The following is a 1,112,840-nucleotide window of genomic DNA, read 5'->3' as shown; positions in this document are numbered from 1 at the left end:
TTTTAAAAAAAATTATTTTATTTTTTAAGAGACAGAGTGTGGCTCTGTCGTTTAGGCTGGAGTGCAGTGGCATGATCTCAGTTCACTGCAACCTCTGCCTCCTGGGTTTGAGCAATTCTACTGCCTCAGCCTCCCAAGTAGCTGGAACTACCAGGTGTGTGCCACCATGCCCAGCTAATTTTTGTATTTTTAGTACAGATGGGTTTTTGCCGTATTGGCCAGGCTGGTCTCGAACTGCTGACCTCATGCGATCTGCCTGTCTTGGTCTCCCAAAGTGCTGGGATTACAGGCATGAGCCACTGTGCCCGGCCTGAATCCTAGATATTCTAACACTCAAACCTCTCCATGCTTCCATTTCCTCATTTTTAAAAAGGAACTGATACTAACCTATGGGATTATGGTGAGAATGGAATAACGTAATATATGAGTAGTGTCTAGTGTTGTATAACGAGCTTTCCCAAAACTGAGTAGATAAGACAACAGTCATTGATTGTCTCATGCTGTAGTGAGGCAGGAGTGTGCAGGCAGCACAGGCTGGAGGCCCCTCTTGAGGCTGCAGTCATCTAAAGGCCAGGTGAAGATGCAGCAGCTGGGGCGGAGCAGCCGACACTCCTTGGGCATCTCTCTCTCTGCGCTGCTCTGTATGGCAGCCTCAAGGTAGCAGGACTTCTTACATGGTGGCTGGAAACATCCAGAGCAACTGACTCGAGATAAACCTGCAAAAGTCCTGGGCCCTTTTCTAACTTAGCTCGAAGGTCACTCCCTATCCATGTAGAACAGCAATCACAAAATCCTGCTTGGGTTAAGGGGAGGAGATGAAAGTTCTATCTGTGAATGAGAAGCCCATCTGAAAACCTGTGGACCTTTCTACAAACAATCACAGAGAGTGACTACAAAGATGTTTTGTACTATTTGGATGGTCCACTATTTATCTCATGACAGAGAAATTAAAAGACTTATTAAACTGAAAAATGGGCTATACATTTTTTTTTCCACAGAGACCTGATTCAAATTGTTGACCACTTCTGTAAAGGCAAGTGTTGGAAATGTATTTCATGCTAAGGAGTATGCTACATTAATAGTTATTTTTAGATAAACAATATTTCTCTTTCTAGTGGATGTTTGAAAATGTTTCCATCTGATGTGGGTGTGTTTTTTCTAAAGTCTGTGTCACCTATAAAAATTCTCCTACTCAAGCATTTTAAGAGTTAGAATTTTCCATCCTGTTTAAAATTCTTTTAAACTAAGACTAGGCTTTGGATCTTTTTGTTAAAAAGATAACTATAATGCTTAATTGATTTGCAAGAACAATTTGGGGAGATGGCAGTCTAGCAAGTGAATTCCAATAGAAACCGCTGCATAGCTGGCAGGTGGAATTGAAAACTCTGGATAAGGATTCAACAAGCCTGGCTGATGATGCTTTTCTTCTATTTGGATCTGAGGATCTCTTTAAGGTCATTTGTTCTCATCATTGATTATTATTAAATGCAAGCATCAACATAACACATTTAGAAACAAACCTTCCCCTTGCTTCATTATGAAGTAGTAAATAAAAAATTTCAAAATAATGAAGCATATTTAATTTCAAAAATTGACTTTGAAAAATATTATCCACCAGGTGCAGAGGTGCAGAGGCTCACACCTGTCATCTTAGCACTCTGGGAGGCCAAGAAGGGTGGATCACCTGAGGTCAGGAGTTCAAGGTTGGTGGTGCACACCAGTAATCACAGCTCCAGAGGTTGAGGCAGAAGAATTGCTTGAACCTGGAAAGCAGAGGTTGCAGTGAGCTGAGATAATGCACTGCACTCCAGCCTGGGTAACAGAGTGAGACTCTGTCCCCTGCCAAAAAAAAAAGAAAAATATTATCAACAAAATAGGCTGGTGTATCTGTGAATAAACAGGTTTTTTTTTAGACTGGTAAGTGAAAAGAAATACAAATTATTTTAAAAAGTATTCATTTCATCTTTTCATCCTTTTAAATTTCTATTTTGTAAATGTTTTTTAATCTACTAGGTAGAACGGTTTGTTTGTGATTATAATTTTAGGTGAACTAAGGAACATGAATTGGAAGTTCTTGCTCAAACACTTTCTGACAAGAGTATGATCTAAAGAGTGTCAGTGGTCTGTACGACAACCCTTTGCTGAGGGGCAGTTGTGTCCTCTTCAGCTTTGTGGCTCCATGGCTTCATGGCCTCTTTGCTGCGTGTGAAGAGGCAGAACCAGGAGCCACTGCTTGAGGATTTTTATTATGCTAAGTATCTTCCCTTTGCCTCAGTTCCCTTTGAGTATTCTGGTGGGGAAAAGGAGCACCTAGCTTCGTTACTTCTGCTTATAGTAGCCTTCATTAGGTTGAATAGTCTCCACATCTTTGTGGTCAATATCTTGTGACTGAATGTCACTTGTTTCCTACACAATCATTCTCTTCCCCAAAGTGTTTGCCATTTGAAAATCATTTGGAGGTAGCTGGGTGCTGTGGCTCATGCCTGTAATAGCAGCATTTTGGGAGGCCGATGTGGGAAGATCATGAGGTCAAGAGCTCCAGATCATCCTGGCCAACATGGTGAAACCTTGTCTGAACTAAAAATACAAAAATTAGCTGGGCATGGTAGTACATGCCTGTAGTTTCTGCTACTGGGGAGGCTGAGGCAGGGGAATCACTTGAACCAAGGAGGCGGAGGTTGCAGTGTGCCCAGATTGGGCCACTGCACTCCAGACTGGGCGACAGAGCAAGACTCCTCTCAAAAAAAAAAAAAAAAAAAAAAAAATTGGAATGTTTAGGGGTCTGTGTGAATGCACCAATGGTTCAAATAAATAACAACTACTACGAGGATTTGACACCTACGGATATCAAAGAAATTATTGATGAGCTCAAGGCTGGCAAAATCCCAAAATCTAGGATGCTTCTCTTGTGAGCCAGCTGGAGGTCTTACCTCTTTGACTGAACCACCCAAGGGACCTGGGTTTGGTGTACAAGCAGGACTTTAATCTATATTGAACTGTAAATATGTCACTAGAGAAATAAAATACGAACTTCCAATCCAAAAAGAAAGAAAGAAAAATCACTCATATCTTGAAGGGATTCCTCTTGATCCTTTAACCATTTGGCTCCAAGAGCTTTACAGGAGGAAAATGTTCCTGACATGATGGGTGAGTCTTGGTTTGTGAAAATGAGCAATTTATACCTAGCATGATATATGTCCAAATTGCAGTAAGACTTTGCCTAGAATATGTGTATTCTGAGAGTTTTGTTACATGATATTAAAAAAATTAAAAGTTACCTTGCTTGTAACGTCTCTACTAAGCTTAAGAAAACAAAGCTGCATTTCTGAATTTAAAAAATACAATGAACTTAAAATACTGAATTCTGGCCAAGCTCGGTGACTCACGCCTGTAATGCCAGCACTTTGTGAGGCCAAGGCAGGTGGATCACGAGGTCAAGAGATCGAGACCATCCTGGTCAACATGGTGAAACCCCATCTCTACTAAAAATACAAAAAATTAGCTGGGCATGGTGGCGCGTGCCTGTAATCCCAGCTACTCAGGAGGCTGAGGCAGGAGAATTGCCTGAACCCAGGAGGCGGAGGTTGCGGTGAGCCGAGATCGCGCCATTGCCTGGGTAACAAGAGCGAAACTCCGTCTTAAAAAAAAAATAAAAAATAAAAAAGACCAGCCTGGCCAAGATGGTGAAACCTCATCTCCACTAAACATACAAAAATTAGCTGGGTGTGGTGGCGAGCGCCTGTAATCCCAGCTACTCGGAAGGCTGACACAGAGAATTGCTTGAACCCAGGAGGCAGAGGTTTCAGTAAGCCAAGATAACGCCACTGCTCTCTGTCCTGGGCGACAGAGAGACTCCGTCTCAAAAAACAAACAAAAACCCAAAAACCTTAATTCCACATCTCTTCTCTTGTATCAGGATAGCAAACAAGATCCAGTTCCGCCAGCTGCATCTCAGCCAAGACTCCTACAAACAGCTGCAACTCTCTCTCAGCCTGTTTTCCCACCTGCAAAATGGGGATGATAACAATATCTGCCCCCTTTTAAGCTTTAAGACATTTATTATCAGATTGACTTACACTAATTAAATCCTCTCAGAAACATAAGTAGGACTTCGTTTTTCTGCAACTGACAAACTAGTTTCTAATACAAACTTCTGTACTTTCTATTGTATTTTGTATTATCTCTCATTATTCTCAATTTACTGCAGCAAGAACCTTATATGGCCTTGAATGAGTTCTAATTAAATACTCAGTTTCAGATTTCCTCCTTAGCAGAAACAAAACAAAAAAAGGCAGTAGATGCTCCAAACTATGTGCCTCAATCAGGAGTTTCGGACCAGTTTTGCTCAGAAGACATTCTGTTACCTTCTCAAAGATAATTTCCACTATGGGTGCCACGTTAAAGCTACATAGGCAGAGAAGCGATGACTCCAGAAGCCGCTTTTACCTTTCTTTCTTCCCCTCTGAGCCTCAGGACTTCTCACTGCCATCCAGTTTTTAGAACTTGGACCACTGCAGCTGCCTTAGTGGGGAGAAAGTTTTGAGCTGAAGTCAGTTTCTATTTCAAACGCCATGCACTGAAAGCTATCTCCTGCCCTTGGCAAGGTCTCTTTATCTAACAGGCAGCTTCTGTACCATGCCTAGGATCAAGGAGCTTTCAGATGGCCTATAAAAATTTTTGATACCTGAAAAAAAAAGAATTGATCCCAAATATGAAAATAAAAATGAATAAAACAGAATTAAAGAGCATTTAATTAAATGTCTGCAAACTAAAAATTATTGCTGACATTAGTAGTTGATAAAATGTTCGTATTCCTAAAAATATAATAGTAGTTACATTTGAAAACAATTAGTGGATTCGATTATTTTCCTTCAAAAGAGTTTTCAATAATGTATTATGCTTGCTGAAAAACTATAACAGATTATAAATTAAAGGATTTTCTTATAGCTAAATCATTTCAGAAGCAATTTTTTTTAATTTTAGGAAAAGCTTAGGGTACTGTGGTTGCATTTCAATATGGTTGCTATGATTACGACCTCTAAAACAAGGAGTACTTGGAAATTTGAATACAGGCTATGGGTTAGATGGTATTAGGGAATGATTGTCAATTGTCCTACTTGTGATAACAGTATTGAGGGTAAGTGGGAGAATCTTAGGAGATACATGTGGAAGTATCTAGAGGTGAAGTGTCCTGATGTCAACAATCTGCTTTCAGAAGGTTCTGCAAAATAACAGCAACTATATGGTGAGGGGAAACTAGTGTCCTGAATTCTGCTTATAGTAGCCTTGAATATTTATAATAATCTCTACCTCTTCAGAGTCAGCATATTCTATTTGAGTGTTATTCATTTTCTACACAATCTCCTTTTCCCCAAAGTGTTTGCCCTCTGAAAATCACTTAGTATGTCAGCTACCTACTTTCAAGAGATTCTGCAAAATAATAACAAACTTGTGTGTGAATCCTGTATGTGTGCATATACTATACTACACACACACACACACAGAATAAATGTAGCAAAATATTAACAAGTGCTTTGAAAACAATAATGAAGCAGGTAACAGGCTACAGAATGTTGGAGACTGAAGGGGGATTATTTGGATAGCATGGTCAGGTAAAGCTTCTTAGAGGGGCAACAACTGAACCAGATCTGAATGAAGTGAAGGAACAAGCCCCATGAAGATTTGAAGGAAGAGTAGTCCAGGTTCAGAAAGAAAGCATGTGCAAACGTCCTGAGGCAGGACATAACACTTGATATTATTCAACTAAATGATGTTTTGTTAATCTGGTGAGAGTAGACCGGATTCTAATAATTTTAGTTTGTACTTTTCTGTTTACTAATGAGCAACTTTTCATTTATTTGTTAAATTCTTGTCATGTCTTTGCTTTCTTGAATCCCATCAGGTCTTTTATTTTTCTGTTGGGTTCTTTGTCTTTTTCTTACTGATTTGTACACATTCTGTATGTTCTGATATGATTCCTTTGCTGATCATATGTGAGGCAAATATCTTCTCTCTGTTTATAGGTTGTCTCTTCACTCTTTTTACAGTGTCTTTCAAAGAACAGATTTTTTTTTTTTTGAGATAGGATTCTCACTCTGTCACCCAGGGTGGAGTGCAGTGGGGCAATTGTGGCTCACTGCAACCTCTGCCTCCTGGGTTCAAGTGATTGTCCTGCCTCAGCCTCCCAAGTAGCTGGGATTACAGGTGCCACCTAATTTTTGTATTTTTAGTAGAAGAGATGGGGTTTCTCCGTGTTGGCCAGGCTGGTCTCAAACTCCTGACATCAGGTGATCCACCCACCTCGGCCTTCCAAACTGCTGGGAATACAGGTGTGAGACACCGTGCCTGGCCAGAACAGATGTTCTTAATTTTAATACAACTGAATTTATTGATAATTTTATTTCTGGTGTGTATTTTTGTGTCTTGTTTAATAACATTTTTCTTACTCTGAAGCAAAAAACTGCTCCATTTGTGAGCTACCGTGGCTCAGGCCAGCTGCTCTGGTGCCTGAGGAGGCGAGGCTACGCGTTCGAGGCCAGACTGGGCAACATAAGAACCTCTCATTCACTTAAAATAAACTGCTCTATTTATATGTTATTCTCAATGTCTTATGGCTGTATTTTTCACATTAAAGTCTTTAATCCACCTATAATTGAATTTTTATAGTATGAATTAAGGATCTAATTTTGTATTTTTTCATATGAATATCTAATTGTCCTAGTACCATTTATTAAGTCACCTGCTCTTTTCCTATTGAACAATGGTGACCATTCTATCATCACTGAAGGCTCCATATATGCCTGCGTCTGTTTCTGGGCTATTCCATTTCATTGGCCTATTTGTCTGTTTCTGGCCAATACCACACAGCCTTAATTCCTACAGCTTTCTGTCTTGATATTTGATAGGTCAAGTCCCACATCTTGCTCTTTATCCACAGTTTCGGTAATTCTTGGGTTTCGTTTTTTAACCTAAATTTTATATTCAACTTGTCAAATTTTATAAAAATCAATGTTGGGATTTTGATTGGAACATTTTAAATTTATCAGTCCACCCAGCAGAATCAGAATCTTAACAATGTTGAGTTTTTCCTGGCCAAGAATATGGTAAATCTTTCCATTTATGCATGCTTACTTTAAGTCTTTCTTTCTTTCTTTCTTTCTTTCTTTCTTTCTTTCTTTCTTTCTTTCTTTCTTTCTTTCTTTCTTTCTTTTTCTTTCTTTCTTTCTTCTTTCTTTCTTTTCTCTCTTTCTTCTTTCTTTCTTTCTTTCTTTCTTTCTTTCTCTCTCTCTCTCTCTCTCTCTCTCTCTCTCTCTCTCTCTCTCTCTCTCTCTCTCTTTTAGAGAGGGTCTCACTCTGTTGAGTGCAGTGGTCTAATCATAGCTTATTGCAGACCTGAACTCCTGGGCTCAAGTCATCTTCCTGGTTTAGCATTCCAAGTAGCTAGGACTATCGGTGCACCCCACCATGACTGGCTAATTTTTTTACATTTTGTAGAGACAGGCTCTTGTTATATTGCCCAGGCTGGTTGCAGACTCCTGGGCTCAAGCAAACCTCCCACCTCTACCTCCCAAAGTGTTGAGGTTAGAGGTATGAGCCACTATCCCCTGACTCTTTAATATCTTTCACTACTGTTTTATAATTTTCTTTTTAAAGGGTGATTGAATTCTTTTTTTTTTTTTTTTGAGACAGTCTCGCTCAGGCTAGACTCAGGCTAGACAGTCTCGCCCAGGCTAGAGTGCAGTGGTGTGATCTCACCTCATCTCACTGCAACCTTTGCCTCCTGGATTCAAGTGATTGTCATGCCTCAGCCTCCCGGGTAGCTGAGATTACAAGTGTGTGCCACCATGTCCAGCTAATTTTAGTGTTTTTAGTAGAGACAAGGTTTCACCATGTTGGCCAGGCTGATCTGGAACTCCTGGCCTCAAGTAATCCTTCTGCCTTGGCCTCCCAAAATGTTGGGATTATAGGTCTGAGCTGTCATGCCTGGCCAATTTTTATATATTAATTTTGTATTGAAGAAGCAAGTGAAACATTTAATAATTCTAATTATTTACTTGGAGATTTTTTTGGTGTTCTATAAAAATTATATCATATTCAAACAAAATTTTTTTTTGTTTTTTCCAACGCCTATCAATTTTTTAACATTTCTCTTGTTTTATTGCACTGGGCTAGATGTCCAGCATATTATTAAATAAGAGAGGTGACAGCTGACATCCATGTCTTGTTCTTTATCTGAAGTAGAATGCTTTTGACATTTTACTATTAAATATGAGGTCTGCTGTAGGTTTTTAACAAATACTGTTTTTTTTCTTTTTCTTATTAACCACCCCTCTTCTCCCTAGCCTCACTCTGCTTGTTTTGAAGTTATATAACTTTATTACTCTGCTTATAGTGGGGCAGGTGCCTTATATAGCATCTCATTTAATCTTCACAATAACTCTTATGAGACAGGTATTCTTGCTTCTGTTAGAGAAGTTAAGTAACTTTACTAAAATAATATTGCTAGAAGGAATAGAGCAATAGAATACAGCAAGGATTTAGAGCTAGGCTTGTCTGACTCTGCAGCCTTTGCTCTTCCCAGAAACCTTTGCTGCCTAATCCTTGGGTTAAAATTTATCCAGTACAGGCAACCTTAAAGGAGATGAAGGACAGCAGCTGGAGATAGGACAGAGAAGGTGGGTAAAGCAAAGAAGTGAAAAGAAATGGAAATTCAAATGGACGGTGAGAGTCACCTCACCCCTGGCATGTGATTTTGAATTTGCAGGAAGCAGGCATGTCACCTTGACTAGACTGCCTTCTCCTCCAAATGTCTTTTTCCAAAACCTGCTGAGGTGTCTGTAGCTGTGACAATCCAAATAGCTATTGGTTGGTAATCAGCATTTTCCACTACTTTCTGCTCTCATCCAATCACAGTTGCTCCCCTGCCATCCTCCCTCCCTCCCTCCCTCCCTCCCTCCCTCCCTCCCTTCCTTCCTTTTCTGCCACCAATTTGGTTCCTCTGATTGCTTTTTCCTTGAAGTTGTCTACCCATCATGCAAGTCCTGTGTTAACACTTGTTATTCCCATTACGCACTCTTGTTTAGCCTCGCATTTCCTTTGATGAAGAGGAATCAACAGGAGATGGAGATTCATAGGGAAGATTCATTCTTTTATTTTACAGATATTAAACAAGCATCCCCTATGTTTCAGGCACTGTGCAAGGGTCTAAGGATGTAGCAATAAACAAGGAAGACAAAGCCTGTTCCCCAGTGATGCTTATATTCTAGTGTTAGAAGACAGACAAATAACAAATAGGCAAAATATTTAGGGATAGCAATGGATTAGGGATAACAATGAAACAAACTGAGTGGTAAGACAGTGGGTAAGTCAAGGAGGACTTCTAAGACATGAGGGTCAGGGAAGCCGTCTCTGATGAGGGCCGTGTAAGTCAAGGGCTGAAGATCAAGAGAGAGAAGCCATGCAAAGAGCTAGAGGCAAACACTTGGCAGAGGAATCAGCAGGTATAAAGGCCTGGAGCCAGGAAAACACTTGGCAAGTTTGAGGAACAGAAGGTCTGGCTGGAGTACAGTGGGTGGGGGAGAACTGATTGAATGATACTGGAGAGGGGGCAGGAGCCAGTCCATAGTAAATGGTTTGGATTTTATTCTAGCTGCAATGGAAAGTCATTGAAGAGTTTCAGCAGGGTGATGGCATAATGCGCTTTACTTTTTTTTTTTTTGAGATAGGGTCTCACTTTGTTGTCCAAGGCTGGGGTGCAGTAGCACAATCACAGCTCACTGCAGCCTTGGCTTCCTGCACTTAAGTGATCCTCCCACCTCAGCCTCCCAAGTAGCTGGGACTGTGGTGTGTGGCACCATGCTTGGCTAATTTTTGTATTTCTTGTAGAGATGGTGTTTTGCTCTGTTTCCCAGGCTGGTCTCAAAATCCTGGGCTCAAGTGATCTACCTAGCCTCAGCCTCCCAGAGTGCTGAAATTACAGATGTAAGCCACCGTGGTTGGCTGCTTTACTGTTTTACATTACTTTGGTTGCTTTGTGAAAAGTGGGTTGGAGGGAAGCAATGAGGGCGGAATGCCAATGAAGTCTATTTCTTGTACATAGCTTTTCTGGAGGCTCATTTGGTGACTTTCTGCCTCCCTTGCCTGACCTCTCGTTGGCCAAAACTGAATCTAGTGGCCAATCTTAGCTGTGAGAGATCCTTGGAATGTAACTATTTTAGGCACAGGAAGACAAAGGGAAAATGGCTCGTGAATGTCTTTTGGGTAGGCCATCCACAGTATCTGCCACTAGGGTCATCTGCACTGTATCTAAAACAAACCTGTGAAATAGATGAGGCAATTCTTATTTGAATAATTTATAGAGGGAAGATGGTTAAAGAGCACAAAGCTCATAGGTAATAGAGCGAGGGCTTGAGTCCAGATCTTTTCATCTCAAATTGAATGTACTCTCTCACTACCTTTCATTAACTCCAGGCCCTGCAATGAGCTGATCCTGGTCACACATGTCCTGCTTTGTCTACTGGTGAACCATTCTTTCAACTCTGTCTTCAGTATCTAGCATACCTGAGCAATTGCTATGACCGAATGGGCACTGGGAGGATGCTGGGTTATTGATCCTAACTTTAGAATGGACAGGAGCCTTCTACAATATGGGAGAAAAAAAATAAATCAATAAACCCTGTCTTCTGTTACACTAGGAAATATTGTTCCACCAAGCGGAATGATAAAATGTGGAGCATGTACCCCAGGGGATATGAAAGACATTCCACTGGAGTATGGGAAAAGTGTTAGAATTCAGTGTAAGGATAGAGATGATATTAACATAGATACATTCAGTATTACTAATGTCTCATACATAAATTGACACTGGATGTTGGACAAGCACATGCCTTACACCTATGAAATTCAGGAATTCTGATTCTACAGCATGGAGAGGTTAACAGCAGCATCCTCACTCTTCACTCACTTTCATGGATTATGACAATATGAGTTTACGGAAAGCTTGGTTAAGTGGATTTACTATAATATCATCTTAAATGGCAAACTATAATTCTTTGTAATGAGCTAGAGAATGCATAGGAAATTCTACTTAGAAAAACAATATTTAATTGTGTAAGATATATATGTAAATATTATATATAACGGCACTATAGCCAGAATATGACATTATAGATTATAAGCAGTAAGTATCTAAAATGGATATATTTTTCCAGATTAATGCACAATCTCTTTCATTCTTTTGTACATTTTTTCTTTTAAACCATTTGGATGAGAATCTTTCCAAGTAATACCATTTCTACTATGAAAATAAAATGAATTAATTAATGAAAAGTACCCAGTTCAGTGCTTGCTACAGAGTAAACATTCAATAAATTATAGCTGCTGTTTCTCCAGAAATTCAAGGAAGGCAACCACAGCTGACGGGGTATTTATTCAACTGTCTGTCTTCTTTCGAGGTTACATCAGGACACATTCATTACCTTGGAAAATTTTCCTCAGCAATCAGAGAATTCCTTGGTGAGTAGGAAATCAGAACCAGGGGCAGTGTATTAGTCCATTTCCACACTGCTATAAAGATACTACCAGAGACTGGGTAATTTATAAACAAAAGAGACTTAATTTACTCACAGTTCTACATGGCTGGGGAGGTCTCAGGAAACTTACAATCATGGTGGAAGGCAAAGGGGAAGCAGACACCTTCTTCACAAGGCAGTGGGGGAGAGAGACAGCAGGGGAAACTGCTACTTTTAAACCATCAGATCACATGAGAACTATCATGAGGACAGCATGGGAGAAACCACCCCCACGATCCAGTTATCTTCCCTCAGATCCCTCCCACCACGTGGGGATTACAGTACAAGATGAGATTTGGGTGGGGACACTGATCCAAACCATATCAGGGAGTTTTCACTTATATAAATGTAGTGTTTAATGATCTCGATATATTCACATTATGACAAAGATTAGTTGACAGTGGGGCCAGAAAATTCAAGAGGGGTGATTGATTGGGCAGAGTTAGGTAATGCTTGCCTCTGTGGCACTGTTTTTTGGTATGTTTATACCTAATAACCTGGGTTTAAATTTTTTTTTGTAATTTTTTGTTGTGGAGATTTCAAAAACATAAAAACACACATATAAGATCATAAACTCCCTTGAACTCGTTACCCAGCTGAAACCCTTATCCACATACAGTCAGTCTGGTTTTATCTATGCCCATGTTTCACTTCCCTCACCTTCCATGTTAGTCTGAAGAAAATTCCAAATATCCTGATTGTTTTTAAAGATATTTTTTTCTAATCAAGTCCTGCTGGTTTGAGAGTCAGTTTCCGTCCTCTGATGACTTTATTTATTGATTTCTCTCTTGCAATTTATTAGGTATCTCTTTTCAGATCTTAAAATGGCTCCCAGAGTGTGATTTTGAGTTCTTGGGGGAAGCCCATGTCGGACGATTACCGTTACCATTAGGCAGAGTACATTCCATTCACTCTTATCTTTTCTTAATTACTCAGCAACATCTTTATGAGCATCAGCCCTTGGGCTGCACTGTAAAGAAGGATGCCAGCTTTTCTGTGTTCTGCCCAGAGCTCTTGATCCAAATGTGGGATCTTTGGGAGTGGAGCATCCCAAAATCTTCATTAAAAAAAAAAATATTTTTATTTATTTTTTTCTCATCTGATTCAGACCTGAAAATCTGCATCTTTTACACATTCCCAGGTGATTCTTCTGGGCACTGAAGTTGGAGAAGCAATTGGCTGAGAACATTTTCAGAGATTATTGAGGTACATAGATCTCAAGCCATGGTGTTGAAAAGCCATAAAAGAGACTTTTAGAAACCCAACTGCATTTTTCTAAATCTTCTCCACCCTCTCTCTTTTGCTGGCTCTGACTTTTCACTGGGTCAGAGGCTCTAAGGTTGGAACCTGATGTTCCACGTGGACTGTGTTATGGTTGTTCTTCTACAGAGTAAAGTGCATGAACTGCAATAGCTATTGACGGCTCAGAAGTCACTCCATTTCAGGTTTCTGGCTATGTTCCACATAGCTGTGGGTTCTGTAAATCTTACCTAGATAAGTTGTGTTCCTTTACACACACGCACACACACACACGGGTGGGGGGGCGAGAGAGAGAGGAGAGAGAGACTGAGTGCTATAATAATTCTAATAATTCTAATGTGTAAAGAAATGTCAGAGACCAAGCACAGTGGCTTATGCCTATAATCCCAGCACTTTGGGAGCTGAGGTGAGAGGATCACTTGAGTCCAGGAGTTCAAGACAAGCCTGGGCACCATAGCAAGACCCTATCTCTAAAAAAAAAAAAAAAAGCCATGGTAGCATGTACCTGTAGTCCTAGCTACTCAGCAGGCTGAGACAGGAGGATCCCTTGAGCCTAAGAGTTGGAGGTTGCCATGAGTTATGATTGTGCCACTGCACTCCAGCCTGGACGACAGAGCAAGACCTTGTCTCTTAAGAAAAGAGAAGAAAAAAATAAATTTCAAGAAATGTTTCTAGTATTTGCATTCTATTGGGATAAGAGTTAGTATCCTGTTAGGGATCAACATCAGTCAGTATGGGGTCCCACTTCCCCAGTATATGTCCCACTTCTTCCCCAGTATATGTCCCATTACATGGTAAGCTGGAATATGAACACATTTATTATTTCAAGTTCCATTTTAAGGTACTTAAGACTTCTTTGTTTTGGAGAAAATTTATTTATCTGTTCCAGATAGGAGTTCGACTCTAGAGTCTAAAAAGAAATTCAGCTAGCTGGTGGGTAAAGGTATCCACATACTTGATTTAATTCTGTACACTTTGTGCAAATGATTAACTAGACGGTAACTTCCCCTGAGGAGCCTTATCGCTTTCACTACACCATGGTTGACATTTTTAAAAATGGAACAGCCAGGTGCAGTGCTGCATGCCTGTAATCCCATCTACTCAGGACAATGAGGCATGAGAATCACTTGAGGCCAGGTGTTTGAGACCAACTTGGATAACACAGCAAGACACCATCTCAAAATAAATAAACAAACGAGGAAAAATGTGATAGGTCAGAATATACAATTAGATTAATTTAGTAGTAATAATTTTTTTTTTTTTTTGAGAAGGAGTCTTTCTCTTGTTGCCCAGGCTGGAGTGCAGTGGCGCCATCTCGGCTCACTGCAACCTCCACCTCCTGGGTTCAAGCAATTCTCCTGCCCCAGTCTCCTGGGTAGCTGGGATTAGAGGTGCCTACCACCATGCCTGGAAAATTTTTAGTAAAGGCAGGGTTTCACCATGCTGGCCAGGCTGGTCTCGAACTCCTCACCTCAGGTGATCCATCTGGTCTCAGCCTCCCAAAGTGCTGGGATTACAGGTGTGAGCCACCGCACCTGACCAGTACTAATGATTTTGTAACCCATGTCTTACAGACAACTGTGCTCTAGGCAAAGAGATTTTAAAGAGCTATACAACACAAAAATGCTTCTGTTTGTTTTAAAAGATAAACCAGTTTTGTTCAACTTCGTTTACAGCAGGCTCTAGAAGTGCTATTAGACCTCTTGAAATTTGGGCTTATTTAAAAATAAAGACCAGGTGCAGTGGCTCACGCCTGTAATCCCAGCACTTTGGGAGGCAGAGGCAGATGGATCATATGAGGTCGGGAGTTTGAGACAAGCCTGACCAACATGGAGGAACCCTGTCTCTACTAAAAATACAAACTTAGCTGGCGTGGTGGCGCATGCCTGTAATTCCAGCTACTCAGGAGGCTGAGGCAGGAGAATTGCTTGAACTGGGAGGTGGAGGGTGTGGTGAGCCCAGAGCATGCCAGTGCACTCCAGCCTGGGCAACAAGAGAGAAACTCCATAAATAAATAAATAAATAAATAGAAAAAAATTAGAAATCCCTAGAAATGGTGTATCAGTTTAGCTAATCAAAGTTTAACTCATGATAGGAAAGAACATCAGCTGAGTTTTCATGTTCGTTTTTTCAAAGTGTTAAGTCATCCTTTCCCTGGAGTTCCTTGTCTTACTTTATGTCAGAAACAGTACGAGAATAAATCCTCACCACAAGAGGGAGCTGGAACATGAAGAAATTAATGGATTGTTTTGGAAACAGAAATAAAAACTGGGAAAGCAGGAGAGTTACGGTAAGGTCACCAGTACCATCAGTGCTGACAGTTATTTGCACTGCGTGATGACTTCATTCTTTCAGTTACTCAGACCAAAACTGCAGAGTTCATCCTTGATTCCTTACTTCCTATTATATTAAGCATGTCTTTTGATGTTGACGAATTGACATCTATGGCCTTGCGGACTCTGGAGGGACTGCCCCTCCCAGGGCTAGCTGATTCCTAGAGAAAGCAAAGGCCTAGTGCCTTTCACATGCAACCTAACCAAATCAGCCTCTGCGCCTGCAACCTCTTCCTTCCTAAGCCTCTTCCACTCCATGCCACCATCACCCCAGGCCTAAGTACCGGGCACCTAAAGATAGCCTGTACACCCCAGAGTCTACTGAAGTTATTCAAGCTAGCCAATCCCAGGTCTGCGCGCTCTGCCTCTCCATTCCTTCCAGCAGACACCACAATACAGGCTCTTGCCGATGTTTTCTCTTCACATCATCTTCCTCCTACCTGATCCTGGTGCCTCTCCATGTGGCCCGTGTAACGTGGTGTGCCCCCTCCTCTTGGGAACTGTGAGTAACGAACTATTGTTGGGGTTCAGAAAACAATACCCAAAAATGAAGGCTTCAGAGGCAGCTTCAGGAGCAAAGGTTTTTCTCGGACTTTTTCCTACTCTCCTGTCTCTGAGTCCCATTATTCCCAGAGGCTGCCTATAGACCCCATGGCAGGTCATGGTAACCAAAACGATTTCTCCCCAAAGCCAGCCATAAAACCTAAAAACAGTACTTGAACTTTCCTTCTGCCTTTCTGTGTAGAAACTGACCGTAAAGGAATTCTCTCATGCCTGTAATCCCAGCACTTTTGGAGGTCAAGGTGGGTGGATCGCTTGAGCCAGGAGTTCCAGACCAGCCTGGCCAACATGGCGAAATGCCATTTCTACTACAAATACAAAAATTAGGCACGAGAGTTGTTTGAACCCAGGAGTTGAAGGTTACTGTGAGCCAAGATTGTGCCACTGCACTCCAACCTGAGCAACAAAGCAAGACTCCATCTCAAAAAAAGAAAAGAAAAGAAGAAGAAGGAAAGAAATTATGTGACCTACCTTGTTTGACTATAGTCAGAAGATTCCTCAGAAGTTGCCTTTGCAAAAATTATAATCAGGGAAATCTGACATAACTATCTTGCTTCTACCAGAGTAACCTGCTTTTGCTCATTCTTGTGTGGAGGCCATAAAAGTCTTTTCCTTGAACTTGTCCCCTCCTTGTTTAAAAAAGGAAATCTAATTTGTACACGCTAACAAAAGGACACGAGGTTAGAATTATGGTACAGGCTTGAACTTTCCTAAAGAATAGGCTGAGTTAAACAATGACCTGCCATTGCCAAGCTTGTTTTTCTATAAGTTGGGTTATAAAAATGACCCCTTCTATTAGTTGCTCACTGCCCCAGAGTCACAAGATTTATAACTTCCCCAACTACTTCTGTAAATAACATTACTACTGTGAAACCAGAAGAACTGGTGTTCGAGATATTTTTCAGATTTAGCAATTCAGATCAAGAGATGCCACTTGGTTCAAAGACCACCTTGCTCCAGGAACTGATTCAGCTGCATGAAGACAGTTTAGACACCCATGTGTATTTATCCACAGCCAGTCAAGCCTTTCAGTTCGCCAGCCCCCTTCCCGCCAAAGTACCCTGAAAAACCCTAGCCTCTGAATTCTCGGGGAGGCAGATTTGAGAAATGTCTCCTGTCCTCCTGCTTGGCTGGCCCTGTGATAATTAAATTATTTCTTTGCTACAACATCTGCTGTTCTCAGTGTATTGTTTTTTTCAGGGTAGTGGGCAAGAAGAACCCATTGGGTTGTGGTAACCCTGCCCCATACCCAGCAGAAAGGAATGCATGCTTAGAGAGGCCGAGAAGAATCTAGACAGAGATGCTTTGCTAGGTTTCCCTACTCAATCTGTTAGCATTAGATCATGTCCTTTTTGTCCAATCGTATGTCATACTTCATTGAACCTAAGCATAAAAATGGCCAATTTCCCCTGTATTTTTGAATCTTCATTCTAAAGGCTCTTGTGTATACACATTAAATAAATGTGTGATTTTTTTTTTCTCTAATTAGCCTGCCTTTTGATTTTGAGTCCATTCTTCAGCAAGTTTCAGAGGGCCAAAGGGAATTTTGCCTTATTTTTCTCTTTTTTTTTCCGAGATGGAGTCTCACTCTGTCACCCAAACTGGAGTGCAGTGACGAAATCTTGGCTCACTGCAACCTCCACCTCCCAGTTCAAGTAACTCTACCTCAGTCTCCCGAGTAGCTGGGGTTACAGGTGCCCCCCCACCATGCCCGGCTAATTTTTGTATTTTTAGTAGAGATGGGGTTTCATCCATCTTGGTCAGGCTGGTCTTGAACTCCTGACCTCGTGATCCACCTACCTCAGCCTCCCAAAGTGCTGGGATTACAGGCGTGAGCCACTGCATCCGGTCTACACTATTTTTCAGTGGCATTTGTCTCCTGATCTGTTGGCCTTACCACACCTGAATAATAATTAAAATGCCTAATGCCATACCTCAGCACATTCTATTGTTCCTTCCTATGATGGACCCCAATTCAACCCCTTCTCCTCACCTTGGCCCCTCTGTCCTGCCCACCATCATCATGAACCTCCAGCTTTCACCTGGGTCCCTACTCCCACTCCAGCCTATTCTCAGCACAACAGCCTGAGTGATCCTCTTATACATGGGAGGAAGATTTTGTTATTCTACTCTTTAGATCCCTCCAATGAAAGAACTACTAGCAATTAAACTTTCAAAAGTATTTTCAGAACCTGCAGTAAACTAAGTTGAACAAAGCTGGTGCTTTTTGTTTTGCTTTGTTTTGTTTTTTTGAGATGGAGTTGTGTTCTGTCACCCAGGCTGGAGTGCTGTGGTGCGATCTCAGCTCACTGCAACCTCTGCCTCCCAGTTTTAAGAGATTCTGCCTCAGCCTCCTGAGTAGCTGGAATTACAGGTGTGTGCCAACACACCTGGCTAATTTTTGTATTTTTAGTAGAGACAAGGTTTGGCCACGTTGGCAAGCCTGGTCTTGAACTCCTGACTTCAGGCAATCTGCCTGCCTCAGTCACCCAAAGTGCTGGGATTATAGGCGTGAGCCACTGCACCTGGTCAGTGTTCTTAAAAACAAAGAAAAGTATTTTTACTTCACTAGTTGGCTTCTGAGTTTAAAACAAAGTCCTTAAAATGATGTTCAGGGCCCACTGAATTTGATTCTCTGCTCTCCCCATTGGCCAGTCCCGTGGCCTCCTGAGCTTCCTTGGGCATTCCCACCCACCTCAGGTGGTGGATCTCTGCGGCCTAATTCAGCCTGAAATGTTTTTCCCAGAATCCCCATAATCTGTTCACTTTCTCAGGAAGTGAGATCTTCCCTGACCTTCCCCAACAAAAAAATAGCACCCCTCTTGGCCCTGTACACCTTCCCACCCTCCCTATTCCCCTCTATTTGTCGCATACCAATTACGCGAGCACATACAGTCATTTACTTGCTTCTTCTCAGTTTCCACCACCGAAATGCAAGCTCCACAAAGGCAGGGATTTTGTTTTTATTTACTGCTAATTTGCTAATGGCCCAGAAGAGGGACTGCTATCTGGTAAAGCTTAAGAAATATGTGCTGAATTTGGATAAAGCTGAAGGTCATTATTCTAAGTGAAGTAACTTAGCAGTGAAAAACTAAAACCCGTTATGTTTTCACTTTCAAGTGGGAGTTAAGCTATGAGTACACAGAGGCAGTCTGAGTGATAGAATGGACTTCAGAGACTCAGAAGCGGGAGGGTGGAGGGAGCGAGGGATAAAAATCTACATATTAGGTACAACCTATCCACAGGTTATGGATAGGTGCACTAAAATTTCAGAATTCACCACCATATAATTCATCCATGTAACAAAAAACCACTTGTACCCCAAAAGCTATTGAAATAATTTTTTTTTTTTTTTGAGATGGAGTTTCGCTCTTGTTACCCAGGCTGGAGTGCAATGGCGCGATCTCGGCTCACCACAGCCTCTACCTCCTGGGTTCAGGCAATTCTCCTGACTCAGCCTCCCGAGTAGCTGGGATTACAGGCAGGCGCCACCACGCCCAGCTAATTTTTTTGTATTTTTAGTAGAGACGGGGTTTCACCATGTTGACCGGGTTGGTCTCGATCTGTTGACCTCGTGATCCGCCCGCCTCGGCCTCCCAAAGTGCTGGGATTACAGGCTTGAGCCACCGCGCCTGGCCCTGAAATAATTTTTTTTAAATAAAAAAGTACTCCAGGCCAGGCCTGGTGGCTCACACCTGTAATCCCAGCACTTTGGGAGGCCGAGGTGGGCAGATCACGAAGTCAGGAGTTCAAGACCAGCCTGACCAACATGGTGAAACCCCCTCTCTACTAAAAATACAAAAATTAGCCAGGTGTCGTGGCATGTGTCTGCAATCCCAGCTACTCAGGAGACTGAGGCAGGAGAATTGCTTTAACCTGGGAGGCAGAAGTTTTAGTGAGGTTAGATCACGCCACTGCACTCCAGCCTGGGCGACTGGAGGAAAAAGGGGAGGGTGGGGAGGAGAGGGGAGGGCTCTAGCGCAGTCATTCCCACATTCCATGCTTGGAGAGTGCTTGTGTGCATCCAGGAAGATATGCTTAGTAATACCCACAAAGCATGTCATCTAAGAGAGAGGCAAGGTAGGTGCTTCACTCATTAAACAATCAAGAACACATAATAATGGCCTGGCAGCGTCCATCCACGTGTGGCAGAGCAAGGGGGACAGAGCAGGTCCCAAAGAGTCAGGCCAGGCTTCCTGGGACAGAGGCTTTTCATGGGGAACTTCTTGGAAGGAGGCTATGCCTGGAAAGGTGGCATCCCAGAGCAGGTGGGACAAGGTTAGTGAGCTCACTCCATGGGTCAAAACTCAATCTTTCTTCCCCCTAGTTATCATTATAGTTGAATTTTACAAATAGAAAACCTGAGGCACCAGGAAGTTATGTCACACAGCTAAAAATTGCAAGGCTGGGATTTCAACCTAAGATGGTTGCCAGAATTCTCCTAATCATTACAATCTACTGACTCCCATTCATGCATTCATTCTACAAGTATTTATTGAGTGCTTACTGTGTACCACATGTTAAGGATATTTAGTGCGTGAAACAAACTAAAATCCCTGTCTATTCTAGAGGGAGGAGAAAGACAGTAAGCAATAAACATAATATAACCAAGTTCTACAGTATGTTAGAAGGTAATGAGAAGCATGGTGAAAAACAAAGGACGGTGAAGTGGACTCAGAATGCTCGGGGAGGAGAATGTTGCACTTTTTAAGTGGGGTGGTCAGTGAAGTCCTCATGCAGCAAAGACTCGAAGGACACAAAGGCAGAGCCTGTGGCTCTCTGGGAGAAAGACGCGACCAGGAGGGGAGCAAGCCTGGCTCTCCTGGACTGCAAGAGGGTGGGTGTGGCTGAAGCACAGGAAGGAAGAGGGAGAGAGGGCTTGCAAACACTCAGTCTTCTGAACCCCACAGCAGCCTCTGCAGCAGGTGTAATCCTTGTTTGCCAGAGAGGAGTTGAAAGCCCAATGTCACAGAGACAGTGGCAAAGCCAAGTGAAACCAGTTTGACTCCAGATCCCAAGTCTTTTCCACCACACAACCTTCCCTCTGCCACTGCAGAGAGGCAGGAAGAGAGAAGCAGAGGTGGGAAGAGTGAAACTTCATCACAGGGGATGCTTCATGTGGTGGAAGGAAAGAGTGAGAAATAAGATGGGATGCAGAGGCTATGCTGGAAACCCAGGCAGAAGAGGTGGAAGTTTGGGGCCAAGATAGAAACCGGCTGAGAATAAAATGATAAGAAGCTGGTCTGTGTGTTGCATGGATTGGATCAAAGAGAGACCCAATTACAGAGATCAGCTGATTGGCAGGCTAAGTGGATGATGATCAAGGGAAAGGAAGACACAGGATATTAAAGGCTGGCCTTAACCCACGGAGAGCAAGGGGAGGGAAGGGCAGGAGGAGACAGTGCTCCCAGAAGTATGGTTAGGAGAGCAGCCGAGAGCCCAGCTGCCCTTCCTTCCTTCCTTCCTTCCCTCCCTCCCTCCCTCCCTCCCTCCCTCCCTCCCTCCCTCCCTCCCTCCCTCCCTCCCTCCCTCCCTTCCTTCCTTCCTTCCTTCCTTCCTTCCTTCCTTCCTTCCCGCCCGCCTTCCTGCCTTCCTGCCTTCCTTCCCTCCCTCCCTCCCTCCCTCCTTCCTTCCTTGACAGTCTTGCTCTGTCACCAAGCTGGAGTGCAGTGGTGCAATCTTGGCTCACTGTAATCTCCACCTCCCAGGTTCAAGCGATTCTCCTGCTTCAGCCTCCCAAGTAGCTGGGACTACAGGCATGCACCACCATGCCTGGCTAATTTTTGTATTTGTAGTAGAAACAGGGTTTCACCATGTTGGTCAGTTTGGTCTCAATCTCTTGATCTCGTGATCCGCCCACTTGGCCTCCCAAAGTGCTGGGATTACAGGCGTGAGCCACTGTGCCTGGCCAGTTTTTCTTTCTGTAAAATGGTATGATAACAGTACCTGTATCATATGGTTGTTGAAAAGATTAAATGAATAAACACTTAAAACTTCCTGATAAATTCTAGAAAAATTTTTGTAGATACTCCTCCACAGTCCCCGCTGATAAATTCTCCAAATTGATGTGAATTATTTTTAAAAATCCATTTATTTAATTTCTTTGAAGAGACTAAACTTCCTTCTTCTCTGAGGAAAATAAGAAAATAAAACCCATGGCGCAGCTGAGGCAGTTGCTGTGGGTGGTCAGCCCAACTATCACTTCCCTCTCCTACTTGCTGGGAGAGCCCCAAACTGGTTCAGGCCACACAGCCATATGCTTCACTCATATAATCATAGTGCCCCTATAGCCATTGCCAGGGATTGGCTTAGGTTTCCTCAATGATAGAGGAAGAGACTTTCCTTTTCATCCATTGGATGCTGCCAAATCTGGCTGTGATGTCTGAAACCCAGGCAGCCATGTTGTGGCTGTGAGGTGAGCCAGCCGTGGAAGGCAGAGCAGACAAGCTGAGAATGGCAGAGCAGAAAGGCAGGAAGAACTTAGTGGAGCCGCTGAATGAACTGTAGGGCCGCCCAGCACTTCTTGTTACGTGAGACAGTAAACCTTCTTTATTCCTTAGTTCGTACTTAGTTGGGCTTTGATGTTTCTTGAAGCTGGAAGCATTCTCATACTTACAGAAGTAAAAATTTGGTAGCAATCTAGATGGATCCATTACTGTTTTTCTACATATATTATAAGAAGTGAAACTAAATTCAAAACCCTGGCTTTGGTTTTTGCAAATAAACAAAACTGAAGGAAAAACACATTTACCGAGCATACCACTATGTTGTAGGGGAATTATATTTATCATTATATATATATATCTATGCAGTGTAACAGTCATTTTCTGAAATACTTTTGGAGCAGAACCATCTTTTCTGCTTTTTCTTTTTTCTTAGTTTCAAAAAGAGGAACAGAATTTCTTCTTCTCTCATTTTTCAACGAGAGCCTTTTTGTTGAGCGACCCCAAATCACTGATGCTGAGTTGAAACAATGAACCACAGCATATCATCCGTCTGATAGCTGTTACCTAGTTCTAGACATGGCTGCTGAAATAATCTCACGTTTAATATAAACTAGCAGGCTGAATGATTCCTAACATTTAAACCCAAAGGCAGACATTAGTAACCATCCCATTTATACTAATGGGATGGTTACTAATTTTATCTAACATGATTTGATCTTGATTTTCACATTACTTCATTCTACAACCCTTGGGCCCAAATCAATCATCTTAACCCATGAAGTTGCCCAATCTTTCACTTTCAAGGCTAGCTTCTTAAGTTTACCTCAATTTGTATTAAAACGTTAATCCTTTATTCCCCTTTCCCACAAGGAGGAAGAATATTCATGCTGTGATATGACCCATGTGTGTTAGAGGGTGAAGCCATGCCTGAAAGATCTTGCATGTGGATGTGTCTGTGCAGGTGCAAAAGGTAATCCGACATCAGTTTGGACTCAGTCAACTCACTTGTTTCTGTTTCCTTCCATCCATTGAGGGAGCGTGATAAAATCAAGGACTGGGCAACTGAGAGAGGTAAAATAAAGCAGGAGATCTCATGGCCTGCTTCAGTTTGAGGCCTAACTGAGCCTTGTGTAGCCCTGCCAAACTTCCTAGAGTTAACTGCTTTGGGGTCCTGGGCAGAAGGCCCAGCTAATAATGAGGTACTATGTTGACTCCCTTTGTCATTGGCTTTTGTGCTTTAGAAATGTTTACTGGCTGGGTGTGGTGGCTCATGTCTATTACAGTATTCGGGAGACCAAGATGGGTGGTTCATTTGAGGTCAGGAGTTTGAGACCACCCTTGCCAACATGGTGAAATCTCCATCTTTACTAACACAAAAATTAGCTGGGTGTATGTGCCTGTAATCCTAGCTACTTGGTAGGCTGAGGCAGGAGAATTGTTTGAATTCCAGAGGTGGAGGCTTCAGTGAACCAAGATTGCACCACTGCACTCCAGCCTAGGCAACAGAATGAGGCTTCATCTCAGATTTAAAAAAAAAAAAAAAAAAAAAGGCTGGGCATGGTGACTCACGCCTGTAATCCCAGAACTTTGGGTGGCCAAGGCGGACGGATAACTTCAGGTCAGGAGTTTGAGACCAACATGGAGAAACCCCATCTCTACTAGAAATACAAAATTAGCTGGGTGTGGTAGCACATACCAGTAATCCCAGCTACTCGGGAGGCTGAGGCAGGAGAATTGCTTGAACCTGGGAGGCAGAGGTTGCAGTGAGCTGAGTTTGCATCATTGCACTCCAACCTGGGCAACAAGAGCAAAACTCTATCTCAAAAAAAAAAAAAAAAAAAAAATTGTTGACTGTGATTAGGGCAGGAATAAGGATTGCCGGAGTCCTCAGCTCAGACTCATGCTCAGACTGCCAAAATCTACCACAATGTCTAACAAAATCTCCATATTTTCTTTAAATCATGAATTGAAATTTCCTGTCTTTGAGCTATTTGCCCTGATCGTCTCATTTGCAATCCATACCCCTACCTTGTATGTATTCAGTCAAACACTTTCTGTTGGTGTGGCTAATCCTTCTGGATTTATGGGTATATGTGGAGTCATATCAAATGCATAGCAAGCTCCAAGCTTTTCAGACTCATCCTCAGCTCTTAATAGAATGCTCTGAAAATGATAAATTGCTAATAATATTTTAAAACAACTTAAAATGTGAAGTTCACTTAGTAACTTAAATATACAGGTAGACACATTATACGAAAACCATTACTGCTTTTCTAACCTAGATGACCAAAGGAAGACAATGACCGATGATTGTATATTTTGTTTAATACTTGCATTGTTTCTATAGCGCAATTATAGCAGTCTTTAAATTTACTTTCATTACAAATATTTGTCAAGTTTTGTTTCAGAAACATTTTTCCTACTCTCTTGCATCATGCACCCAGACACACTACAAAAAACTCATTCATAACACAGTAAGGGCAAACATTATTCATGTAAACATCTTTCATTAATTTCCCATAATTTAAAAAATCATAGAATTATAGATATTGAATAAGGCTCATAGATTTAGTTCAAATTCCGCAAGAGACGGAAGATGCTCATTAACTGTGATGGGGTTAACTTTTGGTTGCAATAAATGCTGAAAGCATACCCCTGGCTTCTACCCTTAAACATACCTCACATGTAATAATAAATGTATTTCAGAACAACCTAATAAATGTATTTCAGAATAAAAAGAGAACATAGAAAACCCAGGAGGAAACTTTTGAAGAAGGGAGCTCAGAATCATGGACATAATTTTCCAATGTGATAAGCAGGCATTACATAGTCCCTATAGCTTCCCAATACATGAATCAAGGTTAATTATTGTAACCCAAAATGTAACCAAATAGATATGTTAAGATACATTGGCATGTGTGTTCATATTGCTACTATACACAGTGAAAATTTGTAGTAATATGTATCATTTCATTATATCCAGGACCAAAGTGGGGGGAAAAAAAAAACCCAGTCAAGTTGAATATCATCATAAAGGAGTTTTTTTCAGTAACATAAAAGTCAGGAGAGTTGGGAGGTATGTCCTAGGGATGTGATTGGTCTTGATATTAAACAACTTTGAACAACTGTGTGTAAAGTCACAGACAGAGGAAGCAAGGATTTTCGTTATCGGAGGATGTCTCTCTCTCTGGTTGGAAGTTTGGTGCTTGGGTGCATAGTCTTCCAGAGCTGAGACAGGAAATGTACTGTGCTGAGAAATGGGCCCCTTGCCAGCTGCTCCCTTCTCCTTCCTCTCTGCGAGGCAGAAGTCAGAAGGTAGAGATTGCTGGCAAAACCGTGAAGTCCCACCCTGGGGTCTGAACCCCAACTCCACTGAGGGCAGCCTCCCTGACGTGTGTGACTAGGCAGTAAGGGTGGCGGTTGATGGTGGCCGGGAAACCCAGTTCCGAGGTTCACATGGCCAAGTCTGGCTTCTGATTCTGCTGCCCTGCAAAGAAATTGTGCTCCAGATAACTGCACCGGTGTCTCTAATGCCTCTGATTCACTCTCAGGCCCCTCGAAGGCCAGCAGTGATATCACTATAAAGGTGAACACACCTCCATTAGCACCTAACTTCCACCAGGAAGCGGCTGAGGCACTGGGGAAGCCTACGAGCTCTCTCCACATCAGGTGCAACAACGCCGAGGAAGTTGCTGTGAGTCAGAGTTATTGTAGGCTTTTGATTTTTAAAAATCAAAATTAATCTGCATTACATCTCAATAGACTCAGATAAATCTCACCAAAATTTGTGTAATGTGTTTAAGTAGCACTGGAATAATTCAACTTCATTTAAATATATTCATTCTATCATGAAAATATTTCATACAAACATCTATTTACATACAAACACATTAAAATTTCTGAAAAGGGTTCCCACCCCTGTGGTTGTATGGCTTGAAATAGTTTCATTGCTTTGAATATGTATGCACACATTTGGCAAAAGAAAACTATTAAAATTTAGTATTTTTAAAATTAAAAAAAGTGACATCAAGATTCCAAATTCCTGAAGGGAAAGATAAAAGAAAAACAATAATAATCTATCAAGGTACCCCATGTAGATGTAAATTTGATATATTTTGTGAACCTTTGATCTGTGGCAAATAAACATTACAACTGTCAGTCTTGCAACATAGTTTTGCTTGTTTTTCTAAAACAAAAGATATCTGAATTCTAAGTAACTACTCTTAAGACAGAAGCTTGAGGCAACTGTTTTAAAACAAGGCAAAACAGAACAGGATACCTCTACCTTCTTGGAAGATTTTACATGCATGTTGCAGTGAGTGATTTAAATTTCCATATATTAAATGAAATTTACTAAAAGTGCCACATACTGTCTCCCAGAGAAGACAAACCTTTAATTCACTGTTTACAATTAATGCAATTTTAATAGTTATATTTAAAATGTTAAAAATGGTTACATTGGCCTCATTGGCCTTTCTGGGTTGTTGGTGATAAGGAAATAGTTTTTCAAGTGTGAAGAACCCCCACAGGGCAAATAGATTTAACTACAGTCCCAGACAGGTTCAAAGATGTCTTGGAAAACTAATTTCCTTCTTAGTGTCTCGGGTAGATCAGGGGTGAAGCAAGTTAAAATAAGAATAGGTACTACAAGACTCAAGTCCTCCTCACTGCTTTCTTTTTGATCTCATCATTCCTTTGTGTCGGAAATTCAATCTTTCCAGTCGTTTTTGTTAGTCCATTCAAATGTCCATTTGGGGACATGCTCCTACAGGTTAGTTCCTATTCCTAACTCTAACACAAGATAATATTTCATCACAGAAAAGATGCTAAGGGAAGATCTGATCATGCAGGAGTTGGACTGAGACAGCTCTGAGTGAATCCCCTTGAGATTACAGTGTCTGTCACACACACACATGCACAGGCTCCCGCTGTTTTTCAGGAACACAAGAAGTTATTTCTTTATTCCCCACCACATGGAATCTTCCACGTCTGCTGTGATTCTGATGCTGATGAAATGACCAGATGTGTGGCTTCCTGACATAGTTCCTTCCCCAGCGGATGTAACATAGAAAAATACATTCTGAGTATTCTTTTCCACTTGCGCTTAGGTTTAAACAAGGAACAAACCCTCCTGTTCTCAGCTGTTAATTCCTTATAGAACCTCCACTCCCTTGACTTCTTTCCCTACCTACAGAACTCAGTGAATCTCAAGCAACACTCTGATTCCAACCTGCGACGGAGCCTTATATTTGGGAGTATGTGTGTATGAGGGGAAGGATGGGGGAGACAGAGCCAGAGACACAAGCAAACGGAGAGGGACACACAGAGGGAAAGCCAGATGGGGAGGGTCCCAAGGACACACACACAGCCAGAGAGACCCAAGAGAGGACAGCGCAGAGGACGCAGAACAGGGAACAGGAGAGGGCGGCTGGGGCTGCTGTTACATAGGATGCCCAGGTGTTCTCACGTATCGGAGAGAAAAGAGAGTCCAAAGGAGAAAGAAGAACTGGAAGACACAGAAAGTATGAAGACAGTTGGGAGGAAGACACAGTAAGGCTCAGCATCGGTGCGTTGCTTCCTCTGATTTGCGTGGAGGTCACAGACACACTGCTGAGTTTTAAACTCAGAGCGTTACCATTCAATATCTCATCTGAAAAACTGATTAGCTGACGAATCACAACTCTTTAGTTTCTTTTATCCAATTTTGAAAAAAATTCCATTTGAATGGGATAATTAGAGTAGTCCCTTAGGACAGAAATTGTACCCCACCACAACCAGGACCAGAATGCTATCATCCTCAGGAATGAAATCATTCAGGGCATAGCTTTATGGGGTCAGGCACTATCCTCTCCCTGACCGCATCCCCTGACCTGGCTGCACAACCCACCCGAGTGAGGTGAATGCAAACCATCTTTCTCCTGAAGGCAGTCACTCCCTTTGGGACGTATTTAAATTAAAGCACCTATCAGAATACAAGTCCAGAGGCCCTGGCCCATCTGTCACAGTGTACAACACGGTCTCTTTCTACAGAACAACAGGGACCCTATCCTGGCGCCTTTAAATCTAAAACCTCTATTTGGTTTCCTTTGGTGGGCAATTTTTCTGAAAGCACTGACAACTTCCTCTCATGGGTGAACCATCGGCTTAAGTTTTCAAGCAGGGATCCAACTTGATCTCCCTGAAGCCATTGCCACCTAGCTGCAAAGCATGCAACCGGGTGCTCTATGAAGCTTGGCCTAGCAAAGAAGGGAAGGGCAACTCCATCAATGTGCCCAGGGGTCACCTGAACTGAAAGTCATGAGCAGCCTGGGATCAAGTACTTTTGTTGTAGTCTTCATAAAGCAATGTGCAACTGACAAGAAATAGCAAACTTCCTTCTGCCTATGTCTTTACTCTTCTCCTGCTGCAAACCTTCTCTCATCAGCCAGAGCTCACTATCTGCTACAGCTTGGAAGGCCTTAGCTTTCCAGACCACACTGACTCAGGTGACAGGAACCACAGCTGACAGCTGCAGATCAGAGCAACAGCTGCTCTCCAGTCCTTCCAGCCACCGCATGGAGGTGCCTAAAGGAGACACGGCTGTGGCATGTGGTGAGGGTGCTTACGAAAAACAAAGCTCTCAGAATTCATTCAGAGCAATCCCAGTGATGTTACAGATCTAATTAGCTAAACTAAAAAACAGGGGCTTTCTCCTTATTTCTGCAGTTGTGATTACACATGGCTGGCAAAATGGCTGAAATGCTATTGACAGTGTTGCTTTTAAACTATACAGATGTTCAGTCTTAGTTTACAATGTTTTGAAGCAGGTAAGTGCTTTGAAATTACAATGATGAAGAGTTTTAGCATCAAGGTTTGATTTGTACTTAGTAATCAGTATGTCTGCCTTAGTAGTACTGTCTAAAAATAATTTTTTTGAATTCTGTTAGAATTCAAGTTTCTTATTTGACTTTTGAATTCAATGCACTGTGCCACGAGCCTGACTGCGCTATGTTATGTACATTTAATGTGTACTCAAGGAGAAAAAAATTACTAGCACTATTGAAAATATTGCAAAATTGCCACAGTTACCGCTTAGAAATACTAATTTTCTTCTCTTCTTTCTTAAAGTATATATTACAACTCTTCCATAACTTAATGCAAACAAAGTAAATTCATTTCTTCTCACATCTTAAAGCAAAGATATCTTTGTTTACATGCGAGAATAATAGTCTATAATAATACCCTGGCCCTATGAGCCAGTACTTTATATTAGGACATAATGATGAAATGATGATATAGAAAGAACCACAGAGACCTACACACTGCTACTGATGCAAAAATCCATTTGGAGGGTTTTCTCTTGTAAAAGCTATCTAAGATAGAGAATAGGACTGAGGGGTGAAATGACTTTAGAAGTGGGCTTCTATTCACTAAGAAAAAAACAAAGCCATTCTATTGCAAGATACAGATCAAAGGTTAAAAGGCAAATTATACTACATTTAGAGAATAAAGATGTAGTAATTCTCAACCCTCAATACGGCACATATGCAAGTGTGATAACACAGTTTGCACTGGCCACAGGAAAAAAACACTATGGAAAAACCACTGACTAAAAATGACTGAAAAACCCCATTTCCCTGTTTCAGCCTAATCATTTGGCATCTCTGAATGTGGTACAGATTTAGACTTGAACCACCAAAGAACATCACGCTGTCTTATGTCAAATGCTCGACAATACCTCTCAGTAGGACGTTGTTGCAAGGCTAGCTAATTTTAAATCTGGTATGAGTAATACAGTCAAACCTAGTTAGTATGCAAGAAAGTTGTTGCGAACGCATGGTGAGAGGATGTGACGTCACAGCATGAGCAGTCCCTGGTTGTCCGTTGTCGGATAAACGTAGTGCATAGATCCAAGGTTCTATTCCAGGTCTCTGAACCCCAAAGCCAGGCCTTTCACTTTTGCTGGGTGGCCTGGAAGGCCTTCAGCTCCACCTGGTACCACTCAGGGGCTTCAGGCCCACTCTTCCCGGGGGGGCTGTGGTCATAACCATAGGCAACGGTGAGCTCTTCATCGGCCTCCACTGCTTTCAGGGTGCGGATGCATTTGATGGGCCCAAAACGGGGGTGGACAAACCTAAACATCAAGATGCATATAGTCATTCCTGGGCCAGACGAGGAGGTTGGAAGCAAAGGCTAGGGAGGGGCTGATACAGGAATCACCCTCAGGCTCTCTTCCCCGCTTGCCTGGTAAGTGCCCAAAGTGTGGTCACCCAGCATCGGTTTCACCCGAGAGCTTATTAGACACGGAGCATCTCGGCCCCATCCCAGACCAGCTGGATTGGAATATGCATTTTAGCGACAACCCCAGGTGATCCATTGGTATATCAAAGTTTGAAAAGCACTGCTCTTTTTTTTTTTAAAGCATATTTACCACCTTGCATTTATAAACCAACAATCATGATTACAACAAAAATCTGTCCTTAATGAGAAATCAGATCCAGTGTAGCCTGTCAGCATTTGAGCTTGTCTGGCCAGCAGCATCAGATTACCTGGCTGTACCTCAGGGAGAAGGCTTCACCAGAGTGCTTTTGGAGTTGTAAGAAAACCCCCATGAATTTTTTTTTTTTTTTTTTTTAAGACAGAGTCTCACTGTGGCCCAGGTTGGAGTGCAGTGGCATGATCTTGGCTCACTGCAACCTTCAAGCGATTCTCTTGCCTCAGCCTTCCAATTAGCTGGGACTACAGGTGCCCGACATCACGCTGAGCTAATTTTTTTTTTTTTAGTAGAGACAGGGTTTCACTGTGTTAGCCCGATGGTGTTGATCTCCTGATCTCGTGATCCACCCGCCTTGGCCTCCTGAAATGCTGGGATTACAGGGGTGAGCCACTGCACCCGGCAGCCCTGTGGATTTTCAAAGACAAAAACTCTGTATTCCACCCTATTCATACAGAGGAATATGATTTTCTAGCATGAAAGTAGATGAAGACTTCTTCCCAAGGGGGAAGTCTAGACCTCTCTGCCAACCTGCTTATTCAGTATTTCCCTGTGAAGTATCCTGTGAAGGGAGCAGTATCTCCTCCCTATAACAAGTCCTCTTGAGACCAGAAATGAGGCTAACACTATGGCTATTTTCATTTGCCAAAGGCTCCCAGCCCTGTTCACCTGCACAGCTCCCTGCAGAACAGGCAGATAAGTACGCAGTAAATAGACTTAGCTCACCTAACAGATGCTGAAAGGGATATAAGTAAGGCCTGGCCAGGAAGATTTTTATATGTGTCTGGTCAAATCAATCCTATTCATTTATAGTCTTTTTTTTTTGAGACAGAGTCTTGCTCTGTTGCTCAGGCTGGAGTGCAGTGGCACGATCTCGGCTCACTGCAACCTCCACCTTCCAGGTTCCAGCGATTCTCATTTCTCAGACTCCCGAGCAGCTGGGATTACAGGTGTGCACTACCACACCTGGCTGATTTTTTGTATTTTTAGTAGAGACAGGGTTATGCTATGTTGGCCAGGCTGGTCTTAAACTCCTGGCCTCAAGTGACTGGCCCACCTTGGCCTCCCAAAGTGCTAGGATTACAGGTATAAGCCACTGCATGCAGTCTATAGTCATATTTTGAACAGAGGGTTGGTGAGACAGCAAAGGAGAAGGTTCCAGGCCCTGAATTAGATTGGTGCTTGGCGGCCGGGCATGTTGGCTCACGCCTGTAATCCCCGCACTTTGGGAGGCCATGGAAAGGACACTTAACTTGGTGTAAGAAGACTGGTGTGAGTCCTGATGCCACACAGTTTTACTGCATCCTCGTGAAAAGTCCATCTCATATCTCTGAATCTCACTTTCCTCATTTGTAAAATCATGATAATGCTCGTAATAGTTATCCCACAGGGTCTTTGTCATGACAAAATGAGATCACATACAGAAAGCACCTTATACAGTGCCTGGCAGAAAGTAGGATTCCACTAATACTGACTACTACCTGCCTGTGAGCATGCATGTTTTGCCTATGTGAACACACAAGTGAGCAGAATTCTCAGCCTGCACTCCACCACAAACGAGATGCCTGGACTGTGGATTCAGGAATTCCTTATGAAAATCACAATTCTGCTTAAGTTGAAATATTTCACTTGGCTGGGTGCAGCGGCTCATGCCTGTAATCCCACCACTTTGGGAGACCAAGGCGGGTAGACACCTGAGTTTAGGAGTTCGAGACTAGCCTAGGCAACATGGCAAAACTCTGTCTACCAAAAATACAAAACATTAGCCCAGGGGTGATGGTGTGCACCTGTTGGTATCAGCTACTCAGGAGGCTGAGGTGGGAGGATCGTTTGAGCCTCAGAGGCAGAGGTTGCAGTGAGCTGATATCGGTCCACTGTACTCCAACCTGGATGACAGAGACCCTGGCTCAAAAAAAAATTAAATTAACATATTTCACTAAAAAAAAATGTTCCTAAAATACAGCTCTGGTACACTGAGAAACGAAAAGAAAAAATAGACTCTGTGTTTAATTTTCAGACCTAAAGCTTCTCTTATAATCCTCTTATTTTCATTTTCCTGCTCATTATCATCATCATTTTCAGAGTGTAGGTAACAGGCAGACTGAAAAGAAAGAATTATTTCAGGTGTTGATTGTTAAAGATGGCCTGAAGACACACTGGTTAAGAGCACTTAACCTCTCTGCTTCAGAGACCTGCTTTTCCTGTCTGATTCCAGATGGTGATAGTAGTGGCCTCACTGAGTTTCTAGGAGGACTGAATGAGAGAATGGATGAAGAGCATCCAGCACAGTACCAGCTTGGAGTAAGTGGTCTATAAACCATAGCTATACAATTAGCAGTTAAACTGAACCACTGTGCCCAAACTGGTTTAGCCCCTTGTTTACAGGTTGCCTAGGAAAGCAGTTCTTATCTATTTGTCCATTTGGCATTTTGTACTAGAAGGCAGGTAAAACAGTTCATGGAAGTGTTTTGTTTATGTTAAACTGTGCATATCAGGTTCAGGCATGGAGGCTTACACCTGTAATCCCAGCACTTTGGGAGACCAAGGCAGGTGGATCACCTGAGGTCAGGAGTTCAAGACCAGCCTGACCAATATGGTGAAAACCTGTCTGTACTAAAAATACAAAAATTGGTCAGATGTGGTGGTGTATGCCTGTAATCCCAGCTACTTGGGAGGCTGAGACAGGATAACTGCTTGAACCTGGAAGGCGGAGGTTGCAGTGAGCCAAGATCACACCGTTGCACTCCAGCCGGGGCAACAAGAGCAAAACTCCACCTCAAGAAAAAAAAAAAGTGTACATATCAATACCAATGATTTTTGAAACAAATGAAGGCCCCATGAATTGTCTGAATTTTATATTTGGTTATTATTCGAGTAGTCTTCTCATCACAACAAATAACTAAGATTTGGTCACCCTGGGCTTGCAAACAAACTAAAAATGACAATAAACAAAATGAAAACCTGCAGAGTACAGGGACTTGATTTTGTACAAATGAAACCTTGTCTTGTCTCCTTCCTTTTGGTGAGAAAAATGGTTTCATGTCCTTGCAATAAAACCAACAACCTGGTTTGTTTTAAAGGAGTAGTTTTAAGTAGCATTTATGATTGTTACTACTGCTTGAAAGGGTTGTTGTTAAGCTGTGTGCAGCTTGGAATGATGCTTTGGCCTAATTCACCCTGGCCATGAAAGCCTTGGAGTTAATCACAGTGTCAGTTTCATTTCACATGACACATGTCCTTTGCCATTTCTACCCATCCTTTAAACAGAAGTTGCAGCTACAGGCTGCCAAGGAGACCAAATCGCTGCTGGGAAAATTTTTAAGCCATTTCACGGATGCAGGAAGGGACATTCTTGAGGAACCTCCAAATCCTGGCAATTTTCCTACAGATTAAATACACATGATCTGATTCTGCTTATGCTAACAAGCAAGATGACTGAGGGACTGCAAGCTATAACTGAGCAGAAAAGGTTGCACGCAGCTTACTGCTCCCAAGAAGAGCTGGCATTCTGACTAATCTAAGGAGAGCAATGATGATGGCACAAAAAATCCCAATTACATCATCTAGAGAACAGTCAGAGACGTCTGGTTTTGGGAAGAACAAGTTCAGGGGTCATGTAAAAACTACTAAAGTGTCTGTAGGGCTACCATGTAAAAGAGAGGCTGACATGGGACACAGGAAAGAAAGGCAGACAATTAGGGCCAAGGGCTGAATACAGGGAAACCCATTTGGGCTCAATATAAAGAAGTTTTTGGGCTGGGCACGGTGGCTCACGCCTGTAATCCTAACATTTTGGGAGGCCAAGGTGGGTGGATCACCTGAGGTCAGGAGTTCAAGACCAGCTTGGCCAACATGGTAAAACCCCGGCTCTATAAAAATACAAAAATTAGCTAGGCATGACGGCAGGTGCCTGTAATATCAACTACTCAGGAGGCTGAGGCAGGAGAATTGCCTGAACCCAGGAGTTGCAGTGAGCCAAGATCACACCATTGTACTCCAGCCTGGGCGACTGAGCAAGACTCCGTCTCCAAAAAAAAAAAAAAAGAACTTTCTAGTTATCAGAGCTCAGAAGCTAATTTTGTAACGTCTATTTCATTTGTCTGGACAGCTACCTTTGCGGATAATGTAAGCTCAACACCAATGGAGGTTTCCAAGAAGAGGTTCAATGAGCAGATGGAAGAGGAGGCTCAAACTCTAAGAGGATTATTTGATTTAAAAAAAAAATAACAGCTTTGTTAATATATCATTTATATACAGGGTATTAACATATGTACTCCTTTATATATATTTACCCTTTTGAAGTAGATAATTCAGTGGCCTTTCAACCACTGAATATCAAAAATATACAAAAAATTCTGGAACCATCACCATCATCTAATTTTAGGACACCCACCTTAGAGCATTTTCATCATACCACAGTGAGATCCCATACCCATCAGCAGACACTGGTCATCACCCTCCCCAGTCCTAGGGAACCACTTATCTACTTTCTATCTCTATGGATTTCCTACATTTTGGACATTTCATATAAATGGAATCATATATTCTTTTGCTTAGAATAGTGTCTACAATTCTCATCCATGTTATAGCATATGTCAGTACTTCTTCATTCCTTTTCATTATCAAATAATAGGGACTCTGATTTTATAGGTCTCTTCCAACACTGAGATGTCATGCCCTAGGCTTAGGACTTCATTCTCCTTCTTCCTTTCACATCATAAAAGGGCTCCTGGGCAGGTGTGGTGGCTCACACCTGTAATCCCAGCCCTTTGGGAGGCCAAGGTGGGTGAATCACCTGAGGTCAGGAGTTTGAGACCAGCCTAACATGGTGAAACCCCATCTCTACTAAAAATACAAAAAAAAATTGCTGGGTGCAATGGTGCATGCCTGTAATCCCAGCTACTTGGGAGGCTGAGGCAGGATAACCACTTGAACCTGGGAGGTGGAGGTTGCAGTGAGCTGAGATTGTGCTACTGCACTCCAGCCTGGGCATCAAGAGGGAAAATCCATCTAAAAAAAAGGGGCTCCTTCATCTTCTCCATTGTTCAGAACAATTTCAATTTTTACTATCATTTCAAATAACACTATCTTTAATTGTCCATAATGAGAAAACTGAAGGACAAAAAAAGCAGCTATAAAACAGCAACCCCTCGGTATACTATTTCCATAGCATTCCTCCTTTTCAAAGCACTTTCCATTTCTTAGATTGCCAAAGCCATGGAGTGAGGCTGTTTAGATTTTGAGTTTCAAGTCATAAACCTGAAGCCAATGGCAAGCACCAGTGGTTATTTGGATGAAGCAGCCCTTATCTGAGACAAAATAACACCTTCAAGAAGGGCCCTGAGGCATAGATTCCTCCCAGCCGCTTAGGATAATACTCACATATCATAGATGCAGTTTGGAGTGAAGGAGTGATTTGCCTTGTGTCCCAAGGAGGCACAGTACTTGGATACGTGGTTATAGGGCTCAGGCACATCAATGACCGTTTCTTCATCCAGGGAGAGGGTGTTCCCATTAAGGGCCCAGTCTCTGCTGTCAACCTGCAGAAAACAAGAAAGGTAGCTTTAGAGAGGAACTTTCTTCCCAAAGTTCAAAGGATGTCTGAGATATTAACTCATTTATCTGTTTAAAAAATTTTTTTTTCTTTTTGAGACAGAGTCTCACTCTGTCTCCCAGGCTGGAGTGCAGTAGCATGATCTTGGCTCACCGCAACTTCTGCCTCCTGGGTTTAAGTGATTCTTGTGCCTCACCCTCCTAAGTAGCTGGAACTACAAGTGTGTACCACCATGCCTGGCTAGTTTTTGTATTTTTAGTAGAGACGGGGTTTCACCATGTTGGCCAGGCTGGTCTCGAATTCCTGACCTCAGGTGATCTGCTCACCTCGGCCTCCCAAAGTGTTGGAATACAGGTGTGAGCCACCACACTCAGTGAAAACTTCAAGGTTTGAGCAGTACAAAATGAAAAAAACAAAACAAAACAAGGCATCTCTCCACACACACAGAGTGCAAAGGACATGTGTGTTTAGTGCCAGGCAGCTCTACTATTTATTAATTTTTCTATGTTCTATATTAAAAAAAAGGGATTTAAAATCCCTGATAGATACACACATAACTAGATAATTTTAATTAAAAGTAGATAAAGATGAGGAGGCAATGCAGGGTGCAATGGCTCATTCCTGTGATCCCAGCACTTTGGGAGGCCAAGGCGGGTGGATCAAGGGGTCAGAAGTTTGAGACCAGCCTGGCCAATATGGTGAAACCCCATCTCTACTAAAAATACGAAATTTAAACCAGTTGAGAGAAGAATATACGTAAAAAAAATAAAAGAAGAAACAAAATACAAAATTTAGCCAGGCACAGTGGTGGGTGCCTGTAATCCCAGCTACTTGAGAGGCTGAGTCAGGAGAATTGTTTGAACCCGGGAGGTGAGAGTTGCAGTGAGCCGACTGCACTCTAGAGCGCCACTGCAGTCTAGCCTGGGCAACAGAGCCAGACTCTCTGTCTCAAAAAAAAAAAAAAAAAAAAAAAAGAAGAGGAGGCAAAAGAAGAAACGGAGAACACAAATGGAACCAGAAATGTAAGGGGTGCAACATTGTACTGCAGGGAGGTCCTCTGCCTTTGTTACAGGTGGGAAGTCACTGTGATCAGCAGGCAGCCATAGATTACCTACGACAGGGCTCACTAACAGCGTAACCGTCATTCTTCTCTTCTCCAAACCACTCCTGACTGACTCACCCCAGGAGCTACTGATGACAGCAGTCCAGCCTTTTGGAGCCAACAGGATGACATTTTCATACAAAACTGTTGACTTTCAAGGTATACCATTTCCTCCACTGCTAAATTGTAATTGTGCTTTTATTCATATGTGATATTCCCTCAAAAGATGTTTACTAAGCAGTATCATGTGCCAGGCACTATTCTAGGTGCAGGGGATACAGCAGTGATAGAAAGTGGAAGAAAAAGCCTCATGGATCTTAATATTCCGAAACCAGTCATTTGATACTGATATGTGGCACTTGGTACCATCTACCTTATGCTGCCATTAGTTGTGTATTTTTCTTATCTCTCCAACAGAATATAAATTTCATCAGGGCAAGAAGGTGTCACATACATTTATGCAATAGAGCATAGTGAGGTTCAGCACAAAGCCAGATTCAGCTCTTTGAAATCCTACTTAAACTCTGCTATTTGCTGTATTTTTTTTATCTTAAGCAAGTTGTATAATCTCTCTAGGCTTCTGTTTCTCTACATGAAGTAAAATGAGTAAGTAAATAATACATCCATATCTCATAGTTACCTTTCATGTGCTGAATTTCTCTGGATTGATGACAGAGGTCTGGCCTTTGCATGGGACATAGTCTGCCAGACCACAGTGCAGTTTGAATACATCATCATCTGCTGGGTGTGCCTGTGCAACTGCTTTGAAAGTATAATAACCTGGCTGGGCACAGTGGCTCATGCCTGTAATCCCAGCACTTTGGGAGGCTGAGGTGGGCAGATCACCTGAGGTTGGGAGTTCAAGACCAGCCTGACCAGCATGGAGAAACCCTATCTCTACTAAAAATACAAAATTAGCTGGGCATGGTGGCATGTGCCTGTATTCCCAGCTACTCGGGAGGCTAAGACAGGAGAATTGCTTGAACTTGGGAGGTGGAAGTTGCAGTGACCGAAGATCGTGCCATTGCACTCCATCCTGGCAACAAGAGCGAAACTGTGTCTCAAAAAAAAAGAAAGAAAGAAAGAAAGTGTAATAACTTTATTATATCACAGCATTTTCCCTCTTACTGTTCCATAGGAATAAATGCAAAAGTGAAGACATAATTGTGGAATATTAGCCATAGGCTTAAGTCCCATACATGTAATACAAGTCAAGAAGGCGCATAAGCCGAGCAGAAAACATCAAACTTTTGCCCTTAGGCAGACACTTAGGGAAGTTAATTGTAAAGTGAAGAAACAAAAACAAAAAACATATATGAAGCATTTGAAACATATCAAAGATTATCTTAAAGGCAGGAGGTGATTCAACTCTTTAACGTTTTATTTTTAATTTTTTTTTGGCAAAAGAACTCTTCCTGACAAAATGCAGTCTATAGTATGGCTTTTGCACAGAAAGATGTAGGGGGCCTTCCTATAAAGCACCCCAGCCAAGGCCGTAAGTTAATTATTTGCAGAGTCTGACTGGATATCATTTTTTTAGACATTGCTATAGTCCAATATACCAATTACTGTCTTATTGATGATATCACCCCACTCTCTATAAAACAGCTGTGGAACTTTAAAAAAAATCGTATTAAGGCTTAAAATAAAGAGAAGGAAAATGTCCAATCAATTTTATAAATAAGCCAATCTGTTTCTTTAACTTCCTAGTGAATATTATAAAGTAAAGGGATTTGGTTGGAAGCAAAGCCCTTTAACCAACACTTTCCACTGTCACCCCCACTCACCTCTTGGTGTGTAATCCGAACTCCATTATAAAAAGACATAACAGTATTAGGTCCCACTGCTACCTTTGAAAAAAGTCCTTCTCCAGCACTGGAAATCAGAGATTCAGCAACATATACCCTAAATTGAAAACAGAGTTGAATAGTGACCTTTTCAGTTTGATATGCCATTCCTTACATCAACTGCCAAACTCTCATTATAGCTGCTGCATCCAAAATGTCAATTTATAACTCAACTAAGAAGGGAAGGAGGAAGAAAAAGTTAAACCATAATATTTTGGCATTGGGAATTAAACAAATGGTAGTTATGTCTCTTTTAAGAGTGGTGTTTAAAATTTGCTTGCTAATATATAAATTATTATTATATATTCATAAAGATAGTGCTTGATATAAAGTCTTTTTTGGTGGATTTTTTTTTTTTTTTTTTTTTTGGCAGAGTTTTGCTTTCGTTGCCCAGGCGGGAGTACAATGGCTCGATCTTGGCTCACAGCAACCTCAGCCTCCTGGGTTCAAGCGATTCTCTTGCCTCAGCCTACCCAAGTAGTTGGGATTACAGGCATGTAACATCACAGCCAGCTAATTTTGTATTTTTAGTATAGGCAGGGTCTCTCCCTGTTGGTCAGACTGGCCTCAAACTCCTGACCTCAGGATATCTGCCCACCTGGGCCTCCCAGAGTGCTGGGATTACAGGCGTGAGCCACTATGCCCAGGCTTTTTGGTAGAATTTTATGTTTTTAGTTGATGACAATTTTTCTTACTGGACAAGTAAACATTTTTTCCAAGGTTAATTAAAGCTATATGTAAGTTTGTCAGTGTCAGATAGGAGGGAAAGGGGGCTGCTTCAGTTAAGCCTTAAGATGAATCTTTTATATGAAAGAGTGACAGTTAATAAGATATACCCAATAAAGCATTTCCCAGCAAAAGGGTGCACAACAGGAGTCAGTTAACTATGGCCTGAGGGTCCAATCTGGCTGCTCTTCAGTTTTGTAAGTCAAGTTTTATTGGGACACAGCTATACAGTTTAGCATTGCCTATGACTGCTTTAGCTCTGCAAAGGCAGAATTGAGCAGCTGCAACAGATAGCATCTGGCTGGCACAGCCTAAAATATTTACTTTGTGGCCCTATACGGAAAAAGTTTGTCAACCACTAGTTTATAAGAAAACGGCACTCATAATTATGGAACTGGATTTAATCAGACACTAGGATGGAATGACCCTGCAGAAACTGATCATCTGTAGCTTTAGTTCCATGACTCTTATGCTTATTCAAGAATTGGAAGACTGATTTATTGTTCTCAACTCTTCCCTGTGATAGAATTATAGACATCCTGCCATTTTTCCACGTGACCTTGTGGTGCCTCGCTCAGGGTGGGTGGAGGATGTATCCTGCCCTACTGACTTCTCACTTGGCCATGTGATCTGCTTGGCTGGTAGAACACGGGCAGAAGAGGCTGCAGGCAGGTCTCAGGTGTGAAGAGCCGGGGTAAATTTCTGCTGGCTTCCTCCAGACTTTCCACTGTCTCCACTAGAAGAATATGCCCTAGGGGGCTGTTGCTCCCTGTTTCTCTCATAAAGAAAACATGTGAAACAGACCTGAACCCACTTGAAACCTGGAGTCCAGCCTAGGCCAGCTGAGCTTAGCTGATTCCAGTCAAAAGCAGCTGAACCTCAGCCAACCTACAGAACTATGAGTGTAAAGCCAAATGTGTGATTCTGTAAACCACTGAGAGTTCTGTGGGCATCAGTATGCAGCACCATCACAACAATGACAACGGAAAAGGCTAACACATATGGCTGCGGTCTTGTGTTTCGGAGCTAACAAAGAGGCTAAACCCTTCCCTTTGTAAGTAGGCCAGAGCCTCATGTCAAAAAAGAGTCCATTCATCATTGTGACATTGTGGGGTCAGCCCTGTCAGTTGAATCGGGGAAGAGGCCTATTTCTCAGATGGGAACAGGAACTGAATGGGAGGTAAGTCATGCTTACAAAAAGGGAGGCAAAGAGAAAACCAACTTCAGATAGTACGCTCACTCATAAACAGATCTGTTGCTAAGGGATAAGAAGAATCCCACAGGGGGTACCAGAGAAAGCCACACCAAGACTCAAGAGCTAGAGTTTAGCCATCCTCATAAATAAGTCATGAAGTGGAACAGAACGTGACCCTCTGGGAGTGGGCTTACAAACCAGAAACTTGTCATTTGTAAGCTGGAACGTTTTTATGCCTCTTTTACTTTCTTTGTTTCACTCTTGTCTTCTCGTAGTGAAAAAATCAATTGTGTTGTGTGCCAGAACACCTCAGCTGGACTGAGAAGAAATGGAGGTGTCCTGTGTGCATAGGCTACAGCTTTAAAGAGCATGAAATACTCCCTTAGAGGGCCAGCATGTGACTACAGCACAGACCCTAAGAAAGGCGATGCTTGGCCAGGACATACTGTCTGCCTGGTCCAACTGCTGCTCTCTCTCTCTCTTTTTTTCTTTTTTAGATGGAGTCTCACTCTGTCACCCAGGCTGGAGTGCAGTGGTGAGATCTTGGCTGGCCACACCTCTGCCTCTCAGGTTGAAGCAATTCTTGTGCCTCAGCCTCCTGAGTAGCTGGGATTACAGGCACGTGCCATGATGCTTGGCTAATTTTGTACTTTTAGTAGAAACAGGGTTTCACCATGTTAGCCAGGCTGGTCTTGAACTCCTGACCTCAAATAATCTGGCTGCCTTGGCCTCCCAAAGTGCTGGGATTACAAGCATGAGCCACCGTGCTGGTCCTCAACTGCTCTTTCTACCTGGAGGTTTTACTCTAGGACTGACACACAAGCTGTTCTGTGATATATGGGTGGGGAAACTCACTTACAGGGTCAGATTCTACAGAATAATAAAAACACTCTTCCTCAGAATACAGAAACATTTGTTTGAGAATTTGCAAAGGAAAAGGACACTTTAATGAGGAGCTTGGTCTGAGCTGGAACCCAGCCTGGGCAGAGAGCCACAGAGGGGCATGAGTTCCCACCACTAGGCTTATTTAACTTCACATAAACAGTGCGATTAAAACCACAAGGAAGAAATTACCTTTCTGATTCATAAGGATCTGGAAGCAGAGCATTGGCAGAAATGCAAGATGAAGTTGACTTATCAAAGTGATACACTGAATCTGAAAAGCAAACAAATACATCAGTACAGGTGCAGAGCTAGGGAAGAGCATTTATAATACTTCTCTCTATCCATGGGACAACGAAGAGTCAAAAAACCAAAAATCTTATTCAAGTTATACCAACTAGAATGCAATTCTTCAATTTAAATGGATACATTTTAGATTACTCTTCAGTTTTATTTTCAGGCCTTCATGAATAGCCATCAGAGCATCTCTTAACATCCCAATTTGCTCTTAACTTTTCCTTATTAAAATGATTTAAAGGATGCTTGGCAATCAATAAAACGCTGTCATGAAATTTTGGGATCTCTCAGGTCAGATCAAATTGGATGATGGTTTAAAAATTTCTGGTGGTTTTCTTCATTACAGATACAGTCTACAGATTCCAACAACTGAACCCTGGCAGCAGTCACCTTCACGAAGAATAAAATTCTCTCTCACCGGAATTAAGGAGAACAGTACTGCTTTTGATAAAGCATTAACAAAGTAATCTCATTTCTATTACAGTGGTTCAGAAGCCAATTAGTAATTTAGTCTAGAAACTAAGGCACACAACTGCCCTAGAACGAACACTGGCTCTCTGTGAAGGATTAGCCTTAGAGAATCCTCACAGAGCACACTGAAGACAGATGTTCTGAAGGCTGATAGGTAAGGAAACAAGATTTAGAACCACAGGGCTTACTCCTGCAAAGCAAATGATTGTATACACTAAGGGACGACTCATAATCCCAGTAAGCAATTCTTCAGTAGTTACCAATGGTTACTAGGTCCTCTTTCTGTTTGTTTGTGAGTGGCTTTTTTTTTTTACACCCAAAACCCAATGAACACCTCAAACTAAAAGTCAGAAACAAATCCAAATCAGTGAGTGTCTACAACAGAAACACACCATTTGAGTGTTTCAAAGAGAATTCAGTTCTGGGAATTGGTCATACAGGGGGATGGAATGCTGACAAGCCAGATGGAGCCATGAGGAGCCCAGACATTGGCAAGAGCAGGAGGCTGCCTCTGGAGGCTGGAGGGACAGAGGGCATGGTGGTGTTCCTGGAGCTCTGGTGCTGGGGTAGCTGGAACGAGCCTGGGCCTTCGTCATGGGAGATGGAATCAGGAGGTGATGGGACCACTGCTGGAGATGCTGGTTGACATAGAGAGGGCTTTTTCCTACTGCCTTCTCCTGCTTTGTCCCCAGCCAGCCAGTGGCCTCCCTTTGGGCAAACTCAGACAGAAGTCAGAGGTGCAGGAGCCTGGGAAATGCAGGCCACAAGAGGCAGCAGACTCTTGCAATAATAGCGGGCAGTGAAAGAATGAGGAATGGATTGGATCTGAGAGCCAAGCGTTAACAGACCACCACGTAATCCATGAAGAGAATTTAAAGAATCCCCTGACACTTTTTTTTCGTTTGAGATAGTCTTGCTCTGTCACCCAGGCTGGAGTGCAATGGCATGATCTCAGCTCACTGCAACCTCCGCCTCCCGGGTTCAAGCGATTCTCCTGCCTCAGCCTCCTGAGCAGCTGGGATTACAGGTGCCCACCACCATGCCAGACTAATTTTTGTATTTTCAGTAGAAACGGGGTTTTGCCATGTTGGCTAGGATGGTCTCGAACTCCTGACCTCAAGTGATCCACCCGCCTTGGCCTCCCAAAGTGCTGGGATTACAGGCGTTGAGCTGCTGCACCCGGCCACCACTTTTTTTAAAGAACCAAATTTGCGCATGGAATATATGGTCTATTGAGTGGAAATTGTCATATGAACTTCTATAGACTAAAACTTTCATCACAAATGTACTGAGTGCCAACTACATGTACAACACTAGAGACCTCGTAGATTAAAAAAAAAAGGATGAACCTTTGTTACTGCTTTCAGGGAGTGCACACTATCTTCTCCAATGCCTGCTGTCCCTTCTTCTGCTCCCTTAGGCATGCCCAGGCTCCAGGCACATCCTTTACTTTCACAGATTTTACACATCCTTTACTTTTCCTCCTTTCCTCTATAGCATGCTATGCCCTTTGACGGAATTCATTCATTCACTTGACAAGCATTAATTATGAAAGGTGAGTCAAGCCTTAAAGATTGAGTAGGAATTAGCCAAGGAAAGCAGTTCCTACTGGAAAAGGGCTGACCAAGTGAGAAGAAATTCCAGCCAGTGGCATAGGTGAGAAACTCCACAGGAAGCAGGTGGAGAACTAGAAGTAGTTTGTGGTTACAAAAGCACACAGAGAAAGGGAGAAGCTGGTGAGGCGACAGGCCAAGGAGTGTTTTATGTGAGACATTTGCATCAATTTCTCTCCTTCCCCAACCATACCCTGTACCCCCTAACTAACCCACTGGCTAGTCAACAGGTCAATAATTATAACTTATAGGGGTGGAAGAGAGGCACAAGCATGGCAGAACATTAGACTAAAGATCTGTGCATGGGATCTTCAGAGTGCCGGAGCAGTCATGGTTCCTGGCCTTTGTGAGGCTCAAACTATTCAACATTTCAAAATACTTGAGGCCTGCAGGAATCTTGCCAATAAATCCCCCCTTTCTTTTTTGCCTTAAGTTAATTTGAAGTAAGTGTTTATTATTTGCAAGCAGAAGTTTTGTTGTTGTTGTTTGGGTTTTTTTGAGACAGAGTCTCAATCTGTTGCCCAGATTGGAGTGCAGTGGTGCTATCTTGGCTCACTGCAACCTCCACTTCCCAGGTTCAAGTGGTTTTGTGCTTCAACCTCCCAAGTAGCTGGGACTATAGGCACACACCACCACAGCCAGCTAAAGCGACCAGAAATTCTAAAAAATAAAAAATAATTCCCTTGAGAATTCTCACTCTCAAAATCTTTTTTTTAAAGACAGGGTCTCACTCCTGTTGCCCAGGCTGGAGTGCAGTGGTATGATCTTAGCTCACTGCAGCCTTGACTTCCTGAGCTCAAGTGATCCTCCCACCTCAGCCTCCCAAGTAGCTGAGGTTATAGGCACATGTCACCATGCCCAGCTAATTTTTTTTAAATTTTAGTAGAGACAGGATTTTATCATGCTGATCTTGAACTTCTGGGCTCAGGTGATCCACCTGCCTTTGCCTCCCAAAGTGCTATGATTACAGTCATGAGGCACCGGGCCTGGCCTACTGTTTCTTATTTATCGCAAGAAGAATGTAGTAACAGTAACTTTCATTATGGTATTTTATGGTAGGTGCTAAAATCCATATGTGGTAATGAAGAAACAGGTTCTGAAAGAATAAATAACTTCCCCAAGGATAATGCAGTAAACGTTAGAGCTAGTTCTGAAATTAGATGGTTCTTAAATTCAGGCACCTGCCACTAAAAATGCTGACTCTTCTCAAGTTTTAAAATTGGCATCACCAGTTGGGATCCTCCCCTGTTTCTAATCTCATTTCTAAAAATTATAACAGTGTCTCCTTTCAGAATATAGATTAAGGGCATAGATATCAGAGTTTGTAGTTCAAAGATTATTGCTTCCTTTTTTTTTTTTAAATAAACGTTTCATTTTGGAGTAATTTCAAATACAAGACATGCATCACTTCCTGATGGGGACGTATTCTGAGAAATGTGTCATGAGGCGAGTTGGTCATTATGCGAACATCATGGAGTCTACTCACACAAACCTAGATGGTATAGCCTACTACACACCTCAGCTATTAATAAATGCTAGAGCCTATTGCTCCTAGACTCCAAACCTGTACAGCATGTTACTATAGGGAACACTGGAGGCAACAGTAACCTAATGGTAAGGATTTGAGTATCTAAACATATCTATCCACAGAAAAGATACAGTAAAAATATGGTATAATCTTAGCTGGGTGCAGTAGTTTATGGCTGTAATCCCAGCGCTATGAGGCTCTGAGAGAGGAGGATTGCTTGAGGCCAGGAGTTTGAAACCAGCCTGAGCAACACAGCAAGACCCTGTTTCTACAGAAAAAAAAAAAAATTAAAAATATTTAGCTGGGCATTGTTGCTGATGCCTGCAGTCTTAGCTACTGGGGAGGTTGAGGCAGGAGGATTGCTTGAGCCCAGGAGCTGAAGGCTGCAGTGAGCTATGACAACAGCAGTGCACTCCAGTCCAGGCAACAGAGTGAGATCCTGTCTCTTAAAAATAAAATAAAATAAAACAAAAAATATGGTTTAGTCTTATGATACCACAGTTGTTATGGGCCCATGACTGTATAGAGAAAAGTCACAAAGATAGCAAAGGAGCATTTGCACTGTTTATCCTAATGTTAACTTCTTACAGTGCATGGTACATTTCTCAAAATTAAGAAGCCAACACAGATACATTACTATGTACTAAACTCTAGACTTTATTTAGATTTTACCAGTTTTTCCACTAATGTCCTTTTTCTCTTCCAGGATCCAATCCAGAATCCCACATTGCATTTAGACTGTCTCCATTTTTAACTTAAAAAAAAACAAAAAAGACATTTAAAGCAACCCAAATTGGACCTAAATATAAATGCTAAATTTTCCACTTTTGGACAACCTTCCTTTGGAGATTCTTCTTCAGATCCCAGATAACTAAATACTATTTAAGCCTATTAATATCTAGATTTATTATCTTTTCTTTTTTTCCTCCCTATAACCAAACCTGGAGCAGAAATACATGCATATATTGTTTTCAAGGAATCAGACCAATTCAAATAGCTTTCTTAAGCTGCGCCACTCAAAATGCAAATTCTTGATTTTTCTTTGCATATTTTCCTGTTTTTTCCAGATTTTCTATACTTACTAATTTTATATACAGAAAAAATGTTTAGTGTGGCATGTTGTACTTCTAAAAAGAAAAAAAGTACTTTTTTCAAATATGGATTCTGTTGGGTTCACTCATAACACAGAGTATGTGCTCCATGGAAGATGCTGGGCTCTGCAGACATGCCAGTATTTATATTTATATGCATTTATATTTTCCAGTCACAGCTCAGGCTCGTCAAGTTTACAGTTTAGAGATCTACTTGATTTGGTTCTTTATTGTCACAGTGCAGTTTTTTGGAGAGATAATCATTTGAAATCAATTGAATTACTGCCATCATTTCTTTATTCCCTCCCTATATGAGAATTATATACCTATGCCCTTTGTGACGTGCCTTTTCAATATTTCCCATTAATGCGTATCGTGTAATTTCTCTGTCTCACTGACGTCTGGCTTGAACATGTGACTTGTTTTGACCAGTGAAAAGCAGGTGAAAGTGGCACCATGTCAGTTCCAAGGTGAGGTTTCAAAAGGCATCACAGTTATCAGCTTATGCTCTGACACTTCTGTGATCCACTGTGGGAAAATCTTGCCCCACATTGTCATTGCCCCTCAGACTAGGCTCCAGAATTAAGACAGAGAGAGCTGACTCCAACCTGACCAGAAGCCTCAAGTCCAGCCTAGTCCCCAAAGCCCAGCCTCAGCCAGCTGGAGCACAGCTGCTCGGCAGAGCTGTGGTTGTTGTTGTAAACCACTGGGGAGTTGCAGTGTCTGTTATGCAATAAAACCTGACTAATACATGATTAAAGAGAACTATACAGAGAGGAAAAGAAAAGAAGCTTCTCTCAAATCAGCCCTAACAATCTGCTTTGGAATTGGAGCAACCCATCTGAAGCAGATTCAACTTACTTCCAGGCATCAGTTCAAAGTGAGGTCTCCCTTCTTCAGTGGACATAAGGGTGGCCAATTTGCCTTCTATCATCTCTCCATCAATAAATTTCCCATAAAGTGCAGTCCTCTCGTCAGGGTACACATAGGCTATCTTCTCTCCAGTCATCTCCCCATCTTCATTTACTTCTCCTACAAGGCTTCCTCCATCCTGATGGGAGAAACCAAAAACCAGAAAATATTATATATAGTATGTCGAGGACATGAGTTTCAAGAAATTTCTCTTCTGCACTCCCATTATTAATACAGCAGTAGGGATAGTAACAGTTTAGGAACCAAGAGCTTTTCACATGGGTAAGAAAAACATGATGCACAGCTCCTCATCCAGCTTCATACAAATATACTGCTAGAAAGTCATATGCATTTGGGGCATGTAGGCCCAATTTACAGAGTGGGAGCTTCAGTTGCAGCCTGTAATCCAGGACAAGTTATTGATACTCTATGTTGGTTTGCTCTCTAAGAAACAATGTTTCTTTGCTATTTGTAACATCAGTTACCAACATTTACAGGAAATGTAACTAAGTGTTATTTTTGGCTAAAATCAAATATGACGAAGATCTGTTGCAAGACACTCTTACCCATTATTCATATGATCTCCCTTCTCAATGTTAAATTTTGGATTTCTAGTGTGTTAAAATCTTCAGTTCAAATGTGCTTAAGAATAAATTTAGTTTACACGAGTAAAGAGAGCTGACTGTACTTTATCAGAGACAAACAAAAGGACCTCTGGACACTGACTTCCTGAGACTCTTATACTATCACCTTTTTTGGAATTAGAAGGAAAAGTGAAAAAAGATCAACTAGATTCCACTCCCATCTCAGTTCTTTCTTCCCACTCTATTTCCTGTTCCCTTTTGCCTCCTTTTAGCAGATAAGCCCACTTAGCTTCACGCTTAACACTTTCATTTACTTCATTCCTAAGGGTCAGTGAGTACTTTAGGGAAGAGGCTATTATAGAATTCTGTATCTTGGTAAGTGATAGGGACACAGTAGGTGATTCATAAATGCTTTTTAGATTACCAAGAAGTAATGAATAATTTAATCTAGGATGGCAGAAATGTTTCTTTATTTTTCCATCCAAAAGGTCCTTATGGTATAACTCAGAAAATTTAAGAACTTTGTGGGTTTGATACAACAACGGTAATGCTGTGACATCTTTTAAAGGCTTGGTTAATTTCCCCAACTCAAGGATCTAGGAACAGTTAGCCACTGGAAGTCAGTGATGTAGGATGACTTTTGAGTGATCCCAAATGCTGCCTTTTTTTTTTTTTTTTTTTTTTTTTTTGCCTTTTGAGGAAAAGGGCTGTAAATGAAAGTGCACTTGCACAGAAAGAAAAATACTTAGAAGCATTTTTCATGGATAGAAAGTGCACTAGGGAACCGGGCCCGGTGGCTCACGCCTGTAGTCCCAGCACTTTGGGAGGCCGAGGAGGGCGGATCACGAGGTCAAGAGATTGAGACCATCCTGGCCAACATAGTGTAACCCCATCTCTACTGAAATGTAAAAATTAGCTGGGCATAGTGGCGCGCGACTGTAGTCCCAGCTACTTGGGAGGCTGAGGCAGGAGAATTGCTTGAATCCGAGAGGCGGAGGTTGCAGTGAGCCGAGATCGCGCCACTGCACTCCAGCCTGGCGCCTCGCTAAAGAGCGAGACTCTGTCTCAAAAAACAAACAAACAAACAAACAAAAACGCACTAAGGATATATTCATTGCTCTTTCTTCTCTTCAAGTTAATTCTTAATAATTGAGTATAAATGGAGTCGATACTTCCTGCAAGATCTGCCTTCGGGCTTTTAGTGATGATTATTCAGTGGAAGGGTGAAAGAACATTTGTGCTTCTTATACTCCATGACTAACATAAGCCAACATTACTATTTATTTAAAACAGAAGTCTGTCTTAAATGTTTAACCTTTCCCCTTAAATGTTTAAATTTCTGGTTTCAGAAGGAGTGGATTTATTTGTCCAGAATAATAAAGTAGAAATTCTTCATTTATTTCCAAAAGGAGTTATATATTTTTAATTAAAAACTTTATATAAAAAACTTTTTCAAGGTAAATTTTTGAAAGAAATAATCTGTCCTTAGAGTGAGTTTACAAATACAGAATACAGGGAAAATCATCACTATTTTTCTCCCCTTGTTTCTGCTTTAGCCTGTTACAGAAATTTCCTTATCTGCTCTATCAGGGAGTGTGGGGGAAGAAACTGCTTTCTCTCCTCTGCTGACTGGCTCCTCCTCGTGGGGAGAGAAATCACTCATTTGACTGGTGAGCAGCCAGGGTCTGACACTGACACCTGGGTCTCTACTGGGTGGGGGTTAAGAGGACAAAGACTGCTTTTTTTGCTCACCAATTCTCCCTCCTACGGCAGAGTCTTCTTTGGGATTTAATAAGATAATCAAGGCTAAAGATGAAAATGTAGGTATATTTTTGGTTTTTCAAAATGCAACCACATTGAGCGAGGTCAATCCATTCACCAATCTTGATGCATCTTTGATCCCATCTAGGGATTATCATTGACTATAGCCACAAATAAAATTACAGGTAGTAGGAGAATCTGGTAATCCACCACTTTGCCTCTTTCCTATACCCATCTCTATGTAGGGAGTTCCACTTCCCCGACTTCAAGATACACTGTCCTGTGAGCAGCACCCCAGCACTGGGCAGCAAGATGCTCACGCTGGCTACTCACAAGACCAGGTTTCAGTCCTCCCACACTGGGCAGCATCTCCACCACTTCCCATCCTTCTGCTTGTCTTCTCCTAAGCAGTACATGTTACAACTTTTGATTTATCACAGATCCCACTAAGAGGACATTTAAATGCTTTAGGAATTCTCAGAAAATGTTTTATAATATTCTTTTCTTATGCCCTATTCCTAGATTATAACTTATTTTTTAAGAACAATAATGTGTAAGTGAATTTAGTTGGGGTTACTTTTCCTGTTATATATGTAATTGATCATTTATTTTTATTAGCACTTTTTAATCATAAGGTTTTGGAGTAAAAAAGTGTATTTTGGCCAGGCGTGGTGGCTCAGGCATGTAATCCCAGCACTTTGGGAAGCTGAGGCAGGGAAATCACCTGAGGTCAGGAGTTTGAGATTAGCCTGGCCAAAATGTTGAAACTCTATCTCAACTAAAATGCAAAAAATTGGCTGGGCATGGTGGTGTGTTCCTGTAATCTCAGCTACTTGGGAGGCTGAGGCAGGAGAATCACTTGAAACCAGGAGGCAGAGGTTTCAGTGAGCTGAGATGGCACCACTGCACTCCATCCTGGGCAACAAAGTGAGACTCCGTCTCAAAACAAAACAAAACAAAAAATATTTTGACTTAAGTTATGAACAAAATAAAATATTAAGTAAAATACTTTTTGGCCAGGCACGGTAGCTCATGCCTGTAATTTCAGCATTTCGGGAGGCCAAGGCAGGTGGATTGCTTGAGCCCAGGAGTTTAAGACCAGCCTGGGCAATATGGAGGAATTGTGTCTCTAAACACACACACACACACACACACACACACACACACACACACACACATACAAAAACATCAGCCAGGTGTGGTGGCACATGCCTGGAATCCCAGTTACTCAGGAGGCCAAAGTGGGAAGATGCTTGAGTCTGGGAGGCGGAGCTTGTAGTGAGCCAAGATCAAGTCATTGCACTCCAGCCTGAGCAACAGAGCAAGACCCTGTCTCCATAAATAAGCAAACAAACAAAATAAAAATAAAAATGTTTTCTAATGTCTCTTTTCTGAAACATTTTCTGGAAATTCACTAACAACAGATGAGACATTTGAAACGCAAACAAATATTAGAGCATTAGTTTCTAACCATGGGTTCTGCCATATCTTTTTACTTTAATAGACTCCAGAAATATCATAAAATGCTATTAAATACTCAACAGTAAGTTTTTTAACCACCTCAATTTAAGCAATGAAAACCATAAACCACCTTAAAAAGTAGTTAGTGGAATTGTAAAATCAAGTAACACAATTCAGTAAGCTCCCCCACATTAAACATTGCTGGACTGGTTTCTACATATGAGAAAAGGGATAAAACTACTAGCAACAATGAAATTTTCCTCCATCTCCCATGTGCCAAAAGAATTAAAAGCAATACATTTTGCCTTTATTAGTGATACAATAAAACCAATTTGTCCCAATTTGTTTTAATCATGATTAATTACTCCTTTCCAAAACAACAGTGAAAAATAGTTAATAATGAATTCAAGAGCCAACAATCTAAGCCAATTAGATTGTTACAATCTAAGTAACAGTGAGAGGGCATGCCTTATAAACTCTTGGTGTCAGCTATGGTGACTCTCAGGTTTCACAGCTCACAAGTTCTAACACAGAATACATTTTACTCTTCATTGTGAAGAGTCACAATATGTTATTTTCCAGCAGAGTGAACAGTCACAAGGCTTACTGGGTAATATATCCAGCACACTCCATGCCGAATGTTATCTTTATACTGTCCCTTGAAGATCAGTCTCCCATCCGTGTCGTATTCCTGGGCTGGACCGTTCAGCTCTCCATCTACATACGTGCCCTGGAGAACGCCCCCATCTTCATAAGTGTAAACTCCCTGGCCCTGCAGGGCATCATCCACATAATACCCCTCCAGGGTGCTGTGAGGAAAGGAAGACCAAAAAGGAATAGTTAGATCATGACTGAGTCTCTTAAAAGAAAGGATCATATCCAAGGAACTGACTGATGCCAGCTGTGTTAACCCTGACATGAATTCAGTGCACCCTCCTGAAATATCATCAACTGCTAGGATAAGATGCTTCAGGGACGCAGTAAGACTGGGAAGAAAGATGGAGATTTAATACCTAATCTCATGGTTCTCAGGAATCCTTTCACTCTGTTGGGGAAAATAGAGAAGAAAAAAGCTACTGACGGAAATGGAGAACAAGTTCACTTGAATATGTTTCCAGTCAACAGGAATTCTGATGTTATTGTTACACACACAAACCACTCATGTCTAATTTCCCTCAAGAGAGGTCCAGAATTCACCTGTAGTTCTCAAGGGTCTTTCAGATGGCTTGTATATATTAATCTCTAATGGTACAAATGTGGCTTAAAGTGTGTGAATGTCTACATATTTGTTTCAAATCACAAATGTATTATTTATCAGTGACAGTCATAATTGGTATCCAGTCATATGAAATCTCTTCCATCTCCTTGGAAGACATATGAGGATTTATTTAAGTAGATCTATGTATGTATGTATATACATGTATGTATATGTGTATATATGTGTGTGTGTGTATATATACATACTTACAAGATCATGGCCAGTAGGGGCAAGTAAGGAAGACTGCAGGCTCAATCCTGCTAGTATCATTAGCACCCTGATAGATTGAGATCCATGGTCCCACCCCAGAAGAAAGCTGCTCACAGGGGTGCTCGTGGTGATTTTACCAGTGCCTCTCCCTCTCTCTCCTCATAGTACACATTTGGAAGTTCAGAAACGTGTTTTCATTGTTAGCCTCTGAAAGGCCCTATGCAATGAAACTAACTTTATCCCAAATTCCCTTTAAGTACTAAAATTTGGAATAGGGAAAGACCAACTCGATTTTTAAAAAAATTTAAAATGCAAGAAAATTTAGAAACAAAGACAGCTTGATTATTTTAACATATGCAGATAGCATTGATTCATTAATTCAACTAGTAAACTTTTTTTTTTTTTCTCTGAGCCAGGATTTTACTCTGTCACCCAGGCTGGAGTGCAGTTGCATGATCAAGGCTCACTGCAGCCTCGACCTCCTGGGGCTCAAGCCATCCTCCCACCTCAGTCTCCAGAGTAGCTGGGACCACAGTTATGCACCACCACACCTGGTTAATTTTTGAATTTTTTGTAGAGATGAGGTTTTGTCATGTTATTTAGGGTGGTCTTGAACTCCTGGGCTCAAGGCCTCCCAAAGTGCTGGGATTTCAGGTGTGAGCCACCACACCCAGTCACAACTAGTCAACATTTTAGTGTGCCTTCTCAGTAGCAAGCACTGTGTGAGGCTTTAGAGGGGATGATGCACAAAACAAACACAGTTAGAGGAGACACTGGCAAGACACACTGTGAACTGGAGCAGACGGAGGCAAAGTGGGCCATGGGGACTTAGGTGGCTCCACCTGAATCTGCCTGGTCAAGTCTTGACTTATGTTAATGAATAATTGTGAATAATTATTAAATAATTATTTAATGAGAAGCACATTCTAAATTATTTAATAATAATTAATAATAATAATTAATAATTATGTAGTGCAAAAAAACTATTCATTTATCTTCATTTTTAGGATTGCCAAGTAAAATACAGGATGCCAGCTAAGTCTGAATTTCAGATAAACAATAAATAATTTTTTAGTTTGTGTGTGTCCCAAATATTGAATGGGACATAATTATACTTACTTTTTGTTGAGCAAATTCCAATTTAACTGGGTGTCCTGGATTTAACTAGATTTTTATTTGCTTATCCTGGCAACCCTATTGACTTTGGCTTCACAGCAGCATTCAAAATGTTCCTGTGTGTGTTTGGGTAGCATTAGTCCCTGACAGACTAGTCTGCCAATATTTCTTGGGGTTATGATCAAATCTACAATGCACAGGTCTTGCAAATCAGACAAAAACAATATGGACTTGCACACACTTCCCCCACCTGCATTCTGTGGCTTGTCCTATCCTTCCTTACCCATGGAGCCCATCTTCACATATCTATCAGAGTACTACAGACAAACTGCTATTTCCCTCTTAGCCCAACTGACTCAAGGTACACCAATGCAAATTCTTAAGGCATTGGAAAGCAAATCTTACTGTGTTTTTTCAGCCATCTACCTGAGGCCACAGCTTAGCTGTCTTGGCAACTTTTAATAGTAACTTGGATGAAATCTGATGACAAAAGTGGGCGTATTATACACATAAACTGGGTTCTCCAGGGTGATAACAGTGATGTCTTTAAAATCCTCGCTCATTGGGGAAATAAAATATAAGTTTATTAGAATGGCATTCAAGGCACTACCTTTCTCTATAACTGCTTCTTCCAGAGGAGGCTGGCAAACCATGGCCTGCTGAGTGTTTTAGTAAATAAAGTTTTACTGGAACAAAGCCATGCATGTTCCTTTCTATATCATCTATGGCTGCTTTCATACTACAACAGCAGTGTTGAATTGCTACAGCAGAGACCGTATGTGGCCCACAGAGCCCTGATTTTACTCTCACCACATAAAGAAAAAGTTTGCTGATCCCTGCTCTAAAAAACTCTGCTCATATTGAAAATGTACTCACTGACCTTTAAATAGCTTAGCTTCCACACTGTACTTTTCCTTGGTTTCTGTAAAACATAAGTGAGCAAGCTTTTTAAATCCTTAAGATCAGCCAGGGGAAAAAAAGTTATTACTTTTTTTCTTTTATTTTTTCTTCGTTGAAAAAAAAACTGTGGGATAATAATGAATATTCTGAAATCTCTGGCATTTTTCTATTCAAAAAAGAAAGAAGCCACCTGGCATGGTGGCTTATGCCTGTAATCCCAGCACTTTGGGAGGCTAAGTGAGGTGAATCACTTGAGGCCAGGAGTTTAAGACTAGCCTGGACAATATGGTGAAACCCCAGCTCTACTAAATATACAAAAATTAGCCAGGGGGTGATAGTGCATGCTTGTAATCCCGGCTACTCAGGAGGGTGAGGCACAAGAATCACTTGAACCCAGGAGGCAGAGGTTGTGGTGAGCTGAAATCGTGCCACTGCACTCCAGCCTGGGTGACAGAGCCAGACTCTGACTCAAAAACAAAACAAAACAAAAACAACAACAACAACAAAACCCAATACCAGGCATGGTGGTTCACACCTGTAATTCCAGTCCTTTGGAGGCCAAGGCAGGAGGATGACCTGAGGTCAGGAGTTTGAAACTATCCTGGCCAACATGGTGAAACCTTGTCTCTACTAAAAATACAAAAATTAGCCAGGCATGGTGGCAGGTGCCTGTAATCCCAGTTACTTGAAAGGCCGAGGCACAAGAATCGCTTGAGTCCAGGAACAGATGTTGCAGTGAGACGATATCACACCACTGCACTCTAGCCTGGGTAATAGAGTGAGACTTCATCTCAAAAAAGAAAAGAAAAAGAAAAAAGAAAAGAAAGCAGCCATAGGAAAATGACATTATTTTGTATCCATTAAAATATTAATATCTGGTTATATTTGAAAAGTGCGTACATAGAAATAGCCTTGTAATCTTTCTTGCTGAAACTAGATTGAGAGCTGGGTTTCGGAGCAAGTCTGCTGGTCACTGTCTTGAACAGAGCCTACTCATCGTCCACAGGGAGTCTCATTTTCCTGCAAAGTAAATCTGTCCTGATCTTGGCAGCCCTGCCGTGCACATGACTCATCGGAGCCTAGGCATGTACTATTACAGAACACTCCATGTCTTTATTGATGTTAAATTTACATGTCCTGTTTCTCTAACTAGACTGTAAGCCCTTTATGGGAACAAATTAGGAAATATGCATCCAAGTATCCCTCCCCTAACATAGTAACTTCATGTTGATAATTCCTAAGCAAAAGAATAGAAATGGAACTGAGATCATTTTGCACTGAGAAGAGAAGATTGAGATGGACCATAACAGTGTTTGTTATTCAAGTGCAGGGAGTATTCTTTATATGAAATAGATATGCATATAGGCTGTTAGGAAAGTTTCTTAAACTTTCTACGCTTCATTTCATCATTTGTAAAATGGGGCTACTCAGAGGGTTGTCTTAAGAGTTAAGTGGGCTAATATATATCAAGTGCTTAGAATATGGTCTGGCACAAAGTGATTGCTTAAATGAAGAACAGCTATTATTATTAAACATGCATATTCATATGTATGGTGGCAAGCTTTCTACTAAAAAACTGGATTTAAAAAGCATCATCAAAGAAACAGTTATGAAACACTGAAATAGAGAAAGAAATTTGTAAAACTGCATTAAATCTATTTTTAAAGAACAAGCAAGCCTGTAATCCCAGCTACTCAGGAGACTGAGGCAGGAGAATCACTTGAATTCAGGAGGCAGAGGTTGCGGTGAGCTGAGATCAAGCCATCGCACTCCAGCTGGGCAACAAGAGAGAAAACAATTAAAAAAAAAAAAAAAAGAACAAGCAAGAAAAATTCCTACCTGCAATAATTTATGAGTGATTCAATTCACTGGAAGAAGAATGAAATAAATGCCTCTTTAAGTTAAAAAAAAGTAAAATGTTTTCATTGTAAAACAAACACAGAAAAAGCAACTCAAGCCAGTACTAAGACGCAGAAAGTAGGAATTCTCAGTCCTCTTCCCCAATTTGACATATAGTATTTAAGACTTTTTTCATTTCTTTTTTTTAAGATGGAACCTTACTCTGTTGCCTAGGCTGGAGAGTGCAGTGAGGTAATCTCGGCTCACTGCAACCTCTGCCTCCTGGGTTCACGTGATTCTCCTGCCTCAGCCTCCTGAGCAGCTGGAATTGCAGATGTAATTAACCATGCTTGGTTAATTACAGAGATCATTTTGCATTGAGAAGAGAAGATTGAGATGGACCATAACAGTGTTTGTTATTCAAGTGCAGGGAGTATTCTTTATATGAAATAGATATGCATATAGGCTGTTAGGAAAGTTTCTTAAACTTTCTATGCTTCATTTCTTCATTTGTAAAATGGGGCTACTCAGAGGGTTGTCTTAAGAGTTAAGTGGGCTAATATATATCAAATGCTTAGAATATGGTCTGGCACAAAGTGATTGCTTAAATGAAAACAGCTATTATTATTAAACATGCATATTCATGTGTATGTAATTAACCATGCTTGGTTAATTTTTGTATTTTTAGTAGAGATGGGCTTTCACCATGTTGGCCGAGCTGGTCTTGAACTCCTGACCTCAAGTAATATACCCGCCTCAGCCTCCCAAAGTGCTGGGATTGCAGGTGTGAGCCACCGGCGGCTGGCCACTTTTTCCTCTATACCATGCATTTTCCTACCTTTTGTTTTTGTTATTTTATTAAAAATGGAATCATACTATACATAATGTTCTTAACCTACTTAACTTGTATTTTCTTAAAGTTCCTCTCAACATCTTGGCAGATTCTTTAGTATGTGAAGAAATTATAAAAATGGTCTTTCAGTTGTTTGATTTTTCTGGTACCATCATCTGAATCAAACAACTGGAAAATGTTGAGGAAATTAAAACATAAATTTTAAGTAAATTTCTTTCCTGCAGATAGACCAATTTTGGCTGTTTTTATCAAAGCTCTTGTACTTGAGTTAAATTCTGAGAAATCAATTAAATTAAGGAATCTAACTTACAAAGAAATTGAGAAATTTTATAATTGTTTTCCTAGACATATCTGCATTTTATTCAAACATTTCTGTATTTTCATTACAACTTCCTGCTAATATCTGAATATAGAAAAGTGTTCTTAGAAACTTAACAGTGTTGGCTGTTCTTCACGGTTCTGGGGTCTAGAAGGTTTTGAACTTTCCACCTCCAGGGCCTAAATTATGTTCCCTTCCTTTCACTGTGTTTCCTTCCTTTTGTCAGCCATTGCAATACAATAACCAAGAAGGAATTTAAAAAATGAATCATCACTCCTTAAATTCCCATCTCTAACCAAGTTGAATTGGGACCCTTAGTATTAAAACATTATTTTAGGAATTCTTTTATATGATAACATATATTATCTTTTGAAATACTAAAACACAACAAAGAGATCCAACCCATCTTCAAGAGCTATTTCTGGCCAGAAACTTCAACTTCTTTCAAGGTGCTGAAGCACGTTTGATGGAGAACTCTTAATGCTTCCATATAATATAATGCATTGTCTATCTTTTAAGGTTTTCTTCTTTTTTAACCCTTTAAGAGAAGATCTATGAGTCTACTATAGATCCAATGATTACAAAGCCTCTATATAACAGCAAAATATTTGAAAAGCAAATAATGAAATTTACTTTTGCTTTCTAAAAATAAACCTCAAGAAAACTTTCCACTATGGACTAAATGTTTGTGTCCCTCCCAAATTCCTATGTTGAAATCCTAACACCCAATGTGATGACATTCAGAGATGGGGCGTTTGGGAGGTGATTTGGTCCCAAGGGCAGAGCCCTCTTCAATGGGATTAATGCCCTTATAAAAAGACATCAGAAAGCTTGTTTTCTCTCCCTTTACTCTCTACCATGTGATGATATCATGAGAAGATGGACATCTGCAAACCAGGAAGGGGGCCCTCGACAGACACAAAATGTACCGGTGCCCTGATCTTGGACTTCCCAGCCTCCATCGAGAAATAAATTTCTGTTATGTAAGCCACCCAAGTCTATGAAATTTTTTATAGAAGCCCAAACTGACTCAGACACTCTCCTAATAATTATTAATTAATAATAGTAGCAATAATGATAAAAGTGAATAATAATCCATTCTTTCCCCTGAGCACCTACTAAGTGTCCTACACTTTAAGGGTCTTTACAGAATTTCTCCTTCAATCACAACAATCCTGAAAAGCAGGTATAATGTTCTCCATTTTTCAAATAAGAATACAGAAGTTCAGGGAGGCCAAATAGCTAGAACAGAATTCTTCTGGATTGATTCCCCAGGAAACCCTTCTGTCAATCTTCCAAGCTCCTCTCAAGTTGTTAAGGGCCCTACAAGCGCATAACTGAATTCACCCCAGGACTCCTTTTAACATTTCACAACTATAGCTGATGAGTAACTTCAAGGAAAATTAAAGCGTGGAAGAAAGTCAGTCAGGCCCACAGCTATTTCCCTGCTTCCAGTTGGAAGGTGGTAGCAGATACAGTGAAAAAGAAGGTTGGCTCTAGAATTGAATTCTCCTTGGTGTGAGTCTCAACTCCAATCATTTTTAACTAGGTCACCTGAGGCAAGTTATTCAGTCACTCTGTGCCTTAGTTTCTTTGTATGTCAAATGGGATTATAAAACCAACCTCCCAGATTGTTAGGAAGACCATGTGTCCAGTGTTGAACAAATGGTAGATACTCAGCATTATACATTTCGTTTCTACTCTCTTTCTTCTTGCATGTCACATTTTTTTTTCCCCCTCAATCAGAACTGTTTGTTGGAGTACAGATGAATATATATTTGTCAAGTCTGGTTCCAACAAAAGCTAGAGGACTGTGAGGAACGTGAAAGGAACTTTTGCCTTGTGTGGGAGGTTGGAATACATGACTTTAGAAGTCCAGTGCAACTCCAATTTCTGTGAATTGTGATCAAGCACTTTCTGAAAACTGAAACCAAGAAATCCTGCATAGACTTGACACCTGGAGAATGCCATTCTTTTTCAGTGGCTCATCAGATGGATGACCTTGCTTAGGTTATTCGGCCAGTGAAAAACTACAAGGAGCCCTCTTGGTAAATATAGCCAAGCAGAAAAGACTTGGGCACAGGAGAATGAAGCCATAGAGTAGTAAATCCTTTAAAATCTAATTGGCATGTGAAGGAGAGCTATCAACAATATAAACAAATACATCTCAATGAATTACCTCATCTCCACCCCATAATTAGGTAAAAAGCCACACGATCCTAATATTCCACAGCCCCTGCAAAGCCAATCTGAAGAAATATCTCTTTCTTGTTACCATTCTAGGATTGTGAAAAGTCTTGCCTTTAGGTCCATAAATCATGGTCAAAATAAGAACAATTAAGGAAAGATACCTGAAAATAAACACCCAGAATTGAATATTAGTGTGTATATCAAAGTATTTTGAACACTGCACATTTTCAACACACCCATGGTACTCCAGCAAATCCATGGGTGCCAGACAGATTTCAGATCCACACCAACAAAGCCTCAAGATTCCTGTCACTATGCTGCATAAATTCCTTTATCTTGGGCCCAGAGTGGATGTTCAGGAGTCCCAGTTACCGAAGCTCAGGATAATTTTCTTCTTCCCTTTTAATAGAGGAGGCGGGGAATGGACACAATAGCTGCTTAAAGAAAAATATTTTAAAACAAGATTATGTTCTCATTCATTCCTCATTTGTAGGGTAAACCATCTGGTAAAGCATGAGAATTCTGACTTTAGGTTTTTGATTTAATAAGCTGGTTGTAGTAACCTAGATTTTCTGTTCCACATTTTGTCATATAATGAAGAAAAGACTTAAGTCTCTATTATGATCTCAAAATTAGCCAACATTCTGAATCTGAAACAGTTGTGAACAGGTAAACAATGTATATTTTGGCTATTTACACTGATTTAGAAATAGGTATTTCTTTTGTATGTTGAAGAGGTATCCGCACTCCCATGTTTACTGCAGCACTATTCACAACAGCCAGGATATGAAATCCACCCAAGTTTCCATTAACGGATGAATGGATAAAGAAAACGTGCTGTATACACACACAATGGTATACAATTCAGCATAAAAACAAAATCAAATCCTGTCGTTTGTGACAATATGAATGATCCTAGAGGACATCCTGTAAAGTCAAATAAGCCAAGCACAAAAGGACAAACACTGCATGATCTCACTTGTATGTGGGGAACCCAAAAAAGTCGATCTTACAGAAGTAGAGAATAGAACAGTGGTTAACAGAGGCTGGGGGAAAAGAAGGCAGGAGGGAGGGTTGGGGAGAAGTTGGTCAACAGGTACAAAGTTACAGTTAGATAGCAGGAGTAAGTTCTGGTGTTCTATTACATAATAGGGTGACTATACTCAACAATAATGTATACTTCAATATAGCTAGAAGAGGGGATTTTGAATGTTCTCATCACAAAGAAATGAATCTGAGGTGATGGATATGCTAATTACCCTGATTTATCATTACATAATGAATGTATTTATGTATCAAAATATCACACTTTACCCCAGAAAAATGTACAATTATTATGTGTCAATTAAATTAAAACTTAAAATAAATACCTATTTCTGTATTTTATCTTGAATATATTTAGTTAAGATGCACACATTCTCTGCCAACAGTAATTACTTCTATGGCATGGGTTGGGGTTTAAAAAAAAGTGGGGGAGCACTTCCACTTTTTACATTTCTGTATTTCTTAAATTTTTAAAATTCCATTAAGCATTTGTTATGCTTGCAATTTAGAAAACAAAATAAAATATTTTGCCTCTATTTACAAATTTGGTTTTAAAATTTCACAGGACCATTTTTCCTGGTTATCTGGATATTTGAAATTTTTATTCAGATTTATCTCATTCGCTGTTGGGGAAAAACTGATTCTAGAGTTTTCTTAATAGGTTTATACTTGTTTGGATACTTCTCATAAATCATATACTGGGGCTCAGTTTTCATGTAAGATTAGAAAACATTGGGCCAAGTCTTCTGTTACTACACTGTGATTTTCCTTGTCTCTTTCCAAACATGAGTTTCCGCAATTGCAGATGAACTCTTTGATGGGGACATAAACCAGCATAACAGGTTTCAACAACTTTCTTCAATACCAAGTTTGTGTCTCTCCTCGCTTGTTATTTCAAAATCTAATGTCAGCTGTTTTTAAGGAATTTTTCCAGACCAAAGGTTGGTGACTGTGAAGTCAAAGGGTTCCCACTTAATTTTACCTAATACATCACACTCTAAAAACCTGGGGTGGGAACAGGGAGAAAAACCAGTAAACAAATATAAATAAAAACTGCTTCACATAGAAACAACTGACTTCTCCACAATCAAATCCCACATCTCCCTTAGAAAGCCCTGGTAGATTCTTGGCCTTTTTTTTTCAGTTGTAAGTTATTCTTGGCCTTTTTTTCAGTTACAAGACTATTTCCCTAATTTTTACAGCAAATCCTTTTAGCAGATGTCTCGTAACATGATCAGTATTTGGGTTTAAGAAAGATGATGATGACCTTTTGAGATCCTATCACCACACTGCTCTATGATGTATAATAAAACCAATGATACTGCCATTTTCCCCTCCAAGTATTAACTCCCATCTATATGAAGATAACCACGATAGTCTCTTGAGGTCCTTGCTAACACTATCATTCCTTGATTCTACTATTTAATCAACATCTCCACAGGTGTTTGAGTGGTAGATGTAAAAATCAATGAATTGATTAGACTGGGCACAATAGCTTACACCTTTAACTCCAGCACTTGGGAGGCGGAGGAGGATGGATCACTTGAGTTCAGGAGTTTGAGACCAGCCTGGGCAACATGGCAAAACCCGATCTTTACAAAAAATACAAAACAAATTAGCCTGGCATGGTGGCATGCGCCTGTAGTCACAGCTACTCAGGAAGCTGAGGTAGGAGGACCACCGGAGCCCAGGGAGGTTGAGGCTGCAGTGAGCCATGATCATGGCACTACACTCCAGCCTGGGCAATGGAGTGAGACCCCATCTTTAAAAAAAGAAATAGTGAATTAGTGCCTCAAAAGGAAAAACAAATGAATGAATGTATTTCTAGCCTGCAGACAGTTACCGGGCTAGTGCTTCAACTTGGCCTGGTGGTTCAGTTTGTTCATGTCATGACACACCTGCAAATTAATGCCTTTGTATGACACACTGGGGTAAGCAGATGAAGCTCTTTGGGGCTAGAAGTGACTAGCTGGACATGAGAAGACAGGTGCTCAGGAAGTCTCAGGTTCCACTTGGCTCTAGGGCTGAGGGGATCAGCATCTTGGAGCTAACGTGTAGCTCATTCTCGGCACTCTAGTTCAGAAGCTTAGTCTAGCTCATCAGTACTCTGTGTATCAGCCCCATGAAACAAGCAGGTAACCAACACCAAATTCAAACAAATCTGCTGGACTCTTTTCCCAAAGAGTCCATCAGTTACTGGCTATCGTCATCAAAATACCAGATTTAAAGTGTGTGTGTGTGTGTGTGTGTGTGTGTGTGTGTGTGTGGCTGGTGGAGGGTGTTCCGGGTGAATTCTACCCTCTCTTTCAGCTCCCACTCTCCCTTAGCAAGGACTGCTTTTTAGCATCAAATTAAGAGAAAGTGCTGTGAAGCATAAAAGATGTAATAGACACAGAATTTGCCCTCAAGGAAACCTCTGCCCTTGAAGATGAAGGAGGCATTAACATAAATATGTACTTGTTGAATGAGTTTTAAAAAATTTGCAGATTCAGGTTAAAAGTGACACTTTTCAGAAAAAAAACTATAAAAATTGCAGCGGAAATGGGGCAGGAAGAGTTTCCCTCTGGATAGGTTAAAGGAGTCATAGGAGAGAAAAGCACTGATATCAACACTTTTTTTTTTTTGAAACAATGTCTTGCTCTGTAATCCAGGCTGGAGTCCTCAAGTGATCATCCCACCTCAGCCTCCCCAGCAGCTGGGACCACAGGTCCCAGTGTCTCTACACCTGGTGGTAGAGACAAGGTCTCACTATGTTGCCTTGGCCAGTTCTCAAACTCCTGGCTCAAGCAATCCTCCTACCTCAGCCTGCCAAAGTGCTGGGATTACAGACGTGAGCCAACATGCCCAGGCCAATACCAACATATTGAAAGGGGCCTCTATGGCTTTCAAGTATCCACCCAGGCAAAAGAAAGGAAGTAAAATATCTGACAATTTAAAATTTACAGTTTGTAAGCAAAACTCTGCTTTACAAAAAGGTGGAGTTAGGGGTAATGTGAAAAAGAAGGCTGGAATTCAAATGCAGTTTTACAAAAGTTATTTAGTGGGCTTTTATTGCTTTTCTCACCCCTCGTTGTATCAGATAATTGAGAGCCTGAGAAATGTTACACCCTTTAAAACAACCCACTTCACCTACAGAAAAGAGATTCTAGGTCACAAACCCATCCCTGTGATCACCCTTTAGTTGTCAGCTTAGACAGTTTATCTCCCAAAGGAGGCTTTGGCCTATTACCAATGTCCGGAGTTTAGTGAGCGGTGTGGTATCCCACAGAATCTATAACCTGCTTTGGTAAAGTCCGATTTTGTTTTACCCAATCAACGGGTCTGAAAATAGCTGGCCCTTTTGTGGCTCTGAATTCCACTAAACGCTTGAGAAATTCACATGGTCACTCTTTGTTCCTGATGCTGACAGGGCTTAAAAGTCACTGTTGGTTGGCAAGCTGGGCTAGGGCAACCTGATCTTTCCTTGAAAGAAAAATGTCCTACAGTCATTCCTATCTATCACAAGCAGGTAAGGAGCCTCTGCCTTTCAGTGTCCTCAGATCGGAATGAGAGTAAAATAAAAGAAATCCTGGCCAGGCATGGTGGCTCACGCCTGTAATCCCAGCACTTTGGGAGGCTGAGGCGGGCCGATCACCTGAGATCAGGAGTTCAAGACTAACCTGACCAACATGGAGAAATCCCATTTCTACTAAAAATACAAAATTAGCCAGGTGTGGTTGCTCATGCCTATAATCCCAGCTGAGGCAGGAGAATTGCTTGAACCCTGAAGTTGGAGGTTGTGGTGAGCCGAGATAGCGCCACTACACTCCAGCCTGGGCAACAGGAGTGAAATTCTGTCTTAAAAAAAAAAAAAAAGAAATCCTGATGTGAAAAATACTTTAAATAGAGGTAGACTGTGGAAAATCGTAGTTCTGACATTAGTGTTAAATTATCGCACAAAAAGACCAATTATCTCAAAGACAGCCATGTAAAAAACTGAAGTCTGGAGAGCTGCCTCCTGTGTGTACCTGTTGATGTCTTATTACTGAGACTGCAATAATGTGGCTTTGAAGAACTTTACCAAGTATTTTTTCATCAGTCTCATGAGGAGAGGCAATATGCTGAGAAACTGATGAAGCAGAAGAACCAATGAGGTGGCAGAATCTTCCTTGAGGGTACTAAGAAGCCAGACTGTGACAACTTGGAAAGGATGCTAAATGCAATGGAGTGTGTGTGACCCTTGGAAAAAGGCATGGATCTGACTCTACTGGACCTGTGCAAACTGGCCATTGACAAAAACTATCCCCACTTGTGTGACTTTAGTGAGAAGCACTACTGGAATCAAGTGAAATCCCTCAAAGAATTGGGTGACCATGTAACCAACTTACGCAAGATGGGGGCCCCCAAATCTAGCATCTTTTGGCCAAGCACACTCTGGGAGACAGTGATGATAAGATCTAAGCCTTAGGCTGGCTTCCCCATAACCACAGGGTGACTTCCCCAATCACCAAAGCAGTGACTACAGGTAGGGGTTAATTATACCCATTGTATAAACTGTAGAAAAACTTCCACTTGAATTCTGTCATTTGTATTATCCTTTACATAAAATAATTCAATACCCGCCAGAACAAAATAAAACTGTGAGTGCTACCTGCCATCAAAGAAGAAGAACTTTCCCCGTCCATTCTTTTCTCCATGAACAAAGTTCCCCTCAAATCTGTCTGTGGAGGAGTAGGTGACTGTGCAGAACCCGTGCGGTAATCCGTCATCATCCAGGTGCCCTGGAGAAAGGAAACCACAAGGCAAACCTTAACATCGTCAGTGCTCCTCCCATCTGATGCCTAAGCACTCAGATGCTGCCAGACAAGTCCCCCCACAACTCCCCTCCAGCTGCCAAAGAGTCCCTTCCCTGGCATGAAGCGACAGTCAGCATGCAAAGGTTTCTCACCTCATCGGTGCCAGCAGTACCAAATTGATTGTTACACACACTTTGTGAACTGACAGGTCCAGAACAGACTCAGACACATTCCAGAATGTGAACTTTAAATAAGCTTGCTTTTTACCTGGAACTGAGACTCACTATCAGTAATACCCTCAGCAGGGCATGTCACAGTTTCCCAAGTACTCCTTCTATAGTCATTCTCATATTTGGAATTGATGCCTCCAATCTCCCATACTTAACTGAAGTGTAGTTGAGATTCCACTGTTCCACAGTCAATTGCCACATACATGGTCTTTGTAACAAATTATCTAATTCTAGAATACTAAGCATGCAATATAATTTTATATATCATTCTGTAATATGATGTGGAGGACTGCTAGCCAGTCTGAAAATCTCGCAGTGATTGTTATATTTGCACGAGGGATATAGCCATGTCTTTAAAACAGCCCTAAGATTTATACATCTCACTGTACAAACACAGAAACCCAGAGTCCTTCTCCCCTTAAACTTAAGTTTAACCTTAAACCTATTGCTTTACTTTACAAAATCTTTCAGCTGTGAATGTTTGGTAATAAGCTTATCATCTACCCTCTGGCATTGTGTGTCAAGGGCTTGTATTTTATATGGAGCCAGAGATATACACATGGTCATTTAAACAATGATTGTGAACATCAGCAGAAGTTATTACATGGACCTTTAAGTCACTAGTTCTTCCTAGGTCAAATACTGGTATAGTCTAATATTGATATTTAAAGCCAATGTTTAGGCTTTTTATTACTATCTACATGTTTTACAAAACCCAGGAATCACCTTATTGGTGTCTTCCCAATCATCTGGTGAGCTGATTTTGCAAATGTGGGTCAAAATGAAGGCAGTAGTTATTCTACTGGCTTTTTCCTGGGGTAACAACCTGGGTCATGGATAAAAAAGGTATGAAAATATTAAACACTGTGTCTAATGCAGGGTCATTAAACATTGAAATGTAGCTTCCAGATGGCTCACAGACATAAAAGGAAACACAAACCATACTACCACAATGAAAGCTTCAGTCTCCTAAAATAATTTATTCTAACATGATAAAATAATATTAGTCCTTGGAAGACATGGTAAATACACACTCTTATAAAGAATAGATATGCAGCCGGGTGCAGTGGTTCACACCTGTAATCCCACTGCTTTGGGAGGCTAAGGCAGGCTGATCACCTGAGGTCAGGAGTTTGAGACCAGCCTGGCCAACACAGTGAAACCCCATCTTTACTAAAAATACAAAAAAAAAAAAAAAAAAATAGCCGGGCATGGTGGTGGGTACCTTTAAACCCAGCTACTCAGGAGGCTGAGGCAGGAGAATCTCTTGAACCTGGGAGACAGGTTGTGGTGAGCCGAGATTGCACCACTGCACTCCAGTGTGGGCAAAAAGAGTAAAACTCCATCTCAAAAAAAAAAAAAAAAAGAATAAATATGTTGTTTATTTGCATTCATATTTACATAAACATAAAATAACTATAAACAAATACAGTGTTTTATTGCTACATCTGGCTCTGTATTCAGTGGGTTACCTAGAACATCTTACAATAAAACACATCTGCTTAAATAAATCATGATCAATATAGATTCCTTCCTCTTAACACAAAAGAGGAAAAGACCAGGAAATTAATGGTCAGAAGGGAACGAGGCCATAATTGCTTTCCTCTTGCCCAAAAACTAACTGAACATGACATAATGCAATGACATCTGAGTCATATGAAATCACATATTTTCTAAATATCTGATACCATTTCTCTCATTGAAATAAATTTGCTTTTTTTCTTTTCATTAAAAAAAGCCACTCAGTGTATTGCTAAGAGTTTTTTTTTTTTTTTTTTTTTTTTTTTTTTTTTTTAGTGAAATGTTGTTGTGATCAAGTTAAATTTAGGCATATAAATTCAGTGTCCTACTTTTGATTTGGGTATTAATAACCAAATAATCAGTTTAGCCTCAAACTAGAGAATTTACTAACTTGCTGAAAATGCTTTCATCATAGAAAACAGTTCACATATTTCAGAGTTTTAAAAGCTTGTGTTTGATAAAATTTGTTATTCCACTTAAGATTGAGAGAAATTACCGTAAATCTGAACACTAGGGAAAACAATTTTCCAATATAAATTAACTTCCGCCTTCCTTCAACCCTGTCCTATTTCTGAATAAAACACTGACAGTGCACCCTCAGCAATGGAATTTAGATATTAGGGAAAATTGAAAGTGTCATATAACATACTATAAGCCCTTGGAGGATAGTACTGATCCCAGTTGTCAACTGCACTCCATGAAGGATTGATCGATCCTTCCTTCCTTCCTTCCTTCCTTCCTTCCTTCCTTCCTTCCTTCCTTCCTCTCCCCTCCCCTCCCCCTCCCTCTCTTGCTCCCTTCCTCCCTTCCTTCCTTCCTCCCTCCCTCCCTTTCCCCCTCCTTCCTTTTTTCCCTTCCTTACTTCCTTACCTCACTCCCTCCTTCCCTCCTTCTCTTCCTCCTTCCTTTCTTTTGCAGAGACAGGGTCTCACTCTTACTCGGGCTGGAGTGCGGTGATAAGACCAAAGCTCATTGTAACCTCAAATTCGTGGGCTCAAGTGATCCTTCTGCCTCACCCTCCCAAGTAGCTGGGACTAGAGGTCACACCACCACAACCAGCTAAAAAAAAAAAAAAAAATTGTAGAGAAGACAGGGTCTCACTGTGTTGCCCAGTCTGGTCTCAAACTCCAGGGCTTAAGCCATCCACCCATTCTGGGTGCTGGAATTGTAGGCATGAGCCACCACACCTGGCCTCAATGCCTTTCAACAGGCAGATGATGAAGAGCCCTATTACCCTCTTAATCTCTTGGGAGAAACAGGGACAGGGGGAGAGCTACCAAATGATGGCCATTACTCAGGTGACCTTGCACATTAAGGAGGTGCTTCGACATGTGACCCCTTCCTGTCATTCTAAAGGCTTTTAGGTTGCTGGTTTTGTGAGAGTTCTGAAATCTATCAGACCATAGCAGGAGCCCCTTCCTGGCTTGTTTTGTTTTCTTTACATCCTTCGAGTGTTATCAATTAAAAGAACTAACGATTAAGGGTTGTGATCATTCGAGACTTCCACTCTGAATATTCAATATCCCGGAGTAGTTTCCCTCCTAGTAGAACTTTATACCTAAAACAGCAGCTACAACCAAAACAATAACCGAGATTTTCCAGGAGAAAGAAAGATACTGGGTTGCAGAGCACTGACATCCTCTTTCAACGTTAGTGTTAGAGTCTGCCATAACTCTTTCTCAAATGCCAATAAGATCATGTACTCTTTGGACAATAATATCATGTAATATTTTGCCATGTCAGTAAGTCAATTTAATGCACAGGCGTACTGAAAAACAGCAGCGAAAAAAAGGTGTATGAACCTACTATGATCTGGCATTAGGTTATACGCTTTCCTGTTATCAAATTTAAGGCTCAAAACAGTCTCCCATATTTTCATCTTACAGATGAGGACACCAGTGCTTTATAAGACTTGCCCAAAAGACATTACCACTCTGAGTGTGCTGATGAATAAATACTGAAAGCTCCTTCTCCAAATCCTTTAATTCCCACTCTAGACACTGATAAACTAGCTGAACACATTCGTCCTTGCTGATGGTAAGAAGGTACCTCTAAAAAGGCAGGAACCCCAGGTCCCTGGCAGGGAAGTGGAAGGCTTTCTGGTTAAGGTCATTCACATAGAACCACCAGATTTCCAACAGCATATCCTGGTTGCAAAGTCCTATCTCTTCCAAGTGTTACCTAACTTGAAGGGAAACACTAGACCTCCTTGCTCTACTTGAGGTCAATTTGTAAAATGCCCCAAGTCAGCCAACAGCCTTCCAGGCAAGTTCCCACAAAACAGGGGGTGAATACCAGGCCCAAGCAACAGGGAAAATTAACTTGAATGACTGCTCTGTGTTTATAAGCTTCCCCGAGCTAATGTTCTGTTTATCTGTCTGTAGCATAATTTTAAATATTTACAGAAATTACAGGGAAAAAAGTATCAGTTCACAAGACTACTTTGTCACTTTGTTCTAAGATTATTATCTATTGAACAGATACAAAGTTAAAATTTTCCCCTCCAGTTACTTCTGAAGGAGCTTCTTCCTGAATCTGACAAGAGCCAGGCCTATATTCTAAGCAGCAATGTACATCTCAGTCTCAGCAAAGTAAATTACCTCTGGATTAGACACCCAGCTGCTTAATGCCTCAGGCTTATTTACAAAAGATCTGAGAGTGGCCTGCGAGTATTTCCCTTACAACCAGAGACCCTTACACACATACTGTTGGTCTTGTAGACTAGAACATTGCTTTAACAAACAATAATAGGCTGGGTGTGGTGGCTCATGCCTGTAATCCCAGAACTTTGGGAGGCCAAGGTAGGTGGATCTCTTGAGCCCAGGAAATCAGCCTGGGCAACACAGTGAGACCCCATCTCATAAAAAAAAAAGAAAATAAATAAACAAATGGAAAAACAAAAATCCAGTAATAATAAAAGGCAAGCTTATTCCGTTTAATGCAAAGAATGTGCCCTCCTGGTGATGCATTTAATCACTGACTGTTAAAAACATAGCTTGATGTTTTGGTCTTTTTAAATTAAAAAAAAATTTTTTTAGGTTTTCAAAAAATTATTTCAACTTTTATTTTAGATTCAGGGGTACACATGCAAGTTTGTTACCTGGATAATTTTATTTTTAAGGGTAATTGTTTGCAAGGACTCAACTATTAGTTGTGAGGGTCATAATTTTAATGTGTGGCCCACACAGAAAGTGTGCTACCAATACACTTTGTATGCATTTTCCTAGATACAGGGCATGAGCAATCTTATCAGAGACAGGCAGAATCTGATATTCGGGAGAGTGTTAAAAAAACATTCTTGGCCGGGCGCAGTGGCTCAAGCCTGTAATCCCAGCACTTTGGGAGGCAGAGGCAGGTGGATCACGAGGTCAAGAGATCGAGACCATCTGGTCAACATGGTGAAACCCCGTCTCTACTAAAAATACAAAAAATTAGCTGGGCATGGTGGTGCGTGCCTATAATCCCAGCTACTCAGGAGGCTGAGGCAGGAGAATTGCCTGAACCCTTCAGGTGGAGGTTGCGATGAGCCGAGATCACGCCATTGCACTCTAGCCTGGGTAACAAGAGCAAAACTCAGTCTAAAAAAAAAATTAATATTTTGAGGGCGTTGTGGCAGTGGCACACTGAGTTGCTTATTTTCATTCTGGCCCCCGTTCCAATATTTCTCCTGTTTGAGCATTCTTCCTCCATGTCTCCTACACATTTCCAGGCCCTTCTGTTTTTCCTGCCCTCACAACTGCACATCTGAACTACTGCAAAGAGATCTTAAGGTACCTCACCTGCTGTGTCAGCCCCTCTGACTGTCCTGCTGGCCACTGCCTGTTCCAGAGCAGAGCTCTGATCCTGTCATTCCCTCTCTAAAGAGCTCCCACAGCTCCCATGGCTCCCACGGCTTCCATGGCTTCCAGCACACGATTCATGCTCTCAGCCTGTGACCCAGCCTCCCTTCCCTGTCTTGCCCTCCACTTTTCTACTTGTAAGCTCTGTGTTGCAGCAAAAGCAAAATGCTGTTTTCTGCACCTGCAGAATTCCATGTCTCTGTGTCTTCACTCAAAATTCCCCTCTCAACCTGACTCAGCTCTATAGTACCCCTTCTGGAAAAATCTTTCCCCTTTGACTTCCCTAAGCTGGAAGTAATTTTTATTTCCTTTCAACAATCACCATTCATCTGTATAAATCTATTTCTTTGAAATTATATTAGAGACCACATCATATTCATCTTTGTATCCATGGGTAGACAAATAAATAGAAGCTGTAATAAACTTATTTTTCCAGAAGCCCAGAGGAATAACATTGGAAAACTAAACATCACTCTCCACTGAACCAGTGTGTCTTAGAGTATTTTCCAAAAGCCACCCCAGGACTCAGGTGGAGCTCTGAGGCCCTCTGAGGCCCAGGGCTTGCTGCATTCCCACAGGAGCGGAGCCAACACAGTACACAGAACACTTTCTCCTGAGTCAGCCACTCCCCTCACCTCAGGGATTTGTCCACCCTGAGTTCAGAACTCCCCTGGAGTTACAATCATACCCTGACAGAGAACCAAATGTACATGATATATCAGGCATTTCAACTCAAGTCCTGAAGAGACTCATTTCTTCCCCAGAATAAATCTCTAATGAAGAAGAAAAAAGATTATCTGTTGCAGAAGACACAGGTTAAATTCTTTTTCCCCAAATACATTTTTCTCAAAGTCACTGAACTCTATCAGACCAACCTCTACAGAGTTACACTGATTAAAAATGGCACTGACACAACATTTAACTGTTGCTTTCAAACTCAGTTATCAAGTGTTTCGTAAATTTGACTAACTCATTAAAAATAAAAAATGTGGGAAGACAGTCTGGTCTGGTGGAGCGGACGTTCTGGAAGCCCAAGCTAATCTCTCCACCTCACTGAGTGTTCTTGGATTAGTTCTTAACTTCTGTTGGCCTCAGTTCCCGCCTCTGTAAAATTAGGATAATATTAGTACCCACCTCATAAGGCTGCATAAGACTGAATGGATAATGTCTGTGAAACACTCAGCACAGAGCCTGCACTTAATAAGAACTAAACAATTATAGCACTGATAATAATAGCAATGACAATGAAACTACTGAGAACAGAGGCTCTGTTTATGGAAAGAGGTAGATTAGTTGGTACTTAAACACCAAGATATTCAGAGTAGCTTCTCTTTGGGAAAGAGCAGAAGCAGTGTATACAGTCTCCCATGCCAGTGTTAGATGTTATGTAAAGACCATTGCAAACAGCACTGAAAAGGCCAAGAATGGCTGGAGAAAAGCACACACACAGGCACAGCTGACTGCATGTGCACACACACACTCCCAGAACTGTGCAAGCGAGAGCCTGAGATGCTTCTAGGGGCTTTTAAAGATTCTGTGCTGCTCTAATTGTTTGGTTAGATAAAACTGAGTGACCATGTGTCCCACACTGTCCCAGACATTCAAGGCTTAAGCTACTTATCCCAGCATCATTATTAATAGCGTGCCCTCTCATTCTCAAGGGGGTACTGATTTTGGACAATAATATAGATGATCACCCTATAAAACAAAACCATCCCTCTTTATATAAACTTCCTGTTTCAAATCCAGTGGACTGTCTCAAAAAACAATACTGATACATTTCTAAAGCTCTTAGTCACAGTCTGCAAAGGAGCCTGAGGACCACGGACAACTGGACTTATGTTTGTAAACAGCATCAAAGGGGAATGAATGTGGTTTAACACGGAGAACACTACCAGCTATCAAGGATTTGTATTTAACTTTTACAAGTAAAAGCCAGTGTTGAAGAAAGAGAGCAAGCCCTGACAATCCGAGGTCATTTTCCCTTTATCTTTCACAACACGGAGGCAGAAGTCACTAACTTTTAACTTCTTAGAAGGCTTCCTGTGGATCAACTCAATCAATGTATCTGGGCCCCCGTAAGTCCCAACATTGGCTTTATAGAGAGATAAATAGCTCTATGAGTTCACAACATGGTGAAAATTTTCTTAACAAAAACTACACACTCTTTAATTGGCTTCAAAGTTAGACGAAGAAATAAATTTTAATATTGACATTACATTGGATATCTTTCAAGAGTTCAGAAATATTAGTCTGCTTAATATCCCCTTAAGACCTCAGAGCACTGTAAAGGGAGTTATGTTTATGAAAACATTAAAACCAATTTTTCCCAATGTTACAAGAACCATGTATCCTTATGCATTTGCAGTGTCCCCACTTTTTTTCTTTATCCTTCGTCAGAACTTGTGTTAATACAAATCAGACAGAAACCAGATTCAACCAACAGCTAAAAATTATTTACTTTTACCTGCTTGGTTTAAAACATTCTGGTATCATACCACACCACACTGAAAAACATCACGACGTACTGTATGTAATGGAACCAAATAAATACGCTAAAGAGTATTAGTATTCGCTGTTACAAAATCATAATATCCCATGATACAAACAACGAGATTGTATAACCTCCCCACATCGTTTTTTTAGAACTGGGGAGAAGAAAAAAAAAAAAAGAGGTGGAGGAACTCAGCAAAACAAAGTGGCAAGAAAAGTCGGGGGAGGGGCGCTAGAAGAGGAGGGGCGCTAGAAGAGAAGGGGCGGAGAAACACGACACTGAGGCGGTGATATCACCCACAGCCACGGCATGGAATTCAGAAAGTTAAGTGTCACCAAGCAATTTCGGTGCGGGCTCGCCGAGCGCCTGCACAGCGTGGCGGCGGCACCCCGGCTTGGATGCAGGAAGGGGGAGGGGAACGGCCTGACTGAGTTCGCTCGGGGGCAGCGGAGGGGAGGGCCGCCCGCTTCTCGGATGACGCGCGTTCGAGTCCCGGGTTGGGAGCCTAGTCCGTCGCCCGGCAATGATTTCATCTTTTCCGAAGAGCTGCCGTCTTGGGCCGCAGCTGCCACGTGCCTAGTCCAGCCCCGTGCGCTGCGCCCGGGGACCTTACCCGGACGCGGTAGCGGCCGCCGCGGAGCGCAGAGGCAGCGGAAGGGAAGGGCTGGCGGCCGGAGAGAGGATCTGGGTGGCCGAACTGGGCTAGGGGATTGCTCCGCGGAGTCCCCCGGCCTCAAGGGGCTGCCCGGCTGACTGCACCCACCCTCCGCACCCGAAAGGGGAAAGGCCAGAGCGCAGGGCAGGTTTCGCAACTCCGAGGGCGGATGCAGGCTGTGGCCCGGCGGGATGGCGCGGCCGTGCCTTTCCAGCGCCCCCGGCCTGGCGGAGCCCCATTCTCGGCCTGCGCCCCGCCGCGCAGTGCGCGCTCCCGGCGGCGTGACCGTGGCTGTCGGGCCCCCGCTCTAGCCCGGCAGCCGGCCACCCGTGTAAGGGACAGTGGCGGCAGCGGGGCCCGGCGCCTTGCCGCTAGCTGCCCGCCACTCCTTCCGCGCTCAGGGCCCTCTGCGCCCCCTCCCCGGGCCCCGGAGAAATGCTTGTACCTTCCACAGCCTCCTCCACCATCTCGTCGTCGCTATCCATGGCGGCTGGGGACCCTGCCCAGCTCGGGGCTGCGCGGCTGCCTCCCGTCCCTCCGGGTGCTCCCGGCAGCTGAGCGAGCTCTGGGGCTCGCGAGTTTGGAGGAGGAGGAAGAGGAGGAGCAGTCGGGGCTGGCTCGCGCTGCCTCCCCCTACAACCCTTTCAATTCCTTGGCCTTCAGCTTCTGCGGTAGCAGCCGTCCCCCCTCCCTTCGCCCACTTGCCCCTCGCCTCGGAAGCACTGGGGTGCCGCCTTGGCCGCCGCCGCCGCTGCAACTTTCTCCTGTAATACCCCCTCTTTGTTATCGAGCAGCTGATCCGCTGACATCACCCAGCGCCGGTGCGCTCCCTCCCTCGCTGATTGACAGTTCCCTGTCCCTTTCCTGAAGTAAGGCTCCTTAAAACGAAAGGCGCTCCGAGGCCGCGCGTATTCCGCGTCCTGGCCAACCCCCCTCCGGCCCGTCAGCGTTTCTCTTTTGCTTAGGTGCGAGTTGGCTCTCCCGGAGCGCGCCACGCGGTCCTGGGCGCCGAGGGCTTCTCGCGGACACTTGGACCGCCCGTGGGGGCTCCCAGCTCCCGACCTCCGGTTGTGCCGGGGGCAACTTGAAAGTCCGCGGTGCACTGTCCGTGCTCCACAACCTCCAAAGTGGCAGGAAAACTAAGGAAGCGTTTCTGCCGCTCTGGCGCCTGGACTTCCTCTCACCCTCGCCCTCGATTCACCCCGTTAGCCACCGGGAGCTGCACGAGTGCGGCACGCACGGGAGCGCAGGTGTCCTCGCGGTCCCGCATCACATCCGCAAGACGATTTCCCAGGCTCGGGAGCTGTTCTCTGGCCCGGATCCCGCAGGGTGACCGGTCCACCACAGCGCCCCCCAGTCCCCGCCCTCCTTCGGGTCGCCAGGCCCTCGGTTGATTCAAAAATTCATCAAATCCAAACGGCAGCGGGCTCTTTGTCAGGCAGGAAACAAACCGCACCGAAGGCTCGGCAGGTCCCTCCACCGCGGCTGTGGTCGTGGAAAAGGAGCCGCCGCGTGGAGCTAACGAGGAAGGAAGGACCCTCCGTCTGGCGCGCCTCCTTCCAGAGCCTCCCGCCCTCTACGTGTGATGTCCCCAGCTGTCTCCCTGTTTCTCCAAGTGCCAACCACTTCACAGATTCAGGCGTCGTCAAGTGGAGAAAACCACTGGGCACCCGGCTTCCGGCCCAGCCACTTAGTGTCATGATGGCGCTGCCTCTTACAGGTGGCGGTAAAGGGCGCCTGTAAATAGCCGATTAAACAGATGCAAATGTACACAATGTACCGTGGAATTACTGGGTGCCGCTCTGGGCACCTGCCAAGAACAGCTACCGCATGGAGGGGAGGAGGGAGCAAAACAAAAAAAGTAGTTCCATTTTGTTTTCTGAACAATGAATGAGACTTTGGGGATTTCAAAATACTTCCAGAGCCCGGAAGACTACTCCTTGCTTTTAGCTCTGTGCTTAAACAGCAGATATTTTTATAAAGTATTGCCGGCTTCTTTTTTTAAAGTGAGCTTTTCCTCTATGAAAAAGAGAACGATGCTAGGGACATTCGCGCCACACATTTCCAGGAATGTCAGCCCCTTTGATTGTTTTAGATGGGAGAGCCCTGGACCAGAAGTTAGGAGACTTGAGTCCTGGCGCTACTTACCTGCAGAGGTGTCTTGGGAGCTTAGCCAGGCAGCCTGAATTCCTCCAGATTAGAGGTTTAGGCTATTGACAAAAGGACCTTGGGGCTTAGGCTAGACCACTCTGAGGTTTTTCTGGTTCAAGCAAGACACCCTCTAGCTTAGTCTAGACCTCTCTGAAGTCTCCTGGCTTAGATCTAACTTCCTTAAAGTCTTCCAGCGCAGATACTGGGAGTCCAAAGCTAAACGGAGGTGTTCCTGTAGTGGATGGTGATAGAGCCACTTTAGGTTACATCATTTTCAAACATGAACCAACCACAGAAACAGGATTTTATATCTGATTTTTAAAAAGCCATCATTTACTGAGCTCAGTCACTCACTGGTTTTGAATTATATGATTTTTTTTTCTTACTTTCCCTTTATACATATCACCTCCTTTGCATGTTATACTGGTGCACTAGAACATACCAGGCACTCATCTTCCCCAGTTTCCAGTTGATTTTCAGTGGCAAAAACGATGCTGAAAGCTCAAGGAAGCGGCAACAAGACTTTATTCTCTTACTCAAAGGGAATGAGGTAGGGCTGGGAGGCCGGAAGAAATCTCCTCTCAAGACAGGCGGAAGACACAGGTTTATAGTGGGTGGGTATGAGGGGGGTGAGGGAGAGGGGAGGAATCAAGTTGCAGGTGTACATCTGCCCCATTAGTGCTGTGAGGCTTTCCAGCCTGTACTAAGCACCCAAACTGTCAAGCACTCCCTTTCTACCTACTACCTTGAGAACACCTGAAACCCTGCCCATGGCCCCCATTGGTGAAGCAGGGGTCCTCTGGACCTGCAGGAGGCAGGGACGGGAAATGAGCAGGGTCTTTCTAGCAGACTCAGTAGTGATGAGGGGTGAAAACTACCAGAGAACCTTCACCAGATCTGCACAAGAGGCAGGCAGCAGCAGGGACACAGTCCCATCCCTTTCCCCCACCATTCATTCCTGCTGGCTCTGGGCCCAAAGCTGGGGCAAAATGTTTTTATGACTCTCTTAAGATCCACTTGTATCTTTACAAATCATGTTGTGTATGTTTCGAGTCTCCTTCTCTAGACCGACTGATTCTTATTTATGGTCCTAGAACACAACACAGTGCCTGTACAGAATGTGGGTTAAGCATTGTCAGCAATGATTTTGCAGATAGGAATATTCTCGTTTATATACACAGTGCTAAGTCTTTCTCACAGACTGGATTCTTCTCCTGTGTTTTGGCAAAATGCTTTGTTTCGGTTCAAATCTGAAGAGCACTTTTGAGTTGTTCCACTTTCCCACATCGACTGGCCCCAAATCTGCTTCCACCACATTCTTTCCCACAGTTTGCTTCATTGAGAGCTGATTTCATAAACCCTCTTTCTAACTGGCTTTCTACCAGTTTCCCCTGTCGTACTCTGTCCCCACCAATGTGGTCTTGTGCTAGAAAATCAATAAAACTCTTAATCACAAACAATGTGCAGCAGCAGCAGCAGCAGCAGCAGCAGCACTGTGGCTCAGCTTCTAACTTGGCAGATCCCAGTGAGGTGGAACAAGCTCTACCAGGGAGGAATGCTGCACAGGACATCCAGCATCTAGGCCGGGTGAGACTTGCTTCCATGTTCACACGAGGAGTGACATTTTTTTTTTCCTCTCTCTGCTTCTCTGGTCTTGAATCAGGAGGAGGGGTGACCTTTTTTTTTTTTTTTTTTTTTTGAGACTGAGTCTTGGTCTGTTGCCCAGGCTGGAGTACAATGGCTCGAGCTCGGCTTAGTGCAACCTCCGCCTCCCAGGTTCAAGTGATTCTCCTGCCTCAGCCTCCTAAATAGCTGCGACTACAGGCACTTGCCACCATGTCTAGCTAATTTTTGTATTTTTGGTAGAGACGGGGTTTCACCGTGTTTGCCAGGATGGTCTTGATCTGACCTTGTGATCCACCTGTCTCAGCCTCCCAAAGTGCTGGATTACAGGCTTGAGCCACTGCGCCCGGCCCGGGGTGACTTTTCTAAGCTGCTCTGGCTTAGTTTCCATTGTCTCCATGGCTATATTCCTTCTCTTCATACCCAGCTTGGGAAACATAAGTCCCTCTTCTACTGCAGCAAGCAGTCAAAATACTGAGTTAATTTTATTCATTCTACCACCCCTGTCTTTCCCTGGAGAAGGCTGGTGCTTACATACAAGACTGATATAACTTTTGCAATAAATATATTTTTACAAGCTTCTTGTATTTTATGCACCTTCCTACATTTAGGGGAAACAATTCTGTCAATTCGCTGCTTTGCATGCTAAGCAAATTGTGAAGCAAGTAGTGAATGTGAAGCTTGTGTGGGATTCACTACTGTTGGCTGTTACTGATTCCTCATCCTGCCCGCTGGCAGGGAGTGGAGGGGCCCAATAGTCTTCTGGGTCTTCATGTGTTTGGGAGGGAGGAGCCTCTAAGACCTCAGTGGTACGAAGTCGCATCAGAGCCTCCCCAGGTGCCCTGGTGGCTTTATGGTTGGTGGCCTGGCTCTGGTTTCCACCACTTGCTTACATCGCTGGCAGGAAGACAAGGATAGAATGAAGGAACTCTTAAATAATCATCAAGTCTCATTTTGGCACTGCTCACTCCTTAACAAGATTTTTTTTCCCCACCAAATTAGCCAGTTTGATTGAGTTTTCACTTTGTTTTGGTTCCACCAAGAGCTAGCCAAGCAACTGGGCAATTCAGTTCTCAGGGGCCTTTGTTTTCCCATCTGTAAATAAGGAGTTGGGCTACATAAATTCAAACCTCAAACCTTCTCTGTCCACCTTTTCTGGGGAAAAGGTAAATAGAGCCTGAGGAGTCCCAGGGAAAGGCACAGAAAAAGGAAATGGGAAGAAGAAGCCAGGGCAACTCTAGCAAACTGAGTATTCAAGTCCTCTCACCTTAATGGCTCTATCTGGGCAGGGGGGTGAGGGGAGAACCTTTATCTTGACACCAGGGAGGGAAGCACGGAAGTTTTAGTATAACCAAAGTTCCTGGATTCTGAATCACTGAGTCACTAATCAAGTGGTTAACTGTGTTAGTGACAACTGCAGAAGCTGGTGGGAGGGGCTGGGAGAGGAATAGAGGAGGAGACGGGTGGGGGAGGAGATGGGGATGAAAGGGAAGCGTTTGCAGCTTGTGGAGCATTGGGAAGAGCAGGGACATCAAGGGCACCACATAAAGGTCCAGGGAGCAAAGAAAGAAATGGAGAAAATTCATTCTGCTGGAAATAGACATGACTGCAGTCAGGAAGAAGACTTACAGATTCAGGGTGACCTGATTTGATTACAGCAACGGGAAGTGCAGGAGAGAGAGGGCAGAATAACCTGACCTAAGGAAGTAAATTAAATAATAGAGAAGACACCACAGTTGCCATGGCATTAAAATACCTCATGGCACATTAAGCTTCCTCTTTCGCTTGATTCTTGTTCTTGCAACATGTTAATATCATTGCAGTATATCCAGATAAACTAAATTTAGACTTTCTGGGGCGGGGGGAAGGGAAGATGCACCCAGATCTCCCTGTTTGGGTTGACTCTGTCCCAATACTATTCCTTCGCAGAGTGCTTGGGTTTTTTTGCTTTATGAAATATGAAAACTCTTATGTCAGGCTTGGGCCTGGTGAAGCTGCTGAGTGAAATGATTTAAAAAAAAAAAATGAGGCCAGGCACAGTGGCACATGCCTGTCTGTAATCCTAGCATTTTGGGAGACCAAGGCGGGTGGATCACCTGAGGTCAGGAGTTCGAGACCAGCCTGGCCAACATGATGAAATGCCATCTCTACTAAAAATACAAAAATTAAAAAATACAAAAATTGGTGTTGCACACCTGTAGTTCTAGTTACTCGGGAGGCTGAGGGAGGAGAATCACTTAAACCCAGAAGGCGAAGGTTGCAATGAGCCGAGATCGCATCACTGCACTCCAGCCTGAGCCACAGAGTAACAATCCATCTCAAAGAACAAAGAAAAAAAAAAAGAAAGAAAAATTGGAAATAGTTTTCAAAGGGGCATCTGTTTTAGAAATTACTTCAGAAAAACAATAGCATTGCAGAAATTTGAAAAATAAAGACAACCACCAACAAAACCAAATGTGTTTTCTTAGATATTATTTTCTTTAATTGCTTTTGAAAAATTATTTTACTGGGCTATAATTAAGATTATTGGGTACTGTAATTGGTCCTCTGCAAAAGAAGACATTGCAGAGGACAGGTACATGATATACTCTTTTGACACTACCATACCCAAGATGAACAGAGGAGTGTTTCCAGCTGACCAGTTTACTACGAATATCACAACATTCATCAAGGGTCAGCTCTTGACCTTCCTCAAGTGGACTCACATTAACCAGACCCCCAGAGACTGAGGTGTATGCCTGAATTATGATGGACAGATTAGAATATTCACAATGTCAGGGCAAAAGTTCTCTCTCTGTAAATAAATGCACTTGAGAAGACAAATTCCATCCAAAAGTTTGTTTAGTTAACTGGAGTAGAATGAATGACAGTTGTGTGGTCCACAAGACAAATATTCCTGACACAGTGTTCTGAAAGAATGAGGCTGCCCACCCATCCACTTAACCCTGCACAGATGACCCTGTGGCTTCTGAGGCTTCAAGCTTCTTTCTCCGTGCTCTCGTTTCTTCAAACCCGTTTCTCCACACAGTGTCCTATATAGCCCCCTAGGCGGATTTACACTTTCTAAGTCATAATCATATTGTCTCTCTTCCTGGCATTACAGCCAAGTCACTTTAATGGGAATTTGAGGTAATCCTCAAACTTTTCAGTCACAAATTGGGTCACTCTGTTGGTTTATGCCCACTGAACTTTAGCCAAATCCATTGGGTATGCAGATTTCAGTAATCTAACTTTCTGAGCACAACCTTGTTCTCAGGTTCTTGGGGAAGCACCTCATTTCTGCTTCATGAGCCATCAACAGTAGCCTAACCTTCTTAGGCTACCATGGATTTCTGACAAATAGACCAGACATATTAAGACCCATGTGGCCTGTCCTGTGATAGAGTCATCCACATTTTCCTGGGCACTCAGCTCAGATATTTTTCTTCTGTGCAGGAGTGGAGAGGTTGGCTCTTTGCTGTGATGACTTAGGCAATGGAATGGCACCTTGAGGATACGGATGCCGTCTACTATAACATAGATGGAGGGTGCAAAGTGTCCTCTTCACTATCCAAATGAGACTCTCTGAATTTGAATCCAATATCCAGAAATGAAAATATCCATGTGGTCCTCCTGACTCAGTCACAAACAAAGACAGGTTGATTAAAGTGTTTCTGGAAGCTGGCATTGAAATGACCACCCTCGATCTACAGGCAGCCCTCACCTGGAGGGGCATGATGCTAAACCATCTCTCTCTGTATGTATTTGCTGGAGCCCTGTCTTGCAGTCAGCCTCTTTGGATCTGAAGTGTCCTATTAGGTCATTTAAAGTCTTATTGAACCTCCTTGCTGAGTCCATAGATTAATTCCTAGGAAAAGATGCTGTGGCCAAGTTTTGGAATGTCTTTCAGACAAATTTAAAGAGCCCTGCTCAAATGCTCCAGTGCTCAAGATAGAGGAACTAAAAGCAGCCCTGTGATAAGCCTTATATTGTCTCCTTGGAGAAAAATGCCAGCTGAGCAGCCCTGCAGTGAGAGTAGGTCTTCTGCAAGTTTTAAGCATCGCTTCCCAACCTGGCACATGGGGAATGCCTCAAGTCTGAGATAGTATGAGTTCTTCAGCAGAGCAGGGAGCCTGATTATTACTCGGCTGTAAAGTCTTGGCACCTCCACCTGGCCTGTGTGCAGTCCTCTGTGCTCTCCCCCAGGAGGGTGTGGCAAAGGTTGTGATTTGAACCAGGTCAGGCTCACTCTCAGTTGTAGATGAGGTAAGAGAGAGGGGCAAGTCAATTCTCTCTCCCTTCCCGCCAATCCTATATAATTGGAAATATCTGCAACTAACTTTCCTTAATATTTCCTAATAGTCCTTCTGAAAATGTGCATTGAGAATTGTGGGATTGGTTATATTCAAGTAGAGTCATCTAGTTTATAGGCTCATTTGCATCTAAGGGGCTATTTTTATTGCTGCCATATACTTTTCAAGTATTTGTAAAGGTTTATTCTGAATGGAAAGTAGTTTGGCATCTCTGATCTTATTTGCATCTCACAATAATTTATTCCCAAGACCAGAGACATTTAAGGACTCACCCAGGATCCCACATGGCCAAATGAGGCTCAAATCAAGGCCCACTGGGTCTTCGGCCATACCTCACACTTCATGCAGAGCAGCAAGACTCTTCAGAGGGTGGACTGCAGAGGCCAGGGGTGAAATGACAAGAGGTGGCAGTTAGAGACAGTCTGCTGTTTCCCAGGAGACTGAGTCACATCATTTTATTTCATCCTGAAAATGACCTTACGGAATATGATCTCCATTTATAGATGAGGGAACCCGAGACTGTGAGTTCAGATAACTTGTCTGGAGTCACATAACTAGTGAGAGTGGGATTGGAATCACAGCTGCACAAACCATAAAAAGGCACAGATAGAGGAAATGGAAGTAACAGGACAGCTGCAGAGAAATAATTCTAGATGATTATTGAGTAAAGGAACACTTCTTAAAGAAGTTCTACATCAATTTTATGGTGCCATACAAGGTGGACTTATGGGGTGTATTAACCCATTCTCACATTGCTATAAAGAAATACCCAAGACCAGGTAATTTAGAAAGAAAAGAGATTTAATTGGCTCACGGTTCTGCGGGTTGTACAGTAAGAATGATGACATCTGTTCAGCTTCTGGGGAGGCCTCAGAAAACTTACAATCATGGCAGAAGGTGAAGGAGGAGCAGGCAGTCACATGGACAGAGCAGGAGCAAGAGGGAGAGGCAGAAGGTGCCAGACACTTTTAAACAACCCATCTTTTTTTTTTTTTCGAGACAGAGTCTTGCTCTGTCACCAGGCTAGAGTGCAGTGGTGCGATCACTCACTGTAACCTGTACAGTTCACTGTAACCTCTGCCTGCCGGGTTCTCAGCCTCCCGAGTAGCTGGGACTACAGGTATGTTCCACCACACCCAACTAATTTTTTGTATTTTTAGTAGAGACGGTGTTTCGCCATGTTGGCCAGGATGATCTCGATCTCTTGACCTTGTGATCTGCCCGCCTTGGCCTCCCAAAGTGCTGAGATTACAGGCATTAGCCACTGCACCCAGCCACGACCACATCTCTTGAAAACTCACTATCGTGAGGACAGCAGCACAATTAGCACCAAGGGGATGGTGCTAAACCATTCATAAGAAATCCACCCCCATGAGCCACCCACTTCCCACCAGACCCCGCCTCCAATATTGGGGGTTATATTTCAACCTAAGATTTGGGAGGGGACTACATCATAGGGGAAATTACAAAATCACAAAAGCATATACATGGCTGGCCTCTAATGGCAGAAGAGAGCTTTGGCCTTGTCTCTAGGGGTATGCTCTTGTGGAAGTGTCCCAAGTTACCCATCCCTCCCCCATATAAGAGATGATACACTTCATTCGTTCAAGTTGCCCAGTTGTTTGTTTTTCTGGTTCTGGTGGCCGAGTGAGGGTAGAGATTCCTTCTGCAGCAGATGTGCTATCCTTCACAGTGCCTAGCATGCTGCTGGACGTACAGGTGTCCAGGAGATTTGGCAAGCATATTGCCAGGAAGAACTGTTTTACCATTGGGGGCGCACTGCAGACAAGCCACCGTGAGCAGGCTGGCTGGCCAAGGCTAAGGGTGACCATCTTAGGAGCTAGTTACAGCTGACAGATGACTTTTGAGCTATGGACATAGAAAGATGCTTTTTGAAGAACTTCATTAATTTTTATTTATTTTTGAGACAGAGTTTGCTCTTGTTGCCAAGGATGGAGTGCAATGGTGAGGTCCCAGCTCACTGCAATGTCTGCCTCCCAGGTTCAAGTGATTTTCCTGCCTCAGCCTCCCAAGTAGCTGGGATTACAGACGTCTGCCACCATGCCTGGCTGATTTTTTTTTTTTTTTTTGTATTTTTAATAGAGATGAGGTTTCATCATGTTGGCCAGGCTAGTCTCAAACTCCTGACCTCAGGTGACCCGCCTGCCTGGGCCTTGAATCTCAAAGTGCTGGGATTTCAAGTCAGATCACATTAAGGCTTTGCCCTGCTTAAAGCCTTCCAGTGTAGCCAGGCGAGGTGGCTCACACCTGTAATCCTGGCACTTTGGAAGGCTGCTTTGTTTTATCCTACTTCAGGGCCTTTGCACTTGCCATTCCACCTTACCTGGGACTCCCTCCCCTTATCTTCTGTTAGCTGTTTTTTTGGTCTTAACATAAAAGTCACCTCCTCAAAGACACCTTCCCTGGCCACCCAACCAAGGGTAGCTACCCAGCCGCACTTATATTAAATACTTATCTGGTTTAATACTTCCCTTGCTTAATTTTCATTGTGCATTTGTCACCACCTTACAGGTTCTTGTTTACCTGCTTTATTCTGTTACCTAGTCTCCATTTCTCCACAGACCTTGTTTGTCATGTCAGAGCTGTCTGGGCATATCCAGAAGCGTGTCTAGCACATTGCAGATGCTCCAGACATGGGTGTTAAATCCTTTAGTTAATTAATTAGATTATCTTTGTCAAGTGACTGAATGGTTTAATCACCTCCCACCACCTTCTTAGAGGGCTGGTGTTTTTCTAAGGAGGCAGAAGGCAATTATGTCACTTTATTTCTATAGACCCCACCCTCCACCACTATCCCCAATTAGAAAGAGGATGATTTAAAAAGAAAAAAAAAAAAAAAAAGGCTGGGCATGGTGGCTCACACCTGTAATCCCAGCACTTTGGGAGGCTGAGGCAGGCAGATCACCTGAGGTCAGGAGTTAGAGAACAGCCTGGCAAACATGGTGAAACCCCATCTCTACTAAAAATACAGAAATTAGCCGGGTCTGGTAGCAGGTGCCTGTAACATCAGCTACTCAGGAGGCTGAGGCAGGAGAGTCGCTTGAAATGGGGAGGTGGAGGTTGCAGTGAGCTGAGATCATGCCATTGCACTCCAGCCTGGGCAACAGAGCAAGACTTCCTCTCAAAAAAAAAAAAAAAAAAAAAAAAAAATCATCTGTTTCTCATGATCCTTAGGATGTGGCTGGATTCTTACCTTTCCATCCCAGATTGCATTTGTTGTTTTTAAGGCTGCCCAGATTTGAAAAGAGAACTTTTGCAGGCTTGAATTCTGAGACAGGAGGCAGGACAGGCAGGCCCCACTCTACAAAGAGGTTGTGTTCAGAAAGTTTCTTTGTGTATGTTGTTTGTTTCCAACACAGAATGCATTTTTCACTGGAAACAATGTTCCCAGACTAGCCCACAAAAGCCTATTTAACCCACTATGCTAAGTAGAAAACAAAATGAGCTGAAATTCTAGGAAATACAACAGGGAAACTGAGGAAGAAATACAATTTAAGTGTTTAAGTGTTTATGCTGAGTATTGGTGCTTGGTGAAAAGCAGCTTCCAACAAAGAAGAATGAAGCAGCAGAGGTCAGGGGCGTGGAAGATTCAGGGAGCGGAGTGGAAGCCCAGGCGTCATGGCCAAGCTGCAGCTCTACATCTGACAGGGCTGTGGACCAAAGCCCAGCGTGTCCTGGAGCAGCTAGGCCTGGGCCGGTCTGAGCATTCCTGCAGATTCCTGCAGATCCACACCACACAGAGGGCAGGCGGGGCTGACACAGACACTTCTCCCCAGTGAATTCTGGAGGCTGGAGTCAACCTATAAGAATTCTTCCATGAAGCCAAAATTGGAGTATACGACAGGGGTGGCTCCCGGGCCTCATGGAGTTCCGCAGAGAGCTTCTGCCTCCTGGGTTATGTGAGTATGTGATACTACATCTTAAAAAATACTGATTTTAAAATCAAAGTACTGATTTAATCAATCCATTGAAAGAAATGCAGTCCCAGTGATTGGTCAGCTCCATATAAAGTAGCTTTCTTTTGACTTCCATTGTTTTCTTTATTAATGAAAAGGTTCATTTCTGAAACTTGCTTTTACTCTTAAAATTACAAATCCTTTTATGTGTGCTTGCCGGGGAAGAGGGAGGGTTGAAAAATTACCTTTTGAGTACAGTGTTCACTCTTTGGGTGATGGATGCAGTAAAAGCCCAGACTTCACCACTATGCAGTATATGCATGTAAGAAACCTGTACTTGTACCTCCTAAATATATTTCTCATTTTTTTAAATTAAAATTCAAAAAATAAAATCCTTTTATGTGTGTAATGTGAAATTGTATACATTACTGTATCTGTTATTTTTGATACTGATGTATTTTATAAGTATCTATTTTAATTAAGAACCAAGATCATTTCTAACATTTATTGTTAAAATAGAAAAAAAGTAATGGGCTCAGTTTTGATTTCATCGGTGTTTACTACAAGGTAATTTCAGGCATTTCCCCCCCATATTTGATCTTTGTGCGGCTACTTTAAGGCTCCCCGAAAGTAGGGGCCATTTCCTCATAGGGGAGGTCTTCTCATATGCTTCCAGAATTTGAAATTTCTCCTATTTTGAATAAGAAAGTATTCTATTTGGGAAAGACCCGTTTTCCCGAAATTGAGCCTAATTTTGGATGCTTGTAGAAAGAGTACCCCAGCAGAACTGGTAAAGAAGGAAGCAAAGAAACTGAAGACACAGTTAGGAATTATTCCTGCAAAGAGTACTTCACAATTGTTAAATGTTCTATGTCAAGTAAATGAACTCCTGAAGATCACTTAAAAGCAATAGCAGTAAATAGTTATATTTTAGATGTCAAATCTAAATTTAGAGGACAAATTACAAAATGGGATAACATTTCCAACAAGAGTTCTTGGGAAATTTTAAGTGCTTAGGCAGGAAAAAGAGTATGCTCTTGAAAATTATACGGGATGATTCCAGAAGGGGCTCTAGTGATGAGGAAGACATTAATATCAAAGATGTATGTGAAGAGTTGGAATAAAATTGTTTCATGAAATGTGAATTGAAGATAGCAATATTTCTATGCATGTAGCAAAATTACACTTGTACCTCATAAATTTATACAAATGTTTAAAAAGCTATATTTCTTTTCTTTTTTTTTGAGGTGGTGCCTTACTGTGGCACCCAGGCTGGAGTGCAATGGCAAGATCTCCGTTCACCGCAACCTCCACCTCCTGGGTTCAAGTGATTCTCCTGCCTCGGCCTCTTGAGTAGCTGAGATTACAGGGACACGTCACCACATTCAGCTAATTTTTGTATTTTTAGTAGAGATGGGGTTTTGCCATGTTGGCCAGGCTGTTCTGGAACTCCTGACCTTGGGTGATCTGCCCGCCTTGATTTCCCAAAGTGCTGGGATTACAGGCATGAGTCACCGTGCCTGGCCTAAAAAGCTGTATTTCTTAAGGTATTGTTTTATTTAATGTGCCATTTAAATATGTGTGCAACCACAGAAGGATAAAGATTACCTGCTCTCACTCCTATAAGCTCACAGAAGCAAAGAGTAGAATAGTGGTAACTAGAGGCTGGGAGGGGTACAGGGAGTGGGAGGATAGGGAGAGATTGATTAACATACAAAATTACAGCTAGAGGTCAGGTGAGGTGGCTCATGCCTGTAATCCCAGCACTTTGGAAGGCCAAGGTGGGTAGATCACTTAAGGTCAGGAGTTCAAGACCAGCCTGGCAAACATGGCCATCTCTACAGAAAATCCAAAAATTAGCCAAGTGTGATGACACACTTGTAATCCCAACTGCCTGGGAGGCTGAGGCAGGAGAATCACTTGAACCCAGCAGGCAGAGGTTGCTGTGAGCTGAGATCGTGCCACTGCACTCCAGCCTGAGTGACAGAATGAAACCTTATCTCAAAAAAAAAGAAAAAAAGAAAAAAAATTACAGCTAGAGAGGAAGAATAAGCTCTACAATTTTATAGCACTTTATTTATTTTTTTAATTTTGAAAGGTATTTATTCAGGACTCAGATATGTGTAAATTTTATTTATAGCTGTATAAAATTTTTACTATTACAAAAATAATTCTGTAGTCAATAACATTTTAATTGTACAATTTAAAATAACTAAAACTGTAGAAATAAATTGGTTGTAATACAAAAAATAAGTTCTAGAGGTGACAGATATCTCACTTAACCAAATGTGATTATTATATATTGTATATCTCTATCAGAATATGTATATATAACATAAATATTATGTACCCACAAAAATTAACAGAAATAAGTTTAAAGGTAAAAAAAAAAAAGAGAAAGAAAACTATTACCTGTGGAAACAATATTCTTAACTTATTTGAAGTTTTAAGCCATTGGCAAAAAAGATTGGAGATGTTAGTCCATTATCTTACTATCTTATACAAAAATATGGAACGCTTCACGAATTTGCATGTCATCCTTGCGCAGGGGCCATGCTAATCTTCTCTGTATCATTCCAATTTTAGTATATGTGCTGCCAAAGCAAGCACAGCACTTTAGGATTATAGTTTACAGTAATTTACTACATATTTTCAAATGACTATAGAGAGATTTTGAATATTCCCAACACAAATAAATGATAAATGTTTGAGGTGATGGTATGCTAATTACCCTAAATTGGTTACTGCACATGGTATATGTGTATCAGAATATCATTCTGTCCCTCATAAATACATACAATTATGTGTCAATTAAAAATAAAGTAATATAATATTTCAATTAATCTTTGAAATATTACAGATATTTGAATCTTTTCTACATCCTAATAGTTTATATATCCAATTAGGCTAATTTGGGGGAAGGGGAGAAGCTCACTGGAAAAAGAAGCATCGTATTACATATGTCCCCTATTTGTCTTCAGGCATATGTGGACTACATCAGTAAAAGTTTGCTTCTAAAAGAGGCAGTGCATACTGGACTAAATATCATAAAGCCCGGGTTTACACCTGTAATCCCGGCAGTTTGGGATACCGAGGCAGGCAGATCACTTGAGGTCAGGATTTCAAGACTGGCCTGGCCAACATGATGAAACCCTGACTCTACAAAAAATACGGAAATTAGCCAGGTGATGTGGTGTGTGCCTGTAATCCCACCAACTCAGGAGGCTGAGACAGGAGAATTGCTTGAACCTGGGAGGCAGAGGTTGTGGTGAGCCGAAATGGCACCTCTGCACTCCAGCCCAGGTGACAGAACGGGACTCCATCTCAAAAAAAAAAAAAAAAAAAAAAAAAAAAAGAGTAGTACGATAAGAAGATCCAGGCTCTAGTTCTGGATTTATTGTTGGAGCCATGTCCTCTGGACAAGTCAGTTGTCTCTCCAGTTTCAGTTTCATCAAAAGGAAAAAAAAAAAGGGAACAGTCACACTTCTTACATAGTTTCTTTTATTATCTCTATTATAAATACAGAGACTCCATTATTTTCTAATTTATACTTATAGTGGGAAGCAGGGTGTGGATAATCCCAAATGACGACTAATTTAAAACCACTTTATTTTACTTAGTAATGTGTTTGGAGCACTTACATCTTGTGGCTACTTACAGTTTTACTTTAGTTGTAATAATAAGACAAGGCCATAAATATCGGCCTCCCTGGTTGGGGGGTTGTGTGGGTTTCCTTTGCAGGCAGTTGGGGTTTTCCAAAGAACCTACTCTGCAGTGTCAGCAGGAGTACAACATAGAAGGCTTCCAGGTCAGGTGGCCCAGTGTCAAATCAAAGCTCCAGCCCTTTTTAGCACATTTCTCAATCTTCCTTAGCTGTGCCTGCCTGCCTCTTTCTAAAATGGGGAAAATAATAATACCCACTTTCTTGGTTTACTTAAAGAGAGGATTAAATTAGGACACGTGTCATTGCACACCATTATTGCTTCTGTTGTTGTTGTTATTATTTTAAAATCTAGGTTGGTGATTGCATCTAGGGGAAATACCACAAACTGAGTCGCTTAAATAGCAGAGAAGTATTATCTTGCAGGTCAAGAGGTAGGTCAAGAAAGGATTCCCACTGAAACCCGTAGTGGGGAATCCTTTCTTGCTTCTTCTCAGTTTCCAGTGTTTCCTCAGCTTGTAGATGCCACACTCCAGTCACATGGCCATCTTCTTTTTTTTTCTTTTTTTTGAAGCAGAGTCATGCTCTGTCGCCCAAGCTGGAGTACAGTGGTGCTATCTCGGCCCACTGCAACCTCTGCCTCCCAGGTTCAAGCGACTCCTGTGCCTCATCCTCCCAAGTAGTTGGGATTACAGGCATGCACCATTATGCCTAGCTAATTTTTTTGTATTTTTAGTAGAGACAGGTTTCACCATGTTGGCCAGGCTGGCCTTGAACTCCCGATCTCAAGTGATTCACCCACCTTCACCTCCCAAAGTGATAGGATTACAGGTGTGAGCCAGCAAGCCCGGTGGCACATGGTCATCTTCTTCCTGTGTTGTTACATCATCTTCCCTGTGTACACATCTGTCTCTGTGTCTAACTTTCCTCAATATGACACTAATCATATTGGATTAGGGTCCACCCTAATCACCTGATTTCAGTTTGATTACCTCTGGAAAGCTTGTCTTCCTTTCTTTCTTTCTTCCTTTCTCTCCTTCCTTCCCTCCCTTCCTTCCTTCCTTCCTGCCTTCCTTCCTTTCTTTGTTCAAGGTGCAATGGCACGATATTGGCTTACTGCAGACTCAATCTCCTGGGCTCAAGCAATCCTCCCATCTCAGCCTCTCAAGTAGCTGGGACTAGATGCATGTGCCACTGAGATAGGGGCTAAAACAGAAGCCTAAGCACCACCATCTTGTAGAGAAGCCACCTGGGCCCTGGGCAGAGGTGTAGTTCTTGGAACTGTTATTGTACTGCAGTTCTCAGAAGTGTTAAGGGTAAAAATTTCCACTGCTACCCCCTCCCCTTGCAACAAACTGCTGACTTTAGCTTCTGTACAGACAGCTTGCCTTGCACACCCCTGTGCCCCCCTGAACAAGGATGTGGTTTTGCAGCTTAAATGCCTTGCTCATCCTGAGCTCAGGACCACGGGTTGAAGAGACATGAGTCCTCTGTGGCCGCTGGCAATAAAGACCCTGCAATTTATTTGGCATACTTTTGTCTTGGCATTGATTTTCTGTGCTCGCTCCAATGCAACACCACCATGCCTGGCTAATTTTTATTTCTTATTTTTTCTAGAGATTGGGTTTCACCATGTTGCCCAGGCTCGTCTCGAACTCCTGGCCTCAAGCAGTCATCCAACCTGAGATTACAAGCATGAGCCACTGTGCTTGGCCAAAGCCTGTATTTCTAAATGAGATCACATTCCGAGGTTCTGGGGTCAGGGTTTGGACACCATTGAACCCATAACAGTAACAGTTCTTTCTCTCAAACATTCTCCAAAGTAAGAAAAGTGTTTTACATTTTGCTATCTAAAGTCTCTTCCCTGCAAGATGTTATGATCAAAGAGTTGGTTGCTTATCAAGAATGTGTGGATACAAAAACTTCAACTCAAGTTGGTTCTGTTTGTGAGTAAAGTTGAAAACAAATTCTTTGCTTTGTTTAAAGAGGGAAGCATGTTACAAACTGTCTCATTTCCAGTGAACTGTTCACTGCCTTCCACCCACACAAGCACAAGACAACACTCCTGGTGGCTCTTGCTGACAGCAGAACCTCTTACTGGGTCTTGATTTCAAAGGATCATCAGAATTTATCCTCATGGTTTCTGGTCTTCACTAGACAGCAAAGTTTCTTTTTACTTATTGAAGTCAAGCATACCTGGGTTCAGATTCAAGCTCTATCACCAACAGCCAGTTAGTATGCTGATGTCTCAGCCTCAGTTGTCATCTGTATGAGGGTGATAACACCTCGTGGGCTGGTGGTGAGATCTGGAGTGCCTAATGCCTGGTAGTCAGTCCGCAATTCATGGTGCTCTTATCATGGGAGAATAATATTTGGGGAAATTTGAAGGACCTTTTCTATCACTTGTTTGAGGCCTTCTGCACATACCCTTCCAAGGTCAGAACAGTGGGCCTGTACCTCATATCAGCAGAGAAAAAGGTGTAATTTGAATGTGGCCTTTGGTTCTTAAACACACAGAAATGTCAAAGGAGGAGGTATTGTTTCTGGCCATCTATCCGCCTTTCTGATCTGAAATAGCAACAGTTTACTGTGCACAAATGAGATCAATGCAGAAGAGAAGCAACTATCCTTGGGGAGAGAATGCTAAGTTTCGGGCTTGGGGTGCAAAGGCAGGAGTGGGTCTGGAGACAACCCTGGTGTCAGGCCAGAGGTGGTGGGGCCAGGGGCACACTGAGATGTTAGGCAGGCATGATGGAGGAGACAGCCTCCGTGAGGAAAGCAGGGCAAGTATGAGCAGAGGATGGCAGAGATGCTGAAGACAGGGCAGCCTCCTGCCTTTTAGAATTTTGCCCAGGCCTGCCCTGCTGGGTAGACTTCATTTTAAACTTTATTTTTAAATTCTTTTTTTGAGATGGAGTCTCTCTGTCGCCCAGGCTGGAGTGCAGTGGCGTAATCTTGGCTCATTGCAACCTCTGTCTTCCAGGTTCAAGCGATTCTCCCTCCTCCTGAATACCAGGGATTACAGGTGCCAGCTACCCCGCCTGGCTAATTTTTGTATTTTTAGTAGAGATGGGGCTGGCCAGGCTGGTCTTGAACTCCCAACCTTGTGATCTGCCTTCCTCAGCTTCCCAAAGTGCTGGGATTACAGACGTGAGCCACTGCGCCCAGCCCTTCATTTTAAACTTTGAATTCCTTCCCTAATTATGATTCCTCTACTCTGGCAGGAAGCTCCTCTCCAAGTGCCAGCTTCTTCAACACAAAGATGCTTAAAACCCAAGGCCCCCCTCATAAACTGATTGGAACACGTAAGCAATAGATCAAGAGCAACTATAAAAGTCTTGAATGTGTTCCTTGAGGGACATATTAAAAAACCTTTGAGGGCACATTCCCTCTTGCCTGGAGCTTTGGAAGGGGCAGTCTATAATTCGGGAAAGGACTCAGGCAGGTCTGTGGGAGCCAAATTGCATCAGCCCTACTTTCAAAAGTGTTATCTTTTGCTCTTTGTGATTGTAGCTGAATTAGTTGAGTTGTGGTAATAAAGGGATAAGTGTCTAATTACGTGTGAGTATGCTCCTCATCCCTCAAAGACAATATCCAGATGTCCTTTATATCCCAAATGCATTATTACCTTCGAAGTTTTCTACGTTTTTGATACAATGATTGTCACCCAATAACTTAATGCATTAACAATGAGTTTTCTAGACAAAGTATAAATCCAGGTCATTTCTTTTCTCCAAGCCTGGTTTATCATGTGAAAGAAGGTTGAAGGAGCAACAGCTAAGGCTTCTGATTGTGATCAAATACTACATCTTGAAAAGCAATGGCCCCAGGCGTCTGTGGTGGGGATTAACACAGAGCAGTGTGCAGCCAGCGGTAATAAGCAGGTGAAAGTGGCTAAAATGTGCATCAAGTACTCCCTCAAAGGGGAAGAATCCATCCAGACACTCTTTTCATTAAGCAAACACGTATTGAGCACCCAGAATGCATGAAGGAACAATGAAGAAAAGACTCACTTCTGAAAGTGCTCCCAAGGCGAGGCAGGTGGAGGCAGACCACAAGACCTCTTGGAAGGATGAGTGCTGGGAGATTTTTCCAGGTGAGAAGATTGCAATCTATGCCCTCTGATTTAAAAGATACTCCCTAGTTTCTCCATAGGTAGCCTCTGTTTGTTAGGCTGTGTGCCCCTATTTTGGACTCAAAAATTTTGATCAGGGTGAACATGGGGTTGGATAATCATGAAAATGTACCCTATACCTCCCTCATAGCCCTGACGTCAGAGGGACATGCCAAGTGCTTCGGTGGCCCACTTTGTCTTGATGGCGACTTTGGTGCTGGGTTAACAGCGCATGTCATGCGTGCATGTGTATGAGTGAGGGAGTCTTTAAAATACCAGCCCTTTCCAGTCTTTCCCTGAGTTTGGGAGCAGGTGGGTAGAGACTACACCAAGGTACTTTAGGGCCAGCACTGCCCATGGCTCTTTTTAAAACCTGTTTTTCTAGATCATGTAATGAATCTAAATACCGGTCCGTGATAAAGGAAAAAAGGGTTATTATCTCTCCTATTTCACATACAGGAATATTAAACAATTAAAAGCTTAACTAATGTTCCCAAGGTCATATGGTGAATTAGAAACAGAGACAGAGAAAGGATTCTGGTTTCTGGTCCTTCTAGTTTTCTTGCCTCAGCTACGGATCTTGCTGCCTCTTTAAATCCCACATTTAGCTAGAATTGGGAGCCATAGCTGTGAATTGGCTCCATCACTTGAAAAAAAAAAGGTGGGGGAATACTTGCTTTCCTATAAGGCAAAACTATAACTCTACTGAGCAAGGCCTAAGAGATTGTCAAATTTTCAGCACATGTGAATATCCTTGTTCTTTCAGCGATTGGTATTCTGCAGCAGCTGCCTCACAGAGCCTGGAGAGCTCCAGCAAGGATGGGCCGGAACTCCAGCTGCTGGTGAGCAAGTGTTCACTATTTATAGCGGGTGGGGGGCTGCGAAGGAATGGAATTTTTTCCTTCTGAGTAGGGTTGATGCAACCAAAAGGAAGTGGGCTCTGATGGATAGTAAAGGAGATTACATGGATATGTATAGCCTATTACAGTACCTCTGATACTCCAGCGTGCTTCAGAATCACCTGGGGGCGCTTGGTGAAAGACAGATCGTGGGGCCCCACCCCCAGAGTTCCTGATTCACTGTGTATCTTAGTCGGTTTGGGCTACTAAAACAAAGTACCACAGACCAGGTGGCTTAAACAACAAACATTTATTTCGCACAGGTCAGGAGGTTGAGATGTCCAAGATCAAGATGCTGGCAGATTTGGTGTTTGATGAGGGCCTGTTTTTGGTTTATAGACAATGCCTTGCTCACTATGTTCTCACATGGCAGAAGGGGTGTGGGAGCTCCCTAGGGCTTCTTTTACAAGGGCACTCATCCTCTTCCTGAGAAATCTGTCCTCATGACCCAATCACCTTGAAAAGGCCCCACCTCCTAGTACCATCATCAGCTTAAGGAGATGAACAGGGTGAAAATGGGGTAAGGTAATCATGAAAATTATCTTTGTGGGAGACACAGACATTCAGTCCAATACAGTAGTGAATGGCCCCAAAATGTGCTGATGTTGCTTGTTCAGAGACCATACTTTAAGAACTGCTGCTCTTTTTTTTTCTTTTTAGACAGGATCTCACTCAGTCACCAAGGCTGGAGTGCAGTGGGGCAATCTTGGCTCATTGCAACCTCTGCCTCCTGAATTCAAGCGATTCTCCTATCTCAGTCTTTCGAGTAGCTGGGATTACAGGCACATGCCACCATGCCCGGCTAATTTTTTTTGTATTTTTAGTAGAGATGAGGTTTCTCTATGTTGATCAGGCTGGTCTTAAACTCCTGACCTCAGGTGATCTGCCTGCCTCAGCCTCCCAAAGTGCTGGAATTACAGGAATGAGCCACCTCGCCTGGCCCACTGCTGTATTTTAACAAGCGGGTTGTACGGGGAAAGAGTCATTGTATATAGCAGCAGATTGAACCAAAAGAAAGCATTGACATGCACCAAAAGACTCTGGTGATCTTACTGACTGTCAAATTAAAATCAGTTGTTTCTGGGCCAGCATTTCCAGGGCAAAGGCCTCATTTTATAAATAAAGAAAACTTCACAAAATGTAAAGGTTAGGACTCATAAGGAATATATATCCACATAATTTAATAAAAATTATTTTTATTTCTCTTTCTTCTTGCTCCAGTGAAAAATGCAGTTAATTTGGTCATCTGATGACATTATACTGTTTGGAGTGAAGGCTGGCAAACTTGACCTCCTCTTTTAACTCCGAGCAGAGTCTAGCATGGGTCTGGGGTTAATGAGGCTGCCTCAGTCTTTGATTAAGAGCCAGGGGAAAGCGAGTGGGTGTGCTCTGGAAGAATGTGGCTTATCTGCTGAGTAGACCAAGACCTTAGCTTTGACTTCCCGGTTTCTTGCATGAGATTGGCTTGTTCAGAAAAACCTTTGGTTCAGGTTTTTCTTTTAGATTGAATTTTGATATTTTACATTTTCCTCAAAAATTGTCCATTTCACTCTGATTTTTAAACTATAGTTGTGCAAATAATTCTTTTATAAGAATTATAGTTTCCTATATATAGGTTAATCTGTTAGTATTTCCCCCTATTTTTTAAAATTAGACTATAACCAGCTGACAGGTTCACTTTGCCCGCTGCCTAGACAGAGTTGATTTATCAAGACAGGGGAATTGCAATAGAGAAAGAGTAATTAACACAGAACCGGCTGTGTGGGAGAGCAGAGTTGTTTTATTTTACTTTATTTTTTATGTTTTGAGATGTAGTCTTGCCCTATTGCCAGGCTGGAGTGCAGTGGCCTGATCTCGGCTCACTGCAACCTCTGCCTCTTGGTTCAAGCAAATCCCGTCTCAGCCTCCTGAGTAGCTGGGACTATAGGTGCCTGCCACCATGCCTGGCTAATTTTTTGTATTTTAGTAGAGATGGGATTTCACCATGTTGGCCAGGATGGTCTCGATCTTCTGACCTTGTGATCTGCCTGCCTCGGCCTCCCAAAGTGCTGGGATTGTAGGCATGAGCCACCATGTCTGGCTAGAGCTGTTTTATTATTACAAATCAGTCTCCCTGAGCATTCGAAGATCAGAGTTTTTAAGGAAAATTTGGTGGCTGGGGAGTGGAGAGTCAGGTCAGAGATGAAATCATAGGGAGTTGAAGCTGTTTTCTTGCGCTGTTCAAGACCAGCTAATGGATTATTTATTATTGTTGCTGGTTGTTTTTTTTCACCTCAGTGAACCAGCTCTTGGATTTCTTTATCCATGTGAAGAACTGCAAAGGACCCCAGATTTTTTTTTCTCCTACTTGCAAGCTAACAAGTTAGTCTGCCTGTGGTCTCCTAGGTGAGAGGTTTGTGCCAGTTCCCTAACCCCAGTTCCACCTACCACCATGAAAGTCTCATGATATCTGCACACATAGTGGGGTACAGGAGAAAAATTTAAGTCCTAAATTTAGGGAACTGGAATCTTTTATACTAGACAGTAAGCTGGGTGCTTGGTTTTTGGTAAAGATACTCTCTTTGTCTTGCAAAGCTGTTTGTTTGCTATACAAACCTCCCTGAAAAAAATAGTCCACAAGAAAGGCAGCCAGTGCCTCTGCCTCTGCCCCTGTCCTGAGGTATGCAGGAACCAAGAGATGCTGGAGAACTGTCTCCCAACAATCAATCCCACTGATTTTGTCTCTCTTTCTTCCTTTCTTTCTTTCCTTCCTTCCTTTTCTCCTTTCTTTCTTTCTTTCTTTCTTTCCTTTCTCCTTCCTTCCTTCCTTCCCTCCGTTTTCTTTCTGGATCTCATTCTGTTGCTCAGCCTGAGTGTGGTACAATCCTAACTCACTGCAGCCTTGAACTCCTGGGCTTCAGTGATCCTCCCACCTCAGCCTCTTGAGTAGCTAGGGCTATGAGCACATGCCACCATGCCTGGCTAATTTTTTTAACTTTTCTGTAGAGATAGGGGTCTTACCATGTTGCCTAAGGCTCGTCTTGAACACTGTTTTCAAACCAATTATATTCTTTCATTTTTAGTTTCTTCCTTCTACTTTCCTTATATTTTAAAAAATATTTTTCTGTTTTCTTGAGTTGAATAATTACTTCCTTCACCTTCACTGTACTTAAGCTAAAATGATTTTAAGGTTGTGACTTTTTCTTCGACCAAATATTTGACTACATTTCATAAGGTTTAATAAGTAGTGTTTTCCTTATCATCATTTGCTAAATTATCTAGCTTTTCCCTGTTATTTATGGAAGTCAAAGGTTTTATTTATTTATTTATTGAGACAGAGCCACTCTCTGTCACCCAGGCTAGAGTGCAATGGCATGATCTCAGCTCATTGCAACCTCTGTTTCTGAGTTCAAGCGATTCTTGTGTTTCAGCCTCCTGAGTAGCTGGGATCATGGGTGTGTGTACTGTGCCCAGCTAATTTTTGTATTTTTAGCAGAGATGGGGTTTCACCATGTTGGCTAGGCTGGTCTTGAACTCCTGACCTCAGTTGATCTGCTCGCCTCAGCCTCCCAAAGTGCTGGGATTACAAGTGTGAACCACTGAGCCTGGGCAGCAGTCAAAGGTTTTAAACAAAATTAATCAACCATCTTTAGATTCCCTTGCTCTCTTGGTTTGCTCTGGAAGCTACTTTCGTTTCCTAAGAGGTTTGTAGATTAAAGCTATAAAGCCCTTTAACAGGATCTCTGTGACTTTTGTGTTTACTTGTACTTCATTGCAATTTAGGAGGAAATGGAATGTGGAAGATAAAAGTCCAAGTCCTGACTCTACTACTTTGTGCTGGTAGCCAAATATATAACGCACTTTGAGTCTCACTTTTGTTTACAAATGTAGGCTTGAACTTCATTATCTCTGAAGTCCTTTTCAATTTATGACTCTAAGAGATTTTTGAATTAATTTCAATTAAACTGGTTTAATGATTTCTAGGCTGACTTGTTAGTTGAGGCAGCATGGCCATAGAAACCGGTGAAGCTGGGTTCAACCCATGCTGTGGGTGAGCAAATGCTTCCATTTCCTCACGTTTTCTTCTGTGACTCTCACGGAGGAGAGAAAAAATCCACATGGCATTAGGGGCTCATTTCCTCCCCTTTGGTGGCATCTTGCCTGGGTTAGCTAAAGGGACAAAGAAGCTGATGGCAGAGACTGAGCTCTGCAGCCTGTCCTTTCTACCAAGGCCATTTCCTGGCTTGAGAAGCTCTAGCACTACAGTGTTAGCTAGATGTTCATCTGAGTATTAGTCAGTTCTCACGCTGCTAGTAAAGGCGTACCCTAGACCAGGTAATTTGTAAAGGAAAGAGGTGTAATTGACTCACAGTTCCACATGGCTGGGGAGACCTCACAATCATGGCAGAAGGTGAATGAGAAGCAAAGTCATATTTTACATGGTGGCAGGCAAGAGAGCTTGTGCAGGGGAACTCCCCTCGATACAACCATCAGATCTTGTGAGACTTATTCACTACCACGAGAACAATATGGGGGAAACCACCCCCATGATTCAGTAATCTCCACCTGGCCTCACCCATGACACGTGGAGTTATTACAATTCAGGGTGACTTGGGTGGGGACACAGCTAAACCATATCACCCTGCTTTTTTCTCTTTCTGTGTGTGCAGCACAACAGGGTCCTGACCATCTTGTAACAGCCCAGGGGGTTCCCTTTCCCTGCTGCCCAGACAGAGCCAATTTATCAAGGCGCGAATCACAATGGAGAAAGAGTAATTCATGAAGAGCCAGCTGTGCAGGAGGCTGGAGTTTTATTATTATTCAAAGCAGTCTCCCTGAGCATTTCAGGATCAGAGTTTTTAAAGACAATTTGGCGGGTAGGGCCTTGGGAATGGGGAGTGCTGACTGGTCAAGTTGGTGATGGAATCATAGCGGGGTTGAAGTCAAGTTTTCTTGTGTCTTCTGTTCCTGGGTGGGATCACAGAGCTGGTTGAGACAGATTACCAGTCTGGGTGGTGTCAGCTGATCCATCCAGTGCAGGGTCTGCAGAATATCTCAAGCACTGATCTAAGGTTTTACAGTGGTAATGTTATACCCCAGGAACAATTTGGGAGAGGTTCAGACTCTTGCAGCCAGAAGCTGCCTGACCCCTAAACCACAATTTTTTAATCTTGTAGCTAATTTGTTAGTCCTACAACAGCAGACCAGTTCCCAGGCAAGAAGGGAATCTTACAAGGAAAGGGCTATTAGCAATTTTGTTTCAGAGGCAAACCATAAACTGAATTCCTTCCCAAGGTTAGTTCGGCCTACTGCCCAAGGATGAACAAGGACCGTTTAAAGGTTAGAAGCAAGATGGAGTTGGTAAGGTTACAGTTTTTATAAAGGTGGTTTCCCTCTCTTGGGATCTTTCCATGGTGTGTCTGTCCCCTGTGCTGGGGGCTCTCTCTAGGGATAAGGGGACCTCAGTAGCCCTGCTACTTCTCTGCTCATTTTCCCTATTTTTAACGTACGGCATAAGCACTGCTAATGTGTGTGTTTCTGTCCTTTCTGCACAGTCCGTAGTATTTGATGAGCATCATGCTAAATGCTTTACCTCATCTCATTTAATTCTGATTACAAGAATGATAGTTACATATATTATTCCCATTTTACCAATAGGGAAACCTGGTGCTCAGAAAACTTAAGCCATTTGCCCAAGGTCAGCTGCTGGAAGATGCAGAGCTAGAGGCTGAATTCAAATTGTTTGGTTACTAAGCCACATGATTTTAACTCTAAGAGAGTCCGATAAACATCTTAGACATCACAGATGATTTTCCTGCAGATGGTGCTAAAGGGTCTTATTCAAACAGAATTAGTATATTATGACAATTTTTTCAACAGATGAAGATAAAGCATAAGGGCCACTTCTTCTAATTTGTCCAAAAGTCCCATGTGGACTGGCAGCAGCCCTGTTATAATATGACTCTCTCTGAGGAGGTAACTAATACTGCTAAAAGAAAAACTTTGGCTGGGGGTGGTAGCTCACACCTGTAATCCCAGAACTTTGGGAGGCAGAGGCGATAGGATCACCTGAGGTCAGGAGTTCGTGACCAGCCTGGCCAACATGTCGAAACTCTGTCTCTACTAAAAATACAAAAAATTAGCTAGGTGTGGTGGCAGGTGCCTATAATCCCAGCTACTCAGGAGGCTGAAGCAGGAGAATTTCTTGAACCCGGGAGGCAGAGGCTGCAGTGAGCTAAGATTACCCCATTGTACTCCAGCCTGGGCAACAGAGTAAGACTTCGTCTCAAAAAAAAAAAAAAAAAAAAAGAAAGAAAGAAAGAAAAGAAAAAAGAAAAAGAAAAACCTCAGCTGACTTAAATTTAAAGCAGTTTAATTAAGCAATGAACAATTTGCTAATCAGGCTGCTAATCAGGCAGCCCCCAGAATCACAGCAGACTCAAGAGACTACAGCACAGCCACATTGTGGAAGAAGAAAAGGAAATGGGAAATGGAAGTGAGGGACAGAAAGAGCTGGATTGGTTATAGCTCCATGTCTGCCTTATTTGAATAAGTTGGAACAGTTGGTTACATTTGATTGGCCAAAACTCAGTGAGTGGCACATGTGTGGGCTATAGTTGGTTTACACCTCCACTTGTTATAGTTCACAATGTACGGAAAAACTTTTAGGCCGAACTTGAATATGTAAGGAGGAAGCTTTAGGCTAAACTTAACAGTACATCATGAGGAAAGTGCCTTTTTAAGAAATGAAATGTTAAATTTAAGATAATTCAGCACTCATGAGAGTGCTACAGGTGGCAGTTCAGAGAAGCCAACACATTGACCTTGGAGGTCTTCTGGTGAACGTTTTCTGTTTCTTTCTTTTTTTTTTTGAGATGGAGTCTGGCTCTGTTGCCCAGGCTGGAGTGCAGTGATGTGATCTCAGCTTACTGCAACCTCCCAGGTTCAAGTGATTCTCTTGCCTCTGCCTCTGGAGTAGCTGAGATTACAAGTGGGTGCCACCACAACTGGCTACTTTGTATAGTTTTAGTAGAGATGAGGCTTCACCATGTTGGCCAAGGTGGTCTTGAACTCCTGACCTCAAGTGATCTGCCTTGCCTTGGACTCTCAAAGTGCTGGGATTACAGGTGTGAGCCATTGCGCCGGGCCTCAGGGTGGACCATTTGAGACAATCACAACTTCTTACTCTTTCCTTACTGCTCTGTTGATACTTGCTTCCCAGATCTAGTGGGGGAAATTATAGGCAACTAGGTGTCCATAAGAGTTCCACAGCATTGCTGCTTGAAGGAAATAATTTGTTCTATTGTTGATATGGAAGTTGATGATTAACAACTTTTTTTTAAGGCAGATGGGAGCAATCTTCATTTTTAAGAAGTTAGCTCTATTATGTTTCATGAGCTAAAAATGACCCTTTGGATCCAGAATGCATAGATCCAGATGGGGCTGTAGAGATCCCCTACCTTCCTGACAGCATTTTGTTACAAAATATCCTTTAATTCTTTTCCATACAGCTCAAATGTCCTACTTCCACATGCTATTTTCAGTTTTTTGTGAGCAAAATACTCTTCTGAGATCTGCCAGCACTCACATTAACTCATTCTCTTCTTTTCTCCATGCTCAGCAAATGATGGATTTTTCTGGAGTCCAACGGGACCCCAGCCTTCTAGACTCTCTCTTGACTTGACTTTCGTTTGGTTTAAACAGAGTATCACTTCAGGAGAGCCAGCAGCCTTCAGAGTGCCTGGAGGACCTGTGAGAGTGAATCCATGTATGCACACTTTCCACACCCTGGCGTGTACTGCATGTATCCACCTCTGGGCAATGTGCCTCCCAAGTGAGAGTGATGCTCACATGGGCTTGTAAAGGCAGGGGCAAGACATTGTGGTCAGACTCTACAACCATATGTTTAAACGCCCATTCATGCAGATGCTGAGAAAGCCACACAGAAACACACACACAGTCATAGAGAAACAGACATATTACCTAGAGAAAGCAGATGGATGCATGGGGGTCTTCCTGTAATAGGCACATGAAAGCCCTCATGGCTCTTGAGTTAAAAGAATGCCAGGCTGGGCATGGTGGGTTACTCCTATAATCCCAGCACTTTGGGAGGCTGAGGCAAGTGGATCATGAGGTCTGGAGTTCGAGAGCAGCCTGGCCAACATGGTAAAACCCTGTCTCTGCTAAAAATACAAAAAATTAGCCTGGCATATGTCTATAATCCCAGCTACTTGGAAGGCTGAGGCAGGGGAACTGCTTGAACCCAGGAGGCAGAGGTTGCAGTGAGCCAAGGTCATGCCATGCACTCCAGCTTGGGCGACAGAGCAAGACTCCGTCTCGAGGAAAGAAAAAAAAAAGAATGCCAGGAACTAGGAGAAAGGTAAAATACGCACAAGCTCAAGAATGAGAAAACTGCCTTGTCCTGATGAGAATAAGTCATGGACAGCCAAAAGCAAAATAATAAGGCCCTGGAATTTGGTATAAACGCAGTGCCTCACTTGTAATCTAGGACAAGAAATGTGATTCCCCATCACAACCCAGACTGAGCGCTGTGATGACTCAGGAATGCCCCGAGTGGGAAAGTGGCTTCATGTCAGTTATATATATGACTTGTATGAATATCTCTTTAATCTGTTTATTTACCATTTTGCTAATTCCAAGTTCTTCTAAATTAGTGTTCTGATAATTAACTGGGCTTCCTGAGAGGTCTCTAAGTACTGCTCAACTCTGTAGAATTTCAATAATACCAAAGATAGTTCCCCTTGGCACTTTGGTGGGGATATTCTCTAGGGAAATATTAAATCAGCTATATCTTCCACTACAAAATAATAAATATTTCCTGGTGTATAAATTAGTCCTCTGAGGGTTTGCTTAATATAAATTTATCTAGTAGAATTTGAATTAAGAAAACTGTTTTCTTTTCTCTTTAACATCAGCCAAAATGGCACTTCCTCAGGAATTCATTCCCAGCCTCTCAGAAGTAATCCCATAGCTTTCATGCATTCATTTATTCATTCATTCTTTTGACAAATACTTATTTAGCACTGAATATGTGTGAGACCCCATTCTAGGTACATCAATGAACAAAATTTTAAAAACCACTGTGTGGTGCTTATAATCCCATGGAGATGGCACCTCGTCCCTCCTCTTGTGGAGTGTTGCATGCTGTGTAGTTACTCATTTGCATGATGATTTGGTTGTCAGTTTTTTCCTCTTATGTAAGATCCACAAGGACTGTGTCAGATTTGCTAACCATCGTTGACCCCAGTGTAGCACTCACACAGTGCCAACTTGCAAAAGATGCTAAATATTCAACAAATGCACCAATTAATAAACTCTCCAGCTTCATGATTGAATTCTGGACCTCAAACAACTGTTCCTAAGCCCTCAGAACCTATAATGTGTGTGCGTGCTTGGGAAATTCTAATGGGTGTTTCTCTTCATCCCATTCAGTCTCTTGCACAGCCACAGCAGAGTAAAACAGTATGGTAAGGAAAAAGGTGGCCCTGAGTTAGATTTCCTGAGCTGTCCTTAGCTCCCAGTTGTGCAGAAGCTGCATCAAGAGCTGGTGACCTTACCATGGGGCCTTCTGTGAGCCCTGGATGAGTGGCCCCACAGTAGTGCTTGGAGTAGACCAGCTAGCCAGCTGGAGAAAGTGGTGAGAAGTCCAAGCTGCTGCAGCAAGAACTGAAATGAGGCAGGGTTGGTAAGAGAGGAATTCCCCATCCCACCCCTGCCATGTTTCTTCATTGCCTGCCTTGAAGTTGCTGAACTGGTAGTTGCCAGTTTCAGCATCGGAAGCCAGTAGCACCAAGGTGAAGGGGAGCATTGTCTGTAGACCAGCAGATTGCATCCAGAGACAAGAACCAAGCCAAGGTCACACCCTCCACCCAGCACCATGAGAATAGTCAAACACATGCTCGTGCATCAATCAACACATCAGAAGGATGCCAAATAAGTTTCTAAACTGGCTGGTTACCCTGCCATGGTACAGGTGAAAATGGTCATCGATAAGGGAATGGATGACCACAGAGAAAGAACTCTAACCACAGCTACATCAGGACAGCCCAGGGGAAAAGTGCCCGATTGTGCTACTTGGATCACACAAAGCTGGAAAATCCCATGTCATTCCTCCTGGGAAGGCAAACGCGGATCTCACCCATTTCCTTGTCTTGCTGGATTCTTCATTCCTCTTCTGTTGGAGAACTGGCTAGACTCCCCATTCCAGATGAGCCAGGGACACAGGGGCCCCTTTTCCCATACATTTTGGGAGAGATGCAGGGATGGGAAGGGCTACCTGAAAGAGTTTGTTTTTTCTTTTTTATAGTCATATTACTGAGATATTTACATACAATAAAATCTTAGATTTTAAGTGTATAGTTTGAATTTTGGCAAACATACTTGTGTAACCACCACCTCAATCAAGATGTAGAACATTTCCACCACTACAGCAGTTGTCAGTCCTGAAGGAGTGCACATTTTTATCCAAGAAAGATTGAGCCCCAAAGTAACCCACAAAATGATTAGATTGAAACAGACTTAAACATGGTAGGACTCAGGTAGATTTTCTTCTGACATATTCAGCGTCAGAGCCTAGGAAGAAGACCAGACTAATTATAGACGAAATAAAGTGGCTACGTTTTGTCTGTACGTCCCGTCCTAATTCAGGCGTGGGCTTCTCACCACTTTCTCTATCTGGCTAGCTGGTCTACTCCAAGTCCTACTATCCAGGGCTCACAGAGGGCCACCAGCCCTTGATGGCTGTGAGCTAACTTTGTGTCCTTGTTGTATTTGAGAAGTTGAAGGCTTTGGTAAGGGAAATTAAGAGAATTGGGACACAGAGACTGGAACTGGGCAGAAGAGAACATTTAGGTATAGAGGTAGGTAAGGGAAAAGTCGGTGATCAGAGAAGTATTGTGTGACTCCAAAGCCAGTGCTCCCACAGGCTAACGGGCGCAGACACACTCTACCTTTTCCTAGTCATAGGCAACAACAGAGGGCCACACAGCCTTTCTACTGGGTGCTTGTGCAGCATTCAACCACGTGCTTATGCACTCATGGGGAGCATGAAGCTCTGACATTCTCCTCAGTGCAATTCGAGGTGATGACTTGGGTGGACTTGCAGCAATGAGCCAGACAATAAGCACCGATTGTGCAGTCTTTGTGATCCACGTTAAACTGAGCTCAGTAGAAAATGTTCATACATTTGCACTCATAGATTTGCCAAATGATTGTGGTGCCTAAGATGTTGGGCTAGGAGTTGTGTATGTGTGTGTTTGCGGGGAGGGGCCAGGTGGTAGGACCAAAAGTGGAAGAGCCAGCTGATGCCCTTGAGGAGTAATGCTCCAGTAGGAAAGGTTAGACTTGTATATAAATAACTACAGGGCCAAGTTAAAGGTTGTAAGTGCTACAGCAGAGACAAAGATAGAATGCTGGGGGTGGGGAAACTGGAAAGAGAAACTGATTTGTGCTCATCCTTGCCCGGTGGACAGGTTCACAAAAATAACTTCATGCAATTCTCCAAACAACCTTAAGATGGATATTTATAATAAAGGACACTGAAGTTTAGGGATAGCAAGTGACATCCCATTCCAGATCACATAGGCAGGAAATGACAGAGCCAGGATTCCAATCCAGTATTTCTAACTCAAAAGCCCATGTTTTAGGTTGGGCATGGTGGCTCATGCCTGTATCGAGGTTGAGGTGGGTGAATCACCTGAGGCCAGGAGTTTGAGACCAGCCTGGCCAACATGGCAAAACTTCATCTCTACTAAAAACAAAAAAATGAAATAAAATAAAAATTAGCCGGGCGTGGTGGCACATGCCTGTAATTCCAGCTATTTGGGAGGCTGAGGCAGGATACTTGCTTAAACCTGGGAGGTGGAGATTGTAGTGAGCTGAGATTGGACGACTGCACTCTAGCCTGGGCGACAGAGTGAGACTCCATCTCAAAAACAAAATAAAAAAGCCAATGTTTTATTCCCTGTACCCGTGGTCTCAAACTGGGGAACCTAATCCAGATGTATTCAAAGATATTTCAAAGGGTATGTGGGCACAGATAGTTTTAAGGATATGGTCAATTTTGTCTTCCAAACCTGGCTTAAACGTCATTTCCCACCCACTTGCTTTTGCTTTTCTGGTATCTTGCCTCGCCCCTTGGAAGGAGGAGTCTGTGTCTCTTCCCCTCAATGCTGGGTGAGCCTCTGAAACATGTTAACTGGGAGTTGGCAGAGTGAAGCTGCGTGGCTTCTGAGGTGAGGTCACACAGGCAATACACCTTGCTCCTGGCTTGCTCTCAGGATGCTTGCTTTTGGAGCCCACTTACACCGTAGTTAGGAAGCCCAGGCACCATGGGAGGCCCGCATGAAGGCCCTGTGTCGGGGGCCCGCAACACCACTCCAGGTTAGACGATTCAATGCTGGGACTCACAGGACTCAGTGTGTGGTTGTGGTTTATTTATTACAGTGAAATGATATAAGGGAAAATCAGCAAAGGGAAAAGGCACACAGCAAAGTCAGGAGGAAACAAGACAAAAGCTTCTAATAGTTCTTTCCCAGGGCAGTCCCAGAGGACACATTTAATCTCTCCAGCAACCAGTTGTAACCACGTATTAGTCTGTTTTCATGCTGCTGATACAGACATACCCAAGTCTGGGTAATTTATAAAGAAAAAGGGGTTTAATCGACTCACAGTTTCACGTAGCTGGGGACGCCTCACAATCACAGTAGAAGGCGAAAGACATGTCTTACATGGTCATAGACAAGAGAGATTGAGAGCCAAGTGAAAGGGGTTTCCCCTTATAAAACCATCAGATTGGCCGGGCATGGTGGCTCACGTCTGTAATCCCAGCACTTTGGGAGGCCAAGGTGGGTGGATCATGAGGTCAGGAGTTCAAGACCAGTCTGGCCAAGATGGCGAAACCCTGTCTCTACTGAAAATACAAAAGTTAGCCAGGCGCAGTGGCAGGCGCCTGTAATCCCAGATACTCAGGAGGCTGAGGCAGGAGAATTGCTTGAACCGAGGTTGCAGTGAGCCAAGATTAGTCACTGCACTCCAGCCTGGGTGATAGTGGGTGATAGGGTGAAACTCCATAGTCTCAAAAAAAAAAAAAAAAAACAAAACCCATCAGATCTCATGAGACTCATTTACCACCCCAAGAATAGTATGGGGGAAACTGCCCCCGTGATTTCCACCGGCTCTCTCCCACAACATGTGGGAATTATGGGAGCTGCAATTCAAGATGAGATTTGGGTGAGGACACAGTGAAACCATATAAAACCACATGTGTGAAATGTTGTCTATCAGGAAAGGGCTTATCGGCACAGTGCCTGAGGTTCTTATCGTGGTCTAGTCATGTAGGTACTCCTTGCCTAGCACATTTTTGGTAGAAGTAGTTTAAGCACGGTGAACCACTAGTAGGCTGGTGGGAATCCTCTCCAGATTCCCTTTCCTAAATACCAGCCAAAGACCAAACAGGTCTTTCTAAGGATAGCAACCAGACTTGCTATTTAATTCTTCTCTTCACAGGGCCCAGTCTCTGGCCTCCATCCTGACTGAGATCCTAGTTGACAGCAGGCAAAAATGTACCGTCTGTAAGTTGGAGCCACCTTAGAGTCAGACTCCCCCATCTGTGGTTGAGCCACACCTGCTGACACCACGTGGAGCAGGGACAAGCTTTGCTCACTGAACCCTGCCCAAATTATAGAACTGTGAGCAGAGTAAATGACTCTGATTATTTTAGGCTACTAGGTTTGGGGTTGTTTGCTATGCAGCAAGAGATAGGGGGTTGTTTTCCAGATTCTAATCCTCTATAGATACTCTTCTAAAATTGATCATGATAGGAAGCTGGGATCAAGACAGTGCTTTCATAAAGCCTATTTTTTCATTTTTCAAAGTAAAGGTGTGTCCCCACCCTAGCTGGCTTCTGCCAGGCTTCCTTGTCCTAGATCAGGGGTCAGAAAACTTTACCTGGAAAGGGCTACATAGAACATATTTTAGAATTGTGGGCTACATGCTGTCTCCTGTGTGTGTTGGGGATGTTTTACAACCTTTTCAAAAATATGGAAACCATTCTTAACCTGAGAGCTGCGTGAAAGCAGGCCAGGCAGGATTTGATCAGCACAAACTGGTTTGCTAACCCCTGTCTTACGTAATTAAAAAGGCAAATGTCAACAACAAAAACCCCAAACCAGCAAACAAACGAAGCAAAACCTCCAGTGCAGCAACCAAAGGACAATTTGAAATGATGTTAATAGTGAAATAGAGCATGACTCACACGTTTGGGTAACAGAATCTTTTGCAAGCCAGGTGGTTTCTAATTATCTGCTTCCAACTGTATTAAAGGAGAATCTCATCAAGTTTTTCGCTGGTAGATCTTTAACAATAATTTTGGATATCAGATCTCTGTGGTTGTTGATCTAGAACTTGGAAGGGATTCAGAAAATTAAGTAAAATTGCAATTACAAAATTCATTTCTACTTACTTATGTCATCAATATTGTTTGCTTATGTCTATAAAAAAATGAAAATAGGAACAGCATTCACTTAGAAGCCTGTCTCATTCTAGTAATTAGTAATATTAACCAAAAACAAATGAACGAACAAACAAAGCACACCAGAAGTATTTGGAATAAAAACGAGTTCTATCTTATTAAGATATATGTTAAATAAAATTTTACTTTTTAAAATAATGATTTCACAAAATTTATATATATTTATGTTAGCTTTCCAATAGTCTACTACCACTAATTGTCATGATAACTCAACTCAGAGTAAAATTTTTAAACACTCAGAGCCTAGTAGTCACAGGAGATTTAAATAAATTTCTATTTCAATTTCTAGGCATATTTGCAGCAGAGATATGTGAGAAAGTAATCAATAAAATTGGAATAAAATATATTAGCATAACATTTTGCTGGAGTAGTAGAATAGAAATAAAAGTTCAAAAAGAAAAAAGAATACAGAATTTTCTGTTGTCAAGAAGAGCTTATTTTAATTAATTAATTAGTTAATTAATTGAGTCTCACTGTTATCACCGAGGCTGGAGTGCAGTGGCGCAATCACGGCTCACTGCAACCTCCCCCTCCCAGGTTCAAGCAATTCTCCTGCCTCAGCTTCCTGAGTAGATGGGCTTTCTGAGTAGACAGGCATGCCCCACCACGCTCAGCTAGTTTTTAGTAGAGATGGGGTTTTACCATGTTGGCCAGGCTGGTCTCAAACTCCTGACCTCACTGCCCACTTTGGCCTCCCGAAGTGCTGGGATTACAGGCATGACCTCGCCAATTTTTGTATTTTTAAAAATAAATCATGGTGGCTCTCATATTCCTATGGTTTTTAGATTCCACTGGATATATTTAAAGAAGTGATGTGACATTTTAAAAATGTCAATATTTACAATATACCAGGCAAGCAGTTCTCAAAGTGTGGTCCCTGAGCCAGCAGCATTGACACCACTTGGGAACTTTATAGAAATGCAAATTCTCAGGCCCTACCCAGACCCACTGAATCAGAAACTCTGAGAACTGGTGGGCTTTAACAAGCCCTCAGGTGATTCTGATATATGTTGAAGTTTGAAAACTACTGCATCAAAAATTACATATTTTGCAGCTACTTAAACTGATAAAGAAAATATTTTTATGTTAATTTAAAATGTGTAAGGAGACACATTTTGGTCTCCTTACACATTTCTGGCCTCACAAGAAAATTATTTGAGGAATATACAAGCAAAAATGTCTGAGTACCACTACACCATACTGCACCTCTTTACATCTTTAGACTCAAGAGAGTTTTTTTCCCTCTGAGGAAAACATGGATGGGGACACACATGAAAGATGGTGTCACATGGAACTGGATAGGACTTGGATACACAGGAGAGAGAAGAACACTGCAGGCAGAGAGAAGAGTGTGAAAAAGGCTCAGAGGTGGGAAAGCGCAGGTGTGAGTGAGGGAAGAGTTGGGCTGGGCTGGAGCAGGAGTGTGGGTAGAGAGTAGTTGGTACTAAATTTGCAAAGACAAGATTGCAGTGATGATGCCAAAACTTTATTTGGAGCAGGAGAGAGATGTGGTCAGTGTTGTGAATTGGAGCTAGCCTGGATTGGCTTAGGTGGGAGAGACTGGAGGCAGTGCAAGTAGATGCTAGAGCCATACCCTGGAGCCTGTCTTCACTCTCAGAGGGTTGCCATGAGCTGGAGCGGTTCTTGCCCGCCATCACTGAAAAATGCAGGTAGTGCCACCCACCCCAGAGAGACTGGCACACCCTAGGGACAGAGAGCATCGTGTTGCTGTTCTGAGGCAGCTGTGGCCCATCTGTCGTTTTGGGCTTTCGCCTGTTGCCACGTATTAAAGCCTTGCCATTCCCTAAATAGTGATCACGCTCACCTCCTGAGGTCAATGAGATGACTGCAAAGTGCCAGGAGTTGCTCAGGCAGAAGGAATTCACGAACTCTTGGAGCACATTACTGTTATCTTTGTTTCTGTTTAACCAAGGACGCACCAGGGAGCAAGGGCATTACATCACCAAAGCAATCTCCCATTGGCTGTCCATTTCCCAAGGGGCGGGTTTTCTTTCCAGTTGTTTACTTCTCCTAAGTATTACATGCAACACAGAGGCAAGTCCTGTCACTTCAGTTTCCAGATTCAGGGCCTCTGATGTCATTAGGTTACAGCAAGAGAGTGAGATAACACAATGATGGTAAATTTTAGTTGACAGAATTGATGTACCTTAGAGTAGGATGCTCTGAGCTTCATATTTACTCCTTTCAGGCTGATTTCAATGCTGCATTACTACATTAATTCATAATGCAGGATACACGAGGAACAAAGATAATAAAATTATGACACCAGCTTTTCTACTTAGTATCATATAAAACATTACTACATTAATTCATAATGCAGGATACACGAGGAACAAAGATAATAAAATTATGACACCAGCTTTTCTACTTAGTATCATATAAAATGCAATGCAAATGAATTGGTTCTGTCGGTGCATTTTATCACAGAGCTTCAACATACAGTTCCTGCGAGGATTCCCTTCCATGTTTTTGTGAGTCTCAGTTGCCATCCTAGTTTGTTTGTTTGTTTTTTTTAGATGGAATCTCACTCTGTTGCCCAGGCTAAAGTGCAGTGGTGCGATCTCGGCTCACTGCAACCTCTGCCACCCCGAGTAGCTGGGATTACAGGTGCCCGCTACCACACCCAGATAATTTTTGTATTTTTAGTAGAGACGGGGTTTCACCACATTGGCAAGGCTGGTCTTGAACTCCTGACCTCAGGGGATCCACCTGCCTCAGCCTCCGAAAGTGATGGGATTACTGGCGTGAGCAACCGCACCCGGCCACCATACTAGTTTTTATTATTTGCCTCATTTCTTGAAGATTAGTAACTGAACTGATTTATTAAAATGTCTTATACAATTATGTTGAAGAAAAGAAGGAACTTGTCACAATTGCTTTTCTCTAGACTTGAATTTGATGTTCCTTTTGGATGAGAAGCAGAGTTAAAAACGAATACCTCATTTTTTTTGGCAGTTAAAAATCAACATAATTCAAAAGTGGAGTTTTGCTTAATCCATCAATCCCAACCATTTGATGGAAAAAATATAAATAATAAAATTTCAAAGGGATTTTATTTTAAAATAGCCACCGGGCATGTACAGTAATAAAATTTTTAATGGCTATTTTATTTTTCATTTCTGAGTTCATTTTTAGTGAAATTACTTGCTGGTGAACAGAACCAGAGTGATAGCCTGAGAGAGAAAATTCATTCTTTTCTGAAATAACAGAAAGCATCATCCTCTGGTGATATAGAACCTTTCTCTCAGCAGCCTCACCCAGTCTCCTGCACATTCCCTCGGGGCTGGTGGTGGGAGCATTACCTTGCCTGCTACCTGGCTGATCTTGTAGTTATGGAGTGAGAAACCCCTGAGAGGTGCCAACACTTTTCTGAGGACACACAGCCACTGAATCAGGTAAAACCAGAGCCTCCAGACTTTGGGGAAGATCTCTGCCCCACACATGGCTCTCCTTAGAGAATTGTACACCAAGCAGCTTCACATTTTTCAGTCGTTAGAGATACGGAGGCTTCAGGGAAATGAAGGCCTCTTAGCCTCACAACATGCAAGGATCTGCCCCAGGATGGGTGATTTTCTCTCACTCACGCTAGTCTTCATGGAGCATAGACAAAACTGCAACAATGTCCAAAGGAACTCTTCAATAAAATTGTGTTTTATGTATAGGCTCAGTGACGTGTGCTTGCAATCCTTTGGGAGGCCAAGTGGGGAAGGATCACTTGAGCCCAGGAGTTTGAGACCAGCCTGGACAACATAATGAGACCCTACCTTTACAAAAAAAATTTTTTTTAAATAAAATGGTGCTTTATGAAGGGCTTTTTTATTTCCAGCCAGAGTTTGAATTGATATTTACATCTGAATGTCAAGCGCTAATACGGTATTGTGTATCAGGCTTTGGAGTTCTACTGGATTGAGCTTCTCAATTCAGCTTATCAGCTGTGTGGCCTTGATGATGAAAATTCTCTGAATTTCCATTTACTTTCCTGCAAAATTGGGATAATCTACTGCAAATCTTGGTGTGAGGATTAAATGAGAGAGATGTGTGTGGGGGTGTGTATATGTGTGTGTGTGTATGTATATGTGTGTGTGTGCATGCATGTGTGATGTTTAGCACAGTGCCCGGTATATAGTAAATATTCAAAGAAATTAAATTGCTTCTTATTAACACTACTATTGTAAATTTGACCGATTATTGACAAGCTCTGGATTGTTGAATCCTTTCCTCTCTGCAAAATAACCCAAATAGTGTGTATCTGAGGGAGTTGGGGTGAAGAAAGAAATACTTCTGGTCTCTGCTTAAGGAGTCCCTGTCTTTACTTGGGTTCTTGGAGACTAGGCAAAAGCTGGAATAATTCCACTGGTGTCCCCAGTTCTGCTGTAAGCAAGCCATGGATTTTCCCTCAGGTGGAGAGCGTGGAGGCCTGCAGAGGAACAGGAAGAGAGGATCTCTTCCGAAAGGCTCTGACTGCTGCTCCTGTTTCCCTACAATTTCCGTCTTTTGCTGGAATTGGAAATAGTCTACTGAGCTATCATTATAGACAGAACATTTTCAACCCTTAATACAATATTTTCTTTCACAGTAGGTTGACTAGAATGAACAATAGTGTATTGTATATTTCAAAACAGCTACAAAAGAAGTTTTTGAATATTCTCATAACATAGAAATGATACATGTTTAAAGTTATGGATATGCTAATTATCCTGATTTGGCCACTACACAATTTATACATGTATTGAAACATCATGTTGTACCCCATAAATATGTACAATGATTACATGACAATCAAAATTTTTTTTAAAAGACAAAAGACTTTCTAAAAAGGCAGATCACCTGAGGTCGGGAGTTTGAGACCAGCCTGACCAACAGGGAGAAACCTCATGTCTACTAAAAATACAAAATTAGCTGGGTGTGGTGGCACATACCTGTAATCCCAGTTTCTCTGGAGGCTGAGGCAAGAGAATCACTTGAACCTGGCAGGCGGAGGTTGCAGTGAGCCAAGAGCCCCGCTGCCTCTAGTGTAGGGAACAAGAGCAAAACTCTGTCTCAAAAAAAACACAAAAACAAAAACAAAAGTGTCCCAGCTGGAGACAGTGGAGACTCAGAGAGTCAAGCTAAAGGTCCATTTTTTTTTTCTTTACTGGAAAGTAAAGTTAGGTGGTAGCCTCCTCCCATCAATCTATTCACAGCTACCGATATATCTGAGAGGTAAGATGCCTTCGGAGAAAGAGAGGAACCTGCTGTCATGAGGCAGACTCAAGTAGAAGGGCTGCAAGAGGGCTATTTCCAGACCTGCTTCCCACCCAGGCAGCACGACTTCATGCCTGGGGAGATAAAAGGGCTTTGTGCCTGAATTGAAAGAGCTTGTGACTAAGGCTGTGACATTCGAGGCTCAAGAGACCTTTCGTTGTCAACCCTCCAACTGGGAGTAATCAGGGAGTATTCGTACTTTGCAAGAAAGATAAGGCTTGTCTCCTAGGTGGAGTTTCAGAGCGGTCCCAGCTCCGCAGGCATCAGATGTAAGACAGAGCCCTGTGGGCGCCCAGGTGGACACGTGGCTCCAGGTGGGCAGAGAGACCACTAGAGGCCACCAGCTTGGACAGGCTTTGCTGGGGTTGGGCTGAGTCCCTTCTTGGCCAAGCATGCAAGGTTAGGGATGCTATAAATTTAGTATACACCCTGAGGATTCCTGAATACACTTAAGGGAGGGAAATTTTGAAGTTGAGCTGGTGGAAGCTGTGAGTCAGAGATTTGGATATTAATATTGAGGCAGTTGCATTTGTGGTCATGGATTAATGAAGCCTGAGGTATTTTGGCTGCAGAGACACAAAAACAATTTCCACAAGATACGTTTATTCTTCAGGATTTAGCACTCAGTTCTCTAATTAACCATTCATTATCATTCACTAAAAAACTCCCAAACAGCTCAAGATTTAAGTTGTCTTTTCTGGGTATCCATGTGGCAGAAATGCCACCCGGTCATCTCATGCTGCTTCTCCCTCACTCAGTGACAGACCACTTAGTTTGGACGTTTAAACTAGATTGATTGATCCATCAAATGTTTGTTTTTTGTAACAGGCTTTCGGTCAAGCCAGTAGAATTTGGGGAATTTTCCAATTGTCAAATTATTGTCTTGGTTCCTGAAGTAATTATGGTAATTGCTTCATATGGAAATGCCTGGTAATCATTTAAAACCTTTTAAAACAGTTTCACTGATTGACTTTCCTCACACAGCTACCAGTGCTGTTAAGGACAAAAGGAGCTAAAAATCAGGAAAATGGTGTGACTCCAGGCAGCAGTAGCTCAGGACTCAGTCTCCACAGTCTCTTCTGATCCCACGTTGAAGACATGGGTCTTCTTTCCCTTCTCAGTTGTAGATACACAACAGGGAACCAAGGGAAAGGCTTTGCTGATGAAAATGGTAACAACACCCTTTGAAAATATACTTCGTTATAACATAAGGGTACTAGTGATGATTTTAAGCAGATGTCATGGCTTGTCCACATCCTAAGAGGGGAGGGCTGTGAAAAGTGCACAATCTTGTTACAGGAAGCTGCAGAGGAAATTTCAACTTTTACCTGAACACCCAGATCTGAAAATTTGCAACTGTGAGTTGATCACTCCTTCATCCTGAAAGCAGTTTTCTCACTTGCCTTCTAGGACCTCACACTCTCCTCTTTTGCCTCCTCTCTTTCTGGCTGTTCCTTCTCAGTCTCTTGGCAGGGTCCTCTGAACCCTGGCTTGCCCCAGGGCTTGGTTCCTGATACTTTTCTCCTCTGTTCACACTCTTCCCCTGGTTGAGATCATAGGTCTGTGGCTTTAGATGCTGTCCACATCTGGGAACCTTCATATTTCCATCTCCAACCCATGCCTCTGCCCCGAGCTTCAGGCTTATTCACCCAGTTGCCTACTCAGCAGCTCCACTGGATGCCAGACAAGCATCTCAACCCTAACATGTCCAGCACCAAGCTCCTGGACTCCTCTCCCAAACCAGTATTATTCCCCATCTCAGTTAATGGCAAGTTCATCCTTACAGCTGCTCAGATTAAAATAACTTAGAGTCATTGTGGTGAGTTGAATGGTGGCTCACAAAAAGGTATGTCCACATCCTAACCCCAGGCCCTGAGAATGTGAACTTATTTGGAAAAATGGCCATTTTTTTTTTTTTTTTTTAAAGACAGAGTCTCACTGGTTCCCAGTCTGGAGTACAATGGTGTGATCTCAGCTCACTGCAACCTCCACCTCCCAGGTTCAAGCACTTCTCCTGCCTCAGCCTTCCAAGTAGTTGGGATTACAGGTGCACACCACCACATGCGGCTAATTTTTGTATTTTTAGTAGAGACAGGGTTTTGCCATGTTGGCCATGGCTGGTCTTGAACTCCTGACCTCAGGTGATCTGCCCACCTTGGCCTCCCAAAATGCTGGGATTACAGGTGTGAGCCACCATACTGGGCAGAAAAGGGGTCTTCGCAGATGTAATGAAGTTAAGGATTTTATGGTGAAATCATCCTGGATTATCTGGGTGGGTCCTAAATCCAATGACAGTTGTCCTTACAAGAAACAGATGACCCAGAAAAGAGGAGAAGGCAGAGACTAGAGTCATCTAACCCCAAGCCAAGGAACTCCTGGATCCACCAGAAGCTGGAAGAGACAAGGAATAGAGTATCCTCTACAACAAAGATCTCCAGGCCCTGGGCAGTGATGGTATTGGTCCATGGCCTGTTGTGAGCTGGGCTGCACAGCAGGAGGTGAGCGGCCCCATGAACATTACCACCTGAGCTCCACCTCCTGTGAGATCAGTGCCATTCGATTCTCATAGGAACTCAGACCCTATTACGGACCAAAAACGTGGGGGGGGATCTAGGTTGCATGCTCTTATGAGAATCTAACTAATGCCTGATGATCTGAGGTGGAACAGTTTCATCCCAAAACCATCCACACACACACCCACCATCCTGCTGCCTCTCTCCCCCAACACTCCTGCCCCTGTCCATGGAAACATCTTCATGAAACCAGTCCCTCGTACCAGAAAGGATGCTCTAGAGCCCCTGGAAGCAAGAACCCCTTAATCTCAGACTTCCTGGCCCTAGAACTGTGAGAAAATAAATTTTTATTGTTTTAACCCACCGAGTTTGTGGTGATGCATTACAGCAGCCCCAGGAAACTGAGATGGTCATCTTTAATAATGTTTCTATTCTTTCTCTTTCTGTGGAGCCTTACCTTCAGTCTCTTAGTAAATCCTGTTGGCCCTATCTTCAAAATATACCCAGAAGCTGCCCATGTCTTCCCACCTCCGCAGCTACCTGCTTGGGCTGCGCTCTCAGCATCTCTTGCCTGGAGGATTGCAATCTTACTAGTCTTCCTGATTCTGCCCTTGACACCCAGACCCCCAACCCCCAGTAGCTTGGATTACAGCTTTTAACATGGAAGTTGGATCATATCATTCCCCTAATTGTTATCTCAGAATAGGAGTCAAAGTCTTACAAACAATGGGGCCGGGCGCTGTGGCTCACGCTTGTAATCCCAGTACTTTGGAAGGGCGAGGCAGGCAGATTACCTGTGATTAGGAGTTAGAGACCAGCCTGGCCAACATGGTGAAACTCTGTCTCTACTATAAACAAAAAATTAAAAAATAACCTAGCTGGCAATGGTGGCAGGTGACTGTAGTCCCTTCTACTCAGGAGGCACAGCAGGAGAATCCCTGGAACCTGGGAGGCAGAGGTTGCAGCGAGCTGATATTGTGCCCTCCAGCCTGGGTGATGGAGCGAGACTCCATCTCAGCCTTCACGATCTGGGCTGCCTCTATGATGTTTCTAACCTCGTCTTAGACCGTCTCTGTGCTGCTTACATTTCCAGCCACCACGACCTCTTTGCTCTTCCTTGTACACACAACTTATGTTTCTGCCTCAGGGCCTTTGCACTGACTTTTTATTTTATCTGAAACACTCTTCCCACAGAGACTCACATTGCTAACTCCCTAATCTCATTCAAGTCTTACTCAAATGTCATCCTCTCAGTGAGGTCTTCCCTGACCACCTTATTTAAAAATACAACCCTGAAACCCTCTTCTTCCCACTTCTTTGCTTTATTTTTTCCATAGCTCTTATTGCCATGTAAATACCATATATCTTACTTGCTTATTTATTTATTGTTTTTCTCCACCTGCTAGAAGGTAAGACCCCTGTGGCTAGGGAACTGGGGAGATCTTTTTCTGTTTACTGCTGTAACTCCAGCCTCTAGAACAGTGCTTGGTGCATAGTAAGTACTCAATTCAGTAAATATTTGTTTAGTGAATAATCAAAGGTCAGACAGCCTCAATATGTGGTCTACAGGAATAAATGCAATAAGATGACACATCCTGTCTGCTGTCTCATGCTCTTTCTCATTTTCTGGAGACAAAGAAGAGGGAGAGATATGTGTGTCATCAAAAGCTGCACTTTAAAGAAATTAATTAACAATTGTGGAAAAGTACACGTAACATTAAATTTACCATCCTAACTTTTTTTTTTTTGAGATAGAGTCTTGCTCTGCCACCCAGGCTGGAGTGCAGTGGCATGATTTCAGTTCACTGCAACCTCTGTCTCCTAGGTTCAAGTGATTCTCATTCCTCAGCCTCCCGAGTAGCTGGGATTACAGGCATGCACCACACAACTGGCTAATTGTTTTGTATTTTTAGTAGAGATGGGTTCCATCATGTTGGTCAGGCTGGTCTTGAACTCCTGAAGTCAAGTGATCTGTCCACCTTGGTCTCCCAAAGTGTTGGGATTACAGGCATGAGCCACCACGCTTGGCCCATCCTAACCATTTTTCAGTCCGAAACTTAGTAGTAAGTACATTCACAGAGTTGTGCAACTAATTTCCAGAACTTCTTCGTCTAGCAGAACTGAAACATACCCGTTACACAGGAACCCCTCATTCTCTCTATCCTCCAGCCCTTGGCAACCATCCCTCTTCTACTTTCAGTTTCTACAAATGTGACTACTCTAAGTACCTCATATAAATGGAATCTCATACAATATTTGTCTTTTTGTGACTGTCACTTAGCATCATACCCTCAATTTTTATCCATATAGTATGTATCAGACTTTCCTTCCTTTTTAAGTTGAAAGCCATACGTCTGAGTTATGGCTTTACCTGAATTCCACCTGGGCTCCCCTGGAGTGATCCAGTTCCCTCATTATGCCCATGGCTGGTCCAGCACCACACAGGTAACTAAACTTGACATAAGGGGGAAGCCAGGAGGTTGAAAACCTCGTGTCACAGGGTGTCCCACGAGCTGTTTCTGTGGTGTCATTTGGCTTTGCTGGCCTTAATGAACTTGAGCCTGCTGCTGGGGAGTATGGAAGGGACCTTGCAGCTTGTAGACTAGAGCAAGCCGTTTCCCTGCCACATAGCCTTTCCAGACAGTCTTTGGCATGATCTTCTGAAGGAGATTTGCCCTCATTTTAGTGGGTGCAAGTCAACTCGTCATTCCGTGAGATGATTTGATAAGACTCGAAAATTTACTCTGACATCAAGCACTGTCAGACCAGAATTAAGGTCCTTTCATAATGAATCTCTCTCCAGGAGAAGTGATTCTTAGCTTAGGCAGGAGAGAAATTGGGCAAAGAACAAGTCTCATTGCTGATTGCTGATAGTCAGGTCCAGGGAAGGCTGTTTAGTAACTGAGGGAGGATTATATATATATATATATATATGATATAGGATATACATATGTACACACACACACACACAATTTTTTTTTTTTGAGATGGAGTCTTGCTCTGTCACCCAGGCTGGAGTGCAGTGGCACAATCTGAGTTCATTGCAACATCTGTGTCTCAGGGTCCTTAACCCATTTCTCTCTAGAAAAAATTTAAAAGAAACATAATATCTCACCAGCTGAAGATTCACCGTGTACACAGGTGCGTTTTCCAGAAACAGTTGCATCATGAGGCCTGCCTAGCCCTGCTTCTTTGTAAGAAGCAGACTGAACATCAGTGTCTTGTGGGTAGGTACAGATGTATAAATAGGAAAGTGAAACTCGGAATATACAAACAAAATGAGAGGCTGGTTGTTAACATTATAAAAGGATTCTTCAGTTTAGTAAAGAAACCAATGTTGAATTCCTGGAACTAGCAGCTTATTTATTTGACTAAGTGACTGGGGTCAGAAAACCCTCAAACTGAAATATTTGCAAACCAATTTGTCCCTTTGAAGATCAATGAGAAATTATGGTAAATTCTTGCTAAGAGGATTATGTCATCAGTGAGGAAAGAAAATTGTGTTTACTCCCTCCTCTCAAATCATCTTGAAATGACACGTTGAGAAACACGTCTTTGGTGTGAAGCCAAGCACACTTGTGCCGCAGTTGCCATGTGGAACAGTCTGGATCGCAACTCACAGAATTAAAATCAGAAGACAGTGGAGCTGTCAGCATTTGCATGAGCTCCGGAGATAAAGCAAGTCTGTTTACAGATAGGCAGCCAGACCCATAACTTCTCATTGACAAACAACACACACACACAATAAAGGTTGAAAGGCATCGGAAGGCACTGTAAGCCTCCAGTGATTGTAAGCAGCCACTTAACTCCAATGTTGGTTTTCGAAATGATAATTACACTTGACATAAAAACACATAGCTATTGGAGGAGAAAAATATGGTAGCAAACATAACCTGAAACATTGTATTTCACCAGAAAATCTTAATATTCAAAAAGAAACGTTCTAATGGGCATCTGTAAGTTCTTTGGAGGTTATGTGCTTTATGAAACTTTTACAGACTGGTTAATCACACAGTTCTAGCATATTTCTTGTAAATGTACAGACAAAATTCAGTTTCTCCATAATGAGAAAATTCTATACAGCAACAGGTAACTAGATTTGTGTCAATCTTAGATGTAGAACAAGAGACCAAGAGACAAGTAATTTTTGTCACCAGAGGGCACCAAAGCTCAAGTTGCTAGGAAAACTGAAAACCACAGGGTCACAGCATCAGGGACTAGAAAAATCCCTGAATGGTCATTCCTGTGGTCTGCAGATAAGACCTCATCTAATTATTTCAAAGGACTGAGCATGTCTTCTACAGGAAAGAACTTTCCTAGTTTGTTTTCATAGGTTATTTAGTTATTTAATACTTTCCCAGCCAAGAACTTCTCAATACAGCTCAGGAATTCATCTATCTCACATGTATTTACTGAGCACCTACCATGTACCAAGCCTTGGGGAAGCAATGGTGGCAAAAAGGCAAATTCCCTGTCCTCCCTTTAAAGTCTAGAGGTTGGGACTGACTTTTAACATCAAATGTGATGAGGATTATGGAAAGAACGGTATTGGGACCCTGGGAGCAGCTAGCAGGGGACCTAATTTTGTCCATGAGGTCATAGAAGTGTGTTGACTTCCTGTGGCTTCTGTAACAAATCACATGGCCAGGTGCAGTGGATCATGCCTGTAATCCCTGCACTTTGGGAGGCCAAGGTGGGAGGATCATGAGGTCAGGAGATTGAGACCATTCTGGCAACATGGTGAAATCCCGTCTGTGCTAAAGTACAAAAAGTTAGCCAGTATCCTGTACCCCACAGAGTGCATGCCTGTATCCCAGCTACTGGGGAGGCTGAGGCAGGGGAATTGCTTGAACCCAGGAGGTAGAGGTTGCATTGAGCCAAGATTGCACCACTGCACTCCAGCCTGGTGACAGAGCAAGACTGTCTCAAAAAACAAACAAACCCAAATTATCACAAACTGGAGGGCTAAAAACAACAAAAAGTTACTCTTTCACAGTCTGGAGGCCAGAATTCTGAAATAAGGTGTTGGCAGGCTGCACTCCCCTGGAAGGCTCCTGGAATCGGTTCCTTCCTTCTCCCTTCCTGGGTAGCTCCAAGCATTCTCACCTTGAGGCTGCGTCATGCCACTCTCTGCCTCTGCTGTCACATCACTGCCTCCTTTTCTCTGTGTGCCTCCTTCTTCATGTGTCTACACAATAAGGATATGTGGGATTATATCTAGGACTTGTTGTGGACTGAATCATGTCCCCCTCAAATCCATACGTTGAAGCCCTAACCCCCAGTGTGCCTGCAGTTGGAGACAGGGCCTTCAAGGAGGAAAATGTGGTCATAAGAGTGGGGCCTTAATCCAATAGGACTGGTGCCCTTACAAGAAGAGGAAGACACCAGAGACCTCTCCTCCCACTGCGCACGCACTGAGAAAAGACCATGTGAGGAGACAGAGAAAAGGTAAGCCAGTAAGTGGGGCCTCACCCGAAGCCAGTCCCAACAGCTCCCTGATGTTGGACCTCCAGACTCCAGCAACAAGAGGACAAAATTTCTGTTGTTTAAGCCACACTATCTGTGGTATTCTGTAAAGCAGCCTGATCAGACTGAGAGAGAACCCACCCAGACACTCCAGGAAAAGCTTTTCCTCTCAAGATCTTTAGTTTAATTATGTCTTTTGCCATATCAGATGACAGTCACAGGCTCCAGGGATTAGGATGCAGACTAGCTTTTTTTTTTTTTTTAAAGGTGGGGTTTCACCATGTTGGCCAAGCTGGTCTCGAACTCCTGACCTCAGATGATCCGCCCACCTCTGCTTCTCAAAGTGCTGGGATTACAGACATTTATTTACTTATTTTTTTTTTGAGACAGAGTCTCACTCTGAATGCAATGGCTCAATCTTGGTTTACTGCAACCTCTGCCTCCCAGGTTCAAGCAATTCTCTTGCCTCAGCCTCCTGAGTAGCTGGGACTACAGGTGCCCACCATTACATCTGGCAAATGTGTGTATTTTTAGTAGAGATGGGTTTCACCATATTGGCCGGGTTGGTCTTGAACTCCTGACCTCAAGTGATCCGCCTGCCTTGCATTACAGACATGGGCCACCGTGCCCAGCCTGGATATGGAATAGCTTTTGTGGAGGGGAGGAGTAAGAGGGGATCATTCCACTCACTACAGAAGGCTTCACAAGGAAGTGACATTGAAGCTGAGACTTAAAGCCTGAATAAGGGTTAGCCTAGCTGGGGGAAGAGAGGAGTACTGGAGGACCGTCCAGAGGAGAGCAGGGAGCACAGTGAGGCCCCGGAGTGAGGTGTGCAGTGCAGCAGAGAGTGCAGAGGAGCAAGGCCGGTGCTTGGATTGGGGGGCCAGATTATGCAGAGCCCTGGGAGTCTTCTGAGCTCTCTTGGGAGGCTGCATTTTCCCTTTAGTTTTAGAGGGTTTCAGATGATGGGGAGGGAGTGCAGGACACAATCGGATTAACATTTGATAGATTCAAAGCTGTGTGCAAGAGCCAGGCAGGAACCAGGGAGACCAGTTAGGAGGATTTTGCTATACTTAAGCAAGGGCTGGTGGGGATTAGAACTAGCTAGTGGAGAACTGAAGACTAGTTGATTGACTGGATCTGAGGAGTCAAGAGAGGGAGGCTTTAGGAGTAACTCCTAACTTCGTGGCCTGAGCAACAGGGTAAACAGTGGCGTTATTACTAGGAGCAAGGGAGCCTGCAGGGCTGAGTTGGGAGAAAGGAAGGGCTAAGGATGATTTTGTTGGGAATAGGATGAGCTGAGCTGTTTGAAGGAGCTGGCTTCAAAAAGATCTGTTCAGTGGTGAGTTAGCTACATGGAGCTCTGGAGAAAAGTCTACCCTTGGGAAAAAGGACTGAAGGTTGTCAGACGTCAGATAGTAAATGAAGCCTTGAGAGGAAACAAGCACAGCCAGGGAGAGCTGGAAGAGTGAGATGAGAAGAGAACGCAGGACACAGCCCTAAGAAAAATACAAAACACACTATTCGAGGGTAGAGGTGTCTAGGTGGGAGACTGAGTCTGAGCCCTAGAGGGCACTTGGATTACAGAAAGGAAGAAAGCATGGAGTAGTCTGTAGCAACAAATGTTGCCTGGAGGTAAAACAGATACAAACCAGAGAGTGTTCACTGCATTGAACTGTATCTGGGTCAGTCGGTGGCTCTGGGTGCAGTGGAGAGATGAAGACCCAGCTGCGGGACTTGGGAGCCTGCAGAGGGAGAGAAGAGATGCCTCTCCCTGGAGAGGAAAGAGACAGCTTAGGAGTCGGAGGGGGGTTTGACAAGGGGCTTTGATTTTAGTTTTACGATCGGGAAAAAATAAATGTGTTTAAATGCTGATGGGAGGAGTCTACAGAAAGATAGAAACTGATGATAACACGAGGAGCTAGTCTCTCCCTGAGTAGGGAGTTGAGAAGCGGTCCAGCATCCAGGAGTTAGGATAGGGATGCTATTGGAAGGGAAGGGAGAAGGCGGAAGCAGTATAGAGATGTGATGGCACGTGTTCCACGTCTTCTTTTCTGGGAGCATCTGTTTCCTTCTGATGGGGTGGGTGATCTGCTGAGAGGCTGTGGTGGGGGTGACAGAATTGAAGGGTGGAGATTTGAAGTAGAAGATCAGGAGAGTTGACTCAAGAAACAAGATGGGGTTGCAGGGGTCAAAGAGATGCTGCCTGGGAAGTAACTGAGTCACCTGGTTGGAAGGTTAAGAAGTTCCAGTTTTCTGATTTCAGAGGAGGAGTGGATCTGGGACAACAAGGTCAAGGTGTGTTCATTTGATGCCTTTTTTTCATTTTTCTTGCTGACTCCCCTGGCTGGAACCTGTAGTACCACATGGAATAGAAGTGGCAAGAAGGGGGAAGTGCAGGCAGCAGGACGGGGTAGTGCAATGTGGTGAAGGGCAGCAGGGAGTGAGTCAGCACTATTTCTTTTCTTTCTTCCTATTTTTTTTTGAGATGGAGTCTTGCTCTGTAGCCCAGGATGGAGTGCAGTGGCACGATCGCGGCTCACTGAACCTCCACCTCCCGGGTCCCGGTTCAAGCAATTCTTCTTCCTCAGCCTTCCAAGTAGCTGAGATTACAGGCATGAGCCACCATGCCCAGCTAATTATTATTATTATTTGTATTTTTTAGTAGAGACGGGATTTCACCGTGTTGGCCAGTCTGGTCTTGAACTCCTGACCTTGTGAACCACCCTCCTCAGCCCTCCCAATGTGCTGGGATTACAGGTACGAGCCACCACTCCCGGCCAGCACTATTTCTTTTTAAATTATAAAAACAATAGTATTCCCAAAGGCTCAAGTCTGCAGATTTGTGCTTTTAACTCATAGGCGGCTGAAGGGGAAAAGAAAAGCAAAGAAGTGGGGAGCTCAGGTGTGATGGGTCCTTGAGGTAGGGGCTTCAGGTCACCTAAGATGCTGATGGGACTTGAGGAGGTGAGAGCTCAAAGCCAGAGCCCCAATCTTCAATGGAAGACTACATGGAGCAGTTTCGAGGCGAGTGAGGAAGTTCTGGTCCCAGGAGGCTGGGATGAGTACATGAATGTGACCCTTGGCTGACTGTGGTCTGCAAACCAGTCTAAGAATGGGCTGTTTCTTCTTCTTTTTTTTAAATGGTGATTTAAAAAACCTAATTAACCAGATGCCTTAGCATGAAAAATTACCGAGAATGATCTGCTGAGTGATCTAATCAATCGTGCAATAAATGAATGCAATTGCAACAGGAAAAAAATCTTCAAAACAGTCAATATGGTTGTTTTCATAAAGACATTTATTGAATAAATGTCAGTGACTTCACTTTAAGGCCAAACACAGTTTTACATAATAAACTGGTCCTCATTATCCGTTCTGTGACTCCCTTTTCTAAGTGTGTATAATTCAGACTTCACTAAATCTCTACTTTAAATGGCAAGTTAAGCCTCATAATTCATTTCTGTTTTAGTGGAAATGGAACAGAACCAACCACTGTACTTTTCATAATAGGTTGTAATATCCTTATTGAAGACCATTGTTAATTTCCCATATCCTGCCTTCTTTCTTCCAAGCCATATTCTGCTTCCGTTACCTCTTTCACAGAGTATCTATTTCTCTACCCTTTGATAATTTTATATGTAAGCCAAAAAATCTCCTTATTAAGAAACAACAGATTTGGTCCAGGCACGGTGGCTCACGTCTGTAATTCCAGCACTTTGGGAGGCCGAGGCGGGCAGATCATGAGTTCAGGAGATCAAGACCAGCCTGGCCAACATGGTGAAACCCCGTCTCTACTAAAAATACAAAAATTCAAAAATTAGCTGGGTGTGGTGGCAGGTGCCTGTAATCACAGCTACTTAGGAGGCTGAGGCAGGAGAATCGCTTGAATCCAGGAAGCAGAGATTGCAGTGAGCCGAGATCACGCCACTGCACTCTAGCCTGGTGACAGAGCAAGACTCCATCTCAAAAAAAAAGGCAAAAAAGAAAGAAACAACAGATTTGATAGAACCATGTGTTTACTAAGAGCAGCTAAAGACAGGCCAGTACTTTAACAGTGGAGTATTATGTCTAGGAAAATTTCTACTGGAAGAAGGAATTATTATTAATTATTTACAGATACAATTCTTGCCATCTTATGGGTAAGCCAAGGTCTCTTCTCTGATCTTCAGCAGAATGAAACCAGTCCAGGATGAGTGTTTTGTTTTGAGAAACATCTCTGTTGGTTAGAAAGTTGTGGCAGTCACAGCTACCATACACCATTAGGTGAGAACACACAGTGTGCTAGGTTCTGGGCTAAACATCTTACATACAACTAATTTAAACATCACAAAGCCCCCATGAGGTCAGTATTTTTATTATGCCCTTTCTATGGACAAGTAAACAGCTTAGAGAGCTTAGGTATGTGCCTCATTGACACAAGCAGACAAAAAGTGAAACCTGGATTCAAAGTGAGATCAGTCCAAATCCAAATCCATGCTTTCAATAAATTGTTTGCTGCTGTGATAAAAATTCAGGGTGTGTGTGTGTGTGTGTGTGTGTGTAAAGTGGGGAAGGTAGAGGGCTGGGAGGCTGTGGGGTAGGGGTTAGGATAGGCAGAGAGAGAGAGTAAAGGGAGTGGTGAGAATTTTGGAAACAAGCAGAAGCATTCTTTTTGATGCTATTATTAATGGATTTGTTCTCATTTCGGGGTTGTTTATTGCTAGTGTATAGAAATCGAATTGATTTTTATATATTCATATTGTATGCTGCAAACTTGCCAAATTCATTGATTAGCTATAATCAATGTTTTTTTGCAGATTATTCAGACAAGAGTATATCATCTGCAAATAGAGGTAACTATTTCTTTCTTTCTTTTTTCTTTTCTTTTGTTTGTTTGTTTTTTTTTTTTTGAGATGGAGTTTTGCTCTTATTGTCCAGGCTGGAGTGCAATGGTGCTATCTTGGCTCACTGCAGCCTTCATTTACCAGGTTCAAGAGATTCTCTTGCTTCTGCCTCCTGAGTAGCTGGGATTACAGACGTGCGCCACCACACCTGGCTAATTTTGTATTTTTAGTAGAGATGTGATTTAACCATCACATCTGGTAATGGCCAAGCTGGTCTTGAACTCCCAAACTCAGGTGATCCGTCCGTCTTGGCCTCCCAAAGTATTGGGATTACAGGTGTGAGCCACCGTGCCTGGCCAACTATTCCTTCCTTTCTAACTGGATGCCTTTTTTTTTTCTTTTCATTTTTCTTGTTGAACTCCCCTGGCTGGAATCTACAGTACCACATTGAATGGAAGTGGCAAGAAGCGGGTAGTGCAGGCAGCAGGACGGGGTCGTGCAGTGCGGTGAAGGGCGGCAGGGATTAACTGAGTGAGTCAGCACTATTTCTTTTTAAGCTATAAAAACAATAGCATTCCCAGAGTCTCCATTCTGCAGATTTCTGCTTTTAACTCATTGATCAAATGAGTCACATAGCCATCTCTAATTGTAAGCAAGACTGGAGAGATGAATATTAACTGAGCATATTGCTACCTGGTTAAAAATGGATGTTGCATTGGTAAGAAAGAAGGGGAAAATGGATACTGAGTAAGCTACTAGCTATGTCTGCCAATACTACTGAGAAGAAAAAAATAGATGTCTAAGTCAAGAAAGAGGGCGCTGTTCAGCCAAAGGGAAGAAAAAAGATTCGGTTTATGTATCAAAAATTTAGATTTTCTTCTAGTGCTATGTATGTTTTTGAGGTTTTTCATGGTAAATTATGGGTAAGTGTTTCCAGAGAGGATGACTTAGAGGGCAGCTCTCCTGGGTTTACATGGCAGAGCAGTTCTTTCCACAGGCCATGTGTTGCTGCTCTGATGCCTCAGTCCCGAGGTCTAAGGCAGGGGCCAGCTAACATTTTTGTTAAGGAGGCAGATAGTAAATGTTTTAGGCTTTGTGGGTTATAGGGTATGGCAGGCTGAAAATGGGCCCCCCAAAATTGTCTACCTTGTAATCATTGGAACCTGAGAATGTGTAACTTCACTTGGCCAAAGATGTTTTGTAGATGTGAGTAAATTAGGAATTTAATTTACTCACATCTACCAATGCAACATCCATTTTTAACCAGGTAGCAATATGCTCAGTTAATATTCATCTCTCCAGTCTTGCTTACAATTAGAATTTACTCCTTGGCCCAGAGCCAAGGAACGCAGGTGATCTTTATATGTTATAATAGACAAGACAAAATGGATTTTTACCTAGAGCCTCCAGGAGAAATGCAGCCCTGTCAACATCTTGATTTTTTGATATCTGACTTCTAGAACTTTAGGAGAATAAATTGTATTATTTAAGCCACTAAGTTTGTTGTACTTTGTTATGGCAGCAATAGGAAACAAATAGATTTCTATTACAACTACCTAATTCAGCTATTGTACCAAAAGCAGCTATGGACAATATATAAGTGAATGGGCATGCTTGTGTTCCAATAAAAGTTTATTTATAAAACTAGTAGGCAGGCTGGATTTGGTCCATGGGGTATAGTTTTCTGACTCCTGATCAATGTCATCTCCAATTTTGCAACATCCGTTTGTCTCTCGTGTTTTTCTTTGTTTGTTTGTTTGTTTTTTGAGACAGGGTCTCACTCTGTGACCCAGGCTGGAGTGCAGTGGCATGAACTTGGCTTTGAACTCCCAGGCTCCAACGATTCTCCTGCCTTAGCCTTCTGAGTAGCTGGGACCACTGGTGAGTGTCACTGGGCCCAGCTAGTTTTCTATTTTTTGTAGAGATGGGGTTTTGCCATGTTGCTTAGGTTGGTTTCGAACTCTTGGACTCAAGTGATCTGCCCACCTCAGCCTCCCAAGATGCTGGGATTACAGATGTGTACTACTGCACCCAACTGTCTCCATTTTTTGAATTAAAATACATAATGTTCTAGTAAATATTCTTGTGGGTAATTTATTGGACCTATCTTAGATTACATATCCAGAATAAATTCTAGAAATGAAATTCCTGGTCTTTTCTGAAGAGGGAACTGAGTGGGAAAAAAAGAAAATGAAAAATATATTCTTTGTCAAAGTGTGTGTATCTTTTCTCCCCTAGTGAGCTCTGATGAAGCCACAGTAATCCATATTCCCGGGAACACAGGTGGTCTGCCTCTCCATGTGCTCAGTATGCCAATTCTTGGCAAGGAGATATAGGGAATGGAGTGAAACATTGGATTAATGACTCATATTCATATTGCATACACAATTTTAAGATATTGGAACAGATTATTTATCTGGAAACCCTGAAGTTCGTCTGTTTAATGTGTTATTTTAAATATAGGCAACAGAAAACAAAATACAAAGTCTTATTTCTGACACTTTAAAATGTTGGCGAAGTGTCCTCCTCATTAGTACAGTGGTGAGTATCCTCCCCTTTCATAAAATGTTTGCAGATAGGCTGGGCGCGGTGGCTCATGCCTATAATCTCAGCACTTTGGGAGGCCAAGTTGGGAGGATCACTTGAGGCCAGGAGTTTGAGACCAGCCTGGACAACATAGCAAGACTTTGTCTCTCCAAAAAGTTTTTAAAAATTAGCCAGATGTGGTGGCATGTGTCTGTAGTCCCAGCTGCTTGGGAGGCTGAGGTGGAGGATGACTTGAACCCAGAGGTGGAGGCTGCAGTCAGTGAGTCCAAATCCCATTACGGCACTCTGGCCTGGGCAACAGAATGAGACCCCATCTCAAAAAAAAAAAAAGTTGGCAAATGATTACAGTCTTTCCATTTCCCTCAGGGCATACAACAAATGTGTTCATAGTTGGGACAGTGTTAGCATTTGGTTCTCTTAGTATTGGCCCATTGTCGATGGAAAATGGCTGGTTACATGTGATTTTCTCATCAATTGTCTAAACTGAGAGTTGAAAGGATAGTATTTCTGTGATATGCTCTTGACCAACTTATTTTTACTATAAGAGAAATTATCCTTGTATTCACAACTTTATTCTTGCTGATCTCTACAGGAATTTCACTTTGGAGCCCCATTTGGGGAAGTTAGTATGCAGGAGAAATGATTGCTGAATTCATTCTTTGCTATTCGGAGGAAAGAAAAGTCAGTACCTCCTATTTTCCCATAAAATTCCTAGTGATTCTAAGATCACTCTTTAATTATTCTGGTTTTAGGAAGGATCCCCAAATTGGGGGTTCTATTCAGATCGGCCAAAAGTCCTTATAAAATTCTTGGGGGCACTCCACTGCCACAGTGTTGGGATCCTGCATTAAATAAGGCATGTGAAGATGCCAGGCACACACTTAATTACAGCTAACACGTGTTGAGAATTTAGTACGTGCTGGGTCAGGAAAATTATTCTAATTAACGTCTTACAACATCTTTGAGAACTAGGTATCATTATTGTGCCTATTTTATTGTTAAGGAAACTGGGGCATTGGAGCATTATAATAAATAGAATTGCTGGGAGCTGAACACAGGCAGTTTGATTCCAAAGCCCTTACTTTGCACTGTGGATTATACTAGACAGTCAATAGATGCAGTCTTCTTTTATTCAATCAGTCAATCAATCAATCCATAAGGGTGTTAATTTACTGGGCTTGGTATACATCAATAAGGAAAACAGATAAACCTCCTGTTCTATTGGAGATTTACTTTTCAGTGGGGATGAAGTGAGGGGCCAAGACCTTAAACAACCAACAATCCACATACTAATCATATTAATGTAGTAAACATAATAATATATAAACATATTAAGTTAATCATAAAATATGTTAGAAGGTGTTAAGAACAGTGGGGGAAGAAAGGAAGAGAGCAGGGGAATGGGGATTGGGAGTGGGTCTATGTAGACAGGCTTCATCGAGAGCCTGGCATTTGGACAACGATTGAAGGAGGAGAGGGAGTTTTTTGGATTCTTACCCAATTCCTCTTTTTCTACACTTGCAAAAATTTCTCAGTGAAATTTACACCAGTATAATATCTGCTACCTACTATTTATAGGGTGATGTTGTACTTACAGTACCATCTGTAGGCTCCTTGAAATTTTTATTAAGCGGAGGACCCAAACTTAAATTATCAAGTTACTGAAAACTGTAACCAATAATATACCACTTGGTCTCAATTATTTGGACATTAGGTGAAGACAGAGATGTGCCTCCCCACCGCCTCCAGTATGTCTGATTTATGTGTATATGTGGACTCAATCCAAAGGCCATCTATAACACTCAAGGGGAAGATAAACAATCAGGGTCCAGCGCAGTGGCCCACACTTGTAATCCCAGTGCTTTGGGAGACTGAGGTGGGAGGATCATTTGAGGCCAAGAGTTCAAGACCAGCCTGGACAGCATACTGAGACCCCCATCTCTACCAAAAAAGAAGAAAAAAAGATAAGCAATCATAGGTAACTGACCTAGGGAACTAGAAGTTACTGAAAAGTAAAGCCAAGCTCATATTTCTTCTCTGGTCTTGATTGTCATGCAGAACTCTTCCAGTGAAAAAGCATAATAATACATGGGAAATATTGGGTTTTGTATTTGTTTTCACTTTAGATGCCTCATGTCTTGACATAAAATATGCATTGAACTGCTACATATATATATATATATATATACTGCTACATATATATATATATATATATATATATATATTTTTTTTTTTTTTTTTTTTTTTTTCCTGAGATGGGTCTTACTCTGTCACCCAGGCTGGAGTACAGTGGCACCATCTCGGCTCACTGCAACCTCCGTCTCCTGGGTTCAAGCAATTATCCTGCCTCAGCCTCCCGAGTAGCTGGGATCACAGGCGCCCACCACCATGCCCAGCTGATTTTTGTATTTTTAGTAGAGATGGTGTTTCACCAAGTTGGGCAGGCTGGTCTTGAACTCCTGACCTCAGGTGATCTGGCTGCCTCGGCCTCCCAAAGTGTTGGGATTACAGGCGTGAGCCACCAGGCCTAACTTCGAGATGCTTTGATATGTCAATTATTACAAGAGGGAGTTAAACTGGCATCTACATATAAATATCTAAAAAATAAAATAAAATAAAGGCTGGGTGCAGTGGCTCATGCCTGTAATCCCAGCACTTTGGGAGGCCAAAGCAGGTGGATCACTTGAGGTCAGGAGTTCAAGACTAGCCTGGCCAACATGGTGAAAATCCATCTCTGCTAAAAATACAAAAATTATCCAGGTATGGCGGTGCATGCCTATAATCCCAGATACCCAGGAGGCTGAGGCAGGAGAATCACTAGAACTTGGGAGGTAGAGGTTGCAGTGAACCAAGATTACACCACTACACTCCAGCCTGGGCAACAGAGTGAGACTGTGTCTCAAAACAAAAACAAAAACAAAATACATATAAATATCTCAGCTAACTACCTACTTTGTTTTCTTCTTTCACTGGAATTGTAAGCTCCATGTGGGCAGAGAATGTGCTTGTCTTGGTGATGCTCAGCACTTACTTGTTGAATTCAAGGGTGCAAAAAGAAAGAAAATTTATCTGTTATGTTTGCAGTGAAAAAGAAAAAGGAAGGTATGAAAAAGAAAAAAGAAGAAAAGAAATTTTAAAAGCCAAAAATAAATGAAGAAAAAGAAAGGAAAAAGGAGAAGAAAGAATTTCTTTTATTTAGCTGCCTTAAGTTAGTTATATTGAGTGGCATTTGAATAGAGGACAGTAATATGAGATTTTCCTGCAAGGACAGAATGTTTAACTTTGGGTGCTGCATGTATACTAATTGTTTTTTGACTGTGACAGTTGTGAAAGAGGCATTGTGCTTGCAGAGAGTGACATGAATTCAGTTTTGCTAGTATGCTAGTGCCTATCTTTGGGAGGTAAAAATCAGGCAATAGTGATAATTTTTATGAAGGCATTTTTTCTGTACATCGTGTCAATCAAAGTTTGACCCATATATCCATTTGGGCTGGGAAAAAATTCTTTTACTAGGGATTTTCAAATTGTAGAAATTAATTTAATTATTTGTGACCAGGTTGAAAAAAAAAGGTACAGAATAGGAAAGAATAGAAAATGCCTGTGTGCCTTGAACATTGTTGAGTATTGTATTATGTATTTTGTGTACTGGATTATGAGGGAAATGCATTTCTTACTATAAAAATGTTTTAAAGATTGAAATTTAAGCTTTAAATTAACTAAGTGATTGAATTAGGGTATAAGTGTGAGCTCCAGATCATGAGTAAGCCATTGAAATCCTTCTGAAGCTCATATTATATTGAATTTCCTAGAGAAACACTGAATGAATATCCGTCCTGGTTCAAATCTAACCTCCACCGCTTCCTAGCAGTGTGATTCTGAGTCCTTTTTTCCTTACCTACAAGAAGGTAGTGTCCACTTCATGAAGTTGTTTTGAATATCAAAAAAGAGTTAATACAGGCCGGGCGCGGTGGCTCAAGCCTGTAATCCCAGTACTTTGGGAGGCCGAGGTGGGTGGATCACGAGGTCAACAGATCGAGACCATCCTGGTCAACAAGGTAAAACCCCGTCTCTACTAAAAATATAAAAATTAGCTGGGCATGGTGGTGTGCACCTGTAATCCCAGTTACTCGGGAGGCTGAGGCAGGAGAATTGCTTGAACCCAGGAGGCGGAGGTTGCGGTGAGTGGAGATTGTGCCATTGCGCTGCAGTCTGGGTAACAAGAGCGAAACTCCATCTCAAAAAAAAAAACAAAGATTGTATAAATGGAAAAGGATGAGTGTCATCTATTTCATGCTAAGAACACAGAGGAGGTCTAGCTTTTCTAGTTAATCTAATGGATATAAGTAGCCCAGAACTGTACAATTTGGCCATCTCGTGGATAACATTTGCCATTTCACTCATTTCACTTAGGTTGTATAGTCTTTCAATGTCTGCAGTTCCCTTAATGGCCATTAGAGTTACAGATGAGAAAAAAAATCTTCAGAAAACAGTGTGAATAATGGGAGCAAGAGAAGGAGAAGTTCCTAGTTATAGCCCACTCATATATTTTTGAAATATAGGTCAGATCTAGAGGAAATGAAAGAAACTTCCTGCTGAATTTTTATTTATAGTATGTGTCTGGAAATCTCTAAATGCAATTTCTTGGTGTAAAATAAACTGCAGAAATCTGGGATGTGTCAGTCTGCTTTATGTTTATTGAAGCCATTCTATTTGAAGCTGAAATGTTGTAAAATTATATAGTGGAGTGAACAGCTACAATTAGTTTAACAGACACGACCGTATTCCTCAACTGAAAGGCTGTCAAGACCTCAACAATCAGACACAAAAAGGATCCAGGAATCCCATAAATCCTGTCTCCTAGGAAGAATAATATTTCCCTTTGATTGCTACACATCCCTTTGCATATGTTATTATCTTCTACCCTTCTTTTTGTGATTAACGAAAAGCATTGCCCAAAGAGAAAGAGCCAGAAATAATGTTTTAAAGGATTTTAACTGGTTAGGACAACTTGGAAGTTTCAGTGATCCCAACCAAGCATTAAAAATAAAAACTGGTGTGGCCGAAACTATGAAAATCTCACCACTACTGTGGCAAACATCATCATTTATTTTCAGTCTACTTTGATTTTGAATTTTTCTTCTAAACTGAGATGAGGACCCTATTGTTAATATTTCTTGAAGTAATGCTGCTTGAGGCTGGGCACAGTGGTTCTTGCCTGTAATCCCAGCACTTTGGGAGGCCAAGGCGGACAGATCACCTGATGTCAGGAGTTTGAGACCAGCCTGGCCAACATGGTGAAATCCCATCTCTACTTAAAATACAAAAATTAGCTGGGTGTGGTGGTGGGCACCTGTAATCCCAGATACTTGAGAGGCTGAGGCAGGAAAATATCTTGAATCAGGAAGGTGGAGGTTACAGTGAGCCTCGATTGTGCCATTGCACTCCAGCCTGGGTGACGGAGTAAGACTCCATCTCAAAAAAAAAAAAAAATGTAACACTGCTTGATAGATGCTACTTGATATCACTTGTAGCAGACACTGTCGACTGCCTCTGCAGCCAGTGGTGGAAGCCCTGATATTGTGATGCATTTATGCTCCTTTACATATTCATATGCTCTTCGAAGGTGACCCTGATTCCCATCCAGGGGTAAGTCATGATGCTGCTGAGCCAATCGTGGCAATTCCATTTTCCTTTTCAGTGACTGGCTTAAGGAGGGTCTCTGATCTAGTAAGTCATGAGTGATGGTCCCCTGGGAAGCTTCTGGAGAAGCCTTCTCTTCTTTTGGGAGATGTTGTTATAGCTGCATATGATGCGTGGAGGAGTGTAGCCATCTTATGACTGGCACAAAGCTGATGCATTGAGGAATGCAGAGCAGACAGATGGAATGAATCTGGGTCCTTCATGATGTCAGTAAAGCATTAAACCTTGCAGCAACCTACATTGAGACTGTGTAAAAATGTGAGATAATTAATTTTTCTTAATGTGCAAGTCAAGACTTTTCGTTACTTGCTTCCCTAGACACCGTAACTAATACTGCCAGAAGGAAAATATATATATTAAGGCTCTTGGGGTTAGAGACTTCTGCTTCGCAGGCTGAGCTAAGACTGGGCTTCTAGAAGACTAAAAAGGCAGCATACTCTTGAGCAAAGAGCCCTGGACTTAGAGTCAGAAAAACTAGCTCCAAATCACACCTGCCATTCATTATTTGTGTGATCTCAGGCAGGTAATTTAGTCTGTCTGAACCGGCTGGGTGTGGTGGCTCATGCCTGCAATCCCAGCACTTTGAGAGGCTGAGGCGGGTGGATCACCTGAGGGAGGAGCTTGAGACCAGCCTGACCAATCTGCTAAAAATAAAAATAAAATAAAATAAATAATTAGCCGGGCATGGTGGGGCACACCTATAATCCCAGGTACTAGAGAAATTGAGGCAGGAAAATCGCTTGAACCAGGGCGGTGGAGGTTGCAGTGAGCCGAGATTGCGCCATTGCACTGCAACCCGAGCAACAGGAGTGAAACTCCGTCTCAAAAAAAAAAAAAAAAAAAATCTGTCTGAATCACATATTAACAATGTTAACTCACAGTCTGGCTGTGAAGGTGTAATGAAGTACTGCGTGTGACAGGCCACCAGGTGGAGTCTCCTTGAGGGCAAAGTTTGTTGTGCTCCTCTTTGTATCCTTATAACCCCAAAAACTTTTACAGCACCTACTCTGTGCCGGTGTTTGCCATAGTGTAAGCATTTATCATGTAAGAAATCCCACCCTAAGACAGATCATTGCCTCATAGCTCAGTGGATATGCGGTTTCTTCTAGGGCAATTAGTAGCTGGCCTTCCTCAACTTCAGCTCACTGCAGTATCTGCCTCCCAGGTTCAAGTCATTCTTGTGCCTCATCCTCCCGAGTAACTGGGATTACAGGCGTGTACCACCAGACACATCTAGTTTTTGAATTTTTAGTAGAGACGAGGTTTCACCATGTTGGCCAGGCTGGTCTTAAACTCCTGACCTCAAGTGATCCTCCCACCTTAGTCTCCCAAAGTGCTGGGATTATAGGTGCGAGGCACTGTGTTCAGCCTATTACTTATTTTAAATTTTTTCAGGTATTAACTCATTTAAATCTCACAATAACACTGTATGAATGATTTCCCCTTTACAGATGAAGAGACTCAGAGAGATGAAGCCTTTCTTCATCTGTAAGGAGGGGAAATCATTAATACAGTGTCACCCAGACAAGAAGTAGTATGAAAACATTTGGGGCCAAAATTTGAACTCAGGGTCTTTCAGTTTCTAGGGTCTCATTTACACTATATGCTACATACTAGGGGCTCAGTATTTGTTAAATGGATGAATGGTACTCACTAGCGGTTCAATTAAGGTTTACTAGGAAAATGGGATGTAGTAGTTGAATAACAATTTTTTTTTCCTTAAGAAGAAATACTATATCATGATTTTTATTTTTTTCTGTTTGGAAACAAAGGTTTTTCCAAATTCAACAGGCTTCCATTTAGGGGGCATTTTCCAAGGTAAAGAGAGTGGCCACCAAGGTAGCCGCCTGCAGGATTAGGCCTGGATACAGTGACTGTTCTCTATAAGGTCCGGAGAGTCTCTGAGATGAATAATGTGCCTAGTTTTTCTATTTCATCCTCTCCAAAATGGCCGCTAGGAGCACATGCTGGGACACTCCTGGCTACTGGACCGTAAAGCTACACACCTTGACTAGTCCTCAGCTAAGGCTGGTTGGGAAGACGAGTTTGTCTCCCACTCTGCACATCTTGTTCGCTGTTTGCTGTGGTGTTGTGGTCCGCATCAGTACTGCTCTGCTCAGCACACGACCACCCCATCCACCTCGTTAAAAGCCATGGGCAACAAACAGTCCTAAGGAAAGAATTCTAACAGCAACATCAAACATAAAAATAATGAAAGTAAGAAATCCCACCCTAACCCAGGTCATTGCCTCATAGCTCAGTGGATATGCTCTTTCTCCTAGGGCAATTAATAGCAGGGCCTTCCTCAACTGCAAGAGATCAAGCTGACTGCCCAGTGGGAAAGAGTTGGTTTGGGAAGGAAGTCTTCGCCAGAGTGACAAGGGACATCTAAGAAGGAGGCCGTCTCCTCTTCTTGCCAAGCCACACATTTAGTTTTTTTTTTTCAGTGATCCTATCACCTCTGAAGTATGTGGTCTTCTTCCTTTTCGCTCCCTGCCTCGTTTCCCTTCCTCCATACTTCATCCCTCAGCCACCATCTTCCTGGGGAAGCTACAGTTTTCATTATTTGTCTAGAGTTATTATAGTATGAAAAAAGCCAACCCTAGAATTGGTCTGTGCAGAAATATTGCTTTCAAATCACTCCATATTCCACAACTCATCTACCTCATAAATACAAATGAAGCAAGAAGTTTTGTAGTAGATTTGTAGAACAAAGGACCTAGTAAACATGAAACTGTAAACCAGCACTGTTCAATAGAAATACAAGGCAAGCCACAAAGCAAGTCACCATACGTAACTTAGAATTTTCTGGTAGCCACATTAAAAAGTAGAAAATAACAAGTGGAATTAACTCTAGTAATCTGGTATATTTAAAAGATCATTTCAGCAGGTAGTCAACATAAAAATTATTAATAAAATATTATATATATTTAATAATACATCTTTGAAATCCAGTTTTACACTTAAATCTTCATTCAGACTAGCCACATTCAAGTACTCAGTTAACCACATGTGGGTTAGTGGCTACCATATTGGACAGCACAGCTCTATACTATTTATATCTTTTCACATATTATTCTAATTTTTCTGAACAGTCTAATGTATTTTTGCATGAATCTAACCAGTGTGTTTAATCTCTCTTGGATTCTTTTCCCATGAGTTATTATATTATAAATATATGTCAGTTATATTTATATATTGCATGCTTGTGTATATTTAAATATATAATAAAATACTTATCTCTATGATTTGTATGGTCTATTTATATAGGCTGCCATTTAAAAAATTGATCTAATTATCTTCTGTTGTATTTTTTGGGATTTGGGGGACAGAGTCTGGCTATGTTGCCCAGGCTGGAGTGCAATGGTGCAATCTCAGCTCACTGCAACCTCCACCTTCTGGCTTCAAGTGATTCTCATGTCTCAGCCTCCTGAGTAGCAGGGATTACAGGCATGTGCCACCATGCCTGGCTAATTTTTGTATTTTTAGTAGAGACAGGGTTTCACCATGTTGGCCAGTCTGGTCTTGAACTCCTGACCTCATGATCCACCTGCCTCAGCCTCCCAAAGTGCTGGGATTACAGGTGTGAGCCACCGCGCCCGGCCCAGCATCGGGGTAATTTTCTGTTGTTCTCTGTTACTAGTGTTACTGCTATGAATGCTTTTTTCTTTATAGTGGAGTTAATTTGCTTCTCTTTTTGTCTCTTATTTCCTATTCTATGGTTTCTTTTAGGATTACAGAAAGTAAAGTTGAGAAATCTTCCTTCCTCAGTTGGTCCACGAAGGGAGTTTGTGTCCATACCTTTTCCACTGTATAAGCCCTACCTAAAAACATCTACATTTTCTGTGACAAATTAAAGTTGGTTGCCAAGGCTGGGCCCAAGATAGTTAATCCAGGAATGTGTAGAGAAAGAACAAAGGATGTCAATGGGGAAACTTGAAAGTGTTAAGCAAACGCCTTCTTTCATAAAGGCTTTTGCAGGAGAAAAGAAAAGCCCCCTTCATTTTGAAGTCTAAAGGAGAGGATGTAGTAGCAAAATGGAAAACACACGCATGAATATGGATATAGTTTTCCACACGGCCTCAGTGACTCAAAGATGACAAGGAAAAGATGATTATGGCTCTTATTACAAAGGTGATGAGCTGGATGTAATTAGGAATTTAATCTGAAATTCCCAGTACATACCCAGCGACTCAGGAACTTGACAAGCTGCCATCACCCTGAGATCCCTGGAGGAGCAGTGTGGCCAGCTTACCCGGGGTGAGGCATCTGGGGGACCCGCCCGTAGCAAGCCACTCATCGCAGTGCTAATAAGCAGAGGGCCCTCTACGAGTGGGCTGGAGTGGTGGTGTCACTTTCCCTCTGTTGTGTGTGCATCAGCTGGCATCCTGGCAGGGTGGTAACTTGTCAGGAAGGAGACAAGTTGCTAGGTAACCAGGGAGGATGAGGGAAGCGCCCTCCGCCTTCCCCAGAGACAGAGTGCGAAGGGGCTCCAAGAAGGATTCAGATGTTAAAAAACAAAAACAAGTGCTACCCTAAGGAATAACAGGTGAATTTTTTTTAAGGGACCAGCTGGTTGGAAGAGAATTGCTGTGAGTTAGAGGTAGACTGGGAGGAAAGCAAAAGAAGGCGTATGATCAGAGAGCAAAAGGGGAAAAAGTATGAAAAAGAGAGGAAGAAGACTGTGGGAAGGAAAATTTCTTCATCAGCTCTGGAAATGGCCCACTGCAGGATGGTGTGCTAGAGTCTGCATTAACTAAAGGGAACTCAAGGGGTTAAGATCGTCTGTGCAAAAAACATGCTAACGTCGTTCTAAAGGTGTGGTTTCTAGACCAGCCACAATTCATCTGGAAACTTGTTGGAAATGTCATTCTCAAGCCTCATCCCAGGCCTCCTGCTTCAGAAATGTATTTTGTTTTGTTTGTTTGTTTGTTTGTTTGAGATGGAGTCTTGCTCTGTTGCCCAGGGTGGAGTGCAGTGGCGCAATCTTGGCTCACTGCAACCTCTGCCTATTCCAGTGATTCTCTTGTCTCAGCCTCCAGAGTAGCTGGGATTACAGGTGTGTGCCACCATGCTTGGCTAATTTTTGTATTTTTAGTAGAGGTGGGGTCTCACCATGTTGGCCAGACTGGTCTCAAACCCCCGACCTCAAGTGACCTGCCTGCCTCGGCCTCCCAAAGTGCTTGGATTACAGGTGTGAGCCACCATGTCCAGCCTCAGAAATGTGTTTTAACTAGCTCCCCAGGTGATTCAAAGACATAAAGAAACAAGACAGATTTTGGAGCTGTAAGGAGGGGGACATTGAAGCAAAAACTTTCTAATTATTATTAGAAAAAAGTTACTTTCCTGGAAAAGTTAAACAGGCAAGGAAATTTATCTGAAGTTATTGCAACAGGGGAGAGGGACTAGAGCTCAGTGTGAACTCAAGTCTGCTGATGCAGCGGGTGCAACGTTTTTAAAGGCTGGGGTGAGCTAGTGAAACATACTGGAGGATGTTGCGGAGGGGTCGTAAGTTGTGTTTGCTGATAAACTTCTTCTATCTTATGAGGGGATGGTTTTATGACTTGGAACAAGGTATCCTGCTGAAGTTAGCCTCCCACAAAGACCTTCCACAAAGACTAGGTGACAGGGGTGCCCTCTCATTGAGGATTACATTTCAAAGGGAGGGCTCCCAGGTCCTTGAGAAAGACATTCCTGGATTGTAAAACTGGCAGGAGGCTTTTAAAAAGATTTACGTACATCTCAGAGGGGCGGAGGAAAAATGTACAATGACAAGATAAAAGAGAGGTTAGGAAGAATACTTCCTAAAGTTCAGTCAAAGCTGAGGGGACAGGAAGACCCCCTTGGTCAGGGGGACAAGGGGACCGTTGGCAAAGTCAAGGGAATGTTTTCCTCTCTTTGTAAGAATTCTCCTGCTTCTTGTAATCTTAATTCAGCACCTCACTGCATCTGACAGAACCATTTGGAGGTGACGAGGATCACTGACACCTTATTTCAGATGGAGATTTCTGCAGGGTGACAGAGAGGAGGAGGAAGGAGGGAGTGGTGGGAATAGAACCTTCTCCCTCTCAGCTGCTGCTGGTTTCATTTCCCAAGGGGGAAGACAGAACAGGATATGCAGACAAGGAGGGCAGCTTGGGTTTGACTCAGCTTGAGTCTCTTGAAAGTTTTTCTGAAAAGCTGATAACATTTGCTCGGGACACAGGCAGCTACAGTTAAGATAATAAGCCCATCACTGCCCTAGCCACTTCAGCCCAATCTGTTGTGTTGCATGAACAGTTGCAACTCCCTCATGGCCTGTTCCTGAGGGATTTGGCCAAGATGAATTGCCCTCCAAGAGTAGGACCTTGGCCTTACTTGAAGCCTTCATGCTTCCTGTAGAGCTGTTGGGGGCATGGCCACCATTGTATTCGACATAAGAATTCCTGCCTGACATATACACCATGGAATACTATGCAGCCATAAAAAATGATAAGTTTGTGCCCTTTGTAGGGACATGAATGAATCTGGAAACCATCATTCTCAGCAAACTGGCACAAGAACAGAAAATCAAACACCAGATATTCTCACTCATAGGTGGATGTTGAACAATGAGAGCACTTGGACGAAGGGAGGGGAGCATCACACACTGGGGTCTGTTGGGGGTGGCTAGGGAAGGGACAGCGGGAGGTGGGGAAGTTGGGGAGGGATCACTTGAGGAGACATGCCAAATATAGGTGACAGGGGGACGGAGACAGTAAACCACCTTGCCGTGTGTGTACCTATGCAACAATCCTGCATGATCTGCACATGTACCCTAGAACCTATAATACAATAAAAAAAAATTCCTGCCAGAAGGGCTGCTCTTTCCACCCCTGTTGTCTGCCATGGTTGTGCCTCTTCCATATAGTTGGTGACTGAGCATTCAGCACGGATCAGGGTTGAGTATTCCAAAGGACAAACAGACATTTGCCTAGTGATCTTTTGGATTGTCTGCCCTAAACTTTTGGAGGGCAGGAGGAGGCTTCGTCTGTCTTTTTTTTTTTTTTTTTCTTTTTGAGACGGAGTTTCGTTCTTGTTGCCCAGGCTGGAGTGCAATGGCATGGTTCAAGCTGTTCTCCTGCCTCAGCCTCCCAAGTAGCTGGGATTACAGGCATGCACCACCATGCCCAGATAATTTTGTATTTTTAGTAAAGACAGGGTTTCTCCATGTTGGTCAGGCTGGTCTTGAACTCCCAACATCAAGTGATTCAACTGACTCAACTCCGAAAGTGCTGGGATTACAGGCGTGAGCCAATGTGCCTGGCTGTCTGCTTTTTTTTTTTTTTAAAGAGTACCCATAAAAATATTACTAGTTTTGACATAAAAAGCTGTACCTCCTTCACTGCACTTAGGAGTTTGAGAATCACTGCCGGAAGAACTGTCATAAAGTTGGCAATTTTAGTAATATGTAAAGATGTAAAGATAATTTAGTCATAAGTTAAATTATCCAGTGAACATCATCTAGCACATGGTAACCCTTTTGGTTGAACTTCTAATCAATGAATACAGGACAAATTCCCATTTGTGACAAATATTTACAAAATGTCCAAACCAACATTTTAGGGTTTGAATTAAAGATAAAAGATTAATTCAACTGCACCATAAATAATTTACCAAAGGGATTATTTAGTGAGGGCTTGCTGTGGACTTGGCAGGCACCTGGCCAGACACAGAAATGCCACGACCACAGAAATGCTATGACCACAGAAATGCCACGACCACGTTGACCTCCCACAGCCTTCTTTAACCAGGATGGCTTCAGGATGACCAAGAGCCCAAGAAGCCTGAAACTGGCCACACAAAAATAACATTTTCATGACATACAGTTTTAAGAGACCCGTCTAAAAGACACTATTTTTTAAATTAAAACAAAAACAAACAACATTAGATTATTCCCATTTTCAGCTGTTTGCCTTGTAGAATGAAATGACTTTCCTTATGATATAAACTCTGAACACACCAAAATCAAAGAAGAAACTGGTTTTAGCCATAAGAAGGAAAGGCCAGAAACAAACCAAGCTACATGCTCTTAAGTGTCTTTATTTCATGTAATTATGAGGAGCAACAGGGATGCTCTTGAAAGCATTTGCATTGCAAAGTAGGCTGGAAATTGGCCTTGTTTAAACAAGCACTCCCTGTCAGTGCTGCCTGCCCTTATCCCACCCCTGCTTGGCAGCAGCAACCTGCCCATATGAGAAGCAGGCACGTGAGCCATTGCTGCTGAAAAGAAGGCTTTGAGCTGCTCAACTGTTTAACTAATTAATGCCTTGCTCCCCTAAGGTCAGAACGAAAAGGAGGGGAAAGAATTCGTGAGCGATACAGCACTTTGGGTCCATAATATGCTTGCAAAGAAGGACACAAGGTGTACTTGCTGGGTACTGTTCAAATCTCTCATGGAATCTTCCCTAATCCCTGGCGTTCGGCAGATCACAGAGAGGCCTCTGGCTGCAGAGCCGCTCTCAGTGGGTGGATAGCAACAGGAAAGACTCTAAAGCTTCTTTTGATCCTAGCATAAATCAGAAGGGAAAAAAATCCGCAAGTCCCACCGTGGAACATTAGCTATCTAAGCTGGGGTATTTTAGAACTAGGCAACCTTTGAGAGGACTATGAGGTGACCCGAGATTAAGGCAGAGCACTCCTGACTCCAGCAGCTGTCCTTGCTTGAGGCAGAGGACTTGCTTCAGGCTGACTGCCAGCCAAGAAGCCAGGGAGTGAAGGACAGAGAATAAGGATGGGGAGGGAGGGTGTGGCCGGTGAGAGCCAGTGTCCTCTGCTGTGACAGATTGACATGTGTCACATACCCCCCTTCTTTCTTTCCCTCTCAAGTTATGCCATTAGAGCCAGACCTACCCACTTGTGTAGAAAACTACAAAGTACAAGTTCTCACCTTTATTATTACTGTTGACCCTTGAACTGTATAGTTTAACATGGGTTTGAATTTCAAGGGTCCGCTTATACTTGGATTTTTTTCCAACCAAAGCAAATCAATAACACAGTATTCCCAAGATGCTAAACCTGAGGACCGGCTTTTCACATGGGTTCTGCGGGACTTGAGTATGGACTTTAGCATGCTCAGATTTTGATGTATGTGGAGGTCCTCAACCAATACCCTGTGTATAACCAAGGATGACTGTAGGTTTGTTGGTTTTCTTAACCATCCTATGTTAGGCTACTCAGGCTGTCATAACAAAATACCACAGATTGGGTGGCTTACATGACAGAACTTTCTTTCTCACAGTTCTGGAGGCTGGAAATCCAGGGTCAAGGTACCAGCAGGCCTGTCTTCCTGACTTGCAGATGACTGGTGTCCTCACATGGCCTTTCCTTTTGGTGTCTCTTTCTCTCTTTTTTTTTTTTTTGGGACAGAGTTTTGCTCTCATTAACCAGGCTGGAGCGCAATGGTGCGATCTCGGCTCACCGCAACCTCCGCCTCCTGGGTTCAGGCAATTCTCCTGCCTCAGCCTCCTGAGTAGCTGGGATTACAGGCACACGCCACCATGCCCAGCTAATTTTTTGTATTTTTAGTAGAGACGGGGTTTCACCCTGTTGACCAGGATGGTCTCGATCTCTTGACCTCGTGATCCACCTGCCTTGGCCTCCCAAAGTGCTGGGATTACAGGCTTGAGCCACCGCGCCTGGCCTCTCTCTCTCTCTCTTTTTTTTTTGAGACGGCGTTTTGCTCTTATTACCCAGGCTGGAGTGCAATGGCGCGATCTCGGCTCACCGCAACCTCTGCCTCCTGGGTTCAGGCAATTCTCCTGCCTCAGCCTCCCAAGTAGCTGGGATTACAGGCACACGCCACCATGCCCAGCTTATTTTTTGCATTTTTAGTAGAGACGGGGTTTCACCATGTTGACCAGACGGTCTGGATCTCTTGACCTCGTGATCCACCCACCTCAGCCTCCCAAAGTGCTGGGATTACAGGCGTGAGCCACCGCGCCCGGCCCCTCTTTCTCTTTTTATAAGGACACCAGTCCTATTGGAGGAGGGCCCTCCTCTTCTGGGCTTGTTTAATCTCAAGTGATCCTCAAAGTTTCTTTAAGGAAATCACTTCCTTAAAGGTCTTAACTCCAAACACAGTCACCATGGGGATTAGGGCTTCAACATAGGTCTGTTGGGGAGGACACAGTCTAGTCCATAACATACCTCCCCACTTTTCTTTCCACATTTGCTGGCATGTCCCTTTAACTTGTCTCCCCAGCTACACTAAGTTTCACTCAGGAAATGGTCTGACATGGCCCAAGGCACTTGGGGGATGGAGAGCTGGATGATGGAAGGGACCCTTTATTAGAGTCTTCTCTAGGAGACAGGATGAGTGTGAAAAAACCAGACTTTGGAGGAGAGTATGGATCATGCCATGGAGTGGTATGGCTGAGACTAAGTGGTTACTGTGCTGTCTTTCTCCTTTTCACACTCAACTTCCGGGAAAACAAAAGCCATACTGATTGCTCCATTTTCTCACTACTCCCATTCATGCTCCAACCTAGCCTGGCTTCCATGTTTCTGAAACATTTTTCACTGGGAGAGCTAAAACCTGCCTGCTTAAGTATCTCCTTGTGTTACAGCCTATGCACACTTTATTCATTTATTTAACTGTGCATTCAACTGAGCATTGCATTTAGCCACAGCCCAGTTTCCTCAAGTTTGCATGCCCGAGGACTTGCAGACCAATGGATCTTCAGTTTTTGGATCATCTTCTAACTAGACTAGGTTGCGGGATTATATGTGATATTTATCTCCTTTTATACCTAAATTACCGAAGTACATTTCAGATTTCAGACACCATCACCTACATGATGTCATTTTATCTTGGGTAACAGTAACATTAGGAAATTCTTTATTAAAATAATTCTATGGTTGTTGCAATTATGCATTTTTGAGAAGGAGCAGAATTCATCATAGAGACTCATGACTCTTTCCTTTGGGAAAATACCTTGAAAAGACTTAGAAATAAGAGTGAGACCCACAGGGGCAGGGACTGTGAAAAGAGAACTGCATGCTGTATGTACATTTACTGTACATGAATTTAGGAGTATTTCCCTATAGGCTTGCCAGAAGGAGCCAGGGGAACATATATATGTGTTATAGAAACACCAGGTTTGATTTTCCATTGTGTAGTAATAGACCAGTACACCAAAACAGCAGGAATTGCGACAGAGAAAGGGTTTAATAATGATAGGGCAGCCAAATGAGGAGACAGGAGGAAACCTCAAATCCACCTCCTGGAGAGGTTTGGGGATGAGGTTTTTTAAGGGCTCGGTATAGGTGAAGGGCTAAAGTGTGGGGATTGCTGATTGGTCAGGAAGTGAGAAGTGAAGTCATGGGACAGGGAGATGAAGAAGCCATATTCCTGTGCTGAGTGAGTTTCTTGGTGAGGATCTTTAAACCAACTGGTGGCAGCTGTTCTGCAGGAATTCAGGATCTGAAAAACCACCTTAAGCAATTCTTGGGTTAAAAGGTCAAGTGTCACAGATTCCATCCATAGGAAGAATAAAGGAGCTGGTGGTCAGGCTGCTGTGACTCTTGGTTAGTTAGCAGCCGCAGGGAAGTGGGTCAAAGCGCACCTGTGCACGCTGGTCAATGCCTAACTACAATCTGCCTAAAGCCTGGCTTGTCATTCTTGTTAACCCTGTGAGGGTGTTTCCAATGCCCTTGACAGGAGGAAAGTTGAAGAGTCTCTATAGAGGGAGGTGATCTGAACAAAATTGGCAGAGATGGAGGTTTAAGGGGGAAAATGCTACTTGAGACGTTCCTGTCAACGACTCTGGGACATTATGCGTAATGTTTAGTTTTAAATTATTTCCAGCTTTGTGCTTTGCTGTGGTCTCCTCTTTTACCTGCAAACATTTGGTGAATGTCTGTTATATTCAACAGCTTTGTGCTCCTGGACATTGTGGAATACAGGAACAGCCATGGCGACGTATGGAGGGTAAGGGTGAGAGAGAACAGCATATAGAGAACAGAGGAGAACGAGCTGGGCCCCCGTTCTCCAGGGTTTAAGTGAGAGATGAGAGAACCAAGACTTTTAGAAATCTTAGGGTTGCAACGGTCTTTCAACATCTCCATGAAGAATCCATTTAATGCTTTGGCCTCTTAGTTTCTTCATCTCGTTTCAACTGAGCCTAGCCTCCAACCCTTCTAGCCACTCACTTCTATGGTCATACTATGTATCTGTCATTTGTTGCATTCTTCCAAAATTTTGCTTTCAGGCATCCTAAAATCCCTGATTACCCCTACAAATTTTCTCTGCTCACTCCCTGCAGCACCCTTGCTCTAACAATGATCACCACACATGGCTTTTTTAAGTCTCTCATGTTCTTATCTTCGCATTGCCATTCAGCTTTTGAAACCTCGCTTCTCTCTTAACTTGGCCGAAAGCCATCCTTCACCTTCAACTTCCCCCATTCCTTTAAATTTTCCCAGCCAAACTCTAGCCCTAGTTCATCCACTCCGCCTACTCTGTGTCTGCCCCTGATGAAGAACTGAATGCCACTGGGAAAAGTCACATGCCATCTTAACGGGTCTCACTTTATATTTATGAACTCAAATTTCAAGTGGGCTGCGTCAGCCTGGGTTCTGCCAGGCAAAAAGAAACTACTCTAAGTGTTTCAAACAGTGGTAACGTAAAGCAGGGAACTGGCTATGTAAGCAGTGGATGGACTGAGAAGTCAAACAAGGGTTGGTGAGACAACCCAAAGATGCAACGGCATGAAGCTGCTACCGCCCTTAAGTTGGAGAGACAAAGGAGGAGACCACATCACCAGCCCGGGGCCAAAGGCACCAGGTGACAGGTGAAAGCATGCTGGGAAGAGCTGGAGACAGGCAAGAGTCACAGACAGAGGCCGGGTGGAGTGGCTCACACCTGTAATCCCAGCACTTTGGGAGGCCAAGGTGGGCAGATCACCTGAAGTCAGGAGTTTGAGACCAGCCTGACCAACATGGAGAAACCCCGTCTCTACTCAAAAATACAAAAATTATCCAGGCATGGTGGCACATGCCTGTAATCCCAGCTCCTTGGGAGGCTGAGGCAGAAGAATCACTTAAACCTGGGAGGCAGATGTTGTGGGTGATCTGAGATCACCCCATTGCACTGCAACCTGGGCAACAAGAGCAAAACTCCATCTCAAAAAAAAAAAAAAACAAAAAAGAGTCACAGAGCCAGAGATGTTGTCCAAGACAGACCATGAGGGAGAAATTCCTTGTTTTTCTCCCCACTATCCTCCTAACTCCGGTTAGGGTTTCCCACTGTATAAACCAAGCTAGAAGCCAGCTGAACAAGGAGCCTGGGAAACTCAGCCCATGTGGGTTAGGCCCCAGTAATATGGAGCAGAGCAGGGAAAGAATAAGAAATAGATGTAAGAAAAAAGAGGCCAATCACTGGCCCAGTCTTTCTTTTGTTACTTGGCATCAATTCTTACCCATCCACTCTGTGTCAGCCAGAGTTCAGTGTGAGAAATAGAAAGACACACACTCATACACACACACACATGCACACACTCACAAGGACACCTGTGTACACACACACATTTATAGAAAGGGATTTATTACAGGAGCTTGACCTTGTGCCACTGTGGGACTGGTTATCCCGTCTCCATGCAGCTGTTGTTTCAGTTGTCAGGTGAAGGCTATAGGCCAGGCAGTTGGAAAAGGAAGACAGGTGTGAGAAGAGGAATCAAGGGCACATGAACCTCAATGGATGTGCCAGACTCCAGGAGGATGGACTGAAACTCATATCTGTCTCTCATCCCCTCCCACCTCCTACATTGATGCGAGTGATCTCCAGTGGAATCTGCTGCCTTTCATCATGGAATGCAACATGCACCTGACCCAGCGTCAAAGCAGCTGAGGCAGGAGGTCAGCTGCAGTCATAGAGCTACAGCCACCTGCTGCCCACTTCTGACAAGCTGACCAGCACACAGGGATGATGTGTCTGAGCCGCAATAGCATCTTGTGTCTTGCACTGACCTTCCAAGTATCAACAGTTGATCATTGCTGCTGCACTTCTGCCCTCCAAATCTTAACACAAAATTTGTCTTTTGTGACCCAGATTAACCTGGAGCTACTCAGGAAGCGGGTAGAACATGGAGAACCCGGTTTCAGCTTAGCTTAGTTAACACGCTGCAAACCTGCCAGAGTTCATGCCTGCATAGAATCTGTGCACATCTTTAATTGATACTTAGATTTACTTCCAAATAAGGAACCCTTCCATCTATCATAACGGAACTGTCCATTCTATAACCAAACCCATGCTAATTCTTTCTCCAAAAGAGGATCCAAAGTCCCTTTATCCCTCTTGGGCAATGATTATTTGTCTTCTAACAGAGCCACATTGTCTCCATGAGATGTAAAGATGCATTTAGATACAGAGGGATGGAAGAAAGGAAAATAAAAAATACTTTATATGTATATAAGTTTATATCAAAATAAGAAAGAAAATACTTATAACTATTACAATTCTTACTCTGAAAGTGGTCACATGGTTATACCTGGTATTTATTTATTATTATTATTATTTTTGAGACAGGATCTCACCCTGTCGCACAGGCTGGAGTGCAGTGCAGTGGTGCAATCATGGCTCACTGCAACCTCTGCCACCTGGGCTCAAGCCATCCTTTCACCTCAGTCTCCTAAATAGCTGGGATACATGTGCACTAATTTTAGCTTTTTTTTTTTTTTTTTTATTTTGGTAGAGATGAGATTTTACCGTGTTGCACAGGTTGGTCATGAACTCCTGGGCTCAAGTGAGCTGCCTGTGTCAGCCTCCCAAAGTGCCGGGATTACAGGCATAAGCCACTGTACCGGGTTTATAGCTGGTATTTATAACCACATTCTGCTGTTATTTATTCCATAGTTCCTCTGCACTTAGCAAATTTAGCTGGACATGATCTCTTGTCTGGTGAATAACCTAAGCCATGACTGATAAAAGGTCTGGCCATTAGAAGCCCTGATAATGTAGTTTTTCTGTTGACTTTAATCCAGGACGTGAGTACTGAGACACTCCAGGCAAGCTCCTGAGTTGTAGACATACTCCTCATACTCCCATTGTGTGGTTGCAACCCGTTCCCCTGCATAATCAGGGCCAATATCTTAGCCAGTAAAGAACCCCTTCTTTTTTCTACTGATGCATTGGCATGAGGAACACAAAGCGGCTAGTTTAATGGATCCATTGCTGTGTCTCTGATAGAAGAAGTCCTTCCTTGGGAACTAACATACCTTGGCTAACCGAGCCTAAAGTTGCATGGATGCGAAGCGCAATTTTCCCTAGAGGATCTCTAAGTGTAATAGTGAAATGATTCAAGCTTATGAATCCTAATTATAGGAGAAAAAGGATCACACAGCTGGGGAGAATATCATGCAACCTAGAGGACATTTCTCCAGCTCCACAAGGAGTTGCCCTGAGCTGGTAACATAAATGTGGCACCTAAAGGCCATTCCCAGGCCAGGCATTATGGCTCACGCCTGTAATCCCAGCACTTTGGGAGGCTGAGGCTGGTGGATCATGAGGTCAGGAGTTCGAGACCAGTCTGGCCAACATGGTGAAACCCTGTCTCTATTAAAAATACAAAAGTTAGCCGGGCGTGGTGGCACGTGCCTGTAATCCCAGCTACTCAGGAGGCAGAGGCAGGAGAATCACCTGAACCTGGGAGGCAGAGGTTGCAGTGAGCTGAGATTGTGCCACTGTACTCCAGTCTGGGCAGCAAAAGTGAGACTCTGTCTTGGAAAAAAAAAAAGGCCACTCCCCTGCACAACAGTGTGCATATAGTTAATACTGTGCACTTAAAGTTCTGTTGAGTGCATTTCATGTTAGGTGGGTTTTTTTAACCACAGTAATAAAAAATAAAGGCTATCCCAACATTCTATCAGGCCAGTTCTTTCAGGATAATAGGAAACATGGCCAGTCATGTGGTAGAAGGTGACTTGATGACAAAAGATCACTTTCATAATGGAAGTGACAGCACATTGTTCTCATTGCAACTGACACTTATTCTGGATACTGATTTGCCTTCCAGGCCTGCAGTGTGTCTGCCTAAACCATGACCTGTGGACTTAAGGACTGCCTTATTCATCACCACGGTATTCCACATGTCACTGTTTCAGACTTAAGTAGTCATTCATATTTCTGCTAGTGCCCAGCCTATCTGGCAGAACCCTTTGTAAATCAGTCCCAAATTTTGTCTTCCATAGTCAGGTGGTCACAGAGTGCTCCCGATGAGGTCCTAGGCGCAGGGCAAGAGGACAGTAACTAAGGTCAACAGGGATTTGAGGCATGCTGGGAGTACGGGAGGGTGGGAACTTGGTTTTCCCTTACCATCTGAAATACTTAGCTTAGCCGTACATGGCTCAGGGCTTGAATTCTTGCTGATAGTTGTTTTTGGGGAGATACTCCCTTCATCTTTGAGCATATGAATTCATCATCTCTCCTGCAAACTCGTTTCTTCTTTATTTCTCATCTTAGTGAAAGGCACCACACTGTACTACTTCCCCAAGTCAAATCCTACCCTCTCTTTCAGCCCATATAGTTGAAAATCCCCGAGTCCACTTTTACCTCAAATGTACTCCAGTGCCCTTTCTTTCCTCTCTGTTCCTGTTACTGCCACTCTAGCTCACGCCTGCTTTACTTGTTTGCTGGATTATGGCAGCAAACTTCTAACGGGCTTCCCTGCTGTCAGTCCCACCACCTCCCTCAAACTCCTCTAAGCCCAAGGCCCTGCTGATCTTGCCCATACTGCATTCATCACATTTCCTTCCCTGGGCAATGCTGTTCCCTCATTCTCCACACTCACCCTTGGCTCCAGTCCCAGTGAATTAGCTGCTGTTCCTCAAATGCAAGGTGCCATTTTACACCCTTATGCTTTTGCATGTGCAATTATTGCTAGCACCAATGTCCTCTTTGTCTTCTACAGATTCCAAAACTCAGTCTGTGTCACCTGCTCTGCATTGCCCTCCCTGAGCTCTCCTCTCTGGTGTAGCTGCCTCTCCTTCTTCCTCCTTAGCAGCCTGTGCAACCAGCTTGCTTGACACAGAGCGGGGGCACCTCTGCTGACAGATGTTGCTGTCTGTCTTCCTCACCAATGTGTAAGTTGCTCGACTCATTTGTCTCATATTCCCAGTTCCCTGGACAGTGCTTGGCCCATTGTAGGTGCTCAATTAAAGTGGGTTGAATGCCTATTTGAGTAAATTTCTCAGTGATGATCTTCAGTGAATGCTTTGCTTGTTCTCATCTGTGGCACTTGACCCTCCTGACCATTTCCTCCTTGAAACTCTCCTCCTTCGGTTGCTTGGTGACACACTCCCCTGATTTTTCTCCTATTGCTTGGGCCAGCCCCTCTCTGTCTTTTTCACTGAAATCTTCTTCTGGCCAATCTTTACTTATTGAAATGTTTTTGTATAAATGTATGGGGTGCAGGTGTAATTTTTTTACATGCACAGATTGCATAGTGGTAAAGTCAGAGCTTTCAGGGTATCTGTCACCCCAATAACGTACATTGTACCCACTAAGTAATTTCTCATTCTCCACCCCTTCCCATCCCCCACCCATCTAAGTGTCCACTTTCTATCATTTCACTCTCTATGTCTGTGTGTACACATTATTTAGCTCCCCCTTACGAGTGAAAACATGCAGTATTAGTCTTTGTGGGTCTGACTTGTCTCACTTAACATAATGGCCTCCAGTTCCATCCATGTGGCTGCAAAAGACATGATTTCATTCTTTTTACGGCTGAGTGGCATCCCAATGTGTATGTACACCACATTTTCTTTATCCAGTCATCTATTGATAGACACTTCGGTTGATTCTGTATCTTTGCTATCATGAGTAGTGCTGGGATAAACATATGGGTACATATAAAAATATGGTATATTTCTTTTTCTTTGGGTACATACCCAGTAGTGGGATTGCTGGATAGAATCATAGTTCTATTTATAGTTTTTTGAGAAATCTCCATTCAATCTTTTTTGTTTGTTTGCTTGTTTTTGAGACAGGTTCTCACTCTGTTGCCCACGCTGGAGTGCAATGGTGTAATCTTGGTTCACTGGAACCTCTGCCTCCTGGGTTCAAGTGATTCTCATGCCTCAGCCTCCTGAGTAGCTGGGATTATAGGCATGCACCACAATGCCTGGCTAATTTTTGTATTTTTAGGGGTTTCACCATGTTGGCCAGGCTGGTTTCGAACTCTTGACTTCAGGTGAGGTCTCACCTGCCTTGGCCTCCCAAAGTGCTGGGATTACAGGCGAGAGCCACTGTGCCTGGCCTTCCATTCAATCTTTACAGATGATACATAGCATACAATTCACCCATTTAAAGTATACAATTGCATTGTTTTTGGTATACTGCATTATTAAGTTATTACATATTATTATATTACTAATTTTTGAAAATTATGATAAAATGTATACAACGTAAAATTTGCCATTAAGCATTTTTAAATGTGCAATTCAGTAGCATTAAGTACATTCACATGTTGTGCAGTCATCAACACTATTTTCAAAACTTTTTCATCACCCTAAACAGAAACTCTACAACCATTAAGCAATAGCTCACCATTCCCCACTCCCTCCAGCTCCTGGTTACGTTTTTTTTTGTTTGTTTTTTTGTTTTTTTGAGACAGTGTTTCACTCTTGTTACCCAGCCTGGAGTGCAATGGCGCGATCTTGGCTCACCACAACCTCCGCCTCCTGGGTTCAGGCAATTCTCCTGCCTCAGCTTCCTGAGTAGCTGGGATTACAGGCACGTGACACTGTGCCCAGCTAATTTTTTGTATTTTTAGTAGAGATGGGGTTTCACCATGTTAACCAGGATGGTCTCGATCTCTTGACCTCATGATCCACCCGCCTCGGCCTCCCAAGGTGCTGGGATTACAGGTGTGAAGCCACCGTGCCTGGTCCCCTGGTTACCTTTAATCTTCTTACTGTCATTATGAATTTGCCTATTGTAGGGACCCCCATAAGTGGAATCATATAATATTTGTCCTTTTAATGACTGGGTTATTTCACTAAGCATAATGTTTTCTGGTTCATCCATGTTGTAGCATGTGTCAGAATTTCATTCCTCTTTATGGCTGAATAATATTTCACTATATGCACATTTTGTTTTTCCATTCGTCTTTATTTTGGAGATGGAGTCTTGTTGTCACCCAGGCTGGAGCGCAGTGGCACGGTCTCTGCTCACTGTAACCTCAGCCTCTCAGGTTCAAGCAATTCTTGTGCCTCAGCCTCCTGAATAGCTGGGAATACAGGTGAGTGCCACCACACCCAGCTAATTTTTGTTTTTTGTAGAAATGGGGTTTCGGCATGTTGGCCAGGCTAGTCCTGACCTCAGGTGCTCAGCCCACCTCGGCCTCCCAAAGTGCTGAGATTACAGGCATGAGCCACTGTACCCAGCTTTGAGGGACATTCATCTCTTGATGAACACATTGATTGTTCCCACCTTTAGGCTTTTGTGAATAATGAAGTTATGAATGCTGGTATACAGGTATGTGAGCTCCTACTTTCAGTCCCTTTGTGTACCTACTACCTAGGAGTAGAATCACTAAGTCATAGCATAATTCTGTGGTTAGCTTTTTTAGGAACAACCAAACTGTTCTTCACAGCAGCTGGATCATTTTTTATTCCCATCAGCCATGTATGATGGTTCCAATTTCTCCATATCCTCACCAACACTTGTTTTCCATTTTTTAATATTCTAGCTATCCCAGCAAGTATACAATGGCATCTCATTGTGGCTTTGATTTGTATTTCCCTAATGACCAGTGAGGCTGAGCATCTTTTTACATTGCCATGTCTGAATGTTTGTATCCCCCACCCCCCGAAATTTTTATGTTAGAACCTAATTGCCAAAGTGATGGTACTAAGAGGTTGGGCCTTTAGGAAGTAATTAGTCCCCTGTGAAGCAGAAGACAGCTCTCACCACACGGCAAACCTGCCAGCACCTTGATCTTGGACTTCCCAGCCTCCAGAACTTGAGAAACAAAATGTTTTAAGAAACTGCTTGGTCTATGATATTTTGTTGATGGAGCCCAAATGAACTGAGACAGCCATTTGCACGTCTTTAGAGAAATGTTTATTTACATCCTTTGACCATTTTTGAGCTGGGATGTTTGCTTTTGTGTTGTTGAGTTGTAAATGTTCATTATATAATTTGGAATTTTTTTTTTTTGACAGGGTCTCATTCTGTCACCCAAGCTGGAGTGCAGTGCATGTGCCATCATGGCTCACTGCAGCCTCAAGGGATCCTCCTACCCCAGCCTCCTGAGTAGCTGGGACTCCAAGCATGCACTACCATGCTCTGCTAATTTTTGTATTTTTTTGTAGAAATGGGATTTTACCATGTTGCCCAGGCTGGTCTTGAACTTCTGGGCTCAAGTGATCCACCCACCTTGGCCTCCCAAAATGCTTGGGTTACCAGCGTGAGCCACCTCGCCCAGCCAAATTCTGGATATTATTTCCTTATCAGACACACAGTTTGCAAATATTTCTCCCATCCTGTGGGCTGAGCCATTATGTTTTGTTGCCTTTCATAGTTCCAATTTCTGCTCTCTCTTCTCACTCACACTTCCTGGGATACTACATCATCATAAGTGGTTTAAATGCTTATATGCTGATGATGCCTGCATCTCTTCTGCCAATCCTGATGTTTCCCCAAGCTCTAGACCACCCATATATTCAGAAGCCTACTGAAATTTCCACTTGACTGGCAATCACGACATGCTGAAGATCATTCATCTCACTGTCTCATTCCAAATCAACTCCCTTCTTACATTCTCCACCTCTGGCACCACCATCTCAGTCACTCTAGAAAAAAGTATGAAATCGTGTCTAAATCCCTCTCTCTCCCACACACACTAAGCCCCTTCAAGATATTTGGTAAATGGGTCCTCTCCTTTTCCTGCTCATTACCACTGGCCTTATGTGATCTCACTAGGACGATTGCAGTAGTCACCGTCCTTCCTCCCCCAGGCTGTTCTTGTATGTTCACCTGACTGGGCCACAGGCCTGCTTAAGATTGTTTAAAGACTTTCAGAAGAATGTTCAGACTCCTTACATGAGCTTGCTGGAGGCTCTTTTAGATGATCTGTCTCCTAACCCTCTCAGCTCTTCCTGCATTCCTCCTTCACTCATACTACATTCTGCTTCCACCTTACCAAGATGGTTGCAGTTCGGGAGATACTTTTACTATCTCACATCACTCTGCTTTCGTTCCATGCCTTGTGTACTTTGCTGTGTGGTGAACTCTTAACTCATCCTTCAAATACCCTTGTCCATGGGTCTTCTCCACTGTAAAGCCCACTCTGACCTTCCCATGAAGAATTAACTGTCTCCTTTCCTCTTTTGGCTGGTTTTGTACCCTACACGAACTTTTTTTATTGCACATGCCTTATTGTATTAAATTTAATTAGATGGCCGGGTGCAGAGGCTCACGTCTGTAATCCCAGCACTTTGGGAGGTTGAGACCGGCAGATCGCCAGAGGTCAGGAATTCGAGACCAGCCTGGCCAACATGAGGAAACCCCATTTCTACAAAAAATACAAAAGTTAGCCAGGTATGGTGGCATGCGCCTGTAATCCCAGCTACTTAGTAGGCTGGGGTAGGAAAATTGCTTGACTCTAGGAGGCAGAGGTTGCAGTGAGCCAAGAATCTGCCATTGTACTCCAGACTGGGCAACAGAGCAAGACTTCATCTCAAATATAAATAAATAAATACATGTAATTAGAGGCCTGTCTCCTCCAGCAGACTATTACCTTTGTATTTCCAGCACCTAGCATGGGGCCTGAGGTGATGTAGTGCTTTGTTACTGGCATACTCTGGAGATATTGTGGGTTTGGTTCCAGATTATCTCAATAAAGCAAATATCATAAAAAATAAGTGGGTTGAATTGCAAAAATATTTTGGTTTTCCAGTGCATATAAAAATAACTATACTGTAGTCTGCTGTGTGGAATAGCATTGCATTGGAAAAACAATGTACATACCTTAATTAAAACATACTTGATTGGTAAAATATGCTGACACAGAGACCCAAAGTCAGCACGCACTGTTGGATAAATGACACAGAGAGACTTGCTCAACACAGGGTAGCCACAAACCCTCAATTTGTTTAAAAAAAAAAAAAAAAAACCCACAGTATTTGCAAAGTGCAATAAGGTAAAACATAATAAAATGAGGTCTTCCTGTGTATAAATTTTGAACTGTTTAATAAAAACCTCATGGAGTAGGCCAGGCACAGTAGCTCATGCCTGTAATCCCAGCACTTTGGGAGAGGGAGGCAGAAGGATCACCTGTGTTCAGGAGTTCAAGACCAGCCTGGCCAACATAGTGAAACTCTGTCTCTACTAAAAATACAAAAATTATCCAGGTGTGGTGTTGGACGCCTGTAATCCCAGTTACTTGGGAGGCTGAGGCAGAAGAATCGCTTGAACCTGGGAGGTGGAGATTTCAGTGAGTCAAGATCGTGCCACTGCACTCCAGCCTGGGCAACATAGTGAGACTCTGTCTCAAAAAAAAGAGACAAAAACAAACAAACACCTCATGAAGCAGAGCTTCTAAACAGGACAGACAAAGCAATTCCTACCACTTAGGAAAGCATTCAGGGAAGTGGCCCCTGCTACTTCTCTCTCCCTGTCCCCAAAGCAGCACAAGTCATAATTGTAGGAGGCTGGACTCACAGCTATTCCCTGCACTCAGTTATGGCTGCATTTCAGCTTCCTGTAACTTTAACTTAATTCAAGTACAAACATTTTATGTCTTAAAGAAGGCAAGCTGCCCCTGAGAGGGCCAAATGGGGAGTGGGTTGAGAATTACTGAGTTCAGTAGATAGTGCTAGTTTGCCCTCTGAGGGGACAGCAGGTGATTTTGGAAAGAGCAGGTGTTGGAGGTCCACAGGTATCGAAGTGACCTCATGATCACTGCCCAGCTAAGGAACCCTGATCCCAAACCCCAGGCCTTATTGGCCACATAGGCAGAAGCTGCCTTATTTATTTCCCTCGTCTTTCTCTCTATATAATTTTCCCTCTGGGAGGGGTCAAATTCTTTCAGATTTCTTTTCTTTTAGAGACAGGATCTGGCTTTGTTGCCCCTGCAAAGTGCAGTGGTGCAATCACAGCTTACTGTAGCCTCCAGCTTCTGGGTTCTAGTGATCCTCCTGCCTCAGCCTCTTAAGTAGGTGGGGCTACAGGTGCCAGCCCCCACATCCGTCTAGTTAAAAAATTTTTATTTTTATTTTTGTAGAGACGTGGACTGTTTACATTGGCCAGAGTGGTCACAAACTCCTGGCCTCAACTGATCCTCATTCTTTGGGATTTCTCAGTTTTATATGACTTTCTTCTAAACAAGGCACCGTGTAGCCTGGCCTGGGACACTTCTGGGTTGAGCAGACCCTCTGATCTAAACTTTCAGCCTGAGGACAGCTCTGCTACCTCTAAGCCACCCAGGTTATATCAGGCAGATCTAGGAAGCCTTCTCAGCACCATCTTCCAGGTAGAAAAATCCCAGAGAATGAGGGAGTTCTGTGACTTCCAGAAACAGATTGTTTTGGAGGATATTCAAAGGAGAGTGAAGAGAGGCAGTACTGCTTGTCATACAGAGGTGGACGCTGGTGATGTTCTGGTCATCAGCAGAGACCTCCAAACCAGATCTGTCCAGGTAATCATGTGCGGCCCCTGGGAGGATTCATTTTACTATTACTTGGATCATTTCAGCCATATTTCCCTTTAACGTCACACAATCGATGAGCTTCATTTGTTAGTGAGCATATGGTAACCTAGGACTTCTCCTGTAACCTCTAGGGGTCAAATATTTTTATTAAGCACAAAGTTGTACCCACTACTCAGAATTAAAAAAAAAAAGCGACTCGGTCCTGTTACAGACTGAGTGGTGTCTTTCCACTTCCAAAATCAAATGTGGAAGCCCTAGCTCCCAGTACCTCAGAATCTGACTGCATTTGGAGACAGGCTGGGTGACAAGCTGGATGTGGTGACTCATACCTGAAATCTGGCAGTTTGGGAGGCTGAGGTGGGAGGATTGCTCAAGGCCAAGAGTTTAAGACCAGCCTGGGCAACATAGGAAGACTGTCTCTACAAAAAATTAAAAACTTAGGTGGGCATGGTGGCATGTACCTGTGCTTCCAGCAACTCTGGAGGTTAAGGTGAGAAGATCACTTGAGCCTGGGAGGTTAAGGCTACAGTGAGCCATGTTCATGCCACTGCACTCCAGCCTGGGCAACAGAACTATGCCCTGTCTTTAAAAGAAAAATGGGTGGGGGTGACGAAGTTAAAATAAGGCTGTTAGGGTGAGCTCGCATCCAATCTGACTAGTGCCCGAAAAGGGGATTAGGACACACAAAGAGACACCAGGGTGCACAAAGAAAAGACCCTGTGAGGACACAGTGAGAAGGCAGCTACATGCAAGCCCGGGAGAGAAGTATCAGAAGAAGAAAAAACCTGCCCACACCTTGATCTTGGACTTATAGCTTCCAGAACTGTGAGAAAATAGATTTCTGAGAAAATAGAAGGCTTCATGTTCCTAAATAGAGCTCTGTTTTGACATTCTCCCTGCAGCTGGTGTCCCCCACGCCTGTTTAAGCCACAGCATGTGTGGTACTTTATTATGGCAGCCACATCAGGCTAAGGCAGGTCTCTTAGATTAGCACATGTGTGTTGTTTGCATGTTCACATGCATGTGTTATGGTCTATGCGTATGCTATTTGTATGTTATGGTGTTATGAGATGTGTGTATGTCATGATGTGTGTGTGTGTGTGTGTGCGTGCACGTTATGGTGTGTACTGGGTAAGCAGCAGGAGGGGATATGTCTGGGAAATGCCCCTCCAGTTGCTACAGGGAACTGCAGGCCTGGATTCTCCCCATCACCCAGCTTGCCTGCTCCTCTCTCTCTTCAGGACACTCTATTCTCTGATGTGGGTGGGACTAGTGCCCTTGTGTCAGCGACGGAGAGAAAATAGAATCAGAGATGTGGGTTAGCAGTAGGATGGGGAAGGAAGAAAGAAGCGAATTCATTTATAGTCTGCCGAGAACCATCCAAGGATCCCGGTGGGAGACGGGGCAGGCAGAAGGCTTCATTTTCCTAAATAGAACTCTGTTTTGACATTCTCCCTGCAGCTGGTCTCCCCCACGCCTGTCTGTCTCGCCAAGTACGCTGATAAAAAGCAGCAGGATTTCAGCCTTCCACTGCGCCATCTGGTGGCGTTCAGGGAGAGGCACAGTGGTTCTTGTTCACTCACAGCCACGTCTACCCCAAATTTAATGCTTTCCTTTGTGTAAGAGGCGTGGATACAATGACTCCTGGGAAGAAAGCAATAGTGCAAAGAGCACTGGACAGCAGTCAAAAGTGGACTCTATCTCTGCATCTTATTAGCTATACGATCTTGGGCAAGTTAAGTAGTAATTTCTTTGTGACTCAGTTTCTTTATGTAAGAAACATGGATCACTAATACCAACAGGATTTTGTGAGAATTCATTGAGAAAAAAGCACCCAGAACGTTACAGTATTGGGGATGTGGTGCCTTTGTTAATGATTCACCCTTCTTTCCCTTCTTCCTCTCTTCTTGTACTTCTCTTCCCATGATTTTTTGACTGACCAAAAGTTGTTAGTACTATAGCACTGCCTGTTTTGAAATTAGCTGGGGGAGGGCTGTTGGTAGAACCTGAGGGTGGGAGGGCAGGAGGGTGTGTGTCCTGGGAGCCTTGGCTGGGACGAGGAGACCACCAGGCCGTGGCCCTCATTTGGTCATTTGCAGGAATCAGAGCTAGAGTCACAGGCCTGCCCCTGACTTCTTGTTGCAGAAGGGAATCTTACCTACCTATAACCAGAAACGGGAGGTGGTGAGCTCCCCATTACTTTAGGAATCCAGGCCTAGATGATTATTTTATATTATCAATTGTAAGACAGCCTTCAGATCTGGGAATATTATGAGTCTATGAATTAAAGCAACATTTACAAGAACATAAGTCAAAGGCACCAATTATCTAAATAACACAAAATAGACTAACATGATGCACATGTAATTGTGCATTTACAATTTTGGTTAAAGATGAGAGGAGAAGAATGAGGAGAGTTACACATTGAGAAAGGGTTCTAACATATTAGAAAAAAAAAAAAATTGCCCCTCCCAGTTTTTTTTTCTTTTAACAGAGTCTCACTCTATCACCCAGGCTGGAGTGCAGTGGTGCTATCTCAACTTACTGCAACCTCTGCCTCCCAGGTTCAGAGGATTCTCTTGCCTTAGTTTCCTGAGTTGCTGGGACTACAGGCGCCCACCACCATGCCCAGCTAATTTTTGAATTTTTAGCAGAGGTGGGGTTTCACCATATTGGCCAGGCTGGTCTCAAACTCCTGACCTCATGATTTGCCCACCTCAGCCTCCCAAAATGCTGGGATTATAGGTATGAGCCACTACGCCTGGCCTTCCCCTCCCAGTTGTTTTTTAAAAAATAAATCTGATGGGTCATACGCGGTGGCTCATGCCTATAATTCCAGCACTTTGAGAGGCCAAGGCAGGCAGATCACTTGAGGTCAGGAGTTCAAGACCAGGGAGGCCAAATGGTAAAACCCGGTCTTTACTAAAAATACAAAATTAGCCAGGCGTGGTGGCAGGTGCCTGCAATCCCAGCTAGTCATGAGGCTGAGGCAGGAGAATCACCTGAACCTGGGAGGCAGAGGTTATAGTGAGCTGAAATCGTACCACTGCACTCCAGCCTGGGCAACAGAGCGAGACCTTGTCTCAATAAAATAAAATGAATACAGAAATAAATAAACCTAATGATATCTCTCCCGCCAGCGTTGTGGGGCGTGTGTGTTTGTATACGGCAGCTCTTGTGGAAGCCACACTTTTTCCTGGGTCTGCCTCTGTCTCCTTTAACACCCTGTTCCAGAAATATATGATTCAGCTGGTCAAGAGTCCCAGCCTAACACCTCCAAAATATTTCTCACACAGGACACAAGAATCAGGGACAGACCCTTAAGCCTTCCTGGGGCCCTCTGGTCTCAAGATCAATGAACTTGACCATCTTTGGTGACCTGGGCTCCCACTTCTTGTCATTTCCTGTGCACTCACAGGCATTTCAAACCTAGCCCCCTCCTTTGGTCTAAATCCTATGGCAGTAAATTGCCCCATCATTAATGTATCTAGTTGCTCAGAAACCAGAAATGTGGAAATCCTTAACTCCTTTTTCCTTTCCCTCTATCCTTTATCAGATGCATCCAGTGAAATGCCCACTTTTCTTGAGTTCATCCTCTCTCCTGAATCCTCAGCCGCGCATTCTACCTTGGGTCTGCTGTGGCCAACTGACTTCCTGTGGGGCCTCTGCAATCCTGCCACCTGAGGGCCACTAGCCATACTCCCAGTGTTCCTGGCTCCTGTCTGAAGTGCCACACTTGCAGGGCATGGGGTGGAGTCACTGGAGCCAAATGAAGCACTCTGGGAGGTTGACTTGTTACCTTGCAATGAGGTTGTTCTGTGACCCTACTCAGGTGTGACAAAGTACCCTAAAGTTTAAGGATTTATAACAATGATTTAATGAGGCTTTAATGAATTATGTGGGTCAGTAGGGCACAGTAGGACTGGCATGTCTCTGCTCTTCAATGTCAGAGGCCTCAGCTGAGGAGACAATGACTGGGGGTGCCCCCACAGCTGTGGGCTAGAATCATCTGAATATATATCCATGCAGGTGGGGCTGCGTGCTTGGGCCATAGCTGGAGCTGTGTCACCCAGAACCCTTACATGTGGGCCCACATGGTGCCCTTCGGGTAGCGGATTTCTCACATGGCAGCAGAGCTCCAAGCATGAGGGCCCCAGTGAACAGAGCAAAAGTTGCACAGCATCACTCCTGCTGCATGTCCCCACCCATGACAGGAGAAGGCAAAGAATTTGCAGTTATATTTAAAAACTGCCATGGTGGAAACTGCCCCAATTGGAGGTGACGTATAAAAGATACATTCCTGAGAACACATGGACACATGGAGGGAAAACACACTGGGGCCTTTTGGAGGGAGGCAGGTGGGAGGAGGGAGAGGATCAAGAAAAATAACGAATGAGTACTAGGCTTAATACCTGGGTAATGAAATAATCTGTACAACCACCCCCATGACACATGCTTACTTATGTAACAAACCTGCACTTGTACACCTGAACTTCAAATAAAAGTTTAAAATATATATATAATAAAAGAAGATAAGCTCCATCTCCTTTCCTCCCTCTGGTGGATTGTGCTGAGGTGCAGTTTCTCCCTGCAGCCTGTCCAGAGACCCCTCGAAGGCTGTCTGGGGGAGCCTGTGCAGTGACAGGCTGTGTCTCATCACAGCTCATCTGAAATAGCACCCCACGTGGACGTGCTTTGCTTCCGGCCACTCTGCTCTACTTGGCTCTCCCATCACTTTTGCTGCCCTGATACTGCACTAGCCAAATAAAGCCTCGGCAGTCCAGCCTCATCTAGAAAGCTCGGGCTAAGGGACCCTCCACAACCCATCCACCCTGAAATTCAATGGATTTGTTCTTTTAAATCTGTTTCTCCATCCACACTGACATTTCCCTCAGCCAGGCCAACATCTTCTCTTGCCCAGACCATAATATCCATTCATATCTACACTAGGAATACTGCCCCATCAGTCCACACTGGTGTCGGAGTGATCTTTTGGAAACAAATCTCATAATGAAATCTTCCAGCTTAAAACCCATGAAAGGCTTCACATCTCCTTGTAAACAGGGCCTCTCAACCTCAGCACTACTGACATTGTGAGTGAGGCAGTTCTCTGCTGTGGTGGCTACCCTGTGCAATGTAAGATATTTAGTAGTATCCCTGGTCTCTACCCACTAGGTGCCAGTAGCACCTCACTCCCCAGCTGTAATAAGTAAAACTGTCTACAGGCATCACCCAATGTCCCCATGAGGAACAAAATCATCCCAGGTCGAGAACAGCTGGTATGAGGTAAGCATACTTAACATGGCCCTGTGTGGGCTGACCCTGGCACAGCAGACACTACTCTCTTCCAGGTCTCTAGGCAACAGCCACACTAGACTTCATTCAGGATTTGTCGACCATGCCATAGCCTTTCCCTCTGCAAGCCTTTTACTCTTCTTCCTCAGCCTGGAATATTTCCCTTTCTCCTTCCTGTCCACCCTCCGACACACACACCTGTGCACCATTCATCTAGCTAACACTTTAGGATCAGTCCTCAGCCAAAATGTTGCTTTTGTGAAGGCTCTTCTTGTCTCCCAGACTAGGTTAGGCCTAATACACTCCCTTGGCAGCTGGGACCTCTCACAGCACTCCCCACAATGATCATGAATTAATTCGCTTTGGTTGTGGCTTGTTAAAGTGCGTCCCCCTCACTCCGCTATAAACACCGCAAGAGCAGGGTTGTCGTCTGTCTTGCTCATCTGTGGGTCCCAGCACTTAGTATGGAACTTGGCATGTGGCAGGTACTCAGTGCATTTGATGAATGAATGAATGGGCAGAATGGGCAAATACTACAGAGGTACATTCTTTTTTGGGGGGAGGGGCGGAGTCTCTCTTTGTCTCCCAGCTGGAGTGCAATGGCAAAATCTCGGCTCACTGCAACCTCCACCTCCCAGGTTCAAACGATTCTCCTGCCTCAGCTTCCCAAGTAGCTGGGACTACAGGTACTTGCTACCATGCCTGGCAAATTTTTGTATTTTTAGTAGAGATGGGGTTTCACCATGTTGGCCAGGCTGGTCTCAAACTGCTGACATCCCCCTTGGCTAGAATTTCCCCACCACCAGGTGGAAACTTTGTGTCTTTCCTCCCCCTCCTCTAGCCCCTCGCAGTTTCCCACCGGGATGCCAAATGTCAGGTGTCCTTTCCTGACCCTTCTCCACGGAATGGACGTCTCTGGAGCAGCGTCTGTGTTTGGCTTGTGTCTAGCTCTGAGGGGATCAGGACTCAGGGTTAAATCCCAGTATTTTTACATTTGAGCACCTGTGAGTTTTGAGCAATTGTGTTTATAGGTCGCTTGCTGGAAATGGTCAATGTGTTAGTCTCCGAAAAACTGAAAGGAAAGAAAGGAAGAAACCAGAAAATAGTCTTAAGTATGCACAGAAGGCCAGGCATGGTGGCTCCAGCCTGTAATCCCAGCACTCCTTTCTTTTTCTTTTATTTGCTTTTTTGCAATGGGGGCTCAGGCTGGAGTGCAGTGGTGCAATCATATCTCACTGCAGCCTAGAATTCTTGGGCTCAAGTGATCTTCCTGCCTCAGCTTCCTGAGTTGCTGGGATTGCAGGTGTGAGCCACTTTAAAATCCAGAGGTACATCAAGGGATCAAATCAAAGTCTAAGGTGTGGTATCCAATTCCTCAGAATACTGATCAAAAACAGGCATCCCCCTTGGCTAGAATTTCCCCACCACCAGGTGGAAACCTTGCGTCTTTTCTCACCCCTCCTCTAGCCCCTAGCAGTTTCCCACTGGGATGCCAAATGTCAGGTGTCCTTTCCCGACCCTTCTCCACGGAATGGACGTCTCTGGAGCAGCGTCTGTGTTTGGCTTGTGTCTAGCTCTGAGGGGATCAGGACTCAGGGTTAAATCCCAGTATTTTTACATTTGAGCACCTGTGAGGTTTGAGCAATTGCGTTTATAGGTCGCTTGCTGGAAATGGTCAATGTGTTAGTCTCCGAAAAACTGAATTTTTATAGGACATAATTTAGAGATGATTTTGACAGTTTTTGTTAACTGTTTTGTTCCATTTTCACTGATGTGCGTCTGTAGGGACCGCTGGAAACCTGGAGGAGTAAGCTATCACGGGGACCTCAGAGGGTGGCTTGCCCGGAAGCTGAGCAGCCTCCAGGTCTGGCAGGTCTGGCAACCCTGGATTCACTCCCCCTAGTGGTTTCACAAAATATGTTATTTTGATTGAACAGCTTAAACTGCAGCTCCTATCTCTGAATGTGTGGCTGTTAGAATCACTCTACTGCAAATTAGGGATGAAATTACATGACCAGCCAGACCTCTGAGAAGAGAATGAGAAATAGGCTCATGTAGGAGAGGGCATGGAAGGTCGGATAAGCGGTTGTGTCTGGAATTCCTGTCCCAGACAGGGTTGTCTGGAATGGCCAGAGACTGAAATTCTGAGGATATTATCTTGCCCAAGTCTCAGAAGCAAAGGTCAGAAGCAGGCACAGTCTAAGGGCAAGCAGCGGGGAGGAAGAAGAATAAGGAGGAGGAGAAGGAGGAGAAAAAGGAGGAGGAGTAGGGAGGGAAGGAGGAGGAGGAGGAGGAAAGAGAAGAAGAAAGAAGAAAATGGAGGAGGAGGAGGAGGAAGAGGAGGAGGAGGAAGGGAAGGAGGAAGGGGAGGAGAAGAAAGAGGGAGAAGAAGGAGGGGTGGGGGAGAAAGAAGAAGGAATAAGACAGAAAGAAAAGAAAAGAGAACCAGGCTCCCCATTTTTGAAGTTCTTTATCATCTTGCTCAGGTAGCTGAATGAGGCAGTCACAGGCCTGCATGCCTAACGGTGGCACACTAGGGCTTTCTTGTTTGGGGCCAGCAGGTTTCTCGTTTTGTTGTGTTTTATTTCTTTCTGTACAGGACGTGCCTTGGCCTCCGATCTAGTCCCATCAGTGTTTCCGTGAGTCATGTTCTAACAGGCTTGCGCTGCGCTGAAATGAATGTTGTTTGGTGTGTCAGCCCAGGCGCAGGTTTAGCACCACATTTCAAAGTGAGTAAGACCTGCTTTTAACTGTTGGTTCTTAATCCACCAGCCTTTTGTGTTTTCTCATCAAAAGGGGGATAGCTTGCCCTTTTTCTTTTGCCTTAACAAGCCCTGGAGAGACACCAAGTGAAACCACAGTACCCCCTTTTTTCTTTAAGTAGCCCAATCACGTGCTATGCTGGAGGTTTCAAGAGAGTAAACTCTCCTCTGGTGCATAGAAATCTCAGTACGTTCTTTGAGGCAGTAGTTGGTCATCCTGGAGATTTTTCAGTTAAATCTGTGTTTATTTCAAAAACGCCCTTGGTGATTCTAATGTGAGAATCACTGGTCTCCATGCACATTGAAGCCAGTGGGCAGGCACCTACTGGGCCCAATCAGCTGAAACTCTGCTCCAGACTCACATGTCTCTGCTGGTTCTTCCGAGGCTGTTGCTGCATCTCAGCCTTAGATTTCCCTCTCATGTCTGTCTGTTCTTCCCTCATCCACCCAGGCATCCTGTAAACTCCTCCAGTGGAAACAAGCATTTCTCCTGGGCTGCAACCCTGAGACCCACATGTCCCATCTCTCCCAGCCTCACCTCTTCCCTCCTGCCACTGCCAAACCTTCCACACCCCTTCCTCCTTTATCCTGGCACCACTGATGCTCACTTTGGGCATCTACCACCTTATTCACCCCCTCAACAGCCCTGCCCCATCTTCCCTCTTTGGGATGCCGTGAAATGGAGTGATTAGGCAAGCTTCTGAAGCTTTCTAGATCTCAGTTTCAGTTTCCTTATCTATTAAATGGTACTAATTTACAGCCTTATAGAAGTTTTGTGCAAGTTACATGAGACCACGTGTGCTTTGCTGGCGTGTAATATGAATCCTGGATGAGGCCCAGACATCTGCATGTTTCTATCACCTCTGGTGATGGTAGCAAGTGGCATGGTCTATGCTGAGAAACATTGATTAAGACAGTGTTTCTCCACCTGGCTGTGCATTAGGATTATCTGGGAAGCTTTAAAAAGTTCAGGTGCCCAGGCTGAACCTTAGCTAAATAAATCTGAAGTTCAGTATTTTTTTTTTTTTATGATCTGTGGTTATGATCACACATAATTTAAAAAATGTGTGTAGGCTGGGTGCAGTGGCTCACGCCTGTAATCCCAGCACTTTGGGAGGCTGAAGTGGGTGGATCACCTGAGGTCAGGAGTTCGAGACCAGCCTGGCCAACATGGAGAAACCCCATCTCTCAAAAAAAATAAAAATAAGGCCGGGCATGGTGGCTCACGCTTGTAATTCAAGCACTTTGGAGGCCAAGGCAGGAGGATCACCTGAGGTTGGGAGTTCAAGACCAGCCTGACCAACATGGTGAAATCCTGTCTTTAAAAAAAAAAAGTAAATAAAAATAAATAAAAATGTGTGTATATCTCCTCTACTTTAATCCTTTTAAATTTGCAAAAGCACCATTCTCAGTCACAAATACACAGCAGTTCTACACTTTTATGTTTCTGAATGACTGTTTAAGAACAATCCTAAATTATAACGTAGTTTGACGTAGATTGTAAAGAATTCAAGAGTGAAGAGGTTTAACTTGCTAATATTGTAAAAGCATGGGACCTTATAGATCATCTATAAAATGTGAGAAGTGTTAAATAATCTTTGATTTTACACATAAACCACACTAGAGTGCCTTTCAATAAGTAAAAGGAACCGTTTTAAATACAGATCATTCTAATTAGATTGGCATAGTTAAGGCCAAAAATAAAAAAGTCGGCATTGCTACCTTATTTATCTTCAACCCTTGCCTTTAAAAGACAAATGAACACAAAACACAGGTGAATCTTGCTTGGTTCTGAGACAGTGAAGGAATTTCCCCAGTATTTAAATATATTTACATAACCAGTCATATAAATCTAAATATAAAACCAATCTCTAGTAAGTTTTAAGACGACACTCACCATCTTTGTGAAAAGCTGAACATTACTAACAAAGTCTAATCATATCTTTGGAAGGGGTAAACAGTGACTGCATTTACTGAATTGGAATTACTATTAAAATTCAAAAACTGAACATATTCCTTTAACCACAAGCCAGTCTTCGTTTTAAATCAGGACTGCCCAACAAAATATTCTGTCAGTCATTCATGATCTGAATTCTGGTGTACGAGACCTATTAGAGTATGATACACATTGAAAAGTCATGAGACATTTGTTTTGTAATAAATAAGGCAGTGGCCAATTATTATTCATTAGTAGGTTTTTTGAGATAAGCTATCAGGTCTGCCCTTTTTGCCTTCTTCTTAATGCTGGCAAAATCATTTTTGTTCCAGAGATGTACTTCTTGGGATTCTCCAAATACTCCATCCTCTCCCCAAGTGATGCCTTTGTTCTTATTGGCCTCAGTATAAGAGAATACAATGCCCTGACGTGTCTTCTGCCCGAAGAGACCATGGAGATTAGGCCCAGTCTTGTGCTTGCCTCCCTTTTACACAGTGTGGCACTGCCCACACTTCTGAACAAAAATCTTCTTGCCTTTCTCAACATCACCCATATTTAATTCCTTTTCTCATCTCTGGTGCAACGAAGGTTACTGCTCCGAAGCCAGATGTCCCACTCTCAGTTCTGTATTTTTTAATGACCCCTCCCCACATGATTCCAACATGCAGCCAAAGTTGAGAGCAAAGGCTCTGGGGCAGCAGGACTGGGTTGTACTGACTCTGGGCCAGTCACTAACCTCTCAGCCTCAGTTTCTCCATCTGAAAAATGGGAATGATATATGCACTTTACTGTTGGAATATGCAGATTAGTTGAGATAATTCTGTCCCATGGTTGGCACAGGGCCTAGCACAGCATCCTCTGTTGACTGGATTTGGGCCCCCATTGGAGTGAGGCCCTTTCAGCAGCCCTGGGCTCATCCAGAGCACCTCAGCCCTCTGAGCTCCAGCTGTCCTATCTCTTGCTGCTCTGTTGGAGCAAGTTCATCTGCCGGGCTCTGAGCACGGCCTACAGGAGCCAGGGCAGGTTCATGCCAGTGACCCTGTTTTAAGGCATCTAATACAAGTGCGATTCAGTTAAAATATTTGTAATGATTCCATGAAAAAGGCAAACCAACAGTATTAGTTCTTTTTGTTGTTGCTTAATTGCCAATATGCGGTATGTTACCTAATTTATGGGTCCCAATTTTGTTTTAAAACACAAAACCAAAGAAAAAAAATTTGTTTCATGGGTGGTAACCTGGAAACATGGCCACCATTTATAATATTATTTTTTGAGATGGAGTCTGGCTCTGTCATGCCGGCTGCAGTGCAGTGGCATGATTTTGAATCACTGCAAACTCTGCCTCCTGGGTTCAAGCTATTCTCCTGCCTCAGCCTCCCCAGTAGTGTAGTTGGGACCACAGGTTCTCACCACCATGCCCAGCTAACTTTTGTATATTTAGTAGAGACGGGGTTTCACCATGTTGGCCAGGCTAGTCCTGAACTCCTGACCTCAAATGACCCACCCACCTAGGCCTCCCAAAGTCCTGGATTACAGGTGTGAGCCACCGTGCCAGCCATAATGTTATTTTTGTGAAAATACATGTTCTGAGGACTAAGCATTCAGCTTACGAATCCCCTTTTGGAACATGAGTGTAGGATATGTGAGTGTGTGTTTTGAATGTGTGCATGTAAGTGAATGTGAATGTGTGAGTGCATGAGTGTGTGTTAGTGTGTGCATGTGTAGGAATGTGTGTGAATCTGGATATGTGTTTGTGTGTGTGAGTGTGACTGTGTGTGGGGAGGGCTGCATGTGCTGAGAGCTGTTGAGAATGAGGACTTCATTTCTCCTCACCGATCTCTAGATCCTGCTTTATTTTATCCTCTGCTAAACCTTAAGCAAACTTAAGACAACTCAGATTGAGACCCTCTATTACTGTCAAAAGCCATTTTTAAGCATTTCAAATGCTCTGTTTCTATTCTTCTGGGAAATCTGTGCTGTCTCAGAAATTATAATGGCATTCTAAGATCATCTGGTGCTTTGTAACATGGCCTTTTCAACAAATAGGCCTAGTTTCTTCTGCCCTCACTCAGGGTTGGAGGGCATCGGATGAGAGAATGGGCAGGGTGGTGACACATGTGGACAGCCAGAGTCATGCCTGGTTCTGTGCTGTTTGCTCCCTCACATGACTTCATTCATTAATCAGAGGAACCTGCAAAGTCAGTATTATTTCCCTTTGAAAACACATGTCCAGCCAGGCCTGTAATCCCAGCACTTTGGGAGGCTGAGGTGGGCAGATCACCTTAGGCCAGGAGTTGAGATGGAGAAACCCCATCTCTACTAAAAATACAAAATTAGCCGGGCATGGTGGCGCATGCCTGTAATCCCAGCTACTCTGGATGCTGAGGCAGGAGAATCACTTGAACCGGGGAGGTGGAAGTTGTAGTGAGCCAAGATCGCACCGTTGCACTCCAGACTGGGCAACAAGAGTGAAACTCTGTCTCAAACAAAAGAAAAAGAAAAGAAAACATATGTCCAGGAAGTTTAGAAACTTGCCCATCACGACACAGAGATAGGAGCTTAGATCACTAGCTCAAACCTTGTACTCTTTTTTCCTACACTACATTGGTAACTGATCTTTATTTTCCTTACTTTTCTGCCTCTATCTTTGAGCTTTGATATGTCATTACTGGTGTTGGGTCGTGGGCAGTTTCTGCGGGAAGGTAGCTGGCATTCAACTGTAACCCTTTGCCCTATCTGTTCAAGGGCAAAGTCTCCTCAATGGGAATAAAATCCCTTTGCCCTCTTTAGCTTGGTTCTTCACACTCAGGGTTACAGAGCAAAATGCCATGGTTTCTGAAAGGGGAGAAAATATTCTGTAGGATTACTACAATTTCCTAAATTTTTGCAACATGTTGCAAAATGGGGCACAATTTCAAATTGCATTTATCTGAGCTTTGCTTAAAAACTTACTGTGTTAAAGCCACTATTAAACCCAGCTACTCAGGGTACTGAGATGGGAGGGTTGCTTGAGCCCGGAAGTCGAGGCTGCAATAAGCTATGATTACGTCACTGCACTCCAGCCAGCGTGATGGAGTAAGACCCCATCTCAAAGCAAAACCAAACAAAATGCAAAAAAACTGCTGTGTACTTACAAGGTTCATCAACTAGTCAGGACTTCTAGCAAGGTAATGCAATGGACTCTGGGTACATGGAGAGTTACGTGATCACTGATATCGTGATCACTCTGATCATTCCTGGGAAAGAGGTGTATTTTCTATCTCTCTCTGCCACCTGGCCTGTTGGCAGTGAGGACAGCCCTGCTGTAGTGCTCAGCAGAAACCTGGATGATGAGCTGTCAGTTTTGGAAGGGTAGCAAGCAAATGGAGAGGATGGGACTAAGGAATAATTGGTGGGGGGGTGCAATTGGTTTGAGGAAAACCTTTTTTTTTTTTTTTTGAGACAGAGTCTTGCTCTGTCACCCAGGCTAGAGTGCAGTAGTACCATCTAGGCTCACTACAACCTCCACCTCCTGGGTTCAAGCGATTCTCATACCTCAACCTCCTGAGTAGCTGGGATTCCAGATGTGCACCACCACACCTGGCTAATTTTTGTGTTTTTAGTAGGGATGGGGTTTTACAATGCTGGCTAGGTTGGTCTTGAACTCCTGACTTCAGGTGATCCACCCACCTTGGTCTCCCAAAGTGCTGGGATGACAGACATGAGCCACTGTGCCCGGCTGAGGAAAAATATTTCCAGTTTAATATCTCATTTTTTTTCATCTGTTACCAACATTATACTGAAAGACTTACATTTAGAGTTTACATTTCATGAAAGCAGTTCTTTCAGATGGTTCAGGTTTGTTTTTATGTGATCAAATCTTGGCCTCTCTGTTTTACCTTACCTAGAGTATAATTTTGGTAACAATGATTCGGTAATAACTGAAGTCCTCAGAAACTCTTTTAGGTTTGAGTTTACATAGACAATAAAAATATTTTAAAAACATCTTACTATTATTACTATCTTATTCCATGTTACTGCTCTAACAGAATAGCACACACTGGGTAATTTATAAAGAAAAGAAATTTACTTCTCACAGTTCTGGAGGTTGGGAGGTTCAATATCAAGGTGCTGGCATCTGGTGAGGACCTTTGTGTCATCCCAAAGGGTAAGAAAGGGAGGGAGCAAGAGAGGGCCAAGCTCAAGTTTACAACAACCCACTCCTATGATAACAACTGTAACCCATTCACGAGGGCAGAACTCTCTGGCCTAATCATTTCTTATTGTCCTACCTTTCAATGCCATTATAATGGCAGTTACATTTTCACGTGAGTTTTGGAGAGACAAACATTCAGACCATAGCAATGACCAATACGCTGTTAGTCCTCTTATTTTCCTTTTCATAGAAAAATATAATAACTGAAACATACTAGAAGGATCTATGGGAACAACATACAGGGAAAATGTCATTTCTCTTCAACCAATCCAGGGAAACCATACAGAGAAACTCTAATTTTTGTGAGTTTTTGTTAATGCTATGGCAGTATTTCAGCTGTGGGTCACCTGGAAATTTTATCACTGCAGAGGGCGATAAACGTTTTATTATCCAATGCTCCATTCTTTTATACTTTCCTAGTGGCAATAACTACATATACTGACAATGAAGATCTCTTAAAGTAGATGCATGGGGTTTTGAAGTACTTGAGGCTTTATTGATTGATTGACTGATTTTTTTTTTTTACTTTGTGTCAACCATCTCTTAGGATCTGGATTTGGGGGACTGACTAAGAATGGCTAGGAAGAGTCAGTAGGAAACCTCAGGATTTTTCCAGAAACTAGAAAGTCGTTATTTTTAAACCAGTTGACTAGTACAGGTGTACCCAAGAGTTTCTCAGAATAAGAGTCAGAAACACCCAAAAGTTGTCCCCATCAGGCAGGACCACATTTCCCTGCTCAGCTCCTCATGCTGCTGTTCCTCTCGTCCCGAGCAGTTCTCTGACTCTGAGAGCCTCTGCCGGCCCACTGGCCTAGTGTAGACCTCTCCTTTGAGATCTGCTTTTTGGGAGGTTGTTTTAGTAGATGGTGATATGGTTCAGGGCAGCTAGTTTGCAGTTTAGAATCTCTGCCGTGTACTGAAGCCCAAAACAATTAAACCCAGTGCACAAGAATGTTTTGGTGCTGCCCTGGTTTCTGGGCTCTGTCTTCTTATCAGATATTAGATGTCAATGATTTCAAGAGCAAACAGCTGACGAAGCCTGAAGACCAACAAGAAACTTAGAGCAGACTGGGCTTGCAACTATTTATAAATTAATTTTGTCACTCCCTCTTCCCTATATATAGTTCCTTGAATTCTCCTTTGAACTGGTTATAACATCTTACTGGTTCCCTCATGAATGAGTTACCTAAAAATTTTGATATGTTTTCTTTTTATATTTTATGAAAGGCATGATTTTTACCTCTGAAAGTATCTTTTAACATTAGGTATGTTATATACTAAGTACTTGTAGATACTTTATGTGCTTATTTTGCAAACTCACACAACACTCTTTTATATACCAGGTGGTGTTTTAAGTGCTCTGTAAGTATTAACTGATTCAATCCTTAGAATAGGACTATATCGTTTACACTTCTCTTCAGCTCTTGACCCCATCTCATCAAACAGAGGCTCAGAGAGGCCCGAGGTTGTGTCATTAAACTGTAGGGTTTGTGTGAGGCTGAAGCAATTGCCCTACCCAACAGACACTGGGAGCTCCCCACTAGGGACTAAATGTTTGTGTTCCCTCTGCAATTCATATGTTGAGATCCTAGCCCCCAGTGTGATGGTATCAGGCATTTGGCAGATACTTAGCTATAGATGAGGTTATGAGCATAGGTCCCCATAATGGGATGTGCGCTCTTATAAGAAGTGACCAGGAAGCTTGGTCTTCCTCTCTCTCCAGAAAGAAGGTATTCTTCTGCAAGGGCCCCAGGAAGAGGGCCCTCACCAGGAACTTGATCAGCCAGCACTGTCATCTTGGACTTCCCAGCCTTCAGGACTGTGAGGAATAAATTGCTATTGTAAGCCACCCAATCTATGGTGTCTTTGTTACAGCAGCTTGAGTCAAGATATACCCTCTAATCGTGCTGTAGGATGAGGTGAGGAAAGGCCCCCAGCTTTGTAAAGATGCATAAAGCTGTATCTTTGTTATTATTGTTACTATTATTCTTAGATGGAGTTTCACTCTCGTTGCCCAGGCTAGAATGCAATGGCAGGATCTTGGCTCACTGAAACTTTCTCCTCCCAGGTTCAAGCAATTCTCCTGCCTCAGGCTCCCAGGTAGCTGGGATTACAGGCATACACCACCACACCTGGCTAATTTTGTATTTTTAGTAGAAATGGGGTTTCTCCTTGTTGGTCAGGCTGGTCTCGAACTCCTGACCTCAGGTGATCCACCTACGTCTGTCTCTCAAAGTGCTGGGATTATAGGCGTGAACCACCACACCCAGCCAATTTTTATTATTTTTTGTTATTTATTTTCTTACTTTGTCACCCAGGCTGCAGTGCAGTAGAATGATCTTGGCTCACTGCAGTCTCAGTCTCCTGGGTTCAAGCAATCCCCTTGCGTCAGCCCAAGTAGCTGGGACTACAGGCACATGCCACCATGCCCGGCTAATTTTTGTATTTTTTTTAGAGATGGGGATTTGCCATGTTACCCGGACTGGTCACAAACTCCTGAGCTCAAGCCATTTGCCCATCTTGGCCTCCCAAAGTGTTGGGATTACAGATATAAACTGCATCTTTAAAGAGCAAAACAATTGTGTTGACAGAGGGGAGGAGGCTGTGATAAATGGATTCTACAGAAGAAGCCCCCAGCTGTGGAGGCCTGTGCTCTATCTGGGTGGCCTGTGGCTTTGTCTGACAGTGGCAAGGCCCTGAGGAGGTGTGGTGGCCATATGTGCCATTTCCTGCTAGAGGTTCCACTTAAATATTGGTCCATTTCTTTCCTCAAGAACATGTATCCTGGTTAATTATTAAAAAAATGGCTGGGCACTGGGTATGGTGGCTCCTGCCTGTAATCCCAGCACTTTGGGAGGCTAAAGCGGGTGTATCACAAGGTCAGGAGTTCGAGACCAGCCTGGCCAATATGGTGAAACCCCGTTTCTATTTTGTAAAAATACAAAATTAGCAGGGAGTGGTGGCTGGCACCTGTAGTCCCAGCTACTCAGGAGGCTGAGGCAGAGGTTGCAGTGAGTCGAGTTGTGCCACTGCACTCCAGCCTGATGGCAGAGCAAGACTTCGTCTCAAAAAAAAAAAAGGGGGGTTGGGCACAGTGACTTGTGGTTGTAGTCCTAACCACTTGGGAGGCTGAGGCAGGAGGATCACTGAGGCCAAGAGTTGGAGGCTGCCGTGAGCTATGATTGTGCCACTACCCTCCAGCCTGGGTGACAGAGACCCTGCCTAAAATAATAATAATACATAAAAAGTAAGATTATTATCAGAGAGTCTTAGGGTGACAGTGAGAGGCAGCCTGGTGCAGGGGATAAGGCACAATTGGAATCTGCTAGACTGGGTTCAAATCCTAAGTCGGCCATTCATAGCATGAATAAATTAGAATTGGCTTAAATTAACATTCAAAATTTCAACGGGGTTAGGTAAATGCTTCCTTCTCACTTTTTCCACAGGAAGTGAGAAAGGTCTTGGCAAGGCCCGGGGAGGGAAGGGCGTGGGAATGAACGAGATCTAGAGAGTCTGTGCATTGGCAGAGAAGATAGTGTAACTAGCTGTGGCGCTGTGGCTGAAGGGTTGGTCCCCGGTGAGCTGCAGCCCTGCCCGCTGGCCGTGGGAGAGGGTTCAAACAAACGCAGGAAGCAACTCCCAGCCCCATAAAGATCTGTGACCCGCAGCCCCAGAACTGCCTGCCTTCCTGACTTCCGCTCCAGAGCAAAGGTCATTCAGCCGCTTGAATCAGCCTCCCGCCCCCCTTCCCCAACTTTGTTAACCTGATAAGGAAGGTCAGCACTCAAAGTCAAGAAGAGCCTCTTATCTTCCCCTGCGCTCTACAAATAGTTCCGTGAGAAAGATGGCCGGGAACTCGATCCTGCTGGCTGCTGTGTCTGTTCTCTCGGCCTGTCAGCAAAGTAAGAGGCATGGGAAGTTTGTGTGTGTGCGTGCGTGTGAGACGGGGATTGCGGGAGGGAGATTGCGAGGGAGGGAGGGAGATGGGTCCGGTGTTTTGCTTCCTACTCGCTCTTGCAGGTGGCTCTGGGTCCTCAGAGCAGTCTCCTCAGGGTCACCCGTGCTGCCTGCTCCCCTCCTTCCCAGGGACAAGCAGAGACTGAGAACATTCCAGAGGTTAGTTCTCCCAAGTGGAACGCTGTGGGGCCTCAGAGCTCACGACTCTGCATCATCCGTGGTTACTACCCACAACCCGTTCAAATGAGCATTATTAGTAGCCTGCTAACCTGCAGGAAGGGGTGTGAATATTACCAGAGTTCCAAAGGTAACGTTCCTGCGTCTAAACCTGGTTGTGATTTCTTGAACGCTGATGTTTTAGTTAATATGTTTTCTTAAACTGCCTATGGTGGTATGATTATCAGATTGAAAAAAGCCTCCTTCAAAAATATGAGCTTTAGATTAAGTAATTAGCTCTAAGTTTTAAAACAACTTCCCACTAGGATTATTCAATATATCCTGACTGCCTGGTTAAATAGAGGGCTTTTACTCCATGGGACTCACATTTGCTCAATTCATATTATCTTACCTACAGTGTCAGCTGGGGAAAGGGGTTGGAGCACAAGAGAGCAAGACTTCTTACCAAGCGTGCGTATTTCTTTATATTTTCAAGTGTACCTGTACCAGGAAATAGGGCTGTGCTGTAGACTGTTCAGGTCACACAAACAGCCAGAAGCAGGAAGGCCTCACAGCTAAGGATCCAGTCCAGGCCTCCCTGCATGCTAACATCTAGCCTAGCCAGCCTGTTTTGTGATTGTGTGGAGATCTTAAACCTTCAGACACACGTTTTGTGGTTTGATTCACAATCTGTCGTGGAAGAGAGCAGGATATTTGTTTCTAATTAAAGAAGCACTTAGATCTGTTAAAAGAAAAACCCTAGACAAATTACATTTAACTGAGTTTAATTGAGCAAAGAACAATTCACAGTTGGGCATGAGGAACCAGAATAGGTTTGGAGAGACTCTGGGGCTGCCACGTGGTAGATTTATGGATGGAAAAAGGAAAGTGACTTCCAGAAAATGGAAGCGTATAGTACACGATGTATGGAGGAACCTTTAGGCTGAACTTAAAATATGTCAGAAGGCAGCTTTAGGCTAAACCTAATTTAACAGGTCTAAGGCGACCCATCCTGACTCACAGGTGCTACCAAACCTGCATGTGCCTTTATCCTAGGCCTGCAGAGGGTACAGGAGCAGGTCCACAGATGCCCCAAGGCTTGCAGAGGCACTCATCCTCCCTATTTGCTGCTTGTGCAGGGAATTGTGTGAATGGGGGCCAGAATGTCAGGGGGCTGGATGGAGAGGGGTGGGTAGGGAGAGAGAGAAGAGACTGGGTGAATGATGATTCATGGTGAACAGGGAATGTTTAATGATAAGGTGTTAGGGCCAGGTGCGGTGGCTCACACTTGTAATCCCAGCACTTTGGGAGGACAAGGCAGGCAGATCACAAGGTCAGGAGTTCAAGACCAGCCTGGCCAACATGGTTTCATTGATATTTTGTATGGCCGGTGACACAGCCCCAGGAGATCCTAAGAACATGTGCCCAAAGAGGTCGGGCTACAGATTAGTTTTATGCATTTTAGGGAGACATAAGACATCAGTCAATTCATATAAGATGTACATTGGTTTGGTCCCAAAAGGTGGGACAACTGGAAGTGGGGCATGGGCTTCCAGGTCATAGCAGACTTAAAGATTTTCTGATTGACAATTGATTAAGAGTTTACTTACAGACCTCAAATCCACAGAAGGGAGTGTCTAAGTTAAGGGGTTGTGGAGGCCAAGGTTCTTACTATGCACATGAAGCTTTCAGGTACCAGGGTTTGGAGAGAATAGATTGTAAATGTTTCTTATGAGACTTAAAAAGGTGCCAGACTCTGTTAATTCTCTCCTGGATCAGAGAAAAGACCTGGAAAGGGAAAGAGATTTTCTGCTGAATGTAGACTTTTCTTGCAAGAGACAATTTTGCAGGACCATTTCAGAATATGACAAATATATTTTAGGGTAAAATACTTCAATTTCTTTCAAGGCTTACTATCTGCCATGTGATGCTATACTAGATTCAGGCTGGAATTTGGTGTCTTATTTCTACAAAAAGTCTTATGTGTTAGGTTTTTTGTTTTGTTTTGTTTTTTAAGACTGAGTTTCACTCTTGTTACCCAGGCTGGAGTGCAATGGCGTGATCTTGGCTCACCGCACCCTCCGTCTTCTGGGTTCAGGCAATTCTCCTGCCTCAGCCTCCTGAGTAGCTGGGATTACAGGCACGTGCCATCATGCCCAGCTAATTTTTTCTATTTTTAGTAGAGACAGGGTTTCACCATGTTGACCAGGATGGTCTCGTCTCTTGACCTCGTGATCCACCTGCCTTGGCCTCCCAAAGTGCTGGGATTACAGGCGTGAGCTACCGCGCCCAGCCCAAGTGTTAGGTTTTTTAAAGGGAAGGTGAGGGTTAAAGAAAGAGAGAGAGGGCGGCTTTCCAACAACACAGGTGTATTGCAAAAACCTGTGGAGGTAGGGGACCAGCTTAACGCCAGAGCCCCCCACTGCTTACAGGCTGGGATATGTATAGATGTGGGCAGGAGGGGTTTGGGCAGTGTGGCTTGCTGCCCTGGAGGATATTGATAAGATGTTCCTATGGTCAGGTAGTTTGGCCAGGGATGTTCCTTGGGCCCTTTGTCCAGCAGGATATGATAGGGATGTTCCTTCAGTTGGGCTTTTGCTTGGCAGGGTATGATAAGGATGCCCCCGGGCCTTGTGGTCAGGTGGCTGGGCAGGATGTTTCCCAGGGCCTGAACCCCAACGGAATCTTTCATTCTGACCAAGATCTGTGAAATGGCAGGGGGCTTACAAAATGGCGCAGTTTGGACTAACATTAAGGTCTGTTTTAATGTTAATGCTGGTCAGTTGTGTCTGAATTACTAAGGGAGGAGGATATAATGAGGCACATCTGACACCTCCTTCCCATTATGGTCTGAACTAATTTTTTAGTTTAACTTCAGAATGCTCTTGGCCTAGAGACAGACTCCATTGAGATGGTTGGGGGGCTTAGAATTTTAGTTTTGGTTTACAAAGGAGAGAGAGAGAATGCACGAGGGAGTTAGAAAGAGGAAGACACAACTGTTTTGCTGGCATTAGGAACCAGAATTTGCTGCCTTTGCAAGTCTAGTGTTCATGGAGTTGGGATACCATGTGCCATGGTTTTGAAGACAGACAGAGCTGTATCTGTCTGGTCTAGCCACTTCCCAGCTGGGTGTCCCTGTTCAGGATACACTGCCCTTCAATGTCACCATCAAAGAGGGTTTAATGGGACCCCTTGGAGGAAATCCTGCCATAGTGCCTGGCTCCATGTACGTGCTCAGCACTGTTGGTTCACATCCTAACATCCTTCTTCGAAGAGAGAGGCTTCTGCTGCATGGAGAGGTAGCCACAGGGTGAAGGAGCCCAGCTGGGGCTGGGTGGGGATCATAGGGGGTAAGGGGAAAAGAGAAAGCTTTTCCCTTCACCCTCTGAAGGTTCACCAAAAATCAACTGACAAAAGGCAGGTTAACAGGAGAAAGGGTATGGCAATTTATTTTAATATGCACAGTATGAGAGAATGATTGCCCAGTAATCCAAAGGGGTACAGTAGCTTATATACTATTCTTCACAGGGGAGGGAGGGGATGAGGAATGCAAACAATGCTTTTGAGTGGTAGCAAAAGATTATTAGGGAAGATGAATGGACTGGGAGACAAAGTAAACTTGTCAATGACTCTCTTCGGAACTTGATGGGCCAGAGGGGTAGGCTTAATCTGGTGGGAAAGTTCGTCCAGGTGTGTGCATTTGTCGGTCTTCTTTATTTATTTATTTATTTTTGAGATGGAGTCTGGCTCTGTCGACCAGGCTGGAGTGCAATGGCACAATCTTGGCTCACTGCAACCTCTGCCTCTGGAGTTCAAGCGATTCTCCTGCCTCTGCCTTCTAAGTAGCTGGGATTACAGGCACAAGCCACCACGCCCAGCTAAGTTTTGTATTTTTGGTTGCAACAGGGTTTCAACATATTGGTCAGGCTGGTCTCAAACTCCTAACCTCGTGATTGCTCACCTTGGCCTCCCGAAGTGCTGGGATTACAGGCTTGAGCCACCATGCCTGGCCTCCTTGGTCTTCTTTTCCACATGAGATAATGAGCTCTGAGGGAGGAGAGGGCAGGCAATTGTGTTTGTGTTAGGGAGTCTCGTTTTTAGGTAGATAAGGGAGCTTCAGAGGACTGCCCAGCCACATCCTGTGCCTTGGTAGAGACCACGGGTTGAGACAGGAGGCAGTGGAAGGGTCATAAGGGCCTTAAGGCCACTTGTTTAGTTCAGTTATATTCTAAGGTGCAAAATATTCTGCTTTCCTTCATGGGGGTTAACAGAAATGCCAAACTCTGTGAAGTCTTCTAAAGAGGATTATTCTGAGCCAGTATGAGTGACCCTGGCTCAGAGAAAACACAAACCCAAGAAGCCTTCAGTGGGTGATCCCAAGGTAACTGGGTTACAGTTTGGTTTTATACATTTTAGGGAGGCAGAAATTACAGGTGAAGACATAAATCAATACGTGGAAGGTATATACTGGTTCAATCCAAAAATGTGGGATATTTTGAAGCAGGGAGCATACAGGTTACAAGTGGACTCAGAGATTCTCAAATCTGCAGTTGGTTAAAAGAGTAAAACTTTGTTTGAAGACTTGACTTCAGCACAAAGAAATACTTACATTATGAGAAGGATGTGGCCGGTGTGGTGGTTCATGCCTGTAATCAAGCACTTTGGGTGACCAAGGTGGGCAGATTGCTTGAGCCCAGGAGTTCAAGACTAGTCTGGACAACATGACGAAATGCTGTCTCCATTAAAAATACAAAAAATTAGCCAAGTGTGGTGGTGCTCACCTGTAATCCTAGCTACTTGGGAGGCTGAGGTGGGAGAAGTGCTTGAGCCCATGGGCTACAGTGAGCCAAGATCATGCCACTGCACTCTAGACTGGGTAACAGTGAGACCCCACCTCAAAAAAAAAAAAAAAAAAAGATAAAGAGGTCAGTCATGTGATGCTATACCAGAGTCAGATTGGAAAGTAAGCCACATACTGGGTTAATTGAAAAGAACTGGCCTAGTAAGATTTGATGGTTTGTAGGGTGTGACTTAACCCTTTCCTTGCAAGGCCTTAGGTCTTGTGTACAATTTGGTGTCTTCTTGCTGCAGCCCGTTGTGTTTAGTCTTATGATCCCTATTTTAACCTTAATCCTGGACAGTTGTACTTAAGCTCCAAAAGGGAGGGGCACAACCAGGTGTGTCCTACCTCTTTCCCCTCAGACAGGGAATCCCGTTTTTCAGGTCTCTCTGGGGTTGCTTTGGCCAGGAGGGGGTCTGTTCAGTTGTTTGGGAGCTTAGGGTTTTATTTTTAGTTTAAAAGGGTCTCAGTTCACTCTCCTCAGCACATGTGCATCTCTGGAGAAAGCTAGGGAAAGAGGAAAGACAGGCAAAACTGAAGGACATTCTTCTCATGAGGTTTTAATCAACTCATAAGAAGGGAAATAAAGTTGAAACTCTACAGCACCCCACTCTCATCATGTATTCATCATATATATGTACATTTTTATTTTATTTTATTTATTTATTTTTGAGACAGAGTCAGGCTCTGTCCCCCAGGCTGTATGTAGCACAGTGGTGTGATCTCAGCTCACTGCAGCCTCTGCCTCTCAGGGTCAAGCAATTCTCCTGCCTCAGTCTCCTGAGTAACTGGAACTACAGGTGTGCCACCATGTCTGGCTAATTTTTTTTCTTGTTTTTTTGTTTTGTTTTGTTTTGAGATGGAGTCTCATTCTGACCTAGGCTGTAGCACAGTGGTGTAATCTCGGCTCACTGGAACCTCTGGGTTCAAGCGATTCTCCTGTCTCAGCCGCTTGAGTAGCTGGGACTACTGGCATGTGCCACTGCACCTGGCTAATTTTTGTATTTTTAGTAGAGATGGGGTTTCAGTATGTTGGTCAGGCTGGTGTTGAACTTTTGACCTCAGGCGATCCACCCGCCTCAGCCTCCCAAAGTGCCACTGCACCTGGCCCTACTCTCATCACATTATTCCAAAAATAGCCGTGGTCTCCCTGAGGCCCCTGGCCTGAGAGAACAGAAGGGATTCTATCCCTTGGGGCTGGAGCTGAGCCCAGCTGAATCCTCTTTCTTGGGGCTGGGTTGGGAGTAGGTGGGCTGTCTCAGCACCTCTTCCATTTACTGAAGCTCATACCTCACACTTGCTAGTGTCACAAACAATGCCCACCAGATGCCATTCACCTAAAAAGATAGCAATTTTGAAGCTTGCTTACAGCCTCATTTTGAAGCTCTAGGCTCTTGTGCATTCCTAATTCATAAATCTAGGAGCAGATATCTTTCATTATTTCCATTTTATAGGTGGAAGCAAGAAGATTTGTCAAATGTTTTCTGCAAGGCTGTGAAGCAAGTTAGAAGCAATGGTAACAGCAGGTGCAGAGTGGCCAACTCCTCATTTCCCCCTCAGTGGACAAATCCCCCCTTTTTTTTGGCACTAGCCAAGCTCATGAGTTATTGGCCTCTCCAGATTGATGGTGTCCTGGGGGGATGGAGCCCAGGGTTGGAGACGGTCAGGGCCCATCCCGTACATTCCTTCTATTTACTCTGCTCTCTTAGCCTGCAGAATGAATGAGAAAAACTCTAATCCTAAACATTTACACAGTTGTTGTTGTTGTTTTTTTGACTTGGAGTCTCAGACAGGAGTGCGGTGGTGCAATCTCAGCTCACTGCAACCTCTGCCTCCCAGGTTCCAGTGAATTTCCTGCCTCAGTCTCCCAAGTAGCTGGGACTATAGGTGTGCACCACCACACCCAGTTAATTTTTGTATTTTTAGTAGAGATGGGGTTTCACCGTGTTGGCCAGGATGGTCTCGAACTCTTGACCTTAAGTGATCTGCTTGCCTTGGCCTCCCAAAGTGCTGGGGTTACAGGCGTGACCCACCGTATACTTTAGATATTCAGTGACAATGTTTAAATCCTAAACAACAGCTTATTTGTAGCAGAAGGGAGCATAGGGGAAGGTAAGAGTCTGCTTTGAGAACCCTTGCTACACCAGGATCAATATTGACTGACTTCTTGTGAGAGGGGAGATCGTCTCCTGTTCAGTCGGAAACACACTGCCCCTAATTTTCTAACCCAGGGAGAGACCGAAGCTACATACTTGGTATGGAATTTTTAAAGGAACTCATTTTTAAAACATTAGCATGTAGGAAACAGATATTGAGGTGCTAAAACCAGTCAGACAAGGGGATAGTGTGGGAGACAAATGGTGAGGAGCTAAAACTGAAAGAATAATGTGAAGGGAAATAATAGATGCTGTAAACCAACTGAACATAGGTCCATTTGCCCAGCACACAGAAGCAAACACCAGCACCAGGATATGCAGTGACAGAAAGTGAGGCATTGATTGAGGGTGCCAAGCAAGGAGAACTGGGTACTAACGCCTAAGACCTTAAATCCCCAATGGCTTTCAACCAAGGGTTTTACAATTTTATTTATGTTATTACTATTATTTGAAACAGGGTCTCACTCTGTCACCCAGGTTGGAGTGCAACCACTCCAGCTCACTGCAACCTTGTCCTCCCAGGCTTAAGCAATCCTGCCTACTCAGCCTCCTGAGTAGCTGGGACCATTGCCACACCTGGTTAATTTTTTTATTTGTATTCTGTAGACATGGGGTCTCACTATGTTGTCCAGGCTGGTCTCAAACTCCTGGGCTCAAGCAATCCTCCCGCCTCAGCCTCCCAAAATGCTGTGAATTACAGGTGTGAGCCACCATGCCTAGATGGGTTTTTAAAATTTGTTTTATAGAGACAGGGTCACACTATGTTGCCCAGGCTGGTCTTGATCTCCTAGTCTCAAGTAATTCTCCCACCTCAGCCTCCCAGAGTGCTGGATTACAGGTGTGAGCAACCACTCCTGGCCCAAGCAAGAGTTTTTAAAGGCAAGGGTACATTTCAGGAAAGCAGGGGGTATAGGAAAATCATAATAAATCAATATATGGAGGTTATACCTTGGTTTGGCCCCAAAAGGCAGGATACCTTAACAGAGGGACTTACAGGTCACAGGTGGATACAGAGATTCTTTGGTTTGCAATTGGTTAAGAAAGCAAAGCTTTGTCTAAAAACTTGGGGTCAGCAGAAATATTAAGGTTCTAAACCAAAAAGTATGTGAGACAAGTTTCAATCAATTTAGAAAATTTATTTTGCCAAGGTTAAGGATGTGCCCATGACACAGCCTCGGAGGGTCTGTGTCAACAGGTGCCCCAGGTGGTCAGGGCACAGCCTGGTTTTATACATTTTAGGGAGGCATGAGACATCAATCCATATATGTCAGATGTACATTGGTTCAGTCCAGAAAGGAGAGACAACTCAAAGTGGGGAGGGGCATCAGGTCATAGGTAGATAGGAGACATTCTTTTGAGTTTCTGATTAGCCTTTTACTGAATCAAAGGAAGCAATCAAATATGTACTTAAGTGAGCAGAGGAATCACTTTGAGTTCTGTCTGTCCTTTGTCGAAAAGGAATTTCCTTGTGGGTAAATCATGAGGGAGATATGTAGCTTTTTTTTTTCTTTTTAAATCTGGGGCTGGATGCAGTGGCTCACACCTATAATCCCAACACTTTAAGAGGCCAAGGTGGGCAGATCATTTGAGGTCAGGAATTTGAGACCAGCCTAGCCAACATGGTGAAACCCTAGCTCTACTAAAAATACAAAATATTAGCTGGGCATGGTGGCATATGCCTATAATCCCAGCTATTCGGGAAGCTGAGGTAGGAAAATTGCTTGAACCTGGGAGGCAGAGATTGCAGTGAGCTGAGATTACACCACTGCACTCCAGCCTGGGCAATAAAGTGAAACTCTATCTTAAAAAAAAAAAAAAATCTTTGTAGCTATTTTGTCCAGTGCAGTTCCCAACCTGACTTTTCCCTTTGGCTTAGTGATTTGGGGGTCCCAAGATTTATTTTCCTTTCACAAGGTTTAACCTGTGTGTGTAATTCTCTGCAGGCCCCTCAGGGAGAAATTTAGACTGGGGAATAGTGGTCAGAATTCAGTGCTCACAGTGGTCAGCATTTTCTGTCTGGGTAGGGGTCCTGGTTTCTAAGATACAACTCAGGAACCTACATTAAGACGTTTTCTTTAGTGTCTGTAGGGAACTGAACATTGTGTAACTCTATCTTATTTGGGTGACTATTACTTAAACTATTGTTACCTTCTCATTTAGCAGGTCTGAGGCTAGCAAGGTGCCTGGAATTTCCCTTGAAGGAACTTGAGGTTTTCTTTATTTCCATGCTTGAGGGGGCTGGCAGGCCCCTAAGAGTGTTCCTTGCTCTGTCCCAATGCCAGTTTATTATGGGGTGAAAAGAGGGAGTTAAGGACAGGAGGCAGGACCTACTGATGGTTCCAAAGCTGCCACAGGAGGAAGTGTGGATGTGCAGGTGAAAGAAGTCCACAGAACTCATCACAAGGTGAAGGTGCTCTCAGGCATCAGAACTGATTATCTGATGAAGTGAAGAAGAAGAAAGTCATACTGTTTTATAACAGGGAAACTTAGACAGGCAGGGAGCCATCATCCCCAGAAGTTTTCTTGTACTTGCTGGGCAGGGTGTCAGAGCCCTAGCAGTGGAAAGTGATTGGCCTGCAGGGAATAAGAATTTACCGACAACGGTATAGGTTTGAAAAGGAAAGTTTTATTAGATTGAGAGAAAGCTGCAGAAGAGTGCAGCGGGGCGCCTCAGCAAGAGGATGGAGCATGCCGGGGAGGATTTTCCTTAGGGGTGTTTATGGATCTTAAAGCAGGAGCTTAAGGGTAATTGGGACCATATTAGCCACATATGTCATGATAAATGATTATATTTGTAGACATTTTGGTGTCGTAACGTCAGCAAATTGTACAATGAGCTTCATCATGCATGCATCCCAGAGATGTATAGATATAGAGAAATTCCAGTTACATATAAATTTTGGGAAAAGAAGCCTGGACCGGCTTTAGATATAGGGAAGTCTAATTACTCCTAAACTCCTCAGATAAAGAGTTCTGCCTCTGGATGATCTGCTTCATGGCCACAAGGTGGTCTTCGCTCTCTTTAGTGGCCCCTCCCTCCTGGCCTCCTCATCTCCAGGCAATGTTTATGTCACTATAGATTCATTAGCATTCTGAGAATTTTATATAGGTGAGCCGGGCGCTGTGGCTCATGCCTGTAATCCCAGCAATTTAGGAGGCCGAGGCAGGCAGATCACGAGGTTAAGAAATCGAGACCATCCTGGCCAACATGGTGAAACCTCATCTCTACTAAAAAAATACAAAAATTAGCTGGGCATGGTGGCGCACACCTGTAGTCCCAGCTACTTGGGAGGCTGAGGCAGGAGAATTGCTTGAACCAGGAGGTGGAGGTTGCAGTGATTGCACCATTGCACTCCAGCCTGGCACCTGGCGACAGAGCAAGACTGTCTCAAAAAAAAAAAAAAAAAAGAATTTTATATAAGTGAAATATACAGTAGTAGTATTCTTTTTTTTTAATCCTTGCTTTCATTCAGCATAATTATTTTGAGATTCGCTCATTTTTTTGGGATATCAATCATTTATTCCTTTTTCTTACCATTAAGTATTATCCCATTGTAGGGCTATATCATGATTTATTTATCTACTCACTTGTTGATGGACACTCATATGAGTCAGGGTTCTCCAGAGAAACAGAATCAATACATACACTCACATATAGACATACACACGGAGAATTATTTTAAGGAATTGGCTGACACAATTGTGGGGGCTGGCAAGTCTGAAATCTGCAGGAAAGGCTGGTAGGCAAAAGTTGATGTTACAATCTGGAGTTGAAGGCAGTCTGGAGGCAGAAGTCCTTTTTCTTTGGGGGAACTCAGTCTTACCTCCTAGGGCCTTCAACTGATTGGATGAGGCCATCCACATTAAGTAGGGTAATCTGCTTTCCTTGAAGTCAGTTGATTTCAGTATTAATCACATCTAAAAAGTACCTTCACAGCAACATCTCGGCTGGTGTTTGACCAAACAACTAGGCGCCATATGCTAGCCAAGTTGATGCATAAAATTAGCCATCACAGAGTTGTTCCTAGTTTTTGGCTATTATAAATAAAGCTGCTGTGCATATTTGTGTACAATTCTTTGTACTGAAGGAAATAAAAATATTTTACTCCAAGATCTACTTCTTTGACAGAGTTTGAAGTGGTGCTGCAAAGCTGTCTTTTCTGGGGGAACTGTGCATTGTGGAGAATCTCCATTAATACAGCCAGGCCTTCCCTGTCCAGATCTGGGAGAGAGTAATGGAGTCTGACACCCGTAAAGATCTGGAGGAAACACTTACCATCTATTTTCTGAGGGCTGCTATCTGTGAGATTTCATCTACATAACATGATCCCCTTTGCTAGCTGAGCCTCCTCTTCTTCCCCTCCCATATCCTGTCTTGCCACTAAAACCTGACTTACCACCATAAGCTTTGTTTTTGTTTTTATTTTAAGATGGAGTCTTGCTGTGTCACTCAGGCTGGAGTGCAATGGCGCAATCTTGGCTCACTGCCATCTCCTTCAGAGTTCAAGCAATTCTCCTCCCTCAGCCTCTCGAATAGCTAAGACTACTGGTGTGTGCCAACATGCCTGGCTAATTTTTTGTATTTTAGTAGAGATGGGGTTTCACCATGTTGACCAGGCTGGTCTTCAATTCCTAACCTCAAGTGATCCACCCCCCTTGGCGTCCTGAAGTGCTGGGATTACAGGTGTGAGCCACTGCGCTCGGCCCCATAAGCTGCTTTTCTTGGCCATGTTCTGAGCCTGCGTTGTTTCTGTGAACCCAAAATATCTGCTAGGTCTCAACCAATTTAGAAAGTTTACTTTGTCAAGGTTAAGGATGTGCCTGTGACACAGCCTCAGGAGGTCCTGATGACCCGTGCCCAAAGTGGTCAGGGTACGGCTTGCTTTTATACATTTTAGAGGGATTATGAAACATCAATCAATATGTGTAAGATGTACATTGGTTTGGTCCAGGTAAGGCAGGACAACTCAAAGCAGGGGCTTCCAGGTCATAGGTAGAGAAGAGATAACGGTTGCATTCTTTTGAGTCCTTGATAAGCCTTTAACTAAATATACAATTTAGTCTGGCTCAGTTAATCTGCATTTTTACATAAACAATAGGGCAGAGGAAGCAATCAGATGTGTGTTTGTCTCAGGTGAGCGGAGGGATAACTTTCTGTCCAGCACCTGTGAAGATAAGCTTTTCCTTGTGGGCAAATTGTGCTTGGTAATTATCTTATTTAGGAAGTAAAATGGGAGACAGGTTTGCCTGCTGTATTTCTCAGCTTGACTTTTCCCTTGCTTAGTGATTTTGAGGTCCTGAGATTTATTTTCCTTTCATATTTCTGTGACCCTAAAATGGCATATTACGGTGGCTTATGCCTGTAATCCCAGCACTTTGGGAGGCCAAGGTGGGTGGATCACCTGAGGTCAGGAGTTTAAGACCAGCCTGGCCAACATGGTGAAACCCCATCTCTACTAAAAATGAAAAAATTAGCTGGGCATGGTGGCACACCAGTAATCCCAGCTACCTGTGAGGCTGAGGCAGGGGAATCACTGAGAAATGGAGGTTGCAGTGAGCTGAGATCACACCACTGCACTCCAGCCTGAGTGACAGAGCAAGACTCTGTCTTGGGGGGAAAAAAAAAAAAAAAGAAAGATGGCATATGACTGCTGTACCTCACTGTGGGGCTGGGTCTTTGTTCTGAGGGCTCGTATGTATACATATGAAACAAATGTGTGTGATTTAACTTCTGTTAATTAATCTGCCTCATGTCAGTGATTTTCACTGAACCTCCATGGGGCCAAGGGCTTTGGCCCCTACGGTATGGACACAGGGTTTCATTTCTCTTAGGGAAATACCTATGAGTGGAATGACTGGGTTATACATTTGTGGTATGTCTAACTAAAAGACTCCCTTCCAAACTGTTTTTCAAAGTGGTTGGACCATTTTACATTCCCACCAGCAGAGTGTGAGAGTTCTGATTGCTCTCATATCGTCGCCTGTCTTTTTTAATTGGTATCATCTGTCTTTGTAATTTTAGACATTCTAATAGGTATGTAGTACTATCTAATCGTAATTTAAATTTGCATTTCACTGATGATAATGATGTGCCCCATCTTTAACACAACATTTCACTTTACTTGCAGGTTATTTTGCTTTGCAAGTTGGAAAGGCAAGATTAAAATACAAAGTCACGCCCCCAGCCGTCACTGGATCACCAGAGTTTGAGAGAGTATTTCGGGCGCAGTAAGTAATGCTTCTTCCACCCTTCATGGCTCTGTGCCTGCCATAGAGATAGAATTCCTGATTAGGCGGAAAGGGTATGAAGAAGACTAACTTCATGTGCAACATCTAGTTATAACAAGTCACTCTTCACAGCCAGGACCCTTCTCAGAATCCATAAAGTTTAAAGGGTTTGGTGCACAATGTCTCTGCCCTCATCTATGACCAATTCAGCAGGGCATATTTACAGAAAAGGCTGGGATCTCAAGAGGGACTGCCGTGTCTCCCAAGCATGGTCGCTGGGTCAGAGAAGCCCCCTGGAGCCTTGTGAGAATGTAATAGTCTGAAGTTGGATTAGTTATGCTACAATTTTCTATTTTCATTCTTTCTTCCCTATTTCAAAACAGAGGTAGATCACTATTAATCTTCTACTGGATTCTCCATGAACCATTTCTTAAAACCAGAAACCTGGAAGAATGAGAAAGCGTTCCAGCTCACATGGATGAGCCATGTTTTTGATCATCTTGTCCTCCTTGTTTTCTCAGACCCAGACAGAATGTTCCACCATAAACACTGTGAACTTGCCTGCTGCGAGACGCTGGGGCTTCCTTTATATTTCATCTCCCAAAATAGTTGCTTTAAAAAACATTTCATGCTTCACGACTGAGATGTCATTGGGTTCTTTTGTTAATATCTTGGGATTTTTCCTTCATGTTTATGAGTGAGCTTGGTCTGTACTTTGCCTTTCTTATATTGTTCTTGTCTCATTTTGATACAAATGAACCTAGTCTCAAATGAGTTGGAGGAAGCATCCTGTTCTATTTTCTCAGAGAATTTTAATAAGATGGGAAGAGTGTGTTCCTTCAAGGTTGTGTGGAACTTGCCTTAAAATAATCCGGGCCTGATGTTTTTCTTGTGGAAAATTTTTAAATTATAGGATTTGCATTCTTTAATGATTATTGGACTAGTCAGGCTTTTTATTACATCTTGAATCAATTTTGGCAGGCCATGGTCCTTGAGATGATAGTACTGGTCTCTTGATTACCCACTTGCTCCAAGGAGGGTTTTACAGACGACTCCCTAGGCTTGAAAGTGTGGGGTGAATACCACTGAGAGTACACAAGATAATTGTAAGAGGTGTGTAGACTTGCTTTTAAATAACATTGAACATGATGAGAAGTCATTCTCATTTCAATTATCTTTTGAATCCTGATGGTTATGTCAAGTGGAAAGTATTGGTTTGGAGCCAGCATGTCCCACACCTCAAAATTAATGTTTATTTTTATCAGAGTAATACATGTACGTGATCTGAAAATAAAGTGGGATTACAGGTTTTTATGACAATAAATAACTCTTCCTTGTCCCTACTTCCTCTCACCCTCTGGCTATCCCTAGAAATAACCCCTTTTGACTACTACTATGGGTATTTACTTCTGTATTTCTAAACATTATACTTTCACTGTTTATTGATTCACAAATTTTAGACATTGTCAGCTGGCCTCTTTTTATGGAGGAAAAAATTTCATGCTCCTTCCTCCTTTCCTTACCTGATCCTTTCAGTTACATTATACTCTGTTGAAGTAAATCAGTAGCCAATGTTCATATTATTGTGATTAAGTAAATAATGTTGAAAGCAGAGCCAAATAGTATACGGTGGTTACATTTCCTTTCTGTGCCATTTTTTCCCCTAGGGTTAATAATTGTCTCTATTTCTTTGCTTACTTAGTTTTATTCCTAAATCTTCTGCAGAACTGAAATCTCCTTCTGTTAAATTCAAATGCATCAGATAATCTAGTAATATGTTTTTCTGTCTTGGAGTCATTTCTGCCTGAGTTCTCCTGTTTTCGTTCCGAGCTGCGGGATACTCTTGGCGCTGGTTGCACAGCTGCTATCCTGGGGCTTGGTTACACATGTTTCTTTCTTTCTTTTTTTTTTTTTTTGCCAATCAGTTTGAGCTTATAAGGTTGCTCAGGTTAGCCTTGAACTCATGACCTCGCCTTCGCAAGCGCCATGACCTCCGGCCGGAGCCACTTTGGACCCCTCTTTTTTTTTTTTTCTTGAGATGGAGTTTCGCTTTTGTTGCCCAGGCCGGAGTGCAATGGTGCAATCTCGGCTCACTGCAAGCTTCGCCTCCCGGGTTCAAGCGATCCTCCTGCCTCAGCCTCCCAAGTAGCTGGGATTACAGGTGCCCACCACCATGCCCAGCTAATTTTTTGTATTTTCAGTACAGATGGGGTTTCACTGTGTTGGCCAGGCTGGTCTCGAACTCCTGACCTCAGGTGATCCACCTGCCTCAGCCTCCCAAAGTGCTGGGATTATAGGCGTGAGCAACCGTGCCGGGCTCACACATACATTTCTATATTTAAAATTCTTACCCTCAGAGTTTTGAAAAAATTTGTTCCATGACTTCCTAGTTTCTGTTGATGTTGTTGAGATGTTCTGTGCTATTCTGATTCTGGACCTTTTGTTTGGAAGCTACGGAAACTTCAGGATCTTGCCTGAAGATGTTAATGGCATTGTGCTTGCTAAGAGGTTTTCTTCACTGCGCTCAACCCTAGGCGAGGCTTTCACAGCCTGAAAACTCATGTCCTTCTGTTTTAGAATTTTTTTGGTTTTGAGACAGGTTCTCACTCTCTTGCCCTGGGTAGAGTGCAATGGCAGGATCTTGACCTGCCAGGCTCAGGCAATCCTCCTACCTCTGTCTCCCGAGTAGCCAGGACTACAGGGCCATGCTACGATGCTCTGCTAATATTTGTATTTTTTGGTAGAGATGAGGTTTCACCATGTTGCCCAGGCTGGTCTCCAACTCCTGAGCTCAAGCAATCTGCCAACCCTGGCCTCCCAAAGTGCTGGGACTAGAGGTGTGAGCCACTACTCCTGGCCCAGGATATTTTTAAATATTATTTTCCCCCCAAATTTCCTCTCCTTCAGTTCTCGATTCTTTTATTCTTAAAACACATACTAGTTGTGTGTGAACTTCTAGGACGGATCCTCTAGTTTTCTTTCATCTTCAGGTTTTTATATTTTTGGATTTTTGTTCTTTCACAGGAATTTCCTCAACTTCTAACTTTTTACTGAAATTTCAGATGTCATAATTTTAATTTCCAATAACATATTTTATTTTCTATTTTTTTTAGTTGTTGGTGCTGATGTTAAACCATCACTTTTTAAATTTCAATGATGCAGTTTATTCTCTTATATTTGAGGATTTTAATTATAATTTAAAAAATTCTCTGTCACATTTCTCTTCCTTCCAAGTGCCTTCTTGCCTATTTTGGCCTTTGTCTTTCATCTGTATTTATTATTTACCCATTAAGTATTTGCCAAGCACCTCCATGTACTGGGCGTTGTTGTAATAGCTTGGCCTAGATCCATGAACAAATCCAACAAAAATCCTTTCCCTCTTGGAGTTTACCGAGGAAGCCAGAAAATAAATAAACAATAAACAGATGATATTATAAGCAAATAATGTAAGCTGGGGATGGTAGCTCACATCTGTAATCCCAGGGACTCAGAAGGCTCAGGCAGGGAGGACTGCTTAAGGGCAGGAGTTCAAAAGCAGCCTGGGCAACACAGCAAGACCCCCTCTCTGTATTAAAATTTTTTTAAAAATTAGGCACCTGTGGTGGTGCATACCTAGCTACTTGGGAGGCTGAAGTGGGAGGATTGGTTGAGCCTAGGAGTTCAAGGCTTGAGTGAGCCATGATCATGCCACTATACTCCAGCCTGGGCAACAGAAAAAGACCCCAACTCAAAAAAAAAAAAAAAAAGAGAAAATCATATACTGTCTTAGAAGGTAATTAGTGCCAAAAAAAAGAAAAGAAAAGACAAAGGATAGCATTGTAAGAGGGTATGGGTGGGTTCCTGGCAGGGGGTGAGTTGTGTGGTCTGTGGTGTACAATATGGCCATGGGTGTAGGTCCCATTGAGAAGGTGGCATTTCTGAACATGTAGAGAAAGAGCTCTTGGATCAGAAAGAATAGTCAGGGAGAATCTCCTAACTGGAGATATGCCTAGTAGGTTAGTCAGGAGGTCAGGGGACTGCAGAGGAGGAGCCTGGCAGGGAGTAGGAGGACAAGTCAGAGAGGTTATGGATGGCTGGGTCACACTGGGCCTTAAAGACCACTGTCTGCTTTGCTGAGAAGAGTCTGAATGGAGGCATTGGGAGGAGCAGAAAATTCATTTAGAAAGCTATAGCAACAATCCCGGCAAGAAATGATGATGGCTGTATGGCAGAATTTTTGCTCCTTAGCTCAGCTAGAACTGGGTTCTCGTCACGTGGCCAGGAAAGGTTAGGTGCGTGGACACATTGAAGGGTGAGTAGAGTAGAATTTATTGGATGTTAAAAAAAAAAAAAAAAAAACTCTCAGGAAAGCGGGAGGGGATCCTACTCACACATTGATTCCAGGTCACCACCACGAGCTGAAGAGACCAGGCTCTTCCCCGTGCACAAGGTGAGAACTTCCGTGGCTCCATCCCATTCCCCCAGTGCACTTGTGGGGATTATTCAGAAAGAATCAGTGGGGAAAGGGCAGGCAAACAGGGGCCGTTCTCTCTCAGGGTGGTGGGTTTCATCCGGCCTTCCAGCCTTCTGGCTGTTTTAGACTTGAGGGTCTGGTTTCACCAGGGACCCTTGGCTGTCTCCTGTCTCTGTCATCTAGAGCCAGGAAGATAGCTGTGAAATGATGGGAAGTGGTCAGGCTCTGGATATACTCTGAGGGTAGAGCCAGTAGAATTTTTTGACATAATGAATGTGAAGTGTGAGAACAGTCAAGAATGACACTTGGATTATTGGCCTGAGCATCCATCCCAAAGGATGGCGATGCGATGATCTGAGATGGAGAAGGCTGCAGGGGAAGCACTTTTGGGGAAGCATTAGGAGGTTGATTCTTGACTTACTGTGTCTGAGATGTGACGTAAACCACCGTCAAGGAGAGGCCTTAAGCATTGTGATCTACTAAGCCATTTGGATCGTTTATGATTTCATCATAAGCTGATAAATACATTGTTGTTTACACCTCCAAATAGACAGGCAGCTGGATGAACAAATCTGCACTTTAGGAGAGAGATCTGAGCTGGAAATACAAATTCATGCTTCATTGGTACTGGAAGATGACTTACAGCCATGAGACTGGATGAAATCACTTAGGGGAGTGTGTGTAGGTGTGTTAGTCCGTTTTCATGCTGCTGATAGAGACATACCAGAGATTGAGCAATTTACAAAACAAAGAGGTTTAATTGGACTTACAGTTCCATGTGGATCGGGAAGCCTCACAATCATGGAGGAAGGCAAGGAGGAGCAAGTCACATCTTATGTGGATGGCAGCAGGCAAAAAATGAGAGTGCTTGTGCGGGCAAATGCCTCTTTAAAAAATCATCAGATCTTTTCTTTTTTTTTTTTTTTTTGAGATGGCGTCTCACTCTGTCATCCAGGCTGGAATGCAGTGGCTGCAATCTTGGCTCACTGCAACCGCTGCCTCCCAGGTTCAAGCGATTCTTGTGCCTCAGCCTCCAGAGTAGCTGGGACTATAGGTGCCCACCACCACGCCCAGCTAATTTTTTGTATTTTTAGTAGAGACAGAGTTTCATCATGTTGGCTTGACTGGTCTCGAATGTCTGAACTCAGGTGATCTGCCTGCCTTGGCCTCCCAAAGTGCTAGGATTACAGCCGTGAGCCACTGCGCCTGGCCTGAAACCATCAGATCTTGTGAGACATATTCACTATCACAAGAATAACACAGGAAAGACTTGCCCCATGATTCAATTACCTCCCACCAGGTCCTTCCCACAACATGTGGGAATTCAAGATGAGACTGGGGTGGGGACACAGCCAAACCATATCAGTAAGTAAAGAAGAAAAGACGACTGATCCCTAATGGCATCAGGAGGTCAAGACGATGACAAGGGTCCTGCAGAGAAGTCTGAACAAAGGAGATCTTAGAGGTTTTACCCAAACATCAGCATTCATAATTCTCAAGTAGCTGTCTGTGTACATTTAAGAAAGAGGGATTAGAGAGTGATGTGGAAACTGGAAACTCCATGTGCATGGCTGGGGCTTACGATTGATCAGGAGGCAGCTTTCTTCTGTAGAAACCCCAAAGTGTCTGTAGGTCATCTTTCTGGTACCACTTAGTTTCTCTAGAGAAGAGGGGTGGAGATAGGATAATAGACCTGACTTTGGAGAGTGCAGCGGGTAAAGGCCGGAAAGGTTTTCAACTGTGCAGTGTTCAGTATGCAGATTCTGACTGTTTTCAGGACAGAATTTTACCCCCACCTCTATTGTTCCGGAAGTCCCCAAGAGAGTCTCCGGTTGTGTTTCTCCAGGCACTAAGCTTCCCACCTCCTGTGATGGGGAGCAGGGTGGGGCTCAGGATGGGAAGCAGAGGTGGAGGGCTGCTACGCCCTCCTTGTTCAGTCTTTCAACCACTCTCACGTTCCAGCCTCTGGCCTCTAAGGTACCTGTGGTGTGCAATTCCTGAGCCTCTTTTGGTTCTGGGGTAAGGATGGTCTCAGTTTTCGTTGCTTCTTACTGCCGCAGGCACATAGGTTTCGGCTTTCTGCACTCTACCAGTCCAGCTACTGTTCCTCCATGTGCTGTCTTTCCTGCAGAAATTTGCTAATGTCTCTCTTCCACTCTTGAGAGCTTGTTTGGAGGTTCTAGCAGGGGAGCACAGCTACTCATATACCCTTGACTGAAAACTGATTCTCCCCTATCAAGGATGGTCGTCCTCTTTGGCCGAGTGTGCAGCTTCGGAAGCGGTACACGTGGAGTGGGGAGGGAAGAAGGAAACACCCGCCTTGCCAGCTAGATCAGCCAATTCAACCCTGGCAATTGATGGGGTGACAGGTGTTGCAGCCAGATCACCCTCACTTCCTCTCTTCTACTTTTGTGTCTGTTCTCATTCTCTTTGTTCTTGATTACTCATATTGATTTTTTATTCTTTTACTAGCAGTTTAGTGAAGCTTCAGAAGCGAGAAAAAATGGACATGGGTTCAATCTACCATGTTTAGCAGGAAGTCATCGTGATTCGTTTTTGACATCCTGTGCACACCCATTTTCCCTTGTCAATAAAAAGTGCAAACTCTATAAAATATTTAAAGAGATTCATGTATGTATTTATTTATTTTTAGACAGAATCTGACTCTGTCACCCAGGCTAAAGTGCGGTGGTGTGATCTTGGCTCACTGCAACCTCAGCCTCCTGGGTTCAAGTGATTCTCCTGCCTCAGCCTCCTGAGTAGCTGGACTACAGGCATGTGTCACCACGCCCGGCTAATTTTTTTATTTTTAGTAGAGATAGGGTTTTACCATGTTGGCCAAGCTGGTCTCAAACTCCTGACCTCAAATGATCCACCTGCTTTGGCCTCCCAAAATGCTGGGATTACAGGCATGAGCCACAACGCCCAGCCTGAAGAGATTTATTCTGAGCCAAATATGAGTGACCATAGCCCATGACACAGCCCTCAGGAGGTCCTGAGAACATGTGCCCAGTTTGCTTGGGGTGCAACTTAGTTTTATACATTTTAGGGAGATATGAAACTTGAATCAAATGCATTTAAGAAATACATGGTTTTGTCCAGAAAAGTGGAACAATTTGAAATAGGTGAGGTGGGGGTAGGGGGCTTTCAGCTTATAGGTAGATTTAAAATTTTTCTGGTTGATAATTGGTTGAGTTTATCTAAATATCTGGGATCAGTAGAAGGGAATGTCTGGGTTAAGATAAAGGAGTATGAGACCAAAGTTCTTATTTGCAAAGGAAGCCTTCAGATAGCAGCTTCAGAGAGAATAAGTTGTAAAATGTTTCTTGTCAGACTTGAAGTCTGTGTTGCTGTTAATGCTGAAGAGGTGTAACAGTGATATATCCGACCCTCACTTTACAGTCTGTCAGATTAAATTTTAAAAGGGCCCTAGCTGAGGAGGAAGTCCATTCAGATTAGAATTTGATTTTTGGTTTATACCCTATTCAACAGAGAAAGAACATCACGCTCAAAGCCTTCAGCAATCAATAGTATCTCACTAGAATTTAGTAACTTTTTGTTTTCATTGGATTTATTTTTATACCTATCCTTTATTTAGAAAGTTATACTATTTCTGTACTTGTAATGATGTAAAATTTGTTTTTTCATAATTTAAGCAAAAAAGAAGTTGATTTGTAGAAAGATAGTGGTACGTTGAAAGGCTAAAATTTTGACAGTGTTAGATTCACACTTGAAGTTTGGGAGACACTATACTATTTATAAAAATCATCACAGGAGGAAATTCCAGATCTTCCCACTTTGTCTTTCATGATCTGAAAACTTCTTGGGAACTACCGGGTATCCAGCAGGCTAAGTCCCTGGGACACTTCTTGGTTCTATTTTTATTATTTGTTTCCACAAATTTGAGTTTCTTTGAAGTTATTTTGCTCTCCTTCCTCGTCTATATCTGGAATCCTCTTGTCCTAGGAATAAAACTGAACACCATTTCCAAGTGTTTCTCTCAAGTTACTATTTATAAAGTAAGTACAGTATACAAACCCAGTTTCCATGTTAGATGTCTTGTTTTTTTTGGATTAATCATGGTAGAACAGAGAGTGTTTAAAAATGATGACCAATAATCAGTGCAGATTTGAAGCCAGGAAATACCTGGAGCAGCAACACAGTAGCTGTTCCCCTGGCTGCTCACTGAAGAGTGAATGGGGACGGCCCCACTGCATGCTTCAGATTTCCTCTTGAATTTTCCACAGCACTAGACCAATTTTTTCTCAGGTGTGGGATAAATCTGGCCAAACCAGATCACAGTCATTGCTTGCAAAGCCTTTTAGACTTTATCTTAGGGCAGAATTCCGTGGGATAACCAGTTCATTCCAAAGCCTACTTGGTTATCTGTTCTTTTCTCTGGAGGAGGAATGTACTCTCTTTTCTGGCTCTCCTGGACCAGAAGTACTGGTTTCCCTTCACCTCTTTGGAAGTCTTAGAGCTTAGAGACCTAGCCTTTTCCTTACTCTTTTCTCCTGCTGATTTTGCCCTCAGCATGGCCAAGAAGCCCAAAGTTTTGGCTAATTCTATCTTTAGTTGGACCTCGACATCTCATCAGCAGTCACTTCCAGGTCCACTGATACTAAAGGACTGTTTCTTGTTCAAAGGTCATCTCAGGCTGGGTATCTATTTGTGAGCTGAGCTGATATGGAGTCTAGCCTTTCTGAGTTACTAGCCCTGGGCTCTGCTGAACTTAGAAAATTCCATCTCATCTAATATGAGCACCTTGATCCCTTTAGATTAAAGACTTTAAAATCAAAAAAGTAGATCCAAGTAATAAATTGATCTTCTCACAATTTAAATATATTTCCTCTGATTGTACTTTCACTGGAAGAGGAGAATAGCTGTTGACCTCACTCCTTTTCGTGTGCTTAAAGACCATTATTAAGCCTCTTTCACCTTCTGGATTTTGAGGCTAGGGAACACTAATTCTTCAGCTTTTTTTCCCCAACCATTTAGAAATTTTGGTTTTTCTCTTTGGGTAAAAAATTTTAATATTATTTCTACACCTGGAGTCTAGATATATACCTAGTATACTAATAATGGTTTCTTTGGTGCTGGTTAAGACAGAAGAATTGTCTCTTAGTTCTTGTGAATGTACTCCTATTTACTTAATGTTGAATTTTTCAGTTCCTGTTCCAAAATTAACCTGCCACAAGGCACAGGTAAACCTGATCATCATGAATTTTGGTACCCTTTAGACATATTAGCCTCTCCCAGGTGTGGTGGCTCACACCTGTAATGCCAGCACTTTGAAAGGCTAAGGAGGGCAAATCACCTGAGGTCAGGAGTTCAAGACCAGCCTGGCCAACATGGTGAAACCCCATCTCTACCAAAATACAAAATTAGTCAGATGTGGTGGCATGCACCTGTAGTTCCAGGCTGAGGCAAGAGAATTGCTTAAACCCAGGAGGAGGAGGTTGCAGTGAACCGAGATCACGCCACTGCACTCCAGCCTCCTGGGCTGAAAAAGAAAAAGAAAAAGAAATATTCCCCTCTTCTTACTCTACTCTGATTTTGTATTCTTTATATTTCATTAACTTTTTAATGTCATTTTGAATTCTGATCCTGAAATTTGGAAATTAAAACTAGTGACCTTAATGCATGTCTAAAAACTATGGAGAAAAAGAAAATTTACAAGAATAGTGATTTTTCAGATATTCTCCAACTATAAGATTACAGTAGTGTGGGCCACTGACTTTTTTAATAAATTGAAAAAACTGGGGAAAAAAAGAGACAGTAAACATATTCCTATTTTCTTACAAGTATAACCATCATGGACAATAGCAGAAAGCACTAGATGCCCTTATCCACTGTGTTATTATAAAGGACTGGGTGGCCAGGAGCAGTGGCCTACATCTGTAATCCCGGCATTTTGGGAGGCCAAGGTGGGTGGATCACTTGAGGTCAGGAGTTTGAGACTAGCCTGGCCAACATGGTAAAACCTTGTCTCTACTAAAAGATAAGAAAATTAGCTGAGCATGGTGGCGCATGCCTGTAACCCCAGCTACTGGGGAGGCTGAGGCAGGAGAATTGCTCGAACCTGAGAGGCGGAGGTTGCAGTGAGTCAAGATGGCACCACTGCACTCCAGCCTGGGCAACAGAGTAAGACTCCATCTCAAAAAAAAAAAAAAAAGGAAGGGATTCTCCCCGAATGACAGAGTGACTCTCTATGATGAGCTCCTCAAACTCCAGTGTCCTTACAAACATCAAGCAGCATTTGTCACATGAGCCGGGTGATTCTCCAGGTGGTCAGGGGACAAGCAGCAGCTAGGATATGGAGGAAGTGCAAATCTCCCTTCTCTCCATGCTCCTTGTGTTCCCTGCGAGCAGCACCTCTGAAGGGCAGTGGTGGGACTCATGCCCTCCTGCCACCAGCTGCCACCTCCCTATTGTGTCCCCATTCAGAGTTACTTGACAAGGAGCAGTATAGACAGTTACACATCTTTATAAAAAGATTAACTCCAGCCACCTCTCATCCCCAAGCCTCTTCTGAGCATATTAACCTGTTGCTCTCATCCCAGTCAGTATAATCATCCAAAAGACCACCCGGGCTCCTAAGTCAGAAGACCAAGGCCGGGTCATCCATTCAGAGTGCAAGCAGTTCATAGCGGTGTGCAGCCCACTGCTTCAGGATGAGTCACCTAAACAAGAAGAGAAAGAATCAGGAGCAAACAAAAGACCTGCAAGAAGAAAACCTCCTTTGAATTGCTTTGTCTGTTTTTATTTAGAAAAAGATCTACTATGAGCATGGCATTAGAAATGCCTCATGAAGTTTTCCCTTAGAAGAATGTTTCAGATATTCTGAACAGAGTTGTTGTAAGCAAAGGTGCATATTATGCTCATTAGACGTGGTCAAATAGAAGAAATATTCATAAAAGTTTTAGGCCAGTGATGTGCCCACATAGAAGGAATACGCTAAGTAATCCACTGTGAGGGTGAGGAAAATTTTGGAGCATCTATTTATACTTATTCTTAAAATCCTACCGTTTAATTGTCTTTTTTTTTTTTTTTTTTGACAGAGTCTTGCTCTGTTGTTCAGGCTGGAGTGCAGTGGCATGATCTTGGCTCACTGCAACTTCTGCCTCCTGGGTTCAAGCAATTCTTCTGCCTCAGCCTCCTGGGACTACAGACATGCACCACCAAGCTCAGCTAATTTTTCTATTTTTGGTAGATTCAGGGTTTTATCATATTGGCCAGGCTGGTCTTGAACTCCTGACCTCAAATGATCCACCCACCTTGGCCTCCCAAAGTGCTAGGGTTACAGGCATGAACCATCATGTCCAGCCTTAAATTTTTTTTTAATTTAAAATTTTTTATAGATATGAGGTCTCTCTGTGTTACCCAGGCTTGTCTCGAACTCCCGGCTCAAACAATCTTCCTGCCTCTCTGACTCTCAAAGGCCTGGGATTACAGGCATGAGCCAGCATTCCCGGTCCCATAATGAATGTGATATTCTTTTCCAGTTGAATGCATTAGCTGTGCTAATGGATAAATCCCAGATTCTCTATGGTTTAACACAGTGGAAGTTCATGTCTTGCTCAAGTCCCATCCTGTGTGGAAGCTCCTTGATGTGGGCCTCTCTGCTACGGGAGGATGTGTGCATATTTTTCTGGGGTTGTGTAACTTTTGGGGCTATCCAATCAGAAAAGTCTGGAGACTAGTATTGAAGGAACTGTCACATTTGGAGCTGCCAGGCCACAGTTTGATTCTTTTCCCCACCACAAATAACATAGGCTTTGTAGTATACCTATTGACTGAGACAAGGCCCAAAGAGCACTTGGTTTGGGCCATCCTGACTGCTCCTGGCTACCAGATCCAGGTTGGAATCTGCAGTAGTCCTATGTCCTGAGCCCCCAGGAACCAGGCCCCATGGTATTGGGATGGACAACGAGAGGTTTCAGTGGCTTTAACTACTCATCCTCCACAGTGCCCAACAGATTGTCCCTTAGAGTGACCAACTCTTTCTGGTTCTTCTAGGTGTTACTCAGTTTTAGCACTTAAAGCTCCATGTCCCCCTAAACTCCTCAGTCCCAGGCAAACCAAGATAGCTTTCATGGGAAGCTTCAATATCAAAGGAGTGTGGGATTATTGCGCAAAGAGGGTTCTTGCCAGGGAATAAGTAGACACAGCCTGTTTTCCCTCAGTGTGGACATGTAGGAGAGGGGACAGTGGTCATAATCAACTATACCCCTGTTCTCACGGGAAGTGAAGATTGACAGCTGCTGCAGGCTGTTTGCTGTCCCATTTGGGAAATTTTCCTGAGGATCCCCTGTAATAAGAGGATAGGATATTTCTGCTTTCATGACTTAAAAGAGGTTATAAATTATTTTCATGTTGGTTTACATGTCAGTGAAGCTGTAATTAGCCACTGACAGGATTGTCAAGAAGTAATTTTCAGAGTTTGGCCCCCTTGACTTAAACATGCCTGCTGACAGCTTACTGAGGATGTGTTATTGTGGGACACCATTCAGGCCTGGAAGAATGCAGAATCAGGCAGAAGGATGTGGTCACATGGCAGAGGAGCTGGTGGAGGTAACAATGAGCAGGTAGAATGGGATTCCAGGTATTTCAAGACCAAGCAATACTTGGTGCTTTCACCAGGGCAAGAGCTGGGAATACTATCAGCAAAAAACAGGGCACCGACTGGCAGTCAGATAATTATTTTCAATCTCTGAAGGATGATAGCAAGAAATGGGCAAAGTCTCATTTCCGAGGGACTAAGGCTTGAGGCAGGTCAGCAAAAGAGGGACCAGGGTGAAAGTACGGTGAGCACAGCTGGGACGTGAGGACAGGGTGAGCTCAGCAGTGACCAACCACTTGTAGGGGACAAAGGGACCTATTTGTTGAGAAAGAAAGGTGCAGAGAGCTGCTCCCGTACTCCAGCTCTTGCCATTCTGTGAGCACAAATGCAGTTGTAATCACATCCTTGCTTAAATCTCAATGGCTTCCAGCCACCTAGTGCTCACCCAGGATCCCAGCATCTCCCTTCCCCAGCTACCCAATTCCTTCTAGGAATACAGGGGATGTGCCCAGGGACACAATCCCTCCTGGCAAGCAATTGAAGGAAGGGGCTATGCCACTCCCTTGCTCCCAAGTCCTCTGTGAGTACGGTACCCTTCCTGGGTTCTGGAATGCCTTCCACAACTGCCAGGAGCTGCTCTGGGGTCTGCGGCAGAGGGAGACTAAGGGTGCGACTTTCCTCGACTCTGCCTCTTCTGTCACCTGAGGCATGGCACTGCTTGTGTCTGGAATCTCACCAAGCTCTTCATGAGGAAGATCCATCAGTTTCTGTTGTGGTCTCTGGTTTCCCATTAGGTGTGAAACTAGTTCCCTAGCTTGTGGGAGCAGGGGGGGGAACCCCAAAACATTCCCACTACAACTTCTAGAAAGTTGTAGTTATAGTTTTTTAGAGGGAATAAAACATCCCTTTTATTTCCTTTCTCCTTGCTCAAAGGCCTTCTTCCTCTTTCAGATAAGAGACATAAAAGCACACATGCCTATCAGCTTATGTGGACAGACACCCAAAGAGCTTCTGCCCTTTGTGGTTTGGACTTAGTTAGGATATTCTTATACAATATTATCTCTTTGTCCCCAGATGATAAACCAAGGCCACTAGTTCACTGAAAAGAAAAACTTCTAAATAATTAGACTTTTATGAAGGCTAACTTGGGCTATTTTTGAAGGTGCTTTTAAAAAAATCTCAAGACTGGATGCAGGAGCTCATGCCGATAATCTCAGCACTTTGGGGGGCCATGGTGGGTGGATCACCTGAGGTCGGGAGTTTGAGACCAGCCTGACCAACAAGGAGAAACTCTGTCTCTACTAAGAATACAAAAGTAGCCAGGTGTGGTGGTGCATGCTTGTAATTCCAGCTACACAGGAGGCTGAGGCAGGAGAATTGCTTGAACCCAGGAGGTGGAGATTGCACTGAGTCAAGATCAAGCCATTGCACTCCAGCCTGGGCAACAAGAGCAAAACTCCATCTCAATAAATAAATAAATAAATAAATAAATAAATAAAATAATAAATCTCATCACACCTAATTTTGAATTAAAATATGATATGGAAAAACTTGATGCTTACGTTTGGAATAATTTAAGCTGTTTTACAAAACAATAAACGATGGGACATTGTGTTATGTTTCAAAAAAAGTTCGTATAAAATTTTAGTGAGTGTGGAAGGACTATAGCCCTCCTCTGCTACTACTCCATTTTACCTCCTGGGAAACAGGGCTGTGGATTTAGCCAAGGAAAAAGAAACATGGGAATGCTGTTTATTCTTTACATAGCTGTAATATAAAGTACAAATGTTATCAAGTATCTTTTCACTTAACCTATCATTGCCACTTAAAAAGATATTAATGAGAAGACAGCCATCAGAAGCAAAATCATGCCAAGAATGAGAAGCAGCAGGAAGAAAAACTTTGGTTACTTCTCTGAGTCCTAGAAAGTTATAGTTACAGTTTGTTAGAGTATCGGTGTTAGGCTTCAGATAAGCCTTCCTTGGGTCACTAGTGGCCTTTTGGGTGGTAATGACAACAGTCAGAAAAGGAAGGAGAAAGCATTTTTGTGTTAACAGTATCCATTTCCAATGTTTTAGGGGACTGATGGTCACTTGCCTGGCCCTTAGAGATGTGTGTGGGTAACTTCACTGTTGTCTTTGCTGGTGGGGTTAAAATTTTCCCTATGTGCTTCAGGACTCTACCTCAGCCATGTCTTTCTATGAGCATTGAGTTTGTTAATTATGCATGTTTCTTACCCAGCTTTAAAAGATGATTCAGTTATTATTGGGGAGTTTCTTTCCACGTAGTTGAGGGATAAGTTGATAAGGTTGAGCTGACCTAGCCACAATTATCTGTGGGATTATGAAGAATGAGGGAGGAATTATGCTTTGTAATTATACTTTTTTTTAATTCAGAAAAAAAATTACTTATGATGACCCAGGCTAAATGACCTCGGTCTTCAACAACCAGCATCATTTATTTCTAGGTCAATTGACTTGTAATATTAAGTATTCCAGATTTGAGGCTTACTGAAGAAAAGATATGGGGTCATTTATAATCCTGTAGACTATGACCTTCTACCAGGATCTACTCAAGACCTCATCACACATTACATTCAACTTCTTTCTGGTGGTGAAATTATCAGTGAAGAGCTCAGCCAACCTAACCAAGATCACTTGGAAGTGTACCTTAGGAAGTAGAATGAATGTAATTCTTCTTTTTCCCCTTTGTTATATGCAGACGAATTAATTTATAGTTCCCAGAGAAATTTTCACTTTTGCTTAGTGTCAGATTTTCCATCCAAGTCTTCTATAAACAGAGGCAATAGGACTTGACATTAGGACAGGGCTTTGGAATCTGGAGATGGACACTGTCTGTCTTTGATTCTCTGCAAAATGTGTCGGTCTGGCCTCTTAGGCCTTAGTTTCTTCCTCCAAAAATGGGAATGAAATCTGCTCATTCATTTACTTCAGAAGATTTTAAGGGAATTATTTAAAAAGCGTTTTTTAATGTTCTGGGTAACTCAAGTGGAAGGCACTGGATGTGAGAAAATTTTTTAAATGAGAAATCTCTTGAATATGAATTGAGTAATCTCTTAGGTCCTTCAGATAAGATATGAAGTGATCTTTAGGCTCAGGAGGCCGTCTTTTGGGAAAGTGCTATGGCTCACTTCTACCACTGGAAACTTATATGTAGGAAAATGATTCTTGGCCCTGCTCTGAGGTTTAAACAGTGTTCAACCTTGAAGGATTGATTTTAAATGTAAGGGTCATTTCAACTCTTTCGTAAGTTCTTATATTACTTTTGTTAAACTAGGCTGAACATTTACCTCTAGATGAAAAAAATCAATGCTTTAGTGTATAGTTTTCTCATAAAATAACCTATGCCTGGCCGGGCGCGGTGGCTCAAGCCTGTAATCCCAGCACTTTGGGAGGCCGAGGCGGGTGGATCACGAGGTCAAGAGATCGAGACCATCCTGGTCAACATGGTGAAACCCCGTCTCTACTAAAAATTACAAAAAATTAGCTGGGCATGGTGGCGCGTGCCTGTAATCCCAGCTACTCAGGAGGCTGAGGCAGGAGAATTGCCTGAACCCAGGGGGCGGAGGTTGCGGTGAGCCGAGATTGCGCCATTGCACTCCAGCCTGGGTAACAAGAGCGAAACTCCGTCTCAAAAAAAAAAAAAAAAAAAAAAAAAAAAAATAACCTATGCCTTTGTTTGTTTATTTCTTTTTGCAGACAAAACTGTGTGGAGTTTTATCCTATATTCATAATTACATTATGGATGGCTGGATGGTATTTCAACCAAGGTAATGTTAAAATACAGTCAACTGTGTTCTAATGATGACTGTGGTGCTTAAACAATTAAGGAGCAGATATGTAGCTAGGCACGGTGGCCCACACCTGTAATCCCAGAACTTTAGGAGGCCCAGGTGGGCGGATCACCTGAGGTCAGGAGTTTGAGACCAGCCTGGCCAACATGGTGAAACCCTGTCCCTACCAAAAATACAAAAATTAGCTGGGCACGGTGGCATGCACCTGTAGTCCCAGCTACTCAGGAGGCTGAAGCAGGAGAATCCCTTGAACATGAGGGCTGAGGTTGCAGTGAGCTGAGATCATGCCACTGCACTGCAGCCTGGGTGACAAAGACTCTGTCTCAAAAGACCAAACAAACAAACAAAAACAGAAGCAGATATGCAACTATATAGCTACCAAACCTAAAGAAAATAAGCAATGTGTGCATCTGAGTGCTATGTTGCAGATATATGAACTTTGGCTTTATTCTGATTTAATTCAATAATGAAAACATATTGAGACAAACTATATGCTAGGTACTCAAGGATGAAAACAGCATGAGCTTTGTCTTCAAATCTAATAATCTATAGTTGACTCTTGAACAAGGCAGAAGTTGGGGTGTTACCCCTACACACAGTAGAAAATCTGCATGTAACTTTTGACTCCCCAGAAACTGAACTATTAATATCCTATTGGCCAGGAAGCCTTACTGAGCAGTCTGCTAATACATATGTTGCATGTTTTATGTTTTATTTACTGTTTTCTTGCAATAAAGCTAGAGAAAATAAAATGTTATTAAAATCATAAGGAAGAGCAAATATATTTACTATTTATTAAGTGGAACTGGACCATCATAAAGGTCTTCATCCTCATTTTCATGTTGAGTAAGCTGAGGAAGAGGAAGAAGAGGGGTTGGTTTTGCTGTCTCAAGGGTGGCAGGTCAGAAAAGGTGAAACAGGTGGAAGGGAAGACAGGATTGGCAGGTGCAGTAGGTATAAATTTATAGAAATATCATTTCTGATGTTTTTGCTTTTTTTCTTAAAAGTGTTTCTATACAGTACCAGTCCTTCTCCCACTGTTGCCTTTAGTTTCAGTGCTTGTATCATAGACAGGCCCATGTCATACAAGAAGTAAACAAACAGTCTTGAATCATCAAAACCCTTCTGCCAGATTGTCTAATGTCACTTTGTTTTCTGGTACTGCCTCTTCTCTTTTCTTCCTTATCATCTGGCAGTGGTTCAGAACACTTGTCTCCACCAAGTCATCTTCTGTTAATTCATCTGCTGTGGTGTCTATTAGCTCTTTAATTTCTCCAAGATTCATATCTTGAGACCCTTTATCCCCCACCTTTTTTTGCCATAGGCACTATCTCTTTCATGATTTCCTTGATTGGTTCTGTTGTAAATCCTGTGAATGCCATGTACAATGTCTGTACACAGTGTTCTCCAATAAGAATGTATTGTTTCAGGCTTGATGGCTTTCACAACCTTCCTATAACAATGCTGGCATCTTCAATGGTGTAATCTTTGAAGACATTCATAATACTCTATCAGGTTCTCTTCCATAACATTGATGATCCTTCCATAGAATACCTTGTGCAATGAACCTTAAAGGTCCTGATAACCCCTGATTTAGAGGCTGAATTAAATATGTTGTGTTTGGGGTGAGTAGACAATTTTTATGCCTTTAGCATATCAAAAGAATGTTAGAAGGTAATCTCATCCTGAATTCAGGGACAAAGCATTGATGGAACCAATCCAGAAAAAGGGTTCTTGTTGTCCAAGCTTTTTTTTTGTACCATCAAATGACCGGAAGGTGCTCAGGGGTTAACAACTTTACAGATAAGGGCAGTCCTGATTATAAACCTGGCTGCATTTACACAAAACAGTAGAGTTAGCCTAACTTCCTGCCTTAAATCCTGGAGATTGCTTCTCTTCTTTACTAATAAATATCCTGTGTGACTTTTTTTTTTTTTTCCAGGACAGGGTACTTTTGTCTGCATTAAAAACCTGTTCAGGCAGATAGCCTTTCTCTTCAATGATTTTCTTAGTGGTGCCTGGGAACTTGTGTATTGCTTCTTTGTTGGTAGAAGCTGCTTCTCCTGTTATCTTGATATAACAAGCCAAACTTCTTTCTAAAATTATCAAACCATCCTTTGCTGGCATTAAATTCTTCAGCTTTAGAGCCTTCATCTTCCTTTTCCTTTAAGTTGTCACATAAGGATTTTGCTTTTTCTTGAATCCTATTAGAATCTATAAGTATGCATTTCTTATAGCAATCCTGCCCCCACATAAAAGCTGCATTTTCAATATGAGATAAAAAGATATTTTGAAAAAAGTGTAAGGTTTTTGCCTTTTTTAAAAACACTGGTTCTTGCACTGAATTCATTTATCTTGCAATGGTGGTCAACCACAGCTCACACCTGCAGACCTCAATCTATGACACATATTAAGCCATTCAATTTTTTCTTGTAATGTCATGACTTTTCTCTGCTTTTTGGGAGCACTTTCAGCACCACTAGTAGCAATTTGTATGGGTCTCATGGCATTATTCAAGGCTTATGGTATTGCACTAAACATGGTGAAAACAGGCAAAAACACTGAGAGATCACTTTTTACTGCAATACGCAATTTGCTGAAGGGAAGAACTGCTCAGGTGGAGATGTTAGCCTTATCTGTTAAGCAGATACTTGCAACACTTGAGCTCACTGCAATAGCAAAGGAGGTAGCTACAAAAGAATTACAGTAGTATAGTATTACTATAGTTAATTTTATGCAGTTATGATTTAATACTGCATTTTAACATTTATTTACATTTCTCTTAACTACAAATGGCACCATGTATTATGGTCTGTGTGTGCTTTGATAAATTTCAACTTTTTATAAGATATATATATTATATATATACACACACATATATATAGGCTTTCTGCTGAAGCTTTTTAAAAATTTGTATATATTTTATGATAGTAAATGATAAAATAGACCAGTATCTACATCTATTTTATGCATTTGTGACATACCTTTTTTCTAATTTTTCAGAATTTCTGGGCTATGTGGTTCATTTGTGAGTTTTGTGAAATTATCACAAATCTCCAAAATGTTTTCCAATATATTTATGTATTTATTTCTGTAAACCCACCACCTACACAATCCAATATATTTACAAATTGTATAATGAATAAATGTATAAATGGACCTGTGCAGTTAGAACCCATGCCGTTGAAGGGCACCTGTAATTCTAATTAATTGAAGGAACAGGACACAGAGTGAACAATTTACATTAATACTTATAGCTGGTCAGGCCCAGAGGCTTGTACCTGGGCTTCTAATCTCAGCAATTTGGGAGGCTGAGGTGGAGGGATTGCTTGAGGCCAGAAATTCAAGACCAGCCTGGGCAACAAAGGAGACTCTGTGTCTACAAATTTTTTTTTAAAAAAACTTCTGGTCACACATGTGGTTCCAGCTACTTGGGAGGCTGAGGCGGGAGGATCTCTCAAGCCCAAGAGTTTCAGGCTGCAGTGAATCATGCTAGCACTACCACACTCCAGCATGGGTGACAGTGAGACCCTGTCTCAAAAAGAAGCTAATCATGATTATTATTATAGCTATAATTTATTGAGCACTTACTGTGTGCCAGGTACTGTTTTTAAGTTTTATGCACGCATTGTGCCATGTGTAAGATTTACAGGATTTAAAGCCTTCACATGAGCAAGGGTCTATAATTAATTTCTACTTTACAGATGAGGAAACTGAGGTACAGAGATGTTAGATAATTTGCCCAGCTTGACATTCACCAATGTGGGGAAAATTTCCCTTTCAAGTCAGAGCAGGTCTATAGGCATTTGTGTCAACAACCCATGCACCTTTTCTTAAAGGTCTCCGAGCATGTAGTGAGGTTGCTTGCATGTAGTGACTCGACAAACATCCACTTTCTATTTGACTCAGGTATCCTTGAGCTGAGGGCTTTCTCCTAACTTGGCTTATGTGTTTAATAGTGAGTCAGACCAGCCCCTGCTACCTTAGTAGGAGAAATTCAATCCCCTTTTTCTGGTAACTTTCACTGCCTCATTTGGGTCTGTACTTGATTGCCAATATTTAAATAAACCAAAATCCAGCTGCTTTCAAATGCAGCCCCATCACTCTCTTTCTTGTAGTTTTTACTGTGAACTGAGGAATTTCGGGTACAACGTCCTTTAGAGAAAGACTTCTTCACTTTATTCTAACTCATACTCGTGTCACTTAAGAGCATGAATGAAAGCAGCTGTTCCTTGTCATGTAAAAGCACATTAATAATTAATAAGAAAGTGCCTTTTGGTAATGGGACTCTGTCTCTGCCATTTGACCCTTTGGATTTCTCTGTGATGGCTGAATGAGGCAGACTGCCTGTCAAAAGATTTCTTGAGTATCTTGTCAGAAATTTCTTTTCATTCTTTCTCATCCAAAGTAAGTCACCTACTAGCTGTTCCTGAACTGTTCTCATTGGCTTTCTGCGTGGAACTTACTGGACAGGGCGTCTCAAAACTGAGATTGATGTTCAGAACTCTTTGGCTTCCTCAGACTCTGGTGGCTCTATCAGCTCTTCCTTCCCAGCTCTTTGCTCGGGCCCCTCGTTCCTGTCCCTCTGGCAGGATGTCATCCCCTCTGGAGGCCTTCCCTTACCCCATTCAGGCAGCCTCCTCTAGTTCCTCTCTCTCTTATTCCTCTCAATTTCTTTCACAGCACTTTCAAGTTTGTACTTTTCTTCTTATTTTTTCTTTGTTGTCTGTCTTTGCTGAAAGAATATACACTCTATGAAGTCAGGGAGCTTGTATCTTTTTCACTGCCAATCTCAATTCTTAAAGTAATATGGTAGACATGGAGCTGGGTGTGGTGGTTCACATCTGTAATCCTAGCACTTTGGGAGGCCAAGACAGGAGGATGGCTTGAGCCCAGAAGTTCAAGACTAGCCTGGGCAACAGAGAGAGGCCTTGTCTCTACAAAAAAGTTAAAAAAATTGGACAGATGTGGTGGCATATGCCTGTGGTCCCAGCTAATTAGGAGGCTGAGGTGGGAGGATCGCTTGAGCCCGGGAGGTCAAGGCTGTAGTGAGTCAAGATCACGCCACACATTCCTGCCTGGGTGACAGAGCAAGACCCTGTCTCAAGAAAAAAACAATCTTGTGGCCAAGTAAAATAATAAATTGAATTTAATCTAACACATCGCACTACCACACATAGACTCCAAATGTTTAAAATAGGGCTCTGGCATGTACATTTGTGAGGTGCTGAGGAAGAGAGTGGGGCCCTAACATAAGGAAGACATTGATATTTTTCACTGAATGGGATGATAGAACATCGTCATACTGTATTTCACATTTCTTTTTGAGATAAAGTGTATATGTAATAAACTGCATAAATCTTCAATGAATTTTGAGAAGTACACATACTAGTGTCGTCCAAACCTTTCTCAAGATCTAGAACGTGGCCGGGCACAGTGGCTCATGCCTGTAATCCCAGCACTTAGGGAGGCCGAGGCAGGTGGATCACAAGGTCAAGAGATCACAGCCATCCTGGCCAACATGGTGAAACCCCATCTCTACTAAAAAAATACAAAAATTAGGTGGGTGTGGTGGTGCACACCTGTAGTCTCAGCTACTCGGGAGGCTGAGGCAGGAGAATTGCTTGAACCCAGGAGGTAGAGATTGCAGTGAGCCAAAATTGCACCACTGCACTCTAGCCTGGCACCTGGCGACAGAGCAAAACTCTGTCTCAAAAAAAAAAAAAAAAAAAATAGATCTAGAACATGACAACCACCCAGAAAATATCCTCTTGCTTCTCCCAGTCAGGCCCCATTCTGACTCCCTTCCAGATGCAAACACTTCTGATTTTTTTCATCATTTAATATTGTCCATTCTAGAACTTCATGTAATTGGAATCATGCAGTATGTAGCCTTTGCAGTGCTCCATTCACTCAGCAAAATGTTTTTAGTAGATTCACTGTGTTGCATGTATCTGTTTCTTTTCATGGCTGAGTAGCATTCCATTGAATAGACTCTATCACAACTTGGTTATTCATTCTCCTGTTGATAGACTTCTGGGCTGTTTCCAGTTTTTAGCTATTATTTGTAAAGCTGCAATTAACATTCTTAAACAAATCCTTTTATGAACGTGTGTTTTAATTCCTCTTGGGTAAATGCATAGGAATTAGATTGCCAAGTCAAATGGTATGCTCCATCTTATAAGAAACTACCAGAACTTTTCCCAAAGTGGCTGTACTATTTTGCATTCCTGCCAATGATGTATGAGGATTCCAATTGCTCCATATCCTCACCAGCATTTTGTAATGTTTTTGTTTGTTGGTTGGTTGGATTTTTACAATTTTAGTCATTCTGGTGAATGTGTGATGGTGCCATGTCATTATAGTTTTTTTTTTTTTTCAGACAGAGTCTCAATTTGTTGCCCAGGCTGGAGTGCAGTGGCGTGATCTTGACTCACTGCAACCTCTGCCTCCTGTGTTCAAGTGATTCTCCTGCCTCAGCCTCCTGAATAGCTGGGATTACAGGTGCATGCCACTATGCCCAGCTAATTTTTGTATTTTTAGTAGACACAAGGTTTCACCATTGTTGGCCAGGCTGGTCTCGAACTCCTGACCTCAAGCGATCCACCCTCCATGGCCTCCCAAGTGCTGTGATTACAAGCGTGAGCCACTGCATTCAGCCTTATTATAGTTTTAAGTGGGAATTTGTTGATGTTCAATCACGTTGAAACATTTTTCTTGTGATTTTCGGCACATGTGTTTTTCTTCCTAGATGGATTCTCTCTATATTCTGAATACAAGTATTTTGTCAGTTATATGTTTTGTGAATATTTTCTGTCTTCATACGACAGCTTAGGAGACTGCTGTTGTATTTTGTACCTTTCCTTTTTTTTTTCTCCCCCCCTACAGTTTTTGCTACTTGTCTGGGTCTGGGGTACATATATAGCCGTCACTTATACTTCTGGGGATATTCAGAAGCTGCTAAAAAAAGGTAAGGAGAACCCTGTAATTGTGTATTTATGCAAAAAGTAGCAGGATAAGGTCTGGGTCAGTTTCCTTCTCCTGAGATATATTAACAGCTCTGAGAGTTGTGGTGGCAAAAGTAATCCATGCTGCCTGAGGCCAAGTCTTGCCAGGCCATACACAATTAGGCATGAGATGGGAAAATGCAAGTATAAAACTGTGCAATGAATGTGTTCTCTAGATCCTTGCAAAAATTTTGCATAATATCCAGAAAGTTACCAAGGAAGTCATCCTGCCTAACCATGATAATGCTCTGAATGTTCAAAGAAACCAAGTGGGCCGAGGCGGGTGGATCACGAGGTCAAGAGATCGAGACCATCCTGGTCAACAAGGTGAAACCCCGTCTCTACTAAAATTACAAAAAAATTAGCTGGGCATGGTGGCGCGCACCTGTAATCCCAGCTACTCAGGAGGCTGAGGCAGGTGAATTGCCTGAACCCAGGAGGCGGAGGTTGCGGTGAGCCGAGATCGCGCCATTGCACTCCAGCCTGGGTAACAACAGTGAAACTCCGTCTCAAAAAAAAAAAAAAAAAAAAAAAGAAACCAAGTGATCTCCATGGCTAGGCATTTTCTTTAATTTATGTGATGAGCCAAAATTTTCAAATTGCAAAAATATAGAAGTTCTGGGCAGTGTCAATGAGAGGACAGCCTATTTCAGGGCTCTCAGCTTCCTCATTACAGCCCAGTTTGTCACTTTTCTCCCTTATGTCCACCCTGCAGGATCAGTGGTTTCCGATTGAGTTTGGGGATTTTGGCCTTGTTGACCTTCCTAGGTGCCCTGGGAATTGCAAACAGCTTTCTGGATGAATATCTGGACCTCAATATTGCCAAGAAACTGAGGCGGCACTTCTAACTTTTTCTCTTCCCTTTAATGCTTGCAGAAGCTGTTCCCACCCTGAAGGTAATGTGATGTCATTTGTTAAATACAAACAAATAAAGCCTTTATTCTGTTTTTCTTGAATTGGCTTTGTAGAAGCACACCCTTTAGAGAATACATTTCCTGTTTATGAATTGAAATTTGCTTGGGGTAGGTATATTCATATCATCAGTGGAAGTGTGTTATGTCCTAGTTTTAGAAATGCAGCTGAAGTCATGATCTGTTGTGTGGGAACAGAGCAGCCTGGCCCGTGCGCTGTCCTTTCTGAGGACTGCTGACATAGCCTGCTACTCTGACTGCTTCTCTCTTGCTCTCTTTTTTATTTGAGATGGAGTTTTGCTTCTGTTGCCCAAGCTGGAGTGCAATGGTGTGATCTTAGCTCACTGCAACCTTAGCCTCCCAGATTCAAGCGATTCTCCTGCCCCAGCCTCCCAAGTAGCTGGGATTACAGGCATGTGCCACCACACCTGGCTAATTTTAGATTTTTAGTAGAGATGAGGTTTCTCCATGTTGGTCAGGCTGGTCTTGAACCCCCGACCTCAAGTGATCCACCCTCCTCAGCCTCCCAAAGTGCTGGGATTACAGGTATGAGCCACCACGCCCAACCTATGACTGCTTCTCTCTTGATGGAAAGTTTCAGACAGACACTGATGAGGCAGCTGAGCACCTTCATTGATTATAGGAAAGCAACAGATAGGAAGGCACGTGGGGGAAGTCAGGCAAACACATAGAGTAGTCAGCGAAGGGAGTAATCAACTGATAGCACAAATCAAAACAGGTTATAAAAATGTACTTTATAAAGGAAAAAGTGTTTCCAAGCTAAAGAGCTTGCTGCCTGATGCCCATACTGTATCACCAGGTTTTGAGAAAAGAAAAGCTTTATTTTTAAAAAAGAGACAATCTTTCTCTGGTCTCATTTCACCCAGGCTGGAAGCTCCAACACGTGGCTCAAGTGAGCGTCCTGCTTCAGCCTCCCAAAGTGCTGGGATTCAGGTGTGAGCCTCTCTGCCCAGCCAAGAAAAGCTTTATATTGCAAGTCAACTCACAAGGAGATAGGAGTCAAGCTCAAATCCGTCTCCCTCTGCTGGCTTCCAAGCAGTATTTTTATTAGAAAATGTCATGGGTAAATTCTGAGATTAGTAAGTAATCAGTGGAAAGAAAGGGGAGATCTGGACAGTCCTTGGGCATGTAAGTTATCTCTTTATGCTGCCTCAGGGGTAGCATGTGCAAATTCCAGGGAAGCTAGTATGAAATGTGGTAGAAATTCAGGCTATGACACCAGCCAGCTTGTTCTGTGCAGACTCCAGTTAGCCATCTTGGTTCCCACAGATTTCACCCAGTTTTTTAAAATCTCATAAGCAGAGAGAGTTTCAGTGTTTCAGCAAGTTATTTCTATTCTTATCTGCCATCCTCCAAACTCAAGAATTTCCTTTAGTTATTGGTCTCTTTAACTTGTTGGGGTACAATTTCAAGAGGACAAAGAAAAAAAAAAGTATATCATTTCAACGAATTGCCCAGGGATCAGTGCAAAGGGAATATTCCTTCTCTTGGTTGAGGAAGGTGGATCATGCTCACAGCTATAGAACCCGGGTTGGTTTCTGCTACACACCTGTGTCATGTGGGGTTTGGAGGGTGATATGGGAAGTACAGTGGAACCCCCAAAATTATTCTGACCCTGATGTGCAGTCATTGTCTGACACAATGCAGATGACTTTTCTTCATTTTCTTCGTTGTAAAATGAGAATGATTCTACCTCACAGGTTTCAAGGAAAAGGTAAAATGAATTATGAGCATACATAACACATTTTGACATCAGGAAAAGGGCCCTCTGTCAATTTTTCCCCAAAAAATTGAAGAGCCTTGAGAGTCTGGTGTGGGCATCTTCAAAAGTTGTTTATTAATACTTTTCTTTTTTTGTGGGTACAATAGAAGTTGCAACGGCCAGGAATAATATTAATAGAAGAAATAAAGACACTTAAATACTAGTGTTTCCATAATATATAACCACCTGCATTCCAAATAGCAGTGCAGTATTAAATACCCCAAAGCACACTGAGAATATACTAGCCTGGGAGTGGGCACATTTGCATACTAGTTCAGGTTGCCCCAGTAATTGGCCATTTAAATTTGGACAAGGCACTCCATCAGTAAGAGGTCATGAAGCAAAGAAGTAAAGACTCCAGAATCAGACTCACCTGTCCTGTCCTGTCCTGTCCTGTCCTATCCTATCCTATCCTGTCCTATCCTATTACTTGCTGGCTGTGCTTCCTCAGCACTTTGTAATGCTCTGCCTTGGTTTTCTTTTAGGTAAATGGGGCAAATTGCTAAAAAGCTTTGATTCTATGGTCTTTTTACTTAATATTCTGATCAATTATGATCATGACTTGGATTGTGACATTTTAATTGTTTTATACATTGAGATCAATGAAGGACAGGAAGGCAAATTTTTGATACTAAGGCATAATTACTTCATAACCAAGTCCTTTGCAAGTTGAAAAGAAACTTTCCAGATCTTACAATTAAATGTTTTTTTGTTGTTTGTTTTGAGATGGAGTCTTGCTCTGTTGCCAGGCTAGAAAGCAGCCTGGTGATTCAAGTGATTCTCCTGCCTCAGCTTCATAAGTAGCTGGGACTACAGCTATGCACCACCATGGCCAGCTAATTTTTGTATTTTTAGTAGAGACGTGGTTTTACCATGTTGGCCAGGATGGTCTCAATCTCTTGCCCTCGTGATCCACCTGCCTTGACCTCCTAAAGTGCTGGGATTACAGGCTTGCGCCACCACGCCCAGCCCAAAGATTTTTAAACAATTTGTTTTGCACTTAAACTGGTTCTGAGCAGGGTAACACACACACACACACACACACACACAGACACACACACACTTTGGTTAAACACATGAAAATAGGCAATGGGTGTAGCAGACTATCAAAGCCTTGTCAGTTTAAACATTCAAAAGATAGATTTTCCTTTGTTCTAATTGCTGTTTCTGACGTTTCCCCCCTTTCTTTTACAAGAGAACCATTAATCCTAAGGGTTGCAAAGGGACAAAGATCCATATTCTGTATTCCTGCCTAACTATGAGGGTCTCTTGCATTCAGGGTATAGAGGAGCTTAGTCAGAAAGCATCAGTATGGTGAGGGTCATTCATGACTCTTAAGTTTTGACAAGAGGTGATACCTGGAAGATTAATTAGTGTTTAGTTTAAGAAAACATTCAGTAATATTGTTCTGTATTCTTACACAAAGAGTATGACAGCAATATTGTCTGCGAGAGTAAAGCAAAATAAGTTATTCCAAGTAAACTAAATTAGAAGTCTTTCCATGAACTGTGCAACTGTTGAAACCATGCTGATATGGGGACCATAGCTGATTGCAATGTCCTCAGAATTAGAATACTGATCCAGACTTTTACATTACCCATCCCTCTTGTTTCTTCTGAGCAGCAGTTAGAGATCACTGGTTGGTCCACAGGAATAAACAGGATTAGCCTAAATTGCAGAAACAAACTTAAAAACAACTAATGAGCCTAGAATTTAATAGTAAGTATACCATAGTTCTTGAAACATACTATTTCTCTCTCTAGTTTCCCATTTTTACTAAAGACAAATTATGGTAAGACTGATTTGCTTTATTATACTTGGCCTAATTATTTGTATAAAGTGCAGCAAGAATAATTATTTTTCACATAAGCATTTTAATTAGCTTTTTGGGAACTCTGTTTCATAAAGAATCTCAGTTAAGACTTTTCTTAAAGCTGAGCCCTGCCATGAGTTTGTACCCTCAAATACCTATGAGTTGGGAAAATTCCTCTCCTTTTGAGGTCCCAAGATAACTTGGGGCTCCTGGACCTGTGAGAAACTGACATTCTTTACTTACCATAGGTCAGAAACCCTGTTCAGGAACTGTGTAGGCAAGGTATGAGGCCAGTTCCCCACAGGGATTTCATTGGCTTTACAAGTCAAGTTTGATTCTTTAAAGGAAAGCACACCATTCCAGTCAAAGCCTTGGTAAAATAACCAGTTTCTCCAATCGTGTCCTGTTACAAATGAAAACAGATTTGTTTTGCACTTATGCAAATAATTATATTGCCATAAATTAAGAATACTCACAGCTAATTTCCAAATTCTGCAGAAATCAAGTAGAGAGAAATATGTTCCAAATTTTGTTCACAGCAGTATACTTGACTCAATTGCTACAAGCTGTAAATAGCTCAAAAGAAAAGTTTCACTGACTCTGAAAAACAAAGGATCAGCCATGTTTTAAGCAAAGTTAAAAAGATTACTTCATTTTTCTGTTGGTTTAGTTAATTCAGCTAACTCCTGTTCTACTTGATATTCATGAACATTCCATCTCTTCATGAGAGTTCTGAAAGTTGTTTCCTCTATTCTAATGTTACAATTTCCAAAGTTATTAGAAACCTGCATTTAGGAACACCTGCTAGAGTTCTATAGTTGATTATAAACCACCTTCTAGAGAGGATTAAAACAAGACAACAATTGCCTGTGGATGATAAAAAATTTTAGGACAGCTACTATTAAAGCCACATTGATAAGGAAATTTGGTTACTTCTGTGGCACACAAGATTTTACATAACAATTATAATTATTAATAACATACACCAAGTCATATTAGAATTATAGGAGTTTTCCATAACTTTGGAATATATACCAATAACACATTTATGCAAATATAGTCTAAAGAAAGAAAAATGTTTCACATTTGATAATGCTTCCTGTATGGTTTTTATACCAAAAAAGCCAAATTTCACCTTTACATTAATGTACTATTAATGTTAAACCCAATTATTAATAAAACCATATAGATATATTTACCTAATTTTAATGTTTAACAATAAAGTAAGATTCTTATAAACCTTTTATAACCCTTTACAATTTTTTTTTGTGACAGAGCATATCAGTGCTCTAAGAAAAACCTGTTGTGCTTTTATTCTGATGTTTATGGAAAAACTGAACAATACCCTAGCCAATGTCCACACACAGAATCTTTTTTACAATTAATTTTTTCCAAACTTGTCACAAGTGTTCAAGCCTTTAGCTTTATTCTATTAAACTTAAAACAAATCTTTAATCCTTTAGGCAAAAAACAAAAACAAAACAAAACAAAAAACACCACATTCCCATGCCTTATAATCTTTTACCAAAAGTACATTCTACTTTCCTTACACACCTTACACATAAAACTGTTTCTTCAGTTGTCTCAGTTGCAGGTTACAATGTTAACTTTTTGCAACTTTTATTTTTGGTGAAAACCTTGGTGAGTAAGAAATTTCAATTATGTACTAGGTGTGAAGCCTAGCCCAGGACACACTAGGCAGAAGTGCAGGTAAGAGCCGACTGTGCAGCATAGCTAGGGGGCGTGGCTAACTCCACATGTCCCCAGGCCTTATCTAGAATCTAATGGCTTTAAGTTAGGTAAATTGAACAATTTTCTCTTTTTTTTTTTTTTTTTTTTTTGAGAAAGAGTCTCGCTCTGTCACCCAGGCTGGAGTGCAGTGGTGCAATCTTGGCTCACTGGAGCCTCTCCCTCCTGGGTTCAACTGATTCTCCTCTCTCAGCCACCCAAGTAGCTGGGGCTACAGGTGTGTGCCACCACACCGAGTTAATTTTGCATTTTTAGTATAAATGAGGTTTCACCACATTGGCTAGGCTGGTCTTGAACTCCTGACCTCAGGTGATCCACTCGCCTTGGCCTCCCAAAGTGCTGGGATTACAGGCGTGAGCCACCACACCTGACCCAATTGAACAATTTTCAAAAGTTAAACAGTTTGACCTTAAAGCATTTAGAAAATTTGATATTTGACCTTAATTTAGACCAAATGTCTACATTTTCAAGACATTTTATTTTATCATTAATCTTTAAAACTGTCTTTATTTTCAAAGAGTACTAGACTTACCTGAACAAAAAGGCATTAGTTTATATTTTTCTGACAAAATATTTGATTTAAGTGCTTATTTTCCTAAGCTAATTAATTAGCGTTGTATGTTTACAAGTGCTGAATCTTCTGTCTATTCATATGTTTACAAGTGCTGAATCTTCTGTCTATTCATATGTGTTGTATGTTTATATTAGTGGCTTCAGGGTGGAGCCCCTGGAAGAACAGGTCTGGGAAAGCATGCATTTCTATGGTCAAATAAACAGCAAATAAGCAGCTGAACGCAAAGACAGATCCGCAAAATTAAGGGTGCCATTTCATACTGGTTCCTAGATTCCCCAAAGGAGGGAATTACTATGGGAGGAGACAGTGCAGTGCTTCTATTCTGCATTTCATTGCAAGGAAACCCAAAGCCAATCAGCCCATTTTGTAATCCGCCCATCCCTCATGGGAGTCTGATGTCCCAGTGTGGGATGGAGATGTTTCCTTATTTTCCAGGTGGATAAGAGCATGCTTCCCTGTTGCAACTATGCGAAGAATCAAAGTATCCCTCCGTAACTACTATTACCTATCCCTTAAAGTATGTTTCCTACCTAGTTATTACACACCAAAGCTCTCTCATAATGAAAAGTAGTTTTTGATACCCCCAAAACTCAAAACTTTCAGATAACACAATGCAAAACAAAACGGAGCCTTTGATTTTGAGAGGGATCTATCTGCTTTTAATTCCTGTGGTTTCATGAGGAAAACAGAGGGTTCCCACCCCCAAAATCGGGTCTGTGGCGCCTTATCTGTTTTTCCCCAGGAGTCCCAGGCTACCAGAAGTTATCTTAGGGCCTCTCATGTGTGCATTACGAGTGGCAAGACAAATAAAAAAAATTAAAATGGAGAAAAATAATTCAGTTGACTGAGAAGAAAAAGCATTTTTCCAGAGAAACAAGTTCCAAAAAGAGAAAAACATTAATGGCATTTTAAATATATCATCTATTGCTCATTTATCCATTTATAATTAAGCTGACTTCTAACCATAGTGCTCTTTTAAAAAGAAACCCTTTCAGGTCTCTTATTGGACTTTAACAATGCCAAGCAGCCAATATTTCGAGCTTCTGAACTTTACCAAAGGTAACCTCCTAGGTGCTTAGAGAAAGGAAAATTTAAGACAGTCCATGGAGGAGAAGGGAAAAGACAAGTTCATGCAGACAGGAAACCAGAAACAACTTACTTCCTAGGTGGGATCAAACCCTGACCACCAATATGAAAGTGAAAGATCTTAGCTACTGAGCTACAGCAAGGAGTGGTCTCCATTTCTTTTCCCAGAAGGAGTCCAGAGTAGTTAATTTTGAGCTTGCAAAGGCTTTTAATTATTTAATATAAACTTTATTCAAAATAAACTTTTTTAATTTTGAATGTTTATTGTCCTTGTTTTTAACATAATTTACACATTTACATTATTATAATGGGTATGTTTAACAACTGACTTGCAAGAAAATTCTTGAAAATTGAATAACTGGCCCACCTGGGCTGGGATGAGCCAGCTGGAGCACACCACTGCCCCTCAGCCTCTAAGAGGCCTCAGGATTACGGTGTCCATCTTATGATATTGGCCCAAAGGAGATAGTCTTGGAGGTGCTGCTGACTATTGAACTTCCTTTTGGAATGTATGGGAGAAGGCAGAGAAAGGAATCTTGAGGCATACTGCATCCAGGGACTGCTATTCTGTCCACTTATTCAGCTGTGAATGTCGGTGTTCTTTCTTCCTCTTGTCTGCTACATGCAGGCCCAGAATGTAGGGGTTAGTCAAAGGTACAGGAAAGGAAAAGAGAAAAGGGCAAGAGCCCATCCCCCAAGGAAGGAAGGGCTCCGGGTGCAGAGGGAGCAGGAGCTGAGGTGGAGATGGCCACTGCCTCTCTCGCCCTCTGTTCCATCCCTTGGCTTAAGAAAAGCATTACTGGGTATATACCCAAAGGGTTATAAATCATTCTGTTATAAAGACACATGCACACATATGCTCATAGTGGCACTGTTTACAATATCAAAGACCTGGAACCAACCCAAATGCCCATCGACGATAGACTGGACAAAGAAAATGTGGCACATATACACCATGGAATACTATGCAGCCATAAGAAACGATGACTTCGTGTCCTTTGCAGGGACATGGATGAATCTGGAAACCATCATTCTCAGCAAACTGACACAAGAACAGAAAGTCAAACACTGCCTGTTCTCACTCATAGGCGGGTGTTGAACAGTGAGAACACAGGGACACAGGGAGGGGAGCATCACACACTGGGGTCTGTTGGGGGGGCCAAAGGAGGGATAGCTGGGGGGTGGTGGTGGTACGGAGATCAGGGAGGGATAACATGGGGAGAAATGCCAGATGTAGGTGACAGGGATGGAGGCAGCAACCACATTGCCACGTGTGTACCTATGCAACAATCCTGCATGATCTGCACATGTACCCCAGAACCTGAAGTACAATTAAAAAAAAAACCCCAAAAAACCAAACAAACGAAAAAAGCAGTTTAGCAGAGTGGGACTGACACTTTTTATTGGTCTGGCTGGCGTGCCTAGTGGAAAGCTCAGACAGAGCTTCCTATCTGCCCTGGCTCCCATCTTTCCTCTCCTAGAAGCTCATCACACACCCCGAGGGAAGAGTGTCCTGGGCAGAGGTGGCAGGCAAAGCCAGGGTAAAAACTCCAGGGCTGGGAAGCAAAAGGGGCTCAGGGTGACGCAGAAAATGTGACGTTGCGAGGCCATCCAGATAGTGTCCTTCGGGGTAGAGGAGAAGCTGCTTCCCTGCAGAGACTCCTCTGCCCTCACCAGGAATGGGAGGAGCAGGAGGAAAAGCTGCCCCAAGAGGCTCCCTACTGGGCCCTTCGTGCCCATCAGCATCTCCCGGATGTTGTCCTCAGCTTCCTTAACGCTCTGCTCCAGGTAGGACTTTTTCTATTCTAGTTCTTTAATTTTTTTCTTCTGCTATTTTCTGCTCTAACAGTTGGTTGTGAATTGCTTCCTTCGACTGAAGAACGAACATTCTTTCTACACCTTCGTACATGTTAGTCTCGTCTACCAAAGGCATAATCTCCGTAAGATGTGCATGCTTTTTCATTCTGATTAGATGTTCAGTCTGTATGTCTGCGAGCTTCACCTTCTTTTGAATGTCTATAACTTTGGCTTGAAGCTCTATGAAGGCCTTCTTCAACTCAAGATCCACGGGGGCAGCCATCTTGGTGCACTCTATGCCTATTTAATATGATTTTTAGAGCTAACTATAACATGAACCCTAAAATTCCTGTTCCCTGGAAGGCAGAGACCAAGAGAAGGTACCACCATGTGGCTAAAAGGTCAGGCGCCCAACGACATAAAACAAGGTGGAGACTTCATCTGTTTTTTTTTTTTTGTTTCAGGGACCTATGGCCAAGTTTGTTGCTGACCAGCATGCTAGTTCATCTTGAAAAGTGGGCTCACAGGTGTTCTAAGCCCATGTTTTATCCTAAAGTACCCCTCGACACAGAAAAATGAATTCATAGCACAAAATACACCAGCCTGACTAGTCTTAGAATTCTTTTTTGCATTAATCAAAACTTTACAGAGGAAATAAACACTGATTTTTTTCCCCCATTCATTCAACTGTTTGTACAGAGAGAGAGAAGCCAGAAATCTGACTGGTAAGAAAGTCTTACCCTTTTGCCAGCATGCCAGGCTTCTGGGTTCCCTTTCCCTGAGTGGCCCTAGTGATCCTGCTTGTGGCACCATCCCCCTTGGGGGCCAAGCCACATCATAAAGGAAAAGCATTTTTTGTTCTGGCCAGAGCAAAATACACATGATAAAACATAGACATTAGCCACTCTGCTTAGCACCCAATATCAAACTGGCAAGGCTTAATTAAATTTGCCCTCAGATGGGCCTCATCATCTTTAATCCAACCTCTGACTAGGAGTTTCAACACCTGGTTTCTGGGCAAGATAGACGCCCTTAGTAATAGAAAAGTTAAGAAAGAGAAAGGAGAGAGAGAAGAGCATTGTCTGTGGGAGGGCGGGGAAGGTGATCTGATCAGGGAGGCCAGAGAAAGACCCACCCATTGCAGCGACACTGAAAAGTTTAGGTGGCTACTGTCAGTTGAGCAAGAATCTTTTCCAGCAATCCTACCAGCTTTAAGTTTCCCCTTCTAGGGAAGCAAAAGCTTCCCATGTTCCATGATCCTGAACATGCCTAATCCTCTCACCCATAGCAAAGTGCAAGGAAGATTAATCCAAAGAGAATGGCAGTTAACATCCTATAGTGCCCAACCTGTTCTTAGCCTAGAGGGACTTTCCCCAGAGGGGCCTCTAACCCCCTAAATCTTAGAAGGGACTCTAACTCTCCTAAGTTGGGCTTCTAACCCGAGGTCGGTCAAGCATGCTTGCCTTTTATTAAGAGGAGCCTTTAACCCATTCTGTCTTAGGAGAGACTCTAACTCCGCTAAGTTGGGCCTCTAACCCAATCCCATTCTTTACCCACCACTTACCCAAAGTCTTCCAGTCGGTGCAACAGTCTATTTCCTTTGGGTTGGAGTAGGTATCTCCAATATTGTCCCATGGTTCACCAGAAATATGTTAGAAGACTCCAATACTTACCCAAAGGTAGCTGCTGGGTCAGAGTTTCTGCACGATTGTTCCTTCTGTGGTAGCCAGAAATATGTTACAGGACAGAGAAATATGTTACAGGAAAGGGGTCCCGATCCAGACCCCAACAGAGGGTTCTTGGCTCTTGCGCAAGAAAGAATTCAGGGCGAGTCCACAGGGCAAAGTGAAAGCAAGTTTATCAAGAAAGTAAAGGAATAAAAGAATGCCTACTGCATAGAGCAGCCCTGAGGGCTGCTGGTTGCCTATTTTTATGGTTATTTCTTGATGATATGCTAAATGAGGGGTGGATTATTCATGCCTCTTCCTTATTAGATCATACAGGTTAACTTCCTGACATTGCCATGGCATTTGTAAGCTGTAATCGCCCCGGCGGGAGTGTAGCAGTGAGAACAACCAGAGGTCACTCTCATCGCCATTTTGGTTTTGGTGGGCTTTGGCCGGCTCCTTTGCGGCAAACTGTTCTATCAGCAAGGTCTTTATGATCTGTATTTTGTGCTGAACTCCTCTCTCATCCGGTGACTTAAAATGCCTACACCATCTGGGTTTCAGTCTTATTTTACCAGCTTCTATTTAAGATGGAGTTGCTGTGGTTTACCCACCTCTGACAAAACTCCTGGGCTCCAGCGATCCGCTCATCTTGTCCTCCCAAAGTGCTGGGTGAGATTACAGGTGTGAGCCACAGTGCCCGGCCTGGGGAGCACCTTTAAACCAAGTCCCAGTCTTTGCCTGATCTTGCAGTAGAGCTCTGGAGCAAAATGATATCTGAGTTTGTTCAGAAAGTTAACTGGGCTTTCATACTCCTGCACCAGTGAGTCACTGGCTAAAGTCAGTCTGGAGGGGTACAAACTTGTAAGCACTTTCAGTTCTGTGGGCGTGTGCAGGTGAAGCCAGGCCATGGCTTTGAGATGGAAAGTGGCTTGGTAGGAGTGAGGTACACACAAGTGTGTGGGGATTGTTTACTGACTGCTCCCCAAGAACCTTTTATTACTTCCCCTCAATATATTCTGATTTTTCTTTTTTTGACAAAATATTTATTTTTCCAGTGGAGCCTCCCTACCTCCAGATGAACCAGTTGGAAATGGAATTGTTACAGTACTGAATCTACAAATGGATTGCACTAAGTTGCATGCAAAGTTGACTTTCCTCCCTTCCCTTTGCCTCATCCTTCAGAGTAAGGCAGCAAATTTACAAAGTATCAGTTGTGCAGTTGAATGCAAAGGCTGGGGATGATTAATCTCTCCCATTAAATAAATGTTTAAAGAATGGTATCAAAATTTTGAGAAAAGAACTGCAGTTAATCAATTAAAACCCAGGAATAATATGTCTGCTTAATGAAGATTGGCAATCCAGTGAGGATCTTAAAATAAACCATACTTCGGATTGATTCAGATAATCTTTTATTTTCATTTTTGTTTTCTTAAAAGTGGTATGTCAACATCACTTCATTTCTACATTTCAGAGTTCTGTACATTTCTTAAAAGGAAATAAGCAATGCTCAATGTACAAAGTAAAAACAGAAAGCTAGAAAAATCTGAATAAAATGGAGCAAGTTGCCATAGGTCATACAGTACAAATTAGTAATTAGATGTCATCTGAAGTGCAATACCACTGCTGTGATGATGAGTTAAGGAATGAAATAAAAATACTCTATTTTAAACAAACAGTATATATATATTTATATGTATATTTTTTTTACAGATAGTAGACCCAGTGATATCTGCAGTATTGTAAAAACTTATGTACAAATAACTTTTTTTAGACATTACATATACATCAGCACCGTAGTAAAAACAAAACCAAAACAAAAACCACCTTATTAAAATCTACCTCTCTATTAGTTGGTCCCAGTACTGAGCATTTGGAGGAAGCTTTTACAAGATAACGGAGCCCACCCCCTGTCCCAATTCCATTAGCCACCTCCAGTTTCTCATCATTGCTTATATGTTTGTTTCCTGTACCTTTCAGGAAAAGGTAATTCTGTTTTCTGTGTCTTCTCATTTGTTTCCTTTTTTTTTTTTTTTTTGGTTTCATCTGTTTCCATTCAGTTTCTCCGGTGGCATCGCTCCCCATTTGGGGAGTTCAGGGTCACCCTGCTGCCACCTCTTTGGAGAGGGCACCCAGCCCCTGCCTGGGCTTCTCACCCACCAGGCACCTCTGGCTGTATATCCTGCCTTTTGCTGAGCAGATCTACAACCCGGGGTACACGGAGAGCAAGTCAAAGGCAATATTTGCCCACCATCTCCTCTCCAAACCCCTCTGTTCCCAGCTTTCCATGGAAACTTGCCTTCTCAGGACTGGATGTGGCCAGTTCAGCCCCACAGGCTCCGACTCTTTTGTGGTGAGCTGCCTGGGAGTGCACAGAAGGCAGCCAGTGTCCAGGACATGGAGGGAGGAGGGGACAGGAGAAAAGCATACGCCACTCTCACTTAGGACAACACTGAAGCCACAGGGCCTCCCAAAGGGAGATTGGGAGGGGAAGCAAGGAGCCTTGTGATTCCTTCCGACAGATTTCACTTAGGGCAGATGTGCGTCAATGACAAAGAGAACGACTGTACAGGACTTTGGAAGTGGATCACTTTGCCCATATGAAAGAAACTACATCCAAATAAGGTGGAGCAATTGCTCTTTTAGCTCCTCCACCTCTCGGGGATTTTATATTTGTCTTTCTGATGAGTAGGGATGATGGAAAAGGTGGATTTTAGAGCATCACTCCTCGGATTTCTCCCAAAGGGAGCCCGAACCGGTGACCTCCAGGCCATTTCTTCCTGGGGTTTCAAAAATATCAGATGTGGCTCACAAAAACTGAAGCCCAAACATCAGGGCAGCCCTCTCAGTTCCAGGCAGAGATATTAATTCAACTCTACGCACAGGAGAGAAAGAAGACTCCAGTGTTGCCTTTGCATTTTAGGTATTGTCTAAGTTCTTCCCGCATTTATATGGACTCTGCTCAAGACTCCCTAAAGATACACGCTTCACTTCTTGAATAGTCTGTAAGGAGAAGCAAGGGAAGGCTGGTGTGGAGGCAAGGAGGAATAAAGGCAGGGCTGCAGACAAAGGCTCCGGGCTGGTGGACACACAGGGGTCCAGCAGGGGTTTCTCCACCCTGCGGCCACCAGGAGAAGTGACCCACTGGATGTATGGGTCTTGTATCGGGCCCCAGTGGGCTCCAGCCCAACCTGGAGGGACTGCCACCAGGGGCACCAGCAGAGGCAGCCACCCCAGGACTGCCGGATGGACCCTGCTCCAAACTCATCTTGCTCTCCTTGTCACAGCAGAGCCTCTGCAATTCCTGAGGGTCACCACGGGGCATGAGGCAGACAGGCCTGCAGGATCCATTGTTGCCTCCCTGTGACCATCTCACTGTTCTTCATGCCTGCCCTCCAAATTCAGTAGCATGTCTTGAAGCCTGACATCTCCTGGCACCCAGAGCTCAGTGCATTTCCAACCTGAGCACCTGGCCTGTGCAACCACCCAGCCTCCTCTGTGGGACTCTCCCTGGCCGAGGCTCTGTCTCTTTTGTGTCTCCAAAGCTGCTGTCTCCCGACCTGGGGCAAGAGGGGCTGAGGATCCCTCTCTTGGGTAAGTCCCTCTTGGCTGAAGCAGCTTCTGTTGTGCCAGGCGATCACAGGGCGCGCTGAGCAGAGGGGCTCTGCCGGCTTCATCTTCCCACCTGCTCCTCCTGGTGTCTCCCTCTCTGGCAGCAGGGATCTGCATGGCGTCTCATCTGGATTGCCGTGTGAAAATCAGGTGAAAGGAGGCCCGACGGAGCTGTGGATTGGCACCTGGATCTTTCACTGTCAGCCAGCTGCAGTTTTGCTCAGTTTACGTGGGTCAAAAAAACAAAAAACAAGGATGGGTCAACATCCTGTTTCTTTTTCACTTTTTAAGCTTTAACCACTCAAGTTGTGGCTCTTGGGGCCTCTCTTGACTAGGGGTTGCCAAATAATTCATCAAGCTCCTGCATCCACTCATCCCCTGGCCCGCCTTTGATGATGGAGTCCACAAGGTCTGCACCGTCTGGGAGGCCAGGGAAGGAAGCCCCAGTTCCGTCACCGCTATAATTGTATGACACGTCCTGAGGGGCATTCCGCTCATAGGCTTGGCTCTGGCTGCTTGGAGCAAAGCTGCCACTGGGTATCTGCTGCTGTGCTGGGGGCTGGCTGAATGCTGGTATGCCCGGGACTCCCTGGCTCAGGCCAGACATGACCATTGGCCTCACCTGGCTGGTGCCTTGCTGCCCCGGGAGCGATGGCATCATCTGCCGACCCATGGCAGCTGGGTTGAGGGTCCTCACTGTGCCCGTGTTAGTATCCACGACGGACTGGCTCAGTCCCTGTGGGAAGTGCTGCTTGGTCAGTCTCGGCTGCCCAGCTTGAAGAGGGTAGTTGGCGCCGTTGTTGAATGATCCCAATTCTCCACTAGTCCTCCCAGGCATGCCCTGCAAGCTCCTCTGTTGCCAGCTTTGCGCTCCGTGCTGGACTGTTCCCATAAGGCTCTGCAGCCTTGAAGGGGCTTGGGGCCGAGGCAAGGCCTGGCCTACTGGTCCTTTCATCTGTGGATGTTGCTGGGTAATCGCTGAGTTCACCAGCATGCTCTGACCAAAGCCACTCACCATTCCAACCCCCTGCCCAGAGGCAGGCTGCCTGGGTCCCTGGGCTTGGTTATGTGTGATGCTCATGCCACTTTGGTTTGGGTGCTGCAACATTTGGGTCATGCCTGTGCTCATATTGTACATTCCTGGTTGGCTGGTAGGCGTGGTGCTATAAGGGGCCAGTCCCATCTCTGACTGTGCGGCTGCAGTGGCCATTGTCCCTGGGTTCTGGGAGGGTCCTATTCCCATGATGCCTGAATTCTGTGCCATCAGCCGTGATGTTCGCATGCTCTGAAGGGCAGCTTGGCTTCTTACGGCTGCTATATCCTGGGGAGAACCTGCAGTGAAAAAGAGGACAGACACCACTCACTCTTCTCCATAAGCAACATACTGTTGGAATATCTCCTTCCATGAGCAATATACAAGAAGATGCTGGAATTTCCTTTGAGAATGACAAAATTCCTTTATATGAAAGGATCTACTCTGATAATAAATCTCTAATAAAAATGATTATTTTTCTGATTATAACTTAATGCTGACTGTAAAAAATTTGAAAGTATTAAAAAACACAGACAAAAATTAAAGTCACCTGAAATCCCACCATCCAGAGATGATCATTCCTATTATTTTAAATAGACACCCACAAAAATTGGGATCATACTGTACATATGTTTTTGTAGCTGACTTTTCCACTTAACGGATCCTGATGCTATTCTTGTTTATACTCCAGAAGCAAATTATTTCTCACTCTTATAGATACAATATCATCCTCAACCAAGTAAGATATTATTTTCTTTGGAGGTGAGAGATAATTCACCTCTGGGGCTAAATTAGAAAGAAATGGCTGATCACTTTGCATTTTCTAGTCATTAAGTGGAACATGGTTTGGTAGAGAATACTATCAATGAAGACCATTAGACTAATTTTCCTTAAGACTTGAGTAGGATTTGAGAGGTTAAAGGCCACTGCTTCTGCTAAGCAGCTATTTTGACGATAGGACATTTTTTTGGATCCACTCTGTAGATTTCAACATGCTCCAGATTCTCTGAATCATAACATGTCATTGCAAACTGGCCAGCTTCCTGAGCTAGAAAAAGAGATCATCCTGCTACATGTGACTTGGCCAATGAGCTTTATGCATTTTTTTTCCCCCATCTCCTGAGTTCAAGCAATTCTCCTGTCTCAGCCTCCTGAACTTTATGCATTTCTATGGTGAAGTCCATTCCTTCAAATCGGCAACGACTATTTCGGCAAATTGCTAACACAGTTTTAATAACGCCATTTAAAAGGTGGCCAGTGTCCACATGAAGTCATTCAACCTTAATTAGGTATTTGAGCGAGTCCTTTACATGTTCCCAGGAAATTTCCTAACAGTCAAGAGAATGGAAATGTCACTGGTAGAACACCAGTCAATGTTGCAAAGGGCCAGGAGGTACACAAAAATGGATTTTTCTATGTCCCTGCTAATGACTGAGTCTATGAGAAAAAGAAAAATGTTTTTTTCCTGGACATTAAAAGAAGATGCAGCATGGGAGCCAGTCAATATTCCAAACAAATTTGATCCCACCTGGAACTGTGATGAGAAACCAGATGAGAATAGTCTACCCTTGTTAAACCTGGCACCCTGGCAGATAACTGAAGCATGTTTTTGTCTTCCTGATAGAGTTATTGATTTCTGGGCTGCAAATATGTCTCCATATTTTCTTCCTTTCTTTAAGAAAGAAAATTACAGGAATTTTGATTATATCTCAAGTTTTTGTGGCTTGAAATCAATATCATGGGTCATTGAAAAATGAAATGGTTTCTATCAGGAAACCTGAAAGATCTGGGGGAAATCACTAGAAATGTTTTCATATTTTGTTTTAAGCTTCATTATACCTAAGTGATTTTTTGAATAATCGAAAGTTCCTAGTGAAACACTGGAAGGTAGTATATACTGCAACTTGTAATTTGTCATGAAGTTTTGTGACCTTAATGACTAAATTTTTATTGACTGCATGGCCAATAAGATCAACTGTGGTGAAATGGGTTATTGAGTTGTTTACAAAAAAAATTTAAGAGAAAAATATTGCTGACTCAGAGATTTATTGGATAGACCCAAATTATATAAACAATCTGATGGGCTGCTAGAAATAGATGAAAGGACATCCATAATTTGGCAGTTTGGGGGCGTATATTTATAATGGATATGTTAAAGGACTGGATACTGTCTGGATTAATGTTGTGAATGATAAATAGTTTCCTTTCTTTAGAGGGCAGAAATGTTACAATGCCCTTGCCCTTTAATAGGCAGTTACACATTAATTCAAGCCAACCTTTATTTTTATTTAGTGTAAATGACTGCACTATCTTGATGTAATTGTTTCTTTCTTTTTTTTTCTTTTGAGACAGTCTCGCTTTGTTGCCCAGGCTGGAGTGCAGTGGCGAGATCTTGGCTCACTGCAACCTCTGCCTCCTGAGTTCAAGCAATTCTCTGCCTCAGCCTCCCAAGTAGCTGAGATTATAGGCACCCACTACCACGCCAAGCTAATTTTTGTATTTTTTGGAGAGCTGGGGTGTCACCATCTTGGCCAGGCTGGTCTCCTGACCTCAAGATCCGCCAACCTTGGCCTCCCAAAGTGCTGGGATCACAGGCGTGAGCCAATGCACCCGGCTATAATTCTTGTTTTTAAAAAGGCATTTTAAAATCAGCAATTAGCACATTATTTTCACCTAAGAGAAATAAAAAACCTTTTATTAATCTAGTTTTATGCCTTCAGTGATTTTAAATATACAAAGGAAAAAAATTCAGATGTGTCCAAGGAATTAACTTGTCTTTACCTGATTATTACATATGTTAAGCAACTTTCTCTTCTTTTAGTCTAAAACAGACATGATTGTGAGACACTGTAGTCTAATTTTCTTGTCTGCTGGTTAACATCACAATGTCTAAGAAAATCTTGTATATTCAAATAGAGATGATAGTGTCCAACTTTTTCCTAAAAGAGTGTATGTCCTATTTTCACTCACAATAAGCCTGTATTTAGGAAAAAAATAAGCATTTCCCCATAGACATGTAATATTTCCCAGAGATCCAGAACCTAATGAGGGAAAGATAGTCATTAAGGCCTTTGAAATGTATAATGGTGAGAGTATGAGATAGGTTCTCATACAAGTTATACCTAACAAAACTTCTCTTCAAGAACAATGATTCTTAGTTATCAGTTTGCTGTTTCCCAGATCCATAAAATCATGATATCTAGGGTGTTGGCAAATACATGAAAATATTGAAGATAGCAAAAAAAAATTATTACATATCTCGAACCAGTTAGTTCAAGAATCCCAAATATCACACTGGCTATAACTAAATTTCTAGTGTAACTAAATTTCTAGGTTGATTACCTCTGGTTTGGGTTTTAGAAAAGTTCAAGGAATAGAACTTTTTAATTGGACCCAAAACATTCGGAATAGCTCATATAAATATGTGTCTATGTTCTTTTACACAGGGGAATTATTAAATTGCAGTGGGTTCCTTTTCCCTCACAAATAATGCGTGAGTTATGAACCTGGAAAACTCAAGGGACATTATGCTGGATTCATCAGCTTTTATGTTTTTAATTAGTTCATAATATAATGCAGCAGCTCTCAAGTGTGGTTCCCTAGCTAGCAAAATCAGTGACTCTTGGGAACGTGTAAGAAATGCAGATTCTCAGGCCCCGCTCCAGATCTACTGAATTGGAAACACTGTGTGTGTTTTACCACACTCTGTGATGCTTTCAATGCAGGCTAAAGTTTCAGAACTACACATATAAAGGAGGGCTTTGTATCTGAAACAACAACAGCTATATATAATGATGACTAGTCCCCACTCTTCCCTACCCATGACAAAATGAGAAACAGAAGTCTTCAAAAACTACTGGCACTGATTTAGTGCACAGAACACCTGTGGATAACTCAGTCCTTTTGTCCTTCCCTGTGTCAAGGCCAAATGGGATGTAATGTGATATAAGCATCCCAGAGGTGGAAGGGAGTGGTAGCTACTCAAGCCCCAGTATTTTCAAAGGTGATCTTCAGTGTGATCTGTCAGCAAATATCAGTGGCTTTCAGACAGTAAACCACAACTCACAGTTCATGACCCAGAATATATACATGTGGGTTTAAAACAGAAAGAAATTTTCTCATATGCACTGGTAATTTCTGTTGTATTTAATTTTTAAAATGTTGGCTGTGACCCATTAAGTTGTTTTCAATACCCTTGTGTGTTGTGATCTGAAGACTGAAAAAATGCTACCTTAGATCAGAAATTTTTCACCCAGTCTATTAATAAAGTTCAGGGATACTTGTGAAATTATGTGAAAGTTTGTATATATTTACATATTATATATTTCTGTGCAAGAAACTTCATAGACTTTTACAGATTCTTAACGGAATAGGTAACTTTTGAGAAGTTAGGACACATTGATCCCACAAAACGGGCAGAGGATGGGATTAGGATTTCTGGTGCTAGGTGGCCCCTGCAGCCCCCTGAAAACTCCTGTGGATAGGATTAGGAAGGCTCCTCAGGCTATTTCTTAATTCCATATAAGACCCTCAAGGGCTCTCTCTTTCTCTCTCTCTCTCTTTTTTTTTTTTTTTTTTTTTTTGGTGATAGAGTCTTGCTCTGTCACCCAGGCTGGAGTACAGTGGTGCGATCTCGGCTCACTGCAACCTCTGCCTCTCAGGTTCAAGCAGTTCTTGTGCCTCAGCCTCCCTGAGTAGCTGGGATTATAGGTATGCACCACCATTCCTGGCTAATTTTTTGCATTTTTAATAGAGGCGGGGTTTTGCTATGTTGGCCAGGCTGGTCTTGAACTCCTGGCCTCAAGTGATCGGCCCACCTCGGCTTCCCAAAGTGCTGGGATTATAGGCGTGAGCCACTGTGCCTGGCCAAGGGTTCTCTACTGGATATGGAAGGGTTTGATATTTGAGTGGGCCTTCTGCATTTATAAAGGAGTGCCAACACTGACATAGAGTGCACCCACTGCTGGGTCATGATTTGGGATTCCCACAAATGACTGCAGGATCAGTTCAGCCTCAGGCCCTATTTGTCTTCTATATTCAGCAGAGACTAGTGGTTGTTGTAAACCAGATTCTTCCACTTCAGATTTACAGGTAAGGGCTTTGGTCAGGTGACCTACTGGGATAACCAAAAAAGATGTGGCACAAGATTTTTGCCACTGTAGTCACTAAGATGATGATCTAAACGTAAACACAACTGATACTGAGCCGACAGGCACCAGAATATCCTTACTGGTTGTAAAACTATTGAAATACTGTGTACCTTTGGTGAAGACCAGCTGTTCATCCCAACTCCCACAGCTACCCTGACCCTTCTCTGGGCCTCCTAGAACCTCTCTGTGACTCAGTGACCAAAAGGTGAATGCCTGGCACAACAGGAGGCCTCTAGGAATCCAATCTGATTGGTTAGTACTCTTAACCTACCACTAGTTAAATATTTTAAGTATTTCCTGGACACAAATACAGTATGTACGGCAATGCCACTGGCTACACATTCACTTGCTCTTCACAACCAGAAGGTATAAAATGAGAGAGGTTGCACTGGCCTCACCTTGAAACTGATTGACCTGCTGCACTGGGTATGGATTCCGCTGTTGCTGGAGGTGCTGCCGGGGTAGATGTGATTGCTGCAACTGCTAGAACAACAGAACACAGAGGGGTGGGGAGGTGAGGTGAGATGGGGATGAGCACACAATTTGATATCCTAGCAGTTCTGAGGAAGACAGGGTTTTCCCCAAAAGGAAACTTTGTGTTAAAGAATAATATGCATACAGGCAAGTGCACAAAGCCTAAGGATAGAATCAGGTAGGTTTTCACAAAACAAACACATTGAGGGCACCAGCCCCCATATCAAAAAACAGAACACAGCCAGGAGCCCCTCATGGCCCTTCCAGTCATCACCCTCCCTTGAACCATGGGCATCAATGTCCGAACTTTTAACAACATACGGTAGTTACGTCTGCTTTTGTACTTTGCAGAGAAAGAGTCATACAATGCTGCTGTTGTGTCTGGCTTCTTGCATTCACCACTGTATTTGTGAGATTTATCCATGTATGTGAATACTTGTGGCTTGGTCATTCTCACTGTTGGATAGCATTCCCTCATATGAATATACCATACTTGATTTACCCATTCTACTAGTGATGTCACTTTAGGTGTTTCTAGTTGTTGTGTTTCAAAGGTGACTGCTATGAACATTCCTGAACATGCCTTTGGGTGAACATCTGCATATATTTCTGATGTGTGGACTTGCTGGGTCATGAGGAATATGTGCTGAGGGTAAGGGTTTTGTCGTGGACTGCTTAACACCAGCCTGCATCTTTCCTTAGCACTGTAGGGACTGAGCTCAAAGGGACAAGCAACTGCTTTTTAATGACCTAAATGGATGTTTTGGGCATAAGAAGATGAGATCCTCAGGGGTTATACAGAAAAGGCTCATCTTATTCCCATGAAGCCAAACTGCCTATAAAATACATCTCTACAAGTAAACTATTCAGCATTTACTGCTTTGAGGAAACCATGTGGGATTCCACATATACCAGCGAGCCAGGAGGCCTGTGTTTTAGTCTTTCTTCTTTCACTCACGGGGATGCTGCACTGCTAGTGTTGTTTGCAATATACTGGGAAGGCTATTATTATCAGGCTGTATGTGCAAAGGGAAAGAAAATAAGAGTGATGTAGAAGGAGCAGAGAAAGAGGTTTTAGTCCTAGGTCTGCCGTCAAGTAGCTTGAGTGACCTTCAGTATGTTGTTTAACCTGCTCCCTGCAGCCGCTGAATATTCATTAAGTACCTTTCATCTGCAAGAGCTATAAAGAACATATACCAAGGTCCCCATTCTTTAGAGTGTTCATTATAAAAATAACACACACTGACCACCTCTTAAGGCATGTGTTTATTTCCATTTTTCTCTTGTGTTTGTTCCTGGGCTGCTCTATAATTTTCTTTTCTTTTTTGTTCTCTACAAGGCCAGCCAGCGTTCTGGCAACCAAAGAAAACAACAGCCTCTGACTTGTTGACCCCATCTGTGGTGCCTACCATAACGTTCTGCAGAAAACTGTTGAAATTAATTGATTGTGTAAACCATTAAAGTATAGACAAGAAACCATGCAAATCTTTAGGCAGCAATATAAGGGCATTATTGAGAGTTAGCTGAGCATTGAACAGCTTCTCCCAGTCAAACTTCCATATTATATAAGAACTTAACTGTCCCACTTATGACTAGGGATGAGCCCCCTGCAGCCTTTGGGAGACTGAGGGTGCATCCTGGAGTCAGAAATCAGGAGTTCCCAGTTCTGTCCTGGCTCTGTCTCTCTGTAGCTCTGTGATCTCACATAAATCACATAAGCTCAGGTTCCTCACATAACCTCAGTTCCTCATTTGTAAAATGATGGGACTTCATGATCTAGAACGTTTTTAAGTTCTGTCTAACCTTTGTGAATGGATGAGAGGTGATGTGATTTGCACTTTTTGAGAATAGGCATTAAATATGAATTCATACCTACTTTCAACCTGTTCTGCTCTGATTTCCAAGTCTACTGAGAATCATTTTAAAGCTCCCCAAAATAAGCAAGATCCTACATCCTTCTGTTTTCTCTGACATTACCTTTCAGGAAACCCAAAATCTATTTCCAAAATCCAAAGTGTGAGGACACTTTCAATGCTGCAGCAACCAAGACTGGTGTCTATTTGGCAATTTCACTCTCACGCAAAAAGTTGAGAGCTGGCTGGGTGCAGTGGCTTACACCTGCAACCTCACCCCTTTGGAAGGCTGAGGCGGGCAGATTGCTTGAGTCCAGGAGTTCGAGACCAGCCTGCCTAACATGGTGAAACCCCATCTTTACTAAAAATACAAAACTTAGCCAGGTGTGGTGGTGTTTGCCTGTGGTCCCAGCTACTCTGTACACTGAGGTGGGAGGATCGCTTGAACTTGTGAGGCAGAGGTTGCAGTGGGCCGAGATCACACCACTACACTCCAGCCTGGGTGACAGAGTGAGACTCTGTCTTAAAAAAAAAAAAAAGTTGAGCACTTACTCCTTGTAGACCTGCACTCAGACAACCTGCACTAAATCTGCAACCTCCCCGGGTGCAGGGAAGATGCTTCATTGACCTGGCTGGGCCATGTGGCTGCAGCTCCCACCTGACATTCCCTGACACCAGGGCCATATGATAGGCCCCCACATACATGTGTGCAGCACATATAGCTTCCAAAATATTTTACACACATGATCTTATGTCATCCTTAAAGCAGCCACATGAGGAAGGCTGGGAAATTATTAAAATCTAATTTGGCAGATGAAGAGGGAGGTTCAGTGATTTTTCTAAAATCACATCAAAAGCAAAAGAATGGACTAATCCTGACCCTGAGAAAAGTGATTCTCGCCTCATCCCTCACCATGTTTTAGTACACACAGTTGCCGTGGAATTATCTGCAGGTTGCAGCTTCCCATTTCCCTTGTCTTTCCCAAGGCACTCCCACTCTTTCTGTGCCCTGGATCTTGAGGGGGTCTTCCCTGACCTCTCACCTCCTTGTCTGGGAGCATCGTCTTGATGTGTCTCTTCTCACACTCTTCCCATGCACCGTGCTCCCCAGGGTCGAGCTGGCTTCGCCATGTGGGAACACCCCTGGGCTGCACAGCTGAGCTCTGCCGGCTTGCCCTGGACCCTCTTTGTGTCTTTGGCCACAACACACATATCAAAAGCCATCACTCAAAACATCAGGTACACCTGAGATTTCCTGGGATTGGCTGAGGAGAGGATTTACAGAGCCCAGCTGCCCTCGGCAGCTCCATTTATCACTGCCTGAGAGAGATTAGCATAGCTCCTTGTCGCACACCTTATGTAGGTGAGAGGGATAGAGGTTTGTTTGTACAATAGCTGCCAGGAGGCTGACTGACCTTGGTAAAAAGGGAGATAATTACACAGCTGTTCAGGAACAAAAGCAAAAAAATAAAAAGGGAACATAAGTGAACTGTGCTCAGCAGTACAATTTTTTTCTTTGGGGAATGCCTGGTATTATTTTGAACTGCTGTTCTTGGTTAGTAGGAACCTAAATGGGCCTGTGTCCTAAATAGGATCTTGTATATATGCAGTGGTGGATGCTTGGTAAATTTGCAAAATTCTGGTGGGGTGTGGTAGATCATGCCTGTAATCCTAGCATATTGGGAGGCTGAGAGGGGAGGTTTGCTTGAGGCCAGGAGTTTGAGACCAGCCAGGTCAACATAGTGAGACCCTGTCTCTATTTCTTTAAGAAAAAATTTACAAAATTCTGACCCTCTCAGAAACATTTTAGAAGGATGACTGCGAGGCAGACCTATGTTGGGCCTTCAGTTTTATATGACAACCTCACACCTCCTGTAAGAAAGAGCCTGCTGTACGAGATTCCCTGTGCAGACCCCCACAGAAGCCAACTGGGGCTCTCTCGTGGACGGCCTCAGGCCTTTCTCTGGGATAATGCTAAGTCAGGTATGGGCATCTCTAAAAACAAAACAAATTAAAACCTACAGGAGCAGTCTGCAGGGAAGGCTTTCTCTCAAAGCTGAGGAATTATAGGGCAAGGATGGACAAAGATGCCTAAGGTAAAGCTGTATTTGTGTTAGGCTTTCCTTTAACTCACGGATTTCCTGAGGTGTTTCAAAAGCTGTGGGGAATTTTCTTAGGTTTGCACCCTGTCTGTGACCCAGAGTTCAGGCTTCCAGGTAGTTCTGCAGGCCTTATTGTTCTGCTATTGTTCCCAATCCATTGTTCATGACCCATTCTATAGAATTCTCCTCAAGCCCTTCTCCTGTAATTCCTCTAAGAAACAGAGTTCTCTGAATTATTATTTTTTTCTTCATGCTAGAAATATTAGGGCTTATGGAGCATGTGAAACAGCCCCAGCCATGTGCTGATTACACTGACCCTGTACCAGAAATCAGAAGAAAAGGAGTCAGGCTTGAATCTAAGAAATGTCTCTGGCACACAGGCCTTCAAACTGCTGGCGGAAGCCTGTCTTTTAAGAACAAATTAATTAATTACAGGAAAAAGCCTAACTAATTGAAATGTCTAAATTCTTCAGGTTCTCCTGTGACCCCAGGAAATGCTAGACTATGAGCATCTTGACGAAGGATGTGAACTGTGACTTCCTCACAGCCAGCAGGTGCTGAATAAGTGCTTGCTGAATGAATGAATCACGCCGAAGGGCATGTTACCTGTTCCGCCAAAATCTGCTGCTGCTGCTGCTGCTGCCTTTGCTCCCGCAGGAACTGTTGCTTCTGCTGCTCCATCAACTGGGCCCGCTGATCAATGAGCATCTGCTTCATGATCGCTGCTTGGGGCTGGCTGCCCAGGAAGCTGGGGCCTGCGGGACCGGCTCCTGAGACCATGCCACCTGAGCCTGGGGGCACAGAGGACTGCATGGGGCCTGTGGTTCGGGGAAGTCCAACTGGATGCTGCTCCTGGGAGGACAAGAGAGGGACAGATTCAGGGATTCCCCATGGAGACTCACTGCCATTTGAAGGGAGACCCCTGGGAAAAGGGCAGGAATCCCGGCTTATGGACAGGAGGGGTCGTGAGTGACAAACATTGCATTTCCATAAAAGTAGCCTCCAACCGACCTTACCTGAGTAGAATTAGAGAGGCCACATGGATAGTAAGATAGCATGGCTCTGGGAAATCGAAGGCCAAGTTCAGTGTGTTTCAGATGGGACTGACTATTGCATATGGACTGGATTTTCAACTAACATCCTGTGTTCCTCCAAGGAAAGGAAATGAGCCCTCAGGCTGAGCTCACCTAAAGTCTGAGACATCCTGACCTCACCTGTTAATCCTTATTTCTTATGTCTACTTGGCCAAAAATAGACATCTTCTTTGAAAGTAGGAGGGGCATTTACAGAAAACTGCAGGAATTTGTTAATCAACAGGTCTGATATTTGATGGAATTCTAATAAGTTGCAACATTTGAGAGCTTTGATATATGTCAAAAAGAAAAATCCTGCTGGCCAGAGTTGCTGATGGGGAGAACTGGGAATGTTTTACACTGACCAAAGCTATGTAATCTCCTAATATCTTTAAAAATAGAATGGAGTCTCCTCTGTCTGGGATAATTTAAATGTGGGGTGTTGGATTGGGTCTCTTGATTCTATAATTATATGTCAGCCAGTCAAATGATGGCAACTTCTAAGGACTAGTCCTTAGGGAAGAGGAGGCCAAGTAAATTAAGTAAAGACCGAATTCCACACTGCCCAGGTGACTACGTGAAGAATGTGCTCAGAGGCGAAGTGTGTGCTCTGAGCTGGACAGGGTAGACTATTAGGGAAAAACAGCGAATGGGAAGAAACGGCATGTGGCCCAAAGATTCAGTTTCTAGCCACCTCCTTTCCTATTTGTTCTCTGAAGCCTACCTAGCAGTGGCAAGTACTGTCTGAACATTCTGCAGAAATTCCTCCTCATTTAAGTTTCAAGTAATTAATGTGAACATAGAGGAGTTGATACAGATTAAACGGGCACACATATAAGGACATTCACAGTCATTTTGGGAAGCATTACTATGAGACCTTAAATAGTAAGAAGCAAATGCGAATAACTCTATCATTAAACAATTTTTAAATCCAGCCGGGGGTGGTGGCTCATGCCTGTAATCCCAGCACTTTGGGAGGCTGAGAGAATTGCTTGAAACTGGGAGGCGGAGATTGCGGTGAGCTGAGATCACGCCGCTGCACTCCATCCTGGGCAACAGAGCGAGACTCCATCTGGATTTCAATATTTTTCTTCTTTTTACTTTATTGCCTTTCCAACGCAGATACTGCTAAACATGCTGGCAGTTTTTTCTCAAAGCAAATAGGTGAAGTTTCTCTCTGTCTCTCTGAGAGAGACAGTCCTGGATTTGATTCCCTACAGCCTGGGCTGTGTTCCTCCCTTCCTTCTGTGGTGTGTAGAACCATTCCGACTTCCCTCTCTAGTATGACTGACCTCAACTGGATCTTCAGTTGCTCTTCTTCCCTCCAAACAAAACAAAAAAGCAAAACAAACAAAAACCAAACCAAACTGCTACTCCTCTTACCCAACAACCCATCACCCAAGACGCTCTGGTTTGTTTGTGCAGTAGCCCAGGTCGCACAATTTGTGAATGGTAGACTCAGAACTAGCAGAACTGGAATGCAATTAAAAAAAAAAAAACAAAAAACACCAAAAAACAGATTGCTTTTCTTTGCTTTTTAAAAAAAATTTTCCATAAGTTATCAGGGTACAGGTGGTATTTGGTGACATGAGTAAGTAGAATGCTAATTTTAATTCTCAAGTCAGTACTCTTCCTACTAGCTCAGGCCTCTCCCAGGCAGTGTCTTCATGGTGTTAAGTGTGCACCTAAGAACAGCCTGTATACCTATACAGTGTGTCTCTCATAAGTGTACTGCATTCTATTTTTTATACATAAATGCTGTAGCTGAAATTAATAAAACGTTTTGTCTTAGTGTATTTTCTCTATACATACACAAACATAGCTAGGAAATATTTTTGATGTTAATAAAAAGATCTTATACTAAACAATGCCAGGAACCTTCGTGCTACCAAAAAGTTTACTTCAGGACTAACCCTTGCAGGGGTCTAGATATTTCAGGGTCTTCCCTTTCCCCCCAAATATTTGCCACCTATTTTCCAAGCCCTTCCTTCCAGTGAAATAAATCTGTTTCTTGCCACCTTTAGGGACAAATGGCTGATTGACTTTACACTTTAACAAATGAATTCACACTGACATATAAACAGCCAATCAGCAAAAATGCAGATATGCAGTTTGTTTTTTCTATCTCAGTATATTTGATACTTTTCAGTTTTGATAAGGAGGAGAGAGTTGGAAAGAAAATGAAGCCCAAGGGAAGATAAAATTTTCTTCAGCTTGATTTTTTTGAGAGGGCTGGTCTGGGAGGGCCCTGTTTATCTTTGTGCACTTTGAGATATGCTTGTCCTGTGCGACCAGCCGGCACAGCTGGGGAGTGTGCCTAGAAGTGGTAAGGAGTGAAGAAGTGTTGCTTTCCCAGCCTCCCCTCCACTGGGAAAAGAAAGGGAGAGGCAAATGGGGTGACGATAATACATCAAATCACTTTTTGCCCCTGTCATCCTGGGCCAAAAAAAAAAAAAAAAAAAGAACTTCAAAAGCACAGTGTGAAAAAAAAAAACAACCCTCCCAAAAGGATAGTCATGTTATTACTTCCCACGATTATATGTTTCCCCAAATAATTCCCTTCCAGAGGTTTAGCCTTAGGGTTCTCACTGAAGACCTACAGGCAGGAAGGGCTGTATGTATTATTCTATTAATTTTTTTTTAGAGACAGGGTTTCACTCCATTGCTCAGTCTGGAGTTCAGTGGTATGATCACAGCTCACTGCAACCTCCAGCCCCTGGGCTCAACCAATCTTCCTGCCTCAGCCTCCTGAGTAAGTGAGACTACAGATGAATGCCACCATGCCCTGCTAATTTTTAAATTCATTGTAGAGATGGTGGTCTTACTATGTTGCCCAGGCTGGTCTTAAACTCCTGGCTTCAAACAGTCCTCCTGCCTTGGCCTCCCAAAATGTTGGGATGACAGGCAGCAGCCACTGCTCCCAGCACTAGGTGCATTCTTAAAGGACTGCCCTCCCTACGAAACATCTTTAGTACTTTCCCAACAAGCTCTGCCACATTCAACGGTGGGTGAGACACACCTACAGCCCCAGATTCTGATGTATATTCCAAAGTGTGAAGATGTACTCAGTGACTTGCCTTATACATTAAGCTGGCCGAGGCCACTGTTTCCTATTACATGGCTTCCTTTAACCTCCAGTCTAAGAGGGCTTAATGAGAAATCTTCTGTCAGATTTCAGGATTTCAAGCCACTGCTCATTTCTAAGAAAGACACACACTGTGTTGTGCAATTAGAGAAAACCAGGCTGAGCTTTCCTCATGTGGAATGTAATGCCTTGAAGCCAAATGATGCAGTATTTTTAGTTGTAATTACTGGCTTGTTCTCCAATCCACTCCTTGCCCAACGACCTCCCTTGCTTCTCCTAAGAATCTTAATACAGTTTCTCCCCCTCAAAAATCCAACTGGCTACATAGATCTTCATTACTCGCCTAACCCTCTCACTCTTCCGTAAAATAAAGGAAGGAGAAAGAAATAAAAACCAAGGAACCTACTTTACATATCTTCTCTTCCAGGGAAAAGATCTTAGCAATTTTCTAAAGGCTAGAGTGAGGTAGGAGGTGTTAAGAGCACCCTTACCTCCCCCAAACAGGCAGTTTTCGACTTCAAAAAACAGCTATGGTAAAAATATCTCCCAAGAACAGCCAGCTGTTTATTTATAAATCTGTGCGTAGGGAAGCTTTAATTTCTCTGAAGTGTTTTCAAGAACATGCATAGTGTTTGGGTGAGAGGGGCCGGCGTTGTTGGCAGCGAACCAAAGAGCAGGGAATCACAAAAGACGGCCGGTGGCGAGGAGGCTGGGGTGACGGGGACCCCGTGAATCACGGGCTCGAGGACGCCCAGGGCTTTTCAGCCTTTTCCAGGCGTCCCTCGCCGGGGGAACGCGGAGCAGCTGCCGTTCTCCCAGCGCCCCAGCAGATGGTGGTGTCAGCCCGGCCTCGCGCCCGGCCGCCGCCGCGCCCGCGCCCCTCCCCTCGCAGATGGCTTAATCAGGGCTCCCGCCCGCCCCTCCGCGGCCCCCGCCCAGCGCGTCTGGGCGAGCGCTGCGAACGTGGAGCCAGGCAGTCAAGTGTTACTGCGTACAGCAGGTAGCCTGGCAACTGAGAGCATAATACCGAGCAGATGGTGTTCGCACGGCGTGATGGACATCACACACGACAGCCTGAGACAATCCAGGAATTCCCTGGTGACTCGAGGCCCTCTTTACACAAAATGAGTTCTCTCTCCATTGCGGTGTATCTCTGGGATTATCTCCCCCCTCCTCCGACTGACACTGAACTGGTTTCTTATTACCGACTTTTCTTCCAGCCAGAGGGGAGGGAGAACTCAGGCGGGGGAGGACACGGGAAGGGGACGTGGAAGGAAACGGAAGGGCTGGGAGTGGGGTCCGGGGGCAGTGGCGACCACAGAGGGGCGGGAGGGTGGCGGACACCAGACCCCAGGGCTGACAGCCCGGGAGGGACCTGGTTTCCAGGAGCCCAGCTGCACAAAGCCGGCGCGGGGAGGGAAGGAGCGAGCCTCGGGTAGGCCCGGCGCGGCTTCTTCGGCTCAGAGTCCTTGCAACTGCTTGGCCTACGAACGGCCTAAATGAAATTTAGGATTTTATTGAAAAAGTCCCCTGGGGCCTAATTTGGCCTCTCGACTCGAGCCTATGTGCTTACAAGTACTTAGGGGACTCCGGCTAAGAAGTCAGGAATGGGGCCTGTGCGCCGCCGGCAGGCCCGAGACCGCCTCTCGGCGCAGGCGGCCCTAACAAAGAAGCCCACGAGGCGGTCCCAGGCGCGGGCAGGGGCGGCGCGGGGGCGCTCGGGAGACCCGCTAAGGGCTCTGGAGGTCCTTGGCCGGTGCGCGCCGCTCAGGAGCCGGCGAGGCTGTGGTGTGCTCCCGAGGGCGCATTTCCCAGGTCTCGCCATACCGTGCGTGTTAGTGGCTGGGGAGGACACGGGGACAGAGATGAGGATATTTCGTGGCAGGAAAGAGTAAAAATAAAGCAATGCATAAACAAAAGGAATGTCCTAGAAAACCTATGCTACACACACACACACACACACACACACACACACACACTGAACTGAGTCAAGTAAAAAAATTTTTTAAGGAATGAATCTTTAGCCCAAGTGGGATTTCGATTAAATTTTATATATCAAAAGATTTCTACGTCCAACCTCTCACCAGAATCCAGAGGCTTTCCACTGCAAAGATACTGTTGAAAGTTTTATTAGTAAGTTTGAGAAGACGGATGTATGTATCAGAGGTGAAAGCTAACATGACCTTGCTGGGCCAAAGAGCGCAGCAGTTTTACGTCATTGAGCAGCTCAGGATGAATCTAACACCCACGATGGCTAGACGGAGGCGCCTGGCTGTGACTGCCCGAGGTGCAGGCAAGCCATATGACCTCTCTCTCTCAGTCCCCACCCCCTGAAATGAAAACCATACTCATAAGACTCCTTGACAATGGAAATTTTGAAGGTGACATAGTTAATGAAGTGCCATAGAAAAGAAATAGCTAAGAAGACTCTAAAACCTCCCCAGTTGAACGAAGAACTAAATTAGAGGTTCTCAAAGTGTGGTTCCAGGATCAAATGCATTAGTTCCCACCTGGGAGCTTGTTAGAAATGCAAATTCCCAGGCTCCCCCTCTAGGCCTCCTGAATTAGAACTTCTGGGGATGGTTTAACAAGCTCTCCAGGTGATTACGATGTCCCATAGAGAATCATTGGGGCAAATAATCCTGTGCCCTGATTAAATTGCAAAGCTGCACTTTCAAAAGCAAGCCAGGGTGCTGAGTTGCTTAGGTTTCTGTTGCAAAGTTTCCTGCCTTGGGACAAAATTCTCAAAATTTTCGGAGGGTTGCTTAGGCCAGTGATGTTTGCAATACAAACCCAAGAATTCTATAAGAATTGGCTGAAGGAGCCAATTCTTCCAGGAAAGGCTACTTCAGTTGCAACTGTGCTGTGGAGGCTGAGGAGCACCCACGACTGAGGAAGGAGTGAGTCCCCTATAATTCGACTCATTATAATGCAACTCATTATAATGTGCTGCTAAGACAGCATCACACATCGCTAAACTTACAAGTCCCTGGTGTAATAAGGTGAACTATGAAAAGCTATGATTGGAGGAAAGTTTCCTTTGATAGAAAGGGTTCTTCAAATATGAAGAATGTAACATTTATGGGACACCTACTCATTGCAAAATACTCTCCTAGGGTCTTTCACCTCCATATTTAACTCATTTTGTTGATATTTTTTTAAAACCCGAATTTCTGAGACGTTAAGGAACTTGTGTGATGTCCCACAGCTGGTGGTGGCGTCTCTGGGATTCTGACTTTTCCACTGACCATAACATGCATCTGGTCTAAATTGAGCAGACCACCCAGGAGGATGCTGGAGTAAAAAGAAATGGGAAGGGGGTGGTGAGAGGAATGGACATAGAATAAAAAGGTAGAGACCCTTGGGATCAAAGGATGCAACTGAAAGAGCACCAAAATATGCATCTTTTTTTGTTTTGTATATGTTGCCTCATACCCAAAATTGGGATGCCTCTGTGGTATCAACTTCGACATTTAAAGAAAGGGCATAAGATTAGATCATTCAACCATAAGTGGAAGGAAGAAAGAAAATGAAATAACACCTTAGAATTTTCTTTGAAGTTGATCTGCTGTCAGGGCAGAGATTTGGTTTTCTTTTACAAACTTTCTTTTTCCAGAGCAATTTTTAATGTGGGTTTGGAGAGGTGTTTATAATTAACTTATAGCAGAGCTCCAAAAGGGCCCATTCCATCTAAACTCCTCTGTCTCAGCAGATTATTGAAGATTGGATTGAAAGGTTTGTTTTCTGATGTGTGATGGTTGTGTCCCAAGATGATTGAGTTTGAGGGAGAGTTCACCAAGTTAGGAGGCTTATCACTGAAACAACAGAAACTTAGGGCCCAGTGCGAAGGCTGCTAAATGGGTTCAGCAAAGCTCTTTGTTCAGCTTCTAGAAAGGAACAGGGTAGATTGGGGGAACCCCACAGGCCTGGGTAGAAACTCAGCTCCACCATGGGCCCAGTGACTGGTACACCCTGACCACATAACAAACAGCTTGTGGTTCTTACTCTTACTGCCGAAACCTCTTGATCATGCAGAGCATCCTTCAAGGTGAGGGAAATGGCAAGGTTTCAGCTAAATGGCTTTAGCTCCTCAAACAATGGAGACCAAGGCTTGTCATAGTCAGGCCAGGCATGGTGGCTCACGCCTGTAATCCCAGCACTTTGGGAGGCCAAGGTGGGTGGATCACCTGAGGTCAGGAGATTAAAACCAGCCTGGCTAACATGGTGAAACCTAATCTCTACTAAAATACAAAAATTAGCTGGGCTTGGCGGCATGCACCAGTAGTCCCAGCTACTCAGGAGGCTGAGGCAGGAGAATTGCTTGAGCCTGGGAGGTGAAGGTTGCAGTGAGTTGAGATTACGCCACTGCACTCCTCCCTGGGCGTGATACAGTGACACTCTGTCTCAAAAAAAAAAAAAAAAAAAAAAAAAAAGGCCTTGGTCCCCATTATTTTAGGAGCTAACTGCCTAATTGCTAGGGAATTATTTTACAAATATACATTTTGCTGATTCCTTCATCTGCTTCCCAATTGCTTGGGAACATTTGAAAAACAATGCAGAAAAGTATAGATAGAAAAAAAGTATAAAGAAAAAAGCTAGCATTCATTTTTAAGACTCAAAGATAACCACTGTTAATATTTTGATGTGTTTTTATAGTTCCTCCTAATTTTTTCCCATATGCAATAACATATTTTTATGCTTATGATCATGATATATGCACAATTGTACACACCCTACTGATTCTTAACTAAGTAACATGGGAGAGGTAGAAAGTTCTAACTTTACAAACGCTTCCGAGTTATAATTTCCTGGCAGGATGATATCCTTATGGCATCCTTCCTGGCAAGGCTTTTAGTTCCTTCGGGACCAAGACTATGAGTCTTTGGAGTATCTAGCACAGAGCTATGGCCACAGCTGCAACTAAATAAAGATTTCCTGAACTCAACTGACTAATTGGCTATGATGAATTCTAGCCTAAACCAATTATCAGGTATAACTGGAGAGGACAAAATGATGGCCTTTTAATGGACTGCTGCTCCGAGCTCCTGAGCTGACCCTCTGCTGAATGTTAAAGAAAGGGTTAAAGTTGGTAGTCCAGTGCAAATGTGAGAGTGCCACCAGCCACAGGAAAGTCAGCCTTTCAAGGCCATTTTTTGGGGGGATAAAAGCAACAAAAACACCATTTGTCCTTATCAATGCTTTGAACATAGTTACCATAGGTCCCTGCAATGGAAACACAACTTTGAGAGTTATGCTTTTCGTCTGCCTTTGATGTAAATTATAGAGTCCTTTTGATCCCTTTCTTGTGATTAATTCCACCATGAAAGCAATTCTAAATTGGTTAAAAGTTCATTGGTGTACAACAATAGAAGCTTGATTGAATAAATTATGGTACATCCATACCATGAATACTAGGCAGCCAATAAAAATCATGCCTCCTTAGACTATCTAATCACATAGAAAAAAAGCTTACCATATATAGTTAAGAAAGGCAGAGGAGGAAAACAGTTTCCTTTTGCTTTGTTTATGTCCTCTGGTGTTAAAACTCAACAACAGAAACCGTTTTTAAAGCACTAGCTACCGGATAGTCTTGTTAGACAAGAATTATAAGGGTTTTATTTTTATGCTTTTTATATTTTCTGTTATGAATATATATTACTTTTAATATTATTTTTAAAAGCTTGTTAAGAATAAGGAGGCTAAACTGATATGGAATGAAATGTAGAGTTCAAGAGGGGCCCAGGCTGTCTCTGGGACCTGGACTATTTCTCCCTGCGCCCACCTTATGCTCTAGAGGGTGTAATAGACATGCGTAATTGGCAGGTCCCCTTTCAAAACCTGTACGTGGCTTGAACAACTGGCCTTGGATACAGGTTCGGCAACTAGGTCAGCTTTCCACTGCTTCCACAAAGAGCTCCCAAGTCCCAGGGGAAGGGTACATCTTCCAAGAGTTCTTTGGTCCACCTGGACAAGGCTGCTCTCGGCGGCACCACCCATCTGGCTGTGGCTTTTCTCCATCTTAGGTTTGAAGCCACAGTGCATGGCCAGAACCAGCCAGAACTTTGGAGTTCAAGAACTCGAGAGGTGGGTGAAAATTGCCATTGCCTCCACAAACTGTCTTCTCTTCGAAGCTGTAAGAAAACCTCAGCCACCAGGGCTGGGAAGCCTGCCCCACAGAGGCGAGCACAGCCTCTACTGGCATGCAAGTGGCCGCTGTCAGGACACATGGACTGAAAGTGGTTTGTCAGCTGCTCCATTAGGTTTTTTTACTCATATGTTTGCTACCTTTCTTTCCTTGATTTAGAAATAGGGAGGGGAAGCAGTCCCAGCTGTCTTCAGCTGCTGGGAGACTTTTTTTTCCCTCCTGAGCTACTGTTTCCCCCGAGCCTTTCCCTCTTTTTGTACCCACCCTTTCTGATGAAGTCATCAGAGCAAAGATTGCATAACTGATGCATAGACCTATCTTGTGTTATACTGGGAGACAGGCCAATGTTTCCATTAATAGACAAGAGCACCACCACGCTGCCAAATGGAGCTCTCTGCTGCAATCGCTACAAGACAGGAAGAAGGGAAGGGAAGCTGAGTGCTCAGGGCATGCTGTGGAGGGAAGGCAAGGGCACTTCCGCCATCATCTCCAGAACTGCCACAGCCTTGGGAGCGGGGCTGAGGAGAGATCAGTGCTGACTGCCTGAGAAAAGCCAATTCCAGAAGCTGCTGTTCTCTTGTCCTCATGTTCTTCCTTCCTTCCAGAGACTGTGAGAGGCAGGGCCCATGTCAGCCTGCTCTGCTGAACCTCTCTGTGGGAAACCAGGTTTGTCCATGTGATGCTGAGGCTCTGAGAGGAGGGCTTCACTTTCCTCCACCCTTGCCCCTCGTTCCTATGAGTGGAAGCCTACCCAGCTGTGGTGGTGGGGTTTGAGGACTTAGAGCAGGGAGAAACATAAGGAAACAGAAAGAAAAACAGAAATACTTAGAAATTTGGGATCGATGCTGCTCCTTATTTAAAGATTGTGGCTGAGGACCAGCTTCTTAGAGGAAGCAAGTCTGGGAGAGGGGCTCATACCTGGTCTGTGAGGGCCTGTGGGTATCAGGGCATAAGACCATCTGACCATGGGCCTTGCATCCACAAGACCCTTGAGCTTAGATTTTTAGACATGTTCTTCAAACAAGGTTTTACACATACAGTCTCTGAGAAACCCTGAGAGGACTGAAAGATAGCATCTATTTTATAGGTTTAAATTGTGTCCTAAGCTAGGCATGGTGGTTCACACCTGTAATCCCAGCACTTTGGAAGGCTGAGGTGGGAGGACTTGAGTTCAGTTCAGGAACAGCCTGGGCAACAGCAAAACCTCATCTCTACTAAAAATAAAAAAATTAGCTGGCCATGGCAGTGTGCACCTACAGTCCCAGCTATTCAGGAGGCTGAGGTGGGAGGATCACTTGAGCCTGGGAGGTTGAGGCTGCAGGGAGCTGTGACTGTGCCACTGCACTCCAGCCTGGGTGAGAGTAAGACCCTGTCTCAAAGAAAAATTGTGCTCTGTTATTAGATCAGGCTGCTCTAAGTCCATTATCAATTAACATTCTTTATATGTCCTGTGTTTATCTCGTGCACAGTATAATTGCACTATGCTATATTTTATAAAATAAAAACATTGCATTTTTTTAAAAGCCCTATTGTCATTTCTTCATTTTGTAAATACACCTGGGCACTCCAAAAAATAGAAGTGGCCTAGGTATTTTCTTAATCTTGAGAAGACTTGGAGACACACAGGCATAAAAATAAGTTTAGAAAGAATATAGAACTCAAAGAGGTTTAACACAGCCCTTGACTCCACAGCACACATACACACAGTAACCTGGATAAAAGAAGCTGGAAACAGTGAGAAATCATCCTCTCTCTATATCTTAAACTTTTCAGGCATTTAAATCAGAGCTCTTCTTAGGTAGCACGATCCAGCAGTGCTTGGCTGCTTGGCTTATCGTAGGTGCTTGTAAAGGTTTGCTCTCATTGTCATCACTATTAATAATGAGAAAATAAGAAACTTCAGGTGGGACCTATGTTTTCAGCTTGGATTTTGTTTGTTCTTAATGGTTAGATCAGTTCTTCAGCTGTGTGAAGGAAAATATCCCTGTTCACACATAACCATTTTTGCTTAGGATAAAAATTAAGTTGGTAGCTAAATATGAAACGAGACCCTAGAATAAAGGTGAAATTGATGGGAAATTTTTAGTGAGGAATAAATCCACCCTTTTGACTATAACAACAGAGGCCTTCTAAGATGGGGGTTATGCACCAAATTTTTTTTGTCACTTATCCCTTCTAAAAGAATAAATATTTTCGCTTCAACATCTGGGATGTATTGCTAGTTTCCTAATTTCTTTCCACCAGAAACTGAAGCCAAGTCTGACCTCCTTATCATGAGATCCCCTCAAATGCCCACTACCACCCTCTCATCTTTCCCCAAAAGTTTTTTGGGCTAATTTCTCCTCTAGCTAGTTGACTTCATACCTTTGCTCTGCTTCCCAGATCCAGGCGGGCTCCTTGACAGCATAACCATGATTCACATATAAACATCTCCACCTCAAGTCAGCATGTTGCAACCACTACCACTGCTCTCCAAGGTGACTGCTTGTAGGAGGTCAACATCAGAACAGGAGGGGCAGGCTGCTTAATGTTGGAGCAGGACAGGGAGATCTAACCTGCTGTTCAGGAGGCTTGTCAACCTGAGAAAGCTTCCTGGACACTGGACACTAGGGATCCTGTTTCTGGTCTTCCTTCCCTTTGGACCATTTCTCTAATAGACACAGTTTCTTCTACTTTGGCTCAACTAATTACTCTCCCCTTTGTATTTCTGTTTCCCTTTATCCTTACCCCCATTTTAAGAATACACAATTTCTCAATCAGCAATTACTAAGTCCTTTTCCAGTCAACTGAACTGTTTCTGGAAGCTGAGACTAAATATATTCGACTGTAAACTTGCTGAGGAGTAGAGGACGGGTGAGTGGGGATGACAAACCTGGACAGTGAACTTGAAATCTGTCTCAGATCCCAAGGATACAATACACAGGAAAAGCCAGCCAGCGTGAGACTCCCCTCTTTATTTTCCCTGGTTCTTGGGGGATAATTTGTACTGATGGTAACTTTCTATACAAGGCCTGGAGGACACTACCTCCTAATCATATTTAGAGCATATAAAAAAGGTTGACAAGGCCAATCTTGATTCCTTTTTTCTTTGTTGTAGTCATAGAGAATTTTGAAGGAAAGATGGGGTCCCTGAGTTCCCATTAATAAATAAAAGTAAGTCCCCAAGGAGTGAACATTCATGTACAGGATGCTGAGAGCTCACATGTGGAGGGGCCATCCCCATGGCCTCAGGGTCCTGCCACAGTGATTGTCACTGAGGAAACTGTCACTGCTGTAGTAGGGTCCCAGTTACTCACAGTAGCTCTCAGAGGTCTCTTGGAGTCATGGCCCAAATGTATCCTGCAGTCAGATATACAAACACCCTGGGAAGGAACTAGAGAGGTCTGGAATACTCTGATTCACCTCTGCTAAGAGGCTCAGTAAGGAAGGCTGACTAGGTCAGTTAAATTGATTGCCAAGGTGGCTGACCTCATAGAGGTTCAGGGATCTGGTTTGAGAACATAAAGCCCCAGATCCTGCCCTTCAAGCTGTGCGGCATTGCGTATCCTTAGTGGCGTTTTCAGTTTCAGCTTCCAGACCTTAGAGTTGATGTTTCTTAGAGAACACTCAAACAAAAACAAACAAAGCAAATAAGCAAACAACCAACTTGCTTAATATGATATACCACCCTCCAGGAGTGTGGGTTGCGGTTATAGCTTTGCTTTGGATTTTATGTGGAGTAAGTCACTTAAAGGCTAAAATGCAAATATTGCCCAGAAAACAAGTATACCTCCCCTTTGAAGTCTGAGCACTAGAACACTATGTGTGGTGTGTATATTTTGCTGTTAAAGTTTTCTTTTCAGTTTGAACACCCATCCCACTTTTTTTTTTTTGTTTTTGAGATGGAGATTCACTCTGTTGCCCAGGGCTGGAGTGGCACGATCTTGGCTTACTGCAACCTCTGCTCCCTGGGCTCAAGTGATTCTCCTGCCTCAGTCTCCTGAGTAGCGGGGATCACAGGTGCCTGCCACTGTGTCCGTCCAATTTTTGTATTTTTATTAGAGATGGGGTTTCACCATGTTGGCTAGGCTGGCCTTGAACTCCTGACCTCGTGATCTGCCCACCTCAGCCTCCCAAAGTGCCGGGATTACAGATGTGAGCCACTGTGCCTGGTCCTTTTCAATCTGAACACACATCCCACTTTCTGAAAAACTTCTATTGCTCAAGGAGTCTGCACAGGCCCAGCAGCCCAGTGCAATGGCAAGGGCTGTGGTGGGACTCTCAGAGCAGTGCAGGCATGGCCCTGTCCTGGAGAAAGACCCAAATCCAAGTGCAGAGACAAAGTGCACTTCACGGAAAAGCTCGAGGATGACTCCAGCTGGCCAAGAGGGAAACCAGGTGGCGTGTGTTCTGTTTCCATTAGATTTCCATAGAGCTAGGCTGACCAGACCCTATGGGCAGAGTTGTGGCACGGCAAAAAAGAGGCCCAAATGGGGACACAGGGCACAGGAGTTCTAGGCAGTGTCTGACCTGGGGCAAGTCACTGAACATTTCTAAGCTTCAGTATCCTCTATGAAATGAGGAAGCCAGCCAGGTAATCTCCAAGTCTTTTACTCGCCCTGACATTTCTCTGGTTCCACTTGGGAAGAGCTTCACAGCTAAGGGGGACTTGACTGACAGCATTGACAGAAGTGTAGATTTGCATTTGAGTAAGAAGAGAAGGAAGAAAGGAAAGAATGAGAGCGGCCACCTACAAGGAGGGAGGTGGCCACTCATCGCTGGGGTGTTGGCTGGGATGTGTGAGAGGAAAGCTTCACAGGATGGGACGGGCCACGGACAGGTCTGCGTGCAGGCAGAGCCAGCTGACTCGACCCCCAGACATCAGGAGCCACAGCAGGTTCTTAAAGGGAATAAACGCTAAATGCATTACTTTAAGGAGATTAAACTGGTGCCAGGTAAAGCAGAGATTAGAATGGGGCTGGATCAGGAGGAGAAAAGTGGGTAGGAAGGGTTGGGAGGCAGCCATAGGGGTAATCCCATCAGGAGGTGAGGGGAAGCTGGCTGAGAATTGGCACTGGACTGTGGGAACTGAAAAAAGCCAAATGCACCTGCCAGGCAAGAATATCCTGCAAGAATAAGAATTCTCATGTGCAAATATCTGGGGTCACTTTCCAGTCTGGGGTCCCACTTCCTCCCCCGCCTCCATTTCTGGTCTCTTTTATTGTGTTCTGCCCAGCCCACATGGCTACCAGAACTCTGGCAGAGATATAGTGATCCCTGCTTTAAAATCAGGTAAAAATAATGCTAGTTTTTCTTGTCTCCCTTATTTTTAAAAAACTAAATTTATTTAAATGTGAATTTAGTATACAGGATTTTAAACATACCACCTGGTTTTTGACAGGGAGTAGAACAGTAGGTGTAGACTGTGAATATTTTCAAAGCCCTAACAATACATCCTGGGAATGAAGGAAAGATGGCAGGCAGTAACAGGAAATTTGACCAAAACAACTTGGAGAAGAAGAAACCATTTCATTTTTGTCCTTCCTTAACTTGTTTCTCCAACTTTCTCCTGCCTACTAAATGTTTCCTTCACTCAACTTTTTTCAAGAAGGCCTGACAAGTAATAAGAAAAGTTCTGTGGCCCAATTAAAGGCTTTTTATGACAAGTAGACTTCATAACAAATGTGATAACTAAATATTTCCTAAGTGTAAGCTCTCAGTTGGATTTTTTTAATAAAAAGTCAAAATCACTCTTGGTCTTATTGTAAATCTTGTTTGCAACAGGAATGGTATATTTTTATAATTAACATTGCGTGTATTCCACCGAACTTTTAAATCTGAACTAGAGATGGTCATAGAATAATTTCTGACAAAATAATTCATCAGTACACAACCAGTCAGACTGTTGAAAATTTATGATTGAAGTTAAGAATACCTTGGTGGTTTCAGGTAAAAACATGTTTTCTATCATCAACTTGGAGACTGTCTTCTCTGAAAAAATGAAAAATCTTCCCTTTGAAAATTTTCCTATCCCTTATGGAGACAACAGAGGAGAAGCAGATACCCTGGTCCACAGCACTCTGAAATTACCACTGGGCTCTGGAAAATGGATTGCTTCACTTATTTGTTCTGTCTTCTAATCCCAGGGAGGGGCTGCAAATCTCCCCATCTGTCTCTCTCGCTCTGCGGGCCCCTCGTTGCCATGGTCTTTCCCACAGTATCTAAAGGAACAAGATTCCGCAGACGTTTGACACCGGACCTCTGCAGGCAGCCAATTTGTTTTCCTTTCACCTCCCCCCTTCTCCTCCTCTCTCCCTTTCTAATATAGCATATTCTTTCTGTGCACCCACCAAAAGTAATGTGTCAAACTATGATTATGTTTTCTTTTATTAAACAAGTAGAAGAGAGACCGATTGCTTTCCTTCCTTTGATCAAGTAAAGGTAATAAAAAGCTTAGGGAGAGCCGGGGTGGGAGGGGGTTGCTGGCGTCTGCTGTCCTGTACTAGGCCAGCTTTTGTCGGGGGTTCATCTTAAGAAATTGTGGGCCACCGGCCGTGTCTTTTCTTCATGGCCCAAGGCTTGCAGAAGTGGCTTCTCACTGTTTCTGTGTTTTGAACCAATAGAGTCTGTGCAGCCCTTGATGGTTTCGTCCTGTGCTCTGGGGAAAAGCAAAGGGCTTCAGAATGGAGGGAAGCCCTGTCCTCAGAACGTGCAGGGAAGTCAATCCTTAAATGATGGTTTCTGTAGGGTGGAAATAACAATCTATTTGAACCCTTAAAACTTATACCAAATCCACACTTTCTGCACCACTGAGAAAGGAAATGTAACTTGCGAGTTTGTGGCTCAGGTGGGAGGAGGGAGAAGAGTGTAGAGCACCGGGCAACTCTCCCCCCACCTTTTAGACAGAAATTTATCCTTCAAGCATCAGTATCTCATTAGTTAGAGAATGAATTCTGTGGGGAAGAACTTTAAAAAAATCTTCCTTGTAGGTGGGGTGTCGTGGCTCATGCCTATAATCACAGCACTTTGGGAGGCTGAGGGCAGGCAGATCACCTAAGGTCAGGAGTTTGAGACCAGCCTGGCCAACAGGGTGAAACCTTGTCTTTACTAAAAACACAAAAATTAGCCGGGTGTGGTGGCGTGTGCCTGTAATCTCAGCTACTCTGGAGGCTGAGGCAGGAGAATGGCTGGAACCCGGGAGGCGGAGGTTGCAGCGAACTGAGATCATGCCATTTCGTTCCAGCCTGGGTGATAGAGCGAGACTCTGTCTCAAAAAAAAAAAAAAAAAAAAAACTTCCTTGCACATAGCATTTTATTACTGATACTTATTAAAAGTAACAAGAATGTACATATAGGCCTGGCACCATGTCTCACGCCTGTAATCCCACCACTTTGGGAGGCCGAGGTGGGCAGATCTTGAGGTCAGGAGTTCAAGACAAGTCTGACCACTATAGTGAAACCCAGTCTCTACTAAAAATACAAAAATTAGCCGGGTGTAGTGGCAGGCCCAGATCCTTGGGAGGCTGAGGCAGGAGAATCTCTTGAACCTGGGAGGCGGAGGTTGCAGTGAACCGAGATCATGCCAGTGCACTCCAGCCTGGGTGACAGAGCAAGACTTTGTCTCAAAAAAACGGAAAAAAAGAAAGAAAAAAAAAAGAATGCACATATGGAGGTGGTGGGCCTTTGAAGAGGGGATGGGAAAACAAATTCACAGGAACACTGCCCATGGTACATTCAACTTCCAGATACTCACAGGTTCTAGGAGGGCCTCCATCTCTTTACATTGTCCAGGGCTAAGCAGGAAGATGGGAATTGAAGTTTGGGGCACTTGAGCCGTAAAAGAGACAACAACTCCCTAGGTTGGAGTTTCTAGGAGTGGTCACCAAGATGTCTATCACTTTTCTTTCAGGGACTCCAGAGAAACAGGCCCACACCCCAAAACAGAGGCACTAAGGGATCTGAATACCAAGAAGAGATTTTAAAAATGGAAAGAAATGGAGCTCATATTGAGAACCAACTGGAGAAAGGACCTCTGTCCTGAACATCAAACCATACAACAAGCGGGAGAGAAGAGGACAAAATGCATCAAGGGAAATGAGTGAAACTGAAGGAGTAGGAGGCTGCTGGGGAAGAGTCAGGCTGAGAAGACCAAGAACAGACCTTGGCTGGGAGAACACTTCCGGCTCAGTCCCCAAATCAGGATGAGGTCCAGCTTGACCACATCTTATAGATGATTTTATAGAAAACATATAGATTATATGCTTTCTATAGTCTATATGTTTCTGGGGTAAGGAACAAAAGCACAATTGGGGTAAAATTTGTTTTCTTCTTTCAGTCTGAATGCAGGTAGCTTTGGAAAGTTGAGCAATTTCAAGTAACTGCTCCTGAGGTTTTGAACAGTAGAAAGGCAGAGAAAAGTGAAAGAAGTTCTCAGCCTGACCAGGTATTTTGCCAGCAGTCATTTTCGAGGCCTGCAGACTCAACCCAGCTTTGTTTTGCTGGCTTCGGAAGAGAGCCTCTCCTAGGGGCTTCTCTCTGCATACAGACCATTTCGACCCTGCTTTTTCGGTGAACAGTGTGGGCATGACTGTGGCTGTACGCGTCCTCCAAGTTCCAGAGGGCACCTCTTCCCTCCCATCTGGCCCCCGCAAACTGCCAACTAAAAACAATCCAAAAGTTCTAAACAGAGCTCAAATAGAAACAATATTTTCTTTCTCAGGAAAGACTTGAAATTTCTTCAAATTGGGAAAAGGCAAAGAATGGTTTATACATGTACAGTTTCTATGTTCACAAAAATATTATATTCCCCAATTATATAAAATTATAGCCAAGTTCATATTTGACCTAATGCTTTTGCTTTCCAGGTTTCTTTGCATTAACACAGATATAAAAAACATGAAACATACATTAAATGCAAAAAAAGTTTTCTCTAAGAGAAACTGCTACACAAGCACCACGGGGCCAAGTTATAGGTTTGGTGGCATTAACATAGATATTTGCATATATTCCCTTCCTAATCTGCTTCCTTGCAGATTTAAGTGAAAATCTGATTGTTTTCTCAGGCAAAAACCCAGCCCTAGGAGCAGCTCATAAACCTCACCACAGACACAGTACTCATGGCAACAGGAACTATTTCCTTTGGCTTATGAGCTCTGGTAACTGTCAAGGGGGTGGGGGGCGCCGATCAGAGAAATCTGGAAAGACATGAGTCTGTCAGAACACGTGAAAGGACTTGACATGGAGGCCACATTTGTGTTGCACAATTTGCATGAGCACTTCTGGACAAATTCTATTTTCACATGCAATTCACAAACCCGCGGTGGCAGTGCTAATTGGTGAGGTTGCCACTCAAGTGTGGTACCAAACAGGAGCTCTCACTGCACAGATGAATAATATAGAGTTTTGAGCAATGCAGTAATTATTTTACAGTTATTCTACATCACCATCATTCCATTATCTCTTTGTCCCCCTCTCAGCTCCCATAATGGAGATGAATAAGAACCCCCCACCCTATTCTGCCAAAAGTGGAATTCATGTTATTTGAAATCAACTTAAGAATAAGAAAAGAGATGGCAAGGAACAGCTATCATTTCATTAATATGGATGGATTATTCATGTCACTAGAGTGACAGTGAATTTTATTGTACCCTGAAGTGCCAATAGGATGCCAAACACAGCCGTGAAATACACAAGAAACTCTGAATGGCAGAATGCTTTGGAATTCATCTGCAAGAATTCCAATCCCCCAAAATAAGGTAGCTCATTGCCCACATGATATTTCAATGCTAAGTGAAGGGAAGGGAGGGTTCAGATCCCCTGGGTGCCTCCCTTAGTTCCATGTGATAGGGAAAAAGGGGTGAAAATTCCCCAGCCCCTTCCTACGTGGCATTAGAAGCTTTAGAAGCAACACAGCATCGCCTGTGGGTCACTCTCTAGCTTCAATAAAATCAACCCATCAGAAGGAAAGCGAGGCCTCCCAGGTGGTGAGTTGTGAGTCCTTCTGAGGATGGTTCAGCATTTGCTGCCTCTGCACTAAATGCAAACCAGGTGGATTCTAGAAATGGCCTTTGGTGCAGTTTTGGGCTTTCCTCTCTGTTCCTTGGAGATACTAAGCCTTAAATTCTCTTTGAATCTGAGAGTTACTGATTGAGCTGTATCTGAACCATATTACGCCACATGATGAAACTCAACACACTGGAATTCACTCCTCCGTTGTTCACTCTGTCTGACCCCAATGAAGAAGTCTACCCTCCTGCAGCTGATAAAAATATACATTTAAAGAGACAGGTAGGCCCTCTTTAAGCTCAATTATTTTCTTTGGATATTTTACCTAAAAATGGTCTTCCTAAGAGCATTCTATTTTGAATTTCAAAAGTTAGTGATAGATTTTCATCTTAGCATTTCTCATCTTCAGGTCTCATCACCACCTCCTACCACCTCCCCTCTTTTAAAAACTGGACTGTGAGGGCCGGGTGCGGTGGCTCAAGCCTGTAATCCCAACACTTTGGGAGGCCGAGGCGGGTGGATCACGAGGTCAAGAGATGGAGACCATCCTGGTCAACATGGTGAAACCCCGTCTCTACTAAAAAAATACAAAAAATTAGCTGGGCATGGTGGCGCGTGCCTGTAATCCCAGCTACTTGGGAGGCTGAGGCAGGAGAATTGCCTGAACCCAGGAGGCGGAGGTTGCGGTGAGCCGAGATCACGCCATTGCACTCCAGCCTGGGTAACAAGAGCGAAACTCCGTCTCAAACAAAACAAAACAAAACAAAAACTTGACTGGGAGGAGGTTTCAGAAGAAGGGTTTTTGTTTTGCTTTTACATGTCCGACTTTGGCCTCAGGTGAAGATGAACATTCTTTTATGGGTAGTGGCAGTGCAGATGTCTACTATTTGGAACACCTGTCAAGTTAACCCTGTGATTCAATCACTCTTTTCTTTAAGTTAGAGACTGTTAGACCTGAAGGTCAGCCATCCGTCCTCAGTCTCTAACTCTGGATCTGGCCTGCAGTGTAGGCAAAGAAATATGGGGTGGGTAGTTGCCCGTAGGTATTGCCAAATAACAAAACGCCTCTGAAAAATATCTCTCCCATGTCCTTGTCTAAATATAACATTTTCCCATTTGACTTTAGATTTTCTAGGAGATTACTATGATACTTAAAATATTAATTGGGGTAGTCTAACATATTTGGGTTGAGTATCCCTTATCCAAAATGCTTGGGATCAAAAGTATTTCAGATTTTGGGGGATTTTGGAATGTCTGCATATACATATTAAGATATCTTGGGGATGGGACCCAAGTCTAAACACAAAATTCATTTATGTTTCATATACACCTATATGACATATAACATATATAACATAGTGTGAAGGTAACATTTACATTAACATACAACATTTTAAATAATTTGGGCATGAAACAAAGTTTTGACTGCATTTTGACTGTGACCCATCACATGTCAGGTGTAAAATTTTCCACATGTAGTATCATGTCAATGCTCAAAAAATTTTGGATTTTGGAGTATTTTGGATTTCAGATTTTCAGATTAGGGGTGCTCAACCTGTATACATAACCCACAATAGCCCCTAACCCTGAAGACTGCTTAGGTTCTAAGGGGTGGTACACAAATGGGTAGGTTTAATGGACTCCAGGAAGCCAGGGGGTAGGAACTTGTGCCTGGGGGGAGGAGGAAAGAGGATACTGGAATACACTCAGCCCAGGTCACAATTTTGCCCACAGCAAGCCATGGAGTTAAATGACATCTTTGACCTCTAATCCACAAAGCATCCATTCTTATTTCTTGAGCGTCTGCATGTAAGGTTACAATATAGCTCCTTTTGATAAAGAAAGGTATTCAAAGCAGAGACCTCCAAGGAGCCTCCATGTAAAAGGAAGCCTGTACTGCATTTGTTACCACTATGGTCTGAGCCCAGCGGCAGAAATCTGAAGCTGATAATTACGGCCTAACTCTGGAATAACCCTGTCTTCTCTCTTGACTGTGACTTTGGGATTCAAATTCTAACTTTCCTTGCAGGTAGATACTTCAGCAATTTCTACAAAATGTTACAGATGGCTATCTGTAGGTTCTCCCAAAAAATGCTATTTCATCAGCTCTAAGACTCACAAATTTTAAGGCTCATGTTATGTACTACTAGAAAGAAAGAAAAAAACCTAGAGAACTATGGTATTCCATCAACTGTAAGATGCACCCTGATTTCACAGATGTAAAAATGTGCATCTCAGGATCTATGAGATATGGTATTCAGGCCTGTGGTTGTATGGGCACAGGCCTGGGACTAGGGTTCTGTACAACCACCAAGTCTAGAGTGGCAGACCTAACTCCTCTTCCAGTGTGTGGCACCCACCCTGGACCTAGCCTGGCTCTCTCTGTGCTCACAACCCCACCTCTGAAAAGGGGGTGAGTGATAACCACTCCCTACCCTCTTCTTTGGGGTCAAAAACAGGATGGCTGGGAAAGTGGCTGGCAGGTCATGGGAAGCTTTGGAAGCTAGGACTTCTCTCTTATGTCTTCATTCAGGCAAGGCTTGGCACAAATACATTCTGTGTTTTTCTAAATGATAATTAAAAAAAACTTTGCCACATAGCATTTATACATATTTCTCCCGAGAGAGCATGTGTACAGATAAGAAGTAACATGGCCACTCAAAGACCGCAGCACTAACACCTAAATGATTTTAGCTTGATTCTAGAAGGAAAAAAGCTAGAGGCAGGCAATGATTCTAAGGGGAAAAAAATGTCCCACTACATTGATAACCATAGTTCTTCAGGCTGCTAATGCTATGTCATTAGCCACTTCCTTGTGGTGACACTGGGAGGAGCTAACAGGGGAAAGGAAAATAGGATGGAGAGGCTTTTGCAAGCTGGGGTGATTTTTTTGAACCTATCTGTTAGGTCAAGATAATAGGATACAATACAAACCTGAAGAATTTATTCTTCCTGTCTTCAAAAAGACTTACTACCGTCTTGAATCCTGTTTCAGGAGAGAGCTCAACTAGTGAAAAACGGGTCTGTGGAAAGAGTGAGCTCCACAACACTTGATTTCTATTTTCCTTCTGTCCCTTTTTATTGGGAGTAAGATATACATAACATACAATTTATCATTTTAACTCCTTTTGACTGCACAATTCAGTGGCATCAAGTACTTCGCAATGTCATGTGATCAATACCAGATCTATTTGCAGAACTTTTTCATCTTAAACAGAAACTCTGTGCCCATTAAGCAGCCTTTCTTTCTTTCTTTTTCTTTCTTTCTTTCTTTCTTTCTTTCTTTCTTTCTTTCTTTCTTTCTTTCTTTCTTTCTTTTTCTTTCTTCTTTCTTTCATTTATTTATTTAGCTAGGGGCATTGTAACTGCTATTATGGGTACTGACAGAAATTTGTAAAGGAATGTGATTAATATGCATGACGAAGAAGATCCTGACCAAAAAAAGTTAGAGATGAGTTTTGGAGGCTGGTAAGAGAACTATTATAAGCAGGGCTTTATAACCTTGAGTCTAAAACTACAAAATAAAATATAATTTTACAAAATAAGTGAAGAAAAATATCTGTATTAGGGCAATGCAGATCATATATGCTCCTTCCCTATGTACTTCCCTGAGGCTGAGGTGAGATTAGTTAAGTTTGCAAGGCTACTGAAGTCAAATAGATGTTAAACTATCAAAGCCTAGCCCAGCTCATTTCTTCAGTCTGTCCCTTGTTGGTCCATCTCTCCTTTCTCTCATGCATATGCCAGACACAGTACAGTGCTGGACACCATGGCTACCAAGACACACTGGCATGGCTGGCCCTCAAGGAACTCCCACATCAGAAGGGAGACAAATGGAAATGAAGAATTGTATAATGAGCAAAAGACAGATAAGGGAATGATGAACTCTGTCTGGGGTCTGGGGTGGAGGCAGGGGTGACAGTTAATGAAAACCCTCTTTGCCCAAGGCAGAATGAAGAATTAATGTTGCCTACTATGTACATCTATATACATGTACATGAATACATTGTAATGTTATAAAGTTATGAACGTAATAATTATAGAGTAGAGTATTAGTTGAATAGTAACGTGTAAGCTGGCATATGGCCTATGACTGAAACTGCAAAACTTAAACAAGTGCATAATTCATACAATATAACTATGCAAAACAGAGGTGTATTAGGGAGGTCAATTATGGGTGGTTTTCTTTTTTTTGAGATTGAGTCTCACTCTGTCACCAGGCTGGAATGCAGTGGTGTGATCTCGGCTTACTGCAACCTCCGCTTCCTGGGTTCAAGAGATTCTTCTGCCTCAGTCTCCCGAGTAGCTGGGACTACAGACACATGCCACCATACCTGGCTAATTTTCGTATTTTTAGTAGAGACGGGGTTTTACCATATTGGCCAGGCTGGTCTTGAACTCCTGACCTCGTGATCCCCATGCCTTGGCCTTCCAAAGGGCTAGGATTACACCTGGGCCCGGCCTGGGTGACTCTTTAAATGTAAAAAATCACTAATTTTAATCACATGTTTATGTTCTTACAGTTCTTTAAACATTATTTTCTTCCTGATTATAAATTTATCCAGTATAGAAAATGTGAACAATGCAGAAAAATATAAAATGGAAAAGCAAAATCACTGTAATTATTACCACAAAATGATAATCACTCAGTATATTTCCTACCAAAACATTCATTCAGATAAGACAAGGATCATGGCTGCATATTATTCCATTGTATAAAGATGTTATTTATTTAACCAATTGCCCATTATTGGACATTTAAATCATTTTCAATTTTCACTCCTTTATGCTGAAGTGAACATTCTAGTACATAGACTTTTATATATATATATCTGATTATGTACTTCAAATAAATTCCTAAAAGTAGAGGTTTTGTGTCAAAGAGCGTGAATGTGTTTAAGACTCCTGTTTTGGTACCTATTATCAAATATCCTCTGGAAAGATGTGACCCTATTTACACTTCCATCAGGTCTTTACAGTTCCATCAGGAAGTGTAAATAGTGTAAATCCCACACTCAAACATCCTTCACATCTGAAGAGTGAGACAGGTGGAGTAAACAGGGCATTTACCTGTATTGTTATCAACAGAAGCATTATAAAAATGAATCAGCATCCACTTGTACATACAAGGGTCTCTGGGTTATACTTTAGGTTCAATTTTTATAAAATGACCAGCCCAGTGCAATTGTGATTCTTCATAATTCTTTCCTAATAAACAAAACACTGTAAATAAAATTAATTTTTAAAATTATTTAAAGTTATTTTATAACTTGTAGTCATCTAAGCTTTCCCCTTAGTTTCTCTTCTCTTGCCCAAAGCCCCAGGAGCGGGCATGGTTGGCCTCTGTTCTCTTTAATCAGCACGCTGACATCCTGTGTCTGTTGCTTTGCCTCTTCGGGGTGGTGAATGCCTGAAAGCCACAAACACCATTTCCCCGGGGTTGTCACCTGAGGTTCTTCAGCTGTCTGCTCAAAGCAAGGCCCCCATGTATCAGAGTGAAAAGGCACGTCTTTATTCCTGTAGTTGGCTTGGTCAGCTGGCCGGCACCAATTCTTATGAATGACAGCTGGTTTGCCGTTCCATATTTCAACAGCTGTAAGCCGGAATGGCACCTGTAGGTTCTGGAGTGAAATGCATTGGGAACGACGTTGAGAAAGCCTGCTCCTTATTTGGCTTGCACTTCCCTCTGCCTCAGCTATGTAGATTTAAGAAAACTCTGCCAGCAATGGCGACAACCTCGTTAAGATCTACTGCTTTGTTACAATGGCAATTGATTTGATTCTGGACTTCCAATTACTTTTTGGTCCCTATGTATGGTTTACTAGACTAGCAGAAAAAAAAAAAGATAAATTTTGCATGTCAGTTTTTTTTTGTTGTTGTTGCCGTTGTTTGAGATGGAGTCTCACTGTGTTGCCCAGGCTGGAGTGTAGTGGTGCGATCTTGGCTCACTGTAACCTCCGCTTCCCGGGTTCATGCAATTCTCCTGTCTCAGCCTCCTGAATAGCTGGGACTATGGGTGCATGCTGCCACGCCCGGCTAAGTTTTTACATGGCTTCACCATGTTTGCCAGAATGATCTCTATCTCCTGATCTTGTGATCCTCCGGCCTTGGCCTCCCAAAGTCCTGGGATTACAGGTGTGAGCCACCGTGCCCAGCCTGCATATCAGTATTAAGTAAACATTGACACACTTAACACAGGGACCTGGGGCAGTCTGTTGAACAAACTACAACAGGCTAGGAAGAGCCTGAAGAGGGTAGGAAATTCTACCAACATTTCTGGTGGTATGAATTTTAGGCAAAGGATCAAGATATGGCAATAGTTAAAATTAAAAAAAAACTGAATTCTGTAATTTCTAATTCATTTAATGAATACTGTGGGGTCCAAAGTTGGTTGAAAATAGTTTTTGCAAATTTGAAGTCAAATTTCTAGCTCTGCAGGACTTATGTCAAAACACCCGCTATGGTCTGGGAAAGAATAAATCTAAGTGTGAAAGTGAACTCAAAAGTTATCTGTTCATCTACATAATTCATTAGAAAAGCTGCACATAGTAGAAGAAAAAAAAGCAACTTTCTGCAGAGTATTCATGAATATACTGCAGGAGTATAAGAACAGCAGAGCATGTAGGTTGCCCGGGGAAGAATGCTACTTTGAACCTTCTCACCCCAATGTACTGGTTGTTTAGTATCCTTTGAAACAACACTCCCTCCACCCAATGAAAATGTTGATGATTTTGAAAACTATGAAGTGCACTGAGAAAATGTCATTCACTTTTAAAGTCCGTGGTATTGAATAAAATGGATCTTTACTTTTGAGAAGATTTTTATTATGCTCCATCAAGACACAGGAACTAAAACCAGTAGTATATAGGTCTATGTTACAGACTCACACATGGCTGAAGACAGAAAGTTGGCCTTAAAAAGTTGTCTGTCATAGGCAGGGGGCAGTGGCTCATCCTGTAATCCCAGAACTTTGGGAGGCTGAGGTGGGTGAATCACAAGGTCAAGAGATGGAGACCAACCTGAACAACACTGTGCAGCCCGTCTCTACTAAAAATATAAAAATTAGCCAGGCTAATTTGGTGGTGCAAATAATGGTGGTGAGGGCCTGTAGTCCCAGCTGCTCAGGAGGCTGAGGCAGGAGAATCACTTGAACCTGGGAGGCAGAAGTTGCAGTGAGCCAAGATTGTGCCACTGCACTCCAGTCTGGCGACAGAGTGAGACTCCATCTCAAAAAAAAAAAAAAAAAAAAAAAAGTCTGTCTACTTTCTCATAGAATATCCCAAGAATTATATCTGAGAGTAAAGGACTCCAAGCCTAAACCTTAAAGGAATCCTGATGCACTAACTGACTTCTACCTCACAGGGAAGCTGCCTTGGAGAAGTTGGTGGGCAAATTCAAGCTTGTAATGAAACATATTTGGAAATGACTGGGCTGTGGCTGTGCTTTAGGCTCCTACCAGCTTGGACAGCTCTTTGCTCACTGTGCATCCCCCCGACACCCTCTGAAACTTTTTGCTCTGGACTGAGTTAATGTCTGACAGTTTGGCACCCATGAAATGGTTGTTACTGTGAATGGCAGCATACAATATTCTTGAGAACCAAAGTAAGAATACTTATCTGAGGAAACACCCAGGTTTTGCAAAGCCAAAACCTCTGCCCTCTCTAACATTTTTAGGGAGGTTCTCTAGCTTTGCAGGACCTGATATCAATGCATGACTAAGTCTCCCGCTAGTACAGCAGCTTGGAAGCACATTATCACAGCCAACAGATAATTCACTGTGGAACCGGAATGAAATCAGTCACTTTGCCCACTCCGCTCTGGTCTCAATCTCATGCCTCTGTGTTCCTGGCTCTGAAAATGCTGTTGCCATCTTGCTAGTGTGATGTGTGAGCCAAGGGGTCATCCTAGACTCTTTATCTTCTGCCCCCGACTCTTCATATCCAAGATATGAGAGAATCAGGGGATTCTGTCTCCTCCACGGCACCCTACTTGGCATTTCATTGGTCCAGGCTGTCAACTTTCCCTTGGAGCTCTCTGCTACTCTCCTGGCTGGTTGTCCATTTATCACTCTTGTTTCTTCCTAATACAACCTCTAGCCACAAGATCCTGAGCCTGTCAGTTCTCCCCCTCACGCTCACACTCCAGCAGGGTAAGAATCCTGTTCCTTAGCAGGGCACACTTCATGATCCACCTCTCCAGGCTCATCTGCTGGGGGCCACCATGCCGGTCCCCATGCTACCTCTGAGCCTACCAGTCCACTTGTATTTGGCTAAATGTGTCTTGCTCTCCCCTGTCTGTTTTCTCTGCTTCCAATGCCCCTACCTTCTTTACCTGGCTAACTCCTTCTACTCATCCTTGAACTCTCAGCAGCAGCGTCACATCCAGGAAGTCCTCTCTGCCATCAACATGGCTGGTCACTTCCTCTCTGAACATCCAGAGCACCTCCTGCTTTTCCTCCACTAGCCTTTTCATTGCCGTGTCACAACTGCATGTCCATCAGTCTCCTTCCTCTGGCTGGGGGTCCCTTGCCAGCCTTTGTCTTTGGACAAAGACACTCGCCTCTTGTAGTGTCTGTCATGCAGTAAGGACTTGATGACTGAGTGATGAACAAATGATGGAAAATAGGTCTGTGATTAGCTGATTCCTGAAACCTTCCTACATTCATATCTGACCCTCTGTAGGTCAACTCAAGACAAGTTTTAAAATTTGTTTTGAGAGAGAGTCATCTGCATTTCCTTAGGCTCCTGTCTAAATCACAGTTCTGGGTATCCAGGGAAGAGAAGGTGTACCTTCCTACTCAGCAGATGTGGCCTGAGCATACTTGCTGTGTAAAGGAAGAAAACCAAGGAGTCATGGTAGAATCCGAATATATCTTTTAAGGTTTTTTTGTTAATATTTTAAGATATGGCTACTACAGCTGATTGTTACCAATCTGTGTGTGCAGAGGTAGCCAGAAAGACTGATGTATGCCCAGCTGTTCATTTGATACCAGACACACTTTGATCTGGGTCTGAAACCTCGATTTGTATGACCCATTGTGGCCTTTCGGGGCCAAGCTCTTGACATGAGAGTTCTAGCAGGTTTCCTGCCTCTCCCCTCCCCCGCCGCCATGTTCAGCTGCAGGAGTATGCTCGGTATGTTACTCAACACTTCTGGTCCTCTCCTGATGCCCTCGTTTATTTTCCAGCAACAACTGTCTCAGAATTGGCTTTTCCACCTTATCCTTGTCATCTGATGACTAGCTTGTCTCTTCTCCAAATTCCTCTCTACTAGTCACATCTTCCTCAAGGCTATTCCTGGACCAAACTAAAGTTTTCTGAAGATTGCCAGCCACTGACAAATACACCAAGTGATATCCCTGTTTCCAAAATATCAATCACACACTCAGAGAACCACTGAGCTGGAAGGGACCTCTGGGCATCGTAGCACCTGAACCTCTCTTGATGAGAGTCTACAAGACATTTTGTTAGATGTTTGTCCATCCATCCATCTGTGAAAAATCACAGTGGTTGGTTGAGAGACTGGTTCTAAAATGAACATCATGTACTTGGCAGACAGATGTCCAACAAATCACAGTCACCCAGAAAGAACCTTCTCGCCCACGTGATTTCTCCTCTGATCCCTGATGTTCAAACTGACGTTTGAGGGAAAGAGAGAAATGTGTCCAGATAAAAATCTCCAGCTGGATGGTATAGGGAACAGCAGTTATGACAGAAAGAGAAGAGCCACAGCAGAGGAGTGGTCTGGCTACTACTCCCCCAGGGAAACAACATCGAGAGGGATGGGGGACTCCAATATATTGCTTTGAATATCAACACAATGAAGTATGTAGTAGTAACAGAAATGAACCTGCTGGAACAGGCTGGTGTCTGTGGGGCTCATATGGCAGGGAACTCCTGCTTCCCACCTCTCCATATCCATCCAGGGCCCAGCCTTAATTCTTACTTTAAACCACCATCTCTCCCTTACAATCTTTTCTGGCTGCTATTAGGCTGTCGTCCCTGCTGTAGGTGTGGAAGACCAACTCTAAGTCTTGGCCATAAATCGTTTTAGCACCTAGGCAAATTGCTTTCTAGATTTTAAAAAGAACTGCAGATGTTAGAGGCTATCTCTAGGATTGTTAGACAATCTTGTTTTGTGCTTTCTTTACCTATTTTGGTTTTTCTGTAAGAAGGACGCATTATTTTAATATTTTTGGGAAAAGGAAAATGATTTAAGGTATACAAATTTTTGCATCTGTGGTTATGGAAACACTGTTAATGTTGAGAATGAATAAATAGTGGAATCCTGGAATGAGCCATGAAGAGAAGCAAAGCAACAGCCCACTTTCACACAGGGGGTAAAGGTGAACATGATACTAATTTCTAACAAAGTTTTAGGACAAAAGATTAAACAGGATTTCTGAAAATATGTAAAACAGAGGCCATCTTTCCCACAATTCCTTACTGCTATTAATTGGCTATAGTTGGGGAATACATGATACTTATCAAACCAACATCATATTCTGATTCTACTGGTACCCAGATTGGCGTCAATCTAGAAAGAGTTCCCTAATGGGTAGCTATAAGGCACTGTCACTGATATAGATAAAGGCAGTAGATACAACAATACAGACCAGAAAAGATGAGCTAAACTCTGCCTGTGGAGTTTCAAAGATGTGAAAGTTGAGCAAAAACTCAGGTCAAACTTAATCTAGAATTTAGGTGAACAAGAAACCAGCTACACAGTTCAGGATGGGAGGCAGGGAACTGGGATAGAAAGAGCATGGGCTTTGGGATTGGTCTACCAGGCTCTAATCCCAGCACTTCAGGAAAATTACTCAGCCTCACTCAGCCTCAGTGTAGGTGGGAGAATTAAGTAAGGCACTGATGGCACCGTGTTTGGCACAGCGCCTGGCTCATGGACACAGGACTTGCTCAGTAACTGGTAGCTGCTATTATAATTATTAAATGTGGTCAGACAACAGTTCTTTGTATACAGAACACCAGGGAGCTTCATTGCCCAAAGGAAAAGTAAGAACTGACAAAGTGATGAAGCCGTAAAACACGTGAATTTGAACTTAAGCTGTAGATTCGGGAAAGAAATTGTACTACTATATTCTATACCCATCAGAAGCCATCTGGAATATTGTTCAGCTCAGGACACCATGTTTTGAAAGAGATACCAAGAGGCTGGAGTGTATCCAGAGTGGTGTGACATGAGAATGAGAAATAGCTGGAAAACTAGAATCATTTAGGAAAGAAAAATGAGTGTAAGATGGGTCCTGACAACTCTCTTGAAATACTTGAGGAACTGTTATATAGAAAAGAGAGTCAAATTGTTCTGTTGTTCTAGAAGACAGCTTTCTTTTTCTTTTCTTTCTTTTTTTTTTTTTTTGAGACAGAGTTTCTCTCTTGTTGCTCAGGCTGGAATGTGACCTCAGCTCACTGCAACCTCTCTGCCTCCCAGGTTCAAGGGATTCTTCTGCCTCAGCCTCCCGAGTAGCTGGGATTACAGGTGCCTGCCACCAAGCTTTGTTAATTTTTTGTATTTTTAGTAGAGATGGGGGTTTCACTATGTTGGCCAGGCTGGTCCTGAACTCTTGATCTCAGGTGATTTGCCGGCCTCAGCCTCCCAGTGCTGGGATCATAGGCGCAGGTCACTGCACCTGGCCCTAGAAGACAGCTTTCTAAAATTCTTCAGCCAAGTTTAACAAAGGGAAAACTTTTCAACAGACTGGACCATGGAACAGATTGTTTCCCACCACTGCAAGTGATCAAAGAGAGTCCAGGGGAGTGTCAGGGGAATTGGAAAGGTTTTCACAGTTGCTCTCCTTCTTCCTCTTCCCTTCTCCAACAGCCATGGCCTCTATTGCTGGACCTCACCAGGCTCCCTTTCATCCCATTAATGACTATTCGGTAGGTCACAGAGTACCCCAATTCCTAACCTTCTCCACTAGAGCACAGAAGGCACAATCTCATGTGCAGAGGCATATTCATCCAGCAAGTATTCGCTGATGGCACTCTGTGGGTCAGGAAGTGTGCTACCTGACAGGGGCTAAAAAGACGAATAAAGTACGTTCCCAGAGAGCACCTAGCCTAGTGAGAAACAGGCCCCTCAACAGACGCCTATGAAATAGTGAGACAAGTGCAGTGATAAAGAGATTAGCAAGAGGGACTGTGGAATCACAAATGAATTTCAACTAACCCAGCCTGGCTGGGTCAAGGGGAGTCAGGGAGGGTGTTAGAGGAAGAGGGACGACATGAGCAAAGTAATGAAGGTAAAAAAACAGCCCTGAGGACAAGCAATTCTATGTTGCTGAATTGTGATGCGTAGGGCATGAGACAGGAAGAAGTCAGGCTAGAGAGGCTGGAAGGGCCGAGAGCCCAGAGAGGCCAGTGTGGTTTTCTAGGGACTTGTATGCCACATGCACAAACTTGCACGGATGAAGGACTCTTGTTTGAACTGCAGAATCCTAACTAGTCCCTGGCCTCTAGAAATTATTTGTGCAATTGTTTGTTTCATTACCATGCGTGTCCTTTGTTCCATGAGTGCAGGGCCTTGTCCATCTAATTCATCACTATATCCCCAGTGTCTAGCCCAGTACCTGGAACACAATAGGTACCTAAGAAGAAAGAGTGGGAACAGAAAGGATGCAACCTCACAGGGATTTTGTGAGGTTTCCTAAGTTGCTATATGCAGCATGCTTAGAGCCTGTGGCCCCTAGCACGCACGAACAAGCGACGGTGATTGTGATTATCATTCATTTGTATTTCTTTTTCTCCTATCTTGTTGGTTTTGCAAGCCCACTGCTTATAGCACTTTGTTTTGTGGCTGGCCCTGATTAATACATTTTGATGAGTAATGGTGTTTGCCAAAAGATAATAGTCCCCAAAGAGGCCCCCAGCTTACAGAGTGTTACAAAAATATTCAGCATCATAAACCAAAAAAGGACGTGCAAAGGAGAGAATCGAGGAACTGATTTCCTCAATGGGAATCCTAAAACTTAACTTTGCAGGCAGGCCTCCTCAAGACGTATGCAAGTGTCATATGAGGCACCATTGCTACACTCATGGCCAAAACTTATAACCCCAGTGAATTCTGGATAAGAGTCAGGTAGAAAATGGGTGAGAATAAACTGTTCTCTGTAGATCTCGTTGACCTTAACAACCATCTGAGGGGGCTTAACCTGGTGGGGGTGTGGCCAGGCACAGCCTGTGTCTCTCTAAGGAGGGCTGGAGTGTGTGTGTGTGTGTGTGTGTGCGCGCGCGCGCGCATATTTGGTCATCTATGTGCCAAAATTAGGCGTCCTGACATTGCTTCCTCCAGCTTCTCTTGGAGTAGTGTCTTCCTGGTCTTTGAAGGCCTGCGATTGGCTGATCTTGGTTAGAGGGAAACTGACCAGTGTTGTTTAGTGGATACTGCTTGTCCTAAAGATTCAGGAGAAATAGAACTTTTTCTGGGAACCCAGGGACTTATCCAGGGATGACAATCTAAGTTTTTAGGGTCTGATAAAAAGGTCAGGCATTGCATGTGGACAATAACTTAACTCTAGAGAGAAGATTTCTTCTGCTACAGTATTAAACCCAGAAAGATTTTAACATTCTTTTCTTTTGTCAAGTCCCCAAAGGATACATTCCCGATAGGGAATCTTGGAGTTTATCCTCCCTTGAACGACTAAGGCCCTAGGCAAAGCTGAGAAGAGGTCTGGATTCTGTGAGAATGAACAAGGCAGCTGTTCAGAAACATCCATCTGTTTAACCAAAGAGAAGTACAAAGCTAAAGAGGCACCCACTATTCAAACATGTGAGTTTCCTGCACCAGCGCTTCTGGTCAGCTCTTGAATTGGGAGAGAAAATGACACTTAGGTGTTAAAAGCTCAGGGGAAGCTGAAATGACTTCAATTGCCAAAACAAACAGGATTGCTTAATTAATCTCACTTAAAAAATCTCTTCAGCATTGGATTTTTAAAAATCATGTTGGCTGGGTGTGGTGGTTCAGGCTTGTAATCTCAGCACTTTGGGAGGCCAAGGCGGGCAGATTACAATGTCAAGAGATCGATACCATCCTGGCCAACATGGTGAAATGCCATCTCTCTACTAAAAATACAAAAAATTAGCTGGGCATGGTGGCGCGCACCTGTAGTCCCAACTAATCGGGAGGCTGAGGCAGGAGAATGGCTTGAACCCAGGAGGCAGAAGTTGCAGTGAGCTGAGATTGCGCCACTGCACTCCAGCCTGGTGACAGAGCGAGACTCCGTCTAAAGAAAAAAATCATGTTGATGCTGCCCCTGTTTATTTGGCTGAGTCCAGGACTGAGAGGGTATATTTAGCCTCAGTGTGCTTGCAGGATTGCATCTTGCAGCTCAACAGGAAATATCTGGAGTCACAGCTAAAGATATCTCTGCATGTTCAGAAATTTACGAGCAGCTGTAAAAGTGGAGCTATAGTAGGCAGAGTGCTGGAACAGTCTCCCTTTCAAATGAGAGAGGCCGCTGAATTAAACACTTGAATATACCAAGTTCATGGCAGGCAGAGGGCACCTGACACGCTAAAAATAGCCAAAGTGGAAGTGCTTCTGTTGCTAAAATAAAACTCAACTGATATGCTCCTTTTCTAAACCCACAAGAAATGGGTGAAGGGGTAGAAGGTAGGCGCTGAGATTCCACAAAGTGTGTCAGAAGCCAAGCCAAGTGAAGAAAGTCATTTCCTCACTTTGCCACTTTTCAAAAATAAACAACTTCCTTAAGCTGAGCAAACGGAAGTAGCAGTAATCAATATATTAATTTTTAATAACATGAGACAGAAATGGTAGCACCAAAAAGACACTGCATACCTGGATCTGTAGTCCTGCTGACTGCAATCCTGCTGACGAGCAAACCTTTTCATCCTGGGCAGGACTCGTTTATTCTTAAACATCCTTTTGCTAGACTCCCTCATCAGCAGCTCCACGCCCTGCTCTCCAACCCCCAGCTAGAAAGGTCCCTGCTTACTCCTGTGCACATGCCTGGCAAGGCTGCCTGCTAAACAGCATGGACGAGGGGACATGTGTGTGCCATGCATGGTCAGAGGAGGCGTGTGTGTGCCATGCTGGGCAGAGGAGGCGAGGACCCTTTCCCGAATGGCCAGCGGGTCTGCAAGCCACTGGACTTTCCTCAAGTGACTGAGGAAATGGTCTCACCTTTCCAAGTCTCGCTTGCCCTTTTGCATGATGTGGGGCTGATAGAGATCACTCCGGTGGCCTCCTGAAGTTGCTGTGCAGATCTAGTGAGCTAATGCATGCCAGAGCACTTTGTGACTCCGAAAAGCCTGAAGCCTGATGGAGGATGTGGTTGCTGTTGTTATTGGGCATTCTACTGGAAACGTAGGGGAAGAATAGCAGCATCTCCTGGTGAGAAGGGAGTGCTGTGCACAGACAGCGGACTGTGTTCTCTTTTGTGGGGTGGCACCATCTTCCACAGGTTAAAGCACTGTCCACATCCCACCAGAGCAGCAGGGGCCACAGGAAGTCCACTTGCTTTCAAGCTCAGCGTGGCTCACTGCTGGCATCACTGCCACACTCCTGCTTCATCGCCTGCGCCTGCTCTGGGCAGCTCCCAACACAGGGCTGGGCCTGGGTTCATGGGGAAGCAGGGGCTGAGGCAGAGGTGGGCCCAGCCTTGATGTTAATGGTTATGAAGTTATCACCAGTGCCTACTCTGGAACTGGTTGCCCAGGCTGGTCAGTTACTCTTAGCTGGGAGGAGAGAGATGCCTACCTTATCTTAGGCAGCCCCACTAACAGCTGCTATTTGGGCTGTGATTATTGAAGGGATTATTACTTATTTTCTTTGGTTCTTCTCGTCTCCCTCTCATCTGCTTTACATGTTATACCTGGTAAAAAATGGCAAGTTCACCATGATGCTAACTGTGGTGCACATGGACAAAAATATGCATGCACATTGTCTAAAACTGGAAAGGAATATTAAAAATGAAGTTACTTGTTTTAGGGTGGTAGATTATGAATGCTTCCCTTGCAAAGATTCTCCACTGTCTAATGGTAAGTAATGTTTAACATAATTTAAAAAAGGAACTGTAATTAGGGTTTTAACATTTTATAAAATGAAATTGGTTACCCTAATTTTGACTTTACTGGGCCTGAAAGTGCAAGAAAGTTAAAGAAATACCATGTAGACTAAAGGATTTCAATGCAATAATCATATTTTCAGCCTCTAAAATATTTTAAGGGTGGCCTCCTTCAATAGAAGGCATTTTTTGGAGGATGTAGTAAATGGCAAAGGATATACATACAATGTTTAAAGTTGGAAATCAAATCATAGCTTTTTTATATGAAAGACACTTTGCAGTGTACAATCTTTTCCGTCAATGAAGAACGAAGTATTGGCCAGGTGTGCCTCATGTCTGTAATCTCAGCACTTTGGGAGGCTGAGCTCCAGGAATTCAAGACCATCCTAGGCAACAGCCAGCTCTCATCTCCACTAAAAATAAAAAAAAAAATAAGCCGGGTGTGGTGGTACGTGCCAGCCAGTCAGGTGGCTGAGGTGGGAGGATTGCTTGAGCCAGGAGATAGGGCTGCAGTTAGCTACGATCATGCCACTGTATTCCAGCCTGGGCAATAGAGTGAGACCCTGTCTAAAAAAAAAAAATATGACTAATAAAAAATGAAGTATTTACTGAGCACCTATGTGCTGAACATTGGGCAAGGTGTTGTGTATTTCTTCTCAGTGCCCCCTTTTTCCTGTTTCTCCTCCCACAAAAATGATTCTCACTGGTTGTTATGTAAGGCACTACGCAGTTAACTCCCTTCGCAGTGATTTTTTTTTTTGAGACAGAGTCTAGCTCTGTCACCCAGGCTGGAGTGCAGTGGCATGATTTCAACTCACTGCAGCCTCCGCCACCTGGGTTCAAGTGATTCTCCTATCTCAGCCTCCTGAGCAGCTAGGATTACAGGTACCTGCCACCATGCCCAGCTAATTTTTGCATTTTTAGTAGAGATGGGGTTTCACCATGTTGGCCAGGCTGGTCTCCAACACCTGACCTCAGGTGATCCACCTGCCTCAGCCTTCTAAAGTGCTGGGATTACAGCTATTAGCCACTGTGCCTGGCCACAGGTGATTTTTTTTTTTTTTAAAGCTCTAGGTGCCAAGGTAGTGTCAATGAGGGGAACTATCAACAATTTCTGGTTCCTTAAATAAACAACCACAAATCATGACAGAACAGGGCTTGGCACCTATAGTGGCCGGCCACACCCAGTGGCTTTCTCTGCGAATAGCAATAGAATGGCAACTGCTCAGATCCTCTCCTTCTCCAGGCAACTCCAGTTCCGCCATTTCCTCTACCATGATTTAGAAATCATTCCCTCTACTTGATAAAGAGATAAATGAAGACAAGGGGAGGTAAAGGTTCTGGCACCTGGGCACTCAGCTTATGAAGAGCAGAACTGAGAAACAACCAAAGTTTGCCTCTGCACCATCTCCCTGCAGGCCAGCTCTGCAAGCACAGCCATGGGGAGCCAGTGAATGCCATGAGACATTAAGTGTGAGTCCGAGCTAGCTGCCCTCTGTATTTCAGTACCCACACATGAAAAATTGGGTAACAGTATGTGTTTCTTCCCACCTCACAAAAATACCTTGTGCACACATAACGCATATACACATGACTATTATTGTCCACTTTATTACTATGTCAATGTGATTACTCTGTAACCCAATTTATATGCCTTTGCCTCCTAAAGAAACAAACAGAAAATAACACATGGGCACCACAACAACTTTCCAGTGGGTACAGGTGATTAATTCTAACCTAAAAAGTCCACACTGGGTCAGGCCTACCACTCAGCTATTCAGCTCAGCATGGAATCTCTTTTGGTGGCACCAAGGGACATGCTGATGGATGTGTTCGTTAGAAGAGCACAGTTGTCTCTGTTGATGTCAACCTCAAATCATGAGTGCCACGCACTGAACCACTGAGTTCTCTCTAACATCTCATCACAGATCTATCATCCATAAAATTGGTTTAAGCTGTCTTTTTTTTTTTTTTGAGATGGAGTCTTGCTCTGTCACCAGGCTGGAGTGCAGTGGTGCAATCTCTGCTCAGTGCAACCTCCACCTCCTGAGTTCAAGCAATTCTTCCGCCTCAGCCTCTCGAGTAGCTGGGACCACTGGTGTGCGCCACTGGGCCCTGCTAATTTTTGTATTTTTAGTAGAGACGGGGTTTCACCATGGCCAGGATGGTCTTGACCTCTTCACCTCGTGATCTGCCCATCTTGGCCTGGTTTAATCTGTCTTAAAAGCTACTTATAGTTTTGGTCTTACCACATCTTAAGTTAATGAAATTCCTTATGCTTATAAAACGAGCCATGTGAATGAGTGATGCTTCTTTTTTTCTTCTTCTTCTTGAATTTGCCTCTTTCGAACTCCCAATGGTCCTCCCAACGTTTTCTTGCTATACCAGGACTTGGGGAACATGTGTGTGATATATTGCATTAATCACATTCTTGGTGATTTTAGGGTCCAATTATAGCTCCTTTCAGTCTTTATGTATTCAGACAGAAGAATCCAAACTTCTAAATTTATTCTCACATAGTATTTCTTAAATGAAAGGTTATTAACTTTGGTCTGAGGAACCCAAGTTAGCCATAGATTAGCATGAAAGTGCATGCAAAACTGTGTGTGCACACATGCATTTCTTTGGAGTAAAGGGTTAGAGAGAATCTCAAAGGAGTCTATGACTCCAAAAGGGTGAAGAACCACCACCCTTGATCACTTGGTTCCTCCTTGAAACTTTTCTAGTTCTGGTTAGTTATTTCTTGAGATGCAATGGCCAGAATGGCATATTATTATTCTTCTAGATGAGGATGTGTCAAAATTCTGAACAAGATTATTTTGTTTTCTTTGTGATTTTTCACCAGATGATGTCTCCTATTTTGGTGGAGTATCTTTGTTGGCCACTCATAACTCTTCTTTTGAAATGTGTCTGTTCAGCAACTTATAGAATGGGAGAAAATTTTTGCAATCTATCCATCTGACAAAGGTCTTATATCCAGAATCTGCAAAGAACTTAAACAAATTTACAAGAAAAAACAAACAACCCCATCAAAAAGTGGGCAAAGGATATGAACAGACATTTCTCAAAAGAAGACATTTATGCAGCCAACAAACATATGAAAAAAGTTCATCATCAGTGGTCATTAGAGAAATGCAAATCAAAACCACATTGAGATACCATCTCACGCCAGTTAGAATGGTGATCATTAAAAAGTCAGGAAACAACAGATGCTGATGAGGCTGTGGAGAAATAGGAACGCTTTTACACTGTTGGTGGAGCGTAAATTAGTTCAACCATTGTGGAAGACAGTGTGGATTCCTCAAGAATCTAGAACTAAGGCCGGGCGCGGTGGCTCAAGCCTGTAATCCTAGCACTTTGAGAGGCTGAGACAGGTGGATCACAAGGTCAAGACCATCCTGGTCGACATGGTGAAACCCCGTCTCTACTAGAAATACAAAAAAGTAGCTGGGCATGGTGGCGCGTGCCTGTAATCCCAGCTACTCAGGAGGCTGAGGCAGGAGAATTGCCTGAACCCAGGAGACGAAGGTTGCAGTGAGCTGAGATTGCGCCATGGCACTCCAGCCTGGATAACAAGAGCGAAACTCCATCTCAAAAAAAAAAAAAAGAATCTAGAACTAGAAATACCATCTGACCCAGCAATCTCTTTATTGGGTATACACCCAAAGGATTATAAATCATTCTACTATAAAGACACATGTACCAATATATGTTTATTGAGGCACTGTTCACAAAGGCAAACACTTGGAACCAACCCAAATGCCCATCAATGATAGACTGGATAAAGAAAATGTGGCACATATACACCATGGAATACTATGCAGCCATAAAAATGGATGACTTCATGTCCTTTGCAGGGACATGGATGAAGATGGAAATGATTCACAGCAAACTAACACAAGAACAGAAAACCAAACACCACATATTCTCATTCATCAGTGGGAGTTCAACAATGAGAACACATGGACACAGGGAGGGGAACATCACACATGGGAGCCTGTCAGAGGGTGGGTCTAGGGGAAGGATAGCATTAGGAGAAATACCTAATGTAGATGATGGGTTGGTGGGTGCAGCAAACCACCATGGCATGTGTATAGCTATGCAGCAAACCTGCACATTCTGCACATGTATCCCAGAACTTAAAGTATAACAAAAAAAATTATGACACCATAATCCTAGCACATCCACAAAAAAATAAAAAGAAAGAAATGTGTCTGTTTTATGTCCTTTGCCCACTTTTTAATGTTTTTTTTTCTTGATGATTTAAGTTCCTTATAGATTTTGGATATCAGTCCTTTGACAGATGAAAAAGTTTGTAACTATTTTCTTCCATTCAGTAGGTTGTCTGCTCTGTTGATAGCGTGTGTGTGTGTGTGTGTGTGTGTGTGTGTGTTGCTGCTCTTTAATTAGGTCCCAATTTACAATTTTTTTTGGTTGCACTTGCTTTTGAGGACCTAGAACTTTGTCAAATATATTTTTGATAACCTTATGCCACAAGTTTAAGTTATTTGCTTAAATACCAGATTTTTGTAAAAAGAAAATGTCTGATAAGTATTTTGGTTCTCAGGAACAAGTTGCTTTATAATTCCCAAGTGTTAGTATTTACTATTGCTCAGATTAATTTGGCCTTATGGACTTATGGGCTCAATATGTATTATATTTTGCCTTACAGTTGTAAATACCTCCTTATGAATCAATAGCAATGTAACACCAGATGTTTAAACTGTTCTACTAATGTTCAGGAAATAAAGCAACACCAGTGTGGATTCCTGCTGCTACTCTTAGCACTACGATGATGCTGAGAAGGTAGGCTTGTGGGCCAAGGTAGAGACCAGTCCTCCTGAAGCATCACATGATGCTGGCTGATGTACGGGGTCTGGGTAGACAGAAGTCAAGGCCTGAGAGCTATTGTCGCTCTCATGGTCCAACAGGAATGCTGGGCATTCACTTTTCAACATCCTGCTTCCCCTCAGGTCAATTACATATTTCCTCCCCTTTTCTTTCAGGTGATAACATAGGATGTGACTGTTTAAATTCACTTGGCTTCAGTCAAGATTGACACAGGTGTACATGACTCTATAGGAATGGGAAAATGCAGCTCCAGGGCTGACTGAGCCCCAGTCCTGACTGTGACTGCTTTGGTAACAACATGGTGTTTAGGAAGAACAGTCCCAATCTCTTTCCAAAGGTCACTTCCTGGTGAATTTACTAAAGAAACTCCAAGTCTCGGCAGAAGCAGAAGCCCTACCATTGGCAAAGGCTTACAGAACCCTTCAGGTTGGCAAAGAAGACCTAGGCTTCAATGACTCAGCCTGGAGCTGGGAACAGACAGGCAGGAATACAGAGTGAGTGCTCTTTTCATATAGGAGGAGAGATACATCCCTCACACCCAGAGAGGCGCTGGAGTCCCCGAATCCAGATGTAGTAGAAGAAGAAGAGTCAAAACACACTTCTCCTGAGAACACATCTCAGGTGCATGGAACACAAGATATGCTGCTTTGATTAGGGTGCTCTGTTGTCCATTTTGTTCTATACTCCACAAGAGAAGGCCATCTGCACAGTGGTGACACGCTCTAATTTATCATGGTGAGCCTTTCGAGGGAAACTATTTTGAGTAGTATATCTTACGGGAGACGGCAAGGCTCAATAGTACTGTCATCAGGAAAATTGACATGTAAATATGACATTTATCAACCAGCAATAAAATACAGTGAGTCTGAATACTTTTTCTTCATCGTGTTCTTTTTTTTTTTTTTTAAAGACACAGTCTCTCTCTGTTGCCCAGGCTGGAGTGCAGTGGCACAGTTAAGCTTCACTGCAGCCTCAAACTCCTGTGCTCAAGCCATCCTCCCACTTCAGCCTCCTGAGTAGCTGGGAACACAGGTGTATACCACGATGCCTCAGCTAGTTAAAATAAATTTTTTTTTTGTAGTGACAGGGTGTCACTATGTTGCCCAGGTTGGTCTCAACCTCCTGGGCTCAAGCAATCCTCCCACCTTGGCCTTCCGAAGTACAGGCGTTACAGGCACAAGCCACTGTGCCCAGCCAAGCCCTCTTTTCTGTTAGGAGGATTCAGAGACATCTTAAAACTTTTCATTACCTTTGCATATCAATTTGCCAATGAATGGTATTGGCAAAAATCTCTGGACACTTCTGGCTTAAATGGGTGGAAGCTTTAAGAGTTCAACCATTGTTCCCAGGGACAGGACTAGGGTCGGGGAAGGAAAACAGAAGTCTCCACTTTAGTTCTTCCTTTATACTTTTTCTTTTAAAAAGACTATTCTGTTTGTGTCCCTGGCAACAAGCTCCTCCCAGGCTCCTAAGGGGGCTGGTGGATAGGGAGGAGGAGATTGGTGGTGGCTGAGCTGAGGCAGGACAGAACAGGATACTGATGTCAGAGGGCGAGGCAGGCGCTCAGTTGGAAAGTTGCTCTTTGTTCCTAAAAATAAAAGTCTGACCCTGCTTTTTTGGAATCTTCCCTGGAATGAAGCCAGCCAACTGCTGATCTCTTTTTAGAATTAGCTCAGTAGCCCTCAGCCCAAAGGTGAACTCCAAAGACCCTCCAGATCTTCTGGCCCCCAATAAAATGTTACACAATAAAGTCAATGACATCAGAGAAAGTTTCTCTTGAAAGGATAGGATGGCCTGTATAACTGAAAAGCAAAATGTGTCCGGCAAAAAGGGTGAGTGGACAGGACTAGGGAGAGGAGGGAGATACTGAAGACAGAGAACATGAGGTTGGGAAGGCTGCCCCGAGGTTGAGAAAGAATTAACAACTGGATGTGGCTGTGTGCTTTAGAAAATTCTCTAGGGGGACCAGGTGTGGCAAGGAACCTCAAAGGCCCTCCATGAAGGATCCATGCCACACCCTCCTTCCGAAAGCTCTCTATGGTCCTCTGAATCTTAAGTTTTCTCCATTCATGAAGTCCTTACCCAAAGTTACAGCTACAGTTTATAAAATGGCAGTGATGTATTATGCTGCACATCTAACAAAAAGGGAGTCTAAAGCCCTTTTCCTTTGAAGAGACTACATTTTGGAGAGGGTTTTGGCAGCCACTGTGTAGACTCTACACTGTTCTGGGTGAAAGAGCCAAAACCATTTCTTAGAACTCTTCTAAGATCCAGCCTCATGTTATGGGCTGATCGTCCTATATATCCAGGGAGCCTTTTTGCAGTGTTCTTCCTAAGTATCCCAGTGACCAGTCACCTTGAATGACTCAATGCATAAATAAAACAGCAGAGTGAAGAGGTTCTTTCCTTCCCTGGAAGAGGGATAAGATTCTGTGTGCACGGACACAGACTCCTAGACCTTTCTCTTATTAGCGAATGCTGGGAAGAAATTCATTCAAACCTCAATCATTATTTTTTATATAAGTATTTGGGACTATAGAGTGTAAAATAAAGGTCAGAGTTCACTAGTCTATACACGACTCCTCTAGAGCTTAGCTGTTGGAAATAACTTTCTGGTTGAAAAAACAGAAGATGTAAAAGATTCTCAGGAAACCCTTAGTTTATTTAATTGCACATTTCCCGGCCTAGGACAGTCTCTTAATTAGATAATCTGTACCCTCTTAATCTGGCACAGAGGGACCACCTGTACCAGAATCAGCTACAGGTGCTTTGAAGATGTAGCTTTCAGGGGCCCATCCCAGATTTGGGTCTCTGGGGTGGGGCCCGAGTATTTTCAATTGGAACAAGTTCATCCTGTGATCTGGATACACTGAAGTTTGGGAATCATTGCTATGTCTTGAAAGAGCCATCCCACACCAGGCCACCTCTACATAAAGTTAAAAAAAAAAAAAAAAAGGAAAAGGATCTACAGTTCTTCAGGTGTAGTTCTTGCTTTCTTAGTCCACAGATATTTTAAAACTTATCTTATTGTTCCTTTGTTTGTTTTTTGAGAGAGAAATTTGCTCTTGTTGCCCAGGTTGGAGTGCAGGTGCGATCTTGGCTCACTGCAACCTCCACCTCTCAGGTTCAAGTGATTCTCCTGCCTCAGCCTCCCAAGTAGCTGGGATTACAGGCGCCACCACCACACCTGGGTAATTTTTTGTATTTTTTTAGTAGAGTCAAGGTTTCCTCATGTTGGCCAGACTGGTCTTGAACTCCTGACCTCAGGTGACCCACACACCTCGGCCTCCCAAAGTGCAGGGATTACAGGCATGACCTACCACTCCCAGCCAAGGTAATCTTTACCTATTGGCCCTCCATTAACCTTTACATGTATTACAGCAAGCATCAAGAGCATGAACTTCCCAAACGTAAAATGAATGTTTGGGAATGTTCTATTACTGGAGGTCTTCAAGCAGAGGCTGGAAAGCCACTTCTCAGGAATATCATAGAGAAGAATAAAGTATCAGTAGAAGGCCCTAACCCCGAAATAATGTATCGCATTTCCTCTAGCTCTATGATCCTATGATAATATTATAACAAAATCAGCTTTAATATATTAAGTATTACATTTTAAAAAGTCTAAGCGTATGCCCACATTTTGTTGGTAATTTTAAAAAGAACCATGAAAGTCAGTCTGCAAAACTGAAGTCCAGAAGCTAAGGACAGAACTATCAACTGGCTTGGGGATTCTTAGCCTTAATTCCAGCTCTGAAATGTATCGGCTCACCATATGCTCATCATGACAAACAGAAAAAAGGCAGAAGAGTTCGTCATTTTCACGTTGCACTACACAATCCCAAGCATCCTGATATGTGATGGCACTGCGATGGCTGCTAAGCCTTGTCATTTTTCAGAGTGGTGTTCATCAGATCAGAGATCTTAACTCTCTCCCAGGTTCTTCAACTGCAAAAGGATATCACTAAATGCCCAGTGAAATACAATTTTCAAGAGGATAAATGCTTGACTGTGCTGGTTGTTGGCACCTATTTTCCAATGCCCCAGAGTTTTCCTCTTCACTGGTCAAAAGTGTGTATGACCATGGATCTTCGCTACTACAGAAAAATAATTCCAATCCCAGGTGGTGCTGAGATTGGTGTAGCAGTGAGCACATCACCAAAAGGCTCAGTGTAAATGGGAGGAGGATGAGCCCGAGCCCAGGCAAAACAAAATAAAAAAGGAGATTTTGAAGTTCCTCCATCAACTAAACTAACAATTCAGATAAACAGGAGAATGAATCTGTGGAGCCTGAGTTATCTGGCAACCATTTCCACATATCATATTGATAAAAAGGTTGCCAAATCGCCCACTCTTCAATTCACGTTGTGTGGACTGTACTTAAGCATCTCAGTGGCTTTGGACCTCAGATTTGAGACAGGCACTTGAAGATGACTGAGAAGAGAAGTGTTCAATTTGATGAAAAATTACAAACAACTGGACCACTGTGAAGCCATATTTATGGTTGCTTCTAATTGGATGCTTTAGTTCTGAAACAGTTTTCAAGTTTGAGATCTAAAGCACATGATTAGGAGTTGAAGCAAGCCATACCAGGCCATCCTTTGCAGCAGGCCATGTGAGCTTCATCTTTACAAACAAGGACAAGAGACGTGCCTGAGTCACAGAACAGAACAGAAGAGTGCCAGGACTCGGCTCAGCTCCAAGTTGGAATGCTGAGCTCCAGAGCTCAGCTTTGGCTTTTCTTCTCACTGCAGAAGCAGAAATAATGGTCAAAATGTCCCTGACCTTGATGGTTTCATCTGTACCAATCCTTTAACAACTACTACACTTGGTCATTGTTTATTTAACTGGGTGATACTTTGTTACTGTCTCCTCCAAATCTGTAAGAACATGAGGGCAGGGATGAAGTATGTCTGTTTTATTCACTGCTTTATCTGAAGTACCAAGCACTGTGGCTGGCACGTAGTACAAGTTCAATCCATATCTCCCAAAAGAATGAAGAAACAAATGAACGAATGAATGAATGAAGAGACAACAGACTCCAGAAGGAATTACAGCTCAATCCTATAGCCCACTTCTAAGAGTGGTGGCATTTTAGAAAGTCCTAGTATTTCAGCTTCAGAGACAGCTAAGTATAATTTTGTGAAGTCTAAAGAGGATTTAAACTCTGTCGCTCCATTAATGATCAAGACAGAAAGAGTCTTTAAGAAGAGAATAAAAGTAAGGGAGGGGAGAATGGCAAGAGGAAAATCATGTTTAAGAACTAATTGAAGATTTATGATAGTAATTTTTAAATCTTAGACATGAATTATTCTAAACCATGATAAAGGAATTTGCTACAAATGGCAGGTCTAGACTGGCTTGAACTGCTATATGATATTTTATTGAATCTCCACACTGCAAAATTGGTGAAAATTAAGCTGTTTGTAACTTACTTTGGAGGAAAGAGAAATAAATGTGTATGTAAACGCTAATCAGGCTGAAGACCTGTCTTAATTGGTGCAATCTGATAGCTACACCTGGGATATGGGCCAAACTCTCTTTGGGGGAAGACTTCCTTTTAGAATACCAGCAATCCTCAAATCCATAATGGTGAATTACACGGGTCTGAGAATAAGAGGAAAAGTCACCATGACTAGAATGAAAGGATAATGCAAGGGTACGTGGGCTTCTCATGGCTGCATGGTATATGATTCTCTGGATTTTATACTGCTCCTTCCTCAGCCCTCAGAACCCTTAATCCTATTTTCATTGCCCTAGGTAAACTGGGAAATATTTTCTCCTCCTAGACTGCAGTTACTCACACAATAAACAGGTAATAAACATTTTACTGCCCTAAGCAACCTCCTGCTAGGCAGGCAGTCAGAAGAGAAAAGGCTGGACAAAGTAACCCCCTACAGGACAGACTGCGGGGGACAAAGGATGTGAGTAACCCTTTAATAGAGCGCACCCTCTGTGGGTTCTGGGAGAGTGACTAGGAGCTGCTGGGACACATTAGCTGGCCCTCGTGGTCTAGATTCCTCTCTGCTTGAGGCTAGTAGCGAAGATTTGATTTCACCAAAAGGTAATTTAGTTGCCATTTCAAAGCTCTGTCTAGCTAAATTAAGGATGAGGAATGAAACTGGAGTTTACAGTCTTCCAGGTTAAACCCTGAGCTGTGAGTCTGGAAAGGAAAAGAGGGAGCAGCTGGCAGCAGACAGGAGTGGTTCTGGGGGTGGAAGGATTCCGTTTGATTTCAGGTTTGCATTTTATTTTCCAAGACACCCTGGTTTCATTGTTACTGTTTCTATCTTTCTGGTATATCACAAACAGTTGCTATCATCTGCTGACAAGTTGAAAGGCACGGTGGACACCCTTTGCCATCCTATTTTTCTTTCTGTTACACTCAGGGTTCCCTCAAAATCTTGTTACCTTCAGCTTAGTTTAAAGCATTTTATGGTTCCGACTCTTTAGGAAATATTTCTAAGGTACAACTTGCAACTGTTAGGCGACTCTGCCTCTTCCCCCAACTCAGGGAAATAGGGCAGAGCCAAATAATAATACGATAAGCTCCACGTCTACGGCTGCCATTTAACTTATTTATGGGAAATAAAAATCTTACATAAATATTTCCCACCAAATAGCATGCCAAATCTGAATGTATTAACCCAAGGCAAATGATAAATGCATCTGCACAGACAATTTTCCAATGCATGTAGGCTGAAAAAATGATTATTTTGTAAATAAACAGTTCTTTGATGTCAATTGCAGCTAATTTACGGTATTTTGCTCTAATTTTATTTTGGGATATTCATTTTTGTTGTATTTTGTTGCAGAAGCATAGTGACAGTCTAGGAGGAGCTGTCACATGCTTGTATGTCTAAACTAGGGAGATATTTGGTAGCTGACTACTCCTGAAATGGCTCCTGTCATGACACAGGGCCCTGGAAACCCCCTACCTACCCTTTCTGCTTTCTCTGGACCCCTTGGGAGGGCTAAGGAAGTGACTCTGCAGATTAGGTGGTAAGTGATTAGAAAGCACTCCGAAGACCACACTGATAGATTAGTGAAAACGAACAAATCTCCTGGCAGCTTTAGGGAAATCGGAGCTGCAGCCACTGACCATGTTGTCAAAGGCTCTCAGGTAGACTGCAGCTTTCCCTGAACGGTCTTTGGATGGTCCCCACAAAAACAAGATGGAAATACACTCAAAGCAGATACGTGCAAAATAGTACATTTAAACCCAAAACAAAACGCACCAAAACTGGATGGCAAAGTCTGGGCACAGGCAGAAGCCAGGGCCAGAGGTCACAGGGCCAAGGATCAGCCAAGCAGGGCTTTCATGGGAAAAGGACATGATCCTGGGATGGCTTAGAATGACAGTGACATGCAAAGGGCAGGAAGCACTCTTTGTTTTACCGGCATGACCCTGTTATTTGACTTCTGTGTCCTACTTTGGCTCCAGCATCTACAAAATGACATGTCGAAACTTAGAGGGGCACAGAGGGCAGCAACAGCCATGATTAAAGGGATGAAAGAAAGGTTCTCCAAAGCAAGATGAAAGGAATTGCATTGTTTATCCTGGAGGAAAAAAGGTTAAGGGGTGACGGTGTCTGTATTCAAACATAGGAAGGATTTTGGAGGGGCACTCACGCACTCCTCTCCAGGGCTGGGGGGAAGGAGAACGGACAAAAAGCAACAGGTTTAAATGAAAAGCTGGAGAGCTCGAGGTCAGATAGACAGAAGAACTGATGGAAAGGGAGGGTAACCCAAACTCCAGGCTGACTACCGTGGATCTTGGACTTTATATGTCCAAAAGAGAATTCCTGGTTCTTTGCCACTCCTGAAAACAATGCCAATATCTACTCTCTTGGCCAACTAAAAGTTTCAAGGAATCATTCAGATTTCCTTCCCTTCTCTACCTGCTCCCAATCCAGTCCTTCCACAGACCTTGCCAAAAAAAAGATCTGAATTTAAACAGTCTTCAGTCTCCACTGCCAGTTCCCCAGTCCAAGCCATCATCATCACTTGCTTGGACTCCTCAGCCAAAAGGCTCCGTGTATTCTCCTTCAATCTGTTCTTCAGACAGCTGCTTTAAAACTTATTTATTTATTTATTTGAGACATAGTCTCACTCTGCTGCCCTGACTCCCTGGGTTCAAGCAATCCTCCCACCTCAGCCTCCCAAGTAGCTGGGACTCCAGGCATGCACCATGGTGCCCAACCCGGGTGCTTTTTAGAGCATAAATCAGACCATGTTACTTTCCTGCTTAACACTACCCAAAGACTTCCCATCATGCTTAAATGAAACTCACGCTTTTGGCCATGGTCTTCCAGGCTGTGCATCAGCTGGCTCCTGCTCTCTGCTGAGCCCTCATCTTATCCACCCTTCTCTCCCTGCTATCTTGAGCCACACTGACTTTCTTGCTGTTCCTGAAAAGCCAGCTTTGCTCTCTTTGTGCCAGCTGCTCCCTTGGCTGCAACACTCTTGCCCCAGGTCTTCCCTTGGCTGGCTCCTTTTGTTGTTCTGTCTCAGCTCAAATGTCACCTTCATGGGCCTTCTCTGACCAGTAGAAAGTGCATACTCTGAGAGTGAGAACCTTGTCCACCTTATTCATGCCAGTGTCCTCAAGTCTTGGACAGGCACCTGACACCTGACATTGCTAGGGTGATGCAATGAATATTGGTCAAAGGAAAGAATAAAATGATGAATAAAAGAATAATGTGATAAAAGTGGGTTATTACTTGCTATCCCGAGAGCTGGAGATGAGAAAAAGAAACTGTTGTGCATGGTTTATACTGCCACGGGCTACATGATCTTTTGGACTTAGAGATTCATAGGGCTATGCACCTTTGAAGTGAAGTAAGGGTCTTGACTACTCCATTGAGGCCCCAGAGAAGAGTTAAACCCAGTGGGGCATCATCCTTACCAGGGTCAGAGAATTTTAGGGGAGTTTCTCTGAGCAAGAGAAAAAAACACAGAGGGCTGACCTTAAGTCTCAGAGGGCAGCCACAGTGGAAGGAGAAAAAGATGGGGATTTAAGATCTGCGATCTCACTTGAAAACCATTGAGTCGGATCACCTGTCAGGATGAATTGAGGTTTCTATTTTCCTTCTTCTTCCTAAAGAATCATGAGAGGCTGGCCACCTCCCTTACTCTTCCTGAGAGCAAATCTTTAACATTACCTCCAGAACATTTATAAGGCCCTTGTGGTTCCACGTTCCCACAGAAGATGCTGTGAGCTATCCTAAATCTGTCTTTACACAGCCTACTTTGATTCAGAGTTGGACAAAAGAGGGTTGGAAGGACCGCTGGAAGACATGACTGCAAGATTTCTGTAGGCCTTGCATGCAGTGGCTGACCATTGCCCCGGCCAGCTAGCCAAGGCCTTTTGAGCAACGTCGATGTAATCTATTTTATTTTTGCCCTTAATTTCCCTAAAGAGCTGAGGAACAGTCTTTGGGGGGGCTTTATAAATGCTAATGATTGATTCACAGACTTCACAGAAGGCATAACTCTAGTAGGTTTTTAGTTGGCTTTGCTGCTCTTCAGTTCAAAATCCCAAAGTGTTTTCATCAGGTGGTTGGTGGGAGTGGAAGATAATTGAAACAAATTTAGAAACTTAATTTAAAAATAATTTATGAGGCCTGTCACCCCGAAAGTCCTAGTGGTCACAATTTTAATTATGTCTTTCAGGTTTATAGCCCTGATTTTTTACATTTAAGATTGTTTCTAAAATGTTTGAGAAAGGTCAGTAAAAATCTCCTCAAATTTAGAAATACAAGTTACTATTTACTGCTCATATTAAGAAGTATTTCTTAGACTGGATCTGTATCCTGAGATCTGCCAGTGATACACGTGACCACAAGATATGAGACAGACTGGAACACAGACCGGATTCTTCATAAATCAATAATCAGCGGAGGGGTGAGGGGCTGTCACTTTGGTGATTTCATTTTCAGCCACAGCTGGCCAGATTGCTTATTGGAAAATAAAAATCATGGCAAATTGAACCCGACAATAACCAGGCTTGACTAGGGAGGCCCTTTCTCCACGCTGCCATCAGAATGAGTGGAGGAGGGGAGGCCAACAGGGAAAGACATTTCCCGACTCTGTCACAGATCAGTCTTCGTTATGTTGCAGGGTGCAAGCCATATGCTGTTCCTGTAAGTGCTGTTCTCTGTCAGCCTGTGGACTCCACTCTGTTCTCTCCCACCGAGGCCAGCAGATGCACTGCCATTTCTGACTTCCAGTTCCTTACCAAGACCATGCAGCCTAGAGCCATGCTATCCAAGGCAGTACCCACTGTTTACACTTACATTTAATAAAATTAAACATTCATTTCTGAAAGCGTGTCAGCCACTTTTCAAATGTTCATAGCCACATTTGGCTAGCGGCTACTGTATTGGATTATGCAGGTACAGAACATCTTTCCCAGTCCAGTAAGTTCCACTGGACGGCTCTGACCCAGAAAACTCAATTGGTGCTGGGAGGCCCTTCCTTCTTTGTTTACAGATTCTGAGGTCTTTACCTTTGTAGTAAAGAAGAGAATTGGGTCTGTTGAATTTGAGAATTCTCTTGGTGCCATGCATCTACCTTGAAAGCAGATGCCACAAATACTGTCACTCAGGACACAGTTCAAACAACCTCAAGCCAAAGACAGACTCTTAACTAACCTTAAATGTGCATGTGCTTATTCTGCCAAACTCCAGAAGACAGGTGGAATGCTTTACCTTGTATTTGTCCCCTTTTCATTGTTTTTCCTGAGTAATTCTTGAAAAAACTGCTTTTTATTGTCTATATGTGGCTGTGCATGGGTTGGCCATTTCTTTTTTTTCCCTTTTTTGAGACAGAGTCTTGCTCTTGCTCTGTCACCTGGGCTGGAGTACAGTGATGCGATCTCAGCTGTCTGCAACGTCTACCTCCTGGGTTCAAGTGATTCTCATGCCTCAGCTTCCTGAGTAGCTGGCATTACAGGTGTTTGCCACCATACTCAGCTACTTTTTGTATTTTTAGTAGAGACACGGTTTCACCACGTTGGCCAGGCTGGTCTAGAATTCGTGGCCTCAAGTGATTCACCCACCTTGGCCGTCCAAAGGGCTGGGATTACAGGCATGAGCCACTGCACCTGCTATGTGTTGCACATTTCTGATGGCAAAGAATTACAGAGGCTGTAATAATTCCCCTTTGCTCATAGGAAATCATCAAAGTCATCATTTCATTTTTGTTAGAATGCTCGAATGCTCAGCACCCACATCCCTATGTCCAACTACTATAACTGGTTTCACTAGCTCCTTATCCAAAATGCATTACTCTCTGGATGTTGCTTGCATTGTGTATTATAAATTCTTAAATTCTTAATTTATTTACCACCTTCAAAAGTGTTGAACAACATCACTGAAAAACAGAGTTGCAGAGGAAAACCCAGAAACACTCTACAACACGCAGCAATATAACCCACCCACATTTTCCTATCGGGATCATAATTTACGCTGCACAATTCAGTTGCTGCACTTTTGGAGCCTGAACAATGAAAGGGAAAACTTTTATATCTGCAAATAGATATAAAACCAGAGAGTTCTATAGTTTAAAAGGTCGAGGTATGCTGTTTAAATTTGGCTAACTTCACGATATTTAAAAGTTTGGTAAATCTCAAAATCCCAATTCCAGTACTAGACTGTTGTGGTACAAGCTTTCTTCTAATGACCGCAGAGCACTTCTGCATAGAACACCCATTATGGCTATTTTCTCTACTAGCCTCATTTGTTTTCCGGCATTAGGCAGGATTAACTATTAATATTATCCTAATTTCACAGATAGGCAAATGGGGGAGAATGTGGTATAACACTCGGGCCTCACACAGGGCAGTGAAACATGGTTTTACTTTTAGGACACTGAGACTGAGCCAAGCTCGCATGATGGCTGTGGCATGGCACTGGCCTCCACACCAGCTACCTATTTGTGGTGATGCTATTGCTTTTTTAAAACTTGAGAAAATATCTGGCACCCTAAGGTCAAGGTGATTTACTAAAATCAATAGCATAAAATGTTAAAGATGAGGAAATCCCCATGTGCAACCACCCATCTGTGTTCTTTGATAGGATAATAGTATGATTCTCAGTTTGGTTCAACAGAAGTGAGTTTGGACTTGATGGAAGGGTTGCTGGGTGCCATGGGGAACTGTTCCATGGGATGCAGGAATGAGAGAACTAGTTGAGGAGTGGAAGGGAGGGGACAACGAGATTTGAGAAATAAACCTAGATTTATATGCCCATCCCATAAATCATGATGAGTCAAATCAGTTTTTAAAAAATCAGCCAGTCTGGGTGTGGTAGCTCACACCTGTAATCCCAGCACTTTGGGAGGCTGAGGTGGGGGGGGATCACAAGGTCAGGAGTTTGAGACCAGCCTGGCCAACATGGTGAAACCTCATCTCTACCAAAAATAGAAAAATCAGCCAGATGTGGTGGGTGCCTGTAATCCCAGCTACTTGGGAGGCTGAGGCAGGAGAATCACTTGAAACCAGAAGGTGGAGATTGCAGTGAGCCAAGACGGCATCACTGTACCCCAGCCTGGGTGAAAGAGCAAAACTCCATCCCCAAAACAAAAAAACCCAAAAAACCAGCCAGACATTTTTCAATAATTTCGCTGACTTTTTATAGTTATTTTTTTAGGGAGAGGGTCTCACTTTGTTACTCCATCTGGAATGTAGTGGCTCAATGATAGCTCACTGCAGCCTCTAACTTCTGTACACGTGCAGTCTTCCTGCCTCAGCCTCTCCAATAGCTGGGACTATAGGAGCTCATACCATGCACAACTTAAATTTTTTTTTGGTAAAGATGAGGGTCTCACTATGTTGCCCAGGCTGGTCTGAAACTTCTGGTCTCAACCAATCCTCCCACCTCAGCCTCCCAAAGTGCTAAGATTACAGGTGTGAGCCACTGTGCTGGGACTGATTTTTTTTTCTAAACTGGCATAGTGAAACTAATATTAATAGTTCACATGGGGCCGGGCATGGTAGCTCATGCCTGTAATCCTAGTACTTTGGGAGGTCGAGGCAGGCAGATCAGGAGATTAGGAGACTGAGACCATCCTGGCCAACATGGTGAAACCCTGTCTCTACTAAAAATATAAAACTTAGCTGGGTGTGGTGGTTTGTGCCTGTAATTTTAGCTACTTGGGAGGCTGAGGCAGGAGAATCACTTGAACCAGGGAGTTGGAGGTTGCAGTGAGCCGAGATCACACCACTGCATTCCAGCCTGGCAACAGAGCGAGACTCCGTCTCAGAAAAAAAAAAGTTCACATGGACACAGAGATAAAAGTGTTAATGACATATATATGTAGAAAAGACTTCCTTGGGTGGCCCTTCCCACTTTAACAGGCTCTTAGGAGGGCAATAGACATGCTAAATGGAGGTGGGCCCTCCTGGTGCCCCTTTTGGTGGTCCTGTAATGAATGGCAAAGTTTGGCCAAGGAACAACCGCAAACTGAACTCCTTTATTGCAGAAGAGCTGGCCAAAGCTACTGGTGTGCGCACCCAGAACCTGTAGTGTCTACGTGTGAGGCTTCACTTAAGAGGCCTCTGATGTCAACCCCACAGCTCTGAGCTGCCGGAACACGTTTGGGGCTCAATTTGGGAATCACCCGTCACCTAAAAATATTTTTTCTCTCCATCTTTCAAATGGAGAATTTGCAACATTCCAAGCAGAGCCTTCTGATTTTATTTGCTGCCCTTTCCTGTGTTCCAAATTTGCCTTTAGGCTGCCTATTTTCAGTGTTTGGGAGCCTCAAGAAAGGAGCAATGCATAAAACCTCCAGCTGATAGGAATCCTTCCCCAGGACTTGTCATTTCACTGCAGCTCCAGCAGGCATTTTGAATGAAGAAGGAAAAAAAAAAGGACACGCAGCCTGGCAGCCTTGCTAAGTACAGGGACCTCAAAGAAAGCATGGTCCTTCAAGGCCTTTTGTCCTCTGTCTAGCTGTAGCACAGGACAATGAAAATGGATACATGTTGCCTGTTGTTCCTATGTAAATGTTACCTCGAGGCAGACGGCTAATTTCTCTGCTCTAACCTCATTTCTCCAGTGTTCCTGTGATGTCCTGCCACTGGAGTCGGGTCCTAATTGCTGTCAAGCGCTCAGAGACAAAAGTGGCGTCTACGCATCATTCATGTGAAGACTGTTACTGGCTGTGAACTGTAGTTGCGGTGGCGGCAGCAGCAACTGCAGTGGCTGCAACACAGATCTCATGGCAGGTAGAACCTGCTGGCGTGGGGCTGCTCAGAACCTGCTTTTCTGCTTCCAAGTGCCAAGCTGAACATTTTCCTTTGTTACTGCTTCCAGCCCCTGGACTCCAACATGCTGGAAGGCCTGTGTCTTACGGTTGGGATCAATACCCACCTCTTTAACTGTTCCTCTCCACTTCAGACTGTCTCATGGCTGCAGTCTGACCATGCAAATCTGGGCAGGGCCAAGAGAGGGTTCATTTGTCTTGTCACAGATTTGGGGGGTGCTGGTTAACTTGTGGCCCCTTGGACCCCCCGCTGCCACATGGCAGACAGGTAATCCTAATAGCCAGGACCCTGCCAGTCAGCGATTGGCCGTCTGATTGGATGCACATTCATCTTCAAATTATGTTGTGTGACAGCCCGGGCTGCTGAACACCATTTTAACATGCAGATTGACTCCTTGGAGGCTCTTCATTATGCATTTAGCGGTCTGTTTTCCGACTAACCAGCATGTCAGAGAGGCCCACTATCCTTTTTCCACCTGGGTGGAGGAAATAGCTCACTGACTGTGGGGGAGCCACAGATATTAAAATGCATATGTTTACCTTCCTGAGCATCGGCACACAACAGCTTTCTCTGATGCAAGAGAAGAAGAAAAGAAGAAAGGACCCTTGGTTCTGAAATGCAATGAAAATGGTTATGGAAACAAGCAAGGCTTTGTTGATGAGAGCAGTCAATGAGGCCAGGCCTGCCTGATGCCGCCCAGCTGCCTGCAAACCGACCTGGGTGCGTCCACACAAGTGCTCTTCTTATCCACACACAGACCCTCTCTTTCTCATTCACACACAGAGCCTGAAGCATTTTAAGCAGAACACTTCCAATTTCCTGTTTCTAAAACCATCTTGCCTCTCCAATGGCATTCCTAGCGATCTTGTTGCAGGGCTCTGGGCTCACTTGCGAGGCTCCAGGTCCTTTCTTTACCCGCCCCTCTCCTCTCCCTGCTGTGATTGACTTCCACTTGCTAAAAATATTTCCCCATGGCCTTTCGTGGTTCCTGCACAAGCGCTGTTTCTTTCTCTTTCTTTCTTTCCTTTCTTTTTCTTTCTTTCTCTTTTTTTCTCTCTCTCTCCTTCCTTCCTTCCCTCCGTCCTTCATTCTCTCTCTTTCTTTCTGATGGAGTCTCACTCTGTCGCCTAGGCTGGAGTGCAGTGGAATGATCTTGGCTCACTGCAGTCTCCAAGCATCTCAGGTTCAAGTGATTCTCCTGCCTCAGCCTCCCGAGTAGCAGGGATTACAGGCAAGTACCACGACGCCTGGCTAATTTTTGTATTTTTAGTACAGAGAGGGGTTTCACCATATTGGTCAGGCCGGTCTTGAACTCCTAACCTCATAATCTGCCTGCCTTGGCCTCCCAACGTGCTGGGATTACAGGCATGAGCTACCGCGCACAGCCTGATGTTTTCTTGTGTGGTGTGTGGGTCACCTTTCTCAAGGATCTCCTTCCCTTCCTTAAAAAGAAACATACGTATTACTTTTAATACAATTCTTATCTCTTCCCACTTAAGTTACCCAATGTGCTGCTCTCTCCATTCTTGTGAAGGACCAATGAAACTGGAAGGGTACCCAGTCCTTTGAGCCTTTGCTGTGGGCTGTGCCTTGGCCAAGTCTGTAGCCCCTGCCCTCACCTCCGATCACTGGGAGCTTCCAACTTGGAGAGTGGGGGGCTCTCTTGCTTCATTTCTTTGTTGTTATCAGAGAAAGATCCTGGTTTAGAAGACTAGCTTGTTTCTTACAAGTGGGAGCTAATATGTCCACATGGACATGGAGTGTGGAGTGATAGACACTGGAGGCTTGGAAGGGTCAGAGGGTGGAAGGAGGGGAGATGATGAGAAATCTCTGAATGGTACTATGTACATACATTACTTGGGTGATGTATACACTAAAAGCCCAGATTTCATCATCACACAACAGAGCCGTATAATGAAAATTACGCTCGTACCCCTTACATTTATACAAAAGAAGAAGGCTGGCTTGGATACAAACACTCATGAGGCCAGGGCCGATACCTGGATTCTTGGCAGCCACCCGGCCACATGCCTCCTGGGTGCCAACTGTCTGAACCACAGTTTGTCCCTCAGCTCCTGGGTCCTCCCACACGGTGATTCTAAAACCGAAGACACGGATGGGTTTTGCTGTTTACATGTTTAAAATATTAATCATCAGAGTTCACTTTCGTAGGACTCTGGGCAGAAAATAAAATGACAGCAGAGCTGTATTCCTAATTCCCCTGGAAGGGGAAGGGCTGTGAAGGAGGAATATAATGGTTCCCTATGCCTGCTCTGGGATCAGAGTGTTCCTGATGAGTGCATTGGGCAGTAAACACAGCTCTTTATTTTTGTACAGAATGTGGTGATCCCCACTGGCAGGAACAGGTTGCGTGTGGTTGCTGGGCTGTTGCTCGGCTGGTGCTGCACGGCAGAGTATTGTTTGGAAAAATACCACCCAGCATGAACAATATGGCTCCCCAGCGCCTGGGGCACTGCATGGAGAGATCTGTCCCTTCATTCACATATCTCCGCACTCATTTTTTTTTTTCTGTGATAAAACAAATGGATTTCTTTAATTTAAAATGCTACAAAACTGGTTTTGGGTCATGGAGCTACTCTGTGTTTTAAGAAAAGTCCTTGATTGGCAAGTGAGCAGGGGGCAGCTTGTGGTGTGCAAGCTTCTCATACAGAGAGACGGGGGCCTGGGAATTCTAATGACAATTTAATAGCGGCCCGCCACATGGTCTAGGGGGAAGTAATGAAATCTTAAATTTTAAGTTCATGATGGTAAAGCGGGGTTATTATGAACTGAATTGTGTCCCCCACCAGAATTCATATGTTGAAGTGCTAACCCCCAGTATCTCAGAATGTGACTGTATTTAGAGACAGGGCCTTTAAAGAGGTGACTAAGTGAGGTCATTAGGGTGGGCACTGATCCAGTATGGCTGGGTTTCATTTAAGAAGAGGAAATTTGGACACAGATATAAAAGGGTGACCATGTAAGACTGGAAGACTATGGTCATCTGAAAACCAAGCAGAGGCCTTCAGCAGAAACCAAGCCGGCCGACAGCTTTGCCTCAGCCTTCCAGCCTCCAGAACTGTGAGGAAACAAATGTCTGTTAAGCCACTCGGGCTGTGGGACTTTGTTATGGCAGCCCAAGCAGACTAAGACAAGGGGTATGAGTGCTAATGTGCCTCAGGATGTGAGAAACCGCGGACAGGGGAAAAGGGGAGTCTCACAGTATTGGGGGGATCGATTCCAGGCATCATGTTAGCTGACACATGGCTTAAGAAGAGTGGCCAGTAAATCTCAGCCCAGATGCTAATTTCACAGGGACTAAGTGGAAATTGGGTTGTTTTCTGTTGGCTAAATACCTGTAAAAGTGTGGTTGCTCTTTAGCTTCCTGTGCGTAAGGCAGAAGTGACATCTTGAACTGAGAAAATGCTGTGAAGGACCTATCTGGCCCTTCAGATAAATCTCTAGATTTTTGTTTGAGCCAATCAATCAGTTCTCCAAGGTGTCAGCTGGTAACAGACATATCTGTCAATACAACAGTACTGCCGTCACCGGGCAGGTTGTGCTCACAGCAGGAAGCGTGGCTCAGCAGTTACTTATATTTGGAAAATGGATAACCCGGGATTATGTGTTTCAGGAGGTGAGGTTAAAGTGGGGTCAAGGGCCAGGTTAATGCTGGTACAGTTTCTACTGGAGAAAGACAGCACGATATATTGACCAAGGGAAACGTGTTTCCTTCTAGCCTCGCTTACCACCCCTGCTCACTCCACAGGGGACATCCCTTCAGAGCCTACACTGTCCTGTGCCTCACAGATGCACCCCTGCCAATTGCTGCTGTAGGACATGTTGAATCATGAGAGGAAAAATAAATATTCTGTATATAATAGAAAAATTAACATGCCTCAGTTGGGTTTGCCACTGAGCCTTTTTGTTCAGTTTTCCCTTCCCGGCTGTGAGCGGCACTCCACTGAACCTTCCTCGTTCTGCAGCACCGCCATGTCCAGCGTCCCACAGGGGATTTCCTTACACTTCACTTACTCATTCTCAGTTGAACAGACATAAATGTTAATGTAGTTCTGTGCTCCTTAATCAAATACAAGTCCCCTCCTGGAACAGGGAAATCTACAACCAAGGAACACTGGTTAAAGACCATCTTACATCTTTGTTTAATATTCTTTTTTGTTGAATTCACTAAGTGTTGCCTTTTCATACCGTGGGACACTAGAACCAAGGAGGAAGTAGCCCTTTCTAAATTATTATTCCTGTTCTCTGTATCACACCTCCTTTTCCTTCTTCAAAAATGTTATTTTCCAAGTCAGTAAAGCTTATATAAATCCCAAGTCTCACTACTTTTCTGAACCATTTTCAAATCCCTTTTCTGGGATTTAATATCTCCCATGATAACCCAAACTGGACACAGAATAGCACTAATGTTTTATATGTTATCTTAAATTTTCTATATTATTATTTCTTTTAACCCCCAAACATCCTATTGGCTTTTTAAATTGCTGCTGCACAGCAGACAGATATTTTCCCCAAGTTATCAACCATGACTCTTAAATTATTTTACTATGAGTTCAGAGCCTATCAGAGATTATGAGAAGTTTAGATTATTTTTCCCAAAGTGCATTATTTTACACTTAACCAAATTAAATTTCATCTGCTTTCACACTACCCAATCCCCTAGTTTGTTTAGCTTTGCCTGAAGTGTCTCATAGCAATCCTTAATTTTTTATTAACCATGCCAATTCAAAGCTTTGTACTTAACTCTCTACTTTAGGGCTTTTGCCATCTATTCTTGTTACACTTCAGGAAGCCAGTGGGTTTTAAAAGGTGTAGAATGAAGCATTATTTGGTGAGATTCTATGCTAAGTGACATGTAAAAGATCTCAACAAGTTAATGAGGACAGCCTTGAAGCTGAGGCACCAGAGTCCAATTCAACCTCAAGAAGCACCTTTATTTCTGTGCTGAGAATAAATGATCCTAAAACGTTTCCCATTTCTTTTCAATACTACATTGAAAACTCAGTGAGAAATCCTAGCAGACTGCTAATTTTCCTGTACAGCCACCTTCTATCCTGGCTTCCTTCGCAACCTGTGGTGGCAACAGGGAGCTTGTCAAATGGAGCCTTCCGCACTCCCTCCCATTTCTCTCTCTTCAAGGTGGCATTTCTTTTAATTGAATAGCAACTAGAATCAGTTAGTTTGCTAGATGTTTTTTCAGGATTATTTCCTGATTTCTTATCTTAGCTACCAAGAGAAAGATATGTCACATCCCATCTCCAGTTCTTTGCTCCTGTCTCCAATCCCTTTCCCGATATATCCTGAAGAGGACCTCACATCTGATGGAATAGAATCCTCCCATTTTTAAAGTTACCGATAAGAATGTGGCTAAGACTGCTGGGTACCTACCAAGTACCCATTTTCCCTATTTTTAGCTGGGCGCATTGCTAGCAACCTAAAAGACTATAATCTTTAACTTCTCTTGCAGATAGGGATGGTCAAGAAACTAAGTTTTGGCCTATGAGATGTAGTGCAATTTTGAATGGATTTTCTTGGAAACTTCTGTCAAAGAGGACATGCCTCCTTCTTCTGTTCCTCTGCCTGGAATTCCTATGTGATAGCTGGAGCTCTAGAAGCCATTGATAGACCATGAGGGTCACAACCTAGGGATGGCAGAGTAGAGAGTGAGCCTGAGTTCCAACTTTGTGGAGCTGCCAGAGTAGCCCTGGACCACATTTTTTTTGTGAAAGAAAAATAAACTATGCTATTTAAACCACTGTTAGGGGGGAAGAAGAGGAAGAAAGAAAACCTCTGTTATTTGCAGTTGTATTTAATTTTTACTGATGCAGAAAGTCTTGACTTAGGTTTATTTCATATAACCAAGGCCTTTTAATGCTAGAGTAGCCTTAGAGATCATCAAATACAATCTTTTTAAGTACAGGCCAATTCATTTTATTTGCTGGATGCCTACCACATGAAAGGCAGTAGACTAGGTGTCATAGGGTAGAAAAAATACTATGAAATATGGTTTTTCCCTTAAGGGAGATTTAATCACACTGCTGATAATAACACAGGCAGAATGTGTCAAGCATCTGAAGAGAGTAACTCACAGTATACTACAGAAACATTGAGAGGAGTAGAATTGATCAGGGGTTGGGGTGGGATAGTCTAGACCTAAGAAATCTTTACAAAGGGAGTTGGAGGTGAGTCTAGAAGAGGAGTAGTATTTCACAGGAGGGGTGGGTAAAGGGGAAGCAGAGTGTAGAAAGCAGAGTCTAGAAAGAGGGATCCTTATGAGCTAAGAGGAGCACAGAGCGGGTCGAGTCCATGTGTAGGAGCTGCCAGCAGCCCAATGTTTTGGCCAGGCGGATGTGAAGGCATGGCAGGGGGAGGCCTGGCTTGGGGCACTGCAGCATTTTGAATGTCATGTAAGCAGTTTAAAAAATTATTTGTATGTAAGTAGTGGGGAGTCACCAAAGTCTTTTGACCAAAGAAGTGATATATAATTTTTTTTTTAAACCATGTCTTGGAGCAGAGAAAGTATTAAAGATCAGAGAGAACAGTTAGACATTTAATTCGAAGGTTGTTTTTTTTTTCAAACTCAACTAGGGCAGTGTTGGCAAATTCAGAAAGAAGAAGGGTGATGCAGCAGGTGTGGATGGGCCTGGACATGAGGGTCAAAGGTGACTGATCTTTGGTGACTGAGAAGCTTGTGAAGTTACCAACTAGATTTTGAATATGCTGAGCCTGAGGCGCCAGGGTAATAATCCCAGGAGAAGTCTAGCTGACTATTGGAATGTAGGGCATTCAGACCTTGTTTGGAAGCTTAACTGGAAAACTGCAATTATGCAGACACTCTTAATTAACAACTCTCTCTGGACCCAGGACCAACAAATTTCTCTGAGGATGGTGTTCTCATCTCTGGAGCAGACAGCTTGGGAGAAACAGGTAGGGATCATTGAGGAGGGAAAGGATCACTCACCTAGCCTGTAAGATGCGTCAGCCCCACTCTAGTGACCAACAGAGAGTGATTCCATCCACATCTGGAATGGGGTAGAGGAGCTGGGGCGAGAGGCAGACCTAGAAGTCACGGGTCTCCAGGTGAAGACTAGACACATGTTAGCAGATGAGGGAGAAAGTAGAGCCTGGGAAGAAGAGGAAACCACAGGTAGACCTCAGGTGAGCTCTCCATTTCATGTAAGGCTCACTGAAAAAGGTAGATGGGGGAAGAGAGGTCATTGAAGAACACCAAGAACAAGTGGCCTGAGCGGCAGGAAGATAATGAGGAACACCCTGGGTGCTGAGAGATGGAGAGTTTCAAGGAAGAGGAAGCAGCCTCCTTCAGGGTACAGCAGGTGGTGTTAGAGGGAGTCTGGGCCAGGGGCCCTGTGGACCCTAACTCCACCTTCTCATGCCTGGGTGACCTCAGGAAAGTTAAGTGAGCTCTAAATCTCAGTTTCTTCATGTGTAAAACCAGGGCAATCACAATACTAACTTCTCAGGGCTGGGGTGAGAATTAGAAAAAGCTTAGTGGGAGACCGGCCCTAAAATATGTACTCAATGAATGCAACTCAAACAAAGCAATAATGATAAAGAAAACTCTAAGGATATAGTACTGGGAATATATATATGTTCCCATTCCTCGACATTCCTCCTCTGCCTCATTCCAGATGTGGGTGGAGTCTCTGTTGGTCACTAGAGTGGGGTTGACACATCTCACAGGCTAGGTGAGTGACCCTTTCCCTTCTCAATGACCCCTACCTTGGGACAGTTTCTCCCAAGCTGTCTGTCCCAGACATGAGAATGCCATCCTCAGAGAAATTTGCTCATCCTGGGTCCTGAGAGAGTCGTTAGTTAAAAGTGCCTGAATTATTGCAGTTTTCCACTTAAGTTTTAAATATATACACCCCTTGACAATTTAAAATCATTTCCTGAGTAATCTTTCTTCTTTTGCTTTATGTACAGAACAAACCACTTTTTTACATTGTAGAAAACATGCATAACATATGTACTAGTCTAACCATTTTTAAATGTACAATTTGGCGGCCTTAGTACATTCATGATGTACTAAGTGGCGACATTGCCACTATCCATTTAAGGGAATTTTTCATCACTCCAAATAGAAATCGTCCATTAAACAATAACTTTCCATCACCTTTCCCTGACTGCCCCTGATAACCTCTGCTTTACTTTCTGTCTTACGAATTTACCATTTCAGGTATCTTCCATATATGGAATTGTGTAATATTTGTTTTTTTGTGTCTGGCTTATTTTACTTACCATAATGTCTTCAAGGTTTCATCCATGTTGTAGCATGTATCCAGATTTCATTATCTTTTGAAGTCTGAATAAAATTCCATCATATGTGCATACCACATTTTGATTATCCACTCATCTATTGATAGGCATTTGGATTGTTGCTACCTTTTGGCTATTGTGAATAATGCTGTACGGACCTGAGTAACTTTATATTAAAATCTCCTTGGCCAACCAGCTCTTGACTAAATTCCCACAGAAACATACAGAAACCTGAAAATTTTTAGTGTCCTCTTTTTATTCTGGGAGTTTTGCAGAGGAAATGATATCATTTAAAGAGACCAGATTAGCAACAAACAGAATTTCTGAATAGAAAATGAAACCGGGCCGGGCACAGTGGCTCGCACCTGTAATCCTAGCACTTTGGGAGGCTGAGGTGGGCAGATTAGCTGAGCTCAGGAGGTAAGAGACGAGTCTGGGCAACATGGTGAAACCCTGTCTCTACTAAAAATACAAAAAATTAGCCAAGTGTGGCGACGCGAGCCTGTAGTCGCAACTACTTGGGAGGCTGAGGCAGGAGAATCACTTGAACCTGAGAGCTGGAAGTTGCAGTGAGCTGAGATAGCACCACTGAACTCCAGCCTGGGCGACAGAGTGAGACTCTGTCTCCAAAAAATGAAAAGAAAATCAAACCGATATATTATTAAGTTTGGCTTAAAGATAACTTAGATAGATATTTTGTTTAAATATCTTTTAAACTCTGAATATGTACTGAATTTTAAATGTTTTATAATAATGGAAACTTACCCTTATCTAAATCTTCAAAATATATGAGGTATATTCTCATCCATTAACCTTAAAAGAAAATAAGGCAGCCAGGTGCAGTGGCTCATGCCTGTAATCCCAGCACCTTGAGAGGCTGAGGTGGATGGATCACTTGAGGCCAGGAGTTTAAGACCAGTCTGGGCAACATGGTGAAAGCTCATCTCTACTAAAAATACAAAAATCAGCCAGGCATGGTGGCATGCGCCTGTAATCCCAGTTACTCTCCAGAGGCTGAAGCAGGGGAATTGCTTGAACCCGGGAGGCGAAGGTTGCAGTGAGCTGAGATCATGCCACTGCATTCCAGCCTGGGAGACAGAGAAAGACTCCATCTCCCCCCCCCCAAAAAAAAAAAAGGCACCCATTATTTAAATAAACTGTCATGGATGGACTTATAAAGTTATAAATATATTTCCTCTAAAGTATATAAGTTTCATAATATAGTAAGAATTCCCTTCAGTGAATTTATTTACCTTTTCAAGATGGCAGTCAAGGCAGCCTTACTCATAATACAGGGGAATGTCCCTCCTGAAAGTTAACCATTGAGCTATTTGGTTGCAAAGCACATTATTCCAAAACCAATATTATTCCAGAACCCTGAGCATATTTTACAGAATTTCCAGCCCATTGTATTCTAGCCAGTTGTTCTGTATTGCTTCCTTACCAGCATACGCTATTGTTTAGCAGCCAGCTCCTGGCATTGTTACTGTAGATGAATGTGTTCCTTCCCAGAGCAGCCCACTACAGGCAGGTGGACCTGGTAATTACGGAGGCTCCATCTGCTAATGGTGCTGGATATACTGGGATCTCTGTTTGAACTTAGAGCCTTTGAGTATCTGGGCAGATGCATGTTGTAGGCTAGAGAAATATTAATGCAGACAGTGCTACACACATTTTTGTGGCATTGAACAAATCAATTTAACTCAATTAACATTTTCTGAGTACTTGCTAAGATGCAGGCAAGAATTGAATGCTGGATTCCAAGCATTCAATTCTGCTTATGGATATATGGAGAGAGCAGAATGAACACACTTTTTGTCACACAAAAGGTATGAGACTTAGACTCATAGTAGGTGAAAGCTAAGAGACCTAAGTCATCGACTCCACTTCCTCCAGTAACAATGAGCAAACAATATCCTTTGCAAATAGCATATTTAAAATGACGTAGATGGTTTGGGAACAGAGGTTTAAGCTGATGTCTTAATATCAACTTGGTTTAAAAATATTTAGGATAAAAATTTTGTTTGATATTAATTTATGATCCTCATAAGGATATGAGTTACAAACATTCCATAATATATCTCACAATTAAACAAAGTGAATTAACCACAATTACAGAGCTAGTCTGTTCCAGTCTGTATTTTCAGATATACAGCATTAAAAATGTTACATACTTGCTGCTAATAAACTACCCAGATAGCAACAAAACTAATGGAATGTATTGTGTGGAACTAAGCCAAAAGCCCTTCTTTTTCTCTTTGTTACATGACTTTTAGAAGTTATTAATGTTATTAACATTGCATTGGATGGTAGAATTCTAGTTCTGGTAGTACTGGTTTTCCTTAAGAAATGCTAATGAGGGCTGGACACAGTGGCTCACACCTGTGATCCCAACACTTTGGGAGGCCAAGGCAGGAGGATCACCTGAGGTCAGGAGTTTGAGACCAGCCTGACCAACATGGAGAAACCCCATCTGTACTAAAAATACAAAATTAGCCAGGCATGGTAGCATGCACCTGTAATCCCAGCTACTGGAAAGGCTGAGACAGGAGAATCACTTGAACTTGGGAGGTGGAGGTTGCAGTGAGCCGAGATCTTGCCATTGCACTCCAGCCTGGGCAACAAGAGGGATACTCCATCTCAAATAAAAAAAAAAAAAAAAAAAGAATGTTAATGGTTAATGAAGATGGGTGGGCATGACCTCACTGGTAGATCTATTCTTATTTATCCAAAGAAATGAAACACATTTATTCATATTAGAGCTACCTACTGTGCTATGCTCTTGAGCTAGCCCACCCTCCAGCCCTCCTGTAAATTTAGAGTTACGGGTTCATGGGAAAGAGCACCAACCCAACCTGCTTACATCAGAGACCTGAACCCTCAGTGTGGCTAGGGGAACTCGCCGTACAGGATGTTTGTTAATTCTAGCATGCACTTTCCCTCTCTTAGTAACAACATTCTTGAGTCCTCTGGGGAGCTACCTCCACTGACTTTGTGGAACTGACAGGCAAGGTGCCTAGTTCTTCAATCATCAAGATGTGTGCACATGACCTACTGGCCAAGTGGACACTCTCTCCCAAGTCTTTGAATCTCAAGCAGATGAATGCAAAGATGGAAAACAGCTGGAATCGACTTATTTTGATGGTGGCATCTTAAAAGCCTAAATACGACTTCCTGCCAAAAGAGCCCTAGGGTTTTCTTTATTCCCGTGGCTTTTCCAAGCCTGGTTCTGCAGTATTCTGAAATCTGTGGGTTACCTGACAGTTTTCCTTGGTTCACCTGAGTTTATTTCCACTGCTTTCTCCCAAAAAACCCAACTTATACACTGTCTGGGTCCGAAAATACAGATCTTTAGCTTTAGAGGGTATTAAACACATTCTTCTGCAATTCCTGTTAGATCAGCAAACATCTATAGGTAGTTGTTTGAATATTCCAGTGGTGTTCAATGGTGAGGCACAGCCCCAGGAGAATATTATTATGGTTGTACACTGACCATACATTACTTTCTAACTAGAAGGGGAAAGAAAAGAAAAAACCAAACAGCACTGTACACCTTGGCTATTCACCTTTTACCATTAGCCAGAACTCACTGTCAGGAAGTACTCATGTACCTGAGGAACAGTCCTGCATGGATATTCCATATTCAAGGCTGTGATCCCCTGGCCTTGTTATGATCTTGAAGCAACTTATAAATCATTATCCAAAGAAGATTACATTGTACTTACTTCATTTTAATATAATGTATTTTGCTTGAAAATTTATAATATTCATGTTCAGTATTCTAGTTACTCCAATAAGATGAACCAGAGCACCATATTCTTTTAGAATGCCAGATAACAGACAAAGTCATCATACACCTTTGGTCAAAGAACAATGCTTTATCTGGGAAAGCTCTCCTTCTCTAAGACTTGGCATGCTGCCCAGGAAGGACACATGCAGAAAGGTGAGGAGAGGCTGACACCTAGTTAAGTGATTTGATCAGCAGAATCAATCCAGGCCATCAGTGGGGTGCCTGGTGTCCCAGGAGGATCATCCTCACTCCCAATCTGACTGTGCCTGGACACCAAGTGCCTTACTGGCCTCATCCTGGTCCTGATGCTGCCTCTTTCTCAACTCCCAGGCTTTGCTTAAGCACACTGCTATTCCTAACCACTTCCATTTTCACCTTAGCAATTCCTACGCTCTAGAATGTGAACTCCTATGACCTTACTAAGGTGGCCTGCAAATTTGGGCTTTCACTTGGGTCTGTAGGGCTCTTGTCCAGTTTTCAGAATGATTTCCTACTGGGAAAATACCAATCTCTCTGCTCCCTGTGTTGTGGCTAAAATGTAGCTTGAGGTGACAAATCTGTGTTCTATGCTGGAAGAGCACATCTGGTTTTGGTTTTTGCAGCTGACACTGCCAATGGTCTTTGCTCCTCTGTGGAGCTGGCCAAGACAGTTTCTGTCTTCGTACTGCTTAATAGACTAGGGTTAGGTTCCAAGAGGTTGCCTGCCTTGAAGGCTTCTTTTCTGAAAGAAGGTAAGGATTGGTGGCAATGACACCTAGAAACTCCCAAATAGCTAAAGTTCTCGAGGAAAAAAAAAATCACTGTGCCTTATCAATAGAGTCATCTCTTCATAGACAGTGACTGAGACTGAAGCTATATCGCTTCTTCCCCAGAAAGGGCAGCCGCAGAGTTAGGTGAGAAGGCACAGCTGAAGTGATGGAAGATTTGCATCATACCTGTCAGCATGTCAATAACTCATCCTGAAATTCAGGAAAGGCTGAAAAACTGTCTAACTTGAAATTTCATTAATAATTGTAATACAAAAAAGAAGAACTCAACAATAACCTAACATAATGTTGAATTTCACAGACATTTTATGGAAGAGGAAAACAAGCAAGTAACTTTGGAAGTCCCTTAAAGGGTAGACTTTGGGCTGTTGTTTTTTAAAAACGAAAGTGTAAGGAGGTCAACTAAATTTGAATTCAGTCGAGTGGGTCATGTTTTATGTGCCATGCATATTATACACAAAATGTTTTTCAATGCATTTTACTGAGTGTTAAGGGTGAAATTAGAATGGTTTAAAATTCTGAGGCAATTTCCTGTTAAATTGTCAAATCCATTTTGTTATAGGAGCTTCTGGGGAGTGTTTCAGGCACCACAGTTCTTGTGTTCTTTTATGGGAGTGGAAGACATTTTCAAAAATCACAGTTTCTGGTAAGGAACCGACTCCATTCTTTTCTCCCTAACACAGGCAGACATTCTTGGCATCAGCTTGACAAATCTCCCTACCACAGAGATGCAGTGTCTTGAAAGCTGCAAGCAGGAAACAAGCTTCTGTCTTCTTTTTAGCCGACCCCCTGAATGAGGCTTCCAGCTGACCCCACTTGCAACATATGGCAGTACCCTATTGTTGCTGAGATGTGAAACCCTTCTGGAGGATCCTAAATTACTCTAGGAGAGGGTGGTGTATGCACACAAATGTATATGCAAAGACACACATTCTCTCTGTCTCTCACAGACAGATTTTCCCATTTACCCCACTGTAAGTGTGACTGTAACTTCTTTAGCACAGGTATGCAGGAACTGCGGGCATGTGGGTAGCACATGTGAATCTCTTTTTTGAGACTGGAAAACTAGTTTCTCTTGGGGAGACAATTTGAGGGCAGGTTTCATCAGATATGAAAATGTGGGGGCTTCATGTTTTTTCTTCTAGAATGCCTTTTCTGTAATCTTTTTTTATAAACAAAGGATAAGATCTGTCTCTGACACTCAATCAGATTTGTTATGCATTATAATCTCTGGCTTTACAGATACGATGACTATTATGAGGCTTTATGAACTACTGATATCTACTAAGGCTTTAGAGAGAGAAGAAACTTTGAAAAAAGAAGATATTTTACACTTCACATGTCTGACAAGGGTGTGTGGGGCCAATTTACAGCAGGGGCTTAATATATTTTTGATGAAAATTGCTGCAATGTGGCACACAGATTAAAGAGAAAATAGCTATTTTGTAATGACAGCAGTAGATTCTGAAATGAAGCCCAGCTGGTACAAAGATCCTACATGGATTTCAAGATACACTACCCTCTTTCTAGACTTTACAACAGCATTTAAAGGTCCTCCAGGCTAGAGAACTCTATCAGAGATTCCCATGGGTGTGAACACTGTGGCTCCACCCTCAAAAGGAAGGGAATATTTAGGGAGAGGAATGTGTTGAAAAATCAACCAACCAATCAAGATGGATTTGTCAGGCCATGGTTTAGCTCCCCCTACCAGAACCTAGAGCATATACCTAATATGATATAATAAGCCATGAGATAGAGGCTAGTTCTACCCCTCTACACCAGCAATTGCAAAAAGGTTATAATATATATGCTTTAAAATGATCTCAAATCAAAAGAGAAATGATAGTCACCAAAGTCAAACACAGCGGCTGGAATACAGCGAGAATGAATGAATGAATGACGACTACAACAAAGCCCCAGTAGTTAAGTTTTCCAGACCTTATTTTTTATCTGAGCACTGGGCTTGGACACAGAGTGCCATAAGTAGGTTATCTAATTCCCCTTAAACGCAATGTCCTCATCAGTAAAATGGTCCTGATAATTCACCAGATTACTGTGATACCTAAAAGTGATAATGTCAAATGCCTGGCCAGGGCAGGTGCTCTACATGACACTGCGTATTGCGGCTGCAGCCTTCAATTTGTTCTTGCAATTAAAGAAAATATTATGTAGGTCATTGGAAACTTCAATTTTACAGTTCATCTCAATCTAAGTTGACATTATTTTAGTTATAAAACATGATAAAAATATACATATACACATGCTCATATTTAACTAATAAGAGTCCAGTTATGGAGTGATCCTGACCATCTGAGTGAACATGTCAGCAGGTTCATGCTGCAGGATGTGGTATGGGGCACTGGCCGGGGGATCAGAAGAGTAAGGTGAGAAGCCTCAGTTAGGAACACGTACAAGCTAATAACGTCAGACAGCTAAAGAGACACATTCCCATGGACGACCCCAGTTTCTTCAGCAAGTCAAAGGCATGTACTAAAAAGCAAAAAGTGTGTATACTGTTCCAGATTAAAAGGCTTAATCCAAACACCACATCCTTGGTGGGAGGGAGTGTTCTCCCATTCACAGCAAGAACACAGAGCAGTCAGGGCATTGCTGGCTGGGTGTGAGCATAGAGAGGGGAAGACCAGATCGAGGGGTAGTTTGCTTTTTAAAAAATACATACTCAGTACATAGAGGTAAATTGATATGATGTTTGGTTGGAACTTGCTTTAACCATACTTCAGCAAGGGACCGGGCTCAGTGGCTCACGCCTGTAATCCCAGCACTCTGGGAGGCCGAGGTGGGTGGATCATGAGGTCAGGAGATCGAGCCCATCCTGGCCAACATGGCAAAACCTCATCTCTACTAAAACACAAAAAATTAGCCGGGCGTGGTGGCACGTACCTGTAGTTCCAACTACTTGGGAGGCTGAGGCAGGAGGAGCATTACCTGAACCCAGGAGGCGGAGGTTGCAGTGAGCTGAGATCACACCACTGCACTCCAGCCTGGGCAACAAGAGCGAAACTCTATCTCAAAAAAAAAAAAAGTAAACATGTGTCTATCCCCTGTACCTCGCAAAAAGACTTGAAGATGTAACACCCAGTGCAATGGTTTAAATCCTAACCAACCATGAAAACCATTTTTGATGCAATGTATTTATAGATGAAGCAATTACTATGAATTTTGTTAAGAGTGATAATGGCATTGTGATTAGCTAAGAAAATATCCATATTTTAGAATTGCATATGTATAGGTAAAAAAGGAAGGGGGGAAGGGAACTGAGGTATAAGAGTTGCTTTAATGTACTTCAGGAAAAAGAAAGAAAGGAAGGAAAGAAAGAAGAGACAAATAAAGAGAAAGAAAGATAAAAGAGATTGATCAAGAAAGTGTGGCAATATCTTGATAATTGAATTTGGGTGGCAGGTATAAGGGAGTTCACAGAAGCAGTCCCTCAGCACTTCTTTTGTTTAAATGTTTTTCATAATATGGTAAGAAAAAAATCACTTACTCTTTTTAAGCCTTGGTGCCACGTGCTTGGATTGAGTGGTAACTATTAGGTTAAACCATATGAAGCTGCCATTTTTGTAGATGAAAAACAGTTGAATATCACCACCTTTAAGTGGTTGGACTCAACCCAAACCAAAGACCCTCAAAATGCCTTTCATCTGTGACATTCTATCCATAATCCTGGACAGAGCTAAACTCTGCAAAAAGTTCAGTGTCCAAAGCTGTCAGGCAATACTCTTCAGGGGTAGGTACCACAGTAGCCCACCTTCAACAACTGTTTCCAGGGTAACTGTATTGTCAACAGAAAGACACGGTCATCATAAAGGCCATAGCTCTTGCCAGCCCTGATGTGATGGCTGAGCCCACCAGTCACTGGTCATGTTGTGCTCTCCATATGCAATTTACCTGGGAACCTCCCTTATGCATGTTTCACATCATTCATAGTCTATGAAATAAAGCAGGTCAGGGCCAATTCCACAAAAACACCACTTCCTCCTAGTGCAGATGGTAGAAGCCCTGAGAGACTGACATTCTGCCAGTTTCTAAATTTAGTCCTAGCCTTACCTCCCAAATTAAACAAGATAGCAAATACTTTTGGTATCGTACTTCAGAATGGGGAAAGTTGTCCAATTTAACAGGGATGTGTAAACATTTCCTTTCTCATCCTGATGTTCTACCAGGCCCTTTCAAGGTCTTTTCCCATTAATTTTTGTAATTTTAAATATCTTATCTAATAAGTTTATTTACCTGAACTAGGCAGATTAAATGAAGCTGAATTCCTTGGTCTGTAAGTGATTAGTGTAGGCAGTTAAAGCCTGCCAAACTTATGGGCAAGGTTTTGAGTTTCTAGCCTGAGCTTTCTTCTGTTTCATGGTTAATAAGAGCATTCCAACCCTAGCCAACCTTATTGTAACCTCTGGTCCTCTATGTTCAAAGATTGGATGAGAACATTCAGAAGCACGACTTTTATTGTTTGTAGGTGAGTACTGCCATTTTTTTGTGAAGTACTACACATAATTAAGCAACCAACTTCTAAAGCAAATCACTTTTATGAGTCATAACTGTTTCTATTGTTTGGGATCAACCGTCCTTGCAGTGACTCTTGCAAAGAAAAATATCCTGACACTAGACATCAACCTAAGCCTATAAATTGGCTAATGATAAAGGTGGCTATTCTACTTTCAAGGTTGAAACAACCGAAGTCAAAACATAACTAGACAAATGCTCACAGCTTAAGTGTGTACTGTGCATGTGTGTATTAAGGAAAACTAGATGGATACTTTAAACCCCAGGCAGTGGAAAGAAACTCAAAAATCCAAGGAAGACAGTTAACTAAATTCTCTTTTTGTCCTCATAAGACAGTACATGATCAGGTTCACGTAAGGAAAACTGAAATAGATGCTTATAAATTAGAAATAGGACGAGACTAAGTAAAGAGAAGGGAAGGAAGACGGGAAGGAGAGGCATTCTTATCTTTCCCTGCAGGTTAAAGAGATTCACATCTTCTATTCTGTAAAAACTCAAGACTGGACTTGTGAATCAACCAGTTCCCTCCAACATGAAGTGAGGAGGGCAAGGCACAGCTGCAGGTGATTTCAATTCCAGTCCTTCACACTTTGATTTTTCAAAGAGGGGCTCCCAGTAAACCCTGTGACTCTTATTTAAACAGAAGCAAATGCACTTTTTGGTATTTACCCTCTTAAGTTTCAGAACAAGTCAGGGAAAGAGGAGAAAAAAGGGAATATGAGATAAAATATTTATTATATCAGGAAAGAGTTTAAATCTTTGCATGAAACAAAGCTATACTGTAAGGGATTGTATTTATTCTACCATAACATTAAGAATATATAAATATGTTATTAAAACTATGACAAGCCATATTTTCATTCCAGTAAAAAGCAGAATCAGGCTGGTGTTTTTTTTCAGATCTTAACAACTCAACGACTTAAAGAAAACAAAAAAAAGTTTAACTTAACAACTTAAAAAAATGTTATGTGCATCACTCAAAGTGAATATTCTTAAATGTTCCCTGGTAAATGTTGATGAGTGCAGTGGTTTAGGAGTGGCTAGAACAGGAAGAAGGCCATTTCTATGTCTCGATTGTTTAATGATTACCTGTCCCATCTTCCCTAAGGAGGCAGAGAGTATTGCACAGAAGTCTATATGTGTGGTCTCAGCAAAGACAAATTTATAAAGATTTTGCCTTTCCAGGACATAAACTCCTGCATACAGGGGCTGTCTCAAATACCTGTGCATTTAGTAACTGACTTGATCATGAGAATAAATGAAGATGAAAAAAAGAAATTCATCACTTATTCAGAGGTATAAAGTTTCTGTTTTAAAAGTTGGACGGAGCAGAGAGAGATTTTAAAAAGAGAAGAACAGAAAGAGTTGCACCTCTTCAGCTGCTACTCAGACGCTGGCGACGAAGGAGGCCTCCGTCACTGGAAGATTGTACACGCAAGACAAAACAATCAGAAAGGCCTCCAATTTGTTTTCATTTGAAAACTCAAAGTCAGCTTTAATTTCTGAAAGAAATGAGAGATAATGACTCAAAATATGGCAGACTAGCTTTACAAACAGCCATTTGCCCAAAATGAATAATAATTTTAGATGATGAGTTGTAAACAACACTGATTTCATTTATTTTGCAACCAGTAATCCTGTTGAGGAGAGACAAGGCTGGCAAATTGTTTGAGTTATCTGTGATGTTTTTGGCCCTTATTTGCAAAGTTGGAGGAAATCCTGGCAGAGAGAACATAAAATGACATTTTGATGCTGATAATGAGCTGTATGCAGGTAGGGACATTTGCCAGGGATCTGGTCTGGTCGGTGTTGGGCTTCAGATGCCTGCATTGGACTGACAGATCCAGTTGGAATCTGCTTACTTCTTAGAAATAACTAGGTTTCTAAAAGTAGCTAAGAGCTCACTATGGGATGCTCCAGTTTCAATGGCAAAAGTCACTTTTAGCTCAGGGCTGGGACCATCTTAAGACCTCTTCTTGAGAGGACACTGAGTTGCCTGACATGGCCCCCAAGGAGGGCTGCCAGATAAAATGTAGAACACCTGGTTAAATCTGAGTTTCAGATGAACAACTTATACTAACATACACATATACTAAAGAGTTACTTGTTGTTCATCTGAAATTCAATTGTCCTTTTTTGTTTGTTTTCTAAAAGTGGCAACACAATTCCCAAGACAAGGAAACTTCCCATGGGGCAGGATCCAGCTGCACCACCGCTGTGGGGAGGGATGAAGCCTGTAGGGAGGAGGAGAGGGGAAGAGAGGAGCCCATGTTTTATACATGGGCTGAGAAACGGAGGACTTTTTCCACCAAAAGGAAAGCCATAATGTATCTCCTAGTAAAGATGGCAAAATGAACAGATTTCAGACTTGGGCCAGCATCCAAGGGAGACCTAAATTGAAAAGGGCAGGAGTAGGGTGTGTGTGTGTGTGTGTGTTTGTATGTGTGTGAGCATGTGCGTGTGTGGGGGCACACGTGCCTTCATGTTTGCATCTTTGGAACTTCTAGGCAGCAGTGGTGCTTAGGATCAGGAGCAGACAGAATGACTAAGGTGGGAAAGTTGTTAAATGAGAAGAACAGATGAGAAACAGGAGCACAGCCTTGTGAAGAGTTAATTCCTAAGTATAGTGCAGGCTTCTGTATAGGTCTAGGCTCCCCATGGGTACCTGAGCTCCTCAGATGCCCAAGAGACCTGAGCAGAAAGTGGCCAGATGGACAGACAGACTGCCCCCTTCAGAGTGCGGTTGCATATGTGATTCAGAGAGTTGTTATTATTTCTCAATACCAAGACTTTTCTTTGGCTACAGGGTTTGAAAACTAGGGCTCAGATCAGCAACAGACTACTTCCAAATCCCAGGGTCTAGTGAGGGAGAGAGCTTTAACTCTCCAGCTCCACTGGGATCCAGTTGCTTCCTGAATGGGGAAGACAGAGAGCAAGCTGGATAGCCTGGAGATACCCTGTAATGGAGACATCTGGGATGGCGCTGGTTGGTTCTTAAGTTGGCTAGAACTGTCTCCTGGAAGATCATATACATCTTCCAATGTGGACCTCTCCCCGGAGTGTCTCGCTGCAGCAGGGTTAGGGTCTGTCACTGTGTTCCTCTCTCTTCCCTTGGTTTCCTACCCTTCCTATCCAGTTGCATCTGTTCTGTTCACTGTTTTCCCATGAGCATCTCCTTGCTGTCCGCCATGTCTGACTTCCTCTCATCACCTAATCTTTGGCTTACTGCTTTTCCCCTTTTTCACTCCATCTCTGAATGTATTTTCCTCTATCCCAAATATAGAATAATAAAATTACAAAGGTAATGAACAATCCCCTTTTCTTTCAAAAAAATAAAAATGAGTACAATTGCTTGTTGTAGGAGCAGGGTTCCCTGAGTTCCCCTACAGCGGTTGCAGCCTTCCTGGCGAGGCTGCCTTGCAGCCTGTGAGAGATGGATGGATAGCAGAGAAGGGTCAAGTCTGGGTCGGGCTGACAAGTGTAGGCCTCCAGCCAGTTAACCTCAATTCCTTCATTTTATAATGAAGATAATCATTCCTTCTTAACAGGACTGTTGAGAGGATTAAATAAAATGTGTATTTATACATTAAATATATTTAAAGTGCTTTGGAAACTGAGCAGCACTTTCCAAATGTAAGAGGTGTTATTACCTAAAAGACAAAATATCTTTTTTTTTTTTTTTGAGATGGAGTTTCCCTCTTATCACCCAGGCTGGAGTGCAATGGCTCGATCCCCACTTTCCAGGTTCAATCAATTCTCCTGCCTCAGCCTCCCGAGTAGCTGGGATTACAGGCATGTGCCACCATACCTGGCTAATTTTGTATTTTTAGTAAAGATGGGGTTTCTCCATGTTGGTCAGGCTGGTCTCGAACTCCTGACCTCAGGTGATCTGCCCACCTTGGCCTCCCATAGTGCTGGGATCACAGGCGTGAGCCACTGTGCCCGGCTTTGGCAAAAATATCTTACACCTAATTTTACTCTATAGCCAACAGTGGTAAGTGATTATATATTATGGTGCTGAGAAATGGCATATCTATTTCTCTTTATAACTGTTACTCTCTCCAATGTCTGGATATGTGGCTCTTCCAAGATGATGAATAACGGGAACTGGTGAGCCCTCCCTGAAGTTTTTGGACTCACACCTGTAGTCCCATGAGGCGGGAAATTGCGTCAGCCTGAGAGGCAGAGACTGCAGTGAGCCAAGATCATGCCACTGCACTCCAGAGTCTGGGCAACACAGTGAGACCCTGTCTCAAATAAAAAAATATATGTACATATATTTATATATTATATATATATTTTTATTATATATATAAAATAAAATGAAATTCTGTGCTGCTGGATATGATTTAAAAGAACCTTTTTAAAAAAGCATAGTTTATCATAATCCTTCAAATGTGATAGATTATCATTTTTGGGAAAAAACATTTTTATACAGCACAACAAAACAAAAACAAAACCCCTAGTATGAAGTTCTAAGAGTTGCGTGTTCTTTTTCTTGGGCATAGGATCACAAAGAACTTCTGTCAGCAGGTGTTCGGGAGATGTGTAAGTTAATGACCATGTTTGCTAGGAAAACAGGGGAGAGGGCTAATTAGCAAAGGGAGCCTGGCTCTGGTGAAGGATGAGATGTTTGTGTATGCAGGGCGGCAGCTGAAACTAACTAATGCTGCCACACACCCCCACCGTGCTTCTGTTACCCCGATTCTCCCAGCATCATGATGAAAATAATAACACCACATAGCACTTTACAGTTTACAAGATGCCTGGCTATGTATGCACTACACACATCACCTCAGTATATCCTCTTTTAAAGCCTATGAGATCGGTCTTACTCCTGCAGCTCCATTTCACAGAAGAGGAAACTGAGTCAGAGTTGAAGATCTTGTCCAAGGTCACACAACTGTTGAGTCCAGAGCTAAATCTCAACATGGGGTCTTGGTCCCAAATTCTACACTAGTTCAGCACACCCAGCTCACACCATGCAGGCACACTGGGGATGCAGTGATCGATATGATCTTCACATGTAGTATGCAGAGAGGTATTACAGAAAAAGCTGGGGATCAGCAGACCCAACTTCCTGCCTTGGCTCTGCCCCTGAAGAGCTGTGTGCCCAAAGGCGTGTCTCTTCAGCCCCTTGGGCTTCTTTCTTCTCATCTGAAGATTGAGAAGGTTGGTGTAGCTCTATCATTCTCAATTCTTTTTAGGGTCTTAGATAGTTGGCAAATACTTGAAATTCAGCTATAGACTCTCCCTTCAGAAAAATGCACACGTGATACACACACACACGTGATCTCACTAAGAATTCTTTTTTTTTTGAGACAGAGTTTCACTCTTACCGCCCAGGCTGGAGTGCAATGGCATGATCTCAGCTCACTGCAACCTCCGCCTCTTGGGTTCAAGCAATTCTCCTGCCTCAGCCTCCGGGGTAGCTGGGATTACAGAGGTTCACTATCAAGCCCTGCTAATTTTTGTATTTTCAGTAGAGATGAGGTTTCATCATGTTGGCCAGGCTGATCTCAAACTCCTGACCTCAAATGATCCACCCACTTCAGCCTCCTAAAGTGCTGAGATTACAGGTGTGAGCCACTGTGCCCAGCCTCACTAGGAATTTTAATACATCCCTAGATCCCAGTAAGACTAGATGGCTTGGACTAGTTGATTTTTGAGGTCTTTTTATACTCTTAAATTCTATCATACATCCTCTTTCTACAAGCATATTCATTTATATCTGCTTATAGTCTCATATGTATGTGAACACTTAAGTAGTAGGACACTATTCACATTTATAATGGAAAAATGTATGTTTTGGGAAAACAAAAGAAGTTTTACTGGGCTAAGGCCTGAAGTGTGGCTTTAGAAGTAGAGGACAGTGTGTCTTGAACAGTGCTGTTTAGTAGTGACAAATAACAATTTATTTAAGAATGATGCCAGGCACGGTGGCTGATACCTGTACTCCCAGCACTTTGGGAGGCTGAGACAAGCAAGACCAGCCTGGCCAACATGGCAAAACCCCATCTCTACTAAAAATACAAAAATTAGCTAGGTTTGGTGGTGGGAAAGTGCAATCCCAGCTACTTGGGAGGCGGAGGCAGAAAATTGCTTGAACTCAAACCAGGGAGGCAGAGGTTGTGGGGAGCCAGTATCTCATCATTGCACTCCAGCCTGGGCAACAAGAGCAAAACTCCATCTCAAAAAAAAAAAAAAAAAAAAAAGAATGTATTATAGGCATGAATTTCATTTATTTTTTGTTTATGCAATGACTGAAAGTGGTGTATTTTTAGGAATAGTAACTGATGGTGACACAGGAATAAAAGCTGGACATTTCTTGTCTAAGAAATAATACCTTAAAATGGGTTAACTTAATCCAATTAGTTTTTCAGATAGAAATTATTTAATTACTAATGACTTCTAGCCTGTCAGGTTTTTCTGGGTTTTCTCATAGTCTAACCCCAATTTAGCTAATCAAGACCCTCTTTTTAAAAATGCCACTTTGCAATGATTTCAGAAACAGAATAATTAAACACTTGAGTTACCCAAGAATAACCTTAATAAGAAATGAATAGAAACTATATGAAGAAAATTAGAGAATCTTTAAAACAGACTTGAGTGAATGGAGATATATTTCTTATTCCTGAATGAAGAGACTGCATATTGTGAAGAAGTCATCTCTTCCCAGACCATTCTATAGATTTAATATAATTCAAATCAGCATTCTGGAAGGATTCATTTAGTAATTTAATAAAATGTTTTTAGGGGGTGGAGAGATAGGGCAGGGAGAGTATTAGGAGAAATACCTAATGCTGATGACTGGGTGATGGATGTGGCAAAGCACTGTGTCAAGTGTATACCTATGTAACAAACCTGCATGTTTTGCACATGTACCCCAGAACTTAAAGTATAATAAAAAATATTTTATAGTTATTCTGAAAGAATAAACTGGGTGGTGAAGCTAAGGAAGCTAAAAAAGGCAATATGAGATGTTAGAATCTACTCTAAAACCAGAATAATGAAATATTGCATTAGTGGTGAAAAAAACCAATAGGTCAATGCAAGAGAAATAACAGTTCAAAAAGAAACCTTAAGGATTCATTATTTGTTAAAATACAAGGAAAGGAAAGATTATGAAATAGATAAGAATAAGGGGGCTATCTGAAGTTAGAGCTGCACCTTGCAACTATACTAAAATACATTTCTGAAAAGCATATAATTAAATGTAAAAAATAAACTCTAAAAACTTTTTTTTTTTGAGATGGAGTCTTGCTCTGTTACCCAGGCTAGAGTGCAGTGGCCTGACCTAGGCTAACTGCAACCTCCATTTCCTGGGTTCAAGTGATTCTCTTGCCTCAGCCTCTGGAGTAGCTGGGACTACAGGCACCCGCCAACACGCCCGGCTATTTTGTTTTTTTGTACTTTTAGTCAAGACGGGGTTTCACTGGTAACCAGGATGGTATTGATCTCCTGGCCTCATGATCCGCCTGCCTCAGCCTCCCAAAGTGCTGGAATTACAGGTGTGAGCCACCTTGCCCAGCCCCAAAAACATTTTTAAAAGTCAGTATTTCATGATTTGGTATAAAGTCTTTCTAAGTATCAAATAACTAGAAGTTGCAAAGGAAGAGGTTAATAGTTTTCATTACCATAAAACATTTTTAAACTGCACATAAAAACCCTTACAAATTAAAAAGATTAAAAGCTAGGACAAAATATTGGCAAAAATGCAAATTTATAATATGTTAAGTTTTTGTTTGTTTGTTTGTGTTTTTGAGACGGAGTCTCGCTGTGGCCAGGCTGGAGTGCAGTGGCGTGATCTCGGCTCATTGCAACCTCTGCCTTCCAGGTTCAAGAGATTCCCTTGCCTCAGCCTCTCGAGTAGCTGGGACTATAGGCACATGCCACCACATCAAGCTACTTTGGTATTTTATCATGTTGGCCACAATGGTCTCGATCTCCTGACCTCGTGATCCGCCCACCTTGGCGTCCTAAAGTGCTGGGATTACGGGCATGAGCCACTGTGTCTGGCCTATGTAAGTTTTTTTGAAAAAGAAACATACATCCTATTTTTGAAAAATGGGCATCAGGCATGAATAGAAGACAGTTTATGAATGAAAAACATAATTTAGCCAATAATTCTTAACAGATGTTCAGTCTCACTAACGATCATACAAATGCAAATTAAAAGAACAAAATATAATTTTTCACTATTATATTGGGAAAAAATAAAATAATTATTTAAAATAAGAATTCCTAAAGCCAGAAAAGATGTGGTAAGAGAGCTCATTCAGATGGCAAGCATAAATTGATAAGATCTCTCTGGAAACCAATTAAACAACCCACGACAAGATCCTAGTTAGTAACTGCTAACCCAGCAATTGCTCTTGTAAAAATCTACACTATGAAAACAATCAGAAATTCCACTGAAGACATGTTTAAAAGGACGTCCATAAACAACAAAAGGTAAACAACTAAAATGTTCAACAATAGGTGACAGATTACATTTTAAATAATTTATGGTATAGCCATAGCAGGGGAAATTATGCAGGCATTAAAAATCAGCTTTTATAAAGAATGTTTAATGACCAAAAACCTCAATAATATAAATGAAAAAAGTAGGATATTAAACCAAATGCTGATGGAGTCAATGCTGTCTAAATCAAGACATTATATTTGTCTCATATGCATAGAAACTAGTATGCATCACTTCCAAATGATACAGAGATCATCTTGAATAGTAGGATTGTGCATGATTTTAAAAACACATCATGTGTATATTTCTTTAAATTTCTAAAATAAACAGGATTAAACTATAAGAAAAGGATTAAACTATTATGTAAAAAGGAATTTGTTAAAATTCCCCACAATAATTTACAATATATGTTCCGTGGCCAACTAAATTAGCTGTGTCATCACCTGGCTTCTATTCTGGTTTCTGCCACTTGTTGGCTCTATGACCCTAAATAAGCCATTTATCTTTCTCTAAACTTTGGTTTCCTCAGCTTAAAAATAACAACTGACAAGACTTCCCATATGGAAAGCTGCTTTGCAAACTGTGAAGTATCATACGCATATAAGCTATTTTATTATTAGGCTTTTTGTGTATGTCTGAGTTTAGAACTCTAACCTAAATGGACCTTATAGATTAAAGCAAAAATCTACTAACCCATATCTGAAAGCCTTGATTCTGAATGATCTTAAACTCTGTACTTGTTTAGCCATATGCAGGAGCCATCTTTGGTTCAGTACACCTACACGTGCCGGCCTGTAACAACTGGCTTGGTAGTCAAGAGAGGAATGATCAATGACATCCAGGATTAAGGGTGGGGCAGATGGGAGAAAGATCCAACCAAGGATGGCCTGAGCTCAGACTCCATAGAGTACCTCAAGGGAGCATACACGTACCCTAAAACACTCTGTGCCCCAGTGGCAGAAGTGCCTTGTGGTAGAAAACACACTGCTTTATACCTGGGCTATACTGAAAGGAACACAGGTCTTTGCCAACCCTAGTTTGCACTCCTTTTGAAGTTAGATCATTGGTGTCAAACAAACTGGGAAATAAAGAAGGCTGACTTTATTATTAGCTTGACAAAGGTGGAATGGATGCGGGGCATATAGCCCATGATATATTCCAAATCTGATATATTTTCTCACCAAACAAAACAAAATGACAGTGAATTTTAGCTTAGCAAGTTGCAGGTTCAATGGCAGCACTGATTTATAGCCAGGCCTGTTCTGTAATCAGGACTGAAGGATGGAGTGGGGAAAGGTACATTCCTCCATTCATATTTGGCTCGTTGTTTCCTTCACTTTCTCTTTTCTCTCTATGGGCACAATGCTGAGAACAGTTATTTAACTTGCAGTGTGGGAGAGAGACCAGGCATTCATCTGTCAGAGAAGCTATCCAATTTTTCTGACTTTTCGAGCTATGTTCATAACACAACAGTGAGTTCAACTTATCCATCATTCATTCATCCATCTATCCATTCAGGTATTCATTCATCCATCCATTCATTCTTCAAACAGCTGTGTGTGCCTGGGGGAGTCCCCCACCAACATCACTGGTGGCCTCAATGTTTTCAATGAACATACATCAGCCTACAAGTGAAGGGTGTATATCACCAGCCTGTGGCCAACCGCTGCAGGCACCATACCACTTCTAAGCCCTGTTATTTGATTATCACCAGCTTTATTGGCCACAGAGGGGAAGGGATAGTGTAGCTTTGTGGCTTTTCAGAGTTCGGTCCTTAGTGAACTGCCAAGCCTCAGCAGCAACTCCCAGATCACAGGATGGGGGATTTTTATGACCACATCTCAGTTCTCACCAGAAAAGGCAAAAAGGAGGAAGCAGATGACACATTACAGGACACAGAGCAATGGATAAGCCTAACAAAGCCAATCACTCCCATTCCCCCTTGTACTTCTGTGTTCTCTCCCTCCCACGTTTCCTATCAACCCTCCCAATATCCCCTCCCAAACTATACTCAGAACAATTTACATGGCCTCGGCCTCAAAGAGAAGGAAATATAAGCTGTTCATTATATTCTGTATTATGCTTTTAAAAATACACACACTCACTGAGCTTACCCCAGTGTGAGCAACTCCTTTCAGCGATCCCTGAGACAGGGGTGTGTGTGTTGGTGCGTGTACAAAACAGCTACTGGCAGTGGCACAGTGTGTTTTTGTGAGTGTGCATGTGTGTGTGTTTATGAGCGAGAGAAAGAAGGAATGTCGGTGTGTGATTCCCCCGCTCACTCTGCCGAGTCTGAGAGGCTCTTCTTTCTCAGAGCAATTACTACAAATGATTTATGTGACCAGTCAAAAGGGCCTGCCAGGGTTCTTATTTCATCTCCAGAAAAAGGAACTCTGCTGGAATGTTATCAGGGAGCTTGGGATTAAACTGACAGCTGCCTTTTGTTTTCCCTGTGAAAGAGCTTCTCCTTTGGACTGTGGCATTTGGTCTCCACACAGACAGCCAGAACTTAATGTAGGCAAAGACCAGCTAGAAAAGGGCCACAAGAGAAGGGAAACATTTTAATGGAAAAGGAGAGGTTTCTTTCTTTCCCTTCTGTATTTATCTTGAGAGGATGTGCTCTTAGCCGCTGATTTTAGGAGGCAGCCTGGCTCATGTGGGATTGGAATGTTGTTGATTTTTTTTCACTGTACAGAAGCAGCCACAGCACCAAACCTCTACCCTCTGTTTTTGCTAGAGAGGAAAACAAAGGCTCCTTCCAATGTAGCTTGTGGAGATATGACCCCGGTCCCCACCCTCTGCTAAACTGTGCACCGGCACACGTCAGTCATGGGGCAGGGGGTGGCAAACAAGGCAGGATGGGAAACATGCTATCATAGGTACAGGCAGGAAAACTCTGTGGACCAAAACCATGGAACTCATATGTGTTCTCACCCTCTGAGACCCAAACTCTAACAGAGAATTGCCATTTTCATAAATCCTCAGCTGCAGGCTTGGCTGGTCATAACTCGCCCCACATGTGAGCCCCCACCTTCCTGACTCCCACCTGGTTTGCTGTGTGAAGACAGCACAGGGGTGATCAGTCGGGCTGATTAAAGAAATACACATTCACACCTGCATGTGCAGGCACACACACACACACACACACACACACACACACACACACACACAAGAATGCTCCAGTGACTGCATAATAAAGCTTTGTAGATGAATAACAGTAGATACAAATTAAGGAATCTCTCAGGGGATCAAGAAAAGAGTTTAGTGAATAGTGATTGGTGGGTGGATAGCTATAAAGGGAAGGGAAATAAAGGAAGACATGGACTGTAAAATCATCTTTATAGTCTTATATTCAGGCATTCTAGCTAAAAATACATTTTTTGACTTGTGATTTCCAAATTTCATTTTTACTAATGCTTTGCCAAGAGGTGTCATGCAATGCGTAAACCCAAATTGATTTTTTTTTAAGAGACAGGGTCTGGCTCTGTCACCCAGGCTGGAGTGCAGTGGCCCCACCATGGCTCACTGCAGCCTCAAACTCCTGAGCTCAAGTGATCCTATGGCCTCAGCCTCCTGAGTAGCTGGCATTATAGGCACACTACCACACCCAACTAAGTTCTAAATTTTTTTAGAGTCAGGATTTTGCTATGCTGCCCAGGCTGGTCTCAAATTTCTGGCCTCAAGTGATCCTCTCATCTCAGCCTTCCAAAGTGTTGCAATTACAAGCATGAGACATCATGCCTGGCCCCAAATAAATTTTTATCAAGTAAAATATATCTGTACAGATCTTCACAGATATGCTGATACTGTGGTGTGCTCAGAAATCAGGGCACAGAGGGATCTGTGAGATCACAAAAGGATCCCAGAGAAGGAAACTAACATTTATGGAGGGCACATTATGTGTCAGGTATGCATCTTCTAAATATTTTCCCCTTCATTCTTCTCTACAACCCTATGAGATAGGGTTTTTATTCTCGCTTTATAGATAGGGTTATAAAAATCAAGTGAATTTAAATAATTTTTTGCCTAGTGTAGGAGACACCACTGGCTGCTTAGCTAATATTCCTTCTTTTCATTAGAATCCTGATGGTACATGCAGAGGAATTTTCCTGGCTCCCTTGCAGCTAGGGGTGGTGTGTAACACAGTTCTGGCCAATGAGATGTCTGTAGAAGTATGCTGGGAATTTGTGACTGGCCCTGTCCTTTTCTCCTGTTGCTGTCTTCGTTTTCCTCTGGGCTGGAGTACAGATGTAAGGCCAGTAGTGAATATGTCATTCTGTGACCTTGAGATAACAAGCATGAGGATAAAAGCAACACGCTGGGTAGGAGATAGGAGATACGAAATAACCGACATTGCACATCAGTTACATTTCCTCTCCTCTGCCTATATCTGGCTTCTTATTACATGGGGAAAATGAAACTTTTTAAAACTTAAGCCACTATTATGCTGTGCTTCTAACATACAGACAAAGCTATCTGAACTGACGTGACACCCTATTACAGGGCAGAGCTGGAATTTGAACCTAAATTTAATTTATCTAAGGGCCTCCATCATCCCATGTTTTCAGAGGGCACACAGTCTAGAAGAGCCCTGGATACAGGGTTGAGTGTGGGCTGAATCTAGTCAGCCCATGGCTTGGTTAGTATTAGCTACTTAGACTGCTCTGGAGTCAGGGCCTGGATCTCAGTCCAGAATCCAGGGAATTGGTTGGTTCTGATGTTCTGTGAATTTCAGACTACTCACTGGTGAGCCAGGGAAAGCTGACATAGGTTTCCTAGGATAGCTCTAGAATCATATTGTATTTCTTAATTCTGAGGCAGACACACATTACTATAGCAGCTCCGAGTGGAGATATTCCAGAATGAAGGAGTTGCCAAGTAACCTGACTATTTTATTTTGATGCACGTAGACAGTAAAAGTATTTCTCAGAAATAAAGGGTCAGATCATAGATTGCAGTTAAACGTTGCGAACTGAATACATGTTTATTTCTTTTCTACTTTACCTCTCACACTCCACAATAATGACAAAAGACAGAATTTTCTGAAAAGCAAGACTCTATATTAAGTGTCAGAGAGGAGACAAAAACATATGAGGTGTTAACATAATTTTGGGAACTAGAAAGCAGATGAATGTGTGGTAACTAATTCAGCAGAGCAGGAAAAGCTGAGATTAAGACTTTCAGTGGGGGAAAAGCCAAAGAGAAGTTAGCTAATGTATGTTAATAATCTTAAAGAGGAGCTAGGCGCAGCGGCTCACAACTATAATCCTGAAGCTTTGGGAGGCTGAGGATGGAGGATCACCAGGAGTTAGAGACCAGCCTGGGCAACAGAGCTAGACCCTGTCTCTACAAAAAATTACAAAACTAGCTGGGTGTGGGGGCATGCTACTCAGGAGGCTGAGGCAGGAAGATCACTTGAGCCCAGGTCAAGGCTGCAGTGAGCTATGGTTGTGCTCCTGGACTCTACCCAACACAGCAAGATACTGTTTCAAAAAAGAAAATCTTAAAGAGCCTGGGAATTGGAGGCACTAGGTACCTTTGATGATGAGGGTGCACATGGGGCTAAGAGACAGGATGACTGGTTGATATTCTGTACTAGAAGTCATGGACTCTGAGAGCTCCTCCCTCATCCCTCATTCTGTGCATAGTACACGGCCATGCTACTGTTCTCTCTCCACCCTGAAAGGGTTGGTGGTTTACTCTTCAAAAAAGTGAAAACAGAGAGTTCTGGCATAAGGACATGAAGCACAGTTGAAGCTGGGAGTGCTGTAACTGAAATGGGAATTAAGTGGAAATCTACAACTCAGTGGCGGGATAATCTTATCTCACTCCAAACCTGTCTGGCACTTGGCTTCAAGAACACTGGCAGCCTCTGGCAGCCAGTCTTACAACTTGTAGACAGAAGCCCAGTAAACTCCTATCTAGGGAAATTAACCAGCCTATGAGGAATGATTAACAGATCTTGGATTCCCCACAGCTGGGTTTCAGGCCAATCACCACCACATCAGAGTCCTTGTAAAAACACAGGGCTCCAAGTTAGGTTGTTAATATCTTACTCTTCATAATGAATGTACAGGCAAGGATCAAGAGAGATTCCCCTGCCTCAGCCTCCTGAGCAGCTGGGACTAAGGTACGCGCCACCACGCCCGGCTAATATTTTGTATTTTAGTAGAGCCGGGGATGGCCAGGATGGCCTTGATCTCCTGACTTCATGATCCATCTGCTTCGTCCTCCTAAAGTGCTGGGATTATAGGTGTGAGCCACGGCGCCCAACAGAGCTAGACCCTGTCTCTATGGAGACCCAACCAGCAATAGAGCATTTAAAAAAATCTTTAATATAGTCTCAGAAAAGTAAAAAAAAAAAAAAAATCTATGAGTTAAGAATAGGATGGCATAAACATTTAGAAAATTAAAATAAAACTCATAAATTAGAAATATAGTAATAGGAATAATATTAAAGTAAAGGGTGGGAAGGTTAGGTTAAAAACATCTTTCAAGAATAGAACAAAAGTAAAAAATATGAAAAGTAAAAAGAAAAAGATAAGAAAATAGGGATTCAGTCCAAAAGGTACAAGATCTAAATAATGGGAGTTCTAGAAACAGAGAAGAAAAAATAGAGTAGAGAACATCATAAAATTATCAATGAAATCATGAAAGAAACTTTCACAGAACTGAAGGACATGAACTTTCAGATTGAAAAGCCCAGAAAATTCCCTGAACAATGGGTGCAAAAAGGGCCACAGCAGGGAATATCACTGTGAAATTTCAGAAAGCTAAAAATAAAGGAGATCCTAAGCGTTTCCAAAAGCGGGAATTAGAATGGCAGTGTACTTTTTGGTAGCAACCTTGGAAGCAAGAAGAAAACGCATGAAGTGCTTCAAAATTCCTCCTGAAAGTTATTTACAGCCTAGAATCCTCTATCTGGTCAGAAATGTGAGCAGAATAAAGCTATTTTCATACATGCAAGGCCCCAAATTTTGTTTCTCATGTACCCTTTTTCAGGCAGTGATTAGAGAATACATTCCACTGAAATGGGGACTAGACCAAGCCAGAGAAGACTTGGAATCCATGAACCGGGTCCCCATGGGAGCAAGGGGAAGCAAAGGCTCGGGGTCCTGGCTCAGCAGCCAACCAGACAGGGGTCGAAGGATGCAGGACTCCAGGAGGAAAAATACCAGGAAGAAAAAGAAACGGATTGATAACCTGATGGTTGCAAATGTATGGAGAGAAGATTGATCCTTCTGATGAAGATTCTCTGAATGACTTCAGGACAGGACCAAAACAACTGAGCAAGGAAACAAGGAAACAGAGCCAGTCACTGCAGAGAAAGCAAAAGTGGCAACAGAAATGTCATCAAAGCCCAACATGCAGCTTGGCTGTAAGCACTATCTAGCTAGAGTGCGCGCGCACACACACACACACACACACACAAAACGATGCTTTCACCAAAAGTTATGATCTATCAATAATTAGGAAGATGGAAGAAAAGGAAGTTTATCTGAGAGGCAGAAAGAGAACTGTGGGTTTGTCTCCCTTTTCCATGGTAGGGAGTTGATAGGTAGAATCTAAAACGTAATAATCAAGAGCTAGCAAAGACACATTATTTAGAAGTACAGATTCATACTAGAAGCAGCAGCTAAAAATTTGTAAAGCTTTGGAGAGCAGAAATTAGGATGGCGATGATGCTTTCTATCACACCAGGCTTATGCCTTATCTAATTCTGTGATCTCAAGTTATGTAACTGTTACCCGGCTAAAGATACTGATTAGAAAACAAAAGAGCTGGCCAGGCAAGGTGGCTGCAATCCTAGCATTCTGGGAGGCCAAGGTGGGTGGTTCATTAGGTCAGGAGTTCGAGACCAGCCTGACCAACATGGTGAAACCCTGTCTCTACTAAAAATACAAAAGGTAGCTGGGCATGGTGGCGCATGCCTGTAATCCCAGCTACTCAGGAGGCAGAGGCAGGAGAAACACTTGAACCCGGGAGGTAGAGGTTGCAGTGAGCCAAGATCATGCCACTGTACTCCAGCCTGGCAACAGAGCGAGACTCTGTCTCAAAACAACAACAACAACAACAACAAACAAAAGAGCCAACTAGTTACCCCTGAACACCTAACCAGGCTGAAGGTAACTTAAGTGTGTTTAATTCCCTCAGGCATTGGGAGCCATCCTGAGAGGGTTTCCTGTCTTGAGGGCCCATTTCCAAACTCCTAGCACTGCTTCCCACAGACCTGTGCCCAAGCTGCTCTGGGTCATGATTTGTGGCTGCCGTGTAGATATGAAGAAACTGCAATGAACTGTGGGGTTTGAGTAATTTTGGGCACAGCTCTGACAGCTGAAAGGCGGGTAACACCTTCCAAGATTTGGTAGGAAATGCTGATAATGTAGTTTCTGGGGTACACAGTGGCTGGGGAAATGCTGATAATGTAGTTTCTGGGGACCTTCCAAATGCTACCTGCATCTGAGTTCTGCGACCCTCCCTTTGGACTCTTGCTAAACCAGTCCAGCAACTGCTCTTCCTTCCCACAACCAGTAAAGACGGTAGGGCTGGAGGAACCCGGGTGATGGAAGACAAAGGGAAATTTCTACAGAGTTTTATACGCTATTTCCATGGCTGCGCTATAGAAATGAAAGAGTATCATTAGGGTTTAGAGTCTAATGAGGCAGCATTAGATAAGCCAAGGAAAAGTCACTCTATGTAAAATATAATTATCTGAAGAAGAAAAGTAAGTGTACTTAGATTTAGACCACATGAGAGTCAAAACCTAATTTTGATGAGAGACGAAAATTCTGGCTATGCATAAGGCAGACTAGGAAGCTAGAAAGCTCGACTTATGAATGAAAGACAAATAGGTCTGTTCTGGAACTTGGTGTCCACTTAGTATCCATAACATGGATGGTTTGTAAATTCAGGAATAACAGAAGGTAAGATCCTGAAGTGTGCTGTGCTTGCTTAAAGAAACTGTTTTCAGAAATGAATCATTTCTCTTATAACAGCTACGTACGGCCTCCTGAATAATAACAGCCCACACTCACTGAGAGCCTATTATGTGCTAGACACTTTAAACTGTTTATAAATACTAGCTTATTTAATCTTTAAAACGATTTTATGAGATGTGGACTGACGTTTGCATGAGAGATAAAAGTCTCTATTTTATGAAAGAAAAGTAAGACACAAAGAAAGTAAGTAATTTGCTTAAGATTATAGGTAATAAGTGGCGGAAAGGAATTCAAATCTGTGCTCCAAAGGCTTCAGTTCTTAACAGATCTATCTCCATAAATAATAAAATTAATACAATAATCAGCATGCTGAAGCCTAGGCGGAAAAATATATTCTTCATTCATGGTGCATTTTTTAAAGGTACTATTACTATTATTTTGTGTTTGGTATATATGTTAGGTAGACTCCAGTTCAGGCTTCCAGAATTCAACTGGGACAAAGTTAAAAGTTTTAGTTCACAACTGAAGTTTCCTCTGAAAGCGAGTTTCAGAAATCAGATCCCGGCTCCCTGCCTTGCCTACAATTCATCTTAGACCTCAGGAGATAAACACCAGCTTGAGTAGTAACACAGCAACAATACGAATGACGATGAGCATAATAAACAATACTTCTAAAGCTTGAACCCTTGTGCCACCAGGAAAAAAAATAAAACACTCATGGTATTGAATGGTAGAAATATCACATCTGTGCATATATTCACCCTGGCTCCAATATAATTCTTTCAAGACTGCCAAGCTCTGAGATCTAGAAATGGTGAGTCAGTCAGGAGGGGAAGAAGGGGAGGGTGCAAAGATAAAAATAGAGATGTTGATTGCATTGTTACTAATTCAGTTTAGCTCCAACTGCCCCAGCCTGGTGAGTCAACAGCAGTGACAAGACACAAAGAAGGAAGAAGCACGGTGCTCCGAGGGGCTGAGCGGAGGGGATGCACATGGCCACATCAGTAACTTCACGCCAAAATGAGCCCCGCAGCATAGAGGCTGTGGTGTGAGTTCAAAAACAAACAAGTGAAAGTGCTGAGGGATAAAATGGGCTGAAATCGATGAGCTGCAGTGTCGCCGACCCTCTGGTAAAAAGCTGCCTTTTGTAAGAATCCCCTGATTGTGGGGGATGGGGCCTGCAGACCGTGAGCTTAGAGGCCAACTTACACCATTCAAACAGAGTATTGTTTTCTCTGGGGTATAAGGCTTACTGTGATTCCAGACATGTCGCCATGGCAGCAGTGGGGGAGGGAGAGAGGAAAGGAGGAACAGATGGGGGTCACCAAGGTCCTAATTCTCATGCAAGGGCCCCCATGGCTCAGCCCTTTCTCCTTGAGAAGTCCACTGTTGTGCTGCATCTTCTTTCAAGACACCATTGGTGTCAATCCAATTCAATTTAATAGATCTCGAGTGCCTACTAAGTGTAGGTCTTTCACTTCTAATTAACATTAGCATCTGTTAAAATATCTAACCTCTGCTTGGTTCTGGAAAACTAAAAGGGAGGAAAAGTCCTGGTTTCCACACTCTCAAAGTTTATCTTGTCCTATTCCCAACTGTATGGCTATACAGGTTAAAGATACACAGGCACACGGAGGGAATACAATGAATGGCTGTATGTGAATGTGCTAGTCTCCCAAATGCTAACTTTATATTACGATTAGAAAGAATGAGAGTCCTTTTGCATTCTTAGAGTCCACTGTGATGGTCTTCCTCCTTCTAGTTTCTTGCCTGTGTGCAACACTGCTAGGCGACCACCTTCAATGGTGATCCAACACCATTTGCTTGGAAGTCAAGATCTGCCATAGCTGGTTCATAACCTACCTACTAATCTTCCTCTTCTATTGTTCAAATGCTTCCATGCCCTTAGAAGGGTGTAATAGGTAGGATGGATGGATGAATGGATGGATGGATGGATGGATGGATGGATGGATGGATGGATGGATGGATGATAAAACAGGCAAACAAACATTAAAAAACTCACTTCCATCTCCATTCTCTGGCTCAGTGGTCACCATATCTCCCCATCGAGAATAATTTTTTTCCTTGGTTTTCATTCATGCAAATTCTACCAGGGTCTAGATTACACCTCAAAATCCATATGATCCAAACGAAACCTATGACCTCCACCCTCTGTATGTCAGTGACTGGGACCATTGTAGTCAATCTGGTTTCATAAGCCAGAAACCTAGGTTCCATCCCCATTTCCAAATATTGCCAAAGCCCTTTCACTGTCACGTCCTCCATATATATCACCTGCCTCATCTGTTTTCATGTCCTATCCCTCCATTCAATCAATCCCTCAATCAATCAGATCAAAGGACTAAAGTCACCTCCAAATGACTGGCTGAAACCTCTGCCACCTGGGTTCAAGTAATTCTCCTGCCTCAGCCTCCCAAGTAGCTGGGACTACAGATTCCCGCCACCACATCCAGCTAATATTTGTATTTTTAGTAGAGACAGGTTTTGCCATGTTGGCCAGGATGGTCTTGATCTCTTGACCTTGTGATCTGTCTGCCTCGGCCTCCCAAAGTGCTGGGATTACAGGTGTGAGCCACTGCGCCCGACCCCAAATGAATCTCTTTGCATCCACTCCCCTCCAACAGTTTTCTATGCCGGGGTCAGGGAGATGCTTTTAAAATGATCCTATTACTCTCCTGCTTGAAACTCTTCAATGGCTTTCCACAGCTCTCAGGACAGTGGGCAGAATCTTACCACCAGCCCTGAAGCCATCTGACCAGTATGTCTTCCAGCTTTGCCCCAGCTTTGCCCCACCCTGCTTTCCTCTCTGCACTGGCCTCCTGGCAGCTCCACCTGCTCACTGTGTTCCTCCCAGCCTTGGGGACTCACTGTGCTGCTTCTTGTAGTTATGATTTCTTGTAGCGGGAATGCTCTGTCTCAGCTCCATCCCCAGCTCATCTCATCTGCTGACGTAGTGGTTCTGAAACTTGAGGGTCTATCACAATTGCTGGTGGGTTTGTTAAATGCCACAATACTGGTGCCACTCCTGAGAATTCCTGATACTGTAGGTCTGAGGTGGGACCTGATCATTTTGCAATTCTAACAAGTCCCCAGGTGAAGCAGATGCTTCTAGTCCTAGAACCATGCTTGGAGAATCACTGCCCTGGCTACCGTCTTGGTTTTCCAGATCTCTGAGAAGCCTTCCTTGACTGGCGCCTCCCTCACTAGGCTAGCTTAGACATGTTCATGGCTGACTATACATTTCTTTCACAGCACCTGCCCTCATCACGAGCTGCAATTATGTATCTGTGTGATTATTTCATTAATGTCTGTTTTTGCGGTTAAACTCCTGTGCATGCGGTTAGGCAGCATCTCTGTTTTCTGTCCCCAGTGTTTACTAAGTACTTTGCCACATAGTGTGTGCTCATAAATATTTGCTAAAGCAGGACTAATCTCTTCCACAAGATTTTCTCTAACTAATTGAGGTCACATCACCATTCCTTCCCATGCATGACTATTTGACTTAGGAGAAGTCTGTCCTCCTAAGAGTTGATACATTTTAGAGGTTCCCCAGGAATAGGAAAATCATTAAACACTATAGAATAGCAATGACAGTTGAAGAAAATTTGTCAGAACAAAAGAAGTTGTTACAAAAGACACTAGTGCCTGCTATGAGGCCCTCTTCCTTGTGTTGGGATGATCAAATAGGAATCTTACACTGGAAGAGCTTAGTGTAATACCTAGAATGAAGCACATACCACAAAACATTCGCTGTTATTATGGATTGGCATTACAGTAGCCTCCGCAATCTGGGTCTTGTGGTATCAGTTCAATTTCAAATATTCTGTCCCAAGGTCATACTTTTTTTTTTTTGAGACAGAGTCTCGCTCTGTTGCCCAGGCTGGAGTGCAGTGGTGCAATCTTGGCTCACCAAAACCTCCACCTCCCTGTTTCAAGCAATTCCCCTGCCTCAGCCTCCTGAGTAGGTGGGATTACAGGCATGCATCACCACACCTGGCTAATTGTTTTGTATTTTTAGTAGACAGGGTTTCACCATGTTGGCCAGACTAGTCTTAAACTCCTGACCTCAGGCAATCCACCCACTTCGGCCTCTCAAAGTGCTGGGATTACAGCCATGCTCATATTTCTTCATATATTTTGTCTGGAAAATCTGGTTGTACATATGGCCTGTATCAAACATTTTAATATTCATATGGTATATTATATTTGACTAAATGCAGCAAACACTTATTAAGTGACTATTGTATGAACTCATTTGGCTTAGCATCAGAGGTGCATGCAGATGAATAACGATCCCATAGGGGAGAGAAACAAACAGCCAGCAAAAATGTAAGACTGAATAAAATAGGTATGAAATGAAGGCAGGCATAAAACCTACAGGTATGGAAGGGATGGATAATTTCTGGCTGAAGTGGTATTTGATTGGGCCTGGAGCAGGGCGAGTGATTTTGACAAGCAAAGAAAAGAAGCAGAGCATTCAGGCCAGTCCAGGAGGAGGGAACTTAATGGGCTGAGGCTCTGGCTCCCTGAAGTGTGTGGCTCACTCAAGAGAAAGAGAAAGAACAGTGTTCCTGCAGTGATGAGAGACATAGTGAGGCAGAGAGGAAGCTGAAAGGTATTTGGAGTCAGATTATAATGCTAAGAGGCTAGTATTTTGTTCCATAGGTAGCATGGCTCCAATTGTATCCCCTGCATGTAGCTGCTTCAATATCTTATTTTTTCTCAGGTTTGGCTTAGGGAAGAGAGGTGTGATGTCTACAATCATTTGATTGGCTAGATTTGCAAGGCTGGCCTTCAGCTTACCTTTTACTTCTTCTGGGGTATGCTTTTCCAATTGGACTATACTGCCACCAGGTAAGTGGTCACAGGTAGTTACGACTATTTTCTAAACATCCAAGTGTTTTCAGAGATATGATTATGAAAGCAAGATTAGTAAAAATAGCTAAGTATAAATTGGTAGCTTCTCTACAAATATTTGACTCACATTTCTCTCCAATCTAATCCTACTCAGATCTGAAGACTTGCTCTTTTTTTTTGAGATAGAGTCTTGCTCTGTTGCCAGCCAGGCTGGAGTGCAGTGGAGCGATCTCTGCTCACTGCAACCTCCGCCTCCCAGGTTCAAGCGGTTCTCCTGCCTCAGCCTCCCAAGTAGCTGGGGCTACAGGCATGCGCCACCATGCCCAGTTAATTTTTTTGTATTTTTAGTAGGGACAGGGTCTCACCATGTTGGCCAGGATGATCTCGATCTCCTGACCTCATGATCCGCCCACCTCTGCCTCCCAAAGTGCTGGAATTACAGGTGTGAGTCACTGCACCCGGCCCACGAAGACTTTCTTTAACTGACCCTGATTGTTGATATTTTACACTTTATGTCAAAAGTTTTTCCGGGACATGCATGGTTCTCATTTACAGCTGTTTTCCCAAGTGTCGAAGAACACACTAATTTTCTTCCACTCTGATTCCCATAATGCAGTATTTTGAATGACTCAAGCTTTCTCATTCAGGCAATGATGGTATACTCAGAACTCCAATACCCTACCTCTCTCTCCATCTCTCACCCATAGCATGAAAAAAAAAATTGCTTCTTTTATCCATATGACTACCACTAGACAGGATGGTGGATATGAGACATCCTTCATGTTAGCTGCGCAAATCTCTAATGTGCCATTTTTCTGATCAGGTAAAGGTTTGTCAGTTGACCAACCTGTGTCAATATCATGGCAGTGAAGCAACTGTTACCCGAATGTCATAGATACCTCTGCTTTTCCTTGAAAGAGACCACTTTTAAAGAAACAAGAAATTACAAAAATATCACCTTTTATCAGAAAATAACTTCTGGTTGAATATGTTTTAAGGTAAAGAAGAAAATTAAAGAGAAACATGAAGTATTTAATAGTTTCAAGCCTGATATTGAACTATCCTGTCACTCATTTCACTGGGAACTTAGGCCGATGAGAGAATGTATTTCTTCAATTGCCAACACTTTCTCTAAGTGATTTCCTAAAATCTTTAAGAGACATTAGTTATGGAAAGTAGTTTATGGAAACAAAGACTGATTCTTCATTTAGATTCAGACTTAGTTATGGAAACAAATACTTATTCTTCATTTTACTAAACCAAAAATCCAATCTCAAAATATTAAGATCATATATATTTTTTTATGGAGTCTCACTCTGTCACCCAGGCTGGAGTGCAGTGGCGTATTCTCGGCTCACTGCAACCTCCGCCTCCTGGGCTCAAGTGGTTCTCCTGCCTCAGCCTCCCGAGTAGCTGGAACTATAGGCATGCGCCAAAACACCCAGCTAATTTTTGTATTTTTAGTAGAGATGGGATTTTACCATGTTGGCCAGGATGGTCTCATCTCCTGACTTTGTGATCCGTCCGCCTCAGCCTCCCAAAGTGCTGGGATTACAGGCGTGAGCCTCCACGCCCAGCCCATATGTAGTTTTATATTCTAACTTTTTTCACTTATTACAGCATGGACATTTCCCTATGTTATCAAACACTCTTCTAAAATACTTTATTAGCCATCAAATATTCTTTCAGTTGAATATACCATAATTTACTTAACCAATTCTTTACTTCTGGTCATATAGGTCTTTTTTCCAATTTTTTACCACTATAAATAATGCTATAGTGAACATCCTTATACATCTATTTGTAATACATTTCTAATTACATTCTTAGGAAAACATTTCTTTAAGTAGAATCAGTAGGTCAAGGAGTAGGGCCACCTTTGAGGAGCTCTCCACATATGGCTAAACTATTCTATACTCATATTTCATGTGTTCCATACTCATTTCTCAAATATCTGGTGACACAGCTTGACACTTCCTAAGAGAAAACCCATTGTCAAATTGATTAGAAGCAGCAACTTCTGTTATCTAAGTAAATCTATTGTTATCACAATAGGATGGATTATTTTTCTGCCTGTATGGAGCAGATCACTAAGTTTCCATTCAAATTAATTGGATGAACTGTCTGTTACAAAGGCTGTGAAACATATGTATTAGGCCTGGGGTCCCCAATCCCCAGGCCATGGACTGGTACCAGTCTGGGGCCTGTTAGAAACCAGGTGGCACAGTAGGAGGTGAGTGGCAGTGAGCAGGCATTACTATTTGAGCTCTGCCTCCTGTCAGATCAGCAGTGGCATTAGGTTTTCATAGCAGCACAAACCCTACTGTGAACTGTACATGTGAGGAATCTAGGTTGCATGCTCCTTATGAGAATCTAATGCCTAATGATCTGAGGTGGAAGAGTTTCATCCTGAAACCATCCTCCAAGCCAACCCTTGGTCTATGGGAAAACTGTCTTCCAGGAAACTGTTCCTGCTGCCTAAAAGGTTGGGGATCACTGTATTAGGGCAGCATGCTAATCTAAGTAAGCAGGACCCTGGTGCGACGTACACCTTTCTCCCACACACCTCCTGAAGAATAGAAGAGACAGAGAGCAGGAGAACATCAGGGAAGTTGGCCTGGGTATTGGCACTGGCCGCTTCCAAGTTCAAAATCTGACTGCAGCATGGTAGCTGGGTAACTGATAACAAAAAAATTTGCCAGGCTCATTTTTCTCATTTACATAATGTACACAATAGTGCCCATATTCAAAAGATGTGTGAGTGTTAAATCAGATAAAATGCTTATCCCGAGTACTACATGAGGCATCCAGGAAGTACTCACTTTTTTAAATGATTAGTTCCATGCTCACAACTGCCTATGGAGTTCAATATTTGTAGAGCTGATAAAACCAGAAACAAACCATCTATCTGGGACCAGTTCTTAAATTTCACACAGCTTTCTTAGCCCTTTCTGTTGGTAAAGCACCTGGAAGTCAGGATCATCATTATCACCATCACCATCACCATCATGAGCATCAGGATCATCATCATTATCATCACCATCATCATCACAATCACTATCACTATCATCACCATCACCATCATCATCATCATCATCATCACCATCACCATCCTCATTATCACCATCATCACCATCATTATCACAATCACTATCACCATCATCATCACCATCATCATCATCATTATCACCATCACCATCACCATCATCATCACCATCACCATCACCATCATCATTATCATCATCATCATTATCACCATCACCATCACCATCATCATCACTATCACTGTCACCATCATCATCACCATCACCATCACCATCAACATCAGGATCATCATTATCATGATCACTACCACCACCACCACCATGACCAACATCATCACCATCAACATCATCAATATTGCTATCATTGTGGCAAATATGGGAGTAGAGGCCACAGAGGCAATGGCTCAGTGACTGAGCTGCTGCTGGAGCTGTACCTCCTGTTCTGTGATTAGTGCTGAGTTTCTGGGGTGAGTTCTGGGCATCAGGCCTCCTGAAATCCTCACTCTGCCCCTTTGGGCAACAGGTTTGCTAGAGGAAGAATCAGGCCTCATGCTTTTGAGTCTCAGGAGTCCCCTTATTGGCTCTAGACATATGAGCAAGGCTTTTCTGCCAGGGTAAGTGTTCATACTGAAGCACAGCATCTGCTCCATCAGAATTGGATCTTTCTTTGAATCCACTTCTTCCTTTGAGTGACCACGAACAAAAAGAAAGCAGCTGCAGAAGTACACACAAACATCAAGATGTTAGCAGGATGGCTGCCTGCACTGGGAAGCACAAGCTTACTCCAGGAACCAGCTCCACATCGCAAACCCTCATCAGGGCAGAAGCCAGGAATCCCAATTTCAGTTCCAATTAATGAATGGGAGAGCATAATCAGAACTCTGTTTTGCTGTTTTGTTTTTTCATCAAATTGATGACATTGTCTTTACTGTGCTGCATGAAGTACAGCCCTGATTCTGAAGAGCAGAAGAAATAGTTTGCCTAATATCTCTCCCTAAAGTGCTCTGAAACCAGGCAGGGGCCTAGGGGTATTTACCTTGGTCCTTCCTATTCAGCTGAAATTGTAGAACACATGACAGGAAGGGAAAAGCCATAGCTTTAAGATAAATGAAATAGATCAAATATATCGGCTATTGTGTGGCTTTGTCTTTGGGATATTACTGAGTGTTAAAGAACTCATACTGCTGGCTTCTTCCTTCTTAGAAAATCAGTAAATGATTCCTCATCATGCAAGTCAGCCAAATTTTAATACCTACCTTAAGATTCTATGAATATGACCACTGTGAGGAATAGATAAGTTTCACACTGAAGGTTACGTGATGGACCACTGACAAAGGCAGAAAGAAACCCAGAACTGCAGCTGGGAACCCTGAACTGAATTGGGACTGCAGAGGCTAGCCCTGCACCTCAAAGGCAGGACCTACAACCATCCTTGCCCACCTCCAACCCTGTGCTCTTTCATAAAGACACACATACAGAGTACTGCTGGCTGTGGGAGCCAGGGCTGAAGGGGCAAAGATCATGAAATGTGGCTGCTGCCTATGTCACTTCTCTTGTGGGTGTGCAGCTTCTGTGTGTCTGCATGTACGTGCTGGCCTTCCTGGTCCTTGGTGTTTGCATGTGGGCTCTGCTCTGGGCAGGAGGCAGCAGAACAAGGGTGGAATGTAAGACATCAGCAGCTGTTAAGCTCAGTGCCCTGGATCATCGCTTCATCTTCCCTCACCCCGCTCTACTTTTTCTTTGTTCCATAGCGCTTGCAACTATCTAACATTCTATGTAATTCACACTCATTCATGATGCTTAATGTCTGCTAGAACGTAAGCTGCACAAGGGCAGAGTTCCTCTTCTTTTTTTCATCCGCTCACAGATTTAAGTGCCTAGAGCAGTGGCTGGCACACAACAGGCACTCTATAAATATTTGTTTAATAAATGAATGTTTATTAGCTATTCTAATTTAGATTCTAGTTAAGCCATTGATAGGTCTGCAGGCCAAGATCTGTTCATCTGTTGGAAATATTTACCCTCACCCCCACCCTTCAGGCTCAAAGCTGCTCCTGGTGTCCACAAAGCAGCTGGCTGTCCACAAAGCAATCACTGTCACTTGGTAAAATTGAGGAGGAAGTAAAATATTTACTGAAGCAGAATTGCTGGGGGTTCAGCAGCCTGGGTTGTTTTCTTTTAACATCTGATGACCACTGACACCCCACCCCCACCTTGGAATTTATTTCAAAAGGAAATAAGCCAGGGTGTGATTCTGATCTATGAGTCAAGAATATTCAAGGTTTTTCTTATACCTGCAAATCGCTTATATTGCCACTAACTGCAATCAGAAAAGATCCTACCTTAAACGCCTTTCTATCCTCAGAATGCCTCACACATTTGTTTTCAGTAAATGTTTGAGAATGATCTTGAAAGTGTGCAAGAGAACAGAGAATAAAAATAGAATCAAACCCAAGCTGGGGATCTCTCAGCTTCTCCCAGTTGCTTGCTGAGAGGTAATAATTAGGATAACCATATAATTTTTCACCCAAACCAGGACAACTGGCATAAACTGGGACTGTCTTGGGACGATTATACAGATGGCTCTTTTAGGTACAATCAGCTTCCATCATATTAGAAGATGGGAAAGGACTAGCAGAGATTAGTGCCTCTGACATATTAAAAGCTCTGTGGTTTGCATCCTACTCGGTTTGCATTCAAGGGTCACAGATGTTGATCAAAATATTCATATTGCCGATTTGCACTAATTTCACTAGTTTGTATCAGGCAAGATGTTCAATAAATGACCTAGCAAATTAATATATTTCCCCCCATTAGTTTCTGACTTTTTAGCATGACAATATCAGACACCCTGTTAAAGAAAAGGCCCGTTCCAGCTGTGTAACTGACATGCTCGGATTCCTCCTTAGAGACACATCTGCCTACTTACCGCCCCCACCCCAGCCCACACACCCCTCCATCCCAGCCAGGCCTCTGTGTTTCAGTTCCTGCAGTACAGTCAGAATAAGTGAAAAAGGACCCTGATTTTCCGGGAACCGTGCAGTCTGAAAAGGTACATCTTCAACATCATTAGCAGTTCATCTTCTAAAACCTCAGGGCAGCCCCTAGGCAGCCCCTCCTGCCGCACCCCACCCCCTCCACCACCACCCCTCTCTTTTGGTGTCGGCTTATCAAATTAATGAAGCCTATCTAGGCGGGAGAAAGTTGGGATAGGAGACAGTGTCTTAAGCACAATTCAATGCAAGCCCCTCCCTCTTAAAAAAAAAGAATGGGAAAAAATTAGAATTTCTTTCTCTTAGAATAGGAAGAGGAAAGGGAAATGGTGTCGGAGGTGGGGTGAGGGGAGGCTGTGATTGTCTCCTAGTTCCCTGAAGGAGGAGATGTCTATTTACTTTCTCTGGCTGAACATTTGCATGTTAAAAAGGCGCAGCTCCTTTGTGGGCAGGATTTATCAGGGCCACATTTTCTACTTGATAGAGCAGAGTGCTGGGTACAGACTCCAGGTAAAGGATAAAGCAACTTCCTACGACCTTCCCTCTTGCCTTTTTATAAGAGTCCCTTCCATCACGCAGAGAATCTGGGAGGCCAGATTCTGTGGCCACATGTGTTTGTGCAGCATGTTAGTGGGTGGCAGAGGGCAGAGCCCACCCTCAGCCGCAGGCAGCCATGGGCTGGGTGGCAGCCTCCTCCTACGAGGCATGGAGCACAAGGCGGTGCCATTAGAGCCTCCCCATTCCCCTGTATCCGGAGAGGCAATTTGCAGTGCAAGGTACAAAACACATCAACATCTCTCATCACGTCAATGACCTAAATATAGACAATGACTTCAAGGAAGAGGAGAAGGAAAAAAAAGGTGCACATTCTTTTATACCTGCAAATGCTGCTGAGCTCTTCAAACAAGCACTGGCAATGAGGAACAATAGATAACCAGTCAGATGTGAAGGGAGCAGAGAGGAGGGATGGGTGTACTAGGATGATTGCTGTGATAAGGCCATTATAGTTTCTCAGCGGAACATCAATCCTCATTTGTAACCCAGGGTCGGGATATCACTTTGGGAGCCGTTTCGTGTCCCTTGTCGGCTTCTCCATGGGAGCCCTGTGGGAGGAAGGGGGTATCTGCCATAGATCTTCTGGCTAAGCCGGGCTGGCGTCTTCACTGGGTTGGATGGGTCTCTGATTCAAAAAAGCTTTTTCCTTCCCACGTGGGAAGAGTGTGCTGTTGGTGTCTTCGTTACTGAGCAGCCTCCCCTGGCATCCACTTGAGCCATCCTGACCCCGGCATCTATCTCACCATCCCTGGTCAATGCCCCTTCCACCCTGGAAAGTGATTGTGGGCTGGCTCGCTTGTGTATGCCAGGAGAAATAGCAGTAAAGGGTAGTTTTCCCTCACAGTATGAATTCAGAGTTGGGTCTGAGACATTTAAAGCTATGTTCATAAGAGTGCTTACCTTCTTATAACTTGGGGATTATTCACCTGCTGGGTGAACAGAAGGGCCATATTAGAAGCTCTTATGAGCATGAATCCCATAACTAGGGACCTTGGGAAAGACACCTGAACAAAACATTAAGTATGGATAGATCAGTGGCGTCAGCAATTAGAACACAATCATGGACAATCAATTGCTGAGGAAATGTCACATGGCTCTCACATATTTCGAATGCTCTTCCTGTTCCCTCAGACAACTATCTGCATAAGAACAGCCTGTGCAGAGGCTCCCTGAGTGCAACATAATTGCCTGCTGTTAGGGAATCGGCAAGCCACTTCAGATTTAAGCTGTCCAGAACTCCCTCATTCAGGCTGAAACACAAACCCCTGCTCTTTTGTGTTGGCAAAGCTTCCACAAACCCAGCCACCAGTTTGTTGCTCCAGAGAACATGGGCTTGACCCTTGCAGACACATACTACACCATCACACAAAGATCCCTCTCCCTTTGGAAAAAGAATGGAAAATAATCAGAATGCCACTCTCATACAAGATAGGGAAGCGAAAGGCACCACTGCAAATGAAATCCAATAAAAACAATGGAAGAATCCCAACAAGAGTTGAGGACAAAAAGAAAGTGAGCCGGACGTTCTAGGTAAAAATGAGTAATAACAATTCAGAAAAGAATCTGGCTAAAGCAGAGCTGTAAGTGCCCAAGTTTAATATGAGTCTGATGTGTATGATAGAATGTCTTGGTAGCTTCCCTGGCAGAGTGACCTCTGGCACTTACTAGTCTTCTAGAAAGTGAGGCTAAATCAGAACATGGAAAATAGGGAGGTATATGTATTCAGAAATAAAGACACCCAAAGAATGACAGAAAAAAACGGCACTGGATTTCAAATACCAGTTTAAGATGACCACAACCAGAAGAGGAATCTGCTGCTCTATGATGTGTAATAGGAACAGTTCTCAGAATGCCATTCACCCACAAAGACTGACTACTGAGGGTTTCTGAAAAGGCACTGTGGATTGGGTTCAGGCGCAGATGCTAAAGATCCTGACACGGTAACAGGAATGTCTTTTTAGAACCGGTGCTTCTACTGGATTTCAGCCTCTCTTCGAAGATTCCTGGAAACACACTCTCTGGGGTCGGTGAATGCAATTAAAAATCACGAAGGACTAGAGGGGGGAAAAAAACCCAGGAAATAAATTGGTCAAGAAGAAATATGCCCAGAGTCATTTTTTTTCCAATCCAATATCTTTGTTAATTAAGCATTTTTCCAACCTATGATGAGAATACTAATAGTAATCTAATACTATACTACTCATTACTAATAAAACATATTTATGAAGTGGAAATATAATGTGCCTATTTCCAAAACGTGGTTATAAATGACTTACTCCAAGCCACAATTTAAAATGGTTTGAGAAATGAGTCTTTAATAAAGAATTGATGAGGATGATGACTGCTGATAATAATTCTATTTGGTAAGATTATGTGGTTTGCTATGGCAATTTGAGCTGAGGTGATTGCCTCAAAAATTACTGCAAGTAACTACTATAAGGAAATTTAATTGGTGATAAATACAGTGATGGTGTGTCAACTCGTGAAAAAGTGAGCCTGTAACTGAAGAATCCAGCATCCTTTCATCTACTGACTAAATTCATAGTCATTACTGTGCTGTCAAGATGATATTTGTCTGACACATTTGCACATAGTAGGGATTTAAAAGGTGAGTGCATAAGCACCCATAATTAGTCTTCTATGTAGGTTCCTACATACAATTATAGTTAATCATAAACCCATTAACATTTGGAAAGAAACAATTATAACGTGGCTTAGGATGGAGCCATAATAGCACTTGTGATAGTCAGTGAAGTGGATGTTCCACAGGTCAGAAAGCCTTGATGTTAGGACACCAGGATGTAGCCCGAGCTTTTCAAAAAGAATAAAACAAAGCCAAATAACAAAAAATACAACCCAAACAAACCACCGAAGTTCACTTTTCTTTTTAATGGTATTACTACATCAATAGGCCAGGGTGTACTTGAGCAAAGCATTTGATAGAACCTCTGGCGATCCCTTTGAACAAAGAGAGCTAAGTGTCCTAGTGGATCTGAACAGATATCACATACACACTGAAGCCTACTGAAATACTAGGCATTGTTCAGATAGTGGAACTCCAAGACATGAACAAAGCCCTGAGCATCATGGAGTTGAAAGTCTAGAGAGGCCAAGCCAATGAGCGAATAGTTGAATACAACATAATAAATGATAAATGTTGCAATGACAGTGTGGAGTAGGCACTTCATGGAGATGAAGGTTGAAAGCGTGCAAGGGAAGGCTTTGCAGAAGAGGCACTTCCTTTTTTTTTAAACAACAGCATTGTTTTATTATAATGAATTATGGTCTTTACTCACAACACAAAACAAAAATATACATGGAACATTGACTTCAAGGGTTGGTTAGGAAGTAGAAACCCTGTGGCCTCTTCCATTGTCGTGGTCCTGACATAGAGGTAAAAATCTGTGATTCCATGCTTGAGCCCAGGAGGTGGAGGCTGCGGTGAGCCACGATCGCAGCACTGAACTCCAGCCTGGGCAACAGATGGAGACCCTGTCGAAAGAGGAAGGAATGAAGGAAGGAAGGAAGGAATAAGGCAGGGAGGGAGGAATCAAAGAAGGAAAGAAGGAAGGAAGAAAGGAAGGAAGCAAAGAAGGAAGGGGAAAAGGAGAGGAAGGAAGGAAGAAAGGAAGGAAGGAAGAAAGGAAGGAAGGAAGGAAGGAAGGAAGGAAGGAAGGAAGGAAGGAAGGAAGGATTAAAAAAGAAAAGAACAGAAAAGAAAAGATGACTCCTGAGTTAAGCCTTAAAGGACTAAGGACTAGTGGAAGTTTATGAGTCAGATCATATGTGGCCAAAGCATTCCAAATAGAGAAACAACCTGTGTGAAGCCATGAAGAACGTGTGTTTGAGGAACTGGCATGATGAACGGCAGAGGTTGTATGAGGAAGGGGAATGAGATGAAGCCAGGAGGCAGATGATGAAGCTGAACGTACCAAGGGATCTGGATTCCACTGTGCAGTGATGGGCAACTCCACAGTAATTCTGCTCCCATTTGCATTATCAACTTGTATACCGGCAGAGTAAGCAGGAAGAATGACAATGACAAGAAAAATACAAATCTTACCAGGTCAGGAAAGTATTAATACCTAAATAGATTCACAAACGCTAACTGCTCTTGTGCTGTGCTAGGAAAATCTTGTCTGTATGTGATTTATGTTAAAAGGCTAGAGGTTATTGGCTGGGCGCAGTGGCTCACGCCTGTAATCCCAGCACTTTGGGAGGACGAGGTGGGCAGACCACGAGGTCAGGAGTTCAAGACTAGCCTGGCCAACATGGTGAAACCCTGTCTCTACTAAAAATACCAAAAATTAGCCACATGTGGTGGCAGAGGCCTGTAATCCCAGCTACTCGGGAGGCTGAGACAGGTGAATTGCATGAACCTGAGAGGCAGAGGTTGCAGTAAGCCAAGACTGTGCCATTGCACTCCAGCCTGGGTGACAAAGAAGACTCTATCTCCAAAAAACAAACAAAAAAAAAGGAGAAAAAAGATGTGAGATTTATAATGGATTCAAGCACCTTTAGGCTTCAAACAAATTTTGTTAATTATTATTGAAGTCTGCATTGGTCAAATGACATATGGAATTTCATATACAGATCTGGGGATATAACTTTGAAAAAAGATATCAGTTATTATCAGCATGTCAGAAAGACGATAGCCTTTGCGACACGGGGTCAGATAGTCATGTGAATGCAAGGAATAGTGGAAGGAACCGGCCATGTCTGAGTTGGGAAAGAGATGATAGAGAAATGTGAAAGCTTTTGTTAGCTCTCTAGAGGTTGCCTATGAAAAAGGGGTAGATTTACTCCATGTCAGAACATAGGAACAAAGTGGAGGTTTTATAGAGATAGATTTCAGCTGAGTGCAAGGAAGGACTTTCAAATCATTCCATATTCAAAAAATGAAAATGGATGACAGGCAAGGACTCCACAGCCATCTCGTCAAAGAGTTTTGGAGGAGATTCCTGCTCTTGGCAAGAGGTCAAGCTGGAGGACCTTGACAGTTCTTTCTCCCCGATCTCTAAAGTGTCAGTACATCCTGGCTATTTCAGATATCTGTAATTTCAAAACAATCAATGATCCTATACAATTTATATCTCTGGAAATCTAGTTCATGTTCAAGTAATCAACAAATACTTTTGCACACCGTGCTAATTTTTAAGGAGGATTAATAAAAATAAGACATGATCCAATTATTTTTCCTTTCCTCAAGGCGGCATGCCACATGATCCCATGGACAGTCACTGACCTCTTATGAAATTGGGGACTGATCCTGACTTGGCATTAACTAATAAGCAGAAATCATTCAGAAATAGCTATACTAGCAATGGAGGTTTTAATGTACTTTGAGGATAGAAAGGATTCCTTTGAGTTACGAAACCCAAACAACAAAAGCAATATTGACAGAGTGCTCAGGGCATACTGGGTACCCCATATTCTGGCTATGAAGAGATCAATAAAAAATGAGGCATTTTCTCTTCCAAATTTGTACCAATGACACAATCATGGCCACCAAAACCCCTCAGAGAATAGAAGAGGTTTCAACTTTCCCATAATCAAGGGACAATCAATGAGGTCATGGTGAGGAGGTTTCCAATTACTTGTTGCTAAACTAGTATAAGTATCAATTTCATCCACCAGAGATCTATTTCCACCTATTATTTATCATAAAATACTCAGGGTAAAACTTAACATTACACTGCTGTTTTTACACTTTTAATGATTTTTAAAAACCCAAATGAAGATCCTTCGATCTTTTTTTTAGCAAAAATAACACCTAAAATCTTAAAATTAAAAAAATGTAAATTAAGAAAATATTTGAATATTCACTGACACTAGCTTCCAAACTCAAACCCAGGATCCCAATTAGAGACTTTAATATTAGACTCGCTTGTCTTATTGCAGTTAGTTTCCCATATGATAAATACAATGCTCTCTGTTTACTGATAAAAGTATAGCAATATTTTCTATCCCTGACCAAGAGGGTATGGCCTTGCTGACTCCAGTGATAAAGTTGAGAACTAGAAGATTATTTCTCATCTCATAAAGAAACCAAATATATGCATACACTGAAGCTTAACCTTAGACCCAAGTATGGGAACACCTTCTCCTATGATTACCCAAAGCCAAGAAACAGAGCACGTGGCTAGGAGAAAAAAAATAAAATAAATTAAACCCAACATGATATCCTGAGGAACAAAGGCCAGCACTATTGCAGGGAGGAGTTGATCCCTCCCTTTTTTTTTTTGGAGACAGAGTCTTGCTTTGTCACCCAGGCTGGAGTGCAGTGTCTTGCTCTTGGCTCATTGCCACCTCTGCTTCCCAGGTTCAAGCAATTCTCCTGCCTCAGCCTCCTGAGTAGCCGGGATTACAGGCATTCACCACAACGTCCAGCTATTATTTTAATTTTTTTAGTAGGGATAGGGTTTTGCCATGTTGCCTAGGCTAGTCTTAAACTCCAGACCTCAGGTGATTCGCCTGCCACGTCTCCCAAAATTCCGGGATTACCACCCTGAGCCACCATACTCAGCCCCTCTCATATTTTAATAAGGACCGTTTCCCTCAAATATGCAGGAGGCTTGAGGGAGGAGTTGAGTGTATTTACCATCCTTACCTCTCACTCCCCTAGGGTGGGAAGAGAAGCTGAAACAAGTGAAGCAGTGTCCACCTTTATTCACTGTTTCTCCCCAACTTCATTCTTCCCCTGTGGATGTTCCTCGTGTTTCCCACCCTTTCCTCTGGGCTTGACCCACCAACAGGAATTGTGCCTGGTATCAACTTACTAAATCCTCAGCCTCAAAAGCAAGGATGTACAAAAGTCATTGCTTAAAAATTTTTTTTTTAAAGATTCGACCTTCATATTTAAAGTGAAATGCGCAGAAAGGCAGAGGTCGAAAGGATCATGTAATCTGTATAAACAAATGATCTCAATGGTCACTCGGCCATCCATTTAAGTATCTGATATTTGTCCACAACATCCTGCAGTGATCAGCCTGAATTCCTCTTAAATTTTAAATAACAACCTTGGAAGAAGGGAGACGCATCTCCTTTATTTCTAGTTAAGAAAAACAACAGGCCAGAGAGCATAACAGTAATTTATGATTTTGCTGGTGTATTATCATCCAGTAATAAGTGCAACTTGAAACTACCAATTATCTCATAAGAGGGGTATCACCTTTTCTGCTGTGAATGACTACATCGATAAACGTAGGTTCAGCTCCCTTACTCTTCATCACGTCGCCAGCAGCTTCTCAGCAGCAGAAGTGAGTCAGCCAGGGAAGCAGAGGAAAAACAAAAACAGCCAACACACAAATACGCAAGTTACTCCAGCCTCTGGCCAGGGAACCCAGAGAGGGACTGGGCAAAGCCCAGCCGGGAAGACAGAGAAAGACGGGGGAGGGGCCGCGTGGAAGCGCCTGGAGCAGTCGGCAGGTCACACACACGCGGTGCTCGGCGGCAAACTCAGTTTACAAAGAGACATCTGTTCCATTACTCCAATGCATTGTGGCTAATTACATCCTGGCCCGTCTGTGAAATGACAGCCACTTATTCTCCAGTGAACCGTAAAATCTGTACATGTTCGATTTGGGGAGTGGGGGAGCAGAGGCGTGGAGGCTAGAGTGGGAAGAGGGGGGGCAGCCAAGGGGAAAAAGAAAAGATAGGAGAAAACAGAGAAACAACACTTTCTGGCCAGACCATCACAACCCTAGTGAAAGGAGTATGATGAGAAATACAGTGCTTCAATTCTGAGTTCAGAAGCCCTAAGTTTACCAAGCAAGAATTTGTTCTCTCAGCTGTTGCTTTTCCTTGTTATTCAAAGGCTGCAGTGCCAAGGGTGGCCGCTTGAAGGTCTCCATCATCATTACACAGGGGTTGTGGCTTGGGGACAAACGGACTTGCCCATTTGCTTCAGTCCCCAGGGGCTACTGATGAGGTGGGGGTGGGGGCCCTCCACCAGCTCTTTAGAAGAATGAATCACGGTATCCCTTCTCACCCGGGGACCTGAATTAGCAGAAAGCCTCTTTGATAGATTGTGATTGGGCTGGTGGTGGGGGAAGTGGGCTTCCTGAAGAGTGGGAGGAAATCTGGGAGTTTTAAGAGAAAAAACCAGTGCAAGAAGAGGAAAAAATCAGGTTGGGGGCGGGGGAATGCCCCCCCCCCCACTTTCAGTTGACATTAAAACTCTATCCTAACAAAAATCCAAACTCACTTACGTAACTTGGTGACAGGTACAATGGAAATAGAAATGGCAAATACAGAACGCTGCCATTTTGAAAGGAGCTTTCAATCCACCACGGGTTTTAATAGGAAAGTTATCTTTATTCCCACGCAAAAGCTTTCTGCTAGAGGACTCACACACTTCTATTGGAATCTATACTAGACATAACTGATGATATTGTGGAGTGCTACTGTGGTTAAACATTGATTTTTCTTCCCCTTACAATACGATACTATATTCTGTGGATCACAGTTGTGGGGCTGAAAGTTCTGCCAGCTCTCTGGAGGGGACGGTTACCTGGTAGCTTCTACTGACACCAGCCACTAGACAGTTTAGGAGTGGTAGCAAGTAGACTGGGCCACTTCTCTATGTGGCCTGGGGATCCCGGTGGCCGGTCAGTGATTTCTGTAAGGCAGCGCTTCTTGAAGGTGTGTAGCAGTAACCGAGAGCTGGTAAATGCAGCTGATTCAGCAGGTCTGGGCTAGGGTCTGAGCTTTGCATTTCTAACAAGTTCCAAAGTGATGCTGATGCTGAAGGCTCCCTGGAGAATACCCTCCCTCACACACACCTGCCCAACCCTCTTTAGGTTGGGTTAATGTGGGGAATGCTAGAATACAGCACAGTTCCTCCAACATGAAGCAGTGCATTTAATTGCTCTAGGAATTTTGCTAATTTTGAGTCAAAATAATTTTAATGACTCTGTATCAACCACAGAGATGTCATAAAATTGATCAAAGGGTGACCACCCCTTTCTGGGAGAAGGGATAGAGGGGCTAAGCCCAGTTAGTGAGAGGGTGTGAAACGTGAAAAGGACCCTGATTTTATGTGTACCCTAAGAAGTTAATTTTTATCAGTGCAAAGGGAAAAGTAATCTTGAAAGAGTTCTGGACTCTCATTCATGTTCTACTAATATATTTCCCGTTGGCTGAGGAAACAAGCAGCTCTGGCAAAAATCTCACAGGAAGAGGGGAACAAGACAAGGGGGCTATCCCCTCTTCTGATGTGTGTTCTTGCATCGTGTTTTGGATTTAACTAGGATGAACTAAAGTTTAACTAATGTAAATGTTTTTACTAAGAGCAGGGGCTGAAAAGAGGTGACCCCTTCATCTCGGCTCAGGGATGGCCCCCTGTGTCAGCAGTATGCATAAGCACGCTTGGTTGCGTGTGTGTTTATACTTCTGTCCTGGGATGGTAGTGAATGAGTTTTAGTTTATGCCTCAGGGCACCTGATATTATGCTACAAATTCTAAGTGTTCAATGAATGCTGCCGACTGACTAACAGCACGTGAGCTTAGCTTTCACTTATTATTTGAGGCATCCTGAGGCTGATTTTGTTTTAGGCCTTGTCATATTGCTTCCAGATTCTGAACCTATGGCTTTCTGTGAAGCAGAAAACAGACTAGTCCGTGACTGAGGTTAAAAGTCCATTCTGCAGTGGGTCCTAATATATAGATACCCTTGATAATACTATACAGACTGGAAAAATAATTTCAAGGCTGAAAGGAGACTAGAGATGATCTAATTTGACTCCTTCAATTTATCAACAGGAACTTGACCTATTTTTACTCAGGGGCCTGTGGTCATTGAGAAAAAATGAATAACTAGGTAAGGTGAGCTCCTTGATTTGAGAGTTTTTTCTTTTTTTCTTTTTTGGGACTGAGTCTTGCTCTGTCGCCCAGGCTGGAGTGCAGTGGTATGATTTCGGTTCACTGCGACTTCCGTCTCCTGGGTTCAAGTGATTCTCTTGCCTCAGCCTCCCAAGTAGCTTGGATTACAGGCACCTGTCATCATGCCTGGCTAATGTTTGTATTTTTAGTAGAGATGAGGTTTCACCATATTGGCCAGGCTGGTCTTAAACTCCTGACCTTGTGATCTGCCCACCTTGGCCTTCCTAAGTGCTGGGATTACAGGCATGAGCCACCGCGCCTGGCTGAGTTTTTCCTATTGCATCTTGCTTCATCTCCCCCAAAGTTTAATGTAACTTTTCCAAAGAGGCCTTTAATTTTCTTCATACAATGACAGAAGAATCAAATATTATTTTCATGAAGGAACTGATTGTGGCTCAAAGGAAGTAAATTTAAATGGAAAGATGATGGGAAAATTTCTACCTATATAATGGAAAAGAGAATAACATTATAATTCAGGGAGTTGGGATTCAGGAACACGTTTTTGAAGTTTACTCATGAAGGTGCCTGGATGAGGGGTCTGGGGGCTGCACCACAGGGGGCTAATGGGACTGCGCAGGAGACAGAGGATGACACAGAATCTTATCAGGGAAGCCAATAAAGGTGGTAGATCATGTGGCCCTCGGCCCTCTAGGGCCAAAATGCCAGTAAGAAGACATTGAGCCTCACCATTCTGTCCCTTCACTTTCATGGCAGTTTCTATAGATAAACCACATTATACAGTGAACCCCAAAAAACAGACACATAAACAGGTAAATTCACACAGGACCCCAAAGGTGTTATAGAGACCAGACACACATCTACATTTCAGCCCCTCGATCAATTTGTCTGTTTCACCCGCCTATCGTCTGCCAGCTCATCAGTAAATGCAAAAAGCTAGAAAAGGCAGTTGGGAGAAAAGCATCAATGCCATAAAAATCACAGACTTCTCCAGTATAGGATTACAGGGGCAGGAGGTAGGGTGGTGACAGGAAATACCCTCAGAGGGTTGTTATGAGAACTATTTCCAATTCAAAACAACAATGATGATCTTCTTTATTCAATTATCAACTTCTGCTGTCTTAATGCCATGTTTAGGGGAGGTCAAATTACCGATGGCATACCATAGTTCCATCAAGCCAGCCCCAGGAGGTTAGCCAAGTGCTGGAGCCGTCCTTTGACAGAATGGCGAGGGGCCTTTCCGGCTTACTGGATCTTGTGCCCACCTCCAAAGATTCAGGAATGCTGGAGAGCACGAGCCTATGTTGTTCTTTGTGGAATACAGCATTATTCACACTTACTAAGTTGCTATTGCTATTTGGCTGTCTCTCAGACAGTATGAGAAACTTTCAGTTCCTTAACTTGATAAAGAATTGCTAACTCCAATATTAACCCCAACACTATCCACATCAAAATCACTTTTCCCACAAGAGCACAGTTCAGCAATCAGATAAGGCAAAGGAAGGCACTTTCACCTACATCACAGGGGTATTTTATACTACTATTAATTATAAGGATAGGCCGGGCATGGTGGCTCATACCTGTAATCCCAGAACTGTGGGAAGCTGAGGAGGGCGGATCACCTGAGGTCAGGAGTTCAAGACCAGACTGGCCAACATGGCAAAACCCCATCTCTACTAAAAATACAAAAATTAGCTGGGTGTGGTGGTACACACCTGTAATCCCAACTACTCGGGAGACTGAGGCAGGAGAATTGCTTGAACCTGGGAGGTGGAGGTTGCAATGAGCTGAGACCGTACCACTGCACTCCCGCCTGGGCCACAGAGTGAGCCTCCATCTCAAAAAGAAAAAAGAAAATTATAGGGATAATAAAAATCTTTTTGGCTGGATAAACAGAGCCATTCTGTACTGTCTGCTTAGTTGGAAAGGCTGGAGGATAAGCTGGCTGGGAGATCTGACCAGGTTAGATGAGGCTCCCAGTAAGGGCATGGGTGCATCAGCCAAGCCTGGGTTGAAACATGTTTTCCCAGATCACCATTATAGGATGATTCAGGTAGCTGGAGGCCACCTTGTATGTGCTCCTCCTAACAAGGCTCCCTCTGTTAAAAAAGGAGACTTTCCTTTGGTCCCAAGGCTACTCTTAATTGTGACATTAGCATTAAGTGGATCTACAGTTAATTCTCCACCAGGCCCTAGATTTTTAGCTTTCTTTTTGGCGTGATTTCTTTAAAAATACTGCATTTCAGAAGTATTGCCCTATCTTACAGGTGTTCCCTACCCTTGAGATATTCCCTCTGTCCCGTATCATTTGGAGTTGAATTATGGGGAGGAGTATTCATTAGATATTGCTCAATTCATCTTTTTCTTCGCCCTTAAGCCTCCCTGCTTTGTTTAGTTTGAGGAAAGCAAGGAGTTTTCTTAGAAAAAGGAATCCGAGTTTAGTAAAATGCATTTCTGAGAACAAGAGATTCTGAAAGTGTTGTTGTTCAGGTCCCTGAATCAAAATTTTTCACTCCTGGTTCTTCTAATATGCCTCTTGTAAATTGGCTGCATTGTCCATGTTTTCCATAGGAAAAATGGTGTTCTGCTATGTCTGGGACAAGATACTGTTCTGTATATTCTATTTCCTTTCATCCTAAAACAGAAACACTTTTATTATTATTACTACTATTAAACACTAACTGCCACTTCAAAGCCTCCCCATAGAATCAAGACGTGGTGTCCTCCTCCGTTCCCTTGGTTTGTAATGCTGAGGTTAACAATGGTGTCATGGTTTGCTTGGCTCCTTGCAATAGTATCAGTAACACAGTTCTCAACAGATTTCTGAGATCTTCTCTTCTGATCCTTGGCTGAAGTCACTTAAAAACATTCATCCTAAAAAATTCAGGTGGGCTAAGTGCCACGCCTTAGCCAAATCCTCAGTCAAGCTTAAATGTCTTAAGAGAGCTGATTTCTTAAAGCCAGGTGGCTTGCACATCTGCAGGTCTGATTCATGGACACCACTTACCATCAAGAACACGCTGGCATCATTCCTCATCAGAGCAGCCTGTGATCCACACACACGCTCCTCTCCACTCATCACAAGGAACAAGGTCTAGGTGAAAGACTCAGACAGCAGCACCAGATCCTCTGTTGGCCTCAAAAGTCCATGGCTGTCCACTGTGACATAAATCAGATCCTCTGGGAGTAAAGGGGTCAAGGGGCGAAAGTACTCTTGAAACACCACTACCAGAATGGGGGGCTAAGAATCAATTGCTTTTGTCATGTTACGCACACTTTCTCAAATACAAATCATGAACTAGCTCCATCTTCTGCTATACAGCATCCCATCCAAGTCCAACAAATTTCTTTTTTTCTTTTTTTTTGAGATGGAGTCTTGCTCTGTCACCCAGGTGCAGCACAGTGGCTTGATCTCAGCTCACTGCAACCTCTGCCTCCTGGGTTCAAGCAATTCTCCTGCCTTAATCTCCCAAGTAGCTGGGATTACAGGTGTCCACCACCATGCCTGGCTAATTTTTACATTTTTAGTGGAGATGGGGTTTCACCATGTTGGCCAGGATGGTCTCAATCTCTTGACCTCATGATCCACTCGCCTCGGTCTCCCAAAGTGCTGGGATTATAGGCGTGAGCCACTGCGCCCAGCCCAGATCTTTTTTTTTTTTTTTTTTTTTTAATGGAGGGTTCTTTCGTTGGCATTCCTTTTCCTCCTTCCCCAAGAGGAATTGAGTTTGGGAGCAGATATGCAGCGCGTGTGTATACCCAGCATGTGTTTTCTTGTTCCCACCCTACATTGTTTGTTGAAATAAATATGGAAATAAGGCTGAGCAAGACAGCCAAGCCAGCCAAACTGAAATAAATTCATCACTCATGGGCTCTCAAGGGATAGAAACCGTGCATTTTTTTCTAAATGATTATTTCTGAAGCACTGAAGGAATGGCTATATCACTAATGAGGCCTGTACGCCACGACTGCTGATTATAAATGACCTGCAGAGCGATGAGGAGATAGAGGATACGAAGGGGAGATTGTGGCGTCGAGGCGAGGGGAAGCAGCTGCGGTGGAGGCTGCAGCTGCTGGTGGCCAGCAGTGGGGCTAAGTATCCAAAAGCAACTCTTCCTGCTTTTCTGACCCAGCAGTAAACCCTCAGAAGAGCATATGACTTACTGTGTGTGAATTCAAGTGAGTGGGAAGGGGTTAAAAGCCCCCCAAAGATAGAAAAACATCTTCTGTATAAGTCTGTATATCACCATGAACATCTCTTTCTTCCTGTGCACGGAAATTCTTGGCAGCATACCAGGATGTGGAAAGACCTGAGTGGAGGCTGCAATGACATGTAAACCACACTAGGACACTAAATGGTGCCCTGGCTTCTGGCCCCTGGGATCCTCCCTTCATGGCTACGTACTGGGCATACAGAAAAAAGAGGTGCAGATATGAGTACAGTTCTTAAGTGGGACAGAGCAGCTGGTAAATTCCAGGCCAGGAGGACAACACTGGACTTGGAAACTAGGTATCCTAACGCTTGGACTGATCTTGACAAAACCTCTCAGAACTTTGTGATTCGGTGGTACTCTTTGTTCATATGATGGGCTTTAGGGAAATGCCCAGATACCTCCTGGCATGACCCATCAAGAATCATCCAGACAGAACCCCCCCCCCCGCCCCCTGCAGTGTGAGCGGCAGCTGGATGAAAAGGCCTGGCAAGGGGTATTCTCAACAAATGATGGGATCCAGTCACAAGGGCAACGGCAGGATAATGCAGTAGCTGCTTTTCAAAATGGGTGTATCATTTAACTCGAGAAAATGCACTAATTATCGTTACATCTTTATGAACAGGTGGAGAAGCTTATGCAGTCTGTTGAACTAAGAAGCTGTGACAGGGTGTAAGGTATGTCAGCAATGCTGGTGGTGCCAGAGGTTTCTGAAGGTAAGAAGGATTTGCTCTGCCTGCCACAGCGGCCAGCGAGCCCTCACACAACATTCTGAAAGGTCTCCAGAAACTTCTCAGCTATCACGTGCACTGTCCTACATGTGGTTTCATGGACATAAGAGTCACATGTGGCAAGAGTGAAGGCCTCAGCTCTGGATCTTAATGCAACAAGCACTCTGGCTGCTCTAGGTTATCAGCAACTCATCTGGCCACAGTGATTGCCGAATGAACTAAGGATTCTGGGCTATCCTCCTGATATCCTGAATAACTAAAAGGATATAGACCCAAAAGACACGTGGCTTCCAGCATTTTAAAGGAAGTATGGTCACCAAATTTACCGAGGCAACACAAATAAATAGCGAGGCAAAAGGAGAAAGACATAAAGGACTAATTATAAAGGTTTACTCAGCATACTTCCGCGTTTTAGCCCTGCTGCTGTGCAAGAAAAACACATGCATTTAACTCCCTCTCTGTAGACCTTTTGGGCAACAAACAGCCATAGATAAGCAAAAAGAAAAGCAACCAACAGCAGTCCCCAATATTCTTATTCTTCATCACTGGGGTGAATGCTATGCCCAGCTCTTTCTTTCTCTCTCATCTTCTTCATGTAGGGTCAAAGAACAAATAGGGGGTCTCAAATAATCATAACAAAGAAAAGAATTACAAACCACCCATTCCAAGACTCAAGTGCCTTGCTGCTTCCAACAGGGGAGCAGAGAGAATCCCACCAGATGCTGCCTCACTATCGGCTCTGATGCTTTCTAATGAATCTGACCCCTGGCTGCAGCTCTAAAAGGGTGCAGCAGTGTGTCAATGTAAACAGCTAAACCTAGTGTCATGTCAAGTGGTAACAAGGCCACTGCTGGTTTTTTACAAGCGCTGTGCACTTAGTAGATAAAAATGAGCATCCTATCGCTGGCCCCCACAAGTCACACTTATCAACGGTGAGAAGAAACAATGCTTTGTTTGATAGGTGTTGCTTGGTGCCCGTGACAGGAAGTTACATTTCTTACAGGCTGTCCATTAGCATAATGAAAAGGCAAGGAACAGCGGCATTAACAAAATCTTTTTGCATGTGTCCACGGTGAGCAGCACTGAGCTTCCTGATGTTCCCCCTAATAAAGAGAACTAATTACCCTCCACAGTGCCACCTGGGCTAGAGACAACTAATGTCAGGAAAGGGCTTTGACAAACACATTTATTTGTCCAGGACCCAGTCCAGGGCCAGCAACCTCCATTCTTCCTGGTATCAGAGTGGAGCCAGATGCACACAAGATCAATCAAAGGTCCAGAGTTCACAGCAGGCTGGGGGCAGTACCTGCAGACAAGGCGTCCCCTGGGAAGACTAGGGCTTGCAGCCTCTGCAGGGGTGATGCTTTCAGAGCCCACATGGAGTACAGATCAACCAGGGCACCGTGACCTGACACTGGGTTGAAGTTCCCATTTGAAACAAGCTGAGAGGCTTGAGGACGCCAAACAAGGAGTTTAAAAGGAAGGGACGGTTGTTTTATTCATGCGAACGTACCTGCTTTTTAACAGAAGAATTTTAAGCAGGGAACTATTTGTTGACATTATTATCCCCTGATTTTTCATACAAGGAAACTAATTATGGAATGGGTAAGTAACTGTATCGCATATCTAAAAATGGGAAAGAGAAGAGAATTCACATTTACTGCATTCAGTGAGCATCTACTCATTACCTAGTTTAATTCTTTCCACAGTTCTAGAAAGGAGGCATTTTCATTTTTTATTTTTATACGTTTTAGACAGGATCTTGCTTTGTCACCCAGGCTGAAGTGTGGTGGCCATCTTGGCTCACTGTGACCTCCACCTCCTGGTTCAAGTGACTCTCATGCCTCAGTCTCCCAAGTAGCTGAGATTATAGGTGTGTGCCACCACACCCAGCTAATTTTTGTGTTTTTAGTAGAGATGAGGTTTCACCCTGTTGGTCAGGCTTGAACTCCTGGCCTCAAGTTACTCATTTGCCTTGGCTTCCCAAAGTGCTGGGATTACAGGTTTCAGACACTGTGCCTGGCCTGAAAGGAGGCATTTTTAGACATATATACTTGGGCTGAGGTAAGTGAGGTTAAGGAGACTAATGAACTTGCTGAAAGTTACCCCAGTAAGCCTGGATTCACACCTTGCCTCATCTGACTTTAAAGTCCTTGCTTATTCCATTCCAGGCTGCTCAATGCCACATTGAGCATGGATCCTGTGCAAGAAGCCCCATGATAGGATTTCTGGAGTCACTGGAGTACTTTTCTGTCAAGTTGGTGGGGACTGTAGTAAGCTTTCATGCTGGCTGTGATTCTGTTCCATCAGTGAAGCTTTAATATGATAAACAAGACTGGCTTTTTTTTTTTTTTTTTTTTTTTTAGACGAAGTCTCACTCTGTCACCCAGGCTGAAGTGCAGTGGCACCATCTTGACTCACTGCAACCTCTGCGTCCTGGTTCAAGTGATTCTCCTGACTCAGCCTCCCAAGTAGATGGAATTACAGGTGTGCACCACCACACCTGGTTAAGTTTTGTATTTTTTGTAGAGATAGGGTTTCACCATGATGGCCAGGCTGGTCTTGAACCCCTGTCTTCAAGTGATCCACCCACCGTAGCCTCCCAAAGTGCTGGGATCACAGGCATGAGTCCCGACGCCCAGCCAAGACTGGCTCCTTCTGTTAGCTGCAGATGCTTTCTTTAACTTCTTTTCCCCCTAAAGAGAAGGTAAGACTAAACTGATAAGTTGTGAAATCTGTTCCTCTCGAAAGCTCTACATGTACCCACCTGATAATTGGGCTTTGGCAATTACCTTATTTCTTCCAACCCAAATCCTTAATCTACTGTGGAGCTCAGCATGCAAAGAAAGATGATGCTATCTGTCTTTGGCCCAAAGGTGAGTGAGTACATACTAAGACGTGTCTACTGTCGGGTCCATGTGCTCAAATTTTAAAAACACACCAGGCAATAACTTGCTATATCACAATTTTAGATTTACTACCCAGTCCCAATACAGGGAAGTAGAATACTTCCAAAATGATGAACTCAAATCCCAACTTACACGACTGACAAGTCTTAATTACCCATGTTTAAGGACAACGCAAAAGTAAAACTCAAAACCCGATGAGTTAACATTCATAATAAGCTAATCTAGCCCATATTTTCCCCTCTCAGTTCACCAAATCTTTTGCCAGAAAATGTATAGGATTACCTATTCATGGATGTAGGTAATTATATACAGTTAGGGTTTCTCTAGAAATCATTTCTAAAGTATCTTAATTCTGAGTCTCCTAGTGAAATTGCTGCTATCTCCAGTTTAATAACCAAATTATTACTGTCCTGCTTGGTCTGATCCTGTCCTAGTCTGGACTCCAGCTTCCGCTTCAAAAAATGAGCATTTCCTCATTTCCTGAGACCTCGCCCTTTGGGTCTGATGAAGCAACTTCCTCTGGGTGGCATCATGGCCATCGAGAGAAACCCCACCCACCAAACGAGAAAGCTTTGCCCACAGGGCCCCTGGGAGGTGCCATTTTCGTCTTCTATTGCACTGCACTGACATTTTTAAATTATAATGACTCCATATCCCAAATGAGTCCTAAGAACATTCTGAATCAGCTAATTAATAAATCAATTGCTCTTCAGGATGGCATTTATCAAATTCACAACTAATATGTGAGGTGAGGGTAGAGTGAAAGTCTGCAGCTGCTACACCACTGGCTCTTGTAGGACCCAGCTTGTTCCAAAACCTCTGCAGCACTCTGGCTGTAAGCGAAACACCTTCAGGTTTCTATGCATACTATCTGAGTCCATTGGGATACAATTTCACCATCAGAGACAACATCTTATGCAATAATGAGTAGTCGCCTAAAGAATGAAGACTAGGAGTATCCCTACCAATCAGACCCTCGGTGTCCCATATGGCGATGGTAACTGAAACATCCCTCTGGTCACACTGTTGAACTAAGATTAAAATCAATTAGATGCCACTGTTTAGATGTTGGTGGCATTCTGGTGTCTTTTTCTTGTTCACCAGGCACAGAAATGGCGTGGGAGTTGATGGTGCCAAGACAGGCATCTTCCTTCACCAAGAGTGGATCACTGGTGAACTCTCAATCCCTTAAAACCTGATACTTCCTACAGGCTTCAGAATCACTGCCAACATCCTGAAAATCAGTTGTGACAATCAGGCTGTCAGAGCAGCGTGTACTGCTCTTAATCATCTACTTAGTGTCTCCTTCTTTGTCATAGACTGTACCCTGCTTACCACTGTAGCCACATGGCTTCTCTTCACATGCTGCTGTTGACAGTGTGGGTGGGATAGAAACATGGTGGGCAGCAGCCCAAATTTTCTGTTCATCAATAGTGGGATGACATAAAATGAGACCAGAAGACAAGACTGCCGAGAGCCTGGGACTCTCTTGGCAGGGGACAGGTTGAGTGAGAGGCAGAGAGCCCCATCCAGAGGCCCGAGGGCTGAGCAAAAGCCTGCCATTGTGGTTTGGCTCTATTCTGGTTCACGCTATTCACCTTCCTTTCCTTCTGATATCATCAATATGATTCTTCTCCTGGAGGGGACTTTCTCTCTCTGTCTGCCACAACACACCATCCCTTTCGATGAGATAATGGGTGTTGACTTGCAGTCAAATAGTTACTAAAGCCTGATGGCTCCACAAATTACTTAGAATCTAATCCTGAGGGTAGGTATCAGTGGTAGGGTATGTGTGTGGGGAATCAGAAATGGCACACTGTCCTACAGAGAGGTCACACCAAAGAAGATGGGAGAGAAGAAGTGAGGGTGGTGACAGAGAGGGGGAAGAAACTAGACATGTGGCTGCATTGGACAGAGTACACAGAAGGGAGACCCAATGAGGACATGGGAAAGGTATATCCATTAAGAATGAAAACAGGGCCAGGCAAGGGTGGCTCATGCCTATAATCCCAGCACTTTGGGAGGCTGAGGAGGGCAGATGACCTGAGGTTGGGAGTTCAAGACCAGCATGACCGACACAAAGAAACCCCATCTATACTAAAAATACAAAAAACTAGCTGGGCATGGTGGCACATGCCTATAATCCCAGCTACTTGGGAGGCTGAGGCAGGAGAATCACTTGAACTCAGGAGGTGGAGGTTGCTGTGAGCCAAGATCACACCACTGCACTCCAGCCTGGGCAACAAGAGTGAAACTTCATCTCAATAATAATAACAAAAAAAGAATGAAACTAGAAGAAGGCTTCCTTACTCAAGTTCTGGGTGTCTGAATCAGGTCAAACTGGCAGAGACAGAGACACACAGGTAGAAACTGAAGTTAGAAAAATTAAGCAAGAAGGAAATCATATTTTTGCTGTGTAAGTGCGTTTCTTAACATACAGATGTCAGAGAGTTTTGATAAATGCCCATATTCTTTTCATGATTGTACTAAGATCTCACACAGTAAATGACATCAGGAGTTAGACTGGATTGAGACCAACCCAAAGCAGGAAGCTGCTTTGAATAAAATGTTATTCATCTCAGTATTTTTGAATGTTTACCTTATCCGAACTAAAGCACTTCATATGATGTCATTTCTTATTTTCTCTTTTGTAGTCCCCTTTATAAATCTATGGTGAGTGGTATATAATAGTGTCATTGGTACCACCATCCCCTTATACCTGATATTATGATAATTCTGAAATACAAACTGAATAAATACTTAGGTAGGTCATTTTCAAAATGATTTTTATTTGTTCAACAGATTGAATCTGTGCAGTAGTAAAATTACAGTTCGTTAAGTAAATCTTGAGTCAGAGTAAGGTTTAGCAGGGTAATGCTGATCTTTAACCCCTTAGTCTAGAATATATTTTTAGGAGTGGGAGGAAATCCCAACATCTATATAAACAGAGAACTCAGAGTTTGAAATGCTCCAAGCAGACATTCTTATAGTTATTTGTGACAGCTTGACAGTGACAAAAATTCAGGAGCTGAAATGCTTTCTCCTCAGCTTATGAATGGCTCTTTATGCACGTCTTGATAGATCCTTTTGGGCTTAATTTGCCTACCTACAGATTGCCGGAAGCCTTAGTGACTAAACTGGATTATAAGATGCCAGGACTGTACCTTATTTCCATTTTACTAGCCAGACTCTATCACCAAGTTAAGTATTTTTGTCTGTAAGAAGAAGAGTTTAAGAAAGAAACAATCTACTAATAATAGTTTAAATATTATTTTATATTTAAAGATGCATTCTATTTTATTTTTTGAGACAGGGTCTCACTCTGCCACCCAGGCTGGAGTGCAGTGGCATAATCATGGCTTACTGCAGCCTCAACCTCCCCGGACTCAGGTGATCCCCCCACCTCAGCCTCCCACATAGTTGGGACTATAGGTGTGCACCACCACGCCAGGCTAATTTTTGTACTTTTTGTAGAGATGGTTCTGCCATATTGCCCAGGTGGGTCTCAAACTCCTGGGATCAAGCGATTCATTCACCTTGGACTTCCAAAGTGCAGGGATTACAGGCATAAACTATTGTGCCCAGACTACAGATGTATTTTAAAATAGCCAGAGTTTATGTGGCTTTTGGTAGCAGGCAGAGCTTTTCTTTACAGGCACAGTCTTTAAAACATAGCTCCATTTAAACATTTTTGCTTCTGGCCTTCTCCAGTCTACTTTAAAATACTTATTGCATGGTTTTATTAGGATATCCTTTAATTTAGAAAAGCAAGGTGATTCATTTCGATCTTTTAGAGGAAAATTTTGTTTTTCCCTGTGAGGCTGTGTCACAATTCTTTGATAGCACAAAGGTGGGGAAAACCCCCAAAGTGTCATGAGACTGGATGGATCTGCTTCTGCCCACATCATTCAGTAAGATTTTCCCAGTTCACACTCAGGCTTTTCTGAATCTATGAGAAGACAGGCCAGAGACAGGGTAATGGGATTGAGCTCTGACTGACTGACAAATGGTACAAATTTCACTACTTGACAAATCTCCCTCCCTCCCTTCTTTCCTCCTTTCCTTTTCAGCCTTCTTCCCCCTCCCTCTTTCCTCCATTATTCAGATTGTGTATATATACTGTGTAAAAAACAAAACAAACAAATATATATATATGGTTATTTTCTTCTGGGTCAGCCTAGACCCTTGTTTGTCCAGGATGGTGTGGGAAGTTGGGTGCAGAGGGCAGTGTGGCGAGAACAAGATCACTCAGATTCAGTCTGTTGAGCAATCATAAAAATACTGTTCAAGGAGTCCTGCAAGAGGCACATGGAATCCCACGGTGCTTGTTTTACACATGTTTCCATGTATACCTGATACTGTGCCTCTCCCTCAAACACCTGGGACAGCTCAGTTCATGGGGAGGTATCAGATAAACTGGAATACTGTTTTCTGGGCTTCTGTACAAAGCATTTTAAATATGATTTAGGTAATTGGGAACTGATTAAGATACAAAGTGCCACTGCTAGCACTAGGAAGCATAATTGCCCAGGTGAATAGGAACAATTAAATACAGTAGGTAAAATCTTCGAAAATTCTGTGTAGCCATGCCCTGTTGCTGATCACCAAACTCATGGTAATGAAAGAAAACATACTTCACCTGATTATTGTGACAACTGAATACACTGCTGCTTCTATTGTTGTGAACGGCTTGCTTGAAAAGGAAAGTTAATCTAGAAGGATGGATAACTGAGTGGCAAGCCTAGGTCTCAAAGCATAGCTCTCTTCACCAGAAAGCTACATGGGACTCAGGAAGAAGCAGAATTCAGGATATTTTGTTTATTTGTTTACTTGGTAGTATGTTTCATCTGGGCAGGAGACTATTTTAGGGATCCCCCGTCTCATCCATTTGATCTATTTTTCTCTTAAGCATATGTGCTTAGTAAATTATATATTGTAAGTGACCCTGGGGTGTGCAATCTTATCTCTTTTAATATACTTTTCCATTCTGACAAGGAGCTTCAGTGGCTTGGAATAATCCTCTTCAATTGACAAAAGAAGTCCCCAATTTCTAAGTTTTTAAACCATTAGTGGCTGATCAGTTGCAACAAATATGCTGCCACTGCTGCTGCTGCACCTAATGATTGAATTTTAAATATTCATGATGGATGGATGTCTGTGTGTGCGCACAGAAATGACAGCATCCATGGCTGCTTCTCACCAGGGCACCGTTAAAGCTGAGGCAGGAGCTGCATATGTCAGATATTTTCAGGTTAAATATTCCAGTCATTAAAAAAATTATTCTCATACAGATCCAGAAGCATTAACGCGTGAGATAAATGCATCTACAAACACAACAACATTGAAATGGGTAGAGTCCTTCCCTCAAAAATAGCCCTTTAATGATTGAACAAAAAAACAACATTGAACACACCTGCAATTCTGACAGTGGCTATTTTTGGGCATTGTGATTTTTGGTGATTTTAATTTTCTTATTTTTACCTATCTGTACAAATTATTTTTCTAATAAAAGTTCATGAAAATCCCAAGCTAAGCAAAAATAATATCATAATAAAATGTTGACCAATTAAAAAATTCTTGAGAGATATGCACTTACAGCTTATATCGCTAAACACAAAAGAAAAGAATAGAATAAGTTTTGTCTAAGTTTTAGCTATGAAATAGGTGGGAAGTAAGATTGTTTTCCCTCTAAGACTATAGAAAAGGGAAGTCAATTTCTAGAGGAAATTCAATACAGAGGGTATACTGATCAGAAAAGGGACATGCTTTATGCTACGAAATTACACCAAATGTATTCTTTGGCCATCATTTTGGGCTCAGATTATAAACAATTAAGAAAAATTAGCTGAAATGAAAATGCCCCCCATTTCAACCTGCTAGAATGAGCCCCTATGTCTTTCTGTTTCTTTTCCTTCTTGCTCAGCAATCTCTATGACCCCTTTCCACTGCTCTCCTTTTCTGGCAATGTTCTTCCTGACACATACACTATTAAATCGTACTGTTTCTTGCACTGTGCACTAAGATCATCTTTTTTTCAAATGGATTCCTATTTAATAGTCTGTATGACTATCCTAATCACAGAAAAGGAGAACAATAATGAACAAACACAGGTATTACAGACAGCAAGACCAGACATACTTGAATTGCTCTATAGGTGTGAATACACACTTAGGTTCACGATTCTGTAATCAGATTCTAGGAGTTCTCGGGACCAGAGACTAAGTGGTTAAAAGGAAAACTGTATGAACTGCTTGGCTATGATTGGTCCTTAGGAACTTCCTGTAGAAAAGGATTAGAGCAAATAACTGAAAGGAGGGCCCAGATGCTGTGTCTACAAGAAACATGGGGCAGAGACAAATAAGACAAGATCTGACCTCATAGCTGATAAACGTTAAACTGTGCTTCTGGGGTTGGCTCTCCCCAGTTAAGAGGTTATATCATGAGTTTGTTCACAGGAAGGAGGAACAGCAGGAATGGGTGATGATGAAGGTAAAAGGAGCCTTATTAGGAAAGAATAATTTTACATTTTGATTCTGAGGATTACTTGTATTGTAACAATATTGCACGTGATGGCAACAGAACCCTGAAATACACACTAGTTAACCCAAATGGGATCCACTGTAACTTAACCACTCAGATTTTAATTTGTCATGTTTGCTCTACCCTATCAAAATATCCTTTTATGGTTCATTTGTGGATCAGCATGTTTCCTTGCAATGTTACATAAAATTCTGAAAGGCGATTTTTCTGTAACTGTTAACATTTTAAATAATATTTGGTACATTTATAGGAGTTACAGAGAAAATGATCTACTGAGGAAATGAAACATGGCTTGATATGCTAACTATAAACAAATATATGCATGGACCTTTATACTATGTAAAAAAAAAATGTGTTTCATGTCTTACATGAGATTCAGACAAATAGCACTGGTACTGTCAACCAACTTTTCAGTTTGCTTAAAATTCTTACTTGCGTGACACTAAATTTTACTAGATTTAGTAAAATTTCCCTCTCTACACCCTATACATTTGTAGCCAGTTGTCCTGTATCTGATATCACAATTAAGAAGAGAAAAGCATGCAGTATTTTATAAAATCTGAGTTTCTATATCATTTTGTGTAAAATAGATGTAAACATTGCAATAGTGCAAAACAACATCCTCAAAGATAGTTTCATTTCATTACTGTCTCAGCACTCCTTGTTCATCCAGTTAATCTCACCAGTTAATCAAGATGACCGTACATCCTGATCTGCCAGGGCCTTTCTCATTATAGAAGTTGTCCCGGTGACCTCTTTGGTTAGTGCCCCTTTTCACTCTCAAAAGTGCCCTGGTTTGGATAATAAATTAGATGGTCTTGTCCAAGGCTATCAGCCCATAAGATAAGATAGGTGGTATTATCAATATCTAGCTCTGGTATAAACTGCAGCCTTACATATTCTATTTTTTTGTTTTTTAGATGGAGTCTCGCTCTGTCGCCCAGCCTAGAGTGCAGTGGTGTGATCTCGGCTCACTGCAACCTCTGTCTCCCAGGTTTAAACAATTCTCTGCCTCAGTCTCCCAAGTAGCTGGGATTACAGGTGCCTGACACCATGCCTGGCTAATTTCTGTTTTTTTAGTAGAGCCGGGGTTTCACCATCTTGGCCAGGCTGAGTCTTGAACTCCTTTAACTCATGATCCACCCGCCTCGGCCTTCCAAAGTGCTGGGATTATAGGCATGAGCCACCACGCCCGTCTTTTTTTTTTTTTTGAGACACAGTGCTGCCCATGCTGGAGTGTAGTGGCACAATCCTGGCTCACTGCAACCTCTGCCTTCCGGGCTCAAGTGATCCTCCCATCTCAGTCTCCCAATAAGCTGGGACCACAGGCGCGCACCACCACACCTGGCTAATTTTTTTGTATTTGTGGTAAAGATGGGAGTTTCACCATGTTACTGAGGCTGGTCTCGAACTCCTCCACTCAAGTGATTTGCCCACCTCAGCTTCCCAATATATATTTTCTTTGCTTCCAAAAGGATTGTTAAGAGTAAAGCTTTTGATGTACATATATATTCATGTTAAGACAAAAAGAGGATTATTTGTAAGATTAAAAAAAAAGAGAGAAAGTGAGTGCTCTACCAAAATGTAAGATATGGTTGAGATTGAAAAAATTACCCATACTTTAAGAGCCTCTTTCCAGAAAAGTGGGAAGTTATGGTAATTTTACATAAAATATCTTTGGAGGTTTAGCATTCACTACTCTGGAAAATTGAGTTCCAGAAATTTAAGAATGTTCTCCTTTCAAATACTGTCCCTCTGGGCATCTTGTCTCTGAAGGTACCAATGGTTTTATAATCTTACGGCCTTCTTTCTGGGGCTCTTAGAACTGACCAGAACCAGGAACTGAAGGCCAGTTTTTTCTCAGATACACAGCACCACAGTATGACGGCCCATCTCCTTAAAGGTGCTGTTTATCCATGGTCTGGGACAGCTATCGGTTTGCACTGTATGTTTGACATCACAGGTTTAACATGCCACTGGGACTATTTTCTTCTTCAGGGCTTCTTAAGACTCTGCAAAGGAAGGTCAGCTCCTATTGGCTTTGAAAATCCACTTTACAGTGGCAGTGCCCAAGGCTGTAAGCCCTGGAGCTTGGAGACAAATATGGAAGAAAAGTGAGAGAAAGAGCAACCAAATTGTCTTAGAATGTAGAATGTCTTCAGGTTGTTTTCTCTTTTCAAACCACGACAATCAACCTTTTCTAAACAGAGAGCCATGTTCATACTTGGAGATAAGGGGCTAACATAAAGAATGAGTAACATGGACTGGGCGGCACACTGGCTCAGGCCTTTAAGCAGAAAGTGGACTTTGTGTACATGACCCTTGAGATTATAAAGGAAAACATGGCTATGCTTGCAGACTGTGATCCTGTTAGCATATAGGCAGATTGGCTCTCATTAAAATAATGGCCACTTGTGAACGGCTGATTGTTGGGGGCGGGGGGGGGGGTGAAGGAATGTTCCTGCCAGAGACTGACCTTAGAGGTCTCTTGAGTGCATAGCTGAGGGGTCACTGATGGGAAGCAGAGAAGTGAGAGCTGCACTTCTAAGTTTGTACATGGTCTCTCTCCACAACAAACCAAGGGGTTCTAAGACCCTGAGTACCTTGGGACTTGCTGCTAATTGAATGTGAGCAGGACTGGCAATGTAGCAATTTTCACCTGGTTCTAGTCACAGGCTAGAGTAAACATACAGAGTAATACGGATGTACAGATTTACAAATCTGGAAGTACACACTTTGGAATTACTGAACACTTGTTCTCAATTCCTAAAGATCCTTTAATCAAGTATATCCTCGCCATGGTACTGAACAAAGCTGGATGAAAACTTTGCAGGGCAGAACAATTTTGGGGATAAGTTTCTTAGTTCTTTACAACCTTTCTGCAAATCAATTTACAACCATGTCATGGTCACGGAGTAAAATGTAAAAGACACAGAAAGCACCATAGGTCCAAAGAAGTGTAAAACCTTTTGTCAGTAACTTTTTGTATTTTTAGTGCACACCAAAATTCAGAAGACTAATTTCTGTTTGTTTGTTTTGAGTCTCACTCTGTCACCCAGGCTGGAGTGCAGCGGTGCGGCCTCGGCTCACTGCAACCTCTACTTCCCAGGTTCAAGCGATTTTTCTGCTTCAGCCTCCTGAGGAGCTGGGATTACAGGCACCTGCCATCACGTCCAGCTAATTTTTTTGGATTTTTGTAGAGACGGGGTTTCACCATGTTGGCCAGGCTGATCTTGAACTCCTGGCATCAAGTGAACCGCTCACCTCAGCCTCCCAAAGTGCTGGGACTACAGGCATGGGCCGCTGTGCCTGGCCTGGACTGTGTATTTTTAATTGCATGATAGTTTTCATGTTTCTAGACTGTTAGTAATCCATTCCAGGAAGATCACATTTGCCAAAATGGAGCACTGTGGTTTTATCTCTGCCTTCCTCACTGACTCAGCCATTGTGAAATGGCAAGAATGCCTTAGGTTTGTCTCCTTGTTTTGCTTCCCTTTACCGGTTGGGCAATCTTGGGCAAGTCTTGTACTCTCTCTGATGGGCCTCAGTTTTCTTATTTATTTTGTAATTGGAAAGAAGTAATGAATGTGAAAGTGATTTACAAATAGGAACACGTGGTACATACTTTACTACTGTCCTCTTCTGTTACAGACAAGAACTGATATCACAGAATGACTAGGTGACCGGAAACACAAAGTGATTCAGTTAAGACCCACAGTCAGCCCTAGTGCCCACACATTCCAGGGAACTGCACACTTCTCACTTCTGCTTCCTTATACATACAGATGAAGGACAGGCTTCTAATCTGCATTCAAAGTCCGTCCATTTCAAATGGTACCATTTAAAAAGTTGCTCCTTTCCTCAAGAGAATAGTATCTGTTTCCCTTTTGAAAATGGTAAAAATCAAACTAAATTAATCATGCTGAGGATGCTTGTATATACATGTTCCAGGTATGGAATAAATAATCCTTGTATTCTTGAAAAAACAGACAGTTGGGCAGGTGGGGCGCTTGCAGGTGTATTCGCTAGGTTTGGATGGGGAGGGAAGCAGGAAGGATGCTTTGAGGATTATGGAGATGGCCTGGAGGTACCTAGGGGACACTCTTTAGAGGTTGGGTGATAAGAACACAAAAGCCTCTTCAGGAGGAGGCAAATGGTCTCTGATCATCCCCAAGCTTTATCTCCCAGAGAAGCTGAAGAGAACAGCCAAGCTGATAATAACACCTCAGTGTTATTATCACTTGCTGAGGACTTTAGGCACTGCAGTCAGAAAATCAGAGGATGTTAATGCGGAAGGAAACTTCATTACCTTCGGGAGTGGAGAGGGATGTTTAAATATCAGCTCTGTTTTTTACCAGTTATGAGACCTTGGACAAATTCCCCTTCCTTCCTTCCTTCCTTCCTTCCTTCCTTCCTTCCTTCCTTCCTTCCTTCCTTCCTTCCTTCCTTCCTCCCTCCCTCCCTCCCTCCCTCCCTCCCTCCCTCCCTCCCTCCCTCACTTCCTCCCTTCCTTCCTTCCTCTCCCCCTTCCCCCCTTCCCTCCTTTTCCCCTTCCCTCCCTTTGAGATGGAGTCTTGCTCTGCCTTTCATGCTGGAGTGCAATGGCACAGTCTTCACTGCAACCTTTGCCTCCTGGGTTCAAATGATTCTTTCCCTTCAGCATCCTGAGTAGCTGGGATTACGGGCATCTGCCTTCATACCCAGCTAATTTTTTTTGTATTTTTGTAGATACAGGGTTTCACCATGTTGGCCAGGCCGGTCTCGAACTCTTGACCTCAGGTGATCCACCGGCCTTGGCTTCCCAAAGTGCAGGGATTACAGGCATGAACCACAATACGTGGCCAAATTCTTTATCCTTTCTATGCCTCAGTTATTTCACCTGAAAAACTGAGGAATACAGCCTCATAGTTCATTTGAGAATTAAATCTGATGTCTACAAAGCTTTCAGTTCAGTGCCCGGCATGTAGATGTGTTCAAGAAATGTTGGTTGTTTTTGTTACCTATACAGCCTCCTCAGTTCTCATGAGAAAATGGAGGGCCAGAGAGGTGTAGTGACCTGCTCAAGGTTCCACAAGGAACCAGTGGCCAAAAGATTACGTTTATGCTCCATGTTTTGCCATTAATTTAAATCCACAAGGTTCAAATTAATGGCAAAACATGGAGCATAAACGTAATCTTTTGGTCACATTACAGTCAATTTCCCCCCACATTCTATGCTAATTCTGATGTCTAGTGTGTCCAGGGATGGGCATAGGTTGAGGGGACTGGATTGCTGTCATGGCCCTTCTAGGTCTACTGTATCAGTGACCTTAAGTGATAGTGTTGTTCATGAAACCACCTTTCAGTTTTCTTTTTTAATGGTGAGGAACATTTTCTTGGATAGCCTCGAGCTGCAGATGACCCACTCAATGCTGGTTCAGGCCTGGTGGCAGTAACAGAGAACACGACCACAGTCCCCAGTCCAGGAGATCTCTGTCCTCAGGGCAGTCCCACTCTGTGCCCAAGATCACTTACAGAGCTGAGTGCCGGTGTGGGAGAATGGCCTGCTCTTTGTTGCAGAACATGGTGGTGGGGACTCAGGTCATCTGGTGGTCTCTCCAGCAGCGTGGTAGAGCTGTCAGACAAACTGAACTGCAAAGATATCCTTCTGTGCCGACGGCCTGGTTGTAGAATCTTAGCCTCAGATTCCTAAGGTTCATTCTGACCATTCTCAATTCCCCTCCACACCCTTCTTCTATTTCCTAAATCAGCCATGTGCTCCCACCCAGGAGAAAGGGAAAACAAGCTTGTTTAATCACTAACCTAGATCCACTTTCAATTCTAAATCAATGGATTTGAGCCTGGGGGTGGCTCTGCATCTTCAGCTCCATCTCTTACCACTAGAATGCATGTTCAGATGTCTGCAGTTTCTAGAAGATTCGCCAGAGGACGAATGGGGTATAGCTGGAGCAGGTGTTACGTGTTAAGCAATTCTATCCTCACTCTATTTGAATATGAACTTCATTCTATGCTATGTGCTGGTGTATAATAAATCTTAGGGTCTGACACATTTGGAGGTCTGAGGGAATGAAGCCGCAGCAAGATAAAAAGCATTTCATGCAAAGAGATGAAACGACGTCAGAATAAAAAGTTTATCAATGTATGTATTAGAGAAAAGAAATTTGTCCGAGTGAAATGGCTTCGGGGATGTATTACAGTTAAGGTATTTTAGAAAGACCTTTCTCTATTTTTCCTCTGTTTTTCAATACAGGTATTAGATTTATCATCCTAGTGGCCTATCTATATGCATTGCATAGTGTTCTCTGCTTCATATTTCCAAAGCATTTCAGTTTTTCACGTTTAAAAAAAATCACTGGGAAATTTATAAGGAGTGAAAAATATCCCAAAAATGATGTCTGATAGTCCTAAAACCTCACATTTGTATTGCTTCCTTTACCTTATTAAGTGCTATTATATACATTATCTCATCTTTATCATGGACATCAAAGGTTTGTTATCGTTTGGAGAGCATGAGGCTGGTCCAGGCCTGTGGAGACTACATTACAAACCCCTTCTTTCTAAGTCTCAATTTTCACATGGCAGCAAAACATTTTGAGTCCACAGGAAAACAGAATAAAAGGAAACCACTGTATGCTTCCTTATAAAAATTCCTTATAAAAATTGTTCTATTCCAAATGTAGGCTCTGGAAAACTCCCACTCACTCTTTAAGACTGTTTGGATTCCACTCCTACTAGACATGGACTCAGTCCCCTTTGTCTGGACCATCCCTCAGGACTCCAGATGCACATGTGTTTAGCAGGACCCTAGCTCCTTCCACGCTGTAGTGCAACTGTCTGCCTATCTCCATAGGAGACTACAAGCTCCTGGAGAGTCATGTCAATGTCCTGTCTGTATCTCCCCTGTTCCTACCTAGCATGGTGCAAGGCACTTGGTAGCTGTCCAGTATGTATGGAATGAATGGAGAGAAAAGCCCACTGGAAATAAGGATCTTATGCAAAGTGTGTAACATAAATGGGTGCCTGTTCGTGTAGTCAAAAAATACTCTTGAGCAATAAGATAAATTTAACTTGTCATTTATGAAGTCAAATTCAAATGGGGACAGAGGAGAGAAGTCAGGATAGGGATCCTCCTGTTGGAAAAAGGAAAACTACAAGGACCAGCAATGTAGAGACCCAGAAGGACACAAGCAGAGACTGACTTTAACTCTCTCCTCTAGCTTCAAGGCTTTTTCTGGATGGGAAAGATATTGGGAAAACAGAATGAGCAGGTAGCGCTCAGAGTCGATTGCCAGCAATCAGAAAGCAAATGGTTGGCTTCATCCTGATACATTATACTCAGGCAGTTAAAGGTTGAAGTAAAGCCTCTTGTCCAAGTTCTGTGAAGTTGTAAAGTGCTGAAGTCAGAGATGACGCCACACATAAGCCCTGAAAAGCCTGTACCTTTAAGAAAATCGGCAATCTTTCACTCTAAACTTTGTGATTCTGTGAAGAGTAGAGGAGGCTGCTGGCATCCCATTCTACCCATCAAACGAAAGTATATCAACAAGTATAATCCTTGCTATTATTGAATAATTTGTAACTCTTAGGAGACTGCAACTAATAAACCATATCCGTATGCTATTTTGTAACATTAACAGATGCTTAAGGCAACAATAACTCTAAATACACAAAGGGGAAGGCACAACTGTCTATGTGGTTCTGAATTTCAATTGTAGGAGTAAAAAAATGAAGTAAATCCAAGGGAGAAAAAGTCACAAAAATGCAACATAAAAGAAGATAATTAATTAGCATAGGCATAATGAAGTTTTTGTCATTTTAAACAATAAATTCCACCCAAAGCAAATAGGAAATACAAATATCAGTGACATTAAACACTAACAAGAAAGGGGAGTGGGGAGCCAGCTTAACCTCTGCAACTGGTTTACTGCTGGCTGAGGCAGGAAGGGTTTAAAAGAGATTAAGAAAGATAAACAATAAGCTGTCTGTTGAGCCACTCTTCGTTTGGTGGCCTGCACCCAGCCAAGTGGAAGGTCTGTTTTTGAGCTAGAGGGCTCACATACATCCAACAAAGCCAAGAGAGACAATGAGGGGGTTTGTCCCAGCACATGAGAGAGGTACCCCGCCCCACCCCTTCAAACCTGAAAGCAAGGTTGCCATCACCAGATTCCGATCTAGTGGCTTTGGATTTTCTTCATTGGTGTATAATTCATCAATACATTGACAATAAGTTTTCTTTCCTATTTTCTTGACTAAAACAACTCTGTTGATTCTCAGAATCACAGAATTTCAGAGGTTAGACATTTAAGGTCCCCAAGTCTCCCCATCACTTAATCAATTAGCTGTTTGGCCTATGACCACCTCTAGTGACAGGGACCTCATTTCCTTCTGAGAAGGTTGTTACCATCCTTGAGCAGCTCTGAATATTAACAAAGTCTCCCTTAGATTGAGCCAAAATTTGTCTTTCGGAAATAACCGCCTTTGGTCCGTAGGTAGAAAATAAAGCTAGGCCATCTATAATATGAGAACCTTTCAAATACTAGAAAATGCTAGTATGTATTACTGGAGCCTTCTTTACTTCAGGCAAAACAGAGCCCATACTTTTAACCTTCCATCATATGATTTTAAGTTTTCTCACCATTGTAGCTACTTTCCTCCTAAAATCCAGCCTCTTTCTCCCTCTCAAGTGTGGCATTCAATGGACAAATGCCACCTAGCATGCTCTGAGTGCAGTCACAGTGGACCATCCCCACCTTAGTCTGGGTTACCATATAATTCCATCAGGCAACTGCAGGCTGAAAGGAGTCCTCACTTCATTTCCTGAGTATCTACAAATGCGACAGGCATGACAAGCACTTTAATGCACTGATTTGAACACTGGAAACAACCTTATGTGTAAGTGCTACCATTTCCCCTATTTTGCACCTAAGGGCACAAAGATATAGAGAGGTTAAGTAACTCGTCTAAAGTCACACAGTAACTTATGTTTCTTACATTGATTCCTTATGCACTTAATTTTGATAGATTTTTGAAACTGTAAAGACCATTTTAGATCTCCATTCCTTTCTCCAATGTACTGGATTCATTATTTCTCAGCCCTAGGTCATGCCCAACTTGATAAATGTGCCCTTTATAACTTTATCCAAGTCATTCATAATAATTTTGACCACAACAGAACTATGGCTGGATTGCCTGATGCTTCTTGGCTCTTTTTTTTTTTTTTTTTTTTGCAATGCCAGTGGAAATTATTCCATTCAGTCAAATTATGAGACTTCACTTAAAAAATGAATTCATTGTATGTTCCTTGAATGCTAAGACCATGTCACACGCTTCTGTGCATCCCACACAGCTAGTTAATACTCAGTAAAAGTCACTGAAAGGAGTCCTCTATTCTGAAGCACAAAGCCATGGAGGAGATTTGAGAGGGTGGCACAGGCACTGCCTGAGGTCTCTGGGTCCCTCTCAAGCGGCATCTCTGCTGCTGACTGCTGTCATCACCCAAGCCACTCTCTGTTCACTTGTGCAATCCCATGGTTTCTGCATGTCAGTAACACTGTGAACACATCTAGGATACAATGCCTTCAACACCGGGGATCTCAGCGGACACTGAGAAATTTAGAAAATGAACCACAGTTAAGACTGAAATCAATCATTACTGAATCAGAAGTCATCTATAATGAAGGGTTTCAAGACGAGCAGTATCTGTCCACCACGAACAAGACTGGAGTCTAGAAACCAGAGTAAAAAACAGAAGTTTGAGGCGTACCCCTCACCTCTGAGAATACCATCATGATTATGACTGTACCAGCTCTCAGGACATTAGAATACCACAATATCAAAAGGGAGCCCAAGTCCTTAAAACCGCACTCAAAAGCATTTCAGGATACAGGAGCTGCTAATGTGGTCAGTCAAATCATGTCCCAGGCATGCACTTCCAGGAAAAACATGAAAAAATCTTGGATTTTACCCTATGACATCAACATTAGCAGAGGTTCTACTACTTTTTCTTTTTCTTTTTGAGAGGGTCTGGCTCTGTTGCCCAGGCTGGAGTACAGTGGTGTGATCATGGCTCACTGCAACCTCCACCTCCTGGGCTAAAGTAATTCTCCTGCAGGACCAGCATAGGCCACTATGTCCCACTAATTTTTTTTTTTTTTTTCAGAGGTAGGGTTTCACTCTATTGCTCAGGCTGGTCTAGAACTGATCAATCGATCCACCCACCTCGACCTCCCAAAGTGTTGGGATTGCAGGCGTGAGCCATCTTGCCCAGCCAGGTTCTATTATATTTTATGTAGAATATCTTGTGTACCTTATATAGAATACCTATTACCATTGTAATAAAGAACACTGAAAATAGTGTTAACTTAAAAAAAAAATAGCAAGCAGTATTTACTAAGTGCTAGGCACTGTGTTATGTGATTTACAGGCATTCTCTCATTTAATAGGCACAACAATTTTATCAGAAATATATTAAAATCATTCCCAATTTACAGATGAGTAATCTGAGATGTAGGGAGGTTAATTACCTTGCCTGTAATTAGCTGAGAGCTAAAGCTTGAATCCTGCATTGTTAAACGCATCCTCTTAAAGAATGTGTTAGCTCAGGTCTTCCAGAAAATCAACATCGAGAAAGATTTAACCATGTAAAGAATTTTTTTGGGGAAACCATCTGCCAGAGCAAACGAGAGCAGAGAGACCTGAGTGCCATAGGGCGCAAGGCCAGAGTGACCCAGCGAAGGCGCGCGGGGCTGGAGGACCAGCCATGAGCCTTGAGTCCCCAGGGCCTCAGGAAGACGTGCTGCCGTTGCTATCCGAGAGACAAAAATCTAAATGTTATCCGGAGGATTTTCATTCATCAGGAAAGCAACTTGAAAACGTACAGCCTGAGTTCCTGAAGCCCCTACCTCCCTCTCAAGCTGGAGATGCGTGGAAACGCTGTGGGGTTGGAGTCGCTTCCATGCGGACCCTGCAGCCGCCAGTGCCCAGGAGAGGGCATGACTTCCTACCGTGCCCCACAGAACTGAGGTGCAACTGTCTGCCTATCTCCACAGGAGATTACAAGCTGCTGGAGATAGTCTCCTGGGTTGCCAGAAAGCCCTTGAGAGACGGGCGTCTCCTGGCAATCTTCCAGAAAGTTCCCCAAGAGGCATTGCCTGCGCCCTGGAGCCCATGGAAACAAGTAGGCAGTTCCAGGAGGCATCCTCGCCGAGCACAAGGCTAGGCCACCAGCGGCCCTTCATCTTCTCTCTCTCATATTTTCTCTTGCCCCAGTCAAGCCAACCTTTGGTTTCCCACAAAATAAAGACAAATACAATAACCATTTCCTTGATTTAGTCCTATTTTTCAAACCTGAGGAGAGGCGAGCTTTGTCCACCGCCCTGCACCCACTTAGGCAGGGACTGGGCCAGGTGTGATGTCATCAGTCTTGTGCACTCGGGCCCCAGCTTAGGCTGTGTGCACACAATATGCACCCAAGGGCACTCAGTGGGGCCTCTGGAATAAATCTATGTATACATACACCTATGTATACACATACCTACAACATGAGGTATTGTAGGTACTCAGTAAAAACACAGTTTGTTCACTCTTGTTTGTGATGGAAAGATACTGGTCAATTTGAAGCTCTTCATTATAGATAACTTTTGATGGAGTAATGATTAATTTCAGCCTTAATTGTGGTTTATTTTCTAAATTTCTCAGTGTCCACCTAGATCCCCAGTGTTGAGATATTGTAGGTACTCAGTGTTTTTAAACTCAGGCAGTTTTACTTTATATACATATGTGTATACATAATACATGTATATACATTAAGATATGTACATATGTATATACTAAAAGATGAGACCTTCCTTTTCTCTGGCAGACCTGAAGCCACAGTGCAATCCATGCATCATTTTCCAGCCCTTGACTCTTGATCTCCCTGCAGTGGTCGCCCTGAGACCATGGGATCTCAATCCTGCCCAGCTGTCTTCATACCTCCTAGACCACTTCTCTCATATTTCTCTTTCTCTCTGTTTTCTCTTTACTTTCCCTGTCCTTAAGTGGTGGCATTTCCAAGGCTCTATCCCTCCATATCCAGGGAATGTGCTCTATCCCTGGGCACATTCTCACTGTATAATTTTATCCGTCTCAGACATCCTTGGCCCCTTCTTAAATTTTTCTCTCTGCTCCTGCAAGCTTGTCTCACCATCTGAAATTCCAACTTGTCTACCCCCAAAATATCCTATCACTATTCTCTGTGGAAGGGTCCTAGGATGTGTGAGTGTCTGTCTAACCAGGTGATGTGTATATATGTGTAGTCTCATAGGCCTTACACAATCAAGAAATATAGATGCTAGAAATTCCACATTACAGATAAGGAAATCAAACTCACAGAGGTTTAGTTAATGGCCTGAAATGGAAAGGTGGACCTTTATTTTGAACTGAGGTCTGCTGAAATCTAAGGGCAGCTTCCCGACTCCTGTCAGGCTCCTGCACAGCTGCTTCTCCTACCTGATACTGGCTCCAGATATCCCCTGCTTGGTGTACTTTCAGTGGGCCCAGTTATCTTTTCAGAAACCAATTTGACTATGTCTCTCCTTTTCTAGAAGCCCCTACTGATTACACTCCAGGATTAAGACCTTATGAGCTGGTGTGGCCCGTGGTTACCAAACTGATCTGCATACTGAAATCGCCTGGAGAGCTTTTATACCAGGTGCGGTGGCTCACGCCTGTAATCCCAGCAGTTTTGGAGGCTGAGGTAGGTGGATCACCTGAGGTAGGAGTTTGCGACCAGCCTGACTAATATGGTGAAACCCTGTCTCTACTAAAAACACAAAAATTAGATAGGCGTGCTGGTGGGCGCGTGTAATCCCAGCTACTCTGGAGGCTGAGACAGGAGAATTGCTTGAACCCTGGAGGGGGAGGTTGCTGTGAGCTGAGAACATGCCATTGCACTCCAGCTTGGGCAACTAAAGCTAAACTCTGTCAAAAGAAAGAAGAAAGAGAGAGAGAGAGAGAGAGAGAGAGAGAGAGAGAGAGAGAGAGAGAGAGAGAGAGAGAGAGAGAGAGAGAGAGAGAAAAAGGAGAGAGAGAGAGATTGATGCTATGTCCCAGCCCCAGACATTGTGAGTTCACTGGCCAGGGATGTGGCCTGGATTTTGACATTGTTTTAAATCCCAGGTTATTCTAGTGGGCAAACATGTTTGGAAACTATAGAGTTAGACACAGATGCCCCTCACATTCTGACTTTCCCATCTCTCCAGTAAGTGCCTCCCCAACTCCAAACTGGGTCTGACCATCTAACTCGCTGCCTTGGATTTCCCTTTTTCTTGGACAAACTTCCATATCCTTTGATATTCAGCTCAAATGTCACTTCTGACCATCCATGTTGCCCTTTGTTTTTGTCACAGGACACTCATGCTATACTGTAATCTCGCTGTTGACCCATTGGTCTCCCCAGACATATACTGGGTAAGAGTGGATATTCCTCTTCTTCACTATGTCTGTAGCTGCCACAGAGCACAATGTATGGCAAAAAAGAGGCGCTCTGTAATGAACAAATGAATTAATAAGTCAATGACTATCCATATATGAAGTGGAAGGGCCACTGGGCTAGAATAGAACTAGAAAAGCACTCTGGAGACCCAAATCTAGGTAGCGATGTTGAGTGAAAAGTTCAGAATATGGAGCAGTACAGACTGAATTTGAACCTTAGCTCCAGTTATCAGCTATAGGATTCTTCTCAGGCTGTCAAAACAAGTCGAGTTTCACTTGCCTCTTCTACAAAATGGGAATAATAATAGAGATCGGCCTGGCCAACATGGTGAAACCGTGTCTTGTAAAAATAAAAAAATTATCCGGGCGTGGTGGCAGGCACCTGTAATCCCAGCTACCTGGGAGCCTGAGGCAGGAGAATTGCTTGAACCTGGAGGTGGAGGTTGCAGTGAGCTGAGGTCGCGCCATTACACTCAGGTGTTAAAAAATATGGTAAGTCTTATTACATTCACTAATGCTGGCTTGTTCATTTGTTTGTTGTGAGATTTCTGGCACATTACATACTTTTTCCTGTGCCTTTTCTTATTTATAAAATGTGCAGAGTAACATTGTTCCTTCCTTTCTCAAAAGGAAGATGAAAGTGGTGACTGTCCAAACACTCAGAACATAAAATGCTCTACAAATGTAACAAATTATAATTAGTGTGCTATATTTGTGTTTACTTCCTAATTTCTGTACTTTCACCTTCTGTGGTAAAATCAGAGCATGCTTTTTTCTTTTTTTGTACTGTAATCCCTTGACATGGGAAGGGAATCTATCCAGAAACATTCTAGAAGCCAAATTTGAAAACACTGAAAGAGCAGACAAGTTTCTACACAAAATGCAACAAATTGCAACAAAATATTCGATTAGTGGGCACATCTTCAGGTCCATTATGATGTGACAAATATAAGAACCAAAGAAATTTATAGAAGCTTGTAAAATAATATCTGCCATAAAATGTAATTTTTCACCATAGGTGTCAATGACATCACTACTTTAGCAATTTCAGACATGAACTTAATAAAATTTGTAAAATGTAAATAGTGATGAATTAGAATAACAAATGATCATTTCATGAGAGCTACTTCCTTCAGCAGAGGCTGAAGGAAGATACAGACTCTGGGCCATGGTGTGGCTCATTCACAGACTCCCTGATGGGTGTGTTCCTCGTACAAGCCTAAAATTTATACTCTGGTATAATTTTTAATTACTTCATACTATGACTTACTTGTTGGCTTCACTTGTGATGAAGAAAAATCTTGAATGGGCCAGGTGCGGTGGCTCACGCCTGTAATCCCAGCACTTTGGGAGGTGGAGGCGGGCAGATCACAAGATCAATAGATTGAGACCATCCTGGTCAACATGTAGAAAACCCATCTCTACTAAAAATACAAAAATTAGCTGGGCATGGTGGCACATGCCTGCAGTACCAGCTACTTGAAAGGCTGAGGCAGAAGAATCGCTTGAACCCGGGAGGTGGAGGTTGCAGTGAGCCGAGATCGCACCACTGCACTCCAGCCTGGTGACATAGTAGGACTCCATCTCAAAAAAAAAATATATATATATTGAATGATAAATTCCTGACTATGGAAAGTCAACTATGTTCACTTATTCACTTCCTACAATTGCCATTAAGATGTTTGGGAGCAAGACGGACCATGTTATGCAGGATTATAGGACTGTCAAGGAATCTCAAATTCTCTGACTACTAAGTTGATCAAGAAAAAATTTAAATTGGATAAAAAATACATTTAGGACAATAGTGATGCAAACTTGGATCTTGATTTTTTTTTTTTTTTGCCACAAAGCTTTACTTGTTATTCATGTTCTTCCCTCTTAAATCACTCAAATATTTTATTTATAAAACAAAGAATTTGTGAAATGGAGACAAATTATAATGTTGAACTATCATTAGAGTTTTCTTCAATTCTACAAAGTATATTTGGGCAAAATTTAAAATATCTTTTCCTCTTTAATTCTGCAAATAGTGCAATTTCAAATACAGCAACTATCTTCTCTTTGGCTAAAAATTCAATGAAATGATTCAGTTTTACTTATCTAAATAGTCATTTTTTTCTCCTTGGAGATACAATAAGGTGCAATATTTCTTCTTAAATGGGTCAAGGGTCCAGTATCCATCAGGAAAGAGGGGAAGGTGCAGAAACAAGATGGATCCAGGTGACCTTACGGAGAAATCATTCCCAGTCCCTGCTTTTAGCTCCAAAACCATCCTTCTTTGGCCTTTCATATCCCTTGTCACTGAATTATAGAGCCCTTTGGCCTCTGTAAAAGGTTTTTTTTTGTTGTTGTTGTTGTTCTCTAATGAAACACAATAATAAATTAGGAGTCCCTATCTTTGTAGAAGTGGTCCAGGTCCTGGGCTTCTCCCTTCTTTTCATCAGCCTCTTTTTCTTCTTGTTTAACTCCCAACTTTTCTTCTTCCCCACAAAATGAACTAGGTAGTCTTAATGACTCTGCCTTAATCTCCTCCCCACGTCTTCCTTGTTTTTTGTAGTTCTGCCTTATACAGAGGCACTCAGGGGCTCCTAAGCTGGCCCCAGCCTTAGAGGACCTGCTTGGGTCCTCCTCTGACCACATCCCTCTCCACCACCGCAAGTAGTCTGCAGAGGCAAGGCAAGAGCCTGTGTTCCCACCTCTAGGTCATTCTTTGGATACCCGGAGCCCCAAATTCCCTGCTTAGAGTATTTCAAGTCTCTTTCCCAGGTCTGTGCTGTGTCCATGGCCAGTCATTTATCAAGGTTGCAGCTTTGTAAATGTGGCTATTTTTATGTTGTGTATATTTTCTAACATTTATTTTTCCATTGGATTTGAGTAAAGTTTTTTTTTTTGAAAACAAAAACAAAAACAAAAACAAAACCATCTGGAGGGTGACCATACAGCTGTGTGCACCTCTAGGCCCAAAGAATGGCCAAGGCTCAGGCAGATGGACCTTGGAGGTATGGCCAGGAGGATCCCACAAGTGTAGGAAGCTCCTGAGGTACAGCACAGAGCCAGGGATGGAAAGGGAATTGGGTGGTCTGGGGAACCCAACCTGCAGAACCCCCAGGAGGCAAGGATTCTGGGTCAAACCGGGCCTTCCCAGTGCCTACACAGGTATACTTGTCAAGGTCAGCTGATAAGACATCTTTTACTTGTTTGTTAGCTCGATGTATAACAACTAAGGATGAGGCCTGTAGTACATCTTCACTCTTGCCTTGGGCTCCACAAAAGTTAGGGAGGGACAGGCTTGTCTCTCCTTGCCCAGTGATTTTCCTGCAAATCTTCTCCTGTGCTAAATGCACATGGATTTAGACAGTGATTTAGAACAAAGTTTGGACCTTCAGTGTGGCTGAGTGCCTATTCCTGTTAGCCAGGCCTTCTGTGCACCATCCCTCCGCTTCCTCAGACTCAGTCACTGACAGAAGGTCCAGCAGTTAATTTGTAAACAAGGAAGATAAGCTGCTGCATGTCCCCCAGAGAGGTTTTCATGGTGCCTGGGAACTCCTGGGTAGACCCCGCCCAAGATGGAATCCATTCGCAGCAGTAACCACAGACAGGTGACCTCTTTTTCTTTATTATTGATTTTTCTCTCTTCCTCATTGTCTTGTTTCATCCTTCTTTTCTAAAGTATGTTTCAGACATAGAGGGAGAGGCTGTGATGGAAGTTGGCCAAGCAAAGACAAGGGGTGGGGGAGCAGTCGGCAATTCCAGTTTGACGCTAATGATTTGTGTACAATTCAAGGTCAGAGAATGATATGTGAGGCTTGTGCGCCCACCCACACAAGCATACACAATTTAGTACTTGATTATATCAGCATACAGCACTAATACATCTCATGCTGCCTTGTTCACTTGCCTCTCCAATTAGAAAGAAACGCAGAGGGCAGGGACCGCATGTTAAGCTTCTTTTGTTCCCCACAGCACCCACCACCTTATTAGGCACATAATGGGCATTTGACAAATATGTTTTGTTAAAAGAGGCTTGCTTTAATGAAATAAAATGTGTTCTTGAAATGTTCTAAATAAAGTGAGTTTTTGTAAATGGAATCCGATTTTAATGATACTGGGAAAGTTGCAATGGGAATACTACAATAAATCCTTTTACAAGGCCAATAACCATTCTGTCTGGATTGTCATGTATTCTTTTACCCTCTTGGACCTAAATTGGAAAAATCTTAACCTGGGAATCAGTGCACCCCCTGCAATTGTGTCTATGGTTGCTTTGCAAATGTGTATTTTTTTCTGGTGATATTGGCATAGCTTTCATTGCATTCTCAAAGGGGTGAGTTACTTGAAAAAAAAAAAAAAAGTTAAAATCCATAGACCTGGAGGGTGCCACAGAAATGAAGCTAAGGTTCTAGGAAAATAATTTACCAGCTTTGGTAAGTAGAAAGTGATCATCAAAGCTAACATTTGTTGAGCATCTGCTACATACCAAGCTTTCACAGTCACCATATTTAATGTTCCCTGCAAGGTAGGCACTGTCATCTCATTTGGCCAATGAGGAAACTGGAGAGACTTGCTCCAGGCACATAGTTGTTAAACATCAAATGTGAGATCTGAACCAGAATCTGTTGATTCCAAATTTGGAAGTTTTTCATTTTTCAATAAAATGGTTTCTGTCTCTCTGGTGCCCTACCTAAATTAATAATGATGACAATGATAATACTAATTTAACTTTGAGAATATAATTATTGCTATTTCACAGATGAGAAAACTGAAGTTAAGAAGTATGTATAAAGACCAGGCGCAGTGCTTCATGCCTGTAATCCCAGAACTTTGGGAGGCTGAGGCAGGTGGATCATGAGGTCATGAGTTAAAGACCAGCCTGGCCAAGATGGAGAAACCCCGTCTCTATTAAAAATACAAAAATTAGCCAAGCATGGTGGTGGGTGCCTGTAATCCCAGCTACCTGGGAGGCTGAGGCAGGGAATCGATGGAATCCAGGAGGGAGACTCCATCTCAAAAAAAAAAAATAGTGTGAAATTCAATGATAGCTGATAACTTACTCAAGACCTTGCTGCTGGTAAGTGAGGTCCATCCCCTGGCTGAGGCCACAGCCACACACTGCCTTTGCAGACCCTATGGGATGGCCTGGCTGCTCCGGGACTCTTAAAAATCAGTGAACTGGGTCTTTGCTTCATCATACCATAATTATTCTTCTGGAATTGAGTTCTCTTCCTTCACTTTTCTCTAGAAAGAAGTCCAATCTGTTAAGCATTTACAAGGCACTTCTCTTGTACCTAGGGTTGTTTTAGGCACTGTGGGAAATGGGGAAAGTAATCTGTGGGTGTGATCTGTGTGTGTATGTATACATGTAAAACAGACACACTTTTTAACTAAAATCCTGGATATTGTTTCTGACCATCTGATAACACTTAGGAGCTATTTAGGAAAACGGTGACTGCAATCAACTGTGCAAGTTGTATAAGTAACACACCCTGTTCAATCTGCAAGGCATACCACCCACAAATTTAGCAGGAATTTAGAGATGGTACCGCTGATATTGGGTATATATGGAAGTGTGGTCACAGGATCATTCAAAATTCATTCAACATTATGAATTCATTCCATTTAGCTACTCAGCTTGATACTATGAGAATAAATTAAAATGTGAAAGTGCTGTTAGCTCTTTGAAAGATCATAACGTTGACAGTCAGGTTTAATATGTAACCTAAAAGGCAGTTTTGCACGGAAGTTAAGCAGAGCTTGGGCCCTAAACTCAAAGGGCTCTGAGTTCAAATCCCTGCTCTGCCATTTACGAGGTATGTGATTTTGGAAAAATTTCACTTGACGTTTCTAGGTTGCAGCCTTCTCATATATAAATGGAGGTAATAATACCTTGATGATAAGCTTTGTGAAGATTAAATGAGGAAATGTGTGCAGAGTATGTGGAACAATGCTTGAAACATTGTCTTCATTTAAAAAGTGTGGCATTTTGCCTTATAACTTTGTGTCAAAAGAAATAGAACGTGCAAAAAAAAAAAAAAAAAAAAAGAATGGGTAAAATTTCTCTCTAAAAATCAAAACAGGATAAAGGAGACAAATAAATTCTCCTTCTCCACGAGTGATAACAGTGGTCTTGAAACTCAACCCTTATAGTAAAAGCTCACAGGAAAAGAAGTCTAAAATAAGTCTTTTCCTGGGCATAGGTTTATCCAAATTTCCTTCCTGATTTTATTTATTGCTGTTGATGTTTAATTGCTTAAAATAATCTTGTGTGATAAAGAGGGAGCCACAGAAATAGGTGGGGTGTTGAGAACTGTGCTATGGTCTTTCCGCACACACGAGCATTAGAACAAACAATTTCAATCCCATGTTTGTGTGGAAAGCATGGCAAAGAGAAGACAGATTGACAAGCCTGATTGGTATGTTCCTATTCTTTGGCTTCCATAGCAATTTAGTATATGGAAGTCAAAATTCTTCACAAATCCTAGTTTTCAGATAAGAAAGGGTGAGTGCTGGCAGCAGAGGGTACATGATACTGGGCAACTCTACTCTTTCCTCCAGTTGACAAGCAAGCAATTAGATCCATCGAGCTGTGGATCTATTTTTCAAGGACCCAAGGAAGTCAGCTTTCAGAAAGCAATAAAATTTTTGTTTTTAATATGCAGTGTCCTTCAGTGAAAATGACAAGGTTGAAGTAACTTTAGGATGCTGCAGACAAAAATTCTTTATCCAGAGATAAAGGTGAAAAGACCCAAGGAGCTGAATAAGAGCAAAATAAAAATATCTTGCCAAAATGATGCTAGAAAGTACTAATTCTCAGACATTTGCAGAGTGCTTCTCCATGATCAAAAGGCATGCAGACAAGAAATATACCAGTATCTGTGTGCATGACCAACCAAATACCACCCCACCCCTGTGGCCAACAAAAAGCACATAAGATTCATTGAAAATAAACACTTATCTGAAAGATGGGGTGGAGGGAAGGGTGAAGGGGAAGAGACACAGAAAAGGATTCTAATTTGTTTTACCACCTATTACCTTCCAGGAGATTAAACGTTCTGAAGCTAAGAGGTCACTGCCTTGGCAATGGCAGAAAAAAATTAGATCAAAATGTTGGCTATGATCTTGAGATGGCTTTCTTGTGCCCATTTCATTCTGTGAGTATCAACGTGTGGGCAAAATGGCATAAGGTTTACGAGGTCAGGTTTGGATACAAATAGGCTTTGCTTTGGTTTCTAGTTCTAGTGTTTACCATGTGACCTTGAACAGACTACTTTACTTTCCATGCCCAAATTTCAACATCGTTTGAAGATTAAGTGTTTCACGTCAAGGGCTTAGCACAGGTCTTGGCACACAAAGCATTCCATGAGTGGTCACTATGAGTTATGGACCTCATCATGGATCAGAGTTTCTCAGCTTCTGTACTATTGACATTTTGGGTCAGGTAATTCTTTGTTGTGTGGAGACTGTCCTGTACATTGTAGGATATTTAGCAGCCTCTCTGGTCTCTACCCACTAGCTGCCAGTAGCAGCCTTAATTCCCCATTTCCCCCACCCCACCCTAGCCCTGGCCCCCCAGTTGTGACAATCAAAACTCTCTCCAGATGTTGCTAAACGTCCACTTGGTGACTGGGGAATAAAACATTTGAGGTTGAGAACTACTGCTTTGGATCAATCCAAGTTCTAGCAGATGAGGATAAATAACTCCATTCTTCTTTTCATGTATATATTAATATTTTTAAGCCTCAGCATTAGAAAATGCATACTTTTCTTTTAAAAGCCTAGCAATAAGTCCCATCATAGTCAGGGTCTTCGTTTCCTCATCTTGAGCCATACTTAAAGGTTCCCTCTTGTTCTAAATTCTGACCTTGAAAACTATTCTTATCTCTTTCTTTCTTTTTTCTTTTCTTTTCTTTTTTTTTTTTTTTGGACAGGGTCTCACTCTGTCACCCAGGCTGGAGTTCAGTGGCACAGTCACAGCTAACTGCACCCTCAACCTCCTGGGCTCAAGAGATTCTCCCACCTCAGCCTCCTGAGTACCTAGGACCACACCTGGCTAATCTTTGTATCTATATTTCTCATTCCACCAAAGATTTAAAACAATTTCTCCCTATGAAGAAACATATACAAGTAATATATATTCAACAGAAAAAATTAGGACATTCACATAAGCAAAGAAAGAAAGAAAGGAAAAGAAATATCAATTGTTTCCATTAGTTAGACTTACCTAGGGCTAACATGATGATCAGTGGGTTTTCGGATGTTTTTGGAATGCATGTTTGTGTGTAAATGCACTCAGACAATACACACATTTTATTTCTTGTGTGCTTAACCTTTTTTTCACGGTCATTAGCTCTAGCTATCTTCAGACTTGACGCTAGACTCTATTTTTCTCATGTCCAACATTCCTCAAGAAGTGAGTGGTTCCACTCATATGTCTTCACCTACCACCTAGATGTGGATAAACCCAATAACTTTCATTAAATGTACAAATAACAATTAAGCCAATTAGAGTAAACAACTTTTGATCAATTCAGCTCTCTCTTTGCTCCATTTTTTTTTTAAGATGGAGGTCTGGAAGTCAAATTTGACGCCTCTCTTCCTTTCTTGTCCCCACCACTGCTCACAGTCACTTCCACAATCTCTTGCTTTTCCTTTGGATCTATTTCCAGGGTCACATGCAGTCAGGTCCTAATTATTTTGTTCCAGGTGTGCTGTTTCCTAGCATCTCTCCTGCCAATCACTTTGATCGAGATAGTACTCTCCTCTTTTCAGAAAGCTACAATGACTACCCATTGCTTCTTGTATCACAAGTCGGATCTTACTAATGAGCTTTGAGGGGCTTTCACATCCCCCAGTCCTCCTTCCTGAGCCTTGTCTTCCTCAGGTTGCACTTTTTGCTCCTTATTAACCCTTCGCAACCGAGTTTCCTTACTCCCCTTTCTGAACAACAGTCCATTAAACATAAGGTAAAACAATGCATGATGCCAATGTCTCTTTAAAAAGAAGAAAACCCTAGGACACTAATGAAAATTATCCTTCTGCTAATGCTTCAGTTATGGGCTGTAACTACTTACTTGCTATATTAATTGGGTGTATCTTTGTTACAGAGGATTAATAAATGCTTTATTTATTTATTTCAGTTTCCAAAACATGCCTTGAAATTTCACCAGATTGGGTGAATTGTGTTTACAATACTAGGAAGTCAACATCAGGCACTAATTTTTTGTAGCAGTATTTCTCATCAAGGTACATTCATTTATCTAATCCAAAAGATGGCAGGCTTTCTCAGTTAAAAGGTATACAAAGAAATAACCCTTACATTTGATCACTTTAACTTGGACAACATGTCACTCTATTGAATGTAAATGGGAATCTGTATGCTGTTATTACAAAAAAAATTTTTTTTGATCGGCTTTTAGTAGAGGATAAACTTCTTAAGGGCAAGGACCATGGCTTCTACTCCCTTTGTGAGGCTCACGGTAATGGGAACACAGCTTCATGTGCAATTGGTCTTCAATAAATGTTGCTAGGTGATTCATATTTGAAGAGGAAATGGAAAGAAAAGCCTGAAGGACTTAAAGGATTTGCGTGCATGCATCTTGCTGTGAATAATACAAATGTGGGGAGAAATGACTAACTGGACAGCATAGGGCACAGGGAGCTTTGGCCCCTGCAATATTCAGTAACAGGAAGTTACAGTGTGACTAACTGTAACCAGGTTGTGAAATGGAAGAGGAAGGAGGATGTACTGGAAGAACTTGGAGGTGCACACAAAAGTGAACCGCAAGCATCACAGATGCCTTTCTGGGTGAGCATTTCAGAAGGAAGGACAGCACAAGGGACAAAGAAAGGGATACAAATGGTAAGTGCTTTAAAATGAAAAGAATTCTTAAAGCAGAAATAAAAATCCTATCAATAACAAGGTTGGGTTTAGAGTTTAAAAAATAATCATGCAGCTGGGCACAGTGGCTCACATCTCTAAGCTCAGCACTTTGGAAGGCCAAGGTGGGCAGATCACCTAAGGTCAGGAGTTTGAGACCAGGTTGGCCAACATGGCAACACCCCGTCTCTACTAAAAATACAAAAAAAAAAAAAAATTAGCTGGGCATGGTGGCAGGCACCTGTAATCCCACCTACTCAGGAGGCTGAGGCAGGAAGAATTGCTTGAACCCAGAAGGCGGAGGTTGCAGTGAGCTGAGATTGTGCTATTGCACTCCAGCCTGGGAGACAGAGCAAGACTTCATCTCGAAAACAAAAATATTTAAAAAATAATAAAATAATCATGCAGATACTAAGGTCCTCTTAAATTTTGTTTCCCACTTTAAGAAAAAAAAAAGGTTCACATTTGACCACAGAATGTTGGACTGCTTCTTTGCTACGCGGCATAGCTTTGATATCAGGTCCAGGACTGCTAAGTGAAAGAAAAGAAATTTCTGGTATGTTGGGAGCCTATGATTTCATCCCTCCTCTCACTTGAGCAGAACATCTGATCTATGCATCCTCGCAGATGGAGCTGCTCACCTTTGCCAGCTCAGTTCTTCCCATCCTAAGCTTCCCTGAGCCAGTACCACTTAAGCATGTTATAAAATGTCAAAAGCCTTTGGCTGGGCACAGTGGCTCACACCTGTAATTCCAGCATTTTGGGAGGCCAAGTCAGGCAGATCACGAGCTCAGGAGTTCAAGACCAGGCTGACCAACATGGTGAAACCCCGTCTCTACTAAAAATACAAAAATTAGCCAGGCATGGTGGTGTGCGCCTGTAATCCCAGTTACGTAGGAGGCTGAAGCAGAAGGCAAAGGCAGTGAGCAGAGATCATGCCATTGCACTCCAGCTGGGGCAACAGCGCAAAGAAACAGTCTCAAAAGAAAAAAAACAAAAATCAATGTCAAAGGCCATTCATGATCTTTATGGTATCCACAAATACGTTCAAATTCTTGACACTCTCTTCAGAAGAGAGAACCTAATCCCCCTCCCCAAGAGTGTGGCTGGATTTAAGTTATTTTGCTTCTAATGAATGAAATAATGAAGAAATGAAGGTGTGTGACTTTGATAGTGTGCAATGAAAGGCACTGTGGCCTCCTCCTTGGTCTCTCTTGAAGCACTCACTCTGGGGAAGCCAGCTGCCATGTCATGAAAACACTTAAGCAGCCCTGTGGAGAGGTCCATGTGGTGAGGAACTGAGGCCTCCAGTCAGCAGCCATGGGAGGGAGCCACCCAGGAAGCAGAGCCTCCAGCCCCAGTCAAGCCTTCAAATGACTGTAGCCCACTTGACAGCTTTGCTGTGGCCTTATGGGAGAGAGCCTGAGCAACAACAATCCAGTTAAGCTGCTCATGCATTCCCTCAAAAACCATGTGAGATAATAAATGTTGGTTGTTTGAAGTGGCTGTGTTTTGAGTGTAAGTTGTTACACAGCAATAGATAACAAATATGGTAATTTTTTCAATAGAGCTCCTCTTTATTTTGGAGTTAAGTTTTTAAAGTTTTATTCAAAGGTATTTTCATTATTTTGGAATATGGGTTTACCTGCATTTAATACGTAAATGGATTAGATGTTATAAAATGTTCAGTTAAATTAAATCCCACCTTCTTTTTTAGCTTCTGATTTTAACAAAGAAATGATTTTTCTCCTCTATCGAGGTACCAGAAACAATGAGGGCACTGTAAAGCCTCAAAGAGCCTAAAAGAACTCTAGGGTTAGGGGTGGGGAGTAGCTAGATTATGTCTTGAGATGTTTTCCACATTTAAAATCATTTAACACAAACAAAAAAGATGGCATTTTAATATTGTACTTTAAAAATATGACAAGTAAGTAGTTTTTATTTTGAATAGAAGTAAATGCAGAAGGAACAATCTCGTCAGACCCAAGATTGAGTTTTTTAAAAATCACCAGTGAAACTTGCTAACAGTTGGCTTTGAAAAGAGAACAGTAATACACTTTTGCCATTTTGTTTACAGTCCCTGTCCATAAAATTTTCACATATATATGATAAGATGTTTCTTCCAGAATCTTTCTATCATCGTATGCTCAATGCCTAGACACCACAGGCACATAAAATATGTTCAATGAATGAAACTGGCTTAAAGGAAAACTGAAGCAACTTATACTCTCCTAGAGGATTAAAAGTGTGAATTGCATGATATAATTAATATTTTTAATTTTAAAAACACATATAGTACATCCTATGGGTCTGATACTATTCTAAATGCTTAACACAGAATCATCCTAATACCAATATTGATTGTCATCCTCCCCTTTTTTTTTCTTTTATATTTTAATTGTAGAGATGGGCTCTCTCTATTTTGCTCAGGCTGGTCTTGAACTCCTGGATTCAAGCAATCTTCCCACCTTGGCCTCCTAAAGCGTTGGGATTACAGGTGTGAGCCAGCATGCCCAGCTGATCATCCCCATCTTCTAGGTGAAAACCTAAAGTACAGAGAGGTTATATAACCCACCCAAGGATCTGCAAGTATTGAAGTGCTAAAGTCAGAATTTGAAGATCTGTTCTGGCTTCAGAGCTGACTCCTGACCTCTACACTCTGCCAACCCCTTACCAAGGCAGCTCCTTAAATGATCCTACCTAATGTCATACCCAGGCAGTTCTCAAGGCAGGAGAAGGTGGAAGTAGTGGGAGCCCTGCAAAAACGGAGAGAACTGTGACTGCTCTGCAGTGTTTTTTGGAATTGTGTTTATCCACCAGTTTCTCTCACTAGACCGCCAATTTAACACTCTGCCAACTGTCCAATTATTCATGTTCATGTGGAGCTAAGTGGGTTCTTCTCCAGCTGCACACCTTTCTTTCTCAACATAATTAATGAGGCTCATCAAAACCTTAGAAAACAAGCCTGGCACACAAGCCACTCTTATTGACATGTTAATAGGGGGTCAGGTGCTCCTGACCTCACCACAGGATGTTTATATGGCCCCAGGGCTGCTCACAAATGTTATATGTTTGACTATAGGGTGTCATGAACAAGGGCCTTCCTTTCCCAATAAAGCAGATGCGCTACACACAAATGGCCATGGAAATCTCTCAAGGCAGTGAGCCACATAGATCAGGTGAAGTCTAACAGCATGGGCACAAAGCTGTCTGGGTTGGCTTATCCTGGGCAGAGGGCTCCCTGGACAGGTGGAGGGCACTGGGAAGCACTAAGCATTCCATTCAGTGAAGGATTACATCATTTTTAAAAGGTAGCATAAAGAAGAGGCTTACAAACAGAAAAAAAATCATCTCTGGTTTTGCCTATTACTTTTCTGACCACAGAGCTGATTTTTGTTGTTGTTTTAACTTGCGCTGTTGAACACAGTAGCCACTAGCCACATGTGGCTGTTAAGCACTTGAAATATGGCTGGTCCAGACAGGGCTGTGCTGTAAGCATAAAGGGCACACAAGATTTCAAACACTTGGTATGAAAAAACAGTATGTAGGAGAGAGATCCAAGATGGCCGTTTAGCAGCAGCTCAGGATTGTAGCTCCCAGTGAAAGTACAGAGAGTGAGTGGATGCTATACTTCCAGATGAATTTTTGTTGCCCACGGACCAGGAGATTCCCAGAGGAGCCCCACAAGTCGCCAGTGTGACTCTTTTGGCTGGCGCAGCTGTTTTGCTGGTGCCCTGGCGTGGTGGTTCTCAGTGCAGAGTGTATGAGACTGGGTGCCCTCTTGGTTGGCATTTGGAGCTCTGGGAAGGCACAGTCACCCATTCAGCTGATCGAAGTGGGGACTGAAGCAGGGAGCCAGACCGGGAGGTTCCCGGGCAGAAGGGCACCACGAATCTCAACACCACTGTTTCAGCCGGTGCAGTGCCCCCACAAAAAAACAGCTGTTGGAGGTGCTGAAGATTGAGAGTTTCAAAGTGAGCACAGCTGAACCTGGGAAGGTCCAGCTCTGTTGGGGAGGGGAGTCCACCACAGGAAAACTAAGAAACAGAAAAAACTTCATCACCAACAAGCTAGACGTCCACTCAGAGACCCAGTCTGAAAGTCAGCAATTACAAAGATGACAGGTGGGTAAATCCACAAAGATGGGAAGAAACCAGCGCAAAAAAGCTGAAAATACCTGAAATCAGAGTGTCTCTCCTCCTACAGGGGATTGCAGCTCCTCATCAGCAAAGGAACAAGGCCTGATGGAGAATGAGTGTGATGAATTGACAGAATCAGGCTTCAGAAGGTGGATAATAAGAAACTTCTGTGAGCTAAAAGAACATGTTCTAACCCAATGCAAAGAAACTGAGAACCTTGAAAAAAGGTTTGATGAAATGCTAAAGAGAATAGATAATTTAGAGAGGAATATAAGTGAATTAATAGAGCTGAAAAACACAATACAAGAACTTCACGAAGTATGCACAAGTTTTAACAGTCGAATTGATCAAGCAGAAGAAAGGATATCAGAGGTCGAATACCAACTTAATGAAATCAAATGAGAAGACAAAGTTAGAGAAAAAAGGCTAAAAAGGAATGAGCAAAGTCTCTAAGTAATATGGGACTATGTGAAAAGACCTAATCTATGTTTGATAGGTGTACCTGAATGTGACGAAGAGAATGAATCCAAGCTGGAAAATATTCTTCAGGATATTATCCAGGAAAACTTTCCCAACCTATCAAGGCAGGACAATACCACAAAGATATTCCTCAAGAAGAGCAACCCCAAGGCACATAATTGTTAGATTCACCAGGGTTGAAATAAAGGAGAAAGTACTAAGGGCAGCCAGAGAAAAAGGTCAGGTTACCCACAAAGGGAAGCCTATCAGACTCACAGCAGATCTCTCAGCAGAAACCCTACAAGCCAGAAGAGAGTGGGGGCAAATATTCAACATCATAAAGAAAAGAACTTTCAACCCAGAATTTCATATCTAGCCAAACTGAGCTTCATAAGTGAAGGAAAAATAAAATTTTTTGCAAACAAGCAAGTACTTAGAGATTTCATCACCACCAGGCCTGCTTTACAAAAGCTTCTGAAAGAAGCATTACACACAGAAAAGAACAACTAGTATCAGCCATTCCAAAAACATACCAAAAGGTAAAGAGCATCACCATAATGAAGAATTTACATCAACTAATGGGCAAAACAACAAGCCAGCATAAAATGGCAGTATTAAACTCATATATATCAATATCAATCCCAAATTTAAATGGACTAAAATGCCCCAATCAAAAGACACAGACAGACAAATTGGATAAAAAGCCAAAACCCATCGGTATGCTGCATCACATGCAAGGATACACAAAGACTCAAAACAAAGGGATGGAGAAAGATTTACCCATCAAATGGAGAGAGAAAAAAAAGGAGGAGTTGCAATTCTCGTCTCTGATAAAATAGACTTTAAAGCAACAAAGACCAAAAGAGACAAAGAAGGACATTACATAATAGTAAAAGGATCAATGCAACGAGAAGAGCTAACAATCCTAAATATATACGTACCCAATACAGGAGCACCCAGGTACATAAGGCAAGTTCTTAATGACTTACTTAATGACTTAGACTCCCACATAATAATAGTGGGAGACTTTAACACTCCACTGTCAATATTAGACAGATCAACAAGACAGAAAATTAACAAGGGTATCCAGGACTTGAACTCAGACCTGAAATAAGTAAACTTAATAAACATTTACAGAACTCTCCATCCCAAATCCACAAAACATACACTTTTCTCAGCATCACATCACAACTATTCTAATAGTGACCACAAAATTGGAAGTAAATCACTCCTCAGCAATTGCATAGCATTTCACAGGTTTAAATGAAATACTGGTTGGCTGCTTGTTTGTTATTTTCCTTCCTTATTCCTTCCTGTCTCCATTGTTAAGCAAATTTATTGGCATAAAAGAGGTTTTTAATACCCATTTTTGGACTTCATTCTAGCCTGCGCAATAGAGCAAGATTCCTGTTCTCTCTCCCTCTTTCTCTTCCTCTTTCTTTCTCTGTTTTATTCTTTTTTTCTTTCTTTCTCTTTTTCTTTCATCTTTTCTTTCTTTTTCTTCCTTTCTTTCTTAAAAAAATAGTATGTAAAATATGCCATTAGTATTCTTTACATTGATGACATGTTAACATAATCATATTTTAAATATATTGGGTTAAATAAAAATATATTAAGATTAATGTTACCAGCTGTTTTTTACTTTTTGTAACATGGCCAATAGAAATTTAAAAGTCAGCTGGATGCGGTGGCTCACTCCTGTAATCCCAGCACTTTGGGAGGATGAGATGGGTGGATCATGAGGTCAGGAGATCGACACCATCCTGGCCAAGGTGGCGAAACCCCGTCTCTACTAAAAATAAAAAAATTAGCTAGGTGTGGTGGTGCACGTCTGTAATCCCAGCTACTCAGAAGGCTAAGGCAGGAGAATTGCTTGAACTTGAGATTTGAAGGTTGCAGTGAGCCAAGATCATACCACTGCACTCCAGCCTGGGCAACAGAGTAAGACTCTGTCTCAAAAAAAAAAAAAAAAAAGAAAAGAAAGTTAAAAATCACATGGTTTGCACTGGTGGCTTGCATTCTATTTTGATTGGACAGTGCTGCTCTAGGGTTTGAACCTCTAAACCTGTCACTTCTTTGAGAGGCATGCAAGGGGCAAGTGCGTTTCCAAGTCTTGTCTCTGGGCTTTCTCTGCCACACTAATGAAACTTACTAATGGGTGATACTGAAACAAGCACTCTCTACCACGAAGGCGGCAATACACTCAGACACGAATCGTCTCATATTCCAGGGCCTTCAATCATCCTTCTATTCGCAGGCTTGATAGTACAGGCTCTGCCTGGCCCCAGCAAGAGCACACAGTGGCACTCTGTGGCATACGTAACTCATTCTTATTACACTGATCTAAACGCTCGCTCTCGTGTGTAGTGGCTTTTAGGGAATGATCACATGGACTCAGGCTGCCACTGATGGCTGTGCACTTTGTGCATGGCACAACAGTGTCCAGCAGAGGGTACACAGGGGTTGCCATCTCACCAGGGGTGCCTGTGGGCTGGGGCTGCAGTTTACCTACTCAGAGGCGTTGCCTGAAGTGGACTGCACTCCACACCCGAGGCAATCTCTTTTCTTGCACCCCTGACTAACTTCCACATGGCATTGAAAGTGCTCCTGGCCTAGCAAGCCCATTAAAACATCCTTTGTATGAATTGGCTAGAGCCCAGTGCAGAAAAGCAGCCCAAATAAACTCCCAGATGGCTCAGATGTAAGAAGAGCAATTAGAGAATGCAGGTATGTTTATAAAACCTCCTCTAGGAAATCATATTAATAAACAGGAGTTATTAGTTTGGATACAATTTGGGGTCACTATTTACTGCTTACTAAATAAAAATGTATAGGTAAATTGTATAATCTCATGTATCATGTTAACTAATCATGACAATGTATTGGAAATCTAACTAACATGAAAGATATTTTGATTTTCTATGTGCTAGATCAGCTGCAAACCATTTGTTGTCATAAAGAGGATGAATTCTATAGAATCTTGCCCAGGAACCAAAATATAATAGAGTTATCTTTGCATAGGAAAGCAGTGTTTTCTTTCCCCCCAAAGAGTATTATAGCCTCTACAAGAGCCCAGAGTTGTATGAATAGTTAATGAACGATGACATAATATACTTTAAAGCTTGGAACTCTTTAAAGCGTGCTCCAGAAGACTATCTTTAAAAAAGGCTCTCTTAATATAAAAATATTAAGTAAAAGGAACATATGATAGTCTGCTATTACTCTAAATAATAAAAACAACCACTTTCATAGTGATATGAATTAACTGAAAAATAAACACCTGTAAAAACAAAAAGTCCAACTATGAAACACAGAGTAGCTATTTGTGGCTCAATGTAGCACAAACTTTTTATAAAATAGCCATGAGCTTGCTTCACACCTTTTGCAGGGTGTGGGAAAAGCAGTACCTCAGAAAACAGGAAATATAAATGAGCAGAATAAGATAAATAATAGCAAAGTAAATTACAAGTGTTTAAATTGCTTTTAAATATACTGTAAATAAGATTTGATATTTACATGATTACATGATGTGATCACCATCTTTCAGAAACTGTTATACCACCCTAATATTTAACTTCATGGTCATAAATATTTGCTTCATTTCCCTTTTATCTTGTCATATATTCAAGCACCAAGTTCTGTTACTTCTTCCTTCTAAATGCCACTGTGCCTGTTGTTCCTTAAATTTTAACTCCTGTGTCCAGACAGACGTTCTTACTGTCTTACACTTGAAACAGTAGAAAGTCCTCTAAATGTTCTACCATTCAAATTTCACCTTGCTATTCCCCACCCAAACCCTTCCCTCCAGTCTGGCTATAATCCAAGTTGGTCACTGAAGGAATACCACTTTGTCACCAGCAGAATGCCTTTCTACCACCCTCCATCCCTCTAGCTCCTACTCATTCTTGGTCTATCTCAAAGCTCAGTTGCCCTTTGGAGGCTGCTCCTGTCTTCTCCAGGCTGCACTGACCCTTGTTGTTCTCCCTGCCCGGGATCCTGAATGTAGCGTTTAGTAAGGTAGCACTTTCTACTCACTCTGTGTATTGTCCTTCTCTCCCTGACCAGACTGCACATTGCTGGACACTCTAGATTACACTGTTTTGGTATCTTGCTTTGATCCATAATATCAAAACTTTTAGGAGTGCATATACACAGGGAGGATATGATTGGCCATTTTACAATTTTCTATACCTGTGTCAGACCCTTAGGCTAGTAGGCTCGTGTTGGGAAAAAATAAAGCTGGGCCCACTCTCTCACCTGTGGGTGCACTGGGCAGGGGCCTAGGGTGTAGGAGAATGCACCTTGAAAGGAAGGGAATCTAAGGCTCTGGAACGAAGTTGGGCATCTGGCTGAGGCAACAGCTCCCCAGAGCTCAGGAGCACCTGGGAAAGTTGCCTGGATGCCATCCTTGATGCAACCAAGTGTCAGAAAATGGAACACAGGGTTGTGGCCTACCCATATGCCTGACAGCAGTCTTGCTCTGAGAACAGCCACAGGGCCCTATATAAGCCTTGTGTTGCCTTTATTGTGTGTAGCATCCATTCCTTTGCAGTCTGTCTTTCTATAGATCTTAAGGAAAGCAGCCTGGCACTGTAAGGCTGTGTCCGTAAATCATAAGACAGAAAAATGAATAACATACCCTCTCTTGGAGAGATGAAGAAAAATCCCACCCTTCACCACACTGGGAGTGGGGAAGAGGGAGCACTGGAGGATGGACTACTTCATCCTATTAAGAGAATCAACAGGACAATAAATGCCATATTTAAACATATGCAAATATTTTGCAATGAAATAAACACAGGCCGCATGAAGTGCAGTCTCAGTGTTATCTTACATACTATTTCTCTATTAGAAAATGGTGGCCGGGTGCAGTGGCTCACACCTGTAATCCCAGCACTCTGGGAGGCTGGGGCAGATGGACTGCCTAAGCTCAGAAGTTCACAACCAGCCTGGGCAACACAGTGAAACTCTGTCTCTACTAAAATACAAAAAAATTAGCCAGGCGTGGCGGTGTGCACCTGTAGTCCCAGCTACTTGGGAGGCTGAGGCAGGAGAATTGCTTGAACCCAGGAAATGGAGGTTGCAGTGAGCCGAGATCACACCACTGCACTCCAGGCTGGCGACAGAGCGAGACCTCGTCTCAAAAAACAAAAACAAAAACAAAAACTTTCTTCCAGAATACTATTAGAAAGCTCATTCCTTTCCTAAAATATTTCCTTTTCTGCTGCTTTCTCTTAGCCTCGTACTTCTAAAGCTCCGATCGAATGTCAATTTTGAAAATATGCAAGAAGTATGGACATAAGGTATTTTACCCATTTATGATCTGGATTTTGGGGCCCTTCTGCTTGCTGGTTTCCCCTCAGCTGGGAAGGCTTGGATCTAGTCAGTGAGGAGTGTTTTGTTCATATTCCACCTTGCACCATTGGGCATGTTCTAAGCGAATCACCCTGCAACAAAGTACCACATTTGACAAGCCCCATCTAAGCACACAGAGCAACTGATTAGCTGAGTGGCCAGGTACTACTGGCTTAGTCAGAGTCATGGAATCTAAATTGTTTTAATAGTCAGTATTGCAAGTAAGTCAGTATTGCAAGATTCTGAAAACTCCTCAATAGTTACAATCACAAAATCTTCTTCCAAAATAGCATGATGATCATGTTGACACTGTTGTCTTTTTCAATACATTTATTTGACACACGTAAATTTTGTGTTAAGAGAGCACTTTTGGTTTTGTGAAACCCATTCTATTGAAGCCAAAAGTATTAGAAACAATAATGTGAACTCTGCTGTAAAATATAAATGTTAATATTGGACAATATTCGATATTCAACAGAAAGCTGTTGAAAGTCACTGAAGGAGCCTCTGGTAGAAGGAACACCCACATTTGCCTCAGCTTCCTCCAATGCTCTAGTATAATCACAATGAAGGAATGAAAATGACACAAACATTTAAGAACAAAGAAGATGAGAGATGGCAATAGAACTGAGGGATGTCAACAAAATTTTGGAAGATGAAAATCAGCTGGCTGAGCAGTAAACGACTTAGCAGCTTAGAGAAAGCTGAATCTAATCCTGCAGTAGAAGAAGCCAAAAATCAAGCAAGATAATTCAAGCTAGGCAACGCTACAAAAATTAAGGAATCGGAGGCACCTCTGAATGCCAGGGTAGATTGGGGTGCAAAAAGGAAAACTGGCTGCAATCCTGTATAATTAAGAAGTAGACCAAATACCCTCCCCCAGACAAGAAGAAGGAGGGTGGATTACTCTGCAGAGATGAAACCATGAGACTCTGGAATCCTGGATCCCAGGCCTAGCCAGAGTGGGTTGAGGAGCCATAAGCAAACAGGGAGATTAAGTGAAAGTCTACATAGCCCTTAGTAAGATGCCCCTCAGCATCACCACCATTTCTTACCTCCCTACCCTTATTCAGCTCCAGAAAGACAGCATCCAAGTTTACAACCCTCAACCATGAGATGGAAGGCTTTCCTGTCTAGCTTAAGGGGAAACAATCCACGAACATTGACTCAGTGAAATGGGCAGGTTCTAAGGACACCCTGTAACAAAGCACCACATTTGACAAGCCCCATCTAAGCACACAGAGCAATTAATTAGCTTTATTGTGCCTCTCTCTTTTAAACACACATTTAAGAAAAGCTTCTTTTATGAAAGAAAGAAAAACAAGCATATGCAAAAATATGCTTGTATTTTTAGTAGAGACGGGGTTTCATCATGTTGGCCAGGCTGGTCTCAACTCAAGTGTTCTGCCCACCTCTCCCTCACAAAGAGCAAAAGGACAAAAACGTGAAAAATAGAAAAGACATGAAAATCAGAACAATCCAGGAGGTTTAATACATAACAAACAGAAGCTCCAAAAAGCTAAAAAAGGAGAGAAAATACCAAAGAAATAATCTAAGAACATATCCAAGATCTTAAGGGCACACAATCACAGATTTTTTTTAAAAAGTGCATAGTACTAGATACAGTGAATGAAAAAGAGCTACACCAAGGTGTATCATTATGAATTTCAAGGATAAAGAAGATTAGAAATGTTATCAGAGTGAAAAACAGGTTACACACATAGGGTGAGGAATCCAAATGGTTTTGGAATTAATAGTAGGAATGTCAGAGGACCACGAAGAAATGCCTTTAAAATTCTGATTGAATGTGTTTTCTAAAATATAATTCTAGGCTGGGCACAGTGGCTCACACCTGTAATCCCAGCATTTTGGGAGGTGGAGGCGGGTGGATCACCTGAGGTCAGGTGTTTGAGACCAGCCTGGCCAACATGGTACAACCTGTTTTTACTAAAAATACAAAAATTAGGCAGGCATGGTGGCAGGCACCTGTATTCCCAGCTACTCAGGAAGCTGAGGCAGGAGAATTGCTTGAGGCAGGAGGTGGAGGTGGCAGTGAGCCGAGTGTGCTACTGCACTCCAGCCTGGGTAGCAGAGCAAGACTGTCTTAAAAACACAAACAAGCAAAAAAAAAAACCAACCCTATAAATCTACATCAGGTAAACTATTAATCAAATATAAGGATAAAGACTTTCTCAAAAATTGCTTCCATAGAAACAATCTCCCATTTACCCTTTTGTAAGAAACTATGAGGACTTCCGCCAGTTTGAGGGAATAATTCAAGAAAGAGGTGGGATCAAGAAAACAGATGACGCGACACAGGAGGGTGGTGAAACGTTCCAAGAACGATGGTGAAAGACAATTGCAAGACTTCCATGAAGCAACAGACCAAGAAAACTGCTGGACGGAAGCGGACAGAAGCAACAGGGCGGAGAACTTTGGGAGAGAAGGAAAGAAGGTGGGAGGGAGAGAGGGAAAAGGAAATCAAATATAAGAACAACTATATTATTTGATGGGTTTGATCATATTGAATGTTTTACAGGATCAGAAAAATTTAAGGATGCATCGAAGGTAGGTGCAGAGACAATAAGCACCCCTGCTCCGGGTCCAAAAGGGCAATCATAAATTCCAAGGAAAACAAAAAGCTACACAAGTAAGGAACAGAATCATAGTATACTACATGGCTAAACTGTGAAGCACTATGCAAACATTAGTCATGTAAACATGGACTACCTTTTTAAAACCATGACTTGTAATATAGCTAGTAACACTGAGAGGATGGGAGAAAGAAAGAGAGACTGAGTGTGAGTGGGGTTGTGTATGCTTGTGAGGAGGCAGTGTAAGTAGTTGAATCCCCCCATCTTCTATAGAATTGAATTCAAAACTTGAGAAACGCCATTTCTGGTGACAAATGAAAAAACAACCTCCTGCATGGAAGTGGTTGCTTTGGCAAGCAGAAACTAAGAATGGCATGGGTGAAGTAGGGGACCACTGTTTCTCATCAAAAGCCCCAGAGCAGTATTTGACTTTCTGAACTATGCATGCGTATTACTTGGATAAGGTAAACAATATATATATCGAGGAAACTGAACAAAGGGCTTCTAGGTTCTTAAAGTAAAGGAAAAATGTATCTTCCAAGAGATTTCCATGATGGCTATGAATATTGCAGCTCTGTTCTTTCTCTGGAGATTTTATGACTAAGACGCTTATAATAATATGCCACACAGAGCATTCCACAAATTCTGGTAAAATAAAATTGAAAAGGAAAAACGCTCTGTAAAATATGAGCACGTGTACTCATTATGATGCACACCGCCACACGTGGAAAACATATGTGTAAAGAATAAAGTAGTAGAGTCATCTATGATGTATCTAGTCCTAAGATTGCAGGTATGAAAAACTAACATCACAGTTTTGAGATGATTTGCTTTCCGCTCTTCCCCGCAGGAATTATTCTTGGGCTCTAGGCTGGCCTGTGACCGTCCTTGACTAGCAAGCAGTCTCTGCTTTTGGATTACTTCTTTCATAGTTGCTCCATTGTTTTTTGTTTGTCAGATACAGGGATTGCAGTTGCCTTCCCAGCAATATCACTGTTGTTCTGCTGGTTCAAGATAACCACCTCCTATCAAAGGATTCTTTCTAGACTTGCCTTTTCAGCTCTTCTATTTGATCTCAAAAGCGGCTCTGTGTTATTTGTGCTAATGCTTTCTCCATTGGAGCTGATAATCAACTGTAATCATATTTTTGACCCAAACTTTGATAGTTGCCATCAAATGATTTACTAAACTTCCTTATGTTTAAGACACAGTGCTAGGCACTGTGCAAAAATCAGCTAAAGTGTGTGTGTAAGAGAGAGAGAAGAGAGAGAGATCTGGCTCTTAAGAAACAACAGGATTAGGAAGAAAAAACCAACAGGAGTGACCAAAGTAGTTCCATTTCATAACAAAAACACATATTTAAAAATTGGAGAACATATATTATATATTTCAAATAGCTAGAAGTGAGGATTTGAAATGTTCCCATTGAATAGAAATGATAAATACTCAGGCAGGTGTGGGGGCTCACGCCTGGAATCCCAGCACTGTGGGAGACTAAGGCAGGAAGATCGCTTGAGTTCAGGAGTTGGAGACTAGCCAGGCCAACATAGTGAGACCTTGTCTCTACTGAAAATTAAAAAAAAAAAAAAAAAAATTAGCCAGGTATGGAGGCGCATGCCTGTGGTCCCAGCTGTTTGGGGTATGAGATGGGAGGATGGCTTGAGGCCAGGAGTTCAAAGCTGCAGTGAGTTATGATAGTGCCACTATGCTCCAGTCTGGGCAACAAAGCCAGACCCTGTCTCAGAAAAGGAAAAAAATAAAGAAATAATAAATACAATGATGGATACCTTACCCTGACTTGATCATTACATATTCTGAGCCTGTAACATAATATCACATGTACCCCATAAATATGTATAAATGTTATGTATTAGTTTTTTAAAAGTGAAACTGGTAAGAAGAAAATTAGAGACAATCTGGTTTAGTCCATGATAAATAGAAGTTCTAGAAGGTAAAAAAAAAAAAAGTAAAGGGAATAAAGAAATAACATAAAAACATATCAGAGAAGATTCAAAAACATAATAGTTAAAAATATTATTGACACTTTCATTGTCACTAATTTAGCTAAAGTTTTATAGGAATTAGAACATGGTAAAGGGGCAAGGAGAGAGACTGCAAAAGAGACTGAGTGTGGGAGACAGGTTTTAGGACTACTCACTAGAGCAGAAATTCACAACTAATATATGGCAGTGAATAGCCAGTTACCTTAATCCAACTAGCAAATCAATTCAACTCAGAATTAAAAAAAAAAAAATAGAATTAGAGAAGGGTAAATTTCTTTTAAATAGGGAGTTTCCCTTCCTTAAAAAAGTATTTTCCCAGTTGGTAGAATTAATACACATGTATGATAGAAAGTTTAGAAAATTCAGTTAAATATAAAGAGGAAAACAATAATCACTCGTAATTTTTCCACCCAGAAAGAAATATCATTCCTAATATTTTAGTCATTCAGTATTTTTCCATACATATTAAAAGTCACAATTTGAACTGTAACATATAAACTGTTTTGTGATCTATTTTATTCATATTATAAGCATTTTCCTATGATTAGTCATTCATTAATATCATGAATGTGATAAAAAAGAATGTACATTATTTTTCCAAAACGCTTATTTTGGATCATATTTTTCACTATCATAAGTAACACCATGAGCATACTGTTTGTTCAATCACCTGACGAAAAAGAATAATATGTAAATTTTGAGGATGGAATTACCAGATATAACACATTCAAAACTTTGAAATATTTTGTTTCTATTTTTGTTTCCTTCTTTTTTGAAATGTCCAGGAAGTGAGTGCATTTCTATTCATTTCTGATAGAGATAGCATTTTATATGAGTGCTCCAAATAAGTAAACATCTGTAGAAGACAATTTTCTTGAAATAAATGTGCGTAAAAGGCTTTGCTGCTCAAATCATTCATTAAAACGAAGTGTTGATCATGGTCATTGTGATCAACGAAGAATAAAGTGTATTTTCTCCAGCAATAGCAGAAAACAAAACTGAACTAAACCTACATATAATTATATTTTATACCGCACCTGTAATTCGTGTTAGTATTTGTGGAATGGACCCACATATAATGTAATGAATTACTCTGAAAGCTATGTAAATACTGCTTCACAATCAGATAAAAACATGAAATAAATGGTATGTTTGCAGAAAGATATTCACATGTTTATATACGTATCTTAAAGCTTGTTTCAAACAGTGGTGAGTTAATATTTCATTAAAAAGCGTGCTTTTACCTGATGAGTTTTTAAGAGGTTAAGAAGTGATTATTCTAATGAGGCCTCACAAAGGAATATTCTGTCCACCCTGAAAATACCTCATGAGATGAAGAAGAGAGGAGAAGCATACAGATTTAACCCAGAAAACCATCACTTCGCTTCTTCACCTGACTGAGTTCTTTCAAAACATGACCTCTGCAGCTACCAGCGTCAGTGACTCATAGTTAGGCAAGCATAAGGACCTGAAAGAAGTCCCCTTAAAATTCATATTCCTGCAAAGACAGAAACTTTGTCCCAAGTTAGCACATTTTGAAAGACATTTAGTGGGGGTGAGGGCGGGTGCATTATTGCACCCACATGTCTGCAGAGCCTGTGAACTAAAATTAATTATTCATCTCTGGTCCAGCTTGAAGGAAATGCTTTACTGTAGCTAGTGTAAAAATAGCGAATGTAGAAGCACATTTGTGTTAACAACAGACCATTCTGACAGCTTGTTATCTCATAAACCTTCTGACATGCCTGGGCTACCACAAACATCCATGTATATTGCCTATATTTTTGCCTGCTTTGGAACTTAATCTGGAAGTGTATAAAATGCTGTATTTCTCCAATGGCATATATGCTTAATGCAACCAAGATAATGCATCAAAGTTCACATTTCAATGATATTTTTCTACCAGTTACTGATTGCAGTCGATGTAAACGAAGTTGTACTTTTATTTATCCAGACAGAATCTTTAGAGCTGGCTGGCATGTGCAGACAAGAAGCCACTGTGAGGTTTGGGGGTTGTAAGACTGAGAAGGACAAGAATGAAGCCACAGAGCTCAGGCCTGTCTCTGCAGGCCAGCACCACCTCCAGCCCTGCAGCTCCATCAAGCTTGGGGTTTTGGGGGTGGGGTGGGGCACTCCAGGAGCTACAAGATGCAAACAACCAAGTGAGGCAGGATCTGCCTGTGTTATTTCCCAGTGCTTCTAAAGCACCCAATTGTGGACACATATCTGAGCACTAGTTAGAACCCGTTTAGACATGAGGGCCTCTAAAGCAAAGACTTTTCTGCAAATCCTCCAAGTAAAATGCCTATGTCTGCATCCGGGAAGAACTGAGGCCCAGCACAGAAATTGGCAGTAAGAGGATCTCTCTTGAATTCATCCATGTGGGGCAGGTGGAGTTGCTCTAATGGGCATTTCCCCACTCCCTCCTTCAGGGTAGAAAAAGTGTTCCATTTAAGGAGCTTTGGCTGTTTGCCACTGGTGAGGATGAAGACAGTGAAATGCTTGTCAATGACTATTTGCTTCCCAACTGGCTGCTGTTCATTTTTTGCCATGCACACTGAGTGCCTGACTGCCCATGAAGGAGGACAGTGGGAAAGTGGAGACTTTATTTTAATACAGCACTAAGATATATTCACCGTCAAATTTTCCAGAAATAGAGCTGAGTGAATTGAGAGGTTTCATTGCACTCCCAAGTACGAGGATTGAACCAGCTTCTAACTGTTGCTAGTCTAGCAGCAAGTGTTTAAACATTTTAAGGGCCTACAAAAATCTGCCCTCCACTTCACTGTGAAAATACAAAAAGCTCTCCTATGTTTGAACATCCAGAAGCCAAATTTCCCATTATTCATAATCCAGTAAGACAGCTGAAGGGCTGCTCAGGACCTTATAAAACGATTGTAGATAGCCCTGAATGTCCCCTGCTTCCTACCACCCAGAGCCTAGGATTACGCGAGCTGGGAGAGAAGCCACAGAGGTAGTGCCATGTTTGTTGGGGTGACTTCTGTAGCCTCCCTCCCTCAGAGTGAGAATTTTATGTAATTCTTATCTGCAGTTGGGAATAAAAAAAATTTCATGATTCCTAGGCATTGAAATAGAAAAAAGTTCATCGTGTTACCCTTTTCCCTCTCTTAGGAGAAATGGAAAAAGAACCCTTCAAACCTGGCCACTTCTTGTGGATGTGTAAAGAGGTTTTCTGCAGGCAATTAGACCCCACTACAGCGGAAGCTTGCGGACCATCACACATTGACAGTCTGAAATGCACCACCAGAACTGCTGGAAGTGTGTCTCAGTTTCACACTTACCTGACTGTGGGATGGAAGTGCAGCGTAAGCCATGGGCTGATTCATCACTCCTTTGTGCTTCATGAGAAGCATGCGTTTCTGGTCTTCGCTCAGGTGTGCCCTGGGGGCCTGGAGCTGTGGAGGTGGCGGCGGCTGCTGCTGCTGTTGCTGCTGCTGTTGCTGCTGCTGCTGCTGCTGCTGCTGCTGCTGCTGGATGTACGGCATCAAGGGGTTTTTGTTGGGGTTGGCCATTGGTGGCGTCATCCTCTGACTCAAGTCTGCATTGAAATGGGTCAGGGGTTTAGTGTTGCCATAAGTAAGAATATTGTGCTGTTTGTTTAAGGAGTTTGCACCCAAGTTATTTGGCTGCTGATTGATCATAGTCATGTGGTTCTGAGGGAGGTAGTTATTCATTGTTGTCTTCTGCAGGTTGTTTGCCATTGGAGGCACTATAGGGTTTTGGTTGTTAAAGGCTTGGGGGTACATCATTGGGCTATTTGGTTTTTCTGCAGTAAAAGCTGCTCCATATGGACTAGAGGGAGGGCCTAAGGGAGACCAATTTGAAGTCTGATTTGAGTGCTGCTGCTGCTGCTGTTGCTGCTGCTGCTGCTGTTGCTGCTGCTGCTGCTTCTGTTGCATGAGTTTGGCCCTTTGTTGCTGCTGTGCGGCCATCTGTTTGAGCTGCTCTGCTGGAGACATGTCAGAGCTGGCCACAGCCACAGGCCCTGGCGCTGAACTGGCCACTGTCACTGCTGCCGGATTCAGGAGATAACCATTTCCAGGCCGAGGTGGAGCTTGGCCTGGAGTGTGGGCTTGGTTTGGAGTTTGAGGGGACTGGACAGCACAGTTTGCTGGTGAGCTGGCGGGGTTTGGAGCTGCGGGAGTGCTGGCAACAGAAGGTAAACTCGTGGCCGTGGAGACAGTAGAAAAGGGAGGACCAGAAGAAGAAGGCCTCGCCTGGGGAGATCCCATGGAGACATGTGCGAAGGGAGAGTGAGAGGGGTCGCTCTTCACACTCGCACTCTCCTGGGAGAGAGGGGTCTCAGTTGCTGGCTGCGAGAATTCTGGCTCCTTCTTCTCTTCAAAGTCTTCATTGAACAGGTCCTGTATGTCATCCTCAGGAACCGTGTTGGCCAATTCATCTATTAATTCTTGCCACTCCTGATCATTCAGATTAATGTCTGAGAACAACTTATTCTGATTGGAAAGAGATGTTTCTGATGTGTCTATGCAAGTAGGGTCATCGAGAGGTTCTTGTTTGAGGTCTTTGCTTTGCAAGATGGTGAAGCTATCCTCCAGATCACTGCAACCATTGACAGGAAGTTTAATCTCAGGGAGCCTCCCATTCTTACTTAGATCTTCTAGAAGCCCAGGAGTGTGAGTTCCACTGTTCTGCAAGGGCAAAGAAGGCTTCAGGTCAAGTTGGTGAAGAGGAGAAGCTGAAGGCAGTGGTATGTTATTGGGCAAATTGTTGATGGCTTCCATCCCTGCGGAAATGTCCTTTCGAATTCGTTTGCTAGTTGGAGAAAAATTCCCATCACAAGCACCATTCTGCTGGTCTCCATTAAGTGGTGATCGAGCTCCTTCCAGCTTCCTTTTCACAGTCTCTTGTAGCTGGAAAAGAAACAGGAAAGAGGATGACTAAACCTCCAAGTCATATTTTACTCTTTAAGGGTTGTGATGTGCATTGCTATGAACTAACTTTTAAGTGGTTTACGACACACAGGAAAGAAGTCATACTTACAATTTCGAAATCAGGCAACACTAACACTGCAATTCAAATTCTCTGGGAAAAGGTTTTATCTAAAAGCAGAACTCACAGGGCTAAGACATAGAAAACAAAAGATTGAAGGGTGGGAAACAAAATAGATGCTTAAAGGCAACACTCCTGTCAACAGGGAAGAAAAATCTGTTATTATTTTCTTTCTTTTTTTGTTTTTGAGATGGAGTCTTGCTCTGTTGCCCAGGCTAGAGTGCAGTGGTGCTATTTTGGCTCACTGCGATCTCTGTCTCCCAGGTTCAAGCAATTCTCCTGCCTTAGCCTCCAGAGTAGCTAGGATTACAGACACATGCCACCATGCCTGGCTAACTTTTGTATTTTTAGTAGAGACAGGGTGTTACCATGTTGGCTAGGCTGGTCTCGAACTCCTGGCCTCAAGTGATCAATCTGCCTCAACCTTCCTAAGTGCTGGGATTACAGGTGTGAGCCACTATGAATGCTAGACATGAGACTTGGACCAAAATGTAACATACTTGACAAAGACATTAGTAACTATCCTAAATTCTTGTTGCAACTTAAATGAGAACATGAAGGAATGAAATCAACATTAAAAAAATGCTAAAAGAAAAACTTCTAAGAATATGGAACTTAACACATGTACTAAATAGCATAGACTTGAAAATTAATGTTTAATGCAATCACAAACTTCCTTCAAGTTTGTATGTGACCTCATCTTTCAGGACCTTTGATACAGTGGCCCACTCTTTTCTAAAAGCACGTTTCCACCGATTTCCACATTACACCCTTCTCAATTTCCTCCTTTCTCTCCACCAGCTCTTTCTCAATCACTTATGTAGTCTTTCTTTTTCCTAAAGGACAGGATTCTTCAATGTTTTGTCTTAAGCTGTTTTTCTCCTTCTGCTCACTCTACATTCTCGCTTAGGCAATTTCATCGATTACAACCTCAGCTATCTTCTCTAGGCTGACACCCCTAATAGATGCTTATCTTTCCAGGCTCACAAAACTGGGCTACGTACATTGCTTTGGGGCCGTCAGCCTAGAGAAGATAGTTGAAGCAGGCTCATTGGATTTAGTGCTCAGCTCCACTCAATCTAATGTTCTTCTACTGAATATTTCATGGACATCTAAAACTCAACATGTCTCAACACTGAGCTTATTATCTTTGTTACCCAAAGAAAATCCTCATCAGCGTTCCCCACCTCAGTATCTATCCATTTATCCAAGTCAGACACTGAGCATTTTTCTAGAAACCTCCCACATCAGCAATCCAGCAAGTCTTATGGATTCCACCTCCAAAACATAACTCTAATGTGCCCCCTTACCTCCTTCCTCTGTTACTGTTACTATCCTTGGCTAGGATACCACTGTCTCTTGCTAGATTGTTGCAGCCATCTTCTAACTGATCTTTTATGCTTTGCCTCCATTCATTTGCTCTTTTGTCTATGTTGGGTTTTTTTGTTGTTGTTGTTTGTTTTGTTTTGTTTTGTTTTTGAGACAGAGTCTTGCTCTGTTGCCAGGCTGGAGTGCAGTGGTACAATCTCAGCAACTGCAACTTCTGCCTCCCAGGTTCAAGTGATTTTCCTGCCTCAGCCTTGTGAGTAGCTGGGACTACAGGCATGCGCCACCATGGCCAGCTAATGTTTGTATTTTTAGTAGAGATGGAGTTTCAACCATGTTGGTCAGGATGGTCTTGATCTCTTGACCTCATGATCCGCCCATCTCAGCCTCCTAAAGTGCTGGGATTACAGGTGTGAGCCACCATGCTTGGCCCTTGTCTATGTTTATATTCACTGTTTTGTGCTCCTTTAATCTACTCTTTATAATGCCACCTTTTCCAAAAGATAGACTGCCTTTCTTGTCTGTAACTCTGCAATGACTTCCACTGTCTTTAGGTTAAAGTCCAAACTGACTGTTGCCAAAACCACCTGCCTCCTGGTCATCTTTCCAGGCTCACCTTTTTGCCTCTCTATTCAGCATCCCTTCCCCTCTTCTCCCTTACTGTACATTTTCCATCAACTCCCTTGAAACTTTTTCAGTTCCTTAAAGGTGCTGATATTCTGGTTTCTCTTCAGAGCCTAGAATTCTTTCCCCTTTAAGGTGCTGAGCCTCCTCTGCCTCCAGGGCCTTGTCCATGCTGTTTTGGTTTCCTGGAACATCCTCCCCCTACCTCTTTTCTTCCCCTGGTTAATAGCTGCTTTTTTTTCGGGTCAGATCTTAGATTTCACTTACTCCAGGAAGTCTTCTCATACTTTCCCCACCCCAGCGATGTTAGGTGCCTTCCTTGACCGACTATACTAGGTTAGATGTCCTGAAATAGGTCTTTCCAAGCAGTCTGTACTTCACTACCATAGCTTTTATCACACTTTGGGGCAGTTGCTGAAGTGTCTGTGTGGTGAGCTCCAAGAAGGTTGGAACTGTGGCTGACGTGCTTACTGTGCATCCACAGGGCTGTACCCGGTTGTCACGTTCATAGCAGTGTTTAATAAACCATTGCAAACTGAATGAACATCCTCTTGTCTAATTCACAGGAGCTAAGAGAAGAGTTTGAATCTAAGCAGGAGGCAGCCTCATTGACCATAGGAATGCCTGGTTTGAGACTACATTCCTGGTCATGGGAATGACTGATCTCTTAAGATGCACCCAGGTGAATAAACAGCCATGTTTAGGATAAGCCACTCTTATCCTAAAGAGTGTTATCCACTTAACTGGACTCATTTTAAAAGCCCCGTTAAGAAAAGTCTTGCTAACTCTATGAACTTATCAATAACAAACCTAACTCATCTGTCTGCTGCTTCCCTTTCTCCCAGAAAGGGCCAGTGCATGGGGCTGTGGTGGAAGAGCTTGGCCTAGAGTAGCTACTGGGGAGATGCTTGCTGAGTGACAGAGCGGCGACTAGGCTGGGTTAAAAGGGGTTTCAGTAAGTTTACACAGTTGTAGGCAGAAGGCAGGATGACAGGGTAGGAAACAGAAGGCACAGTGGTTTTTCCGCTCGGGCACTGTCTTATTCTTGGCAAGGTGCTGTGTGTTACAGAACCAATGCAAGAGAGGAGCAGGATTCCCTCTGCCCCTGACACCTGAACATTCACAGGTGAAACTGCCAGGCTCCAGAGAGCTCCAAGGATAACAAAACCAAGGTGGAGATGTGCTAAATTTCAAGAAATGTCCTTTTACTGCTAGGTGCTACTTTCTTAAGTAGATGATTATATTTGAAAAGTATACAGAGTAGAAAGGGTCTTTGAGTAAGAAATCCAGTCTAACCCTTGTTCGCAAATCTTGTATTTTTAATCGCAACATCAAACACAGCCCATAGTCATTGCGTAGAGGCCCTCGAACTGCTGAACACAAGGCTCTTCCTAACTGAGATGCACTGGAATTTGACTAAAAAAAAATACTGGCTCAACTAATCATATTACACAGAAACTGCTAGAAAATGATATTATTTATTGGACAAAGCAAGAAACCATGGTTTCTATCAGAAGTATGGAAGATACTTGAACATAACTGCAAACATAGAATGGTCAAATATCACAGCGTCAGGGCCTAAAGTAAACGAGGCTTGGGGCTTTTGGCATCTCCTGCAGTGATGTTAACCTTCAAAACATAAAGATTTGTCTTACCAGTGAACTGACTCGAATTTAGAACGCCCAAGCCCATGACTCTGTTCCAGGTCATGTAATGAATGGAGCAGGACAGAGAAGTAAACGAGCTGCTGTTTGTTTCTCTGTAAAACAGTGACGGTCAAGACCATAGAGCCAGGCAGGTCTGGCTGGGACCCCAAGTTTCACTTCTTACTGGCTGAGTGGGCAGCTGGGTGAGGCAGTACAGTGAGAATTAGAGAGACAAGAGCACTGGCTCTGGAGTTAGAATGCTTGAGTTCAAATCCAAGATCCCTACCTAAGAGCTAATACATATCAGTGTTGTCTGGTACTTAAGAAATGTTGGCTATGATATCTTTCATTAGAATATAAGTTACATGAAGGCAGGGATTCTTCCATTTTGTTTACTAATGGGTTTCCAGTAGCTCAGAGTAGACAATAAATACATGTTGAATAAATGAAACCTGGAAAACTTATGTAGCCTCTCCTAAGCCTTGGTTTCCTTATCTGCGAAGTGGGTCAATAATATCAAGCTCATAGAGTTACCATGAGTCAGAGGTTAAATGAAATCATGTAGAAAGCACTTAGCCTCACACCTGATACCCAGTAAACACCCTCTAAGGCTTAGCTTTACCATTTTCAAAGTTCAGTGATACAAATAGTTACAACTGCTACTGAGAAGGAATGCTTCCTGGATCTTCAAAACACATATAGGTAGAATATTTCTGTTCTCTAGCCAGCAAAACCCTAATGTTTCCCAAGCATCTGGTATAGCTTTTTTAATATGAACAACAAAATCAAATTTGCAATTCAAGCCCAAGTCCAAGTGCTAATGCATTCATGTCCTAGATTGCAGAACAGCAGAGGCTAGATCGCTGAGATTTGAATCAAATGCATTTTCAGCATGCCACCTGATTGGAGCCTCTGAGTGTTTCCTTTCCTCCAGGACCTAAAGTCCTCCACCACAAGCTCCTTTAACCCAAATCTTGATTTATATGTTTCATGTATCTGCATTTTGGAATATAAGAAAGACACTATTGAAGATGCTGTGCTATGATATATGTTTTGTTATGTCCAAAATAGCAGAGCAATCTTAGCATCCCTTCTGTCTGCCTCATCATCCTTTGTTATATGGAAAGGTGGCCTGGGAGTCTAATTCTCTTTATGTTCCTCATGGGAGACAGAGGGAAGTGGGGAGGGAGACACAGAACCAGCTCTGTGGCTGAGAAGGCTGATTCACAAGCTCTCTGCTCAGAGAACATGGGAATAGCTGGCTGCACACAGGAAAATGTCCTCATGACCCTCTCCCTAGGACTCAATGCAGAGTCTCATCCCAAATAGCCTTGTCTTAGGAAGTTCCTTGCCCTTCTGCCTGGCAAAAGTCCGAAGCCTTTTAGTATGACTGCGCCCCTGTGGAAGAATCACAGAAACTCTTTCCTGAGCATCAGCCTCCTTGCTCTTGTATTACTATTATTACATATAAATGTTTTCTCCCATTAAGTGAAGCTGTGGTGCCAGGAGCTGAAATACGCTGTTCATCCAATGCCTATGACAATATGGGCTGCTATCATGTGTCAATTACTCTGAAGGAAACAATTCCTCTTCCATAATGGCTCCAGTGCAAGTCCCTCATTTACAGTGCGGCTTGATGGCTTGTGTTTCTGTGAAACTGGTGTGTGTGTGTGTGTGTGTGTGTGTGTGTGTGTGTGTGTGGTGAGAGAGAGAGAGAAAGAGGGACAGTGAAACTGACAGAGAGACAGAATGGGGAGTAGGATGTTTGTGCATTATGTCCAAACCAGTAGTAATACGAATAACTGTGCCTTTGGAATTACAAAGAACTTGCACACAGAATCGTATTTTATCCTCACCACAAACCTGTACAGTAGCCCATGTGCTGGCCAGATGGTTCTACAGGGAAAGGGGCAGTGTTCTGGAGGAGATGTGGTGGGTGAGGGTGCAAGACACCCACAGCAAGGAGGAGCATGGCTAAGGTTACCAGGCCTCTGCTGACATAGGGGCCCCCATTCCTAGCAGATTCTTGAGGTGTTCCATGGGCCAGAGTGTCCATGACAAAGAGGTCTTTTATTCCGTCAGACATTTAGCAGTGCTAGCCAGTCAAAGAAACTCTTATTGCCCTGTCCCTGATTTTGCATGCAGTTGGGCAGGATCAGAGACCTTGGCAATAAAGCTAATGATGCTACTATTAATAATGAGAACAACTTATCTCTAATGTCCAACCATCGTATTTCTTCTTTCCTGCTCCCAGTGATTCGAAAAGGTCAGTTTTAATACAACCATCTTGCAGAGGCATCGTGGGTTAAGTAGTGTGTCTGAAATTATAGAACTCAGGGCTGGACAGAACCTGAGTTCAGATGGCTGAACCCAAGATTCAAATTCAAACTCAGGTCCGATTCCTCCATAAGCCACACTGCTCCCTCATCCAGGACTGGATGAAGCACAGTCGTGCCCTCATCAATGGCATGGGGTTCTGATGCCAACTGTGATACACTCTCTCAGATCGTGCTTTCAGGGATCTTCCTTGATTCAGCCTTTCCGCACCACTCATACCCAATTAAACCTCAAGAACTATCCATTCTATGAATTTCAGCCTAATTTTCTGCCCTGAATGCCACTATCTCGTTCGGAGCCTCAACATTTCTCTCATGAATTTCTGCAGCAGCTCCTGACCAGCCTCAGTCTTTCCACCTCCAACCCATTCTCTGCATCGTGACTGTGGTTTTCTGTACACATTGTGAATCTGATCATGCCCGTTCTTCACTTTAAGCTTTTCTAAAGCTGTCCACCATCTTCAGCATCATTTAGGTCTGCACACCTGGATCCTGATCCCGCTAAACTCTCCAGGCTTAGCCATTACTTCTAATCTTCCGCCACTTACCCTGCAGCCCCACTCGACTCCAAACTTGCAGCTATACTTAATTATTTGCAGTTCCCAGGACACACCACATTTGTTTTCTCTGTTTCTGAGCCTTTGCATATTTTACACTTACCCAGCTTCTTTACCTGACCAATTCTATGTGTCCTTCACAATTCAGTTTAGACATTACCTACTCGGCAGTTCTCTTGACAGCTATCACCTACAAGTCCTGATGTTGGTTAAGAGACCCTTCATGTGCTCCCAGGACATTCTAATGCATATCACACTATAACTATTTTCCTTCATGGATGAACGAATGAATGCTAAAAAGAGCTCTCAAATAACCACAATGAGTTGATATAATTGATCCCCAAAGCAGGCTCTTGAAAATGTTGGACTGCACAGTGTTCTCAGAATAAACATGTGTTCTCAGAATAACATTTTTCTTTTTTTAAAAAAATTTTTATTGCATTTTAGGTTTTGGGGTACATGTGCAGAACATGCAAGACAGTTGCATAGGTACACATATGGCAGTGTGTCTTGCTTCCTTTCTCCCCTTCACCCACATTTGGCATTTCTCCCCAGGCTATCCTTCTTCAGCTCCCCCCCGCTGGCCCTCCCCTTTTCCCCCCAATAGACTCCAGTGTTTAGTACTCCCCTCCCTGTGTCCATGTGTTCTCATTTTTCATCACCCGCCTATGAGTGAGAATATGCAGTATATCATTTTCTGTTCTTGTGTCAGTTTGCTGAGAATGATGTTCTCCAGATTCATCCATGTCCCTACAAACGACACGAACTCATCATTTCTGATTGCTGCATAATATTCTATGGTGTATTTTTAGTTTAAGATACTGAAAATGGACCATCTCCTTCTTAATATTTTTGAGGACTCTAAGGGTCCAGGGAATCCCTGATGAGAACTGCTAGAGAACACATGAAGTGATTTGTGGAAAAGAAATGGAAACTGAAATCAAGAGACTTCAAGTGACATTACCATGGTCACATGTTTTCACATTATGTGAACCCCAAATGCTGCATATTTTCAGACTTGAATTTTAAATGTCCATACAAAGGCTTCAAGTCGTTCTCACCCACTATAGCACCCTCTTCAACCAAAAGTGTGAGTGAGCTTCCTTTACCAGCTGGTAGAGACACAACTCTTTCCCTAGGCTTGAAGATGAGAGAGAGTCTTAGCTTGCAGATGCTATAACTAATTTAGAGGCCCAAAGAGAACATTTTGGTCATTTTGATCTGTTCTGGTCAAACTAGAAAATGATTTGCTGGAATCAATTTTCACATGCTTATTCTCTTTCCATTCTACCAGCAGATAATAAGCCTGTGAACACATGGATGAATTTGACTTGCTTATTTAATGAAAGACCCAGAATACTCATGTGTTAGATATTTTAATTAGTAGAATATAAATAGTGTACAAAACACTTCCAGAACTGTCTTCTAGATTTAAGAGACCTTAGAAAGGCTCTTGAGACGTATTCAGAGGTTTGATTTTCTTCAGTAATTTTCTAACTTTAATGTGACCTGAGAAGCTGTGAAAAATGCAGATTTCTTGGTCCCACCTCCATAGGTTCGGATTAAGTAGCCCACAATGGGGTCCAGACTGGGGCACAAGATGAGGGCACAGTTATCTAAAAAAACTGAATACAGACCTGATTCTTCTGGGGCAGTTGGTCTAGGATTCCCCAGCTTTTAGAAAGCCTGTTCTGGATTAATAATTCTGTTGTACCCTGACACTATGAGGTTGGTGGTGTGACTTTTTTAAACTCGGTGTCACTACAAAATGTTCCTGAGTTGATTGGTGATGCTCTAGGGTTCTCAGAAACAGAACTGAGACACAGCGCTGTTGATGGGGTTCTTGCAAACCTCAGAGGAGTCTCAATGCTCCAGAAGCTTGCTGCATTTCTAGAATACTTTTCATAAAAATGTGTATTTTTAAAACATTTTGGGTTTCTCTGAGCTCAGTAATATCCTTGACCATTTCCCCCTCCACATTGTATACTTTCCTTTACTTTCATTCAGTGAACTGAGGGGTGCTCTGTGTCTGTGTGGTGGGCTCTCTGCCAGGTGCCAAAGGCTCAACTCACTCCCCAGAGCAAATCCCGTGCCAGAAAGTGACCACATGCCACACATGCATTGACATATGTGCAGGACAGAGTAACAGGAAAAGGAAAAGAAAAAGAAAAATCTTATTACAACTCCCGAAGCCTTCCTTGGCAACCTTATACACTGCTAACATTACTTTAAAGAGAAAATAACTTCACCCTCTATTGAGTAAATGAATTTGAATATGAATTTTAAAATTATATGTAGAATCTGTTTATATTACATATAATATTGCCGTAAGAGCCAAGTGTTCAAAACCTCTGTTTTTGACCATCCCAGAATGTGGCTTCCCTGAACCGGGCCAGCGGGAAATGCTGGATCTCTAGAGGGGATGCCAGCCGTAAGCAGTTAAAAATCTCCTTTCTGAAATCCTCCAGGATGAAAAGGATCCTCTTTAAAGGGGCCTTCCTGCCTTAGCAGGCATCTGATATAACAGCTGAAGAGCCCCAGAGGACTATGGGGGCACTGCAGACCCCCCAGCCCAGCGGGAGAGAACCACTCAAAACATTTTGAGGTACTTGGAGGTTATTTTTAGAAATAACCATGATCTTTCTTTCTGCCATGGGTCACATTTAAAACTCTATTCCCAAGAAGTCTTGGAAGTACACAGGCTGATGGTGCCTCTTTTCAATGTTTGGAACATGAATCCTCATCCATTTCCAGCTGTAAGTGCTAAAACAATATCCTTATTTGGTTACTCTTTAAATCTTTTTTGGGGGCCTGGCTGAATTTTTAGGTATTTTTTATCCTTTAATTATGCTTAAACATGTAATAAGTACCAACTGAATGCACAACAACATATTGGAAATGGATCATAAAACATCAGGAGTAGTAGCAGACAAATCCCTCCATATTTAAGTTCCAAGATCCTCTCAAATCTCCAAATTTGCAAATACATAAATGTTTGTACAGGCTCCTGGCTTTATCCCAACGGAATGAATAAATTATATTTTCCTCATAAGTCACATGAATCCTGTGTATTCTTTGTATCTGAAGTTATAAAGTTTTTCACAAACTCTATACGTGCACTTTAAACTGGTGTTAACAAAATTCTCAACTACTCATTCAAAACAAGACTGCTATCTTTGCAAATGCTAAGATCATATGATTTTCACATCTTCTCACATAGTTTTCAGTAGAAGGCTCTAAACTTCTAAGTTTTTATCAGAGAAGTTGACTTGCTGCCTACTAAATGTTTCCATATATTATTGTCATACAATATTCTAATTGACTAAGAGCTAACTATGTGCCAGGCCTTGAGCTAAGTGCTTTACATATCTTACCTCAATTAATTAGCACAATAACCTAATGGACAGCAGTGGGTTCAGAGAGGACAAGTACTTTGTCCTAGGGCACACAGCATAGCCCTACTCAGCTGTGCCTGCCTCTCAAATCTACGTTCTCACCTACTTTGCTATTTTGCATCTCATGTCTTCTGTCCCAATCAAATTGCAGCAAACCTGCTTAGAAATTCTGAGAAAATGTTTTAGACACCTGTGTCATGACGCTCTAAAGGGGATGTGTTCATGTCTTTGAGTCAGATCTGGCTGATTCACAGAAAGGCCTTGTGCTTCCTCTGCAAATTTAGCATGTGTTTGAGAAGAGGTGATAGCTGCAGCCCTGAAAACTTCAGAAGAGAGCAAATGTGTGTATCCCATCAGAGGCTTCCTTCACTCGGGAGCCTTCTGCAGGAAAAGCTCCACTGAGACTGGTAGTTGCCCTCAGAATTCCACAATCTGAACCCTGTACCGCCCTGTTGTTTCACATACATAAATACACACATATTGCATTACACTTATTTTTAAGGACAAGAAACAATATCCTTAGGAATATCTCCTGATAATCTCCTCCTAGAAGTCATGAATACATTTTCTATTCAAACATGCTTGTATACATGACCTTGCCTCACAATCTGAAATTCCTAATGGGATTTTATTTAGAGCTGTAAAGAAATGCCAGTAAAGGAGGTTGGTGAGGAAGAAGGGAAGCCTTTCCTCCCCATAAGGGAGGAAGATGGCAAATGAAAAGATCAGATCTTATCTGCATCACTCACAGCTGGAGACTTACACCAACAACACAGACCAATGAATAGGCATGTTAGAACTAAACCTGAGGTTTCGATTTGTTTATTTTCTGGGAGGAGGGAGGCGGGAAGGAGCCACATTTCAGGGAGGCTGAGTACTTTTCTCTCCCTTGGGGAGGATTCAACAATCTTTTTATTTCATTGTTTACTTAAAATGTCCTTTCTTTTCAACAAGAAATTCTCATTTTTGTTTTCAGCCCTTCCAAAGGACTGTTTTCCTCAACGCCACTGAAGTTGTGCACCAGCTTAGCAGATGCGAACAGCCAGAGTGCCCAGACCTGACACTGCTTTTGAATGAAATCCCGGCACATGGTTTATCTCCCTTTGGAAAACGAAAGTATTGAAATAAGATCTCTTACTCTGCAAAGAGGCCAGACATTGCTCTTCCTTCCTTGTGAGTTGCAGTTTGTATAAAACAGTACTCCCAGGCAGCTAAGAGCTACCTCCTAGAAGAGAATTTCCAATTTCTCTCTCTCACTCTCTCTCTCTCTCCTTCTTCTGGACTACACACACACACACACACACACACACACACACACACAATTTTTCTCTCTCATTCCCTCTCTCCTTCCCCTGGAAAACATAGACACACACACACACACACACACACTCACTCTCACTCTCACTCTCTCTCTCTTCCAATTTCTCTCTCTCATTTGCTTCCTCTCTCCTTCCCCTGAGCCCCCCACACCCATGCACACACACGTCTCAATGAGCGAGCAAACAGGACATAATTCTTATTTCTAGACAGCATCTGACTCCCAGGCCTCCATTCTCCATTTCACGACAGATTTTTACGCCAAACCTGAAGGGGCTTAAGGACTTGCCATCATTGACCAATTAGGGAACCGTCATTATTTGCATGTCTTTTAACTAACTTTGTTAATAAACAGAAACCAAGGCAGGAGTAGAGAATTTTTCTTTCCAGGATGAATCCCCCGTGGGCAAAGGTACCCACAGACAGACAGGCACGTTCTCACACACAGGCAAACATGGAAGTCATTTGACCCGCTCTGAAAATTTTCAACCAGGCGAGGTACACACCACACATCCCGTCCGTAAACAGCACAGCTCCGAGGCCTGGCGGCAGAGATTTCATCTGAAGGGCGAAGCCGCTCGGCTTCATGCCACCAGCTGAAATTCATTTTTCAAAAGAAATTAGACCAAGGTACTGTTGTTATAGCAACAGTCAGAGTCATTTACACAGTCTCTTCCCCACAACCTCACTGACTTCTGTGGGCAGCGATTTCAATTATGTACAGGCAGTGACCAAGGCTGAGCCCGGGTGGACCCTTTATGACCCCTTTAAGAAGTGGAAGCCTAAAACCTCTGCGTCCAAACTGAAGCTAAAAGACAGGACTTCACTGTGATCCACGGACTTCTTCCAGTCCTGAAAGTCCAGTGAGCAGTGAAGAAAACCCTCGGATCCAATGTTTTCATCTCCTGGGTAGGAAGTGGACACGTGACCACTGAATTTCCTGGGTTAACCAAGTACTGGCCATTCAGAATAGGAATTTCCAGTGAAGACAGTAATGTTCACAATAAATTCTTTTTAAAAATGTTGTTCTTAGGAATGGGGTGTTGTTCTGTTACCCAGGCCTGGGCTCAGGTGATCCTCCCACATGCTGAGATCAGAGGTATAAACCACTGTGTCCAGCCTCAGTCATGAATTCTGCAGGAATTTCATAATGTTAGTCCTCCAGGGCTTTATTCTTGGGGCTGTAGAATTCCCAATATAATAGCCTCCTCCAACCTCTGAAAATGACAAACTCCAAAATGCCCCTTTCTTAACAAAAATGAACCCTTATTACAGAATCTTTATGGCCAATAACTTTCCGGAGAAGTGCAGCAATGTGGCAACCTACGTCCAGTCTAGGGATACACAAAGGTGGCAAATACCTATGAAGCCAGTGCTCATGACTAATGATCAGAGAAATGAATTGTGTGTCCACTTCATACATTTAAGTCCTAACTCCCAGTATCTCAGAATGTGACTATATTTAGAGACAGAGTCTTTACAGAGGTTAATCAAGTTAAAATGAGTTCATTAGAGTAGGTGCCAATCCAATATGAGTGGTGTTCTTATGAGAAGATGACCATCTACCAGCCAAAGGAGATGGTCGAGGAGATGCCCATCTTAGTCTGTTTGTGCTTCCATAACAAAATACCTGAGACTAGATAATTTATATAGAAATTTACTTGTTTACAGTTCTGGAGGCTGGGAAGTCCAAGATCATGGCACTCACAGTGTCAGTGTCGGTGAAGGTCCATTCCTCATTAGATGGCACTGTCTAGGTATTCTCACATGGCCAAAGGGACAGAAAGGCAAAAGGGAATACTGTGTCCTTCCATGGTGAAAACACAGAAGAGCAAAGAGAAAGGCCTAAGTGAGTTCCTTCCAGCCCTTTCGGAAGGCAATAATCCATTCAGGGGGTGATGTCCTCATGATTTCATCACTTCCCACCCTCTTACTATCACAGCAGGGATTAAGTTTCAACACATGAATTCTGGAGGACAAACATTCAGACCTTTGCAAAGCCTCAGAAGAAACCCTCCCATCACCTTAACTTTGGACTTCCAGCCTCCCTGTGAGGGTATAAATTGCTGTTGTTGAAGCCACCCAGTGTGTGGTACTAGCAACCCTAGCAAACTAACAAAACTGATAATTTGGTTTGAACGTGTCTCTGTCCTCTCAGTGTCTTAGGTGAATTTGGCTCTGAATAGATATTTTAAAGGAATATTTTGCACAAATGTGCTCATGCTTAGATTTAACTAACTGAACAACTACCAGGTGCTGGGTTCTGTATCAGTCAATAGGGACACACTAGTGAACAAAAGCCAATCTCTTTCCTTCAGAATGGAGAGGAAAGATATGCAGATGGGCAAAGACAGTGTAGTCCGCAGTAGGCATAGATGACCACGCTGTGCTAACACAAAGAGCCACATGTCACTCAGTCTGGATGAAGTAAGGCGTCTTGCTGGGGCTGATACGCAACCCAAGAACTTAAGCGTTCATGGTGAGGTGAAGACAGCCCAGGCAGAGAGAGCACAGCCTTGGGCCAGAGGAGAAGGAAGTATGCTTTTGCTCATGCCAGGAGTCCCAGCACTTTGGGATGTCGAGGTGCGTGAATCACCTGAGGTTGGGAGTTCAAGATCAGCCTGACCAACATGGAGAAACCCCGTCTCTACTAAAAATACAAAAAAACAAAACAAAAAAAAAAAACAAAACTAGTTAAAGTTAAAATGAGGTCATTAGAGTAGGTGCCAGTTGAGTGATGTTCTTATAAGAAGATGACCATCTACCAGCCAAGGGGAGATGCCATCTTAGTCTGTTTGTGCTGCCATAACAAAAATACCTGAGACTGGGTAATTTATACAGAAATTTTCTTGTTCACAACCTCCTGATTAGCTGGGATTACAGGCATGTGCCATGACGTGGTGGCACATGCCTGTAATCCTAGCTACTCAGGAGGCTGAGGTAGGAGAATCGCTTGAACCTGGGAGGCAGAGGTTGTGGTGAGCTGAGATTGCACCATTGCACTCCAGCCTGGGCAACAAGAGCAAAACTCCTTCTCAAAAAAAAAAAAGCAAAAAAAGCAATATGTTGTTAAGTGATTTTGTCATTGTGTGAACACCATACATAGAATGTACTCACACAAACCTAATAGCCTACTACACATCTGAGGTCTATTGCTACTATGCTACAAACCTGTACAGCATGTTACTGTACTGAATACTGTAGGCAACTATAATACAGTGGTAATTGGTTGTGTATCTAAACATATCTAAACACAGAAAAGGTACAGTAAAAATATGAAAAATGCAGAGTTACAATCTTGTGGGATCACCATCATATATGCGGCCTGTCATTGACTGAAATGTCGTCATGCAGTGCATGACTGTGGTTGCATCTGGCTTGAGCCAGAGTGTAGGGTGGAAGTGTGGAGAAACAAGCCTGTAGCAGAAAGAGCTGTAGAGAGCATGAAGACCTTGTGTGCTATGGAAAGAAGCTTGGACTTTATCCAGAAGGTTTCGGGAGACACTCGAGGAAAAATGGCCACTTCTGATGCTAACTTCTGATTTCGTAATGTTGAAAATCAGTTCTAGCTGGTTACGAAAGGTGAAATATTTGAAGTGATCTGTGATAATTTTCTAGGGCTGCCATAACAAAATACGACAGACTGGGTGGCTCAAACAACATACATTAATTTTCTTACAGTTCTAGAGGCTGGAAGTCCAAGATCAAGGTGTCTACAGGGTTGGTTTCTCCTATGCCTGTCTTCTTGGCTTACAGATAGCCACCTTCTCACTGTGTCCTTGCATGGCCTTCCCTCTGTGCACTCATTCCTGGTGTCTTCCTGTGGACCAAATTTCCTCTTTGTATACAGACAGGTGTCGTCTCCAGGTAGGGCCTACCCTAATGTCCTCATTTTAACTTAAAATGTCCCTATCTCTAAATACTGTCACATTTTGAGAAACTGGGGAGTAGGACTTCAGCAAATGAATCTGAGAGGACACAACTCAGCCCATTACATGATCCAGCATCATTCCTGCATGGCTGGTTAAGCAAATGGACAATGCCATCCTTAACATACATATCAATACAACTCAGCCTTGGTCTTGAGGCAAGTAGTTCAACAATTGCTACTTGGTCCAGAGTTTAACAATATGTATACTTTTATTTTTATTAATATATTTACTTATTTTGAGATGGAGGTCTCACTATGTTGCCCAGGTTGATCTCAAACTCCTGGGCTCAAACGATCCTCCTGCCTCAGCTTCCTGAGTAGCTGAGACTACAGGCGTGTACCACTGTGTCCAGCATGTATATATTGTCAGAAGTGTTCATCTCCCAAATTCAAAATAAACTTCACATTCACTCCTTAACTATTGGAAAAGAAGTATAATCTGAGATGACTCTCAGGAAACCTCAGAGGAGGCAGAAGTTAGTCTTCCATGACTTTAGGAGGCTCTGAATAGTAAGTGTTTGTTCCCCGAGGCTTAGTAAATGTTACTTTACAATGATAATCCATAATCCACCTGACTGCAGAGAGATGCACAGTGGGAAAATCGAGGCATAGATACCAGGGCCATAATATAACTCAGAGGAAGAACAAGGAATGATGGTTAGGATTCCTGCACCAGCTCAGTGCCTCATGCAATAAATCACTTTGCCTAAAACAGGTTCAGAGTTTGTCAACTTTCTATTCAAATTGTGGTGCACTGTAAATGTACTGTAAAACTGTAAGTAAAAAGTATGTATTTCAATGGTTTTATCTTTCTTACCTAGCCATCCAGATATTATTTATGCAGTTTCCATTATAATGCTAAAGTTAAGTTTGCATAATATTTTCTGTAACTACCTACTTCTGCATGATTATAGCTCTCTAAAACTCCCCTGGGACAGAGTTTTTTCACCTTGGTCTCAGTTCAGAAGCAAATTTTTTTTTAAATAACAAATGATGACTTTAGAGATATTTTTGTGTTATGTGAAATGTGAAAGAAAGGCAGACTTCTACTGCATTGAATATTTTGCTACCTTTTGTCTAAACACCACACATCAAAAAGAGCTGAACAAAAAGTATCAAGCAAGGCAATGTAATAGATTTCACTGAAGACTGCCCACACTGCCAGATTTGACTACATGAGGTTTGCATTCACATGCTTATCAGTATTTAAAAATACCCTGAGTGTACACAACAGAAAATGTCAGGAACTTGAAAAGCAAAAATATGCGTGTGGTGTTTTCCAGACCTCAGCAAAGCACAGTAACTAAACAAAGTTAATTATGTGATCAGGCAGCAGTTACTTAACCTCTCCAGACCTCTGTTTCCTCAATTATAAAATGAGAGGGTTGGACTACATGATCTCCAAGGTTTGTTCCAGCTCTAAGAGTCCTTATTTAGACTCTGGATACAAATCAATAACTTACTTTCAAAATCACCCTGGAAGGCACTTTTAACTCAAAATGGGTGGCTGAACTTGGCAGGTTATTGAATAACAACCTTATTTTACTTCGGAGAGCGAGAATTCATTACATTCTTTTGCAACGGTTTCTTGGCTTTGGTAAAGAAATTACACTAATTACAATTATCTTTTACAAAAACACCAGAAAACTAACTGTTGAAACTACGTATTTCATTCAAAAAAATTTGTTACTTTTTGATGGCCCATTGGCTGTCAGGTGCTGAGCTGAGTGCAGAGGATGCAAAAATGCACAAGTCTCCTGATTTCAAAGGAATTTGCAGCCTGATGTATGTTCTTATTTTGCTCCTAAGCATCCATTGCATAACACTTGTATGACACAGATAACAATGTTGTATCCTACTCTGGCAACCACAATGGCTAACTTATACAACTGTGCACTCTTCTACTTCACCGTGAATGACTGAGTAAATGGCCTTAAGTGACATGAAGAATCTGAACATGTCAACTTGGGCAATTAGATACTGGACCAGGTTACACGTAGAAGCCATCCACATTGCATCTATTACCTAGAATAAGCAGTTGGATTGTGGACCTATCATAGGCTTAGCACTGGGGTTCTGGGACCTAGAATCACTCTCTCATGGCCAAGCTGTATCCTCTCTGGAAGTCAGTTGACTATGCTCTGCTGCCATATTTGCCCTGGACAAAAGCTCTAAAGTCCCCTGTAGATCTAACAGCCCAGAATTTCATCATCTGTCTAGGTTTACTTGTGTAGAGCTGGATGATGAACAAACTGACATTTTAGATTTCCTTCTAACTTTATGTAAACCATATGTTTACATATTCTCTTCTAAAATATGAAACTGATTTCTGATTTTGAAAGAATAAAAAAGTTTGTTTATCACTATTTCTATACATGGTGTTGTGAAACCTGATTAATTCAATTCCTGCTAATTTTGCATTTAGCTGTAACTCGGCTAAGGGCCAACGGGATATTTACCCTTACGTACGAAAAGAAAAAAAAAGAGCTTACGTGTAAAAGAACAGGTATAATAAAGGTTATAAGGGGAATGTTTAACCTACTTAATATCGAAATGAGTCTCAAAAACTCAAGAACTCAAGAGGCTCAAATTTAAATAAGCAATGATACATGTATTATGAATTCTTCTCATATATTTCAGTAGTTCCCCAAGGATGTTTATTTACTAACAGTTCAATAGTCTAGTTTGAATTACTGTTGTTACTTTTAAATATATCATATGCAGTATATATTTACTTCCATACTTCAATTCACATTCTTCTCAATTCAGGCAGCTGTTTGCCCAAATCAGTTTAAATTAGAGAGCATCTATTGTATTCATAAACTTCATGTAAACAGCAGAAATGATGACTATAAAATCTGTCTTAGGTTTGTTGGAACTCTGAGCTTAACTTTGATCTGAGATTCACAGAGAATGATCATGGAATGATTAATGGCCATTACTGACTTCTTGCAGCTGTAACGTAACAGAATATGTATACTCTAATACTGTACCCATGGTAATTATCTCATTACTATGAAGTGTCACAGAACTACATTATGGGAAGTATGCCCTGAATCGCATTTAGCAATTTCTTTTTATGTTTTAAATGTGGAAGCTTAGTGTTTTCTAGTAGATGGAGATTTGCATGGGGTCTGGGGCTTAGCATGGGACTCCTGCACTCAAACTGGAGTTCCTTGGCGGAAGTGGAACCAGCTTGGTGACTCTGATCACTCTTTGAAACTTTTCTGTACCTCGATTCCTAATTCGATAATAGGCAATATTTACATCTGACCCCTACTATACCTCATGGAAAGGATTAGTCAGATTAAGTCTATAAAACAGCTGGCCACCATGAGGAAAAGCATTAAGGAAATTACTCAGCCCTCCACAGTGGTGACTTCTCTAACTGCATGAATATTTAATGAACAGGTACAGATAATACTTGACATGTCTATGGAGCTTTTGATAAGCAAGTATCTCAACATCACTGAAAGAAATGCATAGCAACAATTATCAAAGACCTGGGAAGCATCAACACATCAGCTGCAGAGGGTAGACACAGAACAGCTTCGTTTTTAACATCATACCGTTTAAGAACAGTGGTATAGCCAAATGCAGTTATCCCACAAACCCAAAGATAAGGCCTTAAACCAGGCGTGGTGGCTCACACCTGTAATCCCAGCACTTTAGGAGGCCGTGGTGGGTGGATCATTTGAGGTCATGGGTTGAAGACCAGCTGGCCAACATAGTGAAATCCCATCTCTACTAAAAATATAAAAATTAGCTGGGCGTAGTGGCATGCAGCTATAATCCCAGCTACTTGGGAGGCTGAGGCAGGAGACTCGCTTGAATCTGGGAGGAGGAGGTAGTGGTGAGCTGAGATCACCCCATTGCATTCCAGCCTGGGACCACAGAGTGAGACACTGCCTCAAAAAAAAAAAAAAAAAGGCTTTTGAAATGTAAGGCTGCCTGAACAATATAAGCACAAAAGTTCCCTAAGAAAGTAAATGCATAGTTGGAAATGAGTTATGTTAATTAAATGAGAGGAATCAGAAAAGAGATAAAGAAATAGTATCGGTGAGGGATCCACATAAAACATCATCAAGAAAGGGGGACAAAACAAAGAAGAATAATTTGTGGTCAGATTTGTAGTGTCAGATGCAGCTTTGAAATGAGAACTAAGAGAACATTAGGTTAGTACCCGAGTAATTCACTGGTAATCTGAGTGAGGATTCATCTATGACTCTCGGCAGCCTCAACATCACCTGGGAATTTGTTAGAAATGCAAATTATCATGGACACGGGGAGGGGAGCACTACACACTGGGGTCTGTTGGGGGAAATAGGGGAGGGACAGTGGGGGGTGGAGAGTTGGGGAGAGATAGCAAGGGGAGAAATGTCAGATATAGGTGATGGGGAGGAAGGCAGAATCACACTGCCATGTGTGTACCTATGCAACAATCTTGCATGTTCTTCACATGTACCCCCAAATCTAAAATGCAATAAAAAAAAAAAGAAATGCAAATTATCAGCCAGCCCCCAGGCTTTCTGAATTGGAAACTCTGAGGGTGGGGCCCAGAACACTGTGGGTTAGTAAGCACTCCAGGTGACTGTGATGAGCAGAACCCTTGCACAAGAACAGTGCTGTTTGTCCAATAGAGCCAACTGAGAGGACGGACATGTTCTACATCTGCACTGTGCAATATTTTAGTCACCAGCTGCGTGTGGTTACTGAGTACTTGAAATGTGGCTAGTGCCACTGAGGTACTGGCTTTTAAATTAAATTCGAATTTATTTAAATAGCGAGGTATTTAGTTTTAAATTAAATTGAATATAGCTATATGCAACTATGACTATTATATTGGACAGCACAGTTCTAGAACACTACTGTAAATGAATGCCAGTTTTTGGTCAGGGAACTGAGACAAATGGTGAAGAATGGAGATAACAGGTGTGACTCTTCTGTATATGAAATCTTGTCTCAGGAAGGAAAAAAGGCATCATAGGTTGTATGTCATAAGGTGAAGTTAAAGGTGTTTTCAGGAGAAGTTCTGAGTGGGTGTGAAGGAGGAGGGAAGTCAGAACAGGATCCACTGACACTAAGGAAGGATGGACAAGTGAAAATGTGTGTTGGAAAATCCCAGAAGTAAAATACAGGCAAACAGATGTATATGCCTGCATTGTATATGTATTGCAGTTAAAATATTAGGAAGATGGCCAGGTGTGGTGGCTCAGGCCTGTAATCCCAACACATTGGGAGGCCAAGGTGGGGAGATCATGAGGTCAGGAGTTCAAGACCAGCCTGGCCAATATGGTGAAACCCTGTCTCTACTAAAAATACAAAAATTAGCCTGGCATGGTGGCGCACAACTGAGTCAGGAGAATTGCTTGAACCCAGGAGGCAGAGGTTGCAGTGAGCCAACGTTGTGCCACTGCACTCCAGCCTGGATGACAGAGTGAGACTCTGTCTAAAAAAAAAAGTAAGCTAAAATTTACCATCGTAGCCATTTTTAAGTGTGCAGTTCAGTGGCATTAAGTATAGTCACACTGTTGTACAACCATCTCTCCACCATCCTTCTCTAGAAATCTTCATCTTGGAGTACTGAAACTCAGTATTCATGAAACAACTCCTCATCCTCTCCATCCCCTGGACTCTGGCAACGACCACTCTACTTTCCGTCTCTATGAATTTAACTACTCTAGGTACCTCATATAAGTGGAATCATGATATTTATCTCTTAATGACTGGAATATTTCATTTAGCATCATGTCCTCAAGGTTTGCCTGTGTTGCAGCATGTCAGAATTTCCTTTTTAAGGCTGAAAAATATTTCATGGTATATTGCTATGGTCTGTCTAAATGGTTGTCCCCTTGCTGAAATTCATATGTTGAAACCCTAACCCCCAAGGCAAGGGTATTAATATTAGATAGGAAGTGTGACCTTTGGAAGGTGATTAGGTCATGGCAGTGGATCTCTCATGAAAGGAGAGTAGTAGTGCCCTTCTAAAAGAGGCACCAGACAGCTCCTTCACTCTTTCCATCATGTGAAGACATAGTAAGAAGACAGTTGTCTATGATCCAGGAAGCAGGTCCTCTCCAGACAAGAATGCACTGGCACCTTGATCTTGGACTTCTCAGCCCCCAGAACTATTAATAAATAAGTTTCTGTTATTTATAAGCCATGTAGTCTTTGGTGTTCTGTTACAGCAGCCCAGAAAAGCTAAAACATATATACATATCACTTTTTTTTTTTTGAAGGCAGAGTCTTGCTCTGATACCAGGCTGGAGTGTAGTGGCACAATTTCGGCTCAATGCAACCTCCGTCTCCTGGCTCAAGTCATTCTTCCACCTCAGCATCCGGAGTAGCTGGGACTATAGGAGTGCACCACCATTCCTGGCTAATTTTTGTATTTTTTAGTAGAAACGGGGTTTCACCATGTTGATCAGGATGGTCTTGATCTCTTGACCTTGTGATCCACTGCCTTATCCTCCCAAAGTACTGGGATTACAGGTGTGAGCCACTACGCCTGGCCACCACACTTGATTTATCCATTCATCCACTGCCTCCACATTTTGGCTACTGTGAGTAATCCTAGTGATGAATGTGGGTATATAAATATCTTGTGTAGACCCTGTTTCAGTTCTGCTGTGTAAATATCCAGAAGCAAAAATATTGGATCATATGGCAATTCTGTTTTTAATTTTTCGAGGAACTGACATACTGTTTTCCATAGTGGCTGCGTCATTTTACATTCCCATAGAGGTGTTTGCTTTTGAGACAGTGAAGGAGGGCACATCAGTGTCATCAAAAGAGTAATTAAAAAACAAATGTGGGGGAGAGATCTGTTGAGCTGGAATGGGGAGAGGTGGAGACAAAGAAGTTTGGCTCTAATAGGCTTTCTTTTCTCCATGACCTTGATACAAGGTTATCATCTCCAAGGAAGAACACCGTTGAGGAGGAAAAAGTAAAGGCTTGAGGAGAGAAGTAAATGAAGGCTTCATAGAGCTAGTCCGGTTCAGGAAAACAGGTAACATTCTGAGGTTTGAAGCAAAAGTATAGGCATCGTTGAGGGTTAAATTGTGTCCTCCAAGGCAAAATAACATACAGAAGTCCTAAACTTCAGTGCCTTGGAGTGTGACTTCATTTGGAAATAGGGTCTTTGCAGATGACATTCAAGAAGATGATGTCATACTGAAGTAGACTAGGCAAAACCCAACACAGTGGTATCATCTTATAAGACAACAGCTGTATGAAGACATGAAGACATACAGGGAGAGTGCCGTGTGACGGCGGAGGCAGAGACTGGACTTATGCAGCTGCAAGCTAAGGAATGCCAAAGACTGCTGACAAACCTCTGGAAACTAAGAAAAGGTAAGGAAGGATTCTCTGCAGTCTCAGAGGAAGCACAACACGGCCCTGCTCACCCTGCTGACACCTTGATTTTTACCTTTGAGCGTCCAGGACTGTGAGACAATCCATTTCTAGTGTATTAAGCCACTTAGTCTGTGGTATTTGTTATGGCAGCCCTAGGAACTAATATAGCCACAGAGCATGAATCTGCAGTAGGCCAAGGTCATCCTATGCCAAGGCCAAAATGAGGATTTCCAAATTACTGTGCATCCCACCTGTGAGCAATATGCTTCCGGACACACAGTGATAATGTAGGTAATAAGTCAATGCAATACATATTTTGAATCACAGTCCTTATTAAAGGATTTTCTTTCTGTCTTTTCCAGGCATAAATGAGGCATGCACATGAGCACACTAAATTGTATGCTTTTAAGAACCAAGAGGGGAGGAAAAAAATCTCAGTGTCCTGGGGCAGAAGTACGCAGAGTAGATGTGTACAAGTAATGCCTAGCACTGTCACTCTCTGGACGTTCTGGATTTTATTTCACCTACATTTGCCCCCTAAATTTTTTTTTCTGGATTGCAATCCTAAGTATGGTTCTTACTTCACCAGTAAAAGTCAAAACCTTTGCAATTTTTAAAATTTCTACATCTGTCTGCTTTTTCTGCCTTTGGTCTTTGTCCTAAGTACCAATGATTTCTGGTTAACAGTCATCCAATTATTTTTCTACTTTTACACTTGAGTTTCACGGGGGGAAAGTCAGCCTTAATGTCTGGTGATGAGTGTGAACAGACGAAGCCATCTAAGAAAAGCTGTCTGGTTATGTACTCCTGGGTGACTCTCTGAGAAGCAGACATGCAACGGCTGTAAGAGCCAAAGAACCAAGGGGCTGTGGAGGTGTCAGCACTGTCACTAACTTCAGTGCAAGACCAGGGTTGAAGCCCCGCATAACGTCTCAACAGAAGACGGGATATGGCGGGTGTCCCTTGGAAGGGTAGCTCAGCTATTGCTGATATGGAAGCAGTGTGGATTATTTGGCTAGGCAGAATAAGTCAAAACACAAGTCATAAAAATAAATACAAAGCCTTTCCCTTGCTGCCCACTTGCTCTCTTCCTTTAAAATACTACTTGCTTTTGTTAAAATTCACCTTCATCCTAGTAAAAGAGGAGGACAAGAGTTGTGAACTGCAATTGTAAAGAAAAAAAATCCAGTGATAACGACATTAAATTTATTTTTACAAGAAAAGTATCTAGTAACAAATTGTTTCCCTCCTCCCTTCTTTCCACAGCTCCTCATATATATATTTTTAAAGCATTTAGACTTTGGCTTTTTATGAAAGGCATACAGTAAAAGTATCACAGTTCCAAAATTCCAAAGCAATTTCACAATCATAATGAAATGAGGGAGGAAATGGTTTTGCGAAGGACTTAAAAACAATCACCCCATGTTGCTATGTGAAGCATCTTTATAAATTATAAGGAGCTCTGCAAAAATTAGTTCATTCATTCAACAGACACTCACCGAGCATCATTTATACACTAGGCCCTATGTGAGAAGCTGGGCATGAATAAGACACAGTCTGCCTGGTAGAGCTCACAACAGAGGGAGACAGTTATTATTATTATTCATTATAATGTGGCTAGACTTCTGCCCTATTCCTACCTCCAGCCCCCAGGAACCTTGATTTTAATTCACAAAGCACCATATTGTGGGGAGGGGAAAAAAAAAGAAAATGACCATAGTAAATCCGGTAAAGGTGACAGGTCTCTCCAGAAATAGAGCTACACTGTGAGCTTAGACCTCCTTTAAACTAAGAGCAAGGAAAGAAAATAATACAGCAAAATGCCTAACTCAAATGTACGAAACCAGACCACAACAAACATCTGGAACTAAATGGGAGAAATTCAAAGTTAATTGGGAGAGAAAATGATGGAGTGGACAAAAATCGAAAACGAAGCTGAAATCAACTGGAATAAAGTTAAACACATCTTTTTCCCAGGATTGCCCCAGAGCATCACCTGAAGAAAGATGTACCTTCAGCTCCACTGGGGACTTTGAGGTTGGAAGTCTCTTTCCCCTCCTTGTTTTTTTTTCCCCAGAATTGCCCCACAGTGTCACCTGAAGAAAGACGTTACTTTCAGTTCTACTGGAGACTTTGAGGTTTCACAGACAAAGGGATCCAAGTCCGGAGTGGAAATTCAATTTGCACATATTTTGGTTTTAATTCAGATGAGCAAACTTGAATATCAAAAGCCAAGTTTTTTTCTGATGTGCAGTTACACCTGCTTAAAACCAGTGGCTAAGGAGAAAGGGTATATACAATAAATCTAAAAATCATTCAATTACCTTAAGTCAACTGGGAGGCTTATATTTACCAAAAATAGGCATTCAACTCCCATATTACAAAGACATGCAAATGACTCCCATGTTACAAAATATTCTGGATAGTTTATTACTCTCTGTGTTGTTGGAGGAGCAAGGGAAAAGGCTTGAGAGGCTGATCAGGAAAATTCTACATTTGTCAGTTGGCAGCAGCAGCAGGTGAACACAGCCCCTTGAATTAACAGCTTGCAGGAAGGGAAAAAAACCAACTCCTTTTTGGAAGCAGATTCATGCTGCAAAATTATCCAAGGTAATTTCCTTCAGTTAATTATGCCAGTTTCCTTATTAGCAAAGGGAGATGACCAAGTCTAGTCTCCATCTAATGACTCAGAAGGATGAGGTTAGCTGGCCCCATCTCTATGTTTAAACTTAACTTTCAGATAAAGCCTCACAGAACCTGCATGGGCAGAACTTGCCCTAACTAGTATTTAGTTCTGCTGTTTTACTGTTTCACCAAGGATTCTCTCAGAAATGTCTGTGTAGTCCACGACTGAGGTCTACGAGTGGCTAAGTTACCACATTGCTTCATCTCAGAAACCTGTGTGTATGTATCCAAGGTAAGAAAGCATTCAGTATCCCTTGTAAGAATAAGCAGCATTGCAAGGGGAGGGGGGTCCTCTGAACCCACCTTGCATGGGGTTCACAGCGGACATGCTCTGAACTCCTTGTTATCTTAAGCAAAATTTTGGGGTGATGAGAGATAAGGATGGGGACAGGAATTCCTCTGAAATCACTCTGGAATCCAGGTCCAAACCAGTGTAAGGCTGATAACACAGATGAACCAAATTTACTGCTACTCAGACTGACCCCAGCCGTTTATGCACTCCTCAAAGTTATCAGCAAACAGCAAGCTTTTCGTATGTGTGTGCATCCATTAATTGCCAGGCAAATTCAAGATCTTTTCTCTTAATTCCCATATCAACCACGCAAGGTAGGTTAATAAACATCATTTATACAAATGAGGAAACTGGGGCTCAGGGAGATTAAATAAATTGCCCAAGGTCACATAGCTAGGGTGAGATTTGAATTCCAAAACCTGTGTTTTTCCGTTACAAGCCTCACTACTTGTGAATAAAATGTGTTTCTCATTTCCGAACTATTCCACAGCCTGGCTCCTGAGATAGGAAAAAAGGGAAGGCATCCTCAGCACTGCTTTCTCCCCTCCACGGTTGGCTGGCACATAAAAAGTTACCCCCCGAAAGTGGATCTCCTATAAGGGCTGTTGTTCTTTCAGCCATTCTCAGAACATTTCTGCCACTGAGTTGCTGAGTTCTAACAATACATTGCCGCTAACCCAATGCCAGCCTGATTCTGAAGAAAATGGTGTTGGCGATGGCATGGCACCCGTGTGAGGTCATGGTAATGGCTAACGGCTAATTCCAGTGGTGACCACTGTCCAGGGATATTACTCCTGAGGCACCAATATAAGCACATATTTCCCAGGAAAAAAATGCTGCTCCTAAGCATGTATGCTGTGCTCCAGGTGACCATGGCTTCTGCACTTAAAAGTCAAGAGAGCCACCAACCATGGTTCAATTGCTAGAGTTGTAAAAATCTGCACTAGGCAGCCACTGCCTTCACCCAGGTCTTTCTATTTTTATTCATGAACAGCTTCACATTTCCTCCTATTCATATAAGGCTAATATTGCCTAGTTCGGAAGAAGGTTGTAAGGATTGAATAAGGTAACATAAGCAAATGTATCCACCAATGGTACTTGAAGACTTTCTGTAACTTTCCTCTCCCATTAACAGTTTTATAGTGACTTGTAGGGATTTTCAAGTGGGTGTTCTTTAACCTCTCGTACAATACTATAATAAAATATAGAGATAATGCAGACATACATTTCTTAGGGGACGGAACAAGGATTCTGTGACATTGATAATGCTGACTTTTTAAGCTGGAGGTTTACACAGAAATAGATTTTCAGAGTTCTGAGAACCCTAAGAAAACTGTATGAAGAATTTTGTGAGTATGTGTCTTTTTTGGAAGGGAAGGTTCGAAGCTTTTCTCAGATTCTCAGTGTGTCCCATGACTCTCCAGTTCAGGAACCACTCTCCTATAGGTTAGCAGTAGCAAGATTTGCTGGGTCTAGCTGTAAAGTCTTGCATTTAAGGGAGGAAAACCTGTCTCATAGGCAGCTTTGGTCTCCTTGAAGTTTGAAGCCACGTGCTCTTGCAATTCTAGATTGCGTTACATATATGCATATTCTCCAAGAACAGGGAGCCACAGTTATGCTCTGTACTGATGCAATCTAGAAGGTTGGGTTCCGTTCTGAAATTATCACCCTCATCAGGCAGCAGTGCAGCAGTACCAGGGGATAGGTCCCAGAAACCACATCACGTGAAAAGGAGGTGAAGGAGCTGAGGATATTTTGCTAGACAAAGAGGAGAGTTGAGGATTGGGAATGCCACAGCTCCTCTTGAAAAAGTTAATGGTTTTCTATGTAGGAAAAGAATTGGATTTAATCTATGTAGCTCCAGAACATGGAACTAAGACCAATGGATGCAAGTAATGGGGAGAAAGAATTCAGTCTCTATAGAAGGAGAAACTTTTAAAAAACGATTAGAGAGATTGAAAATAGAAAGGGCTGCCTTGTGAGGCTAATGAGCTTCCTGTCCCTTGAAGTTTTCATACCAAGGCTGCATGTTCATCTGTCAGGGATTTGTAAAGGGGATTCTTTATTGGGTGGAAAGTGGGAGAAAATGACCTCTACAGTTCCTTCTAATTCCACGATCCTTCTATTAAGGTTTTATATCTCTTATTAAAATTTATATTCAAAGACCCATACACATCTTCCTTTATTTGCAGGATAGATACTTGAGGTGAGTCCCTTTATAGAGGGAATAATCAGATTTTCTCCTTAAGGTTTCATTTTTATGTATTTTGTTTTCTTAAAATGGGGTGCACCTATGTTTGGACGCTGTGGCTGTGTGGCCAGCACACCCACCTCCCATGTGTCACCTTTTTTGAGTCTCCCCTGCCAGCTCCCTGCCTGGACTCTTGCACTATCGTCCCTGCCTGGACTCTTGCACTATCGTTCCACTAGCCGTGCTTCCCATCTTACCCTCTCCAGTCTAGTCTCCACCAGCATCCAGAGTCATTGTTTAAAAACATTAATCAGAGCATGTCTTTCTGCCTCAAATCCTTCTACAGACTCCCATTTCTCTGAAAGTCAAACTTGCCTAAGAGGCACCGGGGCCTGGTGTCTCCCAGCTCATTCATACCCATCTCCCCTCCATCACCACACTTCAGGCAGCCATGTGGGCCTCTCCACAGGTGCTTCTTACCATTTGTAACTCACTTCTCCCAGCTCCTGGCTGGGCTTATTGTCATCCTTCAGATTTCAGCTCACACCTCTCTGCAGAAAGGCTATCCAGGCCACCCTGGCTCAGTGAGCTGGACCTCCCACGTGTACTCGATCACCTCCTTCTGTTTTGCCTTCTTCATGCCACTAATCATAATTTATGATCGTTTTGTTTCTTTCTTTTTCCTCGGTGTTGTCTTCTCCCATTTGAGTGTAGGCTCCTTGCAGACAAGTGTAGGCTCCTTGCAACACTGGTCTGTGTTGCTCACTAATGTGTCTGTCTCCTGCGTCTAGCAGAGAGACAAATGCAGAACTCGTGATCAGTAAGGATCTCTGGAATTAAAGTATGAATGAAGAAGTGATTGCACAAACATGTCTGTCCAGCCTAGTAGGTGGGCTCTGGAGCTGAATGTGACCTAATTCTTTAGAAGGTAAGCAGGAATCCTTCCTTAATGCCCACCTCTGCTTACCTAGCAGAGTACTGTGCCTACTGCAGGCCTGCAAGAGAATTTTGGACTGACCTCGAGAAGCACACAAACATAATTTAAAGCCAAATATTAGAGAAAAAACATCTTTTTCAACAGAGAGAAAGCCACTATCCATGTCTCTTAGTTTCCTATATGCACAGTGGGGTTAAATCCTAAAGAGAAATACTACAGGTCCCCAAATCTAGGATAGTGTGTCTTTTTTCCTCTGAGGGCTCTCAGAAAAAATATTCTGGCAGTGAGGAACAAGAGATGCTGGAATGAGTTACTGAGGAGGTGGTAGAATCTCCTTTTCTGGAGATCTTTAAAAATAGAACAGCCATCTGGGATGATTTAGATATGGTCTTCATTGAAGAAGGGGGAGGAAGGGGGATGAAGGATCTCTCTAAGTCCCATCTCATCCTTGATTTTTCTGATATTTCACTTTAAAGTTTTATTCATGGCAAATGCCTGAAAGGAGCTAGGAATTCACTTTTTCTTTTTAACTCAAAGTTAAATCCCATTTTATTTTGAACTGTAATTCTGCTGAATCACTATCCTCCTCTCTTCAAATGGGCAATTTGGATGCCATAACTTTTCTATGTGGAAAGTTTGGATGGAAGTTAACTTTCCTTCTCTCTTTCTTAGAAAGGAAAGCAAAGGTATTTCAGAGGGAGGAGTTGACAGGTTGGGAATGACAGCCCAAAGCGCACACCTCTCTGTGGATTCCTCTCGTGCCACCGAGAAGGACTGAGGGAGGCGAACAGCACATGGAAAAACAGGCCAAGACTTCATGGAATGTGGATCATCCCACAACGGGGACCTGTTGCTGCTGCACACAGGAGTTCAGCCCGAGACGTCTAGATCACTAGTTATAACTCAAGTCTTCCTTTTTTGTTTGTTCATCTGTTTTCATGGGATTAAGCTTGGTAAAGTCAGCTAAATGACAAGAGGTAGACTTTTCTTCTATTTGGCTATGAACTTACAGCAGTTGAGCTATTTCCTCCCTTTGTTCTTATGACTCTTGCTTGATTTATCAAAGTTGCAGAGTCAAAAGAATAGTAGATTTTAATACACATAAGGCTGAATTGTACTATTTTTGCTATAGAGGCCACGCTGTAAAAAAGCCTTGTTAAATCTCTTCCTCAGCGCTATCTGTATGCCATAACTGTTTTTCCAACCTAAATAAACATGGTTATGATAATCAAATACATTTATTTTTAAATGTTCATTACAAGTACTGTTGTTTATAACAAACTAATGACTAACGACTCTATTTTTTTCCAAAAGGAACACAGATTTCAATGACATTTACTTTTTTTCCCTTTCTGTAAGTTGATGAATAATCCATATTTTAATGGAATATTGTGTTAAGTCAGAACAAAGTGTGGTCATAGAGGTCTTCACAAAACATACTTGCAAACTGTGGCCTTGTCACTTTATATGATATTAACCGAGGACACGTGCTTCTTCATTTGCCTACTGAGCCCAGGACTGGCTGTATGTCCACACAAGCAACACTTCTGTGGATGTGTGTGGAGTGTCTGTGTGCTTGTGCTAGAATGCCAAATGCCAAAATCCACAGAAAGAACATTCTAAGGTAGAAAGAAGAACTCCCCCAAACAAAAAGGCAGAAAAAGAATATTCTCAAAGAACTTTAATACGAATGATATTAAGGGGACTTTATAATACAACACGCACACACTGTTGTATTTTAGTACATGCTGTTACATAACTGTTTGCTAAAGTGGCCATCACCCACCTTTCATTAATGGAGGAAACACATTTGCCCAGGGCAGACTGAGACATCTGATCCTTAATAGAGCAGAATGAAGTGTCTATAAGGAGGCTGGAATTTCTACAGTGCATGGCTCCAACTCTTCCTCCCAGGAGCCCCCTGTCCCAGCACTGGAGTCCCCAGGTTGACTATCTGGGGTGAGTCAACTGCAGGAGTCCAGCTGGGGCCAGGGCTGCACGTAGGCGGAATTAATCTCTGGGGTAAAGACTGGACTAGTTTGGGCTCAGCTAGGTCAGACCTGAAGAGTGTGGGCCTTGCACACCATCTTCTCTCTGCTTTAGAATCTTCCCTTTGCTCCACTCAAACCAACATGGGCAGGTGGGATCAGCTGAAAACACAGTTTCACCAAATCTCACTGGCTGAATCCTGCTTTCTTCTGTTCTCTGTCCTTGTCATTTGTCCCCCTCCTGTCTACCTTACTTGCTCTGGGAGACCCCAGGGAGCCTCCAGGAGCTCTGGACAAACTCAGTGGGCCAGTGACACATTCTCTGGGAACTCAAGGTCTGAATCTGGAGCTAGTCTATCCACCGCCCCTGACACGACCTCCCAACTGACATCCAGACTCCAGGTGGCTTGTGCTTAACTTCCACGATTTTCCTTTCCAGCTTCTGGTCAGTTTCCTTCCCTCTCCATGACTGGCTGGCACATGTGAAAGGTGGTCACTTTGTTGTTGACAAACTACAGTTTTCAGTCTCATATACTCTCCTGAGCCACTCACTATTGCTCTTGTGGGGTTTTCTTATAGCCTTCTTTCACAAATTCAACACCACCATTCCCTCAGTGCAAAACAAGCATAGGGAGCTTGCTGGGGCTTGCAGAAAAAAAGACGGGGGCTGCTGCTACCCAAAGCCCTTCCTCTGGCACTGCCAATGTTAACGCTGATCTGCGGGGAGACTGCAATTCTAACATAATGAGATATTAATGAGCTCTGCACATGTCCCTAGCCACAACACTTCTCTCCCCCTCCCCCCAGCCCCCCTTCGGCAAATCTAGAGAATCAGCTCCTCCTCTGACACTACAATTTCTCCACTTCCCCCAGAGCCTGCCCTCTCCCACTCCAGCACCCGTGTTGCCCCGCTCACCTTAAGCTGCCAGCACTATAGAGCACCAAATGGGCTGGCACTGCCTTGTTTCCTGGCCTAACGGATGCTTGTTTAAACACTGGAGCTGTTTGCATTGCTGCGGCTCACTGCATGTTAAACACAGTCCTCTGAAACCCTATGCCAATCCAATAAAGGTATCAGCAGTTCAGTGTGGGGAGGCAATTACTATATAGTCCCAAGTGTGCCTTCTAAGCTCTAGGAAGGAAAATTTGATCGAACAACTAAAAGGAAAATCTGATTCGGCTCAGCATCACGTGGAGGACACAAGGCTTAACTGCAGCCAGGTCTGTGGAGGGCAGAGGGAAATCAATCCAGGAAGCTAGGGAGAGCAAGTGCACATTGTTAAGAGGGCTTTAAGCCAGGCTGTTAGTAATACTGTCTCCCGCGTTTGGAAAGACACCCGCCTGTCCTCCCCCTTCGTTCCCTTCAGCTTGCTTGCTTGTTTTTTAATTCCAAGGGGTATACTTATTTATTTTTTAATGACAAACTGCCATCCTTCTTAACACCCTCCACCTTCTCACTCACCTTTAATTCCTTAAGCACTCATATTAAAAAAAATGGCTTTTCTTGTGCAAGATCATTACCATATCAAAGGCAATGGAGAGAGAGAGAGCGTAAAAATGATAGAAGGATAACATACAGGCAGATAGAAGAAGGCAGGACTGCTTCAGAGAGAATAGAGGGTCCCTAACCTCAAGCTAATGATACCAGTCGATAATGCAATGGATTGGTTTTTCTGCCTTAGCTAAGTCTGAAAAATCAGGGGAATTAGACACAAGATTTACATTTATTTCTCACCCAAGAAGCAGAAGTTGGAAAAGTGAATCCTTCCCTCTGTTTTTAAGTTCTGGAAATGAAAAGATATGGAGCTTAGAGTTTCTTTTACTTCTTCTTTTTCATTTCGAAATCAGCTCCAAAATGGCCCATCTTTCCCGAGGAAGAGTGAGAAAGCAGCAATATATGTGTCTGGCAACACAGAGAAATGCTACCCACAATGCTCACGTGGTGCCATCCATTCACTAGGAATTTTGCCAAATCCTTGTCTATTTCCTGAGGTTCCTGGCACAGGGGACACAGCCAAGATGGAGCGGAGGGCTGCTGTCAGCATTGGCCAGCAGTAGTGCCTATCCAACGGGTGTAAGGATAGAGCTGTTTCTTCAAAGGGTTTGAGGCCAGAGTGCTTGCAGGGGGGCCCGGGTAGATCTGAAATCTCATGGGATCCCCTGCACCCCAATGCTGAGAAGGGGAGGGAGCTCTGCCCATGATAGGGCACCAGAGGAATAAGTTACACACTGGAAAGTATTCACTATAAAGGCACATGGACAGGGTCTCTAGACCAGCACATTTTGAGAGTCCCTGGAACAGTGGAGGGTCTGGCCTTGTACCCTAGACTTTGTATTTCTCACTGCACCAGCATTAGGAAAATTCCAGCTCCCACACCCCAGGCTCCAGATGGTAGAAGCACCACCAAGCAAACAGCAAGGCTCTATCAGCCTCACCCTGCATCAGGCACCAGACTCTGCCCCCTTCCCTCTGTTACTAACTGAAAACAGTCATGAGAGTTTGTGGAGGACTGGCATCATCAGTGCCCAACGTTGACATCAGGTGGGAGATTAGGATTTTACATATATTAAACATACACAGTGTATTTGATTCTTGTGTTCTCCTTAGTTTCTTGACTTAACATTCATGCAACAGCCTCATCATCTCAGGCCTGGAAATATGGATAAGTGTATTATCAACCCCTTCTAAAAATTATAATAAATGCCTTGCCTTGCATATTGGGAAGCAAAGTGTTCTACTTAAGTTTTATATATACATATTTTAAGGGGTAGTCTGTGTGTGTTTGTGTGTGTGTGTGTGTACCCCTTTTAATAAAAATGTCAAAACAATTTTTAAAGATTTTAAATCTCTGTGATCAAAAGCTTTCTAAAAATATTTGAATGTTTCCCTGGTTTATTAGAAGGTAGATAATTAACTTTTTTTGACAACTCATAGGGTCATATGACACTGACCTTGTCATTGGTTATAGGTCTGCTGTTTGTCTAGGGGAAAAAAGCTAGTTATTTGATTACTGGCTACCCCTTATTATGAAGGAAAGAAACCTTGCAAAAGATGATAGACCAATACATTTATGAGACTTCCTATGACCCTGTTTTGATACTACTCTCCTATATTTCCAGAATGTAAAGTCTGTTAGAATGTTAGATCTATTCCTCAATAAGACATGAACTCACTCCAATCTCCACTCATCAGAAACAGCACATTTTAATTTCTTTTCTCTTCTTAGTGTTTGACATATCACCATGGAATAAAAAAAGTGATACCGACACCAAACTTCTCCAACCTACTACTCTCTTTTTCTCTCCCCAGACACAGAAACTCACAAAATCCCTGTGCTTCTACAATGTCATTCTAATCCAGAGATAGCAGCTGAATTGTAATAAAATCACAGAAGGAAATTCTATTTCAGTGATGGAGAAATGTGGTAAAAGATAACAGTTTGTTAACAGCAATTCTGAGATGGTCGGAGTAAAGGCAATCACAAATGGACAGGGTATTCTTCTTTTGATTGACTTTTTGTGTGCACATTAAGAAGCTATTTTACCCTAAAATATATAAAGAACTATCTCTGAAATCTTTACGTTTCCTATTATTTACATAACACTTTTCCTCCTTATTTTCTAATTTGTAACACATGAAATGTTTTCTCCATGATATTCTGTTATCTTGAATTATGTTATCCTGGATCAAGAAATAGCATTCTATCCTTCTCACCAACATGAAACAAAAGTCATATTCTATTGTACAACTGTTGTTAAATGATTATTAAAATCATTGGAGTCAGGTATGCTAAAGTGTACTTTCATCATCTGGCAGATAATATTGAACAGCAAGTCAGATGTTCATTGCTTCACTCCCATCTACTACTTCTCTCAGAAAGGGGCTGGATTTGCACTTTGATATCCTACTCGCACACAGATGTAAAAAATCTCTTTCTTCCCCTTAGGAAACCTGCATCTTATTATTCATCTACTACTTACACTGGGAAGAGCTTCCTTGATCTCATTTCAGTATTCATTTAGCTCATTACTTCCTGAGGACCAAAAATTACTAGGATGTTTTCTGAGATTCCCAAATCTGCATTACTGATGATGGAAAAATCCAAATTAACAACGGAAGGAGCTCTGGTTTGGTGACCTTTCACTAAGCTTTTTTTTTTTCTTTCAGTATTTAGTAACACAGAGGCCTAATCAGCAAAACATGATTTCAGCTTCCTTTAGAAGAACAAGACCTTTAGAGCAAAAAGCGATTTTGAGCACAAACAAAATTTTGGACCCCTAAGCAAAACATGTAAAGAGGTTCCTTTTTCATTAAGCACCCCGAGAAATGACCTCAATCTGCAATGTGCAAGGGGTGGGAGAAAGAATTGGTGAGTATCTGTACTCCTTTTTTTTTAGATGGAGTCTCACTCTGTCGCACAGGCTTGAGTGCAGTGGTGCGACCTCAGCTCACTGCAACCTCTGCCTCCTGGGTTCAAGCGTTTCTCTTGCCTTAGCCTCCTGAGTAGCTGGGATTACAGGCGCCCACCACCACGCCCATCTAATTTTTGTATTTTTGGTAGCAAAGAGGTTTCACCATGTTGGCCAGGCTAGTCTTGAACTCCTGACCTCAGACAATCCATCAATCTTGGCCTTCCAAAGTGCTGGAATTACAGGCATGAGCCACTGGATCTGGCCCTAGTCCCTGTACTCTTGCTAAGATAAAGTGGCCAAAAAAACAAACAACGACAACAAAAAAACCCAAGATGTCCAAAAACTGAGAGTATAAAAATAAGGATGAGAGAATGATAGGAACTGGGGCTAGTGTGCCGCCTTCACCCTCACCGTTGATGACATCTAATTTTAGGTACTCGCAATTGCCTTTCTTTGGAAAGGGTACCTGTCCGGTTAAGATCAAGTTGACAAATGCTTTATTATAGTCTCTCTACTCTTCTGTATGTTTGAACCTTTTTAAAATAAAAAGGTTTTGTAAAAAGTATGTTGACTGGTTCATTGGAAAGGAGAACACACAGGAGACAAAGAAAGTGAAGGGTTTCAGTCCAGTCATCTTGGGACTGAAAATCATGAGCAATCTGCCAATTTGCAATGCAAGAAGAAAGAGGAGGATGGAGACGTCCTAAATGCAAGGAGGGCAGCCCCTGGTCCTGCTCAAAGAACTTTATAGGGTGATAGGAAGGTCCAGGGAAAGGAGGATATGCTGCTGGCTACATCTTGCCTTCACCAGAGGATTCAGACAGAGCTGTATCAGCTTCAAAAACCAAACACCCATACACCAAGAAGGCATATGCTCTGTTTATTTGACCTGAAGGAAAAAAGGGTTTTGCTCATGCTGTCAGACCCATATATCTACAAACCAGTGGAAACAAAAGATGTAAGGCATGGAAAGGAGTTGTGTATAGAAAGAATAAAAAGAATATTTGTCTGCTTGGCTTTCTTTAAAGGTAGTTTAAATCCTTTTCAGTTAAAGAAATGCCTACCGTATTAACGACTTAATTTATGTAATTAATTAAAGCCTCTAATTTTTTTAAACTTTGAACGACTTTTTTGACTTGCAGAAAGGTTGCAGAGTACAAAGCTTGTATGTACACCACTTCCCTGAATGTTAACCATATGCTTCTGTAACCACAGCACAATTATCCAGAACAGGAGATTCACATTCATACAATACTATTAATTAAACTACAGACCTCATTAGAACTTCCCCATCTTTTCCACCACTGTCATTTCTGTTTCAGGATCCTATCCAGGATGATTCCATATTGCATTTAGTTGTTATTTCTCCACTGTCACTTCCAGACCATAACAATTCCTTAGTTTTTCCTCACCTTTCTTGGCCTCGATACTTTTGAGAAGAACTGATGAAAATGATTTTGTAGAATGTCCTTCAGTTTGTGTTTGTTTAATGAAGTTTTTTTTTTTCCTTTTTTTGAGGTGCTATCTCACTCTGTGGCCCAGGTTGGAGTGCAGTGGCACGATCTTGGCTCACCACAACCTCTTCCTGCCAGACTCAAGAAATCCTCCTGCCTCAGCCTCCAGAGTAGCTGGGACTACATGTGTGTGCCACCATGCCTGGCTAATTTTTGTATTTTTGGAGTGACAGCGTTTCACTGTATCACCCAAGTTGGGTCTTGAACTCCTGACTTCAAGTGAACCACCCACCTTGCCCTCCCACAACAAAATGATGTTGTGTCCTTCTTTGCACATCATATAAAGGATTTATGATGTCAATATGTCTTATTACTGTGATGTTCCACTTGATCACTTGGTTAGAGTGGTGTATGCTGGTTTTTCCATTGTAAAGCTACCTAATTTTTCCCTTCGTAGCAAATGAGCATTTAAAGTGAGATATGCTGAGACTACACAAATTCCATTTCTCCTCAAATCACTGCCCACTAAGCATCAACCTGTAGATCTTGTCTGTAACAATTATTACCATGGTATTTCCCTAATGGTGATTCTGTCTTCCACTTTCCTTTTATATGTATTCTTTGGAATTCTACTTAAGAAAGAGTTGTCCCGTCTCTCCTATTTATTCTTAAAATTACTTACTTACATAATTATGGCCTTCTGGATATTATGTTATTCTATGGATGAAAATCCAATGCTATCATTTTTTATTTTGCTGCTCAAATTCCTCTGTCTTTGGCCATTGGGAACACATTTATGTGGACTTCTATGTCCTTTTGACAAGCCCATGTCTTTTTTCTGTGCATTTCCTTATTTATTGGCACTTTAAGATGTTTCAGGTTTATTTTGTGTTTGCCCTGCCTGAACCCTGGAATCAACTGCCGGCCAGGGTGGCTTAGTTTCTTTTATTGGACAATGATATTTAGAAACAGGATACACGTGCTGAGTGAGCTTATTGCTACTGGGCTATTACTTTCAGGCCTTATCAACAGACAGAGCTCAGTAATATATGTGTATATGCTAACCCATTTATACTTATGCAGCTATCTTTCTACGTCTATCTGTGTGTGTGTGTGTGTGTGTGGTATATTTTAAAACATGAGTTACTGCTAGCCTGATTTCAATCTAACATCACAGCATTCATGTTGGCCTCCTCCTTTCTGTATCCATAACTTTTTCTCCATCAATGCAATATGTCTACTAGCTCCTTTAACTTAGAAGATAGTTACATTTAATAATAAGCTCTAGAATCATTCATAGATTGATCTGGAAATGGATTTATTCATTTAGAAAATATAAATTTGGTATGTACCATGCTGAAGACCATGTGCTCTGGGGTAGAACCCTTGGGGGAAAATGAATGAATCTTAGGCCCTGCCCTCAGGTAGTTTATGGGCTACCAGAAAACATACCAAAAGAATACAGAGAGTAGGGATTTTTGGGAGAAACAAATACATTGCTCTGGGAGTGTAGAGGAAGGAGGATTGCACACCTACTGAAAAAAACAAGGAAAGGCTTCATGGAGAAGCTGTGGATCTGTAGGAATGGGCAAGATACGTGTCTGCAAAGGCTGGCAGAAAGCACTCAAGGAAATGGGACTAGCTTGAATAGAAGCACAGAAAGGAACAGAAGTAAGGCAAGGCATGCCAAGGAAACAGAAAAGCTGTGTGTCTGGGTGGGAAATGGGGCCTGTGAGGGAAACACGTGGGGGCAGCTGGATCCCAGAGCTCCATGAACGGCTGGCTGCAGTGGCATGTGGCCGTGTCTGGTGGGCCGCGGAGAGCCCCTGCAAGTTTGTGTGTAGAGCAGTGACCTGTCAGGAGTGACATGGTGGGACTAGGAATGGAGGGGGGTTTGAGGGACAGAGATCTTTGCAGGAGAGCAATATTTGGAAGCTACTGAAATGTTTAGAAAATCAGACAGGGTCTGAGTTGGGGCAAGGGCAACAGGTCTGAAGAGGAGCGTATGTATATGAGCATAATCAATTTTGACAACAAATTTGATGAAAAGAGTCAAAGGTAACTTCAGGATTTCAAAAGGGTATATTAAAAACCATCAGAGCTAGAAACTGGAGATAAGCAAGACGGTGGGAAAGTGTCCAGCGGCACCCCCAAATGCAGAGCTGAGACAGATCACTTCCCTGTGACTATTCAGTGCTCTGTTGTGAGTGGACAAAAAAGGAGAGAAAAATCAGACTTTCTATCAACAATGCTATTACTTTTTAGCAGCACTGGCAAGTCTCCAGCAGAGGAGAAAACTATGCTAAAACGCAAAATGAAATTTCTAGATGGCAATAAAATTTAATGTATCTGTGGTTGTGGTTAGCCGTTGGCATTGATAATCACCACAGAGCAGTATTTTCTTTGAAGGTAGATAGTTAGCACCCTCTAAACTAGAAATTGCCCCCATTTTATCCATTATGACTGGGAGGCTTTTAAAACAGAGCCATGTAACTTCAGTCGCCAGGGACTTTTAGAACACTGAAGTTAGAATGGAACCATCACCGCTACTCTATTAATGTTCTATCACTATTCAGATGCAATAGTTTATCTCAGGGAGCAGCTTAAACTCAAATATACTAGCATCTATACAATCATAACAACACTTACTAGTTGGTACATAACGTACGGGCAGAGGCTGTGCTTGCTGGAGACGATTTGTCTTTCAGGCTCAAGAAGCAACGGTGAGTCAACTGCTGTGATGCCACAGTCTCTGTTTATTATGTTCTTATTATCTTTCTTATTAGGAAAGGAAAGAGCTAAATGTGTTCGTTTGTTTGCAGGATGATAGACATCTCAACCATGTCGTAGGGCAACAGGAAGGATAGAAGGAGGGAAAAAGAGCAAGCAAGTTTGCTTCTATTCGATTGGGAAGGAGTTTGGAACTGCAGACCCACTGGCTATAAAAAAGTCTGGTGTGAATGCCCACCCTTGCCTCAAAGGGGAATGGGTCCTCACTGAGTGCTCCTGCATCCACCTGCTCCCCTCATCTGCCCGTTTCTACAGGTGAGTGACCTTCAAACCTTATTTTAGGTAAAGTGTCTCTCCTGCTCCAAAGGTTCTCACAGAACAAAGCAACCTAAATGGTGCCTAAAACAGACACGGTTCTCACAGAATTATAGATAATTTTCATTTCAGAAAAGAAGATAAAGACATTATTTAATTATCCTTTTCGGGATATAAAAGTACAACGTGGAAGATGGAGGCCAACTGTTTCTTCTTCAGGAGAGTCAAAACAATCAGATTGAAGAAGAGGTTCACAACAGATGCTAAAAAATCTAAGGGTGCTCATGGCCAGAATAAATTTCCAGGCAGTTTATGGACCTGAAGTCATACACTTGAGTTTACACAGGTGCAAATGAAGACCGTACATTGGGCTTCACTAGTTCCAAGATCGGCTGACAGTGCAAACAGGAAGAGAAACGGCCCCAGGTATCAGGGAACTCCTGGAAGATACTAAAACAGCCACTCCTCCAGGAATTAAGTTCCCGCACAGCAAAGCTGCCATATTAAGAAACATGTTTATAAGTTAAGGGAAGCAGGGTTGGCAGGATTGAAGAGTCAGTGCAAGCACTGAAACACAGAAGCAAGGAACAGGTAGAGGCAGAAACTGTGAAGTGGTGATCATCTTCTACCTGCGAGCGCTGTCCCCATATCTCCCGCGACACACTCTCCCCTCAGTGGCCACTTTCCCTGGTCTCTATGCTCTTGGGTACCTTCTTCTTAGTTCCCTTTTCTTATGTTTAAATGGGGAGTAACGTGACACTAGACATCTGTACTTATTTATTACACTTTAGTATGTTGCTTCCTTCAGTTCTCATGTTACCAATAGTTTCATGATTTTATTTTGAAGTTTCTCATTATGAAATTGAAGGCTCTGTCATTGCTGTAGGCATTTCAAGCTTGGCCAGTAGGCTCTGTACATTGACAGTGATGAGAAAGGCTCTCATATGCACATTTTTAGTTCTCTAAAAAAGGGGTGAAAGATGTGGAAGAGAAGAATTAGAAGCAATGCAGAGTCCGTGTTTTCTTCTTTCTCCAAAGGTTATGGCTCGTGTCCCAAGTTGTTAGGGAGGAACCTCTGGTTGCAGAAGGACCGACTGTACAGTGTGCGAGTCCAGTGTGAAATGAAAACGCAGGGCCCCTTGATCAAAAATTATGAAGAATCTCAAGACGGCGGCAGCAGAGCATTAAAGCAAGCCCCAAGTACCAGGCGCGCACAGCCTCGTTCTTCCGCAGTTCAGCCCTTCCGCTTACGTTCCTCTCCTGGCTACCTCATTTATCCTTCCATAAACCTTCACTGATGAGAGATGTGGTAGCCCAAGCAAGTCTATCGTTCTTGCAACGAAAATGAACCAGCCCGCTCAAAACACTACAACATGACAGGGTTCCCGCTGTCATTTCTTCCTCTTAGCTTATACCGTCTAAAAACTGCAGGGATGTATTAAAATGCTTTCTACTCCATGTTATTTCAGGTAATATTTAATTAGGTTTTTATGCTTTAATATGATGTCTGATGTTCTGGATCGTAGCCTCTAATTTTTTCTACTAAACCAGACGTGCCTTCCTAATTTTTTCTACTATACTAAAGTTTTGATACTAGTTTAGGAGGATGAACTGCATCCTCGTTATCAGGAGCCTTTGTCTTCTTTCTGCCTAAACCTTTGCCCCAGGTTCAACTAGCCTCCCCAGCAGTCTCCTTCTGCAATCTCTCCTTCTGGAGAATAAAAATAACTTTGTAAAAGTGCTTTACAAATAATTTTCTGATTTGCACACTACTTTGTATTTTTGCCTGCCTTTCTTTGTCCAAATTTTTGTAAGAAAAAACATCATGCAGGCCGGGCACGGTGGTTCATGCCTGTAATCCCAGCACTTTGGGAGGCCGAGGCGGGTGGATCACGAGGTCAAGAGATCGAGACCATCCTGGTCAACATGGTGAAACCCCGGCTCTACTAAAAATACAAAAAATTAGCTGGGCATGGTGGCACGTGCCTGTAATCCCAGCTACTCGGGAGGCTGAGGCAGGAGAATTGCCTGATCCCAGGAGGTGAAGGTTGCTGTGAGCCAAGATTGCGCCATTGCACTCCAGCCTGTAACAAGAGCGAAACTCCGTCTCAAAAAAAAAGAAAAGAAAAGAAAATGAAAAAGAAAAGAAAAAACATCAGGCAAATAAAAGGTACTCAATTCCTATTTTTCACAACAGAGACAGTAACTTTCTCCTATTCTCAGATTTTCATTGCTTACTTTTTACATTGGTTCCTCGACCGTTTATAAGTTTTTGTTATCTTGATTTTTTTTAATACCTTGGCATTTTTTGGTATCACCTAATTTGAACTCACTGGAAATGGAAGGATGTCATGTGGGGAAAAACGTTATAAAATACTTGAAACTAAGTTTCATTTATCTTAAGATTCTGCAGTACCTCAAACTAAGGTTAACAAAGTGTTGCTTCCTTAACAGGGACTTTGGAGTCAGTTAAGTGCTTTAATAAGTAGATAAGGCTTATTTTCAATTAGCATATTGATTGTTTACATATAAATGAGTGCTTCTAAAGTGCTTGAGGGGAGCAGGAAAACAGCTTGTTAAGAGTTTTAAATGCCCCCCTTATGGATCATTTATCTCAACACTAATAGACATTATCTTTGAACGAAGTCTTTGCTAGTTCAAGGAGATATCAACCAAAAAGTAAAATCACCACACATTTCAAATAAGTATAATTAATGATCTTTACTTTCGGAAAAATGTTACCAAAAGTTTCTTTAGAGTGGGTTCACCTGATAGGCAAACAATTGAAAAGACAATCAGATACAGAACTAGTTTCACAGCAGCCACGGTGATCTCTCCTATCTCCATTTTAAGGAAACCGACCAAATTCCACAAGTTTTGTACAAGAGGCCACCCCACTTTTGATCACAGCTGACTGAACCAGGTACAAGGACCCAACCCAAGGAAAGCCCATGGTCTCTGTATGACACGGGGTGGCTTGAAAAATGAGTTTTGTTTATCAGCGTCTGACCCTCCCAAGTTTATTTGGAAACACAGGGAAACATACAGCTAGCTGTGGCAGTAGAACCTAAAGACAGCGAAACAGAAGATAGGCCTACGGAGAGATGAGCCACATTCGAAGGCCAAGAAACAAAGAAATTACTATGAGGAGGCAGAGATGTGGAGAGAAAGAAGAAAGAGAAAAGAAGGAAGCAAGAAAGGAAGGCAGGAACGAGGAGGGAAGGAAGGAAGAAAAGAAAGGGACACACATATAGCCACACAGGTGAGACAATGATAGATGGAAGCTGTGCCCCTTGAAGGGCGTGGTTTGTTCCTGTATTGTCCCTGGTTGGCTCTTTCTACTTAGGCCCCGCCCATGAGCATCCTTAGAGCCATCGTCTCTGTCCTCGGAGGTAAACTGAATGCTCTGCTGTTGCTTACTCTGTAACTTGCTGTCAGAGACTAAAACACCCCAAACCATCTTCCAAATAGGAGCAAGGGCAGAGGGACAGGGCAGGATGGGGAGACATCTAACACTTAATGCATTTTACACCAAAAAGCCTCCTTTTCATGCATGTGAATTTGCTTAAATATTTCCAATTTTTCACAAGACAGCACCACAAAAAGCTCTTTTTCTAGGCTTCTCAAGGCCTACATCCTGGGGGTGAGTAAAGCTGGTGGGGCTGCTACGCTGTTTGGGCTGGATGCCAGTAACATGGTGGAGTCTGTCACACTCCTTCGATGTTCACACAGTCAGGACAGCTTCTGCCTGCTAAATATTTATTTAATCCAATTTGGCCAATCAAACTTCAGGTGTAGTAAATGATTACAGTAACAGGCAGGTCTTTACCCAGAGAACCCTTCCACTTCCTGAGGTCAGCCTGGGGCTTTGTTTGAAAACCAGGAGCTAGCACAGCAGGGAGGAGGCGTCCCACAGGAAGAGGGGTGGGGTGTGAGTGTGTGTGAAGAAGTGTGTGTCTGAGTGCATGGGATTATTAGTGTGATTGTGTTATATGTGACTGTATCTGTGAGTGTATGCAATTCAGTGTGTGACTGAATATATGTGTGTGTGATTATGAGTGTGTGACTGAATGTCTGTCAATGTATGTGAATGTATGACTGTGTAACACTAAGTGTGTGAATGTGTCTGTGAATATATGAATGTGTGAATACAAATGTCTAAGTGTGTGAATGTCATGTGTATGAGTGAATGTTTATGTATATTTGTGAGTTGGTGCATGTCTGAGTGTGTGTGATTGTGTGAATGTGTGACTATGCATGTGTGAATAATGTGTAAAAGTGGGTGTGACTGGGTGTGTGTGAGTGAACATGCATGTGCATGCTTGTGAGCGTGTTGAGGAGGGAGGGAAAAAGAGGGAGGAAAAGGAGAAAAATAAAATGGAAATGAGAGGCTGTGTGAAAATGTGGCAATTCTCTTCTCAACTGGAAATGCAGATTAACATGTGCAAAAAACAACCCTGACCCACGTTTTCAGCTGTGCATGCGGCGGTGATGTCACTCTCCATTAATCAGGAAGCAGATGCTCTTGGCTCCCTTCTCTCCCATCACCCCCTCAGAAAGAGGGTGGGGTGTCCACGGGGCTCTTCAGCTCTCTTATTTCTACCTCCATGGAAAGGCAAATATGAACCATGTGGCTCTCCCCAGCCCTGACTTCAAAAGTGTGTGTAGTTAAGGGACTTCAGCTTTTCCAAAAGAGTATTCCTCAAGGGAGTAAGGAAAAAACCAAACTCAACCACTAAAGCACTCTTCCCTAAATGTCAAAGAAATCTGGTGGGTTGCTTATGTTGTTTTTCTAAACCTCTTTGCCCTAACAACACTTTGTAACATACATGGAGTGCAAGATTCTCTTTTTGCAAAGGGAAAATAAACCCTAAGGCACAGAGTAATTTTCTGCTTGTTGAATCTTGTGCCTGGTTTGTTTCAACAAAGCCAGGTTTCCTTAGCATCACCTGGCCTAATCTACAGAACAGGCACTTCCATGAGAGTATAACCATGTTTAGCAAAAGATCTCTAGTTTGCCAGCTACTTAATGTCCTGGGCAACGTACGGCTGCCAATATCCACTCAATTAGAAGGTATTAATCATCCATTTTACTGCTCTCCCCTACTGCCCATCACCCCCCTTCCTCAGCAAGGCATAGAGCACAGCCGACTTCTCATGTAATTCAGCCTTCCAGGCAGATGCAGTTACATGGCAACCATCAAGACATCTCTTTTTTTTTTTTCCCCCAGACTGATATTCTATTAATCCTTACAAGTTTATTAGTTCTGACTCATAACAATCCATCAGCCATAAGTGCAATAAATGATGCTTGGAAATTAATACCCACGTTTCAGCATAGAAGGTTTTACATATTAAATTATCTTTAAAGTAATAAATAACATACGTGAAATAGATTTAAGCAATAAAGATATATTCAGCAAACAATACCCAGTAAGCTTAATATTCACCAAGTTGAAGCTACTTGGGCAGTATCTTAATAGACCTTCCACTCCCTGCCTTCCTTCTCTTCCCTGGTAAAATCATAAATCCATCACATCAAATATTGGGGTTGTGTCTTTCTTGAAGAAAAAATAGGGCTTCCTTTAACGCTTACTCTGAGTGTTTCAGCTTTTATAGGGTTTTTTGTTGTTGCTGTTTGGTTTGGTTTTTGCTTGTTATTATGGGGTTTTTGTTTTTAAATTTTTTACAATTTATTTTTCTGCTTTCTGCTAATTTTTTCCAGCTTCCTTAAAGCATAATTGGCATATAAAAATTGCACACATTTAAGGTGTGCACATGATGTTCTCATATGTGTATACATTACAAAATGATTATCACAAGCTAATTAATATCCATTACCTCACATAGTTACCATTTATTTTCTATGTGGTGAGAACTATTAAGGTCCACTCTTAGCAATTTTAAGTATACAATACAGTGTTACTGACTGTAGTTACCATGTTGTACATTAGATCCCTGGAACTTATTTTATCCAGCATAACTGAAACTTTGTATCCTTTGACCAACATCTCCTCATTTCCTCCGCCTTCCAGCCTCTGATAACCATCATTCTACTCTGAGATCAACATTGTTTAGATTTCAATATAAATGATATCATGCAGTATCTGTCTTTCTCTGCTTGGCTTGTTACATTTAGCGTAATGTCCTCCAGCTTCCTCCATGTTGTCACAAATTGCTGGATTTCCTTCTCTTTAGAGGTTGAATAATATTCCATTGTTTATACGTGTGTGTATACACACACACCCACCCACACACACACACCACATTTTAAAATTCATTCATCAGTTGATGGCTACTTAAGCTGATTTCATATCTTGGCTATTGTGAATAATGCTGCAGTTAACACAGGAGTGCAAACATCTTTTTGGCATACACATTTCCTATAAACACATACCCAGAAGCAAAGTGGGATTGCTGGGGCATACGGTAGTTCTATTTTTAATTTTTTGAGGGACCTCTACACTATTTTTCATAATAACTGTACCAATTTATATACCCATCAATATTGTTCTAAAAGAATTCAGAAACTTTCTGAGATATATTCTTTTTTGTGTGTGCACATACCTGTAGTCCCCATCTACTTGGAAGGCCAGGGCAGGAGGATCACTTGTGGCCAGGAGTTCAAGACTGCAATGTGCTATGATCACACCTGTGAATAGCCATTGCATTCCAGCCTGAGTAACATGATGATACCCTGTCTCTAAAAAAAAAGTTGAAAAAAATGCCTGAAATATCTTTGTTTGTCCTTACCTCCTCCACTTTAACTTTTCCCCCAATGCCTCAACATGCCACCTAAATAGTTTCTAAAAAGTGACCCCCTGAAAGGAAGTCCTGTTTAAACCGTGGCTTCCACAGAGCTTTTCAAGAACCAAGGCCATTAGAAATTCATCTTGCTCAAGGGAGGCAAGAGGTTGAATTCAGGAGCCAGGAGTTTATTTTGCTATATAATGAAAGCAAGGCAGAGTCAAGTTTCTACCCACTGTCAAACAACTCTATCACATTACCATCAAGGGATGTCAGAAAACATCTGCTAATTTTAATTTTTGTTTTTTAAACAAGGAGAACACAAAGAAAGAGAGGGCTCAGAGTCCTGTTTGCTAACCTGTATTTCTTGTTAGCTAAATTTTCTAAAGATACACCCAAATTAAAAGTTTTATAGTGATATTTTTCTTTCAGTAATGAATTAAATCTCTGTAATTTTATCAAAAGTTGCCCCACATGAAAATGTGATTATTGCATTGTTGTTAACCATAATGAAATACTTTATTCTCAGCCTCATTCATAGAGTCATTGCACAACAACAAAACACCAGAAGATTTCATGTCAGTGACAATGTAAAGTGAATTAAGGTTTAGTGGCAAAAGTCTGTTCTAGACAATGATCTAGAAAAGGGTTGTTTTTTGTTGTTGTTGTTTTTGAGATGGAGTCTCACCCTGTCACCCAGGCTGGTACAATCTCTGCTCACTGCAACCTCTGCCTCCCAGGTTCAAGGGATTTTCTTGCCTCAGCCTCCTGAGTAGCTGGGATATAGGCACCTGTCACCACGCCTGGCTAATTTTTGTAGTTTTTGGTAGAGACAGGGTTTCACCATGCTGGCCAGGCTGGTCCTGACCTCCTGGTCTCAAGTGATCCATACATCTCAGCCTCCCAAAGTGCTGGGATTACAGGCATGAGCCACTGGGCCTGGCCAGCAAAGGGTATTTTTATTACTTACCCTCAGAGGCAACAAAAGCAGAAACTCCACTTTTGGCCACCCCTTCTCTAGTTGTGGTGGCTCCTCTGTCTTGTGTCTCTTCTTCTTAGGCTTGTCTGCCCACAGGCGTGCTTTCTGCTTATGAATTTAGGACAACTACATCCATAAATTACATCACACCTTTCCTGCCTACATGTGATTTCCCCAGACCTCAAAATTTTACAAACCAGACAGATCAAGATGCACAGGCTTCCACTCGATGTCCCCTGCTGGATCCTGAAGCTAAAAAAACGCTGATTTAGTGGCTGTCTGCCAGGTAAAATCATTGCTTTGATCCCATATACCCAGTGCTCCTATTTTCCCTGCCTCCCGTGCCAGTGTATACATATTTACATCCCAACTAAGTCTGGGCACCAAGGGCTATGAGTGGCCCACAAAGGCAGAAAGACTTTTAAATATAAGCAATGACATATTCTGAATTTACAATAGCAAACATTTTGACCTGCTCTTAGCTCTTGGGTAGATGCTCAATACTAAAGATTGGGAGACAGGAAACAGCAATGCTAAGCCCTGGGCCTCAAATGCACAGAGTATCCTCCAAGTCGGCAGACCCTACCAACCCCGACCTGGAGGATACTCTGTGCATTTGAGACTCAGGGCTTAGCCTGGCTACATCAGTTTACAGAAAAGGACACTAAGATCCAGAGTCATGAAGTGATTGGCTCCAGGTCACAAAGCCAGTATGAGGCAGGCTAAGGCCAGAACCCGGGCCTACTATCAGTCAGTAAGGCTTCTTATCCTCATTCAAGCCACCTCTAGATCAGACAATCAGAAAACACAATGACGTTCTAATACCCATACAACGTCAGCACATAATATGTCATAATATGCCTGAATGATGAGATTCAATAGGCTTGTGGGAGTGGCGCGGTGGTGGTTTTAGAAGAGGATGAACTCTTTTAATAGCCTACTGCATTCTGAAATAACAGCACAGTTTCATTTTGCCTCAAGGGTTACATAATGGATCAAGATAAAACTCTAAATTTAAAAAAAATAGATAATTCAAGTCAATGGAGGCATTTTTTCCCGAATAAAGGTGTTTTTAAAATATGGATATTATATATATTGTAATTACAATAACGAGAATAATTTCAACCAACATACTCATAGTGCCTACGCAGTGCACAATCACCTTTGAATATACACACACCCTATTAATGCAACGTGTGGTAATCTCTTGTCTTTCCCAGATGCAATTCTGCAAATAACCTTTATAAATCCTGATGCATATATGTCTAAAGACAGGTCACTGACCAGTCATCCTTCCCCACTCTGCATACTGTGAAGACTGGCTTTTCATTGAAGTTTGCAGCCTATAAACAGCTTTGTTTCTTCCCTTTTGGGAACACATGATACCTCTACTCAAGAAGACCTATGGCTGATCACTGCCTCTGCAGTTCTTCATTCTCCACATCTAGTCTAAGGCTACCTCTTTATTGATTGTATGTGTGCCCCTTCCTTTCACACTGCCACAGACCCTGAGGGTCCCATACCTCTTGAATAAACTATTATTGCAAAATCTTTTAATTATTCTCACTTCTCTTCATTCTTGACAGAGGCATCAGAATTATCATTCTAGAGTCCAACTCTAGATGTCATTAAGTTGCTCAGAAATCTTCCATTGCTCCCCATGGCTAATAGAGTCTAAACTTCTTTTTTTTTTTTTTTGTATTTTTAGTAGAGACGGGGTTTCATCATCTTGGCCAGGCCAGTCTTGAACTCCTGACCTTGTCATCTACCCACCTTCGGCCTCCCAACATGCTGGGATTACAGGCATGAGCCACTGCACTCAGCCTAGAGCCTAAACTTCTTAGCATGACATTCCAAGTTCTCCAAAAGACAGCTCTGCCTGGTTTACTGCCTGAGGCCCAATCCTCTGGACACTCCTTGGATTCCCACCACATCCCTTTATGCCTCCTGATCTCAGTGCCTGGAATGCCCTTTTCACCCATTCTCATCCCCCACCTCAGTCCCCAACATCCCTGGTCAGCTGTCTCTATTCTCCAAGATCCAAGCTCAAAACCTTGTTCTCAACAAGTGGGGTTTGCTGTTAAAATTTAATCTCTTCTCTTCTGTCCTTCCATAGCACCTTGTTAATATCTCCAATGACAGCTCTGAATACATTGTTATTTGTGATTTTTCTCCATTCAACTATACATTCCTTAAGAGCAGGGATACCTCCTCTGTCTCTGAACAAGGCACAGTACAGTGCTTTGTGAATAGTAGGTTCTCAACAGACACTTGTCGAAACCAGTTTTGTACCTCTACATGCCAAATATTTGTCAGTGCCCTAATTTTCCAGCCTGCCATCGCTCTTTTGCATTGTTTCTAACTGTTTTTTAGGTGTATCTTACAACCTTCCTTTCAGTCTTTCTTTCCTCTTCTCTCCACTACCCCCAACACCAACACTGCTTTGTGGTTGTTTCAGTTAACTCTCCAGGAACAGTATTTGTATTTATTATACAATTTTTTGGGAAAGTTTGTTTTCTCTATGTGTATTCTTTCCAATCTATGTCATATCTGCACACTATCTAAAAATTTACTATGCAGCCATAAAAAAGCCATGAATTCATGTCCTTTGTAGGGACATGGATGCATCTGGAAACCATCATTCTCAGCAAACTGACACAAGAACAGAAAATCAAACACCACATGTTCTCACTCACAGGCAGGTGTTGAACAATGAGAACACGTGGACACGGGGAGGGGAGCATCACACACTGGGGTCTTTTAGGGGTGGCTAGGAGAGGGATAGCAGGGGGTGGGGAGGTTGGGGAGGGACAACATAGGGAGAAATGCCAGATATAGGTGACAAGGGATGGAGGCAGCAAAGCACCTTGCCATGTAAGTACCTACGCAACAACCCTGCATGATCTGTACATGTTCCCAGAACCTGAAGTACAATAAAAAAGAAAAAAAATTAATAGGGCACCTAAAGTAAAGATTGATTGGAATCTGCACTCACTTCCTGGTTATGTGACTTTCAACAAGGTTTGAAAAACTTAAACAAGGTTTAAAAAATTGCTTAGAGTCTTGGTTTCTTCACCAGTAGAAAGGCATAATAATTCCTCAATTCTGTGATGACTACTTTGGCAATAACATGAGAAAGTCACCTGGCATAGAGAAAGCATTCAATAATTCAATAAATAATAAGTGGTACATTTTAGACCAGGCCGAAGAAAGCTGAGAAAGGAAGCAAATTGTTCCCATAATCTGCGTTAGCTGCTTCATGAATAAACCCTGATACTCATCTTCAAAACCTGGCTCCTTTCTTGGGACTCCACTTGGCTTCTCCCCAACACACTGACTTTCTGAATAATTTTATGTGGATGCCATTACTTATCCTTCTTCACATATACAACATGATGCAATACCTGGCACATACCACCCTTCACTTTAAGGGCAGAGTGCAACTCAGACTGCATTTTTCCATGTCCCAGCACACGGAGACATAATACCAGGGAGCTGCTGTTCATTAAGATTCACTTGTATAACTTAGGAGTTGGTTCAATTTTCAGACTTGGTTATTAATGATATTGTCCTGTAATCTATGTTAAATATAGATCACAAGTGATGCTGATGAATGAGTTGGATCTCTCATTTGTGTTCGTTCAGTTTACAATCATAAATTCAACTGTTCTCCACCCCTACAATGTAGATTTGGTCTAGGGTTTTATTATAGTGACTTAGTACTCTTAGTTTTCATAAAAGCATGCTGCTTTTTAAAATTTGTTTTCTCTGTACATTATTGGCAACACATACTCCCCAGATTATGGAATTTTGTAATAAATTACGTTTTTATTATCTTTGAAAATTCTTTTCAGGGTGGAAGATTTTCTAGCCTTAGTTGTATGTGTTTAATCTTGGTTTTCCTACAGTATTATGCAAATTCTGCAAAATGATCCATGGACTCATTCATTAACGTGTATCAAGGTAAGTTTCTGAAACAAAGTCATCAACATGCAGAGACAGGTTAATGTTTTAGTTACAAAGCTTTCAACAGTATTTATGTTTATTAGAAGTTTTCTTCCTAGGGGCGGGGTGCAGTGGCTCACGCCTGTAATCCCAGCACTTACGGAGGCTGAGGCGGGCGGACCATGAGGTCAGTAGATTGAGACCATCCTAGCTAATACAGTGAAACCCCATCTCTACTAAAAATACAAAAATTAGTTGGGGGTCGTGGCGTGCGCCTGTATTTCCAGCTACTCAGGAGGCTGAGGGAGGATAATTGCTTGAACCCCGGAGACAGAGGCTGCAGTGGGCCAAGATAGCGCCATTGCACTTCAGCCTGGGTGAGACTCCATCTAAATAAAAATGAAAATTAAGGAAAGAAAAAAGTTTTCTTCCTAAGGGTGATGCTGTAGCCTAATTATGGAGCACTAAACTAGGATACCAAGTTGATAATCCTGATTTGTTGTTGTTGGTAGTGGTGGTGGTGGCAGTGGTATTGGAGTGTTTCTTTTCAGGGTTGGGGGAGAATTCTGGGGACACTAAGAATGATAGTAATGACCAGACATCAGCTAAAATGTACATTTATGTGTGCAAGCATGTGTTGAGTGCACGTGCGTGTTTTTAGGGGGGTTGATATACGCTAAACCTTGCTAGGAGCAAGACATACAGTGACGATCAGCCTTGAGCCCCGTGGTCTATTATGCTCTTTTATTTCAGCAGGACTACATATAACTGAAGGAATTACACAATCCTCTCTTACTTAGCATTATAAATCTTTAATACCAAGCTGAGTGCGGTGGCTCATGCCTATAATGCCAACACGTTGGGAGGCTGAGATGGGTGGATCACCTGAGGTCAGGAGTTCAAGACCATCCTGGCCAACATGGTGAAACCTCGTCTCTACTAAAAATACAAAAAATTAGCCAGGCATGGTGGAGGGTGCCTGTAGTCCCAGCTACTCAGGAGGCTGAGGCAGGAGAATCACTTGAACTCAGGAGGCAGAGGTTGCAGTGAGCTGAGATCACGCCACTACACTCCAGCCTAGGCCACAAGAGCAAAACTCCATCTCATTAAAAAAAAAAAAAAAAGAAAAGTAACCTTTAATACCAGCACAAAGAGCCATAATATCGAGGAGAACACAACCTAGAAGATTTTACTACATTCATAGCCCAGCTAAGAGATTAAGGCGTCCATGCCCATTTACAGTGTCATGTCATTAAGGCTGATGAACACAGGGTAGACAGATGCCTTACTATTTTCTATCTGATGCCCTACTAGAAACATGTGGCCTGGAAACACTTCGTGATTACTGCAGTAAGTTCTCTGTGATTAATGTGGACATAACACTGTCCAGCGGAACTGGTACAGATACATCCTATCTGAGAGCCACCGCCCTATGACATGGCCATGAGGTCACTGGATCCTCTTTGTTTTAGGCTATATATTACTTAAATCAGTCATCAGAAAGACAAATTAAATCAACCTACAAGAAGACATAATTTCATTAATGGCTTTAGTCAAACTATGTTTCTATTGTCTAATATTAATTATAAACAACTCAGATTTATAGTTTTTCTGTGATTAGGTACATTTTGTATGTGTAAACTATATAGAAACCCATGTTGGAGCAGTTATATTAGAAAACTGAATTGTGATTTGGTCCTTTTAGTCCCCAAAGCCAAATAAAGTACATATCTATGAAATCACAAAGAGACAAACCATTTTCAGGTTGACAGGTTAATTTGGGCAACATTTTCTGCTCTGCTCTATTAGAACAGCCATCATAACTTAAAACAATTGATATTACATTTTTGTAGGATAAAATGTTTATAGAGATATGTTTGTATTTTGAATTTTTCTTCAACAAAACCCATATAATTTTAAATAAAAATGTACAATCAAAATGTATTTCATTTATATATGTGAAATGGGGGTGCTGACAAAAATTTAAAAGTGTTTCACCCAAAATAAAAAGATTTCTTCAAAATCAAAACCTTAAAATATAGGATTGGTTTGAATAGTGCCTCCCCCTTCTAATCATATAACTTTAAAGAAGAGAAAGTTGTTTCTCTTACAGAAGAAATAAAGTTCACCATCTTTACAGCATACAGATGTAAAACGAGATATTGGAGAACACAGGCATGACTGACAAGAAAAGAATCAAGAGGACCCGGAGTTGTGGGTGCCTGGAGACAGACCTGAGAGAGGTCACAAGCGGCCAGGGGCTGGAGAAGTAAAATATCTATGATTTGAAAATAGAGAAAAGAAGTAGAGAAGAAACTATTAGAGAAGAATAAGAAGCCCATGTAATTGGGAGGTGGGTTATGGGGGATGGGCACACATGAGGCTGGTTTAGGCTTAAGAAGATAAGCTTACTGCAGCATTCCTGGAATTCTAGGGAACAGTCCGCTCTGGATCCAAGTGATTGTGTACATAATCATTTTGGCTCAAATGCAGTAGAAAGAACCAGGATGAAGAGTTTGCTTCTTGACCTGGATGTATATCAATTTGAATTCAGTGCCTACACTGACTGCATATGGATTTACCTGTTTAGAATATGTACAGTGGAGATCTTCTTGCCATAGCAGATTTTGTATGCTAAACAGCCACCTTTCTGAGGCCACGATCTGTTGACTATCCACTATAAACCATATGGAATACAATATGGTTCCCTAAGGTTGGGTTGTGGGTCCAAAGACATCATTTTAAAAAGGAAGATTCCACCCAATAAGCCCTCCAAGGCAATTTCCAGGAAATTTTGATATAAGGTCTGTCTATTCTCCCGGGCTTCCCTTTCTCCTTATTTACTTGGGCTATTAAGGAAAAATGAGCTTCTCTTCTTTTTTAAGTTATAGGTTCTCAGTCAAGACTTAATTATTCCAAAGGAAACAACTCTTCCTGTTTCTGCAGATTCTTAGCATTTTATTTGCTTCTGCTGAATTCAGATGTTTAAATGACTTCCAGCAACACACTGATGTAACTGTCTAAAACTTTGTTAAGAAACTTTTTTTAAAAAAAGAGTTATCCTTATACCTGGAAGTTTCCTATTTGGTATTAGGGAATAATGACTGCTGGATGCCAATAGCTCTTTTTAACTAGCCAAACATTCATACTTAATATAAAAACCAAACCACAGACAAGCTGCCAGCATATTCCACAGCACCATATTCTTTTGGCTTTTATAACTTGTTTAATTGCATGAAAATATTCAAATATTAATAAATCATGTTAACTTTAAACTAGGTTCACAAACTTTGTTTCACTGATTTTAAGCAGCCTGACATAGGATAGATATTGAATAAATTTGTCCAATGTATATTTTTTCCCATGATTAATAAAACCAAATCAAAATTTTATTTAAATGTTGAAATGTTTAATTCCTTCAGGTCATGATTTTGCCAGTGCAGTTTCATCTACCTATCCCTGTACATCATACCAAGGCATTTATTCAAGCAGTGGTTTTTAATAAACCATTGTATGAGACAAACAAAAAAAGGTGGAAGGTGTTGCCTGGGAACTAATAGCTGTAATAAGGAGCCAGCGGATTGCTCCTTAATAAGTGTATGCACCGCACACCATCTCAGTGCTGATTAACTACATTCTATTTTAGCACCAGACCTCTAATGAGAAAATGTTAAGTTTCCTCAAATGGTATGAAGGTAGAATCAGAATGGAAAATACCAACAAATCTTGTGAACACTAGCCCCCAAAAATGTGAGCTTGTAAAAGAATTCATCTCAGTTCCACCTTGATTTCTTTTGATAATACAAGATACATAACATTGAAAAACTTACTGTGTGCAAGGTGTGATGAAATCTTATATTCAGAAGCTAAAGATACTATATGCATCCGCTTCATAATAGCAGTTTTTGAAGGTGAGATGAAGTTTATCAGTTATTTTGACAAAACACCTAGGGTGATTCTCTCAGATTCAGGGAATGTGGGCTTGAGCAAATTTTCATGGTTGATATGAAGGACTTTCAGCTAGAACCAACTACTTTTCAGTCTGTATAATGACAATGTGAATAATCTCAGTGCAATAATTTTTTTGTGGTTAATCACACAGGTATGTACAATCACAGGTATGTACAAACACACAAAGGTAACCCCTGAATAGTCAATAAATATAATATAATAAGTAATTACGGATTTTTTTCTAAGTACAAGTTTTCATGCAAGAAAAAATTTATCTCCAGAAGAATAATTTGCACATTGCTTAAGCAAAAATCGAAATGAAATCCTTCCAAACAGCCCAGGTGACATCCTTGGTTTTATTCAAGTAAATAATGATTATAAAATATAAAAGCTAAAACAGATGAATAAAACATCCTTCCTGGCCTCAGGGAGGTCATCAGTTCACTGAGGCATTGAGGGGTCAAGAAACACTACACTTCTAAAACTACCTTATATCAACCCCTGATGTTTCAAAAGGAAAACAAAAATAGCACCCAAATGTCTCCAGGCAGAGGAAGATACACACACACACACACACACACACTCTCTCTCTCTCTCTCTCTCTCTCTCTCTCTCTCTCTCTGTCTCTAGAAAAGCAAAATTTGCAACATGCTATAATTAAGCTCACATCCTGACAGTAAAAACACAAAGTTTTATTCTAAATATAGAGGAAGACTCTCCACATTGCACAACCTTTCCAATTATTGTTTTTTAACATTAGTCATTGATGTCAGTATGTCCTTTGCATAAAAAAGCCCCTTTCTGAGAATACACATACAGTAGACATGAAAATTGTACTGCTTTAAATATTTTTTTGGAGTGGAGATTTTCTTAAAATCTCTGGTAGATTTTATCCTTGCCTTGTCCTTCCTGTCGGTCTAAATCACTATTTAAATGGCATTTTCCTTCTAGCTCTTAAAATAGTGAAGTGGTATTTGCTAAATGGACATGGATAGCTATTCACAGCTCAATTCCTAGGCCTTAGTCTTCTACACAGGCTGCTAGAGATGAAACCTATCCATGGAAGAGAAGCTATACACACAGGTCTGCCAACAGGAACTGGGGAAAGTCTTGTTTCATATAATACAATAGTGCCACAAAAATGACAATTTCCTAGCATGGTGGATTGGACCCCATGCTATTTACTAAAAGAACTATAGACCTAAGGGCAGCTCAATCCACACCTTGCTGATTTTAATTTATGGGACTTAATTAACCTCTTAATTTAGGAGTTAGTGGTAAAGTGTTTGGGCTTTTGTATTCCTATATCTGGAATCTAGCTACCTGCTGTGATCCTGGAGCAAGTCAACTTCTCTATGTCTCAGTTTCCTAAATGGAAAACAATAAATAATGATACCTATTTATTTGGATTATTTTGAAGATTACACATGATAATATATGTGAAGCATTTAATACGGTTCCTGGCCTGTGGAAGATCTCAATAAACAATAACTAGGCCAGGCATGGTGGTTCACGCCTATAATGCCAGCACTTTGGGAGGCCGAGCCAGGCAGATCACGTGAGGTCAGGAGTTTGAGACCAGCCTGGCCAACATGGTGAAACTCTGTCTCCAGAAAAAAAAAAAAAACTTCTCTAGGAGTGGTGGCAGCACCTGTAGTCCCAGCTATTCGGAAGGCTGAGGCAGGAGACTTGCTTAAACTCGAGAGGCGGAGGTTGCAGTGAGCCAAGATCACACCATTGCGCTCCAGCCTCAAAATCAAAACAAAAGAATAACTCGTATTATTTTCTATTAGGATATCTAGAACACTAAAAGCTATCACTCTGCACTAAAAAGTTTTAGTGGAAGTATATGAAACAAAAATCTATGTGGAAAAAACCCAACAATGTACAAAGGTAAATTAGATTTACAGGAAGCAAACCCACTCCTGAACACTTTTGCTCTACCCAAATACTTCATTTCACTGTTAAGAACAGTTGATGGGCCTTTAGGGAAAATATTTCAACTTTCAAATAACTGCTTAGAAAAGGACTACAAACTATCTTTAACTGCCTCTTGGGCAATTAGACCACAGCCATTGCCACATCTGCTATCTGCTCATCAGGAAACTGCTTCCAGGACATTTAACATTCATAGGTGTATTAGCTCATTATTAACACCTGGACATTCTCCATGACACTACTAACTACAGTGCAGAATTTGATGTAAGGAGGCTCCGTCTTGGCTTCAATTCATGTAAGAGGATTATGAATGGAATTCCCTAAAGGATGACACTATAAAGTGGTCTTGAACATGGACTGAATTACAGCAAAGTTCCAAAGTATAATCTATTTCTAAAAACTTTTCTTCATCTCAATCGTTTTCTCACACTTTATCTCTTCATATTCTCCATCAGTAATCATTAAAATAGCAAACACTTGCATGACACTACGTATAGACACATATGTTAATAAAATTAAACTTCATAAGATCCCTATGAGGTAGAAACTATCATCCCCATTGTACATGTGAGAAAACCGAGGTACAGGTAGGATAGATAATACACTAGTAGTGCCCGAGCTGGGATGTGAACCCAGGCAGTCTCACTCCAGAGTGAATTCTTCCCTATGGCCATGTAGCCTCTAAGCCTTATTGACATCCTTCTAAAATACAGAAGTGGTAGTAGAAATTAATTACTCTCAGACTCTTATCACAAGATAAAAGCAGTATCAGGAATTGAACTCCCACTCTCTCAGTGCTCTGCGATAGCCCATGTACTATTCTTCTGACACCAAGATGAAGAAGACTATTTCCAGTGAATGCCCATTAGATCAGAGATTATGCCATGTACAATCTGTCACAGAAAAACCAGGAAGCATGTCACTGAAACAGTCTGGCTTGTAACAAAACCTTTACTCTAAAGAAATATCCATTATTTGATACTATGGAAATCTGAATATAATGTTTTACTTTTAATTTATAAATACAAATTTAACTGACATGAATTTTATCAAGATATGAAACCTAAAAATATCGATGTTGTCTTAAATTCCTTTTGCCTAGATTGTCAACTGCTTGACATCTTCATGCCTTTGCTTTCTTGAATTCCTCACATGATGGTTAATTTTAGGTGTTGACTAGGCTATGATGCCCAGTTGTCTGGTCAAATACCAGTCTAGATATTGCTGAGGTGGCTATTTTTAGAGGTGATTGACACCGAAATCAGTAGACTCTGGATAAAGCAGATTACTCTTCATAATGTGGGTGGGACTCATCCAGTGAGTTGAAGGCCTTACGAGCAAAGACAGGTTTCCCAAAGGAGCGGCATTCTGCCTCAAGACTGCAACACAGAACACCTGCCTGTATTTCCAGCCTGCAGATTTTGGACTCAAGACTGCAATATTAACTCTTAACTTGAATTTCTAGCCTGCTAGTCTGGTCTACAGATTTTGGACTTACCAGCCCCCACAGTCAAATGAGCCAATTCCTTAAAATGAAGTCTTTCTTTCTCTCTCATCTATTGGTTCTGTCTTGAGAGGACTCTGATGAATATACACAGCACCTCCCTCCTATCACCTTTTTCACAGTAGACCCTCAGTAGAGTCCTGTAGACCAAGCCTCCATCCTGATTGCCTGTCGTAGTTCTTATAAGAAAAGATAAAGTTGGCCACGTTCCATTACAGCACACAAACTAGCAACCTTTCTGGAACCGGGTAACACATTCTCCCTGGTTTGACTGTGATAGAGTCTAAGCCATATGCCTTCTGTGAATAGTTGTGGTTTGACAAGCTACAAAGACACACAGCCTGGTCTGTGTAAGTCCCCAAGTAGAGGCCCCAGAGACCTGTGGCCACCCTGCTCAGAGTCCTCCAGACAAGCCCTGCCCAAGGGAACAGCAACACCCACACCATCTGGGTTTTGCATGTAGCTCTGGGCCTGCCCGAAGGGCTTGAAGAGACCACTCGTTACTAAACATTTTGGTCCCCTTTTCTTTCCTCCCAAGATGTGAAGAACAACCTCATTGCCTTAATGACTCCCAGCTTCTGTCTGCACATGGGTTTGATTGTTACAGTGACATTTTTCTTACTGCCAATCTCCCATTTTAGCTGTTCAAATTCTAGAAAACCGATATTTATTTCCTTAAGAGAAGATCTCAACAAGCCAAGCCTCCTTTTCTTTTTCCCTCCCTCTTGCTTTCTCCCTATTCCTACCCAAACCTCAAAGCCCTGTTCTTTGTAAAGGGCCTGTGCTGGGAGCTAGGAATGTGTCACCCTAAGAACATCCACCACTGCCCGAAGCTGTTTTCCTTGTGGCTTCTTCAGTAGCAGGCCCGCTGCCTTCAGTGTTGACAGTCAGCAATTTTGAATGTGCTGACATGGAGAACAGCGACCACAGAGTCAATGCAAACCAGCAAGGAAGAGAAAACAAATGTGGAAATGCCAAGGTGATGCTGAGCCTCTGTTTTTTCCTGTTTCTGGGGTCCACCGGTGAGGTCACAGGTTGGCCCGTGGAGACCTGGAGGGCAGGGAGCAGAGGCAGCTTCACCTCCTCCTGCTGTTTCCCTGCCATCACAACTTGGTCCCTGAGTTTCTATTTTGGGGGCTGATGCATGCAGAGCTGTGGAGGAGGGAGCCCTTCCCTCTGCTGCCTTAGGTCTCCCTCCCTGCAGCTGGCTCCTCCCAAGAGGAGAAAGGAAAGGGTCAGCTGCGGCTTCTCAGCAGCTTTGTGAACTTCTCTCTCCAACACTGAACTCAACACATGTTCTTTATATTGCTAATTTGTTTTCGTTCATTTCTTTTTTTGTCTCCAGTAGCAGGAAAGTTTGGTAAGCAAAAAAAGATGCCAGAAAATTTCTGGGTAGCAAGTCTAGTATTAAGGGGGGCCGGGGGTGAAGAAGGATGAAGCCATTAAATTAAAGCTTAAGAAGGGCTATTATAGGCCTGGTGTGGTGGCTCATGCCTATAATCCTAACACTTTGGGAGGCCAAGGCAGGCAGATCACTTGAGGTCAGGAGTTTGAGACCAGCCTGGCTGACATGGTGACACCCCATCTCTACTAAAAATACAAAAAATTAGCTGGGCATGGGGGCGGGCGCCTATGATCCCAGCTACTCTGGAGGCTGAGGCAGGAGAATCGCTTGAACATGGGAGGCGGATGTTGCAGTGAGCTGAGATTGTGCCATTGCACTCCAGCCTGAGGGACAAAAGCAAACTTTCATCTCAGAAAAAAACAAAAGAGGGGGCATTATAATATCACTATAATGCTGTATAGGTGGGAGTTGGGGTTCTGGGATCCCTGTTTTCTTGGCTCTATCTGGGTTAGATAATAGGGAAGTTATTTAGTTCTAGGTGGTTCCACGTACGATGTGATCAGGGAGGCAGGGGGGTCTCTCTGTGCAGACACATGCAGTGGGGCAGTTCTGGGACCTGGGGCTACACGTGAGTAGGAACAAAAGCTGAACTGAATGCTTGGCCTCCTGTGTAAAGTAGTGTTTCTCAAACTCTGCAGTTTACAGAACACACCTGGGGTGAAAAATCCCTACCAACCTTGGACCGGCCGCACATGTGCTAAGAGGAAAACAAACCAAAACCAGTTTGGTTTGCAGTTAAACCAAACCAAACCAAACCAAACCAAACCAAAGAAACCCAACCAAACAAACAAAAAAACCAGGTACATCTGGGAATAAAAACTGCATCAGAAATGACCCATCAAAGACATCCACAACCTCTCAACTGTGTAAATTTGATACTGAGGAGTGGTGGGCCAGCCAAGGACTGGACTTCCCAGCTCTAAAAGGTGATGCATGACTTAGTTCTTGACAAAAGGCTGTGGACGGAAATGATGTGTGCCATTTCTAGGCTTGGCCCATAAAAACCTGGTTTGGCCCATAAAATTCAGGACTCCCCCAAATCCCCTAGGCTATCTCTTTTCTTGCCAACCCACTGGAAGCAAAAGATTCCAAGACCCACAGAGGAGTTACATGGTGCAAGGAGCTCACTGCCTGTCCAAAGAATGCCTGCATTTGGACTGATGCACGAGGAAAAAAATTAAATTCAAAGTCACTGGGGATTTCAGGGTTTCTCTGTCACAGAAGTTACTTTATACAAAGTCACTAAAAGATATCAGAAGGAAATTATCAATTAGACACAATGACATAGATGTTAAACGTGGTATGCCACCATTTGGGTTTTTAAAAAGCATATGCCTGTATATACACTTCTATGGGCTTGAGATGTCTCTGGAAGAAAATGCTAGGAAATGGTAACAGTGGAAGCCTTTGGAGAAGGAAACTGGAGACAGGAAGAAAGGGGTGGAAAAACATTGATCTTTCATTATATTTTGTTTTTAGCCTTTTGAATTTGTATTGCGGGCATGTGTTACCTGCTCAAAAGTTACATTTAAAAAAATGAAAGTTCTGCTGAGTGTGTGGCTCATACCTGTAATCCCAGCGCTTTGGGAGGCTGAGGTAGGTGGATCACCTGAGGTCAGAAGTTTGAGACCAGCCTGGCCAACATGGTGAAACCCCGTCTCTATTAAAAATACAAAAACTAGCCAGACGTGGTGGCACGTGCCTGTAATCCCAGCTACTTGTGAGGCTGATGCACGAGAATCACTTGAACCCAGGAGGCAGAGGCTGCAGTGAACTAAGATCTCACCATTGCACTCCAGCCTGGGCGACAGAGAGACTCTGTCTCATGAAAAACACAACAAAACCCAAGTTCTGAAAGAATCTAGTTTTTAGACCACCAGGAGAATGCTTACACACACTGCTATTAGTCCCCAGGGCCTTTTTGAAACCAGTGGTACAAAGTGTTGACATTTAAAAATACATAAAAGTGTACTTTCCTCAAAAACTCAAGGGATGGGTAGCAGTAGCTGCTATTCTTATAGTGCATCTGAATTCTTGGGGTTCACTTCCTCATGCTTTTAGAGACTTTCCTTTCCTTCCAACGGCGACAGGAGGCTGATGGCAGAGAGGAGTCAGGGGTTGCTTCTTCTGTTAGATCAATTTATTCTAAAATGTAGGTACCATAAGTCACCCATACAGCTTCATAAAAAAGGATTCCTGGGCCTCTTTCTTGAAAATTCTAATTCAGTAGTTCTGAGCTGGAGCTCAGGAAACCAAATTGTTAACAAGTGTCAGTTGACTCCGGCACACTTGAGAAACCCTGTTCTAATTTGTCCATGTGTCCTCCCTGCCACCTTGGATAAGTTGCTTCACTTTCATATTTTATATCCTTGGAATACAGACAATGAGATTTATGACCTAAGAAACTCCAACATGTCTGCTGAGACTAGGTGATGCCTGTGAAAATGGCTGAACCTCCTGCAAAATGACATTATATACAAGTGCCAATTATGATGATAATTACTATTGTTAGCTTGTGCTTTGGGGATTGCTATTTTATGTTTTAAACTTCACTTTATCAAAAATACTTCATTTTAAAAAGAAAAGGTGGGGTGGAAAGCATGTCTGTGTTTCCATGGAACGCCTCTGTCAGAATTTCTGCTGTGTTGCTAGGTGTTTAGCAGGGAGTTCGCGTCACTGGATCTTCCACCCATGACAAGTACAGCTGTTTCCAGAATGCACTGAGCAGGGAATAAGCCATAAAGAAGCCCTGCATTAAGGTGAGTCCAGAGGCTGGAGCCAAGGCAGCTCAAACACAAGGAAGTCCAGGCAGCAACTGGTGTATGGCCGACTGCTTTATGGAATGAAGATGGATGCAAGAGATTCACTTTGCACAAGAAGTGTCTTTTTTGTTGTTGTTTTTTGAGATGGGGTCTCACTATGTTGCTCAGACTGGTCTCAAACTACTAGGCTAAAGGAATCCCTCCTCAGCCTCTAGCGTATCTGGGATTACAGGCACATGCCACTACCCAAGAACCCTGATGACACAGTCTGTGGATGTAACCAAATATTACATGTACACCATAAATATACACACAAATAATGTATTGATGAAAAATTAAAAAAATTGAAGAATAACAATGATAATAATAAAAGAAGTGATAATGATAATAATAATAGTGGGAAAGAACGCTAACATCTATTTCTCTTTTTTTTTTTTTAAGATGGAGTCTTGCTCTGTTGCCCAGGCTGGAGTGCTGTGGGGTGATCTCAGCTCACTGCAACCTCTGCCTCCTGGGCTCAAGCGATTCTTCTGCCTCAGCCTTCCGAGTAGCTGGGATTACAGGTGCACGCCACCACGCAAGGCTAATTTTTGTAATTTTACTAGAGATGGGGTTTCACCATGTTGGCCAGGCTGGTCTCAAACTCGACCTTGTGATCCACTTGCCTATATTTTCAAAAGAAGAAGAACTGTCTTAAGGAGTCTTAGGCTGGCCCTGGACGGTTTTATTTTCTGCTCAGCTTGCATGTCTAGTCTTTATCTCTGAATATTCCAAAATCTTTTGGACCAAAAGGCCATCTAACCCCAACCTTTCAATGCTACTCAGAGTCCCTGATTGAAGTTTTTCTCTACATTGATTATCCAAACATAGAGAGAGGGGAAACCAAATAGGTGCTTATTCCCTGGGAAATAAACTGAGTGGGTAATAAAACTTTAGGTTGATTTGCTCAATTTTTTAAATATCTTAGGAGTAAATCTGATGTTTACTGAGGAAAACTTTTTTTTTAAACCTAAAAGTTTCTCCGTACAACAGATTAGGGAGAGAACAGAGAGAGCTATTCAATTCAAATCCTAAGTTTTCCAGTCATCTTTTGAAAGAAACCCCAATTTTGAAAAGGTCAGATCCAAAAAGGGTAAGGTTAACATGATCTCCTGGGATTACATTTGTTTCTTTTTTCTTTCTGACAACTAACTCACATATCAAGTGCTACTTAAATTTGTTTCCTCTCTTTTCATCATTCTCAGAAAAATGAAAATGCTCTGGCTGCTATTTTATTATAAAATGTGCCTAATTCCAAATGAGTCCTATGTACTGCACAGTCTCTTGAAAGGGACCATCTAAAAGCCTGTGATGGGGATTTCTGGAGCTCATGGTAGCTGGTTCTCGTCCTTTTCTGAGCATATGGGAAGACTTCCTCAGCTTAACTGGGAGCAATGTTACTAGTTTTGGCCAATAGCCCATGGACAGAGAAAGAGCTGCCATGAGTTCTCTGCATTCCCTTACCAGGCTGCACCAAACATGGAGGTCACATAACAGAGGAACTTCTGTCAGCCTGGGCCCCTGAGTGCCTAGGTGGAGCACAGCCTCCCCACTCTTCCCCCACGAACCTGAGTTGGAAATGCAGAGGGAATATTTGCTGTACTTAAGCCAGTGGAATCAAGAAGGGAGACAGAGGACCCGGCACAGTGGCTCACGCCTGTAATCCCAGCACTTTGGCAGACTGAGGCAGGCGGATCATGAGGTCAGGAGATCGAGACCTTACTGGCCATAGTGAAACCCCATCTCTACTAAAATACAAAACGTTAGCCAGGTGTGGTGGCTGGTGCCTATAGTCCCAGCTACTCAGGAGGCTGAGGCAGGAGAACAGCTTGAACTTGGGAGATGGAGGCTGCGGTGAGCCTAGATCCCGCAACTGCACTCCAGCCTGGCGACAGCAAGACTCCCTCTCAAGTAGGAAAAAAGGAAGGCAGCTAGAGGAGGGTGGATTTGTTACTGTGGCATGACCTTACCTTTTCTAATACAAAGCAACTGGTTTAAATCTTTGAATTCTACAGAATACTGGACTTGCTACTTACATTATCGGTAGGCAAGTCACTTAATCTTTCTGAGCCTCAGTGTTTTTGGTTGTAAAATGGGAACAATAACTTCTGGCATGCCTACCATTCAGGGATATGAGAGGATCGAATGAGTTTTTCAAAAGTGTTTTGAAATCTGTAATTCAACTCTAGATGTAAAATGCTAGTATTATTGCTATGGATATAGTTGGAGAAAAGGGGCTACATTTCACTGCTTCTTTGGGGTCAGGTATTAGCATTCATGGCTTCATTGTTCTTAAAAAGTCAAGCAATACATTTCAGTGATAGATAAGGATCATGTAAAATCAAATTCTGATACCACTTGGAGAATAATTTGTAATCTTTAAAATGTCAGGGCTAGCTGAATGATTTCAGAAGCCTCACTTCCAACAAGCAAACTCAACTATTTGCCTTTGGCATGAAAAGAAAGGAAAAATAGAGTCCCCGAAAGAAAGGTTTGGCACAAAGCCCTTTATTCCTCCCACAGCCTGTCAGAGTGGGAGAGGGAGGAAGGAACAGAGAGATTGGGCATTCCAGACTCCACCCCTGCACAAAGCAACGGGGAGTGATATACATTCAGGAGAGGTCGCACCAATCTATTCTTGTGTTTCTCTCACAGAGAAAACAGATTTCTCCATACAGGAAAGGAGAAATGGCAGAAACAGCCTCCACACAGATCTAGAAGTAGGGCAAGGGCCTGTGCTCTCTGCTGTCCCTGACAAAAGGTCGAGGCACTCTGCTTGGAACCCAGGAGAAGGGCTTCCTGACCCACAGAACAGATGACACCAATCCACACACACTGATTTGCTAGCGGTCCATTTTCACCCAGCTGCTTAGCTTGTTAGATATTAATAGTTGGCTTTTTTTGCACACTTACTAAATGTCAAGAAGTGACATTTTATATCTCAAGGAACTGATGCATAGCAAGGCTGAGCCACTTGTCCAAGGTCACACAGCTGGAATGTGGTAGAAACAGGAGTTAGGCCCAGTCTCCTTTCAGATGCTGTGGTCTTCACCACTCCATTTATAAGGAAGGAACAGAAAAGGGAAGGAAAATGGGAGCAGTTCTGTCACTTGCTACATACCTTACAATGAGCTTTAGACACATGAGCTCCCTTAATCCAGATGCCTATTCTAACATGATTGGCATCGTTACTCCATTTGACAGGTGAAGAAGCGAAGGCTCAGAGTTGATTAACTTGTTCAAAGTCACAAAGCCAAATGTAGCGTTAGAAATCAAATCCAAACAGACTCTGCAAGACTAAGGTGGGAAAGTTTGTGGCTGAAAATATAGAATAGTTTGAGGAAGAAAACAAAATATATTAAGAAGGCAGAGGAAACAAAGACCACGGAAAGTAGTTAGAAGCTGGCACCTCTGGGTCCTGAGAAAAACAACCCATCTAAATACAGATAATGCCTGTTGGCAGAGTTCCCTTTATCACAGAGCCTTAGCGTTTACAGTGTTAGAAAGATGGTGAATCCAGGGAGCTGCAGAGGCTCACGCCAGTTTTCCTGGCACTTGAGGAGGCGAGACTATAGGTTTGAGGCCAGCCTGAGCAGTGTAAAAACCTCTCATCTATTTTAAAAAAAGAAAGAAAACGGTGAATCCAGTGTTTGGACCAAAGACAGTCCTGCACGTCAAGCCCATCCTTTTATACCCACAAATGGAGAGTGCCCATCATAGTAAAACCACTTGCTTCTTCTTGGGTTGTCTTTACATCTTCTTACCCTAAATGATTATGATCATATACTTCCGAATTTCCCAAACTTATGAATCACTAAATAATTATTAATCGTTTCGTTGTTATTTTGCATCATTTGCTAGTCCACAGCTAAAATGTTCCCCCAACCTTAAGCTAGATAGGAGCAATGCAATTATGACACGGGAGCAAAAGAAGCTCATTAACATATCCGTGACTGACACAGAAGATCATTAATTAGGCATTCTGAGCATAAGTATATATGTATAAATTAGCATCTATTCACCATTTAAAGTGTAAGAGATTTTTCATATCTGAATATTAACTATGTTGGAAAATTACTAAGTTTTCCTGAGTGAATTCCACAAACAATACCCATCCTTGATAACAAAAATAAAATAAAGAATTCTGTTAGCTGAACTGGACACAGTAGAGTCTAATGATGTTATCACTCTTTATTTATGAATGTCTTCGTTTGTCCATTTCCTCTTTTTTTTGTATTTCTGGCTACCTCCTTGCTGGATGTTTCGTATGGACCATTTTCTATGGAGAATGCTTAGATGAGGTACTCCTGCTGACATTCTCTCATATTCTGTCATCTTCATTCATTTATTCTTTCAAAAAATATTGATTGAGTGTAACCTATGTTCAAAAGACAATGTGGAGAGTACCCCCATGAATATGGCAGAGTTTCTATTCTCAAGAATTCGTAGCCTAGAAGGAAAGATGAAACAGATCGTATACTCATAAAGCTAAAAGGTGTACAATTACAACTGCCAGAGCACAAACCCTACTAAGAGGAGGAATAGACTTCTGGCAGGGGGAAGACTGGGAAATGGTCCATGAGAGAGGTGGCATTGAAGCAGGACATTAGTGATTGCTAGAAGAGGCAGATCCGGCAATTTGGGGTATGTCAAGAGAGTCACTTATGCAAGAAACCAGAGCCAGATTGATGCACATCTTCACATCCAGGTCTTGAATTGTGCTACAGCTGTAGCTCATAGAACCCCATTTTGTTTTAATGAGTCTGAAGTACTTATCCTTTTTCAGGCCTCTGGAAAACTACTAGTATCAGGACCATAATGCTAATAATACTCTATTGTCCTTCACACATATGACAATAATACTAATTACTTCGTAGAGCTTGTGCTTGCATTGTTATTCTTGCAATAGTCTTGGACTCATGCCAGCACATCCATTGTTCTTTGTTGATTTTTCTTGACACCAGTGGCATACTCTTGTAAAATGGCTATCCTGGGTGAGGGCTGGGATTTGCAGTTCTGAGACCATTTTTGTCTAGGTGGAGCTCACTAGTCTGTATTGAGACTGAATCAAGGAGCTTGGTCTTTTGGGCACCAGACTATAACCATCTGCTCTCACCACCCATATTAGTTTAACTGATATGTCTTTTCTGCAGAAAGAACTAAAGCATTTTAATGAAATCTCCTAGATGAAGAAAGGCATTTAACTGAATAGCTTGTATATAGGGTAAAATCTCAGAGCTCTCACCGTTCTTGACATCTACCTGCAAAAACCAGGTCGCCCATAGATCAGTGCGTTCAAGGAACAGGCATGGAGCATGGACCTTCCTAACTGTCTTGATTCTGCATCCATGGGATTCAGACTGTGGGGGCTTTCAGGCAGAAATCCTTATTCTGAGGCTTCCATAGCACACTAATTGTTAAAACGCCTGGGATAGGCTTGAAGACCGATCTGCTTCATACTGGGTACTGCTCTATGGCGGAAATGAGGCTGCTATCAAGGCGAGAGTTCAGGTGTACTCATGGAAATTTAAGAAAAACCAGGCTGGGTACGGTGGCTCATGCCTGTAATCCCAGCACTTTGGGAGGCTGAGGCGGGCAGATCACGAGGTCAAAAGATAGAGACCATCCTGGCAAGATGGTGAAACCCCATCTCTACTAAAAATACAAAAATTAGCTGGGCTTGGTGGTGCACGCTTGTAGTCCCAGCTACCCGGGAGGCTGAGGCAGAAGAATCATTTGAACCCGGGAGATGTGGAGGTTGTAGTGAGCCGAGATCGCACCACTGCACTTCAGCCTGGACGACAGAGCAAGAGAAAGAAAGAAAAGAAAGAAGAAAGGAAGAAAGAAAGAAAGAGAAAGAAAGTAAGAGAGAGGAGGGAGGGAGGTAAGGAGGGAGGGACATACCACTGGCCAGCAGCAGTTTTAATGAGCATGTGAGCCTTTTCGGCCTCAGCTATTGGCAGGTATTGAAGTTTCCGGGGCACACTGGGTCCTGAAGGAAGTGAACAGCTTACCTATAATGGACGAATCTGGGAAAACACTGACTGTATTGAGGAAAGAACTATCTGGGATCATGACTGCTGATTTCTTCCATGCTGCTAGCGAAATATAAATCTATCTTTCGTTTGAGGGGCAGATTTATGCATAATAAGTATAAATATTCCATTGTTCTAATGCAAGTAGAACTTTTTAAGGCCATTAGTACCCATGATTAAAAGGAAAAGGAAATTCTTGACTTTTTTTTTTTTTTTTTGAGACGGAGTCTCCCTCTTGTCCCCCAGGCTGGAGTGCAATGGTGCGATCCTGGCTCATGCAACCTCCGCCTCCCGAGTTCAAGCCATTCTCCTGCCTCAGCCTCCCGAGGAGCTGGGATTATAGGCGCCTGCCACCATGCATGGCTAATTTTTTGCATTTTTGGTAGAGATAGGGTTTCACCATGTTGGCCAGGCTGGTCTCAAACTCCTGACCTCAGGTGATCTGCCTGCCTTAGCCACCGAAAGTGCTGGGATTACAGGAGTGAGCCACAGTGCTCGGCCAATTCTTGATTTTTAGATCATTATAGAAGATAACAATGAACTCATTAATTAAAAAACTATTCACTAGGATCAGGATTATGTTCCATACCCTACCCTAAGCCTCGCATGTCATAGACACTGACAAACTGAAAAGCAGCTGGTCTTGTTTAGTTGGAGAGAACCACAGAGGTCCAAGTACCTCCTTGTCCTAGAAATTCAGAGCAAAGGAAAGCTCCTGATGGTATGAGGTCACTTCGAAAAGCCTACATGGAAGGAGGAGGATATGCGTTGGGTTTTGCAGAAAATGAGGGAGTTACGTGATCTTCATGACAAAGGACATAGCTTGAATCTTGGAAGTACACAGAGAAAAAGAATCTTGCTTTGATCATCTCAATAGAAAATTCTCAAATTTAATTGTGTCAAAGAAGGAATATGAACATTCTGTCCTGTGCACTCTGCTGAAATGTGTCTGTTTTAAAAGATAATTGGCTTCAGCATTACATTTGCCCCTTCTCCCTCACTACCTTTTAAAATTGGACAAAGCTCTTCCCATGGTGGTCTTCTGACAAAAACAGAATCCTGTATTTTACACTGGAGCTCCTCTGCTCTACCAAGGGTAGCTTGGTAAAGCTTCACAGAAAGAGATGTTCTGAGCCCAACCTATGGAGACACGTTCCAATTTAGGCTGTGGAATGAAAATTACAGGGCAGCCACAGAGGCAAGTTTAAAATTAGGACAAACTTCTCTTTGGGTCTCTTAAGCCTCAATGAGTTAGTAGATGAGGCAAAGGAAAATGGGGGAAAAAAATTAACAGCAGGAACTTGAAAAGCAAAATCCCCAGACTTCTGTTCCTTCCCAGGATCCTCCTGACATCCTCAGCTTTTCTGTACATTTGAAAATCTGCAGAAAGAGCTGAGTCCCACAGCTGCTTCCTAGAAGCCACTGCTTAAGTTTTGGCCTGTGAGAAAATCCTAGTGGCAAATAGGTCAGGATAATCCTGGCTAAGAAAGAAGGGAGAGAAAAAAAATGAGGAGAATGTTCTTTAGCCCAAGTCCTTTTCCCCAAGTCCACAGTAACTCAGGTGACTTGATTTCAAAAGGAGCCACAGGTGTCAGTCAGCCTCAAGTCAGACCCAGGAGATAACTCTGTGGGGCGCATGGAGCCTTCTCAGATGTGCTTAAGTCCCTGGGTCCAGTCAAGCAACAGATCTGGGTTTGCAGGTAATGATCACCTCTCACCTGCACTACCAGCTAAGGAGCACTAGTCATCCTCCCTGAAGAGGTGGCCTCTGTAGGGGAACAGAGTGGGGCTCTAAGCTTGTTTTCTTCTTGCCTCTGCAATTTTGCCTGTTTTTCAAAGCTGCTAAAAACGTCATGTGCAGTTATCTTCTTCTGAGACTATTTTGACTAGATGCTTTTGTTTGTTAAGAGTTTGAGCTCCTTCGAGGAATTCAATGATTACTAAATAGAGAACAAATTATTCCTTTATTCCTACTTTTCCACAAAGAGGTGTGTTTTCACCTGAACACCAGATTATTTTCAAAAAGCTCAAGGATATACACACTCAACTACCAACAAACACCTTCCACTAGATTACCCCGGAGTCAAAACAGGATCAGGGAGGACTCAGTCAATTCCATCATCCTGGCGAGGTCCCACAATGAGCCTGTTGTGGGCCCCCCTTTTTGGAAGTCATTAGATTCACTTCCTGAGAATAGACTGTTTTAGATGTGCCTGGATTTCTAGTTCCACATTCCTATGAGCCAGAAAGGAGAATACATAAAATGTAGAAGAATGGCTGTTTTCACGTGTGACTTCCTTACTGATGATCTGAAGTGTATTTACAAAGTTCGTTAAAGGAAATGCCCATATTTCATTATGTTACTCTTTGGAAAAAAGTTTTAAATAAGCAGGAAGTAAAATGAGTCTCCAAATAAAGTGTAAATACATTCCTAACCTAATGCATCATGAGAACTAAGACACCAAGCCGGACACGGTGGTTCATGCCTATGATCCCAGTACATTGGGAGGCTGAGGCAGGTGGATTACTTGAGCTCGGAAGTTCAAAACCAGCCTGAGAAACATGGCAAAACTCTGTCTGTATAAAAAATACAAAAAATTAGGTGGGCATGGTGGCACACACCTGTGGTCCCAGCTACTTGGGAAGCTGGAGGCTCAGGTGGGAGGATCAGGCTGCAGTGAGCCAAGATCATGCCACTGCACTCCAGCCTGGGCAACAGGGTAAGACCCTATTTAAAAAAATAAAGTCAGACACTTTAGGGGATTATGGCTTATCTAAAGTGGTGATGTTAAACCTATAACTTTCTCTGTCCAGAGAGTTAATAAATCAACTCATCGTATCAGTGGGCCTTTCTCAATAGGTGTTGCTGTTTAGCCTACAATACTCACTTTGTCAGCTATTTCACCTCACGTTAGAGCACAACTAGTTAGACAACTTGATCTCATTGAAATATTTGCTGCCTGCTGATATGTTCAAACAAATTCACCAGATCTTGATTATGTTCTAGCAATTAAAGTTATTAAGTCAGTAGATAGACAGCAGGTTATTTCATTGCTGGTAGAAAAAGCCAGCTTTCTTTTCTCCCATTTTTATGTGACAGCCCTGTAATTAGCCTTAATCAAATACTATTTGTGTTAGGTGCCATAACTTTGCTTTCTTAGCCAGGAAACTCTGCCAATCTAGGAAAAGTAGAAATACGCTGGTCAAAAAGCAAGGAAGATAGAGATGGGTGTACGGAAACTCTCTGTGCTATCTTTGCAACTTCTTGGTAAATCTGAAACGGTTCTAAAATTAAAACTTTAATTTTTAAAAATCAAGAAAAAGGAAGATAGGAATGAAGGAGAGAGGCTATTGAAAGTGAGGCTACAACTGTAGCAGCATACCATGTAAAAGCAAGCTTTTAGAAGTAATCAATTCATTCAGAAAATATGGTTCCCTCTGGAAATTCCAGGTTAATCCCCCTCTTGTTACAGGGGGAATGCCTTGGTGCTGCTTTTTTTTTTTTTCCTTACCGTTCCAAATAAGTTTGTAATAGAGACTACAGCTAGGTGAAGGGAAAGGGAATAACCATGAATAAAACTGATTATTATTATTTTTTTTTACCATTCATCCAAGCTTCTAGTTTATTTTTCTGTGTCTTAAACCCACCACTTATTTTTTTATGTTTTTTTAAATTTTACTTTAGGTTCTGGGGTACATGTGCAGATCATGCAGGGTTGCCGAATAGGTGCATACTATATCTGGCATTTCTCCCCATGTTATTTATCCCCACCCTTCCCACCCCCTGCTGTCCCTTCCCTAGCCCCCGCCAACTGCCTCCAGTGTGTGATGCTCCTCTCCCTGAGTCCATGTGTTCTCATTGTTCAACACCCACCTATGAGTGAGAACACGCAGTGTTTGGTTTTCTGTTCTTCTGTCAGTTTGCTCTTAACATCCCTGGAAGGAAGAGCTCCTCAGATAGTTTTGGGAATGAAGTTAGTGAAGAAGTGAGGCAGGATTTCTCAAACTTTAATGTGCACACAAGCTGGGTGTGGTGGCTCATCCCTGTAGTCCCAGCTACTCCAGAGGCTAAGGCAGGAGGATAGCCTGAGGCCAGGAGTTTAAGACTAGCCTGGGCAACATTGTGAGACCCCTTTGTCTTAAACAAACAAACAAATCTCCTAGGGAACTTGTGAAATAACACATTCTGATTTGGGGATCTAGAATGGTCCCCAAGATTGGGTTTGTAGAAAGCTTCTAGTTGATGCCAAAGCTACTGGTCCACAGACCACAGTTTGAGTAGCAAGGGTATAAGAACTAATAATTGAGCAAGTGCAACTGGCCAGAAGCAGAACTATGATATCTTGTCTTTGTGTCTAACAATGAAACATCTGTGAGAAGCAGTTGTCAACAAACAGATACTCACTTTCTAGTCTTCTCGGCAGTAATCCCTTGTGTCAAATTTTCAAAATGTATTGGTAAAATGGCATTATACCTTGGGTCAGACCTTCTGTTAGCTCAGAGAATCCCCATAATAGAAGTAACTGTTCTTGTTCAAAGTGCCCCAGCCATGATAGGGAGGCATTGAAGACAATTGTAAAAGCAGTGATCTGATCTTGATTTGTTATTTGGATTCTATGTTTCCTCATACCTCAAATTATGTATCTGTACAATATTAGCAACTAGAACTAGTAATACTTTGAGGTGAAGGAAGAAATGTCATGCAACTCTTAGAGCCTCCCAAAGGTACTCTGTCACTTTAAGAGAGGATGGCGGCTTACGTTCCACAGGAGACCACCCTGCCATATGGCTGACATTCACCCGACAACAATATGATTCATTTCACTCCATTCAAAACAGTAAGACTAGGCTGTTAATGACTTTGAATAACTGAAAAACATTTTAAGAAATACCATTTGACCCAGCAATCCCATTACTAGGTGTATACCCAAAGGAATATAAATCATTCTACTATAAAGACACAGGCACATATATGTTTATTGCAGCACTATTTACAATACAAAGACATGTAACCAACTCAAATGCCCATCAATGATAGACTGGATAAAGAAAATGTGGAACATATACAACATGGAATACTATGTAGCCATAAAAAGGAATGAGATCATGTCCTTTGCAGGGACATGGATGAAGCTGGAAGCCATCAACCTCAGCAAACTAACACAGGAACAGAAAACCAGACACCACATGTTCTCACTCATAAGTGGGAGCTGAACAACAGCAACACATGGACACAGAGAGGGGAACAACACACACAACGGAGCCTGTTGGGGGGTGAGGGGAGGGCCGGGTCAATAGGTGCAGGAAACCACCATGGCACACAGGTACCTATGTAATAAACCTGCACCTTCTGCACCTGTGTCCTGTCTATTTTTAGAAGAAATAAAGAAAAACAAAAATTTTTTAAAACCTGCATTCTTTACAATTTGTGGTAATTGCCACAAATGCCACGTCTAGTTCTCTACCAGGTTTTTCACCCCTTTAATACAGTGTTTAAATTCCAAACAATAGTTCTTTTACTTTGTTTACTTTAAATTTTATTTCATGTTTTATTGATATGCAACAGATGTACTTCTACTTATTTTAGATTTCTTCCATGTCTTGATTAATGCAACTCAATTAGGCTTTAAATCCAGTGGTATGCTGGCAAACAGCTAACAACCAGCTCCCCAGGAAACATTAAAAAAAAAAAAAAGAAAAGTCTTGGTATGTACCATTGGTCAATTTTTTTGATGTAAATACTCCCACCATGGCTAATTTCATGTACCAACTTGGCTTTACTGAATATAAAATTAGGAAGAAATGTACATAATCACAAGTTTGCTCCAGTACATAACAGCAAGTGACCCCAAAGACATAAAACACTGTTGCTTTAATAATTATAAAAATTGTAAAAATCTGGCAGGGGTAAAAGTATTCTACAATTCCAAGACAGCTTGTCTCTTAAATTGCTTTCACTTTGTTACTGAAAAGTAGAAGTCCATGAGTGTTTTTATAAACCCAAAATAACTCCCTGCTAGTATTTTTTTAATGACAGTCTCATGATCTATGTAATTACCACAGAATCTCATAAGCCATTTGGATTTTCATGACACAAACATACTGAAAGTTTGTAAATACTATATGAACTGAAGGCTTGAACCCTTCCATTTTTATTTTCTTCTGCTATAAGCTCTTCCTTCCATAAGTATAAGGCATGGCTCAGGAAGCCTCTGTGTCCATAAGAATGTGCAGAAAAGACTAAAACATCACTATGTTTTAAAATGTTCCCTACAACTGCCTTTGAGAATAATGGCAGCTTAATATCTTTATGTCCTCTCCTATATCTGAACTGCTTTGCTTCATTTTTTTAAAGAGTATCTTATGTTAAAAAGGACAACAGAAGGAGAAAACTGCAACTTTAGCCAAAATATTATAACAAAGGTGTGTTTTTTACACATTTAACATACACAACTGTTTCTAACACATCATTTCTTCATTCTACTTTTAATCTATCTGAGATTCTTTATTAAACTGTGTTTTTTATATTTTTAGTCACAAGCACACATGCTTATTCCCAGTGAGGTTCTTTTTAATTTTATTTTTAGAGTAAAAGGAGTCTTGCTGTGCTGTCCAGGCTAGCCACAAACCCCTGGGCTCAAGGGATCCTCCCGTGTAGCTGGGACTACAGGCACATGCCACCACTGCCAGCTCCAGTGAGGTTCTTATAAGAACACAAAAGCAATGAAGGCTGCAGCTCACAGGATTGGGGGAAGGGAGGGCACTGGTGAAAAACTATCTGGCCAACTAATATAATGAACTTGAAAAAAAAATTTGCATCATAACTATACTCGTGTCTTTTTCCATTAGCAAAAGCCAAAACCAAGCAAACAAAAAGCCACCGCCGTTCACCCAGCACCTCGAACGCAAATGATTTTGGCAGTGCAGTCAGCACGAAAAAATACTACTTGAAACAAACCAAGAAAAAATTGCTCCCAATCAAGTCTTCCTGCTTGCTTCATCGTATTCACTTTCATACATTTGAAATATGTATCACGTGTACCTGTTAAGTCTTTGAAAATGAATCTACCTTTTAAAGTCTTCCAATTTTTTGAACTTTTCTTAAAATTCATTTTAACTGAGCACCCCACTTAGGATGAACACATTAGGTTATAACACATGCAGAACACGGTGCAGTACACCCCCTGCCATTCTCCAGATGTTAGGAACTAGAAACATGCAAGGATTTTTCATGTTAGAAAAATGGTGAAGTCAGCTCATCAAAGGTAAAACAGGCAGAATATGTCCCTGCCTTTGCCTTTCCTAAGATGCATTTACATTCACTTGGTTTGTCTCTAGTTTGACAGGATTATTAATAGGATGGGCTTACCACTCATGTAGATAAATCTGTTAGCCACAGAAAAGCCTTTTAGTATCTTACATGTTTCTGACCGATGCCTGATGACTACCAGCAAATCTTCACAGTAACCTGAGATGGGGGCTAGTGATCAGTTACTAACAGAGTGAACTGCTAACATTACTTTCACTAACTTGGAGTCCAGCATTATTTTAACAATTTTTTTTTTTACATCAACCAGAAGTCTTTGGTTAACAGACTTTAAGGATGACAAAAATACCTATCATGGAAGGAAAAAGTGTTCCCACACTGGATCTTCTTGAATAATTGCGATAGAGCCATCCTGACTTCCCACTAATCAAGCACAACTAGCCCTCCTGGATATAAGCTGAAGCGACATCAAAGCATTAAAAAAGAGACAGGAAGAATAAAGATCTATCTGAGGAATATGGACATGCACATGGACATACATGTAGACATAGATATATTCTGGTAAATAAAAGAATACTCCTACCATTTTTAACAATTGTGGAGAAATTTAATTATACTTAAATTATGGATCAAAATCTAAAAAAGGTCTTAATAGTAGAAGAAACAAACATACAAAAGTACACAGCAACAATGGAAAAGAGAGGCTCTTTTTTTCTCTGAGGGGCACTTCATAAATATTTGGGAATTCTTCACCGCTAAGTAAAAAGGGAAGAAGAAGAAGATGAAAAGGAGGAGAGAGTTATAGGTGTTCAATGAAGGCAGTCACCCCCACAAAGTTCACGGCTCTTCCCTGAGGCAGAGGCGGGGCGTCTGTCTCTTCATTGGTGCCCTTCCTGTGGGTAGCATTTGGGAAACAGAGGAAAGAAGAGGAATTGTGAATCAAGGTGGCATTAAAATACCATCTTACCCTACCTCCCTGTGGCCTACAGTACACTCCTTTTGAAAAATAATGTGGAAAAAAATATCAAGTTAGTTTTCTTTTTAAGGGTCTCTCTCTCTCTCTCTCTCTCTCTCTCTCGCTGTCTCTCTCTCTCTCTATCTCTCCTCTTCCTCCCCAGCAGTTTCCCAAATGAGATCTGCCATCATGAGGCTGTGTACATAAGACAGTAAGAGAGTGTGCCTCTCCTGCCAGGCCTGAAGAGTTCTTGAGGGCATCTAAAACTGAAAGCTTTTAGCAAAACACAGATGCAAGCAAATTACAAAATCATAGTGTCTGTAGGACTGGATTCTGGTTGGCACAGGTTTGGAACTGATTTTTTTAAACACCCGGGGAACAGGGGAAATAGCCTTCCTGCCTCTTGGCCAGCCCTGTGCTGCATTCAGACCTCACTCTGCATTGTTTTCTTGCCACATTTGTATTTAAAGTCAACAGACACCCCCACGGATACACACCCCAGGCTCCACATGACTTTTAAGTCACGTTAGGGTGTCTATCTTTCCTCAAGAAATCTGTGAAGAGTGAGACCCTGCCCCCTACCCCACCGCAAAAAAAAATGGTGGCACCAGGACACGGTGGCTCATGCCTGTAATCCCAGCACTTTGGGAGGCCAAAACGGGTGGATAACCTGAGGTCAGGAGTTTGAAACCAGCCTGATCAACAAGTCAAAACCCTGTCTCTACTAAAATTACAAAAATCAGCTGCACACGGGGGCACATGCCTGTAGTCCCAGCTACTCAGGAGGCTGAGGCACGAGAATCATTTGAACCTGGGAGGTGGAGGTTGCAGTGAGCTGAGATCACAACACTGCACTCCAGAGTGAGGCTCTGTCTAAAAGAAAAAAAAAAATCTGTGAAGCATAGACCAGAGCCCATACCAGTTTTATTTGCAATTGAAGTCAAGCAACACTAGGGACTCAATTTGATCCCCATTAGCTGGCTGCCTTATCTCAGCGCCTCAGTTTCTCCTTGGGTCAAGAAGTTTACTAATACCCCTTGGCAAGTCAGCAGGCAAAACCGTTCTTACAGTAATAACAGTTTGATGTTTGCATAGTGCTTGTTATGGGCCATGCCATCTCTAAGTGCTGTTTCTGTATTAATTTACTTAATCCTCACAAACAACCTGTGGTGGGTTCTGTTAGCCCCATTTTACAGATGAGGACACTAAGGCACATAGAGGGCAAGTATCCACCACCTTGAGAGGAAGAGCAGGCTTGAAATCCTGCAGTGTCACTCCAGAAGCCAGTTCTAACTACCACCTTCCAGTGAGAACTTTTTCAGCATACAGACTGTTTAAACACCTTCATTGCATACACTTTAGTGGCTGTGGGGAGTATAGAAAGCAAATCCTACCGCTGATATCTGGAGAATAGGGGAGGCTGTATCCTACCAGCATTTTCCAGTTTCAGGGGAGCAAGCAGAGCAGCATGCTGCTCCAAACCTACCTGGAAATGCTCAAGTGACTATAGCCAGACCTGACAGAAGACACAAGCAGAGCAAGAGAAACAGAAGTAGAGGGTGCCGGCTCTCCCATCCCAGCCAGGGTGGGAAGGGACAGAGATGGAGCAGAGCCAGGCAGCCAGTGAATGGGAGACCTCAGGTGAATGGTCCAGGAACCCAGAACTGGTCTTCATAACCTAGGGCCCTGACTGGCGGAGGAAGGAGCTTGCTGAGTGTAAGGGAGGGAAGGTTTGCAGTCTCCTTCTCCTCTTTGCAGACCCTTCACTGCATACCAGATAACGATGGGCTGACCAGGATATGTAACACACTCCCGCCACCCCTGCCACAGGATACATATGTAGGTAGGTAGGTAGGTAGGTAGGCAGAGAGGCAGGGCGTGGGGAGAGAGAGAGAGAGATTGATTTAAAATACTCAGGATGGAACCAGTCACTCCTCACTTTACACCTGCTCCCTTCTACTTTCCCATATTTTTGCATCAGAAAATTATGCTTAGAGAGAGAAATGAACACACACACATACTCTCTCTCTCTCATCTTCTTTCAGCACATTCTTTTGTCAAGACCTTTATACGCATAAAGAATTTCCACGTTTGATAATTTACAGCAAACTTTTCATTTGGGTATTAAAATGTAGACATGAAAAGCTCCCTGACACCATTTCTCCTGACAATAGTAACATATTTATGTAAAAGAATTCACAATACAGATTTTATGTTAATATTCCCTAATCTTTACTTCTTGTATTTCAACTTAACCTCCCTCATAGGAAACAGCTTCCAGACTCCCATTCAAATATTCACAGGGCCTAATGTAGATGAGAAAAGCGTGCTCTACATAAACACATCCTTCCCCAGACTACCTCCTCCACCTCGCTGCCACCATAAACACTGGCAGCCCCGACTATACCGGTGATTACACACCACAGACGCACAAAGAAGTGTTTCCAAGGTGAAGCACCTGATGGAGTAGACGCATGTGAAGCAACGTACTGGAGGTTCCGAAAATTTTGATATAAATATAAATAAACCCAGTTTTCAGACCTTGATCTGCCACTAACATCTGACCTTGGCCAATATTCAACAGCACTGGATGAAGATTTTTTATTAACTACTGGATATGAGGTCAGTGGGTTATGAAAGATATAGTCCCTGCCTTTCAGGGATTTACCATCTAGTGAAAAAGACAGACAGAAACACAAACCACAATCAAAGCAAAATACAACTATTGTCAGAGAAGTCTGCAAATGAGTGTTGTGGAAAGGCAAGGAGTCAATAATGACACTGAATGGAGAGGATCAGAGCAGGCTTCGAGCACAAGGTGGCATTTGAGCGGAGCATTGAATGAAATTAGTTAGATTTTGATATGCAGAGAAAAGATGAGCAAGAAAACATGAGCAAAAGCTGGAAGTAGGAAATGCGTGGCAGCACACGAAGACAGGGGCGTAGCCAGGGTACTGAAGCATGGTGGGGGACCACGGTGAGAGGGAGGTAGAGGTGGCTCTGAAGTCATGATAGGGACTCTGGACTTACTGTGCAGGCAGTGCAGATTGACCCAGGGTCTTAAGAGAAAAATGGAGCACAGGTTTTAAAAGTGGATGAGAGAATCAGGAGATTAGTAAGCAGAAGGTGGTTAGGAGGACACCCAAGTAGTTTAGGTAACAGATGATGAGGAAAGCCATTTAATTTCGGGCCTTAGAATCATCTCCTTTTCTCCAAATGAGGGAACGAGGTCAGCTAGAGAATCAACAAGCCTAAGTAACTTGAGACCAACTTAGGGGCTCACTCTCCTGAGGTTCTAATTTCATCTGGTACATGATCTTCATCACAGCAACTCCCATTGAATTTTCACAGTTCACTTGCATGTCTGTCTTCTTACCCTTAAAAGTGCCTCATAAGCAGCAGCTTTTCACTGCTGCCAGAAGCCTAGAAGAGCACCTAGCATGGGGCAGTCAGTAAAACATCCCAATCATGCTACTCTATTAGTTTTGATTTTGAGATAAAGACACGAAATTACCCATAATCACAGATGGGAAAATAAAAATCCAAATTTCCTGTCTCTACGGTTAACTAGTTCTGTTTTAGAACTAGAAAGCCTTGGAATTATGATATGTGTCTATGTTTTAAGGACTAGGGGTTAGTTTCACAGTCTTTTCATATCCCAGTTTTCCTTTCTGGTTCTCAAAAAGTGGAACCACCAGCTTCCAACCTATTTGAGTTATCCCCTCTAATTACTAACTCTTCCCACTGTACCCTCTGAGCGACCTAAACTGCACTGCAACTACGACTCGTCACCAGCCTCCCAGGCCCCTCTCAATCAGCTCTCATTCGGTGATTGTGGACTAAACTACAGCCAGTGTCCAAAGGATGATCTTCATCTTTAGCTCCACAGATTCTGTTTCAAATGTCAGCTTCCCTCAAATTCTTGGCTGCATACCCGGTATAACTATATTTAATGATACTGGTATCTGAATGAACACAACAGAACCTAGAGAATAAACCCTCAACATTAATGAATTCCCAAGTTCAGAAATACAATAGCATATAATCTGCCTTGTGCTTCATAATATAAATATGACTGAAAATGTAAGGAATCTCTTCAACCCCTAATGACTTATTGCCCTTTTAAGGAGTGATTTTTGCATTAGTCATATTTTTCTAATTTGATTAGAATAACTTTAAAATTTTGTTCTTCTTTTCATAGGGTAAATTTATGATCTAACCACCATTTAATCTGGTCAATACTTCCATTTTTGGGGTTAGGTAGAATCACTTTCTTAGTCTTCTTCACTTCCATCTCTGACACTAGCCTTTCTTTGGGGAGCCATTTCTAAAGAAGACGCCTTAAAAAAAAAATCACCGTATGAGCATTACCTAGTCCAGGCTTGGAATGGACCTTTCTCATGGCCCTCTGAGATTGGGAGGATCCACAGAGGGGGTGACTCATTCACCAGCGGACCCACTTACTCTTGGAACCCATTCTAGCTTGTAGATTCACGATTCAAATTTATGTGCTTTGGCAAGACTCAAATTTCTTTAGTTCTCACACTTTTGGGGTTCTTTTAAATATACAAAATGCTTTTCATTCCTTTTTTTAAAATTTCCAACTTTTATTTTAAGTTCAGGGGTACATGTGCAGGATGTGCAGGTTTGTTACACAGGTAACTGTGTGCCATGGTGGTTTGCTGCACAGACCATCCCACCACCCAGGTATTAAGCCCAGCATCCATTAGTTATTCCTCCTGATCCTCTCCCTCCTTCCACTGCCACCCTCCACAGAATGTTAAATCTGCAAGTACCAGGTGTCCATTAAGAAACCAAATAAATCTTGCCCTTCATAGTGGTAGCCACACTGGGCAGCATTTCTAAGGTTTATTATAAAAATGTATCCAATCCTTTGCTCAAAATGTTTTTGAAATTCAACTTTGAAATTCAGCTTTGAAATGACCATCAGAACCAGTTTACAGAATCAGAAAACAGAGCCCATGACTTTACAATTAATTTTGTTTTTGATTTAGAGATGTATCACTCCCTGTGATCAACAACACCTTAGCCACTAGACTTGGCTCCTTATGCTTTTTTTTACTTTCTACAAAAGTCAAAGCCACTAAAATAGATGCCACCAAATAACAGTAATAGTAAAAGTGTGCTAAAATGAGAGAAGGTTTTGGGAAGATGGGAGTGTTCCCTATCACAGTTGTGATGGTGATTATACAAATAGACACATTTATCTAAACTCACAGAAGTATATGGCGAAAATAATTCTGAAGACAATTTGCAAAGAGGAATTATCCATATCTTAAGTATAAAAATAAATGTATGATGGTTTTGATAATTCAAAAGGAGCAAAATAATAACAATCATTTAGACTAGTTAGAGAACTATACACTTATAAACAAAAGATGACACAGAATACTTTACCTAGAATATGCACCAAAAATACCAGGTATTTCATTTTCTCTTTAAGATGAATATACTACCTGGATTCTCTTTCAGTGAGACTGTGTTTCTGATGAGCTCGCTGAGCCATTTATATTTTATCTGGATTTGTGACCACTGATATTCAGCTGTTGGATGAATACTTAGAATGAGAATCCAGTGTGTAGCCATAAATCAAGCTACTTGGCTCATTCAGGTGTTTCATCCTTCTTCTTAGCATCATTGTGATCATGCTATGGTCAACTAAGTTAGCTGATTTAGTCATAGGCCAGACCACGGGTCACTAACAGTGCGCATTAAAAGAGTTCTCTAAAACCAGCAGGATTTCTCCAACAAGTCATTTCAAACCTCGGAAGCTTTGTTTTGGCAACAGTGCATGAATAGCAAAGGCAGGCTGAATTCGCTTTCCGTACTCCAGTCCATTGTTTTGGCCACATACAGGCCAAACTCAACAGTGCTGAATTTATCGGTGGAGATTAAAACACTGAAAAGTCATTATTGATTTGTTTGGGCAGGTCTACATCGTAAAGGTTAAGTGTGATGAGTGTAGGTTCTGGACCACAGACTCTTGGAAACCTCCTGGTTTCATTGAGCAGTTATTACTGGACAGAGCCTTGGCATCACCCCCATGGGGATGTTCAAGTCAGGCCCCAGTCGGAATATTTCTTTGTCGAAGGATTAATTAGGTCTCCTGAAATAGTCCTGATAGACCACCAACAGCTATGAATACCACAAGTTCACACCTGTAATCAAAACCACTAATTCTCAAAGAAAACAGCTTAGAGGATGGACACTGCCATGATGGTCTCTCCCTTGTAGACAAAGAATGGGAAAACCATTTGCTTTCAATACAAACCGCTTTGATAAATCTTGCCGGAGCAACAAAAATAGGTGTGTCATGCAGAGACAACAGAATTACCTTTCACCATCACATCAGAACAAAAACCTCCGTGAAAGGCAAAATTTCTCATTCTCCCATCTAGCTATATTCACAGGCAAATTTCCAACATCCAAAGCCAAATTACATACAAATATTTTACATAGCTTTTTGCATCTAGAACATCTGTTAATTCAAAATGTGGTTGATTAATTAAAGGCCTATATGTTCCTTTAAAACCAAACCAACTAAAAATCAATTTATTTTTACATTTAGTTGAACTTAATAAGCATCTGTTACATGAATATTGTGTTAACTACTATTACAGGAGATTCTGGAGAAGTATAAGGCATATTATTCCTTAATGAACTTATAATTTCACTGAGAAAGGCTAGGTACACATTAAACAACTAACTGAGTGAATGTGGCAATATCCAAAACATTGTTGGGTCCCATTTCCTCATTTGCAAAATGAAGGAGTCAGAAGAGATGATTTCTGAGATCTTTCTAGGTCTCAAGTTCCATAAACCTTTCAATGCCTGCTTAGAAAACAATCCAAGACAATACATGGTCAAGTCCAGATAATATATGGTCAAGTACATATATTATATTATATTTATTGATAAATATTCAATACGATAGGAGGTCAGAGAAGAGAGAGATTAATTTTGAGGTGGCAAAGGTTTTCTGGAAAAAGAAACTTCAGCTTGGATTTGAAGGATGGGGGGTTACTGTTTACTGAGAGTGCAGAGGGCTTGTGCAGGGTGACTGAAAAAATTCTTGATTGGGGCAGAGAAGATGAATTTGTATTTGTCTCTGTGGATAAAGGGATTATATGTTGTCAAGTGGGGGGTTGAAGTAGGGGAAGTGATATGACGACTTGGTGACATGATCCTATTAACCTGCAAGTCAGATCACACCATTCTCTTCTCAGAACCATCCAGCGGCATCCCATCTCTCTCAGATTAGAGCCAAAGTCCCTGCAAGGGCCTGCAAGGCTGTGCAGCAGCTGCTCCTTCCACCCCCATCAGCTCTCACCTTGTCTCCTCCTCTCCCACACCAGCCTCCTCAGACTATTCCTCATACACCAGGCGTGCTGCAAGCATTTTCACATGCGTTTCCTCTGCCTAGACCACTCTTCCCTCAGATATCTCCATGTTTGGCTACTCCTTCATGTAATTGCTCAAATGTCACTTTCTCAATGAAGCCTTCCCTATCACCATATCTAAAATTGCACGCTACCCTTTCCATACACACAGATGAACAGACTCACACACATGAACACATGCATGCACGCACACATGTGCACACACACACACACACCCCGTATACCTCCTTATCTGCCTTCCCTGCTCTACTTTTTTCATTACATATACCATATTCTACCATGTAATATGATTTATTTACTTTGTAAAATGTCTCTATCCACTGCCCTCCTCGCTTGGGTAGAGTGTAAACTCCATGACGAATGGGGGTTTTGTCTGCTTTATTCACTGCAGTATTTCCCGAGCCTTAGAACAGTGTCTGGTCTAGAATAGGGGCCCAGGAACTATCTGTCCTATGAATGAAGGCATGAATATAATGAAAAGGGTGTGAGATTATTGACCTCATAGTTTGAACTGCAAAGAGGAGGTCCTAGAGGTTATGAAACCTTGAACTAAAGGAAGGCGATGAGAAGAAAAAAGGAGTGGACTAGGAGCGACTTCAGCAAGAAATAACAACCAGGGGCTGCTAACTCTCTCAGTATTCAGGCCTGGATTAAAGGAAACGAATTCACCATGGGAATTAGGAGAAGGTTCAAGGGCAAAAGAGGAACTGAAAAGGTCCTGAAAATCAAATGATGCATAGTTTTGTAAACAAATATCAGTCAGTGAACTGCAGTTGTTTCCAAACATAATTGATTGCTATTTTCTTCCAGATTACATTTCTGAGAATGGCTAAGAGGAAACTAAGAAAGAAGGAAGTGGGAAACGTATAGCGTGCCACACTTTCCTTTTAAGGCAACTTCAGCCTGAACGCTGGGCAAAGCCTCCCACATTTCACAATTTGTTCTCTATCAGCTCTCAGGAACACAGAATACAGGAAAGACAGATCCTGTTCTTCTGGTTTTTTTTTCTTTTTCTTCTCTTCATTATGTTTTCTCCTCCCCCAAAACAGTAATCAAGGCAGATGATAAGAAATCTTTTTAACATCAGCCTTGGTGTAATAAGCATATTGGAAACGGAAAAAGAAAGAGGGGATGTGATGAAGTCTTCACCAGTCTGTGCAGATGTTAAGACTTTACTACAGCCACAGCAAGAAAATACTATTAATGTGAGGTTAATATCTTATTCATACATTTCTTCAGAAATTATGAAGGCATAGTACGTTAACATCCAGTCATCCAATATTATTTAGAATCGCAGGCGATATCTTCAGGAAGAAAAGGTGGGTAATCTTCTTTCCTGACTGAAGAAATCTCAAGTCCAGTTGAGACACTGTATGTGGTCGGTATGTACGTAAGATATGAGCTTTAAAGGCAAGTCCTACATTTCCGCAAATTCAAATTTTCCCATTACCTCCTTTAAAATTCAGTATTTTTAGAGGCATTTGCTTAATTAAGTTTGATTCTATATTTATTTTTCTGCCTTTTAAATGCGTACCCTAAATTAAAACTAAATCAGTGGTTCTCAACTACGGTGATTTTCCCTCCAGGGCACATCAGGCAATGTCTGGAGATACTTTAGTTTTCACAACTGTGGGGAGAAGAGGGTGTCACATCCAGTAAACAGAGGTCGAGTACTACGGTCTGAAGGTTGGATTCCCCCAAAATTCATATGTTAAACCTAATCATCAATGTACTCTATTAGAAGGAGGGGCTTTTAGGAAGGTAATTGGTCACAGGGCAGTCTCATGAATGAGATTAGTGCCCTCAGAAGAGTTCCCCGTGAGCTGCTTTGGCCCTTCCACCAGGAGAGACACAGCAAGAAGGTACCATCTATGAACAGGAAACAGGCCCTCACCAGACACTGAATCTTGATCTTGGACTTCTCAGCCTCCAGAACTGTGAGAAATAAATTTCCGTATTTTGTCATAGCAGCCCAAGTGGACTACAGCACTGGGGATACTGCTGAACATCCCAGAGTACGCAGGACAGCCCCCAACGCAGAGACGAATCTAATTTAAAATGCCGATAGTGCCAAGGGCGAGAAACTCGCCTAAATCATGTTTGATAGAGATCCCCAAATTATGATAAAGCAATCACTATTTCAGTCCAAGTATGCCTTCACATAAGACCAAGGAGTGGAAGAGTGGAGCTCTGCAAATTGTGGTGTTTAAAAATGCAGTCAGGGCTGGAAGTGGTGGCTCCCACCTGTAGTCCCAGCACTTTGGGAGGCCAAGGCATGTGGATCCCCTGAGGTAAGAGTTCGAGACCAGCCCAGACAACATGGTAAAACCTGTCTCTACTAAAAATACAAAAATTAACTGGGTGTGGTGGCGAATGCCTGTAATCCTAGGTACATGAGGTTGAGGCGGGAGAATCGCTGGAAGCCAGGGGGTGGAGGCTGCAGTGAGCCGAAACCGCACCACTGCATTCCAGGCTAAGTGACAGAGTGAAACTCCGTATCCAAAAAAAAAAAAAAAAAAAAGGATGTTCTATGCTCTTTTCTGTTCCTATGAATAAATTACAGGAAATTCATCACAGAATCAGAGAACACCAAAACTGAAAGGGACCGCAGAAGGTATCACAATGGACCCTCCCACCTTACTGGGAAGGGAAGTGGTACACACTGAGGACCGCAGTCTTGTTTCCAGGACCCAGCTGGTCAGTTTCAGAGCTGGGATTAGAATTCAGTCCATCCCTCAGGCCTGTGCTCCTTCTACTTGACTCAAAAGCAGATGTGAAAAATGGAGCCCAAGAAGACCACAAAAATAAGTCTCTGGACCAAAGTCTCCCTTTTGATTGCAGCCTCAAAGGTAATGAGCTAACGTGGAGATGCATGGCACTCCTGGCTCTCCAAGGAGAGGAAGATTCAGCACCAACTCTGGCTGCAGACCTATCTCAAGGTCCAGATCTCACTAGGCAAGACCTCTCCAGGTGGCCTGTTAGAGTGAGCGCAGAAGAGCCTCAACAGGTGGCAAGTGGTCTCAAGTGCCACTTCTCTCTGGAAAGAAAGTCCTGCAAAAACGAAGATCTGCAAATGCTTTAAAAACGAGTGGAAGAAGATGGCCTCTCTGCTCTTTCTCCTCCTGGGTAAGGGGCAGTTGACCCTCATTATGTCTTCCAAATGCCTCCCATGACTTCCCAGCATAAACCACACCAAAAAAAAAAAAAAAAAAAAAGGAGAGCACACAATTGCACTAGTCATTTGCAACATTCTCTTCCTGTAGGGGCTCCAATCTGGGCCCTAGCTGCTTATCAAAGAGCCTTGGGTCTCTTTGTCCCCCATCCCCAATCTGTCTCGATGGCTCTCTTTGGTCTTCCCATGAATGACATCACTGCCAGAGACCTTGCCAGTCAGCCTGCTCACCTGGCCTCCTCGCAGAACTGGCTATATAGCAGGAAGCAGATTTGCCACTTCTCCATTTCCAGATGGCGCGGAAACAACTACACATCCTCCTTTCACTTTCAAGGAGCTCTGTGACTAGTTACCTTAGAGAAACTGACACAACAGAGCAACAAGCCTGCTCATGTACTAGTAAATCATAATATCAACCACTACTTATGAAGCATCTTCTATGTGTCCAGCTCTGTACTAGATGTTTGACCTGCATTGTCTACAAACCTTTCATCAGCCCTGCAAGAGAAGTGTTTTTACTTCCATTTTAAAGGGGAGAGAACTAAGGATTAGAATGATTTGAGATCACAGAGCCTGTAAATAAAATTTTAAACATTTCGGTCTAGGTTGTCTTTCTCTTCAAAATACGAAAAATGAGTCTAGACTTACATGGCTCATAGCTCCCTCGATTGCTTGTTTACATGGCATTCATTTAAACACGCTTCTCACATTTTTCTGCTTGGAGGTAGAGCTTGTCCACCCATCCCTCGGTAGAGACCACTACCTCCCACCCCCATTCGCCCCGTCTGCTGAGTTCATTCTATACTGTCCACATATGTTCCCTAGTTGCTGCTTTAGCTCTATCCAGGCCCAGCCACTAACAGTTGGGTTAGTTAGTGATTGCTACGGTTTGAATGTGTTCCCTCAACAATTCTGGTGTTGCCAACCAATGTGACAGTATTAAGAGGTAACGAGGCCTTTAAGAGGTAATTAGGCCATGAAGGTTACTCCCTCATGAATAGTAGTAAAGCCCTTATAAAAGAGGCTTCCCACAGAGTTCAGTTAGCTTGATCTTCTACCCTTCTGCCATGTGAGGACACAATGTTCCTCCCCTTTAGAGGATGTGGCATCAAGTTACCATCTTGGAGGCAGAAAGTCGCCCTCCCTAGACATCTGAAATTGCTGGTCCTGTGATCTTGGACTTCCCAGCCTCCAGAACTGTGAGAAAATAAATTTCTGTTCTTAATAAATTACCCAGTCCCAGATATGTTGTTATAACAGCACAAAATGGACGAAGGCAGTGGTTCTCTGGCACAACTGTAATAGGTCAGAGTATCCCATTGTCCTGCCCATGGTCTGGGTGGGTATGGACAGTCTCAGGGCTTGACTGAGCTCTGAGCTATTTTCTCCCTGGGCTATCCTACTATCTGTTTGGCTGGTCTGCCACAGAGCTTCTGGGATCTGGGCCTTTCAGAGGCAGAGCCCAGCCCTGACCCCAGCTAGCTGTCAGGAGGCCCTATTCAGACAAGCCTCTTTATCTTAGGGCTGAGTCCTGGCTTCTGGGATCCCTTCCCTCATCTGGAAAGATCCTTTTGGCTTTACAACCTCAATACCCACAGACAACAAAGACTGGGTCCACTCTGAGAATCAGCTGTCACCCTCCACCCTGATTCCTGAGAGAAATTCCCTGCCCCAACCCTCTGCATACAAACCTCCTTTTGGCTATTACTGTGGCCTCATTTTGACTTGATGTTTTCCCCCCAGTCTCTGAAGCTTTGTGAGAGTTCTAGCTAAGACATCATCTCCCCGGCCTCCATTCTGGTTTAGACCCAGGCTGATTTACTGCTTTACATGGAGTTGCAAACATATCAAAAATCTAATGCCCTGGGCTACCCTGATTATAGTCTGCTCACCCTCTAAATCCCAGTTAACTGAGAAAGACTCCTAAAGGTGCTTTTAGACTAATGATAGAGGTAAGTAAGTTGTCCAAATCAAGAGTCACCAGACTCCTGGGGGATTTGCTGTCTATTCAACAAATATCCACTGAGTGTTTACTATGTAGTCAGCACTGGATGGTGGCATTTGGTGCTAGGGATTCAGCAGTGAATATGACAGCCATGTTCCTCCTCTCAAGGAGCTCATATTTGTTCTAACACTCATTGAACGAAAAATCTTAGGCTACACACAACTACACAAAGGACCTAACATTGTAGGCTCCTACTGAGTACTTCAACCAATCACTGACATAATGAAACTGTTCATCAAAGAACCTTTATGACCCTCAACATCTACCATAACCCTTTACATAACTGCTCCAACCTTAGCCCTTTCCATCGCCCTCCTCTTATGAACCCCTCTCCCCATACCAGACCCCTTAATTACATGAATAAACAAATAATTAAAAGAAAAACCACTGGTGGTCAGCCTCACTCAGAGAAGTAAAATAGGGTACTACAGTAGAGAATTGTGTAGCCAGAGAATACTCCTCTCTGTTGTTATTGAGCTAAAATCTGAATTACAAGAAGAGTTCCAGGCAAATGCTCTGGGTTGGGAATAGAAAGAATGCCAATATTGTTTTTAAAAACAATCTTTTATTTCAGAAATAGTATATTAGTTTCCTAGAGCTGCCATAACAAAATACCACAAACTGGTTGGCTTAGACAACAGGCATTTATTTTCTCAGAACTCTGGAGTCTGGAAGCCCAAGAGCAAGGTCCTGGCAACGTTGGGTTCTTCTGAGGGCTCTCTCCTTGGCTTGCAGACAGCTGCCTTCTTGTTGCCTCTTCACATGGCCATCTCTCTGTGCACAGGGACCCCTGGTGTTTCTTTCTTTTAAGGACACCAGTCACATTGGCTTAGTGCCCTACCCTAATGGCCTCATTTTATTTTGATCACCTATTTAAAGCCCTTATATGCAAATATGGTTTTATTCTGAGGTACCAGGGGTTTGGAATTCAATATATGACCACTGGGGGCAGGAGTGGGCAACAGTTCAGCCCATGATAAATAGTTTTAGATTTGCAAAAATTTGGGGACCAGGTGCGGTGGCTCAAGCCTGTAATCCCAGCACTTTGGGAGGCCGAGATGGGTGGATCACGAGGTCAAGAGATCGAGACCATCCTGGTCAACATGGTGAAACCCTGTCTCTACTAAAAATACAAAAAATTAGCTGGGCATGGTGGCACGTGCCTGTAATCCCAGCTGCTCAGGAGGCTGAGGCAGGAGAATTGCCTGAACCCAGGAGGCGGAGATTGCGGTGAGCCAAGATCGCGTCATTGCACTCCAGCCTGGGTAACAAGAGTGAAACTCCGTCTCAAAAAAAAAAAAAAAAAATTTGGCAAAGAGAATACAGAAAGTTGTCATATATCCTGCACCTAGTTTCTCCTATTATTAACATTTTATATTAGTATGGTACATTTGTCACAACTAATGAACCAATACTGACACATTATTATTAACTAAAATTCATACTTTATTCAGATTTTCTTCATTTTTACCTAATGTCACTTTTGTGTTTTAGGATCTCATCCAAGATGCCAACATTACATTTAGTCATTATGTTCCATTAGGCTCTTCCTGGCCGGGACAGTTCCTCAGGCTTTCCTTGTTTTAGATAACCAGTTTGGAGAGGATAGGCATGCTACTTGGAGAAGACTAAGAAGCTTGTAGAAGGTCTCAGCTGTGATTTGTCTGATGTTTTTCTCATGGCTAGACCTGTGTTATAGATTTTCAGGAGGAAGACCACAGAGAAAAAGTGTCATTCTCATCACGTCATATCAAGGATGCATGACATCAACATGATTTATCACCACTGATGTGAAGCTTCATCATCTGGTGGGGGAGTATTTGCCATTTTCCTCATTGTAAAGTGACTCCTTTTTATTCCTCCTTTTTTTACTGTACTCTTCAAAAGGAAGTCACTATGTACAGGTCTATTCAAAGAGTGGGAAATTATGCTCCACTTTCTTCAGGGTGGAGAATCTACACAAATTATTTGAAAGTCTTCTGTGTGATAGATTTGTCTTTTTCCACATTTATTTATTTTTTCCATCATTTATTTATACCAGTATGATTCATAGATTTTTATCTTATACTTTCAGTTATAGTCCCATGTTACTTTATTTATTCTGCTCAGATTGTCCCAGCTTTGACCTTAGGCACTTGTTCAGTTGGCTCCCGTGCCCTTTTGACATACCCCCATTATTACGGGAGTTTTTTTTTAATACTTCCTTAACTCTTGCAGTTACAAGATTCTTCAGGCTCCTATATTTCCCACCCCAGCCCTACAATCAGCCATTTCTTCAGGAAGCTATGGTTGCTTGTACTGGAGAATGGTATGCTTGTACTTGGAGAAACCAAGATCTGGGTCCTACATGTGTTCACTATTGCTGTGGTGTCATTTCTAGGCCCTTCCGATGGATAGAGCAAAGGAATGTATGTGTGAATGCTAACCTATGTACATATATGTATCTATAAAATTGATGTATATGCATACATCTATATCTATATTAAGCTAAACATGAGTTCATACTAATGTCGTCAACTCTAATATATCACTACATAGACCACTCTAGCCTACGCTCCTTGCTTCACTGTAACCTCCACTCCAATAGTGAGAAACCTGCCTCCCGCCATCTGTCGTCTGCTTATTTAATCATTCAATTCCAATATATTATGTGTTGTTTCAGAATTGTTTATCCACACCTCCCTTAGGAAGAAACTATCGGAGTACAGTGCTCATATACAACTGCTTTTGCCTTCAGTTTTGCAGTCTCTACTCATTTTCAAAATTACTTAGGTCAGCACCTTTTCCCCCCAATTCCTTTAGTGAGGTAATTTTCATATATTTGTGATGTTAGATTCTTTTGTCACAGCCTGTATTCCTTCTTGGGATCCTCTGACCTCCTAATATTTGTTTACATTTCCACACATTAAGGTACATTCTTTGTGCGGTAAAATTCCATTGATTTTGACAAATGTAGTGTCATGTATTCACCTTTATGGTGTTACATGGAGTAGTTCACCACCCTAAAAAAAAATCCCATGTGCTTCATCTGTTCAACCCTCCTTTCCTCCCAGATCCCTGGAAACCACTGAGCTGTTTGCATCTCCTAAGTTTTGCTTTTTACAGAATGTGACAAAAATTTAATCATACAATATACAGCATTTTCAGACCAGCTCAACTACCTATCTATTATAACATAGAGAGGTAATATAGTCAATAGGTTAAATACTGCTGAGTGGTAAATAAACACCGAAAAGTGATTTCAGGTTGATTATCTCTTATCCAAAAAGCTTGGGACCAGAAAAGCTTTGAATTTTGATTTTTTGGATTTTGGAATATATTTGCCTTATATTTGCTGGTTGAGCATCTGAAATCCAAAAAAACTCTGAAACCCACAATGTTCCAATGAGAATTTCCTTTGAGGTTCATGTCACCACTCAAAAAGTTTCAGATAGTGGAGCATTTCAGATTTCAGATTCTTGGATTTGGGATGCTCGATCTGTACCAGATTTGGTAACATGGAAACAGTATTAGAGGAGGGTGAAGATGTAAAATATCATTTGGGAAGTGAAAAAGTAAACACACTGGAGAAGACAGTAAGCGTGCTGGGCAGTGGAGTATCACTTGAGAATCCATGGTCAAGAATTTCAAGAGGGAATGGTCAGCACCCCATGTGTTTTACTCCAGTGATGCAGGAGCTGCTGAGATGCAGAGATGCAGAGTTCACCTGCTGAGATGCAGGCACACAGTAGTCGGGTAGATGGATTTAACCAGGGCTTGGACTTTGCCAGTCAAAGTTAATGGAGGATAAGATGGGAGAGAATGTAATGGGTGGACATACAAATGCAATTATAATAACGGACCCTGAGAACTGAGTTGGTTTAAGAGGGAAGTAATGTATCAGGAAAACACAGTGGGGTCTGTAGATGGGATGAGTTTTCATAAAGTCAAAAAGTGGGAGCCAGAGCAGGAGGTGTCAGAGGAGTAGTGGGCTATTTGAAGGTAAGATCAGTTATTGCTGATGACAGGTCAATAGGGTGGCCTTGAGAATAGATGGTTTTCATGACGTGGAGGAGAATATATTACAAGTGAGGAGATCAGGAAACCACAAAGCCATGAAAATAGATGGATGGTGATATCATCAAATATATTGACGGGGGTTGGGATGGAAAGAAAATGATAGTAACCAAGGTACTAAAATTAACTGTGAATGGGGAGGATTCATACATATTTTAACCAGCATGGATACCAATTTCAGAGTTCCTCTTGCTTCGTATATGAAAAAGTCAACATACCTAACTTCCTGACACTATTAGGCATCCACTTATTACAGCATAACCTACACAAAACAGGATCACAAGACAAGGTGCAATACTTCGCTCCGGCTCTTTTAAGTATACTATTTAGATAGTGTATCAGAGTTCTCTAAAGAAACAGAACCAACATGAGATTTATTTTAAGGAATTGGCTCACGCAGTTGTGGGGGCTGGCAAGTCTGAAATTTGTAGGGCAGGCCAGCATGCTGAAAACTCAGGCAGGATTTTATGCTGCAGTCTTAAGATAGAATTTCTTTAAATTTTTGCTCTTAAGGCCTTCAGCTGATTGGATCAGATCCACCCAGATAGCTCCTTTATTTCAAGTGAACTGGTTGGAGATGTTAAGCGCATTACAAAAGACCTTCACAGCAATACCTAGGTTAGTGTTTGATTAAGTAACTGAGCAGTATAGCTCCATCAAGTTAACACATAAGACTAGCCATCACAGATGGTATAAATGGAACAGCAAACACAGAACAAGACAGCTGTTGCAGCTTTCTGCAATTTAATATGGCAAATATAGATTCTGGCAGTTTTTGATTAGAGGACATTCATTATGACATGGAAACACCACTAGATTATATTTTTCTATACACGGAAGTCAGCTTTTCTTTAGCATAGTAAGACATCCTCAAAGACTATCTCTGAAAGTTTTAAAAACAGGCCAAACTGACAGAGTTTTACAAGTTTCCTAAAAGGTGACAGGTATTAGCACAGCACAGGCCAGGTCTAGAAGTAATAAAGCTGAACTTTTTTTTTCTTTTTTCTTTTTTTGAGACGCAGTTTCACTCTTGTTGCCCAGGCTGGGAGCACAGTGGCATGCTCTCAGCTCACCACAACCTTCACCGCCTGGGTTCAAACGATTGTCCTGCCTCAGCCTCCTAAGTAGCTGGGATTACAGGCATGCACCACCACACCTGGCTAATTTTGTATTTTTAGCAGAGACGGGGTTTCTCCATGTCGGTCAGGCTGGTCTCGAACTCCTGACCTCAGTTGATCTGCCCCCATCGGCCTCCCAAAGTGCTGGAATTACAGGGATGAGCCACTGCGCCTGGCCCAGCTGAACTTTCTTATAGGCAACTATTTTAGTTTTCAATGCCTATAACTCAAGAATGAGGGTAGGAACATAACTCCACACACAGAAGGGAAACCTGGCCATGATGATGAAGCGGAGTTCTGGAGGAGGAATGCTCAAATCTTAAAGATCTTCAAATCATAAAGTACATCACTTGTTGGCCAATAAGCAGAAGGATTATTGTAACACTCTGTGCAACAACTGAAGTCTCACTGTATACAACAAAAGGTCAATGCCTTTAGGTGTGCGAATTTATTTCCTTGAGCTAAAATAGATTGTGAGCAACAGTGAAACATGCCCAACTAACTTGTGAATCACTTAAACCAGCTGTTTATGTCATTTAGCTAAGCAGCCCCAAATGAGGAATGTGTATGTACAGGACTAAGATTCTGTGCTGTTTAAAGATTGCCCTGTGGAGGGAGGTGCCCAGGAAAAGCCTTGTTCAGGGGCACTACACACACGGCCACATTTGCCCTAGCCTGTGGGGAATAAGCTAGAATTGTACCATGTGCTACAGACACGAGGGAGAGTTTAAGCAAACCACACCAAAAGAGGCAACAAAGATCTCCACTGAGACCCTAATAGCAATTTCATTAAATACATTTTGGAATGCAATCTTCAAGAGTGGCTATGGAAACAGACCGGATCTCTTTGCTGTGTCTGAGGCCATGCCTCCTCATTCTCTTCTCAACTTCATTCCTGCTGGCTTCCCAAGTTCACCAGGAGCACCCTCCTCTGCAAATATCTAGCCCTCCTCATGTTTCTTCCAGCTCTGTGGAAAGTGGGGTCAGGATAAGCAGAAGAGCAGACCAGCACGTGCTTTCTGCCACCCATGGCTCTCATTGTCTCCTATGGACTGATAAATATGAACTGTTTTTTTCGAGTTTGGTTGTGGACAGGGTCATCCCTTGTCATCAGAGTGCTGTCACACATAGTAGTCATTTGTTTACTCTTCTCCTTTCAGCTGTTCTCCTCCTGCTCCTCCTGTTATGTTCTTGCTTGTGTTGAGTATCAGAGTTCCTTAGCATACATCAGGGACAGGCATATTTGCCAAGATCCAAGGATAAAGCATTTTGGAAGAAAGCCAAGAAAATGGTGTAGCCACTGAATTTCTACTTCTTTCTATTTAATATAACTACTTTTAGTCATTATCACTGGATTAAACACACACTCGTGCACACACACACAACACTGATTAGTTCTGGTTGTTATTCATTATTCTTCCACTTCTTGTTTCTAAAAAATCTGCATTACAAACAACCCTCCAGGATCTTATTCCAATCAACCTATCTCAAGTCTTACAATTAATATTCCTAATATAACCACTACACTGTTCAACTTACTTTTTTTTTCAAAGCAGTGAAAACCAATGCCAGTGAATCAAAAATCTCCACAAAAATAGAGGCCAAAGAGGTGAACTGGAGAGCAAACTTGACATTGGAAAGCAAAAACCTCCCTTGCCTTCCCCTGTTCACTCAAGCTAGTGGCTCTGGTTAACGCAGCAAACGCAGTAAATACACAGTGAATTGTACACACAAAGCAGCCATCGGCAATTTGCCTGGTGGGGTCGGATAGCATGTGGCTGATAGGTCTCAGGAGATGAGAAACAAACAGCCATGATGGATTAAGTGATTGCTATTGGCTGTGTGCTTGCCCTGAATATTTCACCATGGACAGTAATCAATTACTAGAGACCAGTAATGATACCAATCAAATGCACTTAGCACTTCTGCACTATCAACCTGAGGGCTGCCAACCTGCCACTTAGAAAAGGCACAGGCTGTGAGAAGCGATCTGTGAGCTAGCCACTGTTCCCTCTGTAGACCAGGCAGAAAAGCAGGCTGCTTTTTCTTCGTGTTAAAAAGATAAATGGATAAATTAGCCACTCACCTTCCCTACATTAAGGTTTATTTTAAAACAAGCTATATTCTCCCTCTCCCTCACTCCCAGAGGGAGGACAGTTTATAAATATTTTGGCATCATATGACATCTCCTGGTCAGCAGGTTTTTTTTTTTTTTTTTTTTTTTTGCGAGCAAACAGCCTCAAAGAAAATAACCGGGCAGAGGCCATGGTAAGGCAGAAAAACAGGTGTCGATTGTTTCTGAATACTGCCAGTCACTATAGCATTGGGTTGTTACGACGTCACGCCTCATCTGTTTGTTCTGCGGTGGGAACGCCATGCGTCATCACTGTATGTCCAGAATGCCTCCATCTGCACGCCATTCTTTACGGTCTCCATAGAAGTTGAAAAAGGAAAATCAGCCTCTCTGTGTTTCTAGCTTGTCAAAACAGTTCCATCTCTTCTTGGGGTGTGGCATCTTTGTTCTTCCTGCGGTCATCTCCATTTAGAAGATGATACTGTGTGGGAGTTCTCCTCATGAATCACAGAGCTGTCAGTGCGGGGAGTCTGGTGTACCTTCCTGCCTGGCCACTTTGTTCAGTTCAAGTCTTTTATGAAATGGTGGACTGCAGCCAGGCGGGATGACTCATACCTATAATCCCAGCACTTTGGGAGGCCGAGGCGGATGGATCACCTGAGGTCGGGAGTTCAAGACCAGCCTGGCCAGCATAATGAAACCCTGCCTCTACTAAAAATACAAAAAAATTAGCCAGGTGTGGTGTCAGGTGCCTATAATCCCAGCTACTCTGGAGGCTGAGGCAGGAGAATTGCTTGAACTGGGAGGTGCAGGTTACAATGAGCCGAGGACACACCACTGGATTCCAGCCTGGGCAACAACAGCAAAACTACATCTCACAAAGAAAAAAAAAAAGAAAAAAAAAAAAACAGTGGACTGTCCCACCATCACTACTTTGAAGGGCGTTTAGGCTTAATAATAATGGGAACTAGTTGAAATGGGGGAAATCCTTAGAAGAATTGTCCACACTTAATTCCTGAGGTGCATTTTTGCTGGGTTTTGTTTTTCCAAGCAAAAATTCCCGTTTCGTGGGCTGGAGAGCACAGAAAAGTCTAAGGTCACTTAAGGCTTCCATCCAACTGCCATTTACAAGTCACTTCAGTTCTTTATTTGTCTCACCTTAAATTTATACAAAACAGGGACAGGAAGGGGCAAAAGAGAGCAGTTAAGAGAGTAGAAATATCTGCATCTTGACTGGGGTGATGGTTACAAGGGTGTATGTGTTTGTCAAAACTCAAACTGTATACTTAAACTGGAGCATTTGCTGTATGTAAACTTCATCTCAATAAAATTGAGGTTAAACACTCTTGACTAACAAGCAGCTCCCAATTAACCAGCAAGATCACTGACTGAGGAAGTGAGATGGAGGTGGCCTTACCTTACCCCTGTTAAACAGGGGGCAATCACTTTCAAATACCACACGTTCCTGAAGGAATCACCCTGCTCTACTCCAGCTCAGCATTGCTGATGGAAGTGACTGCTCACTGCTGAACTTGCTCCTTCTCTTGATGCCTCGCAGAGACAGCTGCTGGCTACAGCCTTACTAAATTACAAGTCGCCTCAGTTGGCAGAACTGCCCCTTCCTGGTGATTTATGAACTCTGTCCATCGAGAGCATACTTCAGAGAAAGGGCTCTGGACGGACAGAAACAGGAATCTTGGCCAAGGATACAAAGCTCCCAGAACTACCAAAGGCACTGCCCTCCAATAAAATACCACTCTGAATGGACCCATTAATGTCCCATTAACAAAAGTGTTCCAAAAATAGGTGCCACCTTACTTATGCCACAAGGGCACTGTGAGAATTAATGAAATAATGAGGCCTCTGGAGCATTTGCCCCGAGAGGCGGCCAGGAAAATCAGAACCATAGACCTCCCCTGCAGCAGCATCTGAGGATGAAACACACCCCACAGCTTCTGCTGCCTTCTGCCTGATCTTCCTCCTTATTACTTTTATCATGCAAATCTGGACAAAGTTTTTGTTGAACTTGACACTGAATGTCTCTAACCTTTCGGCTAAGCCATCTCCAGTGTGGGATGCTATGACTCACGGTCCATGAGTCATGGAGCCTGTAGGAATCGTGGTGAAACCCAGAGATGCTGCCTGTTTCCTATTCCACACTCATCACCAGCCACTGGTGAAAAGCCTCCTCCTGTTTGTCTTCCTACCCAAGTGTTTTTTGTCAAGCTACTCTTCTTCACTGAAAGCCAAGGCCTTTAAAGGATTGAATAACGGCAGGGAACACGTGAATACGTCCATGCTATAGCCAGTGAATTTCATTCATCCAGTCCCTGCCCTAGAACCACTGCTCACCCCCGCACCCCACCACACACACACACACACACACCCACACACACACACAGAGAGAGAGAGAGAGAGAGAGAGAGAGAGAGAGAGAGAGAGATTAACTTTCAGAATAAATTAAAATATTTTAAATATTAAGTATCTTTAAAGTATATTGGCAGGTAAAAGAAAAAAATCAGGACTGTAAGAATAGGAATAGGATGGGTCCGGCATGGTGGCTGACGCCTGTACTCCCAGCACTTTGGGTGGCCAAGGCAGGCGGATCACGAGGTCAAGAGATTGAGACCAGCCTGGTCAATATGGGGAAACCCCATCTCTACTAAAAATACACACACAAAAAAATTTAGCCAGGTGTGGTGGCACGCACCTGTAATCCCAGCTACTTGGGAGGCAGAAGAATCACTTGAACCCGGGAGGCAGAGGTTGCAGAAATCGTGCCTCTGCACTCCAGCCTGGGTGACAGAGCGAGACTCCATCTCAAAAAAAAAAAAAAAAAAAAAAAAAAAGAAAGAAAGAAAGAAAGAAAGAAAAAGAAAGAAAGAAAGAAAATAGGGTGGAATCAGAAGAAATTAATTGTTTTGTTTTAACAATTTTTTCACTTTTCACACTTTCCAGAGTCTGAAGTATTGTTGACTACAACTTCTATAGAGTCATACAGACAACCTCACTATACCAAAATCTTAATATTTACTGGAGAGGCTTAAAATCACATGTAAGAAAATACACCCTGGTCACCAAATTATTTCTAATAATCACGAATCAACATGTGCTGAAAAGATGTTTAAGAAGAACAGTATTTACTAACTTTAAGTGGTAATATTAACATCATTTAATACGTATTTCCAAGATAAATCTTGTTCTTGAAAATATTATTGAAGGTTAAAAAGTTATTTCTTTGCCAATAGATTTTCTTTTTAAAAAAACTGTTTTACTGGGGTAAAATTTATATATAAAGTCCACCAGGTCAGATGCAGTGGCTCACACCTATAATCTCAGAGATTTGGGAGCCTGAAGCAGGGGAATTACTGAGCCAGGAGTTCAAGGCTGCAGTGAGCCATCATCAAGCCACTGTACTTCAGCCCGGGTGATACAGCAAGACCCGGTCTCAGTAAAACAAATACAAACGAACCACCTATTTTAAGTATATAATTCAAAAAAATTTTAAGTGTACAATTGAACACATTTGAGAGCTTTGCAGTCATCACACTCCAGTTTGAGGACACTTCCGTCACTCCCAGAATGTCTCATCATGCCTATTAGGGTTCATTTCCACTCCCACAACCAGTACAAAGCAGCCCCCGATCGGGTTTGTGTCTCTTTGACAAATTTGCTTTTGCTAGACATTTCACACAATTGGAATCATATGAATGCAGTCTTTTGTATCTGGATGCTTTTAACTAGCATAACTTTGGGGGTATCCATCTTGTAGCAGGCACTGAGCTCCTTATAACTGGTGTGAAGTACTCCATCGTAGAGCTGTATCATATTTTATCTATTAGTTGATGGACACACTTGGCTTGTTTCCAGTTTAGCTAAGAATGATTCTGTTATAAACATTTTTGTATGTTTTTGTGTGGCTATATTTTCATTTCTCTTGAGTAGATTCCTAAGAATGGCATGGCTTCAGAGTAGCATGGCTAATCCACATGATAAGTTTATGTTAAAGTTTAAAGAACGTGTCACATTTTCTCCCCAAAACAGCTGTGCCATTTTACATTCCCACCAGCAATGTTATGAGGATTTCAGATTCCACACCTTTACCAACACTTGTTATTGTGTGTCTTTTTACATATAGCCATTCCAGTGGTGTGAAATGGTGTCTCCTTGGATTTTAATTTACATTCTCATAACTAGTGATATTCACCACACGTTTCATGTTTACCTGTTTTGGTGAAATGTCTATTTAAATCTTTTGCTCATTTCTAATTGAATTGTTTATCTTCTAATATTTAGCTGCAAGAGTGTTTAAAATATAGACATACAGGGTCAGGTGTGGTGGCTCACGCCTGTAATCCCAGAACTTTGGGAGGCCAAGACAGGTGGATTGCTTGAGGTCAGGAGTTCAAGACTAGCCTGGCCAACACGGTGAAACCCCATCTCTACTAAAAATACAAAAATTAGCCAGGCATGGTGGCACACCCCTCTAATCTCAGCTGCTTGGGAGGCTGAGGCAGAAGAATTGCTTGAACCCAAGAGGTGGAGGTTGCAGTAAGCCAAGATGGTGTCACTGAACTCCAGCCTGTGTGACAGATCCAGATTCCACCTCAAAAAAAATGGGCATAGATATACACACACATATATTACACAGATATATTCTGGATAAAAGTCCTTTATCAAATATATAATTTGCACACATTTTCTCTCTGTATGGTTCTTTTCTTTTTTTCTTATCTTTTCCTTTTCTTAATTGCCTCTTTTGATCCTCAAAAGTTAATTTTGCCCAGGCACAATGGTTCACACCTGTAATCCCTGCACTTTGGGAGGCTGAGGCCAGTGGATCACCTGAGGTTTGGGAGTTCGAAACTAGCCTTGCCAACATGATAAGATCCTGTCTCTACTAAAAACACAAAAAATTATCTGGGCAAGGTGGCACATGCCTGTAATCCCAGCTACTCAGGAGGCTGAGGCAGAAGAACTGCTTGAACACAGGAAGAGGAGGTTGCAGTGAGTCAAGACTGTGCTACTGCACTTCAGCCTGGGCAACAAGAGTAAAACTCTGTCTCAAAATAAAAAGTTTTTAATTTTAATAAAGTCTAACTTACCAATTTTCTTGTATAGATTATGCTTTTGGTGTTGTAAATAAGAATTTTTTGCCAAAACTCAGGTAACAGAGATTTTCTTCTATAATTTCTTCCAGATATTTCATAGTTTTAACTTTAACATTTAGGCCAAATATACATTTTGAATTAATTTTTGTGTTTCATGTGACACGGGGGTCTACTTTCTTTTAAATGTGGCTATCCAGCCCATATCATACTGAATGGACAAAAACTAGAAGCATTCCCTTTGAAATCTGGCACTGGACAAGGATGCCCTCTCTTACCACACCTATTCAATATAGTATTAGAAGTTCTAGCCAGAGCAATCAGGCAAGAAAAAGAAATAAAGGGTATTCAATTAGGAAAGGAGGAAGTCAAATTGTCTCTATTTGCAGATGACATGATTGTATATTTAGAAGACCCCATCGTCTCAGCCCCAAATCTCCTGAAACTGATAAGCAACTTCAGCAAAGTCTCAGGTTATAAAATCAATGTGCAAAAATCACAAGCATTCCTATATACCAATAACAGACTTAAAGAGAGCCAAATCAAGAATGAACTGCCATTCACAATTGCTACAAAGAGAATAAAATACCTAGGAATACAACTAACAAGGAACGTAAAGGACCTCTTCAAGGAGAACTACAAACCACTGCTTAAGGAAATAAGAGAGGACACAAACAGATGGAAAAACATTCCATGCTCATGGTTAGGAACAATCAATATTGTTAAAATGGCCATACTTCCCAAAGTAATTTATAGATGCAATGCTATCCCTATCAAGCTACCTGTGACTCTCTTCACAGAACTGGAAAAAACCACCTTAAACTTCATATGGAACCAAAAGAGAGGCTTTGCAGCCAAGTCAATTCTAAGCAAAAAGAACAAAGTTAAAAGCATCATGCTACCTGACTTCAAACTATACTACAAGTCTACAGTAATCAAAACAGTATGGTACTGGTACCAAAACAGAGATATAGATCAGTGGAACAGAAGAGAGGCCTTGGAGGCAACGCCACACATCTACAACCATCTCATCTTTGACAAACCTGACAAAAACAAGCAATGGGGAAAGGTTTCCCTGTTTAATAAATGGTGTTGGGAAAACTGGTTAGCCATGTGCAGAAAACAGAAACTGGACCCCTTCTTGACACCTTACACTAAAATTAACTCCAGATGGATTAAAGACTTAAACATAAGACCCTAGAAGAAAACCTAGGCAAAACCATTCAGGACACAGGCAAAGGCAAGTGTTTCATGACTAAAACACCAAGAGCATTGGCAATAAAAGCCAAAATAGACAATTGGGATCTAATTAAACTCCAGAGCTTCTGCACAGCAAAAGAAACAATAATTAGAGCGAAGAGGAAACCAACAGAATGGGAAAAAAATTTTGCAATCTACCTATCTGACAAAGGACTTATATCCAGAATTTACAAAGAACTAAAACAGATTTACAAGAAAACAAACAAATCCATTCAAAAGTGGGCCAAGGATATGAACAGACACTTTTCAAAAGAAGACATATATGAGGCCAACAAACATATGAAAAAATGCTCATCATCACTGGTCATTAGAGAAATGCAAGTTAAAACTACATTGAGATACCATCTCACACCAGTTAGAATGGCGATCATTAAAAATCTGGAGACAACAGATGCTGAAGAGGATATGGAGAAATAGAAGCACTTTTACACTATTGGTGGGAGTGTCAATTAGTTCAACCATTGTGGAAGACAGTGTGGCTATTCCTCAAGGACCTAGAAACAGAAATTCCATCTGACTCAGCAATCTCATTACTGGGTATATATCCAAAGGATTATAAATCATTCTATTATGAAGATACATGCACATGTATGTTCATTGCAGCACTGTTTACAACAGCACAGACTTGGAACCAACCCAAATGCCCATCAATGATAGACTGGACAAGGAAAATGTGGCACATATACACCACAGAATACTATGCAGCCATAAAAAACAATAAGTTTGTGTCCTTTGTAGGGACATGGATGAATCTGGAAACCATCATTCTCAGCAAACTGACACAAGAACAGAAAATCAAACACTGAATGTTCTCACTCATAGGTGGGTGTTGAACAACGAGAACACATGGACACAGGGAGGGGAGTATCACACACTGAGGTCTGTTTGGGGGGGACTAGGGGAGGGACAGTGGGGGGTAGGGAGTTTGGGAGGGATAACATGGGGAGAAATGCCAGATATAGGTGATGGGATGGAGGCAGCAAACCACATTGCCATGTATGCACCTATGCAACAATCTTGCATGTTCTTCACATGTACCCCAGAACCTGAAGTGCAATAAAATATATATATATATAATAAAATAATAATAAATAAATAAATAAATAAAAATAAATAAATGTGGATATCCAATTGTTCCAGGAATATCTGATGGAAGACAATAGTTTTCTGCATTGTATTGTCTTGGCACCTTTGCTGAAAACCAACTGACTATAATATAAGCATTTATTTCTGGACTCTCAAAATTCTGTTGCATTCACCTATATAATTATCCTTGCACCAATGCCACATTGCCTTCAATACCTTTAATTTATAGTATATTTTAAACTGTGACAGAGTTGAGCAACTCCTCCATTTTGTTCAGCTTTTGTACAACTGTTTTAACTATTATAGGTCCACTGCATTTTTACATAAATTTGAGGGCCAGCCTGTCAATGTCTACAAAAAAATCTAGTTTGTATTTTTTAGGGATTGTGTTGAATTTACAGATCAGTTTGGGGAAAATGTCTTGACAATATTGAATCTTCCAATCCATGAACTGGAATTTCTTCCCATTTATTCGGATCTTTTATTTCTCTCAGTCATATTTTACAGTTTTCAGTGTATAAGTCTTACACCTCTATTGCTAACTTAGTCTTAAGTCTTTCTTTTTAAATATTATTGGTAACAGAATTGACTTCTTAATTTAACTTCCAGATTGTTTGTTCCTTATAATAGAAATGCAGTCAGGTGCAGTGGCTCATGTCTATAATGGCAGCACTTTGAGAGGCCAAGGCAGGAGGATGGCTTGAGGCCAGGAGTTTGACACCAGCCTGGGCAACATAGCAAGACCCCAACTCTACAGAAAAAATTAGCTGGCCATGGTGGCATGTGGCTGCAGTTCTAGCTACTTGGAAGGCTGAGGTGGGAGGATCACTTAAGAGCAGGAGTTTAAGGTTACTGTGAACTATGACTGTGCCACTCCACTCCAGCCTGGGCAACAGAGAAACACCCAGTCTCTAAAATGAATGAATGAATGAATGAAAGTGGAATGTTTTTGCATATTAATCTTGTATCTTGCAATTTTGTTAAACTATTAGTTTTAATTGTTGGTGGTGCTGATGGTGTGCGTGTATGTGTATCTGTATTTCTTAAAATTTTACACAACATGATCAAGTCACCTGTGAATAAACTATTATTTTATTATATTTTTGCCTTATTGCATTGTCTAGAACTTCTAGTATAATGTTAAATGTAAGTGGCAAGAATGAACACCCTTTCCTTTCTCCCTGCTTAGTGGGAAACCATATTATCTTTCATCATTATATATATGTTAACTGTGTTTTTTTTAAATAGATGTGCTTTATCAGGTTAAGGAAGTTTTCTTCCATTCCTATTTATTGAAGTTTTTATCACAGATGGGTGTTGGATTTTGTCAAATGATTTTTCTTTGCCTATTGAAATGATAACATGGTTTTTGTCCATCAGTCTATTAATACATTATGTTACATTGATTAATTTTCAGATGTTAACCAACCTTACATTAATAGGATAAATCCCACTTGATCATGGTGCATAATCTTCTTCATATTTCAGGATTCAATTTGCTATTTTGTTAAGGATTTGTGCATCTATGCTCATTAGGACATTCTTGTAATGCCATGATCTGGCATTAGTATCTTAAGTTCATAAGTGTTCCCTTCTCTATTTTCAGAACAGCTTAATGAAAGATTTATACGTATATATATATGATGCAATTCACAAGTGAAGCCGTCTGGGCCTGTGCTTTTTGGTGTGGGAAAATTTTTGAATACTAATTTAATTTCCTTACTTATTATAGTTTTATCCTTTCTATTTCTTCTTGAGTCAGTTTTGGTGATGTGTATCTTTTAGGAATTTGTCTGTGATTTCATTTAAGTTATCTGATTTGTTGGTGTGAAGTTGTTCACAATACTACCATATAATAATTTTAAATTTTGTTGGCTCATTTTTCACTCATGATTTGCTAAATTTTGTCTTTTCTTGGTTTTGTTTTGGTTAGTCTAGTTACAACTTTTGGTTTCACCAATTTTCTCTATTGTTTTTTCTTTTCTATTTCATTGATTTCTGCTCTAATCTTTATTATTTCCTTCTGCTTGCTTTGAGTTTCATTTCCTTTTATTTTCCTAGTTGCATATGGAAGCTTAAGTTACTTACTTGAGACTATTTTTCTTTCTTGAAATAGGCAATTAAAGCTGTAAAGTTCCATCTAAGCACTGCTTTAGCTGTATCCCATAATTTTTAATATGTTGTGTTTTCATTTTTATTGATTCAAAATATTATCAATTTTTTTCTTTGGCTCATGGGTTATTAGAAGTGTTGCTCAATTCCAAATATTTCTATTATGATTTATTATTTAACTACATTGTAGATGGAGAACATATTTCATATGATTTCTTTTAAATTTATTGACACTTGTTTCATGGCCTATCATATAGTATATTCTGGAGACTATTTGTTGTGCATTTGAAAAGAATGCATATTGGGCAATTGTTAAACGCATTGTTCTATGTATGTCAGTTAGGTTAAGTCGGTTAACAGTGTTGTTCAAGTGTTCTATAGCATTGCTGATTATAGAAAGCCCTGCTTTCTAGTTATCCTATCAACTAGTGACAGTGGGGTACTGAAATCTTTGACTAGTGCTATTGAATTGTTTATTTTTTCCTTCAGTTCTATGCATTTGTTTCATGTTTGAGGCTCTGTACTTAGGTCAATATATTAATAAATATATAGTTGGTGTATATTCTTGATTCATGGATCCTTTAATTATTATGAAATATCCCTATTTGTCTCGAGTAATAGTTCTTAAAAAATATTTTTGTTGATGTTAATGATTAGCATTTGCAAAGCAAATCATTTTCTATTTTTTTACTTTTATACTATGTTGAGTCAAAAAGTAATGTTTCTACAGACGGTATATAGTTGTATCGTGTGTGTGTGTGTGTGTGTGTGTGTGTGTGTGTGTTTTAATCTAGTCTGACAATGTCTGCCTTTTGACTGCAGTGATTAGACCATTCACATTAAATATATTATTGATATAGTTGGGATTTCAAAAGGCCATTATAGTATTTTTCTATGATGCATTTTTTTTGTTGTTCCTCTTTTACTGCTTTCTTTTGTGTTAAATACATATTTCCTGATATACTAGTTTAATTCTTTTAATTCCATTTTACTTATTTTTGAGTAATTTTCTTTGTGGTTATTCTGAAAGTTATAATATGCGCCTTAAGTCATCACAATCTATAACACAAACTTAATTTCAGTGAAACATAGAAAATTTGCTCTAATAGAGCTCCATTCTCCCCCACATTCCTTGTGCTGTTACTGTAATACATATGTCATATACATCTACATTTGCTATAGACTCAATAGCATGTTAAAAGTATTTCTTTATATCGTTTTATCTTTTTTAAGGAAGGTATAAATATATTTACATAGTCATTTATATTAACTTACAAATTTACCATTTCTAGTGCTCTTCATTTCTTCCCATGGATTCCAGTTATCTGTTTAGCTTTAAGGATTTCCTTTAGTATTTATTGTAAGAAAGATATGTTAGGCCAGGCGCGGTGGCTCACACCTGTAATCCCAGCACTTTGGGAGGCCGAGGCGGGTGGATCACGAGGTCAAGAGATCGAGACCATTCTGGTCAACAGGGTGAAACCCCGTCTCTACTAAAAATACAAAAAATTAGCCAGGCATGGTGGTGCATGCCTGTAATCCCAGCTGCTCAGGAGGCTGAGGCAGGAGAATTGCCTGAACCCAGGAGGTGGAGGTTGTGGTGAGCCGAGATCATGCCATTGCACTCCAGCCTGGGTAACAAGAACAAAACTCCATCTCAAAAAAAAAAAAAAAGAAAAAGAAAAAGAAAAGAAAGATATGTTAGCAGCAATTTTTCTGTTTTTTTAAATTGGGGATGTCTTAGTTTTTCCTTCAGTTTTGGCAGGATAGTTCGGTTAGGTACTGAAAGTACAGGGCTCTTAGCTGATATCTTTTTCTTTTAGTATTCTCTCATTCTTTTTTAAAATGAAAAACCAGCCATTCAGCATACTAATGCTCCCGATATGTGATAAGCCATTTTTCTCTTGGTGCTGTCAATGTTTCTCTTTGAACAATCCAACTACGATGCATCTAGATATTAATCACACAAAGAGTAGGTTGGGTGTGTATATTAAGTTTTTTCATAAAATTTTGACTATATTTCTTGAAATATTTTCCTGCTCCTTTCTCTATTATCTCATTCTAGGAGTCCCATTATATGTATGTTGGCATGCTTGATATTGTTTCACAAGTCTCTCAGGCTCATTTTTCAATCCTTTACTACTTTGTTCTTCAAATTTGATAATTTCTATTGATCTATCAAGTTAGCTGATGCTTTCTTCTGTCTTGTTGAATATGCTGTTGGACCACCTAATGATTTTTACAATTCAATTCTTGTACTTTCAACTCCAGAATTTGCTTTGTTCCTTTTAATTTTTTAAAAATAGATTTCTGTCTTCTTACTGAGATTCTCTATTGATTCATGTTTGATTGATTCATTATTGTTATATTTTTCTTTAATACTTTAAACATGGTTTCTTCTAGATCTGTCATTCTTTTTGGCAGACCCAAGCTGGTCTGCCTTTCTCAACCTTTCAAAGTCTTTTTATACTTGTTTTATACATAATGTTGAACACATTTATAACAGTTTTGAAGCCTTTGTCTGAAAATCCAACATCTGGGACACTCAGAGACAGATTCTATTGACTGCTTTTATTCCTGAGTATGGGTTACACTCTCCTCTTTGTTTGCATAGCTCATAATATTTTGTTAAAGATGGACATTAAAGATGATACAATGTAGCAATTCTGGATTCTGGTATTTTTCCCCTGAAGGTTGTTGTTTCTGTTTTTGTTTGTTTATTTCTTTAATGACTTGTCTGGATTAATTCTATGAATTCTGTCTGCCTGGCAACATGAGGTCACTGATGTCTTTTCTCAGCCTTTAAAAAAAAAAATCTTGTTTTCATTTTTAATCCTGGCTTCATATATGTCACTGCCGTTTCTGCATGGCTTAATGGTTGATCAATGATTGAACACAGATTATAATCAAGCACCTTGAGCCAGGAAGACTTTAATTTTCTGCTCATGGATCTATCTGCAGATAGAGGAGCATACTCAAAGTTCAGGTAATTTTCAAGTGGGTATCAGCTTATGCTTTCCACTAAATTCTTCCTCATCTCTTCCATGCATGTGCTTAGCCTGAAGACTGGATAGGAGCATGTAGATAGCTTGGGCTGTCTGTTGTCTGCTGCAAATGCGGGCAGCCTCATCTGGGGATATGCTTACTTCAACCACAACTGTAACCTCAGGAAAATAGAGTCCACTGGCCATTCCCAATCCACTGCCACCAAGGTCATTATGTCCACTGACAATGCCACTGGTCATGAGCATTGTCCACCATTCCAAATTGAATGGGCTTTTGACAGCAGCAGTAACCTGCTGCTGTCCTTATAGACTGTGGTCCTTATAGACTGTGGTCCTCTACTTCTAGAACCTCCACGACGACTGAACTGCATGAGGGATGGATGCAACCCTAGTCAACAATTCCCCAGATTCCCACTATTCTAACAGAAGTTCAGCAGCTTTTCCAGTATAAATGCTTCTCACATTGTTGTATGCCTTATTCAATTTTCAAAGCACTGAAGTGATTGTTTTTGTTCATTTGTCCAGCCTTATGTTTCTTTTCTTAATGAGAGTTGACTTCCTTACTTGGCTACAGCTGGAAGTCCCACCCAACATTTATGTTTAAATGCTGGGGATACTACAAAGAGGCTTGGCACTCTAGATTATTGGCATCCTATCCAATATAACTTTTATAGTGTCAAATATCATGCAGTTCTTTGTAGGTCTGATAAAACATTTGTCTTTTTGAGTGTATAAGACTCAACTTAAAACTGTAGATTATTTTCTTATAAGGGAATAAAAACACAATTGATAAATTAAAGATCTGAGTTAAGCTGTTTGGGACCTCAGTTCTGGATATACGTTAAGAACTCAGGAAGGAGGACTCAAGATGGCGCTGTGAGAACAACCCAGGATTGGAGCTTGCGTTGAATCCGCAAACCGTGAGTCAGAGCTGCATTTACAGACTGATCTTTGTTGCCCACAGAACGGGGAAACTCCCAAGTATAAAAAGACATGGGACGCCAGGCAGTAGGTCTGCCTGGCGAAGCCGGCAGCCGGGGCGGCAGCGGCCGGCCCTACCCAGCAATCCCCACAGGGCGCGCGTGTCTGGGTGCCCTGTTGAACCGGCAACCTGAGACTTGAGAGGGCTGGACTTGAGACTGAACGAGACTTGGACAGTAGCCCAGCCCAGGGGATTGCAGGGACAGATCGTTTGGGATACCCAGTGGGACGAACAAAACCGCGATTTCAAACTATCCCAGGCAGACGGTCTGAGACGCTCTGTGGGGGAGGGGCGTCCACCACTACTGAGGCAACCCGCCCCAACTGAGATACACGCCCACTGCTGACGCAGCCAGCCGTTGCTGAGGCAACCCGTCCCTACTGAGATACACGCCCACTGCTGACGCAGCCTGCCGTTGCTGAGGCAACACGCTACAACGAAGAGACTCCGCCGCAGGGCGTGGCGGAGACCACAGCAGAGCCTGCAGGAACAGGGCGAATCACACAACAGCAGGGCGGAGCCTCGGCAGCCAAACAGTGGCTAGTCTGCCTTCTAGCTGGGCAGGACACCTCATCGAACATCCAAAAATAAAGCCCAAACCCCTCAACACAGAGCATTTGAGAAAAAAAAAAAAAAGGGTTTTTTAATGAGCTCTGTTGCAGCAGAATCAAACATAGCAGCCTAACAGCCCTGAATGAACAACAGAGCGCACAGCTCAGCAATTAAGCCCGTAAAAGTACAAACTGTCTCCTCAAGCAGCTCCCTGACCCCTCTATATCCAAAAGACTGACATTAGGCAGGCATCATCCTGGGACAAAGATAGCAGAAAAAGAAACTGGTAGCATCCCTCGCTGTGCCACAGCTGCTAGAGGTGCACCCCAGACAAGCAGGGTCTGGAGTGGACCTCAGCAGTCGTACAGCAAAGGGGCTAGACTGGTAGAAGGAAAACCAAGCAACATAAATACTTCATCATCAACATTCCGGGTGTCCACTCAGAGACCCAATCGAAAAGTCAGCAACTACGCAAACGACCAGTGGACAAATCCACAAAGATGGGAAGAAACCAGCGCAAAAAGGAGGAAAACACCCGAAACCAGAACACCTCGCCTCCTAGAAAGGACCAAAACTCCTCACCAGCAAGGGAACAAAGCTGGACGGAGAATGACTGTGACGAAATGACGGAATTAGACTTCAGAAGATGGATAATGAGAAACTTTTGTGAGCTAAAAGATCATGTATTAAATCAATGCAAAGAAACTAAGAACCTTGAAAAAAGATTTGAAAAAAGATTCGAGGAAATGATAACAAGAATGGATAACTTAGAGAGGAATATGAATGAATTAAAGGAGCTGAAAAACACAATACGAGAACTTCGCGAAGCAAACACAAGTTTCAATAGCCGAATTGACCAAGCAGAAGAAAGAATATCTGAAGTCAAAGACCAACTCAATGAAATTAAACGAGAAACCAAGATCAGAGAAAAAAGCACAAAAAGGAATGAACAAAGTCTCCAAGAAATGTGGGACTATGTGAAAAGACCTAACCTACGTTTGATAGGTGTACCAGAAGGGGACGAAGAGAATGAATCCAAGCTGGAAAATACTCTTCAGGACATCATCCAGGAAAATTTCCCCCACCTAGCAAGACAGGCCAACACTCAATTGCAGGAAATACAGAGAACACCACAAAGATATTCCGCAAGAAGAGCAACCCCAAGGCACATAATCGTCAGATTCAACAGGGTTGAAATAAAGGAGAGAATACTAAGGGCAGCCAGAGAGAAAGGTCGGGTCACCCACAAAGGGAAGCCCATCAGACTCACAGCAGATCTCTCGGCAGAAACACTACAAGCAAGAAGAGAGTGGGGGCCAATATTCAACATTCTTAAAGAAAAGAACTTTCAACCCAGAATTTCATATCCAGCCAAACTGAGCTTCAGAAGTGAAGGAAAAATAAAATCCTTTGCGAACAAGCAAGTACTCAGAGATTTTGTCACCACCAGGCCTGCTTTACAAGAGCTCCTAAAAGAGGCACTACACATAGAAAGGATCAACCAGTACCAGCCATTCCAAAATCACACTGAATGCTAAAGAGCTTCAACATAATGAAGAATCTACAACAACTAACAGGCAAAACAGCCACTTAGCATCCAAATGGCAGTATCAAATTCACACATAACAATATTAACCCTAAATGTAAATGGACTAAATGCACCAATCAAAAGACACAGACTGGCAAATTGGATAAAAAGCCAAAACCCATCAGTGTGCTGTATCCAGGAAACCCATCTCACATGCAAGGATACACAAAGGCTCAAAATAAAGGGATGGAGGAAGATTTACCAAGCTAATGGAAAGCAAAAAAATGCAGGAGTTGCAATTCTCATCTCTGATAAAATAGACTTTAAAGCAACAAAGATCAAAAGAGACAAAGAAGGCCATTACATAATGGTAAAAGGATCAATACAACAAGAAGAGCTAACGATCCTAAACATATATGGACCCAATGCAGGAGCACCCAGATACATAAGGCAAGTTCTTAATGACTTACAAAAGGACTTAGACTCCCACACAATAATAGTGGGAGACTTTAACACTCCACTGTCAATACTAGACAGATCAACCGGACAGAAAATCAACAAGGATATCCAGGGCTTGAACTCAGACCTGGAGCAAGCAAACCTGATAGACATTTACAGAACTCTCCACCCCAAATCCACAGAATACACATTCTTCTCAGCACCACATCACACCTACTCTAAAATTGACCACATAATTGGAAGTAAAGCACTGCTCAACAAATGCAAAACAACTGAAATCATAACAAACAGCCTCTCAGACCATAGTGCAATCAAGTTAGAACTCAGAATTCAGAAACTGACCCAGAACCGCACAGCTTCATGGAAACTGAACAACTGGCTCTTGAATGTTGACTGGGTAAACAACAAAATGAAGGCAGAAATAAAGAAGTTCTTCGAAACCAATGAGAACAAAGACACAACGTGCCAGAACCTCTGAGACACATTTAAAGCAGTCTCTAGAGGAAAGTATATAGCAATAAGTGCCCATATGAGGAGAATGGAGAGATCCAAAATTGACACCCTATTGTCAAAATTGAAAGAGCTAGAGGAGCAAGATCAAAAAAACTCAAAACCCAGCAGAAGACAAGAAATAACTAAGATCAGAGCTGAGCTGAAGGAGATTGAGACACGAAAAACCCTTCAAAAAATCAATAAATCCAAGAGCTGGTTTTTTGAAAAGATCAACAAAATAGACAGACCACTAGCCAGATTGATTAAAAAGAAAAGAGAGAACAACCAAATAGATGCAATAAAAAATGATAAAGGGGAAATCACCACAGATTCCACAGAAATTCAAACCATCATCAGAGAATATTACAAACAACTCTATGCACATAAACTAGTAAACCTGGAAGAAATGGATAAATTCCTGGACTCCTGTGTCCTCCCAAGCCTAGACCAGGAGGAAGCTGAAACTATGAATAGACCAATAACAAGGTCTGAAGTTGAGGCAGCAATTAAGAGCCTACCACACAAAAAAAGCTCAGGTCCAGACGGGTTCACAGCCGAATTCTACCAGACACACAAAGAGGAGCTGGTACCATTCCTTCTAAAACTATTTCAAACAATCCAAAAAGAGGGAATCCTTCCCAAATCATTTTATGAGACTAACATCATCCTGATACCAAAACCCGGCAGAGACCCAATGAGAAAAGAAAACTTCAGGCCAATATCCATGATGAACATAGATGCAAAAATCTTCAATAAAATATTGGCAAGCCGATTGCAACAGCAAATCAAAAAACTTATTCATCATGATCAAGTAGGATTCATCCCAGGGATGCAAGGCTGGTTCAACATATGCAGTCTATCAACGTAATTCACCACATAAACAGAACCAAAAACAAAAACCACATGATTGTCTCAATTGACGCAGAGAGGGCATTTGGCAAAATTCAACAGCCCTTTATGCTGAAAGCCCTCAGTGAACTCGGTATCGATGGAGCGTATCTCAAGGTAATGGGAGCTGTTTGTGACAAGCCAACAGCCAATATCGTACTGAATGGGCAAAAACTGGAAGCATTCCCTTTGAAATATGGCACTGGACGGGGATGCCCTCTCTCGCCACTCCTATTCAATACAGTACTGGAAGTTCTAGCCAGAGCAGTCAGGCAAGAAAAAGAAATGAAGGGTATTCAAATGGGAAAGGTGGAAGCCAAATTGTCTCTATTTGCAGACGACATGATAGTGTACCTAGAGGACCCCATTGCCTCAGCCCAAAAACTCCTGAAACTGATAAGCAACTTCAGCAAAGTCTCAGGATATATAGTCGATGTGCAAAAATCACAAGCATTCATCTACACCAATGACGGACTTAGGGAAAGCCAAGTCAAAAGCGAACTGCCATTCGCAATTGCTACAAAGAGAGTGAAATACCTTGGAATACAACTCACAAGGAACGTAGGGGACCTCTTCAAGGAAAACTACAAACCACTGCTCAACGAAATCAGAGAGGACACAAACAGATGGAGAGACATTCCATGTTCATGGTTGGGAAGAATTAACATCGTGAAAATGGCTGTGCTGCCCAAGGTAATTTGCAGAGTCAACGCTATCCCCATCAGGCTGCCATTGACTTTCTTCACAGAGCTGGAGGAAACCACCATGAACTTCATATGGAACCAGAAGAGAGCCCGCATAGCCAAGTCAATTCTAGGCAGAAAGAACACGGCGGGGGGCATCGCACTGCTGGATTTCGAACTATACTGCAGGGCTACGGTAGTCAAAACAGCATGGTAGTGGTACCAAAACAGAGATATAGACCAATGGAACAGAACGGAGGCACCGGAGGCAACACAACATACATACAACTATACAATCTTTGATAAACTCGACAGGGGCAAGCAGTGGGGAAGGGATTCCATGTTTGGCGAATGGTGTTGGGAAGACTGGCTGGCCATGTGCAGAGAGCGGAGACTGGACCCTTTCCTGACACCTTGCACTAAGGTTAACTCCAGATGGATTGAAGACTTAGGCATGGGACCTGGCACCATAGAGACCCTAGAGGGAAATCTAGGCAAAACCATCCAGGACATAGGAGTAGGCAATGACTTCATGAACAAAACACCAAAAGCATTGGCAACAAAAGCCAAAATAGACAAATGGGACCTAATGAAACTCCACAGCTTCTACACGGCACGGCAAAAGAAACAGTCACTAGAGTGGATCGGCAACCAACAGAATGGGAAAAAATTTTCGCAGTCTACCCATCTGACAAAGGGCTGATATCCAGAATTTACAAATAACTCAAGCAGATTTACAGAAAAAAAACAAACAAGCCCATTCAAAAGTGGGCAAAGGATATGAACAGATACTTTACGAAAGAAGACATATATGAGGCCAACAATCATATGAAAAAATGCTCATCGTCACTGATCATCAGAGAGATGCAAATCAAAACCACATTGAGATACCATCTCACGCCAGTTAGAATGGCGATCATTAAAAAATCTGGAGACAGCAGATGCTGGAGAGGATGTGGAGAAAAAGGAACACTTTTACACTGTTGGTGGGAGTGTAAATTAGTTCAATCATTGTGGAAGACAGTGTGGCGATTCCTCAAGGCCTTAGAAATAGAGATTCCATTTGACCCAGCAATCCCATTACTGGGTATATATCCAAAAGAATATAAATCGTTCTACTATAAGGACACATGTACACGAATGTTCATTGCAGCACTGTTTACAATAGCGAAGACCTGGAATCAACCCAAATGCCCATTGATAATAGACTGGATTGGAAAAATGTGGCACATATACACCATGGAATATTATGCAGCAATCAGAAATGATGAGTTTGTGTCGTTTGTAGGGACATGGATGAATCTGGAAAACATCATCCTCAGCAAACTGACACAAGAACAGAAAATGAAGCACCGCATGTTCTCACTCATAGGTGGGTGATGAAAGATGAGAACACATGGACACAGAAAGGGGAGTACTGAACAGTGGGGTCTATTGGGGGGAAAAGGGGAGGGCCAGTGGGAGGGGGAGGTGGGGGGGGATAGCCTGGGGAGAAATGCCAAATGTGGGTGAAGGGGAGAAGAAAAGCAAGGCACGCTGCCATGTGTGTACCTACGCAACTGTCTTGCATGCTCTGCTCATGTACCCCAAAACCTATAATCCAATAAAAAATTAAAAAAAAAAAAAAAAGAACTCAGGAAATGATCCACAATTCACTGTTTTTCCCCCTATTTCTATGATATTTCTGCCCACTATGTTTCACCAAACATGTATACCAGGTGTCATATGAAGAATATGATTAAGGACTATTTTTTTAAAAGTCTCTCCCCGAAAACATCCAATTATAACTACATTTTACTTTTTGGAATGATCTTCCTCTTGAAAGTCACAGTGGGGTTTTCAGTTAATCTCAGGGAAGCATCTGATTGAGATGTTGCTAAGGTTAAACAGCAATACCATTTGATTAATATATTAAAACCATCACGGTCATCTTCACTTACCTCAGTAAAGACTGTTCATTACTTTCAATGGCTTATTGCTATCTGACTAAAATCATGAGACAAAAAGAGCCAGCAAAGCAGTAGAAGATCCATAACCTCTATTCTCCTATCCCTGAAGGAAATAAAAACAACACAGCACTTCCCATGGCATGATTCAACCTGGGAATAAAAAGAGCTTTGCCAACATCAACTAAAACTCACCACAGCTGGTGAAGTTAAAAATCAATACTAGCCCCTTAAAGGCACATAAACGTATTTGCCTGAGATGATGTAACAAATTGGTTCAACAACCAGAAAAATGGCCCAGAACAACCTTTAATCACCACAGCCCAGTCTCCCTTTACTTACATCAAAACCAAACTATAGGGCCAGTTACCCAAACCTTTATCCCAGCCCCACTTCTGCTTGAGAATTTTCTTCTAAAAGGAGAAGAATGGAGGTGGGGAAGAGGACAAAGACTGGCTCAATGATCCAGCTGTGTTAATAATACCCTCAACTGAAAAAAAACAAAGACTTAAGAAAAGATTTGGCTTTTTTTCCATTAAAAGCAAAACAAGTATGATCAAAGAACCAAACCTCAAATAAACTATCAAAACATAGATTGATTTTGCTGTTTCAGCCTGGAATGAAATAAATTTGCAACATACTCCTCCAATTTTCTCCATGAGCAGTTGCAGTTTCAGCCACTATCAGTTCTTACCATGTTCAAACACATTCAGAGCTTCTTCTCTATATTGAAACCAGTTTGAAGGCTCCAAACTGCTTTCTTATGGGAGATGTTATCCCATTTATCCTAATAACTGTTATAATATTCATTTAAGGAAGGTAGGGCACAGGTATTATAATTCCAGTAAAAGAAGAGCCAAGAGCTTAAAAGATGCCCCCAAGAGGTCTCAGAGTTAGTAAGTCGCAGAGTAAGAAAAAGTCAGAGTTGTTGGAGTCAGCACAGAGCTACGTTTAAGAAACTGAGCTGGCCCTGTCCCTCTGTCTCAAAATAATGATGATAATAATAATTCAAATGAACACTATTATTTTTAAATTCATATATTAAAATTGTGTTTATGATGTACATTTTGAAATATGTATACATTGTGCAATGGCTAAATGGATAATTAACATATACATTATCTCACATGCTTATCATTTTTTTGTGGAGAGAACACTTAAAATCTATTCTTAGCCATTTTCAAGTACACAATACATCGTTAACTATAGTCACTACATTGCACAATAGATCTCTTGAATGTACTCCTCCTGTCTAGTTGAGAATTTTGCATCTTTTGACCAACATCTCCCACCCCCTCCCATCATACTCCCAACTCCTGGTAACTATCATTCTACTCTCTGCTTCTAGGGTGTCAACTTTTTTAGATTCTCTATTTGAGAGAGATCATGCACATTTGTCTTTCTGTGCCTGGCTTCTTTTTATTTTTTTATCTACCTGATGCCTGCCCTATTTAACTTATAATTACATTTTGAATAGATGTAAAGTCTGAAAAAATATTTCCACTGAGGTCTGAGGTGGAAGCACAAGCAGAAAATACAAATATGATTTTTAGTAAATCACGATGGAAAGGAGCAAGACTGGTCAACTTTCTATCAAATTTGTTTTCATGATACATTTGTAAATGTTCAGAAGAACATTTCTAGTATTTCTAGAACATTACATTTCTAGTATTTAGAACTAGCCTTAGTTCTAAATACTAGTCTTATAATCGGAAGGACTTGTCATCATTAATTACCTATTAAGCAGCAACCCACTGCCTAACACAGTATCATTTATGTGGCTGCCCTTAAGGATAAGGTGTCCTGGAGCAGAGTCACAATATTCTTACACTACAGAAAACCAAATTTGTTTACTAGGTATACCTCATCCAGGTTGGCAGAAAGGAAACTTGTGCATATTAAAATTCATTGTCCATTTACGCAGCGACCCTTGTACTGCAGAATTCCCAAGGGACCGGCTTTACCAGCAGCACAGGTAGACACTGGCAGGGTCTGTTGGAGCCATGCCCACTCGGTGGCAGGAGAGTAATGGCAAGGACAAGCACCCAGCTCCAAAGTCAGACTAACGATTTGGGTGTCCAGAAGACTGAGGCTTTTAAAACAATTCAACTTGGTGGATGTTTCAATTTACCACTTCTCTCTCAAAATTCCTCTCTGCAAATTTCTATGAAGATTTAGGATTCTAGATCTGGAAAGAACTTGGCATGGGTGTTCATCAGTATCATGAACTGGTGATGGCACCGGGACTCGACTTCCTGCCCCCAGGCCAGTTCTGCTTTTGCTATATCCCTGGGTTGGGGTGCATTTGGAAGTGACAGTAGCATTGCTTCTTAGTAAACATGGGTTGGGTCTGGGTTACCCAGGGGGAAAATTCTAGAGGGAGCTGTCAGACAGAGTGCCAGATATACTGGGAGAAAAGTGCCTAGTAAAAGAGCAACACAAGACATTCTTTGGGTATGAGGAGAAAAAGAGCTAAATGGTATTAAGGGGTAATAGGCTAGGGGATAGTGCAGGAAAGACAAGCAGGCATGAGAATCCCGGCATGTCAGGGGCCAAGGATGACGCCCTTGAGGCAAATATGATTCAACTCCAATAGCTGAGAAGAGCTGCAGGAAAGACAGTGTCCTATCTCACTGGCTTTGTCATGCAAGGTTAATATGAGACATTTTTTTTCTGTGCTTTCGTGTACCCCATTTAAAAGTAAGGATAATACCATTTTGCCAGCAACATCTTTCAAAGGGGACCAAGATACTAACAGGTGCCCCTGAAGGAGTCTTGAAAGAGCGCCAGATTCAAGTCCTAGCTCAGCTAACTTTGTGTCCTAGGAAACATCCCAAAACATCCCCTAAGCTCAGTTTCCTTATCTCTGACAATAAAGGGATTGCGCTCCTTGAATTCAGTCTGCTCCAGCTATATGATTTCCATTCGTGAAGAGCTTTAAGTTCCCACAAGGAAAGTTCCTTTGTACAAACGGCTTTAAGAACCCTGTCAACTCAACCTTCCTCCTATTCCTGCTCTCCGCACAAGCAAGAGAATCACTTAAAAAGCATTGTAAGCTACAGGTAATGGGAAGAAAAGGAGCAAGAGACCGCACACAGGCACTTTAGAGTAAAGCTCCACCAAGCCCTTAATGCTTTACTGTGCACAAGCCAGAATGTGGATTAGCGTGTTTATTTCATAAGCCTTTCTGAACACCATACCTGGCTATTTAAATTCACAAGGCATTTGTTGTCACACTTTGTCTCTTACTAACAGTGGCACAGAAGGCACTGGCAGTTCTCTCAGTAACCCCAGAATATTGGCGGATGGGGGTGTTACTCAATGGCGCAGAATGTGCTAGGGAAGACCATCTCCCCCCACACCCCCAGCACCCAGTATTTTTAACTAAAAACTATTACTTCAAGAACATAATTCCCAGATCCACACAGGGGCACTGTCAGTTTTAAAGGCATCATATCTTGTTTCCTCACTTCTTTGAAGCTCATAAGAAACCCTACCTTCTGAGCATCTACTTCACCAAAATGATCTCAAATTCCTTGAATCACAAAACCAGTAAGAAAGGGAGGGACTTGCGGAGGGGGCGGGGGAGAGTAATGAGAGAGAAAGAAAGAAAATGGAATGAACAGAGGCTGAGTGCAACGGGCTGCTAGTGTGTGACACAAGCTACCCACCGCAGACAAAGAACGCCATGAGACTCTCGGGGAGACAATGACGGCTCCGGGAAAAAAGCAGCGCTCACGAGGCTGGTGGGGGAGCCTGGTGCAACCCCCTCCCCAGACCGGCTCTCCCTGCCAGCCCAGGGCTCCCATCAGCTGCTCCCCAGTGGAGAGACACAGGGTCATTTCCTGGCCGAAAGGAGGGCTACCGTTTTCCTTGGGTTTTTTTTTTTTTTTTTTAACATAAGAAATAACTCCTCTCCGTCATCATATTCCCCAGATACAGCTGTATTTTCAGCTATCAAAAACCATGCAGAATGATTTTGGTTTTCTTTAGAGTTTAGAAATTCTTGTGAAACTAAATAATCAGGAGAAAAAAAAAAGTTTAGCAAAGTAGTTAAAATTTGTAGTTCTTCAAAAAACACAGGTAGAAAACATTTTGGTTGTAAGTGAGTTGGGGTGCTGTCGAATGTGGAGGACAGGGGCTTAGAAGAATGCAGTGGGTTAACTCCTGGTGTGGCTACCCTTTGTCCTGGTTAGTTTAAATGGGTAAGACAATGCAGAGGGCTAGGCTTTTTCCTGCTTCACCTCTCCTTTTTCCCAGAAAGTATCTAGAGCAGGTTGATTCCTAGAGATCCGTAATCCTCCTTGGCAGAAAGAGAAATGTGGATTTGACAAATAATATGTGTAAAATACGCCTTAACCTGGAAACATTAGGGGGAAATAATCAATTCAGAAGAACTCAGATAAAAAACTAAAACACAGAAAAGTGCTCCTGCCAGGCAGCCGCCCTCCAATGTTGAAAACATGATCGCCACAGGACTAGATCTATGTAAAACCACTATCTGTTTACAAACAAAGCACTTACTAAATAATGCTCCAGGTAATGGATGATGACAGGAAGAAGGCTTGCTCTTTAAAATAACAACGGATTGGAAAAATATTTCAATACCATCAGACAACAAATTAAAATGAAACATCTTTTCTAACTGGAAAAATGCAGATCTAGCTGGGAAAATTGATTTCCACCTATCCTCCATCTTCCCAAAAGAAGATTAGAAAAAGAAAACTGAAAATCATATATCCTGGAGATGAACTTTGTTAATGAGTGCCATAAACATTCACAGGGAGCGCTCGGCTCCTATTTCACAGATCTTTGAAAAAAAAGTATTCTAATATGTACACGTGAGTCAAACAGTCTGCAGTAAAATGCATTTAATGTTTAATTGTTTTAATACACTGCAAGAGGGAGTAAAGCCTTGTCACTCACCAGATGAAATCTGATCTCTCTCAAACCATCTCAACCAACAACAGTGTGAAAGACGGGATTGCTGTGACATAATTCAACCTCAAGACATCTTATGGGAAACATAGGTCAGTTTTAAAGCACCAGGTGGAAAAACAGACATTAGTTATTCAGTCTTCTGACCTTGAATTTTGGGGTTTCAATAGCCATCTTTTGCTTGGAGGCCGCCACTTGAGATGTCGTGTGCTATGCAAGGGTTTTCCAGATTTATATGGACTTTATCGCATAAGTTGACTCTTTTTTATGAGAAAAAATAAGATGCCAAAAAATATGCTTGTGTCCTGTTCCTAATTCTAGCGGGCCAGAAGGGAGAAAGGGAGGAGAAGGGGGAGGGGTCTATAGCACTCCCCTCTCCTGGTTGGTATTAGAGTGAACAAGAAGTGAATTAGGAAACAGGCCAGGTGCAGTGGCTCACGCCTGTAATCACCTGAGGTTAGGAGTTTGAGACCAGCCTAACCAACACGGTGGAACCCCAACTCTATGAAAAATACAAAAATTAGCCAGACATGGTGGTGGGTGCCTGTAAGCCCAGCTACTCTGGAGGCTTAGGCAGGAGAATCGATAGAACCCAGGAGACGGAGGTTGCAGTGAGCCAAGATGGAGCCACTGCACTCCAGCCTGGGTGACGAAGTGAGACTCTGTCTCAAAAAAAAAAGAAGAAGAGAATTAGGAGACATTTGAAGACCCTTGGGCAGAGCAGAGAAAAAGGTGGTTAGCATATTTTCTCATTCAAGTGGAATACTTCTTTCGACCTCTAAAATTCAAACAATTACAGGGTTAATTGCATCCAACCATAGCTGGAGATGAATTGAAATTGATATTCTATATTATTCTATCAAATAAAATAAAAGCTAATAAAAATAATAATAATAGCGAAGACTCACATAGAGCCCACCCGCTGCCAGGCAGCAGAGTTTGAGACCAGCCTAACCAACACAGTGGAACCCCAACTCTATGAAAAATACAAAATAAAATATTTTATTTTATTTTGGGTTAAGATATCCAAAGTACTTGGGTTATTACCCAAGGAAAATGGTAGCCCTCCTTTACTTTGGGTCATAACCCAAGTACTTTGGATATCTTAACTCATTTAATCTTCCCATCAACCCCTTGAGATAGGTGCCATACACAAATGAATATAAACTTGGTTATGCTTAAAGAATAAAAAGCTTCATAAGATTGGCGGTAAAATGGGATAGAGGAGGTGATCGTTTTAAAAAGGAATCTGAATCCACATAGGATGTTGCCATATATATATTGCTAGGGCAAATATTATATCAAGAAAACATAAAAGGATATCTTATCGGCATTACCCTGTTCATAAATGTCCACTGAAGAGAATACTAATCTTTATAGAGAGAAAAGTAAGATCTAAAAGAGATTAGAGAAAACAAGAGGCTATATGATAAAAAGTGAAAAGACCTCATAGCGGCTAAAAATTTATTACCAACTTGTGGAAAATTGCACTCAAAGAGCCTAAAATCTAAAATGAAACAAAACAAAACACTGGGCTGGTCCCTTCTTGGAAATGATAATCTTTATTACAGCTTTTCCTTCCTGGGATTCTTCCTAATGCTAGTTCCTAGTAGCTAAAATAATAACAAGGGAATGGAAAATGAGGCGAAAGATGTTTCCGTATTCCATTATATTTCAGTGAAGGGGGAGCAAGAGGGAGGGAATGCCTCAGAGATCTAGAAAGAGAGAGAAAAAAGTAATGGTAAAAAAGGGTTTCTGCATACATTTCTTTTACCTCCTCAACCATCTGGAACAAAAGGGAGGTGGTGGGGGGAAGATCAGGTTATATTTCAAAGCCACCAGCACCGGATGGCCTGGGAAGCCCAAGCTGATCCCATTCTTCCCTCCATAGCTAACTGAGAGAGGCAGCCTTAACGGGCTCCTGTTCTTGATCCTGTGCCTTCTCCCACGCTGTCCTGAAGAAGCCACTGACTTCCATCCACCAGAATTGCTTCTCTGCTCTTGCACCAAAACCTCCTGCCATTTTAAGGACACAGCCCTTTAGGTCATCTTAATCTAGTAACTCACAGTCATTTATTTGGCTCTACTGTCAAAGAGAATTTTTCATCAGTAAGAAATGGCATTGTTGGGTGGCATTGAGTCCATTTATATTGCCGAGAAAAGAGATTCCAAACGTCTAGGATTAATACTTGTGATATTTACCCTAGGCTGGTCCCAGAGTTAGAATCTTTTTTAGTCCAGGCACAGTGGCTCACAGCTGTAATCCAAGCACTTTGGGAGGCTGAGGCAGGCGGATCATCCAAGGTCAGGAGTTTGAGACTAGCCTGGCCAACATGGTGAAACCCCGTCTCTACTAAACATACAAAAAATTAGCTGGGCATGGTGGTAGGCACCTGTAATCCCAGCTATTTGGGAGACTGAGGCAGGAGAATCTCTAGTGCCCAGGAGGCGGAGGTTGCAGTGAGCTGAGATCGCACCACTGCACTCCAACCTGGGCAAGAAGAGTGATACTCCATCTAAAAAAAAAAAGAATATATTTTCAAATGTTTTTGCATGGTGTTTACAGGTTTCTGACCTTTTTGAATCCTATCACATGGTGAGGACGACCAAGCATTTTCTGACCAAACACTTCTTCAAATAAAGTAAGTTTATCAGGAACACGGTTTACAGCCTATCATTACCTTTTGACACTGGTCCCCTGAAGGAACTACGAAGTGGAACTGTGAGCTGGTAAGAGATGAAAAAGCAAATGACAGGTTTTATTCTTTTTTTTCTCTCACAAGTTAAAAATCTGCCTTTATATTGATTTTCAGATGCTGAATATACATAGTTCATCTTCCAGATAATCTCAATGTGTCTTACTACAACAAACAAATAAAATTTATGAAAATGGAAAAAAGAGATGAATCTCTATCTGTAAACAACATTTATACACGCGCACACACTCAAAAACATTCACCTGATCTGCAATTGACTCCTTGCCATAAAAGACGCTTCCGTCAGGCACTGACCTGGCAGCCTTCACAGAGATATGGATCCACGTGTATTATTTCCCCACCGCAAAAACTCTTCATCAATTAGTTTGACAGAAAAGGGACAGCAAAATTGTTATAAATTATAATTTGCATATTTGGCTTAATCTTAAAACCTTTGAAGATCTAAAAGGGTGTCATCTTTCCCAAATTCCAATACCTTTTAAACTGTGATTTAATGTTACAGTTTAAAAGGTATTTGAATTTTTAAGAACTCAAGTTAATCCCTGTGACTTGGAGTTCTTAATGTAATACCGTGATAGACACACAACATATAGTATATATTTGCCCTACTGGACACATGCTGAAGTCTGACAATACCTAACACTGAGACAAAACATCAGCCTGTGCCTGTTGTTACTTGTAATGTGCATTTTGGTCCCTAGAATTTTGGTTTACTAATGGGAATTGCCAGGAAGGCAGAGAGCGGTCAAATTTGTGAACCAGCAAGCCCCTGGCTCCCACAGGCCTCGTGCAGCATGGAAGGTGTCTCCATTTTCTGTTCTTTTATTTTCCATAGGACAAGCTTTCCTGCTGTCCTCCCATTCACAGATGTTCCCAATCCTGACCCACTTTCCCTAGTCCAGTGAAGAATGCACTCTCCCAGCCTTTGTCCTTGGGCAATCTTATTCTTAGCAAGATATCTTTTCCTGTAATTTTTTTTTTTGTCCTCCATTAACCACACTGACCAGTGTTTAAGAATCATTGCATTAGTTGGTGCTTTTACTCAACTGTAACATGTTATAATAATATTTTAAACGTCACTTCACTAAATTCTCCCCAAGTCAAGGAAACTATTCTGGGCAATCCAGGCACAAGATTGAATTATATTTATTTAATTCAACAAACACATAAAGAGTATCTGGTATGCACCAGGAACTATTCTAGGAGTCAAAGATAGCAGAAGTGAAGACAAAAATCCCTGTCCTTAAGGAGCTGATATCTGAGGTACTTGCCTAGATTCATAAGAATTTGGGAAGGTACTTAGATTCACAGGAATTTTGTCAATTCAAGCTAAAATCATTTGGGATAGACTATATCTTTTCATAACATATTATTTAGCCATCCTGGGACTGGGGCTTACCACTGGTTTAGCAAATGGCTGGATGGCACAGAAAATTAAGCGACTTTGGTTATTTAGAGAAATCGTTTTCAACAGACTATGTGGAAAAATAGGCATTGCTTTTATTGGGTGCTTCAGCATTCTAAAAATTTTGTTCTTCATTGCAAAGAGGTAATTTTACCTTCTCATGCATGAGAGTACCATCGAATCTACAACATAATGTGAAGGAACAAAGAGAAACTTCATTCTTCGTTCTCTACTATGTTTCACTTAAGAAAATTAATGTGTACTACAAATATGAGGGCACTGGTTAGTTCTAGACTTTATTGAAATGAGTCATTTCACTTGTTCCTAACTTTCGTATGTGCCATTCAACAGAAGGAACAAATTTAAATGAGATGTTTTGACTGGGGTGATTGGAAATTTGTACCACTGTTAAGTACACCTATATACACATGCATATTTATGTTTGTGCCATATGGTAGAAGTGTTTTTTAAATGTCAGAATTCATTCAAAGTGAATATGTAACTCTAGGCATATTTGCTCGTATAGTCATATTTGCTTTTTAATTCCTGCTCTTTGTTGGGGGTAGATCAGTTTAAACAATTTAAAAATCAGAACCAAGAAGTTTCATTTAAAGAAATGCTATTTGTTTTAAGTGCATTGCTAACTAGAACTAAGTCAATAAATGCTGTCCGAGAATAAGTGTTTAAGGTTTCTACTCGAACTTATTTTGTTGAGTATGTTCATATACTTACAACAATTTCATGAGATCTGCTCATATTAGAAAAAGTCCTTTAAGATCAGTGAAAACAAAAGAAAATGCCAAAATATTTTGAAACGGGGTGCGTTTAATAAAGATATCAAGCTATTTTTAACCTGAATTAAGGGAAATGAATGAAATAATGATCGCGTTAAACAATATATACAAGGCCAGGCACGGTGGCAAAAGCCTATAATCCCAGCACTTTCGGAGGCTGAGGTGGGTGGATCACTCGAGGTCAGGAGTTCCAGACCAGCCTGGTCAACATGGCAAAACCTGGTCTCTATAGAAAAAGTAGCTAGGTGTGGTGGCAAGTGCCTATAATCCCAACTACTCAGGAAGCTGAGGCAGGAGAATTACTTAAACCCATGAAGCAGAGGTGGCAGTGAGCCGAGATTGCACCACTGCTTTCCAGCCTAGGCGACAGAGCTAGAGTCCCTCTCAAAAAAAAAAAAAAAAAAAAAAATATATATATATATATATCTATATATATATATATGTATATATATGTGTGTGTGTATATATATATGTGTGTGTGTGTGTGTGTGTGTGTGTGTATATATGTATATATCAGACAAATAGACTCTACAAACTTTACTTTGATGACTTTGCCAAACAGAGAAAAGACATTAATCAGTTTTACTCCAAAGTTTTCTTGTTTCTGTTTTGTGGGAGGTTGAGGAGTGGCTCAGGTGAACTAATGACCCTGATGATTTTTACAACTGCTTCGGGGTTTGCTAAATACATCTAACCTCTCTGCCTGTTTGTGCACTGCAGTTTCTGCACATGCAGAGGACAAGTGCTTTAATTAGTATACTAACCACTTTTCTAAAGTGCAATTCACAATTTATTCTCTTATCTAATCCTCTTTAAACATTCCACCTCTTAAAAAAGGTAAAAAGGGAGGAAAAACTTTTTTATGGAGAATTACAATGGAAATTTCTTCCTGCCTAAATTTTCCCAAATTAGGTAAGTCTAAATTAATTTTTATCATATATTAGAGGCGTGATCTAAATCTCAAAAAAAAAGTCTACAAATGTTTTAGGCAATTACCTATTATGAAATGCCTCTTCAATCAGCCATATTTTATTGCAAGGAAGTGGTCTTAAAATAGAAAGTTTTGAAAAACAGAGAACTCTTTGCAAGTTTGGCAAACCAAAAAATTTTATTTTGGAACTATTCAATGAGGAAAAGGAGATAAAATAATTAATGTTGTATAGCGTGAGAAATAAGTTTTGCTTGTGAAATTTAAGGTTTGGTTTGGTTTCTGTGAGGCAGAAAATAACCTGTTATATTGGATGTGTCAGAGGACATAAATCATGGATGTTATAGGCTGTGGGTGACAGACACACCTGGAAGGTCAATGAGACTCGAGATCTCTATTGTCTCGGCATGCTCCCTCTTCACAGCCTCCTGCATGCCATCAGTCATCTAGTCCATCAGTTCTTTCTTCCTCTTGCCTACAGTTCTCAGTTGCCTTCTCTTCATTTTACTTATGTCCAAGTCCAGCACTTAAGATCTCACACTTGTATTCCTAAAGTGACCACCACAACAGCTTCTGCCTTCATTCTCTCATGGACTTCACCACCAAATAAAATGTTTTAAGTTCCATCTCGGGCACTTGTTTAACAGCCTTTCTAGAGACCTCTTTGCTTAATAATTTAAAATCTGTACCTTTTTTACCCAGCCTGTCAGGTTTCCCCAGGATCTGGCCCTAACCAACTTTTGAGGTCTAGGTTCTACTCCTCTCCTTCATCCTGAGTCCAGTGAGGCAGATACCCAACGAGACAACTGCCCTGGCACCATCCCATAGGGGGCACCGAAACACCACTGATCAATTAGAAATACAGTGCCAGTTCACTCAGATTTCTACCCTCAGACTCCTTACTCATTGGTAAAATGCAAACAAGACCCTTTCCTATAAAAGCACACAATATACCCTGAGCAAAGGGATCACAGAAATGACCTCTATCCATGGTGAGTATGACTAATCATAACCAATTATGAGTGCTTTACAATTTTTTAAAAAAAAATTGTAAAAATGAAAGACAAGTTCAAATAGGTTAAAATGTCATGGTGCATTCACAGCATATAACAGACATCTTAATTTGAAGGTAAAGAAAGAACTATTTGGGTATACCTGTTTTATTAATAGGAAACCATTTTTCTCCTTTACTCTCCCACTAGAAAATGTCAAACAAATAAATTTAAGGAGTCAAATGATGAGCTCGCCAGGGGCACGCACACATCTCAGTCCGCCTTCACCCTTGCCATCTTCCCACAGTCCATGAACACACCCTGCCATTCTTCCCCTTGTCTATGCATATGTCATTTCTTCCTCTGAAATACCTTCCTTACTTTTCCCTCAGCCACCTGCGATCGTAACTGTTCTTTAAGATGCAAGTGAACCTCTACATTTTTCCATAACATCCTCCTCACTCTCACTAGCCATAAGTAGTCTGTCTGTCATCTGAAATCCTATGTTATCTCTGTCTATTGTGCCCGTTTTTCTTTTTCAAGAAAAAATATACACCCACCTCAGGCCAAACCCTTTTCTAAGATTCTTATATGCATTTTTCCATGTATTCTTCAAAATAACATTGATACTATATTTCCATTTGATAGATGAGTAAACTGAGCTTTATAGAAATTAGCTTACTTGCTCAATGCCATACAACCAAGAAAAGGCCTGGTTCAAACCCAAGTGCATCCAGTTCTGGAGAATCAGCTCTGACCATAATGCCACAGGGCTTCGACTTCAGTCTTACTTCCCCATCCCCAGTGTAAATGCCTTCATTACTTGAGGACAAGCACTGTGTTCAGGGTATCTAGGTGCCTCTCTACATTCCCCAATAGAGAATCTTTCTGGACCAAAACGGATACTCAGCAAAGGTATATAAATGATGGTGGTGAGATTCTTTGGAACTTCTGATTGGAATGCAGTGTGGATCCCATTACACTTTCAGCTGTTCTGAAAGCACTTGAGAATGGGATGAGGCTTCCTTTAGTGGTATGGGCAAAACCAATCTCTGTAGGAGCAATATTACAGATGCTCCACAATGTGGAACCACCTTTTTGTGATCTCCTAAATTGGCCTTATAAATTTCACAACTTTTACATCTTTTCTAGTCAACTTCTTTCTAAATTCTTCTAAAGTGCTCATCATCTAACACTGTTCTGACTTCCCAACACTACAGCAAAGCAGTAAAGCAATGCCATATGCTCATTTGTTAAGCAGCTTGACATAAATATCCAACCAACCAGAGAGTAGAGTAATTACAATAACAAAGCACAATAAATGATCAAAAAATATGGATGTCCAAAAGCCTAATGTAGACATAACTTACAATGAGATGACTCATCAAAGTAGGAGGGGCTGGAAATATTAGTTACATGTTTATTATTGCAAAAATTAGGAACAGCCTAAATGTCTAACAGAAAGGGACTGCTGAACTAAACAATGGTGTGTCCAAACAATGGAATACCACACAGTCATCAGAAATTAGTCATTTGACAAATACTCATTGAGTGCCTCATGTACATGAGGTAAATAAGAAAGAAATGATGCCTGCCTTCATGGTGCTTAGAGTCTAAACATACAATGACAAAAACAATTTTATATAGCTGAGTGACGTGGTGGGTTACCATAGAGTAAATCTGTGTGAATTAGTTTTTTGTTGTTGCTATTGTTCATAATTTGAAGATATGTTTGTTCTGTGTTCACAGCTTGCCTTGAAGATGTTTAAGTTCAGCATTAATATCATAGGAAGTGTTAAACTTCAAGTGCTCCCTTCCCTAGGGACACTAGGATATGGAAAAGTGTAAAATACTGAAAGACCTAATTATGTGTGTATAGGAAGAATGGAAAAGCTGGCATTATTTTATAAGAGTAGACAACCAAGTGAGTTGGTCTGGCAATATTAAATTTTATAGAAGGAAGTAAAGCTGCACATTCAAATTAAAAGTGAAAATTACTTCAAAATTCAAAATTTTTAAAAATCAAAAATTTAAAATGAGGCAAGTACGAATCAAATAAAGATTAGTTTTGAATTCCAATTGAAACTTATTTTCAGATAGGGCTTTGAAATATTTGTATATATTCCTTGTAAGCATATATTATTTTAAAGTGTGAATTAAAAGTCTTCCATTGGACAGACGCGGTAGCTCACGCCTATAATCCCAGCTCTTTGGGAGGCTGAGGCGGGCGGATCACGAGGTCAAGAGATCGAGACCATCCTGGTCAACATGGTGCAACCCTGTCTCTACTAAGAATACAAAAATTAGCTGGGTGTGGTGGCGTGCGCCTCTAGTCCCAGGTACTAAGGAGGCTGAGGAAGGAGAATTGCTTGAACTCGGGAGGAGGAGGTTGCAGTGAGCCGAGATCGTGCCACTGCACTCCAGCCTGGTGCCTAGTGACAGAGCAAGACTCTGTCTCAAAAAAAAAAAAAAAAAAAAAAGTCTTCCATCGACCAATTACAACACAGAAGTATTGTCTACTGGTGCACTTTTTTAAAAGAAAAAAAGTCAAAGCAAAGTCAAGTACACACACAAAAAAAGAAAAATAAAATTCAAAATCATGAAACGTCAATAAAAAGGATGTCCATCACTCTGGGTTACTCTGTTTTGCGTAAGTTCTGAAGATGTAGCTAATTAGCAAGAACAGAAGCTCTATAATTTCCTTATCTATCTATCTATCTATCTATCTATCTATCTATCATCTATCTATTTATTTGAGACTGAGTTTCGCTCGTTACCCAGGCTGGAGTGCAATGGCGTGATCTCGGCTCACCGCAACCTCGGCTCACCGCAACCTCCGCCTCCTGGGTTCAGGCAATTCTCCTGCCTCAGCCTTCTGAGTAGCTGGGACTACAGGCATGCACCACCACGCCCAGCTAATTTTTTGTATTTTTAGTATAGACGGGGTTTCACCATGTTGACCAGAATGGTCTCGATCTCTTGATCTCGTGATCCACCCACCTCAGCCTCCCAAAGTGCTGGGATTACAGGCGTGAGCTACGGCGTCCGGCCTAAGCTCTATAATTTCTTAAGCTAAACTAATAACTATAAGATTTATAATATTCAAACTTCCTTACTCTTCTTTATTCTTAATCTTATTTATTTATTCTTAATCTTTAGAAATAGAGAGAAACTTTCTCAAATTGATGAAGAGCATCTAAAAAAATCTATTGTTAAAATAGTTATTGTTGAAAGACTGAATGCTCTCTATATCAGGAACAAGGCAAGGATGTCTATTCTCACTCCTATTACTCAATGAAGTGTTGGAAGTGCTAGCTAGGGCAATATGGCAGGAAAAGGAAATTACAAGCATACAGATGGGCCAGGTGTGGTGACTCATGCTTGCAATCCCAGCACTTTGGGAGGCCGAGGCAGGTAGATCACTTTGGGTTATGAGTTTGAGATCAGCCTGGCCAATATGGTGAAACTCCGTCTCTACTAAAAATACAAAAATTAGCCACATGTGGTGGCACATGCCTGTAATCACAGCTACTTGGGAAGCTGAGACATGAGAATAGCTTTAACTCAAGAGGCAGCGGTTTTAGTGAGCAGAGATTGCACCACTCCATTCCAGCCTGGGCGACAGAGCAAGACTCAATGTCAATAAAAATACATAAAAATAAAAGTATACAGATGAAAAAGGATTGGTTCCTATTTATGAGTGACATAACTGTGTAAATGAAAAATCTCAAGAGATTAAAAAAAAAAAGACCACCTAAAACTAGTGAGTCCAGCAAGACAACAGGATACAAGATTAGCATACGAAATATAATTTATATTTCTATATCCTAGCAATAAACATGTGAGCACCAAAGTTGAGAATAGAATATCATTTACACTTACTGAAAGATGAAATATTTAGGTATAAATCTAACAAAACATATACAGGACTTATTATCTAATTTAAACCTCTGGGTGCTCCTCTTTTTTATATGGCAGCTTCTGCAGGTGTATCTAACCAAAAAAACAACAACAACAACAACAAAACACCTGTCTCAAAAAATTCTGAAGAAAAAAATCAAAGATGATCTAAATAAATGGAGAGGCATTCTGTATTAATGGATTGGAAGACAACATAGTAATATGTGAATTTTCCTTAATACACAAGTTTAAAACAGTTTTTATCAAAATCTCAGCAATAGTTTTTGTAGATAAAGACAAATATTTTAAAATGTATATAAAAATGCAAAGAAACTAAAATGGTGGAAAGAATTCTGAAAACAAACAAACAAACAAACAAAAAACCAGAATAAAGTAGAAGGAATCAGTGTACCTGATTTTAAGACTTGTTACCGTATGTGGTTTATGGTAATCAAGACTGTGGGGTACTCATGGAGAGACAAACGCTAGATCAATGAAACAGAATAGAGAACCCAGAAATAGATCCACATAACACAAACATGTTCAATTTATTTTTGACAAAGTTGCAAAAGCAATTTCATGGAGGAAGAACAGGCTTTTCAACAAATGGGCTATAGCAACTAAACATTCATTGGCAAAACAAAAGAAAAACAAAACTGAAGCAGAAATACCCACCTTTACTTACACCTCACACCTTATACAAAAAGTATCTCAAAATGAATCACAAGCTTAAATGTAAAGTAGAACTATAAAGATTTTAGAAAAAAAGTAACAGAAAATCTTTGGGAGCTAGAGCTAGGCAAAGAATTCTTAAAATCAACACTAAAAGCATAATGAGTCAAGGAAAATTGGTTAAGTTTTGTTCTGTGAAAAATCTTTTGTTCAGTGACAGATCCTCTTAAGAGAATTAAAAAAAAACAATCACATGCCGGGAGAAAATATTTGCAAACCACATATCTAACAAGGATTTGTATCTAGAATATATAAACAATTCTCAAAACACAGCAGTAAGAAAACAATCCAGTTAGAATATGGGCAAAAGACTTGAACAGACATTTCATTGAAGATGACATACAGATGGCACATAAGCACACGAAAAGATGTTCAACATCATTAGCCACCAGGGAAATGCAAATTAAGGCCACAATGAGACATCACTATACACTTACCAGAATGGCTAAAACAAAAAACAGTGACGCTAACAAATACTGGCAAAGATTTAGAGAAATGGACTACTTATACATTGCTAGTGGAAAGGTGAAATAATACAGCCACTATTGAAAACAGGCAGTTTCTTTAAAAACTAAACATGCAACTACCATATGACCAAGAAGTTGTACTCTTGGATATTTATCCCAGAAAAATAAAAATTATACCCACAAAACACCCTATATATGATTGCTCATATCAGCTTTATTCATAAATAACCAAAACCTAGGAAAAAACCAAATTTCTTTCAAGGGACGAATGCTTAAACAAAGTATTGTATATCCATACTATGGTATACTACTCAGCAATAAAAAGGAATGAACTACTAATACACACAACAGAGAGTCATGCTGAGTGGAAAAAAAAAAAAAAACCTATCCCAAAAGGTTACAGTGTGTGATTCCATTTATGGAACATTCTTCAATTGACAAAAGTATAAAAATGGGTAACTGGTGGTTAAGAACGAGGGATGGAGGAAAAATAGGTGTAGCTATAACAGGGCAATATGAGAGATCCTAGTGGTTAGGGAAATGTTCTATATCTTGATTGTATCAATGTTAATACCCTGGTTGTTATACTGTACTAGAGTTTTTCAAAATATTACCATTGGGGGAATTGGGCTAAGGATACATGAGATCTGTCAGTATCATGCCTTACAACTGCATGTGAATCTACAGTCATCTCAAGATAAAAAGGGTTAATTTTAAAAATAGAAAAGAAATGAATAAGCTAGATTGTTAGTGCTAGTTAGAGTTGTGTTCATTTTCTATTAAATCTAAGAGGGCTTCTACAGACAAGTGCTGGTGTAGGTATCTCCAATTCAAATAACCTAAAATTTTAATTTGAGAACTACTCAGATCCTAATTTAAACCTCTGGGTGCTCCCCTTCCTTATGTGGCAGCTTCTGCTGGTATATTTAACCACATAAAAGCTGAACAAATGTATAATACATATTAACAAAAACCAAAACCCTTCACACAACAGGATCAAAGTGGAAAATGAATGTGTGAATATTGGAAGAAAACATACATGTATCTACTCATGGAAAGATCAAACAAAAGTATAAACTATAATATTTTTGTAGCAGTGAAAGAGCAAATGTTTTAAATACGAAAACAATCTTATCTTAATATATTAATAATGTCACCACATGGAAGGAATGGGAAAAAGCAAAGGACAGTTACAAACTGAGTTACAAACTCCAAATGAATATTAATCAAAATATTCTGTCAACTTTTTGCCAATAGCTGCTTGTAGCCAGGCTTAATTTTTTTCAATTCATTCATTAATTCATCCACAAGAATTTTTTTTTCAAAGTCTATTATGTTAGGTACCTTGCACTTCGAAAGGCAAGAAGATAAAATAGAAATGGTTTCTGCTAACCATGTTATTATGATTTTATGTTTTAAATAAATGGGTTTAGTTTAATATTTTGTACATAGTGTTTTGGGATACAGTGTTGTTAACTTATTACAACTTACATAACTAATCCCTTAATGTTGGGGCACCTATATGTTTTCTCAACTTCCATGATTATTATTAACACGGAGCAGTCATAACTGACAATAAACTAGAAATAAAAAAGACAAGAAAAATGAAAAAATTGCTTAAAAATAGATGAAATCTTACAAAACCTCTCAATTCAAATTGCTAATATGTGAAAAATTAGTAACTGAAGAATGATTTTTTTTTTTCTCTCTTCCAAATTGATGTTTAAACCTCAACCTCTTGACCAACTTGGGTTCCAGTTGTTTTCTGTTCACTAATCTCTTAGGTTAACTCTGCCCTCCACCCACACCAAACTACTTTCAGTTCCCCTAACTGACCATGTTCTTTTTCCAGGGATTTGGACATGTTTTCTCAATTTAGAAAACTCTCTCTTCCTAACACTTTAACAAAATCAAATCTTTGGGCTTCAAAGACATTTTTTATGTAAAACCTCTGCAGGTCCCTCAGAAGACTGAGGGAAGTATACTTTAAGTGCCCTGTAATTAATTATTTCACCATATTACAATTATCTATTACTTGTCTGTCTTTCCCACTGGACTCAAAGCTCTGTGACAATGTTTTGCTCACTGTTTATCCCCAGCACTGAGAAAACAGCCTGACCCATAGCAGATGCTACTCTATAAATACCTAATGAGTGAGGAATGAATGCATGAACTAATAGACCCTTAAACCTCTGCCCTAGGAAGATGGGAAACTCCTTATTCACCCGGACGACTGGGTCTTCTTGCTTATGAACATGACCAATAACGTAAGGAAGCTCTCTGAAATATATTTTAGAGCCCCAATCTTTCCACTGCTATACAACCTAGGAATTTAAGCAACAACAGAAAACAACACCTCACGTAAGAGGCATCTCCTGAGAGCGACTCTTGGAAATACCTAAGTCCTTTTCCGCAAATACTGCAAGGTCCTTGAAAAAGATACATCGTGTAACTTTAGTGTACAATGAGCAGCTGGGAATGTTCTGGGTGAAGCTGGCATAAAAGGGTACCTCTAATACAATATTTGGGTAGGTTGATCTGACTGCCTAATTTATCTGAAGAAATATGAAAGCCTTGGGTACTGTGAGGATTTCTTAGTACGAAAGTTTGTCCTTATGTTTCCATCTTTCTCAGTATTGAGATAACAAATCTTGGAACACCAGTTCTGAGTGTTCCAGTAGTCTTCTCCTGGAAGTGAGTGAGCTCAGGAAGTCTTCTCTTCAACAAAGTCTTTAAGACACAGGATGTATGCCTTGTTTACTCACAGATTCTTCCCATTGCAAACACCAATGCTATTTTTTTCCCTCCTGACCTTTGTCAACTGTGTTGCTGTACTGCATTTGGAAGTATTCGCAATGGTCATTACCTGCCCTGTTTATTCAGTGTTAAGTATTAACAAGGCCTGTGTGATCTCAGCTGATGCCATATTTCTCCAGGAAAGAAGTGCCTGTGTAAATGTCCTAATGCAAACAGAAGACTTTTCTTTTTCTAGGTAGGGGTGGGAGAAGAGTTGGAGACAATGGAAAAAATGGAAGAAAACAGTAGATATTTTAAAAGAACAATTTTTGAAAACATGAAATAACTGCACCATGAAATCTAATTCAAGGCTGATTTTTTTTTATCTGTCAGTTTTTTTTTATTTGCTCAGTTCTGGAATTTATTCATATTGAGGCTATAAAGCACATATTTCTGGATTTATTTATAATGACTTCAAATAGTTTGATACTGAGCAAAAGTGTATAAATATATTACAGAATAAAGAGAAAAAAATAACCCTTGGCTTCGAACTCTCTTTGTTTAGAGTTTGCATGTTTGGCTTCTTGTGTGGAACAGCTATTTCAGAGTGGGTGGGACCCTGTTTCTGAGGGAATGGAAGAATGCTGACTGTTTTCTTGAGCTCGAAGAAGGGTGAAGAGTCTTCTTATTAAAACTCCTATCAGATACTGCTTGTTGGACAGTGAAATCAGAAAACTTGCAAAGAGGAGGGCCAAACACCATGCAGAACAGATCAAATACAAATACAAAAATTGACTTGGGGAAGAAAAATCTTTCACTAGAGTCAGCTTTTCTGTAGAAATTGGCCCGTTCTCACAAATTTACTTAAGTTTGTGCTTGGGTCGGATGACAAAGCAAAATTCCATCCTCAGATAGCTGCAAGGAATGAATGAATGGCCAGTGAAACAAACTGAAGCCAAATACTTACTTCCCAGACAACATCTGATCCAGAGGAACAAAGGTATAGGTCACTTTTTCATTTTGAAAGTACCTAAGGAGTTACACAAAGATGAAAATAGATAATACGTGGAAAAGAGAAGGCTGGTTCTCGTCTTTAGGTGCAGCCATACAAAAGAAACCAACTCTGCCTGCCGGGACTTAAAAATATGTGTGTTATTTTAGAGAACTTTGGGGTTACACTTGCATGCTCTGAATCCCAGTTTAACCATTCCATAACTGTGTGAGCTTAGATAAGTTACTTAACTATTTTTCATTTTCTACTTTTTAGAAGTGAGTATGGAAGCTGGGCGTGGTGGCTCACACCTGTAATCCCAGCACTTTGGGAGACTGAGGCAGGCGGATCACAAGGTCAGGAGACCGAAAGCATCCTGGCCAACATGATGAAACCCCATCTCTACTAAAAACACAGACAAAAAAATAGCTGGGTGTGGTGGCGCACACCTGTAGTCCCAGCTACTCAGGAGGCTGAGGCAGGAGAATTGCTTGAACCCAAGAGGTGGAGACTGCACTACAGCCTATGAGACAGTGCAACACTCCGTCTCAAAAAAAAAAAAAAAAGAAGTGAGTATGGATTACTTAATGGAAATTAACTATGACTGGAAAAAAAAACAATACTTTGCTGGAAGTACTTTAGCAATATAACCTTTATGTAGGAACAAATATCATTATTTATTGAGGGCCTACCAAATATGTGCCAGGCATTTCGGATATACTACTCTAATCTTCATACATCCTTGCAAGGTTAATACCACTATTCCCAGTTTATAAGGTTTAAAATAGCTAAGTAATTAGACATAGATCTTGAAGCTGAAAAGTAGCAAAAATATCTACCTATATTCCTTACCTCATTTTTTTCCCCTAATTTTTAAAACAATGACCCAAGAATTTCTCTTCTTTCTCTGATTCCTTTTTCTCCAATCCTAAGCAGGTCAAAACTGCATGGGAGTCTCATTTCGTTCTTCTTTCTCTTCTTTATCCAGTTTAACGTTCCTGAATCTACTCACCAACTTCCCTTCTTCCCCCACCTCCTGGTGCCACTGATCCCAATGCTTCTTCTAGTTTCATTTGGCTTGAGTCCTGTCCTGACTCCCACTGCCCCGTCAGGTCCACTCGCACTCCATCAGCACTGTCATCATAATGAGAGCAAATACCTATTAGCACTTTTGTAGGTGTCAGGTTCCTTATGAGATGGATACCATTATTATCCCCATTTTAGAGATGTGGGAACTGGGTCACCAAAAGGTAAACATAGCCTACTGGGAGCACAGAAGTGGCAGAGATGGAGTGCTAACCTCAAGAGTCTGGCTCCAGAGTTCTTGGTCCAGCCCTATGCTAGACTGCACCATAGCTCTGGAGTGACTCAAAGTAAGTTCCAAATTCCAGCAAGTGAGTGTGAGCATGAGAGGGGAGGACCTGCTTCAAATATGGGTAAATAAATTCCATGATGTTTGAAACCAAATTGCTTCCTTTTTACTATAAATAAAATGTAAGTAGGGACTTTTAAAATCACTATGGGTAAAATGTTTTTTTAGTGGGTTAGTCTAGGAACATTGTTTTTATGAAAACATAAATTCTGAGTTCCCCCAAAAAACTAATGGAACAGCCTGTTCACAAATTGAAGATTTCCTTTATTTCTGTGTGGGGTAAAGTTAAAGGGAGGAAAACCAGAAAAAGGAAGAAAGTCAAGACTTCTCATTCTCTGTAGATACAATTCCTGCACAGTAGAATGAAATCTGGATAATACGTCCCAACTTTCTAAGTGTGCTAAAAATAAGCGTAAATGGTTCATTAGAGCTAATCTGGCAACCAAAAGTGAATATTAATAACATGGAAGATCAATAAGATGCTTAGCAAAAAAGAACGAATTAACTTGGTTCTAGAAATAGCAAAATGTGTGTAGGCCAAACAAGAAGGAATGGGACAGGAGGCACAGTCAGAGGAAAAATTCACCTCTTCTTTATAAGATTTAAGAAATTGACAATAGACAAAATATGCCTATCTCTTTTTGCCTCTGCCCACTAAATAAGCAGTTTAATCAATTTTTACCTTTCCTTCCTTGTCTTCATCTGTCACTACTAACTCAGTAGAAGAATGTATAATCCTCGGTCAAATACAGGTCAAGATGGCTATTATAAATATTATCAGCTAATGCTGTGACTTTCTCTCTCAATTCTTATGTTATGTACTCTATTCAAGTAAAGGATAGCACAGAGTAGTTTTTTCCCAAAGCATATTCAGTGAAGAAAGGGGTTCCATGGTCAAATAAATCTGAGAAATGCTGCATGATAATCCCCATTTAAGATGTCAAAGGCTCTGAGAAGTCTTGCAGGAAAGACACCTATTCACATCTTTGTGCAGAATGATACTAAGTACTCTGCACCAGGAAGAGAGCAAATCAAGTTCCCATCTTACTTTTCTGTGTGATTTAAAGAAGTCACCTAGCTTCCCTGGACTTCAGTCTCCTGAGGGAGATGGACCACATGATAGCTAGAGGTTCTGTCTGGCTATGCAGCTCTAAGGGTATTTGCAACCCAGGTGTTTCCATAGCCATCCTCAATGGTATGGAAGCTGAGGTGTATGGATGTACTCTCAGTGAGTAAGCATGTGCCCTCCTGCTAAGCCCACCTCAGAAGCTATGTCCATCACCCAGGAGTAGCCTAGATAATGGATCTTTTACACATCTTCACATTCAGGCCTTTATGCCCAAGCAAAATACTCACATTGCAAACGCTATTTGTCTGGGGAATATGTGGAGGGAGGGAATTTGCAGAGAATCGTTCAAAACAAGCTTATATTTGTTCTTTCAAATATTTGCTGGCATTCAGACATGACTTTTAAAATAGTTTCTTGTGCTTTTTCATTTAAATATGCAAGTTTAATAAACATCATTCACCCAAAACAGAGAAATGAAGCAAACTCTTAACAACTGATTCTTTAGGTCTACAGTCTTAGGCCACATTCTAAAATGTTTTCATTTGAAATGCTGTTAATTCTGACATTTTAACTTTTTCTTTTGAAAAAATTATCATAAGCCAAAGGATTGTTCCTAATATTGAAAATATCTGACTTTCATACAGTTTCACAAAATTATTCACTTTTTACTTTTATTTACATATTACTCTCCTTTAAAACAGTGTGGAAAGTACTACAACTCTACAAATTGAAACTGACTTTTAATTTTTTTTAATTATTTATTTATTCATTTATTTGAGACAGAGTCACCAGGCTGGAGTGCACTGGCACGATCTCAGCTCACTGCAACCTCTGCCTCCCCGGTTAAAGACCTCAGCCTTTAACCTGCCTCAGCTTCCCAAGTAGCTGGGACTACAGGTGCATGACACCACACCCAGCTAATTTTTGTACTTTTAGTAGAGATGGGGTTTCACCATGTCGGCCAGGATGTTCTTGATCTCTTGACCTCGTGATCCGCCCACCTCAGCCTCCCAAAGTGCTGGGATTACAAGCATGAGCCACCGCACCCGGCCTGACTTTTTACTTTCTTGTTTTTATAGCAAGAACATATTAATGATATGACAGCAATAGCTAACACTCATCAATGGGCCCAGTATGTGACAGACAGTATTCTAAGTAGTGTAACAACCTTATAAGATAGATTACTATTATTATCCAATTTTCAAGACATGGAAACTGAGACATAGATCGGATAAGTGACTTGCCACAGTCACATGCCAGTAGTAAGTAGCAGAGTTGAAACTGGTTTATTTATTTATTTATTTTTTGGGTAAGAGAAAAGGTCTTGCTCCCTTGCCTGCATAGCACCAGGCTATGCAGTGGTGCTATCACTGCTCACTGCAGCCTCAAACACCTGGGCTCAAGCGATCTCCCCATCTCAGCCTCTGGAGTAGCTGAGACTATAGGTGCACATCACTGTGCCTGGCTACTTTTTAAATGTTTAATAGAAATGGGGGGGTCTCACTTTGTTATCCAGGCTAGTTCAAATACATGGCTTCAGGCAATGTTCCCACCTTAGCTCCCCAAATTGCTGGATTACAAGCACGGGCTGGGATTTACAGGCATGCGTTGGGATTACAGGCATGAGCCACCGAGCCCAGCCCAGAGTCAAGATTTGAATCCAGCAGTCTGTGCTCTTAATCACTATGCTATTCAACCTCTTGCTTAAATTTGTAAAACAACAGAACCACCATAAAAATATATGTAAATAGCTGAGGAAGAGATACAACTTGGAGTTACGAGAATCCCATGATATAACTAGAGAAAAAAAGGAGTATCTAACCTCTTGGATTCATTTAGATCAGGGGGAAAGGCCTGACTTACACCATGAAAGACGCTGGTTAGAGACGTGAAAACATGTCCTCTCTGTTCAGTGCCATGAGATTGGCTCACCTGAGTAGGCTGCAGCATCTTGTTCCCAAATGCTTAATATCAAAAGTGAGAGAACCATCCAAAATATTCTGAAAAAAGGCTCACGGAAGTTAGAATGGGCTAAATTAACCCCGTTACTCTAATTCTTTCCTATGAGTACTCCATGACTAATTTTCCAAATTATTCAAAACATGTTCCCTAAAATGTTAATGGGGGAGAGTGAGGAAGCAGAGGCAGATTAAAAACACTCAAGAGATAAAACAACCAATGGAATGTGTGGGCTTTGTCGGGATCCCGACTGACACAAACCTACTTGGAAAAGGCTGTTTTGGGACAGCTGAGTTAATTTGATTATGGGTTAGGTATTCTGTGATACTAATATTGTTAGGCTAGATAACATCATCATCATTATACGAGAACTCTCCATTTTTTAGAGAAATAACCTAAAGTAAACAAGGGTGAAATCGAGGGAATGTGTTCTCTTTCCAGGTCCACAGGAAGGCGTCGTTTGAAGGGCAAGAATTTCCCAGCGCCACGCCCCCCTCCCATCTCTCCATCTTGGAGATTAAAACGGTTTATGTTTGAATTTCGCAGGTGCTGGAAGAAACTACGAGTCAATCACTCCAGCGGAAGTTCTAAGGAACTCCTTTCATTGGCCGGGGGTCTTAGAGAAGGTGGAGCTCCTCCCAGGTTAAAAGTCCTCTTCTTCCACACCTCTTCGTACTCCATATTTGGGTCCCCTTCAACCAACACTCCCTTCATGGAAGCTGTTTTTCTCTATTCTGGATTTCCCCTCTGGGGTCCCCTTCCACACTCTCGTGGAAGCCTGTCTTCCCCTCTGAAACTCCATCTCTCTCTATTCCCTTCCACTCAGTGTGGAAGCTGCTTTCCTCTCCTGGATTCCATCTTTCTGGATTCTCTCACTCAGTGTGAGAGTTAGCTGTTTCTTTCTCTCTCCTTCTCTGTTTCTCTCTCTCTTTAAATAAATCACTTTCTACAAACACTTTTCATCCGGCATTTACTGCGCACTGTGCCGTGGTCCCCTCTCTCATTCTTGAGAGGGCAGGAGACCAAGAATCTGGAGAAACGTTATCTCAGGGGAGCTAAGGGCACCCTGAACCCCTGTACTCCAGTATTACAAAATGACACTTCTGAGATTTTACTTTGACAAAAAAGAGGGAGATGATAGATGACGTTGAGTGTGGCAAAATCTTGGTATGCACTGTATCTAAGTGATGGTATATGAGGGGTCGTTATCCATTCTCTTAGTTTTTGCATATATTTGACTATTTTCATGATAAAGTATCTTGATAAAGAATATGGAAAGGTTTCTCTCCTGATGAAAAGAACTATATGATAGATAAAATTATTTTAAAACAAACTTCTAGAGAAATGCCAGATACACACCTGGGTGCATAGTTCACATCCCCTAAGACTGAGGCCAGGAAAAAGAATAAGAATTAAAGGGAAGTGCACAGTGCAACCTGGACCAGAGACAGATAGGAAGAAAAGAGAAACACAGCCTTGGCACCAACATTGTTTCAGGGAGATTCTACAGCACTGGCTGTCACCTCTAGATATGCTGCTGCTGCTTTCAACTTCATTTAGGAGTGTCCTTCTACCCAATGCTCTCAACCTGACTGAAAAATACTAAATAAAATGAGTCTGGGATCTCTGCCTACCTCATGTGTTTTGGCATTTATAAACCTCTCCCAGGGATTGGCTCTCAGTCCCTAAGGGTACGTGGTTTCATTACTGAGGTATGCCTGTGTGCATGAATGTGCGAGTTTGTGTATGTGGTCAGCTCCTCCCTGACTGCTGTGGCTATAATGTCATCATGCAATCCTTGTCTTTTACTATTGGGTTATACCTTTATAAAATTAACAGTCAAATTTGGTATTCCAGGTGTGCTTAACATACATCGATCTTCAAGACAACTAATAACTCTTAATAATTAGGAACCCTAATGTTTTCCAAAAAATAACCACATAACTAAATCATTATACTTTCCTTAAGTACCTTTATTAGAGGCTCATCAAAACATATATTTTACACACACACACACACACACACACACACATACACACATTTTAAAATTTTTATTTTATCTACTTATTTATTTTTTTGAAACGGAGTCTTACTCTGTCGCCCAGGCTGGGGTGCAGTAGCATGATCTCAGCTCACTGCAACCTCTGCCTCCCAGATTCAAGCGATTCTTATGTCTCAGCCTTCTGAGTAGCTGGGATTACAGGCATGCACCTGGCCAATTTTTGCATTTTAGTAGAGATGGGGTTTCAGCATGTTGGCCAGGATGGTCTCAAACTCCTGACCTCAAGTGATCCATGTGCCTCAGCCTCCCAAAGTGCTGGGATTACAGACCCAAGCCACCGCATCCGGCCGAAACTTATATTACAATGCAAATAAAGATCTTTACTACAGGAAGAAACACTAAACAAATTAGTTGGTTGGACTCAGCAAAGAGATTTTCTAGCCTTCTCTCTCCCACTACACAAAGACAGCCACCGATGTATTTTGTTGCTAAAAATGCACTAGCTTTTTGCTTTTGATCACACTCTATGGTATATTTTACATCCCAGTTTTCTCATCTAACATTAAAATATGGGCATTTTTTCCTGTTCTAATTCTGCATAAACACCCATTAGTGGCTGGAGAATATCCTGTCAAGTACAGACAGGAACGTTTTGTAAATTTCCCCCTACTATTCAACATTAGATCATTGCCATTTGTTTAATATGATAAAATAAATAATGCTCTTTCCATGCAATACTTTCTTATATAATTATGTGTGTTTCGATAGTACTGATCCTTAGATCATAATTAAAAATTAAATTAAAAATAGTACCTAGTAGTTTACCTTCACACAAGAAAGAAAAATAGTAATAGTAAAAAAAAAAAAAAAAAAGGTCCTGTTGAGCAGTGAGTTTGCAGTGGCTGAGCCCAATGTCCCAGCTCCATTATCTGTGACTCACATGGTGTGCTTGAAGAAAAATATCCCTGTTTTGTTGATTCTTGGTAGCCCATGGCATTATCCTTTATCTAACCCTAGTTACTTCTCCGGGATGTTTCTTGCTCCAGTTGTTTTTCTCAGTGTAACAACGTGAATTTGCAGTCCTGACTGTTGTCTTTAGAATTTCATCACTTCTTTGCTTCCATAGCAGTTTGCTTGCACCTCTGATGCAGCACGTCCTTCATCTTCCCTCGTGGTATACTTAGTTGTTTGCATTCTGTCTGACGAGACACTTTAACTCATCTTTTAATTGCCTATAGTGCCTGGGATCGTGCTCTGCACGGAAGAAACACTTCCAGGCCATCAGCGGATTTTCATGAAATTATTAACATCATTCTATTCTTGAGCAGGTTAGTTCCCTGCATATTGTCCTTCACCCTACCCAGTGCTTAAAAACACCTCTCTCATTTGCTTCTACAAATGTAATGAATGTATTGTTTACATCCTTTCCCAGGTAATTAGTGAAGATGTTAAATAAGACCATGCTGAACATAGCCCCCCACCCTCGTCTAGATTCAATACATTGCCATTTATCATTACACTTTCAGTCCTTCAGGCAGTTTTCAATCAATTTGACACATTCGAGTCAATTTGAATTCATTTTCTGAACTAGATTTCATGAGACCTGCTATCAATTCTTCCATTAACGTCTGGATGTATTTAGATATAATAATATATCTCGTGTATTCTTTTTGTCCACTGTTTTCCAATTTTCAAAACAAAAAATAGATTAAGTTGGACTAACACGAAAAAGCTTTATAGATTTATGCTGTGTGTAACTCCTGGCTCTAATACCTCATAGATGTTCATATATTTACCCTCTCAAATGTTCTAGTATTTGTTAGCAATGTAGTTTTCCTAATTCATTTATTTATCCAATAAATGTTTATGGAATACTTACTATAGGCAAGCATTATGCTTGGAATAGGCTTAAGACTAATTCTATTTAGAAATTAATTATTCAGGGGCTCTTGTTCTGTGAAGTACACAGAACAATGCCTTTCCTAGACTATTTTTTATTTTATTTTTACTATACATTAGCAACACTGGACCATAGATGAAACTGGAAGAAGAGGGAAAGCATGTGTGGCTTCTAACTGGTAGCTCTGATAAAGAGGTTCCTGAGGTAAGGATTCTGAAAAAAGTGGCTAAAATAAGACAAGAGAATGAATCTGGGATATATCTGCCAACGATATTCTGAACAAGTGAGTACTGGATATGCAGCCTTTACTCCAGTGTCTCTATCTGTCTGTCTGTCTTTTTCTCTGTCTCTTTCCTCCCCATCTCTCTCCTTCTCTCTCTCTTTCTCATTATTCTTCACGATTCCAAAGCAAAGCTACCATATTTTGACGAATTCATTACTACTTCCATTAACACTGGCTAACACATCATCTAAGATCTTGCCTATTTATTTGTTTTCTTCTTTTTTTTAATGAAATGGGTCTTCATTACTGTTTAATTATCCTTATTTATCTTCCTAAAGGCCAGTTTTAAAAAGCAGTTCCAAAGCTCAGCCATTTTGCCATCAATAGCTCAGTCATTTGAGCATAATCATTAAAGCTTATCTCCCTATTCATTTAATGCTAGGCCTCCTTTATCTCTGGTATGCCTTCCTTTCTCTTCTTTATTATGTTTGTATTATTACCCTTTGCACCACTGATAGCCATAAATACTTCCTGGTTGTAACTCTGGAACCTCTTTAATGATTCATGCTCCTCTGTGAGATCCTATAGACAGACTTCATTTACTTTCAGCTTTCTCCTTTTTTTCCTTCTATTTTTGCACAGTTGTCATTGTCACTTTTATACTGTGTCTGGTTTTTCCAATGATGTCCAGCCTCCGAGGTGAAACCGCTGACCCTGAGTAAAGCACCTGCCACGATTTTGCAAGGTGAGACATGCTGCAGAACCACAGCACCCAGCTAAATGGTCAGAGACTGCCCAGGTACACCTGCTCTTGGCCCAAGGGGACGGGTACCATCTTCTCAGTCAGTCAGTAAAACCAAACCTTGCTCAGTGCAGTGTAGCAGCAACACTGATTCAACTAGAGAAAAGGGAACTGATCCCTACTGGTGAGTTTCCCAACTCAAAGTAGTATACTTGCCACTTCCAGCAATGGTTCCTCCCTTGAATACTGCCACTGCAATTAGAACAACTGTTTTCCACTTAACAGTTATGCCTCAAGGACCACAAACTAAGAGAAATGCTGAATTCTCTCTCTCTGGGTGATATCCATGCTTCATGCTTCCATTTGGATTTAAGTACATCTGCTCCTTCTTTTTTTTTTTTTTTTTTTTGAGATGGAGTCTTGCTCTGTCACCAGGCTGGAGTGCAGCAGCACCATCTTGGCTCACTGCAACCTCTACCTCCCAGATTCAAGCGATTCTCCCACCTCAGCCTCCCGAGTAGCTGGGATTATAGGCACCTGCCATCACATCCAGCAATTTCTGTATTTTTAGAGAGTCAGGATTTCACTGTGTTGGCCAGGTTGGTCTCAAACTCCTGACCTCAGGTGATCCGCGGTCCTCAGACTCCCAAAGTGTTGGAATTACAGGCGTGAGCCACCGAGCCCGGCCCACTCCTATTTGTGTGGTAACTGAATTTGTGACTGTTAATTGTTATTGCTAGATTAATTACCATCTAATTTTCACCTTGTATTGTAGCACAGAAATAAATTGTTTAAAGTAGGGAAAATTTTGAGAAAATATTTCATTAGGGATAAACTACAGAAAAAGAGAGCTTATTACTATATTAGTAAGCATAATACTATTTGTAAATATTACATCTATCATTTCAATTCATGTGTCATCTAAAAAGACTGAAACAAGTCACCCATAATTATTACATAAATGTCACTTTATTTATTTATTTATTTTTTAGAGACAAGGTCTTGCTAATGTTGCCCAGGCTGGAGTGCAGTGACTATTCACAGGCACAATCCTACTATTGATCAGCATGGGAATTTTGACCTGCTCTGTTTCAGACCTGAGCCAGTTCATCCCTCCTTAGGCAACCTGGTGGATCCCCAATCCCAGGAGGTCACCATATTGATGCCAAACTTAGTGCAGACACCTGACCGGCATAGTGCACTACAGCCTGGAACTCCTGGGCTCATGTTATCTCCAACTTCAGCCTTCGGAGTAGCTGGGATTACAGGCATGCACCACGGCGGCTGGCATAAATGTCATTTTTAATATCAGCTTAGGAAATGTGTATATCTTTCTTTCAAAACTATCATAAGCAAAGAAGCTAACTTACTTTATTTTTTTAAATTCATACAAAATAAATATATGTAAAGCTTTTGGCCATATACCTGTATTTTAACCAAAGTTACTGTGGATAGTTTAAGGAGGATTCTGCTTGAGCTGACAAAATAAAATGATGAAGATGAAATAAGTTGAGTTTTTTCCCTCCTCTGTGTGAGTGACAGCCACTCACACATCCACACTATTTTCATTTGGGAGTGCATTTAACATTCTGTGAGTAGGAAGAAACAAAAAGGGTGAGGTAAGGATCTTTTTTTCCCCAATCACACATTTCTCTCTGCCCATCCTGGTTTCTCTGTGTCTTATTTCCCTTCCAATTATTTTCTACTCCTTCAGTTCTGGTGCCCCTCCTGTCCATGGCTCATTCCACTCCTCCCCTCCCATTTTCAGGATAACTGCATTCTTCATCTTTAAATGCCCCACCAACCACACATCAGTGACTTCATGGAAGCTTCCTTGGAGACAGGGGATTCGATTATTTTTAAATTACAACCAGCTGTTGATAAACTACCACACATAGGGCACTGGACAACCAACACCAGCTTTGGCAGTAGGCCTGCCCTAAATTGTTCAACACTTATCTGGGGAAAGTCTTATCTGAGATGAAGATCAATGCCACAGGAAGACAAAATTCACTTTTATTAACTGGATAGAAGAAAATAAAGGCCAGGCTCGAAATATCCCAAGGCACATCATCCTCAGGTCCATCCACCTCCTCCCACCTTTTCCTTTTCTTCCTATGTTTTTGTTTTTCTTTTCTTTTCCACCTGGGTTTGCTTCTGTATTTCCTGACAATTCAAGATTCCTTTACCTCCTCTCACTCCTTTCCCTTCTACTTCCTAGGAATTTCACCTCCTTCCTCCCTTTTTGGCTCTCCATTTCAGTCTCCCGGCTGGTGGAGATACAACTACAGGCTTCCAAATGCTGCCAACGAAGTGTTTCAGGGGAAGGGAGTTCTGAGGCTACCCCCTGCCACTGGGCAAGCCTCATAACAGAAGAGACAGTTTAAACCCCAGGGATGGTAAAAATCATCATCATTACTACCTCTCCAGGCACTGCTGTGTTAAGCAGAGATGAGGCTCCCACCTTTGATAATGAGAAACTCAGAAATTACAGAGGTTGGTAACACAGCATCAGCATATAATACCATCTGAAAAACCTGAGCTCCAGTTATCTTGTGATAGGCAGTGACAGTAGAGATTAAAACCCACCAGAAAACAGCTACAGACTGTACTGATGCTGTGCTCTTGCACTAAATTACCACGGTCACACCCCTGTCCTCTGATATTGCCACTGGTTAGGACTACTCTCCTTAGTCCCATTATATTAGAAAAAAATTGTGAAGCGGCATTTAAAACAAATTCAGGCACAAATAGATTAACAACAAAGAAAATGCCATCATTATTCTTCCAATGCTTACTCATTCTATGATTTAAATATTTATTCTTCAAATAACAGCCAGTGTATGTCCATATGAAATCATCAGAACATTGGACCTTCGGCTCTCCTCTGAGGGTCAAAGCTGAGATTTTGTGTGTATAATATTATTATAGAAAGAATAAATATTTAAAAATGAACTAAGTAATTTTTTCTTATAGACTGCTGCAGAGAACAAAAGTTTCATATGGCTTCCAACTCCGAGGAAGTTTGTGACTGTATGTGAGGAGACTACAGAGTTATTGGAAGATAGACAACAAACCCAAGAGCCCATCCCATCTCCTTCACTGAAATTTTGCTATATTAAATTTTATTCAAATAAGTAATCCATCAGCAAAGGTTTTGCAATACTGGTTATACAAAGATTTTCAATGACTGACATTTGTTGACGTGGGATTTAAGTTAAATTTTATAATAACTCTGTAGTGGCATGGAAACTTTTATCCATACATTTTAAACTTTCGTGGGGTTAGTCATCATGGTATTTTGGGAATAACAAGATTACCTTCATCAGAAACTTCCTTCTACCATTTCTGCCTGCCAAGGTGCATCTGAAAAATTTCTTCTTTCTCAGCTGAGGGTGATCTCTCTGTGCTCTGAGCTATGCTCAAATTCTCCTACATTTCCATTTCCAGCCTTGCTTTCTCCCTCACCCCCAACTGTTACTGGAAGCAACTTTTCCAGTGATTGGAACTAACTTGCAGTCTCTGTCTGCCTTGGCTGACTGGCCAAGGGTCTTAACTAGCAACCACTAAATAAATAAAAATTTTTCCAAAGAAAATATGAAACTTGGATCTTAACTCTACTTAGCCTCAAATTCACCTGTCTTATCCACGTTTCATCTTCCCACCCCACTAGACAGTATTCCTATAGCTCTGGTTGCATCCATGTAGATTTAGATTGATGCTTCTAGAATCACAGACTTGGAAATGGTTTCAGATATAATTTAGTTCAACCCACTCATTTTCAAAGACAAGGCAAGGAAAGCTAAAAGAGGTTAAGTACCCTTTTATCACAGTTAGTGATAAAATTCAGGCAAAATTAAAAGTGGCTGCTCCAGCCTATCTTTGTAGCAGACGGCCTGTCTTCGAATTTGTTGAACCTCTAGCACTGAATGTAGACTGATTTTAACCTGAATGAAAACTTCAGACTTGAAATTCTTGTTTTTAAGGAAAACAAAATTGTTAATTGGTTCTAGTAAACCAGACATTTCAAATTATTTTACTTCCATTCAGTTCTTCATCAAGTCTAAGCAGCTGGGTACTGTTCTTGGACGATTAAAGCTGTAAGTTATCTGAAAGTAAACGTTATTACACATTATGTGACACTGAAAGTATTAGACTCATATACTCATCGACGGTACAAATGGGTAAATTGGTACAAACTTTCTGAAGGGCATTTGTCAGTATGTTACTAAAGACTTAAGCTTACTAGACATCTAGAAATATGGTCAATTTTTATTCTTCAGCCTTTATACCTCTTGATAAATTCCAAAGTTTTTTACATTGAATTTATGTCATTTCTACCACTGGAAAAGATCTCTCATTGTTAGTTTAAAAAAATGAGAGATTGGAACTGGCTGCTTCTCCCTCAAAGATCATTTTCGGCTGTCCTGCACTAGTTGATTTTTTTTTTCTGGCCAAAAGTTTGTAGAAAGGAAGAAACTGTGTTTCCTGGGAAAAGCCACCAGCTTCTAACCGTGAATGGGTGTTCAGAGCATGAGTTCGTTTTAGAATTTCCAAAAGCATATAAGAATAAGGCTCTAGCTGAACATCCTCTTCCTATGTGGATTGCACATAATCAATAGACTTGAAGCACTTATTGAACACATCCTATGAACATCATTGCACCAAGAACTATTGGAAACAAACAGCAAGTGCTTTTCCATGCCGTTTATAATTATGCCCTGTGGCAATGACATGAGCACATGAAAAGATGACCAAGAATAGAGGCCGTAATTAATTTCCAAATACAAAATGTAGGTATCTAGAAAAGGAAGAAGCTCATGCAAAACCAGAGGGGCAAGGAAAGGCTTTGTAGAGAAGGGGTCAGCCTTGAAAAAAGATGGAGCAAAAAGAGTATGGTATGGGCAAGCATGGTTTTACCAGGTTGAGTGGTAGAATACTAAAAAACAAAGATCAGAAGGAAAGGCTGGGCCTGCCAGCCTTTGAGTTGGGCACCTCAACTCCCGAATGGCATTTGTTCACCTCACTGGATGTCTATTTTGTGTTGGATGCTTCATATGGCCGTATAGCACAGTGGTTAAAAGCACTGAATTCTGGAATCAGAGTACCTGGATTCAAACCAACTCTGATGCTTACTAGCTCTGTAATCTTGGGTACATCACCTAAGCTCTCAGTTTCCACATATATGAAATGAGGATAACAACAGTACTCACCACACAGGTTTATCAAAAGGATTAAGTAATGTACGTGTAAGGACTGAATAGAGGTTCAAATGATGGCATGACACTGGGCATACAAGGGAATAATGTCTGCTTGCATTAAGCAGTGCTTTGAGACTTTTTAGAAGTGTGCAATTCGTATTTTAAAATCTTTGTGAGGCGTATTAAAGAATGTGCCCACCTTTGGAAGTACAATGGCCTGAACATAAATGAGTTGTTTTTTGAAGACTAACCACCCTGCAGTGGGTCTGAAAGTCATCATTATGTACTGCTCTTCTCACAGTGTGGACCAATAGCAATAATAATAATAATAATAACAACAACAACAACAGCTTTGTATGGCACCCAAGGGTTTACGAAAGGCTTCTATCTCCTTCACAAGAATTCCATGAGGTAAGCCAGACAAGAATTAGGAACGGGGCAAGATAAGGACCCAGGGTTTCTGTGTTCTTGGTCAGGACTCTTTAAAGCTTACAAAGTAGCCTATGGAAGAGATGGGCTAAATACAAACTGATCCTTAGACTCAACCTGGAAGTTAATCCCTCATAAATGAACATCTGATGTGAGATAGTCTGGTTGCGATTTGACTTTGACAGAAACGGAGTAGATTCCTAAGAAATTTAAACTCTTACTAATCCACTGAAGTTTTCATATACAATGTTCACATGTATCTTGAAAAAGAGATGGAGTGGGAAGAGGTATGGGCAAGAATGGTTTTACTGGGTTTGAGGGGTAGAATACTGAAAAAGGAGGATTAGAAGGAAAGGTTGGGCAAGCCTAGCCTGAGAAGCACCTCAACTCCCGAATGACATCTGATCATTCTAAGCCCAGCCTGAGAAGCACCTCAACTCCCGAATGACATCTGATCATTCTAAGCCCAGCCTGAGAAGCACCTCAACTCCTGAATGACATCAACACTTGATGTCTGTTTTGTGCCAGATGCTCCATGAGGCCGTATAGCACAGTGGTTAAGAACACTGAGTTCTGGAATCAGAGTATCGGGATTCAAACCAACTCTGATGTTTATTAGCTCTGCAAAGATATCTGTGATTTTCAGTATTTAACTATTCAGTTACTAAATTTTTGTCTTGCTTTGGATTTGAACGGAAGGTAACAACGAAGGCATTACTATTATTTTATCGTAGTTTGACTCCATGTTTGTCTAATTCCAGGAAGTTCTAGTCAATAATATACAACCAAATCAAATAACATACTGATGGAAGGTATACATGGGTAGAGGCAGGCAAAGCAACATCTACAAACCCCACTGGAAAACAGTTACCAGACAGAGGCTAAAAATGTATTTAGTTGTCCAACAATATGGCCCAAAGAAATCTTTTTTTTTTTTTTGAGACAGAGCCTTGCTCTGTCGCCCAGGCTGGAGTGCAGTGGCATGATCTCAGCTCACTGCAACCTCCACCTCCTGGGTTCAAGCAATTCTCCTGCCTCACCTTCCCAGTAGCTGGGATTACAGGTGCCTGCCACCATGCTTGGCTAATTTTTTTGTATTTTTAGTAGAGACAGGGTTTCACCACGTTGGCCAGCCTGGTTTCAAACTCCTGACCTCAAGTGATCCACCCACCTAGGTCTCCCAAAGTGCTGGGCTTACAGGTGTGAGGCACCATGCCTGGCCAAGCCAAGGAAATTCTAAGGTGAAACCCTGAAAAACAGAATGTTCATGTTCCAAATATGTGAAATCAACAGGGTACTGTCCAAATAAGATACCTGAACACAGGACCCAGGTTTTCCTCCTTGTTTTATCCAAGAGTATAATTACTGCAATCATCACTTAATAAAATAGGGCTTTTAGGAGACAAACCATGTCCTTACCTCCAGGGAATATATGTACAGATCTTTCCATTAAAATGCTAATATTGCTGGGCATAGTGGCTCATGCCTGTCATCCCAGCACTTTGGGAGGTCCACGTGGGCAGATCATGAGGTCAAGAGATGAAGACCATTCTAGCTAACATGGCGAAACCCTGTCTCTATTAAAAATACAAAAAAAAAAAAAAAAAAAAAAAGCCGGGCGTGGTGGCATGCACCTGTAATCCCAGCTACCCAGGAATCTGAGGCAGGAGTATCGCTTGAACCCAGGAGGCAGAGATTGCAGTGAGCCGAGATTGCATCACTGCATTCCAGCCTTGGCAACAGAGCAAGACTTTGCCTCAAAAAAAAAAAAAGGCTAACACTAATAAGGTTTAGCACCAAATTGCTCTACCTGAGGTAGAAGGGTAAGGCTTTAGTTTAATTCTCTCTTCAGAACACACTGTCTACTTTTTGGTTAGAGTTTTATCCTGATATATTTCTTACTAGGGAGTTCATAGGAGAACAAACAGCATAGTTGAGAATGAATTGAGATGAACTCAAACCAGAAACAAAGCCTATCCACGAAAGGGAATGGATTATACAGGAAAGTAAGGATTGGGACAGATTCCTTTTCTAAATGACTGGCCTCTGTTCTACAGCCTTATTCTGTTGTTAACAGTACTTCTGCTGTTAACTGAGCTTACATATAGCGTCAGTCAAGGTTTTCATTGAATAACAAGCATGTGTAGTTGCTCGTGCTCATGAGGCCCATTCTGATGCAGTATGTACTAAAATGAGGAAAGGGAACGTCTACCAATGGCCCCTGTCATTGCCTGCCTCACTGCTTTCCTGGATACATTTGCCTCAGGTGGACACAGCAGCTGGGGAGAAGGATGTAAAGCAAGACCTCCGTCACCCAACACGCAGGAACATGAGTATTTACTGGCTCCGTCTTCACCGTGGGAGAATACTACAGGGAGGATGAAACAGCTACTGCGATTAAAAACTTGCCCCCATGAAAACAGCCATGACACTGCTGTGCCACACAATGACCCTTTCAAATCGGGTGCTGAGCTAGATCAGCACCTCTCCTGCAACCTCTTTGATGGCTCAGTGTAGACTGTACGGCGTGCCAGAGAGTCCAAGCACAGCTCCAGCAGGAATCTCCTGGAGCAGACGTCTCAGGAGAGGATGAGAAGAACAGCAGCCTATTTTCTACCTCAACCACAGCCAGTCTTGTCCTCCAGCCCTCCTTTTCCCATTCCAAGTGGCATATCCTTTCTTCCTCTGTCCCTCTATTCAGTAGCCATGCAAGAATAATTTACTGAAAAATTGTTAAGTTACAAAAATAATCATGTTTTCTCTCACTTCTTTTCCCAAAATTTGGTCTCCTAGAGCTAGTCTCTAGAATCAAACTCTTGGTGTGTATCTTAGAAAACCCCTTGAAGATGACGATGGCTCAGAAGCACACTATGGTACCTGCTGCTGTTAGGGTCAGTGCTCTGTGCTCCCCAGTCCCACTTTCCAGTACTGACACTTGCTTCAACACAAGAGTTTATGTCACACTGATATTGTCACAAGTTCCAAGGATCCCAGCTGATATCACTGTGGCCCTGCTTGGGGGAAATAGAAGTATAAGATCCTATGTTAATTCACTGCTATCTTTTAGTCTACTGACGATTGTATAACACAATTCAGTAGATTACTGGGAAAGTGAGGCACTAAGAACCCTGATTTTTTGTTTCCCAGAAAATCTCAAACTCAAGACTGTGTATAGAGAAGCACTATAAATGACTTCTGACTCTCTGCTTGAAAAAAAAAAAGACAGCAACAAAACAAAAAACAAACTAAAAAGTGATCAAGAAGTTCCTTGGGTTCAGTTTTAACATGAATCCTTAACACATTATTATCTTTCTGCTCTAAAACTGGAGTTTGCACTTTGAACAGAGATTTCAATAAATTAATGCATTAGCTACAAAGAAATGGACTCAATTTAAATGACTAAGCAAGTGACCTGAATATTATTTCTTTTAAATAGCCTGAGCAACATGAAAAGAAAATGAATACAAAAAGGAATGTGAGTAATGCCCTATGTCTACAAGATTCCATCTAAGTAGAGCATGTCTCCCATGATGTGACTCATGGGAGCCTGCAGCTTCAGTTTTGAACAAACAAACACACATCTTCACTCAGCACAAAGCTAACTAGTGTTAGTTATACAGCTAGCTAGTTACGCAGGCTATCCATATTTACACAACCAGAAACACATTGCTTTCAATAAGACAAGGCCCAGTGAGTTACATGTGACCCTAAGGTACATGTATGTCAATGCATGTCAAACTGTACTTTTCAGAAAATCATTTTGTTTAACAAACTCTCAGCAGGCATCCTGATTAGACATAATCTATAAAGGCCCTTTGTCTCGAGCTGCACTGCTCTGCTGTATGGGGCTCTCTTTGCGGTGATAATTGGTTTGGCTGTCCATTCCACCCATCAGGTGATAGAAAACTATCAATCAGCCTAAATGCAATGTGAGAGAAGTCTCTTTCGCCAATTAGTCAGTAATGAGAACATTAGCTACGATATCTTCTGCAGAGGGCACCTTAGCCATTCCACTAGTCTGAGAAGATGACAGTCCCTGTGTGATTAATAAAGATCACAGGATACTTCAGAAATTCTACATGGGTGAAGAAGAGAGTCAGAGAGAAATACACTTGGAAGAGCTGACTGTTTCTAAGGCTGCCAAGTGCTTTATGCAAAAAACATTCCCAAACCACAGAACCAAACAACTCAGAGCTGGATGGGACCCTGAAGATAATTTGATCCCACACTTGCATTTTACAGATAAGGCAGGGAGTGAAATGAATTGTCCAAGGTCACCCAGCTGGTTGGCAATGGTGCACCTCTTGCGGCTCCAAAGAAAAGTATTTAGACTGTTAAAAGCAAACAAAAAAGGCAGCACATCAGTATGGAGAGATCCTACCTGGCTTCTGATATTTTTATAGGTGTGTCTTTTTTCTCCACTGGGGTCAAGTATTATACGTTTTCCTTCCCTGACTTCCTAGGGCCAAACATGATAACTGTATGTCCTGAGTAAGTATCACACATATTTAGAGCAATGGCTCCTAGGCCAGACTGCCTGGGTCCATAATGTCAGCTCTGCTGCTTACTACATGTGTGACTCTGGATAAGTACTGAATGCCTGTACCTCAGTTTCCCCATCTGTAAAATAGGATAATAGTCCCTACTTCCCAGACTTATGAAAACAATTAAAAGAGTTAGTCTACATAAAACACAGAGAACAGAAGCTAGCATTTGCAAGCCCGGCTATTATTATTCATGAAGGTGCTCTTGAAATGACAGCTGCAACGACAGGGCAACTTCTGCATGCACAGGAACAATACGAAGACAAATTAAGGCAAATTAAACCAAATGCCATGACTTTCTTGGGCTGAAGACCAAGGGAATGATGGAAAGAAGAGTAAATTCCAAGGGGAGAACCACACCAGTCTCAGCGATTTCAGGAAGCATCACTGAAGCTTTGGATGACAATCCATCATGTCCCAACCTGCCTGCAGGACTGCTCCCTGGTAGGGTCATCTGGGCACATTCTAGTAGAAATCCATGGCCCCACTCACTCCTGCAGCTCACAGCCATGGAACCATGCTCCAGGTGGCCACATACAGTAGTTGTTATTTTTGTGTCATGAGTGGTGTGGGAGCTAAACATACCTTGATCAGAAGCATCAGCATTCTCTGAGTCACCAGACCCCTGACCTTGAAGGTGACGTCCCCTCTCCCAGAAGCTTTCGTTATCTGCTCCTCCTCTTGACCCCCACAGCACTGTAGGTACAGCCCACCCACCCTAACTGTGCTGGTGACACGGCATTGCCACTGCTTCTCTCATTCCATCTCTGTATTTCATACTGCCCTGCAGTGCTGCCTGAATGTAGGGCCAGGCATGTATTTGACAAACAGGCACCTCAGTGGATTGTCCCAGAGTAACACACACAAAACAACAAGAGCCACTCTGATACGGGTGCTACTGCACTGCTGTAAAATGCCTGAGATTTTCTCCTTTGCTTTTCCTTTTCTTTTTTTTTTTTGGAGACGGAATCTCACTCTGTCGCCCAGGCTGGAGTGCAGTGGCGTGATCTCAGCTCACTGCAACAACCTCTGTCCCAGGTTCAAGCAATTTTCCTGCCTCAGCTTCCTGAGTAGCTGGGATTACAGGCAAGCACCACCATGCTCACAGCTAATTTTTGTATTTTTTGTAGAGACGGGTTTCACCATGTTGGTTAGGCTGGTCTCAAACTCCTGACCTCATGATCTACCCACCTCAGACTCCGAAAGGGCTGGGATTACAGGCATGAGCCACCGCGCCAGGCCTCTTTTATCTTTTAAGAGCAAAGATAGGCCAAATTTAGTGGCTCACACCTGTAATCCCAGCCCTTTGGAAGGGTGAGGCAAGCGGATCATGAAGTCAAGAGATCGAGACCATCCTGGTCATCATGGTGAAACCCTGTCTCTACTAAAAAATATAAAAATTAGCTGGGCATGGTGGTGTGTGCCTGTAATCCCAGCTACTCAGGAGGCAGAGGCAGGAGAATCTCTTGAAGCTGAAGGGCAAAGGTTGCAGTGAGAGGAGATGTGCTACTGCCCTCCAGCCTGGCGACAGAGTGAAACCCTGTCTCAAAAGAAAAAAAAGAGAAAAGATACTCTATTATCACCACTATCAACCTGTCCTCTTATCCCCACCCCTCAACAAAGAAATGGAAATACACAGGAAGTTCAAAGGTCAACTCATTTGCTACTACTGAATGGGCAAACAAGGCACACTCACAGAGACTAAACAAGTAATGAGGAAAATGGAGTGCACGAAGACACAGGAGGACAGACTGGTGAGACCAGAATGCAGTCAACAGCAGAGGGTTTAGGGGTAAAAAGGCCCAGGAAAGGGGTAGGGGTGCTACTGACTTCTGACTTTTTTCCTTTATAGGTATTTACTTATATCTGGTCTCATAAGAGAGACACATGGGAGAAGAAGTGTGAGAGAGACAGTCATCTAACAAAATCCTTGATGGCAGGAATGCCTTCCCATTTTCATTTCTATTCCATTGTAGTGTTGAGGGCAGCTCCAACCATCTGAAAGAGCGAATGGCTATTGAGTGGGAGGCAAAGGAAAACAAAGAAATATACTGTGTACTCTGGGGACACACCTCAAAACTGCCTAAACTCCAGAGAGGAAGGTATTCATCAAGTGCAGTCTTCAAACACTATATGGAACTCACAAGAACTCATCACTAGGTAGAGGACAAGGGTTCCTCCCACCTGACATCAAGTAATGCAACGCTCCCTCTTCGACACAAGGTTTATACGGTTGATATCCACCAATCTGTCCGTCCCTCTTTTCTAGTCTTTGGATGCCACATTATAATGTTACATTCAACAGAAATTAGAAACTTCAAAGCACACCCCTTCAAAAAATCGACAATACAGGGTACAGTGATGAACAAAAGGACATCATAATTTTGTAGAAAATGCAAATGTGAAATTACACACAGAGTAATTGTCATATTTATGTCTTTCCTACTGACCTTATCTTGCCAGAGTAGGAGAATCAGTGTCAAGAATGAACTCTTTGCCAATTTAAATAGGATTCAAATATATATATTATGCATAATAATAGACTTCTTTCACTTATTACATAAACATAAAATATTACCCTCCTTCTATTCTTGAGACGTTATGACAATCTGAACTAATACATTTAATTCGACTCAAGTCCCTGAGAGAACAGAACTACAATTACTATTTAGCAAGTGTCTGATCCATCCTGCTTGTCTCTGAAAAACTTTCATAGAGGACACCAAGGAATCATTTTGTTGGATGACACACTGTGAACATTTTAAAAACTCTTATATTCCTGACATTTAAAGTAAGATTTTATTTTCTTTTATATAGATGGGAGTCATTTCTAATAACTCCAATAATATGCAAGCATTTCTATACAAATGCATACAGAGGTATCTGAATTTTTGAGAGGTAAATTACACATTCTATGAGTGGGTCTTGAAGCAATAACTTGAATGAGAATGGTTATGTGCATACCACTGGATAAGCATGCCTTTGCTAGCTCAGGCTTCATGGAGTAGGCTAGAGATAGGAAGGTAAAGAAGGAAGAAAGAGAATAGAGAGTGGACAAGAGGCCAGGCATGGTGGCTCACCCCTGTAATCCCAGCACTTTGAGGGGCAGAGGTGGGTGGATTGCTTGAGATCAAGTAGTTCGAGACCAAGTTGGCCAACATGGCAAAACCCCAGCTCTACCAAAAATACAGAAATTAGCTAAGCATGGTGGTACAGGCCTGTAATCTCAGCTGACTGGGAGGCTGATACAGACGAGGTTGAACCCAGGAGGCAGAGGTTGCTGTGAGTCAAAATCGGGTCACTGCACTCCAGCCAGGGCAACTGAGACCTGTAGGAAGTTGTAATGTACACAAATCATACAGCCAGGAAATGGCAGAACTGGGATTCAATCCTAAGTGTCCAACTCCAGACCCGGTACCCAGCCATTTCATTAGTGAATGAGTGGATGTGTGAATGAGTGAATGAATATAAAATCTATGCTTGCAGTTGGTAACTTGTAGCTTTAAAGGCTGCTGGCAGAGCTTGTCTGTACCACAAAGGGCAGCCTTATGAACAAACCACGCTTAACAACGCTATGTCTCACACTTGTCCCTCCCCCCGACACACTCCCCAGTCTTAGGGAGAGCCTCCCTTTTAAAAGTGGCAAAGTTAGGCTGGGCACGGCGGCTCATGCCTGTAATCCTAGTACTTTGGGAGACCATGGAGGGCAGATCATGAAGTCAGGAGATCAAGACTAGCCTGGCCAACACGGTAAAACCCTGTCTCTACTAAAAATACAAAATTAGCCAGGCATGGTGGTGCGTGCCTGTAGTCCCAGCTACCTGGGAGGCTGAGGCAGGAGAATTGCTGGAACCCGGGAGGCAAAGGCTGCAGTGAGCCTCAGCCACACCACTGCACTCCAGCCTGGGTGACAGAGCAACATTTCATCTCAAAAAACATAAATAAATAAAAATAATAAATAATAAAATAAAAGTGGCAAAGTTAAAAATAAGATTGATGTATCATTTGTCTGACCCTGTCACACAGGAGCCATGTGACTAGACAGTGGTGCGGGGATTTGGCTATGGATAAAAATGTATAAGGGACTGCGGAGCTTCCTGTGGACCCATGGTGCTTACTGCTAGAGGAGAGAGATCTGCTCTGGTGCCCTGGAAACATGCCAACCTGGGCACAAACTTTATAGGAAGTTTGAAGCTTCAGTTAGTGGCAGGGTCTCCACTTCCTGTTCCAAGATGTTGGGTGAGTCTTATACTTCAAGTGTCTGAGGCATTTAGACTTGAGTGACATAATGCCCTTATACACTCAGTGACCATGCTGCCCAAGCCAGCAACAAGGACCCACATCTGATTAAAAAAAAAAAAAAAAAGGTCTACCTATAGGGACAAAGAGACAAGCCATTCAAATTCGGGACTGTTCCCAGATGCACCATAGCACTAAGGACATGACAAATTGAATAGGACATGCATATTCTATGAATGTATCTCTCCCTTCCTCTCTGCTTCTCACCCCTCTTCTCTCTTTATTTCTCAAGTCTTCACTATGGATGCAGAATAGGAGACATTTAGGTCTGTTAAATCTATCTAGACTCACTTACCTACGGCTCTGTTCACCTCTTGGATCCCAAACACAATTCTTTTCCTCATCCAGATTAAATCTGTTTTCCTATATTTGAGGAATGTGCTCTTTTAAAAGTCCTGAATTTTACTGTATAGGAATGCGGAGAAACGGGCCCCAGGAAAGCAATACTGTAGCATTTTCCAAGCAGTCATCTGGGGGATTCATGACCTTCCAAAAATTTCTGGTGGTTTCTGACATTCAGCTTCTTCCCTTCCTCAAATTCTCCATATCCCCACATTCTGCCACATGTTTTTAGGCAAGTATCTGAGCTACTAAAGAATTTAAAAACGAGGAAAGTAAAAGTGGCCAGTCACAAAAAAAATTTTATTTAAAAATGGCAGCACTGCCCCTGGAGAGCTTACACAGGTACTCACAGTATATTTCAATCTGATCAATCATGCCCACCTAGATTTAGCTCTTGGGAATAGTCTAACAAAGACAACACTCTCAATCAGTTTTAAATAGTCTATTGTGACAGAAAAGTACCTTGAAAATCAGTGAAGACTCATACATAGAACCAATTTCCCTTCTAGGGAAAATCAGCAAATATAAATTCATTCCGGTAGTTAATTCCTCCATGTAAATAGTGGCTGACATCACTGGTAGTACCAGGAAAAATCAGCAGCATCTTTTAATGAAAAGATTATACATCTAAGGCCAAGAGAGTTGAGTTCCAACTGTGCTCCTGATAAAAAGGGAATAAATAATACCCATTCATTTTTCATGGAGATTTTTTTTTTTTGAGATGGAGTCTTGCTCTGTCGCCCAGGCTGCAGTGCAGTGGCCTGATCTCAGGTTCAAGCAGTTCTCCTGCCTTAGCCTCCCAAGTAGCTGGGACTACAGGCACACACTGCCACACCTGGCTAATTTGTTGTATTTTAGTAGAGACAGGGTTTCACCATGTTGCCCAGGCTAGTCTCGAACTCCTGAGCTCAGGCAATCTGCCCATCTCAGCCTCCCAAAGTGCTAGGATTACAGGCATGACCCACCACACCGGGCCAACAGATGTTTTAAGAATAAATAAGACAAATGGGTAAAAATACTTGCCGTTCTCCTGAGTAAGGCACTACCTAATCCCAAAATAGTTCTCTAAGAAAGAAAAAAAAAAAGTAGATTGGTGTGTTCTCAGCAGTTTCAATGAGGGCTATGGGCCCAAGATGTTTTAAAAGCAAAAAACTGTTAACGCTGGAGATATATTGTCAAAATACATTTCCCTTTGGTTCAGAAAAGGAGAGAGGGAGGGCTTAAAGGGTGGAGTGGAAAGGAATTGTCATCAAAGCATTGTTAATATGAACTGAATTATATTACAATGGCGATGCTTCAACATGGGGAATGGAAATTGTTTCGTATTATTGTGGATTGACAATATGACAATCGTTCACTGAAAGTGGATGACAGCTGTAGCATTATAGCTCGGTGCACAACACAAGATGAATGAGTGTTACAAGTTCTTCCAGAATGGGCCCTTATTTCACAAGAGTCAGTATCATCCCAAAATAAATACATGCCAGTTTTTCACTATCTCAGCAAATTTAGCATCTCTTTACAAACCAATGTGCTACCAGCGGCCTCAAAGTGCCTGTGTCATGTCCCTGCTTAGTGGATTTGCAGCAGCTGTGAAATGTCAAGTCAAAATGCCATGGAAGATCTATACAACACCTCAGCAGAAGAAAGGGCAAGAAATGGTAAAATGCTTATGCCTGGACATGTGTGAACTGACGTCAAACTGTCTCCCAGTCCACAGGAGCACTGTTTCTGAATTTCTGTCTTGGCACCAGGCTCATTCCACCACAGACATATGAGAGTCATTTGTGTGCCTCTTATATCAAACTACTCACCTAAAAGAAGTAACACCATGCAAGCTACTTGAAATTAACACACTTCAGAGGCCAGAGATATTTACGTATCTCCTTATGTGCAACAAAAGTCATGCCTGCTTACTTAACCAGAAAAAAAAAAGGAAAGAAAAATCAAAGGAAAAAGCACAAAAACTACTCATAATATCACCACAGAGAGAAAGATATGCCTTGTTCATGTTCACATATTAGTGTTTTTCTTCACAGTTTTAATGTATTTTTTAAAAAACAGAATTTGGGCCAGGCACAGTGGCTCACACCTATAATCCCAGCACTTTGGGAGGCCAAGGCAGGCGGATCACCTGAGGTCAGGAGTTCGAGACCAGCCTGGTCAACATGATGAAACCTCATCTCTACTAAAAATGCAAAAATTAGCCAGTCATGGCGACGGGCACCTGTAATCCCACCTACTCAGGAGGCTGAGGCAGGAGAAGCACTTGAACCCAGGAGGTGGAGGCTGCAGTGAGCTGAGATCATAACACTGCACTCCAGCCTGGGTGACAAAGCCAGACTCTGTCTCAAAAAAAAAAAAAAAGGGGGAGAGAGAGAACCTGCTACATATTCTGTTCTAGTGCCTGTTTTTGTTTTTTTTTTTTTAAACTTAGCAATGGATTTATGGGACATTTTTTTCAACTTCCTAAAATATTCTTCTAAAATATAATTTTAAAGATTATATGTATTCTATTTTCTCTATATACCATAACTTACACAGCTAATGCCCTATGGCTGGACATTTATGCTCCTTGAAGCTTTTCACCATAAAAAATAATGCAGCTATTATATAATGTTTTCACATTTTCTAATTTGTTAGAAAAAATTTATAAAGCCCGTACTGATTCCCTATGATCCTGACTGTGGCAATACTCAAAGTAAACCTGGGGCAGCCCTTGGACTGCGGCCTCGAGCCTCACCGACCCATCAGAAGAGCCTCTGAAGTATTGGTAAGAGCAGCTGAAGAGCTATAAACAACGGGCAAGTTCTCTATCTTATATTTAGAGAAAAAAGAACCACTTATCCCTTAATTGCTGTGGCCTAGTCTTCCAGTGTTAAGCAAAGCAACATGTTTTGGTGGGTGTGAAAAAGAATAACACATGCAAAGGGAGGGGAATTACATGAATATTCTCTATGCTTCCAAAGTCAATATGAAATATAAATGTCCTCTAAAAACCCTGAGTGAATAATAAAAAACGGGAGTTATTCATGCTATTATCTAAATATTTCTAATTATCTTTCAGGCACATAGTAGAGCTGTACTTCCTGGCTTTTGTGTGGTTAGACTGGATCACGTGACGAGTTCTGAGAAATAAATTGTGAGTGGCCAGGCAGAGTGGCTGATGCCTGTAATCCCAGCACTTTGGGAGGCCAAGGCAAGCAGATCACCAGATCAAGAGATCAAGACCATCCTGGCCAACATGGTGAAACCCTGTCTCTACTAAAAATACAAAAGTTAGCCGGGCATGGTGGTGTGTGCCTGTAGTCCCAGCTACTCAGGAGGCTGAGGCAGGAGAATCGCTTGAACCCAGGAGGCAGAGGTTGCAGTGAGCTGGGACCACGCTACTGCACTCCAGCCTGGCAACAGAGCAAGACTCTGTCTCAAAATAAAAAAATAAAAAATAAAAAAACAGTTGTGAGCAGAGTGAGGGGAACCATTTCTGGGCAGGCACATTAAATTGTTGATGTTAGACCCTCTGGAGCTCTCCCTCCTTCACCATAACCACCAGTGTGAGATCGTGGCTGGTTTTATAAGAATGGATCCCTGAGTAACAATAAGTAGAAGAATCTCTTCTCCCTACCCACCCACAATAAACATGAGCAAGAACTAAATTTTTGTTGCTTTAAACCACTAAGATTTGGAGTTCTTTTTTACTATACCATCACCTAGGCTCTCTTGATTGATAAATAATATTTAACTGAACTTGTGATCTCATTATCTAATTTAAAATATTCACAGAAAACTTCATTCTTCTCTACACATACAGTTTGAAAACCTGGCGAATTATAGACATAATCTTTCAGGTTTTCTGGACTTCATTATGCAACCATTCAACAGGTATTTCTTTAGTGTCTACTGGCTGCAAGACAGTTACAGTAAGTGGGAAATACAAAGACGAGGAAGATACAGCTCTGGGCCGGAATCACTTAAGATGGAGAATCTGGTTTCAGATTTTCTTTTTTTTTGAGACCGAGTTTCGCTCGTTACCCATGCTGGAGTGCAATGGTGCAATCTCGGCTCATCGCAACCTCCGCCTCCTGGGTTCAGGCAATTCTGCCTCAGCCTCCTGAGTAGCTGGGATTACAGGCACGTGCCACCATGCCCAGCTAATTTTTTGTATTTCTTTTTTTTTTTTTTTTTAGTAGAGATGGGGCTTCACCATATTGACCAGAATGGTCTCGATCTCTTGACCTCGTGATCCACCCGCCTCGGCCTTCCAAAGTGCTGGGATTACAGGCTTGAGCCACTGCGACCGGCCTGGTTTCAGATTTTCTGTAAAGGAGGAATTAAGGGTTGGCAACTGGGTTGCAAAGGGCACGGGGAAGGGGGACTGTCTTGAGGCTGTGTTTGCAAAATAAATGCAGTCTATATGTAATTATACCTATTTTTTTGTGGCAATTCTGCAGAAAGGCTCGTGTGGAATATAGGAGACTGGCGAAGCACCTCCTCTGAGCTGCAGTTGGGGCCAAGTGTACTGTAAAGACAACTCTAAGTAGAAGATGGAAAGTTCTGAAGGAGAGGTCGGAAAAAAGTGGCCATGGTGTTTCGAAGGACTGGAAGATGAAGTGTGAGTGGAAGAGACTAGGAGAAGAGTTTCAGTGAAGAAACTGCATCTGAGATAGGCTTTTGAGGCCAAGATTTCCACAGGGAGAGATGAGGGGAGAAGCGGTCTGAAAGGAGGGCGCAGCCTAAGCAAAGGCACAGGGGGACAAAGCAGAGGTATCATTGCCCTGATCAGGTATCCAGGGCGATGTCACAGCTAGTGCCTAGACAGACTGTTGGGCAAGTGCGGATTTGGGAGGAACGCGCTGAGGGACTTAGAGGGATTTGTGCTTGGCTGGCTGAGTTAGGAAATTCAGGGCAGCCGAGGTGGGTGTGAAGCAGGGATTTGAAGGCAGAGAATTACACACCAGGAAGAAGAAGAGAAGCAAGAAGAGCTGGTCCTGGCAGGTTTACTTGGCGGAAGCGCAGCGCCTGTATCTGAATAATGAAGTTGGTGAAACTGAGAGGACTGCAACCCAGAGATGAAGGCGCGGAGCCAGAACGTGGTTCACGCTGCGCTTCCAGCTCCAAACTCTCAGCAAAGGGCTGAGCACAAAATAGAAGAGCGATGAATGAATAATACCTAATAATATCCTGACTGGCTTGCCGGCTAACTGCAGGACAAGCCAGTTTTACAGGACTTGGCGGCCAGTCCTTTATTTTTAAACTTCATTGCCCGCTCTTGGAGCTTGAGTTTGTTATTTACACCTTCCCCCCAAAAAATGGGCACAGCAGAAGATGGAGGCGCTGCTCAGATCTGAGCATTTGGCTACCTGTAAATAGCTCTGGTTTCGCTTGGAGGAGACTGAAATGAAATGAAATGAAGTTTGAAGACTGCCTACGAATTTTAGCTTTAAATATTGTAAGTCAGCAATGACGGCACTGACCATCTTTAAGTTCATGATAATAAGAAAAAGATAGGCTCTTTGAACAACAACAACAAAAAATCCAGTTCTCAACATTTGATAAGGCTTTTCTCTTTTGCTTAATCTGACCCTACATACTTTCCTTTAAGAAAACATTTTAGTTTTGGTTCAAACAACCAGACAAAAATTAGTGTAAATGCTGGGAAAAAACAGGTGGAACAGGAGAATAATGATCACTTTTCTGTGTGATCCTGAGTAAGTGGACTGGATTTCTGGCCCAGTAGTAGGGCCAGAAAATTCCTTTCAAGAATGAAAGGAAAGTTTCTTGAGGGAAATAGACAGTTTAAACATGAATATCATTCCTTTGATATCCTCCCAAAACACGAGCAAATTCAGGAAGAGGTTACAGGAAACCTCAATACCCATTCAGAAATAAACACAGGTCATTTTTTCAAAAGGCCTACAAGTGACCAAATAATAAAGCCATCTCCAAAAGGTCAGGAGAAATTTATTGGGAACCTACTAGGCATAGAACTGAAGAAAGTCTTGTAACAGGGCTTCACATGGTTGCAAAAACAGTGGGTGCCTTCACTATGTTTATTACCAAAGATAGCAAATGTTTTCCGTGGAAAACTTCACTGGAATCTCTTTTGTCCTAAGTTCAAATCTATGAAGCCATAATTACCCAGGTAACTTGGGTCTGATGTTGCCTAAAATATCCAGGTAATTACAGGAGAAAGGTCATTTCCTCTGTGTAATCTCAACTATACCATTGGCTGTCTATACTGGCAGTTATCCAGTTAAGAACAGCCTTTCACATTTCACTTTGTACTTGCTTAGACCCTGCCAAGACTGAAAATCTTAACGAGTTTTTAAAAATCCCCTTTATAAATATTCCTCTTCCCTTGCCCCATTCCCTAGGATGATCTGATGACTTCCTCACAAGACGATATACAAAATACTCTTTGCTAATTTTTATATTCAAAGGAAATGCATTCTAGAAAGAATACTGTGAGACAGAAATGAAACAAGAAAGATGAAGAGGAAGAATGAACAGGGGTGCCAAGATCTGCAAAACTGTGGGGATTAAAGGATTCATAGCAAGAGAGAGAGAAAGAGAGAGGAGCAAAGCAGATATGCAGGTCAACAGACATCTTATTCAGAGTTTGAGCTTTGTCAACACAGGCAGTTTGGGGGCAGAAAGAAGCGCATCTGCTGGGCTGTGATTGCACAAGAGAAGCTACCATTCCTTTTCTTCACAAAGAAAAAAATGGCATTTATCTCAAGTACTGCAAGGCATATTAGGATTCACCTCCCCCATTCTTTCTTCCCTCTTCCTCCTACCATCTCCCTGGCCGCCTCCCTTTCCTGTTGGAAAAGAAAAGGTGGGAGGGAGAGGAGGACCCACCGGTCACAGACAACGCTGTGGGATTCTCTTTCTTCAGCTTTTACCAGCCTATGGGGGTCAGGATGCTATTGGTTCAGCTTTATGTATGATATGGTGCCTCTCACTTAGCAACAGCGAGCAGGAGAGGCAGGAAGCAACGCCACCTGGCTCAGCAAGTGTGCGGATGGTTTAAAATGAGCTACTCACTCACAGGGAGACAGAGGGGGGAAGAGAGCAGGCTGAGCTTAATATATTGTACTATTAAGAGCAAGGCTTAATCAGGGTGTTAACAACAACCAACAGGCAGGTTATGGGGGAAGAGCAAAGACTGGACAGGAGTTATTTTTAATGAGTATCTACATATAAATCATACACGTTGCCTTCATTTTTTTAAAGGACAAACTACACTGTGCTGCCTGGATGGTGGGTGGAGAGAAAGATGGTTATCTAGGCAAAAAAATAAGAGATAAGATGCATCTAAAACTCTGCAGTGAGTTTACTCGGTTTTACTTTGTTTTCACACCAGGGTGCTACTAGAAAAGAAAAAGTAAAATTGGGTGTACTTGAAAAAGGAATTGGCTACGTAATTACAGGATTTTTTTAAAATTAGTCAACACAGTAGCTATTTCTAAATCTTAAATTCCATTTTAGCATTTGAAAATTAACTTTCTGGAGTGGAAGGTGGCAAAAGAGAAGTACATCTCTGCTAGAAAGAGACTTTTTTTCCTTTGCCTCCTTTGTGGTAAAAGGGAAATTTCTAAGAAGGATGCTGATAGAAGTTCTAAAAGCTCAAACTGCCTGAATATAACAGGGCTCAGTGCCAATAACAACAAGGAAATGTATTCTGCTATTCTATATTCTTTCATTTCTCTTAATAGAATTTTCCTTCCTCTCTATTCTAGGTCTCCCCATCAAACTTTAGAAGGATTAGCTCACCTACTTATCTATCCCAACCCATCCCACCCCATAACATCTAAGATCCTAGCCTTAGACCCTAAAATATAAATGGGAAAGCATCCTTCTTTCATTCTTAGAGAAGAAATGGGAGTCAACTTGGGTCTTTCATTGGAGTCAACTGGTGTCCTAGAGACAAAGCCCAACACTTTGTCAGAAGGCACAGATGGGCCTGTGTCTGTTCTTCTAAACCAGACCCAATTAACCCCTTAGGCTCTGAGTAGTAAAAGCCACTGACTACAGTGACACCTACTGCTCGGGGTACAGCTGTACATCCTCACACCACCTCCCAGGTTCTCCAAAGCAGCCATTTGTTCCACTGCTGTGGGCTCCACAGAACACATTTCTCTCTGCTCTGGGCTAACACCTGGAGAAGGAAATGTTCAGCCCTCTCATTCTAAGGATGGCCTCTGAACCTATAAGTCAGGACCTTCTATAGGCAGGAGTCCTCACTCATGGGGATACAACACACTCTCAATCTATAAAGTGACTAACTCTCACAGTGATTCCATACAAGAGGGACAGAAAACGTAAGTCTGCACAGAGCCCACACCTCCTTCAGAATCACGACATTGAAATTACTTGTTAATCCTCTTTGATACCCAATGAAGTTATCCTGGAAAAAAATGAAAGTTTTACTCAGTATCCACTGAATTTCGCTCTGCAGAGAAAAATATGGTATGAAACACTAGTACAATCATGGTATCTAGAAACTCCACTTCTAGTTTATACAAGAGCATGTTAATTAATCCATCCCTTTTACTTTATGCATTTAGATGCCAGAAATTTCCTCCCATTGAGAAAGAAATTCATTTAATTATGGAAGTCAAAGTTATACTGCTCTGAAGGCATAGCAAAAATACCTATATGTTGAGAACAACATCTATAAATCTAGAAAAGGCAAGAAACAAAATCATTAACGAAACCCTTGACTTAAAACCATATTAAAGGCACCAAGAGCAGTAAGTCAGATTTTAAAATTAATACTTTAAGCCAGGCACAATGGCTCACGCCTGTAATCCCAGCGCTTTGGGAGGCTGAGGCGGGTGGATCACCTGAGGTCAGGAATTCGAGACCAGTGTGGCCAATATGGTGAAACCCTGTCCCTACTAAAAATACACAAAAAAATTAGCCAGGAGAGGTGGCGCATGCCTGCAATCCCAACTACTCGGGAGGCTGAGGCAGGTGAATCACTTGAACCCAAGGCGGAGGTTGCAGTGAGCTGAGATTGAGCCACTGCACTCCAGCCTGGGTGAAAGGGATGAGACTCCATCTCAAAAAAAAAAAAAATTAATTTAATCAATTTAATGGTTCAGGAGGTATAGCTTGTTTCATTTTTGACAAAGACTGTCTAACAAATCTTCACCAAGATAGGTACACATTGAACAGAACACAAGTAATGCTGAAAATTTAAATATCACCCTTCTTTCTGGATGCTTGAAGTGCTATGCAAATATTTGCTTTTTATTCCCAAACATTAGACTTGAAATAATTGGATGTTACATTGTGCTATTCTCATTTTCCTGCTGGAAAACAGAGGAGCTCAGCAGTTTACCCAACGTCACAAAGCAAGCTGGTGGAGGTGCCAGGATAAGAACCAGGCTTCCTGATGTAAAGCTTGTGACTTGGCCACTGGACCACCAGAACCAGGCAATTCTCTCTGAATCCCTGTGAGGACGATCTCAGATCTCTTACTGATGCCTCACCCCGTGTGATCATTTGTGTTATTGTCTCAGAGTTGCGATGGCCCTTATTTATACTCTTCTTTAAGTTCTTACTTTGTGACCTCATTTATCAGTTGCTTTCATGAAATGGGTTAAGGAAAAAAAATAAGAATGTGCAAGCCTCAAGTAAAACCTACGAAAAGCCCAGAAATGGTTCACACATAAGTTAAATAAAAGGCTAAATGTACCCACCTCTACCTGCCTAACTCTAATGTTGTAGCACTAAAATGAGTATGAAGCGAAAGGATACTCAGAAAAGCGGCTGTGCTGGCTCTCCACTGAGACATCAATCCACAAGGTGGAGCCACTGCGGGGTAGCCAGCTATGTAACCAATTAATAGCACAACAGTGACATTTTCATTCTTTTCCATAGAATTTCCCACTGGCAGAACACACCTGAACACACACCTGTGTGGGGTGTGCAAAGTGTAGCTCTGTGACGCTGCCATGGATCATCTAGGCCCCATGTAGAAATCTGTTCAGTGGGGTGTGGGTGTTCAAAATGGCATCCTTAAATGTCCCTCAAAAAAAACATACATTTCTTTCTTTTTCTTTCTTTTTTTTTTTTTTTTGAGATTGAGCCTCACTTTGTTGCCCAGGCTAGATTGCAGTGGCATGATCTCAGCTCACCATAACCTCTGCCTTCTAGGTTCCAGTGATTCTCCTGCCTCAGACTCCCAAGTGGCTGCGATTACAGGTATGTGCCACCACATCGGGCTAATTTTTGTATTTTAGTAGAGACGGAGGTTCACCATGTTGCACAGGCTGGTTTTGAACTCCTAACCTCAGGTGACCTACCCACCTCTGCCTCCCAAAGTGCTGGGATTACAGGCATGAGCCACCATGCCTGGCAAAAAACCCACATATTTCTATTTGATAAGAAAGCTCCTTCCCTCAAATTATTCTTATATCTGCAACTATTTCCTCCTAACAAGGAAAGTGAGTAAGTGGTGACAAATTTGTTTCCATGAATCATTTCTTTTCCAGACACCATTTTACAGAAAATCCAATATCCAGTATCAGCCTAACGGACAGCACTTATGAGGTACACAGGGCTGAAAGAGGCCCACAGAATCCCCCCTCATTCAAATCCTAAAAGTTATATTAAGTCAATCACGAAACGAGACAAATAAGGACAGTGGGCAGTTACACATTCCTCAGACAGTAATATGAACGGCAGCCACCAACAACTGGTGCCCCTGGTTTAGCGTCGGATAGGCTGTTTGGAAACTTGCCTCTCCAAACGGCCCCTTCCAATACTTTCATGTCTTCCACGGCAGCAGCATTCTTTCAGCACCAACCTGGAAACTGGGGTCACTCTAACTACTCCCCTTCATCTTCTTCAGTGACTCATTATGCCCCTTGGACTATTGCTTTGGAATGTCTCACATCTGGCTCTCCCATTCCCATCCACATTAGGTAATTCTGTCTGGGAGCATATCACTTTACATTCCCTGATCCTTGCATTTCTCCTCTGGGTCATCTAGCTTCGAGATACCTTAACTTCATCGTGTCAGATCCAAATAACTTTGCCACAATATGGTCCATGCAATCCTACTTGTCTAAACAAAACCAACCATGGCAACATACACACGTGGTTATATTTATTTTAAAATTGTTGATTGAATATATCAGGGGCCAGTAAATATTTTTTCTGTAAAGGGCCATTTAGTAAATATTTCAGGTTCTGAGGGCCAAAAGGCAAAATTGAGGCTCTTAAGTAGGGAGAAAACACATTTCCACAAATTTTTGGTTGGAAAAATTCAAAACTTTTTTTCTGGACACTATAATTTGAATTTTAGTCAGCTTTCACATTCCAAAAAATATTGCCATTATGTTGACATTTTTTCAACCATTTAAATATGCAAAAATCACTCTTACCACATGGACCATACAAAACAGGGGGTGGGCTTGGGTTTTGGCTCATGGGTCAAAAAATATATATCAAGTGGTTAAAACTGATGAGGGCTAGGAATAGGAAGGAGAACAAAAGAAAAGCTTTTTCCCCTTCACTTTTAAATTAAGACATGTCTGTATTTTATTATAGACAGGTATTAATTGTATGTTCTGTAAAACAGTACATGGTCAGGCACAGTGGCTCACACCTGTAATCCCAGCACTTTGGGAGGCTGAGGTGGGCAGACCACCTGAGGTCAGGAGTTTGAGACCAGCCTGGCCAACATGGTGAAACCCCATCTGTACTAAAAACACAAAAATTAGCCGGGCCTGGGACGCACGCCTGTAATCCCAGTTACTTGGGAGGCTGAGGCGGGAGAATCACTGGAACCCGGGAGGTGGAGGCTGCAATGAGCCAAGATCGCACCACTGTACTTCAACCTGGGTGACAGAGGGAGAGTCCGTCTCAAAAAAGAAAAAAGAAAAGAGGAAACCAGCAGGATAAGACTTGATTGTTGGTTAAAATAAAGATTTCTTTAGAGCTTTCGGGTTCCTCCATATTCTTCCTATTTAACTTAGTTTCTATGAGGATGGCAGTCTCTTCATTATCTGCCTAAGATGCTATGCACCTCTCCTGTTTTCACATGTTTTTTGCCTGGCAAAATCTTACTCATATTTCAAGGCATATTTCTTATTTCCTAACTTTCTCCTTGAAGGCTTCCACATCTATGACAGTATGGGGAAATCTTCAGTCATCTGATCATCACTTGTCAGGTAATTTAGTATGTGTTTAATCCTGCCTGCTAATTAGTATATGAGCTCCCCACAGGCTGGGACCACCTTAGAATCTTCAGTGCCCTTGGAGGTACCAAGCACAGTGATGGATGGCCAGCTCAGTCTTCCACAAATACCAGACAACTATTGATTTGGTCCTCCTATGCTAAAACACAACTGTAGAATATTTTTAACATATACTAGAATCAGTGGATGAAAGACAGGGAGAAATTTTGTCTTCATTTTTAAAAATATTTCTTAACTTTTAGAACTGTCCAACAATGAAATATGCTGCCTCTTGAAATAACAAATTTCCTGACACTAAAAAGTATTCAAAACACAAGTGTCTGACCATCTGTCAGGGATTCTGTAGAAGGAATTCCTGTATTATTTAGGTCAGACCACACGGCCTCTAAAGTCCCTTCTCACTCAAGAATCTGTTATTCTGATGAACTCTATTCCCCTACCCCAAATATCTCATTTATTTCTTAAAATTAAGTGATTCAAAGTAACAGGGGTGATAAGTTCACAACACAGATAAGATAAAAAAACTACTTCTTTGTCATTTTTTGAAATTCTATGGCTATATGTAGATGGTATTAATTACTTTGTTTTAAGCAGGCTTGGTATGTATGATAAACCACCAGCACTAACCTGAAGAAAAAAATCCCAGGGCAGTGAGAATTTTTTGCCCCTTATTAAGACAGACCCCTGGGGCTGCTTTATTTATTGTTTTTGTTTATTTGTTTGCTCATTCTTTTTATGAGATTATTGGGTTGCTATCACTAATCAGCTCTCTGGATGTAAATCATGAATATATCTATATTTTGCTTATCTTGAATCTGGCTTTCTAGAACCTTTAGAATTCTGAGAAAACCCCAGATTCAAAAGAAACTTAGAAACATATATTTTACCACCTTTTGGGAGGTAAAAATATAGCTCCTTGAGCTCTCAGCTGCATGTAAACATGACTACAAAAAGCCAAAGGTACAAAATTAAACATCATGAGTTATTTCAGCAAGTCTATCTACTCAGTACCCACCATGGGCGGTCAGGCAGTGCTCTAAGTACCAGAGAGAGATGGTGACCAAAAACCCAGACCCTAACTCAAGGATTTACACTGGTCACAAGTGAAGAGCCAGTTAGTAGTTTAAAAAAAGGTAAGAAATACACTGACATACATTGACTGGCTTGCAGTACCTATAAAAGATACATTTGTATTCAAAAACCTGGAAATGGAGAACTGATGCTAGGAGAGAAAAGAGAAAAAAGAAAAGCACCTGGAAAGAAGAGAAGGCGGAAAATGAGGAAGGTGAGAATCAACTGCAGCAACAGCGGAGTGTGGCATTCATTAGAAGCAAGGTCTGGGAGCACAGACACTGGCAGAGAACAAAGGGTGGCTCAGATGTTCCCAGAGGTTAATACTGGAAACCACTGGGGCTCCAGCTCCATGTGTGTTTGCAGTCCTCCATGCTGCATGGCTCCTGCTGCAGGGAGGAATTCACTCTACTGAATGAACTGGTGTTCAGAGGAAGAAATAACCTCTCTACATTCCAGTTTCCCAAGTACTTTCTAAGGGTGTCATGACATATGTTCTAAAAAGCCCCTATTTCAAGGCCTGGGACACAGATGCCCTCAGCTAATCTCAGTTTTCTCTTTTTTTTTTTTTTTTTGACAGAGTCTTGCTCTTGTCGCCCAGGCTAGAGTGCAATGGCATGATCTCGGCTCACCACAACCTCCGCCTCCCAGGTTCACGCGATTCTTCGGCCTCAGCCTTAGTTTTCTTTTTGTATTCTTGAGTATTAAGAAAAGGTTCTGGCAGGCCGCCGTGGCTCACACCTGTAAATCGCAGCACTTTGGGAGGCCAACGTGGGCAGATCATCTGAGGTCAGGAGTTCAAGACCATCCTGGCCAACATGGTGAAGCCCTGTCTCTACTTAAAAAATACCAAAATATTAGCAAGGCATGGTGGTGGGTACCTGTAGTCCCAGCTACTCAGGAGGCTGAGGCAGGAGAATCACTTCAACCCGGGAGGCACAGGTTGCAATGAGCTGAGATCATGCCACTGCGCTCCAGCCTGGCAACAGAATGAGACTCTGTCTCAAAAAAAAAAAAAGAAAAGAAAAGAAAAGGATATATCCCACTCTAAGTCTTCTGATCATAAAAACAAATTGGGAATTACAATAATAGCTTACCATTATTGAGTGCTTACTGTGTGCAGGTACTAAGCTAGGAACATTAAATGTACAATCCCGACAGTCCTATTATATGGGGTCCATTTTGGGGAAAAAATAATGAAGATTAGAAAAGTTTAGTAACTTGTATTAGATCAGAAGGATAATAAATAACAAAGCCAGAATTTAAACCCAACCAGTGGCCAGCCTGGGAAATGAAGCAAGACCCCCATCTCTACAAAAAATTTAAAAATTAGTGAGGTGTGATGGCACACATCTGTAGTCCCGGCTATTTGGGCGGTTACTGTGGGAGGATCACTTGAGCTCAGGAGTTCAAGGCTGCAATGAGCTATGACAGCATTCCAGCTTAGGCAACAGAACGAGACCCTGTCTCTATTAGGAAAAAAAAAAAATCCCCCAAAAACTAATATGGACTCCAGGAATATTTGCCAGAAGATTTTTTTTTTGAATTTATGCAAAGAAGACAAAATCTTTTTGTCTTAAATCTTTTTTAAGATTTTACTGGCATTAAAACAGAAAAAAATCTAAGAACAGCCCCTTGGTCAGCAAAGGAATATTCTAAGGTGATGGCTAAGATAATATTTTGTCAGTCTTTAAGAGAAAGGCAGTATTCCACATAGTTGAATATACAGATAACTTGAAGTTTATCGCTAAAGACACATTTATGGAAATCTTTCTAAAACATTACATATTTATATTCCTGTATTCCTAAACAGAAAATACCATGTTCTTGATGGTTTATTATGAGATCATTGATATGAATATTAGTAGCAATAATGGGCTGCAATTCAATTATCTTTGGGTTGGGAGGTATTAAACTCAGTAGGGCTTTTTGATCTTGTATTCAAGGATCCCAAACACCATGTCTTCCAGGTCTCCAAGTCTGCTTTTTATATTTCTTCCTATTATTCTCTGTTATTGTCACCCTTGTTGCTTTCACCCTGCTTCTAGTCTTCTTCCTCCTTTTACACATGGTTGGCTTAGGGAGGATCTCAAAGTGGCTCCATCCTTGCCAGGGTTAAATCTGAAGGCTCCCACTGCCGCCACCACCTTTCTCTGGATTGTGGGTTTTGTTTTTCAACTCACTTCCGGGTTCCAGATGACTGAGTTTGATGAAAGACCTCCGACTAAATGTACAGTCACTCTCATTTGTCTCTTTTTAAAAATGCTTTTTAAAAAATGGAATGTAGATTACTGGAGAAGTTTTATTTTATTCATCTGAGAAGTTAAAAGGGACCCTACCCTTTCAAAATTAAATATTAACAAATAATGGACAAGAAAGGAAAAAATTGCGTGATTCTTTTAAAAAGTAAAATAGACCTATATTTTCCCTTTGGAACACTTTGTCTTTGAAGCCCTTCAAGCTTACAATCCTTTTTTGTTAGAGGTGGATCTCACTATGTTGCCCAGGCTGGTCTCGAACTCATGGGCTCAAGCAATCCTCCTACCTCAGCCTCCCAAAGTGCTAGGATTACAGGCATGAGCCACCATGCCTGGCCCCAGGATTAGGTTATTTTCAAAACTTAATAATTTGTGCTGGGCGCAGTGGCTCACACCTGCAATCCCAGCACTTTGGGAAGCCGAGGCAGGCAGATCAATTGAGGTCAGGAGTGATCTGGCCAAAACCAGCCTGGCCAACATGGTGAAACACTCTCTCTACTAAAGATACAAAAAAATTAGCCAGGTGTGGTGGTGGGCACCTGTAATCCCAACTACTTGGGGAGGCTGAAGCAGGAGAATTGCCTGAACCTCGGAGGCAGAGGTTGAAGTGAGTGAGATCGCACAATCGCACTCCAGCCTGGGTGACAGGGCCAGACTCTGTCTCAAAAACAAAATTTTTTTTTAAATCACTAATTTAAGTTTCTTCACTAAAAAAAAAAAAAAACCTAACATTTGATGCGATTTTTTTCATTATTCCTGCTGAATAGATGTTGGATATAAAATGAAAAATCGTATATCTTATATATAATAAAATCATATTGTTAGATATAATACATGTATATACAATATAGGCCATATATTTTATATATATAGAGAGAGAGATTATATATGTGGCATTATTGTTAACCTATATTTTCTTAGTATTTGTATCCTGCCTGACTCAGACTCAGTTATTTCATGTTCTCATGTTTCAACATAGTGTCTAACTCCCCATGTTCTAGCTTTCTGGTATTCCCATTATTTTAATCCACTATCATTCTGTTTCATTAGTCTCCTATTTGAGCAGTTAGCTTGTTTTATAATTTTTTTCCCTGTTCTTCTGAATTAATCCTTTGGGTCTAAACAAGGACCTTCATGTTATTGGCCCAATAAGAAATCCAAATACAGAACAGAGAATAAAGGAAGAAAAAGAAAAAGAGAATAGGTATGAGACAAATGAGAGAAGAGTCTGGAGCTGTTTTCTCCTAAGACAGGATCTTCTACAGAAAAGGCTGGTAACGGCATCTGTTCTTTGCATACTCTGAGCAACACTGTGATTCAGGTGAAGATTGTCTTTTTCGATGTAATTTCACTTACTACCTCGATTATTTAAATAAAGAGCAGAATCAGAATGCAGTGCTTTCTAAAACAACTCTCATTACTTCTACTGGAGCTTTACTTTCCTTTTAAAAAATCTGTCTAAAAGGAGAAAGAAACTGGTATCTTTATATTACCAAAAGCTTTAGGGCAACTTTAAGGTTGAGGAAGAAAAGAAAATCTCTTTCTTACTCATTGTAATATTCTTAGCACAGTCACAGGAGTATACCAGGTAAAATCAACACAGTCACAGGCAAAGTGGGGATTCAATGAACACTTCTGAGAGGAATGCCTGCTGGCAGAGAGGGTGTTCCTTTCCCTGAAGGAAATCACTTCCCTTTGCTGTACATACAGACTTACGGATGGAAAAGTTTCAAACATCTGATAACACCCAGTTCCTAAGGAATGTGCTCAGGAACAGCTGCTGACTGAGGATGATTTAGGTCAAAGGTGAAAAAAAAAATGCTCTGACATTCTCATTATCTGATTATTAAGGAGATTTTTAAAATACTTATTATTTTAAAAACTCATAAAAGAAATGCATAAAGAAATGGCTGGATGTTCAAGAAAGGAATTACCACATCTAGGCCAGAAGATAGTCTGATATAGGTCAAATTTCATAAATGTGTATTAGCATATTCCTCACTGAAAGCAGGCTGGGCTGAAAACTGACCTATATAATTTTAACTGGTCTACAAGAGCTAAAGACCAAGATAAGATATAGGAAAAAACTAAAGGATTTGTTAGTTTGGCAGAAATTGTCAGGATTTCTATGGCATTATAATGGCAAAATCAAATATGCATCTTTTTCAAAAAGAAAAGCAAAAGGCATCTAAAGCATAGGCAAAAATGTTTTTCTCCAACAAAATAATTATTATATATGAAAGTCAAAAGATTCCCAATTTTTGATATGATGTGATACATATAATATCAATTTTTATTTATATTAATAAAGGTCTAGAAAAGTTTAGCTGGGGTTTGCAAGACATCAAAACAAAGGAACAATAGAGTCATTAGAAGTTACAAGCCTGGGCTGGGCACAGTGGCTCACGCCTGTAATCCCAGAACGCTGGGAGACTGAGGCAGGTAGATCACGAGGTCAGGAGATAGAGGCCAGGCTGGCAACATGGTGAAATCCTGTCTCTACTAAAAATACAAAAATTAGCTGGGCACAGTGTCAGGTGGCTGTAATCCCAGCACTTTGGGAGGGTGAGGCAGGCGGATCACCTGAGGTCAGGAGTTGGAGACCAGCGTGGCCAACATGGTGAAACCCCATCTCTACTAAAAATACAAAAATTAGCCAGGTGTGGTGGCAGGTGCCTGTAATCCCAGCACTGGGGAGGCTGAGGCAGGAAAATTGCTTGATCCCAGGAGGGAGAGGTTGCAGTGAGCCAAGATCGTGCCATTGCACTCCAGCCTGAGCGACAGGGCAAGATTCCATCTCAGAAAAAAAAAAAAAGAAGTCACAAGCCTGAAATCAAAGTCAAGTCTGTGAACAAAGATGGGCTAACTTCTCTTAATTTAACCCCCAATATGCTTTCCCTGATACAGCTCAGTAACATAGATCCTAAAAACATTATAAGAACTTCTTTGAACAGGGCATTAGATCTTTGAACAGGGCATGGTCAGTCACAGTGAATGCACAGAATACCATTTCAAAGACAGACACTAAATTAGCAGGAAAGTTAACAGTCTTGCTTATTTTATGGATTTCTCCTACAAAGAGTGTCAGACCCTTTATTAATGTTATAAAACAGTATTTGAATAACCATTGCCTAAGTAAAATATCGCTATTATAAATGATATTCTGATGCCCTCAAATATTCTAGGATTCATTTAAATACAGATATTTAATATTTTGTTATTCATACAAAAGTAAAATGTTTGACCTATTCCTAATTACAGTATTAATGCGACAATCGTTGTGACCACATATAAGTGGGAATCTTCATACACATGCCATTGGATTTCAGTCACGGAGCCCGGGTTCCAGCTGAAATTCAGCAGAGCATAAACTGCTCAGTTAAACAGGAAGGGAGAAGCAGCAACTGGGGCCCCAGAAATCTTTGCTTTCATTGTAAGTTATCATGAAGAAGTGTGACGGCTCAGGTTTTATATGATCAGGAGTGACAAAAAGGCACGCACATTTGATGTGGACTTCTATGTGGCCTCCACAAGCAGCACTGGATTGTCAAAGCTCTACTCATCCTCCCTTTATTTTTTCTGTTCCCTCAGCCACCAGCGCCAAATCCTAGAGCCATATTTCATTTTTCAGTGAACACCCTGGGAATAGTCATTGCTTTTTACCAGAATTGGACTCAAAAGAAAACACAGTCCCTAAGTAAGTTAAACAGTTCAGTGCACCAAAGAGCTTGATCACAGAGAGAGATCTGCCTAATGAAAGTAACCCCCTAACTACGATATGGGAGACTGCATTCACTGTCTAGTCAAAAAACATACTGCCTCTGATACAGGAAGAAGACAGCAATCTAGCACCTCTAAGATTAGCAAGAAACAAGATGCTGTTCTTAGAAGGGCTGGTATGAAAGAATTCCAAAGGATTTCTATAATCAAAACAATGATCAAAGTTCACCATGATGGAAGAGTTCTGGTACATCAACTCAAGGCAAGTAACAAGACCAAGTTTACATGCAGCTACTAAAATGCAACCTTGGCCAGTAACAATTTGTGCCAACTGAGATACAGCTTTCACCTATTTAATGAAAAATAAAGTAAGAAAATATGATGGTCAGCATGGAAGTGATCTTCGTGAGGAAGGCTGTTGCTTCTCTCAGAAGCGGTCACCCTAGTCCAAAGCTTGTTACTTAGACTTCATTTGGTGTTGGCAGAAAGTACCACTAACTGGCAAAAGGAACCGAGAAGAGAATGACAATATGGTGCCTGTATATGCAACTGCCACAGAGCCCAGTGTTTTGACATTGTTACTGAAACAAACTCAACTATTTATGAGAGCTACATTGAATCAGACAGTTGGTGTGGCAGAAAAAAACATCTGTTTCTGAAGTCTTTTTGTCTAGGAAGTCACTAAGAAAGGAGGAGAAAGCACAGCAATCCCCAACACAAATACCTCCAAAAAGCCATAAATAGCATTGTCAAGTGGGAACAGATACCTCCTGCCCCCATTATAAAAACACCCAGCAGACTCGGTTACTTAGGAGCCTCAGACGACACATCACTGTGGACAGCAATCTCTCTTCTGGATAGTTCAAAGATTCCCTCCTCACACACTGAAAAAGGTTTTAAAAAAATATATTTTGAGTAACGTACCTTCAGACCCTTTTGCCTTCGTAAGCAGAGAATATGGGCAAAATTAAACTTTTTTCTTGGTCTTTGGATCATGAAAATCAGACAATTTAACAGGCAGTGGTGAACTGTCTCCCACGCCATCCTGGTTCCAGGACCAGCAGCACTGGCATCACCTTGACAGAACTGCAAATACTCTACTCAGACCCCTCCCCAGACCTATTAAATCAGATATTCTTGGGGCAGGGCCAAGCTAGCTATGTTTGAGCAAGCCCACGAGATGATTCTAATGGAGGCTAAGGTTTAAGAACCAGAGTCATCTACTAAATGACTCTAAATTGCTGTTCTCTGAGAGTTGTCTGTCTGCTTTCAATGGGTTTTCCTTCTACCTGCTATTATTACTTATTTCTGCCCACCATGTGCCTGCCTTTGTCAGTCCTTCTCTCATCTAATTTGCTGTATCTAATCTGCTATAATCTTAGAAATCAGTTGTTGCAGTTGTTAAAATCACGTATACAATGCAAATGGGTAGGATGAAATGAGGAAAGAATTGCTTAGGAAGGGGAAAAGCACCGCGATGAGGAAAATACATAGTTCTAGGGTATAGATTTTGAGCATCTATTTTGGTTATGTAGAAGTTTTTTCCACATATTTCCTAAACTTCACGGTACTTCCTTGAGTTTACTCCTCATCAGGAGAATAGGTTGCTGGACACTGAGTTCTGGTCGGTAAACATGTTTCTGTAGTTTACAAGTGAGTCACTGCAACATTTATCTTAACGTTGTTAATATAAAGGATTACCACTCATTAAATATTTGTTGTGTGCCAGGCACTGTGCTAAACATTTTATATACATTATTCACTTAGCTCCTCACCACATGATGCAGGTATAGTCAGCCCCATTCTAGATGAGAACAGAGGCAATTTGCTATTGAGTAACCTGCTTATGATCATAGGGTTATTAAGAAGCATGGCCAGAATTCAAGTTTGCTGGATTTCAAAACAAAACAATTTTACTTATTTTTATTAATATATCTGGACCATGAAGGAAAGAGGCAGCCAGGCCTGAACTCAAAATATAGAAGAGATAGAAACAGAGACACACAGAGAGAGGGAGTGAAAGCCACAGAGAGAGCAAATGAATCTTAAGAGGAGGACAGGGCTGTAATAAATGGTCAATATTTAAAGAGGCATAGATAGACCCTTCCTAGGAAATAATCAGGAAGACAAGTGACTCAAGTCATGCCATTCTTTCTGGAAAGCGAAAGCTTGCCAGTGTCCCCGGTAAGAGAGGTCCCCTGTCCTCCTCCCACACAATCACTGTGGGTCCCTATCAGCACTATCTCCACTTCCAGCTGGTCCACATTTTGGGGTAGCCTTAAAGGATTTCCCAATCTACTTCCCACAGGGGCCTATATTCCTTTTATAGCCTGTTCTGGGGTCTTTACAGTTTTTAAGCTTGTTTAAAACACACAAGATCTTCCTATTTGCAGACATCATGAAGTTAGAATCTTCCAGCAGAAGACTGAGATACTGTAACTGACAGTAACTGACCATCTGGAACACTATAAATGTCTCCTTTACTTCTTATTTTGTTTATTTGTTTGCTTGCTTGCTTTCTAAAAAAAAAAAGTAAAAGGAAAGATTTCAAGTTGTCTTTCTTTTAGCCCAAGATTTTGCTAAACATATAGTAGCACTATGATATGTTGCATGGTGCTCTCTAGAACACTGAATGTACAAACAGATGCTATAGGTGGATATGAAATAAGCTGCACTAGGCATACTGAAAGAGGTTATTTAAGAATGTGCTCATTGGGCATCAAGACAGACCCTGTGCCTTCCTAGACTCCTTCTCCCTCCTTAGAGCTGCTAGGAAAACTCCATTTCTTACAACATCCCCATTTCTTACTGGGAAAAATCAGAAGCAGACTTTGTATTTTAATAAGTTGGTTCTAATCCATATTTAATCCCATAAATGGGCCTCCGCTTTCTAAATTTCAAACAATCTCCTTTGATTTGGTGTTTTGAAGAATCTCTATCATTGAGAGGTATTTCAGGGGAAAAATGTATTTTATAACGTACGTATGGCAACAACTGAATTGAGAGGTGAATCCAATTATTGCATAAGCAAGGCATCATAGCATTCTGACATAACACTCATGCTGGGGAATGTAAGCAGGACATTATAAGCCTTTCGTATTTCAATAAAATGAAATGTAAAGGAAACACAAGTATCCAAAGTTTTGTCAATTAGTGGCATATAAAAGTGCTTCACTAATTTGTAAATGTTTCTGTTGTTTACGTAGTTGGGTTAGAGGGTGGCTTTCTGCTTTTTCACACTTCAAGAACTAGATTTTTGGGCTGATTCCTCGATGAAAGATAAAAGGTAACCATCCACCAGCTTGGGCCTCTCGCTCCCAGCAGATCAATAAGGAACAAAGCTTGAGTCCCTTTTGACTCTGCTGTGTCCTGGACCTCTTTGGAAGCCAGTATTTCACAGTGCAGTGTATTCATCAACTCAGTCTGTCCCTCAAGAAGAACACGCCTTCCTTCTCTGTCCACCTATCAGAATATCACCACTTCCTCTCTCTCCCAACCTTCATCCCTCCTCATCTTACCAAAAACAACAGAACAACTGTGCCCTAAAACTCAAAGGAGGCTTTTAAGTTTCATTTCTTAAAGCTCTCTTCTAATTACTAAGTCTTCTCAAGGCACTTTGCAAGTTGTTGGAAGGCTCCAAAGATTCCAAACTTTCCATCCCCTGAAAATGAAGCTTTTTTTCACCCAAATCACCACTTGGAGCTCTTGAAATCAAAAACAGAGGTGACATTTTTCTAATTACCACTAGTCAGTCTGGTCTGAGGTCATCTCTGACTTTTCATGGGCATATAAAGTCACCTGTGGGGTAGAACTCTTACCCATGAAGGTGTATCTCTACCATTAAATGCCAAGACCTAGTAGCAAAGTAGAAGTATAAACCTGACTTTTTATAGAGTAAAATCCAAAAGCCACTGTGTGAACTTATATATACAGTGAGAAAGATGTGAAAATGTACAGTAAATTAACATTAAATACTCGGTTGTGTTTGGACTTATGGTTGGCTTTTTTTCCCCCCGAGAAAAATTCCATCAAGGTAGAAGCCCATCTCTGTAATATTTATTTTGCAGAAGTGGAAGAAAAAGAAACAATTATTGCACATATCAGCTGGCTCTACTGATGGTACTGTTTCTCATATAAAACACAGCCCAGGCCGGGCGCGGTGGCTCACGCCTATAATCCCAGCACTTTGGGAGGCTGAGGCGGGTGGATCACAAGGTCAAGAGATTGAGACCATCTTGGTCAACAAGGTGAAACCCTGTCTCTACTAAAAATACAAAAATTAGCTGGGCATGATGGCGCGTGCCTGTAGTCCCAGCTACTCAGGAGGCTGAGGCAGGAGAATTGCTTGAACCCAGGAAGCGGAGGTTGTGGTGAGCCGAGATGGCGCCATTGCACTCCAGCCTGGGTAACAGGAGCAAAACTCCGTCTCAAAAAAAAAAAAAAAAAAAAAACACACACAGCCCATTCTTTCTGCTTTTGGAAACCAGGGGCAGCCTTTCACCCACAGAGCTGTAACTTTTCAAAATCAATGCCTTTTGGCTTTCCCATCTTCAAGATCTTCTGGATTAAACTTGATGCAGACAGTCTCTGCTGACCTTCACCACCTGTCAGACTAGCAAGCCTAGAAGAGTTTGTTGTGAGAATTTGGACCCTGACCTATCCATATTAAGATTTTTGAACCCACTCTGAAACAGCCCTACCTTATAAGCCTCTCCTAGGCTATCTAAAAGTTACAAGTAGTTTTCTCTCTTTAAAAAGTCATATCGGTGTAGGTAAGCATATTCATCTACATCTTTTTAGGAAAATAAAAAAAGAAAAAAGAAAAAAAGTAATCTTGGTGGCTCACACCTGTAATCTCAGCACTTTGGGAGGCCGAGGTGGGCAGATCACCAGGTCAAGAGATTGAGACCACTCTGGCCAACATGATGAAACCCTGTTTCTACTAAAAATAAAAAATTAGCTGGGCATGACGGTGCATACCTGTAGTCCCAGCTACTCAGGGGCTGAGGCAGGAGAATCACTTGAACCCGGGAGGCAGAGGTTGCAGTGAGCCAAGAGTGAGTCACTACACTCTAGCCTGGTGACAGAGCGAGACTCAGTTTTTTTTTAAAAAAGTAATCTAACTCATGAAAATAAAAAGCTATAGACCAATTGTATCTATGTGAGAATATCCTTACCATAAAAAGGGCTTTCCTCTGCCTGGACCACCTCACCATCACATTCCCAGCATCTCCTTCAAACAGGAAGGTCCATGAGGAAACATACCACAGCACCACTCCTGGCATGAAGAGGCTGCTCAATAAATATCTGCTCAATGAATAAATGACATTCTAACTTTACAAAAGGATTTACTCAAGGTTTTCTTTATTTGTAAGAGCTTACATAGACCTCTGATATGTGCAACTGCTGTGGACACTGTTACTGATGATTGATCTACACACAATTTTCAGGGACACATCTATGTGTCTCAGGCACTAGCCAGACCAAAAGAGATGTGTGAAAATAACATCAGACATATGAAACATCCTAGATTAGACCTTTGCTTTTCAAGACTGGTGTGTGATAACTGGAATCTGAGAAGTGAATGCATTTGACCAACAAACAGACCTGGTATGAATCACAACTTTGTTATCACACAGAACTGATAGCCACTCTGAGCCTTGGTTTTCTAACAATGGGAGTGGGGATAATGCCTTTGAAGTTGCTGTCAGGAGTAAATACATTATTAAGTAGCTAACGTGGTGCCTTATTGCACAGAAGACATGGAATAAAGGCAAGCTCCTGATATATGCAACAGGTTCCCTGGATAACATCGGCATTGCTCTACTTGCTGTTCATGACAGAGGTTTTAGAAAGCACCATTCTGACACTTAAAACCCAGAGCTCTCGCTCAAGAAGTATAGACTCCTCAGGCCACACAGGTCAGCTGGTCCAATTTGACATGTATGTGGAAAGATGTGCCCCAGGAATTAATCTCAGAGCACGGAGTTCCTCCACCTTAGTTCAGAATACAAGGATATCCACAAAAGCAGGAGCAGGAAAAAAAAAATCGTATTACTGAAAATGACTAATATGAAGTTTGGGGACTCAAAGTTGAATGATTATATGTATAATAAATGGTAAGTGAATTCCAACTCTATTTCCAGCAAGGTCACCAGAGGCAGGGAATATACACAACACAGGAGGCCTGTGCGGACTGGCCTAGAATAGCCAAACACTTGGCAGGCAGTGCCAGAACTGCCCGAGATCCACCCATCCCACCAACTGCTGCTTCCTTTCTGGGAGATCCCATCCAATTTCAGTCTCCATTTGTATCACTTTGAACCTAGTATCTGCAGATCAGCATTGAGAGATGAACTACAAATCTTTTAGTGCCAATTTTTCAGATACAGAATGAAAGGGATTTTATACCACACAGGCTATTTTTAATCTCAAAAATTTTCAATCTTTTATGTAAATGGGTTAGGGCCAGCATCACTTACATGAGCAACCTCAACAATAATGTTCATCTATGAATCTCCGAAGAATACATTTTGGCATGCCTTTTCTCCAATATTAAAGCTTTCTGGGATGTTTTCACTAGTCTGGAAGCAGGAGGAACTCAGGATAGTAATCAATGAAGTCAATGAATGTTTCAGCCCTTGTGGGCCATTCAGAACAAATTTTAGGGGTGTGTATGTGTGAGAGAGAGACGGAGAGAACGAGAAAGAGAATAAGAAAGAAGAGATACAGAAAAATATCACAGGCTCTCAGAAAGGATTTCATTTCCTCTACTGCTCAGGGACATGACTTGAGCCCAGTTATCAAAATGGCCACGAGTTTGAAAATCTGTCACACAGATTCTAGAGAAGTGCTTGGTTTAGCCACAATTAGGGAGAGAGACAGCGTAAGTGGTATTTACAATAAAACTTCCTCCCATCTCTACTAAACATTTAAAAATTAGCTGGGTGTGGTGGCACGCACCTGTAGACCCAGCTACTCAGGAGACTAAGGCAGGAGAATCGCTTGAACCTGGGAGGCGGAAGTTGCAGTGAGCCGAGATTACGCCACTGCACTCCAGCCTGGTGACAGAACGAGACTCCATCTCAAAAAAAAAAAAAAAAAAAAAATGAAGTCAGCCTGGCACAGTGGCTCATGTCTGTAATCCCAGAACTTTGGGAGGCTGCGGCAGGAGAATCACTTGAGCCCAGGAGTTCAAGATCAGCCTAGGCAACATAGTGAGATCCTGTCTCTACAAAAACAAAAACAAACAAACAAACAAACAAACAAACAAACAAAAAACTTGCTAACAATGTCTATATGTAATTAAATTGTCATGTCCTAGAATACAAACATAATTAAGGTAGGGAGGGGTATGGTCGATAGTATTAAGTTTCTAAAACAGTAGAGTTTTCTGTATTGTCTCAATATTTAAAAAGCATACTCAATGGCCAAGATTAGGCAGCTAATTCTATATGTGATAATAAATATAGCATAAGGCTGATTTTTTTCTGCATTTAAAGCTTTCATACATTTAAAATGTATACTTCAGATAATACATAAATGTCAATCTTAACCTTTGTTTTTTTTGCAACAGAGTTTCACTCTTGTTGCCCTGGCTGGAGCCCTCCCGGCTTCCAGGAATTCTCCTGCTTCAGCCTCCCAAGTAGCTGGGATTACAAGCATACACCACCACGCCCAGCTAATTTTGTACTTTTACTACAGATGGGGTTTCCCTATGTTCCCCAGGTTGGTCTCAAACTCCTGACCAGCAGGGGATCCACCTGCGTCGGCCTCCCAAAGTGCTGGGATTATAGGCATGAGCCACTGCACCTGGCAATCATAACCTTTCTTAATCTGCTTTTCGTGAACAGAAAGGCCTTTTTGACTTAGCCTGGGAAACCTTGGAAGTCATGTGACATCACTTCCATGCATTGTCTTGATTCAAGTCATCACAAGCCCACCCAGATGCAAGGAGAAATAGACTTCACCTCTCAATGGGAAGAAGGTCAACTAGTTTTGGTGCCATGTTTTGCAGCTGCCACAACGGTTTTATCAGCCTTTGCATTCTCTACCATCTTTGCAGATAGTTTACTCTCCCATAAACCTGAGCACACACAGGCTGCTTTGGAAAGCATATCATGAATTATTCTCTCAAGAGGAAGGTATAGTACGAGCACTAACTTGAAGGCACTCACAAAGGAATTTTCAAAGACATGTAGGGGGTACGAGTGCTTAAACAAGGGTCTCTGCCTAGGCACTTTTCAGAATGACTGAGTCATTACTTAAATTTGCAAGAGAATGCAAACAAGCACTGTTCTGGAAAGATAACTCTACCAAGAGCTCATTCTCCCAGTGTTAGAATGAAACGAATGTGGATTTCAATCCTGACCCAATCACTTCCAAGCTAGACCTTAAAATATATTACTTCACCTCTCTAAAATCTGTTTTCTCGTTTGTAATACAATAAATAATAGCACCTATCTCATATTGCTGTAAGGATTTAATGTGCAAATACCTATAAAAGATAAATAGTAGAGGCATGGTGGCGCTCAATAAATATGTATTATTTTCGTATCATTATTACTATTTAAAGAGTCTTTGGCCAGGCTCGGTGGCTCATGCCGATAATCTCAGCACTTTGAGAGGCCTAGCTGGGCAGATCACCAGGTCAAGAGATGGAGACCATCCTGGTGAAACATGGTGAAACCTCCTCTCTACTAAAAATGCAAAAGTTAGCTGGGCATGGTGGTACACGCCTGTAGTCCAGGCTACTCAGGAGGCTGAGGCAGAAGAATCGCTTGAACCCGGGAGGCAGAGGTTGCAGTGAGCTGAGATCACACCACTGTACTCCACCCTGGTGACAGAGTGGGACTTCAAAAAACAAAAAGAGTCTTAGACCACTCTCTAGTACATAGTAAGCACTGAGTTAACGTTAGCTATTAATGTAATTAGGAACCAATACCCTCACTTTATCTGATTTCTATCTGCCTCTCTACCTCCCTATTGCAACCAAACACTGAAAGGGTTGCTGATAAATTTTACAACTTGACAGGTCAGAACTTCTCATTCCTTCTCTATACTCTGAAAAAGGTGAAAAAGAACAACAGAAATGCCACTAGATGGGTAACTTTTAGAAAAATCAGGTTGTGTAAGTAGCTTGAGTAACCACATAATCAATATGTGATTTTATCATATGTGACAAATGTGGTAATGTGATTAACATGGAAAAAATTCACCTTGATTATTGCAACTTCAAAATGTTCCTGTCCCATAGGAGAAGGGAAAATGTGGAGTCTTCTCACACGGTTCCACTATGCAGGGGCTGGCTCTTTCTCTAGTAGCTGGGATTGTGCCACTGCACTCCAGCCAGGGCGACAGAGCAAGACTGTCTCAAAAAAAAGAATCCACTTAGTAACAGAAGGCCTACAGAATAGAATGCATAATAAAATCATATCCTGCAGAAAGATCGAACTAGAGTCCTTTAAAAAAAAAAAAATCGGCTGGTTGCGGTGGCTCAAGCTTGTAATCCCAGCACTTTGGGAGGCCGAGGTGGTCAGATCATGAGGTCAAGAGATCAAGACTATCCTGGCCAACATGATGAAACCCCGTCTCTACTGAAAATACAAAAAAAAAAAAAAAAAATAGCTGGGCGTGGTGGTGTGTGCCTGTAGTCCCAGCTACCTGGGAGGCTGAGGCAGGAGAATTGCTTGAACGTGGGAGGGGGAGGTTGCAGTGAGCCGAGATCGTGCCACTGAACTCTAGCCTGGCGCCTGGCAACAGAGCAAGACTCTGTCTCAAAAAAACAAAAAACAAAACAAAACAAAACTATATATATATATATATGCCAGGCATGGTGGCTCACATCTATAATCCCAGCACTTTGGGAGGCTGAGGTGGGTAAATCACCTGAGGTCAGGAGTTTGAGACCAGCCTGACCAAAATGGCAAAAGTCTGTCTCTACTAAAACTACAAAAATTGGCCAGGCATGGTAGCACAGGCTTGTAATCCAGCTACTTGGGAGGCTGAGGCAGGAGAATTGCTTGATCCTGGGAGGTAGAGGTTGCAGTGAGCCAAGAGTATACCAATGCACTCCAGTCTGGGCAACAGGGCAAGGCTCCATCTAAAAAAATATATATCTTAAAATGAGCCAGACTCTAAGTTTTGTGAGGGCAAGGACACTGTCTTGGTCACCATTGCATTTCTGATTCCAGCTTCAATATTTCCCACTTGGCAAGTGCTTCAGAAATACTTGTTGAATGAGTAGCACATATTCACATTACAATAAATGGTTGGGGGGAAAAAAACTCTTTGTATTTTAGCCTAAGTACTTTGGCTTTGAGGCCTACAGACAGTCTCATTTTAATCTATATAATAATCCTGTTTTGCCATCATTAAAATGTTTCCCTTTGAAGGTGAGCTTACTTTTTCAGTTCACTGCTGAAGATATTCAGAATAAAGTAGAACACACTCTAGAAGGAAAAAAAGAGAGAAGCTTCAAAACTGAAAGCCAGAACCCACACAAGTGAACAAACTGCCTTGTAGCATCTCTGCACCTGACACGAAAGAACTGAAATGAAACTGGCTTTGCTCAGCAAAGCCCAAATCAGAATCATAAAAACTCCTCAAAATACTACAAATAGCACCTATGTGACAATGAACATGTTTTAACGCCTCAACACTCAGTGGACAAATGCCTTCAGATGAGCCATTCCAGAAGGTAGAACTCCTACCTAAGGCAACTTCATACTTGAGCTTGTTATCTTTATTCGAACTTGATCGAGGCTTGCACATACAAAAATGATTTTTCCCCTCTCTCTTTGGTTAAGATGGTAATCCATGAAACATCATTAGGAAATAGAAATGCCCCCTTCCCTCTCCAGAGGGGGAACCTCCTCCATGCTAATAACCATACAGCTAGGTCTGGCCTTGCAGCCACCTTGCAGTGCGGCCCTGGGGTCTTTGTGGGCACTGCCAATCTTCCCACAGCAGGTAATAATGTGCCACCTAAAGAGGAAGGCAGTATTTTTCTGCCCTAAACTCCAGCATCCAGGATCACTAGACTAGGTCTCATCTTCTGAAGCCTCCTTTGTTTATCGGACGAATATTGTGCACCTTGTCATCGTTGGGAGGACAGAAACAACTGGCATTTCTCACAAGCTGTCTGTCCGAAAGAGCTGCTGCAGAGGACCCAGGACCCATGTGTGTGCAGACTCCGCACACTCTTTCTCTCCCTCTCTCCCCCTCAGGAGCACCATCTGAGACAGCTGCATGGCTGCCCAGAACTTGTCCTATCTAGTTGACTCCACCAGCCTTTTCCTTCTCTAGAAAGGATGTGTATCTCCAAGAGACACATTCCTGCGGCTCCATGAAACCACGCAGGCACAGACACTTGCCTAGCTTTTTACAGCTTTTACACTGAGGTGACACCACTGTCCCCAGTTCTGCTATCGTGGCTATTCCCATTACCTCTGTTCGTTTTAAATGTTAAAAACAGAGAGCTCAGCTGGGCATGGTAGCTCACACCTGTAATTCCAGCACTTCGGGAGGCTGAGGAGGATGGATCACCTGAGGTCAGGTGTTCGAGACCAGCCTGACCAACATGGAGAAACCCATCTCTACTAAAAATACAGAATTAGCCAGGCATGGCAGCGCATGCCTGTAATCCCAGCTACTCAGGAGGTCAAGGCAGAGAATCATTGAACCCGGGAGGCAGAGGTTGCGGTGAGCTGAGATCGTGCCATTGCATTCTAGCTTGGGCAACAACAGCAAAACTCTGTCTCAAAAAAAAAAAAAAAAAAAAAAAACCAGAAAGCTCAAGACATCTACTTTTCTTAATGTCAAGAAATCCAAAGTGACATATGATAATAAACATAAACACTCACATAATAGCCCAGGACTTAAAAGCAAATCCCTTCATTTCTTAGACCTATAGCCCCCTAGTTATCACAGTTAGAAAAAAAAAAAATCCACAGTGAAACAAATGAGCAGACATTCTCTTTCAGATCCAATAGACCTAAAATGTTTACATTTATAATATTACAGGCATCAGGATTAGAGAGAGAGAGAGAAAGTGTGTGCATCTGCTTTCTGTTCTCAGTGACCAGCTGGACAGATGGTCAAGAATACCATTAATTAAGAAAGCTCTCATTCATGATCAGAAAGTCCCTTAGGAGGCTGGTGTGGGGTGCAAGAATGTCCTAGAATGTAATATTTGAAGAATGTGTTCATGTTTGAGATATGAACCCATGTGGTGGATGTGGGGGAGGAAGGGGGAGAACAGACAGCCTGTTGTGATCCAAAAAGCAACCACAAGTACCTCAACATTGGTTTGTCACTCAGACACTTCCGGCTTTCACTCCACCCACTCCCTCGACAGTATTAAAAGTGAAGAAAGCCACTGATAGGTCTCAGTAGCTGCCATAATTCTTCCTTCTCTAGACCTAAGTTCAGTCAGCCCTCCGTACTCATGGGTTCTGCATCTGTGGATTCAGCCAACAGATATTCCAAATACTTTCCAAATATTTGAAGGAAAAATTGTGACCGTACTGAATATGTACAGACTTTTTTCTTGTCATTATTCTCTCAATAATACGGGGTAACAACCATTCACACAGCGCTTACATTGTGTTAGGTATTATAAGTAATCAAGGGATAATTTAACATATATAGGAGGGGCCAGGCATGGTGGCTCACACCTATAATCCCAACACTTTGGGTAGTGGAGGCAGGCGGATCACCTGAGGTCAGGAGTTTGAGACCAGCCTGACCAACACCGAGAAACCCCATCTCTACTAAAAATACAAAATTTGCCAGGCGTGGTGGCACATGCCTATAATCCCATCTACTCAGGAGACTGAGACAGGAGAATCGCTTGAACCCAGGAGGCAGAGGTTGTGGTGAGCCGAGATCATGCCAATGAACTCCAGCTTGGGCAACAAGAGCTTAACTCTGTCTCAAAAAAAAGTATACAGGAGGACATGCAAATGTAAGTTATATGCAAATACAACACCATTGTAGATCAGGGACTTGAGCATCATTGAATTTGGGTGTCTGTGGGGGATCCTGCAGCCATCCCCCATAGGCATCAAGGAACAGCTATACCTCACAAGTAGAAGAATATAAAGAGAGGTGGAAGAGGATACGTTGGATGCTTTGTCACTTTTTCTGGGCTAACACAGAAAATGTAAAAAGAAACGGGGTCCTATGGGTTCATCCCAATATGAGCATTTCCTGGGTGAAATTTTCCTAAATTTAAGTCACCCCTCAATCTAACCAACAGAAAGCGTGTGTATCTGGGGAGAGAGGAGGGAGTCTGGCGATAAGCACTACTGAATCTATGGGAGGACTGCAGATCAACAAATCTGCAACCATCTGGCTTTCTCTACCAATTTACATCCACTTTTTGTTTCTTTCTTTTTTTTTTGAGATGCCCTCTCTCTCTGTTGCCCAGGCTGGAATGCAGTGGCATGATCTTGGTTCAGTGCAACCCCCGCCTTCTGAGTTCAAGCAATTCTCATGCCTTAACCTCCTGAATAGCTGGGATTAGAGGCACCTGCTACCACCACACCTGGCTAATTTTTGTATTTTTAGTAGAGACAGGGTTTCACCGTGTCTGCCAGACTGGTCTCAAACTCCTGACTTCAAGTGATCCACCCATCTCGTCTTCCCAAAGTGATGAGATTACAGGCATGAACCACCGTGCCCAGTCCTTCACTCTTTCAACATTTCTATGGACTTCCATCAGAGAGACTCTGGTACTACAGATGAGTTAGCTCCCTGTTGTTTTGATCTTTCTCCCTACCCTGCAATGAGCACCTACTTCCTAGCTGTGAGGTATAGTGCCAGGCACCCACAGGATACAAGAGACATGAGATATGGGGATCCTCCATCTGCCGTTTTGAGGACAGGGGGTGTATGTGAGTCAAGCATCACTCACAGCTTCTAAAGCTAGAAAAAGGAGTCTTCAAAATAATCCACATGTTGCTTTTTGCTAGATGCTCACTTTAGTGCCTTGATTGGAGAGAGTTCTGAAGAGGAAATTAATGAGAAACTGGGGTCACCAAAATCAAACAGGAGGCCTGATTTGGAGCAGGGAGCAAAGGAATCAGAGAGAGGACATGTATACTATGAGGGAGAGGGACATTATTCATCCCCAGCTATTCCCCAACTTCTGCCTTCCTTGTACCTATCAGCAATCCCTGGTCCTTTGAAAACATCTAAGGCAGAATCCTCAGCTGCCACCATAAATGACCTCGGACGGTCAGTTAACAACAACAGTAATATAGGTTGAACATCTCTATTCAAAAATCTAAAATCTGAAATACTCCAAAATCTGAAACTTTGTGAGCACCGACATGATGCCGCAAGTGGAAAATTCCACACCTGACTTCATGACAGGTCACAGTCAAAACGCAGGCACACAACATGCAAACGATCCTACAGTCCCCAGCTCTTCTGGTGATGCGACTGTGCTGCTTAGTTACCCTGAGCACATTAGTTTTTCACTGTATTAATGGTATATCATATTTTACTGTTAAGTATTTATGTGTTTTTAAGTGTAAGAAAATGATTGCTTAGGCCAGGCATCGCGGCTCATGCCTGTAATCTCAACACTTTGGGAGACCAAGGCAGGGCAGATTACCTGAGGTCAGAAGCTCAAGACCAGTCTGATCAACATAGAGAAATCCTGTCTCTACTAAAAATACAAAAATTAGCCGGGAGTGGTAAGCTACTCAGGAGGCTGAGGCAGAAGAATCGCTTGAACCTGGGAGGCAGAGGTTGTAGTGAGCTGAGATTGAGCCACTGCACTCCAGCCTGGGCAACAAGAGTGAAACTCTGTCTCAAAAAAAAAAAAAAAAAAAGAACATGATTGCTTATGGGGGCATATAAATTCAGAGTCAGGAATCATGGTGATGGCAAACAACCACAGATGGCCCATGTGGGTGGCTAAGATAGTGACTCCTTTGCTTTCTGATAGTTCAATGTACACAAACTTTGTGTCATGCACAAAGTTATTAAGAATGTTGTATAAAATTATCAGACTATGTGTATAAGGTGCATATGAGGCATAAATGAATATTGCGTTCAGAATTGAGTCCCATTCCCAAGACATCTCATTATATGTATGCAAATATTCCCAAATCCAGAAACATCCAAAATCTAAAACATTTCTGTCCCCAAGCATTTGGGATCAGAGATACTCAACCTGTAGTTTAGTATCAGCCTCCCAAAGTCCTGGTATTAAAGGCATGAGCCACCACACCCGGCCCATTATGTATGTTTTATATAATATAAAAGTTATCATTTATTCTTTCTAGGAATATTCCCTCTCTATCCCCCAATCAAGGTCTGTGAAGATCACATCAGATATTATGGTGACTAAGGATGCTGTCTTAGATATTTTCTGCAATATATTTTTAAGTCAACATTTTAACTTTGTACCTTCCAAGTGAAAACACATTGTTTTTGTAAAACAAAGAAGAACAATAAAGCTCAGGCAAACTTCTGGCTGGAGGAGATCTCAGGACAAGGTGTGAGGACAAAAATAAGACAAATGAGACTGTTGTGGTTGAAATGAAAAAACTCTCCTCCATCTGCAGTTTTCTCCTGTCCCTTCAAGGTCATGGGCTCCAGGCTGCTTCACCTATGCCTAAGTCTCTTGCTGCCATTTGGTTTGCCTGACTTTGTTGAGGCTTCCAGAAAGTGTCTTCTCTTAGCTGCTTATTCTGAGCTAGAATTTTGCCTCTTTAACCCCTGGGCCTTTGCATGGTCCCCACCTTTCCCTGAAACCTGTCTGCATCTTTCCTGTCCCTCCTAAGCATCCATTCAGTTTGCTCTTCCCAAAGATGGGCTGCCACAAGTTGCCATTTCCTGGCTGGTGCATGGCTCCAGACAGCTCAAGGTCAGACACAGGGAAGGAATCTTACTTCTTTTTTTTTGTTTTGAGATGGAGTCTCACTCTGTCGCCCAGGCTGGAGTGCATCACTGCAATCTCGGCTCACTGAAACCTCTCCTTCCAGGGTTCAAGCAATTCTCCCTGCCTCAGCCTCCCAAGTAGCTGGGATTACAGGTGCCTGCCACCACATGTGGCTAATTTTTGTATTTTTGGGGGGGGATTCACCATGTTGGCCAGGCTGGTCTTAAACTCCTGACCTCAGGTAATCCTCCCACCTCAGCCTCCCAAAGTGCTGGGATTTCAGGTGTGAGCCACCAGACCCAGCAGGAATCCTATCTATAATAACATTTTCAAGTATTTTAACTTGAAACACCATGGAGAATCATTCTTGATCTCTCCATGTCTAAGCAGGAATATTATCAGTGTAATTTAGAAAATCAATGTTTCTGATTCATACAAAACTTCCCCGCCAGTACTGCCATGAAAGGAAGCAGAGGGCTGTTCCCTACTCACCCAACAAAATCTTGCAGCCCTGCATCAAAGGCAGCCCTGAAGCATCACTCCACTGGGAAAGCCAATGCTTTCTTCTATCATATTGCCCCTTCTCAATGCAATACTGAATTTTGGAGACAAACAAATTCTAATTCAAATTCTAACTATCACAGAGCTGTGTGACCATTGAACCACTCCAAGGCTCAGTTCACTTATCCTCAAATGGGGCTGATGATAGTAACAATCTTACTGTTGCAGTGGGGCTTAAGAGGCATAATGTATATCAAATCTTTGCACAGAGAACATAGTAGTACGCTAGTATTATTTATCAAGGTAGCCACTATTCCTTTCTGAGCAAAGCAGGGCTAAAAATTAAGACAGGCTTTTCTGTTCCCAAACTCTTCCGGAAATGAATCAGTTTCAACAGTCTTTCCTAGAAGTTAAGTCCCTCCCTTCTTCACTCCCTCTCCTTGTAAAAGGGCCTGAAAACAACAGGGATAAAAAGTATAGGCGAAGGGCAAGAAGGCACTGTAGCTCTAGCACCAAGGAAAAAGCATCAGATGTTTTGTTTTAAGAAAAAAAACACCCTCTCCCACACTAATAATTTCCATCTTTATCAAGCTACTAAACAGGAGCCCTACGACCCTTGCTTTACTTTAGAAATGGGAGAACCCTAGAGAAAAATAGGATGCTTTTAATCATTACTATTTGAATTACATTTTATGCCTCCCACACAGAGCTTTGAGGAAAGCTACAAGAGCCACGGCTGTTGATGCGACACCAGCTATGTAGTGGTAATCAGAGAAGGCCATTCCGAGCTTCTCAGCTTTCAGGCTCTCACTCGCCACAGGATGGGGGAAGGTGGGGCTGGAGGAGGGAGCCTGGGCAAAAGACCCAGAACTCCCTGAAGCCTTGATGAGCAATTTGCGCCTTCAGAAGAACAGTGCAATGACGGAAAGCTAAAGTTTCCTGGAAAAGAGTGACTAGAGCAAGCACTGACAAGGGCTGCATAAAAATGAAAAGAAAGCTAGAGAGTCAAAGAAATTAAGCTTTGTCTCCAGCTCCCATTGCCAGGATGAAAGGAACTTCTCCATGCTAGGCTCCAAGAAAAGGGAACCTCCCAGCTCAGCACAAACTCCCAGGGCCCACCTTGAGGGCTGGGCAGGAAAGGAAACAGAGGGGTGATCTTCAAACACCAGGCCCTAGAGACCATTGTCACAGGAGAAAAAAGAGGCAGGAGAGAGAGAGAGAGAAAGAGAGAGAGAGAGAGAGAGAGAGAGAGAGAGAGAGAGAGAGAGAGAGAAAGGGAAGGTCTGGGCATGTGTTAAATTATAATTATGTCTACAGTGGTATATGAAAAACCCCACAGATCTCTGCTGACCCAGATATGGGAAGTCCACCTTCTGAATTCCTAGAGTTTATAAGAAGGAAGGCAAAACTAGGAATCAAGAGCTCAGTGGCTTCTTTTTTATGGTATCCACTACTGGTAAGGAGACCTCTGCCTCAGTTTCCAGAAGGGAAGGTAACCTCTTCAACCAAAATAGTCAGCTGTCTTTTTTAAAAAGGAAGAAATTGGGAAAAATTAGATTTGTGAATGAACATCCTTCTGAAAGGAGGGAACATATGAAGCAAATCATAGTTCTATTCATTATTTTTTGAGAAGGAGTCTCGCCCCGTCGCCCAGGCTGGAGTGCAGTGGCACAATTTCGGCTCACTGCCACATCCGCCTCCCAGGTTCAAGTGATTCTCCTATCTCACCCTCGAGAGTAGCTGGGATTACAGGCACCGGCCACCACACCCAGCTAATTTTTGTATTTTTAGTAGAGATAGAGTTTCACCATGTTGGCCAGGTTTGTCTCAAACTCCCGACTTTAAGTGATCTGCCTGCCTCAGCCTTCCAAAGTGCTGGGATTACAGGCAGGAGCTACTGCACCTGGCCAGAGTTCTACATATTTATGTTTTTCCTCCTTGCATTGGGAAACTAAAGAGTAAACAACCCCCATCCCCCAAAGAAAACATCCTCTGCATTCTAAAAAATGTTTAGTCAAGGTTTAGCCATATATGAGAAAGTAGTTAATATTTCCCAAATGACCCCAGACCGGACTGAAATCTGCATTACCACTTTCATGAATTTCTTCTTCTTTAGTGCCACTTATAGGCATTTAAAGCCAAAGAGAGGAAGTCAGCAATATATTCATTTTTTTAATTGTTATGTAAATCTCTCAGGCTGACCTGTAAAATGTATGGACTCAAAGGAGGTATAATTCACTCTAAGATACATGTTTACAAAATGCAAGACAGGTGTTTGGATTTATTTCAAATGTATTCAAAAAAAGATACCATGCTCCCATGCAAAGAATACCAGAGTGTATGGTAGTTAATTTGGGAAAAAGAAGTGCATGTAATCACTTACATTTTTGAAGTGAAGGTTAATCTGCAGGAAACGGGAAGTTAAGATGTGTAATTAACCCAAAGGTACACAATAGAAAGAATGGGAGGCAGAGACTAAAGAGGGAGCTTGAACGAGCTAGCACAGAAATGCCTGCAGAAAAGGCAAACAGTTTAAATGTCTCTTTAGGTTTTTTCACTCATTTAACCATCGCAGACGGGAGCTCTACTCATGGATCTGAATGTGCCCTGAGACAGTGTTACTCAAAGCATGGTGTCTGGACTTGGTCCTCATCCTTAAACGGCAATGTCCCCACCCACAGGATAAGCACAGAAATTTAAAAGTGCATGGTGAGAGGCCTACTCCAGTAATACATTTTTATTGTATTTTCTAAATGTAACAGTGAGAAATGGATTGGAAATAGGAGAAGAAACTAGCCTTTCACCGCAGGCAGGGTGCAAAGCACCTCTAAAAATCCTACACTCTAAAATTGCAGTTGGTAAGCACTCGACATGGAGTTAAGAAAATATATGAAAACTGGCCGGTTGCGGTGGCTCACACCTGTAATCCCAGCACTTTGGGAGGCCAAGGCGGACGGATCACGAGATCAGGAGATCGAGACCATCCTGGCCAACATGGTGAAACCCCATCTGTACTAAAAAAAAGTAGCTGGACATGGTGGCACGTGCTTGTAATCCCAGCTACTTGGGAGGCTGAGGCAGGAGAATCACTTGAACCCAGGATGTGGAGGTTGCAGCTGAGAAGATCACACCACTGCACTCCAGCCTGGTAACAGAGCAAGACACCGTCTCAAAAAAAGAAAAAGAATAAGAATATATATAAGAACTTACCGTTGTTCAGTTTCTACTCCAATTTATGTCTTCCCATTGCAGAAGCCTGCCTGGTTAGTATAGAAACTGATGAAAAAAAGCCAGCAATGATGGCTATTTTTGCTTGAAACACTGATTCCATTAAAACCAACACGTGGCTTTATACTGTTGTGCTATTCCACATAAGGAAAAATGCCATTCAATCTTTTTGTTTGTACATAAAAAGAAATTTTGAATTGAGCAGCCTTCTATAGAGAAAAAAGGAATTCATAGCTTTAATTATTAAATGTAGCCAAATATTTACACATCATTAAATACAAAAATATATGAGCTGTTAGATGGGTTCCTCCCTCATCCCCCATGCCTCACTATAAAGGAATATGTTACAATGCATAGACCATATTGCATTCTCTAATATCTACTTTACTTTCTGTTTGAATATCTGTGGTTATAGCAACATCACTTTTTATCTGCTAAAAATATTTTAGACTTCCTCTGCTTAGATTTTCCCGCTAGAATTCTGTTTATAAAATGGTATGGGTATAAAAAAGAAAATAATATGTCCTTGTCCGGAGATTAAACACATCAAAAGAAACTCCAAATACACATACACATTTGTACACGAACACAAATATAAACATACATCTACAACCTACCCACAAGATCCCAGCAGCAAAATTCTCATGAACTCACTACCTTATCACTGAGTAGAAAAATGGTGTATTGAAGGACAGTAAGACAACAGTCTCATATTTACCCAGATTGTGCTTGCTGAAATAAAGCTTTTTAGGTATTGCCTTGGTTATATCAAGCAAATTAGTTTCAAGTTCCATACATAATGCAAAATTCACAAACTATGCAGGCATTGGTTGGTGGAAAAAGAGGGAGCACTGGGATTGGCTGAGCTGAGGGAGGAATAAGTCAACAGTGACTCAACTTGAGAAATTCTGTGAGTAAACACTGAAGTCTTACTGGCATGATTTTATCTAGTGGCTTCAACATGTAGCTGGGGCTACAAATGCTGAGGTCATCTGATGGGGAGGGTAGGAAACAGACTTCACACTGCACAACACCAGAGGATGTGAACCGTCTAGGCTGCCCCTAGATCTCCATAAACAAGGCCTCTTCCCATCAAAGGCCACTGTGGAATGTAGCTGGGGTTGTTTATGCTTCTCCCTTTTTCTATTAGGTTTACTTTCCTGATGTTAAACCCTGTCAACTTTACTGCCCAGAAACCCGTCTTCAGAATAGGGCCTTCTGCTTTGAAGACTCCTTTTAAGAAATGTCAAGGGGCAGTAAACATAAAATAGGATCCCTAGCACCACCGATGACACAAAAACAGGGCCAGAGCTAATCAGTCCCCTCCATAAAACACACGCTCAGTCTTTTTCTCCCTCTCACACACAGTAGCAGACCAATAAGATCTGTGGAGTGAATGTAAGCAACAGAGTAGGGAGCAGCTGAAAAGAAAGAATCCCTGCTGCGTTCTCCCCTTGTGCCTCTTTCACAGTCAAAGGGTTCAAGGGAAGAATGTTTTACTGCACACTGCTGTTCACCACTAGCAGTGCAAGTTTATTCTGCCCAGGGGCTCAAGTGGGAAGAATCTGGTCATCTCCATATGCTCTCACAGTGAAATTCTTCTCTTTTTTTTTCCTTTCATTTTTCAGGCCTGGTCTAATTTAAAACAAGCCACACAGAGACACACAGACACACTGGCCAAAGCCGCAACTGCCTCTGAGAGAAAGGTGGGCCTGCAGTACTGGGGACCATCTCCACATCTGAAGATCCTTTTTGCCTGTATTTGCTTCCCAGCGTCCCTCCGCCCTGCCTGGTTGCCTGTTGGGCCTAACATGGAGCTCTGCCCACAGCAATGTCGTTACTATGGCCACGAGCCCGCACAAAAGCATGGCCTTTGCAGTCCCCAGCATACAGCTCCTGACCTCACAGGCAAGTCTCTACTGCTTTCAGGAGGTAAAGGTTCAAATGGGGCGGAGGTTCAAATGGGGTGAGCACAAAATCCTGCTCATCCCAAGGCACCAACGCACCCCCACCAGGCTTTCCCCAGAAGGCAACTCAACCACTCTGGGAATGTTTTTTAAAGAAACTGTATTAGGAGCTTGCCAAAACAGCTACAAGTGCATCCTGACATTGGAGACCAGTGTGAAACTCCTGGGTCCCACTGGGGCTGAGCTCCTACCGATAGCCCTAAAGCGAAAAAGAACCAGGGATGGTTCTATTTACAAGTGAACTGGACTTCTGAGGCTTCACCAAGGAGGCAATCCCTGAAAACAGGCAAAGTTAATCAGCAACTCTACCTATTATTATGTGCTATTATGACTTTTGAAAAAAAATCATCTGGTCAGGCACAGGCACCATGGCTCATGCCTGTAATCCCATCACTTTGGGAGGCTGAGGTGGGTGGATCATGAGGTCAGGAGTTCAAGACCAGCCTGGCCAACATAGTGAAACCCCATCTTACTAAAAAATACAAAAAGTTAGCCAGGCGTGGTGGCAGGTGCCTGTAATCCCAGCTACTCGGAAGGCTGAAACAAGAGAATCACTTGAACCGGGGAGGTGGAGGTTGCAGTGAGCCGAGGTCACACCGTTGTGCTCCAACCTGGGCAACAGCGTGAGACTCCGTCTCAAAAAATCATCTGATTATACAAACATGCATATAGTGCTTAACAGTTTACTCTGCATTCTTTCTATGAATAGTTTCATGTTCACAACAAATCTAGGAGGGAAAAGGACAGAAATTATTATTCCCATTTTATGGAAAGGAATCTAAGTCTCAGAACCCAGCTAGCAAATAAAGAACTGCAAATAAAGTTCAGGTCTTGTCTGTCTCTTCCCACTACCTCACAGCTCACCTTCTGAAAGAAGCTTTAGCTTTGTAGCATCTGTAAAGCATTTCCCCCGTCTTTCCCCACATTGCCCACTCCTCTTAGTTGCAGGAAGAAAATGCCTACTTTTATACATATAAATAATTGCATGGTTGCTGCTCAGCAAATGGTTTCGGAATAAATGAACACTCCCATGCATGCCATTCCAATGCACGGTCACCATTCTTGCCCTGGGCCAGATTTAGGGAGGTCAGGAGCGTCTAATATAGAATCTTAAGTAGTCAGAAAAACAGGAAGGAATACAGATGGATATGTTCCTTGCTTGCAAACAAATGCCATTTGGGCTTCTCAGACCTGATGCTTGAGCCTTTCCTGAACCCTGTGCTTTTCCTAACAGGCAGCTCTGCCTGTCAACGTTATGCCATCATGCTACCATCCACTTTTCTGGAAACTCAGTTATTCTTTACTTTTACCTCTCAGTTTAACCAGAAAGTTCCCCTAAGTTTCCCCTGTTTTAACTAGGCCAAATGATGTTTTGCCAACTGCAGGGTCTGAGTTTTTTATTTTGGTTTAGATCCACTTGCCATTCTCTACCTCTCTCCCAGGCTGTTCACAGGCATTTGGCCCACTCCACTCCTCCTCCAGGCCTTAAGTTCTCCCCAGCACGCTGACTTCTGTAGGCTACAACAAAGCCCAATGGCAAAAGAAACCCTAGATTGAAAGACACACACACACACACACACACACACACACACACACACACCTGCTGATAATGAGACTCACCCTCTTGTCAGCAGAGAATGGCCAACCCCACCTCCTCAGTTCTGGTTATTTCTAGAAATTTGACATCTATAATATATCACCAACGCACAGCATTCAGTAAGTATTTACTGAATGAATGCTTTAATGAATGATTACTATTATCTGATAATATGTACTTGAGGGAAACTTTATCAAATGCTTACTGAAAATCTAAATTAATAGACAAGCAACGGGCCAATGACTACTCAAGATTTACCCTTTAGTGGCAGATAGAACTTTACAGCCAGGCCTACTTGCCTTGTTGCAATCACTTAAACGTTTTGTTTACAGAATTTTCTCAACTATTTTTGATAGTCTGCTGCCACGTGAGCAATCTAATGTGCACGTATACACAGCGAATGAAAGTATGTAACCTGGCACACTGCCACCCTAAAGATCAGGCTCCTCAAAGACAACAGTAATGCCGTGTATTTCTTTATACATTTTCACTACTAGATCAGCCAACTGAAGGTTGATTTCTTCCTAAATTCTTCAGCTTCCTGTATCTGAGTATTTACGTCTCAGATTTCCCCAAGACCTCCTCTCTCCCACCACTTTATTCCTAATGTTCCACTTTTCACCTCGTCACTGTGAAGCATGACCTAACACCAGCATTTATTTCCAGACCTCCTAAATGAAGACTCATAAACAAAACAAACAAAAAGGAAAAAATTCTAGCAACTATTTTCGGACCCCAGAAACAAAATTTATTTTTCCAAAGTAAGAGATTCCTTTAACCTGCTTTGAAGACTAACAAATAACTTGAACACATTGTGTTCAAGATTTTATCAAACGATGGGAAAAATACAAAAGTCTAATATTTAAAATGCTACCCTTTATTCCCCCTACAATGAATCACCCTAGTCCAATGTAACCTTAAAATCATGGGGGACAGTTGGGGGAAGGATAGCTATACGGTTTACATTGGGTTATACAACCCTTGTTGTGGCTGCTGTTGCTATTGTTTAGTGATAATTTGGAAATGCTCCCTTGAATGTCCCCTCTGATGCTGCTGGCATTGCAGTATCTGCCCCCAGACCACAATGAAGCTGTTAGCAGGATGTGAACAGAATTCACAAAACCAAGAGCTTGTTTACATACCAGCCACAGCGTGGAGAAACAAAAGAGGTCTAAATGGCTGTTGTCTAACCTGGTTTTGTGCTTTCCTTGTGTATTTCTTTCCAAGCTTTTAACAAACAGGTAACGGGTAGTTAAACGTTTGGGACAAGTTACTCATCTTCTTGCTTTGCAGTCATAGAGCTGGTCCAAGTGGAGCAGCCAGTTACTTCAAAGGATACCCTAGTTTGGACCTGTTTCCCAGGGGACAGGGCCCAGGCCCCAGGGCACCCTCATAAAACCGGAGGAGGGAATTACTCCATTCCCTGCCCCTGGTTATCTGAGCCACACTGTGCACAAGTACAGAAGCTAAAAGGTTCTCTACTTTGCCCCATTTGACTCAGGAAAAGGAAAACAGATGACAGATACCTACGCTGTTTCCTCCCACTTGCTACGAACTCCACTCTCTGCTCCTTTGAGCAAACCACTTAGAAGGGTCAGAGCAGCTGTTTCCAGAGCTGCTTAGCCAAAACGGGCAAACACATGGCATGAAACCAAGAATTCTGAAAATACTTCCAATTGCTTTTCTTTGTCCCACAACAGCATGCTTAACCCACGGATACCTTTCAATGTTAATTCATAATACAGTTTCAAAATAAATAATAAGACACCCAGGCCAGGCACAGTGATCCCAGCCAGTAATCCCAGCACTTTGGGAAGTTGAGGCGGGCGGATCACCTGTGGTTGGGAGTTCGAGACCAGCCTGACCACCATGGAGAAACCACGTCTCTAAAATACAAAATTAGCCGGGCCTGGTGGCACATGCCTGTAGTCCCAGCTACTCAGGAGGTTGAGGCAGGAGAATCGCTTGAACCTGGGAGGCAGAGGTTGCAGTGAGCCCAGATCGCGCCATTGCACTCCAGCCTGGGCAACAAGAGCTAAACTCTGTCTCAGGAAAAAAAAAAAGGCGCCCTAAATGCTAAGTATTTGGTGTGGCTGCTGCCTTCATGAGTCACATCTTCTCAGAGACCGTAGCTCCAGTTGTACTGAAAACCGTCGTTTTTCATTATTTTATATCTGTGGCCATTTGTCCTACGGATTGCTTCTTGGCTTCTATCATTTCTGCCAATGGAAAATTTCTGCTTTCCCCTTTAACTACTACTGGTCTAAATTTACTTTAGTGAAGAAAATTTTGGCTCCAAGTAAAACTCATGTAAACTTTCCATTTCACCGTGATGTTTTCTTTTCTTGGATTCAGCACAAGTCTTTTCTAATCTAAGAAACAGCTCTTAGAGGCCCTCCTCGAATGTTTGTTTTCCAATTTAAGAGCATCTCTCTGTACATATACATAAACCATTAAAAGCTTCAGTGATGTGTCCAAAGTCGCTGTAAGGCAGGAATAGCTGATCTGACCCTCCACCATCTGTACATGGGCACTGCCTCACAAATGTGGCTGAGTAAGACCCTGCCCCTGGGTGTCCACTGCAACTTTTCCTCCTTGAATTCCACTTTGCTGAGCACACATGTTTGGACTCACACAGGTCATCTCCAGTATCCATTTCTTTCATTTTTTTTTTGTCCCACAATAGAGTTAAACAATATACTGTCTAGTCATCCAAATACTTCAAGTGGTTTTACATGTTTTATTCCAATAATCTTCTCAGTATCAATGTGAGAACAGAGAGGATGCAGAAATTTCAGGCCGGGCGCGGTGCCTCACACCTGTAATCCCAGCACTTCGGGAGACCGAGGCGAGAGAATCACGAGGTCAGGAGTTTGAGACCAGCCTGGCCAATATGGTGAAACCCCGTCTCTACTAAAAATACAAAAATTAGCCAGGCATGGTGGCACGTGCCTGTAATCCCAGCTACTCAGGAGGCTGAGGCAGGAGAATTGCTTGAACCCAGGGGGCGGAGGTTGCAGTGAGCCGCGATTGCACCACTGCACTCCAGCCTGGCGCCTGGTGACAGAGCGAGACTCTGTCTCAAAAAAATAATAATAATAAAATAAAATAAATTTCAATCATTCTTTAAGGGAAAAAAGTCATTTAAAATATCAAATATTTTGTGATTGGCTCAAGATCTTACAGGTATGGCAGAATCAGAACTAAAGTACCTCACAAATATGGAGAATTCATCTTCCTACTTTCTCTTATAATATAGAGTAAACATAAATGTAACTGGAACCACTTAGAGGTGGGTGGGAAGAAAGAGAGAAGAGGGGAAGGGGACCATGAACATTAAACCATTTCACTAGAAATTTTCTTTCTTTCTAATGTGTCACAGGAGTAGAGAAAAAAATTTAAAAAAAGAAATTTTCTTTCTTTAAGCTACGCCCCTAATGCTCACTTAGAAAAAAGAATGAAAATAGGCTGGGCGCGGTGGGTCATGCCTGTAACCCCAGCACTTTGTGAGGGTGAGGCAGGTGAATCACCTAAGGTCAGGAGTTTGAGACAAGCCTGACCAACATGGTAAAACCCTGTCTCTACTGAAATTACAAATATTAGCCAGGCGTGGTGGCCCATACCTGTAATCCCAGCTACTGGCGGGGGCTGAGGCAAGAGAAACTCACTTGAACCTGGGAGGCGGAGGTTGCAGTGAGCCAAGATTGTGCCACTTCACTCCAGCCTGGGCCACAGAGTAAGACTCTGTCTCAAACAAAACAAAACAAAACAAAACAAAACAAAGCAAAACACCCTCCTACCAATCCTTGGTCAGTACTGAAATTGTCTATTTTTTGTGTGACTCTTTTACTAGTGATGTTCTCTAGTTGTAATCAGAGGGTCCATGCTATCGTGTACATTCTCTGAAAGAATATGATTTTGTATACTCATCCCTGTCATAGCATCCCATTCTAAGACAAATAAAATGTCTTATTAGGCAATATTTGCCTTGACATTCTGTTATTTGGGAATCTGTACTGTTTTGATTTCACTGGAAATAATGCTACCATGAGACACTTTATTCTTTACAATAATTTCCTGTTGTGTCTAGACTACAAACAATACAGTTTTACCTCTTTTTAATTATTGTGGGATTCTTCCCTGGATATATTGTACCCATTTACAGAAACAGCACCAAAGTGTAAGTGAAGATGTTTTTGCATATTTTGATCAATGCTGGGTTTAAAATTCATATTTATTTATTTTTAAGTCTCCCATACACATAACTTCACTTTAAAGTTGTCTTAATATATGTTCTTTCAGCTCCTAATAAGGGTATGTACTTTTCAGGGTGATAATTTATGGTCTGTATTTCATCCTGGGTAAACTGTCTCCTTCACTACTCACACTGCCTCTTTTTAAGCACTGAATCATGCCATAGGTGGAGGAAGGGGCCAAAAATAATGGTTTAATCATAACTATACGATGAACTCTTTATGATGAAAAACACAATTCTCTACTTCAGAAAAATGAGATTATATTTAGCCTTCTGAAAATGAGTAATAATCATGTGTAAATACCTGTTAACAGGTTCACATAGAAGCACATGAAAACAAAATTGGCCAAGCTGAGACAGGAGGATCATTTGAGACCAGGAGTTTGAGACCAGCCTAGGTGACAAGGCAAGGCATCAATTCTAAAAAAAAAAAAAAAACTAAAAAATTAGCCGGGCATGGTGGTGCACACCTGTAGTCCCAACTACATGGGGAAGGTCACTTGGGCCCAGGAGTTCGAGGTTAAAGTGAGCTATGATCTCGCCACTGCACTCCAGCCTGGGCAAAAAAGTGATGGGAGGAAAGAAGGGAGGGAGGGAAAGAAAGAAAAGTAAGAAAAAAAGGAAGGGAGGTAGGGAAACTGACCTTGTCTAAGAGGGAGGGCCCTTTCTCTCCTCTCTCCCCTATCGCCTTCTTTCAGACAAACTCCAATTTCTCCATCATGGCAGGGCTGTCCAACCAGTCATCAAGGAGTAGTGTTATCCTTTGAATGGTTCTCCTTCTTACATCACCAGTTCTTTCTCTGTCCAGAACACCTCTTCCTTTCCATTCCCATTGCTCCGTGGTTTGGGCCTTCCTCACTTCTGTCCAGACATTTCCCAGCAAACTCCTATTCCAGCTTCTAGTCTTTGTCCTATTCTACATGGTACTAACAGAAGAATTTCCCATAGTACAACTCTGACCTTGTCCCTGCAGGGTACAAAATTTTGAGGTTCTTTATGCACCAACAAACCATATCCCAACTGGCTCTCACCAAGAAACTGCATTGCTAGTAGCTCTTCAGTGGTACCTCCTTTGGTATTTAAAAGCTTCTTGAGGAACATGAGTGTGCCTTATCATAGTGCTTAGCAAGACTCTAAGAGTACTCAAAAGAACTAATTTACAGTTTTCTGTGCACCGTTTCATAATATCCAGTCATCAGATGTAAGCTGACTAAAAACAGTGTCTTAATTGTATCTCCCACAGCTCAGTGCTTTCAGCGTGGAATTTCTACAAATCATCATTGAACAAATGAACTATGAAACCAATTGCTCTTTATTGAATCCACTGGTTGAGTGCTCCAGATTAAGCCACCTAGAAACATACTGGTATTTAAAACATAAGTGACAAGGAAGATAGTAATACTCAAAATACTCCCACAAACTCGTTTTCGAAAAGAAATTATTGTAAACACAAAATAAATGACAGGCCTTCAGGTGAAGCTCTATTATCATATCATACCTATGACTGACACCAGCTAAGATATGGATGTGCCTCAGGAAAAAAATGTGTTACCAAGACACTAATCCATATACTTTCCAAAGAAATTGCACATCCTAAAAATCTAATCCTTCCAAAATTGCTATTATAAGTAAGGCAAGGCTTAGTTTGTTTGATCAGATTTTGACCAATAATAATAAAAAGAAGAATGGAACCCCGTCTTGACAAGCAGTTACAGATTCTCCTTAATCCCAGCATGATGTAACAGACATTGTCTGAACTCATAGTCGGAATTCTAAGTTCATGTTTTTTTCTTTCATTAGCTTCATGACCTTGGGCAAGTCACTTCATCCTAGGATGTCTCTGTTTCTTCATCTGGGAAATGAGAATGTTTGGCTCTGATCTTTCAGATTTCATCTAACTCCAGAATTCAATAATTTATAAGTATTTAAAATAAGCTTTTTACTGATATATGTGACAGCATGAATGAATCTCAAATGCACAATGTTAAGTAAGAAGCCAGATTCGAAAGGCTACCTATTCTATGATGATACTCACATGACATTCTGGAAAAAACAGAACTATAGTGATGGAGAGCAGATCAGTGGTTACTGGGGATTGGATGTACAAGGGATTGTTTGACTACAAAGGGGTGGCATAAGGAAATGTTCTTTGCTGGTGGGGTAACAGAACTGTTCCACAGTGTATCTTGATTGTGGCAGTGAATCTTGAACTCCTGGCCTCAAGCCATTCTCCTGCCTTGGCATCCCAAAGTGCTGGGATTCCCGGTATAAGCCACCACATCCTACTCTGTGTGACAGTGGTTACTCCAGGCATTTGCCAAAATTCACAAAAAGGAATACCAAAAAAGAGTAAATTTTACTGTATGTGAATTAAAATGATTTAAGCTCCTAGAAAATTTATTTCTCCAAATCCAATGCATCTTTGATGACATAATAGCTGGGCAGTATCGCCAATAAATTAACACCAACCTTCTGGATTTACTGTCACCGTTTTAAGACTGATGAACCAGGTTTGCACCCAAATAATTCGCCATGTGTTTTTATGGTGGGTGTTGTTAATCTTTCAGTGGACATGCTACAGAATGCTTCTGTGTAGCTCTGTTTTCCAGTGTAGTATATTTAACAATGAAACAGTGAAATGGACTCTAGCGGGAGTGATTCTGGGGCTGCCCAGGACCTGTGTGGCCTTCATGGAATGTTAGAATGTTGTTCTCCTTGTGATTCATACTAAAGATACGAGGCTCACAACACAAATGACAGTTACAACACAGCAATAACAGCAACAGCTAGCATTTAATCAGCACTTAGTAAGTTCCAGGCACTGTTCTAAGTGCTTACCTAAAAAGTTCTACAGTAGCTCATTTAGTTCGCAGAACAATCCTGTACTGGGTTTTGTTACCTCAATTGACAGTTGAGATAAAACAATGTTCTCCAGGTCAACTGGCCAGTGGGTGGCTGAGTCAGAATTCAAACCCAGACAGTCTGACTCCTACCACAAGGCTAAGACCCTGCCTAGAAAAGCTTCATGTAAAGGAACAATTTATTCATCTTCTTGGAGAGTCCGTGGCTGTTACTACATGCTTCCACAAATTCTTATCTAGGCCTTTCTTCTGAAATTGGACTGGCCAGGCACGGTGGCTCAAGCCTGTAATCCCAGCCATGCAGGCAGTTCACTTGAGGTTGAGAGTTCAAGACCAGCCTGGCAAACATGGGGAAACCCCATCTCTACTAAAAGACAAAAATTAGCCGGTCACGGTGGCAAGCGCCTGTAATTCCAGCTACTTGGAAGGCTGAGGCAGGAAAATCACTTGAACTCAAGAGGCGGAGGTTGCAATGAGCTGAGATTGCGCCACTGCACTCCAGCCTGGGCAGCAGAGTGAGATTCAGTCTCAAAAAAAAAAAAAAGAAAAGGAGAAGAAGAAAAAGAAGAAGAAGAAAACTAAAGGAAAGGGAAAGGAAGAAAGAAATTGGACAGAGGGCTTTTTCTAACTAGGACAAGCCAGCATCTCCATCTCTGCCTGGTGATTTCATGAAGAAGTCTGCATAGCAAAAACCCTACACAGACTAGTTTACGCAATCAGGAACAACTGCTCTTTCCTATTCCATTCTCCTTGCGTGCAGCAAAGCTAGCTTTAGCTGACAGGCAAGCTTTTTTTCCTACGGCCTTCCAAGATAAGGCAAGAGAGGGGCTGAGCTTCTCCTACCCACCACCAGTTAGGGTCTACCTTTTCTTCAAATCATTTTCAGTGTTTTAGGTAGGTTTAAGCCTCTGGGTAGAAACCTGTCCCAAAGCAGACAAGTTCCTGTTCCTGAAATGACTAATTCCTTGCACGTGGCAAGAGGCTGGTTAGAACCCTTTCAACTAGAGGAGATGATTAGTTAAAACAACAACAACAAAAACAAAACAAAACAAAGAAACAAAAACAAAACAAAACAGGACCAAGACCAAGCTGCTGAGGCTGAAGGAAACCACATAAACAAAACAATGCACGCATTAGACAGTAGCGGTAAGGTATTCAGAGCCTGAAAACTTAGTTTGAATGCAGTAGAAGGCAGATTACAGGAGAGAGAAAGGGCTCTCAACTAGTTCATGGATTTGTTTAGTCTACTTATCAAGCCCAAACTAATCATTTTAAAGGCTGTTTATGCCCAGAACAGGATTCAAATGGCCTTTCGAAGAAAGCAGGGCAGACTTAGCCTAGCATTACATTAAGACTGCAACCTTCCTCTCTCCAAGGACCCCAAGGATTCTCCTTACTCAGGATCCCCACTCTGAGCAACTAAAACAGTAGGTGAGAGTTCTATTTATTTCCTATCAATCTCTTCAAACCAGACTATAAGCTCTAAACAGCAGTAGGGTGTCATCTCTGTCGTCTATTGCTCTATCTAGCATATAGATCGTTTTTGAGATCAGAACTTAATATAATATTATCAGAGGGTTAATGGACTGTCTGGAGGGAAAGATGGAAACTCAGGCTGAGTTTAAGTCCTTGCTTTTCCCGGATGTAGACACGGAAACCTCGCGACCGAGTCAACAGGTGCCTTCCTCCTGCAAGGGAACTTTTAGAAAATCTTCAAGGTAAACCAACTATCATTCTACCAGAATCCAGGACACCGATTTCCAAAATTCTAATCCAAAACGGGGAGTGGGGTTGGGGGAAGATAATCAACAAAGCAATCCTTTTACAGGCCACCCACTCCTACTCCTCAAAGCAGCATCAGCCGAGAAGCCGGGTGAGACATGTTAACCGAGAAGCCCTCCTCCAATTAATGTGCTATTGCTCCTTTAAAACCGAGAACAAACGGCGCGGCCGCTCCAGATCCCGGAGGCTGCAGAGCAGTAATTGTCACTTAGCCACTTAACTCCCCGCCGCACTGCTCACTCACTCATCGCGGTTTATCTCTCAGCCAATTACTGCTGTCATTTGCGTTTCAATGTGTGCCATCAGGGGCCAGGCCCAGTCGACAGCAGAACAGAAAACACAGGGCGGAGAGAAGACAGGCTTCCTTCCAGAGGCCGGTGGAGCCCACACCTCATTCCCTGCTGCTCGGTGGGAGCTGCGAAGGTATTCTCCCAAGGCAGAGACTCCCAAAACAGCTCCAGGGAGGAATCCCTGCCCACAGTCCAGTTTTGTGCTGTGCCTGGCTGTACACTGAGGCAACCAAAACTAAGAAAATCTGACCCCTGGGCACCAAGTCAATAGTAATGATGGTGATATTAAAGCAACAGAAACGTTAGCTACTTAGCATGACAGCAGGCAAGAGACATGTAGAGAGGAAGTGGGAAGGATTCCTGCACTGTATGACTATGAAATCAACACAGGGCTAGTCGACAAATGTGAAGACAGGAAAACCTTAATTCAGGCCTCACTGCTCTTTTATGCAAGCAGATTTTCAGGCACGACGTTGTTCACCCGTCTCTAACTTGGCCCCAGTGTATTAGGATGTGAATTCTCTTAGGAAGTCCTGAATTGAAATATCTAAAAGTTATATTTGTATTCTATTGTCATATTATAGACTGGTGATACGTTCTATACTTAGTAACAAAATTTTATTTTTAAAAATTCCTGAAAGGCACAACCAGATGTGAATTTTTATAACTAAATCAGAAAAAAAGCTTGCCAGATCTTATGTCCAGATTTTCAAGTTCTGCAAAGATGTCCTTTCTGGTTGCTCAGTGGATCTGAACCACAAAAGCTAAGACTCATGTTTGTTCGTTTGTTTTGAGATGGAGTCTTACTCTGTCACTCAGGCTGGAGTGCAGTGGCGTGATCTCGGCTCAGTGCAACGTCTGCCCCCCGGGTTCAAGCGATTCTCCTCCCTCAGCCTCCTCGGGAGCTGGGATTACAGGCACCCACCACCATGCCTGGCTAATTTTTGTGTTTTTAGTAGAGACAGAGTTTCACCATCTTGGCCAAGCTGGCCTTGAACTCGTGACCTCGTGATCCACCCACCTTGGCCTCCCAAAGTGCTGGGATTACAGGCGTGAACCACCGTGCCCAGCCGGACTCATGTTTTTAAATGATTTGTTTACTCTGCCTTCCTGGATCAAATTTATACCGTTGTGCGCTGCATTAGGGCTTTTCTCCCAGAAGGCTGAAACCTCCCCTGATTGTAGAGGCAGCACCTTGGCTGTATTACCCTAGCCCGAGACTTCCTTTGGAGTTCATTTGGTCTAGCCGTCAGGTTGTCCTGCTCACTTTGCAGTACGCAGCATGCTCCCGCTGACATTTCATCCTTCAGAGCCCCGGTAACCACAGGAAGAGGGCCGGCAGCTGAGGCTGAGCCGGAAGAGACCTGTTCTAGCTGGATCTCTGGGTCTAAAATAAAACCCTTAACTTCTCTGCCAATGAGCTCTGCCAGGCCTGATGACGTAACAGGTCCCTTCAGTTCTATTTGCAGGCAAGGTCTATTTACATCAGGATTTCATCCAGGTAAGGGGGAATTTGTGAGGGGGAGAGGGTGAGGGACTCTCAGAGAATGGACTTGTCTTCCCATCATGCATGGAAAAGGTCTGAAAGAGCTGGTGAAGTGCCAAAGTAATTGTACACGTCATCTTGGGCTGTGCAAAGAGGAGCTGGCCTCGCTATAGCTAATTGCTATCCTCCGGCTATATGCTCCCCACTGAATACCAGAGAGGGGAATCTGTTCGGTGCATAACAAAGAAAAATCACAAGTGAAATAAAGCTAAGCAGCAGCCGGCCAAGGCTATGACGGCTGCGACCGCTAACCATGGCCAGCCACATGCAGGGAAACTCGGATTTGTCCTCACTCATCTTCTCTCAGGCCTTCTAATTAAGAAAACCTTAAACTTGGAACCAATTTACTCCTTTTTCGTTCATTTAAGTCATCACCCTAACCCATCTCTGATGAAGAGAGAGCACTTCAAACGATGGAGAGTGGTTCCTAAGATAGCTGGGGGCCAGTGTGAACTTCCTAATTAAGGACCCACACTAAAGTAACTTTCTCTTCTTTTGGGCTCTTTGTGTTTGTAAAAATGCAGCTTCAAGCTGAACAAACTCTCTGATCATGTTCCCGCTTCCTTCCTCCTCCTTTTCTCTGTCTGTCTAATGTTTTTCAGCTGATCAATAGCTGGCTCTTTGTGTCATAAAGTGTGCAATAAGCTGTTCTTTTTCTTTTGTCTCAAAGCCAGAAGACACGGTATAGAGAGACAAGTTCCTCTTCTCCTGCCCTTCTCACTGGGCGTGGCAGCCCGTGGAGGTCTGGATGCCTGCCACTGAGTGCCAAGAGCAAAACCCAGGCCAATCAGCAGGGCAGATCCGATCCCCTGACTGCAGCAGAGGTACCTCTCCGCAGGCAGGCTGCAGCCGCCCACAGCCTCGGGGCTGCCCTGACCCTGCCTCAGGCAGGAGCCCCGACTCCTTCACAAAGGACTTGGCAGAGTACCTGCCCTTGGGGTGCCACACATCTTTCTTTTTTCTCTTTTTTCAGATTCAATTTGCCCGAATGGGAAGAACCTCTCCTCCTTCCTGCCTAATCTATTCCCAGACATCCCAGCTGCTCTCCCCAACTTTCACAGAGCAAATCGGTAGTCCCCCCACCGCCCCTGTCAGAGATCACACTGAGCCTAGTCTGGACCCCTCCAGTGCTTCCTGGAGCATCTCCACCGACAGGTCCAATCTGCATATCCAAACCTGAATCTTTCATCGTCCTCTCCCACTTGACCCTCCAGTTGGCACCACCACCCTGTGCTCTCCTACATACTCTTCAAGCTTCTTGAATTTTATTTCACACACATTTCTCAAATCTAGCCCCCAGAATCCAGAGATAAGACCACAGCCCTAGTTCAAGCCCAGATCCATCCTCCTCACTGCCCTACTTGCCCCCTCTTCTGTGGCGGGTGGGGGGGGGTTAGCTAACACAGAAGTCAAATTCCATTGCCTATGTCTCTCTGCCCTACCCTCCAAGCCCCTCAATAACATCTGAGAACCCCTGTTCCTCTCCACTGTCACCCACTGTACTGGTTCCTAGCCTGCCAGGAAGCTTCCTGCTTCCTGCTCAGGCTCCACCCTCTCCACAGAAAGGCCCCTCCTCCTTCACTCACCTAATAACTATGACTTTGTTCAGGTGCTCCCCGCCTCCAGACTGGGCTAAGTGCTTCAAACACATTTCTGGCATTGCATCAAGCTCCTAAAGGGAAGGGACTGGGTGATATTTCTCTGTGTAGTGTCAGCACCCAGTTACACACCGTGGGCTCCTGTTACACACAGCAGGCTCTCAGCAATTGGGATATTGGCATTTGTTCATTCAAATTACTAGCTGATGCTGTCTATGACCTACCACAGGGCAATCAATACCTTAGTCTGCCTTAGACCCATTCTGGTGTTACCTATTTAAAGAAGGCAGACTCCTAGGGTCTGCCTTTAAAGAAAGGTTGTGCCCATGAAACACATTTTGTCTAGCAACTTACGCACTTTGGGGTACTTAATAACGCAATGGAGTTGAAGATGATGACGGTGACGATGACGTCAAGCAGGACAGGAAACTGGAGATGATTAGACATCCTTTATTCTCTGAGGCTGTGTAGCTGCTTAAAAACAGTACTCGATGAGTCACAGAGTGACAGCTCATTTATCTTGAAACCTTAACTAACCAGAATGCAGCCTGGACCCTCAGTCAAACACACTTCTGAGAAGCCAAAATATATATCAGAAAGTTCACACGCTTATCCACACACAAGTTAAAGAGAGAACTTGTGGAAGGGGTCACCTGGTCTGCACTGAGGGCCTATTTGTTTTTGCTTAATGTTCACCTTGATAATCTGTGCAATCTCATTCCTCAGTCACAGCAAGTTAGATGTAAAATATGAGAAGAGGCGGGGTGAAAAGAGGCTCCTGGGGACAGACACAGCAGGAGCAGTGCAAAAGAGAAGCCTGACAAACTTTAAAAGAACACAAAGTACACAGTAGTCTTGGGACAGCTCATGTCTAGGGACAACGAGTTCCACATGTATTAACAAACCCTAATGACACCATCACACAATAAAGGTACAATATTTACCTTCATGATGTTGAGCAAGATAGCAAGAGAGAGTTACAATGTGTGCGATATTCTCTACCTGCAGAGGAAAGGAAGTTGAGAGAACATTTTAAGATAATTTCTATCAAGATGAATTTTTGTTTGTTTGTCTTTTTGAGATGGAATCTCACTCTGTCACCCAGGCTGGAGTGCAGTGGCACAAGCTCAGCTCAGTACAACCTCCACTTTCTGGGTTTAAGCAATTGTCCTCCCCCAGCCTCCTGAGTAGCTGAGATTATAGGTGCACACCACCGTGCCTGGCTAATTTTTGTATGTTTAGTAGAGACGGGGTTTCACCATGTTGGTCAGCCTGGTCTCAAACTCCTGACCTCGTGATCTCCCGGCCTTGGCCTCCCGAAGTGCTGGGATTACAGGGATGAGCCACTGCGCTTGGCCGAGGTGAGTTTTTTTTTAGAGTTTTAGCATTTACTGGAGTAGACTGTGTTTATCTGGAAGTTTTACTGCTGAGATACCGGACAAATGAGCCATTGCTTAACTTCATCCAGCATGGAACTGTAACCACGGCACAGGCCTTGCCCACCAAGAGTGCACAGCCTAAAACAGCCAATACCCTGGAGAATACATTCGTATATTTAGTTTTATTTTAAAACACATTGAAACAGGAAATCCTATCTGCCAGAAAACTACCAAATATAGCATGTCCCACACCTCCCATCCATGCAAAACACAAACAGACTAAGATTTCAATTTAGGGCAAGAACATAAGAGATGAATCTATTCCGAGGCAGTTTCCACTTGGGAAACAATAATCTTCTGGTCTTGATAACCCAACTCTCCTCAGTCTCCTTTCCTCTCTCCCTCCACTTTTTACCACCTCATCCCAGCTCCTTCAAACGTACAGGAGCAGCTTAGATGAAAGAGACGACTAAGCCGAGGTTTTGCTTGCTTTGCTACAGTCCTACGATCATTTCCTTAGTGGGTTGGCAGGTACAACCAAAGTACGTCCGAAGAAGGGAAGGATGAGGGATACCTGGTTGTTTCTCACAAAAGATGGGACTTTGAATTGGGATTAAAAAAAATAAAGTTGGGGGCTGGGTGCGGTGGCTCACACCTGTAATTCGAGCACAGGTGTCCTCCCAAAGAGGCCAAAGAGGGTGGATCACGAGGTCAAGAGATAGAGACTATCCAGGCCAACACGGTGAAATCCCATATCTCTACTAAAAATACAAAAATTAGCTGGGTGTGTGGTGTCCGCCTGTAGTCCCAGCTACTCAGGAGGCTGAGGAAGGAGAATTGCTTGAACCCACGAGGCAAAGGCTGCAGTGAACGGAGATCGTGCCACTGCACTCCAGCCTGGCAACAGAGCAAGACTCTGTCTCAAAAAAAAGAAAAAGTTGGGAAGTATTAAAAGGGAAACTCTTCCCGAAACAGGATAAGGAAGAGGGAATGTACTGAAAGGAGAGAAAGGGTGAAGGTTGGCCAGAAAAAAAAAGGGGTTCATTTTATAAATAACACCAAAGAGTTAAGTGGAGAGGATGATGGGAAAGAAGCTAAAGTCTGGCCACGTATCTGACCATACCTGCAAAACTGGACATTCCACAACCTCATCTCCAAGCTCACGTTCCTTCCTGGTGACAAGAGGGAAGTGAAGGCTTTTAACCAGATGGGAAAAGTTACCACAGTATTTCCAATACTGCCTTTCCACCTCCTGTTTCCAAACTGGCATAGGACAGAGGGCATGAACCAGCTCTCACTGACTGGCTTGGCATTTTTGTCAACCTGCCTGTATTAAGAAACTTGTCTTGAAAATAGCACTTTTATTTAAAGCTAAAAGCTTTCAAAGTCCTCCACGTTTTTCTCCACTACAGAGTATTAGAATAAGCTGGCCAGGCATGGTGGCTCACACCTGTAATCCCAGCACTTTGGGAGGATGAGGCGGGTGGATCACAAGGTCAAGAGGTCAAGACCATCATGGCCAACATGGTGACCCCATCTCTGTAAAAAAAAAAAAAAAAAAAAAATTAAATTAAAAAAAAATGTATTACAATAAGCTAATCATTCATTCTTTCACATTTACCAAACACATTAATTATATGCTCAGTCCAAGGAGTCATTTATATATTTATTTAGAGATGGGGTTTCACCATATTGGCCAGGTTGGTCTTGAACTCCTGACTTAAGGTGATCCACTGACCTCGGCCTTCCAAAGTGCTGGAATTACAGGTGTGAGCCACCGTGCCTGACCCCAAGGAGTACTAAAGAGTTCTCACATTTTCAAAATTGGGAGAACTTCTGTTTTGCATGTGTGAAGTATGTTTATTTATACCCAAACAATATTGTGATAAAGAACATTTGTAGTTCACTAAGAATATCTGCAGTACACTCAAAAGGGCAAAGGTTTAGAGCTATATAAATCCAGGTTTGAATCCCAGCTACACTACATACAAACTGCATGTCCTTGGGCAAATTACTTCTCTCGACCTTATTTTCTTCATCTGTGTAATGGGGATCTAGGTTTCATTGCTTTTTATGAAGATTCAGTGAAATATCAGATGGCAAGCACTTGGCAGAAGCTAGCACATGGCATTCAAGCAATCATGCATTTGGTAAATATTTACTGAGCACCTTGTATATGCCAGGCTCAGTTGTAAAGACGGAGCCTCAGCAACCAAAAGGAGAAGCCAGATTCTCCCTTTTCTTTTCTTTTTTTTGAGACGGAGTTTCACTCTTGTTGCCCAGACTGCAGTGCAATGGCACAATATTGGCTCACTGCACCCTCCGACGCTCAGGGTTCAAGTGATTTTCCTGCCTCAGCTTCTCAAGTAGCTGGGATTACAGGCGCCCGCCACCACTTCTAGCTAAATTTTTGTATTTTTAGTGAAGATGGGGTTTCACCATGTTGGCCAGGCTGGTCTTGGATTCCAGACCTCAGATGATCCGCTCCTCGGCCTCCCAAAGGGCTGGGTGGGATTACAGGAGCCACCAAACCCGGCCAGATTCCTCCTTTATCTTTCCCTTATCATCACCAGGACTTCTCAAGGGCTCTGAAAACCTGTGAAAATGAAACCAAGTGGATGCAGCACCAATGCCAAACACCATTATTTTCAATACCTCATGGTGATCTGCACCAATGACTGCATTTTCAAGCAAGATTCGCTCTGCCCATGAGTCCTAGGCTCAAGGGCCATGTAGCTACTGGTCTGCATCAGGCTGTTCACCTGGGGACCCAAAAGCAGAGCCCTGGAGCCACCCACACCCTAGCCTCCAGGGTTTAGACAGAAATAGAATTTGAGACGTAGATTGTTATTTCTCTTGCCTTTTGCTCTTAAAATGAGAAAGGTGACTTATTTTGAGGTGGGGGAGGGATGCTGCTCTAGTCAGAGGACCTCCTGCATGAACTGCTACATTGTTTCTCTTACTCTCAGACTCATTTTTACTTTTCCTCCCCATTCCTTCCCAGCCCTCCCTTGATGTCTTGGTCTGTTCTCTAGGTGGTACAATAGGCTCTTTGTTTACAAGATTCTAATGCAATAAAATCAGTTATGAGGCCAATAATAATTTATGCACAAAAAAATAAGGACAGTAAAATTGACATGAATTGTATGTTTTACAGCACTCTTTGATCTGTTACATTCCTATTGACAGAATTGATAAGGACACTAGCTAAAACCTTTAAGTGTTCATAAAACTATTCACATTGGAAGTACGTCACATGCGCAAACAACTCAGGAGCAAAACATTTTTAAAAGCCTTAAGCAAAACACTTGAGTTCTTGATTTTTTTACTGGCACAACCATCCACCCAATCTTACAAGTAAGAAATCTTCATCTATTTTCTTTTTCTTTCTTTCTTTTAGAGACAGGATCTCACTCTGCCACCCAGGCTGGAATACAGTGGCACCATCATATTTATTGCAGCCTCGAACTCCTGGGTTCCGTCAATCCTCCTGCCTGCAGTTATTTTCAAGAGGAAAGGCAACAAGATTTCATGGGAAATCATGTTTGTAGCCAAACATGCTTGGCTCTGAATATCAATCCTATTGACTTCTAGCTGGGGGGTTTTCAAACATCTCAAAGCCTCAGTTACTGCATATGAAAAATGGGTTTTGGAAAGAATTAAATTAGATAAAGGATGAGCAGAATGTCTGAGCACATCTTTGTCAATCAGAAAGTTATTTCTCCAACCTCTCTTCCCCAACACACCTCTCAAAATCTTTCTTTTCCATTCTATCACTCATTTTCAGCTCTCCTGGACTACTGCTCTCCAACTGGTTTTTCAGCCTTGTGTCTACAGCTCCTTCAAACCATCCAAAACCAGCTATTAGAAACAGCATTCAAAAATCAGAAATTTGATCATGATACTCCCTGCCACAAATCCTCCTATGGCAATAACATTCAGAACAAATCTGCATTCAGAGCAAAGTCCGCTGTCCCCAACCCATCTGTTCAGCCTCAACTCTCCAATGAACACCCACCCCTGCCCCTTGAATGACCGAGGCTCCCACGTTCCAGGCACCCAGTCATTGTGTATGGAGCGTGCCATCTGCTCTGGTGTGTGGACTCTCGCTGCCCTCCTCCGGGATGCCAGCCCCACCCAGCCCCTCCCATCTGTAGAGATTGCTGTCTCCTTCAAGGCTCAGCCCCAGTGCCACTTCCTCTCTGAAACATTCCCACCCAAATTTCCTCCACTGACTCAAGCCTCCACTCATGTGTCTATGCCTTTCTCAAGGTCATTATTTAAGCTTTTGTTTTCCAGTTATCCATATCTATGAGGGTCCACCCCACTAGACTCAGTTCCTCCATGACAGAGACCACATTTTATTCATTTTTACAGTCATCAAGTTTTACCATTCCTTGCAAGAAGAAGATAAAACCAAATAAATAATTTATTGAATTGAAAGGACAGAATGAGGATAGAGGAAGCTAAACAATGCCCCAGTGAATAGAGGCATTTCTTAGTGGAAGTGTGTGTGTGTGTGTGTGTGTGTGTGTGTGTTTATATAATGTAAAAATGGAGCAAGTCATTCCCAAAATGCTTGAAACTCTAGCAAAAAACCAAGATGCACTTAAAATGAAGTCTTAGGTGTATTTAAAAAAAAAAAGATTTGAAAACCCTCAGCAAACCACAGAGGTATACACCATATGTGGCAGATTTACAATGACCACAAATTCTTTAATCCTTCTTCCATGGACAGATGTGTCCAATTCCCCCCTCCCACACACACACACCTTTAAATGTGAGTTGCCTGTAACTGCTTGGGCCAATCGAGTATGGGAGTGATTCTGAATATGGGAGTAATATTACGTCGTTTCCAAACCTAGTGCTTAATATGACTGATAGCTATGGACTTGGTCTCTTGAAACCCTGAGATTCCCTGTAAGAAATATGATTACCCTAATGGAGAAATCACCTGGAGTGGCTCCAAGGCTCCATGGAGAGGCAGAGGGGCCCAGTGGGGAGCTCAGTCTTCCAGGCATCCTTGTCAAGGTGCCAGGCAGGTGAGTGAAAGCATATTGGATCCTCCAGACCAGAGCAACCATTGACTGACTAGCAGCGAGGGACCAGAGTCAATGCTACATGGAATAGAAGAATCACCCAGCTGAGCCCTGCTTGAACAAAATCACAGATATAATCACATAATGGTTGTTTTAAGCCACCAAGTTTTGGTGTGGTTTGCTGTTAGCAATAGGTTACTGAAACACAATCTTAATCCATTTTGGCTCATCATCCTACCCTACCTAATAGAGTATTTTTCCTACAAAGGGGGCAGAGTGGCCTTGTGTAGAATAGAGCTCCTAAGTCACTGATGGTCTAGTTGAGGGGATGAGAAACCCACCAGGCTCTTGGACAGTTGCAGTTGTAACGCACACGGCTGATGTGTAATATACACTTCTTTAAGATAAGTTCAGTTGTTTGTGACCAGCCTGGTCAACATGGTGAAACCCCATCTCTACTAAAAATACAAAATTAGCCGGGTATGGTGGTACATACCTGTCCCAGCTACCTGGGAGGCTGAGGCAGGAGTCTCTGGAACCCAGGAGGCAGAGGTTGCAGTGAGCACAGATAGCACCAACCACTGCACTCCAGCCTGGGTGACAGAGCAAGATTCCATCTCAAAAAAAAAAAAAAAAAAAAAAGTAAGTTCAGTTTACCCACAGCTTTTCTATCTGTGAATAGATATTGGGGCAAATGTGGTTAATAACTTCAGAAACCATTTGGTAGAATACTACTCAGGAAGCCAGGAGACCCTCCATTCCAATCTTTTACCACCCACACCTCTTGTGTTCGGAAGAAATCTTTGTGTCTTCATTTACCTAGCTATCAAATGGAGAGAAGCATATGTGAGACCTCTTAGATCAGTGTAAATTAGAAAAGAAATGGGATTATTGATTGAAAACACCTTCAGTTCCTTGGCCAAAAAAATGCTAGGTAAACTCAAGTTACTATCATCATTTTGCAAATATGTTGTTCTACTATATAAAACAGCATAAATCAGTAAATGCAATTCCATGTGCTGGGTCAGCTGAGCATTTGTTTTTTTTTTTTTACATTTGCCAGATTCCCCTTCTTTTCTTTTTGTAGTCAATAGAACACTAGAATATATGGACAATTCAACTAACTTTTGTAAAACCGAGAACACAAGTTGGAATGAGAAGAAGTCATCCGTGCCATATGTTTGTGTCTTCTATGAGTCATCAGCCAGACAAAATGAAGTGAGAAACTCGAAACTTACATGTATAAATGATTTGTGTTGCTTTGTTTTAATGCCAAGTACTCAGCAAAAAGCTGAGTTATTAGAAAATGGACACTAGCCTGTGCTTGTGGGCATAGCATGAATTGAGGTACTATATTGATTATATTATGTCATTTATTCTCATAAAACTCTGTTGTAGAAACAATTTCTAGCCCCATGTTCAAGAGGGGAAAAGGAAGCCTGGAGAGATTTTGTTATTCTCCTGTATTTGTATTGAGCCATGGCTATTGCTGCTGTAGGAAAATAACACAGCGTGGCTTAAACAACAGAAATTTATTTTCTCCCAGTTCTGGAGGCTGGAAGTCCAAGATCGAGGTACCAGCAAGGCTGGTTTCTCCTGAGGCCGCTCTCCTTGGCTTGCAGATGGCCTCCTCCTATCTGTGACCTGTGTGCATGCTGATCCCTGATGTCTCTTCCTCTTCTTAAAATGACACATTACACTGGATTAGGGCCCCACCCTTATAACCTCATTTAACTGTAATTATCTCGTTCAAGGCCTCCCTCCACATACAGTCAAATTGAAGATGAGGGTTTCAACCTATGAATTTTGCAGGCACGTGTCAGTCCCTAAGAATGCTCCAAATCACCAAGTTAGTCAGTGCAGAACCGGGGTACACACCCTGGCTCCCTGCCATTGCCCATGGTCCCCGATTGCTATCCACAGTGTTTTGCCATCCCACCACTGCTGCTATGTCCACAGAAAATTACTCATCACTACCAAGTCAAGAGAATGAAGGCCACAGTAGGAAGTAAAGGAAAGAACGGAAGCTGCAGCTATAGAAAGGCAAATGTAAAACCCAGAATAACTGACACTTAGCAAGGCAGAAGAAGCAAGGCAGCTCACACCCAAACCTATTCTTCTATGGCCAAGACTCCCCTTGCCGTCCCCTGATGCTGATTTTGTTGTAACTGTAGGAAACTCCTTGACCCCAGCTCAAAGGTGAGGAAGGACTACTGCTTGCTCTCCTGGTAGAAGTCATTGGCAGGGCACAACTCAATCACATGCTTTTTGCAAAATTACTAGATAATATACAATTTAATTTTTTCATCACATTTTTGCAATCAAAAAATTTCAAAGAACTTGGAGTGCTATATAGCTAATAAATGCAATTAAAAAAGATTTTGTGATCAGCTAAAACAGGTTAAATCATAAAAAGCAAGACATGGTTTTCCTCCCTCTTTCAGATAATGCAGGCAAGCATCTCATATTTATAAAGCACAAGCTTTCAACTATATTGGATTTTCCGTTTAAAAAGAATAATAATTTAAAGTGGCTTCTAGAGGGAAATGTTAGGTACATTTAAATGGGTATTTGTGTTCTGAAAATCCTAATTGGAACTCTTTTATTGTTGTTGTTTATGTGTGTGTTTGTTGTGCTTCTGAGAGAGGACTGGGCTTTTGTGCATTAGAAAGCCTTTCATCTAAAATTCCAGTTTCATACAAAATTAAACCAGCATACTGGAGATACAACTTTATAGGAAGCATTAAGACAAACTGAAGTATTGTTTTGAAAAGACAGGAAAAATCAAAATGGTTTTTCTGTGTGAATCATTCTACAGCAAATATGAGACACAGCAGGACGGATGTACCTTGGACCAAGATGACATCGGAGTTGCCCATGACCTGCTGCTTATGACGTCAGCATCCTGGGCATTGCAAGCTGGTGAAGCCTTACCAACTAAGACTAAGACACTGCTAATGAGGTAAAAATGCTGCATCACCTTCCATTATGTTGGCTACTATCACATTAAGATCAAAACTGCATTCTCAGCCTCACCAAAACAGAGACCAAATTTTGGTTTACAAACCAACCCATGCTATTGGTCAGGAAATGACTCGAACAAGGGTTATTTCTCCACTATTCTCTCAGTAAATATACAGTATGTGCACTGTTGTACACATCATACCTCTAACCTCTCTTTTTAAACAGAGATGATCATCTGGTGTTAAAAATAAATAATAAGGTGAGTGTGGTGGCTTATGCCTGTAATCCAGCACTTTGGGAGACCAAGGTGGGAGGATCACTTGAGTCCAGGAGTTCAAGACCAGCCTGGGCAACAAAGAGAAACCCCATCTCTACAAAAAAATCTAAAAACTAGTCAGGCATGGTTGCACATGCCTGTGGTCCCAGTTATTCAGGAGGCTGAGGCAGGAGGATTGCCTAAGCTCAGGAGGTCAAGGCTGCAGTGAGCCCTGTCTCAAAACAAAACAAAACAAAATCAATTATATATGTATACATACATATACATATTCATATATATATACACAAATGTGTATATATATATTATATATAGATGTGTGTATGTGTGTGTGTATATATAAATTTTTGTTTTGAGACAGGGTCTTGCTCTGTGGCCCAGGCTGGAGTATAGCAGCCTGATCTCAGCTAACTGCAACCTCCACCTCCTGCACTCAGGAGATCCTCCCACCTCAGCCTCACAAAAAGCTGGTATTACAGGTATGCAACATCATGCCCAGTTAATTTTTATATTTTTTGTAGAGATGGAGTTTCACTATGTTGCCCAGGCTGGTCGCAAATTCCTGAGCTCAAGTGACCCACCAGCCTCGGCCTCCCAAAGTGCTGAGATTACAGGCATGAGCCACTGCATCCGGCAATAATATATACAATTTTTTTTAGACAATTTCACTCTTATTGCTCACACTGGAGTGCAATGGCATGATCTCGGCTCACTGCAACCTCCACCTCCCAGATTTAAGCAATTCTCCTACCTCAGCCCTCCTGAGTAGCTGAGATTACTGGCATGCACCACATGCCTGGCTAACTTTGTATTTTTAGTAGAGATGGGGTTTCACCATGTTAGTAGGCTGGTCTCGAACTCCTGACCTAAGATGATCCACCTACCTCTGCCTCCCAAAGTGCTGGAATTACAGACATGAGCCACCATGCCCAGCAATATATGCATTTTTAAAAGTACCTTAAATAAAAGAATAAAGGCATCATCATAAAACTTTTTTTTTACTTTTATGCATTTTATTAAATTTTATGTTAAATATTAGAATCTTTAAAATCCTTTCAGGGATAAAAATTATTACTATTATTATTTACATATATTTTATTGCATTTTAGGTTCTGGGGTACATGTGAAGAACATGCAGGATTGTTGCATAGGTACACACATGGCAATGTGATTTGCTGCCTTCCTCGCCATCACCTATATCTGGCATTTCTCCCCATGTTATCCCTCCCCAACTCCCCACCCCCTGATGTCCCTCCTCTAGTTCCCCCTCACAGACCTCAGTGTGTGATGCTTCCCTCCCTGTGTCCATGTATTCTGATTGTTCAACACCCACTTATGAGTGAGAACATGCAGTGTTTGATTTTCTGTTCTTGTGTCAGTTTGCTGAGGTTCACCCATGTCCCTACAAAGGACACGAACTCATCGTTTTTGATGGCTGCATAGTATTCCATAGTGTATATGTACCACATTTTCCCTGTCCAGTCTATCATCAATGGGTATTTGGGTTGGTTCCAAGTCTTTGCTATTGTAAACAGGGCTGCAATGAACATACATGTGCATGTGTCCTTATAATAGAACAATTTATAATCCTTTGGATATATACCCAGTAATGGGATTGCTGGGTCAAACAGAATTTCTATTTCTAGGTCCTTGAGGAATCGCCACATTGTCTTCCACAATGGTTGAACTAATTTACACTCCCACCAACAGTGTAAAAGTGTTCCTATTTCTCCACATCCTCTCCAGCATCTGTTGTCTCCAGATTTTTTAATGATCGCCATTCTAACTGGCGTGAGATGGTATCTCAATGTAGTTTTGATTTGCATTTCTCTAAAAACTTATTTTTTTAAAAACCAAATCAAAGGGATTTAAAATTACTTTGTTGTTGTTGTTGTTGTTGTTTTTTTTTGAGACAGAGTTTCGTTCTTGTTGCCCAGGCTGGAGTGCAATGGAGCAATCTTGGCTCACTGCAACCTCTGCCTTCCGGGTTCAAGGCATTCTCCTGCTTTGGCCTCCCAAGTAGCTGGGATTACAAGTATCTGCTACCATGCCCAGCTAAGTTTTGTATTTTTAGTAGAGACGGGGTTTCACCATGTTGGCCAGGCTGGTCTCGATCTCCTGGCCTTGTGATCCACCTGTCTTGGTCCCCAAAGTGCTGGGATTACAGGCGTGAGCCACCGCACCCGGCATAAAATTACATGTTTTTAATGTACATTTTGATAGACTATTATAGGCACTGTCCTGCATCTGAGATATTAATTCAAGTCCTTTTTGGCTTTTCTCCCTAAACTTTCTGAGTGGGCACAGAGAACCAGAGTGTTTATGTAAGGAGTAAAAGAAAACCCTGATATTTCCACCAGAATCCCCTGCTTAGCAGAAATATGTCCCAGCATCCTTATCCTGAAACTCCTTGACTTAGCTGCCACATAACAGAACTTCCACGTTCCTCAAAGCCACCATCCCCGTCATGTAACTCAGGCCTGAGGAAATTGTGTGTCCTATCACAGAAAAGATGTTCTGTAAAATAAAGTTCTTTTCTGCTAGTGCACATTCTTGGATAAAATATTTTATTTGTAACAGGAAAGAGGACTTTTTTTTTCCTGATTGCCCAGGCTGGAGTGCAGTGGCATGATCTTGGCTCACTGCAACCTCCGCCTCCCTGGTTCAAGCGATTTTCCTGCCTCAGCCTCCTGAGTAGCTAGGACTACAGGCATGTGCCACCACGCCTGGATAATTTTTTATATTTTTAGTGGAGGTGAGGTTTCACCGTGATAGCCAGGATGGTCTTGATTTCCTGACCTCACGATCTATCTGGCTCAGCCTCCCAAAATGCTGAGATTACAGGCATGAGCCACTGCATCTAGCCAAGAAGACATTTTTTAAGTGGCGATCAAAACAATCATGATACTAGATTTACTCAGAGGTGAATCCAGAGGTTTCATGAGCAACTCAACTGTCCTGGTCTTAGCCACACAGGACCCCCGCAGACCCTCTTAGCACCTTGTGGAATAAATAGTAGGAATTAAACATGGAAAAAACCCAATGGGTGAGCCCATCCTGTCTGAAAAAAGAGCATTATTCCCTACAGGGCATTTTCAGGTTTGATCACATTCATTTTTCTTGTTTACAAAGCCTCATATTGATAAAGTATAACAAACAGCTGCCTGTTTAAATACTTTCACTGACAAATTAATAAGTGAGCATGTAACTCTGGGAAGTTGCCTGTAGGGGACATGGTGATTAAAAAAAAACGAAATCCTTTTCCCCAGTCTGGTCAATACACTCATCACACATCAATCAAGTGATGGAGACGCTGGCCCGGCCCAGGATAAGGATGCTGGAATCCTGGGATCCTGGTGTGCAATCACCTGATGAAATAACTAGGAAAACATTTCTATCCCTGAAAAATTATAGCTGAATGTGAGGTGGCTATGGCTTTCCAAATTCAAAAGAGACGTGAAATGAGCCAGCCTGGTTTTTCCACCTCACCGTTCCTCATCCCATGTTTAGGACTCCTCACTATAATTCCATCACTCTGCATTATGCTATACACTAGGGGCAGCCATCCCAAAATGAAGGAATCACTCATCATCTTTATTTCAGGGAATTTCTTGGTAAAGCTGACTTCAAGGGGGAAAAAAAAGAGCCCCTCCTCAGGCATCTAAAAAGATTTGGGAAGAGGAAGCTCAAATTAATTTTCCATTTCCTGTTTTTCCAAAAATCTTTCTCTTTGATTAGATATTCCCTGCTTGGAAGCAAGGGTAGATTGACTAATCCTTCTAATTAGCCTTGGTTGTCACAGAAATACTCTTTTCCTTCTAATTGCTCTCAACTATCATGAGCCCCCCATTCTGGTCAGTGGATTTATAACTCTCCCAAGTAAATTTCCTTCCATGATACCCATGGTAAATTGCTATATGCCACTAATCTTAGAAGCACCAATCCAAAAGAAGTAGGCATGTGTGTGTGGGCATGTGTCTGCACTCCCAAGGAGAAGTGACCTTAAAAGTCATGAAGAATCTTCCTTATGCAACGTGACTTTAACTCTGCTTTCTTATTTAAAACAAATCAGCATTTCCAAACACCTCCAAAGTACTAGGATTTAAAATGGTGTATGAGTTTTGTGCAGCATGGGGACTGCTGCACACCAACACTCAACTTCATTACTTTGAATGGCTTTAATGTTTACCCTTTTTCTTAATCATTGGTGTTGCAAACACCTGGACTATTTGCAAAGCACTGGCAACCAATCACAGCTTGAAAGCAATTCACTATTTTTCTTTTCTAGTCTAAAATAGTAAAGGCGTAGCAAAATCCTGAGATTAATCCTGGAGTAAAACCTGTTAATAAGTTAGGTTTAAGAAGAGTGGTGTATTCATAGAAACAAAAAAATTAAAAAGCAGAGAATTTATAAACATTACTGAATGGAGGACTAATCTCCTTAATGTATATAAACTACACAGTGACAATATATTGGTCAGCGGTTAACACAGAGATTAAATCTCAGTCTAGTTTTCAATCAGTTACTTGGGGCTTACAGCTGAAGAACCATCACCATTGAGTCCTATGAATGTACAAACCTTCCTCATTTAATTATTTAGATTATTTGTCCAGCACTGATAAGTTCCCAGTCTGATATGACCTTTTATTTAGGGTGTCACAGACTATGGATCAAAAATACTTTTTTTTTTTTTTGAGACAGTCTTGCTCTGTCACCCAGGCTGGAGGGCAGTGGTGCCATCTCAGTTCACTGCAACCTCTGCCTCCTGGGTTCAAGTGATTCTCCTGCCTCACTTTCCCGAGTAACTGGGATTTCAGGCGCCTGCCACCACACATGGATAATATTTATATTTTTAGTAGAGATCAGGCTTCTTCATGTTGGCCAGACTGGTCTTGAACTCCTGAACTCAGGTGATCCAGCAGCCTCAGCCTTCCAAAGTGCTGGGATTACAGGTATGAGCCACCAAGCCTGGCAGAAAAAATGCTTCTTTAGGTAGAAAAGAATCCTCAACTAGAATGATGTTTTTTAAAAAAGGATGAGGGTGGGGTGAGAAAAGGCACTGAGAGGAAAAAAAAAAAAAAAGAAATGAGAAAAAAAAAACCAACAAAATCTAGAGGGAACTACCATGCAAGTTAACAACCTTTATCCTGTAAAGACCACAACTGTAATCTTTGAATCCCCAATCACATATATAACAAAAGACACACTGGGCTTGTTCTGCAAACTTTATCACTTTATATACCTTTTCCCATCCTCTATCCCTCCCAACCCAACATGTACACACATGTGCACACACACACACACGTACACAGCCACCCACGTGCTGTTCCAACATGGGCCATGGCCTCATAGTTCTATGTCTCTACTCATGCTGCCACTCAGCCTGAAGTGCCCTTTCCTCTTCAGCTACCTTCAAATTATCCTGTAATAACCTGCTCTACCATGGGCTGCTCTTAGGAGTGGGCTGTCCCCTGCTTTGTGCTCCTCAATGCATATGTCTATTATGGCATTTAAGCTGCACTGTAGTCATTAAATGCTTCCCTGAGTCTCCAACAAAACTGTGCGCTCCTTGACGGCAAGGCTGTCCTGTACATTCCTTGAAACCGCAAGATCAAAGAAAAACTACAGAGTCTGAAGTCAGGCATACCACATTTGGACCTCGGTTTTGTCAGGGTTCTTATCTGCAAAATGATAATGGTATATCTACTTTTCAAGATTATTGTGGAGATTAAAAGGTTTAATGATCTAGCACATACTAGGTGGTCAACAAATGTTAGATTCTACTTCCTTCTGATTATCAGGGCCAAGCAAAATTCCCACCATGTAGTATATGTTCAATCCATGTGTGCTGGCTTAAACTGACTCTCTCATACTCTGATCAGTTATATGCCATGGGATATAAGAGTAATCTTTTCACCTACTTTTGTTAAGTTAGACTTGAATGCTGAAGAATGTGCCACAGAAGATACCTCAAGTGAAATGTCAGAAGCTGGGGCCACACTGTCTAACTCAGGGGCCCCACCAGGAAACAACCATGCCTCATCTGCTGTGCCTGGCTCTCCAAGGAACACAATGTCCAGCCCAGGAGTACTTCTTCTTAAACTTCCTGCTCCCACTTTTTTCTCAAATATAACATAGATATGAAACATTTTTCTTCCTATTTCCAAGACTGCGTGGCTAAATGAGAACTATAAAGCTCGTTTCAACTTGTTGAGACAAAGCACCACACACTCACACATACAAGTTACACTTACTGTCTCAGCATGTGACAGTCCCAGTTTAAGGCATTTATCAGTGTTTAAGAGAGAAGAGACTGAGAAAAGAGAAGAGAGAAAAGAAAAAGAAGAAAGGGGAGGTATGACAACTATGCTTGACAAAAAGGAACCCCTCCATAGTTGAAGGATCCTCCACATTTAAGTAGATGTAGTCCAGTATGCATAACAAGAGAATGACTCCACACCCTGTGCAGTCGTCACAGTGCTCTATTGGAATTTTATGATAATGATTTCTTATACTTCTTACTAGCAAAAATTCAGTGATGCTCTCTGGAAAAAGGAGGACTTAAACCTCTTTCAGAGAGCAGAACTAGTTCCCTAGCCCCCAAGCAAGCTTCTGGACCACACGGCGCCTGCTTGCCTCCTCTGAAGCTACTGCATTATTACATTAGATCAAGGGGGAAGCAGAAAGGCATCATGTTAACAATGTGTACGCACACAGCCATGTGACACCCAGAAACCATTTTTTTCTTTTCATAGTCCACTTTCATCTTATTAATAAAAAGTAACTCCTACTTCTTCAGAATCTGCTAGAGCTTATAACGGAAAGCTTTCCTTCAACGAGGCTAGCTTTTCTCCAGCTGATCCTATAAACACTGTTGGCAATTTTTTCCCCAATGCCTCTAACATATTTTCACTTAGCACCAGTTTGATGTATAAGATCTGACAGCCCGGCAGTTATAGGCCACCTGCATCACTGTCGCCATGACAACAGTGAAAGACAATCCATGATCCCATGCCCTGGTCACACGTTTCAATACAGCTTATCTGTCCAAAGCCACTGAGTCTAATGGAAGAGAGTAATTACCATCTTCCACTCATTGTCAAAATTCCCACCATATAATGCTCTTCAAAATTATTTTATTCCTCTCACATGGCTGCTTTGCAAAAACTAAAAGAAATCTTAAGTGGAAAAGGGGGTGGGTGGGAGAAAGAGGAGGCTGTGACTGGTATAAATGGAGCCGCCTGTGCGTGAACTGTCCCTTTGCAGCCAAGGAAGCACCAGCCAGCAAGAAGAATACATGAACAACTCCAGTTCACGGATTCTCATCTCAAGATTCTTGAAGATTTGAGTAAGGAAATTAGACAGTAAAATGTCCTAGATTTTGGCCTATTGTAAAGGCATTTCATTACTACCAACAAAACCCTTGCATAGGAGTGGTGAGCCCCGTACGACAGCACACAGTAGGCACAGTGACACTGCACAGCACAGTGACACTGCACGGCACCACGGTCCAGATGGGTGGAAAGGGGAAAACGGCAGATGCCTTCCCTAAGAACGTTTTTCCTACAGTCGTTTTTCCAGCATTCTTCACACCTTTCCTTCACACTCTAACAATAAAATGGATACCTGACTGACGTTTGCACTCACTACTGCATATTCTTGGTGGTGGGTACAACCCCGTCTTTGAGCAAAGTCTCATTCATGCAGTATTAAAAAGTGAACTTTGACCGGCAAACACTTTCTGTGGAAAAGCCTTACAGAGAAAAGTACTTACAGGAAAGAGTAATTAAATTTAAAGGCAACATTTGAAGTCACATGGACTTGAAAAGCAAACTACAAAGAGCAGAATGTGGACAAAAGGGCACAGAGAAAGATAATGCTCTGGGTGCAGGCAGCTCGAATCTTAGTAAGACTGCTCCACCCTTCTTGAACATCAGTCATTTCCACAGGAACAAAATTATGTCCATTATCCACTCCCTAACTACAAATAAAGTGACATGAAGTGGTACCTAGCTTTGTGGTTAACATACAATTTCCTAGTAAGAAAAAATAAGCAATTTCATTTGGTGGAATAAATACCAACCCAAGAAAGAACAAGAGTGATGTAATTTTTTAAAAAGTATGAAATAATTAATTCTTAGGTTAGTATTTGTGCACCTGTCAGAATGGGCCCGAAATGTTGTATTTACGGCTAAATCCTAAAAACCTCAGCCATAAAACATTTAACCAGCTGTCAAAACATTATAGTCATGAACTGATACTACCTATGCTATGTATTAAACATGGCATAGCACAATAATTAAACATTATTGTACATTATACAACAAACAAGGAAAGCCTGATTAGCCAAAGGCCTCTGTAACACAGCCACGTTAATTATTTGGTGGCTGCTGGACGGGCCTTTTTATCTTTTCTTGATCACCTTGGGCCACCTCCCTGTTCATTAGCAGTCCTCAGAGGAAGCTGGAAAAAGACAGTATGAGATGCAACTGAGGATTAACCTACTAATGGAAAAATTCAATAGTCTGCATCATTTTCTACAGGACATCACAGATAGAGATGCTTGCAAACACAAGGATGTTCAGGAATCTTTGGTTAACATGGCCAACCCATGCCTAGAACATTCCAATCAATCCTGCCAATTTATAACACTTCAACGAAGCATTTTCGTATGATTTCATGTAATTGTGTGTGGATTTCACTCAGTCATCCCAGCTTTGTCCTCCTCCCCTTATACTGGAATTTGATAAACATCATTTAGATAACAAGGGCTAGATAAATATAAATGATTTGATAGAATAGAGCTGGAAAACTCAAGTTGTCATTGGCAAAGGAATTTCCTGTCACTCACCCCCGCTGTGGGAGAATACTCAACTTGTAACTGTCTTCTGTAATCTTCATTTTAAAAGGAACATTTCTCCTCTATCATCTCCAAGAGCAAACTTTGGCTCAGAAACCTCCTCTTAAGGAAGCCAAAGCTTCTGCAATCAATAGAAAGAGTGTACGTACTTGTTCTCCTCTTCCAGCTTCCCCTGTCAGTGGCCCCCAACCCTCACCCTTGCCCTCCTCAGTAGTTCTTTGTCTCCTTGATCTTGACATTTCTGAAGATTACAGGCCCATTCCTTTATAGACTAACTCTTGGTTCTGGTTCATCTGATGTTTCGTCATGATTAGACTCAGGTAACTTTTCACATTAACACAGAAATAATGCTATGTCCTTTTCAGTGCATAATATCAAGAGGCATGTGATGTTTGTTTGTCTCTAGATCAGTGATATTAACTTGGATTATTTGGGTTAAATGATATCTTCCAGATTTTTCTGCTTTAAATTTATTCTATTTGCTTTTATAATTAATAAGCAATTCATGGGGAGATACCTTGAGACTATGTCAATATCCTGTTCTTCATCAAACTTTCCCACCAGTCTCAGCATATATTGATGATTTTATAACTTCATCACTTTTTTTTTCTTTTGAGACAGGGTCTCACTCTGTCCCACTGACTGGAATGCAGTAGTGCAATCACAGCTCACTGCAGTCTTGACATCCAGGCGCAAGCCATCCTCCTGCCTCAGCCTCCCGAGTAGGTGGAACTGCAGGCATGTGCCACCATACTAGCTAATTTTTCTAATTTTTGTAGAGACAAGGTCTTGCTGTGTTGCCCAGGCTGGTCTTGAACTCCTGAGCTCAAGCAATATGCCTACCTCGGCCTCTCAAAGTGCCGGGATTACAGGCATCAGCCACAGCACCCAGCCCATAACTCTTTATACTCACTAGTTGACTCTCTAAGCAAGAGCTTTCACTTCTCTCCTCATTTGCTTATTTCATCAATTTCTATATCAGTATGGATGTATAAATTCTTACTTTATTTAACTGGTTATAATTCATTACCATATTTATTTTGATGGTCAATTCTCCCAATTTGTCCAGTGAGAGCCCATCAAACTGACCCCGTGTCCTTTTGATTATTTGACAATTCCTCTTACTTTCCAGCTCAACTAGATATTCAGGCCCATGTTGTACTTTCCCTGCCCCAGCCCAGGAATGTGGCCATTTCTCCAAGTCATGCTCCATATTTTTAAAGGTAATACGTTGACTGGGTGGGTTCCAATATAAAAATAAGAATCAATCTGTTCAGGGCAGAATGGAAACATCACTGGTCAACCTGTAGAAAGTAGCCAGCGAGTGCAGCTTTTTCCCTGTGCTCACTTGCAGTTGTATTGAAACTGGCTTTGCTTCTGGTCACACACAGCTGGGCTATGAAAGCCGTAGGCAGCTGAAGGTCAGGGAGGAGAAAAGCAAGAACACAGAGATCAGAGTTCCAAAGCAACAGTGCAAGATGGTGGAGACAAGGGCCAGCACACAGGGCCAAAGGTAGCAGAGACTCTTCAGAACCAGTAGAGCTTGCCCAGGAGGTGTGGGTTCCCTCCCTTCTTGTGCCAGGACCAAATTATTTATCACATTCCACTTGTCCAGAAAATTGCATCTGGTTCCATTTTACACATAATTGCATAGTAATCTGTGACTCATCTATGAGAGGAAAACGTTATCTGTTCTTTTCAGAAAAAAAAATAAAGCATAAAGAACCTTCCATGCAATGTCAGAAGCAAGGGGAGGAGTTTCGGGTTTTGTGGGGCCTGAAGTCTATAACATTTTATCCTTTAAGAATAAAATTGGCAGGCGTGGTGGCTCACACCTGTAATCCCAGCACTTTGGGAGGCTAAGGCAGGCAGATCACAAGGTCATGAGATCGAGTCCATCCTGGCCAACATGGTGAAACCCATTTCTACTAAAAATACAAAAATTAGCTGGGCATAGTGGCACATGCCTGTAGTCTCAGCAACTCAGGAGGCTGAGGCAGGAGAATCACTTGAACCCAGGAGGCGGAGGCTGCAGTGAGCTGGGATCGCGCCAATGCACTCCAGCCTGGCAACAGAGTGAGACTCTTGTCTCAAAAAAGTATTAAAATAAAATAAAATAAAATTACTTATTAAAAAAAGTAAAGCACGATTATATAAAATGTCTAAGGCCCCTCACTGAACTTTGCAAAGGCCTATGCAAGTGAAGGAACTTGAGGTCAAGTTTCATTAGTCTCATGGTAAAAAGTTCTCCTCTGCCCTGAAGTACTTCCAGCTTCTTGTCATGGACCACAAGGTCTAGCAGCATAGGAGACTATTTCTTCAACAACGCCTGTCAGACAGCCCTTCCGTTGCTCTGGAAGAGACAGATCTTCCAGCCTCTAGTCCAGTAGACAGTACCAACTACATTCCTACTCGGTGGCCTTCAAACTCCACCAGGATCTTTCAGCATAAAACGGGAAAGCACGGTGGCTCACGCCTGTAAATCCCAGCACTTTGGGAGGCCGAGGGGGGTGGAGCACGAGGTCAAGAGATTGAGACCATCCTGGTCAACATGGTGAAACCCCGTCTCTACTAAAAATACAAAAATTAGCTGGGCATGGTGGCACGTGCCTGTAATCCCAGCTACTCAGGAGGCTGAGGCAGGAGAATTGCCTGAACCCAGGAGGCGGAGGTTGTGGTGAGCCGAGATCGCGCCATTGCACTCCAGCCTGGGTAATGGGTAACAAGAGCGAAACTCCGTTTCAAAAAAAAAAAAAAAAGGAAAGCAACCAGAACTCCCACAAAAGCTTGGGAGCAACCTGTTTGGCAGAGGAGTAGACAGTCTTGCTGGCTGCTTGTCGGCTAACTTCACCTGTGCAAAAATGCCAGTTTGTCTACCCAAGTGAAGGTAGATAACTGCAGCTAGGATACCTAGAACCGTTCAAACCGAAGTCCATCCAAAGTCAGGCGCAGTTTGAAACAGGACCTAGAAACTCAAGCTGACAGGTGTAAGTCATGCTGCTCTGCAGGCAGGAAAAACTCACATACTGGGTCTTACTTTCATGTTCTCCGTATATGTTCCCACCCTGTTTCACCCCATCCGGTGCTTTATACTCAGTGAACCCAGTCACCATTCACTGAACTCATTTTCCCACCTCCGTGCTACTGATCGTGCTGTTTCCTATGCCTGTAAGGGCTTTCCCATCTTCTCTGCCCAGAAAAACCCTGCTAATTCCTCAGGGCTGATCAGATGCCAACTCCCTGTGCAGTCTTCCTTAATATGCCCCTTCCCTGCTTCCTCTGCCCTACAAAAGTAGAATAAAATCACTCCAACTTCTATGTGCCCGTCGTACTTTTTAAAAGTCTATTGCAGCTCTTATCACATCACGCTGTGGAATGACGTGGAGAAATCTCACCAGCTACTTTAGTACAAGACCTGTATCTGTGCTGTTCCTTGAATTTCCTGCAATCTCAACAGTACCTGGCACAGAGAGGCTTGAAAAAATGTTTGTTGAATTAAAGACTGTAGCCAAAATGGCAAGTGTTCTTTTTCCTTTCACTTAAGTAGAATCTTATCTTAATTAAAATAAAACTACAATATTATTGGTTTTTTAAATCACGTAGCTGTATATAGCCGCATATAATTGCAATGCAATCAAACCTTTGATATTTTTAGGCAACTTTTTCCCTTGAAACCCTCCTTAATTATCTTTGACTAAATATCAGTGTATTTCTCCTCAATAAGTTGCGTGTATACATGTATGTGTCTTTTAAGAAACTTTTGATTGTTGAAAACTTCAAACATACAAACATTGCCAGAATAATGTAATAAATTGCCAGCGATCAGCTTCAACTCATGGCCTATCCTATTTCATACATACCCCAAACCCACATTCCCTGCCCATATTATACAAAGCACATGCCAGGCCCCCTGTAAATATTGTAGAGTGCACCTTTAAAACTTATGGTCTATTTTCAGAAATATTGCCATAATACCATTATCCCATCTAAAACGTATTTAATCATAATCTCTAATATCATCAACTATTGAGTGTTAAAATTTACAGTTGCCCCAATTCTTTTGTACTAAGATCTTCAACAGTAAAAGTACATTGTAACTTCATACAACTCATAAACAAACTGCCCTATTTAAATTAAAAGCTCTGAATTCATATCCCAGAGAACCATAACATTCCTCAGGACAAGACACATGAAGCCTCATTTTAATACAATGTACTAATTATGCTGCTGAACTTTTATTAAACATTTGTCCTATAGAGATATGTAAAATAATTTGTTTTCAGTTCATTACCTTTCTACTCAAAGATTTTATCCCATAAAAACTTCCACATGAGTTACTTTTGAGTTATTCATAGCTCATAACAATACATTTTATTTTTAAGTCTTAAAGTACTTCTTTCTCTTCCTCCTGAAACTCAAGTGCTCACTCTCAATTAACACAAATGCTTTCACTCTCAATTTTCACTTCTAAAATAAAACTATAGCTAGAAAGAAACTGCTCTCAATGAGCAATTTATCAACAAATGAAATATGCAAAGCCACAAAGATCCCTTATAATTTTTATGTGGTCATGCAAATTAATGCATAAGAGTAAATATTTTCACCCACAATGACACAAATTAATGAGTGCAAGAAACTACACCAAGATGATCTGGAAAGTGATCAGTAGATCCCAGGACTACAGATATTCAGAAGCAAGTGAGGGACTTAAGAGCAGGTGCAAAAGTTCATTTTTTGGTGACTCTGGACACATACAATACATTCCTTGATCTAGAATTGGAAATGGGTACATAAAAAGCAAGTGTAATAAATGTATTCAACTGAAACGTTTCTACAAAACATTTGTTGGGGGAAATCTGGCCATTAGATGAATATTAAGGCCAAGACTTTGTGAAATTAAGATTCTTTTTTATAATGTAAAAATCATTCTTTTTCAATTAGGTTTGAATATAAAAAGTATTCCCACCAAATACACAGAAACTACAAATGAGAATGTCTATTTAAATATAGAAAATATGTACTAATTCACACTAATTGAAGGTGACATGGAATAATAGAAAATTGTAATTACTTTCAAGCATATGCAAATATATAGAGTACATATCTTTGCCAAATATATGTCCTTTGAGATCCTTTATTTGGTAATTCTATTTGAAATTATTTCATTGTTTCCTTTTTTAAAAAAAGATTATTTTAAATAAAAGCAGTTTATCTTATTGAATAAGTTAAACGTCCTCCCCATGCCTGTTTTATTTATTGTTTGTTTACAAGCACTCCTTCAGATAAAGTAAAAAGCCTTATGACAATACCACAAATTCTTAACATTTGGGCTCAAATTAATCAAGGTATACTATGTTCTTAGATTTCTGAATTTTTTACTTTTCTTTTTGTGTTCAAAACAACACTATTACATCCAGAGCCCCCAAGGAATCAGCTCCTATTTAGGAAGCTCCTTCCTCAAAAGTGACCCTCCAGTGTTGCTCCTGCGGTCTCCCGAGAATGACACCTACAAAAAGAACATTTCTCTTGCATGTTCAGGGCTATTGCCAGCCACCAGAAACCAAGACAGTTTCTATTCTACTTCGATAAAAGGACAGGGAGGCTGACAAAGAAATACAAAAAAGAACACAAGTCAGGTGGAGCCAACTGCCTGGATTCGATTCCTTCGGAAAGCCATGTTAGAGACTCTAACCTCTAAGCCCACTGCTTCAAGAATTGCCATCCCCTCCATCCTCCACAGCTCTGGCCACTTTCAGACAAAACCATTAGGGCTGGTGTAGACCCTACAGGGCAGGAAGTGAATCATGCGTCACTCAACTGAAAAGGCAGCAGCATTTTAGGAGACTAAACAGTCAACCCAACTGAATGGTAGTAACACTTACCTCGTAAAGATGTGGCTAGGGATTGTTATTGATGACAAAAGATCCAGCATTTTGGTTTACATCTCCCTTCACAGATGAGATTTTTTTTTGTTAAAAAAAGCATAGGGCACTTTACATATTGACACAGAGTAGAGCTACGGAGACCACTTTCTGCAATAGAAGCACTCAGTGTTCTCACTATTAACCCAGCCACCTTCCCACGTCAGGATCTCTGGCTTGCAGAACATGCGGAGGTCCAGACCTGGTCTGTCTTTCCTCTTCCTCAGAAGAATTTAGAAAGCTCTATTTCCTCTTCCTTAAAAAAATTTTTAAGTTCTCAAAATGGGGATTTTTCTAGTCTCTCCTTTTATCCTTAGTGTGATCTGGGGTGATTTTTAGAGTCTTAATAACAGCAAAATCCTAATTATGGGGAAGGCCATTATCTGGCACCTTATTTACTATAACCCAAAGCAAATGTGTGGGGCTCCTAATTATATTGACCCAAATATCTTCCTCGTATTTTCTTACACACTTATGATTCTCTTTCAAGTAAGACTTTTGAAAGCTCTTTCTAAATTTACACTTTTACTTGGAGCTGCTGACCACATTAAAATCTAACTTCCAACCATAAGTTAAACTTGAATGTGGTTTTATGTTTTTAAATGTATTTCAACTATAAAACTTTGAAAGTATGAGTTACAGAATATTTATTTTCTTAAGAGAATATACAAATGCTTCATCAGAGACAAAGCAAGGGATTCCAAATCAGTTTTTTAAATTCACAAAATACTGCAATGAGTCATGATTGTACCACTGCACTCTAGTTTGATGACAGAGCGAGCCCCATCCAAAAAATATATAAATATATATACATATATATGTGTATATATACATACATGTGTGTATATACGGATCTCAAAATTATTAATAGAGAATAGAAAAATTGATCTAATCTAATGCCACCTTCCGAACCTAATAAAAATAAAAATAAAATGTTCTAAATTATAGCTATATCCTTATTTTTATTTATTTATTTATTTTTTGAGACGGAGTTTCACTCTTGTTACCCAGGCTGGAGTGCAATGGCGCGATCTCGGCTCACCGCAACCTCCGCCTCCTGGGTTCAGGCAATTCTCCTGCCTCAGCCTCCGGAGTAGCTGGGATTACAGGCACGCGCCACCATGCCCAGCTAATTTTTTGTATATTGTTTAGTAGAGACGGGGTTTCACCATGTTGACCAGGATGGTCTCGATCTCTTGACCTCGTGATCCACCCGCCTCGGCCTCCCAAAGTGCTGGGATTACAGGCGTGAGCCACCGCGCCCGGCCCTATATCCTTAATAAAATTACAAAAGCATTAGATTATCAAAGGGGTTCAACAGTTTCTCTAGGCACATCCGACAACATCAGAAGTCAATAGTTCAGATTAAGGAGGAAAGACTTATCTAGTAATACTCAGGGTAATTTGTGTATACATGTTTTTAAGGATTTTCACAGATAACCACGCATGGTAACATATGCAAATAAAAAAAATTAATAAAAAAAAGAACACACCAAATTTATTTTTTTTAATCTAAAATGAGAATCATGACAGCAGACATTTCTTCAGATCCTACAGCTAGATAGCAAGAAAACAAAAAAATGTTCTGATATTAGCTACAACCAACCCATAGGTCAAAATATGTTTGGGTTTGTTTTTTCCCTACCATGTTCAGTCTTTTAAAAGGTAATAGTCCTGAGTGCAGTCTTCTGGAACCAGAATGCCTGGGTCCAAACCACAGCCCTACCATGTATTAGCTGTATGATTCTCACCCTATCATTTAGCCTCTCTGTGCCTCCATTGCTTCATCTGTATATACATACACCTATCTCATTAGGTTGAATATTAAATGAGCTAATAAACATGAAGTGCTTAGTACAGTTTAGTACATTTTAAGTAGCATATAAGTATTAGCTAATAATAATAATAAATAATGCAAATGAGGATCAGGTTGTAGGACCATAACCTTGACTGTGTTTGTGGAACATCCATTCCAGGGTGAAATGTAGATACCAACAGTATATACATTGAAAATATTTGGGGGCCTGGTGTGGTGGCTCACACCTGTAATCCCAGAACTTTGGGAGGCTGAGGCAGGAGGACTGCTTGAGCCTGGGAGTTCAAGATCAGCCGGGACAACGTGGTGAAATCTTGTGTCGAATTAAAAAAATATTTTGGAAAGCCTCAATTCATTCCTCTGGTCAATAAGTATATAGTATTATGGCCCATTGGAAACAATCATGCGATAGCAGGAGAAGATAGCCTAACTTTCTCTCCAACTGCAAAAATAACATGCATAAGAGCCACTTCCGATCAAGTAACCCAAGTTGACTGGATTCAGTCTTCCTGTTCACCTCCCCACAACAAGGCCTCTGATGGCACAAACAGGATGGATGCAGGATCCTACATTCTAAGTGTACTCATTTAAACCAACCTAATTATTTTTTGACAAAGGATTTGTGAAATTAATGTAGGCTTGTTAGTGAGAGGAACAGTAGCACCTTCAGTCAAGGCTAGCTTCAATACATATGTTAAAAGGCAAGGGGTATGGCAGCATTCCCCAGAGAACTCAAGGCAAAAGGCAGGTGGGGTATATGCGCGTTTTCAGAATTCACCCTGATAAGGTCAACCTCAAAACCTTCTTCTCACCTCGAATCTCGCACAACAGAAAAACCTATTCAGTTTCCACTATATAACCCTTCCTAGAGACCACTTTAAAAGATGTTACTGTAATAAAGAATTTGTAATAGGTGTGCTTGAAATGGCATTGTAACCATTTGACCACTCACTTCAGGAGGCATGAAAGGAACCTAGATTCAGCCATTAAGGTCTTACATTAGATAGAAATCAACTTAATTTAATTAACCTGGTACATTCCTAGATATACTTTTCTTACCTTTATATCTCACATCTCACGACCTATTTACAGATACACACTGCTGGTTTAGTGTCCCTAAGTCATTACAGACTTCTTCTATAGTATCCTCTGGAGGGACACATTGGGATACACAATTTTTTTCTCCCTCCCTCCCTTCCCCACTCCCTCCCTCCCTCCTTTCCTCCCCCACTCCCTCTCTCCTTCCCTCCTTCCCTCCTTCCCTCCTTCCTTCTTTCTTTTTAGATGAGGTCTTGCTCTTTCACCGGTGGCACGATCATAGCTCAATGCAGCCTCCAACTGCTGGGCTCAAGGTATGGTAGCTGGGACCACAGGTGCAAACGATGTCCACAATATTTATGCATTTGAAGACAGACATTCTTGTGTGGTCAAACATCTCTCAATCTCTCTATTTAGTCAACTGCTGCTAGCTATTCCAGAGAGGCAAATTAGTAATTATTGTGGGCTTGAAAAGAGAGTTCGAATCACAATCAAATTTGTTTCCCAAGGTTAAAAGCTAACCAGTCTGACACCTACAATGTGAATCTGAGTGCCCCCCCCAAATAAGTAATGAGCAGTGTTAAATTACAGGTTACTACTGATACCATATACAAAAAGCTGCACATACAAGCTAGATGATGTCTTATAAAAGTAGTTATTAACCAAAGACAAATTAACAAAACCTTTGGTTAAAAGGCGTCATATCATTCTTGATATGGTATCATTTCTGTTTCTCTATTTCCTTATTGGTACATGAAACTGCAAATGTGCCTGATGTAGATTAATATTTTAAGGGTATCCAATCCTTAGGCATCATGCCTCCACATTAATCTTTTGCATTTTGTTGCATATAATCCTTTTCCCACAGTTCTAATTTTAGATATAGTTAGTCCATCAAAATTAATCTTTTCCCATATAAAGACTGGTCACAGCTAAGATCGAATAGTTTCTCCTTAATCTTTTTTTTTCCTCATAGAGAAACACATGGATTATGTTATTAACTGGTCTTTTTACTCTCTTTTCATTTTGAAATTATGAACAGATAGGGAAAAGGTGTCCTTCACTGCCTGTTCCCAGAGCTAAAGCGCTGCAGTAACATTCAGTTCATAATTCAATAGCATCCTTCGGAATGGGTTACATTGTGGCGATCTTCAACCGTTATTAAAAACACATACACAATGGTTTTACCGAAAATGTACTTCTACTATCAATGAAAATCTTTTGGGCTAAACACCGAATCCAGACTGGGGGACAGAATTAACTTTAACCTTCTAATATAGCCTGCACTTTTCTAAGTTTACAGAAGAGCTGTTTCACTGAAAATGCTGCTCGTGGATATGCTGCAGAGAGAAATATCAAAAGGCAAAGTCATTTTCATTTGGACGTGTGAAACTATGATGAGCTGAGGCTCCATTTTTCGGCTTCCTAGAGCTTTGGAGTTGTTTTTATCTTGCACAGTGGTATCTGAAGCAGAGACATTTAGCTATTCCTTATTGTACCTATTTGGCACAATATACATACACACACCTATCTCATTAGGTGTATTAATATTGTACCTATTGTGTCAAATAGGTACAATATTAATATTTCACTGGCACTTCCATGGTCAAGGTGAAATTTAAAATGTTAAATACTCCTTATTTTCCAATAAATAATGGACTCTTGAAAGCCTTAGAAGACTATCCCAGCAACTTTAGCACGTCCTTCTCTTGATTCTAATAGCAAACAAGTTCCAAGGTTCTTCTACAATCAATTTCTTCAATCAATCAGAAATGTTCTTTGGCTGGCAATCATGCCTAAACCAGCACTTTGAAAGGGAAAAAGAGGTGTTAGGCTGTGTAGACTCAAAGTAGGGAGAAAGTCTTCATTATTATATACTAGCCACTAATTTAGCCTGTGCTGATAGACTCAATATTGCCATATTGAGCAAAAACTAGAGTTTTACAGACAGACTTTGTTAACTGACTTTAATCCCTCAAAGTGATATCTAAGTCATTTTAAAGACCAAAACAAAGTTTACTAGAGGTATTCATACTTAAAAGGTACTGAGGGGAACTATTTGTCTAAAGAAAAGTTAAACCCCAATTTCATAGCACATGCCACCACTCAATGGTGCATGGTATGGTTTTGTTGTGTCCCAGCTAAAATCTCATCTTGAACTGTAGTTCTCATGATTCCCATGTGTCGTGGGAGGGACCTAGTGGGAGGTAACTGAATCACGGGGCAGTCACCTCCATGCTGTTCTCATGATAGTGAGCTCTCATGAGATCTGATGGTTTTATAGAGGGCTTTTCCCCCACTTCTGCGGCCATGTGGAGAAGGCTGTGTTTGCTTCTCCTTCCACCATGACTGTAAGTTTCCTGAGGCCTCCCCAGCCATGTGGACCTGTGAGTCAATTAAACCTGTTTCCTTTATAAATTACCCACTCTTGGGTATGTCTTTATTAGCAGCATGAGAATAGGCTTATACAGTGCAATTGTGAGTAATTTTTTTTAAAGTAGGTGAGAAATTTATTCTTCTAATCATTTTGATGACAGGAATAATCAAACCAGTGTTTTGTTTGTTTGTTTGTTTGTTTTTTTGAGACAGAGTTTTGCTCTTGTCCCCAGGCTAGAGTGCAATAACATGATCTCGGCTTACTGCAACCTCCGCCTCCCGGGTTCAAGCAATTCTCCTGCCTCAGCTTTCCAAGCAGCTTGGATTACAGGCCTGAACCACCACGCCTAGCAAATTTTTTCTATTTTTTTTTTTTAGATGGAGTTTCACTCGTTACCCAGGCTAGAGTGCAATGGCGCGATCTCGGCTCACTGCAACCTCCACCTCCTGGGTTTAGGCAATTCTTCTGTCTCAGCCTCCTGAGTAGCTGGGATTACAGGCACGCGCCACCATGCCCAGCTAATTTTTTGTATTTTTAGTAGAGACGGGGTTTCACCATGTTGAGCAGGATGGTCTTGATCTCTTGACCTCGTGATCCACCCACCTCGGCCTCCCAAAGTGCTGGGATTACAGGCTTGAGCCACCGTGCCCAGCCAATTTTTTGTATTTTTAATAGGGACGGAGTTTTACTATGTTGGCCAGGCTGGTCTTGAACTCCTGACCTCAAGTGATCCACCTGCCTTGGCCTCCCAAACAAGTCCATTTTATAAAACCATTTTGAAAGTCTAAAAGTGCCACTTAGTTACCAATAGCTAACTAAATATTAAGTAAATACCTTCAAGGGCTTCAAATACTTTTAACCTACTGGTAAGGTCTTAGCTTTCCTGAAATACTTTTCTTCCTATCTCATCCTATCCCCTACTCTTCGCTCCAATCCTTCCTATCCTCTACTAAACCAATATGGTCATGATATTCAAAATAAGACAAAAATAGAAAGTGTGAGCATTTCAAAATTCTTCTAGGTAAAGCTCTGCAGCTTTTTAAAGAGACAGCTACAATCAGTAAAGGACTGGCACATTTCAGACCACAGCGACTTTCCTACTACAATGTGACTCCATGTTTATTTAGTCCTATCTTGTCCCAAACAACGTTTATTAAGACAGCTTACAAAAATCCATACAAAATAAACCAAAAATTATTTATAAGGGATTGTCAATTTTGGAAAAAAGGAAAAAGGTACATTTATGTTTATAGTCCCATAATTTAAAAAGGTCTAAAAAGTTAAACCCCCAACTTCATAGCACATATCACTACTGAATAGTGTAATTATGAGTACTTTTTTTCTAAAGATCTACTTTTACAAGTAGGTGAGAAATTGATTATTCTAAGATGTCAAGGTGGGTGAATTTCTTGAATATACTTTCCTATTTTCTCTTTCTCCCTCTCAAATGTAACTTTCATCAGGTCTTCTGTTTTCTGGTTCCTAAGTCTGATCCATCCAGAGGGATATCATTTGGAGCCACAGAAAAAAGTACAGCCTACCCCATCAGAAGACTCATGTCTGAAGCCCATTATTGTTCCCCACCACTTAGATCTGAATAAGATGAAACATTTAAAGAACAAAAATTTTTAAATTCTATTGTGAGGGGGGCAACACGTTTAAAAGATGTGTTATTTCTTTTTGTGTAAGTAGGTACTGCAGACTCCGAATACTAAAATGAAGTTGGGAAGGTAAGAAAGAACTCATTCATAATAAAAAAGAATAAAGGGCAGGGAAAATCCCTATACCTTTGAAGGTTTCTGGGGTCGTGCAAGATGAGACCTTTTTTCAGGCAGGTTCACAACAAATAACACTCTCTCTGCCTCATATTTCACAATGAACCCCGAGTGACTAAGGCTTGAAGAGAATCCCTGTTTAATTCCAGTTTTTAGGGAAAACTCAGTCAGAGTTCTCCCCCAGAATTTCCAAGCATATATCAGTAATGGCTTACTAGTGTTCTCTCTTCTCAAACTTTCAACTTGAGTAGTCGAAATGTTTTACCTAACTTCACCCTTTTCTTGGAGGTTTTAAACAGTCACACATCCTGCCCTTCCTCTCCAGTCTCCTTGAACATCTAGTCTCCATCCACCACACTATGGACACTGTCATGTCTATGTTAACACCATGAAATCTGTGCAAAGAAAGCTGAAAATGATGGCTACTCTGAAACAATGCCCAAGAGAAGACGTCCTTGCTTAGCACCTCAATATGCCCAAGACAGAGCCATACTAACTTATTTTGTACTTCTTAGCTGGTGCCTAATGCAGTGAAAACCCATCTTAAACAGCACTGACTAGGTATGGCCAGGAGCATTTCTAGGAGGGAAAAACACTCAGACATCTCTAAGTTTTCTCATAATTTGGGAAGATATAATCATTAGGAAGTGCTCTCTTAAGAGCCTGGAGACCTTGCACAAGTTACCCCCAAAAGCACAACAAAATCTAGGTGAAAGAATAGAAGAAGTCAAAAGCTATCACAAAATAGAGGTCTAAGCACGTCTTTTAAAAGCAGGAACCGCTAGAAGAGGCGAATTTGGCATTTGGACATTCAGAGCTTACCAGGACTATTTGCAATACTGATTAGTCTTAAGTTGATCCTACTTCACAGTCCTTTAGCTGGTAAACTGCTAGAAAACATGGATTACACCTTTTATTAATATAGAGAAGCTGTGGTGCAGGTGGCAGAGCCATGAGTATCCTGAATGCATGATTACGGGCATGACTAGAGCAGTTCAGTATCTGAAACTCACACAGAAGCAAGCCTCACAGCCAAATACCCAGGCAATAAAGGCCCTATATCCAACGCCAAGAGTCAGATGCTATAGTGCAGAAGAGGCAAATTTTTCCAAAAGAAGTGATTGTTTTCTAATGTTCTTTAATTATAATTAAGGAGTCTGAGCATCAACTGTGGTTGTTTAATTAAGCCCAACTTTAGCTTATAGTCTAAAGTTTAGACATTCAATTCATATATGTTCTATGAAAAGACACGTCAACTCATATCAGAATATGAGTTAATATTAAAACATATAAACTGATACATACTAAATAAAAGAACATTTTAAACAAAATAAAAGCTATTAAAATTTGTATAATGTGAAACAATGAATTCACCACAAAAAGTAAATTATTGGAGCCACGTGGAGTGGCTTGTAGTCCTAGCTACTTGGGAAGCTGAAGCAGAAAGACTGCTTGAGCCAGCCAGGCGCAGTGGCTCATGCCTGTAATCCCAGCACTTTGGGAGTCTGAGGCAGGTGGATCACAAGGTCAGGAGTTTGAGACCAGCCTGGCCAACATGGTGAAATTCCCGTCTCTACTAAAAATACAAAATTTAGCAGGGCGTGGCAGCACATGTCTGTAGTCCCAGCTACCAAAAGGCTGAGGCAGGAGAATCACTTGAACCAGGAGGCGGAGGCTGCCATGAGCCGAGATTGGGCCACTGCACTCCAGCCTGGGCAACAGAGCAAGATTCTGTCTAAAAAAAAAAAGACTGCTTGAGCCCAGGAGTTTGAGGCCAGCCTGGCAACACAGCAAGACACTGTCTCTAATAAAAAATGACTTTTAATTTAAAAACTTTTAAATACAGTAATTTCCAAAAAAACAAAGATGTTGTAAAAATGCATTGGTAATCACATGGCTTCATTCTTCTTATTTGTCCTTTGCAAGAATCCAAATTATATTATATATACATAGTTACTCATGCACAAGGCAAACTGACTGACCATATCACTTTTATGTAGAAGAGAAGGTACAGGTTTTTTTGTCTCTTTCTTTGTTTTGCTGAGTGACTGGATCTCTTTATGCAGCCCAGGCTGGCTGGTCTCAAACTCCTGACCTCAGGTGGTCCTCCAGCCTTGGCCTCTCAAAATGCTGGAATTATAGGCATAAGCCACAGTGCCCAGCCATAAGGTACGGGTTTTAAAGAGGCAATACCATCATTCCATTTACTGGATCTTCTTTTAAAATAATAATAACAATAAAGGACTGTAATAAGCATTGTGTAAAAAAAATAAAAAACAAGGAAGCCACGCATATTCAGGACATTCCTACTTCCCAAAAGGTTTACCAACTACTTGAAAGGGGCCCCTCTTGAATGTGGGGTCTCTTCCCTCTTACACATGCTGTTTCTTCCTCAGTCAAGTCAGCCCTTCCTCCATACTTCTCATCCACTTCCTCTACTTAGACCATCCTATTGCAATCCCTCTAACAAAAAGCCAGGAGCTTCCAGTCACCAAGTCCCAGGAGACTGGTCCTTATCTTGCTGCATGTGATTATGCTGACTACATTCTCCTTAGTGTTCACTACAACACTCTCCTGGTGCTCCTCATCAATTGGACTGTTCCTTCTTCATCTCCTTTGCAGGATCTCCTCCTTCAGAAATACATTGAATGTTGTGTTTCCCAAACTTCCTGCCATTGTTCTTCTCCTTTCACGGTATATGTGCTTTGCCAATTTCATCCACTCTGAAATTTCAGCCGTCTGCAATGTCTATACTTGCAACCCAGATCTCTGGGCTAAACTCTAGTCCTATACATCCAAATGACTTCTGGACATCCCTTCAGAATGGACCATAAATACACTCATTAAACTTAGCATGTCTAAAACCAAACATCTTTCCAAAACCCAAAACTCTTCCTAAATTGGCTAATGACGCCATTTTCCAAGCTGGAAAACTAGAAGTCATCCCTGATTTCTCTTAGTCCCCCCTCCCTCTGTCTACTCAATGGACTCCTTAATATATTTTGAAACTGGTCTCCTATCTCCATCTCTACCCACCACTCACCTACTTTAAGCCCTCAGCATCTTCTGCTGCAGTATTCTATAACATCTTCACCTCCCTCCCTCCATCCAGGCTTGGTCTCACACCTGTCTTTCATATGGTCATGATGACATCACACCCTCGTTTATAATATTTTGATGGTTTATCTTCTGTGTCACAGAGCTTATGCTTCTGGGCGTGGCATATAAAGCCCTGTGCATCCTAATGCCTTGCCTCTCTCACTAGCCTCTTCTCCCACCATTTTATGCCCTGAATCTTCTGTTTCAACAACACCAAAACACTCATGATTCCCTGCTCATGCCCTGTGTTATGTACCTTCATCTTCCATCCATGGAGCCCTCTTCAGGCTCGTACAGGGGAGGGCAGTAGCCCAGATGACTGTCACTTCAATGTTTAGCCCAGCATCTGGCTCATAAGAGGTGCCAGTCAGTGATAAATGGCTCATAAGAGGTGTGACCAGTCAGTGATAAATGATGGGAAACAGTGTATGGTATGTCCAAAACGAGGGACAGATAGAAAGTGTGGAGGGAATTTGGATTCATGTTGACAGTCAATGCAATGGGGCCTAAACATGCTAAGCACTTTCCACACGAGAAATAGAGAGAGCCAGCAAAAGCTCGACTCTTTCTTCTAATAAGCACCACAAACCTAGTCATGCTCTATTTTTTTGGAGAAAACATGTTGACTTCCCACTGAGCCTGCCATCATGAGGCACAATAGTGGGCACCCTGGTGGTGTGCTAATAATAACAGCTGATATTTATGGAAGGCTCGCTATGGATCCAGAACTTTACTGAATATCCTACATGAGTTCTATCTCTCAGTCCTCACATCAACACTGTGAAGAAGGAAGTGCTGTTACCCCTGCTTTACAGGTGGGGAGACCAGGCCCAGAGATCAATAGCTTTACTAAAAGCACAGAGATTTAATCTTCCTGACATTATTCACCAGAACACAAGCCAACCTCCATACATATTTTACTTCGTTCCCAAAATTGTATGTGTACATCAAGAGCTGACCATAAATAGAAGGTTAAAGTGACCTGTTGTGACATCAAACCTTGGGGCCACTGTTACCACCAAATAAAGTGACTTCATTAAACTGCCTTCATCCAGTGCATCACAGACAGTATCCCAGCACATCATGGAAACCTAAGTGACAGAACAGACAGCTGCTCTTCTCCCTGGTGAGGACCCTTCTGCTGTGCCCTGGCTCTCTTTTGCCCTCATTTGTCCATATTCGTCTCTGGTTTGCTCCAAACTCCTCCTCCCACCTTCGATTAAGTTGGGTGCTTTAGGACAATGCAATATAAGATCTCTTCTCCATAAAAACAGAGAACTCATCACACCTCAGGAGGTACAGAAGCCAAAAATACCCATAAGTTCAAGAAGAGTTTAGATTCAGTCACAGATGAGAGAAGAAGAGGGCAGTACGGAGCTCAGAGAAGAACCATGGGCCAAGGGACAACCTCCAGGGCTAAAAATCAACTAAGTCCACGGACATGTATGGAGCACCTGCAATATCCAAAGTACTATTTCAGTCCCAGTGGCAACCCTGCCTTTAAGGAGCTCCAAACTCTGACCACTACCTGGATTCTGTTAGGGAGTGTCAGCTCAGAGCTCCCTGTGGGCAATGGGATCTGAATGGGATCTGTGTATCAGGAGTGTCCTTCTAACACAAAGGACTTGGAGCTCTTGGAAAGCACTCTGTTTGTCAAAAAAAGGTACACCCACACAGACTCTCCCCACACACAGCTCCAAAGGCAGCTGCTCTGGTGCTCTAGATGTGGGCTCAAGCCCAGAGAAGATTTTGACTGTGGCACTTTGGGAGTGGAACAAATCAATAAAGTAGACAGTGTATCTTCACAACAGCCATAGCTAGTGGGCCACATGTAGGGCCAAGGACAGAGATAACACCTCGGCAAGGCAGAAGCGTCTCCCTGTCCTTCAGGGCAGAGTGGAGAGACCCAGGCAGCGAGTAAATGGAGCAAGAAATAACTAGGTGTGAACCTTCAAGATTTCCCGTTCATCATGCTCCACCAGCACAGGTAGTCTTCCGAAGTCCTAAATCCATCAGTCTCCTCCTAGGACCAACATTGAGAGGTCATCACAGTGGTAGTCACACAGCCTCAGGAGCAACACTGCCCAGGTTTGAATCCCTGTTCTACCATTCATTAACTGTGGCATATCATCAAAACTCTCAAGGACTCAGTAGCCTCATCTTTTAAATGGAAACAATGATTAGAAGAGCCTCAGAAGGTCGTTCTGAAAACCAAAAGAGATGATAACATGCAAAGCATTTAAAAGTGTCTGGCACTCAGGAAATGTGAGCTGTTTGTATTATCACTTTTTCCCATCATTGGGATCATGGAAGCCCCCTTTAGGCCATGACAAATTCCGGACCCCATGTAGATGCGATATACAGGAATAACTTAGAACACAAGTTGTCCCATTTGAAGGTCAAACCAAAACTCTACAAAGAAGGTGACCCTAAATTCCCCCGGCCCCCAATTCTTATGCGTACCTTCTTTGACTCAGACACTTATTTCTGATCAAATTAACTCACAACTGATCTCAGCTGCAGTACATAGTTTTAAAAGGTAAAGCAGAAGAGCAGGTAGATTTTGCCTGCTTGATAATTTCCCCTGGTTCTCTGAAAAGGCAAGCTGAGTCTCAGTCTGCCAGAGAGACCAAACATACGGAAAAGAAATGAAGAACAGAAGTTTTCAGGCTGATGACCAAGGCACAGAGGAATGAAAAGACCCCAAGTTTAACTGGTGATTAAGAATCAAAACAAAACAGCCTAACATTTGTTACTATTCTAATGAATCTGCAATGGTAGAAAGGCACCAATAATAAATCTAAGTGTTAGCAGAGGCACGGACATAATCGATAGATAAGAAAAAGTTAACTTGGAAAAAAACCTTCTGTTTCCAAACTTAAAACCAAATAGGTACTCTTTTTGTTTTCTAACTGTGGCATGCAGCAAGCGGTTTATCAGGGCATCTCAGCAGTATAATCACTAAGTAATCCCCAGGCCAAAAACAGACATACACTCTTAGAACTGAAGAAACAATGTCTATGTTTACAGCCTATTGTTTGCATATGTCACGAGTCCTGTAGGTTGGCCGAATTGCTTACTGCCATAATTTTATCTGCCCAAAAACAAATTTCTAAAAGAAGTTCAACTAAAAGTGATACAGTATTATGTTGCAGGAGATAGTCTACCAGGAAGAAATTGGGAGTCTAAAAAATTGTTCTGAGGGTCACCTATCTGCTACAAAGGCCTGCAAAGTGCAGTTTACACAACCATTTTAAAAAACGGATTAAAACCTTTTGGATATTATTTGGTCTTACTGAAAGAAGGGTTTTACTTAAAAATCATTTAGACATTGAATTTCTAAAGTATGCCTTGGCTTGACCATTGGGTAGCAGATGGGTAAGTGTAACTGAAACACAAAAACAAAGTGGCCCAACTGACAAGAAGAAAAGCTCACAGGCCCAGCTGACCAGCCACACTACAAGATGCTAGTCCTGAAATTCAGGACTAACACTGTAATTAACAAGGACATGATGAAATAGCCAATAGTATGCAGGTTAATTCAAGAAACGTTTATTGAGTCCCTCCTATGAGTCAGATTCAAACCTTGCTTTCAAGTTGCTCACCACCCAGCGCTGGCCACTCACCATAAGCCACACAGGACAACTGCCACGTCATGAAAAGGTGCTGGGAGAGCATGGGGAAAGGGAAGGCCCAGGTTCTAAACAGAGAGGACCAGCAAAATTAGGAAACATCGCTCCACACTTTGCTGACTAGCCCTAATTCTACTCACCTTTCTTCTAAGCAGGGTGCATGCACATACACATTCAATTTATAAACTGTTATCTGCTGGCCAAAACCTTCCAGTCATTTCAGTGATGGTCAAGCCTTCTTTTGTTTCTGCAGTGGTGGAGGCCTCTAGGTAGCCAGAAAGAAGGAATCTGATATTCCTGGGATTTAAGGTAGTTCCAATATGGCTACACAAAGTTACTAAAAATTTATATTTCATAAATCTGTTTTCTTCCACTATACTGTGCCCTTACAAGTCAACTAAATCAAATCTTGAGTTGTGTGGTCCTAAAAGATGAAGTGACTTGCTCCAGGTCACAAAACTCACTGTGGCGGTGCCTGAACTCAACCTGATTTCCTGGCTTCCCACATAATGTTCTTTCACGTAGACCAAACTGCCTCTCAAAGGTAGACGTGAGAGCCAGAGACAGAAGTGACAGTGGGAGTGTGTATTATAATTGATCATCAGAAATTCTGTCTGTAAAACACAGACAGATAACACAGCCATCCAGAGGCAGTGACTGACTTGGTGTTGATTTCACCTGAGAAACCTATAGAACAGGCCGGGAGAAAAACAGGGAAAACCCACAAAGCAGCAGCCCTCCACCCAGACCAAAGGCCGAAGTGCATGCTGGCACGCAGCACCCACAGAGCACAAGGCAGAGCTGCCATCAGAGCAAAGAGGCTCCCTAGGTAAGGGAGTAGAGGGAGGAGCTCCGCACAAGAGGTGGGTTCACTCTCCTCCAGACTCCCATGCTACTTATGCTGGAGAACTTGGTGCAGAGGCAGAAGGTACTTTGGAATTTGTACAGAGCCACAAAGATGCTTTAAAAGGTAACAAGCCAGGAAGGAAAAGTAGAATGGAATTTCTACCAGCTATCCCCAAGAAGAGTGGAGAAACGTTCCCTCTCACCATTTCAAAAACTAATTCTGGGTAATAGTCAATTCAGTGTCACCTACCATTCCTTGCTCTTACCATTTCATTTTCTTCCCTCCCTCTGTCATCTAGCTCTCCCCTCCACAGCCCATCTCCTCCACCTCTGCCATCTCCACTTGCAAGTTCAGCAGCAGCGGTGGTACGTGATGTCTAGACTTCAGCATTCAGCCTAGTGCTATCCCTGCGCCAGGCCAGGGGCTGTGAAGGGTGAAGAAGAAGAAGAAGCCTCTTTGGGTCATCTGCCTCTGGCCTCCACTCAGAATGAGACACCAGGGTGTTCTACACCCACATATATTCAGAAATGCTGTCTCCAATCTCTATTTGAGACATCAGAGATGTCATCATTTCCATATGCTTCTAATAAAGTAACATCCATTTAAAGGCACTGTGGTCTTGAGTGTGTGTATGCAGCAATTGGGTCAACAGGTCTTGTTCACCACACAGAAGCATCAGGGTGGAGCCTACACCCATACAATCATGGCCACTGTCCTCAGGCCCGGCCCACACTCTGCAGCTTGTACGGAACATCTTATTGGTACACATGCTCCGGCAATGGCAAGCTGAAGAATACAGAAATGGAGGCGAGGCACAGTCCACGAATACACGTGCTCCCTTGACCTTCTCTCCTGTAAGAATAGAGTGAATCCACAAGGAGGTCAGTAAAAAACTGCAAAAAGGGAAGTTCTTATTAGTGTGTTGACACTCATTGCAAAGTGTGGCCTATCTCAACAAGTCACTTTACTTTCCCATATAACTCGTCCCTCATAGGACAAAGAAAGGAAAAACGAAGACAACCCTCGATACCTGTGCCGCTCAGAGCTGTGCAGTCAAGATAGGAGAAAAAAAATCCACCTTTTCTAACTTCCTCTGGCACTAACTGGAAACTCTGGACTTTGGGGAGGCTATTAGAAAAAGGTTAAATACGAGACTAGATAATGATACACCAAGGGACCATGTCAGGGCTGTTTGAACACTACTCAGAAGCAATTGCTGTTGAGAGTTGGCGACCACTTTAAAGAGCTCAGAAGAAGGCACCATCTGCAAGCAAATGCCTTCGTGGTGCTCTGGGAAGAGCAGGCTGAAGACTTCTTATTTTGCACAAACATCCCTGAACATGTTTGTTCACTCTTCTGTAATTCAAAGATTACTAGGTACACATATCTACTAATTATTTCCTATATGTGGGTTATTTTCTTGTACTGTTCTTGGTTTAATTTTAGTTTTACAAAGACATAGCTTTACATATGCAACTGTACCCTTCCCCTTTCTTTAAATGAGAGCTATAGAGGTTTTTGGTCTACATCTTGAAACTTGCTCTTTTATTTATTCTGAACAAATCGGTCAACCTACTACTTAATATTATTGTGTTGGTAAGAGTTTATTTCAAAGTGTGAGTGCTGACTTTAAGTACGATCAAAACAATGTTGAAGATTATTTTGATACCTGTATCTATTTTTAAAAAGAGGGGAGAACAGAGATGGACTTCTATCAAAAGGAGCCACTATGTGCTGTTACATGCCATATATGGTAAATATTTATTTACAGTGTTTGATTAGGTTTAAATAAAAGCCAACAAAAAGAAAGAAGAGGGTTTACTTAAAAAGTCCCATTTATGTAACTTAAAAATTAGTATGTAACTCTTTCCTGCACCTAAAACTACGGTGGTCCTGCCTTATAAAATTTGTAGCATTACCCAAAGCACCCTGTGGTATCAATTACAGGGTTATGAACATCCAGCCACTAAAGCTATCTGATTGGCTTAACGTCCCCCGATGCTTTATAATGATAACTACATAGTATATAATTACAGAGTCCCCAAAAGATACTTATAATTGAATCACAGGGCATGTTCTGAATGTTTGGGACAGCAATTAGAGGTCCACAAAGTGACAGTATTGAAACTCTCACCAGCTAGAATGTAAATGAAGCACCCTAAAATTCAATTATAAGAGTCCTTCAGGTATTAAATAATTATAATACAAATCACAGGGAGGGGCAAGTTTTTTTTAATTGAACTGTCCCCATAACCCCCAAAGATTGTATTTCCTAATAGTCTGTAAAACAACATACTAGATTTTCAGATTCCTATTTCTTCATCCAGCTGGATAACCTGTAACAAAGGTAGAACATTCAAAAACCTGTATCTTCTTTTACTTTGCCACCTACTTATTTGGTGACCTAGTAAGTCAGCTGGGTCTCGCTGTCGCTCCAGGCATCCCATAAACATGCGGCAGAATCAGAATGTCTAGCTCATTCCGTAAACATGAAATAGCTGTATGTAGACAGATATTTACAAACTCAACTAAACGGAAACAAGGATACTTCATCTATCTGAATTTTTACCCGTTCTTAACACCCCAAAATGTCTGGTCATTTGTACCCTCAGCATTTTCCTCTTTCTCCAGCTATCCCTTAGCTCTTTCTTCTTCCACACTCATCCCTTCTGTCATCTCTCCCATCTCTCCCTCCAGGGAGGTTGTGACAATTGCAGTAAAACCTCCAGGACTGGCCAGCTATGGCTGGCTCCACGGTGCTCAGGGCAAGGAAGAGTCAACTGCAGGCTTTTTGTTGCTCATTATCTTCTTGCTTCCTTTTTTAAAAAAATGTATTTATTATACTTTAAGTTCTGGGGTACATGTGCAGATTGTGCAGGTATACACATGCCATGGTGGTGGTTTGCTGCATCCATCGCCCCATCATCTACATTAGGTATTTCTCTTAATGCTATCCCTCCCCAATCCTCCCACCCCTTTCTATTCCTCCCATAGCCCTCCACCCCCCTAGGCCCCAGTGTGTGATGCTCCCCTCCCTGTGTCTGTGTGTTCTCATTGTTCAACACCCACTTATGAGTGAGAACATGCGGTGTTTGGTTTTCTGTTCTTGCTTCCATTTCTTAAAGGGAGACTATATAGATCAGACCCCTAACTTAGGAAACTCAGGGGAAAGAAAACCAGAAATACTTCCCCTAACTTGGATTTGTAAAAACACGTCAAGGAAAGGAAAGACTGAGAGGATGTTCCCATACTCAAGGAGCTTGTACAACCAAGGCAAGAGAGGCAAGCCCAGAGGAACCGCACACCAGTCCCTTCTCCAGATGCTCCGAGTCACTGCCAGGGCACAGGCATAGATGTTCCCAAGCCCTGAATGCTACAGCGAGTGCATCTCCATTTACAGTAGATTTGTAAACAGATTTATTCTCTACTTAAAAACATTGTTTTCAAGACCAGTGATCAAAAATGTAAAAACTAAACCCTGAATAAACATCAGCTCCCCTTGCAGAGCCCAGTGTTAAAATGTAAACTCCGATGAGTGATTAGGAAAACACCACAAAAATAAATAAATACACATATACATACATGTGTGTTTTTTCCAGTAGATTTTGACCTTGTAATGACATTTGTTCATGAGAAAAAGAAATCTGCTTGTCCCAGCACCATAACCCCACCAACCTTCATGGGTGCTCTGCAAAAAGAGGTCCCATAGAGACCAAGAATATGGTGACATTTGGTGCTCTTCCATCAGAGTGTGAATATCACCCGTTTTCTCCTTTTAGCTTGTGCAATAAAAATATTCTCAGGCACGAAGCACAATGGCACGGGCTACAGCCCCTCCTCATGGAGTGTGATTCTCTCTGAGCCTCGCCTTCTGCTGCGTTTGAAGGAACCTCTCCCAGGACGGAGTAGCCCTGCTGGATCATCCTTTGCACTTTGGAATCAAAAGAAAAGAAACCAGAATGGGTGTCCATAACTACAGAGATGTTGAAGTCATAAAGGACTCAGGAGGATGGTGTAACGCTGGCCACAGTAGAGCATACTCATGGGGCAGCCAAGGAGACCCCTCCGGAGGAAAGTGGAGTTAATTAGCCTTTTTATGCACATACACATGCCAGCTTCACACATTTAAAAAATAGACCCATGCTCAGCAAAGGGCCTATTTTAACACTGTCTTGTAAAAACCACATAGACAGATACTCTATCTCCTTTCTAGCAGCAACCCTGGCCCTAGACACTTGCTGATTTTAGCTAAGCCTTAAGAATAAAGACATCATGCGCAAAGTGCTCTGAAAAGCATGAAAAACAAAACAACTTTCACTCCTACAAGAAGTACTGGGCACCAATGAATTAACACATCTGATAATTAATTGGCATTCTTGGAGGAAATTCTTCCTCTGTAATGTAGCCACTGGGCTGCCGTGGAAAAAGATTCCAATTTATGTTTGTTGAATAAATGATTTGATTAGTGACCAAAGTAAGGAGGAGTGAATGTTTTCCAAGCATGAGCTTTTCCATGTGTCCTGGGTCAGCCACCGTACAGCAAGGCTGGCATCGGGCCAAGAGCCCTCTTGCCAATGAGACAAGAAGTCTCTGAAGAGCCACCATACACCCAATGCTGAGAGAGTTCCCCAAACAAAACCCAGCCACGGAGTTCAACAACTGGTTTGCCATGGCACCATATGCTCCACAATATTGTCCTGCTGCAACACTGGGGCCTGTCTTCAGTGTCCCCATGTGCTGCACAGCTGTCAGCCCAGGAGCTGTTTTCTCATGATTTTCACTGTTTTATTACTTTTCTGGGAATTCAAATCAGTGTAACCATGCTTGATGTGCCAGTGAAAAATGGTGTCTCCCTCCCCCTTCTCCTTCAACCTAATGAATTGCCTTTTTTCATATCAAAGAGTAGTGAGCACCAAACCACATAATATTTATTCATGGAACGAAAGACCCAAGGATGGGGTGGTGGGAACAGAAGAAACTCCTGGGTGTGGATAGAAGAAAACCTGGGAATTTTAATGGAGCTCCTCACACCAATCTCTGATGACGCTCGGTTCCATTTATAGGGAAATCCCAACCTTTTTGCTCTCCCCACTCATTCCTGGGAGGGGCGCCCTTCAAGCAGTTCCCTAGCTGATACTTAGAGACCCCGCAGCTGAGAGCTGGCAAGACCCAAATGTAATTCATCCCATAGCCCTGACTGTGAAGTGTCTACACATTTTCTTTTTCAGTGAAATTCCCCTAAAAAGCCTCCTCTTGCCTCTCTTGTAAGCAATAAGCCAGTATATTCCAGAACGTTCTAGATACATCCCTTTCCCCCCTCCACACACACCCCACATATTCTCATGACCTCCACTGCGGATGAGGACATGATTTAAGCCAGGGAGAAAGAGCCACAGAAATAACGGCGATACTGGAGCCTTGTTTATCTCGAATGTTTTACCCTCCCCACTTTGTGCCATAATCAACCTCTTACACTCTGTTCTGCAAGTTTTCTTATTGGTCCAGAAAATCCAAAATAATTTACAATAGTAGGAATAATTTAACCCAAGCCATGGTAAATCTCCCTCTTTGTAGACACTGACAGTGTTTAATCATTCCCTTTGCAAAAGATCCCCAAACTGGTATAGGCTGGATGGATGACTAAGTCAAGTTAGTGCAGAATGAGTCACGTTTCTTGAAGGTCACTTCCCCAAATGTATGAGCCACCAAAGTGAAAGGAAAACTGTTTCTTAAGGTAAGCTAGCTATTAAACAAAGGTTCCTCAAAAAATGATAAACAGTGATACTAAGAAAGAAGCTAAAGGGCTACGTGAGCAACCTTAGGAAACTGAGCACCAGTGGCTGAGTTGCTTTTTCTTTCTCCCATTTTATTATTCGGTATTTTAAATTTCTCTATTTAAAGATTCTATTTTGAAAATTTTAAAGGAGATTTTTTTTAAACTATAAACAAAGTTTAAATTTTTTCAAAAAGTCACAAAATTAGTCACTTCTTCCTACAACCTGTGTCACTCATATGGCTGTGGGTTTTAACATTGAAGAATTTCTTTCTAGATAATTGTCCTCAAGCCCAGTAATCAAATATTTTTCTAAGCAATCCTCTTGCTTCTTCCTCTTACAGTTTCATTTCTAAGTCTGTCAAAGCTAATTACCTCGATCCTCAAATGTATTGCTCTTTAGTGTACCATAAACACATGTATTATAAAAAGTTGAAAAAAACAAGTGACGTGTGCAATACACTTTGAAGGAAAAGATAGACATAAATAATTATTCAAAGTATGCACTATCTTTGTTAATAGAGTAATGAAAAAGGCATTAGAAAAAGTGGATGAGAATATCGAAGCCAGCCAATCCTCCTGTCTTCTTCCATTTATGGTGGTCCCCAACCCCGGAAGCCAACACCAGAAACTCTAACACCATTATTTCAGAATCAAGAGGAAAGCAAAGTTCTCCAGTTTGCAATCCTTTGACATTCCAGACCACAGATAAACACAAACCCTACCAAACCAGTAACACAAACAACCTGTGGCTCTGTGAAGGGGAAGAAGGCATTATTCTCGCAGACACACGCTCTCATTCAGCTCCTTTACTTGAAACGACCATTACATCTTTCTGAGCCTTCCAATTCTAATCTCAACCACAAATTTAAAGTTAATAAAAAGTCCCTGAATTATTCATATCAGTCCTTTAAATCTAAAAACAGGAACAAACACTAAAAAAGCAATAGTCCATTTAAATTTCAATAGCCTGAATGCCAGACATCCCTGATTGTCACACTTTGTCACCCTCCAAGTCACCATTTCACATTCCTAGTTCACTGTGGGCTCCAGACCACTCTAACAAATGCAACTTGCCAGAAGTATTTTTGAGCATGGTTATTTACGATTTTCACGAACAACTTTTTCAAATATTCCTTCAATAGGTTCCGAGAATTAAGCAGCATGAAATCCAAATCTACAATCATTGTCTCCATGCTTCATTGAAGAAAATGAATGTGAAAAATCCAATAGCAGCTGCAAACCATTTAAGAATTCCTAAACTGCAAAATACATTTTCAACCATTTAGCCGTAACAACTCTAAATGGAGAAAGTTGCTTCTTTATATAAACCACCTCTGTTTACCAAACATCAGAGAATTTCCGGGCAGAGGGCTACTGCAGGATAGGAATAGTAAGAGACTGTTACAATCCATGAGGTGCTGATCTGCACACACCACTGTGAGGAAATACCTTAAGTGATTAAAGAGAAACGCTGCTACCTGCATGCCCGGCAAAGGAGTCCACATTACTGCCACACACTCTCCCCAATGAGAGAGACGGAAAGGATGGACTGAAATCCCACAGTGGACTAGAACTGGGGACAAAAGGAGCCAGAAACAGAAGATGGCAGCGTAGGAAGGGAACATTATGCTTTGCCCCAGCTGCGGACTCTGGCAGTATTATCACTCAGACATTCTGAAGCCCAAACATAAACAATTAAAATGTCATATTTTCTTTGACTTAGTATCCAGAAAATTTTGTTTAATTCTAACATATGTCAAATTTATTTGTGTATAGGCTTTTTCTTTTCTTTTTGAGACAAAATTTCACTCTTGTTGCCCAGGCTGGAATGCAATGACATGATCTCGGCTCATGGCAACATCCATCTCCCAGGTTCAAGCAATTCTCCTGCCTCCACTTCCCAAGTAGCTGGGATCACAGGTGTGTGCCACCACACCCAGCTAATTTTGTATTTTTAGTAGAGATGGGGTTGCATCATGTTGCCCAGGCTGGTCTCGAACTCCTAACCGCAGGTGATCTGCCTGTCTGGCCTCCCAAAGTGCTGGGATTACAGGCATGAGCCACCACGCCTGGCCATGTATATGTTAACAAGAAACTCCTATTTATAAACTCATATGGCTATTTGAGTGTTCTGCCAAATTAGCCTTTAGGCCAGGCACAGTGGCTCATGCCTGTAATTCCCAACATTTTGAGAGGCCAAGGCAGGAGGATTGCTTGAGGTCAGGAGTTTGAGACCAGCCTGGGCAACACAGTGAGAAACCATCTCTACAAAAAATTTTTTAAATTGGCTGGGCATGGTGGCACATGCCTGTAGCACTAGCTACTCCAGAGGCTAAAGCAGGAGAATTCCTTGAGCCCAGGAGTTGGAGGCTGTAGTGAGCTAAGATGATGCTGCTGCACTCCAGCCTGGGTGAAGAGCAAGCCCCTGTCTCTCTTTTGATTTTTTTGAGACAGAGTCTCACTCTGTTGCCCAGGCTGGAATAGCCTTGAAACTTTGCCACATTTTTCTATTAAAAAACCGTCTGCAACACTCACTTATTGAGTTATATTAAAAACAAAAATTCAGCTGAGCACAGTGGTTCATGCTTATAATCCCAGAACTTTGGGAGTCTAAGCCAGGAGGATAGTTTAAAGCAGGGGTTCAAGACAAGGCTGGGCAAAAAAGAGAGATCCTGTTTCTTAACAACAACAACAAAATCCATAATAAGGTTAAGATTTGATTTCAGTCATTTATTACCTATTATAAATCATCTCTGGACTCTCAAAAAAAATGTTTTCCATAGGAATTAGAAATTAGATGTTTATTGCTACAGTTGTAATCGCACTACTCTTTGGAAAATATCTTTTATATAATAGTTGTTTAATCAGATAGCTATGAAACAAGTACTCTAAACATTTAGATAACCATTTATCTATAATCAATATAAAGGCAAGTGTTGTACCTCATGCAAAATGCAAGACAGTTGTCTACCTTGATTGTAGATGAAAGTCATCCTTAAAAGAAAATATTCTAGTGCTGGAAATAAAAGAAACAGAACCATGAAAAATTAGAAGCAAACACAAAAAAATAAGATGGCACTCCTCAGAGGGACAGCGGAATAGCTAAACCAAATAATTAAGGGAAAGTTATAGGTTGGAATTTGTTGCATGGCCAGAGCAGCACCTTTAAGAATCTCTTAATCTATCACACTGCATGGCCCATGTACAAGATTGAGAGAGAAGTTTTTTCTTTTATATACATAACCAACTTTTGCTATTTAAACCACTGAAACAGAAGGCACCTAGCTTTCTTTAGAATGAGGAAGCCCCCTTCCCTAAAGCTTCCAGTGAGCACACAGCTGCATTAACTTAGCTGCCCAAAGGTTCAGAATAAAAAAGAAAGCAGTAAGATGCTATATGGCTCAGCTAAACGGCAAAAAATGGCTAAACCAGGCCAGGCGCGGTGGCTCACGCCAGTAATCTCAGCATTTTGGGAGGCTGAGACAGGTGGATCATGAGGTCAAGAGATTAAGACCATCCTGGCCAACCCCATTTAAATACAAAAATTAGCTGGGTGTGCTGGCATACACCTGTAGTACCAGCTTCTCGGGAGGCTGAGGCAGGAGAATCGCTTGAACCTGGCAGGTGGAGGTGGCAGTGAGCCAAGTGCACTGCACTCCAGCCTGGGAGACAGGGCGAGACTGTCTCAAAAAAAAAAAAAAAAAAATTAAATTTAAAAAATAAAAATTGAAATTAAAAAATTCCTAAACTGAATCTAGGTCATAAATTGAAGCATGATACTTAGTTTATTGAAATCATTTGGTAGAGAATGACAATGTAAAGTTTAGGCCCTGAATCATGTACATTCCCACCCTTGCTTTACCTCTCTGGGTCAAATCTTTGCCACATGCACCTTGTACAAGGTTCCACATCCTATTATCACTGTCACAAAGGTGGAACATGAGGTGGCAGGAAAGGAGATGGGGAGAGGAGAAACACACAAGGCCAGAGGTATGTGAAGCCAGGAGACAGCAAAGTTGGGGACCTCATCATAGAACATCAGGACGCTCGGACATGGTGGCTCACGCCTGTAATCCTAGCATTTTGGGAAGCAGAGGCAGATGGATTACAAGGTCAAGAAATCAAGGCCATCCTGGTCAACATGGTGAAACCCCATCTCTATGAAAAATGCAAAAATTAGCTGGGCATGGTGGCGTGCACCTGTAGTCCCAGCTACTACGATGGCTGAGGCAGGAGAATCACTTGAACGTGGGAGGTGAGGGTTGCAGTGAGCTGAAATTGTGCCACTGCACTCCAGCCTGGTGACAGAGTGAGACTCCATCTCAAAAAAAAAAAAAAAAAAAAAAAAAAAAAAATCAGGGCCTTGCAAGGACCAACACTACCGTGTCCGTGAATTGTAGCTCCTGTTCAGACGAATAAACGAAAGTCAAATAGACAAGAACTCTTTGGGAAAACACGGCTATTTAGAAAATGCAGTTGCTCAGACAACCTTTCCAAGAAGGAACACTGCAGTCAGGTGAAGGCAGAAAAATGTAGTAGCCAAGAGCACAGATTCTGGAGCCAGGTTGCTCCAGCTATTATAAAACTGTAGACAATAATTGTTACTACCTCAGTGTAGGGAAACTGCATTGCAAAGGGAAAGCAAAATAACTAAGAACTCTGATGAAGGGCAGTCTTCAGACCACAGCAGCACCTGTGTATAATGAAAACTGATAGGACTACTCACTGTCTAAACAAATGCTACAAGGTGCCCGTTGAAGCAAGTCCATTTTGATGCATTTTCTACAGTTGACCAGGTCAGCAGGTTGTTATTACTGTGTTACACAGATGACTGGATTAGTCAGGGTAATTTAACCTGTAGGAAGTGGCAACTCACAGACCTGAGATTTTTATGACCACTCCAATCTGCACCCACGAACACCCCAGGTACTGTATCATCCACTGAAATACCTTTTACAAATAGAGCCATATAATCACACCTGTGAAACACAATGCTCAGGAAAGGTAAAAAGAACCACACACTTGTTCAAGGAAGTGAATTTCCCACTTTCGCAGAATGAGCAGGAGCTGGCTGAACAGGTTCCTTCTTCAGTAAAACCTCTTTAAGGGCCAGCTGAGAAAAAGGAACGTCACTCCTATAAGATGTGTTATTTGCCAAATACACAGCCTTTAAAAACTAGTAATGTTCTGTGCAAAGACCAAAACTAGTTACTAGAGTTGATACTTTTTTAAGCCATATTGTTAAGGAGACATAATTACCATTTGCCCTAAAATGGGCTGTAATAAGATTCAGATGCTATATTAAACCATATTAGAGTAAGAGATTTTTCCGCCAACTTGTTTCTCTTTATACATATTACATCTATAGAAAGAACCCTAAATCTGTGCTACAGAAACGCTCACATATGTACAAAGGATATACGGATAAGGATGTTCATTATAGAAACATTTAATTAGCAAAAATTAAGAAAACACTGAAGTATGTATTAATAGGGAATCATTCAATAAATTATGAAACGGTCACAATATGGACTGCTATACAGCAGTTAAAAAGAATGAGTTGAGAATCTATACGTACCAACCGGGATGCTCTCTAAAGTATATGAAAGAGAAAGAAGTGTATTTCAGACAAGTACACATAATATAATTCCATTTATGTAGAAAAAAATGAATATGTGATTATGTGCAATATGTACAATATATAATATACATGGAGAGAGAGACTCCAGACTACAATTACTTCTGAGAAAGGAAATAACATTGAGGGGCAGAATTAAGTCACTTCTTAACCTATTTACTTTCATTTAGTAATTTATTCAACAAATATTTAGAGTTCCTCCTATGTACATGTAGGTCCTTTCAAGTCACAGAAGTATACACATGAATAGACAGAGTCCCTATCCCTTTCCAATTTTCAGCCAAATGAACAACTTTTGCTGGGACAGTTCTACGCAGCAAAGCAGCCTATTTCATCTTGGAACAGCTTAAATTTTTATAAGATTGGCTTTTTAAACATATATACATTAAACCACAACTTGGATCCTAATAACTGTCAACCAGTGATCCTAAATTTATCCCCTCGAGGCCATACAGAGCACATCTAATCCCTTCTTCACGTGACAGTCCTTCAAATATTTTAAGAAAGCAACCCTATCACCCCCTAAATCAGAGTAAACGCCTCCAGGTCTTCCAACTGTTCTTCCTGGGACATAGTTTCAAGACTTTGCACCTTCCTGCGTGCTTCTTTCTAAATGTTCTCTTCTTTTTCTAGTTTCCTCCAAAAGCCCAATGTCAAGCCATGATTATGGTGCTACAAGTGTCACCTAGTCCAAACAAAAGTGAGGGAAAGACAAAGACAACGATCTGCCTCATTGTTAACAACTATATCACACCTCAATCTGATTCCCCACCACACCAACTAATCCTCTCCACAGTTTTATTTGAAATGAATTTTGTTACAGAAAGTAATGCTTGCAAGAAGATACAAAGTATCTAACGCCCTTAGGATTTTCCTAAATGTTAGTCTTTTAAGCATTTCCATGCACATATCCAATAAGACAACAAACACCATTGCATAAAGCTAATTTGATACATGAGACTAAACATAAAGCTAATTTGATACATGAGACTATGTCCTGCCGCTGTCCAATGAGAACAAGGACGTCCTGCTCACCACTGCATCCTCAGTGGCTAGAGCAGTGCCGAATGTGCAGTGGCTGCTCAGCACACATTCAGTAGACGTTGGCTTGTGCATGAGTGAAATAAACCTCAAATCACTCAACTTCAAGTCTGCCTTTGGGCAGGAGGCAACAAGTAAGTGAAATGAAAGTAATTCATTAAAATGTGCCTGGCATTTGTATAGCACCATAAGGTGTTCAGGACTTTACATAGGCTAACTCGTTTGATCCTAACAATGACTCTGTGAGGTCAAAAGAATGACAAACGTTCACCTTTCCGACAGGCATGAAGACAGAGATAACAATAGTGAAGTAAAAAGCCAGAACATCTCACCACGTGGCCAGCTAGGATGGCGATGCAATGCAACACCGAGATCCTAACTTCTTCCCAGGCTCCCTCCCCGTTATTGCTGCACCTCTGCCTCTCTCCACGCTTCAAGTAATGAGTGTTTTGAGAAAGCTGAGAGTAATGCCACATGTGTAAACCCATCTCCTTTCATATTTTCAAAATTCTAGGAGAGTGTCTCATCATCAACAGCAATATTTTGGATCAGGTAATTCTGTTATGGGTGTAATCTCTTGCATGAAATTAGTATAATCCCTTCTTCCTACCCACTTCTATCCCTGCCTTCTAGATACTTGTAGCAGTCCTCCAACTGTGACAATGACAACCAAGAATGTCTCCCTACATGGCCAAATGTTCCTGAGGTAGGGCCGAACCTCTACGAGTTGATAATCAATGAATTAAGGCCCGGCTCAGTGGCTCACGCCTGTAATCCTCACACTTTCAAAGGCCGAGACAGGCAGATTGCCTGAGCTCAGGAGTTCGAGACCAGCCTGAGAAACACGTGAAAACCCATCTCTACCAAAGAAACAAAACAAAACAAAAAATTGGCTAGGAGTGGTGGTGAGCACCTGTAGTCCCAGCAACTTGGGAGGCTGAGGCAGGATAATTGCTTGAACCTGGGAGGCGGAGGCTGCTGTGAGCCGAGATCATGCCACTGCACTCTTGCCTGGGTGACAGGGCAAGACCCTGTCTCCCAAAAACAAGCAAAACCAAAAAAAAAAAAAAAAAAAAAAAAAAAAAGAATTAAAGGAATCCTATAGTAAATTCATTCACATGACAATAGTAATAATTTAAGAGAGCACAGAAATATTTCAGAAACATAATTTGTTTTCTAGCCATTAGCTCTTAAAAATATATATTCGAGTTTCAGTAAGTTCTCCAAGTTCAGTATAGGTTATAAAAGCATGCTTTACTTCTATAAACTCCCAAAGCACCAGGATATAGTCTGTTTACCCACACATACTCTCACATGTCTCTGCCCCCTAATATCCATTCTAGGTGATGCCCCTGCCTCTCCTACCTTACCACTAGTTCAAGCCCTTTACTGGGTACCCATCCTTTTAGATTCACTCTCAATCACTGAGCGACTTTCAGCATCTAACAAACAAAGGAAGAAAAATAACCAACCAGAGTGAGAATAAAGGGCACAAGCAGAGCATCTTTCAGAGCTGGGCAATACTTTTGAGTCACAGTTGCAACCCAGGTTGAATCTACACAAACAGACCGAGAGCACTTTGGCCTTTTCATTTGAAGGGATAGAAGCCCCTGTCCATATGTGCTCTGGAGGTGGAGAAAGATGTTGGGAGAGGGAAGGACAGACACAGCAATGTAACCTAATAACCTCCTTTACCCATAGAAGTAAACGCTGTTAACAGTTGAGGCGTGGAGGGTCCATAAACATGAAATAATATACAACTAGATTCTACTCAACAGGATGGAGATAAAAGGAGTTAGGAAAATTCTGGAAGCTGGCAGTTAATAACTTCAAGTTTTCTACAGTTGTTAAACCATTTCGAAAGGGGGATGAATGTTCGTTATTAGCATTTTAAAAGATTCTACTTCAGCATAAAGGTCATTTTCAACCAATAGGAGGTCCAATATATTAAAAGATGCCTAAATTATTCTTGAGCAATCTTTTGTTGTTGTTTCTGAGATGGAGTCTCCCTCTGTCGCCAGGCTGGAGCGCAGTGGCGCAATCTCAGCTCACTGCAACCTCTGCCTCCCGGGTTGAAGCGATTCTCCTACCTCAGCTTCCCAAGTAGCTGGGACCACAGGCGTGTGCCACCATGCCAGGCTAATTTTGTATATTTTTAGTAGAGACAGGGTTTCACCATGTTGGGCAGGCTGGTCTCGAACTCCTGACCTCATATTATCCACCCGCCTCAGCCTCTTAATGTGCTGGGATTACAGGCGTGAGCTACCTCGCCCAGCTGCCTTTTGAAATTTTTTATTAAATTCCTCCAATAATAGTATGCATAGCTTGCCATAGTAGTAATTTCCTTCTCCTACACGTGTATATGCGGCCGTCAAAGAATGCTGAATGCTGTGCTTCTGTCCCAAATGGAGAAAGGAACTCAAAAAAAACCTCTTCCACTGTTTAACAGATGGAACTGCCAGGTAGACTTAAAAAAAGTGTGCTCCTTTTCTGATCCACTGAATGGAACCCCATGATCTTTGAGTATTTATTATACAGCAGGCCCTCAACTACATTTTCTGAGTGATTTTATCTAACCTGATTTCTTTGTTTCTTTAAGCTTTCTTAGATTTAAACTACGACAACGAAAAAAATTTAAACTAATCAGTTATTGGTGACAGCTGATTTTTCAGAAGCTATATTTCCAACTCACAAAACTGAATAGTGAATTTTTGGAATCTGTCTGGAAAGCATGCTGTATTTGTAATAAAAATTTAACTGGGCGGTGGGGGTGGTGAATCCTGTAATTTTGGAGCAGTCATCCACAAATTAGCTTATTTTGCAGACACCAATGTCAAACTGGTTTGAAACAACAGGAAAGTAAACCATATTATAATATTTCCCTTAAAAATCATGGAAAAGGGGTATAACACCCTGAAGCCTGAAACTGCTGTCATTGGCATCAATGAGTATATTGATTTTTAAAAATCTGTTATCCCCTTGAATCTGGCTAGAATAACACTGAAAATCTACAGAGAACATATACTGTCCAAGTCTGGGATGAAAGAGCGTGAGTTAGCATTTTAACTTCCATGAAACACTATGGACAATGTACCAATGATGTTGAATGAATAAATGCAGTTAGAAACTCAGTCTTTATTACTTGTGCTAAGGAAGAATAAAGGCAAATCCATATTAAATCCAAAATGGTATTGTATTCGATTGTTTCATTCGTTCTGAGAGTCAGGAGCACCAAAATTAAATTTCTTCCCTTCTTATTGCTTCTTCCCACTCTTTGATAAAGGTGCTAAAGATCACTGAAAAGACCAAAAGGTTGGCAGCAGGTGGGGGAAGGAAAAACAAAGCAAGCAGCCAGAGGATCTGAAAAAAACTCAATAATCAGCCTTTGAATAATAGAGTGAAAAATGTGAAGCTATTTGGGAAACTTAAAAGGTAGATACTATGAAGATCTTGACAGTGAGTTTAAATATGTTCCCCTTTATAAGAGTCTGATGTCTGATTGATTGATTTCACAGTTCTCCAAGATGAGTAATGTGGAAAAAGACAACGGAATTTAGCCTTTTTAAGCTCAAGAGTATAAGACAGGGCTGTTACTTAACAAACACGGAACAGTAATCACACAAGTACTTCAAATGTATCCAAGAATTACTATGTAACATGCAAAACAGGTTCTTATATTAGATCCCTTCTATGGCACTGGCACCAGGGTAAGTGAACGAGTGAATGTGTGAGTGTGTATGTGCATGTGTGTGCATGGGCGAGCATGAGAGAGAGAAATACCCTATTCCTATCTCAACCAAATGGGTAGGAAAACCTCTCTAACAACAGTTGAGAGGTTTTCAACTGTTGGAAAGTTGAACAGTTCCAGTTGTTCAGTTGGCTATTCATCTCACAGCGATATTCAGAAAATAACTCTCTATAACCTGATTTCAATGTTTAAATTCCTAAGCTTTCTTCTTCTAGAAATGTCAATAACCTATGTACCAGGACTGCCCAGTTTTCTCCTATCAGGTGTCAGAAAACCTGAAAAAGATTCTAAAGTTTGCCGTTATAATTCTAATGAGACAGGATAGAAAGTATCAAGCATACCAGCTTCCTGAAAAATTGGCTTCCCTGGGGAGGAACTCAGCTTGAAGAGCATTTTGTAGATTTTGATTAATGGTTAACTAACTCTGCTTCTACTTTTCTGACCACTGGCTGCCCAGTACTAAATAAAATGTACCACAACCAAAGAACATAACAGAATTAAATATGTATTGGAGCTTGAAAATATGCTTCTTGAGAATTAAAAGAAAAAAAAAAAACGTGATGGACAGAAAAGTGAAATTTCAAAAAGTTTTCCACCAAACTTAAGGCACAGTGTTGGGCAAAGGAAAGCTTTTCAAAAGATATTGTCCTGTGACCAACGCTAGCAGCAGGATGGGATAAGCCCAAGAAAAGGTTCTCATAGGGAAGATATAGAAATAACTTGGTAAGAGAGCTTACCAAAAAGTTGATACAGAGCCAGTAATTTACCTTCAACAGGGTAAGAAGTGGGAAGCCAGCTTCATTTACAAGGAGAGTTAGCACTGGAGTAATATGTTGACATTTCCTAAATCTACCCCAGGAATGAATGGAACATTTTGGATGGGTTGTAGTTATCTCCAATACTCGGTATTTAATGCATTATCAAATGCATTTTATGAATTTTATGTGATAAGCTCTTCAGAGCAGGGGTCGCAACAATTTATGCAGTCTGTAAGCTTTATATAAATTAAAGCCCCACATTCTGAAAGTTACAATGGTGCTAATACAGTGAAAAGGTCATGAAAACAATATGGGTCTTACCTAGGTCGAGTAAGACTACCACCATTTTGAAATTCTGAAAACTGTGCACTGAGATGCTTTTCGCCGCGACTGCACAATTACATTCCAGTCAGGTCAACCTATCTTTGAGCTTGAAAATGAACTTGTCAACTGAAATTTACCTTAAAATTTTAACCAGGACTTCAGTTCCAAATACAGCAAATAAACAATGTCCCCTTTTGTTACCACAAATAATTAAAAGGTATCTTTTCAGGCGGGGCACGGTGGCTCAAGCCTGTAATCCCAGAGCTTTGGGAGGTCGAGGCGGGCGGATCACGAGGTCAGGAGATAGAGACCATCCTGGCTAACCTCTACTAAAAATACAAAACGATTAGCCAGGCGTGGCCACAGGTATCTGTAGTCCCATCTACTCCGGAGGCTGAGAGGCAGGAGACTCGCTTGAACTCGGGAGGCGGAGGTTGCAGTGAGCCGAGACCAGCCACTCCAGCCTGGCGGACAGAGCAAGACTCCATCTCAAAAAAAAAACAAAAGAAGTATCTTTTCAACTGAGGTTATCTGATAGGTGAAGTCAATAGTTTTCGCCGAGTCTTTGAGAGGAGGAAAAAAACTTCTGTGTCAATAAAGTGGTGGCGGTTGGGGTGGGATCATCTGATTACATGTTCAGAACAGACCTAATACCTGAGGTAGTGCAGCTTCAAACCCAGGTCTGCGCTACCTGCTCTATCAACAGGGCTGGTGAGAACCCACACAGAACCCAGCCCCCTCTGCAGCAGCCTGGAGCCAAGGAAAATTTTTTACTCCTCACCCTAGTTTGTTTTTGTTTGTTTTTCATGCCCATCCTTGTAAATGTGTAAGACAGGAAAACAAATCAAAAGAGGCAAAGCCCTCATTAGACTGCTTTCTTAGCCCAAGCCAGGCAGAAAGAGAATTAATCGATATTTAGTACTTTGGACATATTGGTCCTAAGAAGGTAAACAAAAGCAATAAAACAGTAAAGAATCCTATTCATCTTTATTTTTATATCACCGTTATTATTATTTGGCTGTGGGTGATCATCGTTTTTCTTTAGGGCTTTCCAAACAGAGCCCAATCTGAGAACTACATTTAATTGCTCTGTGCCTCACCAGAATGCTCCTATAATCCCCAGTCAATTCAAGAAAATAAAGAGAAACATTTTCTTTACAACCTCTATTTTTGAGATTTTACCTCATATAGAGACTGTTAAAATACCCTGGTTTCAAGCCAAGGTTAATTTTTAAACTAATTATTTTAAAAGGAAATATAACTTGTAGAGCGTTTTTTTTTTTTCTTTTTATTGATACACAGAATTTACTTGCACTCTTTGCTTAAGAGTTAAGGCTTACATTACACTCATCATACATACTTCCCACTGGTATCAGCGAGAGATGCATGTGTAACAGCAGAAGCTAAAATACACTCCTATTCTGTACATAGCTCTGGTATTTATTAACACATAAGTCTAATCAGTAGGCTAAATCATTGTCATAACACCGATAGAAAAATTTTATTTTCAAGCAGTCATCTTTCAACTCTATCTGTTGTTAATTTGCTAAACTGGGATTCACTGTGAAATCTACAGCTGATGTCTCTGGCTATTCAAACAAGCATTATCTTTTTATTTTCCAAAGTAAGCTGTGATTTGGGCTTGCTGTCTCCTTCCAAGTAACGTCAGGAGGCTGGGCTTGCTTCCACCTGCGAATGTATCAACACCCAGGCGCGCGCACCCGAGCCCTCCCTCCACCCATCCCAGGACGGAAAGGAGAGAACACAACCCAAACACCAAAACTTTCTGGTCGCAAACTCTACTTATCTTGCCGGGTCAATAGACCCAGCACTGGTAACGGCACTGGCTTTTGTTCCAGGGTCGCCCAGCTGGCGAGGTAAACGCCACAACAGCCCTTGACCCCTAAAGATTGTGAGAGATTCTGTGGCACAGGAATTTTGGAGCCACCAGAAAGGAGCTCATTTCTCCTCAATCCATGCGCGTGGGGGATACCAACACACGCAAAGAGGACGCGGGGTGGGCAGGGATGAAACCTACAGTGCCTCTTAAATTTTTCAGTCTCAGGTTCACACAGTGAGTATCCACCACTAAGGGAGGGCGCGAGGTGGGCGGGGGCTGGGAGAGAAATACGTTGGAGAAGGGGACCGGAGCTACAGTCCAGAAGCAGGACCGGCCCCGCCTCCGGCTACAATCAGAAAAGCTACAGTGTGTCAGTGGTTTTTGGCTTCCTGTTTGTAAAGCGAGAACCTCCCCCCTGACTCCGGGACTGTCGTTCTTCCTCAAAACTGAGACAGCCCCTTCTTCGCGCTCGGAGCAGGCTCTGCCGCAGGGGGAGCGGGGAGGAGGGAGAGGGGGGATGGGGGGCGCGGCGAGGCGGGGACAGCCGCGATGGAGGGGGCAGGGCCAAGGGGCACTGCGCCCCTCCCGCCCCGGGGGTTGAGCTGGGCTGCGAGGCGGACAAAGCGCCTCCCGCTCCCTCCCCCAAGGCCGCGTTCCATAAGGGAGGGAGAAGGCGGGCTAGAGGGGCAGGAGGAGGAGGAAGGGGGGAGGGGAGGGGGGGAAGAAGTGGAGGGGAAGGAGGAAGGGGAGGAGGGAAGGTGCTGCGGGCGGGACTGGGCCTGATAGCGCCGACCTGGGAGGGGAGGGAGGAGGGGTTGGGCGCCCTCAGAGAACGGGGAAGAGGGAAGGACTCTTGAAACCCAAGATAAACAAATTGTTCCTCTTCACGTGCAGGATTGGGGGAGGTGGGGAGCGAGCGCTGCGGCCTCGCCTCCCTTCCCCCAAGCCGACTCTTTGTCACGGAGCGCCGGCTCGAGCGCCCGGCGAAAGCGCGCGGCGGCACTGGCACCACGACCGGCGCCGGAGACTCACAGACAGGGAACGCGTGCGATTTCTAAACCGCGCGCCGGGAGGGCCGCCGGTGCCGGGCTCTGCGCCGCCGATCGCGGGGCGGTCAGCACGGCCCCGGCGCTCCCCAGGATTCTTGTCGCCCGGCCCACCCAACTCTCGGGCGGCGCGGTGGGGGAGGGGGCGCAGACACCTATCCCAAGCTTCCGGCCTCCCCTCACCCAGAAAGGAAAGCAGAAGAACCGGAGAGCGGAGATAAGAGAAAGGATTCTAGCCTCCGGCCTGGGGGGTGGGAACTGCCCCTTCCTCCTGGAGAAGTTAAGCCATTGGCTGCTCATCCTACCTCGAACCCGCCCACCCAGCCATTTAAGCCTCTTTCACCTCCCTGCTACCTTCCACTACTCTGGGCTTATTCGCAGGCCCCCGGAGTTGGCGGGCAGCGTGGCGGGGGGAGCCAAGCGGAGAAGGACACTGGGCAAGCAAGTTTAAAAGGAGAAAAGGAAAGAATCCCTAGCGAAATTGTGTGGTGGGGCTTCTTGGCGCAAACCTTGCGTGTTTTCCCCTCCAGTCCCCTCCAAGCCGCTCCCCTCTTAACCCTCCTAGCCGCTCCACCTGCCGGGCTGGCCCTGAGTCTTGAGCAAAGAGCGGAGCGCACCCGCGCCCCGCTTCCGCGCGCGCTCCCGCGAGCACCCCCGCGCGCAGCCACCCTCGCTCGTTTCTCACCCACTTCAAAGTTCATTCACAAAACTCTCATAGACTTTCTCAGCCCAAAGGGGGTTAGCTGGGTAGAAGAGACGAGAGGCTCTCCTTGCCCCGCTTCCCCTTAGGGGTTGAGGGCCTGGTGCCCTCCCAGAATCTGCGACAGCATCAATATCTCCTTGCACCCGGCGGATGTGCAGACAGGGGTGGGTGTAGAGGGACGGGTCTGGAGAGGCGAGGCGGTGCGGGGAGCGGTGGGGTGGGGAGCGGGGAAGAGGAGGAGCAAGGTTTCAACTCGGGGGTTCACTCTTTCAAATCGGTATCTAAGAAAGGGAGCGGGGGGAAACTTTTCTAGCACCTCACTCCGTCGCTCCTCTAGGCTCCCTCCGCCCCTCGCAGTCGTGACTGGCTTCTCCCCTCTCACCCCCTCCTCCCCAAATCTGACAACCCTGACAGATTAACAGGTAGCGGCGACTGCAGCTTTTTCCCTAAGAAAAGTTGACGTTAACCCTTGGGCTTCAGCCCACCTCTCCCACCGTGCAAATCAGACCCTCGTATCCCCATGTAAGAAAGCTCCACGCAACCCCCCCCAACACCCCCAACGCGCGCCCAGAGCCCGTGCGCCCTCACCATGATCAGCGTGTGGTTCCTCTGCTCCGCCGAGGCAGCCTCCGCATCTTGCTGGGGTTTGCTCGGGTGCTGCTGTTTGCCGGTGCCGGCGCCCGATTTCTTGGCCCTCTGCTCCAGGGTCCGCTGGTACAGGCTCACGGTGTCCCGGCGTTCCAGCTCCAGCTGCTCCACCTGAGCCTGCTGGTACCTGTTCTCGCAGTTGACGTGGTGCCGCCGGCAGCCCTCGATGCGCTGGCGGAGCCGCTCCACCACGGTGCTGTGCTTGGGAACGGCCGCCGAGCCACCGCCGGGGCCCCCGGAGCCGCCGCAGCCACCGGCAGCCGGGTGATTGCTACTCGGAGCAGCGGGAGTACTATTGGGAGTATTATTCACACCGATCCCGGCCCCGCCGAGGCTGCTGTTCAGGCTACTGTTGATGCAAATACTACTGCCATTCGCGGCAGCAGCGGGGGCTGCGAAATCCCCCATCCTGCTCCCCGGGCACACTATTTTGGAAGAACTTTTTTTATCCACCCCCCTATCAGCCTCCTCCTTGGGTCCAAGGATTAAAATAGTTTAAGTGGAACGCGGGGGAGACGCAAGCACATGGATGGAAACGGCGATCCCGACGGGGCGAAAAAAAAGGGAGGGAGATTTTGGGGTGGTTGTTTCCTTTTTTTTAAACTGTAAAAGCTCAAGGGGAAAAAAAGGGGGGGACGTTATCGGAATACCATCAGACACCTATCAACAAAAAGAATCACAACAAACTGAGCCAGCAGCAAATCGGGTTGCAACTCAAGGGGAGATCCGCTCCTCGCCTGCCTTCTTTTTATAATCCATTATTTTCTAATAAATTCCAGGAGATTTCCGGTGGTTGGCAAGCATTTTCTCCCTACGTACCGAAAAACACACCCCATGTACACACACAAGCATATGCCTCCAGTGCGGACACGCGCGACACACACTCACTCCACACCGCATCGGAAAACGGCAAGCTTGCTTATTGCATTTTCCTTCCACAAAAAAGTTTTGGTGTTTATGCCGCCCCGTGTTCTCAAAGTACTTTGGCTGCTCAGTTGCATTTCACAGGAGCCTAGAATCGAATCCTCGGGCTGGGGGAAGTAAACACATGGACAGTCTGAGGCGACTGCAAAAGTAGATCGGTGAAGTCCTTTGCAAAACGCCGCGCGGAGAGCAGCCCCTAACGCTCGGCTGGGCTGCCGCTGCCGCCGCTGCTCCTGCCACCATCACAATGATCAACTGCTCGCCGCCGCCGCCGCCGCCGCCGCCGCCGCCGCCGCCTCCTCCTCCTCCTCCTCTCGCTCCTCCACCTCCTCCTCCTCCATGCCAGCGGAGTGATATCAGGACGCGCGAGCTCAGTAAACACGGCAGCGGCGGCGGCTGGAGGCCGTGAGACAAACCCGCGGACACGGCGCAAAACCCGGCCCGGACTCTCACCCGACAGGAGCGGGCGCGGCTCGCACCGGCACCCAGCTCCCGCCTCCGCCGCCTCGGCGCCCCGCGCCCCTCCCACGCCCCCAACCTCTCTACCGCCCTGCGGAGAAGTCCGGAGCCCCCGCAACGGGTAGAAGAAAGATTCTGGGGGATATCAGAAATAAATCAACTTTTGACCTGTGTGTGTGCGTGAAGCGTGTGTGTGTGTGTGTGTGTGTGTGTGTGTGTGTGTCTGTGTACGCGCGCGCGTGCGCGGGGACGCGCCTGGTTGGGTTTCCTTATTCCAAGGGAGGTATCAAGCGAGCCCAAGTTGTTATACATTTATGCATTATATTGCAGAACTGTGCATGACCAGGCAGAAACATTGAAGCTTTACAGCAGTTGTCTGTCATCCCTATCCATGTGGAAAGAAAAAGGCAAATGAGTGACTTGTTTTTAAAACCCATGTAGTAAGTCCACACAAGTAACAGCGCTACCTATGGACACTTGTTCTAAGTCAACACCAGTCTGAACACACAAATACCAAATTCTAAATAAATATAAATAGGCATAAAAATGTGTAATATTATTTAATTCTCCGTACATAATGATTGTTGTTACTAAGTCAATTGTTGTTTTACTTACCCTTGGAAAAAATAAAGCAAGCAGGGACTTGGAGGTGAGACTAACAGTACATTTAAACAGACTGTTTTGAACACTAGGTGCTAATGACAGCAGTAATTAAGGGTCCTTCGTAAATCAAGTGGAAAGATTGCAGATTTCATGGACTAGAACTATAGAAAAAACACAGCATTTCACAGTTTGTCATGACCAAAACAAAAACAAGCAAAAATAACAGGCCTACTGTATTGCTAGATATAGTTATTTCTGTTTCAATGAAGTACAATTAAAATGGAGTAGCAACTGCAGAAATCAATCTAAACTTTTCATTTTATTAAGGCACATTGTCTTTCCTGATATTGTCTAAAACAAAAATAACAACAACTAAAGATCAAATATTCTTGAATATGGACTTAAACCATTGCATATACATATTGTTTGAATTAAATGGAGAAATTATCATTTCTCTGACAATCAGTAGACAATACATCTCGATTGTGAGATGTTAATTATAAGGCATTTCGTATTATCTCAATAAATCTTAAGAATTAGTTTTTAGGGTAAAAATACACCCCAGTTTTCTAAAATAGCCAGGAATAAAAGAACTTTGGATCTTATGCATTAGTCATGAGATCTGATTTAAACCATCTTCATTTCTTGGCATTGCAGATTAGCATAGGATGCTATTTCTAACCTCATAATGTCAGCGATAAGAAGCTATATTTTTCTTCAATTAATCAGGTCTATATAGTGAAAGAGTCACTGGATTATATGGTAAAGTGGACAGCAAAATAATTGGGTGTGAGGCTACCTCTCAGTAGTAAAACCAACTTAAGAGAGTATATCTCTCATTGAAATTGCCATACTTTTTCTGGAGGCTATTTAGTTAATATACAAATTTCTGTTATCAAACTGCCCCTCTTCAAGTCTCAGTCAAAATTTAACTGGACTGGGTCTGCAGCAAATGAGTCTATTTAGATTCTGAAAGCATGTAGAGAATTATAAAAAATTAGAAAAAGAGGTAGCAAAGTGTCCTTTATCTTTTTCACATATTCACTAAATTATCTCTCTGTTGACTCAGGAAACACATGGCTTTGCCACAGAGGGGAAGCTCTGACTCTGCATTCACTTTGCTCCCTTTTCACTGTAGTTTAATTCTTTTCCCTCCTCCTACTGCACTCGTTACCATCACCCATACAAGACTGCAGCTTGATTTACAGAGGCAACAAATTTGAGGGTCTTAAGCACTGGGTCTTTCGTTTTGAAAGTTAGGTTCTCATTTTAGCTTTTTCCTGTGACTCAGAATTTAATTATTCATTGAGAGTTTCTCATTCTGGGGGAAAAAATGACAACAGCAGCAGCACCGTGTATTCCCCTCAAGCTGTTTACCTCTCCTACCATGAAGGGAAACCAAAAACACACAAGAATTTTCATCCTTCCCTTTGGGGAACCAGCAGGTGGGACAGCACACTTTGTGGTTTTACCACAGAGTTCCCCAATGACAAACGGAGCTCTTCTTGCACAACCACAGTGTATTTTGCTGCCTGATTTGAGTACATGCATGGGCTATACCCAAAAGAAAAACTGTTACATATGTACACACAAACAAGCACACACACAGGCACCCATCTTTTATCACTTCAAGATGAGAGTGGCAGCCACAAGCTCCAAGTCCCAGATGTGGGGAAGGGAAGAACTGTGTAACTGTGTGATGGCCAGAGAAGAATCTTTGAGAAACTGACCTGTGCAGGACTCTACTGTGACATAGTAGACATCAGAAACCCCATCCTAATTGTGCAGGAAGATTAGAAGAAAAAAGCAAGAAGCAAGACTTGCATCTTGAGCAACATATGCCAGTCACCAAGATTTAGAGATGTTAATCTATGCCAGTGACCTTAGAAGAAGCAGAATTTATGCTGGCTACTTCTGATCTCATGATATCGTCCTGCAAGATTGCCAGCTTTCTCGGTCACCATCCTAAAGAACTCCTTGAAAGTCACAGAGAATTTCAAGTCTGGAGAAACAATTTGAGTCCCTTCTCACTGTGGGACACTGGACCATCTTTGTCTTTTCTGTGAGCCTGCCACAAGGCAAAACTTCGGAGTGGGAGCTGTAGACACAGCATCAATGCTATTGTTCTTGAATGACCAAAATAAGAAAGAAATTGAGATGCCGTAGCAGTGATGGGAAAGAAATTACTATGACTGCATCCCCAACTGTGATGATATCTCTCTGGATGCCAAAGAAAGAAGGGCTTGATGAACAAGTACCTACAGCAGGTTATCCTGCGGTCCTGGCTCTGAGCCAAAGTTGGCAGTTCTGAGGAGTTCAACCAGGTTCCGTTTCCTTTATGCCAAGTCTATGTCATCTTCCTATATTCATCTGATAGGGCCTAGTGTCCCAATGACAAGAAAGAGAACTTTGTGCATAAATTCCAGACAATGTGCCACCTCTGCTTCCTTCTTACTATGTATCAATAGATCTGCTTTCATAAAAGAGTACCTTGTGGCTAAGGAAGAATAGGAACCTTCTGCTGCCCATATATGCACAAGCAAACCTTTATATCTTTCCAGAGTGGGGTCCAGACATTCCTAAATTACTAGCAGCCAGGGGATGTGCCCTCAGCCCATCCAGCAATAGGTATCATTTCAATAATTCCATGAATATATTTATGGCCTTCTGCGTGCCACACACTGTGGTAGGTACCAGGTGAACAGCATAATATCAGTGTATAGAACATAGTCCCAACCTCAGTGACCTAATTAGAATCAAGGCAGTACGTGCCATAATGGGACTAATATGGAGCAGATATAAGAACAAGTAAGAGTGTGTACTTGGAGGAGTTAAGAATCCTTCTCCAAAAAATTCACCAGTAGTTCCTTCTTATAGGATTGTGAGTGTGAAAGGGTGTGATGAGAAATTAGATAGAGGCTGGGGAGACAAGCAGGACCCCATCTGTTCAAGGCCATCCAGTTTAGACTATATCCTTGGGATCATGGCTGCCATTAAAGGGATTTCAGCACTGTTGACTTTGTCAATGCAGTGGATGTATTATTACAGTGTTTTCAGAAGCATGTTCTGAAAAACTTGGTTCGGTAAGATGCTTTACCAGAAAGGCTTCTGAGCAAAGTAAGTTTAGGAGATGATCTGTACTGCATCTCTCCAAAGAGTTATTGCCACATTGAAGGTCACAAGAAATCTTGCAGCAAAGCATGTTTAACTTTGTTTAACCTAACATTGCCAAAATCCTGTTATGTCCCACAGAATAGAACACACTCTAGAAAGCTCTGTGTAGGAGAGAGTGCAAACTGCATTTCTAAATCCACTTAAATTTACAACAATTGCTTGGGCATGTAGCCTGAGTGAACGACCACACTGCCCTTCCCATCTGCTCTACCAGAATCACGAGTCCAGATCTCCCAGTCGTTCCTAACCTCAGCTAGGTATGTGGATTCTGACCTTTAAATATTGAGGAAGTAGCAACACAAAGGCAAAATCCCAAAAGGGTGAATTTGACTAGCCTTTTTCAGCATTAGTACTTTGAGTATGTTATATTAATAACTATCCTTGTGTAATAAAATCTCCTTATTAGGAGGAAAATCCTTATTTAACTGAAAATCTTGATTTTGTAATAGCTTTAAAGCTATAGGTTTTCGTTACATTTGAAGCATGCACTCTGTCTAGCCTAACAATACTGGCCTCTTGGAGCTATTTTAATGATCTCCTTTTACCCAGTGAACCAATTGTATATAGGTGACATGCCCCATGAACTAGGGGTGTTTCAAAAGTTTGCTTCCTTAAGTATGTAAATACCTCTCGCAAGATTCTGTGTACGTTGTTAATTTTCATTTTTTATTAAGCAGGGGTTTACTAAGTCCTAGACCATGTTGTAAATTTTTAGAAGAGTATGAATTAATAGGGTTTATTTTCCTATTCATGTATTTTAATATGTATATAATGGTTTCATGGTTATTAGGGAAAAGGTTATCTAAAGTCCATGGCAGATAACTTGTTTTAAAGTCTCGTTCTGTTTCACATATATTTCTACTCTTAGGGTTAAATAATTTAATAAGACATCTGACTTGAACAATGTCTGGCTTTCATATAAGATGTTGAAGACTTCTCAAAGAAAATATTTATGAAGTTTTAAATTTATTGAAGGCCCATAATCAGCTAAACTGTTAACCTTAGAAATAATTAACTTTGATGGGCAACAGTCATTGAAAACTTGCTCTATTCCAGGTTCTGTTGTTTTCCTCCATTTCACTGGTGTAGAAACTGAGGCACAGAAAATTTAAGCAACTTTTCCCAAACCACACAGCTTAAAAATGGCAGAGACCCAATTTGAACCCATCTCTGGAAGAACATATAACCAGGTTCCTAAGGTTCCTCCTCATTTTAAGTTTCTACGTTTCTACAGAACTAAAATTACTGTGTTTTGGCTGGGCACAATGGCTCACACCTGTAATCCCAGCACTTAGGGAGGCCAAGGCAGGCAGATCACTTGAGGTCGGGAGTATGAGAGGAGCCTGGCCAACATGGTGAAACCCTGTCGCTACCAAGAAATATAAAAATTAGGCCGGGCGCGGTGGCTCATGCCTGTAATCCCAGCACTTTGGGAGGCCGAGACGGGTGGATCACGAGGTCAAGAGATCGAGACCATTCTGGCGACATGGTGAAACCCCGTCTCCACTAAAAATACAAAAATTAACTGGGTGTGGTGGCGCGAGCCTGTAGTCCCAGCTACTTGGGAGGCTGAGGCAGGAGAATTGCTTGAACCCGGGAGGCGGAGGTTGCAGTGAGCAGAGATCGCGCCACTGCTCTCCAGCCTGGCGCCTGGCGACAGAGCAAGACTCTGTCTCAAAAAAGAAAGAAAGAAAGAAAGAAAGAAAGAGAGAGAGAGAGAGAGAGAGAGAGAGAGAGAGAGAGAAATAAATAAATAAATAAATATATATATAAATTAGCCGGGTGTGCTGGCAGGCGCCTGTAATCCCAGCTTCTCGGGAGTCTGAGGCAGGAGAATCGGTTGAACACAGGAGGCGGAGGTTGCAGTGAGCTGATATTGTGACATTGCACTCCAGCCTGGCAGACAAGAGTCGAGACTTTGTCTCAAAAAATAATAATAAATAAAATAAAATTACTGTGTTTTACTCAGATCTTTTTTTTTTTTATTTGAGGCGGAGTCTTACTCTGTTGCCAGGCTGGAGTGCAGTGGTGCAATCTCGGCGCACTGCAAACTCCGCCTGGGTTCAAGTGATTCTTCTGCCTCAGCCTCCCGAGTAGCTGGGACCACAGGCGCATGCCTTCCGCTCGGCTAATTTTTGTGTTTTTAGTAGAGACAGGGTTTCACCATGGCCAGGATGGTCTCGATCTCTTGACCTCGTGATCCGCCCTCCTCGGCCTCCCAAAGTGCTGGGATTACAGGTGTAAGCCACCGCGCCCAGCTTTCAGATCTCGTTTTAACAGAAGTTTGTTGCTACAGAGGGGTTACAGCTGAGGAGTCATTTTTGTAGAAAGCTGTCTGTGGCCATGCTTCCCTCAGCCCCCATTCTGAGCTAGCCACTCTCTCAGTGCTCTGAGAATCGTGGGCATTTTTCTGTCTTGGCACTTATATTATCGCATTCTATGGTAACTGTTTATTTATCCGTCTGTGTCTCACTTGTGTTTTATTGGTCTTGGGACCTAACACAGGGCTGACCCTGACAGAGCTCTGTAGCTGTGTGTGGGGAACAAGTAAATGAAAGAGGGAATGGTAGCACACAATTTACCAAAGTTACAAAATCTGAAAGGGACTTGTGGCCAGCGCCAGGCAATAGCCCCTGAGGAGAGCAGTACTGCACTGCCATCCTGTAGAAACTGTTTGAATGCAATGTGAGAAAATCATAGCACAGTCTGATTTATATTTCAAAATGCTGTGTCTCTGGGGTTTGAGGTATTCTATCAATTGACTTGGAGAGGTGCAGAGGTGGTAGAGAGGCAGAGTAGAACCAGCCTCCTAGGGTCCCTCACCCCAAATGCACTCTGCTGTCTGCAGGTGGGGAAGAGGCTCACATTTGTTGTACATCACAGACAGGTGTCGGCTACTGGCCAACGTATTTTCCATATATTAACCAATGTAATATTCCCAACAACCCTAGGATATATGGAAACCAGAGTTGGCCCAAATGTGCTTTTAACACACATGAATTCAAGTGTGCCTTCTTGTTTGTTAAAGAAAAAGAAAAACATACACATACTGTTTTTTCTTTCTTTTACTTTAGGTTCTGGGCTACGTGTGCAGAACATGTAGGCTTGTTACACATGTGTCATGGTGGTTGGCTGCACCTATCAACCTGTCATTTAGGTTTTAAGCCCTGCATGCATTAGGTATTCATACTAATGTTCTCCCTCCCCTTACCCCCAATCCTCTGACAAGCCCCTGTGTGCGATGTTCCCTTCCCTGTGTCCACATGTTCTCGTTGCTCAACTCCCACTTACAAGTGAGAACATGTGGTGTTTGGTTTTCTGTTCCTGTGGTAGTTTGCTGAGAATAATGGTTTCCAGCTTTATCCATGTCCCTGCAAAGGACATAAACTCAACTCTTTTATGGCTGCATAGTATTCCATGGTGTATATGTGCCACATTTTCTTTATCCAGTCTATCGTTGATCAGCATTTGGGTTGGTTCCAAGTCTTTGCTATTGTAAATAGTGCTGCAATAAACATATGTTTATTTTTAATTCAATGGGTCCATCCACTTCATTCATACTCAAAAAACAATGAAAAGGCCGGAAATGGTGGCTATAATCACAGCACTTTGGGAGGCCAGGGTGGCAGGACCACTTGAGCCCAAAAATTTGAGACCAGACAAGGCAATATAGTGAGACCCTATCTCTAGAAAAAATTTAAAAATTAGTCAGGTGTGGTGACAGGCCTGTGGTCCCAGCTACTACATATGGGGCTAAAGTGGGAGGTTTGTTCGAGCCAGGGAGGTTGAGACTGCAGTGAGCTGTGATCATGCCACTGCACTCCAGCCTGGGTGACAAAAGTGAGATGCTGTCTTAAATAAATAAATAAATAAATAAATAAATAAATAAATAAATAATAAATACATACACGGTGAGATGATGGCGATAGATTTTGTAGTTGCTAAGAGTTTATAGAGGAATGTGCTGTATACAGACTGTATATATATATATATATATATATATATATATATATATAGACTCTGTATACTAGATTTACTCTACCTCATGGTTGATAGAAAGTTCTATGGACTGAGTTTTTGTCCCCCAAAATTTATGCACTGAAACCCTAATTCCTAGTGTGACCGTATTTAGGTATGGGACTTGGGAGAGGTGATTTGGTCATGAGGATGGAGCCCTAATAATGAGATTAGTGCCCTTATAACCAAAGACAGGAGAAAGGTTGCTTCCTCCTGAACCCACCCCCATTTTCTGCAGTGTGAGAGCATAGCAAGAAGCTGTCCACTTGCAAACCAGAAAGAGGGCCCTCACCAGGAACCAAATCAGCCTAACCTTGATCTGGGACTTCCCAGCCTTCAGAACTGCATGGAATAAATTTCTGCTGTTTAAGCCATCTAGTCTATAGTGTTTTGTTGGTTGGTTTTTGATACAGGGTCTCGCTTTGTTGCCAAGGCTGGAGTGCAGTGGCACAATCAGAGTTCACTGTAGCCTTGACCTCCTGGGCACGAGTAATCCTCCCACCTCGGCCTTCTGAACAGCTTGGACCACAGGTGTGCCCCCCACACCCAGCTAATAGTCTACGGTATTTTTGTTATTGCAGTTCAAGCCAAAGCATGGGGGTTTTAAAGTAATTATGATAGGTCCGAGAAAAATGTAACTCCACCACATTATTACTCCTGTTTTATCGATAAGAAAACAAAGGCTTAAAGAGTTTACATACTTGTATTCAAGTCAAGTCCAAAGCCTCTTTCCTACATGCCTCCACACTGTCTGAATTTCCATTTGTGGGGTGGCTGTTGTTGTAGGGGCCTCATAGCCATTCTGTCTCTTCTAGTGCCATTTATTTAGCAAATATTTATTAACTATTGACAAGTCCTGTGTAGGTGTGAGGGATACATACATGAAAAGAAATATTTTCCTCCCTAAGGGAGCTTAACAATCTAGTGGTAAGAAGGAAATGTACATAATACAATAGGCTAGCAACAGAGAAGCATAGTCCGCTCCTGATTGAGCAGAGATTACAGGAGACTAGGAAAAGTTTTGTCACAGTTAAAACAAAACTAGAAAAAAAAAAAAAAACATTCGAAAACAAAAAATTAATCTAAGCCTGGTGAGAATTACCCTCGATACTAAGGTTTCCCATCCCTTACGTGGTATTTGAAAGTAAAAACTAGTAAGATGAAATGTTGAAGAACACAAAGCATCACTTTCATTGTCTGATGAAAAAGCACCCTTAGGTATCTATCTGTTTAATGGTTTATATTGTCTGTTTCTTAGCTGTGCCCTTCCTTTCTAACACTGGAACAAAGCCTAGGCAACATCAGTTTGTCTCTGAACAAACTGCATTCTTCACTTTTACTCCAGTAGACAGTCTAGGTCAGCAGTTTTTAAGCCATGTTGAGCCCTAAGAATTCCCTCCAAGGGGTCCCAGGGGCTGTTGTATGGAAGGGGGAACATGGGCTGGGTCTTGGATCCTCTTCAACTCAGCTGCCTTCTTTTTCAAATTGGAGTAAGATATGCTTTGAATAAAGGGTTCCACAGCTAAAAAGAGTTTGAAAATAGTTCTGTGAGTCATCTTGTTTTTGCTGGCAAACTCGAGTTCCCTCCCTGGCCCAGCCCTGACTCTCTGTCACACATGTATGATTGCTGCTTCTCCTCTCAATGTCACTAGACTGTGGTTCACATTGGCTCCGGACTGGTTAACTCTGGCTCCACAGCTTACTTATCCACTTGTGCAGTGTAAGGTCCCTCAATTTCTTGTCATTCCTCTGAGCTGGAAAGGTTAAAGGAATGTGAGGCAATGGAAAAAGCAATTTACTGCAACCAACTGCAGAGGGTGGATCAAGGGGGGATGATGTAGCAGAGGGCTGACCATGTTCAGAAGAGACGCTAGGATGATCTGTCTGGTGCAGTGGTAGAATAGGGTCTGAGAGACCTGTGCAAAGGTAGGTTACTAAGAAGGGTGTGTTCTGATATCATAGGATTTTTGTCTTACGGAGTGGGATATGCAAGTTTAAGACTGTGGACAAGAGAGAGCTACCAGTGACGCAGGTTCTTCCGCTCTCCTTAGTTTCTCCATTGCATTAATGCCAAAGTGGTGTCAGGGCCACCAAATAGTTAACCTTTCCAGGACATCCACATTTTTTGGTCCAGTCAGGCTTCTGATTACTCATTGGCTTTTGATGCCAGAAAATAACCAAATGTAAAATATAACAATTTTAGAATTATAGTAGTATTAGCTTCCAAAGGATTCAAAACAAAGGTCTCAGCTTTGGGCTGAATATTCTTCATTTCTTCTGCATCCTTTCTTGTTAATTATCTGTTAAAGAAAATCTTTAGGCCTGGCGTGGCAGCTCACCCCTGTAGTCCCAGCTACGTGGGAGGCTGAGATGGGAGGATAGCTTGAGCCTAGGAGTTCAAGGTTTCAGTGAGCTATGATCTTGCTCCAGTGTACTTCAACCTAGATAACAGAGTGAGCTTTTGTGTTTAACTTAAAGAAAAGGGGGGGGGCTGGGCACTGTGGGTGGCTGAAGTGGGTGGATCAGCACTTTGGGAGGCTGAGGTGGGCGGATTACAAGGTCAGGAGATCAAGACCATCATAGCTAACACGGTGAAAACTTGTCTCTTCTAAAAAATACAAAACAGCTGGGCATGGTGGCACGCACTTGGAGTCTCAGCTACTTGTGAGGCTGAGGCAGGAGAATCGCTGGAACTTGGGAGGCAGAAGTTGCAGTGAGCCGAGATTGTGCCATTGCACTCCATCCTGGGTGACAGAGTGGGACTCAGTCTCACACACACACACACACACACACACACACACACACACATCATTAATAAATAAATAAATAAATCTTTAGCATAGAAGAAATTTAAAAAAATCTATACTACCTCAGCTACCATCAAGGAACAGACCTAGCCCAGGGATGAAGTAATAGCTGCCCAGGACTGTGGAAGTTCATTGAATCAACTTGGTTTGCCATCCATGGATGAGTAACAAATGCGTTGCAAAAAGGCAAGAAGACAAGTCTGATTAGCAAGGGACAGGAGTCCTCCCTACCTTAATAGAGAAGCAGTGTAACATGTGTTGGTTAAAATGAGGTTCCAAATCATGAACACCTTCTTAAAGGCAGATGTTATAGATTTGTAATAATTAAAAACTTCCCCACAAAAGCCCTAGTGTTTTTCTAAAAAAAAAAAAGAAAAGAAAAACTATGTTAATCCACCGTATTGATGGTTTTGGCTTTATAATAAACATACTTATGTCTTCTGGTAACAGAACATATTTTTTTTTTTTTTTTTTGAGACTTGGAGCCTCACTCTGTCACCCAGGCTGGAGTGTAGGGGCAGGATCTTGGCTCATGCCCGGCTAATTTTTGTATTTTTAGTAGAGACAGGGTTTCAACAGCCTGGTCTCAAACTCCTGACCTCGTGATCTGCCCATCTCAGCCTCCCAAAGTGCTGGGATTACAGGTGTGAGCCACTGCACCTGACCTGTTCAGAGCACATTATGTTTTTTCAAAACCATCCTACCTACCTTCTTGCCCATGAAGTTTGCAGAAGGTGAGGGAAGCTGAACATTCCCTGGCCCACAGGCATGTTGCTCACCCAGGCCATGACTGTCTTTACCACAGTGATTGATTCAAAGACAGTGACTCAGGCTGGTCCAATTAAAGCTCCCTCTGGGAGTTTTGTTGGAATTACAAAAAAAAAATAAATAAATAAATAAAAAGACATTTTATCTCTAGGAATCCAGAAGTTAAGAATTATATAAGCTTACAGCTGCCTGGGGCCAGCTTTGCTATAACATGGACAAAACCTGCTTGAAAATAAAGTGAACCCAGTGGAAGACAGAACCAAGAAATGGAGATGGTCCTCTTGTCACAGCTTCTGCCCTGGATCCAAGTGAGCCTAAAGCCAGGATGCCATAGAGGTTTCATTATGTAAGCCAATAATTCTTCATTTTTCTACATTTTCCTTATTTCCTTCCTTCTATTCTTTTAGTGTGTGTGTGTGTGTGTGTGTGTACATGTATACACACATAGTGTGATTGAGATAGCCGTCATTTAAGGGTTGGTTAAATAAATTGTATTATATCCACATAATGAAAGATGTTAGGAATTGGCTAAATAAGTTGTATTATCTTCAAATAATATAATATATTAGAGATGGCTAAATAAATAGTATTATATCCAAATAATGAAATATATGCAACAATTTAAAAGACACACTTGAAGCTGCACATGAGTCATTGTATTACTTATCAGAGTAAAACTAGTGAAAGCAACTGAATGTCATTATTGGAAGCCTGGATAAATAAAATATATTGTATATAAACATTTAAATAAGCAACTGTTAAGACATATTCAGTTATATTGATTGACATCAAAAGATCTCCATTGCATATTGTTAATTTTAGAAAGCAAGTTATACAGTGTTGGTAAGAATGTAAATTAGTACATCATTATGGAAAACAATGTGGTGGTTCCTCAAAAAATTAAAAATAGAACTACCATATGATCCAGCAATCCCACCACTAGGTAGACATCCAAAGGAAATGAAATTAGTTTGTCAAAGAAATATTTGCATTTCCATGTTCACTGCAGCATTACTCACATTAGTCAAGATACAAAATCAACCTGTGTTCATGAACAGATGAATAAAGAAAATACACTGTACAGTATATATACAGTGGAATAATATTCATGAACCTAGAAGACATCACGATAAGTGAAATACGCCAGGTACAGAAAGACAAATACCACACGATCTCATTTATATGTGAAATCTCAAAAATCAAACTCACTGAAACAGACAGAAAAAAGGGGCTGGTGGGGTGGGACAATAGAGAATATTGGTCAAAGGATACAAAATTTCAGTTAGACAGAAGAAATGAACTCAAGAGTTGTCTTGGACAACACAGTGATTACAGTTAATAACAATGTATTGATACTTGAAACTTGCTACAAGAGTAGATTTTAAGTGTTCTCACCACAAAAAAAAGCATGTGAGGCAACACATTATTTTGACGGAATCATTCTTTAATGTATACATATATTCAAGCATCAGATTGTGCACCATAAATACATACAATTTTTGTCAATTTAAAAATAAATAATTAAGTTTTAATTTATATATGTTTATTTTTTTGAGACAGTCTCCCTTTGTCACCTAGGCTGGAGTGCAGTGGCACAATCTCTGCTCACTACAACCTCTGCCTCCCAGGTTCAAGCGATTCTCCTGTCTCAGCCTCCGAAGTAGCTGGGACTACACACATGCCCAGTTAATTTTTTTTTTTTTAATTTTTATTGGAGACAGAGTTTCACTGTGTTAGCCAGGGTGGTCTCAATCTCCTCACCTTGCCATTTGCCAGCCTCGGGCTCCCAAAGCGCTGGGATTACATGCATGAGTCACTGTGCCCGGCCAAATCAATAAGTTTTTAAAACAAAAAATTAAAAACAGGTTAGAAAACATGTTACAAAAATATTCTCATTTTATAAAAACATGTAACTTTGTGTGTATGAATTTAGTAAACTCCAGAAAGCTAGTTAAACATCAACACTCTGGGATTTTTTACTACCTTATTCTTTTCTGTATTGCTTTAATTGTATATGTACATGTAATAAAAGAGGGAAGATGAAAACTTTCTGTTTTTTAGGAAGAAAGAAAGAAGGAAAGAAAGAAAGAAAAAAAAAGAAAGAGGGAGAGAGAGAGAAAGCCAGAGGAAGGAAGGAAGGGAGGGAGACTTTACAGAAAGGAAACAATGGCCATGCCTGTAGCCTGAACTTCTCCTAAATTATTTAGGAGGAGGTGGTGCCATCTCGTGATTCTTAAATAGGTATTTTGTAGGGGGGCACAGATGAGAAGAGGGGATCCAGAAGGCAGAAATAACAAAAGTGAAGATTCAGAAAAGTGAGAAGTCATGTCTTAAATAATAAGTTATGTGTCGTAGACACATTTTTTGAGACTCTGTCTCAAAAAAATAAACATATACAATCAAAAGTGTCGCTAAATTAGCAATTTAATCTTAAGAAGTAAGGCAGAGTCAGTGAAAATCAATGTTAACACAAGGAATTTCACTTCAGGATTAGATATGGGATGTCTAAGGGAAAAGAAAAATACCGCATCTCTGAGACACTGATCTCTACACCCGATTGCTTAGCCGTAAGTTTCCTTTGAGGTCTAATACATAGAACCAACTTAACATGACCAAAGCAAGACTGTCAATTTCCTCTCCAAAACGGTTTCTCTTCTGTGCTGCTTAACTTTATGTGCCAATGTGACTGGGCCACTGAAGGCCCAGATATTTGGTCAAACATATTTTGGGTGTTTCTGTGAGGGTGGATGAGCTGAACATCGTAATTGACAAAAGGAGTCAACCAGGTTATCCTCCCTAGTATGAGTGAGCCTCTTCCAATTGGTTGATGGCCTGATAAAAACTGAAAGGATAACCCTTTCCTGAGTAAGAGGGAATTCCTCCTGCCTGACTTCCTTCAAACTGGGACTCCAGTTTTTTTACCTGCCTGGGCTTGAGCTGAAATATTGGCTCTTCCCAGGTCTTAAGGCTGCCAGCCTTAAGACTGAGACTACACCATTGGGCTCTCCTGGGTCTCCAGCTTGCCAACTCACGCTGCAGAGCTTGGGATTTATAGACTCCATAATCACTTAGCCAAGTCCTTATCATAAATTATCTCTCTCTCTCTCTCTCTCTTTCTCTTTATTTGATTTGTTCTACTTTTCTGCAGAACCCTGATTAATACATCCTTTTTATCCAGTGGCAACACTAGTCTACAACACATTGGTACAGAAACCCTGGGGTCACCTTTACTCCACTTTCTTTCACATGTAAGATCCAATCAAAAGCAAATTGTGTCTGCTTTACCTTTAAAATGTTTCCAGAATCTGACCACTGCTTATCTTGTCTTCTGCTACCGACATGGCCTAAACTTACACCATGTCTCACGCGGACCAATGCAATGTGTCCTGACTGGCCTCCCTGATACTACCCTGGCCCCTATCAGTCAATTTTCAGCACAGCAGCCTCAGTGACTCTTCTCATACATGTCAGATCATGTCTGTCCTCTGCTCAAAGACTACTAATGGTTCCCACCTCATTCAGGGTAAAATCCAAAGTCCTCACCATGGTGTACAAGTAAGTTCCTTTGGGAACTGGCTGTTCCTTCTCCCTCCTTGGCTCCATCTCCTGTAATTCCTCCTTTATGATTCCTTAAAAGGCATGAGCCAGCCAGGTGGCTCATGCCTGTAATCCCAGCACTTTGGGAAGCTGAGGCAGGTTGATCACGAGGTCAGGAGTTCAAGACCAGTCTGGCCAACATAGTGAAACCCCGTCTCTACCAAAAATTCAAAAAATTAGCCAAGTGTGGTGGTGTGCTCCTGTAATCTGGCTACTGAAAAGGCTGAGGCAGGAGAATTGTGTGAACCCCTAGAAGCAGAGGTTGCAGGGAGCCAAACTCACGCCATTGTACTCCAGCCCAAGCGACAGTGCAAGACTTTGTCTCAGAAAAAAAAGGCAACAGTCTTAAAAAAATTATTTTTTTAATATACCAAGAACTCCTGTTGAAATGCTCTGTTCCCAGATGTCTTCAGAGTCCATGCCTCATTTCCTTCAGATGTGGCTCTCCAAGACTTTCCTGGCCACGATATCCCTACATCACCTTACCCTTCTTTGAGCCCCTTTTCACTACCAGTCATACATGCATCTTACTTTATCTTCCAAATCTTTTTCTAGAACCTGAGCCCACGAAAACAGACACTTGCTTTGTTTCTCAATTTCCTACACACAAAGCAGAGGCTGGTGTAGGGACTTGGCGCTAGGTAGGGGCACTTCATATCTGCTTGCTGATGAGTGAATTAAGTTTCTCTTTAGATACTGAAGGAAGCAAAATCCGTTTGATGTAATAATAGTTAACATTTACTGATCATGTCCTATTCTATTTGTTGGGCACAATGCCCAGTTTTTATGTAACTTACCTTGTTTTGTTCTCACAACAACCTAGGGGCACACAACATTTTCTGAATGAGGAAACTGAGGCAGAGATAACTTTACTAATGTCCCACAGATGACAAGAGTTGGAATCCAGCTTCCAACTCGGACTGACTCCCGGCAGCATGCATAACTGCTAAAGCCCCCAGTTAGAATGTATTTCTCACATATGTATTAAGAGACACTAAAGAAGCTCAAGAACTGAAAAGGCTTATTCCCTAAATTTACTTTTTAGGGATAAAAATATTTCCTACTATCAAGTATCTCTACCAGTGTATAACTAAACAGCACAGCAGAAAGTAAACAGACAGTGAAAAGCTTAGTGGACTCCCCTGCAATTCACTTTTATTTTATGTTTCTTTTTTTTTTTTTTTGAGACAGAGTTTTGCTCTTGTTACCCAGGCTGGAGTGCAATGGCGCAATCTCGGCTCACCGCAACCTCAGCCTCCTGGGTTCAGGCAATTCTCCTGCCTCAGCCTCCTGAGTAGCTGGGGTTACAGGCATGTGCCATCATGCCCAGCTAATTTTTTTTATTTTTAGTAGAGATGGGGTTTCACCATGTTGACCAGGATGGTCTCGATGTCTTGACCTCGTGATCCACCCACCTCGGCCTCCCAAAGTGCTGGGATTACAGGCGTGAGCCACCGTTTATGTTTCTTAATTCATTTTTTTGAGACAAAGTTTCACTCTTTTTGTCCAGGCTGGAGTGCAATGGCATGATCTCAGCTCACTGCAACCTCTGCCTACTGGATTCAATCAATTCTCCTCCCTTGACTTTCTGAGTAGCTGTGATTACAGGCATGTGCCAACATGCCCAGCTAATTTTGTATTTTTGGTAGAGATGGGGTTTCTCCATATTGGTCAGGCTGGTCTCGAACTCCCAACCTCAGGTGATCTGCCCACATTGGCCTTGCAGTTCACATTTTGACCTTTGAAACAATTTAGTTGAGACTAACAACATAACAGCAAAGACTGATTTGAAAAGCCTTCTTGGGTCATGCATACGTTACACATTTGTAGGAGTTTTACAAGCCCATTTGAAGATGCAGGCAGTTTTTTTTACTTTTGTAAATGTATCTTTTAGGTAGCCAACAAATATTTACTGTGTACCCACAGGTGTCAGGCACAGTTCTGAGCACTTGTGATATAGAAATTTCCTCTCTCCCCACCTGTAAGGAAATGGGGCTTGTATATCATAGTGATTTGGATATAGACTCTGCTGTCAGTAACTAGGGTTCAAATTCCCAGCCCTGTTGATATGAGCTGCCTGACCTCAGGTAAGTTAGGTAGCTTCGGTAAATCTTAGTTTCTTTGTTATAACATGAAGGCAATATTGATTATAAGATCTACCACACCAGTTTATTTGGAGGATTACATGAGCTTGCCTGATACATGTAGAGATAGTAAGAGCACCTAAAGTAAAAAAAAAATTAAAATTAAAAAAAAATTTTTTTTAATAAAATAAAATAATGGGAACAGGAGTGAACAGAGAGTGTAGTGACGGACATGAGCCTCCTCAACAAGCCCAAGAGTGGAGATGACCCCGAGGAGCTGTGGAAGTGAGAGGAGGAGGAATTTAACACGGGTCCACTCTCTGTGCTCACTCAGTCCGTCAGGAACACCTGCCAAGTGCTCATCAGCTGCTGCAACAATAAGAAACTCCTGGGTCGCATGAAGGCCTTCGATGGGCACTGCAACGTGGTGCTGGAGGACGTGAAAGAGATGTGGACTGAGGTACCCAAGAGCGGCAAGGGCAAGAAGTCCAAGCCAGTCAACAAAGACTGCTGCATCCCCGGGATGTTCCTGCGCAGGAATCCATCATCCTGTCCATCGACAGAACTCACTCATCTGTCGTACGGAGACCGGTGCCGCTGGTGTTGAGAATAATAAAGCTCTGTGTTTTTCTCTAGTGAAAAAGAAAAAAAGAAATAAACTACCTGTGAGGATGAGGTCAGGCTTACAAAATCTTTGTGATACTGAATGTGGTTTCATAGTTATGATGAACTTAGAGCTTTGTAGGTTTCTTTTCCCCTAAATGTTAGTGTTTTTAAAAAATGCAAATTTAGTTTAGTCAACATTTTTAACCAGAATGCTAAATCTTGTGATGAAGTCATAGGGTCTTATACTCACGATTAGACATCATAATAGAACTATTAAAAGAAGTCTGATTCATTAATTTGTTGATTCTTCCTTCTAGGGCTCTCTGGGAAAGCTGCCCGTTTGCAGACACTTCTTTGGCTATCTTCCTCTGCCTTTCAAACCCTCAAAACATAGCTCATAAGTGCCTCATAATGGGTCCATGAGATTGTTGATTTTGTTTATAACATGTCAGAAGTAACCATTTTTATACTACTGACAGACTCATTATAAAATACAGGGATATCTCAGGTGGTTTCTGAATGGATCTTATATTCCTCTTTATTCACAGGCCCTTCTGCTTTCGTGAACATTAGGCCAGGTGTTAGGAGACATAAATTCTAAAATCCTAGGCCTGATGCTAATTAATTGTTTGGTCTTGACTTTACTGGTGCTTTGTTATCTTAACTATCTATATCAGAAGGTTAATATCTACATCATCTTCCAGCTCCAGAATTCTGTTATTCCTCATAAATAGAACTATTCAACACGAAAGTTATTCTACTCGGTGTGAATTTGGGGATACAGGGACCTATCAAGGAAAAGGTGAGCAAAGGAGCTCTCACATTTCGAGTTGGAAACACTGCTATAGGCCTCTACAATAAGATAGTAACAAGGGTTAAAGTAATAACATACATACATCTTTTACACAAGTATAAGGATATGTAATACATTCATCTCCTTGAAAAATATTTGAACAACATTGGGTATTCAATGTGTATTGAAAATGCAGATGCTACTATATCTAATAACTTTTTTTTAACAAAAGCTATCTAATATCTTTTTTTTACAAAAAGATGAAAACTGGGGCCTTCCTTGCTGTTGTTCAGGGACTCTAACCAAACTCATAGCAGTTAGAATCCATATCAGATTTGAGATTCAGTCCAGACCAATGCTTCAGAGGAGGCTGGTCTTCAGATGAGGACTTGTCATCTTGCACATAACTTTCTGAAGACTTTGGGATCCTTTGAGATAAAAGGGATACTTTGAGTCTGAGCACCTGATGAAACAGCATTAATTCAGGACAAGCGGCTTTATTTTTTCAGATGGAAAGGGGCATTGAATCAGTGCTTTAGTGTCAACATCCTTTTGATAAGGAAAATACAGCCTAACATTTTTTTCTGCCCCTGCAATTTGGGCTCCCTTGCATAGAAGAATGAGTCCGAGGTGCTTTCTAAAGGGAAGATGGAGACAGGTGGTCAGAACTGTGGCTAGACCAGCAGTGTTCTGAACCCAGGAGGCTCCCAATTTCTGTCCTCTATTTGTCCTCCCAACTGTCCTCCCAATTGCTTTCAAGAATTAACCTGGGCCCCCTGCACTGCCTGAGAAGAAGTAAGGAATAAGTAAAATAAGTTACTATATTTTTGCAGGACTGTGACCTTTCATTTTGATATTCTGTGGAATGCAAGAAGTCTGAATATGTTTGATGCACATGGTTGATTCCCCGAGCATAATGAAATAAGGAGCTAAACAAGATGAGATATTTTAAGAATCCTCATCACCAAGATGGAGTGATTTTTTTTTTTTTTACAGAAAATAGGCACTCAATTTCTGAATCTCATAATTAAATAAAATAGAATGAGTTTAAAGCATTACTCTCTTGAAAATTTAGTTTAAATCCTGAATTTTCTTTATCTCAATATAGAAATATGGGTATTTACACAATTGAGTAGTTATTTATGGAATTCAACTAAAAGTGAACATTCCTGAGAACAAGGACATATTAAAAAAAATTGAACAGATTGGGCAACACAGTGAGACCCCATCTCTACAAAATTTTTTAAAAATTATCCAGGCATGATGGCATGTGTCTGTAGAGCCAGCTACTTGGGAGGCTGAGGCTGAAGGAGCTCTTGAGCCTGGGTTGGAGATTGCAGTAAGCTACAGTCACACCACCGTACTCCAGCCTGGGTGACACGGAGAGATCATATCTCTGAAAAAAATAAAAAAAATTCGTCATTCTAATGGATGTGTAGCAATGACTAATGATGTTGCATATCTTTTTATGTGCTTACTTCCCATTCATATGTCCTCTTTGGCAAAGTATCTGGTCATGTCTTTTGCTCCCTTTCTTATTTGATTGTAAATGTACTGTTGTGCTTTGAGAATTCTTTATTTATTTTAGGTACAAGTCAGATATGTGTTTTGCAGCTATCTTCTTCCAATTTGTAATTTGTCTTTTCATCCTCTTAAAAGACTCTTTCCCAGAACAAAAGTTTTTAATGTTGATGAAGTCTAATTTATTTGTTTTTCTTTTAATGGATTGTGCTTTTGGTATCAAGTTTAAGAACTTTGATTGGGCACAGTGGCTCACACCTGTAATCTTGGTACTTTGTGAGGCTGAGGTGGGAAGAGCACTTGAAGTCAGTTCAACACCAACCTGGGAAACAAAATGAGACCCTATCTTTACAAAAAAATGAAAAGAAAAAGATTTTTAAAACGTTGCTTAGCTCTAACTTCCGATGACATTCTCAAAGCTTTATAGTTTTACATTTTATATTTAAGTCTGTGATACATTTTAGATTAATTTTTGTGTAAGGTGTGTGAGCTTTAGTTGAGCTTTATTTATTTATTAGCCTGTGAATATCACATTGGTTCAGCCTGTTTTTTGGAAAAGCTATCCTTCCTTCACTGAATTGATTTTGTACCTTTGTCAAAAATCAGTTGGGTATTTTTGTATGGATCCATTTCTGGGTTTTCTATTCTGTTCCATTAATTTTTTTTTTTTTTTTTTTTGAGACAGAGTCTTGCTCTGTTGCCCAGGCTGGAATGCAATGGCATGATCTCAGCTCACTGCAACCTCTGCCTCCCGGGTACAAGCAATTCTCCTGCCTCAGCCTCCCAAGTAGCTGGAATTACAGGTTCCTGCCACCACACCTGGCTATTTTTTTATTTTTAGTAGACACAGGGTTTCACCATGTTGGCCAGGCTGGTCTTAAACTCCTGACCTCAGGCAATCCGCCTGCCTTGGTCTCCCAAAGAGCTGGGATTACAGGCATGAGTTACTGTGCCTGGCCTGTTCCATATTCCTCCACTATACTCCACAGTCTTTATTACTGCAGCTACGTAAGTCTTGAAATCAGGTAGACTGTTTCCTCCCAATTTATTCTTTTTCAAAACTGCTGGCTACTGAAGTTCCTTTGCCTTTTCATACATGTTTTAGAATAATCTTAATCATATCTACGAAAAATCTTACTGATATTTTCATAGGAATTGTACTAAGCTTGTGTATCAATTTGGAAGAATTCACATCTTTAGAACGTTGAGCCTTCTAATCCACGAGCCCCTGGTGTCTCTCCATTTATTCAGATCACATTTAGTTTTCATTGGATCCTGGTAATTTTTACTACACAGATTCTGTACACATTTTGTTAGATTTATACATTTAGATTTGTAGATTTACAGCCTCTCCAGGTAGTCCAGTAAAAGGAATTTAATGCAGAAGAGTCACTACAAAAGGAGAACCTCAAAGTGAAACAGTGATGAGGCAACCCTGAGATTAGTAACATCAGGGAGTTGTTGCCGCCTCTAGGACTGGAGGGACCTGGAGGGGAGTTGGCATTACTGGAGTGTAAGATCCAGGGTCACTTGTGGGAACTGGACTGATGGCAGAGGCAGAAAGAGAACTGGGGCGACAGGGAGAAGTGATGTTGTGGGGAGCTAGAGCCCTGGAACTGACAGCCACTGCTGGAGACAGAAGAAAGGGCAGGGGAAATAGCGTGGTTTCTCTCTTTCTCCCACCCACTAGTCTTCTAGTAGTGCCTACCATTGATCAAAACTAACTCATTGGATAGGGAGTCTTAGAAATCTAAATCTAGTTTGCAGCAGGAAGACAGAGAAATGACCTGAGAGCAAATAGGAAACAAGTTTCAAAGTTAGCTCAAGGAGAAGAAAAAAACAAAAAACTCAACAACAATAAACCGGTACCATTAAAGCAATAGAATCTAAAGGTAAAACATCTTCTGTAACCTTTCTAAACCTCTGCCCCAAAGACCCTGGGGCCCAGATAGTTCTATAAAAATTAAAAAATTTTAGATAATAATTTAGATAATAACCTGCCTTAAAAGCAGAAAAGCTACCAGTTTCATTGTACGGAGCTAGTATAACTTTGAAAGTAAGAGTAGAAGGGGATAGTACAAGAAAAGGCAATCATAAAACAGTCATATCTCATTTATGAATATCTCAAGCAAAATAAGAACAAACTGAATTAAACACACACATATGTATTGCATATCTATATGATATATCACTATTAAACGAAGCTTTCCCATAATGCAAGGATGTTTCAACATCATAAAACATATTAATGTAATCCAACATTATCAGAGTGAAAGAGAAAAACCATTCTCAATAGATACACACACACATGAAATATGTTGGGATACAATTCAATATTTTAGGTTTTCTAAAGTCTTAGTAAATTATGAATAGAGGAGAATTTCCTTAATCTTATTTCTAGACTCACTAACTAGTATTTTTACCTCAACCCAACTAAATCAGGGTAAAATCTTCACCATTTCACTGCCAAATTTATTGGGCAATTTTAGTCTCCTAGCATTTGACAGGAAAAATCTCTCCCTTCTTTCTATCATACTTTTTTCACTGGGGTTTTGTGACTCTCCATACCCTTGGTTTTTCCTGCTAGATTAGTGGTCATGCATTCACATCCTCATCCTCATCCTCATCTTCATCCTCATCCGCATCCTCATTCTCATTCTTTCTCTGGGGTCACAATATTTTCCTGATATTTATAAATCAAAGTTCCGTGGAGCTCCGCCCTGTATTTTCTTATTTTTACCTCCTCTCTTTATATCAGCCATCTTTGTAATCGCATTTGTTCCTGTGACTTCAAATACCATGGGTACACTGATGACTTCCAAACCACATCCAGCTCCAACCCTTCAGTTAACTTCTACCCTTTCCGTCCTAAGTCCTTTCTAACTCTGAAAAGGCAACTCCATTTTACCAGTTGCTAAGCCCGGAAATACAGGTTCATCCTTGACTGTTCTCTTTTCCCCAACCTTACATTCAATCCACCATTAAATCCTGTGGGTTTTATCTTCAAGTATATCCTTACTCCATCCATTTCATGCTACCTTCCTAGCTATCATCATGGTCCAAGCCAGCATAATCTCTTATATGATTGCAGTTGCTTCCCAACTGGTTTCTTAGCTTCCACCCTTGTTCCCCTACTGTTAATTCCACCAACAGCAGCCAGAGAGAACTTCTTAAAACATAATTCAGTTTATGTAATTTTCCTTTTTATAATTCCCTAAAGTCTACCCTTCTAAGGAAGTCTGAAGTTCTTGCTAGCATCTATGTGGCCTGACCCTGGTCTACCTTAGTGACTCATCTGCTAGTCGCCATGCTTGCTCCCTTCTAGTCACACTGCCCTTCATGGACATACCAGGCTCATCCTAACTCAGTCATTTCTTTCATTGCCCCTTGCATGGAGATTGTCACATGGCCTATGACGCAACAAGACCTTTCAAAAGGTCTTGTTAATGAACCTGCTAGAATCTCAATGGACAGCCCTCAGTGGATGGCCTCTTCAGGGGGTTGTCTTAGTTGAAGAAAGCAACCTTGCCCAGGGTCATACTACTTTCTGGGTGGCCCATGCTCAATGTCTGATCATTGTAAGGCTATAAAGGCCAAGTACTTTTGCTTCTACTTATGCTAACTCTTAAATGGGGTCATCCTAGCTCGACGGTTCCCTTCAGAACTGGGCAAGGCTGTGGTTGGACCTGCCATGCATTCAGTTTCTCCTTCTACCCATTCTTCTTTCTTTCCATTTGCTTCCATAAGTGTTGGTCCCAAGGGCACTTGCTGCATGATTTGCATGCTGAATTCTGTCTCTGATCCTGCAAAATATGGCCCAACCCACTTATTCAGTTCTCTGCTCACATGTTAATTTCTCAGAGAGATCATCTCTGAAGACTATCTAAAATGCATTCTTTGTCACTCTTTATTTTCCTTCATATCATGTATCCATACCTGAAAGTGTGTGTGTGTATATATATATATACTATATATTATAATTATATAATATATAACACTATATATTATAATATATGTTATGATATAATATATATTGCATATAAATATAATTATTACATGTAATATAATATATAATATATATATTTTTTGTTTACTATCTTGCAAGCTCCATGAAGGACTTTGTCACATTCAATGGTCACATTGACCATTCTATATGCAACACTTAGAAAAGTGCCTGGCAAGAATAGGCTCTGAATAAGAATGTGCAGAATGAAAGGCAGAATAAATCTGATAATGGGTATGAAATATTTTAAAAAGATAGAAACCCCATACCTCTTTTTAATTTCTCTTTTTCTTTTTTTCTTTCTTGACAGGCTCTCATTCTGTCTTCAGGCTGGAGTCCAGCAGCACAATCATAGCTCACTGCAGCTTCAAACTCCTGGGGCCAATTGATCTTCCTGCCTCAGCCTCCTGAGTATCTGGGACCACAAGTGTGTGCCACCACACCCAGCTAGAACCCCTTTTCTTAATAGGACAATTTTAGAACTTTAAAGTAAGAAAAAGTAGAAGAATATCTGATATTACTCTACTGTTCAACAGTGTAGTAAGTTGAAAGCAATGATTTGAGGGGTAAGAACTGGAAAGTGAGTGACAAATTATCTTATATGTAGACCATATGATTGTCTATGAAAGGAGTGCAAAAAAAGTGTTTCAACAATCTGTTATAACTAATAAGAATTTGACCTATTTCTCATATATTCAATACAAGATCAAAGTACAGATCTATAGCATTCCTATACGTAAATAATGATGGATTTGAAAATGTAATAAGCAAAGGATAATTTTTAAGAGTAATAAAAATGATAACTGTAACTATGCATAAGTCCAACAAAGATGTGTAGGAAATTTTTGAAAAAAATTTTTGTTGAAGAACATGAAAGAAGATTTGAAGAAAATAAAATAAAATAAAATACTATGTTCTTGGATAAAAACATGTAATACATTAGGATGTCAATTTCCTTCAAATTATTATAAAAAGTAAATACAGCTTCAATCAAAACTACAGTAGAGCTTTTCACAGAATTTGACAAGCTAATCCTAAAATTCATTTGGAATAACAAAGGACAAAAACTAGCCAAGAAAATTCTGAAGCAGAACAAAATGCCACAATTCCAAGCCAATATCAGCTGAGAATATTTAAGATAGTGTGATTTTAGGGCAAGAAGAGAAAAATAAATGAAACAAAATATAAAAATTCAGAAATTGGCCTATGGAAAAGTTGGTATAGGAGAACAGTTGCATCACAACTTAATATCAATATTTTATAAATCATAGTAAAACAATTCATATGGAAAAGAAATAACAGTCCTATGTGAAAAATTCCTGATGGATTACAGCATTAAATTTGAAAAGCAAAATTTTTCAGGTAAAATTTGGGACTTTTCTTCTAATAAATCAGTGGAGAGAAAAAATGGATACATGCGATAACATTATAATTTAAAACTTCAACATCAAATAAAGAAGAACCACATAACAACAAAGCCAAAAATAGGTAAAGAGAGCGGCTATAGGCTACGAGACATCACTTGCTATGCATTTAACTCACAAAAAGTAAGACAAACAATAGATAAATGGGCAAAAGGCATAAACTGGCAATTTATAGAAGAAAACTGAGTGGTTAATAAGCATATATTAAGATAGTTAACCTTACTAGCAATCAGGGATGTGCAAATAAAAATGAGATGCCCTTTCACATCTATTGTATTGGTAGAATTAAAAGTTTGACTCTAGCAGGAACTCCTGTGCCATACTGTTGGGAGTCCAAATTAGTAGAACAGCTTTGGAGAGCAAATTGAATAGAAAGTTGAGATGTTTGTACTTAACCATCCAGTAATTCAATTTCTAGAAAATATTCTCTAGTTGAGAGAAACTCTTATATAGGAGTAATGTGCCAGAATATTAATTCCTGGATTATTTGTAGTAGCAAAATAATTAGAAATCACCTTCAATATACAGGTATGTCTTGTTTTATTGCACTCCACTCTTTGCAGATATTATGGGGGTTTTGTTTGTTTGTTTTCTTTTTCTTTCTTTTTTTTTTAACAAATTGAGGGTTTGTGGCAATTTTGCCTGAAGCAAGTCTATTAGGGCCATTTTTTCCAACAGCCTGTGCTCACTTCATGCCTCTGTCACATTTTCATAATTCTCGCAATATTGTAAACTTTTAAATTATTATTATAATAATATCTGTTTTACCTGTGATCAGTAATCTTTGATGTTACTATTGTAATTTTAGATGTGGTGAAAATAGCAAGAGAACTAGAAATAGAAGTGGAGCCTGAAGATGTTACTGAATTGCTGCAATCTTGTGATAAAACTTTAATGAATGAGGAGCTGCTTCTTATGGATGAGCAAAGAAAGTGACTTCTCGAGATGGAATCTACTCCTGGTGAAGACATTTCAAGTATAGTTGAAATGACAACAAATTATTTAGAATATTACATCAACTTAGCTGGTGAAACAGCAGCAGGTGTTGAGAAGATTGACTCCAATATTGGCAGAAATGGGTAAAATGTTATCAAGCAGTATCACATGCTACAGAGAAATGTTTCTTGAAATTGATGAGGCACCCAGCAATTTTGGAGGCTGAGGTGGGTGGATCACTAGAGGTCAGGAGTTCGAGAGCAGCCTGGCCCAACATAGTGAAATCCCATCTCTACTAAAAATATAAAAATTAGCATGGCGGCACGCACCTGTAGTCCTAGCTACTGGAGAAACTGAGGCAAAAGAATTGCTTGAACCAGGGAGGCAGAGCTGAGATTGTTCCACTGTGTGACAGAGTGAGATTTCGTCCAAAGAAAGACAGAAAACAAGCAAGCAAGAGAGAAAGAAAGAAAGAAAGAAAGAAAAGAAAGAGAGAGAAAGAAGAAAGAAAAAGAAATTGGTGTGGCAAACTTTATTGTTGTTGTCTTATTGTAAGAAATTTTCATGGCCGCCCCAACCTTCAGCAACCACCACCCTGATCAGTCAGCAGCCATCAACATGGAGGCAAGACCCTCCACCAGCAAAAAGATTGTGACTCGCTGAAGGCACATGTGATTGTTTGCATATTTTAGCAATTAAATATTTCAAATTAAGGTGTTACATTGTTTTTATAGACATAATGCTATTTCATACACTAGGCTACAATGTAGTGTAAACATACTTTTTATATGAACTGGGAAACCATAAAAATTGTGAGTCACTTTATCGTGATATTCACAATAGATTATAACAGAGCTGAAAAATTTTTACTGCCTAGTGACATCATAGTTGTCATAATGTCATATGCAGTGCAACACAACTCATGTGTTTGTGATGATGCTGTTGTAAACAAGCCTACTGCTGGTTACCTAAAAGTAGAGCGCATACAGTTTTGTATAGTACATAATACTTGATAATGATAATAAATGACTCTGTTGTTGATTTATGCATTTACTCTACAATACTTTCTGTGGTTATTTTGGAGTGTACTTCTTCTACTCATGAAAAATGTTAACTGTAAAACAGGCTCATGCAGGTCCTTGAGGAGGTATCCAGAAGAAGGATTGCTATCATAGGAGATGACAGCTCGCTGTGTGTTATTGCCCCAAAGACCTCCCAGCGGGACAAGATGTGGTGGTGGAAGATAGGGATATCGATGATTCTGATCCTGTGTAGGCCTGGGCTAAGGTGTGTGTTTGTGTGTTGGTCTCTTTAAAAAGAAAAAGTTTAAAAAGTAAAAAAAAAAAAATTAAAAATTTAAAAACAGAGAAAGCTTTTAGGATAAAGATACAAAAAAGGAAAATATTTTTGTACAGCTGCACAATGTGTCTGTGTTTTAAGCTGTGTTCTTACAAAAGAGTCAAAAAGTTACAAAAAAGTTTTAAAGTTTCTGGTGAAACCCCGTCTCTACTACAAATACAAAAATTAGCTGGACGTGGTGGCATGTGCCTGTAGTCCCAGCTACTTGAGAGGCTGAGGTAGGAGAATTGCTTGAACCTGGGAAGCGGAGGTGTCAGTGAGCTGAGATCATGCCATTGCACTCTAGCCTGGACGACAGAGTGAAACTCTATCACACACACACACACACACACACACACACACAAAATATATATATATATAGTGAAAAAGTTACAATAAACTAAGATTAATTTATTACTGGAGAAATTTTAAAAATTAGAGAAATTTAGTGTCAGCTAAGTGTACAGTGTTTAAAGTCTGCAGTGGCATACGGTAATGTCGTTGGTGTCCACATTCACTCACCACTCAGCCACTGACTCACCCACAGCAACTTCCAGTCCTGCAAGCTCCATTCATGGTAAGTGTCTTACACAGGTGTAATCTTTAAAAATGTTTCTATGGTATTTTTACTCTGTCTTTTCTATAGTGAGGCACGTTTAGATATATAAACACTTACCATTGTGTTACAATTGCCTACTGTATTCAGTGCAATACATACTGTACAGGTTTGCAGCTTGGGTGCAATAGGCTGTACTCGATAGCCTAGGTGTGAGTAGGCTATATCATGTAGGTATGTGTAAGTATATTCTGTGATATTCCCGCAACAATGAAATCACCTAACGACATATTTTTCAGAATGCATCCTCGTTATTAAGTGACGTGTGACTGTAAAATAATGAGTGCTGGTAAGGCTGTGGTTAGGTTTTGGCCTGGATCATGGATGTTAAGCCACATGAATCTGTATCATATTTTCTAGAAAGGAATTTGACAAGATGTAACAAGAGCACATTTACCGTAATAGGGAATTCATTCCAAGGAAATAAGCAAAGATGCACATAAGAATGTATGTATTCTTACAGAAAAGATGAAAACATGTTTTTGTTACAAAGTTTTTTGGAGCACTGAAGAACTGGAAACAACCGAGATGGCCAGCAGCAGGGGATGGCTCAATAAACAACAGTGTATGCAATAAAATACCATCCAGCCAGAAAACAAACAAACACCCCATCTGTCTGAGGAATACATGGTAAGATGGAAACAGAGCATTCCAAAAATAAAAGCAGGATATGAGATAAACTTCAAATCGTGTCTTTTACATATATATTAAAATACCAGGAGGAAATACACCAAAACTTAATGATTATCTTTGCGAGGTTAAGGGATTGATGATTTTTACTTTTTAATCTTTCTGTATTTTCCAAATTATATAACAAACATAAATTTTATCATCTGAAAAGCTTTTTTTTTTTTTTGAGACAGTTTTCTTCTGTTGCCCAGGCTGGAGGGCAGTGGCATGATCTCAGCTCACTGCAACCTCCACCTCCATTATATAAGCAGTTATTCTGCCTCAGCCTCCCAAGTAGCTGGGATTACAGGTGTGCACCACCATACCCGGCTAATGCTTTTGCATTTTTAGTAGAGAAGGGGTTGGCCAGGCTGGTCTTGAACTCCTGACCTCAAGTGATCCACCCACCTTGGCCTCCCAAAGTGCTGGGATAGCAGGTGTGAGCCACCATGCCTGGCCTGAAAAAGCTATTTTTAAATAAGGAAAATAAACTTCGTCCCTGTGCCTTTCTTTTCTCCCTCTCCAGTCCAATTGGCACCAGGTCACAGAGCACATAGAGATCCCTGGGTTATAGTGCACTGCAGGTAAATACAAACCACCATTATAAATTGCCAGATTCTTCTCAAAAATGTAAGCAGGGTTACCTGGCCGTGTGGGCCAGCAAACAAGAAGAGCTTGTGAAGGATCAGATATAAATATTCCTTATTATCCATTGCCCTTGGTTTATTAGCCATTGTATCGTCCTGAACTGGTTTGTGACATGAGCTGATAGCATTTTTTGCCCCAGGGGAAGGGTTAAACTATGAGAAAAGAGGGGTGAATTAAACAAGGAAGAAAAACTATCAATATGTCATAAAATATATGTACTATTTCTTATTTATTCCTGTCCATTTGAGGCAACATATCTAATGTGTTACAAACATTTCTGGTAATACAGTATCGTTGTTCCCTTTAATAATGTGTTAGTGTCTGTAACTCTCATTTGGCCTTGGTGAATTATTGCTTTATTTAATGAAAAAAAGATAAATTGTACTTGATTTGTATTTATTAATTTCCATGAATTTGGTATATGACATTTATGAAAGCTTAGGCACATAATTTTTCCTTTCTTTAATTTACAGCCAGGGAACTGTTTAAATATAATTTTAAATGATGCATAAAATGCTTCCTGACATATTTGTTTTCTGATTTTCCAACATGCATATTTGCCATTTCTATGTGATGAACAAATGCCGTCTCAAATTGTGGAGAAAGAAAAATGTTACCTGTTTAGAATTCCTTTATTAAATTTTAGCTCTTGCATTTTGGAGGCAGCAGACAGAGTTTTCTGGAGGTTGATAGGTTTAGTCTTAACTGCAGTCTAGTTCATGCTAACTCAATTTGATAGGTAAGCTTTTGCAGGTGTAGCCATCATCAATTTGGTGCAAAGCCTTGAACAAAGTCTAAAAATAGATATTACTTTGATAGCATTTTTGGGGGCTAGCAGTTAAATAATAGATGAAATACACTTCTTAAAGAAAACTATTGTTTCTCTGATTATTTTCTAAGTATAAAAGAGCTTATATTTATATTTAATTAATTTAAATGATTTTATTTTTCCTTTTCTGTATTATGGTCGTATCAATTCATAACTCTTTTGAAAAAAACTATAGGGCTATTGTTCAAATAATGTTATTCTGAAATTCCAGTTTTCGAATTTTTAAATAAACACAAGCTTTCTGTGGTGTGTTTTCTTCCATATAAGAGTCAATGATTTATTTTGCTTTATTTTAAATAGGAACATATTCAAAAGAAAATAATCACTAGCTCTTTTATGAGCAATCTGTGAATAAAGAATGGAGATGCTCAAAGAGCTGCTCTTCTCTTGACTTCTGTCATTAAAACAGATGTTCTCTATAACCTTGACCAAACAACTTCATTCTCTAATCAGAAAGAGCAGACTTGTTTGTGGATGTATGATAGATGTCTATGCCAGACCCCGGAAGACTGTCTAGGGCTAGGAGCTCTTACAGACTCATTTTTGTGCTGAAATTTGGCTTGTAGTTCTGGTTTTAACTTGTTTTCTATATTTTCACCCAAACATGGTTTCTCTTGTTTTTTAAAAAACAATTTTCTTATTAATTGGATATCCCAATGTATTCGTCACAATTATGAGTAGCTATAGCTTTAAATATATGATGGACTTGCTGATGTCAGCCGCTGAAAACTAATGCTGCTGATATCAGCTGACAGGACTCTAATTACTAGTTATGTGGCTGTTGCCTGCTTAAGAAGCTATTCAGTGAGTTATGATTTAGAAAAACTGGAGAGCACAGGGCTGATTTGTGAAGAGATATCTAATATGAACACACCACAGAAGTTCTCAGATTGATCCTCACGACAGAGATCTGTCTAATTAGGAAGCGTCTATTTTAATACTAAACCACAAAAAAGCCCAGCTGGAAAAGAAGAATTTATAGGAAGACACAGAGCCATCACTAGTTCGGCTGACAGCAAATGCAACCTAAGCATGTTTCTCAGCGTTTAATCAATAGTGGCGATAGGACAATTACTCCCTTACAGACAATCCATCTCGCCCTATCAAGAGGGAGGGTCTTCACAGGTGATCTGGATGGAGAGGCCTTAGCCAATACCACTTCTCTTGCCTCTGGGGTTGAGGACTGCCTAGAAGCTAGGCGCTTACTAGAGTATCACCAAAAAGAGCAGAACAGGCAGGGATCTGGGGGTGACTTAAAGAAGTCACCCTTGGGTCTGAGTTCCAGATGAGACAGGACATCAGGGAGAGCAGGCCCTTCAGTCCAACTGGAAGATTTGATTGCTAAGTTCTGTGATTAGACCCTAAAGTGTCTGAGGATAAGAACCTGTTGCTAAGTTAATATTCTATGTATGCTCAATAAAGACTGGCTGACTAACCCTAGAAAGAGCTTTGAGGAAAAAAAAAAAGATTAAAAACTGTCGCTGTCCTTTGAGGTTAAAAAAAAATCTGGTTGTTTTCTTGCCAGATATAAGAAGACACTAACCCTTCACTGTGCTGTCTTTCTCTGTGGAGTTCGGGCAACGTCTACACAAAAGCACAGAAGCATTTTTGCAGGAGTCAAGCCAGGCACATCGGTGTGGGCAACTGCCTTCACGCTTACCTAGTCTCCTCCTTTCCTCACCTCTGTATCTGTATCGTCAGTGGGTATGTGCAGAGTTTCACAGTCCAGCCTGCCGAGCAGGCTCTTAATGAGTCATGCCTGCTCCCTGCCTTAACTTTGGCACAGTCTCAATCTCTATGAAGAGACAGAACAGAGGAGGGAAAGGTGTTTTGAAAACACTTGCTTATGTTGATACATGTTTTATTGTTGCAGATCTAGCCACAGAATAGGTAATAGGATGGCAAGTCATCAGAGTTTCTTCCAGAAATATCAACAGATTTATTCCACACATATTTTTGCATCTCAGTTATAGGGTATGACACCCTGGCCTCCGCCACAGGGGTAGGGTGGAAACAGGATGGCGATCAGGCCAAAGAGAATGGGTCAGTATTCAGCATCCAGCTTGACCACTGAACTGCCAGGTGACCATGAGCAAGTTACACATCCTTCTGTGCTTTAGGTTTCTCCTCTATGAAGTAGCTTCTTTTATACCAAGGCTGTGGTGAGGACTCAAGAAGATTATACCTGGCCGGGCATGGTGGCTCATGCTTATAATCCCAGTACTTTGGGAGGCTGAGGTGGGTGGATCACAAGGTCAGGAATTTGAAACCATCCTGACCAACATGGTGAGACTCTGTCTCTACTAAAAATACAAAAATTAGCTGGCTGTAGTGGTGCACACCTGTAATCCCAGCTACTTGGGAGGCTGAGGCAGGAGAATTGCTTGAACCTGGGAGGCAGAGGTTGCAGTGAGCCGAGATCACACCACTGCACTCCAGCCTGGCAACAGAGCCAGACTCCGTCTCACAAAAAAAAAAAAAAAAAAAAAAAAGGAAAAAAAAAAAAAGAACATTATGCCTGTAGCAATGCCAGGCACAACAGGCATTCTGTAACCACTACTTGCCTTCTTCCCTATCTTATTTTGGATTTTAAGCACAGCAGACCCAGAGACAAGGATTCCAGGACACAAGGGATGCTTGCTGCAGGGGAGTGGGGAAGTGAAGCAGAGATTGGGAAGCTGCCAGTAAACATATGTTACTAAGCAGATACCAGTGCGGGTCTTGGAACTTAATCCTGCAGGGGAACAGTGCCACACAGAGCCTCGGAATTATTCCCCCTGAGGGAGGAGAGTGCTGGGGTATGTATACCCTATTCTCAAGAATCACTGGTCGAGGGCTACTGGGAGGGGAGTAGATTAATTGCCAGGCAATTTCAGCCTGCTGTGTGGCTTCACCTTCTGTTGTTCTGGGGCCCTCAGCACAGAGATGCAGATTCTGGCAGTAGGCAGTCAGCTGAAGCAGGTTGGCATGCCCTAGGGACCTGGGCAGGGCAATGACAGGCACAGTGGGGAAAACCAAGGCATCGAAAACACTGTAGTTTCCATCAAGAAGCCACCACTCTAATAAAGAAGATAAGGCCATTGAAGCTTCAAAGGAAAAGGTTCATGATGCCAAGATGTCTGCAGTTTCGAGGAGAGATCAGCACCTGGATCTCCCCAGGGTGGTACTTGCTACATTCAGGCCTTTGGCTCTCAGCCCTGAATTTGATCTATCAGCAGCTGGAGAGTGAATTCAGAGGAGCTGTTAGACTCATGTTAACCAAAACCCACTGAGTCTGAGCAGAAAACCAGAATGCCCATGTATTGTTTGGCATTCTCCCTCTGCACGTTAAGCTTCATGAGAGACCAAATTACAATATGAAAGTGGGTTTGTAAGTGGAGATTCAGAAAAATAGATGCCATAGCATCCACTGAGGAACTCTTCTCCAGCAAAGAGATGGCCTTGCTGGCAGGGTTGTTTACAGGGAAACCCTTTATCCTCAAATTCCTGTCTGGCTCTGCCAAGCATAGACTCTGACTCCCTCATCCATAGCTTCCAGAGAGACAGAGTATGCAGTGGTTAAGAGTGAAGACTCTGGACTCAGGATGCCCTTTGTTCAAATCTTGTCCCGTCATTGCACTAGCCGTGTGACGTTGGGTAGCTTTTTACTCTCTCTGCATCTGGTTTCTCATCCATAATAGTACCTATTCCTATTTTATAGAATTGTTGTGTGGATTAAATAGAATATATATGAAGAGCCTGAGATAGTATTTGGTGCATAGTCAAGTGTTAGTTGTCATTATGGCTGCTATTAATAACCCCCTTTTAAGCTGACACAGTCATTTTTAGGTATGTTAACAGTCTTTAGCAAGCTTTATGCTGTTCTTGGAACCAGGTGGTCTTATTAAGGGGTCTTTGCAGATCTCTATTCATAGAGCCTATAGCCTACAATATATTCTATATACTTAAAGTTTGCTAAGAGAGTAGATCTTTTGTTAAATGTTCTTACCAAACCAAACCAAACTACAACAGGAATAATAATAACAGTAAAGAGGGTGGGAGGAAACTTTGTGATGGCTATGGTCACGGCCATCACGGTGGTAACAGTTTCATGGGCGTATACCTATCCCCAGAGTCACCAGATGTACATGTTACACATGTACACCTTTTTATCTAACATCAGCAAAGTGGTTTAAAAGGGAAGGGTCTTTGCTTATCATCTTCTTAAGAGGTCTGTCATTTGTGTGTTTGGGAGGGGTGGTGCCTCATTTCTCCTTCCATTGTCCTGACTATACATATACATATAAAAACAACTCTATTGCAGAACAACTTAGACAGGACTCTAAGTGCCAGGGGGTGCAGAGGCCAGAGGACTCCTGGAAGCATGGAGCTGGAGCACTGGAAGTGCACTCGACTGGTGGCTGAGCAGGCAGCAAGCCTAGAATTTCATATTAGGAGGGTGTTTTCAATTATTGCACAATTGAGAATATCATTAAGTGTTTGGCTCTGGAATGCAGTCTGGGACTCTGCCAAGTATATCTCTCTTACAACTTGGGGCCAAAGCAACGAATCAGAGCAACTGTCAGTTTTAGCCCTAATAAGTGAAGTGTGTTCCTTGATGGAACCAGAGATCCCAACTCATTCAGGAGGACAATAGGACCCCTTGAAGAGCTAATGAAATGCATCAGTACAGAATGTACACATTTAAAAATCTATCAGTTGACTTGGTACAGTGGCTTATGCCTGTAATCCCAGCGCTTTGGGAGACTTAGATGCAAGAATTGCTTGAGGACAGGAGTTTGAGATTAGCATGGGTGCCAAAGTGGGACCCCTGTCTCTACAAAAATTAAAAAATTAGCCAGGGGTGGTGGCACACATTCATAGTCCCAGCTACTGAAGCTGAGGTGGGAGGACTGCTTGAGTCCAGGAGTTTGAGAGTACATTGCACCACTCCACTCCAGCCTGGGCAACAGAACAAGGTCCTGTCCCCCGCCCCCCCCAAAAAAATCTATGACCTGCAAGCAGAAGAGACATTATTGCTAAAGATCCCACACAGCTCAGGGGAATAAAAGAATTCTTGAGAAGTGAATGAAAAGCATCACCACAGAATATAAACGTTGAGAGAGCTGTAAGGATGCTTAGCAGCACCAAGTGTGATAGAAACGACACAGAATGAGAAGTTCAAGTTCCACTCTCAAATGGGCAATGAGGTTTTGGGAAGTCATTGAGCGTCTCTGGACTAATAGAGTCTTCCTCTGTCAAATGAAAAGTTTGACTACTTTTGTAAGATACATTCAAGTCTAACACTATCCTGTGATTCCCACTATTAAAATGGGTAGAAGAGTGGAGGAACTATTTCAGATGGAAAACAAAAATTTCAGTGTTCCTTAAAATTTTTCCCATCAATCCACTGTTCCTGGCAAGAAATCTTCATGTACTAAAATGAAGCCAATTAACATTCCTTACTACTGCTCTGTCATAAATCATCGTTAACTTGAAGAAGGCAGATGGGTGAGTAGCTATAAGACATATTCTTATAGATTCGTTTGTTCATATCCCACAAATTTAATTTCATAAAGCAAGAATCCTATTTCCATCTTCAGAAGCACAGTTTACTGCAGACTCTCAGGTGTGCGTGGGTAGAAAAGATGAGGATAGCTCAATGAGATGAGGACTCAGCTGAGGCTGAGCAACGTGGTGACTTGGTAAGAGCAACTTTGGTGGAGCGGCGGCAGGGGAACCTGATTGGAGAGGCTTAAGGGAGAACAGGAAAAGAGAAATCGCAAACGATGAGAATAGACAGGCCTTTTCTGAGGTTTTGCTATAAAGGGAAAGAGATATTAATAAATGCAGTGCAGTGGAGTCAAGGGTTTGCTTTTTTTTTCCCCCAAATGAGAAACTAACAACATGTTTGTGGCTAAGAATTATTTGGTAGAGAGGGGACCTGACCCAATAGGCACAGTTGAAATTTAACTAAGGTTTTGGCTTAGCCAAGCCAGTTCCAGAGAGAGGAGCAAAGGAGTCGGGTCTGTGTGCTAGTGAATGGTTATAAAGATAGATGATGGAATTAAACTGGATGGGAGGGGGAGAGAGGATGCCAAGGGAGGTGAAACAGGGAGAAGGTGACAGTATTGTTGGATTGAAGTCTTGGAGTTGTAGAAGGATTGGTTGTGTTGTGGTACAGAGAGAACAAGCTGGAGAGATAATAGGTGGTGGTAAGAGAGTAGGATGTCTGAAATCTAGATTTTGGAGGTACTGAAATTATTAATAATGACAAGGTCAAAGATGATATAATCATAGAAGGGAATTGCAGAGATTGAGGCAAGGACAAGGACTTTAGAGAAAGGAGATTAAGGAACTGCCAGGCCAGGGCATTGGATAGAATATCTGATTATTAAAATCACATTAATAATCATTGGACTGGTTTTGAAGAGATGTCAGTGAATTGGTTGCTACAGTTTTGAAGGTGTGAGGGTACTGGCTTTGGGGTCAGTTGATGGCTCAAACCAGGGGGTGAGGAGGTGATAATAGCTGATTAGTGAGATTTAAAGCTGAGTGTTTTTAGAAAGAAGTGAAGGAGACCAGGCTTAAAGCAACAATGTGGAACATGAAGAGTATCTATTCCACCTCGGACTCCATCATACAAAGAATACATAGTGACCAGACCACCCGAGAGGGCTGCAGGGGAAGACACATCCTCAAGTAGGCCACAGAAAAAAGTCAAGGAATGTTCTTGGAAGAGGCTGAGAATATACGGCAGATATCAAAACTATAGCCTGTGGTGCCTATTTTTGTAAATAAAGTTGTTTTGCAGGGACCACAGCCATGCCCATTGATTTATGCATTGTCTATGGCTGCTTTGGGGCTGCAATGGCAGAGCTGAGACATTGCAACAGAGACCATATGGCCCGCAAAGCCTAAAACATGTACTATTTTCTCCTTTACAAAAAAAGCTTGCCAACCCTGGTGAAGTGGATTTTATTGATGATTATCGACCTTGAGTTTCAGAGACCACAGGTAAAGGGTTGCAGGAGGCAAAGAGGAGTGAGAGATGGGGGTCATATAAAGCAACATGAGATACTGCAGAAGAGAGTCTAGCATTGGCAGGCAATCTGGGAGTCTTGGGCTTCTTGTGGGACTGACATGAACAGTGACTGACTGAACATGAACGGATATGAAGACCTTGAACCTGACAGTCCCAAGGCAGGTGGTGATAGAGGGGCTATGAACAGCAAGGGCAAAGGTGCCTCAGGATCTAGATGAGGTCAGAGGCTGGCATGCGAGTCCTGCGGGGAGGTGTGGAGTCCAGCAAGTGGGGCTCTCCCATGACCCCTGTTGCCCATCATTTGTGGAGTGGGGGGCTTATTCTAGGTACACTCTTTCTCTTCACTTGTACTGACAGGTCTCCAGGCCAGCAGAGGGGCCTGATAATCTTTGGTTAGAACATGTCATTACAGAATGTGGCCTTAGTTAGCCTTGCATTCATTCCTATTCCTAGATTGGGCATTGCTTATCAGATCCTCCTAACACAAATTTATTCATTCCAATTTAATATTGATGCTTCATTAAACTGGAAGACCTTCAGCCTGACCTTCAGTAGATTAGCTTTACTCTGCTTTATGACAAATGGTGCTAAACATACCATCCGTGGGCAATAACTTTACAAATTAAGTTAAATATTTAAAGGCAGACAACTTACTAATGCAGCTTATTTTACTTTTTACATATTTTTCCTGTACATCCAGAGACTAGTGAGTCAACTTAGATCCTTGCACTAATAGACCTGAGAAGACATTGTGGCACATGATGCTTGCTTTCTTCCTTGTTTTAACGACAAAGGAATAGAATAAAAGACCTTTCAAACAATAGCAAATCAGTATTGAAGCTATATCTCTGAAACCATTTCACAGCCTAGGTCATGTCTTGTTCAAAAGACCTAAACTTGGGGACTGCCATATTGATCAGGCAGCATTTTTTCTGATGTCAGAACCCCCCATAGGGACTAGCTTAATATTTGTGTGTCTCTGTGAATGCCTTCTAATGCAGTGAGCTCCTTCATGGCTGCCTGTACATCATACCCAGAAGGACCATGGAACAGAGCTGATTTGTTGGTATGTGTTTGTTACCCAGCATAGCATATTTATCTGAATAATTTCACTTAAGCTGTCTAGATGATTTTGTTGGATGATAATCAGTTATTTTTCATTTGGTCATTTGCGCATTAAACATTTATTAAGCAACTACTTTCTATTTTCCAGAACAGTACTCAGCAAAGAGGGTACAAAGTCCAATAGAACATGGCCCTTGTCCTTGTTTTTAAAAAGGAGTGAGGGCAAGATGGGAATGGATTCTGGAAGTCAAGAGGCTTACTGATGATTTCAGACAAGACTCTAGAAAAGACTACTAAGCAGATGTTTTGAGAGCTCTTAGACAAGACAGCAGTGATTGTTGGGAGTCAGTATGAGTCCACTAGGGACAAGCAGTGAGCCTAACATAATTTCCTCTTTTGATAAGGTTACTAGACTAGTGGATCAAGGCAATAATATAAGTCAGGTGGCTTAAGTAGCATTTGAGAGTCTTTCACATTATCCTTGTGGACTTATAGGAAGATGAATAATAAAATAGTGGGTGGATTCTCAGCTGTCTAATTTCTTTCCTTCTTTCTCTTTTCTCTTTCAACAAATGTTAATAGCGCCGAATAAACAATATGTGTTAGTCAGTAAGGTGTTTGTCCCTGATGTCATGGAGCCTACCATTACCATCACTGGCAGGAATGAGACAAGTACCATGCAAAATACACGCAATGAAGTGGCTGCTCTATAGGGGAGACACCAAGAATATTGATTAACAGATTAGGATAAGCCTCAGAGGAAGCTTTCAATGGTTTGGGTGGCAGGAAGCTTCCAATGATTTGGCTCTGGACTTTCCCACAGTTTTATCAGTAAGTTGGATGGTATAGAGACTATTATCATATTTAGGGGGAGAATTAATTTATGCCCAAATGTTAAAAAACATGCAAACTCATTCTCAAGTAATTGAAAATTGTACCAAAGTCTGGTAGAAAATAGAATAAAGCAGGTCGAGCACAGTGGTTCATGCCTGTAATCCCAGCACTTTGAGTGCCAAGGTGAGTGCATCACTTGAAGCCAGGAGTTCAAGACCAGCCTGGGCAACATGGCAAAACCCCATCTCTACTGAAAATACAAAATGTAGCTGGGTGTAGTGGTTCATGCCCACTTGGTGTAGTCCCACTTGGGAGGCTGAGGCATGAGAGTTGCTTGAATCCAGGAGGTGGAGGTTGCAGTGAGCCCAGATTGCGCCACTGCACTCCAGCCTGGCCGACAAAGCAATACTATATCAAAAAAACCAACAAATAAATAAATAAAATAAAAATAAAAGAACGAAATAGAATAAAATAGTTGTAGAGCTATAGAGGAATGATAATAGCCTCAGCTATGAAGAAACATAATCTAAATAGAAAAGACTGACAAATGACGGGTTTAAATATGTAAAATTTAAAAACTTCCATGCAATGCAAAATAAGATCACTAATATTAAAAGGAAAAAAATCAGGCTGTGAAAAAGATTTTCATCAAACATGACAGAATAATATCTATAATATGTAAAAGACTAGGTTAAATTTTATAAGAAAAACATGATGAATAGAAACAATAATTCACAGAAGAAGGAATACACTTACTTAAAAGACACATTCATAGGAGGAGCCGTTCACACTGTGCAGAGCAGTGAGAGTCTCAGGGAGTGTCTGGGATCATCATCTGACTGAAGCTCTGTCTGTGAAATTAGCAGAGAATCCCCTCCACTAGAAGAGATGATTACCTCTCCCAGGATGACTTTCCTGTCATCTATACCCACCTCTGCCATTAAATACTTCCCTTTTGTGCTCCTGCGATATCCTTTCCATAATTCTCTCATTGTGCTTATTACTTTGTATTCTAATTATACGTTTATGTGCAATTTTCCCCATCTTGAGTGAAAGAACCATGGCTTGCATCCTTTATTCCCAGAGTCCTGTACCTGAGAGGGACCCAACACTTGCTAGTTATGAAATAAGTGGCATGCATGTTCTTGGTCGAGGGACAGTGGAAGGCTGCAGGATGATTTGAGCAAAACAAAGAAAGTAAAATTACAACCCAACCTCCACATTCTCATGGTGTGAGTCTCAGAGCAGGCCTCGGAGCTGCAGAATTCAGCAAAATCCTGTCCTCCGCATACATATGCTCATCATTAAGAAGAGTGAAGAAGTGGCACCAGAACTTTGCATACTCTTGGCAAGACCTATCCTCCCCTTCATTCCCTCCAAATATTAGTGGCAGCCTCAGCAGCATTATTTGCTTTGAGACAATGAAGAATCTCATCATGGCCTTCATTCATGTTTACAACAGCTGTCAAGAGAATCTCAGGATGCCCAGGCCATCGTTAAACCCCGGTCAGTGATGCTGCCACTCTATCCTCCAACTCCAGCATCTGTTAAGAGGCTCTCTTGCCTTCTGGTATGTGGTTGCAGTCAGCCAGTAAGAGGCATGGTGTTATACCAGGGGCAGGAGGAGAGTGAACTCCGGGAGTCTGTCTTCCCCTGAAGTCCTCCTGGCAGGGTTGCCTCTGACTGCCTGCATCCCTCTTCCCAAGGCCACAGCTTCTACCAGGAAGCCCTCTCCCTCAAGGTACCCTCTCTGGGCCCCTGTAACCACCTCTCTGCTTGCCCTTTATGTGGGAATAGCTCCTGTGTTGGAAGCCCCCGGGTATTACCTCATCCTTTGTTGGTTTCCCTAACTTCTGCCCATATTTACAAATAATCCTTTCATTAAATTCTTCTCAGTGGCCCAGTTTGAGTGTGCCACCTGTTATCCACTGGGATTTTGATTGATACCCTGCTGAATAATTAGTGTTGAAAGAATGAATGAATGAATGACTCTGAATTACTAAGAAAACAGATTACCAGAAAGCACTCTTTGCAGCAAAACCAGTGGCTGTGGGATGGCAGGAATGTTCTCCACTTCGGCAACCTGATCTGGAAGCACAGATGGGAGGAGTGGCTGCCTGTCAAGCAAGGCAGAGGATATGTGGGCAGTCAGGGAAAGGAGAAAGGACAGGAGGACGGACATAGGCTCTGAGGCTTGGAGCTGACTTGGAAGCAGCCATTAATGGAAGCCGCGGTGAAGGAAATGCCATGTGGTGGCCATTCGCAGGCACTGTTGAAGCACTTTAGGAAGCCCAAGCTTGAAAGAGCGGAGCTGCACGGAAGGCTGTGTTTTCACCTAGAGGCTGGGCCAGAGATACACTGCCTCCCCTCTTACTGTTTCCTACATGTCCACTGCCTCCTTCCACTCTTTCTTCTTCTTCTTCCTCCTCTTCTTCCTCCTGCTCCTCCTCCTCCTCCTTCTTCTTCTTCCTCCTCCTCCTCCTCTTCTTCTTCTTCTTCCTCCTCTTCTTCTTCTTCTTTTTGTCAAAGTCTTGCTTTGTCACCAGGCTAGAGTGCAGTGGTGCCATCTCAGCTCACTGCAACCTCCACCTCCTGGGTTCAAGCGATTCTCCTGCCTCAGCCTCCCACATAGCTGGGACTAGAGGCACGTGCCACCATAGCTGGTTCATTTTTGTATTTTTAGTAGAGATGGGTTTTCACCATGTTAGCCAGGATGGTCTCAATCTCTTGACCTCATGATCTGCCCACTTTGGCCTCCCAGAGTGCTGGGATTACAGGCATGAGTCACCCTGCCTGGCTTCATTTCACTCTTTCTTTGTGGCCTCAATGAACATGGATAGCTATAGTCATCAAAGAAATGAAAATGACAGTGGCCTTGATCATATGACATCTGCAAAGTTAACAAAGTGATTTAAAAGTTATTCTGTGGTAAGATTAATATTCTCATGGACTTCAGTAACATTATAAATCTGCAACTCTTTCAAAAAGCTCCATGGCAGTGCGTATTGCATTTTAAATAAAACGTCATATCTTGTGACCTGATCCTTTCATTCCTAGATGTTCATCCTAGAAAGTTTGTAAAGGCAAATTTATAATACAGCATTATCCCTAGTGTTGAACAATATATAATACATATTCAGTAAAAATAATAAAATGTAAAAGTATATGTACAATGCACAGTGATATAAAAATAGCAATGTAAAATTATAGGCCAAATTTGAAGAGAGTAGGCAGGAATAAAAATAGGATCAATACAATGGAATTTAAAATGATTTTTTCCTAAACTTCCTTAATGTTGCTATAACATTCTAACAACCAGATATAAAAAAGAAAAAATGCTTTGAAAATGTTAAGTGACACAACATCAGGAAGGATCATATAACTTCCTTTTCTATAATTCTCCAACTCTCCAGTGTTTTTCCTGCTCAATAAAAATAACATGCAGATACCCTTCCATGGTCTTTGGGTGTCTGTATGTCTGTCTCTACCACCTTTTGGATCTCATTTGTTGACTCCCTTTCCCTTGTCCATTATGTTCCAACCAGCCAGGGGCTTTCTGTCCCTTGAAAGCACCAAGCTGATTCCTGTTTTAGAGTCTTTGCTTCTGCTGCTCTCTTGGTCTGTGTGTTTCCTCCAGATCTTCACATGGTTGCCTTTACTCCTTATTCAAACGTCACTTCAAATATCACTTTTTAGAGAGGCTGTAGAGACACTGTTTATTACCTACCCAACAAACATCCTTGGCTTCCACTATGGAAACTGCTAAGAGGCAGCTGTTCTCTTTCACTCCCTCTGGGAACTAAGACATGGGCACATGACTTGAGTGTAGCCAGTCAGTTCCTGATCCTGGGCTTCAAATCTCAAGAGCATGGTGAGTTTTGGCAGGGGCAATTATAGTTTCATGGCAACTCTGGTGCCATGATAGTCCAGTGGAATGTCAGCGGACTTGATGGTTGATGATCATCACAGTGATGGTTGTTGAGTGGTGGTTCTGTTAGCAGTGGCTGTGGCTAGTAGGTGTTGAGCTAACACACAGACTACCCAGTGATTCTATCTTGGTTGTGCTTTGCCTCCCTTGGGTCCTCCTGAAGCTGGGATAGCCAATTTATCAGTGGCTATTGGCTGCCTGACACTCTTACATGCAATGTCTTCTATGCTTAAGTTAAGCAGAATTGTCTTCTATTATTTGCAATCAAGAACTCTTAGAAAGAACTTCCCTGAACATCTGGGCTAAAGTAGCCACTCCTCTGTCTTGGTTATTCTCTGTTACAGTGTTCAGTTTTATTTTTTATTTATTTTTTTGAGACAGAGTCTTACTCTGCCACCCAGGCTGGAGTGCAGTGGCACAATCTCAGCTCACTGCAACTTCCCCCCGCCAGGTTCAATCCTCAGCCTCCTGAGTAGCTGGGATTACAGGTGCACACCACCATGCCCAGCTAATTATTGTATTTTTAGTAGAGAGGAGGTTTCACCATGTTGGTCAGGTTAGTCTTGAACTCCTGACCTTGTGATTCTCCCACCTCAGCCTCCCAAAGTGCTGAGATTACAGGCATGAGCCACCACTCCCAGCCAGTTTTATTTTTTTCATAGCACTACCTGCTACATACTGAATATTGGTAGTGCCCTCTCCAATTTGATTTTAGTTTTTTTTAGAGAAAGGGCCTCACTTGGTCACCTAAACGGGGGTTCAGTGGCACGATCATAACTCACTGCAGCCTTAAACTCCTGGGCTCAAGTAATCCTCTTGTCTCGGCCTCCCAAAGTATTGGAATTACAGAAGTGAGCCATTGTGCCCATTCTCACCCCCCAAATTTGTATGTTGAAATCCTAATCTGAAATACTGTGTCTGTTTTAATCTGCTTATTCCCCCACCCCCAAAATCAGTTCCATGAGAATGAACACTGTGTTCATATGCCCCATGTCATCCAGAACAGTTCCAGGCACATAACTGGCACTGATGAATATTCATTGAATAAATTGAATAGATGGTAGACTGGATGGCAGAAGCAATATTCAAAAAGACCTAAGGATCAAAATTCATATGAAAAAATTTAAAAGAATAAATAAGAGATCTGAGTTCATGTCGCAAGATCAAGGAGATTTTACCTATCGGGAATTTGAATGCTAAGAATGAAAAACCCATATAGGCTGTGATAGATGGCAAGCTCAATAAAACTTAGCTTTTAAAATGGTGAAAGCAATTTTAGTTGTTACTGATAGAACTATATAAGGAATTTCTGCATCTGCCAAGATGAATTAACAAGGATCAGATTTACCTTCTTCCTTTAAACAATTAAAAACACTGGAAAGTAACATGAAACAGTGTTTTTCAGACATTGGGTAACAAGCAGCACAGGACGGTAATCACTGACAGAGAAGCAAACAAGCTGATCCTTTCAGTCGATTCAATGTACTACCTGGATAAAGTTTTTGGGCCACAATACAGGGAGGGGAAACCTAGGCAGAGACTGGCAATCTCCCTATATTGATGAGATGAAGTTGGGCGCTCAAGGAGGCCAAGGCACTTATGTTCATTGGGTAGAGTATCAGAAAAAACAGAGCTCCATTGAGAAAAAAATTCCAGAAATCTTCAGAGTGTAAACCTTGGGTCATCAGCTAAATGCCAATTGGTGCAAGTGTGTGAGGAAATAATCCAAGTCTAGAGAAAGAACCACTCAAAGGAGTAGAGGTAAAAGTATGGAAATTGCACAGGGCTGGGAATAGTTCCTGTTCCCACAAGCTAGAGTAGAAAAGCGTAATAGTACATGGCACATTGGGTAGAGTACTCAGAGGGTGTTGCTTCCATGGTGGAGCACAATTAGCCCTAGACTAAAGGCTGCTTTGATTTTCTCAAACAAGCTTAAAAGCAAGCCTTGAAAGCACCCAACTGCTTACAAGTAACTTAATTATGTGCCACTGTAATGCTCAGGAATATTTAAAATAATACAAGTATATTCAGTACCCAACAAGGTAAAATTCACAATGTCTAGCATCCAATCAAAACTTGGCAAATATACAAAGAAACAGGAAATGAAAATGACACATGAGTAAAAAAGCAATCACAATCAATTGAGAAATGATACAGATGATATAATTAGTAGACAAAGACATTAAAATAGTTCTTGTAACTATATCCCATATGTTCAAGAAGGTAGAGGAAATTATACTCATGTTAAAGAAAGCCACATAATATGTAAAAAAGGCATACATTAAACTTCTAGAGATGAAAAAACAATGTCTGAAATGAAAAATATATTGAATGCTATTAAAAATAGATTAGACACTTCAGAAGAGAAGATTGGTATCTTAGTCTATTCAGACTGCTAAAGCAAAATACCTTAGATTGGGTAATTTGTAAACAACAGAAATTTATTGCTTATAGTTCTGAAAGCTGCGAAGTCCAAGATCAAGGTGCCAGCAGATTCAGTGACTGGTGAGAGCTTGCTTTCTCACGGATGGCAGCTTCTCACTGTGTCCTCACATGGTGGAAGAGGTGAGGCGGTTCTCTGGGGCTTCTTTTACAAGGCACTAATCCCATTCATGAGGCTTCTACCCTCAAGGCCTGACCACCTCACAAAGGCCCACCTCCTAATACCATCATGTTCGTGATTAGGTTTCAACATATAAATTTTGAGGGGACAAAACATATAGACTATAGCAATTGCTGATCTTGAAGACATAGCAATAGACTATACTGAAGGTGAAACTGAGAGAGAAAAATAATTGAGGAAAAAATAGAGTATCGGTGAGCTGTAGGAGAATTTTAAGCAGCTTAATGTAAATGTATATGGAGTCTCTGAAGGAGAGGAGTGGGAAGAGAGGAAGGAAAAAAATCTGTAAAGAAACAACAACTAGGCCGGGCGCGGTGGCTCAAGCCTGTAATCCCAGCACTTTGGGAGGCCGAGGCGGGTGGATCACGAGGTCGAGAGATCGAGACCATCCTGGTCAACATGGTGAAACCCCGTCTCTACTAAAATACAAAAAATTAGCTGGGCATGGTGGCGCGTGCCTGTAATCCCAGCTACTCAGGAGGCTGAGGCAGGAGAATTGCCTAAACCCAGGAGGCAGAGGTTGGGGTGAGCCGAGATAGTGCCATTGCACTCCAGCCTGAGTAACAAGAGCGAAACTCCGTCTCAAAAAAAAAAAAAAAAAGAAACAACAACTAAATCTTGTCCAAATTTGCTGAAAACTATAGATTAATAGATGAAAACAGTTCAGTGAAACAATAACAATATGAAGAAGGCACTTCACAATCAGTCTGTTTAAAAGCAGTGATAAAAAGAACATTTTTAAAGGATGCAACAGTGAAAAGACACATTACATACAAAGCACCAGAGATAAGAATTATCGCAAAATTTTGTGGGGAAAAATGCAAGCCAGAAGACAATGGAGCAGCATCTTTTAAGTACTAATTTATTTTTAAAGTTTAATTTATATTTTTATACACCATAAAATGCCTATTGAAAGCAAGGGCAAAAAGAGTTTTCAGATACAGAATAGCTGAAATAATTAATCACCAACAGATCTGTACTACATTACTTGTTAAGGCAGAAGGAAAATAATATCAAGTGGAAATATGTATCTACACAAAAGAATAAAAGACACTAGAGATTATAACTGCATCAGTCAATGGAAAAGGCTCTATTTCTTATTCAAAAAATCTCTTTAAATTGTAATTGACTGTTAACAACAAAAAATAATAACAGTGTGTTGTGCCTTTGCAACAATTACACATAAAATGCAGGACAAAAGTATAAATGCCAAGAGGGGAAAAATGGAAGCACACTATTGCAAAGTTCTTATACTCTACATGAAATAATATATTACTTGACAATAGACTACTTAAAGATAGATTGCTTGAAGTTGGAAATATATACTCTAACCTCCAAAACAAACACTAAAAACAAAACAAAGACAAAGAGATATAGCTAATAAGCTACCAAAGAGATAAAATGATATGTAGTTAATTCAAGATAGAAAATGTGAAAAAGGAAGATATGGGACAAATATAAAACAACTAGCAGTATACTATATTTAAATACAAATTTATTAATAATCTCATTAAATGTAAATGGTCTAAACAGCTCCATTTAAAAGGCAGATATTTCAAGTTTCATAAAAAAGCAAGTCTCAACTGTAAGCTGCCTACAAATATATTATGATGCCTATAGTATGAACCGATAGGCATCATACGCAACGGCGAAAAACTGAATATTTTCTAAGATCAGGAACAATACAATGTAAATGATCTAAACAGCTCCATTTAAAAGGCAGATATTTTCAAATTTCATAAAAAAGCAAGTCCCAACTGTGTCTGTGAAAGACAAAAGTGTCTGCGTTCACCCCTTCTACTTAGCATTGTATATGCGGTAACAGGCAGATTTAACAGGAAGAAGTAACGCTGTCTTTATTTGGCCGCAATATGATCAACTATGCCAAACATTTTTAGAAATTAAAAAATACTAGACTTAATAAGTTCAGCAAGTATTTAAGATACAATGTTAATGAAAAATTAATTGCATTTCTATATATACTAGCAACAAATAATTGGAAATGGAAAATTAAAAATACGATTTACATGAGCATAAAGATATGATATACTTTTATGATACACTTAAATACATTTGCCAACAGATATGCAAGACCTATACTTTATAAATATTGCTGAGAGAAAGTAAAAAAATGAATAAGAGATATACCATGTTCATAAATTGGAAGATGTAATACTATTAAGACATCAACTATCCTCAAATAATCTATAAATTCAATGCAGTCCAAATTAAATTTTACAAGCTTTTTTAAAAAAAGAAATTTGCAAGCTGATTCTAAAATTTTTGTAAAAATACAAAGAACCTACAATCGCCAAAACAACTTTTATAAACAATAAGTTTGAAAGATTTACACTATGTGATTTTAAGCCTTATTCTAATGCAATAGTAATCAAAGTAGTGTGATATTGGCATAAGAATAAACATATAGATCAATAGAAGAGAAGACTCCAGAAATAGACTCACAATGGGCAATTGATTTTTGACAAATGTGCCAAGGTAATTCAATAGTAAGAAGCAATCTTTTCAATAAATAGTGATGGAACAATTGGATAACCATATGCAAAGAAAAGAAACCTGACTATTGCCTCACACGACATCAAAAAGTTAGCTTAAAATGAATCACAGACATCACTGTTAGAGCTATAACTATAAAACTTCTAGACAAGAAAATCCAAAAGAAAATCTTAATGACCTTGGATTTGGCAAATATTTATTAAATAGGACACAAAAGGCAGAACTTGAAAAGATAAAACAAGTAAATGGAGTTTTATCAAAATTAAAAACTTGTTATTCAAAAGGTGCTATCATGAAAGTGAGAAAGCAAGACTCAGACACAGAGAAAATATAGACTCAAGACAGAGAAAATATATTCAAGATATATATTTAAGAAAAACATATTTAGAATAAATAGCCATTTTAATTCACTAATAAAAAGGCAATTGTTCATTGGTAAAGATTTGAATGAACACTTCCCAAAATATACAGGTGGCAAATATACTCAACATCATTGTTCACTGGATAAATGCAAAATAAAACTATAATAAGATACTATAACATGCATGCTAAAATGGCTAAAATCAAAAGGACAGATCATACCATGTATTGGTAGTGATAATGAGAAAGTGTAATTCTCATATATTGCTGTTAGCAATGTCAAATGGTACAAACACTTTGGAAAACAATTTGGCAGTTTCTTAAAAGGTTAAACATATATCTATCACATAACTCATCCATTCCACTTTAGATACTTACTCAATAGAAGTGAGAGATATGTCTCCACAAAGATGTGTGCACAAAGATTTATAGTAGCTTTATTTGCAATATTCCCATGCTGAAAACAACCCAAAAGTCCATAAACAGGTGAACAGATAAACAAAATGTGCCAAATCCATATCAAGAAGACCATTCAGCAATGAAAGGAATAAAGGATTAATACACGTGACAACATGGATGAATCTCAAACTAATTATAGTGAGTGAAAAAAACAGACAAAAGAGAGTACATACATTTGATTTCATTAATATAAAATGGTAGAAAATGCAAACAAATATATAGTGACAGAAAGCATGTCAGTAGTTGGTTGCCTCCGGATGGACTGAAGGATGGGAAGACTGAAGGATAAGAGGGCTTACAAAGTGGCAGGAGGAAATTTGGGGGGAGATGGAGATGCTCATTATATTTATTGTGGTGAAGTTTTCCTGAATTTTTACCTATGTAAAAGCTCTTCAAATTGTACACTTACAATCTGGTGTGTCGTACATCAATTATACCTCAGAAGAGCTGTAAAAAAGAAAGATAGTATACAAAGCAAGGTATTTGATGGTGTCCCTCACATAGAATATTCACGCAGTTTCTCATATGATTCATATGCACTTTAGCATAGGGCTTAGTAAGGCTGGGCTCATATGCAAATGATTGAAAATCAGCGAGAATCACAAAGAGATTATTTTTGTATCAATATGAACTATTGTTGAATTCAAGTATAGATAAATAAATGGATATACTTCTCCACTGAAGCATACATGATTCAAATTTGTGGCTAAAATTTGCGTCATGAAATTTGACACAAATTCTTGAAACTGCAAATTAAAAATTCTCTCATGCCAAGGGTCTACTGCATTAAATTCTGGACACCACAATCTCAGAGGGGATTGATGTCTATAAAAGGAATGTCTGAAGAGTCTGGAAAATTGTGTCATTAAAAAAATTGGTGTTACCTATTTTTAGATTGCATTCCAGCCTGGGCAATAGAACAAGACTCCTGTTCTCTCTCCCCCTTTCTTTTTCTCTTTCTTTCTTTCTAAAAAAAAAAAAAAAATGGTGTTATTTAGCTGGAATAAAGTTTTAAAGAGTTGTGAACACTCTCTATAACAGCTAGGAAGGGATAAAATTCTGAGTAGCTTCAAAAGGCATAACTAGAACCAGGGAGCTGATGACTAGAAGACGGATTTCAATCCAGAAGTCTAGGGCAAAGCTGAATTCATGAGTTCCTCTTCTCTTCTTTTCCACGCACCCATACATCCTCACATACCCTCACATCTGTTGCTTTTGCACTTATTACATACACTATTGTGTTAAGTAGTTTTAAAAATTGTGTAGTTTTTTTTTGTTTGTGGCTAAACTATGTGTACTCCATGTTTTTTAATAATACGACAAAATAGTAAATAGATATCAATTCTATCTAAATTCATCTGCAATCTAAATACAATCCCATTCAAAATGTAAGCAGTTTTTTCTTTTTTATTATCTTATTGTTTTGAACTTGAAAAAAATGTGTCTCAAATCCATTTGGAAAAAAATGTGAAAATTGTCAAGAAAATTCTAAAAATAAAGGAAAAGAAGAATTCTATTATACTAAATGTGTCTATAATAATTAAAATACTTTGTCCAAATAGGCAGATAAATTAAAATGGTAGTGTCTAGATTAATCTATTTAAAAGAATGAAATGTATCAGGAAGAAATAAGGTGGGAAAAGGTTGAAGTTACCAAGTTCTGTACAGTATGTATATTTTGGAAAACACACATATACTATACACAAACGTACACATATATAAACAGGAATATATGTGTGTTTAGAATATAATAAGATTTATACAAAAGAAACTGTTACAGTGAATAAGTTACTTTCCACAGGGTGGGCCAGAGCTGGGGTAAGGAAGTGAGAATGGATAAGATAGGATTTTTACTTTTCATCTTATCTCCTTCTGTAATTTTGAAATATTTTAATATGTTGCATGCATAGTTTTAAAAATATAAATTAGAGAGAAAAAGAGGCAAAAGGAGAAAGATGAAGAGAAAAAGGCAGAAAACAACAGAGAATTGAAGAAATCAAGGACTGGCTTGGAAGTTAGAACAAGTTACTTAACTTCTTTAAACCTGTTTCTTTTCTGTCAAAAGGGGATTATAATGTCTCTTGTACACAGTAGCGTTTTTTAATTTAGAATTTTTGTGGGTACATAGTAGGTATATATCTATTCATGGGGTACATGAGACATTTTGATACAAGCATACAATGCATACTAATCACATAAGGGTAAATGGGATATCCATCATCTCAAGCTTTTATCCTTTGTCTTACAAACAACTCAATTACACTATTTTAGTTAGTTTAAAATGTATAATAAATTATTGTTGACTGCAATCACCCTGTTGTGCTATCAAATACTAGATCTTATTAATTCTAACTGTATTTTTGTACTAATTTACCATCCTCACTCATTCCACCTGCCCCCACTACCCTTCTCAGTCTCTGGTAACCATCATTCTACTCTCTTATCTCCATGAGTTCAATTGTTTTAAATTTTAGCTTCCACAGGCTCATGCCTGTAATCCCAGCACTTTGGGAGGCTGAGGCAGGCAGATCACCAGGTCAAGAGATCGAGACCATCCTGGCCAATGTGGCGAAACCCAGTCTCTACTAAAAATACAAAAATTAGCTGGATGTTGTGGCATGAGCCTGTAGTCCCAGCTATTCAGGAGGCTGAGGCAGGAAAATGGCTTGAACTCAGAAGGCAGAGGTTGCAGTGAGCTGAGATTGTACCACTACACTCCAGCCTGGCAACAGAGCGAGACGCTTCTCAAAAAAAAAAAAAAAATTTGCTTCCACAAATAAATAACACGTGAAGTTTGTCTTCCTGTTTCTGGCTTATTTCACTTAACATCGTGACCTCCAGTTCCAACATGTTGCTGCAAATTACAGGATCTCATTCTTTTCATTGCTGAATAGTACTCTATCATGTATATGTACCACCTTTTCTTTCTCCATTCTTCTATTGATGGACACTTAGATTGCTTCCCAACCTTGGCTATTATGAATAGTGCTGCAATAAACACAGGAGTGCAGATATCTCTTCTATATACTGATTTCCTTTCTTTTGGATACATATCCAGCAGTGGCACTGTTGGATCATATGGTAGTTTCAGTTTTTTGAGGAATCTTCAAAATGTTCTCTATTACGGCTGTACTAATTTACATTCCCACAAAAAAGATGCAAGGATTCCCTCTTCTCTATATCCTTTCAAGTATTGTCTGTCTCTTGGATAAAAGCCATTTTAACTGGGGTAAGATGATATCTCATTGTAGTTGTGATTTGCCTTTCTCTGATGATCAGTGATGTTGAGTACCTTTTCATATACCTGTTTGCCACTTGTATGTGTTGTTTTGAGAAACGTCTATTCAGATCTTTTGCCCATTTAAAAATCAGATTATTAGATTTCTTTTTCCTATAAAGTTGTTTGAGCTCCTTATATATTCTGATTATTAATTTCTTATCAGGGATTTTTGTATGTTGATTTTGTATTCTGCAACTTTACTAAATTTGTTTATCACTTCTAATAGTTTTTTGGTGGAATCTTTAGGTTTTTCCAAATATAATACCATATCATCTGCAAACAAGGATAATTTGACTTCTTTCTTTCTAATCTGGATGTCCTTTACTTCTTTCTCTTGTCTTATTGCTCTAGCTAGGACTTCCCACACAGTAGTTTTAAGAATCTAATGAAGTTACTTATGTAAAGGGCTTGGCCAATAATAAGCAAGCATTATATGACATCTATAATAGTATTTGCTACTACTAATTATTATTTTTATAGTCCAAGAAGTTTTCCAATAAATGTGCAGTTGAAAAATTGCAGGAAAATCCCAAACTCATTCATAATAACATGGAAGGTAGGCTTAAGGAAGCATGTTGGTTATGAGATCATAACAAGACAAGTTTTAATCTAATCAATTACACTGTGCTCTGTCCAGGAATGTGTGAACAGAAGTGTGAATATGATCTGTGTGAAATCTAGAACATAGACTATTAGAGGAAAGTGAGGGATGGTTTCATCTGTTAGGAGATGAATGCTGATAAAAATAACTGTGATTAAATTTTAACTCTTTGGATAGATTCTGCTATAGAGCTTGAATACCATGACCAACTAACACTTTGGCTATGATATGTACAATTTTGTAGTAGATATCAGCTGTATAGAGTTTGATTAGTGTGAGATCATCCTGCACAGTCTGATCTTTTGTTAGGACACAGAAAACATTGCATTTCTGAGCCTAAAAAGCTGAGGTCTAGACCTAGAATTTTATAATCCCTATAAACAAGCTTTTGCTCTATGGGAATGACATGAATAAGCAGAAAATAGTTTTCTGTTTTGTAGAAACTCCAACATGAATGAAATAGCAGATGAATGAATAAATTAATACTGGAAGGCATTGCCACACAAAATTGTAAATTCTATATTATGGTGTTATTTGCACATATAGGACTGCTTTCCCCTTGTTCACGGCAACTCTGTCTTGTTTTATCCAGATGATCAACAAAACCTTACTGTGTTTGCCTTTGCAGACCTCTCCATATTAGTTTTGCCATTTTCCCTTGCCACTAGACTCCAACCTTCCTGGCCTGCCCCATGTCAGAATACAATGCTTTTGGCTGTCTGCATAGCTCTTGCTTTCCCCTTATTTAACATCCTAACTCAAAGGTTACTTCCTTAGAATCTGGGATCAAATCTCACCAATGCTTCCTCCAATTAACCTATGTAAGGTAGTCCCTCCTCCTTGTATCACCACCACATTCTTCTTCATAGCATCCAACTGCTTATGTATTTTATGGAATATCTAGTCTTGTCTGATAAGAAGCAGATGTTTAGGTGGGATTAGACATGCAAGAGATTTATTGGGAGAATTGCCTGTGAAAGATGAAGGGAGAGGGAGCAAGAGGAAGTGAGGAGTGCTATTAAACTGCAGTGCAGGTCTGACACCTGTGAAGGGGGGAGCAAAAAAAGGAAGGAAAGTCAAGTGGAAAGAGCCTCAAACTTTGGCACATGTCAGAGATAGTTTCAGCTAGGCCTACAGGGAATCATCAAACCAAAGGCACCCATTGGAGAAGGAGCTCCAGGTCTTGTAGGAGTGGTTCTTCATTAATACTGGTGCCATGCTCAGTCATTGGTTGGAAGCCCACAGGTTTGGCCTTGTTGCAAACACAATGATGGGTACAGAAGGGCAGCATCTCAGACTTTTAGTCATTTACATCCCTGCAGCTAGTTATCTGATAGGTGCATTTTCATGGTTGCCAAGTGCTATGAACTGAATGTTTGTGTGCTCCCTGCCCCCCCATTAATATGGTAATACCCTAATTTTCAATGTAATGGCATTTAGAGGTAAGGCCGTATGGGGGTAATTAAGTTTAGATGAAGTCATGAGGCTGGCGCTTCTATGATGGAATTAGTGCCTTTCTAGGAAGAAGAGACCAGAACTTGCTTTCCCTCCATCATGTAAGGTACAAGATAAGGAGGACCCTCTTTGCAAACCAGGAAGGGAGCCCTCACCAGACACTCAATATGCTGAAACCTTGATCTTGGACTTTCTAATCTGTAGAATTGTGAGACTTCACAGCCTCCAGAACTGTTAAGTGGCTGGTGGTGAAGCCACCCAAGTTAAGGTGTTTTGTTATAGCAGCCGAAACTGACGAAGGCACCAGGGTCTACTCCTTGTCCCAGATGAATTTCCTTTTCATGCAGGTTAGGTAGCAGCTCCTCGATGATTCCTACGTTCTTCCCCTTCTGAGGGAAAACTTAGAAAAGGGAAGTTAGTGGTACAAAACATAGTCCCAATCTGTGCAGTTGGTCTCAAGGCTGCAACTACCCTCATCCTCTCACTTTCCACCATCTTTTCCAACTTTCCTTCATGCTCAGCTATCCTCTCAGAAGGTGTTGGTGACTTATCTGTTTATGTGACAAAACCTTCATTCCTAAGGAGTCTAAGCTCTTGGTTACCATGCTCTTCTCAGCTTCCAAGGGAAAAATGAGTCCTGGGAAGCATCCAAGGAGATCACTGTGGTTCCACACATGCTCTTTCCTGCCCTTTTTTTTTTTTTTTTTTTTTTTTTTTTTTGAGACGGAGTTTCGCTCTTGTTACCCAGGCTGGAGTGCAATGGCGCAATCTCGGCTCACCGCAACCTCCGCCCCCTGGGTTCAGGCAATTCTCCTGCCTCAGCCTCCTGAGTAGCTGGGATTACAGGCACGCGCCACCATGCCCAGCTAATTTTTTGTAATTTTTAGTAGAGACGGGGTTTCACCATGTTGACCAGGATGGTCTCGATCTCTTGACCTCGTGATCCACCCGCCTCGGCCTCCCAAAGTGCTGGGATTACAGGCTTGAGCCACCGCGCCCGGCCCCCTGCCCCTTTTATACATAAACCATTCTACCTCCTCCTGCTCAACAAGTCAATTACCCTGCCGCTAGGGCGATTCCTTCTTTTGCCTGCTGGTTGATGGACACTAGGACACAGAAAACATTACATTTCTGAATCTAAAAAGCTGAGGTCTAGACTCTAGAATTTTATAATCCCCATAAACAAGCTTTTGCTTTATGGGCCTGACATGAATAAGGAGAAAATAGTTTTCTGTTTTGTAGACAAGGAGCAGACCCTGGTGTCTAAATTGCCCTGTCATTTTTTACAGCTCAATGGACTCTTGATATGTCCCTGGCAGGATTAGGGGATTAGGACCCTCTAACCTTGAAGATCACAGAGCTAGAGCTCATTCCTTGGTTGGTCACTGGGAGTGATGGGAAATGGTATCGCCTGCTTCTAGCCCTTCATTCTGGACTCATAGATTCTTCTTATTAGAGATATAGTGCCATAGGCAGTTTTCTCTGATTTAATGCATACGGTACTCTATCTTTTCAAAGTATTCCATCTTAACTAACACTTCAGCTGTGACATTAGAAAGTTTTCTTCTGTTCTTTGAGACTGGATAATAGAATATGTGATATGACCAGCGGATCTCATGGTCATAGGCCCACTCTCATGCCTCTTTTGCTTTGGGATTAGTCCTCTGGTCAGACATTATGATGTATGGGATGTAATGTCTGTGTAAACTCCCGACTGGTACTCGCTGGGGCTCTACATGCAGGAAAGACAGTCACACCAGAAGATGATCTAGCCTGGAGAGCACAGACAGCTGCTCTTCTAACATGCCCAGTGTAACTGACATGTCACCAAGTGGCCAGATGTTCTCTTTGAGGAATAGTGCCACGCTGGAGTGCAGCATTGGCCTCGGTTGCTGACAAATTGAGCAGCCATAGGCAACAGTAGCTGTATTGGCTTGATAAACAGCGTGATGTCCTCTGGGCCCTCCTACCCCACAGGACCCTGGTGGATTTTCTGGGCATACTATAGCCATCCATTTCATCATGCCCATGTCCTTCAGCCTTTGTATGCCTTCCTCTGCCATCTGCCAGGACAACTCAGATATTTGCACTTTGCCCAGCATTGTTCAGCACTACGTCTAGGCTTTTGAGAACCGTGCTGCTCCCGGAAGCCCTCACTAGGTTGTTAAACCAGTGTCCTGTGAAGATGTCCCTAACAGAATACATTCTTTTTATATGTCTTATATTTGACCCTATCAGTCAAACACCCTCATAAACTAATCCCAGGGGTACTACCATGGCTTCTGCTGGTATATAACAGCTAACACTTGCACCAGAGGTGATATCCTTCAGTGTATCATCTCCTTCTTCCCTTGTTAGAACAGCACATACCTAGCCAGATTCTGCTGGCACGTGTGAAAGGAAAATAAATCTTAGGACCCCAGGTTAAAGTCAAGCTGGGAGTCATGCAAACCTGCCTCCCATTTTATTCCTAAATAAGATAGCTACAAAGATAAAAAGCTATACACCTTCCTCACAGTTTGCCCACAAGGAAATACCTGAGGGCAAAGGTCAGACAGAACCCAAAGTCATCCCTACCTGGCTCCTATTTTATTCCTAAATAACATAGCTACAAAGATAAAAAGCTATATACACCTTCCTCACAATTTGCTCACAAGGAAATTCCTGAGAACAAAGGTCAGACAGGACTCAAAGTCATCTCTCTGAGGCTCACCTGAGACAAGTGCATATCTGATTGCTTCCTCTGCCCTATGGGTTAGGTAAAAATGCAGATTTACTGAGCCACACTAGATTGTGTGTTCGATGGAAGGCTGATCAAGAACTCAAAAGAATGCAACCTTTTGTCTCTCATCTACTTATGACCTGGAAGCAACCCCCCACCAAGTTGTCCTGCCTTACCCGACAGAACTGATGTACATCTTACACATACTCATTGATGTCTCATGTCTCCCTAAAATGCCTAAAAGCAAGCTGTACCCCGACCCCTTGGGCACAGGTTGTCAGGAACTTCTGAGACTGTGTCACGAGTGGGTCCTTAGCCTTGGCAAAATAAACTTTCTAACTTGATTGAGACCTGTGTCAGATACCTTGTGGTTTATACATGTAACCCTAGTTTTGACCCTATCAATCAGAGAGGAGGAGGGCAGCTCCTTGTTGCTCTTGGGAATGAAGCACTATGGGGAAAGTGCTCTTACCCGATGTGTTTTCTATTGCTGCTTAGTGAGTTAACCACAGCCTTGATGGTTTAAAACAATACCCTTGATTATCTCACAGCTTCTGTGGGTCAGGAGTCTGGATGGGGCTGAACTTGGTCCTCTCCTTAGGCTCTCAGAGGCTGTAATATAGATGTTAGCCAGGCTGTGTTTTTCTTTCTGGAGCTTGGGATCCTCTTGCACGTTCATGTAGCTGTTGATTGATAGAATTTTGTTCTTTGAGATTGCAGGGCTGAAGCCCCCACATTCTTGCTGGCTGTGAGCAGGGGCCACTCACTCTCCTGGAGGAACCCACAGGCCCCTGTCATTCCCAGCCCTCTGTCAACATGGCAGCACCCTTCTTCAAGGCCGATTGGAGAACTCCTCTGATCTCTGGGAGGCTCTGAGTACCTATTTGGAGGATGTTCACCAGATTAAGTTAGGCCAACCAAGATCATCTCTCTTTTGGTTAACTCAGAGTCGACTGATTTGGGAACTTCATTACATGTGCAAAATCCCTTCACCTTCACTGTATTCTATTGGCTAGAAACGAGTCACAAGTTCTGCCAGCACTCAAGGGAGGGTTGTCTACAAGGGCGTGACCCACTGGAGGTCACCGTAAGGCGTATCTGCACACTAGGGACTGGTAGGTCCCTGCAGGGACATTGTGGTAAATCCAGAGAAGCCACAGCCGGGTCCATCAGTCAATCATGCTTGCTGGAGCCGACTGAGCAGCACATTTTCATGGCCACCACATGGCATCATCACAATTTGTAATTCATGAATTTAATAATGTAGTATATGTGTATCACGTGTCTTCCCTACTGGAATAATTCTACAGAGGTAGGGACTAAATGAGTCTGTCAATGTTGTCTTGTCACTGCCTAGCACAATGCTTTTTGTATGTAAGTAGAACCTAAGAAAACTTAAATGAATAAACGGCTGCAGTAGCAGCATCACTTTTATACTTGGACACTGTACCCTGAATGGATTTAACTGATCTAAGGGTAATTTCCTGATCCAAGCTAAGCCAATAAGTCTCTTCCCTAATAATTTTGAGTTGAGGTTGACAGACAGTTGAGCTAGCCATAATCTAGGTGGCTGAGCTGGTGGTAGCTGGCAATATTCTCAAGAAGGTTTTCTGCCTTGTGGACCAAGGACCAAAGGACATAGTTTGCAGCATGAGGGAATGTCACAGATGTGACAAAAGTAGAGAGGAGAGACAGTACCCCTGCAGTTCTCCAGAATGCTTTTCCCCTGGGACCTCTTCCTTGACTCTCACACAGTACCCTTCCCACAAAGTTCCCTTTTTTGATTAAAGTACTTTAAGGTGGATTCGTGAGTCCTACATAATATAGTTTGGAGGTGTTAAAACACAAGGCAGCAGGGTGTGGTGGCTCATGCCTGTAATTCCAGCACTCTGGGAGGCTGAGGCAGGCAGACGCCTGAGCCCGGCAGATGCCTGAGCCCAAGAGGTTGAGACCAGCCTGGGCAACATGGGCTACAAAAAATACAAAAATTAACCAGGTGTTAATATACTTTGGAGGTGTTAAAACACAGGGAAGCAGGGTGTGGTGGGGTGCACTGATAGTCCCAGTTCCTTGTGGGGCTGAGGTGGGAGGATTGCTTGAGCCCAGGAGGTTGAGACTTCAGTAGCTGTGATTGTGCCACTACACTCCAGCATGGGCAACAGAGCAAGACCCTGTCTCAAAACAAACAATAAAACAAACAAACAAACAAAAACAGAGGGCAGCTGGCAGTCCCTGGCCTTCCTTCATATAAAACAGATGGGCTGGAGGTCAGGAGAGAAATAAAGCCATCCAAATTGGAAGGGAAGAAGCAAAATGATATCTGTTTGCAGAGAACATGATCATATATGTAGAAAACCTTAAAGACTCACCAAAAAACCTGTTAGAATTAATGAATGAATTTAGTCAAGTTGCACAACACAAAATCAGCATACCAAAATAAGTGGTGTTTCTACCCAAAAAACAATGAGCTCTTCAAAAAGGAAGTTAAGAAAACAATCTCATTTGTGAAAGCAGCAAAAAGAAGAGAATACTTAGGAATAAATAAAGGACAGAGGTCATGGATTCTGTGCGAAGGAGGAGCAGGCAGGAGACCGTGCATGGGGTATGAAATCAGCTTTCTTTGGGGAACGAGAAGCATTGTTGCCACTCCAAGTTGCTGGCTCAACCTGTGCTGTCCCACCAAGCAGAAAGATCATCTAGTCGTGGGAGAAATCAACGCTGTTTTCCCTCTGCAGGCTCCTTGAGACATCACACAAATCAGACGATGCAAACGGACATTGGCAGGATACTCTGTAAGACATTAATTTATACTTTAATTAATTAAGCATCATTAAGGTGAAATTAAAAAGGCTGCAATGAAAGGAAGAGGGTCTGGACACTGATGAGCACAAAAAACCAGCTGAAGTTTCGCTCCTTTTGTGTCCCATCCTCTGGAACAATGGGACACAAAAGGAGCACAGCGCAGCAGAAATAGGAGAGTTCAATAGAATGGGTGCTCAATGGGAAAACAGAAAATGTTGGCACAATTGTAGATGGGACAGGTGGGTGTCCAGTGAGACACAAAGGCTGGGAGGAACTGATGAAAGGATCAGAGAGGTATTCTATTTCTTCTAAGCAAGAAGGGAGAAAAAGAAACATTTATTTATTTAGCCTTTCATTTAGTAAGTTTTCATGAGCACCTACTGTGTGCCAGGCACTTTTTTGGTGCTGATGATACAGTGATGAACTAGACAGGTAGAGTACTTGCCTTCACAGAGGCAGCTTTCTTGTGGACTTGTGTGGAGAGCACATAGCTTGTCACCACTCCTTCTCCACGTTAAAGGAAGGACTGACTCCATTAACACTGGAGTAGGCACACAGGTCTTTCTCCCAGCCCCAGATGCCATCTTTAGAGAAGTAGTGAGTGTGGAGTGAGAGCTGGGACAGGGAAGGCACCACAGTATATTAAGGGCTCGGGCTTGGGGAAAAGGCAAAAGAGAAAGACCTTCCCTTTAGGATCACGTCTGCTGTGGCAGAGATAGCTAGCTGACCACCAACATGAACACTCTTCTCATAGCAGAGAAGCAGCTCCTACCTCAGCCTCTGGAGGGTCTGGGATTACACAGCTAGGGACTATGGTTCCCCTTGCGTCTAAGTATGGCCATCAGAATGACTGCTACAGGAAATATAAAGAAAAGTGACATATATATATATATGTCACTTCCGGGCCAGGATTTTTTTTTTTTTTTTTTTTTGAGACAGAGTGTTGTTCTTGTTGCCCAGGCTGGAGCACAATGGTGCAATCTTCACTCACTGCAACCTCCACCTCCTAGGTTCAAGTGATTCTCCTGCCTCGGCCTCCCAAGAAGCTAGGATTACAGGCATGCGCCACCACGCCTGGCCATGAGACCAGCTCAAGGGTGAGCTCAGTGATCCACTTAGATTCAGACTTCAGAGACAATCTCTAGCAGCACCATAACTGTAAATACTCTCAGACGTAGACAGAGTATACTCTACTGGACAAGACTAGATCTGGGATAAGGAGATCATTGTCTTAAACAGAACTTTGCTCCTGACAGCCTCCCCTTTTTTGAGAAGGAGTTTTGCTCTTGTCCCCCAGGCTGGAGTGCAATGGCGCAATCTTGGCTCACTGCAACCTCCACCTCTTAGGTTCAAGCGATTCTCCTGCTTCAGTCTTCCGAGTAGCTGGGATTATAGGCGCCCACCACTATGTCCAGCACGGACAGGGTTTCACCATGTTGGCCAGGCTGCTCTCGAACTCCTGACCTCAGGTGATCCACCCACCTCGGCCTCCCAAAGTGCTGAGATTACAGGCTTGAGCCACCACACCTGGCCACAACATTTTCAAGTCAATCAAGCCTGTAGTTCCTTCTTCTTCTTATTTTCCATCAATCCATGGCCATGAGGTAGGGAGAGAGAAAAGCAGTGGAGTTTTGTTTTCTCTGCCACATCAAGGTAAAGTCTAGTAAAGTCAACAAATATCTCAAAGCCTCAATTCCCTCACCTGTTAAACTGAAAACTTCCTACATTTGTGGTGAGGCTTAAATGAATGATCACCTTGCAGAAAGTAGTCTTCTGCAAATATCAGGTATTATTTGGCAAAGTTATTGTTCATTTTCAGCTCCACTGCTACTTGGAATAAAGATGAGTAACGAAGGCTGGAGATATTAATGAATAAAAAGGAATTTGGGAATTGCCTCTAGATGTTCAAAATTTATGGTATTTTGCTTCTTTCAGCACAAATTGAAGAATTAGTTGTAGATTAAAGTTCTATTCTACTGCCATAAAAGGAAATGTTTATACATGAACATGGATGAATCTCAACATTATTTTGTGCACCAAAGAAAGTCTCAAAATAATATATTATGTAGAATATAATTCTACATAATATACAGAATTCAGTTTATATAAAATATAGAATATAGTTTATAGAATATGTAAACATATATTTTATAGAATATATAAACATATATTTTATAGAATATATAAAATATTCTAATATATAGAATTCAGTTTATATAAAATTCAGAGAAACACATAACCAATAAACTGTTAATAACCCACATTTATGTGTAAAATTATAAAAATGAGGGAGAGGGAATATGTTGAAGACAGTATACTGATTTATAAATTACAATGATGTATTTCTTAAGCTGGATGATGGTGTGACATGATATAAAATAACCATTTTATTATTTTTATTTAATGTATAATTTAATAAATAAGAATAGTTCAACAAGTTGAAACAATAGTTGCACAAAATATAAATATGTATATTGAATATATATTTTATATTTATATATTTATGTTTACCATGTCTATTTAATATATATATGTATACACACATACTGTGTTTACAGTCATGTGTCTCTTAGTTGATTTGTCATTGTATGAACGTTACAGAGTGTACTTACACAAACCTACGTGGTGTAATCTACTACACACCTAGATATAGCCTATTGCTCCTAGACTACACCTGTACAGCATGATACTGTAGGCAATTGTAGAACAGTGGTGTTTGTGTATCTTAACATATCTAAACATAGAAAAGGCATAGTAAAAATGTGGTATAAAAGATTACAAAATAGTACACCTGCCTAGGGCAGTTACCACGAATGGAGCTTGCAGGACTAAAAGTTGGTCTGAGTCAGTGAGTGAGTCGAAAGTGAGTGTGAAGGCCTAGGACATCACTGTACACTGCGGTGGACTTCACAAACGCTGCATGCTTGAACTACACTAAATTCATTTTTTAAAGTTTTCTTTCTTTAATAATAAATTAACTTTAGCTTATGTAACTTTTTTACTTAACAAACTAAAAAAAAAGCTTTTTGTCTCTTTTATAATAACACTTAGCTTAAAACACAAACACATCCTACCTCTGTACAAAAAAAAGAATTATTTCTTTATATCAGGTATAGCATGGCTCACAGCACTTTAAGAGGCCAAGGTGGTTGGATTGCTCAAGGCCAGGAGTTCAAGACTGGCCTGGTCAACATAGTGAGGGACAGTCTACAAAAAATAAAAAAATCAGTCAGGCAAGATGTTGTACCTGTAGTCCTGGTTACTCTGGAGGCTGAGGCAGGAGGATTGTTTGAGGCCAGGAATTTGAGGCTGCAATGAACCAAGATCATGCCACTGCATTCCAGCTTGGGTGACAGAGCAAGACCCTGTCCCTAAACTTATGTATGGATATTTTCTTTCTTTTTATTTTTATCCTGTAAGCTTTAATTCTCTGTAATTTTCTTTAACTTTAAAAACTTTTGTTAAAAAATAAGATACAAGCTGGGTACAGTAGCCCATACCTGTAATCCTAGCACTTTGGGAGGCTGAGGTGGGAGGATGGCCTGAGCCCAGGAGGTTGAGGCTGCAGTGAGCTGTGATCATGCCACTGTACTCCAGCCTCGGCAACAGAGGGAGACCCTGTCTTAAACGACAACAATAAAAATGAAGACACAAACACACATTAACCAAGGCCTTCACAGGGTCAGATTCATCAACATCATTGTCTTCCTCCTCCACATCTTGTCCCACTAAAAGGTCTTCGGGGCAATAACACACATGTTATCTCCTATGATACTGCCTTCTTCTGGAATACTTCCCGAAGGACCTGCATGAGGCTGTTTTGCAGTTAACTTTTTTTTTTTAATATGTAGAAGGAGTATACTCTAAAATAATAATAAAAGTATAGTAAACTCATAAACTAATAACACATTTATTATCATTATAAAGTGTTACGTCCTGTACGTAATTGTATATGCTATGTGTTTGTTTACACCAGCATCACCACAAACTTGTGAGTAACACGTTGCCCTATGACATTACAATGGCTGTGACACTAGGTAATAGGAATTTTTCAGCTCCATTATAATCTTATGGAACCACTGTTGTATGGGTGGTCCATCATTGACTGAACCCTGAACTGCTGTTATGTGGTGCATGACTCTGTGTGTGTGTGTTTTCCTCCTCGGCATATAGAATATACCTCATTAAAGAAAAATTTTAAGATTCTCCATGCCTCTGTAATAATAGTATAATAAAGTCTTATTGATATAATACTTTTTTTTCTCTTGGTTTGTTGTTCATGGCTCAGCTTGGACCATCAGTAAACTCCATGTAAGGCCAGCTCCCCACTCCCTGTCTATGTCACACCACAGTGGACTTTTGTCAGTTTCGCAGGTCTGCCCCATGTCTCCTGCCTGTTAAAGGGACTTTGTACTTGCCTTTCCCTCTGCCTGAAGTGCTCCCTCTCCAGTCTCATGTCTTTTTTTTAATGCAGTCTTGCTGTGTCACCCAGATTGGAGTGCAGTGGTACAATCTCAGCTCACTGCAACCTCTGCCTCTGGGGTTCAAGCGATTCTCCCACCTCAGCCTCCTGAGTAGCTGGGATTACAGGTGTGTGCTACCATGCCTGGCTAATTTTTGTATTTTCAGAAGAGACAGAGTGTTGCCACGTTGGCCAGGCTGTTCTTGAACTCTTGTCCTCAAGTGATTTGCCCGCCTTGGCCTCCCAAAGTGTTGTGATTACAGACAGGTGTGAGCAACGGCACCCAGTCTCTCTTGTCCTTTAGATCTCAGTTTAAACATCATTTCTTTTATGAAGCCTTTCTGACTCTGACTGGGTTAGGTTTTCCTGTGACATGCTTCAGAGTATCCTGCCTGTGTCTTCCCAATACTCACCACACTTGTAAATACCATAGACCCTTGAACAATGTAGGGGTTAGGGACACTAGCGCCCTTGTACAGTTGAAAATCCATATATGGCTTTTGAGTCCCCCCAAAGTTAACTATTAACAGCCTACTGTTGACTGGAAGCCTTACTGATAACATAGTCAACTTACACATACCTTGTGTGTTCTGTGTATTATATCCTGTATTCTTACAATAAAGTAAACTAGAAAAAGAAAACCTTACTAGAAAACTATCAGGAAGAGAAAATATATTTACTCTTTATTAAGCAGAAGTGGATCATCCTAAATATCTTCTCCCTTGTCATCTTCATGCTGAGTGGCCTGAAGAGGAGGAGGAAGAAGAGGAATTGGTTTTGCTGTCTCTGGGGTGGCAAAGGCAGAAGAAAGTCCATGTATAAGTGGACCTGCACAGATTCAAACCCGTGTTGTTAGAGTCAACTGTACTCAAATTCTGTCTTCCCAGCTGCCTGTAAGCCATTGGAGAGCAATGACCCTATTTGTCTGGTTTATTGCTGAATCACTAGTGCCCAGCTCAGGCATCTAGTGGGTGTTTGACAATATGTGTTGAATGAATGAATAAATGAATGGCAAAGCCAGTGGATCCCCACTGGCAGGTGTGAATATGAAATTATAATATAAATTTTATCAGCCACAGTTTGGGCATTGTTTAATCTGTGCTTTTCTAAGTACTTGATGGCCAATTAGCACCAGCTCTAGACAATAGAAAGTGTTGTCACTGAGATTTACCTTGATTATATTTAATCTGGCCTGGCAATTGCTTCTTACTGATTGTAATAAATTGGGATTGGCATCATGATGTCATTTTAAATGCCTCTATAAGGTCTTTCTTTGACTGCTAGGTAAGAAAAAATAGCAGGTTCATCTTAGAGAGTGGCACAGGATAATGCATTATTTGTTATCACTGTTCAATCAGAAAGTGCATGAAGGAGACACATAATTCATCTAGACAGCAATCACCATGGAGTTATGCAGGTCTCTTACGTAGGTGATGAAACAGCCAAATTCCCTGACAGTGGTGAATTATTCCTTGTGTCATTAATAGGGATGCCAAAAGAAGTGTCAAGGCCACAGACATGGAGAACGGGGGGCTCTTCAAACCACACTAGTAAAAATGTGATATGTTTTATTGCTTTATTTTAATCTTGATCATTGGGGTCTTAAAATAGAATAATAAGAATGCTAAGCCTAGCCAATGGGTAGGGTGATTAGGGCGATGAATTTTTAGTTGGCAATGGTGTTAGGAATGCTGGCTTCTGTCCACACCAAGCCTGAGCCAGAGCCCCTGTGCCTCCTCATCCTTGTACCATCCCCGTGGATCAGCTGCTGCCTCAGATCCTAACAAAGGGTGCATGACATATAGCATTTTTTCCCTTTTCATTATAGTCGCATAATTCAGCAAATACATATTCCCTTTTCTGTCACAGTTAAAGTATTGGGCAGATGTAATAAATCTCTGATTTCTAAAAGCCTTGTGGTATGAGAGTCAGGCTAACATATGAATTTGAAATCTGGTGATTAGAAAGTGTTTTGAATGGCCTTGAGAATTGCAGGTAAAACATTAAATTGTACTAATATTCTTGTTTAGTCAAACTTTTTAATGTTTTTAAAAGCCCTTCATAATATTATGGATAAGTAAATTATTGGGCCTGATTTCAATTTGAGTCAAATTCCAACTAATAATGTTACACCCATAAACCTTCTTCTTAACAGCCCATAACATTAAACTGAAAACAGAATTCTGAAAGCACACTTTTATGCTGCCTACCTGTGAAATAAGTATTACAGACTTGCGACAGATGTCTTTAATAGACATTGTTTTTAAAAAGAATATTAAATAAAATAAGTTTAGATTGTGAGTCTAGCCCAATTACTAAAGGAATACTTCTGCATGTTCAGATAATCACATTTACACTTAATTGGAAAAAAACAACCCGTGGACATTATAATCTTCGGGCAGCAGCCACCTACTCATCTGCCCATCCAGCTCATCATCCCGGATTAGGACTTGTTTGCATCTCCTCTGTATTATAAGCCCCAATTTTCAGGAAATTAAAAGTTGGTCATGATAAAGAACTCCAGTTAATAAGCATCAGCCTACGAGCAAAGTTCTTATAAAAATCTTAGGGGGAAAAAGTTAGTTCTTTTCATGGGCGCCGAAGAAAGTTTTGTGGTTTCAGGCATTTTTAAGTTTTATAAGTTGAAAAATCACTTAGACTTTAAGCAGAGAAAAGGAAAATTCCAAGTCCATAATATGGATTAATGCCTCTGGTATGTTATGAAGACAACATAAAGCTAGTAAGAACAGCTAAACTACTTGTGGGGAAATATGCTATATTGTGAATGAATATTTCAAGAAACACCACTGCTTATACCAGCAATGAATTTCAGTTTCTGCCTTCAGGCCAACAATATGAAAAAACATTATCCACTACAGCTGATTAGGTAATAACGGGGATTTACATGTCATCTTTCATTATAAGCTATTAAAGAAATTCAGAGGGAAAGGTCAGTGGTGTGCCCTTTAGGTGGCCAGGTGAAATGGAGGTAAATCAGAGGTAAATGGCCAGTGAGATAGCCCTGATAATGTCATTCCCTGTTAACAGAGGAAGAACATGAAGGAGGGCCTTACCTAAGACCATAGGCAAATCAAAGCTGAAGGGAGGGTATGTTTGCAATGTGTCAGGCTGTGGCCTCATCCTATTTATTTACTCTGTGTTTGGGCAGGTCTGAGATAATGGGACAGATCAGCATTTAAAACAGTGTTGCCACTGGCTGAAGCTTCATAGAAGAGCAGAGAAGAGTGTGTGCTCTAGTGCAGACAAACCTTGAGTTGATCCTTGTTCTGCAGCTCACCCGCTAAATGACTTTGGAAGGTTACCTGAGCATTGGTTTATTCACCTGCAAAAGGAGGCTAAAGGAAATACATACCTCATAGGTAGTTGTAGGGGTTACCTAAATGACATTAGTTTGGATACTTGTCTCCTCCAAAGCTCATGTTAAAATTTGATCCTCAATGTTGGAGGTGGGCCTGGTGGGAGGTGTTAGGGTTGTGGGGGCAGATCCCTCAGGAACGGCTTGTTGCCAAGCTTGGGTAAGGAGTGAGTTCTTGCTCTATTAGTTCCCAGGAGAAGTGGTTGTTAAAAAGAGCCTGGCAACTCCACAATCCCTCTCTCTCACTTTTGCTCTCACACTGTGATCTCCACACAAGCCAGCTCCCCTTTGCCTTCCACCATAAATGGGAGGAGCCTGAAGCCCTCATCAGAAGCTGAGCAAATCCTGGTGCCATGCTTCTTGTACAGCCTGCAGAACTGTGAGCCAAACAAATCTCTTTTCTCTATAAATTACCCAGCCTTGGTATTCCTTTATAGCATCACAAGTGGAAAGACAATAAGGAGAAAAATTGGCAAGTAGCCTTTTTTTCCTCCTCCTCCTCCTCCCCCTCCTTCTTCATATTCTTCTTCCAGTTCCTAATCTTGCTTTCCAATTATTTGTAAGTTATATTTCAGGTGCAGCATCTAAAATGATAGATCTACTACTTTTGTGTACGTAAGAAATAGCAGACTTTACTTTTTTTTTTTTGAGACAGAGTCTTGTTCTGTTGCCAGGCGCTAGGCTGGAGTGCAGTGGTACAATCTTGGCTCACTGCAACCTCCACCTCCTGGGTTCAAGCAATTCTCCTGCCTCAGCCTCCTGAGTAGCTGGGACTACAGGCACGTGCCACCACACCCAGCTAATTTTTGTATTTTTAGTAGAGACAGGGTTTCACCATGCTGGCCAGGATGGTCTTGATCTCTTGACCTTGTGATCTGCCAGCCTCAGCCTCCCAAAGTGCTGGGATTACAGACGTGAGCCACTGCACCCGGCCCAGACTTTACTCTTATACATTTTATGGAACCTGGTCATGGAATTTATAAAGGAGCAACAATGAAAAGAGGCCAAGGTAGAATTCAAAAAACTTGGCTCTTGACCCCAGCTCCTCCATTTACCTGAGCATCAGGGGGTGTGTGTGCATGTGAACACCTGTGTATGTATGTTTGTGTGTGTGTGTATGTGTGTATATGCAAAGTTGAATACTAAATCTTACCTACCTCATATAATTCCTGTGAGGGTTGTATGGGAACATAGATGATGAACCCATTTTGAAAACTGTAAAGCACTTAGCTTGAATACATTAGTTTCTGATTTTTATTATGCTCAAAGTCACTTATGGAGACTGATTTCTAGATCCATATCTTTTTCCTAAAAGTTCATCCTAACTTGGAACAATTGTTATTTATGACGATTAACAGACATGACATTATTTTTGATGACAACCCTTGATAAACCAAAAATGGAGCCATGGTTTAATAGCACTGTTAAGCTTTTCTCCTTTTTTTGACAAGTTGAGCCCTCACAATTTGTTGCAGCAAGGAGAGAGGCTGTATTGCTTAATAATGGTTCTACTAAAGTTCACCAAATTGTATTTGATGTTCTGACATTTATTGCTTACAGAATATGTGTTTTCCACCTGGCCTTATTAAACACGCACACGCGCACGCACACACACACACGCACGCACACGCGCACACGCACACACACACACACCCCTTGCTTGGATATCAAAGTGGCCACACTAGTATGGTTAGAACAACCAGAGAAGTTAGATTTGTCTGAAACTTCAGGGCTTCAAGAGCTAATCTCAAGTGACAGAGTGATTGAAACATTTTGACCAAGAGAAGAACCTAAGCTGTTTCCTTCCTCTGGCAAGGTTGTTTATGCTTAGTCATTGGAAAGTTTCAGATGAACTTTGGTCAACATGGCTTAGTAATTACGGAGACATGACTACCTACAGCCTGGATAGAAAAGGGAAAGCTTGACCTACTTGTAGCATGGATACCCAAAAGGATCACTCAAGGTATGAGATGCTTTCCTTGGAATGCTGCCTCTTTATTTCATGGTCACACATAGCATAGCCCCCCTGATTTCAGATCTGTTCTGCCCCAGGAAGGACCTTGACTTGGACAGTAGAAGAGAAACATTATTGAGCTCTCCATGCATTATTCAATGCTGTACTACTTCCTTATTTGTTTGTTTGTTTGTTTGTTTGTTTTAACTTTAAGTTCCAGGATACAGATGTATAACGTGCAGGTTGGTCACATAGGTGTATGTGTGCCATGGTGGTTTGCTGCACCTGTTAACCTGTCATCTAGGTCCCCTCCCCCTGCTCCACCCCTGGCACCAACAGGTCCCGGTGTGTGATGTTCCCCTTCCTGGGTTCATGTGTTCTCATTGTTCAACTCCCACTTATGAGTGTGAACATGTGGTGTTTGGTTTTCTGTTCCTGTGTAGTTTGCTGGGGATGATGGTTTTCAGCTTTATCCATGTCCCTGCAGAGGACATGATCTCATTCTATTTTTATGGCTGCATAGTATTCCACAGTGTATATGCAAACTTCCATTTCTTTTGCACACTCACTATCTGCTGGTCTTTAAGGAAGCACCAAATGCACAACAAAGTGCTGGCACCAAATGCACACCTGCCAGCATGAAGGTATTGTCTCTGGGTTCCATACCCACACTTGTATACTTGGATTTATGATTCTGGAGTGGAGACTCTACAAACCACGTTTCTTCTCCACTAGCAGGTCCATGGTAGGCTCTGAAAATAGAGGGCATTAGAGGAAGCCTTTAAGGGTAGAAGAGGCAAAGGGACCAACTCCTTCCCATTTGCTCCCTCTTGGCTTGATCTGTGCTTGCCATGGCTGTGGGCAGCCCACACGTATGCTCTTTCACTGAGAAGCAGCAGTCCTTTTTCACAGCAGTGAGTGAACCCAGTGTCAAGTTTGTTCAACACTTGCAGGACCAGCTGTGTTGTGTTGGCCACTGGCATCATTGAGCAGTGCCTCTTCTCAGAGATCTCAGTTTTAGCCTGCAGGGCATCTCCTCCACACTTCTAGGTTTTAACAATTCCATCCTTTTCCCTTCCTCCCTAACCCTAGTAGTTAAAGCTGTTTCCTGTAGCTGTGACCTCTAGAGTATCTTAATATCTTCTTTTTATACTTTTACTTATTATAATATATTAGGGTTCTCCAGAGAAATAGAACCAATAGGATTTATGTAGATATGTAAAAAGAGATTTATTATGAGTGATGAGTTCATACAATCACAGAGGCTGAGAAGTTCCATGAGCAGCCATCTCTAAGCTGGAGGCCCAGGAGCGTCTGTGGTCTAGTTCCGTATGAGTACAAAACCCCAAGAACCAGCAGCACCAATGTCCAAGGTCAGGAGAAGATGGATGTCCCAGCTCCTGCAGAGAGAGTAAATTCACCCTTTCTCTTCCTTTTTGTTCTAGTCAGTCCCCTCAATGGATTGGATGATGGTCACTCACATTGGTAAGCACAATCTTCTTTACTAAGTCTACTGATTCAAATGCTAATCTCTTCTGGAAATACCTTCACAGACACACTCAGAAATAATGTTTTACCAGCTCTCTGGGCATCCCTTAGCCTCGTCAAGTTGACACATAAAATTAACCACCACAGTTACTTAGCTAACAATGTTTTGCCTAGTTTTGAATTCCTTATGTCATATTTCTTTCTGTTAAAATAACAGGGTTAGTTTCTGCCTTTGGATTGAACCCTGACTGATACCAGCTGACAATCTGGATTCATATGTTAACACTCCCACAATATTTTCTCCTTTATGAGTAGCTTATAGTCTGTATCCATTGCATTTGCCTGTGCTCAAACCAATCTTTTTATTTTGGCAAGCCTCCCTATACTCACTCTTTGTCCACCTAGTTTAGGTAGAACTGATTCTACCCCTTGTTCCAGGGGTAGGCTTGTGACCCAAGTCTAACCAACGAAATAATTGCCTGTCCCAACCATGGGAATTAGACTAGTGGGTGAACATGTTTTCCAGATGTACTTGAAGTCAGTGTTACTTTCTTAAGTTTTCAAGTTACGTGAACCAGTAAGTTCCCCACTTTACGGTCCAGATTTATTTTAAGCTAGGTTTGAGTGGTGTGCTTGTCACTGACAAGCTCTTAAATGAAAGAAACTTTAACAGTGGTACTTTAGCAGAGATTTGATGAAGTTGGGGTGGCAGTAGGCAATACTCTATGGTCTTCAAACCACATCTATAAAGGAACTGATAGCAGCAGGTGGTGTGCAGAGGTATGCACCTCACTCGGTCCTCCTCCAGTCCGGAGCCTGGCTGGGACTCTTGGTTGCCCAGTCTCCCACAAGATTGATTCCATGTGACCACTTGCAGATAAACAGACAAAAGAGCCTTGGGGTTTGATGCTCTAACATCTATATTCTGTGAGACCAATGGAACTTTCTAGATGCACATTCTATTTGACGATGTAGCTTAATTACCTTATGAGGTGATGGGGACAGAACTAAAACATCTTCTCATATTATTTTCTAAATATGGTTATCTGATTCCTCTAAGTGAAGATAGAGATAGGAAAAGAGTTGGCATTTATTGAATTCCATTATAGATAGGGATTGAGCTAAGCACCCGTAATTTACAACCAACCTAGGAAATATATGTCATCATCCACTTTTAAAGATGAGAATAACAAGGCTGAGAAAGGTTGAGCAACTTGTTCAAGGTTATAAGCTAATAGATTCACATCTACTTCCTTCCCACGTTGAAGTTCATTTTGTCTCTCCACATTGAGAAGGATTAGGGAAGTACACAGAAAGTTCAAAGAGAAAAGACAATTGCTGAAAACATCTTGTCTTCTCCCTTTCTCCTTGTTTTTCACACCCAAAGTCCCCAAAGAGAATGCGGCTGGAAAGCTGTCCTTTGGTTCCAGCTTCTTTTTTTTTTTTTTTTGAGATGAAGTCTCACTCTGTTGCCCAGGCTGGAGTGCAGTGGCACAATCCCAGGTTCAAGCGATTCTCCTGCCTTTCTCCTCCTTTTTGTTCTGAAGCATCATTGCAGGTGAGAATATATCCTGTGTATGGAGGAAAATAAATCCAAAAGCCACAGTGCCCAGAGTGTTCAAAAAGTCTTAGGCTATTTCTAGTCCAGCCACAAAAATTTAGGCTTATGCTTGTGAAATGATTTACTATCATTCATTAGTGTATTTTATACTTCACTGAACTTAGGCAAATTATATAAACACTTTATATATAAGCAAAACATGTCAAGTGTCAGGACTCAAAATATGTATTTAATTAAAGAAATACATCTCTTAAAACCAAAGCCCTAAATACATATTAAACGATACCCTAATCTGAAGGTAAATGAGATATGCCACCTAAGAGATACTCAGTGACCCACATATACAGTAATACCTCCATTAATGAGGCAAATTCATTCTTGTGGTACACTTTAGTGTCAGAAACTTCATTGCCAGATGAAGCAATAACACAGAAGTCATAAGGACCCCTCCAAGGGAGACAGAAAAGAAGATGGTATAGTATGACATTATTCAATATTAAACAAAATTACGTCAAACAGGGCCAGAAAACAAGTATTTGGAAATGCTAAGATAGGGATAAAGAATTAAAAAGAAACTAGAATCAAGCCAGGCATGGTGGTTCATACTTGTAATCCCAGCACTTTGGGAGGCTAAGGTGGGCGGATCATGAGGTCAGGAGTTCGAGACCAGCCTGGCCAACATAATGAAACCCTGTCTCTACCAAAAATATAAAAAATTAGCCAGGTGTGGTGACACACACTTGTAATCCCAGCTGCTTCGGAGGCTGAGGCAGGAGAATTGCTTGAACCTGGGATTGTACCACAGCACTCCAGCCTGGGAAACAGAGCGAGTCTTCATCTCAAAAAAAAAAAAAAAGAAGCTGGAATCAAAGGGCTAACCTGTGACCCTCTAGGGAAGCAGAGAAAAGACTTGAAAAGGAAGCCTATGCACTAGACTAGTCTGGATTACAGCAGGATAAACTCAACCCTATTTGTTCACCCCCACAGCCCAGAATGGGCTTCCAGGAAGGAGCTGGGTCTGGCTCAGATACATCTCTGCAAGGACACAGACTATCTGGAGAGGAGAGACCTCTGACCTCCCCCCCTTGCCGCCACCTCTCACAAGAGGCCCCCAAACTCAACAAGGACAAAATCAGGGTAGGAGTGACACATGTGTAATCTCCTTGTGTTCCATATTGCCTCATCCATATAAGAGTCCTTTAATAAGGGGGTCATTAGTCCACAGGATTAAAGGACCAAGCGCCTTTACCTGGCCGGGGTTCCATGTTGACTAAAGCTCACTTGAACTGAAGTGTCAGTCATTAATGAATGAGACAGCCATACATGAAGATGACCCTGATTAGATCTTTTGCTTTCTGGACAGAAGCAAGGATGCTGGGACATGGGCTGACATGGGGCAGCTGAAGGGACAGAGGGGCAGCCAGAAATTATGAGACTCAGAAATGAGAGGCTGGGGAAACCCTAAATTTCACTGATTTCTTATTTATACCATAAACCATGCAGGACAAACATGCTCTATTCACCGAGGTATTTTTGTCCTGTGCAGCTGTGTGGCTTAGCAGGAGCTTTGCTGTCGAGCCATATGACTCATGCCAACACTGCTGCATATGATTTATGAAGACTTAAAGAAAAAGAAAACAGCCAGCTTCATTACGAAGGAGCTTTGTTTTCAGAGGATTCGTTCATCAAGGATCACGGTACCATTTGGTCCTCTCTTGCTTACTCTCTGAGTGAAATAGTGAGCCTGCCTCGGCCAGCACTTCACCAGAGGACACTCTCCTGCCTCCCTCCTCCTCGTTTGCCCTATTCCCAGCATAAAGAGGGGAACCTCTAGTTTAAGAAGAGAACAGATAGCCATAAACAGAGATGTGTGGCTTTCACCTGCCACAGGAGGTTTAGTGACACTGAAAATTACCAAACGGACTATCAGAGGTGTTGCTTGGGCCGGGAACTGCTTACTTCAATGTTGGGTCTGCAGCCCAAGGCATGGGGAAAATGGTTTGAAAGGACTGAGGTTTTATTGGCACCCAGGTTAGTAGCTTCTGTCAGATTGTCTCCCTGACAGACAGAGTAGGACATCTCCAGTTGCTTTTCTGAAATGGTCCACAGGGAACATTCACCAGCCTGCCCTCCGTCCCCACATCTCCATCCCAGTCTCCCAAGCAGGGGTCAGAAAAGAAGAGGCTGAGATCTTGAACTCTAAGGGTTTCTAATTCCTTCCCTAGAAACTTCCCAAGCTGGACTTTCTGATCCTGTCTCTTTTCTGCTCTTCCTCCCTGTTTCAGCCTCACAGTCCAACAAGGCCAAGTTCACGTTTATGCCTTGAAAACTGGGAAAATCAGACCAGTTGATCGCCCAGGGTTGTGGCAGTAACATATAATGACTGCTTTGTGATAAAGTAGCTTTGACTAAAAAAGCAACTTTGGCAATATCCTGTTTATGTGCTTCCAGGAACGCACCGTTACCCACCAATACCCTCACCACAATAGAGTGGAATAAAAGTTCATAAGAATTTGTGAATAATAACATACTCATAGGGCCTGCACTTTGAACACTTTCATCTTAAATTAAATTGCAGGAGGCTCAGGATAAACTTTGTATTCATGTTGTCTAACTTGTTAATAAGATACATAGTTTATCTTATCACTAGGAAAGATGAGAACAAAGCAGAGTTGGAAAATTTGCAAAAGGAATTTGAAATGACAAATTTTAAAATATTAAAAGTATGTACCATAATGCCAACAAAGTTCTATTTTAAGCTCAAAAATAAATAAATAAATAAAAGTTTTGGTGCAGTTTATTTCCCAGTAGAAGTGTTAAATAGCCTATATTTTGTTTCACTTTGTTATAGTTAGTTTGGGTGCAGTGCTTCCATGCAGTTTCTGGTTTATTTGTTTAATGTTTGTGTGGTCCAGCCCCTGCCCCCACCAACATACACACAAAAGACCAGAACAATTGGTTACAGGTAGTTGTTTTAATCTTTCCCTCTGGAGGCTTTGAAGATGCTTCCAGCTGCATCAAAGTGCTTCATTGCTCTGCGCATCTCGGCATCTCCGCCCAACTTCAAAGCCTCGCAGCAGGAATTCGTAGTGCAGTGTGCCATGTAGTTCTAAAGGAGCTATTACTCTCTATTTATTGTGCAAATTTTTATGGAGATACCTCAGTATCTTTCTCAACACACCACTTAGCCTCAGAGCGGCTCCTTCTAGCTATTATTAAGAATTATCTAGGAAAATTATCTAAAGAAATAGGTTAGGGTCAGACAGCCTAAAACTAGTTTAGCTGACTTTATGTTCTTTCAGTGTCTACGATGCCACACCCTGCTAAGCTAACTATTCTAGAAGATCTATTAGCAGACTAGCTGGACAGCTTTCCCTTAGGAGCTGGGAGGAAGCTAATTAGTATTGATTTAAGTTGTGATTTTTTTTAAAAGTTTCACCTTTATAAAAATTATAGGTAAAGGATTCTAAAAGGAACAAGAGTCCTGAGGTAGAAGAGCAAATAGGTGCTCTAGGTTGGGCTACCTAATAGAACTTTGCCATGATGGAAATAGTCTCTAATTCTGTGCTGTCCAATATGGAAGCCACTGCCACAAGTGGCTACTGAGGAGTTGAAATATGGCTCGTGTGATTGTAGGACTGTGTTTTAAATTTTATTTAATTTTAATTCATATAAATTCCCATAAGTGGCTACTGTATTGAACACCACAACTCTAGAAAATTAACTGTGTATGTGTACATGTATATGTGTGTTTAGAAAATCTAGGGCCAGCCTGGGCAACAAGTGAGACCACATGTTTATTAAAAAATTAACTGGGCATGGTGGCATGCACCTGTAGTCTTACGTGCTTGGAAGGTGAAATGGGAGGATCCCTTGGGCCTAGGAGTTCAAGGCTATATGATCATGCCACGGCATTCCCAGCATGTGCAACAGAGTGAGACTCTGCTAAAAAAAAAAATTAGGACCAAAGTGGAAGGAAAGAGAAGGAAGGAAAATGAAGAAAAAATAGTACCTACTTGGAACTTACTGGAAAAATCCTTTTGACCTGTCACCATAATCTCTTTACTCAGGCAATAAGGAGAACCTGCAATCCGTCCTAAAGACAATAGCATCATCATTTATTTTCTGTAATCATTAGGGCACAAGGCTGCCATGCCCACACACAAGCTGGGCACTTCCCTGCATTCATATCTACTGATTGATAGCATTTCAAGTAATCTTGTGCTAGGCAATGGACGAGGGGAAAAGATAATGAAATTGCCTCCTCATTTACCAACCCAAGCCAATAGTGTGTCATTGTGCGTGGATGTCAGTTTTATACATCAAGGGTGCCAAATAACAGGTAGGACACCCGCCCTTTTAAAGCAACATAAATCAGGAGTGGTACAAGTAAAGAGGGGTCACCAAGAGGCCACAAGACTCTCAGGCCTTTGCACTGTCTGGTTTGGGGCCTTCAACTTATTCCCTGAGCTGGCAGAAACATGGGATTCTGCATACTTTCTTGGGGATTCTGAGCTGTGTGGATGCTATAAGCAAGCTCTCAACTGAAAGGAGGAAGGGACCACAGAAGGACTAAGTAGATGTCACTGTCCATAAATACTTGAAGATCTTTGCTGGTTTGAGGGGCATGGGGGGAGGCTCCAAACACAGGCAGCAGGAAGAAAGCCCCCCACCCCCAACAAGTCACTTATTTTCCTCTGTTCGTTTTCCTGCTACGTTCTAATTAGGAAGCACTGAAGAAATCTTGGAAAGTATAAGAACCAGATATTAATAAGTTTTTCTCCATCCAGGAAAAAAAAACTTGTTAATTAACCCACATTTCACTTCTCTAAAGTTGTCTTTTTTTTCTTTTCCTCCTGATGTACACATCTGGGCACAGTATTCAGCAAGGTACTGAAATGTTTAACTGCTGCTACCACTACCCCGGTCCTTTCTGTTCAAGAGAGATTCGCCTTTTTCATCATGAATTCTTTTGTTTTTCTCTGTGGCCAGCTGCTACAAAGATGCAGTCAATTTAGATTAAACAGGCTGAGGAGTGCTATTCAATATGTCAGCCAGGCACACTTCTCTAAATACAGTGTGCATCAGGTACAGCTTAAAAAGAAAAGTCAGGGGCTGTTCACAGAGGGGCATGCACTTTGTTTTAAGTCTGGGAACAAGAGAAGGATCCTTGGAGTGCAGATGTGGGTTTTTCCATATTCATCGCTGGGAGCAGCTCCTGCCCTTTCTTTCTGCCTGTCTTCACCCTCGTCCTGCTCCTCCCCTTTCCCTGCTGCCACTGGTTTCTATCTCCATTGTTCCCTTAAGCCCAGCAGCCAATGTGCAGCCAGGCCCAGCACACGCTCCGCAGCCAGCAACTTCCTCTGAAGCTGCAACGCATAATTACAACCAGCTGCTCTGGGCTGCTGGCTGGCCAGCTCTGCAAACAAGCATCCCGATACCCGAGTTCCAGGGAGGCAACAGCCTGATCTTGGCAGCAACAAATTCTCTGAAGGAAGTGCCCACACCCTTGTAAGAAGAGGGAGCAGCCCTGCTCTCTCCTGTGGCTTCCAGAGGCCACAGCTGGTTCGGGTCTGGTTCCCCTCTGGCAGGACTCTCCATGCCAGAGACAGTTGGTTCTGTTGTTAATGGGAAGGTGCCTGCTTTCACCTGCAGCTGCCCTCGTGCGACTGGCCTATTGTCTGACTGCTGTGACCAGCAGCAGAATGGCATGTCCTAGGCAGTAGCATTAGAAGCCCTGGCTTCTGGTCAGCATCTCAGCCGAGGCATTTTGTGAATGTATACAGAGATAGGGGTAGGAAACTGCGCTGCCCTCGGTGAGCGTGAGGCTAAAAGACAAATGATGTTGTTAAAAAAAACACCAGCAAAAACCCAAACAAGCCTAACTTAACTTCCCTAAGGAGAGTAGCATGTGGGCAAGAGAGCTGAGGGTTCATCCAGGCCCCGCCTCAGAGCTGTGGGTTCACTTTGGGGCCTCAGTGATCTTTCAGGCTTGGCTACAAGGATGACTCTGATCCAAAATTAGGCTTTGAATGTGTAACACAAGGCTCTCAGCCCCACCCACTGCCTCTCTCTGCCCTATGCTGCTTCTTTAGAGCCTGGCTGTGGGCCAGAGCTGGCCCTTCTGGCTCTTGGGGGAAGGGCTGGCCACAGTGTTCTGTTTCCAGGCAGGGCTTTAGCGTGGGTGAAGGTGCATGGCGCAACTTGGGAAGAGGAGGGGAGATCAATACACTTGGAAAGGGCGCCCAACACCAGCCCCGTCAACCTAAAGCTGGAGAGGGCCATGCAAAGGGCAGGTGTGCCACCTGGGGCTGCTGCATTGCCCCCACCCACCTGTACCTCCCAGCCCAGGCTCCTAATAGTCCTGCTGAGAGCGAGCCAGGCCAGGAGGACTGCCATGTCATGCCCAATAGCAGCCTCCGAGGTGGGAAGCAGCTGGGAGTCTGCTATTGAAAGGGAGCTGCTCATTTTACAGGGCAATTTCCCAGGGATGCCGGCCCTAGTAGTAGTGCCTCAAGTGGGGCAGACAGGAGCGTCTTCGAGTGGGTTCATTCTTTCCGTCTGAGCCTGGGGAGCCATGCCACGGCCAGCAGCAGCTGGCTGTCTATTGTACTGGGTTTCCCATTTGCAGCCCTCTTTGTTTCAGTACTAAAAAATCTCAGGAAACTTTTCTGGCTGAGTGGTACTGGGCAGGTACTGGGAGGCACTTACTGGGAAGGAATAAAAGCAGACTGGGTTGGCAAACGGGATACAGAGAATTAAGTCGTTGTTGGATGTGTGTGAACGATGGAGTTGGAACCTCATCTGCTATAGCATTTCTGTGCTTCTTCATCAGTTTCTAATAAGCTTTACAATTTAATTCACTACGTGAAAAAAATATTAGTTTAAGGTGCTCTTTTGGTGTTCAACCCATGCTTTCCCTTCTGATTCTTAAGCCTGCCTACACTTTAGAAGCTCATACAAAACAGGCTCATGTCTGTAATAGCATCACGACGCAGCTATTTCAGCCTGCAGATTACTTGTGCAGCATGACTGGATCCTCCACTTAGAGCATTCTGGAGGTCCCAGTGACGCGGTAATATGATTTTCAGCAGGTTTTTCTCCGGGCTTGCAATGAGGAACAAGCTTAACAAGCAAACAGTCATGTCTGAGCTCTCACTTTCCTGCAAACTTTACTTGATAACCTCAGAGATGAGAGTGTTGCTTTAGAAGCCTTCCTAGAGAAGGAACATGGAGAAGGCACCTGTAGCCCTGTGAGATCAGTAAGTGTAGGGGGACAAAAAGGATGTAAAAAAAAAACAGAAAGAGAGAGAGAGAGAGAGAGAGAAAGAGAGAAAGCCAGTTTTCAGGGTTCTAGAAAATGAAGTTGAGAGGGATAAGCAGTGGATTTTGAGGCTTACATTTTTCTAACTCTGTCCCTAATTATCTGCATGGACTTGGCTTCTTCCAGTTTACATTTTCTCATTTGTAAAATAAAGGACATGATGCCATTTATCTGCCATTCTACCATTGGGAAGTGTGTGTGAGTGTGTAGTGAGGGCGAGAGCGGAAGCATGCTAAAAATGTTAAACATAGTGTAGAAATGCATTTCACAGTAGCCAAGTTAACTATTATTAATAAAAGAATCTACTTGTGCACCTTCAGCAGGTTATCTGTTTATATTTAAATGGATCATTAGGTCCAGCCACAGATATGGATTTAATGAAACACTCTCAACCAATGAATGAAGAAATATAAGTACTTTTTTATCTTCTAATTTTGAGAGAAAAAACATATTTTCTGAAATTTGTAAACCATCAGACGAGTTTTTATTTTTATCACATTAGGGGACTATGAAGGCTTTCAGGCCTCTTCCAGCATCTCCTAGTGTTTTCCAAAGATGTTCCTGACAGTCTGAGAGCAAGGTATCATGTATCACTCTTTCCACCAACAGATGGAGAAACTGAAGCATGAAGAGGTGACGTGAGGTCACCGAGGGAGCAGGTGATGGACTGGCTTCTGGTCTCTTGCTCCAAACCTTGCTCCAATTTGTCTCTCTTATAAACAGCCATCAATAACTTTATCTCCAGGCTGAACGCTGCCAACCAGGACCCACAATGTGCTGAGCATTTGTATGCAAATGAGCTCTCCACCATCCTGGGGAGAACGCAGGGTGCTGAACAAGAATGGAGGAAAGATAAATAATTGTTACTACTGGAGTCTGAAACGCCATCCAAAGCCAGTCTCGTAGTGAAATTCCAGGAATAAGGAAGTAATGAGTGTTAAATTCAATCCACTACCAACAGATCAAGATCCTACAAACCTAATGGCAGGACTTCTAAACATTTACTTTATTTAAAAATCTATTTCTGACACTAAGAGATTTTCCTTCCTTAATATCAGAACTGTGCCAGGAATTAGAAGGATGACAAAATAATTAAAATTTCATGTTAATGTTCATATGTTGTGATAATGCATATCACCATGTGTAAGTCACCACATGTTTAGGTTGATGGAACATTCCTATTTAAAAATTAAAGTTGTGACCCATTTTCCTTCACATATTGTCTGCTCAAATATGTACCTGTTCCATTTAGGTTTTCAGCCTGACTCAGCCACTAGCTTTGTGACCTTTGGCAAAGGCCCTGAACCTCAATCTCCTACTCTGCAATGGGAGCAGTCAGGTTTGACTCAGATTTTTTGCAAAGGCTAATTGACTTCATGTTTGTAAAAGTATTGGAAACAACCTCTAGCACATAGACAGTGCTTGGTGAATGCTATTTCCTTTTTCCCCACCTTTGAATTTGTTTGTTATGAAATGCTTAAGTTGTTGGAGCAAGGTATATGAAAGGTATTTTTATTTACCTTGCTCACAATTCTATAAGGTAGCTAAGGAAGGTGCAATTATGCCTTTCATATGTAGAAGAAAACTCTCTCTGAGAGGTAAAGTAATTTGCTCAGAGTCATGCTGCAAATTGGTGCAGAACTGGAAGACTGGCGCCCTAATTCCTAGCCCTGTGATCTTTCCATTAACTTTTTATTGCCACCATTGCCTCCGCCTCAGTGAAAGCTCCTGTTGTAGCCCACCCCCAACCAATTCCAGCTCCCAGGATGAGGCTCCTTGGTGCCTCTTTCCACCCCTCCCTGCACTATTGCCCCAGCTTCAATTTCATCCCATTTTTCAGTAACTTCCCTCTCCCTCTACCTGGGTCTGGATGCTCAGAGACTAATCTACATAGCGTATGAATCCAAATGACTTTGGGAGGAATGCTCTTTTAAACAAAAGAGGTTGAATTTGATACCACCATACGTATTGTGTTGTTAAATATCTACAGCATGATAAAATCATCCTAAATGTCACTAATCCCTGGGGAACTTATTAATAATTAAGCATTTTAGTTCACTTAGAAATGCAGATTCCATTTAACAACAGAATGTACACTAAATATGTCCATTATATTGCAGCTTGCAGCAGAATATGTTAGAGATCTCAGCTGGGTTTCTCCAGGACAGATGACAAAGTTAATGCAGGTATCAGTCTTTTCTAAAGGCAGCAGAGGAGCCAAAAGCAGCATCCTGGATTGGTTTATAGGGTTTGTGTTTATTAGGAGTGTTTATTAGGATGACTAATAATGGAAGAGACAACTTGGCAAGGGTAGGAGTGGATTGGAGGAGAGCCGGGAGAAGCCCGAAGGAAATGGGATGATCTCGAAAAACACAAGGAAGGGCAGCAACCCAGGGTTTGTGGTGCATGAATAATTTGTCCACACACTGATTTTTAAGGTTTTCAAGGAATCGGCAAATAAAACTATCATTTTATATGTTTCGCTTGCTTGGAAAGCCATTCACATTTGTGTTTGGCTTATTCCAGAAAGATACATAGTCATGGTTACACACACTCTCTCACACTTCACACACACGTACTCTTCCACACACACACTCTCTCTTCATACACATACATACACACACATACACACATGCACAGATACTTTTCTTTAAAAAGCAGTTTTATTTCCTGGGAAAAGACAGAACAGTAAATATCAAGAAAGAAAGAATGGGGAAGAAGGGAAGGGCAAGAGGAAGGAGTGGAGGGAGGAAGGCAGGCAAGAAAACAGGCTGGCAATCTTCTTTGTCTCTTCCAGAGATTTACTGTTTCTTCCTAGGCCCACCGAAAAAGGTTCCTTTTGAAAATGATAAAGAGGAGGGAAGAAAAGAGAGAGAAACTGAGATAAACAGAAAGTAGGGAGCGGCAGTGGTGAGATGCAGGGAAATTAGTTTATCCCGGCATTCGTGTTGGAGCCTGACTCACTGTGCAATGTGGGATCTTGGGCATGTTATTTAGCTTCTCTCTAGGGCCCTTTCCCACCAGCAGAAGTTTTCATGATCTTAGAGACTCCCTCTAGCCTTAATGTTCCAGAAACCTAGGCCTGAAGCAGGGAGAAGATCCCTTCTTAATGGTGCCTGAAAACTTTTGCAAGCCTTCAGCAGAAAAGGCTGTGAGAAAACTTTTGCAAGCTTTCAGCAGAAAATGACTGTGGATAAATACTTCTCCTTCCTTGTTTTCCAAATGGAAACTACATTGCAAGCTATGCCACTTCTTTCCTCCCTCACTTAAAGCACCTGCCAACCTAATAAAAGAGCCATAAATTTAGTTGCAAGGGCCCCAACAAAAGAGCAAAATCCTCTCCTACTAGGGCAGCCAGGCTGTCACCAGGAAGTAAAAGCTGCAGGGGAGATTGCTCTTGTGTAGAGTATAGCCAGCCTGGGTGCTGGAGGGGCAGCAAGGAGGAGCAGCAGCCCAGAATGAATATGAGCAATGGACTCAGCTAACATTGCAGTTTCTTAATTTCCTTCCTGAGATGATTGGGGTTCAGGGTCCAGTGAGTACCACCTCAAAGGGACTTCCTGGTCTGAAAATGGTGTGTGCATGTCTGGGGAATACTCCCCAGGTGTTCTCCAAAACCAACATTTTCTGTTGTTTGGGGAGAGAGGCAAGGGGTATTATTTGTCACACAGCTGCCTTGGGAAAAAGAGAGGGAGCTGAGCTTCAAAACAACTTGTGAACTTAGAGACTATGAAAATGGCAGAGAAAGAGGATTCAGAGCCAAACAGATTGATAAACTCAATTATCTGGATGCTTTTCACCAGTTTTCCTTTTCTGAAAGTCACGGTTTTCTCCTGCTATGAACCAGCACTTTTCCAATGAGAATAGTGTTTATTATATTTCAACAGTCATAGAAGCAGGTGAGCTTTCCCATTTTGCCTTAACATACACACAAATACACCACTACCACCACCACCACTAACAACCTGATAATGCAAAGAATTGCTTTGATCTGTTTATTTAAAAAATCTAAAAAAAGTCCTTGGGTACCATCAAGGCTAATCATCACAATTATGTTTATAACCAAGTAGGTACCATCACCTATGGTCCATATGTTGCTTCAGATAGGGACTGTGGGGTCATATTAGATAGGGCGTGGCCTCCTCTTCAGCAGGATTAACAGAAAATGTGTGCGTGTGTGTGTGTGTGTGTATGTGTGTGTGAATTGTTACCAGGTTTAGCTCCTGGAATTTCTCACAGTGTAGGTTCCTGGCATAGAAAAGCATCTTTGAAATTTCTAGGGTTCTAAGCATAATCACAGATTTTTCAAGTTGCCAGGAGAAGGGTCCAACCAACTCACTGTGTAGATGATTAAACTGTGGCTCCAAGAAGTTAGCAAGATTAAGGGTGGGTCACCCAGGTGGTTGGTCAGGGATCCAGGAATGGAATCTTGGCCTCCAGGTTCCCTGTCCTGTGCTCTTTCTACTCAGTGTGGATTTGAGATCTGTTTTGCAGAATTTCCTTTAGGTTTGGTACTCAGCTGGAGACAATAAATTGAGTTATGGGTTTATATATCCAAAGTCTTCGCTAGTCAAGTGTTCCCCAGCACTCTCCATGCTGGCCCACACTGTCACAAAGCCACATCTCTCCAGAAAGGTATGGCAGGAGCACTCTGCTCTGACAGAACACATGTGCTTTTTCATCAAAATCCCCTTTCTTTGTTCTGAGGTTAATTTCTCTTTGGCCTCAATTTCTTTTTTATCTGTGCCTATTCATTTATATTAGTTTGTACAGCAACACTTACATAACTCATCTTTAAATCTGATAGACACTGATCATAGCTAAATGCAACTCATAGAACCCGAAAAGCAATCAAAGTTTCTGTAGTATTTCTTATCTTCTCCTTATAGTGAGCATATGATGAGTGGGAACTTTGATATCATGTCAGTATCAAACCTCTCTTTTGAAGATGAGGCTAAATGACTTGCCCAAGGGCAGTGCACAGCACTGGGAATGGTATGGTCCCCCAGACTCACTGACTTTTTCTTTCAATTATGCCACAATACCTATGAACCTGCCCAAATCTACATTTATGCCCGCTCTTTGCTCTTTTCCAAATCCCTGGTATAGATACTAGAGGGCAATGAGATGGACATGACATGTGCATAGAAAGAATATGGAGAGGACAGGATAAGGACTGAACAACCCAGCTGTGCTGTTCAATGAATGTGAACCACAACCCACATGTGCATATTTAAGTTAAAATTAAGTGAAATTAAACATTGAGTTCCTTAGTTGTATTAACCACCTTTCAAGTGTGGCTAATGGCTATCATATTATACAGCATTGATATGGAACACTGTTGTCATAGCAGAAACTTCTAGACCTTCAGCCATCAGGACCAAATAATAATAGTTAGCATATACTGAGCCCCAACAGCATACCACACCTTGTCATTGGTTTTGTGCCTATTATCTACATATTATTATTTATATTTGCCAGAGGAAGAAACTGACATGTAAAATTCTTAATAATTTGCCCTCAATTGATAGTAAATGACAGAAATATGAACACAGATCTGTTGATGGCAAACTATAATACGACCTCCATTTCTCTGTGAGGAGCCATAAGGACTGGTAACAATCTAGCAAACATTTATTGAGCACCTACTATGTGCCAGGTGCTATTCTTACAGGTAGCATAAATATTCATAGACTCCTCTATAATGTAGGTATGATTATTATCTTAATTTTATAGGTGAAGAAATGAGCTTATAGAAGTTGAGAAACTCTTCTGATCACTTGGCTACTAAACAATAGAGTCAAAATTTGAACCCAGGCCACCTGACTCTATAACTTGGGTTCCAAACTGCCACACTCCACTAATGAACAACTGATAGTTGTGTCTGGGTTGTGTGAAAGTCGGGGACTTGACCTGTGGCTTACTGTTCCCATTGTTATTCACAGGGCCGGGTTGCTATTTCCAGATGTGCTTCTTCGCCAGGCTGGTCCCCAAATGCCTCTTGTCAGAAGGATCTGCTCTGCTTCTCCCTGTTTCTGGCCAGCAAGGTGTGTTGCTCTCTCTGCAAAGCTGTTACAGCTAGAAGTCATCACAAAAAGTGCGTCTGAGTAAGTTTTAATGTGGGGTCTTTGGCCTGCTCCTTCAAGTTGTCCCGCCAAATCTAGCATCTCCTTTAACGTGCAGCAGTCTAATAGGCTTGTGAACTGGCTCAAAAAGTTGGCAGTGACATTTGCGGCACTGGTCTGCAGATTTGTGTTTAGTTTGGTCTAAAACCAGGAGGCGTATGGACACCATATTCCACCTGCCAGTCTTATCAGGATATTCTGATTTTTTTTGCTCTATTTTTCCATCGCTTTGATATTTTTAGAGCATTACTCCTATCTGAGAATTGAAAATCTGTGGTAATTTTTAATTGTGTTTCAGTGGCGAAATTCTTTGGCTCCCAAAAGGATTTTCCTTGTATGGGTTAGTTAGCATTTTGTCTTGGTCAACTTTTTGACTTTTCAAACCCTTAGGCTGTCTGAAAGACAAGCCAAAATCCTTTGAAGACTGTTTCAATGAGGCTGGGTCAATGGTCACCATATGAAAATTCATAAATGACTTTAGGAGAAGATGGCCTGTGGATTGTAAAGTTGGAAGTGCCTCTCTTAAGACCTGGAAACTTAGGTTTCTTTATGTATTAGGGAACAAATACATACTCAGACCAGCCTCAAACTATTGGTGGTATGTGCTGGCTGTGGGCAATACCAGCAAGTAACTGGCAGGATCTTCCTGGGTTCCTCTAGAGCTTCTTTAGTGAGGGCAATAACAGGCTATTTGGAAGCCAACTCATGTTATCAAAGACTTTGTAAACTTGGAGGGTACGATGCACTTCCTCCACATGATGTGCCACCAGGACCACAGAAAGTCACTTCCATCTCCCACTGCAGCCCAAATACACAGCTGTCTTACAAGAGCACAACTGACCTTATTGTGCAATCACTGGCTTGCCAGGATGCTGACCTGAATTTTGCTACAATAGAAAAGTGTGGAATGCATGTGAGAGCTATCTTATCATTCTCAATTTTTTTTTCTCCTTCAAAAAAGATGGTGAACTTGAAATCTTTCTGCCTGTCCTTGGCAACCCACATAATAAAGAACAGGAGATACAGCTATCTAAGTAGCTTCTTCCATTTCAACTCAAAAATTTTCTCGTGTGCAGGCCTGGGACTTACAACTCATGATTCCGGTCCTAGCTTCCCTAAGGTGGAACACGCTCATATTTTAAAACCAAATTGGCATGAATACTTCAAGAGGTAGTACATTCCCTCTTGTTGGAGAGACCTGAGCACAAGCTGGTTGGCTATTTGTTTATTTTGATTTATTATTTTTCCATCTCCCTCTCCTGGTACTGGCTATTTAGAGGGCATACTGTGATGGGGATTTAAGAACTGGTCAGATGGCCAGGCTAGATAACCCAATCAAACCCTTACAGGCTTTGATTCTAGCTTGTTCTTCAGTCTGCAAGTGTCTGTATCCATAATGTTCTATTCTTTAAATAGACTATCCTTTTCCTTCTCAGGATCTTTGCCTATGCTGTGTGCCTGCATGTGGTGTTTTTAAATTTTCCTGGAATATCAACATGTCCCATCCCTGTACATGGCTAATGCAGCCCTTTTTTTTAATTGTTCAAATGTTAATGTAAATGTTTTCTGCTTAGAGAGGCCATTTCTAATCCATCTGCCTATATAGATACACTATGTTATTCTCTATCTCTGTTCCTAATTCCACCCCCCCCAATGTATGCAGTTTGTAAATATATCTATAATTGTTTGTCAGTTGGTTGGCTATAGCCTATAGGAGGGACCCGTGTCTATTTTATTCATTAATGTATATCTGTGCTTAGTATATAACAGGCACTTAAGTAATTTTCAAATATCTGGCTGAATGGATGGATATTAAAATCAGATTAAAGTCATTTATAGAAACTACGCTGCAGAACTTTTTAGCTGGAAGACATGCTTAGAGACAATCTATTCCATTGTTTACCAGAGAAGTCTAAATACTTCAGTTTCTTCTTTCCTTACTATGCAAGGCTGATGATTGAGCTATATACATTTGTAAGTGCTATATAACTATTTTTGATTATGTCACCTGTTGGGACTTGCTTACTATATCATCAGAAATCCCAGCAAGAGAAAAGAGAAGTTTTTTTTTTTTGTTTTGTTTGCTTTTTAAACAATATCCAGGGCTTGGAAATGTATGTATAATCTATCAATTTTTTCCAGATCCTTTGGAATAATTTATCTTCCTTCAGACTTCATATAGCTCCAGCTTGTCTGTGGGAAGTGGGTGGGTCCTGAGGTCCTCCACTGGTCCTGTGGGTGCACAGTGACCCTGCTTGTCTGGCTCTTGGGCACCATGGTGAACTCTCCAGGTGGGGGCTGGCCACACCGAGTGTGTGTGGGACCAAAGTAGTAGGCACCAATGACCAAACGCATCAAGAGCAAAGAGGGAGGAGGGCGGGTTCCTGAAAATAGAAGCACATCACAAAATAGATGACGAGTTGATAATGCCTTGAGGCTTTTGTTCAGGAACACTCCGGCACTAAAAAGGGAAAAATGACAGTGCCGTATTCTTCTGTGAAGTGTGAGTCGGTTTCTCTTTGAGTTCTTCCCAAAGAAGGCATTGTGGGTTGTGGCTAACTCAGTTTTCCATTTTTATCTAGATTTGTTCTTTAACGCAAGTGTTATTCTTTTCCAAGGATTGCTGTATCATCACATTAACAATAAGATAAACAAATGACAAAAAATTCACTGAAAAGCAATAAATGTGGTAATCGCATATTCTTGTTCTAGGTATTCCCTTTTTGTTCTCAATTAAAAAGCAGTTCCAGCAGTTGTGAATGCTGTATCATTTGTTCACCTTAAATAAATACTTTTGAATCTAAAAATATAGCAGAAATAAAACTTTCTGAAAAAAATAAAAAGCTGAAGCAGTGTCACATCAAAAATAAGAAATGGATTTTAGGGGATCAGGATGGTTTTCAAGAGGTTGATGTTTCCTGACTAGCCAACCCCATTTCAGGCCTCTATCTGGGGGATCTAAAGTCTACACCAAACAGCCAGCCCAGAAATCTAGCAGAATAGTATAAACACCCACTCAGATATCTTAGATTCATTTATACTTAAAAATATGAGTCAACTATGCTCATTGGCAGATGTTTCATAAAAGTACAGGATTTCAAGTAGCATTTGGTCAGCCCAAGACTATGATCTAGTAATTTATTTTAATTAGCTTTGCTTGAATTAAAAACGTGATTTTTTTTTTTCTTTTGAGACAGAGTCTCACTCTGTCGCCCAGGCTGGTGTGTAATGGTGTTATCTCAGCTCACTGCAACCTCTGCCTCCCGGGTTCAAGTGATTTTCCTACCTTCGCCTCCCAAGTAGCTGGGATTAAAGATGCCCAGCTAATTTTTGTATTTTTAGTAGAGACAGAGTTTCACCATGTTGGTCAGGCTGGTCTCAAATTCCTGACCTCAGGTGATCCACCTTCCAAAGTGCTGGACTCACAGGTGTGAGCCACTGCACCTGGCAAAAAACATGATTCTTAAGTGTGAGCAACAGTGAAAATCTGTAAGACTTCTACTAGATAGTGGTGCACAAGAGTTTGCCACTGCTAGGGTCATGGACTCAGCCTCATGTCTCTATGTACAGGTAACTGGTGCTAGAACTGACCAGGGAATCTTCAGAAAGAAGCAAAGTGACCTGACCACTTTAGCATTCATACCTGATCTGTGGAACAGCCTGGCTCTGTACCCTTAAGGTTATCGTAACCTGTCTCCTCCCACTCACCAGCAGCCTTTTCAGAGGAAGGCTATTAACACGAAGAGATATGATACAGCCTCTTCTTCTGTGCTCACACTTCCCCCATGACACGCCAGAACCAACACATCAGAGCAGACACACTCATAACAAGACCAAAAAGCAGCCACGGTGCTGACAATTTTACACTTGGGCCAGATGCCAGAACTGCTGTGGGGAGGGAGGGGATGCCCTACTCTCAACACCTTTTTGAAAACACAGGTTAGGGTTACTATTAACTTGGTGCTACTAGGAGGCTCTGGGATTTTTTGCTTGTTTTGCCCCCTAGATCCTTTGAAGGTGGGGCCTCAGGTGAGGTCAAAAAACGGTTTTTAGACCCCAGGCATATATGGAACTAGCAGAGCTGATCAAGTGAGGGGGCAGAACCCTTATGATCAGCCCTGCGTTGGCCAATGGGAGCCTGGGACTCTTTTCATGTTGCTGTGTTAGTTATCCATACAGCATCTATGTACCTCAAATAGGCTAAAATATTTTTTATCTGTTTTTTTGTTTGTTTGTTTTTGTTTTTTTTTTTGAGTCAGGAATTTAGGGATAGCTTAACTGCATGACTTTGGCCCAGAGTCTCTCACCAGGCCAAGCTGTTGGCCAGGGCTGCTGTCATCTGAAGGCATGACTAGCATTAGAGGATCCTCTTCCTAGAGGGCTCACTCACACGGCTGGTGAGTTGCTGCTGGCTGATGGTGGAGGCTTCAGTTCCTTGAAACATGGACCACTCCAAACAACTCATGATGTCGTGCCTGGCTTTCCCCAGAATGAGTGATACGAGGAACAGCAAGGGAGAAACTACAATGTCTTTTATGGGCTTCAAAGTCACACTATCATTTTGCAATATTCACCTGGTCACACAGGTTAGTCCTGCTTCATAGGGGAGGGGAATACACAAGAACGTAAATACCAGGAGGCAAGAGTCACTGCAGATCATCTGGGAGACTGGCAACCACAGTTGCCTATTGGCCCTGTCGTTGCTTCTGGGAATCAGTCTACCCAATGCCTGAACTTCTAACGCTATACAAATCGGATGCTCAGGGAGATTCTCGAGTATCCTTTTAGAGAAGGGTCCACAGCTCCCGACCTACTTGCGTCACGTGTGTGTGCTGGCTCAGTCCCTTGCCCCAGCCACCACACCTCTGCTTGGAGCGCAGTGTGCAAGTGGGGATGGCTAGGAAGAAGGCTCTGATGAGCCAGATGCACAATCATGGCTTCGAATTTGACTTTAAAGCCAGGTCCATCCCCAGACACTCTTCTGGCTCTAAAATGGCCATCCAAATCTATTTAAGTGTCTGAGTTACACCTGTGAGGCTCTGGGGAGGAAGCAGCCTCATTGGATTTCTGCTCTTTTCCTGGAGGGGAAATAACCTTGATGACTCAGATGGGAGGGGAGAAGCTGTTAGCAGTTGTTGGGTCCACCTTTGGTGGAAATCTGAAAATTCCAGTGAGCCACCATCATTTTCTGCAAGATAATCTAACCTAATTTCAACTGTAAAATTTAAATTTTCAAATGTACTGAAGAGATAGTACATGCCAGACAGTTATACACAGTATTTCCCTTAATCGTCATAGAAAACCTGTGTATTAGGTATCAGGCCCACCATTTTATAGAGGAGTGAACTGAAGCCCCAGAGGTTAAATAACTGCCCAAATTCCCAGCTAGCAAATGAGGGAGCCGCGGTTCTACCTCGTGTGTCTGCCTCCCAAGCCCGTGTGACACAGCTGTGTCAGAACTCTCCAAAAGAGAAAGGGCATAAATCACAGAAGGTCTATCCTTCTTCTGTGGGAGCGGAGGGAGAGGGGGAGTGCCCTACACAGCCGCAGCAGCCAGGCTTGAGGATGGGGGCTGGGACAGCAGAGGACAGATGGGAGCTCCTGTTAGGAGCCACGTTTCCTCTGCTCGGCTCTGAACCGTTGCTCCTAAGTCTCTGCAACAGCGATACCAGGTTTGTCTTAAGGGCGGCAAACTGCTTCTCCCTTCTCCTACAAGGAGAGTCGGGTTGTTCATAATGATAGTTACTCTATGCCAGGCTTCCTGCTGAGTTAAGAACCACTTTTTAAAAATCCTCACAACATTCCTAGGAAGTAAATATTATTCCCTGCATTTGATGGCTAGGGAGGCGCGGAGTTGGGGAGTTCAGGAACAACCCTAAGGTGACAGAGCCCCAAGGTGTCCATGCTCACGTTTCAGTCCAGGCTTCTGACTTTAGGGCCAGCAGAACTCTTAACCCCATGTTCCACAAGGCAGAGATTGTGGGGTCAGGCGACCACATGGGCCGTTCATCTTGGCAGGAACTGACAGCGTTAGCTCGGACACAGAGGGCAGGGACCCCGCGGCTCCTCCAGGAAGGGGACTCGCCTGCCGGCCCAGGAACCCCCTAGGGGAGCCTCCCGCTCTCGGGCTCGGCCAGAACCCGCCCCTTAGGGGCCTTCGGTCAGGTCCCGGAATCCTCCCGCGGGTCTCGGCTTTCCCCGAGGGGAGGGCGACTTCCGCCGAGCGGGCCTGCGGCTCCGGGTGGACCTGAGCTCCTTGGCCGGGATGGGTGAGCTTGGGAGGGAGGCGCCGCTGCGCGTGGGGCTGCGCACGCGGTCCCCACTTTCCTCCCGCGGGTCTGTGTGCGGCTTCGGCGGGAGCCCAGGTCGGCTGGGCCGCAGCAGCCGCGCGCCGGGGGAGGGAGGAGAAGGCGAGGAGGCCGAGGGCGCCCTGCTCCTGGGCCGCCGAGGCCCCGGAGGCTTTGTGTATTCCTCCCTCCCGCCTCCCATTCCCACTTTCTTTTTCCCCGACCGAAGTCCCGGTAGAGTATGTAGCAATTAGCACGCGAGGAGGGGTGGAAGGCGGTGGGGGCGGAGAGACCCCTGCTCAGGGCTCGGCTCGGCGCTCCGCCTGCGCTGCCTTCGTGCGCCACCTACTGGCAGCTCCGGGCTACTGCGGCGCCCGCCAGAGCTGTTCCTAGGCAGATCTTGATCTCCGTGGACAATAGACAATGGGATTTTTTTTTTTTTGGAACAATGATTTATTTTTGGGGGTGGGGATAAGGGGGAAGGAGGGAGGGAGGAGGAAGCAGCAGTGTGTTTGTCATCGCTTTAGAAAAAAACCTCTGTTCTATCATTGTTTCTGCATATCCATTATATTGAGGACAAAAGAATCCCGTTCTGGAACAACAAAGCCAAGGGAAATGTTTTCTGTGGCTGACATTTAATTGTGTGCACAAGGTGCTACATTATCATGGGGAGAGACTGTAAAAAGAGTAGGACACAGCCTCGATTCAGAAGCCCGACTTTCCTGCTTTAAGATGTGAGCTTACATGTGCCCCATTTTAGATTGTCTCATATATCTCCACTCATGTTATACCCGACGCACAATTCTACGTTTCCTCAGAGTTTTCCGACCCACTGCAAGGATTCCTTGCGGATTATTTTTGCACCACCTCCAAGGTCTATTCTTCTTACAGCTAACAGGGATCATCATGTTTGGCTTCACAACCTCCCTACATGTTTCTTTTTCAGAAGCTGTTAGGGACCTTGGAGAACACGTAGTCCAACCCTCTGATTTTACAGATGAAAGAGGTAGAATGTCTAGTCCAAAGTCACACAGGTAATTAGAGAGGGAGAACTCTTGTTTCCTAATCCCTGGTCCCTACGACCTGCTGTTTGATGTCCTAATGCTCAGCACTCCCGTTGTTGCGCACTCCGTGGCCTCCTTTCTAGCAGGAGAAACCACCTACACAGCGAGTTGTATTCCACAAAGATGGGTGCCAATTCAGGACGAGGGGACAGAAGTGTAAGCGTCCTGGCTTGGTGGCAATCCCTTTCACCCCTCTTTCCACCTCACTACCTCTGTAGAGTGAAGAAGAGGAGCAGTGTGGATGGCATCTTCATTTCATTATTTTGCTATGATAAGTTAATATGTAAAACCTTTTGCAATTGTTCCCAACTCTTCAGAAAACATTCTCCCTGAGATGCAAGGGTCTGAGCTCCACTTCAGATACAGGGCTAAACCAGAAGCATAACAAAAAATGTGTTCCATCTTTGGAAATTGTACTGAGTGGTCTCTTGGCAAAGGTGGTTTGCCTTTGGGAACTTGAATGATGTGGATTTCCTTCTAAGGCTCATGAAAAATCCTTGGGGAGAGGCAGATAGCTGATCATCCTGGAGAACAGAGACATTTTTCTTTTGCCACCTTCCAAAACACTACAACAGACAGTGTTCCCCTTTAAACTATTACTGTGTCACACTGAGACAGAAGAATTTTCAAGTTTCAGATGAGAAGCTCAGTAAACATCTTTGCACATCCAAAATGAGTCAACCCATCATAACAGCCTGCTTGTTTTAAAAGTTGTTCAGTCTGTTTAAAGCAAATAGACCAATCTCACAGTCTGCAGACAACTAGACAACAAGCAGAGAAGATTTCAAAACAAAAGGCCAGAGCATTCCCTAACTCTCTTTAAACTGTCTTCTAAAAGCATTGGAAAGAAGAAAACACACTTGGGTTGTAAACAATTTCTAAAGCTTTCTGCTGGGTTTTGGCACTTTAAGAGAACTGGTTTATACAGGGGCCATGTGACAGGAGTCTGTTAACAGGAAGCTTAGATCTCAAACCTCCTCATTTTCCTTTGTTTGTTCCTTTTTTTTTTCTTCAGGGCAGTGATTTATCCCATATCTACAGAAAGATTCACAGTTCAATGATATTCTAATATGACAACCACACACTTACAAACACCTTGCCTCAAGGATTTTGTGAGAATCAAATGTGATCAAATGAGATAATGTAGGTGAAAGTAGTTTAAAAAGCCTAAGGTACTCTTCAGATGTGAGGTCTTATTCCCCTGTATTTGAATGTTTGAAGGCATTGAAATCCTTAATTGGAGCACTGCTGTAACTATGCTGTAGAGCTGTGATTTGGCCTTTTAAAAAATTTATTTATTTATTTATTTATTTATTTATTATTATTTTTTTTTTGAGACGGAGTTTCGCTCCTTACCCAGGCTGGAGTGCAATGGCGCGATCTCAGCTCACCGCAACCTCCGCCTCCTGGGTTCAGGCAATTCTCCTGCTTCAGCCTCCTGAGTAGCTGGGATTACAGGCACACACCACCATGCCCAGCTAATTTTTTGTATATTTTTTTAGTAGAGATGGGGTTTCACCATGTTGACCAGGATGGTCTTGATCTCTTGACCTCATGATCCACCCGCCTCAGCCTCCCAAAGTGCTAGGATTACAGGCTTGAGCCCCTGCGCCCGGCCTTTTTTTATAGACAAGGTCTCACTGTGTTGCCCAGGCTGAAGTGCAATGGCACAATCTCAGCTCACTGCAACCTTCACCTCCCAGGCTCAAGAGATTCTCCCACTTCAATCTCTGAAAAATATGACCCATTTTTCAGATGGTAACTTAGGGTTAAAGCTTAATGTAGATCTGAGTATATCCAAATCTCATCTTAAAGAGTATCCTCACATCATGTTGGAATCTGGTAAATGCTAACATACTGGTGACTCATTGCTTCCCCAATGTCCTTATTTGGTAGCATGCAAATAAAAATGATCATTTTCAGATTTAGATTTTCTCAAACCGTGGTGTGAGCAGCTATTTTTACTTTTGCTTCAGTCACCATTCTCTGTAGTAGAAAGTGTATTTAGAGTTGTAAAAACTGTTTTTCCATTTGCAGCCTACATTTAAATATGGATACAGCCACTAAAGTACTCTCTTTAGTCAGATACAGGAGTCACAATAGTGAAATCCAGGACTTCTGACATCTGGCCCTCATTTCCATACATTTAAGGACTCCATATCCCTAACTTCACAAGTGCTTCCTAAGACTATTTCCATAGCACTTCCCCTTAGGACACCTCAATTGACTTGCAGATGTTCTACTGCTAATTCTCTTAACATTCATCTTTGAGAGTGGTGGGGCCATTGGAAAGATAACCAACTTGTAGAAAGTGAAACCTCACCCAGTCATTTGGCCTCTCTATTACAGGCCGTGGGACCTGTACTTGGCTCCGCAAGAAATGACTGATGTCACCAAAAAATGAGCCAGTCTTAGAACCCTCACTTCCCAATGGTTGTTATCCTGTTCCACCGAAACCAAAAGTCGGGCATGGTGGCTCACATCTGTAATCTTAGAGGTGGCCAAGGCAGGAGTATCACTTGAGGCCAAGAGTTTGAGACCAGTCTGGGCAAAATAGTGAGACCCCATTTTTACAAATAAGTAAATAAATTAAAAACCCAAGCCTGCTATCATGTTTCTTCAGGGCTCAGAGCTGGAGTTTACCTCCTGCTCAGAAAGCTCCTGCTGGGTCAGGGGAGCTTCGGACGCATCATCAGGTTTCACCCCAGGACTCTATGTGACCTGCATCCCAGCCTTGACTCAGCAGCCTGCACTGTGACTAACTTCCTGTGACTGGGCTTTCTGATATTGATGATGTCCCTACCAGGATAACTGGTCCAGATTGGCCAGCTGCGGGAACCATTTCAAGTGGGTTTCAGGTAAATCACTTTCTGATCACCAGTCCCTTTCTCTTTGATCAAATCTCCTGTGTCTCTTGGGGCCAGGTTAGTGGCACTAACTCACTGAATGCTTTTTGTTTTGAGACTGAATTTCGCTCTTGTTGCCCAGGCTGGAGTGCAATGGAATGATCTCGGCTCACTGCACCCTCTGCTTCCTGGATTCAAGTGATTCTACTACCTCAACCTCCTGAGTAGCTGGGATTACAGACATGCAACATGATCGACTAATTTTGTATTTTTAGTAGAGACGGGGTTTCTCCATGTTGGTCAGGCTGGTCTCGAGCTCTTGACCTCAGGTTATCCATCTGCCTTAGCCTCCCAAAGTGCTGGGATTATAGGCGTGAGCCAATGCGCCTGACCTGGATGCTTATGTTTATGAGGCTTTGGGGGGTAGGTAGATGAACCTTGCTGGTTCTCCTGCCCTGGCTGTCTCCTCTTGTTTCATATTTTGTGGTAAACTGGAAGATTAGACCCAGAATTTGACACCAAAGCCTGATGACACATGGGACAGTGCCTGGCCACCGAACCTGCCCTCAGAGCAGGTGGCTAGAGGCAGGAAATAAAAGGATGCTGCTTAGGCAACGGAGTGTGCTCTCTCTGTCTAAAGCCATCTGCCTTATACCCATCCCAAATGGGGGCTTGACTGGGGCGTCCTCCACTATCCCCTCAGACTCCACCATCTTTACTGGGGACTTTGGCCCCTGTAAATTCTTGCAACATATGAAATGCCCAGTGGAAATGTAAAATAATCATGTCATCTTTCACACATTTATGGTATGTTGGCAATGTTTCTAATAGGCACTAAGGGACAAGAGTTTATCTTTCTATCTTACATCCCATAAATCTCTTCCTTTTTTTCATCCCTAGTGTAAATTGTGCTTAGACCAATAACACATTTAAAATTATGAAGCTTTTCATCACTACGGAGATGCTCTTGCCTGTGATAGGAATGATAGCTACATCTGAAGCTGAGCAAATTTATTTTTTCTCTTCGTCTGCATCAGGGTGACCTCTGGAAGGTAAGTGGAAGATTTTCACTTAGCTGGGCACAGGCTTTGTTCAAGGCATCTGCTTGTGAGAGCCAGTGTGTTTAAGTGGGAGGTTTGGGCCTAGGAGAGAGCTGGGCAATCTGTGTCTCTGTTCTTCCTTAGAGTTTCTTTTTCAGACTCCAGGCTGAGGGCAAGTCATCTGAGCTCTCTCATAGCAGTGAGGAACCTGGGTTGTGTAAATATAGGTCAATTATTTAACCTGTCTGTGCCTCAGTCTTCTTTGGGGATAATAATAGCTCTATAAGTTCATCGTGAGGTTCGAAAGCACTAGAACATGTAAAGAGTTCAGCACAGTGCCTGGCGCATAAAAAGCACTTTTAAGTGGCAGCAGCATCATGATCATGATTGTTTCTATCCTCTGGTTTCCATGTGGCAGCTTTTGCCCTGCCAGGTCCCTAGAGCTGCTGGAGGAATCCATGCACCATAAATATTGCTGCACCTCTGGCTATGGTGCCATGAATCTTCATCTCAGTCTCTGCCTCTTGGGCAAGGAATAAGCATGGGAAGAATTAGTGACAAACTGGCAGAAATTCCAATCCCAGGCGTAGATGGAGTCCTCGGACAGTTCTTGCCTCTTCATTCCACTGCTGACTGCTGTCTCTCACTCTCAGCCTGCCACACCTGCACAGCATCATGGACGGTTGCCAGAGCAGTCTGCAGAGGGCTCTTTCCACCCTCCGCCAAGCACTTGAGCTCCATTGAGTCTTTCTTTCTGCCCACACACCTCTAGAAGGTGCAGACCCAGGGTGGAAATAACCCCCTTTTTCTAGCCATAATGAGATGTTTATTAAGTAGTTATTTCTCCCCAGATTTTACCCATATCTAATTGGAGGATTCATCTTGTCCCCTTTTTCAGAAGTACAACCTTATCTACCACTTTCTGCAGTGTTCCTTCATTCTCCTTGAGGCTAGCTCCTGTTCCCAAATGTGTAGGAGACATCTCTATTCCCATCTCCATCAAATATTGGATTTTTTTTAATCGAAGGTTATGTTAAGATATTTTCTTCCCCGCTCCAGATAAGACACATGCCATACAATCAGGCCGTCCTTAAAGCACTTGCCCTTCTCTCTGGGGGGAAAGGTGAATGCCATGCCAATCTCCCTCTCATCTGACCTCACTGCTTCAAGTTCCTTATTTGCAAATGTTATCAGACATTCATTCATTGTAGAAGCTGAAGAACTGCTTTAGATGGTGTCTGAGTTGGAGCACGGTGAATCTCCCTCTAGGGCTTCAGGGTCTGCTTTCTCTTCTCTTTCTGAGTTGTTGAGTAAGCCCTGAGAACAGCTTGCATTTTCCTCCCTTAGGAACCAGATCCAGTGTAGAAACTATAGTTCTGCTTTTAAAAATGATGGCATATCATATGTGTTGACGTTTCTTCCTCATCATGGTTCTCCCACCATTTATCTATCTATCAATTACTCTATCATCTATCGATGGCTTCTTGCTGGCTACATGCTTACATCTGAGCCAGAGTACTTTCACTAAAGAGCAGATGTGCCAAGATATGACTTATCAGTGAACAATGGCCTGGTTTTTGCCAGATTCTGTTTGCTCTCAACAAGTGGAATTGGACATCCCTTTGGTAGCAAGATGCATTACAGAAGTGCCTAGAAATGCACAGAGAGGATTATTACTGAAGCTAATATAAGTCAATAGAAAAAAGCATGGGCAAGGCTCAGAAACAGAGGAAACACCTTTGTCTAAAAAAGGTTGGATATGGCTAAGTGGTGATCAATACTTGCAAGATTAAAAAGGATGCCCATCTTCGATTCCTCTCTCTTTTGCAACCCTATGTCCAGTTGGTCACTGAGTTTTGTTGTCCTTTCTTCACTTCATAATATCTCTTGCATTTCTTTCTTTCTTTTCCTTCCTACTGTACTCCAGCCCTGGTTAGAGTCTTTTTATCTCATGTGTGGTCCATTGTAATAGCTTTCCAGCTGCCTGTACATATTTTCTCTTCAAAAATCGCCATAAAACTGCCATTGGATTAATCTTATAAAAGTACTATTTCTGGCTGGGCATGGTGGCTTGCACCTGTAATCTCAGTGTTTTGGGAACATAGTCAAGGCAGGAGGGTCGCTTGAGGCCATGCGTTTGAGACTAGCCTGGGAAACATAGTGACCCCCTCTCTAAAAAGAAATAAAAAGCTATCCAGGCTTGGTAGTGTAGTCTTAGTTACTCGGGAGGTTGAGGTTGGAGGATGGCTTGAGCCTGGAAGTCCCAGGCTGCAGTGAACTGTGGTCACACCACTGCATTCCAGCCTGGGTGACAGAGTGAGACCCCGTCTCCAAAAACTAACCAGCTAGCTAAATAAATAATGCTTTCTCAAAACTTAGTTACCGTAATTCTCCAATTTCCCTCTAAGAAGATAACCACAATTCTCGTTGTATAGCATTAGAACCCTTCATGATGCAGCTCTCCAATTTATTCATCTTTCCCGTCATTCTTTAATCCCGTCATTAAACCTCCGCTTCTGCCAAATGGAGAAGTGCCAAACCTCTGCTCATCTAAAATTTTCTTATGCCATTCCAGTTTCTGGATACACCCTTCCTTTTCCTTTCTGCCTTTCCAAATCTTCCCCCATTCCTTGAGGTGTGGTCAAATCTCACGCCCAGCTTGAAATGACCACTCTCCTCAGAATATCCTGAGACATTATTTTTAATATAATTAATTTTGAGCACTCAGCAAACATTGTCCCATGACTTTTTCCCTAGTGTTTTGAGTTGCTGCCTAACTTTCATATGCGTACCTCTCACCGTATGTCCTGTGTGGTGAGCTCCTCAGGATACCCTGGTTGACTCGTATTCTAACTTCCTTCCGAAGCATCTTGCATGAGCTTGCACTAATAAGGCATTCAATAATGTTGGACTTAATTAACAGAAGAAAAAGCAACTTTCAAGACAAACTAGTTAGGCCATTTTAATCATCAGCAAAGTTGACAGGTCTGGAATTTTATTCCTGTGCATGTTGAAGTTGTGCCTGTTGAGATGAGGGCGAGTGTGTTTTTCATAGCATTATATGTCTGGAAAGAATCTTGTGAGGTCATCTTGACCAGTTTCTTGGCTCTAAGTCCTCAGAGACAAAAAGAGATCTATCATATGCTCAAAGAACCTAGAGAGAAAATTCCTCAGTATATTGGATAATTAAGTCTCAGGGTTGTATCAACTCTCCCTGTAACAGTTCTCTCCACACACACACAGCTGTCACTCCAGGCCAATGTCCTAAAATTTCAGTGTACTCAAATTTGCTAAACTCCTACAGTGTATGTTTAAATGTAGGCTTCCAGGCCCACTCCGAAGAGTAACATTCACTCATTCTGGAGTTGGGGGCACATGAATCTGAAATATATAGATTCAATTTACATGTAATATATATCAGGTGATTCTGATGCAGGTGGTCTGCAAAACACACTGTGAGAGAAAAAATAAGTTGTTCTGATTTAATTTTTTAAAATTTTGGTTTAAGCATATTCATTCCAGGACCATTTCCCATGAACATTAAACAAAACAGCTGATTAATAGTTTTTATTAATGATTGCATGTCCTTACATACACATTTTTAGCCTCGTGTATATTAAGGTCTCTCTATATTAAGTTGAACTTGATGTTCAACACATTTACTGAGCACCAATATGCCAGGCATCATAGTTATCAACATGAACGACTTAAGTACTGAGGTAGATTGATCCTCATTCTTAGGAAGCTCATAGTTTAGTGGGAAAGTAAAAAACTGTGATAATGATGCTGATGATCTATTACCTTTCATCCAAAGTTTGTAGACATTATATATGTTTGTGGCAGTCAAGCAGGAGCCGAGAATTGGGGTTTGTTGTTGGTGGCACTAGGCAGAAAGAGTATGTAACTTGCCCCTTGCTCTGGCTCCTGACTGTGCCTCTAGGGCTAATGAATGCCATCACCCCATCACTCCAACAGCTTTCCAAGAGCAATGAGCATTAGTCAGTCAGTCTACTATGCCTTACTGAACATTTGGAATGATCAGCACTCTGTAAGGCATTTGCAGAGGATGTAGCTCCCTTCCCATGCCCCAGACTTCACCACAATAGTTCTCCAGTCCTTCCCCATTCATTTGGATCCCTGTGATTTCCCTGCTACCAACACCAAAGGCTGAGTGCCCTCTGCATTCATAAAGTATTTAGTGAGTACTCCACTGTGCAAGGCACTTGCCAAATGATGTGATGAATATAAAAATGAATGAAACACAGATTCTGCTCTTAAGGAACTTACAGTCTAGTGCTGAGATGCATCATGTACTAGTCACAAAGTAGACATAAGCAAATATACCATGGGGTTGCTTCCAGCCAGGAATGGGAGCAAGAGGGCTGAAGGTATAGGAGCATTGTGCAAATAGGAGGTGAATTTGGGATGGAGGTATTGAAGGACGTCTGGTGAAGATGGCCAGCAAGTAGTTAGAGAACGTGTGACTGGAGCCTGGAAGGAGGGAAAGGTAAGGGACACTGGTGTCATATGAAGCAGGACTGGATTCTATTGTCTAAAGAGTGCAGCAGGCAGGAGAAGGGGAATTAAAACACAAGAGAGGTGACTAAGAAACACTGTCTTTTCTAATTATACCTCAATTTAATCACTGAGAGGTTGAATTTGTAGTGTTTGAAAGATGAATTAAAACATTCTATTTCCTGATTTAACTCAGAAAATACATTTTCATTTTTTCCTTGCCCTTTCTTGGGGGATGGGCTTTGAATCTTTCCATGTATTTGACCAGTGTCTCTACTAGACCTGTGAAAGAGAGGCTTTTTGTACTAGAGTAGTGCGTGTGTGTGTGTGTGTGTGTGTGTGTGTGTGTGTGTTTTAATTCAGGAGAAAATGGAAGGAACTACAGATGGAAGAAAGGAAAGAGAACAAGGTCCCTGCTTATGGACACCTCTGTTTGCTGATGATTAAGGAGAAACATTGTGGATTCTGCCTGTGACCTGATTTAGGTGAAATGCATTCTTTATAAGGCTGGGCTTGCTCTCAGGGCTTCGAAGGACTCCATGTTGAAGACTTTCTATCTTTGGCATATTAGATTAAAACTGTAGTCTCCAAAACAGTGCCCTACAGTCTGTGCTGTGCTTCTCTCTCTGCTTGTGTCTCTATATCTTCTCTCCTTGTTTCTGCTATAGAGTTTTGGGCTCAATGATAGTGGCTGCTTGAATAGGAGCAGAGGAAAGTGAGGTGGAGGAAGAAATAGCTATAAGAGAATCTATAAGTCCGTTCTCACACTGCTATAGAACTGCCCAAGACTGGCTAATTTATAAAGAAAAGAGGTTTAATTGACTCACAGTTGCACATGCTATGCAGGAGGCATGGCTGAGGAGGCCTCAGGAAACTTACAGTCATGGAGGAGGGGTGAAGGGGAAGCAAGAACTTCCTACATGGCAGCAGGAGAGAGAGAGTGAAGAGGGAGGTGCTTCCCACTTTCAAACAACCATATCTTTTGAGACCTCTATGAGGAGGCAGCACCAAGGAGATGGCACTAAACCATTAGAAACCACCCCATGATCCAATCACCTCCCACCAGGCCCCTCCTCCAACACTGACGATGACAACTCAAGATGAGATTTGGGTGAGGACACAGAGCCAAACCATATCAGAGAATAACACCAAAGTGTTGATCTGAAAATTGTCTTAGAGTAACAGTTTAGGCACAGGCAAATTAAAATCCTGTGTGTAATCCTGTTTGGGTGTATTTGCATCTCTTTAAGTTATTTCATACAACTGGATATCGTCCTCAGAGGGGGACTTAGTGGAGCTCATGGCCAGAGTACCTAGCAGATTTTCAAAGACCTTGTGACTTATGTTTACTTGCTTGGCAATGATGTTCCTGCAAGGGGCATTAGACCTTGTCTTCCACAGAGCAATTTAGGACCATCAGTGTTACAGAGGCTCCAATCAGCTTGCACAGGTAAGCCAACTAGTATTTGCTGATGCATAGCTAAAAGAAGGGTGAGCATGAGGCCGGGGCTCTGCATTCCAGATCTGTGTGCAGAGACTCTCCCTGAGCCACGTTCAGTGCAGCTGTGGGTGAGAGGTGAGCTGCTGGCTGCTGAAACACCCCATTTGGTGAAGCAGGCCTTTGTTTGAGATCACACCGGGAGTGAAAGCAGGTTATCATCGCTATACCCAGTGGTCTGACAGAACAAACGGAAGAGCTCGGTGAGGTGAGGAGAGGTGAGAGAGGTGAGGAAAAGATTAGCGAGGCTCAAATGGGATAATTGGAAAAAGCAGGGGCAGGCAGTAAATTATGCCTCTTTTACTTGGCTTAGTTATCATATCACCTGAATGGGTGAAATAGGTCAGCAACCCATGGATGAAAAGCAAACTCAGGAAGGGTCATGGAGGTGAGCTAAGAACTGAGCTCCGAGGACACTTTTGGGAGCCCTCGGAAATGGTGTTGCTGGATTTTCTTGCTTAGAAAGAGAAACAGGACAGAATAAGTCAACACAGTCTTCTGTGATTATCTGGAGGTCTTTTTCGTGTTGTTAGAACCTAGACCTGTCAGTAGGAAACAGGTTGAAAAGTCTCACAAATGAAGAGGCAAACAAAGCACAGGAGTGGTAATTGTTTTGTTTTTTTTTAAGACATAGAGTCTTGTGCGGTTGCCCAGGCTGGAGTGCAGTGTTACAATCACTGCTCACTGAAGCCTCAAACTCTGGCAATTCTTCTGCCTCAGCCTCCTGAGCAGCTGGGGCTACAGGCATGCACCATGCCCAGCTAATTTTCAAAATTCCTTTTAGAGACGGGGTCTCACCATGTTGCCCAGACTGGTCTCGAATTTCTGGCTTCCAGTGATCATTCCTCCTGAGCCTCCTGAGTTGCTGGGATGACAGGTGCCTGCCACCATGCCTGGAAGGAAGTGGTGCTGAATGTGGGTTCTGGACTGCTTGCTTTTGCCTCCCACCCAACCTGCAACCTTGTTCGGTAACCTTAGGAAGTTACTTTGCCTCTTTGTGCCTTGGTTTCCTCAGGGGTGACAGGGAAATAATTGTACCTGGACCTTCATATATATAAAGCTCTTAGTTCCTAGCAGTTAGAACACAATCAAAAAGGCTAGCTGAGAAACACTTGAGAGCATGGTTTCAATCCCGTTGAGGTCATTTTGGACATTTGCACAGACTTCTTATGGTTGTTACAAGGATAGCGGTTCTACGATCATTTAGTGGGTGGAGGCCAACAAAATAACTTATCCTATATCCCACATGACTTTCGAGTGTTCTATTACACATCCCGATAGGTGAAAAACTTAATATTATTGGAACTTAGAATCTAATTCGGTTTTTAAAAATTTCATGAGTTCTTTTCGAATTGTTTTAACATACACTCAATTTTGCACGATCATACCCATCGAGATTATCCTGTGCTTTGTTTACAGTGCTGTCAGGAGTTGTTCCCCATTTTAGAAAATCACCTCACCGATGACAAAAACAACAACTTGTCGGAGCTGCATTTGTAACTATTGTGTTCCCAGGGCCTCTATGCATCTGTGAGGCCTTGTGACTTGATTGTAGCCATGCCTGGGCGCATATATATATATATATATATATATATATATATATATATATATACACATTATTTTATTATAAATAATGCTGTGTCTCTTTTCATCAGTTAGGGCATTTGTTGATTTGTTTTTGAAATGTGTGAGGATGAGTTATGCATATTAATTTTATTGAGGGTATTAAAAGGACAGTATAAAACAGTTGTTTTAAAAAGGAAGTGTTAGCTCTGATAGATTTTTGGAGTTAAGCTCAGCATAATCATAATGGGGGTAGTTCCCAACAGTTGTTCCCTGAGTCAAGGAAATCAGAACCCAAAGAAAGGGTGTTTCACTTGCTCTCAATTTGCCTCTGTTTTTGTTTGTTTGTTTGTTTTTCTTTTTGAGACAGAGTCTTGCTCTGTCACCCAGGCTAGAGTGCAGTGGCATGATGTTGGCTTACTGCAACTTCTGCCTCCTGGGTTCAAGCATTTCTCCTGCCTCAGCCTCCCAAGTAGCTGGGATTAGAGGTGCCCACCACTGCGCCCGGCTAATTTTTGTATTTTAGTAGAGATAGGGTTTCACCGTCTTGGCCAGGCTGGTCTTGAACTCTTGACCTCAGGTGATCTGCCTGCCTCAGCCTTCCAAAGTGCTGGGATTACAAGTGTGAGCCACGGTGCCCGGCCGCCTCTGTTTTCTTTTAGCTGGGTATCCAAATGCTTATGTGGTGGTCAGAGCATTTTGGTATATTGCTTGTACCTTCTGTTAAAAGAAAAACTTCAGCTGCGCTAAAATTAGAAAAGTTTAATTGAACAATGAACAATTTGTGAATCAGGCAGCCTCCTGAGCGACTGTAGGCTTAGAGACTCTAGCACAGCCAGGTGGAGGAAGAAGATATGGACAGAAAAGGGAAAGTGACTTACAGAAAATGGAAGTGAGGTCCGGAAACCACTGGACTGGTTATAGCTCAGCATTTGCCTTATTTGAACACGGTCTAAATGTTTGACCACATCTGATGGATCAAAACTTGGTAATTGGCACAAGAGTAGACTACAGGTTTTTTACACTTCCATTTAGGCTATAGTTCACGATATACAGAGAAATCTGTAGCTTTCGGCTAAACTTGACTGACCACTAACCTCAATGATCTTGAAGTCTAGTTCATGGATCAAGATGTGACCATCTGTTCAGTCTTTGGAGCACACTTAACTTCAAGAGGAAAGACCATCTTTTGTGCATGTGAACTCTACTCTCTCCCATTGTGGGAGCTAGATCACACCAGAAAGCCTCTTTTCCAGGGCTTTGTGGGAAGACTGAGGCAGCCAGGGCTGGAGGACCTAATTTGGCAAAGGTGCCCTCTGCTCTGTCAAGGACTGTCTCCCCAGCTGAACCATGGTCTCAAGGGCTCCTGCTCTCTGCTGGGTAAGCCTGGTACAATTAATTCTGAGGCCCAATCTTTGATTTCATGGCTCTTAAGTTCTGTTGTTTGGGGAGGGAGAGCATCTATTTACTCTTTGACATGGGGAAAGAGGAAAATGGAGCAGCTGCAGAAAAACTTTGTGGGTAAGAATGTCATACCTAGAAGATGCTTGTGTTGCCTGATAGCCATGGGGAAGATGGCGAGTAGAGTCAGCTTTGTTGGGGGTGTGAGTCAGCTTGGGCTGCTGTAACAAAAATACCATAGACTGGGTGGCTTATAAACAACAGAAATGTATTTTTCACAGGTCTGGAGGCTGGAAGTAGCAGATCAGAGTGCTAGCATGGTCAGGTTCTGGCGAAGGCCCTTTTCTGTGTTGGTAGTTAAAAAGAGGGCTAAGAGCTCTCTGGGGCCCCTTTTTATAAGGGCACCCCAGAGAGTGAGGTGCTTACACCTTCATTAACTAATTATCTCCCAAAGGCTCCATTTCCTAATGCCATCACGTTGGAGATTAGGAAGGACCTCAACATGAAATCTGAGAGGGCATGATCAGTCTCTAATGTGGGGATAGAGCCTGAGTTCAGTTTCTGTTAATGCATTAGAATATATTAGTGGTAAAGGCATTACAGTCTAGACTGACAAAATCAAGACAAAAATCAAGAGCTATTAAATCTTTCAAGATTTAATCTGGACTGGGGGTGATGGCTTTCGCCTAAAATTCCAGCACTTTGGGAGGCCGAGGTGGGTGGATCTCCTGAGGTTGGGAGTTCAAGACCAGCTGGCCAACATGGAAAAACCCCATCTCTACTAAAAACACAAAGTTAGCTGGGCGTGGTGGTGCATGCCTGTAATCCCAGCTACTCGGGAGGTTGAGGCAGGAGAATCGCTTGAACCTGGGAGATGGAGATTGTGGTGAGCCGATACTGCACCGTTGCACTCAGCCTAAGCAACAAAACGAAACGCCATCTAAAAAAAAGCTGTATTCAGAAATGTGCTGGTTCCCAAAGATTGTTTTCCTGTGTTTAGGTACTATAAGAAAATAGAAGGGGGAAGGGTGAAAGGGAAAAAGTAAGGGAGGGAGGAAATTTTTGAGAAAAACTATTAATTAGGATTGAGAGATCTATAAAGTCTCTGCCTGGGGCTGGTTGTATTTTCAAAGTTGTCCACAGCAATCACTCATCCTACAAGCTCTTCTGCAAAGAGGTGGAAGCTCCCTCCCTTCCCTCTTGAATTGGACCTATCATGAGAGCAAAACACCACTTTCTGCTGGAAAAGAGAAAAGGATAGAATATTTCTATGGCAAGAAAGAAGGTTATTTGATACCAAACCCAGACCACACCCACTAGAGCTGGAGTTCAGCTTACAGAAATGGATCTAAGACCAAGTCAAATCAATAAAGACACTGGTGAGTCAGTGGGAACCACAGTGAGCTAAGGTGGCACTGGATGGGAGGCCAAAGGGGCGGGTTTACCGAGGCTGGAGATTTCACCAGAGCGGAGCCTTCAGGAGAAAGGCTGGTATCCCACAAGGTTGTGTCAGTGTTGTCAGCACAGTCGTCAGTGGCTTGAGACCTTTGAACCTGGGCTAGGAATGGATGGGTGCAGGGGCCTGAAGAAACCACAGAGATAGGAGAGAGACCAATTTTGCGGGGTTACTGGCAGTGCACGTTCTGGCTGTTTCCCTCAGATCTGTTTCTTGCCCTTCCTCTACTCTGTTCTAAATCAAAGGGGTCTGACCCTTGTAGGTTGCTTTTCTAAGATTGAAGGATGATAGGCACTGACAGGCTGGAGGTGGAGGCAGAGAGGGAGAAATGAGGCCTTCTTCCCCTCCTTCTCAGCTGCGCACCTTTCCCACTCCATGTGTTGCCACACAGGTACGCTATGGTTCCAGCCTTCACCCAGTGACGCTGAGACTCTGTGAGGCATCCTGAGCTCCGGGAACCTCCTCCTCCCTTTCCTCTGCCCTGCGGCGGTGTCAGCTTCCTGTCTTTGCAGTCTGGATTCCTCACCACCCCGTGGCTGGCCTCTCAGCTCCTCCATCCCTTGTGTAATTGATCCCTGCATCAAAGTCCTGTTTGGAATTCTCTGGTGGTTTCTGTTTCTTGGTTAGATTCTGACTGATACACTGGCCTTGGGAGCTGGTCAGCTCTGATTCCTGGAAGAGAGCTGCTAAGGACCGGCCTGGGGATGCCTTGCTGAGAGAGGTTTGTGGGGAAACAAGCCGACTTCAGGACAGCTGAGTGTGTGGCTTATTGGACCCCATCCTCTCCAGAACTACATAAACTGTTATCTTAAGGGAGGGACTTTAATGGAGAAATTGCTTTGGGATGCGGTGAAGAATTCACTAAAACAGAAGCATCAATGACACCAGAGAGCAGAGAAAGCTCAAGTCCACTTAGTTTCGAAATAACCAAGTGTTCTGGTGGGAGCTCATTCATCACTGAATTACTGTGGCATTCTTGGGCCCCATAAAATGTGTGTACCTTGTGTCTGGTTCAAATAGAACAGAGAATAATGGAGTGAGTCCGTCTAATTTAATATTCTTATATTTCCACCACATCAAATTCCCACTAGGACAAATGTATACAAATGAATCATTATAATTTTTCCCCTTTTCCCCTAGCTGAGCCACTTGGGCCTCTTCTAAGAAATGATGATAAAAGTGATGAAAACAAAGCATCACATTATAATGTCATTTTAAAAAATAAAAGATTTCCAGGAGATCCTTTGTTGTGTTGAAACAACACAAGCTGCATGTTTAAATGACTTTTTGTTTTCCCTCTTGGATAATCACAGAGAGTAATGTAACCAAAATAATCTTTGACTGCTGCTGAGGTCATCATTTACTTCCTGCTGACATGTTGAGCTGGTCAGAGAGCATGGGATCTCAAAGGGAGTACAGTCCTGGAGATACCAGAGAAGGTGTCATTCAGACTGCTGGTGCTTCCCTTGGAGACAACAGGGGCATCAGGTTTGAATCTTGTTGTTCAAGCTCCCATCTCAATACTGGAGACACAGATGAGGAGCACACCTGTATCCCAGGCATTGTAGATGACAGTGGGGGAGAGAAATGCCAACTGGGACTGCGTCCTTGGGGGATGCAATTTTTTATGCTGTGTAATGAACCTGCAATAGGGAGGAGCATTTCATTGTGGGTTTTACTGCACTAGACAATTCTGACAGGTATATGGATACTCATTCCACCTCACAGTCGTGGGGAAGCTGCCTGGCTTCCAGTGAAATATATTGGGGAAGAGGATTCAGCATCAAAAGTTGAGAATGGAGAACAGCAGAGTACAATTATAAAGTCCTAGGTCATTTGCTTATTTGCTTTATTCCCTTCACTAGATACAGGGCTGCAACCACACATGATGAGATAGTTTAGAAATGTGGCCCACACATTCTTTGGCACTCCTCCCATTAAAATGAGGGATTCCCATTTCCTGCTCTTGAATCTGCGGAGAGGGTGGGGGAAGCTTGTGAGTGTTTTGACGACTAATAGCGTACAGCGAAAGTGACAAAATGGGACTTCTGGGGCTGGATCATAAAAGGCCATGTAGCTTTCACCTTACTACCTGAAATACTCTTTCATAGAACCCTAAGCTGACATGTAAGACATCTGACTACCCTGAAGCCACTACATTGGAAAGGTCACATGGAGGAGCTCCAGCTGACAGTCTCAGCAGAGCCCAGTTTCAAGCCATCCCTGCAAGGCATCAGCCATATAAGTGAATCAGCCTAGCTGCCAGTCAAGTATCTTTGCACAGCTTCTATCAATGCCTCATGAAATGGAAGATTGACTAGCCAAGCCTTGCCCAAATTCCTGACCCACAAAATCATGAGATATAATAAAATTGTTGTTATTTTAAGCCACTGAGCATTGGTATGATCTGTTATGGTGATACAGCAATGACTGACCAGAATATATTCCTAAATAGACAAGTTCCTAATCTATTCACAAAGGTACTTTTTTTCTTTTCTTTTCTTTTCTTTTCTTTTCTTTTCTTTTCTTTTTTTTAAGACAGAGTCTCACTCTGTCACCCAGGCTGGAGTGCAGTGGCACTATCATAGCTCACTGTAACCTTTACCTCCTGGGCACAAGCAAGTCTCCCACCTCAGCCTCCCAAGTAGCTAGGACTACAGGTGCATAACCACCACAACTGGCTGATTTTAATTTTTTTTTTTTTGTAGAGATAGGGTCTTGCTAGCCTACCTAGGCTGGTCTCCAACTCCTGGCCTCAACTGATCCTCCTGTCTCGGTCTCCCAAAGTTCTGGGATTGTAAGCATGAGCCACCATGCCCAGACTAGTCACAAATGTATCTTAATAGGTAGAGTTCACTATTTAGTAAGCTTCAATGTCAAATAGCCATCAGCACCTTTTATTGAGTGCCTGCTGCAAGCCCCTTTGTTACGGGGATGCAAAGTATAAGGTTTAGTTTCTGACCTAAAGGAAATGATAAAATAATTATGGTATACCATTTATTGAAGGATTACTATGATTAGGCTAATGATTCTCAAAGTATGGTACCTAAATAATCACATCAGCATCAACTTGGAATTTGTTGGGATTATTTATTTTTAATTTATTACTATTTTTTTTAGAGACAGGGTCTTACTCTGTCACCCAGGCTAGAATGCAGTGGCACAGTCATAGCTCACTGCAGCCTCAACTTTTCAGGCTCAAGGGGTCTTCTCACCTTAGCTGCCTTAGTAGCTGGGACTACAGGCATGTGCCACCATGCCTGGCTAATTTTCTAATTTTTTTTTTCTAGAGATGGAAGGTTCTCACTACGTTGTCTAGGCTGGTCTTGAGATTGGATAGTTTGATTAATTTTAGTGGTCTCTGAAGCATAGGGTCTACCCCTAGTTGTCTGCTACCTGGCCCTGGCAGTGACTAGGACACAGGACTAGTGACCCAAATGTGAGAGCCCAGAGAAAGCAGGTAATGGCTAGGTATGAGCTTTAGATTGGTTGGTTTGGATAGAAAGGCACATCCACAGACCAGTTGGTTACTATCTCTAGGAATTTGCTAGTTTTGGGAGCGGTAGTCTCTCCAGGGTCAGCAAGGTCCCAGATATCAAATATTTAGAATAAAAAGATCTGTTTAATATAGGTAGATAGAATTACTTGATATTTCAGATGGCAAAGCTAAAGTCTTGAGACATAACCTGCTGTAGTTGTATCTTCACCAAGGGGAGGGCCTAGATTTAAACCTGAGTCTGCTGGGCCCCCCAACCATGCTGTTATCAATGTGCTATCCTGCTCTTCATCTAGCTAATTAAACATACATGTGGGCATCTATAATTGTATAGAAAGATAATTTACAGAGCAAATGAGGATGCTGAGTAATTTCTACAGAAAATAATTGCACGAAGCAATGAGGAGGAGAGGTTGCTTGTAGTGGTTACAAAAGGCTTGTGGAAAACAGTCATTCAGACTGCTCGTGCCCCACTCAGAGATGACGGATGATGGGCATTGTGTTTGCTGGGTGGGTCTTAAAAGTTGGATAGAATGATCTGGGTAAAACTGGAGAGAAAGGGCATTCTGAAAAGGTGGGAAATTATGTGATCACAAGGCTCAAAGGCAGTAGTGTGCAAAGTCTGATGAAAACACCAAATGTTAATAGGCTGCTTTGGTTACTTGAAAGCACATTAGGAGGGGAGAGAAGGCGGATGCAGCTGGATGCCACCCACTTTAATGCGCTAAATTCATCAGAAGCAATGCATGGATGTGCAAAAGGTTTGGCATTGTGGTCTAAATATCAAGAAAGTATCTCCATCTAAAAGTAGTGCCATAGTGTAAGTGCCTGAGCTGGACGAAATGTAGAGTAAGAATCTAGCTGGAATTTCTAGTTCAACATTTTGTGAGATAATACATTGGCTGGGAATCTGTCACTGACAGGGAACACACAGACAATGAAAGATCTTTCCATGAGAGCATCAAAGATATGGCAAATGAAATTGACAGTCATGGTTTCATTTAGATGTTTCTGAGTGCTCATGCTATGCCAGGCACTGTGCTAGGTGGTAGGGAGTTATACATCATTAGTCATGTTAACCAAATAGGGTCTCTGCCACTGAGGGGCTAACAAAGTAGTGAGCTCACAGTCTCTGCACACTAGAGAAAGCAGAGGAGGTGTCTCTTTAGCCCAGCCTTGGAAAGGTGGAACGAATGGACACCTGTCCATGTGATGAAATTCCAGAAGGCCTCCACAAAGATCCTGGCAGCACAAGATCAACCCTTCTATGGCTTAGCTTGCAAGTCTCCCACTTCTGTGGTGGGAGTCACATTTGATATCATCACTTTTTTTTTTTTTTTGAGAAAGTCTTGCTCTGTCACCCAGGCTGAAGTGCAGTGGTGTGATCATGACTCACTGCAGCCTTGATCTCCTGGGTTTCTCCCACCTCAGTCCCCACGAGTAACTGGGACTACAGGTGTTCACCACCATGCCCAGCTACCTTAAAAAATTTTTTTTACAGACCACATCTTACTCTGTTGCCTAGGCTGGTCCCAAACTCTTACACTCAAGGGATTTTCCCAGTTCGGCCTCCCAAACTGTTGGGATTACAGGTGTGAGCCCGGGCCTGTTTCATCACTTTTGTACTTTAGTAGGGTCCAGATCACCAGGGGAATTTGATAATGCACATTACTGGGTCCTATCCCTTGCCAAAGATGCCGGTTCCCTGAATGATAAAGGAATACCACCTTGAATCCTTGATAACATCTTTATTACCTTTGTTATCAGCTAATAATTGAGCAGCCAGCATTGATAAGAATTTAAGTAGAATGTAAGCTTCAGAAGGGCAGAGGTATTTGTCTATTTTGTTCACTCTTATATCCACAGTGTTTGGCCATATTAGGCACTTAGTAGCTTTTTGTTGAATGAAGCATATTGAAAGGTAGGTGTGGAGGGTGCAGGGGAGGGGAAAAATTAAGTCAAAAAGATGCATCGACATGAAGAAAGGAGTACTTTTAATATGGGAAGTGGGAAGACATGAAGTGCAAATTTGGCTTTTCCCAAAGGTCTGTTATATTTGGGTGGGAGAGAAAGGGGAGGAGGGGAAGCCTCAAATCTTCACTGCTGAACTCAAATTATAAGTTGAATGATGTCTCCTAAACCATTGTTCTAAGAAATGTTCTGATTATGGAAAAACATCCATTCAGTGCCTTTCAAATTCCCGGAAGGCCCCTCTTTTCTTACTGTTTCTAACCTCTGCCACGTTCGGAGAAAACAAACACCAGCACTTCCGAGGTACAAGAATTCTCTGATGGGCCCATGTGTTCATTTTTATAGATGTTCACTGTTAATTCAGGCCCCATCAACAATGCAGGAATGCCCCTGCACCCCCACGGTTCCTTCCTGAGGAGATGAGCAGGTCGGCTGGAAAGCAATAGAATGCAAAGGGAACAGATCTGGAAATGATGAAGGAGAAAAATCAGGACCCCTAACCAAGTTAAACAAACATCTGGACTGAAGGGCTGTATAATCAGGTTTTAAAAAATTATTTTGAATAGGAAGTGATGTTTTACTCAATATCTATGAGGCATTTGGTTTTCAACATTTTCCCCCCTAAATTTATATCCTTAGTTTTAATTCACTTCTCTATTTAAACACCATCTTTGGAAAGCTTTTTTTTTTCTTTTACACATCTTTTTTTTTTCTTTCTGATCATTTCCGTATTTGGCCAACTTTCTCCTTTTCTTTCGGGCCAGCAGTATGTGGGCCTCAACAGGTAGGCAGGAAAGTAGCTGGTCTCTAAAAGAATCAAGCAGATCACAAAATGTCTGTGAAATAAACATGTCTGCCTAAAGCTTCCCACTCTGACGGGGCTCAGTGCTGAGCTCTGATTTGCTCTGGTTAAAAAAAAAAAAAATTCCCCTAATTTCACTGTCAAGATTTTGAGAAGCATTCTCATGGTTTTAAAGAGATTATTGCATAATTTGTTCATGTTTAAAGAATTATATTGTTAAATAAATTTAGCTCTCCAGATTCTAAATGACAAAAACAAGTGAAGTTACATCATTTGAATTATGAAGTGATAATGTCTTCCAATTCTGCCCCAATCAAAAGTGTAACAGTTTAAAGCTTATAATAATCATGTTCAAACATATTCAGATTATAATTACTTTTCTTCTGATAATGATAGCCCGTCTGATTGGATGATTACCTATTTGACTTTGATAAGTCTCAGAGGTCAAAAAAGGGATAATTGCAGACATCTGTTTTCTATGGAAAATATAATCTCAGAAAATAGTGTTTAAAGTGACATCTGCAAATATGTGTTTTAGAAAGAAACTCGTTGTACATTTAAAATCATAGGGAAAAGAAGCAATTCCTAAGCTACTATGTATCACGCTGTCTTTGTAAATAGACGAACGAGTTTAACTTACTAGTATTCATGTATGCATAAGTAATTACAAGCAGGCATGATTATATTTTGTACAGGTAGAATTAGAAATAGACATAGATTATGAGAAAGGAATTTGAAAGTGTCTACAACTTGGTACAATATGAAAGACTTTCTCTTTACTTTTGTCTTTTAGTTCAATCTAGGCATACATAGGTGCAACCATTTTCTGGGTAGTTTTTTTAGGTGGAAATTGGAGCTGGAAGGTCTTGTTTCTTTGATTTCTCCTTGGAGATGACCTTCTCCAATTATGACGGGGCTTCTGATGAAGGGAAAAGGTTCCCTCATGGCTGCCATGCTTCTCTATGTAGAAGAGGTGCCAGTTTCTTTCTCAGCAGGTGCATCAGCTTCCCAACCTCTTAGAGAGATGCCAAGAACCTCTCCCTCCCTTCAGCCAGCAGCTGTGTTCTGCCGCAAAAAGGGAGAACTGTATTTAATATTCCCTTCCATGCATGGTGAAACTTCTTTGGTTTTAATTAATTAACTCAGAATCTTCTCTAATTCATGCAAGACCTGGGTTATCACTTTTGCCAGATTCAGCTTCCTAAATACAACCTTCACCCGAGCACTTCCCTTCTCAAAAGCCTTCAACTGCTCCTTGGTGTCTAAGGAAGGAATTCCAAGCTTTGCAGCAATTCATGATCTTTCATAATTTGACCTTAACCTATTTTTTCTTATCTTTTTCTTCTACTTAAAACTTTCCTCTTTTGTTAAATCCATCTAATGCTAAAGGGAGTTAATCTTTTTTGCCTCTAGTCTAGATCTTTGTTGATACTGGTGTATTCACATGGAATTTTCTTTTCCCTGTCTCTGCCAATCAATCTTTTGTTGTGGTGGTTGGTTGATTTTTGCACCTCAGATGCACAGAACAGGATAAAACATAATCATCGGTTCATAGCAAACTATTGATTGGTCTATGCAAGGCTTCTTTTATATTTATCCATACATACGAAGTTTTTACCCAAGTCTACCTTAAATTCTCTCATTTCAGCAGGGTCTTTCCCTATATACACAGAGATAATGATCCTGGTAAGAGGACTCTTTCTGTCTCTGAACTATTACAACGTTTATTATGCAGAATGTAGACCAGCACTTGCATGAAACATCACATGCTGCCTGGTGCCATCATTGTCTCTGCACATAGCTGCAACCAGTTAGTCACGTCCTGCTGTGTTGTGTGTGGCTGGGACTTTCCCGTAGTTGTATAATAGCCTTTACCAAGTTGCATTGTTTTATATATTTTCTGTGTCATCCATCTTCCTCCTAAATCCGTAAGTTTCTTGTGGCCAGACTTGATCTTTCATTTGTGTTTATTGTAAGTGTCAACCACAGTGCCTGATAAGTCATGTTTGGTAAGCAGTCGTTGCATATTTTGAAAAATTAGATTATAAACTCCTGGGAAAAAATCAGGGAGTCACAGAATTTCAGGCAAGGGAGAGTACTGAGCAGACATAAGTAAGTCCTTAATAAATATGTACTGAGGGACTGATGCTTCAATTCTTTCAGAAAAGTGATGAACTGCATATATTAGGGAGGGTAACCAACTTAGCTTCCCCTGCACTCAGTTTTTTGTTGTGTTTTGCTTTTTGTTGTTGTTGTTTTTTTGAGACAGATTCTTGCTCTGTCTCCCAGGCTGGAGTGCAGTGGCACAATCTTGACTCACTGCAACCTCTGCTTCCCAGGTTCAAGTGATTCTTCCCTCACCCCACCCCACACCTTTTTTTTTGAGACGGAGTCTCTGTCGCCCAGGCTAGAGTGCATTGGTGTGATCTCAGCTCACTATACCTCTGCCTTCCAGGTTCAAGGGATTCTCCTGTCTCAGCCTCCCCAGTAGCTGGGACTACAGGCACATGCCACCATGCCCAGCAATTTTTTATATTTTTAGTAGAGACGGGGTTTCACCATGTTGGTCAGGCTGGTCTCGAACTCCTAACCTCAAGTGATCCACTTGCCTTGGCCTCCTCAAGTGCTGGGATACAGGTGTGAGCCACCACACCTGGCAGAACTCTCCCAGGTTTTTTTTTTTTTTTTGGACAGAGTCTCACTTTCTCACCCAGGCTGGAGTGCAGTGGCTCTATCTCGGCTCACTGTAACCTCCACCTCCGGGGTTCCCTGCCTCAGCCTCCCGAGTAGCTGGGATTACAGGCGTGTGCCACCATGCCTGGCTAATTTTTTTGTATTTTTAGTAGAGATGGGTTTTTGACATGTTGACCAGGCTGGTCTCAAACTTCTGACCTCAGGTGATCCACCCACCTTGGCCTCCAAAAGTGCTGGGATTACAGGCATGAGCCAATGTGCCTGGCCACTCTCCCAATTTTGTTTTTTTTGAGACAGAGTCTCACTCTGTCGTCTAGGCTGGAGTGCCCTGGCAAAATCTCGGCTCACTGCAACCTCTACCTCCCAGGTTCAAGTGATTCTTCTGCCTCGGCCTCCTGAGTAGCTAGGACTACAGGCGCAGGCCACCAAGCCTGACTAATTTTTATTTTTTTTTAGTAGAGACAGGGGTTTCACCATATTGGCCAGGCTAGTCTTGAACTCCTGACCTCAGGTGATCCGCCCGTGTCGGCCTTCCAAAGTGCTGGCATTACAGGTGTGAGCCACCGCGCCCAGCCCTCATTCTCCCAGTTTTAAAGCAAAAAGTTCCATATCTGGGAGTCCCTTCAGTCCTAGGCAAACTGGGACAGTTGGACAACTCAGAAGTCTCACACACATACTAGGAGGGGTGTAGCTCAGAGGCAGAGCATTGGACTGCAGATCAAGAAGTCTTTCGCACATACCAACAATGTAAATGCTAATATTACTCTCTCTCCTCATGGAGGTCTTTTAAGAGTCACTTTGGAAACTTAAGCTGAATTTCTGAATATATGATAGGGACTTAAAAAAAGTTCTTCTGAATTAGTCTGAATTTTAGGCTCTTCGGAATTTAATTTAAAAAAATTATATTGTTATTCCCCCTAGCAAAAATTAGTAAGAGTTTGAAATGCAACTAGATTTCACTTCTCAGAGTGGGATTTTTCTGTTGTGAGCTTAAAGAGACAGAGCTCAACAAAGACCTAAGCCTATGAGGTCTTTGTTGGCCCAGAGGGAATAGTGTAAGCCTGTCACTTTCAGGTAGAGGCCACCCCCAACAAGGCTGCAGACCCCGCTTCCTTCCTTGTATGAGTGGGGGTGGGGTGGGGTGGGGTGGGCGGAGCTGTTGTGAATCACCAAGTCTCTTTTGTGTAAAACCAGCCTCCTTGGGTCCTTTCAGAAACCTTTTATTAAAACTCGAAGAATTTTCCTATTCTCCGTGCTATTCCATTTTTATTCCATTCCACGTCCATTGTTATTGAGGGAATATTTACTTACTATTGAAGGAAGTCTTGTGGGATGTATAGTCAATAATTTCATCAAGGAGTAACTTATCTTTGTACTTTTGGTGGAAAAGGAAGGGAAAGGTTTCTGTTAAGTAGCTTATGAGCTTTTGAAGAATATTTACAAAGAGATATTTTTAGAAAGACAGAGATTATTATTTTCCAATTTTTCATTTAGAAAAGGCATAAAAACAAAGTCTGAAACAAAACAAAACAGTAGGGGCATACTCAGAGAATGCAACGGCCATTGATTTCTGTATTAGTCACTTAGCAAATCCACGCACAGAAGATACATGTTTGTTTCTAGGGAAAGGCCCAAATGGGAATTATCCTGGATGTAACTCATATGATTAGAGATTTGTTGGCTCTTTCACTACCAAGGAGAGGAAGAAGGTAAAACAAATGCAAAAATAAGAAAACAAAGGTGGCAAAACTTCTAGCAAAAGCAGCTCTTTGCCATAGTGGATTCTGGAACGTTGACACATTTGCAATTCACACAGTTCACATAATTCTATGTATATTTGCTTCTTCTGGGTTATCTAGGTAAACTAAGAATAGTTGGCTAACAGTGTTGTCTTAGTCTGCTTCTGTTGCTATAACAAAATACCATAGACTGGGTAATTTATAAACAATTGAAATTTATTTCTTACAATTCTAGAGCCTGGGAAGTCCAAGGTCAAGGACTTGGACCGAAGATTTGGTGCCTGGTGTAGGCTCACACTCTTCTTCCAAGATGATGCCTTCTTGCTGTGACCTCGCATAGCAGGAAAGTGGAAGAGCAAGGCAGCTCTCTGCAGCCTTTTTTATAAGGGCATTCATCCTTCACAAGGCCGAAATCTTCATCACCTAGTCACCTCCCAGAGGCCCTACCTTCAAATACTATCATTGTATTGATTAGGTTTCAATGTATACATTTTGGAGGGACATATATATTCAAATAATAGGAGGTGAGATTCCCTTTTATGCCAGAACATTGGCCTCCAGCTGACAACTATCTCCACTCGCTGCCATACCTCCTGTCCTAATGATCATCATGTTTTGCACAGGGAGCTGCAGTCATTCCCCTGTATTCACTTTGCATCCCCACCCCATCTGTTCTTCATAATACAAACAGAACCAATCATGTCGTCCTCCGCTTTCCTCTCATTCTCTACTTAAATCCTTCCCCAGGGATGAAGTATTCTCAGGTTAAATATTAACATCCTTAATATGCTCCTCAAGACCCTGTGTGATTTGGCCCTACTTACCTTTTCACCTCATCTTGTACCCATATCTCCCTGTTCCTCTGCATTTTACCCAGCCTCATCCAGTTTCTCACACTTGCCATGCTGCTTCTCACCACAGGGCCTTTGCACATGCTGTTGTTGCCACCTGGAGAATATTCTTTCTCATTCTCCACTTTGTTTAGTTCTTCTATTCCTTTAGGGCACAGTTCAAGCAAATGAGCTCGGGAAAGCCTTCATAGAGACACATCGAGGTCAGATTCCTTTATGACATAGTCTCCTGAGCCCATGAAAGTGGGGACTTTGTTTTTGCTTTGTATTACATCCTCAGTGCTCATCGAAGTGATTGGCACGTGGCAGCCACTAGTCAACTGCTTGGAATTTTTTTTAAAGAATTTGTTTCAAGGACTATCCTTGTATACTGGACATGCTAAGTAATAAGCACTAGATTTGGAACATAAGAGGAAAATGTGAACTCTGCTATTCTTGTGACTTTCTGGAAGATGTAACTTATTTGCATCTTGGTTTCTATGTTTATAACCTAAGAATTAAAGGACCTACTGCCACTAGCTTCATCCCATCAAATGTGCTGTTCTCCCGTGATTCAGTGCATTTCACAGTGTAGTAGTTTAAACCTTAGGTGCTGTAACAAAGAGCCCTAAAAATGCAGTGCTCACACAAGACAAAACTCTATTTTTCTCTCTCTCTCAGAAAAAAATCCAGGCAAGTATACTAGGGTGGTTGTATTGGCTTAGTGTTGTCAGCAACCCAGGCTTCTTGTATCTTTTTGCTCTGCTATCCTCAATATGTGGCTTCTCTTGTGACCCCAAGATGGATGCTCTAGCTTTCAACATAGCAAATATATTTTAGTTATTAGGAAGGGAGAAAATGGAAGGGGAAGGTTTTTTATTTCCCTTTAAGGGCATGAACGGAAGTTGCACATACTACTTCCAATTTCACTCCCTTGGCAAGAGCTGAATCATATGGCTACAGTCAGTTGCAAAGCACATTGTAATGTGATTTTTTTTGTTGTTAGTTGGTTTTGAGACAGGTCTAGCTTTGTTTCTCAGGCTGGAGTACAGTGGCATGATCTCAGCTCACTGCAGCCTCAAACTCCTGGGTTCAAGTGATTCTCCTGCCTCAGCCTCCAAAGTTGCTGGACTAAAACCATGCATCAACACAACCTGCGAATTATTATTATTATTTTTTTTTGTAGAGACAGGGTTTTTCCACGTTTTCCCAGCTGGTCTTGAACCCCTGGGCTGGAGGAGTCCACCCATCTTGGCCTCCCAAAGTGCTGGGGTTACAGGTGGGAGCAACTCTGTCTGCCCATGTTGTGACTTTTTACTCACCACTGTGTTTTCCATTAGACTGGGTTTCTTGAGGTCAACAATACTATCTTGTCCCTCTTTATGCTCTCTCTCCCTTTAGTGCCTACCTGAGAAGAGCAGTCTCTCAGACACTGCTTATTTAATCAAATACATCAAACTGGGTATGTGTCTAGAATAACTGAATGTTGTTAAGGCAGATGTTTGTCAAATGCCTGCATTTTCATGAACTCCTAGAGAGAGCTAATTAAGTCTTTTTGACTTGCTCTCTATATATCACCTTATAAAATTCATCATGAAAACACATTGGGCAGATTTTAACTGAGATCCACATATGGGCTTTAGGAAATGTGTTTTTCTGAGGAGACATGTCATGAGATCTTTCAAAGTCTGTGATCTGAGAATGTTTAAGAACCCCTAGATACAGATGTGGAGATTTGAGGGCTCCCAATATACTTGCAGAAATTCAGAACGGACAAATAAGGCAAAAGACAGATGGGGGTCAAATTTCACCTATATTACTACAAAAGTTGCTACTCAAGAAATGTGGCTTATAGGTTTTTGAAAAGTGGTCTTCCTGATACTGAATACTAGATGGATGCACATTTACTCACTCCACAGCATGGGGTCTGGGCATCCCAGCTCATCTCTCCTTACAGGACAGTCTGTCCTGGAGCTGGCAAGCAGAGTGTGTTCCTCTGGGCTACTTGTACCCACAGAAGAAAAGGAGAGGAGGAAGAGACAAGGTGGCACTCACCCAGGTTTTCCCCCCAGATGTTCCCATCATATTACCTCACCCTTTCTTCCCTTAAATGAGGGAGAGGTATAGGGGGAGAGGCCAGGAGTTTCATGCTAATAAGACTCCTTCCACCTGGAAGGACACATCAGGTGTGGAGAAGAAGGGTTCTCCCTTAACAGTGAAGACTGAAAAAATGATTTCTTGTAATGAGTCCCTCATTTGTACACGGGAAAATGAATAGGTTAGATGAAATAAGCTCCCAAAGTCTTCCCTAGCCTCAACATATGGGAAACATTTCCAGTTCTAATATCCATGGCTTACATTTTTGGTTGTTTGGGTTATGTGAGAAGCATGCTTAGGCAGTGTTGTATTTTCTGCTTTTCAGCCTCAGTCATTATCATCCTGGGTCCCAGAGAACCTGTCCTGGCTTGCAAGTTCCTCATCCAGCTGGAAGCAGGTGCTGGGCAGCAGGTGGCCTCCCCCATATCTCTAACTCAGGACCACCTGGAGCAGGGGGAATATGAGTTTCACTTGAGCCTTCTCCCTGCCACCTCACCAGCTTACTTAGGAAAAGCAAGAAAAATGGCAAAAGGGAGAGTTGGAAATGCAGCCAGTCACCAACCAGAGAGCCTCTTGGGACTCAGCGGGGAGGGGGGATCTTAGCATCTCAGTCTCTGACCTGGGACACAGGGGTTGAGGGGGACCTTAGCATCTCAGTCTCTGACCTGGAACTCAGTGGGGGAGGGAGGACCTGAGCATCTCAGTCTCTGACCTAGGACTCAGGGGGCGAGGGGGGACCTGAGCATCTCAGTCTGTGACCTGGAACTCAGGGGGCGAGAGGAGACCTGAGCATCTCAGACTCTGACCTGGAACTCAGGGGGCGAGGGGAGACCTGAGCATTTCAGACTCTGACCTGGAACTCAGGGGGCGAGGGGAGATCTGAGCATCTCAGTCTCTGACCTGGATCTCAGGGGTTGAGGGGGACCTTAGAATCTCAGTCTCTAACCTTAGTTTTCCCTGTTTGTGGGTAAAAATGCACTTTCCTGTTTGGAGGGCTCTCTAGAATGTGTCTCATGCAAATGGTGAGGAAATTGGGTATCCTATGTGCATATAAATAACACCCTTAATCATCATTGCCCAAATAGGCTACACTGCCCTCTTTATGATGTTTCAGGAAAGCAACCAGGGCATTCCCATGGCTTTTGGAGGGATTTTCCACTATTCTGTAAATCCTTGAGTAATATTGAAGCTCTGTGATAATACCAAGCTACTTTTGCATTTATTCTAGTCTTAGGTTTGAACATTATATTAGTTATTTAAATTTTCATAGAGTCCACGGTTCAGAAGAGTTCTGGGGAAGTCATTTAAATTCATCCTCCTGCAGGTCTCTTGGTAGGGCTGAAACTTGGCTAACAAAGACAGATGGCTTTCTATCTGATTCTGAAAGGTCTCCAGGGGAAGATTCCATAATGAACCACAGTAATCATGAATTGCTAACATGAATGTGCCCCACTTTAAGAAAACCTGACATGTGAAAGCCTACGTGGCAGGATAATTTATTGAGATACTAATCTGTGCTTTGTTCTCTGTAATTTGCCTCCCCTGTCCCACCTCCCACCCTCTTGAAGGTAGCCAGTTCTGTTTCCCTTCCCGTGGAGGTGATAGAATTTCCTTGTGCTATATTCCTATTGCCTAATTAGACAGATGCACAGAGGAACAGAATATGCTTGCCCATGTGCTAATCCTAAAGTCAAAATCTAACTCTTCAAGTAGCAGTATAAGGAGGTGATGCTCCTTAGAGGATGCAGCTTCACTCTGCAGAAAGGGGAGAAGTTTGGTCCTGACTCTTCACTGTCAGCTGTATGTTCTTAGAAAATGGCTTTTATCTCTTTAACCTCTGTTTGATCATCTGTAAAATGAAAGGTTGATTTAATGACATTCAGTTACCTCCCTGCTCTTGATTCTGTGGGATTATCAATCTCTTAAGTTCTGACTCCGCAGGACAGCTGAACATTTGCTTAAAGGCTTTGGAGTTGGGTGGCCAACTTCAGCAAAGGAAATGGTATCGCAATATTTGTGACATGCTTGTACAAAAAAATCATTGGCTCTTTGAAATCACATTTAACTTGGCATCTTATATTTTATCTGGCAACCCTATTTGAAGTCACCTGCATTTGGGAGATGGAAGTCTGAGGTAGAAGTTGTTTTTTTTTCATTCCCATCAAGACTGGATCCAGTGTTCAGGAACAGGTTTACATATTTTCTTTCCCTACAAGCATGTCCATTTTATTTTTAAGTTTAGAGAATAGATGTCTTGAAATGAAAACTATCTTAGCACAATTTTCATCAAAACCTTCAAAATAAATATTTAACAGGAAAAAAATAAATGAGATCTGCCCATTTTACTAAAGGCCAAATTTTCTATACCTTATAAAAATTAGAGAGCAGACCAATGAACCCTAAGGCAAGAAGAGACCAGCTGCTCAATTGATCAAAATGATAGAAGTTCTTCTACATCACCTCTCCCAGCAAGGCCGTGACTGGTGTTACCAGTGGGAGTTATATTTTTCTCCTGTCCTCAACATTTCTATGACACAGGAAAGCAAATGCAGTCAAAGTTCTGATTACTTTTTCCTATAACACTTCAAGCCTTTTAAAAACATGTTCCTTTGAACTCTCCAGTCCTTAATTTTGGAATTGCATTGAATGTCATCACTCTATGATTTAAGGAAATCATCTGTGAATCGAGACAATCTTGATGATACAGGTTGGGCTCCCTGTGGTTTCTTGACACAAAACAGGTCAGGATCTAAAACTGAATGTGGAAAGAAACATGATTTATATTTTGTTCAATTAGCCCGCATATGACCTTCATGTGAAAGGAACATGGCCTTGGATAAAAAGACTCTCACTGATTTATCCCATTTTTAATCAAAGTGAGGTACCAACACATGTAGGATGTAGGATGTAACAATTCACAGTATCAAAATTAAATGCTGGTAAAAACTTGTAGCAGCTTCAGCATCATGTATATCCTCACCCATAACAAGGAGGTCACTCTATCAGTGAGCAGGTCTGGGCACAAATTCTGGAAGTCCATTGTCCAATTTGAATAATGGAGTGGTATCTAAAGCTTTGTGGATAATGACTGACCCTGTAATGTCCTCAGTGCATCTGTACTTGAAGTGAGATTCACGTAAGCATGATCTGCAGGAAATAGGTGCCCTTTAAAGATACCTTCAGCTGTGTGTGTGAGAGAGTGGGGCTGTGGGGTAGGGGGCGGGTGAGAAGAGAGAGAACCCAAGAGACTGAGTGAAGGCGATTTACTTATCAATGTTCAATTTTCCTAAATGTCAGCTTGATCTCTTTCTTTTCATACTTTACAGTTCAGAAATAGGTTTGATTTGAGTCACAGGAAATACAAAAACAGAAAACAAACAAACAAAAACCAAAACCATTTATTACTCTTAATTTGCTTTGTCAAGAGGTTTTGCTTAACTTGCATCCATAGGAAGGGCAAGTGGAAAGTATTTTGGGGCTATGAAAGTGTTGTGAGGCTGGGAAATTCATGGGCATGGGTCAGAACTCTCTTCAGATCCATTTCCAAAACAACTTAACATGCTCACGCATTTTCTGAGGGGCAAGACTGTTCTGCAGCATAGATTAAGTGGTACAATTTTTGCCTCTGGGAGAAGGAAAAAAATATCCAAGCAGGCAACTATTCAAAAGAAACATTTTGTAGATGCTTAGCACTGGCAATGTTCTGATGCTAAGCAGGGGTGTAGAGGGTGGTGCAGAGCTGTGCTCTGAAGCCTGGGTAAGCAGAGGCTGGGCTCAAAGGTGGGGAGAACTTAGGTCAGACGCGATGCTGCCTAATCAAGGTTAAGACTTAACCTGTTACCAGGGAGAAGAAGAAAGAGCCAGTGAGTCTGACTACATAATTGCTATTTCTTTCTTAGAAAAAAAATTGGGAAAAAGGGAGGAAGGAAACGACAGGCTTAGACTCTTTTTGTAGGTTATTTCTGAATAATGGAAATATTTTTAAATTCTTGTTATAATTAATCAAATCTGTGTTCTTTGGGAGTAGAAAATAAATGAATGCATCATTAATGGCTTACTGTAAAAGTACAATCATGCAAATTTAAGTCTCCTGTTCATTCCAATTGAAAACTCTAATGATAATAGTTAACATCTTGCACTTTCATTGTGTGCCAGCCATTGTGTTAAGAGTTTTCCATGCATTATTTCCCTCACAACAACAGATGAGGAAACTGAGGCCTTGAAAATCGAGACAAACTCATTGTGTCTCAAAGTTTGTATAGGGAGCAAACAGGAGTTGGGTCCCTAGGTCTTACTCCAAAATTGTGTTGAATAGCCATCATGTTGTATTTCTTCCTCTGCCTCTCTGCAACAGACATCCTTGTAATCAGGAGCAGGTTTTTCTTAAGGAGCCAAAAGAGAGAAGAGCTAATTTAGATGACAGGAGGAAAATTGTGGCAGAGCACACCTTTGTCACAAACAGGTCTTTGAAAATTCCAGATGACTGAACTGAAATAAATGGGAGAGAGTGTACTTATTTGACATGGGGTATGGTTTACTGCTAGAGAAAACCAGCAATGGCCAAGGGGCCAGTATTTCGAAGACAAAGACCAATGCAGAGCTGAAAGGACAGGAGTTCTTGCTCACTGTATTCTAGAGTGGGGTGGTAAAAAGCTAGGACATTTTGTAAATATCTCTAGATTGTAATTTTTGTCTTTTGATTATGGAGATGCCAAGAGAAGTAATAAGAAATAGGGCTTTTCACTTTACTTAAGTGAGAATGCAGCGTTTCTCTCATAATAAAGGCTAGGTAAGTCAGAAACATCTTCCCCTTTTCAATGAACCAAGACGATACTAAGCAGTTAGTACAGTGGTCCGTGTTTAAGTGACACAGAGGGAAGAGCCTGACAGACCTGGCTTCCATCTATGCATCTCTATGCAGGGAGATTCTCTAATCTCCCAGACTCACTTTCCTTGTCTGTACTGTGGTGTCAGAATGCTTACATTGCTCGGCTAGGCACAATGGCTCACACCTGTAATCCCAGTACTTTGGGAGGCCGAGGCAGGCAGATCACCTGAGGGCAGGAGTTTGAGACCAGCCTGGCCAACATGGCGAAACCCCATCTCTACTAAAAAAATACAAAAATTAGCTGGGTATGGTGGCAGGCACCTGTATTCCAGGTGCTCAGGAGGCTGAGACAGGAGAATCACTTGAATCTGGTGGGTGGAGGTTGCAGTGAGCCGAGATCATACCACTGTTCTCCAGTCTGGGCGACAGAATGAAACTCCATCTCAAAAAACAAAAGAAGACAAAAAGAAAAGAATACTTACCTTGCTGGCTTGTTGTGAGGATCAGAGATCACATACAATAGTGGCAGGCATAGGGTAGGTACTTGATAAATTGTAGTTATTACCAGCCCACTGTTTTTACTAGGTGGATGAAAGCAGGCTAAGCCAAGAAAGGGAAAAATGTTAAAGGCTCGAAAAAAAAAAAAGCCAGAGGGAGTGATAGGTGGTGGCATCTAGCCTATGAGCCCCACTGCGGCCCCTCCCAAACTCTGTTCTTTTAACGAGCCATATGCAGCTTCCAACAGATGAGATCTGGGGTCTGCGAAGACAAAGCAGAGCCAAAAGGCGATGTAACATGGAATTATAGTCTGCATTTCCCTCTAATGAGCCAGCCTGCTTATTTAGAATGCAGTGCTGTTTGGAGCCCAGACTGGGCGGTGTGTGCAGCCGTGTGCCTGCGCCGTTCCTCACATGCACATGACTGGCTTGAATGCACGAGCATGACTGCCAATATCACGGTTGGTTAGCTTCTGGCCCAATACTGGGTGGTGTGGTGTGTGTAGGAGGCGGGCACTGGAGCCGCTATCAAGGACGACTGCAGGAGTCACGCAGCCCCTAAGCTACTTGGGAAACGGACTCTCATCAGCCAGTACTCTCAAGATCTTGCTGAGTACAGAGGTACTTTGGGAGGGAAGTGAGAGAAAGAAGAGATACGAGTTGTTCCCCCAGAGGGCTCCCTGACTACTCAAGTGGAAGACCACATATACACCAGTAACACACACTACATATACACCTCATGTGCACATACCACACAGAACATGCACATACATATACCACATACCACACGTGTACACACATGCTACACACACATCATGGGCACATGCCACACAGACCATTCACATATAGATACCATATACCACACGTTTGTACACATGCTACACACACATCATGTGCATGTGCCACAGAGACCATACACATACATATACCCTACACCACACGTTTGAATACATGCTACACATGTGCACATGTTACACACACCATGCACATACATATACTGCACATCACACATATGTACACATACACACATAGCAAACACATGGACACACAAGTGCATCACACATAGACCACACCATATGTACACCACACACCAAACTCATATGCATGCACTATATGTACCATATACGTAAATATACATACTCTATACATATGCCACTCACATAGACACACCCCATACATACCTACCACACATAGACCACAGACATATGCATGCACACATAAAACATACCACATACCACATGACATGTGTGCACACACTACATGCACCACATATATGTTTATGCACATGCATACCATACAGAGCGCACATATACCACATGAATACATACTGCATGCACTGTGCAGGTACATACACCCCACACTTTACACACATACCACACACATATGCCACATGCAACACACATATACATATCTATATCACAGACATATTCACATATTAACCCCATACTGCACTCATGCACCACACACAGCACACATGTTTACATACAGATACCATATAGATATACTACACATGCATACAAATGACCTACACCCACATCACACCTGCATACCCCATGTACATGCTTGTGTCACATCCACAATTCTATTCATGCTATGCACATGTAGACAAACAGATCACATAATTACATACCACCTACAGATCACACATATATACATAAATAAATATTACATGTCACACAAATATATATGCCACACTTATAACACACTCCTATACACTACACACATAAGTACACACCACACACACTACACACATAAACAAATCCTCCTGTGCACACACACATGTATTCATACTACAAACATCTATACATATGTACCACCCATACCACTCACATATCACACATCACATACACACACCACATGAATGTTCATACCATACATATCATCAAATATATACACACAAAACACCACACAGCACACGTGTATATATCACATATACATACCACACATACGCCCCTACACCCTACACTCATATACAAGTTACATACATGTACACACACCACACACATCACCCTCATGGACATACTCCCTCCACATACTACACGTATTCACACAGTACATATAAATACACACATACTACACACATATATCACACACATGTCTATATATCCCTCATACAAAACACACCCCCATACCACATACAGACATAGCTCCACCATATATGCATATCACACATACATAAACATGCCACACACCACACATCCGATCACACAACACACGCAATGCACACACTTGCAGAAATCTCTTCCACATCCGCACACATGACACACTACTACACAACATGCGTGACCTCATACATAGTCCATAAGCACACAGAAGCTAGCGGGCACAAATGTGTCTTGTGTCCCCTTGCAAAAGTATACTCCCTTGGGGACCAGGACTCTAACATTGCAGAGCATGGAGTTGTGGGGCAGGAAGTACCAATTGAACCAGTAGTCATAGGGAGTGATGTTAGGGTGGGTCACTCCTGCGTCCATTAATTGATTCCTGGATACATGTACTTTTCCCATTACACAACACCACAAAGGGTCCTCTGACTTAATGCACACACTGCATCCTGGAGAATGACATCCCATGCCCTCTGAGCCAGCATATCAGCTGCCCTTTTAGAATGAGTTTTCAGGATTCCAAGACTGGCTGCTTTTGGATGGTGTGGCAGGTGATAGAGTGAGTGTGTCCTGTGGCTCCACCCCCTCATTTCCTTCACTGCGATGTGGGTCTCCTGTTGGATGCTGTATTACTTGAGATGCAGATCAGGGATACTGTAAACCCTTGGAGAGTGGTGCTGACTAAGGCTCTCTGGGCAGACAGGGAAAATTCGTTTGAGATTGGTACCCATACCTGTCAACTGCTGACTGTTCCAGGATGACAGGGGTCCAGTTTAAGTGACTTGTCACCAAATGGCCCATTGGACTCCTTAAGAACTAGTGCCATATCAGGGCCACTAGTTCCAACTAGTGCCAATAGGTTGTGCATTCAAAGGCAGCAGTATCCAGATCAGCCTTGTCAAGTGGAAGCCAGCAGTTTTGGGTCCATACCCAGCCTCCATCTGTGTCCCTGTGGCCATTCCATTCATGTGCTTATCATGCCAGCTTGGACACAGCCGATAGCAGAGACTGACTAACAGCAGCTGGTTGCGTCATTCTGTCTACTTGGCTGTTCAGTACCTCTTCTGCGAGGATTAAAAGGAACACCATTACTTTTAATGGGTATTAAAGTGTGATGCAGCAACCTTGACACTTAATGCCCAATGCTAATGTCCACTGACATGCCTCTACCATAGGACTCCTCACCAGTCTTTCAGTATTTTTACTCCCAGGCTTCTGGCCAGCCCAGGAGTCTATATACAGTTGTCCCCCTTTATCTGTAGTTTTCCTTTCCATGGTTTCAGTGACCTACTATACTGTGCAATAAGATATTTTGAGAGAGAGACCATGTTCATATAACTTTTATTACAGTATATTATGACAATTATTTTATTTTATTATTGGTTATAGTTGTTAATCTCTTACTATGCATAATGTATATATATATATGGTTTGTTACCATACTGTGGTTTCAGGTGTCTCTGAGGTCTTGGAGTACATCCCCCATGGATAAAGGGGACTACTGTATTCTCAGCTCAGTTCACAAAGTGGATGGTCAGGTGCACTGCTCACTGCTCTACCCTTGACGAGTTTCCCTTCTCTACTGTCTTTCAAGGTCACCCCCTGAGTATGGCTGTAATATGACTGCCATTCATTTTTGGCTTGCACCCCATATCGACCCATGAGTCTCTATTATAATTTCTCTGTGTTTTCAAGCAGAGACACTACCTTTGTTCCAGCCCCTCTTGTTCAGGAGGCTTGTATCGTAAACGGCCTTGAAAGTTAGAGTTAGTGTCTCCCTTCAGAGCAAAGAGCAGGCATGCTTACTGCCCATTATAGAAGATTTGGGTTCCCCAAACCCAGCGTCTCTTCTGTAATGTAACCCACTGCATGTGCAGTTGTCACCTAGCATTTTTTTTTGCATTGCTGTATAGGAGTGAGAGCTCAGGGAACTGGTGTAAGAAAAGGCTGATACTCAGGCTGCGATTGTGCTGATGATAAAGTTCTTTGTCTCTGACCTTAAATCTTCTGCTAGCAGCCATACAACAGTGTCAGGATAACTTGTTAGCTTACAGGCAAGGTAAAATCTCAGACCCTTCACGGATCATAAACCAACTTTGGCCTTTCTCCTCTTTCTTCAGCTGGTCACTTGGGACCCTCCTTTGACAAGAGGTAAGAGCTGGGGATAGTGGATGCAATTGTGGAGGGTGACAGAAAGTCTGGGCTCCCTGTACATGCAACTTCTCCCATGCCTTTGGTTCCACTCATTTCCATCTTAACAATAGACTACTGCTGAGCCTATGTGACCTCATGACTTGGCAGTTTCAGAAGAACCTGGATTGAGTAGGGTGTGGTGGCTCACGCCTGTATTCCCAGCATTTTGGGAAGCCAATGCGGACAGATCACCTGAGGCCAGGAGTTTGAGACCAGCCTGGCCAACACAGTGAAACCCCATCTCTACTAAAAATACAAACATTAGCCAGGCATGATAGCGTGTGCCTGTAGTCTTAGCTACTCAGAGGCTGAGGCGGGAGAATCACCACTTGAATCCAGGAGGTGAAGGTTACGGTGAGCTGAGATCGTGTTGCTGCACTCTAGTCTGGGCAAGAGAGTGAGTGAGACTCTGTTGCAAAAACAAACAAACCGCAAACCACAATAAACAGTCTGTATGAGTGGTCACTTGATGCCCCATAGTCCAGCATGCCATCAGAAATGTGCCCAGAAACATGTGGAGCCTTTCTCAAAAAGCATATAGTATCTTTTGCTAGAGATGGCATAACCTTGTTCCAGAATCCCAGAGGCCTGCATTATTGTTTTCTCACTGACTTGCCATAAACTCCGCACTTTATCGTTTTTCTAGTATTGGCTCTCCCAACACAATACTGCCTGCTGGACCTTATGGCCCGAGTGGCAGGGCAGCTTGCCACACAGCCTGGATCTGCTGCAGAGCTCATACCTGCTCCTGGGCTTTCTGAAAGCTGGCAGTCTTCTGTGTCACCCAACATTCTTAGGTGCAGTATTGGTAGGTATGGAATGTGCTGTCTCCAAAAGAAGCTGAGGAGGCCTATCAGGGGCTGTGCTTCCTTTTGTTGTGATAGGGGATGCCAGACATTTGTCTTTTGCTTTAGAGATTATATCCTGGGGTCCTAAAGACTTCCCATGGTGGCAGCCACCTGATTCTTCATATACCTTACCTTCTGCAGGGCATGTGTCTTTCCAAGGCCTTTGATGTACAGCAACCTCGTGTGCATCTTGCCCGGTCAGCATGATGTCATCATTGTAATGGATCCGTATGTCCTTCTGCAGGATGTCCAGAAGGTCTAGGTCTCCTGGGAGTATATTACGGCAGAGGGTGAGTGAGTTTGTAAAGCACCAGAATAAAAATGAATTATAATCAATATTGTTTTATCATCACTAAATCAATGACCATGTCCCATGTACCTGAGGCTTATTAATATGTCTGGGAGTAAACTCACATCAGGCACTGCAGCTTAGATCAGGATTACTGCTTGGTTAACTCTGCAGTAGGCAATGGTTATTCTACAGGATCCATCTGATTTCTCAACTCTGTCGGGGGATGCTGTGAGGTCTCCAGATATCAATGCCTGCAGGTCTCCAGCTATCAGTGCCAACTCAGACTTTGTGTCTGATCATCCTCAAAATATCTGATGAGTTTCCTTTCCCCCATGCATGTAGTTTATTTAGGAAAGGACTAGAGAAATCATTATAGTTTATGCTTGCCACAGTATTACAGTGTCATTATACCTATGGATCCTGCCCCCTCTTAGGTAAATGGGGCCCAGGTCTGAAAATCTTCTCACACCTGGGAAACAGGTGACTGATGAAGACTGCTTATCAGAAGGACCACCCTCTGCCTCCTGCTCCTCTGTTCTTGCCTTTTTCTGATTGTGGCAGCATCCTCACTGATTGACCATCTCACCTTGATCACACATGCTCAAAATATACTTCCAGGGGTACTCTTCTGGTTCTCTATGTTTTATTTTTGAGACAGGGTCTGGCTCTGTCACTCAGGCTGGAGTGCAGTGGTGTGATCTTGGATAGTTGCAAACTTTGCGTCCTAGATTCAAGTGATTTTCATGCCTCAGCCTCCCAAGTAGCTGAGACCACAGGTGCGTGTGACCATGCCCAGCTAATTTTTATATTTTTAGTACAGACAGGGTTTTGCCATGTTTGTCAGGCTGGTCTTGAACTCCTGACATCAAGTGATCCACCTACCTCAGCCTCCCAGAATGCTGGGATTACAGGCATGAGCCACTGCACCTGGCTGGTACTCTTCTGGTTTTTGATGGCTTATGCTAGCTAATTCTCACAATTCTATTGGAATATAATCTCCCTTTTCCTCATCAAACCCAACATATTCCTGACTGGAGTATGCTGAAATTTCATCTTAGTTATTGGCCCGGCAGCCAGAATAAGAGCTAGGACAACTCCTGAGGGGAGCACCTGTTACTTTGCTGAGGAGGAGACGTTGCTGTATCTTTCTGAATTGGAAAAATCCTAGTTCTTATTTTGGGGGAGCCACCTCTGAAAGTTCTGAGGTTTCGGAGGACTCTAAAGCAACAAAGCCCTTGGGAATATCCACCCAGATGTCCCCATCACAGTTTTTAGGGTCTCATGTTTTCCCAACTAGGACCCTGATTTCAAAGGAGATTTGAGTTGGTTTAAGCATCACTGGGGCTTTGCAACTTTAACTATCAGATGCTGAGTTGGCAACTCAGCTGTGTCTGCTCTTCCACTGCAGGAGAAAAGAGGCTTCCTATAAACTACCAGTAAGGCCCTCTGGCTCCCATCCATAGCTTTTATCTATTTGTCAGCTGCTCTTGGTTTCTCACTATTCCCCTGCAGGACACTTGTACAACTTAGTAGCAGCCGGCAAACTCGACTGTACATGTAGCTCATGTTTGTTACCTCTTATATCTTTCAGATGTCTGAATCATTGCACAAGCAAAGCCAATCTCCCCCAACAGAATGTTTTCTCACATGAAATATTAAACAGTTGGGCTGCCACTAGGTGCCTACCCCACATACCACTCAAGATGGGCTCCTCCTTGTCAGGGAGGGCCTGAGTAACCCAGTTGCAAAGACTTATCTTTACTGCCTGTTTCCTCACATCACTCCTGGTGTCTCCTGTGTCTTCTGAGCAGGGCACACCAAGACGGGATGGGAGGTATAAGCTATTTGTTGAGGAAACTAAAAGAATAAGAGAGGAGCAGGAGTCATCAAAGAGTCTTGAGACAAAAATGCCAGTCTGACACCTATGAAAGAAGAGAAGGAAAGAAGGATTGGATAGGAAGAAAGAAAGGGTTACAATGGGCCACAGTGCAGTTTTAGGTAAGTCTAGGCCAGTCCGAGGGGAAGACCCCAAGCCATAGTTGCTGAGTAGAGAATTCCACATCAGGCAGGAATGGATGGGTCCAGTAGCCCCACCATTCTCTGTTATTGGCTGGAAGCAACTCCAAAGAACACCACAGTGGATCCAAAGGTACAGCAGCCGAGGGCTGTTGATCAGCCACGTTCCTCACAGTAGATCCCCTTAAAAGGAGATCTGAGTGATCCACTTCCATAGCCACTATGGTGAACAAACAACCCCCGTGTATAGGATTCATGGAGATAGCTATCAAGAGGAGAATAAAGCAGAGCCTGCATCTGGGGCTCTCCAGAAAGGAAGGAGAAGTTGTCCAGGCAGCAAAAGCTGGATCCCAGCAACCAACTTTTGACTTGGCTTTCCCCATTCAGCCATAACTTTTTATTCCTTTGCTAAGTTGGAAAGAAGTTAAAGAAGGCCCTTTGTGTCCAAAGACATTAAAAAACAACATTGCTGGTAACCAGGGCCTAGAACCAACACTGGCAGGTATGGTGACTACCATGACATCCAAAGCACCACGGCATGCTGAGAATGGCAGCCTCAGGGACATCCCAGATGTGTCAGCCCAGGTCACTCACTTGGAATGCCATTTCCCTCCAACTTCTAGTGAGTCTCTCCAATGATGGACAAGAATATGTGGAAGCAGAATGAGAAAGTGTCAATATTAAGGAAAGATATTGAGGCGGGGGCAGTAACCTGAATAATAATTCTCAGCTTACTTCCCATGGCAGTACCTGATGCCACTGTGGAAATTAAGTGATTCCTGATTTAAGACATTATTGCTTCGGTGTATACCTAAGCATGAAAGTCCCCTGCATACATGAATGCAATTCTCTATCTAAATACCCAACTCATTGCCAGAAACAAATGGGCCCTAGAGAGTTTGCCTGGGTACAAACAATTGTACCCAGTTGACCAGCCTACAAAATTCTATTCAAAGACTTGGAGGAAATGAGTCCAAATATTGACAGCAGAAAGTTTTAGTGGATTGTGCTCTGTTTTTGGGGCTAGTGGAGACCACAGGATCATTCTCCTGGCCGGGGGTGGTGGCTCACACCTGTAATCCCAGCACTTTGGGAGGCTGACGTGGGTAGATTACAAGGTCAGAAGATCGAGACCATCCTGGCTAACACGTGAAGCCCTGTCTCTATTAAAAATACAAAAAGTTAGCCAGGTGTGCTGTCACACACCTGTAGTCCCAGATACTTGGGAGGCTGAGGCAGGAGAATCACTTGAACCTCGGCGGTGGAGGTTGCAGTGAGCAAGATCTCTCCACTGTACTCCAGCCTGGTGATAGAGTGACACTATAGAGTGAGACTTTGTCTCAAAAAAAAAAAAAAAAAAAAAACGATCATTATCCTCTCTAGGCCCACATTTGGCTACCATGTTTCAAGTTCTAGGTTCATAGAATTTCAAGATTAGAAAGGACCACTCAACCTGTACCACCCAAATGACCTGAAATGTAATGACACTATCATGGAGAGGTACAGACATGGTGATAACATCACATTTGCTTCCCTTTCTGCTGACCTGGAAACAGCTAAATTAGCTACTGGCCCATGCCCTGGCTATCATAACTATTTCTTGTCCAAGGTTTTCTGTGTCCAAATGTCTAGACCCTGTGATTTGAAGTTTTTCACATTGTGTGTAAGTGTAGTTATCATAATAAATTTGAAGTCAAACCCCATATCAGCAATCAGCTGGTATACAGCTTAGGAAATAGCCACATACCTGTTAAATAAAGCACAGTTAGGAAGCATATCTTCTGTCAAGTAACCATGCAATTAATTTCAAAGTAAAAAATAATTGGATTATCTGTGCCATGGCTTTCTTCATTAGTGCATATAATTGGGAGATTTTAGTAGTATATTTCCTTCCTTCCTGAAGAAAATGCTTATGATATAATGATGGGGATCCCTTTCCTTCAGGTTTATACTTGGTGGGAGTTTGTAGGGGCTTACATCTGATATCTTTAGTCTATAGGTAAAAGGTAAAATACCAGAAAAGGAACCATGGTTGCCTGGACCATGGGGAAAACAATCTCAGAAGGCCCTCAGCACACCCCACCACTCCACGTGAACATGGAACAGGCCGCTGTCATACTTGTCCAGGTGGCGGTTGGAGCCACACAGGTCAGTTTCTTTTCTTTTCTTTTCTTTTTTTTTTTTTTTGAGACAGAGTCTCGCTCGTTGCCTAGGCTGGAGTGCAGTGGCATGATCTTGGCTCACTGCAACCTCCACCTCCTGGGTTCAAGCAGTTCTTCTGCCTCAGCCTCCCGAGTAGCTGGGATTACAGGTGCACACCACCACTGGCTAATTTTTGTATTTTTAGTAGAGACGGTGTTTCACCATATTGACCAGGCTGGTCTTGAACTCCTGATCTCATGATCCACCTGCCTTGGCCTCCCAAAGTGCTGGGACTACAAGCATGAGCCACAGCATCCAGCTAGGACAGTTTCTTAAGTATGGTCACAAAACCGCCTGCATGAAAATCATCTGGAGCTTATAAAACTGCAGATGCCTAGGTCCCTGCCACAGACCTATTTACTCGGAATCTGTGGGAGCCAGGCCCAGGAATCTGTATTTTCAAAAGTTCCCTGGGTGATTCTTACGAGAATGAAGATTTCAGACTCACTGCTCCGGGCACATTGTTGTAGGGTCGATCCACATGCCTAGGTGTGAATCATTATCTGATTGTGACAGGCGCACCACAGAGGGGTCTTCACAACCCCCACTGGCATTAATATTCACAAGTATCAAATCCAAAATGGATTTAATGAGCATGTTCTTTGTGAGAGATGCTGTTTGGAAACTCCAAACCAGCAATGGACAAAATCTCTGAAGGCAGAAAGCCTAAGAATAAGCCACAATTTACGTTTTCAGAACTGGTAAGGGTGGAGCGGCTGTCTTTTCTAGTTGGATGTGCTGAATAAGAACCATGCAAAACAAATACAGTTCCCCAGGGGCACTGTACATGATTTATTTCCAGATTTAATGAATGGCCACGTGCCTGGGTTAGTGGAAAATAACCCACAGACTGACTCATCCCTGAAAAGCACAGTGGAAAACCTTCTCTCGCTGATGCTATTGAAGGACGCTGACCCATTTCCACGTCCTAATCTCCTGGTAAACCGGGTGACATGGCGGGTAGATGAGGTACGCAAGCTGCCTGCCTTGCCTCTGAGAGTACAGTTTCTCGACATCCCCTGAAATGTCTATTGATCTGAGCATGTATCTGATGTCAACACTGATTGTCTGAAGAGAGGCTACTCAATATCACAAGGTCACAACAAGAAAAAAACCCTAAAAATTCACTATCCCTGAACACAAAGGACTAGGCATTGTTTTCTTCTTTCTTAATAGTATCTTTCTGTGGCTGCTGAGTGACTCTCTCCTGTCACTGCCCTTGCTGTGGGATTTAGCTCTTACATTCGCTTTTATTTACCTATTTCTCCCCTGGCTTAACTTTTCAGATTCATGTCACAGCGAACACCTGCTTTACATGCTCTGTCCCTGCTGCAGCCTCATGGCACAAAAGGCTGATTTAGTGTCTCAACAGAAAGCCCTAATTTCACAAGCCCTGGGACTTCTCTGAATCATATTTTCTGCCCTAAGTTAGGAGCAGCATCTCTCACCTGAAAGAATGTTTATTGCTGCTTAATTGATTGAATCGGCACCTGCCTCTCAGGTGTACTGTTGGGCTTCATGAATTTGTTGGTGTTTGCAAGGTTCCTGGAGATGTGCGAAGGCAATGTGCCGGAGAGGAGAGCAGTCTGGTGACTGTGGCATTTGGAGGGAGGTTGGGGAGGGGAACTGTTGTCAGTAGCTGCTCTCGGAGCCCTCACAGCACTTAGAGATGAGTCACACAAAGCACTGCTCCTCCCCAGGAAGGGCGGCCACCTCGAGGAGAAGCAGGTAGTTTTTCACAACACAGAATTAGTTCTATCCTTCTCTCTGGCTATTCCTACTCACAATTATAAGATAGACAAAGTTTGTGTCCAGAGCTACCACTCTCTTCATTTTTTGCATAGTATTTGGTCCTTTGATTCATTCATTCTCTCCTGCCCTCCCACACCCCTCCTTCCTCTCCATCCTCTTTCTCCCTCCTTCCCTTGTATAGGAAAAACATTTCTTGCCTGCATCCTGCTGTCAAAAACATAGGATAAACTGATTTATTAATATATCAAGGAATAAGTGACTAATAAGGTGAACATCCCTCAATAGTATGTGTATAATGACAGCAAAATTTTAAATCAAAGGAAGAAAAACATTATGATGGTGGAAATTCAAACACCAGCCCAGAGGTGCGGGAGACAGTTGAGGGGAGGGAGGCTCTCCATTGTTCCTGAAATTACAAGGCTCGTTAACATCCTTCTTGCCTTTTCTTTAAGGTTAATAGAAACCCCTGTTTCTTGGATCACATGTCACAGGCATCAATTTCATTCCGCATATTCAGATGTGTCTGAAATATAATTCTTTGTTTTCCTTTTTTTTTTCTTTTTAAGCCTCCATTCCTTTGGGGTTGTAGAAATTCAATTTAAATTAATTTGGCTTCTCTCCCCACTCTCCCCAGCCCCTTTCCTTGGGGTTGCATTTACATTTGGAGGCTTAGGCAGTGCCAGGTATTAGGAGGGGACATCTGGTCCTCAGGATCATTCACCATTCATGCTGGCCTCCCCAGAGGTGTCCACCTTGCCATCTGGTCTTCAGTTATTGGTTCACCAGGTGGCTGCTGAGTCATTCCTGGTTCCTGACCACGGGCTCTTTGCATCTAGCTCTTTCTCTCAGCTACTTCCAGGACTCGCCTGGGCACGAAGATATTGTCTGTTTCTGCCACACAATTCTGGGCCTCAGAAATCTCCAAGAGATTGTCCAGAGGCCTTCCTTATTTCTTTGCCACTCATGTGGATCATACCAATGCTCCACACTAAGTTGGCACACAGCACATCATTATTTTGTGGGATCCTGTTGCTTTCCTGGGCTCCAGCTGGGAACCTGTATGCAAGCTCCTTACTTCTGCAGGCAGAACCAACCAAGGTGGGTAAGGGTGGCATCTGCTGTTTCTCCCCATGCCTGTGCCAGGCCAAGCCCCTGAAAGGAGGCTCTGGAATGTTTCTTAGGGACCCACCAGCCTCTGAGCTCTTGGTGGCTTTCTTCCAACTCCCTTCCTTCCTGTGGCCAATCAGTGACTCCTCTTTTCTCTAATTTTTGCTGTGTTATCCTTTCCTTGAAGCCAAAAATGTGAAGTGACTGAATAGAGGGATGACTCAAGGGATGGAAGATAAAAAGTGGGCAAGAACTGATTTTTAAATTTTAATTAATAAGTTAATTCATTCTTCTTCTTCTTCTCATGGCTCACTGCTGCCTCATCCTCCTGGGCCTAAGTGATCCCCCCACTTGAGCCTAAGTAGCTAAAGTACTCACTAAGTAGCTGAGACCACAGGCACACATCAAAACACCTGGCTAACATTTTCTATTTTTTCTGTAGAGACAGGGTCTCACTATGTTGCCCAGGCTGGTCTCAAACTCCTAGCCTTGAGCAGTCCTCTCACCTCAGCCTCCCAAAGCTCTGGGATTATAGGCATGAGCCACCATGTCTAGCTTTTTTTAATTTTTAATTTTTGTGGGTACATAGTAGGTGTGTACATTTATGGGTTACAGGAGAAATTTTGATGCAGGCATGCAATGCATAATAATCAGGCAATTGATTTTATTTAAAAAAACCCGGCAAACTTAAGATCGCTGTGCCAGCTATGGTGAGGGATGTAAAGGGTGGTAAACATAGGCCCTGCCTACGACAAACATACGCACAAATGTGGTGCTAAGTGCCAACTTAGAAGTCGTGTGAATTCATAAACAAAAAAATCAGTTCAGAATTACCCTCACACTTTACCATTCTTTTCTTTCTTCAGTTTTTTTCTTGTATTATTATTATTATTTTTATTTTCAGATTTTTTCTTTTAAAGAATTGGGACTTTTCAGCTGCCAGTGGGAATTTCTTAAGTTAGAAGCTAAATAGATCACTGGTCAGCGTCTACATCAACGAATGTTACTATAGCTCAAATCTGTGATTAAACTAGAAATATCAAAGCTTTCCCATGGAATTTACTTACTTTCAGCAGTACTGGATACAAATGAATTCTAAGACAACTGATGGATTTGTACACCCCTCCCCACTTAGAATTGTAATGTCATTTGCCCTTTTGTCATGTATGAGCCTTTATTTCTAATATTAAAAATTTAGAGCAGTAGTCACACAATTTGGGGACGGATGTGGAAGGCAATGGTTGTTGTAGTGAGGGTGGGCAGGGCTGGCTGCTACGATCACAGCCCAGCGCCTCAGTGCCTTAGCACGATGATGCTTATTTCCCACGCACTTCACGGTCCTTTGCTCCCCATAGTCACCTGTAGCCCACCCTCTGCCTGTAATGGATGGCTGCCAGGTTCACCCTGGGTATGAACACTGAGTCCACTAATGGGGCAAGAGAGTATGCAAAATCACATTATCGTCTTACAGGCCCAGCTTTGAGGTGATACACATTGTTCTTTCTCATTTTCAGTGACCAGAATTCAGTCATATGGCTGACTTGAAGGGAGCTGGGAAATCTCATTAGCTGTGGGTCCAGGAGACAAAGGCAGCAGGTTTGATGAGCACATGGCATCATCTCTGCTATATTTGTGAGCAAAATTCTCTAATTGCATAAGGCTCCCAGTGATTAAAGCTTTGCTAGCAAAGAACCAGAATTGTTTCATATCATAAAGATTGCTGGAGTGTCAGGGAGACATGAAGCTTCCTTCTGGACTTCCTTACTTCCTTGTTCCCCTTCCTGATCTCAGTCTGACCTCCTCAGGAGGTTGGATCGGCAAGGCTAGACCCTGCATCTGCACACTCACGGGCAGCCTTACGGGATTCTTGAGAAAGCTGAGGCTATAGCAGTCACAACTGGGCTTCTCCCCCAGGTACTCCACAGTGCCTGGCCTGTGCTGATGACAGCATGTGAGTCATTAGCACTGAAGAAAGCCAGCTTCATCACTGGAAGTTGGCAGATTCTCAGAACAGCACTGGAGAGAAAGCTGGATGGCTCTGCTGGCCATGTGGGGTGAGGAAGGAACTAAAACCTCCGGATGGGTGGAGGGCTGTCTGTGCCAGGAGGATTCTGATGGAAAGTGTTTGGTCTCTGATCTCTCTTGTACTGTTCAACCCAAGCCCAGTCCCAGGAAAGCACTCACTTTGTTGACTGAAAGGGAATCCTTCTGAGACAGAAAACGTCAACAGTGCTGGTGGGAATTCTGCATCTGCTCTTTAATGTCTAAGTGGTTTTAAGGAAATGGATTAACCTGGTGGTTTCAGATGAAGTATTATTTCCTGCCTTCAAGCACAACATGTGCATATGCAAGGCAGCCTTCTCCTGGAATGAGTCTCAAGACAGAAGGCTGGTACCTCCTCAATGGCAGTGACACTGTAACCAGGGCAGGGTGCAGGGGTTCAGCTCCTCCCCCTGCTCACCAAAGATGTAACAGGGAATGGGAGCAGAGCTGCGGGGGCGTCCCAAAGACACTTCCAGTTCTCCCATCCCATGTTTTCCCCGATGTGCCCAGGTCCTTGGCCTCTCTTGCCCCAAGAGTGGGGAAGAATGGGGTAAGGGGCCCAGGAGGTAAGGCGAGCTTACCTTTTGAATAATATCGTGGACCCAAAGAGTTTAGCAGAGAGAGATTTATTAGGCACAGAGAGAGAGAAAGAGAAAGAGAGAAGGAGAGAGAACTCCCACACTGCTCTCGGAGGGGATACAAGGGAGGAATCTGCACAGGTAAGGAGCAGTAGGGTTTTAACCCTGAAGTTATTCCTGCCCCATTCATGTTCTCGTCCAATGAGAGGAGTTCTTTCAAACTTCTGCTGGTGTGATTGATCTTTGACTCTGATACTGGACTGGCTATTTGGCCTGCAATAGAGCTCCCTCCTCCCAGAGCTCCCCCCCCACCTTTCTTTTTTGAGACAAGAGTCTCACTCCATCACCAGGCGCCAGGCTGGAGTGCAGTGGTGCAACCTTGGCTCACTGCAACCTCCACCTCCCGGGTTCAAGCAATTCTCCTGCCTCAGCCTCCTCACTAGCTGGGACTACAGGCACACTCCACCACGCCCGGCTAATGTTTTTGTATTTTTAGTAGAGACGGGGTTTCACCATGTTGGCCAGGATGGTCTCGATCTCTTGACCTCGTGATCTGCCCGCCTCGGCCTCCCAAAGTGCTGGGATTACAGGTGTGAGCCACCGCACCCGGCCTTCCCCCGCTTCTTGAGCAAAGAATTTTCCACCTAGCACACCTAGATTTTCCACCTAGCTCCTGCCAAGGAAAGTCAGACAAAGAACTCTACGTTCCCGGATGGGGGCGTGGATGGAGGCGTGGCACTGGAAGCTCCTGCCTTTCAAATCATTCCCCTCCTGGACCCACAGTCTCTCAATATGGATATCCATGGATCAAGTGTGAGCAGCTAGTTGCTTTAGGCAGCCATCTTCTTACATCACACATGCCTCAAAAATCAGGATCCCAAGGAAGGGACCTTTCCCTCAACAAACCAAGCTTATAACAAAGAAGCTAAGATAGTCAGCTCATGGTCCTGGGAGAAAGGCAGTGGTCACTCAAGAGTGGGAGTGGTAGCTGGAGAGCGATGGACAGCTAAGCTAGGATTTCAGCTGGAGGCATGGCTGAAGTCCTAGGAGGGGAGGATGAGCATCTGAAGCAGAATGTAAAAATGAAGGAAATCTGTTGTGCTTTCAGTTTTACTTCTAGTAAGTTCTAAACCAGTAAGGTGTTAGATTTTCCATCCCAGGGTCTTTCAGCAAAAAGAAAAAAAAAAAAAAGATCTGTCTTCAATTGATCTCCATGGAGTCAGGGGGAATGGGGTATATGAAATTTGAAAGTCTCTTTCTTCTGACACTTATCTTTATCAGCTGTACAAACATTAATTCCAACACACTCTTCACTACTACATATAACTCATAATCCTTTTATTCACCATAGAGGGTCGGGCTCTTAATCACAGCATTCACCCCAGAGAAGGCAGTGCTACCAGATGCTGGCTCCAGAGATTCATGTTGAGGTGTCTTCAAGAACACCGTCACCAACATTTCTGCTGGATTGAGGTCAGGGTCCTGAGAGCTTTCTCCTGGTAAGATTCTTGATCAGTCCTGCCTGGTTTAGAAAAATCAAACAAGAGTCTGGGTCTCAGCTGTGAAGTTACAAACAGTTACAGTTGAACACGCACATTTTCAAAGTTTACATTTTCCGCACACAGTTTCCCTGCCATGGAATTATATAATCATTTTTTTCCTGAGGATTTACATTTCTTTTTCAATATTGTTATTATTGTTTGTTTGTTTTTGGAGACAAGTTCTCACCCTGTTGCTTAGACTGGAGTCCAGTGGTGCAATCTCGGTTCATTGCAGCCTTGCCGTCCCAGGCCCAAGCAATCCTCCCATCTTTGCCACCCAAAAGTAGCTGGGACTACAGGCGCATGCCACCACACTGACTAATTTTTGTATTTCTTGTAGAGAAAGGGTTTCATCATGTTACCCAGGCTGGTCTCAAACTCCTGGGCTCAAGTAATTGGCCTGCTAGGACCACACAAAGTGTGGGATTACAAGCATAAGTGGGATTACAGGAGTAAGCCACAGTGCCCAGCCAGGATTTATATTTTCTAGAAAGAAGCCTAATTGCCAAAAGCACAAGGAACATGCGTTTGGTTTCTCACATAATAACTTGAGTCAGCTTTTTTTTTCAGATTATAAATCTGTGAGATAAGGTCATTGCATCGCCTGCCCACAAAAAGTCAAGGGGGTCTTTGTCTTTTCATTTTTCGTACCTTTAACAATGATTTGTAGCTGAAGACATACTGTGGACCCAGGGATAAATTATACAGAGAAGATGAGCCTTGTTGCAAAAAAGCATTGCGGATATACTGATTTGAGATTCTTGCCTTCAAAAAGAGTTGAAGGAATTGAAGAAATGATTAGGAATTATGGATTTGATTTTTGGATGAACACTGAACCAATGTAAAACTTGGTAGAGTTAGTTGACAATCTGAGGCTTTTATTCTTCCATTCATACATGGAACTTTAGGTAAAATGTGCTAAAAATAAGCCAGATACTATTTCTAGTCCTGAAGTCATCCTGAATAGTATCTTCAGAATGGATGTCATTCTCAATGATAATCAGGTGATTTGCTAAGATTAGAAGAGGAAATAAATCAGCTAAGCAATGCTTATGTCATTCACAAGAGACCAAAGTGAATATCAAGAACATTATCAAGGTAGGTGTTCCTATCCATGTATAGTATTGTAAGCCAGTCACAAAAGTAGATTGTAGACGCAGTTACCCAGTTGAATATTTAAATGTATCCTTATTTGACTGTGCAATCACACAGCCAAATGTATTCGAGGGTGGATTCTTTTGTAAGAAAAAAAAAAGTAAACGAAATGCTCAAAGATGATATTAGCTCAATTTTATGTTTGAAAATTTAATTGCACCCAAGTGAGAAAATACAAAATTAAAGTTCTCACTGCAACAACAGTGGAACCTACTAACAGGGAGAGACTGTGCTACACATGCTGGAACTACATGGGATGCGGGTCCAGAAACCTAGACCAGAGAATTGGCAGCAAATTTATTAATGCCCTTCACCTACAGCTTTAAAAAAAAAATCTTTCTCTAGAAGAAAAGGCTCATGCAAAGAGCCTTTATCTTGAGAGTTACACCCAGGAGTACATCTTGGATGGCACCAACTGAAGGGTTTACAGAAAAAAAAAATTACTATTGTTGAGTGTCCTGCTACTGGCTAGATGCATGTATCAATGTTACCTACAAATAATTTTATCTTTCTTTATCTCCTATCTCTGGTCTACCAAGACAACCCCATCAATTCAAAAAGATGAGACGATGGCTATGTGAGAGTGAGAAAGTGGGACCTCAGGCCCTGTGGCCCCACTGCCCATGCTGCTTGGTTATTGGAGCCAGGGTGACTAGAGAAGCTCCTGACTATGGTGACACTCAACACTTTTCAGTGCCTGTGGCTAGGATCCTGATCTATCTCTTTCCTTCATAGCTATCTAGAGCCTTGGGAATGTCTGGCATAGCTTTTCCACAGCCAAATCAGCCTAGAAAAGCACAGGTTTCTGTGTTCTTTCTTTTTCTTTTTTGAGACAGAGTTTCGCTCTTGTCAAGGCTAGAGTGCAATGGCGTGATCTCAGCTCACCGCAACCTCTGCTTCCTAAGTTCAAGAGATTCTCCTGCCTCAGCCTCCCGAGTAGCTGGGATTACAGGCATGCACCACCATACCCAGCTAATTTTGCATTTTTAATAGAGACTTGGTTTCTACTAGACTTGGTTTCTACTTAGCCTCCCAAAGTGTTGGAATTACAGGCGTGAGCCACCACACCAGGCCCCTCTGTCCTTTCTAGAGAAAGTTCTTCTGAATTCCTTAGTTCAGCTGGAGCTAAGGTAACAGTACTGGGAACTCCTACTTCCTTTGGGAAATGCCTGTGCAAATACAGGTAAAGGAAAATGAAGCTCAGTACAGTGGAACAGAGTTCGAGGATTGTTCACTTAGAATTGCTTTGATGTGGCTTAGTCCTTTCCCACTATTTTCTGTTGCATACTTTAGGAATATAGGTGATAATGAAAACAAGCATTGCCAGTGTCACGTCAGTTACCTACATGCAGATTTGCTCATTTAATCATTTATTCAACAAATTCTAATGGAAAGTCTATTATTGTGCTGAGCTAGCGCCTCTTTGGGATATTCAAAGATGATTAAGATATGCTCCATACCCTAAAGGGGGTTCATTGTGTCATTTGAGAGATGACACACATACAACTATCCATCACATCAGCTGGAAGTGAAGACTGGTGTGGGAGAAACCTAAGCACTATGCCTTGCAGATTTGAGGGGAGGCTTCAGAAAAGGAGTGATAGTTGAGCTATGCCTGGAAAGGGAAGCACAGGGCGCTGGGCATGGAAAGCTACAAGATGCTGGTGACAGGATGACACTAGATCAAGAGCAAAAACAGAGTTTTGTTCTTGTTGTTGTTGTTGTTGTTTTGTTTGGCAGGGAGTGGAAGGGGGAGGAGCAGGTAGGAGGTCGGGGAGAGATATGGAGATAATGCCACTGATTCTGGACACGTTGATTTTGAAATTCTAGTTAGAAATCCTGGTAGGGCTTTCCTGCAGGCCAAACAAAACAAAACAAAACAAACCACAAAAATAAAAGACAGCCGAGTCTTGAGAAATTTTAAACTTGGGATCATAGTCGGCACAAAGAGGCCTGTTGAAATATGGGATGTTGCCTAGGAACTGGGGCTAAGTGCTACAGTGAAGCAATTAACACTCCAAGCAACAGATACTAATGTCTTCATTACTTGTAGGCAGCTGTATACCAGCACACAGGGAAAACCTCCGCCTGTTTTCTGCAGACCTGCTGGGAAAGCTCAGAACTATGGGGAGACTCTTAGCTAGATTAGAGCAGGAGGGCTGTTCTTTGTGAAGGGGATAATATTAGGGGCATTTTGGTGCAGTGTTCCCTATGACCAGAAACTGATTTTTTCCTTTAAACAAGCAAACAAACAAACCAACAACCCTAATGCTGCCCTTTCTTCCTGATCCAGAACTGTTTTGAGGTTGACATCATAAGTACCCCTTTTCTCCTTTTGCTATCTAGTGGACCCCACCTTCTCAGAATGATGTAGACACGTGTTCTAGCTCTTCTGTGATTTGTCCACTGCTGTGCTATTATAAGCATTATTGATCACACAATCCATTAGGGCACCATTCACCATAAATAATTTATCTCTTCAGGCATGAGCTCGTCTCTGTCACAGATGCCATCAGCAAGAATCCCCTTCAGGAGGTTTGTACTGGAGGAAAAACAACTGCATTGCAGATATAGTTTAAGCACGCAAGACCCAGGGAGAAATGAAAATAATGACTGAGCAAACCCCGTGCCTGGAGACTGCATTCTACTGGGGATGTTCTGTCAAGGACAGAACAGGTCTGAAGGGTTTCAGACTAGCATTCCTCCTACAGAAAGCATGCTGTCTTGACAAATAGGTATATGCCTAGTCTTTCTAGCTGAGGAAGTTTGTTTAGGCGGCATGTCAATATTTGCTGGACATAATAGAATAGTTCTAGGTGTTATAATTGCTGGGAGACAGAGGGACAGAGGGAAGGGCAGGGACATACAGCAAAAGAAATAGCAGACATCACTTCATATCTGTATGGATCTTAAAATTCTATTGGCCAAATAGGAAAGCACTTATAATAAAAACTGCAAATAAATAGATAAACAAAAGAATGCAGGAGGATTTGAGCTCAGATTGCACCTATAATTTGCTGACAGGCTGTATAACAATAACAGTGCTCAGATTTTAGGCTTTAAGTGGGTTTGTTAAGGAGGGAGAGCCATGTAGCCATATAGACAGAGGTAAGTAGGGGAGAGCTGGTCATAGGGGAGGAGGATGGGTATGCAAAAGTTTGCAATTGGGAGCTCACAAATCATGGAAGCCAGCAAACAGATTTCAGCTGGGGCAGAGATTCCATGGTGTAAAGCCAGAGAGTAACAGGTCAGCATGGTGGAAGGGAGTTGCTTTTTTATGGCCTTCCCACATGACAGTAGAGTCAGGGGAACCTTTTATAGGTAGAGAAGACCTGAGGAAAATTCACCTTTTCTCCCATTTTTAATCCTTCTTTCTTGAGCTTCCTGGGACTTCACTTCTATTGTAGGGTCTTGCAAAGAAAAAATAATCATTAGGCTCACTTATAATACTCAGTCCTAGAGATGAAGTCTTATGCTGACTGTATTAGTCTGTACTCATTCATGCTGCTACTAAAGACACATCTGAGACTGGATAATTTACCAAGGGAAGAGGTTTAATTGACTCACAGTTCCACATGGCTGGGGAGGCCTCACAATGATGGTGGAAGGTGAATGAGGAGCAAAGTCATGTCTTACATGGGGGCAGGCAAGAGAGCTTTTGCAGGAGAACTCCCCTCTATACAACCATCAGATCTCATGAGACATGTTCACTGTCATGAGACCAGTGCAGAAAAGACCCACCCGCCTTGAATCAATTACCTCTTACTGGGTTCCTCCCATGATATGTGGGAATTAGGGGAGCTACAATTCAAGAGAAGATTTGGGTAGGGACTCAGTCAAACCATATCTATACTCCTCTGAGTAAGTTAGAATGGAGACAAGAAAACAGCCTAAGTCAGGTAGTTCAATAAAGGAAATGAATAGGGGAATCAGCTACAAATGGGTTAAACAGGAGATGCTGAGGCAGAGATTAGCAATGTCAAGAACTAGAGGTATCAAGGAGATGTGCCTGGTCCACCCAGAAAACACTGGAGGCCTGGTGTGACCACAGGGGAAATGTGGACGCTACCAGAGACACCCCCAAACAGAGAGAGGTGGGGCAGGAATACTACCACTTCTTTCTTTCCTCTGCTCTCTAATTCCTGCCAGGACTTCCCTTTGGCCTAACGTAACTGGAAGCCAGCTGGTCAGGACCCCTAGGAAGTGTAGTGTGTAGGTACGAACAGGAAAAGGTGGGAAATGACTGACATTCCCTTATGTAGTATTTGTAGATGATTCTCAAAGAGAAGCAACATTTGTCTCCAGTAAATAATGGTGGAATTAGGCATGAAGTGAGGCCATATTTGGGAGAAGATCTTTTTAGTGACTGCTGTGGTCTGAATGTTTGTGTTCTCCCAAATACATATGTTGAAACCTAGTCTTCAACATGGTGCAATTAAGAGATGGGGCTGTGAGAGGCGATCACTGGAGTCTGTGCTCTTATCCAAGAGGCCCAAGAGATATTGTTCATATTTTCCATCATGCGAGGATGCAGCAACAAGGCCATCTATGAGGCAGCGAGTGAGCCCTCACCAGACACCAAATCTGCTGGTGCCTTGATCTTGACACTTCCCAGCTTCCAGAACTGTTGCTTTTAAATTTCTGTTGCTTATAATTATCCAGTTTAAAGTATCTTCTTACAGCAGCCTAAGACAGTGACTGCAATTAACACGACTCAGTCCTCTGCTGATCTTCTGATAGAGCATACTCTGCTAAAATCAGAGTAGTTCTGTAGGTAGGGAGTTGTCCAGATCTCCCTTGAGGAGTCTAAGGCTTCTTCCACCACGATTGACCAAAGTTTAGCTCAGTGAAGAATCAGCAATCAGTTGTCTTGACCCAGGAATACAAGAGCTAGGGACTAGTTAAAGCTCAGGAAGTGCTTATCAAAGTCTACAGTTTCTGCTTCTCTAACTCAGTCCTAGAGATGAAGTCTTATGGTCTAGAAAAGTCTACAGCCTCCCTTTCCTTACAAAGATCCTCTATCATTGTTTATAAGCCTCTCTTGTTCCTCAGGGATCTTGCACATCCCAGAGGAACTATCTTAGCCTTTCTGAGTCTCTTAGGTTTGATCTGAGTAACAGACTCAACCACATATGAGTTATATCAAGGGGACTCTGCCAAAGCATTCCAAGGCCAGAGGGATACTTCTGGATACTGGATCTCTCACAGAAATCCTGTCTCAAAGGAGATGCTACTTTCTAACCTTTAGGGCTTGTACACCTTTACATCAAATATTTCAAAATTATTTCAAATGGTGGTCATGACAAGAGATGATAATAAGAGGACAGGGAGATTCTATTTTATTTTATCCCAAGAAGCTAATGTTGATGTATGTTGCATTGTTTTAATATAGTTCACTTAATATGCTTGATCAACTACAGGAAGATGGCCTTTATGGAGACATGATTCCTACTTTTATGCCAATTTAGTCAGGACTAAGAAGAGGATGTCAGATATTTGCTGGTGGTACAGGCTGTGATAAGTTCAGGAATGTGCAGGCAGATCACTGCTTTCAGAGAGTGGGATATGATGACTGTGCTATTCATCTGTTTAGTGCTATTGCCTCAATTTGCTGGTTCTTAAACAGAGCCTGACAAAATAGGCTTGTTGTTAGGCCAGGCTGCTAATTGTGCTAGTAATTAAAAATTGGCAGTGCTGAGATTGGCCCACATTCCCTACCTCAAAACCTTCCAAGTCAGCGTTTGCCTTTCACAATGAGCAAAACACCTGCTCTGTTTCCTCCACTCATTTTCTAGGGCCTTCAAATGCCACTCAGTTGATGCTTTCACAGAGCCTGGGAGGATTTCTGGTGTTTCATTCAGAAAGATTTTATGTGTGCTGGGGAAAGCAAGACTATATATAGCCAGGGCCGAGCAGAGGGTGACCTCTGTGAATGCTCCAAGGAGCCAAGGGCATGACTGTGCTCATGGCCTCAGATCACCCTCCTGCCAAGATTCTTTGATGACACCAAGTTTTGTTAAGATTTTCTGGCTCTGGGAGCCCGAGTGTCGATTCTTGGAGGTTGACAGCCACGTGGCAGCCTGCAGCTTGCTGGCTTGTCTGTGCATGCATGCTCATGCACTCACATCCACTCAGAGTTGATGCGTCATCCTCCTATATTTATCCAGTTGCTGTTTCAGTGGCTCTGAGAAGTGTCTGGAGAAAAGCAAAACTGCCTCTTCCTGCTATGCAAGCTGTCTGAGCTCCAGAGACAGGCTCTACTGTCTCATTCTTTGTGTGTGTGGAGAAGCAGCATACAGAGATGGTTCTCAGAGTGCCCGGGTCACTGACGAGACTCCCTTTTTTCTCCCCCAGCCAGTCTAGAGCTTACATTTCAGGAGCAGGCAGCTTTGGTGCTCTAGCCATGGCCTCAGTGTCCTTGCTCATGTCCAGTTAGGTCTAACTGAGAGGGCCATGATGTGAGTAGAATAAACATCTGGATGCGGAGTTGGAGATGACCAAAGCCCTGGGGTCAGACAAAGTGGGAGCAATAGCTGCAGTAAGGAATGAGTATCTGGAAAGATGTCATTGAGCATAAGAACTGAAAGGGATCATTGATACCGTTTTCCCAAGACAGCGGCATTACAGGTGAAGAAACTGAGGCCAAATAGGTGAAGAGTCACACAGCACGAGTGCTGATCCTGAAGTGATGCACTTTTAATTCCAGGGCAGTGACTTTCCATGACCCTGTGCCCAGCAGCTGGAGCCTCACCTCACAGCTGGCCATTCTCCAGCAAACATCTTGCAGAATGGAAGACCCAAAGACAATGTGCTGAAGACCAACCATGAGTCTCCATCAGGGGATAGGTGACAGGAAGTGTGCTGGAGAAGTGACTACATTCAAGTCTCTGGCTTCTGCTGGGCCCTCTTCTAACTAACAGCCTTGTCACCATTCTGTTGCTGAGGCATTGTCACATCCTGCACTCTGGCCACCTCCTAGGCACATCCTTTTACAGTCACCACTTTATACTTTATGGACAAGCATAGTACCCACAGAATGACTCACTCTATAAAGATTCAAAGAGATATATCCAAATAAATCTGGGCTTCTTTGTCATTCCTTAAAGCCTATTACCTCATGATAACATATGCAAGAGAAAAACAAATACCATTCCAAATTCTTGAAGAATGATTAATATATTGAAGCTTTCCCTGAATAAGAGTAAAAAAGAGTTACTCAGAAGTGCCTGTCCAAAGTTGCAGTAAATCTACTTCTCCATTCCTCTCTCCCCCAAACCCCATAGCTCATGGCAGCTACTGAAATTTCTCTTCTCTCTTTCAAAGTCTCCAGCCTAGGCTGCCTCTCTTGACACTCCCTCCTTCCCTCTCTCTTGCTATCCTTGCCAAGCTCTAGATGTTTCCGTTGCCTCCTTAAGGTGACTCTATGACCTTTCCTATGTAGATCAAATAAACCTCTCTTTACTTTCTCCCAGTTATCTTTTCTACCCATTTATCTGACCAGCACACCAAAGCCATCCAAATGCATAGGAACTGAGTAAGTGAAACAATAGTTTTCCCTAAAATATGGGGAAGGGGATGATTGTAAATTCTTATGCTTTGTATTTTAAAAAAATCTCTGTCACGTGAAAATCCAAATCTGATTGATCTTCAACCAGTTGTACTTGGTTGGGTTGCTCCATTATGAATTCCTACAGTGCTGGAAGTGATGTCATGTTAATTAAAGGCTCTTTAAAGATGATGGTTCCTTATTTCAAATAGGCTATTGCCGCCTCTCCACCAGGTGAAGTCACCAGCTTCCCCACTTGACAGCACTCTTCTTAGGATGATGTGGGTGCATTACCAGCTGTCTGTTGCCAGTGGGATTGGTATCTCTCTTTTTTTTTAACAAGGTTATGATTAAATCTTAAACAAATTCCAAAGAACAATAAACCCTTCAGAAACTTTCACTCTATGTGCAATGTGTCTGTAAAGCAGCAACCAGTAGGCTTAGAGCATATGATGTAATTCCTTGCATTGGAGGGAATCTTCCTTCTCAGTCTTGCGTTCCTGCTTTAGACCATATGATAAGAGTTTTAATTCTTTTGAAAGCATTGGGAAAAGCAGCTTCAGCCCCTCTCAACCCTGTTCACTTTTCCCTGAGGTACTAGTGGTAATTTAGCTGTTTGGTGAAATGGGGGAGTTTCTCCAGGCTCATGGTAAACTCCGCTCTTCCTGTCCCCACTTCTTTGGATCTCCTGCAGAGGGTGAGTGTGTTGCTCACCTCCTGTCTTGTGGGTGGCAGTCATGATGGGGTCAGGACCCATCTCTGCTTCTAGGGCCAGGCCTCAAACCCTAATTCTCATTTTGTTCCAATGCATGGACAAAGCAGATGCAGATGATGCAGCTGTTTTGCTCTGTTTGTGTGCTCTGCAAAGCCAACCCTTCCTTGAATGAGATACCAAGTTTTAGACCTGGGGAAAAACATTAGAGGGTCTGACTATGTCACAGTTAATTTGTCCTTAATGAAACAGGTTTTCAGCCTGGCCTGGTAGTAGTTCTAACTACTAACTACTTGAGAGGCCTAAAGTGGGAGGATCACTTGAGTCCAGGAGCTTAAGGCTGAAGTGAGCTATGATTGTGCCTCTGCACTCTAGCCTGGGCAACAGAGTGGACTCCCATCTCTTAAATAAAAAAACCAACTAATTTTTTTTGAACCTTCACTTGTCTGATTTCTCCAATTGTTTCTCAGTAGCACTTGAGAAACTGTAATATCTGCATTCAATTAACTTAAACTAATATTCAACTACCAATGCTGTAAATATCCCTAGGGAGGGAGTACATTAACTCATAACCCCTTATGATAAGTGAATCTATGTCATGTAATTAGCATTTTCCAATCATCTACCATGAATGAGTTTAAAGCCAAGAAAAACAGCAGGGTCATCCTAGATGAATTCTTAGGATGCTATCAAGGGTGGAGATGCAGACCCCACACCCCATGATCCAACTTACAGTATATTTTTATCTTAGTGTCTGGCAGACTAGGAAACTGCCCTCTTCCTCCTGGTGAGCCTGGATGTGTGTTGATATCAGCTCAGTGCTGTGGGTAAGGGGTGCTTGAGTTCATCTTTTCTCTACTCCAACCTTAAGACCTTGGGCTACTTACTTAAATTATTTTGGTCTTACATTTCTTACCTGGGAAATTGAGACAATATCTAGTAGGATCATTGTGAGGAATAAAATGAAAGAATTGTGTAAAGATTCTTGAACAATGTCTGGCAGTTAGTCAGCACTCAGTAAATGTCAGTGATTATTATGAATAGTAAGAAAATATTTTTCTGCCACCCAACAATTTTCCTTGAGGATGCATCTTTAGAATGTGTCAATGGGAAAGTATACTGCACTTTAAATATTATTTTGTTTTGCAGACTTTTTAGAACAAACACTTTAAGTGGGAAACAGCTATATTGCTTTCTGGCAAATATGAATTGGGATTTACTTGTTAAGAAATGGAAATACTACTTCTATTGCTTTCCCCACTCATACCATCTCCAGAAACATTTCTTAGCTGCTTTTACCCAAAGACACATGTCAGACTTAAGATCTAGTGACAACTGCCTCTGGAAGGTCTTGACATGGGCTCCTCAGTGAAGGCATTTCTAATTTTGAAATGAGCTCTGTGGTTCAAAAGCTCTATGCTTTCCAACAAGTAGATGATTGATAAGACTTTCTTGTTCACTGATCAAGCTTGGTAAAAAGGAAAAACAGGAACTAAAAATACCCTTTGTGTTTGAACTGGGGGCACTGAAGGTGTAAGAAGACCCATATTTACATATGTGATTACATAATTATATATATATTTATTTATTTTTGAGACGGGTCTAGCTCTGCTGCAAAGGCTGGAGTGCAGTGGTGCCATCATAGCTCACTGTAACCTCGAACTCCTGGGCTCAAGTGATTCATCTGCGTTGGTCTCTAGTAGATAGGACTATAGGTGTGCACCACTATGCCTGGCTAATTAAAACAATTTTTTTTTTGTAGAGGTAGGTTCTTGGCATGTTGCATAAGCTGATCTCAAACTCCTGACCTCAAGTGATCCTCCTGCCTCACTTGGCCTGCTAAAGTCCTGGGATTACAGGCATGAGCCATCATGCCTCGTCCACATAATTATATATTTAATTGGTAGTTTGAAGTAAAATTATCCTTAAATCTAGATATTTTTGTTGTCACTTGTCGTAAGCTTGTAATTGTTGCCACAACATGAATAGAATGCCTTTTTGCTGAATTTTTTTTAAATCAACTTTCTGGCCATTATTACCATCTAGGAATTTTCTGTAAAATTGAGATGACATTTTACATGTTAACTAAGTAAAGGTGACAATAATAAATGATGGTCATTTAGGTTCTATTCCTCTTTTCCAGCTGGAAAGCCCACGTGAGAGGCACTTGAGCAAAAGTCTCGCTGAGTCAGTCCTCCACCTTTTCATGCCAGGGAATCCTGATGTTACTCAATGCATTTGTCATACATTGTACTTCTACTGAACAAACAAACTAAAATTCACTAATCTGAAGTTTATCCTGCAAGCAAAAAGTTATCAGACTGGAAATGCAGATTTTTAAACTTAGCATATGACCTAGTGTGGAGACTAAGAAGGACAGAAAATTGATATTTTTTAGTGCGAATCTTCCATCTGCACCTAAGAGATACACGTTTCAGACCTAAGAGCCTAAGCTAACATCCTGGGGCGGAGCGTGGAGGGGGTGGAGGCAGCCACTAAATTCAAGCCCCTCTTGCTAATATACAAAGTAAAGCCAAGAGTAAAAGCAATAAAATCATCATTTCATGAAAGAATCCAGTCCCATTCTTTTTTAAAAACGATTAAGAGAAGATTTATTTAAGCAAGAATATGTATAGTCAGCCGGGTGTGGTGGCTCATGCCTATAATCCCAGCACATTGGGAGACCGAGGCAGGTGGATCACTTGAAGTCAGGGGTTCCAGACCAGCCTGGCCAACATGGAGAAACCCCATCTCTACTAAAAATTCAAAAAATTAGTCAGGTGTGGTGGCACGCATCTGTAGTCCCAGCTACCTGGGAGGCTAAGATGGGAGAATCTCTTGAAGTGGGAAATGAAAACTGCAGTGAGCAGAGATGCCACTGCACTCCAGCCTGGGTGACAGACTGAGACCTTGTCTAAAAAAAAAATGCATATAGTTATCATTGCCAGACTTGACATGAGATGTTAAATGTTCAACCCAATTTTCGTTCCTGGAGAAAATTTTCTTTTCTCTCCCTATCAGCTTTTAAAACATAATGCTAGAAGAAGAGAAACCCAAATCCTCAGAGAGCTCCCAAGAGAGGGTTTTTGGGAGTGGGTCTGAAATTGGGATAGACACTTGTTGATCCTGCATAGGTCCAATAAATCAAGGCAGTATCTTGGATGAGCCCTTGGCTGTTACGGTTGTTGTACTGAAGCAGGTATTCCTGTTTAGGCCAGGCCTTATGGCTGATTGCTCAGCTTGTGTGCACTGGGTATCCAGAGATATGCTGTATTTGTCTGGGTTGAGGGTTGAGGGCAGAGTGGCCAGGTACAATGGAATATACTTTGGGAACCACATCTTTGTCCCATTCTTTGTGTTCTTTTGAAATTATAGTGCTTTCAGGAGTAAGAACTCCCCCATCCCCTTTTATAACAGGAATCCTATATATTGGAAAATAGCAAAATATCCCAGGCAGATTCCCTCTTTCACGTATTAATCTTGAGAGAGCGAAGCAAGAGTGGTAGATGTGGAAATTGGCAGAGCCACTAGTGGAGATCCTCAGAGTGGAGATACTAGCATGGGGAGCAATGAGAAATTGGCCTCAGAAGGCCATGAATGTCCAGGGCAAGGGGGTCTCCTGGAATCTGAGAGCCCAGACGGCTGTGAACGCCCCTCCAGTTCTCCACAAGGTGTGGTTGTGTGGCTGCTGAGTGTTCCTTTCCCATTTCTTACTTTCCTGTTTATTCTTACAGTAACTCCCAACCACCAGATGGATCTGTGTCCCTTGAACCCAAAGAATCTAACATTGGGTCACAGTTTCTATCAAGGATCTGAGGACTAGGGGCAATTTAGTGTCCCCAGATGTTAGGACTCCCACTTAAAGAACTTGGTTTTTTGATCCCAACAAGTTCCCTGTAAAGAACTCTATATTCTTTCTCTTCAGTGAGTGAAATAATAAAAATGCAAATCTCTACTCTTCCCCTGTGTGTCAAAGACATTCCTTTTCGAGGAGGTTCATTCCGAAGTGACCTCTGAGTAACAGTACAAAGTAGTAGACAGTAGCTTAGGTATTTTTAAAGAAACAGGTATGTGGGACAGTGTCTAACATGTATGTGCTGTTCTATAGGCTCTGCACTGAATATACATTACCTAATCTTATTCTCACTACAGCCCTTTCAGACAGGTATTATCTTATTCCCTGTTTACATTTTAGTAAGTGACTGGAGGTCACCCAATTAGTTAAGTGGTAGACTTGGGGTTCAAATTCTGTTTTAACTGTAGAGCTTGAATTCTTAACCAGTGTGCTATTCTAGAAGCAAATTCTGAAAAACACATTTCATCCAATTTCTTGACAGGATATTTCTGTTTCCAGTAATTTCTTCTATTAGCAAGTCCAAGTAGCAGAGCCTTTGGGCAACTCCCAGGCCTTTCTGCAGTGGCCTCCTGTGGCCCCTGAACTGTCTGGTGGAACCAGGATATGTGTTCCGTGTTCCACTGAAAAATCACAAGGGATAACCTGCCTCTCTCAGCCTGCTCTTTGAACACTTTAACCCAGATTTTTCTAAGTCTCTACTTTTACCTGGTTCTTGCTTTTCGCTGCAATTTTCAAGGGATCCCTGCCTTCGGGCCTTTTTTCCACCCAGGGGAGAGAAGATGTGCTATAATATGATTTTATTAGGTAAGATAAACAGGCCCATCATGTGCTGTAGCTTTGAGATATCAGGTTGCAGTGGCTTTTTCCGTGGTGAAACATTTCCAGAAATAAGAAAATAAGTCCCACCACCAGATCTCTAGCTGTGCTTCTTCACACTGGCACCAGACAGAAGCTTTAAAAAACGGCACAGATAATGTGTCATCCCCCAATTGGCAGGAACACCAACAAAAAACACACAACTCTGTTATGATAATGTCAAGCATCTCTCATCAGTATGCCAGTTCCAGGGCCTCAGTCAGCAGAACTGAATGGGAGGATAGCGGCAATTCTCTCAATTGTTCACTTTGGGGACATTTTCATTCAGATGCTTATGTGTGTTTCACTTGATCCTTCTTACAACCTCAGTGGGAGGCTGGGTCAGAAGGGGGACAGTTTCCCAAATCAATAACGACTTCCTAGAAGGAAACCTAGGGATTTTTCTCTCCTAGCCAGAGTCACAAGCAAACCTATTCTTTAGTTGTCTATAATGCCATTAACAGCAATTATTTCAATCTATGTATATAGTATTATATGTTTGCCCATAGATATGTTTGCTTTACCTGCACCTTTGTAAGAACACACCTCTTGCTTACTAGAGTCAAATTGTGTCTTTGCTTTAGTGTCCTAATTGAAAAACATGTACATAAACCAAAAGAGATGAACACAGATTCTCAGGGAAGGGGTGGAAAAAGAGAGTGAGTATGTGGAGGAAATCCTTTTCAGAATCACCTGGGGATTTATTCCAAGTGCCTTTCCCTTGCTGCCCTGACCATCGCACTGCACCCTAGGGAGGAATCATCACAACTGAGGGCATGCTGAATCCCTCAGACGCATTGGAGTGGAAAAATTCTTGAGTCACTAACATATGAAATATTTTCAGTGAAACTGATAACTAGGTGCCTTGGAATGGATTACTTTTGTAGCAGGTATGATTCTCAGCCTACAAATTAACATATGTAAGCAATACTAAATCTCTTTATTTTCTAGAAATTAATTAAATTTGACTATCTCCCAGGCTCATGAGAAAATACAATCTCAGACATTCTCAGGGCCTCCCCTCCCTTCTGAAGGTCATGTCAGTGCCCAGCATATTCTGCAGTGTGAAGGTGTCTATGGAGACTTGCTGTTTTCATCTGTTCCGCAAGTTTCCACTAAGACTTCCGTTGTCCATGATCTTAAGGGCTTTTCAGGACTGCTGACATTTTGATGTTTCCAAGCCACACCTAAGACAGGGGACTGTCTTGTAAGGTGACTTAGGGGTCTTGTTTGCCTAGATATTGCGTGCAGCTCTTTCTCTATAGGTTCTTGCAGCATCTTTTCTTGTCTATTCCAAGGCCTCCCTTCATCTCCTGTTCTGGTGCAGGAACATTTTTTTCTACTCCAGGAAGCCTTCTTTTCTTCCAGTTACCCCTTTTTGTGTCTTCTAACATGTCTCCCCATTTTTTTTCTTCTTTATTGTAAACTCTCTAAGTTCTACTGTGAACTCAGGCTACTGGAAACAAAACCCAGAAATTCTTGCAGTTATTTCTGCTTTCTGTCCTATCACATACTTTCCTCGAGCCCATATGAAACACAGAGCCAGCTCCAAGTTTGACTGAGAGAAACATACAGAAAATAAAAAAAAATTAGTGACCCCAAACTTCATCTTTTTCTCATTTTTACACGGTCTTTACTAGTGATTCCAGTTCTAGTTTCCAAATATACATAGAAAGATGGTTTGGGGCTGTTGCAAAAGTTCTCTAAAGCTTTCAAAATAAAGTTAATGCTGGAGAAATTTAAAATTCCAAAATAAATAACGGTTCTTGTTAAAGCTTGGAGATTTGAGAGGTTAGAAAAGTACTTCTCCCATTCTTACAATAAGAAAAAAAGCTAGATAAACTACAAAATGAACAATTTCATAGTTTGAACCTAATACCCAAATTAACAAATTTGTATTCTTGAACCTATGAGAGAACTGATGTTATAGGCAAACAACTATCTCAAAACCAAGAGAAACACAAGGGCCTGCAGGGACAAACAGTATTCAAGCATACACTTACCTAGAACAGATGCTGCCAAATGCCATAAAATACTGGTAAGAAGATTATGCTAGAAATGTTTAAAGAATTGCTAAAGGCAAAGTGTGAGCTAGTGTCAGAGGCATTGAACCAGAGCAACTCCAAGGAGCTGGGTAAAATGAAGCTGAGACCTACTGGGCTGCATTCCCAGATGGTTAGGCATTCTAAGTAACAGGATGAGATAGGAGGTCTGCACAAGACACAGGTCATAGAGACCTTGCTGATAAAACAGATTGCAGTAAAGAAGCCAGCTAAAACCCACCAAAACCGAGATGGCCACAAGAGTAACCTCTGGTGGTCCTCACTGCCACACTTTCACCAGCACCATGACAGTTTACAAATGCCATGGCAACCTCAGGAAGTTACCCTATGTAGTCTAAAAAGGGGAGGCATGAATAATCCACCCCTTGCTTAGCATATCATCAAGAAATAACCTTAAAAATGGGCAACAAGGAGCCCTTGGGGCTGCTCTGTCTATGGAATAGCCATTCTTTTATTTCTCTACTTCTTAATAAATGTGCTTTCACTTCACTGTATGAATTCACCCTAAATTCTTTCTTGCACAAGATCCAAGAACCCTCTCTTGAGGTCTGGATCAGGACCTGTTTCCTGTAACACTAGCATGACAGTGTGAAGTCCCAGGCGCTGCAGACATAGAAGCGTTCACACTCTCTTATGGTTTTTCCCTCCAAGAACAACAGGCGCTCATGGAGTAGATCAAGGAGAAGCCTCAGAAAATATTCTCCAAAGTGCCAGCTGGAGAAGGGGAACAGCAGCCACTGCCCAAACACCACCCTCATACATTCCCTTTATCTTCCCCACCTAATGAAGCTTTAATCTACAAAGGGAAATTGGTTAAAATTGTACCCCTGGAAACTAACTGCAGCTAGGAGAGGAGAACAGGAGGGAAAGGAAGTTTCACTTTGGGAGAGGGGCAGGAATATTTGATAGGCCAGCACTACAGATTGAAAAGTTGCAAGATCCACTAAGACCCAGGTTTTCAGTTTCAGCGAAGACTGAAGCTTCGTAAGAATGTAAGAGCCGGGTGTGGTGGCTCATGCCTGTAATCTCAGCACTTTGGGAGGCTGAAGCCGGAGTATCGCCTGAGGTCAGGAATTTTGAGACCAGCCTGGGCAACATGGTGAAACCTCATTTCTACAAAAAATATAAAAAATAGCTGGGCATAATGATGTGTGCTTGGAATCCCAGCTACTTGGAGGCTGAGGCAGGAAAATTACTTGAGCCCAGGAGGCGAGGTTGCAGTAAGCTGAGATGTTTATGCCATTGTACTTCAGCCTGGGCAACAAGAGTGAAACTCAGTCTCAAAAAGAAAGAAAAAAAAAGAACCTAACATAAGAGGTCTCTCCCCTCTGTCTCTCAGCCACCATGCTAATAAGAGTTGCAGTAGAATATGGTTTGGAGAACTACATACAGACTCTCTGGAGGATAGTGCAAAGGGGAGACTCAAAAGCAAGAGAAGAGACAGAAAAAAAATATCACCAGAAGAATTTAAAGCTTCTGGAGCCCTGAGGGTAACCATAGCAATAGCAAACTTTTAGTCCAACTCTGGACTAAATTAACACAAATTCCCACATTAAAGTTCTAGCAGAAGGAAAGGCATATTCAGTTCTAAGCAAACAAATATTTATGTAGAATCTACTGCCCTATATAACATATTTACCTTTCATCAAAAAATCACATGGTACCAAAAAGGCAAGAAGAAACACAGCTTGGAAAGGCAAAGTAATCATCAGAACAGCCTTATAAGCATGTTGGATTTATCAGACAGGGAATTTTAAATAACCATGTCACATATATTAAAAAATAATGGAAGAGGTAGACAGCATGCAAGATCAGATAGATAATTTCAGCAGAGAGATAGAAACAAGAAAGAATCAACTAAAAATGTTAGGCATAAAAAACACAGTAGCAGATATAAAAAACACCTTTGATGGAGTTATTAGTAGACTTATATAGTCAAGGAAATAATTAATGAAGTGGAATATAGGTCAATAAAATTTACTCAAACTGAAACACAAGGAGAAAGGAGTGAAAAAAATAGAACAAAGTGTCCAAGAGCTATAGGACAACATTAGACAGTCTAACATATATGTAATTTGAAATCCCAGAATGAGAAGAAAAAATGGATAGAAGAAATGTCTAAGAAATAATTGTTGACAATTTTCCAATTACTGACAGACATTCTTATGGTCTGAATGTATCCCCCTCAAACTAATGTGTTAAAAACTCACTTCTTAATTCAACAATGTTGGGAGGTGGGTCTTAATGGGAGGTGTGTTTAGATTATGAGAGCTCTGCCGTCATGAAAGGATTAATGCTGCTATAAAAAGGGCTTGCAAGAGTGGGTTTGCTCCCTTCCACCTCCTGCCATGTGAGATGCAGCAAGGAGGCCCTCGCCAGAGGCTAGCACCTTGATCTTGGACTTGCCAGCCTCCAGACTAAGACAGAAATTGGTACCAGAGGAGTGAGGTGTTGCTATAATAAATACCTACAAACATGGAAGCAACTTTGGAACTGGGTAATGAGTAGAGGCTGAAACAGTTTTGGAGTGAATGCTGGAAAAAGTCTGTATTGCCATGACAATACACTAAGAGCATTGAGGGTGATTCTGGTGAGGGCTCAGAAGAAGAAGAGAGGTGTAGAAAAAGCCCCAGTCTCCTTAGAGATTACTCAAGTGGTCATGACCAGAATGCTGGTAGAAATATAGACAGTAAAGACCATTCTGATGAGGTTGTGGATGAAAATGAGGAACGAATATTGGAAACTGGAAGAAAGGCCATACATGTTACAAAGTGGCAAAGACCTTAGCTGAATTATGTTCATGTTCCCAGGATATTATGGAAAAGGCAGAACTTAAATGTGATGAACTATGATATTTAGCAGAAGAAATCTCTAAGCTGTGAAGTGTTTTAGGATGTTAAGTGGTTTCTCTTAATTGCTTATAGTAAAATGTGAAAAGAGAGAAACAATTTAAAGATGGAATTTACAATTAAAGGAAAAGAACATAAACATTTGGAAAATCTCAGTCTGCCATGTAAAGGAAAGGAAAAAATGTTTAGGAGAGAAAATCATGGGCATGGCCAAGTGATCATTTGATAAGGAAATTAGTAGGGACAGAAGGAATCCGGGTGCTATTCCTCAAGCACCTGGAGAATGGCCCCGAAGGGATTTGGGAGATCTTCAGAGGTTGCCATGCCCACCACAGGCCCATAGTGCTAGGCCTAGAAATATCATCACAGTGACCAGATGAAAGGAAATAATATAAAACATAAATAAATGAAATTGAAAATAGAAAAACAATACATAAAATAAATGAAACCAAAAGCTGATTGATAGAGTTTGGATGTTTGTCCCCTCCAAATCTCATGTTAAAATGTGACTCTGAGTGTTGGAGGTGGGGCTTGGTGGGCAGTGATTGGGTCATAGGGGCAGATCTCTCACGGAGGGCTTGGTGCCCTCCCCACAGTAATGAGTTTCCATGAGATATGGTTGTTTAAAAAGGAGCCTGGCACCTCCTCCTCTCTCTCTTTTGCTCCCACTCTCAGTATGTGACATATGTTATGTGTGCCACCTTCATTTCTACCATGAATAAAAGCTTCCTCACCAGAACCCAAGCAGATGCTGGTCCCATGCTTGTATAGCCTGCAGAATTGTCAGTCAAATAAATCTCTTTTCTTTATAAATTATGCAGCCTCATGTATTCCTTTATAGCAATTCAAATGGACAAATACATTGATTCTTTGATAAAGTAAAGAAAAATGAAAAGTCACTGGTCAAGATGGCCAAGAAAAAGAGAGTGAAGACACAATTTCTCAACATCAGGAATACCACAAGGGACATCACTACTGATCTCACAGACATTAAAAAGATAATAAGAGAACAGTACAGACAACACTATATCCATAAGTTCAACAATGTAGAAAAAATGAACCAATTATTTGAAAGAGCCAAACCACCACAACTCACTGAAGATAACTAACCTGAATAGTCCAATATTTATTAAAGAAATTGAAACTGTAGTTTTAAAACTTCCAAAAAGAAAGCCCCTAGTCTAGATGGTTTCACTGGTAAAATCTACAAAACAATTAAGCAAGAAATAATCCCAATTCTATATAATATCTTCCAGAATATAGAACATTTATTAATTCATCTGGTGAGGTCAGCATTACCCTGAGACTCAAACCAGCTTGCACATTGAAAAAAAAAAAAAAAAAAAAAAAAAGAAAACTACAGCCCAACATACTTCGTGAAAATAAATGCAAAAATTCTCAACAAAATATTAGCAAATCAAATCTTGCAATATACTAAAAGGACAGCATATAACCAATTGGGGTTTATCTCAGATCCCAGGAAGGAAAATCTGGCTTAAATTTAAAAAATCAATCAATGTAATTCATCATACTGTATACATTCATCTCAATGGAAATAAAAACAAAATCAATGAAATTCACATCCATTCATGATAAAAGTCTCAGAAAACTAGGAATAGAAGGGAATTGCCTTAACTTTATATAGGAAAGCTATGAAAAACCTACAACTAACATCATACTTCAGAGTAAAATACTGAATGTTTTCCTCTCCAAAACTGTGAATAAAGCAAGGATGTCCTCTATGATTATCCCTAATCAAAACCAGACTGGAAATCATAGCCAGTGAAATAAGCCAAGAAAAACTTTATTTGAAGATGACATGGTTATCAATGTAGACAATTCCAAAAATATACACAACACTCCTAGAACTCATAAGTACATTTTAAAAGGTCAATATACAAAAATCAATCATATTCCTATATTCCAGACATGAATAATTATTATTTGATATTAAGACACAAGATCATTTACAATTGCACTGAAAAATTTAAGTACTTAGGTATAAGTCTAATAAAACATGTCTGTGGTCTATATGTTGAAAAAGACACCAATGAAAGGCATTAAGAAAAATATAAACACATTGACAGATATACTGGATTTATGATTTGGAAGTGTTAATATTATTAAGATGCTAGTTCTCCATAGTTTGATCTGTAGATTCCATGAAATCCCAATCAAAATCCAGTAACCTTTTTATAGATGCTGACAAGCTAATTTTTAAACTTATATGGAAAGGCAAAGAACCTAGAATAACCAAAACAATGCTAAAAAGGAAAAAAAAGTTGAAGGATTCAACTTCAGGATTTCAAGACTTACTCAAAATCTATGCTAATCAAAACAGAATTGGATTGGCTAAAGGATAGACACATGGCACAGTGGAACAGAAGAGAAAATTCATAAATAGACCCACAGAAATATTGTCAGCGATTTTTAAAGAAAGATGCCAAGATAATACAATGGACATAGCATAGTTTTTTCAAAAATGATGCCAGAATAGTCCATTTGCAAAAAACGAATCTCCCTGTAACTTAAACAAAAATTAACTAAAATGGATTATAAACTTAAATGCAAAACATTAAACTATAAAGTGTCTAGAAGAAAACAGAAAATTTTTGTGATCTTGTGTTTGCAATGCATTGTTAGATACAACAATAAAAGCACAACATATAAAAGAAAAAACTGATAAACTTGACTTTATCAAAATTCAAATCTTTGCTTGGCCAAAGATGCAGTTGAGAAATGAAAAGACTGTCACAAGCCGGGCACAGTGGCTAACACCTGTAATCCTAGCACTTTGGGAGGCCAAGGTGGGTGGATCACAATGTCAGGAGTTCAAGACCAGCCTGGCCAACATGGTGAAACCCCATTTCTACTAGAAATATAAAAATTAGCCAGGTGTGGTGGTGAGTGCCTGTAATCCTAGCTACTTGGGAGGCTGGGGCAGAGAACTGCTTGAACCCAGGAGGTAGAGGTTGTAGTGGGCTGTGATCATGCCACTGTACTCCAGCCTGGGTGACAGAGTGAGACTTTGTCTAAAAAAAAAAAAAAAAGAAAAAAGAAAGAAAAGACTGGCACAGAGATAAGGCATAGACTGGGAAAAAATTGCAAATCATATATCTGACAAAGACTTGTTTCCAGAGTGTATATATATATATATATATATATATATATATATATGTGTGTGTCTATATATATCTTAAAAATCAGCAATAAGAAAAGAAACAACCCAATCTTATAAATGGGCAAAATATCTGAACAGCTATTTCTTTAAAGAATATATCAATGGCAAATAAACTTAAAAAAGATGTTCAGATCTTTTGTTATCAGGAAAATGTAAATGAAAACCATAATGTGACAGTAGTACATACCTATCAGAATTGCTAGAATAAAGAAAAGCATGGCAGTATAGTGAGATGCAAAGCAACAGGGACTCTCATTCATTGCTGTTGAGCATACTAAATAGTACAACCAAGTTGGAAGACAATTTGGAAATTTCTAATGAAGTTAAATGTATACTTCCCATATGATCCAGAAATCCCACTCCAGAGTGTTTATTCAAATGATCTGAAAACTTACATTCATACAGAAACTCATATAAAAATGTGTATAACAACTTTATTCACAGTCATTCCAAACTGAAAACAACTTCAGTAGGTAATGAAATAATGAACTGTGATATACCCATACAGTGGGCTGTTACTCAGTAATAAAAATGAATGTACTATCGATTTACACAACATGGATCTTAAGTGCATTCTGTAAGTGAAACAAGGCAGACTCAAAAGGCTACACACTGTAGGATTACATTTTTATGATATCATGTAAAAGGCATGACTAGGTATAGAAACAGGTCAGCTGTGCAGTGGTTAGCAAGGTTGGGGGAAAGGGGAGGGGTTTTTCTACAGAGGGGCTGGATGTGGAATAATTTTGAGCATAATGAAACTGTTCTATACATTACCTGGGCAGGTAAATATATGGCTCTATGCATTCTCCATAAAACAGTGGTCCACAAAGAATGAACTTTACTGTACACAAATTGATAAAAAAAAATCAACGAGGATGTTGAGGGGAAGATCCCAATAGGGAACACAGAAAAAAGTTATCTGCTGAGCAGCAACTATTAAAGAGTGCCGAAGAGTTAAAAAAAAAAAAAACACTGATAAATATAGTGTCATGACTTCCAAAGAGTTCATGTATAATTTCTTCACTTGTGTCCACTACAGTGAATTCTGTCAATGTGAGCTCCTGAAAAGCAAGGGCTGTGTTTGTCTCCCTCTGTAGGCCCACGGTTTACAGTACAGCATTTTTCAAATGAGTTACATGCAGACCTTTCTACACTGTTAAGGAGAAAGAAACCTCCCATGGACTTCTAATGCCAAAGTCTTTTATCATCTTGTTTTAAGCATATGTTTAAACATATAAATATATAAATGCCTGTGTTTACAATTCTTATACACCTAGGAAACCGTAGCAAAATTATGAAGTAGACACAAAGAACTGTAGCCCCAGTAAAGCTCAATCTGATACCATTATATCAGAGAAACTCAGTCACTGCTCACAATGTGACTCTGTTCCTGAGGCCTGCGGTCCAGTCTTGGAAGTAGGCAACTGTGATAACTGTTGGGACTCAATGTTTCCGCCTTTATTCTCTCTTCTAATGATTACACAAACTTCATTTTCACAGCATACCCTGATGTGGTATAGGATGGCTTGAAGAAGCTGAGAATCACTTCCCACATCGACACCATCATAACTACTACTAGACCTTGTTATCATTTTTCTGTTCCCATCTGCATCTAACCTGTGAGAAACAAAACTTAGTTTATATTAAATTTGGCCATTGTCCTCTGAGGAGTGTTAAGTGTGAAGCCATTACAGTGTTGCTGATGAACAGAATTTGCCCCTTTCCAAAGAGCAAGGACTCTGTGATTATGTGGGAAGGCTCTGCTGTCTTTGTCCTCAGTCTTTGCCTGCTTTAGCGAATTCTGACAGGAGGAAGATGCAAACACCACCCTCAGGTGGGATTTCAAAATTCTGCACCACCACACTGATCTGTTTCGAGCTTTTTGGAGCTCCCTAAGGTTACAATAATTCTTTCTACTATGCTTTCAATACTGAAAAAAAAATCACTTATTAGTGGACAATTCACCCAGCAATTTAAATAGAAATTAATTTTAAAAATATGCTTGACACAAAGCCAGACGTAATGGCGCATGCCTGTAGTCCCAGCTACTTGGGAGGCTGAGGCTTGATCCCAGGAGGTCAAGGGCAACCTGGATAACATAGTGAGACTCTTTCAAACAAAACAAATGTGCTTGACAACTAATTATGTTGATTACCTATGATTTGGAGGAATTCATGCTATAACAATGAACAGTCAAGTGTTAACTCTGGAGTAATCCAACACTTTGCTATGTTCCATATGAAAATAAAACATGCCTTTGAATTTTTACAATGATGCAGCCAGCTTTTGCTTGAATCTGCAAGATGGCAAGTTTGGGGCTGGACTAGGACTATATCAGGGAAAGATACTCCTTGTCATGTTTTTTTCTGTAGTGCTGAGCATTGCTGCTGGTTGAGGAATTCAGAGGACAAGATATTCAAATATCTCCCTGCTCCCTCAGTGCATGGCAGGTACCTCCAATGCCACACTTGAGAAGTGGCTATGTGTGAACCAAGTCCTGGCAGCCACACTCACCAGCCACATGGTCCTTGGCCACATCACCAGCCTCCCCATGCTTCCGCTTCCTCACCAGTAATGGAAGAACAGTGGTGATGAGTTTTAAATGAAAAGATGTGGGGAACATGCTGAGAAGGAAGCTTAGCACATAGGACATACTCTATCATGTTAGGTCTTCTTATTGATACACTTAAAACATTGGATTATAGTCACCCATCCCCTATTTTTGCTTTAAACCCAACTGGTCTATTCATTCTTGAGGAGTGGGGACAACAGCATATTCCTCTCTGAATCCACAGACCTGAGCATACAACACCCAATTGATGTGTTTTGAACTGAAGAAAGGGAATAAAATTGGAAAATTGTTCAAAAAAGAGTAAATTGAGGAACACAACTGAGTAAGGAACAAAAATTTAGAGTGTAGGATAGTAATATCTACACTCTAAAGTGTAGGAACAAAAATGTAGAGTGTAGGATAGTAATATCTGTGTGCTACCTTCGAGTCAGCCTCTATGCCAAACGTTTTTCATCTTGCATTTAACAAATTATTTCTTACAGTTCCTTTGGGTAGACTACAGGCAGCAGTTCTGTAATTACAAGTTTTTTTGTTTTTGTTGCAAAATTGACCTGAATGCCAATAAACAAAACCAACTAAAAAAATTCTTACCCTAAAGTTTTGGAAATGGTTTAGATCTGGGTGTTGGATACATATTATGTATCTATACTCTTATAATTTGCACAGTTTATTATATGTATATTATACTTCAATTCAATATTTTAAAAAGACCTTTGCCTATCAAGAGTGATTCCATATAAAACATGTCTATAAGATTGCCACTGCCACCCTGACTGTCCCTTCCTTGGCACCTCCCAACCTACTGCTCCCAAAAGTGTCTGTATCTACTTAGCTTATAGTCACAGGAAGTCTCCTGTATGCCCTTTGAACAGCAAAGCCCTCAAGGCTTCAAGATACTGGAGCTTTTACAGAACTAGAAAGCAAGATCCTAAAATTCATATGGAACCAAAAAAGAGCCCACATAGCCAAAGCAAGACTAAGCGAAAAGAACAAATCTGGAGGTATCACATCTCGACTTCAAACTGTACCATAAGGCCATAGTCACCAAAACAGCATCGCATTGGTATAAAAATAGGTACATATACCACTGGAACAGAATAGAGAATCCAGAAAAAAACCCAAATACTTACAGCCAACTGATCTTTGACAAAGCAAACAAAAACATAAATTGGAGAAAGGACATCCTATTCAACAAATGGTGTTGGGATAATTGGCAGGCCACATTTAGGAGAATGAAACTGGATCCTCATCTCTCACCTTATACAAAAATCAACTCAAGATGGCTCAAAGACTTAAATCTAAGACCTGAAACGATAAAGATTCTAGAAGATAACATTGGAAAAACCCTTTTAGTTGTTGACTTAGTCGAAGACTTCATAACCAAGAACCCAAAAGCAATTGCAACAAAAGCAAAAACAGATAGGACTTAATTAAACTAAAAATAAAATGAGTACTTTTCACTTCAGAGTGTAGGATAGTAATATCTGTGTGCCACCCTCAATTCAACCTCTATGTCTAACATATTTTCATCTAAATTTATTTAACAAATTATTCCTCATAGTTCCTTTGGGTAGACTACTAGCAGCAGAAAGATCATCTGGGCAAGAAGTAAAAAAATAAGCAGGAGAGTTAACAGACAAACCACAGAGTGGGATAAAATATTTGCAAAACATACATCTGACAAAGGACTAATATCTAGAATTGACAAAGAACTCAAACAAATCAGCAAGAAAGAACAAACAATCCTATCAAAAAGTGGGCTAATGACATGAATAGACAATTCTCTAAAGAAGATATACAAATGGGCAACAAGCATATGCAAAAATGCTTAATATCACTAATTATCAGGGAAATGCAAATCAAAACCACAATACAATACCACTTCACTCCAGCAAAAATGGCCATAAATCAAAAAAATTAAAAATATAGATGTTGGCATGGATGTGAAAAGGAAAACTTTTACACTGCTGGTGGGAATGTAAACTAGTACAGCCATCATGGAAAACAGTGTGGAATTTCCTTAAAGAGCTAAAAGTAGATCTACCATTTGATCCAGCAATTCTACTACTAGGTATCTACCTAGAGCAAAAGAAGTCATTATATAAAAACGATACTTGCACACACATGTTTATAGCAGCATGATTTGCAATTGCAAAAATATGGAGCCAGCCCAAATGCCCATCAATCAATGAGTGGATAAAGAAAATGTGATATATATATATATACCATTTACTCAGCCATAAGAAGAAATAATGGCATTTGCAGCAACCTGGATGGAATTGGAGAATATTATTCTAAGTGGAGTAACTCAGGAATGGAAAACCAAACATCTTGTGTTCTCACTTATATGTAGGAGCTAAGCTATGAAGATACAAAGGGATAAGAATGATATGCTGGACTTTGTGAACTTGGGGGAAATGGTGGGGGGTGGTGAGGAATAAAGGACTACACTTTGGGTACAGTGTACACTGCTCGGGTGCTGGGTGCACTAAAATCTTAGAAGTCATCACTAAAAAACTTACTCATGTAACCAAACACCACTTGTTCCCCAGAGACCTATTAAAATAAAAAAATTAAAAATTGAAAAACAAAACCAAAACAACATTCTGAAGCTTTTTGTTAAAGAGCACCTAAAATTAATGTTCCCATAATTTATCCACCAGAGGGAGCCAACAAAGCCACAATAATAGGAACATACTGACCCTAGTGAGCTACAAATCAAGATTTTCAGACAAGGGCTGCAGAGTTTTGACAGAAGCAAGTATCAATTGGTTGGTTCAAGGAAGGCATGTGAAATTATACTGAAGTCAGATTTAATTCATAGTAGGCATGTTTTAATAGTAAGAGGCAAATGATCTTGAAAGTTTAACACTAATAAATGCCTTGTAAGGATATGGACATGAAAGTAAGAATAGCTCACCTTTAAAAACCACTTTATAGATTCTGAATAATTTTTTTTTTATTCTGAATAATTTTCAGTTGGAGAGTTGAGTGCTGGCATTTCTCCTTGATAATACAAGAATTTAATTGGTAAATACAGTTTGTGCACATTGGGATAAAAAAAAGTTTTTATTGCATCAATGCAGGATATGGCTAGTATATATGCAAATTAGGAAAAGGCACACCTGGGAGGTTTAAGGCATGGTTTGGTGAGCAGAGAATGGGATGGATTTCAGAACCCACTTTCCCTTGCAGCTCTGTGCAAGGCTAACATCCATATATGGCAGCCCTCAAGACTAGGCAGTGGTGGCTCCAAGGGGATGCTTGGGAGAGTTTTTAATCCTCCCTCTCTTCAATTCTTTGATAAGGACAATGGCATTTTCTTAATCTGATATAAAATGCATCTCCAAGACTAGATGCCCACCTGTTCTCTTCCAATCAGAATGTTAACCCAGGTTCTTCCTGAAGAAAAATTCTGGATTCACCACTGAACTATGAAAATAAACATTTTCCATCCTGTTCTCCTCTGCTTCCAATCCACCCTGCTGGAAGAGTTGCTCATAGTTCCCAAGTGGCCTTTTTCTTCATAGTTTCCATTTCCTGATCACTCCCCATTTGCTTATTTTTGTAGCCACTATCTTCACTGGATTTTCTCACCGGTTAGAAACTGAAACCGGACATTCATTTAAATATGTTATATGGGATCATCCCTCAGTCCTTACCTTATTTCATTTGACCACGTAACACTGTTAATCACTCAGTCCTTTGGAGATATTTTCCTCATTTGGCTTCCAGAACATGGGTCTTTTGCTTCTCCTCCTTCCATACTGGCTGTTGCTGCTTCTCAATCTCCTGCTTTGATTCCTCCTTATCTTTCTGATTTCTAAGTGTGGACCGCTACAAGCCATTTTCTCTTCTGTTTTGTCTACACCATTGCCTAGATGATCTCATCTGTCCTGTGGCTTTACACACCTTCTCTTTCAGACAGCTCTCAAGTTTATATCTCCCCTAGCTTCTGTCCTAAACTCCAGACTGATCTTTGCCTGCTAACAGAACATTTCCTTTTGGATGTTGTATTAGTTTGTTCTCACACAGCTTAAAGAAACACCTAAGACTGGGTAATTTCTAAAGAAAAGAGGTTTAACTGGCTCACAGTTTTGCGGGCTGTACAGGAAGCATGTCAGCAGCATTTACTCCTGGGGCGGCCTCAGGGAGCTTGCACTCACGGTGGAAGGCAAAGCTGGAGCAGGCATCTTACATGGCAGGAGCAAGAGGAATAGGCAGATAGGGGAGGTGCCACACACTTTAAAATGACCAGATCTCATGAGAACCCTTATCATGTGAACAGCACTAGCGGGATGGTGCTAAGCCATTAGAAACCACCCCCATGATCCAATCACCTCCCACCAGGCCCTACCTCCATCACTGGGGAATGCATTTCAACATGAGATTTGGGTGGGGACTTAGATCCAAACCATATCATATATTTAAAGGCATCTCATACTAGACATGCCCAAAATCAAACTCTTAAGTTTCTCCTTCCATGTGTTTCTCTCATAGTCTTTCTCATCTGAGCTAATGATACCTCCCTTTTTAGTTGCTCATGCCAAAAACTCTGGACTCATCCTTGACTGATCTTTCTCTTACTCTTCACATTGGCAAATGCCTTTGGATCAAGATTTGAAATATGTCTAGAATTCTACTATTTTATATCACTGCTCAGGTCCAGATCGCAGCACCATCTCTTGCCTGGATTACTGTGATAGTCTTCTAAACTCACTTCCCTGACTCTGCCTTGCCAGACCTCTCATCCTTCAACCAAAAATCTTCACAACAGTCAGAGTGGACCTGCTATAACCAAAAATCAAATCATGCCTCTCCTCTGCATACTGTATCCCATTTCACAGAGTGAAACCCAAGGAACTTAAAAGGGCCTGTGAAGCTATACATGGTCATTCCCTGATATGTTTCCAAACAGCACTCAAACCTCTCTGTTCTAGCACCATCTTTGGGCATGCCAAACCTGCTATGCCACCTCACGGTCTTTGTACTTGCTCATCTCTCTGCAGTGTTCTTCCTTCAGTTATCCTCAGGCTGGCTCCTTCGACTCCTTTAGTCTCTGTTCCAATGTCATTGCATCAGCTAGGCCTTTCTGACACCGTATGTAAAATAACACCCACACTCCTATCCCTCTCTGGGTGCCTTACCATGCAATGTTTTCCTTCATAGAACTTCTCTCCTCTCCATTGCATGTGTGTGTGTTTAGGTATACATACTTGTAGTATATATATCTGTATATACATATAGGGTATATATTTGAATACATATGTAGTATATATATGTATTTGTGTATGTATATGTCTGTTTAATCATTGTCTGTCTTCTCTACCAAAAATGTAAACTCTGTGATTAAAAGTATTTTGTTTCATTTATGTTATAACCTCAGTGCCTGGAACAATGCCTAGCACATGGCAGGTATTTGATAAATATTTGTTGAATGAATGTTGAATGAATCTAGGTAACTTATATACTGACTAAAAGTTACATACAATGTGTAAAATAAAATGTGTTAAGCTTTGCCTTAAATTTTCCTGTGTTGCCCAAACAGAATTGGGCATCTTGGAAGGCATTTAAAGAAATACAGTGTTTACCCTGGAAGCACAGTGCATATGAATATTTGATGAATGGTGGGAGGAAATCTGACATCTTGCTGTTGGAGTAGATGGCCTAAAGATAATTGGACAAAACAGGAAGCTACAAATCCACATCATTCAACCCCTTGTTGTTATGTTGAAGTATATATACTGCATTTTATTATTACCAACTGCTGCCACATTATCTTACTATTATTATTATTATTTTTAAAAGAAAGTGTTTTTCTCTGTCACTGATGCTGGAGTGCAGTGGTGTGATCATAGCACACTGCAGCCTTGAACTCCAAGGTTCAAGTGATCCTCCTACCTCAGCCTCCTGAGTAGCTGGGATTACAGGTATGCTACCATACCCAGCTAATTAAAAAAATCTTTTTTGTAGAGATAGTGGCTTACTATGTTTCCCAGACTACTTTCAAACTCCTGGGCCCAAGCAGTCCTCCTGCCTTGGCCTCCTAAAGTACTGGGAGTACAGGTGTGTGATACCATGCCCAGACAAATTCCATTATTAAATAGAATTTGTATGCATTATATGCCTATCTAAATAAGAATATTTTGAATGTCATGCTTCATTATTGCTGATGCTGAAGAATCCAGACTGATGTCTTATAAGAGAGTAGTCATCAGTAAAGTCAAGAATTGTGTTTCTATTTATCAGTTTTTTTATTGCCAAAGCTAATTACTTATGTAAAGATTCCTGTCTTGATGTGAGCTTTTAGCATATTAAAGTATATTTACTGAAATTGAATCCATAATTTAAATGATATATAATTTAAATACACTTGTGGAAACCAAAAGATAAATTTATTTAAAACAGAATATAATTAAGGGAAAAATTTTACTTTAAAAAACACACTAATAGCTAAACTATTTTTAAAAATTTTTTATTTATTAAAAGCACATTTTATTTATAAAAGCACTTAACATGAGATCTACCGTCTTAACAAATTTGTAAGCATACAGTTCCATATTGTTAACTACAGGCACAATTTTATGCAGCTATTCTCTAGAACTTACTCATCTTGTGTAACTATAGCTTTATAACAATGAATAGCAACTCCCCACCATTTCTCTTCCCCTCAGCCCCAATACCATTTCGCTCTCTGATTCCATGAGTTTGACTATTATAGATACCCTATGGGCCAGACGTGGTGGCTTACACCTGTAGTCCTAGCACTTTGAGAGGCCAAGGCCGGTGGATTGCTTGAGCCCAGGAGTTCGAGACCAGCCTGGGTAAAATGACGAAACCCTGTCTCAAAAAAAAAAAAAAAGTAAAAATAAAAAAAAGGTAATCTTGCAATATGCAACAACACAGATTAATCTTGAAGACATTATGCTAAGTGATTATTTCACTTAGTATGTGTGTATGTTTAGGTATACATACATGTAAGAAATCTAGAATTTCCTTTTTACATCTTGATTACATCTTCGATTTTCATCTTTAAAATGAACATATAGAGGTAAAAATACAATATGGGTATTAATCAGATTGTGCATTTTAGTGCCTATGTATTATAGAAGCCGCCATGTGGTGAGAGTGTGGGCCTGGGACCTGGACTGCCTGGGCATGGATTCCAGCTCTGCCACTTCCTGGCTGTGGGTCATGAGCAAGCCATTTTGTCCTCATGTTTCTGTTTCCTTATAGAGTTGTTGTGAGGATAACGAGATGATAGAGGTGAAACACTGAGAACAGTCCTAAACAAAAAGTGATCACTCAATAAATACTAGCTATTGTTATTAGCTACATATAATGAAAATAAAGTTTTACCATCACATTTTCTCTTTGTAGCTAATGGGTTGAATTAATCCAATTTGCACTAATTTGTCAAAAATATCCAAATAGTTTCACATGAAATTGCTTCTAAAGAAAGAGAACCTTTTATATCAAAGAGGAATGCTTAGCAACTTCTTTAGATATGTCAGTTTCTCTCCAGGAATCTCCTGATTGCATACACTCCAGATGTCATAATTGGTACTGAGAGCTCTTAGAGATATTTCCTTGGTTCATAAAAAGCTCTGAGAAAGCCCATGGCAAACACTAGCTTCCAATGTTCTTCAATTATCAATATTGATATTTTGAGATCATGAAAAAGGGAGTGTGAGAATAATGATTAATTTACTAATTTTTCTCATTTTATGCTTTCTTCAGTTCCATAACCCTAGCACCAATTAGCATGCACACACACAAACACACACATACATTTATATCTCACTGCCCACTTAATGGGATTTATTATATACTCATATTGACCTTAGTATTCATACTTTTGAGTCCTGTTTTAGGGATGATTGTTTTAATAATAAGGATACTCATTCTCAACTTCATCTCCTCTGATGCAGGTATATCCTGGTCCTTTTGATTCTGTGATACATGGCACACTAGTTTTCTGTGGAATTTGAACTTGTAAAGCAGTTACAATTTAAGATACTTATAAATAATGTATTCATTCATACTATGCAGAGACAGGCACGCCGTGGACAATTTTCTTCTCTAATTATATTTTTTAATCTTATTTTAAGTCAGTATAAAATTCACAGTATAAAGTTAGCCATTATAAGGTATACCATTCAGTGGCATTTAGTATATTCCCAAAGTGATGCATCCACCATTTTTCACTAATTTCAAATTTTTTTTTATCACCCCAGAAAAACACCCCATAGCTGTTAAGTAATCACTGCCCATTCTCTTCTCTCAGCCCCTGACAGTTATCAACCTGCTTTCTGTCTCTGTGGACTTGCTAATTCTGGAGATAGCGTGTAAAAGGGATCACACGACATGTGGCCTTTTGTGCCTGGCTTCCTTTATTTAGCATAATGTTTTTGAGGTTCATCTTAGTTTTAGCATGTATCAGTACTTTGTTCTTATTTACTGCTGAATGATATTCCATTGAATCTATGTATCACAATTTATCCATTTCTCCATTGATGGGCATTTGGGTTGTTTCTACCTTTTGGCTACTATAAATAATGCTGCTATAAATATGCACACATTTCTGTGTGAACATATGTTCTAATTTCTCTTGGGTATATATGTACGGGTGCAATTGCTAGGTCATATGGTAACTCTATGTTTATCTTTTTTGAGGAACTGCCAAACTGTTTCCCACAGTGGCCACATCATTTTACATTCCCACCAGCAATATACAATCATTCCTATATTTCTCCATATCTTCACCAACACTTAGTTTTCATTTTGTTTTGTTTTTGCTTTAAATTAAAGCCATCCTAGTGGGTGTAAAGTGCTATCTCATTGTGGCTTTGATTTGCATTTTCTTCATTATTAAAGATGTTGAATATCCTTTCATTTGCTTATTTGTGTATCTGCTTTGGGTATATCTATTTAAATTCCTTGTTCATTTTAAAAAATTGTATTGTCTTTTTGTTCTTGAGTTCTGAGAGTTCTTTATATATGTTGGATATTAAACCCTTAGCAGATATGTGATTTGCAAATATATTTTTCCCATTCTGTACATTGTCTATTCACATTCTTGATGCCTTTTGATGCCCAAAAGTTTTTAATTTTTATAAAGTCCAATGTATCTATTTTTTCTTTTGTTGCTTATGCTTTTAGTGTCAATCTAAGAATCCTGTGGCAAATCCAAGCTGATCCTCAAATTCATAAGGAACTGCAAGGGACTCTAAATATACAGAACAATATTGAATAAGAAAAATAAGGTTGGAATACTCACACTTCCCCAAATTCAAAATTTACCACGAAGCTACAGTATTCAAAACAGCGTGGCACTGGCATAAATGTAGATATATAGCCCAAGGGACTAGAAATGAGATTCCAGAAATAAACTCAAACATCTATGGCCAATTGACTGATAAGAAGAATACTAAGACAATTAAATGTGGTTAAAATACTAATTTTCTTCAACAAATAGAGTTGGGACAACTGGATATCCAAATGTGAAAGAATAAAGCTATATCCCTACCTCTCACTTTATATATAAAAATTAATGCAAAATAGATCAATGGACTAAGTATAGGACCAAAAACTATAAAACTAGTAGAAGAAAACAAAGAGCAAAATATTCCATGGATAATTTAAATCCACAGGCAAGTTTCTACCCTAGTTAAAAGGGGGCCTCTTTTCCATTATAACTATTGCTCATTGAATATGGGGATGGTAGCAACTAAAGAAAGCTTTAATTTTCTTTCTTTTCATTACTCCATCCATTAGGATAGACACTTCATAAGCAATATCCTTGAAGCATATAAGAAAGAAGGCAAAGAATCAAGGGCTTAGTCAATCCTAATGAAACATAAAGTTGGCCTTAAGTAATAAAAATAAAACTAAATATATGAGTTAAACCAAATACACCCTTTGGTTTATAAATTCTTTTATTAAGTCGATTAACTCTTCTTTTCCATTCCCTCCCTCACGTGATAATTTTATTATGAGTAGATAATACAATGGTCAGGAGCACAGACCCTGCAGAGGGCCTCACGTCCAGTCTTAGCTCCACCTCTTACTTAGCTGCAAGACATTTTGTTGTTTATTTAAACTCTCTACATGACTCAGCTCCCTCATGTTTAAAATAGGAATAATATTAGTGCCTACCCATAGGACTCTTGCCTAACACATAGTAAGCATTTTAAAAGTGTGTGCTATTATTTCTAGGACTGACAGAAAATGGATCAGCCAAGAGAGGAAATTTTATCCTTCTTAAAATACTTGTCCATGATTATATATAGAGTTGCTAGAAAAAGCAGCTCATGTGGTTGCCATGTGCTAGTGCCTTGTAGACCTCCAAATTCAGGGAGTGTGACTGACCAAGGACCTCAGCTGCTGTACTTTGAAATCCATAACTACCTTTGCACAGACAAATGTAGTTTGTACCAGCTGCTCCCAGCCAGTAGTTAAGTGCTGCGTGAAAATTAAGGGAGGCCATTTCTGGGAGATAGGAGACTCCTCTTATGGTCAACTTTGGCTCAAGTATTCTTTGAGATCCTTGTCAAATTTTCTTTATTCTGAAGATCAAGCTGGACCTTCCATTCCACTTTGTCTTCACTCCAGGTCAGACTTGCATCGTGGTCTAATGTCCATTCAACCTTTCTGCCTCCCTCCCTAATTTATCTCCTCTTTTTAATTCCATCTTGGTGTCTGATTCTTAGAGGACTTGAACTAATACAGTCTAGCATTCAAACCGCTCTTAGATATGACATCCTATTTTCCACCTTATCTCTCAACTCTTATTTACCTGTATCTTATACTCTTGGTTTCTGGATGTGCCCACTGCCTTCCTGTCTCTGAGCTTTTGCCCATGCTCCTTCACTGAGAAAGCACTCACTACCTGGCCACTTTTGCCTATTGAATCCCACTTTTCATTGATCATGCATCTCAAATGTCCCCTTCTCTAAGCCTTTCAGGATTCTGTCCGTTGTATATATTCTTTCCCTTCTGTAAATTTCCTAGATGCTTGTTTTTAAATGCTTTTATAAGCTTATTAATAGCAAATAAATAAACCTCTTACTTTGAACCTCCAAAGTGCTTAGCTTGTATAGAATAGGCACTCAATATTTGCAGAATATAATTGAAAAATTAGGGGGAATTCTATTCTAGTGAAATTAATTTTTGACATTCAGGATTTCCAACAGCTCACATCCATTCTGCTTGATATAGTAACAATGAACTTGCCTGAATAAAGAAAAATCCTGTATATCAAAGGACTTAGTGCAGAATGTAGCATGTGGTAACAATTTTAATATCTACTTAAAATGCTTCATCAAATTTGGCTATTTTTTCCCTCAATGGAGTGATTCTTTGAAATTCCAAAATAGTTTTGCTTTGTTTGTTTACAAATGTCAACTAGGGCACCTGGATAAATAGTTGTAAAGAAATACTTCCTCCTCAAACAAATGGTCCCTGCCTAAGGGCTAGAGAAGCCGACATCTCTTCTCTTGGGCTCAACTCCAGAAACAGAAAAGGGAGATCCTGTTGTTTCAATGAACGTTTGTAGGAGGAGGTGTCTGAACAGTAATATGATAGAGTGCTGATGAGCTCAATACATAGAGAATCTTATTTCTTCATATATGCCTGATCATCCGTATTTATCAAGTCCACATTATGTACCAGGCAGTTTCCATTTAATCCTCACAACAGGCTTATCCTCATATTACAGATAGAAAATTGAGGCTCTGAGGGGTTGTGACTTAACCCCAGGTCATGCTCTGGTCATTGACAAATCCTTGAGAAGTTTATTGTGGGTATCCAAAAGATATGTTAATCATACAAAGTCAATTTCTTCCCCCAACCTTATCCTTAACGCTTTTTTGGGCAATTCCCTTGCACAATTCTGCCTAAAGAAACTTGCCGGCAGGGTTTGGCATCTAGCCAGGGTACAGCAGCTGTGCCAGCACAGCAGCCTCTGGTCAAGGGTTGTAAGTCTTGAACTTGGGTCTCCTACCACTTCCGGTTAAGAATGCAACACTCAGATAAGAACTTCTCAGGTGAAAAGCAGGAAGAGGGTGGCTAGTGCAAGTATCAGATAGCACCTGCTTGGAGGCTCACAGATTAATGATTTAACAAGGGCGGTCACATGGGACAACTGCTGCTTTTCTCTGCCCTCATTTTTCTTACTAACAGGTCTGAAAATTGAACAAGATGGACGGGTCCGGGAAAGAGGAGGAGGAAGACAGCACGTTCACCAACATTTCTCTTGCAGATGACATAGGTAAGGAAGAAATAGATGAATTCTCAAACATACAATTCAGCAACTGCTCAGTTTTTTAAAAATATAACTTTTATTATTTTCATATAATGATAAAATATACTCATTGCAGAAAACTTGAAAAAATATAGCTATAAAAATGGGTTTTAACTAAGAACTGTTTTTCATTTTCCTTTTAAATTAAGTAACAATTTTAAACTTCTGTCATTATATAACATGTGCTTTTTAAAATAAATTAAATAAAAACATAAAATATTTATTTCCTAAGCATTCAGGAAACATGACCTCAAAGTTGCTACTAAAACAACCTATAACATTGCCATATTTTGTTCAATTATATTGTTTCTTTTCTGTCTTGTAAAATAATTGTTACCATTTCTGGAAAATTAACTAGACTATGCTGCAATTAGCTTTAAGGATTATTGCAGAAAATGTCTGATTTTTAAGGTTAAAGTTTGCTGAATTCAACATGAGAGAAGGAATCAAGTAAGAGAGCAGCTCTAAAATGCTGATGGAAAGGATAACCATGGTTCATTCAACATCTTGGAAAAAAATAGTGCTGAACTGCACAACGTTAACTGGAAACACTTCAAACCTACAAGCACCCAAGTCCTTGGGTGTGTGTGTGTGTGTGTGTGTGGTGGTTGTTTTCTATCCAAGTTCCTTTAGCGCAATCATAGTATGAAACCAGCAAGACTGCAGCTAAGCCATGGGGGTTACTGATTTTGATTAACAGAGAGCAAGAGCATGAATATTTAACATCAATTGCTCTTTCATAAAGCCACGCTTCTCCACTTTCTCCCTAAATGCTTAGATTCAAAAAGCGTCTTTCTAAAGTGCAGCCAGACAATTAACACAAACCACCAGCCAGAGCTAAGCTTCCCTCCTGGCACTGCATAAGCATGCTGGGGTCTTTCGAAATCAAAGAGGAGTATTTTCAGTCTTTATAAGGGGAGGAAAGGTACAAGGTGCTGGGCTGTTGAAGAAATGGGATACCACCGTCCTTAACATACTCCCGCCGGGGTGTTTTAGAAAACAGACAGAGCTGCAGAAGGCAGTGAAGGAAACAAAGACAGAGGGAAACCCATGTTTCTTAGCTTCAGGAGGTGAGATGAGCGTGTGCATGGGGAGCCCTGTATGTTGTGGGAGGATGCAGTTCATATAGAGAGCTTGCTTGCTTGAAATGTGACTCGGCCCGGAATTTTTTCTGCATTATAATGAGGGCTGAGCCTGAAAGTGGGGACTGTTGGTGGTGCTGGGCCTTTTGACAGCAACTCTCTCATGCACCCCATCATACCCCTTCAACTCTCCCCTCCATGTCTCTCATCTTCTGCCACCCTCACACTTCCAGTGGCGGAAAGAGCAAGAGTGCAGAGAATTTAAGTGTCCAGTCTACTGTTGGCAGCGGTTTTGAGAGGCGCTCCAAAGGAGCTGCTTGCTAATGGAGCCTGGTAGTGGGCATGGGCGCTGAAGAAGTAGGAAAGAGTGAGTAATGCCCTCTGGTTGGTAGTGAGAGTGCTGGCAACCACACAAGAGGACCAACATCTCATTGCTCCCAATTGTCACCTTCTTTTTTGCTAGACTGAGTCACAAAATCTCAGTGCACAAAAGGTGTTTGGAGCTGGTCCAGCATAATAACCAGTGGTGGACTTGGAAACTAGTACTAATTTCTGCCATTTTCATATTTCAAAATAGCAAATGGAAATTGTTCATGTATTTGTGACAAAAATGTGCCAGTTAACCAAAACACCAAGTTTCTTTGGCTTGGAGACAATTTTATTCATTTGACATGGTAACACTGGTTAGCCCTTGTCAATAAAATGTTGTTGGGCTTTGATAACTAAAAACAGGGAAACGAATTATTATTTAAAAAATGGGGCTTGTTTAGCAGACATCTTTAATTCAAATTGTGGAATCCTTATAAGAGTAAAGCATTAGAAAGGTATTGCTTATATTAAAAAAAAGTTTAGTCCAATTTCTTACTTTCTTTTTATAATACACACACATGCATACATATGTGTACACATACATGTGTACATATACATAGATTTGTAAAAGTGGCCCAGAGAAGCTAAGTGCCTTGCCCAAGAGTACAAAGCCAATTAGAGGCAGAACCAGACAAAGGAATGATATCTCAAACTCCTATGTTCAATGAATTCGTAGGGTCGATATTAAATACAATGCTTTCAGTACATTTACTGGATTCCAGATACAATGCTACGTCCTTTTAACATTTAATCTTTACAACATCATTGTGATATTATGGTGCTATTTTACAGATGATAAAACTGTAGCTCATATTTTTTTAGTAACTTGCTCAAGGCCTCTCCAGGAAGCGATAGAGCCAAAATCCCAATCCGAGTCTCTCATGGTTGTAGATATTCCATCTGAGCACCCTTCTCATCTTACAGTTTCTGCATGGATGTTGAGTGGTGGTGGCTGTGTTTGTTCATGTTGGGCTTTTTGATAGTTTGTTGGAGTTGGATGCCAGAGAGAGCCTTGCACCTTTTAGCGAACTCTAAAAACTGTAAGGATTATAGGCCTTAATGGGTTGGCCTTGGTGATTATGCAGAAAGATGTTGGCTACTGGATGATAGCTAAGTGTGGTATTGGAAGCTGCTGGATATGGAGGCTGTCACACAAGGACCGCTCGTTTCTAATTCTGAAGAGATAGGCCTTGAGTCCCCGGCACTGATCCCCGTGCTTAGACCCATCACTGTCTCCTTTTACTTGCACATTGCTTCCCCCTTATACTGCTGCTTTTCTTACTCAGAGGAAAGCTAGAGAAAAGAGGAGGAAGTTTTTTATCAGCTCTTGAAAAGGTTTGTTTGGGGAGAGAATTGAAGGCATTAAACTTTCATTTACTTTGAATTTTATTTATTTAAGTAATTCTACTTCCTGGTAGTATGGAGCAGTGAGAACTGGCAGTGCCAGCAGTAACTCAAATCACAAACCAGTTGTGCTTCATAAATTTATTTGTACGTTAGTTATATGAATTTCAGAACAAATATCCCTAAAGACACAAAGTTACGAATGATAGGATTCCAGACCAGTTTATGCTGTCTAACTCATGGCTCCCAAACTGTGTGCCAAGGTGCTCCAGGGCACTGCAGTAAACTCACAGGGGTTCCATGAGGGCATCTCAACCTCTCTCAGACACTGAGGGGACTACTGGTGCTTCACACTAGATTGAGCTACATATTTTTCAGTGACATCATTTCTTTCAATGCTGGGTTTTCTGCAATTGCCATGATATAAAGCAAATTCTGTATGAAAGTCAACGGTAGAGCAGATAACGAGGGTGGCAGTTTGAGAAGGCTGGAGAAGTGATGCAGTGCCCAACAGGTATACACATCCCTTAGTAAGTAAGTGTGTTTCTTTAAGAATGAAACAAAATGTATCTTCTTTCAATTTGGGTATAGTAATTTTTTAAATGGCTACTAAGTTTTTAGGACCTAACAATGTTAATAAAATGTTTGGATCTAAATACTTAATACATGAAGCTGTTTGGTATTTCTCTTGCCTTTGGAGCACTGTGAAAGAATTACTGAGACTAAGGGCACCATAAACCAAGATAGTTTAGGAATTTCTGGTCTAAGCTGTACTGTAGCTGAACTGGCCCCACTTCTGGGACCTCACAGGTGGGAGCCACAGAGTGCAGGACAAAAGACATTAGATGCATTGATCTCTCCTTCCTTCCTATGCTCCCACTCCCCTGGCTTTGATGCCACTATGCGGCTCAGGTTCCTCTTCACCCTCTTTCATCTTAGGCTCTTTTGGGAACCCGTGCCCTCCAGCGATTCCCCCAAGACACCGTCCTTGGCTACTGTTCTCTCTCTGGACACACTCTCTGGATGATCCTATCTACTCCTAGTTCCATTCTTACTGTCTGTTGCTATATCCCAGTGACTCTAGAACAGAAGTTCCAAATTCAAACACCTTCAGGGTCAGGCAGTGTGCATGTGAAAAAGAGGCATTGGTATATCATCATTTTTTCACTACTTTTCTAAAACAAACTTTTGACATTTCAATTCTGTTTTTAGTTTATTACGTTTTTTATCATGCATCTTTTACATATACCAGACATTGCTCTTGCTATGGCTTATTTCACAATGGCATCTCAAGGTTAATTCTTTCAAGGACATGCTTTGTTTACTTATTAAATTTATGGGAACATTCTTCATTTCTCACCATTTTCCTTAGGAGACACAGTCCTCTTGGACTAGATTTCATTTTCAATTTTTTTATTTATTAAATACAAATAGAAATTGTATATGTTTGTGATGTACATTATATATATGTGTGTGTGTGTGTGTGGAATGGCTAAATCAAGCTAATGAACATAGAATATGCCTCACATAGCTATCATTTTTTTAGTGGTGAGAACACTTAAAACCTACTCTCTTTGAAATGTGTAAGTATATAATACATTGTTTTAACTATAGTTACCACAATGTACAAAAGATCTCTTAAATTTATTCTTCTTGTCTAATTGAAATTTTGTATCCTTAGGCCAACATCTCCTCAATATCCTCACCCTCCAAGTTCTGATAATCATCATTGTACTCTCTGCTTCTGTGAGTTTGACATTTTTAGATTCCACATAGAAGTGAGATTACATAGTATTTGTCTTTCTGTGCCTGGCTAACGTAATGTCTTCCAGGTTTATCCATGCTTTTACAAATGGCAAGATAGTTCCTTCTTTTTTAAGGCTGAATTATATAATATATAAACCATATATATATATATATTTTAATCTATTCATCTGCCGACAGGCATCCATATCTTGGCTATTGTGAATCATGCTGCAGTGATATGAGCATCTTTCCAACATTCTGATTTTAAGTCCTTTAGATATATACCCAGTAGTGGGACTGCTGGATCATATGGTAGTTCTAGTTTTAATTTTTTGAGGAACCTCCCACTGGTTTTCTATAGTAGCTGTACTAATGTACATTCCCACCAACAGTGTGCAAAGATTCCCTTTCCTCCACATCCTGGCCAACTCTTGTTATCTTTCATCTTTTTGAAAACAGCCATCCTAACAGTTGGGAGGTGTTATCTCACTGTGGTTTTAATTTGCATTTCTCTGATGTCTAGTGGTATTAAGCTTCTTTTCATATACCTATTGGCCACTTGTATGTCTTCTTTTGAGAAACATCTATTTAGGTTCATTACCCATTTTTAAATTGGGATATTTGTTTTCTTGCATTTTCCACTTTTGAATGATGTAAGGAAATAACATAGTTTACTTTCCTCTTTACTCTACAGTAAAAAAGCAACAGAGCAGTTGTGTTGATAAAATGACAACCAACACTGAGCCTTGTGTCCAGCCAGGAGGGTTGAGGGTTGAGGCTCCTTGGAGAGCAGGTGACCTGCTCAAAAGGCAGAGCTGCTTTCTGCTTCTGTTTCACTATTGTCATGGAGGGGCAGAAATGCAAATGAGTGGAAACTTTAAGAGACACTGAATAGTTCAATTTTTGCACAATTTCCTGATTTTTCCATGTTTTTCACCTAATCCAATTTTAAAAACAATAACACAGAGATCCAAATAAGGCACATCTGCAGTACAGATGTGACTGCAGAAGAAACTATTTTCAGACTTCTGTTTTTGAATCTTTATCACCTGTCTTCACCTCTCTTCTGAGTTTGTGATTCATAATCCAATTGCTTGCCAGACACCGAGATATCTCCCAGGTGTCAAATAAACTCATCCTCTCCCCCCAGTCTATTCCCATTCCTATATTCATAATTTTAATTAATGGCCCCACCATCCATCCAGTTATAAAAGCTAGAAATCCACACATCATTCCTTCTTTCTCACAATTTGATCAATCACTGATTCTTGTTGACTTGACCTTGGAAATATTTCTCAAATAAATCTGGCCTTCTCCATTCCTGCCATCACCTCTCTCACCAGGTCCTTATTATCCCCAACACAAACCACAGCACCCACCTCCTAGTGGTTTATCTTATTGCAAATTTTATCCCTTCAAATCTACCCTCCACATTGGCCACATCACTACCTCTGCCTGTAGAGAACAATCAATGCTTCACAGCCCCTGAAGGATGAAGTCTGAGACACTTAACATAGCATTGAAGGTCTCTATTTTCCTGGCTTTCCCTATCTTTTCAGTGTCATTTCCTGCCACACCATTTGAGCACAGTAGGAGACAATGTTCCCTCCACACAGTGCCTCATTTATGCCTCTGGATGCTGTGCTGCTTCTCACTTTGTCTAGAATAACACTACCCACTTTTCTCTTTGCCTGGTCAATTCCTACTCATCCTTTCAGACCCCATTCAGGCAATGCCTCCTCCAGGAAGCTTTCCTTGATCTTCCCTGGCTGTGTCATATTTCCTTTTTGCTTTCTGAGAACCCCTAACTTACCTCTAGCTGCATTTTTAAATATATTTTATGAACAGACTATTCAACAGACTGCAAGCTTCTAAAACACAGCCTGGGTTTTCAAATATCTGTATTCCCAGCACTCAGAACAAATCAAATGGCTTAACATATTTTGATTAAAGAATTCTGGCTGAATTTGTGTATGTTGGGATAAGTGCCAGTTTAGGCAGGCCAGCCCATAGCTGAGAGCCGACTCCTAGGGCAGGCTTTCCTAAACTGTCTCTACTTGTTAGAGCTTATTTTCTATCCACACTTCTGGGTAAGTTTAGTTCTGTCTTCAGAACACATTTATTGAGTACCTACTCTCATATGCCAGGTAGTAGGCAGGATCTGGCTATTTGAAGAATTGGCACAGGGGAGTGTGGCAGGAAGGGCTTGAACTATGAAGTCAGAAATGCCTGGATTTGAATCTGTTAGAATTTGTGCCAGCTATTTACTGTTCTTTTGGTTGCAAAATGATCTAAGTCTCAGAATTGTTTTGAAGATTAAATGAAATAATAAAGGAGGTTTCTTGAACTAGCCTGGCATAGAGTGAGTACTTGGTACACTTTCCTTCCTCTGCTGCCCACTTCAAGGAGCTCACACAAAAGTTTCTTAAAAGTCTCTGAGATTTGGACCAGGCACAGTGGCCCATGCTTGTAATCCCGGCACTTTGGAAGGCTGAGGCGGGTGGATCACCTGAGGGTAGGAGTTTGAAACTAGCCTGGCCAAATGGTGAAACCCCATCCCTATTTAAAAAAAAAATAGCCTGGCTTGGGGGTGGCAGACACCTGCAATCCCAGCTACTTGGGAGGCTTGGGAGGCTGAGGCAGGAGAATAGCTTGAATCTGGGAGGCAGAGGTTGCCGAGATTACCATTGCACTCTAGCCTGGGCAGCGAGGGCTAGACTTTGTCTCAAAAAAAAAAAAAAAGGCTCTGAGATTTGGCCACCTCAGTTCTCATGGTAACGGCAGTGTCTTGTGGACGTGGTGCTGGGACCGCCTGTTAGCGTCCTCCTGATAAGCAAGGGGAGGTGGATATGAACGAACTTGTTACACAAGAGTACGATTCTTTTCTGATGAATATAATGAAGCCACTCTTTTCCCTCTTCATGCCGGCCTTCACCGCCTCCCCGTCGATGTCCTTCCTGTCTCTCCTCTCCTTTATGCCTCAGCCTCCCTCCTGACTCTGCTCTCTAAAACCTCTCCTGAATAATATTCAAAGCTGTGTCTGCGTCTGCTTTTGGTGTCGGCCAATTAGCCCTCATTGTAAGGTTGTAATATGCTTCCCAGAGAAGTGGCACAATTGTTGTGTGCTTTTATTCAGTGATGCTTCCTACCACTATATGGAAAATGTAACAATACCCACTCACGCCCTGCTGAAAGCAGCCCGGGTTTGAAAAGCTTTCAGAAGGCCATCTGCCGTCCCCTCAGCCAAGCAGAAGATCAGACACGAGGCCCTGCATTAGTTAGCACTCTAAGTAAAAGGTATCAAGGGTCTGTATTCCTTTTCATCTCGTCCTCTATTATAATATGGGCCAAAGAAGGAAATAGACTTGTGGCTCCCCAGCTGAGAGAACACTGAGCCATAGCAGGAGTCTTGTCGGTGAAAAGGGAGCAGGCCTTTCTTTTCTGATATGAATGGAGCCAGTGTTTGCAGCCAGCGCCATGCTCCCAAGTGTCTGCCAAGCGGCTGTTGCCAGCTTTGCTAGGTTACACTGGACATCTTGGGAGATAACTGTGCAGATGAAAGTCCCAGAGTGAGGCCATGGTTAAATAAATACACAAGGATGTGGCAAATGCTGGCTAAGCATGTTCTGGTGAGGACCAGAGAGCCCCCCTGCCACCAGTGTCATCTCTCTTTACACCCTCTAACGAATTTGGCTATGAATACTAATTTAAAAGATTATTCCCATATCCTTAAGTCTATAGAGGAAGATGATCTCTAGTATATTGGAAGTGTTGTTTTTAGTGAAATCAAACAAGTACATTAATTGCACCAGCAATGGCAGAAAGTTTCAGCAAATCTTAATTGGCATTTGGGATCCATATAAGTATGGATAATGCCATTGGCAGAGTAGAATATCTCTTCCTGTAAGCTAAAGATCATATGGACAGTGGCATTAGGAATACCTCCCCTGGCCCAGCAAAATGCCTTAGATACTTAGCATAAGAGATTCAATAAGATAAAGGAGATTAACTCTGCTTCTCAGCAGCTTCTGGGAGTGGTATGGCTCTTGGGTCACCAATGTATTGCTAGAAATTGTAAGTGCTCTTTCTGCAGAAATATCTTTAATCAGAAGAAATCCACTTAACTGGAACAAATAATCTAGCATAATGTAAAAACTAGTTTTCGTAAACAAGCTTAAGAAACAGCATGTTAGTGCAATATCTAATGTTTTCAGTAATCGAGAGTCTTCTGTAATTTTCTCAGCAAATGATAAGTATAAATATTTTGACTCTTCCTTTCAAAGACAAAACCATCCATTGGTTGCCCATATGTTTTTTCTTCATTATTAGACTAACCACAGAAAAGGGAGGGAGTGTTAGAATTTTCTCATGTTAAATTTGTACAAAATCCTTCATAGTTATGGTGAATTTTTTTCCAGGGAGAAACCCAGAAGAGATCCTGAAAATCAGGGGTAAATTTTATTTACCCAAGCTCATGTGCTACTAAGATGCTGACCTGTCCCAAGTCCGCATTCCTGAAGAGGGATCAAGGTGGCTGACACAGGGCCCTTCATTTCACCAAGGCTGCAGATGGATGGGATCAGCTTTGCACACACTTACCCTCACAGGCCTCTTGCCTGCTTGACTTGTTCAGAATTTCAGGGACAAAGCCTGGTTTCCTTAGAGAACTTCAAGGTTCCTTTGGCCTTCAGAGATAGTTTGGGTGCAGAGAGGAGGACACAGTCCCCAAAAGAACAGAACAAACCAGATGAATCAGCTTCTATTGGGTTCCCCAAGCCTAGAAAGAAACATTTGAAGGAATCCAAAAGCTTTGTAAGTGACACTGCTGAAACAATATATCCAGCAATCACAGAACCAAAGTTACTGTAAAAGCTGTTCCAGAAAGAGGTGTTTTGCTTTCTTAGACAGACTTTACTATTCATTTTCAATCCTCAGCATTGGAAACATAAAAGACTCAGTGGTAGCTCATATGAATGGTCCAGAAAAACAGGGAGCCTCTCTTGCTGCCTTTCTGTTAGCGTGACCTGGGTCTTCCCTCCACCAGCCTTCTTGGGATGCACACAGTCAACAGCAGGCTCTTTTCAGCCCTTACTCACTTTCGTCCCCATTTAATCATTGTTCCCTTCTTTCTCCAAACACACGTTTCATTGTCAGCTTAACGACTTTGGCTCAGAGCACTTAGCTGCGCACATGCGTGGTTTTCATTGCTGGTAGTGTGACGTTAGTAAAAGTTGTTTGAAAAGCTTGTATTTTAAAACACATTCTTCTTTATCCCTCTTGAAAATCTTGCTACCTTTTCTTGGCAGACAAAAGGCTCTACTATTGTTTGTTCCTCCATGTGAATATTTTGCTTTCATTTTCATTTGCGGTTGCAAGGTTAGCTTCCTTTATAAAAATGTTCAGAAGATTTTTTTTTAACAGTGTTTCTTATCATTCTTTTTTGCTTTTGAATTTTAAATGATTTGAGCTTTGTACTGTTACAGTGTTTCTCAACTTACACAGTGGATTCCTGTCCCTTGTGCTTTGAGCCCTTTACCATACTGTAAAAATGGAATTTCTGTAATAAAATGTTATAATTTGAGAGACTCTTCAGTTTGCAGTGACTGTTGACCCCAAATGCTACATTCCTTAGCCAGTGTCTCTCTGAAATATCGTCAAGCATACCTTTGCCCTTGGAGAGCCTATATTTCAAGGAATTTCTCAAAGAATACTTTTTGTTTTTGTAGAATATGTTTTACTAACACAAACAGTAACTCCTCTATTTGTCCATTTTGTAGGTTGGGACATTCATGTTTTTTCTGTAACATGTAATCATTTGACTGTGAAAAGAATTAGACAAATTCACAGCTAACTATTTTTAAAAAGCAAACTGCATGTTCCAATGATTATATCCTTAAAGGTTTTTTTTAAAAAACCTTTTCGAGGGAGGTAGATTAAAGCAGGAGTTGGAAAAAGATGATTAATCAAATGTCATTCTAGTTTTCCTGTAGATTTTCAATTCTGGTGATAATTAGAAAATCAGTTGGTTTCTTTGGAAATCCTAGTTGACTAGTTGGATACTTATCTCTATCTAAAAAACAACCCATTATCACTCATCACAAATAAAACTAAGAGTCTCAAGTATTTGGAGTAACCCCACACTTTACTAGTCATGTGTTTCTGTGATGGTTAATATTGAGTGTCAACTTGATTGGATTGAAGGATACAAAGTATTGTTCCTGGGTGTGTCTGTGAGGGTGTTGCCATTTGAGTCAGTGGACTGGGATAGGCAGACCCACCCTCAATCTGGTGGGCACAATCTAGTTAGCTGCCAGCGAATATGAAGCAGGCAGAGAAATGTGAGAAGGTGAGACTGGTCCAGACTCCCAGCCTACATCTTTCTCCTGCGCAGGATGCTTCCTGCCCTTAAACATCAGACTCCATGTTCTTCAGTTTTGAGACTTGGACTGGCTCTCCTTGCTCCTCAAGCTTGCAGAAAGCTTATTGTGGGAAGATCTTGTGATCAGGTAAGTTAATACTTAATAAACTCTCATATATATATATATATATGTATGTATTATTAAGTATTAACTTTATCTCTCTATAGAGAGAAATTATATATCACCTGACAGGATGCAGTGATTATACATATATATGTATATATAATATATATATAGAAAGTTAATACTTATATATATTATTATATATAATAGAGTTATACTATATAATATAAAGTTTATAATGCATATATAATGTATATACATTAACTTTATCTATATATATCTATATATAGATATATATCTATATAGATATTGTCATTTGACAAAGCCTCTGTCAAATGACAATATATCTATATAGATATATATCTATATATAAAGTTAATAATACTTATATAGAGTTTATTATATAAAGAGGAGTTTATTATATACACATATATACAGAGAGAGGAGCGTATATATATATGTGTGTATATATATATATATATATATAGAGAGAGAGAGAGAGAGAGATAACTAATAGGATATATATTACGCTTGTTATCATTATTCACCTAAGAGACTGTATTAGTCAGGGTTACCTAGAGGGACAGAACTAATAGGATACACACACACATACACACACACATATATATATACACACATACATATATATATATATATATATGTATGTGTGATAATAAGCATTCATTTAAAAATTATGCCAGGCACTGTGCTAAGAAATTTATACACACAAATATCATGCTATTGATATTATTCCTGTTTTTCAGATTGAAAACTGGGCTCAGAAAGGTTTAGTACCTTGAACAATGAACAATGCAGAGCTGGGATTCGAGCCCAGGTCTAAGTGGCTTCAAAGCCTCTGTCAAATGACAATGCATCAGAATTGAAATTACTAGATAGATAGCATTACTGCATTGTACTGACTAGGTAGAAGCAATAACGTGCCTGTGTTGCAGGTATTGAATAATGAAATATGGTCCTCTAGTTAGGTTATGAGGTCATTGTTTCAAAAATGTAATCACAGAATCAGAGGGCAAGAAGAGCCCAGAGGCTCTCTGCCAATATTGGAATATGCTCAAACATGAAAGATAGAATATAAAATTCTATCTATGTTGTGATTACAACCATGCAAAAGTAATTTATATACATGGACTAGAATGGGAAGGGAACTTGGAAAAACATATATATTAGTATGAAGGGATTACAGGTTATTAGATTTCCATGCTATATTTATGCAATAATTTTTTCATAAAGAATAAGATTAATACTAGAGTTTTTCTAATATATAGAACTAAGGTATTAATCCTAACGTGGGCGATAATTTTCAGAAGCATGTGAAAACATCCGTGGTTGGATTATGAACGTCTATCACACCACCACTATTGTGATGCATGCGAAAGTTGTTTAGGAAAAAGAAAATGTAGAAAGTGGCAAATTTAGCTACAGGAGATTCAAGGCATGGAGGGTGGAGAGTAAAGGAGACATGACACAAATTGTAAATGCCACCCTTTAGCATGTCTTTTGCATTTTACCCCTTATTTTCTGGCCAGGTGCAGTGGCTCATGCCTGTAATCCCAGCACTTTGGGAGGCCAAGGTGGGTGGATCACCTAAGGTCAGGAGATCGAGACCACCTTGGCTAATCTGGTGAAAACCCCATCTCTAAAAAAAAAAAAAAAGAAAAGAAAAAATTTTCAAGTAACCTAAAAAAGATTCTGTTTTGTTCCTAAGTTATTTAAAAGTTGCCAATGCTCTATCCCTCATGGACGGATTTGTGTGTATTTCTTACAAAGGCTTTCTCCTTTGTAACCACAATACAACCAATAAAATCAGAAAAATGGTATTCCTACATCACTCTCACCAATCTTCAAAGCCCACTGAAGTTTCACCAGTTGTCTTCATGATATCCTTTACAATAAAGGTACCCAGTGTGAAATCATATGTTGGACGTAATGGTTATGTCACTTTCATCTCCTTCAATCTGGAACAATTCCTCCATCTTTACTTGCCTTTCATAACCTTGTTACTTTAAGAGATAATAGAGCAGTCGTTGTGTAAAATGGTTCTCCATTTGTGTTTTCTGATGTTTCCACATGATTAATAAGTTTGGCAAGAATATAACAGAATGATACTGTGTTCTTCTCATTGCATCTTGTCAGGTGGTGTATAATTTGTATTTTCCCTTTACCGGTGAGGTTAACTTTGAGCTCTTGATTACAGGTGGTTTCTGACTCATTTTTACTTTAGTAATTAGCAAGTATTTTAGAGGGAGCTATTTTAAGACCATATAAATATTTTATTTCACATCAAACTATTTATTTATATCAGAATAGACTTATGTTTTTGCAATTTATTAAATGAGTTATAGTCCTCAGTATATCCTTAGAGAAGGATAAAAGGGAGAGCTACACAGTATCTTAAAATAGTTTATTTACTTGTTTGTTTGTTTGTTTATTTATTTATTTATTTTAAGACAGGGTCTCGCTCTGTTGCCCAAGCCGGAGTGCAGTGGTACAATCTCAGCTCGCTGGAACCTTTGCCTCCCGGGTTCAAACAATTTTCCTGCCTCAGTCTCCAGAGTAGCTAGGACTAGAGTAGCCTGCCTCCACACCCAGCTATTTTTGTATTTTTTTAAGTAGAGACAGAGTTTTACCATGTTGGCCAGGCTGGTCTTGAACTCCTGACCTCATGTGGTCCACCTGCCTTGGCTTCCCCAAGTGCTTGGATTACAGGCATGAGCCACTGCATCTGGCCTTAAAATCTTTTATATATGGTAATCAGGAGTACATAGATTCTATTCGTACTGCCTTGAATTATTCAAGTTTATACTTACATTCACTTCATTTCTTCTTCTCCAGGAAATTTGTCTTCAAATTTTTCCCAGTAAAGATAGGGAAGGGCAATCAATGAGGAAAAGTTGAATATTTCTTTATCCATTCACTGGTTACGTACCTGGCTGTCAGTTCAGTGTATCTGATTTGACTCTCAGCCTGACACCTCCGCAGTGAATGCCACTGGATGGAAGTGGGTGTAGACAATGCATGTTGCTATTGCCATGTGGCTGGGCTCCCAAAGTTGTTCACCTCAATTTCCCTAATGAGATAAGGTGTTTATAAACCAAACATTGGTATTTTCACATGAATTTCAAAGCCAGATCTCAAATTAGGAATATGACCTTAAATTCTACGTATCAGATATATCACTTTGACAAAATGGTGATACAGATCAGAGCTGCCTTTGCAATCTGACTATACTACTTTTCCTGACCCATTGTAGTTGGTATTATTTTCATCATTCCAAAAAAGGAACTACAAATAATAGCATCTTTAATTTGTTAGACTTCACACCTTCTCTTTTTTTCCCCTTTTCCTCCCCTTTTCCTCATTCTCTCAACAAATGTTTTATCCACTGTGTCCTTTGTCGTAACCTTGTCTCTGATCCTCTCGTCAGCGCTCACTGTGGTGTGTCTTCTTTCCATTGCTGTGTTCTGTCTTTCCTCCCTTCCTTTCTCTCTTTCACGTCTATGTGCTCCTAATCCCTTTCCTTTCTCGCCCTGGTCTCAGGGCCTGACCTTTGCACTCTGCTCCTCTGTCCTTTCCCTGATTCATACTCCCTATTGTATGGCTGGCTTACAGGTCTGGAGATTAAGCAACACCTCACTAATCTAAGTTGAATATTTTTAAAAAAAGTTTTAGCTTTATTATTTCAAGTAAAGAAAAAAAGAAGTCTTTGGCTCAGTTTATGCACTTTTAATTTGCATTACTGGATAGTTACAATCATTGCTGCTGAGCCCATTACCTGTTCACATACAAACATGCTATTAAGGCTAGTATTTCCCTTGTTTATGGAGTGTGTGTTTTTCTTACGAACACTGAATAATGATTAGCTTTCCAAGCTCTAGAGTTGAAGTTTCTGGAATCAAACCCTGTATCAGCTAGCTGTGGTAACACAGGGAAAATTATTTAACCTCTCTAGACTTCTGTTTCCGGTTGACAATGCTACTGCATGGCTGAGTTAGCCTATTGTGCCTCCCAGCCTTCTCAGCCTGGGTTCCGAGAGGGAACTAAGCCTTCCCAAGGTATTCATTGTATGCCATGAATTAAATGCTTTCCTTTCATCTAGAAAAGTGCTAGTTATATAACACCGTTGGGAGAATTCAAAGTAGTCATTCAAATCCTCTTCTGTGTTCTGTCGTTCATTTGGGGAAACCTGGTTGAGAAAGGCAAGGATTCTGAAATAAATAGAAAATTCCCTGTAGAAAACTGCATAAAATTTACTCAGCCTTCTTAAAATGGAATCACCATTCTACTAAATGAAATCGCCATTTCAAGAAAGAGGAAGAACTGATACTTCTGTCATCTACAACACCTATTCATTTGGACGAAGAACTCTTTGATTTATGAAAATTGAATAGATTAACTGCAGTTCTGCCAGTATTTGACGTGTGTATGTCATTTTGCATTTTCATTCGGTATTTGGTACAGAATGAGAGACATGTCTTTAAAAACTGTTCGTTGCTGTGTAACACTTACTCCACGATTTAGTGTTGTAAAGTGATAGCATTTTATTTTGCTCACTATTTTGTGGCTCAGTGATTCAGGAAGGGCTTAGCTGAGTAGTTCTCCCTTAGGGGTCTCTCCTGCAGCTGCAGTCAGATGTGGGTGGGGGCTGCAGCCATCTGAAGTTAGACAGGCTAACTTCAAGGTGTATCCAAGGTGGTTTCCACACAGCCATGGTGGAACTCATTCTTTATGATAGAATTATGAGTTCTGGAGTTAGTAAGTTTTCTTTCTGTATTACATGAAGCATATTATAAGAAAGTATCCAGTAGCTTTCATTTTGGGAGAAAACAGATATAGTCTGTGGACCAAGGTGGTTTCCACACAGCCATGGTGGAAGCTGGCTGCTGGCTGGGAGCAGAGCTGGAGCTGTCAGTTCAAGCACCTACTTATGGTCTCTTCTGTACAGTGGTTTGGGGGAAAACTGTATTTCTTCTTGGTGGCTAGTTTTCCCCAGAGCAAGTGTTCTAAGGACGACAAGGGAGGTTGTGTGTTCTTTTTATGACTGATCCTTAGAAGTCACACAGCATCACTTCCATTACACTCCACGGGTAGAAGCAGTCCCGTGACTATTCAGCTTCAAGGGGAAGGAGCATAGGAGAGGATGTCTATGAGGGAATGTCAAGGGGATATGTGACCATTTAAAAAAATCACCACAGCTGGTCCTCTGGACATGGATTATTTACATCTTTCTAAGCTTACATCCTTCCAAATGCAAAATACATTTATTGTCTCCCAAGACACCCCAGAAGTCACATTCAATATGATATCAGACTCAGGCTGGAGACATGGGATCTCAATATGCCAATGCAGACACGGGTGAGGCTCCTCAGGGGGGTCCTTCAGATGCTTTGACTCTTTCTGAAAACCTGTGAATTAATGGCTCCTCTCACACCCAGGATAAAATAGAGATACAGGGATAGGAGATCATCCATACTCTTCCTCCGAATGTAACTCTGAACCAGATCCCATTTTCTCTTCAGCTGCTTGGGTCCTACTACCTGGCAGGCAGTGTGCTAGTCAGAAGACTTTTTATCGACCCCTGTGGTGAGGCTTCAGGCAAGCCACTTGACTCCTCTGGGTCTCATTTTCCACATAGAATGAAATAAGACTAATAGATCCCTTAAGAATTCTTTCAGCTCAAAAGTTCTGTGCTTCTGTGAAATGTCAAAATTGTACTACTTGGATATGAACAGACACAAATCATTGTGCATAATTAAAAACATTCTACAAGTGAGAATGTTACTAAATAAAGGGTAAAATTAAAGTATGAATTAATAAAGAAGTAAGTTTTGTGTGAAATAGAAGCTGATTTTGACCAATTTTGCCACTAGAGGTCACTAGTATACCATTTCAAAGAGAAGAAATAGGCTCTTGCCACTAATAGTTCCCTGTGTAGAAACCCTAAGTGGCAGTCACGGTGTCTTCGGTTACTTTGAATATCTCCTGACGGTTGTCAGAGACATATGTTATGATGAGGTGATGTCAGTGTTCCTCTAGATGATGTTCCAGGTGTGTATGCCTAATGTTTTGTAAGGATGAAGAGCCACCACTGGAACAGTAAGGATAATGACTTTCTATCTGCTTTTTTTTTTTTTTTTTTTTTTGAGATGGAGTCTCGCTCTGTCACCAGGCTGGAGTGCAGTGGTCACGATCTCGACTCACTGCAACCTCTGCCTCCCAGGTTCAAACAATTCTCTTGTCTCAGCCTCCTGAGTAGCTGGGAATACAGGCATGTGCCACCATACCTGGCTAATTTTTCCATATTTTTAAGTAGAGACAGGGTTTCACTGTGTTACCCAGGATGGTCTTGAACTCTTGACCTCATGATCCGCCCACCTTGACCTCCCAAAGTGCTGGCATTAGAAGCATGAGCCACCGTGCCTGGCCAGCTTTTCTGCTTTCTCACTGGGATATGATGAGGGGCAGGGAGATAACTTGAGAGGAAGTAATATGAGCTCTGAGGCGAAAAGGCACTGTGGAACTCCAGTGTCATCTTTGAATGCAGCATAGACATGTCAGCTTTTTAATGACATAGAGAAAGTATGGACTGGGAGCATGTCTGTGGACCTGCCTTCAGGCACTGTGCTTGGCAGGGGCTATATCAATGGAGAAGATGCAGTTGCTACTCTCAAGGAATTTAAGAAAACAGGTATAGGAGGTTTCTATTCAGATTCAATATTTTAATAAAAAATGTTTTTATTAATGGCCATTGACTTCTACTGATGCTTCTTTAATCTCTAGCTCACATAGTTCTCTTCCTTTTTGAATTTTAGGTATCCAACCAACACTTTCTAAGACATTTCATAGTATTTCCCTTAAGATATTGTATAAAGAAGGAGGAAGAAAAATGGGAGTTTGACATAGAACTAAAGATTATTCCATGTAGAGCTTTTTTGGGAGAAGAAGGCTGATGGGCCCTGAGTTCCCGTGCATATTGTGGCTGGTATGCCAAGAGTACTGACACCATGTCAGGCAACTTCGCTTAGATTTTCTTATTTTATCTTGCTGACAAACCTGTCACTATAATCCCCATTTCTGTCAATGATCCCTTGCAGCATGGCAGTGGGTTTTTTTCAGAAGTGATGTACACTTTAGGACTTTTACATAAAATCTAGAACTGAACGTCACATGAAAATGTTAAAATACTGAGTTCAGTTGCAGCGGTGATAGGAAAATATCTATTAAAATGTATTTCAGGCCCGTGCAGTGGTTCACACCTGTGATCCCAACATTTTGGAAGGCCAAGGTGGGAGGATCGCTTGGAGACCAGCTTGGGCAGTATAGTGAGACCTCATCTCTACAAAAAATAAGATTAGCCAGGCATGGTGGTGTGTGCCTGTAGTCGCAGCTACTTGAGAGGCTGAGGCAGGAGGATCACTTGAGCCCAGAAGGTTGAGGCTGCAGTGAGTCATGATTGTGCCACCGTACTCCAACCTGGGTGACAAAGCAAGATCCTGTCTCTAAATAAATAAATAATGTTTTTAATATAAAACTCTTTGGGTGAGAGAAACAATGCTCCATGTGAAATTAATACCTTGAAACATAAAGAGCCATGGAAATCTCCTGTGAAGAAACATCTGTGAGTGACAAAGATGGAATCACAATACCCCTGAGGACTATATCTGTTTTCTCCCAAAATTAAAGCTACTGGATACTTTCTTATAATGTGCTTCATGTAGTACAGAAAGAAAACTTACTAACTCCAGAACTCACAATTCTATCGTAAAGAATGAGTTGCAAGGAATTCTGGGTTCTTTTCATAACTTGAGGAGGAATTTCTTCTAGGACTGAAAGGGACTTGAACTTGATTTAAACTAGTAGTCAGCAGCCTTTAGAGCAGACATTGAGGTTGATTCTGAGCAGGACACAGACACAGCCCCTATCCCTTAGTAGCAAGGCTTTCTTTAGTTTTCTTCCTTCACCAGAGAAGAAATAAAAGAGCCTGGCCATATCTTTGCTTCACACTGGGCCTTGATTTGCTTCACTGCGATGAGTGTTACTCACGATTCTGGCAATTATTAATTTTAAGCAATTGTTTTAAAACAGCTAAAGACAGACTTGTCCTTACTTCTTCTTCCTTTGTTTTTTTTTTTTTGACAGAGTCTTGTTCTGTCACCTAGGCTGGAGTACAGTGGCATGATCTTGGCTCACAGCTGCAATCTCCACCTTCTGGGTTCAAGCAATTCTCCTGCCTCATTCTCACAAGCAGCTGGAACTACAAGCGTGAGCCACCATACCTGGTTAATTTTTGTATTTTTAGTAGAAACAGGGCTTTACCATATTGGCCAAGTTGGTCTCAAACTCCTGACCTCAAGTGACAAAACCACCTAAACCACCCAAAGTACTGGGATTATAGACGTGAGCCTGGCTGTTACTTCTTATTGTTGTAGAGTTTGGTCAAATAATAGAAAAGAAAGGTTAGGGAGAGAGCTACAAAAATACTACTTGACTTATTTTAAAAATAATTCTATCAATGGCCATTGACTTCTACTGATGCTTCTTTAATCTCCAGCTGGTATGGTTCTCTTCCTTTTTAAACTTTAGATATCCAACCAACACTTTCTAGAACATTTTTTAGTATTTCCCTTAGGATACTGTATAAGGAAGGAGAAAGAAAAACAGGAGTTTGACACAGAACTAAAGCTTATTCAATGTAAAGGTTTTTGGGAGAAGCAAACTGGGATGGGCCCTGAGTGTCACTGCATATTCTTGGGCATGCCAAGAGTACAGGCCCCAACCCAGGCTTTCCTCAGGTATCATTGCAGAGAGCAACCTTAAGGGATGAGGTAATGCCTCTCTGGTTAAAGAGCAACCTGGTTCCACTTGCCATAAAAGCCAAAGATTCCCAAAGCTCAATGTTCCTCTCCTATATCATGCAGGCATCTACAGGGGCCCTCTGCCTTACCCTTGTGGGACTTGAGGGACATAGGTAACAGTAACAAATCAGCACAAAGCTCATGATGAGCTGGGAGTAAGAAAGTCCTTCGACTCCGACTCAGACATCTCATGTGTTCTGCCAGCATTCATGAAATAGGCAGTTGTTAGCTGGTAAGTGCAGTTGACCTTTGAACAACATGGGTCTGAACTGTATGAGTCCACTTTAATGCAGATTTTTTTTCAGTAAATATAATGGAAAAATTTTTGGAGATTGTGACAATTTGGAAAAATTCACAAACTTTATAGCCTAGAAATTTTTAAAAAAGAACATTAGGTATGTCACAAATTCATAAACATATGTAGGTACTAGTCTGTGTTATTATTTATTACCATAAAACAGCACAAATCTATTATAAAAGTTAAAATTTATCAAAACTTAATGCACATGCTTACAGAGCATACATGGCACCATTTGCAGTTGAGAGAAATGTAAACAAATGTACAGATGCTGTATTAAATCTTAAGTGCATAAAAGTAACTTAGTACATACTGTACTATTGTAATAATTTACGGCCACCTCCTGTTGCTATAACTATGAGTTTAAGTGCTGCAAGTATCCACTTAAAATGCTATGGGACACTAATCATCTCTGTGTGAGCAGTTCATCTCTCTGGTAAATTGCCTATTGCAGTAAAAAGTAATCTCTTGTGGTTCTGTAGTGTTTTTCATTGTGTTTAGTGCAATACTGTAAACATTGAATAACGCCATGGCACCCATACAAAGTGCCGCTAGTGATGTTGGAAGTGCTCCTAAGAAGCAGAGAAAATTCGTGACATTATAAGAAAAAGTTGAAATGCTTGACATGTATTGTAGATTGAAGTCTGCAGCTGTGGTTGCCCATCATTTCAAGATAAATGAATTCAGCTTAAGAACCACTGTAAAAAAGAAAAGAAAATTCATGAATCTATCACTGTAGCTACACCAGCAAGCGTGGAAAACTTACACTTCTAGCAAAATACCTTTTTATCTAGTATTGAAAATGCAGTTTTTCTGTGGGTAAAGGATTGCTGTAAGAAAGGCACACCTATAAACTGTGATGTGAATTGAGAAAAAGGGAAGTCATTACATGACAACTTAGAGCAAAACGAAGGTGAAGGATGTAAAACTGAAGATTTTAATGCCAGCAAAGGATGGTTAGATAATTTTAAGAAGAGGGTTGGCTTTAAAATGTAAAGATAACAAAAGAAGCAGCTTCTACCAACCAAGAGGCAGCAGACAAGTTCTCAGATGCCATTAAGAAAATCATTGAGGAGACAGAGTATCTGCCTCAACAGGTTTCTAATGTGGATCAAAGTGTCCTATTCTGGAAAAAAAATTTCACAAAGGACATTTATTAGTAAGGAAGAGAAGTGAGCACCTGAATTTAAGGCAGGAAGGGATAGGCTACCTCTACTCTTTTGTGCAAATTGTTGGGGCGGGGGTGTCGTTCATGACTGCCCTTATCTATAAAGCTGCTCATCCTGGAGTTGAAGGGAAAAGAAAAACATCAGCTGTCAGTCATAGTTGTACAACAAGAAGGCCAAGACAGTGAGAACCCTTTTTCTGGATTGGTTCCATCAATGCTTTGTCCCTGAAGTCAGGAATTACCTTTTACATTTTTTTCCTGATATTGGACAGTGCCTCTGGCCACCCAAAATCCCGTGGGTTCAACACTGAAGCTGTCAATGTGTCCTACTTGACCCCAAACACAATGTCTTTAATTCAGTCTCTAGATCCTTGGCTCATAAGAACCTTTAAGGTTTATTACACAAGGTACTCCATGGAAAGGATTGTCAATGCCATGGAAGAGAACTCTGATAGAGAGAGCATTATGATAGTCTGGAAGGATTACACCACTGAAGATGTCATCATTGTTACCAAAAAAGTTGTGAAGGTTATCAAGATTGAAATAATAAATTCCTGCTGGAGAAAACCATATAGATATTGAGGATGACTTCATAGGATTTATCACAAAGCCAATCAAAGAAATCATGAATGATATTATGGATATGGCAAAAAAAAAAAAAAAAGTGAAAAGTGAAGGGTTTCAAGATCTGGATCTTGGAGAAATTTAAGAGCTAATAGATACCACGTCAGAAGAATTAACAGAATAAGACTTGGTGGAGATTGGTGCTTCCAAACCAGTGCCACATAACAAGAAAGAAGACATAGAAAAGGCAGTGCCAGAAAACAAATTGACATTAGACAATCTGGCAGAAGGCTTCCATTTATTCAAGACTGCTTTTGACATCTTGATACAGGCACTGAAACTAAAGCAGTGGAAGAAAGATCTTATCATATAGAACATTTTTAGAGAAATGAAAAAAAGCAAAAAATCAGACAGAATTACAATGCATTTTCATAGTTTCACTGAGTGTCCTGACTCTCTTTCCTCCCCTTCTGTTCTCCATCTCTTTTGGCTCTGTTGCCCCTGAGACAGGAGACCAACCCCTCCTTTTTCTCCTTCTCCTCAGCCTGTTCAGTGTGAAGATGAACAAGATGAAGACTTTTATGATGATACACTTCCATGTAATGAAAAGTAAATATAGTTTCTCTTATTACTTTCTTAGTAACATTTTCTTTTCTCTAGATGACTTTATTGTGAGAATACAAAACATATACAAAATATGTGTTAATTGACTGTTTATGTTATTGGTAATGCTTCCAGTCAACATGGGCTATTAGCAAGTATGCTTTGTGGGAGTCAGAAGTTATACTCCTGTTGCACAGGGTACTGGCATGTCCTAACCCCACATTATTAAATGTTCAACTGTAGGGTAACACCCCTGATCCTGACAGAAGCTGACAGAGGAACTCTAACAGGTTGATTATTTTTATCATAAATGGTTATAAGGGAAACAGAAAACTATAAGGATCATTTTTGCATATTGCAATTTAAAAAATCCATGAGCAGCCTGGCATTTTAGAGCCTTGTTGCAACTTGGGTACATTCTTTTCCCTCCCTCCCTTCCTCCTTTCCTTCTTCACTCCCTCTTTCTTTTCTTTTCTTTTTTTTTTTTTCCAAATAGAACCTTTATTACTTTTCAAATCACCTCTTACACTTTCTTGCCAAATGCTTTTGGAGCAGGTGCTTTCTGGGCTGGAGATTTTTGACCCTTCTGAGCTCTTGGAGGAGGTGCTGCCTTCTGGCCTGTGGCTTTCTGGACAGGAACCTTCTGAGCTGGGGCCTTCTTGCCCGCAGAGGTCGTTTTTGTTTGGCTTGTTTGTTTTTTGCTAGAACTTTAACAGCAGCAGCTGCACCCTTCATGGCAGGACGTTTTTTGGGAGAAGCTTACAGGAGAGCTGCCTTTTGAGGCTTCTTAACTTCATTCTTGATTATTTTGTTCCTCATTTTCTTTGCCTTCATAACTTTAAAATGATCAAAATCTATCATCTTGGCTTTCCCTTCTCTGGCTTCAATATTCTTGGCCCACTGTGTGGCTGCTCATTTTGTACTAATGTTTACCTTCTGCCAGGCTTGTTGGACATACTTCTGGGGGCACTGTTTGGAAACTTGAGGATGAAATCAGCATGCACTTGAAAGGCATGGCTTGTCTCCTCATTTAAGTGCAAGGTCCGTCAACCAAAGCCCTGTTCTGATCAATAACATCTACAATTGTGACCAATTTTCTGGCACAAGGTCCAAAGGGATGTAGGCCACACAACCAATCTCCACGAAGCACCTGAACACCAGGTTGATGGCATTAGGTGAGAAGGAAGAAGACTGGGTGCATTTTTTCACAAAATATTAGTTATTGACAGGGCATGGTGGCTCACGCCTGTAATCCCAGCACTTTGGGAGACCCAGGTTGGTGGATCACTTGAGGTCAGGAGTTTGAGACCAGCCTGATCAACATGGCGAGACCCCATCTTTAATAAAAGTACAAAAATTAGCCAGGTGTTGTGGTGGGCACCTGTAATCTCAGCTCCTCAGGAGACTGAGGCAGAGAATCACTTGAACCTGCAAGGCAGAGGCTGTGGTGAGTCAAGATCGTGCCACTGCACTTCAGCCTGGGCAATAGAGCAAGACCCTGTACTCCAGCCTGGGCGACAGAGCAAGACCTTGTCTCAAAAACAAATAATAAATATATATTTAGTTATCACTGTAACCCTGACTTCTAAATCTTCAGAGTTACTTTATGCTTGTTAAAAATAGAATCCCCTTTATTGTTCCAGACCTATATGATTAATCATGGTTTTAAAGCCATATATATATATATATTTTTTTTTTTGAGACAAAGTCTTGCTCTGTTGTCCAGGCTGGAGTACAGTGGCGTGATCTCGGCTAACTGCAGCCTCTGCCTCCTGGGTTCAAGCAATTCTCCTGCCTCAGCCTCCTGAGTAGCTACAGGCACATGCTGCCATGCCCAGGTAATTTTTGTATTTTTGGTAGAGATGGGGTTTCACCATGTTGGCCAGGATGGTCTTGATCTCCTGATTTGTGATCTGCCTGCCTCTGCCTCCCAAAGTGTTGGCATGAACCACTGCACCCAGCCTAAAGCCAGATTATTTTTATAAAATTTTAGTGAGCAGGTACCCAGTTGACATGATTGAAAATGATTCATGTATAGAGAATCACAGTATCACAAAATCACAAAAAGTGGAATGAGGTGGCTCAATGGCAATTCACTCAGGATATATGCTTTGAGAACCTGTGGCAGGCAGAGTGCCAAGAGCTGGATGGTCAGACCCAATTTTGCCAGTGAAGATTGACTCTTAAAAATGGTAAACCAGTCACTCTAACTCACTGGTAGTGTTGTTTGATAAAGTTCTTAATGTTATTTTACACCATGTTAAGAAGCTAAATGAACTCTCTTCCCAGCCCTCACTTGTGGAAACCGGGGTGGACAGGAAAGTGACTAACTCCCTCCATTCTTATGGCTGATTTCAAATATTTGAATGCTGCACAATACCTAGCTCACAATAGACACAAAACTGAACTTTTAAATGAGTAAAGAATGAAATGAATTAAATCTAGGCTGAGCCAGAACAAGAACCCAGGTTTCTTTTTCTTCAAACCAATGCTTGTCACATTGTTCATAGATCAGAGTTTTCTGAACCAGTCATTTGCAGACCACTTTAAATTAACCATTTAATTAAATTAACCATATAATTAAAATTTATAATTTTTGCAACTTTAAATTAATCACTTAATTAAAGTCAGTTTTGAACCTAGCTTTATTCTAAGCAAAATGTTAACATCTGTGAATTGAGAATTAGATGTATTATTCATATTTACTATAATGAAACAAATATGTAACTATTTTTCTTTTATTTTTTTATTTTTTATTTTTTATTGCATTTTAGGTTTTGGGGTACATGTGCAGAGCATGCAATACAGTTGCATAGGTACACACATGGCAGTGTGTTTTGTTTGCTTTCTCCCCTTCACCCATATTTGGCATTTCTCCCCAGGCTATCCCTCCCCAACTCCCCCTCCCACGGGCCCTCCCCTTTTCCTCCACAATAGACCCCAGTGTTTAGTACTCCCCTCCCTGTGTCCATGTGTTCTCATTTTTCATCACTCACCTATGAGTGAGAACATGCAGTGTTTCATTTTCTGTTCTTGTGTCAGTTTGCTGAGAATGATGTTCTCCAGATTCCTCCATGTCCCTACAAACGACACGAACTCATCATTTCTGATTGCTGCATAATATTCCATGGTGTATATGTGCCACATTTTCCCAATCCAGTCTATCATCAATGGGCATTTGGGTTGATTCCAGGTCTTTGCTATTGTTAACAGTGCTGCAATGAACATTCGTGTGCATGTGTCTTTATAGTAGAACGATTTATAGTCCTTTGGATATATACCCAGTAATGGGATTGCTGGGTCAAATGGAATTTCTATTTCTAAGGCCTTGAGGAATCGCCACACTGTCTTCCACAATGGTTGGACTAATTTACACTCTCACCAACAGTGTAAAAGTGTTCCTTTTTCTCCACATCCTCTCCAGCATCTGTTGTCTCCAGATTTTTTAATGATCGCCATTCTAACTGGCATGAGATGGTATCTCAATGTGGTTTTGATTTGCATCTCTCTGATGACCAGTGACGATGAGCATTTTTTCATATGATTGTTGGCCTCATATATGGCTTCTTTCGTAAAGTGTCTGTTCATATCCTTTGGCCACTTTTGAATGGGCTTGTTTGTTTTTTTCCTGTAAATCCGTTTGAGTTCTTTGTAAATTCTGGATATCAGCCCTTTGTCAGATGGGTAAACTGCAAAAATTTTTTCCCATTCTGTTGGTTGCCAATTCACACTAGAGAGGGTTTCTTTTGCTGTGCAGAAGCTGTGGAGTTTGATTAAGTCCCATTTGTCTATTTTGGCTTTTGTTGCCAATGCTTTTGGTGTTTTGTTCATGAAGTCCTTGCCTACTCCTATGTGCTGGATGGTTTTGCCTAGATTTCCTTCTAGAGTTTTTATGGTGCCAGGTCTTATGTTTAAGTCTTTAATCCATCTGGAGTTAATTTTGGTGTAAGGGGTCAGGAAGGGGTCCAGTTTCTGCTTTCTGCACATGCCTAGCCAGTTTTCCCAGCACCATTTGTTGAACAGGGAATCTTTCCCCATTGCTTGTTTTTGTTGGGTTTATCAAAGATTGTATGGTTGTAGCTATGTTGTGTCGCCTCTGATGCCTCTGTTCCATTGGTCTATATCTCTGTTTTGCTACCAGTACCATGCTGTTTTGATTACTGTAGCCTTGTAGTATAGTTTGAAATCCGGTAGTGTGATGCCCCCCGCTGTGTTCTTTTTGCTTAGAATTGACGTGGCTATGTGGGCTCTCTTTTGGTTCCATATGAAGTTCATGGTGTTTTTTTCCAGTTCTGTGAAGAAAGTCAATGGTAGCTTGATGGGTATAGCGTTGATTCTGTAAATTACTTTGGGCAGTATAGCCATCTTCATGATATTAATTCTTCCTAACCATGAACATGGAATATTTCTCCATCTGTTTGTGTCCTCTCTGATTTCGTTGAGCAGTGGTTTGTTGTTTTCCCTGAAGAGGTCCCTTACGTTCCTTGTGAGTTGTATTCCAAGGTATTTTATTCTTTTTGTCACAATTGTGAATGGCAGTTTGTTCTTGATTTGGCTTTCTTTAAGTCTGTTATTGGTGTAGAGGAAGGCTTGTGATTTTTGCAGATTGATTTTATATACTGAGACTTTGCTGAAGTTGCTTATCAGTTTCAGGAGTTTTTGGGCTGAGGCAATGGGGTCTTCTAGGTATACTATCATGTCATCTGCAAATAGAGACAATTTGGCTTCCACCTTTCCTATTTGAATACCCTTTATTTCTTTTTCTTGCCTGATTGCTGTGGCTAGAACTTCCAGTACTATATTGAATAGGAGTGGTGAAAGAGGACATCCTTGTCTAGTGCCGGATTTCAAAGGGAATGCTTCCTGTTTTTGCACATTCAGTATAAAATTGACTGTTGGTTTGTCATAAATAGCTTTTATTACTTTGAGATACGTTCCATCGATACTGAGTTTATTGAGGGTTTTTAGCATAAAGGGCTGTTGAATTTTGTCAAATGCCTTCTCTGCATCAATTGAGATAATCATGTGGTTTTTGTTTTTGGTTCTGTTTATGTGGTGAATTACGTTTATAGACTTGCATATGTTGAACCAGCCTTGCATCCCTTGGATGAATCCTACTTGATCATGATGAATAAGTTTTTTGATTTGCTGTTGCAATCAGCTTGCCAATATTTTATTGAGGATTTTTGCATCTATGTTCATCATGGATATTGGCCTGAAGTTTTCTTTTCTTGTTGGGTCTCTGCTGAGTTTTGGTATCAGGATGATATTGGTCTCATAGAATGATTTGGGTAGGATTCCCTCTTTTTGGATTATTTGGAATAGTTTCAGAAGAAATGGTACCAGCTCCTCTTTGTGTGTCTGGTAGAATTCAGCTGTGAACCCATCTGGACCTGGGCTTTTTTTGTGTGGTAGGCTCTTAATTGCTGCCTCGACTTCTGCCCTTGTTATTGGTCTATTCATAGTTTCAGCTTCCTCCTGGTTTAGGCTTGGGAGGACACAGGAGTCCAGGAATTTATCCATTTCTTTGAGGTTTACTAGTTTATGTGCATAGAGTTTTTTGTAATATTCTCTTATGATGGTTTGAATTTCTGTGGAATCTGTGGTGATTTCTCCTTTATCATTTTTTATTGCATCTATTTGGTTGTTCTCTCTTTTCTTTTTAATCAGTCTGGCTAGTGATCTGTCTATTTTGTTGATCTTTTCAAAAAACCAGCTCTTGGTTTCATTGATTTTTTGGAGCATTTTTCGTGTCTCAATCTCCTTCAGTTCATCTCTGATCTTAGTTATTTCTTGTCTTCCGCTGGGTTTTGAGTTTTTTTTATCTTTCTCCTCTAGCTCTTTCAGTTTTGACGATAGGGTGTCAATTTTGGATCTCTCCATTCTTCTCATATGGGCACTTATATACTTTCCTCTAGAGACTGCTTTAAATGTGTCCCAGAGATTCTGGCATGTTGTGTCTTCGTTCTCATTGGTTTCGAAGAACTTCTTTATTTCTGCCTTCATTTCATTGTTTATCCAGTCAACATTCAAGAGTCAGTTGTTCAGTTTCCATGAAGCTGTGCAGTTCTGGGTTGGTTTCTGAATTCTGAGATCTAACTTGATTGCACTATGGTCTGAGAGGCTGTTTGTTATGATTTCAGTTGTTTTGCATTTGCTGAGGAATGCTTTACTTCCAATTATGAGGTCAATTTTAGAGTAGGTGTGATGTGGTGCTGAGAAGAATGTATATTCTGTGGATTTGTGGTGGAGAGTTCTGTAAATGTCTATCAGGTTTGCTTGCTCCAGGTCTGAGTTCAAGCCCTGGATATCCTTGTTGATTTTCTGTCTGGTTGATCTGTGTAATATTGACAGTGGAGTGTTAAAGTCTCCCACTATTATTGTGTGGGAGTCTAAGTCTCTTTGTAAGTCATTAAGAACTTGCCTTATGTAACTGGGTGCTCCTGCATTGGGTCCATATATGTTTAAGATCGTTAGCTCTTCTTGTTGTATCGATCCTTTTACCATTATGTAATGGCCTTCTTTGTCTCTTTTGATCTTTGTTGCTTTAAAGTCTACTTTATCAGAGATGAGAATTGAAACTCCTGCTCTTTTTTGCTCTCCATTTGCTTGGTAAGTCTTCCTCCATCCCTTTATTTTGAGCCTTTGTGTATCCTTGCATGTGAGATGGGTTTCCTGGATACAGCACACTGATGGGTTTTGACTTTTTATCCAATTTGCCAGTCTGTGTCTTTTGATTGGTGCATTTAGTCCATTTACATTTAGGGTTAATATTGTTATGTGTGAATTTGATACTGCCATTTTGATGCTAGCTGGCTGTTTTGCCTGTTAGTTGTTGTAGATTCTTCATTATGTTGATGCTCTTTAGCATTTAGTGTGATTTTGGAATGGCTGGTACTGGTTGTTCCTTTCTATGTGTAGTGCCTCTTTCAGGAGCTCTTGTAAAGCAGGCCTGGTGGTGACAAAATCTCTGAGTACTTGCTTGTTCGCAAAGGATTTTATTTTTCCTTCACGTCTGAAGCTCAGTTTGGCTGGATATGAAATTCTGGGTTGAAAGTTCTTTTCTTTAAGGATGTTGAATATTGGCCCCCATTCTCTTCTGGCTTGTAGTGTTTCTGTCGAGAGATCTGCTGTGAGTCTGATGGGCTTCCCTTTGTGGGTGACCCGACCTTTCTCTCAGACTGCCCTTAGTATTTTCTCCTTTATTTCAACCTTGTTAAATCTGACGATTATGTGCCTTGGGGTTGCTCTTCTTGCGGAATATCTTTGTGGTGTTCTCTGTATTTCCTGCAATTGAGTGTTGGCCTGTCTTGCTAGGTGGAGGAAATTTTCCTGGATAATGTCCTGAAGAGTATTTTCCAGCTTGGATTCATTCTCTTCGTCCCCTTCTGGTACGCCTATCAAACGTAGGTTAGGTCTCTTCACATAGTCCCACATTTCTTGGAGACTTTGTTCATTCCTTTTTGCGCTTTTTTCTCTGATCTTGGTTTCTCGTTTAATTTCATTGAGTTGGTCTTCGACTTCTGATATTCTTTCTTCTGCTTGGTCAATTCGGCTATTGAAACTTGTGCATGCTTCACGAAGTTCTCGTATTGTGTGTTTCAGCTCCTTTAATTCATTCATATTTCTCTCTAAGGTATCCATTCTTGTTATCATTTCCTCAAATCTTTTTTCGAGGTTCTTGGTTTCTTTGCATTGATTTAAAACATGTTCTTTTAGCTCACAAAACTTTCTCATTATCCACCTTCTGAAGTCTAATTCTGTCCTTTCCTCACAGTCATTCTCCATCCAGCTTTGTTCCCTTGCTGGTGAGGAGTTTTGGTCCTTTCTAGGCGGCGAGGTGTTCTGGTTTTGGGTGTTTTCCTCCTTTTTGCGCTGGTTTCTTCCCATCTTTGTGGATTTATCCACCTGTCGTCTGTGTAGTTGCTGACTTTTCGATTGGGTCTCTGAGTGGACACCCAGATTGTTGTTGATGAAGTATTTCTGTTACTTGGTTTTCCTTCTACCAGTCTAGCCCCTTTGCTGTATGACTGCTGAGGTCCACTCCAGGCCCTGCTTGTCTGGGGTGCACCTATAGCAGCTGCGGAACAGCGAGGGATGCTACTAGTTTCTTTTTCTGCTATCTTTTTCCCAGAATGATGCCTGCCAAATGTCAGTCTTTTGAATATAGAGGGGTCAGGGAGCTGCTTGAGGAGACAATCTGTACTTTGTAGGAGCTCAAGTGCTGAGCTGTGAGCTCTGTTGTTCATTCAGGGCTGTTAGGCTGCTATGTTTAATTCTGCTGCAACATAATTCATAAAAAAACCCTTTTTTTCTCCGATGATCTGTCTGGGGGGGGTTGGGGCTTTCCTCGTGAGTGTCCGCCTCACTGTCCTGCCCAGCTAGGAGGCAGTCTAGTCACTATTTGCCTGCCGAGGCTCCACCCTGCTAGTGTGAGTTTCGCCCTGTTGCTGCAGGCTCTGCCCTTCTGCTGCGGTCTCCGCCCTGTTGCCACGGGCTACGCCCTGCGGCGGAGTCTCTCTGTTGTACCGGGTTGCCTTGGCAATGGCAGGCTGCGTCAGCAATGGGCATGTACCTCAGTAGGGGCTGATTGCCTCGGTAATGGCGGACGCCCCTCCCCCATGGAGCTGTGCTTTAAGAAAACCTCCTCATCGGGAGCGTTTGGAATCGCCGTTTTGTTTGTTGCACTGTGCTACCCCGGACACTGTGTCCCTGGGATTTCTTGGGCTGGCTCACTGTCCAAGTCCCATTCAGTCTCAAGTTCAGCCCTCTCAGGTCTCAGTTTGCCGGTTCAACAGGGCACCCGTAAAAGTGCGCTTTTGTATGGAGCACTGTGGAGCGCCTCTGTGCTCCGGCGTGGGCCGGAGCCATACCAACTGCCGGCTACACCAGCCAAGGCCTCTGCCTGGTGTCCTGCGTCTCTTTTATACCTGGGAATTTCCCCATTCTGTGGGCAACTAAGATCCGTCTGGAAATTCGTCCCCGACTCTCATGTAACTATTTTTAAAAGTTCATCTTGTATAACCAGATGTATAACCCATTTTGGGGGAAATGCTAATTAGAAAATACTGTCTAGAGAAAAATAAGGAGTGTAAACCAAAAAGTATCTGAGACAGGTCTCAATCAATTTAGAAGTCTATTTTGCTAAGGTTAAGGACATACCTAGAATGAAAGAACAAAGAATCAGAGAAACAGTCTGTAGTCTGCTGCTTTCTCCAAGGATGACTTTGAGAGATTCAATATTTAAAGGGGAAAAGTGGGCTGGAGAAGAAAGAGCAAGGCTATAGTAATCTACATGTTGCAGAAGAAAAGGTGCAGTTAAGGCAATGGTGAATTATTTACTCATCTTGTGCTCAGCAAATCAGCACTTTACATAAGATGGGATGAACATAGAGTAGCTACCTATGGAGATATTTAACCTCTTATCTGTAGCTACCTATGGAGATATTTAACCTTTTATCTGTAGCTATCTGCTTAGGAACAGAAGGAAAGGCAGCTTCTTGCATGACTCAGCTTTCAGCTTATTTTTCTACTTCTGGCAGAGTGAATTGAAGCCCCGAGTTTTTATTTTCATTTCACAGCACCCAAACTACACAGAATCATTCATAATTGTTTCCATTTTATGATAAAGTTCAAAGCTTGATTCCATAGAGACCTTGAAATCCTCTGAAATTCTTACTTGAGAAACTGTAAAAATACATTGGAAATTTCTTACATTTCCTCTATCTATTGAACAAATAAATAAAAATGATTGATCAAATTTATTTATTATTGGTTATTAAAAATTGTTATCTTGAGAAAATTATACATGAACACCTTAATTTACCAAATAGCTATATGATATACTGTTGGGTATAGTATACTAGTCTCTAGTATACAATAGGTCTACTTTTGAAATCAAGTTTTAACAAATAAGATATATTCTTTACTCACCAAATTTGAAATAGCATTCATTCTTCAATGAATTCAGTAACCTTTCAGGTGAAAAATATGAGTAAAAAAGAAAATGTGAGTTATTTAGGAATGAGATGAAACATGTTTTGCTAATTAATGAGCTTAAAGCATCAGAGAACACACCTGGTTATACTTGAAAGTTATTAAAAATGCTTCCATTTAGCATATTTCACCTATAAATATCCACAGTATGTTTAGAACCCTCTAATTATTTGTGACAAAATAGCAGCTTGTATGTGCACAATGAGAGTGTGTCAGACTGGAAGATCAAAAACATCTTGGAAGTTCTCTACTTCATTATTTACCATTTCTTCCTCTACATAATACATTGCCTTGTAGAGTTTTCAATTAGGACTTCCCCCGTTCTCTATGAAAACAATTTTAATTTTGTGCCTTTTTAAAGATGAACTATATTATCAATATTCACATAGTCCAGGTCACATGAATGGTCACCTTATAATTAAATATTTCTATGCAATCTTAGTGGTTTCTATTTCTACTTATAGCCTTTCCTTATTCAGAAGAGGAAATTTTTTATGGCCAAGTAATTTTTAAAACAATTTTTTACTGAAAAATATAATACAAATATAGAACCTGTATAAAATAAATTTGTAGTTTAATGAATGTTTATTTCATGAGTTTGTCAAAACCTCAACTCTCTTTTTTTATGCTACACTTAGATGTACTGTTTCTTTAGGCACTTTTTGGTCATTTCAAAGAGGGTTTTCCTCCCTAATCACATTAAGATACATCTTAATGATCGGCAATGCTATTTTATCAAATTTGAACATCTCATGAAAGATATATTACTCTTTAATCTTGTAGTTACCTTTTTGTACGTTACCTTTTCTAGATAGTTTCTAAAGACTTATTTTAAAGTTTAAATTATCTAGCAAACATAATTTGGTTCTGAAATTTGAAAAAGGTAAACACTCTAAAATAACTATATCCTACTTTATGGCAATGATTTTCCTGCATTTAAAATGTATTTTTGTCATCCAAACGTTCATCCAAAACAAACCATTGGTTTTTCTGTCTATTTAAAAAATATGCATTTGTGAACTCAAAAGTATCTGAGACAGGTCTCAATCAATTTAGAAAGTTTATTTTGCCAAGGTTAAGGATGTGCCCATAACACAGCCTTAGGAGGTCCTGACAATATGTTCCCACATATTGGAGTACTGCTTGCTTTTATACTTTTGAGGGAGACATAATACATCAATCAATACATGTTAGATGTACATTGGTTTGTTCTGGAAAGGCAGACAACTCGAAGTGGGGACTGCCAGTTTATAGATAGATTTAAAAATTTTCTGATTGGCTGTTGGTTGAAAGAGTTATTATGTAAAGACCAGGAATCAATAGAAAAGAATGTATGGGTTAAAATGATAAGGGATTATGAAGACCAAAGTTTTATCATGCAAATGAAGCCTCCAGGTAGTAGGTTTCAGAGATAATAGATTGCAAATGTTTCTTATCAGACTTCGGTCTGTGTTGATGCTAATGCTGCTTGTCTTTTCCTGAATTTTAAGAGGGAGGAGTGTATAATGAGGCATGTCTGAACCCCTTCACACCATGGCCCAATTAGAGTTTTAGGTTAGCTTTGGAATGCCCTTGGCTGAGAGGAAGGATCCATTCAGATAGTTGGGGGGCCTTATAATTTTATTTTTGGTTTACATATTTTAAATGTCCTTAAACTACAAGTTTTTTTCCCACTCCTTTTCATCCCAGTACAATTTATTTTATTTTTTCATTAAAAAAAATTTTTTTGAGTACATAATAGGTGGGTATATCGATAAGGGAGTGCAATTTATTTGGTAAAGGGCTTTTTTTTTTTTTTTAAATCTTTGTCCTGTAGTGTTTTCCATAGTCGGATTTTTTGTTTTTCTTTTGAGACAGAGTCTTATTCTGTCACCAGGGTGGAGTGCAGTGGCATGATCTTGGCTCACTGCACCCTCTACCTTCTGGGTTCAAGTGATTCTCCTGTCTTAGCCTCCCAAGTAGCTGGGATTACAGGTGCCCACCACCACACCAAGCTAATTTTTGTATTTTTAGTAGAAATGGGTTTTTGCCATGTTGGCCAGGCTGGTAACCTGACCTCAGGTGATCTGCCTGCCTCGGCCTCTTAAAGTGCTAAGATTATAGGCATGAGCCATGGTGCCCTGCCTTATAGCTGGATTTTGAAACTTTTTTGCATAGATTTTACATATTTCTCAGTTCTCTGTATTCCCTGTTAAACTGATAATTTATGGGCTTGATTAAGTCGGGCTCCATATTTTTTTTATCAGACTTTCATTTATGGGCTTAAGTCAGGCTCCATATTTTTTTAATCAGACTTTCACAGGTGATGGTATATTCATTTTCCATTAGAAAGTAAATGATAGCTCTGTCTCTTTGTGATGCTCATAACACTGATGCTCAGTGTCTAGATAACTGTTTCTCCGTCATCTTTTTAACTATACCTCTCCCCTTAGGACCTTTTAAGACATTTTCTTAATGAAATTCTTCCTCTATGAAAATGTCTTTTGCCATACTTAGAAAACCTTTATTTCCTCAAGCATTTTTCAGTACAATGCTATTTTTCCTTTCCTTCTGGGACTCTGATAACTCAAATGTTAGATCTTTTTTTGGCCCTTAGGTTCCTGAGCTTTTGTTCATTTTTTGTTTCAATAATTTTTCTGTCTGTTGTTCAGATTGGATAATTTCTACTGAAATTATCAAATTCACTAATTCATCTTTCATCTTCATCCTGCCACTGATTTTTGGTAGAGAGTTCTAAATTTCATTAAAATTTTAATATGCAATTAATTTATTATTTTTCAGTTCCAAACATTTCCATTTGGTTTTTATTTATATCTCCTATTTACATTATTCATATTTACAATTATCATTTCTGTCTTAGGATTTTTCATGATTGCTTACACAGGTATTTTTGTAATAGCTGCTTAAAGTCATTTTCAGATAATTTCAACATTTGTGTCATCTCACTGTTGGTATTTGCTGTTACTCTCAAGGGAATTGAGATTTGCATGGTTCTTCATAAGCAGGATAATTGTGAATTAGATCCTGGGTATTTTGACTATTATGTTATAAGCCCCTGGGTCTTGTGTAAATCCTATGGAGAAGGTTGATATTTTTAATTTAGTAGGAACATGAGTTGGTTAGGTTGAGGCTCCAGGTTCCAATCTACCTTCTTTGGGTGGTGGTTCTAAAGTAATTTCAAATTGGAGTCTTTGCAGTTCTTTATTTTTATTTAATTCTAGCAGTCCTAATAACAGTTCAGTAAAGCAGGTATTATGATACTCATTTTACAAATAAAAGAGAGATTTGAATTCAGACTATGTCACTAGCTTTCTGACTGGATAAGACAGTCTTTGATCCTTTATTTCCTAATCTGTAAAATGGAATCGAAAATACATAGCTGACTAGATGGTTTGAGGACTAAGTAAAACAACACATGTAGCATACCTAGGACATTGTAAGACTCTAAAAAAATCATGGCTAGTTCTGATGGTTAATACTGAGTGTCAACTTGATTGGACTGAAGAGTGTAAAGTATTGATCGTGGGTGTGTCTGTGAGAGTGTTGCCAAATGAGATTAACATTTGAGTCAATGGACTGAGAAAGGCAGACCCACCCTTAATCTGGGTGGGTACCATCTAATCAGCTGCCAGCATGGCCAGGATATAAAGCAGGTAGAAAAACATGAAAAGTCTAGATTGGCTTAGCCTCCCAGCCTACATCTTTCTCCCACATTGGATGCTCCCTGCCATTGAACATTGAACTCCAAGATCTTCAACTTTGGGACTTGGACTGGCTTCCTTTCTCCTCAGCTTGCAGACAGCCTATTGTGGGACCTTGTGATCATGTGAGCTAATACTACCTAATACATTCCCATATAGATATAAGTTCTGTCTCTGTAGATAACCATAATATACTAGTCTTCTCATTTAAAAAAATCAACTTTATTGAGGAAAAATTACTATCGATGCACACATTTCAAGTTACAGAAGATGACTTTTGACATTCACATACACTGTGTAACCATCACCCCCATCAGTAAGATATTACAGGACATTTTCATTACCCCAAACAGTCTCATCATGCTCCTTTGAGTCAGCCCTCCTCTCAGCTTCTACCCTAGGCAATCACTGATCCGATTTCTGTCACAATTGATAAGTAAAGCACTAGAACTTTACATTAAGAAAACGATAAAGTCTGGATATTTTCACTCAACGTAAATATTTTAGATTCATCCATTAACAACGGTTTATTATTCATGTGTATCTCAGAAACGTATTCCTGTATAATGGCTGGCTGGTATTTCAGTATTTTTGGAATGTTTTTCTATTGTTGATTGACATAGCTCTTAGATACGCCGAATTCAAGTCATTTATTAATGTACTGTGACTATTTTTTCAAGCCTGTGAATTATCTTTCATTTTCACATGATGTCTTTCAGAGGGCAGAAAACCTCACTTTTCATAAAGTTCAATAATTAAAAATTATTTTAAAAATTAGTTTCTAATTTTTATGTGTGCGACTTTCCCTGTGACCCACAGTTTATTTAGAAGTACATAGTCTGATTTCCAACTATTTGGGGATTTACAAATATCATTCTGTTAATGATTTCTAGTTTAATTCCTTTGTGGGTAGAGACAATAATTTTTATGATTTCGATTATTTAAAATTTGCTGAGATTTGTCTTAGGATACACAGTGGAGTCTATTTTGATAAATGTTCCAAGTGCATTGGAAAAGAAAGTGTGTTCTTCAGTTATTGGGTGGAATGTTCTACAAATGTCCATTAGGGCAAGTTGGTTGATAGCACTGTTCAGGTCTTCTATATCAATAGTTAGGAAAATTGCTAGCCTTTTTCAAAATCACCTTTGTAGCTTTCAAAAATACTAATGCTTATATCTCACTCTGTGAGATTGTGATTTATTCTGAGGTGTGGTCTGTTCACTGGAATAATTAAAAGATTCCAGGTGATTCTAATACACTGAAAAGTTTGGGACATGAGTTCTGTACACTTACATTTTTCTGTATACTTGTTTTACAAATTGCAGAGCAGGAAGTAATGAACTGTTTGAGTTCAATAAATTTTTGATTCACTGCTATTTTGTGGCTCTGTGGTAAGGATTTTGCATCTTCTTGATGAATATGCCCCTTTCTCTCATTATTTTAATGTTACTTTCCCTAATTATCAGTGAAGGTAAACATTTTTAAAAAAGGCTTTCTGGCCATTCAGTTTTCTTCTTCTGTAAGTGGACTACTTATGTTATTTGCATATATTTATCTTGAGTTGTCTTTTTCTTACTGATTTGTCTGAATTCTTCATATTTTCAGAGTTTAACTATATTCTGCCAACCCGTGGCTTTTTAACTTGATTAGAGATGGCGTCTCTCCTGTTTATAAAACTTTTGCAGTTTAAAATAATCAATATTTTACATCTTTCCTTAATGAATCATGCAATTTCTTCCTAATGGTGATATCATAAAGACATGTGCTTTTCTTCTAAAAGATTAGAGTTTCGTTTTTCACATTTTGGGTCATTATTTCATTTGGAATTTAGTTTTGTTTCTGTTGTGGTATCAGAATCCAATTTCATATTTTTATATAAATAGCCAATTTAACTAAAACCACCATACTTTGTGTTTTCTATATCCCATGAACAGTTAGTGTACTAATTTGCACTTCCAACAGTAATGAATAATAGTTTTTTTCCACAGCCTTAGCACATTATTCCTCACTAGACACCTTTATTGTATACCAACTTCCAGGTGTCCTTTTTTCTAATTTCCTTTTTGTCTATTCTTGTGTCAATACCACTTTTTAAAAAGTTGCTTTAAAATAGAATTACCATATGATTCAACACAAATTAATACCCACTTCTGGGTATACATCCAAAAGAACTGAAAAGAGGGTCTCAAAGAGACATTTGCACACTCATGTCCATAGCAGTATTACTCACAATAGCCAAAATGTGGAAGCAACCTAAGTGTCCACTGATAGATGAATGATAAACAAAATGTGGTATAATACACATAATAAACAATATACAGAATACTATTCAACCTTAAACAGGAAGTTCTGCAACATGCTATAACATGGATGAACCCCGAGGACATTATGCTAAATGAAATAAGCCAGTCACAAAAGGGCAAATTCTGTATCATTCCACTTATGTGAAGCACCTAGAGTAGTCAAACTGATAAACAGAAAGTAAGATGATTACTGCCAGGAGTGAGGGGAGTAGGAAATGGAGGGTTGTTGTTTAATAGAGACAGAGTTTTAGTTTGGCAAGATGAAAAGAGAGATTGGTTCTGGAGACTGGTTGAACAACAGTGTGGAATGTATCTGATACTACTGATGTTAAAAATGGTTAAGATGGGAAATTTTATTCTATGTATATTTCACTACAATTAAAACTATTTAAAAATACTGTTCTAGCAAAAACAAAGTTTTTTAAAATAGTTTCTCTTGATCTTTGGTATCCTGCAATGTCACCATTGCATAGATTTCTTTGTATTAATTCTGCTCAAGAATAAGTACTTTTTGAACCTGAAAATTCAAATACTCCACAATCTTGGAAAATTCTTAATGATTATTCTTTGAATACTGACTGCGTCCATTCTCTCTAGTCTCTTTTTTTGGCATTTCTATTAGATTTATGTTGAATTTTTTTCATTTATTTAGCTCCTACATTGCATTCTAGTAAATTTCCTCAAATTGAATATTGTAGTCCCAGCCAAATGTAGTTCTCAAAACACTGAATGGAAGATCTTTTTATAGAGCTCTTAAAATGATTAAGGCAATGTGTCAGCAAACGGTGCCAGAAGTAAAAAGTCAAGAAACAGGGAGACATAAGGCTTGTCTCTACAGCTCAGGAGACTGTGCCAAAGCCAAAATAACAATGTATTGCTGTGATGCCTACCTTGTACTCAATGAATATTAAAGTAGGATGCCGCTTTGTGTCAAGTGCTAGATTACGATGAGTGGTGTCACAAAGATCACTCTACACTCAGAGTTTGGCACTTCATACCATATGTTTTACCTTGAGCAAGACATGTATCTACAATCAGGCTTCAGTTCCTTTCTGTGGGTTGCTGCTGGCTCCAACAGGTAAGGTGAGCAGACGTGCTATGCCTAAGTATCAATAGGGTATTTTCTCAATTCTAAAATATTAAATGGTCACGCACTACAGATTTAATAATAGTTTGGGAGGAGGGGAGTGAGGAAAGAAACATTCCACTAGCGCTACTTTATAAGCTTTCCGATTTTGGAAATAAGAAAAATATGAAAAAGTCTGCTCTTAGAATTGAGGAACCACGGTGTCGCACTGACTTTCTCTGTTCGGTTCGCAAACAATCTTTTCTTGAACTTGAATGACTTCTCGGTCGCTCATGCCAACCTGTTTCCTGACTTCTCCATTCTGAGATTCACACTTCAATTCTCAGGCTTCCTGTGAGACCTAAGGAGCCCCTTCACTAGGGCGGCTTCGCTTCGCTTCTGTACTGTCATTGGCTGTTGCTCTTCCAGGGCCCCTCCCACAGCCACCTCAATCCTGATTGGATGTCAGTGTCCTTTTGTTATGGCGAAGGTGGATCCCGGAGCTTTGAGATTGGACTACTGGGGGGGCGGTGGCGGCTAATGCGCAGGCGTATATTTTCGAGTCAGGATTGGCGGGTGAGGGGCCGGGATGAGGCGGGACTCTTCTCTCGGCGCACGTTCTGTGACCGGAGTGGGCGGAGCTGCCGGTGTCAGTTGGTCCAAGTGTCCCCGCCCGAGGTGTCGGCTGCATCCCTCTCTCTCCCGGCCCCTCCAGCAGAAGGTGAGGACTGTCCTGGGCAGCGGAGGGCCTGGCCCCAGGCGACTAGAACTGCGGCCTCGGTACCGCTGAGGGCCTGGAGGGCGGGGTGGGTAGGACGCGGCCCTGCGCACCTGGGGCCCACGAGGAGCGGTCTCGGGCCTGGGCATTTGGTGGGCGGCGGAGGCCTGGCTTCCTGCAGAACCCTTGCGCATCCTCTTTTTCTCCTGTTTTCGTGGTCAGGCCCAGGCGTTCTTTAGGAGAGGGGCCTCCCGCTGTCCCTGACGCAGACATTCTGCTGCTTTCTCCCCGCAGCTCCCGCGTCGGGAGCCGCTTTGCAGCCTCCAGCTCTGGAATGGGACTGCGGGAGGGGCGTTTGGGTGGGATGGGACCTGGCACGCCTGGACGTAGCAGTGGCTGCTCTGCTAGAGCCTGAGAGATGGGAGAGGACAACGAGGTGGAGAGGGAGCCTCGTGAGTCATAGAATAAGGATTTGAACATCTTTCCAGGCTGCGAGAGCGGCACCTGGGTTTGTTTCTTCATCGACTTCTGCCCAGAGTCCCACTGAACAAGTTTTGGAAAGGTTTGGGCTTAAAGGCAGGGCTTCTGTTATATAATGTATCAACCTCAGACTATTGCGCAGCAATAAGGATGGATGCCATTCCAGGTGTTCCTAGCACGCTGTCTGTACCCAAGGACCCAAAGCTATGTCCATGTATTCTGGTACCTGTATCCCTCACCGATTAAAGTCAGCGTAGCTAGCTATTCCCTGAGAATATCTATTCCGTTTAAATCTTCATTTGGCCAAACAATTCCTTGATCTTTTGGAATTTGAAACGGAATTTAACCAGAACAAGTCAAAGCAGAACTTGAACGGATCTGAACAGACAAACTGAAGGGAATGGAATTTATCTTCAGTTGCTTAGTAAAGAGTCCAAAGGAGTTTGACATCAGTGGTTGCAAAATGTTTGGCAAACTTAAGATTAGGGCCATATTGAAGTTTCTTCCATTGCAGAATGGAAAAAGCATGGATTGTGAAGTTAGACCTGGGTTCAAATTCGTGGTAGAGACGTTGGCTGTGAAACCTCTGAAATGATAGCCTTTCTGAATGATACTTAGCCTTTCTGAAATTTAGTGTCCGTATCTGTAAATTGCAATTTCCTTCTGTTTATTTGATGAAGTAACATATGCAAAGCTTTTAGCACATTAAAGCACGAAGACATTATTTTAGCAGTCTTACTAGTTCTCTGGTATGACAGATGGTGAAATCAATTTTAGATGCAGAAAAGTTGAGTGGCTGAAGGTGGACGGATATTAGGAAAAAGTCTCAAAATCTCAAGTCTCTGATGTGACAGTAGCTGTGGTGGAATGGTGTAAAAACCCTTGGGCATTTGTCGTAGTCTTGGCCCTATTGCTAACTACTTCTGTGGTCTTCAGTAAGCCGTTGGCATCTTTGGCCGTGATTTATTTGTAAAATGAAGCAGCTGGACCAGATGGTTTTCTTAAAATTCTTTTTGTGACCCAAATTAGAGCTAAAAGGTAGAGAAGATAATAGTAGGGGCCGGGCGCGGTGGCTCACGCCTGTAATCCCAGCACTTTGGGAGGTCGAGATGGGTGGATCACGAGGTCAAGTGATCGAGACCATCCTGGTCAACATGGTGAAACCCCGTCTCTACTAAAAATACAAAAAATTAGCTGGGCATGGTGGCGCGCGCCTGTAATCCCAGCTACTCGGGAGGCTGAGGCAGGAGAATTGCCTGAACCCAGGAGGCGGAGGTTGCGGTGAGCCGAGATCCCGCCATTGTACTCCAGCCTGGGTGACAAGAGCGAAACTCCGTCTCAAAAAAAAAAAAAAAAAAAAAAAAGAAGATAATAGTAGGCATTTATTGCATACCTATTATGTACTGTTGCAAACACATTGTATCTATCAACTCAGTCTCACAACAAACCCGTAAGACATGTACGGTTATTATCCACATTTTACAAATGAGGAAACTAAGGCCAAGGTGTTAACCTTGCCTAAGGTTCCAGAGCTTATAAATTGCAGAGCTAGGATTTGAATCCAGGTACTGAGTCCATGTTGTTAATCATTGTGCCAAGCTGCCTCTTGAGGAGAATGGTATTGTGGATATTGTATACTATTAGAGGTACTATAAAAGAAGATGGGGCATGTTTTGTAAGATAATTGCTTTGGTTACAAATGTGTGTATGGCAAAATTATTTAATTAAGTGGATCTTGTCCTAATGCTTGCCACATTTCCTTGTTTGTATTCTCTCAATACTGTCTGTCTCTTGGACTTAGCAAAAAAATAATTCTAGATTCCCTTCTACTAACCAAGGCTAGATACCCAAATTTACTGTGGTTTTTGCGAAACCTTTAAAAGGTCTGACCTAGACATAAATCAGAGCTGAAGAATCTCAGTGAACCATATCTGTTTCTGGGCTAAGGTGGTTTAGGATAGGCAGAGCAGCCTCAGAACCCCAAATTCATTTCAGTGTTCCCACACTTGAGCAGACTTGGTCTGAATTTTCTCGTTTTTCATCAGATTTGCATTTATATGTAGGAGCAGAAGGAGTTGAAAGTGAAATCTAAGAGCATACTTGACATAGGGTTAGACTGATGTTATAGCAACTATAGGTAAAAAAGGATTTTATAGTTGAAAAAGTTGAAAAACTCAGTATTAAGAACCTATTATGATGTACTACTGTGTTAATGTAGGCGTTGTGCAGTTTGAGGATCAATACTATTTTAAAAGAAAATAAAATCCATGGCTAAAATACTTTGACATAAAGAACTCAGCAAATTTTTTGGTCCCATATGTCAAACAAATCAGTTTATTGCCCTAAATCTACGGAAAGACTTTGATATATATTAATACAATAGTAGCATTTTCAGGTGGGTCTCTCTGATCACATCACAATTGCTTCTTGTTCTTTGCTGTGGAGAGACAGCAGGTAGTGTTGTGGTCCACTGTACTAAAGAGTAATGCCCTTGTGCCTAGGGCTGCCAGATAGAGGGGGTGAGTTTTGCATGGTACAGCCCTTGTGGTGCAGTCTTACATAGACTGGCGTGAATTGTACTCACTCTTGTTGTATAACCTATAGCACTGTTCTTGTGGCATTGCTTTTTGTGCTCCTGCCTCCCCCACAGTCTTGAGTACAAGAGTAATTTTTCCTTTAATAAGCCCTCTCCACCCTGTTTTTCTGCTTTTTGTTTTCTTTCACTTTCAGATGAAGTCACACTGTTGCTAAGCCATGAGTAGGTTTTCTATTGTTTGGATTATATGTGGTCAGAATTTCAGAAACTGGCTTCTTTTTTTTTAACCTCTTACATTGAGTTTGGAATACTTGTGCCTTTGCAGATTTTTTGATTTAATTTAAATATTAGTCTCAAACATAAGCAAAAGAGGACTACCCAATTCCTGTATTATATCTAACTTCAAAATCAGCTGTATTGATTTTCTGATTATCTGTTGCTTTGGCTTGTATATCTTATAATTTTACTTAGCTATCATGAAAATTCATTCTAGCTGTAGCCTTAAAATCATTGGATATGAGAAATTTGAAGCACTTTTAGTTTATTATTTAGCAAAGACAGTTGCCAAATTGGAGCTTACTCTTGCTGAGCACCCCCACAATCACTTACTTCGGCTTTTGGCTGTTGCCTCTCTCATCTCTCTCAGACTTCTTTTAGCCAGATCAGTGGTTGAAATGGTATGAAAAGAGAGTGACCGTAGCACCTCGTTACAAGTGTGCTCCTCTGTCAGGGAAATGTCAAATCAAGTTTTTACTAACACTCTTTCTCTTCAATTATATTTAAAGAGACAGGTTGATTCAGTGGAGAAGAATAGTTTTTGGCGTCTGATCTTCAAATACTATAGAAGGTCGAATAACTTTAAAAAGAATTGTTGGAAAAATTTTAGTAATCTGTTTGGCTTTACATAGATGTACTAATATATGCGTCCTCTGAAATGCAGAGAACCTGAGAAATTAAATCTTGTGAAAAGAGATCAGGCATCCAGGTACTGTAGCTTACACCTGTAATCCCAGCACTTTGGGAGGACAAGGCAGGCAGATTATGAGGTCAAGAGATCAAGACCATCCTGGCCAAAATGGTGAAACCCTGTCTCTACTAAAAATACAAAAATTAGCTGAGCATGGTGGCATGCACCTATAGTCTCAACTACTCGGGAGGCTGAGACAGGAGAATCACTTTAACCCAGGAGGTAGAGGTTGCAGTGAGCTGAGATCGTACCACTGCACTCCAGCCTGGCAACAGGGCAAGACTCTGTATCAAAAAAAAAAAAAAAAAAAAAGGGAGAAAGAAAAAGAGGTCGGGAGAGCAACTTTAAATGTGGTTTAGATAAAGGGAAAAATGCTAGAAGACTTGGAGTAGGTTTATTCAGCATTATTAAGTTAATTCTATGCCATTTGTAGTTAATTCTTTAATAATATTATGCAAGAGATATTCAATATTTTTTCTAGGCTAATGAGTCATATCTTGATGTTTATGTATGTGTACACTGGGCATTTTAATTTGAAGTTCATGTTAGTATCTGAAGTGTAACAAGATTTATGTAGATGTACCCTGGGCATTTTATTTCCAATTTCATACTAGTATCTGCTAATACAAGATTTGTATTAACAGAAGCTGTGAGAGAATGTAATACTCTGATATCTCTTGATTGTGAGTCTAGTTCTAGTATGTAGATATCCTTATTTAATAGGTCTGCTTTCTACTGTTTAAGATACGGAGGCATAACAGTGCCTTGGGTATAGTGGATGTTCAGTAAATACTTGCTGAAAGAATAACACTGACAAGTCCGGATTGCTTCAATGTGGTAGATTAGATTGGTTAACAAATCTGTTTTCATTAATAATCTGGTAGCATTATTTAATATATTTTGAACACAAAGAATGAAATGATTGTTAGCAATAGAGCAAAACATGTTTTGTAGAAATTTTGTTTTCTAATATTTAGAAGTCATTATTGGTATAATAAAATGTTAGTATTTATTTACTTATATACATCCTGATTAGTCTTTTGAGTTAACCCTGATTGGGAGGTGATGAGTGGACATTTTTTTTCATTTATTCCATATTAATGTTTTAGATGTCAAGTATTCTTTTTTCTTTCTTTCTTTCTTTTTTTTTTGTTTTTGACATCAGTACTTTATTTTTAAATTTTTAATGTATTTGTTCAATATCTGTATTATTCTCTTTATTTATTTATTTATATTTTTACTTTAGGTGTATACTATATCCAGCATTTCTCCCCATGTTATCCCTCCCCACCCCCCCACCTTCCCCACCCCCCACTGTCCCTCCCCTGCCCCTGGCAACTGCCCCCAGGGTGTGATACTCCTCTCCCTGAGTCCACATGTTCTCATTGTTCAACACTCACCTATGAGTGAGAACATGTGGTGTTTGGTTTTCTGTTCTTGTGTCAGTTTGCTGAGAATGATGGCTTCCAGATTCATCCAAGTCCCCACAAAGGACACGAACTCATCGTTTTTTATGGCTGCGTAGTATTCCATGGTATATATATACCACATTTTCTTTGTCCAGTCTATCATTGATGGGCATGTGGGTTGGTTCCAGGTCTTTGCTATTGTACACAGGGCTGCAGTGAACATACGTGTGCATGTGTCTTTATAGTAGAACAATTTATAGTTCTTTGGGTATATACCCAGTAATGGGATTGCTGGGTCAAATGGAATTTTCATTTCTAGATCCTTGAGGAATCACCACACTGTCTTCCACAATGGTTGAACTAATTTACACCCCCACCAACTGTGTAGGAGTGTTCCTATTTCTCCACATCCTTTTCAGCATATGTCATCTCCAGATTTTTTAATGATCACCATTCTAACTGGTGTGAGATGATATCTCAATGTAGTTTTGATTTGCATTTCTCTAATGACCAGTGATGATGAGTATTTTTTCATGTTTGTTGGCCTCCTATATGTCTTCTTTTGAAAAGTGTCTGTTTATATCCTTTGCCCACTTTTGAATGGGGTTGTTTTTTTCTTGTATATCTGTTTTAGTTTTTCGTAGATTCTGGATATTAACCCTTTGTCAGATGGGTAGATTGCAAAAATGTTTTCCCATTCTGTTAGTTGCCAGTTTGCTTTAATGGTGGTTTCCTTTGCTATACAGAAGCTCTGAATTTTAATTAGATCCCATTTATCTGTCTTGGCTTTTGTTGCCATTGCTTTTAGTGTTTTAGTCATGAAGTCTTTGCCTATGCCTATGTCCTGGATGGTTTTGCCTACATTTTCTTCTAGGGTTTTTATGGTGTTAGGTTTTACATTTCAATCTTTAATCCATCTGGAGTTAATTTAGTGTAAGGTTTTTGCTTTTGAATTTTATTTGTAAAAATTAAACAGTATATGTAAAGCAATACTTTATGATGAAGAATATTTGAAAAAATTTTATCTTCATCGATACCATCATCCATAATATCAGAACATTTTTTCATTTTCATGTTTATGCATATTATGTATATTTTACATAATTTACATAAGTGAATATACAATTTTATATACATTATTTTATGTTCTATTATCATCATAGTTATTTTCAGTAGCCACTCCATTAGAAATTATAACTATACTGAGGAGGGTAAGAAGGGAGGATTGCTTGAGTCCAGGAGTTTGAATACAGACTGGGCAACACAGCAAGATCCCCATTTCCAAAATAAAAAGTGTTCTTAAAAACAAAATCACAGCTGTAATTTACCCGACTCTGAATGGGCAGTTACATTGTTTCTGATTGACTTGGTTATAAATAAGATTGAGGTGATTTTTATGTATATAACTCTTTCTTTGCATAATTGTCCTTAGCCTAAATTTCCAAGAGGCAAATACTTAGTTAAAAAAGATTTAAATGCTTTTATGAATCTTACCATACTGCTTTCCAAAAAAATGACATATTTAAAAGTTGTGTCCAATGTTTGTGTATTTGTTTTTCCGTAACTCTTTGCTAGTACTGATCATTGTCCCCTTTAAAACATAATTTATTAATTGTACAGTGGAATTTAATTTTATGTGTTTTTTGATTATCAAGAAGCTCAACATTTTCTCTCATTCAAATTATTTATATCCTTTGCTTGTTTACCCATTAGGCATTTACTTTATTCTTAGAAACAGTAAAACATATGAAAAGTTCTACTATGTCATATTTAACAAAATCATCTTCCTTTGAACAACAGGCTTATATTTTATTGTGGTATGTATCTATATTAATACATTTTTCTTATTGTAGACCATTCAGCAAGGATTTTTTATCGAAGGCCCAAAAGTTTGTTACCCAAGATGATGAATGCTGACATGGATGGTATGTTCTTCATTTTCTTTTTTGTATGTTCCTGGTTTTGTGGATGCTTTTGCTTTATTAAGCAATGGAAAGGGCAGAGAAACAATATTTAGAAGGTTTTGATCTTGGTTAATTTACTTATTTATATATCATCTAGTTTTAGAAAGGACCAACCAAACCAGCTTCCATTCCTTAACTGTGAGAGGTTGGCTGGCAGGTTATTTTTATCTTTTTTACCTTCATGTCCTTATCTGCAGTTTGGGGATACAACATTTTATTCCACAGGGCTGTGTATAAGTCAAGTAAGAATGAATATAAAACATTTTGCAGATTTTTAAGTGCTACACTACACAAATAATACCTAATGTCAATTAATAGTAAATTTGAACCTTTATATTACAGCAGTTGATGCTGAAAATCAGGTGGAACTGGAGGAAAAAACAAGACTTATTAATCAAGTGTTGGAACTCCAACACACACTTGAAGGTTAGCTTGCATTTTATAGTTTATTTGAATGACATCCAATTAATTGAAATTGTAAGCATTTATATTACTAAATTTTGATGGTTAGGATGTATAATTTTTAAAAGAATGAACTTCAAAGTTAATTTCAGTATATATATATTTTTGTTTCTCTTCCTGGTTTGGTAGTTTAAATAGCAGATACACTTCACTCAAGTCAGATAGTGTTCTTATGCTTTCCTCTTTAAAGCCTAACATAAATTAGGCTTTAAATGTGTTATTAAGTCCACTTTATTATAGCTTATTTTAAGGTACAAACAGTGTATTAGCCTTGGAGATTTAGAAGGAATTCATCTGAATTTTTTCATTTTCTAAGTCTTGCATAAAATGTATACTAACAGTGAAACATCTTTTGAGTTTTAATGAAATTGAGAGGTTGTGTTTTTGGTGCCACGGTGAGCAGATAATGTCACTCAGAACCTGCCACTGACTTGCCATTTTATAGCATTAATAAAAGTCACCTATAACTTCCCTATTAGCTTTCTTTTTTCTTTTTTTTTTTTTGAGTTGGAGTTTCACTCCTGTTGCCTAAGTTAGAGTGCAGTGCATGATCTCAGCTCCCCACAACCTCCGTCTCCCAGGTTCAAGTGATTCTCCTGTCTCAGCCTCCCTAGTAGCTCAGATTACAGGCGCCTGCCACCACGCCTGGCTAATTTTTGTATTTTTAGTAGAGCCGTGGTTTCATTACGTTTGCCAGGCTGGTCTTGAACTCCTGACTTCAGGTGATCTGCCTGCTTTGGCCTCCCTAAGTGCTGGGATTACAGGCGTGAGCCACCCTGCCCAGCTGGAATTAACTTCTTATGTGATCATTAGGAACTGTATATGTTGAATTTCTTGATAATGTTACAATACAAAATGATCAGTTGCTTGGAAACTGACTGCCTGTATCCAGTATATGAATTCAATTGTGTTAACCTAAAGTATATCTTAAACATTTCTAGTAAAGATGTTATGATTTTATGTTGACTTGAACCAGAATTCACATTTTAAAAACAAAGTCTTTTTAAAAAAATTAAAGTTAACTACTTCACTGTTAATGCTGTTTACAAAGAATAACATTTAGTCTAATGTGAAATACCTTTTTAGGAATTTGTCTACTAATTTGCACTCAGTTTACTTTGTTTACCTTGCTGTCTCTAAAAAATGAATTCTTAAAATTTAAGGATTGTGTTAGCTCTTTTAGGAATGAATCTTAAGAATTTTGAAATACGGAATCATTGTTACTGTTTTATTGATAACGGACATTTTTATTTTTTATATAGATCTGTCTGCAAGAGTAGATGCAGTTAAGGAAGAAAATCTGAAGCTAAAATCAGAAAACCAAGTTCTTGGACAATATATAGAAAACCTCATGTCAGCTTCTAGTGTTTTTCAAACAACTGACACAAAAAGCAAAAGAAAGTAAGGGATTGACACCCCTCTGTTTTATGGAATTGCTGCTGATTATTTTTTCTTTAAAACTTGGATAGATTCCAAAAGTTACAGTACCTTTGTTTGTGGCTTCATTGAATATTTATGAAATAATGTCAGATGTAGACAAAAGTAACACAATAACAGGAGACTTCCATAAGTTTGTGTATTATGTTAGTCTATGAAAACGTGCAAATGTATTGTAGAGACTTTATAATTAGAATTGCATATATTTATGAAACTTAAAAGATGAATGTTTTATCGAATTTGTAGGTTTAACACTGTCTTTTATTATAGGATTAGTAAGATATACAAGAAAATAACCACCATGTTGTGAAAAAGTGACCAAAATCATGTACTGAATGCACAGCTTTATGTACCCTGTCCACCATCTTGTGCCTCTTCTCCATTTGCCTCTTCCTTCCTATTTCCCTTCCCTGAAGGAAAAAACTGGTTTCACATTTGTAAAAGTAATTTTAATAGTTAATCATCTCTGAGAGTAACCTGTATTTTAATTGTTGAAACTTAACCAAAATGAGATCCTGTCACAGCTAGGGCTTGTCATTTGTGATATTTAGTATTAAGATAAGAATGCAGATTTCTCTTTAATAAATTGGAAATAGATGGAGGCTAAAAATGAAGGTTTTTCTTTGAAACTGAATGAACTTGGGAGTATTTGTTGTTAATAACTTCTTTTTGCACAAAGTAACTCATATTATCTGAAAATACATAATTTCTGGTTATGTGTGTGCTTAAAATAGAAAATTTAGAGGAAAAATAGAAATGGGGTGGAGAAGTACTTGGTAAACAGTAGTAACCAACTTCAAATATTTTCACTCCAGATTTGTGTTTTCTCTGGCACAGACTAGATCTTTTGGGAAATATGTATGAAAGTAGATTAAGTTTGACTCTCCTTATGTAAGCCACATCTGGATGAGAACATTTACACTTTGGTTTCTAAGTTTATTCGTACGCAGCAGATCAACTTTTGCAAAATTCCTTAACAGTGTATTAGTATTAGAATAGTGAATAAAATGGGAGAGTTTTACATGTATTCTGATTATCTTGCTCAGTATTTTATCTCACTTGTTCTAGAATTTTCTGTAAACTCTGCTACTTGAAGACTTTTAGTCATCCTTTAACAATTTTTCAAAATTTAGTTTGTAGGTTCCATTTGGTAAGGAAATCAATACTGGAAGTAATGCTAAAATCTTAAAATAGGAAAAGAGATCCACTAATACAGCTTATGGTTATTAGATGTGGGCTACTTTTAATCATGAATAATCTTATGTATTGGTGTAAAAGCTGATGAATGACTTTAGCTGTATGAATATATAATAGTAAAACTGCAAACATTTTGCATCCCTTTTGTGACCTAATTTACAGACATTTAATTGTGTTGCAGTTCTGCTTTGCTGTTTAATAAAAAGCTGTTTCAGAGTTTGTGTGTGTTTTGATATAGTTGCGTAAGTAAATGGGGTATTTAGGTATAGTGGTGTATCCAGGGTTGTTCAGTGCCACAGAATAGTGTATCTTATTTAAGTACCCAGTTACTGATGATTTAGGGGAATAATATTTTTATTAATACAGCTGTAACTGGTTATCAGTATATGTATCACAGGATATTTTACATTAGCTTAAAAAAACAAAAGCAAAGCACTCAAAGGATCCAAGATCTCCAGGGAGAAGGAAGTTGTATATTTTAGAGTAGGCTAAGCTACTTTAGCAAGAGACCTAGTGATAAAGAATATAAATACAGAAGTTTCTCTCCTAACCAGCGGTTCCAAGGTCAGCATTGCATGCTAGCAGCTTTTGTTACACAGTTATTAAGGGACTTTGGTAGAGGATGGTGCTGCCATTTTAAATCATGCCTTTCAAGTCACTCTAGTTATTACTGTTCTAATTTGCAGAAAAAGAATGTGGAAGTGCACATATGCAAGGTTTTATGGGCTGCACCTGGAAATAGCTCATATGTCTTCTCATATTCCAGTGATGTGGAGACTTAGTTACATCTAGATATAAGAGGAGCTGAGAAAAGTAGTCCCTAGTTGGGAAGCCGTATTCCAGCTATAAATACAAGGTCTTGCTGGCCACTAGCAGCCTCAGCCAAGCTATTCCTGTGCTACTATCTTCCCTTACATAGAACATAATCCCTCTTCATCCAGTTGCTGATTCAGCTCACAATCTAGGATCTTTATTAAAGGTCCATCCGTTTAGATGTAGCTTCTAATATTCTGACAACCTCTAAACTGATAGGCAGATTATTTGCTGTCACCCTTTCCACTGTCCATTTGTAATGTAGTGGGGACAGGATGGACAAATAAAAAGTCTCAATTTGGAAAATGGAATAAAGGGAAACATGCAAAAATTGTGGAATGCTCCCTGAAGATGTATGAAGATTTTGTCCCTAGTGGAGAAGTTCCTTGATTAGACTATGATTCTTATCTCTGCAGGGGACTCCCTTGTATTCATTGAACTCTATGGTTTCCCCTCTGGAAAGTTATTCCTCATCCATTTTCTCCCATGGCTACCTAGGAAGTAGAGGTTGGGTGTTCACTCCATGAGAATTGTGAAGACAGTCCACTTCCTGCTGGTGTGAACTTGGTGCCTGTCATTTTAAGGCCAAGCTCATTTTCTTTGGAAAATAATTCTTTCAAAAACTTAAGCCTTTTTATCAATATGCTTCTGATTCCATATACCAAAGAATCACAGCCAAGCTGTTGACCAAATTCTCAAAGTATGCATTATTTTTGCCTCTCTTTAATGGAGTCTATCTTGAGATCAACTGAAAATAAGATTGCACTGGGAATGTTACATGCATATTATCACTGCAAAGCTGGGTTCCTTTGCTTGACTTAACAATTGGTAGAAGAGTCTTCATGGGCTTCCCCCTAATCTACACCTCAAAATAATTTTGAAACTTTGCTGTTATTCAAACTTTAGAAACAATTGGCTTAAATTTGTGGGGTTCCTTGTATCTGAACTTTTGTCTATTCCCTTCCACCTCTGCTTCAAAATGTCAATTTTTTTGATAGCTTGCTAAAAGCATCAAGGAATAGCCAGTAAATTTAACATTCTGGCTTTTTCCAACTAGAGCTATCAGCTTAGTAGGTGCCAAAATATATCCCCACCTGGTTGTCATGATAATGGTAAGCTAATGCTATATACTTACTTAGTTTTTGTTATGCAATACTTCAGGGTAATTCCTACCTTAGAAATGTAGGTGGTAAACTGTGTGCACAGGGACTGTGCCCAGCTTCTGGAAGACTCTCCTTGACCAAATTTTAGAGAGGCTCCTCTGAGCCTTCTTTTTGACTAGTCCAGTTTTAGTAAAAATCCTGCTAAATCAGTTTAGAGAGAATCCCACCCTCAATAACTGATGATCACCAACCTGGCCTGTCTGGCAAAAATCACCTTACCCTTGATGTCTCCACTTAGTAGTTTTCCATCCACTGACCCATCACTGCTCATTGACTATTAAACCTCAGCTGTCTTTGCTGTGTTAGTTGGGCCCGATTTATTTCCCTTATTGGGTGATGGTCTTAACACATATAGTCCTGAATAAAGTATTTACTGCTCAGAATGTTTCTTTAATACTTCCTAGTTTACATGCTGTTAGAATGATGTTTGGCAGGGAAAAAAATCAGCATACTCCTTGTCAGGGACTGAATGTGTCCTCCCAAAATTCTTAGGTTGAAATCCTAACCCCAACGTGATGCTTTTAGGAGGTGGGCCTTTGGGAGATAATTAGATAATGAGGGGGAAGCCCTCCTGAATGGGATTAGTGCCCTTATGAAAAGAGACCCTGGAGAGCTCTCTTTGTGCCACATAGAAGACAGCAGTCTGCATCCTGGAAGAGGGCCCTCAACACTGATCTCAGACTTCCAGCCTCCAAAACTGTGAGAGATAAATTTGTTGTTTATAAGCCACCCAGTCTTATAATTTGTTATAGCATCCCAAAAACGGACACCCATTTTCCCCAGTATTCCCTAATAGGAATTTCCCCAATATTGACACTGCCGTTCTATCCAGAATGTGTCCTCTTTATAGTCCCTTTGGACTCACAGCAGGTTACTACAAATCACAGTTCCTCATCTGGAACTTGTAGGGCCAGATGTCTTAGAATTTGGAGTTTTTCAGATTTTTTTAAAATATTAGGACTCAAGACACCAATATGGGGATGGGGCAACACCTATAATCAAGTATATTAACATTTCTGCAGAATGCGTATTAAAGTAGGATAAAGAGACTATATAAAACCTTGTAGGAGAAGTCAGACTCAGCTACCAAGTGAGTTTTGTTGCCAAAATGCTGGGAAAAAAACTTTTACTTTTCAGAGATTTTTGGTTTTTGGAAATCTAACAACAAAACCTTTTGTAGAAAAGTAACCAAAGTCATGTATGCATTTACTTCCAACCAGTTAATGTCGCATCTATGTACCTGTCACTTTTCCCTGTGATCTAGTCCCTTTTATAAAGAAAAATGATAGTTGAATTATAGAATCTAAAATTAGTTTCATGGTCCAAAGAAAAGCAAAATTGATTTAACTTTAGAATATAAAGCCGTTCTTTACTTTGCCCCATAAAAATTTTGTTTTTCCCTGAACACTTTGTGGTAGTTGTCATCATATACGTCTCAGCGTGTATGTAACCAAAATTATTACCAGTGAACACCAGAGTTTAGTAGTTAAGACCACTTGTAAATCATGAAAGAACAGATAATATGAATATATGAAAGGTTAAGACTTGGAAGACAGAATGACTTAATTTCCTATTACTCTTATCAGAAAACTAGCTGCAGTTTATTTCACTGAAATCAGATATTAATGATATTTAAAAGACAAATTTACAAGGCTAGGTGTGGTGACTCATGCGTGTATGCCCAGCTCTTTGGGACGCCAAAGTAGGATTCCTTGAGCCTAGGATCTCGAGACCAGCCTGAACAACATAATGAAACCATATCTCTACAAAAAAAAAAAATTGAAAAATTAGCTGGGCATGGTGGCTGAAGTGGGAGAATTCTTTGATCCCAGGAGTTCAAAGCTGCAGTGAGTTATGATGGTGCCACAGCACTCTAGCCGGAGCGACAGAGTGAGACTCTGTCTCCTCAAAAGAACAAAAACAAAAAAAGGAACATTTACTACAAGGACTTTATGTTGGCCATTCGCCTTTGGACCTATGAAGGTGTGGGTTGAGATACAACAGAAGCTAAAGTTATACGTTCATTGTAATCAATTTCATAATGTATTTATCTTGTTTTAAAATATATACATTATAGATGGCTTATCAAGTGTTATTAAAATTTGGGAATACCCCCAAATTTTACCAAAAGAGTATTCATTTAACAAACACAAAATATGGGATAACTATGTTAGGTGGTAAAAGCTCATTTTTCCAGTTATCCTGTTGCTCGTCTTCTCTAAAACTACCCTACTCTTCCATACAGCCTCTCTCCCATCATCTTGCCTCATATCTGATCTTTCAGATTAGGGATAATATTATTTCCTAAATTCAGCTGTCATACTATGGTAATACATGGGAGTTATATACTTTTGGGAAGAAGAAATGATTGAAATTTATGCAGAAATTATTTTATGTTTTAATAAATCACATATAAAGGATTTAGTTATCTTACTTTAGCCATCTTATGTTTAATCTTTAAATCCTGCTAAAGTTAAAACATATAGCCACAATTGAAAAGAGAACAAAAAAACTGTTCACAGATTCCTAGAGTGTAATGTATTTATGTTTTAACCATTCAGAATGGTTTTTACTGAGTACAAAACCATTTTGGACTAGAATTCTAAAATTTTAAGATACGTTAAATTCATTTCTAGTGGTTCATTTCAACACAGAAGCAGTTCCATCACATTTCTCCTTCAAATGTGGACTGATACTGCAAAAAACTAATTCTAGAAACATGATGTTTTGCTGGAGAAATGATTAATGGAAACAAGACTATCAGGAAAAAATATTCAAGAAGGGAGATATTACAGTGATCAGGTTAAAAAGCCTCTAAAAAGGCAAACTAAAATAAAAGCAAAATATACTTATTTCTCTCCTTTATGGATAAAATGTAGGCCATTTTAAACAATAAAGTCAGATTATGGAGTAAAAGGAAAAAGCCATTTGGTTATTAAGAAAGATTATGTCTGCCGCATGGATCTAGTACAGGTTATACATTAGAGTTTTAGTTTTGGTTAAACTTATCAGCTATGGTACATCCACAAAGGGGTATGTGCACAGGAATTAGCAGTTACAGGAATGAGCAGTTGCTCAGATTTTACCACTGCAAGCTCATGGAGTTTTACCAAACAAATGAATCTGCCACCAAGAAAATTAAAAAAAAAAAAAAAAAACTTTAAATAATCTTTAGAAAAAATGTTTACATACAAGACACTTTCCAGGCAAGAAAGTTTTCATTAAATTAAAAAAGGTTCTCATCTAAGATTATTCAATGTATTTAGTACATTTGGACACCCCAAATACAAAGTGAGCTAGAGAGGAAGAATGCTTGCAAGATGTGTTCAGTTTGTATATAAAGTATGGCTAAATACTGTGTATTAAGATTTTCTACCACCAATTTATAGAAGTTCAGAGCATAGCAATGGAGTAAATAACTTATTTTCTTTTTCAATTCACTCTTTGAAATAAGGAGTGAATAGTATTAGTGGCTATGTTTGGCTTCCTTCAGTAAAAGCAGAAGCTAGAGACTTATTTTCCTTATTCATAAGTTCTAAGTTTACCCACTGGGGAAGCAGTTGTATGGGAACCTATAATAGTTTAGGGCTTGCCCAAGGAGGGGGTTTGTGTACGTCCATGAAGGAATCCAAAATCTTACCCAACATGTGGAAAGTTCTCTAGATACTTAAGATTCAAGGAGTTCTGTGATCTCAAAGATTTAGATCCTCTTCCAAAGAGTCTAAACCTGTTACTGAAACATAAGAATTTCATAAATAAAATATTTTAAATGGAAAAACACAGCTCCATTATAATGTAGTCCAGTGACATGGTAACTGCTTTAAAAAGAAGAGCAACAGTAATAGTTGTTCCTGTCCACCTCAGTGGCAGCTTTGAAGCTATTCATAGATGAGATGACAGACTTAAAATAGATTTAAACTTGTCAGGATAAAAAGGTAAAAATACAAAAGCATTCCAACCCCACTGGAAATAAGGAAAGAAAATACAAAAGCATGATGAATTGACATCAGTCATTAGAATTGCTTAGTATAAGGAAAATAATATAAATCCTCCTCAATAATAACCTGTTAAATAGGGTATTAAGTATGAAAAAATATTTAAATTTTATTTTCAATAGCAATGCATGCATAAGAAATTTTGAGAATGGGGTAAACCACTCTGGCACAAAGCAACTATAAAAACTTGAAAAAAATCTGTACATAATTTTGTTTTGATAAAACCCATTATCTTTGTATTCAAATGTAAAATATGCTACAATATAATCCGGTGATTCTACAAACAAGGCACCTCTTTAAAGGAATCTATAATTTAACTGAACAACCGACCATAACTATAATTTGACACAAACTAGGTAAATGTGGGTCATATACAACACTTTCAATTGTTGATAGAATCAAACAACTGTACAGAAACTTTATTGCATTTAGCTCTGTACAACAGAACACATGCTCATTTTTATTACAGAACTACCAGTTATATTGTTGTATAGCCATTTAATTGAAAATTCCAGCAACTGATTTTTCCAAAGCAGTGAAGCTGCTACATGTTATTTTGTTCTGTCCAAACCAAAACTATCTTTAAACAACTAAAACTGTAACTTGTAATCGTATTAATATCTTAGATCCAATATGTAATGTGCCATTTTTGTTTTAAATTCAAAGACCAGGTAACTTCAGAGTTGCCTTTTCTTTTCCTCTGAAATGAAGGACTAAAATAAACGTCTGAAAGAATAATGTTGCTAGATATTAGAAACAGGATGTGCAGATTGATTCAAGTTCAGGTCTGGAATGCTGATTTTAGAATGCCAAATATCTCTCAGGAATTAAAAATACTTGAATCTACTTTAGTCCTTTCGTACTCTTCTTTTGCGTACTGACTTTATTAGCCCATCTCCAGATCCTGTGCTCTCATCTGCTTCTTTCATCTAGAAAAAATAATTATGAAAAGGTTTCTTTTAGTGTAACATGTAACTAGTAGATAATAGTAACCAATATATTTATTATTCTCTAAAATATATGTGCTACCCATCAAGTGCTATCATGAAGGTATTATATAAAATAAAGTTATAGTTATTTCCCAGGGTTATACAAAAGTTGACATATTCTAGCTGAAACATACACATAAGAAGATGGAAAGATTGAAAGATGGAATTAAGGTATTTTTGAAGGTATACAAAGTGTTTCGTAAAGCAAATGTAAATAGAATACACATTCAAGTTAATGATTGCAGGTATTATTTTAAGAAAGTCACAGCAGACAAAATGATTATTTAAAACTCTGCTCTGGAAGAAATTCTCTTCACTTAGCTCTCCCTAAATATGGATATTCATACTAGATAATGGTCTCCAAAGTCTCTTTAAAAACTCAGAGGGCAGTAAGACCAGCAACCAGTATGTGTACTGAATAAGCATTAGGAGACACTTAAACAATAACTATGAATTTATTTGGAGGGTTTCTTCAAAGAGATAAAATACAAAATTTATTTCATCACATGCAAAAGGAGGCAGAACTGGACTTTTATCCCACCTAAGTAGTTAGAATGTAATATGTTAGGATGGTGACTCGGTGGGGTAAGGCTATGCAACTCTTTAAGGGCCAAGAAAACAGGTTTTTGGTTTATGCTGGGTTAAAAAAAAAAAAAGAAAAAAAAAAAGCCCTGGCTCTAATTATACTCTGGATTTTTCATTCCATAATAACTTACAAAAAAAAAAAAAAGCACTGTGCAAAGTTCCATTTTGTATCAGGACACAAAAAGGGGTAGACTAATCATTGGGGGCGGGGGGAAGTTAATTAAAGATTTGAGAAAAGCACCCTATCAGGCAGATAGTACTCAACTACCCAATGAATGAAATATTTCAAAATGTGACTGTAAAATGTTGAGACAATAAGGATGTTTTACAACAGGTATAAAAATTATGATAATGACAATTACCTTTTAAATATTCAAACAATCTTATTATGCTTTTCAATAGAATTTCAATGAGAAAGTCATAATTTTGGATTGATGTATTCTATCTTCATATTTGGTAAGTCATAGCCTTGCTCTATACTGTTCTACTAGGTATTGAGACAATATAAACTATAGTATTTTAAATTTCTTCCTTATGAATATGTTTTAAAAACAATATAGAGGCTCTTATAAAAGCTGAGAGAAATATGGCAAAATTTTTCTCATAAACCAGATGGCTGCTTTTATTGAAAGAACTTTTTATGGATAGCAACTATACATAGAAACCAGTTTATTTTCTGTTAAAGTGTTCCTTACCTCATCCTCTGATCCAGATTTACTTGATTTCTTACATTCTTCTTGCCCTTCTATGATTTCAATTTCTTCTTCACTCTTTTCCTCAGGTTCATCTTCCTCTTCTAGAATACAGATTTTATTAAAAGCAAAGGCTCAATAAATTAGAATTTTGGTGCCGAAAACTATTAAATACAATAAAGAGGATTTATTTAAATTCCAAGACTTATTCCAAGATTTAGAAGAAATTCCTTCCATTCAAAATTTAAAAAATTATAAATACTCATTTTATCATCATATTTTACAAATGAATCATCATATTTGAGTTGAGGACAGGTTTAAAAAAATTCTTAAGCATTCAGTCTGTATGTAATGTGGAAACCAAAAACAATCTTTCCTGTGTTCTTGTCTTGGGAAATACTTCCTTTACTTTTTGGTGATCTTTTATTTGTTAATATGCTATTTATTTATGTTTGTTCTCTGTGGACATTATCATGCATTTTTTCAGTTATTGACCCTCCTTAGGATTCCATTTAGCAGAACCTCTAACTTTTGTTATTATCATTACCAAAAGATATTAAGAATGTTCTAGGAGCCATATAAAGAAAAACCCCTACCCCACCAAGAATGGGCTCTGGGGAAAAGAAAAGATGAAAAATCCACTCTACTTCTTCCATGTAGTTCTCCATCCACAGTGTGGGACTACGTGTATAGGTGAAAGTACCTTTATACAAGCAGGCCCTTCTGATACTCAAATGCCCTCAAAATAAGGTTGATCCTTATTTTGACATCAATATCACTTCATCAAGTGAGTGAAAAATAGTGCTTCAGGATATTTGGCTTGTGACACTGGGAAAATCAAGTTTTATTTCTGCCTCATGTAGGGAGGTCTCAATGGAGAGCCACCAAAGGGTGACTTCAGTTCTAACACCTTCAACAATATAATATTGTGTGGGAGGGGGATATAGGTTCAGTAATCCTTTTAGAAAATTAATTAAATTATTTTTCTACATGATAAGCATCTGATTAGCAATAGCCATTGGAAGACTTGGTGTTGATTTTGTTGCTGCAATCATCTGCTTTCTATCTATTCCTTTTCTATAGAGGCTATGATATATACCCTCCATCATTCTCCTTCTCATCTTCTACACTCCCAGAGGCAAGAAACATCCTTGCAAAAAGTTATGGCCTATGGGATTCGTAACTGCTAGGCTCTGAAACAACTGAACACTATTTAAATCTCCTTCTTCCTAAAACACAAAAACTATAAACAGGGTGGCTGCTCAGAAGACTATTACTTCTCTTTGCCATAGTCACACATTCTTGGGAGAGTCAGATGTATAAACTTGATAATAAACAAGTACGACAGCTAGTTATTTCAAGGTAATGTACTGTTTTTATGAGCTTTAACCAGGGTCTCCATTACGAATCATTATCATTGTCTTACCTTTTTCAAGCATTTCACCATCACTTTGCTTTCTTTCCTCTTCCAGGTCTATTGGTTTTTCCAGGGCTGCTTTCTCTTCCTTTACTTCTTGCTCTAGTACTCCCTTTGTTTGTGGTATACATATGTCGGGTTTTTTATACTCTGTATCTTTATATTTCTTCTGTGGTAGTTTAACATAAGTTATTTTTACTAAAGGCAGAGCATTATTTTGAAAAACTTTTTTTCAATAATTGACAACATAATGAACTATCAGTAAAACTTACAAAACATTTAATTTATTACTTTTAAGAATCACTTGCTCAATATATATAGAACTCTTGAACAATAAAAAATTTGGGGAAAAGAAGTTGAAGGAAATCTATTTTCTTTACCTTTACTTTTCTTGGCCAACAAAATGAAGTAATTAATGCTATTGGCACTCCTCCTGTCACGAGATAAATCAACCAAAGCCATGGGTGCCCTTCAGTAGCTGCCATTAACTGTTTTAATACACCAGGCTGTAGATGAGATAAGCATAAAAATACAATTCAAATTTTACAGACCTTTACTGGGTAACACAAGATACAAAGAACTTATTTACTCGGGCATTTTACATTAAGGAGTGATGAACTTGTAAGTAAAGGAAGTTTCATTTTCCCACCTTATACTTTGTAAAGTTTAATTTAATTATTAGCATGTATCAAGGAGTGAGACTTTGTAGCAGAAAGTATGTTATGACAAAAATGGAAACTTCTAACACACTGGCAAGAAATATGGTAATTTTCCTTTTTGGTAAATTTCAGAATAGAACTATCTTTTATGGATGTATCACCTGGTTCATTTGAAGTGATCATTCATTCTGTACTCTGATCATTCATTCTGTACTTTTAAGGAATTTACTAAAAATCATACCTCAGAATTGTTTTTTTTTTATATAAACACATTTCCTACACAAGACCCTCAATAAGGATATTATTTCTCTTATTAAAATAAAATTAAAAACCATTAAATGTTTTAGTTACAAGAGGTTCAAAATGAGAATCCCTCTTTACCTATTCTTTTGATGGTTTTTTGCTAATGACCAAAGCAACTAAATGTAATATATGAATTTTTCTTTATAGCAACTGAATTTAAAGATACATTTCTAAGATGCATTGTGTTGAAATATTTAGCTTAACCTTTTCTAAACAGTGTTAGATATGGGGGAAAAACTGGAACAGAATTTAATAATGTTAAACTATAAATTCTTTGTACATTTCTCTAAGTAAAAAATAGTTGAAATGCATAAGCAGTAATATTTAGATTATTGTTAGGCCTTGAATTGGCAAGATAACAAAGATATTGAGTAGTCTTCCTCTATAAACAGTAATTAAGCCTTAAATCCCATTAGAGCTATTATAATTTAATGAATAAAATGAGGACTTACATATGCATATATAGTTATGTAGTTTGTAACGAAGCAACATAAAAGGCAAAATATTCTGTCTACATAAACTTATTCAAACATATTTCCTTAGCATTTAATAATTATTGCACATTTATTTCCCTTTAAAAGAGACATCTGAATAACCTATAACCAAGACCAAGTCTTATTATTATTATTTATAGTTATATCACTACTGCAATTGGTCAATACCATACCTCATTAGCATTTGCTATCATTATTTTCCATCTCCAACCATCTGCAGCCCAGTGATCTGCTACTTCCTTTTCTGAACAGATAATAAAATTATCAAAGTAGATATCAGAGGTCATGGACCAAAGCTCTAAACCAAGAGCACTGAAGGAAGTCAGAAGAAATGGATGATCATCTTCAAAATAATCTGGATTAGGAATTTTTCGAGGACTCCAGACTCCCTGGAAGAAAAAGTAATTGAGGAGATTTTCAAATAAAATAACTTCATTATAAATGCTGCTTAATAAGTATCTGCTGTTGAATAAAATTAGCAATGCTAACTGGGAAAAAGAAAACTTTAACTGATATTAATTCACAAGTAATATACTGGAAATAAAATCTTGTTTCTTTTTGCTCTGTAAACAATGGTCTCTATGAGTGATACTGACTTTAAATACTACAAAAAAGGAAAAGGGAAAATCCAACAGACACAGAAATATAAGTAAATTTCACAATTTATTTATTTTAGATATTTTTTTAGATTTAGTAAAGTTATTGAATGCAAGTTGTTCAATTTGTCCAAATCAGAAAGATCACTGTATAGCAAAAATGGGGTCATTCCATTTAACATATACCTATGACAGGTATCATTAATCAGGTATGGATGAATCTCAGCACAACTACTCAACATAAAACTTCCATTAGATCCTAATTGATTAAACTGTCAATTAAATCAAATACATGTGAAAATATCATTGCTCACTGACTCACTCTACCATCACATGTATGTATTCTGGGCCAGGCACTATGCTAGATGATGGAGACATACATGGTTCCTGTATTATGGAGTTTGAAGTCTAATGAAAGAGACAGACGTTAAACAAAAAAATTAACCAAAAGAAACATTTTGTGTTAAATGCTTTTAATAAAAGCTACAGTGAGTACTTAGAATATGAAACTGCATATATATAATGTTAGAATGTGTCCATAAATAATTACAAAGATAAAACTAGAGGGCTAAGTGGATAACACAGAAATCTTAAATATAAAAAGCTAGGTATACTCAAAAGATGTCTGAGATCAGAAAAAAATCAGGGCTGGGCTTGTTGACTCACTCCTGTAATCCCAGCACTTTGGGAGGCTCAGGTAGGTGGATCATGAGGTTAGGAGTTTGAGACCAGCCTGGTCGACAAGGTGAAATCCTGTCTCGGCTAAATATACAAAATTTAGCCAGGCATCCTGGTGCACACCTGTAATCCCAGCTAGTAGGGAGACTGAGGCAGGAAAACTGCTTGAATCAGGCAGGTGGAGATTGCAGTGAGCCAAGATTGTGCCACTGCACACCAGCCTTTGTGACAGAGGAAGACTCTGTCTCAGAAAAAAAAAAAAATCAGAATTTTAATAATACTATAGCATAAGTACATTAATTAAGCAAGGCATTAATTACTAAAATGTACAGTGTGAGTCTATTTGATCAGAATTCAATTATTATATTTACTTCTAAAATAGAACTTTATTTCAAAGTGAGCATCAATTGATAATTAGGCAAGAATATAGTATGAAGTGATTTATCTTCAGTTTTTAATTTCTTTCCCCAGAAAATTAAATAAACGATGCTCTACTTTTAAAGTACAAATTAGTTGGAGTATATTTTCTTTGACATGTTAAAATTACAAGCGAAACTTCTGAAAGATAACATAATTAATTAGATATATAAACAGAAAAGATCACAACATTTTTAACTTCACTAAAAAACTGGAACAAGTGGTTGTTACCTGGTAGTTAGGATTATCGACCAGTGGAGGGCTCCATACTCCTTTGTATTTTGGGTTATCTATCATGGGAGGTTTCCACTCACCACACCCAATCCGACAGGCTGGATTAAGAATCTGAGGTGCTTCCCATTCTCCATCCATGTCTTCATTCCTTAGGACATTAGAACGAGGCAAATACAGTAACCTCAAGTCTCAGATCAGTCATGTAAACTAGTAACAAAAATACATGTAAGAAACATATGAAATTGACATTTGAAGATGAAGAGTGCTTACCAGTCATCAGGTTTTTCAGCATTAGGATCTGGGATAAATTTTGGTTCATCATCAAGCCAGCCAGCAGGTTTAACAACACTTAAATCTTCTATTTGGGCAGGTTCACTTTCGTCCCTGTAAATACAACGTTTTATGTTAATTACTAATTATTCAAAAAGTTAAAAAATGCATATGTTACAACACTCAGAAGGTACCATAAAATTATTTCCCTTCCTTTTGTTTGTGTCTATTATTTGTTCTCATCTACCACCCACCTAAATCTTCTGCCAACTTCCCAATTTTTGGTACATATTCCCTGTTGTGCTCTATGCATACATATACATGTATACATTCTTTTTTAAAATACAAATGATAGCATTCTATACATAATGTGTTAGACCTTGCTTTTGTCACTTAAAAACTCAGTCATTCATCAACAAATATATACTGCATGTTTTCTATGTGTCAAGACTATTCTAGGAGCTCCATTACTTACATATAATGCTTCATTCTTAACAGTTGCATAGTTTTCTACTTGAGAATATACCATAATTTGTTTAGCTTATCTCCTTTTGGAGGACATTTAGTGTTTTCAAAATTTTACTATTATATTAATACAAACAATGCTACAGTGAATGTCCTAGAATATATGCCATTTCTCACCTGTGAAAATATAATTGTAAGAGTATGTACATCTTAAATTTTGATAGTAGCATCCACATTACTCTCTATAATGGCTATACTACATTTCCATTCCTACCAGCAGTGTGCAAAAGTACCTATTTTCTCCTGTCCTTGTGAAGAGTGTTACCAAACTTCTTGATTTTTGCCCATGTGATAGGTGAAAAATGGTATCTCATTGTACTTTGAATATACATTTAGGAGCATAAGTGATATATAAAAATCATTTTTCTTATCACCTTTATATTATAAATTAGCTCTCTGTCAGTTATATAATTGAAAATAAGTTTTTCTAGTTCTTGTGTGTTTTTTGAAATAGTTTAGGGAGGTTTTTTTTTTGCAATATACAAATGATTTATTTTCTTTTTTTATTGCATTTTAGGTTTTGCGGTACATGTGCAGAACATGCAAGATAGTTGCATAGTTACTCACATGGCAGTGTGTTTTGCTGCCTTCCTCCCCTTCACCCACATTTGGCATTTCTCCCCAGCTACCCCCCCGCTGTCCCTCCCCTATTCCCCCCAATAGACCCCAGTGTGTAGCACTCCCTTCCCTGTGTCCATGTGTTCTCGTTTTTCATCACCCGCCTATGAGTGAGAATATGCGGTATTTCGTTTTCTGTTCTTGTGTCAGTTTGCTGAGAATGATGTTCTCCAGATTCATCCATGTCCCTACAAATGATATGAACTCATCATGTTTTATTGCTGCATAATATTCCATGGTGTATATGTGCCACATTTTCCCAATCCAGTCTATCATCAATGGGCATTTGGGTTGGTTCCAGGTCTTTGCTATTATAAACAGTGCTGCAATGAACATTCATGTGCATGTGTCCTTATAGTAGAACGATTTATGGTCCTTTGGATATATACCCAGTAATGGGATTGCTGGGTCAAATGGAATTTCTATTTCTAAGGCCTTGAGGAATCGCCACACTGTCTTCCACAATGGTTGAACTAGTTTACACTCCCACCAACAGTGTAAAAGTGTTCCTATTTCTCCACATCCTCTCCAGCATCTGTTATCTCCAGATTTTTTAATGATTGCCATTCTAACTGGCGTGAGATGGTATCTCAATGTGGTTTTGATTTGCATCTCTCTGATGACCAGTGATGATGAGCATTTTTTCATATGTTTGTTGGCCTCATGTATGTCTTCTTTTGTAAAGTGTCTGTTCATATCCTTTGCCCATTTTTGAATGGGCTTGTTTGTTTTTTCCTGTAAATCTGTTTGAGTTCGTTGTAAATTCTGGATATCAGCCCTTTGTCAGATGGGTAAACTGCAAAAATTTTTTCCCATTCTGTTGGTTGCTGATCCACTCTAGTAACTGTTTCTTTTGCCATGCAGAAGCTGTGGAGTTTCATTAGGTCCCATTTGTCTATTTTGGCTTTTGTTGACAATACTTTTGGTGTTTTGTTCATGAAGTCCTTGCCTACTCCTATGTCCTGAATGGTTTTACCTAGATTTTCTTCTAGGGTTTTAATGGTGCCAGGTCTTATGACTAAGTCTTTAGTCCATTTGGAGTTAATTTTAGTGTAAGGTGTCAGGAAGGGGTCCAGTTTCTGCTTTCTGCACATGGCTAGCCAGTTTTCCCAACACCATTTATTAAACAGGGAATCCTTTCCCCATTGCTTGTTTTTGTCATGTTTATCAAAGATTGTATAGTTGTAGATATGTTGTGTTGCCTCCAATGCCTCTGTTCTGTTCCATTGGTCTATATTTCTGTTTTGGTACCAGTACCATGCTGTTTTGATTACTGTAGCCTTGTAGTATAGTTTGAAGCCTGGTAGTGTGATGCCTCCCGCTGTGTTCTTTTTGCTTAGAATTGACTTGGCTATGCGGGCTCTCTTTTGGTTCCATATGAAGTTCATGGTGGTTTTCCAGTTCTGTGAAGAAAGTCAATGGTAGCTTGATGGGGATAGCATTGATTCTGTAAATTACTTTGGGCAATATAGCCATTTTCATGATATTGGTTTTTCCTAACCATGAACATGGAATGTTTCTCCATCTGTTTGTGTCCTCTCTTATTTCGTTGAGCAGCGGTTTGTAGTTTTCCTTGAAGAGGTCCCTTATGTTCCGTGTGAGTTGTATTCCTAGGTATTTTATTCTCTTTGTAGCAATTGTGAATGGCAGTTCGTTCTTGATTTGGCTCTCTTTAAGTCTGTTACTGGAGTATAGGAATGCTTGTGATTTTTGCACATTGATTTTATATCCTGAGACTTTGCTGAAGTTGCTTATCAGTTTCAGGAGTTTTTGGGCTGAGGCAATGGGATCTTCTAGGTATACTATCATGTCGTCTGCAAATAGAGACAATCTGGCTTCCACCTTTCCTATTTGAATACACTTTATTTCTTTTTCTTGCCTGATTGTTCTGGATAGAACTTCCAGTACTATATTGAATAGGAGTGGTGAAAGAGGGCATTCTTGTCTAGTGCTGGATTTCAAAGGGAATGCTTCCAGTTTTTGCCCATTCAGTATGATATTGGCTGTTGGTTTGTCGTAAATAGCTTTTATTACTTTGAGATATGTTCCATTGATACCGAGTTTATTGAGGGTTTAGCATAAAGGGCTGTTGAATTTTGTCAAATGCCTTCTCTGCATCAATTGAGATAATCATGTGGTTTTTGTTTTTGGTTCTGTTTATGTGGTGAATTACGTTTAAAGACTTGCATATGTTGAACCAGCCGTGCATCCCTGGGATGAATCCTACTTCATCATGATGGATAAGTTTTTTGATTTGCTGTTGCAATCAGCTTGCCAGTATTTTATTGAGGATTTTTGCATCTATGTTCATCATGAATATTGGCCTGAAGTTTTCTTTTCTTGTTGAGTCTCTGCCGGGTTTTGGTACCAGAATGATGTTGGTCTCATAAAATGATTTGGGAAGGATTCCCTCTTTTTGGATTATTTGGAACAGTTTCAGAAGAAATGGTATCAGCTCCTCTTTGTGTGTCTGGTAGAATTCGGCTGTGAACCCATCTGGACCTGGGCTTTTTTTGTGTGCTAGGCTCTTAATTGCTGCCTCAACTTCAGACCTTGTTATTGGTCTATTCATAGTTTTGGCTTCCTCCTGGTTTAGGCTTAGGAGGACACAAGTGTCCAGGAATTTATCCAGGTTTACTAGTTTATGTGCAGAGAGTTGTTTGTAATAATCTCTGGTGATGGTTTGGAATCTGTGGTGATTTCCCCTTTATCGTTTTTTATTGCATCTATTTGGTGGTTCTCTCTTTTCTTTTTTATCAGTCTGGCTAGTGGTCTGTCTATTTTGTTGATCTTTTCAAAAAACCAGCTCTTGGATTTATTGATTTTTTGAAGGGTTTTTCGTGTCTCTATCTCCTTCAGTTCTGCTCTGATCTTCGTTATTTCTTGTCTTCTGCTAGGTTTTGAGTTTTTTTGATCTTGCTCCTCTAGCTGTTTCAATTTTGATGATAGGGTGTCAATTTTGAATCTTCCGCTCTTCTCATGTGGGCACTTATTGCTATATATTTTCCTCTAGAGACTGCTTTAAATGTGCCTCAGAGATTCTGGCATGTTGTGTCTTCGTTCTTGTTGGTTTCGAAGAACTTCTTTATTTCTGCCTTCATTTCCTTGTTTATCCAATCAACATTCAAGAGCCAGTTGTTCAGTTTCCATGCAGCTGTGCGGTTCTGAGTTTGTTTCTGAATTCTGAGTTCTAACTTGATTGCACTATGGTCCGAGAGACTGTTATGATTTCAGTTGTTTTGCATTTGCTGAGGAGTGCTTTACTTCCAATTATGTGGTCAATTTTAGAGTAGGTGTGATGTGGTGCTGAGAAGACTGTATATTCTGTGGATTTGTGGTGGAGAGTTCTGTAAATGTCTATCAGGTTTGCTTGTTCCAGGTCTGAGTTCAAGCCCTGGATATCCTTGTTGATTTTCTGTCTGGTTGATCTGTCTAATATTGACAGCGGAGTCTTAAAGTCTCCCACTATTATTGCGTGGGAGTCTAAGTCTCTTCATAAGTCATTAAGAACTTGCCTTATATATCTGGGTGCTCCTGTATTGGATTCATATATATTTAGGATCGTTAGCTCTTCTAGTTTTATTGATCCTTTTACCATTATGTAATGGCCTTCTTTGTCTCTTTTGATCTTTGTTGCTTTAAAGTCTATTTTATCAGAGATGAGAATTGCAACTCCAGCTATTTTTTGCTCTCCATTTGCTTGGTAAATCTTCCTCCATCCGTTTATTTTGAGCCTTTGTGTACCCTTGCCTGTGAGATGGGTTTCCTGGATACAGCACACCGAGGAATTTTGGTTTTTTATCCAATTTTCCAGTCTGTGTCTTTTGATTGGTGCATTTAGCCCATTTACATTTAGGATTGATATTGTTATTTGTGAATTTGATACTGCCATTTTGATGCTAGCTGGCTGTTTTGCCCGTTAGTTGATGTAGATTCTTCATTTTGTTGATGCTCTTTAGCAATTGGTGTGTTTTTGGAATGGCTGGTACTGGTTGTTCCTTTCTATGTGTATTGCCTCTTTCAGGAGCTCTTGTAAAGTAGGCCTGGTGGTGACAAACTCTCTGAGTACTTGCTTGTTCACAAAATATTTTATTTTTCCTTCACGTCTGAAGCTCAGTTTGGCTGGATATGAAATTCTGGGTTGAAAGTTCTTTTCTTTAAGGATGTTGAATATCGGCCCCCACTCTCTTCTGCCTTGTAGAGTTTCTGCCGAGAGATCTGCTGTGAGTCTGATGGGCTTCCCTTTGTGGGTGACCCGAGCTTTCTCTCTGGCTGCCCTTAGTGTTTTCTCCTTCATTTCAACTCCGGTGAATCTGACGATTATGTGCCTTGGGGTTGCTCTTCCTGCGGAATATCTTTGTGGTGTTCTCTGTATTTCCTGGACTTTAATACTGGCCTACCTTGCTAAGTTGGGGAAATTTTCCTGGATAATATCCTGAAGAGTATTTTCCAGCTTGGATTCATTCTCTTCGTCACATTCTGGTACACCTATCGAACGTAGGTTAGGTCTCTTAACATAGTCCCACATTTCTTGGAGACTTTGTTCATTCCTTTTTGCGTTTTTTTTCTCTAATCTTGGTTTCTTGTTTTATTTCATTGAATTGATCTTCGACTTCTGATATTCTTTCTTCTGCTTGGTCAATTTGGCTGTTGATACTTGTGCATGCTTCATGAAGTTCTCGTGTTGTGTTTTTCAGCTCCTTCAATTCATTCATATTCCTCTCTAAGTTGTCCATTCTTGTTATCATTTCCTCAAATCTTTTTTAGGGTTCTTAGTTTCTTTGCATTGGTTTAGAACATGTTCTTTTAGCTCATGGAAGTTTCTCATTACCCACCTTCTGAAGTCTGATTCCATCATTTTGTCACAGTCATTCTCTGTCCAGCTTTGTTCCCTTGCTGGTGAGGAGTTTTGGTCCTTTGTAGGAGGTGAGGTGTTTTGGTTTCAGGTGTTTTCCTCCCTTTTGCACTGGTTTCTTCCCATCTTTGTGGATTTATCCACCTGTCATCTGAGTAGTTGCTGACTCTTTGATTGGGTCTCTGAGTGGATGCCCAGATTGTTGATGATGAAGTATTTCTGTTACTTGGTTTTCTTTTTAACAGTCTAGCACCTCTGCTGTACGACTGCTGAGGTCCACTCCAGGCCCTGCTTGTCTGGGGTACACCTGTAGCAGCTGAGGAACAGTGAGGGATGCTACCAGTTTCTTCTTCTGCTATCTTTGTCCCAGAATGATGCCTGCCAAATGTCAGTCTGATCAGTCCTTTTTGAGGTGACTCTTTGGATATACAGGTGTCAGGGAGCTGCTTGAGGAGACAGTCTGTACTTTATAGGAGCTCAAGTGCTGAGCTGTGAGCTCTGTTGTTCATTCAGGGCTGTTAGGCTGGTATGTTTAAGTCTGCTGCAGCAGAACTCATAAAACCCCTTTTTTTCCTCAGATGCTCTGTCTCGGGGAGTTAGGGCTTTCTTTATGAGTATCCGTTGCACTGTCCTGCCCAGCTAGGAGGCAGTGTAGTCACTATTTGCCTGTCGAGGCTCTGCCCTGCTGGCATAGGGTCCGCCCTGCTGCCGTGGGCTCCACCCTGCAGCGGAGTCTCTCTGTTATGGCAGGTTGCCTCGGCAACAGCAGGCTGTGTCAGCAATGGGAGTGTACCTCAGTAGGGTTGGATTGCCTCGGTAATGGCAGACGCCCCTCCCCCACCGAGCTGCACCATCCTGGGTTCAGCTGTGCTTGCAGTGAAACTCTCCACCCCGAGCATTTTGAATCACCGTTTTGTTTGTCCCTGTGGGGGTGAAACCTGCCGAGCCTGATCACATGGCTCCCTGCCTCAGACAGCTTTTTCTTTTCTTTTCTTTTCTTTTCTTTTCTGTTTTTTAAAGTTGAACAGTTGACTCTCTTGCAGGTGTTTCAGTCATCTGCTGATAGGGCACTGGGATCTGTATGATTTCCCGTGCGGCGACCCACTGTGCTGGCTCAAATGCCACTTCCCAGGAAACTCCTGGTCTGGCTCACTGTCCAAGTCCCGTTTAATCAGATGTATATGCTAATCTGCCCTCCCAAATCTCAGATTGCCAGTTTAACAGGGCACCCGAACCGGTGAGTTTTGTGTGGAGTGTGCAGAGTGCTGCTGTGCTGTGGCACCAGCCGAAGCAGCCGCACCAGCTGAAATAGCTGCGCTGGTGTTCCGTGTCTCTCCTACACCTGGGAATTTCCCCGTTCTGTGGGCAACAAAGATCCATCTGGAAATGCGGCTTTGACTCAGCCTCTGCACGTTCACTGAGAGCTGCAATCCTGAGTTGTTCTTACAGCGCCATCTTGAATCCTCCAACAAATGACTTATTTTCATGTAGTTGAACTTATTTTTAAAGGATTCTTGGATTTTATGTCATATTTGGAAAGATCTTCCCTATTCCACTCCTTATTTAATTCTAGTATTTTTATTTTAAAAATAACACTTAACAAATTCAAAAGTATATAAATATAAAGTACTAAACTACTAATAAAATTTTAATCATTACAGAAAGATAGAAATTTTAAACAAGAGGCCACTTCATGGTTTTCCAAATGAGTTACAAAATAAACAGAAATAATCAACTCTATAAATGCATAGACTTATGCTTGCCTGATATCAATGTCATCTTGAGTCTCTGAGTGCTCAGAGTAATCAGAAGTTAAAATTTTATGGAGTATTTCTTTTAGTACTTTGTAAAACAAATTCTAACGCATTTCAACAATCAGAATGAAGCTATTATATGTGGTTTCTCTAATTTAAGGGCAAAGGTATTCTTTATGGGTAAACAAATATGAAGCAATGTTAGAAAGCTCACATGGAAGGATACAGTTCTACCTTTTCTGACAGTATGAATGCATGCATGAAAATAATACACTGATTGTGATCTTTTATTCACTTTTAAAAAAGCCAAACTGCTCTTCCTACCTTGTATGTGTTCTTTCCCTATTGTATTATTTGTTGGAAGACAAAGAAATTTTCACTACTAATCAGTATCTCTCTTGATCTATAAGAGCTACCAAGTTAATACTTTTGGTTTTCTAGGGACAACATACTGTATTTTGAATAGGCAGTAGCCCCAATGTTTATAACCAAACAAGAATTTAAAGAAATAGGAATAGGCACTTTTCAAAACAAAGCACACAGATTAAAACTGGTAAAAACAGTGAACAGATTCTCAGTGAGACCATCTAAAGCAGTCTAATGTATATTTAAGTAGACATCCCCTCAAAAAGAGATAGTGAAGAACATGTAAAAATTTGAAGAAATAATCTCCAATATTATCCAAACTCGATACAAATTATAAACCTACCTTCCAAGAAGCTCAAAGAACCTAAACAAGATAAACATGAAGAAATTTACATCGAGGCATGGCAAAATCAAACTGTTGAAATTGTTAATAATGAAATAATCTTAAAACCAAGCCAAGAACAAATTAGGTAGAAGAAAATAAAGATGAGAATAAAAAGTGACTTCTTGTGAGAAACAATGTAAGCTCCAAAACAGAGAATAATTTTTGAAGGATATTTTCACTATTGGATTATAGGTTAGTAGTTATTTTTTTCAATAGCTAAAGTAAAATAAATTTTCAGATAAATGACAGTTGAGAGAATTCAGTGACAGCAGATATGCACTATGATATGTTAAGGGAAGTTTTTCAGGCAAAAGAAAAATGGTAACATGTTTTGTATCTACACGAAAGGAAAAAGAGTACCAGAAATGGTAAATATATGGGTAAATGAAAAGACTTTTTCCCTCATATGATTAAAAGACACCGAGTAAAATAAGAATTTTGTGTGGCCTTCACAGTATATGTAACTAAATGTATGAAAATAGCATGAAGGATACAAGAGGGAAAAGTAAGACTCTTATCAAGTTAAATCAGATGTGAAGTAGTGTATTATTATTTGAGGTGGACTAAGATAAGTTTAAGATGTATATTGTGAACAGGAGCAAGAATAAAACAATAAACTAGTGAGGAAAAGCTAATATGCCAACAGAGAAGAGAAAATAGAATACTAAAAAATAGAAGATAACTTGGTCAAAAACAAGTTGGAAAAAAATCTTTTATAAAGTACCACAGAATACATGGAACAAACAGAAAACAAGTAGTGAGGTGGTAGGCTTACATGTAACCATGTCAATGACTACATTAAACGTAGATGGTTTAAATACTCCAAAGACCCAAATATAGTTTGTCTATAAGAAATCTACTTTAAAAATAAAGGCATGTATATGTTATAAGTAAACAATGGAAAATAGTATTCAATGTAAACATAATTTAAAAGAAAGCAGGAGTGCTGATTTAATATCAAACCAAGTAAACTTTAAGAGACTATTATAAAACACTGTGCTTATAAAGTTTATAATAATAAAAGGGTCAGTTTCACAAGAGGTCATGAAATACTGTGAATGCATCTACTAACATCTTCAAAACACGCAAAGCAAAACATGACAGAACTGAAAGTAAAGAAAAATCCACCATTATAAATGAAAACTCTAATACTCTTCTCTCAGACAATACTCTTCAACAAACAGGCTGAAAACCATTAAGGATAATAGAAACCTTGAACAACACTATCAACCAACTTGATACAATTGATATATATTTTTAAAAGTCTAAACTCATACATAATATTTTCTGTATGATCACAATCATACAGAAATTGGGTATGACACCCAATCATAAATTGGGTGTCAAAGTAAAAATCATATTGAGAAAATTCATAAATAATTTACAATAAAGCAACACACTTAAAAAGCACATAGATCAAAGAAATCACAGGGAAATTAGAAAACAGTCTGAACTGAATGCTACTATAAATAACATATTTGTGGAATGTAAAGAAATTCTTAGAGAAAATTTACAGGTACTGCTATTAGAAAAGGAAATTTTCCTACCCTAATAAATTAGAAAAAAAAGAAGCAAATTAAGTCCAAAGTAGGAAGGATGAAAATACTGAAGTAGAAAGAGAATAGAGGGGAAAAACTAATTAAAAAGCTGATTCTTCAAAAAGTTATATAAAATTGATAAACCTCTAGCTATGCATACCAAGAAAAAGACACAAATTACCAAATTAAGAATGAAAGTGAGGACATCAGATTATTACAGACATTAAATAGATGATAAGAGATGCTGAAACAATTAGACATCTGTATTTTTAAAAATGTACAGTAGTCCTTTCCTTAACTGCTTTCTGCAGTTTCAGTTAAATGTGAATGTGATGTGAATTACCATCTCATGTCATCACAAGAAGGGTGAGTATAGTACAATAAGATATTTTGAGAGAGAGAAAGACCATATTCCCATAATTCTTATTACAGTATACTATTAAAATTGTTCCATTTTATTTTAGTTATTGTTAAAATCTATTATTGTGCATTTACTGTGCCTAATTAAAAAATTGAACTTTATCTTAAGTATGTATGCCTACAAAAAAAGTAGTATTTATTGGGTTCAGCACTATCCTTGATTTCAGGCATCCATTGGGCGGTCTTGGCCCATATTCCCCACAAAAAAGGGAGGACTACTGTATCTTGATTTATATTTCACACTATATAAAACAACTAACTCAGAATAGAGTTTTAATGAAAATTATTTGTTCAGGAGAAAGAAAGGAATATCACTGTGACCCTCATTTAGGAAAAACTGTTTTGGGCAAAACACAAAATTATTATCCAACACGAATATTCACAAATTGTACCTCATGAAAATTTAAAATTTCTATTAAGAAAATTAAGGCAAGTTCCAGATTGGGAGAAGATATTTGTATACTACATATCTTATATTAATTGTCTATTGCTGCATAACGAATTGCTTCAAAATTTAGGGGCTTAAAATAGTTACATCTCTTTCGTTAGTTTCTGAAGGTCAGGAATCTGAGCATAACTTAGGTCCTCTGGATTAGCCTCTTTGATGGGTTGCAATCAGAATGTTGGTCAGGACTGCATTCCTCTCTGACAGAGCCAGGCAGCATCTGAAATGGGTTTGCAATGGTTCCTACCTCCTAGTAACTCACTCCCATACATAATTCCCTCTTCTTGAGCATGGGTTGGGCCTAATAACTTGCTATTAATGAGCAAAGATTTGCTACTGCTAAGACTAAGTTATAAAGACATGTATTAACTTCCTGGGCTGCCATTTATCTCGTAGTTGTGAAGGCTTGAAGTCCAAAATCACATTGTTGGCAGGACCATGCTCTCTCCAAAGGCTCGAGGGGAGGATCCTTCCTTGCTTCTTCCTAGCTTCTGGAAATCCTTGGCATTCCCTGGCTTGTGGATACATGACACCAGTCTCTGCCTCTTTTGTCACATGGCTTTCACCTTGTGTGTCTCTGTTCAAATTTTCCTCTTATAAGAACACTAGTCATATTGGATTGAGGGCCCACTGTAATCCAATGTGACTCCTCTTAACTTGATTTCATCTGCAAAAAACTTATTTCTAAATAAGGTCACAATCACAGGTTTTGGGTAGACATGACTTTTTGGAGAACACTGTTAATCTGGTATAGATTGTGACTTTCCTCCTCTTTACATTCTCTTTCCCTCTTCCTTGTTTCATTGCTGAAGAGAGCTGTCATGTAGTGAGCTACCCTATGGAAAGGCTCACACTGCAAGGAACTCTGCAATGTGGGAAGACTCTGTTCAATACCAGGAAGATTGTGAGGTCCACAGTCCATTCACAATTTAGTTTCCTGAATTGAATCCTGCTAAAAAACACCTAGTGAGACTGAAAGTGTGTCTACCCTAGTTGAGCCTTAAAATAACTGCAGTCCCTGCTGACACCTCAGTTGCAACCTGTGAGAGACCCAGAGCCAGACAGAGGACTCAGCTAAGTTGCACTCAGATTCCCAACTCACAGAAACTGTGAAATAATATTGTTTTAAGCCAGTATGTTTTGGGGTAATTTGTTACAGAGCAATAGATAATAAGAAATCTATATCCATAATATAAAGAACTTTCATAACTCAATAATAAAAAACAATTTTAGAGTGAGCAAATCAAAAAGATGCTTCATCAATAAAATGATATGAATGGTAAGTGAATGAAAAGATGCTCACTGTGATTAGTCATTAGGGAACTATAAACTAAAGCTACAATGTCACTACAAACATTTAAAAATTGCCAAAGGAAAACAAACAAAAACAAGAACAAAACCAGGTAATGTAAAATGTTGTAAATGTAGAACAACTGGAAGTCTTACACAATGCTGGTGGGAATGCAAAATGGTACAGCTCTTTGGAAAAGTTTGGCAGTTTCTCATGAATTTAAATACACACTTACTGTACAATCCAGCAATCCCACTCCTAAGTACCCCCATAAAGAAAAAAACTTATTTCCACACAAAATCCTGTCCACAAATGTTTGTCACTGCTTTATATACATCAAATATGAAGAAGAATACTATTCCACAATAAAACTGACAACTAATACATGCAACAACACAATGGAATCATAAAAGCATTATTCTAAGTGAAAGAAACCAGCTATGAAAGCTATATATAGCTATATATACTGTATCATTCCATTGTATGTGATATTATGGAAAAGATAAAATTACAGGGACACAAATCAGATCAGGGTTTAAAGGCAGAAAAGGGAAATCAAGGACAAAAGGACATGAAAGTCCTTTTGGGGATAATGGAAATATTCTATGTCATGATTGTAGTGATGGTTTCATCATTGTATATGTTTATTAAAACTCACAGAATGGTATATCTAAAATGAATTTAACTATATGGAAACTACATCTCAATAAATAGGACAGGAAAAAATACAATTAGAATCAAGCAAATATAAAAAGCATAATATTTGATGACCAAATGGATTGTAAGGTCAATCCAACGTTAGAAAATCAGCCAATATAATTCACCATACTAAGAAAATAAAGGAGAAAACCCAAAAAGTCATCTCAATAGATGCACAAAAGGTACTTATACAACATTCAATCATAAAAAACTCTCAGTAAACTAAGAATAGAACTTTTATCATTATTTATTGATTCATATTCATACCCTTGTATAGCTCCCTCCCAATTGTACCAGGATTGGTCTGTGTGACAAATGATACAACTCAAGTGATGGCATGGTATTTCTGAGATTAGGTTATACAAAACACCATTATTTCTGTGGTTGTACTGTCTCTCCTCCTCTTGGCTCACTCTTGGGATATCATCTGCCATATCCTGAACAGATCTAAAGAAAGGTCCAAGTGAGGAAGAATGGAAACTTCATGACAATAGCAACTTGAGCCAGTTTGGAAGTGGATCCTCTAGTCCATGTCAAAAGCTGTATATACTGTATCATATGAATGTATACCTTCATGTGACTTACTTCATATGACATATATATGAATGTATACCTTCATATGACTGCAACCTCACAGAGGGCCTGAGCCATAACCATTCAGCTAAGTCTCCCCCAGAATTCTGACTCTCAGAAGCCATGAGACATAATGTTTGTTGTTTTTTCCCCCCCGCTTCTACGTGTTGGGGTAATTTGTTACAAAGAAATAGATAATTAATATGTTGGACTAAATATAAAAAGATAATCTATTCAGCAAAACTGTAATTAAGAGTTACCCAATCAGCAGAAAAAGAAAAAGTCCTTAGCAATAAAGTTAACAAGATCTTCATGGAGAAATTAAAAGACATATTTGAAGAACAAAGAATACCTCAGTAAATGGAGAGAGAGACAGGTATCTCTCACCCTCTGAACACAAGCTATGGAAACTCAGAAACTGAATACATTTCTTTTTAAGGGAAATATAATCCTGTAGAATGGAAACAACACAAATACTTGGCTTGTGAAAAATTTATGGTTAAGAGAATCTTTACACTGGTCTAAAAGAATCATATATAGTTGTATAAGAGGTTGAGGATATGGCTATTTTAAAGCCAAGTAATCATTAACTAAAAAAGAGTACAACTATATACCACAGTCACACACATACAATAAAGATCAAACTAGGAATGAATATTAAAGCACTGGTATTTTGGAATTATGAAATTTTTCTCCACAGCATTGAAAACAAAAATAAACATATATTAAAAATGCAACATCATTATCAATAGAAGTAAAAAATATTAACAGGCAGGGAAGTGTAAAATCTATTTTAGAAAATGTTTCACCCAAAATAAAATAAGTAGTTCTGATGTTTAAAGGAATAAACTTCATTGGTTGTAAACTTCACTTATATGTTTTTTCATTACCTAGTTATGCCAAATATTTTGCTACTGAATTCTTTGCTTACCAGTCTTCTGGTTTGACAGCAGAAGGATCAGGAATTTTTGCTCTTTCATCCCATTCCTCAGGTTTTTCATCACTGGGATCTTCAATTTCTTTGGGAGGATTAATAGGAGGAACCACATCCTCTAAGAGGCTTCCTTTGTTTACAACTGTTTGATCAACTAACACCTCAAATGTGTCATCTGGATTCATCACTAAGGACCAATTTAAATATATTATAGTTATCGTTTTGACAGACATTTAAAAAATAATCTTTTAAATAATGCAAGTATCCTTAAATTCATGGGTAAAGCTTCTATTCCCAACCAGAAATAGAGGAATAATCAATGTATTAAATCAAAATATTCCAAAATCACCAAATATATTTCCTAAAGATAAAATTTTGTTTTACACTGCATTTTTTTATAGTGAAATGCTCCATTACTTCTCAAATAAAAAATAATACCAAATAGCTCTGTTTTGGGACTCATAACCAGTCAGTGTTACTCTTTTATAGTTATAGAATACAACCTAATCTTTTTCAGTACTAAAATTTTTTTGATACAATCTTCAAGTGTTACAAGTATAACACAAAAAACTTAAATATTTTTCTTGAACCATTTGAGAGGAAGTTACTGACTTCATACACAACACCCCTGAATATTTTAATGCCCATTTCTTACAAACAAGGATATTCTCTTATATAACCCCAATACAGGCACCGAAATCAGGAAGTTAACATTGATATGTTACTTCCATTTCACAGAACTCTTTAAAGATAAGGTTCACTGGCATTCAAACTCAATGACTTACATACTATAGTGTAAAATATCTTAAGGGTAATTTAAGATATTCAAGTTTATATTTACCTGCATGTTTGTTTCAAGGTCAATTCTAGCCCTCTAAAAGTCCCATGCCAAAAATGACATAAAGGACTCCCTTGTCCTTTGTAGTAAGAAAATAAAAGATCTCTGTCCTCATTTTGGAAATATGGGGATCAGTGGATAAAACTTAGATCTTTGGAAAGAATGACAGATGTAAATAGCTGTCTAACACTTGCTTTCAGTAAGTGAAAGGAGTTAGGAGCTATCAACAAATAGAAGGATCATCCTGACTTTAGTGAAGTGGGCCACCATTTTATGAAGAAATAGCTCTGAAGTAATAAAAATCTCCAGAGGCTTCAATCACAATGCCAAATTATTCATATCAAAACCAAAGAATTCAATTTATGTACAAACTCAAATAATACAAAGCCACACTAATAGTTTTTCTCTTCTCTTTTCTCCACAATTTCCTCTTGCATTAAAGCTGAGATTATAAAATTACATTACTAAAATGAATGAAAAAATCAAGATTGAAGAAGAGCTAAGAGTAAGATCTTAACTGCAAAAAACAACTAGATTCTTCCTAATTCAAAAGAGAGAAAAATCTTTTTTAAAAAAAGCTCTCTGAATAAATTTGCAACTGAAATTGATTCTTAAAAACTTCAGTCAAAACCAAGAATCCATATGACAAACAGGCATATGTGAAAAGACTGTTCAAAATCTTTGCTCCCCCACAAAAATTTTCATTTAAAAAACTGTATTACATATCTTAATTGATCACAAAAGGCACTGGATCATATAAAGCCTATAAAGGTACCCTTAAGGTTCTTAAAACAACTACAGAATAGTGTCATAAAAATATAATAGTATTAAGATTTTTCAAAAGAAGTCATTTAATAATCCTAGCACAAGTATAGCAGTAAGAAAAATAAGTGTTTAAGAGTCAGACTTGATTTTCAATTCTAGCCTTTCAGTTACTCTTGTTTCCTGGGGCAAGTTATTTAACTAAGCTAAGGCAAAATAGAGAGACTGCTGCTTATCTCACATGATGGTTCCAAAGTGCCTGGCATACAACATGGTACATGACAAGTGATGAATGAAAATTAGTCATTTTCCCCTAGTCCTTCCCTCTTTGCTTGCGGGGCCATTATGATGTGCCTACAATTTGAATCTTGCTCTCCCCATTTTAATATTATATACATTTCCCCCTTTTGCTAAATATTTTCATTGTTATCATCTTTGTATGGTGCAGAAAACTCCCCTAATTGTAACATTTAGGTTGCTTCTAATTTTCAGTATATCTTCATACATAAGTAATTTTCTTTCTTCTGGATTATTTCCCTTGAATAAGTATCTGAAAGTGGAATTGTGGTTTCAAAGGATATAAACCTCTATGGCCTTTGACATGTATTACCAAATCACTTTTGACCAGGTTTGTACAAGGTCAAATGTTCTAGTTATATTCTCTCATTATTTCTACAGTTTACTTGGTGTTCCCCAAAATGCCTAGTTTTGTTTTTCAATTATTTCATGAAGATGTTTATTATAGCAAATCTGATATTAAGATAAAATGGGCATTGCCCTAGCAGACAAAATGAATGTTTCTACAATGGCAGCTGCCTTTGGGGGAAAAGATCGAAATACTTTAATCTTGGGTGGAGTTGAGATTTGAGAAAAGAAGCCAATAGAGCCATTTCAAAATGTCCTATTAGGTTCTAATATGCTCTGATTTTGATCATGAGCTGACCAGAGCTCTATAACCATTATACTTGAGAACGGGAGAAACAATTCCTTATAATGTCCCTCACCCTCAAACCTTATGTGAATTTCTATTTAATTAAGTATATTAATATATGGCTGCTCAGTGCTTTTCCTTTTGAAGTACATGGCACAACCAACATGACGTAGGATGCAACAATAATCACAACTGCCTACAGAATAAAGTCTAAACTTTGTAGCCTGGCATTAAGGGCTTCTTCCTTTTTATTTTCTAGTTTTCTGTTCTGACAGCACCACTGTCACAACGTCTAAAATGTCCTTTACCCTACTGTTTTCCACATTCTATCTTACTTCAAGATGAGTTCAAAGATAGTATTTCCTAGCTTGGTTCCAAGTCTCCAAGCTGGAAGTAATATTGCTTGTGAACTCTTGGCTATGTCTCATCTCTTTTTCATCTGGAACTTTTATCTTTTACCTGTGGTGTCATTATGTATGTCCTATTTTCCCCAAAAGATAAACTCCTTCAGGATGGGGTACATGTTTGTTTTCTCCTAAAGCACTTGCCATGAATATACCAATAGTGAGCAAATATTTTTGAATACATGAATGAATTAAAAGGATATACCAAGGGTATAAAGATGAGTCTTCCTGTCTGTAAAGAATGTTTTAAGGTCTACATCTGGAGGTTTGGCATGTTTCTCTTCAAAAATGCCAGTTTTGGGATGTTTATGTCTGAAGATAAAATGAAGTTTATAATCTTCTCCACATTTGTCTGGTCCAAACATAATGGTATAGGATGTTTTATCATAAAAGTTTTCCTTCAAAGAGAGATGAGTATTGACATTAGTCCAGAATCACAGAGTATTTAATGAATTTCTATATTCTATCCAATGGGTAGAGTTTACAAAAATATAGTAAATGATAATTCACCAAAGAGCCAGCTATTTAATACAAGTGACAACAAAGGACATGGGAAAATGACAAATTTTACTTCAATATAGATTTGTTTAAGTACACACTACCTCCTTCCTGAAGATGTAGGACAGAAGCTGAAAATACTCCAGCAACATCATAATATGCTTTAATTATCTATGTAAATTTGTATTACTAATATTTTACTGAGAGAATTAGGCATTAGAGGAAATCATATTTATGGCCTTAAGACTAAAATTATTATCCATTACTATTATTTAGGAAGATACCAGAAAATGACCCTCTGAGCACAAAATGAAGAGAGATTCATTCAGACATAAAAACAGACATGGAGACATGCATTTCTCTTTATTTGGCATGGCATAGTAGTTAACAGCATGGGGTATGGAGTCAGATACTAGGGTTCACATCCTACCACTGCCACTTAAACTAGCTCTATGCCATGCTGAGTCAATTTTTAAACCTCTCTGCACCTCCATTTTATCACTTCTGAAGTATGGAGATGATAATAGTACCTACCTCATAAGAGTTCTCTGAGGATTAAGTGAATTAATCAGATAAAGTGCTTACAGAAATACTTGGCATTAGATTTTTTTGTCATCCTACCTTCAAGTGTTCATCACCTTACATCTAAAACAAGATGAAAAAGCCTTTTATCCACATTTCATAGCTTATATACAGCCATGTGTTCTGAAAATAGCCCCCTGATGTCTCATTTATCTTATTTCTGTTATATGTAGAAAGTCTGAAACAGCCTCTTGAGAAGGCTATAAGCAAGATACCCAACCTTCCAATAGTCCTAATACAACCTCTTAGAAGTATAAAGCTGCTTCATCACGGAAAGTTTTTTAAATTAGTTACTTTCTGTGGGCTGCCAACTCCTTTTAATTTGGTTCTTAGGCCATTTTGTTTCACTGCTTCACTTTGTTATCATACTTCTCTAAACAAACCCAAGTCTTATTCTGTAAAGAAAATAACTCTAAACTATATTTCAAGAGAATTTATAAGTACTATGTAGTTTTTGTCTTACACACATGGTAAACTTTTTCATGTTGTTAAACATTATAAAATTGGCGCCTTCAAGTAACACAGCTTTATATAAAACTTGAAGGCAAATTGTAGTTATATAAATTCATGTTGAAAAAAAGTATCTACAGTTCTTTTCAATTTCAGTTGAAGATGAAATTTTCAGTTTTATCAATTGTTCCTTAAAAATACTTATTAACTCTAATAAGGTTTTCAGAAATATTAAAGTATCATACCAGAATCAAATCATCAGTGTCTGCTAGGAGTTTAATGTATGCACCTCCACAATCAATACCATCTTGAAAATTTACTTCATATCTGAATAAAGGGAAAAAGAACCGTACTACTGATAAATAAAAATTATAAATTGCCCTTTAAAATCTAATGTATTATTCTCGATTCATGTAAGTATAATTTTTTTTGACATTATCAGAAAGCTCATATAAAGCATATCTATGACCTATAGGAAATAAGCAGAAATGCTTTTCTACTACTGTAATACAAAACACATCATTAAAATATTAAAAATAGAGTGATTATAATCAACTGCAGACAAACCAATCAATTTGTTTAAATATTTTTTTCCCATCAAAATTGAGATTAAGAATAAGATACTGTGATTAAAACTGTAACAGGAAACTTCAAATTCTGATAAGGTAGGCACTATACATATACTTTATAAACTAAAAAAAACCAAAAGCCCTAAGAACCACAGCTAAAGCAAGATGTCTAAGAAATTGCTAATGATCTTAGATACCTAGAGGTCACTACACCTTAACCATGTTAAATAAGTTGTATATTTAATTAACTAGCTCCACCAGAGATTCATAATCTCAATCAATAAGCTGGATTTTTTTTCAGACCTAAACAGCCAGGAGATATGGGAAATTTTTGCTGTTTAGTATAACAGCTAAAAGAGTGAACTAACATGAGAGTCTTCTCATGAATTTACAGCACAATGTAATTCTCAGCTACGTTTTTTTATTTATTGGTAGTTTTTAAAAGTAAATAGTCTTTTTATAGCAATGAAGCATAGACTTACTAAATAGAATTTAGGAGAGATTTTTTTGTTGTTAAATTGATGAATTATATGTGACAAAAGTCAATGAGAAAATGGCTAAGTGGAAACAGTAAAAAAAAAAAGGTTATGATTTCATTAAATGAATTAAAACAAAAAGACATAAAAACTAGAGAAACAACCAGAAATAATGATCATTTTAATAAGGGACTATAGTTTTAAATTTTTCTGAAAAAATTTAGTGACAAGAAGGTAAAACATAATTTATCTGATATAAATCATAATTTGTAGGCTAGCATACAAAATTTTAACAGTTTGAACTCAATTGATGTACATATTTTGTATTAAAAAAACAGAGGAAACAAAATTTTAAGTATCTCTGATTTGCAAGGGGTGATTTTCTCCTATGCTTTCTACCATGCTTTATTTCTTAAGCTATCAACAACAGTGGATACAAGCACATACTTTAAAGTCAAAAAGACTTGAGAGTTATTCTGATTCTGCCACTTACTCTAGTGACTCCTTGGGTAAGAGCAACTCATTTAAGCTTTAAGTCTCTATTTGCTCATCTATAATATGGAGACATGGCCCACAGTTACACCTCAAAGGACTGTTATGATGATTAAAGGATATCATGCCCAATGAGGGGCAAATACATGCTCAAAATGCTTCTGTGATAATCAGAAGGAAGGTATTCTTTTGTTCTTTTTCAATTTTTAAATAAGGAACAGCTTGTTTTCCTCAAAGTCTTTATTTTAAGAAATTAATTTGTTATGTCTTTGAAGACTATAAGACATGATGCATGATGTGACTTAAAAGTCACCATTTTAAAAAAAATTAAAAAGGTATTGCTTTATAATAGGTTATCTGAGGACAAAGCATTCTGTAAAATGGTAAGAACTAGAAAAAACAATTTTGTACACTGGTTCCATAAATGTGAAGATGGTTTTGTTGTTCCATTATGTGTAGATTCAATCACTTTGTCTATTTCTCATATTGCAAACTGAAAAATGAGTTTTCAGATCATTAACTTTTACCTAGTATAAATGATTCACAATGGATTAGCAAAGTGTTTATCATACAGCTTGACTGCTGCTAAGCTTCCAGCCATAGGAAAACCAAGGACATATGCAGAATATGTGTCAACCTTAATTTCTTTAGAGTGTCATTTCTCAAATTGTTCCACTAAACAGTAGTTATTGTTAGGTGGGAAAATAAACTTACGATCAAACATGTTTGGGAAACACAGCAGTAATGCTGAAAACAGGTTTTTATATGTAGAACTGCTTAGTCATTAATGGGCTAACATACTTCCTATTTTTTAAGTTAGGATATTCTTCACCTTCAATTATATTCATGTATGTTAACATATATACAATTTGGGAAAAGCAGCTTTAGAGTAAAATTATGTCATAAATCAGCATTTAATATAAATCTCTTCATTTTATTTACCCCATTTCATTTTATCAATATTAAGAGGAGACAAGCATTCACTCTCCTTTGAATTATTTTTAATCATATGAAAGACTGCTATTCAATCTTGATCCTCCTTTTCTTTTCTTTCTTGTTCTTTTTCCTTCTTTCTTTCCTTCTTTTTTTTTTTTTTTTTTTTCCTGAGGCAGGATCTCATTCTGTTACCCAGGCTGGAGTGCAGTGGTGTGATCTCGGTTCACTGCAGCTTTGACTTCCTGAGCTTGGGTCATCCTCCCACCTCAGCCTCCAGAGTAGCTGGGACTACAGGCGGGCACCACCATGCCTGGCTAATTTTTAAAAACTTTTTGTAGAGTCAGGGCTTTGCCATGTTGCCCGGATTGGTCTTGAATTCCTGGGCTCAAGCTATCTGTCCACCTTGGCCTCCTAAAGTGCTGGATTATACCCGTGAGGCACCATGCCAGGCATAGAGAAGTGTAGAGGTTGAAGGAAAGGATTATCTATGAGACTGTGACCTATCAAACGGGTTCATGCTTGAAAGACACTGGTAGTCATAAACATTTATTTTTAAGATAAATTTCTGCCTTTGAAAGTTATCACTGGTTTAATAGCAGTATTTATGATTCTACTCTGAATATATTGTTTAATATTTTGATAACAAGTAATTTTAAGAGTAAAACAAATGTTGATTTTTACAATGCATTATATAGTTTATGGCAGCAGAATTATTTTTATTACAGCATATATCGCATAATTTTATTTTTAAAATTTTTTGAAGGGATCCAAACTATCTCTTCCTCGTTTAGTCAATGCAAGCACTCAGACCAAAATAAATACATTGCTTAATAGCCCACATACAACTCCTTGAAATAAACAAATATAAATATTAGTACTAGGTCATAAGAGTGGTTGATCTTTATAATTTTATCATTTACCTGCTTTTAATTGAAAGCACAGGTATGTTTGTGTGTATTTGCACATTTGTGTATTTAACTAAGTGAAACAAAAAAGGAAGATCTAGATTTTTACATGCATTTTCAAAATACAAGCTATAGTCAGAAGCTGAAGCTAACACAAAATTCAGAGAAACTATTCAAAAACAGCAACACTTACTGAACTATCAAGGGCTTATCAGCAAAAATGAAGGGTTTTGCTAATACAGCAGATATTGCATGATGCTTTGCTCTAGATTTTAATACCAGTCCTCTGTCACCAGGTATCTGGTTTTCTTTCAACTCTTCTATTTCCCATCTTCCTAAAAAATAAAGCAAAGTAAATTAAACTGAAACAGAAAACATTGACCTAAGAATTATTTATCAGCAGTTGTGAGCAATAATTTTTTCCAGGAAGGCTGATTTGGGAAAAATAACGATTTTAAATCAAGAAATATGTGCAACTATACATGTATGCCTGCTCATTTTTCTTTCTCTGAAAAAATGATTTTATTTTCTTAACTAAAATTGTGAAAATTAATAGCAAACACTATAGTGTCTAATTAAGTCACTCTTTTTTTTTTTTTTTTTTTTTGAGATGGAGTTTCACTCTTGTTGCCTAGGCTGCATGGTGCGATCTGGACTCACCACAACCTCCGCCTCCGGGTTCCAGTGATTCTCCTGCATCAGCCTCCCCAGTAGCTGGGATTACAGGCATGTGCCACCATGCCTGGCTAATTATTTAGTTTTAGTAGAGACAGGGTTTCTCCATATCGGTCAGGCTGGTCTTGAACTCCAAGGTGATCTGCCCACCTTGGCCTCCCAAAGGGTTAAGTCACTCTTAAAGCTTAATAAATTTGGGTTTTCTATGAATGACTTTTAAATCAATGAAATTATAAAATGTGGTTTGTTTCAATAGGGTCTGTCAATATATTTTTAAAATGACATAAAACAGCATGTGACACAAACAGCATCCTTAACACAAAATGAGCAGTCTATTTATCTTACTTGCAGCACTTATTGTAAAGATTTAAAGTTCATATTGAAAACTACATGCTTAATTCACACAGACCCTTCTCAAGTTACACTAATCAGCTCTCAGAACTTTCCGCCAAGAGGCAGCAAAGCACTGCATAAGTGCTAAGCTATTACAAAGCAAAACTGAGTTAGGGCTTCTCTGGGTTACAATTTTCCATGTTAAAATTAGGACATTCTGGAAATTAGATTATGTACTACATACAATGCAAAGCTACTTGTAGCCCAAAAGTTATGTGTTAGGTTTTACTCCTTTACTGGTTTTAGAATAGAAAATCAACTTACATTAACTTGTGTAAAATCTTCTGTTTTGAAAATTATAGTTATTGCCTATTCCAAGAAAATTCAATTAAGTAAAAACTGGCTACTTTTCAGTCGTGTGTCAACTCAAAATATTCATTAATGAGCATTTTGGAATCACAAATGTTCTTATATCATTTTGTTTTCGTTCTAAGAAAAATAATGCAAGAATCAGACACAGTCTTGTAAATCAAAGAGGGGTAATTTTTGGTTTATAATTGTGTATACCTTTTTAGATTTTAAAAAATGTGTGGGTTTTTATTAAGTTTCCAACTTTCTTTTCTTTCTCCCCCTAATTTGGTCATAGCATACTTTTTTTGGAAAAAGATTAAGGTAGGGTTTTCTTTCTCTCACATTGATGATGAATTGTATTATCACTAACTTGTAGTTTGCCCCTTGCCCCCTATAAAGGTCTTATTTTAAAAAGAACAACTTTATCTGGAAAGGTCTAGCCAGAGCAATCTGGCAAGAGAAAGAAATCAAGGACATATAAATTGGAAATTAGGAAGTCAAACGATCACTGTTTGCTAATGATATGATCATATACCTAGAAAACCCTAAAGACTCATCCAAAAGATGACTAGACTTGATAAATGAATTCAATACAGGTCTCAGGTTAAAAAATCAATGTACACAAATCAGTAACACTGCTATACAGCAACAATAACCAAACTGAAAATCAAATAAAAAACCCAATGCCTTTTATAATAGCTGTAAAAAAATACCTAGGAATATTCTTAATGGAGGTAAAAAATCTATACAAGGAGAACTACAAAACACTGCTGAAAAAAATCATAGATGACACAAAGAAATGGAAACACATCCCATGCTCATGGATTGGAAGAATCAATATCATGAAAATGATCATACTGCCCAAAGCCGTCTACAGATTCAATGCGATTCCTGTCAAAATACCAACATTTTTCACAGAATTAGAAAAGAAATCCAAAAATTAATATGGAACCAAAAAAGAGCCTCAATAGCCAAAGTAATCCTAAGGAAAAAGAATAAATCTGAAGGCATCACATTACCTTTAAATTATACAAGGCCATAGTCACCAAGACAGTATGGTACTGATCTCAAGTAGGCACACGGACCAATGGATCAGAATAGAGAACCAGAAATAAAGCAAAATACTTACAACTAACTGATATTCAACCAAGTATGAAAAAAACACAAATTAGGGAAAGAAATCCTATTTAATAAATGGTACTGAGAAAACTGGCAAGCCACATGCAAAAGAATGAAACTGAATCTTTACCTGTCACCATATGCAAAAATCAACTCAAGATGGATTAAAGACTTAAACCTAAGATCTGAAATCATACAATTTTTTTTTTCCTGGAAAACTCTTCTAGGCTTAGGCAAAGAATTCATGACCAAGATCCCAAAAGCAAATGCAACAACAACAAAAATAAATAAATGGGACATAATTAAACTAAAAAGCGTCTGCACAGCAAAAGAAATAATCAGCAGAGTAAACAGAAAACTCACAGAATGGGAGAAAATATTCACAAACTATGCATCTGACAAAGGACTAGTATCCAGAATCAAGGGACTCAAACAGATCAGCAAGGAAAAAAAAATAATCCCATCAAAAAGTAGGCAAATGACATGAATGTGGTGAAAAGAGAACATTTAAGAGAACATAAAAGGGAACATATATATATATATAAACGTATCTACTCCAAAAAGGACACCACCATATGCACAGAAAAAGCAGTAGTGGGATTGCTGGATTAAATAGTAGATCTACTTTCAGTTTTTAAATAAATCTCCATACTTTTTTCCATAGAGGCTGTATTAAATTACATTGCACCAGCAGTGTGTGCGTGTGTGTGTGTGTATGCACAGGGCATTTGCTGGGATGGCGAATGCTATGCAAAGGAAGACATACAGGCATGATCTTTATCTTACCCCAAAACAGAAACTATGAAAAGGAAGCAAACAGCTGACATCCAACATTCTATCTATTTTGCTGTTGTGATGTAACTGCCTATCCGGGTCTCAGTGCAAGGTCACATGCTTGTGAGTATGAGGTCCTCTGAGAAAGAAGAAATTACCACTATCAGTCACCGTGAGAAGATGCTGATCTTGCTTCAGCATATAACAATCAAGGAGGCTGGTGTTTAGACCACAAAGAAGAAAGTATTTGGTCACACTTTAGGGTATGGCTGTTAGGGAAGACAACACGACCCTTGCCTATATGACATTTCTTTCTAGAGCTAAGGCTGAAGAGAATCCTGTCAGATACTGATATAGGCTGGAGATGTGAGTTGCAGAAGTCGCCACATATCTTGTAGCTCTCATTAGTTATCCTCTGTTTTGTACTTGCCAGGAGAATCTTAACATAAATTATGATTTGATCTAGGTGTGTCTACGCTTGAGATGAAACCATAGAGATAGCAGTAGCCTAGGAAATACTGCTTCAGGAAATGAAAAAGACTAACAGCATTAGAGTGAAAATTCAACTGTTCAGTTAGAAAACTAGATTAACTGGCTTAAGAGTGGAATTTTCAGAAATAGTGAAGGGTTTTTCAGGAATATTGAAGAGGGACAAGATAAAAGACTGAACATTTTATTGTGAAGCCGGATGGGGAACTTGAGCCAACACAATTTAACAGAAGTATAGTCTCAAAGGTTAGTGAACTCCAGGCCATACTGGTTACAACTAATACTTAAATAAATATTTTACCATCGTATATTGAAATCTCCTCATCCATGTCATCTTTCTTTGCTTTTGATAAGACCCACCTGAAAATAAAGTTGGACATATATATATGTCACTAACAATAAAATCAGCAATTTATAGTTATAATGCATACAGAAGCACAGGAAAAGATCTCTCAATACAGACACTTTCATTCAACAATAAATTCATACTTAGAGGCTAAATAAAGATGCCTACACATCCTTTAGCCTTTAATTCTAAAGGGCTAGAGTTAAACTGAATTTGGAATCTATAATTTACTAGCTGTATAATCACAGGTAAGGCACTGGAAGCTTCAGTTTCTTCACCTGTAAAATGGGCATTAAATATCGTAATTATCTACTTTTTTAGGATATCTGACATATAATAATCATTTTAATATTAACTTTTATTGTTTTTTCCATTATTTAGAGAACAGTAATTCCTATTTGTCATCTGAACGTAGAGAGTTAATATCTGTCCTAGAGAATGAAGAAATGTCATAAATTTCATCTTTATATTCAGAATTAATTGTATATTTTCTTTGAATAAATAACTATTCAAATTAAATATTCTATTGATAACAAAAATATACTAAGTACTGATTTACAATGTCAATTAAAGTATTTTAAAATTTATATAGATCTGTAGTAGAGGTAATTTTCAAAGGCCAAAACCTAATAACTTCAAAAAAGCTAACAAATCAAAAAAATCATTCTCTTGAATGAATACTCACCCAGCCAACCTTCCACTATCAAAAGTTTCGGCAAAATATACTTCTCCTATAGGTTGAGGTGTCTTATATTTTATCTAGAAAAGAAATTTTACAAATCCAAAGTTATTCATTTTCACAAATATTTAAATTAAATAATCTTCCTAGTGAAGAATGTAGTATGCAATGTGCACACAGGTAATACAGATATGAGATTACAAACTCAAATAGGAAACAAAACTCTGTGTCCTAGTAATGATAAGGTATAAGAAAATATAAGAAATGCCATGATGACAAAAATACTATACGTGCAAACAGTGGATGAACTGACCTCCCCTAACACTAAAGGAATGGGAGGAAGTGATTGGAGAAGGTCTTATGACACATGTACGTGGTCTTGAAAGACTCTGACAAATGACAATATTTATGGATAAAAAGCTTTGGGAGCAAAGGAAATAGCATAATGAAAAGCATATAAGATGAAGAGCTTAGTAAGAATATAGGCTTTTAAAATTAATTCTTAAATTTTACTATTAGGTACTCTAAAAGATGATAATATAATTTTCCAAGATTAGGAGCCCAGAGAATGAAAAGAATCTATGGAGATAGCATTGCAAAGCAATTACCAACAAAGCCTTGTTTCAAGTGCCTTTGAAGTGTTAGCTGTTAGGATGGCAATAATGATGATGGTGGCAGTGGTATTGCTGGTGATATGGTGGCTCCTTTAATTCTCACAATATTTCTATGGGGGAAGTACCATTGGTACCCATTTTATATATGATGAAACTGTGAGAGACAAAATAACTTGCTTACTGCTGCACAGTTAGATAATTGTAGAACTTATACATAAAGCCAAGACTGGCTCCAAAGCTCATACATTTTTACGACATGATACAGAATTTGCCAACAAAATAATTTAAAGAGTAAAGATTGATAAACTATCAAAAGATAATTTAAACTGCTGATGAATAAATAAAATTTTGCCTAAAGTAATAGGTTTGTCTGGGTTCTCTCAGAATCAGCCTTTGGTGATAGTATGATTAGTATGAGATATCTTCTATTATGCTTTAGGGAAAAGGGTGCAGAAATACTTCTGTGTTTTACTGTCCCTATCCCGCCCTGATAGTATAACACTTCCTGTCTGTTTAATAGAGGAAAATCAGTGATTACACAAAATTCCACATATTTATTGACGGAGTCAAGATTCAGCTGCCAAAATTGCCAATCTTCTATGAAGTTTACTGAATTACAACTTTACTGTTCTTTATATTTTTATAGATTGACAAAATGGGCAATGGTGTCACATGAGACTTCTTCAGTAGGCCACCCTTAAAATCAGTTTATCTTGCCCTTTATTTATACTTCACCCAATCTAGATTACTCATGCTAGAAAATTAGAAGCATCAAAATCATTCTTTCCCACTTCTTATGATATTCTCAAACTGTCACCAAAAAGTCAAGAGTGGTAGTTATTTGTCAATTCCTTTGAAGTATTAATATTAACCTTCAAAGACCCTGTAATAACTATCCAAGTCAATCACTATTAGTACTTGGAGTCCTTATTTTCTGCAGATTATAAAACTAGGCTTAAAAAAAAATTGTCCTTGCAGAGCTTAAAATTTATCAGGGGAAATACACACTTCACCTTAAACAGTGAAAGAACATATTTGCAAATCAAAAATTCTTAATAAAAGGAAATGAAATAAAGGAATCTGTAATAACAACTACATATTATTCCCCTTGGCCCTTCAAAGAGTAGCTGGCACAATACAATTAATGCTTTCTCACCATCAAAAATATTTCTGGCTATCACAGGGTTAAATATGAATATTCCTCAATGTAAAAGCTCTTACGTATTGTCAAGGCATACAAAAATCCCTGCAATTTCTCAGACTCCTGTTAATCACTACTTTAAAATATATGTCTTAACAATGCTAAGACAGAAACATAAGTCACCTTTACTAAATGCTCACCCCTCATCATCACTTCCTTTTCTAATTCAGCCTCCTTCTTAGCATTTTCTTTCCTCAGAGAAATAAAGACAGATAATTTACTTCTTGAGCAATGTAAATTATATGGCCTTTTATTTGAAAGGATCTAGCAATGTCAGAAATACAAATAAAAATCTTATTCTAAGCGTAGTTCTCCTTAGCCAGTGACAAACTCCTATTGTGATAGTAAATACCTCCCCCATATTTATTTGTTTAAGAAACTGTGCTAGGTGTCATGCAAAAATTTCTGGAGTACATGGACACTCTAAAAAATAAAGCAATAAAATACTTCAAAAAATCAATGTTTTTCTATCTATCTCTAAAATGAAGACTTTTATCACGGAAATGAATCATCCTTTTCATTGTACTATATAAAGGAATAATTTACATCTCATTTCTCAATAACCATACCTCTGTGGAAAGTTCACCTTCATTACCATCAATCTCTTCAGAATTTTCTTCCAAGTCTTCCATCTGAACATCATCATCCATAAATTCTGCATTAATTGAGATGAACAGAAGACCCAAACATAGCCAAAAGGCTTGGAAACGCATATTGAATATCTGTGAAAAGTAATTAGTGAAAATAAACAAAGTTGTGAAAATAAGTGTTAAGTATATGTAGAAGGAATGAATTTCTCCATAATAGCTCCTTTACTCTAGGAAGGTTTTTAAAACAAATCACTAATGAAATTATTTAAATTATGCTTTGAGCCAGTGAAAATAGAAACTTCAAATCTTGTAGGAAACAAATTCTATAGCTGCATGTCGTCATCCAAAAACAAAGAGCCAATGGCACAAAAGCTAAAGACATAGATGATAGTAATTATCAAATACAAATAATATGTAGACCTCTTTAAAAGAAAAGGTATCATGACTCCTAAACGTTCACTGAAATTGTTTTTATTACAATGTTGCTTAAGTGTATATAAACATAAAAATGAAAATTTTGTAATTATAAAACCAAAATACATTTATATATAAACACCAAAAAAAGATACAAAAAATTTTTTCTCACAAATTTAATGTGGTAGTGCTTTGCTAAAATCAAATCACAGTCAAAGACCAAACAAATGCCAGGCTTGTTCTAATCAGGTAGACTGCTATGGAGAAAGTTCTTTTGCATTTATAATTACTGTAATTTCATGATTTCATAATTACTTATGTATTTATGGACAAAGACAACACAAAAATGACATATGCTGTCATTTATTAGGAGATTTTGATCTCCCTAAATCACAAAAGAGGTATAACTGGGATAAGGAAGTAAATGTAAAGGGATCAATTTGACACAATAAAATAGGTTTATTTCCTTAATTTTCTACTTACTGGCACAGAAATTAGTACATCTGCAAATTGCTTATTAATTGTGAACTCTAAAAGTTTCATTGTTCTAAAAGTTGAAGAGCCTTCCATGTTACGTAGTAAAAGGTATTTTGTTTGACTTGCTATTAATAACTTTTGAGCAAAATAGAAATGCATAAAATAATAGTAGTAATAATGAACATTAATATAGCTTTAGACCCATATCCTCTCTTTCAAATCAACGCATACTTCAGGTTCCAAATAATTAATCTGTTGAAAAAAATACATTCTAAGTGCTTTGTTTGTGCTCTGGTGTATTGGGCTGCCAAGGAAGAATTTCGAGAAAGCCACGTAGGCAGTGGTCTATCTGGAACTCTACTCTCAATTCAACTAGAGCACCCCAATTTTATTTGTCTTATACATTATAGTTTTCCTAACTTTCCCTTAGAAATAGTTGCCAATGCTTCAGAAAAATGTTCAAAAAACCCTTTATCTTGAAAGTTTGCTTCTTCATTAAAATTCTATGTTCATGTATTTACATAAAAGAACTAGCTAATTTAATCTTTGCAGCCCAGGACATGAGTAGCATAGGTGCTATTCCCAATCTACAAAACAAAAACAGATTTTTAAACTTGGTGAAAGTCTCATGATTGAAAATGTGAAAAGATTAGAACTTCTCTTTATTATATCATACTACCCTTCATTTTTATTTTACCCCAGTGCACTATTATATCCTTATTGATAAAAGGCAATGAAAAGAAACCAGACAAGTGGGAACAAAATACATTTTCAATACTCTTGGAATTTTCTATAATTTAGGTTATTGTTAGTGTTAAGTTATGAAGATACTTAAACAGAAATGGCCACAGCTACCATATAATAGAAGCGAAATGTACAAATGAACTGCAATTGGTTACAAACCATTCTGTAGACAATGTAGTTCTATTGTTTTTATTTGTTCCTTAAAAAAAAAAACAGAAATATAGATAATGCTTTCTGCGTAATGCTGCAGTATCCTATCATTCTTCAACGAAGCACGAGCTGAAAATTGAGAATTAGATTATGAAGTTCACAGTTTTGAAGTCTATCTCACAATAGTGCCAACATGTTACCAAGCTCCAAACAAAACTGTGAGGTCTGTCACATCTCATTTCTTAGAGAGAGGTAAGCTATTGACAGGTCTGTACTGAAAATTTGAGAGGCCAGATGCTGGGGTAATACCACAAGAAAATGAAGTAGTTAATGTCTGCATTTCAAATGGTTTTAAATTGTGTGGTAAAATACATGCTCATTGTTGTACAACTAACTTCCAAAACTTTCTTCATTCTCTAAAACTAAAACTCTGTACACATTTAACAACTCCCCATTACCCCTTCCTCCAGCCCCTGGAAACCACCTTTCTATTACCTATCTCTATGACTTTGACTACTCTAGGTACTGCATATAAGTGGAATCATACAGTACTGGTCTTTTTGTGGCTGGCTTATTTTACTTAGTATAATGCCCTCAGGCTTCATTCATGTTGTAGCATGTATCAAATTTCCTTCCTTTTTAAAGTTTGACAGTATTCCATTGCGTGTATATACCATATTTTGTTTATACATCCGTCAGTGGACACTTAGGCTGCTTCCATCTGTTGGCTATTGTGATAATCCTGCAATGAATATGGGTATACAAATAACTCTTTGAGACTTTGTTTTCAATTCTTTTGGGTATATACCTATAAGCTGAATTGCTGGGTCATATGATAATTCTGTGTGTTTTTTTTGAATTCTCATACTGTTTTCCATAGTGGATATACCATTTTACATTCCCACCAATAAGGCACAAAGGTTCCAATTTCTACACATCCTTGTCAACATTTGGTCAAAATTATGGTTTTTTTTTTTTTTTTTTTGAGAGTAGCCATTCTAATAGGTATGGGGTAGTATTATATTGTGGCTTGATTTGCATTTCCCTGATAGTTAGTGATACTGGGCATCTTTTCAGGTGCTTGTTGGCTATTTACATATCTTCAAAGGAAACATGTCTATTCAAGTCCTTTGCCTATTTTAAAAATCAGGTTTTGTTTTTGAGTTGTAGGAGTTCTTTACAAATTCTGGATATTGATCCCTTATTAAATATATGATTGGCAAATATTTTCTGCCATTCCATAGGTTTTTTCTACTGTGTTCTTTGATGCACAGAAGTTTTTGAGTCTTCCAATTTATATATTTTTTGTCTGTACTTTTGGTGTCAAATTTAAAAATTACTGGCAAATTCAATGTCATGAAGCTTTCCATGTTTTCATTTAACAGTTTTATAGTTTTTCTTATGTTTAGAAGTTTCAGTCCATTTTGGGTTAATTTTTGTCTATGATTTCAGGTAAGGTTGCAGCCTCATTCTTTTGCATGTGGATAGTCAGTTTCCCCAATATCATCTGATGAGAAGACTGCCCTTTCAGACAAAATGGTCTTGTAAAAAATCATTTGAACATATATGTGAGATTTCTAGGCTCTTTATTATATTTCATTGATATATATTTCTGTCTTTATGCCAGTCTTATCCTGATTTGATTACTATAGCTTTGTAATGAGTTTTGAAACAGAGATGTGAGATTTCCAAACTTATTCTTTCCCAAGATTGTTCTGGTATTTGGAGTCCCTTGAGATTCTATATGAATTTTACTATTCCTGCAAAAAGTGCTATTAGGATTATGATAGGGATTGCACTGAATCTATAGATTACTTTGGGTTGTACTTCCATTTTATTAAGACCTCCAATCCCAATGAACACAATGTCTTTCCATTTATTAATATTTGTTTCTTAATTTCTTTCAGCAGCATTTTATAGGTTTTTTTTTTTTTTTTTTGAGACGGAGTTTCGCCCTTGTTACCCAGGCTGGAGGGCAATGGCGCGATCTCGGCTCACTGCAACGTCCGCCTCCTGGGTTCAGGCAATTCTCCTGTCTCAGCCTCCTGAGTAGCTGGAATTACAGGCACGCGCCACCATGCCCAGCTATTTTTTTTGTATTTTTAGTAGAGACGGGGTTTCACCATGTTGACCAGGATGGTCTCGATCTCTTGACCTCGTGATCCACCCACCTCAGCCTCCCAAAGTGCTGGGATTACAGGCATGAGCCACCGTGCCCGGCCTATAGTTTTTAATGTACAAATACCTCCTTGATTAAAGTTATTCCTAAGTATTTTATTTTTTTTGATGCTGTTATAAATGGAATTGTTTTCTTAATTTCCTGTTCATTGTTAGTGTACAGAAGTGCAACTAATTTTTTTTGTGTTAATTTTTTTACCTTGCAACTTTAGTGAATTCATTTGTTTGTTTTTTGAGATGGGCTCTCATTTTGTTACCCAGACTAGAGTGCAGTGACAGTTCTCTTCCCACTGCAGCCTTGAACTCCTGGACTCAGGTAATCCTCTACCTCAGCCTCTCAAGTAGCTGGGACTACAGGCAAGCATCACCATGCCCAGCTAATGTTTTGTATTTTTTTGTAGAGGTGGCTTTTGCCATATTGTGCAGGCTGGTTTTAAACTCCTAGACTCAAGTGATCCTCCTACCTTGGCCTCCAAAAGTACTGGGATTACAGGCATGAGCCACCATGCCTGGCCTTCATTTATTATTTCTAACAGATTTTTGTATTGTGTTTATGAAATCCTTAGGGTTTTGTACGTACATATAAGATCATGTTATCTGCTGAGATAATTTTACTTCTTCTTTTTCAATTTGAATGCCTTTTTTCTTTCTTTTTCTTCCCTAATTTCTCTGGCAAGAAATAAGTGAAAAAAGCAGGCATCCTTTTCTTATTCTAGATCTTAAATAAAAAGCTTTCAGTCTTTCACCACTTAGTCTGATGTTAACTGTGGGCTTTTCATATATGGCCTTTACTATGTTGAGGTAGTTTTCTTCTATTCCTAATGTACTCACTGTTTTTTTTTTTTTTAAATTATGAAAGAATGTTGAATCAGGCCAGGGCTCATGTCTGTAATCCCAGTACTTTGGGAGGCTGAGGTGGGTGGATCACCTGAGGTCAGGAGTTTGAGACCAGCCTGGCCAACATGGTAAAACCTTGTCTCTACTAAAAATACAAAAATTAGCTGAGGCAGGAGAATCACTGGAACCCGGGAGGTGAAGGCTGCAGTGAGCCAAGATTATACCACCGCACTCCAGCCTGGCCAACAGAGCAAGACTGCATCTAAACAAAAAAAGAGTGTTTAATCTTTCAAATGCTTTTTCTGCACAAATAAAGATGATCATGTGTTTTCTCCTCCCTACACTGTTAATGTAGCATACTACACTAATTTCCTTATGTTGATTCATCCTTGAATTTTAGCAATAAATCCAACATGGTCATAGTGTATAACTCTTCTAATATGCTACTGAATTTTGTTGTCAAGTATTGTGTTAAGAATTTCTGCATCAATAATCATCCAGAATATTGGCCTGTAGTTTTCTTGCAGTGTTTTTGGCTTTGGTAACGGTTATGCTGGCCTCACAGAATGAGTTTGGAAGTGTTTACTACTCTTCAATATTTTGGAAAAATTTGAGGAAGACTGGGTTAATTCTTTCAATGTTTGGTAGAACTCACCATGAAGTCACCTGGTCTTGGGCTTTTATCTGGTGGGAAGTTTTTGTTTAGTGATTCACTCTCTTACCAGTTTTAGGTCTGTTCGGATTTTCTACTTCTTCATGATTAATCTTGATAGGGTGTGCATTTCTAGGAATTTATCAGCTTAATCTAGGTTATCCAGTTTGTTGCCATATAATCATTCAGGGCATTATCTTATAATCCCTCTTACTTCTGTAGAATCTGATATAATTTCCTTTCATTACTAATTTTATTTATTTGAGTCTTCTTTCATTTTTCTTAGTCAATCTAGTGAAAGGTTTGTCAATTTTTTGTTGACCTTTTCAAAGAGCTAACTCTTGATTTCACTGGTTTTCTCTTGCTTTTCTATTCTCTATTTTGTTTCTCTCTGCTGTAATCTTTATTATTTTCCTCTTTCTTCTAATTTTTGGGTTTCATTTACTTTTTCTAGTACCTTAAGGTGTAAGTTAGATTGTTAAATTGAGATCCTTTGTTTTTCATGTAAGTGTTTAACAGCTATAAATTTCCCATTTAACACTGCTTTCACTGTATCCCATACGTTTTGATATGTTTTGTTCTCATTTTCATTTATCTCAAGATGTTTTTCTAACTTTCTTTGAGACTTCTTTGGTTCATTGTTCAGGAGTGTGCTGTTTAATTTCCATATATTTGTGAATTTTTCTTGTTTTCCTTCTACTATTGATTTCTAGTTTCTTTTCTTTGTGTTCAGAAAAGTTACTTTGTATGATTTAGTGGTTCATGCCTGTAATCCCAGCACTTTGGGAGACTGAGGCAGGTGGATCGTGAGGTCAAGAGATTGAGACCACCCTGGCCAACATGGCAAAACCCTGTCTCTACTAAAAATACAAAAATTAGCTGTGCATGGTGGTGTGTGCCTATAGTCCCATCTACTCAGGAAGCTGAGGCAGGAGAATCGCTTGACCCCAAGAGGTGGAGGTTGCAGTGAGCCAAGATCACACCACTGCACTCCAGCCTGGGTGACAGAGTAAAACCTCATCTAAAAAAAAAAAAAGACTTGTTTTGTGGCCTAACATAATCTATCCTGGAGAATGTTCCATGTACAGTTAAGAAAAATTTGCGTTCTGCTATTGCTGGGTACAGTGTTTCCATATGTTTATTATGTTTAGTTGGCCTATGGTGTTAAGTATCTATTTCTTTACTGTATGGTTGTTCTAAGTTATGCAGTTTTTGTACAGCAAGAATTTATTCATATGGTATAGTGAAGAACATTTAGTGCTAATATCACCCACTTCCTTCATTATAAATTAAAAGGTAGCAGGCCAAGGATTCCAAACTTCTTATTATTCCTCACTCCATGAGGCTTGCTGAGATCACTTAATATCAGTTGTGCCTTCATAAGAAGGGAGGCACTAAAGAACTGTTTTCTTTTGCACCAACATGTATCTTTGATCTCATGTATGTTCTCTGCACTGTTTTTGTGCTAGTTCAATAACAAATTGAAGCTCAAGCAACTTTATCCATGCATGAGATACTGTTCTTCCCAATCTTTGAAATCTAGATCAAGTAGTCTTGTATACTTCAAAGAATTACACCAATATTACCTAAAAACCCTACTGGATCTCCACTGCCACACCCAAATTACAAATTATAAAGTGTAGTTTATGTACTGGTACTGAAGCAATGCTCTCTGTCACATCAAAGGTAAGTAGAGCACACAAAAAAAGACAATCACAGGATATGCAATATCTGTTGTAAAGTGTGGGAGAAATTGCTGATCACCAAGGGAATTTCCTTGGCACTAGATGTGACCAGGGAACTGAGTTCTGGCCAATAGAATGTAAATAGAACATCTGCATTCTATTGCCAGGTGCGGCCCATAAGAACTTCCCATATTTATGATTTATAATTCTTCATGATCTTTCCCCTTCTGATTTGATGCAATTTTGAAAGTCATGTTTGAAAATGGCAGAATTACAAGGTACAAAGTTGCAGAATTCCTGAATCATTACTTGGAGGAGAGCCATTTGATTAGTCAGAGTTCATCAGAGAAGCAGAATCAACAGGGTGTGTGTGTGTGTGTGTGCACACACGTGCGTGCACGTGCACACATACAGGCATATCTCATTTTACTGCACTTTGATTTATTGCATTTTTCACAAATTGAAGGTTTCTGGCAATGCTGCATTGAACAAATCTACAGCTGCCATTTTTCCAACACAATGCTCACTTTTATGTTTCTGTGACACATTTTAAAAATTCTTGCAACACTTCAAAATTTTTCTTAATTATTATATCTGTTATGGTGATCTGTGATCAGTGACCTTTGTAATTGTTTTGGGGCTCCACAAGCCACACCTGTATAAGACAGTGAACTCAATCAATGTTGTGTGTGTTCTGACTATCGACCAGCTGTTCCCCTGTCTTTCTCCCTCTCTTCAGGCTGCCCTATTCCCTCAGACACACCAATATTGAAATTAGGCCAGTTAATAACCCTGCAATGGCCTCTAAGTGTTCAAGTGGAAAGAAGAGTAGCTTGTCTCTAACTCAAAAGCTAAAAATGATTAATCTTAATGAGAAAGGCCTGTCAAAAGCCAAGATGGACCTAAAGTTAGGCCTCCTAAACCATAGTTAGCCAAGTTGTAAATGCAAAGGAAAACTTCTTTTTTTTTTTTTTTTTAGGAAAATTTCTTGAAAGAAATTAAAAGTGCTACTCTAATGAACAAATAAATGATAAAAAAAGTAAAACAGCCTATTGCTGATATGGAAAAAGTTAGAGTGGACTGGAGAGAAGATCAAACCAGGCACAACATTCCCTTAGGCCAAAGCCTAACTCAGGGCAAGCCCTAACTCACTTCATAAAGATGAAAACTAGCAGAGGTTGGTTCATGAAGTTTAAGAAAAGAAACTGTGTCCAGAACATAAAAGTGCAAGGTGGAGCAGCAAGTGCTAACGGAGAAGCTGCAGCAAGTTATCCAGAAGGTCTAGCTAAGATAATTGATGAAGGTAGCTAAACAACAGATTTTCAATGCAGACAAAAAGTTTTCTATTGGAAGAAGATGCCATCTAGGAATTTCAAAGCTAGAGAGGAAAGTCAATGCTTGGCTTCAAAGCTTCAAAGGACAGACTAACTCTCTTGTTGGGAGCTAATGTAGCTGGTGACTTTAAGTGGAAGCTAATGCTCCTTTATAATTCCCAAAAGCCTAGGGCCCTATGAATTCTGTTAAACCTACTCTTCCCATGCTCTAGAATGCCAACAACAAAGCCTGGATGACAGCACATCTGTTTACGGCATGGTTTACTGACGACTTCAAAGCCCACTGTTGAGACCTACTGCTCAAAAAATAAAAAAGATTCCTTTCAAAATATTACTGCTCATTGACAATGTACCTGGTCACCCAAGAGCTCTGGGATGTAAAAGGAGATAATTTTCATGCTTGCTAACATAATATCCATTCTGCAGTCCATGAATCAAGTAGTAATTGTAACTTGTCTTATTTAAGAAATACATTTCATCAGGTAATAGTTGCCAGAGACAGTGATTCCTCTGATGGGTCTGGCAAAATACAGTGAAATCTTCTGGAAAAAACTCACCATTCTAGATGCCATTAGAAACATTAATGATACATGGGAGAAGGTCAAACTTTCAACATTAATACAAGTATGGAAGAAGTTTATTCCAACCCTTATGGATGAGTTTGATGGCTTCAGTGGAATAAGTCACTGCAGATGTGGTGGAAATTGTTGAGAACTAGAATAAAAAGTGAAGCTTGAAAATGTGACTAAATTGCTTCAATCTCATGATAAAATTTGAACGGATGAAAAACAACTTCTTATGGATGAGCAAAAAGGTCTGAGATTAAATCTACTCCTGGTAAAGATGCTGTGAATGTTGAAATGACAACAAATAATTTAGAATACTGTATAAACTTAGTTAACAAAGCAGAGGCAGGGTTTGAGACAATTGGCTATAATACTGAAAGAAGTTCTGTGGGTCATGTACTACAGATAAATCTTTCATAAAAGGAAGAGTCAGTTGATTGGGCAAACTTTGTTATATTATTTTAAGAAATTGCCACAGCTACCCTAACCTTCACCCTGATCAGTCAGCAGCCATCAACACAGAGTCAAGATCCTCCACCAGCTTTTGATTATGACTTGCTGAAGGCTCACATGATCCTTAGCAATTTTTGGCCATGAAGTATTTTTAAATTAAAGCATATACATTTTTTAGATAATGCTACTGCACACTTAGACTACAGTACAGTGTAAGCATAATATTTATACTGGGAAACCAAAGGATTCACTTTATTGTAATTTGACTTTATTGTGGTGGTCTGGAACCAAACTAGCAATATCTCCAAGGTATGCTTCCTGATGACAGAGGCTGAGAAATTTCAAGACCTGAGGTTAGCAAGTTTGAGACCTGGGAGAGCTAATGGTGTAGTTCTAGTCCATGTCTAAAGGTCTGAGATCCAGGAGAGCAGATGGTATAAGCTCTAGTCTGAAAGCTAGCAGGTTCAAGACCCAAGAAGAACCAATGTTTCAGTTTAAGTCCCAAGGCAAGAAAAGACTAATATCCTAATCAAGCAGTCAGAAAGGAAGCATTCCCTCTTCCTTGAAGAAGGGTCAGCCTTTTTGCTCTATTCAGGCCTTTACGTGATTCAAAGAGAGCCATCTACATTGTGGAGGGCAATCTGCTTTACTCAGTCTACTGATTCAAATGTTAATAGAAAACACCTTCACAAGGCACATCCAGAATAATATCTGATCAAATATCTGGGCATTCATAGCTCAGTCAAGTTGACACACAACAATTAACCTTTATATCCATCTATCTACACCTTAGAACAGCAGAAACTAAAAATAGTGTTTTATCTCTAAAATTTTAAATTTTTTCCATTTGAGCATTACCATAACTAATATGTACTGTTAAATAAAAGTGGGTACATATTTTTTAAATCAGAATGACCCAGAATCAGTAAACATATCTCAAGAAACATATGACAAAATGAGAAAAAATCGTAATGGCAGAAATAATAGTAGAAAATGCCAAGTTTCTGGTGGCTTAGGCAACGAAGTACTACAAAGCATTTAAAAGAGTCTGGATCTGATATTATAAAAGTGAGATACCACTAACCTTAGTGAAATAATCAGAGCTAAAAGCCTCAATATGGAAATATTATTTGGTTGTACTAATTACAGAAAAAATGAACTATTTTTACACTGGGTTTTAAACCACAGCTACATACTAAAATTAAAACTGACTTAGTAGCACCATTTTCAAAATACTATGTTTACAAACACAGTATAATAATAATGTATTTATTTATTTAGAATTTATACTACCTGGATATAGTTCCAAAAAAGTAGCCTGAAACTTTCTAAACAAAAAACAGACAAAATATCATCTCATAAGAGCTGGAACTCTCTCCTTTCTGTATTCACAGTGCCAAAAAGTGTGCTTGTGCATAATACTGACCAACAGGAAATGGATGGTACCACTGAATCAATTTGGATGAGTTTTTTTATTGCAGCAGCAAATTTTGCATAAGGGTTTCTATGCAATTAGAAATAAAATAAGTGAGTTTTTACTGTCCATATAAGTCTGCAAGATCATTGGGGGTGGGTGGGTATGGAAATTCTTTTCTATAGTTCCTGGAAAAAGTTATGAAATGAATCCTTATACAATTGACATCTTTATGGTTTTATGAGAGAGAAATAGTTGTGGCAATGCTTCTATCATTGGCCCTCTACCACTGGGGATATATTGTTAAAACTTAATTCAAGGTTAAAGCATTTCTGTAGATAAAGGAAGTAATGATCCAGACAACTTGAAGTTTTATGACCTAACTTAATACAAGAGAGTTAATCATATTTTTAAAGTTTACAGGCAGGTACTACATAACAACATTTCAGTCAACGATGGACTCTTGTCCCATAAGATTATAATGGAGCTGAAAAAATTCCTATAGCCTAGTGCTGTTGTAACATTGTAGCCCAATACATTACTCACGTTTGTGGTTTTGCTGGTGTAAACAAATGTAATGCACTGCCTGTTACTTAAAAGTATAGCACATACAATTATGTACAATACATAATATGGGTAATGATAAATCATTATATTATTGATTTATATATGAACTATACTATACTTTTTATCATTATTTTAGAGTGTACTCATACTCATAAAATAAAAAGTATGGCTTGAACCCAGGAGTTCAAGACCAGCTTGGGAAAGATAAGGAGACTCCAACTCCACAAATGAAAAATAAAAAAACTATCTAAGTACAGTGGTGGGTACTTGTAGTCCCAACTACTTGAGAGGCTGAGGCAGGAGGATCACTTGAACTTGGGAGACCAAAGCTTCAGTGAGCTGTGATCGTGCCATTGCACTCCAGCCTGGGTGACAGAGTTAGACACTGTCTTAAAAAAAAAAAAATACTGTGAAATAGCCTCAAGGCAGGACCTCCAGGAAGTATTCCAAAACAAAGGACTGTTATCATAGGAGATGACATCTCCATGCATGTTATTGCCCCAGAGGACCTTCCAGTGGGACAAGATATAGAGGTGGAAGACAGTGATATTGATGATCCTGACCCTGTATAGGCCTAGGCTACCATGTGGGTTTATGTCTGTAATTGTAACAAAAAAGTTTAGAAAATTAAAAAATAAAATAAAAATAGAAAAACGCTTTTGGAATAAGGATATAAAGAATATATTTTTATACAATTATATGTGTTTGTGTCTTAAGCTAAGTGTTAACTACCAAAGAGTCAAAAAGTTTTTAAAAATTGAATAGTTTATAAAGTTAAAAAAGTTACAGCAAGCTAAGGTTAATTTATCATTCAAGAATTTAAAAAAATTTAGTGTAGCCTAAGTGAACAGTGTTTATAAAGTCTACAACAGTGTATAGTAATGCCCTAGGGCATCCTGAGAATCCACTCACCACTCATTCACTGACTCACCCAGGACAACTTCCAGTCCCACAAGCTCCATTCATGGTAAGTGTCCTATATGGATATACAATTTTTTATATTTTATGCCATATTTTTGCTGTACCTTTTCTATGTTTAGATATATAACTACCTCCCATTGTGTTATAACTGCCTATAGTATTCAGTACAGTAACATGCTGTACACATTTGTCACGTAGGAGCAATAGGTGATACTATAGAGCCTAGGTTTGTAGCAGGCTCTACCATCTAGGTTTGTGTAAGTCTACTCTATGATGTTTGCACAACAAAATCACCACACATTTCTCAGAACATATCACTGCTAAGTGATGCATCTACATCTAGGAAGGAACATCTCTTAATGTGAGTTTTTCAGTCATGCTACAGATATGCTATATTTTCAAAACCCTAATCATAATTTACTTTAATGGAAAAGATAGTAAGCTGAAAAATTAAAAAGTTTTTGCTACCACATCACACAAGTAATACTGGACAAATTTTCACCAAAATTAGAGGGTATTATTGAAATCAATCTGGCTACTGTGACCATTGAAAATTCACTTGGAGGTATTACAAATGAGCTAGGGAGGGAGCTAATGGTGGCCTGTTAGAAAGGTAGCCTTCTTCCAAAGAAGCTGCAAGACTTGATTTGAAATGATATCATTTTTCACAGAAGCAACTAGCATGATTCAGAATAAACTGCATCAGGGATTTATATTTCTTGACGGCTGTTTCACTCAAGAAATTCAGGGCATGTCAGCCAGCAAATAATAAGACTCATCATTTACTAATTCATTCAAAAATATTTATAGTTGTCAAGCATGTGCCCAGAAGTATGTTAGACACTGCATTTGTAGTAATTAGCAAAATGTACATAACCCCTGATTTTGAAGAGCAGGATGAAAAGCAAATAATAAAAAAAAACCTAGTATAATATGTAAACTATAATAAGTGATAGAAAAGTAAAGAAGTTGTGACAGTTGGTAATTGGGGAAACTTAACTTAAATCACGGCGGGGTGGGGGTGGTCAGGAAAAGCCTGTTTGAGGAAGTAATATTTAAAGTGAGATGCAGGCCTGGTACAGTGGCTCACACCTGTAATCCCAGCACTTTGGGAGGTCAAGGTGGGTGGACTACTTGAGCTCAGGAGTTTGAGACCCACCTGGCTAACATGGTGAAACCCTCTTGTCTCTACTAAAAATACAAAAATTAACAAGGTATGGTGGTGGCACCTGTAATCCCAGCTACTCAGGAGGCTGAGGCAGGACAATCACTTGAACCTAGGAGGCGGAGGTTGCAGTGATCCAAGGTTGGCCTGGGCAACAGGGTGAGACTACATCTCAAAAAAAAAAAAAAAGTTGAGATGCAAAGGACAGAATGATTTCTCTAGGACAAGGACAGATGCATGAAATAAAAGGGGAAGAGTGAAAGAACAAGAAGTACACTTTTTAAGTACTTACTGTGTGCATTAATTCCAATCTTTACAGCACCCTATGGCAAAGGTATGAGGATTCCATTTTACACATAAAGAAAGTGAAGCTCAGGGAGATAAGTTACTTAGCCAAGTCTACACAGAAGAGACAATACTCAAAGTTATGTCTAGCTTCAAGCTCTATATTCCTTTTATTATAGCTGTAAGGTTACAACATTATTTAATCCTCACTAAATGGCTAAAGTTCTAAGTGTAAAATATACTACACAATGAGAAATATTTTATTATTGTTTCATCCTTTAGACACACATTCCAATTTGTGTGGGCTTTATCTTCTCAAAGTCATATTTTGATGTGTATCCACATTATATTTAGTTGGTTAAATGGCCTTTTTTCCAACAAAGATTTTAAAGCAGCTTAAAGGACACATAAACATATGAATACTATCAATTTTATATACTACCTTATAATGGTATGGCACTCTACAGTTTTGTAAAGAGTGCTCACACAAATTTTAGGATATTTCAGAAGATATAAGCATTCTTAGTTTAAAAGCTCAAGGATAAACTGTAAGGTTTACTACTGGAACTACATATCAGATGCTAGATAATATAAATGTTTATAGGTACCTCCTTTCCTTAACAACAAAATTTCTGGAAAGACTGTCTCCACTGACTGCTAATATTTATAACTTACTAGGACAGGCTGAATATTGGTCCTTCAAAGATGTCCACACTTGGGTCCTGTGAATGTTACCTCACACAGCAAAAGGGGCTTTGCAGATGGAACTCTGCAAAGAGAATTGCTAATTAGCTGACTTTAAAATAGGGAGAATATCCTGGCTTATCCAGATGTAATTACCCCTTGCAATTATAGGGACTCTCAAAAGTAGAAAAGGCAGTGAGAGATAGGTAGAAGACATTTCCTCAGTCACCACTGGGGACCTTGAAGATGGAGAAAAGGGGCCATGAGCCAAGGAATGGGGGTGGCCTCTAGAAGCTGAAAACAGCCCTTAGGTGACAGTTAGCAAGGAAACAGGGATCTCAGTCCTACAACCACAAGGAGCTGAATTCTACCACCACCCTGAATAAGCAAGGAAGCCAACTCCTCAGAGCTGCTAGTAAGGAGTGTTGCCCTGCCAACACTTTGATTTTAACTTGGCGAGACCTGTATGCAGACTTCTGACCTATAGAACCATGAGAAAATAAATTGTGTTGCTTTAAGCTGCTAAGTTTATGGTAATGTTATGGTAGTAATGAAAAACTAATATTCTTCCTACTACTCTTACACTCTTAATTCTGGCTACTTTGAAACTGTTTCTGCTAACCAAGCCTTAGTTGGTAAGTGCAATCACATTTTTCAGTTATTCCACTGCCTGTTGCCCTTCTGACCTTTCTGCCTGACTCCTTCTTGAAACCCCCTCCTCCCTTGGTTTCTATAATATCGCTCCTGATTCTCTTTCCTTTTTCTGCCTCCTTCATGGGTACTTTATCTATTTTTCTGTAAATGTTGGTGTTCCTTAGGAGTCTATTCCCAGGCTCTCTTTTTACATTACATATTCCCTTGGCCTCTACCTACAAAAGAGTTCCCAAACCTTATTCACAGCTCAGAAGTCACATTTTAGTTTCAAAGTATTACCCATCTTCTAAGATGTCTCAAAGCCTTCAGTAATTTGAACCTGTTCTCTCCTCCCAAATCTGCCTATCTCTTTAATTCCCTTCTCCCATTAACTGCATCTCTAGTCAACCAAAGCAGTCAGTGTGGTACTCTGTCATTATCTATGTTCTCATTGATTATTCATGTTATTGGAACTAAATTCATTTGTATATTTCTGAATGTCTCTATCCACATGCCGTAGCCTTAATTTAGAAATCGATCCTTTCTGAAATTAGTAAACTACCACTTTGTCTGTTCACTTTCATTGCTACCAATCTCCAAAGCTGTTCTCCACCTTCTTGGTAGCATGATCTTTCTGTAAAACAAGTCCCAATTTATTACCTATTCATTAAAATGCTCAATAGTTCTCTGTAGCTCTTAGCATAAACTCTGTCCTTCCTAAGACTCCCTTCTTTCACTCTCAACATACCTATTTAACACACTTCTGTACATGCTATTTCTTAAAACTGTAAGGCCTTTCTGCTGTTATTCAGTTTCAATGGCTGACTGAGGATTTGACCAACACTGGCATATACCAGAAGTGGTATTTGACAATCCCGTTACTTAAAGTTTGAGCTGCCATGTGGCTTCAGGAACATAACATAGAATGATATAATAGAACACCAAAAATAGCACCATCACACCAAGTTTCTAGTTTTATTATTAAACAAGCAAGTGATTAAAACTGCTCTGGGCCTGTTTTCTCATTTGTGATGTGAACTAGACAATCTAAAGGTCCTTTAAAATTCACAATTCTAACTTTGGGAGGCCGAGACGGGTGGATCACGAGGTCGAGAGATCAAGACCATCCCGGTCAACATGGTGAAACCCCGTCTCTACTAAAAAAAAAAAAAAAAAAAAATACAAAAAATTAGCTGGGCATGGTGGCGCGTGCCTGTTATCCTAGCTACTAGGGAGGCTGAGGCAGGAGAATTGCCTGAACCCAGGAGGCGGAGGTTGCGGTGAGCCGAGATCGCTCCATTGCACTCCAGCCTGGGAAACAAGAGCGAAACTCCGCCTCAAAAATAAATAAATAAATAAATAAATAAATAAATAAATAAATAAATAAAAATTCACAATTCTAGTTTTCTATTTAAAAACATTAAAATTTATTAGGTACTTTAAAAATACTACAGGTAACTTACAACACTGTTCAATTTCCACAGACGTATCAACATAGTTAAATCGTTTACACCCAGTAATTTACCTTAACAACTAGATAAAACAGAGTACAGAATATCTCGTTCTGAGGATTTAGGGATGAGATGTAAATGTGACTGGAAGATCAAACCAGATGGGTAGGAAAAACTGTGAACTGAAAAGAGGTCAAACTTACAATGACCAAAAGGAGGGCTACCTCGAGTGATGTTGACATTTGTAAAGCAAGCAAAATCATCAGATGAGATCGGGATTTTGCCTGCTTTTACGCAACAAAAAGTTCCTATGTTAATGAACCCTCTTCTAATTTGAGACTTCTTTCTGTGTCCACGTTATATACCTTTACTCTCCCAGTCCTGAGCTTTGGTTGCCATTTGCTTTTAACTCCCAAGCAAACACCTCCTCCTTGTTGCTTGGGGAGATGCTATAAACAAAATCAGCGAAAGTGTCTGATTGTTGTTGGTAAACAGGCCTGGGGCGATAATGAGTCTAGTAATTAGGGCCTCTCCGGATACAACCCAGCCCTTTCGCCCGCCCCCGGCGGCGCACCCCGAGCTCCGCGCGGGTATCCAGGGAGTGGCCGGGAGTCCCTGGCCCAGCCGCCGCGAGGTAGGGTTCCTTCGCTTCCACAGAGGTGGAGACTGTGACAGCCGAGCCTATTTTGGTCTAGTTTGCGTTTCTGTGAGGAGCAGCCAGCGGAGTAAGCAGCGCCCGGACGCGCCCCGGGCCCCCTCCACACCCCTTGGGAGAGCGCCCCAGGGCTCGAGCGTGGAACGGGGCTGCAATGGCAACCGCTGGCATAACGGCCTCGGCTCCCGGCGGCTCCTCAAGCCTGCAGGAGAGGCAGGCTGGGCTGGGCACCTAGCTGTCCCCGCGCCCGTCCGCCCCAGTCCGGGCGCAGCAGGTGGACGCGGCGGTGCCGGAGACCCAAAGGGACCCAGGTGGCACCGACCCCCTGCATCCACCCACGGGGCCACCAGACCCCCGTCACGACTCTCTCTCGCTGCAGCCCCATCGCCAGATTCAGCATCCACCCTCACCTGGCCCCGACCGGTTCAGCCCTCTGACCGCAAAATAACCGGGTGTCTGAGGGAAGTAGCAACTACGCGTCTTCCTACCCCAATCCGCACTCAAAGGGCAGCGGGACAGCAGGAGAGCGGCCTGCTGCTCACGAACCTCTCCGGCGGACCTGTTTTCGGCAGCGACAGCTCAGATGTCCTACTCGCTGCCTCTAGGTCCCCGCGTCTCCTCCGACCAATTCCGCCGGCAGCTGCACAGCAGCGACTACTAACCGCGCATGCGCGTGCGTCCCGAGCCGGAGGCGGTGGCCGCCCGAGGCGCTTGCGGCGCGCTCCAGCTCCGAGGGACTCAACCGCCTCCAGGGGGAGTCGCACTGCCAGTCAGCACCACCGCCGCCCTCCAGGTCTCGTGCCGACCAGTTGTGGCGTGAACACTGCTGACGGGTAAGCTGAGGAGAAGCTCCTGCAAGTCCAAAGACTTTTCCTCCTCTGAGCGTCCGCCCTCTCCGCAGACCTTGCAGTTCTACCTCTTGTTGCACAATGATCGGGTCCTGAATTTTATGTAAATCATATTTATGAACACTGTCCAGTAATAAGTGCAGCAAGATCAGGGCTCTAGGCTTTCTCTAGAGTTCTAGATAACAGACATGCGGCCATGGTGATTAGTAAGGAGCTTTCCTGTCTGGTGAGTGTATATGACAGATACATTAAATGTTAACATAATGAATACATTGTATATAAAACAACACGTTCTTTTTCTCTCCAACAACACTATTAATAAGAGCTGCTAACATTTATTGTGCCCGTTGTGCTCTAAGGGTCTTACGTTCATTGTTTAACCTTGGCAGCAACCAAGGTGATGAAACTGATGATGACTTGCTAGAAGTTACACAACCTGTAAACAGTGGAAACAGGATGTAAATCAGGCCTGTCTCTCCCAGAGCCTGTAGTTTCAAACACAATGAAAGAAAACTACATACAGCATAAACGTAGTGTTCAATCATGAGCTGCTTTGCCCTTTTTATATTGGATCATTCAGCTTTTACTACTGATATTTTATAGTAAATTTTGGCTTTGAATTTGGTATAGTAACAATTATTGGAAGAAGAGATAACAACATTTGAGTTCTGAGTCTAACATCCTTGTTGAAGAGTCTCAATCTTAAGGAATTGGTGGCATTCCATGCACAGTGTATCATTATTGGCTAGGGATCAATAATGAGTATTTTTTCACATTGCTTCAGTAAGAGCACTATTTCTAAGCTTTTGACTTTGTCACCTCCTGGAGCCTTTTTGGATAGTGTTAAAGTTTACTGGTTAAAAGGACAAATTTTATTTGAGGTACTTTGTAACATTCTCTCCTTTATTTCTTTCTTCCTTCTTTCTGACTTCTATTATTCAACATATTTCCATGGCCCATAACAAATACACTTGATTTGCTAGAGAAGGATTTTTTAAAGGATCCATTCAAAGTTTGCAATGAAGAAGCTGAAAACTATAAGTGTAAAAACAGTGAATTTTCGCAAGATTTAGTAGTATCTTCCTGGTCACATAATACTCAAAACCTTGAGAACATTGTTTAATCTTTGGCTGCTGCATTCACTGCCTCCATAAATTAAACTCTATCTCTGTAAAATCATCTAAAAGAGGTCCTTACCCCCTTCAATCCCTGTACCATTTCTCTAGTTTAGGTTCTCACTCCTTTAGAAACTGTTACTTAGAGTTGCCCAACTAGTTGCTCCCCTTCAGAGCCTCTCACTGACATTTTGTAGTTTAATCCTTAGCTCATTCCATAGTTTCCAATGACGCTTCATTACTCACAGAATGAAATCTCATCTCTTACCTTGAAATTTAAGGCCTTACCATATATCCAAAATTGTTTGCCACTTATTGAAAAGATGATTCAATGTAATATGTATACTTTTGTTTAATAGGCAACTTTTCATCAGAATAATACAGTGTGATAATAATGTAAGAGAAGAAAGAATAATCTAAAAATGAGACCAGAGGTATGGCTTTTTGAGAATGATGTAGTGTTTAGCAATGTATTGATATGGTTTGGCTGTGGTATTTACAATTCAAGATGAGATTTCCCAACCGAAATCTCATCTTGAATTGTAAATACCACAATTCCCATGTATGGTGTCAGGAACCTGGGGGGAGGTAATTGAATCATGGGGGTGTGTCTTTCCCTTGTGGTTCTTGTGATAGTAAGTCTCATGAGATCTGATGGTGTTAGAAAATGGGAGTTCCTGCACAAGCTCTCTTCTCTTGTCTGCTGCCATGTGAATCATCCCTTTAACCATCCACCATGATCCTGAGGCCTCCACAGCCACGTGAAACTGTAAGTCCAATAAACCTTTTTCTTTTGTAAGTTGTCCATCTCAGGTATATCTTTATTAGCAGTGTGAAAATGGACTAATAAGATAAATTGGTACCAGGAGTGTGATGCTGCTGAAAAGAAACCTGAAAATGTGGAAGTAACTTTGGAACTGGGTAACAGGCAGAAGTTGGAACAGTTTGGAGGGCTCAGAAGACAGGAAAATGTGGGAAAGTTTGAAACTTCCTAGAGACTTGTTGAATGGCTTTGGCAAAAATGTGGATAGTGATATGAACAATAAGGTCTAGGCTGAGGTGGTCTCAGATGAAGATGAGGAAATTGTTGGGAGCTGGAGCAAAGGTGACTCTTGTAATGTTTACACAAAGAGACTGGTGGCACTTTGCCCCTGCCCTAGATTGTGGAACTTTGAATTTGATGGAGATGATTTAGGGTATCTAGTGGAAAACAATTCTAAGCAGCAAAGCACTCAAGAGGTGACTTGGGTACTATTAAAGGCATTCCATTTTAAAACGGAAACAGAAGATAAAAGGTTGGAAAATTTGCAGCCTGACAATGTGATAAAAATGAAAAGCCCCACTGCAGAAATTTGCATAAGTATTGAGGATCCAAATTTTTTTTTAATGATTTTATTTTTGTTTATTTAATTTTTTATTGCATTTTAGGTTTGAGGGTACATGTGCAGAACGTGCAAGACAGTTGCATAGGTACACACATGGCAGTGTGTTTTGCTTGCTTTCTCCCCTTCACCCACATTTGGCATTTTTCCCCAGGCTATCCCTCCCCAGCTCCTCCTCCCCCTGCTGTCCCTCCCCTTTCCCTCCAATAGACCCCAGTGTTTAGTACTCCCCTCCCTGTGTCCATGTGTTCTCATTTTTCATCACCCGCCTATGAGTGAGACTATGCGGTATTTAGTTTTCTGTTCTTGTGTCAGTTTGCTGAGAATGATGTTCTCCAGATTCATCCATGTCCCTACAAAAGACACGAACTCATCATTTCTGATTGCTGCATAATATTCCATGGTGTACATGTGCCACATTTTCCCAATCCAGTCTATCATCAATGGGCATTTGGGTTGATTCCAGGTCTTTGCTATTGTAAACAGTGCTGCAATGAACATTCGTGTGCATGTGTCCTTATAATAGAACGATTTACAGTCCTTTGGATATATACCCAGTAATGGGATTGCTGGGTCAAATGGAATTTCTATTTCTAAGGCCTTGAGGAATCGCCACACTGTCTGCCACAATGGTTGAACTAATTTACACTCCCACCAACAGTGTAAAAGTGTTCCTTTTTCTCCACATCCTCTCCAGCATCTGTTGTCTTGAGATTTTTTTTTTTTTTTGAGACGGAGTTTCGCTCTTGTTACCCAGGATGGAGTGGAATGGCACAATCTCGGCTCACCGCAACCTCTGCCCCCTGGGTTTAGGCAATTCTCCTGCCTCAGCCTCCTGAGTAGCTGGGATTACAGGCACGCACCACCGTGCCCAGCTAATTTTTTGTAATTTTTAGTAGAGACGGGGTTTTACCATGTTGACCAGGATGGTCTCGATCTGTTGACCTCGTGATCCACCCGCCTCGGCCTCCCAAAGTGCTGGGATTACAGGCTTGAGCCACGCGCCCAGCCTGTCTCCAGATTTTTTAATGATCGCCATTCTAACTGGCGTGAGATGGTATCCCAATGTGGTTTTGATTTGCATCTCTCTGATGACCAGTGATGACGAGCATTTTTTCAGATGATTGTTGGCCTCATATGTCTTCTTTGGTAAAGTGTCTGTTCATATCCTTTGCCCATTTTTGAATGGGCTTGTTTTTTTCCTGTAAATCTGTTTGAGTTCTTTGTAAATTCTGGATATCAGCCCTTTGTCAGATGGGTAAACTGCAAAAATTTTTTCCCATTCTGTTGGTTGCCGATTCACTCTAGTGACTGTTTCTTTTGCCGTGCAGAAGCTGTGGAGTTTGATTAGGTCCCATTTGTCTATTTTGGCTTTTGTTGCCAATGCTTTTGGTGTTTTGTTCATGAAGTCCTTGCCTACTCCTATGTCCTAGATGTTTAAGTCTTTAATCCATCTGGAGTTAATTTTAGTGTAAGGTGTCAGGAAGGGGTCCAGTTTCTTCTTTCTGCACATGGCTAGCCAGTTTTCCCAACACCATTTATTAAACAGGGAATCCTTTCCCCATTGCTTGTTTTTGTCAGGTTTACCAAAGATTGTATGGTTGCAGATATGTTGTGTTGCCTCCGATGCCTCTGTTTTGTTCCATTGGTCTGTATCTCTATGTTGGTACCAGTGCCATGCTGCTTTGATTACTGTAGCCTTGTAGTATAGTTTGAAGTCCGGTAGTGTGCTGCCCCCCGCTGTGTTCTTTTTGCTTAGAGGTGACTTGGCTATGTGGGCTCTCTTTTGGTTCCATATGAAGTTCATGGTGGTTTTTTCCAGTTCTTTGAAGAATGTCAATGGTAGCTTGATGGGGATAGCGTTAATTCTGTAAATTACTTTGGGCAGTATAGCCGTCTTCATGATATGAATTCTTCCTAACCATGAACATGGAATGTTTCTCCATCTGTTTGTGTCCTCTCTGATTTTGTTGAGCAGTGGTTTGTAGTTTTTCTTGAAGAGGTCCCTTACATTCTTGTGAGTTGTATTCCTAGATATTTTATTCTTTTTGTAGCAATTGTGAATGGCAGTTCGTTCTTGATTTGGCTTTCTTTAAGTGTGTTATTGGTGTAAAGGAATGCTTGTGATTTTTGCACATTGATTTTATATCCTGAGACTTTGCTGAAGTTGCTTATCAGTTTCAGGAGTTTTTGGGCTGAGGCGATGGGGTCTTATAGGTATACTATCATGTCATCTGCAAATAGAGACAATTTGGATTCCACCTTTCCTATTGGAATGCCCTTTATTTCTTTTTCTTGCCTGATTGCTCTGGCTAGAAATTCCAGTACTATATTGAATAGGAGTGGTGAAAGAGGGCATCCTTGTCTAGTGCCAGATTTCAAAGGGAATGCTTCCAGTTTTTGCCCGTTCAGTATGATATTGGCTGTTGGTTTGTCATAAATAGCTTTTATTACTTTGAGATACGTTCCATCAATACCGAGTTTATTGAGGGTTTTTAGCATAAAGGGCTGTTGAATTTTGTCAAATGCCTTCTCTGCATCAATTGAGATAATCATGTGGTTTTTGTTTTTGGTTCTGTTTATGTGGTGAATTACGTTTATAGACTTGCGTATGTTGAACCAGCCTTGCATCCCTGGGATGAATCCCACTTGATCATGATGGATAAGTTTTTTGATTTGCTGTTGCAATCGGCTTGCCGATATTTTATTGAAGATTTTTGCATCTATGTTCATCATCGATATTGGCCTAAAGTTTTCTTTTCTTGTTGGGTCTCTGCCGGGTTTTGGTATCAGGATGATATTGGTCTCATAAAATGATTTGGGAAGGATTCCCTCTTTTTGGATTATTTGGAATAGTTTCAAAAGGAATGTTACCAGCTGCTCTTTGTGTGTCTGGGAGAATTCGGCTGTGAACCCATCTGGACCTGAGCTTTTTTTGTGTGGTAGGCTCTTAATTGCTGCCTCAACTTCTGACCTTGTTATTGGTCTATTCATAGTTTCAGCTTCCTCCTGGTTTAGGCTTGGGAGGACACAGGAGTCCAGGAATTTATCCATTTCTTCCACGTTTACTAGTTTATGTGCATAGAGTTGTTTGTAATATTCTCGGATGATGGTTTGAATTTCTGTGGAATCTGTGGTGATTTCCCCTTTATCATTTTTTATTGCATCTATTTGGTTGTTCTCTCTTTTCTTTTTAATCAATCTGGCTAGTGATCTGTCTATTTTGTTGATCTTTTCAAAAAACCAGCTCCTGGATTTATTGATTTTTTAAAGGGTTTTTCGTGTCTCAATCTCCTTCAGTTCAGCTCTGATCTTAGTTATTTCTTTTCTTCTGCTGGGTTTTGAGTTTTTTTATCTTGCTCCTCTAGCTCTTTCAATTTTGACGATAGGGTGTCAATTTTGGATCTCTCCATTCTCCTCATATGGGCACTTATTGCTATATATTTTCCTCTAGAGAATGCTTTAAATGTGTCCCAGAGATTCTGGCATGTTGTGTCTTCGTTCTCATTGGTTTCGAAGAATTTCTTTGTTTCTGCCTTCATTTCATTGTTTATCCAGTCAACATTCAAGAGCCAGTTGTTCAGTTTCCATGAAGCTGTGCGGTTTTGGGTTGGTTTCTGAATTCTGAGTTCTAACTTGATTGCACTATGGTCTGAGAGACTGTTTGTTATGATTTCAGTTGTTTTGCATTTGCTGAGGAGTGCTTTACTTCCAATTATGAGGTCAATTTTAGAGTAGGTGTGATGTGGTGCTGAGAAGAATGTATATTCTGTGGTTTGGGGTGGAGTGTTCTGTAAATGTCTATCAGGTTTGCTAGCTCCAGGTATGAGTTCAAGCCCCGGATATCCTTGTTGATTTTCTGTCTGGTTGATCTGTCTAATATTGACAGTGGAGTGTTAAAGTCTCCCACTATTATTGTGTGGGAGTCTAAGTCTCTTTGTAAGTCATTAACAACTTGCCTTATGTATCTGGGTGCTCTTGTATTGGGTCCATATATGTTTAGGATCGTTAGCTCTTCTTGTTGTATCGGTCCTTTTACATTATGAAATGGCCTTCTTTGTCTCTTTTGATCTTTGTTGCTTTAAAGTCTATTTTATCAGAGATGAGAATTGCAACTCCTGCTTTTTTTTGCTCTCCATTTACCTGGTAAATCTTCCTCCATCCCTTTATTTTGAGCCTTTGTGTATCCTTGCATGTTAGATGGGTTTCCTGGATACAGCACACTGATGGGTTTTGGCTTTTTATCCAATTTGCCAGTCTGTGTCTTTTGATTGGTGCATTTAGTCCATTTACATTTAAGGTTAATATTGTTATGTGTGAATTTGATACTGCCATTTTGATGCTAGCTGGCTGTTTTGCCAATTAGTTGTTGTAGATTCTTCATTATGTTGATGCTCTTTAGCATTTAGTGTGATTTTGGAATGGCTGGTACTGGTTGTTCCTTTCTATGTGCTCTTGTAAAGCAGGCCTGGTGGTGACAAACTCTCTGAGTACTTGCTTGTTCACAAAGGATTTTATTTTTCCTTCACTTATGAAGCTCAGTTTGGCCGGATATGAAATTCTGGGTTGAAAGTTCTTTTCTTTAAGGATGTTGAATATTGGCCCCCACTCTCTTCTGGCTTGTAGTGTTTCTGCCGAGAGATCTGCTGTGATTCTGATGGGCTTCCCTTTGTGGGTGACCCGACCTTTCTCTCTGGCTGCCCTTAGTATTTTCTCCTTCATTTCAACCCTGGTGAATCTGACGATTATGTGTCTTGGGGTTGCTCTTCTTGCGGAATATCTTTGTGGTGTTCTCTGTATTTCCTGCACTTGAGTGTTGGCCTGTCTTGCTAGGTTGGGGAAATTTTCCTGGATAATGTCCTGAAGAGTATTTTCCAGCTTGGATTCATTCTCTTCGTCCCCTTCTGGTACGCCTATCAAACGTAGGTTAGGTCTCTTCACATAGTCCCACATTTCTTGGAGACTTTGTTCATTCCTTTTCGTGCATTTTTCTCTGATCTTGGTTTCTCGTTTTATTTCATTGAGTTGATCTTCGACTTCTGATATTCTTTCTTCTGCTTGGTCAATTCTGGTGTTGAAACTTGTGCATGCTTCACAAAGTTCTCGTATTGTGTTTTTTATCTTCTTTAATTCATTCGTATTCCTAAGTTATCCATTCTTGTTATCATTTCCTCGAATCTTTTTTCAAGGTTCTTAGTTTCTTTGCATTGATTTAAAACATGTTCTTTTAGCTCACAAAAGTTTCTCATTATCCACCTTCTGAAGTCTAATTCCATCATTTTGTCCCAGTCATTCTCCATCCAGCTTTGTTCCCTTGCTGGTGAGGAGTTTTGGTCCTTTCTAGGAGGCGAGGGGTTCTGGTTTTGGGTGTTTTCCTCCTTTTTGCACTGGTTTCTTCCCATCTTTGTGGATTTATCCACCTGTCATCTGAGTAGCTGCTAACTTTTCGATTGGGTCTCTGAGCAGATGCCCAGATTGTTGATGATGAAGTATTTCTGTTACTTGGTTTTCCTTCTACCAGTCTAGCCCCTCCACTGTGTGACTGCTGAGGTCCACTCCAGGCCCTGCTTGTCTGGGGTGCACCTATAGCAGCTGCGGAACAGTGAGGGATGCTACCAGTTTCTTTATCTGCTATCTTTGTCCCAGAATGATGCCTGCCAAATGTCAGTCTTTTGGATATAGAGGGGTCAGGGAGCTACTTGAGGAGACAGTCTGTACTTTATAAGAGCTCAAGTGCTGAGCTGTGAGCTCTTTTGTTCATTCAGGGCTGTTAGGCTGCTACATTTAATTCTGCTGCTGCAGAACTCATAAAAAAAAACCCTTTTTTTCTCAGATGCTCTGTCTCGGGGGGTTGGGGCTTTCTTTGTGAATGTCCGTTGTGCTGTCCTGCCCAGCTAGGAGGCAGTCTAGTCACTTTTTGCCTGCTGAGGCTTCACCCTGCTGGTGTGAGGTTCGCCTTGTTGCTGCAGGCTCTTCCCTGCTGCTGCGGTCTCCACCCTGCTGCCAAGGGCTACGCCCTGCGGCGGAGTCTTTCTGTTGTGGCGGGTTGCCTCGTCAACGGCAGGCTGCGTCAGCAATGGGCGTGTACCTCAGTTGGGGTGGATTGCCTTGGTAATGGTGGACTCCCCTCCCCACCAATCTGTACCGTCCTGGGTTCAGCTGTGCCCGCAGTGAAACTCTCCACCCGAAGTGTTTGGAATCGCCGTTTTGTTTGTCCCACTGTGCTACCCCAAACGCTGTTTCCCTGGAATCTCCTGGCCTGGCTCACTGTCCAAGTCCTATTCAGTCAGATAGATATGTCAGTCTGCCCTCTCAAGTCTCAGATTGCCAGTTCAACAGGGCACCCGGACTAGTGCGCTTTGTGCGGAGCACTGTGGAGCGCTGCTGCACTACAGTGTCAGCTGCTGGCTGCACCGGCTGCCGGCTGCACCAGCAAAACCTCTGCCTGGAGTCCCGCATCTCTTTTATACCTGGGAATTTCCCCGTTCTGTGGGCAAGAAAGATCCGTCTGGAAATGCGGCCCTGACTCACCCTCCACGCATTCACCGAGAGCTTCAATCCTGGGTTGTTCTCACCGCGCCATCTTGCATCCCCTCCAGAGGATCCAAATGTTAATCCACAAGACAATGGGGAAAATGTCTCCAGGGTACGTCAGAGGTCTTCATATCAGCTCCTCCAATCACAGGCCCAGAGGCCTAGGAGGGAAAGACAGTTTTGTGGGCTGGGCCCAGGAACCCCCTGCCCTGTGCAGCCTAGGAACTTTGTACCCCGTGTTTCAGCTCCTCCAACCATGGCTAAAAGGGGCCAAGGTACAGCTCAGGCTGTTGTTTCAGAGGGTGGAAACCCCAAGCCTTGGTAACTTCCAGGTGGTGTTGAGCCTGTGGGTACACAGAAGTCAAAAATTGGGGTTTGGGAACCTCCACCTAGATTTCATAGGATGTATGCAAATACCTGGACACCCACGCAGAAGTTTGCTGCAGGGGTGGGGCCCTCATGGAGAACCTCTGCTAGGGCAGTGTCGAAGGGAAATGTGGGATCAAAGCCCCCCACAAGAGTCCCTGTGGGCACCACCTAGTGGAGCTGTGAGAAGAGCTGTCCTCCAGCCCCCAGAATGATAGATCCACTGAGAGTTTATACTGTACACCAGGAAAAGCTGCAGACACTCAACACCAGCCTCTAAAAGCAATGGAGAGGGAGTCTATACACTGCAAAGCCACAGGGGTGGAGCTGCCCAAGACCACGGGAACCCACCTCTTGCATTAGCATGACCTGGATATTGAGACATAGAGTCAAAGGAGATTATTTTAGACATTTAAGATTTGACTGCCCTGCTGGATTTAGACTTGCATGGGGCCTGTAGCCCCTTTGTTTTGACCAATTTCTCACATTTGGAATGGCTGTATTTACTCAATGCCTGTATACTCCCATTGTATCTAGGAAGTAACTAACTTACTTTTGATTTTGTAGGCTCATAGATGGAAGGTACTTGTGTTGTCTCAGATAAGGTTTTGGACTGTGAACTTTTGAGTAAATGTTGAGATAAATTAAGACTTTGGGGGACTATTGGGAATGCATGATAGATTTTGAAATGTGACATGAAATTTGGGAGGGATGGGGTGGAATTACATGGTTTGGCTGTGTCCCCACCCAAATCTCATCTTTAATTGTAACTCCCACAATTCCCAAGTCTTGGAGGAGGAACCTAGTGGGAGGTAATTGAATCATGGGATGGGTCTTTCCCATGCTGTTCTTGTGATAGTGAATAAGTCTCATGAGCTCTGATGGTTTAAAAAAATCCAGAAGTTTTCCTGCACAATTTCTCTTCTCTTTAACCTTCTGCCATGATTTTGAGACCTCCCCAGCCATGTGGAACTGTAAGTTAAAAGTCTTTCTTTTGTAAATTTCCCAGTCTTGGGTATGTCTTTATTAGCAGCATGAAAATGGACTAATAAATATATAAACCAGTGAGGCCATCTGGCCCTACATTTGGGGTGGAATGATTTAGAGTTGACTTTTCCACCATTACACACACACACACACACAGGCACACAAAATTTTAATGGAAATAGAGACCTAAACTAAAAATTATAGTAGTTTTATAATGTAACATATGAGACTATATGTTTGATGTGGGTAAATAGGTTGTTATAAACAATATGCAAAGTGCAAAAGTTATAAAAGAAATTATTGATATATTTGACTATCTCAAAATTGAAAACTTTTGCATGCCAAAAGATAATACAAAATAAGTTTAAGATAAAAGACTTTCTGGGAAAAGTAATTTTAACATGTATGACAAACTATTAATATTTGGAATGATTTAAGAACTTCATATTTAGATGAAGAAGAAGACAACTCATCAAAAAAATCAGGAAAGATATAAATATGTGAGAAAATTTAAACCCTACTTGTAATTTGAGAAAGGCAAACTAAGATTATAACAAGATACTGCTTTCACTAGACTGGCAACAATTTCAAAGCTTGCTGATAGCAGAGAAAAGCAAGGCTTGGAAAAACTGCTGCTTTCAAACACTACTCTTGGAGATATATGTTGATTCGGCTACTCTGGTGGCAACTTGGCAGTATCTGTTAAAATTAAAAATGTTCATATCCTATGAGCCAGCAATAATACTTCTAGGTATTTAAACTAGGAAAAAGACTCTATGCTCAAGTAGGCACACAGAAGAATGTTCATTGAAACACAGTTGTAACACTAAAAAAATTTTAAATAGTGATGGATCAATTTCTGCAATAAAGGAGGAAATGATAAATAAATTATACTCTTCATATTTTGGAATATTATGCTGATGTTAAAAAGAAAGAATTAAATCCATGTTGGTGACACAGAAAAAACATGAAAAAATATTGAGTGAAAACTCAACTGGCATTTTAGGCAAAGGCTTTTAAAAATCCAAAGCAATACCATATATTCTAATAAGTACATGCATATATAAATGCATAGGAAAAGATATGGTAGTATTCATGCCAAACTGAAAGCAGAAATAATTTCTGTGAAAAGGACTAGGGTTTCAGTTGGTTGTCAGGTAGAACTTTTGCCTGGTTGATAATTTTTTTTTAATAACAAGGATGTATTTGTGCATTAATTATATAATTAAAAGAATAACATTAAAAGTTATCATAGTATAATATTGTTCTTTGCTTGAAATAAATTTCCTATTTTTATTTTTCAGTAGTTTTCAATAGGTATAAATGAGTGTTGAATTCCAGTACATGCTTTTTCAACCCATATTGAGATTATTAACACATAAATTTCCTGACTTTGAAACAACCTTGTATTTGGTGAATAAAGACAATTTCTATGGTCTGAATGTTTATGTCGCTTCAAAATTCATATGTTGAAATCCTAACCCTTTCCCCACCCTGTCTGGTATTAGGAGGCCAGGAATTTGGGAGGTGATTAGGTCATGAGGGTGAGGTCCAGGAACTCTCTTGTCCTTGCCATCGTGTGAAGATATAATGAGAAGGTGCCATCTTTGAGGATGCAATCCCTCACCAGACACCAAAGCTACGAGCACTTTGATCTTGAACTTCCCAGCCTCCAGAACTGTGAGAAATAAATTTCTGTGGTTTACAAGCCATGTGGTTTGTGCCATTTTATTATAGCAGCCAAATGGAATAAGACACTATCCTATTTATAACTGATTATTCCATTATTTTGTTTCTCAGTTGTATTTATGAAGAGTTTCTTTGGCTTTTTTACATGCATATCCATAATTGAGATAGTCTATAATTTTCCTTGCCAGAATCTGCTAACAGATTTAAGTTTATTTTATACAACGAATTAGGAAATTTTAAGAATTCTCCCATGCTCTGGAATAATTTATGTAGTATAAAATTTTATATATTTTTTGAAATTTTGAAGTTTAGTATAACTTTTTGGGTATTAATCTTTTGATAGATTGGTTCATTGAATTTTCTTAAGTTATTACTCATATTTTCTACTTCCTGCTATAAAATTTTAAATATTTTTTCCATTCGTACAATGAGATAGTCAAAGTTACTGGATGCCTGTTTCTGCTAAGGGAAGGCTGTTTTCTTGAGGAAGGAGCCTACAATATCAATAGTCATATGTATTGTGAGTCTTTCCCCAGAGCAACCAGGGTGACTATGCACTCTGAAGGGAAATATTCAGACCTTTTAGAGTTTTTAAAGTACTGTCTGGCTTCTTTCAGTCAGCATAAGGATTCTGAGATCCACACATGTGTTTGTGTGCATCAATAATTTGCACCTTCTTATTGTTCAGTAGTATTCCACCATACAGATACAAAACTGTTTATGTATCCATCTCTTAATAGATATTGGATTGTTTCTAGTTTTGGCTGTTATAAATAAAGATACTGATATGGCTGAAATGTGTGTCCCTTCCATATCTCATGCTGAAATGTGACTCCAGTGTTGAAGATGGGGCCTAGTGGGAGGTGATTGATCATGGTGGCAGATGCTTGGTGAATGGTTTAGCACTATACCCTTTGTGATAAGTGATTTCTCAGTTAGTTCACCTGAGTTATGGTTGTTTAATAGTCTGGGACCTTCCCATTTTCACTCTCATGCTCTTGCTCTTGCCATGTGATATGCTGGCTCCCCTTTCCCTTCTACCATGATTGTGAACTTTCTGAGGCCCTCTGCAGGAGCCAAGCAGATGTTGGTGCCATGCTTATGCAGCCTGCAGAACCATGTGCCAGTTAAGCCTCTTTTCTTTATAAATTACCCGGTCAGTCTCAGATATTCCTTTATAGTAATGCAAAAATGACTTAATACAAAGTTTATGAAAGTGTTTATTTCCACATGTTAAGAAAGTACCAATTCATTGAAATTTTCTTTAATATTATTTATAGGGAATAAGCAAATTTTTTCAAAGGCTGTCTAAGTATCTGTGAAGGTAAAATCGTGTGATTTTTCTTCTTAGTCCTATTAGTATTGTACACTCTAATAGCAGGTTTCCTAACAGAATCCTAACAGGTTCTTGCATTTTTGGTACATGGTGTGCTGGATTTTTTTCAAATGTTGCTTGGAAATCTATTTCTAAATTGTATTTAGGATTTTCGCATCAATTGTCATCAATGATATTGTTCTATATTTTTCTTTTTTGCACTGTCATTATTAGGATCAGGTACTGATGTTATATTTATATCATTAAAATAATTTAAAAATTTTCCTTATTTGCCATGCTTTGAAACAATTTAAAAATATTGGGACTATTTGGTTTTTAAAAGTGTGGTTGAATTTCTCTGTGCATTCATCTGGGTCTGGTGCCTCTTTATGCTCATTTGTTTTTTTCTTGACAACTTTCTGTATTTCTTCTATGAAATTTGGTTGTCTTAAGCTTTTTGTCTCTGCTGGCATTAATTTTGGTAAACTATTTCCTCAGAAACTACATTTTATCTGGGCGTATAGAAAGAAAACTAATATCAGCATAACAAAAATCTGTCAGATTATATAAATTTTCTCATAATTCATTACCTGAGTTACCATTAAAATAAATGCAGTATCTAAAAATGTAAGCCAAGGTTATTATTATTATTTTTTTTAGAAAAGGAAACACAGAAAGATGTGTGCCCATGGGAATGCCTGCCCAGATTTATCTTGGTAAATTTGTTCATAATTGTCACAATCCCACCACAGGGCGAAAGGTCTATGCCAGAGTACACAATAAGCCCTGAGACATTTTTACATGGCTATGTGAGTAGAGGGTATCTCTTTCTCCTCTACCCAAGAGTGGAGCCACATTGACTATTTCTTTTAATTACTAATTATTGGTAGTAATATTTCTACATAGCATTTACTTCATAGTCAATAATAATGCAGATGTCAGTGGCTTTCTTATCTCAATATTTGAGAGAAATTTTGACACTAGAGATAATTTTACTTATGTCCGCAGTGTCTGCAGAGCTTCTATTCACTTCAAAAGCAGTTTTATGATGAACAATTTTAGGAGAATCTGGTCTCTACAAACTTATCTACTATACATTATCATTTGTCTTCATGTAGGTTTGAAGAAGAGTGATTTTAATAAAGCAAAATCAGCATAAATGCTATAAAACAAATGCTCAAACCAACCAATGAAGCACTACTTGCTCTGTTGTACTCCAGATATGTGTCTGTGGTTCTCCAAATCTCCCCTTCCTCATATATCTCAGACCAAAGACCTGGGTGGTGAGTGAGATCCTCCAAACATTCACATTTGCAAGAAGCAGGGGTGAAGATGGAAGTTAAGGGCATCTCTTTCGGCTACATTAGAAATGTTTTCTAAAAATACCTTGTGCTGACCACCCAAACACTCTTAATCGCAAATCACTTCCTTAAGGACTGTGGTAATTGGGTTGGACTTCTAATGCTGTCTTTAACTTTATTCCCCTTTTTTATTCTAGCATCTTTTACTCTCACTGTATCTCATTCAGGGTTCAAATGCCTCTTTCTGAGCACTGCAGCAGCATTCCCTTGGAATCATCTCAGCTTTCTCTTGACATTCAGCAGAATGTGGGATAGGCTCTTTCAATATTTATCCTAGCTTATGCTCCCAAATTTTTAGATATTTTGTTCTAGTCTTCAGTGGTAGGCTAAGAAGTCCAAGTAAGAACCTTTTCAAAGACTGTTTCTATCTTTTCAAGAAATACTGTTCCTGGGCTTAGTTTCAATTCTTCATCTTATTTGGGACTATGCTCTGGCAGATTTAATTTCAAAATTCAAGTCAAATTTAAAATCTTTGTAACATACATACAACATCCTATTTTCTTCTCAAAGGTGAGAATGAAATGGACACACAGAAATGGTTCATCTTTCATATTTTCTTTATAAATTGGTATTTGTTACAGTTCATACTGAGGTGAATGAGATCTTGGCATTCAAGACTAAGGCAACAGTATGAAAGACATTCACAATATTCGATTAAAGGATGACAAGCAACTATCTCTTATTATTGCTCAAAATAAGTAATACCTTATAAAATAACATCAAGAAGAGAAAAGATATTTTAATGGGCCCCTGTAAGAAACTGATGGATCAAGCATATAGAAATTAGTAAGGAGTGAAAAGATTTCAACAACTAAATTATAAAGCCTGATATAAGAGAATCTTGCACCCAATAAATAGAAATACTTTTGAAATATATTTTTAAAGCACAAAACCAACACCTTTAAAAACAAATACATATAACATATTTAAAAGGGAGTATACAGAAACTATACATTCTTTCTAAAGTCATATGGAACACAAGGATTCACAACAATTCTCAAAATTCTATCACACAGCTAAAGTTCTATAACCACTATGCAAGTAATTTAGAAATTAACAGTAAAAGATGGAGAAAGCTAACATATTTGGGAAAAAAACTCCCAAATAATCTGTGTGTTAAGAAGGCAATAATGAGAGAAACTTAAATTGTTAGAACTAAACGACTATCAGAATACATATATATCAAGATGTTTGATAATCAGTCAAATGGCATGTAGGGATAAGTTTATAGTTTTAAATGCACTTATTAAAAGACAAGAAGACATTGTGGCACTGCCAGGTCCAGGCTTGTTTAAATTTGTGCTTTCTATTTCTTTAGTGTCTTAAAAATGGATAACAACATATACCAATTCACCCAAAACTTCTCTGTGATAATATCAAGCTTCTGAACTTTTAACTGTTTACTGAGATTATGTGATGGTCTCACTATTGAAGTCAATAAAATATGGTTCTTAATTTTCAAAAAACTTTCCTGCCTTTAGTATTTTTAAATTAAATTATAATAGGGTAAAAGCATTATAAATCAATGTTCTATTTTTTCTTGACCTAAGAAGTCATTTGATGTTTTGAAGTATACTAGTTCATTCATTGTTTACTTATCTGCTAGATAATTATGTATTGTCATTACTACAATTTCTGAAACATGCCATTAGAAATCAAGGTTATCTGAGGTTCCAGGTATTAAGGAGTTTCTTCTTATGCTTATTTATCTTCATATTTTCTGAAATAAAAATAAAAAACATAACATCTAGAAACAACATATTAATTCATAAAGATGAAATAATTTTCACAACAATATCTTAATCATATTATTTCCTTATTTTATCCTCTTTGACAACACCCACCCTTTTTATATAGAAGAGATTACTCTATATTGGTGGAAGATAAGATTCTTAAGATGTAGTGGACAATGCCAATTTTAATACTCTCATGGTGTTAAAATGATTGAAAGCAGATTTCCATCTGTGGGATTTTCTGTTCCTGTGTTAGTTTGCTAACAATAATGGCCTCCAGCTGTATCCATGTGCCTGCAAAGGATGTGATCCCATTCTTTTTTATGGCTGTGCAGTATTCCATGGTGTATGTGTACCACATTTTTCTTATCCAGTCTATCATCGTTGGGCGTTTAGATTGATTCCATGTCTTTGCTATTGTGAATAGTGCTGTGATGAATGTATATACATGTGTCTTTATAGTAGAACAATTTCTATTCCTTCATGTATATACCCAGTAATGGGTTTATTGGGTCAAATGATAGTTCTGTTTTCAGTTGTTTGAGGAATTACCACACTGCTTTCCGTGATGGTTGAACTAATTCACACTCCCGCCAGCACTGTATAAGTGTTCTCTTTTCTCTGCAACCTCTCCAGCATCTTTTTAAAATTTATTTATTTATTTATTTTGAGATGAAGTTCCACTCTTGTTGCCCAGGCTGGAGTGCAGTGGTGCCATCTCAGCTCATTGCAACCTCAACTTCCCAGGTTGAAGCACGTCTCCAGCCTCAGCCTCCCCAGTAGCTGAGATTACAGGCACTCACCACCATGCCTGGCTAAATTTTGTATTTTTTAAAAAATAGCCGGGCGCGATGGCTCACCTCTGTAATCCCAGCACTTTGGGAGGCCGAGGTGGATGGATCACGAGGTCAAGAGATCGAGAACATCCTGGTCAACATGGTGAAACTCCGTCTCTACTAAAAATACAAAAAATTAGCTGGGCATGATGGCGTGTGCCTGTAATCCCAGCTACTCAGGAGGCTGAGGCAGGTGAATTGCCTGAACCCAGGAGGCGGAGTTTGCGGTGAGCCGAGATCGCGCCATTGCACTCCAGCCTGGGTAACAAGAGCGAAACTCCGTCTCAAAAAAAAAAAAAAAAAAAAAAAAAGATACGAATTTTCACCATGTTGGCCAAGCTGGTCTCAAACTCCTGACCTGAGGTGATCCACCCACCTCAGCCCTCGACCTCCCAAAGTGCTGGGATTACCGGTGTGATCCACCAAACCTAGTCCTATTTTTTTGACTTTTTTTTTTTTGAGATGTAGTCTGCTCTGTTGCCCAGGCTGGAGTGCAGTGGTGTGATCTCAGCTCACTGCAACCTCTGCCTCCTGGATTCAAGCAATTCTCCTGCCTCAGCCTCCTGAGTAGCTGGGATTACAGACATACGCCACCATGCCCAGTTTATTTTTGTATTTTTAGTACTGACAGGGGTTCACCATGTTGGCCAGGCTGGTCTTGAACTCCTGACTCGTGAGAGCCAAATCAAGAACACATCCCATTCACAATTGCCACAAAAGAATAAAATACGTAGGAATATAGCTAACCAGGGAGATGAAAGATCTGTACAATGAAAATTACAAAACACTGCTCAAAGAAATCAGAGCTGACACAAACAAAAGGAAAAACTGCCATGCATATGTATAAGAAGAATCAGTATTGTTAAAATGGCCATAGTGTCCAAAGCAATTTATAGATTCAGCGCTATTTCTATCAAACTACCAATGACATTTTTAACAGAACTAGAAAAAAGTTGATATAAACATATAGACAATCATCAGACATTTATTAACTTTTCTTATACTTACCACTTCGTTACTGAAGGATTAATATTTTAAAATATGATGTCGTCTCTTAAGAAACTTGAGAAATAATCTAATCTTTATTGTGTTATTATTTCCAAAGAATGATTTTCATACTTTTTAAAGAAGCTTTAGAAACATGAAACTCCTAATAATAGATATCCTGTTAAAAAATTTAAAATAATTTTAAAAAGATAATTAAAAAAATTTAAAAATATAATCACATTTGACATATTATTAAATTGTTATTGATTTCTATTTTGTGTGGTATGAAGTATAAAAAGGAAAAAATCCACCATTGTAACATCAAAATATGACTGTTTATGTCCATTTTTACTTAATATGCCATGAATTTACAAAGATGAGGTTAAAATACCATATCTGGTAAAAGAAAAAGTATAATAGAAGAATCCCATTATAATGGCATCAAAAAAGAGAATGGTATGGATCAATTTATTTCTGCATCATATCTGTAGCTATGTATTCTGATGGTGTAGTTTTTTTGCTCAAAGATTCACAACAGTTACATTTTCATTATTCCAGGCACATATTTGTCTTGTTTGACACATTTTCTTTGTTGGATTCTACCTTGCCTGATAGCCAATAGCTTACATTTACTGAGTTCACATTATGTTCTGGGCATGGTTCCAAAGCGTGTAGTACAATATACAAGGTAGAAAAAGCAGAAAGAGGGCAAGTCATGAATGATGGGAAGTTGTGTATGTCCATCTCTCATTCATTTGACAAAGGATTAAAGCAAGCATGTCTTACATAATGTAGACACTAAGGGTAGAGGTGTCGAAGGTGGAGGAAACATTAAGGATTATTTAAATTCTTTGAAGCTTTTATAGATGAAGAAAGCTCAGAGGAGTGTTAGAGCTTGCCCAATATCAGATATGTACTCCCTAGTTCACCAGGACTGAAACCTAGGTGCTTTGATTTTGAATTGTTTCTTCAGCTCCACTAAGGGGATAAGTCAATTATCAATAATATTGTATCTGAAAATGATGCAGAATTTTAAGAATGACTAAAATCCAAGCAATGCTAAAATTTTCTTCATCTGGCAAGACAAACAGTGGTCTGAAATAAAAATCCTGATAAATTTAAATTAAATAATAGAGGGATTTTATTTTTGAAATATTCTAGATAATTTTGAATTTTAGACTAAAATAGTGAATTTTATTATAATTTTAAAACCATTTTGCTACTCTTCCTTGAATTGCACAACTGGGAACAGTAAGGAAAATAGTTTACATAGGCTGAATTTTTCTTACCATGGTAAATAACTTGGAGCTTTAAAAGATGATTGCTTAATTTATAAATGTTCTTTACAACATATAGTTCTGTCATAAGAAAAATTCTGCTTAATAACCATATTTTATAGCCTTTTATGTCACCACTCATTTTTAAATAGTATTTTATAAGTTTATAAAACATTGTATGTTACTAAAGTTATATTTCAAAATCTTACTTTTTCGTATTGTTTTTTTCCAGAAAGTGATGAATGTATACCCACATGTTGGAAAAGAGAAGGTTTATACTGAATACGTATTTGCTTCTTTCGTTTTAAACAGTTTCTCTGGGGAAAAAGAGAAACAACAATCTTCTGTAAAAACCCAGATATTGCTTTGTATTGTGTTTACTGATGGTAGAATTTTTATATATTAGTTTTTGCTAGAGCTCTATTTTCATATTTAAAAATATAAACAAAATATTTAATTCTTACCTTTTTTTTTTCACAAGAATAGAGCAAGGGAGTTGGGATAAAAAACAGTTTTGGTTCCAACATATATTTTCATGAACTCTGTCTTAGAAAACCAGGTTAGTGTTGTACTAACTATATTTCCTCTGTTTTTAAAAATTACAATAACTAAAATAAAATGCTTGGTATTTTTCTATCCATATCTGTCAGACTACAGTATTCTTTCACTTCCCATATTCATTGACTGAATTCTCTATTGAATTACATCTCCTCAATTTCTTCTTAAATATAAAAAGTATGCTATTAAAACAAAGAACCAATTTATAGTCAATGAAAAAGAATCTGGAAAATTTTCTCAAAAATAAAAATAAGAAGGATAACCTATGGCACCACTCCTATTAAAAACAAACATTTGAAGTCTGGGCATGGTGACTCATGCCTTTAATCCCAGCACTTTGGGAGGTTGAGGTGGGAGGAATGCTTGAACTCAGGGGTTTGAGACCAGCTTGGGCAGTATAGTGAGACCCCATCTCTAAACATAAACAAAAATAAAAATAAAACAAACAATAAAAACCCCACAAACAATTGAAATAATTATAATCACTGAGAATTATGTTATATATTTTTATACCTAGAAGATTGAGAAAAATAAATCTAAAATTTATATATATAGTAATTTTTTAATAGCAGTTTTATTAAATGCATTTCTACCCAGTACTAACACATAGGAAAATATTGAGTTTCTCTTTTAACTGTAAAGTAATTTAATGGTCTAGAGTTAATTTAATTTGAAACTAAATTAGCACCAGATAAAGTTGGTTGAGGAGTTGCAGTTTAGCAAATAAGATAATGGCTTTGCAAATAAACCCTTAAAACAACCTGCTGATAAAGCTGAGCTTATTTCATATTGCCGTAAGGGCAATCACTACTTTTATGGAGTCTGAATAGTGCCTGTTCAAGTCTTTTGCCCTTTTTAAAATTGGGTTGTTTATCTGTGGTTGGGTTTTGAAAGTTCCATACATATACTGAATACATGTCCTTTGTTGGATATGGAATTTACAAATATTTTCTTCTAGTCCATGGTGTCTTATCATCCTCTTAATGGTACCTTCTGCAACACAAAAATTTTTACTTTTGATGAGATCCAATTCATCCATTATTAAAAATGGATTATGCTTTTAGTGTCATTTAAACAAAATTTCACCCAGCCCTAGGTCCTGAACATTTTTTCTATATTTTCTTCCAAGAGTTTTATATTTTTGTGTTTAGACAGATGATTTATTTTGAAATAATGTTTGTATAAAGTGTGAGGTTTAGGTTGAAGTATGGTTGAGAGATAGGGCACTAACTGATCCAGCAAACATTTGTGAAAAGATTATTCTTTTTCCACTGAATTTCATATATTTCTTTGCAAAATATCAGTTGGCTATATTTTGTGGGCCTATTTCTGGACTGCTCTGCTCCATGGACCTTTGTGTTTATCCTTTTGCCAATAAAGGCTTGTCTTGTTTACTGTAGCCTTATAGTAAGCTTTAAAAATAAATAATGTGATTTTCCCAACTTTATTCTGCTTTTTAAAAATTATTTTAGTTCATCTACTTCCTTTGTCTTTTCTTAAAAATTCTGGAATCAGCTTTGGTAGAATATATACCAAAAATTCCTGCTGGGATTTTGATTAAAACTGTGTTAAATCCATAGACCAATTTGGGTTACATTCATACCTTTACTAAGTTGAGCTTCCCAATCTATGATTATGGTATGTCTCTCTGTTCCTTTCAATATTAGCATTTTGAGGTGTTCAGCATATAGATAATGTACATATTTTGTTAAATTTATACACACAGAGATATAGAAATACCTTTATATAATATTTTTTAAATATTGTAAATAATTTAAAAATGTTGGTGGCTGGGAGTGGTGGCGCATGCCTGTAATCCCAGCACTTTGGGAGGCCGAGGCAGGCAGGTCACAAGGTTGAGAGATCAAAACCATCCTGGCCAACATGATGAACCCCCATCTCTACTAAAAATACAAAAAATTAGCTGGGTGTGGTGGCCCACACCTGTAGACCTAGCTACTTGGGAGGCTGAGTTCAAGAGAATTGCTTGAACTAGGGAGGCGGAGGTTGCAGTGAGCCAAGATTGCGCCACTGCCCTCCAGCCTGGTGACAGAGGGAGACTCTGTCTCGAAAAAAAAAAAAGTTGTTGAGATGGTTTGTTTCTGTGTCCCCACCCAAATTTCATGTCAAATTGTAATTCCCACATTTCTGAGGAGAGAACTTGTGAGAGGAAACTGGATCATGGGGATGAATTTCGCTCATGCTGTTTTCATGATAGTGAGTGAGTTCTCATGAGAGCTAATGGTTTTATGTGTGTCAATTCCCTGCTGGCTTTCTCTCTCCTGCTGCCATGTAAGATGTGCCTTGCTTCCCCTTCACCTGCCATGACTGTAAGTTTCCTGAGGCCTCCCAGCTATGCAGAACTGTGAGTTAATTAAGCCTCTTTTCTTTATAAATTACCTAGTCTCTTTATAGCAGTGTGAAAATGGACTAATACATTTGGTTTTCAACTTTTCATTGCTATTTTGCTGAAAAATGATGGATTTTTATAGACCTTGTATCTTGCAACTTTGTTCAAGCTCATTTATCAGTTCTAGGATTGTGTGTGTGTGTGTGTGTGTGTGTGTGTGTATTCTTTGTGATTTTCTACGTAGACAATCATCGCATTTGCTTGTCAATTCATGTGCCTTTATTTTTCTCTTTATTGCACTTGTTTGAATTTCCAGTAAAATATTGAATAGGAGTGGTGAGGACAGACTTGGTTACTTTTTTTCTTAATCTTAAAGTGAAAGCGTCCAGTTTTCAACAATGAAGCATGAAGTTGGCTATGGGATTTCTCTAGATGCTCTTTAACATGTCAGAGAAGTTTCTTTCTGTTCCTAATTGGCTGGGAATTTTTATTATAAATGAATTGTGAATTTTGTGAAATGATTTTTCTGCATCAGTTGATATTAACATGTGGCTTTTCTTCTTTAGAATCTTAGATTGGTGGGTTACACTGTATGGTTTTCAAACATTAAACCAGTTTTGTATTCATAGGATAAATATCAATTAGTATGGTGTATTTTTCTTTTTACATACTAGTGGATTCAATTTACTATTAATTGGAAGATTTTTCTATCTTATGTACTTGGAGGTATTTGTTCTTGGTTTTCTTTTTTGCTCTGTTTTTGTCTGGTTTTCATGTCAGGGTAATGCTGGCCTCATGAAAAGAATTGGGATGGACCCTTTCTTCTTCTATTTTGGAGAAGATATTACATACAATTGGTATTATTTCTTCTCCATTTAGTAGAGTACACCTTTAAACCCTTTGGATGTGGAAATTTCTTTTTCAGGATTTAAAAATAATAATTCAATTTCTTTAGTAGATATAGGACTATTCAGGTTGCCTATTTTATCTTGGATGAATTTTGATAGTTTACAATTTTTGATGGATTTTATTTTTATTCATTAATTTATTTTGATACAGAGTCTCATTCTATTGCCAGGCTGGAGTGCAGTGGCTCAGCTCACTGCAATCTCTGTTTCCTGGGTTCAAGAGATTCTCCTGCCTCAGCTCCCAAATAGATGGGACTACAAGTGTGCACCACCACACCCAGCTAATTTTTTTTAAAATTTTATTTTTAGTAGAGACGAGGTTTCACCATTTTGGCCCAGATGGTCTTGATCTTTTGACCTCGTGATCTGCCTGCCTCGGCCTCTCAAAGTGCTGGAATTACAGGCATAAGCCACCACTCCTGGCCTATGGATTTCATTTTAAAGTTGCACATTTTACATGCATGAAAGTGCTTGTAGTATTCCCTTATTATCCTTTTAGTATCTGTGGAGTGTGTTGTGGTACTCCCACTTTGTTTCTAATATTGATAACCTGTATTTTTTGTCACTCTTATTAGAAACTTAGCAGTTTTCTTGCTCTTTTAAAAAAAATCACCTTTTGGTTTTATTGGTTTTCTTGTTTGTTTTTATGCTTTTAATTTTGCTGTTTTATTATTATTTTCTTCCTTCTCTTTCTTGGCCTTTTATTTTGTCCTTGTTTTTCTAGTTTGTTAACACAGAAGTAGAGATTATGAATGTGAGATCTTCTCTTCTAAGATATAGATTTAAGTCTATAAGCTTTCTCTCTAACCAGGGCTTTAGCTGCATTCTAAAAATGTTGAAACATTGTATTTTCATCCATTTCAAAGAGCTAATTTCCTTTGAAACTTATTTCTTCACCTAGGGCTTATTCAGAAGTGTGTTGTTTTATTACTAAGTGCTTGAGATTTTTCAGTTGTCTTTATGTTGTTGATTTCTAATTGGATTCTATTGTGGCATAAGAACATACATTAAAAAAATTATTTCAATATAAATTTGTTAAGCTTTGTTTTATGATCCAAGATGTGGCTATTTTGGTTAATGTTGTATCTGTTTTTTTAAGAGAATGTATTTTCTACTGTTATTGGATGTAGTGGTTTTTAAATGTCAATAAAATCCAATTGGCAGATGGTGTTCAGTTCTTTTATCTCCTTGCTGGTTTCCTGCCTATCAGTTCTGTGATGACTGAGAGAGAGGATGGTTGAAATCTCCAACTGTAATTGTAGATAAATTGATTTTTTCTTTTAGTTCTGTCAGTTTTTGCTTCATGTATTTCAAGACTCTGTTGTCTCTTGGTAATTTCATCCTTTATTATATAGAATATCTTTCTTGATCTCTAGACTGGTTTCTCTTTTTTTTGCTTTTAAGTCTATTCTGATATTAATATAGCTCCTACAAGCTGGGCATTATGGCTCAAGCCTGTAATCCCAACACTTTTGGAGACTGAGGTGGGCAGATGGCTTGAGCCTGGGAGTTTGAGACCAGCCTGGGCAACATGGCAGAAGCCCATCTCTACATAAAATACAAAAATTAGCTGGGTTTAATGAGATGTACCTGTAGCTCCAGTTACTGGGGAGCCTGAGGTGGGAGGATCACCTGAGCCCAGGAAAGTGTTGGGGCTGTAGTGAGCTTTGATTGTACTACTGCAATCCAGCCTGACATATAGAATGAGACTGTAATTAAATAAATAAATAAACAAAATACAGCTACTACTGCAAATTTCCATTGATTTGTGTTTGTATCATATATTTTTTTCATCTACAGGTTTTAACCTATCTGTAATATTTGAACTGAGTATTGACTTAAGTAGTTGCATTACTAAGAAAATCTACTCTCATGAACTCTTAATGGTGTATTTTCATCATTTGTATTTAATATAAGTATTGGCATATTTGAATTTATGTCTACATTTTTTTTCTATTTGTTCACTCTGTTTTTGTCCCTGTGTTTCTACTGTTCACTACATTTTTGTGGTCTCTCATTATTTCATTTTGTGATATAGCTAGCCTAAAGTTAGAACCTGTACAATGCCATTTTATAAAGAGACAAAACTGTTTCCATTCTCCTCACAATGACTGCTAACCTTGGCTTCTGTAAACTGCTAATTTACCTTGCAAAATGCAAAGAGAGGTAAAGCTGCATACCTTCTCTTATCTGTAACTGCCAGAATTGCTGGCCTCTGTTTACCGGTACTGACCAGAGTAAGCACCCCCAGATAACTCCATCCGGGCACCAAGCAACTAAAAAAAAATCTGTGGAGCCCACACCTGCCCAAATAATGTACAAACTAATGTTTATCTTGACCTCTGTAAACCACTTAAGTGGCAATCGGAGTGACAAAAGTCCCCTGGCCCTTGGAATGTCTGGAGCCCCCTCACCCTCCTCTCTGCACAGAAGGTGATTTACAGCCCCGAAATGTCTGAAGACTTTCATTCCCATCTCTTCCCTTCACCCCCACTCCCAAGGTGGTTTTGCGGGTATAAAAAGGTCTTGTCATCCTTCTTACGGGGCCATGGGTTGGAGAGACGTGAGTCCTCCGTGGTCGCCGGCAATAAACCCTGGAATTTGGCATACTTTTGTCTTCATGTTGACTTTCTGTGCTTGGTCTGATACAACAATTTAATCGATGGAAAGATCAAAATTTGGGATATTAGAAATTTTAAAATTTGATGCATTTATCAGATTTGGTTTGGTAGACAAATTTTAGGTAATTACATCAGATAGATAATATTTCTTCTAAATGATTTGGTATTCTTAAAGTAAATAAATACTCAAAAGATCTTCTCCTGTGTCACACAGCTTTACCTGAAAAATGTCATCCAAGAGTCAATCTGTGGGTTTATCTTTGTAGAATATTAAAAAAAAACGTACAAAGTGAGTTAAATCCTCAGATCTAAACAGCTTTCCTATGGGAAAAACATAATTCGATATAATTAATTCATATATAGTTGTTTATTTCTTTAACATGGGAAAAAAGCAAAAACTAAAATTTAGGTATGTCCCATTCCTTAGAAATAAAGATTAAAGCACTACTGAAGTTGGACAATGATAAAATAAACACTCTATCTACTTAAGGATTACTACTTATGAAAGAGAATATAAGCAGGTTTAGAATAGTCAATACTTTTAGGAAATCAATTGTGATAACAAATGAAGATCAATTATATCTAAATCAAGTGAAAGATAAGTACATAGAATGAAATATGTAGGCACTGTAATCTTTTACTTAATTTTGTACAAACTGTGTTTTTTACCTGATTTTTGTAGCACTTTATCAATCTACTACATTTTTCATTTTTAGTAATTAATTTTATTAAATTACTCTTATTTCAATATTTGAGCATTATTTTAACAGGATATTACTTTTCTTTTATAGTTACAATTCTTAAAGATTTACTATATAATTTAAAGTATTAGTCCATTAAGTCTAATAATTTTTTTTCTAATATACTACACCTTCAATTTTAAAATGAAGTTGAAGGGATAAGATTCAGGTATATAGTCACTTCAAAGTAAATAATGTAAAATACATCTAATGATTTGATAAGTATGAAAGTAGGATGTAAGCACGCTTCATCCTTCACTAGGACTTGAGAGTTTATATGGGTCATTTAATAAAATGTATAATTGTATTTTAATTTTTGGCACTGATTTATATAGTAACCAAAGCAAGTAATTTAATGATGAAAATGGCTGATTCAATTCCTAACCTGCTGTCACCATGCTATAAAATTCTAGTTGGCAAGCTCATACTTTTAGCAAATAACGAATAACTGAATTGCTATTATGATAACTAAAAGCAAAACTTTTGTTAAGTTTAAGCTTGAATAAGATTTGGCATCCCATAAACAGTGGTCCTTGTTCAATGTGATCTTGTCATTAGAATGTAAGTATTCTCTATGTGTCTCCTACTTGACTTTGCTGAGAAAGATACATTTTTTTGAGAATTTTAAATTTTCAGAGTAATCCATCACCAAGATTATTTCCTCTTCAAGCTTTTCATTGGGTATTATTATTAACTATAATTTTCCTTCTTATTTTAATCAAGGCTGAAGAAAAACCTTTGGGCTCTTAAAATTTTACAGAAAACATGAAAAACGAAAGTCATCAAGTGAGTATATGAAAAACAGATGGACCTCACTAGCAATCCCAGAAATGCTTTACTCAGAATGGCAAATGTTTACATAGATAAAACCAAATGTTGTCAAGCACATTGGAAGCACAAACTTTTATGCACTGCTTGTGAGAGCATAAACCATACAGCCAATCTGTAAAGCCACTGGCAGTACTTAGAGCTATGTGAATTTTCAGTGGTCCACTCCAGGTGTCATTTCATTTTTTTGTGGTGCAAAAAATTGGAAGCAATTAAAGTCTGCCACGCAGGAAATAGATAGGCAAATGTGAGTGATAAGTGATAAGTCATCACTTCTTTCAAAGTCTTGGTGACTGGTCACTGTGCATCCATTATTTAGTTCACTTGTAGACAGCAAAACGTGTGGTTATCTTGCCTTACCTTCTGGTGATAAACAAAAGTAGGTAATTAAGGAAGGATTTAATAAAAGTAGGTAATTAAAGGAAGGAACTGACTGACAGATGAAAGCATAGAAAGTGAATGCTGGAAGTGAATTTAGATACGACTGTAAGACAACTGATCATGGGACCATTGGCATAAAAATTTAAAAGCAGGTTACAGTTTTATATGAATGATCGCTCAGTTATGGGCAAAATAGGTAGTCCTCAGTTCGCACAATTCCAAATGTATATGGAATTTACATTTGGTCACTTTCAGTGACCATCATTATGCAGTACTTATGGAGCAGTAAAAAACCGATAAACTAAATGAACATAAAACAACATGCTGATAGCTTAGAAATCAAGTTTTGAGGACAAAAAAGTAAGGAATATGAATATACAAATATGAGAAACACCAAATATTTTCAATGGATATTGTATATATGTGTACTTTGAACCTATGAGAATGAACAGTATATTGAAGAGTGGCAGGAAGTGGGCATAGGAATTGGGACTAAAAGGAAAGAATAAATAAGGAAGAGCTCCTGCAGGAATCAATAATGTCATGCACTGTAGAAAACTTGATCCAACAAAGTAGATCTACTGCTTACCTATGAATCCAAGCATTGAAAACTCAATAAAACACCAATCATTTGAACTAATACTATGTACAAAATCTGTTATTTTTGTAAAGTACATCTCTTTTGCTATGATATCATCTTCTAGCTGAAAAAAAACCAAAAAGACATTAGTACCTTCGACGCTTCCATTAAGCAAGCTATATTAGCTTGAAAATAAGAGATACAATAGAATACACTGAAAAAAATGTTTTTAATAAAGTAACAATTTTATTTTGATTTCAGTTAATTGGAGGTATTCACAGTTAGTTGATTTCCCTTTTTTTTTTTTGAGACAGGGTCTCACTCTGTTACCCAGGTTGGAGTGCAGTGGTGTGACTGCAGGCATGTGCCACCATGTCTGGATAATTTTTATGTTATTGGTAGAGATGGGGTTTCATCATGCTGCCCAGGCTGGTTTCAAACTCCTGGGCAACATGGTGGACTCAAGTGATCCTCCTGTGTGGCCTCCCAACTTCTGGGCTCAAGTGAGCCTCCCACCGTGACCTCCCAAAGTGCCAAGATTACAGGCATGAGACACCACACCCTGCCCCATGTTTGATTCTCAGATTAACCAGACAAGAGATTATCTGTTTCTTTCCTGAATACTAAACATTCAATCTAGATCCCTCTATGAAATAGTCTCCTTATCCAAATCCACTTTCATCCTCACAAATACTTCAGTTTCTAGTTTAAGACTGTCTTGGTCCATTTGAGCTGTTATAACAAAATACTATAGGCTGGGTAGTTTATAAACAACATTTGTATTTCACAGTCCTGGAGCCTGGGATGGCCAAGAACAAGGTGCTAGTAGGTGTGTGTCTGCCAAGGGCCTATTCCTCAGAGATGATGGCTTCCACTGTGTCTTCACACAGTAAAAGGGGCTAGCTAGCTCTCTGAGGTCTCTTTTATAAGGGCACTAATCCCATTCATGAGGGTCTGCCTGCATACTCTAATTGCCTCCCACAGGCCCCACCTCCAAATACTATCACCTTGGGGATAAGAATTTTAACATATTGATTTTGGGAGAGAGGCCAGGAGCCTTGGCTCACGCCTGTAGTCCCATCCCTTTGGAATGCTGAGGCAGACAGATTGCTTGAGTCCAGGAGTTCAAGAACAGCCTGGGCAACACGGCCAAACCCTGCCTCTACAAAAACTACAAAAAATTAGTTGGGTGTGGTGGTGTGCACCTGTCCCAGCTACTTGAGGCTTCGGTGAACTGTGATCATGCCACTGCACTCTAACCTGGATGACAGAGCAAGACATTGTCTCAAAAAAAAAAAAAAAAAAAAAAAAAAAAAACCAAAAAACAAGAACAAAATTTGGGGAGGCTCTGGGAAGGATGCAACCATTCAGACCATAGCTAAGACGAACTAGCTTAATGCTTGTGATGAAAGGTGCTGTGTTCTATCTCCAGATATTGTGGCTGACAAACTGGTTCCCAGCAAAGAGAAGACAAAAAGAAACTGGGTACTCTCATCCACAGCTCCACAACTAGCTGGTTAGAATAATGATGTAAGCCTAAAAATATCCGCCACAAGAGAGAGGGGGCAATGGAAATGAGATTTCTTTTTTATTTTATATATATTATGCATAACTATAGATTAAGAGGGCCTCATAAGTAATTAAGAAAAACATGACAGTCCTCAGGCACACTACGAGGACACAGAATAGAACTGTGGTTTTTCAAATTGAGAAGAGTACACTGGCTGGATCTTGTGTTTCCAGGACATTGCCCCTAACTGGGAATCAAAAGAGACCTTTCTTTATTCCAGTAAAAGAGAAGACCTTGCTTTAGGCCTTTTCTAACTTTCTCTCTAGTCTACAACTCTCTTTTGCAAATTCTTCTCACAAGTGCATATTGTCTATGTAGTGAGTTCAAATTGCTATTGCTATTTAGAAACATAACATTATTATTTAACAATGTGCAGGGATTTAGAGGGTACAAACTACATATAATTGATTCACTTTTACAAATGCAGTGAGGCACTGAGAACTGTGTTACTCATAAAGCATGAGTAAATGTAGGGTAGCAATGGTAAGTGTATATAATGCCTGACAAATGCTCAAAATGCATTTGCTTAATCTAATAAAATTGTAAGCCAGGAAATCAATGTAGGCACTATAATTTTTTTTTGAGATTTTCTTTTCAGTCTGATTGAGGTAACTATAATTTTCTCTGTAACTCAGCAAGAATATTCATATATAATCAATTTTAAACTTCCTTTGGCATTTGAATACAGCAAGTATTTTCAATTTTCTGAGTGGAGGAACACAATGAAGAAATGAAATTACAAAAGGAAAGGAGGGACTAATATTTTCAAAAATTATATTTATCTATAGATATAATTGGTGTATACTATATACAGATGTACATATATACACACACATGCATACATACATGCACACACATACACACCCCAATTTCCTACCTGTGAATAATACTTGGCCTTTGGTTGAGCATACAGCATCAAAATGCAAAAATCCAATACTTGTTTGATTCGCCAACTAAAGGTAAGCAGTAAGATCTGTTAATATTTGTCATTATTATTTAATTTTTATTTATAAGCATACTTTAGTAATCAAAAAACTCATTTGCAGTTTACTAACAGAGTACTAGTTACATTAAGTAAAATTGAATATGCTTATACTAAAAAGTTTTCCATCTTTATTCAATGGACAGTGTTGGCCATTGCTAAACTAGAATAAGTATAACCCATTTGTTTACATTTTGTTCTAGATAAGTTTTGATCTAGACAATAGTGTTAATATTCTTTCTGATTTTAGGTTTTGTTCAAATGAAAGTATAAAGAAACTTTATTCTTTTTTTTCAATGTCTCTTCTAACAGCTTATTGATTCTATCATCCAAGAGTTTTCTCCACAATTCTTAGGGTTAACTATCTGCTACAGAGCATAAATATTTCTTTTTAGGGGTCTTTAAACCATTTCCCCTAAGTCTTATCTCTTGGTTTACTTGGAAGGGAAAGGTTGCTTTTTCTGTTTTTATTTTGAAAGCAGTCTCCACAAGCCTCTGGAACTCTTCATGGTCCTCTTGAAGAAACCCAGTGTAACTCCCTTCACAAGCTGACTCTATGTTTGGCCTCTGATGAAATATGTGAGCACACATTGCCTTAACTCTCCCAATCCTAGGTAATGGAGAAATTATATGAATTGCTACTCTCCAGCTGTTTTTTTTGAGCCCAAATTTGAGGCAATTTGAACTCTAGGGAGTGAAATATTTTTAATAATAACTGAAGAGAATTAAAGAGAGAATTATAGAAAAAATTGTGGATAGAAGACAGGACTAACGTGCAGCTCCTGCTTGGCGAGGGAGAACAGTGCCTGGAGACTCACTTTTGCTCCAAGAAACACTACAGAAACATACCAGGAAAACCTAAAGAATTCATAGACCCTTTGAAAGAACCAGTTTGCCACTGCAAACTCCATGAGACAGACCAAAAACTGAGAGTTCTCAAAGTATAAGGGGCAGTATTTGGCCTCGATACACACGTCCCCACTGGAGAACCTGAGAATCCAAATCACAGGAGAAGGATTTAACCTTACCTACAGTGGAAATGAATTTAGGGAGCCAAGTGAAATATAAAAGTAGAAGAAGCAGCAGGAAGAGCCCCAGAGGCACTCCTGGTCCCCAGCTCAAGCCCAGGGAAGCCATTACCGGCCTTATCTCAGAGTTCTTTGGGGAAGGGAAAGCAGCCAGTGAAACTGGGGAGGGGCCACAGGATAAGGGAAGCTCCTAGCTAAACTTTGTAATAATTTTGACTGAGCACGAATTTTCTTGAGCAGAATCTGGGAGCAGGGTAAATGGGAAGTGCAGATAGGAGCACAGACGCCACTGCTGAAGGTGCAAGCAGGCAGGCAGGGTTGAGGCCTGAGAGCCCTGCTCACTTTTGCAGTTAGGAGGCTTGTAGCCTGGGGCAAGAGCTCAGCCCTGCTCATGAGGCTGCCTGGATATAAACTCACCCAAAGAAACTTTATTCTCATACTAAGCTAGCTAGATACCAGGCCAGGTCCTGAATATATAAAGAGAAGTACCCAAAACCATTCTTGCCCTTCCACATCTCATAACCTCATATGAAAAAAGAAATTAATAAAATTACAATTAGATAAGTGCTATATGAAGATATCAACAATGGTGACTGTCTTATGGTAAGCTTGCAAAGGTGTGGAAAGCGTGAAAGAGCATGCCACTTAGTTTTAGAGCACAGAGAGCTGACAGAAAGAAATTGATAATCACAAGGTTGGCAGAGGCCAGATCATGAAGGATCTTTTATGATATGTGGGAAACTTTGGACTTGATCTAATATGAGAAAATATTCTTCTGGGTACAGCATGAAGAATGGATTGGAAGAGAGGTTAGGTCAGGCTAGGATTAAGAACTCTGTAATGGTGAAGGTCTGAACTAAATCCAAGCCAGTGGAAGGAGAATGAGAGGAATGTTGTGTAGAGAGATTTTAAAACAAACAATGACAGAGATATAAAATGCTGAAGGAAAAACAAGGATCCAGGATGATTCCCAGCTTTGTGATTCTAAAAACTGGGCATAATGTGGACCACTAATTAAAGCAAAGTAAAATGCTTAAGACTCCTAGATTCTAACAAAACATTAATAATTTTAAAACAAAGGAAGGCTAATTGGTTTCCTGAAATAAGGCCTTTTTCTGATTTCTGGCATGTCTTTTTCTTTATTAAGTTTTGAGGGGCCAAATTATTACATTTCCCATAATACCTGCCACAGTATTACCCCAAATTATAATCCTTTGTATGTGTATAGAGCTTTTAATTTTTAAAAGATTCTTTTATAAATATATTTTGTTCTCATAATGACTCTTCCAATTATGCAATATAGACTTCATTATACAGACTAGAAAGTTGGGGAAGCTAAGGAAAAAAACATGAAATTACCTGCTTATGATGACCAGCAAACAGAAGAGCTGGGACTAGAATCCAGCTGTAATGATTTATAATCCTAGACTCTCCCCCTCCTCATTATGCCTTTGCTAATTATTGTCTATAAATGTGAACATAGACCATCAGTGGTGTGCTGGTAAATATTTAACAACTGACTTGGGAATGAAGGGATGGGTATTCTGCTTTGTAACTTTTGCCCATTTCCATGGTGTAAATACTCCTACTGTGGCTCATGCTATGAACTCGATGTTACTATACACAGAGTTGGGAAGTGATGCATATAGTTGAATCTTGCAAGCCAGTAGAAGCCAGCTTCAAAACACCACTGAGTATGAAATAGTTTCTAGTACCAGCTGATTCTAAAACTTTATCAGATGAAGTTAGTTATTTAAGGTTACTATTTTCTAATATGACATACCTGGCTAATTTTTGTGAGTACTCAGCTAAGTGTTTGGTATTTAACATGGTTGAATATAAAAAGGCAGGTATTGAAATGACCTCTAAGGATCCAGACCTCACTTGCCTTTTGAATCTATAAATATAAGTAAATGCAGACTTATAATTGAATATTTAATTTTCCAGAATAACATAAATATTTAAAAATAATTTTCTTGTGCATAGCCACATAATATTTGACTTGAATTATTTTGCATGTTGATACATGATACCTGCATCATAAAACTAGCCAAAGTGTGTTTTTAATAAATTAATAACAGACATATTAAAATACACAATATAAAATTAGTTTCTTATAAAAATTACAGGTACTTTGTCATTTTTAAAGTTTACAGCAAGATGTCTACTCTAACATTTGAAATAGTGAAACTTTTGGGTTGTGATAACACAGTGACTGCAAGACAGCAAGAACATTAGATCATTTTTAAATGCATAAGTTTGAATTTAATAAGAGTCCTACTAAATAGCAGTGTAGCTCCTGAAACTAGATTACCACAGCAAGCAAGGATTTAGTCAGATCTTTGTCCACAACTCACTGGAGAACTAGGTATACTCTTGAGCATCTTTTTAAAAAAAATGTTATTGTTGATAGACCAACAAGGATATCACTATAGCACATAAAATACAATTCATAAAAATTCCAATATAAATCTTGTACCGTAAGGTAAAGGGTGGGAAACCAAGCAGAAAATTTTAAATGGTCTTCCTTCAGAGATAATATGATTTTAAATGAGATTTGAATTTAGGCATTAGATTATTTATTAAAATGTTAAAGGTGCAAGGAAATGTTTATACTACATAAAAAATTTAAAAGATTACAGTTTTATATGCATACTTTCCATCATGTGCAAAATAGGCAGTCCTTGCTTTGTACAATTCTGAACGTATAAATTTCAGTTACTGTGTTTTAGTTAAATAGCACCGGTTTCCCCCAGCAACACTGTAGTCATGATATATTAATTGTGAATAATTTTGTAAAGTACAAACTTCACTGCTAGCTCTTCAGTGCACAAATCACTATATAAATAGCAGATACACATTTGGTGACTGGTCACTGTGCATTTTACTTAGTTATTTACTTGCTGACAGTAAAACATGTGGTTGTCTTGCCTTGCCTCCTGGTGATAAGCCTACATAATATTTTTTAAAAGTAGGTAATCAAAAGAGGGAATTGGCTGACAGATAAAAATGCAGAAAGTGAATGCTGGAAGTGAATTTGGATGTGCTATAAGACAGCTGATCGTGGGAATGTTGACACCTCTATTGTTTGAGAAGCTCTCAGAGAGGCAACAAAGGGAACTTAGTGAAGGTGAACTTAAATGACAAGAAAAATGGTTGTGGTGAAATTACATCACACAGAAAATGATGCTGCTGAAAAACTTCACATTAGAGGAACTCTCAGAAATACTTTATGACATTGAAGACACAAATGATAAAATGCTGAAACTGACCTAAATTTAGAAAGGAGTATAACAATTTACTGAAGCATAGAAAAGACATTTACTCAGTGTTTTAAGTTCTATGATAAGAAAAAGGCAAGCACCATTTAAACTACTCTTGATACATTTTCTAAAAGAAATCAAACACTTTAATACTCAATAATTTTAGACTTTTAAATTACAGTGTAATAAATTAGCTTAACAATATTTTTATTTTTCTATGTATTTATAGTTGACAGAGAGTAATGTTTTAACACATGTTTAAAGGCATGGAAAGAACAATTGTGACATTTTCCCATTGTTTGTTTATATTGCCTTGCATGGTTTCAACTTGCACAATTATTTTATATGGCCCCATGTTATCCTGCAAATCAGGATTGCCTGAGTATGTATAAACACACACAAACACACATGAAAGAAAGCTCATGTTTTATAATTAGGGTGCGTATCATGAGAATGGAGCTGGAGTAGGATATCATGCTATAAAGAATATGGGTTTTAGACCTAGAAAAGTCTCCGTGCCACTTTTGCTTCTTTTACTTCCTAACTTTGAGCAAGTAATTTACTTTCTCTGATCTTTAATTTCCTCATCTGTAAAACTGGGAACTTAAAAACTTTTGGGGCAAAGAACTGTTCAAAATACATGCTGGAATTCTTCACAGCCTCTATACATTAGTAGAAAGGTTTTTGGTCATTTGTTTTGGTGGGTTTGTAAGTGGAAGAGTGAAGGGAATGAAAGTCTTACTGGCTGCCCTCTGATTTTATGATATATCAAATGAAAATATTTTTTAAAAACGAATTCTAATATATTCCTTGAGGAACAGAAAATACTAGTATGGGAAACAAATGGAGAGTCTGGTTGTTCGCTTTCTGGTAAAAGTAACATAATATCTAAATTTTTAAGTGAATTTCTGTAACTTTAAACTATAAGATCTTGTGCAGCAATTTATAATAGTAGAGGTAAATGGAAATAACATCATGTTGCAGCATACTCAATCATCAAAAAGTTTAGATTACAGAGATACACAAATTTTGTTCTCTAGAAAATTCCATCTAAAGTCCAAAAAGCACCAAAGTTAAGTTATAACAATTTCTATTTTGATGATATAATTAACCATTAGTGATAGAAAGAGTCCAGTCTTGGTTTTATTCAATCTGTTTTAAGCAAGATACTTGAAATTTTGTGCATTGACACCTTTCTAAGACTCCCTAAAACTTTTCTAGCTTGTTAGATTGTTTATATACAGCATCAAAAACCTTGACTTAATCATATGGGAACTGCTAGTTTCCAATGACTGGAGAAAATAATATAACTCTAGGTTGTTGCCATTAAAAATGAGTGATTTTACCTTACAGTTATATAATAGTCGAAATCTTACAACTCTATAGTTTTACATAAAGTACATAGTTGTATACAGTCTTATATAAGGTTATATACAAACATAGATGGGTCCTTTAAAAATTATATAGTCTGAATTTAGGACTAATCCAAATAGAGAATAATCTCTCATTTATCATAATGGGAAGACCTAGGAAAAGGGTTTTCTGCATATTCTACTTTCATAAAAAGTAATTTTATTCTAACTCTTTTTTTTTTTGAGACTAAGTTTCGCCCTTGTTGCCAAGGGCCACTGCAACCTCTGCTTTCCAATTTCAAGCGATTCTCCTGCCTCAGCCTCCCAAGTAACTGGAATTATAGGCACTCCCCACCATGCCCGGCTAATTTTTGTATTTTTAGTAGAGATAGGGTTTCACCATGTTGGCCAGGCTGGTCTCCTACTTCTGACTCTGCCCACATTGGCCTCCCAAAGTGCTGGGATTAGAGGCCTGAGCCACTGGGCCTGGCCTTTTTTCCAACTTTTTATTTTGCATTGGTAACAACAATACAATTGTAATTACATAATCAATATAAATATCACCACTAGAATCACTTTTTGAATCACCTGACATAGTTTTCCAGTATCCTTGATTTTCAATTCCAACTACAGTACAGCAGTTTCTAAAACCAGTGACATTATCTCCAAAAATTTTGTAGCAAATCAGAAGTATTCTTATACATTAGGCAATGTTTTCATTGGAGATCTTTACAAGTAATCACATACTCTAAGTGATTTTCAACAGGCTTACAATGATGCAGTGATATCCCCAGGAATCATTTTATACCTTGACCTTCTTTTAAATTGATTCTATAAGAATACCAAACTAACATAGATTGAGGTCAGTTGGGGATAATTTTTCTTCTCCAAGTAGTAGTTTATTATTCAGACTAAAGCAACCAAGAAAGCATCCTTGACTATGAAAAGATTTTTAAGGATTCAAATTTTTAAGGTAACTTTTTCTCCTGGGGAGACTTTTAGGAAAAAAACTAGATGTATATGATGTTTCTTTATTTAATCCCTCTCCCTCCACATAAATCACCTATTTCAAGCCTTCACTACCCTAAGTTCCTTCACTGCCAACGAATCCCTCCTTTTCAACATAGGGACCTATCTCCTTCACAGAGAAAAGAGAAATCTTTAGAAAAGGAATTTTAAGGTGATTTCACTGTCTTTCCCCCAACAAATTAATTTTTCTACTCTTTCATCTGCTGTCATCTCCTCTTTGGTCTCGGGCCTGTCTAAAGCTCCCTGCACCTGAGTCTCCTCTCCAGTCCCCTCTCCTCCATTGCCTTGCTTCATCAGTCTCTCTATACTACAGCACAAGTAAAAACTCCAGGTGCGGCTGGGCGCGGTGGCTCAAGCCTGTAATCCCAGCCTTTCGGAGCCTGAGGCAGTCGGATCACGAGATCAAGAGATTGAGACCATCCTGGCCAACATGGTGAAACCCTGTCTCTACTAAAAATGCAAAAATTAGCTGGGTGTGGTGGCATGCACCGGTAGTCCCAGCTACTCAGGAGGCTGAGGTAGGAGAATTGTTTTAATCTGGGAGGCAGAGGTTGCAGTGAGCTGAGATTGTGCCACTGTACTCCAGCCTGGCACCTGGCGACAGAGTGAGACTCTTGTCTCAAAAACAAAACCAAAACCAAAAGAATTCCAGGTGCTTCCACTTCAAAACCTCCCCAATAGGATTTGTCTCCCTCAAGACAGTGTGCTTTGACTTTTCTTCCTATCAGTTGAGCTTACTCAGAATAGTCTATATCCAATTCTTTAAATACATATTATAAAAATTACTAAACATCCACAAAAATAGAAATATAATGAACCCCAAATCAGTTTCCTTCAATAAGCATTAATTTTCTGTCACATTTGTTTCATCTGTGCAGCTGCCCTTTTTTTGCTTAAGCATTAAAATATATATATATATATTGCACTTTAGGTTCTGGGATACATATGCAAAACATGCAGGATTGTTGCATAGGTACACACATGGCAATGTGGTTTGGTGCCTCCATCCCCCCGTCACCTATATCTGGCATTTCTCCCCATGTTATCCCTCCCTGATCTCCCCACCGCCCCCCCACATTCCCACCCCTATCCCCCACAACAGACCCCAGTGTGTGATGTTCCCCTCCCTGTGTCCATGTGTTCTCACTGTTCAACACCCATCTATGAGTGAGAACATATGGTGTTTGATTTTCTGTTCTTGTGTCAGTTTGCTGAGAATGATGGTTTCCAGATTCATCCATGTCCCTACAAAGGACACAAACACATCGTTTTTTATGGCTGCATAGTATTCCATAGTGTATACGTGCCACATTTTCCTTGTCCGGTCTTATCATTGATGGGCATTTGGGTTGGTTTCAGGTCTTTGCTATTGTAAACAGTGCCACAATGAACATATGTGTGCATGTGTCTTTGTAATAGAACAATTTCTAATCCTTTGGATATATACCCAGTAATGGGATTGCTGGGTCAAATGGAATTTCTATTTCTAGGTCCTTAAGGAATCGCCACACTGTCTTCCACAATGGTTGAACTAATTTACACTCCCACCAACAGTGTAAAAGTGTTCATTTTAAAACAAGTGCTGGATATCATTTTGCCCTTACATTCTTCAGTGTGAATATTAAAAATGACACTTATTTAGATAACCACAATGCCACTATTCACACTTTGCAAAACTATAAATGATTATTTAACATCACATAATACTTAGTCAATTTTCAAATTGTCCCCAATAGGCTAAAAGGTGCCTATTGTGGGGGAGCATGCACTCACACAGGTGCCCAAATAAGGTCACTCATTGTAACTGATTATCCCTTATTTCTTTTCAAAATTTATCATCTAGACAAGTGACCTTCATTTTCCTTTTTTTCATTTCATTTCCCACCCCCATTCCAGTTTTTAAAGAATCTGGATCAGTTTTCTACAGAATGTCCCACATCTTGATTGTTTTGCCCCAGATCTCGTCCTTTATTTGCTGTGTATCCTGTAAACTGGAATTCAGCTCCTAAGGCTTGATTGCATTCAGGGGTTTGTTTTGTTTTATTTTGTTTAAGTTGAAAGAATAACTCTATAGTTTTTTACTTGGCATCATTTTCGTCGCTGTACTTTCAGCGACCGACCGCGAGCTGCTGGAGGTGCGGTGGGGCCCCCGGGCCCTGGCTTTTCTCACCTCACACTGCACACTGCACCCCTCCGCTCTGCTGTGCGTCCTGTCCTGCCGGGCGCCCTTGTTGGCGGGATACCGGTTGGCCTCTGCCTGCGGGCAGCAGCAAGTGACCAGAGACTGGAAGGCAGTAGAAACCCAGGATGCTCCTCCTCTTTCGGCTCCCGCGGGGGCGGAGGTTCCAGCTGCGGAGGACGCCCACCTCCAGAGCCTCAGATCCCCGGGTTTAACGCTCTCTCCTTCACGCTGCTCTGTCCTCTTTCTTCTCCCTTCTGTGCTCTCAGTCATCTGAAACTTGTTTTGATCATTTCTTTGTGTGAAATTCCCTGTTTCCTCTATTTAAAACGACCAGGAGTTTTCCTTTGCGGACAGTGACCCGCATACCTTCCTCACAGAGTTCCCCTTACCCTCTCACTAAATGACGGGCTTCAAAACTGATTCTCCAGTTCCATTCAATCCACACTTATTAGCTGGAATCGTTTTGACTAGAGCAACCAACTGCCTCAGCCACTAGAGCTATTTGGTGAGGAAAAATAAAACAAAGCAAAACACTTCACTGGCTAAACAAAACAGGAGCCGGATTCAGCCCGAAGGCCACCTTTGCAGCCCTCGTCTGCAGCGCAGCGGGCACATGCCTTAGCATGGCACATAGGCCCTTCGTGAAGTCATCAGTGCATGCCTTGTCTCCCACCGGTCCTTCCGCCTTAGCTCCAAATACCCATTTCCAAAACAGACTTACATTTTCAAAAGTCTAGCATGCTCCTTCTTTGATCTGTCTGTCTTCCCCAGCAATTCTGTTTGTCAGGCATGACCTTTTCCCGTCTGCCTGAAGAATGTCTACTTATCCCTTCAGATTCTGCCCAATTATTACCTTCCTAAGAAAGTCTTTCTTGATATTTGCATGTAGAGTTAAATACTTAAATACTTCTTCGGAGAGCGTCATCCTGGAGACAACAGAAGTCAGCGTCTGTTTCAGGTAACTATAATTTCCTCTGTTAACAGTGGAAATACCCAGTGCAAAAGAAACTGCAGACACAGGTGTATGAAATCATAATTCCAAACCACAGAGAAAAACATAGTTTAACATTCATTCTATGCTTATATCTATGTTTGGGTTAGTCTTATGGTAATAAAATGAGTGTTTGAGAGTGTATTACAAAAATAATCCAAACTATGTTAATTTTTATCAGATATTTCATTTTCTTTTTAAGGAAATTTGCAGTGGATTGTTAGTAAAAGCACTAAATAGACTCCAAGATGTTCTCATGTTAAAACATTTTGGTGTAGCGAAAATAAAACTAACCACTTTCCACTTACTATAGCTTCATCTAACTGGGTATAAAATGTCACATATTGGAGAATCTCTTCTTACCCTAATGAGACATTGGAACCCAAAAGAGGAAAAAATTATTATCAAATATTTTCATCTGTGAAAAATATGTTAAGTAATTTCTAAATGATTTGATGGAGTGAATCCATGCCCCTAAGTAACTTTTGTTGCTCAAGAATGGCTGGAGCACTAGGGCTCCAAGAGGTACACATCTTGGCTCTACGGGTACGGTCAAGATGGAGGGTACCAATCTTAACTATACTAGTACCTGGCTGTATGGGCTTAGGCAAGATACACAACCTCTCCAGCCTTATGTCTCCATCTTTAAGATAGGGATAAGGACTTCTAGAATGGCTAAGTGAGAAACCCAGAAAATCATCTTTCTAGAAAGCAGTAAGAAAACTGAAAAAAAAAAAAAAAAAAAAAAGGCCAGAACAGTAATTTCAGGGCTCAGATAAACTGAGAAGCATTTATTTAAGAAAAGCTTTGGAACTTTGGAGGGAAGAGCAGGAATCAGTGTTTCCATGAGTGCTATTGAGTTTGAACATATTTTCACACGTTTGTTGGCTTTTTTCTTTTTTTGTTGAGATGGAGTCTTACTCTGTCACCAAGGCTGGAGTGCAATGGCACAATCTCAGCTCACTGCAACCTCCACCTCCTGGGTTCAGGCTATTCTCCTGCCTCAGCCTCCCGAATAGCTGGGATTACAGGCATGCACCACCATGCCTGGCTAACTTTTGCATTTTTAGTAGAGACAGAGTTTCACCATATTGGTCGGGCTGGTCTCAAATTCTTGACCTCAAGTGATCCGCTCACCTCAGCCTCCCAAAGTGCTGGGATTACAGGCATGAACCACTGTGCCCAGCTGCTTACTGGCTTTTGGATATTGTTTTGTAAAAGCCTTCTATAAGCTTTTGCCCATTTCTCTAATGAATTTTCTGCATTTTTCTTACTGATTTTATTGATGCTCTTTATATATTCTGAATATGAGCCCCTCATCAGTTATGTGTGTTATTAAATATCATCTCCCACTCTTGGTTCTCAGTTCTTTTTTCAAGATTTTGCCCCTTGATAAAGGGAAATTCTTAATTTTAATGTAGTGCAATTTGTAAACCATTTTCTTTATTGTTTGGGTTTTCTGGGTCTTGTTGAGAAATTTTTGCTTATTTTCAGGTCATAAAGACATTCTCTTGTGTTATTTTCTAGATGGTTTATTGTTTGCCTTTCATATTTAGAGCTGCAATCCACCTGGAATTGATTTTTATGGATAGGGTGAGGCAGGAATCAAGTTTCAAGCTGAAAGATACAGTATAAAGGCAATTCCTCGAATGGCTTCCTATGCCTTACAATGCATTTACAAGAGTTTAAAAGGCCCTTACTGAGCTGGTCCTGATATATCCCTTTGTTTCAAATACCCACGCTTTTCAAATTGACCAAATACTACTCTCACCTCGAAGCCTTTGCATACGCCATTCTTTTTGCCTAGAACAATCTTCTTCCTCTAGTTTCCTTTGATAATTCTACTTATTCCTCAGGGTTCAACTAAATATTAGTCATTCCGATCGCAAATTGATACTTAACCCTTTCTAACTAGGTCGATTTCACCAGCTACACAGTCTTACCTTATCTTTCATAATACTCATCACCCCTTCTGTTGTTACTCATTCCTTTCTAGAATGTCGGTTTGGTAATAGCAGGGACACCTTCACGTGTGCTTACATTATAAATCCAGCACTAATATAAAGACTGACGCATGGTGCTGATAATACGTTGGGGATGGATGGATAAATAAATGGTCAGGCCCCTTCATTATTTGGCCTGTGTCCATGGTCTTGCTACTAATACCCTCCAGCCCCCATTGTGCATGGCAAGATATACATCCTTTCTAGGCTTTCTTGCTGTCAGACTTTTGCACATTTTTTTGCCTCTATCTTGACAACTATCCTCTACTTTCCACTGTCCACCACCTACCTTTTTCCTACTTAGTCTATTCCCGTTGTTCTACCCTTCATGTTACTCATATGACACTTCTTCCAGAAAGCATAGCATAGAATTTTGGCTCCATCCTGGTATTTTCCTTATCACAGCACCAGTCACTTTCTATTATAATTATCTTATCATAACTTTCTATTATAATTACCTTATCATTTGTCTCTATGAAGGTGGGGTCTATGTTATGATTACCCCATATCCCAGGGCCTAAGAAGTGCCCCATAACAGAATAGAAGCTTATTAAATGAGGAGACATGGAGGAATTCACAGAGAAGTTGTCATTTAATCTGAAAAGTCATATTGGATAAGGGAGTCACATTACAAATCAGTTATGGTTTGCCAAAGGGGTATGTTCATTATAGGCAGTGATTAGCACATGCAGAATGTATGAAGCTTGTCCTATCTGTTCTCAAAGAGCTTGGCCTATCAGTGAGAACTGCAAGTGATTTGTGGTTGCTGGAAAGGAGAGGCATGGCAGAGACCGAGATTTGAAAGATTTAGCCTTTTGTGTATATACACTGCCAAGGGGCTAACTTCACCTTATGTGCACTGAGGGTCTGCTGATGAATTTCAAGCAGGAGTCAAGTATGATCAGTGATGAATTTTACTAACATATCTTCGAGGAAAGTATGAAAAATGGATTAACTTTAGCGATACTAAAATCATGAGAGAAATTATAAATATATTTCCATAAACCAGGCAAAAAATGATGAGGGGACTCAACAAAATATAGTTATAGAGGGACTACAGAAAGCAGAAATTATCTGAGACTTATTCATAATACAGAATAAACAAAACTGATGATGGATTCCCCAGTAGGCCTTGTCACCAGCTTCAATCCTCTTACATATGTTTCATGTGTTAAGATTTTTTCAGTTGCCTGGAACAGAATCTTCCTTAAATCACTTCTGGTAATTGAGAAAAGCCACCAAAAAGGCCTCAAAAAATAAATATATTATGATTGGAGATCAGGAGATAGTTGGGGAATTAGAAAATTATTCTGGATTTAACGCAGCTCTGACAACTGGGTTATCTCAATCCTCCAATCCCCTACACAAGGAGGTCTGTTGCTCCTCCCAACCACCAACATGTCTCTCCCTCCTTCTTTCACTCTGTGTCATGGGCTTCTACTTATATTTGTTGATGCTTATGCAAGGCTATGCTTATTCTTGTTATCTAAGATCTGAGAGTTGCTATGCATTGTTTTTCTTACATGTGTCTTTCAAGTTCTCCTCCTCCTACAAACTATAGCTTTTGTCTAGCATGCACGTTCTCATATATTCACACACATGTATGCATGTATATGTGTATACAGGTAAAGAGTTTTCTAAGTATGAACTCAAAAATTTTCTTAATGTCTCTAAGCCTCAGTTTTCTCAGGTGTAAAATAGAGATGACAATAATAGGCCACACTGCATTGGATTGTGAAGATTAAATGAGATAATGTAAGAAAACAGAACTCAGTAAGTGGAGCACAGTCAGAATGTAATAGATAAACGATGTCATCAGAGGCATGTGACACAAAACAATACTACTTATTCCCAGGGAACCGCCAAGAGCAGAGGTCAGCAAACTTTTTTTTTAAAGTAAAGGGACAGATAGCATTTTTGGTTGTTGGGTTACACCACCTCTGTTGCAACTACTCAACTCTGCCATTGGAGCACAAAAGCAGACACAGACAACAAGTAAATGAATAAGCATAACTATGTCTCAACAAAACCACATGTTAAAACATGGAGCCCATGGGCCTGGCCTGGAGTGACTCACTCACTGGACTGAGTGAGGTTTATGGGAATGCCAGGTATCCTGAGACTTAGCTTAATATTCCTGCTTTAAACTACAAAGCGTCTTCTTGTCTTATATAACTGGTGAACCTGAACTCCTTTGTCAAGACTTACCTCAAACATCACCTGTTCTATAAAACCATTGCTGACCTTGGTCTCCAGAAAGACTGGGAAATAGGAAAGTAACCAGTTAAGATTAGATTCGCCAAAACCAAGGAGAAAAGAGTTGCCAAACATTTGGCATATGCTTAATGTATATTTGACTTATATTGCTTATTTTCAAAGCATTTGTTTAACACCAAATTTGAATTCAGGTCACCAAATGTTTAGAGAACAATTATTTTCTGCCAGATAGTATACTGAATTCTGGGAATCCAAATTAATGCCAGATAGGTTGGTAGTTTGCATATCAATCTATGACATTAATGGATTACATCTTAAACCTTACAGGTATGTCCCCAAAGATCAAAATATCTGTATTTAATTTTCCTATTCTAAGTTTTCTTACCACCAGTTTTTCCGTTGCTGATGATTACGTTAGGATAAATTCTGCCTTCTTTCCTTAGTTGTGGAAAAAAGAACTTAAAGTCTTCAAATGTATTAGATACTGTTTCACTTTTATTTAATATGTCTGCTTTCTGCACAACTGAAAGAAAAAAAATAATGCTTCTGAGTATATGACTATAGGGATTTTTCTCTCTCTGGAATAATTTTTAAGGGGTATTAATAAACTCATAGATTAATTTAGCATTCAACATATAAAAATACTCTAAAATGTGAATAATCAAAACAATAATGTTAAAAATATAGCTCAGCTATTATTGAATGATATTTATTCATAAAGTAATATTTAATTTAAGCTTAGCATTATCAGCTACACAGAGGACAATAGAAGCATCAGTCCCAAATGAAAGAAGTATAACTGAAACATGCTGTAATTGGTTTACTTTGTTACTCTGTTTAATATCACTTTATTAAAATTTGTTTCTTTATAAATGTGCTTTGTAGCCCCTAAAATTTAATGACTATATTTGTAAACTTCATTAGAATTTGCCTCTACAATTTTGAAAAAGAAAACGTTAGAGGTCACACATTACCCAATTTTAATTCATAATACGTAACAATCTAGTCAAAACAGTGTGATATTATATAAAAAATCGATATATAGACAATGAAACAGACTACAGAATACAGAATAGGTTCACAAAAATGTGGTTGGCTGACTTATGACAAAGTTGCAAAGGTAACTGAATGCAGAAAAGACAGTTGATAAAGGTACTTGAACACTTCGACATTAACGACATTCACATGGAAAAAACTGAGCCTTGACCTGTTTTTCATATTGTTTATAAAAATTAGGTAAAAAATATTCATAGACATAAATGTAAAACATAAACTTATGAATTTTTTTTTAAAAAAGAAAGAGAAAACCTTCATGACCCTGAGATAGGTAAAGAGATCTTAGATGAAATATAGCAATAAAAAATACATAAAAGAAAAATTCATAAATTGGACTTCATCAGAAATTAAAAATGCTTGCCCCCTGAAAGCATCATAAAGAGAAAGAAAGGGTGTCACCAATTGGAGGAAGGTATTTCCAAATCACATATCCATCTGATATGTATCCAGGATAATGTGTAGAACTCTCTCAAAACTCAGTGAGAAAACAAAATCACTCAATTAAAGAAACTGGCAAGACAGGAGCTTGAGAACAGCCTGAGCAACATAGCAAGACCCTCTGTTCTCTACACACACACACACACACACACACACACACACACACAGAGTGGGGCATAGTGGCATGCGCCTGTAATCCCAGATGCTCAGGAAGCTGAGGTGGGAGGATCCCTTGAGCTCAGGAGGTGGAGGCTGCAGTGAGCCATGACTGTGTCATTCTATTCCCCATTTGAACAGACATTTCACCAAAGAAGATATCTGGATGGCAAATAGGCACTTAAAAAATGTTCAACATCATTAGTTTCTGGGAAATACAACATAGAGCTATGAGATATCATGACATTAGAATGGCTATAATAGGGTGGGTATGGGCCTATAATTCCAGCACTTTGGGAGGCTGAGATAGGAGACTTGCTTGAGGCCAGGAGTCTGAGATCAGCCTGGGAAACATAGAGAGACCCTCATTTCTACAAAAACAAAATTAGCGAGGTACAGTAGCACATGACTGTAGTCCCAGCTACTTGTGAGGCTGAGAGAGGAGGATTGCCTGTGCCCAGGAGTTGGAGGCTGCAGTAAGCCATGATTGTACCATTGACCTTCAGTTTGGGCAATAGAGCAAGAGCCTGTTTTTTTAAAAAAAAGAAGAATGGCTATAATAAACTGGAGTGACTAAAAGTCTCATATGTTGCTGGAGGGAGTGAAAAAAATGGTACAGCCACTCTGGAAAACAGTATGATTGGTTCTTATAAAGTTAAACATATACTTACCTATACTCTATCAATCCTACTTTTACATATTAATTCTAAAAAAATTAAAACTTCTCTTCACACCAAAATTTAATGGCTGTATTCATGTACACATGCACATGAATGCTTGTAGTAACATCTATTTGTAATTTCTCAAACCTGAAAACATCCCAAATGGCCCTCAATGAGTGAGAGGGTAAACAATATGTCCATTGTACATTGATACAATGAAATGCCTCTCAGCACTAAAAACAGAACAATTGGTCACACGACAATTTGGGTAAATCTATGCTAAGTGATAGAAACAAGTCTCAAAGGGTCACTCATTATTTGATTCCATTTGGATGGCTTCCAGAAAAGGCAAAGCAATAGAAACAGAGATCAGATGGGTGGTTGCCCGGGATTAAGGGTAGGGGGAGGACTGGAGTACAAAGGGGATGCAGAAGGCAGGACTTTTTTTCTGGAGAAATGGAGAGCCACTGAAGGTTTATATAAGAAAGATTAGGTGTAAGTTACTAGTCACCCAGATGAAGCAGGAAGGTTGCCTGACTAGTGTAGCAGAGATGATGATGGAAAATGTGGACAAATTATTGAAATATATAGAATGGTGAATCAACACAATTGGTTATTACTGACATGGAAGTATGCAAGAGGCAGAGGAAGGGGTCAGAGATGATGCTCAGGTTTCTGGTTACATCTATTAGATGGATTATGGATGGTGGTGCAATTCACAGAGCCAGAAAGCACAGGAAGACTACTTTTGAGGTGGAGATGAGGGGAAGTAGGTCAGTGATGTCTCTTACCTGATTTTTGCATGTCTCACGATAAAGAAGCAGTGCTGATTTAGTGAAGTTTATAGAGAGAAGATGCCCTAAAGACATTGAACCTACTTTTCCAAAAACAAAACCAAACAAACAAACCACAATATACAAAAACAAAATCAACACAAACCTAAGTTTCCTGACATATTTTCTCTCTTTGTAATTTCATACTTCATTCGATTCCAAACTTTCATCCTCTCTTGGCTATTTTTTTCAGTTTTGTTTCTTAAGTGTAGCATATTTTCTTTAAACTCCAAAATATGGTTTCTACAGTTAATTAATTGATTATCTGCAATGAAAACATATGTGTATATATTTGTACATGTAGCAATGGTGTCACACAATTTTCTATAATATATATATTATATTATATAATTATATATATATACAGTGCTATATACATATAATATGTGCATAGGTACAATTATAAAAGCCCAGAAAGAAAGAACAAAATGTTAAAAATGGTGATATGAGAAAGGTGAGATTATCAATGATTTGTTTGCTTTATTACACTGTGCTCTTCCTTGTTTTCCAAAATTTTTATGGTGTGCATGTATCAGATTTGAGTGTAACCCCATTAATCCCCCAAATGTACTTCAATTACTTGAAGTACAAATGTCAAATTACTTGAAGACAATTATGAGGAATATGTACACAGATTTGGACTAAGGATATTTAACACAGGCAGTAGTATTTAGCATTATTTTTTTTAATTGGAAACAACCAAAGTGCCCAACAGTAGGAAATTTGCTTAATAAATTACAGAATATTCTTATAAGAGTTCTGATGGCTGTAATGTCAAATCATGTATAAGTAAATCCCAGTTTTTCTGCTTAATATTTGTGTTACCTGGGGAAAATTACTTAATTTTTGTTAGCCTCTGCTCCTTCTGGTGTAAATGCACACATAAAAAACCCTGCCTCAGAGCTGTTGTGAAGATGTAATGATGATGGTGCACATAAACTAAAGTTGCAGGATACAAAATCAACAGTAGAGTTTCTATCCACTAATAACAAACTATCCAGGAAAGAAATCCATCAAACCACCCCATTTACAATGGCAACAATAAAATACTTAGGAATAAAGTTAGCCAAGGAGGTGAAAGAACTGTACACTGAAAACTATATAATCTGGGTGAAAGAAATTGAAGAAGACACAAATAAATGGAAAGATATCACATGTTCATGGATTAGAAGAATATTATTAAAACATCGATACTACACAAAGCAATCTACAGATTCGATGCAATCCCTATAACAATTCCAATTACTTTTTCCACAGAAACAGAAAAAGAAACCCTGAAATTCATATGGAACCACAAAAGACCCCAAAAAGCCAAAGCAATCTTGAATGAAAAGAACAAAGCTGAAGGCATCACATTACTTGACTTCAAAATACATTGCAAAGCTATGGCAATCAAATAGCATGGTATTGGCATAATAACAGGCACGTAGACCAGTGGAACAAAATAGGGGACTTAGAAAGAAATTCATACATTTAGAGTAATCTTTGACAAAGTCTCCAAGAATATACACTATGGAAAGGACAGTGTCTTCAATAAAAGGGTTTTGGGGAAACTAGACATCCACATGCAGAAGAATGAAATTAGATCCTTATTTCAACCCATGTATAAAATTAACTAAAAATGGTTGAAAGACTTAAGTGTAAGACCTGAAACTGTAGGATTACTAAAAGAAAACATTAGGAAAAAGCTTCATGACCTTGGTCTGAGCAATGATTTTTCAGATATGACTCCAAAATCATAGACAAAAGCCAAAATAAATAAATGGGATTACATCAAGTTAAACAAGCTTATGCACAGCAAAGTAAACAATTAACAGAGTGAAGAAACAACATGGATTGAAAATATTTCAACCCAGGAGACAATGTATGGGTTGAAATTTCTCCAGTAGAAGAAAATATTTGCAAACCATACATCTGATAAGAGATTAATATCCAAAATATATAAGAAACTCAAACACTCAAGAGCAAAAAAAAATGTAAAAAACTGGCAAAAGATTCAAATAGATATTGTCAAAACAAGACATATAAGCGGCCAAGTATATTAAAAAGGGCTTAATACCACTAATCATCAGGGAAATGCAAGTTAAAACAATGAGGCACCACCTCACACCTGTTATAATGGCTATTACCGAAGACCAAAGGTGAGAATATGGAGAGAAAGAAACTCTTGTACATCGTTGGCAGGAATATAAATTAGTGTAGCCATTATGGAACACATTATGGAGGCTCCTTAAAAAATTAAAAATAGGGCCAGGCATGGTGACTCACACCTGTAATCCCAGAACTTTGGGAGGCCGGGGCAGGCGGATCATCTGAGGTCAGGAGTTCGAGACCAGCCTGGTAAACATGGTGAAACCCCGTCTCTACTAAAAATACAAAAAAGAGCTGAGTGTGGTGGTGCACGCCTATAATCCCAGCTACTCAGGAGGCTGAGGCAGGAGAATCACTTGAGCCCAGGAGGCAGGTGTTGCAGTAGGCTGAGATTATGCCACTGCACTCCCAGCCTGGGCAACAAGAGCAAAACTTTGCCTCAAAAAAAAAATAAATAAATAAAAATAGAACTACTGCATAATGCAGCAATCCCACTGTTGGGTATGTATTCAAAGGAAATAAAGTCAGCATGTTGGCTGGATGTGATGGCTTACACCTGTAAACCTGGCACTTTGGGAAGTCAAGTTGAGAAAATCGCTTGAGCCCAAGAGTTCAAGGCTGCAGTGGAGCCATGATTGAACCACTGAACTCCAGCCTGGGCAACAGAGCAAGACCCTGTCTCTTAAAAAAAAAATGGTGATACATTTGGGTTGAAACATTGACTATTTTTTCACTCATCTGTTTTGTCTGAACAAGACCACACAAGTGGATAGTCTGTGGCAAAAATTGGATAATTCCTCTCCCCTGCTCAAAACCCTCCAAAATATTTCTCATCACACTTAGTAAAATAACCGAACTCCTTACCATGACTCACAAAGTCCTGTCTGATCAGTCCTTTAGTTCCTCTCTGGTCTCATTTCCTGCCCTTCCTACCTCACTCTGAGGGAGCCCAGCATCAGCCACACTGGCCTCCTTACTGTTCCTCACTCGAACCAAACACTCTCCCACCTTAGGGCTTTGGCTTTTGCAGTGCTCTCAGCACTGAATGCTCTTCCACCATATCCTTCCATTGTTTTATCACATATCCTGTTATGGCAGGAACTCCCTAATTTCATTCAGTTTTCTGCTAAGAAAGCCTACCCTGCCATCCTTTGTAAGATAGCACACCCTTGTCCTTCCCTTCTTTTTTTAAAAAATCACTTATCACCACCTCACTTCATATTATATATTGACTGCTTTTATGTTTCACTCCAGGGCTTTCTAGAATGTAAGCTTGAGAGCAGCAAGAACTTTTTACTACTCAATTCCAAGTATCTGAAACAGTGACTTGCTGATAGCTCTTATACAAATATATGCTTAATGAATAAATAAATGAATGAAATGAATGGACTTGTCAGTGTAAGAACTGATTTTAGTGATTCTTAAACTAAACCATGCTTTATTCAAAAGAGCTGCAACTATCCAGATAAGCCTTGAATATTCGTATTATAAATTCTATTTGAAGATGCTTACAAACTTTAGAGGAGATGTCATTTAAGCTCATGTTATTAGGGTTTCCCAGGTAATGTTCTCTTTGCATTGTTCTGAGTTGATATATCATGGGTGATGCAACCTATGTGGGTTTCTACATTGTAGGCCAGTCCCTGAGGGATCAATTTGGTAAACATGAAAAGAGAAAGTTTTCCCTAGAGGAAGCAGTATTTACAGCAACAACCATAGAAAAATGTTAAAGGACATAATCGTTAATCTTAGATCTACTTCTTGTACATTCTTCCCTGGTAATTCATTCATCAGTATTCTATTTAAAATATTGATATTGCTTGCATCTATACTCAGGTATTTAGTGAAGATGAAATGTTATAACACTATTTTGCAAAGGTTTGAAACAAACAATAATTAGATGCTTTGAGTCAATTGGGCATCTCTGTAATGAAATTGTGAAAACAAACACCAGTTCAAGTGTGCAATGGGTGAATGCAACTTCTGCCCATTAAAAATAGGTTCCAGGGCCAGGCGCGGTGGCTCAAGCCTGTAATCCCAGCACTTTGGGAGGCCAAGGTGGGTGGATCACGAGGTCAAGAGATCGAGACCATCCTGGTCAACATGGTTAAACCCCGTCTCTACTAAAAATACAAATAATTAGCTGGGCTTGGTGGCACGTGCCTGTAATCCCAGCTACTTGGAAGGCTGAGGCAGGAGAATTGCCTGAACCCAGGAGGCAGAGGTTGCGGTGAGCCGATATCACGCCATTGCACTCCAGCCTGGGTAACAAGAGCAAAACTCTGTCTCAAAAAAAAAAAAAAAAAAAAAAAAAAGTAGGTTCCAGGCTAGATCCTAAGTGCCACTTATCTGTGCCTCTCACAGCAAGGCTTCAAGGCATTATATTCCAGCAGAAATAAAATGCAAGCCACATCTGTAATTTAAAATTTTCTAGTAGTAACATTTTAAAAGGTGAAAAGAAACAAATGAAACAAGTGAAACTAAACATTATATTTTATTTAATGCAATATATTCACAATGTTGTTTCAACATGAAAGTAAACAATGGGCTATTTTACATTTTTGTACTAAATATTTTAAGTCCTGTATTTTACACTCACAGCACATCTCAATTCAGATGCTAAATTTTAATAATTACAGTGAAATGTAATCCTACCAAAACAGTACAATTTTGCTTAATGGAGAAGTATTTTGCACCATTTCAGTTATTAAATGTAGACTCAAACTAGTTACAATAAAATAAAAAATGCAGTTTCTCAGTTGCACTCACTAGATGCATTTCAGGTGCTTCCAAGCCACCTGACTACCATGCTTGTTGGCGTAAATATCCAGCATCAGCTGTGGGCTCTCAGGCCTCACCCTAGAATCAGATTGTACATTTTAATAAGATTCCCAGGTGACTGCTCTGCACATTAAAATTTGAGAAGCACCATTACAGACCACTTTCATGGTTTTCTCTTTAACATCATTAATACTACCATAGTTCAAGCTTTATCGCCTTTAGCTGCACGATTATAATTGCCTCTTAATTAGGCTCTCACCTCCAATCCTGATTAATCTTCTGGAAACACTGCTCAAAGACAATAAATGGTTCCCTTAGTCCTTACTTGCCTTGGTTACCAGGTCCTCTACAACATGGCCATGAACGTGACTTGACCTCATTTCATTCACTAAACACCTCCAGTAACAAGAATCATGCTGAGATTTCCATTCTTCCATTAAATACTTGTCATGTGCTATGTGGTGGGTAAATAAACATGAATAAAATCCGGTTCTTGGTCTAAATTAAATTGATATAAATAAAATCTGATTCCTAACAATCAGGCTGCAAGGGATGTGGGAATGTATTTAAACATTACTAATTATAATATATTGTTAAAATAGAATTATCCTCAAAGTGCCACAGGCACAGGAAGGCAGGAATGATTCATTCTTAAGGAGAACTGAGGAGTAGGAGAGGGGGGTGGAGAAGGTTTCAGAAAAGAGAGAAGACTTGAGAACTTGTATATATAGAAGCTTGCCTACAACAGAAGAAAGGGAAAGGCATTCCAGCCTCAGAAAACAACACCATAAGTGCTTAGAGTATGAAATGGTATGGTGTATGACATAGTTTGAATATATGTCCCCACCAAATCTCATGTTGAATTGTAATCCGCAATGTGGAAGGTATTTGGGGCATGGGGGAAGATGATCCCTCATGGGCTGGTGCTGTCCTCATGACAGTGAGTTCTCTTGGGACCTGATTAAGTGTGTGGCATCTCCCTGCCACTCTCTCTCACTCTTGCTTTTTCCATGTGACATGCCTACCTGCTCTGGCCTAGCCTTTTGCTCTGAGTAAAAGCTCCCTGCAGCCTTCCCAGAAGTTGACCCGATGTTGGCACCATGTTTGTACAGCCTGCAGAATCAGGAGCCAGTTACACCTCTTTTCTTTATAATATAATTACACAGTCTCAGATATTTCTTTATAGCAATGCAAGAATGGCCTACTACAGTTTATCTTGGGGAAAGTATGTGAGCCACTCAGGGAGTAAATAGAAGGGGAAAAGGTATAATGTTAAAGCATTGGCAGGCCACTTTAAATTTATTGTTAATTTACTTGTACCCAATGTGTTTCCAAAGAAAGAATATCTAAGGCAACTACTAGACGATGAAGCTAAAAACATAAAGTACACCTCAGGTTACACACCCCCCATGAATGCTTTGCAATAATCAAATCAAACTATGTACTAAGCCCTTTAAATTCCCTATAAATGACCCCTCTATGGATTAGGTTTTATTATGAAATATATTAGACATTACAAAGAGTATATAAGATAGTTTAAAGAATAATAAACACGAACATTCATGAGCCTATCACTAACTACCTTAGCCTTAGATAGTCTACCTGTTTCCTTCCCAGATCCACTTCTTCTTCCTCCCCACCCCAGATAAGCAGAATCCTGAATTTTGTATTAATCATTTATGCTTTCCTTTATAGTTTTACTATTTTTGCAAGCTGATTTACACTTGATTTTATACATTAACAAATAAAACTCTGTACATGCTTCTTTAGCTCCACTTATGCTTTTGGGATTTATTTATATTGATGAATCAAGCTGTAGTTCATTCATTTTTACTACTGTAAAATGTTCCAATGTACTGAACATACCACAACATATTTGTCTCTTCTATTGTTGATAACAATGATAAGAAATGCTACCAAGAATATTCTGGTACATGTCTCCTAGTAAACATGTTCAAGAGCTTCCCTAGGATATATCTGGTGGTAGAGACATTACTTAAAATATTTAACAACATGTATGCGATCAGTGAGAACAGACGTTGGCCATAAACTGTTGATAAGGCTGTACACTAATTTTAACCCTACTACTGGTAGAATTCCTAAGACATAGGAAAGGCATATGTTTCATAACAGAAGCAACTGAATGTATACTCCACCAAGGGAAGTTTGAATTCCCAAAGCTCCATATTCTCACTAAATGTCCAATTTCTTAATTTAAAGAAGAGAATAGTATGAAATGGTTACTCATGTTTTAAACTTGCATTTTCTCGATTGCTAATGGTTTTTCTGTTTATTCAACATTTATGCTGCACTTTGTTTTAGAGTCTACTTTGCTGATATTCATATAACCACAAGACCAGCCCAAATTGGACCTAACCTGTTGAAAAATGTCAAGTTACCTTGTAGGTATAACAGAGCCAAAAACTGCAATTCATACAGCCTGGGCAAGTGCAATAGCAAACTTGTGACCTCTAAACACACCCAGAACCATTGAATCCTCCCTCTGAATCAAGAAGCCTGAACCTGAACACTGGAACTCCTTCAGATGAGCAGGATCTGTTGGCCCAGAAGATACGGAGCTGAAATTTGCCTCAATATACCTTACCATCAATGGCCAGATTGGAAACCATCCAATTAGACCCTGCCAAGCTAATGTTCCTAAATCTTTTCCCTTGTCCTATGACCCCTTAAAACTTGGCCCAGACATAATGAGAGACACAAATTTGCGCCTGCGTCTGATCTCCTGGATGGCTGGTTTTGCCAAAAAACAAAACAAAACAAAACAACATTTCTTTCCTCAAAAGCCAGTGTCAAACTTACTGGCTTCTGTATACTTTGGGCCAGGAGCCCATTTGCTTGATAACCTAATACAGCTACATCAACTTTATTTTGGTTTGAGTTTGTGGGTATGTATTTTTCCATCCCCTTTCTTCAAAAATATCTGTCTTTAAAATTCAATTGTGTGTCTTTTAGTAATCATCAAGTTGAATTTTATTGTATATTCAGTCAGGAAATATTTTAATTCTTTTTTGGCACATTTAATAGAGTTAGTATATAGTTATGTTATTTTACTATTATTTAGTGGTTCAACTAGATATTTCAACATGAATCCTTGATTTAATAGTTGAATACAAATTCTTACATCCTTACTTCTCAAGAGTTCTACAAGTTTAGTACAATTTAACTCCATTTCCCCCCCTTGCCTTTTCTTGTAATTGCTGGCATGCATTGTTGTTGTACATGTATTTTAAATTCCACAAGACATTTCAATTATTCTCTTGAAGAGCCCACATTTGTACTTTGGATTCTGCTGACTTAGAGCTTCATCTGGGAGCTCCTTTTCTGCCCCATGGACAGTAATAACAACCTATTTTGCTGGCATATTCCTGCAAGGTCATCCACCTTGGTGAAGCACTCCCCCATCTGGATGGGGATGAGGGTGTTTTCCCTCCATCAAGGAAGGGAGGAGAGAGAGAGATCCCCAAGAAATACAGTTGGGTTCTCTAGGATGAGTCGTCTCTTCACTAATTCAGGGGCTGAGGAGCATTTTTACCCTGAAAATTGTGGAATTGTTAGACTTACCAAAGTCCTCATGCTGCCAGACGAAAAGGGGCAGGAGGAAGGGAGAGATGTTGCTAAACCAATAGGCGGAATATATGAAGTAGCCAGCAGGCATACAGCTGAAAGCGGCGAAGACATGAGTGGCTCAAGTGAATATTGCAGGTGGTCTGCAGGAAGGTCATTGGCTAGGCAGAAGAGTCCCAGAAACAAGGGGCTGTGACAAAGGCAGAGCTAGGGAGGAAGAATTCAAGCAGGGGATGGATATCCCTTGAGGGAATAGATAACAGAGACACCACAGCAAGCCCCCAGAAGCAGCCACAAACTACCTCTGTAAGAGCAGATGTCTGCCACATAGAAGAGTCTTCTAGAGAAATTGAAACCACCAGGCTGCTGTCATGGAAGAAAACCTCTGCCTCCCCCCAGCTCTTTCTCACCTCAGTACCACAGGGAAGCACAAGAAAGGAGGAGGGCAGTGCAGCAGACTGTTTCTCCAAAGATGGTTTCCAGGTCAAATGGTGTTGTGCACTGTGACTCATCAAGAAATCAATTTCTCTACCTCTTTGAATCTGGGTTCATCCTGTGACTGCTCTCACTATAGTATTACATAGCAAAAGTAATGCAGTACTAGTTTGGGGTACAGCCTTTAACTGGCTTGGCAGTTTCCACTTCCTGCCTTTTAAAAAGTAGTTGCCTTATAGGGGTGGGGTGGGGGTAGTATAATTTTGCTAAGACCACAATGTTGTGAGAAACAAACCCGAGCCATGAGGAGAGGCTTTGGAGGATGCACCACTGTGTGGGGAGAGGAGAGAGAGATGCCGGAGTTGTGAGAGAAAAAGACTTCTTAGTAGCAGAGTCTTCAGCTTCAAATGTCCCAGTTGACACCACCTTAGATTGTAGACACTGACCAGTGGAGCCCTGTGTGAATTCCTGATCACTAAATCAAGAGTTCAAAACAAGTGGTGTTTTGAGGTCAGGAGATCAAGATCATCCTGGCCAACATGGTGAAACCCCGTCTCTACTAAAAATACAAAAATTAACCAGGCATGGTGGCATGTGCCTGTACTGCCAGCTACTCAGGAGGCTGAGGCAGGAGAATTGCTTAAAACTGGGAGGTGGAGGTTGCAGTGAGCCGAGATGGCACCGTTGCACTCCATCCCGGGCGAAAGAGCCAGACTCTGTCTCAATAAACAAACAAAGTGATTGTTTTAAGCCACTAGTGTGCATGACAGTTTAGCCTTTTTTTCATCTGCCATTCCATTGTCCTTGAACCACGAGTCTTGCCTGTCCAACAGAGAAAAAAAAAAAAATAAAGTTTTAAAAATAATGAAACCAGGTATTTAAAAACAGGAATGAGACTGAATAACCAAAAGTGACCAAGGACACAGAATAAGTCTTCATTGTCTCTCTAAACCTCTAAGCAGAAAAGGGGGCTCAATAGAACACATGTGAGGAGTTACTGGAAAAATAAAAAGGCATTTGTATTTATATCCCAAGTGAACTTTTTCAAAAATAAAATCTTATTGTTTCTACATCCTGAAGTGAATCGGGTACTGTATGTCTATCATTTCCAGTGGCTTGCTTCCTTATTCCCACTATATAAATTCTTTTAATCGATTAAAAAATTATATATACAAAAGAAGACATGTAATACATAGGTAAGTTCTGCAACATAATGTAAAATTAATAGCATATCACCCAAGCTAATAACTGAAAGTTACCCAATGCCTCGCTTCTACCTGTGGATTCCTCTCCCACCCCGTCTCATAATGTTACTACAGTGCTCTCCCAAACTATATCTGCTTGTTGCTCCTTTACTTTATATAATGTAATTTCATCACACTTATGTATGTCCCTATATAAGATGCTGTTTAGTTTTCTTTGTTCCAGGACTTTCTAAAAATTGTGTCTATTGACACTCTGTCTTTATAGACCCCTCTAAATTTCCTTTGTATGATCAAAACTAGAAACCTGTTGCTTGTACCAGATTTCCTTGCCAGTGGTATTCTCATTATATTTCGCCAATGGGAGGCAGTTGTGCTATAGTAGAAGGTGTCTGAAAGGAGATAGTATTTCTCCTTTTGGCCATTCCTCCACCAAACTGCCAGCCCTTGTTGGGGTGTCAGATATTGAGGCAGTGGCCAGAGGCAAGAATAGTAGCAGGCCAGCCACAGGGCCAGGATTGTCAATGACAGTGGCAAGCAAGGGTTGGCTTTTCCAAGGGAAGTAGCTAGCAGATGACTAGGGGCTCCTAGACTGGTTGCATTACCCAGGAAACACTCCTGAAGAAAATCTGGAATTGGTCACCTGATGTACTTGGGCTTAAATGCAGTGACAAGCCACCACGCTGCCCATGGCAAATAGGACACTAGAATTCCGTGACATGCACTGGCAAAACAGTTACCTTCATTATCATCTCTGGTTGACTGGGATGAAGTACCTTACTCAGATAGAGACCTGGAGATCAAGGGCTGGCTGCATTCACTAAGAACGTGGGAAGGATAACTTCAAGGATAATGGGTGAGATGGCTTTTCAATACTAGAGACCGTTCTCAGGATTATTTTACACTATCACACTCTGCTCCTTGAAATTTCTTCCTGGCTTACCTCTTTCAGTTTTCTACCTTTTCCTTGACTTTGAAATACTGGAATTTCTCAAGACTTACTCCTTTCCTTCACTTGCTAGGTGATCTCATCCCATTTCATGGCTTTAAATACTATACGGGAACAGTTCTCAAGTTTATACTGCTAATCCTGATGCAGGCTGATATATCCAACTCCCTATTCAACTCTTTCACTGGAATCTCTAATAGACACTTCATACATAACAGAAATGTTGACTTACCCTCAAACCTGCTCCTACCCCAGTCTTTGCTATTTCAGTAAATGGCAACTCCATTTCTCTAATTATTTAAGCCACTCATTCTCAACCAGAGATGATTTCTCCCTCAGGAGACATTTGCCAATGCCTGGAGACACTGTCACAGTGGAGAGGGGTGCTGTTCTGACATCTCCTGGATGGAACCCACGGATGCTGCTAAACATTTTACAATGTATAGGACAGCCCCCTTTCCCCAAAGAATTACCCAACCCAAAATGTCAACAGTGCTAAGGTTGAAAAACCTAGTTTAAGTTAAAAATTTTTGGAGCATCCCATGATTCTTTTCTTTCTTTCGTAGGACACATACAATAATCACTTAAATATATGTGTGAGATCATGTTACTCCTCTGCACAAAACTCTAATGGCTTTTGATCTTATTCAGAATAAAATGCACATATGGTCTCCATGATATATCTCCTCCTTGTTCACATTGGCCTCCTGACTGTTTATCTCAAACAAATCAAGGAGGTTCTATCACAGGGCCTTTGTATTTGCATTTCCTTTGCCTGAAATACTTTTCCTCCAGATCTCCACACATGATGCTTCCTTACTTCATTTGGGAATCTGTTTAAACGTAACTTGCTCAGATGATCCTTCTCTGTCTAAAACAGCACTTATCTTTCCCTAACTCTGCCAACACCTAATATCATATAGTAATTATATCATGTGTCTGCTGTTTATTTCCCCTAAGCAGAATGTAAGCTTCATGAAAGGAAGGGGGTGTTCTTTGATGCTGTTTACTTGGTGCCTATGATATGAATAGGTAGTTATTAAACTCTTTGATTCTTTCATTATTTCAACCATTCATTTATTCATCAAATATTTAGCACGCTCACTGCGTGCCACGTAGTTTTCCACATGCTGGGACACAGTAGTGAAAACAGCAAAACAGGTAAAAACAGAAAATACATTCTGTCCTCATACAGCTTGCATATTTGTTGATCAAATTATGAACTGTTAATACTATGAGCGTATAGAAACGAACAAAAAGGTTTATCTACCCACAAAATTTAGTTAATGTCTTTTTCCTTTTTTTTTTTTTTTCGGTTTGTAGTTTTTCCAAGACAGAGTCTCAGTCTGTTACCCAGGCTGGAGTGCAGTGGCACAGTCTTGGCTCACTGCAACCTCCACCTCCTGGGTTCAAAACATTCTCCTGCCTCAACCTCCTGAGTAGCTGGGATTACAGGCATGCACCACAACACCCGACTAACTTTTGTATTTTTAGTAGAGACAGGGTTTCACCATGTTGGCCAGGCTGGTCTTGATCTCCTGACCTCGGCCTCCCAAAATGCTGGGATTATAGGTGTGAGCCACTGCACCCAGCAAAATTTAATTTTAAAGAGGGAGAAAGAATAAAACACTAGGTGGTGGCCATCTTTTAATAAAAATTCCCAAATTTTCATTGATAGAAATAACTATTAATTGTTAATTGTAATTAACATAAGATTAATTTTTAAGACATTGGGACTATCTCTGGTGCTTTATACAAATCATTACTTCAGAAACTAAGTGAAGTCTGTGTTTTCTTTTGTTGATGTAAGGACATCTTATTATAGGATTGATATCCTAATTATTTTAGAGCAGAAACACATACCTAAAAAATGAAAAATCTGATTTGTTTGTTATTTTAAGAGTGTTTCATTCTCAAGAACTATATCTTGTTTCTGAACTTGAACACATGAATAATGAAAATATAAATCTTTGAGGAACAAACTTCTTTTTCCTTGTCATAACTAGAAAACACACCAAAATGATTATAAGGATCTCAAAGTCTTCAGTTTCATTACAAAATCATTAGTGGTATTAAAACTTCTTCTGAGGTTAACATTCTAAACTACCTTCCAAAATTGCTAGACCGGGTGTGGTGGCTCACTCCTGTAATCTCAGCGCTTTGGGAGGCTGAGGCAGGTGGATCTCCTGAGGTCAGGAGTTTGTGACCAGCCTGACCAACATGGTGAAACCCCATCTCTACTAAAAATACAAAACTTAGCTGGGCATGGTGATGCATGCCTATAATCCCAGCTACTCAGGAGGCTGAGGCAAGAGAATTGCTTGAACCCAGGAGTCGGAGGTTGTAGTGCTGTGAGTCAAGATTGTGCCACTGCACTCCAGCCTGGGCAACAAGAACGAAACTCCGTCTAAAAAAAAAAAAAAAAAAAATCGGTGGCTCACGCCTGTAATCCCAGCACTCTGGGAGGCTGAGGCGGGTGGATCACGAGGTCAGAATATCGAGAACATACTGGCCAACACGGTGAAACCCCGTCTCTATTAAAAATACAAAAAAAATTAGCTGAGCCTCGTGGTGCACGCCTGTAGTCCCAGCTACTTGGGAGGCTGAGGCAGGAGAATTGCTGGAACCCAGGAGATGGAGGTTGCAGTGAGCCGAGATCGCGCCATTGCACTCCAGCCTGGGTAACAAGAGCGAAACTCCGTCTCAAAAAAAAAAAAAAAAAAAAAAAAGAAGAAGAAAAAAGAAAAATTACTACGAAAGTTTTCATTTTGCTTTCTAATTACACGAAATCAGTTATTTTTTGTTATAAGTGTGCTTATTGTTCATTGAGGTAAAATAAAAAAGAATTTGAAAAATGTTCTTTATTGAAAACGAAGGGGAGGGAAAATATGTAAAATGACTATAAAGATCAGTAGAAATATTATAGTACAGATAAATTAATATACATTTCTAGTCCTTGAAACAAGTAGGTATAGAATATTTGGTGTATATGATGATAAAATATAGTATTAACTTGAAGACTAAAACATGAAGCCTCTCCCAAACTTCAACCTCAGCCACTTCTACCAAGATTACCTTGTGTGCACCTAAGTCATACATGTGTTCAATAGTAAAAATGAAAATGTAACTGAAAACAACCAAGAGCAACCTTGGAAGGTTGGGCTCATCATTTACAGCGTTCCTAAGTCTTAAAATTGAAAAATTCAACTACCTGAATGCTAAAATGTTACACTGCGGACAACTAGGGTCGAAAGATCAAATAGAGGACACCTGGTTAAATTTGAAATTCAAATAAACAAGATATACATATTTTAGAATAATTTTTGCAATTATTTATGCTAATAAATTATTGTTTATCTGAAATTGAAATTAAACTGGGCAACCTGTACTTTTGTTTCCTAAATTGGCACTTCTATGGGCCAGGAGAAATTCCATCTTATGTGTCGGAGCGGAACGCAGGCCAGCGGTCCATCGGAGAAGTCCAGGCGTTGGGCCAGCGCTGTGGGCGGTCAGTGACGTCCCTCTCCTTCATCCACCCCTTTTCGGCTCCGCAAAAAACACTCCAGGGAGGCAGGAAGCGTGGGCTGGTGATGTAAATGGACCACGAAGGAGGGAAGATGCCGGCTGTCTAAGAGCAGTTCGTGGGGTCTGACAGTCACAGTTTCGAGAAGGAAGAAGAGGAGAGAAAACCAGGGCACAGATAGGGCCCTTGAACCTTTGAAGAAACGGAGCTGCGGGTCCCGGGGCTAGATCTGTTAGCGCGCGCGCCCGCTGGGCGGGGCCGGGGAGGAGGAGGTTGGGGCGCGGGTTACAGCACAGCCGCCGCTGACCCGAGCGTGGGCGCGGCCTCGGGAAGGCTAGGACGCGGGTCTCCCAGGGCCAGCTCCGGCTGCCGTAGCCATCCTCCCGCATCGCCCCCGCACTCACCGACCCAGCCCCGCCTGCGTTCCTGCAGCCCCGAAGCCCCGGAGGCGCAAAAGAAGGCGGGAGGAGGACCCGCCGCTTACTGGTTTAAGTGGTCTTGTAGATGCAGAAGCAGAAGCTGAAGAGCACGAAGGCGACCAGGGTGATCGGCAGGTTCACGGTCTTGATCCTCATGGCGCTGGCCGGGCTGCGGAGGCTGCGGGTAGCGCCCGGGACGGAGCTGGGCTCGCGGATACCCCTCCCCGCGGTGCCGCGTGGGTCCCCAGCACACCCGCCCCGGGAAGCCGCCTTCCCGCAGAACTTTTACACCCTTTGCTTTCTGCTCTAAGGTTCAGCGCGTGCTGTAAACCGTTGGCCAGGGCTGCTGGTCGTTAAAAGCGATAAACTAGGGAAAGCGCCCCATTGCCTGGCCCGTGGTGGCTGCGCAGTAACTGTTAGGCGACTTTCCTGGAGTAGCTTATCAAACTTTTACCCAATCTGGGAAACACTAGAACATCAGTAGGATGAGACTCTCTATGGGTTCCTTGACCTCTCCCCTCTAATCCCTCTTCTCATTGAGGATTCACTGGCAGTCTGGTTATAAACATTCTCCTTCAAATCAGCACTCCACGTTGGAAGGGCTCCTTTCTGTCCCCTTGAGAGGGAAGAAAGATTTGAACATAGGCCAGCCTGAGGATGCCATTATAGCCTGCATGTTCTCCTGTGCTAACGACTAGGAGCTGTGACTTTCCACTGAGCGGGGACCCAGCCAGATCTCAAAACAAGGAGCCAGAGAAAGAGAGACACTTCAATTGTGTTCTCCTTCACCTCTTCAGTCTGTTGTCAGCGCTTGCCTTTGGCTGAGCTGTACTGAAAACCAGAAGACAGGGAAGTTTGGTACAAACCTGGCTTCTAGGCTGTGGAGCAGGTTGGAGAAAACTAGAGATTAGGGTGGGAGAAGGAAGCTATTCAGCACAAAGAGGTATCTTTACATTCAGCATTTCACTGCCTTCCTGAGGTCCAGTTTTGCATTTTCAGCCACCTACCCAGCCCTTAAGCTTGGATATCCCACATCAGATTCAAGATGTCCAGATTTCCTCATCAAGCTATTAATAGTTATTTTCCCAGAGTCCTTTGATTTTATCAGTGGCATCATAGTTCTTACAATCATTTTGAGCCACATGCTACCTGCTGGGCATGGGTTGGACAAGATGTAAGGTCTCTGTCTTTGATTTTGATATCTAACCCTAGGTACTTGTGGATAGGAGCTTCCAAAACGATTCTAAGTTACACCCATGGCTGAGGGAGAAATATATTCAAAGAAGATTGAATTAATGGTAGTTGTCCTAAGAAATGTCCTTACGTGTGTTAGTATCAATGGTTATGGAGGTCTAGGGAAGGATAGTTGTGCCAGATGCCTAAGAAAAGAGGGTTCTCTTATTCCTTTGCTGTGTGGTCATGCATGATAGACCTGGCTGTGGGCAGAAGCTCACTTCCCATTTCTACAAGGGAGCATGAGAAACAGAGGGAAAAGTTTCAGTTAGACAGAAGGAATAAGTTCCAATGATCTCTTGCAGAGCATGGTGACTATAGCCAATTATAATGTAATATATATTTCAAAAGTCCTAAAAGAGTGGACCTGAAGTGTTCTCACCACAAAGAAATAAGCACGTGACATGATAGATATGTTAATTAGCCTGATTTGATCATTGCAAAATGTATACATGCATCAAAACTTCACACTATACCCCATACATATATATAATTATTGTCTCTTAGAAAGAAAGAAATTCCTAAAAGAGACTTTAACTAATGCCATCAAGTAAACAATAAAAAATTGAAACAAGATTGCATACATAAGCCTGTGGGTAGGGTTAGGGCAAACAGTGGGAACCAAACCAAACTTTGGTAAACTTAATCATCTCCATAGTTTACAAGGCCAATGTTGCATAAAGAAAAACTGCAGTTGTACAGAGGTTTACTAGGGTAAGTATATGTGTCTAAAAAGAAAGTTCTGGGATCATTTCCACTGCTAAGTTAAGGAAAATTAATTTAATAATCAAGAGCTTCTAGTTAATAAATCTTTCTAAGTTGAGCTCTAATTGCTTCTGAGTGTCAATAGTTTCATTGGTATCAGAGGGAGAAAACCAGGGGAGCTATCTAAAGCTAGTGCTTTAATTTATCCACATAGTCCATCTCTGTTGGAAAACCTGAACAGACCATGGTGCTAAGCATAGAAGAATACTTAAATCACTGAGACTTCATGTGACAAACTTTAAATGCAGCGACACTATAACTGGATAAACATTTTTATATCCAAAGGATAGGAAAACTTATTGCTTTTTAAAAATTTCTGTACACTTGGCCCTTTAATATAAACTACATGCCATTATAAATCAAATCTTTATATAAATCAAATCACAAATCCAAGTAAACACATTTTCTTCATATTTGCTATTTATTTGCTTCCTAACTTTGATTTAAACATATCAGTGACTAATTAGTTAATACCAGCTCCAGGAACAACTAATCTAAACCTCCATGGTTTAATAGAATTTTGTTTTGTTTTGTTTTGTTTTTCCTTGCTCAAGTAATGTCTAATCCCAGAGTTTCCACTTGGTTTGTAGCTTTCGACATGATCAGCCAGAGGCACAGCCCCTTCCGTTCTGTGGCTTCTTCTCTCCTCTACGGTTTAGAAATCCTCTTCATCCCACTAGAGGATTAGGAAAAAGCATGTGGAGAAGGAAGTTTGACCAGAATTGACAACACTTAATTCTATTCAGATTATATTAGTGAGAAAACTAGAGGCAAAAGAAGTGTAAACCATAGATCCTGGTTGGGTAGCTGCTTCCCCTCCACACCTCAACCATACAAGCAGATTATAAACCTTCAGTGTCCGCCATCCATCCCGGCCACATCACCTTAACTGAAATCAAAATGATAATGTTTCTCAAAACATCTCCCTCTCCCACAAGTAGGTCAATTACTAGCTTCTGGACTCAAGAAATTAGTATAACTAAGGAGTACAGTGCTATTAGAAAGGAAACTAGAATGTCCATATTAAAAATGTAACATTTTTTACACTGTGTTTGAAGGTAAACAGTGTCATCATTCACTAGCAATATAGTGTTGGGAAGAGTTTTCAATCTTCCCTAAATTTGGCTTCCTGATCAGTAAGAGGGGGATGGATAATAGCTGTTCAAGGTTAAGATTAAACAACATAAATATCACAATAATTTAGTAATGGAATGCTATTTGGCCATAAAAAAGAATGAAATAACATCATTTGCAACAACATGGATGGAACCAGAGACCATTGTATTAAATGAAATTAGCCAGGCACACAGAAAGACAAATATCCATGTTTTCACTCATATGTAGACGCTTAAAACGTTGATTTCATGGAGACAGAGAGTAAAGTGACATATAACAGAGGCTGAAAAGAGTAAGGAGGATGAAGAAAGTTGGTTAATGGGTACAAACATACAGCTACACTGAAAGAATAAGTTGTAATGTTTGATAGAAGAGTAGTCTTTATAGTTAACGACAGTGTATTGCATGTTTCAAAATAGAAGACATGAAATGTTCCCAATATATAGAAATGATACATATGTGAGGACTAACTGTAGAACACTAGCCATGTGCAGGGTGCATAAGCCATCATCCCTTTCCCCTAGAGGCAGCCAACAATGAACGTGGTAATGAAGTCTGGATAGACACTATAACAGTAATATCACGGAACCTTAAATCTTAAAGAGAACTTATAAGTACCATCTAATCTAATTTGTTAAATTGTAGATCAAAAGATTTAGAAAAGCAAAGCACACAGTTGATTTGGCAAATTGAGATATAAACTAACTTCTATTTCAGGAGGCTCTCTATTATTCCATAAACTTTTACACAGTAGAGGTGAGATAATTCTATGTGTAATCCTTTTGCCTTTTCAGACTGCTACACTGAGTGTAGGCAGTGCAGGAGAGGAACTTTCTGCTCCTTGTTTCCCTGCTGCCTGTTGGCACACTTCCATTCATGTTTTCCCCAAGAGAAGAGAATGCTAATATGTTCTGTCAGAACATCACAAATTGATTAAACTTCATTTACTGAAAGCAGGGTCACTGTACATTAAAATTTCTTATGCATACCAATTACCTCTTCTCTTTTCCACTAATTCACTTGCATGTAACTGGCAGATATATTAAACCATTCTTGTTTCTCAGGAAGGATTGTCCATCTCTATTTCTTATTCTGTCTGCTGTTTGTTTGTTTGTTTGTTTGGCTAGCTAAAGGGTAATTATATTCTAAGATTAATATTCTGATTTCCTAGAGAAAGTGGGACCTTCTCAATCTAAGTCCCTAGGTCTCTCAACCAACCTATGTGCATCTGCCTGGCCTTATCAGATACACCTACATACAAACCAAAGGCAATAGTGGAATGAAATTTGGAATGAAAAATGCATTTTTGAGTAGTACTGAGGAATCTCTGCTTTCTTGAGTTCTCAGAATAAACAGCAATGGAACTGCTGATTTTAGAAACTGCTTAACAGAAATGGTTCTTTGATATGGCTACTAATCATCAACTTGCTGCAGTGGTCAGTATTTGATCCACAGAAGACCCAAATTGAATATCAATGCCCCTTTTGGAGTGTGCGGGGTCTGAAATACCTTAAATTTATACTGAGAAGAAAATCTTTATATGCATTTTGTTAACAGTGCTCTGTGGAAGCATTAAAAATATAAAGGGCAAGAAGACTCAAGATGGCACTGTGAGAACAACCCAGGATTGGAGATCTCATTGAATCCACAAAGAGGTGAGTCCGAGCTGCATTTCCAGACTGATCTTTGTTGCCCACAGAACGGGGAAACTCCCAAGTATAAAAAAGACACGGGACGCCAGGCAATAGGTCTGCCTGGCGAAGCCGGCAACCGGGGCGGTGGCGGCCGGCCCTACCCAGCAATCCCCACAGGGCACGCTTGTCCAGGTGCCCTGTTGAACCCACAACCTGAGACTTGAGAGGGCTGGACTTGAGACTGAATGAGACTTGGACAGTAGGCCAGCCCAGGGGATTGCAGGGACAGAGCGTTGGGGGTACCCAGTGGGACGAACAAAACTGCGATTTCAAACTATCCCGAGCAGACGGTCCGAGACGCTCTGTGGGGGAGGGGCGTCCACCACTACCGAGGCAACCCGCCCCAACTGAGATACACGCCCACTGCTGACGCAGCCTGCTGTTGCCGAGGAAACATGCTACAACGAAGAGACTCCGCCGCAGGGCGTGGCAGAGGCCACAGCAGAGCCTGCAGGAACAGGGCAAATCACACAACAGCAGGGCAGAGCCTCGGCAGGCAAACAGTGGCTAGTCTGCCTCCTAGCTGGGCAGGACACCTCAATGGACATCGAAAAATAAAGCCCGAACCCCCCAACACAGAGCATTTGAGAAAAAAGGGTTTTTTTAATGAGCTCTGTTGCAGCAGAATCAAACATAGCAGCCTAACAGCCCTGAATGAACAACAGAGCTCACAGCTCAGCAATAGAGCTCCTAAAAAGAACAGACTGTTGCCTCAAGCAGATCCCTGACGCCTCTATATCCAAAAGACTGACATTTGGCAGGCATCATCCTGGGACAAATATAGCAGAAAAAGAAACGGGTAGCATCCCTCACTGTGCCACAGCTGCTAGAGGTGCACCCCAGACAAGCAGGGCCTGGAGTGGACCTCAGCAGTCGTACAGTGAAGGGGCTAGGCTGGTAGAAGGAAAACCAAGTAACAGAAATACTTCATCATCAACAATCTGGGTGTCCACTCAGAGACCCAATCGAAAAGTCAGCAACTACGCAGATGACAAGCGGATAAACCCACAAAGATGGGAAGAAACCAGCGCAAAAAGGAGGAAGACACCCGAAACCAGAACACCTCACCTCCTAGAAAGGACCAAAACTCCTCACCAGCAAGGGAACAAAGCTGGACGGAGAATGACTGTGACGAAATGACGGAATTAGACTTCAGAAGGTGGATAATGAGAAACTTTTGTGAGCTAAAAGAACATGTATTAAATCAATGCAAAGAAACTAAGGAACTTAAAAAAAGATATGAGGAAATGATAACAAGAATGGATAACTTAGAGAGGAATATGAATGAATTAAAGGAGCTGAAAAACACAATACGAGAACTTCGAGAAGCATGCACAAGTTTCAACAGCTGAATTGACCAAGCAGAAGAAAAAATATCTGAAGTCGAAGACCAACTCAATGAAATTAAACGAGAAACCAAGATTAGAGAAAAAAGCACAAAAAGGAATGAACGAAGTCTCCAAGAAATGTGGGACTATGTGAAGAGACCTAACCTACGTTTGATAGGTGTACCAGAAGGGGACGAAGAGAATGAATCCAAGCTGAAAAATACTCTTCAGGACATCATCCAGGAAAACTTCCCCCACCTAGCAAGACAGGCCAACACTCAAATGCAGGAAATACAGAGAACACCACAAAGATATTCTGCAAGAAGAGCAACCCCAAGGCACATAATCGTCAGATTCAACAAGGTTGAAATAAAGGAGAAAATACTAAGGGCAGCCAGAGAGAAAGGTCAAGTTACACACAAAGGGAAGCCCATCAGACTCACAGCAGATCTCTTGGCAGAAACACTACAAGCCAGAAGAGAGTGGGGGCCAATATTCAACATTCTTAAAGAAAAGAACTTTCAACCCAGAATTTCATATCCAGCCAAACTGAGCTTCAGACGTGAAGGAAAAATAAAATCCTTTGCAAACAAGCAAGTACTCAGAGATTTTGTCACCACCAGGCATGCTTTACAAGAGCTCCTAAAAGAGGCACTACACATAGAAAGGAACAACCAGTACCAGCCATTCCAAAATCACACTAAATGCTAAAGAGCATCAACATAATGAAGAATCTACAACAACTAACAGGCAAAACAGCCACTTAGCATCAAAATGGCAGTATCAAATTCACACATAACAATATTAACCCTAAATGTAAATGGACTAAACGCACCAATCGAAAGACACAGACTGGCAAATTGGATAAAAAGCCAAAACCCATCAGTGTGCTGTATCCAGGAAACCCATCTCACATGCAAGGATACACAAAGGCTCAAAATAAAGGGATGGAGGAAGATTTACCAAGCAAATGGAGAGCAAAAAAAAGCAGGAGTTGCAATTCTCATCTCTGATAAAATAGACTTTAAAGCAACAAAGATCAAAAGAGACAAAGAAGGCCATTACATAATGGTAAAAGGATCGATACAACAAGAAGAGCTAACGATCCTAAACATATATGGACCCAATGCAAGAGCACCCAGATACATAAGGCAAGTTCTTAATGACTTACAAAGAGACTTAGACTCCCACACAATAATAGTGGGAGACTTTAACACTCCACTGTCAATATTACACAGATCAACCAGACAGAAAATCAACAAGGATATCCAGGGCTTGAACTCAGACCTGGAGCAAGCAAACCTGATAGACATTTACAGAACTCTCCACCCCAAATCCACAGAATATACATTCTTCTCAGCACCACATCACACCTACTCAAAAATTGACCACATAATTGGAAGTAAAGCACTGCTCAACAAATGCAAAACAACTGAAATCATAACAAACAGCCTCTCAGACCATAGTGCAATCAAGTTAGAACTCAGAATACAGAAACCAACCCAGAACCGCACAGCTTCATGGAAACTGAACAAGTGGCTCTTGAATGTTGACTGGGTAAACAATGAAATGAAGTCAGAAATAAAGAAGTTCTTCGAAACTAATGAGAACGAAGACACAACGTGCCAGAACCTCTGGGACACATTTAAAGCAGTCTCTAGAGGAAAGTATATAGCAATAAGTGCCCATATGAGGAGAATGGAGAGATCCAAAATTGACACCCTATCATCGAAATTGAAAGAGTTAGAGGAGCAAGATCAAAAAAACTCAAAACCCAGCAGAAGACAAGAAATAACTAAGATCAGAGCTGAGCTGAAGGAGATTGAGACACAAAAAACCCTTCAAAAAATCAATAAATCCAAGAGCTGGTTTTTTGAAAAGATCAACAAAATAGACAGACCACTAGCCAGATTGATTAAAAAGAAAAGAGAGAACAACCAAATAGATGCAATAAAAAATGATAAAGGGGAAATCACCACAGATTCCACAGAAATTCAAACCATCATCAGAGAATATTACAAACAACTCTATGCACATAAACTTGTAAACGTGGAAGAAATGGATAAATTCCTGGACTCCTGCATTCTCCCAAGCCTAAACCAGGAGGAAGCTGAAACTATGAATAGACCAATAACAAGGTCAGAAGTGGAGGCAGCAATTAAGAGCCTACCACACAAAAAAAGCCCAGGTCCAGATGGGTTCACAGCCGAATTCTACCAGACACACAAAGAGGAGCTGGTACCATTCCTTCTAAAACGATTTCAAACAATCCAAAAAGAGGGAATACTTGCCAAATCATTTTATGAGACCAACATCATTCTGATACCAAAACCCGGCAGAGACCCAACAAGAAAAGAAAACTTCAGGCCAATATCCATGATGAACATAGATGCAAAAATCTTCAATAAAATATTGGCAAGCCAAATGCAACAGCAAATCAAAAAACTTATTCACCATGATCAAGTAGGATTCATCCCGGGGATGCAAGGCTGGTTCAACATATGCAAGTCTTTAAACGTAATTCACCACATAAACAGAACCAAAAACAAAAACCACATGATTATCTCAATTGACGCAGAGAAGGCATTTGACAAAATTCAACAGCCCTTTATGCTAAAAACCCTCAATAAACTCGGTATCGATGGAACATATCTCAAAGTAATAAAAGCTATTTATGACAAACCAACAGCCAATATCATACTGAATGGGCAAAAACTGGAAGCATTCCCTTTGAAATCTGGCACTAGACAAGGATGCCCTCTTTCACCACTCCTATTCAATATAGTTCTGGAAGTTCTAATCAGAGCAATCAGGCAAGAAAAAGAGATAAAGGGTATTCAAATAGGAAAGGAGGAAGCCAAATTGTCTCTATTTGCAGACGACATGATAGTATACCTAGAAGACCCCATCACCTCAGCCCAAAAACTCCTGAAACTGATAAGCAACTTCAGCAAAGTCTCAGGATATAAAATCAATGTGCAAAAATCAGAAGCATTCGTCTACACTAATAACAGACTTAAAGAAAGCCAAATCAAGAGCGAACTGCCATTCACAATTGCTACAAAAACAATAAAATACCTTGGAATACAACTCACAAGGAACGTAAGGGACCTCTTCAAGGAGAACTACAAACCGCTGCTCAACGAAATCAGAGAGGACACAAACAGATGGAGAAACATTCCATGTTCATGGTTAGGAAGAATTAACATCGTGAAAATGGTTATACTGCCCAAAGTAATTTACAGAATCAACGCTATCCCCATCAAGCTACCATTGACTTTCTTCACAGAACTGGAAAAAACCACCATGAACTTCATATGGAACCAAAAGTGAGCCCGCATAGCCAAGTCAATTCTAAGCAAAAAGAACACAGCGGGGGGCATCACACTACCGGATTTCAAACTATACTACAAGGCTACAGTAATCAAAACAGCATGGTACTGGTACCAAAACAGAGATATAGACCAATGGAACAAAACAGACGCACTGGAGGCAACACAACATATCTACAACTATACAATCTTTGATAAACCTGACAAAAACAAGCAAGGGGGAAAGGATTCCCTGTTTAACAAATGGTGTTGGGAAAACTGGCTAGCCATGTGCAGAAAGCAGAAACTGGACCCCTTCCTGACACCTTACACTAAAATTAACTCCAGATGGATGAAAGACTTAAACATAAGACCTGGCACCTTAAAATCCCTAGAAGGAAATCTAGGCAAAACTATCCAGGACATAGGAGTAGGCAAGGACTTCATGAACAAAACACCAAAAGCATTGGCAACAAAAGCCAAAATAGACAAATGGGACCTAATGAAACTCCACAGCTTCTGCACGGCAAAAGAAACAGTCACTAGAGTGGATCGGCAACCAACAGAATGGAAAAAAATTTTTGCAGTTTACCCATCTGACAAAGGGCTGATATCCAGAATTTACAAAGAACTCAAACGGATTTACAGGAAAAAAACAAACAAGCCCATTCAAAAGTGGGCAAAGGATATGAACAGACACTTTACGAAAGAAGACATATATGAGGCCAACAATCATATGAAAAAATGCTCATCGTCACTGGTCATCAGAGAGATGCAAATCAAAACCACATTGAGATACCATCTCATGCCAGTTAGAATGGCGATCATTAAAAAATCTGGAGACAACAGATGCTGGAGAGGATGTGGAGAAAAAGGAACACTTTTACACTGTTGGTGGGAGTGTAAATTAGTTCAACCATTGTGGAAGACAGTGTGGCGATTCCTCAAGGCCTTAGAAATAGAAATTCCATTTGACCCAGCAATCCCATTACTGGGTATATATCCAAAAGACTATAAATCGTTCTACTATAAGGACACATGTACACGAATGTTCATTGCAGCACTGTTTACAATAGCAAAGACCTGGAATCAACCCAAATGCCCATTGATAATAGACTGGATTGGAAAAATGTGGCACATATACACCATGGAATATTATGCAGCAATCAGAAATGATGAGTTTGTGTCGTTTGTAGGGACATGGATGAATCTGGAGAACGTCATCCTCAGCAAACTGACACAAGAACAGAAAATGAAACACCGCATATTCTCACTCATAGGCGGGTGATGAAAAATGAGAACACATGGACACAGGGAGGGGAGTACTAAACACTGGGGTCTATTGGGGGGAAAAGGGGAGGGCCAGTGGGAGGGGGAGGTGGGGAGGGATAGCCTGGGGAGAAATGCCAAATGTGGGTGAAGGGGAGAAGGAAAGAAAAGCACACTGCCATGTGTGTTCCTACGCAACTCTCTTGCATGCTCTGCTCATGTACCCCAAAACCTAAAATCCAATAAAAAATTTAAAAAACACAAAAAACAAAAACAACAACAACAAAAAAATATAAAGGGCAGTGACAACCCTGCTTGGTTTTATGATAATCAATGTTGAGCTTCCCTGAATAATATGCCTCTGCCCCTAATTACTGTAGACATTTTGATGAGGGGAAACTCCTCATACGTAGATTCCCAGTATGATAGTTTTAGTGAGAGAACAAGGATTCGAATATACAGAATGTCAAGGCAGATTTGTTCTCACAGCTACTGATAATGAGCTTTGTCAACAAAAAGAAAGTTTAAGCTGATCAGAAGAAAGTTAATGGGCTGCGGTAGAGATAGTAACCAGAATAAGAGAAAAAGCATTGAATCAATGATTTTTAAAACGTTTTTGAAGGATGGGTGTGGGAGGGAATAGAGAAGGAAGAAATTGACATGATCCATACAAAGGGTTTGACAGCATGTTAACAGTAGCTTAGAGAAAGGAAACCTACTCTAGCTCCTGCATCCACTGTACCTAAGTTGCCCTATCAGATCTGTTCCAATTATCCCAGCCTCGATGAGTTTAAAGGCAGCAATCATGAAAAAAAAAAAAAAAAAAAAAGGAAAATAAAGTGTATTTAGCACAGGATAATGATTTTAACTTGTCTATTAAGGTTGTGGGTAAAAGGATAAATAACAAGGGAGGCCTGGGTGCAGTGGCACATGTCTGTAATCCCAGCCCTTTGGGAGGCTGAAACAGGAAGATCACTAGAGCTCAGGATTTCAAGACCAGCCTAGTGAGACCGCTTCTCTACAAAAGATAGAACAAAAATAGTCAGGTGTGGTGGTGCACACCGTAGCCCCAGCTACTTGGGAGGCTAAAGTGGGAGAATCACTTGAGCCCAGGAAGTTGAGGCTATAATGAGCCATGATGGCACCACTGCACTCTAGGCTGGGCAACAGAATGAAACGGTGTCTCAAAAAAGAAAAAGAAAAAGAAAAACTTGAAGGCGCGGAAATCCTCATATGACCCCTGGTGGGGGGTCCAAGATTGTATGATATTAGTTAATGTTGAATGGCAGAGGATAGTGAAAACCTTTTTTGGAATTACTGGATGTATCATAATGATGATGTAAAATGTACCATAATAGCAGGAGAATAAAAAGACAATATTAAGCTATGAAAATGGAAGTTCAGAGTATATCAAAATGTTACAGTAGGTAGCACCAGAATCACTAGTAAACTACAGATGAAGAAATAAAAAACAAAAATCCAATTTCTGCCTTTACCTGTGTTGATGAAAAGCCGAACTCAGTAAAATACTTGAAGATATTTATTCTGAGCCACATTTGAGGACCAGGACCTGTGACATAGCCCCAGGAGGTCTGTTCTCATATCAATTTGACAATTACTCCGTAGGTAGAATATGTTATTGACATGCACAGTCCTGGTTCTTAAGAAAGCTGGGAAACCACATAAAGTGCCCAGAAAAGAACTAAAAAAAATAAGCATAACCCATAAACACAACTGAAAAAAAACAGTGCCAATCTGCTACCATTCAGACAGGGGTTCAGGGATTCTGTGTCACAGTTTTTCTTCAGATTACCCATGCAGAATTTCAGGTCAAACATGTACATCAACTTTAATTTGATTTGGGAGGAAAACAGTTCTGAAGGTTTATTCCGTCAGCAACCACAATTTGGCTTTACACCTGAGTCACAGGTGTACTATTCTCTCACCCTGAGATATTCAAGGGAGCTCAGAGTGACAGTACTTTCCCCAGCATCATCATTTATTTGTTCTTCTGTTTTTTCTTAATATTTCACCTTTTTTCCATTTGTCACCTGTCAGAACACAAATGTGGTCTCCTAGGCAGGGGCTTCTTGTTCAGTCATATTGTCAACCCACAGAGAAGACAGCAGTAGGAAGCTTGCCAGGGCCCTGTCTTTCGTCCATTCTTGGGAAGAAGTGGCAGAGCTGCCTTGGTCAAGTACAACATAGTTATATTCCCACAACATAAGGTGAATGGGGGAAGTTGATCCCATAGGGTCTTCCACAGTCAAATCCCCTGCACTGGGGTATTCTTAGTGTTAATTTAACGAGATTCTCAGATTCCTATAATCCTGGCTACTTGAGAGGCTGAGGTGGGAGGAGTGCTTGAGCCCAGGATTTCAGGACTGTACTGAGCTATGATTGTGCCACTGTACTCCACTCTGGGTGACAGAGCAAGACAACATTTCTTTAAAAAAAAAAAAAATCAAATTTCTGACCACATAGCTAGATAATTTGTTACTATCTGACATTGTAAATATCCAAACATTGCCCTGAGGTTAAAAAAACTAATTTGTTCTTCTTCCACTGTCATGAACGTTGTTCTCAACTCAGCCCATTGCATGAACTTTCCTTTGTGTTATTTGACTGAGTTTTTACCAGGTATAGCAAATCATAGCAGACTTTCATGCTGGCAGTCCTGCTATACAGGATAAACCAAAAAACTTGTTTTATTTGGTGGAGAGTCATGAGGTTTAGATCATTCAGCAATAGAAGGGGTCTGCTAATTAGCTACCTGCTCCTGTATGGATTATAATTCCCCAGAGACACCTCTCATGACATGAATTCTTTTGAAAATTGTATCGTGCAGATTTCTCTTTATTACAACCTAATTTTTACATCACTTGTGATATAATAGGCAGTTCAGATCTTAATATAATTTGATGCTCTTAAGTTATGGGGACTGTTTTCAGTAGAGTCCCAGTAGCACGCCAGTAAATGGGCTCTCTAGCCCCATTATCAGGAACTTCTTGTGTCAAAAAAATCCCAGTGGCCGCCACAAGGTGGTAGTATTATATTTTAGTCAAAGCCTCTAATTTGCATGTACTGTATTCCAGTGTCAGAAACTTCTAAAATCATGCGTGAATGTGCTGGAATCCTGAGGTCCCCCTAGCATATTTGGGCCACTGCCCATTACAAATTTTCATAGCTCATCAAACAGTCCCTCAAGATATTGTGTCTTCTTTTTTATTGGCAGGGTCCTAAAGGGAACATAGTACTATTTGTAGAATATCTCTGGTGACCCAAAGTTATTTTTAGAAGTTTTACGGATTGGGCTAGACTGAATCTCAGCTGAATTTATTAACCATCCCACTAGTCTTATTTGCCACTGTAGCCCCCAATTCTGAGGTTTTTTCCCCCCTCAGAGTGGGAAATCCTCCTAGTGCCATCACTATAATGAATTAACTTAATTTTGATAATGATCATGTTGAAATCTAATTTCTCCAAACTGTAGCAGTGAGTTGGAGCAGATGGATATCCTTGAGGAAGGACCCTAAAGATGTATTACATTCCTTCTAATGTACAAGCAAACTGTGGTTGATGTCTCTCTGAATAAGATCAAAGGGATAGCATTAGCCTAATCTAGCACACAAAAAACAGTCATATTTATCTTGCTGGACCTCTTGTACAGCTTGTACAATGCCTAGCACAACAGACACTTGTTTAAGTCATGGGAACTACCTTGTTTAAATCATGATAGTTAACTGTTATCTCCAAAGCCTGCTCTTTTTCTCCTGGGTCACATAGGATTAATAGAAAGCATTAGTGGAGATTAGCACTTTCCCTCCCATTGTTTCTTAATGAAAGATAATATTTCTTGTGTCCCTCCAGAATCTGACACTCCCTGATTATTTACTACAAAGGGGAGTTTGTGTGAGACTCAGGGCTTCCATATTGCCTGACTAATTAAAACCAAGTGGAGGGCAGACTTCTCTATCTTTTAAAGACATTTTGCTTGGCTTTAAGCTGGTAAACACAAGAGCTTTTATCACATCCATTCTCATTACATATTCAGGTGTAGACCAAAAATAAATTTCTAAGCCCCTGCAACCAACTGAATGGACCCCTCCTCTTGGTCAATGGGATTTCAAAGAAACCTGAAAAATTAGATAAGGTCATGATGGGAAGTGGAGGGTCAAACATGCCTCATTATACCCTCCTCCTTAGGAATTCAGACACAACTGAGCAGCATTAATATTAAAATAGAAATCTTAAGACTGAAAAAGCAGACTCTTTGCAGCAATATGATACCAAATTCCAACCTTACTCTAGTATAGCATCACACAACAGATATAGCAGGCCCTAGAAGTATCAAAGTATTTTATCTCAAAATACTTTGAAATGGCCCTGCACAGCAGTTTCTTATGGGATAAATTTGCATTCTGTAGAGAATCCCCTTCTCTATCTAGGTGTTTTTCTGATTCTAAAGAGATTAGCTGAGAGTCTAGCATCTTTTAAAGGTCTAAATAGAAAAAATTTGCCATCTATTGCCTCTAAGGGCGACCACCTGTGAGATTTCATCTACATAATAAGAACCTTGGTCTCCACAACCCCTGATCTTAGCCCAGACACTCCTTTCTGTTGATTCTACGTCTTTAGATAATAAATGAACTCTTTCAAGGAATTACCAATCAGAAAAGCTTTGAATCTACCTATGACATGTAAACCCCTCCCTGCATAACTTCAAATTGTCCCACGTTTCTGGACCAAGCCAATATATATCTGACATGTGTTGATTGATGTCTACATCTCCCTGAAATGTATAAAATCAAGTTGTAACCCAACAACCTTGGATACATGTTCTCAGACCTCCTGGGGCTATGTCACAGGTCCTGGTCCTCAAATGTGGCTCAGAATAAATATCTTCAAGTATTTTACTGAGTTCGGCTTTTCATCAACACAGGTAAAGGCAGAAATTGGATTTTTGTTTTTCATTTCTTCATCTGTAGTTTACTAGTGATTCTGGTGCTACCTACTGTAACATTTTGATATACTCCAAACTTCCATTTTCCTAGCTTAATATTGTCTTTTTATTCTCCTGCTATTATGGTACATTTTACATCATCATTATGATACATCCAGTAATTCCAAAAAAGGTTTTCACTATCCTCTGCCATTCAACATTAACTAATATCATACAATCTTGGACCCCCCACCAGGGGTCATATGAGGATTTCCGTGCCTTCAAGTTTTTCTTTTTCTTTTTCTTTTTTGAGACACCGTTTCATTCTGTTGCCCAGCCTAGAGTGCAGTGGTGCCATCATGGCTTATTATAGCCTCAACTTCCCGGGCTCAAGTGATTCTCCCACCTTAGCCTCCCAAGTAGCTGGGGCTACAGGTGTGCACATCACACCTATTTTTTTTTTCCCTGTTTTTTGTAGAGAAGAGGTTTCACTAGGCTGGTCTTGAAATCCTGAGCTCTAGTGATCTTCCTGTTTCAGCCTCCCAAAGGGTTGGGATTACAGACATGTGCCACTGCACCCAGGCCTCCCTTGTTATTTATCCTTTTACCCACAACCTTAATGGACAAGTTAAAATCATTATCCTGTGCTAAATACACTTTATTTTCCTTTTTTTTTTTTTTTTTCATGATTGCTGCCTTTAAACTCATCGAGGCTGGGATAATTGGAACAGATCTGATAGGGTAACTTAGGTACAGTGGATGCAGGAGCTAGAGTAGGTTTCCTTTCTCTAAGCTACTGTTAACATGCTGTCAAACCCTTTGTACGGATCCTGTCAATTTCTTCCTTCTCTATTCCCTCCCACACCCATCCTTCAAAAACGTTTTAAAAATCATTCTACCCGATTAAATGCTTTTTCTCTTATTCTGGTTACTATCTCCACCGCAGCCCATTAACTTTCTTCTGAACAGCTTAAACTTTCTTTTTGTTGACAAAGCTCATTATCAGTAGCTGTGAGAACAAATCTGCCTTGACATTCTGTATATTCGAATCCTTGTTCTCTCACTAAAACTATCATACTGGGGAATCTATGTATGAGAAGTTTCCCCTCATCAAAATGTCTACAGTAGTTAGGGGCAGAGGCATATTATTCAGGGAAGCTCAACAGTGATTATCATAAAACCAAGCAGGGTTGCCACTGCCCTTTATATTTTTAATGCTTCCACAGAGCACTGTTAACAAAATGCATGTGAAGTTTTTCTTTTCAGTATAAATTCAAGGTATTTCAGACGTCGCACACTCCAAAAGGGGCATTGATATTTAATTTGGGTCTTCTGTGGATCAAATACTGACCACTGCAGCAAGCTGATGATTAGTAGCCATATCAAAGAACCCTTTCCATTAAGCAGTTTCTAAAATCAGCAGTTCCATTGCTGTTTATTCTGAGAACTCAAGAAAGCAGAGATTCCTCAGTACTACTCAAAAATGCATTTTTCATTCCAAATTTCATTCCACTATTGCCTTTGGTTTGTATGTAGGTGTATCTGATAAGGCCAGGCAGATGCACATAGGTTGGTTGAGAGACCTAGGGACTTAGACGGAGAAGGTCCCACTTTCTCTATGAAACCAGAATATTAATCTTAGAATATAATTACCCTTTAGCTAGCCAAACAAACAAACAAACAAACAAACAAACAAACAAACAGCAGAGAGAATAAGAAATAGAGATGGACAATCTTTCCTGAGAAACAAGAATGGTTTAATATATCTGCCAGTTACATGCAAGTGAATTAGTGGAAAAGAGAAGAGGTAATTGGTATGCATAAGAAATTTTAATGTACAGTGACCCTGCTTTCAGTAAATGAAGTTTAATCAATTTGTGATGTTCTGACAGAACATATTAGCATTCTCTTCTCTTGGGGAAAACATGAATGGAAGTGTGCCAACAGGCAGCAGGGAAACAAGGAGCAGAAAGTTCCTCTCCTGCACTGCCTACACTCAGTGTAGCAGTCTGAAAAGGCAAAAGGATTACACATAGAATTATCTCACCTCTACTGTGTAAAAGTTTATGGAATAATAGAGAGCCTCCTGAAATAGAAGTTAGTTTATATCTCAATTTGCCAAATCAACTGTGCGCTTTGCTTTTCTAAATCTTTTGATCTACAATTTAACAAATTAGATTAGATGGTACTTATAAGTTCTCTTTAAGATTTAAGGTTCCGTGATATTACTGTTATAGTGTCTATCCAGACTTCATTACCACGTTCATTATTGGCTGCCTCTAGGGGAAAGGGATGATGGCTTATGCACCCTGCACATGGCTAGTGTTCCACAATTAGTCCATTTTTAAAATGCTGGTTCAGATGGGGAAAGTATGTAGCGCTTGCTTCAGTTCAAGGAGTTGGAAGGAATATACACATATACACTTGCATATAATGTTTTTGGAAGAAGAAATAAGAAAGTAATACCTGGTTGCTTCTGAGCAAGGTGGCTGAGGGACCATGAGTTTTGGGTGAATGGTAGAATTTTTTTCAATATCAGTTGTCCTTTTATTTATATTCTATTTTATTTATCTCCTTGCTCTTTCTCCTCCAGGCACACCGGCCTTCTTGCTCTTCCTCCAACAGTTCAAAAACGCTCGCAACTCAAGGTATTTGAATTTGTCATTCTGGTGCTTGGAACACTGTTCCTCCGGATACTCCCACGGCAAACTCCCTTAGTTCATTCAATAAGGCCGAAATGCCACGTTAATCCTGAGCCTTCCCTGACCACACAGTGTGTAATGACTTTCCCCACAGACTCCCCAGCACCCCTTAACTAACAACACCTAATACCCTTAACATTTAGCAGCATCTGACATATTAAATATTTACCTGTTTGTTTAGTGTTTGACTGCCTTTTGGAACACTGCCTGGGCTAACAACCAACAAATACTTGTTGAATTGAAAAACTTATTGTTTGAGGTTTTTAAAAAGTAATCACAAAATTACTTTTTCAACAAAAACAACCAGTTAGAGAATACACATGTGATAAATTAACTTTCAGATATACAGTATTGTAGGATAAAGTCCAAACTTCTTTTCTCCACACATGGACTTTCCTTATCTGTCAACTGTTTGTCCAGTCAAGTAACCTGTTCCCTTTTCTCATGCACAAAGTGTGGCTATTAATAATTACTTTACAAAATTAAGATTCAATGCAGATGAAAGCTCCAGTTACCACAAGCACACGGTTTCTTCCGCGCTTGGAGCCTAGGAATAGTACATACATACATGTCAACCTGCAAGAGGGACCTGCGGTTTAAGGAGGGAAAAAGCTCGAGCGCACCTCCAAGAGGTGCTACTCTGGGGCGGGGCGGGGCTCCTGGCCGCCGTTGCCGGGGAAACCGCCCGGGCGTCCCTAGTAGCTCCGCTCGACCACTTTCCAGCGTTAGCAATAGGTGGAGCGCGGGCCAATCGGAAGAGGCCGGAGGGGCGGGGCGGGCAGTGGCCCGGGGAAGGCTGGTCGGCGGCCTCGCTCCCTGACTTCCGGGTCGCGGTGCTTGCAGGGAGAGTTCCGTCGTTTCCGTTGCCGGCTGTTTGCAGTGGGGAAACCGAGGCAGCTCCTGCTTTCCCTAGTTCTTCCGCTCCTGTGAGGTGGCTGCTGTTTCTTTTCCTCTTGCCCGGCGCTGCATCGGTGCGGCTGCGCTGAGAGTGCGCCGGCTGGCGAGCCCCGCGGGGTTCTGCGGGAACCCGGGGGCGCCTGGGCCGGCGGGTCTTTGTGCGATCCCTGGCCTCCCCAATCGCGGGCGGCGCACAAGCGGGGTCGGCGCAGCTACGCCCCGACCCCTAAGGTGCTCTGGCGCCGCGAGGCGTGCGTCCCCTCCACTGGGCAGTTCTGCGCCTTTTGTCATAACGTGCGCGGAGTAGGTGAATTGGTTTCGAAGATAATGATCAACCCAGCTGACTATGCGCTGTTTCTGCACTGACCTGCGGGGACTTGGAGTTTGACAGTCCCTGAGGCCCTAGTCCAGAGATGACGTGTCTGTGGGAATGTTTAAGGCAGGAAGGAAATGAGCAATTTTGTTTTTAAGTATCTCCCCCTCGTTAGTATCTCCCCGACTTTCTGATTTAGAAGCTGAAGAATTTTCTTATGACATAAGATCCAGCTGTATCGAGTACTTAAAAAACAACAACAAAACTTGTTAGTATTTCTGCCCTTGACCTATTGAACGGAAAATCAGGAATGAGCTAAGGTGTTATATATTCCGTGTTCAATTTGTATTCTTCGGTTTGTTAGCCATAAGTAGTGTTTTTATTTGCTGGCATCACCTGACTGGGACAGCTGTTAACGAATTATCCGCAAGGGATAAGAAGACCGTATTCTATAAAAACAATTCTGATATTTTGGTATATTTTAATTGTTGATTAGTTGGGGTCTCCTTGATCTTGAACTGTTGAGCCCCAATTCTCAAAGGATGAGAAATTAGGAAACTTAGACATGAAATACAATTATTTAGCAAAAAGTGCAAACCATTCTGTTGTTCTTTTAAGCCATTGAATAGTTTGACTAAGTTGTTTGAATTTTAGTTTTGAAAAAGTGATCTAAGTGGTATATATTACACCTTCCATTGTTTTTAGATGCCTGATTATACACTGTCACAAAACAAACACAATGGAATAATAGATACTAACATGATTTGAGATTTAATCAGTTGTATAAACTAATTTTTTAAATTTTAAAATTCAGTTTAAGATCATTAAGTTTGTCTTGTATATTTCCCTCTTCCAGGAAAAAGAAATGTTTGTTTCTTTGTGGGAGTTCTTCTATGGGCACTTTTTTCGATTTTGGATGAAATGGCTATTACGACAGATGACTGGAAAGTGTGAATTGCAGCGAATATTTGATACCTATGTAGGTGCACAAAGGACACACAGGATAGGTAATGTTATTTGAAAAAGAAAAAATACTTTAATAAAAGCTTAACTGAATATTTTTGTCAGCACTCACAGTGACAGATGTATTTCTTGTGTATCCTAACAACTCACTTAAACTGAATTTCATATGCTTTGAAATCCCACTTTGACTCCTTCATCTCTAAAATTGTATGACTTTATAGAAAAAGAATGATTATTTAATTGCTTATTTGTGGAAAGAATTATCTTCTCTGACTCCTGAAGTTTATCAGTAATTTCTTAGACTGTAGTTGTAACCTATTTTCTGTTGAAAAATCTCTATGCTTACATAATCCTTTTGAAAATTTCATTCAAATGGTGGGAAGAATGAGTGCCTCAGTCTAGATCCATTTTTATACTTAGCATCCTTCATCAGTCTTTTACTTTCTTACTGTTACTTATGAAAGGACAGTAATTAGACATCCAGTGGTCTGTGGGAAAGATTATTAGACTCATTCCCACTATCTGGTGGCCACATTATATTAAGCATTTGAAATGTGACTAGTCTAAATTGAGATGTGCTGTAAGTGTAAAATAAAAACTGTGTTTCAGAGACTTTGTAAGAAAAAAAGTCTCAGTAATTGTTTATATTCTTTTTATGTTGAAATGGTAATATTTTGCATATGTTGGGTTAAAAATATATTAAAATTAATTTTATCTTTCTTTTTACTCTAATGTGGCCATAGAGAATTTTAAAGTACACAAATGGCTCACATTTTGGCCTGCGTCATATTTCTGTGGAACAGGGATGCTCTGTTACCTTCTAAAATAGATCAGTTTCTGGTGCTTCATTGAAAATATTACTCTAAAATTTGAACACAGATGAGTAAGAACTGTGGTTTGAAGTCACTTCTTTTCAGCCAAGGGTAAGGAAGACCAGGGAAGTGCTATAGCTCATGTTCTGTGTTAAATGGAAAATTGTGAATTAGCCAGTTTTCCTTTTGTGTTGATCAAGTGTGCTTCGACTGAGAAATCAACCCCTGTAAGGTTGAGAGAGTGGAGTATTGGTAGTTGGAATCTGTATCCAAGACAACATTGGAAGAATGACAGACAGACGCTGCCTCAGGGCAGCTGGTTAAGTTTAATTACTTTCCTAGTTTTCTTACAACTTCATGGCTGACTTATATTATTGCTGCTCTTTTGATTTGCCCTTTTGACTATTTAGAAGAATAAAATACCTCTTGATAAGAAATCTCTTCAGATGTATGGGTTGGTGTTTTATAGTGTGGGGGAAGAATATATATATAAAGGCATTCATTTGTGGCAAAACCATTTTTCTTAAATTTTTCAAATTATTGAGAAAAGGAGATTATTCTTAAATGTGCCAGAAAATTTTTTGAAGAGACCAATAAAAATGTTCCTGTCATTCTTGATGAGAATGGAGAAGCTATTTGCTATTTATCTGGTGACAGAATGGTTGACCAGATAATCTGAAGTTGTTGCTCGGTTGCTGTAGATTCGGTTGCTATCACCTCAAATCTAAATGCTCAGGCTAACAAATGAAAATTCAGCAGAGAGCACTTTCATTGTAGTCTTAAGATGAGTTTCTGGGACCTGAGCTATTGTGACACAGTCATGGGTGAATTTGCAGTGGTTGGTGAGATACTTTGGGGTCTACACAGAAACAGATGATCTCAGGTAATGAGGTTGGTGTCACCTCTTTGGATTGGTATGTTGTGTTTGGTTGAGCTTTTTGAAATCATACATTTATACTGTAAGATTAAATTTTAAAATGCTTGCTGCTACTCATTTAGAAATTATATCTCCTGGAACTATTAGTTTATTACTGGTTTGATATTTTTACTAGTTGTTTGTTATGAAGTAATTCACAAACAGCACTCAAGTAGTAACATTTTTTTTTTTGTCATTTCAGAAAATTCCTTGACATACTCCAAGAATAAGGTAGGATAATATAAAGGTGGTAACTCTAGAAAACTTAACTTGGACGTACTTTTTTCTTAAAAAAGTAAAATGCCTTGTTAAATGAGTGTTTTCTATAAAGAGTATTGAGTGAAATTTTTCCCCTTTAGAGGTAATATTCTGTTTTCAAACATTTCTCTATGTATGTGTGTTTTTCGTGTATATTTCAAAGAAAATACTTCAATAATTTGTCCTGTTTTGAGGTTGTAACTTGCTTATTTTGCTTTAAGAGTTGATAGCTTTTGGGAAAGCAGGGCCTTAGGGTGAAAGTCTTCTTTTAGAATGTCCTCAGGACAGATTATATAAGAGAAAAGCAACTTACGATAAAGAAAATTCTGGGTTGTGTACCTTTCGAGCTAAAATAATTCATAACTCATGCTGTGTATTAGTTAAGCTTTTGCTATGTAACAAACTATTATAAAATCTCAGGGGCATAAAACGATGTGTTGTTTCTTGCTTATATGTCTATGAGTCAGCTGGAGAAACCTTACTTCAAGCTGGGGCCAAATTCCTGTCCACTCCATTGGTCTCATCTGGGACTCATGTTGGGGGTTAGCAGTATCTGGTGAATGTTTTCACCATGGATTAACTGAAGGCCCAACCACACAAACATATTTTAAGTCTCTTTGTGTCCTATCTTTTAGCAACCCGTTAGTTAAAACAACTTATGTGGCCAAGCCAAGTCAAGGGGTAGAGAAATATGATATGCTGACCATAAGGCTATGGTAGGGAGTAGGTTATATAATTCAATCACAGGGTAACGAAGAATTGGGACTAATAATCCAGGCTGCCAGAAGCTGTTACTTCCCTATTGTAGTACACAATTTTGTCTACACATAGATTATTTGGTGTGGCAAGAATAGAATATGGGTCATCTAGACCATTGTTTGAAATCCCATAATAGATCACAACTAGTATTAAACAATAATAGGAATAGAATAGAAAATATTTAGAAATCGCTGGTCATAATATGGTTAAATATATTTTAGGAATTTTTTATACTATTATAATTATTTTGAATATGTGTGTATCTGTATATATTTTAGACATTCACATGAATGTTTGTTCTTGGTCATGATGTAAAATGTGGCTCAAGGTCATAAATGTTGATTTGCTACTATCTAGTGATGTGAGGTACTGAATCGTGCCAGAAATAAAATGGACCTTCTTGAGTGTTGCAAGCATATCTGTTATGTTCTGGAGAGTAACCTTTAAATTAGGTACTTTAATGATTTAGTTATACTCTTTAAGAATGGTCTATGTAAGAGTAACTCATAGATTTAAGTGAATATTTGGGGGAAGAGTCCAGAGTTATACTCCTTTGTTCAGAATTGTTAGAGAGTGGTTAATATATATATATATTTTTGAGACAGAGTCTTGCTCTGTAAGCCAGGCTGGAATGCAATGGCGTGATCTCAGCTCACTGCAACCTCCGCCTCCTGGGTTCAAGCAGTTCTCCTGCCTCAGCCTCCCAAGTAGCTAGGATTACAGGCATCTGCAACCACACCCAGCTAATTTTGGCATTTTTAGTAGAGATGGGGTTTCACCGTGTTGACAAGGCTTGAACTCTTGACCTCAGGTGTTCCTCCCTCGTTGGCCTCCCAAAATGATGGGATTACAGGTGTGAGCCACCACGCCCAGCCAATGTTTTTTAAAAATGAGAATATGGAGGTCCTGAAAGCTAACAAGTTGCTGGTACTAAAAATTTATTTATATTTTATCTATTTATATAGTTCCTTTATTTGAAACATAGGATGCAGTTTCCCAAAGTAACAATATTAAAAATTGTAGCAGATGTACTTGGGGAGATGTTATATTTCAGGTACATTACAAGAGTTGTTCTTAAACTTAAGGATGAATCAAAATCTCCTGGAGGCTTGTTAAAACACAGATTATTGGGCCCCATCCCCAGAATTTCTGATCTGGTTCTGATCCTATTTCTGACATATTCCCAGGTGATACTTCTGCAGCTGTTCCTGCTGGTGGGAGCAGTGAATTGAGGCACTAATAGCGTATTAGTATGCTATCTGGAACTATTGTGGATTGTAACTGCTCTTTGTTTCTGTAGGAAACAGTGTGTGCATTTTTCAAACTGACCTTAAACAAGTTGGTTTGGAACTATTTGGGTGCTGAAGCTTCTAGAATGAATTGTTCTGCGAAGCCTGTTTTCTTTAAGCCGTGACATTGTAAAGAAAGTAAAACCATAGCTGAGCTCTTTATATTATACCCACAATCCCCAGCCTCCAACCTTAATTCTTCAGTAGTGTTTTCCTTCAAATACTTTGACATCTCTCAGCCTGGAAGTTGACCAGCACTACCACTGCTGTCTACTAAAACTCTTATCTGGCCCCCTTCATTACTCTCTGACTTTATCTACTACTATTCTTGCCTTGCTCACTGGTCATCACCACTATGCTGCTTATTATTTTACACACACATCAGCATGCTTCTGGTTTATGACCTTTGCACCAGTTCTCCTGTAACTAGAATTATCTTCTTCCACTTAAAAGCTTAGCTCACTTCCTCATTTTCAGGTTTTCCCTCAGTTATGACATTCTCTATGAGATTTTCCATGACCATTCTCTACCTAAGGGTACACCCTTGTCTCTCTTTATCATTTCCTTTCCTTAGTTGTTTCACCATAGCACAGACCATCACCTAGCATATGAAATATTTTACTTATTTTTCCATTCCTGAAAAGAAAAATACATTTTGTTGTGTTCACTGATCTTTTTCTAGTACCTAAAACAGTATCTGGAATGTGATAAGGACTGTGAATATGTATTGCGTGAATGAATGAATAAGTAAGAAATGTAAAAGGATAAAGAATAAGTAAATGAAAATTTACTATTTTTCAGAATAGAGTCTGTAGTGTTTATTTACTAATTTGCTATACAGGTTCTGGAACTGGGGACTCAGTATCACATCTGTCAGTGTACCTGTTATTACTGCATTTGTAACAACAGTTTTGGTCACAGAATTTATTAATGAGGTTGTATATGTGGTAAAATCATGTCAAGCTTAAGTGGAACAGTATATAAGATGCTACATTTAAGAACTGTAGTGCCTTGGTCAAATCCATTCAAGGATTTGAATGACTACCATATGTTCAACATTCAAACAGAGTCTTTGGGATACACAAAAGGAAAGACTGGAATTGAATGTAATTATAAACAGAAGTTTAGAGAAGAAAGAGGTAAATGTAGACTAGAGTGTTTGGGGACTTTAAAGTAGTCATTAAAAGTTAAAGAAAAATAAAATGCTTATTATTTTTTACCTCTGTTGCTTGCTACTAAAAAGTTCTCTTGAAAAGTAAACGTTAAAATTGTATTCTTATAGCTTCATTATTCAAAAATAGAAATTGCTGATAGTATTTTGGAGGGCATCCTGCAAAGAGAATGATCAACAAATGGATAAATACTGAAATTAAATCACTTACGGTTTATTCTTTTAAAGTTTTAAATCCAAGGCAAACTTTCCAATAAACAGAGGTAGTCTTACCAATTTAAAAATATAACTTTTATGTGTATTACACCTAATTTGCATATTCAATTTACTTTATAGGGTAAATCTATTTCTTATTTTGTGATATTTTGGTTTACCTAATTACATTTTAATTCTGTGAAAAAGTCTGAGTTCAAATCCTGATATTACTAGTTGTTAACTTATTTTCTCATTGTAAAAGATGCTTATACCTACTACATCATTGTTTTGAAGTTAGAGATATTACTATGAAAGCAGTCTAAGAGAATGCCAATACATGATAAGTATTCAACAAATAATGGTCACAATAATACTAATGATAATAGAATTAAGCCAATAATATACCATAATCATTTTAGAAGTTTGATGTTCATGAAAACCTCTTTGGTACTTCAGATTACTTAGCATTACCAATGATTTCCATGAATAAAAGTGGTTTTAATCTATTCAGCGTGATTCCCTAAAGCAGTTATCTTGAAGTATTATCCTGTTGGGTTGTGAACTGTTCCACAGTGTACATTCTTTCTTTGTTAAAAATTGAGTCTCCATCTCCTGACCCAACACGGTGAAACCCCATCTCTACTAAAAATACAAAAAATTAGCTGGGTGTGGTGGCACATGCCTGTATTCCCAGCTTCTTGGGAGGCTGAGGCAGGAGAATCGCTTGAACCTGGGAGGAAGAGTTTGCAGTGAGCCGAGATCATGCTACTGCACTCCAGCCTGGGCTACAGCAAGACTCTATCTCAAAATAAAATAAATAAATAGATAAAAATAAAAATTGAGTCTCATTTGCTTATATTTTAGATTAAGGACTATCCATTAGATATTAAGAGTTACTAAACTTTGGGATTTATAAACAAAAATTAATGACTTACTTGAATTTGAGGAGTCTAATTCAGTATTCTGATAAGAAGTCTGGCTGCCATGCAATTTATGACAGTGTTGCAAAGCTCCACTGTACTTATGCATATACAGGTATTTGAATTTCCAAAATTTTGGGAGGAATACTTTGGCAATCTATTAGTGTTTTTGGTGGCTTTTTTTTTTTTTTGCGGCTGCCATCTTAGGTTTTAAATAATAATAATGTAGCTGTTGAATAGTTGAATAACAAATAAGTTTTATGGCATTAGTTTAGTTTTCATTTAATGCTACAGTGATGCACATTTGCATTTTTGGGCCTCTACCTTTCCAGAATCAAGACATTAAGTACCTGACCTTTATATAGTAACATAGGCACTATAGTTCAAAAATGAAGCATTCACACTCTGTGAATATACTAACTCAACAGTGTGTATAGTCTCCTCAAATTTGCTTGTGTAGTGAAAGTCACTGTTGATGTTTATTGCCTGCGAATGCGTGCTAGTCATCTAATTTGTAACCTATCAAGGTAGATATGATAAAAAGATTGCATTACTTTTATGTTTATTAAATAGTTTTACAATAAAATCATATGCATAAGCATATTATTTTCCTACAGAATATATGATGTGATTCATATATGTAGTTCCACCATTCTTCATTATCGCCTATTTCTTCTTTAGCTAAAAAACAAATGTGGGTGAGAAAATGGTCTTTGAGTGCTTGCTTGGTTGGGGTTAAAAGAAAAAAGTTTTGGAGTCACTATCCTAAGAAATTCTTTAAGTATCATATATTCCAGTATTGAAAATGCCTTCAAAGTAGTTAAATATGTGAGAACTTAGAAAATGAGTGAATTGTATTTCTTCATTTCTCCTCCATCTACCTGTTTGTTGTTTGTTTGTTTTGTGATGGAGTGTCACTTTGTCACCCAGGCTGGAGTTCAGTGGCATAATCTCGGCTCACTGCAACCTCTGCATTCCGGGTTCAAGCAGTTTTTCTGCCTCAGTCCCCCGAGTAGCTGTGACTGTGGCTTCTACCACCACGACTGGCTAATTTTTGTATTTTCAGAAGAGATGGGGTTTCACCATGTTGGCCAGGCTGGTTTCAAACTCCTGACCTCAAGTGATCTGCCCGCTTTAGCCTTCCAAAGTGCTGGGATTACAGGCATGAGCCACTGTGCCCAGCCTTCATTTTGTTTTTGATGAACTAAAGACTTACCACAAGATTAGAGAATAAGCCAGAGATTGACAGATGGATAAAAAAGCAATAGCCAATTAACTGTTCTTTCAAGAAACATACCCCAAACATGAATAGAAAGTAAATGAACATATTATGCAAACAGTATAAAAAAGCTCTTGTGGCTTTCAGAAAACGTACACTTGAAGTACTACCCAATACTAAACTTTTTTTTGTAATAAAGGATTAACTTATCAAGAAAACATCTTAAAAATTTATGCACTTAACAAAGCCCCCAAATACATACAGCAAAAGTGGCCAGAACTAAAGGGAGAAATATATGAATCTACAATTGTAGCTGGAAATTTTGACATGTTTATCTCAATAATTGACAGAACTGTAAGACACCCTAAAAGTATCAGAAGGAATACATAGGATTTAAATAGTGCTATCAACAGTATTGACATAGTTATTTATAGAATGCTGTACCTAGCAAATACAAAATGCGTGTTCTAAGGTACACAGAACATTTGTATAGATACATCATATGTTGGGTTTTTAAATCTCAATAAGTTTCAACTTATTAAACTTACACAGAGTATGTTTTCTGCACCCAGCAGTGCTAAATTAGAAATAAGAAAATACCCAAATATCTGAAAATTAAACATCTAAGTAACCCTTGGGTCAAAAAATTCACCAGGGGAAAATAAATGAAAACACAACACATCAAAATTTGTGGAGTGTACAAAAGCAGCCCATAAAGGCCTAAAATTAATTATCTGTACTTATACCTTAAGAAGCTGCAAGAGAACAAATTAAAGCTAACATAAGTAAAAGAAGGAACACTATAAACAAATAAGATAAAAAATTAATGAGATTGTAAACAGATAAAAATAGAAATTATCAAAAAACTGAAAAGCTGATTATTTGAAAAGAGTACAAATATTAATTGTCCTCTAGCAACACCAATGAAGCAAGAGAGAAAACCCTGATTACCAATGTGAAGAATGATAGGACATCACTAAAGCCTATAGTCATTCAAAGTATATAATAAGGTGATACTATGAACAACTTTATGTCAGTAAATTGTTTCATTTTACATGAAATGGACAAAGTCCTTGGAAATTTATCAAAACTAATGCAAAAAGGAATCTAAATAGCCATATACCTAAAAAAGAAGTAGAAACTAATTTAAAATTTTTGCACAAATCTCCAATCTTGGCTTCACTAGTGAAGTCTTGTTAATTTAAACATTTAAGGAAGAGGAAATAATACCACTATTACAGTAACTCCTAGAAAACAATAGAAAGAAACACACTCTCTGGGGCTAATATCACCTTGATACTAAGGATAGACAGGCAGTATATGAAAATTACAATTCGATGTGCTTTATGCATATAGGTGCAAAGTCCTTAACAGAATACTAGCAAACTGATCCCAGTAATACATAAAAAGGATAATATGTCATGATGTGTTATATTGAGTTTATATACATATACAGAGCCTTGCTCTGTTGCCCAGGCTGGAGTCAGTGGTGCAATCTTAGCTTACTGCAATTTCCACATCCCTAGTTCAAGCAATTCTCTCACCTCAGCCTTAGCTGAGATTGCAGGCACATGCCACCATGTCTAGCTAATTTTTGTATTTTTAGTAGAGACAGGGTTTTACCATGTTGCCCAGACTGGTCTCGAACTCCTGACCTCAGGTGATCTGCCCACCTCTGCCTCTCAAACTGTTGGGATTACAGGCATGAACCACCATGCCCAGCCTGTCATGTTGAATTTTACAATCAATGTATGTAATTAACCATATCAACAGAGTAAATCAGAAAAATATGAACATTTTAGCAGATATTGAAAAATTGTTTTGATGGAATTCAGTCCCAATTCATCATTACAAAAATCTCAACTAGGCATAGAAGGAACTTTCTCCACCTATGAAAGGCTGTGAAGGGCTTGTAGCTAACATGATACGTAACACTGATATACTGAATGCTCTCCACATTCAACTGGGAACAAGATAAATATATGTACTCTCTATGCTTTTATTCAGCATCATACTAGAGATTCTAAGTGCAGTAAGGCAAGAAGAAGAAATATAAAACATAACGATTGGAATGAAATTATGTTAACAGATGACATACTTTGTGAATGTAGAAAATTCTAAGAAATCTACAAAACTACTGGCATTAATAGTAAATGAATTTAGTAGTGTTACAGGACATGGTATACTGCTGTATGTTGGCAACAAATTTTTGGAAAATAAAAAACATTACCACTTACAAAAGCATCCAGAAAACATAAAATATTCAGGGCTAAATTTAATGAAAGATACATAAGACTTCTGCACTAAAACCCCCAAAGAAGATTGCTGAGAAAGATGAAAATGGAACCATATACCATATTCATCCATTGGAGGACTCAGTATTATTAAGATGTTAATTCCCAAATTGATTTATGGATTCCATGCAGTTACAGTAAAAACCCCTGCAGATTACTTTTGAAGATTCTGAAAAGCTCATTCTAAAGTTCATAAAGAAATGGCAGAGACCTAGAATAGCCCAAATAATCTTCTAAAAGGACCCCCACTACCTAACTTTCCAATCAAAAGGTGAATATAACAGATGAGAGAACAAAAATTGACCACACCTAAGATGTTGTATAGTTTTTAACAAGGATATCAAAGCAATTCAATGAGAAGAAAATCTTTTCAACAAACTGTGTTGGTAACAACTGGATATATATGGGGCAAAAAACGAACCTCAACTTCAGTCTCTCACCATACATGAAAACTAATTTAATATGAATGTTAGACCTATCTTTAAACTTTCAAGTTTCTGAAAGCAAGTATAGGAGAATATCTTCTACCTTGAGTTATGCTACCACTTAAAAAAAATTGGAAAGTTAAACTTCATCAAAATAAAACTGCTTATTAAAGATACCTTTAAGAAAAAGAATAAGCAGGCCACAGCCTGAGAACATATTTGCAGCATATATATCTGATAAGGGACTTGTATCTAGTAAAAAACTTTTATAACTCAGTAATAAAAAGGCAACAGAATTTTTAATGGGCAAGAGCCTTGAACAGTCACTTGACAAAGGTGCATATGTATGTGTGTGTGAGTGTGTATACGCACTTGGAATAGTGCTCAACATTATTGGTCATCAGGGAAATGCAAAATAAAATCACAGTGAGAGGATACTACATATCTACTAGAATGGGGTAATGAAATTACCTAAACAGACTAATGACACTGATGATGTAAACACCAGTTGGAGTATAAGATGATATCACTTTGGAAAGCAGTTTTGGCAATTTCATTGAAAGTTAAACACATACTGCCCTATATCTTAGTAATTTTGCTCTTAGATGTCTTAAGAAATGAAAATATATATTTACCAAAAGTGTAACAATTAATGTTCATAATAGCTTTATTCACAATAGCCCCAAACTGGGAGCAATGCAAATTTCTAGCACCAGGAGAATGAATAAGCAAATTGAGGTGTATTTATGCAATACAACTCAACAATTAAAAGGGACAAACTTCAGGTAAGAGAAAGAATGTGAATATGAGTAAGAAAGTGGATGAATTCTTGAAACATTATATTAAACAAAGGCCAGACACAAAAGAGTACTTACCTCGATTCCATTCATGTGTACATAGCTAAGCTATGATGATAGAAATCAGAATAGTGGTTGCTTCTTGAAGGAAGAATTGATTGAAAAGGGGCATAAAGGAACTTTCTGGGATGATAGAAATGTTCTGTATCTTAGTAGGAATGTGGATTATCTGGATGTATGTATTTGTTAAAATGGATCAAACATCTGTGCCTTTCACTGTATTCAAATTATAAATCAATTTTTTAAAAAAGTAATGGAATAGTATATATGGAAAAGAGTATTTGCTTAGAAACTAGATGTGGTTTCTCATCTTAACTCTGCCCTAAATTTATGTATGCTTTGGGCAAGTTCATTCAATCAGTCATTTATTCATAATATATTTAACCAAGTTTTGAGCATATAATCAGTACTGTCCTATGCTAGATGCTCAGGATATACGACTAAATAAGAGATACAAATGCTGGTAGAACATAGAGAAACAAAATATGGTGTGGTAAGTACTCTAACTGAAGTATGACTGTAAAAGGAAGTAGGTTAACTCCAGAGCTGGGGAAGACTTCCCAGAGGAGGTGACATTGAACTGGATTTTTAACGTTTTAGGAGTTTGCAATACATGCAAAAGGTATGGTGAAAGACTACCTATGGTGAAGGTAGTCCTTTTACCAGCGCTGGTATTTAAGCTTCAGTACACTTCCTGTACCCCTCTTATCTCAGGATTGGACAAACTAGATTTTGTTGACCATATCTGGATTGCTATTAATGGATCTTTGACCATTTTCTTTTCGCCTTTTACTTTTCTCTGGGGAAATCTCAATCTCAATCTCAATCTCTCTCTCTCTCTCTCTCTCTCTCTCTTTCTCTCTTTCTCTCTCTCTCTTTCTCTCCCTCCCTCCCTCCCTCCCTCCTTCCTTCCCTCTCTCATCTTGGGGTGTATCTAAACTAAGACCTCTATTTTTATTTGTCTTATCAGTTTTGATTTGAAGTCTCAGTTTGTGAACTGTTCTTCAGTATACATAGTAAATTCCTACAGTTTTCAAATTTGATCTGATTTTGGTTTTGTCAATGTTTGTTACCAGTGGTGATCTCTGGAAACAAGATTATGAGATTTAACTCTTTTCTTTATTTAATTTTTTTAAACTTATACATTCAAGATTTTTTAACATTTTATTATGTAATTAATATATCTGCTTTATAAACACACTGGTGTCAGCCCATTTGCTAAGAACTCATCAGCTGAGAACCTGTTGACTCAGTTGAGGAAGGCTTCCTCTGATACATCATGTTGCTGTTTTTTTTAATTATAAGGCTATATCTATATGAGTTTAGCCATAGAGAAAATTTGAAATAATCTGGTTGAAACAAACTGAGTTTGTTTTGCATTTTAATGTCAACTTTGTAAGGTTGATAAAATGCCTCAAAACTTACTTGTTTTTCAGTTATAAAGAATTTTTCTCATTTGGCTCTCTTTTCACATAAATAGATTTTACAGAAGGCGACATGTGTTGTTCAGAATGAAGTGGACAAATGTGTAGAAGATATTATGAAGGAAAAGAATATTAACCCTGAGAAGGATGCCAGGTGTGCTGTTTTTAAATATTCTTTTTTATTATGCATTTATAGCCTGTGAGGTGAAGAGATCCCACACTTTAGACCTGAAGAGTTTGTGGAGATGATCTGATTCAGTGCTGTCTCTTCACAAGATGAGCAGTCGAGATCCAGAGGGGCAGTGATAGAATTAGAACTAGAACCTGTATCTCTTGGTTTCCAATCCAGTACTAATGCCACTATATCATCTGCCTTCTTCAAGGTGTCTTACCATGACTTTCCCAGATTAATAACTTTGGCTACTATGTCCTTTGAAATACAGTTCCTATATCCTCCTCTATAAGGTCCTCCCAGGCTTCTCCATTCTGAGTTACGTGCCTTGCTATGGCAACTCACAGTGCTATCATACCATTTAACCCATTGTACTATAGTCATTGATTAACTCTTGTCCTTCCCCCTGTAAATTTTAAATTCCATTAGAAGAGGACTTATTCCATTTCTGTGTTCCCAGTGCTGGTATGCTGACATAGTATTTCACATTATTTCCTTCACTTAGCATTTTCTATGTGAATATAGAGGAAGGGACAATTTATTTCAGCTGAGATGAGGAAGGGTCTAGGAGGGAACTGTGAGGATAGTTCCATACAGAGGTAGCATTTAAGCTGGACCTTGATGAATTGGTAGGGGAACAGTGCCAGCAAGGCACAGAGACATAGAAATATTAATACTTTTGTATCTGGAATGACACATGAGCAGAGTATTGGGTGGAGAAATGAGTGAAATGCTAGATTGATACATTGCAGAGTCTTGTATGCCATACTGAAGGATGTAGATGTTGTCCTCTGGTTTTTAAGCAAATCAAGCTACATTTTTAGGTAGGTATTTTAGGAAGATGGAGAATAGATTTGATGATATGGGAGACTGGCAGAAGGAATAAAGAATGGGAAAGTTGAGTCATTCAGGCAAGAAATGACAAAGGCATAAATACAGTAGGAGAAAGTGATATGAGGATTGCTTTGAAGGACATTTCAGAGCTAGAAAGGATTAGGGTATGGGGATCTTTTGAAACGTTGTTAGAGGTGGGTCAGAACTTGGAGTGTTGTAGCTTGGGGAACTAATGGTTAGCAATGTCATTAATAGATTTAGAGACTAAAGAAGGAGGATGTTTCGTTAGGGAAGATAAGCAGTTGTATTTAGAGCTGAGATAACCTGCTGTGGAGCTATTTGTTTTATATATACTTGGAAAATTAAGTCTACCAGAGGTATCTGGCAATAAAGATTTAGGAATGTATAGAATTGCCCAGAGAAGACATGAAGAGAAAATCCTTCACAAATCCTTACAGTTTTGAAGTTTGCCATTGCTACCATGTCTTGCCTTCTTTCTAGGGCCTTGTATCCTATGCAATACTTTGCATAATATTTTGTGTTTAAGGAGGCTTTTGGTGGGTCTTGTTTTAAACTGAAAGCCAGGAAATGTCTAAATAGACATACAAACCACAATCTATGAAAGACATTATTGTGATAAGAAGGTATGCTTTTTAAAACTAATTTTATCATTTTTAGTTTTAAAATCTGCATGAAGATGTGCTTACTGCAGATAACTGGTTATAAACAGCTCTTTTTGGATGTAGAAAGTGTGAGGAAAAGGCCATATGATTCTGACAACCTACAACATGAAGAGCTACTCATGAAGGTAAATTTCTGTTTTCTTTATGTGGAATTGTTGAACACTAGAAAAATATATCAGGCTTTAGCTAAGTAAAGTCTCTGTGCAAATTCTAGAGGCTTATATAACTAGGCTTATATAGTTTCTTTGCCCTTAGAGAATTTTATTACACTGGGTTTCATTGATATGGAAAGATATTTAGTTAGCTATTTCTATAATTTTCTGATAAGCATTATTATAAATATATAATGAATATATATTTATATGAATAAGTATGATCATAAATTGTATCTTAATGTTTTAAATTCTGAGATAAAAATCTATAAAGAGAGATCTTTTCAACCAAAAAGTACATGTCCACAAGTTTCAGATTTTTCTCCTACTTTTTATAAAAATTGCTCATATAAATTAGGCATTTTCAGCTACTTACAAATTGCAAATGTGTATATCCCTTTTCAGATTATTACGTCCAAATTTTTGGGACTTTTGGAATGTTAATTGCCAAGTAATGCCACAGTAGATTTAAACTTTAAGAAAGTAAAAATTATTTACTTAGAATTTTTCTATTTTTTCTAAAGTATAAATGCATAAGGCCAACGAGGTGCCAAAATTAAAGAGTAATAGACCTAGAGTAAGCTTTACAGATCATCTAGATTAGTCCCTTCATTTGAGGGATGAAGACTCTAAAGACCAGGGAGATGAAGCGATTTCTGTTAGTACTAGAATGGTAGGGCCTGGAACAGACATGAATCTCCTGCCCATCCTCTACACCTATTCCAATTTTATTTTAAAATGGTTAAAGAAAATAGCACACTGCATTTAGAATTAGGAGTTTGTTATAACAAAAAGTACTATGGCAAGAAACTTTGATACTGTCTAAGTAACAGTAAGAGACACAAGTTTACAAACAATAAAACCTTTTTTTGGGGGGGGAGAAAAGTATATTTTGTTAAATGAGGACAATACAAATATGTATCTCAAAGGGTTATCATATGGATTGAGTTTTTATATTTAAAGTGTTTAAAATAGTACCTGGCACTGAGGATTAACTATTTCTGTCCCCATTGTCATCGTTTTTCCCTTAATGTTAGGCCCTTGCTACACAATACCTTTCCTTTTTTGGGAAAAAGTGCGAGTCCTTAACCTTCTAGTCTAGGGAATTTTACCTTGGTGCTTCATGGTGAAATTCAGTTCTACACTACACATACTCAGCAGTCTTACTGGGTAAAGAGCTATGGGTGTATGTAATGTCTTCTTTAGGTGTAGTCCAGGGACCATTTTTACTGGAGTTAACTAGTGTTTAATATGTAGATTCCAAAGTGTCACTTTATGCTTACAAAATTAGAATCTCCAGGAATGGAACCCAAAAATTCAATATTCATGCATATTAAATTTTCAATACTAGTGATTCTACAGTGTGGCTCTCACCACATCACTGAGGCCTTATCAGTGGCATAATCAAACTCCTTGCAGAATTCATGGAGAGAGGCTAATGGAAGCAAGTCACATGTGTTGGTAATAAAAGTGGTGACCAAGTAAATCTAATCTAATGATTGGATTTGCTTCAGACCCAGAATCCTGACCCTGTTTTAAGGCAAGGTCACAAGTCTTCATTTTATTTTAGGTAACAGAATACTCCTTTCATTAGGGGTCTTTATTCAACAATGCCTGAAATGGTCATGAAATGGGAAAAAATGCAAGTATTTCTGTTTTGCAAGTTTTCACAAACCATTTTTAGTCAACTTCTATAAGTTTCTTTCATTTGATGGCTTGTGATATTGAATTTAGACAATAAGTCTTCTTTATTTGCATTGATTAGTTTGTTGGTGTGTAATATTTGATAGCTATTCTCAAATCCTCATCCTTAAAGATATTTATTTAAAACCAAATTATATTTTTTTAAACTGGAAACTTGTAAAACAAGTTGGAATGCTATCATTTCTTCATGCCCTTCCATCTTAGACCTATTATCATTCTGATTAGGGACTAATAACCCACCCATTACAATAGAGCCTATTTATACAGTATCTGAAGCAAGGCTAAGTTACTAAAATACCATGTTTTTCTCAAGCAAGCAGTTTACCAGTTCCGGGCATATCTGTATTAATTAGTAAATAGACATGTCATTGTTTTAGATTTTTGTGAATTATTTGTTATCTTTTCAAAATCTATTGTTTATACCAGTCTTATTAATTGGAATAACTGTGCTGCATGTTTTAAGATAATTGAAAAATGTTCTAGATAGAGTCTTTGTTTAACCTATGATTTATTTATGGAAGTTATTTGATAGCATTAAATTACTAGTTATACGCTATGAGAAGGAAAATGTCTTAATAATGGAAATATGTTTGTACAGCTTTGGAATCTTCTAATGCCCACGAACAAGTTAAAGGCTAGAATCTCCAAGCAGTGGGCTGAAATTGGTTTCCAGGGTGATGATCCCAAGACAGACTTCAGAGGCATGGGCATACTTGGATTAATAAATCTTGTGTAAGTGAAAGTAGACTTTCCTTTCTTCCCTAAATGTAATCCCAGCACTTTGTGAGGCTGAGGCCAGAGGATCACTTGAGGCCAGAAGTTCAAGACCAGCCTGAGCAATATAGTGAGACCCTTTCTCTACAAAAATAATTAGCCAGGTGTGGTGGCCTTTGCCTGTAATCCAGCTTCTTGGGAGGCTGAGGCAGAAGGATTGCCCACACTCAGGAATTCAGGGTTACAGTGAGTCATGATTGTGCCACTATACTGCAGCATGGCTGTCAAAGCAAGACCCTGTCTTAAAAAAAAAAAAAAGACATTGGTGGAAATATACTTGTTGTGTGATTTCTTTACTTATCAATGCTTTCCTCTCCTTTTTCTTTCTGATCTCCATTCTGATACCTTTTAAAGAATTATGTATACTCCTACTGCCTTTATCTGCTTTCTTTTTCTCTCTGGGCTCTGTGATTCTGTTTTGGGAAATATAACCAGGTAAGGCGATAATAAAGTCTCTTCATGTATGTTCTTAACCACCTGTGACAACTGATCTACCTACATTCCTGACTTTATATGTATAGACTACCCTATGAACTTTCTCTCCTTTATCTTCTTTAATACTTACGATTAGCTACATGTATGAAATCCCCAAATATGTAACTCAAATCACAATTGATAGCCAAAACTATTCTAGAAGATAACCTGGAAGATTAATTTCCTCCTATAATGATATGCAAATGTACAAATTGTAGTGTTTGGGTCTGTTCACGAAATTGTGATTTATAGGCTATAAAATGTCTAGAATGGGAAGGCTAGCCTATTAAAATTTGGATAATTCTTACTGTGAAAAAATCCTGAAATTGGCTAAATTAAGTTGATATTCATGGTTTTTCTTATTGTATATAGATGTATATTTTTTACCATTTGATACTGTTAAGGTAGAGGTTAACTAAATTCAGTAAGGAAATTAAAAATTATTCTATCTTACATATTGAATATTTTAAGAGTAGTTTGACTGTTGTAATGCTAAATTATTACAAAAATGAAATATAAATAGTTAACTAAAGGCATTTTAGAGTCAACTAGGGATAGAGTAGGAAAATTAGAGTACTTAGGAAAGCACTGCATTCAGCAAGACTTTTTAAACTGTTTTCATGTTTACCAATCCCATAGAGAATCTGAGGAAAGCTTTGTATATGCTCTCTCAGAAAATGTATACACAGAAAAAGTTGTGCATAATGTAAGATGGTTTCTGGATTCCCCTTCATTCATAAATTATCATTGATTGACGGACTTCTAAGTTAGCCCCTGGTGTAATGGGTTGAAAATTAGACTGAAGAAATATGGAAGTGTCTGTTAATATGCTATAAAAGAATAAAGAGGGAAGTGTTAATTAGAATTTTCTATGCTTTATGAAAATTTCAAGGGTTATGTCCTCTAAAATGTAAATAAATCATGGAAATTTATTTTTTATTCTTTTTATCCTCATGTGAGCATCTAGTCAATCATTGTTTGTGTGTTTTTGTCATTCTGAGGTGATCCAAAGATTAAACAGATTTGTTATAGGCCAAAAGGATGTATGTGCCTAAAAATAGATAGTTTCATATACATCTCTCTCGTACTACTAATACTTATGTTTATAGTTAGTATTTTAGTTATATGATTGATGAAGGGGATTCTCATTGCAAAAAGATTGTTTACTCCCTTCTGATTGCACTGAAAATGGCACTAAACAATACAGTCTTAAATTGAAGAAGAAATGAACCCTAAGCAAAAGGAAGAGTGTCCTAACAGGTACATATTGACTCTTTTATAGAAAGAGAACAAGCAAAGAAACAAAAAGGACTCTAGTTTTTTTTTTTTTTTAAGGTAGTCTCTTTTTATATTACCTATTTGTTAAAATACTGTACAATCTTGTCAATGACCTGTATTCTTTACGAGATAGGCCTGATAGTTTGGGAAGTTTTGATTCAGAAGCATTTGTGAATCACTGAAGTGATTTGAGATAGACACCAGGATGGTCACGGCAGCACTGGGACTATGGTTTTGACAGTAGATTTTAAAATTGGTTCTAGATATCATACATTTGAATGGTGTATATTAGTTTGATTCTTTTTCTTAAAACTTTTTAGGTATTTCAGTGAAAATTACACTAGTGAAGCTCATCAGATTCTTTCCCGTTCAAATCATCCAAAATTAGGGTAAGCTGAGTATATTAAAGAACCCATAATCTCTTGCATTTACAATGATTAGATGATTTAATGAATTTGAAGATATATCAAGGTGTTTCGTAAAATGAGGTATTTTAATAACTTTATAAAGGATATTACATGATACATTATTTTTTAAGGAAAAATGTGATTGTAAACCAATTTTGTATGTATTTCAGTATATTTTTATCACAAGATATACATACAGTGGAGATAAGGGCCCTTATAAAATATTTTTGAGAACTAGGTTTGAAGATAGGAAGAGGAAATAGCTTGGAAAAGGAGTAGGAAAATGGGGAAATAGCTTTGAAAATTGTAAGGTGAAATGCAAATTGATGTGGTTTTATTAGCCTTATCGTTATTTTTTAAGTAGTCTGATGGTATCTAATCTTTGAAAAAGCATAGTAAGAATGTTAGATCATAAAAATACCATGATAATAGAGAAGAAAATATCAGATTGTCCAGTATATTTTAGAAATCAATGAGATTTGGAGTATGTAGTCTCCCCTGCCCCTTTTTTATTTAAGAATTTTAGTTTTAGATATCATGTGAACACAGCATTATTTTTATTTCTTAGGTTATATCCAGAAAAATCAACAGGCTTTAAAAAGCAAAAAAGTTAAATTCTTTCTAGTATATTTTTCTGACTATGTAGAGATTATCATAAAATCAATACTGTGTTAAACCTGAAACAAAATCAATTTCTACTAATACCTTGCATAATTTTAAATTTATTTAATGAGTTATTCGGCTAGATGGTGTAACTGGTAATGTTTCCGACATAGGTATTCTTATGCAATAGTTGGAATCAATCTTACAGAGATGGCTTATAGCTTATTGAAGAGTGAAGCTTTGAAGTTTCATCTCTATAACTTTGTTCCTGGTATACCAACAATGGAACACTTTCATCAGTTTTATTGTGAGTATTAAAATGAGTTAAAACTAGATCTTTGTAAGATAATTCTTAAACTGCTAGGAAAGTATAATATATATTTTAATCTATTGTCTCTATGAAGTATGTAACTTATGTTTATCATTTTATTACTTAGGATCTTTGAAAAACAAGAAAATAGTGGAAGATGAGTCCCCAAGAGTATTCTGTGCTTCAGTTTTTATATTTGCTGATTATGAAAGGCAGTATTTCACATGTAGACGCATCTAAGATTCATGTAATTTTTCTTTAGGCATTCATTTTCCAGCTAACTACAAAATGAATTTTCCCTCTCAGATGCTGGTTTGCAGATTATTTTATTATTTTTGGAAGGAAATTTAATTTAGAGGAACTTTTTGCTTTCCCCTAACTTGAATTTCAAGGCCAAATTTTCTTGTGGTAAGTTAGGGGTACTTAGTAACTGTTCCTAAAGCTGTCCTTACTCTCTCTATTCCATTCACTTTTAGTAATAATATTTGAATACTGAAGGTTTAATTGAATGAATCCAGCTTCTGAAGCTATTGTTCAGAAGGGAAGTATTTCAAATCTAGCTTATCTTCACCCACTACTTTTCTTGATCTTTTTATGGTTTTAGAATGTCATTTGCATGTTGGTAGCATATAAGGAACGACTTAGATAATAGGTGGCCAAATCATAATTTCTTCATCTCCATTGTTGAAAGTATCATTCATGTCTCTTTTTCGCAGAAGCTTTCCTGCCTTTACTTACACCCTAATTCCAGTTTTGTCTGCATCTTAACTTTCTCTTGTGTTTGTCTGTTTCTTTCCATCCCCATTGTAACTGCACAGTATCAGGCCTTTGTTACTAGGTTACTGTAATAGCCTTTAGCTGTCTGTTTTTGGTAATGCTTTTCTATTTCTTCTCCACATTGAAAGTATAGTTATTTAAAATGAAAATCTGATCATTTTACTCTACTGCCAAAAATTCTTCAAAGGATTCCCATTATCAGGCCCTGCATAATCTGAACCTTGATAACCTCTTTAGACTCATCTTTTGCCATATACTAGCCCCTCTCTCACCCCCACAAAGTGTATACTGGAGGCATCCCCATCTTCTTTTAGTTGCTCAAATGTACTATGCTCTGTTTTGACTCTGTGCTTTTGCAAGTGACATTCACTTAGCCTGGAACACTATTCCAGCTCCCTTTGTTGTTTCCAGATGATGCCTTCTCATCTTCCAAATCTCCATTTAGGTGTGCTCTTCTCTGGGAAGTCTTACCAGAGACTTTGTCCTTTCAATTAGCCATTTCTCTCTTCATGACTAATCAGTTAGACTACACACTTGCCTCTGTACCTTCCATTCATTATTCATTTACTGTGTGTCAGGTATCGTTCCAGGCCCTGGGGATATAGCAGAGAATCAGGGTCACTGCATTCAGTGAGGAGCTGTCATCTTCAGAATCAAAACCTCCCACTTGTGCAGTGTCCACCTCCAGATACTACTTCATTTCTCTGCTCCTTTTCTTTAAGAAACATTTAAGTAAATGCTATTTTACATTTCTTCATCTCCAGTTTTTATCGAATTCCAGTTTGATTTCTCTCTCTATGACTCTGATGACACTGATTTTTCTCAGACACCTTTTTTTTGCTGCCTAATACAATTGCCGTGTTTTTTCATGTTATTTGATCCTTTTAGTGGCACTGGGCATAAATGACCACAGGTTATTATCATGACTTTTCTGATGCCATAGTCTCCTGGATTTTCTCCTACCCCACAGGAATTCCTGTAGACATCCATTGCCTTATTAGATGTAGGAGCATCTCAGAGCCCAGCCCTGTGCCCACTCATCTCTTTAGCCCTCATATTTTTCCTAAGTGATACCCTTGCTTGAAATGCCAAATGTGCATTAAATGCCAAAATGTATATCTTCAGCTCAACCTCTACTTTAAACCCAGCACTGTATGTCTAGATCCTTTTTCTCCCTTAATGGACAAGGATAAAGAATCATATGGGGATGTTTACACAAGTAGGAGCCAGTGCAACATGTTTTTAAATGGCGGGACAGGTTTTAGGTCCCTAAGGACAGCATTGATGATTCTACCCAAGTGTACTGAAGATTTCTAGCAGGCATGAGATGCTTTCCTTTACCATTCCGAAGGGTTGTTGCTGGGACTTTGCTAACTTGCCTATGATTTTTTTTTTTAACAAACTATATCCCCTATTCGATAGCTACCTATTGAACATAAATATATATTTTTAAAAATTTAAAAACTCCCAAAACAGTTAAGCAGTTTCCCATATCTCAATATATACAGGAGAGTGGTAGGTTAGAAAGCAGTGCAAAGTGACCTCTGTGCAGTATTTTTCTCCTAAAGACTGGGCACTTGAGGATCTATGGGAACTGTTGCTCTTCAGCAGCCTCACACCATCTGGGCTGGCTCCTCTATAGGAAGGACATTAAAGTGTCATATCTGAGGTAGAAAAGTCATTGGAGAACCTTTTCAGTTGCCTTCTGTTAGCTCACATCTATAAGAGCTGTAGATCATCCTGGAAACAGTGAAGCTTATAGTTTTCACTTTTTTTGAGACATTAAAATGCACGTTCACATATATCTATGTACTTTTAAGCAGAAGTTTCCCAGAAAATTGATTTTTATACCCATTACCATTAGAAGTTTTACATCTTAAGTAAGGTTCTGCTTTTCTTCTTAGGAGGAACCTATTCTAACTAGAATAATAATTTGAAACCTTATCTTTTGAATGTACATACTTTTTTTTGTTAGAGGAGTGGGCTCAATTAATTTGCAAAAATTAGTTCCAAGGTCATAGTTTCTCTCCAGAAGAAAGAACAGTTAAGAGATTAGTTTCCGGGAGGGCGTGGTGGCTCACGCCTGTAATCCCAGCTAATCAGGAGGCTGAGGCAGGAGAGTTGCCTGAACCCAGGAGATGGAGGTTGCAGTGAGCCGAGATTGCCCCATTGCACTCCAGCCTCGGTAACAAGAGCGAAACTCCATCTCAAAAAAAAAAAAAAAAAGAGATTAGTTTCCACATTTTTTGTTCCCTGCAATCTGCCTTCACCTCCCCCTTTTCCTTTGACCTCTCAGCCTCTGTTTTAATACATCCTTTGTAGGAAGGGCTGGAAATACTGTTAGTTTAGCTTCTCAGCTCCATTGTCATCTTGTGTATCTCAACTGTGAGCAGGTATCTGCCGCGATTCTGAAAAGTAACCACTAGTCCAGCAGGAGGGCTCAGGATTTCAGGACCTCTGTCTTCTGTGTATTCCTGTCTAGCATGTCTCCATTCTAGTTTTGTAGGGTCACAATTTTACCTGGAGTTCTGGTTTGTTGGTTCTAGAAAAAATAGTAATACCTCAAGTTTGTATAACAAAAAAAGTTATGCCTCAGTAACAACTTTATTGAGGTATAATTTATATACCATAGAATTTACCCATTTTAAATCTACACTTAAATGAATTTTAATGAACTAAATTGTGTAGCCATTATCATCATCCCCTTTTAGAACATTTTTATCACCCCAGTAAGATCCCTCATGCAAGTTTACAGTTAATGCCCCTTCCTATGGTTTTCTTATCCCTAATCTCTGTAGTAGATACGTGCAGGAAATTTCAGGTTTAGACATTTCGTGTGGTAATTTCTCAGAGTCTAAGTGTTCCAAACATCTGGACTCAAAAGGACAAAATATGTGCATCATGGAAAACAGCTCTTTTCCATCACTTTTTGCAAAGCTGTGGGAGTCTTATGCCAAGTGTAGCCTGCCAGTTTCCTAGAGTTTCAGTATTTTTTCCTAAGGTTTCCTGATGTCACATTAAATCACCTTAGCTATTATAGTCTCTGTTCTTCAAGTTAGTGTTTCTCTGACACTGATTTATATTGTAGACCAACAACCTCACTCTGATGCAAGAAGTTTCTAGTGCTTTAACTTGAGCAGTTTCTTCCAGGCTAGTTTGTTCCACATGGTCATTTGAATGGGCCACATTACTGACAGTAATGAAAAAGCAATTTAAAGGACATAAGAATGGTAAATATCTAAAATCTAATAACCAGAAATACTAAAACAAATAGTATGGCCATAAAATTTGGATAGCTATGTGCCTTATCATACTATACAGAATGTTAATCTCTAAATGTATTTATTGTACATCCCTAATAGTGCGTAGGGTATAGAGAAAGCAGATGGTATTTCTCCAGAGTTCATTCCTTGACTTTACTTGTATATCATGGTTGACCAAAATCTGTTTTATCACATATCGAGAAGAATCCAAAAATCTTTCTTAAACTGGCTTTCTTATGAACTGATATTTCAGTGTTGGAATATGATGTTTTTAACTATTATTGTTTACTTTATGACCAATATTATTAAAATGAGGTTTCCATTTTTTTCATAGTAGGCAATCATGATAGCCTAGCCACCGTTTTATATAAAGCCATTGGCTTTTGCAACAGGGACCACTTACAAACTGTGTAATTTGGGCACATCATTTAACTTCTCTGCACCTCTGTTTCTGCTTTGGTAGATGGAAATAACAACATAGTACTTGTATCCTAGTGCTGCTCTGACAGCATGTGAGCATTTAGTGAACACTGTAGAAATATTTTAAAAAATAATTCAATAAGTACATTTGGTTGCATACAAAGTAGGACTGGATGGTTTTATTTTTTGTTTTACTTTTTAACAGTTTATTAAGTACATGATAAACTGCACATATATGACATGATAAACTGCACATGTCTGATAAACATGTATCATTTGGTAAGTTTTGACATATGTGTATACCTGTGAAGCCATCCCCATGATCCAAATGGTGAATATAGTCACCATCCCTGAGAGTTTTTATGTGCTCCTTGGTAATCCATGCCTCTTGCCCCTCCTGGTACCATCCTAGGCAACCACAATCTTTTTGTCACTCTAGATGAGTTTGCATTTATTTTCTAGAATTGTATTTCAGTGGAACCATGCAGTGTTTACTCATTTTTGTCTGCTTTATTTCTGCATGATTTGTTGTGCGTATTAATAGCTCTTTAAAAATTTTTTTTAAATTGACTAGTTCATTAATTTTTATTGCTGAGCAATATTTCATTGTATGCTACCCATTGCTTATGTACTTGTTGATTGATATTTTGATGTTGGGTAGCTTGAAGTTCACATTTAAGCTTATATATATATATATATGTATGTGTGTATATATAAACAAGTTCAGTTTGATGAAATGCTTTTAACATTTTGGAGGTTTATTTGGCTACCATAATGAGGATATTGAAAACAAAAAATATTAAGCCAATTTGGAGGGGATGTATTCTTTTTAAAAAAAGAAAAGATGCTGATAGTTCATTGAAAAAAAGTAGAAATAACTCTTAGATTTAGAAATCAAGTAGGAAATAGCTTTCCTACACTTTAGCCTCGTCCAACATTTTCTCATTACTTTTATTTTTGTGCTTCAGGGGTTTCTCAGGAAACTTTTCTCAAGGCATCTTTTGAAAGTACTACATCTTTTTTTTTTTTTTTGAGATAAGGTCTCACTCTGTCACCCGGGCTCTGGAGTGCAGTGATGTGATCACGGCTCACTAAAGCCCTGACCTCCTGGTCTCAAGTGATTCTTTCACCTCAGCTTCCCTAGATTCTTTCACTCTCAGCACCTGGGACTACAGGTGCACACCACCATGCCTGGCTAATTTTTGTATTTTTCTGCAGAGGTGGGGTTTCACCATGTTGCCCAGGCTGGTGTCTTAACTCCTGGGCTCAAGCGATCTGCCCACCTCAGCCTCTGAAAGTGCTGAAAGTTCAGGCACGAGTCACTGCTCCTGGCTGAAAGTACTACATCTTACAAGCTTGAGGGATGTTGTTGATTTTTGAGACAGAGTAATATACACTAAATCATTTATTGAAATTTCTGTTTATTTTGAACATCTGGAAACACTTCTTATTATGTCCCTCAGGTCTCCAATAGTCTTGAGATTACTTTTGATTATTCTAATATGGGATTTAAAGGATGGTTATATACTTTGTAAAAATGAGATGATTTAAATGTGATTTCAATATTGAGGACCATATGTTTTGTTTTTCTTTAACTGCAGGTTATCTTGTCTATGAATTTGACAAGTTTTGGTTTGAAGAAGAACCAGAAAGCATTATGTATTTCAACTTATATAGAGAGAAGTTTCATGAAAAGATTAAAGGACTTTTACTGGATTGTAATGTAGCACTTACTTTAAAAGTATAAATCATCCACTGTATCTTCTATTTCTACCACATTTTGCACATTCAACAGAATTTATATGTTGTAATAGAAATTATCTGATCAATTTACACTCATATATAATTTCCTACAAAAATATTTCAGAAATTCTATTTAAGAAAGCTAGTGGACAATCAGTGTATGTTTACAGTTATTTATACACTGTTCTCCAAAGGTACCTTATCTTTCCAAAGATTCCCTCTGTAGAGTCATGCAAACTACAGTTTGGAACTTGGGACTTAGCCCGTTAGTGTAAAAGTATAAATCAGGTATTTGTATTAAATTGGTTGATTAAAATGTGTAAAATCAGTTTTCATTTTTATGTGTTGCAGGATCAAGTTGGTATCGTTTTCAAAGTTCTTAAAGTTTTTTTGGTTTTTAGTTTGGAAATAGCTGTTTTTAATTTTCTTTGTCTGATTTTATTTCTAGGTTAACAGCAAGAGTGTTTATGGTTTTCTTTGCTTGCATCTTAATTACATGTCATAATGTTGCTTCATTAGCAGCAAATGGAGCAGAGATATGGCAGAGAGAATAAAAAATCATGGCCTCTTTTGGGTTTCTGTGATTATTGAGCATAACGGATGAGAGAATGACAGTATTGGTGACCAGCTTTTTTGTTTTTAAATAACACACTTTAAAATGCTGCAGTGTTATTTGAAAGCTTAAAGGCATTTTCTCGTATTCAGTATTTGCTTTTTATCAGTTGTAGAAAAGAACATTCATGTTTAGTGTGAAGCCTTTTATGAAGCTTCTCTACTTATGAATGTTTATGAAAAGAGATGTATTTGCCAAGAAAATCTTGATTATATAAAAGACAAAAAGATTATTAAAGACAGTTTCTATTTAAATAAAACTGTCTTTGAATCTTAAGAAAACGTAAGTTTAAAAAAAAATCTCAGTTAAACATCATTGGTTTATTTGACTTACTGTTAACTCTTGCTTCTCTTTGACTCCATGGTGTTTTTAGGTAACCATGTATGAACTTTATGTTAACGGTCTATGGAATACTAAAGTAGCTTGAAGATGACGTGACGACTGTGCATTTTATGTAGTTTTATTCTCCTAAAATCTCAGGAGGACAGCAAGTGCTGTCAAGAATTATACAGTGATGAGATTCTTATGGGAATGATTTCTTCTTTGTGTTTTACACATTTGTACTGATAGCAAAACTAAGGTTTAAAGACAGGAAAGTCCAAGTCATCCTTGAATCCTACAGAAGCCAACCTTTTAAAGACATAATATGATCTAAAACATAATGATATTTAGCACACCTTTTAATGTGGTATGTATCAAGTGTTAAAAGGACTAGCTCGTATGTGATAGAGCAAGACCTGAGACTTTTTAAGTATTTGCTCATGTCTGTTGTTGACAGACCTCTCTTTCAAACTTGTCAAAGAGAAGAGTGGTAAGACATATCCACTTGGAAAATACGATGCAGTGTTGTATAGCATATACATTTAAAGTGCATGCGTTAAAATTCGTTTTCCAATAAGATAAAATTATTTTAAACATTTGGTTCACTTTATTGTAATAGTGGCAATTTAGCTTTTCAGTATTACAGGAATTTGAAAATTGGTTTCTTGTAGGGGACGTCTCAACTTTGGGAATATCTTCACTTGATTTTTAAAAAATATTTTCATGCTTTATTGTGACAAAATCCTGACAAGTTCGTTGTGTTAAGGTGTTCACTATTACATGGAAAGTAATTCTGTTCATCTTTTTATGTTTGTGCTGAAAGTGCTTATCTTTGTATCTTGATCTTTCAACAGCTGAGAGCTTGAACTGATTTAAACCTTTGCCAGTATACTGAAAAATGCTTCAAGTATGGAAAGGGAAAATTTTAAGTAATTGAGTTTTTTCCCTTCTAGGAAGAAAAACTGTGATGATGTTAAGAAAATGTCATTATAAAGTTTACGCAATAATATGTTCTTTAAGTCCACCTCCGTTTGTACATTATAGGTAACATTCTGGTTTTGACTTAAAATAATCTGCAGGCATTTCAGATAGTTTTACAGCAAATTGATTTAAAAGCCACTAACAAATTTTAGGGGTTGAGTCTAGAAGCCAAGCAAAATGTCACCAATGTCAGTTGTAAATTAGAATGCAGCATGAGCCTTCAGACTCATGATAGTGAGATACATGAAAAGAAAAATTAATTGTGTCTGCCTTCCTACTTTCCCTTTTGACGTATATAGTTAGAATTTTATGTAGTCTCAAAATCCATATTTAGAATCTTACCTATTTCTGTAATAATTGGTAAAATGCCATAGTAGTGATAGAATATTATGGCGTTCAAGTAACCTAAAAATTATGTTAGTTTTAGCATCAAAAAAGTAAATACATGTTGAAATGAATTTTTGTATGTGCCAGGTTAAAGAGGGTGTGCCAGTCTTTAAATTTAATAGTTACGGTTTTAATAGGGTCTCAAAGACAATCTTTAAAGAAATGGGAGAAATCAGTGAACCTATACCAACCTCTCTTTGTACATAAATACAGTGATGTAGCTAGATATAAAAATCAGTGTCTTCCTGGCACCATTTACAGTTCAGAAAACAATCCTTTTCTTAAAAAAATGTCCATCTGATATTTTTTCTATTTTTAGGAGCTACTTGGATTTGTAAGTATTTTCTCTATGTGAAAATATATGTGTTCTTCACTTTTGTTCCAATATTATAATTAATCATGCACTTTTTCTCCCCTTTGGGAACATTCAGTGGATACAACTTCATCAAAGATTTGCTCAAAGGAGCAGCATCCCATGAGTGTGAAAAGTAGATGCTTGTAGCCAGAACAGAAAAGGTTACACATGATCGTGGCACAAAAGATAGGAGGTTTGACTTGGAGGGCCATAATGTTTATTATCCTTCTTGAAATGATGGGGACCAGCAGCTCTTTTCTCAGGATAAATACTCTAACCCACTTCTCTCTGAACAGGTGTGGGGAGGCTTACTTTCCGTTTTCCTATTTATACACCTCTCTGCAAAAGCAATTTTTAATGAAGATTAGTGGAATTGTTAAAAATCTGAGAGGAATCATGACTGAAGGTGTTTTGGGTTTTTTCTATATTCAATTTTTAATGAGAAAAGTTTTAAATGTAATACAGGTGAGACCCAACTACTATCTTACTATTACAGGATGATTCTATGTTTCTGTTAGTATTTAAAAATATTTAAGCAGTAGCTTTCTCTGGGGGAAAAAGTATCACTTGGATACTTAAAGGAATTGGAATTTTTGTTTACTTTGGATAAGGCAGTTGAGTTCTTAAGTAAAAGCAATAGTGTAAAACGTCATTTTGTTTGGAATGTTAAGTAAGCAAATAAAAAAATATTGAAATTGTTGTAAGCCTTTCTGTTGATACTTCTTTCTTTCCATATTCTCCATCCCTAATGTAAGTCATTCATGCTCTTTAAACATTTTTCTTACCATATTGCTATAAGTAAATGAGAATATACAGAAAAAAGTTTTGATTTTCTTGACTTTTTAACTGCTAATTACCTGTTTACAATGTTGAATGAGAAACAAGTGGTTATGAGACTGAAAATTTCTTTTATTTAAAAAGAAGCCACCACCTCCATTCACCTGTTCTTATAAGGAGTAGGAATAATTCATGCTAGACTGCAGTTTTATTCTTAACTTTACATAAGAGTTCTATTATTCATCATAAAATGGATGTATTTTTATATTAATATATCATTCTTATCTTTTTACAGCTGCATAGCATCTCTCTGTGTGTGTGGCGGGGAGGGGTACATCTTATTTTGAAATAAAAATATTACAGGTGGATCTGGTTGGATAAGGTTAAAGCAGTACTTATTAAAGTTAGTACTAATTATAGTTTTAAATATATGCATATATTCAAAAATAAGCCTGGAAATTAAAGATAAAACATTCATGTTGAGTTTGATGAACTCAATAAATGTAAAGAAAATAGGCAAGGAAATATTAAAGATAAGTGCTTAAAATGCGTAGGATAGCAAACAAGCATAAAGGATCAACAGAAATAAGTTTTTGTTTGAAAAGACATAAACTTCATACTAATTAAGAGTAAAAGAGAAAGCAAATGTCAAGAATGAAATACGGGACATCACTACAAATTCTATAGATAGTGAAAAAATATTAAGAATAATTCTGTCAAAAATTTGAAAATTTTAATGAAATACAAAAATTTCTAGAAAAATACAGCTTACCAAAAGTGTACAAGAAAAGGGGAAAGCCCTAGAGCTATTAAACTGAATTAGCAATTAAAACCCTTTTTGTAAAAACTCTGCAATTCTATCCGGCTTGCATCATGAGTTGATTTACACATGTAAGAGTAAAATCTTACTTTCACAAACTCTTGCCAATGATGGAGTATAGACTCATTAAACTATCATAACCTTGATGACTAAAATTCAAGAACAGTATAAAAAATAATTGTATGCCAATGTCACTTTAGATACAATAATTATAAACAAAATATTAGCATACAGAATCCAGAAGCTTACTAAATTTAATATGTTAATGACTTGCATATATAGATATATTGCTTTAATATGTGATCAATTATGGCTCAGGTCAGTTGATGACCAGAATAAAATGTAATTTTTTGTATTAACGTTTGAAAATCATATGATATTCTTAGATGCAGGAAAAACATTTGATAAAATTCATTTATGTTTAAAAAATAGTTAATGAGAAATAGCGACTAATTTTATAAAATGTTTCCTTATAAATAAACTACAACAAATATACTTAACAGTAAAACATATGGAATCAAATTTAAAAAGATTCTGGAGACCTGTGGAGCAGTTTGATGCAGATCATTCCCCTCTAGGGACAGACCATGAATGAGAAAAATAAATGTTTTGACTCTATAGATTGCATTAAATCTGTAAGATAAATGTGAAAACAGCTTTTTTTCTAGTCCAAGAGTATGTTATATACCTACATAGTTTTTAAAAACATTTCAATAGCATTGTAGTCTTCATAGTGATACTACACATCTTATGTTTATTCCCAGGTACTATTTTAAATTGCTTTTTTTTGAGATGGAGTCTCACTCTGTCATCCAAGCTAGAGTGCAATGGCACCATCTCAGCTCACTGCAGCAATTCTCCTGCCTCAGCTGCCTGAGTAGCTGGGATTATAGGTGCCCGCCACCATGAGCAGCTAATTTTTTTGTATTTTTAGTAGAGATGTGGTTTCACCATGTTGGTCAGGCTGGTCTCTAACTCCCAACCTCAGGTGATCTACCTGCCTTGGCCTCCCAAAGTGCTGAGATTACAGGTGTGAGCCACCATGCCTGGGCTAAATGCTTTTATATAATACATATTTACAGCTTTATTTTCTAACTTTTGCTGGTATATAGAAATATGTAGACTTTTAAATATTTATTAGCCACTTTGCTGAACTCTTTATGTATGCCAAATCTTTCGGATTTTCTGTGTACACATTCGTATCACTCATGAGCTGTAAATTTTATTTCTTTCCATCCATTTATTTGTCTTACTGCACTAGCTAGGACTTCTAGCACCACGTTGAGTAGATGTGCTGTGCCAGTTTAGAATTATTCAGCAAATACTCAGTCCTCTCCATTTCCCAATAAGGAGTGCATTTCCTTGCTTCCTTGATGTTAGGCTTGACCAAGTGGCTTGCCACGATCAATGCAATGTTAGTGGACAGAAGCAAAGCCTTGAAATAGGTTTGAGCAGTTGGGCTTATTCTTGTACCTCTGCTGTCACCATGTAAAAGAGCATGCCTTGGGTTTTCCATGGGTACCAGATGAATCAGAGTCACATAGAGTTGATCAGAACCGCTCATAAACCCGTGGCCTGAATTTAAAGGCCAACTGAATTCAGCTAAGATTAGCAGAGCTGCCTACCTAGCCTACTGTTGTATGAATTCGTAATATTGGTCAAAAGATGTACACATAAAACATACTGGATAATTTCATTTTTATGTAATTTAAAAATAGACAAATGAGCCTTATAATTTAGGGATGTATACTTAAATAGTGAATCTATGTAAAAACACACAGAAAACCATTTACCATGAAAACGAAGTTCAGGTGGTCTCAAATTGTGATCCTGTGAGTGGAGGTGGTTCTGTGGTACTTGCAATTTTATGTTTCTTAAGGTTCACATGGGTTACCTGTTAGTTCGTTTTGTAATAATACATCAAAATATTCATTTGCTTTATGCACTTTTATGTATATGTTATATTCCACAATGAAAATGTTCCCATTTTAACAAATGAAGACAAAAGCAAGAATGATTTGTAGACTTTATATCTTGTTTTAAATAATGGCTGGCTTTGTTAACAAGGAACAGACTAAGTATTACCATTTGCTTTGCATGAAAAAGAAAAACTTCGTGGTGATTCTCAGGCCTAGAGGGACTTTTCCCACGGTTGTGTTCCCTATTAGATGAGATCACCGAGGCTGTTTTCAGAACACGTGGCAAATCCCCAGGTATCTTCTGATACCAGATAGATTTTCTTATATTTCCTTCTGTATGCGGGCAGGGCCTATGCTTGAGTTATGTACCACTGTATAGTATACAGTATCTAGTGCGTAGCAGATGCTCAAATATCTTCTGATGACTGATGTTTCTCTGTACCAGGAATTGGCCAACTTTCCTCCCTCCGTTTGCAACTGCCCATTGCCTGACCAGGGTCCCAGGCAAAGAAATAAAGTTAGATGTTTTCTTCCTTATTCTTGAAAGAAACATGCTACTCTAAGGTTATGGTTTGTCCTAGTTTGAATTCCTTGTGAATCATATTTTGAGGAAAGGATTTGCAATGCATTTGGGAGGTGATGCCAAGAAACACCGGTAAAGAAGCAGGGAACTGAGATCGGGAATAGAAGTCAGCCCAAAAAATATAGTCCTAAAGATTCCCACTGACTGAATGGACCCCCTTGGCCAAGGGGGTCCCAGAGAAACCCTCAAAACTGAGTTCCCAGCCATGATAGAATGAAACGTCAGGCACGCCTTGTTATATACCCTCTCCCTTGGATGGTTTAGACACAACTGACCAGGATGAATGTTAAAATCGAGATCACAGACTGAGGGAACAGACTCTTTGTGGCAATATTCTTTGCAGCATTTTAGTCTTCTCCATATGATATGACACATCTTTTGTTACATTTATTCCCAGGTACTATTTTTAAATGCTGTTATGCATTCTTACAGCCTTATGTTCTAACTTCCTTTTGCTGGTACGTAGAAGTATAGGTATATAGACTTTTAATATTGATTTTATTAGCCACTTTGCCAAACTCTTATGTATGCCAATTCTTTTGGATTTTCTGTATACACATTCATATCACTTGTGAGCTGTAAGATGCCAAATTATAACAGGACTTAAGGCCATGCCAGGCAGGATTGAGTCACACACTCCTACACTTAAAGAATAAACTATTTTCTAACTGCCACAAGATTTTTCTTTTTCTTGAGCAGCTAAACAAACAGTGGCCTTGAGCATCCGTAGCAAATACAGCTTCACCAAGTGCTGACTGACTCCAGCCCATTTTCCACCAGCCGTAACTACAGCTTTAACTGGACAAGAGAAGGATTTTAGTAGCTTTCTCCTGATAAGAGACCAAGCATCATGGACTGGTTCTGACCTGTTTACAGAGATGGTACATTGTGTGCCTTCGTGTCCCCGCTTCGCTTTTTGAATGTAATTGTAATACATTTTTAAATGTTAAATCTTCACTCCAAGGTATAACAGGCGTGTTTGTTTAATATGCATGCATCAGGACTGCCTTCATGAATATTCATGGATCTACTTATAGCCTGTTAAATATGCTTGACCAACCCATTCAACTTACATTCCTGTCTTACTCTTCCTTCCCTAGAAGTGCCTGCCTCTGGTCTTTGCTGGAGGATACGCTTCCTAGCCTGCAGAATGACCACCTTATAGGCTATAACCCTTTGTAAGAAATAAAGTCTCCTTTTCAAATGCGTGAAGACCGTGTGATTTTTTAAGTTAACAGCAGTAAGCAAAATACTACTCTGTTAATAGAGTTAGATCCCTCAGCGGTATTCCACCTGAGGGTTGAGGGAACTGAAATATTTATACACTATTACCAGTTATTGGTTAACGGCTGCACTAGGGTTGTATTGTTTTCCCTGCTCTTCTAGAATGCCAAGCACAGGTGAGCAAAGCTGGCTCTGGTGGCCAGAAGACCCTAAAAAGGGTACATGCTGACATGACAATAGGAAGTTAGGCCAGCAAGTACTAAAGAGCAAAATGGCATGTATGGGACACTGAAGACGTCTGCTAGGAAACACCTTTTGCAGGTAATGGATGGGGAAGACAACGCATGAAGGCAAGGTGAGAATCCCCAATAGTAAAAGTAATGTGGAGTTGATTAAAACAGAACTAGAATGGTGTCTGGCAGCCTGTAGCCTTTCTGGTCATCCAATTGGCTTAAAATCAGGCTGGGCTTTGTCTTAAACTTCTTTTAATATCTGGTTTATTGTTTCCCTCTCTTCTGCATGCAGTTTGTAGGCATTAAAAAGGTTACTACAGGTGCTAATGATGGATTTGAATTTGGCTTTGCTGAAAGATTCCATGAAGATTCATTTTCATCTCAGTAGAAACCTCAAACTGTTCTGTCTTCTCAGAAGTCCCCTCCAGCTCTAAAATTATGTGATGCTAGCACAGATACGAGGACTGGAGTAACAATCCTGCCAAAATGAATATAGTGTCTTAGATTAGAAGTTGTTAAAGATGTCATCAAATGTGGACTCTAAACATTAAAAATCTATACTAATAATGTTCAGAGTGGGTTCATACCTATGATTCTAAAGACCTGCACTTGCTATTTGGGCAACGTTGTATTCTAGATGAACTTCCACTCTTACACCCAGGTATAGATTTCAAAAGACAGACTTTAAAAGGCATTAGCAATATTTTATTGAATAGATTGACAACTGTGGTTAATAAAACTAATATTTTAATACCTTCATTTTTAAGTATTTATAAATATAAACTGAATTTCACTCAGTTTCTTTTCCACCAGTTGGAACTGTAATTAAAACGTGTTAAAGTTCTTCACATTCATCACACAACTGCACTCCAAAAACGGTCAAATGCCATAGCTTATCTGCATTACATTTGCCAGGGTATATGCTGAATGTTTTCCCTTCCCCTTCTTAAGACACTGAGAATAAAAGTAATATGAAATAGGCATTGGTTTTCTTTTTTTATATAAAAAAAGTCCAAAACTCTGTTCCAAAATTCCTTTATCTTTTTACATTAAAATAAGTGAATACGTTTTGTTCGTTTTAATGATTCATTCAGCAGGATTCCCATTGGTATGTTACAACATTTTCTTGAAGCTGATTATGTGGCACAGTCCACAGTCTGCCTTGACTTTGACAATTCTCGTTTCAGTTTTTCAAAGCACACAAACATAATGACGTTCCAGGATCCGAGTCGCAAGAAGGAAGGTACCAACCTAGAAAAGCGCATGTCATCATTCTATTAGTTTGTTTGAGATTCTTTTATTTTATTTTTCGAGATGAGGCCTACCCTGTCACCAAGGCTGGTGCAGTGGTATGATCATAGCTCACTGCAACCTTGAGATCCCAGGCTTAAGTGATCCTCCCACCTCAGCCTCCTGGAGTAACTGGGACTAGAGACCACCACACTCAGCCTGAAAATCTCAAAGCTATTATAGTACAAGCAGGTTATGCTTCTCGTTTTGCCACTCCTCAAGTGAAGATGAATAAAAGTACCTATTCTTCATCTTTCCCTCCTCTGCTGAAAAGTTTCCTCTAGCTGTCCTATAGTACTTCAAAGCAACACAGACCTTGATGATCACATCTATGCAAATCCACAAATATCCTTCACTCCCAAAGCATCTCTTCTGTTCTCTGACATGAACTTTTTCAAAAACTCTTCCCTCTTTTAAGGGAAGGGCAAATTTTTGCTTGTTTTGCTTTGCTTTCTGAATGGGAGGTAGGAAACTATTAGAAGGGGGAAGGAAGAAGAGATACCAAAGAAGTATTGAGTAGGTGAATCATATTCCAGAGTCAAGAAATCTGTGCTGTCTCAATCTTGACAATTCTTGTCCTTAGGGAAATTGTTAAATGTTTTAATGGTTTTTATTGTTTAACCTATAAAAAACACCCCTCCACCCATTTTTTTTCCTTCAAGTCTTTTAAGATGTTTCTCTTGACTTATAAATGTGGGTTTTTGAATTGCCAAAAATTAATAACATAAAATTCCATTTCACTAGCATTAAGTACATACACATTGTGTATAACCATCACCACTATCCATCTCCTGAAACTTTTTGTCACCCCAAAAGAAACTACCCATTAAACAGCTCCCCATTTGTTCCAACCTCCAGCCTCTGGTAACTTCTATTCTTTCTGTCTTTATGAATTTGACTACCCTAGGTCCTCATTTAAGTGTAACCATACAGTATATGTCCTTTTGTGCCTGGCTTATTTCACTTAACATAATATTTTCAAGGTTTCATGTTGTAGTATTTCTCCCCCAAAAGGTTTTTAAATTTGAAAAAAATAAAATTATTAAGTGGTTAATGGTTTAATACCTGGTGTATCCATTTTAAGTTAATTTTATAATGACTTCATTTGTATTAGTGTATTATAAAAGTACAGATTATGATGATTTGGGACTTTTTATAAAATGTGCGTAATGCATTCATGCTTAATTTATGAGACTTGAGGGATGGCCTTACAGTTTAAAAAGGAATGTAATTTTATTATTTAATCACTAGTGTAATCCTTATGGGATATATTGACAAATTACTTAATACTGTATTTTCTTCTCCTTTTCCTTCTTTTTTTGAGACAGGGCCTTGCTCTGTCACCCAGGCTGGAGTGCAATGGCACAATCATAGCTCACTGTAACCTTGAACTCCTGGGGTCAGGAGATCCTCTTGCCTCAGCCTCGCAAGTAAGGGGTACTATCAGTGTGTGCCACCACAGTTGGCTAATTTTTAAATTTTTTGTTGAGATAGGGTCTTGCTTTGTTGCCCAGTCTGGTGTTGAACACCTGGGCTCAAGTGATCCTCCTGCCTCTATCTCCCAAAGTGCTGGGATTACAGGTGTGAGCCGCTGCGCAGAGCCCATACTATATTTTCTTACATTTTCTTAGGAAGACAGTTTCCAACATAACATTTCATTATGGAAATATGTAATCTATTACACAACACTTGCTTCTAGATGAGTGTAATAATTACCCAAACCATATAATTATGTGCGTCACTTTTCTAGACTGTGGTGATGACTTTTCTCTAATTTTACAATTTAAAAATGTGAGTCCATCACATGAAATCTAATCTTGTTCTCTCATAGCTCTCTATTATGATTTCCCTCTACTTTATAGTTCTCTTGACCAAAGAAGGCAAAATACTGTCTACATTTCCACTAGATTGGGACCAATGGAAAAGGCACTGGTCTTGAATGAGACTTTGATCAAAGTTGAGAAAATTTTAATATCATGGCTTTTTACTTTTTGGCACAGTGGAATTGGTGGATTGGAGAAATCTGTGGCAAGGAAAAATCAATACTAAGTATATGAATATACTAAGGCTTGTAAGCCAAATGTCAGTTGTTTGACTAAAGAATGTCCCAAAGCACACACATAGCTGGAACACATTATAGATACAGAAGATCCTATCTTACCCCTTGAAAAAAGCCGTTGGTCCTTCCTTAGTGAACATTTTCATTGCACAGTTGGGCACACTTTTGTACTGCCCTGGTAGAGAATTAATAAATCTGGTTTTGACCACATCCACTGGGGAGGACATAGCTGTTGCACAAAATCCAGCTATCAGAGCTGACACCAAGTGGCAGGGGACGTCATCTAAAAAGGATCCATGAAACAGGTCAACGTCAGACTTTTAGGGGTTTGCAGTTTAGTTATTTGTCAGATCAGATCTTTATTAACCTATTGATAACAGCAGGTCAGTGAAGATGTCTTATAAATAAATAAAATATCATGAGAAAGGTATTGCATTAGAAAATGATGGTAGAGAATAAATGGCTTAATAGATTGTTAACACTTTAGGAAAATCACCTGTTAGTTTCCTCTGTGCCCTCAGGGCCTGCAATAATGCCTAATATATAAGCATCTAATACTTTTTTATTGCAATAAAGTCATTGTCCAAGGGAAATTTTAATGTCTCTAGAAGCTGTTAGAATATTATTTTTAGGAACCTGTCCTTTGGTCCTACCTTTTGGATGAAATCACTGATAAACTCCTTGTATAACTAGATCTTTTGGATATAGTGCAGGATGGACTTACCTCCTGAATTCTACTGTATAAAGAATAAGATTCAAACAAAAGTCCCGCATATTATTATTAAATGAAAATAATGCTGACATAAGATGAAATTCCTGTTGTTTCTGTTGCAAAATCTTTTTGTTGTAGTAAAACTTCTTAAACTTAAGATTTTGGTCTTTTTCTGTTTCTCACAAAGTTATGTATCATTCAAAATTACTTAATTTTTTAAAAAAGAAAACTATTAGAGTTAAGGGTTTGAGTATAAGGTGATGTCAGAAGCTCCAAAATGAAATTCTAAAGGGGCAGACCAGTTTGTTACATGAAATGGGAAGTTACCTGCTAATATGTCATTTTTCACAAAGGCCTCCTTCATTAGATCATATGTTACTAGCTCTGTACAATTGATGATGACACTTCTTGTCAGATTAGGAGTAGTCCCTGGGGGAAGAAAAAAAGAAAATGTTTACTAACTCTATGATAAGTTCTAATTGTATGTATGCACTTTATACATACATACAATTATAACCACCACAACGTGGTTATAAAATTCACGGTGAAGTTAGTTACCTTTCCAAAGACCCATCAAGCCTTCGGTTGTTGCTATTATTCTGTAGGCGTTGTAAGTCCCCGTGTAGCGAGGTTTGATACCGTGGAGATGGCTCTGTGCTTGAAGTCTGACTTTCACGACCTCTGTGGGTTGCCCAATGAATACTGCCACTCCTCCAGTCGCTAGACCAGCTAAGATCTTGCTTCCTAAACTAGGTGTTGCTATTCAGAGAGAAGAATATATATATTTAGTAAGAAAAAATTAAAGATCTAGAATGCGCATGCATGTCTTTTTGATTTTCAGTGGTTCAGACTTCTGTATTCTGTTTTTATTTTATTTTATTTGAGATGGAGTCTTGCTCTGTTATTCAGGCCGTAGTGCAGTGGTGCGATCTCAGCTCACTGCAACCTCCACTTCCTGGGTTCAAGTGATTCTCCTGCCTCAGCCTCCCAAGTAGCTGGGATTATAGGCAAGTGCCACCACACCTGGCTAATTTTTGTATTTTCAGTAGAGATAGGGTTTCACTATATTGGCCAGGTTGGTCTTGAACTCTGACCTCAGGTGATCCACCTGCTTTGGCCTCCCAAAGTACTGGGATTACAGGCATAAGCCACTACACCTGGTCATATTTTTGTATTCTTACAGCTTTTCTACTTCTCTAATGCCTGTTCAGGTGTTGATCATGTACTAAATATGTATGAACTCAGAGTAAGGCAAGAAAACTTCAGGTGTCTGAAATTTTTTAGCAATGAAGATTTTCAAGGAACAAGAAAACACAATGCCTATTTTCTTGTCGCCTGATTCTTTCCTGTGTTCAGCTTGGTTCTTTCATATATTTAGCTTTCTTTTTTAGTATTACCTGACAGCGAGGAGGCGCAGTCATAAGTAAGGCTTGATCTTTCTCCCATGAATGATAATGTTAATTACGGGACTTGGTGGCCTTAGAAGAAGCCCTGTGGACAAGCTGCACCAATATGGACTATCAACTAGTGTTAGGCTACAACATATGAAGGGGATAAAAATAAGAAAACAGAAGCAAATAAAGTGATGTTTGTCTTAAAATTATGAAAAAGATAGCTTATGTTGTTCAAGCTTGAAGCCCAATATTAATTTCTACAATTAAGTAAATATAAAATTATGGTTCAGTGACATTTACTCAGCATAGACTTTCTCAGCCATCCTATTTCTGTTTCCTGATCTGTCAAGTAGGGATAATAGTATCTACCTCACAGAGTTGTGTGAGTTAAATAATATTGCTAAAGAGCTTACACTGTCTAGCACAAAGAAAATCCGCAAAACTGGCAGCAATTTTTTCATCACTATCATGATTGTACTCTTCTCATCATACTTGACCGGGAGCTCAGCATATGATTGACAGCTGTTTTTTAAATGGCAATATCGTATGATTACAAATGCCTTCACTTTTAGCTCACATTTGTAATGCATTACACTACAACATAGTGTATCTTGAGGTACTATTCCTATCCTCCCATCTCCAGCTTTCGAATCCCTCTCTTCACTTCCCAGTCAAGTTTCCTGGAGAAGAGGCTATATACTTTTCTTTTTTTCCCAAGAACTAAAAGAAATTTATTTACAAAATATATTGTTTGTCTTTACTTCTCGGAGACCATTTCTTCCTCCGTCCCCTGCAATATGGCTTATACTCCACTACTCTGCTGAAGATGTTTCTTCTAGAAAATCAGTAAGCTTCTATTTGTTATGTACAATGATCACTTTTCAGTCCTTTCCATGGTACACTCTCTGCTGTCTGACCGTATTGATAGTCCTTGCTGTGACTTCCTGGAATCTAGCCCAGACTTTTCCACTAAACTCTGTGCCTACTGGACAGGACCTATTGACATGGCCTAAACGAAATTTCTTATCTTCCCCCTAAGACGGCTTCTATATATCCTCCCTCAGTAAAGGGTATCTTTAAACAGAAACTTGGAAGTCAGCTCATATTTCTACCTGTCCCTTATGTCTTACTTCCATTTGTTCTCCAAGTCAATTCAATTACACTTTCTTAATCTTTCTGATTGACAACTCTTTTTCCCCATTGCCAGTGCTTTAGGGCATACCCTGATCGAGAATTTCCTGCTTTCCATCTTACCTCTTTCTTACCCCCTTTACATATATACTCTATCTGCTGCCAGAGTGATCTTTTGAAAATGTAAATTATTTATGCCACTTCTCTGCTTAACATTTTTACAATGACTTCCCACCACTATAAGGACAAAATCAGTCTCCTTAGCATTGCCTGCCAGAGCTTCTGCGATCTGGCTCCTTCGTGTTTCTGTGGCTTCACCTCTCCTTCCTCACCCACACGTCCTCCCCTGTGCTCTCTACGTTCACTGTACTCCTCATTGAGCCTTTGCACACAAACTTCACTCTACTTGGAAGGTCTTTTCTCACCCCTTTGCCTGGATTACTCCTGCTGACCCTTCCAGAATTGATCCAGACATTAACTCTACAGGAAAATCTCACAGGACCATGCCTCCATGGCTAGGTTAAACAGTTCTGTTGATTGTGGCCACCATCTTGTAATTACAGTTAGTCATGTGCTGCATATGCGCTGGTGGTCCCATAAGACTAGAATAGAGCTGAAAATGTCCTATCGTCTAGTGACATCCCAGCCACCATAAGGTTGTAGTGTAATGCATCATCTTTTCTATTTTTATGCATACAAATACTTACTGTTATGTAACAATTACCTGTAGTATTCAATACAGTGACATGTTGCACAGGTTGATAGTCTAGGAGCAATAGACTATACCATATAGCCTAGGTGTGGCTATGCCATCTAGGTTTGTGTAAGTGCTCCCTGTGATAGTCATACAACCAATTTGCCTCATAACTAATTTCTGAGAATGTATCCCCATCGTTAAGCAAAGTAGGACTATAATACATGTTGTACTACAAGTACACTCATGGAATATAGCCATCTATTTCTTCTCCCCACGCACCCCATACTCTCAACTGTAAGCTCTGCTTAGAAACACATCTGCCATCTAAACATCTACCACAGTTAGTGGCATATGGAAAGGTAATAAAGTCTACTAAATAAACTGAATCTGTATAACATAGAATACTGCCAAGATACATCCTGTTAATTTGGTGGCCCAAGTCTTTAACAATTAGCAGAACAGTCAATCTGTGAAGAAAACCACCTGAATGGGCAGCTTTGCATCCTTTGTGCCTCTTCTCTTGCTACATCTATAAATATAAAAATGCAGTTTTGATCTAGTAACATCCAGACTTTATCTTCACTTTGAAAGTACTTGTGTGGATAAGTTTACTTCTATATTTGTATAGACAATATTTATAAATTGTCCCATAAAGTTATAGTATTGAAGGTTACTCAGAGCAGAAATGATAAAATCTACAAGGTAGATTTCACTTACTATATTCTTTTTGCCATCAGCACATCTCTCTGGCTTGTCTGCTCCACATGAAAGTGCCTCCGATGTTGATTAGCTGTGTGATTTTGTGCATGTTACTTAACTTCCCTGATATTCAGCTAACACTTTTTACTCACAGCATTGTTGTGCAGTTTGAATCACGGACAGAATCACATGTGAAGTGCAGAAGGCAGCAGAAAACAGGGGTTAGGAGCCTGGAGTCAGAGGCCAGACTGCCTGGGTTTGAACTCTGGCTCTGCCCCTTCCCAGCTGTGTGACCTTGGGCAAGTTACAAATCTGCTCAGTGTTCAAGTTCCCATTTGCCAAGAGATAATGATACTAGCATCCTTCCAGTTGTCATGTATCTGAAGCACTTAGAACAGTATCTGGTACATAGTAAGCCCTCAAATAAATGCTAGCTAAAGTGACAGGAATTCTTAGAGTGCACCGGCACTCAGGAAATATGTTCCCTTTTCTTTTTCCCCTAAAGAAACTCACTACGGCATTCATCCACTCTTTCTGCTCCTGTCTTTCCTGGACTGTAAGAGGAACCCCTTAAAAGGAAATATGTCTTTTCCTGTCCTTTCAACTCTCCTCACAAAGTCTGGCTCTCTTTTCTTCAAACGGTAAGTTTGAACTTAGTTGCATACCCAAATGATGAAGGAAGCTTGTGGAAACACAGGAGGATTCAGACTCAGAGGACCACGGCAGTCCTCACTCGGATTCTGAACAAACTCCATACATGTTTCTGATATACGTCCCTGTTTGGAGAACTTTAAGTTAAGCATTATTCTGTAGCCCATCCATATTCTCCAGATGGAGATCCAAATTAGGCACAAAACTTCCATGACTGGGTGACTTTTCAAGTGTAAACCTGCATCTAAAAAATCGATTTTGCATGCTTTTTTCTTTCTATGAACAACGAGCTACTATTTGGAGAGGGGAGAGAGTTCAAATATGGATGTTTTCTGGCCAATTTGTTATGAAAACCACTCCTCCGTGTGTTACATTTTTTTTTTTTTGGAACAGAGTGGAGTCCAAAGCTTTTTTGTCCCTTTCAGGAACGCTCACGGCTTAGGCTTACTTTCTTTCCCTGAGCTGAGGTACACCTGGACCGTGTCATAGAGGCCAATCCTGAGAGAGGTGGAGCTGACTTGTCTCTGGAGGCCGGCAGGCAGCCCGCTGTACAGTTTCATCCGCCCTTCTGTTTTCACCAGAGTGGTGATTGTTCCCAGGACACCTTTATACCTAATACCACTGGATGTCGGGCATTCACCTTGGACCTGGAAATAAGAAAGGTGCAGATCAGAAGGGAGTGAGCATTGAGTTCACTCTTAAGCCAAGATTCTCCCTGACCCCCCTCCTTGTTCCTATTCTCCGTTTCTTTTCTCAGCAACACCCCCCCTTCCATCCACCTCCCGCCACGGGGTGTGTGCACGCGCGTGTGTATGTGTGTTCACGCGTGTGCAGATGTGGGGAGGCTGGCTACAAAGCACATTTTGAACATTCCTCTCCCCATAAACTCTCTAGAACCTCTAGGGCAGTAGGAGGGGACAGAAACCCTGAAGAATCAAAGAAAGGAAAAATCACTGGACTAGTAAACTCAGGAGAGACCAATATTCTCAGCTCTTTGAATACTAAGTGCACCCCAACTCTTGGGAGAATTTGGTAGTAGTCATGGTCAGCTCATCCGCTGTGGCCCTTGGTTCTTCAGCTAATCCCAGAAAAAGTTCCAGTTTCCCATCGTAAAGTACCAGCCCCAGGACAAGGCCAGACTGCTTTGGAAGGTCACCGGCCTTACCTAGAAACAGTGGTTACACCAAAGCAGAGAATAAATGGAATGCGCTCCACAGACGTCCCCACTCTGCCCTGAGACCCCTCACCATGCCCCTCGGGCTGGCTACCTGGAGCCGGACTTTGGCCGTGTCCAGCGGGAAGGTGATCACGTCCGCCAAGCAGGCCGCCACTCCAGCGGAGAAGAGCTGGACGCCCAGGGTCGGGTGCACGTCCGAGGCTGTCAGGCCCCCCATCTTCACTCAGAGACTGGAGGTGCAGAGGAAAAGGGCTCCAGGACCAAAGGTGGAGGATTTCTCTCCCTTGCTCTTCACGCCTGTCCGCCGGGCAGCAAACCCGCTTTCTGTTTTTTGAACCCGCCACGGGGCAGCAGTGGTGCAGAGGCAGCGGCTGCAGGCGGAGTGCGCGCGGCGGTGGGGGCCGAGTCTCCGTGTCTCCTCCTCTCCACCCTCGCGCCAGCAGGACCCTCTGCTCCCCGGTGTTCCGCCGGGACTTATATAGCCGGGCAGCTCCCAGACTGGGCCGCCCGAGGTCTCAGAAGACGCGGGCGTGAAACCTGGCGGGGGCGTGTCCGGGAGCACAGGGTTCCTCCCACCCCCATCCTCGCCCCGCGGCACTGGAGCCCCGCGTCGCTCTCCAAAAGCCCTGGGCCAGCCCCTGGCTGTGTGCGCCCCGCACTCCGTGTGTCGGAGGGAGGCCGCCCCAAGGAGGTCAGCATCCGTGCCCCCGCACCCGCCTCACCTTCTGTCACCCTTTGGCTGCGCACCCTCAGCTGGGGGGCTTTCGGAAACCAGAACGATATCAGAGACCCTGATAAAAGGTCCCGCCGAGATGGAGCTCTCCCAGAAGGAAGAGCGGGCAGCTCTCATTCCTCCCACTCCTCAGACATCTTGCAGGCACCTTGTAGCCTTCTCTGCTTCCCTTTTCTCTCCTTTAAACTTCTCATTCTCCTTCCTCCGGATTCCCTTTCTTCCCACTAGGCAGTTCAGACTTGGAAGAATCCCACACAGGAACCAAGAACACTCTGAACTTTGCAAAGAAAGCGTTTCATCACTTTTTGAGAGAAGATGTCAAAGGAGACAATAGACACATTAGAAAGCAAATAGTACATTGCTGAAGCACTATACACCATGAGATACCACTTGCTCCTTTTAATTGCATTCCTTAGGGGGTGCGATGAAAAGGACAGGGCAGGTTGCTTCGCTCCAGGTGCAGCTCTCCAGTTTACCAACTCTGTGAACCTGGGAAAGTCACCTGTGCTCCAGCTTTTATTTCCAACAGTGTACAATGTGGTTCCAGAGCTAGCCCAGGCCTGAAATCTTCCTAACTTACCTATTTATATTATATGTGTGGTTTGTGTGGCCTTTCCTAGTTCAGTCTTTGTGCAGATATTTATTTTCAATGTTTATTTTTTTGAAAACTTAAAAAAAAAACTTTTAAAAAACAGTGGGAAACCATAGGAAACAGGAGAAAGAGGGAAATAGACAAGGTCAGGTCCCAGCTTCCAGAACGTCTCAGATAAGCCAGAGATCCATTTGATATTACCAAAATCCACATCCAGCTATCTAGGGCCTCTGATACTCAGCCCTGACTTAAAGCCCCAAAAAGAGTCAGTGGAAATCAGAGTCATCTCCTCCAAGAGCGGGGGAAATAAGACATGATAAAGAATCATCTCTAAATTGTCTATATGTAAAGGTTGTATACTGTGCAAGAAGCCAGTCTTAAGGCACTTCCACGGGAGGTCAGGCTTGCGGAGCTTCCCTGAAAAAGGCAATTTTGCCAGGTTTCTTAACACCATTTATTAAACATGGAGTCCTTTCCCCATTGCTTGTTTCTGTCAGGTTTGTCCAAGATCAGATGGTTGTAGATGTGTGATGTTGCTTTAGAGGCCTCTGTTCTGTTCCATTGATCTATGTCTCTGTTTTGGTCCCAGTACCATGTTGTTTTGATTACTGTTGCCTTGTAGTATAGTTTGAAGTCTGGCAGTGTGATACCTCTGGCTTTGTTGTTTTTTTTTTTGCTTAGGATTGTCTTGGCTATGTGGGCTCTCTTGTGGTTCCATATGAAGTTTAAAGTGTTTTTTTTTTTTCCAGTTCTGTGAAGAAAGCCATTGGTAGCTTGATGGGGATAGCATTGAATCTATCTATTACTTTGGGCAGTATGGCCATTTTCATGATATTGATTCTTCCTAACCATGAGCATAGAATGTTTTTCCACCTGTTTGTGTCCTCTCTTATTTTGTTGAGCAGTGATTTGTAGTTCTCCTTGAAGAGGTCCTTTACATCCTTTGTTAGTTGTGTTCCTAGGTATTTTATTCTCTTTGTAGCAATTGTGAATGGGAATTCACTCTTGATTTGGCTCTCTGTTTGTCTGTTATTGGTGTATAGGAATGCTTGTGATTTCTGCATATTGATTTTGTATCCTGAGACTTTGCTGAAGTTGCTAATCATTCAAAAGTGGGCAAAGGATATGAACAGACACTTTTCAAAAGAAGACATATATAAGGCCAACGAACATATAAAAAAATGTTCATCATCACTGGTCATTAGAGAAACGAAAACCAAAACCACATTGAGGTATCATCTCATGCCAGTTAGAATGGCAATCATTAAGAAATCTGGAGACAACAGATGCTGAAAAGGATGTGGAGAAATAGAAACACTCTTACACTGTTGGTAGGAGTGTAAAGTAGTTCAGCCATTGTGGAAGACAGTGTGGCGATTTCTCAAGGATCTAGAAATAGAAATTCCATTTGACTCAGCAATCCCATTACTGGGTATATACCCAAAGGACTATAAATCATTCTATTATAAAAACACATGCACACGTATGTTCATTGCAGCCCTGTGTACAATAGCAAAGACATGGAACCAACCCAAATGCCCATCAATGATAGACTGCACAAATACAATGTGGCACATATACACCATTTATGGAATACTATGAAGCCATAAAAAATGATGAGTCCTTTGTAGGGACTTGGATGAATCTGGAAACCATCATTCTTAGCAAACTGACATAAGAACAGAAAAACGAACACTGCATGTTCTCACTCATAGGCGGGTGCTGAGCAATGAGAACACATGGACACAGGGAGGGGAGCATCACACATGGGGGGTAGTGGGAGGTGGGGCTCGGGGAGGGACAGTGGGGCTGGAGTGGGGTGGGGAGGGATAACATGGGGAAAAATGCTGGATATAGATGAAGGGAGAATAGAGGCAGCAAACCACCTGGTTATGTATGCACCTATGCAACAACCCTGCATGACCTGCATGCATACCCCAGAACCTAAAGTAAAAAAAAAAAAAAAAGAAAAGGGAAAGTTGAGTGTAGGGTGGCCTCTGAAAAAAATAGAAAGGAGAAGGAGGCAGTGAGGTTTCTCCTCTGCAAACATTTGCTGAAATAAAGATCAATTGAGGCAAGTAAGTGGCATACATACAGGCAAAGATATTGGGGAAAGCAGCGCGCATATATAAAATGCATTCTGTTGGCCTGACTGACTAGAAAATTGGGTGATGGGGAAGAAAAGAGAGAGGTAGGGCAAAAAGTTGATGAAAGATGAGGCTGTAGAAGTCAAATGAGGAGCAGAACCTGCACATCCATTATGGGTGTGGATTCATGTCATCACCTGTGTCGTGCTTTACAGACTATGAAGTGCTCTCACATAAATGTCACATTTAATCCGATAGACAATACAGCTTTATGAATGATTGGATGTGGAGTCAAAGATGACTCTATTTTGAGAACATGGGTAGAAAGCTCAGTAATGGCACCAACTGATTGTCATGAGGCGGTTGGTAAAGGGGGTGGTTTCAGGGGTAAGGAAATTAAACAAAATTTTAAAGTCTTATAATTATTTGGAGAGAATACTGTTGCTATCTAGATGGAGAGCTTAGGAATCTGCATCTACCATGCTAAGAGAGCAAGAAAGCAGAGCTGGGAGGTATTTGGTAGTGATGATTTGAATGTGACGAAAGAGACGTGCTTTACATGGGACTCAGTCCAATGGAAGTAGGAAAAGGGTTCAGGGACCAAACTATAGGGGGACCCAGACCCAGAGTTATAGTCTGGAAAGAATGGCCATGCCAAAGTTAGAGTGAGAATAAGAAGTAGTAACATATCCAGTGATAAAACCGGTATTTAAAAATATGATAAGGCTGGGCGCGGTGGCTCACACCTGTAATCCCAGCACTTTGGGAGGCCGAGG

General features: G+C 41.0%; 8 protein-coding genes, 2 long non-coding RNA genes, 1 other non-coding gene and 2 pseudogenes across 38 annotated transcripts; 5 read left to right on the top strand and 8 right to left on the bottom strand.

Annotated features, from left to right (window-relative positions):
* Window positions 1-24,477: 24,477 nt before the first annotated feature.
* On the bottom strand, window positions 24,478-75,477 carry SETD7 (SET domain containing 7, histone lysine methyltransferase). The gene is made up of 8 exons (XM_002745342.6): window positions 75,356-75,477; window positions 66,027-66,156; window positions 52,275-52,476; window positions 47,811-48,000; window positions 42,142-42,223; window positions 39,087-39,204; window positions 36,026-36,183; window positions 24,478-30,283 (listed from the first exon to the last, which is right to left on the bottom strand). The coding sequence occupies exons 1-8, from the start codon at window positions 75,393-75,395 to the stop codon at window positions 30,103-30,105; spliced, it is 1,101 nt and encodes a 366-aa protein (XP_002745388.2). The 5' UTR covers window positions 75,396-75,477; the 3' UTR covers window positions 24,478-30,102.
* Window positions 75,478-89,396: 13,919 nt separating this feature from the next.
* On the bottom strand, window positions 89,397-89,503 carry LOC118152462 (U6 spliceosomal RNA). Its single transcript, XR_004741224.1, has one exon. It is a non-coding gene; the product is annotated as a U6 spliceosomal RNA (small nuclear RNA).
* Window positions 89,504-177,805: 88,302 nt separating this feature from the next.
* On the top strand, window positions 177,806-243,638 carry MGST2 (microsomal glutathione S-transferase 2). Of its 7 annotated transcripts, none has more exons than XM_035292922.3 (6): window positions 177,806-178,173; window positions 191,509-191,608; window positions 208,344-208,414; window positions 215,327-215,408; window positions 216,322-216,341; window positions 241,523-243,638. In XM_035292922.3, exons 1-6 carry the CDS (start codon window positions 178,116-178,118, stop codon window positions 241,555-241,557), a joined length of 366 nt encoding a protein of 121 aa, XP_035148813.1. In that variant the 5' UTR covers window positions 177,806-178,115; the 3' UTR covers window positions 241,558-243,638. The 7 variants fall into 7 exon arrangements, with proteins under 7 accessions (XP_035148813.1, XP_035148811.2, XP_054108884.1 ...); XM_035292920.3 differs by having other exon boundaries at window positions 216,161-216,341; XM_054252909.2 differs by lacking the exon at window positions 241,523-243,638 and adding an exon at window positions 225,211-228,230 and having other exon boundaries at window positions 216,161-216,341.
* Window positions 224,706-225,454, bottom strand: LOC118152379 (prefoldin subunit 1 pseudogene; annotated as a pseudogene). The gene has a single exon (XR_013532887.1). The product of XR_013532887.1 is annotated as a prefoldin subunit 1 pseudogene (transcript).
* On the bottom strand, window positions 228,221-688,174 carry MAML3 (mastermind like transcriptional coactivator 3). 2 transcript variants are annotated; one of them, XM_002745341.7, is made up of 5 exons: window positions 686,839-688,174; window positions 408,187-409,779; window positions 241,656-241,901; window positions 237,019-237,103; window positions 228,221-231,769 (listed from the first exon to the last, which is right to left on the bottom strand). In XM_002745341.7, exons 1-5 carry the CDS (start codon window positions 687,304-687,306, stop codon window positions 230,769-230,771), a joined length of 3,393 nt encoding a protein of 1,130 aa, XP_002745387.3. In that variant the 5' UTR covers window positions 687,307-688,174; the 3' UTR covers window positions 228,221-230,768. The 2 variants fall into 2 exon arrangements, with proteins under 2 accessions (XP_002745387.3, XP_008990935.3); XM_008992687.5 differs by having other exon boundaries at window positions 237,019-237,100.
* A 92,079-nt stretch (window positions 688,175-780,253) lies between these two features.
* On the top strand, window positions 780,254-793,451 carry LOC144581747 (uncharacterized). Its single transcript, XR_013532886.1, has 4 exons — window positions 780,254-780,343; window positions 784,646-784,880; window positions 785,769-785,920; window positions 793,341-793,451. It is a non-coding gene; the product is annotated as an uncharacterized LOC144581747 (long non-coding RNA).
* Window positions 793,452-794,724: 1,273 nt separating this feature from the next.
* Window positions 794,725-798,727, top strand: LOC103791830 (uncharacterized). Its single transcript, XR_013532884.1, has 3 exons — window positions 794,725-794,864; window positions 796,019-796,264; window positions 796,733-798,727. It is a non-coding gene; the product is annotated as an uncharacterized LOC103791830 (long non-coding RNA).
* Window positions 798,728-868,939: 70,212 nt separating this feature from the next.
* SCOC (short coiled-coil protein) lies at window positions 868,940-920,049 on the top strand. 6 transcript variants are annotated; one of them, XM_008992683.6, is made up of 4 exons: window positions 868,940-869,035; window positions 916,627-916,698; window positions 917,080-917,163; window positions 918,462-920,049. In XM_008992683.6, exons 1-4 carry the CDS (start codon window positions 868,966-868,968, stop codon window positions 918,602-918,604), a joined length of 369 nt encoding a protein of 122 aa, XP_008990931.3. In that variant the 5' UTR covers window positions 868,940-868,965; the 3' UTR covers window positions 918,605-920,049. The 6 variants fall into 6 exon arrangements, with proteins under 6 accessions (XP_008990931.3, XP_008990932.3, XP_002745383.2 ...); XM_002745337.7 differs by lacking the exon at window positions 868,940-869,035 and adding an exon at window positions 909,120-909,384; XM_054252907.2 differs by lacking the exon at window positions 868,940-869,035 and adding an exon at window positions 909,313-909,443.
* Window positions 892,121-908,958, bottom strand: LOC100389247 (large ribosomal subunit protein eL14 pseudogene; annotated as a pseudogene).
* Window positions 920,050-926,190: 6,141 nt separating the features above from the next.
* On the bottom strand, window positions 926,191-980,479 carry CLGN (calmegin). 8 transcript variants are annotated; one of them, XM_078366484.1, is made up of 16 exons: window positions 980,309-980,479; window positions 977,073-977,166; window positions 962,535-962,687; window positions 960,157-960,230; window positions 959,427-959,485; window positions 955,578-955,719; window positions 952,252-952,333; window positions 950,682-950,874; window positions 947,539-947,728; window positions 933,139-933,252; window positions 932,866-933,016; window positions 931,117-931,332; window positions 929,868-929,993; window positions 929,497-929,656; window positions 928,074-928,174; window positions 926,191-926,733 (listed from the first exon to the last, which is right to left on the bottom strand). In XM_078366484.1, the coding sequence occupies exons 3-16, from the start codon at window positions 962,676-962,678 to the stop codon at window positions 926,653-926,655; spliced, it is 1,833 nt and encodes a 610-aa protein (XP_078222610.1). In that variant the 5' UTR covers window positions 962,679-962,687; window positions 977,073-977,166; window positions 980,309-980,479; the 3' UTR covers window positions 926,191-926,652. The 8 variants fall into 8 exon arrangements, with proteins under 8 accessions (XP_078222610.1, XP_035148807.1, XP_035148808.1 ...); XM_035292916.3 differs by having other exon boundaries at window positions 980,367-980,479; XM_035292917.3 differs by lacking the exon at window positions 980,309-980,479 and adding an exon at window positions 979,740-979,934.
* Window positions 980,480-981,003: 524 nt separating this feature from the next.
* Window positions 981,004-1,044,179, bottom strand: MGAT4D (MGAT4 family member D). The gene is given in 10 exon segments (XM_078366067.1): window positions 981,004-981,153; window positions 1,006,908-1,007,008; window positions 1,009,226-1,009,340; window positions 1,011,664-1,011,739; window positions 1,014,580-1,014,716; window positions 1,021,476-1,021,630; window positions 1,026,219-1,026,356; window positions 1,029,085-1,029,243; window positions 1,043,405-1,043,669; window positions 1,044,029-1,044,179. Coding segments are annotated over 9 exon segments (1,083 nt in total). The 5' UTR covers window positions 1,043,457-1,043,669; window positions 1,044,029-1,044,179.
* Window positions 1,043,566-1,093,990, top strand: ELMOD2 (ELMO domain containing 2). 8 transcript variants are annotated; one of them, XM_078366483.1, is made up of 11 exons: window positions 1,043,566-1,045,910; window positions 1,048,635-1,048,732; window positions 1,062,215-1,062,269; window positions 1,064,390-1,064,540; window positions 1,066,427-1,066,455; window positions 1,077,092-1,077,189; window positions 1,078,720-1,078,849; window positions 1,081,179-1,081,312; window positions 1,083,427-1,083,495; window positions 1,084,290-1,084,423; window positions 1,090,488-1,093,990. In XM_078366483.1, exons 4-11 carry the CDS (start codon window positions 1,064,399-1,064,401, stop codon window positions 1,090,631-1,090,633), a joined length of 882 nt encoding a protein of 293 aa, XP_078222609.1. In that variant the 5' UTR covers window positions 1,043,566-1,045,910; window positions 1,048,635-1,048,732; window positions 1,062,215-1,062,269; window positions 1,064,390-1,064,398; the 3' UTR covers window positions 1,090,634-1,093,990. The 8 variants fall into 8 exon arrangements, with proteins under 8 accessions (XP_078222609.1, XP_035148803.2, XP_008990924.2 ...); XM_035292912.3 differs by having other exon boundaries at window positions 1,043,566-1,048,732; XM_008992676.5 differs by lacking the exons at window positions 1,043,566-1,045,910; window positions 1,048,635-1,048,732; window positions 1,062,215-1,062,269 and adding an exon at window positions 1,063,142-1,063,249.
* A 5,535-nt stretch (window positions 1,093,991-1,099,525) lies between these two features.
* On the bottom strand, window positions 1,099,526-1,109,103 carry UCP1 (uncoupling protein 1). Its single transcript, XM_002745333.5, has 6 exons — window positions 1,108,744-1,109,103; window positions 1,107,924-1,108,122; window positions 1,103,462-1,103,662; window positions 1,103,231-1,103,332; window positions 1,102,294-1,102,474; window positions 1,099,526-1,100,093 (listed from the first exon to the last, which is right to left on the bottom strand). The coding sequence occupies exons 1-6, from the start codon at window positions 1,108,867-1,108,869 to the stop codon at window positions 1,099,979-1,099,981; spliced, it is 924 nt and encodes a 307-aa protein (XP_002745379.1). The 5' UTR covers window positions 1,108,870-1,109,103; the 3' UTR covers window positions 1,099,526-1,099,978.
* Window positions 1,109,104-1,112,840: the final 3,737 nt, after the last annotated feature.

This window comes from Callithrix jacchus, chromosome 3, assembly GCF_049354715.1.
Source record: "Callithrix jacchus isolate 240 chromosome 3, calJac240_pri, whole genome shotgun sequence".
Classification (NCBI taxonomy): domain Eukaryota; kingdom Metazoa; phylum Chordata; class Mammalia; order Primates; family Cebidae; genus Callithrix; species Callithrix jacchus.
This window is presented reverse-complemented; position numbering and strand designations above follow the sequence as displayed.

Coding starts and splice junctions, on each gene's coding strand:
- MAML3 (XM_002745341.7), bottom strand. CDS start 687,306: ATGGGGGATTTCGCAGCCCCCGCTGCTGCCGCGAATGGCAGTAGTATT. Junction 237,104..241,655: donor AGCAGATTTTGGCGGAACAG/GTAACATGCCCT, acceptor CTGTTGTTCTAG/CAGTTGCAGCAATCACATCT. Junction 231,770..237,018: donor GCAGGTCAATCAGTTTCAAG/GTGAGGCCAGTG, acceptor TTTTCACTGCAG/GTTCTCCCCAGGATATAGCA.
- UCP1 (XM_002745333.5), bottom strand. CDS start 1,108,869: ATGGGGGGCCTGACAGCCTCGGACGTGCACCCGACCCTGGGCGTCCAG. Junction 1,102,475..1,103,230: donor GAAAAATGACATATTAGCAG/GTAACTTCCCAT, acceptor GATCCTTTTTAG/ATGACGTCCCCTGCCACTTG. Junction 1,100,094..1,102,293: donor CCAACGGCTTTTTTCAAGGG/GTAAGATAGGAT, acceptor GCGCTTTTCTAG/GTTGGTACCTTCCTTCTTGC.
- MGST2 (XM_035292920.3), top strand. CDS start 178,116: ATGGCCGGGAACTCGATCCTGCTGGCTGCTGTGTCTGTTCTCTCGGCC. Junction 178,174..191,508: donor TCTCTCGGCCTGTCAGCAAA/GTAAGAGGCATG, acceptor CTTTACTTGCAG/GTTATTTTGCTTTGCAAGTT. Junction 215,409..216,160: donor TCAGAAGCTGCTAAAAAAAG/GTAAGGAGAACC, acceptor TCCACCCTGCAG/GATCAGTGGTTTCCGATTGA.
- CLGN (XM_008992678.5), bottom strand. CDS start 962,678: ATGCGTTTCCAAGCCTTTTGGCTATGTTTGGGTCTTCTGTTCATCTCA. Junction 959,486..960,156: donor GATAGTGGAAGGTTGGCTGG/GTGAGTATTCAT, acceptor CTTTATTTTCAG/GTGGGTCTTATCAAAAGCAA. Junction 928,175..929,496: donor TGGTGAAATGCTTGAAAAAG/GTAAGACAATGA, acceptor TCTGTATTCTAG/AAGAGGAAGATGAACCTGAG.
- SCOC (XM_002745337.7), top strand. CDS start 909,126: ATGTCAGTGTCCTTTTGTTATGGCGAAGGTGGATCCCGGAGCTTTGAG. Junction 909,385..916,626: donor CCCGGCCCCTCCAGCAGAAG/GTGAGGACTGTC, acceptor TTCTTATTGTAG/ACCATTCAGCAAGGATTTTT. Junction 916,699..917,079: donor GATGAATGCTGACATGGATG/GTATGTTCTTCA, acceptor TTTATATTACAG/CAGTTGATGCTGAAAATCAG.
- ELMOD2 (XM_078366483.1), top strand. CDS start 1,064,399: ATGTTTGTTTCTTTGTGGGAGTTCTTCTATGGGCACTTTTTTCGATTT. Junction 1,066,456..1,077,091: donor TGACATACTCCAAGAATAAG/GTAGGATAATAT, acceptor TCACATAAATAG/ATTTTACAGAAGGCGACATG. Junction 1,081,313..1,083,426: donor CTTGGATTAATAAATCTTGT/GTAAGTGAAAGT, acceptor AAAACTTTTTAG/GTATTTCAGTGAAAATTACA.
- SETD7 (XM_002745342.6), bottom strand. CDS start 75,395: ATGGATAGCGACGACGAGATGGTGGAGGAGGCTGTGGAAG. Junction 52,477..66,026: donor TTCTTCTTCTTTGATGGCAG/GTAGCACTCACA, acceptor CTTTCCTCACAG/CACCCTGGAGGGGTATTATG. Junction 39,205..42,141: donor GATCCTTATGAATCAGAAAG/GTAATTTCTTCC, acceptor TTTTCAATTTAG/GGTATATGTTGCTGAATCTC.